At 42.4% G+C, this 1153433-nt stretch overlaps 1 protein-coding gene across 1 annotated transcript; it reads right to left on the bottom strand.

Moving 5' to 3' along the window:
- Positions 1–236710: 236710 nt before the first annotated feature.
- kirrel3b (kirre like nephrin family adhesion molecule 3b) lies at positions 236711–777902 on the bottom strand. The gene is made up of 16 exons (XM_060924114.1): positions 777728–777902; positions 439877–440026; positions 413164–413313; positions 352328–352485; positions 328197–328347; positions 312071–312176; positions 301528–301676; positions 301145–301272; positions 299601–299727; positions 256071–256171; positions 255250–255469; positions 250531–250662; positions 247574–247657; positions 247224–247333; positions 246521–246607; positions 236711–237607 (listed from the first exon to the last, which is right to left on the bottom strand). Exons 1-16 carry the CDS (start codon positions 777768–777770, stop codon positions 237155–237157), a joined length of 2349 nt encoding a protein of 782 aa, XP_060780097.1. The 5' UTR covers positions 777771–777902; the 3' UTR covers positions 236711–237154.
- Between the last annotated feature and the right edge of the window lie 375531 nt (positions 777903–1153433).

The raw sequence follows: 1153433 nt of genomic DNA, 5'->3' as shown, positions 1-1153433 counted from the left end.
CGGCCGTTTGCGTTTGGCCAGCAGCTCCGGGACGCCTGCTGGCGGTGGCTGAGGGCCAACAACCGCGACGCCGAAGGAATCCTCGACCAGGTGGCGCTGGAACAGTTCGTCGCTCGCTTGCCAGCAGGAACTGCGGAGTGGGTCCGGTGCCACCACTCGGCGTCGCTGGATCAGGCAGTCGAGCTGGCGGAGGACCATTTGGCGGCTGTCCCGGCGGCAGGACGGCAGAGGGCATCTTCTCTTCTCTCCTCTTCTCTCTCTCTCTCTCCCCCTCCTCCTGTGTCCCGTCCTCGCCCCATTCCCCCACCGCGGAGGCGGGGGCCGGCCCCACCCCAGCCGGCCTGCCGCATCCGCGGTGCCCTCCCGTTTCTCCCTTCTGTGTCTGTCTCTCCCCCACCTCAGGTGAGTGAACCCCAGATCACCGGTGCAGAGGGAAAGCCCAGGCCGGTTGGCTGGCGCTGCGGGGAGCCGGGCCACCTTCAACAGCAGTGCACGACAATGGAAGTGGGCGCGGTGTTTCGGATCCCCGACGCGCCAGAGGCCACCCTCGATCGGGCCGGAGCGTATCGCATACCGGTGAGTATCCAAGGGGCTACATATCAGGCGTTGGTGGATTCTGGTTGTAATCAGACCTCAATTCGCCAAAGCCTGGTTCAAAATGAGGCATTGGGGGGAGCACAAGGGGTGAGGGTGTTGTGTGTGCACGGGGATGTTCACCGCTACCCTTTGGTGTCGGTCCACATTATTTTCAGAGGGGAAAAATTTATAGTGAAGGTGGCGGTTAATCCTCGCCTTACCCACTCTTTCATTTTGGGGACTGATTGGCCGGGATTTCGGGGTTTAATGACGCGCCTAGTAGAGAGTGGGTCCTGCCAGTTGACAGGGGAGGTCCCGGTGTCGCTTTGGCGGGAGCAGCTGTCACAGAGCCGTCTACATCATCTCTGCGTCAGAATGAGGAGCCGCCGGCCCCTCCTCTCTCTATTGGGGAATCCCTCGCGGATTTCCCATTACAGCAGTCGTGAGATGAGACTCTGCGGCATGCGTTTGACCAAGTGAGAGTAATCGATGGTCAAACGCTCCCGCCGAACGCCACCCCGTCCTTCCCCTACTTCGCGATTATGAAGGATAGATTATACCGAGTGACGCAGGACACTCAAACTAAAGAGCGAGTCACGCAGCTTTTGATTCCAAAGAGCCGCCGGGAATTGGTATTCCAGGCGGCTCACTTTAATCCCATGGCTGGACACTTAGGGCAGGATAAAACACTAGCCCGAATAATGGCCCGATTCTATTGGCCGGGGATTCGCAGCGATGTCTGTAGGTGGTGTACGGCATGCCGCGAATGCCAGTTAGTAAATCCAGCGGCCATTCCAAAAGCGCCTTTGCGCCCTCTACCGTTAATTGAGACCCCGTTTGAGAGAATTGGGATGGATCTCGTCGGGCCATTAGATCGGTCAGCACGAGGGTACCGCTTTATATTAGTTCTGGTGGACTATGCAACGCGATACCCGGAAGCAGTGCCTCTGCGCAATATCTCAGCACGCAGTATTGCAGAGGCACTCTTCCGTGTCATCTCCCGAGTTGGAATCCCGAAAGAGATTCTGACTGACCAAGGCACTACGTTTATGTCACGAACACTGCGCGAACTGTATGGGTTATTGGGGATTAAGCCGATCCGCACCAGCGTATATCACCCACAAACGGACGGTTTAGTGGAACGGTTCAACCGCACCCTCAAAAATATTATTAAGAAATTCGTAAGTGAGGACGCACGTAATTGGGATAAGTGGCTCGAACCCTTGCTGTTCTCAGTGTGAGAGGTCCCCCAAGCCTCCATGGGGTTCTCCCCATTCGAATTATTATATGGGTGTAAGCCGCGCGGCATCCTGGACGTGCTGCGGGAAAATTGGGAGGAGGGACCTTCACAAAGTAAGAACGAAATTCAGTACGTTATGGACCTGCACGCAAAACTCCACACGCTCACCCACCTAACTCAGGAGAATTTGCGGCAGGCCCATGATCAGCAAGCCCGCCTGTACAACAAGGGTACGCGCCTTAGAGAGTTCACACCGGGAGATAAAGTACTCGTACTGTTGCCCACGTCGAGCTCCAAATTGATCGCCAAGTGGCAAGGGCCCTTTGAGGTCACACGGCGAGTCGGGGACATTGACTATGAGGTGAGGCGAACAGACAGGGGTGGGGCGCTACAGATCTACCACCTCAATCTGCTGAAACTCTGGAATGAGGAGGTCCCCGTGGCGTTGCTGTCGGTAGTTCCGGAGAAGGCGGAGCTGGGGCCGGAGGTTCAAAAAGGGACATTGGCATCACGTACCTCTCCGGTCCCCTGTGGAGACCACCTCTCCCCGACCCAACTCACGGAGGTCGCCCAGTTGCAGGCCGAGTTTTCGGATGTGTTCTCGCCCCTGCCCGGTCGCACTAACCTCATAGAACACCACATAGAGACACCCCCGGGGGTGGTAGTGCGTAGCCGCCCTTACAGGCTACCCGAACACAAAAAAAAGGTGGTTCGGGAAGAACTTCAGGCCATGCTCGAAATGGGCATCGTCGAGGAGTCCCACAGTGACTGGAGCAGCCCGGTGGTCTTGGTTCCCAAGGCCGACGGCTCAGTCCGGTTCTGTGTGGACTATAGAAAAGTCAACGTGGTGTCTAAATTTGACGCATACCCAATGCCTCGTATTGATGAGCTGCTCGATCGACTAGGCACGGCTCGCTTTTACTCGACACTGGATTTGACAAAGGGATATTGGCAGATCCCCTTGACTCCATTATCCCGGGAGAAAACGGCCTTTTCCACACCGTTCGGCTTACACCAGTTCGTCACACTTCCGTTTGGGCTGTTTGGGGCACCCACTACGTTTCAGCGGCTGATGGACAGGGTCCTCCGGCCCCACGCCACCTATGCGGCCGCGTATTTAGATGATATTATCATTTATAGTAATGACTGGCAGCGGCACCTGCAACACCTGAGGGCCGTCCTTAGGTCGCTGAGGCGGGCGGGACTCACTGCCAACCCAAAGAAGTGTGCGATTGGGCGGGTGGAAGTACGGTATCTGGGCTTCCACTTGGGCAACGGGCAGGTGCATCCCCAAATTAATAAGACAGCAGCGATTGCGGCCTGCCCGAGGCCCAAGACCAAAAAGGGGGTGAGACAGTTCCTGGGGCTGGCTGGCTACTATCGTAGGTTTATACCTAATTATTCGGACGTCACCAGCTCGCTGACTGACCTCACTAAAAAGGGGGCGCCAGATCCGGTCCAGTGGACGGAGCAGTTTCAGCGGGCTTTCTCTGAGGTAAAGGCTGCACTGTGTGGGGGGCCACTTTTACACTCCCCTGACTTCTCTCTCCCTTTTACGTTACAGACGGATGCGTCGGACAGAGGGCTGGGGGTCGTTTTGTCCCAGCAGGTGGAGGGGGAGGACCGCCCTGTCCTGTACATCAGTCGGAAGCTGTCAGTGCGTGAGGGGCGCTACAGCACGATTGAGAAGGAGTGCCTGGCGATCAAGTGGGCGGTCCTCGCCCTCCATTACTACCTGCTGGGGCGCCCTTTCACCCTCTGTTCGGACCACGCGCCCGTCCAGTGGCTCCACCACATGAAGGATGCCAACGCGCGGATCACCCGTTGGTATCTGGCACTCCAACCCTTCAACTTCAAGGTGGTCCACAGGCCGGGGGCACAGATGGTTGTGGCGGACTTCCTCTCCCGTCAAGGGGGAGGGAGTCGGCTGCAGGCCGGACGGGCGCCCGGCCTGAGTCGGGCGGTGGGGGTATGTGGCAGCGGGGGCGTGGTCAAGCGCCGGTCTGTGACAGGAGGGCAGAGTCAGGGAAGGTAAGTGGCAGAATCACTTCACCTGAGAGCAATTAACCTGTGTTTGTGTGTCTTCCCAGCAACCACGCCCTATATAAGGAGAGAGAGAGCAGAGGAAGTGAGCTCTCTCCCGCACCAGATGACTTGTGTGTGTGTGTGTTTGACTGAAAAGTAACACAATAAATAGTTTTTGGAACTCAGTTCTGTCCTGCCATACTTCTATGCTCCACCCACCTGCTTTGACCTCTACACCTTCATCCTACCAAGTGGGGTCCATCTGGACACCGCACCTATATATTTGTTTGCCATTTTAAAAATATGTGACATACTGCCTCACCGTTTTATGAATTTGTCGGAATTTATGCCTTAATTAAAACACTAAAGCACCGGAAGATCAGATTTTTGCATTGTGAAGGCATAATTAATTTGTTACTGGGGTCCAACCGGACCCCAGAGTCAAATTTATCTGTCTTTCATTTTATAATTGAATAGTACACTGAAAGTTACCTTCTTTTTGGTTGTTTCAGATTCATAATGGCTAACAGACAAAGACAAGCTAGATACACAGCAGCAGAGGCCTTAAGGCAGATTCTGAACACAAACAATGACTCTGAGGACAGTGAATTTAGTGACTTATCGGGATCCGAGGCAGATCACATCTCTGAAGCCTCAGATCTAAGTCACACTGAAGTAGTAGTTCAGCAGCAAGTACATGCAGATGAAAACAGACCCATTGATCAAAATCCAGAAGAAATAGGGAACCATGGTGCTGCAGCTGCTCCAAACAGAGGCCCTGGAAGAGGCCGAGGGCGTGGCAGAGGCCGCGGTAGAGGCCGTGGCCTTGGCTGTGGTAGAGGGCAAGGACGAGGTAGGGGACAAGCCCAGCCACAAGGGGATGCTGAAGGGGAACATCCAGGTGATGAACCTGCTCAAGTTGCTCATCCATTGGATCAAGACCAACAGAATAACCAGCAAGGTGTACTACAAGGAAGAAATGGGACTGTATGGCAACAGGCACCTCCTCCAGGTGGATGTCGACAGGCTCAAGACATCATTAGGAACCGACCTGGTGTCACTAATGAAGCTGAATGTGCAAGTATTGAAGAGGCCTTTCTTTTGTATATGACACCTGAGATGATTGATATTGTAGTTCGTGAGACAAACAGGTATGCCAGAAGATGGATTCAAGAATGGAATGAAGCACACCAAGAGAATCAAAGAGAAGAATGGAAGCTCCTTGATGATATTGAGATGAAAGCCTTCCTGGGTCTTTGCATACTAACAGGGGTTCAAAAATCCAGCAAAGAACCAGTGGCAGCTTTATGGTCGGAAACTGAAGGAAGACCACTGTTCATAGCTACGATGTCCAGGGGAAGGTTTACTGACATTTTGAAATTCCTCAGGTTTGATGACAAAGCCACACGTGAAGCCAGACAAGCTACTGACAAACTTATAATACTTCAGAGAAGATGGGAAGTACAGTAACATGTTCCATAATCAAACTACCAATGATTGCTGTATTCAGCAAGGCATTCCTTCTTGGGAGCCGTGTGGACCCCACTGCTGCAATAAGCACAGGCTGCAAAACGAAAGCCCTAAATTATTTTACAATTACTTTTTTATTTTAAATTCTGTAAGAAAAAACCTAAGTTGTAATCCAGAACGTTTTACAGCTGCATGAGCTGCAAAAATCATGTATATAATGCCAATTTTTTTTTGTGGCGCTATAATTTGCTATGTGTATGCTAGTTATTGCAATATTATTGCAATGTTATTGCATTTATAATACATCATTGATATTCAGCAGTAGTGGATTTTGTTCTTCAATAAAGTTATGTCTGTTTGCTGCATTGAATTGGTTCTTACTGCATTGATTTCAAGGTATTCCCTCCTGGGGTCCATACGGACCCCGCCTGGTAGTTTGTGTATGTAAAATTGGCTGGTAGGATGAAGGTTAAGGGATTTTTTTACCTTGCCCATGAGTGGGGTGAGGTATTGGAATCAGTTTGTTTGTGTGTCTGTCTGTTAACACTCTAGCGTCTAGACAGTTGCACCAATTGACTTCAAATTTTCAGGGTAGGTGGGCAATGGTCCGTAGATTACCTGATTAAATTTTGGGGGTAATCGGGTCAAGTTCAAGATCACTGACAAGGTCAAACTCGTTTTTTTTGTGATAATTTTCTTCAAATTCATCATTTTGACTTCAAACCAAAACCAAAATGTGCATCTTTCAATTCTGCTTCCAACCGTATGCTGCATGATGGGGTAGCTTGGACTGTGTCCATAGTGGTTGGGCTTAAAGTTCAGGGGGGTCAAGGTCATCGGCCAAAATAACATTTTCCATTATAACTCAAAAATGGTTGCCGAGAGACAGATGTTTACTATTATGGGCATGTAAGTGCTGCTGGGCGAGGTTTGTTTTGCCTGGCAACACTTGTTTTAGGCTACATCCACACGACAACAGCAACAAGATTTTATTAAAAAAAAAATCACGTCCACATGGGCAACGGATCAGTAAAATATCAGGTACATATGGCAACGCAACGCTTGCTGAAAACGATGCAATACACATGCCACACCTCTACGTGCGCTGTAAGACGGTCCCATCGGAGACACCAGAACAATAGAAGAAGTAGACGCATGCGCATAAACCCCTTCTACCTGGCGTGAAGCACTCACAGGAACAAACACACAACAAGAAGAAGATGGCTGCGACTACGCGAGGAAATCATGACTTCTGTGTGTACAAATTTGTTTTATTAGTGTGCATAGTTTTAGATAACTTAATTTTCTTACTGTGTGAACATTTTGAAAAGCATTTTTATATAATTTAGATAACTTTTTATATTGTGTGTGAACATTTTGAAAAGCAGTCTTATCCAATAAAAAAAAGAAATTCAAGAAATGGTTCAGTTACTTGTTTATTTAAAAGAAAAGCTGTATACTCAAGTGAATGCAATGCAGTGGTTTATACAAAACAGCAAGAGTGCTGCTTGTTCTAGTCATGTGGTTGTGACGTCATCGTAAACAAATCCGTTCTACTCATCCAGACGACTTCGCAACGGCGCCGTTGCCAGATTTTTCCACTCTGGAACCCGTTCTCAAAAAATATCGTTTTGGGGCACCCAAAACGCCGGTGCCATGTGGACGCCAGGCCGAAACGATAAACAATTTTATCAGATTCACCTGAATCCGTTGCCGTGTGGACAGGGCCTTAAAGTCAATGTTTGCCATTCTCGATACTTGTTAGTGATTGACACCTAAGCGAGGCTTGTTAAACCTTTGTTTTTTGGTGTTAACACATATTGTTAACTTAACTGTGGACTTGATTACTTATTGTTTGTCTCTGGGGGGAAGAGGAGCACATGGCTCAGTGATGTTTTTTTAAGCCTCCAAGTCATTGTCACTAAAGGCAAGGGACAGGGACTTAGTTCATTATATGGGAAAGTTCACCGTAAAAGAGTTCATTATAGCTGCAGTGTAACTCGCTTTTATAACTGTGTGCTCGATGGTTAAAAAATGAAATTGTATAAACAGGAAATTCATTATAATTTTAACAAAGTCTGGTAAATTGGTCCAGATTGTAAAAGCCATCAGGATCGCTGGTATTTGCAACAATTCCTATTCTTCAAAGCATTTTGCAAATAAAATTGAATTGTCTGTGAAGGTTTTCAGTCATCTAGGGCTACATCCACACGACAACGGCAACGAGATTTTTTTTTTTTAAATATCGCGTCCACATGGGCAACGGATCAGTAAAATTTCAGGTTCATATGGCAACTCAACGCTTGCTGAAAACGATGCAATACACATGCCACACCACTACGTGCGCTGTAAGACGGTCCCATCGGAGACACCAGAACAATAGAAGAAGTGGACGCATGCGCATAAACCCCTTCTTCTGTAGCATCAGCCACATAAAGTTTTGATTATTAATCAGTAGCGTAAAACGAAAGACGCGGAAAGAGGAATGAACGGGGGTAGATGGAAGCCGGTACGCCAACATTCTGATATCCTCCAGAATTCTTTAATGGTCCGGAATAAATTGAATGCTACACGTTGATGGATTACTTTGTTCTTCTATGCCCTTTTTTCGGAATGTATTGTCGGACTTAAACCAACATCTGAAGAGGTGAGATCGCTCCTTTTTTTTCCCTATTTTTGCTGGCGGGATTGTTTTTGTTTTTGGAAAGCGCACGGGTGGTGCATGGTTTGGTACTGCTTCCGCAGTGTTTGGACTAAAGACTCTGCCCTAAGGGATATTCTCTCACACTCTCTCTCTCTCTCTCTCTCACTTTGCACCATTACACAATAAATATTCACAGTGAAAATATTTTGTAAGCGCGTTTCATGAACCAAGTTATAGGATTTGTTGACAACTCGCATCGAGTTCGTTACACTTCTACCCAGCGTGAAGCACTGACAGTCATGTGGTTGTGACGTCATCGTAAACAAATCCGTTCTACTCATCCAGACAACTTTGCAACAGCGCCGTTGCCAGATTTTTTCACTCTGGAACCCGTTCTCAAAAGATTTCGTTTTGGGGCACCCAAAACACCGGTGCCGTGTGGACGCCAGGCCGAAACGATAAACAATTTTATCAGATTCACCTGAATCCGTTGCCGTGTGGACAGGGCCTCAGTCATTGTAAACCGTACAGTAGGTGCTAAAGAATGCAACTGGACTTGCTTGAAATCCTTGAAGACGTTTCACATCTCATCCGAAAGGCTCATACATAACTGAAGAAGCCTTTTGGATGAGAGGTGAAATGTCTTGAAGGATTTCAAGCAAGTCCAGTTGCCTTCTTTAGCACCGACGGTTTATAAAGTTGAACTGAATTCAGGTGTTACTGTTCATCTTAAACCACAACACAAATTGTCCTATCAGGTAAGATGTCCTTCCATCTCATTTTTTTAAAATGTATTATTTAGACATTTTGCTTCTAGAAACAAAATTAAAACATTATTCACAAAAAAGGAAGGGTAGTACCTGAACAGTTTGCTTTCTTTCACACTTTTAGAACCAATTTATATTAGCTCAAAGAATACACTAATTTATGCAAATAGGTAATGTCACTCCCCACTTAAGTAAACATTCGGGGATCAGACTTATTTGGTATCAGGTTACTCAACATAGCGTTCACTATGATGTCCCATAACAAAACAGCACACCATGGTAATATGGTAATCAGCCGGATACCGCAAAACCGCTTCTGTTACTCACACAAAGGCTTTTTGTCTGAGTACATAACCGAAATCAATATGGCAGGAATGGATACATTGCAGTAATGCCATGGCAGTGATTATACATGGTAATAAAGCCAAACGACACGGACCCTGTAGATTTAAGGGCCATGTAGGAGTTAATAATCCCCCATTAAAATCACTAACACACCGAACATGGAAGGGTTTTGTTCCATTGGCCGTTCTGTCGCCCACCCAGCTTGTCTGGTGAGCCACTTTTTGACAGGCTATACAATCAAAACCAGACTTTCATGTGCACTCCTAAACTAATGAAATTTATGCCTTTCATATATTTCCGAGGTATTTCATAAAGCCTAAAATTTCCCTGGAACTTTCCCCTCAACCAAAATACATCTGGACTTCCTGTTGTGGTTTGGCTACCTCCATGCTGAGGTGTACAATGCCAATCAGCAGGAAACATGTGTCAATGGCATATGGCACAGAAATGTAGGTTAACAGTTGTTTGACCATGTACGAGGGTCATCAAGACTTAAAATGCTTTATTTAAACATAAACACTGGCTTTATGTTGAGTACATGTTTGTGTTTGGGTGACATTTTGGGACATTGCAGACTATGAGGTGAACCAGTGCAATCTAATGGAAGGCTTGGTAGAAATTCTAATATGCTTGAGGTATTTAAGGGTGGCACGATGGTGTAGTGGTTAGCACTGTCGCCTCACAGCAAGAAGGCCCTGGGTTCGAGCCCAGCAGGGCCTTTCTGTGTGGAGTTTCTGTGTGGGTTTCCTCCGGGTGCTCTGGTTTCCCCCACAGTCCAAAGACATGCAAGTTAGGTTAATTGGTGGCTCTAAACTGACTGTAGGTGTGAGTGTGAATGGTTGTTTGTCTCTATGTGTCAACCCTGTGATGACCTGGTGACTTGCCAGGCTTTACCCCGCCTCTCACTGGATAGGCTCCAGCTTGCCCGCGACTTTGTACAGGATAAGCGGCTACAGATAACAGTTGGATGGATATTTAAGTGTGGAATTAAAGAAAGGAAAGGATGCTTAATTTAAGAAATTAATCAACAACCAGGTAATGCCATGCAGCTCAATGTGCAGCCCAACAACACATTGTACTTTTTATCCATTTATAGCTACATTTGTGGAATGTATGGGGGAGGAAAAAAAAAAGCGTTCACATTATCACCAGAGTTGTGCAAGTTCACGCTTAACAAAAGCTGAAGTTCAGGTCACACTGATTACAATCGACTACTTCAATTTTATAGTTCACAATTTTGAACTAAGCTCACAGTCCCAAAAATGAACTAGTTCACGTTCACTTCTATTGATTTTTTTAATGAGCTGCTCTGAATCCAAAGTGAAATTTTCAATCAGCAATTAAAATATCAAATTTCAGTAGGCTGCATGAGCATCACATACCATTAGAAAGCACTTGGAGTCTACTTTATTGATATAAACAAATTGGTAATGTCACAACTAACATGGGGTGCTCCGGTTTCCCCCACAGTCCAAAGACATGCAGGTTAGGTTAACTGGTGACTCTAAATTGACCGTAGGTGTGAATGTGAGTGTGAATGGTTGTCTGTGTCTATGTGTCAGCCCTGTGATGACCTGGCGACTTGTCCAGAGTGTACCCCGCCTTTCGCCCGTAGTCAGCTGGGATAGGCTCCAGCTTGCCTGCGACCCTGTAGAACAGGATAAAGCGACTAGAGATAATGAGATGAGATGAGACAACTAACATGTGAGAGTGCATCACCAAAAATATGAGCACGTTCAATGAATGGCACTCATTTAGCGTGTTCATGCACAGCACTGGTCATCACTTACATTTTACTATAAACAGTCATTCTCTTACCAGACCCTTTTCTATGTAGTCCATTGGAGTTAATTTCTTAAACCTTACAGACCTGGTACTGGGTCCAATAGAACGCTACAGCAATTGACTTCTTGTTTTTTTTTTTTTAATGTTGTTTTAGTAAGTTCTATACTTAGTAAAGCTTTTGTAATATCTATTTACTTTGTGGTATTTCTTGTTTTTTTTATTCAATTATAGTCAAGGAGTTTCTGAATGAAAAAAGTGTCATCTTTGTGCATTGGGCCATTGTGATCATGGTGCTATTCACTGTCTAATCTAGAATAATCTAATCTAGAACTTTAGGCAAGGATAAAAAATGTAATTGTCTCCTTTTGATTCATCACAATTTACTCAGGAATAGTCACAGTCACAATGTTACTGACACTGGAAATGTATTTTCTGAGGTCTTACATGTCCTATATCCATACAGACCAAGACTATGTACAGTTAGGTCCATATATATTTGGACACTGACACAAATTTTGTTTTTTTACCTGTTTAGTGAAACATGTTCAAGTTATAGTTATATAATGGACATGGACATAAAGTCCAGACTTTCAGCTTTCATTTGAGGGTATCCACATTAAAATTGGATGAAGGGTTTAGGAGTTCCAGCTCCTTAACATGTGCCACCCTGTTTTTAAAGGGACCAAAAGTAATTGGACAGTTGACTCAAAGGCTATTTCATGGGCAGGTGTGGGCAATTCCTTCGTTATGTCATTCTCAATTAAGCAGATAAAAGGCCTGGAGTTGATTTGAGGTGTGGTGCTTGCATTTGGAAGATTTTGCTGTGAAGAAAACATGCGGTCAAAGGTGCTCTCCATGCAGGTGAAACAAGCCATCCTTAAGCTGCGAAAACAGAAAAAAAACATCCGAGAAATTGCTACAATATTAGGAGTGGCAAAATCTACAGTTTGGTACATCCTGAGAAAGAAAGAAAGCACTGGTCAACTCATCAATGCAAAAAGACCTGGATGCCCACAGAAGACAACAGTGGTGGATGATCACAGAATAATTTCCATGGTGAAGAGAAACCCCTTCACAACAGCCAACCAAGTGAACAACACTCTCCAGGAGGTAGGCGTATCAATATCCAAATCTACCATAAAGAGAAGACTGTATGAAAGTAAATACAGAGGGTTCACTGCATGGTGCAAGCCACTCATAAGCCTCAAGAATGAAATGGCTAGGTTGGACTTTGCTAAAAAAAACATCTAAAAAAGCCAGCACAGTTCTGGAAGAACATTCTTTGGACAGATGAAACCAAGATCAACCTCTACCAGAATGATGGAAAGAAAAAAGTATGGTGAAGGCGTGGTACAGCTCATGATCCAAAGCATACCACATCATCTGTAAAACATGGCGGAGGCAGTGTGATGACTTGGGCATGCATGGCTGCCAGTGGCACTGGGTCACTAGTGTTTATTGATGATGTGACACAGGACAGAAGCAGCCGGATGAATTCTGAGGTATTCAGAGACATACTGTGTGCTCAAATCCAGCCAAATGCAGCCAAACTGATTGGTCGGCGTTTCATAATACAGATGGACAATGACCCAAAACATAAAGCCAAAGCAACCCAGGAGTTTATTAAAGCAAAGAAGTGGAATATTCTTGAATGGCCAAGTCAGTCACCTGATCTCAACCCAATTGAGCATGCATTTCACTTGTTAAAGACTAAACTTCAGACAGAAAGGCCCACAAACAAACAGCAACTGAAAACCGCTGCAGTAAAGGCCTGGTAGAGCATTAAAAAGGAGGAAACAGCGTCTGGTGATGTCCATGAGTTCAAGACTTCAGTCAGTCATTGCCAACAAAGGGTTTTCAACCAAGTATTAGAAATGAACATTTTATCTACAAATATTTAATTTGTCCAATTACTTTTGAGCCCCTGAAATGAAGGGACTGTGTTTAAAAAATGCTTTAGTTCCTCACATTTGTATGCAATCATTTTGTTCAACCCACTGAATTAAAGCTGAAAGTCTGAACTTCAACTGCATCTGAATTGTTTTGTTCAAAATTCATTGTGGTTATGTACAGAACCAAAATTAGAAAAATGTTGCCTCTGTCCAAATATTTATGGACCTAACTGTATATTGACCTGATAATTGGGGAACTATTTGTGATTAGTTTTGGGTTTGTCTATCTCAGCGAGCCACACCTCCCAGCACCCTTGGACTTAAGAGGTTGATATGATTTAAAAAAAAAAAAAAGCTTGTCTTGTTACTGAGAAATCACAAAGTGCAAACTCCTTCATCCTGAGCCCCAAAAAACTTCAAGTTACAGCTTTACCTCTGACTAGTACGAAGCGAGGAAACTGGATTCTTCTTCCTTCCAAATGCTGAATAAACATCTCCTCAGAGAAAACTTCACCATAACATTGACAACACACAGTGTCTCATCTCATCTCATTATCTGTAGCTGCTTTATCCTGTTCTACAGGGTCACAGGCAAGCTGGAGCCTATCCCAGCTGACTACGGGCGAAAGGCGGGGTACACCCTGGACAAGTCGCCAGGTCATCACAGGGCTGACACATAGACACAGACAACCATTCACACTCACATTCACACCTACGGTCAATTTAGAGTCACCAGTTAACCTAACCTGCATGTCTTTGGACTGTGGGGGAAACCGGAGCACCCGGAGGAAACCCACGCGGACACGGGGAGAACATGCAAACTCCGCATAGAAAGGCCCTCGCCGGCCACGGGGCTCGAACCTGGACCTTCTTGCTGTGAGGCGACAGCGCTAACCACTACACCACCGTGCCGCCAACACACAGTGTGTTGTTCCAATAGAAATGATAACATATTAGAAACTACTTTCAGAGCTTCTACTGTATTTCCATGCGACACTGCATTAAAACCAGTTTTGTGGGAATGTCCAGTATCATGTGCTAACATTTGTGAAGAGAAATGCACTTGGTGCCAGGTACACTTTATTTTTATGGATTGGAGTAATATGGGTAAGAAGCATACTTCAGTATGTTAAAGACTGAAGTCTACATATTCAAAGTCTGTATGAAATTATTTATTAGGTTTTTATGTGGCCAAGTATTACTCTAGTAATGTTCCGAATACATTTTAAAATGCATTTGGAGATTTCAATCCTCTGCATTTCAATATAATTGTAACTTTTGTCCCAATTATTGTAACTCCACAGTGTTTTGGTGGAATTCATAACAGTGTGAGCAATTACTTTAAAATCTGTTAACTGGTATGAGGGGAGTGGTCGTGAATCATGCCTGTATTTGCTGCAGCAAATATATCAGCACCGCATACAACAGTGTGTGTGTGTGTTTTGGTTTTTTAATTTTTTTTTTATCTAAAATCTGTATGAACGCTATGGGATTGATGAGTCATTTGTTTTCAAGAAGACAGATATGGCATGATGCCATGATGCTATGAGCAGTTTAGAATTAATAGGGCTTGAAGTAACACAGACCTGACTCTCCCACATTATTATTATTATCTCATCTCATTCATCTCATTATTATTATTATTATTATTATAAATGGCAGCACGGTGGTGTAGTGGTTAGTGCTGTCGCCTCACAGCAAGAAGGTCCTGGGTTCGAGCCCCGGGGCCGGCGAGGGCCTTTCTGTGCGGAGTTTGCATGTTCTCCCCGTGTCCGCGTGGGTTTCCTCCGGGTGCTCCGGTTTCCCCCACAGTCCAAAGACATGCAGGTTAGGTTAACTGGTGACTCTAAATTGACCGTAAGTGTGAATGGTTGTCTGTGTCTATGTGTCAGCCCTGTGATGACCTGGCGACTTGTCCAGGGTGTACCCCGCCTTTCGCCCATAGTCAGCTGGGATAGGCTCCAGCTTGCCTGCGACCCTGTAGAAGGATAAAGCGGCTAGAGATAATGAGATGAGATTATTATAAATAAATGTACAGTTGTATGGTCTGTTTATGAATCACCAAGTAAATATTATTAAGTATTAATCTGAAATTGAATTAACATTAATAAGACATCTAATTTAACTGAATCACTTCAGTTAAAGTCTGTAATAGCCTGGCATACTGCTCTGATTTATGTTGTATATTTCCATGTTATACGTCTCTTATACAACTGCAAATTGCAAACCATTAAAACTTTTTATTCATGAAAGAATAAGTCTTGCTTTTAGCCAATTATAGTTACATTTAGATAAATATGGTAAATATGGCTCGTTACCAAGAAATTGCACATTTCTTCATTTTGAAAACATGGTGGAGAATGTGGTAAAGTTATATCTTCACCAAAAATATTCCGAAGCACTGACACTGGAGACTCCTTCCATGAATGCCAAATAAACAGCTGCCTCAAGCCTTCACCATATCAACGATTATTCTATTCACAGTCACTGGATATGAGCAATCACGTGCTCTGATTGGCTACTTACCTACTAGGTTATCAGCTCATATACGGTGAGTAGAGAAAAACAAAATGACGGCGCATTTTGCTGAACCGACCGAGGGCGAAATAAAAACTCTACTTGAAAACAACCCCCTCCCCCCAAAAAAAGCAACAACATATGGAATGGAAGAATTTGATGGTAAGATAGTATCTTTAGTATTTTTGAAGAATTATTATTATAGCATTTTTCACAAATTGCTGTCATTTCACCGGTTTGTTTACATTCTCAGCGGAAATGATTTTGTCGGACGTTTTGTATAAAGTTTTTATTTTTCGAATTTGCAAAAAATAAAAATGTTCTGTTTCTCAAAATCCAGTGAATGTGGAGAGAATAAAACAGTTATTCCATTCAATCTTGTTGTATGTGGCTTATAGCCGACTCAGTGCTACGCACCTCATTGGCCGTCAGTTCAAGTACGACTCGATTTTGTGGAATAACTGTGAATTATACTATATATATATATATATATATATATATATATATATATATATATATATATATATATATATATATATATATATATATAATGTCTTTGTTAACTAATGACACATTTTTAATCTGAGGGCGGCACGGTGGTGTAGTGGTTAGTGCTGTCACCTCACAGCAAGAAGGTCCGGGTTCGAGCCCCGTGGCCGGCGAGGGCCTTTCTGTGCGGAGTTTGCATGTTCTCCCCGTGTCCGCATGGGTTTCCTCCGGGCGCTCTGGTTTCCCCCACAGTCCAAAGACATGCAGGTTAGGTTAACTGGTGACTCTAAATTGACCGTAGGTGTGAATGTGAGTGTGAATGGTTGTGTGTCTATGTGTCAGCCCTGTGATGACCTGGCGACTTGTCCAGGGTGTACCCCGCCTTTCGCCCGTAGTCAGCTGGGATAGGCTCCAGCTTGCCTGCGACCCTGTAGAACAGGATAAAGCGGCTACAGATAATGAGATGAGATGAGATTTTTAATCTGTATATTATGTATTGTTGATTACGTACAGCATCCACCATAGCAGTTCCTGTCAGTTAGCTGTTACTATAGAAACAAAAACATAGTAACATCTATGACAATAATGCTATTGTCAGAGGTGGTGTTTTTGAAAATGAACCGATACCTTCTAGTGAATCGGAGGAAGAATTCCACAGAAAAATGAATGTGCGAAGCATTTAGGTGCATGATGTAATTTATTGATTAAACTTTATTTCCAGCCACGCTGACCCTGGATATCAACAAATAACAGGTGGCGTGTCTCTCATTTATATGTTTCTTTATGATTTATTGATTTTATCTTTCAACACAGGTAGCAATTAAAAAAAAAAATACAAATCTTTCAGCACATGGATAGAAAAATGCCTCCCATTATCATGATGGCAACTTGGCAGCATTTTGCACAAGCAGTTCTCCCTCCAAGGCAAAGCAGGACTATAAATTAAAAATAGTCCCATCTCTGCACCAAAGGTGATCTCTTTTTGGTGCGGAACACATTCGTCGCATCCCTCCTCCTGTCTGTTAGTCAGAGCAGAGCATTTAATGATAGAGCGAACAGTTGTGTGTAAATCAATCAACAACTGAGTGGTGGAAGAAGACCTGCTCTCACATGCATGGCTCAAGTGAGAGCACAGACATGACGTTAAAGCACCTTCACATGTCTGACATAAAGTATGAGGTGTCAGCAAGGCTCTCAAGTTGATGAATAATAAATTAGGCTAAAGTCATGTAAGCCACAAATCCTCTAAATTCACGCTCCTTTATCCATGGGACCCAAATGGTTTTTAGATGGATGTTAATTATGTTTGAATAGAAAACTGGAGGAAAACTATATAACTGCAGGCTATAAAATTGCCGAAAATTATGGAAATCTTTCAGAATAATCACAAAAAGTAGCACTGAAAACCAACAGGATAAAGCATGTTTGGAGAGTTTAGTGCACATCTCATCTCATCTCATTATCTCTAGCCACTTTATCCTGTTCTACAGGGTCGCAGGCAAGCTGGAGCCTATCCCAGCTGACTACGGGCGAAAGGCGGGGTACACCCTGGACAAGTCGCCAGGTCATCACAGGGCTGACACATAGACACAGACAACCATTCACACTCACACCTACGGTCAATTTAGAGTCACCAGTTAACCTAACCTGCATGTCTTTGGACTGTGGGGGAAACCGGAGCACCCGGAGGAAACCCACGCGGACACGGGGAGAACATGCAAACTCCGCACAGAAAGGCCCTCGCCGGCCACGGGGCTCGAACCCGGACCTTCTTGCTGTGAGGCGACAGCGCTAACCACTACACCACTGTGCCGCCGAGTTTAGTGCACAAATTAGCACAAAGTGATAAAATTTCAAAACACAGTCAATCTTTCACTACCAGTTTCCAAAACAACAGCCTTCATCCAGTTCAAACAAAACATAACATTACATATTTCACCAAGAATTTGAAACACAGTGACAGCCTGTCACTCCGCATTAACAATTTTCCATGATTTCCTATGAGGGAAAATGAGTGTGTCAGTCCAGATAAGATAGACAGCAGAGCGTTCAGGATTGAACTTGCATCCTCTTTCTTTTTTGGAAAGAAGGTTGAAAAGGTGAGCTGTGCTCTATAAAAGAATTTTCTGCGTGCAAGAACACCTTTGCTTTGCTCAAAGGCCATGCATCATCAGGAGCTGTCATTTGCTGGTTTTCTGTTTTTCTCATCACCTGAACACTTCATTTAACACCTTTCTGCCTCATCGCCCAATCAAGGGGTTACTAGGAAACAAAATGGAAATAATACAATTACGACATCGTGAGCACAAAGGAAACATTATGACATGATGAGAAAAGCAAGCAACCGTCTGATTTGACCTAAACTAACAGGAGCATAGCATTTGCAGCAAAGGAGCTACTTTTGTAAAGACATTGTTGAACTTCTTTCAACTTCATCACTATTTGACAAAATTGCACCACAGCCAGTGCACGACCAGCTGAACAAACTGTATTATTAAATATTAGGTGGCACAAAGAATGCTCTCAGTTCATATTTCTATACAACCCTAATTCCAAAAAAGTTGGGGCACTGTGTAAAGCATAAATAAAAACAGAATGTGAAGATTTGCAAAACATGGAAACCCTATATTTCATTGAAAATAGTACAAAGAGAACATACAGTGGTGCTTGAAAGTTTGTGAACCCTTTAGGATTTTCAATATTTCTGCATAAATATGACCTCAAACATCATCAGATTTTCACACAAGTCCTAAAAGTAGTTAAAGAGAACCCAGTTAAACAAATGAGGCAAACATATGATACTTGGTCATTTATTTATTGAGAAAAATGATCCAATATTACATACCTGTGAGTGGCAAAAGTATGTGAACGTTTGCTTTCAGTATCTGGTGTGATCCCCTTGTGCAGCAATAACTGCAACTAATAATAATAATAATAATAATAATAATAATGCGCTTAATAGAGCGCTTAGTCATTTCTGTGCTAAGTGCTTTACAATATGAAAAAAACGTAATTACATTGTCTCAAAAAAATTAAAAAATATAGAAATATAAAATTCAACAAAATTGCGATGTTAAAACTAAATAAAAAATTATAAATGATATGCTTGTTTAAAAAGAAAAGTCGGAAGTTAAGTTTCTGCTAACTGTTGATCAGTCCTGCACACCGGCTTGGAGGAATTTTAGCCCATTCCTTCGTACAGAACAGCTTCAACTCTGGGATGCTGGTGGGTTTCTGCACATGAACTGCTTGCTTCAGGTCCTTCCACAACATTTCGATTGGATTAAGGTCAGGACTTTGACTTGGCCATTCCAAAACATTCACTTTATTCTTCTTTAACCATTCTTTGGTAGAACGACTTGTGTGCTTAGGGTCGTTGTCTTGCTGCATGACCCACCTTCTCTTGAGATTCAGTTCATGGACAGATGCCCTGACATTTTCCTTTAGAATTCGCTGGGATAATTCAGAATTCATTGTTCCATCAATGATGTCAAGCCGTCCTGGCCCAGATACAGTAAAACAGGCCCAAACCATGATACTACCATCACCATGTTTCACAGATGGGATAAGGTTCTTATGCTGGAATGCAGTGTTTTCCTTTCTCCAAACATAATGCTTCTCATTTAAACCAAAAAGTTCTATTTTGGTCTCATCCATTCACAAAACATTTTTCCAATAGCCTTCTGGCTTGTCCACATGATCTTTAGCAAACTGCAGACAAGCAGCAATGTTCTTTTTGGAGAACAGTGGCTTTCTCCTTGCAACCCTGCCATGCACACCATTGTTGCTCAGTGTTCTCTTGATGGTGGACTAATGAACATTAACATTAGCCAATGTGAGAGAGGCTTTCAGTTGCTTAGAAATTACCCTGGGGTCCTTTGTGACCTCGCTGACTATTACACGCCTTGCTCTTGGAGTGATCTTTGTTGGTCGACCACTCCTGGGGAGGGTAACAGTGGTCTTGAATTTCCTCCATTTGTACACAATCTGTCTGACTGTGGATTGGTGGAGTCCAAACTCTTTAGAGATGGTTTTGTAACCTTTTCCAGCCTGATGAGCATCAACAATGCTTTTTCTGAGGTCCTCAGAAATCTCCTTTGTTCGTGCCATGATACACTTCCACAAACATGTGTTGTGAAGATCAGACTTTGATAGATCCCTCTTCTTTAAATAAAACAGGGTGCCCACTCACACCTGATTGTCATCCCATTGATTGAAAACACCTGACTCTAATTTCATCTTCAAATTAACTGCCAATCCTAGAGGTTCACATACTTGCCACTCACAGATATGTAATATTGGATCATTTTCCTCAATAAATAAATGACCAAGTATAATATTTTTGTCTCATTTGTTTAACTGGGTTCTCTTTATCTGCTTTTAGGACTTGTGTGAAAATCTGATGATGTTTTAGGTTATATTTATGCAGAAATATAGAAAATTCTAAAGGGTTCACAAACTTTCAAGCCCCACTGTATCAAATGTTGAATGTGAGAGATTATTTATTTATTTATTTAAATATATGCTCATTTTGAATTTGATGTCAGCAACACGTTTCAATAAAAGTTGGGATGGGGCAACAAAAGAATTGAAAAGTTGTATGATGCTTAAAAAAATTAATTTGGTTAATTGGCAACAGGTCAGTAACATGACTGGTGATAAAAAGAGCATCCCAGAGAGGTGGAGTCTCTCAGAAGTAAAGATGGGGATGGGTTCACCGCTCTGTGAAAGACTGCGTGGGCAAACAGTGCAACAATTTCATTATAATATTCCTCAATTTCAAATTGCAAAGAATTTGGGAATCATATCATCTATGGTACATAATATCATTAAAAGATTCAGAGAATCTGGAGAAATATCTGTCTGCAAGAGACAAGGCTGAAAACTGACCTTGGATGCCTGTGATCTTCAGGCCCTCAGGGCACACTGCATTAAAAGCAGACATGTGTCTGTACTGGAAATCACTGTATGGGCTCAGGAGCACTTTAGAAAGCCATCGTCTGTGAAAACAGTTAATTACTGCATCCACAAATGCAAATTAAAACCAGATAGAAACAATATCCAGAAACACCGCCACCTTATGTGGGCCTGAGCTCTTTTATGATGGACTGAGGTGAAGTGGAAAATTGTCCCATGGTCTGACAAACCAAAAGTAGAAATTCTTTTTAGAAATCATGGACACCACATCCTCCAGGCTAAAGAGGATAGGGACCATCTGGCTTGTTATCAGTGCACAGTTCAAAAGCCAGCATCTGTGATGGTATGAGGGTGCATTAGTGCACATGATATGGGTAGCTTGTACATCTGGCATCATTAATGCAGAATGATATATACACGTTTCAGAGCGATATGCTGCCATCCAGACAAAATCTTTTTCAGGGAAGGCCTTCCTTCTTTCAGCAAGACAATGCCAAACTGCTTTCTGCGCATATTAAAACTGCATGGCTCTGTAGTAAATGAGTCTGGGTGCTAAACTGGCCTGCCTGCAGTCCAAACCTGTCTCCCATTTAAAACATCTGGTGCATTATGAAGCACAAAATACGACAAAGGAGACCTCAAACTATTGAGCAACTGAAATTGTATATCAGGCAAGAATGGGACAACATTTCACTTTCAAAACTACAGCAGTTGGCCTCCTCAGTTCCCAAACATTTACAGAGTGTTGTTAAAAGTAAAGGTCATGCAACACAGCGGTAAACATGCCCCTATCCCAACTTTTTTGAAATGTGTTGCTGACATCAAATTCAAAATGAGCATATATTTTTCAATCAACAACATCAAAAAAAAAAAAAAAATCAGTTTTAACATTTGGTATGTTGTTTTTGTATTATTTTCAATGAAATATCAGGTTTCCATGATTTGCAAATCTTCACATTCTGCTTTTATTTGCAGTTTACACAGTGTCCCAACTTTTTTGGAACTGGGGTTGTACTGTACATGCGGGATGAATTGCTGCTTAATTGATCATTATACTATACTTGCAGATCAGTCATTGTCCTCCATTATGCTGTATGGGTCATACAAATCTAAAATATACTAGAATACAGGATACAAATGAGATGGCACTACTTAATTATTGATTTCCACTTTGTTTTATTTGCTGTTAACAAATCTCTTAATTTTTATTATCTTAATAGTCTCATCTCATCTCATTATCTCTAGCCACTTTATCCTGTTCTACAGGGTCGCAGGCAAGCTGGAGTCTATCCCAGCTGACTACGGGCGAAAGGCGGGGTACACCCTGGACAAGTCGCCAGGTCATCACAGGGCTGACACATAGACACAGACAACCATTCACACTCACATTCGCACCTACGGTCAATTTAGAGTCACCAGTTAACCTAACCTGCATGTCTTTGGACTGTGGGGGAAACCGGAGCACCCGGAGGAAACCCACGCGGACACGGGGAGAACATGCAAACTCCTCACAGAAAGGCCCTCGCCGGCCACGGGGCTCGAACCCGGACCTTCTTGCTGTGAGGCAACAGCGCTAACCACTACACCACCGTGCCGCCCCTATTTTAATAGTCATAAGTAAAAAAAATAAAAAAATACACAGAAGGGTATGACGTAGAGGCTGGGGCTGATTTCTTTCTGCCCCAAACTGTAGATTCAAGCAGTTTATCAGTAACAGTCATGTCAGGTGACTACACACAGTAATATCCTCCCCCTCTCCATCCCCAAGGTGTATAAACATGAACATGATCGATTACTTTCACAGAAAAAAAAAAACATCACAGATTTAAAAATTGCCTTTTGAGAAGCTAGACGTAACTAGACGAAATACATCGTTCAATCAAAGTCCAAGTTACACAAAAGCACAAACAACCAAAAATATGTTTAGTCTAGCTTGAGCAAAATAGCTGGCTCACTGCAAGCACAGCGTATCTGTTTATCCTGCTTGCTATTCAGAAGAAACATGGCAGGTTTTCAGAAATCACAAATCACAGCTTTCGATGAGTGTGTACCGATTCCTTTATGAATGCATCATAGCTTTATGCCTTTGATGAGATACCGTACCATGCTATAAAGCTTGAAGTTGAGTTATTGATTAGTACTCCTGTTTGTTTTTTTTCTTTTTTCCCACTCCCATTCAATATCATGACCAGCTGCCACTGTTATAAAATCTAATGTAATGTACAGTAATAACATTTCAAAATGACTTTTGCTGTTTCACAGTGCAATCTTTCGTAAATCCTCTTCGAAATCAATTTTATCTCCGAGGAACCTAAAAGTACAAGCTATATTTATGGAGCTGCTTTTACTTTATTAGATCTGTATACTCCATACATATCAAAATGAAAATAAAACCTCTTGATCGGAATCTAAATAAATAGGAATTATAAGAAAGTCTAAAATTAACCCTGCCTCATTCTTCAGTAATTATCTCATTCTCATCTCATTATCTCTAGCCGCTTTATCCTTCTTCAGGGTCACAGGCAAGCTGGAGCCTATCCCAGCTGACTACGGGCGAAAGGCGGGGTACACCCTGGACAAGTCGCCAGGTCATCACAGGGCTGACACATAGACACAGACAACCATTCACACTCACATTCACACCTACGGTCAATTTAGAGTCACCAATTAACCTAACCTGCATGTCTTTGGACTGTGGGGGAAACCGGAGCACCCGGAGGAAACCCACGCAGACATGGGGAGAACATGCAAACTCCGCACAGAAAGACCCTCGCCAGCCACGGGGCTCGAACCCGGACCTTCTTGCTGTGAGGCGACAGCGCTAACCACTACACCACCGTGCCGCCCGAATATCATGAATATGACATTTATTATAATTTTGGTTTTTTTAAAATATATTTTAAGGTGGAAATTCTACCTCCCAAAAAGGCTTTGGCGTTTGAACTATAAACTTTTTTGTTTGTATTCACCATGTTTTAACGTTCCATGAGGTACCCATGTCTCTTAGGTCAGCGTTAGAAGCTTACGCAAAGACAAAGTAAGGACAAGAAACCATTCATAAGCGCTTTAAGCCTCTTCACTAATTGACTTATTTACAGTAACAGAGAAGCAGATTGGCATCTTTAGACTGGGCGTAATGTACCCCATATTTTCAGGTATTGTTTATTCAGAGATGACATACATGTCAGCAGTCAGAATGCTGTGTCTCTTTCATCTCACATCTGAGACTTGCTGGGTGAAATTATACATAAATGTCAGATGAACTATCATACTTGAACTGGTCCATCCACAATGTATGTGATTTGTTGATGACAGTGTGTTTGAATGCTGTAAATACCAGAGAAGAATACTGAGATGAATCTGAGAGTGAGAGAGAGAGAAAGAGAGAGAGAGAGAGAGAGAGAGAGAGAGAGAGAGTGCGTGCCAGGTGCAATACATCGGCCAAGCAAAGCCTGGAATGCATCCAAGTGAGAGTGATGTAATATTAGTTGAAATAGTTCTGCTGTTTTGGCAGTTACACTCTCTTGCTCTCTCTGTTTCTCTCTCCATTCATCATGGCCGCCACCACAGCAGGTGAAACATAACAATCGGCGGGTTCATTTCACGTGAGCGTGTCGCTATGCCCCCTGCCAGCGCCATCGCCAATTGCCCATGTCATCGCCGCACTGATGGAGGAAAGAGGCACGCCAAATCCAGTTCCCCTTGTCCCTGATCTCTGTTTCTCTAAGGTCTCTCAAGCACACACACTCACATAATAAATATCCATGCCCTAAACTCAATCCATGCTAAGTCCACTCTTTCATAATGGCAGCAGTCTGTCTGTCTGCATATATGATCTGGTCATAGACCAAAAACTGGCCAAGGAGGCCACACAAGGCCACATTTGCTTACAACCAGAGATTTAGAGAGAAGCTTGGGCCATCTAGGGGCATTGCATAGTGCACATTTGAGAGAAACGCTGAGTTGGCATTATACACATTTTGCACTTACAGTTACAGCATTTGGCAGATGTCCTTATCTGGAGCAACTTATAGAAGTGCTTTGTTGCCTCCAACAAAAATATATCCTCACGTGAGTAAAAAAAGTCAGGGGCTAGAGATACTATCAAGCAAAACCACAAAAGTTTCCAATCCACCTCCTGCACTCTCAGAAACAAAGGTTCCATGGGGGAAGCCATGGCCTAATGGTTAGCAAAGCAGCTTTGGGCCTAAAAGGTCACTGGTCTGATTCCCTGGACTAGCAGGAATGGCTGAAGTGCTCTTGAGTAAGGCACCTAACCCTCAACTGCTCCCCAGGTTGCACTGGATATGTTGTACGTCGCTCTGGATAAAAGCTTCTGCTAAATGCCTTTAATGTAATGTATACCAACCTGTATTTATTGTTGTCACTGGAGTGGGCCCATTAAGGGGACATCTTTTGCATCTTTAAGATGTATGTTTCACCTACAATATACAGAATAAAGGCACACAGGTACAAAATACTGTATGGTATCACCGCCACCAAGGAGAGGTACAGTTTAGCATCTTTATTTCAGCAGTTTGTTCCCTGCTTCCAACATACCTGATTCAAATAATCAAGCTAATCAGCTTCCGGTCCTGAATCGAAGTAAGTGTTTTACAACCCCAATTCCAAAACAGTTAGGACAAAGTACAAATTGTAAATAAAAACGGAATGCAATGATGTGGAAGTTTCAAAATTCCATATTTTATTCAGAATAGAACATAGATGACATATCATATGTTTAAACTGAGAAAATGTATCATTTAAAGAGAAAAATTAGGTGATTTTACATTTCATGACAACAACACATCTCAAAAAAGTTGGGACAAGGCCATGTTTACCACTGTGAGACATCCCCTTTTCTCTTTACAACAGTCTGTAAACGTCTGGGGACTGAGGAGACAAGTTGCTCAAGTTTAGGGATAGGAATGTTAACCCATTCTTGTCTAATGTAGGATTCTAGTTGCTCAACTGTCTTAGGTCTTTTTTGTCGTATCTTCCGTTTTATGATGCGCCAAATGTTTTCTATGGGTGAAAGATCTGGACTGCAGGCTGGCCAGTTCAGTACCCGGACCCTTCTTCTATGCAGCCATGATGCTGTAATTGATGCAGTATGTGGTTTGGCATTGTCATGTTGGAAAATGCAAGGTCTTCCCTGAAAGAGACATCATCTGGATGGGAGCATATGTTGCTCTAGAACCTGGATATACCTTTCAGCATTGATGGTGTCTTTCCAGATGTGTAAGCTGCCCATGCCACACGCACTAATGCAACCCCATACCATCAGAGATGCAGGCTTCTGAACTGAGCACTGATAACAACTTGGGTCGTCCTTTTCCTCTTTAGTCCGAATGACACGGTGTCCCTGATTTCCATAAAGAACTTCAAATTTTGATTCATCTGACCACAGAACAGTTTTCCACTATAGAGTTTTAGCTGGCAACGGCAGATGGCACGGTGAATTGTGTTCACAGATAATGTTCTCTGGAAATATTCCTGAGCCCATTTTGTGATTTCCAATACAGAAGCATGCCTGTATGTGATGCAGTGCCGTCTAAGGGCCCGAAGATCACGGGCACCCAGTATGGTTTTCCAGGCTTGACCCTTACACACAGAGATTCTTCCAGATTCTCTGAATCTTTTGATGATATTATGCACTGCAGATGATATGTTCAAGCTCTTTGCAATTTTACACTGTCGAACTCCTTTCTGATATTGCTCCACTATTTGTCGGCACAGAATTAGGGGGATTGGTGATCCTCTTCCCATCTTTACTTCTGAGAGCCGCTGCCACTCCAAGATGCTCTTTTTATACCCAGTCATGTTAATGACCTATTGCCAATGAGTTGCAATGAGTTGCAATTTGGTCCTCCAGCTGTCCCTTTTTTGTACCTTTAACTTTTCCAGCCTCTTATTGCCCCTGTCCCAAATTTTTTGAGATGTGTTGCTGTCATGAAATTTCAAATGAGCCAATATTTGGCGTGAAATTTCAAAATGTCTCACTTTTGACATTTGATATGTTGTCTATGTTCTACTGTGAATACAATATCAGTTTTTGAGATTTGTAAATTATTGCATTCCGTTTTTATTTACAATTTGTACTTTGTCCCAACTTTTTTGGAATTGGGGTTGTAGAGCAGGGAAAACACTAAAACGTGCAGGACAGGGGCAACTCCAGGACCATGGTTGGGACCATGTGAGTTAATACAATGAGTGTTGCGGCGACCTGCCACAAGGAGTGCCTGAACGCAGGCTCACATGATTGACAGCTGCCTCCGCCACTTCCTGCTACGCTGAATCGCTGCGCTACCACCGCACGCACGCTGCGCTGAACAGGTAGCCAATCACAACGCTAGTTAGCAGGGCAGCCAATCACAACGCTAGTTAGCAGGGCAGCGGTCGTTCTAGAACGATAGGCAGAATTGACATTCAGTTTGTAACGAAGCAGCAGCGCAGCAGTTGCAAAGAGAATTCACGACTAACACAAACTTTACAGCACATCAGGGAAAAAGGACAAAAAAGGCTACCGGTAAACCCACTGAACTTTTTTATATGCAAACGCTGCGCTCGCAGTAATCCATGGGCATGAGAAATGTTTGTTCCTTACCTGTGATTGGTTAAATGATTTAAACTTTCTTTATCAGTGGCGTGTAGTAAAATATCTTCAGTTAAACTGCCTGTGAAAGGGCTAATGGTTAAAACGGTTCTTAGTTTAAAACTGGTTTTCTGATCATTTATTTCGTTCAGCAACATATTACCTGAATGATTAAAAATGGTTAAAATATACTTAATTTACCTTATACATAAATATTTATATATTGTTGCCTAATTAACTTGGGTTTTGTTATAGAAAAACAAGCATTTATTCATACATGCTTTTGTTGTAGAAAAACAGGCATTTATTCATACATTTATTTTATGTTTCTATGTTTAAAGGTTTTTCACCTTCTAACTTCGGCTTCAAGCTCCAAGCTTCTAGCTTCTACTTCTGATTCTACCCCTGATTCTACTTCTGATTCTAACGTCAGTTCCACTGAAAACCAATAAAATACAAGACGAGTGGAATCCTGTGTCCGAGTCCTTCCCTTTCAAGTGTGGGAAACCCTGATGCTCACATACACTTGACAGTGAAAAACCGATGCACCAGTGGAAACTGATGACTGCCAGACGACTGCCAGTGAATCACCGCTGCACCAGTGCATCAAACCGAAACCAGTGACCAAGAAGCAAGACTCCACTCGTGCCACAACCCAACAGAGAGGGAAGACACTTCACCTGGGGGCCTGGAGGATAAAGCTAGAAGTCATCTGGAAAAAAGAAACGAAATGGCGAAGTCGTTAGAAGAACTGAAAACAGAGCGAACCACAGCCAAAAGACTTTTCTCCCGTCTTGCTAACTGCATTGCAAGAACACACTCACAGATGACTGTGGAGGAGCTAAAGCAAAACTTCAACAAGCTTACAGCAGAAAGCTCGAGACTCATGGAGGCGAACGGAGAGATTGAGGCCACCTACATGGCAGAAGCAGCTGCAGCCGCTGTAGAGGACCTGGGCGCCGAGAAGAAAGCCGACCTGGAGAAGATAGAGGCATACTGTAAGCAGAGGACTAAAGAAGCAAAGCTCCTAATTCAACAAACACTCTGGGAATCGTATGGGGAGAAAGAGCTGCCCCTTGCGCTATACATCGCTGAAGCTGACTGCAAGAGTGTCTCCTCTGCCCAGCTCGACATGACTCTGGAGGCATATGAGTTCATGCTGAAGCACTTTGAGATGTTGGTGCTGAAGGCAAAAGAAGCGCACCGTGACTGGAACCGCTGGGCTCCCGCTGCAGAGCAAAGAGACTTTGATCACCGCATGACAGAGCTCGAAGTGCAACTTCCCCAGCTGGTGTCACACAAGGCCGCCTTCATCAGAGCTGAAAAAATCAAGACAGAATCTGAAGAGCCCACTGTCCACCGTACAGCTCCAGTGCCAGCAATAAAGCTGAAAGCCACAGCCCTTCCAAAGTTTGCTGGCAACCAGCGAAGTTACTACAGGTGGAAGAAGGAGTGGGAAGCTCTACAGAAGCAGGGTGAACCAACAGGGTCTAGAGAGGTCAAGAAATTCCAGCTGCTCGACAGCATCGATGAAAAGGTGGCCAAAAACCTACACCTGTCGACCTACAGCTCCTCAAACGAAATCTTCAGAGTCCTGGATAACCGGTTTGGGAACCAAGCCAACATTGCTCTCGAGATCATTGAAGATCTACAAGCAACTCCTGCAGTCAAAGCCGACCAGCCAAGAAGAGTCATCGAGCTCATCCAAACAGTGGAAAAAGCTCTCTATGACTTAAATGAACTGGACAATGCCGAGGCCATAAAGAACCCCATTGTGACCAAATCCATTGAGGGCAAGCTTCCAGAAACTTTAAAGAAAGACTGGCTCACCTATGCTGCTGACGTGAGTAATGCTGTGGACCGTCACAACCGCTTTGACAAGCTGCTGGCTTACCTAAAGTCACAGGAAGCCATATATGAGCAACTTGACCAGCTGAAAGATGGCGTTGAACCTGCCAAGGACAAGACCAAGTTCCTGAAGCAAGCCAGAACAAAAGCAACCAACAGTCCGGCAGTGTCATCCAACAGTGACGCAGCAGGCTGCATCGTCTGTGGTGACCCAAAGCACAGAAGAAAACTGTACTTCTGCAGAAAGTTTAGAACCAACCTAAAGCCATCGGAGAAGAGGGATGCAGCACAACAACTCGGTGCCTGCAAAAGATGCCTTGAAGTCCACACTGGTGAAAGCTGCAAGAAAACCACTTACCTGTGCGGGAATCCAGAATGCAAAGATCAACACCACTTCCTCCTCTGTCCAGTTACCAGACCCCAGTCCCAAAGAACACCCAAGTTCTGTCCAGTGAGGGCTGAGGGCAGAAGACTCACTGAAACCCAGGAGCAGTTCCTCTCCAAACTCACACCAGAGCTGGCACAACAGTGTCGAGATGCCTTCTGCAACATAGCGTCCAGGGCATTCAACTCCAGTGCTGCTGAGAGAGGTCTTCTAGATGAACACTGCCTCACCAAGTACCCAGTCATCCTAATGCTCCTCAATGTCACTGCTAATGACGGACAGAGTGTCGGGACCCTCATCGACCTGGCATCAGACACAAACTACATAACGCACAAAGCTGCAAGCAAGTTGAACCTGAGAAGTGAAGACGTTACGCTGGAGGTTCATGGCGTTGGAGGGATGAAGGTGTCTGTTGCAACCAAGCGCTATTTGCTGAAGATACGAGTCAGCACCCCAAGAGGGACACTCAAAGCACACCAACTCATCTGCTATGGACTTGACAAAATAGCGGAAGTCCACAGACATGTCCCGGCGAAAAAACTGCAGAAAATCTTCTCAGACATCTCCCTGGAAGATCTGGCAAGACCGAAGGAGATCCAACTCCTCATCAGCCACAAAGAAGGGCAGCTGGTACCCCAGAAGGTTCGTTCCGTCGGTGACCTGGTGCTCTGGGATGGCCCGCTTGGCAAAACCATTGGAGGCACACACCCGGACCTCTTTGAAGAAGTCACCTTAACGGCCCACACCTCCAAGACTCACTTCGCAAGATCCATGCGCACTGCAGCTGTCATTGGAGACAAACCTGCTGGTTGCATAGCCCAAGTTGCCATGCAAGAGACCGCCAGCCTGCCTTCATTCAACCACTCCAAAGAGGAGAGACGTGTCCTCGAAGAGGATGCCTATGTCGATGACATATTGACTTCCCACAACAACCTCGACCACCTGAAACGCCTTTCATCCAACATTGAGCAGATCCTTCAAGCAGGAGGGTTCTTCATGAAGCCCTGGATCTACTCGGATCAAAGTGGGAGGAGCGAGTCGAGAGGTGAGAAGATCGAGTCAAACACCATGATCCTGCCAAACCAACTCACCGAAGAGGATAACAAAGCCCTGGGCCTCGGCTACACCGTCGACGATGACAAGTTACATGTCATGGTTGCAGTGAACCTCTCCAAGAAGAAGAAGAAAATGCGCCTCGGCCAGGACTTGTTGAAAAAACAAGTGAGAGAACAAACCCCTGACCCACTAACCAGAAGAGAGCTGTTAAGCCAAGTCTCTGGTCTCTATGACCCTCTCGGCCTTGTGGCCCCAGCAAAACAGAAGGGAGCCATCCTGATCCGCAGGGCCTTCCAAGAGGCAAAAGTAATGTACTGCGTAGAAGACACCTGGGATGCTGCCTTGTCCAGAGAGCTCAGAGACGATGCCATAAAGCTCCTCGAAGAGTACGCTGAGCTGAGCCAAGTTAGATTTTCCAGAGCTCTCACACCGCCAGATCCAGCTGAAAGACCATGTGCAATCACCTTCTCTGATGGCAGTGAGTGTGCATATGGTGCCGTGCTGTACCTGCATTGGAGCTGCAGCCATGGTGTCGTAGTAAGGCTAGTTGAGGCCAAGGCTAAGCTGACCCCCCTTGACCATAAAGGTGACTCTGTGAAAGCAGAAATGTGCGGAGCAGTCTTTGCAGCACGGCTGAAGAATTACTTCCAAAAGCACTGCCGAATCGAGGTCAAGAGGTGGTATCATCTAGTCAACAGCCAGACCATCTTGGGTGCCATACAGCGTGAAAGTTATGGATACCAAACCTTCTACGCAAACAGAGTTGGTGAGATCCAGAGCAGCACTGACATCCGAGATTGGTGGTGGATTCCAGGTGCCGAGAACATTGCAGATATTATCACCCAAGGGGCCAGTCCTGATGACCTAATCGAGAAATGCAAGTGGCAGTCAGGTCCGCAGTTCCTTCAGCTTCCTGAGAGTGAGTGGCCAAAAAAGTCAGCGAAAGATGTTGCTGCACAAGCAAAAAACAACGTCACAAAAACGCAGAAGAAAACATTCACTGCTGTACTCACCCGAAGTCAGCTGAAGACACAAAGCCCAATTGCAGTCCAGGACGAAGCACAATCCAAGTCCAGAAACCCGCCACCAACAGTAGCAGCAGTCCAACATCTATTGGACGAAAGGCGCTTCAGCAGTCTAAGACGGCTGGTCGGAATGGTTGCATGGATTTGGAGGGCGGCTAAGAAGTTCTTGCACGCCAAGAGGGGAGATGAAGCAAAGTGGGAGGCAATACCTTCATCTGGCGTCATCACTGTCAGCGAAAGGAAAAACGTGTTCCTGAAACTATGTCTGGCAGCGCAAGAAGGTGTGAACTTCCCAAATACAACTACTGACAGGCTTGTTGTATACAAAGACCAAGTAACTGGGATCCTGATGTGTGGAGGGCGGATACAGGCCTTCAAAGAGGACCATAATGCTGTTCCCCTGCTACCATACCAAGCCTGGGTCTCCACTCTCCTGGCCCGTGAAGCACACAGTGAGGGACATGACGGAGTGGCAGGAACTCTGCTGCGGATGCGAAAGAGAGCCTGGGTGATCAGAGGAAGAATTCTGGCCCAAAAAGTTGTCGACAACTGCATCATCTGCAAGAAGGAAAGAGCAAGAACCTGTCAGCAAATCATGGGTGACTTACCTGAAGAGCGTGTCAATCCAGCTGCGCCATTCCAGTTCACATCCGTCGACCTGTTCGGACCATATCAAGTGAAGGATGACGTCAGAAGGAGAGCAAGCATGAAAGTATGGGGCGTACTATTCTGCTGCATGTCAAGCCGAGCCATCCATGTCGAACTGGCAAACACTCTAACAACAGAGAGCTTCCTCCTTGCTTACCAGAGGTTCACTTCAATCCGTGGTCATCCGCAGAAGATCTGGTCCGATCCTGGAACAAACTTCATTAGAGCGAAACCTGTCCTGGAAGAAATGTATACTTACCTGAGACAACTGAACAAAGAAATCACTTGAAGAGTATGCTGCAAAAAACGGTACCTGCTGGACGTGGAAAATCCTTCCAGCTGACTCACCCCACCGGAACGGTGCGGCCGAAGCTGCTGTCAAGGTCACCAAAAGAGCTCTGCAAAGTCTCGGTGGTGGAGGAGGCCTTACCTTCAGTGAGTTCCTGACGGTGCTTAAGCTAGCTGCTAACCTTGCCAACGAAAGGCCAATCGATGCCAGAGTTCAGAGCCGTGAGGACCGCATCAACTACGTAACCCCAAACACACTGTTGCTTGGCCGAGCCACACAAACTGCAGACTTCAAAACAGTAGACTACACCACCTACCCCTTCAAGAGACTGCGAGAAATGCAAACACAAGTTAGCCACTTCTGGAGGTCCTGGAGCCAACTTGCAGGTCCGAACCTGTTCATCCGCAGCAAGTGGCACACTGCAAAAAGAAATGTTGCCGTCGGAGACATAGTGTGGCTCTGCGATCAAAACGCACTGAGGGGGCAATTCAAGCTTGCAAGAGTGGTCAGCGTGAATGCAGACTCCAAAGGCATTGTCCGGGATGTCCATGTGAAAGTCCCCCTAGGTGGACGTGCTCAGGTGAAGACTCCAAAGCCAACCGAAAAGTCCTGGGACCCACAGGGTACCACACTGCATCGGGATGTACGACGCCTCATTGTCCTCCTCCCAGTGGAGGAACAAGTCAGCAGAGACCAGCTCGCCTGATGGGTGCGATCTTCCCGTGTCGCGCCACACCAAGATCGAGTGGGAGGTGTTGCGGCGACCTGCCACAAGGAGTGCCTGAACGCAGGCTCACATGATTGACAGCTGCCTCCGCCACTTCCTGCTACGCTGAATCGCTGCGCTACCACCGCACGCACGCTGCGCTGAACAGGCAGCCAATCACAACGCTAGTTAGCAGGGCAGCCAATCACAACGCTAGTTAGCAGGGCAGCGGTCGTCTAGAACGATAGGCAGAATTGACATTCAGTTTGTAACGAAGCAGCAGCGCAGCAGTTGCAAAGAGAATTCGCGACTAACACAAACTTTACAGCACATCAGGGAAAAAGGACAAAAAAGGCTACCGGTAAACCCACTGAACTTTTTTATATGCAAACGCTGCGCTCGCAGTAATCCATGGGCATGAGAAATGTTTGTTCCTTACCTGTGATTGGTTAAATGATTTAAACTTTCTTTATCAGTGGCGTGTAGTAAAATATCTTCAGTTAAACTGCCTGTGAAAGGGCTAATGGTTAAAACGGTTCTTAGTTTAAAACTGGTTTTCTGATCATTTATTTCGTTCAGCAACATATTACCTGAATGATTAAAAATGGTTAAAATATACTTAATTTACCTTATACATAAATATTTATATATTGTTGCCTAATTAACTTGGGTTTTGTTATAGAAAAACAAGCATTTATTCATACATGCTTTTGTTGTAGAAAAACAGGCATTTATTCATACATTTATTTTATGTTTCTATGTTTAAAGGTTTTTCACCTTCTAACTTCGGCTTCAAGCTCCAAGCTTCTAGCTTCTACTTCTGATTCTACCCCTGATTCTACTTCTGATTCTAACGTCAGTTCCACTGAAAACCAATAAAATACAAGACGAGTGGAATCCTGTGTCCGAGTCCTTCCCTTTCAAGTGTGGGAAACCCTGATGCTCACATACACTTGACAATGAGTTAGTATACAAGTAATAACAAAACCAGTACAATTCAGTTTTTGTTATTGATGCCAATTTAAGTGCTTACTGAAGAGGTACTGTAGGTCTTCAGTCTTTCTTGTAAAGTGAGCCCGTTTGGATAACTAGTAGAAGGAGCTCATTCCACCTCCTGGGTGCCAGGATAAAGAAGATTCTTGATGCATGTTTTTGTTGTATCTTGAGGGACAGTGGGTCAAGTCATGCTATAAGCTCAATGGGAATGTGGTACAGAGAAGGGTTTGATAAGTGCCTTCAGGTACAGGATCCATTTTGGGGTTCATAAACAAGCATCATTGATTTGCAGATAATCTGGTGCAGGAAGTCAGTCGAGGGAACATAGCAGGGAGGTTGGGTGGGAGAACATCAAGTCTTGTCACTGGATTATGGATCAGTCTCAGGGGCCTGATGGTGAGCAGGGGAAGATCTGCCAGGTTTGAACTGCTGTATTACAATTTCGAGATGACAAGGAGCCAAACAATCACCTGAGTGGCCTCACTAGGTAGAAATGATCAGATCCTCCAATTATAAAGGAAAATCCTCAGGTTTGTATTATGAGGAAAGAAGATACAGTGGTGCTTGAAAGTTTGTGAACCCTTTAGAATTTTCTACGGTATATTTCTGCATAAATATGACCTAAAACATCATCAGATTTTCACACAAGTCCTAAAAGTAGATAAAGAGACACAATAGATATAGTGACACAGTTTACACAAGCTGTGGTTATACAAACATAATTTTGCACACTGAATCATATTGTTAAAAGCAAAATACATCCAGGCATGACCCATTCTGCTCAGAACTCACTTCCACACCCACCATCCAACTACAGTGAGGCGTCCTTTTGTCTCTTTGCAAACAGTATTCTGTATGCATACATCTTCCGTAATCAGGAAGGATGTCCAAAGATATAGGAGATCTGTGATAAAATTGCTCTGTGCACAGTAAATCTCTCCTCTCACCTCTGGTAAGTGGGCTAATCTACAGCAGAAATCTGAACTAAGTGAATTCCTTAGTGAACTATTTGGTAATCGTGAGACCAAGGGAGCTGATTAGGTCACAGACACATGGAAACCGCTTTATGAATGAGAAGATTTCAGTCATGAGTGGAAAAAGTACATGCTGAAGCAAAGGCCAGGTTGTTAAAGTGTAAAGTTTATGTTTATTTTTGAAGTAGAAGTTAAGTTTTTGCATGAAACACATCTCAAGTGGCATGGAAGTGGCAACAGATTACACAAGCAGAGACATGCAGTTTTTGCTTCTGAGAAATCATGGTTTAAGCAATGCTCCTTTCACCCAAATCCAAAACCTGGCCCAACCTCAAAGGCCAACCCGAACTCAAACTAGTAATTACTGCTCACTGTTAATACAAAGCAAAGCAATTATGTGTCCAGATGCTGTCTATGAGCAGAATACAGGGAGGGTAAAAAAGCATAGATGTGTCAAGTGTGAGGAGCCAGTGAAGTGACAATAAGACAAACAGCCAGACAGACCAGACAGGACTTTGCTCTGACAACGATACAATACACAGGGCAAGATAAAGTGTACAGCAAGTGTTTTATCACCTCCACCAACTTTGTTGGAGGAGGTTATGTTTTTGCCTCTGTTTGTTTGGGTACACTGGGTACATTGTACCCTGCTTCCATGAAGACTACATAAAAAAGAAAGAACCAGTCACAACACCCTAAAGTTAATACAGAAAGATCCATCCATCCATTATCTGTAGCCACTTATCCTTTGCAGGGTTGCTGGAGCCTATCCCAGCTGACTATAGATAGTTTTCACTGATGTCACGGCATTCCGGGGAACGCCCTCCAGCCGCCATCTTGTGGGGCAAACAAAACGGACCATCGCCATTACCGGCTACGTTATCTCGGACGAATTTATGAAGCTATATAGTCAGTTTTCTAAAATAAAGATCAATGTCGGCAAAATCAAGCAAACAGAAGTATATAGATACGTTAGACGACATCTCACGACAACGGTATGCAGCCAAACTGGCCTTGATTGGGGGAATTGACCCCTACGAAGTGGACAAAGATGCATTTTCAAGTGACTATGCAGGGCTGCCAAAGCCTGAAACTGCCAAAGCCTGCTCCAAAGCCTGAAACTGACTTCATCAAACTTTAAAGGCTGTCTGATATATACAACTTTATATATTCACAGCGCGCCTTTTGTCGGATGCCGCCTTTTTCACGGCTGAATCGCGCAGATCCGATTTTTTTTTTAGGGGGGGCGTTGGAGTGTCTGATTATAATTTCAAAGTAAATTCTGTATTAAAATTACTAAATAAGCAAATCCGTTACAGTCCATGAAACAGGAACTATAAGGATGAGAAAAAACAGTTTAAATCGCAAAGCTGCGCACATTTGCGCAGTCCTGCACACCGCTCGGGCTGCGCAAATGTGCGCAGCTTTGCGATTTAAACTGTTTTTTTCTCATCCTTATACTTCCTGTTTCATGGACTGTAACAGATTTGCTTATTTAGTAATTTTAATACAGAATTTACTTTGAAATTCTAATCAGACACTCCAACGCCCCACCTAAAAAAAAAATCGGATCTGCGCGATTCAGGCGGCATCCACCAAAAGGCGCGCTGTTTGCATCCCAAACACAAATCAAATCATACAGAATAGACCTAAAATGTTTTTCAAAAATGACCCTTGCGTGAGTGAAGTGACAAGTTTCAAATAGAAACGTGACAAACGAGCGATATTAAGTATATATTACAATGTAAACGTACACTCAGCGGTTCCAGTTAGGCATTCTCCAGAGATTGTTTACACGATGTTTTGATTTCCAGAAACAAACTTAAACACAATTGATTACTTATTTAAACAACTTACCACTTATAAAATGATCGGAGCAGACTTTGCTGTGTTTGGAAGGCTGATAATCCTTGTGGTTGATTCTCGCAAGCCATAGATTTCTCCTTTGTATGCTGAGTTTCTTTGTTTGCTCACCTTCGTGCTCCCGTACAGTGGGAATTCCATAAAAGCTCCACTTGACTTCATCATCTGACCTATTACGACAGCCGTGAATACAACAGGTGTGCACCATTGCTAGCTTTAAATAGCCTGCTTGGGTTCTTTTGAAGACTTTTTACTCGCGTGTTACAATGTGTGCTCAGTGACCCGTACGGTAAGCTTGACCCGCAAGATGGCCGCCACTAGGGAATCCCCGACTCTGTGACGTCATGTGAAAACTATCTATAGGCGAGAAGCAGGGTACACCCTGGACAAGTTGCCAGGTCATAGCAGGGCTGACACACAGAGATAAACAACCATTCACTCTCACACCTACGGTCAATTTAGAGTCACCAGTTAACCTAACCTGCATGTCTTTGGACTGTGGGGGAAACCGGAGCACCCAGAGGAAACCCATGCAGACACGGGGAGAACATGCAAACTCCGCACAGAAAGGGCCCCATTGGCCACTGGGCTTGAACTCAGAACCTTCTGGCTGTGAGGCGACAGGGCTAGCCACTACACCATCTATCGTCCCGTACACTATCGTCCCGGATCCGAGGGGGCTCACGAAGGAATCTCGGGGTCTCTTTCTGGGTGAACCCCAACAACCACCGTGCTGCCCCATAAAGATAGATTTCATTCTTTAATAGAATCATATTTAAATATGAATTAGCTGTTTAATTACCAGTGTATTGAATTTGCGAAGCGTTTCTTTGATTCTTGGTGTGTGTGTGTGTGTGTGTGTGTGTGTGTGTGTGTGTATATATCTTCCACTTTGCTATGCCAAATAAGATATGTATATTTATCTTATTTAATTAAAGACCATTGATTGATTGATTGATTGATGTGGCTTGGTGGAGGTACAGTATGCACTCAATCGAGTGGCCTTGTAGTTTATTGGTGCATATTATTATTATTATTATTATTATTATTATTATATAGCAAGAAACAAACAACTAGGCATTTACTGCATGTACAATACACAACCTCTAGCTATATACAGTATGTGTGGTGCTCTGGAAAAACCCATCCTATGGTCAAATTTAGACATTTTTTATTTTTTAATTATTTTATTCATTACTATTTCTAAAAACTACAGACAGGCAGCACAGTGGTTAGAGCTGCTGCCTTACTGTAAGCAGGTTCTTGGTTCTGATTTGTCAGTTGATCAGCTTTCTGTGTGGAGTTTGCATGTTCTCCTCGTACCAGTATGGGTTTCGTCCAGGTAATCCGGTTTGCTCCCACAGTCCACAGACATGCAGGTTAGATCAGCTGGCTACTCTAAATTGCCCGTAGTGAGTTTGAATGGCTGTCACCCGACCTACTTCAACATTTATAACCTAATCTACTTCTGGAAAAACAACATTATTGCTAACTTTTAAAGAATTATAGGTTTAAAATGGGAAACGAGTTTTCACTTTGACTGTCAGGATAATTTACATCAATCAGATCTCATTTCCTGAGGTAAAAGTCGCTCACTGCATGTAAACGGAAGCCTTGTTGCAAGCCTTCAGTCTGTTGACACACAGATGGGAAAATAATTGCTGATGGATTCGATCAGTTTAATTCTGTTGGCTAAATATTTCCATATATTTATTCTGTAATTTAAAAAAATTTAAACGTTGTCTGCTGTTACCTGGACAGTGTGTGTAAGCGCTCTTTGTTTTGAGGATGATGGGAACTTTTTGAGAGCCTGGATCTGATGAAAAACTGATTACAGTCTTTCTTTCTTTCTTTCTTTCTTTCTTTCTTTCTTTCTTTCTTTCTTTCTTTCTTTCTTTCTCCCTTCCTTCTGCTCTTTCTTTCTTTGTCCCTTCCTTCCTTCCTTCCTTCCTTCCTTCCTCGCTCCCTCCTGCTCTTTCTTTCTTTCTTTCTTTCTTTCTTTCTTTCTTTCTTTCTTTCTTTCTTTCTTTCTTTCTTTCTTTGTCCCTTCCTCCCTCCCTCCTGCTCTTTCTTTCTTTGTTCCTTTCTTTGTCCCTTCCTCCCTCCCTCCCTTCCACCCTCTCTCCCTCCTGCTCTTTCTTTCTTTCTTTCTTTCTTTCTTTCTTTGTTCCTTCATCCCTTCCTTCCTCCCTCTCTCCCTCCTGCTCTTTCTTTCTTTCTTTCTTTCTTTCTTTCTTTCTTTCTGCTCTTTCTTTCTTTTTCTTTCTTTCTTTGTTCCTTTCTTTGTTCCTTCCTTCCTCCCTCCCTTCCTCCCTCCTGCTCTTTCTTTCTTTGTTCCTTTCTTTGTCCCTTCCTTCCTCTCTCTCTTCCTTCCTTCCTCTCTCCCTCCTGCTCTTTCTTTCTTTCTTTCTTTCTTTCTTTCTTTCTTTCTTTCTTTCTTTCTTTCTTTGTTCCTTCCTCCCTCTCTCCCTCCCTCCCTTTCTCCCTTCCTTCCTCCCTCCCGCTTTCTTTCTTTCTTTCTTTCTTTCTTTCTTTCTTTCTTTCTTTCTTTCTTTCTTTCTTTCTTTCTTTCTTTCTTTCTCTCACCCTCCTGTTCTTCCTTCCTTCCTTCCTTCCTTCCTTCCTTCCTTCCTTCCTCTCACCCTCCTGTTCTTTCTTTCTTTCTTTCTTTCTTTCTTTCTTTCTTTCTTTCTTTCTTCATCCCTCCCTCTCTTCCTTCCTTCATTCTTTCCTTCCTCCCTCCTGCTCTTTCTTTTTCTTTGTTCCCTTCTTTTTCCCTTCCTTCCTTTCTTCCTTCCTCTCTCCCTCCCATTCTTTCTTTCTCCCCGATTCTTACCCACCAGCCTTCTCTCCAAACTACCAAATAGTCACATTTGCTTCCTCCAAAACATGTGAAGTCAGTCAACTGCATCTTTTCCAAAGGCTGCCCAAGGCTTTTCTTCAAATAGAAAGAAGTGTGATTAACTTGAATTTAGACTCAGAATATGTTTTGTTTATAATATTTTTAGATTGTTTGAATATTTATTTCGAGTAGATCACAATATTTAGGCTATGACATTAGACGACTCTCCAAAATATATATATGTATTTCTTTTTTTCCTGCACAATTAGAGCTTTCCTTTTTTTATTTCAAGCAAACATCTCTCTCTCTCTCTCCTCATGAGATTTATCCGGTTGGTCTAACTGAGGACAAGCCTACCTGAAAATAAAGGTGTGCAGTTTTACTTAATTAACTTGTAAATACACCTCTTTCTTTATGCACTTGTAGGTAGAGAATGAGCACAGAGCTGTCCTTCTCTAAACCTTTTTTTGTTCAGAATTACAGAGTAAATATTTAATCTAGGTGTTGAATAACATCTAACAGCTCTGAGTCAGAGAAATTATTATTTAAACCTATTCTCTTTTATGCAAATCCTAAACCTGGCCCTGCTCCCAAGGCCAACCCAAACTCTCAACAATTACTCCTTTTTAATATAAAGCGAAGCAATTATGTGCCCAGATGTGGTCTGAGCAGAGTACAGGGAGTGTAACAAAAGTATAGATACTGTATGTCATGAAATGTGAGGAGCCGGCAGAGAAACAGCAGGACAAACATATTCAGTTAAGTCCAGACAGGATGTTACTCTGACAAAGATACAATAAACCTGGTAAGATATTATTTTATTAAAAACAAGATAAGGGCGGCACAGTGGTGTAGTGGTTAGCGCTGTCGCCTCACAGCAAGAAGGTCCGGGTTCGAGCCCCGGGGCCGGCGAGGGCCTTTCTGTGTGGAGTTTGCATGTTCTCCCCGTGTCCGCGTGGGTTTCCTCCGGTTGCTCCGGTTTCCCCCACAGTCCAAAGACATGCAGGTTAGGTTAACTGGTGACTCTAAATTGACCGTAGGTGTGAATGTGAGTGTGAATGGTTGTCTGTGTCTATGTGTCAGCCCTGTGATGACCTGGCGACTTGTCCAGGGTGTACCCCGCCTCTCGCCCGTAGTCAGCTGGGATAGGCTCCAGCTTGCCTGCGACCCTGTACAGGATAAAGCGGCTAGAGATAATGAGACATGAGATGAGACAAGATAAAACAACAATTAGTCATATGTGTACAATACACAGCCTGTAGCAACAGTATATATGCACGGTGGCCCAGAGAAACCCATCCCATGGTCACATTTTGACTTTTTGTCCTAGTTTTGTAAACTACAGTCCTTTCCTGAACTGAAATTTTGCAATTCTCAACATTTTAATATCTGTTTTCACCTGAAAGTGACAAGGGGAGAAAATTTGATTATATTTAAACATTCAAGTTGCACTGAAACATGCCTTACATCACAATTTACATAAACTTAAGCAAGCCTGGCAGTACAATGGTTAGCACTGTCACCTCACAGCAAGAAGGTTCTGGGTTCGAGCCCAGTGGCTGAGAGAGGTCTTTCTGTGTGGAGTTTGCATGTTCTCCCCGTGTCCATATGGGTTTCCTCCAGGTGCTCCGGTTTCCGCCACTGTCCAAAGACATGTCTCATCTCATCTCATTATCTCTAGCCGCTTTATCCTGTTCTACAGGGTCGCAGGCAAGCTGGAGCCTATCCCAGCTGACTACGGGCGAAAGGCGGGGTACACCCTGGACAAGTCGCCAGGTCATCACAGAGCTGACACATAGACACAGACAACCATTCACACTCACATTCACACCTATGGTCAATTTAGAGTCACCAGCTAACCTAACCTGCATGTCTTTGGACTGTGGGGGAAACCGGAGCACCCGGAGGAAACCCACGCGGACACGGGGAGAACATGCAAACTCCACACAGAAAGGCCCTCGCCGGCCACGGGGCTCGAACCCGGACCTTCTTGCTGTGAGGCGACAGCGCTAACCACTACACCACCGTGCCGCCCCCCAAAGACATGCGATTAGGTTAACTGGCTAGTCTAAATTGCCCATAGGTGTGAAGGTGTGTGAATGGTTGAGAGGTGAAAACCTCTATAATAATCCAGTAGAAGGCAATGGGAAACCAATACTGTAATTCTTCCCTAGAAACTTTGATGGCTGGAGCTGTCAGAGTGGACATGTCACTGCAATGATATGCCACATAGAGAGAGACAGAGAAGCTAAACTAAAGCAATTCAATCTCTGTTTTTTTTTTTCATATTTCATGTTACTAAACATTTCTTAATTCGGGCCTCTACTTTGTTCACATCATTGCGAATCAGGTTATTCGCAAAAGATCAGTTAGAGATAGATTTATTTCAGCTTTAATTCACTATGTGAGAATTAGAGTAGGTCAGCAGTTTACAAAAGTCTGGAAGATTTCAGAAATTGATGCAAGGACTTTTTGAAGCTTCAGAATGGAGATTTGTTCTCATTAAATATATTTAGGGGCACACCTATCTGTATACAGGTTACCTTTAGAACTAGTGCCTTCTGATCTAGTAAATACAAGCTGAAGTAAATCTGTCCCTTAGCTATTATTATGAACTCATCTGGCCAACAGGTGATGAGCTCATGTAATCATATATTGACCATCGTCTGTCCGTCATCTGACATCATCCACATTTCATGAAAATCACTTCTTCTATCTCAATTCTTCACTGATTTTTTTGGGGGGGTTATTTTTGGCAGGAAGGTAGGACTGCCTGGGGTGCATGTAGTTTCTACCCAAATTTGCATAAATGCAATTAAAAATGAAGATATAGAGTAATTAAGCCCTAATGAGTAGTTTCCACACAAATCACTTCTCCCTCAATTCTTCACCAATTTTGATTCTTTCTGGCATGAAGGTAGGGGTACCTAGGGTGCATATAACTTCTACCCAGATTTGCTAAATTACAATTATTAATGAAGTTATGGGCAGCACGGTGGTGTAGTGGTTAGCACTGTCACCTCACAAAAAGAAGGTTCTGGGTTTGAGCCCCGTGGCCGACAAGGGCCTTTCTGTGTGGAGTTTACATGTTCTTCCCGTGTCCGCGTGGGTTTCCTCTGGGTGCTCCGGTTTCCCCCACAGTCCAAAGACATGCAGGTTAGGCTAATTGGAGGCTCTAAATTGACGGTTGGTGTGAATGTGAGTGTGAATGGTTGTTTGTCTCTATGTGTCAGCCCTGTGATGATTTGGCAACTTGTCCAGGGTGTACCCCGCCTTTCACCCATAGTCAGCTGGGATAGGCTCCAGCTTGCCCATGACCCTGCACAGGATAAGCAGTTATGGATAATGGATGGATGGAATGAAGTTATGGACTAATTAAGCCTTCATGAGCAGTTCAACAAAATTTGCTTCTTGATCAATTCCTTGCAACTAGGTAGGTGTTCCTAGGGTGTATATCACTTCTCTATCTATCTATCTATCTATCTATCTATCTATCTATCTATCTATCTATCTATCTATCTATCTATCTATCTATCTGGATATAGCTTGTATATAGTGTATATAGCTTGCAACATCTACTTTCCAAGGTGGCCCATTTTAGATAGTTCCTTCTGGACTAGACAGGGCGGGAGTGAGCTATGCCATCATTGACAGTCTCGTTCTGAAATAGAAACCTTAACTGACAACACAGGAAATGTATAATGTGTAAAATGTGAAATGTGTGGAGTTGTGGAAAAAAAAGTTTGAATGTCTTTAGCCTCGATGTATGTTAGAGATCCATCCATCCATTATCCATAACCACTTATCCTGTGGAGGGTTGCAGGCAAGCTGGAGCCTATCCCAGCTGACTATGGGCGAGAAGCAGGGTACACCCTGGACAAGTCACCAGGTCATTGCAGGGCTGACACATAGAGACAAACAACCATTCATGCTCACATTCACACCTACGGTCAATTTAGAGCCACCAATTAGCCTAACCTGCATGGAAACCAGAGCACCCAGAGGAAACCCACACAGACACGGGGAGAACACACAAACTCCACACAGAAAGGCCCTCATCAGCCACTGAGCTCGAGCCCAGAACCTTCTTTCTATGAGGCGACAGTGCTAACCACTACACCACCGTGCCACCCTATGTTAGAGATTTGCTTTTTTATTTTAATTTAAAGCACACATCTTTCTTTAGTTCTTTGTTTTATAATTCAGCAACAAGGCTCTCCTGATCGAAGGTGATAGTTACAGAAAGGTTTGTGTTTGTATTTTTCCATATACTTATCAGGAAAGTTGGTGTGAATGCAGTTGCTGGTAAAACACAGCTTTATTGAAGCTTGCTAGCAAATCCACATCAATAGGCAGAAACTCCTAATCAGGAAACAGGCAGAAGTCAGGTGATAAGCAAACAACATTAACTAATCGAGAAACCAGTGAACCAGAACTACAATCAAACCCAGGATAAGAAACAGGACAATGTACGGTAGCAAGGCTTGGTAACAACAGGTAAGATACACTAAGAGTATATTTCGTAAAGATGGTGCAAGTTCAGACTTCTTTTGTGCTGTGAGCAGTGATGCGTGTTGTAGTCCTTGTTGGCCATGATTGTAGGCCGCGTTGTGTTCTGAAGTGTGAAGTGTGGTCAAGGGCGTAAAAACGGTGTTGATATTGGTGGGGACATAATTTGGCCCAGTGCACCATGGTTGTCGCACGAAATGTGGCCTACACTGTACAAATTATTGGTTGTCCATTCCTTTGTGTTATTTTGATTTTTAGCACCAGGTACACTTAGTCTTAGACTTAGGCTAACATCTGCATGTATACGGGCAATACATTATCACACAGAGAAAGTGGACATTGAAGTTGCTGTGAATTTCGCTGTAGTGGATGACCTACCCAAAATACAACAACACAATCAATCAAAATTATGTGCTGCTGCTTCATTTTCACACAACTTTGACTATTTCCACACATTTGAAACATCACGTGCTTCCTTTTGAGTTACTGCAATTTCAGAATCTGGAAGTAATGTAGGTGTGTGGTTGAATGCCGATTCTGGAATTGACATACGGTAATGATACTACAACCCCGATTCCAAAAAAGTTGGGACAAAGTACAAATTGTAAATAAAAACAGAATGCAATAATTTACAAATCTCAAAAACTGATATTGTATTCACAATAGAACATAGACAACATATCAAATGTTGAAAGTGAGACATTTTGAAATTTCATGCCAAATATTGGCTCATTTGAAATTTCATGACAGCAACATATCTCAAAAAAGTTGGGACAGGGGCAATAAGAGGCTGGAAAAGTTAAAGGTACAAAAAAGGAACAGCTGGAGGACCAAATTGCAACTCATTAGGTCAATTGGCAATAGGTCATTAACATGACTGGGTATAAAAAGAGCATCTTGGAGTGGCAGCGGCTCTCAGAAGTAAAGATGGGAAGAGGATCACCAATCCCCCTAATTCTGCGCCGACAAATAGTGGAGCAATATCAGAAAGGAGTTCGACAGTGTAAAATTGCAAAGAGTTTGAACATATCATCATCTACAGTGCATAATATCATCAAAAGATTCAGAGAATCTGGAAGAATCTCTGTGCGTAAGGGTCAAGGCCGGAAAACCATACTGGGTGCCCGTGATCTTCGGGCCCTTAGACGGCACTGCATCACATACAGGCATGCTTCTGTATTGGAAATCACAAAATGGGCTCAGGAATATTTCCAGAGAACATTATCTGTGAACACAATTCACCGTGCCATCCGCCGTTGCCAGCTAAAACTCTATAGTTCAAAGAAGAAGCCGTATCTAAACATGATCCAGAAGCGCAAACGTCTTCTCTGGGCCAAGGCTCATTTAAAATGGACTGTGGCAAAGTGGAAAACTGTTCTGTGGTCAGACAAATCAAAATTTGAAGTTCTTTATGGAAATCAGGGACGCCGTGTCATTCGGACTAAAGAGGAGAAGGACGACCCGAGTTGTTATCAGCGCTCAGTTCAGAAGCCTGCATCTCTGATGGTATGGGGTTGCATTAGTGCGTGTGGCATGGGCAGCTTACACATCTGGAAAGACCCCATCAATGCTGAAAGGTATATCCAGGTTCTAGAGCAACATATGCTCCCGTCCAGACGACATCTCTTTCAGGGAAGACCTTGCATTTTCCAACATGACGATGCCAAACCACATACTGCATCAATTACAGCATCATGGCTGCGTAGAAGAAGGGTCCGGGTACTGAACTGGCCAGCCTGCAGTCCAGATCTTTCACCCATAGAAAACATTTGGCGCATCATAAAACGGAAGATACGACAAAAAAGACCTAAGACAGTTGAGCAACTAGAATCCTACATTAGACAAGAATGGGTTAACATTCCTATCCCTAAACTTGAGCAACTTGTCTCCTCAGTCCCCAGACGTTTACAGACTGTTGTAAAGAGAAAAGGGGATGTCTCACAGTGGGAAACATGGCCTTGTCCCAACTTTTTTGAGATGTGTTGTTGTCATGAAATTTAAAATCACCTAATTTTTCTCTTTAAATGATACATTTTCTCTGTTTAAACATTTGATATGTCATCTATGTTCTATTCTGAATAAAATATGGAATTTTGAAACTTCCACATCATTGCATTCCGTTTTTATTTACAATTTGTACTTTGTCCCAACTTTTTTGGAATCGGGGTTGTATTTTCATTCTGATAAAACAACTATCAAAATTCAACCCAATCTCATTCAGTCTTCAGATTTGTATGACTTTCTCATGAAATCAGGTTGGTGCAATTGAGAAAAAGGCTGCCTGAAAATAAAGGTGTGTATTTTTTTATTGTGGGATTTTTCACTAGACAATTACAGAGCAATTATAAGTTTATAATTAGAAGTTAAACATATTTCATAGCAATCATAGCAGAGATTAAGTCTTCAACCAGGTAAAGGGAAGAGTGATAAATATTTGAAGAGCTTGCATGGGAATTATGTGGGTGAATTGGTTATTGAGAAAGATTATGTGCCCCTCCTTTGGAAAAGACAGCTTAAAAAATGAGCTTCACTTCCCATCATGAAAATGATTAAATTGTCAATTAATTTTATATGCCTTAACATGTGCAAGGCACATAAAATAGAGTGACGTATATTAAAAGAAAAAAAAAGGTAATGGAAAATACCTAGCTGTAGTCTTTTGGGATTGTGAGCAGTCACTATTCTGCATTAGTCCGATAAAAGCGAGCCAGATTTAATAACAGTGCACATGTGCTATTAAGCTAAATATGATCATGGCTAACTGAGTCCGATGAGAGATTAAACAAATAGTCCAAGTTACCGTGGAAACTCATATGACAAGCATACTCATTGTCGAGTCAAAGTCAACACATAAGGGTGCCAAGATGAGTGATATTACTTCTGGAAATGAGCTTGGCATGGTTAAGGACACCGGCCTTAATGGAAGGAGAGGGATCTATTAGAAGGGGTAGAGTGTGACTAAATACAGTCATACACACACACACACACACACACACACACACACACACACCAGCTCAGTGTGTTTCATTGGAGATGGCTGACCAAGGCCAAGTCTGAACGCACAAATTAGTTTCTGTCCTTCTCAATCACACGCATGGACACGTAACACAGATATTAGTCACTGGAGAAGATTTCAGGCAGCATACAGAAGAAGAGAATTGAGAGAGAGAGAGAGAGAGATTAAAATACCACAATACTATCTGTGCCAAATGTACAAAGCTATTAAGACCTCACATTGTAATTTTCACCAGACTAAACATGCTCACTTTAAAAGTTTCACTTACATGCACCTTTGATTTAAAGTGACATGGCAAGCTGTAAACGATAAAAAGAGGAAAAAAATAATTGTGGTGAACTGGAGAAAGAAATTACAAGAATGAAACAAACCACAATTTGATTGTGTAAAAAGCATCATATTACTACTACAGCTATGATGATGATAATAACAATAATGATAATAAGAGTTATGACTATAATTATGACTCTAGTAATGATACTAATAAAACAAACAAATAAATAAGGATTACCTAAATCCGCACAACAAGGTGTTCTATGGGGGAAGCCATGGCTTAATGGTTACAGAAGCAGCTTTGGGACCAAAAGGTTGCTGGTTCAAGTCCCTGCACCAGCAGGGATGGCTGAAGTGCCCTTGAGCAAAGCACCTAACCCCCAACTGGGTATGTTGTATGTCGCTCTGGGTAAAAGCGTCTGCGAAATGTCATTAATGTAATCTGTGTGTGCAGTGGCATGGTATACAACCCCGATTCCAAAAAAAGTTGGGAAAAAGTACAAATTGTAAATAAAAACAGAATGCAATAATTTACAAATCTCAAAAACTGATATCGTATTCACAATAGAACATAGACAACATGTCGAAAGTGAGACATTTTGAAATTTCATGCCAAATATTGGCTCATTTGAAATTTCACGACAGCAACACATCTCAAAAAAGTTGGGACAGGGGCAATAAGAGGCTGGGAAAGTTAAAGGTACAAAAAATGAACAGCTGGAGGACCAAATTGCAACTCATTAGGTCAATTGGCAATAGGTCATTAATATGACTGGGTATAAAAAGAGCATCTTGGAGTGGCAGCGGCTCTCAGAAGTAAAGATGGGAAGAGGATCACCAATCCCCCTAATTCTGCACTGACAAATAGTGGAGCAATATCAGAAAGGAGTTCGATAGTGTAAAATTGCAAAGAGTTTGAACATATCATCATCTACAGTGCATAATATCATCAAAAGATTCAGAGAATCTGGAAGAATCTCTGCATAAGGGTCAAGGCTGGAAAACCATACTGGGTGCCCGTGATCTTCGGGCCCTTAGACAGCACTGCATCACATACAGGCATGCTTCTGTATTGGAAATCACAAAATGGGCTCAGGAATATTTCCAGAGAACATTATCTGTGAACACAATTCACCGTGCCATCCGCCATTGCCAGCTAAAACTCAATAGTTCAAAGAAGAAGCCGTATCAAACATGATCCAGAAGCGCAGACGTCTTCTCTGGGCCAAGGCTCATTTAAAATGGACTGTGGCAAAGTGGAAAACTGTTCTATGGTCAGACGAATCAAAATTTGAAGTTCTTTATGGAAATCAGGGACGCCGTGTCATTCGGACTAAAGAGGAGAAGGACGACCCAAGTTGTTATCAGTGCTCAGTTCAGAAGCCTGCATCTCTGATGGTATGGGGTTGCATTAGTGCGTGTGGCATGGGCAGCTTACACATCTGGAAAGACACCATCAATGCTGAAAGGTATATCCAGGTTTGATGTCTGTGAAGATTCTCAGTCATCCAGGTCATAGTAAACTGTGGATGGTAAAAGAGAGCAACTGGACTTGCTTGAAGATTCTTGAAGACGTTTCACTTCTCATCTGAAAGGCTTCTTCAGTTCTGTCTGACTAATAGGGAGTATCAGGTATTTATCCACTCATGGATGAAAAGCTCATCTAAGCTGTTGTTGAGTCATCCTGTTGGTGTGAGTCACTGGTGGCTGCACTCAAAAAAATAAAACATTGGATTTACTTAACTGAGTTTTGGCAACCGGTCCCACGAAACTGTGTTAATTTAGATGTATTGAATACAGTTATGTTGAGTTATTCAATACATAACTGTATTCAATACATCTAAATTAACACAGTTTCATGGGACCGGTTGCCATAACTCGGTTAAGTAAATCCAATATTTTATTTTTTTGAGTGTGTGCCAAGGACTGCATTGTTGGTGGCTGATAAATGGTGTCTTACACCACCACCTCTGTTCAGTGATGGCCATTCTAGGTTGACAAAAATGGCTTCTTTAACTCCTCGCTCATACCAACGATCCTCTCTGGCTAAAATGCGTACGTTGCAATCCTGAAATGAGTGTCCTTTGTTGTTAAGATGAAGGTAGACAGCAGAGTCCTAGCCTGAGGAACTGGCTCTCCTGTGTTGAGCCATGCGCCTGTGAAGCGGTTGTTTTGTTTCCTCAATATACGAGTCTGAGCATTCCTCACTGCACTGAATTGCATACACTACATTGTCTTGTTTGTGTCTGGCTATTCTGCCCTTGGCGTGGACCAATTTCTGCTTCAGGGTGTTACTGGGTCTGAAATGTACTGGAATGTTGTGTTTGTAGAAGATCCTCCTGAGTTTCTCAGATAGACCAGAAATGTAGGGAATGACAATGTTCTTGCGTTTGTTCCTGTTATCCTCCTTGCCCATTATGTTCCTTTTTCTGCTCTTGAAGAAATACCAGTTGGGATACCTGCAGTTCTGAAGTGCTTTCTTGATGTGATTCTGCTCCTTCTCTTTTCCCTCTACCATTGTAGGGATGTTCTGAGCCCTGTGTTGCAAGGTCCTAATGACCCCCAATTTGTGTTCCAGTGGGTGATGAGAGTCGACAAGTAGGTACTGGTCTGTGTGTGGGGGTTTCCGGTAGACCTTAATGCTAAGGCTTCTGTCTTGTCTAATGTGTACCTCACAATCCAAGAAGGCTAGATTATTCCCACTGACATCCTCCCGAGTGAAATTAATGTTGATATCCACTGCATTGATGTGCTTAGAGAAGGCTTCCACCTCATGGGTTTTGATTTTAACCCAGGTGTCATCCACATATCTGAACCAGTGGCTGGGAGCAACTCCTGAAAAAGTGTTTTCCAGGTCCTAGAGCAACATACGCTCCCATCCAGACGACGTCTCTTTCAGGGAAGACCTTGCATTTTCCAACATGACAATGCCAAACCACATACTGCATCAATTACAGCATCATGGCTGCGTAGAAGAAGGGTCCGGGTACTGAACTGGCCAGCCTGCAGTCCAGATCTTTCACCCATAGAAAACATTTGACGCATCATAAAACGGAAGATACGACAAAAAAGACCTAAGACAGTTGAGCAACTAAAATCCTACATTAGACAAGAATGGGTTAACATTCCTATCCCTAAACTTGAGCAACTTGTCTCCTCAGTCCCCAGACGTTTACAGACTGTCTCATCTCATCTCATTATCTCTAGCCGCTTTATCCTTCTACAGGGTCGCAGGCAAGCTGGAGCCTATCCCAGCTGACTATGGGCGAAAGGCGGGGTACACCCTGGACAAGTCGCCAGGTCATCACAGGGCTGACACATAGACACAGACAACCATTCACACTCACATTCACACCTACGGTCAATTTAGAGTCACCAGTTAACCTAACCTGCATGTCTTTGGACTGTGGGGGAAACCGGAGCACCCGGAGGAGCACACGGGGAGAACATGCAAACTCCACACAGAAAGGCCCTCGCCGGCCACGGGGCTCGAACCCGGACCTTCTTGCGTTTACAGACTGTTGTAAAGAGAAAAGGAGATGTCTCACAGTGGTAAACATGGCCTTGTCCCAACTTTTTTGAGATGTGTTGTTGTCATGAAATTTAAAATCACCTAATTTTTCTCTTTAAATGATACATTTTCTCATTTTAAACATTTGATATGTCATCTATGTTCTATTCTGAATAAAATATGGAATTTTGAAACTTCCACATCATTGCATTCCGTTTTTATTTACAATCTGTACTTTGTCCCAACTTTTTTGGAATCGAGGTTGTATTTAGGAGGGACTTCTCCCCTCTGATACGTTATGGTATGAGTGGAAAACAGGAATGGTATTAGAATCAGATATGTGTAAGCTGTAGTGGGACTTTGAACAGCAGTTGAAGAAAATGGAAAAGACACGTAGACCAGATTTGGTGGTTGAAAAGAAGATCCATGTAGTGGATATGGTGTGTCCAGTGGAGCGTAATATGGTGGAGAAAGTATGCAAAAAGATGGTGTATAGCATGGGTTCTCAAGCATTTGCGATCTGGGCCCCCCCGACTGTAGCAAGTGTACCCCCCCCCGCCCCCCCCCCCCCCGGAAAAAGATAGATAAGCTGTTAATTATTATTATTGGGCTGTTTTTTTTTATTGCTGTGTATTATTACAATGTTAGACAACACAGTCAGAGACTGACAATGTTCAATTTTGCCCTATATCCTTTTAAAAATTGCTGGATCCAGATGCAGTTCCGGATCACCTCCAAAATTTAAGTTCTTCATTGGGCATCCTGATGCAGTCCTACATCAGTGTTTCCCAGAAGGATGTAAGAGAACAGGTGCTAAAAAGGTGCTTTAGCCTGCTGTCACTCTTCAGCTCAATAAGCTGCTCTTGCATTTGAAGTGACAAATCGTTTACGGTGCAAATGAATGGGTCCCGAACCCATGAAAATGACCGGTAGTCCGCCTTGAAATAAGAAACTAACTGCTGCTTAAGCCCAGACAGGTGTTTCATGCTGTCATTGGCAAGCACCTCTGCACAAATGACACATTGCAGACGTGGTTCCAGTGTGCCAGTAACAGAAAAACCGTATTTTTAATAACTTTCCTCATATTTGCAGAGTTTTGTTTTTTGGGAACTGGTGCATCAGTGGGACCAACTCTTTTTTTCACGAATTAGAAATTTGTCCATATTGTTTATGAACCCAATGAAAGATTGTTATGCTGTAAGTGTGAACGTAGCAAAGGGACTTGCTCAGCTAAGAATGCTAGCACCTTACCACCACGCACCAGAATTAGCTCTGCTAAAATTAGCAATCTACAAACCATGCTTAATGTAATTAAGTTAAAATATATTTAACTGTGATATGGTGTTGGACCTTACAATTTTTAATCGAAGAAAAAAGGTGGAGGAAAGAGAAAAAAGTAGGAGAAAGATTAAAGAAAGGAGAAAGGGTAGGTTGACAAGTAGGCAAAGGAGGAAGTAAGTTGACAAGTAGGAAAGAGAGATGGTAAGATCGGATTTAAATGGAGTTTTAAAGTGAGAAAAGAGGGCAATAGCAGTGCTGGATGGCTAGCTATATATGCAAGGATATAGCCTTTAAAAAGGCTGTTGGTAAAAGGTAATTGAAAAGCTAATAGTAGGCTTTATGAAAGCTGCAATGGTACGAGCTCAACTCGATTGCACAGTGGTGTGTTTCCAGTGTCTGTGATCCTTGCTGAGATTTCAAATAATAACTCTCCGTTTTCATTGGCTGGACTGAAGACAAAGATGTTCATTCTTTGTTGGTGCAACTGTAAACCAGCCCCTTGCATTTGCCACTGAGCGGTCTGTGACCACACACCCCACTCGCCGAGTGTCCGCGCCCCCCAGTTTGAGAACCACTGGTGTATAGGCAGCTCATGTATGAAACTAGAAAGGTGAGCCCAGGCTTTGTTGTAAAGGTAGTGCCTACAGTGATTAGTTGTTTGGGTGGTGGTGGACGGGAGAGCTTGAAAGCTGTTCACTCACTCATTGAGGATAAGAAGGAAGCAGATAAGATCATAGCGACGATGCAGAAGATGGTGTTGTTCGACAGTGAATCGATTCTACGTAAAGTCATGTCTGGGGTAACACAGCTAACAGAAATGTAATATCCTCCTGGGAACCAAGAAAAAAAATGTGTCTCTCAATTTCTCTTTTGTTGTGATTTCCTTACTAGGAATTTCCCAGCAACCCTCCTAGTCACATGATATATCATCGGAAAGCCCAGGATGTACTCTTTACAAGACACCAGGATTCAAGTGAATAGCTTGAAAGAGTAAGAGGGTGTGCATGTAAAACAAATGTCAACTACAATGGACACAAGTCTATGGGTTGGTTCTCAGGAGGATATATGTGGATATATAACTTTACTGAGTATGACTGTAAGAGGATACGTTAACCACCAGTTTGCATGTCTTACCAAAAGGCCATTGGACTCTGCATGTATCATTCATTGATATCCAACAGCTACGGGCCTGGCATTAAATGGCAGCCCCTTATCACCAGCTCATGCCATAGCGATGATGATGATGATGATGATGATGAGACCCTGGTGTGAGCTGGTGGTCTAAGGCATGGCCAGGAATTAGAATGCTCGGTCTGGCTATCCCTTCCAATAATAGTAGTGATTTTTTTTTGCATATATCAACAATATTTCATCTACAGGATTCCAAAATCTCAGTACAGCAGCAACAAATTACTCAGGAAAGTGTGAGATGGGAAGGTGGAAGGTGTGTGAACATTCTGTTTCAGTCTTTTCCTAAAGAGCAGTAGGCCTTCAGGCAAGGGCCCGAATGTCACACACAAATGAGACATATAAAACTTGAACAAACATATTGATGTGCAGCTATTTTGATTGTCATTTATGTAAACTGCTTAAGCTGCATGCTGAAACAAGCAGCATCCTGTCACAGTGGCATGCCAGCGTTGACTGAATGAGAGCCCAGGCCTCCAGATTTACAGCTGTGGACTGACAGCAGTGAACTCATATGCATTAAAATTCTGCACATGTATTAGATATGGTTAGTTCTGTTTGGGCCATTTTTGGCCCGCATTACAAATGTCATAAAATGAGCTTAGCCTTGAAGCACAGCACATTGCCATTTCCATAACTGACCCATATGTGTGACCTGAATTTTAATATCTTCCCTATATATGAGTACAATAATGTGGGGAGAAAAGGAATATCAGAGAAAACACAAGTCACATCACGGGCAGCTGGTGTCGAACATTATATATGAAAGATGTGGTCATAATTTTATTTTGAACATGGGGAAAGCAGCTCATAAGCGAGCAAACAAATGCTAAACACCTCCTAGTCGTCACTGGACACGATGGATGACTATATATATATATATATATATAGGGGCGGCACGGTGGTGTAGTGGTTAGCGCTGTCGCCTCACAGCAAGAAGGTCCGGGTTTGAGCCCCGTGGCCGGCGAGGGCCTTTCTGTGTGGAGTTTGCATGTTCTCCCCGTGTCCGCGTGGGTTTCCTCCAGGTGCTCCGGTTTCCCCCACAGTCCAAAGACATGCAGGTTAGGTTAACTGGTGACTCTAAATTGACCGTAGGTGTGAATGTGAGTGTGAATGGTTGTCTGTGTCTATGTGTCAGCCCTGTGATGACCTGGCGACTTGTCCAGGGTGTACCCCGCCTTTCGCCCGTAGTCAGCTGGGATAGGCTCCAGCTTGCCTGCAACCCTGTTGAACAGGATAAAGTAGCTAGAGATAACGAGAACGAGCTATATATATATATATATATATATATATATATATATATTCTATCCACATTCACTAGATACGAGCAATTGCACATTGCATGCTCCGATTGGCTACTCTACTACTAGGCTATCAGCTCATATATATTAGCAGAGAAAAACAAGATGGCGGAGTGTGTTGCTGAACCAACCGAGGATGAAATAAATCTCTACTCAAAAACTCCATCCATCCATTTTGGTATATCACTACAGTGACATGCTTGCTCCGACAGCTTCAGCCATCAAAGTGTCTAGGGAACATTACAGTAGTGGTTTCCCGTTGTCTTCTACTGGATTATTATAGAGGTTTTCTCCTCTCAAACATTCACACCTATGGATAATTTAGAGCCACCAATTAGCCTAACCTGCATGTCTTTGGACTGTGGGGGAAACCAGAGCGCCTGGAGGAAACCTACACAGACACACAGAAAGGCCCCCGTCAGGCGCTGGTCTCAAACCCAGAACCTTCTTGCTGTGAGGTGACAGTGCTAACCATTACACCACCGTGCCGCCATCTACTCAAAAACAAAACCCCAAAAATACAAAAGAAAAACAGCAAAATATGGAAATATGGAATAAAAGTATTTGATGGTAAGAACGTATCTTTTTATTTTTTATTTTTCAAGAATTATTATGATAGCATTTTTCACAAATTGCGACTGTCATTTCGCCGGTTTGTTTACATTCTAAGCGGAACTGATTTTGTAGGACGTTTTGTATAAAGTTTTTATTTATCGAATTTGCAAAAAATAAAAATGCTTTGTTTCTCAATATCCAGTGAATGTGGATAGAATAAAACAGTTATTCCACTCAATCTCGTCGTACATGGCTTATAGCCGACTCTGTGCTACGGGCCTTGTCAGCTATCAGCTCACGTACGACTCAATTTCATGGAATAACTGATAGATAGATAGATAGATAGATAGATAGATAGATAGATAGATAGATAGATAGATAGATAGATAGATAGATAGATAGATAGATAGATACCTTACAAACAGGGTCTAATTTTTCATTATTGGGTCAGTCCAAAAATTTCCAAACATTACTTTTCCAACAAAAGAATTTACTGCTACAGGGGAAAAAAATAAATAAATAAAAAACTTCATAAATTGTTGACTGAGACTACTGGGTTTATTTATTTATTTATAACAATGATTACTTTTCAACCTCAATTTTAAGAAACCATAAATATGTTTGACCAAAAAATGTGAAAAATTTTCCTTCACTTTCTAAACTACATCAGGAAAGTCTGTAATTTGTAGTGGAAAATGTCAAATTATCAAATTTACCCCCATATGAAGGGTTTTCCCATGTTTCCCACATATGAGGTCATATGAAGGAAAAAAATTAATTATGGGAAAAGAAAACGAGTAATGTGATAAAAAAATTTGCATAATAAAGCACAGCCACTTCTTATGAGTGTATATTCTCTCTCTCTCTCTCTCTCTCTCTCTCTCTCTCTCGTATGGTCAGCAGCCGCCATCAGGAGTGACTATGACCTAATGGCTATAAAATGCCAAATAAAACTTATTCACAACAATTGCCATGTAGCCTTGGCCATGGACTGCCATGCATCACTGTTATGGAATGATGAGGTCACAGCCCAGGCCAAGTGGTACTCCCTCTGTGCTCCACTTTTAATTGGGGGAAAAAATGATTAATTTATATTTATGCTTCATGAAATCATGTCTACACTATGTCCCATTGGCAGGTTCCCCCAATTCTTTCCTATTTAAATTGAAGACAGTGTGATTGTGTTATTTTGATAGTGAACACTGACTCCTACTCCAGGGTATGACAGCAAACTTTGCAGCACTTGTGTCTGTAATTTGATCACTCTGTTACAGAACATTTTTCATATTTAATTATCCAGAAAAAAATGATGGTCAGAAAGATAGCAGGAATGAAAAGTAACTGGTATAAATGAATGCAGAGTTACTTATCACTCAAAATGTTGATTATTTTTTCAATAACAGCACTCCTGGAAGTGGTTTATTTCTCTTACACCCCCAGCAAGTTGTGAACTTAATTTTCTTTCTTTATTAAAAATTGGCACAAAGCACTGTATCTGTATTGTGTGAGATCCACGAACCAAATTCATTCCTGTTATCACTTTCATTATAATAGCAATTAAAAGTTGTTATCCTTATTTTACTCTTAACGTTAAGACAAAAAGTACTACAGTAATAATAATAATAATAATAAGCTTAGGGTGGTGTATGTGGTTAGACGCTGTCGCCTCACAGCAAGAAAGTTCTGGGTTCGAGCCCCAGTGGCCAGCGAGGGCCTTTCTGTGTGGAGTTTGCATGTTCTCCCTGTGTCTGCATGGGTTTCCTCTGGGTGCTCCGGTTTCCTCCACAGTCCAAAGACATGCAGGTTAGTTTAATTGATGGCTCTAAATTGACTGTAGGTGTGAATGTGAGTGTGTGAATGGTTGTCTGTGTCTATGTGTCAGCCCTGTGATGACCTGGCGACTTGTCCAGGGTGTACCCCCGCCTTTCTCCCGTAGTCAGCTGGGATAGGCTCCAGCTTGCCTGCAATGCTGTAGGACAGGATAAATAGCTACAGATAATTGATGGATATACAACCCCGATTCCAAAAACGTTGGGACAAAGTACAAATTGTAAATAAAAACAGAATGCAATGATGTGGAAGTTTCAAAAATTCCATATTTTATTCAGAATAGAGCATAGATGACATATCAAATGTTTAAACTGAGAAAATGTATCATTTAAAGAGAAAAATTAGGTGATTTTTAAATTTCATGACAACAACACATCTCAAAAAAGTTGGGACAAGGCCATGTTTACCACTGTGAGACATCCTCTTTTCTCTTTACAACAGTCTGTAAACGTCTGGGGACTGAGGAGACAAGTTGCTCAAGTTTAGGGATAGGAATGTTAACCCATTCTTGTCTAATGTAGGATTCTAGTTGCTCAACTGTCTTAGGTCTTTTTTGTCATATCTTCCATTTTATGATGCGCCAAATGTTTTCTATGGGTGAAAGATCTGGACTGCAGGCTGGCCAGTTCAGTACCCGGACCCTTCTTCTACGCAGCCATGATGCTGTAATTGAATGTGTCTGAGATCTCATCTCATCTCATTATCTGTAGCCGCTTTATCCTGTCCTACAGGGTCACAGGCAAGCTGGATCCTATCCCAGCTAACTACGGGCGAAAGGCGGGGTACACCCTGGACAAGTCGCCAGGTCATCACAGGGCTGACACATAGACACAGACAACCATTCACACTCACATTCACACTTATGGTCAATTTAGAGTCACCAGTTAACCTAACCTGCATGTCTTTGGACTGTGGGGGAAACCGGAGCACCCGGAGGAAACCCACGCGGACACAGGGAGAACATGCAAACTCCGCACAGAAAGGCCCTCGCCGGCCACGGGGCTTGAACCCGGACCTTCTTGCTGTGAGGCGACAGCGCTAACCACTACACCACCGTGCCGCCCGTGTCTGAGATCAAACAGTAAATAATAAATAATAATAATACCCGATAATAAATAGCCCTTTTCCATCCACAACTGTCGTAATCCATATTATGTCAAGCACCAAACAACTAAGTAAAGAGAAACAACATCCATCATTACTTTAAGACATGAAGTGACTTTTGTCATAAAAATAAAGAAAAAAACATTGAATCAGAAAGGTGTGTCCGAACTTTTGACTGTCATGTATATTAAATGTGTGTCATAATATAAACTTAACAGCCAGATCTAACACCTTCTGACCAATCAGAACGCAGATTGAAATCATGCTTTGGAATACATTTGCAGCAACAATAACTAAAATTCAGCAAGAGTAATTCTCCAATTACATAGTCCTGTAATTGCACTGTGCTTAGAATAAATCCCCTCTTCTCTCCCCTCACTTGTTCCAGATGTAATTGTTTTGGTCAGTTGCCCAAATGATGCAGGAAATATGCCCATATTTCATGTTGGGTTTTACGGTTGGCATTTATCATTTAACATGGTGAGTCAATAAATCTGTCAAGAGTGAGATAGCTTCCTCTTACTCACTCACTCAACATGGCAACTTGTACGGTACATTTTGTTATTCTGTTTATAGAATTCCTCAAACTAGGGCACATAGGAACATGATTCAAAAGGTATGAAACATGCCTCTGTTTTGCTTTCTCATGGACTCATACAGTAAATCTTCAACTTTTCACTTTCAGTACCAGTATGATAAATGTTCTCCAGTATGAGTGTGATTCTCATTCAAGTTGATATAGCCATTAATGTCCATTAATATTTAATAATGTATTTAAAAGGAATATCTTATTTCCCCACAAATGTCAATAATAAGCAATTCCTATCGTACATTCAAACTTGATCATGGAGAGATTATTGTTTAACTCTTTACCAGAGGTCATAAAATGACTTTTCCATCTGCTTTGGGGGTGCCTCTGTTCAGCATTGAGTTTAGTTCAGGGGTCACACTACACAAGTAGTGGTTAATGGTTCATATGAAAGTAGACACTCGGGGCTTCAAGAATTTGCAGTTTTTCATAAGTATTTCTTTTCTTTTCTCATCTCATCTCATTATCTCCAAGCTTTATCCTGTTCTACAGGGTCGCAGGCAAGCTGGGAGCCTATCCCAGCTGACTACGGGCGAAAGGCGGGGTACACCCTGGACAAGTCACCAGGTCTTCACAGGACTCTTTTCTTTTTCTTCTAGGTTTAAATATTATACTTTTATTGTGGAAAATTATGTACAGTGTTCTACTCATCAATATAACTTTTAGTTGTGCTTTCTGTTTTATCTCTATACCAATGTTTTTGTGGATAAGTGTGAATTGTTTGTCTAGTAAGGAGCTCACACCCCCTCCCCTTTCTCCATCACCCCAGCTCACCAGCAGCTAAACACATAGTCACGGTACTCTACACACTTAAACTCAACAGTGTCCTGACTGAACTTATAACAGACTTGTGGCAATAAAGTAATTAATTTGATTTAATGATTAGAGAAGCAGCTTTGGGACCAAAAGTTTGCTGGTTCAATTCCCTGGACCAGCAGGAATGGTTGAAGTGGCCTTGAGCAAGGCACTGAACCCCCAACTGCTCCCCAGGTTGCTCTGGGGTATGTTGTACATCGCTCTAGATAAGAGTATCTGCTGAATGCCTGTAATGTAATTTGTTTATCCGGATTGAAAGTGTTCTATAAGATGAATGAAACACCAGTGTACTCTAAGAAAGGGTTAATCCCAGATTGTGATTGTGGCTGTTGAGATCACATAGGTATGTAGTATAACAAGCAGAAAGAAGACATGTTGGAAAAGCCTATACATGTGAAGTTGAGTCACTGTTATCACCCTGAAGTTGATTATTTTCTGATTTTTCTCTTTACTGCTCTTCTACCACAGCAATTTCCCAACAATAACAAATTTTAATTATTTACTTCTTGTCCATTTGTAGTTACTTATAACACTGTGGAACATCCAGGAAACAGGAACTTAGTTCCTGTTATTCATGTATGTTATAGCAGCTTTAAACAGTTTGTCATGTTATTGATGAACCAGAAAGCACAACATCCTCTGTCCTGAAGACTTTTTGATTAACACTGGAGACTACCATAAATATTTTGTAAATGTCTACTTACAGAAAAACTCACCATATTAGCAATTATCACTTTTTATTTGTTAAATAACAGCCCCTTTTGTAAATTCTGTTTATTATTAGGCTTAGACTTTGTGAAGCATCTGCCATACACATCCCTGTGAAATAGGTGTTTAGAAACACTAATGAACAAGTGCTATAGAATAACAGAATGAAACCGTCAATGATGGCGTAGCTCACTCTGGCCCCGTCTAGTCCAGAAGGAACGATCTAAAGTGGGCCACCTTGCGCAATAAATGTTGCAAGCTATATACACTATATACAAGCTATATATAGAAGCTATATACACCCTAGGAATATCAACCTATTTGCCAGAAAGAATCCAAAACATTGAGGAATTGACCAAGAAGAAGCAATTTTTGTTGAACTGCTCATTAAGGCTTAATTAGTCCATAACTTCATTAATAATTGTAATTAAGCAAATCTGGGTAGAAGTTCTATGCACCCTAGGTACCCCTACCTTCATGCCAGAAAGACTCAAAATCGGTGAAAAATTGAAGGAGAAGAAGCGATTTGTGTGGAAACTGCTCGTTAGGGCTTAATTACTCCATATCTTCATTATTAATTGTAATTATGCAAATTTGGGTAAAAGCTACAGTATATGCACCCCATGCAGACCTACCTTCCTGCCAAAAAGAATAAAAATTGGTGAAGAATAGAGAAAGAAGAAGCAATTTTCATGAAATGTGGATGGCACCGGATGGACTAAGGATGACACGTGATGGCATAAACTCATCGCCTGTCAGCTGGATTAGCTAATAATGTACAATTGTTATACAGAACTAATTAACACCATCTGACCAATCAGAATGGAGACCTAGAAGGGCACTTGGTAGAGTGCATACCTCCTACAAGTCACATATCAACATCAAAATCAAATCACTTGAACCTCAGATAATACTAAAGCTGTCCACCAAATTTTATCAAAATCTATTCACTACTTTTTGAGTTGTGTTGGGAAAAGAATAAGAAAAAAAATAACCTGGATCCGCATACATATCCAGAGCCTGGATCCACATACATGTCCGGATTTGCATCAAAATCTAATCAATTGTTCCTTGGCCCATGGTTTACCTTTCCACCAAATTTCATCAAAAACAGTTCACTGCTTTTTGAATTATGTTGGGAACAAACAAACAAACAAACAAATAAATGGTGGAGGAAACATAACCTCCTCCAACACAGTTGGCGGAGGTAATAAAACCTGGTGGTATAAATTTTTTAATACAAAATTTATTTCTGGTTCACTAATTTGATTGGACCAACAGTGTTTCAAGTGTGCACAGTGTTCACTGCATGTATCACTCCATTTTGTGCTTACTACATAAAATTCCAATTCTAGGAACAGTCCCACTGAAATGGTTACTACAACAGTGTTAGTGACATCATGACTGGACACCATACAAATGATCAATTTTTATGAGTATAGCTTCTAATTTAGGGCAGCACGGTGGTGTAGTGGTTAGCGCTGTCGCCTCACAGCAAGAAGGTCCAGGTTCGAGCCCCATGGCCAGCGAGGGCCTTTCTATGCGGAGTTTGCATGTTCTCCCCGTGTCTGCGTGGGTTTCCTCCGAGTGCTCTGGTTTCCCCCAAAGACATGCAGGTTAGGTTAACTGGTGACTCTAAATCAGGGGTGTCCAAACTGATCCATAAAGGGCCTTGTGGCTGCAGGTTTTCAATCCAGCCATGCAGCAGCACACCTGACTTGGCTCATTCAATCAACAGAACTGTCTTCACACAGTCAAATACTTGCAGCCACACCCACCCTTGATTAAAGGGTGGGTGTGTCAGTTGATTGAATAAGCCAAATCAGGTGTGCTGCTGCATGGCTGGAATGAAAACCTGCAGTCACACGGCCCTTCATGAATCAGTTTGGACACCCCTGCTCTATATTGACCATAGGTGTGAATGTGAGTGTGAATGGTTGTCTGTGTCTATGTGTCAGCCCTGTGATGACCTGGCGACTTGTCCAGAGTGTACCCCGCCTTTCGCCCGTAGTCAGCTGGGATAGGTTCCAGCTTGCCTGCGACCCTGTAGGACAGGATAAAGCGGCTAGAGATAATGAGATGAATGAGATGAGCTTCTAATTTAAAACATGGAAGCTCATCAGATGAACATGAAATGGAAGAAGGAAAGCCTTAGGGTTAACTAGTTAGCCCACGGGTTATCAGTGAGTGTGGTTTCTTCAGGAGCTATTTCCTTTTACAGAGCAAAAAGAAACAAATTAGTTGGCCATACTATGTCTGAAATGTCAGCTACAGTGTTGTAGTCGAGTCACTAAACCTCGAGTCCGAGTCCATTCTAGAGTCCCCAGTGTTCAAGTCCGAGTTAAGTCCAAGTCATTAAAAAAATTTCGAGTCAAGTCCACTATTGATGCGAGTCGCATCCGAGAACAAGGCTCCAACTGCACCATTTGACGGTGGCTGTTTCACCGTATCACCATTAGTTTGTTCCTGAACATGACGTATGAACAGGTGAATGCGCATTCTCTTTGTCAGGGAGTGTGAAGTATTCTGTCAGAGATGGTTGGGAGACAGATGTAAGTACAGAAGGTGTGTTTATTCATACAAGTGAAGACAGGTAAACAATCCAGAATGGCAGGCAAAATCATAAAACAGTGAAACAGGCAATAGGTCAACCGAGGCACAAACAGGCTGTTGGAGAGTCAGCAGAATCAAAGACGAGAAACAGGAAATCAGGGATCAGGAAACCAAATAAGGCTCAGTAATGTGTCAGCAACACAACTCAATACTTCACAAGTTTAGTATGTTTTCATAGTTTTTATATAGGCGCGCTGATTGCGCCTTAATCCTGTCCCAGATAGCTCACGTACGTCAGCCCAATGTTGGCCCACCTTCAGCTGTGCTGAAGGTCCATCAGAGGTATGACCAGCGGGCCTTCATTGGCCCTTCGTCGGCAAGCCGATAAAGGGAAAAAAACAAATGCTTGTTACTCTCGCGTATCCTGCCACCCACGAGCCGCTGGTGGTCCGATAACGGACCACTAGATGTGTTTGCTACTCACTATCCCTAGCGGGCTTCCAGATTCTGAAAATATTCTGTAGATTCTGAAAATATGTTACAATACTACCCTGTTGTTGTTATAAATGAATAATCTTTAGACTAAAAAAAGTATGAGAACAGTTAAAGTGAATATCTGCATCCTTTTTTTTCCATTATTGGCTTGCCGACGTCAGCCCGACGAAGGCCCGCTGGTCATACCTCTGATGGACTGTCAGCACAGCCGGCAGTGAACCAACATAGGTATGCTATCTGGGGTGCAGGTGCGAGTCATTTATGACACGTGTGCGAGAGTCCACTTGGCGTGTGCACTGACCGGAGCGCGCCCGAGAGTCTTTCTGATGCACGCGCCAAGGTGCACAGGTGTGACACTCTTGCATGAAATTAGTATAAAAATTAATGTAGATATGAATATCTTATGCCAAATTATTATGGCATGTTACAAAAAATAAAGAAAAAAATCTGAGTCCTAATGCAGTTAATTCACGAGTCTGAGTCCAAGTCATCAGTGCTCAAGTCCAAGTCGAGATACTAGTCCTTAAAATTAGGGCACGAGTCGGACTCGAGTACTACAAGCCTGGTCCGCTATTTGATATTAATTTCTCATTTATGAATATGAGCATGGCTATGATTAGCCGTGGCACTCACCCTGCATGCCTCATGCCTCTGACTGAACCACAGCTGCCCTAATATTCATTCTTGCTCATGTGTAATAAGTATAAAATACAGAATATTCAGAGTAAGGATACTCCAGGACCAGGGTTTAAAATGACTGCCATAATATAATCTATTTACTAATTTATTTATTTTAATTGTTGTAAATGACTCTCACTGTGTCTACATATGAAGTATATGAGGCACCATCTAAGGTTTACGGAAGCCTCCACAGTTACCCATGGCATTATTGTCTGGCTGGGTTTCAGACAAGACCAAAATCCTTCACTTGATTATGAAATGAAATAAAATGCGGAATAGATGACTCTGGTTTTTCTTTTTCCTTTTCTCTAATCCGCCTCTCTATACCCTGCCCTTTTCTCAGAGTAGCTGCGACAGAGGGGCTGTGAGTTGGCATCTTCTTTGCCCCTCAGTGCCGTCCGCACCCGCGCCGTCACTGTGGCGTCTCGGGACATTCTTTCCCACAAGCGGGTGCATAGTTGTATCGTCTCCTCATGCGGTGACGCGGGTCACTTCAAAGCGGCGGGCGCCCCACAGCTGCAGCCTGTCAGGACCCGTGCCCCGCTCCAGTTTGTAATCATTATTAAAGGCTTGACCCCAGAGGCATCTCTGCCGCTGTTCACACCCCCCATCACCACCCTCACTACTCCACTGGTGCCTCATGGATGGGCTCAGCTTAAGGCGGCACTGGTGACCTGAAGCCCGACCAGGCATCCTGAAGGAGAGTGGAGGGAAAGCAGGATGGCAAAAGCTTCCCAATAGGGAACGTGTTTATTGTTTGATCGTTTTCTGTGCTATAGCTCATTTGTTATCAGTTCCCTGCAGACATAATTTATAATTATGTGTTAAAGCATGCTATTTTAAGAAGGTCAGATATTCTGAAGCAAATATTCAGTGTATGGGAATCATTTTAAGGGACGAAAAAAAATTCAGCTAGTTTGTATATTTGGGTAAATTTTGTGTACTATGAGAAAATAGTTGTTAGTACTGTTAATTAGATGAATTTCCCTCTGGGATAAATGAAGTGATCGATCGATCGATCTATCTATCTATCTATCTATCTATCTATCTATCTATCTATCTATCTATCTATCTATCTATCTTCCTTCCTTCCTTCCTTCCTTCCTTCCTTCACCGGCCACTTGATTAGGAGCTCCCATACATCCACCTGCTGTTTGATGCAGCTCTCTAATCAGCCGATCCCTTGACAGCAGCACGATGCATAAAATCACGCAGATACAAATCAAGAGCTTCAGTTCATGTTCACTTTAAACATCAGAATGGGAAAAATTGTGATCTTAAAGTGTGACTTTCTTTCACTGTAGCATGGGTGTTGGTTTGAGCCAGATGGACTGGTTTGAGTATTTCAGAAACTGCTGATCTCCTGGGGTTTTCACACACAAACAACAGTCTCTAGAGTTTACGCAGACAGAATGGTGTGAAAAACAACAAAAAAAAACCATTGAGTGAGCGACATTTCTGTGGATGGAAACGCCTTGCTGATAAGAGAGGTCAGAGGAAAAAGGCCAGATTGGTTTGATCTTTTTTGCCAGGAAGGATATAGCAACTCTTTACAACCGTGTTGAGCAGAAAAGCATCTCAGCATGCAACAGCAGAAGAACACATTGGGTTCCAGTCCTGCAGCTAACAACAGGAATCTTAGCTTGTGTTTACATTAGACCGTATCCGTATCGTTGTCGTTGCGGATGCACTGTCCGTGCACATTAAAACGCCGGGAAACGACTCCACAGGCGGAACAGTTTGAATCCGCCAGGGCCCACGTATTCAACCCAGTACGTATCTGATCCGGTGCTGTGTAAACATTGAGGAACGAGGATACGCAGTTCTGAGCTCTAGCTGACGTCGTCATTGGACAATGTCACTGTGACATCCACCTTCCTGATTCGCTGGCGTTGGTCATGCCACGTTGGTCATGTGACGCGACTGCTGAAAAACCTTCTCCTCTTTAGTCCCAATGACATGGCGTCCCTGATTTCCATAAAGAACTTCAAATTTTGATTCTTATGCTCTCTCACTCTCTCTCTCTCGCTCGCTTGCTCTCTCTCTCTCCTCTCTCTCACACTCTCTTGCTCACTCTGTCTCTCTCACTCGCTCACTCAATCTCTCACACACTTTATGTGCTTGCAAGTGGTGAGTGACTTGTGCATGCCCGATATGCACTGGGATCATGTGACGTGCCGTCTAATTAGTCATGTGATTAGCGTATCCGTGTATTGGCATTGCTGTGTGCACGGGGAACGGTTTTGTTGCGGGCCCAGAAATTTTGTGTGTGTACGCGAATCGTTTTAAAAACGTTAATCTGATGATCCGCTGATTCGAAGTAATGTAAACAGGGCCTTAGAATCAAGAACAAGTTCCTATTAAAGTGGCCGGTGATTGTATCTGTTTATCTATCCTGCCCTAAGTTGCGCACAGAAAAGTGCATAGGGAAATGAAATCGTATTGAACGTAATATTCAATTTAGATGAAATTATGAGTCTGGAACTGATTTTTGCATATTATTTTTAATACTTTTTTTTTTTTTACTTGCAGTTCTTGCATAAATCACCTTGTCTATTAAGCTGAAAAACTGTTTTGGCTTGACCAAACTAAATACAAAAGTCACCTAGGGCGCTTTTAAAAAACATGATCATCTTCTTTACTATCGTCCCAGAAGTCATTTGCTAGCTCGTTAGTCTTGCAATGAGCAAAGAGGCATTTATGGACACGATTTGTGGCCTATATTAGGCCCTGGGACACCCGAGACTCACTTATTACAAGTAGACAATATGCTGCGGTCACCACCAGAGCTTTCACGCTTCTTTCCTGCTAGCCTTTTAAATGCAGACGCCGAGGGAATTGAATGGCACCAGTGCATGGTTTCTTAACTACAGTCCTCACACAACCTAAACAAGCCAAGTCTCCTTGGCTACTGGGCTTTTCTAGGACAGTCCAGCAAAACAGATGCCAGACTGCTGGGTAACTACGTTGTCATCAGTGTCGTTGTAAATATTTCAATAGCCAGTTTGTTTCCTCCTCCACCACAAAATGTGACTCACTGATATCGAGCGCATAGCGATTTTCATAATCACAGATGTCTGAATAACAATCATTTACACACTCATTCATCTGTCCAGCCCAATAGTAAACCAAGCACCTGGACGTGACTGTAAACCATGCTACAGGCAATACTTTCTTTCCTTTCTCTTCCTTTTCACATCACAAGCATCACAGTGATGTAACTCCAGGTGTGCTGGAGGAAGAATGCCGTCATGTAATTTTTGATAACCCTTCATTAGCCATTCTGTTATCCACAGGGAATAAATGAGGTATGGCGACTTCCTTCACGAGTGTTTGCAAGTTTAGTCATCTTGTAACAAACAGAAATGTATTTATAATTACATTCCTTATTTTATTGCATCTCTGTAAGCCGGGGGTTAAATTGGCGGGCTCACTCAAGGGAGTTGAATTCCACTACTACTGGTTTATACGGTACAAGCTCTGGTACTGTAATTTGATGCAATGTAAACCATAATATAGTGGCAATAATAACAATAACAATGATGTAGCACAGATGCCTAAGTGGGCAGACTGAAATCTTAAGGTTTTGCTACTCACTTAAATTAAGCCATTTGGACAGAAACAGATACTGTATACAGTGGTGCTTGAAAGTTTGTGAACCCTTTAGAATTTTCCATATTTCTGCATAAATATGACCTAAAACATCATCAGATTTTCACACAAGTCCTAAAAGTAGATAAAGAGAACCCAGTTAAACAAATGAGACAAAAATATTATACTTGGTCATTTATTTATTGAGGAAAATGATCCAATATTACATATCTATGAGTGGCAAAAGTATGTGAACCTTTGCTTTCAGTATGTGGTGTGACCCCCTTGTGCAGCAATAACTGCAACTAAACATTTCCAGTAACTGTTGATCAGTCCTGCACACCGGCTTGGAGGAATTTTAGCCCATTCCTCCGTACAGAACAGCTTCAACTCTGGGATGCTGGTGGGTTTCCTCACATGAACTGCTCGCTTCAGGTCCTTCCACAACATTTCCATTGGATTAAGGTCAGGACTTTGACTTGGCCATTCCAAAACATTCACTTTATTCTTCTTTAACCATTCTTTGGTAGAACGACTTGTGTGCTTAGGGTCATTGTCATGCTGCATGACCCACCTTCTCTTGAGATTCAGTTCATGGACAAAATGCCCTGACATTTTCCTCTAGAATTCACTGGTATAATTCATAATTCATTGTTCCATCAATGATGGTTAGCCTTCCTGGCCCAGATGCAGCAAAACAGGCCCAAACCATGATACTACCACCACCATGTTTCACAGATGGGATAAGGTTCTTATGCTGAAATGCAGTGTTTTCCTTTCTCCAAACAGAACACTTTTCATTTAAACCAAAAAGTTCTATTTTGATTTCATCTGTCCACAAAACATTTTTCCAAAAGCCTTCTGTTTTTATGAGGTCCTTTAGCAAACTGCAGATGAGCAGCAATGTTCTTTTTGGAGAGCAGTGGCTTTCTCCTTGCAATCCTGCCATGCACACCATTGCTGTTCAGTGTTCTCCTAATGGTGGACTCATGAACATTAACATTAGCCAATGTGAGAGAGGCCTTCAGTTGCCTAGAAGTTACCCTGAGGTCCTTTGTGACCTTGCCGACTATTACATGCTTTGCTCTTGGAGTGATCTTTGTTGGTCGACCACTCCTGGGGAGGGTAACAATGGTCTTGAATTTCCTCCATTTGTACACAATCTGTCTGACTGTGGATTGGTGGAGTCCAAACTCTTTAGAGATGGTTTTGTAAACTTTTCCAGCCTGATGAGCATCAACAACGCTTTTTCTGATGTCCTCAGAAATCTCCTTTGTTTGTGCCATGATACACTTCCACAAACCTGTGTTGTGAAGATCAGACTTTGATAGATCCCTGTTCTTTAAATAAAACAGGGTGTCCACTCACACCTGATTGTCATCCCATTGATTGAAAACACCTGACTCTAATTTCACCTTCAAATTAACTGCTAATCCTAGAGGTTCACATACTTTTGCCACTAACAGATATGTAATATTGGATCATTTTTCTCAATAAATAAATGACCAAGTATAATATTTTTTGTCTCATTTGTTTAACTGGGTTCTCTTTATCTACTTTTAGGACTTGTGTGAAAATCTGATGATGTTTTAGGTCATATTTATTCAGAAATATAGAAAATTCTAAAGGTTTCACAAAATGTCAAGCACCACTGTCTATTCAAAACATGATTTAATGATATAATAAATGTTAAAATTATATCAGCGTTGAATCCACCATATAACAGGATATGAACTGTGCAATTCTCTCCCCAATTGTACGTGGCATAACTTTCAGGTACTAAGTGAAGGATTGTGATATACAGTGGTATGCAAAAGTTTTGGCACCCCTGGTCAAAATTGTTGTTATTGTGAACAGTTAAGCAAGTTGAAGATGAAATAATCTCCAAAAGGTGTAAAGTTAAAGATGACTCTTTCACTTTATATTTTAAGCAAAAACAATTTTTTTACTTTCATCTTTTACATTTTCAAAATGACAAAAAAGGAAAAGGGCCTAAAGCAAAAGTTTGGGCACCCTGCATGGTTAGTACCTAGTAACACCCCCTTTGGCAAGTATCACAGCTTGTAAACACTTTTTGTAGCCAGCTAATAATCTTTCAGTTCTTACCTGGGGGATTTTCACACATTCGTCCTTGCAAAAGGCTTCCAGTTCTACAAGTTTATTGGGCTGTCTTGCATGCACTGCTCTTTTGAGATCTATCCACAGATTTTCAATGATGTTTAGGTCAGGGGACTGTGAGGACCAGGGCAAAACCTTCAGCTTGTGCCTCTTGAGGTATTCCATTGTAGATTTTGAGGTGTGTTTTGGATCATCATCTTATTGTAGGACCCATCCGCTTTTTAACTTCAACTTTTTTACAGATGGTGTGATGTTTGCTTCCAGAATTTGCTGGTATTTATTCGAATCCATGCTTCCCTCGACCAATGAAATGTGCCCTGTGCCACTGGCTGCAACACAACCCCAAAGCATGATCGATCCACACCCATGCTTCAGAGTTGGAGAGGTGTTCTTTTCCTGGAATTTGGCACCCTTTTTTCTCCAAACATACCTTTGCACATTGTGGCCAAAAAGTTCTATTTTGATTTCATCAGTCCACAGGACTTGTTTCCAAAATGCATCAGGCTTATTTAGATGTTCATTTGCAAACTTCAGATGCTGAATTTTGTGGCTAGGATGCAGGAACAGTTTTCTTCTGATAACTCTTCCATGAAGGTCATATTTGTTCAGGTGTCGCTGCATAGTAGAACAGTGCACCACTACTCCAGGGTCTGCTAAATCTTTCTGAAGGTCTTTTGCAGTCAAACAGGAGTTTTTATTTGCCTTTCTAGCAATCCAACGAGCAGTTCTTTCAGAAAGTTTTCTTCATCTTCCAGACCTCACCTTGATCTCCACTGTTTCTGTTAACTGCCATTTCTTAATAACATCACAGTGTGAGGAAACAGCTACCTGAAAACACTTTGCTATGTTCTTGTAGCCTTCTCCTGCTTTGTGAGCGTCAATTATTTTATTTTTCAGAATGCGAGGGAGTTGCTTAGAGGAGCCCATGGCTGTTGATTTTAGGGACAAGTTTGAGGAGTCAGAGAATTTATACAGCTTTGAAATCTGCATCATCTGACCTTTCCTAATGAAGAACTTGAACAAGCCACAGCTTAATAAGCTAATTAAGGTCTGGAACCTTGGTAAAAGTTACCTGAGAACTCAAATGTTTTGGGGTGCCCAAACTTTCACATGTTGTTCCTTTTCTTTTTTCACTCTCCAATTGTACAAAACAAAAATACACAAATCTTGCAGAAAACACTGAAAATAAATGTGTCATCTTTACCTTTATGCCTTTTGGTGATCAGTTCATCTTCTGCTCACTTAACTATTCACAGTAACAGACATTTTCAGTAAGGGTGCCCAAACTTTTGCATGCCATTGTATGCAACATGGTCACAAATGTAATTTCAAGACATTCATTGCTTTTCTTCTGCCTTTATTCATATAAAATCAACCCAGATCCAATGATCTCACCCTTACCGATGCAAATTCGACTTGATTTGACAAGATGCTATCAGGGATGAAATGAAATACACATAAACATGCAGCATATCTACAGTACGGTACTATGCAAAAGTCTTACGCACCCTGTTTTGTTTTTTCCATACAAACTTTGTGATACATTTCTATTTTATGGCCTCTACATTGAGTCGGTACAAAAACATTTTACAGTCCAAACGTTCATTTTCCAGCACAAAATTAAATGTTACAGAAAAAAAAAGGTTGTATCTGAGCAGCATATTCCATAAGAGAGCACTTTTCAGATTAAAAAAGAAAACATAATGAAGGCTACTGGGTTTTGGTCCAAAATGAAGAAGTGAGTGTGACAGTCAAAGTGTCCAGAAGAACTGTGGCTGGTTCTGGAAGATGCTCAGTAAAACCTACAGCTCATTTCCACATAATACTGCACTCACTGTACCTGAGACTACTATTATACTAATACTATGAGGAGACAAGTTGCTCAAGTTTAGGGATAGGAATGTTAACCCATTCTTGTCTAATGTAGGATTCTAGTTGCTCAACTGTCTTAGGTCTTTTTTATTGTATCTTCCGTTTTATGATGCGCCAAATGTTTTCTATGGGTGAAAGATCTGCACTGCAGGCTGGCCAGTTCAGTACCCGGACCCTTCTTCTACGCAGCCATGATGCTGTAATTGATGCAGTATGTGGTTTGGCATTGTCATGTTGGAAAATGCAAGGTCTTCCCTGAAAGAGACGTCGTCTGGATGGGAGCATATGTTGCTCTAGAACCTGGATATACCTTTCAGCACTGATGGGGTCTTTCCAGATGTGTAAGCTGCCTATGCCACACACACTAATGCAACCCCATACCATCAGAGATGCAGGCTTCTGAACTGAGCGCTGATAACAACTTGGGTCGTCCTTCTCCTCTTCAGTCCGAATGACACGGCGTCCCTGATTTCCATAAAGAACTTCAAATTTTGATTCGTCTGACCACAGAACAGTTTTCCATTTTGCCACGGTCCATTTTAAATGAGCCTTGGCCCAGAGAAGACGTCTGCGCTTCTGGATCGTGTTTAGATACGGCTTCTTCTTTGAACTATAGAGTTTTAGCTGGCAACGGTGGATGGCACGGTGAATTGTGTTCACAGATAATGTTCTCTGGAAATATTCCTGAGCCCATTTTGTGATTTCCAATACAGAAGCATACCTGTATGTGATGCAGTGCCGTCTAAGGGCCCGAAGATCACAGGCACCCAGTATGGTTTTCCGGCCTTGACCCTTATGCACAGAGATTCTTCCAGATTCTCTGAATCTTTTGATGATATTATGCACTGTAGATGATGATATGTTCAAACTCTTTGCAATTTTACACTGTCGAACTCCTTTCTGATATTGCTCCACTATTTGTCAGCGCAGAATTAGGGGGATTGGTGATCCTCTTCCCATCTTTACTTCTGAGAGCCGCTGCCACTCCAAGATGCTCTTTTTATACCCAGTCATGTTAATGACCTATTGCCAATTGACCTAATGAGTTGCAATTTGGTCCTCCAGCTGTTCCTTTTTTGTACCTTTAACTTTTCCAGCCTCTTATTGCCCCGTCCCAACTTTTTTGAGATGTGTTGCTGTCATGAAATTTCAAATGAGCCAATATTTGGCATGAAATCTCAAAATGTCTCACTTTCAACATTTGATATGTTGTCTATGTTCTATTGTGAATACAATATCAGTTTTTGAGATTTGTAAATAATTGCATTCCGTTTTTATTTACAATTTGTACTTTGTCCCAACTTTTTTGGAATCGGGGTTGTACATGAGCTGATAGCCGACAAGGAGCATATCACTGAGTTGGCTGTAAGCCATGTATGACGAGACTGAGTGGAATAACTGTTTTATTATATCCACAGTCACTGGATTTTGAGAAACAGAGCATGTTTCATTTTATTTTTAAATTTTTTATTTGCTGAGAGTTTTTATTTCATCCTTGTTTGGTTCAGCAACACGCTCTGCCATTTTGTTTTTCTCTCCTCACGGGATATGAGCTGATAACCTAGTAGTAGAGTAGCCAATCAGAGCATGTGCTTCTGTCCACATTCACTGGATATGAGCAATCCCATGCTCTGATTGGCTACTCTACTACAAGGCTATCAGCTCATATCCCGTGAGGAAAGAAAAACAAAATGGCCGAGTATGTTGCTGAACCAAACGAGGATGGAATAAAAACTCTACTTGGAAATGAAACCCCCCAAAATACCAAAAAAGCAACATCATATGGAATAAAAGTATTTGATGGTAAGAATGTATCTTTTTTATTTTTCAAGAATTATTATTATCACATTTTTCACAAATTGCTACTGTCATTTCATTGGTTTGTTTACATTCTCAATGGAAATGATTTTGTCAGACATTTTGTATAAAGATTTTGTTTATCAAATTTGCAAAAAAAAAAAAGCTCTGTTTCTCAAAATCCAGTGAATGTGGATAGAATAAAACAGTTATTCCACTCAATCTCATCGTACTTCGCTTTTTGCCTTCTCGGTGCTACGCACCTTGTCAGCTATCAGCTCATGTACAACTCGATTTCGTGGAATAACTATTAAATATAGTGCGAAAAACAAGAACTGGGCTGGCGAAGACTGGAAAAAACTTTGCCTGTGGAATCTTGATTTCTATTGTGACATATCGACTGTAGGGTTATAATTTGGCATCAACAGCATGAATCCATGCACCAAACCTGCTAATTGAGTATTATTACTGACTACATGCATCCCTTTATGCCCACAATTTACCCATCCTGTCATGATAATGAGTCAAGTTACAAGGCACAAGTCATCTCAAACTCTACAACCACCTCAGTGTACTTCAGTGGTCTCCCCAGCCACCAGATCTGAATCCGATAGAACACAAATGGGATGTGGTCGAATGGATGATTTGCATCATGATACAGTATATACAGTGTATTGCTTTATACATATGCTGTTTTTGGAAAAATATTCAACTTCAGAATGGTTACAGCATCACAACTCTGTCATTAATTTTCCTCTAACAGCACCATCCCAAGTATTTTGTTCCTTATTGTATAAAACATGCATTTGTGACTTTGAATTCAGAAATCTGTGATGAACATTACATTACATTAGAGGCATTTAGCAAATGTTGTTATCCAGAGCGACATACAACATACCCAGAGCAGCCTGGGGAGCAGTTGGGGCTTAGGTGCCTTGCTCAAGGGCACTTCGGCAATTCCTGCTGGTCCAGGGAACCGATCTGGCAACCTTTTGGTCCCAAAGCTGCTTCTCTAATCATTAGGCCATGGTTTCTCATATCCCTAATATTGCAAATTGTTAATTGGTGGCTTAATATTCCAGTTGTGGTTTCACATATAATTTGTGTTTTGACATATTACCCATGAATACTGGGATCTGAGCTCTGTGCATTACCCCAATTCTTCACCACACTTATCCAAATAAACAGCACAAAAGCCTATTGTCGACTGAAATCCCCTTCACAAACACCCAAACCAAACACTGAATAAACTTTATAATCCTGCCTGGCCTAAAAAAAGAAAAAAAAATTTAGAACAGTCCATCTTCACTGCTGTGCAATGTTGGTGTATTGAAACTGCAGTCCAAAAGTGAATCTGAACTCAATATACTGTATACATGTCAGTTGTAAGCAACCAGTATGTACTGTAATTATTGTAACTGCTGAGCTTCTCTCTCTCTCTCTCTCTCTCTCTAATTTGTTTTCATAGATATACTATAATGAATGATGATTGTAATCCTCTTCCCATTTTGTCTTGCTAGCGTAGGATGTCCCACTAAGCCACGATGGGATTTGGATAATATTACACCCCACTGTTAGTTTACAGTACTTAAATGTCCAACATATCTTCATCTTGCATATTGAATGGAAGAAATTGATAGTTCATAATATTTGGTAGTGGATGATATTCAAGAGGCTAGATGTCACCAACATAAGCCTTTCATCACAGCTGACATAAGCCTACAAAAACATTTATAAATGTTTACACCAACCAGCGTCCAATGAAGGTTGCTTACACCAATTGTGAAGTTGACAACACTTGATCAAGCTACAAGGATTTCCTATTGAGGTATTGAGTTGTGTGACACCTGTTACTGTCGTGCTTTGCATTTGCACCTTGACAACTTTGTTGGTCAGTGTATTTCTGATATGTCAGAGTTTCATATTACTGATTATAAATGTTTGGTAGCACTATATTTGAAAGGTTGGGACTTCACAAAATTGTTATAAACTTCTCGCTTTCTAAAGCAATACAGGGCGATTTATGTAAGGCATGTGTCAAAAATGGCATAAAAAGTGTGTCACTTTTTAAAAAAATACTAGGAATGTTTGAGACTGCTGAATCCATCCATCCATTATCTGTAGCCATTTATCCTGTACAGGGTCACAGGCAAGCTGGAGCCTATCCCAGCTGACTACGGGCGAAAGGCAAGGTACACCCTGGACAAGTCACCAGGTCATCACAGGGCTGACACAGAGACAAACAACCATTCACGCTCACATTCACACCTACGCTCAATTTAGGGCCCGTCCACACGAGTACGCGGCCTCACCCAATACACTGTCGTTCTGAAAAAAAATCTCCATAAACACGGCGTCGTTTTCAGAAATATCTGCGTCCACACGGATTCACTAGAAATGACCCAAAACGCTGTAGTACATATGCCAGGCCTGTATGTGGCGCTGTGACATCGCCACACCAATACACTAAAACCGGAAGAGAAGCCATGGAGTATGTGTATAAAGGTCATGCGCTGTTTACAAACAAACTCATAACACAAGAAGAGGACAATCATGGCCAGCGCAACTCTGAGAGGAAGAGGAGAGTCTTTTATGTGGACCGACAATGAAGTGGAACTATATGGTAGAAGCCTGTAGTCCGCCATTGTTATGGCGCGTCTAGCGGCGGAGGCTGAGGTTAAAGGTTAGAGATGCGGGGCTTACACGTCATCGTTTCTGAAAAAATCCGCATTCGCCATCCAGACGACTCCAGGCTATCCGGCGTTTTAGGATTTTCCCACTCTGGGACCCGTTTTCAAAAAATACCGGTTTCATACCTCAAAAAAGCCAGATCCGTCTGGACGCAAGGCCGAAACGATAAAGTATTTATGCGGGTTCGACAAAAACGTACTCGTGTGGACGGGCCCTTAGAGCCACCAATTAGCCTAACCTGCATGTCTTTGGACTGTGGGGGAAACTGGAGCACCCGGAGGAAACCCATGCAGACACGGGGAGAACATGCAAACTCCACACAGAAAGGCCTTTGTCGGCCGCTGGGCTCAAACCCAGCACCTTCTTGCTGTGAGGCGACAGCGCTAACCACTACACCACCGTGCCACCCCACATTATAATAATAATAACTTTATTCATTCATCTTGAACTAAAAATATATAATGAATTTCCAATAAAAACCAAAAAGTCATAAAAATACATGTCCAAAATATAAGAATATAATAGATAATAGAGTTTGACTATGCCCGGTTGTTTAGGAGGCGATATGGTCTCGAGATAAAAGACTTCTTATGTCTTTCAGTTCCTGATAATGGTATTGCAAGACATCTTTTGTTCCTCGTTGCGTACTTGTAGGCTGCCATTCTTGGAAGGAATATGTGATTTGAATGGTTAGACTCCTTTATAATTCTTGCAAGCTCACATATGGTCATCTCATCTCTTCGTTCCTCCAGACTTGCAAAACTTGTCTTCGGGATGTCAATTATGGCCATACAGTGATCCTGCACTTGTTGTATTTCCTCTGCGAGGTATTTCGGGATGCCGCTCCAGACTGGCAATGCCATACTCTAGCACTGGATGAATCTTACTGCAGTAAACAGCAGTGTTGTAGTTGAGTCGCTAAACCTCGAGTCGAAGTCCAGTCTCGAATCCTTAGTATTCAAGTCCCAGTCAAGTCCAAGTCATTAAAGAATATTTCGAGTCAAGTCCACTATTGAGCCAAGTCGAGTCCGAGAACAAGACTCCACCTGCACCATTTGACGGTGGCTGTTGCTGCCTTTATGTGAAAGCGTCTCTGCTACTGTGTTGGACTAACGTTACTGCTTGACTGCCCCAATTTAGTTACCAGGCTACAGAAAAAAAAAGCTTGTTCACTGCTCAGCAAGACCCACCCACTATCAGCAGTTCCTGAACATGATGTATGAACAGGTGAATGTGCATTCTCTTGCACAAAATTAGTATAAAAATAACTGTAGATATAAATATCTTCTGCCAAATTATGATGGCATGTTACAAAAAATTAAGAAAAAAAATCAGAGTCCTTGTCTCCAATTTACAAGTCTGAATTACAGGGCGGCACGGTGGTGTAGTGGTTGGCACTGTCACCTCACAGCAAGAAGGTTCTGGGTTCAAGCCCAGTAGCCGGTGGGGGCCTTTCTGTGTGGAGTTTGCATGTTCTCCCCATGTCTGTGTGGGTTTGCTCCGGTTTCCCCCACAGTCCAAAGACATGCAGTTAGGTTAACGTGGGGCAGCCTTGGGCTGAAGTGCCCTTGAGCAAGGTACCTAACCCCTGACTGCTCCCCGGGCGCTGTAGTGTGGCTGCACAGTGCTCTGGGTGTGTGCGCGTGCACGTGTGTTCACTGCTTCAGATGGGTTAAATGCAGAGGATGAATTTCACTGTGCTTGAAGTGTGCATGTGACGAATAAAGGTTTCTTCTTCTTCTTCTTTTTCTTCAGTTAATACACAAGTCTGAGTCCGAGTCATCAGTGCTCAAGTCCAAGTCAAGTCATGAGTCCTTAAAATTAGGGCACGAGTCGGACTTGAGTCAGAGTCCTGGACTCGAGTACTACAAGCCTAGTAAACAGTGATCTCTACATCCTTAGGGAGATTAGCCTTCCTGCATATGCATACGTAGTGTAACCTTTTGTTAGCTTTCTTGATTATTTCATTAACATGGTGGTTCCAGTGCAGATTCTGTTGTTGCTAAAAACCTAAGGCCAAGTTTACATTAGACTGTATCTGTCTCATTTTCTTCACGGATGCATTGTCCGTTTACATTAAACCGCCTGGAAACGCCGGGAAACGGGAATCCGCCAGCGTCCATGTATTCAATCCAGATCGTGTCAGCTCCGGTGCTGTGTAAACATTGAGATATGCAGATACGCTGTGCTGAGCTCTAGCTGGCGTCGTCATTGGACAACGTCACTGTGACATCCACCTTCCTGATTCGCTGGCGTTGGTCATGTGACGCGACTGCTGAAAAACGGCGTGGACTTCCGCCTTGTATCACCTTTCATTAAAGAGTATAAAAGTATGAAAATACTGCAAATACTGATGCAAATACTGCCCATTGTGTAGTTATGATTGTCTTTAGGCTTGACATCCTTCCACTTGCAAGTGTTAAGTGATATGCGCTGGGATCACACACACAGCGGCTCAGTCCCGAATCACAGCTTGTGCACTTCACTCGCGTGCTCTGTGAGCTGCGCAGGGCCGGAGTGCGCACCCTCCAGAGGGCACTCGCTGTTCAGGGCGGAGTGATTTGGAGCGCAGGATGCCTGCGGAGCCGAGCGTATCCGTGTATTGGTGTTTCTGTGTGCACACAAATCGTGTATTGGTGTTGCTGTGTGCACACTAATCGTTTTAAAAACGTTAATCTGATGATCCGCTGATACGGTCTAATGTAAACATGGGCTAAGAGTTTAAACATCGAGACCCTCCCGATGGCAGCACTTCCTATATACAGGTCATCAGGCTGGGTGGACGTTCATGACGTATTTAAGCAAAATCACACAAGCAAGAATGTAGAATGAGCACAAGTGTGATGCTGCTTTTATACAACAGTTCCATGAAATTTACTTAACGGAACTGGGGCAGTCATGGCTTGACGGTTAGAGAAGCAGCCTTGGGCCCAAAGGATCGCCAGTTCAATTCCCAGGAAAAATGTGGAGGGAGTTGAGTAAATGAACAGCACTTTCTCCTCCCTCTGTATCATGGCTGAAGTGCCCTTGAGCAAGGCACCTAAGCCCTGACTGCTCCCTGGGTGCTGTAGTATAGCTTCCCACTGCTCTGGGTATGTGTGTGTGCTCACTGCTCACTTGTGTGCGCATGTGTGTGCTCACGGCTTCAGATGGGTTAAATGCAGAGGAAGAATTTTGCTGTGCCCAAGAGTACATGTGACAAATAAAGGCGTCTCTTCATTCATAAGAAGTGAATAGCAAGTAACTGACATTTCAGACACAAGATGGCCAAATATTTTGTTTGCTCTTGCTCCGTCAAATGGAAACAGCTAGCAAAGAAGCCACAGCTGGATAGCATGTTGCATGTTGCTATGCCAACCAACAGACCCACTGACAGCCCATAGTAAGTGTAGGTACGATTTTAATGCAACGACCTACTGGAATTGAATGTTTATCCACTGAAATGCTGTTGCTCCATTTGCATTTAAATATCATTGTGTGAAACCCATCTGAGAGGGCCTTTCTGTGTGGAGTTTGCATGTTCTCCCTGTGTCCATGTGGGTTTCCTCCAGGTGCTCCGGTTTCCCCCACAGTCCAAAGACATGCAGGTTAGGTTAACTGGTGACTCTAAATTGACCGTAGGTGTGAATGTGAGTGTGAATGGTTGTTTGTCTCTGTGTATCAGCCCTGTGATGACCTGGCGTCTTGTCCAGGGTGTACCCCGCCTCTCGCCCATAGTCAGCTGGGATAGGCTCCAGCTTGCCTGCGACTCTGTACAGCATAAGTGGTTATGGATAATGGATGGATGGATGGATGGATGGATGGATGGATGGATGGATGGATAGAGAAATGGCTCAAAGAATATAATGTCATGTCCACCCCCCCAAATCTCCTGTTTCACACTCCAGCCCAGTCGGTGGTGGTAATGCACCTTTAACCACCAAAATACCCTGAAGAAGAAGAAGAAACCCCCCCAAAATATGGAATAAAAGTATCTGATGGTAAGAACATATCTCATTCTCATCTCATTATCTCTAGCCGCTTTATCCTTCTACAGGGTCGCAGGCAAGCTGGAGCCTATCCCAGCTGACTACGGGCGAAAGGCGGGGTACACCCTGGACAAGTCGCCAGGTCATCACAGGGCTGACACATAGACACAGACAACCATTCACACCTACGGTCAATTTAGAGTCACCAGTTAACCTAACCTGCATGTCTTTGGACTGTGGGGGAAACCGGAGCACCCGGAGGAAACCCACGCGGACACGGGGAGAACATGCAAACTCCACACAGAAAGGCCCTCGCCGGCCACGGGGCTCGAGCCCAGGACCTTCTTGCTGTGAGGCGACAGCGCTAACCACTACACCACCGTGCCGCCCGGTAAGAACATATATATTTTTTTATTTTTCAAGAATTAGTATCACATTTTTCACAGATTGCTCCTGTCATTTCGCCGGTTTGTTTACATTCTAAGCGGAAACGATTTTTTCGGACATTTTGTATAAAGTTTTTATTTCTCAAATTTGCAAAAAATAAAAATGCTCTGTTTCTCAAAATCTAGTGAATGTGGATAGAATAAACCAGTTATTCTACTCAATCTCGTCATACTTGGCTTATAGATCACATTTATTTATTCATTTATTTATATTGCTCCTGCTCAACTGCACTCTGTCAGCATGGGCGAATGTGCAATTATCACACCTAACTGCGCAATACATTCATTTATCACTGTGCAATAATCCACTAACTGATCATCATGCTGTATCATAGGTCACACCCTTGATATATAGAATTACATTTCCTTTTTTTAAGCAGTTCTTGTATCTATCTATCTATCTATCTATCTATCTATCTATCTATCTATCTATCTATCTATCTATCTATCTATACTACCGTTCAAAAGTTTGGGGTCACCCAGACAATTTTGTGTTTTCCATGAAAAGTCACACTTTTATTTATCACCATAAGTTGTAAAATGAATAGAAAATATAGTCAAGACATTTTTCTGGCCATTTTGAGCATTTAATCGACCCCACAAATGTGATGCTCCAGAAACTCAATCTGCTCAAAGGAAGGTCAGTTTTATAGCTTCTCTAAAGAGCTCAACTGTTTTCAGCTGTGCTAACATGATTGTACAAGGGTTTTCTAATCATCCATTAGCCTTCTGAGGCAATGAGCAAACACATTGTACCATTAGAACACTGGAGTGAGAGTTGCTGGAAATGGGCCTCTATACACCTATGGAGATATTGCACCAAAAACCAGACATTTGCAGCTAGAATAGTCATTTACCACATTAGCAATGTATAGAGTGTATTTCTGATTAGTTTAAAGTGATCTTCATTGAAAAGAACAGTGCTTTTCTTTCAAAAATAAGGACATTTCAAAGTGACCCCAAACTTTTGAATGGTAGTCTATCTATCTATCTATCTATCTATCTATCTATCTATCTATCTATCTATCTATCTTTTTGCTTGAATGTTTATCTTGTACAGATCTGACTATCTTTTTTTTCTTAATACTAGTGTTTGTATGAATACACCGACTGGACTGCTTGCTTCAATTTCGCTGTACTGTACGGTGCAGTGACAATAAAGGAATCCTGAATCTTGAATCTTGTCTAGTCAACTCGGTGCTACGCACCTCGTCGGTTATCAGCTCATGTACGACTCAATTTCATGGAATAACTGTTAAATGTAGGGTTATGTGAGTTGTCAGGAAGGTCTCATGTGTCCCCAACGTAGCTTTATTCAACCTTAGTTTTTAGGTTGAAATAATAATTTTAATTTCAAGTTTAGCTTCATTCCAAAATGTCATTTTTCGTGAGCAGAAAAAACAAGCGTGAGTTGATATGTGAACTGAGAAATAAACTAATCATCAGAGCCAAAACAAACTGCGCCCTCCTTTTCTGCCTTGATGACAAGAGGACTTAGATGGACTCAGGAATGGGTAGTGTGTGTGTGTGTGTGTGTGTGTCCAAAGTAAGCGGTGACATTTTCAGACAGATGGACACACCCCTCGAGCTGAACTTTTGTTGATTTTTTTTTTTCTTTGGTTTCTACACAGTTGAATGCCTCTGTGAGAGACTCGGGGGAGCAACTGAGTAGACATAATAATACAGCAGAACAGAAAAGGAGAGAGTATAGCTAATATATATATACGATGTGTGTGTGTGAGTGAAATAAGATGATGAAAATAAAGGGCAAAAGGATAAAGGCACATGCTTGGTACATGATGAATTGATATTCCACAGATCTTATGGTGGCCCCAGTGGCACTTATCAAGCATCTTCTGGATGGCCTTGACCCTTAGTGCACTTAAGACACACACACACACACACACACACAGTGATATCAGCTTCAGCATTCTGTCATACTGCTTGTAATTTAATCAAGACTTTGTGGCAGCTATTCTTTGAAGCCAGCATGGTAAAAATATACCCCCCCTCCACACACACACATTCAGAGAGATCACTTTTACTGTGTTACAGCCGCCAAACTTCTGAGTCACTGTATAATTTTAAATAAATACTTAAAGGATCTTTTTTTAGACGCATTACTGGCCTCAGTCATAATTTGTACATTACATATCATGAAAACAAAACATACAACTAAATCTAAAACCAGACACAAAAATACAATTGTTCAATTACTTACTTCATTCAAAATGGATTAGACATGTCATGGTTGCTGGGCTGAAGGTTCCTTCATAGGAAATACAATCATTCAAAATTATTCAAATGAAGCGTTTTGCTCCCAGTTTGAGCCCAAAATCCTGTGCTGGAATTTACTGGGTGATAAATTACTTGCTACTTATCTGAGAGAAAGTGTAGCTGATTAACGTGATAGCTATTCCTTTCCGAAGGAAAGCAAGACAGGCATAGTTTTGCATGTTGGAACCTGATGGTGCGTTATGAATATTTTCTCTATAAAATTTACCAGAGGAAGTCATGCTACACTAATGTTTTTATTCCATGTGTACTCTTGTTCTGCCAAAAATATCTCAAGTTTGATCCACGAGAACCACACGGCAGTAAATCATTCATGCCTGCGAACGCACAGCTTGAGCTCAGACAATGGAGCACATTCAGCAGACCTGTTCAGGAGAATGGAAACATGCGTGAGCAAATCAAAGTCAGTGTGCTACTTGTTAAGGGAATTGACGAGTCCTAAGCATTGCTTGTGTGGAACTGGAATAATTTTTGGTTTTCCCTGTGGACTAATTATGCACAACAATCCCTTAAAGCCTATTTGTGCTTTAAAGACCCACTTATCTGTAAAGCCTGTGGCTTTTAAGCGCTGCAAGGTACATTCTTATAGATCCCATCACCACATGTGCTCAAGAGGACAGATCCCAGCTAGAATATGTACATAAAACACAAAACATGCACTCACAATTCTGCTGAGAACAAAACAAAGCGTACATTACGTATCTCCTGATTGTCTTTCTGAAATGTAACTTTGAATGACCCTCTAATTAGAGTATATCCATTAATAAAACCTGATCTATCAGTGGAGGCTGAGATGGTTTGTTATTGCCCTTCATTGACCCTGTTTCCCAGGCCAACAGCTGTGGCTTAATCTGCCTCCCCCCTCTACACACAACCTAAAAATCACTTTTGACGCCATCCATCATAACAGTAAGATCAGCACATCAAGTACAGCACTAAGCTCGTACCTCCTTTAATTAGCTTGACCATTACTAGGGCAAGAATATGATCTGGGACAAAATGTTTACAGTGCCTCCTTTTTTCTTTCAAATCTTTCTTCGTGTTATGTATCCTGCCTTTTAGCCTCCAACAGAGACCCTTGGCCCTTCTAGGTCTGGCCAAGGCACCAAGGGGGTTTGGGTATCAAGGAAAGCAGGACAATGGGAACAACTGTGCTTCGAATTTAGCCCCCTGTTTACCAGGAGCTGGTAATAGGAGCCATAGAGACAATGTCGGGCTCTACAAAGGCATGACAATTGGACAGAAGCACGTAGGGCTATTGTTTTTCAGCCTAATTGGCCCTCGTTCATGCCTTCAATCCCAGTGTGGCATGGCGGCTAAAAGTGGAGCCTCACAACCTGGTAGCATAAAAGAGATCCTTACAAGTCCATGGCATTCAGTGTCCTGATGATCAACAGGGGCTAAATAATCAGCACGGGGAATGGACAGATATCACAAAAGTTATGCATTACCTTTAGAGAGGTTTAACATTGTCCACTTAATCTTTATTGCCCAGTGTTAGTTTAGATGGTTTGGATGGATGGCCACATGCTTTGAGCTGGGTTATAGGTGGGCTCTCGTTTGATATTTCCAGAGCCACAAACATCCCATTGAGGAATCCAATGTCATTATTGAAATGACAAAGGCATTTAGGTGCTCTATTTAAAGCAAAGCATTTTTCTTAATGGCAAAGATATTTCACATTTACTTTAGCTAACTACCAACCAAAATGGTATTTAAGGTTCAAAGGTGGTAGGCAAGTTTCCCAAATGCCACTCGGATATCATTACATGTGATACAGTGATGCAACACTACAGTGAGTTTAAATGGCAGCATATCATGTCCAAATGATGCGACCCCAAAAACATCTATCCCTAACCTTCCATCACTTTTCTGACCTTTCCCACTTTTATAGATTTGTCACAAGTCCTGGCTGTTGACTGAGACTTTCAACACATGTAACAACCATGTCAAACCACGAAAGCAAAAGTTCCACCCAGGTCGTTATGGAAACAACCTCGGGCAATAATCTTCAGGCATTAACCTTTGACCCCTGACAGGTGGAGAGGCTGTCTCTGGAGCAGGTCGGGCAAGGGTAATGAACCACCATCATGTCCTTGCCACTGTGGGCAAAAATATTATGGTTTTGTGGAGGGTAAGTTTTCGATGGGATTGATGAGGCTACTTGTGGGGTCTGGGGAACATGTGCCAGAATGAATGCTATGGATCTCTCTCTTTCTCAAAAACAAACAGACAGAGAGATGATTCAGCATAGCAAACAACCAAGCACCTGTCTCAGAATTAAAAAAAAAAAAGAAATGGCCAGGGAAAAACAAAATCACTTTGGAGAAGAGTGCATGGCACATGATTATGAAAATGTCATAAATTATAATGAATTTGTTTCAAATCTTTGAAGACATAACATTTTTTTTACAATGTTGTCAGTTTGTCCCAAATGGCACATTGGATCATATAGTCATCCTTAAGTTGACACTTTCGGTGTTTAATTTGTGTGACAGACTGAAAGCTTGATGGTATAAAAATGAGAATTCTTGGTAGTGTTCAGCAGTGCTTTTTTTTCCCAATGGCTCACCATCCAGTGATTATCCATCCATCCATCCAGTAGAGAGTTAAACACTCAGTGTCATTATTCAATTACAAGTCAAAACAGAATTTTCCACTTGAAGACAATGAAGTTCATTATCATTACATTAGTCCCATCACTGAAACAAAACAAAAAAGTAGATTGACAAATTCTAATGATGCTCTGTGGTAAAATTAGGCTACGTTTACACTAGACCGTATCTGTCTCGTTTTCTTCGCGGATGCACTGTCCGTTTACATTAACCCCCCTGGAAAAGCGGGGAAACGGGAATCCGCCAGCGTCCACGTATTCAATCTAGATCGTATCAGCTCCGGTGCTGTGTAAACATTCAGAATACGCGAATACGCTGTGCTGAGCTCTAGCTGGCGTCTCATTGGACAACGTCACTGTGACATCCACCTTCCTGATTCGCTGGCGTTGGTCATGTGACGCGACTGCTGAAAAACGGCGCGGACTTCCGCCTTGTATCACCTTTCATTAAAGAGTATAAAAGTATGAAAATACTGCAAATACTGATGCAAATACTGCCCACTGTGTAGTTATGATTGTCTTTAGGCTTGCCATCCTTCCACTTGCAAGTAATAAGTGATATGCGCTGGGATCACACACACAGCGGCTCAGTCCCGAATTGTGGCTTGTTCACTTCACTCGCGCACTCTGTGAGCTGCGCAGGGCCGGAGTGCGCACCCTCCAGAGGGCACTCGCTGTTCAGGGTGGAGTGATTTGGAGCGCAGGATGCCTGCGGAGCCGAGCGTATCCGCGTATTGGTGTTGCTGTGTGCACGGCTAACGGTTTTAGTGTAAACGCGAATCATTTTAAGAACGTTAATCTGATGATCCGCTGATTCGACGTAATGTAAACGTAGCCTTAGAAGCTCCATGTAAAAGCATGTTTAGGCTATAGGCATTAGGTAGGCATTTACCTAAATTAGGTAATTACTCATACTCAGTTTAGTCAGTTATCTTGCTTTGCTTATTTCAGGCAATTTGCAACCCTAATGCTGTAGCTGACTCTGGCCCCATCTAATCCAGAACGAACGATTTAATGTGGGCCACCTTGCACAATAAATGTTGCAAGCTATATACCATACACTATATACAAGCTACATATAAAAGCTTTATACACCCTAGAAATACCTACAGTGGCATGCAAAAGTTTGGGCACCCTTGCTGAAAATGTCTGTTACTGTGAATAATTAAGTGAGCAGAAAATGAACTGATCACCAAAAGGCATAAGGGTAAAGATGAGACATTTCTTTAATATTTTCTGCAAAATTACATTTTTATTTCCTTCATTCACAGGCATAAAATACCAAAAAATGAAAAGGACCTGAAGCAAAAGTTTGGGCACCTGACATGGTCAGTACTTAGTAACACCCCCTTTGGCAAGTATTACAGCTTGTAAACACTTTTTGTAGCCAGCTAATAATCTTTCAGTTCTTACCTGGGGGATTTTCACACATTCGTCCTTGCAAAAGGCTTCTAGTTCTACAAGTTTCTTGGGCTGTCTTGCATGCACTGCTCTTTTGAGATCTATCCACAGATTTTCAATGATGTTTAGGTCAGGGGACTGTGAGGGCCAGGGCAAAACCTTCAGCTTGTGCCTCTTGAGGTATTCCATTGTAGATTTTGAGGTGTGTTTTGGTCTTATTGTAGGACCCATCCTCTTTTTAACTTCAACTTTTTTACAGATGGTGTGATGTTTGCTTCCAGAGTTTGCTGGTATTTATTCGAATCCATGCTTCCCTCGACCAATGAAATGTGCCCTGTGCCACTGGCTGTAACACAACCCCAAAGCATGATCGATCCACACCCATGCTTCAGAGTTGGAGAGGTGTTCTTTTCCTGGAATTTGGCACCCTTTTTTCTCCAAACATACCTTTGCACATTGTGGCCAAAAAGTTCTATTTTGATTTCATCAGTCCACAAGACTTGTTTCCAAAATGCATCAGGCTTGCTTAGCTGTTCATTTGCAAATTCAGACACTGAATTTTGTGGCTAGGATGCAGGAACGGTTTTCTTCTGATGACTCTTCCATGAAGGTCATATTTGTTCAGGTGTCGCTGCATAGTAGAACAGTGCACCACTACTCCAGGGTCTGCTAAATCTTTCTGAAGGTCTTTTGCAGTCAAACAGGGGTTTTTATTTGCCTTTCTAGCAATCCAACGAGCAGTTCTTTCAGAAAGTTTTCTTCATCTTCCAGACCACACCTTGATCTCCACTGTTTCCGTTAACTGCCATTTCTTAACTAGACTGCATTTCCGCAGAGAAAATGCAAAGTGTGCTTGCTGAGCTGTAGCAGAACAGCTATCATGCTAGCATGCTAAAAGCTAGCATGCCAACATGCTAATGCCAACATGCTAACAACTAGCATGCTAACAGTTAGCATACTAATATGCTAACAGCCTACTAACATGCTAAAAGCTAGCATGTTAATATGTTAATGCTAACATGCTCATAGATAACATGCTAACAGCTAGCATTCTAACATGCTAATGATTAACATGCTATTTGTTAAAATTCTAACACTTTAAGGCTAATATGCTGACAGCTATCATGCTAACAGCTAACAGGCTAACATGCTAATGGCTAGTATGTTAACTTTTAGCATGCTAACATGCTGAGGGTGGCATGCTCACAGCTAACATGCTCAGGTGAACTCGCGAACAGCAAACATGTGAACTTTGCATGCTACCATGCTAATCCTAACATGTTAACAGCTCTCATGATAACATGCTAATGGTGAACATTCTAACAACTCGCGAGCTAACAGCAGGCATGATATCATAATGGGTAACATGCTAACAGCTAGCATGGTAACACGTGAATGCTTATATGCTAATTGCTATCATGTGTGTGTAAGTATTCCTAATAAAGTGGCCATTGAGTTGAAGTTGATTTGCTGTCAAAGTCTCAAATGAGCAGATCCTTGCCAAATGCATCATCACCTATGGGGGAAGGGAGGAATGATTCAGTCAAGCTTCCACTGATTAGCGGCAAAATGGAGAAAAAATGGACAGATGAAAGGTAAGACAAAGACGAGTGCGGGTCAGAACCGATATCATGTGTGTGATGGTGATTTGGCCTGAGGTGCCGTATGAAGTTTGGTGGATGTGTGGTGAAGTGTTACTGAGCAAAACTCCAGTCATTTGAATGGGGCCAAAAATCAATGGAAGCCTATGGAGGTAAAAAGAGATGCGTGAAAACCAAGGAAAAGACGAGTGCAGGTCTCAGATGAGGGGATGGATCTGTGCGGGGACTTGGCCTGAGGCATCAAGTGAAGTTTCTTGAAGTTTGGTCACTTGGTTAAAAAAATTGATGGAGAGTGAAAGTTTTTCTTCTGAAACACCATTCATTTTCAATGGGGCCAAAAATCAATGCAAGTCTATGGAGGAAAAAGGGATGAGCAAAAAGAAAGGAAAAATATGAGTGTGGGTCAGAACCGATTGCATGCATGTGTTGGGGGAGTTGGCCTGAAGTATCACATGAGGTTTGGTGCATCTGCGATGGAGCGTGTCCGAGTAGGACGATTCGATTCATGAGCCCTATTCATTCTCTATGGGAAAAAAAACAAAAGAAAACCGACAAGAACAAGAGAACGGGCACATTGATCCAAAAGCTGTATACAAGCACACTACACCACTTCGGGCCAGACGTCTCAGAGTTGGAACGGTGTCTCTATCTCGAACGCCCTAGGAGGAGTAGTGGATCCAAAAAATGTGTTGGAATAAGGCAGAATAAGTAAACTTAAGAAGAACAATAGTGTGCTTGCCTTTGTGCTTGAGCAAGCACACTAATTAAGGTCTGGAACCTTGGTAAAAGTTACCTGATAACTCAAATGTATTGGGGTGCCCAAACTTTCACATGGTGTTCCTTTTCTTTTTTCACTCTCCAATTGTACAAAACAAAAATAATACACAAATCTTGCAGAAAACGCTGAAAAGAAATGTGTCGTCTTTACCTTTATGCCTTTGGGTGATCAGTTCATCTTCTGCTCACAGTAACAGACATTTTCAGCAAGGGTGCCCAAACTTGTGCATGTCACTGTACCTATTTGCCAGAAAGAACCCAAAACGGTGAGGAATTGACCAAGAGGAAGTGATTTTTGTTGAACTGCTCATTAAGGCTTAATTAGTCCATAACTTCATTAATAATTGTAATTAAGCAAATCTGGGTAGAAGTTATATGCACCCTAGGTACCCCTACCTTCATGCCAGAAAGAATCAAAATCTGTGAAAAACTGAGGGAAAAGAAGCGATTTGTGTGGAAACTGCTCGTTAGTGCTTAATTACTCCATATCTTCATTATTAATTTCAATGATGCAAATTTGGGTAGAAGCCATATGCACCCCAGGCAGACTTACCTTCCTGCCAAAAAGAATAAAAATCTGTGAAGAACTGAGAGAAAAGAAGTGATTTTCATGAAATGTGGACGACGCCGGACATATGACAGACAATGGACAACATATGATGGCATAAGCTCATCGCCTATCGGCTAGATGAGCTAATAACAAAGGGCACACTCGGGCTCTGCTCTGAACAAACCCATTTGCTGTTATTGATGCTCACTAATAATCACAAAAGGGCTTTGGGTAAGAGACAGCTGTTTTGTCTGCATCAATGCGGGCTTCACCAACGAGCACTTATTAGCACCCCTTTGAAGCCTAAAATGAGAAATGGGAAATCAGAAGTGAACCATTTGGGACAGTGCAATTGATGACTAAGGCTACATCCACACGACAACGGCAACGAGATTTTATTTAAAAAAATATCGTGTCCACATGGGCAATGGATCAGTAAAATATCAGGTACATATGGCAACACAACGCTTGCTGAAAACGATGCAATACACATGCCACACCTCTACGTGCGCTGTAAGACGGTCCCATCGGAGACACCAGAACAACAGAAGAAGTAGGATGCATGCGCATAAACCCCTTCTTCTACCCGGCGTGAAGCACTCAGGAACAAACACACAACAACAACAAGAAGATGGCTGTGACTACGCGAGGAAATCGTGCCTTCTGTGTGTACAAATTAGTTTTATTAGTGTGCATAGTTTTATGTAACTTAATTTTCTTATTGTGTGAACATTTTGAAAAGCATTTTTATATCATTTATATAACTTTTTATATTGTGTGTGAACATTTTGAAAAGCAGTCTTATCCAATAAAAAAAGAAATTCAAGAAATGGTTCAGTTACTTGTTTATTTAAAAGAAAAGCTGTATACAAAAGTGAATGCAATGCAGTGGTTCATACAAAACAGCGAGAGTGCTGCTTGTTCTAGTCATGTGGTTGTGACGTCATCGTAAACAAATCCGTTCTACTCATCCGGACGACTTCGCAACGGCGCCGTTGCCAGTTTTTTCCACTCTGGAACCCGTTCTCAAAAAATATCGTTTTGGGGCACCCAAAACGCCCGTGCCGTGTGGACGCCAGGCCGAAACGATAAACAATTTTATCAGATTCACATGAATCCGTTGCCGTGTGGACAGCCTGTAAGTGAGAGCAAAATGCCTCTTGCAGGACAACCAGCTGATTGGTTGGACACCACCTGATCGAATTCTTCCCAGAACTGGTCAATTGGAATTAAGTCGGTTGCCTCAGTAGGTCATTCCATTACAGAAAGCCTTTACCTCTTTATTCCACAAATAGCTCTTGCAGGGCTTGGAGGTGTGTTTGGAGTCACCGAGCATTGGAGAAATGGGCCCAAACCTTGACAAGTTAGTGAGTTTGACTACAAATAGTAAAATCAAAATGTCTTCATATACGATTAAAGTTTTTCTCATGAATTGGTGGACTCTGGCTCTGGGAGCCACTGGCTTTTGTGGTGACGTTCCTTCTGTCTTTGGCAAGCCTGGAACAAGAGCTGTTGTGTTGCAGAGTTGAAATCTCCAGAATGCGACTGGCTGGCGTCACATGCGTTTCCCCCTCCCGTCTGACCTGAGCTCAGAAGCCGAGGGCCACAATGAAACAGGAGCGACCACTTGCTCAGAAACGCAGCTGGGCAATGCTCTACGTCCACAATCGAGAATAATGTTGAAGTCGGCTTGAGTTAACAACACATTCTCAGGGCCTTGTAAGCACATGTTGCACGTTTATGATCGAGAGTTATAAAAGCTGCTGCTGAGCTCTCTGGTTTCAAGTCTCTATCTCATGGACTAACAGCAACTGCAAGGTGGATTGTTTGCAGGGTCTTTGAGGCACCTTAAGCTCTCATTAAGAATTAAACTGTCTAACCATCACACATGCACACACACACTGCATGCAATATGCCTTCTGATCCTGATGAGCTGTTTTTGCATGTAACATTACAAGCCAAAATGTGTTAAAGTAGAAAAGATTATTTTCTTACTTCCTTTATTAATATGCTATATGATTTATATTGCTAATAGCAAACTTTCTCATTGGAGGTTTAGCATGGCATGGTGGTGCAAAGTGGAACAATCATTGGCACTTGAGTTGTAGTCTCTTCTGTGTTTTGCATGTTCTGCCCATGTCTCGATGGGTTTCCTCCAGGATTACTAGTTTCCACTCAACCTGCAAAAACATGTTTCACTAATTTGACTCAAGGTGCGAGCGAGTGCTTGCACGATGTTCTACAATGGACTGGCATCCCATTCAGGGTGTATTCCCACTTTAAACCCAGTGTTCCAGGGATAGACTCTGGATCCACCATGACCCTGACCATGATAAAGCACTTCCTGAACATGAATATATTTTTATCATTCTGTCTTCTCAAACATACCCAAATATCCCAATATATATCTACATGAGGAAAAAACGTTCCATCTACAGCCACCTGTAGATGCACATAAGAGTAAGAAGAAGACTGTGCCACACACACAATAAGCATCAGACAAGTCTACGCTTTGCAAACTACTGGTCCCTTGGTGCCATCTGCTGGCCAGGCATCAAAACACTTACAAACGTTCATCACAATATAATGAGTCTATAATGTCATGTTTGAAAGATCAATGGCCTGTTCAGAAGAACCATTCCAGAAAAAAAAAAAAAATGATAGCTCAGATTGTTCTGAAGGCTCATGATGGACCCATTTGTCATCGCAAACCTTTGCCAGTGCTGCCATTTGGCCTTTCTCTTTCAGTCACGTCTGGCTACGCTTCATGAGTGAAGGCTTTCGGATGGAAAAACACTAATTAGCCTTCTTACAGCCCACAAAGTAAGTCTGTCACCCGATGGCTATTGAGAAGAACAGCACCAGTGCTTTGCTATTTCCAGCTGTGCTAATGTCATTAATAACTCTTACACTGTGCAGCTGCAGGAAAGTAATAGCTTCAACACAGCAGCCCCTGGTCTCTCCAGGAAATACATATCTAATAGTGTTAATGCTTGGTTAGAAGAAGAGCATTTGCTGCTGTTGTTGTTGTTGTTGTTGTTGTTGTTGTATATTGTTCAATACCCCATGCCATACAGAGGTGCTTGAAAGTTTATGAACTCTTTAGAATTTTCCATATTTCTGCATAAATATGACCTAAAACATCATCAGATTTTCACACAAGTCCTAAAAGTAGATAAAGAGAACCCAGTTAAACAAACGAGACAAAAATATTATACTTGGTCATTTATTTATTGAGGAAAATGATCCAATATTACATACCTGTGAGTGGCAAAAGTATGTGAGCCTTTGCTTTCAGTATCTGGTGTGACCCCCTTGTGCAGCAATAACTGCAACTAAATGTTTCCGGTAACTGTTGATCAGTCCTGCACACCGGCTTGGAGGAATTTTAGCCCATTCCTCCGTCGAGAACAACTTCAACTCTGGGATGTTGGTGGGTTTCCTCACATGAACTGCTCGCTTCAGGTCCTTCCACAACATTTCGATTGGATTAAGGTCAGGACTTTGACTTGGCCATTACAAAACATTAACTTTATTCTTCTTTAACCATTCTTTGGTAGAATGATTTGTGTGCTTAGGCTCATTGTCTTGCTGCATGACCCACCTTCTCATGAGATTCAGTTCATGGACAGATGTCCTGACATTTTCCTTTAGAATTCACTGGTATAATTCAGAATTCATTCTTCCATCAATGATGGCAAGCCATCCTGGCCCAGATGCAGCAAAACAGGCCCAAACCATGATACTACCACCACCATGTTTCATAGATGGGATAAGGTTCTTATGCTGGAATGCAGTGTTTTCCTTTCTCCAAACATAACACTTCTCATTTAAACCAAAAAGTTCTATTTTGGTCTCATCCATCGACAAAACATTTTTCCAAAAGCCTTCTGGCTTGCCCTCGTGATCTTTAGCAAACTGCAGATGAGCAGCAATGTTCTTTTTGGAGAGCAGTAGCGTTCTCCTTGCAACCCTGCCATGCACACCATTGTTGTTCAGGTTTTTCCTGATGGTGGACTCATGAACATTAATATTAGCCAATGTGAGAGAGGCCTTCAGTTACTTAGAAGTTACCTTGGGGTCCTTTGTGACCTCGCCGACTATTATATGCCTTGCTCTTGGAGTGATCTTTGTTGGTTTACCACTCCTGGGGAGGGTAACAATGGTCTTGAATTTCCTCCATTTATACACAATCTGTCTGTCTGTGGATTGATGGAATCCAAACTCTTTAGAGATGGTTTTGTAACCTTTTCCAGGCTGATGAGCATCAACAATGCTTTTTCTGAGGTCCTCAGAAATCTCCTTTGTTCGTGCCATGATACACTTCCACAAACATGTGTTGTGAAGATCAGACTTTGATAGATCCCTGTTCTTTAAATAAAACAGGGTGCCCACTCACACCTGATTGTCATCCCATTGATTGAAAACACCTGACTCTAATTTCACCTTCAAATTAACTGCTAATCCTAGAGGTTCACATACTTTTGCCACTCACAGATATGTAATATTGGATCATTTTCCTCAATAAATAAATGACCATGTATAATATTTTTGTCTCATTTGTTTAACTGGGTTCTCTTTATCTACTTTCAGGACTTGCGTGAAAATCTGATGATGTTTTAGGTCATATTTATGCAGAAATATAGAAAATTCTAAAGGGTTCACAAACTTTCAAGCACCACTGTATGTTTTCAATGACCATTCACTGATCACTATTGTTTCCACTTCACCAATCCATTGTTCCAATCAACGAATCACTGATCACCATTAAAGCACAACTTTATTTATCACACACTTGTGGAATTTCCTCTCTGCATTTCACCCATCTGAAGCAGTGAACACACACATGCACACACACATGAGCAATGAGCACACACACATACCCAGAGCAGTGGGCAGCCATGCTAACAGCACCCGGGGAGCAGTTGGGAGTTAGGTGCCTCGCTCAAGGGCACCTCAGACCAAGGCCGTCCCATATTAACCTAACCTGCATGTCTTTGGATTGTGGGGGAAACCGGAGCACCCGGAGGAAACCCACGCGGACACGGGGAGAACATGCAAACTCCACACAGAAAGGCCCTCGCCGGCCACGGGGCTCGAACCCAGAACCTTCTTGCTGTGAGATCACCATTCATCTCGACATTCAATGAATTATCATTATTTTTTGGCTCCCCCTGCACTTCTTTGGCCTTCAAACTTGTTTATAAAAGCAAGTTATGACAAATGTTTCTCCAGATGATTTTCCTTCTTCATGTCAAACATTTTGATATTCAATCAATTACGATGATCCAGTGAAGATGGGAACTAATTTTAAGCATCATCTGCTGACTTCCAGGAACTTTCAGACTTTTTGATCTAGCTATAAGAACACAGTGAAATCCCTCTGCATTTAACCCATCTGAAGCAGTGAACACACACAAGCGAGCAATGAGCACACACATATACCCAGAGCAGTGGGCAGCTATGCTACAGCACCCAGGGAGCAGTTGGGGGTTAGGTGACTTGCTCAAGGGCAGTTCAGCCCAAGGCCGCCCCATGTTAACCTAACTGCATGCCTTTGGACTGTGGGGGAAACCAGAACATCTGGAGGAAACCCACGCAGACACGGGGAGAACATGCAAACTCCACACAGAAAGGCCCCTGTCGGCCGCTGGGCTCGAACCCACAACCTTCTTGCTTTGAGGCGACACTGCTAACCACTACAAAGCCCAGGCCTCAACAACGTTGGTCTAGATAAGCCTGTCTGCTAAATGCAATGTAATGTAATGTAACTATCCCACAGTCAGAGTCACAGATATCCGACTTTTCCCCATTCTGATGTTCGATGTGTACATCAACTATCTGAATGATTTTATGCATTGTGCTGCTGTCACATGATTGTAATTGATGAGTGTGTCCTATCTAAGCTCGGCATTTTAGGATTTCACTCCAAAATATGTTATTATTTAAGTGAATTTGTAAACAACTAGTCACATGAACAATGTGAGCAATTACCCTGTCAGTAACCATACAATTGGATCACTTTGGCACTGTTGTTGTTCAGTAGTGCTTCAGTGAGCATTTAAAACAGAATGAACTCTGCTTTCTTTTACACAGGAAGTCTAAGAACATGAGCATCATTAACTTGCTAAACATACCGCCAACAAGTCTGTGCTTTTCATAAAAAGTGGATTATCAAAAGATCCTAAGCTTTAAATAAAAAAGCCCTTCATTGTCACTTTTCATTTGATGCAATTCAACGTTATGAAACTTTCTCTAAAGCGTAAACAAGGTGTCTTTTTTTAAAAAAAAGAAAAGAAACGCAAAGATATGAATGCAAATATACTCAGTAGAGCAGCCATTAGTGTATTACAGATAATGTTGGGCACCAGGCATGTCTGTAATTATCGCAAACAAATGCTCACCTGAGTCACTTCCTTACCCAAACACCCTTTATGCTTTAGCTAAAGTACTGTGCTTGTCTGACGTATTTATTCTCCCTTTTTCTCCAAGCATTTGTTTCCACCCATGAGTATACGGTTAAATTTGATTACACCATTTGGGACTTGGCATCCCATCTACAAACACAATTTCAGCTGCTTTGGTGTTGTTTATCAGAACGGAGCCTGGTCTAATGGCCCTTGTATATTTCCCTACAGTTTATTGTAATATAAATATATCATGTGCCATTCTGAAAAAAAAAATAATAATGAAGCAATGCAAGCATTTTATTATTTTAAACCTCCCAATTAAATGTACCATGACAATGTGTTTCTAAAGGCACAAATAACTATTATTAGTGTTGGCCATGAAAATCCTCACTGGAACAGGTCAAGCTGAGCAAGCGCATTTAAGAGTTTTCCACTTTCTCCCCCTTTTGTTCTCTGCACTTTGTGAAAGCTGTAGACTTGAGCTTGAAGGTCCATGTGATGCCAGAACTATTGACATGACTATCAAAATAATGTCAATCCCTTCTTACCAGTTCATGGGTTGGGACTGGTGTGGACCAGTGTGGAACTGTGTTGGTTAGGGATCCCTTGTTCTCACATCCATCCATCCATCCATCTTCAGTAAGTGCATTATCCTGGTCAAGGTTGGAGTGAATCAGAAGCATATCCTGGTAAAACTGGGCATGAGGTAGGAATGCAGCCGAAATAGGATACCAGTACATTTCAGGGGACCATGAACATACAATCACACAGTGCCAAACCATGACTATTAGACCTGGGACTTCAGCTCAGCCAAAACTTAGCCAGACACACCAAAAAAGCAACAGGACAAAGGATTTTGCAAGGGATTCATGGCAGGCTGCCAGGTAGCTCCGTTGTGTGTAGCTGTCAATGTTGATTTTAAAAGCAACTCAGTACAGGGTCAGATCCAGGAAAATTAGAAGTGGGGGGAGGGGGTGTCAACCCAGTAAGCCTGGGGGTCCAGAGGCCACCAGAGGCCCCTGGAAGCTCTGCAGTTTTTAAATGCCCGGAGATGCATTTTGAGCTGTCAGAGACATGCTGTAAATGAAATCTCTTGAAGAAAATTACCATATCAAAAATATGTTTTAAAAGTAGAAACTTTCAAAACCATTTTATTAGTCACTGAAAATGATATTGTCAGAGTTGCAGGTATATGTGTAGAACATAATTACAACTGATATATTGTCATATGGCGGCACGGTGGTGTAGTGGTTAGCGCTGTTGCCTCACAGCAAGAAGGTCCTGGGTTCGAGCCCCGGGGCCGGCGAGGGCCTTTCTGTGTGGAGTTTGCATGTTCTCCCCGTGTCCGCGTGGGTTTCCTCCGGGTGCTCCGGTTTCCCCCACAGCCCAAAGACATGCAGGTTAGGTTAACTGGTGACTCTAAATTGACCGTAGATGTGAGTGTGAATGGTTGTCTGTGTCTATGTGTCAGCCCTGTGATGACCTGGCGACTTGTCCAGGGTGTACCCCGCCTTTCGCCCGTAGTCAGCTGGGATAGGCTCCAGCTTGCCTGCGACCCTGTAGAAGGATAAAGCGGCTAGAGATAATGAGATGAGATATTGTCATATTTATGCAAGTTGCATTGTCATGTAATGCATTACCATATAACACACTACAGTGTAGTACACTGACCACAAAACACCTTGTATCACTAAATTATTACTATTTTAGCAACTGCAATCTGAACTCCTGCTCAGGACATTCAATGTCCATATAAGACAGTGAATATACCCAGGTAAACTGAGGGAATGCAAGTGGACACTTAAGACAGAGCTTAATACCGAGATCACTATAAACAAAGACTGCAAGAGTTGCGTGTCTATAATACAAAGTCAGTAACTGCACTCTGAGCTCCTGAGTCTAATAGAGTAAGCTAACTATATAATGATTGTGTGAGTTGCATGTGAATAAGTCCTATAATAAGTCCTAGTTCCCAGGACTCAGGGATTTCAAACAGATTTTCTTCAGCACAATTGCAAAAATCAACATCTCTCACAGATCGATCCAACTGCTGTTGTAAAAATCAAAGTGAGACTCGCCCCCTAAATGGCACGTGTCCCATGTACATACACAGGGTATAGTGAGTACAGGGATACCCTATTAATAAATACGAGCAGTAGCCGGACAGCCGACACGTGTGTACGCAGTAAGCCTGCTGCAGCATCTTATCATTTTGGCTTGTGAACATGCGTGTTAACGATATCATAAACATAATCGGATGGCATGCACCCTTTACATGTAGCCTACAGTGCAGTCCAGGAAAACAGTATTTTATTATGTCAATGCACAAAGCTCCAGTGCCCTGTTAAAATCCAACAGGACTTGCCCAACTTGCTTTTCACTGCATTTGTGTCACAAGCAAAAAAACAAAACAAACAAACAAAAAAAATATGAATTATAAATTTCTATCATAAACTCTTCAGCTCAATCCGACATAACGATAATTTTTTTAAAAACCTTATTAATTAAAAATGGCAGACATATCTCGGTATCTGCAATACAATCAAGCCACAATTCCAAGTAGCCATGTAGCAAATCATTTTTTTTTTTGGAAGGGGGGGGTTAGAAAAAAAAAATCCATGCCAGCAGTAAATTACACAGGGAAATGAATACTTAACCCTGAGTGAAAAATACTGTAGCGAGCATGCATAGAAGAAGAGTCTGGAGAAAGAAATCTTAGTTTCTTGGTCATTAGTCTGTGCTACTTGCTCTCGATAGCACTGGCTTGACTGCTTTATTAGCATTCGCTAACACTACTGATGAACGCTACACCAGCTGGAAGGTGACTTCACTGCTGCGCTGATGGCGCCGACTCACGGTTAAGCTCGTGTTGGCCTTCAAGAAGGCCTCGGGCAATAAATGTTTGGTCCCTCCCACTATAAATTAAAATCTGATTGGTTAATTCATCTGTCACTTCCTACATAAACATACACTGCCACGGCCTTCTGTCCCGGCAATGAAGTCCTAACCAGTGAGTGAGCAGCTGTAAACTCTTCTCAGTTGAGAGACAACAAACAAAAATTCTCATTGGATAACTCGATTTTAATGTTTTCAGGACAGTAACCCTTTCATTTCTGAAGCACATTTGAGAGAAAATGAGGCCAAATTAGAATTAGAAGAGAATAATTATCATGAAATTATGAAATAATGAAAGCAATTCAAGAAGGAAAGAAATTAAATAGAATATTTGAAGTGCTGATATGTTTGGGCCTTCTCTGAAGGCCTAGAAGGCCCTGTAGTGGCCTATTCATCTCCTGGAATGATTTTGGGAGATGAAAGGGAACCAGAGAATTTGGAGGAAATTTCCAAGAATATGGAGAGAACATTCTAACATACGCCATTGGTCAAGTTCATGGGGTTGACGTGTTTGGCAGCTTGGGGTGCAGTTCTCTGTGGTGCCAGTAGATGGCGATATAAATGCATGGACTAGTAGAGGATCAACTGAGCTGCTGGATCCCAATTATAATGACTGGAACTAAGTGATTTAAGTATTATTATTTTTATTAACCAAAATACAGAGACATCTAAGCACTCCTTAGTCACACTCAGTATATACACTCACCGGCCACTTTAATAGGAATTTGTTCTTGATTCTAACATTCCTGTTCTTGGCTGCAGGACTGGAACCCAATGTGGTCTTCTGTTTTCTGTTGCATGCTGAGATGCTTTTCTGCTCACCATGGTTGTAAAGAGTTGCTATGAGTTACTATATCCTTCCTGGCAGCTCAAACCAATCTGGCCATTTTCATCTGACCTCTTTTATCAACAATGCGTTTGTTTCCATCCACAGAACTGTCACTCACTCAGTGTTTTTTGTTTTCTGCACCATTCTGTGTAAACTCTAGAGATGTCGTTTGTGTGTGAAAACCCCAGGAGATCAGCAGTTTCTGAAATATTCAAACCAGTCCACCTGGCTCAAAAAAACACCCCTGCCACAGTGAAAGAAAGTCACATTTTGAGATCACAATTTTTCCCGTTCTGATGTTTGAAGCGAACATTAACCAAAGCTCTTGATTTGTATCTGCATGATTTGATGCATTGTGCTGCTGTCAAGGGATTGGCTGATTAGAGAACTGCATCAAACAGCAGGTGTATGGGTGTTCCTAATAAATGGGCCGGTGAGTGTAGATCAGGGATATGTCATCGTCCATGTTGTTACTTCACTAATTAGACCAGAGAGAGCCAAACTCTTTCTGAACACTTTTATTTTTCTCAATGAGCTGCCTTCAGTTAAATAATTTACATAAATGTACATGACTGGCTGCATCACATCTGCTGTAGGACCAGAAATGGTTCATGTTTCAAAAACTGGAGTCGCTGAAGTTAGTGGTTCTGTTCCAGTATGTTTTTAAGTGCTCAGTTGAATCTGCTGAAAATACTTCACTGGGTGGGGCGGCACGGTGGCGTAGTGGTTAGCGCTGTCGCCTCACAGCAAGAAGGTCCGGGTTCGAGCCCCGTGGCCGGCGAGGGCCTTTCTGTGCGGAGTTTGCATGTTCTCCCCGTGTCCGCGTGGGTTTCTTCTGGGTGCTCCGGTTTCCCTCACAGTCCAAAGACATGCAGGTTAGGTTAACTGGTGACTCTAAATTGACCGTAGATGTGAGTGTGAATGGTTGTCTGTGTCTATGTGTCAGCCCTGTGATGACCTGGCGACTTGTCCAGGGTGTACCCCGCCTTTCGCCCGTAGTCAGCTGGGATAGGCTCCAGATTGCCCGCGACCCTGTAGAACAGGATAAAGCAGCTAGAGATAATGAGATGAGACAATAAAAAATTAAAAAATTACCCATTCATACCAGTGGCACCTCCAACAGGTGAGCATACAATATCGCATAAGCTCAAACATGGAAACTGAAACAGTTGACATTGGCAACAAATTGAACAGGCAAGATAAGCAAGCGAGCAACAAAATGGAGAAAAATAAATAAACGAAAAGAAACAAAATAAATTCAGACATACAAAAATAAATGGCAAGTCCAGTCCCAACACTTTGCCCAGCAAATGCAGGAATAGCCATGTATGTGAACCAAGAATCCACTGGCAGGCAGATGCACAGCACCCAGCCAGAAGGGCATGACCGCCAACCTGGAAGTCAACAGGAAGTGGGACAAGAAGCAAACAGCAATGCAGTGATGCAAAGCTAACCAGTGATGTGAAGCAACAGTAACAGAATAAATTCAGTAAAGCAAAACAAAGAAAGAAAATAAACATACAGAATAATAAAGTAAAAAATGTAAACAATGAAACAAAACAAAAAGCAAAACAATGGCATGATCAGGAAGTGCCAGTGCTAGTAAGATTACGTCAGTAGCCTGGAAGTAACAAGGGCAGCCAGTCAACCCATCAGCCATCTGGCGACTCACTGTGGATTACCATCTTGTGTCACAGAGAACTCGGATTAGATCAACCAGCTGAAAGAATATAATCACCACCAACCACAAGGAACCTTGCCAGGCTCGGCAACAAGAGGGCAGTCACTGGAAACAATGGCTCTCAGATATCACGATCTAACCTTTTTTTTATATATATCCTTCATCAAAAAAATTCCTGTGCAGGGATTGGCCAAGAATGGCTTACATGACATAAAATAGTTCCACCATTGATGAAGCAGTCAGTGCGTTTACATGCACATAGAGAAAATCGAATTTCTGCCGTAGCTTGACTGAAATCGAAGTTCTAAATGCCATGGAAACACCTTAGCTCGGCTGAAATCGAACCGAACTGGATTTCTCGTAATCGAGCTACGCGACCTAGATTATGCGATTGTAGCCGAGCTACTTAGTGCATGTAAACCCTATCGAGCTACGTAGTCGAGCTACTCACTTCAGCACTGCCCCTTCCGGAAGTGACGAGTGACGAGACCACAAGCGGGAAATGCAACAGCCTCAGTCGGCATGACAACAGTAGTAGTAGCGAGCAGCAGAAGAGGTCAGGAGGAACAACATCTCTCGATGTTGCTGTCCTCGTCGTCGTTCTTCTTGTGAACACGGAACTGATAACTTTGTTTATACTCTTGAATAGCTCTTCTTCATGACGATAACCGGAAGTGTACCAACACGATGGGGTGTGTAGCGCCACCTGTGGCTCGGGTGCACAATGTACCTCACACAATAGCTCGATTTCCTTGTGTGCATGTAGGATTGGATTTCTCTGGCACCCCTGCTGGGACCCTTAGCTCGATTACCGACAGTAGCTCGATTTGGATGTGCATGTAAACGCACTGAGTGTATCTCGTGACAAAAAAAATGAACATGCTGTGAGTCAGTCATGGTATATCCTGGATATACCATGAACTGACATCACAATTTCAAGCTTTACAGCCGATTCGCGTCCCAGCTGTGGCACCGCAAGCATTTCTGTGTGTAGAGCTATGTACCATGATCATGCCTAGCGAGGCAGGTGATAGCATGGTACACCGCATATGTGCAGGTTGAAGGTTGCTCTGACGTAAACAACAAACATGGCTGCCTCCAGCGGGTTTATGCCGAGATTCAATCTCATAGACGATGAGGATTTGGAGGATTTTATAGAATCAACTGATAGTGAGAATACAAAAAAAAAACCAACAACAACAATAAAGTATGGATTCGCCATCTAATTAACATGGTGGCGAGGGACAAAGATGGTGAGTTAGACCTCTATTTTTTTCTTTCAGATTTATTTCTGATTCTTTGTAATTAATACTTTTACTTTGGCTTCGCCTCTATACCAGTCACCTCAGAGAATCCATAATTTCAACCGGAGCCTCACCGTGCATGGTATATTTGATTATTATACACCACACCAGAGTCAAAATAAGTTGCCTATTACCTGCCGGGGTAGGGAGCCGATGTTACGTGAAATGAACTAGCAAAGTGATAGAGTCCCTTGCTATACACATCTCATTTTTCCTTCTAATAAAGCATTAGGGTTTAGTTTAGAATGTAGGAGTGCTTGAAAATGATATTTTTCAGACTTTTCATAAAGTAAATATTTACTAATTAATGTACTTAAAAACAATCAGGCAGAAGTCATGATATGGTGCAGTGGTTAGCACTGTTGCGTCACAGCAGGCTTGTAGTACTTGAGTTCAGGACTCCGACTCGTGCCCTAATTTTAAGGACTCATTACTTGACTTGCACTTGAGCACTGATGACTCGGACTACGATTTTTTTCTTTATTTTTTGTAACATGCCATCATAATTTGACATATTTATATCTACATAAATTTTTTATACTAATTTTGTGCAAGAGAACGCACATTCACCTGTTCATACATCATGTTCAGGAACAAACTAATGTTAATGGTGCTAAAATGCCTGTAGAGAAGCCCATAGGATTGTCCGCTTTGCTTATGCAGAGTTCTCGTGCAGTGGGAAAAAATGCACTGCTATGTGTTTCATATATAGAAGAACTATTGAGGAGATGACAGGGACAACCTCGAACTTCAATCGTCATTTGGCAAGACGCCCATAGTCACCTGGGATAGGCTCCAGCTTGCTTGCGACCCTGTAGAACAGGATAAGCGGCTACAGGTAATGGTTGGATGGATGGATGGATTTGTTGCGTATTATAATAAAGTGTTACAGAAAATGTGTAGGGAAAAAAAAGGTTAAAGGTTAAATATTTTACATACCACTAAATAACCCTGGGTGGCATGGTGGTGTAGTGGTTAGTGCTGTCGCCTCACAGCAAGAAGGTCTGGGTTCGAGCCCCGTGGCCGGCGAGGGCCTTTCTGTGCGGAATTTGCATGTTGTCCGCGTGGGTGTGCTCCGTCTTCCCCCACAGTCCAAAGACATGCAGGTTAGGTTAACTGGTGACTCTAAATTGACTGTAGGTGTGAATGGTTGTCTATGTGTCAGCCCTGTGATGACCTGGCGACTTGTCCAGGGTGTACTTTTGCCCGTAGTCAGCTGGGATAGGCTCCAGCTTGCCTGCGACCCTGTAGAACAGGATAAAGCGGCTAGAGATAATGAGAATGAATAAATTACCCTGGAAATATGTTTTAGGTCTTATCTGACATCTGCTATACTTCAGAAGACTGGCAGATTCATCAAATGGTGTATTGAGAGCATCCTCCATTTTCTTTGCTCCAATCCTTAAGGACTAATCACAGCAAAGCATTCAGTGTGATTTTAAATAGAATGAATATCATCAAACAATTTTATGGTTTCCCAAAATTTGCATAAAACTATAAAACCCAGAAAACACTCAGGCATTGTTGCTTTTATAAGCATGCTAAAATCTTTAGTGCTTCCTCCAGTCAAACTTGTGCTCGCCTCGGGTGGAAGATGAAGAAAATGCTGTGTGTGTACAGAATTCTCCATTCATTCCCAGTTCCTCTGTTTCTCTGACATGCTCGCACAAAGGAAGCGAGGACGAGCAGGAATGCAAAAGAAAACTTTTAGGGAGGCTGCCGCTGTGTCGGATGTGACGGGGTTTGCCGATCTCGCTGTGTTTTCTAGGCACTTATTTGCTGGGAAATGAGGCGTGCTTTGTTTTGTGATGCGTTCATCTCAAACTGGATCCGCTTCCTCTGCCTTGGCTGCACAATCAGGAGCAGCTTTCATGCTTCTGATTGAAAAGGTTCCTTTCTTGCTGAATTATTTTTTTTCTCAAATTACTGTGCTTGGCAGTTGCACGTCGCCTACACACGCTGGTCCAAGGATGGAACAAAACGACGCAGAAAATAATAACTCTTTCGTGGCATGCTAAATCTTTTCTTTGACGTCTAGCTGATGAGAAGAGATGCTGACGCTGATCAAGATGCTTTCATTAACTTTCATTAAAGAAAAGTGTGACGTGTGAAGATGCAGCCCGCACTATAAGCACGAGCAGTAAAGCTGCTTTGTTAATAAGGTACAAGAGAGCACATATGCAGGTCAGCAAGTGGCATCGCCTTTTCATGTATTATAACTGTGTAAATGTGTTATCCTTGGGTTTTTAAAGAAATGTAGTCTGATCTAATGTGCAGTGGCACAGAGTTTAACTGAGGTTTAGATGAATATTTTATACACAGTCCAAGAAACAGACAGTGAACATAAAGTGACGTTCTATTTTCAATTCCAGTTCCCATTTTAATTTCCCATTTTAATTCCAATTCTAGTTCCCATTTTCATTCCATTTGAAGTCTAATTCCAATTCCAACTGCAATTCCAATTCTAGTTCCTGTTTAATTCCAGTTGACTGTGAGCTGACCTAGTGGTTAGCGTGTCTGCATCTCAATCATGAGTTCTACTTGCAGTCGGGTCATACCAAAGGCCATCATAAAAATGGTACCATCTGGCAAGGCATGCTGCAATAAAGATGCGGGGAGTGGGGAGTCAAACTCTCATGGATACCTGAGGACTAGCCCCCCAACTGTAACGCTAGCTGTCACACATACACTCAAGCACAGACTTCAGCATACAATGAAATCCCTCTGCATTTAACCCATCTGAAGCAGAACACACACATGCACACACAAGTGAGCAATGAGCACACACACATACCCAGAGCAGTGGGCAGCTATGCTACAGCAACCAGGGAGCAGTTGTGGGTTAGGTGCCTTGCTCAAGGGCACTTCAGCCCAACTTCAGGCCATGGCTGCCCCATGTTAACCTAACCACATGTCTTTGGACTGCAGAGGGAAACCGGAGCACCCAGAGGAAACCCACGCAGACATGGAGAGAACATGCAAACTCCACACAGAAAGGCCCCCGTCAGCTGCTGGCAACAGTGCTAACCATTACACCACCATGACGCCCATATAGGCCGAGGGCTATACTGGGATGGGAGACTGCCTGGGAAGGCCAGGTCCTGGCATGGGATGGACTTTGACTTTTTAATTCCAAATCTAGTTTCCATTTTAAGTCCAGTTCTAATCGCAATTCTATTAATTCTATTTCCCATTTTAATTCCATCCATCCATTATCCATAACTGCTTATCCTGTACAGGATCACAGGCAAGCTGGAGCCTATCCCAGCTGACTATGGGCGAGAGGTGGGGTACACCCTGGACAAGTCGCCAGGTCATCGCAGGGCTGACACAGAGACACAGACAACCATTCACACTCACATTCACACCTACGATCAATTTAGAGTCACCAGTTAACCTAACCTGCATGTCTTTGGACTGTGAGGGAAACCGGAGCACCCGGAGGAAACCCACATGCAAACTCCACACAGAAAGGCCCCCATCAGCCACTGGGCTCGAACACAGAACCTTCTTGCTGTGAGGCGACAGTGCTAACCACTACACCATCGTGCTGCCCCTAATTCTAATTCCCATTCTAAATCCGTTTCCCATTTGAAGTCTCATTCCAATTCAAATTGTTCCCATTTCAGATCTTTGTCTAATTCCAATTCTAGCACTAATTCTAAACAATATGTTAACTGTTTATGGGTAATTCTGTGCTCTCTCTCTCTCTCTCTCTCTCTTATTCGTCACTCTTTATTCTCTCATGTCTTTCTTTCCTAAGAAAGGCATATCATTCTAATTCCAAGTCCAGGTCTAATTCCAATTCTAAACCTGCTTATTTTTTGTGGCTACTGCCTCATAGAAGCAAAGCGAGGCAGTAGGCACTACGTCATCATATTGTAAGAATGTAAGAATGAGTGTAACAATAGTGCACTGGGCATAAAATTTTATAAAAGTTAAAACTATAATTGGTCAAACTTCTGCTATTCACTTTCATTTTTTAATTTTAGTTTTATTTTTTAGAATCTTTACACTACACTTGTGAAACAAAATGTGCTCATTAGTACTAAATAATGCTTCTAAGACAATTCATGAACAAGTGCTTTCTTACTATTTTGTACATAGATCTAGTTCACAGCACTGGATTTTGAACAAAACACAAAATCGGTAACCAAAATACTACAAGCCCTGATGCTGCTCACAGCTTGGTGATGCTTGCAAGAGATGAGGCGAGTATAATTGATAACATGTATATATGCAATATTTACTGTATGGACATGGGATCAGAAAACTATTTTATTTATAAGCAGCAGCCACATGTACACATAGGGTACCTATTTTTAACAGTTGGCTTCATACTCTTCTTCTTAATTTTCCCTGTCTTTTTCTTTAATATTCTTTTTTTTTTGCTCCCATGGTCTTTCTTACCTTCTCATCTTTCCTTTTCTTTCTTTCTTTCTTTCTTATACATATAAATGTGCATTCATCATTCATTTATTTTCCTTCTGCTTTCCACCTACTTACTCATCTCATTATCTCTAGCTGCTTTATCCTGTTCTACAGGGTCGCAGGCAAGCTGGAGCCTATCCCAGCTGACTACGGGCGAAAGGCGGGGTACACCCTGGACAAGTCGCCAGGTCATCACAGGGCTGACACATAGACACAGACAACCATTCACACTCACATTCACACCTACGGTCAATTTAGAGTCACCAGTTAACCTAACCTGCATGTCTTTGGACTGTGGGGGAAACCGGAGCACCCGGAGGAAACCCACACGAACATGGGGAGAACATGCAAACTCCGCACAGAAAGGCCCTCGCCGGCCACGGGGCTCGAACCCGGAACCTTCTTGCTGTGAGGCAACAGTGCTAACCACTACACCACAGTGCCGCCCATTTAATTTTATCATTATTATTATTTTTTGTTTGTTTGTTTCCATGTTGACAATAGACTAAGAATGTTAGTCCAGATTTCTTACTCCAAAGCCACAGACTCCAGCTTCTCCTAGGGGATTTGCAGACCACCACATGGCCTAAAATGAGAACATGTCCAGATTGTAAAATGACATTGATAAAATTGTCCTTCTGAATCATCATTGTGGTTGAGATTGAAATCCCAATGCTAAATAAATGTTGGGTCACCATTATAATAGCAACGAAACCCAACAGGTCAGTAATGTTGATGACCATGATGTTGGAATAACACTGATTTATAGTTGCCCTGTTTATAATTGATTGAGCTTTGCTTTATAGTTGACTGGGAAATGATGATGTGATATTATTGTAAAGCCATCAGTTTTTGCATTGGGACTGCTGTGTTCTCATCTGCACAAAGAACCACACTGAGGGGAAAACACACCAGGGTTTCATTGCAATAGATGTAAAAACAATGTATGTGAAAGAGCCTCAAGTGTTTACAAGGTTTAAAAGAATTGTGAAATAACTAGTGTTATGAGTGAATGTTAAACTGATAAACATGTCCATGGCGGAGGCAATAAGAACCTTATGTAGCCAAGTCAATTATGTCTGATCATGTACTGAAACAGTTACAGCCATTAAGACCTCAATGTAGTTTGTAAAAAAAAAATCCTGTAAACTGAAGCTAAAGACTTCAAGGAAAGAAAGAGTTTTCTTCCAAATCTAGGAGGTTTTTTTTAACCCATAACTTTTTTTTCTTTTTCTGTGAGTAATGCTCTTGGTCAAACTCTAGAGTGCATCCCTTTGCCAATTAAACCACATATTATGAACACCAGAATCAAATCACTTAAACCTAGGATAATACTAATGGTGTACACCAATTTTTCATCCAAATCCGTTCCCTACTTTTTGGGTTATGCTGGGAAAAGAGGTTAAAAAAAAAACCTGGATTCATATACATACACTCCCGTTCAAAAGTTTGGGGTCACTTTGAAATGTCCTTATTTTTGAAAGAAAAGCACTGTTCTTTTCAATGAAGATCACTTTAAACTAATCAGAAATACACTCTATACATTGCTAATGTGGTAAATGACTATTCTAGCTGCAAATGTCTGTTTTTTGGTGCAATATCTCCATAGGTGTATAGAGGCCCATTTCCAGCAATTATCACTCCAGTGTTCTAATGGTACAATGTGTTTGCTCATTGCCTCAGAAGGCTAATGGATGATTAGAAAACCCTTGTACAATCATGTTAGCACAGCTGAAAACAGTTTAGCTCTTTAGAGAAGCTATAAAACTGACCTTCCTTTGAGCAGATTGAGTTTCTGGAGCATCGATTAAATGCTCGAAATGGCCAGAAAAATGTCTTGACTATATTTTCTATTCATTTTACAACTTATGGTGGTAAATAAAAGTATGACTTTTCATGGAAAACACAAAATTGTCTGGGTGACCCCAAACTTTTGAACGGTAGTGTACATACCTGTATTTGCATAAAAATCGAATCACTTGTTCCTTGGCCCATGGCCCACCTTTCCACCAAATTTCATCCAAATTTGTTCACTAGTTTTTGAGTTATGTTGGGAAAAACAGACAAAACAGAAGCGAAAGCATAACCTCCTCCAACAAAGTTGGCGGAGGCAATAAGAACCTTATGTAACCAAGTCAATTATGTCTGATCATGTACTGAAACAGTTACATCCATTAAGACCTCAATGTGGTTTGTAAGGATTTTTTTTCCCTGTCAGCTGAAGTGAAAGACTTCAAGGAAAGAAAGAGCTTTGATCAGATTTGCTTTTTTCTTAACACACTTTAAAAGCAGAAACTGAAAACCAAGCAGTGAGTGGAGCAAATGGAAGTCTTATTCCTTACTTGCTGAAAATTGGTGGCAGCCAGCTGCTTTCGATAGAGCTCCTGTGATTATGTTTTCAATGCTGTAGCCTCCTTCACCCTGACACTTCACCCAAATGCCATACATAGTGCTTTATTTTCCATTAAACAGAAACTTTTCCAAGCATGTGAAGTACTTGAGCTCTAAATGTAGCACGTGCACGTTTCTGTCCTTTCTAAAACCCAATCACTCGTTTGCCTCTTATAACAAATAGACAAAGAGGACTCTTTTTAGCTAACACTTTTCTCTCATGCCATTTGCCAAACAGCAGGAATGCTTGTTGTGACCCAGTGAGAAGAAAATTAAAGAGCTAAGGCCCTTTCGGAGGGCAGGCTATAAGGCAGAGAGGATCATACAAGTAATAAACTCTCTTTGACTGAGAAGTCTGCTGCAAAGATGATCTGACCCTGAATGAATTCTGATTTTTTTTTTATTCAGATTTTATTTCTTTCTGGCTTGTCCTCTAGACTTATTATGTAACACACAATATACCCTTTTTCACCTGTGCATCTGTCTGCTTGTCTATTTTACACATGCCCATACACTCCGGGTCGGCTGATATAAATGTGCTGGTGGGACCGAGCCTTACCTCTCTTTCAAGGAAAACATGACATAAAAACAGGGTTCAGGGTTCCTGGATGACTGAGAATCTTCACAGACATGGTTCAGGGTTTGTTTGTTTTTTTGACATCCTTACAATCTCAAATTCTGTTAACAAGTTACAACCCTGATTCAAAAAAGTTGGGACAAAGTACAAATTGTAAATAAAAACGTAATGCAATGATGTAGAAGTTTCAAAATTCCATATTTTATTCAGAATAGAACATAGATGACATATCAAATGTTTAAACTGAGAAAATGTATCATTTAAAGAGAAAAATTAGGTGATTTTAAATTTCATGACACATCTCAAAAAAGTTGGGACAAGGCCATGTTTACCACTGTGAGACATCCCCTTTTCTCTTTACAACAGTCTGTAAACGTCTGGGGACTGAGGAGACACGTTGCTCAAGTTTAGGGATAGGAATGTTAACCCATTCTTGTCTAATGTAGGATTCTAGTTGCTCAACTGTCTTAGGTCTTTTTTGTCGTATCTACCGTTTTATGATGCGCCAAATGTTTTCTATGGGTGAAAGATCTGGACTGCAGGCTGGCCAGTTCAGTACCCGGACCCTTCTTCTACACAGCCATGATGCTGTAATTGATGCAGTATGTGGTTTGGCATTGTCATGTTGGAAAATGCAAGGTCTTCCCTGAAAGAGACATCGTCTGGATGGGAGCATATGTTGCTCTAGAACCTGGATATACCTTTCAGCATTGATGGTGTCTTTCCAGATGTGTAAGCTGCCCATGCCACACGCACTAATGCAACTCCATACCATCAGAGATGCAGGCTTCTGAACTGAGCGCTGATAACAACTTGGGTTGTCCTTCTCCTCTTTAGTCCGAATGACACGGCGTCCCTGATTTCCATAAAGAACTTCAAATTTTGATTCGTCTGACCACAGAACAGTTTTCCACTTTGCCACAGTCCGTTTTAAATGAGCCTTGGCCCAGAGAAGATGTCTGCGCTTCTGGATCATGTTTAGATACGGCTTCTTCTTTGAACTATAGAGTTTTAGCTGGCAACGGCGGATGGCACGGTGAATTGTGTTCACAGATAATGTTCTCTGGAAATATTCCTGAGCCCATTTTGTGATTTCCAATACAGAAGCATGCCTGTATGTGATGCAGTGCCATCTAAGGGCCCGAAGATCACGGGCACCCAGTATGGTTTTCCGGCCTTGACCCTTACGCACAGAGATTCTTCCAGATTCTCTGAATCTTTTGATGATATTATGCACTGTAGATGATGATATGTTCAAACTCTTTGCAATTTTACAGTGTCGAACTCCTTTCTGATATTGCTCCACTATTTGTCGGCGCAGAATTAGGGGGATTGGTGATCCTCTTCCCATCTTTACTTCTGAGAGCCGCTGCCACTCCAAGATGCTCTTTTTATACCCAGTCATGTTAATGACCTATTGCCAATTGACCTAATGAGTTGCAATTTGGTCCTCCAGCTGTTCCTTTTTTGTACCTTTAACTTTTCCAGCCTCTTATTGCCCTGTCCCAACTTTTTTGAGATGTTTTGCTGTCATGAAATTTCAAATGAGCCAGTATTTGGCATGAAATTTCAAAATGTGGGCGGCATGGTGGTGTAGTGGTTAGCGCTGTCGCCTCACAGCAAGAAGGTCCTGGGTTCGAGCCCCGTGGCCAGCAAGGGCCTTTCTGTGCAGAGTTTGCATGTTCTCCCCGTGTCCGCGTGGGTTTCCTCCGGGTGCTCCGGTTTCCCCCACAGTCCAAAGACATGCAGGTTAGGTTAACTGGTGACTCTAAATTGACCGTAGGTGTGAATGTGAATGGTTATCTGTGTCTATGTGTCAGCCCTGTGATGACCTGGCGACTTGTCCAGGGTGTACCCCGCCTTTCGCCCATAGTCAGCTGGGATAGGCTCCAGCTTGCCTGCGACCCTGTAGAAGGATAAAGCGGCTAGAGATAATGAGATGAGATGAGATTTCAAAATGTCTCACTTTCGACATTTGATATGTTGTCTATGTTCTATTTTGAATACAATATCAGTTTTTGAGATTTGTAAATTATTGCATTCCATTTTTATTTACAATTTGTACTTTGTCCCAACTTTTTTGGAATCGGGGTTGTATTTAAAGTGGATTTTTTTTTTTTTTTTACTTTTGTGAAACCAAAATCAATACCAACCACTGTAGGTAAAAATAAACATGGTATGGAGTGGTGTGAAGTATAGGCTGGGGCTGATTTCTTTCTAGTCCAGAGTGTAGATTCACACAGCCTATTGTTAACAGTCATATAAATGAATTACAATTGGTGTAGGGATTATTATGCATCAGTAATGATATCACCATCCAATATCACATGATACTATGTGGTATCATGGCCTACTGTCTGTTCTTATGCTATTGAACCAATACCATAAGAACAGCATGGTGGCGATTTGGATGTATTTCATGTTTAATTCCAGGAATCAAAGCAAAGGAGACCACAAACTGCGACAATATGAAAATAAGTTACTAGATCACTTGTACTATAAGTACCTTGATGCAACAATTTATAGTGTGTTAACCATATCTTTAGTATCATGTTTTAAGTCATGTGTAATTGTTTGGTTTCATAAATTGGTTTACATTATGTATTTTATAGTTTACTATAATTTGGCTTTATGGTTTTATGTTTTAATTGTTATAAGCTGTAATTGGACCTGCAGGTTCTGTTGATGATGAATGAATGAATGAATGAATGAATGAATCTTTAAAAGACAAGTATAAAGAGTAGTATTTTTAATACTAAATACAACCTTCAATAACATCCGCACAAGGAGTAATACTAAGTAAGTTACTCATTACAGTATCAGAATCAGTGTATATACTGTAGGTATTGGCAAGTGCTGCAAAAAAAAATTGCAAGTGAAAATAAATTGAATATACTCAACTTGTATCTTATAGATCATTAAATCTATTTCAAGTCATTTGCTTGACTAAGTTCAAGCTTTAAAATTTCTTAATGCTTAAAATTGACACAATTATTTGCCAGTAGAACAATAGAACAATATATTAAGCTTAAAATTAGTAGAAATGCCTAGAAATTGGTTTAATAAACTTCGATTTGGCTTATTGCTATCTTAGAATAGGAAATACTATATAAATGTGATTTAAAAAAAATATATTTAGTTTGTATTCAGTTTGAAAAATGATATTGGTATTGTAAGAACGGAAAATATAATTGTTACATGTTTCATTTACTGCAATTCCCAAAATGCTTTGTACGTATCCCAAGATGCTTGGGGGAGAAGGGGGAAGTTGGGGGGAATGGTGAAAAAAAACAATAGGTAAAGATTTGCATTTTCAGTTCGAACTCGTATGTCTGCGAGTTATTCCAGTAAGAACCCCAAACCAGAAATTACCAGGTATTACAGTATATCTAATTTTATGAAATGCCCCTTGATTTAAGGAGCATTGGAGCTAATTTGTTTACGCCTGCTGTGCCAACACATCCATAACACACATGTTAAGACATGAAGCACAATGTGAATTAGATGGATTACTTTCCCAATCTTCATATTTTCAAAATGCTTTGGAGAAGAAACTAGAAGTAAACAGCCTAAGCCTAAATTACACAATGAAACAAATGAGTAGTTTGAATGAAAGACCTGGCTAACAACAATCTCAGCTTTTCTGTTTGTCTTGACTGTCATTTAGACGCAGCTTATTTATGGACGAGAAACATAAACAATCGAGTGTATGCACGTGACTTCAGAGTAGGCAGAAGTCACTGCAGTTACACACAGTCAGTGCGTTTACATGCACATAGAGAAAATCGAATTTCTGCCGTAGCTCGACTGAAATCGAAGTTCTAAACGCCATGGAAACACCTTAGCTCGGCTGAAATCGAAACGACTGGATTTCTCGTAATCGAGCTACGCAACCTAGATTATGCGATTGTAGCCGAGCTACTTAGTGCATGTAAACCCTATCGAGCTACGTAGTCGAGCTACTTACTTCCCTTCCGGAAGTGACGAGTGACGAGACCACAAGCGGGAAACACAACAGCCTCGGTCGGCATGACAACAGTAGTAGTAGCGAGCAGCAGAAGAGGTCAGGAGGAACAAGGAGACAAAAAACAAAACAATTTAACTTTTTGTGTGTTTATTAAGACATAAGTTAAATTGTAAGCAAAAAATGGACTTTAGAAAAATATACAATTGTGCAAAATAAGTTCTCATCTCATTATCTCTAGCCACTTTATCCTTCTACAGGGTCGCAGGCAAGCTGGAGCCTATCCCAGCTGACTACAGGCGAAAGGCGGGGTACACCCTGGACAAGTCGCCAGGTCATCACAGGGCTGACACATAGACACAGACAACTATTCACACTCACATTCACACCTACGGTCAATTTAGAGTCACCAGTTAACCTAACCTGCATGTCTTTGGACTGTGGGGGAAACCGGAGCACCCGGAGGAAACCCACGCGGACACGGGGAGAACATGCAAACTCCACACAGAAAGGCCCTCGCCGGCCCCGGGGCTCGAACCCAGGACCTTCTTGCTGTGAGGCGACAGCGCTAACCACTACACCACCGTGCCACCGCAAAATAAGTTGTCTTACAAAACAGTGGTCTGCGCAGGACAGTTTGTAGCCAACAGGTGGCAATGACATGTGGTGTGAATGTAAAGTGGAAATCACTCCTCTTCTTCATGATGACAACCGGAAGTGTACCAACACGATGGGGCGTGTAGCGCCACCTGTGGCTCGGGTGCACAATGTACCTCACACAATAGCTCGATTTCCTTGTGTGCATGTAGGATTGGATTTCTCTGGCACCCCTGCTGGGACCCTTAGCTCGATTACCGACAGTAGCTCGATTTGGATGTGCATGTAAACGCACTGACTGAGTGGCAGCGTTAGTGTTCAGCTTGAATGCTATGCAAAAATACACACACACACACAAAATGTCTAAAAAGGGAAAAAGGTGTTATGTGATTGACTGTACAAATAGATTTGACAAGAAATCACACCTCTCTTTTTACAGAATGCTGAAATCTAGAGAAAATTAAAGCAAATTTATCGTTACAATTCTCATAAACAACTAGAATCCAGGCACTGAAATGTGGATTTATGGTTTAAATGTGGATTTATGGTTTATGGTTTAACGGCTGGGAAAAACATCAGATGAGATTGTAACAATGTCATTTATGACCTTATAAAAGAATACCATGTCCAAAAACTCATGCCAATAGCAGATTGGTAAAAGGTTAATGGCAATGAGTCTGTCCATATAGCTCTCCGAGCAAAGAAAGGGGAGGTCTGTTGTGATGGAAGGAGTGATATATATTTTGAAATTATTCATGAGTCCAGTCTTATTACTTCATCAAGTAGTTTAAAATACAAAGTCTTCCCAAACCCTAACCCCAAGGTACTTTATGTTTTCTTATAAAATACAAAGTCTTCCCAAATCCTAGCCCTAAACCTAACCTTAGATATTGTAATTCTCCCTAATACAAGTAACAAATTATGAACTGGATTAAAAATTCTAACCGAGGTTGAAAAAATCCACCTGACCTACAATTCTGACCTATAACAGATACACATCCATCCATTTTGGCATATCGCTACAGTGGCATGGCTGCTCTGACGGCTTCAGCCATCAAAGTCTCTAGGGATCATTACAGTAGTGGTTTCCTGTTGCCTTCTACTGGATTATTATAGAGGTTTTCTCCTCTCAACCTTTCACACACACACACGGACAATTTAGAGCTACCAGTTAGCCTAACCTACATGTCTTTGGACTGTGGGGGAAACAGGAGCAAACATGGGGAGAACATACAAACTCCACACAGAAAGGCCCTCATTGATCACAGGGCTCGAACCCAGAACCTTCTTGCCATGGGGCAACAGTGCTAACCACTACACCACTGTACCGCCCAACAGATACACATATGAAGAAGAAGAAAGAAGGGAGGAAAAAAAACTTTTAATGCAGACAATTATAGACTCCAATTTCAGCCACAGATCTTTAATGACAGAGCAGAGGAGTTGAGTGTTCTATGTGATGTGGATGATCAGGTTGATGTTTTTAGACTGTTTTGTCAAAGTACAGTGCCAGGCTAAGAGACAGTGTTATGAAAGACTGCCATCTGCTCTGACACACTCTGAGCAGAAACCTTTCAAGAACAGAGCATGTCTAGAGATGAAGAAAGGTGTGAGGAAGAGCGTGAGAAAGAGGTAAAAAGAGGAAGAGCAAAAGAAGGTTATATAAAGAGAGAGTGAGAGAGAGAGAGACTCTGAGCAAAAACCCATTTAGTGCTCATTTGGCTTGTGCCAAAGGTTTAACAGTGTGTTCAAGCAAAGAAATGTGAGGAGAAAAGAGTGATGGTTGGAAGGTGGAAGTAAACCATTCCAAATAGCACTGTTAGAAAGATGGAGTGTGATGCCACTGGGCTGCAGTTTAAATCCTAGGGTGATGAACATGTGACAGACACCCAATCATCTCCTGAAAATTTCATACAGCTACTTGAGCTTTTATGTATTATGTAAAAAAGGCTCATGATATTCAAATCCACTCTTACAGAACGTCCGTTCACTCATGGGAAGAGATTTTAAAAGTCGAAATACAAGGTAGAATTTAACTTCTGACTTTCCTTTTCCTTACACACAGAATGTGACTGTAGAGAAAAAAGAATAAGGCGGATAATTATATGTCTTTTCATCAGCTGTGCGACATGAATATTCTGCAACGTGATAATGTACGTCCTGTTCCTGCTATGCTTACACACAGCATCCTGTATAATTTCAGTGCATTGCATACTTTTTGCCCTTTCACTGTAAGCTGTAATGATCTAAATCCCACTATCCGGTGTCACCCAGAAGAGGATGGGCTCCCTTTGGAGTCTGGCTGCTTTTGAAGATTTTTTTTTCCCCCCTCATGTCATTTCAGAGTTTTTTTTTTTTTTCCCTTTCGCCAATGTTGTCTCTTGCTTACTCATTAGGGATCTCGATTGAGAGCTGTCAATGTCTGAAAGTGTTGAAAGTGACACACAATTAATAGTGAATATAATTGTCACTAAATGTGTATAAATAGCAAGTAATTAGAAGTAATACATTTTTTATACCCTATTTCTTTTTTAATAACTATAGCTGAAGGATGCAAAGGCAATTATCTGCTTCTTTTAACCATCTTGGCTCATGATTTTCTTACTGGCTCATCTTTATTCAGTTACTCCGAGAGAGGGCACTGATGACACATCTGGAGACATCTGCAGAGGAGAGAGAGAGAGAGAGAGAGAGAGAGAGAGAGATGCAGTGTTGGTGTAAACTACTGTTCTTAATCACAAAATAAATAATTAATTATTCCACTGCTTATAGTCCGTTGGATATTTCAAACAGTACAGGAAAGAAAACACCAGCTGATAAGAATATGATGAAACTTCCTGTAATCTAGGCATTATCTGGGAAAATTAAATGTTTCCCTATGGGTTTTATGAAATATAGGCAATAAAAGCAAAAGAGACTTGTTTTTATGCCTATAAATACAGCCGAGATGCACAATGCTAATACTACTGTACTTCAAAGGTTGGATTTAGAGCCAAATAGCAGTGAAATTATCACATTATTTAACTTTCACAGACTTGAACTTGTAGCACGAGGAATATTACACAGCACAAGAGGGAGTAGGACCACTTGGGATAAAAATCTCCTTCACACATGGATTTTACACGGCCGATTCAAGAGGGTGGGTATGTGTTTCTGATTCCATGTACTTTGAAAAGGTACATCAATATGGTTTTTCTGCTGCCTTACCTAACCATGAAGCCAAAGCAAACATAAAACCAGATAGAGACTGTGAGTAAAGTCAGAGTGAGTTGCTCTAGTGCTTATAAACCAGAACATCTGGTCACTGTACCCTAGAGATCTGGAACGGTAAAAGATAGAGAATAACACTTAGTGAGGTGAAAAGCCTGTTTTTCATGGATCATTCCAGTTCAGTGATCCAGATCAGCACCAAAAGTCATAGCAATGTAGTTCAGCCCAGAGGTATTCTTCATATGAAATTTGGTGACGATTGGTTGAAAACTGAGGGAGAAAGTGTCCTAAAAAAACATTAGGATAATAATGATAATAAGAAGAAGAAGCAGAAGAAAGTAGAAAGATCCTGAGTGAGAGTAACAATTTGCGCAACCACTGGTAGCAAAAGAAAGAAAGAAAGAAAGAAAGAAAGAAAGAAAGAAAGAAAGAAAGAAAGAAAGAAAGTTCAAAAAATACTTTGAAAACTCTCAGGTGTTTACATAGCAACTCCACTAAAAACAGCTTGCACTCATTTGGGCGCACAGCAAATATTCCTTAAGCCTGGCGCACATGGGTGATTTCTCATCGCAAACGTATTGCGATTTTTGGACGCAAGTTTCCCCTCTCGGGTAGCTGCATGTGCGCGTTATCTGCCACCAGTGGGCGATTTGGGGAGGGGGATGCAAGTCACGTGGAAATCACATACCTACTTCACAGGTAGGGATTGGCTTAGCCTTTGGAGGTGATTGCTTTGTTATCACAAAGACATGCACACACGGCGATATCTCTGCCACAAGTCAGTGGCTGGTGATTTTTTTTGTCACAGAACATCAAGCATGTTTGATACCTGTGATCTGTCGCAAGCAACAAAAAATCGCTGTCACAAATATCCACACATTAAGCAATTTTTCACTTGCGTCAAAAAGTTGCATGACCAAGTGATGGAAAATCGCCCATGTGCGCTGGGCTTTATTTACATAGTGTCTTGCAACAATGCTTATCACACTGAGAACACAATCACCTCACAGTGAAACATGGAGGTGATTGAAAGGTATCACATTGAAAGGTATCCTTGGTTGCGTTTCTGACAACTGGTGGACAGCCTCCTGTAGGCAGAATTGCTGTTGTGCTTTTGTATTTCCATTAAAAAAAATATAATAATAATACATTTAATGGTAGTGTGAATAATGTTCAGTGACATATTTATTTTATAACCAAACCCCAATTCACACTTTTCTAAAACTTCATCCTGGATTCGTTTTGATAGCTTCTTGGTCATCAGGAATAAGAAAAAAAAAGTGGACCCTGTCCATTTCCATTCAAGGATGTAACTCAACAAAGTGTGGAAAGGTTCAAAGGAGGTGAATACTTATGCCAGGCAGTGCATAAAAGTAAAAGTCCAATTTGCACAACCTTGGCTATCATCTTGCAAAAGCTATGTTGATCTATGAGTCAACCCATAGTAAAGGTCAAATGAAACAGCACTGTGGGAAGGTGCTGCAGAGGAACATTTAACAAAATATCATTTTAGAAATGATTTACAGGAAATCTTTTGATAAAAATGAATTAATAATAATAATAATAATAATAACAACAACAATAATAATACCACCAGCACTTGAACATTTCCTATTTCTTTCTCCCCAACAGACTACAGTGCTGCGAGATCAACATATTTCTCCTCCCTAATAGAAGATAACAAAAATAATCCTAGATTCCTATTTAATACTGTAGCAAAAGTAACCAGGAATAAGTCCACTATCGACACATGCACACCTGCAGTATGTAGTAGCAACGACTTCATGAATTTTTTTAATGAGAAAATTGAGAATATCTGACAAAAAATTCAAACTACTAATTTAAGGTCAGACAATGAAAGTGACCTTGTAGTTAACTATAACTGTATCAGATCATCAGTTAGAATGTTTTACTCCCCTTAAAGAAACTGAATTACTTTCATTAATCTCTACATCAAAAGCCTCAACTTGCGTACTAGATCCCTTACCTACACATCTATTCAAACAGATAATGCCTGGAGTAATTGAACCACTTCTAAAAATAATAAATTCTTCTCTTACGATTGGCTATGTACCCAAATCCTTTAAACTAGCAGTTATCAAACCCCTGATTAAAAAACCTGACCTTGATCCCTGTCAGCTGTCCAATTATCGGCCAATATCAAACCTCCCCTTTATCTCCAAGATTCTTGAAAAAGCTGTGGCACAGCAGTTATGCTCATATTTACATAGGAATAACATCCATGAAATGTATCAGTCAGGATTTAGACCTCATCATAGCACAGAGACAGCACTGGTTAAAGTAGTAAATGACCTACTGTTGGCGTCTGATCAGGGCTGTGTCTCGCTACTTGTGTTGCTTGACCTTGGTGCAGCATTTGATACCATTGATCATTCCATTCTTCTGGATAGACTAGAAAATGTTGTGGGAGTTAAGGGAATGGCCGTCTCCTGGCTCAGGTCTTATCTAACTGATCGTTATCAGTATGTTGATATAAATGGTGATATTTCTAGATGTACTGAGGTAAAGTTTGGTGTTCCACAAGGTTCTGTCCTTGGGTCCACTGCTTTTTTCTCTATATATGTTACCTCTGGGTGATATTATTCGTAAACATTGTATTAGTTTCCACTGTTATGCTGATGACACACAGTTGTATGTCTCTGCAAAACCTGATGAGAGACACCAGCTTAATAGAATTGAGGAATGTGTTAAGGACATTAGACACTGGATGCTTATTAATTTCCTTCTGCTTAACTCTGACAAGACTGAAGTACTTGTGCTAGGACCACATACAGCTAGAAGTAAGTTTTCTGATTACACAGTGACTCTGGATGGCCTTTCTGTTTCTTCATGTGCAGGAGTAATAGACCTCGGAGTGATTATTGACCCCAGTCTTTCATTCGAAACTCACATTGATAACATCACCTGGATAGCTTTCTTTCATCTCAGAAATATTGCAAAGATAAGAAATTTAATGTCATTGCATGACGCAGAAAAACTAGTCCATGCTTTCGTTACCTCCAGGTTGGATTATTGTAATGCCTTACTGTCTGGATGTTCCAATAAGTGCATAAATAAGCTCCAGTTAGTTCAAAATGCAGCAGCAAGAGTCCTTACTAGAACTAGAAAATATGACCACATCACGCCTGTCTTATCCACACTGCATTGGCTCCCAATCAAATTTCGTATTGATTATAAAATACTACTATTGACCTTTAAAGCACTAAATGGTCTCGCACCACAGTACCTGAGTGAACTTCTGCTCCTCTATGACCCGCCACGCCTACTTAGATCAAAAGGTGCAGGCTATCTGCTGGTACCTCGTATAGTGAAGGCTACATCAGGGGGCAGAGCCTTTTCTTACAAAGCCCCACAGTTATGGAACAGCCTTCCAAGTAATGTTCGGGAATCAGACACAGTCTCAGCATTTACAGTAAGTCTAGGCTGAAAACATATCTATTTAGTCAAGCCTTTTGTTAATGGTGTTTATGAGGTAAAGGTGTAAATCTAGAGGGTCCTCAGACATAGTGTTTTGGTAAACTGGGATGTATGGATGCTGTCAGTCCCCACTCGCTTGCTCACTCGAGTTTGTTGACGGTGTAGTGGCTGGCTGCTTTATGTCCCAGGGCTCCCTCATGCCTGTGTTACCTTCTGGCTCTCTCCTTTTAGTTATGCTGTCATAGTTAGTTGCCGGAGTCCCTGCTTGTACTCGGTGCAATATGTATACTGTTCCTACTTATTCAGGTGACATTGGGCATACCTAACAACCTGCGTTTTCTTTCCCTCCCCCCCACCCCAAATCTGTCCCTCTGAGTTACATGGAGTCAACAGGAAATCTTTTGGTGGAGAGGGTGGAGACCTCGACTGGCTATCGTAGCCTGCAGGGAATCGGCCGTCAGACTTTCTGTCGCATGTCCCAGACCCGGTGAAATGTAACTGAATTGTCTTGGCCAGCCCTAAGGGTCCCATCTACATCTCATCATTGCTGAGGAGTGTGCTCCCATCACCCAATCAAGCATCCAGCCAGAGCAGGTCATGATATATTTTTTACCATATTAACATGCCATTGTGTGTTATGCCTGATGTCAAGACTCTCGTCTCAGCGAGCCTACCACACAGATTTAATACTTGTCATTTTTAGGACACATGTGTTTTCTTTCTCTCTCTCCCCCCCCCCCCAATCTGTCCCTCTGAGTTACATGTTGGTCCTGGGATTGAGATGCTGGCCTCTTCTGCCCCTCGGACCTGCTTGATCCATCCTGGTGCCCTGTGTCTGGTCGGAGTTTTATCGCATCGCTCCTGTGAAGGACGGCTCCATGAGGACAGTTGAGGGTTATACCTGGAGGATGCTCTGGACTCTTACAGTAATGCTTTTATGGCTGAGGACTACAGTTGTCTTGCTAACTTTAGGACTGCAGTTATCATGAAAAGTTTTGCACTCAAGTTTCCATCAATGAAGAGTTATAACATCAACGAAACTGTCCTCATGTTAAAACTGTTAATATTATAGTCAGGCTGTCTGTTGTTGCCCAAATGAGGATGGGTTCCCTTTTGAGTCTGGTTCCTCTCGAGGTTTCTTCCTCATGTCGTCTGAGGGAGTTTTTCCTTGCCACCGTCGCCACAGGCTTGCTCATTGGGGATAGATTAGGGATAAAATTAGCTCATGTTTTAAGTCGTTCAAATTCTGTAAAGCTGCTTTGCGACAATGTTTATTGTTAAAAGCGCTATACAAATAAACTTGACTTGACTACAGTGGTGAGTCAAAGTTTGCGAACCCTTTAGAATTTTCTAAATTTCTGCATAAATATGACCTAAAACATCATCAGATTTTCACACAAGTCCTAAAAGTAGATAAAGAGAACCCAGTTAAACAAATGAGACAAAAATATTATACTTGGTCATTTATTTATTGAGGAAAATGATCCAATATTACATATCTGTGAGTGCCAAAAGTATGTGAACCTTTGCTTTCAGTATCTGGTGTGACCCCCTTGTGCAACAATAACTGTAACTAAACGTTTCCGGTAACTTTTGATCAGTCCTGCACACCGGCTTGGAGGAATTTTAGCCCGTTCCTCCGTACAGAACAGCTTCAACTCTGGGATGTTGGTGGGTTTCCTCACATGAACTGCTCACTTCAGGTCCTTCCACAACATTTTGATTGGATTAAGGTCAGGACTTTGACTTGGCCATTCCAAAACATTAACTTTATTCTTCTTTAACCATTCTTTTATGGAACAACTTGTGTGCTTAGGGTCATTGTCTTGCTGCATGACCCACCTTCTCTTGAGATTCAGTTCATAGACAGATGTCCTTTCATTTTCCTTTAGAATTTTCTGGTATAATTCAGAATTCATTGTTCCATCAATGATGGCAAGCCGTCCTGGCCCAGATGCAACAAAACAGGCCCAAACCATGATACTACCACCACCATGTTTCACAGATGGGATAAGGTTCTTATGCTGGAATACAGTGTTTCCCTTTCTCCAAACATAACACTTCTCATTTAAACCAAAAAGTTATATTTTGGTCTTACCTGTCCACAAAACATTTTTCCAATAGCCTGCTGGCTTGTCCACATGATCTTTAGCAAACTGCAGACGAGTAGCAATGTTCTTTTTGGACAGCAGTGGCTTTCTCCTTGCAACCCGGCCATGCACAACGTTGTTGTTCAGTGTTCTCCTGATGGTGGACTCATGAACATTAGCCAATGTGAGAGAGGCCTTCAGTTGCTTAGAAGTTACCCTGGGGTCCTTTGTGACCTCGCCGACTATTACACGCCTTGCTCTTGGAGTGATCTTTGTTGGTCGACCACTCCTGGGGAGGGTAACAATGGTCTTGAATTTCCTCCATTTGTACATAATCTGTCTGACTGTGGATCGGTGGAGTCCAAACTCTTTAGAGATGGACTCTAACCTTTTCCAGCCTGATGAGCATCAACAATGCTTTTTCTGAGGTCCTCAGAAATCTCCTTTGTTCGTGCCATGATACACTTCCACACATATGTGTTGTGAAGATCAGACTTTGATAGATCCCTGTTCTTTAAATAAAACAGGGTGCCCACTCACACCTGATTGTCATCCCATTGATTGAAAACACCTGACTCTAATTTCACCTTCAAATTAACTGCTAATCCTAGAGGTTCACAAACTTTTGGTACTCATAGATAATGTAATATTGGATCATTTTCCTCAATAAATAAATGACCAAGTTTAATATTTTTGTCTCATTTGTTTAACTGGGTTCTTTTTATCTACTTTTAGGACTTGTATGAAAATCTGATGATGTTTTAGGTCATATTTATGCAGAAATATAAAAAAATCTAAGGAGTTCACAAACTTTCAAGCACCACTGTATGAGCAGTCAGTAGCTCTTAAGCGGCATGCGTCAGTCTGACGACAGTTCCCATGATTCAGTTCTCACAGTGCCATGATCACATAATCAGTGTGACAGTTCTGTGAAGGGTGATGTGTTTGGAAGCAAGTAAATTTATCACTGAAGAGTTAGTCACTAGATAAGATAAGAATAATAGCATTAGGACAGCATTTGGATTGTCTTAGCAAAAGTCCAAGAACCAAATCCATCTGGGTTCTTCCAAATGTACACATAATCAGCCATTTCTAGGACAACATTGAGTTATTATCATAAAAATCTAAACCTGTTATGTCCATTTATGGACCCATTAGTACCCCATGCAATGTCAAATTGTGCTATGTATGTTTTTGAAGCATATCATATTTCTTTTCAAGCATATTTCTCAAAAAAATAGAAGTACTGTGATAAATTTCCCATGATTTGTTTCCTCAAGCCAGAAGAAAAAAAATGCTTATTTAGCACCACCCACTCAAACTTGAGCTAATTTGCATAATATGCTTAATTAAAAAAAAAAAAAATTGCAAATCAGTCTTAGGACTTTTTCACAAAATTGGTTAAAATTCTCACGAGTTTCTATCCCTCAAAAATGATCAAAATCATGCTGAGGTTTGTAAACAATATGGCTGCCACATGCCAATTAATCACTGAGGGGTGGAGCTTAATTGAATCAAACAGCTATATTGGTGCATTCCATTTGTTATGGGAAGTCAGAATTTATGATTTTCCAGTCAGAAATGTCAACTCGAATGCCCCAGAAGTAGAACTTCCAACTTGGAAAGTTGGAGGAACCTCACCAGCCCCAACTTCAAAATCTAAGATGGCTGATCTATGTGTCAACAATAGCGAAAGCTGTATTAATATACTGTTTATTCTGTCTTATTGTGGACAGTGGGCATGTGCGGTCCTTGACTGCCATGCAATGGAGTAGTAAGTCGTCTCCTTCCCTCCACTAGCCTGGGGTGGTGTCTTGAGCAAGCACTAGCAACCCCTCGCTCCCCCGGGTCAGAGTTACAACCGAAGACTGGACTCGGCAGATTGCGTGGAGGAGACCATCACCTGGTGGTTCAACAGGCAGGAAGGCGAACCCAGCAAAGCTAAAACACAGTGTAACATGTAGAACACTGTTAGTAATCCACTGCATCCTGACCTAGCTCCAGCCATCTTGCCAATGGACCCAGTTAGGTCAGGACGAGAGAGTGAGGCTGACAGCTGGGCAACTCTCCCTCACTCTAATCCAAGTCACGTGCAAGTCATGACTTCAAATTCAAGTCCTGTGTTGATGGGCAAGTGGTGAAGCAGCAGGTGTGGAAACACTGGAAGCTGTAGTCATGAACCTGCACAAAGCCGGCCCAGGGCAGAAGGTCACTTTCTGCTGGAAGGAAGCAGTAGCGTAGTTTGGCAGCTCCCTGGGTGTCTGAGCAGCCCTGTTTAGGATTCGTTCTGCTCACCTTCATGGAGGAAGGGGCTAGACAAGGTGCCCCAAACATAGTCTGCTTCACCTCACCCAAGCCAGCACACCATGGCTGGCAGGGATCCCACTCAGCAGTTGAATTACAACAAAAAGATAGTGAAGGTATTCAACCTTCAAAGCCCGGACTGGCCTCATCAGTCACCTCCGGACCCATGGAGGTGGTCATCTTTAACCCCGAAGGATGAACAACATCATCTGTAGACATGCTACTGCAACGTTTGCGTTGTTGCAGCGTGATGCATTATCAACTGGTATTTCAAACAATGGCTAACAATGACTAGAACTGGTATTGCTAATTGTTGGTATCAGTTTTCCAACTTGTACTGGAAGGCAGTTGACTCAGTTGTGATATCATTCCCAGCACCGACTTCTGATTTCTGAGGTAAATGGAATGCAGCATAACTCATGGTTGATTGCATGGATTTGCACAAAATGTGAAGATTCTGGGGTTGTATGCAAAGTTTGAAAGAGATTACACACTTTAAGTAAGTAATTCTGCATTCATTAACTGCTAACTGGGAAGTTTCTGACTGCTGAGAAAGAGTCAGAAAAAAATTTTTTTTTGGAACATATATCCCAATTGATAAAAGCTCTGAAATATAAGCATCTTTCAAGTGGGTTTTTAAATGTATGGGTTAATGATGAGCTATTAATTCCTTAGTACATCTCTGAATAAATTACACAATTTAATATGTATTTTTTGTGAATAACTCTGGCCTCTTTTTAAAATTCATATCATGCAAACCAAATAGGGCGGCATGGTGGTGTAGTGGTTAGCACTGTCGCCTCACAACAAGAAGGTCCGAGTTCAAGCCCTGTGGCCGGTGAGGGCCTTTCTGTGTGGAGTTTGCATGTTCTCCCCGTGTCCGCGTGGGTTTCCTCCGGGTGCTCCGGTTTCCCCCACAGTCCAAAGACATGCAGGTTAGGTTAACTGGTGACTCTAAATTGACCGTAGGCGTGAGTGTGAGTGTGAATGGTTGTCTGTGTCTATGTGTCAGCCCTGTGATGCCCTGGCAACTTGTCCAGGGTGTACCCCGCCTTTCTCCCGTAGTCAGCTGCGATAGGCTCCAGCTTGCCTGCGACCCTGTAGAACAGGATAAAGCGGCTAGAGATAATGAGATGAGATGAGACAATCCAAATAACTAATTATTTGAGAGCATAGAAACCACAGAAGCTCTATTGTACAATGAGTATCGATTTTCTCTGATGGCATGGTAGGTAACCCAAATATAACACCACAGTGTTGGGAGATAAATAGTCAGATTATGGATAATTTTGTGATATTTGCACAAAATCATGTGCATTTCCTAATACTGGTGACTCAAATCATGAAGCATATTCTGCTGATTATTGCTCAGTTCCTCTCCTGAAGCATAACTATGGCTATAAACGAACTGACCACACTCATCTCTCAACTCATTGATCATACTGCCCTTGGCTATACACACAGAATCAATTTTAGCCTTGCTCACATCTTTGATCATTTTGCTAAAGCATTCATACAAATCTGTACTTGAGTCGTTGGGCTTTTTTTTCTGCTGCAATGACAATTGATTGTAATTTTCACAACAACATCTTATTCAGACAAACAGACTAATTAATTTACTTTCAAATCATGATTCATGCAGTCGCACATGAATCATCACCATGATTCAAACACTGGATTTCAGTAGCCAGTTTTACATCACCATCTTGAATACCCTAGAAAGCTCAGCCTACAGTAATGTTCCTATCAGTTAGTGCTGTGATGGATTTAGTGGAGCCTACAGTGGTGCTTGAAAGTTTGTGAACCCTTTAGAATTTTCTATATTTCTGCATAAATATGACCTAAAACATATTCAGATTTTCGCACAAGTCCTAAAAGTAAAAAAAGAGAACCCAGTTAAACAAATGAGACAAAAATATTATACTTGGTCATTTATTTATTGAGGAAAATGATCTGATATTACATATCTGTGAGTGGCAAAAGTATGTGAACCTCTAGGATTAGCAGTTAATTTGAAGGTGAAATTAGAGTCAGGTGTTTTCAATCAATGGGATGACAATCAGGTGTGAGTGGGCACCCTGTTTTATTTAAAGAACAGGGATCTATCAAAGTCTGATCTTCACAACACATGTTTGTGGAAGTGTATCATGGCACGAACAAAGGAGATTTCTGAGGACCTCAGAAAAAGCGTTGTTGATGCTCATCAGGCTGGAAAAGGTTACAAAACCATCTCTAAAGAGTTTGGACTCCACCAATCCACAGTCAGACAGATTGTGTACAAATGGAGGAAATTCAAGACCATTGTTACTCTCCCCAGGAGTGGTTGACCAACAAAGATCACTCCAAGAGCAAGGCGTGTAATAGTCGGCGAGGTCACAAAGGACCCCAAGGTAACTTCTAAGCAACTGAAGGCCTCTTTCACATTGGCTAATGTTCATGTTCATGAGTCCACCATCAGGAGAACACTGAACAACAATGGTGTGCATGGCAGGGTTGCAAGGAGAAAGCCACTGCTCTCCAAAAAGAACATTGCTGCTCGTCTGCAGTTTGCTAAAGATCATGTGGACAAGCCAGCAGGCTATTGGAAAAATGTTTTGTGGATGGATGAGACCAAAATAGAACTTTTTGGTTTAAATGAGAAATGTTATGTTTGGAGAAAGGAAAACGCTGCATTCCAGCATAAGAACCTTATCCCATTTGTGAAACATGGTGGCGGTAGTATCATGGTTTGGGCCTGTTTTGCTGCATCTGGGCCAGGACGGCTTGCCATCATTGATGGAACAATGAATTCTGAATTATACCAGCGAATTCTAAAGGAAAATGTCAGGACATTTGTCCATGAACTGAATCTCAAGAGAAGGTGGGTCATGCAGCAAGACAACGACCCTAAGCACACAAGTTGCTCTACGAAAGAATGGTTATAGAAGAATAAAGTTAATGTTTTGGAATGGCCAAGTCAAAGTCCTGACCTTAATCCAATCGAAATGTTGTGGAAGGGCCTGAAGCGAGCAGTTCATGTGAGGAAACCCACCAACATCCCAGAGTTGAAGCTGTTCTGTACAGAGGAATGGGCTAAAATTCCTCCAAGCTGGTGTGCAGGACTGATCAACAGTTACCGGAAACGTTTAGTTGCAGTTATTGCTGCACAAGGGGGTCACACCAGATACTGAAAGCAAAGATTCACATACTTTTGCCACTCACAGATATGTAATATATTGGATCATTTTCCTCAATAAATAAATGACAAGTATAATATTTTTGTCTCGTTTGTTTAACTGGGTTCTGTTTATCTACTTTTAGGACTTGTGTGAAAATCTGATGATGTTTCAGGTCATATTTATGCAGAAATATAGAAATTTCTAAAGGGTTCACAAACTTTCAAGCACCACTGTATAGAGACAGTGGTCAGGACACAGTCTGCAGATACGGTCATGGCCCTCTCTTGTCCTGTCCTACTCTCCTTCTACCTTTCCTGATATGTCTTCATTTTACTTTAATAGAACATGTAGTTAATGTACGAGAAAACCAGGTAGCGTGCAGAGCAGAAAACCAGCTCATCTTTCTAGACCCTAACAAACTTGGGAAATGGAGTTATCTGAAAATAGTCAATGATGGGACAATGTGACGTATCCTGATGCCAAACAGAGTTACTATTACAACTCCAAAGTTGATTATTTTATTGTAACAGCACATCCTGATGTGTTTTTCCCCTCTTATATGGCTTATAGGGCAATTTCACAACAGTAGCAATTTTTTATTTTTTTTAAATGACAGCTTACATTTTATCCATTTATAGTTACATTTAATGTGTTACAGAAAATGAATCAATGCATTGTGACAGATCATAATCGAGAGAGCACGAGGTTATAAAATAGTCTTCGATTTTGAAGTGATACATTTTTATAGTTAAAAGTTATTCCATGAAACTGAGTCGTACATGAGCTGATAGCTGATGAGTCATGCAGCACCGAGTTACGGTAGCTATAAGCCATGTCCGGCAAGATTGAGTGGAAAAACTGTTTTATTCTATCCATATTCACTGGACTTTGAGAAACAGAACATTTTTATTTTTACTTTTTGCAAATTCGATAAATAAAAACTTTATACAAAACGTCCAACAAAATCATTTCTGCTTAGAATGTAAACAAACTGGCGAAATGACGGGAGCAATTTGTGAAAAATGCGATAATAATAATTCCTGAAAAATAAAAAAAAAAGATACGTTCTTACCATCAAATACTTTCATTCCATATTTTGTTGCTTTTTTGTACTTTTTGGGTTTCTTTTTCTACCTCTTCTCTTCTTTAGGGCTTTTTGGCGGTTGGCAAACCAACTTAAAGTTGCATTACCACCACCGACTGGGCTGGAATGTGGAACAGGAGATATTGGAGAGGAAAAACAAAACCCTATATTCTTTTAGCTATTTCTGTTTCTTTTAAAAATTTGATAACAATTTTTGGGGTTTTGTTTTCGAGTAGAGTTTTTATTTCATCCTCGGTTGGTTCAGCAACACACTCCACAATTTTGTTTTTCTCTCCTCACAGTATATGAGCTGATATCCTGGTAGTAGAGTAGCCAATCAGAGCACACAATTGCTCATATCCAGTGAAGATAGATAGATAGATAGATAGATAGATAGATAGATAGATAGATAGATAGATAGATAGATAGATAGATAGATAGATAACTTTCAGAATCCCACTTGGAAATTCACAACTCATTGGAAAGCATGTAAACATACTATATATAAACAATACAGGACTGGTCAAAAGTTTATACACCCCTACTCTCCTCTTTTTTTTAAACTCAAAAACCTGAGATCGACAGACGGTGTATGCTGGCATCTCCAGTCATCCAGTCGCTGTGGAGGCCTTTGTGGAGGTACTGGCACATTTCTTTGGGGACAAAGCTCCGTATCTACAATGCCTCAGTAGTGACGATCCTTCTATATGGCTCTGAAACCTGGCCGCTAAACAACACCATGGCATCCAGACTTAAAGTCAAGGTCAAGATATCTTTAATATCCCCTGAGGGCAATTCGTTTTGCAGCCAGCAGAAAAAACACGCTCACCAACAATAAATACAGTCACAAGTGAGACATAGACAACATAAAAACATAAATACATAAATAATTAGAACAATAAAAACATTCATCAAGAAGTGTTTAAAAGGACGGTTACAGCAGGTAAAAATGAGTTTTTGAATCTGTTGGTTCTTCAACCTTTTAAAACAAATCTGCGTCCGAATGGTAAAAGGGAGAACTCTGAGAACAGGGGGTGACTGGGGTCGGCTAAAATTGCCTGTGCTTTTTTGAGTGACCTGATTTTATGGAAAGTGGAGATGTTGTTCAGGGGGTATTGGCAATTTTGCTACAGAGACTGATGATGTTAAAAATACGGTTCTTGTTTTTCTGTGTCAGCAACCCATACCAGCAGATAAAAGAAAAAGTAAGAACAGATTCAATAAAACAACTGTAAAACATTCTCATAAAACTGCTGTCCATGTTAAAATTCCTCAGTTTACGATAAAAATGCATACGTTGGTGAGCTTTCTTACATACAGTATCCACATGTTTGTCAAAAGTAAATCTGTAGTCAATTATGGTACCCAAGTATTTGTACTCCTCCACAACTTCAACTACCTGGTCATTAATATATACAGGGGAGATGACATCTTTGTTTTTTTCTAAAATCAATGATCATTTCTTTAGTTTTGCTGATGTTTATGTCTAAAAAGGATGACTTACACCAGTTAATAAAATCAGACACCACTGGGGCATGATAAGGATCATCTGGCTTTAAAAGAGACACAATAACAGAGTCGTCAGCAAACTTTAAAATATGCCCTCTTGTGTGCTGGCTTTGACAAAAATTTGTGTATAAAACAAATAAAAGGGGGGAGAGAACACAACCCTGCGGTGAACCAGTGGAGGAGAGCAGAGCATCAGATAAAACATCGTTGACCCTGACACGTTGGGATCTGGCGGTTAAAAAACCCACCAACCAAGAAATAGAGGGCAGCACGGTGGTGTAGTAGTTAGCGCTGTCGCCTCACAGCAAGAAGGTCTGGGTTTGAGCCCCGTGGCTGGCGAGGGCCTTTCTGTGCGGAGTTTGCATGTTCTCCCCGTGTCTGCGTGGGTTTCCTCCGGGTGCTCCGGTTTCCCCCACAGTCCAAAGACATGCAGGTTAGGTTAACTGGTGACTCTAAATTGACTGTAGGTGTGAATGTGAGTGTGAATGGTTGTATGTGTCTATGTGTCAGTCCTGTGATGACCTGGCGATTTGTCCAGGGTGTACCCCGCCTTTCACCCGTAGTCAGCTGGGATAGGCTCCAGCTTGCCTGCGACCCTGTAGAACAGGATAAAGCAGCTACAGATAATGAAATGAGAGATGAGAACCAAGAAATAAGACTAGGGTCAATGTTCTGTGTGTTCTTTAACCTATTAACCAAGGACTCAACGGCCTTGACAGCAAAGCCCTTAGGACAATCACAGGGATCTGGTGGCACAAACACATCTCCAACAAGGAGGTCCACAGACGAACTCAACAACCCCTTGCCTCCCACCTGGCAGCTATGCATAGATTGAGGTGGTATGGCCATGTCTTGTGCCTAGCCCCAGAACATCCGACTAAGGCTATTCTGAACTTTGACCTGCTCAGAGCTGGATGGAAGAGACCCAGAGGGGCTCCACGCACATGCTGGCTTAATGTCATAGCCAGAGACCTGGAAACCTGTGGTGTGACCCTACAGCAAGCCCAATGCCTAGCAGAGGACAGAGCCGGATGGAGGAGTCTGGCAAAACTGGTTGGCTCTACGCATTCCATGTAAGAGGATTAGGGAGGAAGGACTCTACTCATTCATAGTTTTTTCTGTATTGTGACTATTTTCCACATTGTAGAACAATACTGAAGACATCAAAACTATGTAATAACATCTGGAATATGTATGATATTATGTGGCAAACAAAAAAAGTGTTTAAAAAAATATGTTTCATATTTTTAGATTCTTCAGAGTAGCCAGTGTTTACCTTGATGATGCTTTACACACTATTGGCATTATCTTCATCAGCTTCATGAGGTTGTCACCTGGAATGTTTTTCAATTAACAGCTGTGCCTCGGCAAAAGTTAATTAGTGGATGAGTTTCTTGCCTTCTTAATGTGTTTGAGATCAAACAGTCTCATCTCATTATCTCTAGCTGCTTTATCCTGTTCTACAGGGCCGCAGGCAAGCTGGAGCCTATCCTAGCTGACTACGGGCGAAAGGCCGGGTACACCCTGGACAAGTCGCCAGGTCATCACAGGGCTGACACACAGACAACCATTTACACTCACACCTAGTTAACCTTACCTGCATGTCTTTGGACTGTGGGGGAAACCGGAGCAAACCCACGCGGACACAGGTAGAACATGCAAACTCCACACAGAAAGGCCCTCGCTGGCCACGGGGCTCGAACCTGGACCTTCTTGCTGTGAGGCGACAACGCTAACCACTACACCACCGTGCCGCCCCAGATCAAACAGTAAATAGTAAATAATAATAGCACTCTATCAAATATAGCCCTATTCCATCCACAGCTGTAGTAATCTATATTATGTCAAGAACCGAACAACTAAGTAAAGAGAAACGACATCCATCATTACTTTAAGACATGAAGTGACCTTTAATTCATAAAAATAAAGAAAAAACTCTTGAATTAAAAGGTGTGTTCAAACTTGTGACTGGTACTGTATATAAACATGATCTGAAGTTGATCAGCTGCTTTTGACATTCTTTAGATGGATCATACTGTGTGTACATTGGACAATTCAAATAAAATCTTAGCCAGATCTTTCTACAAGGTACACACAGATACTGTATATGAGAGAGAATAAATTATTAGTTTGGAAAAACAGTTCAATGGATTTAAGAATCTTAAAAGTCTATCTGAAATGTTCCTACATCTAGGCAACAATACATCCTATGAGATTAATTATTTCCTTTTAACTCTGATGGGTTGTAATTGTCAGTTTTTAAGCCGTCTTTTATCTGTACAGCCAATGAGCATGGCACCAATTAGCTGAAGAGCCGACGCAACATTTAAGAGGCACTAAAAGCCAGACAGCTTGTTTCATTGTCTGACAGCTTGGTTTTAGCAAAGGGATAAAAAAAAATATATCCAGGATGAACAAGAACACAAATACATTAGTGCTGCTGTTCAACAGTTCACCAAAGTGGAGGCAAAATTTCTATTAAAAAAAACATTAATGAGTTTTCTCTTGCTTCCTGCGATGATTGCACACAAGATCCTGCACAATAACTGACCCAGCATGTCTGATCCAACTGATGCATGCACAGGGTTTGTCTAATAAAGGGTTAGGGTTTATCCCTTTTTTTTTAGAGATTTGTGCAGAAAACTCTTCACATGCTCACATTGATACATATGTACAGCATGTCTCTGGAACCTACACTCTTTCCTGAACAGAAATCGAAATAAAGTTTTAGCATTTTAATCTTGCTACTCCCAAAACAGAAAAGGAGGAAGTCGCATTTAAAGATTTCATTCTAATTCTACTGAAAGACAACAACACACTGATTTTCTAAAAGCAAATGCGATTTGTTAATTAGTATTTAATTTACTAATGGAAAAACAACATTACTGCCAAATTCACTCATGGCTTTTAACGTGAGCCTGATCAACATCTCTTCACTCTGCTGATCTCTGTTCACATCGATGGGGAGTTAAACACTAATTCACTCACTTCTGTCCTGTGGGATAAATTTAATGGGGAAGCCATGGCCTACTGGTTAGAAAAGCAGCTTTGTGACCAAAAGGTTACCGGTTTGATTCCCTGGACCAGCAGGAATGGCTGGAGTGCCCTTGAGAAAGGTACCGAAGCCCCAACAGCTCCCCAGGCTGCTCTGGGTATGTTGTACATCGCTCTGGATAAGAGCATCTACTAAATGCCATTAATGTAACATAATTTAAATGTTGAATTGGTGAATTAAGCTATTGCCCATTTCATTACATGGCTATCTAACACCTTGATCAAACCCTGACATTTTCTGAAAGACAAAATCACACTTAGCTAGCAAGGTTATCTTTAGACAGACCGACTACATTTGCTATTGCAGTTGGCTATTTGCAAAACATGATCTTTGCAGACAGACAACAAGACAAGGTTGACTAGTAATAAAAATAAAATAAAATAATTTCTACATAGTTTTGGTATATAAAGTTGATATTTTGGTCAGGGTGGAATGGTGGTGCAGTGGTTAGCACTGTCGCCTCACAGCAAGAAGGTCCGGGTTCGAGCCCCGTGGCCGGCGAGGGCCTTCCTGTGAGGAGTTTGCATGTTCTCCTCGTGTCCGCGTGGGTGTGCTCCGGTTTCCCCCACAGTCCAAAGACATGCAGGTTAGGTTAACTGGTGACTCTAAATTGACCGTAGGTGTGAATGGTTGTCTGTGTCTATGTGTCAGCCCTGTGATGACCTGGCGACTTGTCCAGGGTGTACCCTGCCTTTCGCCCGTAGTCAGCTGGGATAGGCTCCAGCTTGCCTGCGACCCTGTAGAACAGGATAAAGCGGCTACAGATAATGAGATGAGATATTTTGGTAATTTTATAGATTTTACGCACTGAAAAATATGATTGATTTTCCCAGACTGACACACACACACACACACACACACCACTGTGCAAGTCACAGGCACCATATACGTATATGTATATTTTTTAAATACAAATTTTGTTTAATCTATTGTGGCAGCGGGGGCGTGGTCAAGCATCGGTCTGTGACCGGAGGGCGGAGTCAGGGAAGGTAAGTGGCAGACTCACTACACCTGTCATTAATTAATGTGTTTGTGTGTCTTCCCAGTGACCACGCCCTATTTAAGAAGAGAGAGCTAGAGAAGAGAGAGCTCTCTCCCCACCCAGACGACGGATGTGTGTGCATGTGTCTGAGTGCATGAGAGATTAAAAATAGAAGCTGAAAAGCTAAATAAACAGAGTTTTGTGAACTCAGTTCTGGCCTGCTGTCCTTCTGTGCTCCACCCACCTATACGAACTGTTACAGTGGTGCTGAAACCTGGGAATGAGCACAGAAGAGAACAGCCCCATGGAGTCCTCCCCCTTCGCAGACCTGATCCACGCCCTCACCATGGTCCAACAGAGCCAGCACCAGGTGCTGCTTGCCCTCCGAAAGGAGCAAGAACAACGGTTTGAGGCCCTGGTGCTGGCGCAACAGGAAGATTGTCAGGCGTTCCGGCACCTCCTTGTGTCGGCAGGGTCTACCAGCGCTCCCACCGCAGGCCCATCCCTCCTCACCCTAACAAAGATGGGCCCACAGGACGACCCTGAGGCATTCATCACGCTCTTTGAGCAAGTCGCGGAGACCTTGGGGTGGCCGATGAATCAACGCGCCTCCTCCCCCTGCTAACGGGAGAGGCGCAGCTGGCCGTGCTACAGCTCCCCGCTGACCGCTGGCTGGCCTATGCGGACCTTCGCCGGGCTGTCCTCCAGCGTGTGGGGAGAACCCCCGAGCAGCAGCGTTAGCGCTTCCGTGCTTTGCGCTTGGAGGAAGTTGGCCGGCCGTTCGCGTTTGGCCAGCAACTCCGGGACGCCTGCTGGCAGTGGTTGAGGGCCGACAACCGCGACGCCGAGGGACTCATCGACCAGGTGGTACTGGAGCAGTTCATCGCACGATTACCAGCAGGAACCGCGGAGTGGATCCAGTGCCACCGCCCAGCATCGCTGGATCAGGCACTCGAGCTGGCGGAGGACCATTTGGCGACTGTCCCGATGGCAGGACAGCAGACGACCTCTTCTCTTTTTTCTCTCTCTCTCTCCCCTCCTCCTGTGTCTCTTCCTCACCCCATTCCCCCACTGCGGAGACAGGGGCCAGCACCACCCCAGCCGGCCCGCCGCACCACGGTGCCCTCCCGTTTCTCCCTTCTGTGTCTGTCTCTCCCCCCCCCCAGGTGAGTGAGCCCCAGTGCACTAGTGCAGAGAGGAAGCCCGGGCCGGTTTGCTCGCGCTGCGGGGAGCCGGGCCACCTCCAACAGCAGTGCTCGGTAATGGAGGTGGGCGCGGTGGTTCAGATCCCCAACGTGCCAGGAGCCACCCTCGATCGGGCCGGAGCATATCGCATACCGGTGAGTATCCAAGGGGATACATATCAGGCATTGGTGGATTCTGGTTGTAATCAGACCTCAATCCACCAAAGCCTGGTGCAAGACGAGGCATTGGGGGGAGCACAATTGGTAAAGGTGTTGTGTGTGCATGGGGATGTTCACAACTACCCTTTAGTGTTGGTCCACATTTTTTTTTGAGGGGAAAAATTTATAGTGAAGGCGGCGGTTAATCCTCGCCTTACCCACTCTTTAATTTTGGGGACTGATTGGCCGGGATTTCGGGATTTAATGACACACTTAGTGAAGAGTGGGTCCTGCCATTTAACAGGGGGAGGTCCCGGTGTCGCTTTGGTGGGAGCAGCTGTCACAGAGCCGTCTACGTCATCTCTGCGTCAGAGTGAGGAGCCGCCGGCCCCTCCTCTCTCTGTTGGGGAATCCCTCGCAGATTTTCCATTAGAGCAGTCGTGAGACAAGACTCTGCGGCATGCGTTTGACCAAGTGAGAGTAATTGATGGTCAAATGCTCCAGCCAAATGCCACCCCGTCCTTCCCCTACTTCGCGATTATGAAGGATAGATTATACCGAGTGACACAGGACACTCAAACTAAAGAGCGAGTCACGCAGCTTTTAATTCTGAAGAGCCCCCGGGAATTGGTATTCCAGGTGGCTCACTTTAATCCCATGGCTGGACACTTAGGGCAGGATAAAACACTAGCCCGAATAATGGCCCGATTCTACTGGCCGGGGATTTGCAGCGATGTCCGTAGGTGGTGTACGGCATGCCGTGAATGCCAGTTAGTAAATCCAGCGGCCATTCCAAAAGCACCTTTGCGCCCTCTGCCATTAATTGAGACCCCATTCGAAAGAATTGGGATGGATCTTGTTGGGCCATTAGATCGGTCAGCACGAGGGTACCGCTTTATATTAGTTCTGGTGGACTATGCAACACACTACCCAGAAGTAGTGCCTCTTCGCAATATCTCAGCACGCAGTATTGCGGAGGCACTCTTCCACGTTATCTCCCGAGTTGGAATCCCGAAAGAGATTCTGACTGACCAAGGCACCTCATTCATGTCACGTACACTGAACGAACTGTATGGGTTGTTGGGTATTAAGCCGATCCGCACCAGCGTGTATCACCCACAAACGGACGGTTTAGTTGAATGGTTCAATCACACCCTCAAGAATATAATTAAAAAATTTATAAGTGAGGACGCACGTAATTGGGATAAATGGCTTAAACCCTTGCTATTTGCAGTGCGAGAGGTCCCCCAAGCCTCCACGGGGTTCTCCCCGTTTGAATTATTATACGGGCGTAAGCCACGCGGCATTCTAGATGTGCTGCGGGAAAATTAGGAGGAGGGACCTTCACCAAGTAAAAATGAAATCCAATACATTATTGACCTGCATGCAAAACTCCACACACTCACGCACCTAACTCAGGAGAATTTGCAGCAGGCCCAAGAACGACAAACCCGCCTGTACGACAAGGGTACGCGCCTTAGGGAGTTCGCACCAGGAGATAAGGTACTCGTACTGTTGCCCACATTGAGTTCCAAATTGGTCGCCAAGTGGCAAGGACCCTTTGAGGTCACACGGCAAGTCGGGGACATTGACTATGAGGTGAGGCGAATGGATAGGGGTGGGGCGCTACAGATTTACCACCTCAACCTGCTCAAACTCTGGAACGAGGAGGTCCCCGTGGCGTTGGTGTCGGTGGTTCCGGAGAAGGCGGAGCTGGGGCCGGAGGTTCAAAAGGGAACATTGGCATCACGGACCTCTCCGGTCCCCTGTGGAGACCACCTCTCCCTGACCCAACTCACGGAGGTTGCCCAGTTGCAGACCAAGTTTTCAGATGTGTTCTCGCCCCTGCCTGGCCGCACCAACCTCATAGAGCACCACATTGAGATGCCCCTGGGGGTGGTAGTGCGTAGCCACCCTTACAGGTTACCCGAGCACAAGAAAAAAGTGGTTCGGGAAGAACTCGAGGCCATGCTCGAAATGGGCATCGTCGAGGAGTCCCACAGTGACTGGAGCAGCCCAGTGGTCTTGGTACCCAAGGCCGACGGGTCGGTCCGGTTCTGTGTTGACTATAGAAAAGTCAACGCAGTGTCTAAATTCGACACGTACCCAATGCCTTGTATTGATGAGTTGCTCGATTGGCTAGGCACGGCTCGTTTTTACTCGACACTGGATTTAACAAAGGGTTATTGGCAGATCCCCTTGACTCCACTATCCCGAGAAAAAATGGCCTTTTCCACACCATTCGGCTTACACCAATTTGTCACACTTCCTTTTGGGCTGTTTGGGGCACCCGCTATGTTTCAGCGGCTGATGGATAGGGTCCTCCGCCCCCACGCCACCTATGCGGCCGCCTACCTCGACGACATTATTATCTATAGTAATATATATAGTATATAGTATATAGTAAAGGCAGAAATCTTGAACGCTGGACCACCGCTGCTTCGCCAGCGTTGCCCGGGCGGCGATTAAACGTTGCACAAACTTCGGTGGAGCGGTTGTAAGCGTTTTACGAGCGGACACGGGGTTGCTGGAACGGTGTCGGGTGTTGAAGCAGCTATCCATGGCGGCGATGAACTTTGGTTTGGCGTTGGTATAGAGGTGTCGGAGCGGGACCAGAATTTAGCTATAAATACGGGGAGAAATGGACCAGGAGCTCATTTGGAATCGAGCTGCCGTTGAGTTCAGACCTCATCTATATCGAATTTGCTCAAAGTTACAGTAAAACTGTATCACCATGGATGCTGAGAGACTTGCTATGATTGGTGCACTAGTCCAGCAGCAGAATCAGATTGCAACAAGCTGTTGACAGATTTTTTTATTTGATTTGATTTGATTCGATCATAATGTAAAATGAAGTACAAAATACATTAAAATCAGGATTACACAAGAAAGCGCAAGCACTTATTTCCATTGTGGTCCCATTAAAACACATAAAACAGCAATGGCAACGTTATGATTTGACTTAATATTGACTCACTGTACTATGTAAATGGTGAAAATAATAATAATAATAATAATAATAATAATAACAACAACCACAATAATAATAATAATAATAATAATAATAATAATAATAAATTGACTTAAATTGACTAGACTAGTAGACAATGAAAATGCATTGTATAGACTAGACTGGAATTTGATTATAAAATTTGATTTCAAAAAGTATGACTAGTACCTATGGATAACAATTATAAAGTAAAATGTTGTATATATTAATAGTAAATATTAAATGATGATTAAATAATGATAAAGATAATATAATAGCAAATAATAATAACATTAAGGAAAAGACAGCAAAAACATAATGAAAATAGAAATAATCTGACTGACAGCAAACAATAAACAAAAAATAAAGTAATATGAATGATAATAAAAAAGTATAAAGTAATATAAATAATAATATTAATTACAAACGTTTTTATAGATAAAAATATGATAAGATCAACTAAACAACAGTGAAAAAAGGGGAAAAGCTATACAGACAACAGAACAGTAATAAGAATTTTAACTATAGAAAAAAAAAGGAGAAGAGAGAGAAGAAGGAGAGACAGAGTTGTGTGGGTCAGACAGTGGATACTGAGAAAGCCTGAACATGGACTGTATGACAAGCTGATGGTGGAGCTTCTATCAAAAATCTATCAGAACTTGTATCAAAACGATCCGTTCAGCTCCGTAGTCACAAGCGGTATGCCGCTAAACCAACTTTATACCCCCGCCGAGCCAAAGCCCGCATGTGCAGAACGCCGCTATACCAACGCTCGCGTCACCGCTAAACCAACGCTCGCTACCGCTAAACCAACGCCAAAGCAATGCCGGCTTCAGCGGTGCACCGCTAAGCCAACGCCCGTGTTTTCGATTTTTTTTCCCATTTTGTGTGCGGTGACGAGCGTTGTCGAAATTCGGCCCCCCCTCCCTACCGTTCAAGGAACGCTCCAGCAAAGTTCGGGCGGTGTGACCGGGGCCTTAGGTCGCTGAGGTGAGCAGGTGGAGTCAGATTGGGCGGGTGGAAGTACGGTATCTGGGCTTCCACTTGGGCAATGGGCAGGTGCATCCCCAAATTAACAAGACAGCAGCAATTGCGGCCTGCCCAAGGCCCAAGACCAAAAAGGGGGTGAGACAGTTCCTGTGGCTGGCTGGCTATTATTGTAGGTTTATACCTAATTATTCGGACGTCACCAGCCCGCTGACTGATCTGACTAAAAAGGGGGCACCAGATCCGGTCCAGTGGACGGAGCAATGCCAGCGGGCTTTTTCTAAGGTAAAGGCTGCACTGTGTGGGGGGGGCACTTTTACACTCCCCTGACTTTTCTCTCCCCTTTATGTTACAGACGGATGCGTTGGACAGAGGGCTGGGGTCCGTTTTGTCCCAGGAGGTGGAGGGGGAGGACCACCCAGTGTTGTATATCAGTCATAAGCTGTCGGTGCATGAGGGGCACTACAGCACGATTGAGAAGGAGTGCCTGGCGATCAAGTGGGCAGTCCTCGCCCTCCGTTACTACCTGCTGGGATGCCCTTTCACCCTCTGTTTGGACCACGCGCCCCTCCAGTGGCTCCACCGCATGAAGGATGCCAACGCGCGGATCACCCGTTGGTATCTGGCACTCCAACCCTTTAACTTCAAGGTGATCCACAGGCCGGGGGCGTAGATGGTCGTGGCGGACTTCCTCTCCCGTCGGGGGGGGAGTCGGCTGCAGGCCGGACAGCCGCCCGGCCTGAGTCGGGCGGTGGAGGTATGTGGCAGCGGGGGCATGGTCAAGCATCGGTCTGTGACCAGAGGGCGGAGTCAGGGAAGGTAAGTGGCAGAATCACTACACCTGTCATTAATTAATGTGTTTGTGTGTCTTCTCAGTGACCGCGCCCTATTTAAGGAGAGAGAGTGAGAGAAGAGAGCGCTCTCTCCCCACCCAGATGACGGATGTGTGTGCATGTGTCTGAGTGCATGAGAGATTAAAAATAGAAGCTGAAAAGCTAAATAAACAGAGTTTTGTGAACTCAGTTCTGGCCTGCCATCCTTCTGTGCTCCACCCACCTATACGAACTGTTACATCTATGTTACAGAAAAAAAAATTAAATAACATTGGCTGGCATTGAGTGGTATATCAGATATATTCCATTCAGGTAGCATGATATTAAATGAGTTGAAGATTATTATTATTATTCTGTTGTTGGTTGAAGAGAGCAACTGGACTTGCTTGAAGATTCTTGAAAATGTTTCGCCTCATTGGAACGACCATCATTGAACAGAGGTGGGGGTCTATGACATCTTTTATCAGCCACCTACAATGCAGCCATCAGCATTCTGATTCGGATTCTATGATGATCCATGAGAGGATAAATACTGGATACTCCCTATTAGTCAGACAGAACTGAGGAAGCCTTTAGGATGAGAGGCGAAACGTTTTCAAGAATCTTCAAGCAAGTCCAGTTGCTCTCTTCAACCAACTATTACTATGATTACTATGTACCTGGATGACTGAGATTCTTCACAGATATATTATTATTATTATTATTACACATTCCCATTAGGGGCAGCACGGTGGTGTAGTGGTTAGCGCTGTCGCCTCACAGCAAGAAGGTCCTGGGTTCGAGCCCTGGGGCCGGCGAGGGCCTTTCTGTGCAGAGTTTGCATGTTCTCCCCGTGTCCGCATGGGTTTCCTCCGGGTGCTCCGGTTTCCCCCACAGTCCAAAGACATGCAGGTTAGGTTAACTGGTGACTCTAAATTAACCATAGGTGTGAGTGTGAATGGTTGTCTGTGTCTATGTGTCAGCCCTGTGATGACCTGGCGACTTGTCCAGGGTGTACCCTGCCTTTCGCCCGTAGTCAGCTGGGATAGGCTCCAGCTTGCCTGCGACCCTGTAGAAGGATAAAGCGGCTAGAGATAATGAGATGAGATGAGACATTCCCATTACTTTCAGGTGTTCAACGAATCTCTATCTTTCAAAATTCTCTCAAAATCTTCCATATTTAATGAAGCAAACCCTGGCGGTCATGTTTGTTTACAAATTGTCACAGTCACTTGCTAACGCGGAAGTTTTACATCTTTGGTATGTGACGTCATGTTGTCTTGACAACCATGCAATATCATAAAGTATATTCAACACTCATTCTCCATTGGGTAGAGTGACATAATACACATAGGATAAGCGATATGCTAATAATATTGCATGCTGTTAAACCAAATGAATGAAACCTGCTAGAAGGAAATAGAACACATGTTTTTATTCCATCAAAAATAGTGTCCTGTATATATAATAATCCATAATACTCCACTAAAGGAAAAATTAAATAAAAAAAAAAGGCTGTCAGGTTTTACCTGCAAAAACAGGAGCAGGTGTGACAGGAGTCTCCAGAATGACTGTGGTAGAGTCTCCAAGATGCTCGATAAAACTTACCAGTCAATTTATTAAAAAAAAAAAAAATCCTGTACAAAGTGTACCTGAGACTACTGATGTATCAGGGGAAATATATCTCATCTCATCTCATCTCATTATCTCTAGCCGCTTTATCCTTCTACAGGGTCGCAGGCAAGCTGGAGCCTATCCCAGCTGACTACGGGCGAAAGGCGGGGTACACCCTGGACAAGTCGCCAGGTCATCACAGGGCTGACACATAGACACAGACAACCATTCACACTCACATTCACACCTACGGTCAATTTAGAGTCACCAGTTAACCTAACCTGCATGTCTTTGGACTGTGGGGGAAACCGGAGCACCCGGAGGAAACCCACGCGGACACGGGGAGAACATGCAAACTCCACACAGAAAGGCCCTCGCCGGCCCCGGGGCTCGAACCCAGGACCTTCTTGCTGTGAGGCGACAGCGCTAACCACTACACCACCGTGCCGCCGGGGAAATATATATATATATATATATATATATATATAAAATTTTTGTGGGGCGGCACGGTGGTGTAGTGGTTAGCGCTGTCGCCTCACAGCAAGAAGGTCCGGGTTTGAGCCCTGTGGCCGGCGAGGGCCTTTCTGTGTGGAGTTTGCATGTTCTCCCCGTGTCCGTGTGGGTTTCCTCCGGGTGCTCCGGTTTCCCCCACAGTCCAAAGACATGCAGGTTAGGTTAACTGGTGACTCTAAATTGACCGTAGGTGTGAATGGTTGTCTGTGTCTATGTGTCAGCCCTGTGATGACCTGGCGACTTGTCCAGGGTGTACCCCGCCTTTCGCCCGCAGTCAGCTGGGATAGGCTCCAGCTTGCCTGCGACCCTGTAGAAGGATAAAGCGGCTAGAGATAATGAGATGAGATGAGAATTTTTTTTGTGTGTTTTTTTTTTGTCTGTCCACATTCACTGGATATGTGCAGTCGAGCTCTGATTGGCTACTCTACTACTAGGATATCAGTTCATGTACCGCGAGTAGAGAAAAACAAAATAGGAAAGTGCATCAAGTCAGATATATCACTTTATCAAGTACTGTATATAAAAGAAACAGAAATAGCTGAAATAATATAGTTGGGTTTTTTTGTTTGTCCCCCCCCCCCCCCCAATATCTCCTGTTCCACATTCCAGCCCAGTCAGTGGCGCCAAACTGCCAAAAACCCTAAAGAAGAAGACGAAAATGGCGGAGCGTGTTACTGAACTAACCGAGGATGAAATAAAAACTCTACTTGAAAACAAAACCCCCAAAAATAAAAAAAAATAAAAATAAAAAAGCAACAAAATACAGAATAAAAGTATTTGATGGTCAGAACGTGTCTGTTTTTAATTCTTCAAGAATCATTATTATCACATTTTTCACAAATTGCTGCTGTCATTTCACTGGTTTGTTTACATTCTAAGCGGAAATGATTTTGCCAGATGTTTTATATAAAATTTTATTCATTGAATTTGCAAAAAATAAAAATGCTCTGTTTTTCAAAATCCAGTGAATGTGGATAGAATAAAACACTTATTCCACTCAATCTTGTTGTACATGGATTATAGACAACTTGGTGCTATGTGCCTCATTGGATATCAGCTCATATATGATTCAATTTCATGGAATAACTGTTCAATATCTATTGAAGTATTATCTTGGAATTTAGACATACTGCATCGATTTGAACCAGTGTTGTAGTTGAGTCACTAAACCTCAAGTCCGAGTCCAGTCTCGAGTCCCCAGTGTTCAAGTCATTATGAAAATTTCAAGTCAAGTCCACTATTGATCCGAGTCAAGTCCAACACTCCAACTGCACCATTTGACGGTGGCTGTTTTAGCGCCATTAACATTAGTTTGTTCCTGAACATGATGTATGAGCAGGTGAATGTGTATTCTCTTTATCAGGGAGTGTGAAGTATTCTGTCAGAGGTGGTTGGGAGATGGATGTAAGCACAGAAGGTGTGTTTATTAATGCAAGTGAAGACAGGTAAACAATCCAGAACAGCAGGCAAAATCGTAAAACAGTGAAACAGGCAATAGGTCAAGCGAGGCACAAACAGGCTATCGTAGACTCGGCAGAATCAAAGACAAGAGACAGGAAATCAGGGATCAGGAAACCAAACAAGGAAATGAGGTGTCAGCAACACAACTCAATACTTTGCAAAGTAAGTGTGTTTTCACAGTTTTTATACAGGCGCGTTGATTTCACCTTAGTCCTGCACAGGTGCGAGTCATTTACGGTACACGTATGAGAGTCCAGTTGGCGCGCACACTGTCCGGAGCGCGCCCGAGAGTCTATCTGATACACACGCCAAGGCGCGCAGGTGTGACACACTTGCACGTAATTAGTACAAAAATTAATGTAAGTATACACATCTTATGCCAAATTATTATATGTTACAAAAAATAAAGAAAAAATCCGAGTCCTCGTCTCCAATTTACAAGTCCAAATACAGTTAATGCACAAGTTCGAGTCATCAGTGCTCAAGTCCAAGTCAAGTCACGAGTCCTTAAAATTAGGTCATGAGTCGGAGTCAAGTCCGAGTCCTGGACTCGAGTACTACAAGCCTGCTTTGAACGAACACTCTACAATCTATCAGTAAGACTAATTTATTGAGTACTAGCTGATAATTCTTATTTTGTCCGCTGTTTTGCAGAAAATAAATTAGTTAGACGTTGCTTCAGTGCAATTCAGTTGATCTACACTCAGGGTTAAAAGTACCACAATTCTGAGATATTAAGTCAAGGGTTGTTTTACAATCAGGGTACGCAAGCTAAAAATCACATTTAACACTTATTATCTTCAATATCAAAAGGCTTGACTAAATAAACTTGGCTGTTTATTGTAGCCCTGTGATAGCTCTATTTACCATGCAAAAAAAAATTGGTGATAACGTTATTTTTGGTGAATGTATGGCAATATATGTCATATTTAGCAAAATTACTCGTGTCATTTAGAAAAAGTGCTTTTTTGACCACAGGTAGCTCCAAAAGGGATGCACTTAAATCATTCTTTATACCATAAAACAAATATTTGGTTCCATATCATTGGAAACATAGTTAAGTTTTAATGTTGAATGCCAGTAAGTTTTCAGACTATTTTGATCAAATTAATATGTACAGTGGTGCTTGAAAGTTTGTGAACCCTTTAGAATTTTCTATATTTCTGCATAAATATGACCTAAAAAAAAATCCGATTTTCACACAAGTCATAATAGTAGATAAAGAGAACCCAGTTAAACAAATGAGACAAAAATATTATACCTGGTCATTTATTTATTGAGGAAAATGATCCAATATTACATATCTGTGAGTGGCAAAGGTATGTGAACCTCTAGAATTAGCAGTTAATTTGAAGGTGTAATTAGAGTCAGGTGTTTTCAATCAATGGGATGACAATCAGGTGTGAGTGGGCACCCTGTTTTATTTAAAGAACAGGGATCTATCAAAGTCTGATCTTCACAACACATGTTTGTGGAAGTGTATCATGGCATGAACAAAGGAGATTTCTGAGGACCTCCGAAAAAGCGTTGTTGATGCTCATCAGGCTGGAAAAGGTTACAAAACCATCTCTAAAGAGTTTGGACTCCACCAATCCACAGTCAGACAAATTGTGTACAAATGGAGGAAATTAAAGACCATTGTTACCCTCCTCAGGAGTGGTCAACCAACAAAGATCACTCCAAGAGCAAGGCGTGTAATAGTTGACGAGGTCACAAAGGGCCCCAGGGTAACTTCTCAGCAACTAAGGCCAAGTTTACATTAGACCGTATCTGTCTCGTTTTCTTCGCAGATGCACTGTCCGTTTACATTAAACGCCTGGAAACGCCGGGAAACGGGAATCCGCCAGGGTCCACGTATTCAATCCAGAACGTGTCTGGTCCGGTGCTGTGTAAACATTGAGAATACGCGGATACGCGGATACGCTGTGCTGAGCTCTAGCTGGCATCGTCATTGGACAACATCACTGTGACATCCACCTTCCTGATTCGCTGGCGTTGGTCATGTGACGCGACTGCTGAAAAACGGCGCGGACTTCCGCCTTGTATCACCTTTCATTAAAGAGTATAAAAGTATGAAAATACTGCAAATACTCATGCAAATACTGCCCATTGTGTAGTTATGATGGTCTTTAGGCTTGCCATCCTTCCACTTGCAAGTGGTAAGTGACTTGCGCACAGTGGCTCAGTCCCGAATCACTGCTCGTGTGCTTACCTCGCGCGCTCTGTGAGCTGCGCAGGGCCGGAGTGCGCACCCTCCAGAGGGCACTCGCTGTTCAGGGCGGAGTGATTTGGAGCGCAGCCGCTGAGGAGGAAGCGATGAGCTGCACTGACACATTTCTCAACTTACGTGCCGAATTAGTCATGTGATTAGCATATCCGTGTATTGGCGTTGCTGTGTGCACGCGAATCGTGTATTGGCGTTGCTGTGTGCACGCTAATCGTTTTTAAAAACATTAATCTGATGATCCGCTGATATGGTCTAATGTAAACCCCACCTAAAGGCCTCTCTCACATTGGCTAATGTTAATGTTCATGAGTCCACCATCAAGAGAACACTAAACAACAATGGTATGCATGGCAGAATTGCAAGGAGAAAGTCACTGCTCTCCAAAAATAACATTGCTGCTCATCTGCAGTTTGCTAAAGATCACATGGATAAGCCAGAAGGCTATTGGAAAAAATGTTTTGTGGATGGATGAGACCAAAATAGAAATTTTGGGTTTAAATGAGAAGTGTTAGTTTTGGAGAAAGGAAAACATTGCATTCCAGCATAAGAACCTTATCCCATCTGTGAAACATGGTGATGGTAGTATCATGGTTTGGGCCTGTTTTGCTGCATCTGGGCCAGGATGGCTTGCCATCATTGATGGAACAATGAATTCTGAATTATACCAGCGAATTCAAAAGGAAAATGTCAGGACATCTGTCCATGAACTGAATGACAAGAGAAGGTGGGTCATGCAGCAAGACAGCGACCCTAAGCACACAAGTCGTTCTACCAAAGAATGGTTAAAGAAGAATAAAGTTAATGTTTTGGAATGGCCAAGTCAAAGTCCTGACCTTAATCCAATGGAAATGTTGTGGAAGGACCTGAAGCGAGCAGTTCATGTGAGGAAACCCACCAACATCCCAGAGTTGAAGCTGTTCTGTACGGAGGAATGGGCTAAAATTCCTCCAAGCCAGTGTGCAGGACTGATCAACAGTTACCAGAAATGTTTCGTTGCAGTTATTGCTACACAAGGGGGTCACACCAGATACTGAAAGCAAAGGTTCACATACTTTTGCCACTTACAGATATGTAATATTGGATCATTTTCCTCAATAAATAAATGACCAAGTATAATATTTTTGTCTCATTTGTTTAACTGGGTTCTCTTTATCTACTTTTAGGACTTGTGTGACAATCTGATGATGTTTTAGGTCATATTTATGCAGAAATATAGAAAATTCTTGATTAAATTTCTGATTCTCAGATATACTTGATTAAATTTCTGATTCTATAAAATACTTGATTAAATTTCTGATTCTCAGATATCCTTGATACAGTACATATGATATGATACATATTGCTACTTACCAGTATGTGTGCAAATTCAAGCAGATTCTTTGTCTTTCTTGATAAAAAAAAGAAAAAGTTCCCTGTTTATGAGCACACGGAGCTCAGGCAGTTACCATTCCTTATTGTACACTTCCAACAAGAGAACACACAATGGCCCCTACAAAAATGTCAGAAGGGCAGCGCATGTCTTATTAAAAGTGTTTGTTTTCCAGTGGGAAGCTGCATTCATTATCTGACTGTCAGTGAGGCCTCAGCTTGGGTGAGCATGATCAATACGCTTCTCGAGCGGAGTCACCTTAGAGGCATAGCAATTTGAGGACCACATAAAATAGCTTAAGGCAATATTGACTGTAAGAATAGGATTTTTCTTTTCAACTCATTATATCAGTGTGAGGGATTTTCAGTATGCAAGTGTGAAGATGTTGATAAAGTTCATCTGAGTCTATTTCAGTTGTTCTTCATGCGGTAACAGGTCCTGTGAGGTAATATAAGTGCAAAAAACAAAATGAAAAAAAAAAGATATGAAGGTGACTGAAATATACAGTGACATGACCAGACACTCTGAATAAGAAGATTGTAATAACAAATAATGAGTAAAATAAGACACAATGTTGGTAAAGATCTAGGAATACACTGTTAAAAATAAATGTGCAAGAAAAGTGGCTTTTGAGAGTGATGCTATTGAAGAACTTTTTTTTTTTTGTGCCACAGTGAACTAGAATAAACTTTCCCACCATAAAATTATTCATTTGGGAACCAAGAGTGGTTCTTCTGGCACCATTTTGATGTCAGGCGGCACAGTGGTGTCATGGTTAGCACTGTCGCCTCACAGTGAGAAGGTTCTGGGTTTGAGCCCAATGCCCGACGAGGGCCTTTCTGTGTGTAGTTTGCATGTTCTCCCCGTGTCTGCGTGGGTTTCCTCCAGGTGCTCCGGTTTCCTCTACAGTCCAAAGACATGCAGATTAGGATAACTAGTGGCTCTAAATTGGCCGTAAGTGTGAGTGTGAATGGTTGTTTGTCTCTATGTGTCAGCCCTGCGATGATCTGGCAATTTGTCCAGGGTGTACCCAGCCTCTCGCCCATAGTCAGCTGGGATAGGCTCCAGCTTGCCCACAGCCCTGCACAGGATAAGTGGCTGCGGATGGATGGATGGATGTATTTTGCGCTTAAATGAATAACGGGGTTGAATTTTTTACCACAACAATGAACAGCTACACAAAATTTGATTAATTGATCTCCATGCTAATGTCATTCTAATGAATTCCTTTAAAAAATATGTATATAATTTACATTCATTCTGTAATTTGTGTAAAATGGTTCAACTTTCAAAGTGTCGTTGTCAGTCAATATCATAATATCTGTTACAGGTAAATTTTGAAATCAGGTGATTCTAGGGGGCGGCACGGTGGTGTAATGGTTAGCGCTGTCACCTCACAGCAAGAAGGTCTGGGTTCGAGCCCCGTGGCCGGCGAGGGCCTTTCTGTGCGGAGTTTGCATGTTCTCCCCGTGTCCGCGTGGGTTTCCTCCGGGTGCTCCGGTTTCCCCCACAGTCCAAAGACATGCAGGTTAGGTTAACTGGTGACTCTAAATTGACCGTAGGTGTGAATGTGAATGGTTGTCTGTGTCTATGTGTCAGCCCTGTGATGACCTGGCGACTTGTCCAGGGTGTACCCCGCCTTTCGCCCATAGTCAGCTGGGATAGGCTCCAGCTTGCCTGCAACCCTGTAGAACAGGATAAAGCGGCTAGAGATAATGAGATGAGAGGTGATTCTAGATTTATCTCGGTGAATTAGGTTGACATTCTTAAAAGGGAGTTTTAGGAGGTTCATCAAAGAATGAGAACATGTTGACAACCACTCTTTATTCCCCTTTCCCCCTTGTTTCTCACTCACCCCACCCCTTTTGTATCTTCTATCCACTTATATCTCTCTACCCAGAATTACACTTATATACCTGTCTTTCTATCTAATTTAATTTGCTTCTTTTTTTTTCCTCCAGACTCGGGACCTTCTGCTTTGAGGTCCAGCATTTTACCACGACACAATGGAGGATTCAGTTCCAACAAAGAAATTAAACATTCAACTAGATTACCCAACCCTAAACCTAACCCTAAATCATCTAGGTAAATCTAGAATCTCCTAGGTTAATCCAGATTCACCTGATTTCAAAAATCACCTGTAACATTCCCATCCATCCATCCATCCATCCATTATCTATACAACTTACTCATCAAGGTCACATGTGAAGCTGGTGCCAATCCCAGCTGACTTCAGGCAAGAAGCACATTACACCCTGGGCAGGCTGTCAATCTGTTTCAATCCTAACACAAAGACAAACAGCCACTCACACCTAGGGGCAGTTTAGAGTTGCCAGTTGACCTAACCCACATGTCTTTGGACTGCTGGAGGAAACCAGAGCACCCAGAGTAAACCTACACAGACATGGGGAGAGCATGCAAACTCCACACAGAAAGGCCCCAGTCAACCATGAGGTTCGAACCCAGAACCTTCTTGCTGTGAGGAGACAGTGCTCATCCGTCAGGAGATTAGGATGATGCAGCTTCTTATCAACCTTGTGGAATTTGGAATATTTCATCAGGATAGATGTGTTGTGTGCAGGTGTTCAGGATTGAGTGAATGTTGAGGGACAGAAATGCATGTTTTTCATCACTTATAATAACTCATGGAAAAAATAGAGGTTGGAAATGGAGGTATGAAATGTTAAATGGATTTACAAATCAATGCAAAAGAAAAACAAATTGAAGGGTTTTAATGATTATATTTCTCGCAAAAATGCAGGTTGTCAAAGGGTGCGATAGAAAACAAGATCAACTGTGAGCTACTGTTCACTTACGTATCCCCCGGCTCCCACTTATATCAGAATGCAAGCAATTGAAGGAATAGGACACTTATTATGAATGATGACTTCAACAATTTCCTCACAGTCCAAAGACATGTAGGTTAGGTTAACTGGTGACTCTAAATTGACCGTAGGTGTGAATGTGAGTGTGAATGGTTGTCTGTGTCTATGTGTCAGCCCTGTGATGACCTGGCGACTTGTCCAGGGTGTACCCCGCCTTTCGCCCGTAGTCAGCTGGGATAGGCTCCAGCTTGCCTGCGACCCTGTAGAACAGGATAAAGCGGCTACAGATAATGAGATGAGAATCATTTCAACAACACAATCGTTTTATTAACATTTTTTTTTAGCTGAACAGTTGAAAACTAACTTTTCATTTTGGACATTGGACACAGAACAGTGTAACAGAACAGAAAAATGAAAGTTTTTATTAATAATAATAATAATAATAATAATAATAATAATAAGTTAAATTTATATAGCGCCTTTCAAAAAACCCAAGGACGCTTTACAATTATAGACAAGGAAAGAAAAAATAAATAAATAAAAAATATAATAAAAAATAAAAAGCAAAAAGTCCACCAAGTAGGGGTCAGGATGTAATTCCCGTGGTGTAGCAGCCACAGTCCCACCAAAAGGCGCACGAAAACAAGTCCCACATCTCCAGCACCGACGCCGTGACGCCGTCAGCAACATCACGCCGTGGACCCACACAGCGAGCAGAGAAGCTCCGCCACGCAGAGTGCTGGTGTGTCCCAAACCGCCTGCACAGCCGCCACGACACCACCAAGCAACATCGCTCGGAACATCACGCCAAGCGTTAAAGCAGAGAGCGCTGGACAACCACAATGTAAAATGAGCAACGAGCTCACTGCAGTCCACAGCTGGGAGCGCAGGCATCACCCACGGCGAACCAAGGCCTGGAGAGAACCGACACCCAAAACTGGGTCCGGAGCTACACCACAACTGGCGGACAAAACACTCAAACAAACATCAAACTACACAAACACACAGAAAAAAAAATAGAAAAAGAAATAAAATAAGAGCTCTGGTGAGAAGCAGCAGCCAGAACGCGCGCGACGTATTCTCAACCGGAAACGGAAACGAAAAAAAAAAGACAATAGACCTAGTTTTACCTAGTTTTACCTAGTTTTAGGTAAAACACTTAAAATAAATTCCAAAGAGGCTTGAAGTAGCTGTCCTCATCTGTTTGACAGCGAGCCATGCCTTTTGTTGAGTGAGCAGCTCTCCTTCCTTTGCCCAGCCAAGTCTTTACATAAAGAAGGGGATCCCACTGCTTGCATGGTGGTCCAACTATGTTGATGAATAGGAGGTTTGCTGCATTTATTGTTGTCAGTTTGTTTCTATACTCTGTTTCTATACTCTTAAAGATATCAGTAATTTTTCTCTGCATTATTATTTTCCGGGGCGGCACGGTGGTGTAGTGGTTAGCGCTGTCGCCTCACAGCAAGAAGGTCCGGGTTCGAGCCCCGTGGCCGGCAAGGGCCTTTCTGTGCGGAGTTTGCATGTTCTCCCCGTGTCCGCATGGGTTTCCTCCGGGTGCTCCGGTTTCCCCCACAGTCCAAAGACATGCAGGTTAGGTTAACTGGCGACTCTAAATTGACCGTAGGTGTGAATGTGAGTGTGAATGGTTGTCTATGTGTCAGTCCTGTGATGACCTGGCGACTTGTCCAGGGTGTACCCCGCCTTTCGCCCGTAGTCAGCTGGGATAGGCTCCAGCTTGCCTGCGACCCTGTAGAAGGATAAAGCGGCTAGAGATAATGAGATGAGATGAGATTATTTTCCAGTTGTCCTCTCTTCCTTATCTTATCAAATATATCGTTGTGGTTTTCTGTTGGTGTTTTTTGGATTCTTTGTACGGTATTTTCCCACGGGTGTGTCAGAATGTTTGAGAAAGTGCGTGCGTTCTACAGTAAGTGCGTGTGTTCTCAGTGCGTGTGCCATGCATTGGTAGCCTAGTTACTCTGCTCGCTCCAACCAGACAGTAATCTAAAATCTTTGCCCCAACTTCCACTCGATTTACAAATTCTGATCAAAGTAATTTTTAAATATCCTATCATGAAACATTAACATGTTTCTTTATATGCCTTTTTATTTGGGAAACTTTGCAACTAACGTCTGTCTGCTAAAACACTTTTATTACCAGCTGCGCACGTTATAGCACAAGATCTGGTTAAGCCGTACGCGCGTTGTAGCTCGCCCGTTGTTTGTCCAGCGAAACACTGCACACATAATAGAATACTGAAACATCAACATATGTTTCTGTACATGTTGTTTTTATTTGGGAGACTTTGCAACAAACGTCTGTCTACTAAAACACTTTGGATACCAGCTGCGCACGTTGGTGCAAGATGGTTAAGCAGTGGGCTACGCGCACTATCTCGCACGTTGTCTGTCGAGTGAAACACAGAAGGAATTCACTTCAGACATAATTCAGAGACAGGTCAGAATGAGTTATATGCAATGTATATTGAGGAAAACGTGTTGCTTTTGGTAAATTGACATTAGCAGGTGTGTTGTTATGCTGAAAGTGCATTTTTTTTTCAGAGACAGTATATTTTTCTTTCCGGTACGGCAAAATCTTTTAGTGGTACGCCGGACCGGCCAGGACCGGCTTACTTTCACCCCTGGTCAAGTCCCTCTAGAATGTGAGTTTTCTCCTCCATGCTGCCTAGTAATATATTTCTTGGGGCTAATCTAGTATTCAAGTCCAGTTCATGCGGCACCTCGGAGTCAGTCTGAATTTGACTGGATATGGAGCTAGTATGGGCCCACTGAGACTCCTCACATCATACTTCATGTAGAGTGACAGGCCTTACTGAGTTTTACATGAACTTATACAAGCCTGATATGGGTCACGCGGTGCCAGGGGATCTGTAGCCGCTGCAGCCCTCCATCCTGTGATAGGCTCTTAGGGTGATGTAGACTAGTTGAAGGATCCTTAAGGGTGTCTTGGGAGTCTCCTGAATAATGGCCCTTATATAAGAAATCTTAGTTTCCAGCAAGAATAGCATGACGTCCCAATTTTTTTGCTCATGCTTCCTTTATTACTGATTGCATATGTGTAAACTGGTAGAAATACAGTATACTCTCTAATAGTTTTTGAAGCAGGAACCTGTGAAGGGTTTCATCTTTTAATTAATTATTATATATTAACTATTTGTTTTATATATAAGACTGAGCTATTTGAATTCTAAACACCAAATACCTTGTCAACAGATTCACTGTGAAATACTGTATCAAGAAAAATTGATCTTGAATACTTTGCATGCTTGAAAATAAGCAAATCTTGACAAATGATCAAAGGTGATCACAATCTGACCACACAGTTGAGAAGTTAAGGGTTAAGAACTACGGTCAAAGCTCAGAGGCAGAAATTAATAAAATACAGCTACATCTGGCTTTGAAGTATATCATATACACTCGACAAGTCATAAAAATTTGTTTGTTTGCTTGTTTTTAGCATCAGACAGTTTCAAGGAGTTGATCTAAGCTCCTAACAAATCTAAATTTTAACGGCTGTGACAGTGGGAATGAAATCTAATATCCATCAAACACATTTAAGAGTTATTCCATGAAATCAAGTCGTACATGAGCTGATAGCTGACAAGGCGCGTAGCACCGAGTTGTCTATAATCCATGTACAATGAGATTGAGTGGAATAACTGTTTGATTCTATTCATGTTCACTGGAGTTTGAGAAACAGAGCATTTTTATTTTTTGCAATTTCGATAAATTAAAACTTCATACAAAACATCCTACAACATTTCTGCTTAGAATGTAAACAAACCTGAGAAATGACAGTAGCAATTTGTGAAAGATGCTATAAAATAATTCTTGAAAAATAAAAAAGGTACATTCTTAATATCAAATACTTTCATTCCATATTTTGTTGCTTTTTTGTAATTTGGGGGTTCTCTTCTTTTTCTTCTTATTTAGGGTTTTTTGGCGGTTGGCAAACCAACTTAAAGGTGCATTACTACCACCAACTGGGCTGGAATGTAGAACAGGATATACTGGGGGGGACTATATTCTTTTAGCTATTTCTGTTTCTTTGAAATACCTGATAACAATTTATGGGGTTTTGTTTCTGAGTAGAGTTTTTATTTCATCCCCTTTTGGTTCAGCAACACGCTCTGCCATTTTGTTTTTCTCTACTCATGGTATATGAGCTGATATCCTAGTCATAGAGTAGCCAATCAGAGCGCGCGATTGCTCATATCCAGTGAATGTGGATAGAATAAATATGCATATGTGAACCGGCAACAGGGTCATGAGTAGTCAAGGCTGACTGATTTGCATGGGGCACAAAGGCTAGCTCCTATGGTCCAATCCCACAGAAGAGTTACTGTAGCACAAACTGCTGAAAAATTAATGCTGGCTAAAACAGAAAGGTGTCAGCATTAACTTTTTCAGCAGTTTGTGCTACAGTAGCTCTTCTGTCAGATTGGACCATATGGGCTAGCCTTCCTGCCCCATGCAAATCAATGAGCCTTCGACACCCATGACCCTGTCACCGGTTCTCCAGTTGTCCTTCCTTGGACCACTTTTGGTAGGTACTAACCACTGCATACCGGAAACACCTCACAAGATGTGCCATTTTGGAGATGCTCAGACCCAGTCATCTAGCCATCACAGTTTGGCCCTTGTGAAAGTCACTCAAATCCTTACATTTGCCCATTTTTCCTGCTTCCTTGCTGCCTAATATATCCCACCTCTTGACAGGTGCCACTGTTATGAGATCATCAATATTGTTAACTTCACCTGTCAGTGTTTTTAATTTTATGGCTGATCAGTGTATATATGCTGCTCTGTACACTTTGTATTTATCAAGGCAGTCTGTAGTGCGGCAGATAGGTTTTAGCATTCAGCTAGTTTGTACCACCATGGCAGTTGGTCTCATGCTAGATAACATTTGAAAGATTAAGAATAAAGCTGTTGATAGTTCATCTTATCTGATGTTTTCCCACATTTCTTGGTTCCTTGGTGAAAGAGGCACTAATGTACCATCCATCCATTATCTGTAGTCGCTTTATCCTGTTCTACAAGGTCTCAGGCAAGCTGGAGCCTATCCCAGCTGACTATGGGTGAGAGGTGGGATACAGTACACCCTGGACAAGTCACCAGGTCATCGCGGGGCTGAAACATAGACACAGACAACCATTCACACTCACATTCACACCTACAGTCAACTTAGAGCCACCAATTAACCTAACCTGCATGTCTTTGGACTATGGGGGAAACCGGAGCACCCAGAGGAAACCCATGCAGACACGGGGAGAACATGCAAACTCCACACAGAAAGGCCATTGTCAGCCACGGGGCTCGAACCCAGAACCTTCTTGCTGTGAGGCGACAGTGCTAACCACTACATCACCATGCCACCCTAATGTACCTTCAGTAACTTAAATCAATGTGTGATTTTAGACTTTTTCATTTGTGTACTTTAACGTTCATACCTTAAGTACAATTTATGTAAGAGTAACACATTGTAAGAGTTGATTCTTTTCTAACTGAATTGAAAGAGTGAAGAATTTGAAGCTGTACTTCATTTCACATGAATAGAAGAATGTAGGTATTCATCCAACCTCTGCCAAGGACCCATAAAAACAGAATCGTAACCACTACTGGGTTACCTTGTGCAAAATTCACGACCAAATATCCAAATCCATGAACACCAGGGTAGATGCAGTAAATAATTAATTTTGTCATACTTTTAACACTGAATAAACTGATATATTATTCATGTAATATGGATTGTGCTGAAGTATTTAGAGAGCATTGTGTCCCAGTGTTGTTTGTCAATGACAAATGGCAGTTCTTTGAGAAGTTGAAAAGGTTGGATGGTTTTGATGGGGTTAGAGTCTCTCTGAGATTCTGACTAAAAGTGCAAGAAGTGGAACAGATGACAGAGACCTCAGAGGATCTGGAGTTCTTTAGAGGGATCAGGTCAAAGTGAAGGTCTGGGCATCAATCAACTAGTCACATACAGTCGCAGACTGTCAACACATCACTGGCAAATATTCTGTTTTTTTTTTTTCCTGTCTCTGTTGTATTCTACTGTCAAATGGCTATATATAGTATATTAACATACTGTATGCTTCGTTTGTTGAACCAAACCTGTGTAAAAATAGTATCCATTATTGAATATCTGCATATATCTGAGTATACAGTATGTATCCTTCAGTCTGTTTCATTGCCTCATATCTGACTTAAAGTAAAACTTAGATAAGTACAGTTGCGGTCAGAATTTTACATACATGAGCATGAATGTCATGGCAATATTGGACTTTCAATTATTTCTTTGAACTTTCTTTTTCTGTGGCAGAATGATTGTACAACATAAATCTTTAATAGGAAAAAAAACGAATTTCGTACAAGTTTTAATCTATTTTGGCTTTTCTGAAATCAACACATGGTAAAATTAATTAATTAATTAATTAATTAATTAATTAATTAATTAATTAATTAGTTAGTTAATTATCTGTCCACATTTACCATATATGAGCAATTGTGTGTTCTGATTGGCTACTCTACTACTAGGATATCAGCTCATATACCATTAGAGAAAAACAAAATGTCAGAGCATGTTGCTGAACCAACCGAGGATGAAATAAAAACTCTGTTCAAAAACAAAACCCCAAAAAACACAAAAAGGCAACAAAATATGAAATGAAAGTATTTGATAAGAAGAACTTATCTTTTTTTATTTTTCAAGAATTATTATTACTGCATTTTTCACAAATTGCTACTGTCATTTGGCCAGTTTGTTTACATTATAAGTGGAAATGATTTTGTTGGATGTTTCGTATAAAGTTTTTCTTTCTCGAATTTGCAAAAAAAATGAATAAAAATGCTGTGTGGATAGAATAAAACACTTAAAACAGCTTATATATACAGTGCTCAGCGTAAATGAGTGCACCCCTTTTGAAAAGTAACATTTTAAACAATATCTCAATGAACACAAACAATTTCCATAATGTTGACTAGACAAAGTTTAATATAACATCTGTTTAACTTATATCGTGAAAGTAAGGTTAATAATATAACTTAGATTAAAAATTTTTTCAGTTTTACTCAAATTAGGGTGGTGCAAAAATGAGTACACCCCACAACAAAAACTACTACATCTAGTACTTTGTATGGCCTCCATGATTTTTAATGACAGCACCAAGTCTTCTAGGCATGGAATGAACAAGCTGGCGACATTTTGCAACATCAATCTTTTTTCCATTCTTCAACAACAACCTCTTTTAGTGACTAGATGCTGGATGGAGAGTGACGCTCAACTTGTCTCTTCAGAATTGCCCATTGGTGTTCAATTGGGTTCAGATCAGGAGACGTACTTGGCCACTGAATCACTTTCACCGTGTTCTTCTTCAGAAATCCAACAGTGGCCTTAGATGTGTGTTTAGTCATGTTGGAAAAGTGTACAACGACCAAGGGCATGGAGTGATGATAGCATCTTGTCTTTCAGTATAGAGCAATACATCTGTGAATTCATGATGCCATCAATGAAATGCAGCTCCCCGACACCAGCAGCACTCATGCAGCCCCACATAAGGACACTGCCACCACCATGTTTCACTGTAGGCACCATGCATTTTTCTTTGTATTCCTCACTTTTGCGATGCCATACAGTTTTGAAGCCATCAGTTCCAAAAACATTTATCTTGGTCTCATCACTCCAGAGGATAGAGTCCCAGTAGTCTTCATCTTTGTTAGCATGGGCCCTGGCAAACTCTAGGCGGGCTTTTTTGTGCCTGGGCTTTAGGAGAAGCTTCTTTCATGGACGGCATCCATGCATGCCATTCCTCTGCAGTGTATGCCATATTGTGTCACGGGAAATAGTCACTCCAGTTTGGCTTTCTACTTCTTTAGATAACTGCAGTGAACTTGCATGCCGATTTTCTTCAACCCTTCTCATCAGAAGACGCTCCTGTCGAGGTGGTAACTTCCATGGATGACCTGGACGTCTCTGTGAGATGGGTGCAGTTCCATCTTAAATTTTTGTACCACTTTTGCTACAGTATTCTGACTGATAAGTAAAGCTTTGCTGATCTTCTAGTAGCCTTCACCTTTTTGGTGGAAATAAATTATTTTCTTTGGGGAATTCTGAAGAGACAAGTTGAGCATCACTCTCCATCCAGCATCCAGGTCACTAAAAGAGGTCATTGTTGAAGAATGGAAAAAGATTGATGTTGCAAAATGTTGCCAACTTGTTCATTCCATGCCTTGGTGCTGTCATTAAAAATCATGGAGGCCATACAAAGTACTAGATGTAGTAGTTTTTGTTGTGGGGTGTACTCATTTTTGCACCACCCTAATTTGAGTAAAACTGAAAAAAATTTTAATCTAAGTTATATTATTAACCTTACTTTCCCGTTATAAGTTAAACAGATGTTATATTAAACTTTGTCTTGTCAACATTTTGGAAATTGTTTGTGTTCATTGAGATATTGTTTAAAATGTTACTTTTCAAAGGGGGTGTACTCATTTACGCTCAGCACTGTGTGCATATATACATATATATATATATATATATATATATGCACACAGTGCTGAGCGTAAATGAGTACACCCCCTTTGAAAAGTAACATTTTAAACAATATCTCAATGAACACAAACAATTTCCAAAATGTTGACAAGACAAAGTTTAATATAACATCTGTTTAACTTATAACGGGAAAGTAAGGTTAATAATATAACTTAGATTACACATTAAATATATACATATACATATATATATATATATATATATATATATATATATATGTGTATATATATTTATATATATATATATATATATATATATATATATATATATATATATGTATGTATATATTTATATATATATATATATATATATATATATATATATATATATATATATATGTATATGTATATATATATATATATATATATATATATATATATATATATATATATATATTTAGTGCTGTCAAAGTTAACGTGATAATAACGCGTTAACGCGATCTCAATTTATCGCGATTAAAAAAAATAGTGCCGTTAACGCAAATTCTAATTTGGCCCTGCGAGTCACCCGTAGTTCCTGTTGAGGCCTGTTGTGCGCTGCTTCAATAAGAGTACGTGTGAGTGATGGAGAAAGGCATAGACATATAAACATCCTCGCCGCCATATTGGATGGGGCAAAGTGGAGATCATTCATGCGCTGTGTTTAACTGTACCAACAGGTTTACCGTCCAAACGAGATCACATGGGATTACCTTTCACAGGTGAGACTGGAAAAATACTTTTCAATACTGTTCCTTCAGTCTTCAGTTTCCCAGCTCATCTCCACCGGGTAGGTGTATAGTTAAGCAGTGAGAATTAGATAATACAGTGCCACACTATGATGAACGTTTTTGAACGTATGATGAATGTTTTTATTTTTGTTATCTGTTTTTTTTCTTCTTTTATGGCAAATACTTCTCTTCAAAAGAAACTAATGAAGAGTAAAATAAAACATTTTTTTATTTTCACAGTGATATGCACTTTATTTTTCATCCCTTCGTTTTCTCATCTAATATGGAAGTTATGGATGTCAGTGGCTGTGACAAGACGTGTTATGCTCTGCAATAAAAAAAAACAAAACATTGGTACAAAGCAAGCCCATCCACTTTTTTATGCTGATAAGAGAATTACAATGGTTTTTCATGTGACAAAAATGTGCGATTAAATTGCGATTAATCGCAAGTTGACTATGACAGTCGTGACATTAATCGCGATTAAATATTTTAATCGCATGAGAGCACTAATATATATATGTGTGTGTGTGTGTGTGTGTGTGTGTGTATATATGTGTGTGTGTGTGTGTGTGTGTGTGTATATATATATATGTGACCAGTGTAAAACCAATGTGCTCGACTACGCCACTTGGGGCGCTACCCCAAGACTGAAAAGGTTGACTCGAAGCTTAAAACAGGTTCGTTCTGCAACACTCATGAACACAAGGGACAGACCAAGGAAATATGAATATAGGATTTCTTTTTATTTCCTCTTTCCCTCTTTTTCACAAGCGATAAAATGGAGGCAACGCACAAATATATGGATAAATAAGCAGACTGTTAGCCAAAACTGGATAAAAAAAAGGGAACTTCCCTTCTGTCGCTCTCACTCTCCCACCACACCTGTTAATTAGCAAGGTTAAGACTATGACAGACTAGATAAAGGAAACCACCACCCGTACACACTGCAAACAAGAAAAAAAAGGGTCAAACACAAGGACAAAGGCCAGTACTATAAGTTACACAAACTAAATTATACACACAATAAAACTGAAAAATACACACACAAAAAAGTTAAAGGATAAAAAACAATCTACACACTACAGCCTTAAACACTCACTACCTGGGACCAGGTGGAGGGGAGCTAGAGGGAAAGAAGGAAAATTCACAGTAGTTGGATTGCTTGCACAAATACAAAAGAAAAAAAAGAACAATACACATAATACATAAACTAACAGACAGCACTGATTCAAGCCAAACAAAGCAAGCTCCCAGTGCATGCAAGGACAAACTTGGACCAGCAATCACATAAATGCAAAATAAGGATAAAAAGGAACAAAAAAAACAAACAACCAAACGGAAAAAAAAACAATACAAAAAAAAAGCAGCAAACAAACAAGCCACAGCCCCACAATAGGCCTCTCACGCCAAGATGGGAAACTGCGACAGGGAACAGGACAAACCTCGCCTCAGGCAAAACAGCAATGGATCTTGGGAGTTAGACCACTTCTAGGAGATGGTCAAACCTCTTACCAATTAGTTGTTGGATGCACACATTTCCAAATTCCAGCACTCATAAGAAAGGCATCGTAGGCGATATGCCATACACAAGACACTCGACGTCCACGACTACGACGGTCAACAGAAGGCACACAATACCAGAGCCTGTTGAAATCAACGTTTGTAAGAGAGTAACCCGCTGCATTAGCCAAAGCAGTGGCACAGTCCAAAAATCACTAAAAGGATAGCAAAAACGCACAGCCACTGTCCACAGCACCCCAGAAACACCACAAGTCGAACCTAGCTTGCGCCATTGGTCCCGCACTTAAATAGGACTGGGAGAACCAGTCACCACATTATTGTTCCGCCCCTACCAGTGTTCTCCCGGTTACAATCTGCCCCCAGCATTTTTGTATCATCGCCCCGACGATACACCCAAGAAAAGCAACCCCAATAGGCCCTACCCCCATCAAAAACACCACAACGAGTCAATGGGTTTGGCCAGACGATACTGCTGACTGGGGAAGATGGTGGACATTTGTGTGCTTCCCTGCTGTCTCCCTAGTGGTATGCCGGGGCACGCTGAGCTCAGCCTCGGCCACAGAATGAGCCACATCAGGGGGGCCTACTACGGTGCAGTGAGGCGGGTCAACCAAAGCCATTGATGTAGATGTTGAGGGACCCGCCTCCCGCTGAACTAACGGGGGGGGGGGGAGTCTGTCGCGGGCAACGCCCTCGTAGGGGACTCTGCCCGGACAGCCCTCATTGGAGGTGCCAAACCCTCCCCTTCCGTAGGGCACACAATCCACCACCCCTCCAGGCCCTCATCGGTACCCATGGGTGTGTGATCCAGTATGGCAGTGTTAGCAGGGGTTTGGCTGAAAACCATGACCTCGGGTGGGGCTCGCTTCAGCAAGCTGCGATGCACTTGCTTAACCTCAGCCTGTTGGTCGCATGGGGCAATGGAATACACGCCCCCCTCAGGTCCTGGTGCCCTCACCACCAGGTACCTGGTGGGGCTCCATGCATCCTGCATTTTATTCCTACCTCTGACACCAGTATTGCACAGATGTACCACCTCACCCTCAGCAATGGAGACACCCTTAATGTCCCGATCATGACGCTCCTTCCAGAGACGGGCTGCCATTTCGATGCGCTCCCTAGCACCATTGAAGTCTGTCTGTAAACGGGCCTGATGCTCTAACAGCCAGTCACTGACAGGCTCCGAGGCATTAGCTGGAACCCTGCCAAGGAGAAAGTCGACCGGCAAATTAGGTTCCTGTCCAAACATAAGCAAATGGGGGGACTCACCAGTGGTCTGATGTATGGTAGTGTTGTATGCAAACAAAATTTGGGGAAGGTAACGTGGCCAATCTGCCTTCTTCGACAGAGGCAAGGTGCACAAAAGACCATGTAATGTCCGATTAAACCGCTCACATTGAGCATTCCCTTGAGGATGGTAAGGGGTGGTATGGGTCTTGTGAACACCATAAAGCTGGCACAACTGGTTCACTAAGGCACTTTCAAAATTCCTTCCCTGATCAGAATGGATTCTGGCTGGAATACCAAATCAATAAAACCATTCTCGGACCAGAATGTCTGCCACGGTAGTAGCCCTCTGGTCCCACATTGGTACTGCTTGGGTGAACTTAGAAAACACATCTGTCATTACCAAGACGTGTTCCCTACCATCTCGAGCCCTCTCCAAGATGGTGAAATCAATGGCCAATACTTGATTGGGCCATGCAGCCAAAAGATGGCCCATAGGAGCCTTCCCTGCTGGGGTGGGCTTAGCAATAGTGCAGCGTTCACATTGCTGACACCATTCCTTAATGTCGTGGTACATACCTGGCCAATAACACCGTGCTCGGACCAATTCGGTGGTCCTTTCCACCCCCTGGTGGCCATGTCCTTGGTGTAACTGGGTGAGGACCTCCTCGCGGAGCTGCTTGGGAAGCAGCACCTGGAGGGTGTCCTCACCGCCGTCAGGCCGATACACCCTACGATAAAGGGTAGCATCCTGTTCCACAATTCTGTCCCACTGCCGCACTAACTCCAATATGGCCCTGGACAGCTGCCGCCTTTCAGTGGCATCAGGGTGCCTCCCCCACCTCCAGAACCATGCAAAAGTGCCAAGGTCCCCATCCTTTTCCTGTAGGGCACACAAATCATAAGAAGCAGGCACAGGCAACACAGAAACAACGGACTGAAACACCCCGAAAGGTTTAACCACACCTATGGATTCCTGCAGCTGGCGCAGAGAAGTCCCAACCCCATTGGGTCCCTGGCCAGAATTAACCAGGTCTGGGGGCCCAACTGGTGGGTATTGCCACGACAGCGTGTCTGCATTCTTATTGACCCTCTCTGAACGATACCTGATAGAATAATCAAACACCTCGAGTTGGGAGGCCCAGCGCTGCTCAGTGACACCAAGCTTTGCCGTCCGTAGGTGGCTCAGGGGGTTGTTATCAGTCCATACCACACACTTATGCCCCAACAAATACTCCCTAAATTTGTCAGCCATAGCCCACTTCAAAGCCAGAAATTCCAATTTCATGGAGCTATAATTTGGCATCTTCTGCTCCGAACGACTAAGGGCGCGGCTTGCATAGGCGATAGGTCTCACTTTGCCCCCCTGCTCCTGGGATAGTATGGCACCCAGCCCGCTATAGCTAGCATCTATCTCAAGGATAAAGGGAAGAGCAAAATCCGCATATGCAAGCACAGGCGCCTCAATTAGTCAAAGCTTAAGCTCCTCAAAACTCTGTTCATATGACTCAGTCCAGGCACCCCCTAACGGAACTTTCCGCCCTTTGCTGTGCCGTCCTCCCCCCACTTCCGCCACAAGTTGATGGAGGGGGTGGCCACCCGGGAGAAGCCCTTAACGAAATGCCTATAGTAGCTAGCAAACCCCCAAAATGAGCGGAGCGCCGACACATTTTGGGGCCGAGCCCAGTTGGAGACTGCCTTAATTTTGTCCGGGTCGGTAGCTACACCATCTTTGGAAATCACATGCCCCAGATATTTTACCTCAGTTTGAAAGAAACAGCATTTTTCCATCTTCACTTTAAGGCCCTCCTGGTGCAGACGTGTCAACACGGCATCAAGCCTCTGTAAGTGCTGGTCAACAGAAGCAGAAAAGACAATGATATCGTCAAGATACAATAGCAAAGTCTCAAAATGCTGCACTCCAAACATGCGTTCCATCAAATGCTGAAATGTACTTGGCGCATTGCAAATCCTAAAGGGCATACAATTGGATTCAAACAACCCAAACGGGGTACAAAACGCAGTCTTAGGCTTATCATTTTCTGCCACCAGCACCTGATTATACCCACTGGCGAGGTCCATGGTAGAAAACCAACGGGCCCCGCAGAGAGCATCCAGCGATTCCTCAATCCGAGGAAGGGGGAATGAGTCACGACGCGTCTTACTATTAAGCTGTCGGTAGTCCACGCAAAGCCGTAGACTGCCGTCCTTCTTTCTGACTAACACAATTGGGGAGGCGTAGGGACTGCAACTCTCCCTGATCACACGGGTTTCCAATAACTGATTGATATGGGCTTTTACAGCCTCATAATCAGAAGAAGGGATCCTCCAATGCCGTTGTCGCACTGGGGCATCATCAAGCAGTGGGATCTCATGCTGGATCAGGCTGGCGCAGCCCAGATCTCCGTCATATGTTGAGAATACTGATTTGTGTTTGAGCAGTAGTGACCTCACCTTTGTCTGGTCAGCCTCTGGAAGAGCAGACAAATCCATAGCCTGAATTAATGCCTCCATCTTATCCATCTGTTCCTGCTGAGAATTAATGACAGCAGTGACATTACCAGATGCAGATTCCCCTACCTCGCTAACCCCTGGTGGAAGGCTAACAATCTGCATGGGGCTCACCTGACCTAGCAATGCCTGAGAGTGCAACCGAATGCCCCGAGTGCCAACATTAAACACAGGAACATACACTGTACCCCTAACCACCTTGACTACTGCAGGGGCCAGCAACAAATCCACCTGTTGCGCATCCATGCTACTGCACGGTTCAAACATTACTGTAGGCGACTGGAGAGCAAGCTGCTGCGAACAAGTAGCAGCTACCCATCAAACAGTCCCCCCAGGTATGTGAATAGGGAGTTTACCTCTGACTTTAGCAAAACATGTCTTTAATGCCCTTGATTGAGGCATCTGGCAAGCCTGAAAAGCACGCTTCCAAGCCCCCACAGCCTGGGTGTCACCGAGGAGATCGAAAAAAGAAGAGCCGTGCTGCTGGAACAACTCCTTATAGCACTGTGCTATGACGTTCATTCCCAATATACCAGGAGTAGCTAGACTCACCTGGGATGCTGGGGTCTCTTTAACCACCAACACGCCACGTTTGGGAATGACCTTACCAAAGACCTCCACATCGACTTCTGCATAGCCAAGGTAGGGAATTTCCAACCCATTTGCAGCCTTCAGCTGTAACCAGTTACAGGCCTGAAGCTTTTCCTTAAAGTTTTTGAAAAAGAAGGATTCAGATATGGTGGACACCATGGATCCAGTATCGAGCAAGCAACGTACCTCCACTCCACCAATTGACACATTTACATATGGACAGGCCCCAATGACCTGTAACACCAAGGGTTCACCCCTTCCCTCCCCACTCGAGCCAAATGTGCCCCCATCTGAAATGTGGCTCTGCACTCCAGAGGGTTCTAGTTTCTCGACTGCTGGGTTGAGCTTGATGGCCTAACTGGTAGAGGAGCATGAAAAGTCTGGGATGCACGTTCATTATCACAGTGGCTGGCATAATGCCCTGGCTGATCACATCACCTACAAATCACAGAGTCATTACGACTCCTAGAGAGAGGCCGAGTGGCATTCTGCATCTGCAAAAGCTGTTGGGAGAGTTGATTAAGCTGCTCCTGCTGGCGCTTTAGCATTTCCTTGATCTCAACGATCTCCAACAACGACCCTTTCTGGACCTCTGTGGAGGTTGATGGAGCAGGGTGTGCCTTCGATGTAACTACAGCACAAAGAGAAGGCACTGAATAACTTCTTTGCCTACCTTCACTCACTCTTCCCTCTCATTCCCACCTTAGGGCCTCGCTATGAACGTCCAACAAAGTAGCCACAGGGTTGCTACGAACACTCTGTTTCAGGACTCTGCAGAGAGATGGATCCAACACGTTCTCGATGAATTGATCTCGCAACAAAATATCTGAATTAGGAACCCCATTAGGGGCACTGGCTACAACCTGATCCATCAAACGAAACAAGGCGTGTGAGTACTCCTGCAAGGACTCCCCTTCCAGTTGACAGCGGGAAAAGAACGCCTCCTGCAATAACACATAAGACTGGGAACAACCATATAAATCTTTGAGAATGGAAAGAATTCTCTCTGGGTCTTCTCGATCACAGGCAGGCCTGAATTATATTTCATTCTTGGCCTCTCCTTCCAAGTGATCATAAATAAAGTAAGCCTGGTCAATGGATTTCAAATGTCTAGCACGGACACTAGCACGTACCTCTTCAATCCACTTGGCCACACCTATGCCACCCGGGCCTTGGAACATTGGACATTTCTGTTCCCTAGGCACATACAGCAACCGGTCATGACAAGGAGTTGGCTGGGGGGCAGAGGAAGAGGAAGCAGACTGGTTATCCCCACTACCTACTACACCTGTTGGCTCAGACAATGCGGCCTGTTCACACCGCAAGCGCTCGTTGTCCATTTGCAGCTGTTGTACCAACTCCTCGAGTTCCTGTAATTCCAACGCCATGTTAAAGGTTTAGACCACTTACTTGTTCAAAAACCCACTGCTGCGGCTTTCCAACCCGGTTGGCCCACTGCTGTTTTGGCTTTAAACGAGAAAATAATCCACAAACACACAAAATACACAAATACACAAAATACAATATACCTTAAAAAGGCAAAACAAACAAAGCCACAAAAGGGACAATACCGTCTAATAAAACACGGCAAGCAACCCAGCCCCTGACAAGCAAGAAGGTGACAGATATACAAAAGGCGAAAAAAAAATCAATTAATGCAAGCAACCAGCTAACAACCTTGTGAGACCTCCAATTCTTTCTCTGCAAGATCCTGCCGACTACACCAAATTGTGACCAGTGTAAAACCAATGTGCTCGACTACGCCACTTGGGGCGCTACCCCAAGACTGAAAAGGTTGACTCGAAGCTTAAAACAGGTTCGTTCTGCAATACTCATGAACACAAGGGACAGACCAAGGAAATATGAATATAGGATTTCTTTTTATTTCATCTTTCCCTCTTTTTCACAAGCGATAAAATGGAGGCAACACACAAATATATGGATAAATAAGCAGACTGTTAGCCAAAACTGGATAAAAAAAAGGGAACTTCCCTTCTGTCACGCTCACTCTCCCACCACACCTGTTAATTAGCAAGGTTAAGACTATGACAGACTAGATAGAGGAAACCACCACCCATACACACTGCAAACAAGAAAAAAAAGGGTCAAACACAAGGACAAAGGCCAGTACTATAAGTTACACAAACTAAATTATACACACAATAAAACTGAAAAATACACACAAAAAAAAAGTTAAAGGAAAAAACCAATCTACACACTACAGCCTTAAACACTCACTACCTGGGACCAGGTGGAGGGGAGCTAGAGGGAGAGAAGGAAAATTCACAGTAGTTGGATTGCTTGCACAAATACAAAAGAAAAAAAAAACAATACACATAATACATAAACTAACAGACAGCACTGATTCAAGCCAAACAAAGCAAGCTCCCAGCGCATGCAAGGACAAACTTGGACCAGCAATCACATAAATGCAAAATAAGGATAAAAAGGAACAAAAAAAAACAAACAACCAAACAGAAAAAAAACAATAAAAAAAAGCAGCAAACAAACAAGCCACAGCCCCACAATAGGCCTCTCACGCCAAGATGGGAAACTGCGACAGGGAACAGGACAAACCTCGCCTCAGGCAAAACAGCAATGGATCTTGGGAGTTAGACCACTTCTAGGAGATGGTCAAACCTCTTACCAATTAGTTGTTGGATGCACACATTTCCAAATTCCAGCACTCATAAGAAAGGCATCGTAGGCGATATGCCATACACAAGACACTCGACATCCACGACTACGACGGTCAACAGAAGGCACACAATACCAGAGCCTGTTGAAATCAACGTTTGTAAGAGAGTAATGTTCTTTTTGGAGCGCAGTGGCTTTCTCCTTGCAACCCTGCCATGTACACCATTGTTGTTCAGTGTTCTCCTGATGGTGGACTCATGAACATTAACATTAGCCAATGTGAGAGAGGCCTTCAGTTACTTAGAAGTTACCCTGGGGTCCTTTGTGACCTTGCCGACTATTACACGCCTTGCTCTTGGAGTGATCTTTGTTGGTCGACCACTCCAGGGGAGGGTAACAATGGTCTTGAATTTCCTCCATTTGTGCACAATTTGTCTGACTGTGGATTGGTGGAGTCCAAACTCTTTAGAGATGTTTTTTTAACCTTTCCCAGCCTGATGAGCATCAACAACGCTTTTCTGAGGTCCTCAGAAATCTCCTTTGTTTATACCATGATACACTTCCACAAACATGTGTTGTGAAGATCAGACTTTGATAGATCCCTGTTCTTTAAATAAAACAGGGTGCCCACTCACACCTGATTGTCATCCCATTGATTGAAAACACCTGACTCTAATTACACCTTCAAATTAACTGCTAATTCTAGAGGTTCACATACTTTTGCCACTCACAGATATGTAATATTGGATCATTTTCCTCAATAAATAAATGACCAAGTATAATATTTTTGTCTCATTTGTTTAACTGGGTTCTCTTGATCTACTTTTAGGACTTGTGTGAAAATCTGATGATGTTTTAGGTCATATTTATGCAGAAATATAGAAAATTCTAAAGGGTTCACAAACTTTCAAGCACCACTGTATGTATGTATGTATGTATCTATGTACAGTGGGGCAAAAAAGTATTTAGTCAGCCACCAATTGTGCAAGTTCTCCCACTTAAAAAGATGAGAGAGGCCTGTAATTTTCATCATAGGTACACTTCAACTATGAGAGACAGAATGGGGGGAAAGAATCCAGGAAATCACATTGTAGGATTTTTAATAAATTAATTGGTAAATTCCTCGGTAAAATAAGTATTTGGTCACCTACAAACAAGCAAGATTTCTGGCTCTCACAGACCTGTAACTTCTTCTTTAAAAGGCTCCTCTGTCCTCCACTTGTTACCTGTATTAATGGCACCTGTTTGAACTTGTTATCAGTATAAAAGACACCTGTCCACAACCTCAAACAGTCACACTCCAAACTCCACTATGGCCAAGACCAAAGAGCTGTCAAAAGACACCAGAAACAAAATTGTAGACCTGCACCAGGATGGGAAGACTGAATCTGCAATAGGTAAGCAGCTTGGTGTGAAGAAATCAACTGTGGGAGCAATTATTAGAAAATGCAAGACGTACAAGACCACTGATAATCTCCCTCGATCTGAGGCTCCACGCAAGATCTTACCCCATGGGGTCAAAATGATCACAAGAATGGTGAGCAAAAATCCCAGAACCACACAGGGGGGACCTAGTGAATGACCTGCAGAGAGCTGGGACCAAAGTAACAAAGGCTACCATCAGTAACACACTACGCCGCCAGGGACTCAAATCCTGCAGTGCCAGACGTGTCCCCCTGCTTAAGCCGGTACATGTCCAGGCCCGTCTGAAGTTTGCTAGAGAGCATTTGGATGATCCAGAAGAGGATTGGGAGAATGTCATATGAAACCAAAATAGAACTTTTTGGTAAAAACTCAACTTGTCGTGTTTGGAGGAGAAAGAATGCTGAGTTGCATCCAAATAACACCATACCTACTGTGAAGCATGGGGGTGGAAACATCATGCTTTGGGGCTGTTTTTCTGCAAAGGGACCAGGATGACTGATCTGTGTAAAGGAAAGAATGAATGGGGCCATGTATCGTGAGATTTTGAGTGAAAACCTCCTTCCATCAGCAAGGGCATTGAAGATAAAACGTGGCTGGGTCTTTCAGCACGACAATGATCCCAAACACACCAACCGGGCAATGAAGGAGTGGCGTCGTAAGAAGCATTTCAAGGTCCTGGAGTGGCCTAGCCAGTCTCCAGATCTCAACCCCATAGAAAATCTTTGGAGGGAGTTGAAAGTCCATGTTGCCCAGCGACAGCCCCAAAACACCACTGCTCTAGAGGAGATCTGCATGGAGGAATGGGCCAAAATACCAGCAACAGTGTGTGAAAACCTTGTGAAGACTTACAGAAAACGTTTGACCTCTGTCATTGCCAACAAAGGGTATATAACAAAGTATTGAGATGAACTTTTGTTATTGACCAAATACTTATTTTCCACCATAATTTGCAAATAAATTCTTTAAAAATCAGACAATGTGATTTTCTGGATTTTTTTTTCTCATTTTGTCTCTCATAGTTGAAGTGTACCTATGATGAAAATTACAGGCCTCTCTCATCTTTTCAAGTGGGAGAACTTGCACAATTGGTGACTGACTAAATACTTTTTTGCCCCACTGTGTGTGTGTGTGTGTGTGTGTGTGTATGTGTGTGTGTGTGTGTGTGTGTGTGTATATATATATATATATATATATATATATATATATATATATATATATATATATATATATATAGTGTATCTAATATTTGGTTAAATGTCCGTTAGCAAATTTCATCTTGACCAGACTCTTTTGGTAGCCATCAACAAGCTTCTGCCAAAATCCTGGTTGGATATTTGACCACTCTTATTGGCAGAGGTGGTAAAGTTTCATTAAATGTACATGATTCCTGGCAAGGATCTGACTTTTAAGCACAGTCCACATATTTTCAGTCGGGTTGAGGTCAGGACTTATTTTAAGCTGCGTGTTAGCCTGCTTTATCAATTCCACAACCAGCTTTGATGTGGGGTTGGGGGTCATTGTGTGCAAGTTTATGATGGTTTGATATGCTGAAGAATTCTGAGGTAGTCCTCTGCCTTCATTGTTCCATCCACTTTGTGCAATGCACCAGTTCCACTGGCAGCAAAACAGCCCCAGAGTATGATGCCACCACCATCATGCTTAACAGTTGGTACAGTGTTCCTCTGTACCTCTGTTCATTGTGGCCAAACAACTCAATCTTTGACTTATCTGACGACAAAACTTTCCCTCAGAAGGCTTTTTCTTTGTCCATGTGGCCAGCTGTAAACTTTCATCAAGCTTGAACGTGCCAATTTTGGAGCAGGAGCTTCTTTCTTGGACAGCAGCCTCTCAGTCCATGGTGATCTAAAACTCACTTGACTGTAGACAGTGACACTGGTGTTCCAGCAGCTTCAAGTTCATGGCAACCCTGTGTCTTGGTAGTTCCTGGGTTGTTCCTGAACATCCAAACGTATTTCCTTTCAGCTGAGGCTGACAGTTTGGATCTTTTTCCAGCAAAGTGGCTTGGTAAACCTTGCTACACCTCCCAATAACTTGCATACCATTGTTTGAACTGATTATTTTGGAATCTGCAGTTGTTTAGAAATGGCTCCAAGAGTTATTCCTAAGTTGTGTCAAACTATCCCTTTCTCAGATCTGCACTGAGCTCCTTGTACTTTCTCATTGTCCTGTGTGTCTCATTGTACTCAGTCTAGTGAGTACTGTCAAACCATTTTATGTTGTTTTTTTTCTATTAAAATGTACGCTGTACAATCTTTCTGCCACAGAAAAAATAACAGTTCAAATAAATCATTTAAAGGTCAATATTGCATTAATATTCATGTCCATAACAACATTCATGTCCGTGTATGTAAATTTCTGACCACAATTGTAAGCAAATAATGGTACTTTGTTATTTATATTATACTTTTGTCATCCTGAGGAATTTGAGCTTTGCCTGAGTAAAACTCAATATTAATACTTATTTATTCACTGATTGTGTTCAGTTTATATTAATAATGTGTTCAATTTATATACTGTAGCAGCTTTCTAAAACTGATGTTTTTATGAGCAACAAGACTTACTTTTTAATCCTTGCATTATAATTAAACCTTCCAGATACTTGTTATGAAACTCTAAGGTCACTACAATTATATAAACACTTTGCTTGAATAGCTGATAAAGGATTTTTGTCCAAAACCTCCAGTTTCTATGGAAATGTACAATTACATAGGCCTGTATAATTTATTAATTCCAAACCAATTTGTATTCATCTTTGTTCACTGAATGTCTATTAGTCCCACTTGCTTTGTATGTATTAAAGTTACATAATGACAATCAAGAATCAGATCTCATGAAAATGTTTTCCCATGAGCTAACTGTTTCCATGATAGCACCTGTTAAGTTCTGATTAGGAAGCAGACTAGAAACTGGGATCTACACAGACTGCTTACATTTGGCCTGGCATAGAAGAATGTAGAATTTTAGCTGAAGCATTCATCCATTATCTCGACCACTTCCTTGTCAGGGTCATAGGGTCAGCCGGAGCCAATTCCAGCTGACTTTGGACAAGTGGTAAGGTACACCCTGGGCAGGTCGTCAATCTAGTTCAAGCCTAACACAGAGACAAATAAGGGGCAATTTAGAGTAGCCAGTTGACCTAATCAACATGTCTTTAGACTCAGAGAAAACCCACACAGGCATGGGGAGGACAAACAATCACCACACAGAAAGGCCCAAGTCAACTGTGAGGTTTGAACCCAGGACCTTCTTGCTGTGAGGTGACAGTGCTAACCATTATACCAGCATGCTGCCGAGGATTCATCTTGCTGTCAAAAATCACAGAAAGTAAAATAGATTGCCCTTCTTAGGATGCTTCGCTTGAAACTCACACAAAATTCAAATGAGTTTCACAAGTACACTCTCATGGTCAAGCATAACCATGGTTGGAATTGCTTATAGGCAACACAAGGTCATGCAAGTGAGTGAAGTTTGTAGGGGAAAAAAATCTATAATTATTAAACCTACGTCTTACTATAAACCAAACTTTTAACATTTGTAACTGACAGAAAAGTCAGCTTGTGCAAATCATAAGATAATACTGATGACTGAATTCATGACACGGGCAGCACGGCAGTGTAGTGGTTAGCACTATCGCCTCACAGCAAGAAGTTCCTGGGTTCGAGCCCAGTGGCTGGCAAGGGCCTTTCTGTGTGGAGTTTGCATGTTCTCCCCGTGTCTGCATGGGTTTCCTCTGGGTGCTCCGGTTTCCCCCACAGTCCAAAGACATGCAGGTTAGGTTAATTGGTGACTCTAAATTGACCGTAGGTGTGAATGTGAGTGTGAATGGTCATTTGCCTCTGTGTCAGCCCTCGAATAACCTGGCAACTTTTCCAGGGTGTACCCCGCCTCTCATCCATAGTCAGCTGGGATAGGCTCCAGCTTGCCTGCGACCCTGTAGAACAGGATAAAGTGGCTAGAGATAATGAGATGAGATGAGACTTCCCAGCCACCACAGGAGTCCCAGGAACACTTCAGCCAGCTTATAGGTACATTCACTTATGATTTCGGCTGACTTTGACTGACATGACAGTCAGTGTGAACAGCCGGTCTTACTAAGAAGGGGTTGTAAAATATGGCAGTCAAGATGGACAGTTCCTCCTTCCCGTTGTAGTTTGCAGTTAACATGACTAATGGGAAAGCTCACGGAATTGTGTACCTTATTGTTCTTTACAATTGATAAAGTTGAAATTCCCCTTTCAGTTTCATGAAACTGAACATGATCTCTGATGAAATTGGTTACAGTGCTCATTTAATAAATCACTTTTGGGATATGTTCAAGTAAATTCAGTGTTGAGTGTTTTGTGCACATTTATATCACCAACCTACTGTACACTATAGCATACAATAATAAATTAATAAAAGGTTTCAGTGTCAGTGTTGCAGAAGGGGGCAACATGGTGGTGTAGTGGTTAACACTGTTGCCTCACAGTAAGAAGGTTCTGGGTTTGGGCTGATGGGGGTCTTTTTGTGTGGAGTTTGCGTGTTCTCCCCGTGTCTGCGTGGGTTTCCCCGCACTGTCCAAAGACATGAAGTTAGGTTAACTGGCTAGTCTAAATTGTCCAAAGGTGAGAATGTGTGTGTGAATGGTTGTTTCCCAAGCCCAGAAATGGGAGGGTTGCAGCAGGAAGGGCATCTGGTGTACAACTATGCTCCAATTAATGACGTGGATCAATAGGGTCCACATGGACCCCAACCTGGCAACAATGCTGGACAAAGGAGATGATGATGATGAGTGTCACTGTTGCAGAAATCACATATCAGATCCAGGTATTTCTTAAAATTGTCAACTATTTATGCATTCTAGCATCAGGAAAAACACGTCATGTGTGGCATTGGAGATTCCAGCCAATGAGGGTGATGTTCTGACATCACGAAGATAATACTGGAGAAACCTGTCCGGTTTCAGTGTCATGTGACATGGTGATGTTCTGTAGCGCTGGTCAAAGTTGGACAAAATTTCGATCAAGCATGCATTGTTTTAAGTCCAGCTTGCACCTTAAGTCATTTATTTATGGTTGATGTTTTGTGTGTGGGTTTTTTTTTTCTTTTTTTTTTTCTTTTTTACTTTGAATTTGAATAGCTTACCAGGCCATGTGCTCAATTTGCTAAAAAATGTTTTTAGGGGCCCAAGCACCAGAGGTGCAAGGCCCTATTTTTTTTTTTACCTAAGGATTCTTCTTCTTCATAATCACAAGTTGGCCTAGTGGTTAGTGTGTCTGCTTCTTGATCGGGAGATCATGAGTTCTATTTGCGGTGGGGTCATACTAAAGTCCATCATAAAAATGACACCTACTGCTGTCTTGCAAGCCACACTGCAATACAGATGTGAGTGGGGAGTCAAACTCTTGTGGTTACCAGAGGACCAGCCCCCCCCACTGTAATCCTAGCTGTGTAATAGGTAAGAGGCTGAGGGCTACAGAGATGGGCACTGGCTAATGTGCCATATGGTGCAGGAAGGACTTTAGATTCTCCTTCTTATTTTCTTCAAGACTTGGCCATTTTTGAGGTGGTTCCCATGGGCAAAAACTCATGACATTTGGTACGCATATCAGTCCTGGCCACTGCTAGTCAGTGAGAGAGGCTTGGCCCTGGGTGTGTCCAGGGGACTCCATAGCACCCCCACATGTCATTGAGACTTTTGCCCGGTATATAGTTTCACCTATTCATGTCAAATTTGGTAGGTGTATGGAGTGCCCCAGGACAAACAAAACTGTAATGTACATTGCATTAGCCATACTCAACAGGAAGTGAGTTGGTTTAGTGTGTTTTGACACCTGTTATGTTTTGATGTTCTCCTCCAAGGCAGTTTGTTGGATTCATGCCTGATTTGGTATACGTGATGTCAAGATTTTGCGGATTTTGACTTGCGAAGGGATTCGCAATATCTTGCAAGATGTTGAAAAGGCAAAACAATAAGTTTATGTTACATCACGGAAACAGGAAATGTGTCATAAATTCACCATGCATTTGGCTCAGACTTCACAGGTTATTGGACATAATGGTTCTGATGATATCCACATGCCCAAAGTGACCCTCTGGTGTAACGCCACCATTTGGACCTGGACAGTAATGACTCCAGTGCCTAAAAACTCATCACTGGTGGTGCACACATCATATACCCAGGCTTTTGTCGCATATCTCAGATGTGTGTGCATTGTATGATGACCATGTGTGACGGGTTGCGGAACCGGAGGTGTTTGGGCCCTTCATCACTGCTTATGGCTATATCTACCTTGCCCGCAATGACATAAGTGGGGCGAGGTATTATAATCAGTGTGGTTTGTTTGTTTGTATGTTTGTTTGTTTGTGTGTTTGACTGTTAACAGTCTAGCATCTAGACGGTTGCACCAATTGACTTCAAATTTTCAGGGTAGGTGAGCAATGGTCCATAGATTACCTGATTAAATTTCAGCAGTAATCAGGTCAAGGTCAAGATCAAGGTCACCAGAAAGGTCAAAGTCTTTTTTTTTGATAATTTTCTTCAAATTCATCATTTTTACTTCAAACCAAAACCAAACTGTGCCTCTTTCATTTCTGCTTCCAAACGTATGCTGCATGATGGGGTAGCTTGGACAGTCTCTGTAGCAGTTGGGGGTTAAAATTCAGGGGGGTCAAGGTCATCTGTCAAAATAACATATTTTCCATTATAACTCAAAAACGGTTGCCGATAGACAGATGTTTACTATTATGAGCATATAGGAACTCCCATATGGCCTTTCATTTGGCACCATGATCTTTGACCTTGTGTGATCTTGAAAGGTCAAACTCAAGGTCACGGATTTTCAGAGGGCTATAACTTGAAAATGTTAGATGGTAGACAGATATATACCATTATCAACTTATAGGAAGTACCATATGGGCTTCCATTTGGCACCATGATCTTTGACCTTGAGTGACCCTGAAAGGTCAAAATGAAGGTCATGGGTTTTCAAACAGCTATAACTTTAAAATGGTTCATGATAGCCAGATGTTTAGCATAGTCAACATATAAGAAGTCCCATATGGGCTTTCAGTTGCCACCATGACCTTTGACCTTGAATGACTTTGAAACGTTAAACTCAAGGTCATGAATTTTCATAGGACTATAACCTGACAGCTGATGATTGAGAAATATTACCTTTATCAACATATAGGTATAAAATAAGTGCTGGCGGGTGAGGTTTCTTTTGCCTGACAACGCTTGTTAGGGCCCGAGCACCGTTTGGTGCGAAGACCCTATTGTTTTTCGAAGGATTATTATTATTATTATTATTAGGGCCCGAGCACCGTTCGGTGCGAAGACCCTATTGTTTTCAAAGGATTATTATTATTATCATTATTATTAGGGCCCGAGTACCGTTCGGTGCAAAACCCTATTGTTTTTCGAAGGATTATTATTATTATTATTATTATTATGCCGCATTTGGCCTTATTTGAGCCATTTCCCATGCATGAAAACTCATGAAATTTGATACACACATCAGTCATTGTCATCGCTACTCAGCCACAGACTTTTGGCCCCGGGCATGGCCCAGGGACTTTATAGCGCCCCTTTATCCATTTCCTATTGAAATGAATGGATAGAACTTTGGAATGATGTCATAAGGCCATTTGGAGTGAAATTACACATGGTCATTTTTAACGTACTCCTCCTAGATGGTTCATCAAATTCATGTCAAACTTGGCAATCATGATGCCAAGATATTGCTGAAGTTGAATTGCTAAGGGATTTTTGATATGTTGTAATATGTTGAAATATTATAACATATAATATGCCAAGATATTGCTGAATGTTATGTGTGTTTTGACACATGATGAATTTTAACATGCTCCTCCTAGACGGTTCATGAGATTCATGTGAAATTTGTTATACGTGATGCCAAGATGTCGCTGATATTAAATTGCGAAGGGATTTTTGATATCTTGTCATATGTTGAAATGGCCTTATGATTTTAATATCTTGCCACATAAACAGGAAACGTGTCAGAAAGCCACAGTGCATTGATTGTATGGTTGGACACTTCTTACTTCAATAGATATTATGATTATTATGATAACCTGACGCCCAATGGGCCTGCCTGTTATAGCGCCACCACCTGGCCAAGCAGGAAATGTGCCAGAAATTGGCAATGCCTTAACTGATTGATCTGACACTTTACAAAATATTGTGTATTATGATTGTGATGATATTCACATGTGTAATTCAGACGCCTAGCACAGCACCACCATCTGACCAAGCAGGAAATGGGGAAAAATGTTCAATTCATTGATGGATTGATCTGAAACTTTACAAAATATTGGATATCATGAGTCTGATGATATAACTTATACAATTCTGTGCACACTCATACACACACTCACAGCCATATGCATATTTATGCATACACACATACACTCTCTCACAAGTATGCACTCACATGCACATGCAACATCTATGAGCACACTCTCTTTCACACACACACACACACTTTCTCTCTCTCTCTCTGACAAACACACACACACACACACACACACACACACACACAATAATAGCAGAGCTCCAGCGGAGCACTATACCTAAGAAAAAATGGTAAACCCATCGAGTTGATTTTTTGTGGTTTGTCCGTGTACGTGTACCACCAGTCATACACACCGTCTAGTGGTCAGTGTTAGTAATTACCAGTCATACACACCGCCTAGTGGTCAGTGTTAGTAATTACCAGTCATACACACCGCCTAGTGGTCAGTGTTAGTAATTACCAGTCATACACACCACCTAGTGGCCAGTGTTAGTTATTACCAGTCATACACACCACCTAGTGGCCAGTGTTAGTAATTACCAGTCATACACACCGCCTAGTGGCCAGTGTTAGTAATTAACAGTCATACACACCACCTAGTGGCCAGTGCTAGCCAGCTAGGATATAAGAAAATTCTACAACCCAGAAACAGATGGGAGCACCGCTTTTAGGCAGTGCCTAAATCTATATATTAGTGACTTGCCATCATTGTGCATTTTGTTGCAGACATATTAAAACTCTGCATGTGTACACACACACACCCACACACACACACACACACACTGCAGACACAGGAAAGCTAAGATGACTTAAGATTACAGCGTGAAATAGAGATAAGGAGGAGACACATGTATAGTTTTGTACATATATAAATGTACATTTTCACACCACAGAAACACACACACACACACACACACACACACACACACACACACAGTCTTTGTCTGTCTATCTCTCATCCGTCAAGCAGTCATGGCATTTGCAACATGCACATCACCTTTGAACATTTGATGAATACATGACATGTGACTGTTTTGTTGGGTGGCGGGATATCCTGGGTTGCGGAACCACACGTGCGAGGGCCCGTCAAGGCCGCTAGTGGCTTTAATTTTAATTGAATTTACATATGCAATTTTGCAGTATAACATGTGGTGAAATGCACCTTTACACATTTCTCATGCATCATATATGATCACGTAAAATTTGTATTTTTTCTGAAGTGAAACCTACATTTGCAAGTGAGCATTGTAATAAGATGCACTTAGGCAATGATACTGAACTGAATTTTGATATTTTTTTGAGATTGATAGTGTTTATATATATATATATATATATATATATATATATATATATATATATATATATATGGCCCATAAGGCTGTACAATTTGAACAGCAATTAAGAATAAATAATTAATCATTACAAGTGAAGTTACAAATCAAGTTCTTATTTTATTCCAGATCTGACCTCGACACAAGAACATGTCCATTTCTTAAGGTGAACCAGTTCCCATGAAGTCACACCTTCATTTTCTAGCTGTCGCGGCAAAGACAGGGGACATAATTGTGATCACACATTTGTCACTTTAATTACAGACTTCTTGCTTGATTGTGCTGGTGGACATGGAGACCATGGTTCTGTTAATTAACCCGGACGCTGTACTCCTGAACTTCTGTGACAGCAGACAGACTAACACAGAGGTAGATCATCACAGAATTATTATCCCAGTTGATGTCACGCTGTCTATGTGTAATTATAGGCAGCTCCAGATGATATGCTGCTCTTTTCACCTAATCACTCCCACGTGTCCTCTGCTCCATTCTCCTCTCTCGCTTATTCACTGTAAAGAGCTCAACAGGATGTCATGGATAACATTTCAATTACAGTTCCAACACTGCTGCAAAAATTTGTTCAAGGATGATCTGATTATGCATTACAGGAAGGTCTCTACACTTAACTATGATTAATTAAATGTGTCTTTTACACAAAGTCATGAACGAATACAAGAACACACTTCTGGCTGTAAACTAAAATGCAGAGTGTGTCATCTAGCCACTTGTTCTAACACAGCAGTGGTCGTTGCGTCCTTGTGAAAAGCCGAGGCGCCACTCGTCACTTTTCCTCATACATGAAACCCTCGGTACATGAGAAGCTGATTCACACTGAGGAGGCAGTGCGATTTTTCTTCATCATCCAAGCAGTGGTGGAGAGAGATACACATAGAAAACAAGAGAGGCAGAGGAAATTTAAACTATTACCATATTCTCATAATAAGCCAGAAGGTCAGAGTAAATTATAGCCTTGGGAAAAGGCAAAGTGGCCCTGACACCTGGGTTAAATTTCTAACCAGTTGGGAGGAAGTGTTTATCTACTCCTGGAAAGAGGCACATGCAGTCAGAAAGCTTTTTATGTGACACACTCATGAGAATAAAAAGCTGAGCAGTGAACTCGTTAATTCAATAAACAGTGGGCACGAGTCAAAATGCTTTTAATTTGCATTCGTTTCTAATTGAATACAAGGGCTGTTTCATAATCAGGGTTGTCTTTTTGAATAACACCAACTAATTCCTGCAACTAAGTCCAGTATATTTGTATTTATTCTATCCACACTCACTAGATATGAACAATCATACCGTACGCTCTGATTGGCTACTCTACTACTGGGATATCAGCTCATATATCGTGAGTAGAGAAAAACAAAATGGCGGAGTGTTTTGCTGAATCAACTGAGGATGAAATAAAAACTACTCGAAAACAACCCCCCCATAAAATATGGTATAAAATTATTTGATGGTAAGAACATATCTTTTTTTTTGTTTAAGAATTATTATTTTAGCATTTTTCAGAAATTGCTCCTGTCATTTCACTGGTTTGTTCACATTAGACCCCGAAGCCGCCGCCAGGCGCCGCTAAAACCGCCATTTAGAATTTGAGCCGCCGCCAGCCAATAATTTTGTAAGCCAATTTGAGCCGCTATCTAATAAAATTTGGCTGAGCCACTAAGAATTGTGTACATCAAATAATGGGTTTATCCACATCATGAGCTACAAGAAAAGTGACACAAACATGATCAACTGTACACACTAGTAGTAACACAATAGAGACGTATAGGCATACACTGTAGAGATTTAGAACTGATATCACAGCACAGAGAGCCACCACAAGCTTGCTGTTGTGACTACCTGTCTGGCTTCCCGCCCCTCACACCGTTACCACGATACACTGGGGAACCCGGGAACCCACCCAGAGCATCAATCGACTCCGATATCGACGAGATGGCTGCATTCTTTGCCGCTGCTGAGGGAAAGTGTAAAGGTATTTTTTTTGTTTGTTTGTTTGTTTGTTTCACATACTTCGAGATTGATAAAAAAAAGTACTCCACCACTCTACTTTCATCATAGTAAGATAGCTGCCAGTCCTTCACTGGTCATTGCTAGTGAGAGTAGATAGCTAGATGCCTTCCTCGAACAATCCAGATTAGCTTATTATTAGCATTGAACTACAATCTTGCTAGATTTATATTTACAATGAAGTAAGAGACCAGGGGACCTGTGGTAATTTGCTATTTATTCCCTCCATTTGTTTGATCCGTTCGCCCGGATATATGCCACACAGTGACGTCCAGTATCAGCCATTTGTAGCCATAAACATTTTGGTGGCTGCAGCAGCCATTAAGGTTTTGGCTGAGTCAGCTAGCCAGCCAATAATTTCATCAGCCAGCCATTATCCTGAAAACAAACGGCTTCGGGGTCTAGTTCACATTCTAAGCAGAAATGATTTCATCTGACTTTTTGTATCAAGTTTTTATTTATCAAATTTGCTAAAAATAAAAATGCTCCATTTCTCAAAATTCAGTGAATGTGGATAGAATAAAACAGTTATTCCACTCGTTCTCGTCGTACATGGCTTATAGCCGACTTGGTGCTATGTGTCTCGTCGGCTGTCAGCTCATGTACAACTCAATTTCATTGAATAACTGTTAAATACAGTGGTGCTTGAAAGTTTGTGAACCCTTTAGAATTGTCTATATTTCTGCATAAATATGACTTAAAACATAATCAGATTTTCACACAAGTCCTAAAAGTAAATAAAGAGAACTCAGTTAAACAATTGAGACAAAAATATCATACTTGGTCATTTATTTCTTGAGGAAAATGATCCAATATTACATATCTGTAAGTGGCAAAAGTATGTGAACCTTTGCTTTCAGTATCTGGTGTGACCCCCTTGTGCAGCAATAACTGCAACTAAACGTTTCCGGTAACTGTTGATCAGTCCTGCACACCGGCTTGGAGGAATTTTAGCCCATTCCTCCGTACAGAACAGCTTCAACTCTGGGATGTTGGTGGGTTTCCTCACATGAACTGCTCGCTTCAGGTCCTTCCACAACATTTCGATTGGATTAAGGTCAGGACTTTGATTTGGCCATTCCAAAACATTAACTTTATTCTTCTTTAACCATTCTTTGGTAGAACGACTTGTGTGCTTAGGGTTGTTGTCTTGCTGCATGACCCACCTTCTCTTGAGATTCAGTTCATGGACAGATGTCCTTTCATTTTCCTTTAGAATTCGCTGGCATAATTCAGAATTCATTGTTCCATCAATGATGGCAAGCCGTCCTGGCCCAGATGCAGCCAAAACAGGCCCAAACCATGATACTACCACCACCATGTTTCACAGATGGGATAAGGTTCTTATGCTGGAATGCAGTGTTTTCCTTTCTCCAAACATAACACTTCTCATTTAAACTAAAAAGTTCTATTTTAGTCTCATCTGTCCACAAAACATTTTTCCAATAGCCTTCTGGCTTGTCCACGTGATCTTTAGCAAACTGCAGACGAGCAGCAATGTTCTTTATGGAGAGCAGTGGCTTTCTCCTTGCAACCCTCCCATGCACACCATTGTTGTTCAGTGTTCTCCTGATGGTGAACTCATGAACATTAACATTAGCCAATGTGAGAGGGGCCTTCAGTTGCTTAGAAGTTACCCTGGGGTCCTTTGTGACCTCGCCAACTATTACATGCCTTGCTCTTGGAGTGATCTTTGTTGGTCGACCACTCCTGGGAAGGGTAACAATGGTCTTGAATTTCCTCCATTTGTACACAATCTGTCTGACTGTGGATTGGTGGAGTCCAAACTCTTTAGAGATGGTTTCATAACCTTTTTTCCAGCCTGATGAGCATCAACAATGGTTTTTCTGAGGTCCTCAGAAATCTCCTTTGTTCATGCTATGATGGGCTTCCACAAACATGTGTTGTGAAGATCAGACTTTGATAGATCCCTGTTCTTTAAATAAAACAGGGTGCCCACTCACACCTGATTGTCATCCCATTGATTGAAAACACCTGACTCTAATTTCACCTTCAAATTAACTGCAAATCCTTGATGTACACATACTTTTGCCACTCACAGATACTGTATGTAATATTGGATCATTTTCCTCAAGAAATAAATGACCAAGTATAATATTTTGTCTCATTTGTTTAACTGGGTTCTCTTTATCTACTTTTAGGACTTGTGTGAAAATCTGATGATATTTTAGGTCATATTTATGCAGAAATATAGAAAATTCTAAAGGATTCACAAACTTTCAAGCACCACTGTATGCTGGAGTTTGTTATGCCTTATTGTCCAGGGATACACTAGCCCTACCTACAGCACTAATGTCTCTTCTAAATTCTTATAAATATAGTTAAAATTCAAATGCAGGCTCATTTTTGACATTGTGTTCATTTCATTTAATTGTACTTTAATTATTACACTTAGATTTCATTGGTTAAATTCAGAATCACATTTTTAGCACTAACTAGGCTTTACTTTGGGATGCATATAGTACTTCCTTTCACAATAGAAATATTTCTGTGGAATTTCCTTTTTTTTTTTTTTAAACTCAGTGTCTTTGACAGGATCCTCTGTCTGCCAAAAATGTCCTCTCTGGACATATGATGAGATTGTAGATGATTATAAGAAAATATTTTTTCTTTTGAAGCAGAATACTCTGTTGTTGCATCATAAAAAACAGGACTTGAAACAGATGTGAGACACATTTGCAGCAGAACTTCACATGTGGTTGAAATGTTAGTCTGTCAAAAAGTGGCCTCTCCAGAAAACCACATGGATCGTCATCACTTCAGTTGTTATTACAGTTAGCACCATGTACAAACATCACTGCACAGTATGTATTTGAAAATCTGTACTTGAAATCGCATACATTTCAACAGTTTTTCATTTTGTATACCTTACTCTTGTGGACTCTAAGAAAGGTGATCAATTTTAGAAATACACTATAACAACAGGGCGGCACAGTGGTGTAGTGGTTAGCACTGTCACCTCACAGCAAGAAGGTCCGAGTTCGAGCCCCGTGGCCGGCGAGGACCTTTCTGTGTGGAGTTTGCATGTTCTCCCCGTGTCCACGTGGGTTTCCTCCGAGTGCTCCGGTTTCCCCCACAGTCCAAAGACATGCAGGTTAGGGTAGTTGGTGGGTCTAAATTGACTGAGAGTGTGAATGGTTGTCTGTGTCTATGTGTCAGCCCTGTGATGACCTGGCGACTTGTCCAGGGTGTACCCTGCCTTTCGCCCGTAGTCAGCTGGGATAGGCTCCAGCTTGCCTGCGACCCTGTAGAACAGGATAAAGTGGCTAGAGATAATGAGATGAGACTATAACAACGTCTTCTCACCACAAGTAACATGCCCAGTATATGACCTGTAGCTATGAAATTCTGCACATTTCATTTCCATCTCAAAAGGTCATTTTTGGCAGCAGAGAAACACAAAAATCCGAGGTTTGATTTTTGGAGTATTGTGGACCTGAAACCTATAACCTGATTGTCAAACAGCTCACAGCAATTTTCATTACAAATGATATTATATTACTGACAACAAGTTAGAAATATTTACACGACTCTTAGTATTTGCTAGTCCCCTCAAGTGTGTACTTAAGCTGGCATAAACTCCACAATTTTGTCTAAAACCTTATGATCCATTTTAGATCAAATCCATCGGTGTGTTGTCTGAACACTCACTTAAATCCTTTTTTTTTTTGTTAAAAAACACTTTTTTTTTGGTTTCCGTTTCCGGTTGAGAGGATGCTGTGCGCATTCTGGCTGCCGCTGCTCAATGGAGCTTTTTATTTCATTTTATTTTATTTTATTTTCCCTTTTGTCTTTCTTTTTTGTGTTTGTATAGTTTGATGTTTGTTTTTGCTTGAGTGTTTTGTCCACTGGTTGTGGTGTAGCCCCGGACCCAGTTTTGGGCGTCGGTTCCCTCCAGGCCTTGGTTCACCATGGGTGAATCCTGTGCTCCTCGTTGTAGACTGCAGTGAGCTCGTTGCTCATTTTAACGTTTTGGTTGTCCAGGGCTCTGTGCGGCGGTGCTTTTGTGCTTGGCATGATGTTCTGAGCAATGTTGCTCGATGGCATTGTGGCAGCTGTGCAGGTGGTTTAGGACATACCAGCGCTCTGTGTGGCGGTGCTTCTGTGCTCGCTTTGTGAACCCATGGCATGGTGTTCCGAGCAATGTTGCTCGGTGGCATCACGGTGGTTGTGCAGGCGGTGTGGGACTTATTTTCGTTTGCCTTTTGGTGGGACTGTGGCAGCTACACCATTGGAATGGCATCCTGACGTTCTTTTGGTGGACTCCCCCCAACATGATTGTAAAGCAACCTTTGGTATGAGAAAGGCGCTATGTAAATTTAACTGATTATTATTATATTAGGGCGGCACAGTGGTGTAGTGGTTAGCTCTGTCACCTCACAGCAAGAAGGTCCGGGTTCGAGCTCCGTGGCTGGCGAGGGCCTTTCTGTGCAGAGTTTGCATGTTCTTCCCGTGTCCGCATGGGTTTCCTCTGGGTGCTCCGATTTCCCCCACAGTCCAAAGACATGCAGGTTAGGTTAACTGGTGACTCTAAATTGACCGTAGGTGTGAATGTGAGTGTGAATGGTTGTCTGTGTCTATGTGTCAGCCCTGTGATGACCTGGCGACTTGTCCAGGGTGTACCCTGCCTTTCACCCGTAGTCAGCTGGGATAGGGTCCAGCTTACCTCCGACCCTGTAGAAGGATAAAGTGGCTAGAGATAATGAGATGAGATGAGAAGAGATAGTCTTGAGGGAAATCTGTACAATGCAGTTAACATGGTCAATATTACACGTTTGCTTAAATAGGAACCCTGAACTCTTGCAGAGTCATGAATATTATGGTAAATCTTCAAGATACTGAACATTTATGATAACTTTGTTTGAAATATTTCAAAATTCTTCAAAACCTTCTGTTTATTTCCAATTTCAAACTATTTCTTTTTTAATTCCACATTTTCAAAGTGGTCACAAACATTTATTGCTTTAAATTTGCATGGTGCTTTTAGCAAGAAGCAGATTTACAGAAATTCTCATGTAGAAGAGTAAAGACAAACAGTACTAAGTGTGATTACAGGATGTTCAGTATGAGCAGTTTATGAATTAGAGATTTAAGCATGTAATCTTGATGATTACTGCAGCAGTTCCGAGGAACAAATCTACAGTATCCAGATGAGATTATCTGCTCAAGCAAGGTGTGACAGGAACTGTTTTTTGGGAAGTGCAAATCTTTCGTGTGTCCCTGTAATACCACCCTCAGCATTAAATTGAACTACACTCACTGGTCACTTTATTAAAAACATCCATCCACCTGCTGTTTTATGCAGTTCTCTAATCAGCACAATGCATCAAATCGTGCAGAAACAAATCAAGAGCTTCAGTTAATGTTCACTTCAAACATCAGAATGGGAAAAATTTTGATCTTAAAATGACTTTCTTTCACTGTGGCTTGGGTGTTGGTTTGAGCCAGATGGACTGGTTTGAGTATTTCAGAAACTGCTGATCTCCTGGGGTTTTCACACGCAAACAACAGTCTCTAGAGTTTACACAGACAGAATGGTGTGAAAAACAAAAAATACTGAGTGAGTGACAGTTCTGTAGGAAAATAGCACAAAAGCCTCTTCATGCTAAGAGCAGCTTAACTAGGAGCGAGAGTGTTCATTGTGCTGCTCGCTCTACCATTTAACAATAATCTTTGTGCTACGATGCTTTTTGGAAACTCGGCACTGATTCGTTCGAGCTTTTTTTTCCAGGAAGGCTATAGTAACTCAAAGCAACTCTTTACAACCATGGCGAGCGAGAAAGCATCTCAGCATGCAACAGCAGAAGACCACATTGGGTTCCAGTCCTGCAGCCAAGAACAGGGATCTTAGAATCAAGAACAAGTTCTATTAAAGTGTCTGGTGAGGGTATCGTCAAGAGCCTTTTCTTTACACTGAATTCAAACATTATGTCTTTCGTTACTACTTGATTCAGTTTTTATTACAATCTAGAATTCTTTTTAAGCTCCTGCAATATAAACAGTTTAAAGAAACCATCATTTCCTTATTAAACTTTCAGAAAAAGAGGTAACAGAACAGATGAAGAGAGTACATAAAATGTTTACATGTATAGTGTGTTCATACATACAATTTTCTAAAAATGTTTTAACCCTTGATTACAAAAAGAAATATTCATCTCATTATCTGTAGCCGCTTTATCCTGTTCTACAGGGTCGCAGGCAAGCTGGAGCCTATCCCAGCTGACTACGGGCGAAAGGCAGGGTACACCCTGGACAAGTCGCCAGGTCATCACAGGGCTGACACATAGACACAGACAACCATTCACACTCACATTCACACCTACGGTCAATTTACCGTAGAGTCACCAGTTAACCTAACCTGCATGTCTTTGGACTGTGGGGGAAACCGGAGCACCCAGAGGAAACCCACGCAGACAACATGCAAACTCCACACAGAAAGGCCCTCGTCGGCCACAGGGCTCGAACCTGAACCTTCTTGCTGTGAGGTGACAGCGCTAACCACTACACCACCGTGCCGCCAGGAATATTGCAAAAAAGAAAAAAAATGTATCTCACATGAAAATGCAAAAATGTTTGAGAAAAGCTCACATGATCACTCCAGCCCAATGAGAAAAAACAAAACAAAACACAGAGTCAAAAGTTCAAAATGAAAAATGTCTCAAGGATTCACATGTGGCCTGATGATGTGGCTATTAAAGTTGCACTTGCATACAAAGTCAACAAGACCAGATCCAAAATATTGACAAAATTCATCATGACATCAAGCGAGTGCCAAATGTAAGTATGGTTTGCTATTAATATTGACTGCGAGTTGGCCTAGTGGTTAGTGTGTCTGCTTCTTGACCAGAAGATTGCGAGTTCTACTCGCGGTCGGGTTATACCAAAGACCATCATAAAAATGGTACCTACTACCATCTGGCAAGGCACGCTGCAATACAGATGTGAGTGGAGAAGTCAAACTCTCATGTTTAGCAGAGGACCAGCCCCCCCGCTGTAACCCTAGCTGGACAGGCTGAGGGCTATTGAAACGGAAATCAGTGCTGCACCCATATGCCTTAAAGGAGAACTGAAGGCAATTTTTTTATTATCAAAATTCTATTTATCTCATTTTATTAAATATCGGAATGCATCTTTGATCGCTATTTTGTAACTGCTGTAGCAAGTTATGAGTGTTTGAAATATGCTCTGTAATATATCAGTCCATATGTCAAAGCAATGGCCGTAAACGAGATTCGCTGAGACCTGTGCGAGACATCGTAGGACGGAAGTAAAACGTACAGCGGAAATCAAAGTGACCAACATCTGCTAACGTTGTCAAAAGACGCTCGCGCCCTCTTTCGAATGCTGACGTAATCAAGCCGGAAGTTGTGTTTGTTTTGATAGCAGTCAGGAAAGTTTGAAAAAAGTAGGCAGTAATCATCATTTAAACTCGTTTTTGTGCAATATTTCGTTTGGAAAACAGTTTTCAGAATGCCGGCACTGACACCTGGCTGATGCTTCACGTTTTGAAGTCTCGCACAAGTCTGGTGAAGATTGCGCGGATAAGCGACGCCTGCCATGGACCAAATGAACTAAATTCAACATGGCTAAAAACTGAATAGGCCGATAAGTATAATATTTAATTTCAATTAGTTGTCAATATGTGTCATGATATAGTTAATAAAACTGAAAACGTACATAATTGAATAACACATTAATTAAGAAATAAAGCAAGTTTAAAAATGACTTCAGTTCTCTTTTAGGGTGTATTCAGACCAGGATAGTTTGATAGTTCACTTGCTTTGGTCCGAACCAAATGTTTTTTTTAAATTTTTTCATTTTGGTGCGGTTCGCTTTCACACTGTACATTTTAGTAAGCGGACCAAAATCTGTCAACAAAGCCACGCGCCCTGAGGTCGTTCAGCTATTGGTCAGAGACGACACGTGCACAAAGCGTTAAGTTCAAAAGTAGTCATGGAGGCTTTCCGTGCTGTTATTCTTTTTAATGTCATCAAAGCTATATGTTTTTTCCAGTTTTTACTGTTTTCACAATTGTGCGATTACTATGCTGTTGTACAAGTAATTTATCAACGACGACGACAAAGGGCAAGGCGGCTACGGAGGATAGCGCTGATGAGCGCACATCATGTTGTGACAGTTCTGGCTCTTCACGCAATAGATGAATTTCTTTTTTGCGTCGCTAGTACCGCCACTTTTTGAAAGAATGTCCCTGATTTTAATGTAGGTCTGACGGAGTTTCTTCACTTTTAGCCGACATTGTTCTGGGGAGCGCGTGAACCCCTTCTCCTTCATTTTCTCACTGAATACAGCAAACACGTCGGCATTTTTGTGTGTTCTCTCGAAAAGCTCAGATATGTGGACATCTGCCCATATATCCACAAGGGTACGCGTTTCTTCCTCGGCCCACGTTTGCCCCCTACTCATTTTTTGTACTCTGTAGTCTAGCCTACCACTGGTCTGAATGACTGAACGACTGTTGTAAGGTTCCCTTGACAACCGAAACAGTGTTTGCACTTTGCGGTGGAGTGTCAAGACTCTGTTTCCCATAATGCTCGACAAACGACGGAAGCTCCCGAGGTACAAAAAAGCAAAACTGTCGGATTAGGTCCGGTCTGCTTTCACACCTCCAAAAGGTCTGCACCAGGGTTCCTTTGGTCCGGACCGAGTCCGACCTTGCAGCTCGGTCTCGGTCCGCTTGTTTGATCTGGACCAGAGTTCGGTGGTTTGTATTCAGACCAACCCAAAAGGTCCGGACCAAGGGAAATTTGGTTCGTTTGGTCGTTTGGTCCGGACCAAACAACGTAAGTGTGAATACGCCATTAAAGAGATGGTTAGCACTGGGACAGGAGACTGCCTGGGAAGACCAGAGTCTGGCATGAGACGGACTTTGAATTTATTTATTTATTTATTTTTTTAATGCCATGGACAGATGTGCGTACATGTGCGCGCACACACACACACACAGACAGACACACACACGCACAGTGCTTTAGACTGAACCTCGTCAATTTCTCTTTACTTCGTCCTTCAAAGTCACTCACCACTCAAGTTTCTCTCAGTCGCACTTCTCCCATTCTCCTGTTCATTGTCCTTCCCCAGCATCTGGCTTTCTCTTCCATATCTTTTTTTTTTCTCAGAAAGAGATGCCAGAGAGTCCTTTGGATGTATTGAGTTCCTAGATCCTAGAGTTCATCCTCACTTCTGCTCTTTCACTGAACATCCTCTATACTGAGGATTAAATTAGCCACTAGTCAGGACATTGATGGTGTCACTTGTGAGATATTGGATTCTTCTTCATACAAACTGCATTTGTCCCAAAACTACAATACAACCTTGATCATGTATTGTATTTTCTGTGTGTGTGTGTGTGTGTGTGTGTGTGTGTGTGTGAGAGAGAGAGAGAGAGAGAGAGAGAGAGAGAGAGAAAATGACAGAAGGAATGACAGGAAGTGAGTGAAAGTGTCAAAGAGAGTTCTGAGGAAGAATAAGAAAGAGATTGGAGATTGCACTTGTCCGCATATATATAAACATTCATGAATACTGTGTAGATGAACACATGCATTTTGAAAATATGTGCTAGAGCTACGGTACGTGTGTAGCCTCATTGGTATTCAGTGTTGAAGTGGATTGCAGATGCTTCATGTGTTTAGAAGCCTGTGATAGTAATAGCATGCAGTAAACAGTGGTGTACAACCAAGCCAGGCTCATAAATAAACATGTTCAAATTATATACAACTTATTTGCAGCACCTTATACAGTATACAACGAATACCACTGTTCTGGCACTAGCGCGTGATGTAAAGGGTATAACTTGGATCCCTTTCTGTGTACAGCAGAGTGTTTTCCTATCAGAAAGTGGTTCAAGTAGTAGAACCCTTTTAGACAGTAAAGAACAGTGTTTGTCTGAGGAACAAACCCATAAAGGTTCTCTGTAGACCCCTATACCTGAGTGTTTCGCTAAGACTACAATTTTGAATTTATTAATGAAGGACATGTAGTTTTTATGGGCAGCACGGTGGTGTAGTGGTTAGCTCTGTCACCTCACAGCAAGAAGGTCCGGGTTCGAGCCCCGGGGCCGACGAGGGCCTTTCTGTGTGGAGTTTGCATGTTCTCCCCGTGTCTGTGTGGGTTTCCTCCGGGTGCTCCGGTTTCCCTCACAGTCCAAAGACATGCAGGTTAGGTTAACTGGTGACTCTAAATTGACTGTAGGTGTGAGTGTGAATGGTTGTCTGTGTCTATGTGTCAGCCCTGTGATGACCTGGCGACTTGTCCAGGGTGTACCCTGCCTTTCGCTCGTAGTCAGCTGGGATAGGCTCCAGCTTGCCTGCAACCTTGTAGAAGGATAAAGCGGCTACAGATAATGAGATGAGATGTAGTTTTTATCCATTTACAGCTAGATTTATGCAGTTGCAAACTGTTACTATTAGAGCTGGGACTTCAGCTCAGACACACCAAAAAAGCAAGAGGGCAAAGGATTTTGTAAGGGATTAGCATCAGGCTGCCAAGTCGCTCCATTGTGTGTAGCTGTCAATGCTGATTTTAAAAGTAACTAAGTAAATTACACAGGGAAATGAATACTTAAGTCTGAGTGGAAAATACTGTAGCGAGTGTGCAGTGTGGAAGAAGAGCCTGGAGACAGAAATCTTAGTTTCTCAGTACTTAGCCTGTGCTACTTGCTCTCGATAGCACTGGCTTGACCGCTTTATTCGTATTCACTAACACTACTGATGAATGCTACACCGGCTGGAAGGTGAATTCACTGCTGCACTGATGGCGCCAATTCGCAGTTAAGCTCGCATTGGCCTTCAAGAAGGCCTAGGGCAATACATTTTTGGTCCCTCCCACTATAAATTAAAATCTGATTGGTTAATTCATCTGTCACTTCTTACATAAACATACACTGCCATGGCCTTCTGTCCCGGCAATGAAGTCCGAATGAATAAGCAAGCCAGCTCTAACCTCTTCTCAGCCTGGAGACAGCAAACAAACAATCTAATTGGTTAGATAATTCTCTTTTAATGTTTTCAGGACAGTAACCCTTTCATTTCTGAAGCAAATTTTATAGAAGATGAGGCCAAATTAAAATTAGAAGAGAATAATTATAATGAAATTATGAAAGAATGAATGCTATTAAAGAATGAAAGAAAGTAAATATAGCATTTGAAATGCTGATATGTTTGGGCCTTCTCTGAAAGCCTAGAAGGCCCTGATGGTTCCCCTCTGGATTTTTGGTTATGGATTGTCCAGCTGGCTCCTATTATCACTTGTGTTAGAAGGTGATAAGGATCAGTACTGTAATTATGAGATGAACCGACCCTTAAAAGTTCTATGTAGAACCCTACAACAGAGTGTTTCCCAATTAGAAAGGGGTCCAAAGGATCTTGCTTATACCTAGAATTTTTCATATTCACAAACCCCAGTTAGGGTGGTACGGTGGTATAGTGGTTAGCACTGTCACCTCACAGCAAGAAGGTTCTGGGTTTGAGCCCAGTGGCCGACGGGGGCCTTTCTGTGCGGAGTTTGCATGTTCTCCCCGTGTCTGCGTGGGTTTCCTCCGGGTGCTCCGGTTTCCCCCACAGTCCAAAGACATGCAGGTGAGGCTAATTGGTGGCTCTATATTGACCGTAGGTGTGAATGTGAGTGTGAATGGTTGTTTGTCTCTAGGTGTCAGTCCTGTGATGACCTGGCGACTTGTCCAGGGTGTACCCCGCCTCTCGCCCATAGTCAGCTGGGATAGACTCCAGCTTGCCCGTGACCCTGCACAGGATAAACAGTTACAGATAATGGACGGATGGACAAACCCTAGTTGTTATAAATCATTTTTCCCAGTATGGGGCTCCAATTCTCTGTTTTATAAGTCAATCATCATCATCATCATCAACACCAATAACGACAACCACACCTTTCATGTTGAACAGACCAATTAAGCCATACACAAATGTGTAATTGTGTCATTTTTACTTCTTTTCCACTTAAATGCAGAATATTCATTCCCCAACAAGACTTAAACGCTCCAAACATTTCAGCAAGAGTTCATTTCAATCAGTCTTGGAAAAATGGAGCTGATTTAGGTGCAACTTGCCCTACTGCCCTACGATGTAACAGAAACTCAAAAATAGAGCAGGTGCGAGTTTGCCCCAACTTTAAAGTGGCAATTGAAACATGATTCAAGCAACCTGTCTGCCCCCATGGTTCCAGGACTAATGATGTGCTTTCAGGCTTTTCATCAAGTCCAGTTTAGCACAGAGCAAAAGGTTCAGCTGCTCCAGGAAAAAGAACACTGGTGGAGTTTTTAACTCTAATGCTGCTGCACACTGCAAGACCACACTTTACATGGATACACAAAGCGTAATTGTGTGTATTTATGATGTTCTAGTCAGAACTGCTGCTGGTGTGACTGTATTGCAACTTGGTTAATTTGCTGCATACAACAACATTCCATTTACTCATCTCCATTCATCTGGAATCCAGACATTTCATTCGAGATAAGCTGCTATTCAACATCATATTATCATGAGCTCATACAATTTCCGTCATTACGCCTTTATCTTCACACAGTCTATTTCAAGAAAAGCAAAGCATATATTCTTGCTACATGAAAGGAAGTGCGAAATTGAATTTTTCCACCACTTGGTGCAGGCAAGCCATTATTAACCTACTGCCACTCTTTTACTGCCAGAAGCAAGAGGTCATATTGATCAAAGTGTATCTTCTTTTTCTTTTATTTTGACTTTTATTTGATTTTACAGCTCTGTTCTTATCGGATGTAACCGCACATGAGTGGAATTTCTTCTTCTTATTATTATTATTACTATTATTGCACTCACATCTACCTTTTTTGCATTTATTTAAATATCATTTTCAGTATTTTTATTCACAACTAATAATGCCATTTTACCCATCATGGACATTATACATATTTTTAAAGCACTATATGACAGAATCCAGGTCTTTACCAGAAATACATCTTAATCTAAAGCACAACTGGACACAACCCTTTCGCTTGATGTGTGATGGACTACAAATGATTATTTTTAGAATATTTGACCACAAGAGGGCAGTACTGATTCATGTCTGGACAGGAATAGAACCATGCACATCGACAAACATATCGTTTGTCTGTACGGTACTTGCCCCATGTGGTCACATGGACATCTGTGGTGCATCCAAAGAAGTGTGAGTTTGAAATCGTCACTGTGACTCCACTGAACTCTCAAAATGCCTTGGTGGGTCACAGAGCCTCAAATGCAGTGACAGCAGAATCCTGTACAGATATATAAAGAGATGACACTAATGCCAGTGGACCATGAACAGGAACTGATAACGATAACACTATTGATAATGATCAGGGTTTCTGTTTTTATCCTTTTTTAATTCAGTTTTCTTCCAAATTTGGTCCTTGCCAGATCCCATCAACCAGGCACCTCTCTCCGTCATATGATTAGGTGATGATGTGCTTTCTTTGAGACACTGCTGCTCATGCTGCATCACAGGGCAGCATAATATTTGGAGGAAAGTGCAAGATTTTGCTCTTCCACATACATTAGTTCATAGATGTCCACAATTGGCTAGTGCCATTGTGATTGACAGGGGAGCAAAAGTATGCAATATAAATTAAACAAGTTAGACGCAGAAGCTAGGCGTGTGGGATTGAAGATCAATGTGCAGAAGACAAAGATGATGAGAATTAACCCGAGCAGCCAAGAACACTTTACCATCGGAACACAAGACAGGATTGAAGATGTGGAAGAATTTAGTTACCTAGGAGCGACAGTATGTAAAGATGGTGCAGGCATGAAAGACCTGAAGAACCGTTTGTTGAAAGTGAGAGGGGCATTCATAAGACTGAAAAAGATCTGGAGATCCTGCAATATATCAAGGAAAACTAAACTTAGGCTCTGTAAGACGCTGGTTGTGCCAATCCTGGTATATGGCTGTGAAACGTGGAAAATGAATCAAGGAGATAGTAAGATGATAGACGTTTTCAACAACAAATGTCTTCGAAGAATAATGAAAGTACGTTGGGAAGAACATGTATCCACAGAGGAACTCCTGAAGCAAGCAAACTGTAGGCCGCTAAGCAATGAAGTGAAGAGGAGGAGGTGGAAGATGATTGGACACATCTTACGGCAAGACAGAAATAATCTCATGAATGTGGCTATGACCTGGGCACCAGAAGGAAAAAGGAAGAGAGGAAAGCCAAAAACAACATGGCGCCGGACAGTTGAGAAAGAAAGAGCTGAGGCTGGATGAAGATCATGGGATGAGGCGAGGGAGACTGCTGCGGACAAGAAGAAATGGAGAGAAACTACTGAAGCCTTATGTGCCACCTAGGGCGCGAAGAAGACAGGTACAGGTACTCCTGGCTACAGATGGCTGTGGCATTGTGATCTCCTAACAATAGGGCATACATTATTAGCTCATCCGGCCGACAGGCAATGAGCTTATGCCATCATTTGTTGTCCGTCGTCTGTCATCTGTCGTTCGTCTGGTGTTGTCCACATTTCACGAAAATCGCTTCTTCTCTCTTAATTCTTCACCAATTTTTATTCTTTTTGGCAGGAAGGTAGGTCTGCCTGGGGTGCATATGGCTTCTACCCAAATTTGCATAATTGCAATTAATAATGAAGATATGGAGTAATTAATTCCTAATGAGCAGTTTCCACACAAATCGCTTCTTCTCCTTCAATTCTTCACCGATTTTGATTCTTTCTGGCATGAAGGTAGGGGTACCTAGGTTGCAAAAACGTCTACCCAGATTTGCTGAATTACAATTATTAATGAAGTTATGGACTAATTAAGCCTTAATGAGCAGTTCAACAAAAATTGCTTCTTCTTGCTCAATTCCTCACCGTTTTGGATTCTTTCTGGCAAATAGGTAGGCATTCCTAAGGTGGATATAGCTTCTATATAATGTATATAGCTTGCAACATTTATTGCACAAGGTGGCTCACTTTAGATCGTTCCTTCTGGACTAGACAGGGCCGGAGTGAGCTACGCCGTCATTAATGGTCTCGTTATCATTTAGCTTTGGCCGGGCACCGCCCGAACTGATAATCACATCATTAGTTTTTCTTTGGCTAATCAGACATGAGGTATACCACCTCTCTTGCCACAGCAGTTGGGGGTTAGGTGCCTTGCTCAAGTGCATTTCAGACAATCTTGCTGGTCCAGGGAATCAAACCAGTAACCTTTTGGTCCGAAAGCTGCTTCTCTAATCATTAGGCCATGGCTTCCCCTCAATTATTACTGTCCAATTTATTTGCAATATATTTTTTCTAGACTCAAATAATTATAGTATTACAAAAGTTAAAAAAAAAAATCAAAGCACACCAAAGCATAAAAAAGAAGCAGTATAATGCAAACAATAAATGTAAAACAAATAAACAACAAACATTAAAGCTCCTTGCACCATAAAAAATACACAATGTACAACTACCAGCTGTTAATATGCCATTAAAGATGCAAGCTCTTTTGCTCTGTGTGCTAACTGACTCAGTATGTGATTATGGAGCTAGAGAAGTCTTTGTGAGAGCAGCTGCAGATCTTAAGTGTCCCCGCTGAAGGCTTTTCTTTTTGTCAGGAGTGACTCATAGATTCCAGAGTCTTCCTGAACACTGCCTTGACCGCTAGCTCAGTCCTGCCTCTTCGGCCTCTGTGTCAATAACCCTATAAAGTCTTGCAGAGTGATTAAGACATTATTACACCCTCCAATGGCCACATCGGAGACTTGAGCTTGACCCATGCCATGCTAGATGCCCCAATACAACCTTTTCTCAGTGACCCTGAATGAATCGTCTCCTTTCCCTCTGTTTGTGAGACTCTGGCTAAGCTCCTCACATCTGTGACCCAGTATAAACCCCTCTGCTCTCTCCCTCTCTGGCAGCCAGGCTGTGCCCTGTGGGCTCGGAGATGCCAGAGTGAGTGACTGTGCCTGTGACAGCTGCACAGGGGAAACGGTATGGGCAGACAGGACTCATCTGCCACCACTGGGGGGAAATGAGGCCCGACGTGGCACAATGACACGTCACACATGCTCCCAGTCTGTCCGCCATCCATTACTCTAAATGTGTGTGTGTGTGTGTGTGTGTGTGTGTGCATGCCAACTGTGACCCACATTAATAAAGTTCATTCATGCAATTGGCCTCTTTAGATCTGGTCATAAATCTACAAGTGCTGCAGAGGGAATGAATGGATGCTTTTCTGTCACTTTCTTATTGGACTCAACGATGTTAAAGGAGAACTGAAGTCATGTTTAAACTTGCTTTATTTCTTAATTAACATGTTATTCAATTATGTTTTCGGTTTTAGTAACCTTATATCGTGACTCGTATTGGCAACTAATTGCAATTAAACATTATACTTATCAGCCTATACGGTTTTTAGCCATGTTGAATTTAGTTCGTTTGGTCCACGGCAGGCGTCGCTTATCCGCACGATCTTCACGAGACTTGTGCAAGACTTTGAAACGTGAAGAAGTGTCAGCCAGGTGTCAGTGCCGCCATTTTGAAAACTGTTTTCCAAACGAAATATTGCACAAAAACGAGTTTAAATGATAATTACTGCCTACTTTTTTTCAAACTTTCCTGATTGCTATCAAAACAAACACAACTTCCGGCTTGATTACGTCAGCATTCGAAAGAGGGCGCGCACGTCTTTTGACAACATTGGCAGATGTTGGTCACTTTGATTTCCGCTGTATGTTTTACTTCCGTCCTACGATGTCTCGCACAGGTCTCAACGAATCTCGTTTATGGCCATTGCTTTGGCATATGGACTGATATATTACATAGCATATTTCAAACACTCATAACTTGCTATAGCAGCGACAAAATAGCTATCAAAAATGCACTCCTACCGTATATTTAATAAAATGAGATAAATAGAATTTTGATAATAAAAAAAATTGCCTTCAATTCTCCTTTAAATGCTCTTGTATTTACCAAAGCTCACATCTTCATGAACTGCTTTAGCTTGGTTCCCAGGTATCAAACTTTGAGGTGGATGGACTACAATAGCAGAAGTCCATGTCAGATTCCAATCCTGTCATCCAAGAACAGGAACATGATGTTAAAGTGAGTACAGTCTCACCAAAACTGGTCAGTTGAAGACTGGAAAAAGACTATGCAATGTTTCTACAACATTACTCTGAACCCTGAGATGCTTTTTCTTCTAAGGGCAATAATTTGTTTTCCGTTTCCGGTTGAGAGTATGCTTTATTTTCCCCCTTTGTTTTTCTTTTTGTGTTTGTATAGTTTGATGTTTGTTTTTTGTTTGAATGTGTTGTCCATCAGTTGTGGTGTAGCTCCAGACCCAGTTTTGGACGTCGGTTCCCTTCGGACCTTGGTGTGCCATGGGTGATGCCTGTGCTCCTCGCTATGGACTGCAGTGAGCTCGTTGCTCTTTAACATCAGGGTTGTCCAGCGCTCTGTGCAGAGGTGCTTCTGTGCTTGGCACAGTGTTCCGAGCGATGTTGCCTGGTGGCATTGCGGTGGCTGTTCAGGCAGTTTGGGACATACCAGCACTCTGTGTGGTGGTGCTTCTGTGCTCAGTTTGTGGATCCATGGTCCAGTGTTCTGAGCGATGTTGCCTGGTGGCATCACAGCAGCTGTGCAGATGGTGTGGGATTTATTTTCACGTGCCTTTGGTGGGACTGTAGGTAGCTACAGTTATTTGTTTTTTTGTTTTTTTTGGTGTGGATGTGTCCATATAATCTAACAAACATTACATGGTGATGCGGAGATATGAAGTTTATCTTCTCGTGTTGAAAAATATATCACTCATTCGCTTCACTCAATTGAGAATATATTCACCACTTGAAGATAAACTTCATATCTTTCCTCTTCCATTGGAATTACATCCTGACTCTCCTTTGGTGAACTTTTTTGTAATTTTAAAGAGAGCTTGGGTATGAGAAAGGCACTATCTAAGTCAAACTTATTATCATTTTCTACTCATCTTGCTTGTAAAGAGTGATTATTTGAGGCACTGTAGCCTTCGCTTCAGTGCATGACAATCTCAGTAGATCAGCAGTTTCTGAAATACTCAAACCTACCCTGCCTGATACCAACAAACAAGCCACAGTCACTGCAATCACATTTTTATGCCTTTCTGACATTTGATAGGAAAATGAACTGCCATTCTTGACTTGTATCTGCATGATTTTATGCACTGCGATGCTGGCTTAAAGTCGAACATAAATCCGGTACTTAACATTGCATGAATGGAGCCAGTCGAGGGATTTCTGGTTCTGAATCTTGAGAGATTATTTATTTATTTATTTATTTATTTATTTATTTATTTTTTAATTTGAGGTGATTTTATGCATTTTCACACTGGTGCATATGGTTTATAAGATTTATAAAGAAATTAACATCCATGTCTAATTGATACAAATTGACATATCTAGCAAGAAACAAGCTTTTCATGGCATGATTGTGCAAAGTGTGGCAGAGCTAAGCCTGTTTTATGGTTTCTGCTGAGTTTGGACATTTTTATGACTACAGTGTAAGAAAAGTATACTAATGTCTCATTTCCAGACTGTCACTTTCAGACGTGTACACACCAAGGAAAGTATAACACAATAACAGGAAATATTATATGGACCTAAGTGCTTTATTGGTAAATACACCACTCATTTTTTTCATACAAGCTACATCCGGGACATGGAGAAACAAAACCATGACATAAATCTCTATATGTCACTTGTGAGGAAATCAATAAATTGTTTTGATAAATTTGGGGACTTTTTGTTTGTGAATGTGTCTATATAATAAAAAGAAAGTCACACGTTGGCTTGAAGATGTGAAGTTTATCTTCTCGTGTTGAAAAACTTCCATTTTTCATATGAAGTACATCACAGATCTGAGTGACATATTTAAATAATATTGGCTGGTGTTGAGTGGTATATCAGATATATTCCATTCAGATAGCATGATACTGAATGAGTCGAAGACAAGTAGCTGAATGGAATATATCTGATATACCACAAAAAAAAGCCAGCCAATATTATTATTATCTCATCTCATTATCTCTAGCTGCTTTATCCTGTTCTACAGGGTCGCAGGCAAGCTGGAGCCTATCCTAGCTGACTACGGGCGAAAGGCGGGGTACACCCTGGACAAGTCACCAGGTCATCACAGGGCTGACACATAGACACAGACAACCATTCACACTCACATTCACACCTACAGTAGAGTCACCAGTTAACCTAACCTGCATGTCTTTGGACTGTGGGGGAAACCGGAGCACCCGGAGGAAACCCACGCGGACATGGGGAGAACATGCAAACTCCGCACAGAAAGGCCCTCGCCGGCCACGGGGCTCGAACCCAGACCTTCTTGCTGTGAGGCGACAGCACTAACCACTACACCACCCTATTATTATTATTATTATTATCTCATCTCATTATCTCTAGCCACTTTATCCTGTTCTACAGGGTCGCAGGCAAGCTGGAGCCTATCCCAGCTGACTACGGGCGAAAGGCGGGGTACACCCTGGACAAGTCGCCAGGTCATCACAGGGCTGACACATAGACACAGACAACCATTCACACTCACATTCACACCTACAGTAGAGTCACCAGTTAACCTAACCTGCATGTCTTTGGACTGTGGGGGGAACCGGAGCACCCAGAGGAAACCCACGCGGACACGGGGAGAACATGCAAACTCCGCACAGAAAGGCCCTCGCCGGCCACGGGGCTCGAACCCAGACCTTCTTGCTGTGAGGCGACAGCACTAACCACTACACCACCCTATTATTATTATTATTATTATCTCATCTCATTATCTCTAGCCACTTTATCCTGTTCTACAGGGTCGCAGGCAAGCTGGAGCCTATCCCAGCTGACTACAGGAGAAAGGCGGGGTACACCCTGGACAAGTCACCAGGTCATCACAGGGCTGACACATAGACACAGACAACCATTCACACCTACGGTCAATTTAGAGTCACCAGTTAACCTAACCTGCATGTCTTTGGACTGTGGGGGAAACCGGAGCACCCGGCGGAAACCCATGTGGACACGGGGAGAACATGCAAACTCCATACAGAAAGGCCCTCGCCGGCCACGGGGCTCGAACCCTGACCTTCTTGCTGTGAGGCGACAGCACTAACCACTACACCACCGTGCCGCCCTATTATTATTATTATTATTATACCTTCCTTTTGGGTGTTCAATGCATCTTTCTCTTTCAAAATGATCTCATAATATTCCGTATTTAACGAAGCAAACCTGGTGGCCATATTTGTTTACAAATTGTCACAGTTGCTCACTAGCACGGAAATTTAATGTTTACGACATGTGATGTCATGTTATATTGACAACCATGCTATATCATAAATGATATTCAACACTCATTCTCCATTGGGTAGAGTGACGTAATACACATAGGATAAGCGATATGCTAACAATATTGCATGCTATCGAACCAAATGAATGAAACCCCTTAGAAGGGAATAGAACACGTTTTTATTCCATTGAAAATGTGTCCTGTATGTATAATAATTGCCGATATTTCACTCCGATGATGTCACTCCCAGTGTTTTCCCGCTGACTAGACGCGCATTTTCAAAATGGTGAACCGGTTCAAAATTAAAATTCTTTTGATTAACTTGTGGTTTTTTTTGTGGATGTGTCCATATAATATAATGAACATTACACAGTGGTGTAGAGATATTAAGTTTATCTTCCATTGTTGAAAAATGTATCATTCATTTGCTTCACTCAGTTGAGAATACATTCATGACTCAAAGATAAACTTCATATCTTTGCACAACCATTTAATATCCTCTATATATTATGACCAAACTTCAGGCGAATCCATTTACAACTTGTACTCATACTAGTAGCACTTTACTATGCCATCATTGGCGACATGGCTGTGTACAACACTCTCATATCTCACTAGCAAGTTTAAAGTGGAGCTCAGTACACTTCACAACAGATATGTTTCAGCTTTAAGAGGGCAAGCAGTTGGAGGGAGATATCTCGTTCAACCTGCTAAATTGGGGGCAGCTATGGCCTGACGGTTAGAGAAGCAGCCTTGTGCTCATAGATTTGATTCCTGGGCCCGCCAGGAGAAATGTGAGTGGATTTGAGTGAATGAACAACACTTTCCTCTCCCTCTGTATCATGGCTGAAGTGCCCTTGTGCAAGGCACCTTACACCCAACTGCTCCCTGGGTGCTGTAGCATAGCTGCCCACTGCTCTGGGTATGTGTGTGTGTGTGTGTGTGTGTGTGTGTGTGTGTGTGTGTGTGTGTGTGTGTGTGTGTGTGCTCGTTGCTCACTTGTGTGTGCAAGTGTGTGTTCACTGCTTCAGATGGATTAAATGCAGAGGAGGAATTTTGCTAGCACAGTTAATAGGAGGGGAAAATCAACAATCTCAGATGTGATTATGTGATCATGATCATGTGGATGGACTAAAGCCCTGCTGCATCACTTTCATTCGGTAGAGATGAATGCTGTGTTTGACTTGCCTCGGAAGAGGTCATTTGCAGATTGGAATGAGAAAGTGTTCAACCTTAGCACATTTGATATACAAAGTGGGAAAAAAAGAAAAAAGGCACCTCTATGTGTATCTTTTGTTTGCAAAAACCTAACTGTCGAGCTGTAACAAGTGATTTATATTTTCCTTCTCAAGCAGCGATGAATATGCCTGTATGTTGATTTGATCTCATCTCATTATCATTATCTCTAGCCGCTTTATCCTGTTCTACAGGGTCGCAGGCAAGCTGGAGCCTATCCCAGCTGACTACAGGCGAAAGGCGGGGTACACCCTGGACAAATCGCCAGGTCATCACAGGGCTGACACATAGACACAGACAACCATTCACACTCACATTCACACCTACGGTCAATTTAGAGTCACCAGTTAACCTAACCTGCATGTCTTTGGACTGTGGGGGAAACCGGAGCACCCGGAGGAAACCCACGCGGACACGGGGAGAACATGCAAACTCCGCACAGAAAGGCCCTCGCCGGCCATGGGGCTCGAACCCAGACCTTCTTGCTGTGAGGTGACAGCGCTAACAACTACACCACCGTGCCACCGGTTGATTTGATCTAAATCAAATAATTGTATCTAATAGTAATTGAGTATAACTCATTTAATTTGCTTCTAATGCTGTGAGCAGCCTTGTTGATTTGATGTCACTCTCGAAATTGGGAAGAAGCTCGTTAGCAGGTTTGGTTTGAGGTTGGAAATTACAGGTTGTGATGGCTAGCTGAACCTACTGGCATCACTATCAGCAGGTGGGTGTAGGTACAGCACATCTCTGCAGCTATGTCTCCCATAACTCCCTCACTCCCTGCCCTGGACAATATCCGCCTCCTCACATCTTTCACTGTGCCACAATTGGGTAGTGTACTACTGTAAATTGTGACACAAGCTCACCTAAAGAGATACTACTACCCGCAGACAGAAATGAAGAAACAAAGGAGCAAGCACGCATTGTTGTACGGACCACTGGCCATGGTTAAAAGTACCTCAGTCATATTGTTTCACTTTTGTTGTGTTTGAAACCAGTTACCGTTATTCCTACACCGTAATAAAGAAAATTAGGAAGATTAGAGATGAGTGGTTCCCTCCATGTCTTCAGCCAATGAATGTTCGACCAAGGACCTTCTGGATCAACATGATCCCACCCGGGAAGGACTTCTGCAACATAGCAGATCTGCATTAAACTGAATTGAAGCTGTGCTCTGCACTCTTCAGAAGAATACACAGAAACTGAGGATAATCATCGAACTCCTTCAGCTGCCACACAAGAGCGGTCCCAAGTAAGGCTGGCATTTGGGCAATGTTAGTCTTAGCTCGATTAGTTTATGTGAAGAGCGCTACTTAAATCTAAGGTTGTTTCAAGTGTGTGCACAATAATCACATAGTTTGGTCTGATCATATGTTATTGTATTTCTCAGTTTTACTCTGGTAGATAGATTTTGCATGACCTATCACTCTTTACCTCTCTCTCTCTAACACCATTTTACCACGCACCAGCTCAGCATTCGGACTTCAATAAATGTTGGGGTGATTAGGTTTTTGGATAACTAAGCTAGTCCTTTGTCTAATCACTCACACAGAACACCTACGGTCCCCTCCCCCACCTTTAGCAAACATTCCAGTCACTGGCATACACCTTTTACGCGCAATACACTCAAACTCTCTTGTCTCCTCTCATTCCTCCTCTCTCTCCCTTCCTCCTACTTTCACCCAGCGCGCAGCCACGCCATTGTGCATGCCCGGACGTTCATTCTCTTACTTACACCAAACAGACATCTCCCTCTCTTACTTAGCATACAACCTTATGTCTGCAAACACACACACCATTAGTCTGCAAACACATATATACGCACCCACATACACCCCCCCACACACAGACCTACTCCCACACTTAACGCCTCTGCATGCTCTTGCGACAAGGCTTTCGCAGATAGCTTTTCGCAGACAGTTGTAATTTATCGTTGAGCGGGGAGTAATAGGCGTGCGCGATGTTATTCATCGCCACAACGCAAGGGGTAGCGAAGTTGTGAAATTGCTAGGAGTAGTTGGTGGGTGTGGTTAGTGGAGTCTATCCTCCGGTTACTTATAATGACTAGAACTTTTTTTTTTATAATGACTAGAACTGGAGTCGTATAGATGTACGTACTTCCTCACTTCCTCGATCAACCGCTCTTCATGCTGCTCCATCTTCGCTCGTGTTTTTAAAAATGGCGGTCATGAAAACAAACCAAACCGGGAAAGTAGGGAAGCAGAAGTGCGTGTACAGCGGATGTAGAGTGGATCAATCAGAGCCCTCTTGTCTGCGAGGCTTCTGCGGTGGTCACAATTTTTGGGAGGTGCGCGCAAAGCGTCTGCGAAGGTGGGGGGGCTACGCAGACGCTATCTGCGGCGCCGTCTGCGAGGACTGGGTTGTCAGCATAAATTGGCCTTTAATATTACTACCTCATATCACCATTTTGTGCCTTGATTGTTAAACTGTTGCTCGTATTATTTAATGTACCTGACCAGTATTATCCTCGATTTATTTAGTCATTTTCTCATCTCATCTCCTGTAGCCACTTTATCCTGTTCTACAAGGTTGCAGGCAAGCTGGAGCCTATCCCAGCTGACTACAGGCAAAAGGTGGGGTACACCCTGGACAAGTCGCCAGGTCATCACAGGGTTGACACATAGATAACCATTCACGGTCAATTTAGAGTCACCAGCTAACCTAACCTGCATGTCTTTGGGGGAAACCAGAGCACACCCATGTGGGCAACATGCAAACTCCGCACAGAAAGGCCCTCGTCAGCCACAGGGCTTGAACCCAGACCTTCTTGCTGTAAGGTGACAGCTCTAACCACTACACCACTGTGCTGCCCTAGTTTGTCATTTCCTCATCTCATCTCATTATCTCTAGACACTTAATCATGTTCTACAGGGTTGCAGGCAAGCTGGAGCCTATCCCAGCTGACTATGGGCGAAAGGCGGGGTACACCCTGGACAAGTCACCAGGTCATCACAGGGCTGACACATAGACACAGACAACCATTCATACTCACACCTACGGTCAATTTAGAGTCACCAGTTAACCTAACCTGCATGTCTTTGGACTGTGGGGGAAACCGGAGCACCCGGAGGAAACCCACGTGGACACAGGGAGAACATGCAAACTCTGCACAGAAAGGCCCTCGTCGGCCACGGGGCTCGAACCCAGACCTTCTTGCTGTAAGGCGACAGCACTAACCACTAACCACTACAATTCTACAACCGGTTTGGCAACTCTGTGATGGGGGCAGCCAATTCTATTGTCACCTCTATAGCCCCCCCACCCCCGCTACCCCCATGTGATAACGACTCAGACAATGACCCGGACATCGGCTGCTCAGCCAGCTCCCATCCCCCTCACTCACTACCCCCCACCCCCAGTGTGGACATGGATATTACATCCCCCGTCCCCAAGCTCACACAACTGGCTCACCAACTCCCACTGCCTCCATTTTCCACCCTGCCCTCTCATCTCTGCTATCAGAAACAACCTACCCACCACCCACCTCCCCACACCCAAACCCAGCACACCCGCCACCTACAGTCACCAGAGGCCAAGTGAGGGGGGCACTGAAAGGACTGAAGTCCAAGGCGGCTGGGCCTGATGGCATCTGTGCAAGACTGCTAAAGTCATGTGCAGAGTCACTAGCCGAACCACTCCATCACCTGTTCAATAGGAGTCTGCAGGAAGGCAAGGTACCTACATTGTGGAAAACTTCGTGTCTTATACTGATCCCAAAGAAAGCACATCCCAAATAACTCAATGATTACAGACCGGTTGCCCTCACCTCTCACCTAATGAAAACATTAGAACGTGTGCTGCTGCGCAACCATCTCAAACCCCAGGTACAACATGCACTGGATCCTCTGCAGTTTGCCTACGAAGAGAACGTAGGAGTGGAGGATGCTATTCTGTATCTTCTTCACAGGGTGCACTCTCACTTGGACAAGGGTGGATGTGCTGTGAGAATCATGTTTTTTGACTTCTCCAGTGCTTTCAACACCATCCAACCACTGCTGCTGAGAGATAAACTGGTGCAGATGGGAGTGGAGCCTGGCCTGGTAACCTGGATCACAGACTACCTCACCGAGCGGCCCCAGTTTGTTAGACTGGGAGGCATTACATCTGAGATGGTGGTCAGCAGCATAGGAGCACCACAAGGAACGGTGCTCTCCCCGGTGCTCTTCACTCTGTACACAACTGATTTCAGCTACAACTCTGCGATTTGCCACATGCAGAAGTTTTCAGATGACACTGCAATTGTTGGTTGTATCAAGGAGGGTCAGGAAGAGGAGTACAGGGGTCTGGTGGAGGACTTTGTGGGATGGTGCCGGACCAATCAGCTGCACCTGAACACCACCAAAACCAAGGAAATGGTGGTGGATTTCAGGAGATCCACCCCGCCTGTGGTGCCGGTCTCTATTGAGGGAGAGAATGTGGAGATTGTCTCCACTTACAAGTACTTGGGGGTGCACCTAGACAATAAGCTGGACTGGTCTACAAACTCCGAGGCACTCTACAAGAAGGGCCAAAGCAGACTCTACTTCCTCAGGAGGCTGAGGTCCTTCAATGTCTGCAACCGACTTCTGCTGATGTTTTACCAGTCTGTCATGGCCAGTGTGCTCTTCTACGCTGTGGCATGCTGGGGTGGTAGCATTAGGAGGAGGGACGCTGGACGCCTGGACAGATTGGTGAGGAAGGCAGGTTCGGTGGTGGGCATGGAGCTAGAGACCCTCACCTCAACAGCAGAGAACAGAACTCTGAACAGACTGGATTCTGTAATGGACAATCCAAACCACCCCCTTCACACCATTTTCACCAACCAAATGAGTCTTTTTAGCCACAGATTCCGTGTCCCCTCATGCAGGACAGACAGGCTACGGAGGTCCTTTGTCCCACGGGCCATTCAACTGTTCAATAGCACACAGAAGGATAACAAGGACATCATCATTGGGGACTGGACTGCCTAACACCCATGTCCTCCATTTATTCCAGGCTTCTATGCTTGTGTGTGTGTGTGTGTGTGTGTGTGTGTGTGTGTGTGTGTGTGTGTGTGTGTGTGTGTGTGTGTGTGTGCGCGTGTGTGCCTAAACTGGCGTGTGTGTGTGTGTGTGTGTGCGCGTGTGTGCCTAAGCTGGCGTGTGTGTGTGTGTGTGTACTGTGCAATACATTTTTCACTGGATTTCTCACTGTGAAAACTGATAAGTCTGTTCTTGTTCACTGTAATCCCTGTGTGTGTGTGTGTGTGTGCGCGTATGTGTGTGTGCGTGTGTGCGTGTGCATGTGTGTGTGTGTGCATGTGTGGTGTGTATGTATGTGGGCGTGAGTGAGTGTGTGTGTGTGTGCGTGTGTGTGTGTGCTGTGTGTGCTGTGTGTTTTGTTTTTTTTTTGACTGTGCAATACTTTCTTCACTGGACTTTTTATTGTGACAATTGAGAAGCATCCCCCCCATCATGGCTGACACTTGCTATTTGTTCACTTGTTATTTGTTCACTTAATGTTTCCCTTTAATAACTTTCTTTGCACCATACCAGAAGTTTTTGCTCTTTGTTGAATTAGTGTAATTTAGTGTTGATTTAGTGTAATTTAGTGTAATGTTGATCTAGTGTAATTTCTTCCCTCTCTGTATCTTAATATGTGTTTTTTGTACATTTGTGTAAGCTACTTGACACTTTAATTTCCCTCTGGGGATCAATAAAGTTACTCTACTCTACTCTACTCTACTCTACTCTACCACCGTGCTGCCCTATTTTGTCATTTTAATAAATTAAATGGGCGGCATGATGGTGCAGTGGTTAGCACTGTTGCCTCACAGAAAGAAGGTTCTGGGTTTGAGCCCAGCAGTTGGCGGGGGCCTTTCTGTGTGGAGTTTGCATGTTCTCCCCATGTCAGCGTGGGTTTCCTCTGGGTGCTCCGGTTTCCCCCACAGTTCAAAGACATGCAGTTCCGTTAACATGGGGCGGCCTTGAGCTGAAGTGCCCTTGAGCAAGGTACTTAACCCCTGACTGCTCCCTGGGTGCTAGAGTGTGGCTGTCTACTGCTTCAGATGGGTTAAATGCAGAGGATGAATCTCACTGTGCTTCAAGTGTGCATGTAACAAATAAAGGTTTCTTTTTCATCTCTTCTTAAATTAGATATTCATAAGAAACTGTGTCTTCTCTGTTTTGCTGCAGTATTACTTGAATCCATCCTCTACCATCAAAGAATTCACATTGCCTTCACTGATCTAGTATATCACTGGAGTAATTAATTCATTAATTTAATAATTAATAGAAATATTAATTAGTAAAATCCATGAACTGATATTTTATGACACTGATTGTATGACACTGAATTAATAATGCAATTGCACTTATACGGATAATGTAAGAAATTATGAACCAATGGAAAAAGTCAAGTTTATTTCTATAGCGCTTTTAAAAACAGACATTGTCGCAAAGCAGCTTACAGAAAATTAAAGACTTTAAACAAGAGCTAATTTTAGCCCTAATTTATCCCCAATGAGCAAGCCTGTGGCAATGGTGGCAAGGAAAAACTCTCTCAGACAATACAAGGAAGAAATCTCAAGAGGAACCAGACTCAAAAGGGAACCCATCCTCATTTGGGTGATAAGAGATAGCGTGATGATAAATAATTTGCTTTTATAACAGTGTCCTATATAGTCACAAAGTACAACTGTGTAACCAGGAAATTCATCATAGTTTTAACATGAAGTCTGTTTTGCTGAAGTTATAAACTGTTCATTGATGGAAACTTGAGTGCAAAACTGTTCCTGACAATTGCAGTCCTAAAGTTAGCATGTCAACTGTAGTCATCAGACATAAATCTATGACTGTAAGTGTCCAGAGCCGTCTTCCAAGTGTGACTTTCGACTATCCAGATGGAACCATCCTCCACAGGAGCTATGTGATGAGACTCCAGCCAGACGTAGGGCATCAGGATGGATCAGGCAGGTCCAGGGAGCAGAAGAAGTCAAGTCAACCTTGGACACCACTGAATATCATATGCTAATTTTAAAGATGGATATGCAATTTGTTCAGGGTGGATTTTTACTTTAACTGACGATTGCTTGTAAATTATGACAAATTTTAAGAGATTTTCCTTCAATGTGTCAAGGAAATATATTCCTCAGTGAGCAAATATTCTGGAAAGCAACACGAGAAACAACATTGTTGTTGAAATTGTTGCTGTTGAAAAGCAGTTTGAAGGATTCATCCTTTTTTTGTTTGGAAATCTTTGTGCTGAAGGTCATTATCCTTTTGTTTCCTAACTCTTTTTCTGAAACATATCTCCATGCAAACTGAATGACATCCCAAACAGACATTTATAGTGCATTACAGTGTATCTGCTGATTTTGTCATGCCAGTATAGACGGCTGATTAACAGTATCAACAGGATGACAGGATAACAGGATAAACCTCCATCCTCCTGAGACTGTAAAGTCTAATTTATATTGAGCTTTCCTCCCTGCCCTGTCAACTGCATAAAGCACAACTAAAAATTTAATTAAATGGATTATTTTCCATAACTTCTCCTGTCTGAAAAAGAGCATTGCTGTTTTTAACTTGAGAAAAGTTATATTGATTTAATTTCACTTTGTAATTTCAAGTGTCGAGGACAATGCATTATTATGTTGTTAAAATCGTCCCCTGAATCAATTTGGCAATGAATCAGCAGGCAAAATGGGCTTGGTTCAATACAGCCTTCTCCAAACTTTCGCAAAACAATTATGATGGTGATGTCGTACACAGTCAGCGCGCTGGCTCTCATTGCAGGAACCGGTGAAGCACGAGGACTGTTTATTCTTGACTGTCCTGGTTCAAGGCTAAACAGGAGTGGGTAATTAACAGTCTAATACAGAGAGGTAATGTTTGATCAATCCCACTGTCTGTGTCATGACTTAAGTCAACATCACAGGAACAAACATGAGAAAACCTTAAACCAAAGAAAGGTCATGGGATCAATAATCCATTTAAGATGCTCCACAGGATTCCGACAGCAGGCCACTCGCAATCAAGATAGTGGATTTATTTATCTATTCTCTACCATTCAATACTCATTTCTGGAGGAGATGGCATGGACAATAAATCAGTGTTTAGGGCTTAAATCAAGCTGCACAGTGTGCACAGATGTTTATAGTTCATTGGGATCTCATCTCATCATCTCTAGCCGCTTTATCCTGTTCTACAGGGTCGCAGGCAAGCTGGAGCCTATCCCAGCTGACTATGGGGAAAAGGTGGGGTACACCCTGGACAAGTCACCAGGTCATCACAGGGCTGACACATAGACAACCATTCACACCTACAGTCAATTTAGAGTCACCAGTTAACCTAACCTGCATGTCTTTGGGGGAAACCAGATCACCCAGAGGAAACCCACAAACTCAGCACAGAAAGGCCCTCATGGCCATGGGGCTCGAACCCAGACCTTCTTGCTGTGAGGCAACAGCGCTAACCACTACACCACCGTGCCACTAGTTCATTGGGATAAAAATGAAAATGCTTCAACTCTTGTGACTCCCCTTCTGCTGCTGTGGATGGTCCTATATGGATACTCAAACAATCATCCCAGACCCTTGCTTCAGTGCAAGTCTCACCTGGCTGCTGTAATCATACACTTTGTACTGTTTGGCAAACTTACTTGAATTTGGGGGCCAAAGCTCATAATAAAGAAAACACATCAATACATCAATGAGTTTTCATTAATAATATATGCCTTATTTATTATATACAGTACCAGCCAATAATTTGTACACACCTACTCATTCATAGTTTTTTGTTGTTGTTGTTGTTTTTGTTTTATCTGTATTGTGACTATTTTCTACATTGTAAAATAATACTGAAAACAAAAAAACTATGGAATAACATATGGACCACATATGGAACTAGAAGGGCAGGTGGTAGAGTGCATACCTCTACCAAGCAACATATTATCAACATCAAAATCAGGCCACTTGAACCGAGGATAATACTAAAGCTGTACACCAAATTTAATCAAAATCTGTTCACTACTTTTTGAGTTACGTTGGGAACAGGCAAAAATAAATAAATCTTGGATCCAGATACATATCTGGATTTGCATCAAAATCTAAGCATTTGTTCCTTTGCACATGCCTCACCTTTCCTCCAAATTTCATCAAAATCCATTCACTACTTTTTGAGTTATGTTAGGAACAGGCAAACAAACGGAGGCAAAAACATAACCTCCTCCAATAAAGTTGGTGGACCTAATTATTTGGTAAACCAAAAAATGTTAAAAAAAAAACCAAAATATGTTTGATGGCACGGTGATGTAGTGGTGAGGAATGTCACCTCACAACAAGAAGGTTCTGGGTTCGAGCCCAGCGGCCTGCGAGGGCCTTTCTGTGTGGAGTTTGCATGTTGTCTACAGTCCTCTATAGTCCAAAGACGTGCAGGTTAGTCTAATTGGTGGCTCTAAATTGACCGTAGGTGTGAATGGTTGTTTGTCTCTGTGTGTCAGCCCTGCGATGATTTGACAATTTGTCCAGGGTGTACCCCACTTCTCACCCATAGTCAGCTGAGATAAGCTTCAACTCCCTGGTGGCCTAATGGCTAGGATTTGGTGCTTTCACCACCACGGCCCGGGTTCAATTCCTGGTCAGGGAAAGGTCTTGGCTCGGGGGGTGTTTTTGGGCGGTGTAGTGGTTAGCACGGTTGCTTCACAGCAAGAAGGTTCTGGGTTCCCCCACAGTCCAAAGACATGCAGGTTGGGCTAATTGGTGGCTCTAAATTGACTGTAGGTGTGAATGGTTGTTTGTCTCTGTGTGTCAGCCCTGCGATGACTTGACAATTTGTCCAGGGTGTACCCTGCTTCTTGCCCATAGTCAGCTGGGATAGACTCCAACTTTCTAGTGGCTAGGATTTGGTACTCTCACTGCTGTGGCCTGGGTTTGATTCCCGGTCAGGGAAAAGTCTTAGCGTTGGGGTGTGTTTTTGGGTGGCATGGTGGTGTAGTGGTTAGCACGGTTGCCTCACAGCAAGAAGGTTCTGGGTTCAAACCCAGCAGCCGGTGAGGGCCTTTCTGTGTGGAGTTTGCATGTTCTGTCTGTGTGGGTTTCCTCTGGGTGCTCCGGTTTCCCCCACAATCTGAAGACATGCAGTTAGGTTGACGTGGGGTGGCCTTGGGCTGAGGTGCCCTTGAGCAAGGTACCTGGGACTAGTTTCTTACCTTCTTAATGCATTTAAGAGTAAACAGGAAATAAGAATAATAATACAGTAAATAGACCCATTCCACAACTGTAGTAATCCATATTATATTAAGAACGGATCAACTAAGTAAAGAAAAACAACATCCATCATTACTTTAAGACATGAAATAACTTGTAATGAATAAACATAAAGAAAAAACATTGTCTTAGAAGGTGTGTTCAGATTTTTGGCTGGTACTGTATGTTTAATTAAATTCATATCAGTGACTGGCATATTCACATGACCAAATTAAACAGTACAGATTATTAAAATATTATTGTTCTGTAACTTTATAACAATAAATAAATGTGGGGGGAAAAACTGCTACCCCCCCTTTTATTATTACACATTTGTTAGCCTTCTCAGCAGCATCGTTCAGCTCATGACTATGACTGTAAAACAGACTGTTGGTTTTTGAGAGATGTAGTTAGCTCCTTCAGCGCTGTATACCCTGGCTTTACTTTTTACCTTAACTGGTTTCATAATGCCTTCAAATATTAAATTTGCTGGGTACATCCACTTCAGGGTGGCACAGTGTTGTAGTGGTTAGCACTGTCATCTCACAGCAAGAAAGTTCTGGGTTCAAGCCCAGTGGCTGACAGGGGCCTTTCTGTGTGGAATTTGCATGTTCTGCCCGTGTCAGTGTGGGTTTCCTCCAGGTGCTCTGGTTTCCCCCAAAGACATGCAGGTTAGGCTAATCAGTGGCTCTAAATTGACTGTGAATGGTTGTTTGTCTCTATGGCTACGTTTACATTAGACCGTATCTGTCTCGTTTTCTTCGCGGATGCACTGTCCGTTTACATTAAACCGCCTGGAAACGCCGGGAAACGGGAATCCGCCAGCGTCCACGTATTCAATCCAGATCGTGTCAGCTCCGGTGCTGTGTAAACATTCAGAATACGCGGATACGCTGTGCTGAGCTCTAGCTGGCGTCTCATTGGACAACGTCACTGTGACATCCACCTTCCTGATTCGCTGGCGTTGGTCATGTGACGCGACTGCTGAAAAACGGCGCGGACTTCCGCCTTGTATCACCTTTCATTAAAGAGTATAAAAGTATGAAAATACTGCAAATACTGATGCAAATACTGCCCATTGTGTAGTTATGATTGTCTTTAGGCTTGCCATCCTTCCACTTGCAAGTAGTAAGTGATATGCGCTGGGATCACACACACAGCGGCTCAGTCCCGAATCATGGCTTGTGCACTTCACTCGCGCGCTGTGTGAGCTGCGCAGGGCCGGAGTGCGCACCCTCCAGAGGGCACTCGCTGTTCAGGGCGGAGTGATTTGGAGCGCAGGATGCCTGCGGAGCCGAGCGTATCCGTGTATTGGCGTTGCTATGTGCACGCAAATCGTGTATTGGTGTTGCTGTGTGCACACTAATCGTTTTAAAAACGTTAATCTGATGATCCGCTGATACGGTCTAATGTAAACATGGGCTATGTGTCAGCCCTGCGATGATCTGGTAACTTGTCCAGGGTGTACCCCGCCTCTCGCCCATAGTCAGCTGGGATAGGATCCAGCTTGCCTGTGACTCCGCACAGGATTAGCGGTTACAGATAATGGATGAATGGATGGACATCCACTTCAACAAATGGGTTATGCTGTTGTCCATTTCCACTTGAACACTTGACATTCAAAATCCACATTACATTATGTAGTGCATAAATTCTCCCATGTATGTGCTCTTGAGACTGGGAAATGGTGCTAAATGATCTCATGAAATTGGTATTTTTGTAACTGCAGGCAGGCATCAATAAAAGCAAGAATATGACAACTCAGAGATAAATCAGGAACTGTTATGAGTTTGACACTTCATCATGCGGACTTCATCAAACAGACTGTATATGCAGCCCATGGGATGTATGTTTTGCACTCCTGCTTCATAGTATAGAGTTGTAGAAGTAACAATTTATCATCCCACTCTCTGGCATCTACCCAGATGGAGATGTGGTCCATTTTGGATCTGGTCCCTCTCAAAGTTTCTTGTCTCGGGGAATTGTTTTCTTGCCACGATTGCCTCTAGTTTGTGTATCTACATACAGTTTTCTGTAAAGCTGCTTTGTGAACATATCTTTTGTTAAAGTGCAACTGAAATCAAATTGAATTGAATTGAATTGCAATGCTCCACTTGAATCCACATGTCGGGCTCAACTGCAATCTTGCTCATTCAAAGTAATGAACAAAAAACTGCTGCGGTACCAAAAATATATGAAGCCTAAAGCTGTAATAATGCACTTTTGGCAATAATTTATGAGATGTTTACCGGGAAAAAAAAGTGTTTTGCTAAATAAGTTACGGGGAGAATCTAAATAAATAAGTTACAAGGAAACATTTAAATAAATGAGTTACTGGGAAAATGAGCATTTTATAGATGACTGCCTGGACACTACAGCCTCACCAGTCTTCATGAAGGATTGACGTTCAGGTCAGAGCCTCTTGCCTCAATCCATGAGAGAGTTGTGAAGCTGAAGGAGGCCGTGGTTCAGATGAATTCCTCATTCTCTAGCTAGAGATATTAATGTTGAATGCTGGACATCAGACAATTCTTTATATTCCACAAACATAATCTTATCCCACTTTTGCATTGCTCTTCTCAGAACTGACCTGCACTATGTTACTGATGAAATGAGGTCTACACGAATCGCTCACACTTACACCTTCTTTGTTATGGACTCTGAAGAACCACGGTGAGCTGGAAAATAAATCCAAAGTGTTTGACGCAGAAGGTGTGCAAAAGCTTCCTGGTTCAGGATTAATGCTCAAACCCTCCCTCCCTCCCTCCCTCCCTCCCTCCCTCTGTCATCTAATCTCTCTCTCATGCTCTCTCTCGTACCATGTAATAGCCCACTGTAGATAATTCTCTAATTGAGTGGTTCAGCATTTCAAATGCCACGTCTTCTATCTGCTCCATTTTTGTGCCTCTTTTTTTCCCAAATTGGATTTCAAATCCAATTATCAGACCAGGTAATTCAAAACAGAAAAAAAAATAGTTTAACCAGTCATTTATGTGAATGCACAATTATTGGTGCTTCATTCAGACCAGAATTCTGCAGCCAGAGATATACCTGGCATTTTTAACAGAGGATTGTGGTGACATCAAAACTTGAGGAATAATAAGTGTCTGTCTACTTTTGTAAATATTTGAAGTTTTTGCGAGGCAAGAAAATGCCACCCTGGATCAGATGCCAGTCCATTACAGGTTTATTTGCAGGAATTTGAATGCTAAATTGTGAAGCTGACATTAGATGTGTGGCTCATGTGATCCTGTTCCATCCATCTGTCATCTGTAACCGCTTATCCTGTGCAGGGTCATGGACAAGCTGGAGCCTATCCCAGCTGACTATGGGTGAGAGGCGGGGTACACCCTGGACAAGTCGCCAAATCATTGCAGGGCTGACACACAGAGACAAACAATTATTCACACTCACATCCACACCTACGGTCAATTTAGAACCACCACTTAATCTAACCTGCATGTCTTTGGACTGTGGGGGAAACCGGAGCACCCAGAGGAAACCCACGCAGACATGGGGAGAACATGCAAAGTCAACTATTGATCCAAGTTGAGTCCAACACAAATGACACAGCTGTCACACTTTGTTTTAATCATGGTTTCATTTAGAAGCACTAGGCTACACTTCTGACTGCAGTGTCTGATTTGGCAGAGCTTGCTTTTACCGTGGACATGTTTACACACCTTTGAATGCTAGCACGAGGTTCTGTTCTGCTAGCAATAGGATTTGCTAAGAAGAAGACTCCAACCACACCATTTGATGGTGGCTGTTGCTGCCTTTATGTGAAACCATCTCTACTACTGTGTTGGACTAACGTTACTGCTCGACTGCCCCATTTTAGTGAATAGGCTACAGATAAAAAGCTTGTTCATCGCTCAGCAACTATCAACAGGGCAAATAACATGAAAGAGGGTTAACACAAGCTAGTTCATCAGTCAGCAAGCAAGCCCCGCTATCAACAGAGCAATGAACATAGTGCGTCACTTCTTTCTCTGGGTGAAGTCTTGCCAAATGACCACTGAAGTTCGAGGTTGTCCCCGTCGTCTCCTTGATAGTTCTTCTACATATGGAACACATAGCAGTGTATTTTTTCCCACTGCACGAGAAGTCTGTAAAGTAAAGCGGACAATCCTAGGGACGTTCTCTCCAAGCAGTTTAGCACCGTTAACGTTAGTTTGTTCCTGAACAGGATGTATGAACAGGTGAACATGCATTCTCTTGCACAAAATTAGTTTAAAAATTAATGTAGATATAAATATCTTATGCCAAATTATTATGGCATGTTGCAAAAAAATAAAGAAAGAAAATCAGAGTCCTCGTCTCCACTTTATGAGTCCAAATGCAGTTAATGCACGAGTCCAAGTCATCAGTGGTTAAGTCCAAGTCAAGTCACGAGTCCTAAACATTCGGGCACAAGTTGGACTTGAGTACTACAAGCCTGGAAGAATTATCTGAAAACTTGTAGAGAGATCATAACATACCGTAGCATGATCATATGGTCATCACAGGGCTGACACACAGAGAGAAACAACCATTCACACTCACTTTAGAGCCACCAATTAGCCTAACCTGCATGTCTTTGGACTGTGGGTGAAACCGGAGGAAGCCCACACAGACACGGGGAGAACATGCAAACTCCACACAGAAAGGCCCTCGTCAGCCGCTGGGCTCAAACCCAGGACCTTCTTGCTGTGAGGCGACAATGCTAACCACTACACCACTGTGCCGCCCTAGTCTGAACTTTTCAAATGAATTGGATGAAACAAAATTCAGGGTTGATCCATCTTTTACACATAATGGTTCACTGCCAATGTGAAGGACCATCAGGTGGTACTATTAAAAATACCTTATTAATATTATCCTTGTGTTTAGATTAACACTGAGACTCCAGTGGAAGAGTACAGTTCTGTGCAAAAGTCTGAGGCACCCTATTTTTTTTAATACAAACTTTGTTATAGATTTCTATTTGATGACTTCTACATTATCAAGTCAGTACAAAAACATTTTAGAGTTCAAATGTTTGTTTTCCAGCATGTTACAGAAAAAAAGTGCATATCTGAGCAGCATGTTACATAAGAGAGCACTTTTTCAGATTAAAAAAAGAAAACATCATGAAGGCTGCTGGGTTTTGGTGCCAAATTAAGAAGCAAGTACGACAGCCAAAGTGTCCAGAAGAACTGTGGCTGGTTCTGTAAGATGCTCAGTAAAACCTACAGCTCATTTCTGCATAAAACTGCACTCATTGGACCTGAGACTAAGCAAAGGGTCGTCTCATTTATTATGGCTTAATGCTGTTTATAGCATTTTTAAAATGTTGAAACATTTCATTTTATTATTTTTAAACCATTTTTGGTTGACAGCATTTCTTTACATGTGCCTAAGATGTGCACAGTACTGTAAGTGAGTTCTCTAAAATGGCCAACATCAAAGAAAGAAGGAAAAAACAAGTAGAGGAACACTCCCTGTCAAAAGTTCAAGGACACCTCAACTTTATTTGAAATTTTCTGAATGTTTTATTCTCAGTGACCTCAAACATGCCGTGAAATCCATGCCGGAGTTACAAGTATTTGGAGAGAAAAGCAGTCGGTGCTGTGGAGAACCAAACGGCTGTCCTGGCACCTGACCTTAACCCAGTCGATGTGCTATGGAAAGAGTTGGAATAAATTATTAAAAAGTTATGGCTTTTTCTTTTGCTTGTTTTTTTTTTCTTATTTAATAATAAGACATGTTCAAAAAAAAAAACCTAGATGTCCTCACATTTATAATAACAACCAAACCACAGTCAAAGTCACTGAGATCATATTTTCCTGTATGTTTGATATGAACATTAACTAAAACTCTCGACCTTTTCTTTCCGCCTTTGTTTTTTGTAATTATCAAATGGCAACTCTATAATTTGCTTTTCAGTACCTTCACGAGATAATAATAAAAAAAATAACGTAAACATATTTCTTTCATATGCAAACAATCAACATTACTCTATACACTGCATCTCTCCAGCTTTGTTTTTTTTTTCTCTCTGCACTTTAGAAGCATTAGCTGTCAATTCGAAGATGAGTTATAATGAGCTGAACTTTGCGAACAGCATGAAGGCAGGAAAATAGTTGTCAACTGTGTATCAACAAAAAAGGTGATTATCCCCTAAAATGTTGAACTACACACTTCAATTTTTCAGCTGTTATTTTGGCAGAAACTCAAGTAATATGATCAGAAAGAAACAGCAGCTGCGAGGGTTACTTATATAGTTATTGAGGAGAAAAAAATGCCCTTGTATTTCTTCCTTGCTTAAAAAGACAAAAAAAAAAAGCTTAGGAAAGGGTTGTCTAGTGCATCTCAAAAAATTAGAATACCATGAAAAAGTTCCTTTTTTCATAATTTAATTCAAAAAGGTAAACTTTCATATATTCTATATTCATTACATGTAAAGTGAAATATTTAAAGTCTTTTTTGTTTTAATTTTGATGATTATGGCTTATAGCTCATGAAAATCAGAAATCCAGTATCTCAAATTCTTAGAATATTCCCTAAGATCAATAAAAAAAAAAGGATTTACAATACAGAAATGTCCAACTTCTGAAAAGTATATTCATTTATACACTCAATACTTGGTTGGGGCTCCTTTACCATGAATTACTGTATCAATGCGGTGTGGCATGGAGGTGATCAGTCTGTGGCACTGCTGAGGTGTTATTGAAGCCCAGGTTGCTTTGATAGTGGCCTTCAGCATATCTGTATTTTTGGGTCGGGTGTTTCTCGTCTTCCTCTTGACAATACCCCATAGATTCTCTATGGGGTTCAGGTCAGGCAAGTTGGCTGGCCAATCAAACACAGTAATATCATGGTCAGCAAACCATTTGGTAGTAGTTTTGGCACTGTGGGTAGGTGCTAAGTCCTGCTGGAAAAGGAAATCAGCATCTCCAAAAAGCTTGTCAGCAAATGGAAGCATGAAGTGCTCTAAAATCTCCTGGTAGATGGCTGTGTTGACTTTGGACTTGATAAAATACAGTGGACCAACACCAGCAGATGACATGGCACCCCAAATCATCACAGACTGTGGAAACTTCACACTGGGCTTCAAACACCTTGGATTCTGTGCCTCTCCATTCTTCCTCCAGACTCTAGAACCGTGATTTCCAAATTAAATGCAAAATGTACTTTCATCTGAAAAGAGGACTTTGGACCACTGAGCAACAGTTCATTTCTTTCTCTCCTTAGCCCAGATAAGACACTTCTGACATTGGCTCAGGAGTAGCTTGATATTAGGAATGCGAAAGTTGTATCCCTTTTCTTGAAGATGTCTGTTCGTGATGGGTCTTGATACACTGACACCAGCCTCAGTCCACTCCTTGTGAAGCTCTCCCAAGTTCTTGAATCAACTTTTCTTGACAATCCTCTCAAGACTGCGGCCATCCCTGTTGCTTGTGCACCTTTTCCAGCCACCCTTTTCAGCAATGACCTTTTGTGGCTTACCCTCCTTGTGGAGGGCATCAGTGATCATCTTCTGGACAACAGTCAAGTCAGCAGTCTTCCCCATGATTGTGGTTGTGTGTACTGAACTAGACCGAGAGATACACTGTGTTCATACTGTTTTACTCAAACTCGAAATGAAATATTCTAATATTTTGAGATGTTTTTTTTTAATGTTTTTGTACTGTATGCCATACTGATTAAAATTAAAATAGAAAAATGCTTGAAACATTTTAGTTTATGTGTAATGAGTCTATAATATATAACATGTTCACTTTCTTAAATAACTGATGAAAAATATTGAACTTTTTCACAATATTCTAATTTTTTGAGATGCACTAGTATATATATAGAGGCATAAATATAACTCATTAGTATTGTTGTTGTTTGATAGAGAGAGGTTTTTTTTTCCTAATTACCAAATGGTGAATCTAAAACATGGATTTGGAAAGCATTTAACTTTCACAGACACATAGAATAACCACAATAATATCAGTACACAGGGTTTTTTTTCCCAATCTTTTTTTCATTTTTCTTTCTCAAATATACAGAGCAAAAGCATCATAGGATCACAGACCATTACAAGTAAAACACATTGTTTTATAGGTGTGATGGATATACAAAACCACTTGAGGAAAATAGTGGCTAAACTCTTTGTTTTCAAACCCCCATGACATGATAAACCTTTTTTGCAGCCCTAAATAATAATTTTTGTGACTTGTGTGTACACAATGTTTTGTTACTGTAGCATGTTATTGAAAGGCTGAAAGACGAACCAGATATTGATTTGTAAAAGCCAAAAACAATAATCATAAACTAAATAATAATAATAATATCAGGCAGAAAAAATAATATCCCAGGCAATTACACTATGACCAAAGTTATTCTGAGATACATGGTTTTGTGTATATATATTGTGTCGAAAGCAGGGAGCACAAGGCCAAGACAAGCTAGCCTCGATACCATGGCTTTCACACCGAGTTAAGCAATTTTACACTGTGAGATATATATATATATATATATATATATATATATATATATATATATATATATAATATTTTTTTAAATGATTATTACTAATTACATTGTGTGAGATGATCCCAATAAAATCTGGGCTGGAATGTACATATAGCACTCTGTGTAATAATGTGTCCTCCATGTCAGATTAATATGATGAAAATCCTCTTATCATAGACCTGTGATTAAAGAAAATTGCTGTTTTGCCTCCATCATCGATCAGTGCAATCTGGAAAACGGATCGACAGAAACATTCCTCAAAATGATCTTGATATAATAAGGACAAATAATATTTTTCATGGCCATTAGCATTTTTGTTATGTTTCTCAATTACCACTGCCATATCTACAGCTTTCCCAGATTGTCCCATAATCCTTTACCGTCCTTCTCTTGATGGAATTTTTTATGAGCGTCGTAGCAGCAATGACACTTTGAGATTATAGCTAAAATATTTCTGACACTTTCCGAACATTCTTGGTGGCTGCCTTTGGTTTCAATGTCGTTACACTGGCTGCCAACGAACATGTCACGTTACGTCATCCAAGACCACCTTTCTCAGCTCACAGCTTAAACCTTAAGCCTGACTTAAGCCTGAAAGTCACTTCAGAGCCTAAAATTTGTCTGACCAAATGACAGGTATGACAGTTACAGAAACCTGCTTTTGAGAAAGTTTACCAGAAAGCTAAACTTTCTGAGAACGTTCAAAAGACATGCAGATTAGGTAAAATACCCAGCCACTAGGGTTGTACAAGGCAGTGCCGGTTCCAAGCCCGGATAGATAGATAGAAGGCCCAGTGTAAGATTAGCATGAGCTAAACTGGTTATTAACCTTCTGAAAATAAAGTCGCATTATCATTAAAGGAGAACTGAAGTCATTTTTCAACTTGCTTTATTTCTTAATTAACGTGTTATTCAATTACGTTTTCGGTTTTAGTAACCTTATATCGTGACTGGTATTGGCAACTAATTGCAATTAAATATTATACTTATCGGCCTATTCGGTTTTTAGCCATGTTGAATTTAGTTCGTTTGGTCCACGGCAGGCGTCGCTTATCCGCACGATCTTCACGAAACTTGTGCAAGACTTCAAAATGTGAAGTGTCAGCCAGGTGTCAGTGCCGCCATTTTGAAAACTGTTTTCCAAACAAAATATTGCACAAAAATGAATTTAAATGACGATTACTGCCTACTTTTTTCAAACTTTCCTGATTGCTATCAAAACAAACACAACTTCCGGCTTGATTACATCAGCATTCGAAAGAGGGCGCGCGCGTCTTTTGACAACGTTGGCAGATGTTGGTCACTTTGATTTCCGCTGTGCATTTTACTTCAGTTCTACGATGTCTCGCACAGGTCTCAACGAATCTCGTTTATGGCCATCGTTTTGACATACGGACTGATATATTACAGAGCATATTTCAAACACTCATAACTTGCTATAGCAGCGACAAAATAGCTATCAAAAATGCATTCCGATATTTAATAAAATGAGATAAATAGAATTTTGATAATAGTAATAATAAAAAAAATGCCTTCAGTTCTCCTTTAACAAAATAAGACCTAGGAAATGAAAGTGATATAGAAGTGCTCCTGAACTTAGTTATCGTGACTGAGCATAGTAATGTAATATAAACCCAGCTTTACTTATCATTGCTCCCTGATTTACATCTTCTGTTTTCTGAATTCGTATAATCAACGGTTTGCCTGGACACAACTCACTGATGCAATATAGCTGCTAGGAAGAGAAATCACCTGAAATCCAGCTAGCCAGTCAGGTGTATGACCAGTGTCTGTCTCTTGCTTGTCGGCTTCAGTGACTCATCATGATACCAAAGCATGGAACATGGCAGAACAGGACAGATTGCAAACAATTTATCACTCTCTTTATGCTCAATGGCTGGGGCAATATTTCCAAAAAGGAACTGAGAGGACATGCAAGCTACATCCAGCCTAAAGTTTTCCCCATGTCAGTGCTTTAACCTTCACCATCCGTATCTGACTGTGTGGCTTGAACGAGTGTATATAATCACTTGGTGCCCATTTGGACAGGATTAAACCTACCGACATTATTTGATAAGCAAGGTACACACACACACACACACACTCTCTATTCAAACAATATGCAGATCGACTCTGTAATCTAGTTGATCTGTTCTATTAGAGTTAATGCCATAGGTATTTTCTGTCACGTTGGATAAGCAGTATAGACTTTTCCATATGTTGCAAAATGCTGTCATATGCTGTTATGTGACTGCAAATTCAAGGACATTGCAATGAACAGCATGAACAATAGCTTTAAAGATGGAAATGGAAAGGAGGAACAATTCAAAAATAGCTCTGGATTTGAGGAATTGAAGAGCAGATAACCCTAACCTTATCTCATGCAAAAATGCTTCGAGCTAACATTAGAGCTACAGATATAAATTTTATATTAATTAATTATTTGGAAAAGCTACGACTGCGAAACCTGCCCTTTGCGCATGCAGAGTTAAGGGTTGTGAAAACGCAATTTAAAAAATATATAATAATAAATAAAAAAATTGCAAATTAATGATGCAAGTCAAAATGTTGTACCAATATAATAATAATAATAATAATAATAATAATAATAATAATAATTAACAAATGATGGTTTTACTAAAATCACAATATTTTCCAATATCTGAGGCACAGTAATAACTTTAAAAATGCGTGTATATATAGTCAAAATGTGTAAGGATCATGAAAAAGAAACAATGAAGAAAAAAAAGGCGGACATTTTGGGGGAAATTTCAACTTCAGCTTGGTTAAAACAAAGACTCCTTTGCTAGTACTGTGTTATGAAACTATATGCACTGCTTCAAGCTTCAGCACTTTGGGAGAATAAAACGGTGTACAGAAATAACAACCCCACACTTTTCAGTATCCAAGAACACTGTGCACCGTGCTTACAGGAAAAGAAAAACAAAACAAAACAAACAACAGAATTAATGTGCTCCTCTTCAAGGGTAACCCATAATTAAAGGTTTAAAGCTAGACGGCCTTTCGATTTCATAAACTCGATGAAATGTAGTTCCTTCTGAAATTTGGTCATTGTGATATATGTTTATTTCTGTAATATCTCACAAAATATCAGGCCATTCTGTGGCTGGGAAGTTATTTAATTTGAGGATTCCCGAGTAAATAATGTTCATGAAATCGTTCGCTTCATGCAGTCAAGCAGACAGAGGAAGTCCATGTGTGTGCACCATGCGCAGGTTTACCTTTGACCTTGCATGGACAGTTCCATCATTCTGTCGCTAAACGAACAGCTGATCACACCGAGGTGCTCGCTGACCGCTGAGATTTATTAGTTTGGTCCTGCGTTTCCTTTCCTTCACAAAATAACGTCTTTTCTTCTCACTTTCTGTTACTGTAGTCAGTCTTTCACGTTTCATTCGCACACTCACGTCCTCCATTTTTCTCTCCTGTTTCAAATTTGTATCCCAGAATGCCTTGCACAAACGGGGAAAGCCCACCACATAATGCATGACGTAGTATCTTGAAATGGGTCATGGTGAAGCAGGAAAAAATAGTGGAGAATTTAGGGCCACATGGCCTTAAATTCATTAATTGTACTATAAAAAAAAGAATAAAATTGGAAGTCTGTGATTCAAATTCAGTAGCTTTCAGTCCACTAAACAAAAATAATTGCGTGTCGGGGAAAATTATTTTTATGACCTACACTTGAAAAATCTGAAAGGCAGTCTAGCTTTAATAGAAGCACAGTTTTCCAACATCTGAGTTATAGTAATGGTGTAAAGAAAAAGGAAAAAAAAATAAATTCATGAGGAAATTTTCTGTAAATGTCTCTTTTGAGGAGTGTCACGTGCCACCTTGTCCACTTTCTTTGATGAAACTACAAAAAAAAGTGATTGTCTGTACACTGTCAATGACATTTAGAGTTAGATTTTGCCTTCTACTGGCCAAACTAACTAAAGAAGAAAAGTAAATAACAGCAAATTATATACAGAGAGCATTAGGAATTCATATACAGTGCGTGGAAAGCTGTGAGCTGTATTATCAGCAGTGAAACAGGCTTGTTGTGTTTAAGCCTTGCAGTGGGCACCAATCCATTTGTAAAATTAGACTCAGTCAACAGCACTCATGTATGAAAGCTTACAGAAATGCAAATATAATGCTATGTAAAGTGTTTACAATGTCTTCTGACTCATCTCGCCTGCCTGCACCCTGAATGCTGATTTGACTTAAATGCCACATCGACAGTAGTCTTATGGAAGATGATGATGGAAATCATGCACTGTACATTTCTGTATGTATGTGTGTGTGTGTGTATATATATATATATATATATATATATATATATATATATATATATATATATATATATATATAGCCCCATTATGTGATTCTTAGGATCTTCATGAGCTGATGAGCTGAGCAGGGGTGTTCGAACAGAGAAGATGCAAGCTGTTGTTTTACATGGCTCTAATAACCAGGATACAGTCTTCCCCTTCCTCCTAATGATGTGTTTTTTTAGTAGAGACGAGGAATGATTCAGCTTGTTACGGTAATGGTGTTCATGTAGACCACCGAGAACACACCTGACCTACGTGCAAAGGGTTCAGTCATTATTTTAAGCTGATTATAAAAGGCTTCATCTGGATAATTGATAGCAAAACACTTTGCACAAGCTTTTACAGCCTTTAATTAACTAATTGATATGTTGGGAAGTGGAGCAGAACAAAACCCTGGACTGGCTGAGATGTGGGTTGTAAATCTAGTGCTTGGTAAACAGTGGATTTAAAAAGAAAGTAAATGGATGATCGGATCAATAATTTGATTCACTATCTGATGAATAATTTGTTAGAGCAGACAGATTATTTGGGGGGGGAAGTGTGGGGGCGTGTGGTGGTGTGTGGGGGGGGCTTCAAACTGTAATGATGTACTTTACAATAAATCTCAAACATATCATTGATAACTCTTTCAAGACCCATTCACAGATGGTGCACTGCCCATTAGAAGCATTATAACAAAGCACTTCATGATGACACACTGGAAGATAGACCAATAAAGTCATATCAAGGTTTTAAATATTTAAATGAACAATGGAAAATGCCCTTTTTTTTGGAAACAGATTTGCTTTCTCTATCGTAACATAATGCATCACCTCCAAGCTTGAGACACTCTTGGGAGGAAACCTGGAATGGTAAATCTAGAACCCAAACTGACTTTGCTTTTGTAAATAAGTATTACCCAAGGAAGAAAATATCTATAATTATTCTAGCCACATTCACTGGATATGAGCAATTGTGCGAGCTGATTGGCTACTCTACTACTAGGCTATCAGCTCATACACTGTGAGTAGAGAAAAACAAAATGGCGGCGCCTGTTGCTGAACCAACCGAGGACGAAATAAAAACTCTACTCGAAAACAAAACCCTGAAAAATACAAAAAAAAAAGAAGAAACAAAATATGGAATAAGTGTTTTTGATGGTAAGAACATATATATATATTTTTTTCGAGAATTATTATTATCGCATTTTTCGCAAATTGCTACTGTCATTTCACCGGTTTGTTTACATTCTAAGCTGAAATTATTTTGTCGGACATTTTGTATAAAGTTTTTATTTATCAAATTTGCAAAAAATAAAAATACAAATGTTCTGTTTATCAAAATCCAGTGAATGTGGATAGAATTAACAGTATCATCGAAGTAACAGTATCAACATCTCGTTGTACATGGCTTATAGTTGACTCGGAGCTACGTGCCTCGTCAGCTATCAGCTCATGTACAACTCGATTTCGTGGAATAACTGTTAATTATATCCCTCATCAAAAAATTCCCATGCAGGGATTGGCCAAGGATGGCCCACGTGACATAAAACAGCTCCACCACTGATTAAGCAATGTATCTCGTGACATCAAAAAAATAAAAAAATAAAGTAAAGGATATAGTGTGAGGCAGTCATGGTATATCCTGGATATACCATGAACTGATGCCACAATTTCTAGCTATATGGCCAACTCAAGTCACAGCTGTGGCTCTGCGAGCATTTCTGTGTGTGTAGATCTACGTATCATGATCATGCCTCATGAGGCAGGCGATAGCATGGGACATTGTGCATGCGCAGATCGAAGGTCACTCTGACGTAAACAACAAACATGGCTGCCTCCAGTGAGTTTATGCTAAGATTCAATCTTAACACTTTTAGCTTGGAATTTTTTAATGAGGGATATAAATCAAATATACCATGCCCTGAGAGGCACCAGGAATTATGGATTCTCTTTGGTGACTGTGCCCCTCACAAAATAGTACTATACCAGTCACCTCAGAGAATCCATAATTTCAACCAGAGCCTCTCAGTGCATGGTATATTTGATTACTATCCAAACAACCCTTAAGGAACCCTAAGAGGATAGAGCAGGGGTATTCAACTGATTACAAATGCAACTTTTCTGTCCAATTTCTCTTTAAACACTTTCCAGAAACAGAGCCTTCACTAATCAGACCAGGGATAGTTAATCTGTGAAAGTTCAAGTTGAGGAAAACTTTCAAGTAAATCATTTAAATAAATTGGCAGCAACAGTGGATCTGCAACAGAATGGTTCATGCAACAGTTCATGTTTAGGCCACATCCAGTTTGTTTCTACATGTTAATCAGTTCTACTACAGTATTTTTCAAGTGCTTGGTTTGATCCACTGAATTATGGGTTGTGGCCCAACTGTCGATCCCCCCAAATCTAGCCCTGGAAACCCAGAATCCAGCACAGTTTGGTGATTTAAAGATAAATATAACTGCATAAAGGTAACTGATTCAACAAATCAATTAATTACCGGGTTTAGTTGGTGTATTAAAGGAAAGAAGCAAATTGCCAAACTGCTCTGGACTCCAGTTCTAGAGTTGAGCTCTGAACATTCAATACCACCACAAAGTTAAACAGCAACCAAATCATTAAGATGATGATACACAGGGCAACTTTTTGGGCAATGTTGCCGGGCAGTTGCGCTTCGGCACTTTCCCAGTGAGATTGGGCAACTTAATTTCTATCTGAATGATTCTGATCATTTTGGGCAACTTTTTAAGATCGTCCAATCAGAGTGCTAGCAACAAATCGCATGACAACCTGAGGGCTTGTGAAATTTTCAACAAAGATGGCGGCGTCTCAACGGCAGGGGAGTGAAGAAAAAGAGAGAGCACTTATATCTTTTTATGCTTGAAAGTTGTTATGTGTAAACCGAAAGTGGTGAATTTACCTCATCAAATGCTTAGAAAACCAACAGACATCTATTTTTATGTGCTCAGGTTGTAATTAAGACATCTTTTTTTTTTTTTTCAGCTAAGTGTAAACTGCCATTAGCTAACCACTGCTCCATAGAGATTGAATGGGATTTAGCTCACTAGCAGTGGTTTTTGCTAACATAGTTAGCTGAAAGTTATCACTAGCTATGTAGGGTACATACAAAAATGCACTTACTTGAGCGAAATTAAGGCTGAAGCCAAGATCAAAGTGACAGCTGGAAATGTTTCAGTGTCCATTTTTGCAGTGTTGGTCTCCCTGGTAATAGATTTGATCTTATTTGATTGGTTGTTCTCAATTGTCTCATCTCATTATCTCTAGCCGCTTTATCCTGTCCTACAGGGTTGCAGGCAAGCTGGAGCCTATCCCAGCTGACTACGGGCGAAAGGCAGGGTACACCCTGGACAAGTTGCCAGGTCATCACAGGGCTTGTTCTCAACTGTCTGCTGCCCTGATTAGTTGTCCTGTGTCTCACCTGGTTGCCCATTGCCTGGCAACGTTGCCCAAAAAGGTGCCCCGTGTATCATTACCTTTACAACTAGTCGTTACTCTGCTGAAAAATTGTTCTGCAAAAGGGAAACTTTGCATCAGTGTTTAACAAACTGCACACATAATGTAAATTGTTGTTAATGTTTTATAAGAAGGTGCTGACTGAATTTCAATTCCCACAAGGTGAGTCTCTGAAGCAGATTTGCTTCCACTTCCATTCCAAAACCAGCATTTTAATCCACACTAGCTAACTGATATGTGCATTATACAGTACATCTAATTGCAAGCCCAAACATCCTGCCAGGTCCATATTCTTCCACAGTCTCCACAGAGATACATTGAAATCTCTCACTCCCACTTTCTATACATTGTGAACTTGATTTCACATCATTATCTACAACAACGTCATTATTGTGCATTCATGAAGCAAGGTGTTTTTCAGTGATGACTGGTATAAACAAATATGTTTAATTGTTGTCCTATTGTGTTGTAATTACAGCTGGATCAGCTTTAACCGTTCCCACACCTAATGTTCTATTGACACCTTATGCATGGGTATTAGGTTCCTAGATCAAGTTATGTACACTGTAGTAATGCTAACATTTAGAATGTGAGTGATGGAGATTGTTACATGATGCGATCATTGACAAATGTCCCGTGCAATTTTCAGGCAACTTTTCCAAACTGAACTGTATCGCTACTAGGGGTTGGAGATACTAGTTGACTGGTACATTCAAGTCAAAGTCCCTCTCACACCAGAATCTGGTCTTCCCAGGCAGTCTCCTGTCCCAGTACAAACCAACTCTTTAAGGTGAGTGGGTGCGGCGCCAATCTCCGTTTTGATAGCCCTCAGCCTCTCGCCTATACAGCTAGGGTTACAGTGGGGGGCCAGTCCTCCGGTAACCGCAAGAGATTGACTTCCCCACTTGTATCTGTATTGCAGCATGCCTTGCCAGATAGTAGTAAGTACCATTTTATGATGGTCTTTGGTATGACCCACTCATGAGTAGAACTCACAATCTCCTGGTTGAGAGGCAGACACGCTAACCACTAGACCAACTCGCGGTTGACTGATACGTTCACTGCTTGCAATTGTGGGGAGCTGTTGACTAGTTGGGGTGATGGAAAAACACCAAAATAGATGATAAATATTTCAGACAAAATGAAACCAATTCTAGAGCCAACATAATATTGTTTAAGACTATATTTGGAAAAGTATTCTATTATTAATTTGCACTAGCAGCACTGGTGCAAATGGTTACTCTCACTCAGGATCTTTCGACTTCATTTTTCTCCTTCTCCGTCTTATTATTTTCCTAACATTTTTAGGACACTATTTCTCCCTCAGTTTTCAACCAATCATCACCAAATTTCACATGAATAATACCTCTGGATTGAATTAAGTTGCTACGACTTTTGGTGCTGATCTGGATCGCTGAACTGGAATAATCCATGAAAAACAGGCTTTTATTAAATTACTTATTTGTCCCTCAGTTTCCAACCAATCATCACCAAATTTCACATGAAGAATACCTCTGGGCTGAGTTAAGTTGCAATGACTTTTGGTGCTGATCCGGATCACTGAACCAGAATGATCCATGAAAAATGGGCTTTTTTCCCTCACTAAGTGTCATTCTCTATTTCTTATCATTTGGGATCTATAGGGTACGGTGACCAGATGTCCTGTTTTGTAAGAGCTAGGGCAAATCACTGTGAATTTGGTCAGAGTCTCTATCTAGTTTACTTTTGCTGGAATGGATCATTATCACTTTATAATTTTGGATCAAGTGTAGAAGTGTGTGTGTGAAACTGTATTATTATTATTACTATTATTATTAATTTATGTATTTACTTATCCTTCACTGTGGCATCGTTCATGAGCACCACAGGTTGCACATCACTATCCAATGCAACTCCAACAGTTTCAAGGCTGATCCAGAAAAGTTTTTGGATGCTGCTGGGGTCAAAGTGCTCCCAGGTCATCAGCTTGGGGAAAAACGTCCCAGCAGCTGCTCTAGTCATTGCATCCTACCTTACATTACATTACATTGATGGCATTTAGCAGACAGTCTTATCCAGAGCAACATACAACATACCCACAGAAGCCTGGGGAGCATTTGGAGGTTAGGTGCCTTGCTCAAGCACACTTCAGCCATTCCTGCTGGTCCAGAGAATCAACCCGGCAACCTTTAGGTCACAAAGCTGCTTCTCTAACCATTGATGATGTTCATCCGTCGGAGTCAAAGATGACCATGACTTCAATTTGGTGTGTGGTGGTTGAGGGTCCAGAGGTGACTAATGAGGCCAATCCGGGTTTTGAAGGTACGCTGACATTTCAGGCACACATGGGTAGGTGCTGTAGTGGGGGTGGCAATAGTTTGAGCCTTCCATGCAGTTCATTTCTTCTGGGCCTCAGCAATGCGTTTCATCTCTGCTGCACATGCACCACTGGTGAGCTTTGCTTGCCATGCTGGAAGATCCTGAGCAAGTGACTCCCAGGAGTCTAGGGTTTTGAGGGACACTTTGAGATTGTCCTTGAAGCGTTTCTTCTAACCATTAGGCTTTGAAGGAATGCCAGACATTGAGCTACAACAATGTGTTCTTTAATGGATATAACCTTCCATGCTGTGAACTCTCAGTTTCAGAATCAACTATTTTAACCGAGTTGCCCATTTGTCCACATGAGTTATTTTATGAAATAGTACAGTGGTGCTTGAAAGTTTGTGAACCCTTTAGAATTTTCTATATTTCTGCATAATACAGTATGACCTAAAACATCATCAGATTTTCACACAAGTCCTTAAAGTAGATAAAGAGAACCAAGTTAAACAAATGAGACAAAAATATTATACTTGGTCATTTATTTATTGAGGAAAATGATCCAATATTACTGTACATATCTGTGAGTGGCAAAAGTATGTGAACCTCTAGGATTAGCAGTTAATTTGAAGGTGAAATGAGAGTCAGGTGTTTTCAATCAATGGGATGACAATCAGGTGTGAGTGGGCACCCTGTTTTATTTAAAGAACAGGGATCTATCAAAGTCTGATCTTCACAGCACGTTTGTGGAAGGGTGTCATGGCACAAATAAAGGAAATGTCTGAGGATCTCAGAAAAAGCGTTGTTGATGCTCATCAGGCTGGAAAAGTTTACAAAACTATCTCTAAAAAGTTTGGACTCCACCAGTCCACAATCAGACAGATTGTTTACAAATGGAGGAAATTCAAGACCATTGTTACCCTCCCCAGGAGTGGTCGACCAACAAAGATCACTCCAAGAGCAAGGCATGTAATAGTCAGCGAGGTCACAAAGGACCCCAGGGTAACTTCTAAGCAACTGAAGGCCTCTCTCACATTGGCTAATGTTAATGTTCATGAGTCCACCATCAGGAGAACACTGAACAACAATGGTGTGCATGGCAGGGTTGCAAGGAGAACGCCACTGCTCTCCAAAAAGAATATTGCTGCTCATCTGCAGTTTGCTAAAGATCATGTGGACAAGCCAGAAGACTACTGGAAAAAAAAGTTTTGTGGATGGATGAGACCAAAATACAACTTTTTGGTTTAAATGAGAAGCGTTATGTTTGGAGAAAGGGAAACACTGCATTCCAGCATAAGAACGTTATCCCATCTGTGAAACATGGTGGTGGTAGTATCATGGTTTGGGCCTGTTTTGCTGCATCTGGGCCAGGACGGCTTGCCATCATTGATGGAACAATGAATTCTGAATTATACCAGCAAATTCTAAAGGAAATGTCAGGACATCTGTCCATGAACTGAATCTCAAGAGAATGTGGGTCATGCAGCAAGACAATGACCCTAACAAGTCATTCTACCAAAGAATGGTTAAAGAAGAATGAAGTTAATGTTTTGGAATGGCCAAGTCAAAGTCCTGACCTTAATCCAATCGAAATGTTGTGGAAGGACCTGAAGCGAGCAGTTCATGTGAGGAAACCCACCAACATCCCAGAGTTGAAGCTGTTCTGTATGGAGGAATGGGCTAAAATTCCTCCAAGCTGGTGTGCAGGACTGATCAACAGTTACTGGAAACATTTAGTTGCAGTTATTGCTGCACAAGGGGGTCACACCAGATACTGAAAGCAAAGGTTCACATACTTTTGCCACTCACAGATATGTAATATTGGATCATTTTCTTCAATAAATATATGACCAAGTCTAATATTTTTGTCTCATTTGTTTAACTGGGTTCTCTTTATCTACTTTTAGGATTTGTGTGAAAATCTGATGATGTTTTAGGTCATATTTATGCAGAAATATAGAAAATTCTAAAGGGTTCACAAACTTTCAAGCATCACTGTACAGTATATCTTTCAATCATGTAAAATGATAAACAAGATTTTGGACATTTATGCAAGGCACTGTTTTGTTTATTTTCATTGTTAACCATGTAGCCTAAAGAAGCAATAAAGCTGAGAATGCCATGCGTTGCCTGTGTATGGCTAGCAATTGCGGTTATGTCTGTCAAGTGCATTCTTTGCTGCTGTTGATAAGAATTTAACTGCTTTTATAAAACAGCTTGGAAAAGTGATGTCCTGAATCCATTTTTGTTAACCCTTGAAAGTTAAAACTATGGAAAAGTTGACTAGTTTTCCAACCCCTAGTAGCAATCACTTACTGCCATGCTTAATCTCAGTTCTCACAGTGCATGCGAGTTGAGGTGGCTGACAAAAAGAGAAACCTGGTATCCTCTGTTTCCTTATCTGGTGTCTTTGCCTTATCAGAAACTTGAAATTTCTTCTACTCAAAGCCTCGCAGGCAAAACAGTGTGTGTAATACATATACATATCATGTAGATGAGGCTGTAATCATACTGACCAGCACCTGCTTGCCTCAGTTTGCACCTGGCATGCATCATGCATTGCGCATCTCCTCCTTACTACTTCCTGTTCTGCTCTTGGCTCTTTTTTTTTTCTTTTGTACAGTGCATCTGTACAAGTGCTTGTCTGTGTAATCAGTAGTAACTTTAAATGCTCTCAACTGAATGAACAAAAAAAAAGAGGAAACATCATACAAACAAATTTTGAATGAAATCAGAGTCTCGGTGGTACATCTCGGTGTGCAGACAGTTCATTTAGAACAGTACAGTCTGTGTAGAGCAGATGGAATGTTTTCCCTCCGTCCGGGGGTCTTCAGCCATCAGTGTTTCAATCAGTGTAAACAACATGACTATCTACTAAGACTTAAATGCCACAGAAAGGTAATTAGCGTAATATAGTGAAAATCGTGTCACTGGTGTGTATGAGGTTTCACGAGACCAGATCCGTGTCACGTCATACATTGTCTGAGCATTCTTCGGTAACAAAATAGTGAAAACATTTGCATCGTTCCCACTTTATGGCCAAAACATCCTGTGCATTTTGAATCATCTTAGTTAGAAAAGATCAAATCATCCATGTACAAGTCCTCGATAAGGTCAGTAATCACGAAAGAGAGAGAGGAAAACATATGGTCCGACTGACAAAAGACAGCAAGGAAATTTAAAAATAAAAAGACAAAAGAAATGAATAATATACAGATATTCTCGAAATGGCCGAGAGCTATATATCTCTGGGATCCAGAAGGACTGGAATCCAATGATATTGACTGACAGTGATTAAGTCTGTTGACAAACTGTTTTTTTCTTTTTCTTTTTTTTTTTTTTTTACATGTCCATCCACACAGAAGTAAGAGTCATAGCTGTGGGGAAAGAGAAAAAAGAAAAAAAAAGGTCACTGTCAAATAATACACACTCAGACAGGCCTACTGTACAAGAGAGCAAGAGAAGACAAGAGAATCAGGATGTTGTCTTTCTGATGCTGCCAAAGGCATCGTGGACTGGAGATGTCAACAGCGTTGTAGAATCTGTTCATGTTCTGAAGACCTTCGTTCATTTATGATCTGCTTGTCCACACATTGGTTGTGTTTTGTCATTTTTGTCAGCATGGTTTCATCCTGTTCTGGCGTTCTGTACAGTAGCTGAGACATTTCTCACTAGTACTACACTGAAGGTACTTCTTCTCAGTTCAGGATATTTGACTTGTCTGCAATTGTAACCGCAAGCACAAAGACTTTACCAAAGCTGCATTGTACGAGGTTCTTATGATGACATTACAGAGACAAAAAGAGTAAGAAAAAGAGAGCTTGTGTGCTTGATCTGCTTCCCGACATCATTTGTAGACGTTGTCACACGTGAGTCTGCATGCGCTTCTGCAGGGGTCGTGTCAGGTCTGAGTTTTGCGAGGACGAGTGCGAGTGGTGTGACGAGGATGATGCTGAGGCCTTGCTGTCCTTGTCAAAGTGTGCGTAGCTGCTGGCACTGCTGTCGCACTGAGTGTCCATGAAGGAACCCGAGTCGCTGAGGGAGGCACGCTGTTGTAGCTCGCGCTCACACAGCTCGATGGAGCTGCTGCCTGTGCCCAGGACGAAGCGCCCGCCATACTCATACAAACGAGGGTTTGGTGCACCACCAATGGTTGAGTAGATGTTGGTGAAAGACATGCCTGTGGGTACACGTTGCTTGCCTGTGGAGGTTTCACGCCGTAGTTCAGTGGTGTTATGGGTGCTAGCCAGCGTGAGGGTGGGGGTCCCGTGGTGCTCTTTAAAAGTGTTCACGCTGTAGTAGCCATTGGTGGGATCCTGGATGAGAATGAAATGTGGAAGTAAACAAAAGATTAATTTAAAGGGATTTCTTACAAATACAGCAATGAAATAAGTGTGTTCATCCCTCTAGGGGAACATTTTTTTCATATTCGTCCATCTTGGTGAACAAGTTTCTAAGTTGAACCCAACATCAAAACATTTCCCTTTCAGACAAAGTTCCAAGTTAAAACCATTAACCATCCATTCACTCTACATAGTTTATCATTGCCACAATATTGACCTTAGTGTGGCGTAGAACAATCTCAAGGTATGAAGTTGTTCTCTGCATCCCATCCAGGATGTATTCCCAAATCATGCCCAGTGTTCCCAATATACGTTCCGTCTCTACCATGAAAGTAAATGAGTGAGTGAAGAAAAAGCTAACACATTACCATGCTTTACATATATTCATTCCCAGGAACAGTGGGAATACATGCTGGATGGGATGCCAGTCCAAATCAGAGCATCATGCACACACACTCACAAGCTCATTAAAACCAAGGGGCAATTTAGAGTCGCTAATACACCTACCAGCATCTTTTTGAGAGGTAGGAGGAAACCAGAGAACCCGGAGGAAACCCACAAGGACATAGCATGAGAAACTCCACACAGACTGAGCTCAGGATCAAAACGGGGAACCTGGAGCTATCAGGCAGCAATGCAACCCACTGAGTATATTAATGCTAAGTTGTTTCACAAATCCTGATATGAAATCTACATATCTATGCCCTGGTTGTGCTATTGGTCCCAATTATGTTGCACAAGGGGTAAAACTGAAACATCCTTGTATGTACCCAGTACTATACTATTTGACCACGAGTTGGCCTAGTGGTTAGCGTGTCCACCTCTCAACTGGGAGTTCATGAGTTCTACTCACGGTTGGGTCATACCAAAGACCATCATAAAAATGGTACCTACTGCCATCTGGCAAGGCACACTGCAATACAGATGTGAGTGGGGAAGTCAATCTCTTGTGGTTATCAGAGGACTAGCCCCTAGCTGTATAGGCGACAGGCTTAGGACTATCGAAACAAAGACCGGTGCCGCACCCATATGCCTCAAAGAGCTGGCTGGTACTGGGACAGGAGACTGCCTGGGAAGACCAGATTCTGGCATGAGAGGGACTTTGACTTTTTTGACTATACTTTTTGATTTCCTAATAGCCTAAATTTAACAAATCACAGGGAGTAAGAGCTTAATAGGACCTAGTGCACATTATCCAGGCATCTGAATGAAGCAACAAGAAGGCTCTTCTGCTTCAAATAAGAAGGTGGTGTAAACTCAATGTTTCTAAAATTCACTTCATCTACGTAGGCTTGTCAATGATCCAAGCAAGATAAACATACTTTCTTTGTGCCAAAAATTGAAATTTTCAGCAGAATCCGAACACCCCTTACAGATGCAATTGAAATTCCGTATATGACATAAATATTTATGGAAAAACAGTCGAATGAACTTTGGCCAAATAGCACATCTTAAAATTCTCAGTGTTTCAGAAGTCTGTGTATTACACCTACACTACTGTTCAAAAGTTTGGGGTCACTTTGAAATTTCCTTATTTTTGAAAGAAAAGCACTGTTCTTTTCAATGAAGATCACTTTAAACTAATCAGAAATCCACTCTATACATTGCTAATGTGGTAAATGACTATTCTAGCTGCAAATGTCTGGTTTTTGGTGCAATATCTCCATAGGTGTATAGAGGCCCATTTCCAGCAACTATCACTCCAGTGTTCTAATGGTACAATGTGTTTGCTCATTGCCTCAGAAGGCTAATGGATGATTAGAAAACCCTTGTACAATCATGTTAGCACAGCTGAAAACAGTTGAGCTCTTTAGAGAAGCTATAAAACTGACCTTCCTTTGAGCAGATTGAGTTTCTGGAGCATCATATTTGTGGGGTCGATTAAATGCTCAAAATGGCCAGAAAAATGTCTTGACTATATTTTCTATTCATTTTACAACTTATGGTGGTAAATAAAAGTGTGACTTTTCATGGAAAACACAAAATTGTCTGGGTGACCCCAAACTTTTGAACGGTAGTGTATATACATTAGACTCCGCCTTCTCAGAGAGCACTTTGAATGACTGCAGTTCTTACCTGTTGGGACGCAGCAGCCAACTAGAAATAACTTAAAAGTTGTTTATGGAAAATGTCACATACGGAACCATGGGTTTGCATCGCATCTGGTGAGACTGACATTCAACATGCAGCTTGAATCTTACTACACATTTAAACTATCAACTGTTAGTCCACATTTAAACTATCAACTGTTAGTCATAGGTGTATCAGGTGAAAATTCAAATTCAATCCAAATTACTTGAAACTTGTTTCAGTGAATTCAGAATTGAATGCAGAACAACATACTTTTTACATAATGAAAATGTTTATCTGTTCTTGAGATATTACCAATCAAAGATTGAAGAAATGGTTTAATTTTTAAAAAACTGACATAATATTCTGTATGAGTCCAAAATGGGCCTCATTAATGAATGAGATCAAATGTTTTTTTCTTAATAACTTTTTTATTTTTGAAGATATTTACATGGAAATTGGCAGGCACATAGATGGTTGTATATTGAATACAAAGTTTGATTTTTTTAATTAGGCAAATTAGTATCTAATTAGTATTAATTATGCTGATTAGGTAAAGCATTAAATCGGTACACTCGATAAAAAAAGTAATACAAGATTATTTCTAATACTCTCTTTGCACTCTGTAGGGCTTTGCATTTCTCAAAAGTAGGGCCTACTAGTGTTTATATTAAATAATATAAACAGTTACTTATTTCGATTAATATTCACAGCTTTCAAGGCGAACCTCAAAAAAACTGTGTGAGCCACATCCAATAAACAATTCCAATTACTTGAATTGAAATTGACACTCGTGTTTCTGACTTCTGTTTTTTAAAATATTCTAACCACTAAGATCTTAATATTTTTCATCAAAACAACTACAGTTATATTCTAAAACACTTATTTATTTACATGAATCAATTTGATTTAAAAAAATATATATATATATAAGTAGGTAAAGCTATGAAAACTCACTTCAAAGTCTCCCGTGAATCATAACATCAAAACTAGCAGATGGAAAATTTTGCTGAATCCTTCATCAGAAACAGTGAACGAAAGAACATCCCTATAAAAGTTATCAGATTGATATTCATGAGTAATCCAGTCAGAAACCGATCTGAAGACAGAGAGAGAGAGAGAGAGAGAGAGAGAGAGAGAGCCTGACCGCTTTCCCGTGACTCAAAAATCACCGGCAGTTTCCCACCGTCCCGCAAGCAAAGAGTGAACTCTGTTGTACGAACTTCAACCTGCCGTTACTCCCAAAGTACTGAACGGATCTTAACCAGATACATTTCTTTGGGAAGCAGACGTTGTAACATTTTTAATGATAGCATTCACACTAGAAATTATTCAAGAGTTAAGCAATGAAAGATTTGGAAACTTAGATGATCATCTGCATGCACAACTTTCGCAGCACAGTCAGCGAGCATCTGATATGCCTACTAGTAGTCCAAGCAACAGGAACTATAGAGAGCTCTTTATCTACTTTTAGGACTTGTGTGAAAAACTGATGATGTTTTAGGTCATATATATGCAGAAATATAGAAAATTCTAAAGGGTTCACAAACTTTCAAGCACCACTGTAGTAGTGAGTAACTTGTCGCTGTTGTTGCCCGACATTTTGTACAACATAAAGAAACGGCATAGTAACTATAACGGTAAAGAAATAAAACAAAAGAAGCTGACTATGATATAAGAAAATTCTACAATCCAGAAACAGAGGGGGTTCTGCTTTTAAGCAGTGCCTAAATCTATATATTGTATTCATACAATTTCTACGAACCTTAAAAAAAAAAAGTTTCCATGTAGGAAAATCATTAACCCTTCAAATAACCCATAAGAAATGCTTTTCCTAAACATGTACCAACTATGATGACATTTTTTGGGGGAAACCTTTTTCAAGGGGTTCTTTGGAAGGTTAAGGGTTCTCAAAAGATTCCTGAAGTAGTTCTCGTGAAATTTCTTATCTTTTTTTTTTCTAACGATGAAATAAATTTAAAAAAAAATATATATGTGTGTGTCGTAGTGGATGTCGAAAATCTCCCTGAAGTTGAGCTTGTAAAAACAATGACCTGGCAAGGGAAATAAGCAATCAGACAGCACGGGGAGGAGAAGTGGATAGGTGTCTGGGTCAATGTCATGAACCTTTCTTCTACAGTAAGCTTAAAACAATAAATAAAGAGCGAAATAAATTCCTTCCTTGCTAATTAATCAGCTCTCAATGTTTCACTCTGTGGCAGCACAAATAAGTGCCAGAGTTACTGTTAGTCTTTACACAATCGACTTTAATTGGTCTGAAAATTGTCTCTTTCCAAATACACTGAGAAGGTGTAATCAGAGAACTGTGGAACTACTGTGCCCAGTTGCTAAGTTGCCATGTGTGTGTGTGTGTGTGTGTGTGTGTGTCTGGAGGGGCAAGAACCATGGAAGGGAAAATAATCACTCCCAGATGACTCTGCTATGACAACCCAAGGAAGGATTTATCAGACAAAGAGGTGTGTGTGTGTGTGTATGTTTTCACTCTGAATCTCATTCTGTCTTATAGTCTCTCTGTTCCTTCACTTATATACGCACACTCCCATAGAGGCTGAAGCCCAGGGGGAATGAATGAAAAGATGAGATCCACTAGCAGACACCAGACCTACTGACATTTTGTACAATATATAAAGAGAATAAATACAAAATGGTTCAGCGGAGAAGCCGTCTGGAATATCTAACATCATAGAAAAAGACTTGATATTTTATATGTATATAATATAGCTGCTCAGGAGTAACATGGCTGATGGACATTGATTTACAGCGTGTTTTCAGTGTGTTAATGGCCAGATTGATGAGATTTATAAGGATAGATTTAAGGCAGAGGAAAGAGCAGCTCTTCATAAGCCTCCGCTCATATAAAAGAGGCGCTCGGCTCAAGTCATAGACCATCTATTCTGATAAGACTTTTATTGCACCCCATAAACTTCATGGAAATAAAACTTTGGTTAGTAATACGAAAAGTTCCATTTGAGAAGAAACAATTCTCCTTGGGTGGTCGTGCAGTGACTACATTTATCCTGCTTAGGCACTGTTCACTAGGCACATCCAGGTTGGCAGACTTTTTTACTTTATAGCCTGTAAAATGCACTTTGAGACCGAAAGATTTACAGTTATTGCTGTAAGTAAGGAGAAAATGTTGTAAGTCATTTATGTTTGGTTTTGTCAGTAAATACAGACAAAGGTGTTAAAATGAATGTGGGTGTATCCTGCAACAGGATGCGAACCTAAAACATATGACAAGATGCTGAATACTTAATTCTGATTGGTCAGAAGGTGCTGATTCATCAAAAGATTAATTAATCAATCAAAAGAGAGGCCGATTGAGGAAAATGATCCAATGTTACATATCTGTGAGTGGCAAAAGTATGTGAACCTTTGCTTTCAGTATCTGGTGTGACCCCCTTGTGCAGCAATAACTGCAACTAAACGTTTCCAGTAACTGTTGATCAGTCCTGCACACCGGCTTGAAGGAATTTTAGCCCATTCCTCCATACAGAACAGCTTCAACTCTGGGATGTTGGCGGGTTTCCTGACATGAACTGCTCGCTTCAGGTCCTTCCACAACATTTCGATTGGATTAAGGTCAGGACTTTGACTTGGCCATTCCAAAACATTAACTTTATTCTTCTTTAACCATTCTTTGGTAGAACGACATGTGTGCTTAGGGTCGTTGTCTTGGTGCATGACCCACTTTCTCTTGAGATTCAGTTCATGGACAGATGTCCTGACATTTTCCTTTAGAATTCGCTGGTATAATTCAGAATTCATTGTTCCATCAATGATGGCAGGCTGTCCTGGCCCAGATGTAGGCCCAAACCATGATACTACCACCACCATGTTTCACAGATGGGATAAGGTTATTATGCTGGAATGCAGTGTTTTCCTTTCTCCAAACATAACACTTCTCATTTAAACCAGAAAGTTCTATTTTGGTCTCATCCATCCACAAAACATTTTTCCAATAGCCTTCTGGCTTGTCCACATGATCTTTAGCAAACTACAGATGAGCAGCAATGTTCTTTTTGGAGAGCAGTGGCTTTCTCCTTGCAACCCTGCCATGCACACCATTGTTGTTCAGTGTTCTCCTGATGGTGGACTCATAAACATTAATATTAGCCAATGTGAGAGAGGCCTTCAGTTGCTTAGAAGTTACCCTGAGGTCCTTTGTGACCTTGCTGACTATTACAAGTCTTGGTCTTAGAGTGATTTTTGTTGGTCGACCACTCCTGGGGAGGGTAACAATAGTCTTGAATTTCCTCCATTTGTATACAATCTGTCTGACTGTGGATTGGTGGAGTCCAAACTCTTTAGAGATGGTTTCGTAACCTTTTCTCTGAGGTCCTCAGAAATCTCCTTTGTTCGTGCCATGATACACTTCCACAAACATGTGTTGTGAAGATCAGGCTTTGATAGATCCCTGATCTTTAAATAAAACAGGGTGCCCACTCACACCTGATTGTCATCCCATTGATTGAAAACACCTGACTCTAATTTCACCTTCAAATTAACTGCTAATCCCACATACTTTTGCCACTCACAGATATGTAATATTGGATCATTTTCCTCAATAAATAAATGACCAAGTATAATATTTTTGTCTCATTTGTTTAACTGGGTTCTCTTCATCTACTTTTAGGAATTGTGTGAACATCTGATGATGTTTTAGGTCATATTTATGCAGAAATACAGAAAATTCTAAAGGGTTCACAAACTTTCAAGCACCACTGTACAAGTTAAACGTTTGGACACACCTAATGTAATAGTTTTTTCATTATTTTTATTAATTAAAACACTTCATGTCAAAGTAATGATGGATGTTGTTTCTCTTTACTTAGTTGTTTGGTTCTTGACATAATATGGATTACTACAGCTATGGATGGAATAGGGCTATTTACTGTATTTTTATTATTTATTATTTACTGTTTGATCTCAAACACATTAAGAAGGCAAGAAACTTTTTTCCAGTTGAGAGTATGCCATGCGCATTCTGGCTGCCGTTTCTCACTGGAGCTTTTTATTTTATTTTATTTTCTCTGTGGTTTTTCATTTTTGTGTTTGCGTAGTTTGATGTTTGGTTTTTTTTGTTTCTTTTTGAGTGCTTTGTCCGCTGGTTATGGTGTAGCGCCGGACCCAGTTTTGGGCGTCGGTTTCCTTCAGGCCTTGGTTTGCCATGGGTGATGCCTGTGCTCCTCGCTGTGGACTGTGGTGGGCTCATTGCTCATTTTAACATCGGGGTTATCCAGTGCTCTGTGCAGGGTTATTTTGTGTTTGGCATGGTGCTCTGAGTGATGTTGCTCGGTGGTGTCATGGCGGCTGTGCTGGTGGTGTGGGACTTGTTTGTGCCTTTTGGTGGGACTGTGGCTGCTGCACCATTGGAATGACATCCTGACTTTTATTTGATGGACTTTTTTTCCCTCCCTTTCCTTATATTTGTAAAGTGACATTGGGTATTGTGAAAGGCGCTATATAAATTTAACTATTATTATTATTATTATTATTATTATTAAACTCATCCACTAATTAACTTTTGACGAGGCACACCTGTTAATTGAAAAGCATTCCAGGTGACTACCTCATGAAACTGATTAAGATAATGCCAATAGTGTGTGAAGCGTCATCAAGGTAAACACTGGATGCGCTGAAGAATTGGAAATATGAAATTTTTTTTTAACCATTTTTATTTACCACATAATTCCATAAGTGTTCCACGTGTTATTTCAGAGTTTTGATGTCTTCAGTATTGTTTGACAATATCGAAAATCGTCACAATACAGAAACACCTATGAATGACTAGAGTAGGGGTTTACAACTTTTGACTGGTATTGAATATGTTGCTTATTAATAAAAGCAAAATAGTTACCAGTGGGAGCTGGAATAAAACACGTCAGGGTGTGATGAGTTTGAAATGGAAATTCAAATGCAAATGTATTTCATACACAAAATACATATTGCGTGAATTATGCATAAATTATGCGTATTGTGTCATCAAATTCTCAATCTGTATATCCGGGAAGGCATCATTAATGCTGAATGATATATACACATTTCAGAGCAATATGTTACCATCCAGACAAAATCTTTTTCAGGCAAGGCCTTCCTCCTTTCAGCAAGACAATGCCAAACCACTTTCTGCACATATTAAAAGTGCAGGGCTCTGTATTAAAAGAGTCTGGGTGCTAAACTGGCCTACCTACAGTCTAGACCTGTCTCCCTTTTAAAACATTTGGTGCGTTACGAAGTGCAAAATATGACGAAGGAGACCCCAAACTGTCCAGCAACTGAAATTGTATATCAGGCAAGAATGGGACAATGATTCACTTTCAGAACTACAGCAACTGGTCTCCTCAGTTCCCAAACATTTACAGAGTGTTATTAAAAGTAGAGGTGATGCAACACAGTGGTAAACATGCCCTTGTTCCAACTTTTTTGAAATGTGTTGCTGACATCAAATTCAAAATGAGCATATATTTTTCAAAAAACCAATAAAATGTCTCACTTTCAACATTTGATATGTTGTCTTTGTACTATTTTCAATGAAATATAGGCTTGCCAAGATTTGCAATCATCATATTCTGTTTTACACAATGTCTCAAATTTATGGAATTGGGGTTGTATTAAAGGTATGCAGCCTTTTGTTCTGGACTGTAAATATTGTTACGAGTAAAAATTTGTGCACAGAATCGATGGGTAAACAGCTTGTTCTTGGATCTGGGATTAATTGGATAAACTGTGCAAACCTATACTCTGGCAACAAAGCAAGTCAAAAGAGGAACACAACCCCCTATGGTTGCTCACCTTGATGTGCTGGTATTCTTTCTCCTCCTCCTGGAGGACCTCCAGCTGCTTGAGAACAGACTCCTGCTGGAATTCTCCGCGTTCAATCTGAGGGCACAAACAAAAACACACACCCTGCTGTATTCAGACATAACCTACATCCCCTGCCTATTATATCCAAAGTCAGCTTATTTAATGACATGGGCAAGTAACCTTAAATTAAGCTGTGTCAATTTCCCATGAATATTTTTCATCTCGTCACCAAGAATTGTCAATGTGTCACAGACTTAGCCTTCAGCATAATCGCATCCTGAGCTCTAAGTAAAATCTTGGTGCTGTTTGCAAGGCCTTAGGGAAGCGCATAACACAGTGCAGGATTTCAAAAGAGGGTGCTATCATATGGTTTGACAGCATTTCTCCGATAGGCACTATGAGGAAAAAAAAAGGCCCCAGGCCACTTGATCATTGGCATGTCTATGGCTGCGTCACTGTCTTCCCAGGGGACACAGGCTGGAGGGTAAATATAGGGCTTCAGGCAATCAGGGCTTTCTCTCACACAATCTCATACTGCATTATTCATGAGCTTGGTATTAGCATTCGTTCTGGATGGGGGTTATTAGTGCTGGGGTGTGGATGATTAGTGCATTAGCATTACGTGAAGATGTGACAGGAGAAGGCGTAATGAGCTGGGGGTACAATTTGTTGAAACTTAGACAAGACTTACCATCAGCTGCTTCATGGCGGCATGGTCCTCATTTTCCCGTGCAGCATTGTGGTCTTTGTGCACAATCTCCACGCGGATGTCATTCTTGGTCGAGACGACGCCTTTAAGGTCTGACAGACAGATGTTCGTCTATTACCACACGATTTCAACTGCTCCACAAAGTCAAATGTATACAATTCTTTCATGCAATTTCTCAAGGCTTGGGTTGTGTCTCTGTATCTGTTTGCTAATATGATATAGTTAGTGAAGCGTGTAGCAAACGTGCACCACAACTCAAAAAACAGTCCAGACGCACGTCAGTAGCACTGTTTGTAGTGTTAATTGGTGACAGTCCAGTAACGAGGGCTTACTTTCTGTCTTAATTTTGCTTGAAAGTTCTCGCTGCTGAGCACAGATCGAGGCAGGGAGGGAGGGCATAACCAGGTGAGCGTCTTCTGTGGTATACAACAACAACATTCTCAAGGCGAGCAACGCCTCCCATGACAATTCCTGCAAGCTATACCTTAACTTCCTGAACTTCCTGTAAAAGGGTTCTGAAAGGAAAAAATCCACCCTGAATATTAATCTTTTGAATGAATCTGATCTTCAGTAGCGTCCAAGGTTTATTATGGAATTTTTGTACTTTTTGAAAGTACTTACTTACTTATAATTACAACTTACTTGATTAACATTTCACTCTATTTTCATTGTTGTTACATTACCCACAATTGAATTCAAATATCTGCTGACAGTGGTTCACTTTACCTCTGCCTAAAGAGAGCGATGCAGCAGCGCTTTAGTCCTTTACTCTGTTCACCTTTTGTTAAAACAAAATTAAACTTTAATGCTAGAACCACTGTCAGTGTCATGGTGCTTATCATCTCATAGACTGCTGACTAGCTGAGTATTGCATTTACTCCAGCGTCTCTACATTGGGTTTCTCATTAATATGACATTCAACATCAGTGGACAATGGTGCGTTGGAAAAGAAATTGTTTCTCTTTTGTTTTTTGGTGGTTGACAAAATACGGATAGGTCACGGATTATGGAAATATAATAAAAAAAGGACACAAAATACGGAGCGGTTACGGATTTTAATACGGACGCTAGTAATTTACGGATTGGTCATGGACGTTTCAATATATTACGGATTGGTTACAGATTTCATACGGATGATGTATCATGGATGGTTAATTTTACAGACAATGCTATGAGTCTATGGAATGTCACAAAGCTCATCTCCATGATGACGTTATCTGCCAATGGTATCTACGGTACGTGATGGAGGTAGAAGCGCCAGATAAAGTCGAGCCAATACTCACTAATCAGTAGACGAGTCTTTCGATAAGAGATGTGGGACATTTAATAATATTCAGAGAACACAACTCTGAAATACCATTTTTGACAAAAGGGGTTAAGTTTATGTATTTCACTCAAAGACTGATGTAGAAAAGTAATTAGAAAAGAAGTTTACGTCCCGTTGTCACCAAACTTTAAGAACATTGTAGTGTTACATTACATTGGTGATGACTCTATATCTAAACCAAAGGCACGCAGAAATTGCATAAATCAAACAAAATATCCATAATACCAAAGCCTTCTGTCGTTAAAACAATGGAGGAGACGGGGAAAAGCAACACGGACCGACAGAAGTGCCCATAAATTATACAAAGTGTCTGTAGCTACAGAAAAGAAGGCAGAAATCACGGACATTACATGGAAAGTCCATCAAATCCATTCCCTCAAAGAGAAAAACAAAACAGAAGAAAAGCCTAATAAAGATGCCCTAAAAAAATTGCAAACAATTGCATATGAAGACAAAGGATTTGTTCATTTCATTGCAACTTTTCTGGATCGTATTGTAATTTTAGGCATGGAAGACATGCTGAACGAATTAAACCAACATCTTCAACTTCACCTTCTTAAACCAAATTAATAAGTCTAAAACAATTAAATGTTTGGACTGCCGAAGTTCATCATTAAAATATCTTACCTGCAGTTATGCTTACTTAATTAATTTACTATTGATATTTTATGGAAAATCACATATCTGTGAATAAAAGATCCGTACTTTGTATTATATTTTTTATTTTCCGTGAATCCGTATTCCGCGACACGTCCGTAATTTGTAAACGCTGTTGTTTTTCAGGGCTAACGGTGAAACCTGAGCTTTTCACCCCTTATATTTGGGAACAAACTTTTACTCCTATTACACAGCACTGGAACTGCATGAGCAATGTCCCTCATATGACTTCTCACGGGATTAATGAAAACGCAGCACTGCTCAACAAAATTGCCAGCGGAAATGACTAATCACAAATCTTTGTGTATGAACATATTCCATGCGTTTCAGGGTGGAGTTTTCCTTTAATAACTTGGATGAGCTGCTCTGATTTGGAAAATGGAAGGATGGTCCAAGTCTTATAAAGGCATACATGTCAACCTTTGGTCAATCAAACCTGTATAACCAACCTCCATAATCCGTATTTCCCTTATAAAATCCGTATAAGATGCAAATTAAAATAATTTACCTAAAATTTGAATGATAATTAACAATGATATATCCCAGTTACTTTTTATTCAATATTAATAACAATAAACCTTCAGAATGAATACAAAGCTCCAATGTTCGACAAAAACACAAAGTGTCACTCTAATGTTCTGAATTGTACTCCATGACAGCTTTTTTTAGCAGTCTGCACCAATACCTCACGAGGCTGCATGTCACAGCAAGTGTCTGTGTTGATCTTGCCGGAGTGCCCATTCAGAATTTTTTCAGTTGCTAGTGAAAGTCGCTCAGGTGGAAATACACGTTTCAAACAAAATGTTACTTCCCGGTTGGCGGGATTCTCGCAATGCGGTGTGCGCATGATCAAAAGTGTAACGAAGTCTTGCTACCACAAGATAACGCGCAATTTCATAAGACTCTTTACTGGCTGTTTGTGCTTTCTGTGGTGTACAGTACGTTTGTAAATGAATGTTATGCGCTCTTTTATCATCGTGGGAATTGATTATAGCTCAAAATAAATATTGAAGTTTTTTAAAGAATCCGTATAACTTTATTTGTACGCCCGTATACTACGTTTATTGAATCAAATCCGTATAAAATACGGACATTCTGTATAGGTTGACATGTATGTAAAGGGATGGAGAGAAGTTGAAGAAGAAAGAAAGAAAGAAAGAAAGAAAGAAAGAAAGAAAGAAAGAAAGAAAGAAAGAAAGAAAGATGTAAAAAAAAAAACATGGAGTGTGTGAAATGACTTGAACCCTGACACACTGTTCTGTCTTGCTGAGGAAGGTGAACAGAGTTCAGTGTTATGACACATACTTCTCTGAGAGCGTGTGCAGCAGAAGGCCCCGATGGTGCCGATGAGGACGATGAAGGCGACGAAAGCTCCCACTGCCACGCCGATAATCACAGCCACAGGCAGAGACTCTGCGGACAACAAATGATAGCCGCCTACAATAACACAGCATGGACAAGTCGAGTCAATTCAACAAATAATCACCGTGGCACAGAGCCTGGCTTTTTATTTCTAAACAAGACAGCATCAAGAGAACGAATGCTGCTGTGTCATACAAAACGAATACAACAATCCAAGAATGGTGTGAACCAAAAAGAGCAACCAAGCGCCAAACAGAACAAGGCTGAGAAATGTTATATGTGAGAAATGTTAGCACAAGTTCATCATGTTGCGTTCGCTATTCTGTGGAGGCTTTTCTCTTTTAGCAGCTTCAGTTGAAACTTGCATGTCTTTTTTTTCCTTTCTTTTACAACTCCTGAGTCAAAATGCCCTTCATTTGCATCGAGCAGAGTTGTATGCAGTGTTAAATGGCAGGTGCGATTGTAACAATAATGTAGTAATTGATAGCAGCACCAACAAACACTTTGGATGTCACAGATCATTAAAAACACCAACGTTTTGCTGTCATGGCTTTTTTTTTTTTATTGCTATTACACTGTAGTGCAAGACACACTTGCATTTCTCACATAATAAATAAATAAATAAGCGCGCGAGCAAGCAAATAAATAAATAATTAAATAAAAGTCCATAATGGAGAATGAGCAACGTCTACACAGCATTAATTACACCCTCCCGAACTAGCGCAGCAAAACCCACCATCGGCTCGTCCTCTGCAATTAATGTCTGTTTAATGTCTCTGAAGTACAAACAACCATACATTTTCATTTAAGAGCTAGTCATCTGAATCCATAGTTTGCAAAGAGTCAGATAGATTGCTTTCCTTTAGAAAATGCCATAAATGGAGAGAAAAAAGAAAAGAAAAGAAAAAATAAACAAACAAACAAAAAAAATGACAATGCCAGGTTATTGTGGTCGTTAAGTGGTTTTGGCAGAAAATGACACAGAGCGCTGTATAATAAATACATTTCAATGATAAATGAAATTTTCACACTGCTGACACTGCTTGAAACAAATCCATTACATAAAATGAGCATGAATTAATAGTCTGAGTAGAGATTAATGCATTAAAAAAGTAAGAAAGACATCATTTTCAAAACTATTATGATGATAAATTCCATGTTTTATTTATTTATTTAAAAAAAATAATTTCTTTTTCTTGGGAATTGTATCCTGGAAGGCTGCTGGTCATAAACAAACAAACACACAAACAAACAAAACTAATTAACCCCCTCAGAAATCACAGAAAAACAAAGGTAAAATATAGCCACAAGTGGCGATGAAGGGCCCGAGCACCTCCGGTTTGGTGACCTGTCACACGTGGTCATCATACAATACACACGTGTCTGAGATGTGCAACAAAAGCCTGGGTATCTGATGTGTACACCACCAGCGATGAGTTTATAGGCACACATTTCCTGTTTGCATGGCGTCACATATATACAGTGGTGCTTGAAAGTTTGTGAACCCTTTAGAATTTTCTATATTTCTGCATAAATATGACCTAAAACATCATCAGATTTTCACACAAGTCCTAAAAGTAGATAAAGAGAACCCAGTTAAACAAATGAGGCAAAAATATGATACTTGGTCATTTATTTATTGAGGAAAATGATCCAATATTACATATCTGTGAGTGGCAAAAGTATGTGAACCTCTAGGATTAGCAGTCAATTTGAAGGTGAAATTAGAGTCAGGTGTTTTCAATCAATGGGATGACAATCAGGTGTGAGTGGGCACCCTGTTTTATTTAAAGAACAGGGATCTATCAAAGTCTGATCTTCACAACACATGTTTGTGGAAGTGTATCATGGCACGAACAAAGGAGATTTCTGAGGACCTCAGAAAAAGCATTGTTGATGCTCATCAGGCTGGAAAAGGTTACAAAACCATCTCTAAAGAGTTTGGACTCCACCAATCCACAGACAGACAGATTGTGTACAAATGGAGGAAATTCAAGTCCATTGTTACCCTCCCCAGGAGTGGTCGACCAACAAAGATCACTCCAAGAGCAAGGCGTGTAATAGTCGGCGAGGTCACAAAGGACCCCAGGGTAACTTCTAAGCAACTGAAGGCCTCTCTCACATTGACTAATGTTCATGTTCATGAGTCCACCACCAGGAGAACACTGAACAACAATGGTGTGCATGACAGAGTTGCAAGGAGAAAGCCACTGCTCTCCAAAAAGAACATTGCTGCTCATCTGCAGTTTGCTAAAGAGCACGTGGACAAGCCAGAAGGCTATTGGAACAATGTTTTGTGGACGGAGGAGACCAAAATAGAACTTTTGGTTTAAATGAGAAGTGTTATGTTTGGAGAAAGGAAAACACTGCATTCCAGCATAAGAACCTTATCCCATCTGTGAAACATGGTGGTGGTAGTGTCATGGTTTGGGCCTGTTTTGCTGCATCTGGGCCAGGACGGCTTGCCATCATTGATGGAACAATGAATTCTGAATTATACCAGCAAATTCTAAAGGAAAATGTCAGGACATCTGTCCATGAACTAAATCTCAAGAGAAGGTGGGTCATGCAGCAAGACAACGACCCTAAGCACACAAGTCGTTCTACCAAAGAATGGTTAAAGAAGAATAAAGTTAATGTTTTGGAATGGCCAAGTCAAAGTCCTGACCTTAATCCAATGGAAATGTTGTGGAAGGACCTGAAGTGAGCAGTTCATGTGAGGAAACCCACCAACATCCCAGAGTTGAAGCTGTTCTGTACGGAGGAATGGGCTAAAATTCCTCCAAGCCGGTGTGCAGGACTGATCAACAGTTACCGCAAACGTTTAGTTGCAGTTATTGCTGCACAAGGGGGTCACACCAGATACTGAAAGCAAAGGTTCACATACTTTTGCCACTCACAGATATGTAATATTGGATCATTTTCCTCAATAAATAAATGACCAAGTATAATATTTTTGTCTCATTTGTTTAACTGGGTTCTCTTTATCTACTTTTAGGACTTGTGTGAAAATCTGATGATGTTTTAGGTCATATTTATGCAGAAATATAGAAAATTCTAAAGGGTTCACAAACTTTCAAGCACCACTGTACTTCTTGTTTTGCCTTTTGAACATCTTGCAAGATATTGCAAATCCCTTCACAATGCCATGGAGGAGAACGTCAAAATGTAACACGTGTTAAAATGCACAAAACCATAAATAACTCATTTCCTGTTGAGTACGGCTAATACAACTACACTATAGCTTTGTTCTAGGGATGTTAACCGATGACCGTTTGACCGGTGGTTGACCGAATCAACGTCAACCGGTTAATTTTTTTTGGTTGTCGGTTAAAAAAAAAAAATCAATCGTTTTGAAGCTGCCGATTTTGGAGCGGAGGACTTGGAATTCCATGATGTAAACGCTTGGGCCATGCCATGCGGTGTAAGGATGACAGCTGACAAATCAGAAACACCCATTCGGTCATGTCCCGCCCCAGTTAAAGACAGCTGACAAATCAGAAACACCCATTCAGTCATGTCCCGCCCTCCCGCTGCCACTCTGCGAAAGTGTAGACACAGGCTTTTTAGCTTACAAATTACTATTCTGTTTTTTTTTTAAATTATTATTAGAAGGCACATCGAGTTTAGTCCTGCCTTGGCCAGTGCATTCTGAAAGTATGTTTCGGTCTGTAGCCAATAATTCATGTTATTGCAGATCATATCTCTCCACACAAACTAAAGGCGCAGATGCCGACTTTTTTTTTTTTGAATCGCGCAGATCCGTTTTTTTTTTTTTTTTTTTGGGGGGGGGGGGGGGGGCGTTGGAGTGTCTGAATGTAATTTCAAGGTAGATTCTGTATTAAAAGTACTAAATAGGTGGGTGCCGTTGCAGTCCATGAGGCATGGGGGGTGTGGGAGGAAGGCAGTGGATCGGGGGGCTGCGCGCGTTTGCGCAGAAGCTGCGCACATTAAATTTTGCGCGGCTTCGGCGCGGTCATGCGCGGCTTTCTGATTTGCTGTTTTCTTCTCGTGCTTGTACTTCCTGTGTTTCGTGGACTGTGGCGGCATTTGCTTATATGCAGAATTTGCTTTGATGAAGTTGTGGTCGAACGCTCCACAGCTCCACAGGGAAAGGAAGGTCGGATCTGCGCAATTCAGCCGTGGAGAGGGCGGCATCCGCCAAAAGGCGCACCGTTTGCATCCCTGTAATTCCAATTCTAGAATTTTAAACTCATAGGTTAACCGACTTTAACCGGCTAATGAGGCTCGGTGGTCGGTCAAGATTTTTTTTAGTTTTCGCCATCCCTACTTTGTTCGTCCTGGAGCACCCCACACACCTACCAAATTTGACATGGATAGGTGAAACTATATACCGGGCAAAAGTCTCAATGCATGTGGGGGCGCTATGGAGTTCCCTGGACACACCTGGGGCCAAGCCTCTATGCCTGAGCAGTGGTGGCCAGGACTGATGTGTCTACTGAATTTCATGAGATTTTGCCCATGGGAACCACCTCAAAAATGGCCAAGTCTTGAATAATAATAATAATAAGAGGAAGAAGAAGAAGAATCCTTCAGAAAACAATAGGGCCTTGCACACCTCCGGTGCTCGGGCCCTAATTAATGTTAATGCTAGAATAATGAGCTGAAGAGAGCTGTCATATAAAGAAAAGAAGGTGGAACGTGGCGAACCTTGGCTCCCACCTTGTTCCTTGAGACGGATTATTTCAGTGTCGGAGCCAAAGCTGTTCCATGCTGTGCAATTATAGATGGTCTGGAAGTCAGCGGGGACGATGTTACTCATTGTCAGGGTGGACAGGACACCGTCCTCAGTGCTCACTGTCTCAACTGTGTAGCGGCCAGATGTTCCCGACTCGAGGACTGTCTCTTTCCATGACCAGGCCTGAAACAGGACAATAAAAACACATAAATACTGTACATACATCAATAAAAATAAGATTAAATTATATCTAAAAGATATAACTGATAAAATGGTGCTATTGGGTGAATTGACACTTATAACAGTTATTACACATATATAAACGCTATATTACAATTAAAAAAATACCTGGTTACAATAATACATGAACAAAGAGTAGTACAAGAGAAGACGAGAAGTAAATGAATAGTGTATATATGTATCTCCACACACACAGAGACTGTTACACTCAGGATGAGTAATGAATCAAAAATTGGCCTTGGGAAGAGGCTGTTTATCTAGGCTTCATAAATCTTAATCGAATGTGCACTAACAGAGCATAAACAAGCATTAGATAAGAATTTAAGCACATCAGGCTGCCTCGTTTAATTCCCACTATAACACACACAGTAGAAACAAATGATGTAGGATGCAATTTCATTTATTACATGTACTGTAAGTCATCAGTGTGCTGTACATTATAGGACTAAACCTGTCATAGCTAATTTAGTCACCACAGTCACGAAGCGAGAGAGTCCACGATCAGAAAGTGAGAAGAGTTCTGAGAGAGGAAAGAGGAACTCACAATGCGGTCAGGAGGAGGCGTGCTACGGATGAAGCACTTGATCTGTCCCTTCTCTCCATGAGGAGCCTGGTGTGTTTGGGTGCTGGAGATGGTCGGAGGTCCTGCAGGTACAAACACCAGACACGTTATTATTTAGAGCACCAGACGACAATCGATCAACACAGACAAGAACAAAACCTCAGAGCCTTGAGTGCCATAATTTTGTGTTGTAGCCTAGAGCACAAAAATACACCTGGATTTTTGTGAGTTTGAATCATGATGAGTTGAGAAAGCAGAAATGTCCAGTACAAGGGGGTTAAACTCATTCAGGAAACAGACAATGCAATATCAAAGTTGGTAGGAGGAGGCATGGTGGTGTAGTGGTTAGCACTGTCGCCTCACAGCAAGAAGGTTCGGGTTCGAGTCCAGTGGCCGGCGAGGGCCTTTCTGTGTGGAGTTTGCATGTTCTCCCCGTGTCCGCATGGGTTTCCTCCACAGTCCAAAGACATGCAGGTTAGGTTAATTGGTGGCTCTAAATTGACCGTAGGTGTGAATGTGAGTGTGAATGGTTGTCTGTGTCTACGGTGGTGTTTACATTAGACCGTATCCGTCTCGTTTTCGTCGTGGATGCACTGTCCGTGCACATTAACACGCCGGGAAACGACTCCACAGGCGGAACAACTTGAATCCGCCAGGGCCCACGTATTCAACCCAGTTCGTATCTGATCCGGTGCTGTGTAAACATTGAGGAACGAGGAAATGCAGTGCTGAGCTCTAGCTGACGTCGTCATTGGACAACGTCACTGTGACATCCACCTTCCTGATTCGCTGGCGTTGGGATCACACACACAGCGGCTCAGTCCCGAATCACTGCTCGTGCGCTTCACTTGCGCACTCTGTGAGCTGCACAGGGCCGGAGTGCGCACCCTCCAGAGGGCACTCGCTGTTCAGGGCGGAGTGATTTGGAGCGCAGGAGGAAGCGCTGAGCCGCACTGAGGTTTATTTACACATTTCAACTTATTTACCTCCTCCAGGCGCTTAAACTCAGTGAGAACATGAACATCACAGCCAGGTGTGTTTATCTGCTGGAGAAGGTGTTCGCTTGCCATCCTTCCACTTGCAAGTGGTGAGTGACTTGCGCATGCCCGATATGCACTGGGATCATGTGACGTTCCGTCTAATTAGTCATGTGATTAGCATATCTGTGTATTGGCGTTGCTGTGTGCACGCGAATCGTTTTAAAAACGTTAATCTGATGATCCGCTGATACGGTCTAATGTAAACACCACCTATGTGTCAGCCCTGTGATGACCTGGCAACTTGTCCAGGGTGTACCCCGCCTTTCACCCGTAGTCAGCTGGGATAGGCTCCAGCTTGCCTGCGACCCTGTAGGACAGGATAAGCAGCTACAAATAATGGATGGATGGAAGTTGGTAGGACAAAAAAAAAAATGCAGCTGTGCCAATAACATATCAACAACAGCTTTAAAATGTCTTCATTAGCTCTGAATATGTTCATTTGTGATACAAGCAAATGTGAAACTTGTGGTTTTGTAACAGAAATAAACTTCACTGCAAATGCAATTTGCACAAAGTAGTCCATAATACTAACATGGTAGAAATAAAAATAGGTACCCTATGTGTACATGTGGTTGCTGCTTACCATATAAATAAAATAGTTTTCTGATCCCATGTCCATACAGTAAATATAGCATATATACATGTTATCAATTATACTCGCCTCATCTCTTGCAAGCATCACCAAGCTGTGAGCAGCATCAGGGCTTGTAGTATTTTGGTTATCGATTCTGTTTACTGTGTTTTGTTCAAAATCCAGTGCCGTGAACTAGATCTATTTTCAAAATAGCAAGAAAGCACTCGTTCATGAATTGTCTTCGAAGCAATATTTAGTACTAATGAGCACATTTTGTTTCAAAGTGTAGTGTAAAGAATAAAATGAAAAAATAAATAAAAAAAGAACGCGAATAACAGAAGTTTGACCAATTATACTTTTAACTTTTACTCTTAGTTTTCACAAAGGAGCTGATTTATTCCCACATGGAACTTTTGTAATTGCAAACCGAGCGGATCGCTCAAAAAATTCCAACGTTGTCTTAGCTGCCTTCTTGAGCTTTTATTGAATAGCTGGAATTTTTGGCATAAATATCTGCCAAAAAGCTCAAAAAACCTTTCATTTGACCTTTCAGAAGGACCAAACAAAAGCTGTGATAATCAAAAGGTAAATTTTCTTAAAATAAACACCACTTACTTGATATCGAATCAGTAGCCTTGTCGAACCACAAGATGACTTTCGTTTATCTTTTTATCTGCCGATTATCTTCCGATACTATGAAGTTATAGTGAGGTTTCTCTTATTTTGTTTCTGGTTCTGATTGGTTCCGAAGTTAATCAAGAAGTAGAACGGGTAATCGAACTTGATCAGGATAAGTGCTGATTGGTTACGAAGTTTCGCTATTGTTACACTCATTCTTACATTCGTACAACACAATAGCATAGTGGCTTCACCACTCATTCTTCTGTACCTTTGATAACACAAGATCAACTGTTCATATCGCGAGATCACGATTTGCCATTCTGGTGATTGTAATGCTTGTGCGTATGCGCATGTGCAGTGCGCTATTGTTCTACTCATTCTTACAGTCTTACAACATGATGAAATAGTGGCTACTGCCTCACTTTGTCTCATACCAGCCACTGTTTTTGTGTGTAAGTTTGAAATCCGATCGAATTTAATGTGACGAGTCACCCAAAAATTTCAGATGCCCATAAAATTGCAAATATGACAGGTGGCATGACCATCTTGACAACTTTTATGCACACCCACCTGTGGAACATTGTATGTGAGTTTGATCAAAATCTGATCAATCCTGTAGGAGGAGTAGCGATTTTTGTAAATTGTGGACGGATGACGATGACAGATGATGCGTGATCACATAAGCTCATCCGGCCTGGCCTGTGGCCGGATGAGCTAAAAATCACCGTGTCACATCCATGCATGTTGACACTCAGAACACATAGCACACTCAGCACCATTAGGACTAATTACCATGCACCTGTTCCAGATTAGAGCGCAATCACAGCATGCACTTATAAAGACTCTCTAAACACATAGACTTAACAAAGTATATGCACTGTACCAAGTTTCTCACATTACCAAGCCTTGTATCTGTGTATTGCCTTTCTGGTTTTGACTTTGTTTTGTGTATTTGGACTCCACCTTTCATCTTTACCTCCACCATTCTGTTTGTGCCTCATGTGACCATTGCCCGTTTCATGACCCTGATTTTGTCTTATGTTTGTGAACTGTTTGCCTGCCTGTTTGTAAATAAACACTCTTCCTGCAATTGCATCCGTCATTCAACTGCTTACATGACACACTGAGGAGTCATGCGCTCCTCTTCCCTCCAGACACAAACAATAAGTAATCAATTCCGCAGTCAAGTTAATAATATTTGATAATTAGAATGTGCCTCATTCTATAAGTATAGTTCATTATACTTTTCAGTATAATTAACTATTTGGACATCCTCCAAGGAGTTTGTTATCGCAAGGTTGCAGTGTAGCTTGTTTACAGGCTTGAGCTTATTACTCTATTTTGCCCCCTAGTGGAATAACAGAGACTTTTCTCTTTAATGTTCTTGTCTTTTTTTCACTAAAGCTCAATCATTCAGTTCAACTACAGTCCATGATTTCTTGGACAATATCAATTTTCTCAATTCTAAATTCATTTGCTAAGCTGGATTAGACCAGTTTCTTTGGACTACCATATGTTCAACACCCCTCCCATGGTATCGGACGTAATTCACCCAGCCATCCATCCATTATCTGTAGCCGCTTATCCTGTGCAGGGTCGTAGGCAAGCTGGAGCCTATCCCAGCTGACTATGGGCGAGAGGTGGGGTACACCCTGGACAAGTTGCCAGATCATCACAGGGATGACACACAGAGACAAACAACCATTCACACTCACATTCACACCTACGGTCAATTTAGAGCCACCAATTAGCCTAACCTGCATGTCTTTGGACTGTGGGGAAACCGGAGCACCCGGAGGAAACCCACACAGACACGAGGAGAACATGCAAACTCCACACAGAAAGGCCCTCGTTGGCCGCTGGGCTCGAACCCAGAACATTCTTGCTGTGAGACAACAGTGCTAACCATTACACCACCGTGCCACCAAGTCTATTGTATACTGCACTGTAAAACCTCACAGCGAAAATGACTAAACAAAACAAGTAATCACTATTCAAATATGCTTTATATTTTCCTTCTCTGTTTGAAGTTATGCAAACTCAGTAAATGAAAAGTGTTCGAAGAACTCAATCTGATCGAGTGTGTGGAATTTTAACCGAGCACATCTCATGTGATTAGTTTCAATTACCCAAAAGCTTAAACCTAAACTAGACTACCTTCTTTCAAATTTCTCTGAAAAAATAGAGAACAAGATAGGTCAGAGGTATTTAACGAAACTTTCTCAAGACCGAGTTTCACAAAAGTCCTTCCTTAAGATCGGAATAAGTGATTATCCTGACTGAACTGACAATCACCTCAGTTTCCAAAAACAATCTGAGTAAACTTAACTCAAGTGGTTTTACTGTGTGCTTTTTAACAATATACATATGTATATAAATCCACATGTAGATTTAGATCCCTTATGCACCAGCCAGATGTGACTGTGATGAGGAAAAACTCTCTGAGACGACATAAGGAAGAAACCTGTCACGCTCCCGGGCTCACCTAACACTCAGGACTTCACTTCCCACAATCTCCCTCACACACCTGTCACTACCACGTGCACTCCATCAGCCAACCCGGAGCCACTTCCTAGGAGTGGCTCCCCCGAGTTCTAATTATCATCTAGTCTGGCTAACGCAACTTCAAAGCTCTGCGAGCATTGGTCTGGCATAGATATTAAGCCCAACCGTTTCCCAAAGTGCGTGGTTGACCCGCCTCCCTGAAATGCCTCAGTTTGCTACTGGTCAAAGCCAGAAAAGGCTGTGACAAAGCTTAAACCAATCACATCACTCTTTCCTCTGACTTATGTGACGCGACAGAAACTGGGGGCTAACTGGTAGATTAAACTCTTACCGAAGCCGGTCGGGAGCAAGGTGAAAATGTCCTTCCTTTCAATAAATACCTCCAGGGCTGCTCTTTGCTCCATTTTTAATGAGAACTTCCCGTTGAATGCTTTCAATACAGCATCTACCGCTGTGTCAAAGGCTTGTCGCTGCTCCATGTTCGTAATGTTTCCAGTGAATGAAGCGCTTCCGGCATAGATTCTGTAAACAATCTATGGCTTCCGGTCGCAGTTCTACTACATCACTGCCTTGAACACGCCTCTACCCAGGGCCGTTGGAGATGCTCAAAGTTGATTGGCTCCCGATTTTTCGGGAGCTTGGAAGAGCTGGAGATAGCTTGCCTTGCCAGACTAAGTTCGCAACAGGCCCCTGTGTTGCATCACACTTAGGATGGGCGGGCCCAGGCTAATTATCATCACCTGTACCTCTTTGTTTATATCTGTATTTATACCCCTCTGTTTGTTTTACCCTTTGTACAGTATTGCCTCCACATTTTCGTGAGCCTACTGAGCGTTTCTATTTCTGATTGCATTCCTGTGTATGACCCTTTTTGTCTTCCGGTTTCTTCCTGTTTCGCCTAGCCCTTGTGTTTGTTTGCTCATCTCTCTCGCTTCCCGGTTTCTCGATCCCTGCCTGTTTATCGACTCCGACTTGCCTAGCCCTTGTGTTTATCTTGCCTGTGCTTTTCTGATTCCCGGTTCTTGGACTATTGCCTGTTTCCCGACCATGATTTGTCTAGCCCTCGTTACTGTGTTAGATTTCTCGGTATTGACCTGGCCTGGCTTTTGTACATTGTCTTATCTCACTGTGTTCATTAAAGCACTGAGTTTATTTTTAATCCGCGAGCGTCTGGTTTGTCACAGCCGCGTTACAAAACCTTTGAGACTCAAAAGACAGTGATACCAAATAGTAGGATTATAAATCAGGGGTGGGTTTCCCCAAAAGCCTCTTAACACATCTTAACTAGGAGAGAGAGCGCTCCTTGTGCTGCTCACTCGAACATTTAATGATGATCTTTGTGCTGCGATGCTTTTGGGAAACTCAGGCCAGTATAGTATACGTGTGTAAAGAGGAAAGTTAAACAGTAAACAGAGTTTTTCGCAATGATCCCAGGACAGTTTTCATGATTACAGCAGCAGAATATCTACATTACATGAATGGCATTTAGCAGACGCTCTTATTCAGAACAACATATAACATACCCAGAGCAGCCTGGGGTTAGGTGCCTTGCTCAAGGGCACTTCAGCCATTCCTACTGGTTCAGGGAATCAAACCAGTGACCGCTTGGTCCCAAAGCTGCTACTCTAACCATTAAGCCATGGCTTCCCTAAGTACATCAATATTTTTATTTTATTTTTACTCTGAATTACAGCTGTATATGACAACTGAAAAGAGGCATATTCAAGGAAATAAAACAGAAGAGTAATGGAAAAATGGAAAAAAAATAAAACCAAGAACATCCTTTATTCCTGTATGATATATTATAACGCCAGCATGCCTCGAACTTTTTTTTTCTTTTTTTTTTGTTTTCCGTTTCCGGTTGAGAGTACGTCGTGCGCATTCTGGCTGCCGCTTCTCACCAGATCTTTTTTTATTTTATTTTTATTTTCTTTCTTTTTCTATTTTCATTTTTTTATTTATTTTTTCCTGTGTGTTTGTGTAGTTTGATGTTTGTTTGAGTGTTTTGTCCGCCCGTTGTGGTGTAGCTCCAGATCCAGTTTTGGGTGTCGGGTCCCTCCAGGCCTTGGTTCGCCGTGGGTGATGCCTGTGCTCCCAGCTGTGGACTGCAGTGAGCCTGTTGCTCATTTTACATCGTGGTTGTCCAGCGCTCTGTGCTTTAATGCTTGGCGTGATGTTCCGAGCGATGTTGCTCGGTGGCGTCGCAGCAGCTGTGCAGGCGGTTTGGAACACACCAGCGCTCTGCGTGGCGGAGCTTCTGTGCTCGCTTTGTGGATCCATGGCGTGGTGTTGAGCGATGTTGCTGACGGCGTCACGGCGGCTGTGCTGGAGATGTGGGACTCGTTTTCGTGCGGCTTTTGGCGGGACTGTGGCTGCTACACCACGGGAATTACATCCTGACCCCTACTCAGTGGACTTTTTACTTTTTATTTTATTTTTATTACTATTATTTATTATTATTTAAATTTTTTTCATTTTTATTTATTTTTTTCTTTGTCTATAATTGTAAAGCGTCCTTGGGTTTCTTGAAAGGCGCTATATAAATTTAACTTATTATTATTATTATTATAACATTCTATTATAGTTACCTAACCTGGTGCATGTAAAGAAGTTCCCGCATTCTGCTTGGTGTGTAAGCTCTTGCATCAGCCAGGTCAAAGTTCAGAGGCCCACTGTTGAAACTAAACATGCAGATACACACTGAAAGATGTTATTCCTCCACACTGACATTTTTTCACCCGAGGCCTTCATCTGATTGCCACTCAAAGCAGCACGCTTGCTGGTCAGAACGGCGACCCTTATCTCCCTGAGAGATATCAAATCTGCCATAAATCAGATGTTTTCGAGATTGGAAAGGGAGCCTGGGTGCACATAGTCGCTCTTCAAAACACACACACATAGACAGGGTAGTTTAGAGGGCAGACTTCTTGCATGCAACCTAATCAAAACGTAGGCAGTAGGACATATTTGTCTGCATTAAGGCATGAGGACTGAACTATTGACTAACAGCTAAATTGACTGGCCTTAATATTGATCATGTTCCTCATTGTGTGCGCTTACATTGTACAGCTGGACCATGCTAACACTTTGACCTTGTGTACTGTTCTGTCATTATGCAGACAGTGCTCTCTACAATTATTGGCACTGCTTGGAAAGATTAGTAAGAAGTGTTAGGAAAAAAAAATCCACCTTTTGGTAAAGTAGCTTCATTTCAAACTGAAAAATCCAACCTTTAATTGAAACAAATTTATTCAAAGAAAAACAAATCCCTCATGAATAAATGATTACTTTCAACAAAAACATGTGCCACTATTATTGGCACCACTGCATTTAATACTTTGTACAACCTCCGTTTGCCAGTAAAACAGCACCGAATCTCTCCTATAACATTTTATAAGGTTGGAGATACAGAGCAGGCCATCTGAGACCATTCCTCTTTACACAATCTCTCCAGATCATCCAGGGTCCTCAGCCCTCTCTTGTGTTCTCTCTTCTTCAGCTCAGCCCACAGGTTTTCAATGGCGTTCAGGTCAGGGGACTGAGATGGCCAGGGCAGAAGCTTGATTCTGTGGACCATTTTTGTGTTGAGTTGGACAAATGCTTCAGATCATTGTCCTGCTGGAAGATCCAATGACAACCCAGTTTTAGTGTCCTGGAAGAAGCAGCCAGATTTTGATTTAAAATGTCCTCGTATTTCATGGAGTCCATGATGCCATGTACCCTAAGAAGGTGTCCAGGGCCTTTGGAGGAAAAACAGCCCCAAAACATCGTAGAACTTTTCATTATAGCCATTCTTCTTTTAACACCAAACCCACTTTGAGATTTTATTGTCAAAAAGCTCAATTTTTGTTCCATCAGACCAGAGAACATGGTTCCAATCAAAGTTGGAGTAGTGTTTTGCAAATTCCAGGGGCTTCAGGGGAAGCTATGGGCTAATGGTTAGAGAAGCAGCTTTGGGACCAAAAGGTCACTGGACTAGTAGGACTGGTTGAAGTGCCCTTGAGCAAGGCACCTAACCCCCAACTGCTCTGGCAAGAGTGGTGGTGGCGGCGTACTTTGTGTCTGCTTAGCCAAAGAAAAGCTGATGATGTGATCATCAGTTTGGGTGGGGCCTGACTGAAATGAGGGGCTTATGTTGTGGTTAATTGATAGAAAAGGCTTTTTCTGACAAACCTTCCAAATCATCTGTTGGCATGAAGGTGGCATCTGATGGTGGTTTTGGAGACTTGGAAGCTTCAAGATTTTACTTTTTATTGTAATTCACCAACAGTAACCCTTGGGATTTTTTTTTTACCTCTCTTACCCACCTCCTCACTGTACGTGAGGGCAAAACAAACTTGGCCCCTCTTCCAGGCAAGTTTATACCAGTTCCAGTTTGTGTCCACTTTTTCATTATTGCCCTAAGAGGACATAGGAAATGGACATTTTCAGACATGTAGCTATTTTTTTTAAATAACCATTCCCTGACTTATGAAGGTCAGTACACTTCTCCCTCATTTCGTTTGTGTGTTCTCTTATCTTTCCCATGTTGATGTTGAGGGAATTTGACCTCTGTGTCACCTCATATTTGTTCCCCATTTAATCAGGAAGGCATGGATGACAGCATGAAAGTTCATACACACTCCAATCAACTCAAACCTACTGTACAATTTAAATAGGAAACATGTTTCAGTTAGATTGTGTTTATAGTTTCTAGGGGTTCCAATTATAGCAGTGCATGTGTTTTTGCTGAAAATAATCATTTTTTTGATGAGAGATTTGTTTTTCTCTGAATAAATTTATTTCAATTAAAGGCTGGGTTTTTCTTTTTTCTTTTTCAGTGTGAAATGAAGCGACTTCAACAAATGGTGGATTTTTTTTCTAACCCTTTTACTAATCTTTACAAGGGGTGGCAATAATTGTAGAGGTGACTGTATGTTTTCATACACAGTATTAGACTGAGGGCATGAACATGTTCCGATAATAACTGTTTCCACAGCATGTTTCTTTTCTATTGTGAACAGTGATTGTAATGACTGACATTAATAACAAGGCAGGAGACCATTACAAATGTTCAAGGAGCCAAAGTAAGACTTTACACAAGGGCAGTGTGTATATCACTACACGACACCTATTATGTCTTCATCTCTATTGACTCGGGATGTAACCGAATATGAATATATTATTCAAAATGAACAGATAATGTATTCCGATACATGTACAAAAATGGATATAAATATGAGAAGCACTTTTCTTTCTTTCTCTTTTAGAAAGCTTGCCAGAGCAATTCACATGGTATATGCTTTAGACAAGAGGTGTGAATCGGAACTAAAATCCCTTGAGACACAAAAAAAAGAAGTGTGAGTGGATGTTTTTCCTTTCATGCGAGCATGAGCGAATGGTTAGATATGAAGTTTTCAGGTCATTAGCATGTGGAACTGTGCAATGCATTTACAGCATTCATTCATTCATCCTTAGTAACTGCCTGGTCAGGGTTGCAGTGCTTTAAATTAGACTATTAGTTTATTTATATTATGGGCAATAGAACCAACTCAATTCATGGTAAGCATGAACAAACTGAAATAATGACTGTGTAAATAAGAATTAATTTTTTTTTTTAAAGTCCCAAGAACACCTCTAATTGAGAGTTATGAACTGGAGGGAAGAAGCTGAGGTTGGGGAACTGTCAGAGCCAGAATTCACGTACATTGCTGACAGTGCCATCATTTCTACCTTTGAGTGTATTTCCAGTGCTTTTAGGATCATAATGATAGGATTAATATTTAATTTAAAAAAACAAACAAACAATAATCTGAATATAGAACCATACATGGTTCGAGATATTGGAATTGTGTAACACGCTTACTACTGACATAAACCTCCACAAACTCAAGACCTGTTCCAGCAAGTGTTCACAGACATACAGTGGCGCTTGAAAGTTTGCGAGCCCTTTAGAATTTTCTATATTTCTGCATAAATATGACCTAAAACGCGTGTAATAGTCAGTGAGGTCACAAAGGACCCTCTCTCACATTGGCTAATGTTAATGTTCATGAGTCTACCATCAGGAGAACACTGAACAACAATAGTGTGCATGGCAGGGTTGCAAGGAGAAAGACACTGCTCTCCTAAAAGAACATTGCTGCTCTTCTGCAGTTTGCTAAAGATCACGTTGACAAGCCAGAAGGCTATTGGAAAAATGTTTTGTGGACGGATGAGGCCAAAATACAACTTTTTGGTTTAAATGGGAAGCGTTATGTTTGGAGAAAGGAAAACACTGCATTCCAGCATAAGAACCTTATCCCATCTGTGAAACATGGTGGTGGTAGTATCATGGTTTGGGCCTATTTTGCTGCATCTGGGCCAGCACGGCTTGTCATCGTTGATAGAACAATGAATTCTGAATTATACCAGCAAATTCTAAAGGAAAATGTCAGGACATCTGTCCATGAACTGAATCTCAAGAGAAGGTGGGTCATGCAGCAAGACAACGACCCTAAGCACACGAGTTGTACTACCAAAGAATGGTTAAAGAAGAATAAAGTTTATGTTTTGGAATGGCCAAGTCAAAGTCCTGACCTTAATCCAATCTAAATGTTGTGGAAGGACCTGAAGCGAGGAGTTCATGTGAGGAAACCCACCAACATCACAGAGTTGAAGCTGTTCTGTACCGAGGAATGGGCTAAAATTCCTCCAAGCCGGTGTGCAGGACTGATCAACAGTTACTTGGAACATTTACCGTAGCTGCAGTTATTGCTGCACAAGGGGGTCACACCAGATACTGAAAGCAAAGGCTCACATACTTTTGCCACTCACAGATATGTAATATTGGATCATTTTCCTCAACAAATAAATGACCAAGTATTTTTGTCTCATTTGTTTAACTGGGTTCTCTTTATCTACTTTTAGGACTTGTGTGAAAATCTGATGATGTTTTAGGTCATATTTATGCAGAAATATAGAAAATTCTAAATGGTTCACAAACTTTCAAGCACCACTGTAAAGCCCACTTTGTCAAGTTTGAATTTTTCAGGCTGACTTTCATTATAACCTCCATCAGAGTCACACGACAATCATGTGCCATCACCTGCACAGTAGGGGTTGAAGAGAACTATGGTAAGTGAGCAGAAGTAGAGCACTTTCAAAAGATGTTCATCTGTATCTCCTGAACTTGGAACTTAATGCCATGATATTATAATGACTCGGAAAGAATGACATGAAAGGCAGCTGTATAACACTGTTACATAGTGAGGGCTTTTACACTGATTATCACTACACTGGAATCATAGAATTCTTCATCCTGATTTGTCAGAAGAAGTAAAAACCAGAATGTCAAGAATGTAGTAGCTCATCTGGCCTGCCATCAAAACAACGATGATAACTGAAACATCAAACAGAAATGAAATGTGACAATGTGAGAGAGGACCAACCTCCACAACAAATTGTTTTCAGGAAAATCAACAAAGGACTACATTTTGTTCCCCAAGGGAAGAGCTACCCAAAATATCGATCAGAACTGAATTTGCATGATAAATGAGAAAGGAGATACAGTTCTAGTGAAAAGTCTAAAAACTCATTACGGTAACCTAATTAGCAGTTCATTTGCAAAAATTTGACAATACAATGACCAAGTGTTGTGCAGAAGGGCTAGTTCTTTCAAGCAAAACAATCAGAATGGAAATGCATGGAGAATTTATGGAGGTGATACGATTTAACTGAATTGTGGATGACGGATGGACGATGGATGCTACGCCATAGCAACAGCTCATCGACCTTACGGCCAGATGATCTAAAAAGGTATATGTAAGGAATATGACACTTGGGTGTGCTGTTATAGGAAAATAATCAATTAAGTCCATTATTTATTAGTGACAATATGTTCACTATTGTTGAATTCCTCTTATATCACAGCAATCTGCCAATATTGACTATTTTCCATCCATCCATTATCCGTAATCGCTCATCCTGTGCAGGGTTGCGGGCAAGCTGGAGCCTATCCCAGCTGGCTATGGGTGAGAGGCAGGGTACACCCTGGACAAGTCTCCAGGTCATCGCAGGGCTGACACAGAGACACACAACCATTCACACTCACATTCACACCTACGGTCAATTTAGAGCCACCGATTAGCCTAACCTGCATGTCTTTGGATTGTGGGGGAAGCTGGAGCACCCGGAGGAAACCCACGGAGAGAACATGCAAACTCCACACCGAAAGGCCCCCATCAGACGCTGGGCGCAAACCCAGAGCCTTCTTGCTGTGAGGCAATAGTGCTAACCACTACACCACGGTGCTGCCATTGACTATTTTGATTTCTTAAATAATGACATCCATCCGTCTGTCCATCCATCTATATCGCGTATTGTTCAGGTTCGTGGGGGAAGCTGGAACCAATCCCAACTGATTTCGGTTGAGAGGTGGGGTACACCCTGGGTAGGTCACCAATATAATCACAGGGGTAACACAGAGACAAACAACCATTCACACTCACATTCACACCTATTTCCAATTTTGAGTAGCCAGTTGAACTAATCCGCATGTTATTGGACTGTTGGAGGAAACCAGAGAACCTGGAGGAAACCCACACAGGCACAAGGAGAACATGCAAACTCCAAAAGCATGTTTGGGCGCTGTGTGAAACGGCTGCCTCTCCAGTAGGTCTGTAGTTTTTAGCTCTTTATACCTCTTTTTTCCACCTTTTTTAATTTTTTTGCTCTTCTTATGAAGACATAGTGTGTTTTACTATATACCATGGATATATTTAACTTTAACACACAACCAGGAGCCAGTTTTCTCACTTACTCGAGAGAGGAGCTGCTGGCCCTGAAAACAATGGGACGAGCCGGGATAGGACACCCCATCTCGGCGGAGCTGAGGAGGAAACCCAGGGGCTGCAAAGCTGGAGCTAAGCTAAAGGCTAGGCTAGTGGACAACCGGTGGTGCTACAAACCATCCATTCCCTCCATTATCATGGGGAATGTGAGCTCGCTGCCGAATAAAGACGACGAGCTTTCCGCTCTGAACAACCAGTGGATTTACCGGGAGAGCAGCTTATTTATCTTTACGGAGACATGGCTAACACACCTTGTACCGGATGCTAACATGGACCTGCAGGGATTCACTGCTGTGAGAGCCGACAGAGACACTAACACATGCAGGAAAGGCAAAGATGGGGGACTCGTCATTTATGTTAACAACCACTGGTGTAACCCGGGACATATCTCCGTAAAGACAGTTTTATGTTGCCCAGACTTGGAGCTGCTAGCCGTTAGCCTGCAGCCATATTATCTGCCGAGGGAGTTCAGTCACGTGATCACCATCTGTGTTTACATCCCTCCGAAGGCAGATGCAGCCGCTGCATGTGAGAGGATTCACTCTGTCACAGCAAGGCTGCAGACACAGCACCCTGAGGCATTTATGATAATTTCTGGAGACTTTAATCATGCTACTTTGGACTCTACTTTGGCTGCTTTTTACCGGGCTGTGGATTGTCCAACAAGGGACAACAGGACAATTGACTTGCTGTATGCTAATGTGAGGGATGCATACAGAGTCACACCCCTCCCCCCAGTAGGGAAGTCTGACCACAACCTGGTTCATCTACAGCCAAAGTACACCCCCTGGTTCAAAGGCAGCCTGCAACAACTAGCTCCATCAGAAGGTGGTCCCTGAAATGGAAGATGCCCTCAGAGACTGCTATGACATCACAGACTGGGATGTGCTGCTTAGCCCACACTGTGAGGACATAGAGGGGCTGACACACTATCTGACAGATCACCTCAACTTCTGTGCAGATGTGGTCTCCCCCACTAAGACTGTACTGTGTTACCCTAATAACGATCCATGGGTAACACAGGAAGTCAAAGCTGTCCTCAACAGGAAGAAGGCCGCCTTCAGGAGCAGGGATAGGGAGACGATGAAAGCAGCACAGCAGGAGGTGAAACGCTGCGTGAGGGAAGCTAAGGACAGCTACAGGAGAAAGGTGGAGCAGAAGCTGAAGGAGAACAGCATGAGGGAGGTCTGGGAAGGTGTGAAAACCATCACAGGCCACAATACAAAGACCAGAGTCATTGAGGGGACAGTGGAGAAGGCGAACGAGTTGAATGACTTCTTCAATCGGTTCAACTACCCCACGTCCCCCCCACCCTCTCCCTCACTGCAGCCATCTCTCCTTCTTCCCTCAACACACCTCTCCCCAGTCATCACAGCAGACCCCTCCTCCCCCACCTCAACACAGACTCCTCTATGCATTACTACAGACCAGTTCAGAGGTCAACTGAGGAAGCTTCACCCCAGGAAAGCAGCAAGCCCGGACAAGGTGAGTCCACGACTACTGAAGACCTGCGCTGCTGAACTGGGTGAACCACTCCAACACATCTTCAACCTCAGCCTGCAGCTGGGGAGAGTGCCAACCCTCTAGAAGACATCATGTATCGTTCCAGTTCCCAAAAAGAATCGGCCCAGCGAGCTGAATGACTTCCAACCGGTGGCACTCACTTCACATCTGATGAAGACATTGGAGCAGCTCTTCCTCAGCCTCCTCAGACCCGAGGTACAACATGCCCAGGACTGTCTGCAGTTTGCGTACCGGGCAGGTGTTGGTCTGGAAGACGCCATCCTCTACCTGCTACACCGAGCCCACTCGCATCTGGATAAGGGAAATGGCACAGTGAGGATCCTCTTCTTGGACTTCTCGAGTGCCTTCAACACCATCCAGCCCCTTTTGCTTCAGGACAAACTGAACAGGATGCAAGTGGACCCCTGCCTGGTCACCTGGATCTCCAGCTACCTCACTGACAGGCCGCAGTATGTCAGGCTGAAGGACATCACATCTGACACTGTAATTAGCAGCACCAGAGCACCTCAGGGCACGGTGCTGGCCCCTCTTCTCTTCACCCTGTACACCGTGGACTTCTGCTACAACTCGGAGCTGTGTCACATTCAGAAGTTTGCCAATGACGCAGCCATCGTTGGGTGTATCAGTGACGACAGAGAGGAGGAGTATAGGAGCCTGGTGAGGGACTTTGCTGTGTGGTGCAACAGGAACCATCTGCAGCTCAACACCTCAAAGACCAAGGAGCTGGTCATTGACTTTGGGAGGTCCAGACCAAGGTCACGACCAGTTCTGATCGAGGGAGTCGAGGTGGAGGCTGTGGATTCCTACAAGTACCTCAGACTGTGTCTGGACAGCAAGCTGGACTGGACTTGCAACACCAATCACTTATACAGTAAGGGACAGAGCAGGCTATACTTCCTTAGGAGGCTGCGGTCCTTTAACATCTGCAGGAAACTCCTGTGGATGTTCTATCAGTCTGTGGTCGCCAGTGTCCTGTTTTACACCGTGGTGTGCTGGGAGGGCAGCACATCCAAGAAGGACGCATCCAGGCTGGACAAACTGATCAGGCAGGCCGGCTCTGTGGTCGGCATGAAGCTGGTGATGGTGGCAGAGAAGAGGTCTATGGACAAACTATTGAACATCATGGACGATGCCAGTCACCCTCTGCACACCATCATCAGCAACCAGAGGAGCCTGTTCAGTGACAGAATGCTCCTTCCCAAGTGCAGGACAAACAGACTCAAAAATTCCTTTGTCCCTCACACCATCAGACTGTACAACTCCTCTCTGGGGGGGGGGAAGGGGTAACAGGAAGACAGAGGACGGGAAGGAGCAGTAGCCTAGCCTAACAATAAGCAAATAAGCAATACTGGACAATGTGCAATATAAAGTGCAAAATCTTTCCTGCTTCCCCACACACACACACACACACACACACACACACTTACCCTTACCTCACTTCTCCCCCCTTCCCCCCTCCTCTCTTCCCCATATCTTATTCTTTTATATTTGTATATGTAAATATTTAATTTATTTTAATTTATCTAGAAGTTTTTCTCCATTTCTTTTCTCTGTTTATCTGTAATGATGCTGCTGGAATCTTAATTTCCCTGAGGGAACCCTCCCAAAGGGATCAATAAAGTTTTATCTAATCTAATCTAATCTAATCTAATCTAATCTAATCTAATCTAATCTAATCTAATCTAATCTAAAAATAATGACATCATACTTTTTTCCATGTACAGTTCCATCTATCATTGTTCAACATCCAGAAAACAAATTAGTTCCTGTTATTAATTACATTATAACAGCTATAAAGAGTCCCTCATTTATCGTTAAGTTAATAAAAACTAATACATCACACACACACACACACACACACACACACACACACACACACACACACACACACACACACACTTAAAGCCTGCACCCTGCCAGTCACATTCTATAACATACCACTGCTGATTTATAATTGCAGTTTATTAAGTGCATCTTATTAGAATAAATTAGCATTTAGATGCCCGCCTGGCAGATGGAGTGTGGAGGGAATGTAAAAGAAAACTGCTAGAAGCCGGTTGCTGCTCACCAACATGACAGTCCTACCTGTCAATGTATGCAGACAATATGCATATTGGACTAGGAGTGCTACCATAAGCTCACACGAGAACCCGGTGGACAGTATACATAATATCACTTAAATGTGCCCATCTCAGTTTTTGCACTGGTGTGGATATGCAAGCGTGTGGCATGAGGGCGTTGAAAACTCATCCAGATTATTGCCTGCTGGCGGAGGAGGCCAGCGTTGGAGGCTCATGAGAATCAGTCCTGATGATCAGGCTGCAAATGAGCACTATAATTAGGTGGCTTTATCGTGCAGCCACAGAGCATGGAGGGCTGGGGGGTAGCGAGCGAGCGAGAGAGAGAGACAGAGAGACAGAGAGAGAAAACAGTAGGGGGTGATAGAGAGCCATGCACCTGACCTCAGTCTACAAAGTCAAGATCATGAATATAGATATAAAGTGTGTTTTCCAATAGAATGAAGGTATTTTTTTTTACCTTATATGCCAATACTGTACATGAACAACAAATGATTGCGCACATAGAGCCTGAGGAATTTCATACACATGCACCAGACAGATTGATTTTGAAAAGTAAGATGATAAAAATTCATGAGTAGTAAGTAAAAACTTATTTTTAAGCTTTTAAAAGTAAAAGCATTTGGGAGAAGTCATGGCCTAATGGTTAGAGAAACAGCTTTAGGACCCAAAGGTTGCTGGTTTGAATCCCTGGACCAGCAGGACTGGCTGAAGTGCCCTTGAGCAAGGTACCTAATCCCCAACTGCTCTGGCAAGAGTGGTGGCAAACATTGTGTCTGATTAGCCAAAGAAAAACTGATGATGCAATTATCAGTTCAGGCAGGGAACCCAGCCATAATAAAGAATATAATAATAAAAATGCTGATTTGGTTGTCTATAACAGAGCCCTTATGTACAATAAGTGGGTGTGTGTCCATTTTTTATCCCCATAACGATAGGTGTATCTGACAGTTTGGACCTTGTGGGGACATCTGGCTGGTCCTGAGAGGAAAACCTTGCTTTGTTTTATACAAAAAAAAAGCAACTTTTATTAAAAAGAAAGATGCAAAATGTTTCCTTCAGGTTACTGATGTAAACGTTAGTGTTATAGTCATAATAACACCAGTGGAAGATGCTCACAAGTCCATCCATTATCTGGAGCCACTTATCCTATGCAGGGTCATGGGCAAGCTGGAGCCTATCTCAGCTGACTATGGGCAAGAAGCGGGGTACACCCTGGACAAGTCATCACATCATCACAGGGCTAAGACATAGAGACAAACAACCATTCACACTCACAGTCAATTTAGAGCCATCAATTAATCTAACCTGTCTGTCTTTGGACTGTCAAGTCAAGTCAAGTTTATTTGTATAGCGCTTTTAAGAATAAACGTTGTCACAAAGCAGCTTTACAGAATTTGAACGACTTAAAATATGAGCTAATTTTATCCCTAATCTATCCCCAAATAGCAAGCCTGTGGTGACGGCGGCAAGGAAAAACTCCTTCAGATGACATGAGGAAGAAACCCCGAGAGGAACCAGACTCAAAAGGGAACCCATCCCTATCCGGGCAACAACAGACAACATGACTATAACATTAAAAGTCCTAACATAACGTCAGCTTCATTGATGCTATAAACCCCCCACCGACGGAAACCTGGGCGCAAAACCGTTCACGACAACCGCAGTCCCAAAGTCAGCTGCAGTCCTAAAGTCAACAAGTCAACTGCAGTCCTAAAGTCAGCAAGTCAACTGCAGTCCCCAGCCACAAAAGCACCACTGCAAGAGTCCAGAGCATCCTCCAGGCGTGACCCCCAACCATCCACATGGGGCTACCCTCCACTGTGAGGGAATCCGGAACACCCAGAAGAAACCCATGCAGACATGGGGAGAACATGCAAGCTCTACACAGGAAGGCCTCTGTCAGCCACTGAGCTCAAACCCACAACCTTCTTGCTGTGAGGCAACAGTGCTAGCCACTACACCACCATGCCCCCTGTGCATGAATAGCTTTTCTCAATTTCTCCAATCATGAATTAATAAATATGTGCTCATAAATACCAACACTGCTTGTTTGTGAACATGGAGTGCAGACAGAGTAGAAAACTGCAACAGGACTGAGATTCTGTGAGACTTGCCAAAGCTGTAGCAATACAATCACTCGATGTTTTAGCCTCAGGATCATCAGGAGATTAAAAATGAGGATCACATGACAAAGAGAGTTAACACATATCGATTCAGCTGCGATGTACTCAATAACAGCTCCTTTTGTTTCATATTGACTCCAACTTCCATGGTTTACAAATTTGCAAGGGTAACATTTCCCTATGTCCTGTTCTGAGCAGATTTGTTTTACATGGAGTGGTGGGGTAAATAATTATTACGGGTATATCCGTGGAATTTTAGTCTCATCTGAGTTGGTCAGATCAGTCACTTTTATTGACTGCGTTCCTGAGCCTGGAAAGATAATGCCATCTTTTACCGACTATTACATGACCAGTAGAAATAACCTCATATCTCATTCAAATTGACATGCTCAGAAAGATTCTGTAATATCCTGTAGGAAAAGAGGTTTCACTTTTATAGGCTATAAAGTCAGTCCAGGACATCTCAATCTTTTTGATTGTCTCCTGCCCAAACCAAGTATTTCCTCAGCTATTTTAGGTTGGGATTTTAGGTAGATTATTCAGGTTTTAGCACAGGTAAAGCCTACACATGTTATGGTAATGTGATTAATATTCAAATGCATCTTGCACAGCTATAAGCCTGACAGCAACAGTTTATGAAAGTTAAATCATTCCTTTTTGTACTAAAATATGAGGTGTACGTCCACATCGCAGTGCAAGGACGGTCAGTTTCGATCAATTCCTGGGAGGCAGTTCCTGTTTTCAGAATGTTTCCAGGGAACTTTTCACATGTGTCAGTTTTCAGATCAGAACTTTTTTGTCTTGTCTTTAATTTCTGTGCTTTCATTTGCATTTGTTTTTGATCTTCTTCAAGTTAGCATTACGACTTTATAGCCACTAAGACATTCAACGATTTCAGCCAGAAGTAGCACTCCAAGGGGGGGTGGGGGTGGGGGGTGTAATTGGTGTGTAATTGGTTAAAATTGGTTCAAAGTAAACATTACTAAAACCCCAATTCCAAAAAAAGTTGGGATGCTGTGTAAACTGTAAATAAAAACAGAATGCAATAATTTGCAAATCACAGAAACTCTATATTTCATTGAAAATAGTACAAAGACAACATATCGAATGTTGAAACTGAGGAATTTTATTGTTTTTTTTTAATATATGCTCATTTTGAATTTGATGTCAGCAGCACGTTTCAGAAAAGTTGGAACAGGGGCATGTTTACCACTGTGTTGCATCACCTCTACTTTTGCCAACACTGTAAACGTTTGGGAACCGAGGAGACCAATAGCTGTAGTTTTGAAAGTGAAATGTTGTCCTATTCTTGCCTGATATACAGTTAAAGTTGCTCAACAGTTCGGGGTTTCCTTTGTTGTATTTTGTGCTTCATAACACACCAAATATTTTAAAAGGGAGACAGGTCTGGACTGTAGGCAGGCCAGTTTAGCACCTGAACTCTTTTACTACAGAGCCATGCAGTTTTAATATGTGCAGAAAGTGGTTTGGCATTGTCTTGTTGAAAGAAGGAAGGCCTTCCCTGAAAAAGATTTTGTCTGGATGGCAGCTCTGAAATGTGTATATATATCATTCTGCATTAATGATACCTTCCCAGATGTACAAGCTACCCATGTCATGTGCACTAGTGCACCCTCATACCATCACAGATGGCATAACACTGATAACAAGATGGATGGTCCCTCTCCCCTTTAGCCTGGAGGACGTGGTGTCCATGATTTCTAAGAAGAATTTCTACTTTTGACTCATCAGACCTCGGGACAAGTTTCCACTTTGCCTCAGTCCATTGTAAAAGAGCTCGGGCCCAGAGAAGGTGGCGGTGTTTCTGGATATTGTTTATATCTGGTTTTAACTTGCATCTGTGGATGCAGTAGTGAAGTGTTTTCAGAGACGATGGTTTTCTGAAGTGTTCCTGAGCCCATACACTGATTTCCACTACAGATACGTGTCTGCACTGTTTGCCCACACAGTCTTTCACAGAGCAGTGAACTCCTCCCCATCTTTACTTCTGAGAGACTCTGCCTCTTTAGGATGCTCTTTTTACACCCAGTCATGTTACTGACTTGTTGCTGATTAACCAAATTATTATTATTATTATTTTTTTTTTAGCATTACACAACTTTTTCAGTCTTTTGTTGCCCCATCCTATTTTTTTTTCTGAAACGTGTTGCTGACATCAAATTCAAATGAGCATATATTTTTCAAAAAACAATAAAATTTCTTGGTTTCAATATTTGATATGTTGTCTTTGTACTATTTTCAATTAAATATAGGGTTTCCATGTTTTGCAAGTGATCACATTCTGTTTTTTATTTATGCTTTGCATAGTGTCTCAACTTTTTTTTTAAATTGGGGTTGTACTTTTTTTTTTCCCTCAGTTTGGTGAGCACTTCCAAAAGAATATCAAATTTAACTCAGTAAAATAAGTTAAATATACAGTATACTTTGTGTTTTCACTGCATGCATTAATTTAGTACAAAACTTAGAGCAATAAGGAATTCTAATCCATTTATTTTTGTAAAGGTCACAGGTTTCTTTTTGTGATATTTACTGAACCGATAAATCTTTTTTTGTCTTTTTTTTGTGTACTGTACAATGAATCTTACTCGCATCTCTGTTTATGCTGAGATTATAATTAGGCATTAACTCAGCACAAGGTGAATTAACTCCAACCGGGAACGAAACCCAATTTTCTATTACCACTTAAAACATTTAGGGCCCGATCTTATACGCATTGGAAAGAGTCTTTGCAAGTTTGAGACCGACGCAGTTGTCATTTTCCCATCCAGCATTTCAACACTATTATTGTTAAATAGCAAATGCACTTGCACCCATCTGTGAATGAGGTGTAGTCATGCGCATTGTTGGTGCATTGTTATCTTGAAGCAGTGGAAAGTGATTGTGTGACTGACCAAAAAAAAACCAAAGAAACAAACAAAGAAACAAACAAACAAAAAAAAAGGTCTGAACTACTCTAATATAGGCATAATACCATTCCCTCCCACTGTTAAACTAGCAAAAGAGGATTTGGACACACCTTAAACATGCTGTTATGAAACAAACTGGCCTGTATCTTGGGCTCCGTTCAACCATATACAGTATAGAACATTTTATTTTTCAACTAAGGATAAACATGTTGAGGGAGATACACTAAAATCCGGATATAATGAACTTGTTTACATTACAGGCATTTAGCAGACGTTCTCATCTAGAGCAACATACAACATACCCAGAGCAGCCTGGGGAGCAGTTGGGGTTTAGGTGCCTTGCTCAAGGGCAGTGCAGGCATTCCTGTTGATCCAGGGAATTGAACCAGTGACCTTTCCATACCAAAGCTGCTTCTCTCACCATTAGGCCATAGTTTCCCCCGTTTACTACGAACTTTCATACCGTATTTAATGAACTAAGTTCATGTCCCCTGTCTTGAGCAGTGACAAACTGTTACAATTAGAGCTGGGACTTGAGCTCAGCTAAACCTTAACCAGACACCAAAAAAAAAACAGGGCAAAGGATTTTGCAAGGGATTAGTGGCAGGCTGCCAGGTCTCTCCGTTGTGTGTAGCTGTCAGTGTTTATTTTAAAAGTAACTAAGTAAATTACACAGGGAAATGAAAACTTAAGTCTGAGTGAAAAATATTGATCGTGCAAGAAGAGTCTGGAGACAGAAATCTTAGGGTGTTTTCACACCTGGTCCCCTTTAAAGGAACCAGACTCAGGCTACGTTTACATTAGACCGTATCTGTCTCGTTTTCTTCGCGGATGCACTGTCCGTTTACATTAAACCGCCTGGAAACGCCGGGAAACGGGAATCCGCCAGCGTCCACGTATTCAATCCAGATCGTGTCTGGTCCGGTGCTGTGTAAACATTCAGAATACGCGGATACGCTGTGCTGAGCTCTAGCTGGCGTCTCATTGGACAACATCACTGTGACATCCACCTTCCTGATTCGCTGGCGTTGGTCATGTGACGCGACTGCTGAAAAATGGCGCGGACTTCCGCCTTGTATCACCTTTCATTAAAGAGTATAAAAGTATGAAAATACTGCAAATACTGATGCAAATACTGCCCATTGTGTAGTTATGATTGTCTTTAGGCTTGCCATCCTTCCACTTGCAAGTAATAAGTGATATGCGCTGGGATCACACACACAGCGGCTCAGTCCCGAATCACAGCTTGTTCACTTCACTCGCGCGCTCTGTGAGCTGCGCAGGGCCGGAGTGCGCACCCTCCAGAGGGCACTCGCTGTTCAGGGCGGAGTGATTTGGAGCGCAGGATGCCTGCGGAGCCGAGCGTATCCGTGTATTGGTATTGCTGTGTGCACGCAAATCGTGTATTGCTGTTGCTGTGTGCACGCTAATCGTTTTAAAAACGTTAATCTGATGATCCGCTGATACGGTCTAATGTAAACATGGGCTCAGTCCTCTTTAAGTGGACCAAAAAGTGGACCAATAGAAAAAGAACTCAGTTCTTTTTGTGTTCACACTGTGAATTTATTACAAAGAAGACTGGGTTCTCTTTCTGGTCCAGTTAAGCTTTGATGGGGCCTCAGTCCTCTTTCTGTTCACACCAGGTCCTCTAGAGCCCTCAGACCCCCAGTGCACGGAATTCTGGGTAATTTTCTCTTGAATCAAAATGTCTGCTGCCATGCTTGCCCTGCTGTATTCTTTGATCAAAATAGTGCGGATTAAGGAAAATAAATTATATATATATATATATATATATATATATATATATATATATATATATATATATATATATATATAAATATAGTTATATTATTGTGGGCGACTCATCAGTCAGTAAGTTCAGAGAACTGTAAAGCGGCTGTGGTAAGTTCCAAAAGGAAGTTGAGTTTCCCTGCTACAGTCATGTGACCAACTACGGCAAACGAAGAAGGTTAAACTACAGTGAAAAAGGCGAGAACCCGGTGCGCTTTCTGTTCACAATGCGCAGATTAGGCGAACCGTACCATTGATTTTTAGCGAACCGTACTGAGACCACCTCCTGAGGTGGTCTCAGTTCGGTTCGCTTTAAAGGGGTCTGGGTACGGTTGGAGTGTTCACATATGCGCAAAAAATGCTGAGTCATCGATCTGAGTTCGGTTACATGGCTGAAAGGGACCAAGTGTGAAAACACCCTTAGTTTCTCAGTCGTTAGCCTGTGCTACTTGTTTTTGATAGCACTGGCTTGACTGCTTTATTAGCATTTGCTAACACTACTGATGAACGCTACACCAGCTGGAAGATAACTTCAGTGCTGCACTGACTCGCAGTTAAGTTCGTGCATTTAAGAAGGCCTAGGGCGATACATTTTTGCTCCCTCCCTCTATAAATCAAAATCTGATTGGTTAATTCATCTGTCACTTCCTACATAAACATACATTGCCATGGCCTTCTGTCCCGGCAATGAAGTCCTAACCAATGAGCAAGTCAGCTCGAAACTCATCTCAGCCTAGAAACAACAAACAAACAATTCTCACTGGATAACTCGATTTTAATGTTTTCAGGACAGTAACTCGTTCATTTCTGAAGTAAATTTAGTAGAAAATGAGGCCAAATTAAAATCAGAAGAGAATAATTAGAATGAAATTATGAAAGAATGAAAGAAATTAAATATAACATTTGAAATGCTGATATGTTCGGGCATTCTCTGAACGCCTAGAAGGCCCTGACGGTCCCTCTCTGGTCTTTAGTGACAATGAGTCAGAGTCTTTAAAAAAAAAAAGAAAAACATCATTGAGCCATGCATTCCTCTTCACCCCAGAGACAAACAATAAGTAATCAAGTCCACAGTCAAGTTAACAATACGTTTGTGATAGCGAGGGTGTGGTCGATCATCGGCTGTGAACAGCGAGGAGTCGGGTTGAAGCAGCAGGTAACATGTCATGAGTTACACCTGTGTCTACTTACTGGCTGTCTATTAACATGTGTCTTTGTGTGTCTTTCAGATGGCCAGTAACGAGAGAGAAAGAGAGCGCGAGAGCACTGTGTTCCCTAATGTGTGTGTGTTTATGTGTGTACAGCCACTGAAAAGTGACATTAATAAAAGCGCACCTGGAATTGTAGCGCCTGTCTCCAGTTCCTCATTGTCCCAAAGTAAAGAGTTATTGCAACATGTTAACGCCATAAAACAAAGGCTTAAAAAGCCTCGCTTAGGTGTCGATCACTAACATTTATAAAAAACGGTGATCACTGACGTAAAACAAAAACAAAAAACCCTTTATAAAAAAAAGGACTTTATTTTACAAGCTAAAAGCATTTTTACTTGAGTCTTTACACCATAAGCATTGTTGTCCTGGCTCCTCATCTCATAAACGTAAGATACTCTCCGTTGAAGACAACCAACTTCATATCCTGGAGTGTCTAAAGTGTGGTGAGAAAGCAACGAATCTGTCTAAAGAATATAGTATGCTGAAAAATTTCAAAAGAAAAAGAGCTCTGATACTTCGTCCATACCGTAAGTGCAATCGACATGATGGGCTGAAAAGAAAGAAGATGCGACAAGCAAACGACAGCAAGTGTGACTTATTTCCTTTACGTAAAGTGACACAGGTTAATGTGCCGGTTCAGGAATCATTTAATCCACTCCCCTTTCAGAATTGTTTGAGCTGATACCCATCCCTATAGCTGGTATGCATCATCTTGTTTCGATACATTTTATTTCCTAATGCGGGGCGTCCTTAGCCTGGGAAATCCCATGCTGCTTTGCACAATCATTCCGATCTGAAAAGACAGCATGGAAACTATGGTCTAAAGGCTCGCCTGAGTTAGGGAGCCAATCAGAGAGTGGGGAGGGGTGGAAAGACGGTGACGCGTACTACTCGACAAACGGAAGCTTGTAGTTTATTTGGGACTGTTTACGGATCACATTTAACATGGCGGCGAGTGATACGAACCAAACTTTTGATCAAGCTTTAGACACAGTTCTGAATAGTTTAGAGCGAAAGTTTGTTTTAAAAAAAGAACAGCGTTTGGCGTTACAGTCTTTCTTCGCCTCTTCGTTGCTCTAACTACGTCACCGGGTACAACTGCCATGATTGGCCATGGGCTACGTATACGCCAAATGATAGACATTCGCAATGTCCAATAAACGGCCGTTGACAATCGTAAACCACACCTCCCCTACGAGAAATTCAACAGGCGGATTCCAGACCATATTTCACTTGTGATACGGTCTGGTGTTAACCAGACTAGGGCGTCCTTACCATGTGTTTACAAACCGCTCACTCAGCAGCCAGTTTGGAAAAGTCACGTAAGGTCATGCACGGGTCAGAGGTCACAACTGCAGAGCCACAGCAAACATGGTGGATTTCCAAGATTGAATGAAGACTCAAAGGCAAAATGCACCAGAAAAGAGAAAAACACGGCAGACAAGACAAGTAAATATTGCTAGTTCTCGAACTCTCGCTTCTGTGTTGGAGGCCACCGGTTTCGCCATGTTTGTTGCGACTTCGCTCATTATAATATTATAATGAGGATAAACTTCAGCTGTTTTCATACCCAAGTGTAAACATTAGTGCGCAGCTCATTCTCCTATACAGGCAGAAGACAGCAGGCAATACAGCGTGTGAGTCGAGTACCTAAGGGTTATTCTAGCTCCACAGGGTACTAGTCATCTTTTTAATACATCGACCTGTGTCACTTTAAGAGCGACTAATGTCCTTTACTTTGTAAATATGTAAGTGAATTAATAATAAATAATAATAATAATTAGTTCAATTTATATAGCGTCTTTCTTACACCCAAGGTCACTTTATGATTAGGGTGAAAAAAAAAAAGTCCACCAAAAGAGGATCAGGATGTAATTCCAGTGGCGTAGCTACCCACAGTCCCACCAAAAGGCATATGAAGGTAAATCCCACACCGCCTGCACAGCTGCAGCGCCGCCGCTGGGTAACATCACTCAGAACACCGCACCATGCACAGAACGCTGGACAACCGCAACGTTAAAAGAGCAACGAGCTTGCTGCAGTCCATAGTGAGGAGCACAGGCATCACCCATGGTGGACCAAGGCCTGAAGGGAACCGACACCCAAAACTGGGTCTGGAGCTACACCACAACCGGCAGACAAAACACTCAAACAACAAAAAAACAAACAAACATCAAACCATACAAACACAAAAAGAAAAAGAAAAAAACCAAAGGGCGGGGGGGGGGAAATAAAAAGCTCTGGTGAGAAGCGGCAGCCAAAATGTGCACAGCGTACTCTCAACCGGAAATGGAAGTAACGGTGATAAATATAAATTTAGTGTAAATATAAATTATGTCTTTTTTTTTACGTAAGAATGAGTGTTTGTTGTGACAAGTGGGTCCATTTCATTATTACAAACTTTTCGGTATAATGAACTACTGTATTTGGATGTCTCCTAAAGAGTTCATTATACTGGGGTTGCAGTGTATTATGATTATTCTCTCTCTCTCTCTCTCTCTCTCTCTCTCTCTATCTAATGGCAGTTTCTGTCTATCAGGTTGATAGATTCTATGTTGTTCATGCTTATTTCTACGTAATATTTTAACAATATTTTTTCCAATGTTTACACATTGTTTATACAGAAATACAATACGGTATATCTGAAAGCATGTACTTCGCTATTCTTCAAATTAAGCGATTCTATATTGAGAAGGCACTTTTCATCAGCAATAGGTATCTAAACCTGAACGAAATACAGAGGAGTCAGGTAAAAGAGTTCTAAACAAAGGCATTTTTAAAAGTAAATGATGTTACTACTGCATTAAACAAACCCATAGAAGGAAGTAGTTCTTCCACTGCATGAGATTTTTTTTTTCTTGAGGTGAGCGCAGTAAAAGTATAAAATAAAAAGCCCTCTGAAGAGTTTTAATAATTTAGCAGTTTATATTTGGTAGAAGGTGAGGTCTGTGTTTATTAGAAAATATTGCAGGAAGGTAGGGACAGAAATAACTGTAGGAGTGGGTCAAATTCCTGTGGTCGGAGCATCTGCGGGAGCAGGAAGACGTGGGATGAAAAAAAAAAGCAAGCTCTCGTCGAAAGGAGAAACTTCAAAAATAAAAAAAAGGTTATATAACAGCGAGAAACAGTGAGGCCTTTTTCAGAAATCTGTATGTCTCATAAGTCTGCTCTCATCCTCTCCTGTAGCTTACACGCACACACACACACACACTGATGGCATATGTTAGTTGTGCTAAATAGAAAACTAAACCATATGTCCGTCAAACAGAGTTTGACGGACATATGGTTCAGGTTTCCATTTAAGTATAAACTTAATGCACGTATCTCTCTCTCTCTCACACACACACACACACAAAACATCTGTGATTTTGCATACAATTACATTTTGTTTCTGCCAAAATGAGGTATTGTATTTTCCCATTCGCACAGGTATAACTCAAGATTGAATGCCTTGCTTGCAGAACATCTGATCTGAAGCATCATAACGAACCCTCAAGACAAAGAAAAAAAAAAAGACACCAAACCTCAAATCACACTCCATCCACGCATAATGCAAGACAATTCAAAAGAATAAACATCCACAAACACCAACCGCTCTCCATGAGCAAGGACCATGGGACAAAAGTAATATGTATCCATTAGCACGGTTTCTGCTAACTGCCTCCCCTGCTAGCGCTGGTCTATAATTAAATTACAGCGGGCTCGGGGGAACACTCGGAATCTCTCAGCTGTTTTCTAGGCTGCCAAGGGAGCTTTTCATACTCGTAACGTGCGACTGAGAACGCAGCGATATTGACAAATAGTCAAAACGTGTAGTTTAATTGTTAGCATAAAAGAACTCGTTCAGATGCAGTGCTGGAAATGCTTGATAGAACAGAAAGAACTCTTGGGATTTCTGTCTTTTATTCCTCCAGCTCTGATCACTATGTCTTCCCCCTTTTATCGCTCTGAGCCAAGCTCCATGACATAAAACACCAGGGATGCGGAGATGGTCTGGAGGAAGCTTTTATCTTTGTATCTACATTGGAATGTAATCATGCAGAACGGAAGAGAAAATTCCGGATCAACAGCCGTAAATCTGGGCTCATCAGTCAGTAGTTATTTTTGGGATACAGAGAAGGAGGAGTGGCGTTCATGTAAGAAATAAAACACTTGAGGATGATCTGTTGTTGGAAAATAATCAATTACAGGACAGTGTGATTATTTAGCCTTAAATTACAATAATGGCATTTAGTAGATGCTTGTAACCAGAGTGAGGTACAATGTACCCAGAGCAGCCTGGGGAGCAGGTATCTTGTTCAAGGGCACTTCAGCCATTCCTGCTGGTCCAGGGAATCAAACCATCAACCTTCTGGTCTCAAAGCTGCTTCTCTAACCATTAGGTCATGGCTTCTCCAATAAGCTTGTTTTCCAATAAATGGAAAGTTGCTTGTTTTCCAATAAATGCATATCCTGAAGTGTTTTATCCCCCGACACGACAGCAATTTGTCACTAACAAAACAATCACTGTATACTTTTTTGTTTGATCAATTTATAGTTACATAATAGTTCATGATGAATTCATTTTCTTTTTGTCTGTATGGTGAAGTTCTCTCAAAGGAGATATTTCTTTCCCATTGCTGGAAGGAGTCTTCTCATTATCACGGCAAGATGCAACTGTTTTATCATTAACCCTTTGATGCAAAACATGGGTCAAAAGTGACCCGGCTGAGTTTTTATCTTCTATATCTTTGCAATAAATTAATTCCACCATTCAGTATTCAAGGTATTCCTCAATTAACTTGTTTTTGATCTTCATACATCCTTATTTTATTTTTTCCGTTCTTACTTTTTGAATAAAAACCCTTTTTGTATCACTACCCTTCTAATGCACAACATGGGTCAAAAACAACCTGCATTCATCTCATCTCATTATCTCTAGCCGCTTTATCCTTCTACAGGGTCGCAGGCAAGCTGGAGCCTATCCCAGCTGACTACGGGCGAAAGGCGGGGTACACCCTGGACAAGTCGCCAGGTCATCACAGGGCTGACACATAGACACAGACAACCATTCACACTCACATTCACACCTACGGTCAATTTAGAGTCACCAGTTAACCTAACCTGCATGTCTTTGGACTGTGGGGGAAACCGGAGCACCTGGAGGAAACCCACACGGACACGGGGAGAACATGCAAACTCTGCACAGAAAGGCCCTCGCCGGCCACGGGGCTCGAACCCGGACCTTCTTGCTGTGAGGCGACAGCGCTAACCACTACACCACCGTGCCGCCCACCTGCAGTCATTTTCCAGGTTATTTCATGTATGACTGAGTGTTTCTATGATATACTTTTGAAATAAATTCATTTTGTCATTTACTTTTCCAAATATGCAGTAAATATCTTGTTTTTGCTTAGCACAAATCATCATTTTTATTTTTCCTTTCTTAAGTTATGAACAAGCACAGCTTTTGTAATTCTACATCAAGTTTACACACATGGGTCAGAACCGACCCGCATGCATTTACTCCAGCGTTTGGTGGGAACTGTGAATTGTGCTTGTGTCAGACATTTCACAGCTCAGCACGGCGCCCTTTGCCCATCTAATACATGCAAGTAATGTTTTTCAATTGTTCTAACATTACCTTTGAAAAAAATTGATTATGTTTAGGTTACCTTGAGAGTGAGTAGATTACTTGTCAGAAAGTTACAAGTAATTACTATTAGCTACCGAGCTGTTGACATATTCTACTTTAGTTAGCTAATTTTATTGTAGTTGGCTTAGCTAACTACATAGTTAATAAATAAATAACTGGCCCCATTCACTGCTAAAGTAACTTGAAACAAATTATTATTATAGTATTAAGACATTTAATTTTAAATCACACTTGGATAACCCACGTGTAGTAATATAAAAAGTATTTTTGTTCATAAAGTAGGAAAGAAAAAATTAAATTAATGATTTGTGGTAATTAAAAACAAGATATTTAAAGAATACGTGGAATATTCAATCATAAAATAAATTGATTTCAAAAGATAGAGCAAAGAAAAACTCAGTCAGCATGAAATAACCTGGAAAATGAATGCGGGTCATTTTTGACCCATGTTGTGCATTAGAAGGGGTGTGCATATGTTTTGCATCAAAGGGTTAACTTCATGAGAGAGAAACAAAGATAAGCTGGTGAAGGAAGGATTATTTATATGTAGCTCAGTGGCAAACTGTTACTATTAGAGCTGGGACTTCAGCTCAGCCAAACCTTAGCCAGACACCAAAAAAGCAACAAAGGATTTTGTAAAGGGATTAGCGGCAGGCTGCCAGGTCACTCCATGTGTAGCTGTCAATGCTGATTTTAAAAGTAACTAAGTAAATGAAACAGGGTAATTAATAATTAAGTCTGAATGAAAAATCGCTGCAAGTGTGCAGCGTGGAAGAAGAGTCTGGAGAGAGAAATCTTAGGCTACGTTTACACTAGACCGTATCTGTCTCGTTTTCTTCGCGGACGCACTGTCCGTTTACATTAACCCCCCTGAAAAAGCGGGGAAACGGGAATCCGCCAGCGTCCACGTATTCAATCTAGATCGTGTCAGCTCCGGTGCTGTGTAAACATTGAGAATACGCGAATACGCTGTGCTGAGCTCTAGCTGGCGTCTCATTGGACAACGTCACTGTGACATCCACCTTCCTGATTCGCTGGCATTGGTCATGTGACGCGACTGCTGAAAAACGGCGCAGACTTCCGCCTTGTATCACCTTTCATTAAAGAGTATAAAAGTATGAAAATACTGCAAATACTGATGCAAATACTGCCCATTGTGTAGTTATGATTGTCTTTAGGCTTGCCATCCTTCCACTTGCAAGTACTAAGTGATGTGCGCTGGGATCTCACACACAGCGGCTCAGTCCCGAATCGTGGCTTGTTCACTTCACTCGCGCGCTGTGTGAGCTGCGCAGGGCCGGAGTGCGCACCCTCCAGAGGGCACTCGCTGTTCAGGGCGGAGTGATTTGGAGCGCAGGATGCCTGCGGAGCCGAGCGTATCCGCGTATTGGTGTTGCTGTGTGCACGGCTAACGGTTTTAGTGTCAACGCGAATCGTTTTAAGAACGTTAATCTGATGATCCGCTGATTCGACGTAATGTAAACGTAGCCTTAGTTTCTCAGTCGTTAGCCTGTGCTACTTGCTCTCGATAGCACTGGCTTGACTGCTTTATTAGCATTCGTTAACACTACTGAAGAACAACTCACAATTAAGCTAGTGCTGGCCTTCGAGGAGGCCGAGGGCGATAAATTTTTGGTCCCTCCCACTATAAATCAAAATCTGATTGGTTAATTCATCAGTCACTTCCTACAAAAGCATACACTGCCATGGCCTTCTGTCCCGACAATGAAGTCTCATGGCATCGCTCCTGTGGAGGGCGGCCCATGTGGACAGTTGGGGGTCGCGCCTGGAGGACGCTCTGGACTCTTGCAGTGGTGCTTTTGTGGCTGGGGACTGCAGTTGACTTGCTGACTTTAGGACTACGGTTGTCGTGAATGGTTTTGCGCTCGGGTTTCCATCGGTGGGGGGTTTATAGCATCAACGAAGCTGACTTTATGTTAGGACTGTTAATGTTATAGTCATGTTGTCTGTTGTTGCTCAAATGAGGATGGGTTCCCTTTTGAGTCTGGTTCCTCTCGAGGTTTCTTCCTCATGTCGTCTGAGGGAGTTTTTACTTGCCACCATCGCCACAGGCTTGCTCATTGGGGATAGATTAGGGATAAAATTAGCTCATATTTTAAGTCGTTCAAATTCTGTAAAGCTGCTTTGCGACAATGTTTATTGTTAAAAGCGCTATACAAATAAACTTGACTTGATTTGAAGTCCGAACCAATGAGTGAGCCGGCTCTAAACTCTTCTCAGCCTAGAGACACCAAACAAACAAACAAAGAAATCTCATTGGATAACTCGATTTTAATGTTTTCAGGACAGTACCCCTTTCATTTCTGAAACAAATTTCTTAGAAAATGAGGCCAAATTAGAATTAAAAGAGAATAATTAAAATGAAATTATGAAATAATGAAAGAAATTAAATATAACATTTCACATGCTGACATGTTTGGGCCTTCTCTAGAAGGCCCTGATGGTTCCCCTCTGACCTTGCTGCTGTAACATAAGCGTTACAATAACAGGAAGAATGTGGTTGGTAGAAGAGAGCAACTGGACTTGCTTGAAAAGTCTTGAAGACGTTTCGCCTCTCGTCCGAAAGGCATCATCAGTTCTGTCTGTCTCTGTTCAGTGATGGTTGTTCCAGGCTGACAAAATTGAACGATCCTCTCTGGCTAAGATGTCAGTATCTTCACAGATATGTTTCTACACACTTTGGGATGAGTTCCCTTCGACTAGTGCGGGAGTATGAGAGGACTTCCAGAAAACTGGCAGACATCTTAGCCAGAGAGGATCGTTCAATTTTGTCAGCCTGGAACGACCATCACTGAACAGAGACAGACAGAACTGATGATGCCTTTCGGACGAGAGGCGAAACGTCTTCAAGACTTTTCAAGCAAGTCCAGTTGCTCTCTTCTACCAACCACAGATTACTATGTACCTGGACGACTGAGTATCTTCACAGATATGTTTCTACACACTTTGGGATGAGTTCCCTTCGACTAGTGCGGGAGTATGAGAGGACTTCCAGAAAACTGGCAGACATCTTAGCCAGAGAGGATCGTTCAATTTTGTCAGCCTGGAACGACCATCACTGAACAGAGACAGACAGAACTGATGATGCCTTTCGGACGAGAGGCGAAACGTCTTCAAGACTTTTCAAGCAAGTCCAGTTGCTCTCTTCTACCAACCACAGATTACTATGTACCTGGACGACTGAGTATCTTCACAAACAGGAAGAATGAACTTGTCTCATAGATGCTCCACAGCATAAAAAAGCATGACGTTGTGTCATAAGCATGGGTGTGATACAAGAGGAATAAACCACTTCAGGACATATGAACTGTTCTAGAAAAAAATAACATAATAGTTCATTCTTTTTCTAGAACTGCACACCTTATTGTGATAATTTTTTTATACCTGAGAATGTCGCAAAATTTTTGATGTGAAATGTGTCAGCTTGTTTGAGGTATCTGAGGTCATATTACAGCCTTTATGTGACTCTTGATGTATGTTATGTAAGGCAGCCTGAAGAGTTTCATAACACAAACTCACTTGGAGAAATTTCTGTCATTTCATAAATTTATACAATGTAAAATAGGGTGCATCAGTTGCCCTCACTTTCATAAAATCTGATGCATTTTTGTTTGGGTGTTCCTTTTCACCAATAAGGGATTTTTTTGATCATATTCAAAAGTCTATTGGGGTGGCATGGTGGTGTAGTGGTTAGCGCTGTCGCCTCACAGCAAGAAGGTCCTGGGTTCGAGCCTCGGGGCCGGCGAGGGCCTTTCTGTGCGGAGTTTGCATGTTCTCCCCGTGTCCGCGTGGGTTTCCTCCGGGTGCTCTGGTTTCCCCCACAGTCCAAAGACATGCAGGTTAGGTTAACTGGTGACTCTAAATTGACCGTAGGTGTGAATGTGAATGGTTGTCTGTGTCTATGTGTCGGCCCTGTGATGACCTGGCGACTTGTCCAGGGTGTACCCCACCTTTCGCCCGTAGTCAGCTGGGATAGGCTCCAGCTTGCCTGCAACCCTGTAGAACAGGATAAAGCGGCTACAGATAATGAGATGAGATGAATGAAAAGTCTATTGGTGGCACCATGAGGTTCATTTTTTGCCAAAAAACGCTTATGTTATGTTTTCACGTAAGGTTTGAATCACAATGTTGGACTCCATTTATTGATTTCTTGTGACCCAGAGATCATGTTAAGAACCTTTGCAAGGGATTGAGAAGCATTAATGTGATTCATAATGCATTTGTATTGTTTAAAAGTAGTTGAACAATGATTCAATGAACAGCTAAAACTCAAACTGTGCTTGATAATATATTTAGAATATGTACTAAAAATGTGTATCTAAGATATTTGGTATACTCTATAAGGTGCCATAATGTTTCATGAAAAGTGATCAAAATTTTGTCATAAAAGTCATAAAATAGCAGCTTTTTCCATAACTTTGAGCTCCTGGTGCCACCATTAAACTTTTGAATTTTGTCAAAATATTTCACCCAGTGTGTTTTCTTACCAAAAGGAACATAAAAACAAAAATGCATCATGATCGGAGGAACTTTTCATTTTTAGGGGGCAACTGATGCACCCAAATGTAAAAGCATTGGTATATGGTATATGGTAGCTGATTTCTGCTTATACAATTGTCCTGGCCTTATGAGCATTACCCTTACAGATAACGTGGAACGGAAGTGTAAATACCACAGCGTGACATGGGATGTCGGTCTTATTCATCAGAACTTGATCAGCTTGTGAGAAGTGCATGTAGCAGAACAAGCATGGGGTCAGATCCCAATGTTGACCTGTAGTCCGTCTGGAAGGAGTGTTCAATCTTTGCTGAAATTCCATCCTGGGGTGAGACTATCAATTTTTATGCCTCTGTGTGCAGCTGCCATGGTGTTGCAAAAGGCAAGCTATTGTTTATTCCAGGGTAAAATCAAAGGCAGGAAAAATTCCTGCACTTTCCTGAAAGATTTTTCTTGAAAGGAAAGAATGCAGATGACTAGAGAACAGTATAATCAACCACACGAGCTTCAGTCTATTTTGAATTGATTTTGTCTGTAAATAAAACATTTGTACATGTTTTATCCAACCTGTGAAAGATACTTTCTCCAGTCCTTATGCCCAGATCAGACGGCAGGCCGCAACTAGTTTTCAACTACTTGCGTCCACCTGCGATAACAAAATCGCAGGTAGACACAAGACTGGTCTTGCGTCGACGCACGACGACGCAGATAATGGCAGAGTGTTGCAGAGGGTCTTAAGTAAAGGCAGGTTGATGCAAGTGGATCATGATCTGTTCGCATTTCAGCTGCAATTTGCTTCCAATTGGTGCAAATAGCAGGTTGACGCATGTAGAGGAGGCAGTCGTGCAACGCTTGAGCGACCAATCACAGGTTGAAGCAGGTAGTGGCAGCTAGACGCAGGCTGACGCAGGGGAAGACAAGTCTTGAGAGGTGGCTGTGATGCATCGCAGGTAGACGCGGACTGCACCTGCAAATAGTTTACAAGAACCTGCGAGCAGTCTTATATTTTTTAAAGGTTTTCTGTGCACTGCGTCAACCTGCATCTAGCTGCGTCTGCTTACGACTGGTTGATTCAGCTTAAAAACTCTGTGTCTTGCAATACGTCTGACCACAACAAAGGATTTGACGCAAAACGCCTGCGTCCACCTGCGATCAGTCGCCACCCGACCTCAGTCCGTAGTACACTCCAGCACAAGTCCTTATTGCGTTCTGCTTTTCACTGTTGTGATAGAAGAGGAATAATCCACTTCAGGATGTGCTGCTATTAGAAAACATTTGCTTGAGATATTTCGGAGTAAATATTCATCTCGCAAACGTGGCAGGACTTATAGGAGGTAAGAATACACTTGTGAGCTTTGCACATCTCTCATGTCAAAATCTGAACGTATTCTGCTTCCAAAGCTGCACATATGCACTGCATTCAAAATGAGCGATGTCCAACACATTTCCCTGAACGGCCTGCTGTGAAAGAGTGGGTATGAATTATTGACGAGATACAAACGGATGCTGTTTTTGCGCCATGTCAAAGACAGGTTAAAATGAAACAGTCACGTAATGAAAATAGTTAAAGAGAGAAATAAAGGTGTGTGTGTTTTTTTTTTAATCTGAGCCTTGTAGAGATCCTATTTTGCTCTTTATTTGTCACATTGGAAAGCAATAATATATAATCTATAATCATATTTATATTCTAATGGATGTAGTGTGTTGAAAGTAATACACTATAAGAGAAAAAAAATCAGCTCAAAATAACTAACTTGATTGCAATAATCTGTCTTTCCTCATGGCTTCATGCTGCTCGAATGTGAAAAGGTACCATTTTAATCTCTATCTCGCTTCTCGGTTCGAAGCAGTTCTGTACCACGCACTTATTTACTCATTCTAATACTGTTACTGGCGACATCATCAATAATTTACTTCGACCAAACTACATTAGCAGTGGATTCATTCCCTTTATAGTGCAAACAAACAGATAGGCTGAAATCCTGTGTTATAATCAGCCCGAGACACAATGCTGGGCGATGGAGGCTGCAGAGTGTTTGGGGCCTACAAAGCGCTCTTCGAGTGAAAATGTCTCTGTGGTTAATGTTTGCCACTTGAATATCAAGCAGGCGTAATGAAGTCATTTATCGGCGAGAAGCTGGGCCTCCCACTATCCTGCAACCTTCATTAGTCTGCCTCGGCCCAAGCACCATCGCCTCCTGCCAACCCCACAGAATTTAATCTGCTTCACCTTTTTATTGTTTCATCTTTTTTTTTGGAGGAAGGGGGATTTATTTATACATTTATTTCACATTATTATTATTATTACTGTTACTGGGCGGCACGGTGGTGTAGTGGTTAGCGCTGTCGCCTCACAGCAAGAAGGTCCGGGTTCAAGCCCCGTGGCCGGCAAGGGCCTTTCTGTGTGGAGTTTGCATGTTCTCCCCGTGTCCATGTGGGTTTCCTCCGGGTGCTCCGGTTTCCCCCACAGTCCAAAGACATGCAGGTTAGGTTAACTGGTGACTCTAAATTGACCGTAGGTGTGAATGTGAGTGTGAATGGTTGTCTGTGTCTATGTGTCAGCCCTGTGATGACCTGGCGACTTGTCCAGGGTGTACCCTGCCTTTCGCCCGTAGTCAGCTGGGATAGGCTCCAGCTTGCCTGCGACCCTGTAGAACAGGATAAAGCAGCTAGAGATAATGAGATGAGATGAATGAGATTACTGTTACTGTCAAGTTGACTTTTTTATAAGTAAAAAAAGAAATCTGAAATACGAACACAAAACATAACACATAAAAGTGCCTCCTGTCAGTCCTGCACGCTGTGGCACATGTACCTGAAGGCGCGCCTTGGGCTGCGCGCACACCGAGTGGACTCTAGCATGCACGCCGTGAACAAGGTGCACCTGAACTCGATTAGAGAACTATCTCATCTCATTATCTCTAGCTGCTTTATACTGTTCTACAGGGTCGCAGACAAGCTGGAGCCTATCCCAGCTGACTACGGGCAAAAGGCAGGGTACACCCTGGACAAGTCGCCAGGTCATCACAGGGCCGACACATAGACACAGACAACCATTCACACTCACACCTAGTTAACCTAACCTGCATGTCTTTGGACTGTGGGGGAAACCGGAGCACCCGGAGGAAACCCACGCGGACACGGGGAGAACATGCAAACTCCTCACAGAAAGGCCCTCGCCGGCCACGGGGCTCGAACCCGGACCTTCTTGCTGTGAGGCGACAGCGCTAACCACTACACCACCATGCCGCCCATTAGCGAACTATGTGTTTGGCTATTTAAGGACTGCGCCGATGCAGTTGCATCGTGAAGTATTACGCTACGTTAAAGGGCTGATGACACGAACATGACTCTATGCAATTTCTTAAATAAACTATACAACATGGCAAACATGTTAGATTTCTGTTATAATTACGTGAAAAGAAGCTGTTGTTACGCAAATATCCAACTTTTAATTGCACAGCGCAAGAAAACTGGGTCCGTGGCTCGCGGCCATGTTATGACGTCAGCGGGAGAACACGCTACGGTTCACTGGCTGTTCTACTCATAGACATCCTATGGTTCTACTCAATGGAAATGGCGCATGAAAACGTCGGTGAACTCTCTAGTGCTAGCTCTTCCTCTTCTGGGAGTCTAGAATTGTGTTGATCTCTTCCGAATAGAATCTACGATAGCCTACCCTCTTTACCCTTTGCCTCTCGTTGCTAGGCGGCAGTTACATGAAAGCCGGAAGCTTTCACAAGCAAATACATGACTGATGTTGGTGAGGGCTCCCACTTGTCACGAGTGCGCCTGACTTGCTTCACCCACTTCGCATGCAGCTCGGGATCTCTGGGAAACTTGAATAAACTTACCCCATCCTTGTGGGTTTTGGAGCAAAAGCCTGGCAACACAACGCGAAGGCATAATAACATATATAAAATAATGTATAATAATAATACTAATAATGACAAACTGAACACCTGTCGCATCAACAATAAACTGGTAAGTTAGGAGGAAGGTTCTTTCGCTGACGTCATATAGCTCCTCCTCCTCCTTTATCTCCTGGGTGCTGCAGCCCTGTCAAATTTGCCCAAATAGCCGCGTTTTTTATCATAACTTGTAAAACAGGCGCCTTCGTGAATTAATATATGGATCATCGGAAATTACTTTTTATGTTATAAAACATCGCCAAAGATGTCAAAAACGTGTCATCAGCACTTTAATTACGCATTACCGAACCTTTCTACCCTTGTTCTTGTTTTCCTGGTTTCTCGATTCTTGTTCCTGTTTCTAGTTCTTGTTCTCGCCTAGCCTCTGACATACTGTTTGCACCTCGACCGACCATTTGCCTGTTTTCATGTTTCTGATCTAGCCTGCCAATTTGGACTGTTTGTCTTTGTGTGTATCTGGATTTCTATATGCACTTTATTAAACTGAACACTTCTACACATAGATCCGCCTCCCTCGTGTACCTGCCACTTCCTCAAGGCCAACTTGTATAATAGCGTCAAAGTCCATGACTAATCTGACTCAAAGTCTCATCTCATCTCATTATCTCTAGCCGCTTTATCCTTCTACAGGATCGCAGGCAAGCTGGAGCCTATCCCAGCTGACTACGGGCGAAAGGCGGGGTACACCCTGGACAAGTCGCCAGGTCATCACAGGGCTGACACATAGACACAGACAACCATTCACACTCACATTCACACCTACGGTCAATTTAGAGTCACCAGTTAACCTAACCTGCATGTCTTTGGACTGTGGGGGAAACCGGAGCACCCGGAGGAAACCCACGCGGACACGGGGAGAACATGCAAACTCCACACAGAAAGGCCCTCACCGGCCACGGGGCTCGAACCCGGACCTTCTTGCTGTGAGGTGACAGCGCTAACCACTACACCACCGTGCCGCCCCCCGACTCAGAGTATTAAAAGAAATGATAATTGTGCGTGTGAGGAGTAATACACTGCACATGTTACTATTTCCATGAACATACGCTGCAAAAATTAATATCAATTATTCTATCCACATTCACTGGATGTGAGCAACCGTGTGCTTTGACGGGCTACTCTACTACAAGGCTATCAGCTCAAACACCATGAGTAGAGAAAAACAAAATGGTGGAGCGCAACAAGTCAGATATATCACTTTGTTATCAAGTATTTAAAAGAAACATATATAGCTAAAATAATATCATTTTTTAGCACCTCGAGGTTGGTTTGCCAACCACCAAAAAAAAAAAACTAAAGAAGAAGAAAATGGTGGAGCGTGTTGCTGAACCAAGTCAAATCAAGTTAAGTCAAGTTCATTTGTATAACTCTTTTAACAACAAACATTGTCGCAAAGCAGCTTTACAGAAAATTGAGTTTGAGCTAATTTTATCCCTAATTTATCCCCAATGAGCAAGCCTGTGGTGACGGTGGCAAGGAAAAACTCCCTCAGACGACATGACAAAGAAACCTTGAGAGGCACCAGACTCAAAAGGGAACCCATCCTCATCTGGGTGATAACAGACAACGTGATTATAAATAACTCGCTTTATAACAGTGTCCTATAGAGTCACAAAGTATAACTGTGAAACCAGGAAAATCATTTTAGTTTTAACATGAAGTTTGTTTTGTTGAAGTTATAAACTGTTCACTGATGAAAACTTGAGTGCAAAACTGTTCATGACAACTGCAGTCCTAAAGTTAGCAAGTCAACTGTAGTCCTCAGCCACAAAAGAATTACTGTAAGTGTCCAGAGACATCTTCCAAGTGTGAGTTTTGAGTGACTATATGGGGCCATCCTCCACAGGAACGATGTGATGAGACTCCAGCCAGACGTAGGGCATCAGGATGGATCAGGTGGGTCAACAAGCCAAGGATGAAATAAAAACTCTACTTGAAAACAAAACTCAAAAAATATACAAAAAAAGCAACAAAATATGGAATGAAAGTATTTGATGGTAAGGACATATCTTTTTTTATCTTTCAAGAATTATTATTATCGCATTTTTCACAAATTGCCACTGTCATTTCGCCGGTTTGTTTACATTCTAAGCTGAAATGATTTTCTCGGATGTTTTGTATAAAGTTTTTATTGCTCGAATTTGCAAAAAATAAAAATAAAAATGCTCTGTTTCTCAAAATCCAGTGAACGTGGATAAAATAAAACAGTTATTCCACTCAATCTCATCGTACATGGCTTCTAGCCAACTTGGCGCTACATGCCTCATCGGTTATCATCTCATGTACAGTTAAGCCTGAAAGTCTGCACACCCCTTTCACCTTCTCCACATTTTATTACGTTACAGACTTACAGTATTCTACAATAGACTGAGTTCATTTTTTGTCACAAAATTCTACACAAAATAGCCCATAATGACAAAGTGAAAGCAGGTTTTTAGACATTGGTGCTAATTTATTAAAAATCAAAATGTAAAATATCATATGTACACAAGTGTGCACACCCTTTGATATGACACCCAAAAGTGAGCTGAGGTGCATTTTGTTTCCACTGATACTGCTTGAGATGTTGCTACAACTTAATTGGAGTCCACCTGTGGTAAATTCAATTGATTGGACATGATAGGGGATTACCAACACCTGCCTATATAAGGTCCCACAGTTGAAAGTGCATGTCAGAGCAAACTCCAAGCCATTGGGTCAAACGAATTATCTGCAGACCTCAGAAACAGGATTGTGTCAAGGCATAGATCTGGAGAAGGGTACAGAAAAATTGCTGCAGCTTTACAGGTCCCAAAGAACACAGTGGCCACCATAATTCATAAATGGAAGAAGTTTGGAACCACCAAGAATCTTCCTAGACCTGGCCACCCAGTCAAACTGAGCAATCGGGGAAGACGGGCCTTGGCCAGGGAGGTGAGCAGGAACCCGAGGGTCACTCTGACAGAGCTCCAGCGTATCCTTGTGGAGATGGGAGAACCTTTCAGAAGATCAACCATCCAGGCAGCACTTCTCAAATCAGGCCTTTATGGTAGAGTGGCCAGACGGAAGCCACCCCTTAGTAAAAGGCACATGGCAGCCCACTTGGAGTTTGCCAAAAGGCACCTAGGAGGCACTAGAACAAAGGAGTGGCTTCGGAGAAAGTTTGTGAATGTCCTTGAGTGGCCCAGCCAGAGCCTAGACCTGAATCCAATTGAACATCTGTGGAAGGAGCTGAAAATGGCTGTGTACCGATGCTCCCCATCCAAGCTGACAGAGCTTGCAAGGATATGCCAAGAGGAATGGGCAAAAATATCCAGAAACAAGTGTGCCAGGCTCATAGCTTCTTTCCCAAGACACCTTAAAGCTGTAATTGCTGCCAAAGGTGCATCAACCAAGTATTAGGCTAAGGGTGTGTGCAGATATGTAACCCCTAAATAACCTATTTTTGTCAGTAAAATAAAATTGCATGTTTTCTAAAAACCTGTTTTCACTTCGTAATTATTGGTGATTGTGTGTAGATGTTTGAGGCAAAAAATGAACTTAATCTATTGTAGAATAAGTCTGTAACGTAATAAAATGTGGAGAAGGTGAAAAGGATGTGCAGAGTTTCCGGCTTTACTGCACGACTCGATTTCTTGGAATAACTGTTAATTATAAAATGATGCAAATTCTATGCAAGGCAACACAAAGCAAGGGTTTCTCAAATCCCTCGACAATATTTTTATATTCTCTGTTCTATTATACTGTGTGATGTATTCCAATAAGATGTGTCAAGTGTTACTGTATTTTTTTTTCTTAAATTAAATCAGTTCTATTATATTGAGTTAAATCAGAGTATTTGATCAAAATTGAGGTTCAGGAAACTGCCAGTGGTTTACTGGTCCAAGATTTCTTTATAACACTGAATCCTGATTCATCTAAGCAAAGTATCAGACTGCATAGGTGTGGTTTAGTTCCCAAAGAACTGTTTTCTCTCTCTTGCCAGTGTGACTAATCCAGCATTAATACCTGATCATTAACTGATTTCCAGCTTGAGAACAGGGCAATAATCAAGGTCAGTGGAGGTGCGTTTCTGTAATTAGGAACTCAAGTGTGAAAGTACTGCTTATTACAACAATAACAAGTTGCTTTAATCCTTGCCCTCATGTGTGTCATGGATTTAAAGAAAGAAAGATAGATAGATAGATAGATAGATAGATAGATAGATAGATAGATAGATAGATAGATAGATAGATAGATACCATTCACTGTAAGCATAACCTCCTTCTCTCCAGCTCCGACTCGAGGCACCACAGCGCGGCACACGTATTTTCCAGCATCCTCCTGCCTCACTGATTTTAACGTCAGGATGTTCTCATTGCTCAGCACCTGAGGTTAAAAAGCCAAAGGTTATCAAAGTCAAAGGTAATCACTTTTCAGCAAAAGACAAGGGTCATGATCATTGTAAATCAAATAGCACTGCTGGGCATCTTAGCTTCAAATGCCTCTCCTTTTGAATTATTAAAATCAAATTTAGGGAAGAAGCAGTGAAGTGTCGGATTGTGTTCGATAGTGAGGTGACAGGCACCAAAACTTAAACCAGATCCCCTCGAGATGACAGAACAGGGACACAGCGATCTGTGCATTCACTTCTGGAATAATAGAAATGAGGTGGGCATGCTGAAAAAGCTCTGACGGTTTGCTGATCTGAGAACACATGCCAGAATGGAAACATGAACGCACACCTACGTATTCTAAGATTGGATCTAAATTGTTCAGCCGGTACGTCATGGACCTGTTTCATGTCATATTTACGGTTAAAATAGTAAAGGTAATTTATTTGAGTATATTATGGATATTGAAATATAGTGTTCGTAAAATGTTTCTCAGGAGAAATATAAGGAATAATTCTACAGCAAATGGAATCTTGTTCATAAGACTGAGTAACTGAAGATATAGAGTAATTAAAGATAGATAAAATATACTGCAACATTTTTGTCATTAATTTCTTCTTTGAGAATAAATGAAGCTAGTTGCTTGCATATTAAAGATTTTAAATATATGAAAAATGTATATTAAAAAAAAAATCCATTCCAGATCAAAATATAGATGCTATTGCTTGTGAGAGGGCAATGTGTCACCATAAAAAGCAAAAACAAAAAACGTTCATCGCATTGTTTTATACGTAACTGCAGTAGAAACTAGAAGGGCACTCGGTAGAGTGCAGACGTCCCCGTATAAATAGGGGACTACATAGGTGGCAAAATGTATTTTTTTTTTCTGCCATGGAAGTGCACTTGTATACTGAGGAGGAAGCAATTTGCATTACAGCTGTGAATGAGGATTCAAAATGGCGGCTCGGCTCGGTTTTCCCTTTCGGGCGCTCTCGTTTTCTGTTAGAATTTGGTAAAGAAAAAAATAAATATATTATTTACCAGCTTAAGGTCAGTCCATATGGTGAAATACCGTGACCTCGGCCTTGAATACTGACCTCGGCCCAGAGGGCCTCGCTCAGTACTTTCAACACCTCGGTCACAGTATTTCAGGATACGGACCTCCCAGCTGGTAAATAACATTATATATATAAAGTGTTATGAATAAATATCATGAATGAATGTCATGTTTACAATTCATAAGTCTTAATAATGATAGCTATCACATGTAATGCATTTTCATAAATAATCATTTTGACTTATAAATGCATTATAACATGATATCGTGAAAGTGTACCAAGGTTTCTTTATAGATTGAGAGAATTTCAGATCAAAACTGGCTTCTGATTTCATCATCAGTATAAAGAACTTACCACTCCTGATCCCCTCTTCATCCACACGATCGTGAGCGATGGGTTTCCCGTCCATGCACAATTAAACACAGCATCTGATCCCAGGTCCACCTGCAGGGACTGGGGCTCTGCAGCCATACGAGGACCAACTGCAGAAAACAAACATTCACTCAGCGGGATTGATATCACATGGATCTAGAACGTGCAATTTCATTCTCTTTGGCTGTGGCAAATGTGGGCTATGTTGATTATTTCCAGGAAGCCGGTGTTATAAAGACGTGTAATGATTTTTAAAAAAAAACAGATGAGACATGGTTCAGTTTAATTGCAATGCAGAAATGGAAAGTCGGTAATTGAAAATGAATTTTTCAGAAAGCATGAACAGGCAGGAAAAGGAAACTCACAGTAGACGTCCACATTGCGGCTGATATTTGTACTCCCAAGAGGGTTGGTGACCTCACATGAAACGGCGTCTGTGTAGAAGGAGTGGTCCACTACAACTTCATAGGTGTCTCCAGACACTTCTTTGATCACATGACCTCCTTTGGCCCATCTGTAGAAAGTGATAGTATCAATACAATGGGTTTGTTCATAATCTGAGTATTATATTTAAATAATATTGTTTGGCGTTGAGTGGTATTTCAGATGTATTCCATTCAGCTAGCATGATATTGAATGAATCAAAGACCATGAAAAAAAGCCAGCCAATATTATTATTATTTCTTTTGGGTGTTCAACACGTCTTTCTTTTTCAAAAGTCTCTCAAAATCTTCCGTATTTAACGAAGCAAACCTGGCAGCCATGTTTGTTTAAAATTTGTCACAGTCGCTAGCACGGAACTCGCTAGCACGGAAGTTTTCCGTCTCTGACGTGTGACATCATGGTGTCTTGATAACCATGCAATATCGTAAACCATATTCAACACTCATTCTCCATTGGGCAGAGTGACGAAATCCATGTAGGATAAGTGATACGCTAACAATATTGGATGCTATCAAACTGAATGAATGAAACCCGCTAGAAGAGAATAGAACACGTTTTTATTCCATCAAAAAAGTGTCCTGTATGCATAATAATATATCATATTAGGTTATAGCAGCAAGTAGATCCAATGTGCAGCTGAAGATAAGATCACAGCTTCTGAGCTGAAAGAGTAAAAATTAAAATAAATAAATAAATAAATAAATAAAGCAAGTCCAACAACTTTACTCGACCTCTCAGTTGAATGGATTTGAATGAACACTTATTATAAGCTATCCACCCTGCCATGAAAATCACAATGCAATTTTGCATGTCGCTATGCTCATGGCAGGAGAAGTGCTATGCTGATCTAAATACCTCCCTCGTGGAGAAAAAACAAAGCAGGATGTCTGGCTGTCTAATGCAGCCTGGTTCCTGAAACACAACGACAAGTATGTGTGCTTACACGCGAGTGGTTTCAGAGTCTCTGAGACAATATTTGGTATGGAAATCATTGAAGTGACTGATCCCTGTTGGCCTCAGCATGCTTTCAGTGCATTGGTAAAACACTGGCAGCATACACTCCCATTACACTGCTGTGGAAAACAAATCTCAGAGTGACAAATACGTAGACCCCTCCGAACATTAGTAAATGGTACCAACCATCCCCAGCACAAAGGAGGCAGCCATTAATGAATCGATGTGTCTCTGCATGAGAAGCGTTTCATTTGTGTTGGAAGGTAGCATCCTGTGGCACCATGCATCGCCTTCCTTTCCGCTTCTGTAACGATTCTTAGAATGTCACTAGGGCTTCTGGCGTCTGAGGTGTGATTCATTTGTACAAGGCAAAGGTAATAAAAGATTGAACATCTCTGCATGGAACATAAATAAATCTCAGAAAATTGGTACATTCTTTCACAGTGACCTCGTAACAGAGAAAAGGGCACTGAATTACACTTTGGAAATAAATAAATGAATAAATAAATAAATAAATAAATACATTTTTAAAAATAGATAGGTTCCTGAGTTCTTCAAACTGAAGATGCAGAAATCACGAATTAGCATTGCTTATGTTCATTAAGTCTACAGCTCTGAGTCGAATAAGAATAATTTAAAACACAATGGAGATTAATTATAATTGCTTGGAATAGCATTATAGCTTGTGTGAGTGTAGCTCAGAACTCTGTCAGCTCAATGTGCCTAGGAACACCTGTGTTTCCAAAAATATTCAAACCAGGGCAGATGGGAGCTTACATAGCCTCAGTTCCAGACATACTGTAATTGCTCCTGGAAAAGAGGCTGAGCTGCAGCCTGAAACTTTCTCTTTATGAGTGATTAGACCAACACTCACCTGCTATGTACCTACCTGAGAGAATCCTAATCCCCCACACACCCCTCCAGCAAACAACACTCTATACCCTTCTTTGTCTCATCTCATCTCATTATCTCTAGCCGCTTTATCCTTCTACAGGGTCGCAGGCAAGCTGCAGCCTATCCCAGCTGACTACGGGCGAAAGGCGGGGTACACCCTGGACAAGTCGCCAGGTCATCACAGGGCTGACACATAGACACAGACAACCATTCACACTCACATTCACACCTACGGTCAATTTAGAGTCACCAGTTAACCTAACCTGCATGTCTTTGGACTGTGGGGGAAACCGGAGCACCCAGAGGAAACCCACGCAGACACGGGGAGAACATGCAAACTCCGCACAGAAAGGCCCTCGCTGGCCACGGGGCTCGAACCCGGACCTTCTTGCTGTGAGGCGACAGCGCTAACCACTACACCACCGTGCCGCCCACCATTCTTTGTAATCAAATCAAAAGATAGGCATTGTGATCATTTCATGTGACTCTAAATAGCCTTGCTTTGCAACGGGTGCTTCAGATGCTTATCGAGCATCAGAGATTCTTTCAAGTTGCTTCCATGTCTTGTGTTATTAACTAAAAAATGAAACCATATTCATGGTGCAGAGTATACAGCTGCACTGCCAGATGTGCAGCATGTTTGCCGATGCGCATAGCACACCATTCAATCTTTAGCCCAATCTTCAAAACCCATTTCCAAAAGAGCACAGCTCACAAAAGGAGCATCTGATGATGACAAACAGTAGGGTATCTGCAGAAAGTGTATCAAACAGCCTTTAATAGGTTTGGGAATGCTTGCATGCTCTGGAAACTAGTCACCGCTCTGCCAAGCTTGTTCTATGTTCAGTAAAACACACTGAGTTTTTTTTAGACTGATCGTGAGAGTCAGGAGTTCAACTGGTATAAGCTCAGAGAAAAGAACAGTGTTAATCGAAGAAGAAGAAAAACTTTATCACATGTACACTTAAGCACAGTGAAATCCCTCTCTGCATTTAACCCATCTGAAGCAGTGAACACACACATACCCAGAGCAGCTATGCTATAGTGTCCAGGGAGCAGTTGGGGGTTAGGTGCCTTGCTCAAGGGCGCTTCAGCCCAACCCCACCCTGTGTTAACCTAACCGCATGTCTTTGGACTGTGGGGAAACCGGAGCACCCCGAGGGAAGGTCCCTGTTAGCCACTGGGCTTGAACCCAGAACCTTCTTGCTGTGAGGTGACCATGCTAACCAAAACACCACCATGCCGCCTGTTGGGGTTGTGCACCTGGGTCAATGAAACTTAATCAGCTGCCTCTGGAGATTCATGTCCAAACACTGTCACTCTCATGTTCCAGGATGACAACTGTAGGGTGAATAGCACCACATCCGTGCATGACTTGTTCAAACTGATGAAACACTGGTGCACCATGACTGAAATCCCATAAAAGTATTATTAGAGGATTTTTTGGATCAGCAAGTAAACAAAATATACTTCTCCAGACTCTGGCAAAAAAAAAAAATGTTCCCAATCAATGAGAGTGGCATACCCAGCTATTTAAAATGAGCAGCTTAAATGCCATTGATTTTCCTCAATTTGTCCCTTGGGGAGCCCCAGTATAAAGGTTGTAGAGGCATAGAAAAGAGATGTTTCCTTTCACACAATCCATTTACGAAGACAAGAAATATTAACTATTCAAAGAACCTTTACAGAACCTGGTTTTCTAAAAAAGTAGGTATGATCATTGGATTTGTGTCCTTCATTTTCCGTAGATTAGATTCCGATGCTACACAATTTCCTGACTAATTTGTGACAACGATTATTTTTCTTAATGGATGGTCTTTTGTCAACAAGTTTTAGATACCTGTAAACCTGTTAATAATCACTCATAGTCATGCCTTGAGACTGCCTCTGAGTCATCATTTTCACAATGTTTCAACTGGAGATATGTATTAAAGAGTTTCCAGGCACCGAACCTTGGTTGAGAAAGAATGCATGAAAGAAACTGGCTGGGAATATGGGACATTTTCATTCACTTTTAGGAACTGCTTTATCCTGGTCAGGACTGCGCCAGATTCCGAGCCTTTCCCGGAACCACTGGGAGCAAGGTGGGAATACATCCTGGATGAGATGCAAGTCCATTGCAGGGCACCATGCATATAGACATTTGCACCCACAGGCAATTTCCCATAGTCAGTTCAAGTCAAAGTCCTTCTTGTGCCAGGACCTGGTCTTCCTAGGCAGTGTCCTGTCCCAGTACTAACCAGGCCCTTAAGGTGCACTGGGCAGTCCTGATCTCCACTTCTATAGCCCTCAGCTTCTCACCTATTCTATAGCTAGGGTTACAGTGGGGAACTAGCCCTCTGGTAACTGCAAGAGTTTGACTCCCCACTCACATCTGTATTGCAGCATCCCTTGCCAGATGGCCGTAGGTACCATTTTTATGATGATCTTTGATATGACCTGACTGTGAGTCGAACTTGCAATCTCCCAATCGAGAGGCGGACATGCTAACCATGTGTGACAGTCAGTTCACATACTGGCATATTTTTTGAGTGACAAGAAGAAACTTGAGAACCCATACAAGCCCCCATGTCAGGTTTTGAAAAAAGGCTCTTGGAACTATGAGCCAGGAATTCTACCCTCTATTCCATACCACCCTTAGTGTAATTCCAATGATGGATATTTATTAACACTGAAACACAATTCGAGTATCATTTTAGTGATATTTAACCTTTGAGCATTTCTGGTCTCCAACTGGAACAAACCCAGATCATCTTGATTATCATGCATTTTAAATGTGGAGTGTCTGGGTGTGTTTGAGCTTCCTGTTTTAGATTACAGTTGACAAGATATTCACTTCACTTGGGGATTTGCTCAGGTGCACAGACATTTCAATAACATTGAGTCTAGAGATGAGAGATTTGTCTATAGAGAGGCATCTTTTTGATTGGCACTCACACAATATCCATCAGGGTGCCATACCGACAAAGGTGGGTTTGTTGATTGAGCTGATATGTTTTCCCATTTTTAGAGCTGTGTGACTGACATTTCAATATTTTCCTGAGTAGAACATGCACATGATGGTGATATTGTTCCTAAATATCTCTCTCCTACCCCCAACCACATTCTCTCTATGACTTTATATCACCCTGTCCATGTTCCAACATATTCAGGATGAGTTACTTCTGGCTCCAGAGACTTCCATGGTTAAGTCTCTGTGCATCTTGTGTGTGTGCACATAAAACCCTCGGCAGGCGGATGAACTGGTAACGAATCTCAAGCACCTCTGAGACATTAGTATGGAGATGCATAACAGAAAAAAAAACATGGCAAAGCAGTGCAAACACACAACAACAACCACATCATAATTATTGCAGGCACAAGAGATTCCGGGAATTTTGTTTCTCCATTTGGTTGAAAGATGGAATAACATCACAGGGTCTTGCAAGATGGATTTTCTCTATAACACAGACATCTTTTCCATCTTCCTTAGGCTTGAACTCATGCACTACAATACATAGTGCATGCTTTCTTCTCCAATGCCAAGCCAACAGTTTCTTTGTTTACCATCTCTCAAAAACAATACATCCCAGAACCTTTCCATCACATTGATCTCTGTGAAGTTTCAAACAACTCGGTGCACAGGTCCACAATGAACCCCTATTATTAATTCAAGTTCTGTTTCATACCTCACTGCTTTCCTACTCTGGAATTCATCAAGGTGAGTGCCAATCAAGAGTGTTTGTTAAAATCACAAAAGTGAAACAAGATTAGGAAAATGAAAGGCAACACTTGACAAGGGGCAGGTGTTAAGAATTCAAAATGGGAGGACATACTTCCTGAAAATGTTCAGCAATCAAGTATTAATATTGCAGCTAGTGTAGCATGGCAAGATTTATAAAGTCATGCCAATGAAGCTCCCTTAATTGAGAGCAAGATAGTGAAGAGTTTGACAGAAATAGAGACTGAGGAGGACTTTAAGAGGTTATAGAGAGGCCATTTCTTTAAGAATTATCTTGCCTGACATGTACAAAAAAGCTGAATTTACAGAAGATACAGTATCACTTGATTGGTTTCTTCTCTGACTAATGTAGTTCATGCATCTCTGTGCATCATAGTCTTGGGGCGGCATGATGGTGTAGTGGTTAGCACTACTGCCTCACAGCTGGGTTTGAGCCCAGTGGCTGACAGGGGCCTTTCTGTGTGAAGTTTGCATGTTCTCCCTGTGTCTGCATAGGTTTCCTCCGTTTTCCAGTCCAAAGACATGTGGTCAGGTTAACATGGGACAGCCATGGCCTGAAGGTTGGGCTGAAGTGCCCTTGAGTAAGGCACCTAACCCCCAACTGCTCCCTGGGCATTGTAGCATAGCTGCCCACTGCTCTGGGTATGTGTGTGTGCTCATAATAATAATAATAATAATAATCATCATCATCATCATCATCATCAGTTAAATTTATATAGTACCTTTCTCATACCTAAGGTCACTTTACAACTGGGGAGGGGTGGCCACCAAAAGAAGGTCAGGATGTCATTCCAATGGTGTAGCAACCACAGTCCCACCAAAAGGCACACGAAAATAAGTCCTACATTGCCTGCACAGCCTACATGATGCCACCAGGCAACATCACTCAGAACACCGTGCCATGGATCCACAAAGTGAGCACAGAACAAACTCACCATCGCACAGAGCGCTGGACAACCACGATGTTAAAACAGCAATGAGCTCACTGCAGTCCACAGCCAGGAGCACAGGTATCACCCACGGTGAACCAAGGCCTGGAGGGAACTGACGCCCAAAACTGGGTCCGGAGCTACACCACAACCGGCGGACAAAACACTCAAACAAAAACAAAAAACAAACATCAAACTACGTGTGGCAGCAGAGGCGCGGCCAAGTGGCAGTCTGTGAATGGAGGGTGGAGTCAGGGAAGGTAAGTGGTGGAATCATTGCACCTGATGGGGATTAACCTGTGTTTGTGTGTCTTCCCCAGTGACCGCACCCTTTAAAAGGAGAGGAGAGCAGAGAAAGGGAGCTCTCCCCAACCAGAACACGTGTGTGTGTGTGTGTGTGTGTGTGTGTGCGCGTGGCTGGGAAGTGATAAAAGGCTGAAAAGCTAACAATAAATAGTTCATTGAGAACTCAGTTCTGGCCTGCCGTGCTTCTGTGCTCCACCCACCTGGTCCAATATTACACTACGCAAACACAAAAAAGAAAAACAAAAGAGAAAATACTTGTGTTCACTGCTTCAGATGGGTTAAATGCAGAGGAGACATTTCACTGTGCTTAAGTCTGTGCTTGAGTGTACGTGTGATAAATACAGTGCCTTGAAAAAGTATTCATACCCCTTGAACTTTTTCACATTTTTCCACCTTACAACCACGAACTTAAAAGTTTTTATTTAGATTTTATGTGATAGACCAACACAGAGTAGCACATAATTGTGAAGTGAAACGAAAATGATAAATGGTCTTCAAAATTTTAAACAAATAAAAATCTGAAAAATGTGGTGTGCATTAGTATTCAGCCCCCTGTACTCTGATACCTCTAAATACAGTCCAGTGCAATCAATTGCCTTCAGAAGTCATCTAATTAGTTAATAGAGTCCTACTGTGTGTAATTTACTCTCAGCATACTGTAAATACACTTGTTCTGTGAAGGCCTCAGTGGTTTGTTAGAGAACACTGAAAAACAAACAGCATCATGAAGACCAAAGAACTCACCAGACAGGTCAGGGATAAAGTTCTGGAGAAGTTTAAAGCAGGGTAAGGTTATGAAAAAAATGTCTCAAGCTCTGAACATCTCAAGAAGCACTGTTCAATCCATCATTCAAAAATGGAAAAAGTATGGCACAACTGCAAACCTACCAAGACATGGCCGTCCACCTAAACTGACAGAGCGAGCAAGGAGAGCACTGGTCAGAGAAGCAGCCAAGAGGCCCATGATCACTCTGGAGGAGCTGCAGAAATCCACAGCTCAGGTGGGAGAATCTGTGCACGGGACAACTATAAGTCGTACACTCCACAAATCTGGCCTTTTTGGAAGAGTGGCAAGAAGAAAGCCATTGTTGAAAGACAGGCATAAGAAGTCCCGTTTGCAGTTTGCCAGAAGCCATGTAGGGGACACAGCAAACATGTGGAAGAAGGTGCTTTGGTCAGATGAGACCAAAGTTGAACTTTTTGGCCTAAATGCAAAGCGCTATGTGTAGTGGAAAACTAACACTGCTCATCACCCTGCACACACCATCCCCACTGTGAAACATGGTGGTGGCAGCATCATGCTATGGGGATGCTTTTCTTCAGCAGGGACAGGGAAGCTGGTCAGAGTTGATGGGAAGATGGATGGAGCTAAATACAGGGCAATCCTGGAAGAAAACCTGTTGGAGGCTGCAAAAGACTTGAGACTGGGAAGGAGATTCACCTTCCAGCAAGACAGTGACCATAAACATACAGCCAGAGCTACAATGGGATGGTTTAGATCAAAGAATATTCATGTGTTAGAATGGCCCAGTCAAAGTCCAGACCTAAATCCCATTGAGCATCTGTGGCAAGACTTGAAAATTGCTGTTCACAGATGCTCTCCATCCAATCTGGCTGAGCTTGAGCTATTTTGCAAAGAAGAATGGGCAAAAATTTCAGTGTCTAGATGTGCAAAGCTGGTAGAGACATACCACAAAAGACTTGCAGCTGTAATTGCAGCAAAAGGTGGCTCTACGAAGTATTGACGCAGGGGGGCTGAATACTAATGCACACCACATTTTTCAGATTTTTATTTGTTTAAAATTTTGAAGACCATTTATCATGTTCGTTTCACTTCACAATTATGTGCTACTCTGTGTCGGTCTATCACATAAAATCTCAATAAAAAACTTTTAAGTTCATGGTTGTAAGGTGGAAAAATGTGGAAAAGTTCAAGGGGTATGAATACTTTTTCAAGGCACTGTAAAGGCTTCTTCTTCTTCTCCTCCTCCCTTTGGCCCCTCTTTATCGCAGTATATGTATATTTGTCTCTTTTTCTCTCAATTTGAGTCAATGCATCTTTTAAAAAAATCATAGATGAAGCCTGGTGATTCATTTGGAGGAAGATCAAAAATCTTCACAGTTAATGACTTGGAATCAATCAAAGTTAATATACTAGAGCACTCGATGTAACAAGAGTCAAAACTAAAAACATCCCACAAGTCTGAACTGGTATCAAAGGACACTCTATAATGGATGAGTTCAATAAAAACAGAATAACATCTGAATGGCTGTATTACTTAGCCTGGCAAGCCAGACTAAATGTGAAATATATTTTTGGCCGCTAGGCGGGTGGGTCTAGTTTACTAGGCTATGTATTACTTTCTTTAATGCTTGACTATTTCCACTTTAAATGCCATTGATTTTGTTATATTCTGTTCTCTTATTGAATCAATGAAATGTGCGACAATGAACAAACTGTTTTCCTTAGGTTAAGTTTTTTTCTTTTTCTTCTTTCACTCAAAAAAAAAAGAAGACAGCATGGCCTTTGCTACACTTAGGAGTGATACAAAATGGAAAATGATCTCTGAAATCTACAGATGCACATCTCTCTGTTGGTCTGAATCAATAAGTACACTGAGTACTTCTGGGCTTTGTGGTGTATTCCTAAAAAAAAAAGTCAAACTCCATTTGCTTCTCAGTTCAATCACCTGTGTGCACTTGAAATATCCTTTCCATTTTCCTAACAATTCTAAAGACTTGATGCTAAGTGGTTCCTGGCACTTGGGATTTTACTCTATTCATATCTCACTTACCTTATTTTAAAACCTCTGCCTTAAAGCATATTCTGAAATGCAACCCCATTTGTGTTGGTATATGGGGGGGAAGAAAAAACCTTGCTCTTAGTTCCATCTGTTAAGAGAGAAATGTCAGAATGTGCATCTGGTCCTGAATTTGCCAAGACAAATTTCAAATGATATGTTTGCAAAAGATTGGTCGTACTTCTTCTTCTTCTTTTGGCTATTCCCATTAGGGGTCACCACAGCAGATAATGTCCCTCCATCTCCTCCTGTCCTCTGTATCTTTTTCTATAGCACCAGCTGTCCTCATGTCCTCCTTCACCACGTCCATACGTCTCATCTTTGGTCTTCCTCTTTTCCTTCTACCTGGCAACTCCATCTCCAGCATTCTTTTCCCGATATACCCTGGATCTCTCCTCTATACATGCCCAAACCATCCCAATCTTGCCTCTCACTTTGTCTCCAAGACGTCCTACATGTCCTGTCCCTCAAGTATACTCATTTCTAATCCTGTCCAACTTTGTCCCTCCCAATGAAAATCTCAATATCTCCATCTCCCCTACCTCCAGTTCAGCCTCTTGTCTTTTTGTCAGTGCCACTGTCTCCAAACCATGCAGCATCACTGGTCTTACTACTGTCTTGTACACTTTCCCTTTCACTCTTGCTGGCAACCTTCTGTCACAAATCACTCCTGATTCTTTCTTTATTGAAGTGCTGGCTATGCTTCAGTAAATGTATAAACTTGCTTCATGGATACCTATATGATAATATAATTATAAAAAAAAAAACCCTGAACCTTTTTCCCTCAATTTGTTGATAAAATTTATGATTAGGAAATGTAATTTGGATGTATACTGTGTATTATACACAAGTGTTTTACCTGTACTGAGTGACTGGTGGATTGGCTTTAGCAGAGCAGTGAAACTTCACCAGGTTTCCTTCCAACACTGGCTGGGGTTCAACTGAAAGGTTCACCAGAGGTAAGTCTGCAAGGAGAACAGCAACATATTCAGGAACAAAGCACTGACAGTCTTCATCTTTTGCAAGATTCATGTTCTACACCACTTTAGACCATTCTTCATACACTTACTTACTTTTTGTACCATTGCAAACAATATTTTACTCTTAAAACCTTTTACAATTATTAAACAGACATTTTAAGCACCTTTAATAAGTTGAAAGAGGATCCCCCCCATGGCAGAGATGATTGTCTCATCTCATCTCATTATCTGTAGCTGCTTTATCCTGTTCTACAGGGTCGCAGGCAAGCTGGAGCCTATCCCAGCTGACTACGGGTGAAAGGCGGGGTACACCCTGGACAAGTCGCCAGGTCATCACAGGGCTGACACATAGACACAGACAACCATTCACAGAGATGATTGTAATTAATCGTTAATTTCCAGTTATTTTGATAGATTGTAACAACTGACTTTGAATTGCATGTGATGAGTTAATATATATTTTGGCACTGTCTAAAAGCAGAGCTCTTGATGAGTGTATGAGCAAAATACTTGAAAGGGCACAAAATCAACCTGAACAGAATAATAATATTATAGCACCAAGAATGAACCATCGTATTGTGTAGTGTCGTGTATTTCACATCAATAAATTACTGCATTGTCTTGTGACAGTGAGACCAATAATGAGATACACATCACAGTTACTGTACGAATACATAGCTATTCCTTTCTTTGACACTGTATGCCATGCGCCAGAAACAACACCACCACATTTATTATGGTATGACTCTACTGGGCGCCTGGTGGACAGCAGCGAACCAACGCTTTCACTTTACATCATGACTGTATAGTTACCATCCAATATTATAAGATCATAATGTCTGTAACAGCATTGAGAGCACAAGCTCAAAACAGCCTTCAAATATGGCCGCCACGAACTACAACTCCAAAAAACCACAGCACCCTCTGTATCCAGCTTATTAAATGCACCTGGCTTTCATTATCGTCATTATCAACAACCCTATATAAACACCACTGTCACTCTCACTCACTGCGAAGTATTGTTCAGTGTTTCCTTCCTGTTGTTACCAAGCTGTTTACTTTCTGCCTGCCTTCTAGTATTCGACCTTTGTTTATGTTTACCTCGACCACGTCTCGTCTCGTAGTCTCATCTACGTTATCCAGTTTGCCGATTGACCGACTTCTGCCCGTTTCTTTGACTACACTTCTTGTCTACTGTTTTGGCTCTGTCGACAGTTTGCTTCTCCCGCTCTCCCCTGCGCTTGCATCCGTAAGTGCCTGCACCCTGACACATAAGAACTGATCAATATCAATCCGCGGTAGTGTTAGATTACAATTACATTAAAGGTAGATGGCCTTTCGATTTCATAAAATCAGTGAAATTTAGTTCCCTCTGAAATTTGGTCATTGTGATGTATATTTATTTCTATAATATCTCACAAAGCATCAGGCCATTCTGTGGCTGGGAAGTTATTTAATTTGAGGGGATTCCTGAGCAAATAACGTGCATGAAATAACTCACTTCGCACAGTCAAGCAGACAGAGGAAGTCCGTGTGCACATGCACAGGTTTACCTTCTTCTTCTTTTGGGTTTTACAGCAGCTGGGATCCACAGTGTTGCATTTCTGCCATCTACAGGTTTACCTTTGACCGTGCACTGACAGTTCCATCATTCTGTCACTAAACAAACAGCTGATCACACCAAGGTGCTCGCTGACTGCCGATATTTATTAGTTTGGTCCTGCATTTCCTTTCTTTCATATATAACATAACATCTTTTCTTCTCACTTTCCGTTACTGTAGTCGGTCTTTCACATTTCATTCGCGTCCTCCATTTTTCTCTCTTGTTTCAAATTTGTAACCCACAATGCCTTGCATGAACGGGGAAAGACCACCACATCATGCATGACGTAGTGTCTTGAATTGGGTCATGGTGAAGCAGGAAAAAGTAGCAGAGAATTTAGGGCCATGTGGCTCTAAATTCATTAATTGTTCTATTAAAAAAAACTAATAAAATTAGAAGTCTGTGATTCGAATTCAGTAGCTTTCAGTCCACTAAACAAAAATAATTGGGTGTCGGGGAAAGTTATTTTTATGACCTACACTTGAAAAATCTGAAAGGCAGTCTACCTTTAAGAACTCCACCTAGAGCTACTTAAACTGATCTGACAGCTTGGGGCAGCTTCTCCATTTTACCATGGATGCATTGTACTTACTCCAGAGAGTAGTGTAAATTAGATTAAAAAAAAAAAATACATAATAGGGTGCAATTCTTTAACTTTTAAAACATGTTCGAAGTTCTTCTAAATTGTTAATTTGTGCATTCATTTTCCCACATTAGCACACAAAATTTAAAAAAAGTTTAAAGATTTTTTTTTTCCTCCAAGTTCATTCACTTCTGGTTTTGCTTTCCTTTCAAATCAACATACATTCTAGTACTGGAAGTGGATTGAATGAATATAAAATATTAATATTAAGATACTTCTAGTCCATCATGCAAAAAAAAAAAAATATATATATATATAAAAAAAGGGATGCTGTGTCAAGTGCTAATTTATAAGCTGACAGCCGTAAATGTGGATGGTACCCAGTGTTCAATTTTCTATTTATGTCGAGAATCTTAACATGATTACGATGACTAGAATCCTGTTCACGACAATCAGCCTTAATATGGTACAGTTCCTAAATGATTGAGATGAATGTAATGAAATTGTCATGAATAAACATGCAATTTTCTGCTTCGCACACTGTTTCCAAATGTACTTGGGGCGGCAGATAAGAGCAACTCACATAATCCTAGGAGCCAAGCAAAAAGGCTGTGTGCAACTCAAAAATGCTAAATTGTCATGGCAAAATATGAAAGACCCACCTGCTGTCCTGAATACATTTCAGTACAAAAGCTTATACTGAGCTGGCCACCATCACCAGCATGAACAGTGGTTAAAACAGCTGTAATACAGCGTCCACTTAGTAAACCTGGTTTTATATGAAATGTCACTGTGACTATTAGTAAAATAACTGCGCAATACAATTGTATCTTGCATAGTTTTTTTTTTTATTCTCTGGACTAGCTGTGGAAATTGAATTCATGCTTTAAAAATGGTAAAGCAACCGTAAGAACATGAATATTTAATGTGCAGCTACACATATTAGGATTAATTATAGTCTGATTTCCTCCTAATGTGTTGAGTATTAAAGTAAGAAGCAAATACTACAATCATTGTGAGATAAAACTTGGCTAAAAATATAACAAGCCCATCAGTCATGCTCATTAATTCAATGTTGACTCTGGTTCTCATGCACCATTTCTCATTTTCTTTCATTTCTTCATACACTCTCTACAGAGCTGTTCTGGTGGTTAAAATGGATCAAAATACCAAAAACAACATTTAAAGGATGCATAATAAGTACTCTTTGTTCCTTTAAAAAACTTTTGTATATATCATCAGAAAGTTCCAGTTATGGAGGTACTTACTTGGAAATTATATGAATTTAATGTCTAAATATAACAAACTTTTGTATATTAAGTAAAGTTTGGACAACATAAACAAGAGTTCTTACTTTTTTCAGAGCGTTTTTGATTTTGAAACTCTTACTGAAAGGGAAACTTGTTCTTTGAGTTGATATGCAACCCCAAACCAGGAGGAAAGAAAAAAAAAGTTGGGATGGTCTGTTAAAATTGAAATTAAAACTGAAAACAATGATTTGTAAATAATCTTTGACCTGCATTACACTCAAAACAGTACAACAGCACATTACTTGATGTTTTATCTCATGAATTTTATTTATTTATTTATTAATTTTCCCCCAAATCAACACATTTCAATTCTGATTCTTGCAAAATATTTCAAAGTTGGGACAGTGAAGGATTTACCACTTTATAATGATGCCATTCCCTCCCACAATGTTTACAAGACGTTGATGGACTGAAGACACCAACTGATGAAGCATTTCAAGTGTTAAAGTGTGCAACAGTACAAGGTTGTCGTTCTCACATTTTTCTTTTCAAAATTCTCCACACACTCTCTATTGGGGACAGAGTGGACACACCCTCTTCTTCCACACCCATGCCTTTGTAATGTGTGCAGAATGTGGTTTTGCATTGTCTTGTTGAAATATCCCTGGAAAAGATGTCGTCTTGAACGCAGCATGCGTTGCTCCAAAACCTCAATGTACTTTTCTGCATTAATGCTCCATCACAGAAGTGCAAGTAATCTTTGCCAAGGGCACTGACACAACCCCATACCATGACAGACTCTGGTTTTTGGACTTGTTCCTGGTAACAGTCTGGATGGTCCTTTTCATCTTTGGTCCGGAACACACGGCATCTATTTCTTGCAAAAAAAGACCTGGAATACCGATTCATCTGACCACAATACACATTTCCACTGTGTGATGGTCCATCCCAGATTCCTCAGAGTCCAGAGAAGTCGCCAACACTTCTGGACACAATTAACAAAAGGCTTACTTTTTGCACAGTAAAGTTTTAACTTGTATTTGTGGCTGTAACTCCATATTGTAGTGCTTGACAAAGGTTTGCCAAAGTAATCCTGAGCTCATTATATCAGCTATAAATGAATGACTGTTCTTGATGTAGTGCCGTCTGAGAGATCAAAGATCATGGGTGTTCAGCTTAGGCTTGTGTCCTTGCCTTTTACACATAAATTCCTCCAGATTCCTTGAATGAGTTGATGATATGCACAGTAGAAGGTGAAATATCATAACATTGTTTTTAAATATTTCAAATTTTTTTTTTGTAATGCATTTGTTGACAAAGTGGAGATCTTTGGCCCATCTTTGCTGCTCAAAGACTAGGCCTTTCCTCGAGACTGATTTTGTATCAAATCATGATTAGTCATCTGTTGACATCACATCATTATTTAATTGTTTACCTCATTACTAGTCCTAAATCGCCCCCGTCCCAACTTTTTTTTGGAATGTTTTTTGCAGACCTGAAACTCAAGAATGGATGTATATTCTCATCTCATTATCTGTAGCCGCTTTATCCTGTTCTACAGGGTCGCAGGCAAGCTGGAGCCTATCCCAGCTGACTACGGGCGAAAGGCGGGGTACACCCTGGACAAATCGCCAGGTCATCACAGGGCTGACACATAGACACAGACAACCATTCACACTCACATTCACACCTACGGTCAATTTAGAGTCACCAGTTAACCTAACCTGCATGTCTTTGGACTGTGGGGGAAACCGGAGCACCCGGAGGAAACCCACGTGGACACGGGGAGAACATGCAAACTCTGCACAGAAAGGCCCTCGCCGGTCACGGGGCTCGAACCCAGACCTTCTTGCTGTGAGGCGACAGCGCTAACCACTATACCACCGTGCCGCCCTGGATGTATATTGACAAATTAAATAAAGTTGATCAGACAAACATGAAATAGTTGTATCTTGGGTTGACGTGCTCTGCAATGAGATACAAGTCTAAGAAAATTTACAAATCACTGCTTTGGCTTTTTTTCCCATTTGCATTTTCCATACTGTCATTTTTTTCTGGTTTGGGGTTGTAGAACCTTTCAAACTTTCACCATTGAGACAATCCAAAGAACTAGGTTCAAGAAACTTTGATTTGAATAGGAATTTTAGTAAGAGCTGCCACAAAGCAGCTTTACAGAAATCTGGATGTACTGTATATTTAGATCTCTAATGAGCAAGCCTGTTGTGACAGTGCTGAGGAAAACCAAAGGAAACAAACTCAGAAGGGAACCCATCATCTTCTGGGTAATGCTGGACAGTGGGATTATACACAAGTCATTATTTTTCTACAATTGTGTAATATAAAGGCAAACAATAATAAGCTTATAAGGGCCTTTATCATTACAGATGGGAACTTTATGATTGGATGGAACCTATTTTTTCCCCCAAGAGTGTAAAAAGTCATAGATATGCTGTATTTTTAGGTTTTCTCTAGTCCATATATCCATGTATCACATTCTTGTAATGATTTTTACCCTGATACCAGTGGTGAAAACATCAGAACAATTGGTACTGGAGCCTGAGTCAGTTCTCTTATTCAGCCTAGAGATTTCCAGCTCAAAAAACAATTTCAACCTCATTTCTTTTCCCTTGTTCTTCATATCTGTTCAAGAGTCAAACACCAAATGCTACGTTCTGTGGGAGTGGGACTCATATTTCTCTGAGAGCACTGGACCAGAAAAGAGAAAGTATCCCCCCCAAAAAAAAGGGAGAAGAATCCAAATCAAAAAAGGAAAGGATTGTTGTACAATAATAGACACTTGTAAACAGAGTGCATGTGTCAAGTGTTATCACTTCCAAATTTCAGTATCACATGACAATGATGGAGGGAGGGATAGATTAGATTAGATAAACTTTATTTTAACAGGGTAGCCCATTCAGCACAGCTGGTGTCCATAGGGGCCCTGCAAAACCATACTAATCCACAGATTGAAAAATATAATACAAAATTACACTACTTTACAACTTCAAAAATGCATTACAACAGTCTTTAAAAATCTCATTAACATGATTCATCCATCCATCTGTTATCCATAACCATTTATCCTGTACAGTGTCGCAGGCAAGCTGGAGCCTATTCCAGCTGACTATGGGCAAGAGGACAAGTCACCAGGTCATCGCAGGGCTGAGACATAGGTGGGGTTTACATTAGACCGTATCAGCGGATCATCAGATTAACGTTTTTAAAAACGATTAGCGTGCACACAGCAACGCCAATACACGATTCGCGTGCACACAGCAACGCCAATACACGGATACGCTAATCACATGACTAATTCGGCACGTAAGTTGAAATGTGTCAGTGCGGCTCATCGCTTCCTCCTCAGCAGCTGCGCTCCAAATCACTCTGCCCTGAACAGCGAGTGCCCTCTGGAGGGTGCGCACTCCGGCCCTGCGCAGCTCACAGAGCGCGCGAGTGAAGCGCACGAGCAATGATTCGGGACTGAGCCGCTGTGCGCAAGTCACTTACCACTTGCAAGTGGAAGGATGGCAAGCCTAAAGACCATCATAACTACACAATGGGCAGTATTTGCATCAGTATTTGCAGTATTTTCATACTTTTATACTCTTTAATGAAAGGTGATACAAGGCGGAAGTCCGCGCCGTTTTTCAGCAGTCGCGTCACATGACCAACGCCAGCGAATCAGGAAGGTGGATGTCACAGTGACGTTGTCCAATGACGATGCCAGCTAGAGCTCAGCACAGCGTATCCGCATATTCTCAATGTTTACACAGCACCGGACCAAACACGATCTGGATTGAATACGTGGACCTTGGCGGATTCCCGTTTCCCGGCGTTTCCAGGCGTTTTAATGTAAACGGACAGTGCATCCGCGAAGAAAACGAGACAGATACGGTCTAATGTAAACTTGGCCATAGACACAAACAACTTGCAGTCACACCTACGGTCAATTTAGAGCCACCAATTAACCTAACCTGCATGTCTTTGGACTGTGGGGGAAACTGGAGCACCCAGAGGAAACCCACGCAGAAGAACATGCAAACTCCACACAGAAAGGCCCTTGTTGGCCACTGGGCTCAAACCCAGAACCTTCTTACTGTGAGGCGACAGTGCTAACCATTACACCACCGTGCTGCCCTATGATTAATCCAAAAATTCAATTAAAACTACCACCATGGTCTCAAGAAGAGAAAAAAAAAACCCTCAAGAAAAGAGATATATGAAACTAATAAAATCATCATAATTATACAATATAAATAAGACTATGAAAATATGACCCAATGAGCCTTTTAAATTGATGTAGAGACGTAGTTGATTTAATATTTGCTGGCAGTGAATTAAAAAGTATTGAACCTGAGTATCTAAAAGTTCGTTTACCGAGCATAAGCTTAGGTTTTGGTAAATGCAGGTCAGATGTATGTCGAGTGTTATAACTATGAATAATTGAGTTCCTACTGAAATAATCGCTCAAATATTTAGGAACTAAATTATGAAGGCATTTAAATATGAGCAAACACTTATGAATTTTTCTGTTTGTCTCTAAATCAGTCCAGTTTAAAACTTCTATAGCATCTTTCGAGGAGTCTCGTCTGGTGATAATGCGAGAAGCTCGATTTTGTAAGTTTGTGCAACTTCCAACGGATAAACTACCCCATGCACTGTCAGCATGGCTTAGAACCGGTTCAATTATACTATGGTAAATAAAGTTTGCAACTTTGAAAGTGAGACAGTGTTGAACATGTGAGAGAAGACCCAAGTGTTTAACCGCTTTATTGTAGACAAAGCCAGAATGTTCCTTCCATGTAAGATTTACATTTAGCAAAATGCCCTGATAGTTAAATCTTGAGTCTTTCAATGGTCTTTCCTTTGAGTTGGAGAATGAAATCTGCAGTGTCTTCTAATTTCTGGCTCGTTCCAATTCAGTACCAGCTGACTTCCCTCCATCCACTGCTCAACATGGTTTAGATCTTCTTGTAATGCATCCTTGATTGTATTTGTATTGGTTCCAGAGAAGTACATGACAGTATTGTAGGCATACATGCTGATTGAAGATCATTTTAAACACAATGGTAAGTCATTTACTGTATATGAATAGCAAAAAGTAAAGGCCTAAGTAAAGAACCCTGTGGGACACCATAATCAAAGTGTAGACTAGGTGATAAGTCCTGTTCATACTGTACTTTTAGAAAAAGTATTGTTAAATACCCTCTGAAACAATTTAGACATTGTTAAATTAAATCTGATAAAGTTTGGAGGAATACAAAGAGGCAGACCAAAAAAAAAAATTTACCTGGATTAGGTTGGTTATTAGTGTTGTGTGCATTTGAATTCTTGTCTCTATGTGCTATGAGTCCACTTACGGCAATATAATCACTATTGGGCATGGTCTTGAGCAGCGTTGGAAAGAAATGGGCACAGTGACTAGTGTGAAGAATGGAATCACACTAGGCCCAAACTGCTGAGTCCCAGTTCAGCATTTTGTGTGTGTGTGTTCTTGGAGTTTATGTACCCTGAAGGTGCACAGCTGGACAGGGTGAGCTCAGCTGCTGCAGTCCCAGTTGGAAAGTGTTCCAGGTGGCATCCTGAACCTCTTCTGCCTCTGTCTGTGTCGGGACTATGGCTCACAACACACACACATACACACACCGACACCTGTGCCAGGTCCTTCCCTGCCAGCGCAAGATGGAATGCAAATTTCCAAACCCATGAGACATCCAGCTCCACCAGGCAGCCAAGCTGATCACACAGCGGGCCGCATGGTCACCATACGGCTACCTGTGTAATGTTAGTATTGCCTAATTGGCTAAATTGAGCAGATATAGTTGCAAGTAAACCAGAGAAACAGCAACATGCGTGGGAGGGCTTCACCTGCACTAGGACAGTCTAACCTTCAACAACTTTTGGTGGCCAAGACAAAATGTCCAAGAGCTTTTTTTTTTTTTTTAGCTTTGTGACTCCAAGATTAGATTAAAAAAGCAGCTCCAGCAGAGGCTATCCTTCTTACTGCCTTCTCATGAATATTTCAAGACTAATGCATGCGGTTCTTTCAAGAGGACATTGCTTGTGACAAAATACTAGTTCGTGTTCTTAAACATCATGACAAGCAACATCTTGCTGTCCTCAGACATGGAACCAAGAGAAAGATGGAAGGGTAACTGAGTTACAAGGGTCATATAGATACCATATGAGAGCATCTATAGGCAGGTTGGCTGTGTGTTGAGACAGCTCCCTCAATCCGGTCTTCGTTGATGGACAGTGGCTCAATAAAATTGGTTTGTCACTTTGATGTATAAATGCATGAGTATGCTCTCTGGTTTGAGCCTCATGTGAGCGACAGGCCATCAATATGCAGTGGTGCTAATTCCTTGCCTTCATCTTGAGAGTGCACACAGGGGTCTGAAACAGAGCCACCATCATGACAGATTCGACAACAACAGGGGAGCAGAAGAGCAGCAAGAGAGGGAAAAAAATAAATAAATAAAAAATGAGAAGACGATGACAGTGGTGTGCTGACAGCTTTTTGATCGGAAGTTCAAAGCAGAGAGCAGATGGCATATTGGAACAATCGGCCAACTTCTTGCAGGGAGGATGAGGCAGCATGAACAGCTTCGTCCTTTCTCTTAAAGCTCAGTCTCCCTTCTTACTGGGTCATAGTGGCCAGCTGTTCCCCAGGAGGGCTGCACAGAGGTCAACCTGGATTTTAAAGAAGGGAGGATGCTAATGGAGCCTGAAAAATATGAGAAAAGACCCATTCATGCCCAAAGAATACAAAAAGAGCTACAGTATGGGGTCTTTATTCTATAAAGGCACCATTATCTTACATCAATAAGACTCCCCAGACAAAAAAATAACTGTACATGCTTTTTTCTTCCAAGCATCAGGTAATGCCTCTGCTCATTTTGTCATCAGTGTCTTGAGATATCAATTCATTCATCCTCAGTAACCTCTTTAGAGTTAGGGTCGTAATGGATCCAGAACCAATCCTGGGAACACTGGTTGCTTGGTGGGAATACGCCTTGGATGGGATACCAGTCAACTGCATGGGGCCAGGCATACACACATTGACACACTCATTCACACCGAGGGACAATTTAGAGGAGGTAATCCTGGGACCCAATAGGAAATCCACGTAAACTTGTGGAGAACAAATTTCATATGGACAGTAAACCAAGCTCAGGATCAAAATGGGGACCCTTGAACTGTGAGTCGGCATCACTAGCCAGTGTTGTAGTCGAGTCACTAAACCTCGAGTCCGAGTCCAGTCTTGAGTCCCCAGTGTTGAAGTCCAAGTCATCAAAGAAAATTTTGAGTCGAATCTGAGTACACTATTGATTCAAGTCGAGTCTGAGAACAAGAATCCAACCACACCATTTGACAGTGGCTGTTGCTGCCTTTATGTGAAACCGTCTCTTCTACTGTGTTGGACTAATGTTACTGCTTGACTGCCCCATTTTAGTTAATAGGTTACAGATAAAAAGCTTGTTCATTGCTCAGCAAGCCCCGCCCACTATCAAAAGGGTAAATAACATGAGATAGGGTTAACACTAGCTAGTTCATCAGTCAGCAAGCAAACCCCGCTATTAACAGAGCAATAAACATAGCGTGTCATTTACTTCTCTGGGTGGAGTCTTGCCAAATGACGATTGAAGTTCGAGGTTGTCCCTGTTGTCTCCTCAATAGTTCTTCTACATATGGAACACATAGCAGTGCATTTTTCTCACTGCACGAGAAGTCTGTATAAGCAAAGCGGACAATCCTAGGGGTGTCTCTCCAGGCATTTTAGTGCCATTAACATTAGTTTGTTCCTGAACATGATGTTTGAACAGGTGAATGTGCATTCTCTTGCATGGAATTTGTATGAAAAATTACTGTAGATATAAATATCTTATGTCAAATTATGACATCTCATCTCATTATCTCTAGCCGCTTTATCCTGTTCTACAGGGTCGCAGGCAAGCTGGAGCCTATCCCAGCTGACTACGGGCGAAAGGCAGGGTACACCCTGGACAAGTCGCCAGGTCATCACAGGGCTGACACATAGACACAGACAACCATTCACACTCACATTCACACCTACAGTCAATTTAGAGTCACCAGTTAACCTAACCTGCATGTCTTTGGACTGTGGGGGAAACCAGAGCACCCGGAGGAAACCCACGCGGACACGGGGAGAACATGCAAACTCCACACAGAAAGGCCCTCGCCGGCCACAGGGCTCGAACCCGGACCTTCTTGCTGTGAGGCAACAGCGCTAACCACTACACCACCGTGCCGCCCCAAATTATGACATCTCATCTCATCTCATTATCTCTAGCCGCTTTATCCTTCTACAGGGTCGCAGGCAAGCTGGAGCCTATCCCAGCTGACTACGGGCGAAAGGCGGGGTACACCCTGGACAAGTCGCCAGGTCATCACAGGGCTGACACATAGACACAGACAACCATTCACACCTACGGTCAATTTAGAGTCGCCAGTTAGCCTAACCTGCATGTCTTTGGACTGTGGGGGAAACCGGAGCACCCGGAGGAAACCCACGTGGACACGGGCAGAACATGCAAACTCCACACAGAAAGGCCCTCGCCGGCCACGGGGCTCGAACCCGGACCTTCTTGCTGTGAGGCAACAGCACTAACCACTACACCACCGTACCGCCCCAAATTATGACATGTTACAAAAAATAAAGAAAAAAAATCTGAGTCCTCGTCTCCAATTTACGAGTCCGAATGCAGTTAATTCATGAGTCCAAGTCCAAGTCTGAGTCATCAGTGCAGTGCTCAAGTCCAAGTCAAGGCACAAGTCCTTAAAATTAGGGCACGAGTCGGACTCCTGGACTCGAATACTACAAGCCTGTCACAGGCTGCTCTTCTCAGTTTTAACCCACTACTCCACTGGCCTAGTGTACAACTGACCTCGAGTTTGGGGTGCCTATATCGGTATTTCATCTGCTCTTCTGGATAGTCTCACAAGTTGAGGTCTGATGATGTCAGAAGTCAGTCAAAGTTTCCCAGTATTCCATCATGCTCATCAAACAAATCCTACATACACAGGATATTTATCATGCTGGAATGTAGGAGGGTCAATGTTGCATAAACAGCAAGCTCAAGAAAAGGCTAATAACTGATGATCCAATTTTATACTAAGTTACATCTGCTCAGGTATGCTGCTGTTGGTGGATGTGATTTTTTTTTTCTGTTATTTTATTACAATTTGGGTGCTATATGACACATTGATATATGACTGGTCTTGACTAACATGATTACGTTCCTAAAAGTTGCTGATTTCCATCATGTCACAAAATCACTCTTGTGACAAAATGCAAGTCTTTCTGGTACACCTCTTTATTCAAATTCTAGCAATTATTAAAGATGTAATCATTTATCTAGGAGTTACTAATTTACTCATACACAGCATTTGGATATCAATCAACAGGAGGGAGGGGTGTGACCTTTTACAATTCAAGGCATCATTTGCTCTCTCTAGTAAATTTCATATTTAGATGCTTATTTGATTAACCCTGGGTCAGAGTATGTTATGAGGGCTTATGGTGAGTAGCAATGCAGGGATGCATCTAATTATCAAAACTGAAATGGTAATGAGAGCATATAAGGGCATAAAATGCATTAAATTTGACAAGCCAAGCTATAAAGTGAGTCAGTGAGTAATGTTTGGATTGTGCTCTATCAGAAGGGGAGAGATTTGTCTCTGAAACAACTGAATATGAATGATCCCAGCTAGAGTAAAATCCAAAACAGAAGGATTTAATTGCTTTTGTTGCCAATTACATGAACTCGACCCAAGAGGTCAATTCGCAAAAATCATCAGAAAGGACATGAGAACATGCTCAAGAAGGTTGGATGTTTCAAATTTTTCTTGTTTCAAATTTCACCCTGTCTCATTTGTTTATCAAGAATAAACTGTTTGTGTTTTCTAATCCTAAATGTACAAAGGACATGAGTGACAGGAGATCACTCTCACCACGCTGATCATTTCTGGTTGCAGCGTAAGAGGATGCTATTCGGTTGAAACAATGCACCAAGGTTATACCTAATGCTTGAACGCTCCAGGGATCTTCTGACACAGGTTGCAAAGAACTGCAAACTAGGACAAGGTCCCTGGTTATCCTCCTGTCTCCTGCTCTCTCTGTCTACCTCTGTCTTTCTGATTTCCTGAGATCTTAACTTAACCTTTGCTCTTTCTCCTGAAAAGAATAACTGTCATTCACTTGGGATTATCCACCGAGCTTTCCCATGTCCAATATCTGAGGTAATATCAGGGGCTAAAACAGCAGCTGTGCCCAATGATCTACATCATTACAAATCTGCTCCTGGCCCAAACATGAAATATGACAAACTGGGCATGCAATCAAACATGCCTACATTATAAAGGTTTGGAATTTCCCAGTGGAGTCGCTGTAATGCTTCAGATCACATATTATTTAGGTCTTGAATAAGGAATGAATACTAACCATGATCCTTCAGCGAGTTGGTTAGGAACTCATAAATCCACAGTCTGGCAGAAATCATATACGTCTTGCTTGGATATATTTCGCTTATTCGTATATGCAATATGGAATGGTGTAATTTCCTGTTCCTAAATGAACAGTTAATTTTACTTGGAAATATTCTGCCAGTGTGTGCATGTGTGGGTGTGCACATGTGTGTGTCCTGTCCTCCAGAAGTTTCTGTCTCTTCTCATATCTATCTTCACAAGGAAACGCCTTCTCAATATGAGCCGCCAAACACCCAGCACCCCCTTGTGGCTTGAAGGATGACGCTTGACTGGTGCTCGCTTTCCTCCAACCATTCCCCAATCATATTCACCAAACACCTGTTATTCATACTAGCAGAAAGTCAGCAACAAATCACATTCATTCATATTCCTCTGGTGCTTGATGCTTTGCATTGTATGCAAACCCACTTAGAGCACCAGTTATTTGGTCATGTATAAAGCTGAGTGGGTAAGTGACTGCATGTAATAGTGAAAGCCTCATTATCCTCTTTGCATGCGTGCCCTTTAGTGCTCACCTTCCTCTCTCTGAGGGACAGTCGTTTTAACTGCTTTGAAAACCTTTCAACAAGCTTCGGTCTGTGCTGTGCATCTGAATACATTTTATCCTCTCTCTCTCTCTCATTCGCCTCTCTTCCATGGAGAGCAGGCAAGAATTTAATGAAATTAGAAAGCGGCAAGTCTTAGCAAACTGGAGGTCCGCCGTGGCTCAATCAAAGTTCAATTACAATACATCTGATTTCTCGCGTGGCTTAATTAAAAGAGGGATGGTGAAGTGGGAGTGGGAGGTGGACAGCAGCGAAGTGCTTTGGCATCTCAATATATCCATAAGGCATGATGGAGGGACAAGGCAAAGAACAAGACAGAGAAAAAGGAAGGAAACAGCAAATGTTTATAACTGGGACAAAAACAGATATTAGCTCGTATATTTGTTTCCTCATTATTTGTTGTTTCAATGTGAAGAAAGGCTGTTATTAACATCTACTTCAATTTACTTAAAAAAAAAACATCTCACCACAGCCCATCTATTTTGTTTCTTGTGACAGACGGCCATTTTGCCAACTTATCATAAGCTGCTCATCAAACCGCATAACAAAAAGTTTTGCACAAAACTCGAAGACTGCTAAACACCAACACGTTCTCTTGGAGACTTTCTTGTGGAATGTGTGAAAAAAAAAAGAATGGAGCCGTCAACAGTAATGGATCTCTAAATAGCATTTTCTGCTTTATTAGTCATAGCTAATAGTGCTGAAGGAGGGTGGGATTGATGAAATATGGCAATGCTTTTGTTTGCTCTGATAATTCTGGAGAATAGCACTTGATACAGAAGAAGAAGATGATTTTCTGACAATTGGACTAGTTTTTTTGCATGCTGGGTGCCTTCTGCCTGGCAAGAGTGGAAATCTGGAAGTAGGAAGGGCTGACAGGGATAAAACGAGAATAAAAGATAGGAGTGAGATTTGAACAAAGTCATAAAGAAGTAAAGTTAGAATCATTTTTTTTTTTAAAGAAAGATTTGCCTACTGATGATGCAAATGCCACATCATTGCATGCACGCACACACGCACCCAATATCTACTTTCTTTTCAGGAATGTATTAGACTAAGAGTCTAAGTGAAAAATGCAAATCAACTGAGGATTTCAAACAATAAATATTAATGATGCAAGGATACAAAGTGAATGCTTACAACCCTATTAAATCCATGTGTAGTTCATTAGCATTGCAGCACACGCAGCACTTTCCTGTTAGAGTTACCGTGTGTGTGTGTGTGTGTGTGTGTGTGTGTGTGCTGGGAGCTGACAAAGGTATCAATATTAAGAAATAGCTGAGAATAGAAAGTCAGAACGAAAGAGAGAGGAAAAGAAGTGGCTTTCCATATCAGGTCATAGCAGGTGTCTCCTGTGTATTTGGATGCACCTTGCCTCCATGTGCTATGTGTCCTATAAGAGTAACAATCACTATTGGCTGCACTAGATCTGGAACAGAGATCAGAAAAGAGAGAGAGAGAGAGAGAGAGAGAAAGAGAGAGAGAGAGAGAGGGAGGATGTGAGTGTGTACTTACGCTGGATGTCAATAGTAACACTGCTCTCCTTGCCATTGGGGACAGCTTTGTTTGATGCACGGCAGATGATTGTCTGTCCTGTTTCGATGTTGGATGGTGAAATGTACAAAGTGCTGACTGTACTCTCCTTCCTGCCATCTCGAAGAAGGGTCTGCAAAGAGCGAAGCAAAAGAAACATGAATGGTAGGGCAAGGCAAATAAAAGAAAGGGCATATCCGCTGCTAGGCTGTCAACCGAGCGTGCTAAGGGTCAAGAAACACACAAACACCATCAGTCAAAAGCTATCTCGATTCCTGGGTTTGGAGTAGAACAGTTCACCTTCGAGATGCCCTGCAAACAGTAGAGACCCCCATCACACTCCCTGTCTCTGGTCTCACCATAACAGAGGCAGATTGATTATAGCAAAAATAAGACAAGACAGACTGTTTGGAGGCCTTTTTCCTGGAGGTTGGTGCATAGAGCATGGCTTGTCATGCACCACAAAGGAAATCAATCTTGTTTTACTCTGTTGGTACACCAAGCTCGGCCGCACTCATTGCATTGTTTAGCACCATCTGGAAGGACTCTACAGAATCTATTTGCTCCACTGGAAAGAGATGGCTTCAAAAGAAGGGAAAGTTAGTGAGATAAACAGATAGAAAGAGACACTGGGTGCAGGGTAGGCAAAGAAGATTCACCTAGCGGAACAAATTGGCAGTGCCATTGAGCTCTGGGCAAACTGCTGAGAGACAACATCCTCCAGACAGCTGTTCATGCATCACAATACCCACTGCACTGGAAAAAAATCCCTTTTACTTTTCTATTCCAAAAAATGTTTCCTATTAAAAACTCACTGGCCTGTGCGATACATCTTAGCTCTTGTCAGTTTCTGCCAAAAAATGTTGACTTGTTTGGAAGTTGCTTTGAGATCTGTAGCTCACACTTTCTAAAAGAGAAAGCCCACCTCCCTCATCTCACACATGAGAAGAAAAGTCCTGGAAGAATGGACTGAACCAGAGCAGTGGTTACATGTTTATAATTAGCATGTTCAGACTATTGACAGTGAGCTTGCTAATAGTAGCAATTACTGCCATGTGACTTCATAGTTCTTTTTTTATTAAAAGAAAGAAAGAAATAATAAAGATCATAATGAAAGCTGGTGTTTGCCCTCCCACTCACAGACGGAACTTGGGCGTGAATGGAAGTGTCAAAGGATAAAATAAAGTGCTTCTGCCTCCCTCCTTTCAAAAAGTGCAAAATGGTTCAAACAGAAATTGTTCAGCAAAGACAAAGAACCTAATGTTATCTTGGGATTGTGGACCATTATATAACATGGTCACATTTTTCTAAATTTGTGGCCATTCATTCATTCATTGACAGTAAACACTTATGAGTGTACCATGATCCTAGTCAGGGTAATGGTCAAGCCAGAATCCATCCTGAGAACACTGAGTACAAGATGGGAATAGGCCTTAGGTGTGATGACTGGTCATTGCAGGGCACGATGCACTCACTCATTCACACCTAGGAGCAATTTAGGGTCACCAATCTACCTATTGGCATGTTTTTGGAAGGTGGGAAGGAAAAACAATCAGACATGAGAAGAACAAAACTTCACATAGTGACCTGAGCTCAGGATTGAACCCAGTATCCCAGAGCTGTGATGTTAACTGCTGTGCTTCATGACAATTCACACAACTCAATTAGTCTGTATAGTTGCAAAGGTGGGATCAGTTGGTTTGGTACAATGGGTCGCATTACTGCCGCACAGTGTCAGGTTCACAATTTCAGTCCTGAGCTTGGGTTCCTCTCTGTGCAGAGTTTCGAATGTTCTCTGGGTATCTGTATGGGTATCCTTTAGGGTTTCTGGCTTCCTTCCACCATCCAAAAACAAGGAATAGATTGGGGAGTCCAAATTTCCCTGAGGTGTGAATGTGTGGGATGATGTGGTGACTGGTATAGGGTGTATTCCCACACACTTGTGCCGTGTTCCTGAGATAGGTTCCCGATCCACTGTGACCCTGGGTGGTATAAAACAGTTCCTGAAGCTGAATGAATGAATGAGGTATAAATGTTAAAGTTGGTGTAGAGGTGGGGTTAGTGTCTCTTTTCTTAAAAAAATACCTCTGCTTGGTCAAATTTGTCCAAACATTCTCCAAATAATATATCTTTAGATTCCATTTCAAAAATGAGCTTGGTTGCATCCAAATACTCATACTTCCATACTATTATTATGCAAAAAAAGCAGGATGTAGGGTTTCCGAATACTCAGCAGGCATTTAATACAACCCCAATTCCAAAAAAGTTGGGACAAAGTACAAATTGTAAATAAAAACGGAATGCAATAATTTACAAATCTCAAAAACTGATATTGTATTCACAATAGAACATAGACAACATATCAAATGTCGAAAATGAGACATTTTGAAATTTCATGCCAAATATTGGCTCATTTGAAATTTCATGACAGCAACACATCTCAAAAAAGTTGGGACAGGGCAATAATGCCGCTTTTCCACTACAAACGCGGCTGAGCCGTGCCGTGCCGAGTCGAGCTGAGTCAAGCTGAGCGGGGCTATTGAAGTTGCATTTCGACTACAACCGCGCTGAACCGTGCTGGCTGGAAGTGGGTGGACACATTGGGTGGAGTTAGCGAAAGTGGGTGGACGTCACGTGATGTCGTTAAGCAGCGCAAACAGTGACATCAGTGACAGTGGCGGAACAAGTCAGAGCCGGGCCGGGGGCGGGGCAAATGACCGGGCATTTTATTAAAGCTTATCATAACATCATTTTAGGCTACAAAATGTCCGCAACTGCGGTGTTTACCAATTTCAACACTACCGGGTGCAACGATGTTATTTAGTACATCAAGTCCTTCAAACGAACATGTAACTCAGAAACAAAAAACATTAGGATACTGTACATGGCTCATAATAAAACATCAATAGCCTATACTGCGCACATTATTTGAAGGGCATACGAATGAGCGCTCAGAGGTTGCAACGGTGACAGGAAGAGTCAGAAATAAAAGGAGGGCGGTGCAAACCTCACTGAATGCACTGTGTTTACCAATTTCAACACTACGGGGTGCAACTATGTTATTTTGTACATTAAGTCCTTCAAACGAACATGTAACTCAGAAACAAAAAAACATTAGGTGACATACTGTACATGGCTCATAATAAAACATCAATAGCCTACTGCGCGCATTATTTGAAGGGCATACGACGAGCCTTGCGCTCCGCGAACTCGTCCACGATGCTCTGTATGTCACTGATTCAGTGATCTTTTAAGCGGTAGTCTCACGACCCGAATAGTAAACAATAAACATGGAGGACATGGTGTCGTTAGTGTTGCTGGTCTTGGTGCTGTGGCTTGTTGTCACCGACAACGCGGACAGATACTGGCAAGAGCGTATAGATGAGGCGAGGCGCATAAGGCTTCAGAAATTCTCGTAATTCATAATTATTCTTCTTCCGGGTTTGCGGTGTTTACAGATCCCAGCGTGCTCGCGGGGCGTGTGTGGGCATGTGAGGACACTCCTCCTCACCAATCAGTGCACAGGGGAGTGTCTGCTCACGCCTCCAGCCTCACTCGGCACGGTTTGGCTCGCTTCAGCCCCACTCCAAAACGGTGCGAGTTTTAGGGGCTAAGCAGGGCTGAAACGAGCTGAGTCGTGCTGGTTTTTGGTAGTCGAAACGCGAGCCGTGTCGGGCTGAAGTGAGCTGAAGCGAGCTGAAGTGAGCTGAAAAAGGGTAGTGGAAAAGGGCCATAAGAGGCTGGAAAAGTTAAAGGTACAAAAAAGGAACAGCTGGAGGACCAAATTGCAACTCATTAAGTCAACTGACAATAGGTCATTAACATGACTGGGTATAAAAAGAGCATCTTGGAGTGGCAGCGGCTCTCATAAGTAAAGATGGGAAGAGGATCACCAATCCCCCTAATTCTGCACCGACAAATAGTGGAGCAATATCAGAAAGGAGTTTGACAGTGTAAAATTGCAAAGAGTTTGAACATATCATCATCTACAGTGCATATCATCATCAAAAGATTCAGAGAATCTGGAAGAATCTCTGTGCGTAAGGGTCAAGGCCGGAAAACCATACTGGGTGCCCATGATCTTCGGGCCCTTAGATGGCACTGCATCACATACAGGCATGCTTCTGTATTGGAAATCACAAAATGGGCTCAGGAATATTTCCAGAGAACATTATCTGTGAACACAATTCACCGTGCCATCCGCCGTTGCCAGCTAAAACTCTATAGTTCAAAGAAGAAGCCGTATCTAAACATGATCCAGAAGTGCAGACGTCTTCTCTGGGCCAAGGCTCATTTAAAATGGACTGTGGCAAAGTGGAAAACTGTTCTGTGGTCAGACGAATCAAAATTTGAAGTTTTTTATGGAAATCAGGGACGCCGTGTCATTCGGACTAAAGAGGAGAAGGAAAACCCAAGTTGTTATCAGCGCTCAGTTCAGAAGCCTGCATCTCTGATGGTATGGGGCTGCATTAGTGCATGTGGCATGGGCAGCTTACACATCTGGAAAGACACCATCAATGCTGAAAGGTGTATCCAGGTTTTAGAGCAACATATGCTCCCATCCAGACGATGTCTTTTTCAGGGAAGACCTTGCATTTTCCAACATGACAATGCCAAACCACACACTGCATCAATTACAGCATCATGGCTGCGTAGAAGAAGGGTCCGGGTACTGAACTGGCCAGCCTGCAGTCCAGATCTTTCACCCATAGAAAACATTTGGCGCATCATAAAACGGAAGATACGACAAAAAAAGACCTAAGACAGTTGAGCAACTAGAATCCTACATTAGACAAGAATGGGTTAACATGCCTATCCCTAAACTTGAGCAACTTGTCTCCTCAGTCCCCAGACGTTTACAGACTGTTGTAAAGAGAAAAGGGGATGTCTCACAGTGGTAAACATGGCCTTGTCCCAACTTTTTTGAGATGTGTTGTTGTCATGAAATTTAAAATCACCTAATTTTTCTCTTTAAATGATACATTTTCTCAGTTTAAACATTTGATATGTCGGCTATGTTCTATTCTGAATAAAATATGGAATTTTGAAACTTCCACATCATTGCATTCCGTTTTTATTTGCAATTTGTACTTTGTCCCAACTTTTTTGGAATCGGGGTTGTAGTAGTCGAACAGATGATCTACTAATTTTAATTTATTTGTCACACTGCAACGATCTGGCAATTTGTCCAGGGTCTACTCTGCCTCTCGCCCATAGTCAGCTGGGATAGGCTCCAGCTTGTCCGAGACCCTGGACAGGATAAGCAGTTACAGATAATGGATGGATTATTTGTCACAGAGACAGGAGAAGAACACAGGGCAAAGCCCCAACTGATTTTCAAGCCCATTGGCATACATTTTTACACCAGATGCCCTTCCTAATGCAACCCTCCCCAATCTTGGAACCAGCACTAAGTATGCACTGGCTTGTGCAACCCCAGTGGCTGAGTATTTTTACTTAATCTACATGTCTTTGAACCTTTGGGGAAACCAGAACACCCAGGGAGAACATACAAACTCCACACAGAAAGGTCCCATCAGCCATGGGGTTCAAACCCGGAACCTTCTTGCTGTAAGCCAACAGTGCTAACCACTACACCACCATACTGTACATCACTATGCTATGTATACATCATCTATGAATATCCAGGTCTGAGAATAGGTAAGATGGCTATGGAGTATGTTTAAATTGTGTCCTTACTCCTTGCTCACATACTCCTAGAACGTACCACAGTTACAGTCGGGTAGCAGGTCCTTAACCAGCGTTAGTACCAGAGGTGGACAGTAATGAAGTACATTTACTTGAGTACTGTACTTAAGTTCACTTTTTGAGTATCTGTACTTTACATGAGTATATATATATATATATATATATATATATATATATATATATATATATATATATATATATATATTTAAACTTATGACTTTAACTTTACTACATTTGAAAGGCAAATATCGTACTTTTTACTCCACTACAGTTCTATCAAGGTCCTCATTACTCGTTACTATGAAGTGGCTTTGAAAGTGGATGTTTTTTCTTTTCTTTTTTAAAACATGATGGTTTTTTCACAGGTGACACTGAGACAACCTATCAGTAATCGCTAGGCTCATGTCACATCCATAGACTGTATAAAATCAAGCTCAATTATTTCTCAACAGTATTATTTGAACACAACCAGTTGATGGTAGAATGGAAGGAGGCGGTTCTTCCGGAGCATGCACACACTCATGGCTTTACCTAGAACCCATGTTTCAGTTTTCTGAAAGGATTAAAGATATGTTTCATTTTACACGTTTGTTTGCCGAAAATGAACCACATCATGGCCTACAAAAACTCGCTGTCTGACCTGCAGAAGCATATTGAGGTATGTAACCGTTTTATTCCAAGAGAAAGCTTGCAACAAAGTTGCCTGTGCTTTTAGAGCTAGCGATAACATTGCAAACATAGCTATGCAGTCCAGTTCATCAAATGACTTTCTATGGATTTGCCATAGCTTTGTCCACAGCTAATGTTTACACATAGCTAGTGAACTTGGACGCTGTTAGTTAGCATGTAAAAACAGAGTTACGCTAGGGTGACCAGATTTCCCTAGTCTGGAATCGGGACACTTTTGCGCGCGACCATGCTCGTGCACGCACACCTTTTTTTTACGTAAGCGTGACAGAGAGGTGCTCTTATCATTTTGTTGAAGCTCACGTTTATCAACATCTCACATGAAATAAAGCAAACAGGCATTTTGTTATCTAGTAGCATAGTGGTATACAGATCAGTTAAATTATGGTCAGACAACAGATTTTGTAATGGCTGAGAATAGGCCAGGCTATGTCCATAGGCCAAATTTAAACTGATTTATTTCACCTGTTTGTGAGAACACCAAGAAGAATGCATATGCACATGTAGGCTATATCTCTAAAATTGTATGCACTATAGTATGAACTTAAAAAGTAGATATGTGACCTCAACATAGCCTAGGTCAGAATCAACCTTACTAACCATTCCCCACAACTGAATGAATAAAGCAAGAAGATGTGTACAAAAGTGAACACTTTAATGGAAGGTGCAACAAGCTGTTCAACACAGCAATATGGCCAAACTGTCAGAATGGTATGTTAAACAGAAACAAGAAAGAGACAAGTGATTTGAGAATATATACTACGGAAGCCGAGAGAGGCCCTTCATATAATCCTTTTTTTATTCACCTTGTTATCCCGAGATAACGACATAATTAATTCAGGATCTCGAGAAAACAACACAACTAATTCGAGATCTCGAGAAAACAAAACAATTATTCTGAGATCTCGAGAAAACAAAACAATTATTTCATGATCTCGAGTAAACAGCTGAGAAATGGTTCATTCAGGTGCGCCAAGAGACTTGTGATATGCGACTCTGGGGCTATTTCTCATTCTGTATAGACGCAACTTTGGTCATTAGAATGTCTGGAATAATCGATCACCTAATAAGGCAATATTTTGATCAGGGGTTGACACAGGGAGAGATTGCATTAAGTCTTTTAATAAGGGATAATTTCAAAATTAGTCCACGGCACCTCCGCAGAAGACTGGCCCGGCTTCGTCTCTACCGACAGAGATACAGTGATCCAGCTGAGATCATGAAATAATTGTTTTGTTTTCTCGAGATCTCGGAATAACGGTTTTGTTTTCTCGAGATCTCAAATTAGTTGTGTTGTTTTCTCGAGATCCTGAATTAATTATGTCGTTATCTCGAGATAACAAGGTGAATAAAAAAAGATTATATGAAGGGCCTCTCGTGGCTTCCGTAAATATACACTCAAACAAAACAGCAGTAAAGGAGGAGAGGGGCGACAGCCCGAGGAAAGCCCCCACAGGAGCGCACAGCATTTGCAACATAGGCTACCCAACTCAGTACAGGAACAAAACACTAACAGTGTGTGCAGTAGGCTTCGTGCGCATTGTTCTGCACCTCTCGGAGGAAGGAGTAGGTGCCCTGTAAATCTTTGGAAAAGGTACAGTTTCTTTTCGGCATAATTGCTGCGGCATTACTGCTGCTAGCTGCTAGACAAAGAACATTCGCGCCAGTTAATGTTTATTTTATTGCTGCATGGCAACACGTTCTGTTGTCTGGAATAATGTGGCTATAAACACCCATGCCACAGGGCCAGGGGGCAGTAACCAGGAAAGTCTGCAATTCCTGTCAATTCATCAAAATAGTAAATGCAGACATTTATCCGCTAATGATTCCCACGCTGCTCAGTTGCAAACGTCGTGAGCGGCGAAAACCGGGACATATCCATGTCCCGACAGACTTTTGTCGGGACTCAGGACACACAATCCCAAATCGGGACTGTCCCGGTAAAACCGGGATGTCTGGTCACCCTAAGTTACGCTAACATGAATAACATTAACTTATCTGAAGTCCTTTCAGAATGTTTTAACATAATCTTGCCAAATAAACAGAATGTAGAAATCTGTATTTTCTAGTAGCGTTAGCTACCCAATATGATTTCGAGTTTGAAAAGAGTTTGCTAGCATGTCAGGTGGAGCTTCACTGACTAGCTAGCTTAACGTTAAACCACCATGATGGCACAGCATGCGTTCATTTTGCGAATTCACATTTCTGTCTTTGGTAACAGCATTAGGTTTTGTAAGCGTTGTAGCAATAATACAACAATGTGTTGACAGAAAATGTACTTTTAATACTTAAGTATTTTTAAAAGCAATACTTCAGTACTTTAACTTAAGTAAAAACTTGACTGGACAACTTTCACTTGTATCGAAGTAACATTTAACCAGTTGGATCTGTACTTTGATTTAAGCAATGGAGTTCGGTACTTTGTCTACCTCTGGTTAGTACATACTAAGAATTCAGATGCAGCCCTTGTGTAGACAGAAATAAACCGGTCTCCAAGTTCCTAAATTCAATCCTGAACAGAAGTAGAAGCAAAAAAGGAGAATCTCCACTGACTACATAATTTATTCTTGGACTATACTTAGTCTGGCCTAGAGCCCCCCCTGTTTAGCCTAAATCGTGTTTGCCGCTTCCAGTAGCTGAGCGATGTGAGTCAGTTGGAGATGGTAAAACCTCTTTTGAGCCTCACAGCACTTCGGGCTCCTGCAGTGAGCCGCAGGCTGTCAGTGAATAGACGTGCTGATAAAATATGCTCCATGACACAGTTGGTGCTGCTTCTCTCATGGCCCATGGCCTGTCTGAAGCTATTAACATCGCATGGACACAGAAATGGAATGGGTCTTAATGCTTAGCCTTTGCTTGGCCCAGAATAGCTCCCAATTACAAACTAATCATTTCTCATATAACAGCGCAGAAGCTTGTCAGGAGAATAACAGACCTACTTTCTTTTCTTTTCTGCTTTTTTTTGTAAAAGTAGCAGGGGGTAAAGTGGAAAGATGAGCAAGATAAGCAAGAAAAAGGAGATCCTAATACAATTTGCACCTGTCAAGAGAAGCTAGTTTGTTACAATATAATTAAACAAGTAAAGAGCACTGACTTTGTTTATTCTATGCTTATTCTCAAGATCTCAAGATGATAAAGGTCAAGATTTAGCTGATATTTTATCTTCTTTTGTGCTTTTCGATTTGTAAACAGGGGTGGCACAGTGGTGTCATGGTTAGGAATGTCGCCTCACAGCAAGAAGGTTCTGGGTTCGAGCCCCGTGGCCGGCGAGGGCCTTTCTGTGTGGAGTTTGCATGTTCTCCCCGTGTCCGCGTGGGTTTCCTCTGGGTGCTCCGGTTTCCCCCACAGTCCAAAGACATGCAGGTTAGGTTAACTGGTGACTCTAAATTGACCGTAGGTGTGAATGGTTGTTTGTGTCTATGTGTCAGCCCTGTGATGACCTGGCGACTTGTCCAGGGTGTACCCCGCCTTTCGCCCGTAGTCAGCTGGGATAGGCTCCAGCTTGCCTGCGACCCTGTAGAACAGGATAAAGCGGATAGAGATAATGAGATGAGATGAGATAATTAAACAAGTAAAGAGCACTGACTTCGTTTATTCTATGCTTATTCTCAAGATCTCAAGATGATAAAGGTCAAGATTTAGCTGATATTTTATCTTCTTTTGTGCTTTTCGATTTGTAAACAGGGGTGGCACAGTGGTGTCATGGTTAGGACTGTTGCCTCACAGCAAGAAGGTTCTGGATTCGAGCCCAGTGGCCAACAGGGGCTTTTCTGTGTGGAGTTTGCATGTTCTTCCCATGTCTGTATGGGTTTCCTCCAGGTGCTCTGGTTTCCCCCACAGTCCAAAGATATACAGGTTAGGCTAATTGGTGGCTCCAAATTGACTGTAGGTGCGAATGGTTGTGTGTCTCTATGTGTCAGCCCTGCGATGATCTGGCAACTTGTCCAGGGCGTACCTCACCTCTCACCCATAGTCAGCTGGGATAGGCTCCAGCTTGCCTGTGACCCTGCACAGGATAAGTGGTTACGGATAATGGATGGATGGATTTATGAACATACAGATTACTTTTTTCTGACTTAATTAAGACTGAACGAGGTGGATAAAATTAAAACTCATATCTAAACGATGGAAAATATGGAATGGTGATTAGATGTCAAAGGGCTATCTAAATCTTCACAGTTAATAATTTGGATGTGGTTTACATTCTGCTGTTAATCTAACAAATCTTTGATATACCAAAACTTAGACGAAGTCATCTGAGGTTCTGCAGCATATTAAAACCTATTAAACCAACACGTTGCAGTGACTTTGTTTTCTTTATTCTTTACCAGAACATAGTAGTTTCTTTTCAATCCTGGGGTCAGAAGCCATTCTTTGATTAACTAATTTAATCCCAGTGCCTCAGGTTCTGATTAATTTTCGCCATTTTACGGCACAGTTAATTAAATGCCTTTTTACTTTTTTTTTTTCCATCTCCCAATTTTAATTCAGTGGCGAAATGCCAGTGAGGGTAATAAGCTTGACAATAGAGAGGAATGGACTGATATTTCTAGCTTTAATAGAAGAAGGCAGATGAGCTAAATATAACTGCACTTATACTGTCTTCTTACACCAAACCTTCCAAAAGTCTCTGCTTGACCCTGTGTCATGAAAAATTCATTCAGAGTGCTAATAAAGTTCATTAGAATGGCAACAGTTTTCCTTTTCAGAAAATGGTGTCAGAGTGAAGGTTATGATGAAAGCCTTGCCTCTAATTATATTAGTGGTTATGTGGAAATAAAGGGTGGAAGAATTAATGAAATTTGAGAGGCAGGTAAAAAGAAAGGGCTTCGAAGGCATGGGGGTGGATATGAGAACAGAAAAGACACAAAATGAATTTACCCTGGAGTATAGAAATTCACAAAATATACTGTCAAAAAAGGAATGTTGGCCTAATCAGGGAAGAGTTATCATTTCATATGACCCACTACTAAGACATAACAAAGTGTCATAAAGAAACTGAGCTTACCTACTATAGCCTGCAGTATACCTGATAATTCAAGATTGATTATATCTTCTACATATTATACATACAGGCCAACTTTTCCATGAAATAAAAAAAAAAAAAAAACATGGATTCTGTTCCCTTCCAGCGGGTTTCATTCATTTGGTTTAATAGCATGCAATATTGTTAGCATATCGCTTATCCTCCATGTATTACCGGTACACCACTCTACCCAGTGGAGAATGAGCGTGTGATACTGTTACAATACTGCATGTTGTCAAGACAACATGACGTCACATGTCGGCGCTCATGCGAATATCCAATGACAAAACTGCACATGTGCAGAACCATTTCTTTGTCTGCTGGGAAAGGGAAAAGATGAGGCTAATCCAGTGCTACTGCTAGGATTAGCTATGCTATTATTAAGCACTAAATAAATAAACTGAAAACTGAAACTAAAGATGCACTGAACACCTGAAAGGCTCCCAAAACTTCATTATATATTCTTCACGTATATTTACAAGAGAAAAATATACCAATGGACATCGAAAAACTGGAAAAGAGACATGTTAGAGATGTAAAACTTCTGCGCTAGCGAGCGACTATGACAATTTGTAAACAAACATGGCCACCAGGATTGCTTTATTAAAAGTGGAAGATTTTGAGAGAATTTTGGCTGCCAGGTCACTCTGTTGTGTGTAGTTGTTGATGTTGATTTTAAAAGTAACTAAGTAAATTACAGAGGGAAATGAATACGGAAGTATGAGTGTAAAATACTGTGGCGAGTGTGCATGGAAGAAGAGTCTAGAGACAGAAATCTTATGGTGTATTCACACCTACGTTGTTTGGTCCGGACCAAACGAACCAAATTTCCCTTGGTCCAGACCTTTTGGGCTGGTCTGAATACAAACCACCGAACTCTGGTCCAGACCAAACAAGCAGACCGAGACCGAGCTGCAAGGTCGGACTTGATCCGGACCAAAGGAACCCTGGTGCGGATCTTTTGGAGGTGTGAAAGCAGACCGGACCTAATCTGACAGTTTTGCTTTTTTGTACCTCGGGAGCTTCTGTCGTTTGTCGAGCATTATGGGAAACAGAGTCTTGACACTCCACCGCAAAGTGCAAACACTGTTTTGGTTGTCAAGGGAACCTTACAACAGTCGTTCAGTCATTCAGACCAGTGGTAGGCTAGACTACAGAGTACAAAAAATGAGTAGGGGGCAAACATGGGCCAAGGAAGAAATGCGTACCCTTGTGGATATATGGGCAGATGTCCACATATCTGAGCTTTTGGAGAGAACACACAAAAATGCCGACGTGTTTGCTGTATTCAGTGAGAAAATGAAGGAGAAGGGGTTCACGCGCTCCCCAGAACAATGTCGGCTAAAAGTGAAGAAACTCCGTCAGACCTACATTAAAATCAGGGACATTCTTTCAAAAAGTGGCGGTACTAGCAATGCAAAAAAGAAATTCATCTATTGCGTGCAGAGCCAGAACTGTCACAACATGATGTGCGCTCATCAGCGCTATCCTCCGTAGCCGCCTTGCCCTTTGTCGTCGTCATTGATAAATTACTTGTACAACAGCATAGTAATCGCACAATTGTGAAAACAGTAAAAACTGGAAAAAACATATAGCTTTGATGACATTAAAAAGAATAACAGCACGGAAAGCCTCCATGACTACTTTTGAACTTAACGCTTTGTGCGCGTGTCGTCTCTGACCAATAACTGAACGACCTCAGGGCGCGTGGCTTTGTTGACAGATTTTGGTCCGCTTACTAAAATGTACAGTGTGAAAGCGAACCGCACCAAAATGAAAAAATAAAAAAAACCATTTGGTTCGGACCAAAGCAAGTGAACTATCGAACTATCCTGGTCTGAATACACCCTTAGTTTCTTGGTCGTTAGCCTGTGCTAGTAGCTCTCAGTAGCAGTGACTTAACTACACTAGCATTGGCCTTCGCTAACACCATGGCCGAATGCTACACCGGCCGGAAGGTAACTGGACTGCCGCACTAACAGCAATGAGTCGCAGGTAAGCTTGTGTTGGCCTTCGAGTACGCTGATATGAAAAGCATGTGTATGTATAATAATAATAATAATAATAATAATAATAATGGCAAGCACGATATTGAACTCATCCTTGCTTCATTCAGTATGATGCTAGCTGAATGGAATATATCTGATAGACCACTCAAAGCTAGCCAATATTATTTAAATATGCTACAGAAGAGTTTACAACTCTCATAGGTATCATTTGGCTGATAATGCCTCTTAAAATAGCTATAAAACTAAATATAACTTTGAGATTAGCATTAGCCACTGCAGTATATGTTTGCCATGTTTGATAGACACCGAACTGGGTACTACAAAGCTCATCTGGCATGCTGCTCACACTAAAGCCTCTAATCTCAAAAACATCTCTTTGCTAACGTAAAAATACTCTCCTGTGTTCACAGAGGAACTACAAGCACCAGCCTTATTGCAGCTTATTTACTGATCTCCTGTACTTCAATTAGCACTCATACCCAATCCCTTCAGCTATTAAGAGTGTCAGAGAAGTAAGAGGGAAGCATGTGGGATCACTGAACACTCATGTAAAGGATTCCAAAAGCACAAGTGTTGTAAATGCAATCCCTTACAACATACACACACACACACACCATTTATCCTGACTATTTTGACATTAGACACTCAATAATGCTTGGCCATAAATCTCCTCGATAAGTCCACCTCTCTAGGAAATGACATCATTGTGTCAAAGTCACATGATGTCTGTGTTACCTTCTGGCTCTCCCCTTTTAGTTATGCTGTCATAGTTAGTCTTGCTGGAGTCCCTGCTTGCACTCAGTGCAAAATGTTCTTACTCTTTAGGTGACATTGGGCATACCTAACAACCTGCCCCCCATCTGTCCCTCTGAGTTACATGTCGATCCTGAGACACCAATAAGATGCTGACCTCCTCTGCTCCCCAGACTTGCTTGATCCATCCTGATGCCCTACGTCTGGCAGGAGTCTCATCACATCGCTCCTGTTGAGGACGGTCCCATATGGACAGTCGAAAGTCCCACTTGGAAGATGGCTCTGGACACTTATGGCTATGCATCTATGTCTGAAGACTACAGTTGATTTGCTAACTTTAGGACTGCAGTTGTCATGAACAGTTTTGCATTCAAGTTTCCATCAATGAACAGTTTATAACTTCAACAAAACAGACTTCATGTTAAAACTATATATATATTTTTCCTGGTTACATAGTTATACTTTGTGAATATATAGGACACTGTTATTGAAGTGAGTTATTTATAATCACACAATCTGTTATCACCCAGATGAAGATGGGTTCCCTTTTGAGTCTGGTTCCTCTCAAGGTTCCTTCCTCATGTCATCTGAGGGAGTTTTTCCTTGCCACTGTCGCCACAGGCTTGCTCATTGGGGATGAATTAGGGATAAAATTAGCTCATGTTTAAAGTCTTTAATGTTCTGTAAAGCTGCTTTGCGACAATGTCTATTACAATTGACTTGACTTGACATGAATTACAAGTACTTTCAACATACCCACTTGCCTTCTTACACAGCCATAGTATTTGAAATGGACCTAAACCTTGAGCAAGGCTTGATTAGGATTTGATCAGACAATACGTTTTATTACATTGTTTTATTTGTTGATGCTGAATGCGGTACTGCACTAAAACATCCTAGCTATGTGAGACTGAGAAAGTGGCCAACTATCTGGTTGCTATATCACTCCCTAAAGCTTTTTGGCATGTGTAAGCTGCCAAATGTTAATGAGAACACCATCAAAAAATCATTTTGAACTAGAAGGGCACTCGGTAGAGTGCATACTACGTACCTCCGCCAAGCCACATATTCATATTTGCATCAAAATTTAACCAATTGTGCCTTGGCCCGTGGCCCACCTTTCATCAACATTTCATCAAAATCAATTCACTACTTTTTAAGTTATATTAATTATGTCTGCATTTATTCCCTCTTTACCATACTGTACAATATTCTGGTGTCAGCCATTTTGCATCGTGTGGTGATAAAATGGTCCATGGCACAATTGGTGTTATTTTCTTCAAGTCTCATGGCCTGTCTGAAATTACTACCATCAACTAACTTAGCTGTATGTAATACAAAAAGTCTTGTGGGACATTTCTTTCAATGTCTCAGTTGACATATTATAGTTTATGCAATTGTTTAAAACCATTATCTGCTTAATGGTTGCCTTTTGACTTTGTTTGAGGGGTTCTCAAACTTTTTGCAGTCTGTGAGCCCTTAATTGTAAAATAAATTTCAAGGACACTGCAGCACACTTTTATGAACATAATTCAACTCCAGTTGTCCAGCTATACAAATATTAGGGTCATTATTCAAATCTGACCCCGAGTTGGCCTAGTGGTTAGTGTGTCTGCCTCTCAACTGGGAGATTGCGAGTTCTCGGTAGTACCTACTACTGTCTGGCAAGACATGCTGCAATACAGATGTGACTGGGGAAGTCAAACTCTCATGGCTACCAGAGGACTAGCCCCCCACTGTAACCCTAGCTGTATAGGTGAGAGGCCGAGGGCTATGGAAATGGAGATCGGCACCACACCCATAGTGTTAGAGTTTGTTAGTACTGGGACAGGAGACTGCCTGGGAAGACCAGATTCTGGCATGAGAGAGGCTTTGACTTTGATTCAAATTTGCAAAATAATTTATCATCACCATAGAGCATTTTATGCCCAAACTTCCCACCAAACAAAGACATTAGATTCAAGTGACATTATTTGTAGGGCTACATACTACACTATCTGAACAAAAATATATGGACACCTGACCATCACACACACATGTCGTTCTTTCCCAAAATTTTTCCAGAAAGTTGAAAGCACACAATTGTATAGGATGCCTTAGTATGCTGTATCATTATTTCTTTTCACTGGAATTAATTGGCACAAATGTGTTCCAGCATGACAATGTCCCTTGCACAAAGCAAGCTCCATGAACACATGGTTCGCCAAGCTTGGCATGGAAAAAAACGCAAGTGTCCTGCATAAAGCCCTAACCTCAACCCCACTGAACAGCTTTTGGATGAATTGGAACACCAAATGCACCACAGATATTTTCACCTGGCATCAGTGCTAACCTCACAAATGCTCTTGTGGCTGAATGACTGCAAATCCCTGCAGCTATGCTCCCAAATCTAGTGGAAAGCCTTCCCAGAAGAGTAGAGGTTATTACAACAACAAAGGAGAGAGCAATATTGAAATAGGATGTTCACCAAGCACATACACCTCTGACGGCTATGTGTCCACATACTTTTGCCATATACTGTATTTTGAGTTAAGGTTTGGCTTAAACTCATTAAATTCAAGTGACTAGTCAAACAGACCAAAAATAAGAACTACAATTTAAACATAACTTTGATAATTTTGGGTTGTCATTTCCACCACTGTGGTAAAAGTAAATACAACCCCAATTCAAAAAAAGTTGGGACGCTGTGTGAAGCATAAATGAAAACAGAATGTAATACACTCATTCTGAATTAGATACCTGAAACACATTACAAAAATGTTGAGACTGGGGCAACAAAAGACTGGGAAAGTTGTGAAATGCTCCAAAAACACTTGTTTGGAACATTCTACAGATAAACAGGTTAATTGTTAATTGGAAAGGTTCAGTCAGTCATTCACATGCAAGGATGGAATGAGGTTTGCCACTTTGTGAAAAACAGCTTAAGAATAACATTTCCATCCATTATCCATAACCGCTTATCCTGTGCAGGGTTGCAGGCAAGCTGGAGCCTATCCCAGCTGACTATGGGCAAGAGGTAAGGTACACCCTTAACAAGTTGCCAGGTCATTGCAGAGACAAACAACCCTTCACATACACATTCACAACTACAGTCAATTTAGAGCCACCAATTAGCCTAACCTGCAGGCCTTTGGACTGTGAGGGAAACTGGAGCACCCAGAGGAAACCCACACAGACACTAGGAGAACATGCAAACGACATACAGAAAGGCCCCCATCGGCCACTGGGCTTGAACCCAGGATCTTCTGCTGTGAGGTGACAGTGCTAACCACTACACCACTGTACCACCCAAGAACAACATTTCTCAACATACAATTGCAAGGAATTTTGGCATTTCCAAATTGACAATCTATAATATCATCAAAAGATTCAGAAAATCCAAAGAAATCTTAGCACGTAAGGGGCAAGGCTGAAAACCAACCAATGCCTGTGACCTTCAATCCCTCAGGCAGCACTGCATTAAAAAACAACATGATTATATAAAGGATATTACTACAGGGGCTCAGGAACATTTCAGAAAACTTTTGCTGGTAAACATAGTTCGCTTCTGCATATCCAGAAACACCACTGAATTCTCTTGGCTGAGCTTATCTGAGATGGACTGACGCAAAGTGGAAAAGTGTGCTGTGGTCTGACGAGTCAACATTTCAAACTGTTTTTGGGAAACATGGATGTTGTGTCCTCCATTCTGAAGAAGAAAAGGACCATCCAGATTGTTACCAGCAAAAAGTTCAAAAGCCAGCATTTATAATGGTATGATGGTGTGTTAATTCTAATTGCATGGGTAACTTGAACATCTGAGAAGGCACCATTAATGCTGAAAGATTCATTCAGGATTTGGAGCAATACCGGTATATGCTGCCATCCAGACGATGTCTTTTTCAGAGACATCCCTGCTTATTCCAGCAAGACAATGTCAAGCCACATTCTCCACATGCTACAACAACATGGATTCATCGTAAAAGAGTGCAGGTGCTAAAGTAGCCTGCCTGCCTCCCATTGAAAATGTGTGGCATATTATGAAGTGCAAAATAGGACAATGGAGACCATGGATTGTTGAGCAAATGAGGTTGTATATTAAGCAAGAATGGGAAAGAATTTCGCATTCAAAACTTCAACAATTAGTGTCCTCAGTTCCCAAATGCTTAACGAGTGCTGTTAAAAGAAACAGTGATGCAACAAAGGGGTAACATGTCCCTGTCCCAACTTTTTGGAAGGTGTTACAGGCATCAAATTCAGAATGAGTGTATATTTACAAAAAAACAATAAAGTTTATCAGTTTGAACATTAAATACAATCCATTGTCTGTAGCCACTTATCCTGTGCAGGGTCATGGGCAAGCTGGACCCTATCCCAGCTGACTATGGGTGAGAGGCAGGGTACACCCTGGACAAGTCACCAAATCATCACAGGGCTGACACAGAGACAAACAACAATTCACAATCACATTCACACCTATGGTCAATTTAGAGCCTCCAATTAGCCTAACCTGCATGTCTTTGGACTGTGGGGGAAACCAGAGCACCCGGAGGAAACCCACGCAGACACAGGGAGAACATGCAAACTCCACACAGAAAGGCCCCTATTGGCCACTGGGCTCGAAACCAGAACCTTCTTGCAGTGAGGTGACAGTGCTAACCATGGCACCACCGCACCACCCACATTAAATACCTTGTCTTTGTATTGTATTCAATAGAATGTAGGTAAAAAAGGATTTGAAAATCATTGTATTCTATTTGTACTGATGTTTTAACCAGCATCCCAACTTTTTTGGAATCAGGGTTGTAAAAATCACAGACTACACCTTGGGAACCACTGTTGTATATAACAATGTGTTTCCACCAGCTTCTCAAGTAATTGCTGCTGATTTTTTGTTTTCATCTGATTTCTACTCTTTTTGCTGGCCTATATGGTACCCTAGGCAGAATATTTAGACATGACCATGCAGAGTGTTCCTGGAATAGATACAGGATCTTGAATAGGATAAAGCAGTTATGAATTAATAAATATATCAACCAACGAACATAGTCTTCATATTAAGTAGTGATAATAGGTATCTTCAGACAGAGCTATGGGCTCAAAGACATGCCTACCAGTCTGCAATATCCAGACAGACACAGCTCCATTATCCTCCATATTAGCCTCCATTACTCAGACTAAGCATTCACATCTTAATTGAGTGCATTGCTTTTTAATGTTATGAAGAGAGATATTAAGAGTTTGGATGGGTTCCATCCATCACCACACAGAAGGTCTCTCTATACCAGCACTGCTGCCAGGCACAGGAAGCCATCTGATTAGCGACACCACCGTTAACGACCGCATGCAGCTGCATGATGGGTAAACTGCCACTTCTTGATCCCAGCCAGATCGATACCATTTATCTCCCATCCAGAAAAAAAGGCAATAATAGGATGAGAGGGAGGCCCTAAAGGGCGGGCTTGCATTGCTCATTTATATGGAAATAGCGAGGATGAGGTGATTAGAGCCTGGAGGGTGTAGATCTCTACCTGATTTTTTTTTTTTCTGAGCCAGAACTGGGATGCTGAATGGCAAGAAATGTCCTGCTTTTGGGATAATTTGCTGGAGGCAATGTGTGCATCTTAGGGAGCTGTGACTGTTTAGACTGGACTGGATACAGAGCAAAGACACATATGCACTGTGCGGCAGCCTATGAAACCACTCCAAATTATCTACAAAATATATTTCTCAAACTACAGACTTTCCTGGATTGAAAGTGATGGGGAAATAATCAGTCAGTTCTCATCTGCTGGCTAAACATTTTCATTTATGTTTTTTTTATTAGGTCAATTTAAACATTTAAAAAATGTCTGCTGTAGTCTGTACAGAGTGTGTAAGCACTTTACTGTTTTCTTTTATGATGATGTCACAGTGCAGGAGCATCATGGATATTTTAAGACTCAGCATTAGCTGAATTGATTAAGCTATGGCATGTAACTATCCGTGGCGGCACGGTGGTGTAGTGGTTGGCGCTGTCGCCTCACAGCAAGAAGGTCTGGGTTTGAGCCCCGTGGCCGGCGAGGGCCTTTCTGTGTGGAGTTTGCATGTTCTCCCCGTATCCGCGTGGGTTTCCTCTGGGTGCTCTGGTTTCCCCCACAGTCCAAAGACATGCAGGTTAGGTTAACTGGTGACTCTAAATTGACCGTAGGTGTGAATGTGAGTGTGAATGGTTGTCTGTGTCTATGTGTCAGCCCTGTGATGACCTGGCGACTTGTCCAGGGTGTACCCCGCCTTTCGCCCGTAGTCAGCTGGGATAGGCTCCAGCTTGCCTGCGACCCTGTAGAACAGGATAAAGCGGCTAGAGATAATGAGATGAGATGTAACTATCCAAAAATTTAATCAAAACCCCACATTCACTGTGAGAGGAAATCCCAATTACCAAGGGTTTAGACAACTTTCGGCAGAATGACGGTCATCACCAGTGCAATTTTTAAACAGGGACCTTGCACAATGATTTGATTCATTTTCCCAGACTGCTACACATATACAAACATTCTATTATAAGAAGGAGTTTGGACAACTCCAGTTGGTAGCATTTTATAAGTGAAGGTAAAGAAGAATGGATCTGAATTCTGGTAGAAGACCAGTGTTCAGCCCTATCTGGCCATCTGCTTGTTTTGTTGACACATTTAGCAGCTGCACTCTGGATTTCCTGGGATTACTCTCCAATCACGCAGAGCTGCGGGCTAAATTGAAGGTTAACAGATGGTGCAAGTGATCACAGATGTGGTGCAAGAGGCCATCTGACACAAACCTTTCGTAAACATTCAATACATTTTGTAAAGTAAATAAATACAAGCAGCAATCAGTGTTTAATAGAAATAAAAAAAAAATGCATACTATCAGTCATATGACATGTTAGGGTGCCATGGTGGTTAGTACGGTCATCTCACAGCAAGCAGATTCTGGGTTCTAATCTGCTGGTCGACTGAGGCTACATCCACACGGCAACAAGATTTTTTTTTTTTAAATATCGCGTCCACATGGGCAACGGATCAGTAAAATATCAGATACATATGGCAACGCAACGCTTGCTGAAAACGATGCAATACACATGCCACACCACTACGTGCGCTGTAAGACGGTCCCATCGGAGACACCAGAACAATAGAAGAAGAAGTAGGACGCATGCGCATGTAACGGGTTTATTTTTTTCCACTTGCCATTGTGTGTAGTGGTGGGGAAATTCTGCGCTGGCCCTTTAAGAGCGCAGGTAGTTATGGGAACGAGGTGCTGGCCTCTTTCAGTTCGTTTTGGAAATGTAAGCGCCAATGCCACTGGACATTTGCAGCCCGTCCTCAGCAGTGTATTTGTGTCTCATTTCTTCAGAATAAAAAGACTGGTGAACAACACAATGCAACGTCTGTTACATGCATAAACCCCTTCTTCTATCCGGCGTGAAGCACTCACAGGAACAAACACACAACAAGAAGAAGAAGATGGCTGCGACTACGCGAGGAAATCGTGCCTTCTGTGTGTACAAATTAGTTTTATTAGTGTGCATAGTTTTATATAACTTAATTTTCTTATTGTGTGTGAACATTTTGAAAAGCATTTTTATATAATTTATATAACTTTTTATATTGTGTGTGAACATTTTGAAAAGCATTCTTATCCAATAAAAAAAAAAAGAAATTCAAGAAATGGTTCAGTTACTTGTTTAATTAAAAGAAAAGCTGTATACAAAAGTGAATGCAATGCAGTGGTTCATACAAAACAGTCTGTTGAAGGGTCTTCTGACCCTTTTCCCCTCTGCCTCCATTATAGTCAGGTAACTGTTGCTTTGTGTGGAAGGCTGTACTTTCTGTTCATCAAAGCAGGTGTAAATTGTCTGTCTGGCAGGTCAGTCAGGTTAATGTGTAAACAATTTCAATTTCTGTTGTTACGAATGATGTGCGCGAGAGTGCTTCTTGTTCTAGTCATGTGGTTGTGACGTCATCGTAAACAAATCTGTTCTACTCATCCAGACAACTTCGCAATGGCGCCGTTGCCAGATTTTACCACTCTGGAACCCGTTCTCAAAAGATTTCGTTTTGGGGCACCCAAAACGCCGTTGCCGTGTGGACACCAGGCCGAAATGATAAACAATTTTATCAGATTCACCTGAATCCGTTGCCATGTGGACAGGGCCTGAGTTTGCATGTTCCCCTTATGCCTGTGTGGGTTTCCTCTGGGTGCTCCAGTTTCCTCCCACAGTCCAAAGACATGTGAATTAGGTCAACTGGCTATTCTAAATTGCCCGTAGTTGTGAATGTGAGTCTGAATGATCGTCTGTCTCACAATGTTAGCCCTGAGATAGATTGGTGCAATGGATAAGTGGGACAAAAAATGAATGAATGGACATATTATTCAATTTCTTATATTCTTGAATGTTGTTGTTTGTACTGTGAATTTAGGATGTGTTCTGATCCAGTGTAGTAGTCAAGTCACTAAACCTTGCATCCAAGTCCAGTCTCGAGTCCCCAGTGTTCAAGTCTGAATCAAGTCCAAGTCATTAAAAAAAAATGTCGAGTCAAGTCCGAGTCGAGTCTGAGAACAAGACTCCAACCGCACCATTTGACGGTGGCTGTTTTAGCGCCATTAATATCAGTTTGTTCCTGAACATGACACATGAACAGGTGAATGTGCATTCTCTTTGGCAGGGAGTGTGAAGTATTCTGTCAGAGATGGTTGGGAGATGGATGTAAGTGCAGAAGGTGTGTTAATTAATACAAGTAAAGATGGTAAACAATCCAGAATGGCAGGCAAAATCATAAAACATTGAAACAGGCAATAGGTCAAGCGAGGCACAAACAGGTTATTGCAGACTTGGCAGAATCAAAGACGAGAAACAGGAAATCAGGGATCAGGAAACCAAACAAGGAAATCAGGCTTGGTAATGCATCAGCAACGCAACCCAATACTTTGCAAAGTAAGTGTGTTTTCACAGCTTTTATACAGGCATGCTGATTGCGCCTTAATCCTGTCCAGGTGTGAGTCATTTACGGCACATGCACGAGGGTTCACTTGGCACATGCACTGTCCGAATTGTGCCCAAGAGTCTATCTGATGCACACGCCAAGGCATGCAGGTATGAAACTCTTGCACAAAATAGTCCAAAAATTAATGTAGATATAAATATCTTATGCCAAATTATTATGGCATGTTACAAAAAATAAAGAAAAAAATCAGAGTCCTCATCTCCAATTTACGAGTCTGAATGCAGTTAATGCACAAGTCCGAGTCCAAGTCCTGAGTCATCAGTGCTCAAGTCCAAGTTGAGTCACGAGTCCTTAAAATTAGGGCACCAGTCAGACTCAAGTCCGAGTCCTGAACTTGAGTACTACAAGCCTGTTCTGATCTGGTCCTACACACCAGCCAGATCCCTAAGCTCCGCTACTACTGGTCGCCTGGCCCCTCCTCCTTTCCGCTCCTGCCCAGCCCACTCAAGACTGCTGTCTGTCCTGGTTCCTTGTTGGTAGAATGACCTTCCCATTGAGGTCAGAACTGCTGACTCCCTGACCATCTTCAAGCACTCTTCAGGCTGCACCTCTCCCTTGCTTCCCTGCCCACTGTGTAATCGCATAGCGGTCTTGAACAACCCAGGCTGTGTACTGTCTTGCCTGGAGTTAACTGTTGGAGCGTTATTTTTCTCCTTTGGGTTTTACTTTATCGGCTCATTTGTATGGTTGAATTGTTTTGCTTGGCTGTTTGCCAATTGTTGGTACTTCATCAGAATATTACACTTTGTCATTTGTTCATGTGGCACTGGAACCTTCTTGTCTAGAAGTTCAGCATTTCTTGAACCTGACTTTTGCACTTGTTGTACGTCACTCTGGATAAGAGCATCTGCTAAATGCCTGTAATGTAATGAAATGTTCTCTCTCCCTCTATGATAGCCTCCTGGTCAGAGCTAAATCTGTACTCACCTTCGAGTACATGGCCCCATTTAGCACCTCCCCATTTCGAATCCAGATGATGGAGGCAGCAGGCTTGGCATTGTCAGCATGACATGTCAGGTTGAGTGGGTCTCCAGCTCTCAGGCTCACCACAGGGCCTCCATCAATAACTGGGTTATCTGGTGGAACTGCATCAGGGAAAAAGAAAGAATATCATGCATGTCAGTGAGTGGCAGAGCTCTGGGGGATATCCATCTGCTCAACTCAGCTCTAGTCAACAGTATTTGTCATGTTACCAAAAAACTAGCAAGCTCAAAGTGCTCTGAAGATGTTATTCACATGGCCAAAAACTTAGTGATTGTTGCAAAGCACTCACACTGGAGACTCCTTCCATAAATGCAAAATAAACCTCTCCTCACAGAAAGCTTCACCATATCAATTTTCTTTGTTAAATAACAACACAAATTTATTCAGTTTATTTATTTATTTATTTATTGGGTTTAGTCTATGTGAATCATCCCCAGGAATTAATTATTAATGTAAAATTTATAACATATTAAAACAAGCGTATTAATATAAAGCTGTAATTTGCAGCTGTCCTACTGTCAGGGGTGTTGCCATGGAAAATTAATCAACACCCTCAGACCAATCAGATTCAAGATTTCAAAAGCACTGTAGTGTACATGGTTTTGATACAACAGTAAAATATGTATGTGACACACAGAATGAATCCTTATCTCTTGATTATGATCATGGAGGAAGCCATGGCCTAATGGTTAGAGAAGTAGCTTTTGTTTCAACTCTCTGGACCAGCAGGAATGGCTGAAGCACCCTTGAGCAAGGCACCTAACCCCCAACTGCTCCCCTATGCTGCTCTGGGTATGTTGTACATCGCTCTGGATAAGAGCTTCTGCTAAATACCTGTAATATAATGACTATCCCATGATATTAAAGCAATATCCTCTGTGGGATATGTTTTACCAACACTGCACTCCAAGAAAAAAAAAATCCCAAGAGTGTTCCAATAGTTAATGGTTCTTAGATTCCATAAGGGGTTGATCAATGGAATCCTTTATGATAGGGAAACATCCTGTTGTTGTGTTTAAAGCCCTTTACATACGAAATCTGTTATTGTGTGAGTGTGGCAGTGGGGGCATGGCCAAGCGGTGGTCTGTGAATGGAGGGCGGAGTCAGGGAAGGTAAGTGGTGGAATCACTGCACCTGATGGGAATTAACCTGTGTTTGTGTGTCTTCCCCAGTGACCACACCCTTTAAAAGGAGAGAGAGAGAGCAGAGAAAGGGAGCTCTCTCCCCAACCCGAAGACTTGTGTGTGTGCGTGTGTGGCTGGGAGAGTGTGAAAGGCTTAGCTGAAAAGCTGAAAATAGAGTTTTGAGAACTCAGTTCTGGCCTGCCGTGCTTCTGTGCTCCACCCACCTGGTCAGATACAACAGTGGTGCTGAAACCCAGGATGGAGTGCAGAAGGGAACAGCCACATGGAGTCCTCCCCCTTCAAGGACCTGGTCCATGCCCTCGCCATGGCCCAAGAGAGCCAGCACCAGGCGCTGATTGCCCTCCGGAAGGAGCAGGAACAACGGTTTGAAGCCCTGGTGCTGGCACAACAGGAAGATCGCCAGGCATTCCGGCACCTGCTTGCGTCAGCGGGGTCCACGATCACCGCTGCCGCGGACCCTCCCCACCTCACCCTAACAAAGATGGGTCCACATGATGACCCCAAAGCCTTCCTCACTCTTTTTAAGCAGGCAGCAGAGGCATGGGGTTGGCCGGTGGAACAGCACGTGGCACGGCTCCTCCCCCTGCTAGCGGGCGAGGTGCAGCTGGCCACACTACAGCTCCCCGCCAACAGACGGCTGGTCTATGCGGACCTCCACAGGGCTGTCCTCCAACGCGTGGGTCGCACCCTGGAACAGCAACGGCAGCGCTTCTGCACGCTGCGCCTGGAGGAGGTTGGCCGGCCGTTCACATTTGGCCAGCAACTCTGGGATGCTTGCCGGCGGTGGCTGAGGGCTGACAACCGTGACGCAGAGGAAATCATCGATCTGGTGGTGCTGGAACAATTCGTCACCCGACTTCCAGAAGGAACAGTAGAGTGGGTCCAGTGCCATCACCCGGCGTCGCTGGATCAGGCCATCGAGCTGGCGGAGGACCATATGACGGCCGTTCCGATGGCAGGACAGCATGTCTCCCCTTCTCCTCTCGCTTCTCTCTCTCCCTCTCCCTCTGTTCCTTGTCCTTGCCCCATTCCCCCACCACAGAGGTGGGGGCCGGCTCCACCCCAGCCGGCCCGCTGTACCCGCGGTGCCCTATCATTTCCTACTTCCTTGTCTATGTCTCCCCCCCTCAGGTGAGTGATCTCCAGAACACTGATGGAGGGAGAGAGCCTGGGCCAGTATGCTGGCGCTGCAGGGAACCGGAGCACCTCCAGCATCAGTGCTCGGCGATGGAGGTGGGCACGGTGGTCGGGATCCCTGACGTGCCAGGGACCGCCCTTGATCAGGCTGGAGCGTATCGCATACCGGTGAGTATCCAAGGGGATACATATCAGGCTTTGGTAGACTCCGGCTGTCATCAGACCTCAATCCACCAAAGCCTGGTGCAAGACGAGGCATTGGGAAGAGCACAGTTGGTGAAGGTGTTGTGTGTGCACAGGGATGTTCACAACTACCCTTTAGTGTCAGTCCACATTCTATTTCGAGGGGAAAAATTTAGAGTAAAGGCGGCGGTTAATCCTTGCCTTACCCACTCGATAATTCTGGGGACTGATTGGCTGGGATTTTGGGAATTAATGATGCATTTAGTATAGAGTGGGGCCTGCCATAGTTCAGCGGGGGGAGGTCCTGGAGTGGCATCGGCAGGAGCAGCTGTCACAGAGCCATCTACATCATCACCGCGTCATAGTGAGGAGCAGCATGCTCCTCCTCCCTCTCTCGGGGATTCCCTCACGGATTTCCCATTAGAGCAGTCGCGAGACGAGACTCTGCGGCATGCGTTTGACCAAGTGAGAGTAATCGATGGTCAAACTCTCCACCCAAATGCCACCCCGTCCTTTCCCTATTTTTCCATTATTAAGGATAGGTTATACCGAGTGACGCAGGACACTCAGACTAAGGAACCAATAACACAACTTTTAATCCCAAAGAGCTGCCGGGAATGTATATTCCCGGCGGCTCACTTTAATCCTATAGCCGGACACTTGGGGCAGGATAAGACACTAGCCCAAATGGCCCAGTTCTATTGCCCAGGGATTCACGGCGATGTCCATAGGTGGTGTACGGTGTGCCGCGAATGCCAGTTAGTAAATCCCACGGCCATTCCAAAAGCGCCTTTGCACCCTCTGCCATTAATCGACACCCCGTTTGAAAGAATTGGGATGGATCTCATTGGGCCATTAGATCAGTCAACATGAAGATAACGCTTTATTTTAGTTCTGGTGGACTATGCAACGAGATATCCAGAAGCAGTGCCTCTTCGCAATATCTCAGCACGTAGTATTGCAGAAGCACTCTTCCGCATCATCTCCTGAGTCAGAATCCCCAAAGAGATTCTGACTGATCAAGGCACTACATTTATGTCACACACACTGCACGAACTGTATGGGTTACTGGAAATTAAGCCTATCCGCACCAGCGTTTATCACCCACAAACGGATGGCTTAGTCGAACGGTTTAATTGCACCCTCAAAACATAATTAGAAAATTTGTAAGCAAAGACACACGCAACTGGGATAAAAGGCTCGAGCCCCTGTTATTCGCAATGCGAGAGGTCCCGCAAGCCTCCACGGGGTTCTCCCCATTCGAATTATTATACGGGCGTAAGCCACGTGGCATTCTGGATGTGCTACGGGAAAACTGGGAGGAGGGACCTTCAACCAGTAAAAATGAAATTCGATGTGTTATTGACCTGCGCGCCAAACTCCACACAGTCACGCACCTAACCCAGGAGAATTTGCGGCAGGCCCAAGAACGTCAAGTCCGCCTGTACGACAGCGGCACGCGCCTTAGGGAATTCACACTGGGAGATAAAGTACTCGTGTTGTTGCTCACGTCGAGCTCCAAATTGATCGCCCCTTTGAGGTCACACGGCGAGTCGGGGATATCGACTATGAGGTGAGGCGAACGGACACAGGTGGGGCGTTACAGATTTACCACCTAAATCTACTAAAACTTTGGAATGTTGGGCTGCATCACGTCTCTTTTGAGAGAGGTGTCTTCCTGTTTCTGAACATTTATTTTATTCAAGTAAAGGCTATTTATAGCAAATTTTGGTGATACAGAGGGAACTCCATATCCGTTGATTTGCTGAAGCATATAAGCATGACCCTACAATTCCCACACACCCTGCTTACAGATGCCATTAACCACACACACCTGCTTTCACTTTCATTTATTAGTTAGTTTGTCTTACATTTGTCTTTATTTTCCAGAAGTGGCCCTTACATATATTATGTTCTCATGCCTGGTGTTTTTTTTTTTTTTTTGCTTTTTTTCTGCTTTGAATATTCTGTGTAAATAAAAGGTTTCCGCACTTGCATCCATCTCTGCGCCTCAACCAGGATAACATAGTGGAAATGTCAGAATCCCATTCATTCAAGAGAGAGACCCTAACATTTATTCCAGTATATTGTTATAGCTGTTTTATATTATTCATTGTGCAAATTGTTACTCTCACTCAGGATCTTTCTACTTTCTTCTTCTTCTTCTTCTTCTTCTTCATGTTTTTAGGATGCTATTTCTCCCTCAGTTTTCCACCAATCATCACCAAATTTCACATGCAGAATACAACCCTGATTCCAAAAAAGTTGGGACAAAGTACAAATTGTGAATAGAAACGGAATGCAATGATGTGGAAGTTTCAAAATTCCATATTTTATTCAGAATAGAAAATAGATGACATATCAAATGTTTAAACTGAGAAAATGTATCATTTAAAGAGAAAAATTAGGTGATTTTAAATTTCATGACAACAACACATCTCAAAAAAGTTGGGACAAAGCCATGTTTACCACTGTGAGACATCCCCTTTTCTCTTTACGTAAACGTCTGTAAACGTCTGGGGACTGAGGAGACAAGTTGCTCAAGTTTAGGGATAGGAATGTTAACCCATTCTTGTCTAATGTAGGATTCTAGTTGCTCAACTGTCTTAGGTCTTTTTTGTCATATCTTCCGTTTTATGATGCACCAAATGTTTTCTATGGGTGAAAGATCTGGACTGCAGGCTGGCCAGTTCAGTACCCGGACCCTTCTTCTATGCAGCCATGATGCTGTAATTGATGCAGTGTGTGGTTTGGCATTGTCATGTTGGAAAATGCAAGGTCTTCCCTGAAAGAGATGTCGTCTGGATGGGAGCGTATGTTGCTCTAGAACCTGGATATACCTTTCAGCATTGATGGTGTCTTTCCAGATGTGTAAGCTGCCCATGCCACATGCACTAATGCAACCCCATACCATCAGAGATGCAGGCTTCTGAACTGAGTGCTGATAACAACTTGGGTCGTCCTTCTCCTCTTTAGTCCGAATGACACAGCGTCCCTGATTTCCATAAAGAACTTCAAATTTTGATTCGTCTGACCACAGAATAGTTTTCCACTTTGCCACAGTCCATTTTAAATGAGCCTTGGCCCAGAGAAGACGTCTGCGCTTCTGGATCATGTTTAGATACGGCTTCTTCTTTGAACCATAGAGTTTTAGCTGGCAACGGCAGATGGCACAGTGAATTGTGTTCACAGATAATGTTCTCTGGAAATATTCCTGAGCCCACTTTGTGATTTCCAATACAGAAGCATGCCTGTATGTGATGCAGTGCCGTCTAAGGGCCCGAAGATCACGGGCACCCAGTATGGTTTTCCGGCCTTGACCCTTACGCACAGAGATTCTTCCAGATTCTTTGAATCTTTTGATGATATTATGCACTGTAGATGATGATATGTTCAAACTCTTTGCAATTTTACACTGTCGAACTCCTTTCTGATATTGCTCCACTATTTGTCGGTGCAGAATTAGGGGGATTGGTGATCCTCTTCCCATCTTTACTTTTGAGAGCTGCTGCCACTCCAAGATGCTCTTTTTATACCCAGTCATGTTAATGACCTATTGCCAATTGACCTAATGAGTTGCAATTTGGTCCTCCAGCTGTTCCTTTTTTGTGCCTTTAACTTTTCCAGCCTCTTATTGCCCCTGTCCCAACTTTTTTGAGATGTGTTGCTGTCATGAAATTTCAAATGAGCCAATATTTGGCATGAAATTTCAAAATGTCTCACTTTCGACATTTGATATGTTTTCTATGTTCTATTGTGAATACAATATCAGTTTTTGAGATTTGTAAATTATTGAATTCCATTTTTATTTACAATTTGTACTTTGTCCCAACTTTTTTGGAATTGGGGTTGTACATCTGGGCTGAATTAAATTGCAATGACTTTTGGTGCTGATCTGGATCACCATACCAGAATGATCCATGAAAAATGGACCTTTTGCCTCACTATGTGTCATTCTCTATCTCTTACCATTCCGGATTTATAGGGTATGGTGACCAGACGTCCCAGTTTGTAAGAGCTCACACAAATCACTGTGACTATAGTCACACCCCCTATCTAGTTATTTGTTACTGCCATCGATGTCATTGTGTGTAGTTTATAAATGAAACTTTATCAAAGGTATGCATGCATGTACATGAAAAACAAGCTTTATGGAAGGTTTGGTTTCAGCTATCCGTGTTAGATCCTGGAATGTATCCATGCAAATATTTTTTGCTTGTTGTTTTGAGTTTGGTTGGCACAATGGTGTAGTGGTTAGCACTGTTGCCTCACAACAAGAAGGTTCTGGGTTCAAGCCCAGCAGCTGACGGGGGCCTTTCTGTGTGGAGTTTGCATGTTCTCCTCGTGTCTGCGTGGGTTTCCTCCGGGTGCACCGGTTTCCCCCACAGTCCAAAGACATGCCGGTTAGGTTAATTGGAGGCTCTAAATTGACCATAGGTATGAGGGTGAATGGTTGTTTGTCTCTGTGTCAGCCCTGCGATGACCTGGCGACTTGTCCAGGGTGTACCCCACCTCTCACCCATAGTCAGCTGGGATAGGCTCCAGCTTGCCTGCGACCCTGCACAGGATAAGAGCTTATGGATAATGGATGGATGGATGTTTTGAGTTTGCTGGTGGTTGCTTTACATTGAGACCATATGTGTAGTGCCGTCACAATATCACGACATCTTTTATGTCACGACTGGACATGACATGTAAATCTGACAGTTACCGTACGAGTCCCACTGGATCCAGAACAAAATATTTCCATAAATGGTACTCGGTTACCAGGGGATAGATTAATGTTTTAACTTTGTCAAGTTGCTCCCATTCCTACACGACACCATTACAGTATAATGGAAAATTTATGGTTTTCACTGTGAGTGGGAATGAAGTATTACATAGATTCTTTAAGTGCTTCAACCGAGTCTGGGTGACTTGGGATTCTAGAGTTAACCTTGTTCAATTTAAAAGTGTGTTGCTGGCAGTAAGTTATTTTGACTTATTAGTGAAGAGCAATATAATCCTATTAAGGAACATACTCACAAAACTGCATTAAGTTTTAAAAGTAGATTCAGAATTATATATAATATATTCTATCATTTTGTCAGAAATCTCAAATGGCCCATTTATGTTGAAACCAGATTTTTTGGTCAAAAACTTGATTCTGAGCTGTTTTGGGGTGTTATTGCTTTCCGGGCAAATAAATTCTCAGCTTTCATACTGTGTCGATAATATTGTGGGATTGAAACAATAAATATAGATTGGAGGCTCTCAAAGACAGGATGATGAGTTTATCTGCAGAAACTGATGAGCTGTGCATTATCTCTCACTCTTTCTCACTCTCTATTCCTCTTTCCCTCTTGTCTCCCCGTCTCTTAAGTGAACAAGTGTGTGTGCCAAAGAATATGGCTAAAAAGTATCATTTCTCCTAATATTGACAAATCAGTAATAAGGTTTTCCCTTGCAGAAAGCTATCGCCAATGTACGATTTGCAATATATATTATTCGACCCTGTAGAACAGGATAAAGCGGCTACAGATAATGAGATGAGATGAGAGAATGAACAGAGTCTCTGTTGTGAGCTGATACACATACAGATATGAATAGGACCTGCATTATTTGTTTGTTTTAAAGAAAGACTGGCAGAAAGTTCAGAGGCATTTGATTGAGACTAGAGGTGTGCATGGTGAGGATTCTGTGGGAGAAAAAAACAAACTAAAAATTCACATGTTTGAGGTTTCATTCAGTTCATATATGAAGCTTGCTGAACAACAACAACAAAAAAAGACTGCCTTTATTAACAAACATGAATGATGCATTCACAGCATTTACTCAGTTATCCTTAGTAAATGCCTGGTCAAGGTTGAGGTGGTTTAAACAATGCCAGGATCAGACTCCATGAATTCAGCCCGATTATGACACAGTTTTGTCATGGCTGATAAACTTCCAGTGGCGGACACAAATATGGATGTTGGGAATGACGAACAGGCCTTGTACTATGACATAATTCGAACGCCAGCAATATGACATCTAGGACGCCCCACGGCACCCTGACGAAAAATCTAGCATGTCAGAATGTTTTGTATTTTCTCGCCTAGTTTGGCAACTCCTACGATGTGTTCCTTGATAGATGTGATTAATAATTTCTTAACCTTTCTCCAGACAACACATGAGGACGTTAATGATGAGTGGTCAAGGTCAAACTTGTAGTGTTGCCAGTCTCCCAACCAAGACATAAGAATTTATGGCACCATGGTTGCCTAAATTGTGTAGTCTGATCCCAGCATTAGATTATTAGTTGGTTTATTTATTTATGAAATATCTATACTTTTAAAGGAAGGCTGTCTGCCTCTCTGTCTGTTCACCTATGCAAATTGACATGGCTGGACACACATACTCCATACTTTGCACATGGATTGGTGACATCCCAGAGGGGCCCAAGACAACATTTTTCAATTTTCCAAAACATGGGATTAGTGCTAATCCAACATACTATTCATTTCCTGTAGGCTACATGCTCACACTAAGACACTGTGCTAATCCAAGACACTATCATTTCCCATAGGCTACATGCTCATGCTAACGCAGCCTCGGCGGGGAATCCCCTCCCTGACTCGCCTGAGGGTTTCGATTGTACGGGACCTCACAATCAGTGCTCCTCCCCAGAGATGTCCACTAGGGCCGAGTCTACATCACTGAAGAGATGTGGGGAGTCATTTATGTCATTTTGACAGAACATGGTGAAAACATATATATCACGTGTGTCCACTCAACTCTCCACTGGGCCATTCAGAGGAAATCAGGTTCAGGCAATAACTACTCCTCTTCTTCTTCATGTTCCTTCTTCTGGTCGAGGGTGGGATGTGATGAAATGCCATTCTTTCCGATTTTGTGTTTTTCGTACTGCCTCTATGTAAGTCATGCCAGTCCATTCCCTGATGTTCATAACCCATGATATTCTGGGCCAGGCTTGACCTCGCCTGCTGTTTATCTGGCCTTCCAGTAGAATATAACGGAGGCTGTCATGTCTAACTACTGTATATGACCAAAGTACTTGAGTTTTCTCTCTTTAAGTACTTCCAGAAGCATTCACTTAGCATCTACCCTCTTCAGCACATCCTCATTTGTTACTTTTTCAGTCCAAGAAATCTTATTCATCTGTCTGTAAGCCCATATCTCAAAGGCCTCAAGTCTTTTTTGCATTTGGTTATTTATTGTCCATGTTTCAGCTCCATAAAAAAGTGTAGACCAAACAGAAGACTTCAATAAACTCTTTCTTGTTTCTAAGCCAATTCTATGTGAAATAAATTTTGTTAAAGACACCTCTTGCTATTTCTATTCTCCTTGCTATTTCTTTCTCACATTTGGCATCTGCGGTTATGAGTTGACCCAGGTACACAAATTTCTCTACCTGCTCAATGTCGGTTCCATCTATCTGTACGTCTACTTTAGGATTATCTGTCTTTTTACTGATCACCATTGTCTTAATTTTCTTTGTGTTTATTTTAATACCAAAGTCTTTTCCTATCTCATTAACTTGGCCTACTATTTTTTGCAGTTGTTCCTGGTTTTCTGCCAATAACACGGTGTCATCTGCATATCTAAGATTTGTCTGTGAAGATTCTCAATCATCCAGGTCATAGTAAACTGTGGGTGGTAGAAAAGGGCAACTGGACTTGCTTGAAGATTCTTGAAAACGTTTCACCTCTCGTCCAAAAGGCTTCCTCAGTTCTGTCTGACTAATAGGGAGTATCAGATATTTATCCTCTCCTGGCTCAGAATCAGAATCAGAATTCTGATGACCAGCTCATCTAAGGTGTCACTGAGGCATCATGTTGGTGTGGGTCGCTGGAGGCTGGGTGTGGATGGCGAGTCATTAGGGTGATCAAAGGATTGCCCGTTAGGGTGATCAATGGCAATCTGACTCTCTCTGTCCTCCTGTGAGTCCCCGAAAACAGCTGGGTCCTGGCGTACACCCAGCCGTCTGGGAAGAGTGTCCAAGACCACCTTGTAGATGGTTGACAAATGATGTCTTAGACCCCCACCTCTGTTCAGTGATGGCCGTTCCAGGTTTACAAAAATGGCTTCTTTGACTCCTCGCTCATACCAACGATCCTCTCTGGCTAAAATGCGTACGTCACAATCCCGAAATGAGTGTCCTTCATTGTTAAGATGAATGTAGACAGCCGAGTCCTGGCCTGAGGAGCTGGCTCTCCTGTGTTGGGCCAAGCGCCTGTATAGCGGTTGCTTCGTCTCCCCAATATACGAATTTGTGCAATTCTCACTGCACTGAATTGCATACACTACGTTGTCCTGTTTGTGTCTGGGTATTCTGTCCTTAGGGTGGACCAGTTTCTGCTTCAGGGTGTTATTGGGTCTGAAATGTACTGGAATGTTGTGTTTGTAGAAAATCCTCCTGAGTTTCTCAGATAGACCAGAAATGTAGGGAATGACAATGTTCTTGTGTTTGTTCCTGTTATCATCCTTGTCAGTTATGTTCCTTTTTATGCTCTTTAGGAAAGCCCAGTTGGGATAACCGCAATTCTGAAGTGCTTTCTTGATATGGTTCTGCTCCTTCTCTTTTCCCTCTAATGTTGTAGGAATGTTCTGAGCCCTGTGTTGCAAGGTCCTAATGACCCCCAATTTATGTTCCAGTGGGTGGTGAGAGTCGAAAAGTAGGTACTGGTCCGTGTGTGTGGGTTTCCGGTAGACCTCGATACTAAGGCTTCTGTCTTGTCTAATGTGTACATCACAATCCAAGAAGGCTAGATTATTCCCACTGACATCCTCCCGAGTGAAGTTGATGTTGCTATCCACTGCATTGATGTGTTTCGAGAAAGCTTCCACCTCCTGGATTTTGATTTTAACCCAAGTATCATCCACGTATCTAAACCAATGGCTGGGAGCAACTCCTGCAAAAGTGGTCAAAGCTATATGTTCCACTTCCTCCATGTATAAATTAGCCACAATAGGGGACACTGGTGATCCCATGGCGCATCCATGCTTCTGTCGGTAGAAACTTTCATTAAACTGGAAATAAGTGGTAGTCAGGCAGAGGTCAAGCAGGGTGCAAATCTGATCCGTGGTGAGTTTCGTTCTATCCAGTAAGGAGCTATCCTGAAGGAGTCGTTTTCTTACAGATTCGACTGCTTCTGTGGTGGGAATGCAGGTGAACAGAGAAGTGACATCGTAGGAAACCATGGTTTCATCTGAATCTAGTTTGAGGTCTGCAACTTTAGAAGCAAAATCTTGGGAATTTTTGACATGATATGGTGTATTCCCAACCAGAGGAGCCAAGATTGTGGCTAGGTGTTTAGCAATGTTATATGTGACCGAGTTTATACTGCTGATAATAGGTCTGAGAGGAGCTCCTTCTTTGTGAATCTTGGGGAGTCCGTATATGAGAGGCACGGCTTCCCCAGGGTACAATCTGTAGTAAAGAGCTCGGTTGATGGCTTGGTCCTTTTCTAGTTGTTGCAAGCAGCTAACAACTTTCTTTTTGTAACCACTTGTGGGGTCCCTCCTCAATGTTTCATAAGTGGTTGTATCACTGAGGAGACTGGTCATCCTGGAGTGGTAGTCCGCTGTGTTTAGCACCACAGTGCATCTCCCTTTGTCAGCAGGAAGGATGGTGATGTTCCGGTCTCTTTGAAGCACTGTAAGAGCCCTCCTTTCTTGGCTGGTGAGGTTGGAGGGGGGTGCTTTCGCACTGGATAGAGCAGCTGATATCTTCAGTCTAAGTTGTTCTGACTCCGTGTTGGTCAGGTTGTTGTTCCTGATGGCTGTCTCTGTGGCTGTGATGAGTTCTACTACCGGTATCCGCTCAGGTGAAACTGCAAAGTTAAGACCCTTGGATAAGACATCTCTCTCTGGTTGGGTGAGTACCCTGTTGGATAAGTTCTTCACCCATTTCTCTTCTATGTCCGGTTGTGTAGCCTGGTCAGATTTCTTCCTCCAAGTCAGACCTTCTGTCTTGCCAGAGGAGGTGGTTTTAGACAGCAATTTTTGAAATTTGCGCATCTGACGTTCCTTACCTTTGGTGTGTTGTGAAAGCTGTGCCTTCTCAGTGAGATCAGAGACTCGTTCCAAAACTTCACTGGGAAGAAGGGCTGTCAACTCCTCAAACCTCAGTTTAGTCTTGTTCTGGAGAGCATCGATGGTGAAATGTACTTGTCTCACTCTCTCATTGAGAAGCCACTTCTGGGCTTTCTGCAGGATTATCTCAGCTCTGTGTCCTTTAACCGTTGAAAATAGGCGTAGGCTAGTGGGGATAATGTTGGTTTGTCGGCATCTCAGGTTAAAACGCAGGTGGTTTCTGTAGTCTGCCAGTTTTCTGGAACACTTCTCATACTCCCGCACCAGTCGAAGGGTTCTCATCCCAAAATGCGTGGAAACATGTCTGTGAAGATTCTCAATCATCCAGGTCATAGTAAACTGTGGGTGGTAGAAAAGGGCAACTGGACTTGCTTGAAGATTCTTGAAAACGTTTCACCTCTCGTCCAAAAGGCTTCCTCAGTTCTGTCTGACTAATAGGGAGTATCAGATATTTATCCTCTCCTGGCTCAGAATCAGAATCAGAATTCTGATGACCAGCTCATCTAAGGTGTCACTGAGGCATCATGTTGGTGTGGGTCGCTGGAGGCTGGGTGTGGATGGCGAGTCATTAGGGTGATCAAAGGATTGCCCGTTAGGGTGATCAATGGCAATCTGACTCTCTCTGTCCTCCTGTGAGTCCCCGAAAACAGCTGGGTCCTGGCGTACACCCAGCCGTCTGGGAAGAGTGTCCAAGACCACCTTGTAGATGGTTGACAAATGATGTCTTAGACCCCCACCTCTGTTCAGTGATGGCCGTTCCAGGTTTACAAAAATGGCTTCTTTGACTCCTCGCTCATACCAACGATCCTCTCTGGCTAAAATGCGTACGTCACAATCCCGAAATGAGTGTCCTTCATTGTTAAGATGAATGTAGACAGCCGAGTCCTGGCCTGAGGAGCTGGCTCTCCTGTGTTGGGCCAAGCGCCTGTATAGCGGTTGCTTCGTCTCCCCAATATACGAATTTGTGCAATTCTCACTGCACTGAATTGCATACACTACGTTGTCCTGTTTGTGTCTGGGTATTCTGTCCTTAGGGTGGACCAGTTTCTGCTTCAGGGTGTTATTGGGTCTGAAATGTACTGGAATGTTGTGTTTGTAGAAAATCCTCCTGAGTTTCTCAGATAGACCAGAAATGTAGGGAATGACAATGTTCTTGCGTTTGTTCCTGTTATCATCCTTGTCAGTTATGTTCCTTTTTATGCTCTTTAGGAAAGCCCAGTTGGGATAACCGCAATTCTGAAGTGCTTTCTTGATATGGTTCTGCTCCTTCTCTTTTCCCTCTAATGTTGTAGGAATGTTCTGAGCCCTGTGTTGCAAGGTCCTAATGACCCCCAATTTATGTTCCAGTGGGTGGTGAGAGTCGAAAAGTAGGTACTGGTCCGTGTGTGTGGGTTTCCGGTAGACCTCGATACTAAGGCTTCTGTCTTGTCTAATGTGTACATCAGCTCTTTACTACAGATTGTACCCTGGGGAAGCCGTGCCTCTCATATACGGACTCCCCAAGATTCACAAAGAAGGAGCTCCTCTCAGACCTATTATCAGCAGTATAAACTCGGTCACATATAACATTGCTAAACACCTAGCCACAATCTTGGCTCCTCTGGTTGGGAATACACCATATCATGTCAAAAATTCCCAAGATTTTGCTTCTAAAGTTGCAGACCTCAAACTAGATTCAGATGAAACCATGGTTTCCTACGATGTCACTTCTCTGTTCACCTGCATTCCCACCACAGAAGCAGTCGAATCTGTAAGAAAACGACTCCTTCAGGATAGCTCCTTACTGGATAGAACGAAACTCACCACGGATCAGATTTGCACCCTGCTTGACCTCTGCCTGACTACCACTTATTTCCAGTTTAATGAAAGTTTCTACCGACAGAAGCATGGATGCGCCATGGGATCACCAGTGTCCCCTATTGTGGCTAATTTATACATGGAGGAAGTGGAACATATAGCTTTGACCACTTTTGCAGGAGTTGCTCCCAGCCATTGGTTTAGATACGTGGATGATACTTGGGTTAAAATCAAAATCCAGGAGGTGGAAGCTTTCTCGAAACACATCAATGCAGTGGATAGCAACATCAACTTCACTCGGGAGGATGTCAGTGGGAATAATCTAGCCTTCTTGGATTGTGATGTACACATTAGACAAGACAGAAGCCTTAGTATCGAGGTCTACCGGAAACCCACACACACGGACCAGTACCTACTTTTCGACTCTCACCACCCACTGGAACATAAATTGGGGGTCATTAGGACCTTGCAACACAGGGCTCAGAACATTCCTACAACATTAGAGGGAAAAGAGAAGGAGCAGAACCATATCAAGAAAGCACTTCAGAATTGCGGTTATCCCAACTGGGCTTTCCTAAAGAGCATAAAAAGGAACATAACTGACAAGGATGATAACAGGAACAAACGCAAGAACATTGTCATTCCCTACATTTCTGGTCTATCTGAGAAACTCAGGAGGATTTTCTACAAACACAACATTCCAGTACATTTCAGACCCAATAACACCCTGAAGCAGAAACTGGTCCACCCTAAGGACAGAATACCCAGACACAAACAGGACAACGTAGTGTATGCAATTCAGTGCAGTGAGAATTGCACAAATTCGTATATTGGGGAGACGAAGCAACCGCTATACAGGCGCTTGGCCCAACACAGGAGAGCCAGCTCCTCAGGCCAGGACTCGGCTGTCTACATTCATCTTAACAATGAAGGACACTCATTTCGGGATTGTGACGTACGCATTTTAGCCAGAGAGGATCGTTGGTATGAGCGAGGAGTCAAAGAAGCCATTTTTGTAAACCTGGAACGGCCATCACTGAACAGAGGTGGGGGTCTAAGACATCATTTGTCAACCATCTACAAGGTGGTCTTGGACACTCTTCCCAGACGGCTGGGTGTACGCCAGGACCCAGCTGTTTTCGGGGACTCACAGGAGGACAGAGAGAGTCAGATTGCCATTGATCACCCTAACGGGCAATCCTTTGATCACCCTAATGACTCGCCATCCACACCCAGCCTCCAGCGACCCACACCAACATGATGCCTCAGTGACACCTTAGATGAGCTGGTCATCAGAATTCTGATTCTGATTCTGAGCCAGGAGAGGATAAATATCTGATACTCCCTATTAGTCAGACAGAACTGAGGAAGCCTTTTGGACGAGAGGTGAAACGTTTTCAAGAATCTTCAAGCAAGTCCAGTTGCCCTTTTCTACCACCCACAGCATATCTAAGATTATTTAAAGTTGTACCACCAATATTAATTCCTCCAAAATGTTCAATGCTTCGGAAGATCACTTCTGTGTCCAAGTTGAACAAACAAGGAGACAAGACACAACCTTGACGCACTCCCTTTTTTATAAGTATTTCTTCTGACAGACCATTCTGCATTCTTATACATGCCCATTGCTTCCAAAATAAATTTCTCATCGAGCTTAGATATTTTCGTTTCATTCCAATAGCTTCAAGGCACTGCATCAGTTTTGTATGTTGTACCCGGTCAAATGCCTTTTCATAATCTATCAAACATCCATACACATTTTCATACATGTCAAGTTATACGGTTTCCCCGTATTTTGTACAGAAAAATGCAATTTTTTGGCTAATACAGCATACACTGATTTTCATATGAGAAAATTACATTTTGTATCAGAGATTTTTTCCGTTACTCCGAGAAAATTTTCTTAGCATCCACCATTTATTTTTTTCAAACATGCATGCCCAGTGAAACGGAACTATTATCGATTTATGTGGTTTTATAGTTGCACATGGTTTTCGCGGTCATTTGTAGTTGAGCAGTCTTCGTGTGCACATCAAATTTGACAAATTTTATCTTTTAAAAATGGCATCTGGAAATGCAATGGCAAAGAGAAAACATGCTGGAACTGAAAAATATCTGAAGGAATGGGAAACTCTGGATGGAGAGGACAAAGGATGGATCCAGGCATCTTCGAATGGCCCCCAATATTCATTATGTGCAGAAAGCACATTAAAGTGGCAGCTTCAGGTTTTTATGACCTGAAATTGCATTTCCAAACCAAGGCACATAAAGACTGCGTCGTTAAATGCAAGACCTTCAAGTCTATGTAGCAGCATTTTGGTGCAAGTACATTGGCACGGACTGCCCAGACTTCTGTGACGGCTGCATAAGTTATGTTCCGCCTATTTCTTGTGGAACACAACGTCCCCCCGACTGTGGCTGACCATTTTTCGCAGCTAGGAAAAAAAAAAATGTTTCCCGATTCAAAGACTGCACAGGTAAGCATTTGTGGGGTTTTATTTATTTACAACCCCGATTCCAAAAAAGTTGGGACAAAGTACAAATTGTAAATAAAAATGGAATGCAATGATGTGGAAGTTTCAAAATTCCATATTTTATTCAGAATAGAACATAGATGACATATCAAATGTTTAAACTGAGAAAATGTATCATTTAAAGAGAAAAATTAGGTGATTTTAAATTTCATGACAACAACACATCTCAAAAAAGTTGGGACAAGGCCATGTTTACCACTGTGAGACATCCCCTTTTCTCTTTACAACAGTCTGTAAACGTCTGGGGACTGAGGAGACAAGTTGCTCAAGTTTAGGGATAGGAATGTTAACCCATTCTTGTCTAATGTAGGATTCTAGTTGTTCAACTATCTTAGGTCTTTTTTGTCGTATCTTCCGTTTTATGATGTGCCAAATGTTTTCTATGGGTGAAAGATCTGGACTGCAGGCTGGCCAGTTCAGTACCCGGACCCTTCTTCTACGCAGCCATGATGCTGTAATTGATGCAGTATGTGGTTTGGCATTGTCATGTTGGAAAATGCAAGGTCTTCCCTGAAAGAGACGTCGTCTGGATGGGAGCATATGTTGCTCTAGAACCTGGATATACCTTTCAGCATTGATGGTGTCTTTCCAGATGTGTAAGCTGCCCATGCCACACGCACTAATGCAGCCCCATACCATCAGAGATGCAGGCTTCTGAACTGAGCGCTGATAACAACTTGGGTCATCCTTCTCCTCTTTAGTCCGAATGACACGGCGTCCCTGATTTCCATAAAGAACTTCAAATTTTGATTCGTCTGACCACAGAACAGTTTTCCACTTTGCCACAGTCCATTTTAAATGAGCCTTGGCCCAGAGAAGACGTCTGTGCTTCTGGATCATTGTAACGACCCTACGTGTGGGTGGAGCACAGAGGACGGCAGGACAGAGATCAGGTTTTATCAACTGGCTTTATTGCCACACTTTTCAGTCTAGCAATACTTCTTACACAGACACACACACAACTGGCGTCTGGTTCAGGGTTGCGCCCCTCTGCTCTCGCTCTCCCTCCTGATATAGGGCGCAGTCACTGGGAAGACACACAAACAGGTTAATTGCTCTCAGGTGACGTGATTCTGCCACTTACCTTCCCTGACTCCGCCCTCCTGTCACAGACCGGCGCTTGACCACGCCCCCGCTGCCACATACCCCCACCGCCCGACTCAGGCCGGGCGGCCGTCCGGCCTGCAGCCGACTCCCCCCCCCCTTGACGGGAGAGGAAGTCCGCCACGACCATCTGCGCCCCCGGCCTGTGGACCACCTTGAAATTAAAGGGTTGGAGCGCCAGATACCAACGGGTGATCCGCGCGTTGGCATCCTTCATGCGGTGGAGCCACTGGAGGGGCGCGTGGTCCGAACAGAGGGTGAAAGGGCGCCCCAGCAGGTAGTACCGGAGGGCGAGAACCGCCCACTTGATGGCCAGACACTCTTTCTCTATGGTGCTGTAGCGCCCCTCACGCACCGACAGCTTCCTGCTGATATACAGGACAGGGCGGTCCTCCCCCTCCACCTCCTGGGACAAAACCGCCCCCAGCCCTCTGTCCGACGCATCGGTCTGCAACATAAAAGGGAGAGAAAAGTCAGTGGAGTGTAGAAGTGGCCCCCCACACAGTGCAGCCTTTACCTCTGAGAAAGCCCGCTGGCACTGCTCCGTCCACTGGACCGGATCTGGTGCCCCCTTTTTAGTGAGATCAGTCAGCGGGCTGGTGACGTCCGAATAATTAGGTATAAACCTGCGATAATAGCCAGCCAGCCCCAGGAACTGTCTCACCCCCTTTTTGGTCTTGGGCCTCGGGCAGGCCGCAATTGCTGCCATCTTATTAATTTGGGGACGCACCTGCCCGTTGCCCAAGTGGAAGCCCAGATACCGTACTTCCACCCGCCCAATCGCACACTTCTTTGGGTTGGCTGTGAGCCCCGCTCGCCTCAGTGACCTAAGGACAGCCCTCAGATGTTCGAGGTGCCGCTGCCAGTCATTACTATAGATGATTATGTCATCTAAATATGCTGCTGCATACGTGGCGTGAGGGCGGAGGACTCTGTCCATCAGCCGCTGAAACGTCGCGGGCGCCCCAAACAGCCCAAACGGAAGGGTGACGAATTGGTGTAAACCAAACGGTGTGGAAAAGGCCGTTTTTTCTCGGGATAGTGGAGTCAAGGGGATCTGCCAATATCCCTTCGTCAAATCCAGTGTCGAATAAAAGCGAGCAGTGCCGAGTCGATCGAGCAACTCATCAATACGAGGCATTGGGTACGCGTCGAATTTAGACACCGCGTTGACTTTCCTATAGTCCACACAGAACCGGACCGACCCGTCAGCCTTGGGTACCAAGACCACCGGGCTGCTCCAGTCACTGTAGGACTCCTCGACGATGCCCATTTCGAGCATGGTCTGAAGTTCTTCCCGAACCACCTTTTTTTTGTGTTCGGGTAGCCTGTAAGGGCGGCTACGCACTACCACCCCCGGGGGCGTCTCTATGTGGTGCTCTATGAGGTTAGTGCGACCGGGCAGGGGCGAGAACACATCCGAAAACTCGGTCTGCAACTGGGCGACCTCCGTGAGTTGGGTCGGGGAGAGGTGGTCTCCACAGGGGACCGGAGAGGTACGCGATGCCAATGTCCCTTTTTGAACCTCCGGCCCCAGCTCCGCCTTCTCTGGAACTACCGACACCAACGCCACGGGGACCTCCTCGTTCCAGAGTTTAAGCAGGTTGAGGTGGTAAATCTGTAGCGCCCCACCCCTGTCCGTTCGCCTCACCTCATAGTCGACGTCCCCGACTCGCCGTGTGACCTCAAAGGGTCCTTGCCACTTGGCGATCAATTTGGAGCTCGACGTGGGCAACAGTACGAGTACCTTATCTCCCGGAGTGAACTCTCTAAGGCGCGTACCCTTGTTGTACAGGCGGGCTTGCCGTTCCTGGGCCTGCCGCAAATTCTCCTGAGTTAGGTGCGTGAGTGTGTGGAGTTTTGCGCGCAGGTCCATAACGTACTGAATTTCGTTCTTACTTTGTGAAGGTCCCTCCTCCCAATTTTCCCGCAGCACGTCCAGGATGCCGCGCGGCTTACGCCCATATAATAATTCAAACGGGGAGAACCCCGTGGAGGCTTGGGGGACCTCTCGCACTGAGAACAGCAAGGGTTCGAGCCACTTATCCCAGTTACGTCCGTCCTCACTTACGAATTTTTTAATAATATTTTTGAGGGTGCGGTTGAATCGTTCCACTAAACCGTCCATTTGTGGGTGATACACGCTGGTGCGGATCGGCTTAATCCCCAATAACCCATACAGTTCGCGCAGTGTTCGTGACATAAACGTAGTGCCTTGATCAGTCAGAATCTCTTTCGGGATTCCAACTCAGGAGATGACGCGGAAGAGTGCCTCGGCAATACTGCGTGCTGAGATATTGCGCAGAGGCACTGCTTCCGGGTATCGCGTTGCATAGTCCACCAGAACTAATATAAAGCGGTACCCTCGTGCTGACCGATCTAATGGCCCGACGAGATCCATCCCAATTCTCTCGAACGGGGTCTCGATTAACGGTAGAGGGCGCAAAGGCGCTTTTGGAATGGCCGCTGGGTTTACTAACTGGCATTCGCGGCATGCCGTACACCACCTACGGACATCGCCGCGAATCCCCGGCCAGTAGAAACGGGCCATTATTCGGGCTAGTGTTTTATCCTGCCCCAAGTGTCCGGCCATGGGATTAAAGTGAGCCACCTGGAATACCAATTCCCGGCGGCTCTTCGGAATTAAAAGCTGCGTGACTCGCTCTTTAGTTTGAGTGTCCTGCGTCACTCGGTATAATCTATCCTTCATAATCGCGAAGTAGGGGAAGGACGGGGTGGCGTTCGGCGGGAGCGTTTGACCATCGATTACTCTCACTTGGTCAAACGCATGCCGCAGAGTCTCGTCTCGCGACTGCTCTAATGGGAAATCCGCGAGGGATTCCCCAAGAGAGAGAGGAGGAGCCGGCGGCTCCTCACTCTGACGCGGAGATGACGTAGACGGCTCTGTGACAGCTGCTCCCGCCAAAGCGACACCGGGACCTCCCCCTGTCAAATGGCAGGACCCACTCTCGACTAGGCGTGTCATTAAACCCCGAAATCCCGGCCAATCAGTCCCCAAAATTAGAGAGTGGGTAAGGCGAGGATTAACCGCCGCCTTTACTATGAATTTTTCCCCTCTGAAAATAATGTGGACCGACACCAAAGGGTAGCTGTGAACATCCCCGTGCACACATAACACCTTCACCCCCTGTGCTCCCCCCAATGCCTCGTTTTGAACCAGGCTTTGGCGAATTGAGGTCTGATTACAACCAGAATCCACCAACGCCTGATATGTAGCCCCTTGGATACTCACCGGTATGCGATACGCTCCGGCCCGATCGAGGGCAGCCTCTGGCGCGTCGGGGATCCGAACCACCGCGCCCACTTCCGTTGCCGTGCACTGCTGTTGAAGGTGGCCCGGCTCCCCGCAGCGCCAGCAAACCGGCCCGGGCTTTCCCTCTGCACCGGTGATCTGGGGCTCACTCACCTGAGGTGGGGGAGAGACAGACACAGAAGGGAGAAACGGGAGGGCACCGCGGGTGCGGCGGGCCGGCTGGGGGGGTGCCGGCCCCCACCTCCGCGGAGGGGGAATGGGGCGAGGACAGGACACAGGAGGAGGGGGAGAGAGAGAGAGAGAAGAGGAGAGAAGAGAAGATGCCATCTGCTGTCCTGCCGCCGGGACAGCCGCCAGATGATCCTCCGCCAGCTCGACTGCCTGATCCAGCGACGCCGGGCGGTGGCACTGGACCCACTCCGCGGTTCCGGCTGGTAAGCGGGCGATGAACTGTTCCAGTACCACCTGGTCGACGATTCCCTCGGCGTCGCGATCGTTGGCCCTCAGCCACCGCCAGCAGGCGTCCCGGAGCTGCTGGCCGAACGCGAACGGCCGGCCGACTTCCTCCAGTCGCAGCGCGCGGAAGCGCTGGCGCTGTTGCTCCGGTGTGCGCCCCACGCGCTGGAGGACGGCCCGGCGAAGGTCCACGTAGGCCAGCCGGCGGTCGGCGGGGAGCTGTAGCGCGGCCAGCTGTGCCTCTCCCGTGAGCAGGGGGAGGAGGCGCGCCGCGCGCTGCTCCATCGGCCACCCCGAGGCTTCGGCGACCTGTTCAAACAACGTGATGAAAGCCTCGGGGTCGTCCTGCGGGCCCATCTTGGTGACAATGAGGGGAGACGGGCCCGCGGCCGGAGCGCTGGTGGACCCCGCCGACGCGAGGAGATGCCGGAACGCCTCGCGATCTTCCTGCTGGGCCAGCACCAGGGCTTTGAAGCGCTGCTCCTGCTCCTTTCGGAGCGTGACGAGTGCCTGGTGCTGGCTTTGCTGAGCCGTGGCGAGGGCGTGGATCAGATCGGCGAACGGGGAGGATTCCATGGGGCTGCGGGTTTGGTGCTCCACTGTCCCGGGTTTCGGCACCACTGTAACGACCCTACGTGTGGGTGGAGCACAGAGGACGGCAGGACAGAGATCAGGTTTTATCAACTGGCTTTATTGCCACACTTTTCAGTCTAGCAATACTTCTTACACAGACACACACACAACTGGCGTCTGGTTCAGGGTTGCGCCCCTCTGCTCTCGCTCTCCCTCCTGATATAGGGCGCAGTCACTGGGAAGACACACAAACAGGTTAATTGCTCTCAGGTGACGTGATTCTGCCACTTACCTTCCCTGACTCCGCCCTCCTGTCACAGACCGGCGCTTGACCACGCCCCCGCTGCCACAATCATGTTTAGATACGGCTTCTTCTTTGAACTATAGAGTTTTAGCTGGCAACGGCGGATGGCACGGTGAATTGTGTTCACAGATAATGTTCTCTGGAAATATTCCTGAGCCCATTTTGTGATTTCCAATACAGAAGCATGCCTGTATGTGATGTAGTGCCGTCTAAGGGCCCGAAGATCACGGGCACCCAGTATGGTTTTCCGGCCTTGACCCTTACGCACAGAGATTCTTCCAGATTCTCTGAATCTTTTGATGATATTATGCACTGTAGATGATGATATGTTCAAACTCTTTACAATTTTACACTGTCGAACTCCTTTCTGATATTGCTCCACTATTTGTCGGTGCAGAATTAGGGGGATTGGTGATCCTCTTCCCATCTTTACTTCTGAGAGCCGCTGCCACTCCAAGATGCTCTTTTTATACCCAGTCATGTTAATGACCTATTGCCAATTGACCTAATGAGTTGCAATTTGGTCCTCCAGCTGTTCCTTTTTTGTACCTTTAACTTTTCCAGCCTCTTATTGCCCCTGTCCCAACTTTTTTGAGATGTGTTGCTGTCATGAAATTTCAAATGAGCCAATATTTGGCATGAAATTTCATAATGTCTCACTTTCGACATTTGATATGTTGTCTATGTTCTATTGTGAATACAATATCAGTTTTTGAGATTTGTAAATGATTGCATTCCATTTTTATTTACAATTTGTACTTTGTCCCAAGTTTTTTGGAATCGGGGTTGTAACACTGCTTGTGGTGTCAACACTTTTTTTCTCAAATGGAACTTTTACTAACCTTCTTTTACTGTTTGACATGATTATATATAATTTATTACATGTAACCTACTATTTTAATTAACATACCTACTTAGTACTGCTGTTATATTTCAAGTAATTTTCTTTGGTGGAATGTAGGTGATGTCAACACTTGTCAAATAGAACTTTGTGTAATTTTTATGAACTATTTAATATTAATACATTTTATTTGCAAAATTTACATCAATAATTCTGGTATTACTGATACAATGTATATTACATAATTAAGTTTATAGTTCAGTCATTCTCTTTAGTAGATAATTTTTTATTTGACTGGACATATAGTCCTTTTTAATTCAGTTGTTTTCTCTGGGATCTAAAATTTCTTTTTATTCAGTACGTGCTTATTTGATCCCTTTAACTTGATGCAGTGTGATAAATATGCCTATTACAATAGGAGTGTATAATGTGGAATAAAACAATCGGTGCTTTGGATTATATATTGGATTTTTTTCTTGTGTATAAGGGCTCATGGGTGTATGTAAGGGAAAAGTACAGATCTTGTAAGGGCATGGGTAACTAAAGGTTGACATGTATGCATCTTTGCCCATCTCACAATATCTCTCACACACAGTTCTCGAGTTGAAGCAATAACTACTAGTAACCAGCTAAATTTGTCAGAAAATGTTGCAGACAGGCACAAACAAAAACCAAGACGGTGTGAGAGGGATGAAGAAACAGTCCTTATTCCATCTCTAGTTGAGACCAATTGTGAACTCGGGTGATGTATTTGAGATTGAGGAACTGTCAGAGTCATCATGCTGATAGTCTAAGCCAGACCTGGGCATTTTACGGCCCGCGGGCCGCATCCGGCCCTTTGGTTCATTCTGACCGGCCCGCGTAAGGTTAATTAGAAATTACAAAATAAACGTATTTTCTAATTTTACCTCATGCATGGACTGAATGTACATTGCTTTTATTTTGAAGTTGTGTTCAACAAAAATGCACTGCGCGCGACATGAACATGACATGAAATCCCACGAAACCTAATCCCGCGATAACTACTTCCGTAATTTGTCCAGACCAACCACAAACTTGTACGTCATCCTTCAAACGGTCCAGCCAATCACATCGTGTGACATCACCAGCAGGCGCCGGAGCCCGAGCTGATCTGTAGATCTGATTCCGACATCGAATCGACTGATGATCATCTGTCAGCTGTGCTTCCAATCTCCACCTCAGACATTCAACCTGACTCTGATGCACTCGTTAAAGACCAACAGAGACTAGATTTCTCTCACTGAACAAATAAAAAACTGAAAAACACCAAATGAGGTGATTAGACTACAAATGTGGGCATCATTATTATAATATGATGTATCTTGCTTGATATTTGGAGTAGAAAGACGATATTGTGATGTCTTTGTGTTTTGGGGTGAACGTGACTGAAAAAAAATGGTACAAACGTTCACATTTTGTTAACCATTGTTTTGGGAAATTTGATTGAATAAATAACATTTTTTGTAAGGCAACCTCATTTTTTCCATACTCTTACCAGTCTTAGCAGCTTGTAAAAACAATGTTATTTACTGCTTTATATAAAGAAATACAATTAATATTATGCAGAATTTAGTTCAGCCTTTTGGTCCGGCCCTCCACAAAATTTTCTGTTTCTCATGTGGCCCCATGGAAAAAATAATTGCCCACCCCTGGTCTAAGCATTTCTACCTTTGAACTGTTTCCAGTGGTTAATAGAGTGGTTTAAGCCACGCCTACTTAACATTTAAATCCAGATAGAGATATGATAATTTGGAGTGCTAAAAACAGACAGATAGTGGCACTTTGGTACTCTGCTATGCCAGTGTTCATACATTCACCGGCTACTTTAATAGGAACCCAATGGAGCCCAATGTGGTCTTCTGCTGTTGCATGCTGAGATGCTTTTCTGCTCACCATGGTTGTAAAGAGTTGCTATGAGTTACTATATCCTTCATGGTGAAAAAGATCAAACTAATCTCACCATTTTCCTCTGACCTCTCTTCTAAACAAGGTGTTTGTTTCCATCCACAGAACTGTCGCTCACTCACTTGATGTTTTTTTTGTTTGTTTTTCACACCGTTCTGTCTGTATAAACTCGAGAGACTGTTGCTTGCGTGTGAAAACCCCAGGAGATCAGCAGTTTCTGAAATACTCAAACCGGTCCATCTGGCTCAAACCAACACCCATGCCACAGCGAAAGAAAGTCACACTTTGAGATGACAGTTTTTCCCATTCTGATATTTGAAGTGAACATTAACTGAAGCTCTTGAGTTGATGCATTGTGCTGCTGTCAAGGGATCGGCTGATCAGATAACTTATTCAGAGTACTAGCATATAGCTGAGAAAAATTCAAAATGTACTCCTCGGTCAAGGTGACTTAAAATGATAGAGCAGTTCCCGTACATATATTTCTTCTCAGTAATAAAGGTTTAAACTTGTGCCATGTGTGTATTACATTAAACACTTCATTATGTATTCATAGAAGTCAATGAGTAAACAGGTGAACGGAAAGGCCGTTGCTAAGAAAACATATTTGATCTGGCACGACGACAAAATGCAGCAGAAATCTGCTTTGCTGAGGCCTGAGTGCATTTGAACTTAATGAGAGCAGGTGTTATTTGTATATATGATTAGATGGATGGGAAATGGAAAGGAATGCAGCCGTGCGTGAGCGTGTGTAATAGTAGCGAAGGGTGGAATAAAGTGAAAGGAGTCTGACGGGCCGGAAAAGGAAACCAGCAGGAGAGACGAGGCGTGTGAGTGCTGTTAAGACTTACAGACTGCAGGTTCATGAATGGTACTAATTACATACTCTCTATTTCATTGAGACACTCCCACGTGGCATGCACATGCGTGCGTGCGCACACACACACACTGTTGCTGTACCCATTAAGGAGTCTATATGGAGCAGAAGGAAAATCAGATGCAAAATGCAGGTGGAAACAGACAGCTAAAAAGAGAGGCTTCTTAATGGGACATAATCTACGCTGTTGATTCACTGATTGAAAATTGTGCCCAGCCAACACAATCTGCTCAGATGTGATCACAACCCACCATGCTGCCTCTTTAAAGAAGCTTCGGCTAATTCAGTATGCAGCGGCTTGCATTTATTATTAAGGACAGCTCATGAGGTTTACTTTGTACTTTGTTTTTGCATTCCAGTCTTCTGCGTGTAAAGTGTTTTGAGATTTTGAACTCAAAATTAAAACTACCCCATAAAGAAAGGTTAATATCAGCTAATATCAAACGCTTGCTAACGGGAGGAATACTCAGAACAGAAGAGTGATAACTCCCGTAAACACACGAAATTGCACTGCTGATGTCATTTTCACATTGGGAACTGTGAAACAAAATAAGACCGACAGCAGGGCACAGGGCTGCACTCGTTCACCCTGAAATTATCTGGATAATCACTTGCCACAGTTTTCATGGACAAGCTGATTGGTCAATAATATATACACGATAGATCAACAACTATAAATTGGACGAAAGAGGATACACCTCCATCCATACACCTGCTGTTTTATGCTGCTCTCTAATCAGCTGATCCCTTGACAGCAGCACAATGCATCAAATCACGCAGATACAAATCAAGAGCTTCAGTTAATGTTCACTTCAAATATCTGAATGGGAAAAATTGTGATCTCAAAGTCTGACCTTCACTGTGGCATGGGTGTTGGTTGGTTTGAGCCAATATTTCAGAAACTGCAGATCTCTTAGGGTTTTCACAGAATGGTGTGCAAAACAAAAAACATCGAGTGAGCGATAGTTCTGTGGGTGGGTGGAAACAAACGCCTTGTTGATAAGAGAGCTCAGAGGAAAATGGACAGATTGGTTTGAGCTTTTTTTTTTGCCAGGAAGGATATAATAACTCATAGCAACTCTTTACAACCGTGGTGAGCAGAAAAGTATCTCAGCATGCAACAGCAGAAGACCACATTTGGGTTTCACGCCTGCAGCCAAGAACAGGAGTCTTATGGTGATGATACACAGGGCAACTTTTTGGGCAATGTTGCCGAGCAATGTTGCTGGCAACGGGCAACTAGGTGAGACACAGGGCAACTTTTCAGGGCAACTAACAATGGGCAACAACAGTTAGCAACGGCAGTTTACAGTTAGCTAAAAAAAATCGATGTCTTAATTTTTGCTGTGACCATTTAATCAAGCTGTCTGTTGTTTTTTAGAGCTTTGGTGAGTTAAATTCCTCCATATAGAATATTAAAATAACAACTTACCGGCGTAAAAACAGATGAGGAGTCTCTCCATCTCTTCACTCCACTGACACTGAGCGGCCGCCATATTTGTTGGAAATTTCTGATCCGAACCTCACCGGAGGTCACATGACTCGATACTCGCGTTCTGATTGGCTTATCTCAAAAAGTTGCCAGAGATTATCAAAACCATTCAGAAAGAAACAATGTTGCCCAATCTCAATAGAAAAGAGTCAAAACGCAATTGCCCGGCAACATTGCTCGGCAACATTGCCCAAAAAGTTGCCCCGTGTATCATCACCATTAGAATCAAGAACAAGTACTTATTAAAGTGGATGGTGAGTGCATATTATAAAGTAACATTAACAACCAAAATTTTCAACATGTTGTTAACAACTGGTTGATACCAGTCACCTAACAGGTTACTGACAGTTAATAGATGAGTGTTTACAAGGCATTTGTTATTCATGAAAATCCTGTAAATTTGGAACAACGTTTGTATTCTATGAGTGCTCCTCTGTGACTTCAAATCATATAATGTGCATGAGTTGCTGCACTTTTATATCTGGAATATACTGTCAAATTTAAATAGATTTTTTTTTTCTCATTTAGCAGTGATGCTGTATTTGGGCCATTGTAGGTTAAAAAATAGAGAGAGCTGAGTCAGTGGGTAATATTCTGAGAGAAAAAAAAACCTCATAATTTTGGAGATTAAACCCTTTGATATTCTCCAAGATTACCCCCCCTCCCTTTTTTTTTTTTGAGTTCTTAATCTTGGAATTTCTGAGATTTTTTTTCCACACACATTTATGGCTTTATAATCTCAGAGAATATCTGATTTTTATCCAAATGAGGCTTAAAGGAACAGTCCACCGTACTTCCATAATGAAATATGCTCTTATCTGAATTGAGACGAGCTGCTCCGTACCTCTCCGAGCTTTGCGCGACCTCCCAGTCAGTCAGACGTGCTGTCACTCCTGTTAGCAATGTAGCTAGGCTCAGCATGGCCAATGGTATTTTTTGGGGCTGTAGTTAGATGCGACCAAACTCTTCCGCGTTTTTCCTGTTTACATAGGTTTATATGACCAGTGATATGAAACAAGTTCAGTTACACAAATTGAAATGTAGCGATTTTCTATGCTATGGAAAGTGCACACTATAATGACAGGCGTACTAACACCTTCTGCGCGCTTCAACAGCGCATTGATACTGAGCTCCATATCAATGCGCTGCCGAAGCGCGCAGAAGGTGTTAGTACGTCTGTCATTATAGTGCGGACTTTCCATAGCATAGAAAATTGCTACGTTTCAATTTGTGTAACTGAACTTGTTTCATATCACTGGTCATATAAACCTATGTAAACAGGAAAAACGCAGAAGAGTTTGGTCGCATCTAACTACAGCCCCAAAAAATACCATTGGCCATACTGAGCCTAGCTACATTGCTAACAGGAGTGACAGCGCGTCTGACTGACTGGGAGGTCGCGCAAGGCTCGGAGAGGTACGGAGCAGCTCGTCTCAATTCAGATAAGAGCATATTTCATTATGGAAGTACGGTGGACTGTTCCTTTAATATAATCAGTGTCGTGTTCTATTAATAAATTTATGACCCAATATTCAAAAATTACATCTGAAAATAACTTGGCCTTTGTGTTTATTTATAGCTGTCCATTTTTATCAAAAAAGAGATTTTTTTTCAGCCATCAGACTGAGAAATGAGTCCCATCCAAATAGGGCTTAAATGAGAAATCTAATCAAAAGCACAGCATTTAATGGCTATTAAATATTCTCTGTCTGCTGTTAAATCATGTGGGTGTCATTGTCTGGGATGATCCAAGTATGGGCTGTTGAAAATAATTTCAATTTCTGAAAAGGGCTTTGAAATTATTATCATTATTATTATTAGTAGTAGTAGTAGTAGTATCAGTGTATCATGATATATGGGGGACAAGTAGCAAACCTTCACGTGGTGTCCCTCGTTAATCTGGCATCGCCAGAGACCAATTGCTACAACACACGGAGAGTGCAAAACTTCAGGGGTGGTAAAAGGATAGACGCTTGGCCCCGACCATGGCTTCCTTTAAAATCTGCACCTTCAACGCAGAAGGAATGTCCCAAGACAAATCAGTCCTCCTGTCGCAAATGGACGTGGATTTTTTGTGCCTCCAAGAGACCCACAAAAATGCCACACCCCCTAACATCCCAGGAATGGCTTTGATAATCCACCACCCTAGCCAGACTCACGGAAGTGCTATCTACACTCAGGACTCATCCATCATTTCCCAGAGCAAGGATTGCACATTGAATGGGATCGAAATACTTTGCGTGGAAACTGAGAAAGTCACCTTAATCTCGGTGTATAAGCCACCACCGATCCCGTTTGAATGGCCTGCTAATTTTGACTTTGGAAATAAGGTTTTATTGGTTATTGGGGATTTCAATAGCCATAATACCTTATGGGGCTACGACCATAATAACAATGATGGTAAAGCAGTCGAGGAATGGGCCCTAAACAACAACTTGACGCTACTCCACAGTGCAAAGGATAAACCATCTTTCTTTAGCGCTAGATGGAAACAAGGGTACAACCCAGACCTCGTCTTTGTATCCTCGCAACATCGTCACAAATTTGAAAAATCAGTTATGAGCCCCATACCAAAATCACAACACAGACCAATCTTGGTCGAAGCTAAGCCCGTTTTACGACCAAGGGTTACCACCAAGCCCATACCACGCTTCAACTTCCGTAAAGCAAACTGGGATAACTTCACTGCAGAGTTAGATGAAAGTGTTGCTGCTATACCACCAGCATTGCAGCACTATGAAAATTTCCAGAAGCTTGTATGGGATTGTGCTAAGCGCAACATTCCCAGAGGATGTAGGAAAGAATACATCCCAGGTCTAAACACCGAAAGCAGAGAAGTCTTTGATGAGTACGTGTGTGCATATAATACAGATCCATTCGCAGAGAATACGATAGAACTGGGCGAAGTCCTCATCGCACTTGTTAGTGATGAGAGAAAGATGCGATGGAAAGAAACCATAATCAGCACGGACTTAACTCACAATAGCAAGAAGGCGTGGAATATGATTAAGAAACTTGATTGCAACAAGTAGCCGCCAAGACGATCTGCTGCGGTGACACCAAACCAAGTCGGGAACCAGCTCTTGATGAATGGAAAACCCATCAACAAAGAAAGAGGATGTCTGCAGAAGATGAAAAATGAAATGGCACGCGTCATGAACACCTGTGACGACCAATTCGAACCATTCACGACTGAAGAAGTAAATGCAGCTATAAAACAACTAAAGCCAGGAAAAGCTGCAGGACTTGATGGAATCCCTCCGGAGACTGTTCAGCACTTTGGGGGACGAACCAGGAACTGGCTTGTAAGCTTCTTCAACTCGTGTGCGACATCCTACACCATTCCCAAGATATGGCGAAAATCGAGGGTTGTTGCTCTTCTGAAACCAGAGAAAGAGCCCGAAGATCCTAAAAGTTATCGCCCAATCTCACTCTTGTGTGTACTCTATAAAGTATACGAGAGATTGTTATTGGAGTGAATAGCATCCTCGGTTGAAGATCAACTAATCCCCAAACAAGCAGGGTTTCGACAAGGTAAATCGTGCTGCGGGCAGGTTCTAAATCTCACGCAATACATCAAAGATGGCTTTGAGGCTAAGAAGATCACTGGCGCTGTGTTTGTGGACCTGTCCGCAGCTTACGACACAGTGAACCATAGGTCATTGCTCATGAAGTTAGTCAAGACAGTAAGCAACATCCCAACTGTCCGAATTATAGAGTCTTTGTTGACAAACAGAAGATTCTTTGTCGAAATGGATGGAAGGAAGAGCCGCTGGAGGAGCCAAAAGAACGGCCTACCACAGGGCTCTGTCCTATCCCCGATATTTACACAAACAATCAGCAGGTCGGCACCGTGGTGTAGTGGTTAGCGCTGTCGCCTCACAGCAAGAAGGTCCAGGTTCGAGCCCCGTGGCCGGCGAAGGCCTTTCTGTGTGGAGTTTCCATGTTCTCCCCGTGTCCGCGTGGGTTTCCTCCGGGTGCTCCGGTTTCCCCCACAGTCCAAAGACATGCAGGTTAGGTTAACTGGTGACTCTAAATTGACCATAGGTGTGAATGTGAGTGTGAATGGTTGTCTGTGTCTATGTGTCAGCCCTGTGATGACCTGGCGACTTGTCCAGGGTGTAGCCCGCCTTTCGCCCGTAGTCAGCTGGGATAGGCTCCAGCTCGCCTGCGACCCTGTAGAACAGGATAAAGCGGCTACAGATAATGGATGGATGGATGGATGGATGGATGGATGGATGGATGGACAAACAATCAGCCAGTCTTCAACAATGTCAGAAGATTTCTGTATGCTGACGATTTGTGTCTAGCGACACAATCTGATAGTTTCAAGACTATCCAACAAAGGCTAACTGAAGCACTTGAGGCACTGACAAAATACTATACAAAATGGTCCTTGAATGCAAACCCAGGAAAGACTCAAGTTTGCACTTTCCACCTGAATAACAAGGAATCCAAGACCACCCTGGATATCAGATGGAACGGCAAGCTGCTTAAGAACACCAAGCACCCCATTTACTTAGGAGTGACCTTGGACAGGATACTGTCGTTCAGGGAACACATCCTTAAGTTAAAGAAGAAGATCTCCAGCAGAAACAGCTTGCTGGCCAAACTGGGAAACTCTAAGTGGGGAGCCGACGCCAACACCATCTGAACAACAGCTTTAGCACTGTGCTATTCAGTTGCTGAATACTGCACTCCCGTTTGGGCTAGGTCTGCACACGCCAACAAAGTAGACCCCTCACTGAATAGTGCATGCCGCATTATAACAGGAACCATGCGTGCGACCCCACTGCCAAGCTTGTATAGGCTGTTGGGCATTGCACCGCCCAATGTACGACGAGAAGCTCTGTCTCGTGCAGAGCGGTTCAAGCAGGCCAACGATGAGCGCCATCCACTTCACCAGCACCAGGAAGTACCTCGCCGTCTTGCCTCGCGCAAGAGCTTTGTCACCGTTGAATCTCTCGACCCTGCTCAGACATCAAATTTCCGTCTTGAAAGATGGAAAGACCTAGACGACGCCGATCTCAACGCAGCGCTTCCCGAACATCAAGAGCAGTTGCCAACAGGAAGCTCTCTCAGTCGTAAGGACTGGGTGACATTGAACCGGGCAAGGAGTAAAGTGGGTAAAACGAAGAAGAACCTGGCACGTTTGCAACAGATGCAAGATGTCCCTGCGGCGAAGAACAGACGATGGACCACATCTTACGGGACTGTCCACTAGGTCCTCACTGCTCTGATGTAGACCTAAGAGAAGTCACCAACACCGCCATCTCCTGGATAAAGCACTATCGTGACAAGATATGATGATGATGATCATGATATATTATTCCATAAAAAACAAGGGACCACCCTGGGAGAGATTACACTTGTGTTCAAAATAATAGCAGTCCAACACGACTAACCAGATCAATCACTGTTTTTGGTGGAAATTATATTACTACATGGCAAATAATTTACCAGTAGGTGTAGTAGAGTCATAGAAAACCAACAGACCCAACATTCATGATATACATGCTCCTGAGTCTGTGTAATCGAATAATTAAGTGAAAGGGATGTGTTCAAAATAATAGCAGTGTGGAGTTTAATTAGTGAGGTCATTCATTCTGTGAAAAAACAGATGTCAGTCAGGTGGCCCTAATTTAAGGATGAAGCCAGCACATGTTGTACATCCATTTCTCTCTGAAAACATGAGAAACATGGGTCGTTCCAGACATTGTTCAGAAGAACAGCGTGCTTTGATTAAAACGTTGATTGGAGAGGTAAAACATATACTGTAAAGAAGTGCAGAAAATGATGGGCTGCTCAGCTAAAATGATCTCCAGTGCTTTAAAATGGACAGCAAAGCCAGAGAGACGTGGAAGAAAACAGAAGACTACCATTCGAATGGATCAAAGAATAGCCAGAATGGCAAAGACTCAGCCAATGATCAGCTCCAGGGTGATCAAAGACGGTCTGAAGTTACCTGTGAGTACTGTGACAATTAGAAGATGCCTTTGTGAAGCTAATCTATCGGCAAGAAGCTCCCGCAAAGTTCCACTGTTAAAAAAAAGACATGCTGAAGAGGATACAATTTGCCAAAGAACACATTGACTGGCCTAAAGAGAAATGGAAAAACATTTTGTGGACTGATGAAAGTAAAATTGTTCTTTTTGGGTCCAAGAGCCGCAGACAGTTTTTCAGATGACCCCCAAACACTGAATTCAAGCCACAGTACACTCTGAAGACAGTGAAGCATGGTGGTGCAAGCATCATGATATGGGGATGTTTCTCTTACTGTGGTGTTGGGCCCATTTATCGCATACCAGGGATCATGGATCAGTTTGCATATATCAAAATACTTGAAGAGGTCATGTTGCCTTATGCTGAAAAGGAAATGCCCTTGAAATGGGTGTTTCAACAAGACAATGACCCCAAACACACCAGTAAGCGAGCAGCATCAGGGTTCAAGACCAACAAAATGAAAGTTATGGAGTGGCCAGCCCAATCCCCGGACCTTAATCCGATAGAAAACTTGTGGGGTGACATCAAAAATGCTGTTTCTGAGGCAAAACCAAGAAATGCAGAGGAATTGTGGAATGTTGTCAAATCATCCTGGGCTGGAATACCTGTTCACAGGTGCCAGAAGTTCTCAGAAACCGTGGTTATACAACTAAATATTAGTTTAGTGATTCACAGGAATACTAAATCCTTAAGATTTTTTCAGTTTATACAGTAAATATTTGGAGTTTGTAATGAAAAATGCAGACACTGCTATTTTTTTTGAACAGCCCAATGTTCATTTTTCTTCATTTTCTGTAAAGTAATTAAAATATTCATACATTTTTCTTCATGTTTTGATGTAGAATATAATGTGCAGTGTTCCCAATGCATGGAAATAAAAACTATTATAAGGATTTTGAGCTTTACTCACATTTTTAAACACACTGCTATTATTTTGAACACAACTGTATATCGTATTATGCATTTTCTTCAGAGTTAGTATTGTATTTAAGTTCTTTCTGACAAACCATTTTTGACACTTGTACAACTTCTTCAAGCCCACTTACTGTAATTGACTTGCCTGATCTCATGCAAGATCCTCTGACACTTAATAATTCTAACACGTGTGATGTTAAAAACAGACCTTCAGCCTTATACACTGAACTCATGATTTTATTTTCAGGAAATGCTTCATCCTGGTTAGGACTTTAGTTGATGTTTCTGTATCTCAGGAACACTAGGTGTGAAGCAGGGGTCTACCCTTTAGGGGATGCCAATCTATCACAGGGATTCTTAAAATTATATTCTCTTACGGCAAAATAAAAATAATGCCTTTTGTTCTCAATATTTAGGTGGTACATGTATCAATTCGTGATACCAACATGTTGGGCACAAGAACGTATATCAAATAGATGACTTCTCTGAATGATCTCATTGACTTTCATTTTTGAGTTTGGCACAGTCGTGCAGTGGCACATCGGGTAGAGGTGCTGTCACAGCTCCAGGGTCCCAAGTTTGATCCTAAGGTGGGGATAGTGTCTGTATAGAGTTTTACTTGGTATCCTTCAGTGGATCTGTAGTCTGCCTAGTGCCCAGTGTTCCCAGAATAGACTCCAGACTTGTGACCCTGATCAGCATAAAATGATTACTGAAAATGAAGATGAAGCAATCATCTGAAGTGTTCACATCACCGAGCTGAAGATTTCAGCCTTAATCCTGAAGCTCTATTGTCTTAATTTTACACAAACACTGAAAACGGAGGCATACATTTCAAAGAAGCCATATGTAATTTATTAGAACTGGCCTAGATCACATTTCAAGAAGTGTAAAAATTTCAAGTTTGAGTCTTCCACACTGGCAGAGTGACCTTCAAACTTTTTCTCTGTGCCAGCTCAGACTATGCTATCCATTCTTGGTGAATGGTGGCCATCGTTAAAAGAGCTAGTTGTTATTTCATGCCTTTTGCAGGAAGGTCTTGTCAGCCTTCTCCCTTCTTTCGCCTTCTGCTTCCAGGCACCCTTACCCTGACATGCACACAAAGGCCAGGACCTTAACCACACAACCCATCATCATTATGGTGGTGTTTGCAAACTCGGCAGCCACTAATGGCTCCAAATTAGCACTTTACTGTGGCCTCTTGATAGATTTCTCATGAGCTGGTCAGCAGAACCGATTGATCGGCCTTCTTTAATTACCAACCAGCTGCCGGCAATCCTTCCTCTTCCACCACAAAGCTTTCTGAAAGCCTATCAATCCTCCCTCGCCTCTCTCTTCCTCTTTCTCTGTCTTTTTTTTAGTTGGAAGTTATGGCTGTAGAGGTTTTTTTTTTTCCTTGGGAAGAGGAGGCTTTTCTTTTGACAGAACAACTAATAGACTCATACTGTACAATAGATTCATACTGTAGAAACTAATTGAAAGTTCAAGTGATGCCTGTAACTTGTCTGTTGTTGAACATCCTGCCAATTCAAAATGTATAATTTAGTGGAGTTGAATATTTAAGCGCCTATTAGATAACCTGATTTGAAGTCTCTGGTGTGATAAATGCTGTGCAAGCTAGTTTTCCATACTTCAAGCGACCATTAGAGGAGTGAATACTGGAGAAATGCAAGAAGGTATTCATGAGGGTTTCATTAACTTATTCCCACTTGGTAGATAAGAGATGGAATGGGAGTTCATTAAAAAAAAAAAACTGCAAGACTGTAATAAAACAGCAGGAAAAAAAAGTATGAAAAAATGAAGTTTGTATGGTCCTTCAATTCAGAGATGTGAATTCCAATGATGTACTTTCAAAAAATAGGTACAATACTGTACCTTTCTTTGGCACTGATGAAAATATATAGAAAAATGTTTCTTTTACTGGAAATGTGGATATGGTGTACCTTTAACAAATTATGTTGCATATTTGGGCTATAATTACCTTATAGAGTAAAGCTTTCAAGGTGCACTATATGCATCTTTCTGTGTAAAGATTACTCCATCCATTATCGCTTATCCTGTGCAAGGTCACGGGCAAGCTGGAGCCTATCCCAGCTGACTATGGGCAAGAGGCAGGGTACACCCTGGACAAGTCGCCAGGTTATCGCAGGGCTGACACATAGAGACAAACAACAATTCACACTCACATTCACACCTACGGTCAATTTAGAGCCACCAATTAACCTAACTTGCATGTCTTTGGACTGTGGGGGAAACCAGAGCACCCGGAGGAAACCCACGCAGACATGGGGAGAACATGCAAACTCAGCACAGAAAAGCTCCTGTCAGCCACTGGGCTCGAACGCAGAACCTTCTTGCAACAATGCTAACCACTACACTAGGGTGACCAGACGTCCCGGTTTTACCGGGACAGTCCCGATTTGGGGTTGTGTGTCCCGAGTCCCGACAAAAGTCTGTCGGGACACGGATATGTCCCGGTTTTCGCCACTTGCGACGTTTGCGACTGAGCAGCATGGGAATCATTAGCGGAGAAATGTCTGCATTTACTATTTTGATGAATTGACAGGAATCGCAAACTTTCCTGGTTACTGCCCCCTGGCCCTGTGGCATGGGTGTTTATTTAGCCACATTATTCCAGACAACAGAACGGGTTGCCATGCAACAATAAAATAAACGTTAACTGGCGCGAATGTTCTTTGTCTAGCAGCTAGCAGCAGTAATGCCGCAGCAATTATGCCGAAAAGAAACTGTACCTTTTCCAAACATTTACAGGGCACCTACCCCTTCCTCCGAGAGGTGCAGAACAATGCGCACGAAGCCTACTGCACACACTGTAAGTGTTTTGTTCTTGTACTGAGTTGGGTAGCCTATGTTGCAAATGCTGTGCGCTCCTGTGGGGGCTTTCCTCGGGCTATCGCCCCTCTCCTCCTTTACTGCTGAGAGAGGCCCTTCATATAATCTTTTTTTATTCACCTTGTTATCCCGAGATAACGACATAATTAATTCAGGATCTCGAGGAAACAACACAATTATTTCGAGATCTTGAGAAAATAAAACCGTTATTTCGAGATCTCGAGAAAACAAAACAATTATTCCATGATCTCAAGAAAACAAAACAATTATTTCATGATCTCAGCTGGATCACTGTATCTCCGTCGGTAGAGACGAAGCCGGGCCAGTCTTCTGCGGAGGTGCCGCAGACTAATTTTGAAATTATCCCTTATTAAAAGACTTAATGCAATCTCTCCCTGTGTCAACCCCTGATCAAAATATTGCCTTATTAGGTGATCGATTATTCCAGACATTCTAATGACCAAAGTTGTGTCTATACAGAATGAGAAATAGCCCCAAAGTCGCATATCACAAGTCTCTTGGCGCACCTGAATGAACCATTCCTCAGCTGTTTACTCGAGATCACGGAATAATTGTTTTGTTTTCTCGAGATCTCGGAATAACGGTTTTGTTTTCTCGAGATCTCGAATTAGTTGTGTTGTTTTCTCAAGATCCTGAATTAATTATGTCGTTATCTCGGGATAACAAGGTGAATAAAAAAAAAGGATTATATGAAGGGCATCTCTCGGCTTCCGTAGTATATATTCTCAAATCACTTGTCTCTTTTTTGTTTCTGTTTAACATACCATTCTGACAGTTTGGCCATATTGCTGTGTTGAACAGCTTGTTGCACCTTCCATTAAAGTGTTCACTTTTGTACACATCTTCTTGCTTTATTCATTCAGTTGTGGGGAATGGTTAGTAAGGTTGATTCTGACCTAGGCTATGTTGAGGTCACATATCTACTTTTTAAGTTCATGCTATAGTGCATACAATTTTAGAGATATAGCCTACATGTGCATATGCATTCTTCTTGGTGTTCTCACAAACAGGTGAAATAAATCAGTTTAAATTTGGCCTATGGACATAGCCTGGCCTATTCTCAGCCATTACAAAATCTGTTGTCTGACCATAATTTAACTGATCTGTATACCACTATGCTACTAGATAACAAAATGCCTGTTTGTTTTATTTCATGTGAGATGTTGATAAATGTGAGCTTCAACAAAATGATAAGAGCACCTCTCTGAGTGTCACGCTTACGTAAAAAAAAGGTGTGCGAGCACGAGCATGGTCGTGCGCAAAAGTGTCCCGATTCCAGACTAGGGAAACCTGGTCACCCTACACTACACCAGCCTGTAAAGATCCTAAAAGTGCAAAAATTGTACACTTGACAGTACCATCTGGGCAACAAGGAATGGTATCCTTTTTTTTCTGAGAATGGAAAGGGGGAAAGAAATGACTAGAATGGAAAGGTTTAGACACAAAATTGAGTCTGCATGGTTGAAGCATTTACTTTTAGTAGATAATTAAATAAAACTATAAATTAAAGAGAAGGCAAATGGATTTGTAATTAAACAAAGTAAGTAAAAAATTGTCACAATCAAACAGGCTTCCTGAAAGCCTTTAAGTACTGACATCCTCATTTAACTGTGAGACTAAGCTCTTAACTAACACACACACACACACACACACACACACAGAGTGGGAGGGAGAGAAGGCAAGAGAGAGCGAGAGAGCGATGCCCTATGTGACCTCACAGTAATTTCACTGTAATTACACTTAAAAAGAAACTCCACTCTGGCCTTTCCAACACTTACTCTCTGGCCTGAAATATCAGCAGCAAGTTTGAGTAACAAGGTAGTGTTACATGGTCTTTCATCGTATAGCATGGAGTTTGAGTGTGGTGCAGAGGCTAATTTGGAGGACAATGGAAGAGAACATTAGTAGAGATGGAGTTGAGAAATGGAGGAATGCAGTGAAGCAAGCCTAGCGATGCTGCCATGTCTGGAATAACAATGGAGCCGTCTGTTTCACCAACAGCTCCCATCAGATGCATGCTGTGCCACTATGGCCTGTGATGGATAGGTTAGGGATTGAGTGGTGGTGTCACAGGAGGGGGGGTTAATAAGGAATTAACCCCTTAAATTTAAAGGCCCTGTCAAAGGAGTCAATCCTCGCATACTTTTTCTATTACTTAGGTGGGGTTTACATTAGACCGTATCAGCGGATCATCAGATTAACGTTTTTAAAACGATTAGTGTGCACACAGCAACACCAATACATGATTCGCGTGCACACAGCAACACCAATACACGGATATGCTCGGCTCCGCAGGCATCCTGCGCTCCAAATCACTCCGCCCTGAACAGCGAGTGCCCTCTGGAGGGTGCGCACTCCGGCCCTGCGCAGCTCACAGAGCGCGCGAGTGGAGCGCACGAGCAGTGATTTGGGACTGAGCCGCTGTGTGTGTGATCTCAGTGCATATCGGGCATGCGCGTCACTTACCACTTGCAAGTGGAAGGATGGCAAGCCTAAAGACAATCATAACTACACAATGGGCAGTATTTGCATCAGTATTTGCAGTATTTTCATACTTTTATACTCTTTAATGAAAGGTGATACAAGGCGGAAATCCGCACCGTTTTTCAGCAGTCGCGTCACATGACCAACTCCAGCGAATCAGGAAGGTGGATGTCACAGTGACGTTGTCCAATGACGACGCCAGCTAGAGCTCAGCACAGCATATTCACGTATTCTCAATGTTTACACAGCACCGGACCAGACACGATCTGGATTGAATACGTGGACCCTGGCGGATTCCCGTTTCCCGGCGTTTCCAGGCGTTTTAATGTAAACGGACAGTGCATCCGCGAAGAAAACGAGACAGATACGGTCTAATGTAAACTTGGCCTTATACTGTATTCATTCATCTCAGTAAGTGCTTTATTCTGGTGAGGGTAGCAGTGGATCCTGAGCCTATCCTGGAAACACTAGGCACAAGACAGGAATATACCTTGAATGGGGTGTTAATCCATCAATTCATACAAATTAACATAGAAGCAATATAGAGCCGGGAATTACAGATACTAGCATTTTTGGGGGCTGTGATAAATAGACTGGGGATAGAGTGATGGGGTCACATGAAAGACAGAACTTCGACTTATGGCCCTTTTCCACTACCCTTTTTCAGCTCACTTCAGCTCGCTTCAGCTCACTTCAGCCCGACACGGCTCGCATTTCAACTACCTCAGAACAGCACGACTCAGCTCGCTTCAGCCCTGCTCAGCCCCCAAAACTCGCACCGTTTTGCAGCGAGGCTGAAGTGAGCCAAACCGAGCCGAGTGGGGCTAGGGGCGTGAGGAGACACTCCCCTGTGCACTGATTGGTGAGGAGGAGTGTCCTCACATGCCCACACACGCCCCGCGAGCACGCTGGGATCTGTAAACACCGTAAACCCGGAAGAAGAAGAATTACGAATTACGAGAATTTCTGAAGCCTTATGCGCCTCGCCTCATCTATACGCTCTTGCCAGTATCTGTTGGCGTTGTCGGTGACAACAAGCCACAGCACCAAGACCAGCAACACTAACAACTCCATGTTTATTGTTTACTATCCGGGTCGTGAGACTACCGCTTAAAAGGTCACTGATGTCACTGTTTGCGCCGCCTAACGACATCACGTGACGTCCACCCACTTTCGCTAAGTCCACCCAATGTGTCCACCCACTTCCAGCCAGCACGGTTCAGCGCAGGTGTAGTCGAAATGCAACTCCAACAGCCCCACTCAGCTCGACTCAGCCCAACTCAGCACGGCACGGCTCAGCCCAACTCAGCCGCGTTGGTAGTGGAAAAGAGGCATTAGACTTAAGACTGCTTAGACTTACAGTACAGGACTTGTTGAAGGGAAACAAGGACTTTCAATCCTCCATTCATCTCAGTAAGCACTTTATCCTGGTCATGGTTGCAGTGGATCTGGAGCTTATCCCAAGAATACTGGGTATAAACATAGGAGTACACTCTAGACAGGACAGCACCTATTGCAGGGTTTTAGAATACCTAACCCACTTCTTGGCATGTAGTGGTTAGCACTAATGCCTCACAGCAAGCAGGTTCTGGTTCGATCCCAGCGGCTGACGGTGGCCTTTCTGTGTGGAGTTTGCATGTTCTCCCCATGTCTGCGTGGGTTTCCCCCGAGTACTCCGGTTTCCCTCACAGTTCAAAGACATGTGGTTAGGTTAACAGGAGGCAGCCTTGGGCTGAGGTGCCCTTGAGTGAGGCACCAAACCCCCAACTGCTCCCTGGGCATTGTAGCATAGCTGCCCACTGCTTTGGGTATGTATGTGTGCTCATTGCTTACATGTGATAAATAAAGTTGTCCTTCTTCTTTTTGGAGATGGGAGGAAGCTGGAGAACACAGAGGATACTTACACAGACAGGGGTAGAACATGCAAATCTTGCAACAGACCCAAGCTAAGGCCTGAACCAGGGATGCTGGAGCTGCGAAACAGCAATACTATCCTCAGTTATGGCATAATCCTTAGTAAATACTGAAAAATATCTATAACATGGAATATGAGGTTTAAAAAGAGACTTGAGACATACTGTATGTGCCTCAGTGGCCCAAATCAAAAAGCTTCCTTCAAGTCCTGTCATGAACACACCTGTTTACAGCAGACTGTATTCAGTAATAGCATCCATTCTCCCTCTCTCACCATCTCTGGGCTCTCTCTCTCTGAGGGCTTGATATCAGAGATCTTAACAGGTTTACAAACCTAGATTGCCTCCTCTATTTACTGGATTGCACCAGTTTGAATAACAGTAAGATATGTGAAAGATTGGTGTTATAAATTGAACCGAACTTGGAGGATAAGTAAGGTATTTATATTATGAATACAACTGGAAAAGGGGAGAGGATAGCAAGATGTGTGGAAGAAACTTTGAGCACTTGCAAGGAGAGTACAGGGAACCATCAAGTCTGACTATCCATTACTGAATTAGAAAGAAAAGCCATTGTTTGGCCAGCAATTCTCAGTGATACCCCTACCCACCAATGGAGGTCACTGTCTCGAACACTAAATTAGTTCTGCAGTCACATCCAGTTACACTTCCTGCTCATACCATATACTGTATAAACGCATGAAACTCTCAGTATCCTTGCGAAGTCTTGCCAGCTCCATAGTTCATGTAAGTTCTGAGTCTTGATGTTTTCTTGACAACCTTGTTGATTATTCTGACCCTTACCTTGCTTAATGATAACAATTCTGGATTGCCACTTCTGGTTAGGTCATCCACGATTCTTATGTTGACCTGCCTGATTGCAATGACTCCGTATAAAATAACTCACACACATGGAACACAAATCTCTCTCCCAGTCCCCATTGTTACAGTAGTCCTGATTTGCAGAAGGCTTAGATGATAGTCGCGGTTTGGGTACAGCAAAGTCAAACAAAGTAAGGGAAAGCAAAAAAGGAAAAGGCAATTCTCCAGAGAATGAGACATCAGTTTAGCTAGTGGACATCTGTTGGATGTTTCTGCCTGTCTGTAATAAAGGATTTTTTTATATATATATCTTAATGAGCATGGCTTTTAAAATGCTGATGATGTTATTCTACCAGGCTGATGTGTACTTTAAATAACAGAACACCTGCACAATACAAACTTTTGTCACTCAGAACCCAGATATGTTTAAGTGAAGGTGGCTTAGGTCAAATCACAAGGGCACTGCACAAAAAATGAAAAAAACATTTAGACAACATCTGGTAGGAGCTGATTAAGAGATGTGCGCATGACTTTGTTCATTTACTTATTGTTTTCAATGTTTTTTAGTCAAAAAAATTGGCAAGTATGAAACTTTCTGAGATGAGTATGAAAAAGGGAGGATGGTGACTAGATCCAATGAAAACCAGGGCAAAAATCCAAAACCAGTGATTTAAGCTACAGTCACAGTATAGCTCGCAGTGCTTTGCGATGGGTTATTGATGAAAATAAGGTGTTTTGGTGAAAATGCATGGCGATATACAGGTGACCTAAAAGTTGTGGTCATGCAGCAGACGGACACTTGACTGTCATGCCTTCACATGCTTGAGCGGCCATGCTTGCTCACAGGACCCAGTCGTGATGGGAAACACCTGATGCTGATTTGAGTGCAATCAGCACGTGCATATAAGGACACAGAGGCTTTGTGAAGTATTATCACTGTCACGTTTGTTTCTAGCCATGTTTATAACATTACTTTCAGTTTCATTTTTGTAAATCACACACCCGCTAACAAACACTCTTCCTGCACTTAGATCCGTCTACTGTTGCATACCTGACAGAATACTTGCAAAGTCTCTCTGAAAACAGCATCCTTATATGCACATGCTGATTGCTCTCAAATCAGCATTAGGTGTTTCCCATAACAACTGGGTCCCAAGCGCATGCACAACATGATCCAAAGAATCCCCGAATGTAAATGTACTTTTTAAGTCTCGGGGAAGGTTAGGCTATGCCAAGCTGCTGTGTTGATGAGGCTCCCAGGAGACATGGATTCGAGACAAGTACATCTCAAAAGACTCGAAGAAGGTTCCCCGAGCTTCAGGAAGTATTCCCAAACCCATCCGAGAGTAGTCGCTGCTTAGTTTGCCAACAAAAACATCACCACAAACTTTCAATGCATGCACTGAATTTTTTTGAGACATTTTTGGCCACTCACAAGGCGGAGACACACCAAAAAACTACCCACAAAACTCAGAGAACAATCGCTGTGCATTGCACGATTGGTGGCAATGCTATCAATTTTTTCATCACCAAGTATTCACAAACCCATTACAAGCTGTACTGTGACCAGGGCCTTAGGTAACTTGAATCACCAATAGCACAGATGATTCAGATTTAACAACTTTATTATATGACAGCTACCACCAAGTGAGGGTGATGGTGAACACATTCTTCCTTCAAACCAAGACCTTGAAGCCAATCAACCACATTTCTGCATCACAAGTCAGTGTAACACACTTGGAAGAAAGAACTATTTGCCCTCTTTTACATACTGTACATAAACTCACAGATGCCCATGATTAGCTAGTGCCACTGTGATTGACAGGGGAGTGAGCATGCCATCCATCCCACTCAGAGACCATGGCTATTGGAGCTTTGGCTCCTGGTCATGGTGTCTACGGCATCCATAGGGTTCTAACACTCAATGTCCAAAATATAGTATGAATTATTATTATTTTTTTTTTTGAACAAGGTCTTTTTATTTGAAGTTTTCACTGTATGCAAAATACAAACAAAATACAAACAGAAACTAATCCCTGGACACCCCCACCCACCCAGCCACCCACCAGACCTGTACCGCTAAATTAAAGATAGTCATCTCATGTACTTGTTGATAGGGTGAGTCAAGTAAGCAAACATAGCAGAGATAGAAAAAAAAAAACATGACAATAAAAGTAAGGGGTTCATATGTATTACAGGGTTACATTTTCTGCTTCCATTTGATTCACAAAAGCCAAGAAAGGCTGCCAGGTTGCGTAGAATTTCAAAACAGACCCTTGGAGAGAGTATCTTATTTTTTCTAGCTTCAGATGTTGCATAGTCTCTCTGATCCAGTGGGAATATGAAGGGGGAAGAGGGTCTTTCCACCTGAGCAGGATCAGACGTCTGGCCAGTAGTGTACAAAAGGCCACCATATTGGACTTAGAATTACTTAAATTCACAGCCTGTGAAGTGACACCAAATAAAGCAGTAAGAGGGGATGGATCTATCTGTTCCATTAATATTTTAGAAAGAGTATTGAAAATTGACTGCCAGAAGTGATGTAGTTTTGGACATGTCCAAAACATGTGCAGTAGAGTTGCATGAGCTTGTTTGCATCTATCGCAGGTAGGGTCTAACTCCGGTCTAATTTTGGACAGCCTAACCTTTGACCAATGAAGCCGGTGCACTATCTTGAATTGTACAACTGTATGTCTTTGACAAATAGATGATGTGTGAATCCTCCTAATAACTTTCTGCCACACTGCATCTGGGATCTGTTCACTTAAATCCTCTTCCCATTTGTGTTTGAGATAATCTAAAGTTGACAAGTTAAATAGATTGAGAAGGCCATATATCTTACCTATAATCTGCTTTAAGTTTTTCCCCATCTTGAAGATGGAGTCTAACAAAGATACCTGGGGATATAAGGGGAAGCAGTTGGAATGAGAGGCAATAAAGTTTCGCAGTTGTAGATATCTAAAGAAGTGGGATCTAGGGATATTAAACCTATTTACTAATTGTTCAAAAGAAGCAAAATTATTGTCTACATATAGATCCTGCAATGAATGTATCCCACTCCTGAACCACACTCCAAAGGTTCCATCTGACACCGAGGGAGGAAACATGTGATTTTTTGTTATCGGAGCAAAAAGGGAGAGGCTGTTAAGAGTAAATGCTCTCCTGAACTGGTTCCAAATTTTTACCGAGTGTGCCACAACAGGGTTAAGGGTATAAGAAATCTGCTTTGCTAATGGGAGTTCGGTGCACAATAAAGCTGGTAAGGAGGAGGGTCCACAGGAAGTACGTTCCAAGGTTAGCCATTTAGGGGTGTTTGAGCTGTCTAAATCTGACATCCAAAACATCAGTGCTCTAATGTTGGCTGCCCAATAATAAAACAAAAAATTAGGAAGAGCCATGCCACCCTGAAGACGTGGTCTGTGCAATATGCATTTCCGTATCCGTGGGTTTTTTTTGTTCCAGATAAAGGTCGATATGAGCTTGTCTATGGAGCTGAAAGAGAATTTGGTCAGAAATATGGGAAGGTTCTGAAACAGATAAAGGAACTTAGGTAATACATTCATTTTGATGGTACTGATCCTTCCACTCAGGGAAAGGGGCAACAGATCCCAACGTTTAATGTCCTGTTTCAGACCATCTAACAGGGGTAGAAAATTAGCCTTATATAGGTCTTTATAATTATGTGTAACCCAAATTCCCAGATATTTAAACTTTTTTGTGTTTATTTTAAAAGGGGTTGAACTGAGAGAGATGTTGTCTGCAGATACATTGATCGGCATTAATTCACTTTTTTGCAAATTTATTTTATAACCTGATATCTTGCTGAAATTTTCCAGTGTGCCCAGCAGTTTAGGGAGACTTAACAAGGGATCTGAAATATATAGCAGCAGATCATCTGCATAAAGCGATACCTTACACTCTGATCCCCTTCTCTCGATTCCCTTAATATTAATATCCTGTCGAATAGCTAATGCTAACGGTTCTATGGCAACTGCAAATAAGAGCGGAGACATTGGACAGCCTTGTCTGGTGCCTCTTTGTAGTTTAAAATAGGGAGAAAGATTATTATTAGTACGTACTGCTGCCATTGGGGAAGAGTAGAGAACTTTAATCCAGGACATAAATTTTGGACCAAAGCCAAATTTGTCAAGAGTGTAAAAAAGGTAGTCCCACTCCACCCTATCAAAAGCTTTCTCAGCATCAAGAGATAGTAAAATCTCTGGAGTGTTAGATGGGGAGGGACTATAAAGGATATTAAAAAGGCATCTAATATTAAAAAATGAATATCGGTCTTTCATGAAGCCTGTCTGATCAGCTGAAATAATTGAAGGAAGGGCTACCTCAAGACGTTGAGCCAAGAGCTTTGCAAGAATCTTTACATCTGTATTCAAAAGGGAAATCGGACGATATGAACTACAGTGAAGGGGATTTTTATCTTTCTTTAAAATAAGGGAAATAGTTGCCTCTCGCATTGTTAAAGGGAGAGAATTTGAAGAGAATGATTCCTTGAAGACGGATAGAAGAAGAGGGGCAAGTGTTACCGAAAATGTCTTAAAAAACTCTGATGGGTAGCCATCAGGCCCCGGAGATTTGCCACTTTGCATCTTCCCAATCGCCTCTGTGACCTCTTCGACGGAGATGTCATCCTCTAGCACATTGGCTAACTCAGGATCTATTCTGGGAACATCGAAATTGCAAAAGAACTCATCTAATGCAGACTTATTCTGTGGTGATTCAGAGGTGTAGAGGCGGGAGTAGTAACGAAAAAAGCAAGAATTTATTTCCGAATATTCTGTATGTTTTAGAGCTTTTTCATCACTTATCTCAGATATATACTGACTGGCAGCCTTCTGACGTAACTGATGTGCTAAAATTTTCCCTGCCTTTTCTCCATGCTCGTATGAACTATGTCTGGACTTTAAAATGAGGTTCTCTGCTTGGCGTGTTGAGAGGAGGTCAAACTCTGTTTTAAGCAATAGGCGTTGTTTGACTATATCATCCGAGGGCAAGTGGCTATACTTCGCATCCAGTTTAAGAATATCATCTGCCAGCTGTTTAAGACGCTTAGTGTTAGCTTTCTTCCGCATTGCACAGAAAGAGATAACCTGTCCCCTTAAGTATGCTTTCAGCGATTCCCACACTGTAGAGAGTGACATTCCTGGTGTCTGATTGTGGGCGAGAAAAAATTTAATTTCTGTGTTAATAAAATTTACGAAAGTATCGTCTGAGAGAAGTAACGGATTAAGTCTCCATGGGCGATAGCTAGAATCTGCGCTGGGAATGCATAACTTCAAAATTAAGGGAGCATGATCAGAAATAACTATTGACTGATATTCACAGGCAGTTACCATTGGAAGGAGTTTCTTATCAATAAAGAAATAATCTATCCGTGAGAAAGTTTTATGGACTGGGGAAAAAAAGGAATAGCCCCTAGATGTAGGGTTGAGGAAACGCCAGACATCAGCTACACCATAAGCCTGAAGGAAGAGTTGGATTGTTTGTGCTGACTTTGATTCAGAAGAAGTGTTAGAGGAGCTACGGTCTAAATTTGGGGAAAGTACACAATTTGTATCCCCACCTAGAATGAGGTGATGTGAATCCATGTTAGGGATCCGAGAGAAGGTGTTAATAAAAAAGGTCTGGTCATCCCAGTTAGGGGCATAAATGTTAGCTAAAATAACGGGGAATCCGTACAGTCGACCCACTACTATAATATAACGCCCCATAGGGTCTGACACAGTGTCAGATATTACAAAAGGAATATTCTTACTAATTAGGATTGCTGCTCCCCTTGCTTTAGAACCAAAGTTAGAGTGATATGCTTGTCCTATCCATCCACCTCTCAGTCTATGATGGTCAGTAGTGCGGAGATGAGTCTCCTGAAGGAATGCAATGTCAGCTTTAAGATGACCAAGATGTGTTAATACCCTCCTGCGTTTAACAGGATGGTTCAGAGACTTCACATTCCAACTTACAAAGTTAACAATGCACCCTGAATTCATTCCTAAATTACTTGTATTATACATTAGGAGTCATGTTGGCCAATATTCTATAGATACTCCCCAAAGCCTCAACAAGACAGAGTTTAAAACATGGAAGACAGTCAAAAATATAGCCAAACAAGATAGGTCTGGTAGGTTCCCAACCCCAGCCACCTAACTGAACACGGCGGCTGCAATACCCTTCATAAGCAAAACCACACATTAAGTGATGGTAATGGGGAACAACTTAGTGTCAAATAGGCTGGCCCTTGCCCAACCCTGCACTTAAAAGTAGAACCAAAGTGCACTAAGTCTTTAAGCCACATGCCCGTGGAGCAACATCCCATGCAATACAATAATAAAAAAAAAATTCAATAAATAAGAGTAGGAAGAAAAAAAAAACAATCAAATATAGAAAGAATATACATCATAAATAAACATATGACTCTGGGCATGTACCTATGTACCAATATCTAATCAAAAATATCCATAAGTACCACTCAACTGAAAGATCCTCTATACCCTTGACCTTTAAGTCAAAGAGAATAACCAAATAGTAAAACAAGTTCGGGTGCTTATTCATCTTTAAGCAATCGGTGTGGGATTACATGTCTAAGCATGTATACAAATGAAAAAAAAAAACACCAAAAACATTATTGACAAAAATTTGTACTCACCCCGTAGTATAAGAGAACGATAGTATTATAACATGTAAATCAAGAATATACAAATTAAAAAAAAAGTAAGTAGTCTTTGAGTAGGACTATCGAATCGTCCATATCCTAATGTCCATCCAAAAGAAAGGAGATGAGAACAAAACCTCACTGTCGTCACTTCACAACATCCGCTGCCGGCACAATAGTCTTAGCATAGGCCATCGCCCTCTCCGGGTCCAGGAAGTCTTTGCTATCTCCGTTATAGGAGATGCGGAGTCGAGCTGGGAACATAATCCCATAGCGGATCCCTTGTCGACCTCGGAGAAGGTTCCTAACGTTGTTGAAAGCGGCCCGGGCCTTAGCGACACTCGCGGTGTAGTCTGGAAATATAGCCACTGGGTCTCCCTTGTACCGGAGCGGGCCTCCCTCTCTGGCTCGGCGCAGTACATCGATGCAGTCCTGATAGTAATGCAACTTGGCGACAATTACCCGGGGTTTTCCATTGGGCTTTCTCGATGCAAGTCCTCTGTGAGAACGATCAATCAGAATATCCTTATCCAAACGCAGAACTTCCTTTAATAGTTTAGAGACTGAAGCAGTGGAGCATGAGCCAGGCTCCTCCGCAACTCCCACTATACGAACATTGCATCGTCTCATTCGCCCCTCCATGTCCTCTGTCTTCTCCCTCAAATTAGCCAACTCTGTTTTAAGCTCAGCAACCGTCGCCTGTAGCGTGGTAACCTCACCCGACCAAGTTGACAAACCTCCCTCCATGTCGCTGATGACGGCCTTCATGTTGTCCATGTCGGAGCGAATGGCCGCAGTGCTGTTAGCAATTTCAGACTTGACTTCTTTCAGCTCGTTTTTAACGAAGTTGAATTCATCAGTGAGTGCATTCTTTAGCTCGGTTCTAATAATAACGGAGATATCTGCCTTCAGTGAGGAGATGATATCCGCTTTCAGGCCCTCGGGATCCATTTCTGACTCCGGCTGTGACGCACTTATCCTCTCACCGCTGACCTTATCACCTCGAGCCGCGGTGATTTCGGGCCCAGCGCTTGTAGGGCCGCAGTATTTATATTTACGGAGCTTGGTCGCCATTGAAGTAATGCGGACAGTTTAACTCTGCTCCAGGGTGTTTCGGTTGCGGTAATTAATGAGATTTGCGACAAAACTACAGAAAGTGCACTTTAAAATAATATTTTTTGAAAAGTTAGGCAAGAACTCAACACAACAGGTCTTACTCCATTGCCAGCTCACTAGCGCCCCCTATTATTATTTTTTTTAATTTAAATTTTTATTTTTTATTTATTTATTTTTTGTAGCTCCACTCAGAAGCCCCCTGGAATTAAACCTTTAAATGTGATTTTCTTCTTTTTTTATGACTGTTTAATGTGATTTAAATATGTGCAACAGAAAAGCATATTTCAATTTAGGAAAGCATGCAGTTTTTAGAACTATATATACACATTTTATCATATGAAGGGTTTTCCAGGACACCATCCATTTATGAAGCATTTCATTTGGATTTTTTGAGGCCAGATAGGTACTCTATAAGTCTTTATCATAAACTGTTGTCAATGCATCACCGACTCATATCATTCTTTGTTGAATGCCAAATAGAACATCACTGCGAGTTGGCCTTGTGGTTAACGTGTCCGCCTCATGATTGGGAGATCACGAGTTCTATTTGCAGTTGGGTCATACCAAAGACCATCATAAAAATGGTACCTACTGCCATCTGGCAAGGCATGCTGTGAGTGGGGAGTCAAACTCTTGTGGTTACCAGAGGACTAGCCCCTCACTGTAACCCTAGTTGCATAGGCAAGAGGCCGAGGGCTATAGAAGTGGAGATCAGCACTGCCCAATGTGCCTTAAGGGTCTGGTTAGTATAGGGACATGAAACTGCCTGGGAAGACTTTGAAATAGAACATCAACCAACATATATATTTGTCAAAATAGTTTGAGGCTTATTTGACTTGTGGCCAATAAAACTTTACATGAAGTACTGCTGTGTTTTAGGGCACAATCTAGTTTGATTACATTCCTTTGTTCAGCTTAATAAACTTCTAACTAGGCATCTGATCATTCCACGATCTGGAAATGTGTCCTGTGTCTCTGTGTTTGCAATTAAAAGTTAATAATCTAGATGCCTTGAGACTGTTTATCAAATGACGGCGGAAGAAGCACTGAGGACTTGGAGTGCTCTTTAACTCAAGGAGCCAACATTTCAAACTGTGTTTTCCACCCGCAAGGACCCTTGATCTTTTCATAGTCGTACATCGTAATGAATAATTTTCACAGTGGCAAATGGAAAAATGTTGAGGTAGATTTAGCCCTTGTGTTCTGTTAGCAGTTAAATTCTGGAAAGGCTAACATTTTCTAATGAGCAATTTTATAGCTTAAATTAACAGAGAATACTTGGGAATGGATTACGACTTGTGGAAATTGTTTGCATGACTTTTATATCGCCTTTCATCTGGGACTGTGTCAAAAAGACTAATCAGTGGAAGTGGACAGTGGTGAAATAATGACTTGAGTCACACGAGGGGCAAATAAAATAACAAAATAAATGAGTTGAGTAGATTAATTTGAAGAGGAATCCAAGGACAATATTTGTAAGAGCTTTACAAATATCAATTAGTTGATATCAGTAAGGCCTTGATCATGGTACTAGGAGACACAAATGCTAACAAAGTGCTAGCATGTAAGACTGCATGAGTAGCACTGTGTGTGTGTGTGTGTGTGTGTTTATTCCTAAAATCTTATGAAGCTTATCTGTCCTCAGTTCACCATCTGTCACACTCAGGTGAGGCCAGCAAGACCCCCGAGAGCAGGCTGAGAAAGCTGTCTTGTAGGAAGATGTATAATTAGCCTCAAGGGCATGACAGACAGCCCAGATGAACCACTTACTCCCATCCTTTGTCCCTAGTGCACACAAGAGAAGCCACTAGAGGTCACACAAAGTCCCAGAATTGTGTTAAAATACAGAGCCGAGTTCACAGATCACCATACAAAGGTTTTTTTTTAACTTCTTATTGCCTTCATGGATGGAGACATTGATAAAGTGCTGTATAGAAGAAGGACTGCAGGTTTTAATGCTGTGTATAGGTCCAACAGAATTCTTGTCAACCTTCCATCACAGGTCAAAAAAGTAATATAAAAATTCTTGATTTGTCGTGTTTCCATGTGGCTTGCAAGACAAAAATAATAAGAAAAAAAGACTAAACGCAGGCTAAAAAAATATTTTTTTTAACTTTCCTGTCAAACTCAAACACATTAATCCTTAGAAAGTTCAAATATACATGCTGAAAAGTCAATAAATATCTTCTACTCTCCACCAGTTTCTATATGTCGGTTTTTATATTCCATCTACATGGATAGCATTTTATTTCCTAAACTTAGCAACGTATGATCAAATATAAAGGCAGTGGCTGGATATGTGTCCTGTGCTGTCTGAATTGGCAGATCACACTCTCTGGCAGGTCCACAGCCAACTGTGTGAGCGACAGCACTGTTATGAAGGGGAATTGGGAAGGCTGAGGCATTTCTCCAGCTGTCAGGTAAGATGCAGCGGAGAGAAGCAGCCGAGTTACTGCTCCTGTCATCACTACAACACAGACTGGGCCGTAACAGACAGCCCTGTGATGGTTGTGATCCTAGGCTTGCATATATTACTGCCCAGATTATGAGTGATAGTCACACATAGCCTTGAGCTGTTTTCTGTTTTCAGTGGTCATATCGGAGCATGAGGGCATGAGGGGAAATGGCTGAGCATGGAAGTCGATCTTAAAATATACACACATTCTAGGATAGACAATAGGGTTTCGGTACTTCTAGTGCTTAGACCTATAACAGCACAATACTTTACCTGTACTACTACTACTACGAATAATAATAATAATAATAATAATAACGGGCGGCACGGTGGTGTAGTGGTTAGCGCTGTTGCCTCACAGCAAGAAGGTCCTGGGTTCGAGCCCCGGGGCCGGCGAGGGCCTTTCTGTGTGGAGTTTGCATGTTCTCCCCGTGTCCGCGTGGGTTTCCTCCGGGTGCTCCGGTTTCCCCCACAGTCCAAAGACATGCAGGTTAGGTTAACTGGTGACTCTAAATTGACCGTAGGTGAGAATGTGAGTGTGAATGGTTGTCTGTGTCTATGTGTCAGCCCTGTGATGACCTGGCGACTTGTCCAGGGTGTACCCCGCCTTTCGCCCATAGTCAGCTGGGATAGGCTCCAACTTGCCTGCGACCCTGTAGAAGGATAAAGCGGCTAGAGATAATGAGATGAGATGAGATAATAATAACAACTAGATGGAGACTGTGACTAAAGTCACAGTGATTTGCTCTAGTTATTACAAACCGGGACGTCTGGTCACCATACCCTATAGATCTGGAATGATAAGTGATAGAGAATGATGCTCAGTGAGGAAAAGTTGCACCCTGCCACCTTGAAAAAAAAAATCCTGATTGAAAAAAACGTGAAAATTGACAGAGTTATAAGTGATTGAAAAAAAAGGCAGTTTTTCATGGATCGTTCCAATTTAGTGATCCAGATCACCACCAAAATTAATAACAACTTAATTCAACGCAGAGGTATTCTTTTTGTGAAATTTGGTGATAATTGGTTGAAAATGAAGGGAGAAATATTGTCCTAAAATGTTTGGATAATAATAATAATAATAATAATAATAATAATAATAAAGAAGAACTAGATAGAGACTGTGACTAAAGTCACAGTGATTTGCGCTCGCTCTTACAAACCGGGATGTCTGGTCACCATATCCTATAGATCCGGAATGGTAAGAGATAAAGAATGATGCTTAGTGAGGGAAAAAGCCCGTTTTTCATGGATCATTCCGGTTCAGTGATCCAGATCAGCACCAAAAGTCATCACAACTCAACTCAGCCCAGAGGTGTTCTGCATGTGAAATTTGGTGACGATTGGTTGAAAACTGAGGGAGAAATAGCGGCGTAAAAAAATGTTAGGAGAATAATAATAGTAAGGGAATTAAGTAGAAAGATCCTGAGTGAGAGTAACAATTTGCACCAGTACTGTTAGCACAAATTAATAATAATGATGATATTATTGTTCTCATTATCTCTAGCCGCGTTATCCTGTTCTACAGGGTCGCAGGCAAGCTGGAGCCTATCCCAGCTGACTACGGGTGAAAGGCGGGGTACACCCTGGACAAGTCGCCAGGTCATCACAGGGCTGACACATAGACACAGACAACCATTCACACTCACATTCACACCTACGGTCAATTTAGAGTCACCAGTTAACCTAACCTGCATGTCTTTGGACTGTGGGGGAAACCGGAGCACCCAGAGGAAACCCACGCGGACACGGGGAGAACATGCAAACTCCGCACAGAAAGGCCCTCGTCGGCCACGGGGCTCAAACCCGGACCTTCTTGCTGTGAGGCGACAGCACTAACCATTACACCACCATGCCACCCCATATTACTATTATTATTATTATTATTATTATTATTATGAAGAAGAAGAACTAGATAGAGACTGTGACTAAAGTCACAGTGATTTGCGCTTGCTCTTACCAACCGGGACGTCTGGTCACCATACCCTATAAATCCAGAATGGTAAGAGATAGAGAATGACGCTTAGTGAGGGGAAAAAGCCTGTTTTTCGTGGATCATTCCGGTTTGATGAGCCAGATCAGCACCAAAAGTCATAGCAACTTAATTCAGCCCAGAGGTATTCTGCGTGTGAAATTTGGTGATGATTAGTTGAAAACTAAGGGAGAAATAGCATCCTAAAAATGTTAGGATAATAATAATAATAATAATCTTATTATTATTATTATTATTATTATGATTAACAAGAATAGGCAAGAAGACCAGATCTGATACTGGTAGATAAAGAAAGAATGTACTGCCTCTCGATTGACATTGCAATACCGGGAGGTGACAGGGTTACGGAGAAGGAGGACAAGAAGGAAGATAAATTCTAGCCCTTGAAATTTGACAAAGAGTGGATTTGGGAAATGAATAAAGTGGAGGTTATTCAAATTGTTGTTGGAGCCCTTGGTGTGGTTACAAAAAAGATCCAAAATTGGATCTCAAAGATTGGTGCTGAAATTCAAACTGAGTTGCTGCAAAAGACTGAACTCTTGAGAACAGCCAGAATTTTAAGAAGAGTACTGCAAATGTAGTAAGGAGTGTGAACTGCAGGACCCTTGGTCATTTGTTATGAACCGCTCCTGTATGTTAATTTTGATGGCAAAAGATCAGTCTGAGTTTGAAGCAGCATAATAATAATAATAATATTTTTTCTTGATATAGCACATTGAAGGGCGGCACGGTGGTGTAGTGGTTAGCGCTGTCGCCTCACAGCAAGAAGGTCCAGGTTCGAGCCCCGTGGCCGACGAGGGCTTTCTGTGCGGAGTTTGCATGTTCTCCCCGTGTCCACGTGGGTTTCCTTTGGGTGCTCCGGTTTCCCCCACAGTCCAAAGACATGCAGGTTAGGTTAACTGGTGACTCTAAATTGCCCATAGGTGTGAATGGTTGTCTGTGTCTATGTGTCAGCCCTGTGATGACCTGGTGACTTGTCCAGGGTGTACCTCGCCTTTCGCCCGTAGTCAGCTGGGATAGGCTCCAGCTTGCCTGCGACCCTGTAGAACAGGATAAAGCGGCTAGAGATAATGAGATGAGATAGCACATTGATTTGCTTCTTTGTTTTTTTCAACCCCCTAGGACCTTATTCAAAATAGCATGTTTGAGCATCTGACATTCAGTAAACACACACTTCTATGGTAAAGCCACAATTTGTTTCTCCCCCCCCCCCATCTCCATGCCAAATATAGCATTAAATGTAGGCATTATTTATTTCAATGTGGCAAATGTCCAAATGTATCGGCATGCCTCGCTTTATTCCTGCTTTCAGTTTGTTATTTTGCACTAAATTAATAAAAAATCTCCCCCTTTCTGGTGTATTTGTGCTCATGATTTAATGACTCAACTTAGTTGAAGTAGGTGTAGTTCAGTCCATGATGGGTCTATATAAAAGAAATACAGCCACAATGCCTGGATTACAGAGTGTTCTCTGACAGCAAATAAAGCCATGAAATATAATGTCAATATTTCAGTGTCTCAGTGACGCAAAAATCACACAAAAACTCCACATCCTTAAACGTACAGTAGGTGTAACCTATACTTTCATTTTATTCATTATTCACTTTCTATAGCTGAGAGTTTCTTTTCAACCAAAACATTTTACTTCATTTAAGAGCTTGCAGGGCGGCACGGTGGTGTAGTGGTTAGCGCTGTCGCCTCACAGCAAGAAGGTCCGGGTTCGAGCCCCGTGGCCGGTGAGGGCCTTTCTGTGTGGAGTTTGCATGTTCTCCCCGTGTCCGCGTGGGTTTCCTCCGGGTGCTCCGGTTTCCCCCATAGTCCAAAGACATGCAGGTTAGGTTAACTGGTGACTCTAAATTGACCGTAGGTGTGAATGTGAGTGTGAATGGTTGTTTGTCTCTATGTGTCAGCCCTGTGATGACCTTGCGACTTGTCCAGGGTGTACCCCGCCTTTCGCCCGTAGTCAGCTGGGATAGGCTCCAGCTTGCCTGTGACCCTGTAAAGCGGCTAGAGATAATGAGATGAGATGAGAAGAGCTTGCAGTAGCAACTTACAAGCAGAACAATGTAAAGTGGCTCACACAATGTGATTTTTATTTCACCACCTTGATTTATTATCTAGCCTCCAACCTATCTATGTATATGGCATGTGATGTACTCTTGTTATGTTGAATGAGCCAAATCATGAGCAGGTTGGAGCTTACAGTCTTCCTATAAATCTTTGAATCAAAAGATCAGGGATCGTACGGAAACAGTCCAATCCAGATTATGTGTCAACTATGGTCCAAATGGACGATGAATGCCTGGCAAAGCTTCTCTTTTTATGGTGAACTTCCTGTTAAATCGTGGCACAGAATGAGATCCTTGAAATGGTAAAAATATCTGATTAAGAGCAACATGTCAGCAGCAGGAAGTCCCCCTCAGCAGGTAGAGTCCCTGGCCAAAGATTGACATCAATGGAGACAGATTTTGACTGTAGTGATGACAATGTTTGAGGCTTCAATACGGATGTACGCTGAGGAGAGAAGACGACGACGGAAAGAGAAGTTAGCCTCCACCCAGGAAGAACTGTTCCTCCCATGCCTGTACTGTAGAAGATGCTTCCAATCTAGACTGGGTCTTCAGAGATATGTTCAAGCTCATCAACGTCGAGCTCAACAACGTCAAACTCATCAAGATCAATGAGGAAGGAGAAGAAGAGGAGGAAGGAGGTGACTCCGTACTGGAACATGAGTGGACCGATGACAATGACAATGTACGAAGAACAGAACCCATAACTCATGCTGGTTCTTTTGACAAACTAGTTTTGCTGAGAGAACCCCAATACAATATCATAATCATGACCCAATTAACCATGACACAATTAATCATGACCAACTGATGTTGAGAAAGAGAGTACAAAACAAAACAAAACAAAACTGTGTATCTCATTGCCTCCCCAACACATTACCTCCAGTATGCAATGTCAAGGGAGCACAGTTGGTCGAAGGCATATGAAGGGTGAGATTGGTCTTCTTTAGACCATAATAAGGCATCTATAATTATTTATTTATATTCATTTACGGAAGAGAGCAGAAGCGAGCCACCATGGAATACAATTTGTCTTCTTCCCTCTCCCCTCACGGCCACCTCCTCTGCCTCATAGATCATTAGTTTCATTTTTTATTAAAAGAGATCAATAAGGCGGATCGCATTGTGGTGGCCAAGCCTAAAGCCCTTCTCTCCCTCCCTATCTGTCTCATTCATCTCTTTCTTTCTCTTTCACCTTATTTTTCTTGCATTTCTTGCTCTCCCATCTATACGCCTCCCCAGGCCTGGCCTGGGGGGAGAGATAAGTGTGTGTGTGTGTGTGTGTGTGTGTGTGTGTGTGTGTGTGTGTGTGTGTGTGTGTGTGTGTGAGGGTAGATTCTCAATGCTGAAGATAAACCTTCCAGGTAGCTGATTGGTGCATGGACATAGATAACTGCAGCAGCTGCCTAATAACGCAGAAACAGCAACATTGTATAATAACCCAATAAAGTTTAATTAAGATTGGATGACCTCTCTAGTTTAATAATGAAGATGGTAGGATTTGCAGCAGAAAATTAAAACTGAGAACTTATCGCACCAGCAGGGCAACGTTGGTCAGTGAAAAATCTTTTTTTTTTCTTCTTAAAGGATCTCATTATCTTTCTATTGGTGTCACTACTCAGGTGAATGTTGGACCTTATCTTCAGTTTAATAATTTATCCTCTGGTAAACAAAATAAGCTGCATAAATTTTAGCAAAATTTAGTATCATGCAGGGCGGCACGGTGGTGTAGTGGTTAGCGCTGTCGCCTCACAGCAAGAAGGTCCGGGTTCGAGCCCCGTGGCCGGCGAGGGCCTTTCTGTGCGGAGTTTACATGTTCTCCCCGTGTCCGCGTGGGTTTCCTCCGGGTGCTCCGGTTTCCCCCACAGTCCAAAGACATGCAGGTTAGGTTAACTGGTGACTCTAAATTGACCGTAGGTGTGAATGGTTGTCTGTGTCTATGTGTCAGCCCTGTGATGACCTGGCGATTTGTCCAGGGTGTACCCCGCCTTTCGCCCGTAGTCAGCTGGGATAGGCTCCAGCTTGCCTGCGACCCTGTAGAACAGGATAAAGCGGCTACAGATAATGAGATGAGATGAGTATCATGCAATATTATAGCATCACTATGTTTTTGGTCACTAAGCTCCAGGTGACATTTTCAAGTGATGTCCATCACAGACCTTTCCAGGAGATATGACCAATATCTTTGATATGACTAACATGAGTCATATGTCTCATGATGTGTGAGTTGTGCCTTCAATTTTAATGTTGAGAATATTTTTCTACACATAGCATCTATCTATCTATCTATCTATCTATCTATCTATCTATCTATCTATCTATCTATCTATCTATCTATCTACACTACCGTTCAAAAGTTTGGGGTCACTTTGAAATGTCCTTATTTTTGAAAGAAAAGCACTGTTCTTTTCAATGAAGATCACTTTAAACTAATCAGAAATCCACTCTATACATTGCTAATGTGGTAAATGACTATTCTAGCTGCAAATGTCTGGTTTTTGGTGCAATATCTCCATAGGTGTATAGAGGCCCATTTCCAGCAACTCTCACTCCAGTGTTCTAATGGTACAATGTGTTTGCTCATTGCCTCAGAAGGCTAATGGATGATTAGAAAACCCTTGTACAATCATGTTAGCACAGCTGAAAACAGTTTCGCTCTTTAGAGAAGCTATAAAACTGACCTTCATTTGAGCAGATTGAGTTTCTGGAGCATCACATTTGTGGGGTCGATTAAATGCTCAAAATGGCCAGAAAAATGTCTTGACTATATTTTCTATTCATTTTACAACTTATGGTGGTAAATAAAAGTGTGACTTTTCATGGAAAACACAAAATTGTCTGGGTGACCCCAAACTTTTGAACGGTAGTGTATCTATCTATAGATAGTGTTATATTATGTAACACTTCAAATTAAACATTGGGCTGTATTCAGAGTTGAGTTATATGAGCATAGTGAGCAGAGGAGGAAAGAAATAAATACTGATTGCGTCATCGGTCCTCATTTTCTATCCCCCAATTATTACCAGTGTTCTAGACTTGGTGCTCTTAAACTTTGTGCAGCCAGGGACCTCTTCCAGGGTAAAATAATTTCCATGGACCCCTTTATGTTTTAATTTTAAGAACAAAAGAGCAAATAAGTATCAATCAATTTATTACAGCTTTTGTTTTTCTCCCTGAATATATAGTATGCATGACATGAATTGCATTTTATTAAAACTACAGTTAGATTAACTTTTGAAAGTAGTACTCGGACTTTTTTTGGCAATTGGGGTTTAGATTAACCTATTAGACTTACAAGTATGATAAATAATAAACATAGCAACCTTATTCGTAGATCGTAGTTGATAGTAATCGTCACCACTGTCACAAAAAAGGAAAAAATAGCGCAAAAAAAAGGCAATATAGTCTGAGACCCTTGGACTCCACAGTGAGAGCCAAGGCTCTAGACACTATTGAGAAATTTAATGTCTGACTTTTTTTTTATAAAAAAAAAAATATATATATATATATATATATGGCAAGCTCAAAGGTGAAATGCAGGTAAATTTAATAATGTCGATCAGACACCCAGAAAATCGAGTTATGCATGTGCAAAACCCAGCTCTGAATAAAAAAAAAAAACCTTACATAATATTGATGCAGCTTTTGCGTCATCACTTACATCAACTCTGAATACGACCCACTGTTTGAAATGCTAGGCATTTCCAGTGTCTGTATAAGTTTGTGTAAAAGCTCCAAAGTTATAACTCACCCAAAACTGTGAGTCGAGCAGGTCGAGACCTCATAGCAGCCTGGATGGCCTGGCACTCAAACACAGCATCATCCGCAAGCTCAACCCTCTGGATCCTCAGATGGTGTTCCCCAGTACTGTGATCTCCAATTACCGTGTAGCGAGGATAACCTGGAGCACAAATCAACACATCACGAAGATTCGTGTTATTGTCTTCTTTAATGCATGAGTTGTATTCAATGAGAATATGTGTCATTAAAAGAATTGTATCCATAGTATTGAGCCAGTAGATGTCCTTACAATGCTTTTAGTTTTCCACAACAATCACTTCTCCATCCAAGATTTTTGATCAATCTATTTCTCTCATTCATTGCATTAACACCTTTAATAAGTGATAGCTTTGAGAAATTTGCAGTTTCACAGCACAGCACATCAGAAAGCCTGCAAGATGTCATCTCCTTTTTTTAGAAACTCTCACTCAAGTGAGACTATATACCAGAAATAATTACATTACAGATCAGATTGATCTCATACTTGCAGATGTATAATACTTTTCCTGCCTGAAGTCAGAAGACAACTTCTAAAGGTTAAAGTTAAGGCAAAAGATAGCATTTTTACTGCCTTAATACAACTTCATTTATGCCAAACTCCAACACATCAGTCTGTTCATTTCAAGATCATGTTAGGATCATAGACAGCAGATCTCATTATACTCCACTGCTGTTGGTGTATATTGGGGTTTATGGGGTAATTGGTCAAAAAATTTAGATTAATATTCTGTAACGGCAGCTCTGAGAGTAGTTTCAGCTGTAAGGCTAATGACAGGTTTGAATATATTACTAGCCCCTTTTACACAATCTGCTCAAGGTGGAAATCTTATGTCTTTATTCCACCTCATGTTCTGTATAAAACATCCAAATGTGGAACGGGGGATCGGTGTTGTTCCACCTCTGGGCTGGAATGATTGGTAGTAACAGATCCAGAATCGACGTATGTATAAAAGGAACAGCCAGCACGGCGGAACAGGTATGACATTTTTAACATTGATGTTCTTCTCATCTCATCTCATTATCTCGAGCCACTTTATCCTTCTACAGGGTCGCAGGCAAGCTGGAGCCTATCCCAGCTGACTACGGGCGAAAGACGGGGTACACCCTGGACAAGTCGCCAGGTCATCACAGGGCCGACACATAGACACAGACAACCATTCACACTCACATTCACACCTACGGTCAATTTAGAGTCACCAGTTAACCTAACCTGCATGTCTTTGGACTGTGGGGGAAACCGGAGCACCCGGAGGAAACCCACGCGGACACGGTGAGAACATGCAAATTCCGCACAGAAAGGCCCTCGCCGGCCACGGGGCTCGAACCCAGACCTTCTTGCTGTGAGGCGACAGCGCTAACCACTACACCACCGTGCCACCCATTGACATTCTTCTTTCTGCAGATTCAAATGTCTCCATCTATGAAGAACACACTTCTCAGGTGTGCGTGCCTTTCCGCCTCAAATCGCTTCCTACTTCTCTTCAATTTCTCCCCCAACATATTTCTGATCCACAAACATGTTGTTTGCACAAGTGTCTCCACTCCTCTCTTACTCATTATCTTTCATTCTGATTCTCTCACTCTCTCTCTCTGTTTCTTCTCTCCTTTTGTGAGCGTAGTTTTCTGTGACAGATTTCCCCCTGTGGGCGGCACGGTGGTGTAGTGGTTAGCGCTGTCGCCTCACAGCAAGAAGGTCCGGGTTCGAGCCCCGTGGCCAGCGAGGGCCTTTCTGTGCGGAGTTTGCATGTTCTCCCCGTGTCCGCGTGGGTTTCCTCCGGGTGCTCCGGTTTCCCCCACAGTCCAAAGACATGCAGGTTAGGTTAACTGGTGACTCTAAATTGACCGTAGGTGTGAATGGTTGTCTGTGTCTATGTGTCAGCCCTGTGATGACCTGGTGACTTGTCCAGGGTGTACCCCGCCTTTCGCCCGTAGTCAGCTGGGATAGACTCCAGCTTGCCTGCGACCCTGTAGAACAGGATAAAGCGGCTAGAGATAATGAGATGAATGAGATGAGATGAGATTTCCCCCCCTGAACAACTGGCTCAGTTTGTGCATTAAGGATACAAACATGTTACACACACAGTACCAGTCAAAAGTTTGGAAACACCTTCAAATTTGATGTTTTTTCTTTATTTTAATTAACTAAAAGACACTTCGTGTCTTAAAGTAATGACTGACTGTTATTTCTCTTTACTTAGTTGAGTGGTTCTTGACACAATATGGATTACTACAGTTGTCGAACAGGGCTATTTACTATATTTTTATTATTTACTCTTTACTGGTTGATGGTGTCAAATGCATTAAGAAGGCAAGAAATTCCATTTTTGACAAGGCACACCTGTTAATTGAGAAGCATTCCACGTGGCTACCTCATGAAGCTGGTTCAGATAATGCCAATACTGTGCAAAGCTTTTATCAAGGTAAATAGTGACGACTTTGAAGAATCTAAAAGATGAAACATGTTGTTTTTTTAACACTTTTTTGTTTACCATATAATTCCATATGTTCCATATGTTATTTCATAGTTTTGATGAGTTCAGTATTGTTCTACAATGTAGGAAAAAAAATAAAAAAATAAAAACATCGAATTTGAAGGTGTTTCCAAACCTTTGACTGGTACTGTATATGGAGGCTATAACTTCCTGGAAGTGATTACATTTTGCATATGATGCTCAGCAACTTTGTGTTTGAAGAGTGGTACAACTGCACGGCTAACAAAAGCACCTCAACGCTCAGTTCACCTACCATTGTTTTGAAAGCAATACCAGTATGCTTGGGGTATTCATATTTCTGATGCATAGATACATCATTCTAGATGCTGATGCTCCGTTGTGACACACATCTGGTTATGGAATGCACTGGTTTGGCTTCATGCCAGCTTTATGTGGTTCAGCAGAGGGGAACTGTCAGGGCCTTCTAGGCCTTCAGAGAAGGCCCAAACATGTCAGCATTTCAAATGTTATATTTATTTTTTTCATTCTTTCATAATTTCATTATAATTATTCTCTTCTGATTTTAATTTGGCCTCATTTTCTACCAAATTTACTTCAGAAATGAAAGGGTTACTGCCCTGAAAACATTAAAATTGATCCAATGAGATATTTTTGTTTGTTGTCTCTAGGCTGAGAAGAGTTTAGAGCTGCTCACTCATTGGTTAGGACTTCATTGCCGGGACAGAAGGCCATGGCAGTGTATGTTTATGTAGGAAGTGACAGATGACTTAACCAATCAGATTTGTATTTATAGTGGGAGGGACCAAAAATTTATCGTCCTCAGCCTTCTCGAAGGCCAACGTGAGCTTAACCGTAAGTTGACACCGTCAGCGCAGCAGTGAAGTCACCTTCCTTCCAGCCAGTGTAGCGTTCATCAATAGTTTTAGTGAATGCTAATAAAGCAGTCAAGCCATTACTATCGAGAACAAGTAGCACAGGCTAACAACCGAGAAACTAAGATTTCTGTCTCCAGAATCTTCTTCCATGCAGCTCGCCACAGTATTTTTCACTCAGACTTAAGTATTCATTTCCCTGTGTAATTTATGTAGTTACTTTTAAAGTAAACATCAACAACTACACACAACGGAGTGACCTGGCAGCCTGCTGCTAATCCCTTGCAAAATCCTTTACCCTGTTGCTTTTTTGGTATCTGTCTAAGTTTTGGCTGAGCTGAAGTCCCAGCTCTAATAGTGGTTCATATAACCAAAGCCAGAATACTGAGGTGTCTTCTTTATAACAATATTAGGGAATATGTGTGTAAAAAAGGGCTATTGTTTCTATAGTAACCAGATAATTGTATGGTGCATGGTGCATGGCACAATACAAACCTAATAATAAATTCAAAGACATGCAGATTGTACAATGGGACCACTGTAATTGGTGCAAGCTGTAGTGGTTTCCAATCCACAATGTATGTACATATATATAGATCTTGCTATGGCAAAAAGCTTATAAATTAAACTGATCGAAAAAAGTGTTGTTGCAGTCTAAGGAGACGGTTATTTAACATTTATGAAAGGAGTCTCCAGTATCAGCGCTTATGCCATGGCAAAGTCTTTAAGACAGATTTCCCTGTCTCTCTTGTAACCTTCACGTAACAAAGCCAGAAATGTTCAAATTTATAAAAAACATTTCTCTTTGTGTTTATACTGTCTTGAATCCTAAGTGACTAAGAGTGATATGCTCATCAGTCTTCCTGCAGAGGAAGACGATTTACAGTTTAATAATGCATTAAGAGAGGAGAGACTGCATTACAACAGCAAACAATCTAATATAAGAGACAGATACTCTTTTAAAAGTCTTCAGTTCACTATTACTTTTAAATTTGCATGGGGAGCTAGGAAATACATTTGCTCATCTATTGAGAAAAAAAAAGTCAGATGAGGACACTTCTGATTGTGGAACGTTCATAGCACTTTACACAGCCCTCTCGATATGAATGACTTCCATGGCTCTCATGAGGATAATTTTTCCCTGATTATCGCAGACGTCTGAATTTAGATGAGATTAGTTTTTCAGGAACGCTTCTAGAAGTCTTTACTGCTTAGCACCAATCCTCTTTTTCCAAGATCCAGAGATGACTAATTACTGAACGGAGTCCAGCTTTAAAAATGATCTCAACCTGGTTTTCTATAGGATTTATTTTATTTTATAAATAATCCAGAGGTGCTGCTAGGTTCAACTAAATATACAAAATATAAAATATTATGTTCTTCTGTGCTTTTTCACTTAATATCTCCAATGACCCTCTAGTTGGATTTCTGCCAATGAATGCCTGGAGGTAGAATATTGATTTTGCTTACACTATCATTCGATATGACTCATGCTCACTCGAAAGAATGCACAATAACATAACTGCCCTGCAGCAAAGGACAGCTCCTGCTCCACAGCCTCCTATAAGCAGGCTGAACCTCAGCGTCAGTGGATCTTTTATCATTCCATCCAAGATCAGACACTTACAGCTGGTAGGTTATTGAACGATCAGAAACACAATACTGATGAGCCAGTGCTACAAACTTGTGTTATTTATTTATTTATTTTTTTGTCTGACTTCATTTGTCGAAACATTCAAGGCCCATTTTGAATCTGGTCAGGGTTACGGATAATCTGCCACATAGATGTAGGAATACATCCTGGATGGGATACCAGTCCATCGCAGAGCACCATGCGCACACATTCACTCACACCTAGGGGAAGCTCAGAGCAGCCAATCCAGCAACTGGCATGTTTTTGAGAAGTGAGAGGAAACTGGAAAACATAAGAATCTCTGCACAGACAGTAAACCTGGCTCAGGATCAAATTGGGAACTGTGTGCTACCATCATAGTGCCACCCATTCTCACTATTACACTCAGTGGCGAACCGTAACTATTAGAGCTGTGACTTGAGCTCAGCCAAAATTTATCCAGACACCAAAAAAAGAAACAAGACAAAGGATTTTTCAAGGGATTAGCAGCAGGCTGCCAGGTCGCTCCATTGTGTGTAGTTGTCAGTGTTGATTTTAAAAGTAACTAAGTAAATTACACAGGGAAATGAATACTTACAATGGTGCTTGAAAGTTTGTGAACCCTTTATAATTTTCTATATTTCTGCATAAATATGACCAAAAACATCATCAGATTTTCACACAAGTCCTAAAAGTACATAAAGAGAACCCAGTTAAACAAATGAGACAAAAATATTATACTTGGTCATTTATTTATTGAGGAAAATTATCCAATAATCCATATCTGTGAATGGCAAAAGTATGTGAACCTTTGCTTTCAGTATCTGGTGTGACCCCTTTGTGCAGCAATAAATGCAACTAAATGCTTCCAGTAACTGTTGATCAGTTCTGCACACTGGTATGGAGGAATTTTAGCCCATTCCTCCGTACAGAACAGCTTCAACTCTGGGATGTTGGTGGGTTTCCTCACATGAACTGCTCGCTTCAGGTCCTTCCACAACATTTCGATTGGATTAAGGTCAGGACTTTGACTTGGCCATTCCAAAACATTAACTTTATTCTTCTTTAACCATTCTTTGGTAGAACGACTTGTGTGCTTAGGGTCGTTGTCTTGCTGCATGACCCACCTTCTCTTGAGATTCAGTTCATGGACAGATGTCCTGATATTTTCCTTTAGAATTTGCTGGTATAATTCAGAATTCATTGTTCCATCAGTGATGGCAAGCCGTCCTGGCCCAGATGCAGCAAAACAGGCCCAAACCATGATACTACCACCACCATGTTTCACAGATGGGATAAGGTTCTTATGCTGGAATGCAGTGTTTTCCTTTCTCCAAATATATGCTTCTCATTTAAACCAAAAATTCTATTTTGGTCTCATCTGTCCACAAAACATTTTTCCAATAGCCTTCTGGCTTGTCCACGTGATCTTTAGCAAACTGCAGACGAGCAGCAATGTTCTTTTTGGAGAGCAGTGGCTTTCTCCTTGCAACCCTGCCATGCACACCATTTTTGTTCAGTGTTCTCCTGATGGTGGACTCATGAACATTAACATTAGCCAGTGTGAGAGAGGCCTTCAATTGCTTAGAAGATACCCTGGGGTCCTTTGTGCCCTCGCCAACTATTACACACCTTGCTCTTGGAGTGATCTTTGTTGGTCGACCACTCCTGGGGAGGGTAACAATGGTCTTGAATTTCCTCCATTTGTACACAATCTGTCTGACTGTGGATTGGTGGAGTCCAAACTCTTTAGAGATGGTTTTGTAACCTTTTCCAGCCTGATGAGCATCAACAACGCTTTTTCTGATGTCCTCAGAAATCTCCTTTGTTCGTGCCATGATACACTTCCACAAACATGTGTTGTCAAGATCAGACTTTGATAGATCCATGTTCTTTAAATAAAACAGGGTGCCCACTCACACCTGATTGTCATCCCATTGATTGAAACCACCTGACTCTAATTTCAGCTTCAAATTAACTGCTAATCCTAGAGGTTCACATACTTTTGCCACTCACAGATATGTAATATTGGATCATTTTCCTCAATAAATAAATGACCAAGTATAATATTTTTGTCTCATTTGTTTAACTGGGTTCTCTTTATCTACTTTTAGGACTTGTGTGAAAATCTGATGATGTTTTAGGTCATATTTATGCAGAAATATAGAAAATTATAAAGGGTTCACAAACTTTCAAGCACCACTGTAAGTCTGAGTGGAAAATACTGTAGCGAGCATGCAGCGTGGAAGAAGAGCCTGGAGACAGAAATCTTAGTTTCTCAGTCGTTAGTCTGTGCTACTTGCTTTTGATATCACTGGCTTGGCCGCTTTATTAGCATTCGCTAATACTACTGATGAACGCTACACCAGCTGGAAGGTGACTTCACTGCTGCACTGATGGCGCCAATTCGCGGTTAAGCTCACGTTGGTCTTCGATGAGGCCTAGGACGATAATTTTTTGGTCCCTCCCACTATAAATCAAAATATGATTGGTTTCTTCATCTGTCACTTCCTACATAAACATACACTGCCATGGCCTTCTGTCCCGGCAATGAAGTCCTGACCAATGAATGAGCCAGCTCTAAACTCTTCTCAGCCTAGAGACAACAAACAAACAATCAAAAAAAACTCTCATTGGATAGATAACTCGATTTTAATGTTTTCAGGACAGTAACCCTTTCATTTCTGAAACACATTTCTTAGAAAATGAGGCCAAATTAGAATTAGAAGAGAATGATTATCATCAAATTATGAAATAATGAAAGCAATTAATGAATTAAATAAATTAAAGATAACATTTGAAATGCTAATAGGTTTGGGCCTTCTCTGAAGTCCTAGAAAGCCCTGATGGTTCTCCTCTGATTGCACTACACCCTACCCTGTACCCTACCCATTTCTTGATCCATCATGAACATATGCAGGAATGGTACATGGAGGAAAAAAAAGGGGCAAAACTAGACCAGGTTTTGGATGTAATGAGTTTTATGGTCTTTAGCCTGAAAGCTGATGCTGTTCTGCCACAAATGCCAATTGCTGCCCTTTGACTCATTGGATCCCGTTCAGTATTAATAGACCATTAAGTGCCCATTGTTTTCCCGATTGAGGGGGAGAAGAGTAGCCGATTATGTTGCCGTGTGTTTTATCTGCCCACATATGGCTTTTAATCTGTCTCAGTGAGTGGGATGGTGCCAGAGGAACAGAATGACCGAACCATTTAATGACCCATCAAAAGAGATATTGCATGCATAACCATACCATAATTAGTGGGCATTCAGTATCAAAGGGAAAAACAATCTGTCAACTTATTTGAAATGCCTCAATTTATCCACTCTTTGTTCTTACTATAAATAATGGCATGTCATATTAGTCAAGCATTCTCAAAAAATTATATTTTAGTCCAGGTATATTATGTTACAATATCTGTTTCTTCAACTAAATTTCCATGTGCAAATAAATAAATAAATAAATGACAAATTTAAAAAAAAAAACCACACAAACCTGAAACACCTAGGGTGACCACCCGTCCCGCTTTAGATTATTCTGGACAGCCATTTAAGCATTTGTTCCGCATCACGCATAGTAGGATAATGTCCTGCTTTTTCATTGGTCATTCATTGACAACATGAAAACCACAGATGCGATCTATTCCATTTGCCTGGTCCATTACTCCAACGCAGAGACAGCACCAGAGTGGTAGATCTATCTATGGCTCTGGACAGCACTCTTGGCTTTCATTTCATCCAATGGTTGCAGGAGAGAATGAGGACATCCATCCAATAGGCTGTGTCATAGGCTACGTCAATCAAACTATAGGGAATGTAAATGCCCCACCACATGAAATCGAACAGACACAGAGATGGAGAGTTGGTGCCTGAATGCAAAACTATGGCCAGTGTGCCGCCCAAAAAATGAAAGTGCTCTTTCAGTAGAGAATGGACAACATCATTTTCCTGGGTAAGACCAACAGTTGAACCCGACAGAGCTTTCTGTTATTTGTGCAAAAGTAGTTTTTCAGTTGCTCACAGTGGTAAGCACGACGTCAAGAGACACAGCGGACGCGAGTCTCACCAGATAAGGGTTCAACAGCAAGAAACGTCTAAATCTATGCAGTCGTTTCTCTTAAGTCCGAAGTATGACACTGAGTCAGATAAAGTCACAGCAGCTGAAGTTACCAGCGTCTACCATTCAGTGTAACATGCACATTCATTATGTTTGCATTGAAGTTTTATTTAACATAACATTATTTTAAATTTTTTTTCGCAGTCCAGTTTCCATCAAATCGTGCGCTCTGATTGGCTCGCGAGGGGTCCAGAATCCTACGATCCGGACCCCGGTTACGGACCTTTGGCGACTCGCTCATTCACAACAACAACAAACATAGTAGCAATTTTTTGTCAACATTTATTTTCGCATTTCTCAGTATAATAGCATTAATTTTACAGTATGGATAGCAATAAAAACAGTATTTACAGCGAAAACGAGTTTTACTACCCCGATGAAGACAAAATAAAAGAAAACATTTCAGGAGAAAGCCGAAAATGAGCTTGTAGCAGGTTTGTTCTAAATATGGTTTCCCTTTCGGGTGCTCTCATTTTCTGTTAGAATTTGGTAAAGAAAAAAATAAATATATTATTTACCAGCTTAAGGTCAGTCCGTATCATGAAATACCATGACCTCGGTCTTGAAAATATTGACTTGGCCCAGAGGCCTTGGTCAGTATTTTCAAGACCTCAGTCACGGTATTTCACAATACAGACCTCCCAGCTGGTAAATAATATACATTTATTTTATTTCAGATTTTTCATTGTACCTTTAGTTGAATTGTGTCAGTGTGGAGTAATTTGGAAGAGCATATACAGTAGGTTACTTGTTTACTTGAAAGGCTTGAGTAGTTACTGCTTTTGTCAGCGCTTTTGAATGCTTTTGACAGTTGAGTTGACTAATGATAATGTCTCAATAAAGACATTGCTTTGCAACATTGGTGTATTTTTGGGATGAAAACATACAGTGGGTATGGAAAGTATTCAGACCCTTTTAAATTTTTCACTCTTTGTTTCATTGCAGCCATTTGCTAAAATCAAAAAAGTTCATTTTATTTCTCATTAATGTACACTCAGCACCCCATCTTGACAGAAAAAAACAGAAATGTAGAAATTTTTGCAAATTTATTAAAAAAGAAAAACTGAAATATCACATGGTCATAAGTATTCAGACCCTTTGCTGTGACACTCATATTTAACTCACATGCTGTCCATTTCTTCTGATCCTCCTTGAGATGGTTCTACTCCTTCATTGGAGTCCAGCTGTGTTTAATTAAACTGATTGGACTTGATTAGGAAAGGCACACACCTGCCTATATAAGACCTTACAGCTCACAGTGCATGTCAGAGCAAATGAGAATCATGAGGTCGAAGGAACTGCCCAAGGAGCTCAGAGACAGAATTGTGGCAAGGCACAGATCTGGCCAAGGTTACAAAAGAATTTCTGCAGCACTCAAGGTTCCTAAGAGCACAGTGGCCTCCATAATCCTTAAATGGAAGAAGTTTGGGACGACCAGAAGTCTTCCTAAACCTGGCCATCCAACCAAACTGAGCAATCGTGGGAGAAGAGCCTTGGTGAGAGAGGTAAAGAAGAACCCAAAGATCACTGTGGCTGAGCTCCAGAGATGCAGTAGGGAGATGGGAGAAAGTTCCACAAAGTCAACAATCACTGCAACCCTCCATCAGTCGGGGCTTTATGGCAGAGTGGCCTGATGGAAGCCTCTCCTCAGTGCAAGACATATGAAAGCCCGCACAGAGTTTGCCAAAAAACACGTGAAGGACTCCCAGACTATGAGAAATAAGATTCTCTGGTCTGATGAGGTGAAGATTGAACTTTTTGGTGTTAATTCTAAGTGGTATGTGTGGAGAAAAGCAGGCACTGCTCATCACCTGCCCAATACAATCCCAACAGTGAAACATGGTGGTGGCAGCATCATGCTATGGGGGTGTTTTTCAGCTGCAGGGACAGGATGACTGGTTGCAATTGAAGGAAAGATGAACGTGGCCTATGTAGGTATATGTATGTGCAATTGGTCTTAAGTGATCAATCTCATTAAATCAGTCTCATTAAATCATTAAATCAGTCTCATTAAATCAGTCTCATTAATAAAACCATTAATTTTGGTGCTTAATAATAAATTACCAAACAGCTAAATTATGGTATATTCCAAATTATGATCACTACCAATGCAGCAATAATGGACTACTTACCGCACCACATAACTCATATACACCTTGGAATTCTTTGAGATTGGATGACTTCAAAGAATATATAGGAGCAACACAGACACAGTTTAACAATTAATTGAATTTATTATAACAATGATAAAATGAGTAATAGCAGTTGAATACATTCAAATATGATATGGTCATATACTTGATGAGCGTGTGTGTGTGTGTGTGTGTGTGTGTGTGCATGCGTGCGTGTGTCTGTGTTTGAGGGGAGAGAGAGAGCAAAGGTGTGTGTGTGTGTGTGTGTGTGTGTGTGTGTGTGTGTGTGTGTGTGTGTGTTGGGGGAGGGTGACAACCTCGTGGTCCCTTGAGACAATACAATTAGCCCTGGATGCTAATGAGACAAAAGAATTAGCCGTAGCAGCTAATTCCACTAGCTTATAACATTACTAAATCCACTGAAATCTTGATGAGGTCAAAATATGTGTAATGATGAAATTAAAGGTTAAAAAGGATAGCAAGAGCATGCAAAAGCCTATCTATTAACAATTGAGAGGACAAAAATAGAACAATAATTAATTCAACACCCTGAGTGTCTACAGTGTACACAATTAAACCGTTCCTGAGTTTAAAGGAACAGTCCACCGTACTTCCATAATGAAATATGCTCTTATCTGAATTGAGACGAGCTGCTCTGTACCTCTCCGAGCTTTGCGCGACCTCCCAGTCAGTCAGACGCGCTGTCACTCCTGTTAGCAATGTAGCTAGGCTCAGCATGGCCAATGGTATTTTTTGGGGCTGTAGTTAGATGCGACCAAACTCTTCTGCGTTTTTCCTGTTTACATAGGTTTATATGGCCAGTGATATGAAACAAGTTCAGTTACACAAATTGAAACGTAGCGATTTTCTATGCTATGGAAAGACCGCACTATAATGACAGGCATACTAACACCTTCTGCACGCTTCGACAGCGCATTATCAATGGGATCTGTAGTTCTTAGACGGACTGTGTTACCTACACCAAGTACAGAGATATCCTGGAAGAAAACCTCTTCCAGAGTGCTCAGGACCTCAGACTGGGCCGAAGGTTCACCTTCCAACAAGACAATGACCCTAAGCACACAGCTAAAATAACAAAGGAGTGGCTTCAGAACAACTCTGTGACCATTCTTGACTGGCCCAGCCAGAGCCCTGACCTAAACCCAATTGAGCATCTCTGGAGAGACCTGAAAATGGCTGTCCACCAACGTTCACCATCCAACCTGATGGAACTGGAGAGGATCTGCAAGGAAGAATGGCAGAGGATCCCCAAATCCAGGTGTGAAAAACTTGTTGCATCATTCCCAAGAAGACTCATGGCTGTACTAGCTCAAAAGGGTGCTTCTACTCAATACTGAGCAAAGGGTCTGAATACTTATGACCATGTGATATTTCAGTTTTTCTTTTTTAATAAATTTGCAAAAAATTCTACATCTGTTTTTTTCTGTCACGATGGGGTGCTGAGTGTACATTAATAAGAAATAAAATGAACTTTTTTGATTTTAGCAAATGGCTGCAATGAAACAAAGAGTGAAAAATTTAAAGGGGTCTGAATACTTTCCGTACACACTGTAGGCATACATCAAATGTTTTGTTTTATTGGCCTTATGGTCTAAATTGTGAAGTGTATGGTCAGTGTTTACAGGTTTAAAGGCAGGATACAAATATTTATTGGTAAGATATAGGCTATATCTATGAAAGCTTTAAGTTGCCGCATCTGTCCCACCTTGTCCCACCAAAACATACTGCTTGTCCCACTTTTTGTCTTTTTGGAGGTGGTCACCCTAGAAACACCAGGTGTCAAAGGAAGCTGACACTTCCAAACAGTCAAGTTTCCCTATGTAGTCATGGCTGGTCAAAGAATCTGGAACACCCTAAATAACATTAATGGTCACTGACTCAGCTCGATACTCTGGTTTATTCTCCTGCCAAGGGATTGATGGATTTCCTGAAGTATCTATTAACACTTAACGCCCAGCTGCAAATCTTGAAGACTTCCGTTATCAGTCAGGGAAATAGTGTGTAATTTAGTTCTGCAGTAACTTCCAACACATTATAGACTAAAGGTCATCTGCAATACCGTCAACGTATATGGATGTTAAAAACTCCTACTCATCCATTATGCAAGTGAATGGCATGACCTCTATGAAGCACATGGCTTGACCCAGCCAGCTTTTGGCAGAAATCATGAATACAAAACTCTAAATCATAAATAATAACCTTGGCATGACCTATATCACTTCTTAAAATTTAACTCATCTACAATTTATTTACTTCTGTAAATGAACATAGAAGCAGAATGCATCTGTTTTAAAGACACCTGGTTTGTAGAGAGATGGCCTGAGTTTCCCAAAAGCATCGTAGCACAAAGGTCATCATTAAATGGTAGAACGAGCAGCACAATGAACACTCACTCTCTCCTAGTTAAGATGCTCTTAGTATTAAGAGGCTTTTGGGAAACCCACCACTGTTTAGTTGTGGTGAAAAGATTGGACTTGAGGATTTTTGTCTATTCACTCACCTGTACCTGTTGCACCAGTTGAATGTGGTCAATTCCAAATGCACATGGCTACCAAATTTGAGTCTCACAACTACAGCATTAAAAAGTAATGGTTGCACCAACTGACAGTTCAACCTAGTCTTAATGTAGACAGTCCAACCTAGTCTTAATGTAGACAGTCATGGTTTATGATCCCTGCACAGGCAACATATCAACAAGATGGGTTATAAGTCTACACTTAGGCTGTTTTTATATCACCAACATAGAGAAAGCTTCTCTTCATGAGTAATGCATTAGTTTTTTTTTTATTATTATTGCAATGGTTTACTGTTACAATTTCAGAATATTGTTGCTCAAGCAGCAGAACAGAACAAGGGAGTACCAGAATAAAATGCAAATGAGATCATATTCTGTTCTAGGGCAAAACCAACCCCTTTGGGTGGGACAAACTTAGTGGTGAGAGCATCGATTTGGACGAACAAAAGTAGACTGGTAATTTATCAAAAAATTTTAATAATTTTCCAGAAAGTTGTGAACAATAAAATTAAAATGGGACTAACTCCAAAACATTGTTTTTCTTCTAAACATAGGATCATGTCTAGGACAGTGGGCATGTGCCGTCCTTGACCGCCAAGCAATGGAGTAGTAAGGAATCTCCTTCCCTCCACTAGCCTGGGGTGGTGCCTTGAGCAAGCACTAGCAACCCCTTGTTCCCCCTGGTCAGGGTTACGATTGAAGACTGGACTTGGCAGAGTGCGCAGAGGAGACCATCACCTGGTGTTTCAACAGCAGGAAGGCGAACCCAGCAAAGCATTTGTGGAGTGTGATCAGGGCACAGTGCAACACGTAGAACACTTTTGGCCATCCACTGCATCCCAACCTAGCTCCAGCCGTCTTGATTTTGTCTCGCCCCTGGACCCAGTTAGGTCGGAACAAGAGAGTGAAGCTGATGGCTGCACAACTCTCCCTCACTCAAATTCAAGTCACATGCAAGTCATGACTTCAAATTCAAGTCCTGGGGTGATGGGCAAGTGGCAAGTCAGCAGGTGCAGAAACACTGGAAGCTGTAGTCACAAATCTGCACACAGGCGGCCCAGGGCATAGGGTTGCTCTCTGCTAGAACAAAGCAGCACTGGAGTTCGGCAGACCCCTGGGTGTCTGAGCAGCCCTGTTTAGCATTCGTTCAGCTCACCTCCATGGAGGAAGGGGCTAGAAAAGGTGCCCCAAACATAGCCTGCTTTATCTCACCCTGACCAGCACACCACGGTTGGTGGGGATCTCACTCAGCAGTTAAAATACAACAAAAAGATAGTGAAGGTATTCAACCTTGGCACGTGGAACGTCGACATGTGGGCGTACCTTCAAAGCCCAGATTGGCCTCATCAGTCACCTCCAGACCTACAACCACTGCCCACCAAATTGAAGTTATGGTCATCTTCGACTCTGAAGGACGAACATCATCATCAGTATCATATCACTGTCCATAACATTAAGGGACATGTACAAAAAGCATGCAACAATGAGTGCATGGATCAGGTCAAATCTACTTGGCTTGTTTATCAATCCCATGAATCCAAATCACTCTGGATGAATTGTGTGTGTACATTCCCGAGCAACCTAAGAGCATCATGGATCAGAGAGAGGAATAAAACAACACATTCATTGATCACAATGAGTCCTGAAGACAGCATATGTCACTGAACACAAACAATGCAAAATAGCCCCCATTAGAGCTAATGGATCCATCAAGCTAGGAATGGATGAGACTTTATAGCCGATCAATGATGAGAGAAGTGGCGACGGGCATCAGTGATTAATGGCTGCATGGGTGAGTGAGTGTATCTTCCTAAAGCCTTTCCAAGAGCAAACTCAACAGAGCGAGAAAGAAAGACAGGATATGTTGATAAGCTGTGTGATTGCAAATCATAGCAGGATTATAGAACCTGACTGACTGCTATGTGAAAACCGAGAAGACATCATGAGTTGTTCAAAATGAGAAGAACAATTGCAATGTATGAAACCATGGTGTGAATTCAATCTGTTCAATTAAGACCAGGCACCACAGGAAAATGCTTCCAATTGTCAGTTTTCATATTTCGAGATATTTTTCATCTATTATGTACAAATAAATAATTCCATGAAACAACAATATTTGGAGGAAACACTACATAAACCCAGTAGGGCACTGTTCAACCTTAATAGTTTCTTTGTTGAACTGTTAATAGGTATTAGATTTTAGCTCTCAGATGTGATATGACCAGCTGAGAGTCACTGAGAGGTAGTGTCAGTAAAATACAAAAGGAGGTGATGAAGTAGGGGACAGATAAAAAATCTGTTCATTCTCTTTTTTCTTCTTTTGTCTTCAAGTGGATCAAAAGTAATTTCTCTCATTTTAATCACTGCTCTTCTGCTGTGGATTACTAGGCCCCAGAGAAACAGGCTGCAAGTGCACCTGTGCTGCGAAGAGTGGATTTGGATAACTATTGTGCTGTACAAGGTGTCACACTTATGTTAATAGAGACAGCTGCTGGCTTCATGCCAGCAGTTGTAGATGTGTCTTTTTTTATTGACGAGATTGGCATTTATTGAAGTAGGGAGCGGTGTTAAAAAGACCAGCTGTGGTGCGATATTTCTTCAAGTGCCCTGCTCTCCAATGCTCGATGCTTGGCTTTTAAACCATAGCTCATAGCATTTTTTTTCTTGTGAAAAAGAGGAAAAATAAACATCAACAAAAGTCATACAAAAAGCCTTCATGAGCCTTCATTAACTCTGTCACAGCTTTGTGTGAAGGTTCGCCATCGATCCGCATAAAAAAAAACAACAGGGCAGTTTGCCCATCTTTCTCACTTCACACCCATCACTGTTAAACTGACACAGATGTCCCATTAGGCTTTGTTCTCACTCTTCTCTCATTAGTGACTCCCACTTTGTCCCCTTTCCTTCCTTCATCACTCTCGTCCCTATTGTTTACAGCCGACGGCTGGTTTCTCAAGAGCAGAGGGAATTTGTTGGGACACAGCCACCCACAAAGGTTTAATTAGAGTTCAATATCAGCAATGAGATGGCACAGAGGCATGACCACTGAAGGTCAGACAAGACAAGACCCAAGATCTTCAGCTGAATACATATTTAATGAAAAATTCTGGGCCACAGCTTAGCCGAGGCTCAGTGGACTCTGAGCACAGTAAAAGCTCCAGGGCTCTGCACGTGCCAGTTGGACTCTTACTCTGAACAAAGTTTTCATATTTGGAGAAAACATTAAGGCCCTGATTTATTAATATCCCAAATAAAGAGTCTAAAATGTGTGCAATTTGATGGGGAAACCCATGGCCTAATGGCTAGAGAAGCAGCTTTGGGACCAAAAGGTTGCTGGTTTGATTCCCTGGACCAACAGGAATGGCTGAAGGCCATTAAACAAGGCACCTAACCCCCAACTGCTCCCCAGGGTATGTTGTATGTTGCTCTGGATAAGAGTGTCTGCTAAATGCCATTAATGTAATGTAATCTTGCAGGTAAATGGCATCACTTTCAGTGAGGTGAAGAAAACAATGATGCTTTGATAAAGTTTGGATGTCTGGGAGAGACATATTTCTGGTACAACAAAGTATTACGGTACGTCTATATGAATGAAAAGTAAATGAGCACATGTCCTGTTCATAAGATATATACAATTATTCTATCCACATTCACTGGATATGAGCAATCGCATGTGCTCTGATTGGCTGCTCTTCTACAAGGCTATCAGCTCATATACTGTACCATGAGTAGAGAAAAACAAAATGGCGGAGCGTGTTGCTGAACCAACCGAGGACAAGATAAAAACTCTATTCGAAAACAAAACCCTGAAAAAATAAAAAAAAGAATAAAAGCATTTGATGGTAAGAACATATCTTTTATTTATTTTTCAAGAACTAATATTATTATATCATTTTTCACAAATCGCTACTGTCATTTCATTTTTTTTTTTTACATTCGAAGCGGAAATGATTTCATCGGATGTTTTGTATAAAGTTTTTATTTATCAAATTTGCAAAAAATAAAAATAAAAATGCTCTGTTTCTCAAAATCCAGTGAATGTGGATCAAATAAAACAGTTATTCCACTCTATCTTGTCGTACATGGCTTATAGCCAACTCAGTGCTACGCGCCTCATCGGCTGTCAGCTCATATATGACTCGATTTCATGGAATAACTGTTAAATATGAACCTTTTCAAAACATCTCATATAATGCTATTGGCATTAGACATCAGAGGACCAGATGTCTAGCAAATATCTCATGTGAAAGTCAGTTATGACAGTAATACTAAGTCATAGGCTTTTTTATTGTACACTCTAACCTGCTGATGCATTATAATTCTATGAACCTTGACTCTGCCCTTTGTGTACACAAAGAAACACCCCAAATCTTCAGTAACCACTTGATCCTGATCAGGATCTTTAGTGGAGTCTATCCTAAGAACACTGGGTTCCAAGATGGCGGCGCGCACACACGCAGCGGCTCCTCTCTGTCCCAACAGAACGGTGTTTTCGCGTTTTTTGTGGTTTAAAACAGTGTGTATCTGTTCGTCTTTGTTGTGTCCATCAGTCTCAAGGCGCACATACTCCCGTGAGTTTCTGCTCGACATCCGCAGAACTATATTCACGGATATAAATCCAGCGGACGCGGAAGTGCTATGCGGCTACAGTTTGCTCCGGAGGCCTGCTCAATCATCGACCCCCACTCCTGCATCCAGCCCGCAGTGGAAGCACCACAGGCAGAACATGCGGAAGCAGAAGAGGGGCAAGCGCGGAGGTATCCGGGCTAGGCTAGCGGCTAGCCCTCACTGGCCGGCTATCCCTACCATCACTCTGGCCAACGTACACTCGCTGGACAACAAGCTGGATTATGTCTGCCTGCTCCACTCATCTTTTAAGTCTGTGAGTGAGTGCTGTGTCCTTGTGTTTGTGGAAACATGGCTTAATGACAGCGTCCCGGACTGTGCCATTCAGCTAGCCCGGCTAACATGCTACTGGTCAGACAGAGCGCTAGCCGAGGCGGGGGAGACTCACAGTGGAGGACTCTGTGTTTACATCAGTGATGCCTGGTGCCCTGATGCTGTTGTGGTCTGCAAACACTGCTCACCACTGGTGGAGTTTATAATTATTAAGTGCTGGCCATTCTATCTGCCGAGGGAATTTACAGCCATATTGCTGGTAGCATTATACATCCCTCCCAGCTCCAATAACAACAGGAGTGAAGCACTGAATGAACTCTATCAGCACATCAGTGAGCAGCAGACAGCCCACCCAGATGCTTTCCTCATCCTGGCTGAGGATTTCAATCATGCAAACCCCAAGAGCGTGTTTCCAAAACTCTATGGATATATCAACTTTCCCACACGTGGAAACAATACTCTGGACAATGTTTACACCATGCATAAAGACACCTACAAAGCCCTACTCCTCCCCCACCTTGGGGCCTCAGATCACTCCACTGTTATGCTAATGCCAGCATACAGGCCGCTGGTTAAAGTCACCAAACCAGCTACAAAACAGATACGTGTGTGGCCAGAGGGGTCCTCAGAGGCACTCCAGGACTGTTTTTCCACCACTGACAGGAGCATGTTCAGACAGGCGGCCACCTACAGCAACATCACATATCTACAGGAGTACATGGAGACCGTCACTGCCTACATGAGAAAGTGCATGGATGACGTTACGGTCACCAGAACCATCTCCATTCAGGCCAATCAGAAGCCATGGCTGACAGGGGAAGTCCACAGGCTCCTGTGGGCTCAGAACGCCACCTTCAGAGCTGGGGACGAGGTGGGCCTGAGGACAGCTAGGGCCAATCTGTCACGAGGCATCAGGGTGGTCAAGAGACAGTATTCCAGGTACATTGCTGACCATTTCAATGACAGCAGAGACACCAGGAACCTGTGGTGGGGGATTCAGACCATCACAGACTACAAGCCCTCGCCACAGACCTGTGACAACTCCACATCTCTGCTGAATCAGTTGAATGACTTCTTCGCTCGCTTTGAGGCAGACAACAGCACCACGGCACAGAAGACCCCACCACCTCTCGGCGACCAGGTGTTGACGCTGTCCCCAGACAGCATGAGGAGAGCTCTCAGGATGACAAATGCACAAAGAGCCCCGGGTCCTGATAACATTCCTGGTCGTGTCCTGAGAGACTGTGCCGAGGAGCTCACAGATGTCTTTACAGACATCTTCAACATCTTGTTGAGCCCGGCTGTTGTCCCCACGTGTCTCAAAACCACCACCATCATCCCGGTCCCGAAGAAGCCATCTCCCTCCTGCTTCAATGACTACTGCCCTGTCGCACTCACTCCCATCCTCATGAAGTGCTTCGAGCGGCTAGCCATGCGGCATATCAAGTCTGCCCTCCCCCCCGCCCTGGACCCTTTCCAGTTTGCATATCAGTCCAACCGTTCGACCGATGACGCCATCTTCACTGCCCTCCACTCAGCCCTCACCCACCTGGAGATAAAAGACTCGTATGTCAGAATGCTGTTCATAGACTTTAGCTCAGCATTCAACACAATCATTCCTCAGCAGCTCATTCATAAACTGGACCAGCTGGGACTCAACACCTCCCGGTGCAACTGGCTGCTGGACTTCCTGACGGGGAGACCACAGGCTGTACGGGTTGGCAGCAACTCCTCCAGCACCATCACATTGAACATGGGGGCCCCCAAGGATGTGTGCTAAGCCCCCTCCTCTTCACTCTGCTGACTCACGACTGCACACCAACATCCAACTCTAATCTCTTCATTAAGTTTGCGGATGACATGACTGTGGTGGGTCTCATCAACAATGGTGATGAGACAATCTACAGGAGTGAGGTGAGCCGCTTGGCCATGTGGTGCAAGGACAACAATCTCCGTCTGAACGTGGAGAAGACGAAGGAGATTGTTGTGGACTTCAGGAGAGACCACACCCAGCATACTCCACTATCTATTGATGGTGCTGCAGTGGAGAGGGTGAGCAGCACCAAGTTTCTGGGTGTACACATCTCTGAAGACCTGTCCTGGAGCAACAACACCGCATCACTGGCCAAAAAAGCCCAACAGCATCTGTACTTCCTCCGCAAACTGAGGAGGGCAAGAGCCCCAGCCCCCATCATGCACACTTTCTACAGAGGCACCATCGAGAACATCCTGACCAGCTGCATCACCATGTGGTACGGCGCCTGCACCGTGTCCTGCTGCAAGTCTCTGCAGCGCATCGTGAGAGCAGCTGAGAGGATCATTGGTGTCTCTCTCCCTTCTCTAATGGGTATTTATAACTCCCGCCTCACCCGCAAAGCCATCAGAATTGCAGGTGACCTCACAACCTCTTCAGTCTGCTGCTGTCGGGGAGGAGACTGCGGAGTCTCCGGGCCAAAACCAGCAGGCTCAAGAACAGTTTCTTTCACCAGGCGGTCAGGAGGCTCAACTCCCTCCCTGTTCTGCGACTCCTCCCCACTCTGCCCCCTGCCACAGATTCTGCTCGCACACCCCCCTGCCCCCCTTCAGCATCTGACATGTCATCCTCACAGTCCCCCCCTCAAAAACACACACACATACATCTCAACGTTCTTTAACACACTGAACTCAGGGACCGCACATCTCACTTTACCTCGCTCATTTGCACTATTCCGCACTACCTCGCCTTAACAGCTGCTAGTTTGTTTATGCTGCTTATTTCATGTTTACCTGCTATACCTCAAGTGCCCTTGACTGTTTGTTTATTTGCACCAATGTACGTGTGTGTGTGTGTGTGTGTGTGTGTGTGTGTGTGTGTGTGTGTGTGTGTGTATATATGTATGTATATATGAGTGTTTAGTATATGTCTAGTTCTTATCTTGTGTTTATACTGTTTATATTGTCTGTTTGAGTGTTTAGTCTTTGTCTAGTTCTTATCTAGTGTGTTTATACTGTTTATATTGGGTTCTTTTTTCAATTATTCTATTTTTATTCATTGCATTGCCTGTTTGCACCGTGGGTCAGAGAGGACTGATATATCATCTGTGCTGTATGTCGAGCATGTATAGCATATTTGACAATACAGTTGACTTGACTTGACTTAAGTCAGGAAAACACCCTGGATGGCTCAACACTTCATCAGAGGTCGCCATGCACAAACACATTCACACACTGATTCACACCTTGGGGCAACGTCCAATCACCAATCCACCCACTGTGAAGTTTTTGGAAGGTGGGAAGAAACCAGACAACCCCCAAGAAAAACCACCCAGATAAACTGCATATTTATTCTATCAAACCTGCAAAACTGGCAAGATTTTTTTTCTTATATTAAATATATAATCCTCTATAGACCTTGTTAGTAAGACTTTATTATGGGTGTTATCACATTTGAAACATGCTTTTACACACACAAACCTTTAATAAATCAGAGCCCATAGATGTGTCAAAAAAAAAAATCTGACTTGCTATATTTATGAATATGCATAAGAAACAGAGCGCTGAAAGGTCCTGGGGGATGGAAAGGTTGCAGGGATCACAATTCAATAAGTGTTATGCAAAATTAAACAATTAGACTGATTTAGTACAAGTAGCAATTTGCAAATGAGGAGAGACACATGTCAAAAGCTAACTGAAAGTACCTCACAGGCTATAATTGGGTCTTGTTTTACATAACAGCTCATAAGGAGATGTAATAATAATAATAGGGTGGCATGGTGGTGTAGTGGTTAGCGCTGTCGCCTCACAGCAAGAAGGTCCGGGTTCGAGCCCCGTGGCCGGCGAGGGCCTTTCTGTGTGGAGTTTGCATGTTCTCCCCGTGTCCACGTGGGTTTCCTCCGGGTGCTCCGGTTTCCCCCAAAGACATGCAGGTTAGGTTAACTGGTGACTCTAAATTGACCGTAGGTGTGAATGGTTGTCTGTGTCTATGTGTCAGCCCTGTGATGACCTGGCGATTTGTCCAGGGTGTACCCCGCCTTTCGCCCGTAGTCAGCTGGGATAGGCTCCAGCTTGCCTGCGACCCTGTAGAACAGGATAAAGCGGCTAGAGATATTGAGAGATGAGATAATAATAATAATAATAATAATAGAGACCTATAGAACTGGTGTCTACCTACTACAAGATAATAATCTAAAAACAGATCTGTATGAACATTTATTGGCATTTTTGTTGACTGTGATAACATCGCTTTTCATTTATGAGCAAGAGATAATAGATTTTGAGATCACATCACTCTCACAAGCCAAGCTTCTAACTTTTGCTTACGACTGGCTGTCAGTATGACCAAGAACCACCTACAGAATTGTGGCACTTGACTGACATCATAAATGACCAATCACACACCATTTCCCATAAACCATTGCTGTACATCCAAAAGATCTATCTAGTTTGCTCACCATAAGTTGTTTGAAACCAAACTTTCCAGGATTTGCTTAAACTCAAAACCTGGATGAGGTGTTTGTTTTTAAACCAGCAATGATATCTTGTTCGATTATTTTTTCACAAGGTTTTCCTATCAGACACTGCAACAAAGAAGACTTTGCTTGTCACATGTACACTCAAGCATGGTGAAATTCCTCCTCTGCATTTAACCCACATGTGAGCAATGAGGCGAACACATACCCAGAGCAGTGGTTAGCTATGCTACAGCACCCAGGGAGCAGTTGGGGTTAGGTGTCTTGCTCAAGTGCACTTCAGCCATGATACAGAGGGAGAGGAAAGTGCAACTCTCCTCCCATTTTTCCTGCCAGTCCTGGGAATCAAACTAGTGACCCTTTGGGCGTAAGGCTGCTTCTCTAACCTTCAGGCCATGGCTGCCCCCAATAACATCTATTCTGCTACATCTCGGAGCTGTGTCACATTTAGAAGTTCGCTGATGACATGGCCATCGTGGGGTGTATAAGTGACGACAGAGAGGAGGAGTATAGGAGCCTGGTGAGGGACTTTGCCGTTTGGTGCAACAGGAACCATCTGCAGCTCAACACCTCGAAGACCAAGGAGCTGGTCATTGACTTTAGGGTGGTCCAGACCAAGGTCACGACCAGTTCTGATCGAGGGAGTCGAGGTAGAGGCTGTGGATTCCTACAAGTACCTCAGGCTGTGGCTGGACAGCAAGCTGGACAGCAAGCTGGACTGGACTTGCAACACCAACCACCTGTACAGGAAGGGACAGAGCAGGTTGTACTTCCTGAGGAGGCCGCGGTCCTTTAACATCTGCAGGAAACTCCTGTGGATGTTCTATCAGTCCGTGGTCGCCAGTGTCCTGTTTTACACCGTGGTGTGCTGGGAGGGCAGAACATCCAAGAAGGACACATCCAGGCTGGACAAACTGATCAGGCGGGCCAGCTCTGTGGTCGGCATGAAGCTGGACTCTCTGGTGACCATGGCAGAGAAGAAGACTATGGACAAAATACTGAACATCATGGACGATGCCAGTCACCCTCTGCACACCGTCATCAGCAACCACAGGAGCCTTTTCAGTGACAGAATGCTCCTTCCCAAGTGCAGGACTAACAGACTTAAAAATTCCTTTGTCCCTCCCGCCATCAGACTGTACAACTCCTCTCTGGGGGAGAGGAGGGGTAACAGGAGGACAGAGGACAGGAAGGAGCAGTAGCCTAGCCTAACAATCAACAATACTGGACAATGTACAACATAATGTGCAATATAATGTGCAATACCTCTTCTGTTGGCCTTTTTTTCCCCTCTTCCCCATATCTTATTCTTATTCTTTTTTATATTTGTATATGCAAATACCTAATTTAATTTAATTTATCAAGAAGTTTTTCTCTATTTCTATTCTCTGTTTATCCTGTAATGATGCTACTGGAAATTTAATTTCCTTGAGGGAACCCGCCCAAAGGGATCAATAAAATTCTATCTATCTAATCTAATCTAATCTGATCTAATCTAATCTAATCTAATCTATTCACAGGTGCAATCCCACTACTGATTGGCACAGGGGCTTTGGCCTGCTCTGTTCCCGACCTGGGCCAGTTCACCCCTCCTTAGGTAACCTGGTGGTCCTGAGCTCCATCAGGAAGACCATATCAGTACTGAACTTAGTGCGGACACCTGATCGGCATAGCCCATTGCAGCCCAGAACCTCTGAGCTCAAACGATCTGCCAGCCTCAGCCTTCCGGTAGCTTGGATTACAGGTATGCACCACTGTGAGTTTATAATTAAATGGAAAGCTTCAACGTCCTGAAGCTTGCAGCCCAAAAAAGTTTACAAAAGATACTGAATGTTTAATGTCTGATGTTGATGCTAGAAAAAGTCTTTGGCACTGGGATACCACGGCATTCAACAAAAACGTCATAAAAGTGGGCAGTTTTATCTTTTTTTTTGTGGGTGGGAGTGTGTGGTCACATGTGAAGCACAAGGGACAAAGAAAGGCTACATTCATTAATGGGTGCTTCTGCAGCACCGCATAATATATTTAGTATTTTCATTTATCATCAGGAAATGCTTTACCCTGGTCAGGATCATGGTGGTTTAATTACAGATTTGTTTATATTTAAAAAAAATAGAACCAATTTAGCTTGTCAGAAAATATCACAGGAAGGTACAAACGAGGGCGGCACGGTGGTGTAGTGGTTAGCGCTGTCGCCTCACAGCAAGAAGGTCCTGGGTTCGAACCCCGGGTCCGGCGAGGGCCTTTCTGTGTGGAGTTTGCATGTTCTCCCCGTGTCCGCGTGGGTTTCCTCCGGGTGCTCCGGTTTCCCCCACAGTCCAAAGACATGCAGGTTAGGTTAACTGGTGACTCTAAATTGACCGTAGGTGTGAATGTGAGTGTGAATGGTTGTCTGTGTCTATGTGTCAGCCCTGTGATGACCTGGCGACTTGTCCAGGGTGTACCCCGCCTTTCGCCCGTAGTCAGCTGGGATAGGCTCCAGCTTGCCTGCGACCCTGTAGAAGGATAAAGCGGCTAGAGATAATGAGATGAGATGAGGTACAAACGATTATAACTACAGGAGAAGATGGGATTGATCAACATTTCAGCCAGAGTGGTTGGGATTGTGCAAACTTTCTGCGAGAGTGAGTGGGATTGATCAAAACGTCTACAGGAATGGATGGAATTGGTCAAAGCTTTCACAAAAGGGGGCCGGGAGCAGGTGGGATTGATTAAACTTTCTGTGGAAGAGGGTAGGATTGAACAAACTTCCAGTAGGTGTATGTGAGATTGATCAAACTTTCTGTGGAAGAGGGTGGGATTGGACAAAGTTTTCGCAAGATGGGGCAGGAGCAGATGGGATTGATTAAACTTTCTGTGGGAGAGGGTAGGATTGAACAAACTTCCTGTAGGAGTATGCAGGATTGATCAAACTTTTTTGTGGAAGAGGGTAGGACTGAACAAACATCCTGTGGGAGTCTGTGGGATTGATCAAACTTTCTGTGGGAACAGGTTGAATTGATCATACTTTCTGTGAGAGTAAGCTAGATTGTTCATACTTCCAGCGGATCTGTTAAGGATTGTTCAAATTTCTTGTAGGATCAGCCAGGACTGGTCAAACTTCCTGTGGGAGTGCAGGGGATTGATCAACATTTATGTGGAAGGGATTCATCAAACTTTCTGTGGGAATTGGTGGGATTCATCAAACTTTCTGTGGGAGTAGGTGGGATTGATCATATCTTCCGTGGGAGTGGGTGGGATTGATTGGACTTTCTGTGGGAGTAGGTGGGAGTCATTGAAATTTATGTAGGAGCAGGCAGGATTTATCAAACTGTTAAGTGGGTGGGATTGGTCAAGGGTGTCTGCAGGAGTGGGCAAGAATGGGATTAAAAACACCTGCACATACACACACACACACGTACACCTCTATCTGATAGCCGAGGCTACAACAAAACTCACAAATAAAAGGAAAACACAGATCACAAATCACCTTTCTACAGTCTTGGAAAATGGTTCTGAATTAGTTCTTTGTATAGTTAAGGGTTTTTCTATATCCTACTCTGTATTTTTAGTTATTTATTTTTTGCAATTAATTTACCCTTTCTAAAACATAAAATCCCTGGCGTCTTTCCTACCTGATAGGTCTCGTCCAACACCCAAAGCCAGGCCATCTTTGATCCACAGCACAACACCATGGTAGCCAGGAATGGAGCACGGCAGAGTGACCGGTTGGCCAGCCACTACCACCAAGTCCTGGGGCTGCTGAGAAAACATACCAAGGGCTCCTGGGAAAAAAAAAAAGAAAGAAAAAAAGGAGAAGAACGTGTCTGTTAAACACTCGGGCAACACTTGAAACACCTTTTGTCCATTTCAAAATTACAAGAGCTCCATCAAATATTCCCCTCGGAAAAGGTCCTTCAACTCATTAAAATTAATATCCCATGTTCTTGGCTCAGTGGGACTCTCGCCTGTCTGTCAACACCATGTAACCGAGAGCCACACTGAGACACACACATAAAATGAGCACTGCTTCTTAGTGGATTACATTAGATGAGATTGTGGGTGGTGTCTTTTGCTATTTGTGCTTCTTAAGAGTGGTGTCAGTTACAGTATGAGAGAGAAATAATCCAAGACCTCAGAGGCAATTTGCTTTAAAGGAGCCCCCTGGATTTGTCTAAAAAACCAAAGTCATTCAATTAGAATCATGACATGGGGCTGCATTAGGGCCAACTTATAAAAATCACAAACAATCTTATAGTATCAAGTAAATTCTAGCCAAAACCAACAAAGTTTTGTATAAAAATATAAGTCATTTACTGTATACTGCAACAAAATACTATGCATGTTCTTCATGAGATTGCAAGGGGATCTCTGGGTTCTCCAGTTTCCTTCCACCTCCCTAACTGGTGGCTCTAATTGGTGTGACTTGTTGTTTGTCTCTATGTGTTCGCCCTGTGATGATATGGTGACTTGTCCCAAAGTCTCACCCATAGTCAGCTGAAATAGGCTCTAGCTTGCCTGTACAGGATAAGTGGTGATGGATGGAAGTTCAGCACTTTGTGTACCTGACTTTTGCACTTGTTGTACGTTGCTCTAGATAAGAGCGTCTGCTAAATACCATGTAATATTATGTAATGTAATGAGAGTGTGAATGTGAAATAGCATCCTATCCTGGATGTGTTCCAACCTCATACTACATGTTCATGGGACAGGCTCCGGATCCATTGTAACCATGACCAGGAAAAAATGAACGAGACCATCAATGATGCCGTAGCTCACTCTGGCCCCGTCTAATCCAGAATGAACAATCTAAAGTGGGCTACCTTGTACAATAAATGTTGCAAGCTATATACACTATATACAAGATTATATATTATATCCACCCTAGGAATACCAACCTATTTGCCAGAAAGAATCCAAAACGGTGAGGAATTGACTGAGAAGAAGCGATTTTTGTTGAACTGCTTATTAAGGCTTAATTAGTCCATAACTTCATTAATAATTGTAATTAAGCAAATCTGGGTAGAAGTTATATGCAGCCTAGGTAACCCTACCTTCATGCCAGAAAGAATCAAAATCAGTCAAGAATTGAGGGAGAAGTGATTTGTGTGGAAATAGCTCATTAGGGCTTAATTACTTGGCGGCATGGTGGTGTAAGTGGTTAGCACGGTCGCCTCACAGCAAGAAGGTTCTGGGTTTGAACTCAGCAGCCGGCGGGGGCCTTTCTGTGTGGAGTTTGCATGTTCTGTGTGGGTTTTGCTCTGGTTTCCCTCACAGTCCAAAGACATGCAGTTAGGTTAATATGGGACGGCCTTGAGCGAGGCACCTAACTCCCAACTGCTTCCCGGGCGCTGTTAGCATGGCTGCCCACTGCTCTGGGTATGTGTGCGCGTTCACTGCTTTAGATGGGTTAAATGCAGAGAGGAATTTCCCAAGTGTGTGATGAATAAAGTTGTGCTTACTCCATATCTTCATTATTAATTGCAATTATGCAAATTTGGGTAGAAGCTCCTCAGGCAGACCTACCTTCCTGCCAAAAAGAATAAAAATCGGTGAAGAATTGAGAGAGAAGAAGCGATTTTTGTGAAATGCGGACGACATTGGACAGACGCCGGACAACACATGATGGCATAAACTCATCGCCTGTCAGCTGGATGCGCTCATAAATAAATGAATTTATGAGACTGAACTAATCACAACCAGGGTCTCTAAGTGGTTCTGTCATGAAGCATCCCACTAGGAAAATTCCTGAACATACCAAAAGCCAGCAATCCTCTTCTATTTTTTTATTTACTGGTGTGCGATCATGGTAGATCATCTTCCTAGAAGCTGTTGCGTTCCAGAAAGCCTTTCTATGTGTGTGTTTGTGGCAACATTGGTTTCTGTAAAGCTGTAGAAATGGGATCTTTCAGCCCATTGAGGTGTCATGTGAGCTGTTTTCTTCCCATCTTATGGTGGCATAATATGTTAAGGTAATATGACTGTGTAAATACATGCATCTTCTTAGAAATGGAGCCACTCCAATGCAGTAGGATGAATGTCTTTCATTTCACACAGTACCATGCCTTTATTACTATGTCTCACACACTGACACATACAGAAATAGTGAGCCCTAGGTTTTGTCTCTCCTATACGGAGCAGGATGGAAAAATGTGTGCTTGTAAAGAAATGTAATGGAGTGGATTGATGGCAGTGGTGTTGAACCGTTCAGCCGTCTCTAATATCAGCCTTTTTTTTCCCAATCTGAAGACAAAGCTGAGGTTATTTAAGCTTTCGGTAAGACATCTGAGGACAGCACAATTGCTACTTATACCCTTTTCAGATTCCAAGCAGAGAAAAGAAGACATGTGGAAAACGAGATTTCTATAGATAAGAACGGGGGGTGTTAAAAAAAAAAAAAACCTTTTCTAGTTGAGGTAACATAACATAGCAATGCACAGGAACAGTGGTGTGAAAGTATGGTATTAACTAAAAAAAAAAGTCACTCCATCTTCTATCTTGCTCCGAGTGTGCTGTGATAGATAGGCTTGTTAAGAGGTAAACACACGTCTGCGGATTGATCTATACAAATTCTCCCCGGCGGATCCTGCAATCTGCCTTCCTATTATTAAATCAAGACACAAAAAATGGACTGGGAATATGATTGCATATATTGCACACTTCATCATTTAAGCCTTGTAGGCTTTGCCCCTAAGTGGCAGTATTTATTTAATTTTAATGCCTCTTCTCTATGTGTGCATACAAATTTGCTTTGGACTATTTGCAAAGGATTCGTTCACCACGTGTCAAAGCCAGGCAATACCTGGAGCGAGGAAGTAAAAAATGGCTTTCCTCTTCCTTCTCTCTTTTTGCCGATGATACTTGCGAAATTAATTAAATAAATGTCTAAACTGTCTGTGCGTGATCCGTAGTAATGCAACTCTTCATTTTTATCTCCTCAAAAGTGCAATTTGAAATCTGTTCCACGATCCGCACACATCCCCTACATCACCGTTATAGCGTGTTTAATCAGGATGCTTTCCTGCAGATAGCCACCGCTCACCTCTATGAACACAGGAATCCTGCTGATCACTAATTATTAGTGTCCGCCACTGCAGAATTATTTTGATACCTGGTAACAGTTAATTACAACATTTCCTGTGAGACTCGGAGGCGAATTTTAATTCAGAACAGATTAGTTGGGTAAGTTGGGTAAGGTGTTGCATTATTTTTTACATTGTAGAACAATACAGAAGACATTGAAACTATGAAATAACATACGGAATTATGTGGTAAATAAATAAGTATCCGGGGCGGCACGGTGGTGTAGTGGTTAGCGCTGTCGCCTCACAGCAAGAAGATCCTGGGTTCGAGCCCCGGGGCCGGCGAGGGCCTTTCTGTGTGGAGTTTGCCTGTTCTCCCCGTGTCCGCGTGGGTTTCCTCCGGGTGCTCCGGTTTCCCCCACAGTCCAAAGACATGCAGGTTAGGTTAACTGGTGACTCTAAATTGACCGTAGGTGTGAATGTGAGTGTGAATGGTTGTCTGTGTCTATGTGTCAGCCCTGTGATGACCTGGCGACTTGTCCAGGGTGTACCCCGCCTTTCGCCCGTAGTCAGCTGGGATAGGCTCCAGCTTGCCTTCGACCCTGTAGAAGGATAAAGCGGCTAGAGATAATGAATGAATGAATGAAATAAGTATCCAGAGTTTACTCCGATGACGCTTTGCACACTATTGCCATTATCTTAACCAGCTTCATGAGGTAGTCACCTGGAATGCTTTTCAATTAATAGCTGTGGCTTGTCAAAAGTTCATTAATGGACAAGTTTCTTGCCTTCTTAATGCATGTTTGAGATGAAACAGTAAATAATAATAATAATAATAAGCATCTGAGGTGAAGCACCGGAAGCTCTGCAGGCTAAGCTTGAGTAAAAAAAAATAAAAATACTTGAAAGTGAACTGCAATAACTGGTTGGATCTAGAAACTGGTGTAGTGTCTCAGAGCCGATTTTTAAGGATGGAAGATACATCAGCGACTAGGAGAGTTTCAAGACTAAAACGGACAGAAGAAATGAAGGCATCGTTCAGCCGACGTGGAACCATATTGGGACATTCCAACTTTTGGTGAACATCAGGAGTTGCCAGTGAACAGGATAGATGTAAAGATTGTGAATCATGCAATGAAGTCAGTCATCACCCCGGAGATGAGCTGCCCATATGGATCGAGAACAGGATAAGGAAAGATGAAGAAAAGACCCTGAAGTATGGACCGTTGCATTGGGAGTTAAAGGAAAGGTATCCAAGATATGATGCCCAATGATACATCATAATGGATGTGTTATTATGATGGTCAACAGATATGGAGGACTTTATATGAGAGCTACTGGGAGCGAAAACAAAGGTGGTTCTAAGTAATATGCAGAAGTCCATAATATCTAGCACACTGAACACTGCTGGGATGTTTAAGATCATGTCATAAGCAATTCAGCTGAGCTAAGCATGAATTTGCAACCATAAGCATTGTACACAGGGAGTTAAAGATAATGGTTTGCATTATTTTATTGTTATTGCTTTTAAGCTTTTCTATTTGAGATGCAATTTGGTCTTTTTTTTGAAGAATCATTGTAAATATAGTAGGTTAAGTTTAAGATTTTGATATTTTGAATTGAAAATTTAATATAGTCCAATAGGTTACATTGGTCGCCCTATTGGAACGTTTTTGGATACATTCTGAAGTTGAATAAACTGCATAATAATAATAATAATAATAATAATACAGTAAATAGCCCTATTCCACAACTGTAGTAATCCATATTATGTCAAGAACCACTTAACTACGTTGTTACAGGTCAAAACATTTTTAACATAGGTGATTTTTTTTTTGACCAAGTTCAAATTTCCAACCTAGGTAAAATTTTGGATTATCTAAGATTTCCCATCATTTCTTTTGCATCTCTGTCTACACCTACCTAGTATTTCCTCTTGTCTGTCTACCTATTCCTATCTACTGAATTCGAAAAAAAAATTATGCATCCTTTTTTTCATACTTAACCAGGATTCAAACTTGGAAGCTTCTGATTCTTAACCCAACACCTTAACCATTAGACCAGCAACAAAAAGCATGATATATATTGTAGGATAACACAAGGGCTTTAGTCTTGCACACATTTAATTTCACAATGTTGACATCAGCAATGTTGTTGTTCACAAGCAAAAGTGTAGAAATGTAGAAATGGTTCAAGCTGAATAAGAAACAAAAATGAAGTAATTAGTTAAATGAATTTACAAAGAAAGATGAGCTTTACAACCTGCAGTTTCACAAATGTTTGATAACTGCGAGTGCTTGAAATCACGTAACATGGTTTTCCTGCGAAAATACAATGAGATAAATAGCTCTTACAAAATGCTTACAAATTACACAGCAAATTAATTAAATACCAATTAAATGCATATTATGAACTGAAATTTGTCTACTTAGAAAATTTTGGCCCTTATTGCCACCGCAGTGGTACACCGCAATGATGAAAACAAACACTTCTATGTACACTTCTATATGACACCTCAGCACCATTTACATGAAATGAACACGCTAGCTGTGTTCTTCCGGCCTTTAAGTTTGACGTCATAAACCCGGATTTAAAACCGGACCCACCCAACCAAAAAATATCACGTGCATTAACCGGACCAAAACACAATATTGTCATCCATATACATTTTGAATGTATTAATGAGCCCAGTATTATTACGTTATTAAGTAATTTAAAATACAAAGTCTTCCCAAATCCTAATCCTAACCCTAGATATAGTAAGTCTCCCTAATACACGCAGCAAATTATGAACTGGGTTAAACATTCTAACCTAGGTTGAAAAATTTCACCTGACCTACAATTCTGACCTGTAAGAACGTACAGAGAAATGACATCCATTATTACTTTAAGGCATGAAGTGTGTTTTAATTAATGAAAATAAAGAGAAAAAAACCCCATTGAATTAGAAAGTGTACTGCATATATGATGCAATTAGGAAACATTCCCATTGCTTTCTGCGATTATCGATAGCTATGCAGCTGCTAAACTAGCACTCAGTCATTACAGGTAGACATCAGAGGGACTTCAATAGTGGTGTCTTAAATTTGCATTGTTCTATTCTCAGTAATCAATAACCAAAACCTACCAACGTGCACTATAATTATTTCGTTTAAATCACTAAAACTAGATAGCTTGTCCAGCGAGACAGAATCGATCAGCCAGGAAGATGGATACTTGCTGGAGGCAGGACATTAAGAAGGAGTAGGAGAAGGAGTTACATCTCAGACTTGGCTCAGCTAGTTAGTGATCTACAGCATGACAAGAGGAATGGGATTGATGGTGGTATTAACAAGAAAGTTCTTCAAAAGCTTTGGTCAAAAGCTGACCTGTTTGAGCAGAGTGTATAAATAAGGAAGTGAGAGACCTGGACAGACTAATGCTGTGTCTCAATCCAGATACTTCCATTTGTACACTTCTATGTGCACACTATGTATTTACTTGCATAGTGTGTGAATTTTGACAGAGCAGTGTTTTCTCAAATTGAACAGCAAATTGTGCGTGTGGCAGCGGGGGCGTGGTCAAGCACCGGTCTGTGACAGGAGGGCGGAGTCAGGGAAGGTAAGTGGCAGAATCACTACACCTGACTGCAATTAACCTGTTTGTGTGTGTCTTCCCAGTGACCACGCCCTATTTAGGGAGGGAGAGCGAGAGCAGAGGGGCGCTCCCGAATCAGACACCTGATGCGTGTGTGCACGTGTCTGGCTATATGTTTCTGAGAGACCATTGAAAAGTGTGTAAAATAAAAACTATTGTGAACCTGATCTCTGTCCTGCTGTCTTCTGTGCTCCACCCACCAACACTGAACCGCTACAGTGGTGCCGAAACCCGGTAGTGGAGCACCAACGCCGAACCGCCCCATGGAGTCTTCCCCGTTCGCCGACCTGGTCCATGCCCTCGCCACGGCCCAGCAAAGCCAGCACCAGGCGCTAGTCACGCTCCGTAAGGAGCAGGAGCAGCGCTTCGAGGCCCTGGTGTTGGCCCAGCAAGAGGACCAACAGGCATTCTGGCACCTCCTCACGTCGGCGGGGACAACCGACACTTCCACCGCGGGCCCATCCTCCCTCACCCTGACAAAGATGGGCCCGCAGGATGACCCCGAGGCTTTCATTACGCTCTTTTAGCAAGTCGCGGAGACCTCGGGGTGGCCAATGGATCAGCACGCGGCACGCCTCCTCCCCCTGCTAACGGGAGAGGCACAGCTGGCCGCACTACAGCTCCCCGCCGACCGCCGGCTGGCCTACGCGGACCTTCGCCGGGCCATCATCCAGCGTGTGGGGCGCACCCCCGAACAGCAGCGCCAGCGCTTCCACGCTCTGCGCTTGGAGGAAGTTGGTCGGCTGTTCGCGTTTGGCCAGCAACTCCAGGACGCCTGCTGGTAGTGGCTGAGGGCCAACAACTGCGACGCCGAGGAGATCATCGATCAGGTGGTGCTGGAGCAGTTCATCGCGCGCTTGCCGACAGGAACCGCGGAGTGGGTCCAGTGCCACCGCCCGGCGTCGCTGGATCAGGCCATCGAGCTGGCGGAGGACCATTTGGCGGCTGTTCCGGCGGCAGGACAGCAGACCGCCTCTTCTCTTCTCTTCTCTCTCTCTCTCCCCCTCCTCCTGCGTCCCGTCCTCACACTATTCCCCCACCGCGGAGGCAGGGGCCGGCACCACCCCAGCCGGCCCGCCGCACCTGCGGTGCCCTCCCATTTCTCCCTTCTGTGTCTGTCTCTCCCCCCCCTCAGGTGAGTGAGCCCCAGAACACCGGTGCAGAGAGGAAGCCCGGGCCGGTTTGCTGGCGCTGCGGGGAACCGGGCCACCTCCAACAGCAGTGCACGGCAATGGAGGTGGGTGCGGTGGTTTGGATCCCCGACGCGCCAGAAGCTGCCCTCAATCGGGCCGGAGCGTATCGCATACCGGTGAGTATTCAAGGGGATACATATCAGGCATTGGTGGATTCTGGTTGTAACCAGACCTCAATTCACCAAAGCCTGGTGCAAAATGAGGCATTGGGGGGAGCACAGGGGGTGAAGGTGTTGTGTGTGCACGGGGACGTTCACAGCTACCCTTTGGTGTCGGTCCACATTTTTTTCCGAGGGGAAAAATTTATAGTGAAGGCGGCGGTTAATCCTCGCCTTACCCACTCTTTAATTTTGGGGACTGATTGGCCGGGATTTCGGGATTTAATGACATGCTTAGTAAAGAGTGGGTCCTGCCATTTGACAGGGGGAGGTCCCGGTGTCGCTTTGGTGGGAGCAGCTGTCACAGAGCCGTCTACGTCATCTCCGCATCAGAGTGAGGAGCCGCCAGCCCCTCCTCTCTCTATTGGGGAATCCCTCGCGGATTTCCCATTAGAACAATCACAAGACGAGACTCTGCAACATGCGTTTGACCAAGTAAGAGTAATCGATGGTCAAACGCTCCAGCCGAACGCCACCCCGTCCTTCCCCTATTTCGCGATTATGAAGGATAGGTTATACTGAGTGACACAGGGCACTCAAACTAAACAGCAAGTCACATAACTTTTAATTCCAAAGAGCCGCCGGGAATTGGTATTCCAGGCGGCTCACTTTAATCCCATGGCTGGACACTTAGGGCAGGATAAGACACTAGCCCGAATAATGGCCCGATTCTATTGGCCGGGGATTAGCGGCGATGTTCGTAGGTGGTGTACGGCGTGCCGCGAATGCCAGTTAGTAAATCCAGCGGCCATTCCAAAAGCACCTTTGCTCCCTCTATCATTAATCGAGACCCCGTTCGAAAGGATTGGGATGGATCTCGTCGGGCCATTAGATCGGTCAGCAAGAGGGTATCGCTTTATATTAGTTCTGGTGGACTATGCAACGCGATACCAGGAAGCAGTGCCTCTGCGCAATATTTCAGCACGCAGTATTGCAGAGGCGCTCTTCCGTGTTATCTCCCGAGTTGGAATCCCGAAAGAGATTCTGACTGATCAAGGCACCACATTTATGTCACGGACACTGCGCGAACTGTATGGGTTATTGGGGATTAAGCCGATCCGCACCAGCGTGTATCACCCACAAACGGATGGTTTAGTGGAACGGTTCAATCGCACCCTCAAAAATATCATTAAAAAATTCGTAAGTGAGGACGCACGTAATTGGGATAAGTGGCTCGAGCCCTTGTTGTTTTCAGTGTGAGAGGTCCCCCAAGCCTCCACGGGGTTCTCCCCGTTCGAATTATTATATGGGCGTAAGCCGTGCAGCATTCTAGACGTGCTGCGGGAAAATTGGGAGGAGGGACCTTCACAAAGTAAGAACGAAATTCAATACGTTATGGACCTGCGCGCAAAACTCCACATGCTCACCCACCTAACCCAGGAGAATTTGCAGCAGGCCCAAGAATGGCAAGCCCGCCTGTACAACAAGGGTACGCACCTTAGGGAGTTCACACCGGGAGATAAGGTACTCGTACTGTTGCCCACATCGAGCTCCAAATTGATCGCCAAGTGGCAAGGACCCTTTGAGGTCACACGGCGAGTCGGGGACGTCGACTACGAGGTGAGGCGAACAGACAGGGGTGGGGCACTACAGATTTACCACCTCAATCTGCTTAAACTCTGGAATGAGGAGGTCCCCGTGGCATTGGTGTCGGTGGTTCCGGAGAAGGCGGAGCTGGGGCCGGAGGTTCAAAAAGGGGCATTGGCATCACATACCTCTCTGGTCCCCTGTGGAGACCACTTCTCCCTGCCCCAACTCACGGAGGTCGCCCAGTTGCAGACCGAGTTTTCGGATGTGTTCTTGCCCCTGCCCGGTCGCACTAACCTCATAGAGCACCACATAGAGATGCCCACATAGCCCACATACCACATAGAGAGGTGGTAGTGCATAGCCGCCCTTACAGGCTACCCGAACACAAAAAAAAAGGTGGTTCGGGAAGAACTTGAGACCATGCTCGAAATGGGCATCGTCGAGGAGTCCCACAGTGACTGGAGCAGCCCGGTGGTCTTGGTACCCAAGGCCGACGGGTCGGCCTGGTTCTGTGTGGACTATAGAAAAGTCAGCGCGGTGTCTAAATTCGACGCGTACCCAATGCCTCGTATTGATGAGTTGCTCGATCGACTCGGCACTGCTCGCTTTTATTCGACACTGGATTTGACGAAGGGATATTGGCAGATCCCCTTGACTCCATTATCCCAGGAAAAACGGCCTTTTCCACACCGTTTGGTTTACACCAATTCATCACACTTCCGTTTGGGCTGTTTGGGGCGCCCGCTACGTTTCAGCAACTGATGGACAGGGTCCTCCACCCCCACGCCACCTATGCGGCCGCTTATCTCGATGACATTATCGTCTATAGCAATGACTGGCCGAGGCACCTTGAACATCTAAGGGCCATCCTTAGGTCGCTGAGGCGAGCGGGTCTCACAGCCAACCCGAAGAAGTGTGCGATTGGGTGGGTGGAAGTACGGTATCTGGGCTTCCACTTGGGCAACGGGCAGGTGCGTCCCCAAATTAACAAGACCGCAGCAATTGCGGCCTGCCTGAGGCCCAAGACCAAAAAGGGGGTGAGACAGTTCCTGGGGCTGGTTGGCTATTATCGTAGGTTTATACCTAATTATTCGGACGTCACCAGCCCGCTGACTGATCTCACTAAAAAGGGGGCACCAGATCTGGTCCAGTGGATGGAGCAATGCCAGCAGGCTTTTTCTGAGGTAAAGGCTGCACTGTGTGGGGGGCCACTTTTACACTCCCCTGACTTTTCTCTCCCCTTTATGTTGCAGACCGATGCGTCGTACAGAGGGCTGGGGGCGGTTTTGTCCCAGGAGGTGGAGGGGGAGGACTGCCCCGTCCTGTACATCAGCAGGAAGCTGTCGGTGCGTGAGGGGCGCTACAGCACTATAGAGAAAGAGTGTCTGGCCATCAAGTGGGTGGTCCTCGCCCTCCGGTACTACCTGCTGAGGCGCCCTTTCACCCTCTGTTCGGACCATGCGCCCCTCCCGTGGCTCCACCGCATGAAAGATGCCAATGCGCGGATCACCCGTTGGTATCTGGCACTCCAACCCTTCAATTTTAAGGCGGTCCACAGGCCGGGGGCACAGATAGTCGTAGCGGACTTCCTCTCCCGTCAAGGGGGGGGGTCGGTGGGAGGTGGGGTGGGAGGTGGGGTACACCCTGGAGGGGTCACCAGGTCATCACAGGGCTGACACATAGAGACAAACAACCATTTACACCTACGGTCAATTTAGAACCACCAATTAACCTAACCTGCATGTCTTTGGAGGAAACCCATGCAGATATGGGGATAACATGCAAACTCCACCCAGAAAGGTCCCTGTCAGCCACTGGGCTCAAACCCAGGACCTTCTTGCTGTGAGGCGACAGTGCTAACCACTACACCACCAAGCCGCCCAGGCAGTGAAAACACGAGTGAAAAGATCAACTCAGAATTTCATTACAAACTAAATCATTGAAGATCAGATGTTAATTATAGAGATTATTATCGAGGTCATTCATTGTGGATTCTTTTCTTGAAATGAAGGTATATACAGTCAGTATAGACCACCTGGAGGGGTATAAACAGAGAGGAAGAGTGTGCCATGAGCTCCAGAGGAAAACCTCCCTCATTTTTGAGTTTGGTTGCATCTGTGAGCCTTGCGCTTCACTGCCCAGATGGCCGCATCTTGAGCCTTCCTCCTCTGTCATATCGTAAGAGTACCAGCTGCGATGGCAGTTGAACGTGGCACTCGGCGCAGTGAGGAGCATGCTCACTTCGAACATCTTATGGTAAAACCATAAGATGAGCACTGCAGGGATGAGCAGCAGGACAGAAACCAGTGTGTGAATGGTTGTAGACCCAGATCTACACATTAACGTGTGTATGAGAGCGTAAATAAGAAGCTGTAATCAGCAGGTCATCTGTGTGTACTTGTACTTGCTACATATTGAGGACCAGAATATGTTTTTACCAACAGATTTAGGGCATTTTTGGGAAGTGAGGACTCAGCCTCACTTTTTCAAAGGGCTCTTTGAGGGTTAAGACTTAGTTTAAGGGTTTAGGTGAGAAGTAGGTTTAGGTAAGGGTTGGGGTTAGTCATTTAGTTGTGATGGTTAAGGTTAGGGAAGGGTCTAGGGAATATACAATATTACAGTATGTCAGTGAGTGTCCCCATAAAGATAGAAGTACAATACTGTGTGTGTTTTTGTGTGTGCGTGCATATTGGTATTAATAGAGTTCTATCTTCTTACAGACTTGTCAAAGCTGTCTATAACTCTCTCCATCTTGCTGTCTTTCCCTCAATAAATATTAACTACATTGTTCCAACTGACAGCTGTGAATATTTTTAAGCAAGGGAACATGTGAAGAGAGATGACGCCAGAACTAATGTGTTCTCTTTCAGTAGACAGAGTGTGTGTCCAAGTGGAAGCCTGCACATTTTCGAGTGAATCAGCTCTCCAGTGTGTTTTGGCATGAAGAAGATGCAGACTGACACTTCACCAGTCCCTCAGGCTCTTCTCCTGCTCACACAAAAGGAAGGGTTCCACAGGGCACAGAACGCCTTAAACGACAACAGCGTTTAAGCAGCAAGGAGCATTAACCCTTTGGTGCTGGACCCTTTAAATATCATTCCTCCAGGAACGATGATGTAATGGTTGCTATGACAAAAATACCTTGAAAACAACATCCATCCATTACCGCTTATCCTGTGCAGGATCACAGGAGCCTATCCCAGCTGACTATGGGCAAGAGGCAGGGTACACCCTGGACAAGTCGCCAGATCATTGCAGAGCTGACACAGAGACAAACAACCATTCACACCTACAGTCAATTTAGAGCCACCAATTAACCTAACCTACATGTCTTTGGGGGAAACCGGAGCACCCGGAGGAAACCCATGCAGACATGGAGAGAACATGCAAACTCCACACAGAAAGGCCCTCATCAGCCACTGGGCTCAAACCCAGAACCTTCTTGCTGTGAGGCAACAGTGCTAACCACTACACCACTGTGCAGCCCACTTAAAAAAACAATAACAATAACAACATGTCTTACAATACTTATTGTACCCTAGCCAATCAGATTCTGGTAAGAATGAATCCTTTCTTTTGATTGGTTGCCTTTTACTGCCTTGTATTTGTAAGTAACACAAATACCTCAGTCAGATTTAAAATGGCATCTTCGAGTAAGCAACCACGTACACAAATTCCAGCAAAACAAGTTGTGGAAATTCTTATGAATGATGATAGTGGTGATGAAAGTAGCATAGATGGTGAAACTGGTGGTCTTTCAAGCGGAGAAGAGTTCGATTTGGACCTAGGTATTATTCATAAATAAATATCTATAATTATTCTATCCACATTCACTGGATATGAGCAATTGTGTGCTCTGATTGGCTACTCTACTACTAGGCTATCAGCTCATATATCGTGAGTACAAAAAAACAAAATGGTGGAGCGTGTTACTGAACCAACGGAGGACAAAATAAAAGCTCTACTCGAAAACAAAACCCCCAAAATTATCGAGCATTTCAAAGAAACAGAAATAGCTAAAAGAGTATACCCCCCCCCCAAAAAAAAACCCCCCACATCTCCTGTTTCACACTCCAGCCCAGTTGGTGATGGTAATGGACCTTTAAGTTGGTTTGCCAACCACCAAAAAAAAAAAAACCTAAAGAAGAAAGAAGAAAGCCCAAAAAAATACAAAAAAAGCAACAAAATATGGAATAAAAGTATTTGATGGTAAGAACATATCTTTTTTATTTTTCAAGAATTATTATTATTATTGCATTTTTCACAAATTGATACTGTCATTTCGCCGGTTTGTTTACATTCTAAGTAGAAATGATTTTGTCAGACATTTTGTACAAAGTTTTTATTTATTGAATTTGCAAAATAAATAAATAAATAAAATGCTCTGTTTCTTAAAATCCAGTGAATGTGCATAGAATAAAACAGTTATTCCACTCAATCTCGTCATACATGGCTTATAGCTGATTTGGTGCTATGCGCCTCATCAGCTATCAGCTCATGTACGACTCTATTTCGTAGAATAACTGTTAAATCCTACCAAACATAGTGCAGTTGTTTAGCTTATTTATTCAGCTTTACAATGGTGTACAGCATGATGAGTATCCTCAAGTCCAATCTCAAGCTATTTTTGTTTGAATTGGTGAAAATAGGGTAATTTTGGGCAGGCATCAAAGGTTCGAAATGCATCCAAGATAAATCATGTCTCAGGATGCGAGTGCTCATTTCACTGCTTTATAAACCTTTTTTAGAGCAGTGTTCAAACAATAAAAGGTTTAATAAAATCTTGCAGCCTTATCAAAGTGATGCGCCATGATTTTTAACTGTGATGCTTGCCAGCGTGAGACATGAGAAGTAAGAGAACAATGTGTGAATATCTGCTGTTTTTTTCTCTCAGAGTTATTTGATAGAATCACACTTCACAATTATTTCTGTGCAGGGATTAGAAAACATCTGTTGCAGTGATCAGACATTCAGATGAATTGCTTTCTCTGTGCTTTTCTTTTTAGCAGCACCTGTAAGATGTTTGCTTTGATTACAAATCTACAGTTTGCGCCACAATTCTCTACCCAACAAGTGGAAAGGAGGACAGGTTAATTCTAGAAAATTCCTTTCCCATTCCTGGAAAAGCATATTGTGCTGGTTACTGCTCGCGTGCATATTGCTTCAGGTGCTAGTCAGTTTTTACACTGTTTTTGCTATTTGTGTGGTCATAAGTTCACACACTATGCTGATGTGGGCAGATCTTGGGGGTTTTACAGTTTCGCCGTAGCACTTATGATATTTGACATCATTTTTTTTTTTTTTTACAATGAGACAGGAGATCAGCGAAAGGAAAAGCCAGTGGAAACGCAACTTCACTGAAGGGGAAATCAGCCAGGATGTGAAAAGCACATTCGTTTCTGGTAGCTGATAATTTGGCTTTTTTCAAGGTGAATTTTGACCTGTGAATTGGCAAGCTTCAGCTTTGTGAGCCTTTCTGCTGAAAAAAGACAGAAAAAAATAACTTTTCTGTTTACCATATTTGGTATACAGAGGGAAACACGGCATGGTGCCAGTAGGGCATTATGGAAATTAAAAAAAAAAAAGGTGTGTGTGTGTGTGCATGCAATCTTTAAATAATATTGGCTGGTGTTGAGTGGTATATCCAGGGTGCGATTTGTCAAAAAACCAGAAGGGGGGATGTTTTTTTTTTTTAATCATGAAACGTCACAAAATTAAGGTAACAATAGGCTAACAGCTCAATAACATCCGATGATATCAAATGAATAACACTAAATGAAAACGAACACTAAACCAGAGATAGTAAATTCATCTTCCTATCTCTCTGACTAAATACACGAACACTAACACACAACAAAGTTTGCATTGCTTGTCGCGTTGCTGTGATGTTTCTCTCCCTCCAGATTAAATGGACAGTGACTCGAAAATCACTAAAATACATGAATACTAAATGAACAGTTTGTTCTGATGGCGCAGTTCATGTGGCCTTTTCTGCTTTCCCATCGGTGCGCTATCCGCCGCGTTTCGCCCTTCTTTAATCCACATTTTCTGCGAATTTCTCAGCAGGGAAGGAACGCACGTCTGACCCATTGACAGCGAGGAAAAGAAGGCTGTCAGTGTGGATACGTTCATTCTGTTGCGCTCATCAGTAAGGATGTGATTCATGGCGCTAAATCCACGTTCACACTCTGATTATCTACAATGTATCTATTTGCTGGGGATGTTCGTAGGGTTGCCAACTTTCTCATATCCAAATGAGGGACACTTTGTTCCGGGTGCGGACAAGTACCGGTACAGGCCCTGTACACGCACCCCAGCGCCCCAAAATAGTTACAGTATCGAATCGCCTTTAGGTGAGTGTTTCAAATGTAGGCCACTACAAATTCATTTCTACAATAGAGCTTTTAAAAATTAATAGACCAATTAATGGATATTTTTAAGTAACTGAATGCAAAATAACAAACAATTCTAATATTATTGTCTCATTTTTCTCTTTTAAACTTTGGCCAAATAATTCATCAGGCCATATTTATGAAGGCAATATCATAAACTGAAAAATGATTTGCTGTAGCTGTAAAACCCTGATATTTGCTTAATTGTCCATTTGAAAACCCTAAGAACCTTCTGCAATGCTTCATAGCAGAAGAAGAAGAGAGAAAGACATCACAAAGGCAGGAGTGAGGCAGAAAAGCTCCCCTACTATAGGCTGAGGTCTATCCTGTTTCGGAAGGTTTTTTTTTAAGCTATCTGCTATCCTTATCGAACAGTTAGGCTGTATCCACTGGCTGCACCATCTGCTCTAGTTTAATTTGATGCCTATTTTGTCAGTATAGCTTAAAAATTCAGGATATGGCAACAGTGAATGGTTTTAAATCGCAGATGACCGCGACTCGCGGTAATAGCGCTTATCACGGCAATTACGCGATTTACACCACAGCATTGGAGTGAGGGGCAGGATCTGTCCCTGACGGGGCAAATTAAAATTACCCAAAAAACGGGATGTCCCACCCAATACGGGACAGTTGGCAACCCTAGACGTTCGTGAACATCAAAGCTGCCACTTCGGGTCATTTTGAAAGTGAGTGCAATGTAGACCATAGAAAACTGTGTCACAACATGCCTGTCATGTCAACTTTTTTTTTTGGTTTGTTTGTTTTATTGACGGGGTTGTCCCCGAGGATTTTTTTTCAGCAGAGATAAAAACCAGAGGGGGGGATGATCCCCACCATCCCCCCCCCAGCAAATCGCACCCAGGGTATATCAGATATATTCCATTCAGCTAGCATGATACTGAACGAGTCGAAGATGATTAGCTGAATGGAATATATCTGATATACCATGAAAAAATCTATTATTATTATTATTATTATTATTACATTCCTTTTGGGTGTTCAACACGCCTTTCTCTTTCAAAATTCTCTCAAAATCTTCCGTATTTAACGAAGCAAACTGGGAAGCCATGTTTGTTAACAAATTGTCACAGTTGCTCGCTAATGCTGAAGTTTTATGTTGCCGATGTGTGACGTCATGTCATCTTGACAACCATGCAATATCGTAAACCACATTCAACGCTCATTCTCCACTGGGTAGAGTGACGTAATACACGTAGGATAAGCGATATGCTAACAATATTGCATGCTACCGAACCAAATGAATGAAACCCGCTAGAAGGGAATAGAACACGTGTTTTTATTCTATCGAAAAAGTGTCCTGTATGTATAATAATGTAATATAATGCCAAGGTCTATGATACTATACCATATAATATCATGACTGGTTATCACTGATCCATTCAAGTAGTAAACTGTGGCATATTCAAAGATGCAAAGAAACTTCTTCATGCTTTACCTGAGCTAGTGGAACTACCGTGACTTCTCGAAGGACATCCACACTCAATGAACAGAGTAAACACAAACCCAAGGCTGCCCCAGTCTAAATGGATTCTCCCAGTTGCATTTGTGCTGAATCCAGAATCAGTCACTTTAGAGTGCAGCTGTCAATATGTTATTCTTTCTACAATTCTCAAATGCCTTTCATTAAAAAAGCTTGAACAGTAAGACATGTGCTTACCCATCTGATCAGCCATCTAACAAACCTTTATTGTGTCCAGAATTTGTTTTTTTGGTAACAGCTGGTAGCATGAACATTGGTTTATTTTGATGAAAGAAGTAAAGGAAAGATGGTTGAAGTGCATTAATTTTAATTCATAAAATATGCAACCGATTTTTCTTTAATTTAGCTGCTTGCTCTTATAGAAGTCAAACAGAAGAAACGTGCATAGTCTAATAATGAGAAGAAACGGTTATTGTGTTTGTGCGCTTTCAGGGCAATGGGGAATAGTGCATAAATATTTAATGCTATAATTATTTTATTAGCATTTTTATACCACAGTGCTGTTGAATTCGTAATTCTGGTTGGTCAGAAGTTTTTCTACAGTAGCAGCTGCAAAGTTTATATTTATATGCACATTCTAACATATCATTAATAGTACCAACTATCATTTATAATAACAAAACAAAGGAAAGAAAGATTTAAAAAATATATATGTTGAAGCTTCTGGAAGGACACATTTACTGAACATTTACAGTGGTGCTTGAAAGTTTGTGAACCCTTTAGAATGTTCTATATTTCTGCATAAATATGACCTAAAACATCATCAGATTTTCACACAAGTCCTAAAAGTAGATAAAGAGAACCCAGTTAAACAAATGAGACAAAAATATTATACTTGGCCATTTATTTATTGAGGAAAATGATCCAATATTACATATCTGTGAGTGGCAAAAGTATGTGAACCTCTAGGATTAGCAGTTAATTTGAAGGTGAAATTAGAGTCAGGTGTTTTCAATCAATGGGATGACAATCAGGTGTGAGTGGGCACCCTGTTTTATTTAAAGAACATGGATCTATCAAAGTCTGATCTTCACAACACATGTTTGTGGAAGTGCATCATAGCATGAACAAAGGAGATTTCTGAGGACCTCAGAAAAAGTGTTGTTGATGCTCATTAGGCTGGAAAAGGTTACAAAACCATCTCTAAAGAGTTTGGACTCCACCAATCCACAGTCAGACAGATTGTGTACACATGGAGGAAATTCAAGACCATTGTTACCCTCCCCAGGAGTGGTCAACCAACAAAGATCACTCCAAGAGCAAGGTGTGTAATAGTCAGCAAGGTCACAAAGGACCCAAGGGTAACTTCTAAGCAACTGAAGGCCTCTCTCACATTGGCTAACGTTAATGTTCATGAGTCCACCATCAGGAGAACACTGAACAACAATGGTGTGCATGGCAGGGTTGCAAGGAGAAAGCCACTGCTCTCCAAAAGGAACACTGCTGCTCATCTGTAGTTTGCTAAAGATCACGTGGACAAGACAGAAGGCTCTTGGAAAAATGTTTTATGGACGGATGAGACCAAAATAGAACTTTTTGGTTTAAATGAGAAGCGTTATGTTTGGAGAAAGGAAAACACTGCATTCCAGCATAAGAACCTTATCCCATCTGTGAAACATGGTGGTGGTAGTATCATGGTTTGGGCCTCTTTTGCTGCATCTGGGCCAGGATGGCTTGCCATCATTGATGGAACAATGAATTCTGAATTATACCAGCGAATTCTCAAGGAAAATGTCAGGACATCTGTCCATGAACTGAATCTAAATAAAAGGTGGGTCATGCAGCAAGACAACGACCCGAAGCACACAAATCGTTCTACCAAAGAATAGTTCAAGATGAATAAAGTTTATGTTTTGGAATGGCCAAGTCAAAGTCCTGACCTTAATCCAATCGAAATGTTGTGGAAGGACCTGAAGTAAGCAGTTCATGTGAGGAAACCCACCAACATCCCAGAGTTGAAGCTGTTCTGTATGGAGGAATGGGCTAAAATTCCTCCAAGCCGGTGTGCAGGACTGATCAACAGTTACCGCAAACGTTTAGTTCCAGTTATTGCTGCACAAGGGGGTTACACCAAATATTGAAAGCAAAGGTTCACATACTTTTGCCACTCACAGTTATGTAATATTGGATCATTTTCCTCAATAAATAAATGACCAAGTATAATATTTTTGTCTCATTTGTTAAACTGGGTTCTCTTTATCTATTTTTAGGACTTGTGTGAAAATCTGATGATGTTTTAGGTCATATTTATGCAGAAATATAGAAAGTTCTAAAGGGTTCACAAACTTTCAAGTACCACTGTATAGAAGGAGTTTCTAGTGTCAGTGTTTGTACTGGCTGGGTGGGTTTCCCAAAAGCCTCTTAATGCTAAGAGCATCTTAACTAGGAGAGAGAGCATTCATTGTGCTGATCGCTCTACCATTTAACGATGATCTTTGTGCTGCGATGCTTTTGGGAAACTCAGGACAGTTTGTTTTCCACCACAGTAAGGTCTTCAGGACAAAGGACTTTTTTTTTGCTTTTCAATTCTCTGTAATAGACCCCTTGCGCATGACGTCACACATCATGTGATAATTACACCTGGGGGTCAAACAGACACCGCCTTTCGTGTAAGCAAGGCTTAATTTGTCTTCAATATTGTTCATTTTTGCACTGATTTTGGTTGTTTAAATTGAGAAATAGATAAAAACTCTTACCGTCTCCCCGCTATCAAGAAAAAATGTTAACAAAGAGAAGCAAATGGTTCAAGAACAATGAAGAAATGAGTGATTAAAGAGAATACGATGAGAGGAGCTAAGCCTGAAAACTCCAGAGTAATTCTCGGTTGTATTTAAAATTTATTATTTTTAAATAATAGAAAGTCGGAGGGGAGTATGGAAAAGTTTGCTGAAGAATCTCGTTTTATTTTTTCCTGCTTACATTCGAGTTAGCTTCTTCATGAAAGTCTTTGATTTTCTTACAGGTGAAGCCACTTCCTTATTCGACACGGAAAACCCAGATTGGTTTCAAACAACTCGGACATAACTCAGTAAAAAACCCAACAAGGCACGAAATATCCTGAAAGAACAGAATAGATTAAAAGCAGAGTGCGCTGGAGCTTTGTTTCAGTTATCAGAGGAACCCAGTCCTGTGCAGAATATCACCATGGAGCCAGAGTGTAGTAATGAACCCACAGTTCGAGAGAGTTCTACACAAACACACTGAACTTTACAACAGCTGCATGCATGTGGAATGGAAATAAATCGACTAAAGCAGGAGAAAAAAAAAAACTATTTTGGATAAAACTGTTACTGTCAGTTACATACTTATCAACCTGTATGGCTCAGTTGTGCCTTTTGAATAGAGAATAAATGAAGAGGGAACTGAACATTAACTGTTTACTGAAATGATTATTCCAAGGGTGATTATAGTTACTATATGACTACAGCTACAACTGGAATGTACTGGTTCTGTTAGTGTTTGTAATTATTGTACCATTGTATTATATTGTTTGAAAGTCTAGAGCAAGATATTTTGTTATTTTACAAATAATAACACTGCAGATATTGTTTTAACAAAAATAAGTATCACTGTAGAAATGATGGGGTGCAAATAGCTGTGTAACTAGATGTCCTTGGGGTTGCTGAGACATGGAGGGGTGGGGATACCTTCTAACCCACAGTTCAAGTTGGAGTTCTTTGAGAGTAAATGCTTTGGCTTTCGTAACATTCTGTCCCCAAACGCTGATATCAGGGAAAAAGTCTTTACACAAAGAAGGTTTTCATGTTTTTTTTTTTTAACTGTTCTTCCGTGTCCGGACTCTTTGGAAAAAAGAAGGTACAGGTATATACCAACATGTAGCTAATGCTAGGCCACAAATCTGCACCATCACTCCAATCATTTTGAGGAATTTTGTACAGATCATAACCGCTAATAAACTCTAATTTCACGTATATCTATCATTCGCTTCTTTATGATTAAGATTATCCAAGTAATCCGGTAGCAGAGCTTTTTTAGCTGTAGTTTTCTTCAGACAACAGCAACAGACGCTGGACATGTTCGCTTGGCTTCAGTATGTGAACAGTATGGAAACAAAGTTTGCTTGTCCCCCAGGCATAGGGTAGCGATGGTTGCTAAGGTAAATGTGACGTCAGTGCAAAGGGTCGATATGCCAAGCTGTTTTTTTGTTTGTTTGTCTCATCTCATCTCATTATCTCTAGCCGCTTCATCCTGTTCTACAGGGTCGCAGGCAAGCTGGAGCCTATTCCAGCTGACTACGGGCAAAAGGCGGGGTACACCCTGGACAAGTCGCCAGGTCATCACAGGGCTGACACATAGACACAGACAACCATTCACACTCACATTCACACCTACGGTCAATTTAGAGTCACCAGTTAACCTAACCTGCATGTCTTTGGACTGTGGGGGAAACTGGAGCACCCGGAGGAAACCCACGCGGACACGGGGAGAACAAGCAAACTCCGCACAGAAAGGCCCTCGCCGGCCACGGGGCTCGAACCCAGACCTTCTTGCTGTGAGGCGACAGCGCTAACCACTACACCACTGTGCCACCCTTTTACAGGGATATAGTTAGTAATTTATTAGCTGAGAATGCACCAGAAGGCATCTCATTTCATCTCATTATCTCTAGCCGCTTTATCCTGTTCTACAGGGTCGCAGGCAAGCTGGAGCCTATCCCAGCTGACTACGGCCGAAAGGCGGGGTACACCCTGGACAAGTCGCCAGGTCATCACAGGGCTGACACATAGACACAGACAACCATTCACACTCACACCTACGGTCAATTTAGAGTCACCAGTTAACCTAACCTGCATGTCTTTGGACTGTGGGGGAAACCGGAGCACCCGGAGGAAACCCACGCGGACACGGGGAGAACATGCAAACTCTGCACAGAAAGGCCCTCGCCGACCACGGGGCTCGAACCCGGACCTTCTTGCTGTGAGGCGACAGAGCTAACCACTACACCACTGTGCTGCCCACCAGAAGGCATGTAAATGTAATTTTTTTTTGCCCCCAGACCCTCCTAGCATTAGCGCTCCTTTGGCGCACCGTGGCGGCTTTGCTGCCGCAAATTCCAGAGCCGCCTACTACTTTTTTTTCACCGGCTACTTCATATTTTCTGGAGAACCCTGTTTCAATGGATGAGAGTGCTGTTTTGCGACAAATGCAAAATGTATTGGTCATCAAATTGCTGTGGTATAAGAGGAATAAAAAGCACATCAGGACGTGCTGTCATTGGAAAAAAAATCACTTTGTGTCATGTTTCACCACACATCTTTCATACAAAAGTAAATCAAATAAAACTTCAGAAACCTCTATGTAATCATGAACAGGAATTCTTAATTATTAGCAATTCAATAACATTCATTTACTTAATTACAAAAACTTATTAAGAATTATCTACACAGTCCAACTGGTGCTCACATCCTCACAATCTCCTGCTTCCTGCTATGATGCCCGCTGGCTCGACCTTGCACTAGGCACCCAGGGCTGAGCACTGATTGACGGGGTAAATTTACGCCGGCGCCCTTCGCCGTGGGAGACGGAGTCATTCTCACGGCCTTGATCACTCCCACTCTGCTTAATCCACTGGCGGCGAAAGCTTCAAGGTGTCATGTTGTGATTGACGCACTTAATTATCTGCAGTGCAATCACTAATTTGACAATCCCACAGAAAGAACATCTATTAATCAGCACAGCTTCAGAGCAAGAGGCAATGCCCTTATTGTGCCAGGTCACATTAGATTAAATTTGTTTGTTTCATCAATCTTTTTCTCTGGTAGTAGGGCTAAGAGGTATTTTGAGTTATTTGTCTTTGGTATTGCACGTTGTCTAGGCATTCATCAACTCGAAAAAAAAAAAGCTTTCTGAATTAAGTAAACATATACACTCCCTGTCCACTTTATTAGGAACACCTGCATACCTGCACATTCATGAAATTATCCAAATCAGCCAATCCTGTGGCAACTGGACAAATTTGGAAGACTGGAAGAAGACAACACAACATTTTTCCAATCTTCAACTGTCCGCTTTTGGTGAGCTTGTCCACTCTGTAGCCTCAGATTCTTGTTCTTTCCTAACGGAAGTGAAATCTGATATGGTTTCATGCTGCTGTATCCTAGCCTCCTCATGGTTTGTCATATTGTACCTTCTGAGATGCTTTTCTGCTCACCATGATGATAAAGAGTGGTTATTGTGGCTACTGCCTCATATAGAGGCGTAGCCACTATGCCATCGTGCTGTAAGAATGTAAGAGTGTAACAATCGTGCACTGCACATACGCATAAGGATTACAACAGTGCATGCGCATACGCATAAGGATTACAACAGTGCATGCGCATACGCATTACAATCACCAGAACGGTACATCGTGATCTCGCAGTATGAACAGTTGATCTCGCATTATCATCGTGTTGTAAGAATGAGTGTAACAATATCGCAATGCGTATCCGCATAGGTATTGCAATCACCAGAACGGCGAATCATGAACAGTTGATCTCGCGTTAGCAATGGTACACAAGAACAAGCATAAGAATGTAAGAATGAGTGTAACAATAGCAAAACTTTGTAACCAATCAGCACCTATCCTGATCAAGTTCAATTACTCGTTTTACTTCTTGATAAACTTCGGAACCAATCAGAACCAGGAACAAAATAATAGAAACCTCGTTATAACTTCACAGTATCAGAAGATAATCGGCAGATAAAAAGATAAACGAAATTCACCTTGTGGTTCACCAAGGCTACTGATTCGATATCAAGTAAGTGGTGGTTATTTTAAGAAAATTTATCTTCGATTATCACAGCTTTTGTTTGGTTCTTCTGAATGGTCAAATGAAAGTTGTTTTTTTGTTTGACTTTTTTAGCTTTTTGACAGATATTGAGGCTAAGAATTCGAGCCAGAGTTGTAATGAGTACTTATGTTCCATCCATCCATTGTCTGTAGCTGCTTATCCTGTTCTACAGCATCGCAGGCAAGCTGGAGCCTATCCCAGCTGACTATGGGTGAAAGGCGGGGTACACCCTGGACAAGTCGCCAGGTCATCGCAGGGCTGACACAGAGACAAACAACCATTCATACTCACATTCACACCTACGGTCAATTTAGAGCCACCAATTAGCCTAACCTACATGTCTTTGGACTGTGGGGGAAACCGGAGCACCCGGAGGAAACCCACGCGGACACGGGGAGAACATGCAAACTCCACACAGAAAGGCCCTCGTCAGCCGCTGGGCTCGAACCCGGACCTTCTTGCTGTGAGGCGACAGTGCTAACCACTACACCACCGTGCCACCGAGTACTTACGTTTTTCAATGTATATTTAAAAAATAAATACATTTCTGATATATTCTTTGACAAATGTGAAAACTAAGAGTAAAAGTTAAAAGTATAATTGGTCAAAATTCTGCTATTCGCTTTAATTTTTTAAAATTTTATTTTAGAGTCTTTACACTTGTGAAAGAAAGTGTGCTCACTAGTACTAAATAATGCTTCTAAGACAATTCATGAACAAGTGCTTTCTTACTATTTTGAAAATAGATCTAGTTCACAGCACTGGATTTTGAACAAAGCCCAGCTTGGTGATGCTTGCAAGAGATGAGGCGAGTATAATTGATAACATGTCTCTCATCTCATCTCATTATCTCTAGCCACTTTATCCTGTTCTACAGGGTCGCAGGCAAGCTGAAGCCTATCCCAGCTGACTACGGGCGAAAGGCGGGGTACACCCTGGACAAGTCGCCAGGTCATCGCAGGGCTGACACATAGACACAGACAACCATTCACACTCACATTCACACCTACGGTCAATTTAGAGTCACCAGTTAACCTAACCTGCATGTCTTTGGACTGTGGGGGAAACCGGAGCACCCGGAGGAAACCCACGCGGACACGGGGAGAACATGCAAACTCCGCACAGAAAGGCCCTCGCCGGCCACGGGGCTCGAACCCGGACCATCTTGCTGTGAAGCGACAGCGCTAACCACTACACCACCGTGCCGCTTGATAACATGTACATATGCTATATTTACTGTATGGACATTGTATCCGAAAACAATTTTATTGATAAGCAGTAGCCAGATGTACTCATAGGGTACCTATTTTTTTAGTTAGTTACCATGTCCTTTCTGGCACATGTGTGGGTTTCCTCTGGGTGCTCCAGTTTCCTCCGACAGTCCAAAGACATGCAACTGCCTACTCTAAATTGCTCATAAGTGTGAAGGTGAGTGAGAATGGTTGTTTGTTTCTGTGTTAGCCAACCTTCCCAGGATGTACCCCACCTCTCCCCTGCAGTGGGATTGGCTCCAGCTTTCCCCACAGCCCTTACAGATAAGCGATATAGATAATGGATGAACCAGTCTGGCCATTCTCTTCTGATCTCTCATCATTTCCACCTACACTGGATCTCATCTCATTATCTCTAGCCACTTTATCCTGTTCTACAGGGTCGCAGGCAAGCTGGAGCCTATCCCAGCTGACTACAGGCGAAAGGTGGGGTACACCCTGGACAAGTCGCCAGGTCATCACAGGGCTGACACATAAACAACCATTCACACTCACATTCACACCTACGCTCAATTTAGAGTCACCAGTTAACCTAACCTGCATGTCTTTGGACTGTGGGGGAAACCGGAGCACCCGGAGGAAACCCACGCGGACACGGGGAGAACATGCAAACTCCACACAGAAAGGCCCTCGCCGGCCACGGGGCTCGAACCCGGACCTTCTCGCTGTGAGGCGACAGCGCTAACCACTACACCACCATGCCGCCCCTATACAGAGTCTTGTGTGTAAAATGAATCCCAGCAATTTCTGAAATACTCTAATAAACAACCCATTTGGCACCAATAACCTTCCAGGGTTGAAGTGCCCAAGATCACACTCCCCCAACCCCATTTTCATGTGAACATTACCTGAAGCTATTGATTTGTATCTGTGTAATTCTATGCACTGCAGTGTGAGACATGATTGGCTGATTGGATAATTGCATGAATGTGTACAGTATGTTAATAGGTGTTCCTAATGAAGTGGACACAGAGTGTACATTCTTCCACTTCACTTCACTTCTTGATATTGAGATTCACTTCTTTGTTGAGATTTGACCAATGTTCATTTCAGACTGAGAAATGCATAATTCATAATAAGTTCAGGGTTTGTCATGGCAGCTCGACCTTTGAGTGATAATTCCTATCAGGAAGTAGGGGTCACTGCTACAAGTGCATTTCAGACCTCGTTTATCTATCACCGCTGGATCAGATGAAAGACATTAATATGTGAGTGGATGAGGTGGTGACATTTCAGGTGCTTAACCCAAGGCAAATGTGTCACGCATAAAAGACGGCAAGCGCCGCTGCGCCATTTATTCTGAAAAATCTATTGGATGTATTATATTTGGAGAAAATACACCACCAATCATATCTGCTTCTGTGATGCAATACTTGTTAAAGTCCCAAAGGCTCTTAGGAACTTTTGCGAAACACAAATGGAGCAAGAAGTTTGCTGTAATTGCTTTTCTTTCCCTCGGTCCATCAGCTGAAGCTTATTTTAGAAAGTAAGTTTTTTTTTAACTTAAAGTGCATTTTTTTGGATGTATATCATGATAAGATACTTGTAATATAATGATTGACTTCATTTAGGGAAGCCATGGTCTAATGGGGAACATGGTGGTGTAGTGGTTAGCACTGTCGCCTTACAGCAAAAAGGTCCTGGGTTCGAACCCAGTGGCTGATAAGAGCCACGTCTGTGTGGGTTCCCTCCAGGTGCTCCGGTTTCATGCAGATTGCTCCAAGTTGACCGTGAATGATTGTTTGTCTCTATGTGTCAGGCCTGTGACTTGTTCAGGGTGTACCCTGCTTCTCACCTATAGTCAGCTGGGATAGGCTCCAGCTTGCCTGTGACCCTGCACAGGATGGTGTAAGTGGTTAGCACGGCTGCCTCACAGCAAGAAGGTTCTGGGTTCGAGCCCAGCGGCTGGTGGGGGCCTTTCTGTGTGGAGTTTGCATGTTCTCCCCATGTCTGCGTGGGTTTCCTCTGGGTGTGCCGGTTTCCCCCACAGTCCAAAGACATGCGGTTAAGTTAATATGGGATGGCCTTGGGCTGAGGTGCCCTTGAGAGAGGCACCTAACTCCTGTTAGCATGGCTGCTCACTGCTCACGTGTGTGTTCACTGCTTCAGATGGGTTAAATGCAGAGAGGAATTTCACAAGTGTGTGATGAATAAAGTTGTGCTTTCTTTCTAAGTGGCTACAGGTAATGGTCAGAGAAGCAACTTTGGAACCAAAAGGTTGCTGGTTCAATTCTTTGTACCAGCAGGAATGGCTGAAGTGCCCTTGAGCAACCCCCAATTGCTCCCCAGGCTGCTCTGGGTACGTTGTATGCCCCTCTGGATAAGAGTATCTGCTAAATACATGCAATGTAATGCAATTTAGAACACATAAGCTGGGAAGGTTCAACTGCAAGGGCCAAAATGTTGTGAAGAATCACTGACTTTATAATTACAAAAGAGTCTCGAAAGCATTTGTGTAGGGGCATCGCAGACATTCTGACAGCAGGCACCTGATTACAAACTGAACTAATTAGACCATTTCACATCAGCATGTAGTGAAGCCAACAATAATCAAAGTGTGAGAATCTCACATTTAGCCAGCAAAGTTTTAGACATCTTTAGGCTAGACTACATTTGTTAAATTGGCTCCTTATACAGTGCAATCTTTGCAGGCAGACACAAAGGCAAGTAGCCTCAATTAAAAAAAAAAAGTTTTGGTCAAATATACACCATACATATAGTTTCTTAAAGTAGGGTATAAACTTTCTTCACTTTCTCCAGACTTTAGCTAGTGACACTGATGGGTTTTCTCAGACTGCCACACATACGTATGTACAGTATGCAGTGTGGGTGGATGTAATATAGCCTGTAATGAGACTGAAAAGGTTCAGCTTGCTTTATTCTGCTTCGACAAAATTACCTGAATTGTTCAAAAAATTCAAACTTCAGGACTCATAAGTATTTCCCATTATAACCTGGCATATTTTATCACTATAGACACATCGGTTCCCTAAGGCACAGCTGGCAACAATGTTCTAATAGTCAAATAAACACTGTGGCAGCAGCACGGGTAATATAAGACGAGATTTATGTGTGCGTGTGTGCATACGTGTGTGTGAGATAGGGAAGGGGGTGGTCTTCATTTTTCCTGATCTGGATGTACAAACTCATTTCCCGTTCTGCATACTCTACTAAAAAACAAATAAGCCGATACGATCTAGTCCCGGCCGGCCCGATTGCGGTATGATGGCTCAGGGTTTAATGAAGATTTGTCTGCACTATGGCAAACACGAGGCAAACAAGTAAAATAAAGATTAGCGAGTGAGCAAGATGCCACATTTATGCCTCCAGTAGCACAGCGCATTACGCACAACGGTATCGCTTCCCTGGCAAAATCAAGACGGATAACCCATGATGATGAGTCCTAAAAATGACAAACAGTCACTGCAAGCGGCCTTGGGGTTGATGAGTGGGAAAAGGGCAGGGGTGGGGGTTGTTGTTGGTGGTGGTGGGGCATCTTTCACATAATCCTCTGAGAGAGGAAGAAAGAAAGCTTAGTATTCATAGAAACATAAAATAAACTGTTATCGAATCTGTTTTGGCCTGTATCGTTCCTTCAAATCTTATCGAATCAGACTAAAAACTGCTCCCAGGCCTCATAAACATAAAATGGCTTTGCGCATAGCTTTTTTTTTTTTATGAATCTTCTTCTTTTTTTCTTTTTTTTTAAAGTAATTGTTGGGACACCTAATGAGTTGCTCATTGTAGACTCAATGGGAAAGTATAATATGTGTGCAGTAATCTGATAACTAATCCCCCCCAACACACACACACACACACACACACACACACACACACACCATTTATTTTGTGAATTAGAAAGAAAAAAAAAAGATTGGTTTCCAAGGCAACTCCTTTTCAAATAGAATTGCTTATTATTTTAGTCGGGTACAAAACAATATCTCATCTTCACTTCTTATTGGATTCGATACCAAAAAACCCGCACATGTTGATTAAAATACCACAGCTATGATGAATATTTGATTCTCGTTCATCAGATGTTGTTTAATTTTCTACAACAGTAACTCTGACATTGCAAATCAAATTACAGATTCCTTTAAATGTCCTCATTCGAATATGCCATCATTGCTCTAATCACAACTCACACAGGCCCTTGTGTAGCGGACACTTCACGTGAACTAACTGGTGAAGTTTTCTATGAGATATTTATCTCATAGAAAATATCTCATCTCATTATCTCTAGCCGCTTTATCCTGTTCTACAGGGTCGCAGGCAAGCTGGAGCCTATGCCAGCTGACTATGGGCGAAAGGCGGGGTACACCCTGGACAAGTCGCCAGGTCATCACAGGGCTGACACATATGCCGCTTTTCCACTACCAACGCGGCTGAGTTGGGCTGAGCCGTGCCGTGCTGAGTTGGGCTGAGTCGAGCTGAGCGGGGCTGTTGGAGTTGCATTTCGACTACAGCCGCGCTGAACCGTGCTGGCTGGAAGTGGGTGGACACATTGGGTGGAGTTAGCGAAAGTGGGTGGACGTCACGTGATGTCGTTAGGCGGCGCAAACAGTGACATCAGTGATCTTTTAAACGGTAGTCTCACGACCCGGAGAGTAAACAATAAACATGGAGGACATGGAGTCGTTAGTGTTGCTGGTCTTGGTGCTGTGGCTTGTTGTCACCGACAACGCCAACAGATACTGGCAAGAGCGTATAGATGAGGCGAGGTGCATAAGGCTTCATAATTCTTGTAATTCGTAATTATTCTTCTTCCGGGTTTACGGTGTTTACAGATCCCAGCATGCTCGCGGGGCGTGTGTGGGCGTGCGAGGACACTCCTCCTCACCAATCAGTGCACAGGGGAGTGTCTCCTCACGCCCCTAGCCCCACTCGGCTCGGCTCGGCTCACTTCAGCCCCACTCCAAAACCGTGTGAGTTTTGGGTGCTGAGCAGGGCTGAAGCGAGCTGAGTCATGCTGTTCTTAGATAGTCGAAACGCGAGCCGTGTCGGGCTAAAGTGAGCTGAAAAAGGGTAGTGGAAAAGGGCCAATAGACACAGACAACCATTCACACCTACGGTCAATTTAGAGTCACCAGTTAACCTAACCTGCATATCTTTGGACTGTGGGGGAAACCGGAGCACCCGGAGGAAACCCACAGGGAGAACATGCAAACTCCACACAGAAAGGCCCTCGCTGGCCACGGGGCTCGAACCCGGACCTTCTCGCTGTGAGGCAACAGCACTAACCACTACACCACCGTGCCGCCCCTTATAAAGCTAGACATGTTAAATAGTTTACTGTCTAAATTGTATTTTAAAAGATAGACTGCCTTTCAGGTTTTTCACATTTAGGCCATAAAAAGAATTTTCCCTGACACCCAATTATTTTTTTTTTTTTAGTGGACCGAAAACTACTGAATTTGAATCACAGACTTCCAATTTGATTACTTTTTTTTCCTAAAAGAACAATTTATGAATTTAGGGTCATGTGGCCCTAAATTCTCCACCATTTTTTCCTGCTTCACCATGACCTCATTCAAGATACTATGTTATACATGACGTGGTGGGCTTTCCCCGTTCACGCAAGGCATCGTGGGATACAAATTTGAAACAGGAGAGAAAAATGGAGGACGTGAGTGTGCGAATGAAACGTGAAAGACCAATGACAGTAACAGAAAGCGAGAAGAAAAGACATTATGTTGCAAAGGAAAGGAAACGCAGGTCCAAACTAATAAATATCGGCGGTCAGCGAGCACCTCGGTGTGATCAGCTGTTCGTTTAGTAACAGAATGATGGAACTGTCAGTGCACGGTCAAAGGTAAACCTGTAGATGGCAGTAATGCAACACTGGATCACAGCTGCCTTAAACCCAAAAGAAGAAGAAGATGACGACAGCTCAGGTAAGCGTGCGCATGCGCACACACACACGGACTTCCTCTGTCTGCTTGACTATGCGAAGCGAGCGATTTCATGCACATTATTTGCTCAGGAATCCCATCAAATGAAATAACTTCCCAGCCACATGATGGCCTGTTTTTTTTTTTTTTTTTTAAGATATTACAAAAATAAACATATAATATCACAATGACCAAATTTGAGAGGGAACTCAATTTCACCAATTTTATGAAATCGAAAGGCCGTCTACTTTTAATATGAGATCGGGAACATGTTCTATTTAGCCGGTAAAGTTTGGCTCTTTGAGTCCACCATTACATTAATGCATTCCTGGTAAGTTATTGTTAATTCAACGGAAGTGACGTCATACTGTACATGCAATGCTTCAAAGTCCGCGGCATTTCTGGCTTCGTCTGTTTTGCAAAATTTAATTAATTAATTTATTTTAATTCCAAAACAAAACTAAAGCCAAAGCATGCCTCCGAAGAGGTGTGTTGTTCAAGGCTGTTCAAGTGTAGCTGATAAAAAGCAGAATTTTTATCTATTATAGCCCATCGTCGGCAGGACACTTACGGAATGAATGGGTTCGATTTGTACGGACAAAGACAGGTAACTTCAAGCTGACAGGACAGTTTGAAAAAGATAAATTTGTAAGGCAGAGTCACACAGCAGGATTTGAGCGACATCTGGTATGCGGCGTAGTTCCTACGATCTGGAAACAAAAGTCAGAAGCACCATCCCAAAGAGCTCACCGCCGCACAACAAGGGTCAAACTCGTGTTTAGCCTGTTGCTTGAATTTATTAGTTGTCCTTCGTCAGATCAATAGCGTTCTAAGGTAGTTTCTATGTGGCCAAATAGAGCGGCGGCTACAATAATTGACACCTTAACGATCTTTTGGCTGTTGCAAAAGTAGAGAAGCCTTTCAGTACGTAAATTGTGCATGAATAATTACTCAGACTTCCACTGGAAAAAAATGAGTTGATTCCCAATTACTTAGCGTATCAGATCACATGACACTGTTCCACAATTATCGACACCTTTGTCTATAGTTAAACACCGTTCCAAAATTATCAACATCCAGATGATTTATTTATTAAATAATAATAATAATCATCATCATCATCGGTATGTGGTATTAAGTTAACAAAGCATAGTTTTTATTTAAAATTTGTTTTACATAGACTTATATTTAGTACAAAATATCTTTTATATAGGGCGGCACGGTGGTGTAGTGGTTAGCGCTGTTGCCTCACAGCAAGAAGGTCCTGGGTTCGAGCCCCGTGGCTGGCGAGGGCCTTTCTGTGCGGAGTTTGCATGTTCTCCCCGTGTCCGCGTGGGTTTCCTCCGGGTGCTCCGGTTTCCCCCACAGTCCAAAGACATGCAGGTTAGGTTAACTGGTGACTCTAAATTGACCGTAGGTGAGAATGTGAGTGTGAATGGTTGTCTGTGTCTATGTGTCAGCCCTGTGATGACCTGGCGACTTGTCCAGGGTGTACCCCGCCTTTCGCCTGTAGTCAGCTGGGATAGGCTCCAGCTTGCCTGCGACCCTGTAGAACAGGATAAAGCGGCTAGAGATAATGAGATGAGATGAGATCTTTTATATAAATATATTGATGTCGGTGTTTATGTAAATGAGGAAGAAATTCTAATGTTTGTAAACAAATGAACTGATAAAGTTTAACCTGTGTCAGAAAATCTTTTTGTTCCACTTTCTATACACTTTCTAAGTATTTTTGTAGATCACATTTTGTTAATCATTCGTTGTTGTTTGTATTAAATTCAAGTTTTGTAGTTTACCAGTAAATGTCAACAGGCAATTGACATTGTAACCACATGAAAATCCAGGTCGAAGGTCGATTTTTTTTTTTAATTGAAATTTTAAATTTACATCTAAAAATATAAAATGTTAATTGATATTGTAGTATGTGTATATATTTACAACAAACTGCAAAAAAAATTTGAATGGAAGAGAAAAATCTGAATATCTCATCTCATTATCTCTAGCCGCTTTATCCTTCTACAGGGTCGCAGGCAAGCTGGAGCCTATCCCAGCTGACTATGGGCGAAAGGCGGGGTACACCCTGGACAAGTCGCCAGGTCATCACAGGGCTGACACATAGACACAGACAACCATTCACACTCACATTCACACCTACGGTCAATTTAGAGTCGCCAGTTAACCTAACCTGCATGTCTTTGGACTGTGGGGGAAACCGGAGCACCCGGAGGAAACCCACGCGGACACGGGGAGAACATGCAAACTCCACACAGAAAGGCCCTCGCCGGCCCCGGGGCTCGAACCCAGGACCTTCTTGCTGTGAGGCGACAGCGCTAACCACTACACCACCGTGCCGCCAAATCTGAATATTTCAAGCATATATATATATTATTTATATGCTAGGAATTTAATTCTGGTCTAATTCTATTTACTGCAATAGGATTCCAAATACTCTATAAACATTCCATTCTGTTATGAATCAGAAAAAAAAATATTACAAAATCATAGCACTTTTATTTATTTATTTTTAAGTATTTCATCTACTTCAACAATGTTACACAAAGATCGATCCATAACAGTTGTAAATGTCACTTAATTCCACAGGGTGTCGATAATGGTGGACACCGGTGAAAGTGATCACTTTTATCGACACCTCACGTGACTTCTCAAACGCGTGTTTAGGTACAAAATGGCGACTGTCAAATGAAAGAGTAAGAAACGAAATAGGTTTCAACAAGGATATCATGAAACATCAATGAACTTGATCAGTAAAAACATGTCCGTGATTTTTCGTGCTAAAAAAAATTCAATCTCAGGTAACGAGCTGCATCATCAGACGAGAAGATCAAAGGGCGAGGCGGGTCTTCCGGTTGATTAATTAACCAATAATATCTGTTGTAACTGAAACTCACCTTTGTAAAATTGTTTTTTATTGTTAAATCTGAAAAGGTGTCGATAATTATGGACTGTCGATAATTGTAGCCTCCGCTCTATAATACTTAGATAGATGACAGGCAATTACTGATCTAAAAGCAAACCCAAATATGCTTACTCGGAGTCACTTCTTCATCCTTGTTGTTGTAAAGTTGTGTCGAGAGCTTTACACAGTGTCACACGTGCAGCACCACTGACCAATAAATCGCTACGATCTAACAATGGTGGACAAGCTTTTAGTGATTTTTGGAACAGAATTCAGATGCAAAAAAACGTTTTCAACCCATTTTTTTTTTTTAATCAGTGAACTTTACAACCTATTTGAGCATGTCACACAGAAAACCTGGGATTTTATGATCTCGTTTTCATAAGACGAGCGCTTTAAATATAAACGAATATGGCCATATCGTGTGTCTGTGTAAGTTTGCTACATATTTCCAATCTAGCCATAAATTAATTTGTCATGAGACAAATAAACCAGGGTTGGGGCGTTTCTGCTTTGTCCACTCATAAACCCTGGATTTCTTCTTGACAAAAGTTTGTCCACCCATATGTGCTTGTTAAACATCCCATTTCAGATTGATTCCCCTTTGCTGTTATAATAATCTCCACTCTTCTGGGAAGGCTTTTCACTAGACTTTGGAGCATGGCTGTCGGGACTTGTGTTCATTCATCCAGAAGAGCATTAGTGAGGTGAGACACGGATGTCAGGTGAGGAGGTCTGGGGCTCAGTTTGCATTCTGGCTCATCCCAAATGTGTTCGGTGAGATTGACGTCAAGGATCTGTTTGAGCCTAGTTCGTGTGAAGGGAAATCTTAATGCTACAGCAAGTCTATGCAGTTATGTGCTTGCAAGGCAAGAAGCACATGTGCGTGTGATGGTCAGGTGGCCACAAACCTTTGGAGATGTAGTGTTTGTATGTACGTGCGTATGTATGGAACCTCACAGCAAGCAATTTATTCTCAAAAACAAGTTTATTCCTTCATATCCCTTTTCCTGCATTTTTGATAGATTTCCCAGTAAAATGAAAAACCTAAAAGTATACTTTCACATCACATGAACTCTGATCCACAGATTTATGTTGCTTTGATGAATATTAAATATAAAGGCAGATCAAAGTGTTATGAGCTAAAAAAGCCTCCGGGGATGATTTTCACTGCAGAAGGCATGAGCAAAGTTTTTAAATGTGTAAAATTCTGAACCTAATGAGATGCCATGTTTGAAAATATCAACTAAGGAAGAAGGCTTCTGTAGCCAGAGGTCTGTAACCAAACTGATACGAAATGATTGTCAAGACAAATGATTGAATATTATGATTTACAGAACAAGACAGTTTCGAAGGTGCTCCTTTTGTTAACATGACTGAGAGAATTTCATCAGATTATTATTCCTGTAAACTCGCTTATTGTATCACAGCCGCTACATGCCCCAATACACAATCCTCCTCTGCCTTCTTTTCCTACAAGTTATGACACGGAAAAATCCCCAAAGCTGGAATTAATGAACGGTCCACTCCACATACAAGCTGTCGGTCTGTGTTTGATCACAAAATAATAAAGGTTTCCTGAATCAACATTTCAGCAACTTCAAATCAATATTAGTGTCCCCTGCTGCCGATTTTCTGAAACCAGCCGAAAAGTTTGTCTCCTCCGCTGGAGCCGCCATGATTGAAAATCACGTGATTGCATTCTTGAGCGCTGATTGGCCAAAGCTTGAACGGTGTTCGTGAACCTTACATGTTGTGCTGTTTTGCTATCAGTATCCTCCAAATGATATCTCTTCTTGAAGAGGACCATGAAGAATGCCGGAATTATCAATCAGACGTAGGAAAGGGATGCCTCGGATAGAGCAACATGGCGAAGCTCAGTGTCTGCAACTGAAGACAAGCGTCAAAGGTAGTATACGAGGGCTTGCGAAACCAGACATTCCATGGCAGCTCAGCCAGGCCATTTGTGCCACCACTGTGGACGACTCTGCCGCTCTGGTGCGGGCCTCGTGGCCCATCTGCATTTCTGCGCATCCTAATGAAGCAGTCATCATCACAAGCGATAGGGAGCTGCCACCACCAATGAGTATTCCCAATCATCATGCCAAAATAACCTTGAGAATAATGATTTGAAGCCACATAGTGTATCATAAGTTTAAACTTTGTGTATCTCATCTCATCTCATTATCTCTAGCTGCTTTATCCTGTTCTACAGGGTCGCAGGCAAGCTGGAGCCTATCCCAGCTGACTACGGGCGAAAGGCAGGGTACACCCTGGACAAGTCGCCAGGTCATCACAGGGCTGACACGTAGACACAGACAACCATTCACACTCACTTTAGAGTCACCAGTTAGCCTAACCTGCATGTCTTTGGACTGTGGGGGAAACCGGAGCACCCGGAGGAAACCCACGCAGACACGGGGAGAACATGCAAACTCCGCACAGAAAGGCCCTTATCGGCCACGAGGCTCGAACCCGGACCTTCTCGCTGTAAGACGACAGCGCTAACCACCACATCACCGTGCCGCCCGACTTTGTGTATAACTTGTTTAATTTCCAACACTTCCATACCATGACACGGTGTGTTGTGAGCCTTTAGTCCTGTTTTTGTTACTCTTTTTGACACTTCACATTTAAAACATTGGTGCGTGGTTTCCTGCAGACAAATTCAACGTCACTCACCTTTCAACCAATCAGCATGCAGCAATGCATCATGTGATTTCCAAAATGGCAGCGCCGGCGGAGTAGACTGGAAGTTTTCTTCTTAGTTGAAAAATAAACTGAACCTTTGGCTTATCGACTTGAATTGAATAACATGTTGGACCGAGTAATCTGTATTGATTCATGATCAAAATAAGGTTGGTAGACTGGCCGTGGAGCTACTGTAGCAGTTTACAAAATACATGACTTCTAACACGGGAAACACCAGCTTTTGGAGTTTTCCATGTCATAACTTGGAGGAAAAGAAGACTGAGGAGGATTGTGTATTGCAGCATGTAGCGACTGTGATTGCATCAGTTATTTCACGTTATTTGTCATCTACGGATGATGTATTATTCCATAAAAGCACGCGTCTTTACTTCATCTAGCCTGGCTAATGCCGTGAAGTGAAATTAAGATATAACAAATTAGCCAGCCCTGTTTGGGCGTCTCTAATCCCCATCCACTTAAAAATGAGAAGTGCAATGATTTGTTAGCTTCATTTAATTGTTACGGGAGACAGGAGATGGCGAGCAGGGATGTGGCAAATAGTTAAGATAAATTGTATCAGCAATTAAAGCGGCACATTTTTCAGCCTATAGAGAGCTCCTCCTAAACAAATTCCTGGGTCTGCCATTCATTTTTTATTCCAGGAAAGCTTGGAAATAATTACGTTTCGAATGCTCTGGGAAGAACAAGATAGAAGTGGTGGGGCTGAGGCATTCAAACTTGTAAAATGTCTATAACAGTTCTTTAGCCTTCCTTTAAGTGCTTGCCTTTTGCTACCTCATAACTGTGCTAAGTAGAAAAGTGCCTTTTTCACATTTTTTTTATATATGACAACCCATTTCTCAGATGGAAAATAAAAATGCGACTCCTGCATGAAATTGAAACAACATGGGGAAAAAAGAAGAGAATGAAAATCTACTGTCATATGCTTTCAGTTCTTCAGTGCTGTAGTTATATTGGTCACTTCCATCATATTGGATTTGTGTTTTTTTTTTTATTCTCTATGCCATGAAACCACAAGGCTTTCACTATCTGTTCAAGATCTTCAGATCACGCTGAGGCTTATGAGGATTTGTGCTTCAATAGAAGGAAGATAAGGTGCAGTAAAGGTTTGGTCTATCTATATATTTTATGTTTTGTATTGACTGAAAAGCAAGCACTAAAACAGTGCTTATGGTAGATAAGTGAAAAAAAAACCCTGCCCAATTTTATGAACATATTTATTCATAGTTATTAAATTATTACTTATTGTAGTTATTATTATACTTGTTAACCTACAAAGGGCTACACCTTTTTTTTTCTTTGCCCTTTTTAGCTCATCCGGCTGACAGGTGATGAGTTTATGCCATCGTGTGTTGTCCGTCATCAGTCCATCGTTGTCCACATTTCATGAAAATGGCTTCTTCTCTCTCAATTCTCCACTGATTTTTATTCTTTTTGGCAGGAAGGTAGGTCTGCCTGGGGTGCATATGGCTTCTACTCAAATTTGCATAATTGCAATTAATAATGAAGATATGGAGTAATTAATCCCTAACAAGCAGTTTCCACACAAATCACTTCTTTGCCCTCAGTTCTTCACCGATTTTAATTCTTTCTGGCATGAAGGTAGGGATACCAAGGGTGCATATAGCTTCTACCCAGATTTGCTTAAATTACAATTATTAATGAAGTTATGGACTAATTAAGCCTTAATGAACAGTTCAACAAAAATCGCTTCTTCTTGGTCAATTCCTCACCGTTTTGGATTTTTTCTGGCAAATAGGTCAGTATTCCTAGAGTGTATATAGTTTCTATATATAGCTTCTATAGAGTGTATATAGCTTGCAACATTTATTGTGCAAGGTGGCCCACTTTAGCTCGTTCCTTCCGGACCAGATGGGGCCGGAGTGAGCTACGCCGTCATCGACGGTCTCATTTATACTTACTGGAAGTTTATCATTCAGTAAAAATCCCCCATTTCAAATATAAAGTTGTATTTTATATCTTTTGGTTCCAGCACACACAGGTAGATAATGCAAAGCAAAAGTGTTGTTGAATGACTGGATTTACATCCAGTATTATTGGTGTAGGAACTGAATAACAAGCTGTATGACTGTCTAAACCTGTGGATCTACTGCTTATTGTCCAACTAACTTCAGCGAATGAATTAAAATATGAATCTTTTGAATGCTGTCTGGATTAAATAAGGCTATATAGTCATTCCTTGTTATGTCTAGCTCCAGCATTTTGTTTTTAATGTTTTTGATCTGTGTGCATTGCCTGTTTTGCCTACTTTGTTTGATTTGAAACTCCTTTGGTTAGTTCACTTTACCTTTATTTTTTTTATAAAACCGTCTGTCTGTCCACCACTACTCATAAGTATACCAGACGCTCCAGGTCAGTACTACTAGGCATCTACTGTATGAATTATGCCTATATGCTGCATGAATCTCCTCTAAAAATATTCCTGCAAATTTAACTTGAGGCAAAAGTCTACTCCCTGACCACATCCCCCTCCCTTAACCCCTCCATCTTCTCTGCTGGAGATATCTATCTCCTCTAGCTGACAGCTACCTCTTGGTTATACCTGCATGTCCATGGCAACATCAGGACGGACTGCTAATCAAAACATTTGTCCTTCTTTGAGTGGCTCGTGGTTTGGTAAATGACAGCTGACACTGAAGGCAGATAAGGATTTGTTCCAATCAGTGCTGACCTGCCGAGCTTCTGATGAATCTGACACTCAGCCTTGATTTCTGAGAAGCTGCACTCCACCAGTCAGCATCAGGTTAAATCACAATCCAGACAGCACTATTGCTACTTCTTTTTTTTTAAGAAAGAAAGAAGAAAGAAAAAAAACGGTCGTTCGTATCCACGAACAAGTGCATTTTATAGCACATAGTAGAAGAGAAAGTATTAACCAAGGCCTCCTCCACCTCCATTACATGACATGTAACCAGTGGTGCTGACAGTAATCTGTCAGCGAGTCTGTTATTATGGACCAGGAAGAGACAGGAGAATCTCTATCTGAAAGGTGTGAGTGCTGGAGAACATGAATTCACAGTCCTGAAGGCAGGAGACACATTATGGCACACTTCCAGGATGAGGTGTCTGTTGGGACGGATATGGGATAAATCCATTGGACATGAGAGAGCAAGTTATAACTTACTCCAGGTGATAGTTCTTTTCTTTAAAGACATAAAACAGGGGTGAGGGGTTGGGGGGTGTACTGAGCCTACTGAACAGTGCATCTGGACATGTCCTTCCACTCTCAGAAAATAAAGTATATTATTGTGCCTTTAAGGGTATAATGGCTTGTCACTGGGGCAGTAAGCTCTAAGGTACTTATTTGCACCCTTTGGAACATATGTGTACCTTTTTGGCCCTAAAAAGGTACACGTAGTTACCTCGAGGTTCAATAATAAGTCCCAAGGGGTACATTAGTGTAGATTGTACCATGGGGTACAGAAATGGACTCCTACTATATCCATATTTCTGAACAACTGAACAAATACCCAACTGCCTCCTGACTCCCAGCAGTTCAAATTTGTTCTCTCTGGAGGACATTTGTAAACCTGAATATCTCCCACCCCTTACATAGTACTGAGCTAACTCCTACTGTGCCTTAAAGAGGACATTTAGAACTTTTAAATGATACCTCATTTGTAGGGGTGGGGTTTTGGGAACTTCCTTTTTCTCTGCAAAGAAAATGGCTTCCCTCACCACAAAGGCATTTTACGGTCAAAGGAAAACTGCGTGCATAATACTTTAAACTTAACAAATGCTGTCTTCAAATATTGGTGTTATGTTTTACATGAACCTCTTAAGAACACATTAAATCAATTTATGAGTTAATGTAACATGTTTTACCACAATATTTTCCCCTTTTAAGAAATGTCCTCCGTAGTGGACATTTGTAGTTGCTTTTTCTATTTTGTTCTGTATTTTTTGCAAATCAGAAGGCAGGGAGTCACTATCAGAGGCAGAGAAGATCTCATCTCATCTCATTATCTCTAGCCGCTTTATCCTTCTACAGGGTCGCAGGCAAGCTGGAGCCTATCCCAGCTGACTACGGGCGAAAGGCAGGGTACACCCTGGACAAGTCGCCAGGTCATCACAGGGCTGACACATAGACACAGACAACCATTCACACTCACACCTACGGTCAATTTAGAGTCACCAGTTAACCTAACCTGCATGTCTTTGGACTGTGGGGGAAACCGGAGCACCCGAAGGAAACCCATGCGGACACGGGGAGAACATGCAAACTCCACACAGAAAGGCCCTCGCCGGCCCCGGGGCTCGAACCCAGGACCTTCTTGCTGTGAGGCGACAGCGCTAACCACTACACCACCGTGCCGCCGGCAGAGAAGATTTTACTGCAAATTGTTGAGGGAAACTCAGATATTGAGTTGTCTGATGAGGAAGAGCAAGGTGGGGTGTTTGAAGGTGAAGCAGAGGCAGAGGATTCAGACAGCTCTGAGGATGAAGGTGAAGCAGGGCAAGTACAGGCAGAGGAGCAAGAAGATGCCGGATGCTCCTCATCTTCGTCCAGCCGTCGTCCACTATGGAGCAAGACTACAATGTACACATTGACTTTATATTTTCATACAAATACATTACAATTTACAGAAAACATTTTTCACTTGCATTATTTACATCTGCGTTTGTCAAAAAGAGTACAGAGTACAAAAGAAACTTGACTTAAAATGATTATGAAACTTAGTTTCTTTTTTGTCTTTTTCATCTATTGTTGCTTTTCTTTAAATTCAAACCCCAACTGGTTGATCCTCCAGTTATCCAGAACAATGGTGCCACAACACGGCAAAACTGGACACCAATGAAATATTTTGAACAATACATCAACGACACTGTGTTTGCAAAAATGGCCATGTGCACAAATCAGCGTGAAGTCCTTGTGTCAGGAGCACCTCTAAACACCTCTCCTGAAGAGCTGAAGACCTTCTTTGGAAGTTCCATTTACATGGGCTGTCTAGGTTACCCAAACATTCAAATGTATTGGGCGGCTAATACCAGGGTTCAAATTGTGGCAGAATCGATGACGAGAAATCGGTTCTACAAACTAAGAAATTCTATTAAGATTGTCAATGACCTTGATGCTTCTGAAGACAATAAAAAAGGAGAGCTCTTGTGGAGAGTCAGGCCCCACTTCACCAAAGTACGGCAAGGATGTCTGAGCCTACCTAGAGAGGGAAAATTGTGCATTGATGAGCAAATGGTTCCATTTACGGGTCGCTGCCCAGTTCGCCAGTATGTACCAGGCAAACCATACCCGACTGGATTGAAAGTGTTTGTCTTGGCAACACCAAATGGTCTGATCCTAGACTTTGTGGTCTACCAAGGCAAAACCACCTTTAGAGTCACAGAAGGACAGGGCATTGGAGAACAAGCTGTCCTTCACTTGGCAGAATCTGTTCCCCAAGGAACGCACCTCTTCTTTGACAGGTTCTTTACAAGCGTGAACCTCCTGGAAATCCTGAATGCAAAAGGTTGACCGGTACTGGAACTCTCATGAAGAACAGAGTTCCAAATGATTGCAACATCATAGCGGACAGGCCCTTCACAAAGAAAGGAAGAGGGGCATCGGAGATGGTGGTCAGACGAAGTCCTCCTGAAGTCGCCATCTTAAAGTGGATGGGTAACAAGCCAGTGGCCATGGCATCAACTGCCTATGGCATCGAGCCGGAGGACACACGCAGGAGATGGTCTAAGAAAGGCAAAAGGTTTGTCCAGGTGTCAAGGCCATAGGCATTTGCTGAATACAACACTAATATGGGTGGCGTGGACTTGGCTGACAGGATGCTAAGCTTCTACAGGATGGCCACTCGCAGTCGGAAATGGACAGTGTGTGCAATATTCCACTTTTTTGATCTGGCAATCACCAATGCATGGCTTCAGTACAAAACTGATTGCCAGATTCTGGGAAAGAAAGCACTGAAGTTTCTTGAATTCAAAATGTTCCTTGGTGAGCAGTTGATTACTTGGGCCCAAGCAGGAGTTGCAAGTGACAGTGAGGATGACTACACTCCCCCACGTCAAAAGTGGAAACCACAGCCAAATGCAGCTCTGAGATACTATGGGGCCATCCATCTCCCGGAGATGGTAGATGAAACACATGCATCAAGGTGTCGCAGATCTGGTTGCAAAAGTAAAACCTATGTGACGTGCACCAAGTGCAAGGTATTCCTTTGTGTCTCAAAGAAGGGGAATTGCTTTTTGAAATATCATACCCCATGAATCAATCAGAAATACATCAAAGATCACAATATAAACAAAAAAAAAACCTGATGTTCGATGTCTCACTCATGTATATAAGTGTGACTCATTTGTAAGTGGAATTGTTTGTATTTTCATTTACAGATTGTGATTATCATACTATTTCACATGTATGACGTTCCGATGTCCACTGTAGAGGACATGTTGTATCTTAAAAATAAAAACTTTTTTTTCATAAAAACTCTTGTCAATGTCCTCATTCCCTTTCAAACAATTGGGGAAGTTAAATAAAATAGAGATTTAAAAACTTTTTTCCCCCTGGTAGTCAGAAGCCCAGTGGAAACCCAAAAGTGACCAACATTATCTGTTTACTTGTCCATTTCGTCCAAGCAAAACTCAATGTTTTATCTCCTTAGCTCCAGCTAAACATATTTTTATCAATGTTTTTGGTCAAAGCAAGTTAGCCACTAATCATAGTCATATACAACATCTTATAGTAGGCATATCAGACGCTCGCTGGCTGTGCTGTGAAAATTGTACATGCAGATGCTCATCTAAGTTTCCAAATCTGTCATTGCTTAACTCTTGAATATTTTCTATCATGAACACTATCATTAAAAAGCTTAAATTTCTTTGGAAAGCAGAAATTATGTCTCGTTAAGATCTGGCCTGAGTTTTGCAAAAGCACTGCAGCACAAAGATCATCGTTAAATGGTAGAGCGAGCATCACAATGAACACTCTCGTAGTTAAGATGTTCTTAGCATTAAGAGGCTTTTGGGAAACCCACCCCTGTTCAGTACTTTGGGAGTAACGGCAGGTTGAAGTTGGTACAACAGAGTTCACTCTCTGCTCACGTGACGTCAGGAAACCACCAGTGCTTTTTGAGTCACGAGAAAGCGTTCAGGCTCTCTCTCTTCTGATAGGTTTCTGACTGGATTACTCATGAATATCAATCAGATAACTTTTATAGGGATGTTCTCTCGCTCTCACTGTTTTTGATGAAGGATTCAGCAAAATTTTCCATCTGTTAGTTTTGATGTTATGATACACGGGAGACTTTGAGGTGAGTTTTCATAGCTTTACCTACTTATCTTTTCAAAGCAAACTGATTTATGTAAATAGATAACCATTTTAAAATCTGTGGCCCCATGCATGAACCTGACAACCCACTTGTTCCAAAAATTTTAGTTGGGCATGTCTCTGAACAGTTCATATCAATATCTGCCTTTCCTGAAATTGACGAACCGATAATTAGTTCCACTTCTGTAATACAGGTAGCAGCACTATCTGCTGAGCATATAATCAAAATATTTTTCCATGCATGAACCTGACAACCAACAAAATCCAACATGGCAGCGCCCATGGGAAGACGTGCAAAGACAGCTGCGAGAAGGCTGTCCTTTCAAGAAGTTATTAGTGAAATCCTTAGAGGTATGTATATATATATCTGTGATCACAGAACAACCAAGCAGTACTAGAATTAAAAATTTTAAACATTTACATTGTGTGGGACGCATTAAATTTAGTTTCAACTGTTTGCTCAGTTAAGGGTACCTTTCGTTGAACCCTTTGAAACATTCCAAGTCTATACACTATCAAGTAGATTTATTTTGCAGGTTGTCTTTCATACGCTTGTGATGTGCCTCAGAAGACATAGTATATGGACCGGTGTGCAATGCCATTGGGGCCTATACCATATAAACTAGCCGTGGAAGGCTTAAAACTAGATGATTTCACAAGTTTCTTCATTATTCAGTTGTTTCATTTGAAACCATGTTGTTGTTGTTTGCAGTTAATAAAGTATTACTTTGTAACCAAGTAGTAATGCTACTTTTTTAATGTTTTACCGTGAATGAACCTGACAACCTGAGGGTTGTCAGGTTCATGCACCAGATTCTTCATTGGGGATATTCACCTCATATACATATATCTGTATTTTTCTTAGCTGTTTAAAATTTTCACCAGTGCAATTTTCAGACTAACTGGAGACATGTTAATGAAACCCTTACAAACCTCAAATCTATGTCTGGTTGACTGATATCAAATTTACGGATTATTATATTCAGATTCAATTTTCTCATTTTTAAAAATATGTGGGTTATCAGGTTCATGCATGGGGCCACAGAAATATAACTAGTTGTTTTGATGAAAAGTATTGAGATCTTAGTGGTCGGAATGATATTTAAAAAAACGGAAGCCAGAAACACTAGTGTCAATTTCAATGCAATTAATGTGAATTGTTTACTGGATGTGGCTCACACAGTTTTTTTTAGAGGTTCGCCTTGAAAGCTGTGAATGTTAATTGAAATAAGAATCATTTATATTCTTGAACATAAACACTCGTCGGCCCTACTTTTGAGAAATACAAAGCCCTAGAGCACAAAGAGGGTATTAGAAATAATATTTTATTTCTTTTTTATTGAGTGTACTGATTAAAATTAATTTTTTTTACCTAATTAGCATAGTTATTGCGAATTAAATACTACTTTGCATAATTGGTTTTTACTAATTTTTCAAATTTTGTGTTCGGTAAACAACCTGTGCCTGCCAATTTCCATTTAAATCTCCTGAAAAATAATTTTAAAAAAGTTATGAAGAAAAAAAAAAAACATTTGATTTCACTGGGTAATGAGGCCCACTTGGACCATGTGATCCTCATACAGAATATTACATCAGCTTTCTAAAAATTAAGCCTTTTCTTCAATCTTTGATTTGTAATATCTCAAGAATGGATAAACATTTTAATTAGGTAAAAAGTATGTTGTTCAGCAGACAATTCGGAATTCAATGAGACACGTTTCAAGCAATTTGGATTGAATTTAAATTTTCGCTTGATATGCCTACTTATAGAGAGCACTTTAGCCTCACAGATATGACAATAAAATTCTGATCCTATTGCTGAAATTCATCTCATCTCATTATCTGTAGCCGCTTTATCCTGTTCTACAGGGTCGCAGGCAAGCTGGAGCCTATCCCAGCTGACTATGGGCGAAAGGCGGGGTACACCCTGGACAAGTCGCCAGGTCATCACAGGGCTGACACATAGACACAGACAACCATTCACACTCACATTCACACCTACGGTCAATTTAGAGTCACCAGTTAACCTAACCTGCATGTCTTTGGGGGAAACCGGAGCACCCGGAGGAAACCCACGCAGACACGGGGAGAACATGCAAACTCTGCACAGAAAGGCCCTTGCCGGCCCCGGGGCTCGAACCCAGGACCTTCTTGCTGTGAGGCAACAGTGCTAACCACTACACCACCGTGCTGCCAATTGCTGAAATTAACTCAGTAAAAATATCCTGGGTTCCAGTTTATTACCATTCTAAACTTCTAACATACTATCATTCTAAACTTGCACTAAACCCTTTTCATGATATACAAGTGTGCACAATTGTGGAGTTTCCCCACAACCTACCATTATGGGCATCTCAAAACTGCCACTTGATCAAATCCAAATTTGCATTTCAAAGTGTTTCATTTTTGGAGCTTTGCGGAGACTCTAAAATAAGATCTGCTTTCAAATCACTGATATGTTCAAACATCCGAAAAATAACTGAAAACAGACAAAGGAATGGAAATAAACGTTTGCATGTATATTTTACAACCTTTACATTGCATTAACAAGCTCCGTAAAAGAACACAGCTTTGTAGGACACTGTAGTCACAGCACGTAACAGCCTGAAGCATTGATTGCAATTGAAAGAGTGATGATATGAAAGCCTTGTGCCTCATCCTAGTGAAGTGCACTGCAGGACTCCAAATCCTGCAGCGTCCCACAGTAGGAGTCTCACTGCTGGTAGGAGTCCTGCTAACATCGCAACCATGGCACTGAGATCTGGACATGTTTGTTTATTTAATTTTAAATCTTTTGGATTTACACACCCTGGGATGTCAGTTTAATCACACTATGCTCCATGACAAAGGTTGTTGACTAAAGCTCTTAACCAAAAAGCAATGCAAAATAAACAAGTGTTGCCATGCAAAACAGACCTCACCCGGCAGCACTTATTTTATACCTATATGTCGCTAATGGTAATATTTCTCAATCATCAGCCGTCAGGTTATACGGTAGTCCTATGAACATCCATGACCTTCAGTTTGGCATTTCAGAGTCATTCAAGGTCAAAGGTCATGGTGGCAACTGAAAGCCCATATGGGACTTCTTATATGTCGATAATGATAAACATCTGGCTATCATGAACCATTTTAAAGTTACAGCCCTTTGAAAACCCATGATCTTCAGTTTGACCTTTCAAGGTCACTCAAGGTCAAATATCATGGTGCCAAATGAAAGCCCATATGGCACTTCCTATAAGTCGATAAGGGTAAATATCTGTCTACCAGGGGCGGCACGGTGGTGTAGTGGTTAGCGCTGTCGCCTCACAGCAAGAAGGTCCTGGGTTCGAGCCCCGGGGCCGGCGAGGGCCTTTCTGTGCGGAGTTTGCATGTTCTCCCCGTGTCCGCGTGGGTTTCCTCCGGGTGCTCCGGTTTCCCCCACAGTCCAAAGACATGCAGGTTAGGTTAACTGGTGACTCTAAATTGACCGTAGGTGTGAATGTGAGTGTGAATGGTTGTCTGTGTCTATGTGTCAGCCCTGTGATGACCTGGCGACTTGTCCAGGGTGTACCCCGCCTTTCGCCCGTAGTCAGCTGGGATAGGCTCCAGCTTGCCTGCGACCCTGTAGAAGGATAAAGCGGCTAGAGATAATGTGATGTGATGTGATGTGATGTGATGTGATCTGTCTACCATCAACCGTTTTCAAGTTACAGCCCTCTGAATATCTGTGACCTTGAGTTTGACCTTTCAGGATCACTCAAGGTCAAAGGTCATGGTGCCAAATGAAAAGCCATATGGGAATTCCTATATGTTAATAATAGTATACATCTGTCTATCGGCAACCGTTTTTGAGTTATAATGGAAAATGTGTTATTTTGACCGAAAGGTTGACCTTTCTGGTGACCTTGACCCGATTACCCCCAAAATTTAAATCAGGTAATCTACGGACCATTGCCCACCTACCCTGAAAATTTGAAGTCAATCGGTGCAACCGTCTAGACGCTAGATTGTTAACAGTCAGACACACACACAAACAAACAAACAAACAAACCGCACTGATTACAATACCTCGCCCCGCTTACTCAATCGCAGGTGAGGTAATAAATAATTATTCTAAAGAAAGAAAGACAATGTGAGAAAATTAAATATTCAACACAACATAGTAGGGAACCTATGAGAGCAAGGTCATGGATAAAGACACTATTAAATCTTGCTGAAGGCAAATATATATGAAGTAAATAACACGCATGAAGTAAATAATAGCTCAGATATCGAAAGCCTTGCATATTTTCTTACTTCTTTCACAATTGCCAGAGGTTGTGAAATATGATCTTTCCAACGTGTTCGAAACAACAACTACTATGAGTCGCATGTTGTACATTGTCAAGTTGTACTGTTTACACGTATGACTACATATGACATACAAATCATATCAATATGTCTTTCTCCCACATCTCTTTGAGACAATTGTTCCAGCAAGTTTTCCTCCTATTTTTTTCTTTTGGTGTCTTGACCTTTTTTTGAGACATCGCCAATGCCGAGAGTGAACATTCGGTCTTTGGGAGAAGCAAGGGTTCAAACAATGGTCTTTTGCATTGGTCTTGTTCTAAAAGGATGTCGAATGCACATCTCCTTTTGCCAGATTAGCTGTTCACTCTACTTTTATTCAGAGTCCATCTCGGCATATACATATGACCGGAGGCATTCAGAGTTGGTAAGTTACAGTAAGTTCAAAAGTTATGTTAATATTTATGCAGAGAAAGATACATGGATTCAGAGATGAGTTATGGATTTGCTAAAGCTGATCTGATAAAGCCTGGGTTAATGCTGATTTGTGTTCCTTGTTCATATGATTAAAATCACCTCTGTTTAATTCACACCTCCATGGCTGGCAGATTTTACTTCAGTAGAAGCGTCTGAAATGGCGGTTTTCAATGGTGTTGAGACTGTCTTTAAATACCCCCCCCCCCCCCCAAAAAAAAAGAAAAAAAGCAGACCAAAGAAACAAATCTAGGAGTCTAGTGGACTGTACATTGCCCATCGACAATATTCTTGCATGAACAGGATTCTAACTAAACTAAAATATCAGTGTAGTGGCACCAGTCATAACGGTCGGAGGTTCGGCGGCCGCCTTAGGCCCCTGAAAGCTCACAGGCTCTACATGCTCGGAGATGCATTCTAGCGCATATCCTAGCACTTGCTGACCTCCCTGAAAGTCACTATTTTTGGTAATATTAATGCGATTTTTTTTATTATTATTATAATTTTTTTTGCCAAAAGTTGCTGTGATTGTTTTTGATTGAAGACTTATTATTATTAATATTCAACTATATTGGTGACATATTTATGGAATAAGAATAAAGCAACCAGTTGATGTTCACCAAGTGTCAGCTTTATTTTCAGCTTCAGCCATTCAATTACAATACATGACTATCCAGATCTAACTCGTATCATACCTTCCCCTACTGACTGTTACTCTGACGGTTTCAATGCACCTTTTTGCATTATAAAAAAATTGTCGGGGACTGGCACGTATTACGTCCATGGCCTGCAAGCACCTCTTAACACAGATGGCACTCTAGAGTGAACGCAGCATAAGGAAGGAGGTAAACTGGACTAGCATGATCGGTGACAATCTCCACACAGAACTACTTGGGCAGCTATGCACTGGGCGCTTACGTGGACGGGGAGTGGAGTATGTCCGGATGTAGGACATTCGCATGGCGGTGCACTGTCACCACCCCATGGGGATAACAAGAGAAAATTAAACAAAAGACCACATTTTCAAGATTGACAGGTCTTTTTATTAGTGTAGCAGCAACTTTTACAGGCGCGTTGGCAATATTGTGGGCGTAGCGGTAAGGAAACATTGAGTATTGACCTGATATGCTGAAAAGGCCTCGTTAGAACCCTGATGAATAAATAATCACTGCAAATTTGGTAGAACTTAACAATATGGCTTCCAACTGCATTATTCAGCAGATTATAAAATAATGGTTGAGCCAGACCATCCTAATTGTATGCGCTCAAGGTAACCACAAAATACTAAGTCAAGGTCATGATTACTATTGAATAGTGAATACTGAATTCTGAATACTAATGTGCACAGTTTCAGTATTAATTCCTCATTATGAACACATAACTTGATGCTCAGTATATCCCCTTAAACTAAACAAAACACGTTAGGAGTATAAATTTGGCATGATGGCCTCATGATATCCCAACAGTGTTTCAGATGGGCCATGCTGCTTAACTCAGCAGGCCACTGAGGTTTGCCAGCTGTCTATCCCAGCCAGAGATGGTGCTAATCACAACCCCCTCCTCTGGAAAATAATAACAAGACCGTCAATGACGGCGTAGCTCACTCCAGCTCAAATCTGGGTAGAAGTTCTATGCAGCCTAGGTACCCCTACCTTCATGGCAGAAAGAATCAAAATCGCTGAAGAACTGAGGGAGAAGAAATGATTTGTGTGGAAACTGCTCGTTAGGGATTAATTACTCCATATCTTCATTATTAATTGCAAGTATGCAAATTTGGGTCGAAGCCATATGCACCCCAGGCAGACCTCCCTTCCTGCCAAAAAGAATAAAAATCAGCGAAGAATTGAGAGAGAAGAAGCGATTTTCGTGAAATGTGGATGACACCGGATGGACAACAGACAACAGATGATGGCATAAGCTCATCACCTGTCTGCTGGATAATAATAATAATAATAATAATAATAATAATAATAGAAGAAGAAGAAGAAGAAGAAGAACCCATATGACCAAGGGAGGCCCTGTTGTTCCAATCTCATTAACAGATCTCCAGTACCTTCGAGTCTGAGCGACTCTATATCTGAGTTGATTAGAAGAGAGAGAGAGTGAGTGAGAGAGAAGCAGCCACTAGAATGAGCACCCATGTTTGTAGAATGGCACTCAGCTTTAATGAGAGTGCTCTGGGAATGCTGCCTGGCTACAGCCTGCCAAGCAGCAGCGTTTGGACCATTGCTCTGCTGAGGAGAGGGAAGGAAACCATGCCATCTCTCTCGATGACTGCCATTCCTCATTACCAGGGTATGCGGTCCACACTTGGCCCCCTGATAGAAGCTCCCAGAATGCACTTCCTCTTGTTTTGGCTGTACCTCTTCTTGGCAGGTCCATGCTTTTCAGATCCAGGCTTTAATATGCAGCACGAGCCATGTTTACTCTGGAGAAATGTAGTTTGGGCCATCTGTACTGATATTTTGTGGGTTCTGCTTTCCAGGACCAAGACAAGAACGTTTCCTGTGCGATGTTTATCCTGCTAGATTATTTCACTGGATAACTGAGACACTAAGACGTATTACCGTCTACATAGCAAGGGCGTTTGTGGAGAGATTTGCCCTTCTCTATGTTCAGCTGTAGGCTAGATAACAGATCCAACACTGATGTCAAAAGGTCTGACAAAACCTTATGAGCACATGCAACTTGCTCCGGCAGAGTGACCTTTACCCGGGCTGTCAGACTCTCTCTCTCTTCACAGTTCCTTCTTGCCACTGGCAGGGTACCACCATGACTGAAACACTCCTGACAGTTTATATCCTTATCCAGCCAGAGTTACAAAAACTGTACACAAAAATATTTTCACTATATTCAGCAAGGCAGCTGAGATCACATCCAGTAACTACAAATTTACCTTAAAGGGCTTATTTAACAGATCTAACTTTCGATATTTGAGTTGATTGAAGGAGAGAACGTCATTTCCTTTGTGAAGCACCATACGAATGCACAGAGCTGCCAAGTATGCCAACCTTGTAGCTGTACTCACTGGCTATTTTATCAGGATCGCCTACTACTTAGATGCACTTTGAAAGACTAAGTGGTCGTAGGTGAGGACAACCACTTAGCAGGTATTATTTGGGTGGTGATCTGTACTTAGCATAGCAGTGATACTGACACTGGAGTGGCATGGTGGTGCACGGCTCTGAAATGATTATACCTGACACATGACAGTTCTATACAAAAAAAAAAAAAAGCCCACAGGATGACTAATACACTGTGCCTGGAAAAAGACAAGTTTCTAAATATACATCTCCAACGTGCACCAACAAACAATGTGTTAAGAAAATATCAGCTCCTCCTCAGTTGGTGCCCTGAGCTATACAGTCTTCCTCCACTTTAATGATGAAATCATCGTGAAGTATTTGATGTTGTAAAACCCAACCCTTTGGGACACAATGTCATCCCAAACATGATAGGTCATTACAACCCTATTTATTCTATCCACATTCACTGGATATGAGCAATCACGTGCTCTGATTGGCTACTCTACTACTAGGATATCAGCTCATACACTGTGAGTAGAGAAAAACAAAATGGCGGCGCGTGTTGCTGAACTAACCGAGGAGGAAATAAAAACTCTACTCGAAAGCAAAATCCCCAAAAATACAAAAAAAAAGCGACAAAATATGGAATAAATGTATTTGATGGCAAGAACATATATATATTTTTTATTTTTCAAGATTATTATTATAGCATTTTTCACAAATTGCTACTGTCATTTCGCCGGTTTGTTTACATTCGAAGTGGAACTGATTTTGTTGGACGTTTTGGATAAAGTTTTTATTTATCAAATTTGCAAAAAATTAATAATAAAATAATAAAAATAATCGGTTAAATTTATATAGCATGTTTCTCATACCCAAGGTTGCTTTACAATTATAAGGAAAGGGGAAAAAAGGGGAAAAAAAGTCCACCAAAAGAAGGTCAGGTTATAATTCCAATGGTGTCGCAGCCACAGTCCCACCCAAAGGCATATGAAAACAAGTCCCACACTGCCTGCACAGCTGCCGCGATGCTGCCAGGCAACACCACCCGGAACACTGTGCCATGGATCCACAAAGCGAGCACAGAAGCACCACCACACAGAGCGCAGGTATGTCCCAAACCACCTGCACAGCCACTGCGATGCCACTAAGCAACATCGCCTGGAGCACTGCGCCAAGCACAAAAGCATCACCGCACAGAGCACTGGACAACCACGATGTTACGTAAAAGAGCAACTAGCTGACTGCAGTCCATAACGAGAAGCACAGGCATCACCCACAATGGACCAAGGCCTGAAGGGAACCGACGCCCAAAACTGGGTCCGGAGCTACACCAAAACTGGCAGACAAAACACTCAAACAAAAAACAAACATCAAACTACAAAGACACAAAAAAGAAAAACAAAAGGGAAAATAAAATAAAAAGCTCCAGTAGGGCGGCACGGTGGTGTAGTGGTTAGTGCTGTCGCCTCACAGCAAGAAGGTCCTGGGTTCGAGCCCCGTGGCCAGCGAGGGCCTTTCTGTGTGGAGTTTGCATGTTCTGTCCGTGTGGGTTTCCTCCGGGTGCTCCGGTTTCCCCCACAGTCCAAAGACATGCAGGTTAGGTTAACTGGTGACTCTAAATTGACCGTAGGTGTGAATGTGAGTGTGAATGGTTGTCTGTGTCTATGTGTCAGCCCTGTGATGACCTGGCGACTTGTCCAGGGTGTACCCCGCCTTTCGCCCGTAGTCAGCTGGGATAGGCTCCAGCTTGCCTGCGACCCTGTAGAACAGAATAAAGTGGCTAGAGATAATGAGATGAGATGAAAAAGCTCCAGTGAGAAGTGGCAGCCAGAATGCGCGTAGTGTACTCTCAACCGGAAACGGAGAGGGGAAAAAAATGTTCTGTTTCTCAAAATCCAGTGAATGGGGATAGAATAAAACAGTTATCCCACTCAATCTTGTTGTACATGGCTTATAGCCAACTTGGTGCTACAAGCCTCGCTGGCCATCAGCTCATGTACGACTCGATTTCATGGAATAACTGTTAATTACGTCCCAACCCTGTGTATGTTCTTGCTTATTAATCTCTGCTCCCCAATAATCCTAGAATAGTTTAGAATGCTTTGGTCAATAAGGAAGGAAGCATTAGACTTACATTCCATCATTCTGATTAAATGGTATTTTAAAATCTTTTTAAAAAAATCATGAATAACAATATACGAATATCAAACTAGATTATCTCATTTAAATAAAATCTTCCTCGAGCTGAATAATAGTCGTGCTAGTTCCGATATTCAAAAGTTGTCTCCACAAGTAAATACACTCTTATCAGTAAATAGTGTGGAGTCCATTTAACTATTCTAAAGATCTTTGTTAAATAAAATGGAAGAAGACGAACAAGAGGAAGAAGAGTATGAAGAGACTGAATACATTAACCATACATGAAGCTATAACAGATTAAAAATCTAAAGGATACAAAAAGACCTTGAACGCTCTCTCTCTCTCTCTCTCTCTCTCTCAGACACACACCTGGCTTTCACTTTTTCCTTTTCTTTTTTTTTTTTCCTCAGTAATTAAAATGTCACAACTTGCACAAACCTGTCTACACCTGAGTTAGTGACCCAGGCAGTCCCGAAACGGCTGACAGCAGGTGTCATAACCTGCCGCTCAGCCTCCAATTAACACAGCTTAGGCTGGACCAGGCACAGCCACGAAAAAGTGCAAAATTAAGCTGTCGCCAAGCTGGAACTCGTGTGATAATGCACCTTGGCCCTGTGGAAAACCATTTGTGAAGTGCATGTGTGCTGTCTAGGAAAGAGAGCTAGATAGCAGAGGGAGGAAGTCACTGAGAGTCTTTATCACACTACAGTAAGTGGTTGAAGCTTGTTCTAGAGACTGGGCTTTTCAGTCAGACCTCTTATTAAGACTGTACAGGGAATACATTTAAAAAGATAAGAATGTATAAGACTCCTAGATGGAGGAGGCCAAAGTCCAGCCACAGGGCCAGATGCAGCCTGGAGACAGATGTTAACTAGCCCATGGGTTCTCTATTAGAATATGATTGGTGAATTTCTGGCCAACAAGTTTTTCTGTTCACCTGATGAGATGATGGCAGCAGATTGTATTAATACAGGTAGCTAAAATGTCTTTTTTTTCTCTTTCTCTCTCTCAGAAAGCACCTGCAAACCTATTTCTTCTTCTTTTGCATTCTGCTTGACAGCAGGTCACCGGCAAGTGGCCTAGTGGTTAGTGTGTCCGCCTCTCAATCTGGTGATTGCGAGTTCGACTCACGGTCGGGTCATACCAAAGGCCATCATAAAAATGGTACCTACTGCCGTCTGGCAAGGCACAATGCAATACAGATGTGAGTGGGGAGTCACACTCTCACGGTTACCAGAAGACTAGCCCCCCACTGTAACCCTAGCTATGTAATAAGCGAGAGGCTGAAGGCTAGGGAAACGGAGATCAGCGCCGCCCTATGCGCCACTTGACGTGGGAAGGAGTTTGGCTTTGGTTTGGCTGACGGCAGGTCCACTCTGACAGCTTCAGCCATCAAAGTTTCTCAGGAAGGATTACCGTAGTGATTTCCCATTGCCTTCTACTGAATTATTCTTGGGTTTCACGTGACGTCACGTCCGCCTCATTAGTTATTCAAAATTTTAGCTGGTGGTCTACCAAAGCTCAGTTGACAAAGCATTTGTACAGAGAAGGTGCATTGCTCGTAAGAAAAATGCCTTACGCTTGCGTTGTTTTAGGTTGTTTGAATTGATCAAACCATGAAACTGATAAAAGTTTCTTCAGGGTTCCCCGTGAACGAATAAAAAAGGGTGAATGTGCACAGGATTTCACAAAAAGACATCGAGAAAGGTGGCTTTTGAACCTCTCACTGAAATTGAAGGGAGCCGAGTCGAAGCATGCTGGAGTTTGCTGTGATCGCTTGGTGAAAGGTTTGTATTTCCCTCTCAGCTATGTCCTTAGTGTTTTCCAAGTACTTTTCTTGCTATGTGTCGTTATTTTACGTTCCTTTTTTTAGTCACGAAGCGCTAAAGTCCCCAGCTGTTTCTTTGTTTACTCCTCACTCGATGGCCACCATATTGAAAACAACGCATGTCTCGTTTTCTTTAACAGAGTGTCCTAGCAGGCTTTTCAAAGAGTCTTTCAGCGAGCGCACATGATCAAAACAACCACGAATAATAAAGTCCATATGCATGAAGGTCGCGACAAAATTCTTACTCAGCCATACAGTTACAATGCGCCGTGATCACGTCTCCATCTTGGTTAACTAAGATCCAAGTTTCTGATGATCTTTGTGAATGATTTACCTGAGAGATAAGAGTGAACACAAGTGAGAATCAAGCAAACTGTTGTTTGTTTACACTTCAACTTCGTTGTAAAAACGCAAATGAAAAGCTTAAAAAAAAAGCATACTTGCATGGGCAAAAACAATACAGGATTCATTCGGCAGTGACTTGATAGCGAGGTCCTTTACCCAGCCACATACAAAAAAGTTGTAAGCCTCCATACTCTTCCACGCTTTCATCTGTTTTGCGGTGTAGAAGGACGTCTGCAACACCAGATAGTTCGAGATGTCGGGGAACTCAACTGAAGGGTAGTTTTCGAGATCGTATGACAAATCCTTCTTTCCCAGACTGTAGGGGTCGATTCCATTGCACATAGCAATCTTCTGAAGATATCTAAAGCGAGCAGTGGCTTCTAGATTACGAGCATACTCTGATAAGTTATCACTAGTTGTTTGCATTACGGCAGCTGTTTTGGTTTGCTAGACCACCAGCTGTTTTACCAAAAGTGAAATCGCTAAGTAAAGGTCACGTGACTCAAACCCAAGAATAGAGGTTTTCTCCTCTCAGCCATTCACATCTATGGACAATTTAGAGTAGTCAGTTAACCTAACCGCATGTCTTTGGACCGAGGGGGAAACCAGAGCACCTGATATATTGTTACATGCCTATTCACTCACTTCTTCCACTTAGGTGTGTAGGGTCGCTGCGATGTGGACCCTATTCATCCACATGTCATATTAATTGGAGCGTAGTTTTACACGATACCCTTTCTACTGCAACCCTCCCATTTCTGGGCTTGGGAAACAACCATTCATACACACCTATGAACAATTTAGAGTAGCCAGTTAACCTGACTGCATGTCTTTGGACTGTGGGGGAAACCGGAGCACCCGGAGGAAACCCACGCGGACACGGGGAGAACATGCAAACTCCACACAGAAAGGCCCCCATGGACCACTGGGCTCGAACCCAGAACCTTCTTGCTTTGAGGCGACAGTGCTAACTACTACACCACCGTGCCACTTGTTTAAAAAATGCTATTTTGTTATGGCTACAGAGAAAAAAGTCCAAAACTAATAATGAGAGGAGGTGATTTCAGAATAGCTGGAAAACCTTTTGTGAATTCTTGAAAGAGTCTTTCACTAAAGTGGATTCGCAAGTCTCATCTCATTATCTGTAGCCACTTTATCCTGTTCTACAGGGTCGCAGGCAAGCTGGAGCCTATCCCAGCTGACTACGGGTGAAAGGCGGGGTACACCCTGGACAAGTCGCCAGGTCATCACAGGGCCGACACATAGACACAGACAACCATTCACACTCACATTCACACCTACGGTCAATTTAGAGTCACCAGTTAACCTAACCTGCATGTCTTTGGACTGTGGGGGAAACCGGAGCACCTGGAGGAAACCCACACGGATATGGGGAGAACATGCAAACTCCACACAGAAAGGCCCTCGCCGGCCACGGGGCTCGAACCCGGACCTTCTTGCTGTGAGGCGACAGCGCTAACCACTACACCACCGTGCCGCCCGGATTCATAAGTGTTTAAAAAAAATAAAAATGTGCCCATTTTGGATGTAAATATGAATAGGTTAATATCAGTTTGTGATTTGAATACATTTAACAGTTATTCCACGAAATCGAGTTGTACATGAGCTGATGTATGAAGCCATGTAAGCCACGTATGATGAGATTGAGTGGAATAACTGTTTTATTCTATCGACATTCACTGGATTTTGCGAAACAGAGCATTTTTATTTTTTGCAAATTTGATAAAGAAAAACATCGTACAAAACGTCTGACAAAATCATTTCCACTTAGAATGTAAACAAACCGGCGAAATGACAGTAGCAATTTGTGAAAAATGCTATAATAATAATTATTGAAAAAAAAGCTCTTACTATCAAATACTTTCATTCCATACTTTATTGTTTTTTCTGGGGGGGGGGGGGGGGGGGTGTTTTCAAGTAGAGTTTTTATTTCATCCTCAGTTGGTTCAGCAACACGCTCTGCCATTTTGTTTTTCTCTACTCACGGTATATGAGCTGATAGCCTAGTAGTAGAGTAGCCAATCAGAGCGCATGATTGCTCATATCCACTGAATGTGGATAGAATAATATAATTTATCCAGTTAAAGACTTGTTCAGAGGGACTTGTTTGATGGACACTGAACATGATGTAATAAACAGATTAAAAATGTGTTAATTGGTGGTTAATTGCTGTAATCACTCGAAGAGGAATGAAACACTTGGGAAGTGCTGCTGTAGGAAAATAATAACCTTCAGAGAGTTGGTAAGGGATTACTCATTGGACTATCCTGTTGATTTCCGAGAACAGCATACACCATCGTGTTTTATTCTTTACTGATTATATGCAAATGAGAGTTACTTCAACATCACAAGTTAATTCAGCACCAACATGCCTGGTTATAACAAATCAATTTTTATGAACGCATTCCGCTCCACACTACTGGTATTGCTGCCCTCTGTTCCTCCATCACGCTTTAGCCTTCAAATCTCTCAAGTCACACTAGCCAGGAGACTCATTAGTAAACATCTCTTTAAAAATACCATCAGAAGTGCGAGACATATGGCATACTACATGCGTAGTGCACATATCCGGCACCTCAGCATGCCAGCATCTGTATTTTTCTGTCACTTAATTACAGTCGCCTGCTTTCTTTCTCTTCCACAGAATTGAAAAAGTCACGTTATGAGTGTAAGAGCACAGCAGTTTGGGATGAAAGCAGAAAGCGACAGATTCCATCAGCACAGACATTTTGGGGGGCAAGTGCTCTGGGGGGAAAAAAGGGCACTTTTTTGCGCATGTGGAACACCTTATTATAAAAGTCTGAGATTTAACCCTCCTCTTGTGTTCGGGTCGCCACTGACCCGTTTTAGTTTTTAAAGGTGTAAAACAACCACTTAATGCTAATTTATTACATCAAGGCTTTTTGACTTTGCCAGGAATCTCTAGTTGAACAAAACAGAAAAAGAAATTTTTGTTTTCCTAAATCTGAAAATGGTCTAGCAAAAAATATAATACTTATGTGCAGTTGTTTCTGTATGCGACAGGCTACTTCACGACAAAATAATTACAGCTTGGGCTTAGAGGGCAAACAATACATTTTCACTCGATTCATGTGTTACCTGGCTGGTGGGGCAGGGGAAGAGCTGACTGACTGCCCGATGTGTTGTCTGCGCTACGACAAGGCCGTGGCTTCCAGGACGCTATGCTGCTGCAACCTCACATTGAATGCACTGCATGCTTGTTCACGTGACAGAGCAAGAGAGACAGAGGTCCGGTGTGTGCGCGGAGGGGGCACACATCGGGACATTATTTTCACACACGCTTTTAATGCCGCGGCTTTTCTAAAAGATCATGTCGACATTGGCCTCAGTAAACTGTAAAAAAAAAAAAATTCAAAAGGGCACTTTTTTGGACAGAGGGCAGAGGGGCAGGTGCTTGAGCACCACCTCGTGTCTATCTGTGCACGCCACTGGATTCCATGATAAGTTCTTTCTGGAATGGGTGTAATAAAGTATAGAAAGGGTTAATTGTGTGGAAACTGATGAGTGACTTTTGGGCCAGACACTTTTTTGTTGACTTTTTTTCGAACAGACTCAGCAATCACCATGTGGTGTAAATTGTTTTTCGTTAGAAGGTGCACGCTTTGTCTGGAATATTTATTGTTTGGTGGCTACAGATAATGGATGGATGGATTTATTGTTTGGGTTAAAATAAGGAAGACTCTTCACGCATGCTTTCAGTTATCAGTTATGTACCTTGTTTGACCACTGTAGGGCAGATACAACTCTACAACTACTGTATCTACATTTAGGGGTACAGTATATTTTATATTCATTAACATTTTAATACAAGTCATGTTTAGGAAAAGGCAAACTTCATACGCTATGCAATCTTAATTAATCAAAAACATCTAACGAATCGACTTGTCCAGGGTGTACCCCGCCTTTCGCCCGTAGTCAGCTGGGATAGGATCCAGCTTGCCTGCGACCCTGTAGAACAGGATAAAGCGGCTAGAGATAATGAGATGAGATATTTATATTTTTACTTTTAGATCATCTTCAAAATTGCATCAAAACATTTATTAGCATCCAACAGCCTCTCTTTTTTATATTTAGCAGGGAATTATGAGAATGTCCCTGAATTCACAGATTTTTATTTATTTTTTCTTATTATTATTTATTTATATTTTTAAGGTGTGATTTTGGAAAATTTATCTCTCTTTTTTAAACATTCCTTGTTTAACAGCTTGGAATATAAACATGTAAAATAAAGCATTCAGTGTCCGTGTGTTAAAGTTACACTACCGTTCAAAAGTTTGGGGTCACCCAGACAATTTTGTGTTTTCCATGAAAAGTCACACTTTTATTTACCACCATAAGTTGTAAAATGAATAGAAAATATAGTCAAGACATTTTTCTGGCCATTTTGAGCATTTAATCGACCCCACAAATGTGATGCTCCAGAAACTCAATCTGCTCAAAGGAAGGTCAGTTTTATAGCTTCTCTAAAGAGCTCAACTGTTTTCAGCTGTGCTAACACGATTGTACAAGGGTTTTCTAATCATCCATTAGCCTTCTGAGGCAATGAGCAAACACATTGTACCATTAGAACACTGGAGTGAGAGTTGCTGGAAATGGGCCTCTATACACCTATGGAGATATTGCACCAAAAACCAGACATTTGCAGCTAGAATAGTCATTTACCACATTAGCAATGTATAGAGTGGATTTCTGATTAGTTTAAAGTGATCTTCATTGAAAAGAACAGTGCTTTTCTTTCAAAAATAAGGACATTTCAAAGTGACCCCAAACTTTTGAACGGTAGTGTATATTCTATCCACATTCACTGGATATGAGCAACCACGTGCTCTGATTGGCTACTCTATTACTAGGCTATCAGCTTATATACTGTGAGTAGAGAAAAACAAAATAGCAGAGTGTGCTGGTGAACCAACAGAGGACGAAATAAAAACTACTCAAAATCAAAATCCCCCAAAAAAACAAACAAAAAAAAGAAATAAAATATGGAATGTAAGTATTCAATGGTATGAACATAGCTTTTAAAAAAAATCAAGAATTATTATTGTAACTTTTTTCACAAATTGCTCCTGTCATTTCGCCGGCTTGGTTACATTCTTCATCTTTAAGCATTAAAATTTGTTGAATTTATTTGGACTGGTTCAAAAGCTCAAAGACGTTTGGAAATTACAGAGCTGAAATGTCCAGTGGAGAATTAAATAAATGACTAAAGCTATTCTATACATCGACACGACAGCAAGATGGCACTTTCTACAAAAAAACAAGACTGAAGTCAATTCGTGCAGCCATCGATAGGTTTCTAAGAAGTCTGCCTAAGCGGAAAGGATTTTGTCGGACATTTTGGAAAGTTTTTATTCATCGAATTTGCAAAAAAATAAAAATGCTCTGTTTCTCAACATCAAGTGAATGTGGACAGAATAAAACAGTTATTCCACTCAATCTCATTGTACATGGATTATAGCCGTCTCGGCACTATGCGCCTCGTCAGCTATCAGCTCATGTATGACTCGATTTCATGGAAAAACTGTTAATTATGTTAAGTAAGACTCTTGTTTAAGCTTAAAATAAGTCCATACATTACTACGGGTTGAGAAGAAAACAAAATTCTGTGCTTCAGCATTAAATATTAAGCCTTTTTTCCGAAGGGAAAATAAATTTTATATATATATATATATATATATATATATATATATATATATATATATATATGAGTGATTCCACGCTTATGGGTACTGAAATGGGGACATGAACTTATTTTTAAAAATTCACCTAAAACCATTTCTTTTTTTACCATCAGGTCACAAAACATGTAATCTTTAATGAATGATATGTTAAAAGATAACTTTAATCTTCTGAGATGTAATAAAAACATATTTATATGCCAAAGTCAGAACGTAACAGAAGTGTTGTGGACATATATATTCTCAGTTTTAACAATGTAGAATTACTTTTTGAAACATAGGAAGGTGATGTTTTAGCAAATATAATTAATAAACATGTGTAGTAGAATAAACATACACATTCTTTCAATAAGATTAACATGGTATATAGCGAGATTGTAATTAATTTGTAACAGACGCGAGATGGACAATCGTAACAGAAGTAATGTAACAGACATCATTTTGGAACTCATAGGCTTGACTTTGGCATATAAATATGTTTTTATTACATCTCAGAAAATTAAAGTTATCTTTTAACATATCATTCATTAAAGATTACATGTTTTGTGACCTGATGGTAAAAAAAAAAAAATGGTTTTAGGTGAATTTTTAAAAATAAGTTCATGTCCCCATTTCAGTACTCATAAGCGTGGAATCACTCATATATATATATATATATATATATATATATATATATATATATATATATATAAATCACTTTCGAAATATTATACAGAAATCTTAATAATCTATATAATAAGCGACAAAGTTTGTTTGTTTGTTTGTTTGTTTGTTTGTTTGTCTTGAGCTAACGTTGCCATTTCTCAACAGATTTTCACGAAATTTGGCAAGTAGGTCTGGGGGTGACCCGTAATTTTGCAGATATTAACAAAATTCATGTACAGGCCCCAGGGAGGTCCCTGAGTGCACAACATCCACATACCCCCTCCCTTAATGCCTTTCATGTTACATTTATCAACACAAACTCTCGACAGATCTTCACTAAACTTGGCACGTAGGTACAGGAGATAGCCACAATTTGGCAGAACTCAGAAATTCCATATTTGGGCCCCAGGGGGTCCCCGGTGGGCCCCTGGGTGGTGGATGTTTGGATTTTTGTTTGTCTTGGGTTCACATCATCATTTCTCGACGGATCTTCACCAAATTTGACATGGAAGTTTGGGGGCAACCCAGAATTTTGCAAAACCTGGGCAACACCGGGTAACCTGCTAGTTCTAGATAAATTATAGTTTTCTATATGGACACACTTTTTTTCCCATATACAATCATAAATAATAACTTACCTACAGAGTTCAAGAAACAGTCCATCCATGGGCATGAAAGAAAAACAAAGAGAGGGCTGATATTAGTTCCAGTACATTCAAAGCACGAGTACTATTAAATTAACACTGCTTTTAAGAGACTATTATGCTTGCACAGCATGTACAGTATATATGCAAACATTATGTACATTTAAGCATATGAGTAAGCATAACATTCCCCTCTGGTTAAAATTATGGAAGCCTTAAGTGAGTTTAAAAAAAAAAAAAAATCAATTGCCCACTGAGAAATGTAATGTTAAAGTGCAATCCATTTTTCTTTGTATCACCACGCTAGCACTGTGCATTGTGTTTTCCAGCGCACTTTTAAATCTCCCCCACTCGGCCTATTGACTGTGAAAACACATTAAACTGGTTTTCTGAGTGTTTTCCCCATGATGGAAAAGAGCACAAAAGGCACTCGCCATACATTAACCCTTGTTGGTTTATTTAGAAATACGGTTCTCAGCCTCCTCACTGAGGAGAGATAGCGAGGAAAGAGATGGAGAGAAAGAAAACAGTTGGAGGAAGCCTTTCTGAGAAGAAGTGGACAGCTGCAGACAGCGAGCGTCTCCGTGGAATCGCATTAAAAAGATCGCAGCAAGATGGCTCTGAGAAACACCCCCACGGTCATTAAGCATGGCAGTAGGATGCAAAAATGAAAATTTAATCACAAACAGAGACACAAAAATGCATCAAGTGTGCGGTGTTAACTTCTGGTACTACAACTGCCTGTGGGAGTTAGTGTCAGTTTGTGCCATTTTGTGTCAGCGTGCAGAAATGTAGCCTCGCATATCACGCTGGGATGGAATGTATGTGCTGGGAGAAGTTGGAGGAAGGTTAATGGAGTGACACACTTCGAACTGATGGTTATTTGACACAAATAGTACTTGGGGCATCAAACTTTGCATGCCTGTCCAGGAAGAAAAAAAAAACAAAACTTGTATACACTAGAACTAGGATATAAATCTTGTCTTTGACAGATCGATAGGCCTGAAGTGTCAAATATAGCACTCTGCATGATGGGAGTGTTCATCACGGGCGAGGGACACACACTGAATGTTATGCCTTATTTGCTCTTACATTCTCCCTGTACACCTCACAGTCAGTTCCAAAGCCAATACATCAAAATATTATTAAATGCCAAAGTGCACAGGCATTTATCACACCGTGAGTTAGTTTTCAAGACTCTGAGTGAAGGGAAATGCAGGAATCGTGTCACTTCAATAAGGTTTTCTTTGCCAATGTCACATCTGGCTTGCTCATTAGGAATTTAGATCTACATCCAGGTTCATGTCTTTTATACAAATAATGTGCTATACAAATAAAATTGTATCAGACAAGAGCTGTTTATAATGCTTCAACAGTGATACCTCAAGAGAGGAATCTCGTTGCGCTGTTTAGAGCCTCCATTCTCACCACACGTGCCATTTTCTCCTTGCCCTTTAGTAGAAAACGATTATATCAAGCCGTAGAATGAAATGGAATGAAAGGGTGGGAAAAGAACAATATCTACAGAACAGCCAATTCAAATGGAATTCTCCCACCTAGTACCTTGGAGGGAGGTGAAGGTTGCCAAAATGCCAATTTCAATTTCGGCATGGGAAACAAATGTTTTTGTCCTTCAGTGATGGATGCTGGAGCTGGAGCTCCAACACACACATTAAAGGTTCACTTTTAGTCCAAAATTCCTCTGGGTGCAATCTGGAATGACAGATACTTTATTCTTTGAACATATAGCTCAAATAAACACTGACGGTTATTTTTTGTTCTAGTGAAGGTACACGACCAAGGGTGAATATCATCACTTAGAAATACACTGGCTTGCATAATTCCAGGGTTCCCACTCGAAGTCAAGTTCTCTGACTTTTCTTTGACTTTCATTGACTAGAAAGCTGAATTTTCATGACCTATAATGAATGGAAAAACAGGCTGCTTTTGTGCTGAGCAAACAAGAAAATGCCACAGTATTTTAAACCCATCAATTTGCAAACCTTATTTACTAGTTCACGGACATTTTCAGTACAAAACGTAAAAATTTCACTGTTTAAACATAGTGAAATAACCTGATAAAGAAAAATACTGCATGGAAAATTTTACATTTTTGAAAAATGACAACGAAAACTTGAACGTTTCAAACGAGATTCCTTGATATTCCATGACGTGACCCCAAAATTATCAACTCACTTGATTTTTCAAGTTTGGAACATAGTCTCTGTGATGTCACTCATAGGATTTCTGAAGAGCAGGTTTGAAGCTCAAATAAGGAGGCTGCCACCATCTTGGCAGCGACTGACTCCACCAAACTCCTGGCTAGTCCATAAATGGAGAAACGGGTGGGGATAGTGAAGCCTGGCTGCTGGAATAGTCTGGCTGGAACATGCCTACTAACCTCAAAGCTAACAAGCTAGTTATGGAAGCTAAAAAAAAAAGCTGCTTCATAAGATACAGACCATAACCTTAATGACCGTTTTACAAAATAGATAGATAGATAGATAGATAGATAGATAGATAGATAGATAGATAGATAGATAGATAGATAGATAGATAGATAGATAGATCGATCAAATCACTGGGTGTGTAACCATCTGATATTTGATCAAGGAATGTTGTCTTTTCAATCTTAATAATTGTGAATAAAAACAACATTAGCAATACTATTTTCCCCTGATAGTTTAGATAACTGATAGTTTAGTGTTAGCTTGGTTAATAGTTAGCTTGCTAGTGATATAGCTAGCTAGAAGTGGCTGAGGTCGATAGCAGCTAGTGACCTCAGAAAAGAACACCAATTGACCAAACCCATGATTTAGTTGAGGTGTGGCGCTTAGTAAATGATTGAGTGTTGCTACGCAAATCTTCATGCCGAATGGATATTATTTCTATGTCAAACTCCAAAATGTATTTTTTGTTAGTCGTGCAAGCTGTCAAATTGTCAGTCTGAGCTGAATTTACTGAAGGGGAGACCCTGATAAACTTCATCAGCAATGATTACATCAAAAATATTGAAAGGTAAGTACAATCTAATAAAGCAAATTAAAGTAACTGACTCAATATTATTTAAACTGTTGAATTATATAAAAATTCACACACACCCCCATACAGTTGTCATGAAGGAGGAAACTAGCTATAGAGACTGAAACCGTTTTGTTTTTGTCACAGGCTGTAAACATGTTTGTTTTCACTGTAAAGTTGTACATTTTAACATGGGGGGGGGTGTCTATGGGAATTGACTCACTTTTTGAGCCAGCCCTCAAGTGGTCATTCAAGGAACTGCAGATTTTAGCACTTCCACATTCCGCACTTTTCAGGACTGGAGGTTGCCGTTTCGAATGGACCTTTTAAAATTCCATGATATTCCAGAAATTCCAAGACCTATGGGAACCCTGGTATTCACTGCCTTTGAGCTTTTCCACATTTTGTAGTGGTGCAACTTAGAACTAAAACTGACCTAACAGAGGCCAAGGAAAGTGCATTATACTACACGGGCGATTTCTCAGAGACAACAAGGGAAGCCGAGCTTCCCCTAAAATTCTCTCCCCAAACTGCGGCATCTACGACATTGAATTCTCATTAAAACAATAACTTGCATAACATAATGTATGCCCAAGATTGTATTTACGTTCATAACTATCCTGTAACTTATTTGAGTGATGTCTGACAAACTTGCAGTTCACTATGAGAATCACCTTTGCTGCCAGGCTGTAACCAGCGTTGCCAGATACTGCTGACATTTTCCAGCCAAAATATGTTCAAAACCCGCCAAAATCCACTTAAAACCGCCCAATCTGGCAACACTGGCTGTAACCTTTCTTATTTCAATGGGCTCTATGGCTGGCAGCCGGGTATCCGTTGCAGTCTATGAGAGGGCTCTGAACAGCCAATTTCGGCTAGTTGTTATTGGTTAAAATTGACAAAATCGTCACTTCCAGGGAAGCCGGGCTTCTCTGGGACTAAACGAGACAGTGGGAGGGGCAAGAAGCCGGGCTGATGAAGGATTATTGGAGGTAGTGTTTGAAAGACATGAGGAGGGTGGGCTCTGTACTTCGGCATCGGCGAGGAACACGGAAGCATGATCAGTCAGTCCCTAGCGGATGTCGAGAAAGTGTAGTCGTGTGCCAAAGTGCTGTCAGAATTTCTTTTCATATAAACGTTTCTTCTCATTGATGTCTCTGTACATTACTCTGTAAATAAATGTAAATATTACTCGTTGTGCTCCGTTAACTTTCATCCATTCTATCAGTTTGATCATTCGTGAATTCACTCATTTATTTCATTTGTAGTTCAATCTGGTTGTAGGCTAGCTTGAGCCTTATTGGGATCTGCAGTGCTAGCTGCTAACAGAAATTGGTGAAGTCTCTGGAAAGCACAACCAGCTGGTATGACAGGGTCACAGACCATTTTCTGGAAAAGGAGCGGAGGGCAGAATTTGTGTATAAATAGTGTGCATCATATAATGTTCATGAATCTGAAGTGTGTATATTGTTCAGTAATGTTAAGAGAATGGTGGGCTCTGTGTTATAGGTTATACCTGGGTATAATATTCAAGGTTCTGTGTGTTGCATAGCCTACCTGGTTATGGATTTCCAGACTGTGTTGCAGAAGATGTTCAAGGATGTGTTGCACAGCTGGGTGTTGTGTTAAAGACTGTGTTGCATATCAGGGTATGATGTTCAAGGCTCTTCATTGAATAGCCAGTGATTTTTGGATGTTTGATATTTTTGATTAAGGATATGAGGCACTAGCCTGGCAAGCCAGACTATAACATGAAATGTACAAGCAAAAATACTTTCTGCCACTAGGTAGGGTTGTCTAGTTCACTATGCTAATGGGGCACACCTTTCTATGCTTTGATATCCGGCCTACAGGTTTTACGATGAATGCGTAAAATGGGCTTCCACTGTTTTAAAAACCAGCAGCCGCCACTGTTATACTAGTAGTTTGTAAAACTATTTAATAAATAAATTGTATCAGTATTCATCCTGAAGCTATCAAACCAAGTCCAGGATAGTCAAGTCTGGAGAAGTATCAATCAGGGTTTGGTTGGTTAGCCTTGAGAAGGCCGTCAAACAGAAGGTGGTGACCAGTGAAAGAGGGGATTAGTTAGAAAAGCAGACATTGTGGACGTTTTTTTGGTTCTGGTTTGAACTCGCCATGAGCCAAAAAGGAGGTTAAGATTCCATTTTCCATCAAGTGGCAAATCAAAGAATACATATATTTCTTTGTAGCTGGCAAAAGGAAATTGCATAGCTCTACTTAGAACAAGGGGATATAATGATAGCACTAGAACACTGAAATGCAGTGAGTTGCTTTAGTAGTAGAGTTGATGGCCAACTGTAGCTGATCAAAGCTTTGTTCTTAGAAAATAATAGAGGGGAAAAATGTTAAGTTAACAACTTGAGTCATTAGATAAGTGTGAAAGAGGGAAAGAGAGAGAGAGAGAGAGAGAGAGAGAGAGAGAGAGAGAGAGAGAGACCCTGTGTCCAAAATCACTCAGTCATTCACTACTCCCTACCCACTATATAGGAAATTACTATATAGGGGACTATATATAGTGAGCTCATTGGTAAAATGAAAAAAAAAAAACACTTTCAGACACTAGTCTGTCGCACCGTTATTTATGTCATTACTGTCGCACAATTAAAACATGCCAGATCAGTTGACTGATGGGTTTTCAAAATAATAAATACATGCATGTATTTTTGTGATAAATACATATTATACTGAGCGCATTTCCCACATGAATAAACACAAAGTACTTTGTGTCTGCTGTATCTTTCAGTTCTTTTAAATCAAGGCTGAATACTTTCTTTCTTCTTTGTCGCTGCCTTTTATTAAATCAAATTTGAGACTTTTGGTTAATTCCTCGCTCTGCACTGTAACTTTTATTCTTGTATTTTATCGGTCTTATTCTAGTTTAGATTATTTTCTATTCTCTTACAATTTTCAATTATACTTGAATGTCCGTTTATAATGTGTTTCTTCCTCCATCCATTCACCCCAACACACTTTTTTTTTCAGTGCAACTGCAATGCATGATGGATTGCTCATATTGCTTGGTTAGTGACCATCGGTTGTACACTACTTTTCATGGTGCATTGTGGGATATTTTGAGTGCACTATATAGGGTGTAATAATTCTCACTATACATTGGGACAGCACTACAAAATGGCGAACTCACTATATAATTCACTATAGAGTGAGTAGAGAGTGATTTCGGACATGGAGAGAGACAGAGAGAGAGAGAGAGAGAGAAAGATGAGGAACTATGGGGAACTCTGAAGCTCTATGGCTATTCATGGTCACAGAAACGCAGCTTACTTAGTGCCTGAGTGTTTCATTATAGTACCCATTAATGTCAGCTTGAGTTAATATTCACCCAAGGCCCTGACAGAGCAACTGCAACACTTGAACACCCCTCCCACCCAATAAATAAATAAATAAATAAATAAAAATTAAAAGCGGTCCCCCACCCTGAAATGTAGAGACTCGGTTATCTTGTCATAATTAAGAGATCCTTCATGATTCTGTGTGTGTGTGTGTGTGTGTGTGTGTGTGTGTGTGTGTGTGTGTGTGTGTGTGTGATGTTCATTAACACAAGTGGCATATAAGAACAAGAACACCGGACAGTGTTCTAACTCATACGTGACACTCCACTTGTTATTAGAAGAGATTTGGGCAGCATGGTTCACCCCACTTATGTATGAGCACACGGATGACTTAATCATACACAAAATGATCCTTAAACGTGTGTGGAATGTGTGTCATTTCTATCTATAAGCAAGAACAGTCAATAAAAAATGTCAATGATCCTTCAGCTGCTCATCGCTCTGATTCTCAATCGATCGTTTCAGCTCATTAACTTCTTCCCCTTCTCTTTTCCTTTTCCTATTCTGCATCGCTTTTAGCTCCTGGTCTCTGAGATGTGGTGCTGAGACTCTTGCCTGCCAGCCCAGATCACATTATTTCCAAGCAAACAGTCCTTATTAAAAGCATAGGCAAGAGCCAGGCAAGTGTGTGAGTGTCATGGCATAGGGACAGGAGCTTGACACACATGCACACCCATATGTCTGTAATATGTCTGTAGTGACAATTTGTGTTGCCAGCAAAGCAAGTGAGCAACGAGAAGCTACATAAATAAAGCATGTGGGTGAAAGAGATAAAGGGGAGAAAATAAGAAAGAGAGAAAATGTAGGTACAGCTGAAGGGGAAAAAATAAAACGTAGTAATAGAGTACAATTTATAATAGTGTAACAGTTACTCAAGGCATACATTACTCTGTCTGGATTAGAGGCCATTAAGCCCAGTGTGCAAATCAGCAATTAGTGTAGATGCACAAATGAAGAAATGTCAACCATTACCCATAGCACACAAGACCAGCAGGAAAATATACTCACACACACACACACACACCATTTTGTACGTCAGGCAGATGTCAGACAGTCATATCTGATAGATCATTAAATTAATTAGAGGTTACAGGGACATGGTCTTGGCTGACCAGTGTTGCAGGAAATGCTTTTCCAAGGGTAAGTTCTTAATAACACTGTGTATCGAGGAAAGGGCAAGAAAGTCATTTCAATCTGTATAACGCAGAAGGAGAGAAGGATCAGAGTGTCCTTGGTCACAGAAATAATAGGGGAGAGCGGGGAGACTTGGGGTGGGGGAGACTTGAGACGGTATGTCCTCCCATAAATTAAAGGGCATATCACGGGTAAATTCAGGAGCAAGATCAATGTAATTCTCCTATTTTATATTAAACTTTGGTCAAATATCTGTCACATTTTGCATTTTGTGCAATTTTTTTTTTACCTTGCGCAGTACCAGAAAAATTCAGTTGAAATCAAGCCATTTGAGGCGAATTGGTCCGCCTCTGAAAAAACTTGCCATTTGGATTTCCCGGCAAACATTGATTTTCGTGATGTCATCTGCGGGACGCCTCCCACTGAATCCTACGTCAGCGCTGGTTTGTTTATGAGAAAACGACCTGGTGGTTTTCTGCAAATTTCTTCAACGTTATCATGTAATTATTAAAATGGTTAACAGATGTATCGTAGGAGGGTGTAGCAACACCAATCTTGATGGGATTAGTACTCATCGTTTCCCAAAAGACCGGACAATGAGAGAGAAATGGGAGCGCTTGGTCTACACAGGCTGTGCACTGAAACTGCGCAAGCTCTCGCAGCCTGCTGGCGCTTCCGCAGGTGACATCATGAATCTGGCTCCAGACTCCCTTGGGATTTTTCCAGACGCGTTTTTTTTTTTCTGCTGTAGACAGATGGCCTTGTGCAAAATTACCCTTCTGGATGAGTGTGTAAAGGGACATACTTTCATATTTAAAAAAAAAAAAAACGAAATTGGTCCAGAATAGGCACTTTAATTTCAACCAATCAGGTTTTAGATTACATCAGAAGTTAAATGTTGCCCCCCGGCTATGAGAGTAACCTACTTCCTTTGGAGCCACAAAACTGGACACTGCAGTAAGGTTTGTGCAGTTCAATACAGGGTGTTTCAAAAAACTTTATATCATTTCACAATCTAATAACTTCGCCAATTCTTGTACAATTGACCTAAAAGTAACACCATATGTGTAAACAGCTCACAATTTTATGTTTAATTTTTTTTTGTTTTATCTTTTTAGGTATAGAAATGCTGCAGCGTGTTTGGCAGGAGCTCGACTACCAACTTGACGTGTGCCACGTCTCAGGTGGTGCAAATATTGAAAATTTGTGAAATCGTTCATGGAATCCACATACCTTTGAATTCCTCATTCAAATTTTGAGAAATAAATCTTATATTGTCTGTGACCCTGTATAGGATAAGCGGCTACAGATAATGGATGGATGGGATCTTATATTGCTCAACATTAAGCCTGTTCAGTTTCATTTGCCTAGACTATGTAGTTTCTGGGATCTCAAATAATATCAAAATTTTTGAAACGCTCTGTATTTTTCGTCAACCAAAACTTGTATTTTCTACTATGGTGTAATGTATGCTGGAGAATTGGGGATTTGTTAGGAATTAAAGTATGTAGCCTAGAGTGACCATGTGTAGTATTATTTATTAAACTTAAATTCTGGGGGGGAAAAAAACATTTAAGGATTTTTTTTTTTTTAATGTCCAGATGGGGAGAGTTGGGACAGTTCACCATGTTACCTTTTTTTCATGTAGTTAACAGATATAAAATTGTTTAAAAATGTTTGTTAAAAATATGGGCATGTCCCTGCAAGAGAATGAAGCTTATTTCATTCCTTCCTGAGAATGGAACTGTTTTGTCGAGTCAGGTTTTGGGTAAACTGACATTTTTCTATTGCTGTACCTCCATTGTGTGTTCATACAGTTCATATGTTCCAAGTTTTGATAATAAATAAAAATTAAACATGTAGGATTAAGCTATATATTTTATTTTCGTTCCATGTCTTCCCACTATGTCCTAAGTCTCCCAACATAATGTCCCATGTCTCCTCTCAGTGTCTCATGTCTCCCTGCAAAAAATAATGCCAGAAAAAGTGGAGTCTGAAGACCAGTTTATGTGATAAGCTGAGACACTAATGTTGTGGTAATAGGGTTTAGTAAATACTCTCTAATGCAATATGAATGTGATGCTACCTGCAAAGAATTTCACACAATCTCCAAAAGCTCAGAACTTGTCCCAAGTCTCCTCGCTCTCTCCTAACAATCACAAAGGAGGACAAAGCTAGTCCTCCAGGTAAGTAAACTCTCCAGTGTCCTGTCCAGTCCAGTCCAGGTCCAGAAACCTCAGTAACCAAACTATAAAGTGGTAGCTAGCACAGTGTAATAATGTATGGCAAAGATAGTTTGCTAATTCATCATTGGCGTCTCAGTCTTGGGAGACCATACGGGTAGCGCTCTTGGAGTGTCGTCTGTCTCTGGGTTTCTGGCATCGTCTGCTGTGACTAAGCAGGCCGATGCGTGAATTGCAGTCCCTTTTGCAGTTGGTGCAGACGTACTGGGATGTCTGTGTTGCTGGGGTTGCTGCCACACTCTTCTGTCTCACTCATTTCTCTGCAGCTTGCTGGCCTCTCCTCACATTGGCGTCTGCTATGCCCTTTCGTACAAGCTGTCTCCAGGTTCCTCGGTCCTCAGCCTGCGCTTCCCAGCTGTCAGGAGGAATGCTGCATGCCTTGAGGTCCCTCTTACACACATCCTTGTAGCAGAGTGAGGGGCGGCTGACTCTTCTGGTGCCGGTGGCCAGCTGTACATACAGGATGTCCTTTGGTATCCTCCCATCCTCCATATGCCGGACGTGTCCCAGCCATCGAAGACAGCGCTGGCTCAGAAGGGAGTACATGCTGGAGATGTTTGCGCGCTGAAGGATCACACTGTGTGGAACGTGATCTTGCCAGCTGATTCTCAAGATGCGCATGAGGCACTGCATGTGGAAGGAGTTGAGCCGGCATTCTTGCCTCATATAGGTGCTCCAGGTCTCACTTCCATATAGCAGGGTGCTGAGAACGCAGGCCTGGTAGACACGGATCTTGGTGTGCTCTGTCAGCGCATTGTTTTCCCACACTCTCTTCTAGTTTGCTAATTAAGACTAAGGAAAATGAGCAAGTTGATCTGTTTACAAAGTATAGCTTTGTGTTTGCACCCTCAACAAAACGTAAGCAATCACTAGCCAATGATTTGGCTATGATATGTAGTGTACCATCTGTATAGCATACAGTGGGGCAAAAAAGTATTTAGTCAGCCACCAATTGTGCAAGAGTTCCCACTTAAAAAGATGAGAGAGGCCTGTAATTTTCATCATAGGTACACTTCAACTATGAGAGACAGAATGGGGGGAAAGAATCCAGGAAATCACATTGTAGGATTTTTAATGAATTAATTGGTAAATTCCTCTGTAAAATAAGTATTTGGTCACCTACAAACAAGCAAGATTTCTGGCTCTCACAGACCTGTAACTTCTTCTTTAAGAGGCTCCTCTGTCCTCCACTCATTACCTGTATTAATGGCACCTGTTTGAACTCGTTAGTATAAAAGACACCTGTCCACAACCTCAAACAGTCACACTCCAAACTCCACTATGGCCAAGACCAAAGAGCTGTCAAAGGACACCAGAAACAAAATTGTAGACCTGCACCAGGCTGGGAAGACTGAATCTGCAATAGGTAAGCAGCTTGGTGTGAAGAAATCAACTGTGGGAGCAATTATTAGAAAATGGAAGACATACAAGACCACTGATAATCTCCCTCGATCTGGGGCTCCACACAAGATCTCACCCCGTGGGGTCAAAATGATCACAAGAACGGTGAGCAAAAACCCCAGAACCACGCGGGGGGACCTAGTGAATGACCTGAAGAGAGCTGGGACCAAAGTAACAAAGGCTACCATCAGTAACACACTACGCCGCCAGGGACTCAAATCCTGCAGTGCCAGACATGTCCCCCTGCTTAAGCCAGTACATGTCCAGGCCCGTCTGAAGTTTGCTAGAGAGCATTTGGATGATCCAGAAGAGGATTGGGAGAATGTCATATGGTCAGATGAAACCAAAATAGAACGTTTTGGTAAAAACTCAACTTGTCGTGTTTGGAGGAGAAAGAATGCTGAGTTGCATCCAAGGAACACCATACCTACTGTGAAGCATGGGGGTGGAAACATCATGCTTTGGGGCTGTTTTTCTGCAAAGGGACCAGGACGACTGATCCGTGTAAAGGAATGAATGAATGGGGCCATATATCATGAAATTTTGAGTGAAAACCTCCTTCTATCAGCAAGGGCACTGAAGATGAAACGTGGCTGGGTCTTTCAGCATGACAATGATCCCAAACACACCGCCCGGGCAATGAAGGAGTGGCTTCGTAAGAAGCATTTCAAGGTCCTGGAGTGGCCTAGCCAGTCTCCAGATCTCAACACCATAGAAAATCTTTGGAGGGAGTTGAAAGTCCGTGTTGCCCAGTGACAGCCCCAAAACATCACTGCTCTAGAGGAGATCTGCATGGAGGAATGGGCCAAAATACCAGCAACAGTGTGTGAAAACCTTGTGAAGACTTACAGAAAACATTTGACCTCTGTCACTGCCAACAAAGGGTATATAACACAGTATTGAGATGAACTTTTGTTATTGACCAAATACTTATTTTCCACCATAATTTGCAAATAAATTCTTTAAAAATCAGACAATGTGATTTTCTGGATTTTTTTTTCTCATTTTGTCTCTCATAGTTGAGGTATACCTATGATGAAAATTACAGGCCTCTCTCATCTTTTTAAGTGGGAGAACTTGCACAATTGGTGACTGACTAAATACTTTTTGCCCCACTGTATTTATGCATATATGGACCCAGAACATGCCCTGGAAGTAGTTTTACAAGTGCACTCAAAGAAATTTTCTGAAATGCTGTTAAGCCATCTATCTAGCATTAGAAGTGAATGTTATGCATGTAGCAATATGACTTAATATCCTCTCAGAAGTCCTGTCAGGTTAGCTAGATGGTTAACATTAGCAGTGGAGATTAAGAACATTTATCAAAGGAACCTGAAAAATCCTCTCAGAAAGCCTGTAAAGTCTGTAGCTTATGTTAGCTAGTGGGTTAGAGTTAGCAGTAATGATTATTACTATTTATGAATATGACTTTAAAAAACATTCTCTGATCTTATCAAGTTAGCATGTGTTAGCTTGCTTGCTAATGTTATAAGTATTCATCCATTATTTTACACACCCTAGGTAGGATGCTAGTCCATTGATGAATATGAATAAGATTCAGGTCAGGTTAGCACATGTTAGCTAGCTTGATAGCATTAGAAGTGAATATATTAAAATATGACTTTAATATTCTGTTAATTCATGTTAGTTATCTGCCCAAATACTTAACAGTTATTCGACAAAATCAAGTCGTACATGAACTTATAGTTGACTTGGCACTACGCACCTCGTCAGCTATCAGCTCATGTACGATAAGATTGAGTGGAATAACTGTTTGATTCAATCCAAATTCACTGGATTTTGAAAAGTAGAGCATTTTTATTTTTAGCAAATTTGATAAATAAAAACTTTATACAAAACATCCCACAAAATCATTTCTGCTTAGAATGCAAACAAACTGGCGGAATGACAGAAGCAATTTGTGAAAATTGTGATAATAATAATTCTTGAAAAATAAAAAAAAGATGCATTCTTACCATCAAAGACTTTTATTTCATATTTTGCTGCGGGTTTTTTTTTTGTATTTTGGGGTTTTTCTTCTTCTTCTTTAGGGTTTTTGGTGGTTGGTAAACCAAATTAAAGGTGCATTACTGCCACTGACTGGGCTGGAGTGTGGAACAGGAGATATTGGGGGAAAACAAACAAAACCTATATTCTTTTATCTATTTCTTTTAAATACTTGATAATTTTGTGGGTTTTGTTTTTGAGTAGAGTTTTCGTTTCTTCCTCAGTTGGTTCAGCAACACGTTCCACCATTTTTTTTTCTCTACTCATGGTATATGAGCTGATAGCCTAGTAGTAGAGTAGCCAATCAGAGTGCACGGTTGTTCATATCCAGTAAATGTGACAGAATAAATGCACATATATTGTTTGTATATGAATAATCCCCCCCCCCCCATTTAAAATCACACATGGACTTAAAAACACACCCATTTGATCTTAAAAGCAAGTCCAGTCAGAGCTGATGTAATTTAAACATATAAAGGTTTAATAATATGTCAGCATTTCCAAATATTGACCACAGGAAGGCTTTGGAAGTGGGCATAAATAAGTGAAAAGTTACTGGAGACAGAGTGTGTAATTTTCTGTTAAATGATGGTGCACAGCTTGTATGGTGTTGCATGCAACCAGTGGGGAAAACAAAATACAAATTAATTTTCTGTTTTGGTGTGCTAGTATTTTGCTCTGTTGCATCATGGTATCTGTATAAAAAGGTGTAGAGAGGATACGAAACAGGGCGATCCTTGTAAAGAAGAGGCGGTTAGATTTAATACAGGCATATAAAGTTAAAAAAAAATGTGTGTCTATATCCGAGTCAACAATCTAGGTAATATTAAGGACCATTAAACAAACCACAAAAAAATCAGAAAAAAAAACAGGAGGCAGTAAGGGAAAAAAAAACAGACAAAGCGAAAAAAAAGAATGAGAAAGCAAGGCAGGCAAAAAAGTGAATAAATATTAGTCCGTTTTGACTCCAACATGTTTATTTGAGACAGGTGGTAGGTACTAAAGAAAGCTCAGAGGATAAGAATCCCACCAAGCCATAATGCACTATTTAATGTAAGCTGTTAAGCCGGTGGGAGGCACCATAACCCACTGCCTGATTCCACTGAATGGCTTTCTGCCTCATTATTCAGCAAGACCACTACGTAATGTGCCACCTGCTCCACGGATGCACAAGCTGCCCACTAACCTGGCTCTGCCCTGGCCAATTTAGAGCACATGCGATTAGAGGCCGACTCTCTTAGCCTCAGGCAAAAGGACACAGGTGTGGAAAATAGAAAAGTGACGAAAGGAGTTAGAGAGAAAGTGTGTGTGCATTACTGAGCTAATGTGTGACACTTTATCAGGCTGGTTTGGTGACTGACATGAAGGATGCTTCAGAGTCATGCAGAAGTAACAAAGCCTGACTCCGCATCTACATTCAATTTTCCCCCTAAGGCTACTATCACGCTGTCTCGTATCTTGCCACGTAAGCAGCGTGTGGGTCAAACGGCAAGAAATGAGGTATATTTTGTCTAAAATTAAAGTACGTGTAACATTTCTGTGGTGTTCCTGTGGCATATCTGGGGTTTGTATGGAGTCCAAGGGACGTAAAGTTATGGCATATATATGTAGTGAAAATTCATTATGTCTGATAATTATAACTATTCTTTTAAGTTCGTTTCTTAAGACACGTATTTTTAAGTATGTTACCTCGCTTGTTGACAGTTTCGGCGAACACTTCCGCCTTCTTCAAAACAGTCCTGTTTTGAAGAAGGCGGAAGTGTTCGCCGAAACTGTCAACAAGCGAGGTAACATACTTAAAAATACGTGTCTTAAGAAACGAACTTAAAAGAATTATGGCATATATGCATGGTGTATGATGTGTTGCTGCGGCGTAACCATTTAGTTGCTTTCGTTGGTGTGGCATTTCGTTCTTATGTGTGACGTTGCTATGGCATATCTGCAGTGTTCGCAGGTGGGTATACGAGGTGTGTCAGAAAAGAAACAGGACTGGGGTCACAAAAAATTTGTGTCAAATACAAACTACAAGTTTTCCCCTTTGAAATAATCCCCCTCGAGTCTAACGCACTTTCCCATCCTTCTCTGCCATGCCTCCATGCACTCCTGGAAGGATTCTCCCAGGATTCTCCACAGCTCCATCATCACAGCTCTCTTGATGGCTTCCACGTCTGGAAAACGGGTCCCTTTGATGACCCCCTTGAGCTTGGGGAAAAGGAAAAAATCACATGGAGCCAGGTCGGGTGAGTAGGGAGGTTGCTCCAGCACGGCGATGTTCTTCTTGGCAAGGAACTGCTGGATGCTCAAGGCATTGTGAGCCAGCATGTTGTCGTCGTGAAGCAGCTACGAGTTGTTCTGCCACAACTCTTGCCTCTTGTCACGCACTGAACAAAGCAAATGCCGCAGGATCTCTTTGTAGACATACTGGTTGATCATTTGGCCCTGTGGCAAGAACTCTATGTGGACGATGCCCCTCACATCGAAGAACGTGATCAACATGAGTTTGACTTTGGACTTCGACTGTCTTGCTTTCTTCAGCCTCGGTGACTTCAGACTCTTCCACTGAAGGCTATGGCGCTTGGTCTCAGGGCCGTACTCAAAGATCCATGACTCATCACCGGTGATGACTCTCCCAAACAAGTCTGGTTCGGTTTCAAGAGGCTCGAGGATGTCCTGACACACCTGCATGCGCCGCTCCTTCTGGTCATTGTTCAGCAGCTTCGGCACCATCTTCGCGCAGATCTTCCGCATGCCCAAATCTTCAGTGATAATCTTCCAGACACTGTCGCGGTTCATGCCCAGCTCACTTGCGATCAGTCAAACAGTCAGCCAACGATCGCCACGTACCACCTGCCTCACACTCTCAACATTGGCGTCAGTCCTGCTCGTTGAAGGCCTTCCAGGGTCATCTTCCACATCCTCATGTCTCTCTTGGAACCTCTTGTGCCACTCGAAAACCCGTGAGCGTGACATCATCTCATCTCTGTACACTTGCTGCAGTAGTCCAAGTGCTTCTGATGGAGTTTTCCCCAGCCGGACCAGAAACTTCAGGTTGGTTCATTGCTCTGTGCCCATTGCTTGACGGCCTAAAATTGAGGAGCTCTTAACAAAAGCATGTGAAAAAAAACATACAATGTCTGCAGAGAGCTGAGATCGCAGTTATATACTCCCCGGGTATTACTTCACACGGTGACGCAACCCGCTAAGCCCTACCCCACTCATAGCTTACACAGCACACTAAGTCCTGTTACTTTTCTGACACACCTTGTAAAAAGGGGCCCCACGCTGCGTTCATTGTCATTTGTCACAGTCAAGAAAGCATCATACCAGCGAAGAAGTCAGGACCCAAGAAGGGCAAGGGAAGAGGGAAGACATCAGCCATATCCGCCCACCCAGCCCCGGAGCCACCTTCATCAGACACATGTCAATTAAAGCATTCGCATGGTGTAATAGGTGTTGGAGTTACATTCCTGCTGTGTCACTGCTGTGTAGCTTTTGTTTTTACAGGGTACACATGATGTATCTGTGACGTATCAAAGCTGCTATGTACCGTATGTGCTATGGATTTTTAAGTGCAGACTTAAAAATACACCACACTCTGGCGTACAAGGAGATTATGTTATGCATCCTAGAGTATTAGCTAGGTAAGCTGGTGATGCTGTGACGTTCCTTTCTTACTGCCACGTATCCTGATACGCCATACATACGCAAGGCTGAAATGCCAATGTGTGGGTCAAGCATAATGAATGCTTGTCTTTATAAAGTGTGTGTAAGAAGACCCATGCATCCATCCATTATCTGTAGCTGCTTATCCTGTACAGGGTCGCAGGCAAGCTGGAGCCTATCCCAGCTGACTATGGGCGAGAGGCGGGGTACACCCTGGACAAGTCACCAGGTCATCGCAGGGTTGACACATAGAGACAAACAACCATTCACACTCATGGTCAATTTAGAGCCACCAATTAGCCTAACCTGCCTATCTTTGGACTGTGGGGGAAACCGGAGCACTCGGAGGAAACCCACGCAGACAGGGGAGAACATGTAAATTCCACAGAAAGGCCCTCGTCGGCCGCTGGGCTCGAACCCAGGACCTTCTTGCTGTGAGGTGACAGTGCTAAGCACTACACCACCGTGCTACCCCTGACCCATGCATGATTATGTTTAATGATTAGCACATAAAGGGCAGCTTTATTTTGTAGGGTTTAGGGTTTAATCCATGACAAATTAAAGGGCCAAACATCTCACACTGTGTGGATAGAAAGAAGGGGAGAAAAAATAAAGGAGAAGAGGAATGGAGGGATAGATGGGCATAGAAGAGCTTCAGGAGAGGTGCTAGATTTAATATTAAAAGTGCTTAGTCCAGTCGTACCAGTCATGGGGTACCATCCTATTCTATCCTGTCCCATTACATCGCCTCTCCATTTGTTTCTTTTCCTTTCCTCTATTTGAATATCCAACATCCAATACGTTCCTATCTTATTTCGTCTGATCCTATCCCATCCTGCCCTGTCCCAATCTTGTCTCATCCCATCCTGTCCCATCCTATCCTCCTCTATGTTATACTATTCCATCTCTTCCCAGCCTATCCTCCCACTCTCTTCAGTCTTATCTTCTTACACTCGTAAGCCATTCATATTTAACTTATTTTTAATTGTGTTTTTAATTGTCTTCTCTCTTCTATGTAAACATGACCCATCACTATGACATACAGTGATAAGACCCACCAATGACTGCAATGCTTAATCAGCAACACCTATGGTTATTAGTGAACATACACTCGATATCAGCCCCTTACATTCACTTAAACACATACACACACCCGCCCTCTCTGAGACACTCAATTTGCAGAAAGGCCTTCAGCATGCTAATGAAACAGCCCAGGCGAGCTGAAAGCGGGAGTGTTAAATCAAGCTCTCTGTGGCATTAGAGGATAATAAAAATGGCTTAATATTGTGTGCTGTGTTTGCAGTGGAGGCTATAGCTGGCGGGGTAGGGTGTGGTGGGGGTGCAGAAACAGCACATCTCTGCTTATTGATGTCTGCTTTATGATAAAGCTCTTCAGGAGAGCAGTGATGCTAATGTCTGCCCTCTGGTACCACAGCAGGAGGCGAAATCCTGCAAAAAGTCATTCTTCTGCAAAAGTGAACTGAAGCTCAGAGGCACCTATTCTTTAGGAAGTTAGGAAAAAAAATCTAATTTAGCCCTTATGAGGTGGTTTAAGCATATATCAACAATAACAGCAGATAAACGTGCTGGTTATGATCATTTTCCTGAGGTTACATGTGTATGTGTCTGCTCTTTTCTTTCCCACTTTTTTTTTATGGGTTCTCTGAAAATGAGTGTTTTGAGGAAGTGGGTTATTGAAGTGCCTAAAGCATGATATAGTCAAGTACCTGACTATCCATTATTTCTCCATCTATCTCTCTTCCTCTATCTCATTCTCTGAACTCTCTTCATTTTTCTCCCTCTACCCCTTTCTCAATCGCTGTCCACACATACCTCTCAATATGCCCCCGAACCCCCACCCCAACTGAAACCCACTCTTTTCGGTCTCCGCAGCAGTAACCTGATTGGTGTCTGGGGAAGTAGATGCCCAAGGCACTGTGCCATGGCAGAGAGACTTAGATTAGGTCTAGTAGGTGGGCCTACCATGTGCTGTCCCGCTGGCACCACTTTAGCTCCATATGCTGGGCATTGCAGAGTGGCCTGAGGCCTTGAATGCTCAGGAGATGGAAGACAGACACACTGTGCAGCCATGCACAAGCGTACGCTATTATTTACTTAGGCATCATGTTTCATTTGGAGATTGCAGCAGACGTGCCAAGATTTTGTTACCTATGGCTTGAGGGGCATATGGGTCTCAGTGGTCACTGATCAATCTGACTGTGCTTATGTACACCTCTGTGTTATAACTCAACAGTGGCCAGGGATTTCCTGACACTAAAACTAGAAATGGTATGAGTCTATACAGAGGTGCTGAGTACATACATAGAGTATATAAAGCAGCACAAGTGTCTAAGTTGATCCTGTATAAAGGAGTCAGTGAGTTTGAATCTCAACAATGTCCAATTGAGTCCAACCGAGTAAAATTAGTCCTGCATTCTGAAAGAATGGCCCTGTCAATCAGAAACACACCAACCAATCACAGCCCCGGGTTGGTTCACATTTGTATATCAAGCGTTCCTCCTGGGCTCTGAAAAATATTCTCTACTTTTTTCCTTGAAAAATCAAGTCAAAGAAGTATTCTTCACTTTTCCTTAATCTGTATTTTTTTCTTAGTTACTGACAGATCAAAATGGACTTAATACAGGTTAATACCAACCAAACTGGCACAATTCAATATTTATACAGATACAGCTAGGCCTCTCCACTACATATAAAATTTTCGCTCCACTCCAGCCTCTAATAAGAAAGACTTGATTTTGGGCAGCCTGTGCACCATCAAGCTAAAATAAACCTCTTTAGTTTGAGCTTAATGGAGGTTATTTTAGCATGGAATTATTCAAAAGAGGTATTAGGACTTCCTTTAGCCTTTAATTCAACAGAAAACTTAATTTACATTGGAACAGAGTTAAGAAGAATCTGGGAACAACCAACAATGAAGGAATCCAAATCTCCCATCGATTTACGAACTGAACACAGAATGACACAGCATTTTTCATCATATGTTTGCCACGGGGACTCAAAACGAGACGCTGCCCGAAACATAGCTCCCTTCAGTCGCTTGCTAGCTGACAGTACTTTCACTTTTTATTTTTTTAATGAATGAATGAATGAATTAATTAATTTTTATTTATCCGACCCCTGTATTACTGACACTGTCTGATATGCTCAGGGATGGCTGGGGCTCTGAGTGTGCCTCCCCGTGGCTGTTTCAGCCCTTAAATCATCTTCTTTGCTTGAAGAAGCCCGCCCAAAAAACTTCATCAGCTTAGATTGCATCGTTGTTTCGTTTATGCAGCGACAATTACACCACACCAGGCTGATTAAGACACACTGCGATTCGTCAAAAGCTTGGTGTTCATTTCGTCATTATGTGTAGATGATTTTATTGGTCACAAGCACATGCTCATTGTTTACACTCTGGCTTCCCAGCGTCTCTTCACTGTGGTTAGATTTTGGCAAATGTAGGCATTTGTGGAGGGATTTTAAGAAAAGATGACTTATGATAAAGATAACAAATACATTTGTCACTGTGACGACTGCTAGTAATTTTCTCTTCGTAGCTGATGGCTTATGTTCATCAATGATGAGCGTGACGAGCACCAGACGGAATCCTGTATATCAGGACAGTTCAACCCTACTCTTTGAATTAATTAATTAATTAATTAATTCATTCATTCATTTTCAGTAACTGCTTTATCCTAAACAGTGTTATGGTGAATCCAGAAGCTATCCTGGAAACACCTAGGGGCAGTCCATTCACAGCATATGGAACATTTTTTGTGGTGGGATGAAACCGGAGAACCCAGAGGAAACTCAGGTAAACATGGGAAGAACATGTGAAACTGCACAGACAGTAACATGAGCTTGGGGTCAAATCAGGGACCCTGGAGATGTAAAGCAGCAATGTTCCACCCTACACCTACAAAAGAACAAAATGATTCTGTCACTTGGTTTGTGAGAGCAAACAAGTATTAACTTTTACTGTGCTCAATCATGTAATAGCTATCAATATCATTAAGCTAATAGTTATTATTCTATCCACATTCAATGGACATGAGCAATCACACGCTCTATTGGCTACTCTACTACAAGGATATCAGCTCATATACCGTCAGTAGAGAAAAAACAAAATGGTGGGGCACATCAAGTCAGCTATATCATTTCATTATCAAGTATTTAAAAGAAACAGAAATAGCTAAAATATTTTTGTTTGTTTGTTTTCCCCCAGTATCTCCTGTTTGACACTCCATCCAAGTCAGTGGTGGCAATGCACGTTTAAGTTGGTTTGCCAACCACCAAAAAACCCGAAAGAAGAAGAAGAAAATGGCAGAGTGTGTTGCTGAACCAGCAGAGGATGAAATAAAAACTCTCCTCAAAAATAAAACCCCAAAAATTACAAAAAAGCAACAAAATATGGAATGAAAGTATTTGATGGTAAGAATGTATCTTTTTTTATTTTTCAAGAATTATTATTTTCGCATTTTTCACAAATTGCTACTGTCATTTCGGCGGTTTGTTTACATTCTAAGCAGAAATGATTTTGCCGGATGTTTTGTATAATGTTTTTATTTATCGAGTTTGCAAAAAATAAAAATGCTCTGTTTCTCAAAATCCAGTGAATGTAGCTAGAATAAAACAATCGAATCGTACATGGCTTATAGCCAACTCGGTGCTATGCGACTCGTCAGCTATCAGCTCATGTACGACCCGATTTCGTGGAATAACTGTTAAATGTCAAGTAAGGGGAATGGCTACAAGTATATTGGAAGAAAAATGAAGAAATCTATAAATAAACTCACTCTTGTGACTTGGGTTATTGGCCACATGCACACACATATGGACACAGACACACACGTGGGCTTTGATGTATCTATAATGAATCCTTTAACTTGCACCATCTCTATGACCATGTTATGTCATTGGGTCTTCTGCAGTATGTCACTGTTTCCTCCCTCTGCATGTTTACCTGAGGCAGACATCACCCCCAGCCACCCCTGCAAATTACTGCCTCACTCCCTCCAACTATCCTCTCCTATCTCTGTCCCTCCCACTATCCCCATGAGCACAGTGTTTTCAACCACACACACAGACACACACACCATTTCAGGATTCAGATAGTCCTGTTCACATTGGCAGACAGGGATAAATATCATATTTTTAAACCAGGCTCAGTGTGTTTGCAGGGAATGGGCCAAGAAATTTGAAGAGGAGCCTTTACATCCCTGCCCCTTGCACTGACATGTTAGACATCAACATTGCTCAAGTAATACAGTCTACTGGCTGCAATTTGTGTCCGATTTGTGTTCTGCATTTCCTTCTCTCTTTTTACCTTCTTTTTCACACTATTTCATGGTCACTGTTGTTGTGAGATGCTACATCTATGACAGGCTGTTAAACCAGCAGGTTAAAAACACCCTAATTGGTTTTTGCAAGTGGCACGGGAGCTATAATGCATCTGATCGTCACTTTATTAACAGCAGCTGTTAATGGGGTTCAGAGGTTACTGTACTGTTCTGCTGAAATAACAATGGATGTGTGTAATGGCTCATGCTGGAGATGTCTGATGGACCTTTAATATTCATCATGGGAAAGGAGGAGAAAAGGATATTCCTCAGTTTTATGTCATGGAATAAAAGACAGTCAACATGCCTGTAATATAATAAGGTAGAATTAGGACAGTGGTTAGTGAATCCGAACTTCTGAAGATGAAATGCTTGCTAAAATAATTAAGTGAGCACAAGGTAATCACATTTTGAGACAAAGCTAGCAAAGGTCATGCATGTACAGACTGTCCAAGGACTAACTGGAATGGTTGTAGGGAAGAGACATTAAACGGTCATGGAGAACGTCCCAGAATGTTGGCAGTCGAGAGGGAATGTGACTAGATGATGAAAAGATTTGGGGCGTCTTCGCATCATGACATAGACGCTGCCCTTGGATGAGTCATCTCATGTCTGAACAGCTAGAAGAGCATGCTTCTCAATTTAATCTAAATAGTCAACCAAAGAACAATAATATTACTGCAAATGACTTTTAAGGGCGTTTCATTATAAGATCATCTATGTTGGGTAATCTGGACAGACTAGGTTATTTGCATGTATAGCTAATTTGACATGTGCCTCATCAGTTACAAATAGGCATGAGATATGAGGTATAATTGGCCATCTGCCAGGGCCATCTTGTGAACTTGGACACTGAACACATCCAGCATCCAGCTGTTCTGAGTTGCTCTAGAAGGACACAACAGGGTGGTCAAAGATCTTTTGCTTGTCAGGAAGGCCTGGGATTAATCCAGTCACACGCAGGAACTGTCACGGCGATATCAGAGCTTTGGGTTAGTAATGGCTTTTATAGAAAGTGAAAAGTGGCAAGAGACACTCATTCACCCCTTCTTTCAAGGGAAATTTTCATGGCATTGTTCTGTAATCACTGGGCAAATAGGTTCATTCCAGCAAATTCTGCAATGGAAGGCAGACAAAGGGAATAGCTGTCAGCGTGATTGCACTTTTGACAAAAGGCATGGACTAATGGGGGGGGGGCTTCGTTTCAACGGATTTAGAAAGACAACAGATAGATGGATGTTCAGAATAGTGAACAATAACACAATTTGAGCCTTCTCCACCTCCTCCCTAATTCATCCCCGACAGGTAATTGCACTCTTCATCCTACCAAACACCCCTTCATCCCTCATCATCTCCAGAGGAAGGTTTTTCGCTTGGCCTCGAGCTGAGGGCTTGAGCTGCACCCTGAATGGCAGGAGATAAGACAATCTGGAACGCCCTGGTCTCGTCCTCTATTTATAACTTGAATAAATGTCGGAGCAAGAATGCGGGTGGCTGGGATATGAGACAGAGATAAGACAGAGCATCTTCTGGAGCCAAAAAGGCACCGGATGTGATTCATCCATCTATCGAACCTCTCTGTTTCTTCAATCAATAAACTCTGAAAGGGGTAACTAAACCTGAGGAGGAGATCCACTCTTGTGTACTTTTCTTTGAGAGTTTGCTTTTGGAATGCAGTGCTAGGTTAGGGCTTCCCGCGAGCTCCGCCAACACACATACACATTCCCAAGACCTCATATTTATTTCAGAAGCTAAATATGCCTACGCCTGGGGCTTGGCCAAGATCGAGCATACTGACTGGTTCTGATAAAGTCACTGTATTTGTGCTGCTCCTGTTTGTTGTTGTAGATGGACTCGTGTTTGTTAAGCCCAACTGCTTAACCCCTGGGATGCTCCATTCAGACATTCTGAAAGCTTTTCAGTATCCTTTCTTTCAGCACCTTTCTCCAAAATGAAGATTCTTTCCCTGAAGCTCAACAAGGGAACAATATTTAAGTACAGTGGTGTTTTATTTTTTTATTAATAAAAAAAACATTGGTTTTAGTTTTTGGTGGTTGAAGAGATTCTTGAACAAAACATAGTATTTGTTGCTCAGGGGCTTTGTGAGTAAGTTATGTGCTTTTATTTTCAACATAGCCCATTCCCTTCTCGCCAGTGTTTGCATTCTGATGTATTGCTTACCCGGCTGACTGCTTGGAGTTGTAGAAAGAGGGAGAGCAAGAGAGAGAGAGAGTTGGTCCTTCAGCCAGCTGTACGGTATGTGTTTACCCCCAAGTGGGAACATAAGTGCAATGAATGCATTTTTTTCCCCATGAACAATGACTACCAGTCAAGTAGAAGTAGAGAAGTTTCCTTTTTCTTTCCAAGGGTAGCTATCAATTTTGCCATTTAAGCTAATTAAACCTTGAAATACATGCTTAACCTTTGGAAACAGAATTTCAAACTTCTTGTTTTCAAAGTTGCTTCAGGCAATTTGTGGAAATACCTTTAGTCAAAGTATGACATGACATAAATGCTTGAAACAATAACCAAAAACACAAAGTAGTGGCTGATTCTTCAAAATTGATTTTTTTTTTTCCATGTGAAAACTGAACAGAGACTGATTTTATAGGTTTGGGGCCAGATTATTATTTTTTTCCCCTAATTATTATTCTTGAGAACTGTACAGTGCCAAGTTTCCCAAAAGCATCGTAGCACAAAGATCATTATTAAATGGTCGAGCAAGCAGCACAATGAACACTCTCTCTGCTAGTTAAGATGCCCTTAGTGTTAAAATGGTTTTGGGAAACCCACCAACAGTTTTGTCCATGCTCCAACACTCCAACCCTATAAGCTTGATTTTTTTTTTTTTCACCAGGTAAAGCCCACTACTAAGTGCCCACTACTGAGACTATCTTGACCAGGATTGGCAAACTGGATTATAATTCTGTGTTGTTCATTCATTCATTTTTCTTCCAGTTTTCCTAGTGAGGGCTGGCAATGTCAGGCCTTTATCCCCAGCCACATATTCCAGCTCCTCCTTGGGGATGCCCAGATGTTCTCTAACCAAATGTGAGATATAATCTTTCCCATGGGTCCTTCCCAGGTTCATCCTGGGTTCTGGGTCTGGTGCAACATGCCTGATACAGTTCTAGTGGTAGGCTGTGGGGAAGCCATGGCTGAAAGGTTAGATAAGCAGCTTTGGGACCAAAAGGTCACTGGTTCAATTCCCTGGACCAGCAGGAATGGCTGAAGTACCCTTGAGCAAGGCACCTAACCCCCAACTACTCCCCAAGCTGCTCTGGGTATGCTATATGTTGCTCTGGATAAGAATGTCTGCTAAATCCCTGTAATGTAACTAGATGGCACAAACCACCTCAACTTGCTGATTTTAATTCACAAGAGCATCGGCTATAATCTGAGACTCTCCTAGACTGTCAAGCTCCTCACCCTGTCAGGGAGAGTAAACCCAACGACCACATGGAAGAACCCTTATTTCCAGCATCTGTACTCACTTTCTGTCACTCACTAACAACAGATTGTATCAGGACTCAAAACACTTTTCATGTCAAATTTAAATAGGGGTGGGAAATTTTAAATAGGGATGTGATTTCAAGGCAATATGGTTTAGTAATTGGGAATTTTTTTCCATCTATATATTATCCATAACCGTTTATCCTGTGCAGGGTCACGGGCAAGCTGGAGCTTATCCCAGCTGACTATGGGTGAGAGGCAGGGTACACCCTGGACAAGTCACCAGGTCATCACCAGGGCTGACACATAGAAACAAACAACAATTCATACTCACGCCTACGGTCAATTTAGAGCCACCAATTAGTCTAACTTGCATGTCTTTGGACTGTGGGGGAAACTGGAGCACCTGGAGGAAACCCACACAGACACAGGGAGAACATGCAAACTCCACACAGAAAGGCCCCCATTGGCCGCTGGGCTCGAACCCGGAGCCTTCTTGCTGTGAGGCAACAGTGCTAACCACTACACCACCATGCCACCCTTAATTGGGAATTTTACATAAAGTGAAATAGAGTACCTGGGGTCAACTGTGCAGGAAAATGGGGGCTGCGATAGTCAGGTGAGAAAGAGAGTGCAGGCAGGGTGGAGCAGTTGGAGAAGGATTTCGGGAGTCATTTGTGATAGGAAAGTCCCAGCAAAAGTGAAAGGTAAGATGTATAAGACAGTAGTGAGACCAGCTGTGATGTATGGATTGGAGACCGTACCCTTAACGAAGAGACAGGAGGCAAAGTTGGAGGTGGCGGAGTTGAGGATGTTAAGGTTTGCGATGGGAGTGACAAGGTTGGACAGGATAAGGAACAAGCACATCAGAGGGACAGCACATGTGGAGAGCTTGGGAATTAAGCTAAGAGAGATGAGACTGAGATGGTATGGGCACATCCTGAGAAGAGATGCAGAGCATGTTGGAAGGAGAATGTTGAGGATGGAGCTGCCAGGCACACGAAAACGAGGAAGGCCAAAGGGGAGATACATGGATGTGGTGAGAGAGGACATGAAAGTGGCAGATGTGGTAGAGAAGGATGCAGAAGACAGGGAGCAATGGAGACAAAAGATCCGCTGTGGCGACCCCTAATCGGGAGCAGCCAAAAGAAGAAGAAAAAGAAGAAGACTGACTTAAAGTGAAATAGAGCTTGTATGTTGAATATGGAGGAAAGAAGAAGCACATTCGGGTACATTTACACCCCCCCCCCAAAAAAAAAAAAAAAGGAAGACCATCTAGAAATGAATGAACTTCTAATGTCCAGTCATTGATAGACACAAAGGCTCATGCCCTCATTATCAGTCTTACATATTTGGCTCAAAGACTGCAAGAATCGTCAATGGTTATTTTGTTTGTCTTTTTCTGTTTGTGCCCCAGGTCGTTCTAAAATGATTTCTCAGGAGCTGAGCAGATGGGAATTATGAAACAGGCTGTGTTTGAGTCTGTGTATGAATAAGATAAAAGCCCACTTCATTCTTGGTTAGGCACCAACTACTTTAGGGCAAAACACCTTCCAGTCACACGGCACTTTGTAGCCTCAGCCAAGTGGTTTTTATACAGTTTTGTTTAGTCCCAGAGAGGATACTATAGTGAATATGATAATCAAGGTAAACAAGCATTCATATCATGAAATGCTGTGTGGCTCTGGCAGTGGTGGAGCTTACCTTCAACATGTATGTCTTGGGGGGGGGAACACAGCAAAGCATCCAGTAGGGTTACTGGCATCAAATATATTTGAGGTGCAAATGCAGGTATTTAGTCCATTTACGTGTGTGTGTGTGTGTGTGTGTGTGTGTGTATACACATGTATGCATAATGGTAGTAAAGGAGACAAACATGTTCAGGGATAGTGTCAGAATGACATGGTGAGATGGATGTGTTTGGACACCGTAGTGCCGGCTCTGCCATCCTGCATTACCATCATCATCCTCCCGGGCTTTCTTATACACAAAACACATACTCCCTATACACACACACACACAAACAAAAACCAATCAGATATAAACTCTCCTCATAACATCTCCCTCCTCCTCTCTTTCCCTGTAATGTGTCAATAAGTGCAGAAGCTGAACATAACTCATAGTATGTAGGTCAACCAATGCTGATGTACGGGTATACAACATTTAGAAATGCAATATGCCACATGAAGGGAAGGCAACATCTTTGGTTCCGAGGCACAAAGCACATTGGCAGTGTAGTATATTTTAATTTCATATATATATTGGCAGTGTAGTATATTTTAATTTCATATATATATATATATATATATATATATATATATAGGGCGGCACGGTGGTGTAGTGGTTAGCGCTGTCGCCTCACAGCAAGAAGGTCCTGGGTTTGAGCCCCGTGGCCGGCGAGGGCCTTTCTGTGTGGAGTTTGCATGTTCTCCCCGTGTCCGCGTGGGTTTCCTCCGGGTGCTCCGGTTTCCCCCACAGTCCAAAGACATGCAGGTTAGGTTAACTGGTGACTCTAAATTGACCGTAGGTGTGAGTGTGAATGGTTGTCTGTGTCTATGTGTCAGCCCTGTGATGACCTGGCGACTTGTCCAGGGTGTACCCCGCCTTTCGCCTGGAGTCAGCTGGGATAGGCTCCAGCTTGCCTGCGACCCTGTAGAAGGATAAAGCGGCTACAGATAATGAGATGAGATATATATATATATATATATATATATATATATATATGTGTGTGTGAGAGAGAGAGAGAGAGAGAGAGAGAAATGTCTCCACGATTGCGGTAACATTTTCTAGCCATATGTCATGAATAACCTTTCTGACTATTATACGAATGTTAGTTTCCACAATCCATACTTCATCCATCCTCATCTTCATCCTCCTCCGCTTGCCAGATAATACTCTCCAAAGAATATGCAACATATATTAATAAGAGGAAAAAAAAGACTTTCTATTGTAAGCCCAAGGCCGAAGAGGAATGTTAATCACCAAGACAGGTGATAAAAAGGATAATAAAAACATACTTATGCCCACTTTTAGAGGTAGACAGATAGACCTGCATAAATTAGACTTATAACCTTCTTAGCTAAATAATAAATAACACATCATTATCAGCCTGAGCCAGACCAAAGTAGTGAGCAGACAATATCACACAAGTGATATCCGGCAACATTGTTCACTGCCCAATCACTGATTTAATGTGGCCTACAGAACGGGTTAATTAAAATGAAATATTTATCTTGTCGTAATTGTGATACTGTGTTGCCCTTGTTATTTGTCCACTGACTCGTTTTTTTCATTTGAATCGCATCTTATTATTAAAACCCTGTTTACCAGCATTGGTGGATTGGTAGACAGACAGACAGACAGACAGACAGACAATCATCATTGTTGTTTAATGGAAAACCGGGGGGGGGGGGGGGGGGGTTTATGTAAAAATTATTATTTTTTCACCAACACTGACTGATGCAGAAAAAAGATGTCCCTCAGACATGTTCACAGTACTGTACATTGACATAGACTTTCTGCCTCTGTCTCTCATTTGATCATTTGTCTCTGCGTGGGCACACTGCTCCAAGTTTCTCCTGAGACACGCTGTACACTACTCAATGGTCCTGTGCTGACTTGGAAATGAGAACAGGAGATGGGTATGTGTATTGAGAAAAAGCATGAAAGTGAAGGAATGGACAGTGTATAGATTTAACCTTGGAAAACTGGGTTCCACATTATCATAAAATTAATTGCCACCTTTACTGCATAATAAATATGCATAGAGACGTTTATCGGAGCGAAGGGGAATCTGTGCTTCTATGCTGAGAGGAAGGTGATTATGGTTGCCTCTATTATCCTATACAGCTTAAACCTCCTGTACTGGACTTTCTCCCCTCCCCAATTATATATTTTAATGGCTCACTAAAATGTTGAGCCATCACACTGTTGGGATGTAGCTGTTGGGGCAGTGTTTATGGAGTCGTTTCTTCCAATTAGCCGAAGTAGAGCTGGAGAAGTTGGGAGGGAGTTTAATTGTGTAGATGCAGCACCAGGGAAGTTCAAAAGGACAAAAGCAGATGAGACATTGTGATAAGTAGTCTATATATCCATCCATCCATCCATCCATCCATCCATTTATCCCTCCATTCATCTGTCTCCCTGTCTATCTGTCTATCAGCTTGGCATGTTTGACAAATCAGACAGACTGGTTAGGGTTAGGGTTAGGGTCTATCTGTCTATCAGCTTGGCATGTTTGACAAATCAGACAGACTGTTTACTGGATGTTTTTGTTGTTGTTGTTGTCGTTTATGCTCTCTTGTGTCTCTTCTGACAGCTGAACTTTGGCTGCCCAGTGACATGTAAGATCAGGAAAACTCGACTTGAGTTTGTCTCAGGAGTGAGTGTTCTGACTCCATTGTCTGTTCATGCATCTTCTCATGTCTGTGAGAAGACAGAGAAGAGAGATAAGACCCCAGGCCTCTTCTCCTCACTCTCTCTTTCCCATCTCTCTCTCTCTCTCTCTCTCTCTACCTCTGTCTTTTTCTTCTCTGTTTTTTTCTGCTTGCCCAAAGAACCACAAAACAACTCTCCTGACCGTACTTAATAAATCATGCTTAATAATTCAGAAAGAATTCACTCCTTAGGCTCAGCAAAAGAAAGGGTTTTTACTTGAGCTGTTCTGACCACTAGCCTCAAGACTAAGACCTGACCCATGTTTTAGCAGCTTTAGGCTGCTAATATCAAGCGAGTCAGCAAGGGTAATGTACGAGATCTGTTGACTGTGTGAGATGCATTGTAAGCAGGGAGGAATTTCTAGGGAATGCTCTGAAACCAAATGAAAATACAAAAACTGCGGCAATATTCACCTCATGCAAGACTGATCTCAATCAGTCTCAAGCCAAAAGTGAGGGTTAGAATTTCAATACGTTAGCGCTTTATGTTTTATGAAGTGAATACCTGTTATGCCAACTGCCACCATCATGAACACGGACACTATTTCCCTGCAAAACAGTGGTTTCATAATTATTGGATCAAGTCGCAATTAATATGTGGTGGAGTCGCTTGGTGTCGAATAAGCTCTTTTCTTCAGGTCAAACCAGATGTTTTTGATATGGTTAAAAATAAATCAAATACTGAGAAGAGAATACTTTTTGTTATTTTGGGGGGTGGGCAACCACTGCAAAACCAATGTTTTACACTGCTTAAGAAAACACTGTGTTCTCATTAATTTTCTGAGGAAAATAGTGGAGCTGTCAGAACAACCAAAGCAGGTCACTGTAGTAACCTGGTTACTAGGTTATACTCAGCTACTTAATTCCCTGCTTTATACTCACTCTCTCTCTCTCTCATATATATATAGGGTGGCACAGTCATGTAGTGGTTAGCACTGTCACCTCACAGCAAGAAGGTTCTGAGTTTCGAGCCCAGTGACTGACGGGGGCCTTTCTGTGTGGAGTTTGTATGTTCTCCCCATGTCCGCGTGGGTTTCCTCTGGGTGCTCTGGTTTCCCCCACAGTCCAAAGACATGCAGGTTAGGCTAACTGGTGGCTCTAAATTGACCATAGGTGTGAATGTAAGTGTGAATGGTTGTTTGTCTCTATGTGTCATCCCTGCGATGATCTGGCAACTTGTCCAGGGTGTACCCTGCCTCTCGCCCACCCATAGTCAGCTGGGAGAGACTCCAGCTTGCCCGTGACCCTGGACAGGATAAGCGGTTACGGATGATAGCTAGCTAGCTAGCTAGCTAGCTAGCTAGATAGATAGATAGATAGATAGATAGACAGACAGATAGATAGAGAGATAGATAGATAGATAGATAGATAGATAGATAGATAGATAGATAGATAGATAGATAGATAGATAGATAGATAGATAGATAGATAGATAGATAGATGTGGCAATACCAAGTGACAATAACATCAGGAAAAAGGAACTTGAGAAGTATCAAGGGCTGAAAGAAGCACGAGAAAAGATGTGGAAGATGAAGACAACAGTCATCCCCGTGGTCATAGGAGTGAGCCCTCGGTGCAGTGACCCCAAACTGGGAGAGTTGCTCCAACAGATCCCAGGGACAACATCTGAGATCTCTGTCCATAAAAGTACAGTCCTAGGAACCGCTAAGATACTGTGCAGGACCCTCAAACTCCCAGGCCTCTGGTAGAGGACCCAAGCTTGAGGGAAAAAGACTGCCCAAAGGAAGGGCGAGTGGGGATATATATATATATACACATCATGGCTGGTTCACCAGTTGTCCTTCCTTGGACCACATTTGGTATGTACTAACTGCTGCATACTGGGGAGATGCTCAGACCCAGTTATCTCGCCATCACAATTCGGCCCTTGTCAAAGTCGCTCAGCTCCTTACACTTGCCCATTTTTCCTGCTTCCAGCACATCAACTTCAAGAACTGACTGTTCTCTTGCTGCCTATATAGCCCACCCCTTGAGAGGTGCCATTGTAATGAGAAAATCAATGTTATTCACTTCACCTGTCATTGGTCATAATGTTATGGCTGACAACTGAATATGCACTACCAAGACACATATCATATATTATAGAAATGTCTTAAAAAGCACTGAAGAGGATGGAGGTTGCATCGCTGCCCCTGAAGGCAAAGGCAGCAGCCAAGGAAGGACATGTGGAGGAGACGCACACACATGATGTGCCTGTGGCTTTTGCTTTGTAAGCTGATGGAAACCATCTTTATGAACTGTGCACAAGAGTTACATGTAATGATCTTCAGAAGTAAGGCATTTCTTCCCTCGCTTCCCTTTGCTCCTTCCTTCTACAACCCTGATTCCAAAAAAGTTGGGACAAAGTACAAATTGTAAATAAAAACGGAATGCAATAATTTACAAATCTCAAAAACTGATATTGTATTCACAATAGAACATAGACAACATATCAAATGTCGAAAGTGAGACATTTTGAAATTTCATGCCAAATATTGGCTCATTTGAAATTTCATGACAGCAACACATCTCAAAAAAGTTGGGACAGGGGCAATAAGAGGCTGGAAAAGTTAAAGGTACAAAGAAGGAACAGCTGGAGGACCAACTTGCAACTCATTAGGTCAATTGGCAATAGGTCATTAACATGACTGGGTATAAAAAGAGCATCTTGGAGTGGCAGCGGCTCTCAGAAGAAAAGATGGGAAGAGGATTACCAATCCCCCTAATTCTGCGCCGACAAATAGTGGAGCAGTATCAGAAAGGAGTTTGACAGTGTAAAATTGCAAAGAGTTTGAACATATCATCATCTACAGTGCATAATATCATCAAAAGATTCAGAGAATCTGGAAGAATCTCTGTGCGTAAGGGTCAAGGCCGGAAAACCATACTGGGTGCCCGTGATCTTCGGGCCCTTAGAAGGCACTGCATCACATACAGGCATGCTTCTGTATTGGAAATCACAAAATGGGCTCAGGAATATTTCCAGAGAACATTATTTGTGAACACAATTCACCGTGCCATCCACCGTTGCCAGCTAAAACTCTATAGTTCAAAGAAGAAGCCATATCTAAACACGATCCAGAAGCGCAGACGTCTTCTCTGGGCCAAGGCTCATTTAAAATGGACTGTGGCAAAGTGGAAAACTGTTCTGTGGTCAGACGAATCAAAATTTGAAGTTCTTTATGGAAATCAGGGACGCCGTGTCATTCGGACTAAAGAGGAGAAGGACGACCCAAGTTGTTATCAGTGCTCAGTTCAGAAGCCTGCATCTCTGATGGTATGGGGTTGCATTAGTGCGTGTGGCATGGGCAGCTTACACATCTGGAAAGACACCATCAATGCTGAAAGGTATATCCAGGTTCTAGAGCAACATATGCTCCCATCCAGATGACATCTCTTTCAGGGAAGACCTTGCATTTTCCAACATGACAATGCCAAACCACATACTGCATCAATTACAGCATCATGGCTGCGTAGAAGAAGGGTCCGGGTACTGAACTGGCCAGCCTGCAGTCCAGATCTTTCACCCATAGAAAACATTTGGCGCATCATAAAATGGAAGATACGACAAAAAAGACCTAAGACAGTTGAGCAACTAGAATCCTACATTAGACAAGAATGGGTTAACATTCCTATCCCTAAACTTGAGCAACTTGTCTCCTCAGTCCCCAGACGTTTACAGACTGTTGTAAAGAGAAAAGGGGATGTCTCACAGTGGTAAACATGGCCTTGTCCCAACTTTTTTGAGCTGTATTGTTGTCATGGAATTTAAAATCGCCTAATTTTTCTCTTTAAATTATACATTTTCTCAGTTTAAACATTTGATATGTCATCTATGTTCTATTCTGAATAAAATATAGAATTTTGAAACTTCTACATCATTGCATTCCATTTTTATTTACAATTTGTACTTTGTCCCAACTTTTTTGGAATCGGGGTTGTAGTTCCATCTTATCTCTACCTGATGATAGGCATGCATTCTCTAATCTCTCTCTCTCTCTCTCTCTCTCTCTCCTACCGTGTCACCTTGTTCATTTTCTGGAGTGTTTGAGGAAAGCAAGGAGCATGTTTGCTTGTCAAATAAAGCTCTGTGCCTCTCCAGCTCTGGAATTGTAGACTCTCATAGTTGGCTTTATTACAACATGACATCCACCACCAATTAACCTTACCAAGTGTCTTAGCAAGCTACTGCTATTCATGGAGCATGCCTATTACCGTAAGACTCTGAGCCATCCATGCAAAGTCACATCTCGCTCTGTGACAATGGGCTATGAATTTAAATTACACACACACATATATATATATATATATATATATATATATATATATATATATATATATATATAAATAAAAGCACAGCAAAGTTCTACTGTGCATGTTCATGTGGCGCGATTTACTTAATTTAATGTTGTTTTGAGACAGCACTGCATTTTGTATTTTGACTCGCTAGAAAATATATCTAAAGTGTAGAGTAATGAGTGGAAGAAAAAAAAACAATTGGCTAGAAACTCTGGAAAAGTTATTCTGCAAAGCAGAAGTGTGTGAATGTGCCACAGACGTCGGAAGTGATTGATCAGTAATTACATCTGAGGAAATGGGAATTAGTGGTAGTTTTGAAGAAAGGCTGCTCGACATGCAGAAATAACGTTAATACTGGGTTCAGGTCATGTCTGAATTATGCTAATAACAAGCTTTCGATGTGCAAACAGCCTTAATGTTTCTGAAAGCTCTGAATTAATGATGTATGCAGTCATGTTACAAATGAAACAAATGAAACAATGCCAGATAAAGGCAATTATGGGTTTAACATCAGGATTTAACATTCTCTTTCAGACACTTTGTAGTAATAAGCAGATAAATATATTTCAGATTATTCTATTCACATTCACTGGATATGTGCAATCACACGCTCTGATTGGCTACTTTACTACTAGGCTATCAGCTCATATAACATGAGTGGAGAAAAACAAAATGGCGGAGCGTGTTGCTGAGCCAAACGAGGATGAAATAAAAACCCTACTTGAAAACAAACCCCCAAAAAATACAAAAAAAAAAACCCAACAAAATATGGAATACAAGTATTTGATGGTAAGAATGTATCTTTTTATTTTTTTATATTTCAATAATTATTATTTTTGTATTTTTCACAAATTGCTACTGTCATTTTGCCGGTTTGCTTACATTCTAAGCAGAAATGATTTTGTCAGACACTTTGTAAAAAGTTTTTATTTATCGTATTTGCAAAGAAATAAAAATAAAATTGCTCTGTTTCTTAAAATCCTGTGAATGTAGATAGAATAAAATAGTTATTCCACTCAATCGTGTTGTACATGGCTTGTAGCCGACTCAGTGCTCTGTGCCTCGTTGGCTATCAGCTCATGTACGACTCAATTTCATGGAATAACTGTTAATGCTGGGGGAAAGAGAAAGAAAAATAAATGTATGTAGCTTTGTGCCTTCCCATAGACATGGTTTTCAACAATTGATTTACAACAATGGTTTACAACAATTGATTTTCAAGGTAACTCGACCCGTAAGCAAGTCCTGCTTAGACCACGTCTACTCCAACCGCCCAGAGTATATCGAAAAAACTGAGGTCTTCGATATTGGATTATCAGATCACCTTCCAGTAGGAATTGTCAGAAAGTATGCTAAATGGAGTAATGATGTTGTCCATCAATACATCACCTTTCAGCCGTATAAAAAATTTGATCTGGAGGCTTTCTGTGAAGACCTGGATAAAGTGCCTTGGAACGTGTTGGACATATATGACCACCCTGATGAGGCTCTTGACTTCTTTAACAAGACAGTTCTATCTATTGCTGATACCCATGCACCAATCGTAACCAAGCGTGTAAAGAGGAAATTTCAGCCCCCTTGGATGTCCCCAACTGTTTACAGTACTATTAGCCATCGCGATGCTCTACTTAAGAAAGCCCGTCGTACTGAAGATACTGCGGATTAGGAAGCTTTTAGACAACAACGAAATCTCGTTTTTAGAACTGTCTGAGAAGCCAAAAGCATATACTTTAGAGAGGTGTTAGAGAACAGTCGGAGTCCCAAAGAGTACTGGAAACATGTTAAACACGCTATGGGAGCTACTAAGAAACCCCTGGCGACTCAGATAAGAGACTTGGATGGAACTATAACTCAGGATCCTGTAAAAGTAGTGGATGCTTTTAACGAGTCTTTCACCTCGGTTGCTAACAATTATGGGACTTCGTGTAGCAGCAGACTTAGCAACTTTTGGCTTGAATCCCTGACTAAATTTGTCAGTGACCACATCCCAGCTACAACCTATTACACCATCCCAGAAATTACAACGGACTTTGTAAGAAGCTATTTAAACCACTTGGATGTTTCAAAATCTATTGGACTCGACGGCATTAGTGCAAATTTACTTAGAGCTGCTTCTCCTTCTATTACTGCACCACTGGCCAAGGTAATAAACCTGAGCATCAACACGTCAACCTTTCCATCTGCTTGGAAACTGGCCAAAGTGACACCTGTGTATAAAACCGAAGACCATCTCGATGTCAGCAATTACCGGCCTATAAGTATTTTGCCGATCTCGTCAAAGATTTTGGACAGGCATGTCCACATAACGCTTTACAAATTTCTGTCTGATTATAACCTCTTAAGTAGATCCCAGTCAGAATTCCGGATACACCATTCATGTGAAACATCTATGATCAATCTCGTTGATATATTATTTACCAACATGGACAATGGACTTATTTCTGGACTGGTACTGGTAGACTTCAGGAAGGCTTTCGACTTGGTGGATCACGATATACTCTTGGAAAAGCTATCCGTTTATAAGATCTCTCCTTCTTCCATGGAATGGTTCAAATCGTATCTACAGGACTGGGAACAAAAAGTTTCGATTTCTAACAAACTCTCAAGTGCTGTCCCAGTAAAGTCCGGTGTTCTGCAAAGCTCAATTCTTGGAGCTCTGCTATTTATTATTTTTGTCAATGACATTCCTCTATTTACTAAAAGATTGTCTATTGTGATCTATGCGGATGACACTATCCTGGTATCAACGGGAAAGACATTGCAGGACATTGAGGTAACCTTGTCTGAAGAACTGAGTGTTGTTGACTGTTGGGCAAAAGCCAATAACATGGCTTTAAATTGTAGAAAAGCCAAATCAATGGTTGTCTGCAGTAACCCTAAATTGCAAGAACTAACGAAGAATAGCATCAAACTTGAAATCAATTTAGCTGGCGAAAGAATCTAAAATGTATCAACAACTAAGTTACTGGGTCTGAATCTTTCATTACACTGTAGACCAGACAAGTGCCTTCAAAAAGGCTATGAGTGAGTGGAGGACAAGTTCAGTGGTTTGTTTTTTTCCCACCCACTCGTGAGTTTTTTTTTTTTAATGTGTATAAGGGGTTTACAAGATCAGGCACCAAACAAAAAAACCAAACAAACAAAACAAACAAATAGTCAGTGCCCCCAAAATGCATTGTTGCTTTGGCGTTGTGTAAGCACTGTAAGTCAAAATGCGTAGACGTTTGGGTCACCTTGCATATCTTTAGTTTACTGCGACTGTTTACTCAGTCATTCAGATTGAGATCCTTCTAGATGCTGTACATACTCTAGACCAGACAAGTGCCTTCAAAAAGGCTATGAGTGAGTGGAGGGCGTTTTAGTGAGGTCTTTTTGGAATGCTGTGAGTTAAGTTCATTGTTTTTTTTTGTTTGTTTGTGCCTGATCTTGTAAATCCCTCGTACACATAAATAGTCAGTGCCCCCAAAACGCACTGTTGCTTTGGCGTTGTGTAAGCACTGTAAGTCAAAATGCGTAGATGTTTTGTCAGCTCACATATCCTAAGTTTACTGCGACTGTTTTTTCAGTCATTCAGAGTGAGCTCCTTCTAGATGCTGTACACTCTAGACCAGACAAGTGCCTTCAAAAAGGCTATGAGTGAGTGGAGGACAAGTTCAGTGGTTTGTTTTTTTCCCATCCACTCGTGAGGTTTTTGTTTATGTGTATGAGGGATTTACAAGATCAGGCACCAAACAAACAAACAAAACAAACAAATAGTCAGTGCCCCCAAAATGCATTGTTGCTTTGGCGTTGTGTAAGCACTGTAAGTCAAAATGCGTAGACGTTTGGTCACCTTGCATATCTTTAGTTTACTGCGACTGCTTTCTCAGTCATTCAGAGTGAGCTCCTTCTAGATGCTGTACATACTCTAGACCAGACAAGTGCCTTCAAAAAGGCTATGAGTGAGTCGAGGGCGTTTTAGTGAGGTCTTTTTGGAATGCTGTGAGTTAAGTTCAGTGTTTTTTTTGTTTGTTTGTTTGTTTGTTTGTTTGTTTGTGCCTGATCTTGTAAATCCCTTGTACACATAAATAGTCAGTGCCCCCAAAACGCACTGTTGCTTTGGCGTTGTGTAAGCACTGTAAGTCAAAATGCGTAGATGTTTTGTCAGCTCACATATCCTAAGTTTACTGCGACTGTTTTTTCAGTCATTCAGAGTGAGCTCCTTCTAGATGCTGTACACTCTAGACCAGACAAGTGCCTTCAAAAAGGCTATGAGTGAGTGGAGGACAAGTTCAGTGGTTTGTTTTTTTCCCACCCACTCGTGAGGTTTTTGTTTATGTGTATGAGGGGTTTACAAGATCAGGCACCAAACAAACAAACAAACAAAACAAACAAATAGTCAGTGCCCCCAAAATGCATTGTTGCTTTGGCGTTGTGTAAGCACTGTAAGTCAAAATGCGTAGACGTTTGGTCACCTTGCATATCTTTAGTTTACTGCGACTGCTTTCTCAGTCATTCAGAGTGAGCTCCTTCTAGATGCTGTACAGACTCTAGACCAGACAAGTGCCTTCAAAAAGGCTATGAGTGAGTCGAGGGCGTTTTAGTGAGGTCTTTTTGGAATGCTGTGAGTCAAGTTCAGTGTTTTTTTGTTTTTTGTTTGTTTGTTTGTTTGTTTGTTTGTTTGTTTGTTTGTTTGTTTGTTTGTTTGTTTGGGGTTTTTTTTTGTGCCTGATCTTGTAAACCCCTCGTACACATGAATAGTCAGTGCCCCCAAAATGCACTGTTGCTTTGGCGTTGTGTAAGCACTGTAAGTCAAAATGCGTAGACTTTTTTTTTTTGGTGCCTGAGGTCCTGGGGAAGTGGAATCTTAAGAGATGTTTTAATGTTTGAATGTTGAAATGGGAAAAAAAAAAAAAAACTTGTTGCAAGTTTGATTCAAGATAGTCTCTGGTCTCATATCTAGAGTATTTTACTAATTACAGGTCACAAAAGGAAAATCTTTTAAGCTAGCAATGCTTAGTTGTAGAATTTAACAATCCTAATATTAGTATATTTATCTTAAATTCAGTTTTTACTGCTAAGACTTTGTCATGAATTTAAGTGAAATACCCTTAAAATGAAATAAATAAAAATGACTTGAATGGCTAAATGTAAGAAGTACGATCTTGTTATAAGAACTATTTTGATTATTTTGAGTTAATCAGATCTCGCATAATAAGTTCCCCAATCTTATTTTGGAATTATTTCATCTAAAAACAGGTTAGATTTTTCATCTTACTTTAAGAAATCTTACCAAGTCAAATTTGACTAGTTCCATTGGCAGATTTTTTTCACCTGATTCAAGCAAATATGCTTTGTTTTAATCTTTTATTTCTTATTTTTGAAAGGCCATTTTTTGCAGTGCATACTGACTATCTAACTAAGAAACTGAACAAGCGACTCGGGCTCTTAATACAAACAAAGAAATTCCTTTCTATGAGTGCGCGGAAGACATTTTTCGATGCATTAATTCAACCAGTCATGGACTTTGGTTCCTTTGTTTGGGGAGAGATGTCTAAGACGCATGCGGATACCATGATTAGAATACAAAAAAGAGCAGTAAGAATTATTATGGACGTAGGAAAGTTTGAGCATTCCTAACCTTTGTTTGATTCACTTAAGATAGATACCTTCACCACTCGAGTTAAGACACAAAAGTGCATGATGGTGTTTAAAGCACTTAATGGATTTGCACCCTCATATATCAAAGAGAAACTTATTCATTTTAGAAATATTCACTGCAAAAACACTCGATACTCTGAAACTGATCTTATGCTTCCTCATGTGCGCCGTGGGTTTGGGGAAAAGACATTTGTTTTCAGTGCTTCTAGGGCATGGAACTCTCTCCCCACTCATGTTAAACAAAGTAAGTCATTGAGTTCCTTTGCATGCTCGTTATCATCAATTAAATTAGTTTAGGTCCTTTAATTTTATAATTTTTTATTACTGTATGATTTTTAATTTTTTCTATGCAAATTGTTTAAATCCCTCCCCCCCCCCTTTTTTTTGGAGCCATGTGTATATTATCTTTAAGATATTAAGTGTAACTCTAATAAATGTTGTCAATCAATCAATCAATCAATCAATCAATCAATCAATTACAATTTCCCTTCACTGGAACTGAGGGGTATAGGTCAAAGCTAGCCGATCAAGTATGACAATGCAGCTGTGAACAAAGCAATGTCCATGAAGGCATGGTTTTCAAAGTTGGATTAGATGAACCTGAGCATCTTGCACAGAGCTGTGACATCAACCCTACTGAACACCATTGGGATGAACTGGAATGCTGACTGCATCCCAGCCCTTCTCACGTGACATCAGTGCATGACCTCATGGCTGAATGAGCAAATTCACACAGCCACCCTCCAAAATCTAGTGGGAAGTCTTCCCAGAAGCATGGAAGTTACAACCCCGATTCCAAAAAAGTTGGGACAAAGTACAAATTGTAAATAAAAACGGAATGCAATGATGTGGAAATTTCAAAAGTCCATATTTTATTCAGAATAGAACATAGATGACATATCAAATGTTTAAACTGAGAAAATGTATCATTTAAAGAGAAAAATTAGGTGATTTTAAATTTCATGACAACACCACATCTAGTTGCTCAACTGATTCTAGTTGCTCAACTGTCTTAGGTCTTTTTTGTCGTATCTTCCGTTTTATGATGCACCAAATGTTTTCTATGGGTGAAAGATCTGGACTGCAGGCTGGCCAGTTCAGTACCCGGACCCTTCTTCTACGCACTCATGATGCTGTAATTGATGCAGTATGTGATTTGGCATTGTCATGTTGGAAAATGCAAGGTCTTCCCTGAAAGAGACGTCGTCTGGATGGGAGCATATGTTGCTCTAGAACCTGGATATACCTTTCAGCATTGATGGTGTCTTTCCAGATGTGTAAGCTGCCCATGCCACACGCAATAATGCAACCCCATACCATCAGAGATGCAGGCTTCTGAACTGAGCGCTGATAACAACTTGGGTCGTCCTTCTCCTCTTTAGTCCGAATGACACGGCGTCCCTGATTTCCATAAAGAACTTCAAATTTTGATTTGTCTAACCACAGAACAGTTTTCCACTTTGCCACAGTCTATTTTAAATGAGCCTTGGGCCAGAGAAGATGTCTGCGCTTCTGGATCACGTTTAGATACGGCTTCTTCTTCGAACTCTAGAGTTTTAGCTGGTAACGGCGGATGGCACGGTGAATTGTGTTCACAGATAATTTTCTCTGGAAATATTCCTGAGCCCATTTTGTGATTTCCAATACAGAAGCATGCCTGTATGTGATGCAGTGCCGTCTAAGGGCCCGAAGATCACGGGCACCCAGTATGGTTTTCTGGCCTTGACCCTTACGCACAGAGATTCTTCCAGATTCTCTGAATCTTTTGATGATATTATGCACTGTAGATGATGATATGTTCAAACTCTTTGCAATTTTACACTGTCGAACTCCTTTCTGATATTGCTCCACTATTTGTCGGCGCAGAATTAGGGGGATTGGTGATCCTTTTCCCATCTTTACTTCTGAGAGCCGCTGCCACTCCAAGATGCTCTTTTTATACCCAGTCATGTTAATGACCTATTGCCAATTGACCTAATGAGTTGCAATTTGGTCCTCCAGCTGTTCCTTTTTTGTACCTTTAACTTTTCCAGCCTCTTATTGCCCCTGTCCCAACTGTTTTGAGATGTGTTGCTGTCATGAAATTTCAAATGAGCCAGTATTTGGCATGAAATTTCAAAATGTCTCACTTTCGACATTTGATATGTTGTCTATGTTCTATTGTGAATACAATATCAGTTTTTGAGATTTGTAAATTATTGCATTCCATTTTTATTTACAATTTGTACTTTGTCCCAACTTTTTTGGAATCGGGGTTGTATTATAACAACAAAGAGGGGATGATATCTGGAATGGAAGCACATATGGGTGTGATGGTTATGTTTCCATCCATGTTTCCATCTTTTGGTCATATCTGGGAAAAAAATTAGACATTGTTTTCTGTGGGTTTCCAAAGAAGTGCCTCATTCCATCAAGCAATACATCACTCTGAGCTGAATTTCAGTGTTCCCTAGAGGGACACGCAAGGGTTCTACCATACATACGAGTTTATGCCATCATGTGTTGTCCATCATCTCTCTGTCATTGTCTACATTTCACGAAAATCACTTCTTCTCTCTCAGTTCTTCACCAATTTTTGTTCTCTTTGGCAGGAACTGCCTGGGGTGCAGATGGCTTTGACCCAAATTTGCATAATTGCAATTAATAATGAAGATGTGGAGTAATTAAACCCTAACAAGCAGTTTCCACACAAATTGCTTCTTCTCCCCAAATTCTTCACTAATATTGATTCTTTCTGGCATGAAGGTGGGGGTACCTAGGGTGCATATAACTTCTACCCAGATTTGATTTCTCATGGGGCCAGAGTGAGCTACACTGTTATTGACAGTCTTGTTATTTCAAGCAACTCTTTTGTTTGATTCATAAAACCTTATATTGTCGCATTTTCCTAATTTACACATGTATCATTCATTCATTTTGAGTAATGTCTTTATCCTGGTCAGGGCCGCAGTGGATCCGGAGATTATCCCAGGATCCATAGGCATGAGCCAGTCCGTTATAGAACATCACACACACAATCATTTAATGTAGACATATAGTTTTAAATCCATACTTTTCATCGTGTTGTTTTTCTTCTGTTAAGTCAACACAGTCAAGCTGTTTCTTATGGATTTTGTGTTTTCTACAAAGTTAATGTCTCTGTTGAATGAACCAGAAAGCTAGATGAAGGTATAACAAGGTTCTGTTTCAGTCTGCTGGATGGGAAACTGGCTCTGAGCTGTAGAATTGAAAGCTTCTGTTTATTTGAGATGTATACCATCAGATGCTGCTGTAGGTTCTGCTCCAGGCTTTCAGTCACTAATTGGAAACTGAAAGAATCTGCTAAGCAGAAGGAGGTGAAACGTGTTCAAGGAAGACACACTTTGTGAGAATGCTCATGTCCACCAATGTTTATCATCACTATTAAAAGAAGAAGAATATAGTCTGGTTTGATTTATCTTTGTCCGTGTCTGGCTGGCTCTTGAGAACATACACATCCGACAGCACACCATTGGAGCCTATTCTCTTCCTGACAAACAGATTAGCACACGTCCTCTCCCTAATGTAGCTGCTCAATAACCACATGCCAGTTCCAATTAATATCAGGAGCGCTGCTCCTGCAGGAGTTCAACAACTAGACAAGCTTAAGAGCAAAGAAACCCTGGGCATGATTCAGAGATCAACTTCATCTCTGTTCATCAGGTTTTTGTGGCTACTGCCTCATAGAGGCAGGAGCCACTATGTCATCGTGTTGTAAGAACGTAAGAATGAGTGTAACAATAGCTCACTGCACATGCGCATACAGGTGTTCTGATTAAAATGATCAGTGAGTGTATTCAGTTTGGTTCACCATTTCAAATAAATGGATTAGACTAAAGAAATTGCTTTCACTGAGCTCTAGTGCCAGGCCATTTCCAGGAAATAAGAGTTTGGGTCATGGTGACAGCGTGTGTATGTCAGCCTCGTTTCGGAGGTTTCAGTTTCGAAAACTGTAAGAGGTAAGAGTATCCATCCATCCATCCATCCATCCATCCATCCATCCATCTATCCATCATCTGTAGCTGCTTATTCTGTTCTACAGGGTCACAGGCAAGCTGGAGCCTATCCCAGCTGACTACGGGCGAAAGGCGGGATACACCCTGGACAAGTCGCCAGGTCTTCACAGGGCTGACACATAGACACAGACAACCATTCACACTCACATTCACACCTACGGTCAATTTAGAGTCACCAGTTAACCTAACCTGCATGTCTTTGAACTGTGGGGGAAACCGGAGCACACGGAGGAAACCCACGCAGACACGGGGAGAACATGCAAACTCCACACAGAAAGGCCCTCGTCAGCCGCTGGGCTCGAACCCAGGACCTTCTTGCTGTGAAGTGACAGTGCTAACCACTACACCACCGTGCTGCCCCAGGAGGTAAGAGTAGAATAATATAAAGTACAGACACTTGGTATATTTTACTTCTGTGGTTTTTAAATTGTTCATTTTTGGATTACGCTTCATTTTTGTGGCTACCGCCTCATAGAGTAAATATACAGTTGTGGTCAGAAGTTTACATACAGTGACATGAATGTCATCTTGGATATAAATGTCATGGCAATATTTGGGCTTTCACTAATTTTTTGAACTGTTCTTTTTCTGTGGCAGAATGATTGTACAGCATATATCTTTAATAAAAAAACACTAGAATTTGGTACACAAGTTTTAATTTTATTTGGGTTTTCTGAAATCAACACAGGGTCAAAATTATACATACTGGGTCAAAAATATAGATACAGCACACCTAATATTTGGGTAAAGTGCTTCTTCGCAAGATTCACCTTGACCAAACATTTTTACTTTCCATGAACAAGCTTCTGGTGGGATATTTCACGACTCTTCATGGTAGAATTGGTAGACTTCAATTAATTATTTTTTTCTTGGCATGGACTCAACTTATAAGCACGATCCATATATTTTCAATAGGACTGAAGTCAGAACTTGTTTTAAGCTTAATGTTAGCCTGTTATATCCTCCACAACCAGCTCTAATGCATGTTTGGGTTCATTGTCCTGTTGTAACTGCCAAGTCCCAAGTCGTGTTCAAGTTTCTGATGGTTTATGCTGAAGAATCCTGAGGTAGTCCTCCTTCTTCATTATTCTATCCACTTTGTGCAATGAACCAGTTCACTGGCAGCGAAACAGCCCCAGAGCATGATGATCCTACCACAACCATCAGCTGGCACAGTGTCCCTCTGTACATGGTGGTCATTGTCACCAAACAACTCAATCTTCATCTCATCTGACCATACAGCTATCCTCCAGAAGGCTTTTTCTTCGTCCGTGTGGTCAGCTTCAAACTTTAGTTAAGCTTGAAGGTGTCAGTTTTGGAGCAGGGGGTTATTTCTTGGATATCAGCCTCTTAGTCCATGGTGATCTGAACTGTAGACAGTGATCCATCAGCTTCCAGTTCATGGGAGGGCTGTGCCATGGTGGTTCCCAGGTTGTTCCTGACCATCCAAACCAATTTCCTTTCAGCTGAGGGTGACAGTTTGGGTTTCCTTGAAGCAACGTGGCTTGGCAAAGTGACGACACCGCACAATAACTTACATACAATTGTTTGAACTGATCTTGGAATTTGCAGATGTTTAGAAAAGGCTCCAAGAGACATTCTGGAGTTGTGTATATCTGCGATCCTCTTTCTCAGATCTGCACGGAGCTCCTTGGACTTGTGTGTTGGTCAATCCAATGAGTGCTGTAAACAAACCCTTTTTATGAAGGCACAGAGAAGCTACCAGCTGTAGTCAATCATGATTGCTAACAGGAAGTTAAGAGACCTCGGCCTTGGCAGGATTAGAGACATTTTAGAAGCTTCAGCACCTCTGAATTAATAATCTAAGTGAGTGTATGTAAATTTTTTACCCTGTACGTATAATTTTGACCCTGTGATGATTTCAGAAAATGCCCCAAAAAACAAAACAAACAACAACAACAACAACAAAAAAAAAACTTGTGCACCAAATTCTCGTGTTTTTTTTTTAAATTAAAGATGTATGCTGTACAATCATTCTGCCATAGAAAAAGAACAGTTCAAAGAAATTACTGAAAGCTCAAATATTGTCATGACATTCATATCTAAGATGACATTCATGTCACTGTATGTAAACTTCTGACCTCAACTGTATGTATGCATTATTATTATTATTTTATTTATTATTTTTTTTTTTTACTGTATGGACATGGTATCAGAAAACAATCTTATTCATAAACAGTAGCCACATGTACCCATAGGGTACATATTTTTTTCACCAGCTCTCACGCTAGTTAAAAAGAAGGTGACCTGTTTTATAGATTAAACTCAATGCTTCCCATAGAGCTGGTGCTCATATAAGCTCTGTAATCTCTGGACTAGATTTGCAGACAGAACATCTGAGTACTAAGCTGCCTGGTGGGAATGAAAAGAGAAATAAAGCCTCGCTTATCCAACTCTGAACTGTGGGGAAGAACAAATTAAGAAGCCTCAACTCATTAGTGTGCCATTAATTTGACGTATGTCCTGGAATAATCCCCAAACTCCACCGCTCTGGTTAATTACCCCACAGCCAGCAGCTGTACCCCGCACTACCTTTTTGTTTTCCCATTACTCTACTGTCAGCAACAGTGTGAATGGCTACATCTAAACCGATTCACTCGCGCTGATGCACATTAGTTACAAAGCCAGACATATCTCAGAGGTGCATGGGAAAGTACACCTACCTGCACTCTTTTAAAAATATGAATAAAATACAGCCAGTCTCCACTTCTCAAAGGAGCCAGAGAGATGCATTGCTTAATTTATATGGACACTGCACACTGACTCCATATCTTTAGACGTATATTTTTCATCTGCTGAAGTAACCCTGGGCGTTCAACATTCAGGAAAACATAAACACCTCTGTTGGTACAAAAAGCAGATTTTTTTCTCTGTTATTTTAGTTTACATACTCAGAAATCTCTCTTTCACCTTACACACACTTTGAAATGGCAAAAAAAAAAAATGCTACAGGCTGTCCATATAGGAGTGGCCCACTTCCCTCTGATTTGGGCCATGTGTGATTAGCTCTGTGTAAAAGCTCATGTTCCCAATGGCTAAGCCGGGTGGACTAATGCTCCTGAGATCAGGACAAGTGAGTGCAACCTTGGAAGGCTTTATGATTCACACAACTGGGCTATATTTTCACACTTTCTCTGTCAAAAACATGAAAAAGTAACAGGAAGCATGAGGTCTCATTCATGAAATGATCTGAGTTTATTTATACACCGTTAAGATACATTTCTGTACAAACTACCTTCTTCTAAATGAACTACCTTCTGTAAGTTTTACCAATTCTTCGTGTGCAACCACATGACAAAACAGTCTGACGTATGCATCCGCCACCATGTTGGATGATACACAAATCCAAAATGCCATCTTGTGCGATCAATGACTGTGATGCATCTCTGACTTTCTCGAAATATTATGATTCTCTGGAGTCCCCTGTGAAGTCAAAATTCAGAGAAACAATCGAAATTTGTGGCTTGGACCTGTATATGTTAAAGCCATCTGATTATCCAGAGGATTTAGCCTTGCTACCACTGACTGAATACCCTGATATTGTGAACTATCTCATTCTAAAAAAAGTGTATAAGTCAACTGAAGTTACTGGAACAGCATGGCTAATATCTCACCTGGCCAAGTTCACCCACATTGTTCTCCTAGTGTATCCAAACTCGCTAAGGTTTGCGTTGCTTCTAATCTGGCTTTCTTGGGAGAGCTTTCATTTATCCTGTTGCTTCTTGATACTACAAGATGAGTTTTCTTTCGTCTTGACCTTATGGTGTCCTAATTTGAGTGTTGGTGCCCAATCTGGATGTGTTATATCACGTTCTGTAGATTTGCCGGTGTTCCTGCAAGGTGAGAAGCAGAGTGATCACGCTAAAGCTCAAAAGTTCAATTTAATCAGCAAAAAACATCGCTTTAATTAGCAATGAGCTCTTACCAGATATAAAGTGGTCACCACACGCAGGTGTAATTAGCTGTTTCCTTAGTTAAGCCTTTACAATGCATATTTTTGAACCACAGCATAGACACAGCATTCTCTGGACAGTTAGTCATCTGTTTTGTCATGGTTTTTAATTATTTTGGGAATTCTGAAGAATCGTTTCTCTTTGTCATGAGTAGCATTATTACCGCAATTATATCCCACACACAAAGTAGGCACTGTCTTTCTTCAAAGGCAATGAAATCAAAAGAAAATCATGACGTGTTGCAGCAGCTCACATGTGAAACGCTGTTATCTTGTTTGCCGTTATCATGCAACATGGCCAACTTCCAGTTTGGAAAATAAGTGTGATGTCACATGCACACGAAGAAAAAGATCCTCAATTGCTTCATCTTGCAACAGCACAAAGGTGGTGTGCCATTCTTCTCTCATTCTCTTCCCTTCTGGGGGCTGCATTTCTTTTAATAGCAATTGCATTTCTTTTTCATTCCAGCCCTATCACTAGAGGTGACAGCATTTGTCACTTGCTCCAACACTTTACCTTTCTTTGTCTTCAACAAATCCACTCTTTAAAGCGTGATACATGGAACAGTGTATACACACACACATACACACATATATATATATATATATATATATATATATATATATATATATGGGGCGGCACGGTGGTGTAGTGGTTAGCGCTGTCGCCTCACAGCAAGAAGGTCCGGGTTCGAGCCCCGTGGCCGGCGAGGGCCTTTCTGTGCGGAGTTTGCATGTTCTCCCCGTGTCCGCGTGGGTCCCCTCCGGGTGCTCCGGTTTCCCCCACAGTCCAAAGACATGCAGGTTAGGTTAACTGGTGACTCTAAATTGACCGTAGGTGTGAATGTGAGTGTGAATGGTTGTCTGTGTCTATGTGTCAGCCCTGTGATGACCTGGCGACTTGTCCAGGGTGTACCCCGCCTTTCGCCCGTAGTCAGCTGGGATAGGCTCCAGCTTGCCTGCGACCCTGTAGAACAGGATAAAGCGGCTAGAGATAATGAGATGAGATATATATATATATATATATCACTGTCTTCCTCATCAGTTCATCTTCGTGGACATTTATATCTGCAGCCAGTTGCACCAATAGAGTGTCAGTTCTTTGCATTTACAGATTGGGAAAAAAATATGGTTACACAAAGTAGCATGATTTTTTTTTTTTACAAAGTCTTAAATTATAACTTAAAACTTGCACCTGCCCAACGTAAGTGCAACATCTGCCATGAACAAAACTTTGCGGTAGTTCAAAGTTCATGCTTAACCACTACAAATGGGTTATTTTCTTATTTTATGAGGTGTGCAATGACTTCTTTAGGTACATAATAAATATTTAAAACATTTTATCATTAATGCAATGTTAGTTTTCATTCTGTCATGTTTACTAACTCTGGTAAACAATGGTTTAGGACCGACTTTCCACCTTGACTTACAAAACAAACTTGGAACCAACTGGGGCCATTTAGCCCAATGAAACTTAGGCTATTTTCAGGGTAATTTCACAACCTGTACTATCATGACTAGCCATACATGCTATATTGTTGCTTTTTTTTTCAAAAAACAGTCTAGACTAACCAGATCTTCCGTGATTTGATACGATAATACAGTTTGCATATTAACCTTTATATCGGGGGTGGGTGGGGGGAATAGCCTCAATGAGGCTGTAGCTCATACCAGCCACTGTTTATGTGTGTGAGTTTGAAATCTGATCAATCCTGTGGGAGGAGTAGCGATTTTTTGTGAAATTGCATATAACCCCTGTGCAGCTGCATCCACAGCAGGTGGCGCCACCTGGTGAACAATTCTTGTTGGAATATGTCTTTAGAGTCTTTTGGGCGAGTTTCAGTGAAAACATCCTAGCAGTTTATGAACAGTAGTGTTTGGTGTGACGAGTCACTCAAAATTTTCAAACGACCATAAAATGTTAAATATGACATATATATATATATATGACTCCTAGCGCCATCGTCTTGACAACTTTTATACATACCAACCTGGGGAACATTCTATACATGTTTGATCAATATCTGATCAATACTGTAGTAGGAGTAGCGCTTTTTTGTGAAACTGCATGTGACCCCTGTGTAGCCGCAGCCACAGCAGGTGGCGCCACCTAGTGAACAATTCTTGTTGGAATATGTCTTTAACATCTTCTGGGTGAGTTTCAGTGAAAACATCCCAGCAGTTTATGAAGAGTAGCGTTTAATGTGACGAGTCACCCAAAAATTTCAGACGCCCATAAAATCGTAAATATGACAGATGGTGCCACCATCTTGACAACATTTTATGCACACCCACCTGTGGAACACTGTATGCGAGTTTGATTGAAATCCTATCAATCCTGTAGGAGGAGTAGCAATTTTTGTAAATTGTGGACGGACGACAACGGGCAACAACGGACGGATGACGCGTAATCGCATAAGTCGATCCGGCCTGACCGATGGCTGGATGAGCTACAAATTGTGTCTTATGAATTTTTTTTTGTATGTATAGTTTCATGTCTTTTTGCTGTTAATTCAAAAACAGATTACTAAATCGCGCATTGTCATGCTGAGAAACAATGAGTATCAGCAGAAAGGGTAAGTTCTGGTGTTTATTGTGATATGTGGTATGTTATGCAGTGATACAGATTTTGCGAATTATTCAACTTCGAACAAAAGAGTGAAAATAGGTGAAGAAATAAGTAAAGATATGTGCAGAAGTTTCAGCTGTCTTCATAATGTGATTACTTTGATACATACAAATATTTTACAAATATGAGTCACATCATTACAAAGCTCCAGTTTTGCTCTTTCTTGTGATATGTGTTTCATATCTATACAGTGAGAGTTCATGAGCAATTCAAACAAGAGTAATGGATGTAGAGTTGGATGCAGAGCTGTATGCAGATTGTAATTATGTTTAAATTTGATGTAAGTTCAAAATTATTTTCTTGCAAAGACTTCATCGCATATACGTACAAGCATTAGCATCACTGGAAAGGTCAACTCGTGCCGTCTCATGTGATACACACTGCACCTTGGTGCAATGAAGACTTTGTGAGCAATTCAACCCAGAAGAAGGGATGTGAATTTGGATGTAATTTGCATGAGTCAGGTTCTAAGGATTAAAAGGAAAGATGGCTACCATATAGAGCTCATTGGGAGGTTTCTTCATGTAAACCCACTTGTGCCTGACCAAAGTAATATGTAATCAGTAGCTCTGTCTGATAACACTCATATTTTGGTTCTGCTTTAACCAGCTACAGCTAATGGGCCTCATCAGGAATACATGCATACATACACAACACCAAAATGAATCCTGTTAGTAGGGGTGAGTGTGGCTCCATCAAGTGTTCTCCCGGCTCTGATTTGTCATTAGTGTAGCTCTGTAATAAGCGAGTGTTAAGAGATAAGGTGTGATTTTGACACAGCAATTGCAGACCGCTGGATTGGCCTTTAAAAACTCTCCTTGTGTCCTTGCATGGATCACAAATTGTGCTGTGATTGTTGTAATCAAGCAGAGGGACTTCCAGGAGAATGAGCTCTGACGGATACTGCCTATTACCTGCTCCTATTACCAGAGTTGTGTTGTTTATGCTTGCACACGCTCCTCAAGAGCAACAATCCACACAGCCCGCACAGGTGTACAATTAACCCCAGGGTCTGCGAACACACAAGTGATTCAGGGACAATGGGAAGTGAGTAAGGGCATTGGTATGATGTTCGTGGGGGTCTTAATCAGGAATGGAATGGAAATGAGTCAGCAATCTCAGAATGGAAAAAAAAATAAAAATAAAGAAAATCACTCAGCAACGAGTCTGAATTTAAGACCAGGAAAAATACACAAAACTACTCTTGGATTATGTGAAACATCCGCCATATAATTAGCCATTGCCATAGAAGTAATAACATATTGGGTGGCACTGTGGTGCAGTGACTAGCACTGTAACCTCACAGCAAGAAAGTTCCGGGTTTGAACCCCATGACCGACGGGGGTCTTTCTGTGTGGAGTTTGCATGTTCTCCGTGTGTCTGCATGGGTTTCCTCTGGGTGCTCTGGTTTCCCCCAAAGTTCAAAGACATGCAGATTAGGTAATATACCCAGCTGCTGGGGTTGTATAAAGGCCAATTTATGCTAACAACGCAGTCCTCGCAGATGATGTCGCAGATGGCGTCTGCGTAGCCCCCCCTTCGCAGACGCTCTGCGCGCACCTCCCAAAAATTGTGACCACCACAGAAGCCTCGCAGACAGCGTCGCAGACAAGAGGGCTCTGATTGGTCCACTCTACATCCGCTGTACATGCACTTCCGCTTCCCTACTTTCCTGGTTTGGTTTGTTTTCACTACCACCATTTTTAAAAACACGAGCAAAGATGGAGCAGCATGAAGAGTGGTTGATCGAGGAAGTGAAGAAGTACGTACATCTATACGACTCCAGTTCTAGTCATTATAAGTAACCAGAGGATAAACACTCCATTAACCACACCCACCAACTACTCCTAGCGATTTCGTGACTTCGCACCCCCTTGCATTGTGGCGGTGAATAACATCGCGCACGCCTATTACTCCCCGCTCAACGATAAATTACAACTGTCTGCGAAAAGCTATCTGCAAAAGCCTTGTCGCAAGAGCATGCAGAGGCCCTAAGCCAGCATGTACTTAGTGCTGGTCCCAAGCCTGTGTTAGGACTAGGACTGTTTTGGCCTCTAGAGGCCGCTGTTATTTCCTTTTCATGTCGTGTTCATTTTGGCCTCTAGAGGCCGCCACTGTTCCTGTGTTTTGAGTTTGTGTTAATTGCCTAATTATCTTCACCTGTGTCCTTAATTAGTTTGTCTATTTATACCCCTGAGTTCAGTCCTCTTGTCACGGAGTCTTTGTGCTGTTATGTTTATCTCCAGTTTCCTTTGTACTGTGTTTTTTGATCTTCTTAGCTTTTGTATTTTTGCACTTTTCTTTTCTTTTTTTTCTTTTGGATTATACTCTTTGTTTTTTTTTTTTTTTTGTCTTTTGTTTTGCCCTGTATATAGTGTATATAGTTTAAATAAACCTTTTGATTCTTTTTCTACTTCCGCCTCACGCCTCTGCATTTGAGTCATCCCCCTGGTGGCCTAGTGGGGGTTTGCTGGATTATCACACCAACGAACCAGGTTCGAATCCCAGCAAAACCCTAACAGAAAGACTCCGTCCAGCCGAGGGAGGGTTGTGACGGGGCCTACCCTCTCTCCCGGACTCCCTGGCCAAGGAATCTACATCCCGGTCTCCATCTCCTGGGGTGAGTCTGTCCTCTCTTGTCAAGCTTTGATAGACTCAGGGGCGGCTGGGAACTTTATGGATATTCACTTCGCCCAAAGCATCAATATTCCAACTGCACCTCTTGAAGTCCCACTGTCTGTGTCTGCCCTCGATGGCCAAGCGTTAGGTGATGGAAGAGTCACTCAAGTTACTTCTCCAGTCTTCCTCCAGTCTCAAGGTCACAAAGAAGAAATATCCCTGCACCTGACGCACTGTCCAGACTGTTCTCTGCCACTAACAGGGAGAATGAAGTCGGGCCTATTATCCCTGTGTCCCGGATTGTGGCCCCTGTCCGCTGGGGTATTGAGGAGGCTGTCCGACGAGCCCAACGCCAGGACCCCGGTCCTGGGACGGGGCCACCAGGCCTCTTGTACGTCCCACATCAAGCCCGGGCCAAGGTTCTCCAGTGGGGTCACTCTTCCCCTCTCACCGCCCACCCGGGAGCTCGGAGGACCCTGGACTTCCTGAAAAGACGCTTCTGGTGGCCTAACATGGAGAAGGAAGTAAGGTCATTTGTCCTGTCCTGTGAGGTTTGCACCAGAACCAAGAACCCACGACAGCGTCCCCAGGGTCTCCTGCATCCTCTGACCATTCCCCGGCGTCCCTGGTCCCACGTAGCAGTCGACTTTATCACGGGTCTCCCTGAGTCACAAGGTAACACGGTCATTTTGGTCTTAGTTGACAGATTCTCCAAGGCCTGCCGCTTCATACCACTGTGCAAACTCCCCTCTGCTCTTGAAACTGCAAAACTTTTGTTTAATCATGTCTTCCGAGTCTTTGGTCTTCCACAGGACATCGTCTCAGACCGAGGGCCCCAGTTCTCCTCCCGAGTGTGGCACGGGTTCTGCAAGGTCATCGGAGCCACTGCCAGCCTCTCCTCTGGGTTTCACCCACAGTCCAATGGTCAGACGGAGAGGCTCAACCAGGACCTGGAAACCACCCTGCGAGGCCTGGCTATGGATAACCCGACATCGTGGAGCACCTGGCTGCCATGGGCGGAGTACGCCCACAACACCCTGCAGTCATCGGCCACCAAGCTGTCGCCATTCCAGTGCCAATTCGGGTTCCAGCCACCTCTGTTCCCGGACCAGGAGGAGGACGCGGGGGTGCCCTCGGTCAACCAATATGTGAGACGGTGTCGCAAGACCTGGAGCAAGGTCAGGAAGACCCTCATACAGACCTCCAGAACCAACCAGACTCAGGCCAACCGCCATAGAAGACCTGCACACGCTTTCCGCCCTGGGCAGCGTGTTTGGCTGTCCACTAAGGACCTTCCACTGTGGGTGGAGAACCGCAAGCTTGCTCCTCGCTACATTGGCCCCTTCAAGGTGGTGCGCAGGGTGAACCCTGTCTCCTACCGGCTCCAGTTGCCCCGGACTCTGAGGATCAACCCCACTTTCCATGTTTCCCTGTTACGGCCCGTACTGACGTCTACGTACGCCCCTGCCCCTAGGAACCCCCCACCCCCCCGCATCTTCCAGGGGCAGACTGTGTTCACTGTGAATCGCCTGCTTGACTCCCGCCGGGTCCGCGGCGGGTTGCAATATCTGGTGGACTGGGAGGGCTATGGTCCTGAGGAGCGCTGCTGGGTTCCTGCTCGGGATGTCCTTGATAAAGAACTATGTCGGGACTTCCATTCGGCCCATCCGGATCGCCCTGGGAACGTCAGGAGACGCTCCTAGAGGGGGGGGTCCTGTTAGGACTAGGACTGTTTTGGCCTCTAGAGGCCGCTGTTATTTCCTTTTCATGTCGTGTTCATTTTGGCCTCTAGAGGCCGCCACTGTTCCTGTGTTTTGAGTTTGTGTTAATTGCCTAATTATCTTCACCTGTGTCCTTAATTAGTTTGTCTATTTATACCCCTGAGTTCAGTCCTCTTGTCACGGAGTCTTTGTGCTGTTATGTTTATCTCCAGTTTCCTTTGTACTGTGTTTTTTGATCTTCTTAGCTTTTGTATTTTTGCACTTTGCTTTTCTTTTGGATTATACTCTGTTTTTGTTTTTTTTTGTCTTTTGTTTTGCCCTGTATATAGTGTATATAGTTTAAATAAACCTTTTGATTCTTTTTCTACTTCCGCCTCACGCCTCTGCATTTGAGTCATCCCCCTGGTGGCCTAGTGGGGGTTTGCTGGATTATCACACCAACGAACCAGGTTCGAATCCCAGCAAAACCCTAACAGCCTGGATAGACTGGGGAGGGCTGTGTCAGGAAGGGCATCTGGTGTAAAACCTATGCCAAATCAAATATACAGAACAGATCCACTGTGGTGACCCTTAATGGGAGCAACTGAAAGAAGAAGATGAGATAGAAATAATATAGAACAAGCGCATTATTGGTAACATATGACTTGCCTTGTCAGATCTGCTGTGAGAGAAAATGAATCTTAAAGAGCATATCACAGGTAAATTCAGGAGCAAGATCAATGTAATTCTCCTATTTTATATTAAACTTGGGTCAAATATCTGTAACATTCTGCATTCTCTGCAATTTTTTTATCTTGTGCAATACCAGCAAAATTCAGTTGAAATCAAGCCATTTGAGGTGAATTGGTCCGCCTCTGAAAAAACTTGCCATTTGAATTTCCCGGTAAACATTGATTTTCGTGACATCGCGTGCGGGACACCTCCCTCTGAATCCTACGTCAGCACTGGTTTGTTTATGAGAAAACAACCTGGTGGTTTTCTGCAAATTTCTTCAACGTTATCGCATAATTATTAAAATGGTTAACAGATGTATCATAGGAGGGAGTAGCAACACCAATCACGATGGAATTAGTACTCATCGTTTTCCAAAAGACCGGACAATGAGAGAGAAATGGGAGCGCTTGGTCTACACAGGCTGTGCACTGAAACTGAGCAAGCTCACACAGCCTGCTGGCGCTTCCGCCCATAACGTCACGAATCTGGCTCCAGACTCCCTTGGGATTTTTCCAGATGAGGTTTTTTTTTTTTTTTTTTCCTGCTGTAGACAGATGGCCTTGTGCAAAATTACCCTTCTGGATGAGTGTGTAAAGGGACATACTTTCATATTAAAAAAAAAAAAAAAAAAAATTGGTCCAGAACATGCCCTTTAAGTCAGATCCCCTATTCCTAGAACAAGAGATCGGCAAATGGGTTCTCAAGGTGCCCATTTGTTGAATCTCAAGATTCTTGGTGGATTCTGAAGGTGAAGGAAAAAAAAAAACCCATAATGTTCTGAAAGGACCTTGACAACTTGCTGTGCTTCCAGATCATGGAATGTTCAGTCTGAAGCCCACAACACAAAACCCTCTGTTTAACTTTATCTCATCTCATTATCTCTAGCCGCTTTATCCTTCTACAGGGTCGCAGGCGAGCTGGAGCCTATCCCAGCTGACTACGGGCGAAAGGCGGGGTACACCCTGGACAAGTCGCCAGGTCATCACAGGGCTGACACATAGACACAGACAACCATTCATACTCACAATCACACCTATGGTCAATTTAGAGTCACCAGTTAACCTAACCTGCATGTCTTTGGACTGTGGGGGAAACCGGAGCACCCGGAGGAAACCCACGCGGACACGGGGAGAACATGCAAACTCCACACAGAAAGGCCCTCGCCGGCCCCGGGGCTCGAACCCAGGACCTTCTTGCTGTGAGGCGACAGCGCTAACCACTACACCACCGTGCCGCCCTGTTTAACTTTATTTTGAGCCTATTTGATTCATTCAGTGTTCACTCGTGATGTGTTTTCAACTCATTTTACCATTCTGTGGCTGTGTGTGCAGTAAAAGAAGTGATGTGCTTAAAGATGAACCTTGAAAAGAAAGCATAATCAGTAGCACTGGGAAAATGTTATGAATAAATAATTACTGTCAAATAAATTATCAGATACAGATAATTCATGCTCACTGTAATGATGGGGAAGTCATGGCCTAATGGTTAGAGAAGCAGCTTTGAGACCATAAGGTTGCTGGTTTGATTCCCTAGACCAGCAGGAATGGCTAAAGTACCCTTATACAAGGCACCTAACCCCCAAATGCTCTCCAGATTGCTCTGGGTATGTTGTATGTTGCTCTGGATAAGAGCGTCTGCTAAATGCCATTAATGTAATGCAATGATCCTTTATTGTGCAATAGCACAATAAAGGATCATTGCATTACATTAATGGCATTTAGCAGACGCTCTTATCCAGAGCAACATACAACATACCCAGAGCAAAAGGTGTGTGTGAAAGAGAGACATGCACAAGGTCAGCACATTCATGTACTGAACAGTGATTAGTGGCTAGTTATCTTCAACATACTGTAGGCCTCATTTAATTATCAGCAGCTGCTGAATGTGGAATCCAATCCAGTCTCTCCAGAGATAAATGAGCAAGGTCTCAAATGAGACACTCACATCGTCCTACCAAACAAATCTCACATTTTCCCAAAAAAGTGAGAAGTGAGATAGCCAGTCTGACTGTGACACTGACAAGTGCAAAACCTAAATCAATGAATAAACATCCACTTGCTGCAGGAATCCAAATGTACTCTCTGATGCCTAGCAATCATATGCGCACTCGCTTGGCCTTCTTGTCTGCACATCAATCAAAATGAAAAGCTGCCAGTTTTCATTCATGAGCGAGGCCCTCTTGACTAACGAGGCACCCCGGGGGTGGAAGAGGCGAACACAGGACTCCGCTGCTAAGGCATCAAAAACCTACATTAGGTGCTGCTCAGAGAAACGGACACTAAAGGCTTCCTGCAGTGCCTCTGAAAACCCCTCCATCCCCTTTCACCTCGCTCACTGTTTCCCTTACCGCTCATGAGCCATGCAGATTAAAATTACTCATGTTAAAATGGAAATAACATTGAAAAAGTAATATACAATTATTATTGTAAATCATAACATATATGTTTGGACAATTTCTTCTTCCGCCGGTTTATAAATTGCATTTGAATTGCATGTACAGAGGCCTTCGTTTATCTATTACAGTAAATGAAAATTGAGTTAGGTATTTCTGGACATATTATAGCAATGCACTGATCCCATTTTCCTATTTTCTGGAACAATATGGTTATCAGAGCTCTGGGATCCTCTCACAGTAATCCACTATCCACTAGCTTCTGATGCTAAATTATGTGAAATCTCATGGGTGTGATAGTGAGCCTGAAGAAATTTGAAGAAATGTGTTTCTCACACATATGCAATACTTCAGATTGCCTGTTCAAATACACTGATGGCTCATCCCATTGCAAGAACTTGAATGCTTGGTTGCGCTTTTGCTTGATCTATTTCACTTTGCGTTTAGGTGCAAGCGAGTAACTTTAAATTATCGATGAAGAGCACATTATACGTACAGTGAAATCTTCCAAAGTGCATCACTGATCACAGCAACTCTACAGCACAGACTTGTGGAAAATACCTGTCTTATATCCTATGGGGTCAGTTGAAATATCTAAGATACAGCATGTCAGTGGATCAGATGACAGAAATCCAATCTAATACTAATCTAACCTATCAGGGCTGGGTTTCCTGAAAGCCTCTTAAGGCCAAGAATGTCTTTAATTACCTCCTAAGATCCATCGTCAAGCTAAGGTGTTTTTCCCAAACAACATGGTAGCCCAAGCAGTCCTTTAGTTTGCTCAGAATTTACAAGGGACCCGGACCACTCTTTCACAACAAAGAGCGTCTTCTCACAGCCGAATACACAGAATGTGCATGCGCCTCCGAGGGACTTGCACAGTCAACAGGGGAGACTGGTGTTGGATCTGCTGCCAGTGTTCAATTATTTTTCTTGTACAATGCAAGTACATCGAGTTAATTATGAAATAAATAGACGCAAAATATTTTGAATATATTTCAATATGTTATGGATTTACATATGGATATCGTAATGTCACATAATTATCAACACATTTTTAATCAAATTTAACTCCATCAGGCGAGAGATTAGCTCATTTAGTGTCATAAATGAGACATTCCTGCACCTGTAACATTGCGTGCATGTTTGCATGAGAGAGAGAGAGAGAGAGAGAGGTTTTGATCTGTCATATTGGATATAAATAGGCTTTCAATGATTTCTCTGAACTGTTCTTTTTCTGTGGCAAAATGATTGTACAGCATACATCTTTAAATAAAAAATAAAAAAACCACTAGAATTTGGTACACACGTTTTAATTTTCTTTGGATTTTCTGAAATCAACACAGGGTCAAAAAAATTACATATGCTCACTTAGATTATTAATTCATATATATACACAGTGGTGCTTGAAAGTTTGTGAACCCTTTAGAATTTTCTCTATTTCTGCATAAATATGATCTAAAACATCATCAGATTTTCACACAAGTCCTAAAAATAGATAAAGAGAACCCAGTTAAACAAATAAGACAAAAATATTATACTTGGTCATTTATTTATTAAGGAAAATGATCCAATATTACATAACGGTGAGTGGCAAAAGTCTGTGAACCTTTGCTTTCAGTATCTGGTGTGACCCCCTTGTGCAGCAATAACTGCAACTAAACGTTTCCGGTAACTGTTGATCAGTCCTGCACACCGGCTTGGAGGAATTTTAGCCCATTCCTCCATACAGAACAACTTCAACTCTGGGATGTTGGTGGGTTTCCTCACATGAACTGCTCGCTTCAGGTCCTTCCACAACATTTCAATTGGATTAAGGTCAGGACTTTGACTTGGCCATTCCAAAACATTAACTTTATTCTTCTTTAACCATTCATTGTTCCATCAATGATGGCAAGCCGTCCTGGTCCAGATGCAGCAAAACAGGCCCAAACCATGACACTACCATCACCACGTTTCATAGATAGGATAAGGTTCTAATGCTGGAATGCAGTGCTTTCCTTTCTCCAAACATAATGTTTCTCATTTAAACCAAAAAGTTCTATTTTGGTCTCATCCATCCACAAAACATTTTTCCAATAGCCTTCTGGCTTGTCCATGTGATCTTTAGCAAACTGCAGATGAGCAGCAATGTTCTTTTTGGAGAGCAGTGGCTTTCTCCTTGAAACCTTGCCATGCATACCATTGTTGTTCAGTGTTCTCCTGATGGTGGACTCATGAACATTAACATTAGCCAATGTGAGAGAGGCCTTCAGTTGCTTAGAAATTACCCTGGGGTCCTTTGTGACCTCGCCGACTATTACACACCTTGCTCTTGGAGTGATCTTTGTTGGTTGACCACTCCTGGGGATGGTAAGAATGGTCTTGAATTTCCTCCATTTGTACACAATCTGTCTGACTGTGGATTGGTGGAGTCCAAACTCTTTAGAGATGGTTTTGTAACCTTTTCCAGCCTGATGAGCAGCAACAACACTTTCTGAGGTCCTCGGAAATCTCCTTTGTTGGTGCCATGATACACTTCCATAAACATGTGTTGTGAAGATCAGACTTTGATAGATCCCTGTTCTTTAAATAAAACAGGGTGCCCACTCACACCTGATTGTCATCCCATTGATTGAAAACACCTGACTCTAATTTCATCTTCAAATTAACTGCTAATCCTAGAGGTTCACATACTTTTGCCACTCACAGATATGTAATATTGGATCATTTTCCTCAATAAATAAATGACCAAGTATAATATTTCTGTCTCATTTGTTTAACTGGGTTCTCTTTATCTACTTTTAGGACTTGTGTGAAAATCTGATGATGTTTTAGGTCATATTTATGCAGAAATGTAGAAAATTCTAAAGGGTTCACAAACTTTCAAGCACCACTGTATATCTTGCCAAGGCCAAGGTCTCTTAACTTCCTGTTAGTGATTATGATTGACTACAGCTGGTAGCTTCTCTGTGCCTTCATAAAAAGGGTTTGTTTACAGTACTCATTGGATTGACCAACACACAGTACAATGGGAAAGTCCAAGGAGCTCAGTGCAGATCTGAGAAAGAGGATCACAGATGTACACAACTCAGGAATGTCTCTCGGAGGCATTTCTAAACAACTGCAAATTCCAAGATCAGTTCGAACAATTGTATATAAGTTATTGTGAGGTGTCGCCACTTTGCTTCAAGAAAACCCAAACGGTCACCCTCAGCTGAAAGGAAATTGGTTTGGATGGTCAGGAACAACCTGGGAACCACCATGGCACAGCCCTGCCATGAACTGGAAGCTGATGGATCACTGTCTACAGTTCAGTGAGTTTTACATCATCATGGACTAAGAGGCTGATATCCAAGAAATAACCCCTGCTCCAAAATTGACACCTTCAAGCTTAACTAAAGTTTGAAGCTTACCACACGGACAAAGCAAAAGCCTTCTGAAGGATAGCTGTATGGTCAGATGAGACAAAGATTGAGTTGTTTGGCCACAATGACTACCATGTACAGAGGGACACTGTACCAGCTGGTGGTGGTGGTAGGATCATCATGCTCTGGGGCTGTTTTGCTGCCAGTGGAACTGGTTCATTGCACAAAGTGGATGGAATAATGAAGGAGGACTATCTCAGAATTCTTCAGCAGAAACCATCAGAAACTTGAACACAACTTGGGACTTACAACAGGACAATGAACCCAAACAAACATCAGAGCTGGTTGTGGAAGATGAAGCAGGCGAATATTAAGCTTAAAACAAGTTCTGACTTCAATCCCATTGAAAATATATGGACCGTGCTTATACTGTAAGTCGAGTCCATGCCAATAAATAAATAAATAAATGAACTCTACCAATTCTACCATGAAGAGTCATGAAATATCCAACCAGAAGCTTGTTCATGGTACCGTAAATAAAAATGTTTGGTCAAGATGAATCTTGCGAAGAGACATTTTACCCAAATAGTAGGTGTGCTGTATGTATAATTTCCATCCTGTGTTGATTTCAGAAAACCCAAAGAAAATTAAAACTTGTGCACCAAATCCTAGTGTTTTTTTTAATTAAAGATGTATGCTGTACAATAATGCTGCCACAGAAAAAGAACAGTTCAAAGAAATTACTGAAAATCCAAATGTTGCCATGACATTCAAATTGAGGATGACATTCATGTCACTGTATGTAAACTTCTGACAACAACTATAAATATACAGGGTGTTTCAAAAAAATTTGATATCATTTCACAATCTAATAACTTTGCCAATTCTCGTTCAATTGACCTCAAATTTTAACAGCATGTGTGCAAACAGGTCAACATTTTATGTTTAATGTTTTTTGTTTTTATCTTTTTAGGTATAGAAATGTCATCCACTGGAAAAGAAAAGGCGTTTTGTGTGTTAGAGGATGCTCGAACACAGCCGAACAAGACCGTGCAGTGCACATTTATGAGAGAATTCTCTAAAAATGCACTAACTGCAATGCAGATTTGGACAGGGCACAAAAAGTTCAAAAAGAAAGGCTGTCTGTGTGCCGTGTCTCAGGCAGCGTGAATATTGAAAATGTGTGAAATCGTTCATGGAATCCACATACCTTTGAATTTCTCATTCAAATTTTGAGGAATAAATCTTATCTTGCTCAATATTAAGCCTGTTCAGTTTCATTTCCCTCGACTATGTAGTTTCTGGGAAATTTACATCTCAGATAATATCACCATTTTTGACACACTCTGTTATATATATATGAGTGATTCCACGCTTATGGGTACTGAAATGGGGACATGAACTTATTTTTAAAAATTCACCTAAAACCATTTCTTTTTTTACCATCAGGTCACAAAACATGTAATCTTTAATGAATGATATGTTAAAAGATAACTTTAATTTTCTGAGATGTAATAAAAACATATTTATATGCCAAAGTCAAGCCTATGAGTTCCAAAATGATGTCTGTTACATTACTTCTGTTACGATTGTCCATCTCGCGTCTGTTACAAATTAATTACAATCTAGCTATATACCACGTTAATCTTATTGAAAGAATGTGTATGTTTATTCTACTACACATAGTAGTAGAATAACTTCTACTACTGAGGACAGTTGAGGGTTATACCTGTTAAAACTGTTAATATTATAGTCAGGCTGGCTGTTGTTGCCCAAATGAGGATGGGTTCCCTTTTGAGTCTGGTTCCTCTCGAGGTTTCTTCCTCATGTCGTCTGAGGGAGTTTTTCCTTGCCACCGTCGCCACAGGCTTGCTCATTGGGGATAGATTAGGGATAAAATTAGCTCATGTTTTAAGTCGTTCAAATTCTGTAAAGCTGCTTTGCGACAATGTTTATTGTTAAAAGTGCTATACAAATAAACTTGATTTGATTTGATATTAATTATATTTGCTAAAACATCACCTTCCTATGTTTCAAAAAGTAATTCTACATTGTTAAAATTGAGAATATATATGTCCACAACACTTCTGTTACGTTCTCATTCATTATCTCTAGCCGCTTTATCCTGTTCTACAGGGTCGCAGGCAAGCTGGAGCCTATCCCAGCTGACTACGGGCGAAAGGCAGGGTACACCCTGGACAAGTCGCCAGGTCATTACAGGGCTGATACTTAGGCTACGTTTACATTAGACCGTATCTGTCTTGTTTTCTTCGCGGATGCACTGTCCGTTTACATTAAACCCCCTGGAAAAGCCAGGAAACGGGAATCCGCCAGCGTCCACGTATTCAATCCAGATCGTGTCTGGTCCGGTGCTGTGTAAACATTCAGAATACGCGGATACGCTGTGCTGAGCTCTAGCTGGCGTCTCATTGGACAACGTCACTGTGACATCCACCTTCCTGATTCGCTGGCGTTGGTCATGTGACGCGACTGCTGAAAAACGGCGCGGACTTCCGCCTTGTATCACCTTTCATTAAAGAGTATAAAAGTATGAAAATACTGCAAATACTGATGCAAATACTGCCCATTGTGTAGTTATGATTGTCTTTAGGCTTGCCATCCTTCCACTTGCAAGTGGTAAGTGATGTGCGCTGGGATCACACACACAGCGGCTCAGTCCCGAATCACAGCTTGTTCACTTCACTCGCGCGCTGTGTGAGCTGTGCAGGGCCGGAGTGCGCACCCTCCAGAGGGCACTCGCTGTTCAGGGCGGAGTGATTTGGAGCGCAGGATGCCTGTGGAGCCGAGCGTATCCGCGTATTGGTGTTGCTGTGTGCACGGTTAACGGTTTTAGTGTAAACGCGAATCGTTTTAAGAACGTTAATCTGATGATCCGCTGATTCGACGTAATGTAAACGTAGCCATAGACACAGGCAACCATTCACACTCACATTCACACCTACGGTCAATTTAGAGTCACCAGTTAACCTAACCTGCATGTCTTTGGACTATGGGGGAAACCTGAGCACCCGGAGGAAACCCACGCGGACACGGGGAGAACATGCAAACTCCACACAGAAAGGCCCTCGCCGGCCACGGGGCTCGAACCCGGACCTTCTTGCTGTGAGGCGACAGCACTAACCACTACACCACCGTGCCGCCCTCTGTTACGTTCTGACTTTGGCATATAAATATGTTTTTATTACATCTCAGAAAATTAAAGTTATCTTTTAACATATCATTCATTAAAGATTACATGTTTTGTGACCTGATGGTAAAAAAAGAAATGGTTTTAGGTGAATTTTTAAAAATAAGTTCATGTCCCCATTTCAGTACCCATAAGCGTGGAATCACTCATATATATATATATATATATATATATATATATATATATATATATATATATATATATATATATATATATATATATGTGTGTGTGTGTGTGTGTGTGTGTGTGTGCGTGCGCACGCACGTGTAAAGGGAGATCAATTCAAAGTAAGTACACACAGATCAAAATATCTCTCTCTCTCTCTCTCTCTCCGTCTGCCTGCGCACATGCACATCTGAGAAGGAACATTACCAACTTGACATTGTGGATGACAGTTAAAATAATCATGACTGCATGATTTGTGGGGTAACAGTGAAATGAGTGGGCACCGGGGAACATACTTACTTAATTATTTAGCTTATGTGCTCATTATTTCGTGTGAACATTTGTTCATTTAATTAAAAACATGCTTGGAATTAAAAAAAAATAAATATATATATATATATATATACCAAAAAATGTAAGATGGTTTCAAATATTAATTACCACATTATATATGTAATGCATAATGATGATACAATATATTAACATATTTTAAACACTTTATGGGTGGCACGGTGGTGTAGTGGTTAGCACTGTCGCCTCACAGCAAGAAGGTTCTGGGTTCGAGCCCCGTGGCTGGCGAGGGCCTTTCTGTGAGGAGTTTGCATGTTCTCCCCGTGTCTGCGTGGGTTTCCTCCGGGTGCTCCAGTTTCCCCCACAGTCCAAAGACATGCAGGTTCGGTTAACATGGGATGGCCTTGGGCTGAAGTGCCCTTGAGCAAGGCACCTAACCCCCAACTGCTCCCTGGGTGCTGTAGTATAGCTGCCCACTGCTCTGGGTATGTGTGCGTGCTGGGTAAGGTGGTCCAGATAACTGAACCAAAGCTGCTTCTCTTACAATTAAGCCATGGCTCAGACTTTCCTTCATACAAGTTTTTGCATTACTATAGGAACGAAAAGGTTTCAGAATGAACACTTTCATATTCACATGAAGCTGGAACAACTGAGCAGCTTTTAAATAAGTAGAGATGATTATAGAAAATTGTGCATGCTGATTGGTCGAAAAAGTCAGACTATTTACATTGCAGGCATTTAGCAGATGCTCTTATCCAGAGTGACATACAACATACCCAGAGTAGCCTGGGGAGCAGTTGGGGGTTTTGCTCAAGGGCACTTCAGCCATTCCTGCTGGGCCACGGAATCGAACCAGTGACCTTTTAGTCCCAAGGCTGCTTCACTAATCATTAGGCCATGGCTTCCCCATTTTATTTAACAGTTATTCCACGAAATCAAGTCATACATGAGCTGATAACCAATGATGCGTAGCACCGAGTTGGCTATAAGCCATGTACGATGAGATTGAGTGGAATAACTGTTTTATTCTATCCACATTCACTGATTTTTGAGAAACAGAGAATTTTTTTTTTTGTAAATTCGATAAATGAAAACTTTATACAAAACATCTAACAAAATAATTTCCGCTTTGAATGTAAACAAACCGGCAAAATGACAGGAGCAATTTGTGAAAAATGCGATTATAATAATTCTTGAAAATAATTTTTAAAAAATACGTTCTTACCATCAAACACTTTCCTTCCACATTTTGTTGCCTTTTTGTGTTTTTTGCGGTTTTGTTTTTGAGTAGTTTTTATTTCATCCTCAGTCGGTTGCGCAACACACTCCGCCCTTTTTTTTTCTCTACTCACAGTATACAAGGTGATAGCCTAGTAGTAGAGTAGCCAATCAGAGCATGCGATTGCTCATCTCGAGTGAATGTGGATAGAATATTTCTTGATAATCACCTTGAGCAACTCAGCAAAATGGTGGCCTAACGCTTCGTCACCGTAAGTGAAGAAGAATTACAGATTATGAAAGAAAATGCTGTTTCTAAAAGCACTAAAGATGCTATGACATTTGGTACAAAACTATTCAAAGGAAAGGTGGAATTGTGATTTAAAAAAAAATCAAAATGAAGTATTTTATGCGAGTTGGCATAGATACAGTGTTTTTTGAAAGTTTGTGAACCTTTAAAAATTTTCTATATTGCTGCATAAATATGACCTAAAACATCATCAGATTTTCACACAAGTCATAAAAGTAGATAAAGAGAACCCAGTTAAACAAATGAGACAAAAATATTATACTCGGTCATTTATTTATTGAGGAAAATGATCCAATATTACATATCTGTGAGTGGCAAAAGTATGTGAACTTTTGCTTTCAGTATCTGGTGTGACCCCCTTGTGCAGCAATAACTGCAACTAAATGTTTCCGGTAACTGTTGATCAGTCCTGCACACCGGGTTGGAGGATTTTTAGCCCATTCCTCCGTATAGAACAGCTTCAACTCTGGGATGTTGGTGGGTTTCTTCACATGAACTGCTCGCTTCAGGTCCTTCCACAACATTTCAATTGGATTAAGGTCAGGACTTTGATTTGGCCATTCCACAATATTAACTTTATTCTTCTTTAACCATTCTTTGGTAGAATGACTTGTGTGTTTAGGGTCGTTGTCTTGCTGCACGACCCACCGTCTCTTGAAATTCAGTTCATGGACAGATGTCCTGACATTTTCCTTTAGAATTCGCTGGCATAATTCAGAATTCATTATTCCATCAATGATGGCAAGCTGCCCTGGCCCAGATGCAGCAAAACAGGCCCAAACCATGATACTACCACCACCATGTTCCACAGATGGGATAAGGTTCTTCTGCTGGAATGCAGTGTTTTCCTTTCTCCAAACATAACGCTTCTCATTTAAACCAAAAAGTTCTATTTTGGTCTCATCTGTCCACAAAACATTTTTCCAATAGCCTTCTGGCTTGTCCACGTGATCTTTAGCAAACTGCAGACGAGCAGCAATGTTCTTTTTGGAGAGCAGTGGCTTTCTCCTTGCACCCCTACCATGCACACCATTGTTGTTCAGTGTTCTCCTGATGGTGGACTCATGAACATTAACATTAGCCAATGTGAGAGAGGCCTTCAGTTGCTTAGAAGTTACCCTGGGATCCTTTGTGACCTTGCCGACTATTATACGCCTTGCTCTTGGAGTGATCTTTGTTGGTCGACCACTCCTGGGGAGGGTAACAATGGTCTTGAATTTCCTCCATTTGTACACAATCTGTCTGACTGTGGATTGGTGGAGTCCAAACTCTTTAGAGATGGTTTTGTAACCTTTTCCAGCCTGATGAGCATCAACAACGCTTTTTCTGAGGTCCTCGGAAATCTCCTTTGTTCATGCCATGATACACTTCCACAAACATGTGTTGTGTAGATCAGACTTTGATAGATCCCTGTTCTTTAAATAAAACAGGGTGCCCACTCACACCTGATTGTCATCCCATTGATTGAAAACACTTGACTCTAATTTCACCTTCAAATTAACTGCTAATCCTAGAGGTTCACATACTTTTGCCACTCACAGATATGTAATATTGGATCATTTTCCACAATAAATAAATGACCAAGTATAATATTTTTGTCTCATTTGTTTAACTGGATTCTCTTTATCTACTTTTAGGACTTGTGTGAAAATCTGATGATGTTTTAGATCATATTTATTAGATTAGATTAGATTAGATTAGATTAGATTAGATTAGATTAGATTAGATTAGATTAGATAAAACTTTATTGATCCATTTGGGAGGGTTCCCTCAGGGAAATTAAGAAACACACTACGTCTTTGTAAGAAGAGCAGAAAAGTAAAAAAGGTGGAAAAATTTAAGTAGAAATATAGAAAATTCTAAAGGGTTCACAAACTTTCAAGCACCACTGTAAGTGACACAGTAATTGTGAATTAAAACAGCACCATCTAACCAATCAGAATTGAGAATTCAACAGCGCTGTGGTTTAAAATGAATTTGAAAATTGTTTTGCGATAAAAAATCCAAATCTGTCAAGATGATATATCCTTATATCACACCACCTTTTCCTTCCTATTTTCTTCTTCTATATTTTTTATTCATTTTGTGTGTGCTTCTTCTCAGTCTCATTTTTTTCCCTCCATCCCTCTCTGTGCGTCTGATAACATCTCCCTCGACTCTACTCTTGAGAAAGCTGCACTGCTTACAGGATCGTGCCTGTCTGTATGGACAGTTTTCCATGCGTATCGCTGAATTTACAGCGAGGTGTGTACATGTGGCGAGGTTAGGAGAGAGCTGTTAATGACTGTTCTGCTGGGTGTGTTTGTGCTCTCCTAGCATGCCTTGTTATCCCTCTCTGTCCACTCCATCCAATACTGAGAGGGAATGAAATACACAGAGTGAGAAGGAAAGTGAGAGGTAGAGAGAGAGATAGCTGCTGCTATCTCTGCTTGCCGAGGCTGGCAGTTCAAGTTCCTGTTTGCAGTATCCAAAAGAACTCTTCTCTCTCTCTCTCTCTCTCTCTTTATCTCTGAATCTTTTTCTTCTTCTCCAGGCCATGACAGAGCTCTGGATTTACACCTTTCTCCTGTCTTCGCACTCGCAGCACAGCGAGTGACAGGTGACGTTTCATTCCTTGTGCACATGATTCCAATCATACAGCAACAAGGCAACATTTTTACATCTGAACTGCGATTTTCTTACTTTTATGACACAATTCTCAAATTACACAACTTGCATTCCTATTGTCTTTCGTGTGTGTGTGTGTGTGGGGGGGGGGCCTTGTAAAACAAACTTAACACAATTTGCATACATTAAACAGTAGGCTATATATTGTGTTGGCTGATTTCTTCTGCTTTCTTAGCAGTACCATTCCATTCACTACATGACCATATGCCACACTGTTGTTGAAAACTCAGTTCTGACTCAACGGAAGGTGTTAATTAATTTTCTATAACAGCTATAAAAAGACAACTTACACAGGGACTTGGATGGTGGATGAGCCACATAAATAGATTTATTTTAAGATGTGGACAAAGGAACTAACTGATTTGGGGCATTAAATGCAACTATAATTGGATAAAAAGCATGATTCGTAGTTAACACTTTTTTTTTAATCTTAATTGTTGCCAGAGTAATAAAACAATATACGGTAGGATGTGTTGTGGGTGGCACGGTGGTGTAGTGGTTAGCGCTGTCGCCTCACAGCAAGAAGGTCCGGGTTCGAGCCCCGTGGCCAGCGAGGGCCTTTCTGTGCGGAGTTTGCATGTTCTGTCCGCGTGGGTTTCCTCCGGGTGCTCCGGTTTCCCCCACAGTCCAAAGACATGCAGGTTAGATTAACTGGTGGCTCTAAATTGACCGTAGGTGTGAATGTGAGTGTGAATGGTTGTCTGTGTCTATGTGTCAGCCCTGTGATGACCTGGCGACTTGTCCAGGGTGTATGAGACGAGTATGTGTTGTTTTGAGGAATAATAATAATAATAATAAGTAGAAGAAGAACATCAAGGACATAGTCGCTCATCTGGCCTGCCATCAAAACAACGATCACGACCAAAACAATCAAACAGAACTGAAATGTGACAATGTGAGAGAGGACCAACCTCCATGACAAACTGTTTACAACAGGAAAATCAACAAAGGACTAAATTTTGTTCCCCGAGGGAAGATCTACCCAAAACTTTGATCAGAACTGAATTCGCATGATAACTGAGAGAGGAGATACAATTCTAGTCAGAAGAAAATGTGCTAAGTTGACCTAATTACTAATTTGTTCACAAAAAAAAAATTGATAATACAATGACCAAGTTTTGTGCAGAAGGTTGAGTTCTTTCAAATGAAACAATCAGAACTGAAATCCAGTGAGAACTGAGGGAGGAGATATGATTTAACTGAAAATAAAGTTGTAAACAAACTGTTTAGAACAAGAAAATCAACAAACAAACGACCAAATTTTGTTCCTCAAGGGAAGATCTACCCAAAACATTGATCAGAACTGGAATCGGATGAGAACTGCAAGAGGAGATCCAATTCTAATAATGAGAAGTCCCAAAACGTGTTAAGGTGACCTAATTAGCAGTTCATTAGCAAAAATTTGACAAAACAATGACCGAGTGTTGTGCAGAAGGTTTAGTTCTTTCAAATGAAACAATTAATCAGAACTGAAATCCATTAAGAAATGAGGGAGGAGATATGATTTAACTGAAAATAAACAAAGTTGTAAACAAATTGTGTACAACAGGAAAATCAACAAACACATGACCAAGTTTTGTTCCTTGAGGGAAGATCGACCCAAAACATCGATCCGAACTGGAATCGGATGAGGAATGAGAAAGAAGATACAATTCTAGTGAGAGGCCTGGAAAATTCATTAATGTGGCAATTACTAACTTGTTAGCAAACAATTTGACAAAACGACAACCAAGTTTTGTGCGGAGTGACACGTTCTTTCAAACAAAACAATCGGAACAGAAACCCGTGGAGAACTGACGGAGGAGATATGATTGGCCTTATGGCCAGATAAGTTAATAACTGTGGGGTCCGCTTCATGTCATTCCACAGTACACCACCACACTGTTGATTATTTTCCTTAATCAGGCCGCCCCCAAGTGTTTTGCGATGCTCAGAAGCAGGAAGTCAGAAGTCAAATTTGCGTTATTATTGGTAATTTTTGTATCCAAGCTACAAAGTGTGAAAATAAGCCTGGACTTGTCCAATTTATTTTTGTTAGCAAGCAAACTGTGAAGACTGATGTGCATTTACTGCCTCAAAAGAGTGAACTGTAAAGATTTAACAAGCGACTATGCCTGCATGTAGATACGACTTGTATATACTACAGTATAATCCATTTAACAGTAAAAGATGTGCTGCTCTGTTTACTGCTCACGCTGTGAGACTGATTTGATGTTAATTCGATGTCACTTGCTGAGCTCTGGGTCATTTCTGAGTTGTGAAGCCTTTTTTTCCCCCCTTGTTGGAGTTACTCATGGAGTTTTTCTCGAACGCAGTGTTATTCCTGACACAGTGCGGCTACAGGACCATACAGAGTCCATTCCTGTGTTGGAACCGCAGCCTTTTCTGTGCTCGACACTATACTTCCACATTATTTAGTCCTAAACTCAGATAGATGGAGGGATTGAGAAGTTATCGAGCCATATGTAAGTATAATGCTCATAATTTAAAAGGTACTGACTGCAAAGTTGAAATCTGGGCAAAATGTTCTATTTCTGTTGGAGTTTTGAGATGTTCCGCTGCTGCACACACCGTGCATCCTGTGTATAAATGTTTTGCCGAGATAAAAAACATTCTGCATTTTACGATTCCGGAGATTGCCGAAGCAAGTGAGCAACAATATCACGTGACCACCATGGGGGTGTTTGGCCTACTTTTAACCAAAACAAGTCGGTATGGGTGAACATGGGCAAACAGCTAAAAAGCCGGCAGAAAAGAAAAGGTAAGCCTGCCTAGTGAGTGCAACTGCAAGATCGAGCAAGGTTTGATGGCATGCCATTTTTTCTGGACAGATCACTAAATCATTCTAGCTAGGTGCTTAGCTATCTTAGCCTTCGAATGCATGGGCTCGACTCCATGGAAGCGAGTATGGAGTTATACGCTACACCTAATGTTTTGATCTTACTGAGAAAGAAACGATAACACAAAAGCACTAACAAAGAAAAGATATGTTCGTCTTTTGTTTCGCGGATCTATTCACAAATGTCAACCACAAATTACAGTACATCCCTGCGACTCAAAACTCTCCGAGGTCGATGCAGAGTCACGATGATTTCCACACGTCGCCAACTTGGTGTGATGCAGTTCCAGAGATATGCTAATTAGTTAAAGCTCCTCGCGTTTGGCTGTTTCCATAGAGCCATACTCAAGAGGGAGAATATTCAGTCCCAAAATGGAGAAAAGCAACCCTCAGGACATCAAAATGATCACTTCTTGTCCACATGATATTGTTCTTGTGAGACATACTGTAGGATGCCATGCCATGCACAATAAAAAAAAAAAAGTGAAAATCTTAGATGACTTTGCAGTCAGCACCTTGAAGCAAAGGATAACACTGAGAAATCAACTATCTAGTGTTCTGTCAGTTTGATAGCAAGAAAGCTAAATGGATAAACAGAAAAATATGCAAGTTAAATGAATGAACACAAGTCCATCAACACCAAGAAAGAAAGCTGTGTACACGAGGTGTCATGAACTCGCGAAAGTGTAGCAACAAGCTGGCAAGGATGTAAAGAGCAAGGTGTTTTTTGTTTTTTTTAAAGTAGTGCTTTGGTGGTTGTAGCCAGTATTGAATAGGGTTATGGGAAGGAAGAGATTACTGAACTAATCTGTAGCTCTTCGAGTACTCGCTGTATCAGACGAGAGAAAAAAAAAGCAAGCAATACTCCCATGTTGATCTTTAAGGTAACAGTCCACATTTTTTTTTTTCTCCGCATGACTGTTTCATCTGGACACTGTCACGAGGAGGCATGTGTGAGACAGTTTACACTGACGAAAACACACAGAAGTGACTAATTTGCACATCTGTGTAAAAATGTGAGATGGAAAGCACTCAAATGAAAAACGGTGAAACCTTCTGTATGCTATTACTCACTTTTAGTTGTAACCTACTCAACAGTTTCTCTCCTGTCACCTCCTAATGGCCAGCTAATCAGTGACATCTGACGTATTTATCACCGGCCCCACACACTCGCCTGTCAGAGCTTTGATCAGAAGCACAGATGAACATGATTAGAGCGTCCTCCTGCACAGTGGCTTCCAACAGCTAGTACACAGCATCCTGAGGTAAACTCTACCCCACAGCACTGCTGTCCCGGTCTCTTCCTTTTCCACACTGATTATACTGTACCTTACGATAGAAACCTAACACAGAATTACTTACTGACTCGTGCTGGGAACTTTATTTATAATGTCAGTGGCTAATTCCCCTGTGGCCACTTCAAAAAGCACCCATGTTTACACAGGGACGGGCAATAAATTTATCTATTATACAACATACATACTGCCATTTATCAGACTAGTCCTTCAGGTACCATGCTAGAGTCATTGGAAAATAAATGAATAAATAAATAATGCAGAGTGAATCACAGAGCACAAAAGCTTTCATTTCACTGCAACGCCAGTAAAAAAAAATAAAAAATAATAATAATAAATTAGTTAATTATTTGCTGTGTTAAAAATAATAATTGAAAAACTAACACAAACAAATTGAAGAAAAAAAACAAATAAGTGAACAAATACATATTAGAATGAATTACAGCAAACGAAAAGCTTTGATTTCACAACGGTATTCAAAGAAACTAACTAACCAAACACTAACTAACTACTTAAATAAATAAGTTAAATAAATAAAATCACAAGACAGGAATATTTGAATTCACTGTAATATTATCGAAAAAACTGCAATAAACAAACAACTCACTAACTACCTAGTTACCTACCTCCATAACTAACTAACTAACTGACTGACTGACTGAATCACTATGTGAAATAAACAAACAAACAAACAAATAAATAAAGTGGCTGAATATTAACAAAAAAAAAATCACAAGACATAAGAAACTTTGAATTCACTGTCATGTCATCGAATGAGACCCTGCAATAAACAAACAAACAACTCACTAACTACCTCGCTACCTACCTACATAACTAACCAGCTGCCTAACTAACTCACTAACTAAGTAACTGACTGACTGAATCGCTATATAAGTAAATAAAGAAGAAATAAAGAAATAAAGTAGCTAAATATTAACAAAAAAAATTCACAAGACATAAGAAATTTGAATTTGCTGTAATGACATCGGGGAAAAAACACAACAAACAAAAACACGCTAACTAACTAACTAAATAAATTAATTAATTAACAAATAAATAAATATATGAATCAGTCAATCAGTAAAGTAGTTCTGAAAGTTAACAAAACAAAAATCACAGGACATAAAGTCTGAATTCAGTATAATGTCATTGGAAACAAAACCACACTAACTAACTAACTAACTAACTAACTAACTAACTAACTAACTAACTAACTAACTAACTAACTAACTAAACAAACATGGAGCATTATGAGACACAGAAATGCTCTGATTTCATTGCAAATAAATATTTAAAGCCCTTCACCATATGCAGATGACTTCAATGAGTCTTCAAGCTGCTTACTCTGTGTATCGTGCTGCAAAAAAAAAAAAAAAAAAAGACCGGCGGAGCTTGTTAGCTAAGACACAGTGGCAATGGCCTTGCTTATTACTGTCACTCAGTTTTAAATCATGTTTAACGTTTTGCGCAAGGAACACGACCGCCTCATTATTTTCCACATTGTTCCACATGCGGCTTATTAGCAGGGTTTATTACAGTTCACAACAGCTTTTCTAATAACCACCACCACTCCCTTACAGCAAGTCATTTCATTTCAGAACAGTAAATCAGCTCCTGGCTAGTGGCTTCTGTTATCAAATTATAGAAATCAGAGGGCATTGAATATCTCTCCCTGTCCGCAGTAGGGTAAGATTACACACACACACACACACACACACACACACACACACACACACACACACACACACAATCCATCTCCCACAATAACCATATGAGAATAATTTCCTTTCTGTAGATCAATTCATTAAGACTGATCTGTCCTCAGCCAGGATATATATATATCGGTATATAAATATGGGAAGATGTAAATAAATGCTGTGCAAACTAAACACACCAGTTCCATTTTATTACTGAATATGAACATTACACTTCATGCTGTCCTGGAATGCTGGATTGCTATCGCTTTGGATTTTGCATGCATTTTTAATGATGCAATCCACTGACACAAGTTTACCCGTGCTGTGGATGCTTGTGATATTGACTCAGGGGGTGGGGGAAAAAAAATCATAAATCTACCAGCAATCTCACTCGACACATTAAAAACATGCTTGGCCTGTCCCATTTTATAGCCCGCCTGAAAATACAATTAATTATTGATTCATATATTTTGACCTAGTTGTCTAGTTAAGTGCATTAAGATAAAGTTAACAGGTTGGCTCTTGGCTGTGTTGTTTTCACAACACTCCTTGCAGATTTTTTTTTTCTTCCCCCCAATCTCACTGCGTGTTTCTGATTGTGAAAAAACTGTTGATAATATACTGGGCCATTTCTGTACACAGTATATTTCCACCCCCATATCAGAGGACATCTGTTGTTTTGTTCCTGATTCTAATATTGTTGCGTGATTTGTGAGTTCCTCGACTCTGGCAGTGACTGTTAAGGTATGCAGAGTTTAGTCATTTTTATTTATTTTCCTCTTTGGTGAAGTTCGCTGTGGAGGGTAAGAACACAACATTTGCACTTGAGTCTTCTTCTTCTTTTGGCTGCTCCTGTATGTTCCTGTGGTTCTGTTCCACATATTTGATTTGGTATAGGTTTTACACCGGATGCCCTTCCTGAAACAACCCTCCCCAATTTATCTGTGCTTGGGACCGGCACAAAGTATGCACTGGCTTGTGCAACCCCAGCAGCTGGGTATTTTACATAATCTGCATGTCTTTGGACTGTGGGAGAAACCAGAGCACCCAGAGGAAACCCACACAGACATGGGGAGAACATGCAAACTCCACACAGCAAGGCCCCTGTCAGCCATGAGGTTCAAACCCAGAACTTTCTTGCTGCAAGGCAACAGTGCTAACCACTACACCACCATGCCACCCCAATGGCACTTGAGTACGGACTAAAATAACCAGGTGAAGATAATCTAAGCAAGCTGGTCTTGGTGTCCAGTCAAACTGTAGGAAGGTTTGGTTCTATTGAGAAATTAATTCAACCCTGAATCAATCCAGCTGCATGGTGGCATTTTTCTGCAAATGCGAGCACAAGGTGAAAACTAAGAACAAGAAAAAGCCCTTATTTGTCACATGCACACTCAAGCACAGTGAAGTTTATCCTCTACGTTTAACCCATCTGAAGCAGTGAACACATGCATTCACACACAAGTGAGCAATGAGTACACACACATACCCAGAGCAGTGGGCAGTTACGCGACAGTGCCCAGGGAGCAGATGGGGGTTAGGTGCCTTGCTCAAGGGCACTTCAGCCCAAGGCTACCCCATGTAAACACATTAACTGGAGCACCCAAAGGAAACCCAAACAAACACAGGGAGAACATGCAAACTCCACACAGAAAGGCTCCAGTCGGCCACTTGGCTTGAACCCAGAACCTTCTTGCTGTGAGGCGACAGTGCTAACCACTACACCACCGTGCCGCCCACAAACTAATCCAAAGGGAAGAGCTGTAGTACTACAGAAATGCTGGAAATTTGGACTGATGGACAAAAAGAGAAAGGAAATATGGGATGTATAGCATACACAAAATGTCTTAAATACATAGCTCTGGAAGGGATGTGGGGAAAAGAAAAAAAAAAGTACTTTTCCGAGATCTTGCTAAATTTATGCGGAGATGTATGTGTAAATCATCCTCTGAGCAGCTGCGTTAACATTAGCATTAGCATTCAGCTCAAATGTCATGAAAACACATAAAAAACCTCCACATCTACAAAACGGATTTAATATCTTTATATTTGTGGCCAATCTCAAAATTCTATGAACATCTCACACTGGCTCCATTACTGTGGTGTCCATCATGGTTTCCCTGTAGCCAAACTGACCAGGAAGTATATTGACCTAAATGAAAAGGTTTTGCAATATCTCACAAAAATATCTTGATATCTTTTTTTTTCTCTCCATGTTCCTTACAGAGATTATCTCATCTCATTCATCTCATCTCATTATCTCTAGCCGCTTTATCCTTCTACAGGGTCGCAGGCAAGCTGGAGCCTATCCCAGCTGACTACGGGCGAAAGGCGGGGTACACCCTGGACAAGTCGCCAGGTCATCACAGGGCTACAGAGATTATCCATATTTAAAATACTTTACAATAAGCAAAGTAGTAATGTATTCAGGGCCAGCTCTGTGTTCAGGAGATTTTTGTGATTTTGTCATCAGTGTGCAATATTTCTGAATAAGCGCACTTTACATGTGTATTTTCAGACCTACTACATGCCCCATTTTTTCCATTTTTTTTTTCAAGAAAATAACAAATTAAACAGCAAATGAATAAAAAGAATCTAATTTCACTCTGGTTCTGACTCAGCAACAAGACTAAAGGCATGAAAGTGCCCTAATCACTGCTAACTTGATTATTTTCCAACAACAGCATGTCCATAAGTGTTTTATTCCTATTATTTTATAGCAGTTTTTTTTTTTTTTATGTATTACTGGATGACAATTAGTAATCATTACCCATTTAAAGTTGCATTTAATGTTATGGACCATCTGAGGAACAAATTTGTTCATGTTATTACTTATGTTATAGCAGCTATAAACAGTCATTCCCTCTCTTTTGAAATGAATAAGACAGAAAAAAATGCAAAGAAAAATCCTCTGTTCTTAGTAATGCGTGGTGTCGGAGGTAGTGAAGGCATCGTTAATGCTGAATGATATATACACGTTTCAGAGCAATATGCTGCCATCTAGACTAACTCTTTTTCAGGCAAGGCCTTCCTTATTTCAGCAAGACAATGCCAAACCGCTTGCTGCACATAATACTGCATGGCTCCATAGTAAAAGAGTCTGGGTGCTAAACTGGCCTGCCTGCAGTCCAGATCTGTCTTCCATTTAAAACATTTGCCGCATTATGAAGTGAAAAATACGACAAAGGAGACCCCAAACTCTTGAGAGACTAAAATTGTATATCAGGCAAGAATGGGACAACATTTCACTTTCAAAATTACAGCAATTGGTCTCCTCAGTTCCCAAATGTTTACAGAGTGTTGTTAAAAGTAGAGGTGATGTAACACAGTGGTAAACATGCCCCTGTCCCAACTTTTTTGAAACATGTTGTTGACATAAAATTCAAAATGAGCATATATTTTTCAAAAAAACAATAAAATGTTCACTTTCAACATTTGATATGTTGTATTTGTATTATTTTCAATGAAATATAGGCCTTCCAAGATTTGCAATCATCATATTCTGTTTTTATTTATGTTTTACACAGTTTCTCAAATTTATGGAATTGGGGTTGTATTAAGGGTATGCAGCCTTTTGCTGTGGACTATAAATATTGTTACGAGTGAATGAGGAGAAACAAAATGAGGAGAAACAAAATAAACAGACTACTGAAGCAACTTGGTCATCAGGCTACAACAAATTAAATAAGAAAGAAAGAAAGAAAGAAAGAAAGAAAGAAAGAAAGAAAGAAAGAAAGAAAGAAAGAAAGTCCGGATACATAATGTGTTTGTTCGACACATCTTGGCTAGTAATCTGTTTATCCCCAGAGTCTGAAAATTTTCTCCATTTAATGAAAACTAGCTTAGTTCGGATCATTATTTCCTGTCTTCAGTTCATCATTAGTTAAATGAATATTCTGGCAAAAGAGTTAGATAGATTCGATTAGATTAGATAGAACTTTATTGATCCTTTTGGGAGGGTTCCCTCAGGGAAATTAAAATTCCAGTAGCATCATTACAGGATAAACAGAGAATAGAAATAGAGAAAAACTTCTAGATAAATTTAATTAAATTAGGTATTTACACACACACACACACACACACACACACACACACACACACACATATACACACACACACACACACACACACACACACACACACATATATAAGATGTGGGGAAGAGGAAGGGAGAAAAAAAAGTCCAACAGAAGAGCTATTGCTTATTGTCAGGCTAGGCTACTGCTGTCCTCTGTCCTCCTGTTACCCCTCCTCCCCCCCAGAGAGGAGTTGTACAGTCTGATGGCGTGAGGGACAAAGGAGTTTTTAAGTCTGTTCGTCCTGCACTTGGGAAGGAGCATTCTGTCACTGAACAGGCTCCTCTGGTTGCTGATGACGGTGTGCAGAGGGTGACTGGCATCATCCATGATGTTCAGTATTTTGTCCATAGTCCTCTTCTCTGCCACGGTCACCAGAGAGTCCAGCTTCATGCCGACCACAGAGCCGGCCCGCCTGATCAGTTTGTCCAGCCTGGATGTGTCCTTCTTGGATGTGCTGCCCCCCCAGCACACCACGGTGTAAAACAGAACACTGGCGACCATGGACTGATAGAACATCCACAGGAGTTTCCTGCAGATGTTAAAGGGCCGCAGCCTCCTCAGGAAGTACAGCCTGCTCTGTCCCTTCCTGTACAAGTGGTTGGTGTTGCAAGTCCAGTCCAGCTTGCTGTCCAGCCACAGCCCGAGGTACTTGTAGGAATCCACAGCCTCCACCTCTACTCCCTCGATCAGAACTGGTCATGACCTTGATCTGGACCTCCCAAAGTCAATGACCAGCTCCTTGGTCTTTGAGGTGTTGAGCTGCAGATGGTTCCTGTTGCACCAAACAGCAAAGTCCCTCACCAGGCTCCTATACTTCTCCTCTCTGTCGTCCCTGATACACCCCATGATGGCTGTGTCATCAGCGAACTTCTGAATGTGGCACAGCTCCGAGTTGTAGCAGAAGTCTGCGGTGTACAGGGTGAAGAGAAGAAGGGCCAGCACCATGCCCTGGGGTGCTCCGGTGCTGCTAATCAGTGTCAGATGTGATGTCCTTCAGCCTGACGTACTGCGGCCTGTCAGTGAGGTAGCTGGAGATCCAGGTGACCAGGCAGGGGTCCACTTGCATCCTGTTCAGTTTGTCCGAAGCATAAGGAGCTAGATGGTGTTGAAGGCACTCGAACAGTCAAAGAAGAGGATCCTCACTGTGCCATTTCCCTTATCCAGATGCGAGTGGGCTCGGTGTAGCAGGTAGAGGATGGCATCTTCCACACCAACACCTGCCCAATATGCAAACTGCAGACAGTCCTGGGCATGTTGCACCTGGGGTCTGAGGAGTCTGAGGAAGAGCTGCTCCAACATCTTCATCAGATGTGAAGTGAGTGCCACCAGTCGGAAGTCATTCAGCTCGCTGGGCCGGTTCTTCTTGGGAACTGGAACGATGCCATAATGTCTTCCAGAGGGTGGGCACTCTCCCCAGCTGCAGGCTGAGGTTGAAAATGCATTGGAGTGGTTCACCCAGTTTGGCAGCGCAGGTCTTCAGTAGTCAGGGACACACCTTGTCCGGGCCTGCTGCTTTCCTGGGGTGAAGCTTCCTCAGTTGACTTCTGACCTGGTCTGTAGTAATGCATGGAGGAGTCTGTGTTGAAGAGGGGGAGGAGGGGGCTGCTGCTATGACTGGGGGGAGGTGTGTTGAGGGAAGGAGGAGAGATGGCTGCAATGAGGGGGAGGGTGGGGTGGACGTGGGCTGGTTGAACCGGTTGAAGAAGTCATTCAGCTTGTTCACCCTCTCCACTGTCCCCTCAACGACGCTGGTCTTTGTGTTGTGGCCTGTGATGGTTTTCACACCTTCCCAGACCTCCCTCATGCTGTTCTTCTTCAGCTTCTGCTCCACCTTTCTCTTGTAGCTGTCCTTAGCTTCCATCACACAGCGTTTCACCTCCTGCTGTGCTGCTTTCATTGCCTCCCTGTCCCTGAAGGCGGCCTTCTTCCTGTTGAAGACAGCTTTGACTTCCTGTGTTACCCATGGCTTGTTATTAGGGTAACACCATACAGTCTTAGCGGGGGAAACCACGTCTGCACAGAAGTTGAGGTAATCTGTCAGACAGTGTGTCAGCCCCTCTATGTCCTCACAGTGTGGGCTAAGCAGCACATCCCAGTCCATGATGTCATAGCAGTCTCCGAGGGCATCTTCCATTTCAGGGGACCACCTCCTGATGGAGCTAGTTGTTGCAGGCTGCCTTTGGACTGGGGGGGGTATACTTTGGCTGTAGATGAACCAGGTTGTGGTCAGACTTCCCTAGTGGGGGGGAGGGGTGTGACTCTGTATGCATCCCTCACATTAGCATACAGCAAGTCAATTGTCCTGTTGTTCCTATTTGGACAGTCCACAGCCTGGTGAAAAGCAGCCAAAGTAGAGTCCAAAGTAGCGTGATTAAAGTCCCCAGAAATGATCATAGATGCCTCAGGGTGCTGTGTATGCAGCCTTGCTGTGACAGAGTGAATCCTCTCACATTCAGTGGCTGTGTCTGCCCTCGGAGGGATGTACTGTAAACACAGATGATCACGTGACTGAACTCCCTCAGCAGATAATATGGCCACAGGCTAACGGCTAGCAGCTCCAAGTCCGGGCAACATAAAACTGTCTTTACAGAGATATGTCCTGGGTTACACCAGCGGTTGTTCACTGTGGCAGCGGGGGCGTGGTCAAGTGTCGGTCTGTGACCGGAGGGCGGAGTCAGGGAAGGTAAGTGGCAGAATCACTCCACCTGATGTCAATTAACCTGTGTTTGTGTGTCTTCCCAGCGACCACGCCCTATATAAGGAGAGAGAGAGCAGAGGAAGGGGTCTCTCTCCCCAACCAGACGACGTGTGTGTGTGTGTGTGTGTGTGTGTGTGTGTGTGTGTGTGTGTGTGTGTGCATGGCTGGGAGAGTGTGTTGTTGCATCTGAAAAGAGCAAAATAAAAGTAGTTTGGAACTTTATTCTGGCCTGCCGTCTTTCTGTGCTCCACCCCCTCCTATGAACTGCTACAGTGATTTTGCTCTTTTCAGATGCAACAACACACTCTCCCAGCCATGTACACACACACACACACACACACACACACACACACACACACACACACACACGCACACACACAAGTCGTCTGGTTGGGGAGAGAGCCCCCTTCCTCTGCTCTCTCTCTCCTTATATAGGGCGTGGTCGCTGGGAAGACACACAAACACAGGTTAATTGACATCAGGTGGAGTGATTCTGCCACTTACTTTCCCTGACTCCGCCCCTCCAGTCACAGACCGACGCTTGACCATGCCCCCGCTGCCACATTTACGTAAATGATGAGTCCCCCACCTTTGCCTTTCCCGTATGCTTTAGTGTCTCTGTTGGCTCTCATAGCAGTGAATCCCTGCAGGTCCATGTTAGCATCCGGTACAAGGTGTGTTAGCCATGTCTCCGTAAAAATAAATAAGCTGCTCTCCCGGTAAATCTGCTGGTTGTTCAGTGCGAATAGCTCATCGACCTTATTCGGCAGTGAGTTCACATTCCCCATGATAATGGAGGGAATGGATGGTTTGTAGCACCGCCGGTTGTCCGCTAGCCTTTAGCTTAGCCCTGGCTTTGCAGCCCCTGGGTTTCCTCCTCAGCTCCGCCGGGATGGGGTGTTGTATCCCGGCTCATCCCATTGTTTTCAGGGCCAGCAGCTCCTCTCTCGAATAAGAGAGAAAACTGGCTCCTGGTTGCACGTTAAAGTTAAAAATATCCATGGGATATGAAGAAGAAGAGACTATGTCTTCGTAAGAAGAGCAGAAAGTAAAAAGGTGGAAAAAAAGAGGTTGAAAGAGCTAAAAACTACAGAGCTACTGGAGAGGCAGTCGTCTCCCACAGCGCCCCCCACAATATTTTTGACAGCAGCATCTTTAAACCAGTTCTGAGCTCAGATCTCCTGCATCATCATAAAAAAAAAAAAAAAAAAAAACCTGAGACTGGTGCATTCATAAAAAAGAACCAAATAAAAAAAAATAATCTAATAAAATCTCTTCAGAAAGAAATATCTCTTTCAAGGCTGAGACACTTAAGAAATTATGTTTATTGCAACACACTCATAAAGAAGAAAACATCAACCACAATCACTCAAGGTTTTATGTCCTTTTGTGAATGATGGGATATTGTGAATGTTTTTTTTTTTTAAATACAGTATTACCCTCAAGATAAGAGAAGGTCTTCAGAAAAACATTCCACCAGCAGCAAGGTTGCTACATGTTCAAACATTTACTATTCCTCCATCTACTTGTGTGATCTTAACAGATAATAAAAAGGTCCAGCTGAATGGTAGAGAGATGATAATTGAGACGAACTGTTTTTCAGTGATGGTTAATAAATATTACTTGAATTCATCCTATGCTTTTTAGAAATTTAATAAAGGTTGCTCATAAGAGTAAAAAACCTTCTGACATTGTGCAGTTGATGTAAAAGATTTATTGCTGGATTCTTAGCTTCCTGATAGGACCTGTAATATGATATAGCCAAAAGAAACTACATTTGTATATACCGTACTGTGTAAAAGTCTTAGGCACATGTAAAAAAAAAAAATGCTGTACGTCGACCATAAATGGCTTAAAAAAATGAAATTAAATGTTTCAAGATTAAAAAATATACTAGAAACAGAAAGCAGTAAGCCATGAAACAAAGTCAAGATTTGGAGTGAGATGATCCTTTGCTTTAATTTTTTTATTTATTTTTTAAATAGTCATCTCAGGTACAATGAGTGCAGTTTTATAAGGAAATGAGCTGCAGTTTTTTAGTGAGCATTTTACAGAACCAGCCACAGTTCTTCTGGACACTTTGTCACACTTGCTTCTTAATTTTGCACCAGAACTCAGCAGCCTTCATTATGTTTTCTTTTTTAATCTGAAAACTGGTCTCTTATGTACAACCCTGATTCCAAAAAAGTTGGGACAAGTACAAATTGTAAATAAAAACGGAATGCAATAATTTACAAATCCAAAAACTGATATTGTATTCACAATAGAACATAGACAACGTATCAAATATCAAAAGTGAGACATTTTGAAATTTCATGCCAAATATTGGCTCATTTGAAATTTCATGACCCTTTCATGAAATTTCATGACACATCTCAAAAAAAGTTGGGACAGGGACAATAAGAGGCTGGAAAAGTTAAAGGTACAAAAAAGAAACATCTGGAGGACCAAATTGCAACTCATTAGGTCAACTGGCAATAGGTCATTAACATGACTGGGTATAAAAAGAGCATCTTGGAGTGGCAGCGGCTCTCAGAAGTAAAGATGGGAAGAGGATCACCAATCCCCCTAATTCTGCGCCGACAAATAGTGAAGCAATATCAGAAAAGTGTTTGACAGTGTAAAATTGCAAAGAGTTTGAACATATCATCATCTATAGTGCATCATATCATCAAAAGATTCAGAGAATCTGGAAGAATCTCTGTGCATAAGGGTCAAGGCCGGAAAACCATACTGGGTGCCCGTGATCTTCGGGCCCTTAGACGGCACTGCATCACATACAGGCATGATTCTGTATTGGAAATCACAAAATGGACTCAGGGATATTTCCAGAGAACATTATCTGTGAACACAATTCACCGTGCCATTCGCCGTTGCCAGCTAAAACTCTATAGTTCAAAGAAGAAGTCGTATCTAAACATGATCCAGAAGCGCAGACGTCTTCTCTGGGCCAAGGCTCATTTAAAATGGACTGTGGCAAAGTGGAAAACTGTTCTGTGGTCAGACGAATCAAAATGTGAAGTTCTTTATGGAGATCAGGGACGCTGTGTCATTCGGACTAAAGAGGAGAAGGACGACCCAAGTTGTTATCAGCGCTCAGTTCAGAAGCCTGCATCTCTGATGGTATGGGGTTGCATTAGTGTGTGTGGCATGGGCAGCTTACACATCTGGAAAGACACCATCAATGCTGAAAGGTATATCCAGGTTCTAGAGCAACATATGCTCCCATCCAGACGACGTCTCTTTCAGGGAAGACCTTGCATTTTCCAACATGACAATGCCAAACCACATACTGCATCAATTACAGCATCATGGCTGCGTAGAAGAAGGGTCCGGGTACTGAACTGGCCAGCCTGCAGTCCAGATCTTTCACCCATAGAAAACATTTGGCGCATCATAAAATGGAAGATACGACAAAAAAGACCTAAGACAGTTGAGCAACTAGAATCCTACATTAGACAAGAATGGGTTAACATTCCTATCCCTAAACTTGAGCAACTTGTCTCCTCAGTCCCCAGACGTTTACAGACTGTTGTAAAGAGAAAAGGGGATGTCTCACAGTGGTAAACATGGCCTTGTCCCAACTTTTTTGAGATGTGTTGTTGTCATGAAATTTAAAATCACCTAATTTTTCTCTTTAAATGATACATTTTCTCAGTTTAAACATTTGATATGTCATCTATGTTCTATTCTGAATAAAATATGGAATTTTGAAACTTCCACATCATTGCATTCTGTTTTTATTTACAATTTGTACTTTGTCCCAACTTTTTTGGAATCGGGGTTGTAATATGGCTGCTCAGAAACAAACTTTTTTTTGTAACATTTAATTTTCTGCTGGAAAACAAATGTTTGGAACTCTAAAATGTTTTTGTACTGACTTGATAATGTAGAAGTCATAAAATAGAAATCTATAACAAAGTTTGTATGAAAAAAAAAAATAGGGTGCCTAAGACTTTTGCACAGGACTGTAGATACAGACAAAAATAAGATGTCTAGCCCCCACAAATCAGATGTGGACCAGCTACAAATAATGATATTGGCAGGAAATGCCACTAGTGTGAAAGCCATTGTTCTCAAGGACCTCCAGAGGCACTTGAAGCACAGGCAGGGAGTCCGCAATGCTCTAATTTTATTTTATTTTATTTTTTACAATAATGGAAAGCACAACTCATCATTATCAAAGATATCACGTCTTTTTAATATTGAATGTAAATTGTTGGAAATTAATGACACTTTTATAGATAAAAAGAGGAGTTTTATGGTTTTAAATGGGAAGGTTGAGGGGAAAAACACCTTTCTAGCTCCAACACGTAAAATAGCCCAAAAGTTTATTGTACGTATGCACATTTTCATAGTTTGTTCATGATAAAATCTGTTTCAAATTTTTTTCTTTTTCAGGTGTCCTTTTTATTCAACAGGATTTGTGACTGTAAAACATTTAAGACCATAGAAAATATTACGTGTATGTTACACTACTTATTATTACTTGGCTCATTTGAATACTCAATTCTGATTGGTCAATAATGGCACTCAGCAGTCTGTTATTTCTTGTATACCAGACCGTTGTTATGGACCATGTCATTAGCAGAAGCAATAAAATCATTTTCAAATCAAGATTTTGTGTCAAGGGTGGCACGGTGGTGTAGTGGTAAGTACTGTTGCCTCACAGCAAGAAAGTTCTGGGTTCAAGCCCAGTGGATGATGAGGGCCCTTCTGTGTAGAGTTTGCATGTTCTCCCTGTGTCTGCGTGGGTTTCCTCCGGTTTCTCCCAAAGGCATGCAGGTTAGGCTAATTGGTGGCTCTAAATTGACCGTGAGTGTGAATGGTTGTTTGTCTCTATGTGGATGATCTGGTGACTTGTCCAGGGTGTACCCCACCTCTTGCCCATAGTCAGCTGGGATAGGCTCCAGCTTACCTGTGACCCTGTACAGGATAAGCGGCTAGAGATAATGGATGGCTTTTGTGTCAAATTATTGATTTCTTTAGTAAACAGCCATGTAACAATTGGGATCATGGACAGTAAGCTGGTCACTGTAGCAAAATAAACCCCTTCAGGGTGATTCAAGACACTGTCGCTTCGCATTGAGGTCTTGCATCAGCCTGTCAGGGTTTATTTCACGACAATGACCGAGTCACTGTACATTATCCCTTATTTAACATCTGTTGTCCTCATCAATGCAGCTGTTTGTGCTTAATGGGCCTATAAAAAGCATTTTTATTAATCTAATGAGAAACCAAGCAATGAGCAGTGCTTTCTAAATGTGAAAAATTGTAAATAATGAAAGTCTGCTGAAGTATTTAATACAGAGTAATACTACTTATTTATTTTTTATTATTATTTTAATTTTTTTATTTTTTATTTTTTTCCCTGGTCTATAATTGTAAAGCATCCTTGGGTTTCTTGAAAGGCGCTATATAAATTTAACTTATTATTATTATTATTATTATTATTACTGCTGGGAAGTCATGGCCTAATGGTTGAAGAAGCAGCTTTGGGACTACAGTAAATGGTCGCTGGTTTGATTCCCTAGACCAGCAGGAATGGCTTGAGCAAAGCACCTAACCCCCAACTGCTTCCCAGGCTGCTCTGGGTATGCTGTACTTTGCTCTGGATAAAAGCATCTGCTAAATGCCTGTAATGATGATAATACATACGTATAGCTGAAGTGTGTTTGCATGACTGAGCCCCGACTGCTGGACTACTAACAGAGTCAAGATGTTCATATACATCTCATCTCATTATCTCTAGCCACTTTATCCTGTTCTACAGGGTCACAGGCAAGCTGGAGCTTATCCCAGCTGACTACGGGCGAAAGGCGGGGTACATCCTGGACAAGTCGCCAGGTCATCACAGGGCTGACACATAGACACAGACAACCATTCACACTCACATTCACACCTATGGTCAATTTGGAGTCACCAGTTAACCTAACCTGCATGTCTTTGGACTGTGGGGGAAATCGGAGCACCCGGAGGAAACCCACGCGGACATGGGGAAAACATGCAAACTCTGCACAGAAAAGCCCTCATTGGCCACAGGGCTCGAACCTGGACCTTCTTGCTGTGAGGTGACAGCGCTAACCACTACACCACCGTGCCGCCCTCATATACACCTGGACCACTAAGAAGGAGCAGCTGCTAAATGCCTGAAGCTAAGGTCATATGACTACACCAACTATTCCCTCTGTCCCTAAGCCCTCCTCTTTCCACTCTCTTAGTGAGCCTATTGCAGCTCACTCACTGCACACATAATGTGGCTGAGGCTACACTAGTGCCAGCATGAACTCTGGCAGAAGTGGTAAAGCCTGCATTTACCCCAGCAGTTGGGTTCACCCGCTGCTAGGATTACTGAAATTAGCAGGAGTAATTAACAGCTCCACTAGAATTCTGCACCAACAAGGGGGACCCTTTTAGCCAGCCAGCCCCAGGAATACACAGCAAGGTGTGCAATTTGAAAAAGTCAGTCAGGCAGTCACATACTTTGTCATCGCCATGGGCTGTTTTTTTTTATTCTTCCCCTTTTGGGCATGTCTCAATTTTGGAAGTGCAAAGTATAAGATTGTATAAGACTGGAGCATATAGAGCAAGTCACCTGAGACCACTCCTCAATACAGAATCTCTCCAAATCCTCCATACTGTTTTGTAGACTACAGCAGTTTTCAAATGGAATGTTGGTCAGAGGGGGTGGCATGGTGGTATAGTGGTTAACAATGTCGCTTCACAGCAAGAAAGTTCTGGGTTTAAGCCCAGTGGCCAACGCTGTGTGAAGTTTGCATGTTCTTCCCTTGTTTGTGTGGGTTTCCTCTGGGTGCTCTGGTTTCCCCCACAGTCCAAAGGCATGTGGTTAGGTTAATTGGTGGCTCTAAATTGAGTGTGAATGGTTGTTTGTCTCTGTGTCAGCCCTGCGATAACCTGGCGACTTGTCCAGGGTGTACCCTGCCTCTTGCCCATAATCAGCTGGGATAGGCTCCAGCTTGCCTGTGACCCTGTAGAGCAGGGTAAGTGGCTACAGATAATGGATGGATGGATGGTTGTTTGTCTCTATGTGTCAGCCTTGTGATGACCTGGCAACTTGTCCAGGGTGTACCACCCACAGGCGGCTGGGATAGGCTCCAGCTTGCCTGCGACCCTGCACAGGATGGATGGATGTTGGTCAGAGGAATGGAAAGGCCTTGTGAAAAGCTCAATTCTGTGGTCACTGAAGTATTTTTTGTGTGGACTACATATGTTTTGAATGATTGTCTTGCTAGAAGATGCAACCACTGTTCCACTGAAGAAGTGATAAGATCTTTATAGACAATCTGCTGGCACTTCATAGAGTCCATAATGTGAGATATCCTAAAAATGTTCCTAGGGCCTTTGAAGGAACAGCTCCATATCATCACAGATCCTCCATCATACTTACCAGATAAGGGCTGGGAACCTTGGATATTGGCAGTGCTGGAACTTGAAGCTGAGATAATCATCATTTATAAAGCCCAACATGGAACTAAAATTCACAGCACTGAACTTAGCAACTGAGTGAGCAACAGGAATACAAATAATACACAAATAAAATAACAGGAATTTAAAAAAATAACACTAACCTTGCACTAATTATCCACCAAATGTACAGGGTTCAACATACAACAAAATGTGATCCATATAATTTTGTTTTTCATTTTGGTTCACTCAATTCACAAAGCAGCTTCACAACAATACACAGCCAAAGAAACTCCATAAGAACGCTAGAAAAAAAGTATGAGAGAAGCAGAGACAAAAAAGAAGAGCCCTTGACATTAGATAGTGGAGCTACAAGATAAAGACTGCAAATAAGAGCAGCAGAGGAATTCAGCTCAAACGGAGTCCAGATCCTGAGTTATGATCTTAGAAGTATTGTCAGATGGAGAAAAAGTCAACTTTTTTTTAAAATCAAGAGAATGATAGATGAATGAGATCATGGAAGGTATGAGTCATGAGGAACGAGGGTTTAAGTATCCTGCAGGGAGCCACCATCAAGTTAATGTATAGCTAATTACATATCATAACACAGCAGGAGTTTACAAGGTGGTAATCATTCAAAAACACTTTCACAAACTAACTTCTCAAGGGTGCTTTGGATCAAAAAGGTTTCTTCGAGTCCTAAAAGGATGGAACTTTTTCCCCTGAAGAGTCTATGAGCTATAACTTACCCTGTGTTGCTCTTTGCATGGTGAAGTAGATAGATGACAGTTGTAAACAGTTGTTTCATTTCTCTCTCTTTCTCTCTCTTAAATATCCATCAGTCATCTACCGTATATCACTTATTCATCAGGGTCATGGAGGAAGCAGGAGCCAATCCCAGCTGATTTTGAGCAAGAGGAGGGGTACAACCTGGGCAGGTCACTAATCTATCACAGGGCTAACACAGAGATCAAAAGACACATTCACACCTATAGACAATTTAGAGTAGCCAGTTGACCTAATCCGCATGTCTGGACTGTAGGAGGAAACCAGATCAGCCAGAGGAAACCTATGCAGGCACAAGGAGGACATGCAAATGCCACCCAGAAAGGTCCCAGTTGGCCAAAAGGTTCAAACCCGGAACCTTCTTGCTGTGAGGCGACAGTACTAACCACTGCACCACTATGCTGCCTCTCTTAAAGATTATAAAACCAAAAAGATGTCATGTCACCAAAAGCACTCAGTCCTGAAGACTTTCTTTTGTGAAAAACCTAAAGTTATAGCTTTACCTCTGATTGTTACAAAGTGCTGAAACTAGAGACTCCTTCCAAAAATGCTAAACAAACATCACATCACATCAATCCATATTTAATTTGTTTATGTGAGTGCACTTCATACAAGTCCCTATGTATTAGCTATAGAAAAAATCCATCCATTGTCTGTAACAGCTTATTCTGTGCAGGGTCACAGGCAAGCTGGAGCCTATCCCAGATGACTATGGGCAAGAGGCAGAGTAAATCCTGGACAAGTCACCAGATCATCACAGGGCTGACACATAGAGAGAAACAACCATTCACACTCGATTTAGAGCCATCAAATAACCTAACCTGCATGGTTTTGGACTGTGAGGGAAACCGGAGCACCCAGAGGATGCAGCGAGAGCATGCAAACTCCACACAGAAAGGCCCTCGTCGGCCACTGGGGTCAAACCCAGAATCTTCTTGCTGTGAGGCGACAGTGCTAACCAGTACACCACTGTGCCACCCTACAGCAAATATTATATACCAGTGTGTGTGTGTATATATATATATATATATATATATATATATATATATATATATATATATATATATATATATATATATTCATATAAGCCTATTGATATAGGTATACCTGTGATTTGCCTTGCACCCCAAACTACTGCCAGTGCTGCTCTTGTAGATAATTAACCAACACACCCTCACCAATTGCAATCAAGAATTCATTGATTTTTTTTTTTTATCCCCTCCTCCTAGAATGGATTTATTTGACATATTTCTGACATAACCCTTCAATGGTTCAGGTCGTATCTTACAAACAGACACCAATTTATCAGACAAGGTTCACACAAATCCGTCACCTCTCCTGTTAAGTGTCGAGTCCCTCAGGGATCAGTTCTTGGGCCTCTATTCATTTTAATTTACATCCTAACCCTTGGTCATATTATTCATTAGCCATGGCCTTAAAGGGATAGTTCGGGATTTTTGACATGAATCTGTATGGCATCCCCATCAATAGTGTCGTGCAAACACACTGACTTACCCCTGACAGCATCCTGTGAGTCCAGTTCTTGTCCAGTTTTGGTCCAGACGAAAGTAGTCCGGCAAGTTTGTTGGGGTCACGAAAGTAAAACGTTTTTCGTCTCAAAACAGTATGTGTTCAAAAGAGTGATATATTTGCATCACAAAACCGTTGCCAAATAAAAAGTCAGACCTCGAAATCGCTTGGCACTATTTTCTCTCCCTTCTTATCACTGCGCACTGCCGCCAGGTGACAGCGAAATGCAGATCCACTAAGCTGGTGGGAGACCAAGGCTGCACTCTATCCACGGCTTACACACGTGATGGCACGGAGGATGTGTATAGTGGCAGCATCTGTCCCCCCAGAGAGGATCTTTTCAAAAGCAGGACAGATTATAACTGAGAGGAGAAATAGAATCAGAATTAACTAGTTAATTGCAGCAATTAAAGGAACAGGTAGGAAAAGGAAGGCGCAAAGACACCGCGCAGCGCCTGAAAACGGGTTTTCAGGCGCTGTGCACCCGTTTTCAGGCGCTGCGCGGTGTCTTTGCGCCTGCAGCGGTGCTTTGCCTGTGCTGTGGCTGAAAATAGTTCCAGATATAAATTGGTCTAGTAAATCCCTTCGTGTTAATTTGCATTGATATGTGTACTCGATGTGAATGTACAAGTCATGAGAAATAATTATAAAAAATCTTGAGTTATTTAATTCACTTTTGCAACGACAATGCTAGCTGGACACGCCGGATTACAGCGACTACGCTAAGCTAAGCTAACCTGGGCGTTTATAGATCAGGGCAATGGCTGGGTTGGCTACAAAACGCTTTGGCTCACTCATCCAACTCTAGGGACTGCAGGGACTGACTCAATTTCATCTGGGGGTGACGTATTCCTTTAAATCAAAAATAAAATCTCAGGAGCCGTTTGGGAGCCGAAAGAGCCGTCTCCTTATAGTATAGGGTGACCAGACGTCCCGGTTTTACCGGGACAGTCCCGATTTGGAGTTGTGTGTCCCGAGTCCCGACAAAAGTCTGTCGGGACACGGATATGTCCCGGTTTTCGCCACTCGTGACGTCAGGGGCGCCGCTAGGGGGGGAAAGTTAGGATGATTCTAAGGGCCTGGCACTGACAGGGGGGCCTGTGAGGGATATTAATATTATTTTAATAGTATTGCCTTGTGTAAGTTTTTGAAATAAAATATTTCATTTCATCTGTTAAAATATGCAAATTATACATGGTTATGATTTGCTATAAAATTTTTCTTGAATTATTTATGATATTGTCATTTCACCCCTCCACCCTTTTTACTAATGGTACAGTCTGATTCTGGGCGTGGGACACGTGAAATGTGTAGCTCCGTGTGTGCACAGAGCTATTAGCGCAGCTGGCAGTTTTTCTATGTGTGCAACAGAGGTGTACATTCTAGAAGTTGCTAAGCAGGAGCAGGTGTGATGAATTATGAAGTCCGGATATCACACTGTGTGTGAAAAAAAAAAATCACCTTTTTTCATAGGTATCTTTATTGTATAATTAAGTCTAGATGTTTTGCAATTGTTCATGTGTGGATTTGTTGATATTGTTAAGTATTTAACTTTAATATTTTGCACATTAGCTGTGGTCATAGATATCATTGCTATTGTTCATGTGTGGATTTATTGATACTGTTGCTACTGTATTTAACTTGAATATTTGAACATTTGCTGTGTTTTCTAATAAATGTGTGATGCATAAAAGAAACCAAAAACACTTAGTGGATTTCTTGCAGTGCACTCTGTAATTGTATCAAAAAACTAGTGTAGTTATTCATCAAGGCATACATTTGGTCACATACAATAAGTCAATAAATGGAGGAAACAAAGGAATACATTTTGTAATCCTGATTATTGATGATGTTTGCTGGAGGGCTCTGGAGTATCCATAATGTGCATACAGAATGTTATAAATCCATACTGATACAGTGATGCATGCAATTTCTCTCAACACAAACATTTGGATTGAATGAACTCCATAAGCTACTGAGTGGCCTAATAATAGTTGCTAATAAAAGAAATATATATCTTCCATAATATATATCATGGAATTTTCATTTTAAGGCAACAGTCTATTCAGTCTAATTCTGACAGTTCTGCATTTAAAATGTTCAGATACCAAATAATTGTATCACCTAAACTTGCTAGGTAGCTGATCACATGCATAGTAAAGTCGAAGTGCCAGCCAAAAACAGACTTCAAATTCAGTTGCTTGAGCTTGAAAATTTTACCGGGGGGGGGGGCCCTAAATTGTAATCTTTCATAGGGCCCTGCATTTACTATTTTGATGAATTGACAGGAATCACAAACTTCCCTGGTTACTGCCCCCTGGCCCTGTGGCACGGGTGTTTATTTAGCCACATTATTCCAGACAACAGAACGTGTTGCCATGCAACAATAAAATAAACATTAACTGGCGCGAATGTTCTTTGTCTAGCAGCTAGCAGCAGTAATGCCGCAGCAATTATGCCGAAAAGAAAATGTACCTTTTCCACAGATTTACAGGGCACCTACCCCTTCCTCCGAGAGGTGCAGAACAATGCGCACGAAGCCTACTGCACACACTGTAAGTGTTCCTTCTCCGTAGCCCACGGTGGTAACGCCGATATACAGGATCACATTAAAACTGGAAAAGATTCACTCTTCTTGTAAATATACGTAGGCTAATGCATTTTGTTTAGGGTGGGTGGATTGACAGTCGCCTTAGCTTTGTTCCTGTGCTTTGTTCTTGTACTGAGTTGGGTAGCCTATGTTGCAAATGCTGTGTGCTCCTGTGGGGGCTTTCCTCGGGCTGTCGCCCCTCTCCTCCTTTACTGCTGTTTTGTTTGAGTGTATATTCTCAAATCACCTGTCTCCTTTTTGTTTCTGTTTAACATACCATTCTGACAGTTTGGCCATATTGCTGTGTTGAACAGCTTGTTGCACCTTCCATTAAAGTGTTCACTTTTGTACACATCTTCTTGCTTTATTCATTCAGTTGTGGGGAATGGTTAGTAAGGTTGATTCTGACCTAGGCTATGTTGAGGTCACATATCTACTTTTTAAGTTCATGCTATAGTGCATACAATTTTAGAGATATAGCCTACATGTGCATATGCATTCTTGGTGTTCTCACAAACAGGTGAAATAAATCAGTTTAAATTTGGCCTATGGACATAGCCTGGCCTATTCTCAGCCATTACAAAATCTGCTGTCTGACCATAATTTAACTGATCTGTATACCACTATGCTACTAGATAACAAAATGCCTGTTTGCTTTATTTCATGTGAGATGTTGATAAATGTGAGCTTCAACAAAATGATAAGAGCACCTCTCTGAGTGTCACGTTTACGTAAAAAAAAAGGTGTGCGTGCACGAGCATGGTCGCGCGCAAAAGTGTCCCGGTTTCAGACTAGGGAAATCTGGTCACCCTATTATAGTAAGAAGAGCCAAAAGAGCCGAAATTCCCATCACTAAAACAATGAATGAAACAGCCGTGGCTGTCACCTGGCGGCAGCGCGCAGTGATAAGAAGGGAGAGAAAATAGTGCCAAGCGATTTCAAGGTCTGACTTTTTATTTGGCAACGGTTTTGTGATGCAAATATATCACTCTTTTGAACACATACTGTTTTGAGATGAAAAACGTTTTACTTTCGTGACCCCAACAAACTTGCCGGACTACTTTCGTCTGGACCAAAACTGGACAAGAACTGGACTCACAGGATGCTGTCAGGGGTAAGTCAGTGTGTTTGCACGACACTATAGAGATCTTGCATGTGACGTCACAGCCGATCCAGATTGTGACAGACGCCATCTTGTAGGTCAAACGCCATATTCTGCCTTCTACTTCTGCTTTTACTTCTATCTTTTCTTCTGGAAAACCCTACTATATACAATTCTACTACAACGGCTGTGGCTACAAGCTCTCCCTACCTGTGCACGGTTTTTATGTTTTTTGTGTGTATTTTTGCGTGTTGTTCGTCTGTACCGGATTTCAATATCCACTACAACCGTATGGACTTACTGGACATTGGTTTCCAGCAGAAAATGACGGTTTGTAGCGATTTCCATCGCATGCACAACATTCCGGACGAGAAAAAAAAAACATTCCGGACGAGACCAGATTGCGAGACCAGCGGGGTCTCCGTGGATTGTTATCGGAAGCAAAGCGAAGGAGGCGGCGCCGGGAGCGGAAGCAAAAGCGAGGCTACAGGCAGAGCCGGCCTGTTGACTAAGCTCAGAAAACAGCCACTCAAATCTCCACTGCCAAGCCTCTACCTCTCCAACGCCAGATCCATGTAAACAACACGGACTATTTGGAATTACCTTATTCTATAATCGGCTGGTCAGTGCTATACTCAATACTTAAATGACTTACCCATCCAGTGAGGATCATTTTCTTGTTTACAAGATGCCACATCTGAGTTGATGACAAATCCTGAATTTCTGTAAAGAAAACTGTCCAGAGATTTATAAGCACGCAGTGCTTCACCACTGAACAGCGAGGGAAAGTTGATGAGGTAATCATACACGTCCGGGTATTCCGCTGGCAGTTCAAAATCCGGTCGTGAAAACTCCGTCCGGAAAGCCATAAGGGTCACTAATCTGTAGATCGTTTATTTTAGACATATATCTAGTTATCTGTTCATTAGCAAAATGAGCCGTGTAGTCCGTCGGTTGAAATTGATCCAAATCACCTGTCTCCTTTTTGTTTCTGTTTAACATACCATTCTGACAGTTTGGCCATATTGCTGTGTTGAACAGCTTGTTGCACCTTCCATTAAAGTGTTCACTTTTGTACACATCTTCTTGCTTTATTCATTCAGTTGTGGGGAATGGTTAGTAAGGTTGATTCTGACCTAGGCTATGTTGAGGTCACATATCTACTTTTTAAGTTCATGCTATAGTGCATACAATTTTAGAGATATAGCCTACATGTGCATATGCATTCTTCTTGGTGTTCTCACAAACAGGTGAAATAAATCAGTTTAAATTTGGCCTATGGACATAGCCTGGCCTATTCTCAGCCATTACAAAATCTGCTGTCTGACCATAATTTAACTGATCTGTATACCACTATGCTACTAGATAACAAAATGCCTGTTTGCTTTATTTCATGTGAGATGTTGATAAATGTGAGCTTCAACAAAATGATAAGAGCACCTCTCTGAGTGTCATGTTTACGTAAAAAAAAAGGTGTGCGTGCACGAGCATGGTCGCGCGCAAAAGTGTCCCGGTTTCAGACTAGGGAAATCTGGTCACCCTATTATAGTAAGAAGAGCCAAAAGAGCCGAAATTCCCATCACTAAAACAATGAATGAAACAGCCGTGGCTGTCACCTGGCGGCAGCGCGCAGTGATAAGAAGGGAGAGAAAATAGTGCCAAGCGATTTCGAGGTCTGACTTTTTATTTGGCAACGGTTTTGTGATGCAAATATATCACTCTTTTGAACACATACTGTTTTGAGATGAAAAACGTTTTACTTTCGTGACCCCAACAAACTTGCTGGGCTACTTTCGTCTGGACCAAAACTGGACAAGAACTGGACTCACAGGATGCTGTCAGGGGTAAGTCAGTGTGTTTGCACGACACTATAGAGATCTTGCATGTGACGTCACAGCCGATCCAGATTGTGACAGACGCCATCTTGTAGGTCAAACGCCATATTCTGCCTTCTACTTCTGCTTTTACTTCTATCTTTTCTTCTGGAAAACCCTACTATATACAATTCTACTACAACGGCTGTGGCTACAAGCTCTCCCTACCTGTGCACGGTTTTTATGTTTTTTGTGTGTATTTTTGCGTGTTGTTCGTCTGTACCGGATTTCAATATCCACTACAACCGTATGGACTTACTGGACATTGGTTTCCAGCAGAAAATGACGGTTTGTAGCGATTTCCATCGCATGCACAACATTCCGGACGAGAAAAAAAAAACATTCCGGACGAGACCAGATTGCGAGACCAGCGGGGTCTCCGTGGATTGTTATCGGAAGCAAAGCGAAGGAGGCGGCGCCGGGAGCGGAAGCAAAAGCGAGGCTACAGGCAGAGCCGGCCTGTTGACTAAGCTCAGAAAACAGCCACTCAAATCTCCACTGCCAAGCCTCTACCTCTCCAACGCCAGATCCATGTAAACAACACGGACTATTTGGAATTACCTTATTCTATAATCGGCTGGTCAGTGCTATACTCAATACTTAAATGACTTACCCATCCAGTGAGGATCATTTTCTTGTTTACAAGATGCCACATCTGAGTTGATGACAAATCCTGAATTTCTGTAAAGAAAACTGTCCAGAGATTTATAAGCACGCAGTGCTTCACCACTGAACAGCGAGGGAAAGTTGATGAGGTAATCATACACGTCCGGGTATTCCGCTGGCAGTTCAAAATCCGGTCGTGAAAACTCCGTCCGGAAAGCCATAAGGGTCACTAATCTGTAGATCGTTTATTTTAGACATATATCTAGTTATCTGTTCATTAGCAAAATGAGCCGTGTAGTCCGTCGGTTGAAATTGATCCATTCTGCACACGAGTGCAGCAGTATTCAGCGGTGTTTTTGACCGACAAGATGACGGTTGTGTACTTTCCGGTCACGTGACTGCAAGATCTCTATAGATGGGGATGCCATACAGATTCATGTCAAAAATCTCGAACTATCCTTTTAAGTTTCACTGCTATGCAGATGATATTCAGCTCTATCTCAGTACAGACTCACCCACAGACTCCCTTCCCAGTACGTTAACTGACTGTATCTCAGATTTAAATCTTTGGTTGAAGGCAAACTTTCTCAACTTAAACACTGATAAAACTGAAGTTCTACTGGTTCACCCATGGCCCTAATATCTGAATCATCCAGCGTTTCTTTTTGCATTGATGGTGTGCTTGTTAAGCCTGCTCCTGTTGCCAGAAATCTTGCAGTACTATTTGATCCATCACTCAGTTTTGATCTTCATATGAAGTCACCCACCATACTTTCATTCTTTCACCTCCGTAACATTGCTCATCTTCTTCTGCTTCTGACTAGTAATGATGCACGAACTCTTGTTCATGCTTTCATTATGTTTCATTTAAATTACTGTAATACACTCTTCATAGGCCTTCCTGAAAAGTTTTTTTTTTCTTTACAAAAGCTACAATATATTCAGAACTCTGCAGCTAGAGTTCTAACATATATACTCCCATGTCAAATTTAAAATCTTGCTTGTCACTTTCAAAACCCTGGATAATCTTTCTCCCATTTACCTTAGGGAACTACTGACCCCTACACCCCCTCTCACTCACTAAGGTATTGCTGGGTTTCACGTGACGTCACATCCACCTCATTAGTTATACAAAACTTTAGCTGATGGTCTATCAAAGCTCAGTTGACAAAGCGTTTGCACAGAGAAGGTGCACTGCTCGCATGAAAAATGCCTTACGCTTGCGTTGTTTTAAGTTGTTCGAATCGATCAAACCGTGAAACTGATAAAAGTTTCTTCAGGGTTCCCTCTGAACTAATAAAAAAGGGTGAATGTGCACAGGATTTCACAAAAAGACGTTGAGAAAGGTGGCTTTTGAACCTCTCACTGAAATCGAAGGGAGCCGAGTTGAAGCATGCTCGAGTTTGCAGTGATCACTTGGTGAAAGGTTTGTATATCCCTCTCAGCTAGTCCTTAGTGTTTTCCAAGTACTTTTCTTGCTATGTATCATTATTTTATGGTATTTTTTTTAGTCACAAAGTGCTAAAGTCCCCAGCTGTTTACTCTTCACTTCTTACAAAGTCCATATGCATGAAGGTCACGGCAAAATTCTTACCCAGCCATACAATTACAATGCGCCATGATCACTTCTCCATCTTGTGTAACCAAGATCCAGGTCTTTAAAGGAGTTTCTGAAGATCTTTGTGAATGATTTACCTGAGAGATAAGAGCCAACACAAGTGAGAATCAAGCGAACTGTTGTTTGTTTACACTTCAACTTGCAGCGCTTCATTGTAAAGACGTGAATGAAAAGATCTAAAAAAAAAAAAAAAACATACTTACATGGGCAAAAACAATACAGGATTCATTCGGCAGCGACTTGATACCGAGGTCCTTTACCCAGCCACATTAAGAAAAAAGTTGTAAGCCTCCATACTCTTCCATGCTTTCATCTGTTTTGCCGTGTAGAAGGACGTCTGCAACACCAGATAGTTCGAGATGTCGGGGAACTCGACTGAAGGGTAGTTTTCGAGATCGTATGACAAATCCTTCTTTCCCAGACTGGGGTCAATTCCATTGCACATAGCAATCTTTTGAATATATCTAAAGCGAGCAGTGGCTTCTAGATTACGAGCATACTCTGATAAGTTATCGCTAGTTGTTTGCACTATGTCAACCATTTAGACCACCAGCTATTTCACTTCCGGTAAAACTGCTAAGTCACATAACTGAAACCCAGCAATTCTAGCAACAACCTACTTGTTGCCCCATGCACCAGACTTTCCACCATGGGGGGCAGGTCCTTCAGTGCCATTGCCCCCAAACTCTGGAATTCTCTAACTCAATCTCTCAGTGACTGCTCTTCTTTCTACATTACATGACATTAATGGGATTTAGCAGATGCTCTTATCAAGAAAGGCATTCAACATACCCAGAGCAGCCTGGGGAGCAGCTGGGGGATACCGTAGGTGTCTTGCTCAAGGGCACTTCAGGCATTCCTGTTGGTCCAGGAAATCCAACTTGTGACCTTTTGGTCCCAAAGCTGCTTATCTAACCATGGCTTCTCGACTTTCAAATCTCAACTGAAGACTTACCTTTTCCATGATCATTTCTCTTGCTTTCTTACTGCTTAGTCTTTTTCCCCCTTCCCCCTTGTAAAATGACCTTGAAAGGCGCTATAGAATTTTTTTTTTCCTTTACATGCTCATGATTTGAGATTGTGACAATAGCCATGGTTGCAACCAGCTCTGTGGGGAACATATGGAGCTATAATAATTTAATAAACACAATCAGAAAGAAGTACAACATAGAGGTCAGTGACAGTCATCGATGGTGCAATAGCCCCAGCTGCCTCAGCGTGCCCCTCCACTTTCACCCTTGTTCCCTTATTACATTCCAGTGGTGATTTCTAGTAAACACTACTGTTGTGGTGCCCTCGCTGTGCCTCTCCGGACACCCGGGTTTCATTAGACCCTGGGCAAATGACTTTTTAATGAACTCCAAATGATTTCCTCATGCGAAGGCCATTAGAGCTTTTGGTGTGAAGAAGATGTTTTTAATTACCAAGAGCTCTGTCAGCAGGAGGCATGATTTTCTGTCAACTTGCACTCTATCTCCTTCTTTTTTTTTTCTGTGTATAAAGCACTTTATATCTACTGCATTGCAACATTAATGCTGCCTCCACCATCTAATTAGATCATCCAAGCTTGTGCGGTTATAGTGAATAACTGGGTTTAGCAAACAGACCCAGACATTACAGAAGACAGAAAAGCACTCTGCTTTCTTGATAAGAAATCAGTTTTGTGTCAGTGGGGTTACTTGAGTTAAATGGAGAGAAAAATATCACTAAGTGCAGTTAGCATTGTAGGCACAATATTTAGTGATCCACAAAAGGATGGTGAAGGAAATGCAGTGAGATTAAATTAAAAAATGGTGTGTGTGCGCACAGTGTAGTGTGTTTTTCGGCATGGCCAAACATTTGGAAGCAGACGTGCTGTGTTCTATGGCACTCATCAAATTAAGATGTCATGTGAACAAGCTAAGTGCAAAATGTCTCTGTCTCTCTTTGTCTTCCCCTCCTTGCATGTCGCTCTTTAGTTGTCAATGGTACTTTAGTGCCTGTCAGGAGCTTTTTCTCGAGCTATTACTAAACATATTGTGTTTTTTCATGTAATTAGGCAGGAGGGATTCCATTAAAGCCGCAGGAGAGCAGGTTCCTCCACGTCTCCACTTGCACCAGCTGCACAAGATATCCCATTAGGTCTTGAATTCTTCTCTTCTTCTCTCTCTCTTTTTTTCAATTTAGCCTTAACCTTCTGATATTGAAATGCAACAAGATGCAACATTTCTTACATTCTAACATTGAAGGGCTAATATACGTGTTTTCAAATTGAGAATGGACTTGGTCAGTGATCTCACGATGATCTACAAAATCCTAGATGGAATTAAGGTTCGATTTAGGGTTAGATTTCCCATGAAATTAAATCACGTGACTTCTTTTGCGCATAAATGATCACTTACCCTGGTCAAGGTTGTGACGGATCCAGAGCCCATGAAAAACTGCTAGAGGAAACAAGAGATGTTTTGGTGCTGCCTGGGTAATGTCACGCCATTGATGATGTCACATAAGATGTTTGTAAAGACATCTGAGATTGCTTGTTTAATGAAGGAGGCCAATCATTATCCAGAGACGACACAAATGAGGGAGAACATCAAACGCACACTAAAAAAAAAAAAAAGAAAACTCACGTACAACCTTGGTGTCCCAGGCCAAGCGACAGCTGGGTTTGCTACAAGTGGATAAGCAGCTAATGAGCCAAACACAGTGCTTGACAATTCACATCTGCTGTCAGTCTCCAGCCTGGACCAGATCACACTACACACACGACTCCCCGTGCACACGGTGCAGCCAAGAGCCAGTATATACGCAATATACACTGTAAACTCAATCACTATGCTCCACTGTTCCCCTTACATTAAAATATTCCATGAATGTGATATTAATTCACAAAAAAAAAAAAAAACATTGTGAGAGGCATTGTGTACTTCCATTGCAGAACTGTAATGCAGATATGTTGAAGAGGACTCCACAGGGTGATGTAATAATAATGCTAATAATAAAAATAAAAATAAAAAGTGCTGGTCCAGCACACAGTAATGGAGGGACTTGAATACCCACTCGCTATGTCATCATTTTTTCGAGGGAGTCTTTAGAACCTAGGCACTGCAACTCCCATCAGCCAAGTGTAAAACTTTCCCACAACATGTGGGCGTTTCAAAAATCCCTGCCATTTCCATCCAGGTTTCCTCACGGGCAAATTCTAAACTTTGCATAAAAAGAAAGTAGACACCGCACTACTTCCATCCCACCTGAAGTGAGCTCAGACTTCAAGTACACACTTGAAACTCTAAAATTAGGAGTGAGTTTGAAAAGTTTGGGGAAAAAAAAGCCGCACACACAGCTGTGGCTGGAGTGATGAAAACTGGTTTGAACTGGTGGTGTCAAAATGTGATGCATTAAACTCAAGCTCACATCTGCACAGTGAGCAATATGGTCAGGTTCAACTAATCTCGCATGTAAAAGTTCACAATCTTGTCATGTACTCAGTAGTGATCACATCAGTAGTTTAAAAATGCAGTCAGCTAAAGCCAAATAGCTCAAATTACAAGCTACATGTCAAAAATTAAGTAAAGAATAAAACATGATGGTGCGTGCTGTTACAGGAAAACAATAATCAATGCTTATATTTCCACCCCGACAGTGAATGTTTTTTTTTTCCAATAAAGTATTTTATATCACAACAATTTATCATCAATTACTTTTTTTTAATTAATTAAAGGTTGACCGCCTTTCAGATTTAAGTTTAGGTCGTAAAAAGAATTTTCCCTGGACACCCAATTATTTTTGTTTAGTGGACCGAAGGCAACTGAATTCGAACACAGACTTCCACTTTTATTCAATAAAAAAATATATATATACAATTAATGACTTGAGGGCCACATAGCCCTAAATTCTCCACTATTTCTTCCTGCTTCACCATGACCCAATTCAAGATACTATGTTATGCATGACGTGGTGGGCTTTCCCCATTCGCGCAAGGCATTGTGGGATATAAATTTGAAACGGGAGAGAAAAATGGAGAACGTGAGACTGTGAATGAAATGTAAAAGACCAACTACAGTAACAAAAAGCAAGAAGAAAAGATGTTATGTCCAAAGGAATGGAAATGCAGGACCAAACTAATAAATATCGGTGCTCAGAGAGCACCTCGGTGTGATCAGCTGTTCGTTTAGTGACAGAATGATGGAACTGTCAGTGCACGGTCAAAGGTAAACCTGTAGATGGTTGTAATGCAACACTGTGGATGCCAGCTGCCATAAAACCCAAAAAAAGAAGGTAAACCTGCGCATGCGCACATGGACAACTTCAGTCTGCTTGACTGCATGAAGGGAGCGATTTCATGCATGTTATTTACTCGGGAATCCCCTCAAATGAAATGGTCAGAAATGGCGAGCTGAGGACCCAAGAGCAGACTCAAGACAGACAGTGTACAAAAAGAAACTTCTTTAATGAAGTACAGGGCAGAGGTACAATAGGGCTCAGGCAAAAATCAATGTTCAAAGAAGGGGCCAAGAGGTCAAAACACAGAAGAGCAGGCAGGCACGGTCAGGGACAAAAACAGGACAGAAAAATCTTCACAAAAACTGAAGAAAACAGGGACAAGGGAAACCCAGGCAGAGGAAGCAAAAAACACAATCCAAAGGGACAGGCAGGTACAATAAAACAGGGGCAAAAACTGGACAGAAAACTAGACAAAAAAAAAAAAAAACACGGAATGATACAGGCAGGGGGAATCAAGAAGTCACAACACCAAAGGGCTGTAGCGAGGCAAGGAAAGTCTGCAAGAGACAGTCTGGCAACTGGAGTAGCTCCAAACAGCTCTTAAGAAGGCCTTGGCTGATGGGAGAGGGTGGTAGCAGGTGTGGGAGTGCCGCTTCCAGGAAAATGGCCTACAGCAGGGCAGGACTGAATTCCTATCCCACACACTCAGGCATGGATGAACTGGACCGGACTGTGACAGAAATAACTTCCCAATCACAGAATGACCTTTTTTTTTTTTTGTGAGATATGACAAAAATAAATGACCAAATATCAGAGGGAACTTACTGATTTTATGAAATCAAAAGGCTGTCTAGCTTTAAATTACACCAGTTCTTAAAAAAAATACATTTAAAAAATCGATTCCTGTGTTGCGTCCATCATACGAGACCCTGTGAATGATCTATTCCTATAGAAATGATCATGTACATGTATTAGAACAGCTGAGACTAGTGTTAGAGTCATGCTGTTAAAGAAAATAAACCAGAACTAATCAGAATTGCAAAAACAACAACACAGTGGTGTAAATTAAAGTAATAAATTCAGTCAAAACCCAATAACCACTTTTTAACCTTTTTTTTTACAGAAACTTTGTTATAGATTTCTATTTTATGACTTCTACATTATCAAGTCAGTACAAAAACATTTTAGAGTCCAAACATTTGTTTTCCAGCACAAAATTAAATCTCATCTCATTCTCATCTCATTATCTGTAGCCGCTTTATCCTGTTCTACAGGGTCGCAGGCAAGCTGGAGCCTATCCCAGCTGACCACGGGCGAAAGGCGGGGTACACCCTGGACAAGTCGCCAGGTCATCACAGGGCTACAAAATTAAATGTTACAGAGAAAAAAAGTTTGTATCTGAGCAGCATATTACGTACATAGAGCACTTTTCAGATTAAAAAAGAAAACATAATGAAATCTACTGAGTTTTGCTGCAAAATTAAGAAACGAGTGTGACAGTCAAAGTGTCCAGAAGAACTGTGGCTGGTTCTGTAAGATGTTCAGTAAAACCTACAGCTCATTTCCGCATAAAACTGCACTCATTGGACCTGAAACTACTATTTTTTTTTAAAGCAAAAGGTCATCTCACACCAAATATCGACTTTGTTTTATGGCTTACTGCTTTCTGTTTCTCATATATTTTTTTAATCTTGAAATATTTAATTTCAATTTTTTAAAGCCCTTTTTGGTCTACAGCATTTCTTTACATGTGCCTAAGACTTTTGCACAGTACTGTATGTATATATAGGTAGTATTTATTACTTGTAGCAGTGGGGGCGTGGTCAAGCGCCGGTCTGTGACCGGAGGGCGGAGTCAGGGAAGGTAAGTGGCAGAATCACTACACCTGATGTCAATTAACCTGTTTGTGTGTCTTCCCAGTGACCGCACCCTATATAAAGAGAGAGAGAGCAGAGGAAGTGAGCTCTCTCCCCAGCCAGACGACTTGTGCGTGCGTGCATGCGGCTGTGAGAGTATGTTTGCATCTGAAAAGAGCAAAATAAATGAAGTTATGGAACTTTCTTCTGGCCTGCCGTCTTTCTGTACTCCTCCCCCTCCTATGAACTGCCACAGTGGTGCCGAAACCCGGGGTGGAGCACAGGAAAAGAAAAGCCCCATGGAGTCCTCCCCCTTCGCAGACCTGGTCCACGCCCTCGCCACGGCCCAGCAGAGCCAGCACCAGGCGTTAGTCACCCTGCGAAAGGAGCAAGAGCACCGGTTCGAGGCCCTGGTGCTGGCGCAGCAGGAAGATCGACAGGCGTTCTGGCACCTCCTCGCGTCAGTGGGGTCCACCATCTCCACCGCCTCGGGCCCTTCTTCCCTCACCCTAACTAAGATGGGCCCGCATGACGACCCCAGGGCCTTCCTCACGCTCTTCGAGCAAGCAGCAGAGGCCTCGGGCTGGCCGGTGGAACAGCGAGCTGCGCGCCTCCTCCCCCTGCTAACGGGCGAGGCGCAGATGGCCACGCTACAGCTCCCTGCCAACCGCCAGCTGGCCTACGCGGACCTTCGCCGGGCCGTCCTCCAGCGGGTGGGGTGCACCCCCGAACAACAGCGCGACAGCGCTTCCGCGCTCTACGGCTGGAGGAAGTCGGCTGGCCGTTCGCGTTTGGCCAGCAGCTCCGGGACGCCTGCTGGCGGTGGTTGAGGGCCGACAACCGCGACGCCGAGGGAATCCTCGATCAGGTGGTGCTGGAGCAGTTCATAGGCCGCCTACCAGAGGGAACCACGGAGTGGGTCCAGTGCCACCGCCCGGCGTTGCTGGATCAAGCCATCGAGTTGGCGGAGGACCATTTGGCAGCTGTTCCGATGGCAGGACAGCGGACATCCTCTTCTCTCCTCTCCTCTCTCTCTCTCCTCCTGTGTCTTGTCCTCGCCCCGTTCCCCCACCGTGGAGGCGGGGGCCGGCCCCACCCCAGCCGGTTCGTCGCACCTGCAGTGCCCTCCCATTTTTCCCTTCTGTGTCTGTGTCTTCCCCCCCTCACGTGAGTGAGTCCCAGAATGCCGGTGCAGAGAGGAAGCCCGGGCCGGTTTGCTGGCGCTGCGGGGGGCCGGGCCACCTCCAACAGCAGTGTTCGGCAATGGAAGTGGGTGTGGTGGTTTGGATCCCCGACACGCCAGGAGCTGCCCTCGATTGGGCCGGAGTGTATCACATACCGGTGAGTATCCAAGGGGATACATGTCAGGCATTGGTGGACTCTGGCTGTAATCAGACCTCAATTCACCAAAGCCTGGTGCAAGACGAGGCATTGGGGGAGCACAGGGGGTGAAGGTGTTGTGCGTGCACGGGGATGTTCACAGCTACCCTTTGGTGTCGGTCCACATTTTTTTCCGAGGGGAAAAATTTAGAGTAAAGGCGGCGGTTAGTCCTCGCCTCACCCACTCGATAATTTTGGGGACTGATTGGCCGGGATTCGGGGAGTTGATGAGTCATTTAGTGAAGAGTGGGTCCTGACATAGTTCAGCGGGGGAAGGTCCCGGTGTCGCATTGGCGGGAGCAGCTGTCACAGAGCCGTCTACGTCATCTCCACGTCAGAGTGAGAAGCCGCTGGCTCCTCCTCCCTCTCTCGGGGAATCCCTCACGGATTTCCCGTTAGAGCAGTCGCGAGACGAGACTCTGCGGCATGCGTTTGACCAAGTAAGAGTAATCGATGGTCAAATGCTCCAGTCGAACGCCACCCCGTCCTTCCCTTATTTTTCTATTATGAAGGATAGATTATACCGAGTGACGCAGGACACTCAGACTAAAGAGCAAATCACACAGCTTTTGATTCCAAAAAGCCGCCGGGAGTTGGTATTCCAGGCGGCTCACTTTAATCCCATGGCTGGACACTTAGGGCAGGATAAGACACTAGCCCGAATAATGGCCCGGTTCTATTGGCCAGGGATTCGCGGCGATGTCTGTAGGTGGTGTATGGCATGCCACGAATGCCAGTTAGTAAACCCAGCGGCCATTCCAAAAGCGCCTTTGCGCCCTCTACCATTAATCAAGACCCCGTTGAAAAGAATTGGGATGGATCTCGTCGGGCCATTAGATCGGTCAACACGAGGGTACCACTTTATATTAGTTCTAGTGGACTATGCAACGCGATACCCGGAAGCAGTGCCTCTTCGCAATATCTCAGCATGCAGTATTGCAGAGGCGCTCTTCCGCGTCATCTCCCAAGTTGGAATCCCGAAAGAGATTCTGACTGACCAAGGCACCTCGTTTATGTCACGTACACTGAACGAACTGTATGGGTTGTTGGGTATTAAGCCAATCCGCACCAGCGTGTATCACCCACAAACGGACGGTTTAGTTGAACAGTTCAATCGCACCCTCAAAAATATAATTTAAAAATTCATAAGTGAGGACGCTCGTAATTGGGATAAATGGCTCGAACCCTTGTTATTCGCAGTGCGAGAGGTCCCCCAAGCCTCCACGGGGTTCTCCCCATTTGAATTATTATATGGGCGTAAGCCGAGCGGCATTCTAGATGTGCTGCAAGAAAATTGGGAGGAGGGACCTTCACCAAGTAAAAATGAAATTCAATACGTTATTGACCTGCATGCAAAACTCCACACACTCACACACCTAACCCAGGACAATTTGCATCAGGCCCAAGAATGGCAAACCTGCCTGTACAACAAGGGTACATGCCTTAGGGAGTTCGCACCGGGAGATAAAGTACTCGTACTATTGCCCACATCAAGCTCCAAATTGATCGCCAAGTGGCAAGGACCCTTTGAGGTCACACGGCGAGTCGGGGACATCGACTACGAGGTGAGGTGAATGGACAGGGGTGGGGCGCTACAGATTTACCACCTCAATCTGCTCAAACTCTGGAATGAGGAGGTCTCCATGGCATTGGTGTCGGTGGTTCCGGAGAAGGCGGAGCTGGGGCCGGAGGTTCAAAAGGGAGCATTGGCATCGCGTACCTCTCCAGTCCCCTGTGGAGACCACCTCTCCCTGACCCAACTCTCAGAGGTCGCCCAGTTGCAGACCGAGTTTTTGAACGTGTTCTCGCCCCTGCCCAGCCGCACCGACCTCATAGAGCACCACATTGAGACGCCCCCGGGGGTGGTAGTGCGCAGCCACCCTTACCGGCTACCCGAACACAAGAAAAAAGTGGTTCAGGAAGAACTCGAGGCCATGCTCGAAATGGGCATCGTCGAGGAGTCCCACAGTGACTGGAGCAGCCCGGTGGTCTTGGTACCCAAGGCCGACAGGTCAGTCCGGTTCTGTGTAGACTATAGAAAAGTCAACGCGGTGTCTAAATTCGACACGTACCCAATGCCTCGTATTGATGAGTTGCTCGATCGACTAGGCACGGCTCGCTTTTACTCGATACTGGATTTAACAAAGGGTTATTGGCAGATCCCCTTGACTCCATTATCCCGAGAAAAAACGGCCTTTTCCACACCGTTCGGCTTACACCAGTTTGTCACACTTCCTTTTGGGCTGTTTGGGGCGCCCGCTGCGTTTCAGTGGCTGATGGATAGGGTCCTCCGCCCCCACGCCACCTATGCGGCCGCGTACCTTGACGACATCATTATTTATAGTAATGACTGGCAGCGGCACTTACAACACCTGAGGGCTGTCCTTAGGTCGCTGAGGCGAGCGGATCTCACAGCCAACCCAAAGAGGTGTGCGATTGGGCGGGTGGAAGTACGGTATCTGGGCTTCCACTTGGGCAATGGGCAGGTGTGTCCCCAAATTAACAAGACAGCAGCAATTGCGGCCTGCCCGAGGCCCAAGACCAAAAAGGGGGTGAGACAGTTCCTGGGGCTGGCTGGCTACTATCGTAGATGTATACCTAGTTATTCGGACATCACCAGCCCGCTGACTGATCTCACTAAAAAGGGGGCACCAGATCCGGTCCAGTGGATGGAGCAATGCCAGCGGGCTTTCTCTGAGGTGAAGGCTGCACTGTGCGGGGGGCCACTGTTATACTCCCCTGACTTTTCTCTCCCTTTTATGTTACAGACCTATGCGTCGGACAGAGGGCTGGGGGCCGTTTTGTCCCAGGAGGTGGAGGACCATCTGGTGCTGTACATCAGTAGAAAGCTGTCGGTATGCGCGGGGCGCTACAGCACCATTGAAAAGGAGTGTCTCGCAATCAAGTGGGCAGTCCTTGCCCTCCGCTACTACCTGCTGGGACACCCTTTCACCCTCTGTTCGGACCACGCGCCCCTCCAGTGGCTCCACCGCATGAAGGATGCCAACACGCGGATCACCCGTATCTGGCACTCCAACCCTTTAACTTCAAGGTGATCCACAGGCCGGGGGCGCAGATGGTTGTGGCGGACTTTCTCTCCCGTCAAGGGGGGGGAGTCGGCTGCGGGCCAGATGGCTGCCCGGCCTGAGTCGGGCGGTGGGGGTATGTGGCAGTGGGGGCGTGGTCAAGCGCCGGTCTGTGACCGGAGGGCGGAGTCAGGGAAGGCAAGTGGCAGAATCACTACACCTGATGTCAATTAACCTGTTTGTGTGTCTTCCCAGTGACCGTGCCCTATATAAAGAGAGAGAGAGCAGAGGAAGTGAGCTCTCTCCCCAGCCAGACGACTTGTGTGTGTGTGTGTGTGTGTGTGTGTGTGTGTGTGTGTGTGTGTGTGTGTGTGTGCGCGCGCGCGCATGGCTGTGAGAGTATGTTTGCATCTGAAAAGAGCAAAATAAATGAAGTTATGGAACTTTATTCTGGCCTGCCGTCTTTCTGTGCTCCTCCCCCTCCTATGAACTGCCACATTACTCTATTAGCATATCAATATATGAGGTTAATAATTATAACCCACGTTTGAATCAGCACCTTGCTAGCTAGCTAACTTCACCAGTGACCAGAGATGCTGCTGCTCCAATGTTTGTCCGTAATTAGGGCTTTTTTTGTCGTACTAACTTTCACCAATGACACTTTTAGTTGATCCTGTGAGAATACTGCATCAACATTTGACTTGACTGACAATCATTTATTTATTTCGTTATGTATTTTCAGAGAGAGAATGAGAGAGAGAGAGAAAGTGAGCATGTATCTGTCTCAGCCCCACATCTCTCTTCCTACACAGTCATCTGCTGATGCAATGACTCCTCATGCCTGTGTGATGCCTTTAGCCGTATCAGTACTTGGCCTTTAGCACATAAGTGAAGCATCTAAATGCATCAATCTTCAATCTTCCTTTCGCAACTCGCACAAAACACACTCATTATGCTTCTCCACAGGGGAATGCACACAGTTTTCACATGGATTAACACACACGCACACACACTCAGGCACTCTCAGCTAGCCTGGGGTTTTAGCCTCTCTAAAGTCCTGTCTGTCTGTCTCTAATTGCATCTGATAACAATTTTTGTCAAGCCTCCTCTGGCAGCGTCCACACCCTTCTCCCATCAGCAGCTGCCGCTAATTAGCTGCTATCGCTAGCTCTTTTGGCACGTACTCTCCACCGATTCTCCCAGCTCTACAAACCGTACAGCACAAATTACTGGATCGTGGAGGTAAATAAGTAAGTGCCAAAAAGATTGGGGGGAAGAAGAAACAAAGCCATGGAAGAAAAAAGAAAGGGCAAAGAGGGAAAATGTTGGCGTAGAGTAAAGGTGAAAGGTTAAAGAACATAGCTGATTGGAACTCAAGTAAAAGAAGGAGGATTTGGTGCTGACGGGATGCAGTAACCTTTGTGCAGCTTTTGATATATAGCATAATGTACAACCCCGATTCCAAAAAAGTTGGGACAAAGTACAAATTGTAAATAAAAAAGGAATGCAATAATTTACAATTCTCAAAAACTGATATTGTATTCACAATAGAACATAGACAACATATCAAATGTCGAAAGTGAGACATTTTGAAATTTCATGCCAAATATTGGCTCATTTGAAATTTCATGACAGCAACGCATCTCAAAAAAGTTGGGACAGGGGCAATAAGAGGCTGGAAAAGTTAAAGGTACAAAAAAGGAACAGCTGGAGGAGCAAATTGCAACTCATTAGGTCAGTTGGCAATAACATGACTGGGTATAAAAAGAGGTCAGTTGGCAATTAACATGACTGGGTATAAAAAGGTCATTAGGTCAGTTGGCAATTAACATGACTGGGTATAAAAAGAGCATCTTGGAGTGTCAGCGGCTCTCAGAAGTAAAGATGGGCAGAGGATCACCAATCCCCCTAATTCTGCGCCGACAAATAGTGGAGCAATATCAGAAAGGAGTTGTAAAATTGTTGTAAGGACAGTGTAAAATTGCAAAGAGTTTGAACATATCATCATCTATAGTGCATAATATCATCAAAAGATTCAGAGAATCTGGGAGAATCTCTGTGCGTAAGGGTCAAGGCCGGAAAACCATACTGGGTGCCCGTGATCTTCGGGCCCTTAGATGGCACTGCATCACATACAGGCATGCTTCTGTATTGGAAATCACAAAATGGGCTCAGGGATATTTCCAGAGAACATTATCTGTGAACACAATTCACTGTGTCATCTGCCATTGCCAGCTAAAACTCTATAGTTCAAAGAAGAAGCCGTATCTAAACACGATCCAGAAGCGCAGACGTCTTCTCTGGGCCAAGGCTCATTTAAAATGGACTGTGGCAAAGTGGAAAACTGTTCTGTGGTCAGACGAATCAAAATTTGAAGTTCTTTATGGAAATCAGGGACGCCGTGTCATTCGGACTAAAGAGGAGAAGGACGACCCAAGTTGTTATCAGTGCTCAGTTCAGAAGCCTGCATCTCTGATGGTATGGGGTTGCATTAGTGTGTGTGGCATGGGCAGCTTACACATCTGGAAAGACACCATCAATGCTGAAAGGTATATCCAGGTTCTAGAGCAACATATGCTCCCATCCAGACGACGTCTCTTTCAGGGAAGACCTTGCATTTTCCAACATGACAATGCCAAACCACAAACTGCATCAATTACAGCATCATGGCTGCGTAGAAGAAGGGTCCAGGTACTGAACTGGCCAGCCTGCAGTCCAGATCTTTCACCCATAGAAAACATTTGGCGCATCATAAAACGGAAGATACGACAAAAAAGACCTAAGACAGTTGAGCAACTAGAATCCTACATTAGACAAGAATGGGTTAACATTCCTATCCCTAAACTTGAGCAACTTGTCTCCTCAATCTCCAGACGTTTACAGACTGTTGTAAAGAGAAAAGGGGATGTCTCACAGTGGTAAACATGGCCTTGTCCCAACTTTGAGATGTGTTGTTGTCATGAAATTTAAAATCATCTAATTTTTCTCTTTAAATGATACATTTTCTCAGTTTAAACATTTGATATGTCATCTATGTTCTATTCTGAATAAAATATGGAATTTTGAAACTTCCACATCATTGCATTCCGTTTTTATTTACAATTTGTACTTTGTCCCAACTTTTTTGGAATTGAGGTTGTAGGAAGTGTGTGAATTTCAACTACATGTTCGCATTGACAGTTTAAGCTCCCTTTGACCTCAATGGAAAAGCAGTGCAGCTGATGCTAACTCTCTGGATGAAAGGATGAGTTTAAAGCTACACATTTGTGGCCAGTGGTACATAATAGGACCTGGAGGTATGTACTGTGTGTTAGGGGAAGGGTGTGTGGGTGGATGTGCATGAAAGGGCCTGGGGATGTTAATTGAGTTGATGCAAAATCATTTATATTGCATGCTAACAGGAGAGAGGGAGAGAGAGAGAGAGAGAGAGAGAGAGAGAGAGAGAGAGAGACTGAAAGTGAGTTATACTACTTCACACAGGTTACACACACCAAAAACACACACATATATCCTAGATATGACAGACTGAGAAAAAAGAGCATCCTTTTCTGCTTATAATAGAGCAGAATTATTAATATCGTTTTAGTTGTGCTTTATGCAACACGCACAACAAACTCCACTGGAGTTGCATTAGCCTCCGGTGAGAAAAGCTCAGCCCTGTATGTTCTGTGTGTAAGAAGTTGTAAGATTCCTCTCATAACAGTTTAACGGCGCATACAACTAGCGGACACAGGCCGCCTGTTCCTGGACTAATGGATCCTCCGGGGTTTGGAGTACAGCCTCAGGGGAACGTTCCAAATGCAGGGGAAGCACTCGGCTGTGACACATTAATAAAGTAGCTGCCTATGAGTAAATAGCAATGCAGCGAAGGGGAAATGAAGATGAGGAGGAGGGGGGGCATCAAAGAAAATTCCTCTTTTATTTTCCAAATGGCAGTGCATTCCATAAATGTGTTTTTCATCTCGGGTGGAACTTCAACCCCTGATGAAAAATGGAGCAATTAGTTTCTCGAGTTTCTAAAAGTCTGCAAATTTATTCCAGCAAACTTGCATGCAGGGATATAAAGCATGAAGTATTACTAATGCAGAGGTTTAATCTGGCTTCTTCATGAAATAAATGAAAAGCCAAGAGTTCATATGCCTTTCATTATGCCACTTTTATTTAAAGTCCTTCAGTGTGGCTCTGTGGGACAGTTTCTCAGCTGGCCTTCTAGTGGACACTTCAGGAACTGCAACTCTCAGTGGTTCATCAAAGTTTCCAGGCAGATGTGGTTTCAATGATTTTATTTTATATGCTTTAATAAGTTTCCCTGATGAATATGCATGGACGATATGTCATCCTGTTTCATGGTTGCTCATGATAAATGACTGTCGAGAAATTATTGAAGGAAGAATAAAATACCAAGTGCAAAAGTACAAAAGAATAGAGGTCTGTGTTAGTGTAATATTGGTCTGTTGAAATAAAATAAATAGATAAATATAAAAATAAATTACAATAAATGTGCTGTCTTTTTTTTAATGTGTTATAAAATATTTTCTGTTTATTTTCTGTTTGATTCTTATCTTTTCTTAAGACACATCCACAAGAAGACTCTGCTGACTTCAATGACTCACATGATGGCAGAGAGAGCCAATCACCTACAGATCACCCTAACGACCCTCTAGGCTGCTAACACCGTTCACACCCAGCCTCCAGTGACCCCAACACCTATAGATAGTTTTCACATGACATCACAGAGTCGGGGATTCCCTTGTGGCGGCCATCTTGCGGGTCAAGCTTACCGTACGGGTCACTGAGCACACATTGTAATGCGCGAGTACAAAGTCTTCAAAAGAACCCAAGCAGGCTATTTAAAGCTAGCAATGGTGCACACCTGTTGTATTCACGGCTGTCCTAATAGGTCAGATGATGACATCAAGCGGAGCTTTTATGGAATTCCCACTGTACGGGAGCACAAAGGCGAGCAAACAAAGAAGCTCAGCATACAAAGGAGAAATCTATGGCTTGCAAGAATCAACCGCAAGGATTATCAGCCTTCCAAACACAGCAAAGTCTGCTCCGATCATTTTATAAGTGGTAAGTTGTTTAAATAAACAATCAATTGTGTTTAAGTTTGTTTTTGGAAACCAAAACATCGTGTAAACAATCTCTGGAGAATGCCTAACTGGAACCGCTGAGTGTACGTTTACATTGTAATGTACACTTAATATCGCTCGTTTGTCACGTTTCTATTTGACACTTGTCACTTCACTCATGCAAGGGTCATTTTTGAAAAACATTTTAGGTCTATTCTGTATGCAGGGATGCAAACAGCGCGCCTTTTGGCGGATGCCGCCTTTTTCACGGCTGAATCGCGCAGATCCGATTTTTTTTGGGGGGGGGGGGGGGGCGTTGGAGTGTCTGATTATAATTTCAAAGTAAATTCTGTATTAAAATTACTAAATAAGCAAATCCATTACAGTCCATGAAACATAAGAAGTATAAGGATGAGAAAAAACAGTGAATCGGAAAGCTGCGCACATTTGCGCAGCTTTGCGCATATGTGCGCAGCTTTCCGATGCAAAGTAATATTGCACAGTATTCATAATAGTAGTAAGACAGTTTCAGTAAATAAAATACACGAGTGTGCCAAGTGATTGATAATTAAAAAATAGGTTCAGATCAGAAAATTCCAATGTTTACATACCTTGGCTGTAATTAGGACACGACTGTCACTTGTTTTTATATGGTGGACTTCACGGACCCAGCCACAGACAAAATAATTGTATGACTCCAGCAACTTGTATGCTTTGAGGTCATCAAGTGTGTAGGCACTTTTACTATTCACGAAATAGTTCACAATATCAGGGTACGATATGGATGGCAGCCCTGCATAGTCACTTGAAAATGCATCTTTGTCCACTTCGTAGGGGTCAATTCCCCCAATCAAGGCCAGTTTGGCTGCATACCGTTGTCATGAGATGTCGTCCAATGTATCCATATACTTCCGTTTGCTTGATTTTGCCGACATTGATCTTTATTTTAGAAAACTTACTATATAACTTTATAAATTTGTCCGAGATAACGTAGCCGGTAATGGCGATGGTCCTTTGTTTGCCCCACAATATGGCAGCTGGAGGGCGTTCCCCGGAATGCCGTGACATCAGTGAAAACTATCTATAGGATGACTGAGAGGGTCAACGACCCATGTGACCTCAACAACTCTCCTTAGGGTTGCTTTTGGTCCACTAGAGGATAAATACCTGGAACTCCCCACTAGTCAGACAGAACTGAAGATGCCTTTTGGATGAGAGGGGAAATGTCTTCAAGAATTTCAAGCAAGTCCAGTTGCCTTCTTTAGCACCGATGATTTTTATCTTTTAATATTTTATTTTGTACTGTTATTTAAAACTTAAATGTTTGTCTATTGATCCATTTTTGTTTGTATAAATTAATAATAACAATAATAATAATAATAATAACAACTAGATAGATACTGTGACTAAAGTCACAGTAATTTGCACTAGCTGTTACAAACTGAGGGTGGCATGGTGATGTAGTGGTTAACACTGTTGCCTCACAGCAAGAAGGTTCTGGGTTCGAGCCCAGTGGCTAATAGAGGCCTTTCTGTGTGGAGTTTGCATGTTCTCCCCGTGTTTCTGTGGGTTTCCTCTGGGTGTTCTGGTTTCTCCTACAGTCCAAAGACATGCAGGTTAGGCTAATTGGTGGCTCTAAGTTGACTGTAGGTGTGAATGGTTGTTTGTCTCCATGTGTCAGCCCTGTGATGATCTGGTGAATTGTCCAGGGTGTACCCTGTCTCTTGCCCATAGTCAGCTGGGACAGACTCCCACTTGCCCATGACTCTGCACAGGGTAAGCGATTACGGATAATGGATGGATGTTACAAACCGGGATGTCTGGTCACCATACCCTATAGATCCAGAATGGTAAGAAATAGAGAATGACGCTAAATGAGGAAAGGTTGCTGCTCTGAACGAAAAAGATTGAAAAAAATCATGAAAATTGACAGAGTTATAAGTAACTGGGAAAAAAAAATCCCATTGTTCATGGATCATTCTAGATCAATGATCCAGATCAGCACCAAAAGTCACAGCAATGTAATTCAGCCCAACGGTATTCTTCATGTGAAATTAGTTGATGACTGGTTTAAAACTGAGGGGGAAATAGCATCCTAAAAAAAAAAAAAACATTAGGAGAATAATAATAATATGGGGAAGAAAGTAGAAAGATCCTGAGTGAGAGTAACAATTTGCACTACCACTTCTGGCACAAATTAATAATAATAATAATAATAATCTCATCTCATCTCATTATCTCTAGCCGCTTTATCCTTCTACAGGGTCGCAGGCAAGCTGGAGCCTATCCCAGCTGACTACGGGCGAAAGGCGGGGTACACCCTGGACAAGTCGCCAGGTCATCACAGGGCTGACACATAGACACAGACAACCATTCACACTCACATTCACACCTACGGTCAATTTAGAGTCACCAGTTAACCTAACCTGCATGTCTTTGGACTGTGGGGGAAACCGGAGCACCCGGAGGAAACCCACGCGGACACGGGGAGAACATGCAAACTCCACACAGAAAGGCCCTCGCCGGCCCCGGGGCTCGAACCCAGGACCTTCTTGCTGTGAGGCGACAGCGCTAACCACTACACCACCGTGCCGCCAATAATAATAATAATAATAATAATAATAATAATAATTACTGGGTGGCACAGTGGTGTAGTGGTTAGCACTGTCGCCTCACAGCAAGAAGGTCCAGGTTCGAGCCCCATGGCCGGCGAGGGCCTTTCTGTGCGGAGTTTGCATGTTCTCCCCGTGTCCGCGTGGGTTTCCTCCGGGTGCTCCGGTTTCCCCCACAGTCCAAAGACATGCAGGTTAGGTTAACTGGTGACTCTAAATTGACCGTAGGTGTGAATGTGAGTGTGAATGGTTGTCTGTGTCTATGTGTCAGCCCTGTGATGACCTGGCGACTTGTCCAGGATGTACCCCGCCTTTCGCCCGTAGTCAGCTGGGATAGGCTCCAGCTTGCCTGAGACCCTGTAGAACAGGATAAAGCGGCTTGAGATAATGAGATGAGATAATATTTATTAGTCGTAATAGTGGTAGTGTTGTTGTTGCTATCATCATCAGTATCTCTGTCAGTAAAGTCTATCTATCTATGTGTCTGTCTGCCTGCCTGTCTGTCTGTCCATCTAGCTTTTAACATTCCAGATGATTGGGATTTGGATTTGCAAGATCTGAGGTCCACACATCTGTAATTTACTGTGCCCCAGGTTTAAGGGTTTATAAATTCCAGGCCTTGAGGTCTACATCACAACACAGTTTTATTTTCCAATTATTGTCATCATGTATAATTTGACTCACTGAAGCTGCTCAGCTCACAGAGAAACTTTTAAACTAGGCAGTGCTCTATCTTTCAGAGTTTGAAGCCCTTGCCATAGAATGACTCAATCTCAACGAGCTACAGTGATCAGCTTCAGAGTGAGACAAAATAAACAAGAAACTCCAGCAAACTGGACTTAGAAGGAGATGGAAATGATTGCCTGTTTGACAGATTGGTAGCTGCTGCTGGATACTGACAGGGTGTTAGCAAGGGGGATATTGTATTTGAGCAGAGATTGTCGAGTCTTGTGAGCAGCTTAAGTTGTGCTAACACACTCAGCGAGCAGAATGAGGAGAGCAGCGCAGCGAGAGAGGATTAGATGCTATAGAAATACAGTTCTGCTATTCTACAGACCCCCCACCACCACCAACACACACACACACACACACACACACACACACACACACACACACACACACACACACACACACACAGGGCCTCATATGTAAATGTGTTTCATAGTTTTTCCTCATACATTTCCTCCTATAGGCAGGTTCAGGAACAACCTCAGGCAAGTTCCTCAGAGCATGAGGGTATTACTGATCCTTGTCTTATTCTAAAACAAGGAAAGTAGCAAAAAAGTTACAGCTGGGATTAGCTAAAGTCCAGGTTGTGTGTGAAATATTGTAGTTCAACTTACTCTCTTATCTAACCTCAGATTCATCAGATCTATACGTAGTAGAACATAATTGAGTGATGTGAGAAAGTTTAAGCACTTCTCAGCTTCATTTGCTTCGCAAAATATTTATCAAATAAGTCCATAATTAAATGAGGTCAGATTTACTTCACTATTCCTCATGCATGGTGTGTGCAACTAATCAGACTCAGTAAATTCCATTTTAATTAATTTGCAAGATCACTGCCCATAGCATTGGGCATAATGCCACATGAGTCAAATCTTCATTGCATACAAAATACCAAAGCCTGAATTGCTTCTTCATCCATCTCTCCCTCATTCCTAGACAATACTGTGTTCACTGGAACACAGTATTCCAGTGTGACAACACTGGAACCTTTCCCCAACATGCAGGACATTGTACAAGTATTGCGTAAAGTTTTGCATGCTGTCTCTATGTCCATGTGGGTTTCCTTAGAGTTCTCCAGTTTCCTCCTAAATGATGGTTGGTGGATTGGCTAGAACAAACTGCCCCTAGGTATGAAAGTGTGCATGAATGTGGAGTGGTTCCTGCTGGGTGTATTCCCACCTAACACCCAGTGTTCCCAGGATAGACTCTGGATCCACCATGACACTTTCCCGAACAAAAGAAGTTACTCAAGATGAATAAATTAATGTATTAACAGACTTATTTTACACAATGTATTAATAGACTTATTTTCAGACACCTTACTCTTACATATACCCAATGAGACCGTCAATGACGGCATAGCTCACTCCGGCCCCATCTAGTCCAGAAGGAATGATCTAAAGTGGGCCACCTTGCACAGTTCTACTCTCAACCAGTCCAGCTCAAATACTTGCCAGAAATAATCTAAAATGGCGAGGAAATGACCAAGAAGAAGCAATTTTTGTTGAACTGCTCATTAAGGCTTAATTAGTCCATAACTTCATTAATGATTGTAATTAAGCAAATCTGGGTAGAAGTTAGATGCACCCTAGGTACCCCTACCTTCATGCAAATCTGGGTAGAAGTTATATGCACCCCAGGTACTCCTATCTTCATGCCAGAAAGAATCAAAATCAGTGAAGAACTGACCAAGAAGAAGTGATTTTTGTTGAACTGCTCATTAGGGCTTAATTACTCCATATCTTCATTATCAATTGCAATTATGCAAATTTGGGCAGAAGCTATATGCCCACCAGGAAGACCTACCTTCCTGCCAAAAAGAATAAAATTCAGTGAAGAACTGAGAGAGAAGAAGCAATTTTTGTGAAACATGGATGCCACCGGATGGACGACGGGCGACAGACAGATGATGGACAACACATGATGGCTCATTACCTGTTGGCCAGATGAGCAAATAAAAATAACCCTTGTAAACTTTGCATTCTCATTTGTGTCTTTTTCACCCATCTTCAGTACTGGTGGTGGATTTGGAACACTGGGAATGATGCAGGAATGCACCCTAATTGGGATGCCAGTCCATCACAGGGCGCCACATACATACACACACAACTAGGGACAAGTTAGCATAGCCAATCCACGTACCAGCATGTTTTTGGCAGGTGGGAAGAAACTGGAAACCCCAGAGCAAACCCACAAGGAGAACATTCAAAACTCGGCACAGACAGTAACCCAAATTCAGGATGGAACCGAGGATCCTGGAGCTGTGAGGAAGCTATGCTACCTGCTATGCCGCCATCACACCCGAGTGTTATTTTTTATTTCCATACAGAAAAAGCCTTTAACGACATAACGAGCCAGAATCCAAAGCCAGGTTGTGCTTATGCTGCCTCTCATTCTGCATGAACACCGTGCAGTGTGACAAGGAGCTGGTGTAGCTTGTGTTCTATTTCCTGAAGCAGGTGAGCCATTACAGCTGACAGTTGCAGCCCAACAAGTGGGTTATGACATCGTTGAACAGATTCCAGCAAAACCTGAAACGCCTGCCAATAGATCATGAAGGGCTGGGCATAGCTAAACTTTAGCAATAAAAAACCAGAGATGGATGCGTTTGGAACATGCTATGGTGTTACATCCGGTTTCACCTGCCCCACACACCCACGCTTACACTCTGTTGTTCTGCCAACTTTAGTGTGTATGTGTGCAGATTAATACAAGGAAGAAGAGAGGAGCAAAACGTGAAAGCAGAGATGGTGGATTTGCATGTTCTGACACCAAATCGGTCCACATCCAGGAATACTATGTTATACTGAACAAAGATACAAAGACAGAGATGTAAAGACTTCAAAAAAAGGGAAAGGGAGGAAGTCTGAACAGAGAGTGTTGACATTTGCTCCTCCTTTTTAACAATGCTTAAAAGTTCCCCTTAAATTTAGAACCTTTAAAAATACTCAAAGCAAATGGAAACATGACCCCATTTAGAAATAGCACTTTTGGCCATTTTGCATTCCCTTCTTCACAGATCATTTGTGTCCCATTGATTTATTTTGCCCTTTAACTATTCTCTTTCTATCTTCATCTCTCTTCTTCACGTCCGCCATCCTTCCTGCCCTCTCCTTCACGTTGGTATAATCCAAAGGTGCTTCTGAGTGACAAACTGTAGACTTGCGCAGCGCCCTATTAATCACCCAAACAATAATGCGCTGGAGATGGATCGTAGTTGCAGCAGGAGGACACTAAATGACGCACCCCATTAGCTTGAGGGTAGGCTTATTCAAATCAATAAATCACTTATGTTTCCAAAAAAGAAGGTGGCCTCTCTCTTTGCATTCTGCTATCTTTTCCCTCCCAGTGTCTCTGGAAGCTGTCCAGTTCTGATAACAAGTGACATCTATTGCATCTGAACAGATGGGTGCTGCTAGGACTTAGACAGAGTCACAGCAGCCATAAATAGCAGGCAGTGTTGCTCGATTTGGGACACGGCCCAGCCAATAACACAGAACATTTGTAGCAGCCATATTCTCTTGGAATAAAGGAAGCACCCAACTTTCTATTAGAGAACCCAGTGGCCTCATTGCTATGCAACTAGATGTCAGAGTTAGTTGGGGTAATCTGGGGACAATTTGTCCACCTACAGTCAGGCTTGTAGTACTCAAGTCCAGGACTCAGACTCGAGTTCGACTCGTGCCCTAATTTTAAGGACTCATGACTTGACTTGGATTTGAGCACTGATGACTTGGACTCGGACTTGTGCATTAACTGCATTCGGACTCGTAAATTCGGACTCAGATTTGACTCAAAATTGTCCTTAATGACTTGGACTTGACTCAGACTTGAACACTGGGGACTTGAGCCTGGACTTGAATTTGAGGTTTAGTCACTTGACTACAATACTGCCTACAGTGCTTGGACCCCTAAAAATAAAGGCACAGCAATTTATGAGGACTCAGATTTTTTCTTTATTTTTTGTGACATGCCATATACAGTAATTTGGCATAAGATATATCTACATAAATTTTTATACTAATTTCATGCAAGAGAATGCACATTCACCTGTTCATATGCCATGTTCAGGAACAAAGTAACATTAATGGAGCTAAAATGCCTAGAGAGAAGGCCCCTAGGATTGTCCGCTTTGCTAATACAGACAGTGGGAAAAAATGCACTGCCATGTGTTCCATATGTAGAAGAACTATCAAGGATACGACGGGGACAACCTCGAACTTCAAGGGATAGTTCGGGATTTTTGACATGAATCTGTATGGCATCCCCATCAATAGTGTCATGCAAACACACTGACTTACCCCTGACAGCATCCTGTGAGTCCAGTTCTTGTCCAGTTTTGGTCCAGACGAAAGTAGTCCGGCAAGTTTGTTGGGGTCACAAAAGTAAAACGTTTTTCGTCTCAAAACAGTATGTGTTCAAAAGAGTGATATATTTGCATCACAAAACCGTTGTCAAATAAAAAGTCAGACCTCGAAATCGCTTGGCACTATTTTCTCTCCCTTCTTATCACTGCGCGCTGCCGCCAGGTGACAGCCACGGCTGTTTCATTCATTGTTTACTAGTGATGGGAATTTCGGCTCTTTTGGCTCTTCTTACTATAAGGAGCCGGCTCTTTCGGAAGATTTTTTATAATTATTTCTCATGACTTGTACAGTCACATCGAGTACACATATCAATGCAAATTAACATGAAGGGATTTACTAGACCAATTTATATCTGGAACTATTTTCAGCCACAGCACAGGCAAAGCACCGCTGCAGGCGCAAAGACACCGCGCAGCGCCTGAAAACGGGTTTTCAGGCGCTGCGCACCCCGTTTTCAGGCGCTGCGCGGTGTCTTTGCGCCTGCAGCGGTGCTTTGCCTGTGCTGTGGCTGAAAATAGTTCCAGATATAAATTGGTCTAGTAAATCCCTTCATGTTAATTTGCATTGATATGTGTACTCGATGTGACTGTACAAGTCATGAGAAATAATTATAAAAAATCTTCCGAAAGAGCCGGCTCCTTATAGTAAGAAGAGCCAAAAGAGCCAAAATTCCCATCACTAGTAAACAATGAATGAAACAGCCGTGGCTGTCACCTGGCGGCAGCGCGCAGTGATAAGAAGGGAGAGAAAATAGTGCCAAGCGATTTCGAGGTCTGACTTTTTGACAACGGTTTTGTGATGCAAATATATCACTCTTTTGAACACATACTGTTTTGAGACGAAAAACGTTTTACTTTCGTGACCCCAACAAACTTGCCGGACTACTTTCGTCTGGACCAAAACTGGACAAGAACTGGACTCACAGGATGCTGTCAGGGGTAAGTCAGTGTGTTTGCACGACACTATTGATGGGGATGCCATACAGATTCATGTCAAAAATCCCGAAGTATCCCTTTAAATCGTCGTTTGGCAAGACTACACCCAGAGAAGTAAGTGACACACTATGTTCATTGCTCTGTTGATAGCAGAGCTTGCTTGCTAACTGATGAACTAGCGAGTGTTAACCCTCTCTCATGTTATTTGCCCTGCTGATAGTGAGTGGGGCTTGCTGAGCGATGAACAAGCTTTTTATCTGTAGCCTATTAACTAAAATGGGGCAATCAAGCAGTAACATTAGTCCAACGCAGTAGCAGAGATGGTTTCACATAAAGGCAGCAACAGCCACCATCAAATGGTGCGGTTGGAGTCTTGTTCTCGGACTCGACTCAGATCAATAGTGGACTCGACTCAGATTTGACTCAAAATTGTCCTTAATGACTTGGACTTGACTCAGACTTGAACACTGGGGACTTGAGCCTGGACTTGAATTTGAGGTGTAGTCACTTGACTACAATACTGCCTACAGTGCTTGGACCCCTAAAAATAAGGGCACAGTAATTTAATACTGAGTTGCTGCAAAAGGACCAAGACTGGAATAAAAACAATAGATCTGTATCAGAGTGGCATTTTTTCCCCAAGCTTGGTTTAAATTCAGATTTAGCATACATGACTTAATAACCAGTGTGAATTAAGCAGCCGAGTGCTGTGCTATACTACCAGGTGATCTGCTCCCAACACAGAGTAGGTTTTGGAAAGCTGTGATCCAACTCGGCTGGAACTGATTAAAGCAGTACGAAGGTTTGCTGAATGATGCATGTCTTAGGATATCCTATTTGCCTTTCAGAATAGATGGGGCTGCATAGATATGAAAAACAAATAGATTAGGGCATGAATCCTGGCAAGTTTAGCCCCTTGGGGCCTACAGTAAGACCTTGAACCATGTTCTGGAAGCATCACATTCGCACAGACCAAAACAGAATACCACCAGAGTTGATAAAGTATGCCCGAGTATGCCTTATCACATTGCTTAAGACTCTGATTTGTTATGGTGCAACCTATGTACCAGTGCCAAAAGATTGAAGAATTGAGGCTATAAATGACAATATGCTAATAAAAATGACTGTGATTGTTGTGTAAGCAATACATCAGGGCACATTTTCCTCTAGTTAGATAATAATGTTGATGTAATTGAGCTTACTAGTTAGCCAGACAGCTTCAACTCTTTTTGAGAATTGAGAAGTAACAATGCTTTAAAGACATCTCCATTATAAAATCTCACTTTATTCATGGTTTTGTTTCAGAAACCAACATCTGCCAGGTCCCACTTTTCACAGATGCAGACAACTCCATTTCAGCAAATAAGCACTCCAAATCTATTGACATTATTCCATCATGGTTGCACTCATGTTTTGTTGACTTTTCTTGGTTTGCTCGCTAAATTGGCATTTATTTCACCAAATCATACATTAAAACATGGAAAACCTCAATGATATAAATGAACAGGTGACTGTATCACAGATGGGGTATAAAAAGAAGACGAATCTATCCAGCCAATTTGTCACAGTAGTGCAAGAAAAAACACCCACATTTCTTGCAGACACAATGCGGACACCAATGCCTTCCAAGTAGTGTTCGGGACTCAGACACAGTCTCAGTGTTTAAGTCCAGGTTGAAAACATATCTTTTCAGTCAAGCATTTTGTTAATAGTTTTTATTAGGTAAAGGAGTAGATCTGGAGGGTCCTCAGGCATAGAGTGTTCTGGTAAACTGGGACGTATGGATGCTGTCATCCCCCCACTCTCACTCATTTGCTCGGGTTTGTTAACTCTTTACCCCTTAAAGCAGCTGCTACAGCCACCCTTGTATTATATATATATATATATATATATATATATACTGTTCACCCTTAGAACATATTTACAAGAAAAAAAAAGTCATCAAATGTCGTCATTATGGTGCATACACATCGGTGTCATATGTAGTCATTATGGGATATACACGGGGTCGTCATATGTCATCATTCAGGGGTAAAGAGTTAATGGTGTAATAGCTGGTTGTTTTATGCCCCAGGGCACCCTCATGTCTGTGTTACCTTCTGGCTCTTCCTTTTAGTTATGTTGTCAAAGTTAGTCTTGCCGGAGTCCCTGCTTGCACTCAGTGCAAAATGTACACTGTTCTTACTCTTTACATGACATTGGGCATACCTAACAACCTGTGTTTTCTCTCCCCACCCTGTCTCTTCCCTCTGCCTGTCTCTCTCTGTTGAGTTACACGTTAATCCTGAGACACCAGTGGTGCCGTCCTCTTCTGCTCCTCAGACCTTCCTGATCCATCCTGATGCCCTATTTCTGGCTGGAGTCTCATCACATCGCTCCTGTGGAGGACGGCCCCATATGGACAGTCTAAAGTCGCACTTGGAACATGGCTCTGGACACTTACAGTAATGCATCTATGGCTGAGGACTACAGTTGACATGAACAGTTTTGCACTCACGTTTCCATCAATGAACAGTTTATAACTTCAACAAAACAGACTTCATGTTAAAACACTTCCTCATAACACAGTTATTTCTAATCATGCTATCTGTTATCACCCAAATGAGGATGGATTCCCTTTTGAGTCTGGTTCCTCTCAAGGTTTCTTCCTCGTGTTGTCTGAGGGAGTTTTTCCTTGCCACTGTTGCCTCAGGCTTGCTCATCGAGGATAAATTAGGGAAAAAATTATCTCATGTTTTCAAGTCTTTAATTTTCTGTTGTCAGTAAATCGGCTGAGAATGCCATGACTACAAACATGGACACCTCAAACTACAACTCCCAAGTCTCACAGCACCCTCTGTCTCCAGATTATTGAACTTAACTGACACTCATTTCCCTTATCACCACTCTCCCCATTTAAGCCTCTCACACATGCAACTTCAGGACGAAGTATCGTTCTGCGCTTTTCAGTACATACCAAGCCTTGTTTCTCTGACTCCCTATCGTTCTCTGACTCTTTTCTTACCCTTTCTTGTTTTCGCCATTTGTCTCATCTCTACTAAGTTGTTTGCCGATCGCCCAACCCTCACTAGTCTCCAACCACAATGTTTGTCTCTCATTTTGGCTTCATTTACAATCTGTTTCTCGTCTTCTTCTGCACATACATCAATAAGTGCCTGCTCTCTGACAGGATACTTCGCCACCACAGATGTAGCGGGGGAAGTAAAAAAGACTGCACTTAATGCTCAGGGACGCCTTCTAGGAGAACATCAGCAGATGCTAGCGGACCTCAACACACAGATGGCGAAACTAGCTTTTGTGATGCCGCAGGCCCTCCTAGCACATCCCGAAGCTCCTCCGAGCCTCGCACTGCAACTTCCAGCTCCAGAAAGATTCACTGGGGACACAAATGCATGTAAGGGTTTCCTGCTACAGTACTCCATGTATTTTGCTACTATGCCTCACCTGTGTGATGAACATAAAATTGTGAAGTTCCTTTCTTTTCTCATGGGTAAAGCACTCCGATGGGCCAGTGCTGTTTGGAACCAAGGAGAGGAGCAAACGAAGTCTTATGAGCAGTGTCTTGCCCAATTTAAGAGGGTCTTCAACCATGAACCCGAGGGAATTGAGGTAGGAGAAAGCCTTCTCAATATTTCTCAAGGTTCCTGGAGCGTGGCTGAATATGCCCTGGACTTCGGGACACTGGCAGCAGCCAGTGGTTGGAATGATCCAGCTCTGAAGGCTGTATTTCGTCAAGGCCTGCGTCCAGAAATCCTCAGCAAGCTTGCCTGCAAAGATGAACAATGCACACTGGACTCACTCATTGACCTAGTCATTCACCTGGATCATCTACTGGCACACCACCCCTCCATTCAGGAAAGTGTTCAGCCAGTTCAGTCATCTAACAGCAGTTCACCCATGGAAGTGTCACGTGCTCGACTGTCACAGTCTGAAAGTTTCAGGAGGAAACGGGAGGGCTTACTGAGGGAGTGCCGAACACCAGTTCAGGCAGTGTACCATCTGTCCATCCCGTACAGCAGCCCCAGCACAAACCGTGAGTCCAACATGAACTTTTAATTCCAAGTTGTTTAAGGTTCCTGTACTGTTAAAGTTGGCAGACACCACACACATGTACTTTCGGCTTTTTTTGACTCAGGAGCAGAAGGGAACTTTGTCAGTGACTCAGTTACCCAGCAGTTTAACCTGCCAACCACTCTTCTCCAAAGCGCACTCAGCATCCAAGCTACTGACGGAGGACCCATAGGAGAGGGTTTCATCACTCACCACTCCCCTTCACATCCAGGTGGGGGCGTGGCATTCAGAATTCATCTCTCCCTACGTCACCGCTACAGGGGACCATGACATGGTCCTCAGTTACCCTTGGCTACAACTTCATGACCCCTTGATCTCCTGGCAAAATATAGAAATACTCGAGTGGTCACCAGCCAGCTTCCTAAGTTGCATAGATCGACCATGAGTCAAGGTTAAGGACTTTCCATCAACCTCGGTGGAAAGTCCTTAACCCAATTCCCTTGACAATGTCTGAGTGCTACCTGGACATCAAGGAAGTGTTTAGCAAAGGAAAAACCTGTGGGTTACCACCTTATCATCCATATGACTGCGCGATCGACTTGCTGCCAGATATGTCACCACCATGAGGCTGCATTTACCCACTCTCCCAGAAGGAGCATGCAGCTATGGAGGAATATATTCAGGAGGCTCTCAAACAAGGCTACATCTGACCTTCCAGATCTCCAGCCTCGGTGGGATTCTTCTTTGTGGAGAAACAGGGTGGCGGTCTCCGGCCCTGCATTGACTATAGAGGTCTTAATCAAGTCTCAGTAAAGTATCCATATCCTCTTCCACTGGTTCCGGCAGCTTTGGAACAACTCAGGTCTGCGAAAATATTTTCCAAGCTCAACTTACACAGTGCTTATAGCCTCATAAGAATCAAAAGAGGCAATGAGTGGAAGACCACCTTCAGCACTACTGCCGGTCACTTTGAATACTGGATAATGCTGTATGGCCTGTCTTCAGCGCCTAGCATGTTCCAGTGTCTAATAAATGATGTGCTACAGGACATGCTAGGCAAATACGCCATCACATATATTGATGACATCCTCATCTACTCTCCAGATGAAGCAACCCACATGGATCACATTTGAGCTGTTCTCACTCGCCTCCTCAAGAACCACCTGTATGTCAAAGTGGAGAAATGTGAATTCCATCAGAGATGTATCTCTTTCTTAGGCTATGTCATCAGTGCTGAAGGGGTTAGCATGGACTCATCCAAAGTTTCAGCGATTACAGTGCCGCCTAGTAGTATTGGCACCCTTGAAGTTTATGTACTTAAAGTTAAGCATCTCCTGAACAAAAGTGATGTAGTGATGCAGAATTTTTCTACAGATAGCTCGTGGTTAATATAAAAGAGCAAAGTATCAACAAAATAAAAAAAAAAACAATTAGAGTGAAAAAAAATGAAAAAGGTAACTCTTGCTGTATCACTAGTATTGGCACCCTTTGCTGTTAGTCCTAAAACCTAACCTAACTAAACCTAATTTGACTCACCTATGGTAAATTACAAATGGAAATCACCTGTGAAGACCTGTCTGTGCCCATGTGACATGAAATGGCCAATGAATGATGAGATTTGTGTTTTGAAAAACCAACTGTTTCACTCAGTCCCTTTTTCACAATGGTGAAGACAAAAGAGCTGTCTGAAGAAACAAGAAATGCAGTTGTTGACAAACACAAGAGCTCCAAAGGATATAAAGCCATCTCCAAAGAGCTTGGTATCCCTGTGTCAACAGTGCATAATGTTATTAAGAAATATTTGAAGCATGGAACTGTCAAGAACCTCCCTGGGCGTAGGGGTAAGAGAAAAATCAATGATAGAAGTCGTCGAAGGTTGGTGCGATTGGTGGCAGAATCACCTCAGTTAACATCTACGGACCTGCAGGCCCACCTGGAACAGTCTGGGGTAACTGTTTCAAGAAGCACCATAAGGCGCACACTCAACACAGCAGGGCTACATGGACGGAGGCCAAGGAAGACCCCATTATTGAAAAAAAGACACAAAAAGAAGCATCTGGAGTTTGCAAAAGAGAGCCTGGACAAGCCACAGTCCTTCTGGGAAAATGTCCTGTGGACAGATGAGACAAAAGTAGAGCTTTTTGGGAATTCTCACAGGCAGTATGTTTACAGGCGCTGCAATGAAGCATTCAAAGAAAAGAACACCCTACCAACAGTCAAGCATGGTGGAGGATCAATAATGCTGTGGGGCTGCTTTGCTGCATCTGGGACTGGAGGCCTTATCCGTGTCATAGGTATTATGAAATCTGAAGATTATCAACAGATTTTGGAGCAAAATGTCCTGCCCAGTGTAAGAAAGCTTGGTTTGAGGCGAAGATCTTGGGTACTCCAGCAGGACAAAGACCCCAAACACACATCTAAAAGCACACAAAAATGGTTAGAAAAGAAAAAATGGACTGTTTTGAAATGGCCAGCAATGAGTCCTGACCTCAATCCAATTGAGAATCTTTGGGGGGAGTTTAAATCTGCCATTGGCAGAAGGAATCCTTCAAATATCCAAGACCTAGAGTGCATAGCGAAGGAAGAGTGGGAGAAAATACCACAAGACAAATGCAAGCTCATCGATGGCTACGGGAAACGTTTGGAGGCCATCATCGCTGCCAAAGGGTGTGCAACCAAATACTAAGGAGGGGTGCCAATATTCCTGCACCTGCTGTATTTCTGTTTTTTGTTGTCTTAGAAATTAAAATGCCTATTTTGAACAAAAACAACTTTTCAGTTCCTTTGGACCTTCAATTAAAAGATCTTGGTATTGCAAATTGTGTCCATTTCCATTTATTTCTGGAAATATTACAAAAGTTGTGAATAAAAATTAAGGGGTGCCAACACTGCTAGGCGGGGCTGTACATCCTGGCCCACTCCCAAGTCCATCAAGGACCTCCAACGTTTCCTGAGCTTCTCCAACTTCTATCACTGCTTTATTAGGGGCTTCAGCATGGTCACCGCTCCCTTAACTGCCTTGCTCAGGAAGGGTCCCAAGCAGCTCCAGTGGAACCCCGCAGCAGAAGAGGCCTTCGAATGTTTGAAGCAAGCTTTCACCTCTGCTCTGATATTACAGCACCCCGACCCATCGAAACCTTTCATCCTTGAGGTTGACGCATCAGATACTGGGGTAGGTACCATCCTGTCTCAACATCTTGGGGAGAAATTAAGAACTCACCCAGTAGCCTTCTATTCCAGGAAACTCTCATCTGCTGAAAGGAATTATGATGTGGGGAACAGAGAGTTGCTTGCCATAGAATTAGCCCTTGAAGAATGGTGACACTGGTTAGAGGGAGCTACTCATCCATTTATCATCCTCATGGACCATAAAAACCTGGAATACCTCAGAAAAGCAAAAAGATTAAACCCACGTCAGGCCAGGTGGGCCCTTTTTTTCATGCGTTTTGATTTCACCGTATCTTTCCTCCCAGGCTCCAAGAATACTAAGGCTGATGCACTATCTCGAGTCTTTGCAATGCCTCATCAGGATACAGTCACGCACTCTATTCTTCCTCAGCAGTGCTTTGTACAGTCCATCACCTGGGACCTAGATAGGGAGATAAGGAACTTACAACGTCTGACCCTACCCCACAGCCTCCCATTGGGACTATTGTATGTAGCAAAGTGGCTCAGAGATAAACTCATAACCTGGGCTCATGCATCTCCCGCCACTGGACACCCTGGCAGCCAACGCACCCACCAGTTGTTAAAGAACAAGTATTGGTGGGAGAGCATGAACGCTGATATCAACCACTTCATCGCTTCATGCTCCATGTGTGCCCAAGCCAAAGTTCCCAGAACTCCACCAACAGGCAAACTCTGTCCACTCCCCTGTACCTCAGAGACCCTGGTCCCATATAGCCATCGACTTCATCACCGACCCCCCCCCCCCCCCCCCCAGGGTAGCACCATCATAATGGTGATCATCGACTGCTTCTCAAAAGCTCTAAGACTCATCCTGTTACCTGGCATCCTCACAGCATGTCAAACCGCAGAACTACTATTTCAGTGTGTCTTCAGATACTATGGCCTGCCTGAAGGCATTGTCAGCGATTGGGGCCCTCAGTTCATCTCACACTTCTGGACATGTTTCATGGAGAGACTGGGGGTATCTGTGAGTCTCATGTCTGGATATCACCCTCAATCGAACGGCCAAGTGGAAAGAGCCAATCAAGAAATTGGCTGCTTCTTAAGAATTTTTTGCATGTGTAACCAGGGGGACTGGGCATGATTCCTCCCATGGGCCGAGTATGCACAGAATTCCCTTAAACACTCCACAAAGTAGTTGACACCATTCCAGTGCATACTCGGCTACCAGCCACCTCTGTTCCCCTGGGATGACACTCCCAGCCAAGTACAGTCAGTAGAGGATTGGTTTTCACACAGCCAGACAATATGGGAAGAGGTCCACCAATGTCTTGAAACAGTCAATGCCCAATATAAGGCATATGCAGATAAACATTGGGCAAACAATCCAGACTTTTTGCCAGGTGACAGAGTATGGGTGGCAACAACGAACCTAAGGGAACCCAACACTTGCAGAAAGCTCCAGCCATGATACATTGGGCCATTCAAGGTCCTTGGTTGGATTAATGAGGTCTCTTACCATTTGGAACTCCCCACTCACAGCAGGCTAGCACCCACATTTCAGGTCTCCAGTCTAAAACCTGACATCCCAGGGCCCCTTGCTGAGAACACACCAGTTCAGGAGCACCCAGCTCTCAACACTGAGGGAGAACCCATCTACAGTATTAGGTAAATAAGATCTTCAACTCCAGACGAAGAGGAGGACAAATTGAGTACCTGGTAGACTGGGAGGGTTACGGCCCTGAAGAACAGAGCTGGGTCACTGCCAAAGACATCCTAAACCCGCTGCTCATGCAAGAATTCCACACTCAACACCCTGACAAACCAGCACCCAGAGGCAGGGGTCATCCCAAGAAGAATGTAGCTCCCAGAGGGAGCTCCTTGGGGTGGGTGGGTGGGTGGTGGGTGTTTCTGTCTGTAAATTTGCTGAGAACACCCTGACTACAAACATGGAAACCTCAACCTACAACTCCCAAATCTCACAGCACCCTCTGTCTCCAGATTATTGAACTCAACTGACACTCATTTCCCTAATCACTGCTCTCCCCATTTAAGCCTCTCACACACGCCACTTCAGTGCAAAGTATCGTTCTGCTCATTTCAGTACATACCAAGCCTTGTTTCTCTGACTGCCTATTGTTCTCTGACTCTTTTCTTGCCCTTTCTCATTTTCGCCCTTTGTCTTTTCTCTACCAAGTTGTTTGCCGATTGCCCGACCCTTGCTATTCTCCGACCACAATTTCTGTCTCTCGTTTTGGCTTCATTTACAGTTTGTTTCTTGTTTTCTTCTGCACATACATCCATAAGTGCCTACACTCTGACATCTGTAAAGCTGCTTTGTGACAATGTCTGTTGTTAAAAACGTGATACAAATAAACTTGACTTGACAATGCATTTTTTAAGTTATATGCTAAAGTCGGATTTGTTTGTATTTTTTTTAAAAATATTGCCACCAATGGCGATCAAAAATCTCTTTTTATTTTATTCTTTTTTTTAATAAAGTGTGATTATTCAGATCATAGGGGGCGGCACGGTGGTGTAGTGGTTAGCACTGTTGCCTCACAACAAAAAGGTCCTGTGTTCGAGCCCAGCGGCCGACAAGGGCCTTTCTGTGTGGAGTTTCCATGCTTTCCCCATGTCCGCATGGGTTTCCTCCGGATGCTCTGGTTTCCCCCACAGTCCAAAAGCATGCAGGTTAGGCTAATTGGTGGCTCTAAATTGACCGTAGGTGTGAGTGTGAGCGTGAATGGTTGTCTTGTGTCTATGTGTCAGCCCTGCGATGACCTGGTGACTTGTCCAAGATGTACCCTGCCTCTCGCCCATAGTCAGCTGGGATAGGCTCCAGCTTGCCTGCGACCTTGTTGGACAGGATAAGTGGCTACAGATAATGGACGGATGTTCAGATCATGACAATTAATTACTTACTGCACATCAGTTCAGATTGCGCTGATATAAAATGGCTATCAGTTCTATCATGGAAATCAGACTTATATATACACACACAGAAAACAAGAAAAAGAGTTGTTTGCTTTTTCCCCTGAATGCTTCATCTTTACTGCAATGTAGCAGACTTCAGACAATAGTATGAATCTTATGGACTGGTACCAAACTACAAAGTAGTGTTCTGCAGTGGTATTTTTCTCATCTGTTATTTTAGATGGGAGATGCCTGGGGTGATGCACTGAGATCTGAAGGTGAACTGTTGCTGTGGCAAACACCATCAGACCCATATCCCCAGCACACATTGCTCAAGACTTAATACTTGTGGTGGTCTGGGAAAACCTGTCTGAAGTTGCTGTTTGCCTATGACATATTTAGACACCTCAGCTTTAAGAAAGCACAAATTTCTCAAAAACAATACACACTCACCGGCCACTTTATTAGGAACACCTATACACCTGCTGTTTTATGCAGTTCTCTAATCAGCCAATCCCTTGACAACAGCACAATGCATAAACTCATGCAGATACAGATCAAAAACTTCAGTTCATGTTCACTTCGAACATCAGAATGGGAAAAATTGTGATGTCTTTTTTTGACTTTCACTGTGGCATGGGTGTTGGTTTGAGCCAGATGGACTGGTTTGGGTATTTTAGAAACTGCTTATCTCCTGGGGTTTTCACACACAAACAACAGTCTCTCGAATTTTGTGAAAAACAAAATACATTGAACAAGCGGCAGTTTTGTGTGTGGAAACGTGTTGTTGATAAGAGAGGTCAGAGGAAAATGGCCAGATTGGTTCGAGCTGCTAGGAAGGATACAGTAGCTCATATAATCACTCTTTACAGCCGTGGTGAGCAGAAAAGCATCTCAGCATGCAACAGTAGAAGAACACATTGTGTTCCATTCCTACCAGCCAAGAACAGGAATCTTAGAATGAAGAACAAGTTCCTGTTAAAGTGGCCGGTGAGTGTATAATGATCTTTAGTCTATCCACATTCACTGTTTATGAGCAATTGTGTGCTGTGATTGGCTACTATACTACTAGGCTATTAGCTAATATACCGTGAGTAGAAAAAAACAAAATGGCAGAGCATGTTGCTGAACCAACCTAGGATGAAATAAAAACTCTACTCGAAAACAAAACCCTGAAAAATACAAAATAAAAGTCACAAAAAATGGAATGAAAGTATTCAATGGTAAGAACGTATCTTTGTTTTATTTTTCAAAATTATTATTGTAGCATTTTTCACAAATTGCTCCTGTCATTTCGCCGGTTTGTTTACATTCTAAGTGGAAATGATTTTGTCGGATATTTTGTATAAAAAGTTTTTATTTATTGAATTTGCAAAAAAAAAAAAAATGCTCTGTTTCTCAAAATCCAGTGAACGTGGATAGAATAAAACAGTTATTCCACCCAATCTCACATGGGTGATAGCCGACTCGGCGCTATGCATCACGTTGGCTATTAGCTCAAGTATGACTCAAATTCATGGAATAACTGAATTATTCATCTTGAACTATCTCGGCTTAAGTTGATATGGAGCCAGTGTAACAACTGGGGTAGGGAGCTATAGGTCACACAAACTGGAAAGAATTGAAAATGTAATCATCCCCCTTTTCACTTCTAGGAAGTGACCAGATTTTCAAATACTAAACTTTACTTTTGAGATACATGCAAAAGAGAAACAGATTTCAGTTCAAACTGAAGAACTATATATGCAGTAGAAAATGGATTTCCCAGGCTGCCACATATATAGGCTGTTTCAAACATGTTCAGGTCTTTCACCTATCTCACACTTACTGGTGCTGGAACTGTTGGATGGCCCATGGAGGCTAGATTTGCCAAAAGCTTTTGGCGAGATAGTATAGCAAATAGTGTAGTCCAGTTACTAAAATAGCAAGTGATGAGAAAACTCAGTGTATTAGTGGTTGATAATGTCTCACTTCATTTGACCATGTTGCTGGAATTCAGCTTGGATAAATGAGTCATTCAGAGATATATGTGTTGATGAGTGCACTTGGAGGATGCGAGCCAAGCCCTGTGTTTTCATGTGACTGAGTCCTAACATTAAGCCTGTCAACTTGTCGTAGGTATTAAAATAAAAAAAGTCAGCCCTATAGGATAAAAGAACACATCACAACTGTGCTGTTTGAGCCTCGCTGGCAGAGGAAGAGGGGTTGTGTCTCACGGGAATGGAAAAGACAGATGCTTCTTATTGGCTTCAGTGAGCATCCTGGGACAGCAATCTTTAGTTGCCACACGACGTCGCAAGTCGAATCGACAGGTTTGGACTGAGAGCGATGAAGAAAAAAGGGAGTCTTGGAACCTTTGTCAAGCTCTTCATCTTGTCCAAGATGGAACGAGAGAATCATACAGCAAGAGAAAATGTTGATTTAATTAACAGTGTAAGCAGAGATAGAGAGAAGGAAGTCGGAGCTGTCGTTCTCATGGAAAGAAAGGCAATCACAGTGCAGTCAGCTGTTAGTTCCTTCCCTTATGGTACTTCTGCCAAGTTAGTGACAGAAGGACCACATCATAAATCAAATCTGACAGGTTTCCATTAGCACCCATCCTACAGACTGCTCTCTCACTCTGTTTTACTCTCTCTACAGCCCTCTGTTCACATCTCTATCCTTTATCTGCTTTCGCTTTCCTTTGATAGCATATTCGGGACCTTTTTTTTTTTTTTTTTAAGTTACCCAAAGTGGCCTGTTTTGAAACTCAAAACCCAAACAAATGCAGGCCCCATCCAATGTTCACGTGAAAGCCACACCTGCACAACATGCATGCCGTTGCCTTGGCTAGTATGCCTGAATGCTAATGCAACTTGGATGATGTTGGTTCACAGTTTTCGTCTCCCATTTCAGAGCCCGGGGTGCCACAAATACTTTTATACTCTTAATGTGAGATGAAATTATAATAGTATTGCAAGAAGCTTGGTAAGCTCACCTTTCATCCCTCTATATCTATATCTTTCTCGTTTGTTCCAAACACATTTTCCTTCCTCTCTCTTAAAATCCAATACATTTATCTCTCCACCTTGTCCAATTACAAGACCCTTTATTTGGGAGTCTGTCAGTCAAATTGCCCCACCTGCAAGCATCCTGACTGCTATCATTAGCCCTGTAATAGCCCAAAAGTGGACAAGTTAACCTTCTGGTACCTGCCCAAAATTCCCCTATTTTCACCAATGCCTATTAAAAAAAAAAGCTTGAGGTTGGACTTCAGGATACCCATGATGCTATATACCATTTAAAGCTTAATAAATAAGCTAAACAAATGTACTATGCTTCGGACTCTCAATCACTTTCTTGTCAAGTCAAGTTCGTTTGTATAGCGCTTTTAACAATAGACATTGTCCCAAAGCAGCTTTACTGAATCTGAATGACTCAAGACATGAGCCAATTTTATCCCTAATCTATCCCCAATGAGCAAGCCCGTGGCAATGGTGGCAAGGAAAAACTCCCCCAGAAAGAAACCTCAAGAGGAACCAGACCCAAAAGGGAACCAATCCTCACCTGGACAACAACAGACAACATGACTATAACATTAACAGTTTTAACATGAAGTCAGTTTCGTTGATGCTATAACTCTTCATTAATGGAAACTTGAGTTGCAATTCTTGGTCCAAATCAACCTCTTCTCTGCTTGAAAGACTGCCAGTTTCACCATCTATGCCACTTTCGTCACCACCATCATCATTCATGAGAATTTCCGCCACTTGTTCTGCTGTAAATCATGTACATGGTTGCTTACTCGAAGACGCCATTTAGAATCTGACTGAGATATTTGCGTTACTTACAAATACAAGGCAGTACACGGCAACCAATCAAAAGAAAGGATTCATTCTTACCAGAATCTCATTGGCTAGGGTACAATAAGTATTATTCTATCTACATTCACTGGATATGAGCAATCACATGCTCTGATTGGCTACTCTACTACTAGGCTATTAGCTCATATACCATGAGTAGAAAAAAACAAAATGGCGGAGCATGTTGCTGAACTAACCGAGGACAAAATAAAAACTCTACTTGAAAACAAAACCCTCCAAAATACAAAAAAAGCGACAAAATATGGAATGAAAGTATTTGATGATAAGGGAGGGGTTTTTTTTTATTTTTCAAGAATTATTATTTTAGCATTTTTCATAAATTGCTACTGTCATTTCACCTGATTGTTTACATTCGAATCGGAAATGATTTTGTCGGATGTTTTATGTAAAGTTTTTATTTATCAAATTTGCAGAAAAAATGCTCTGTTTCTCAAAATCCAGTGAATGTGGATAGAATAAAACAGTTATTCCACTCAATCTCGTCGTACATGACTTATAGCTATCAGATCACGTACAACTCAATTTCATGGAATAACTCTTCATTGTAATACTTTTTTTGTTGTTTTCAAAGTATTTTTATTTTGTCATAGCAAACATTATGTCATCATTCCTGGAGGAACGATTTAAAGAGTCTGTCACCAAAAGGCTAAAATACAGTTTAAAGGGTACTTCCATGATTATAGCTCCATTTCTGTCTCAGTGATGCATTTAAAAAAAAAAAAAAACATATGCATAAGTGAAAAATACTAAAACCTCTCTCACATTTAGAAAAAAACCTGTTTTACTTTGTCTAGCCCATTATAACCCCATTTTACCTTCCAGTTTAAACAGTAACATAATGAAAACCATTCAAAACGTTACATTAATGTGCAACTCTATTGAACATCTCATGCTTGAAATACCTTTTTCCATGAATCATCTATTATTGGTTATGAAACCTGAACATATTCATCCAGTAAAAAAATGGAAGTCATATTGTCTGCGTTTCTTGAAGTTAATGGGAAATCAAGTTCTTTCATTAAAAAACAAAGAATGATATTGAGATTGACTGATGTCACTCTGACCCTGTTACCCGAGTTATAGATTGAAAGCAAAATATTGAATAAAAATGATTCAATAATTAGAATGCTCTGAAGCTATGTCAAATCTATGCTTTAACCCTCTTATTCATTTAAAAGCAAACTGCAGTCTTTATCAGCAAAGAAACCCATTAGCACATTTTTAATGGTTAAATGCATGTTTTCTTAGTTGTAGATAAACTGTGGAGGAAAAAAATGACTGCAGTAAAAGGTTCAAGGACAAAATGGCAACTTGATAATGGAACCACCATTAAAAAAATAAATAAATAAATAAATAAATAAATAAATTATCCTAGATCTATAATTTGTATAACATGCAGACTTCATCTTGTTCTTCATGTTCTGTCATTGTTGGTTTTTGTCTTGGCTAGGCCTGAGTTCTCTCTCTCTCTCTCTCTCTTTCTCTCATCAAATGCCCCTGGTCTGCCCCACCCTCCCCATACCCTCTTCTCCACTCAGTGAACTGTTGTTGTTGAACATCATCTGCCACTTTTCTGAAAGCAGCGAGGCACTTTGATAAAGGAGTTTACACGCAACGCTAACACCATTAATCAGCATTTTGCAATCTGCAGCCCAATTACTCGCTACCCACGACTTAATGGGAGTAGATTTCTTCAATACTTTCTTTTTAATTAAAAGATGGTCTGTGCATCCAACAGTGAAGAATTTTTCATTAAGGAAGGAAAAACATCTTTTAGCATGTGAACAATTTATACTCGGTGGAACGGCATTAAAGGAAAAAAAAACATCGCTGTGCAAACATAATTGTGTAGAAAGTAAGCGCCTTTGCACTTAATACAACAAAACATGTTTCATTGCAAAGTGTGCTATAATGATGACCAATTAAGGAGTCCGTTTTTGTCATCCATTCCCAAATTGCTATTGTTTTCCATCTTCTGTTTGCAGGTAATCATGGAGAAGAAGTGTTGGGTGTAAATAAGCACAATCAGAGAGATGATTCAGTGCACAGATACTCGGGGGGGTGTCGGTTGACTCTATGCTAATCAGGAGCTCAAAGGTCAAATCACCTGTGACATTCAAATGATGCAGACAGGGCTTATCTCCTGATTGGCTGCAGGCTGTGCCATCGCTATCCGTGCCACTGAGAATCAACATATTACTGAACGAAAAAAACACAAAAAAGAAAAATCCTGAATGTCAGACCTTAGTTGAGATGTTCCATGGAGGGTATTTGTTCTAAACAATTTTGGAGTGAATATGAATCTGTGCAGATGTGTGTGAGATCTGTATGACTCATTCACACTCAATGAGGTGGAGAAGGGCTCCAAATGGCACCCCTGTCACAGCCCATTTACTGTCTAAAGACATGGAAAACATGATGTTCAATATTTGATTGCATTCAAATCAGCTACGGCAACCGATCTGGAGAAAAAAAAAAAAAAGAACAACATGATCTCAGCTGTAGCACAAAGAAGTCACTCTAATTACGCCTTCGAGTTTCCACTGGGTAGCAAAGGGTTTCATATTTTTCGCTCACATCTGCTGGCATCGTCTATCCAGCCTTGGAGAGAAAGCATGATCTGACAGCAGGAGCAAAATACGGGTTTCCCCGGGGACGCGGAAACCACCAGGTGCTTCCGGCGATGACAGGATTACAAATCTGAAAAGTTCTCTTAAGCTTCCTTATTAAAGAGAAGATATAGAATGTGTGTGTGGTTGAAAAAAGGACATCATGTCCTCACTACTGACAGACAAAATCAGCTCCCGATGTGATCGGGGTTCTAAACAGGCTGACTCGTTTGATGTCCTTATTAAAAATGGATGTCCAGGAAAAAGGAACAAAATGCACCTAGAAGTCTTTGAACTTCAGGAAAAGGTGGTGAGATGGCTGATTTCTGTGCAATCTCATTTCGGAGCATCTAAGAAAGCAGAGACCTGGTGAAATTGATTTGATTTCCAGCACCCTATTTCTAAAAATGTGATGGAGCCTGGACACACACACACCACACACACACACACACACACACACACACCAAGGCACAAAATCCTGTTATTCAACTTCAGGGTTCCAAATCCCCATGAGGCCTTTTTCTAATCATAAATTATCCTCTAAGGAAGACACATCTACTACTAAGCCATCTTCTATCTCATCTGCTAATGCTATTTGAAGAGGTGCATACGTGAGGTAGAGTGAGCACCAAGCTTATCTCCCACTGCCATTTGCTGCTACCCACTGTGGCACCCAGATGCTTTCCGGAAATGCCACCTCGCCAGATAAAAAGGAATAAACACACACGCACACAAAAATAAATAAATATATTCCACCTGTCACAATCCCCACATCATTCCTACATCTCCTGTACATGGGTGTAAATCTATTTATTTATTTATTTCCTCATGCTCGGGTAATTGGGTGGCAGTCCCTGCGTCGTCAGAGAGGTGGATTGTGGGAATGTGGTGGTAATGACCCAATGGGAACAGGTAGGCTTCTCTTCGAGCTCTGGTTTGATGAGGTCCCATGAGCACACAGCATCTGTTCATAGTGATAAGCCAACCTGAAGCTCAAGCTAGGGAAAAACCCCCAAAGCTTCCCCCCCATCCTGACTGTCAGTGAGAGAGCGAGAGAGAGGGAGAGGTAGAAAAAAAATTTTCTCCCAGACTAATACATGGAAATCTTTTCCAGTCCCTGCTGTCGGAGCTGCGCAGACAAAGAAACTGTGGACTAAGACGAGAATGAAGGACCCTTAATCCCACAATCCCAAGCTCTCTTTCCTCTTCACAGTCTTTCCCCCATGTCTTTCTCCTTCTAAAAAGAAACTTCCGGAAACAAAAATAAGACGGCACCAAAAACCTTTACTTTTCAAAGTAGGACAAAAGACGTTCCAGAGCAACATATGTCTGTGCTTGGATATCAAACACTGTGTGTGTTCAGATTTCAGACAACATGCCGTGAAATGGAGAGAAAAAAAAAACAACAAAAAAAACCCATACACACACACGATGAGAAGAACCTCTATTCTATTCTGGCATTCTGCTTAACAGAGACTTCTGAAGTGTGAGCTACATTACTTAGGATTCCTCATTCAATGTGCTATTTAATATTTAACAGCCCCAGACAGATGTTTGTACTTAATTGGCTGATGTGGTGCTTGGCGCGACTATTTTAAAGCACTTGGATATGTAAATTGCAACAGGCTACTTTTAGAATCATGTAGGAAGGCCGCGTGGCTCAAGTATCTGCCTCTAATTTGGAAATGTCTCATTTTCACTTTTAATTTGAGTTTATTTTTGAAAAATGTGATCATTATGAGGCTGTTTCTGTATTGCCATAAATTTAAATACTGTATTCTTGAATAATTAGTGCTCATTGAGTACAGCTTTGCATTATTTTAGACAAATGACAGTCGTGGTGAACTTCTGAACTTTGCTGAGCTTGCTAAAATAATATGTATAGGGTACTCCAAGTTCAACTGGAGGGGAAAAAGAAAACCTTTAAACTGAACTTTCGTAGGGCGTATTCACACCTACGTTGTTTGGTCCGGACCAAACGAACCAAATTTCCCTTGGTCCGGACCTTTTGGGTTGGTCTGAATACAAAACACCGAACTCTGGTCCGGACTAAACAAGCGGACCGAGACCGAGCTGCAAGGTCGGACTCGGTCCGGACCAAAGGAACTCTGGTGCGGATCTTTTGGAGGTGTGAAAGCAGACCGGACCTAATCTGACAGTTTTGCTTTTTTGTACCTCGGGAGCTTACGTCGTTTGTCGAGCATTATGGGAAACAGAGTCTTGACACTCCACCGCAAAGTGCAAACACTGTTTCGGTGGTCAAGGGAACCTTACAACAGTCGTTCAGTCATTCAGACCAGTGGTAGGCTAGACTACAGAGTACAAAAAATGAGTAGGGGGAAAACGTGGGCCGAGGAAGAAACGCGTACCCTTGTGGATATATGGGCAGATGTCCACATATCTGAGCTTTTGGAGAGAACACACAAAAATGCCGACGTGTTTGCTGTATTCAGTGAGAAAATGAAGGAGAAGGGGTTCACGCGCTCCCCAGAACAATGTCGGCTAAAAGTGAAGAAACTCCGTCAGACCTACATTAAAATCAGGGACATTCTTTCAAAAAGTGGCGGTACTAGCGACGCAAAAAAGAAATTCATCTATTACGATGGATAAGGCGAATATCCCGACACATACCTCCTCCGTCTTGCGTGAAGAGTCAGAACTGTCACAACATGATGTGCGCTCATCAGCGCTATCCTCCGTAGCCGCCTTGCCCTTTGAAGTCGTCGTTGATAAATTACTTGTACAACAGCATAGTAATCGCACAATTGTGAAAACAGTAAAAACTGGAAAAAACATATAGCTTTGATGACATTAAAAAGAATAACAGCACGGAAAGCCTCCATGACTACTTTTGAACTTGACGCTTTGTGCGCGTGTCGTCTCTGACCAATAGCTGAACGACCTCAGGGCGCGTGGCTTTGTTGACAGATTTTGGTCCGCTTACTAAAATGTACAGTGTGAAAGCGAACCGAGACTGCGTAATGACAGTCCCTTGAGACTGCGTAAAGTGCCAAAATGTCTAACAGTATTAATCAGTGCTAAATCTGGGTTCATATTAAGCATCAGATCAGTATTATATAAGGAATAAAACACATTAGGGTGTGTGCTGCTCGAGGAAAATAATCAGTGACAGAGTTAGTGTTACCGACCCAAATACAGTTGATCGTTTTTCAATAACAGTACATCCTGAAATGATTTAATCCTCATGCAAATGATGACTTATTTACTCTAGAATGACACATCATACATTTTTATCTGTTTACAGTTAACGTGTGTATATTTGTGGCAGCGGGGGCGTGGTCAAGCGCCGGTCGGTGACAGGAGGGCGGAGTCAGGGAAGGTAAGTGGCAGAATCACGACACCTGAGAACAATTAACCTGTGTTTGTGTGTGTCTTCCCAGTGACCGCGCCCTATTTAAGGAGGGAGAGTGAGAGCAGAAGGGAGGCTCCGGACTAGACGCTGGCTGTGTGTGTGTGTTTGTCTAGTCCCCATAAACATTGTTCACTGAAAAGTGTGGCAATAAAGCCTGTTTCCAAACCTGATCTCTGTCCTGCCGTCCTCAGTGCTCCACCCACACGTAGGGAGTCTTACAGTGGTGCCGAAACCCGGGACGTGGAGCACCAAACCAGCAGCCCCATGGAATCCTCCCCGTTCGCCGATCTGGTCCACGCCCTCGCCACGGCTCAGCAAAGCCAGCACCAGGCACTCGTCACGCTCCGAAAGGAGCAGGAGCAGCGCTTCGAAGCCCTGGTGCTGGCCCAGCAGGAAGATCGCGAGGCGTTCCGGCATCTTCTCGTGTCGGCGGGGTCCACCAGCGCTCCGGCCGCGGGCCCGTCTCCCCTCATTGTCACCAAGATGGGCCTGCAGGACGACCCCGAGGCGTTCATCACGTTGTTCGAACAGGTCGCCGAAGCCTCGGGGTGGCCGATCGAGCAGCGCGCGGCGCGCCTCCTCCCCCTGCTCACGGGAGAGGCGCAGCTGGCCGCGCTACAGCTCCCCGCCGACCGCCGGCTGGCCTACGCGGACCTCCGCCGGGCCGTCCTCCAGCGCGTGGGGCGCACACCGGAGCAACAGCGCCAGCGCTTCCGCGCGCTGCGACTGGAGGAAGTCGGCCGGCCGTTCGCGTTCGGCCAGCAGCTCCGGGACGCCTGCTGGCGGTGGCTGAGGGCCAACAATCGCGACGCCGAGGGAATCGTCGACCAGGTGGTACTGGAACAGTTCGTCGCCCGCTTACCAGCCGGAACCGCGGAGTGGGTCCAGTGCCACCGCCCGGCGTCGCTGGATCAGGCAGTCGAGCTGGCGGAGGATCATCTGGCGGCTGTCCCGGCGGCAGGACAGCAGATGGCATCGTCTCTTCTCTCCTCTTCTCTCTCTCTCTCTCCCTCTCCTCCTGTGTCCCGTCCTCGCCCCATTCCCCCACCGCGGAGGCGGGGGCCGGCTCCACCCCAGCCGGCCCGCCGCACCCGCGGTGCCCTCCCGTGTCTCCCTTCTGTGTCTGTCTCTCCCCCATCTCAGGTGAGTGAGCCCCAGATCACCGGTGCAGAGGGAAAGCCCGGGCCGGTTTGCTGGCGCTGCGGGGAGCCGGGCCACCTTCATGAGCAGTGCACAGCAATGGAAGTGGGCGCGGTGGTTCGGATCCCCGACGCGCCAGAGGCCGCCCTCGATCGGGCCGGAGCGTATCGCATACCGGTGAGTATCCAAGGGGCTACATATCAGGCGTTGGTGGATTCTGGTTGTAATCAGACCTCAATTCGCCAAAGCCTGGTTCAAAACGAGGCATTGGGGGGAGCACAGGGGGTGAAGGTTTTGTGTGTGCACGGGGATGTTCACAGCTACCCTTTGGTGTCGGTCCACATTATTTTCAGAGGGGAAAAATTTATAGTGAAGGCGGCGGTTAATCCTCGCCTTACCCACTCGTTAATTTTGGGGACTGATTGGCCGGGATTTCGGGGTTTAATGACACGCCTAGTCGAGAGTGGGTCCTGCCATTTGACAGGGGGAGGTCCCGGTGTCGCTTTGGCGGGAGCAGCTGTCACAGAGCCGTCTACGTCATCTCCGCGTCAGAGTGAGGAGCCGCCGGCTCCTCCTCTCTCTATTGGGGAATCCCTCGCGGATTTCCCATTAGAGCAGTCGCGAGACGAGACTCTGCGGCATGCGTTTGACCAAGTGAGAGTAATCGATGGTCAAACGCTCCCGCCGAACGCCACCCCGTCCTTCCCCTACTTCGCGATTATGAAGGATAGATTATACCGAGTGACGCAGGACACTCAAACTAAAGAGCGAGTCACGCAGCTTTTGATTCCAAAGAGCCGCCGGGAATTGGTATTCCAGGCGGCTCACTTTAATCCCATGGCTGGACACTTGGGGCAGGATAAAACACTAGCCCGAATAATGGCCCGATTCTATTGGCCGGGGATTCGCGGCGATGTCCGTAGGTGGTGTACGGCATGCCGCGAATGCCAGTTAGTAAATCCAGCGGCCATTCCAAAAGCGCCATTGCGCCCTCTACCGTTAATCGAGACCCCGTTTGAAAGAATTGGGATGGATCTCGTCGGGCCATTAGATCGGTCAGCACGAGGGTACCGCTTTATATTAGTTCTAGTGGACTATGCAACGCGATACCCGGAAGCAGTGCCTCTGCGCAATATCTCAGCATGCAGTATTGCAGAGGCACTCTTCCGCGTCATCTCCCGAGTTGGAATCCCGAAAGAGATTCTGACTGATCAAGGCACTACGTTTATGTCACGAACACTACGCGAACTGTATGGGTTACTGGGGATTAAGCCGATCCGCACCAGTGTATATCACCCACAAACGGACGGTTTAGTAGAACGGTTCAACCGCACCCTCAAAAATATCATTAAGAAATTCGTAAGTGAGGACGCACGTAATTGGGATAAGTGGCTCGAACCCTTGCTGTTCTCAGTGCGAGAGGTCCCTCAAGCCTCCACGGGGTTCTCCCCGTTCGAATTATTATATGGGCGTAAGCCGCGCGGCATCCTGGACGTGCTGCGGGAAAATTGGGAGGAGGGACCTTCACAAAGTAAGAATGAAATTCAGTACGTTATGGACCTGCGCGCAAAACTCCACACGCTCACCCACCTAACTCAGGAGAATTTGCGGCAGGCCCAGGAACGGCAAGCCCGCCTGTACAACAAGGGTACGCGCCTTAGAGAGTTCACACCGGGAGATAAAGTACTCGTACTCTTGCCCACGTCGAGCTCCAAATTAATCGCCAAGTGGCAAGGACCCTTTGAGGTCACACGGCGAGTCGGGGACGTCGACTATGAGGTGAGGCGAACAGACAGGGGTGGGGCGCTACAGATTTACCACCTCAATCTGCTCAAACTCTGGAACGAGGAGGTCCCCGTGGCGTTGGTGTCGGTAGTTCCGGAGAAGGCGGAGCTGGGGCCGGAGGTTCAAAAAGGGAGTTTGGCATCACGTACCTCTCCGGTCCCCTGTGGAGACCACCTCTCCCCGACCCAGCTCACGGAGGTCGCCCAGTTGCAGGCCGAGTTTTCGGATGTGTTCTCGCCCCTGCCCGGTCGCACTAACCTCATAGAACACCACATAGAGACACCCCCGGGGGTGGTAGTGCGTAGCCGCCCTTATAGACTACCCGAACACAAAAAAAAGGTGGTTCGGGAAGAACTTCAGGCCATGCTCGAAATGGGCATCGTCGAGGAGTCCCACAGCGACTGGAGAAGCCCGGTGGTCTTGGTTCCCAAGGCCGACGGCTCGGTCCGGTTCTGTGTGGACTATAGAAAAGTCAACGCGGTGTCTAAATTTGACGCGTACCCAATGCCTCGTATTGATGAGCTGCTCGATCGACTAGGCACGGCTCGCTTCTACTCGACACTGGATTTAACGAAGGGATATTGGCAGATCCCCTTGACTCCATTATCCCGGGAGAAAACGGCCTTTTCCACACCGTTTGGCTTACACCAGTTCGTCACACTTCCGTTTGGGCTGTTTGGGGCGCCCGCTACGTTTCAGCGGCTGATGGACCGGGTCCTCCGGCCCCACGCCACCTATGCGGCCGCCTACCTGGACGACATTATCGTTTATAGTAACGACTGGCAGCGGCACCTGCAACACCTGAGGGCCGTCCTTAGGTCACTGAGGCGGGCGGGGCTCACTGCCAACCCAAAGAAGTGTGCGATTGGGCGGGTGGAAGTACGGTATCTGGGCTTCCACTTGGGCAACGGGCAGGTGCGTCCCCAAATTAATAAGACAGCAGCGATTGCGGCCTGCCCGAGGCCCAAGACCAAAAAGGGGGTGAGACAGTTCCTGGGGCTGGCTGGCTACTATCGTAGGTTTATACCTAATTATTCGGACGTCACCAGCCCGCTGACTGACCTCACTAAAAAGGGGGCGCCAGATCCGGTCCAGTGGACGGAGCAGTGCCAGCGGGCTTTCTCGGAGGTAAAGGCTGCACTGTGTGGGGGGCCACTTTTACACTCCCCTGACTTCTCTCTCCCTTTTATGTTACAGACGGATGCGTCGGACAGAGGGCTGGGGGCCGTTTTGTCCCAGCAGGTGGAGGGGGAGGATCGCCCGGTCTTATACATCAGCCGGAAGCTGTCAGTGCGTGAGGGGCGCTACAGCACGATTGAAAAGGAGTGCCTGGCGATCAAGTGGGCGGTCCTCGCCCTCCGGTACTACCTGCTGGGGCGCTCTTTCACCCTCTGTTCGGACCACGCGCCCCTCCAGTGGCTCCACCGCATGAAAGATGCCAACGCGCGGATCACCCGTTGGTATCTGGCGCTCCAACCCTTTAATTTCAAGGTGGTCCACAGGCCGGGGGCGCAGATGGTCGTGGCGGACTTCCTCTCCCGTCAAGGGGGGGGGGAGTCGGCTGCAGGCCGGACGGCCGCCCGGCCTGAGTCGGGCGGTGGGGGTATGTGGCAGCGGGGGCGTGGTCAAGCGCCGGTCGGTGACAGGAGGGCGGAGTCAGGGAAGGTAAGTGGCAGAATCACGACACCTGAGAACAATTAACCTGTGTTTGTGTGTGTCTTCCCAGTGACCGCGCCCTATTTAAGGAGGGAGAGTGAGAGCAGAAGGGAGGCTCCGGACTAGACGCTGGCTGTGTGTGTGTGTTTGTCTAGTCCCCATAAACATTGTTCACTGAAAAGTGTGGCAATAAAGCCTGTTTCCAAACCTGATCTCTGTCCTGCCGTCCTCAGTGCTCCACCCACACGTAGGGAGTCTTACAATATTATATTACAGGCATTTAGGAGGCACTAAATTAGGTGCCTTGCTCAAGGGCATTTCAGCTATTCCTGCTGGTCCAGGGAATTGAGCCAGCAATCTTTTGGTCCCAAAGCTGATTCTCTAACCATTAGGCCATGCCTTACCCTATGTACAGTGTTCAGTCCTTCTGTATGTGCAGTCCTTACCACCTCAAGAGCCTCTCTTACTTCATTTCTCTTGAAATGAATATTTCATTACCAAGCCCTGCTTAGTGACAGCGGGTCACTTACCTCTCACTGTTACAATGCAGTGTTGACACTGGAGACTCCTTCCATAAACACTAAATAAACACCTCCTTCGAGAAAACATCACCGATTCAACAATTACACCGTTTTGTTTGTTTTAAATCTGTTAATCTAGATCGTGCAACTCTTTGTGTGAGGTGTTACGATAGCAACAATAAAATATTCGAACAAGCACATTAATGTACCGCAAATGCGAAAAAAACATATCACTTTCAGACCAATCAAATTTACAAAATACAAAAACCTTGGAGGTTAAATTATTCAAATAAATAAATTGGCCATGCCAAATCAGAGGAAGTGAGTGTGCATGTGTAGGATTGGGGGGAGGTAGGAGGGAAAAGGGGGTGAGGTTTCAATTCAATTAGCATATTCATAGATTCTAGATTTCTTGCGAAGGATAAATGTGTTAATTCTATCCACATTCACTGGATATGAGCAACCGTGCACTCTGATTGGCTATTCTACGACTAGGATATCAGCTCATATTGCTGGGTTTCAGTCACGTGAATTTTCTTAGCGGTTTTACCGGAAGTGAAATAGCTGGTGGTGTCAACGGCTGCCGTAGTGCAAACAACTAGCGATAACTTATCAGAGTATGCGCGTGATCTAGAAGCCACTGCTCACTTTAGATATATTCAGAAGATTGCTATGTGCAATGGAATCGACCCCTACAGTCTGGGAAAGAAGGATTTGTCATACGATCTCGAAAACTACCCTTCAGTCGAGTTCCCCGACATCTCGAACTATCTGGTGTTGCAGACGTCCTTCTACACCGCAAAACAGATGAAAGCGTGAAAAAGTATAGAGGCTTACAACTTTTTTGTATGTGACTGGGTAAAGGACCTCGCTATCAAGTTGCTGCCCAATGAATCCTGTATTGTTTTTGCCCGTGAAAGTGTGAGGCTTTTTTTTAAGCTTTTCGTTCACGTCTTTACAACAAAGTGCTGCAAGTTGAAGTGTAAACAAACAATAGTTGGCTTGATTCTGACTTGTGTTGGCTCTTATCTCTCAGGTAAATCATTCACAAAGATCTTCAGAAACCCCTTTAAAGACCTGGATCTTAGTTAAACAAGACAGAGAAGTGATCACGGTGCATTGTAACTGGACGGCTGGGTAAGAATTTTGTCGCGACCTTCATGCATATGGACTTTGTGAGAAGTGAGGAGTAAACAAAGAAACAGCTGGGGACTTTAACGCTTTGTGACTAAAAATAAACGTACCATTAAATTACCAATACATAGCAAGAAAAGTACTTGGAAAACACTAAGGATGTAGCTGAGAGGGAAATACAAACCTTTCATGAAGTGATCACTGCAAACTCGAGCATGCTTCGACTCGGCTCCCTTCAATTTCAGCAAGAGGTTCAAAAGCCACCTTTCTCGACGTCTTTGTGAAACCCTGTGTTCATTCACCCTTTTTTATTAGTTCACAGGGAACCCTGAAGAAACTTTTGTCAGTTTCACAGTTTGATTCAAACCTAAAACAATGCAAGCGTAAAGCATTTTTCATGCGAGCAATGCGCCTTCTCTGTAAAAATGCTTCCCCGAGGTCAGCATATTGTCTACGTTTGAGCCCGTGCTTTCTGAGCAGCCAAATTAAGTGTCTCTTGCTCAGAATTATTCCATGTATAACTGCAAGTGATTTAAGGATATCATTACAATTCATTCCTAGATTAAAATAAAACGAAATCAGATCAAACTTGTCCATATTTGCGGCTGAAGCTACTGATGCCAGAAAGTCAACAGTCTCAGTGATGAAATGACTAACACTTCTCGTGGCCACGTGTTATTAATTCGTGGCCACCTAATAATCATCTCATTCCCACGCATTAAACAAGTCATGGCCACGGAATAGGATCTTGTTCCCACGCATTAAACAAGTTGTGGCCACGGAATAGAATCTTGCTCCCAAGCGTTATTAACTCGTGGCCACGGAATATTTTTTTCCACCCATGTCACCAGAGGGGCTCCGTACAACCCCCCCCCCCAAAAAAAAAAAGTGCAACAAAATATGGAATGAAAGTATTTAATGGTAAGAGGTTTTTTTTCAATAATCATTATTATAGCATTTTTCACAAATCGCTTCTCTCATTTCGCCGGTTTGTTTACACTGTTCATCTTCAGGTATTAAAATTTGTTTAATTTTTTTAGACTGGTTCAAAAGCTGAAAGAAGTTTGAAAATTACAGAACTGAAATGTCCAAGGAAGAGTTAAATAAATGACTAAAGCTATTCTATACCTCGGCATGACAGCAAGATGGCACTTTCTACAAAAACAAACAAACAAACAAAAAAACACAACGGTAAAGTCAATTTGTGTAGCCATCGATAGGTTTTTAAGAAGTCCGCCTAAGTAGAAATGATTTTGTCGGACATTTCGTATAACATTTCTACTAATTGAATTTGCAAAAAATAAAAATAAAAATGCTCTGTTTATCAAAATCCAGTGAATGTGGATAGAATAAAACAGTTATTCCACTCAGTCTCGTCGTACATGGCTTACAGCCAACTCGGCACAATGTGCCTCACCGGCTATCAGCTCATGTACAACTCAATTTCATGGAATAATTATTAAATACACACTTTAGTAACTGTTCTTTTTCTCTGATCAAATGACTGTGAGTGAGTTGTTATTCAAATAATTATTCGATATGGTCATCAAAACAAATTGAAACATGACCATAGAAACACTGACAGATGTTTCCGGAACCCCGAAAGAGGCAAAATGCTGTGGTTCTTTGCACGCTTCCTAGCATGCATTATGCAAACACAGCGCACTACACCCAGCCTGGACAAGCACAGAAACCTGCATGGACAGTGAGTGGCAGGATACTACTAGCCAAAAGGGATTTGGAGGCAACATGTCTGGTTATCCGGTAGCTCATAGCATCCCTAGATTCCTGTTTGTGTGTGCGTGTGCCATGTCCTTTTAGCCTCTAGCTTGACAGAGCGCCAATTAGCTTCATGCCCTCTGGTTGTAGAAGGCGGCGTGATGGATGCTCATTTATGCCAGGGCTGCTATGGTCTGCTCCACTCTCAGCCAGTGATGCTACATCTGGCACAAGGCTTATGGAAAGCCATTATATACAATACACTACCGTTCAAAAGTTTGGGGTCACCCAGACAATTTTGTGTTTTCCATGAAAAGTCATACTTTTATTTACCACCATAAGTTGTAAAATGAATAGAAAATATAGTCAAGACATTTTTCTGGCCATTTTGAGCATTTAATCGACCCCACAAATGTGATGCTCCAGAAACTCAATCTGCTCAAAGGAAGGTCAGTTTTATAGCTTCTCTAAAGAGCTCAACTGTTTTCAGCTGTGCTAACATGATTGTACAAGGGTTTTCTAATCATCCATTAGCCTTCTGAGGCAATGAGCAAACACATTGTACCATTAGAACACTGGAGTGAGAGTTGCTGGAAATGGGCCTCTATACACCTATGGAGATATTGCACCAAAAACCAGACATTTGCAGCTAGAATAGTCATTTACCACATTAGCAATGTATAGAGTGGATTTCTGATTAGTTTAAAATGATCTTCATTGAAAAGAACAGTGTTTTTCTTTCAAAAATAAGGGAATTTCAAAGTGCCCCCAAACTTTTGAACGGTAGTGTATAAAACATTACTTTTCTCTTTAATGTAATATGTTTGTTGGATTCTCATCTTGCTTTGACTGTTTTATGTGTCTATAATTCTGTCTCTGTGTACATCGTACATAAAGCATATATTACATTACAAGGCTCCATAATGTGATTTCACTGTGTCAGGATTCTCTCACATTGGCTCTCGTCTCACAGGTTCTCCTCATGCTTTCACCCTGTCCATATGCTGTACATGAGCAATAAGGGACCCTTTACAGACACATTTAGTTCAATGTATTCGTAGGATGTAGTATTGAACTCGTATGTCACATTGCAGGACTTTATTATCAGACCTGCTTTACACTTAAAAAAAAAAGAAAGAAAAAAAATCAAAAACTAAACAGTGGCAGTATGAGGTATAAGAGATAAGAGCAGAGGGGGGAAGAGAAAGATGATGAATGCAGAACAAAGGATTTCACTCATCCTTACTGCCTCAGTGATGCTACATACAGTACGTGCTCAAACACATGGAATCACATAGCCGAGGCACACAAAGTCACATCAACAGACACACATAATGAAGATAAGAATAACAATAATAATAACACACCCACACACATATACACATATATGTGTGTGTATATATATATATATATATATATATATATATATATATATATATATATACACACACACATACACAAGCAGCACTTAAAAAAAAATAGGTACCCTATGTGTACATAAAATTGTTTTCTGATCCCATGTCCATACAGTAAATATCGCATATATACATGTTATCAATTATACTCGCCTCATCTCTTGCAAGCATCACCAAGCTGTGAGCAGCATCAGGGCTTGTAGTATTTTGGTTACCAATTTTGTTGACTGTGTTTTGTTCAAAATCCAGTGCTGTGAACTAGATCTATTTTCAAAATAGTAAGAAAGCACTCGTTCATGAATTGTCTTAAAAGCATTATTTAGTACTAATGAGCATATTTTGTTTCACAAGTGTAGTGTAAAGACTCAAAAATAATTAATAAAATTTAAAAATTCAAGCAAATAGCAGAAGTTTGATATTGGCTTTTCAATATATCTGCCAAAAAGCTAAAAAAAAAAAAACCCTTTCATTTAATATCAGAAGGACCAAACAAAAGCTGTGATAATCAAAAGGTAAATGCATACATGCCAACCTTTGGTCAATCAAACCTGTATAACCAACCTCCAAAATCCGTATTTCCCTTATAAAATCCGTATAAGATGCAAATTAAAATAATTTACCTAAAATTTGAATGATAATTAACAATGATATATCCCAGTTACTTTTTATTCAATATTAATAACAATAAACCTTCAGAATGAATACAAAGCTCCAATGTTTGACAAAAACACAAAGTGTTATCAGCGTAGTTACGAAGGAAATACTTCGTTGTTTGGAGACAGGTTTCACCGAGCGGCTATTATGCGCGAGACTTCATATTAGCCACAAAGTCAGGAAAATCTGTTCGTAAAATTACGTTATAATGACCAAATACAATGAAAAGTATTTTTCCAGTCACACCTGTGAAAGGTAACCCCATGTGATCTCGTTTGGATGGTAAACCTGTTGGTACAGCTAAATGCAGCATATGAATGTGGCATCTTTACTCTCGGGCGAGGATGATGTATGATTCTACGCAGAAGCCGGCATCTATGACTTCCCGGTTGGCGGGATTCTCGCAATGCGGTGTGCGCATGATCAAAAGTGGAACGAAGTCTCGCTACCACAAGATAAAGCACGATTTCATAAGACTCTTTACTGGCTGTCTGTGGTGTACAGTACGTTTGTAAATGTTATGTGCTCTTTTATCATCGTGGAAATTGATTATAGCTCTAAATAAATATTGAAGTTTTTTTTTAAAGAATCCATATAACTTTATTTATACGCCCGTATACTACGTTTATTGAATCAAATCCGTATAAAATACGGACATTCCATATAGGTTGACATGTATGTAAATGTTCTTAAAATAAACACCACTCACTTGATATCGAATCAGTAGCCTTGGCAAACCATGAGGTGAATTTCATTTATCTTTTTATCTACCGATTATCTTCCGATACTATGAAGTTATAACGAGGTTTCTCTTATTTCGTTTCTGGTTCTGATTGGTTCCAAAGTTTATCAAGAAGTAGAACGGGTAATCAAACTTGATAAGTGCTGATTGGTTACGAAGTTTTGCTATTGTTACACTCATTCTTACATTCGTACAACACGATGACATTGTGGCTTCACCACTCGTTGTTGTGTACCTTTGATAACATGAGATCAACTGTTCGTATCGTGAAATCATGATTCGCCGTTCTGGTGATTGTAATGCTTATGCGTATGTACATGTGCAGTGCGCTATTGTTCCACTCATTCTTACAGTCTTACAACATGATGACATAGTGGCTACTGCCTCGCTTTGCCTCTATGAGGCAGTAGCCACAAAAAGGGGCGGCATCCTGGCATTTTTTTAAAAAGAATTCAAAATTAAACTAATTACAAAATTCCATACTCGTATAGTAAAGGCCCAGTCCCACAACACCAATAACGATAACTATAAATAAATCGGTCTCCTGTAGTTTATGTGGTTGGTGGTCACACCAGCCCGATAACGATCCCTATAGCCCAGGCCTGGGTTTATCCGTATCGGTAAGTCTGCTTCTGTAGCAATTTTTTTCAGGCCTGGACCTGATCCGATAAAACACCTGACCAATCAGGTAATTGTTTACATGTGACGTTGTCTGAGCACGTGCTATTTTTCCGGGGCATCTTTGTACAATCTTGTTGCATCATGAAGTCACGTAATACGGATTCACAGAAAATAAAAAATATAATACAAAGCACGGAGCTTTTATTCACAGATATGTGATATTTTCCTTGAAATATCAATAATAAATTAATAAAGTAAACATATAAATGCAGGTAAGATATTTTAATAATGAACTTCGGCAGTCCAAACATTTAATTGTTTTAGACTTCGTAATTTTTTATCCGTGATGCATCATCCGTATGAAGTCGGTAACCAATCTGTAATATACTGAAGCATCCGTGACCAATCCATAAATTATTATCATCTGTATTAAAATCCATAACCGCTCCATATTTTGTATCCTTTATTTTAATTATATTTCCGTAGTCTGTTACCAATCCGTATTATATCAACCACAGGAGTATGTGCATGGGTTGTTTTGAAGTTCAAGCTGTACAATATGACCCAGAATAACGTGCTACTACTTGAAAAAAACTTCCATGACTATTCCTAAGTTGCATGCATTTATTTCCCTGAGTGTCAGGACCAACTGATATTATAGTCAGGATTATAGTCACGGTATGACTGCTCCAGACTGGAACTAAATTCAGGCAGAGATATAGAAATAGTTGTAGTTATAGGTATAGTTATAGTTATCGGTGTTGTGGGACCGGGCCCTTATAGTTAAGGTGTTTAGGACCATTACACGGCTCGAAATTCACGGTGGTCCGGTCGCCTGAGGCGACTTAATTTGTCATTTGGCGGGTAATTCCTGTTACTAGCCAGCCTGGCTGGCTAGTTGAAAACAAAAAATATATATATGAAGCGAAGATTCAGACACACCGTCAACTAAAGCCGCCACATATTAAGCGTGTGCCGTGTCTGTGTTAATCGATGTGTTTATCAGCAGGACAGAAAATACCGAAGAATTCCGAATCATATCCTGTACGAGTCAGGCTGTCGGTTTTTTCACTACTGCACATGCACATAACGCATCTTGTTGAATATCGCGGTAATCACGTTATCAAATTTAATAGATGTGGCCACATTATCGCCCATTTAAACACATGTTTTTGTTGTTGTTTACATTTACATCTGCCAAAGCTACGCTGCGATGTGGAATTTTCTGAAAGGTGTACAGAAACCGCCAGAGATGGGGACAAAGCGACCTCAGTCTGAAGAGGAGAAAAAGGCCACCGATAAAGCATATGAGAAGGAGAAACGACAAAGGACTTATAAGCAAACGTGGGAGCAGGGTAGGCCTTGGCTGCGATACGATTTTTATGGAATAATTAATTTTTTTCAAGTTGATTCCTAGTCAATATGAAGCTCCTAATGCTTTCTCTCTCATAAATGGTTAAATACAGAAAGCATGTTGGACATATTTTGGGTGCTATAGTCATGATAGTAAGTATATTTGTTTTCAATACTCATACACCAAGTTGCCAAGTTTTCCAATATATTATTATTTGTTGATATTATATTATGGTGCTCTGTGTTGTTCTCATTTATGTATTTAACAACAGTACCAAAATATTTCGGGTCTTGAAATAAATGCACATTAGTCACGAACAATGATAACTCCTCTCTTTTGTGTTATTTTTGACAGAAGTAAAATTCATACATTAACAAATTTTGGCTAGTTGATTTTCTGCTTGGCTAGTTACTTTGGAAGGTAACTCGTCCGGCTGGTGAAAAAATATATGAGTTTCTAGGCCTGCATTATTACAACTATCTTCTTATTATTCCTACAAAGCCTGCATCTATGCTAAATCTCAGCTCAATGTGAAACACGAGCCTGCTTTGTTCTGCAAAGCTGCTGAATCCTCAGCTCAGTTTTGTATAAACAGCCTCGGGTCATCCTCAATCTGAGCGTGATTGTGGTCTTTTGTTTTGAGCGTGGTCAATTTGGAAAAGCCTACCTCACACAAATACAGTGAAGGGAAAACAAGTTGTACCGCCACATCCGAGAGTTCGAGGTATTCCTGCATCAGTGCTACCCAGAAGATCGAAAGAGAACAAGTGGCAAAAAGTGTCCTGCAATAGCAGTTTTATAACATTAAAGTTACATTTTAAACCTGAAGCAAGGAGATAGCAATATCCTGTAAGCAAGGCTTTTGTTAACACTATTGAAATGCTGCAAAGTTGACCAAAGTATGAAACTATTGATACACAAGTGGTATATTTCCAATGTCATGTACTTGTGCACGTCTGCTAAAGTTCATTGTTAAGATTTCAGATGATAACATTCAAGTTTCATTGGCCAGGCTGAAGACAAAGATGTTTGTGATTTGTTGGTGCAACTGTAATCCATGCCCCTTGCGTTCTGTGAAGGAGAGGTCCGCCCCTGAACGTACTGAACACTGCATATAATGTCACGTAAACACAAGTGACTGCTGAGACATTCTCATGGAACAAGCAACAGAATTCATTACTGATAGCCAAGAAGTCTTGAAGATAGACTAAAGAGATAGCCAAGCTTGTCCTTCTGAACCTGAACAATTCCAACCACCACTTCCACCATTTCTCTTAGAAACACCTAGGTGGCATGGTGGTGCAGTGGTTGGCATTGTCACCTCCCAGCAAGAAGGTTCTGGGTTCTGGCTGACAGATCATGGGGTTTGTATTTTCTACTCCAGTTTCCTCCAGGGGCGGCACGGTGGTGTAGTGGTTAGTGCTGTCGCCTCACAGCAAGAAGGTCTGGGTTCGAGCCCCGTGGCTGGCGAGGGCCTTTCTGTGCGGAGTTTGCATGTTCTCCCCGTGTCCGCGTGGGTTTCCTCCGGGTGCTCCGGTTTCCCCCACAGTCCAAAGACATGCAGGTTAGGTTAACTGGTGACTCTAAATTGACCGTAGGTGTGAATGTGAGTGTGAATGGTTGTCTGTGTCTATGTGTCAGCCCTGTGATGATCTGGCAACTTGTCCAGGGTGTACCCCGCCTTTCGCCCATAGTCAGCTGGGATAGGCTCCAGCTTGCCTGCGACCCTGTAGAACAGGATAAAGTGGCTAGAGATAATGAGATGAGTTTCCTCCAGAGTTTAAAGACATGCAGCAAGTGTATAGAGAGCGTGCACGTGACGTCACGAGGTCACGTGATATTTGTTTATCTGCCATTTTGGACGGCAAGGTCGCGCATAGAACTTAGATGAACCTGTTCTAATTATCAAGTGTGTGGGAGTAGATCTTTCGAGAATGGTTATATCTTGTTCAGCATTTGGTTGTACCAATAGACAGGGCCAAAAGGAGGGCCTGTCATTTTATAGATTCCCCGCAGACGCGGAGAGATGCGCAAAATGGGTGTCCGCTGTGCGAAGAGAAAACTGGAACCCCAGTTCTACCAGCCGAATTTGTAGTGAACACTTCATATCAGGTAGGTGTAATCTTCTAATTCAATACTCCTAGTACATCTGTTAAGTTGATTTTCGGATTGAATGATAACTGCATACTTAGAAACTAGACAGTCTCTAACGTTTAAAATGGCTATGCCTAGCCCTACTACCCTGGCCTAGTCTATGACAATGTTTTATCTTTTTGGCTCACTATGGATTGAAAGGCCAATCCATAGTAGGGATGGTGAAAACTAAAAAAAAATCTTGACCGACCACTGAGCCTCATTAGCCGGTTAAAGTCAGTTAACCTATGAGTTTAAACAGGGATGCAAACGGCGGATGCGCCTTTTTCATGGCTGAATCGCGCAGATCCGATTTTTTTTTTTAGGGGGGGCGTTGGAGTGTCTGAATAATTTCATCAAAGTAAATTATGTATTAAAATTACTAAATGAGCAAATGCTGTTACAGTCCATGAAACGTAGGAAGTATTAGTATGAGAAGAAGGCAGTTGGTTAGAAAGCTGCGCACATTTGCGCAGCTTCCGCGCAGGCGTGCACGGCTTTCTGAGTTACTGTTTTTCAGACAAAAACATACATATTTACAACCCTGTCATTATCTGGAACTGAGTTTAGATTACGAACATTCTTACGATAAAACGTCCTGCATAGTCTCTTTATGATAAACGTCTTAATGCCACTTACCCGTGAGGTTATCAAGCAGACATTCTTCTTCGGAACCTTCCAGAGGTATAGTTGGGATACCCATCCCACAACAAAATATTTATAAGCTTTCAGGCTCTTGTAAGCTTTGAGGGCTTTGCCAGTGTAACACGATTCACGATTAACGAGAAAATTGTAAATGTCGTGGTAGGCCAGATCGGGCAAATCGCCGGCACCGCAGCTCCGAATTTCCCTGAACAAGGATTGCGGCAAGTCGTACGGATCTGCAATCCCCAACCTGGAACACTTTTCCACGTAACGCTGCCTCACGTCACCTTCAAGATGCTGAACAAACTTAGACAAGTAATCGCGCGATGTAGATGGGGTATTTTCTGAATTTTCTTGGGGATTACTGCCTGGATCCATTATGCTCGCGCAAGGTAAACTATCCTGATGCCGTCCAATGTGGCGGAGTGGGCAGAGTACACACGTGCGGGTCACGTGACTGCACGTCCTCTATACTTAGTGCTGGTCCCAAGCCTGGACAGATTGGGAAGGGTTGTGTCAGGAAGGGCATCCAGTGTAAAACCTATGCCAGATTGAATATGTGGAACATATCTGCTGTGGTGACTCCTCATGGGAGCAGCTAGAAGAAGAAGATTTCCTTTAGAAATGCCGATTTTATTGAAAACCATCAGAATGGGAAGCATCACGAAATATGACAAAAAATTACTTAAAATTAGCTAAACTGTTACTGTTTCGGAAAATACGTTTCCTTCTCTTCCTGCTTTTCCTTCAATACCTCCGATCCTGAGCACTTTGTCATTTTGACATCAGAGCTTTGAGTGACAGGATGTTCAAACCTGCTCTAATCAAACTGTCAGCACACATCGGGTAAAATGGCACGTTTCTATGTCACTTCCTGCCAGATGTGGAGATACAGAGCAAGAGAGAGAGTAGTCCAAGAGATGCACACAAATGTAGGAAGTTTGTTTCAGTGTGTGCGTGTGTGTGTGAGAGAGAGAGAGATCCATTGACCTTTGTTGCACTGCCAAGAGTTTGTCTGCCAACAAAAAGAACAATTTGAGAATTTTTTTTTTTTTTAAATCAGTTTCTTTGTGTTGTGTATCTGTGGCCATGACACTTAAATCTGTGTGTTTAGAGTACAAGCCAATCAATAGCAGTGTGAAAAGAAGGCATATTTGTTTTGGGGCTTTGCAGTAAACTCAACGAACTCATCACTGCTGTGGAACAATGCTACTCCTAAAATTATCGACACACACCATGAGCCTCATCACTCTCTTGCTGAGAATCCATCAGTAAACTCTCTGAGAAACACCCCCCTCATGGATACTGTATGCTCGTAAATCTATCTATCTATCTATACACACACAAACACACACATACAGATTAATCGCTAATCAATTTGCCTCCTAGCTAGTAGAGATACTGAATATTTAGTAAAATATTCGACAGTGAACTCATTCCAAACTGACCTTCCACTTTAAAACTTCTAAAATATACTACCATGTGAGAAGTTAATGATGAGCTCTGGTGCAATGCAATATGGCGGATTCCAGAGAAGTTAGTTTTGCAGTTGGTGCTAAGTCTACAGAGGTTTTCGACCCACGTGACCGTTGCCATGTCAACAAGTAGATGGCGCCATTTTGGCGGTCACAACAATGGTGACTCCCGCTAGCCCAACATGTCAGAGATTTGTCAAAAAATATGTATTTTCCCTTTTCACAGCATGCATTGTTTGAATGGTTGCCATGACAACATATGCAAAGCTTTCCAACAACATTTTGTGGCAAAAAAATTCCATAACAGTCTACTTCAACGTGATACCAAATAAAAGTAAATTCATTGCAGTTAGAAAAATAGTGTCCAGGTTGAGAGAGAGTTACATTAATCATATAGAAAAATGCATAATAATTAATGTCTAGTATCGAATTATAGTTTTGTCCATTGCATATTCACATCTAAAAAGTACAACCCACCCAACAACATGGCTCTGCCTCGCCTGAGGGCACCGTGTATGTTAAACCTAGACTACACGTAAGCCGCCCAAACACTAGTAAGAAGCCCGGTGCCAGGTAGCCCCATTGATGAGGCCGAGCGGTCCCCATCTCACGTATATAAAACCACGGATGTATAAAGATAAAACCATCATAGCCTGACTAGTGGGGCTAGGTGCCAGGTAGCCTGAACACCGCCTAACAGGGCTTACGTGTAGGCTAGGTGCTAGGCTACATGTATAATTTGTCATTTATCTCATATACGATATCTTTAAACTTTTGGAAAAGTTACCTGAGACAAAATGTTCGCCACACAAACGCGTGTGTTCGGTGGGCTGCCAATTCTCTCGCCTGATCGCCGCGATCCACTTTTTGCAACGCTGTCGATCGGCCGGGAACCTATGGAACGTTAATCCAGGTTTATCCCCTCTTCTGTTGTGGCAGCTAACTGCACAACACGTATCAGGCATTCTACGATAAAAGTAAGTGATGAAGAAGATGGATATTACAAGCGTTGTTTGCTGATAAGCGTGGTTTTGTTTGACCTCCAAAATGCCGGCGTAAACAGTATCACGTGACCCTATGACGTCAGGTCGAAAACCTCTACATACAGTGAAATATTAGCCAAGCAGATTTTTTTTATAGCAATTTACGATAACATCTGAGGAAAATGTTAATGTTCTTGGCCTTTGTGTCTTTTCCACTGTTACTATGTGTGTATAAAGGAGCTAAAAAAGTTAGCTGTCATATCTAGGTAAATACTGTATTTTCACTGAGTCATTAGCTAGCTTTCATACTTTCCTCCATGTTTCCTTCCCCCTCAGAATATTCAGCAACATGTTTGAAACTAAAAAGCTTCCATAAAAACTAATCTTCTGATATTTACTGCTTTGGTATTCAAGGTTTAATATAATTTCACAAGTGCAAAAATGCAGCATGACATCAAGTTGAGTTAGCGGCTCATGCTAAGGTCAAATACAGGAAGTCAAGTCAAGTTTATTATTATAGTAATCTAACCTACAAGAAATAAAAGCATGAACAAGCTTTCCAGAGTCTTGCATAGTAAGCTTAGATATATTTCTCGGGTGATAAAAGGCAGTCTTGGAGATATTAGATATACCAACAGTGTTGGGCAAGTTACTCAGGAAGAGTAGTTACTTTTACAAATTACTGCCTGTAAGAAGTAATCAAATTACTTTACTGATTACTTATGCCCCTTTTCCACTAAAGCAGTTCCAGGGCTGGTTCGGGGCCAGTGCTTAGTTTGGAACCGGGTTTTCTGTTTCCACTGACAAAGAACTGGCTCTGGGGCCAGAAAAACCGGTTCCAGGCTAGCACCAACTCTCTGCTGGGCCAGAGGAAAGAACCGCTTATGTCAGCGGGGGGGGGCGGAGTTGTTAAGACCAACAACAATAAGACCGCGAAAGATCGCCATTTTTAAGCGACGAGAAGCAGCAGCTGTACAAACGCGAAGTCATCCATTATTATTGTTATTGTTGTTGTTGCTGCTGCTTCTTCCGTGTTGTTTTTGCTTTGATATTCGTGCCAAGGTTTATACAAACGCAGCGACGTAACTGACGTATACAGCGACGTAACTGACGTATACAGCGACGTAATGGCGTGGCTCCCCTTAGCACCACGAGCTATGGAAAAGCAAACTGGTTCTCAGCTGGTTCACAAGTTGAACGAGTTGTGAACCAGCACCAGCACTGACCCCGAACCAGCCCTGGAACTGATTTGGTGGAAAAGGGGTATCAGTGTGAAAAGTAATTAGTTACGTTATGGGCGGCATGGTGGTGTAGTGGTTAGCACTACACTGTCACCTCGCAGCAAGAAGGTCCTGGGTTCGAGCCCAGTGGCTGATGAGGGCCTTTTTGTGTGGAGTTTGCATGTTCTCCTCGTGTCTGTGTGGGTTTTCTCCAGGTGCTCTGGTTTCCCCCACAGTTCAAAGATATACAGTTAGGTTAACATGGGGCGGCCTTGGGCTGAAGTGCCCTTGGCCAAGGTACCCAACCCGATTGCTCCCTGGGCGCTGCCCACAGAAAACTTTTGTTATTAGATGTCAGCTGTGGTGGACACAAAGTTTACCTCTCTGAGTGTGGCCTTCAAATTAGATTCTATCAGCGCATATTCGCTCTTGAGGTAGTCAGCCAACGTCTTTCTCTGTAGCAGTCTAGCATTGCTCTTCATGGGTATTTTCTCTACGATGCTTCAAAATGTGGGCAAGTCACCAGTGGAAACAGGTAACATCTCTTCTATGATATAGTCAGCAAATGAACTTATTCAGATCCTTTCCACTTAACTTCTCTCTTCCACCGTTTTCTGTTCTAAAGTTCAGTTTTCTTGTTTAGCCAGAATGCATGCATCTCGATCAGCGCCCATGTTTTTTTGTTTTCCACAAGTTTCACATTGCTGTGTTGCCATGTCAGCTGCTTTAGTAAATTTGATGATGTACTTTTCACAGTTGAAAGCATTTTGTTGCAAGATTGACCAAGTTTACAACGGATGACAATGTTCTTTGCATCTCTGGCTGTCACAAATTCAAAATACTGGCAGTATTTCCAATTTTGGAAAGCAAATTTCTCTTCCACTAGCTCATCCTCCATCATTGTTTCTCTGATCTGCTGTGCATAGTAAGATAGCCTATCTAGGGAAAAAAATTAATAAAATTGTGTTTGGGTAACGAGGTAATGCTTGGATTGGCAACTGCAATATAATTACTGTTTTAGAAATTGTAATCCATTACATTACTCATTACTGCGAAAAGTATTCAAATTACAGTAATGTGTTCCTGAGTAACATGTTACTTCCCAACACTGCTTACCAACCCCTAGAGAATTAAAAGCAGTACTGTAGATCAGATTGCAGATTGTGCGGCACAGCAGCGCCCATCTAGTGGGGTCCGGGGGTATGGCCCTGACAGAATTTTTTTGGGGAAAAAAAGTGTAAAATGGTGCATTCTCCTGCATTCTGAGTGCCATGTTTGAAAAAAATTGATCAAGAAATCAGACCAACTGACATACTTCACAAAATGCATGTTTCTCACCTTGTTTTGATGGTTTGATATATGGATGATCCAAGAACCAAGTCGCCTTGAACTTGTTGTCATAGCAAATCTTTTTTTTTTTCCCCTTTGGATATTTCATTGTTCACGATCACCAGAGTGGGTTTGGTTTTTACACATACTGGTGTGATTTGTTTTAATAGGTGAGCTCATTGCCGAATGACTAGAACCATAACGAGAACCAATGGAATGGTGTGATACCGTAGAGCGATACAATTTAGTATATATAATTCTATACCATAGTACAGAATGTACCCTGATCAGAGTTGTTAATGATCTTGGCGGCACGGTGGTGTAGTGGTTAGCACGGTCATTTCACAGCAAGAAAGTTCTGGGTCTGAGCTCACACAGGGGCCTTTCTGTGTGGAGTTTTCATGTTCTCCCCATGTCTGCATGGGTTTCCTCCGGGTGCTCCGGTTTCCCCCACAGTTCAAAGATATGCAGTTAGGTTAACGTGGGGCGGCCTTTGGCTGAAGTGCCCTTGAGCAAGGTACCTAACCCCTGACTGCTCCCTGGGCGCTGTAGTATGGCTGCCCACTGCTCTGGGTGTGTGTGCGCGTGTGTTCACTGCTTCAGATGGGTTAAATGCAGAGGATGAATCTCACTGTGCTTGAAGTGTGTATGGGACAAATAAAGGCTTCTTATTATTATTATTATTATTGCACCAATCCACTGGCTCTTGGCTTCACTTAATATGACTTTTTGACACTATATAATTGTATCCCCTGTGCAAAAAACAGCTGAAGTGAGATCAGAAGATCGAATCCAACAGTGTTCACTGATTATTTTGTAATGTGGTAGTTTTTAGAACTAAAAGTGGTAGGCAGAATTCAGCTGTCAAAAGTGGTAGATGACTGCGTGAATCGGCAGAGTTGGCAAATATGTAGATATGCACTTCTAGAAGTTAAGATCAGCATCTAAAATCACACCTAAGTTTCATAAGATTTTACTGACAGGGAAGTTAATAATAATAATAATAATAATAATAATAATAATAATAGAGACTGGAATCTCAGAGCCTTGGGCCCTTTGAGAATAATCTCTGTTTTGCATTGAATGAGGTCATCCATGGGGCTGAGGTTGTTGGTCGAAACATATATTTATAACTGTGAGTCATAAAAAGTATGAGTGATATGAAATGTTGTACTGCTGAATGATGGACCCAGAAGGGAGTGTATACAAATTAAACAACAATGGATCAAGAATTGATCCCTGAGGGACTCCAAATGGAACGTCGAGTTTATCAGATTTAAAATAGAAACAGAGAAAGATCTTCAGAGAAGATACGAAGAAAGCCAGTTAGGAATTGTGCCTCTAAGGTCTAAACAGTGTTGAAGGTGCTGGAGAAGAATTAAATTATATGGTCAACCATACTGAAGGCTACACTGAGGTCAAGAAGTCAGTCAATCTCAGGATTGAGATTTTATGGTTGTCTGAGCTAAATTTAAGATCATTAAAAACTCTGATCAGGGCACGTTCTGTACTATGGTTAACTCTAAAGCCAGACATTAAAGGTAAACATCGAACACATTGTTATTAGACATACATATGTAATTGTTGGCATCCAAGCTTCTCAAGTATTTTTCCAAAGACAACTTTTTCCCAAGCAAGATTTTAGCAGCCAAGAATTTTTAGCAACTTAATATCTATTCTACTATTTATTTATTTGCTCTTTATTTTATTAAAACAGTAAATGAGTCTGTTCAAAAGTTTGCATTAACATATGTTAGAACTTTGCCAAGATTAAACATTTAATATAGTTTAATATCTTAAGCTCATTTACACTTCCAGATCCTCAGGCTTACTGTCTTGTATGCACCATAACTAATTCTAAATACCAATGCAATTATTTTAAAAGAGGAAATGCTTGGAGCCATGCGGTTTTCTTTAGTGTTTAGGAGGTAAATACATTTTGCAATGCAGTATGCAGTATGTGAAAAAGCTGACCATAGATACACCATAAATCACTGTAGTGGTAACAGGTGATAGCTAGTTCCTCCATCTGCCACTCGCAGCAAATCAAGGGAATGCAGCCAAGTGGAAAAAAATGGTATGAAATATTTCATTTTCCTTCTATTTGTGGTGCAAGCTTCTGTCTAAGCCACCCAACACACACTACAGCGACCATGCAAGCATGGATACTCAGGTGTGTGATTCGTACAGAACCAAAGTACAAACATGCAACAGGTTTTTCATTAGTCATGCATGAAACATGATTTCATTAAACATGAGTCATCTGGTGAAAGCGTGCATGCACGCACACACACACACACACACACACACACACACACACACACACACACACACACACACACACACACACACACACAACCATCCTCTATATCTCCTTCATGGCAGTGTGATTTGCAGCAATTAGACTGAAACCCATCACTCAATGTGTTTGATGGGATGAAGACTCCGAATCAGTGCCTCACTTAAAAAGCTTTGGAAACTCAAGGGAGCAGCTTTCGTCTAACCGAGGTCACGTTGTAATCTCACTGAGGACAAAAATAACAAGCAGTGAGGAACACCATCCCCTCCTTCTGCTCTTCCTCCCTGTCCCTAAATGTCTGCCACTTCAGTGCTTCAAGAAGGACAAGTCAAGAGAGAAGCACTGTCGAAGAAGAGTGATATCTCTCTCTCTCTCCTATCAATTTATACTTACATTTAACATTGTGGAATGTCAATGTTACTGCGCAACTGCAAAACTCAAAGCACTGAAGATGCTCCATGTTGGACGTTCAGACTTTTACAAAGCACCTACAATGGAGACATCTTCCCAAAACACACACAAAAAAAAATCTTTTCACAATATCAACTATTACACTTCAAAAAAAAAAATCAGTTTATCTGGAGTGCCTTCTATATTAGCTGTTATGATATAAACAATAAGCATGAGCTGGCCGAGTGGTTAGCGGACACGGGGAAATCATGAGTTCTACTCACTGGCAGGTCATACCGTACCAAAGACCATCATAAAAATGGTACCGACTGCCATCTGGCAAGGCACACGACAACACATGCAAGTAGGGAGTCAAAATCTCACGCTGACAAGAGGACCAGTCCCTCACTGTAATCCTAGCTATATAATAGGTGAGAGGCCAAGGGCTATAGAAATAGAGATCTGCACCACCCAATGTGCCTTAAGGGCCTGGATAGTACTGGGATGGAAGAATGCCTGGGAAGATAAAGTCTTGACATGGGAGGAACTTTGATATAAACAATATTATTCTATCCATATTCACTGGATATGAGCAGTCATGCACTCTGATTGGCTGCTCTACTACTAGGATATCAGCTCATATACCGTGAGTGGAGAAAAACAAAATGGTGGCGCGTGTTGCTGAACCAACCGAGGATGAAATAAAAATTCTACTCGAAAACAAAACCCCAAAAATAGAAAAAAATATATTGAATAAAAGTATTTGATGGTAAGAACGTCACTGTTTTTTTTTTTATTTTTCAAGAATTGTCACAGGGTGGCACAGTGGTGTAGTGGTTAGCGCTGTCGCCTCACAGCAAGAAGGTCCTGGGTTCGAGCCCCAGGGCCGGCGAGGGCCTTTCTGTGTAGAGTTTGCATGTTGTCCGCGTGGGTTTCCTCCGGGTGCTCCGTTTTCCCCCACAGTCCAAAGACATGCAGGTTAGGTTAACTGGTGACTCTAAATTGACCGTAGGTGTGAATGTGAGTGTGAATGGTTGTCTGTGTCTGTGTGTCAGCCCTGTGATGACCTGGCGACTTGTCCAGGGTGTACCCCGCCTTTCGCCCGTAGTCAGCTGGGATAGGCTCCAGCTTGCCTGCGACCCTGTAGAAGGATAAAGCGGCTAGAGATAATGAGAATTGTCACATTTTTCACAAATTGCTGCTGTCATTTTGCTGGTTTGCTTACATTCTAAGCGGAAATAATTTTATCGGACGTTTTGTATAAAGTTTTTATTTATTGAATTTGCAAAAAATAAAAATGCTCTGTTTCTCAAAATCCAGTGAATGTGGATAGAATAAAACAGTTATTCCACTCAATCTCGGCGTACATGAGCTGATAGTTGACGAGGTGCGTAGATTGAGTGGAATAACATAAAATATTATATTCGAACAAATGCAGCTGGAACTACTGTCAAAGCTGCTGTTTTAGAAAATTAATCAACATCTGACCAATCAGGTTTGAGAATAGAACAGCATTTTTGATATGTTTGATGAGTTAAATATTATTATTTTTTAAATGGAAAAAACAAACAAAACAAAATAAAAAAACCCTCAGGGGGGTGGCGTTGGGACGGACACCACTGCAAACTGACTAACAACCATCCAGCATGCTGTACTTTCTTCCACATGGAATAATCCATCAGCACCTAAATATGACATTAAAAATAATGATTGGCAAATTGCTGTAGTATAAGAAGAATTAAACAGTCTTGGACATGTTGCTATACGGGGGGGGGGGAATTGTTGTAACACCAGTAACTCCACTTCACATCACACCATCCCACTGTTTATTATTTTCCAATTACAGCACACCCCCAAGTGTCCATTAACCCACCCACACACACACCTATACACACACACACACACACACTCAAACCCACACTATCTCCATATGTTTTGAAGGGTAAACCCTCTTCCCTCTACCTCAAGCTTTTTCTTTGCAGATTTAGCACAAATATCCGAGAGCAAACTAATCATTAAAACGCGGCCATCTGTCGGACCTCTGTCTCGCTCCCTCTCACCTTTTGGCACTGATGATCTTGCTGGGTGTTAATTGATTGCCCACTGATGCTAAAAGTGCCTGAGAGGTCAGGATAGGACACCAGGGAAAGGACACAGAGCAGTGGCTTCTGAAAGGTCACCGACCTACCTGTGAGACAAGAATCCTCTGAAGACGGCATGCTAGGAATGAGAGGAGCTAATATCTGGAGCAGACAGATAGAAATAAAGGTTATATACAGTGCAGGCATTTGGACATGTTGGTGTTGGTGCAGAAATTAGATCTCAATTTCAAAGCCCACAGGAAAGAACCAAGATAGGAGGCAGAGTCTGAATTTTATGCTTGACAAGTATACATTAAAAAAAAAAAGTTCCCTTATATCCACCAACAACTGTATTTCTTGAGGCATGCAAGAAGTACAGACAAATTCATGTGGTTCCGTTCTCCCAAATCTAAGCAGATAAGTAATTAAAACAGAGTTAAGGGAGTTTCTTTTTAGTGAACAAAAGGAACAGTGCAATTGATTTCAGCTGCAACTTTGAGGCAACTCACTTAGGCTGTGAGCCAGGAGCAGTCAGGCTGAACACAAATAAAATTTGCCTGAAGAAAAAGCCAATTCATTTGAATGGGAAAAGACATGGACACATGAAAAGAAAGAGTTTAGCTTCTGGTAGAATTAATTTGGCTTTGAGTTATTCCGTATCTAGTTAACCTGACGACATTGGAAAACTTGGAAGTGTAAGCCAGATGGCACAGTGGTGTAGTGGTTAGCACTGTTGCCTCACAGCAAGAAGGTTCTGGGTTTGAACCAGTGGCTGACGAGGGCCTTTCTGTGTGGAGTTTGCATGTTCTCCCCGTGTCTGCATGGGTTTCCTCCAGGTGCCCCGGTTTCTCTCACAGTCCAAAGACATGCAGGTTAGGCTAATTGGAGGCACTAAATTGACCGTAGGTGTGAATGGTTGTTTGTCTCTATGCGTCAGCCCTGCGATGACCTGGCAACTTGTCCAGGGTGTATCCCACGTCTCACCCATAGTCAGCTAGGATAGGCTCCAGCTTGCCTGTGACCTTGTAGAACAGGATAAAGTGGCTACAGATAATGGATGGGTGGATGGATGGATGGATGGATGGAAGTGTGAGCCAGGTGGCACAGTGGTATAGTGGTTAGCACTGTCGCCTCACAAGAAGAAGGTTCTGGTTTGAACCAGTGGCCGATGAGGGGCTTTCTGTGTGAAGTTTGCATGTTCTCCCTGTGTCTGTATGGGTTTCCTCCGGGTGCCCCGGTTTCCCCCAAAGACATGCAGGTTAGGCTAATTGGAGGCACTACATTGACCGTGAGTGTGAATGGTTGTTTTGTCTCTACGTGTTAGCCCTGCGATGACCTGGCATCTTGTCCAGGGTGTACCCCGCCTCTTGCCTATAGTCAGCTGGGATAGGCTCCAGCTTGCCTGCGACCCTGCACAGGATAAGCGGCTATGGATAATGGATGGATGACTAAAAAACTTTAATATCCTGGAATGGATCACATGAGCCTTTGTGATTCAATGAGTTCACCAAGCGTTATCCTTCAATCTACAGTTTTACAGATGAGTATATTTGAGGTTTTCATTAACATGTATATTGTGATTAATATGAACCTGCATTAACATTTTTTGGCACTTTCAGAAGAGAGGGACTTTGTCATAGTTCCTTGAACAGTTAGAGGAAGTTCCCACTTTTTTGTGTGTCCGCACTGCAGGAACCGAGAACGAGCATAGTTCTTAGAATGCCATTTTGAGGGCCTTTTTACTTCAGAGTAGATATTCTCCCAGCACAAGAGGAACCACAAGTGACTTAAGTGTATAAGTGACTATCTAGAGGAAGTAAAAGTTGTAACAAGGTTTCCGTCTGTGAACCTATGGAAGGATCATTAACAGGTAGTGGCCCACAGGGGTGGGTGGGCGGTGGCTCCTCCCCCTTAAGGAGCCGAGGCCAGCAAGTAACCCTCTGGGGAGAAAGCTGGCCGAGGTAACTCATTCTTTTTTGGTATCCTGAGAAAAAAATAAAAAACACAGTCCAGGCCATAAGACTGTGTAAATGGCTGAAACCAAAGGATGAGGGTACCTGCTGCTTTTTTATATTCTTGTTTCTGTTGTACAGTGTGACTTTTTCTTTTTGCATGTCTGATAACTTGCTGCTGCAACAAAATTTTCCAGCTTTGGATCAATAAAGTAAATCTATCTATCTATCTATCTATCTATCTATCTATCTATCTATCTATCTATCTATCTATCTATCTATCTAGTTCAGACGCAAGTGTATGTTGATTAGTTGAAAATGAGCCTATGCAGCACTGGCAACCACCATTTTTAAAAATCTGTGCAAAACATTACCCGTGTAAACAGCTCTTAACATGAGCGTTAAAACATTGGGGGGACCCACAGATAAATGGACAAATGGTGAATTACAGGCTTTCTTGAACATGTACACAACAGAGGAGATACAATGCAAATTTGATGCATCTAAGCAAAATAAAACTATTCTCTAGTATTTCCTGTGTACACAATGCAAGCAAGCCAGCTTACATCACTTCAGCGTTCCTACAGGCAGGAGGTGTGAATGCAGACAGCAAAAAGCCCCTGTTTCTATCTTTATTAGCACTCTTTCGAGAAAAAGAAAACTGTACAATTACGGAGGATTTGGAAAAGGAGCACAAGCCACTTGGAAGCAGTTCAGACTAATCGAGCCAAGAGGCTCAGCCCTAGCAATAATAGTTATAAATACCTAACCTGTTATAACTAGTTATAAATGCCTACCCTCAAGATGTGAAGGTACTGTATATAGTTCCCAGGGGAGCTCCCTAGTGGGTATCCATCCATCCATTATCTGTAGCCGCTTATCCTGTTCTACAGGGTCACAGGCAAGCTGGAGCCTATCCCAGCTGACTATGGGCGAGAGGTGAGGTACACCCTGGACAAGTCACCAGGTCATCGCAGGGCTGACACATAGAGACAAACAACCATTCATACTCACGGTCAATTTAGAGCCACCAATTAGCCTAACCTGCATGTCTTTGGACTGTGGGGGAAATCGGAGCACCCGGAAGAAACCCACACAAACAAGGGGAGAACATGCAAAATCCACACAAAAAGGCCCTCATCGGCCACTGGGCTCGAACCCAGAACCTTCTTGCTGTGAGGCGACAGTGCTAACCACTACACCACTGTGCCACCTGGCTCACACTTCCATCCATCCATCCATCCATCCATCCACCCATCCATTATCTGGCCCCCTGAAGAGCACCAAATGGAGTGAATCATGCAAGTTTGGCGAAGGAGAAGGAGAACTTATTCCTCTTTTATATGAACTGGACCTGGAACACTTTTCATCCCGTAGAGAATAACAGACATTCTAAATCTTATGAATTTATTCCGTATTCTTTATTTCTACAGTACACTGTTTGGGGTGCAGCTATTTTGGAGTGTTTGCAGTCTACAAATTAAATTGCCTGGACCGCGCACTATATTATTACCCATAATGCCCTGTAAATGCTGCATACCACTAATGTTCACTACCACCATACTAAGTACCATAATGCATAGTGACTTCTTTCAGCTTAAATTTGCTTTCAGGATGAATACCACAGCAGCCAACTTCGTATATATCCTGTAATGTCAACAAGTGCTTGTGGAGTCCTGGTGGATTTCAATATTTTGTGGTTTCAGGTTAATAAGTAATTTTAAATTACAATCTTCAAATCATTTATCTAACTGCAGATTATAATGTTGTGTTTGCCTACTAAGTGTGTCCCTTTAATGCTGCCCAATATACAGTGCTCTATATAGAATAGTCGATATAATAAATAGTGAATGTGTGAGTGATAAGCAAATAAGTAAATAAATAAAAAAATACAATATGAGTGATTCCACGCTTATGGGTACTGAAATGGGGACATGAACTTATTTTTAAAAATTCACCTAAAACCATTTCTTTTTTTACCATCAGGTCACAAAACATGTAATCTTTAATGAATGATATGTTAAAAGATAACTTTAATTTTCTGAGATGTAATAAAAACATATTTATATGCCAAAGTCAGAATGTAACAGAAGTGTTGTGGACATATATATTCTCAATTTTAACAATGTAGAATTACTTTTTGAAACATAGGAAGGTGATGTTTTAGCAAATATAATTAATAAACATGTGTAGTAGAATAAACATACACATTCTTTCAATAAGATTAACATGGTATATAGCTAGATTGTAATTAATTTGTAACAGACGCGAGATGGACAATCGTAACAGAAGTAATGTAACAGACATCATTTTGGAACTCATAGGCTTGACTTTGGCATATAAATATGTTTTTATTACATCTCAGAAAATTAAAGTTATCTTTTAACATATCATTCATTAAAGATTACATGTTTTGTGACCTGATGGTAAAAAAAGAAATGGTTTTAGGTGAATTTTTAAAAATAAGTTCATGTCCCCATTTCAGTACCCATAAGCGTGGAATCACTCATATAATAAAATTGAAATTAAAAAAAGGATGGCATACAATGGAGGATTTGAAGTATTACCCACACTATTTCTTCTCTTTACTGTTATCTCTCATTGTCCTATGGCCTTTTGACTGTTTTTTTCCAAACAAAATCAAAGCATATATTTCTTTGTGCATCCCCCCAGTCCCAACGCCCACCTCAACAGAGTGTTTCTCCTGGCTACATCATTTACAAAACCCCAGTTAACTGTAGCGAAGAAGTTGATAAGCACATCAAATAACTGGAAAACAGCAGAAAACACACACATAAATTTCCTCAGAAACAAAATCGAATTCAGTTCATAGAATACAAATCTAATTATTAAGCTCTGTGAATACATTTCTGAGAGAAATAGGTCCATTTACTGGTGTTTCCTCCATAAATATTATTGCTGCCTGTATTCTAGCTGATGCCAGCAAGCACTCCATTTGTCTCTGTCTTTCCCTCACTCCCTCGCTTGCTCCTTCCCTTGCTACCCGAAAAGCAAAGAAACTGAAAATGCTGAGAGTAATTAAAGCACCCTGTGCGCTGTTTGGTCAATTAAAGTACTATCAGAACACCACCTTAATCTTGCCCTGCACTCGTACACAAAAGGGTGCTTCATCCCTGGCCGGTGCGTGCACGCTCTCTCTCTCTCTCTCTCCTATCCTCTCTCACATATTTGCTTTCCACCAGTGCAAACTAAGTGCAAGTTCACGGTCCTTCCAGAACAGGTTGATTTATACAGGCATCATGTGACGCTTTGATTGCACACAGGTGGATCTTAATTCACGAATTATGTGACTTATGAAGTGAATTAGTTGGACCATCTCTTATTTAGGGATTTCATACAAAAGGGGGTGAATACTTATGCACACTCCAGATTTCTGTTTTTTCATCTTAATTATTGTTTGTGTCACAATAAAAAAAAAAAAAAACAATGTGTACCTTTAAAGTGGTCGGCATGTTGTGTAAATCAAATGGCGCTAACTCCCCAAAAATCCATTTTAATTCCAGCTTGTAATGCAACAAAACGGCACAAACACCAAGGGGGATGAATACTTTTGCAAGGCATTGTCTATTTCACGAGTGAGTGAAGCGAACAAGTGAAAATATTTTCAACACGAGAAGATAAACTTCATATTTTCATGCCACTGTGTAATGCTCTTTATATAATATGGACAAATCCACAAAAAAATACGCAAGTTAATCAAAAGAATTTTAATTTTTAACCAGTTTGCCATTTTGACTGCACATCAAGTCAGCAGGAAAACACTGGGAGTGACATTATCAAAGTGAAATATCAGGAATTATTATACATACAGGGCGGCACGGTGGTGTAGTGGTTAGCGCTGTCGCCTCACAGCAAGAAGGTCCGGGTTCGAGCCCCGTGGCCGGCGAGGGCCTTTCTGTGCGGAGTTTGCATGTTCTCCCCGTGTCCGCGTGGGTTTCCTCCGGGTGCTCCGGTTTCCCCCACAGTCCAAAGACATGCAGGTTAGGTTAACTGGTGACTCTAAATTGACCGTAGGTGTGAATGTGAGTGTGAATGGTTGTCTGTGTCTATGTGTCAGCCCTGTGATGACCTGGCGACTTGTCCAGGGTGTACCCCGCCTTTCACCCGTAGTCAGCTGGGATAGGCTCCAGCTTGCCTGCGACCCTGTAGAAGGATAAAGCGGCTAGAGATAATGAGAGATGAGATTATACATACAGGACACTTTTTCAATGGAATAAAAACGTGTTCCATTCCCTTCTAGCGGGTTTCATTCATTTGGTTTGACAGCATGCCATAATGTTAGCATATCGCTTATCCTACGTGTATTACATCACTCTATCCAATGGAGAATGAGCGTCGAATATGGTTTACGATATTGCATGGATATCAAGACAACATGACGTCACATGTCGGATATGAGAAACTTCCACGCTAGTGAGTGACTGTGACAATTTATAAATAAACATGGCCGCCAGGTTTGCGTCGTTAAGTCAAAATTTTGAGTGAATTCTGAAAGAGAAAGATGTGTTGAACACCTGAAAGGAATGTATAATAATAATAATAATAATAATAATAATAATGGCTTTTTTCATGGTATATCAGATAAATTCCATTCAGCTAGCATGATATTGAACTCATCTTCAACTCGTTCAATATCATGCTAGCTGAATGGAATATATCTGATATACCACGAAAAAAAGCCAGCCAATATTATTGAAATATGTTGCTCAGATTTGCGATGTATTTCGGATGAAAAATGCAAGTTTTTCAACACAAGAAGATAAACTTCATATCTTCATGTGATTTTCTTTTATTATATAGAAACATTCACAAATATAAAGTAACCAAGCTTATCAAAACAATTCAGTGATTTCCTCATGAGTGACATATAGAGATTTATGTCACGGTTTTAGTTCTCCATGTCCTGGCTGTAGCTCATATGAAAAATATGAGTGGCGTATTTTCCAGTAAAACACTCGTGTCCATATAATATATCTGTATTTGTTTCCACTTTCCCAGCAACTCTGGCACTAAGGCCAACAACAGCAATGGTGGACGACTGGATCAGGTAGACTAGACACTATATTAGCTCTGTTTTTTTTTTTTAAACATGGCGGTCCAGTTTTATTTGGTCTTGTTCATGTAATCCAACCCCCAGTCCCTGGTGGAAGCGGTTCTTGGTTCTAGACCAGCAAAGTCTTGGTGCTGCTCCTAAACCAGTTTTCCTGTCTGACAGCTGATTCTTTGGCTGTTGAAATGTAAAGAACTGGTTCAAGATTAGGTGTGAACTCAGCCCTCAAACTATCTCAGTGGAAAAGGGGTCTCTCTCTCTCTCTCTCTCTCTCTCTCTCTTTAGAACCCATCAGTGACTCCTTTTCAGATGAAGCTTGCACAGTTTGAACTCAGCCCTGAAGGCCATGGAGAATAATCAGCTCCCTCTGCATGCTGAAATTGATATTTCACCCGAGCACAATGGTAGCCTCAGTGACTAGTGCTCGAAACAAAAATCTCATCTCATCTCATTATCTCTAGCTGCTTTATCCTGTTCTACAGGGTCGCAGGTAAGCTGGAGCCTATCCCAGCTGACTACGGGTGAAAGGCGGGGTACACCCTGGACAAGTCGCCAGGTCATCACAGGGCTGACACATAGACACAGACAACCATTCACACCTACGGTCAATTTAGACTCACCGGTTAACCTAACCTGCATGTCTTTAGACTGTGGGGGAAACCGGAGCACCTGGAGGAAACCCACACGGACATGGGGAGAACATGCAAACTCCGCACAGAAAGGCCCTCGCCGGCCACGGGGCTCAAACCCGGACCTTCTTGCTGTGAGGCAACAGCGCTAACCACTACACCACCGTGCCACCCCCGAAACAAAAATATACATAGTATATATATATATATATATATATATATACAGTGCTCAGCATAAATGAGTACACCCCCTTTGAAAAGTAACCTTTTAAACAATATCTCAATGAACACAAACAATTTCCAAAATGTTGACAAGACAAAGTTTAATATAACATCTGTTTAACTTATAACGTGAAAGTAAGGTTAATAATATAACTTAGATTCCAAATTTTTTCAGTTTTACTCAAATTAGGATGGTGCAAAAATGAATACACCCCACAACAAAAATTACTACATCTAGTACTTTGTATGGCCTCCATGATTTTTAATGACAGCACCAAGTCTTCTAGGCATGGAATGAACAAGTTAGCAACATTTTGCAACATCAATCTTTTTCCGTTCTTCAACAACGACCTCTTTTAGTGACTGGATGCTGGATGGAGAGTGATGCTCAACTTGTCTCTTCAGAATTCCCCATAGGTGTTCGATTGGGTTCAGATCAGGAGACGTACTTGGCCACTGAATCACTTTCACCCTGTTCTTCTTCAGAAATCCAACAGTGGCCTTAGGTGTGTGTTTAGTCATGTTGGAAAAGTGCACGATGACCAAGGGCACGGAGTGATGGTAGCATCTTCTCTTCCAGTATAGAGCAATACGTCTGTGAATTCATGATGCCATCAATGAAATGCAGCTCCCTGACACCAGCAGCACTCATGCAGCCCCACATAAGGACACTGCCATCACCATGCTTCACTGTAGGCACCATGCATTTTTCTTTGCATTCCTCACCTTTGCGACGCCATACAGTTTTGAAGCCATCAGTTCCAAAAACATTTATCTTGGTCTCATCACTCCAGAGTATAGAGTCCCAGTAGTTTTCATCCTTGTCAGCATGGGCCCTGGCAAACTCTAGGCGGGCTTTTTTGTGCCTGGGCTTTAGGAGAGGCTTCTTTTGTGGACGGCATCCATGCATGCCATTCCTCTGCAGGGTACGCCATATTGTGTCACGGGAAATAGTCACCCCAGTTTGGCTTTCTACTTCTTTAGATAACTGCAGTGAACTTGCATGCCGATTTTCTTCAACCCTTCTCATCAGAAGATGCTCCTGTCGAGGTGTTAACTTCCGTGGACGACCTGGACGTCTCTGTGAGATGGTTGCAGTTCCATCTTTCTTAAATTTTTGTACCACTTTTGCTACAGTATTCTGACTGATAAATAAAGCTTTGCTGATCTTCTTGTAGCCTTCACCTTTGTGGTGTAAAGACATTATTTTCTTTGGGGAATTCTGAAGAGACAAGTTGAGCATCACTCGCCATCCAGCATCCAGTCACTAAAAGAGGTCATTGTTGAAGAACGGAAAAAGATTGATGTTGCAAAATGTCGCCAATGTCGCCAAATTATTCATTCCATGCCCAGAAGACTTGGTGCTGTCATTAAAAATCATGGAGGCCATACAAAGTACTAGATGGAGTAGTTTTTGTTGTGGGGTGTACTCATTTTTGCACCACCCTAATTTGAGTAAAACTGAAAAAAAAATGTGTAATCTCAGTTATATTATTAACCTTACTTTCATGTAATAAGTTAAACAGATGTTATATTAAACTTTGTCTTGTCAACATTTTGGAAATTGTTTGTGTTCATTGAGATATTGTTTAAAATGTTACTTTTCAAAGGGGGTGTACTCATTTACGCTGAGCACTGTATAAAATTTTATTTAATTTTTTTCCTCAAAACAACAATTTTTTTTTTTTAAATAAAAACTGCGTCTCTGTCCACACTTCCTGGCACTACTGGCACATTTTATCGCATCATCTCCCAGAAGTGCCAGCATAGTGATAATGAGTCTGCTTTAGGAAATCAACATTATTTATATTTACGACTGGAAGTCAAGTTACTGAATCTGTTAGTGTCTTCTTAAGGGTGAAATCTCACTTTAAACAAACAAGTTGTCTTTGAGGGAAAACAAGTGACAAAATGATCAGGCCACTGGGGAAACTCATGGTGAGATTTGTTTGGAATAAAAAAAAAAAAGTATTAGTAGTATTCAGCAGGGCTTTGAACCGGTTCAAGGAACGAAAACAAAAACCGGGAACTTTTTCTATTTCACATGGAACAGAAACGAAACCAGAAACTTTATTATTTTTTATGTTCCGGAACTATTTCGTTCCTCAAAGTTTCCGTAGCCTACAAATAAAAAAGCCATTCTTCTCCTGCGCAAGTTTCTATGACCCGCTGGGGTTCACTTCCTGTGTGACGTTCGCTGACTGAATGGAGAGAGCGGGAAGGTGGACTGCTATCACGTCTCCATGTGATAATAAGTGAATTACTGAGTGTCTGAGCAAAGAAGAGCCTGAACGATGCAACCTCCCTCTTGGCTGTTTGTAAAAATGTATCAATTGTTGCCCTTCCCACGGGAATCATCGCGGGCTCGAGAGACGAGACCTGACGAGTTAGTTCGTTGGTAGCAGAACAAAATGTCTGGACACAAATCGGGTTTTCAGAAAAGGAAAGAAAATAAACGGAGGGTCGAAAATACAAAAAAGGAGGCAGAAAATGCAAAATGAGTTTTAAGGTAGGACAAATGGTTACTTTTCTGAGGCAGCCCGCCGTGGCTGCCTGCAGGCTTATTTATTATAGACCATTTAGTTAAAATAGTTGATATAAAATGTTTATAGTTATAGTTATGTGATGGTTGTCCTGATTTAGACTGGTGTTTTTTTTGGGGGGGGGTTTGCGCGATGTTGCACCCGGGTCCAGATTAGGGCAGAACCGGCCCTGGCTACATTTCAGGTGTAGTTTGTTTTATGTATGTATGTACTTGCATAGATGTGTACTTGGTCTTCCAATATGGCGACTACCGAAATCTCGCGGCGCGGTGACGTCATGCGGTAGCCCTCTATAGGGCCTGACTAGCCTTTGGTAACGCACTAAACGAATTATCTTTCATTTTTGGCACTTTTTCTGTTTGTGTAGATGGGAAGACATACTGAGAATCCAAATCGCCAACATTTGAAATAATAATTGTTTTGAATTATTTCTTGTCTTATTTAATGAAGGTTGTAATAGAATTAGCCTACATTTGGCTTAAGCCGGATGAGACAGAGACATAATTTTATAGCCATTTGTTAAACAGCTGACAGGGAACGTAATTAACCGTTCCGGGAACAATTTTTTTGTTCTAACCGGTTCGGGAATGTCTATTTAATGGTGGAACCCAAAACCGGAAACGTTAAAATTCCGTTTCTGTTCGGAACGAACCAATAGGAAAAAAATTCTGGTTCAAAGCCCTGGTATTCAGTATTATTTTCATTATTTGTCTTCATGTTGACTTGGAGATGCAAATAAGACAGTTGCAAAGACAGTATGAATAGAGACAGCACACTTGGTGCGTAACACTCATCATGGAAACTATATTGCATAAGTCCTGCCTGTCAATAAAAAGACCCAATCACCATTTTGGTAAATATGTAAGCGAAAAAGCCTGCCTGATCACATTCTTACATAAATGCATGCTCCCACAGAGAGTGCTTTGCTTGTATGTGTTGGTTATTTATGCCAAAGACAACAAGTTATTTATGTCTAGTATTTCAAATCCATGTTTAATACATCATCTTATTTACATATTTGGTACACGAATCTCTCCCCATTCAAGTAGATAGGAGCTTGGAATAGTAACTGCCTGGAAATGTTGCCAATGTGATCATTGAGTGAACAGACTTTACTAGAAGGACTAGCTAACTAGTAGTTATTAGCAACTTGATTTGATTGACATAGCATACATAATAATTAAACTAACCTGCCCTGTGCCATCTGTTAGTCATTTTTTTCAACAGTATGGCTGATGCCATTACGTGCCATTTAAGACCTGGCCTGTATTTGCACTCATTTTAGAGCCAATCTGTAATGTAATCAAATGTGTCATTTTATTTGCAAGCTATAAAGATGGTTATACACACATCACTTGATATTTGTTTCATCTCAGTAATACTTTGGTGCTGGAAACAAACTGATTTTGCCATTGAAGAACTAGGGTTTGTTTTTGGGTTTTTTTCAGTGAAAACAGTCCCATATTAGGAACCAATACCAACTTTGTGAAAGGAAGCAAGCTTTGCCTCATCTTTGAGTCATTTTTGGTCCTGATATTCTATCCCATCCTTTAAAAAAAAAAAAGGTTTCATGTTGTGACCTTTGTATTACAAGGTTCAACTTCCCATTCATTTTTTAACCCAGGTACAGTATAACCTTATAATACTCAGGTCACAAGGTGCCAATTCATGTGCTGTTGGTTTTTCTTTGATTTATACACACGAGCCTAGAGCACATTAAGCTATATTACTGGAGCGTTTCCCAGCTCCGGTCCTGGACAGTTCAACACAGTTTATCATTCAAATCAATAAACAGATATTCAAATAATAAATTATGACAATGTAGGGAAATCAAAAACCTGTCGTGGACTCTAGCATTGGAATTGGTACCTTTGGAGTAAAAGGATGACTAGTGTGTATTACACCTTCTCCAGAGGAAATCAATTGCCCCAAGCGCTCCCTCGGGTGTGTGGGGTACACAAAAATGACACCTTTCAACCTGCCATGATAACAGAAAGCAGGAGGGGGTAAGATGGAGCCAGAGAGGATGAACAGGGGCACACAAAAGATTGTACTGGAAAGAAAGTTGAAAAAGGAGCGTGAGGAAAAGTGTGGACTCTTCGACAGCTAAAACACACACACATACGCCTGTCAAAACCTCTCTACGGTTTGGTATTGTTCCATCTTACCATTTATTACTCAGAGCTCTGCTGAAGTATGCACTGACACCTTGTGCTTGGCTTGCAACTCTGAGCACTTTTTTTTCTTCCTCCTGTCTGTTTCTCTTTGGATTTAGGCATGTGGTTTGAGAAGGGGCTCTCATCAGTCCCATGACCAGTCATGCTGACTCATGAAAATCTTACTTTGTCCTTCATGTTGAAGATGAGAGACACAGAGAAACTTTTTTCGCCTCTCTAATTTTGGGTAGCTATGCTGAAATGCTATAGATATGCCAGTTCTTCTGGATAGGGCACAGCAGTGGTGCTCCACTGTACAACCAGAGATAAATATTCTAGATTGCAAACAACTAGAAATTTATGGAACTGCTAAATGCTTATGAAAACTAAATTTAACTTTCTACACTGACTTTATTTACCAAATTAATATGCCGAATGATGGCATGGTGGTACAGTGGGAAGCATTGCCATCTCATAACTCCAGGCTCCTGGGTGCAATCCTGACCTCAAGTTGCTCCGTCTGGAGTTCTGCATGCTCTCCTGCTTTCTTCACATTTCCTCTGGGTTCTATAGTGGGTCTTCCTACTGTCCAAATACAGACATGTAAGGGGACTGGATATGCTGAAATACCTCGAGGTAGTATTGTAGTACTTGACACCAGTCTTGGTCTTGAGATCAGTCTCAAGTCCACTTTTTGAAGGTCTTGGTCTGCATTTTTACTCGGTCTCGCCTTGGTCTCTGACACAGAGGACTCTGGATTTTATTTCAAGACTGGTCAAGATCAATTTATCTAGAAGTTTTCTCTATTTTCTATTCTCTTCTCTGTTTATCCTGTAATGATGCTGCTGGAATTTTAATTTCCCTGACGGAACCCTCCCAAAGGGATCAGTAAAGTTCAATCTAATCTAATCTAATCTAATCTAATCTAATCTAATCTAATCTAATCTAATCTAATCTAATCTAATCTAATCTAATCTAATCTAATCTAATCTAATCTAATCTAATCTAATCTAATCTAATCTAATCACATCACAACATTTGGGATATTACTAAATTGCCTGTGCATTGTCCGTTTTATTTATTAACATCATTACAGAGATTGGATGTAAAACTTCCTGCTTTAAATGCAACCAATAATGTGACTCATTGCTAATTTGTGATTTTTTGTTGCTTTTAATGGCTATCACCCATCCCTGCACCCTCTTCACATGCACTGGTCTGGTCCTGGCCTTGATTCAGTCTGGCCCTGCCTGAGTCTTGGTCTTGACTTGGTCTGAACCCCTCAAAATCGTGGTCTTGTCTCAGTCTCGATACACTCTGGTCTTGGTCATGACTTGGTCTCAGTTTAGGTGGTCTTGACTGTAACTCTACTTCTAGGTGCAAACGCTTGTGTGAGTGTCTGTGCATGGTGCCCTGCGATGAACTGGCACCACATCGTGGGGTAAATTCTTTAACCTTACGCCCAGTGTTCCTCGGTTTGACTTTGGATCCAGTGTACCCTTGATCATGATAAAGTGTGTACTGTAGATGAATGAATATGTCTAAATGTAGATTTTTTATTTTTTAAATGGGCTTCTTAGGAATTCTCTGGATGTTTCCAGATTGTAACTTTATGAAGCATTATCTTTAAGTCTAATTTTCCAGCATGTAAATCCTCTGTTGTAGGGTTAAACACAAGAGTTTCTCCAGAGGGACAAACCAAAGATGGACCCAAAATTGGTTGATGCAAGATGGTGCTAGTTTTTTGTTTGTTTGTTGTCTTCCCCCTCTCCAAACGAAGAGTGTACATTTACATACGTACAGATCTCTTTATGTTTCCACTTCTGGGTTCCTGAAGGGTTCTTTACTTTCTAATGGAGCTATATTCTCTCTCTCTCTCTCTCTCTCTCTCTGGTACAGCATCAAACCTTTTGGTATTATTGGACTTTTTGTATTCCAAGTATTATTTTAGGAGTTGAACTACTGATTAGAAAATTGGTACTACCATTGGTTAAGCTGCTTCAGCAGTGAGGAACAACCGTTAAACCCGTGCTTCTAGTTCTTGGAATACATTCCCATTTGGGGTTACTAAAGTGTATCAAATTCTATTCAGTTATCCGCATTACCACTTGATTAAATTATCCTTTTAGAATTGCCAAGGTAAGAAGAACCACAAATCTCATTTCATGACTACAACTGAAGCACTTCTCTAATACTCTATACCTTCAATCAGAATCAGAAACTTCCATCAGAGTACAGGATGGAATATATACAATGATGTAAACTTTGCCATGCAGCAACTGTGGCAGTATAAATATAAAAATATTCCCTAGGCAGAATCAAGAGATCCCAGTTACTGGGACATTCTCCAGGGCTGCCTAGTATAAATAAGGTGGCGTTTGTGTTAACAAATGGCTTCAAATGGATTCGTTTTTACCTCGGTGGAAAAAAACAAGAACAGCACCACCATTTTTCAGTAGTAAAAATGCACAGAATGGCCTGAAGCATAAGGTCTATAGCACAGATTGTAGATTTATTCAGCATATCAGTGACAGTCACGTCAGATGATTACACATCATGAAACACTCCCATGCTTTGGATTTCACTGGGGCTAATTTATTAAATCCCAATTTGCAGACACACCCATTACATCTGGAGCAATGACTGAGGAGCACTACAGTACATAAAATATAGCAAGACCGTCAGTGACGGCGTAACTCACTCCGGCCCTGTCTAGTCCAGAAGGAACGATCTAAATTGGGCCACCTTGCGCAATAAATATTGTAAGCTATACATTATATACAAGCTATATATAGAAGTGATGTACACCCTAGGAAGACCAACGTATTTACTAGAAAGAATCCAAAACGTCAAGGAACTGACCGAAAAGAAGTGACTGACTGACAGACGATGGAAAACACATGGTGGCGTAAGCCCATTGCCTGTCGGCCAGTTGAGCTAATAATATAGCAGGTGTATCTAGAAGGGCACTCAGTAGAGTGCATACCTCCGCCAAGCTACAAAATTGGATTTGCATCAAAATCTAACCAATTGTTCCTTGGCCCATGGCCCACCTTTCCTCAAAATGTCATCAAAATCCATTCACTAGTTTTTGAGTTATGTTGGAAAAAGCCAAACAAATCCTGGATCCATATGCATATCTGGATTTGCATCTAAATCTAATCAATTGTTCCTTGGCCCATGGCCCATTTGGAGTTACATTGGGAATAGACAAACAAAGAAACAAACGGAGGTGAAAACATAACCTCCTCCAACAAAGTTGGTGGAGGTAATAAACCTGGGCCAGATGAATGATCACAGACTTACTTTAGAATCTTTGGAGACACTAGAAGTAAACAGACCAAGTCAACAATTAATATACAAAGTAAATGAAGCGACAGACAGCAGAACTGTATATTTTGAGTGGTTTGAATGAAACGCCTGGCTAATAGCGAGTCCAGCTTTCATTTTCTGTGCTTCCTGTTTCGAAACTACACATCGTGATTACAGACTGGAAACCCTGGATGAGTGGTGTTGTCTATCTATATTTGAATGAGCGTTCTCCAGTGTTAATGTGTAATAGATTAATGCTTACAGTGAGATCCTGTGTTATAAAGCTCAGCCATAATGGTTTCATTACGAGTTTCTGATGGACAATACTTTTTTTTTAATACTCCGTTCATTATCATGAGCAGCCGTCATTGGTTTCCACGGTGACAAAAACAGATGAATGTGACTCAATTAAGCTGATTATGGAGATATTATGACTGCTTTACTCACAGGACAATTAAATGAACAGTGAACAGTCATATCTAAGCTGCAATCATTTTCAAGCTAGTTTCATAATCACACTGAGGTATTCGCTCTTTGTCAGCACTAGGGAAGATATTAAGGAAAGATTATAAGGCTTGAATAGGAGTTCACAGGAGGCATGACGAGTCCTGTAAGACTGCTCAGAGCATAGGGAGATTACATTTTATGAGCTCTGTAGTGGTTCCTTTTAGCTGACGTCTCGGCATGTAGACTTCTTTCAGATGCTCTCAGCGGTATTACATAGCTTGAATGACTCTCTCTGTTCTTTTGGTGCATTCTGAAAGCGACTGGCCCAAGATTTGTAGCTATAGAGATCTTGCAGTCACGTGACCGGAAAGTACACAACCGCCATCTTGTCGGTCAAAAACACCGCTGAATACTGCTGCACTCGTGTGCAGAATGGATCAATTTCAACCGACGGACTACACAGCTCATTTTTCTAATGAACAGATAACTAGATATATGTCTAAAATAAACGATCTACAGATTAGTGACCCTTATGGCTTACCGGACGGAGTTTTCACGACCGGATTTAGAACTGCCAGCGGAATACCCGGACGTGTATAATTACCTCATTAACTTTCCCTCGCTGTTCAGTGGTGAAGCACTGCGTGCTTATAAATCTCTGGACAGTTATCTTTACAGAAATTCAGGATTTGTCAGCGACTCAGATGTGGCATCTTGTAAACAAGAATCCTCATTGGACGGGTAAGTCACTTAAGTATTGAGTATAGCACTGACCAGCCAATTATAGAATAGAATAAGGTAATTCCAGCTGTAATTCCAAATCGTCCATCTTGTTTACATGGATCTGGCGTTGGAGAGGTAGAGGCTTGGCAGTGGATATTTGAGTAGCTGTTTTCTGAGCTTAGTCAACAGGCCGGCTCTGCAGCCTCGCTTTTGCTTCCGCTCCCGGCGCCACCTCCTTCGCTTTGCTTCCGATAACAATCCACAGAGACCCCGCTGGTCTCGCTATCTCGTCCGGAATGTTTTTTTTTTTTTCTCATCCGGAATGTTGTGCCTGCGATGGAAATTGCTACAAACCGTCATTTTCTGCTGGAAACCAATGTCCAGTAAGTCCATACGGTTGTAGTGGATATTGAAGTCCGGTACAGACGAACAGCACGCAAAAATACACACAAAAAACATTAAAAAACGTGCACAGGTAGGGAGAGCTTGTAGCGCAGCCGTTGTAGTAGAATTGTACATAGTAGGGTTTTCCAGAAGAAAAGGTAGAAGTAAAAGCAGAAGTAGAACCAGAAGTAGAAGTAGAAGGCGGAATATGGCGTTTGACCGACAAGATGGCGTCTGTCACAATCTGGATTGGCTGTGACGTCACATGCAAGTGCTCCATTCTGACTATTTGGAGATGAAGCCTTCTGGTTAACACTATGCCTGAGTTAAACTCTCGTCCATTATGTGCAATCTGAGGTCGTATTGGAGGATAGACTGTATGTAATACACAGTGTGGTAAAATTACAGTCACAGGTAGAGCAATTCATCCACGGGAGAATGCACTCACCTTGGGTATCATCTTCATTGGTCATAATGAACCTGGATTCACTCAATTTATTGAGTCCTTCTCATGTTAAAGTGATTTGGATAGAACTATACATGAAGGGCTTCACACTAGAAAATGTCAATGAAGCCTGAAGATTTCATACAGCTTCAAAACATGTGCACACACACACACACACACACACACACACACACACACACACACGTACAGTAGACACACGCGCGCACACACACACCGACCACTTTGTGACTGACAAATGGTGGCATGTAATTATTTCTTCAATGGCCGACCATGTGTTTATTTGAATGTTAATGTTCCCATAATAACAGGCTCCGCCATGCCAGTGAGAATGTCAAGCCTGTCCAGCTGTCAATCAAAGCCAGAAATAGCACCGCAAATAAGCATGCGCTGCCATCAGACTAACTGACAGACGCTGTCCGCCGCAGCCTTCGAGCTGACAAATATCAGACCAGCACATTACATGGAGTTATTCTATCCGGGATGGAGGAAGACGAGAAGGAGGATCAGTGCGCTGGAGAAAGAGTAGGTTGTAGAGTTTATTAAAAAAAGGGAAGAAAAAAAACACAAGGTGCAGTCAACTCAGAAAGATCGAGACAAAAACACAGATGGTGGCTTGTGGACCAAGACAGAAAAGAAGTAGAAGACAGACAGATGGTGGGGCTGTGGATGAAACAGAACAGCAAAGAGCAAAGACATGATAATTCAATGAAAAGAAGTAAAAATTTTAGTCATTAAATACATGATTCCCCCACACACACTTCTAATTATTATTATTATTATTATTATTATTATTATTATTATTATTATTGTTCTTGTTGTTGTTTTTCCTATTCTGATTTCCCTGTAGACTGTGTTTTGCTCATGCTGAACCCAGATAACAGCATTTGGAAGTAATAAAATGTATTTATGTATTTATTCATTTATTGTATGAATATGCATAAAATGCATTTCATTATTCAACAAAGTGTCCTATATGTTCGTCAAATTGCAAATTTAAGATATACAATTTACAACATGAATAAAATCAACCTGGAACATAAAATAAATAAATAAATAAATAAATAAATAATGAAAAAGGAAGGAATACAATTTAAATAACGAGGCAAAAAAAAAACTTGGAAATGTAATTTGTTTATTTTATTTTTTTAATATTATTTATTTGGGTTTTTTGTAGGTTTTTATAATCTATCTATCTATCTATCTATCTATCTATCTATCTATCTATCTATCTATCTATCTATCTATCTATCTTTTTTTACATATATGTTATGTGCGTTATGTCCTCTAAAACCACTTTTTTTTTGCAGAAAGCTCAGCGCTGGAAAATTCATGTCTTAGAACAAATCTTCACAAAACCCTCGAATAAGCCTAAACCGCTCCACCTTCTTTTTCCTAGGTCGATCTGAACCTCTCCATCCGTCTCCGTTAGGGAATAAAGCAGATGGACAGAGTGCTAAGGAGAAGTGAAGGAGGTGGAACCGCTTGGGCAGAAGGATGTGGGTGGGGAGCCATGGTGCGTGAGATTTGATGCTTGAGCTTTGTGAGAGTTGTCACACGCCTGACTGAGAAACGCAGCCAGTAAAGCTTCCCCACACCTCTATGTGAATTATGACTGAACACGCGTCCACTCAAATGCACAAAGGATAACCAACTGACCACCTTCGTCCACCTGCTGCTGACTGTCAAGTGTAAGACCAGCCCTGGAGCAAAGTCAGCAGATTCAGTGGTAGACATGCAAACAGGCTCAAAGAATCGATGTGATATGATGAATAATTAATCAGTAGCTAACACACACAAAAACAAAAAATAACATTTGGAGTAATTATCAGTACTATGACAAAATGGTTGGTTTGTCAAATATTAAAATAAAAATATGAGAAATGTTTTGACACATACAATATCAGTGCTTATGTGAATATGTTCTCGTTTCTACAGTATCGACTTTCATGACGCATGGCCCACATAGACGTCTCATTCTCCAACAAAGAGATCAACAGAGAGCTTAATGATCTCAAGGAAGATCTGTGTGGCTGCCTGGTGTTGTGAGAACAGTTTGTTGATTAATCCTGACAAGACCAAGTTCTGTGTGTTTGGATCAAGCAAGATGCTCAGTCAGATGCCTATTCCACCTATTACGTTCCTGGGGAAGGAGCTACCCATCATTCACTCAGTTAGAGACCTCGCCGTTATAGTCGATAAGGACTTGTCATTTGATGAACATATCAGGACTCTAGCCACAGATCTAATAAGCAGACTAGAAGAAAAAGAAGAAAAGCCAAGCCAAGAAGCCCAAACTCTATCTGGACAGCACAAATACGATCACGTAATACCTACTCTTAACCTTCTAAGGCCCAAGCTGTTTTTTACATGCATTTTTTTATTTCTCTTTGCTATTTGGGCTTATTAGAACCTGATTAGAATAAAAACTAAGCATCATCTTTTGATAAGATGTATTTTTAGAGAAAAAGTATGTCCACATATGTGGATTCTTGTTTCGAATTTCTAAAAAGTGCTGTCCACGCATGTGACCTCTAAGCCCTAGGAGGTTAAGGAACTGAAGCTTTTGACGGTGTCTGATTTGTTAACCATAAGAGATGCTATACTTATGGATAAATGCATGGAAAATCTTGCCCCTATTTATTTTACTAGCTTGTTCAGGAAAATATACATCAACATAATACAAGGAATAGTAACAATCTGAATATCCCGAAGTGTCGTACTGCCAAGACACAGAACTCTTTTCTTGATTGAAGGGGTCTCTGTCTGCATCTCACTCCCTGAGGCAATTTCCAAGTCTCTATCAGTATCCATTTTTAAACGTAACTTAAAGTTGCATTATTTTGAGAGATGGCTGCACATCTTTGATGATAACATTTGTAAATAACACTCTTATTAGGTTTTGATAATAACTCCTTTCTATATCCTTCCTGAGAATATTTTCATTTATTTTTATATTATTTGTAATTATAATTATGTATGTTTTTTTTTATAGCACCTGTAAATTAGGTATGAAGACCCCATTTTGGGAATCTAATAAAGATTATTGGATTGTACATCCTGTAGTGAAGGGTTTTCTTGTACCTCGGAAACATGACAAGCTATTGTATGGACTTTTGTATTCATTCATCCATTATAAGTAACCGCTTATCCTGTGCAGGGTCACAGGCAAGCTGGAGCCTATCCCAGGTGACTATGGGCGAGAGGCGGGGTACAGCCTGGACAAGTCGCCAGATCATCACAGGGCTGACACATAGAGACACACAACCATTCACACTCATTCACACCGACAGTCAATTTAGAGCCACCAATTAGCTGAACCTGCATGTCTTTGGACTGTGGGGGAAACCGGAGCACGCGGAAGAAACCCACGCAGACACGGGGAAAACATGCAAACTCCACACAGAAAGGCCCCCGTCTGCCATTGAACCTTCTTGCTGTGAGGTGACAGTGCTAACTACTACACCACCATACTGCCCCCTGAAGAGCACCAAATGGAGCGAATAGAGTGAATCATGCAAGTTCAGCAAAGGAGTCCAGTTCTTTTATAAGAACTGGACCTGGAACACTTTCTAACCATGACACCGATGTGCTGCCCTTGTGTGTATGTGTAATTATATATATCTTGAAAGGAGGAGTCAGTTGAGGTGGTTCGGGCACCTTGTTAGGATGCTCCCTGGACGCCTCCCAAGGGAAGTTTTCTGGGCATGTCCCACCGGGAGGACACCCCGGGGCAGACCCAGGACACGCTGGAGAGATAATATCTCTCAGCTGGCCTGGATATACCTCGGTATTCCCCCAGAAGAGCTTGTGGAGGTGGCCGGGGAGAGGGAAGTCTGGGCCTTTAGAATTTTCTATATTGCTGCATAAATATGACCTAAAACATCATCAGATTTTCACACAAGTCCTAAAAGTAGATAAAGAGACCCCAGTTAAACAAATGAGACAAAATATTATACTTAGTCATTTATTTATTGAAGAAAATGATCCAATGTTACATATCTGTGAGTGGCAAAAGTATGTGAACCTCTAGGATTAGCAGTTAATTTGAAGGTGAAATTAGAGTCAGGTGTTTTCAATCAATGGGATGACAATCAGGTGTGAGTGGGCACCCTGTTTTATTTAAAGAACAGGGATCTATCAAAGTCTGATCTTCACAACACATGTTTGTGGAAATGTTTCATGGCACGAACAAATGAGATTTCTGAGGACCTCAGAAAAAGCGTTGTTGATGCTCATCAGGCTGGAAAAAGTTACAAAACCATCTCTAAAGAGTTTGGACTCCACCAATCCACAGTCAGACAGATTGTGTACAAATGGAGGAAATTCAAGACCATTGTTACCCTCCCCAGGAGTGGTCGACCAACAAAGATCACTCCAAGAGCAAGGCGTGTAATAGTTGGCGAGGTCACAAAGGAGCCCAGGGTAACTTCTAAGCAATTGAAGGCCTCTCTCACACTGGCTAATGTTCATAAGTCCACCATCAGGAGAACACTGAACAATAATGGTGTGCATGGCAGGCTTGCAAGGAGAAAGCCACTGCTCTCCAAAAAGAACATTGCTGCTCGTCTGCAGTTTGCTAAAGATCATGTGGACAAGCCAGAAGGTTATTGGAAAAATGTTTTGTGGACAGATGAGACCAAACGAGAACTTTTTGGTTTAAATGAGAAGCATTATGTTTGGAGAAAGGAAAACACTGCATTCCAGCATAAGAACTTTATCCCATCTGTGAAACATGGTGGTGGTAGTATCATGGTTTGGGCCTGTTTTACTGCATCTGGGTCAGGACGGCCTGCCATCATTGATGGAACAATGAATTCTGAATTATGCCAGAGAATTCTAAAGGAAAATGTCAGGACATCTGTCCATGAACTGAATCTCAAGAGAAGGTGGGTCATGCAGCAAGACAACGACCTTAAAGCATATATGCAGAACCATGACCTCACCTTCATTTATAAATGCCTTGAGACCTCAAGAATGTCACAGGAATAGTTTTAAGCATTAACAATAAATCTAATATAGTAATTTTTATGATTAAAGTGATTTATATAGGTAGCGGTCTGAGTGAATGACGTTGATGTCCGTAACGTCATAACAGGGAGTCTAATTGGTCTCATCACCATTTCCACTGTACTAAAACACAGAGCTGACTGCAACTCCGATACTCTATTTTGAGCTAATTTATCGCCACGCCACATAGATGTGTTGCTGGTGGGTACAGCAATATGACAGAAGCTGGATTTATGTTGCATTCATGGTCCAAGAATGTTCAAACTGCAAAGATTTGGATGCATTTTGCGAGAAGTTCATGGGCACATTGGGTGCCTACGAAGTGGTCTCTCCTCTGCTCTGCACATTTCACTGAAGACTCGTACGAGACCTCTGATCTGTTGAGGAGCGTAGGCTATAAGCCTGTACTGAAAGAGGGTGCAGTACCAACAATTAAAGAAAAATAAAACTACAAGCAAAGGAAAGTATTTATTTTATTATATATTTTTAAAGGAAAGTGAGTTCAGTTGCACCAGTTCTCCTGGAGTAGGCAGAGGGTTGTTGCTAAAACCCGGGATGGAATGGGACGGGACACATCGCTCAGGCAGTGACCTCCCCACAGTTGTTGCTAAAACCGGTGACATCCTGTTCCGTCCCGGGTTTTAGTAATTGCCTGAGCCGAGCAGTAATGGTGGAAGACACAGTATGAAGAAAAGTGAATGAGTGGAGCAGCCGTCTTATTTCTAAACTGGATATTGCTGCCATCTCGCCCTTACGTGGAAGAAGCAAATGAACGGAGAACTGAACGAACAACTGAAAGTCAGATTGTTTCAAAACAATCGGCCACAAGATCGGCCTTCAAGAAGCGAGAACATAGACGGGTAAGCTCCGACTCTCATTTGGATAAAAAATAAAACACGTTGTTTACCTGCATTTAGATGAATACATGTAACTTGTATTGTGTGTTTAAGTTACCGGTATGAGATGATTTAATTTGCTTCAGAATGTAATTCACAATTCATCTGATTATTTAATTAGCCTTTTACATTTTATCAGTGAAAGTGCATGCATGTACATGTGTGTTGCATAAGTTATAACACCTATCCTGTTTAATGAAAGTCAACCCACAATCAATGAAGTCAAATCAGTCTTAGGTGAGCAAGTCGGGAATGGTATTTCTTACTTTCACCATAAATTTTTATTTACATGACTTTGGTCTATAGCTGTAAAAGGCCTCGGCCTTAAAACCAGTTCCTGCTGTGATGTCACACACTCAGGGCTGGCTGGCTCAGTGGGGCAGCTCCAGTGCCAACTTTGCGGTCGATTTTAACTCTCAAAAATATATATTTTTTATTCCCATTTATGCAGCACACAAGAGTCAAGGATCCACTCAGAAATTTATTTAAAAATAAAGGTTCTGCGTATCTGCTTTAAGCACACAAGTTGTTCTACCAAAGAATGGTTAAAGAAGAATAAAGTTAATGTTTTGGAATGGCCAAGTCAAAGTCCTGACCTTAATCCAATTGAAATGTTGTGGAAGGACCTGAAGCGAGCAGTTCATGTGAGGAAACCCACCAACATCCCAGAGTTGAAGCTGTTCTGTACGGAGGAATAAGCTAAAATTCCTCCAAGCCGGTGTGCAGGACCGATCAACAGTTACTGGAAACGTTTAGTTGCAGTTATTGCTGCACAAGGGGGTCACACCAGATACTGAAAGCAAAGGTTCACATACTTTTGCCACTCACAGATATGTAATATTGGATCATTTTCCTCAATAAATAAATGACCAAGTATAATATTTTTGTCTCATTTGTTTAACTGGGTTCTTTTTATCTACTTTTAGGACTTGTGTGAAAATCTGATGATGTTTTAGGTCATATTTATGCAGAAATATAGAAAATTTTAAAGGGTTCACAAACTTTCAGGCACATATACATACTATATATATATATATATATATATATATATATATATATATATATATATATATATATATAATCGGCCTCCCCAATCTGAACCCGAGTGGTGCTTTGTTATTGGACTTCTGTGCTAGTCATGGTTTGTCCATAACGAACACCATGTTAGAGCATAGGGGTGTCCATAAGTGCGCGTGGCACCAGGACACCTTAGGTCAGAGGTCGATGATCGACTTTGTTGTTGTTTCATCTGATCTCCGGCCCTATGTCTTGGACACTCGGGTGAAGAGAGGGGCTGAGCTGTCAACTGACCACCACCTGGTGGTGAGTTGGATCCACTGGCAGAGGAGGAAGCCAGACAGACCTGGCAGGCCCAAACTTATGGTGAGGGTCTGCTGGGAACATCTGGCCAAGCACTCTGTCAGGGAGGTCTTTAACTCCCACCTCTGGGAGAGCTTCTCTCAGCTTCCGAGGGAGGCGGGGGACATTGAGTCTGAGTGGACCATGTTCTCTGCCTCCATTGTCAACACGGCTGTTCGGAGCTGTGGCCACAAGGTCTCCGGTGCCTGTCGTGGTGGCAATCCCCGAACCCGGTGGTGGACGCCGGCAGTAAGGGATGCCATCAAGCTGAAGAAGGAGTCCTATTGGACCATGTTGGCCTCCGGGACTCCTGAGGCAGCTGACAGGTATCGGCAGGCCAGGCGTGCCACAGTTCGGGCAGTTGCGGAGGCAAACTCGAAACTGGGAGGAGTTCGGTGAGGCCATAGAGGAGGACTATTGTTCGGCCTTGAAGAAATTCTGGCAAACCATCTGGCGCCTCAGGAGGGGGAAGCAGTACTCTGCCAACACTGTTTACAGTGCGGGTGGGGAGCTCTTGACCTCGACTGGGGACATTGTCGGGTAGTGGAAGGAATACTTCGAGGATCTCCTCAATCCCACTGTCACGTCTTCCACTGAGGAAGTGGAGGCTGATGACTCAGAGGTGGACTCATCCATTACCCAAGGCGAAGTCACTGAGGTGGTTTGCAAGCTCCTCAGTGGCAAGGCACAGGGGGTGGATGAGATCTGCCCTGAGTATCTCAAGTCTCTGGATGTTGTGGGTCTGTCTTGGCTGACACACCTCTGCAACATCACATGGCGGTTGGGGACAGTGCCTCTGGAGTGTCAGATTGGGGTGGTGGTCCCTCTTTTTAAGAAAGGGGACCAGAGAGTGTGCTCCAATTATAGGGGAATCACACTTCTCAGCCTCCCAGGGAAGGGTTACTCCAGGGTACTGGAGAGGAGAATTCAGCCAATAGTCGAACCTTGGATCCAGGAGGAACAATGCAGTTTTTGTCCTGGTTGTGGAACACTGGACCAGCTCTATACCCTTCATAGGGTGCTCAAGGGTTTATGGGAGTTTGCCCAACCAGTCCACATGTGTTTTGTGGATCTGGAGAAGGCATTTGACTATGTCCCTTGTGGTATTCTGTGGGGGGTGCTTTGGGAGTATGGGGTTCGGGGCTCTTTGCTAAGGGCTGTCCGGTCCCTGCACGAACAGAGCAGGAGTCTGGTTAGCATTGCCGACAGTAAGTCAGACCTGTTCCCAGTACATGTTGGACTCCGGCAGGGCTGCCCTTTGTCACTGGTTCTGTTCATAATTTTTATGAACAGAATTTCTAGGCGCAGCCAGGGACCGGAGGGAATCCTGTCTGGGAACCACAGGATTTCATCTCTACTTTTTGTGGATGATGTTGTCCTGTTGGCTTCTTCAAACCAGGACCTTCAGCATGCACTGGGGCAGTTTGCAGTTGAGTGTGAAGCGGCTGGGATGAGAATCAGCACCTCCAAGTCTGAGGCCATGGTTCTTGACCAGAAAAGGGTGGCTTGCCCTCTCCAGGTTGGTGAAGTCCTGCCTCAAGTTGAGGAGTTTAAGTATCTCAGGATCTTGTTCACGTGTGAAGGAAGGATGGAGCATGAGATCGACAGGCAGATCGGTGCAGCCTCCACAGTGATGCGGTCACTTTACCGGTCCGTCGTGGTGAAGAAGGAGCTGAGCCAAAAGGCGAAGCTCTCGATTTACCGGTCAATCTACGTTCCAACTCTCACCTATGGTCATGAGCTTTGGGTAATGACCGAAAGAACAAGATCACGGATACAAGCGGCCGAAATGAGTTTCCTTCGCAGGGTGGCTGGGCGCTCCCTTAGAGATAGGGTGAGAAGCACAGTCACTCGGGAGGAGCTTGGAGTAGAGCCGCTGCTCCTCCACATCGAGAGAAATCAGCTGAGGTGGCTTGGGCATCTTTTTCGGATGCCTCCTGGATGCCTCCCTGGGGAGGTGTTCCAGGTATGTCCCCCCGGGAGGAGGCCCTGGGGAAGACCCAGGACATGCTGGAGGGACTATGTCTCTCGGCTGGCCTGGGAATGCCTCGGTGTTCTTTCCGAGGACATACAGTGGGGCAAAAAAGTATTTAGTCAGCCTCCAATTGTGCAAGTTCTCCCACTTAAAAAGATGAGAGAGGCCTGTAATTTTCATCATAGGCACACTTCAACTATGAGAGACAGAATGGGGGGAAAGAATCCAGGAAATCACATTGTAGGATTTTTAGTGAATTAATTGGTAAATTCCTTGGTAAAATAAGTATTTGGTCACCTACAAACAAGCAAGATTTCTGGCTCTCACAGACCTGTAACTAAGAGGCTCCTCTGTCCTCCACTCGTTACCTGTATTAATGGCACCTGTTTTAACTCGTTATCAGTATAAAAGACACCTGTCCACAACCTCAAACAGTCACACTCCAAACTCCACTATGGCCAAGACCAAAGAGCTGTCAAAGGACACCAGAAACAAAATTGTAGACCTGCACCAGGCTGGGAAGACTGAATCTGCAATAGGTAAGCAGCTTGGTGTGAAGAAATCAACTGTGGGAGCAATTATTAGAAAATGGAAGACATACAAGACCAATGATAATCTCCCTCGATCTGGGGCTCCACACAAGATCTCACCCCATGGGGTCAAAATGATCACAAGAACGGTGAACAAAAATCCCAGAACCACATGGGAGGACCTAGTGAATGACCTGCAGAGAGCTGGGACCAAAGTAACAAAGGCTACCATCAGTAACACACTACGCTGCCAGAGACTCAAATCCTGCAGTGCCAGACGTGTCCCCCTGCTTAAGCCAGTACATGTCCAGGCCTGTCTGAAGTTTGCTAGAGAGCATTTGGATGATTCAGAAGAGGATTGGGAGAATGTCATATGGTCAGATGAAACCAAAATAGAACGTTTTGGTAAAAACTCAACTTGTCGTGTTTGGAGGAGAAAGAATGCTGAGTTGCATCCAAAGAACACCATACCTACTGTGAAGCATGGGGGTGGAAACATCATGCTTTGGGGCTGTTTTTCTGCAAAGGGACCAGGACGACTGATCCGTGTAAAGGAAAGAATGAATGGGGCCATGTATCGTGAGATTTTGAGTGAAAACCTCCTTCCATCAGCAAGGGCATTGAAGATGAAACGTGGCTGGGTCTTTCAGCATGACAATGATCCCAAACACACCGCCCGGGCAACGAAGGAGTGGCTTCGTAAGAAGCATTTCAAGGTCCTGGAGTGGCCTAGCCAGTCTCCAGATCTCAACACCATAGAAAATCTTTGGAGGGAGTTGAAAGTCCGTGTTGCCCAGTGACAGCCCCAAAACATCACTGCTCTAGAGGAGATCTGCATGGAGGAATCGGCCAAAATACCAGCAACAGTGTGTGAAAACCTTGTGAAGGCTTACAGAAAACGTTTGACCTCTGTCATTGCCAACAAAGGGTATATAACAAAGTATTGAGATTAACTTTTGTTATTGACCAAATACTTATTTTCCACCATAATTTGCAAATAAATTCTTTAAAAATCAGACAATGTGATTTTCTGGATTTTTTTTCTCATTTTGTCTCTCATAGTTGAGGTATACCTATGATGAAAATTACAGGCCTCTCTCATCTTTTTAAGTGGGAGAACTTGCACAATTGGTGACTGACTAAATACTTTTTTGCCCCACTGTATATAAAATTTGTGGCGGTATGGTGGTGTAGTGGTCAACACTGTCACCTCACAGCAAGAAGGTCCTGGGTTCGAACCCAGTGGCCGACAAGGGCCTTTCTGTGTGGAGTTTGCATGTTCTCCCCGTGTCTGCGTGGGTTTCCTCCGGGTGCTCCAGTTTCCCCCCACAGTCCAAAGACATGCAGGTTAGGCTAATTGGTGGCTCTAAATTGACCGTAGATGTGAGTGTGAATGGTTGTTTGTCTCTGTGTCAGCCCTGCGATGACCTGGTGACTTGTCCAGGGTGTACCCTGCCTCTCGCCCATAGTCAGCTGGAATAGGCTCCAGCTTGCCTGCGACCCTGTAGGACAGGATAAGCGGCAACAGATGGATGGATGGATGGATGGATATATAATTTGTCCAGAGAGAGAAAAAGGGTCTGCTAAGGGAATAACTATTTATAGCTGCTATAACGTCGCTGATTACTGGAACCAACTTGTTTCACAGATGCTGCCCAACATTAAATGTAACTACAAGCAAATAAAAAAAATATAAGTATAATAAAATGATGAAAAAAGCATGTGTGAGTTAATAAATAAAAGAATTACTAACAAAATCTGTGATGCTAAAGGATTTGTGGACTTAGGCATTTCGAGTTAATAATCAACAAAAAGCAGAATTACTATTATGACAGGAAAGTTGATTACTGCATGTCACGTTGTCTTTCATTCCTTACTTATTCCACTTGGATATCCGGTAAATCCAGGCAGACACATTTTAATGAAAAACAGATGAATTGCTCTTGGCAAGACTGTAATGTGCTACTTCAGTGCAATGAAAAAGGTCCAAAAACTCTTTCGTCTTTTTTTTTTTTTTAGAATCAGTTTAACAGGCTTTCACTAGACACAAGGCTCAAACAGTGGTGCAATCAATGGTGAACTGACTGATGTCCTCAAGCATGGAGCTGAATAAAAGGTAGACTGATGGGGAACGTCAGAAGTGGAAAAAAAAAACTTACTCGATATTGAATTTGAAAACACTGTACAAGAACTTAATGGACTACCCATGTGGATTTCTGGACATGCTCATTTTTTCCATTTTAACATGTGAAACGAGTGAATCGTTTTATATTATACAGACACGAGCGTTTTACTGGGAAATACGCCACTCGTATTTTTCATACGAGCTACATCTGGGACATGGAGAACCAAAACTGTGACATAAATCTCTATATGTCACTCATGAGGAAATCGATGAATTGTTTTGATAAATTGGGGTACTTTGTTTGTGAATATGTCTATATAATAAAAAGAAAATCACATGCTGGCTTGAAGATATTAATTTTATCTTCTTATGTTGAAAAACTCACATTTTTCATACGAAATACATTGCGGATCTGAGTGACATATTTAAACAATATTGGCTGGCTTTCTTTTGTGGTATATCAGATATATTCCATTCAGCTAGCATGATCCTGAATGAGTCGAAGACTCTGAATATGTCTGATATACCGTACCATGAAAAAAGCCATTATTATTATTATTATTATTATTATTATTATTATTATACGTTCCTTTCGGGTGTTCAACGCGTCTTTGTCTTTCAAAATTCTCTCAAAATCTTTCGTATTTAACAAAGCAAACTTGGTGGTCATGTTTATTTCCAAATTGTCACAGTTACTCGCTAGGGCGGAAGTTTTACGTGTCCGATGTGTGACAACATGTTGTCTTGACAACCATGCAATATCGTAAACCATATTCAACGCTCATTCTCCATTGGGTAGAGTGGCGTAATACATGTAGGATAAGCGATATGCTAACAATATTGCATGCTGTCGAACCAAATGAATGAAACCTGCTAGAAGGGAATAGAACACATATTTTTATTGCCATGGGCGTCGCCACCATTGAATGTGAAGGGGACATGTCCCCCTCACATTTCATAATTCTTCGTTTGGACCCCCCCACATTTAACATAAAATATTAGTTCACCCAGCACCGTTTCTATTGCTTCGTGAAAGAATCCATTCCACTTGATTGATAAGAGAATACACAGACCACTGAAAATCCACTCCGGGTTTTCCGGGCGTTCCCTACAACAACTCACCGTGCGCGAGTGAAGTGAATCTCAGCGCGAGCAGAGAAATGTTGGTGCAGCTGCTGGAAAGTGGAGGAGGTGACGTCAGCCCCATTGCCACCTCACAATGTCTAGCTTTTGCTAAAACCTTATTCTTTTGTTATCTGCCCTCAAAATTAACCCTAGGCCACGTTAAATTAATATTCAACTAAACAGTGAAATAAGCTTAGCCTAATGGGGTATTCTTGGTTGATGATGAATTGTTTGCAGTATTTGCTCCCTCCCCAGACACAGTGGACATAAGGACAATCTTTACAAAGAAGCGGAAAGTCAGTCAAAATTTCCCCACAGGACAGGTTTTTTTTTTTTTTGTCCCAATGGAAATGTTAGTGCAGTTAGCTGGCTAGTCAATGTTAGGAGATGTATCAGCTAGCTTAACGTTCGCTATCATTTAATTCAAACCCAGTAGGCCTGCCTTACTGTAATGCCAAGAATGAGGTCAAGTCTGCTCTGATGATATTTATTGATTCCTTGTTTTGTCTGGTCTTTGGCAGTTTTCTGGAAAGTAAGATGGGAAATCAGTGTATGGGGAAGGAATAGTAGAGAGGAAAGCGATGGAGAGAGATGGATGTTATTCCAGGTGGATTGTGAAGGAAAGGGGGATAAAAGTTATGAAGTGGTAGAAATTGTGGTGGCACCAATATAAGGAGTTATATCTATAAATCTATTTGTTATACTAATCTGTAAATGCTACTGTAGTACCACCATTGCATGTAGGTTGACAAAACTGCACTTGTTCATTGTGTGAAGTTCTCTTTTATGTGTCATTGCTTGACCCAGTGTGATTTTGTGTTATGAAGACTGCATGATGCCATGCCATTTTTGTTATGAGTATCACTAAATCGGAAAAAAGTAAAGTGCACCCACTAAAGTCACTATTGGTGGTGAACAAAATTGCACCTGTTCATTGTGTGAAGTTATTTTTTATGTGTCACCGTTGCTTGACACAGCGTGATTTTGTGTTATGAAGTTTGCATGATGCCATGTCATGCCTGGTCATTGTGTGAGATTATGAATATTCTTATTTTTAAACATACAGTTGAGTGTCACTATTGCTTGGCCCAGTGGCATGTTGTGTTACATCTAAAACTAAATAGAAAACACAAAATAAAAAGTAAAATGCACCCATAAAGTCATTGTTGGTGATAAATTGTGTCACATTCATCTCATTATCTTAGGCGTAGCGGTGGGTTTAAAAACAGGCTGATGAATATATGGACTAGTTGAATGAGGACTTACTGTTGAAAATTAATTAAAAATTTTCTGGCGGAGGACCCCCCGCCAGTGTGTCCCCCCCACATTAAAAATGCTTCTGACGCCCGTTTATTGCATTGAAAAAGTGTCCTGTCTGTATAATAATTCCTGATATTTCACTCCGATGATGTCACTCCCAGTGTTTTCCAGCTGACTGGACATGTGTTGTCAAAATGGCAAACCGGTTCAAAATGTAAATTCTTTTGATTAACTGTTTTTTTTTTTTTTTTGTGAATGTGTCCATATGATATAACAAACATTACACAGTGGTGCAAAGATATGAAGTTTATCTTCTTGTGTTGAAAAATATTTCACTCATTTGCTTCACTCACTCATGATGTATACATTCACCACTCGAAAATAAACTTATCCATCAGCGTCACTAGACCCATTTTACTGGGGCACGTGCCCCAGTATATATCAGCTGTGCCCCAGTAAAATTTCCTGATCACATTTCAGAAACAGTAATGTCTTTGGCACTGCAGAATAACCGTATACGACCGAAGGGGTCCAAATCGCACCCATTCATCTCTATTAAATTGCCGGTTGAATACTCATCACACAATTGACATACATATATCATGTGAAACCACACGAGTTGAGCTTCCCAACGGTGCTACCCACTAGTTGCTGTGATAAACGGTTTGCGATAAAATTAGCATCAATGAATTCACCTCAAATTTAATCACATTCTGCATCCAGCTCTGCGTCCATCTCCACATCCGTTCTTGTCGGTGCAATACCTCACTAACTCCTGAGTTTACACGACAAACCATATATCAAAATAAACAGCAGTCCCTCCCGTTTTGAATGCTATAAAGTATTCATCTGGGCCTTTTGTCTTTCTCGAGTAATCCGGTTTTGAAATTACAGCAACAGCAAATTACAGCAACAATTTGTCTCCAACTTTGGACAGATATTCTAATCTAGCTTACATTACATAGTTATGTCGGTACGTGATGTATTTTTACAAATTATTGCTAAGACATTCAGTAGGCTATCCCACTATCATGATATTTATGTTGCCAGATTCCAGACAATCCACACAAGTATGAAAAGATATTTCGGTTGCCATGCTTCCTATAGTGGCATACATTCAAGAACACAGAAAATTCATAAAGGCAAAATGTTTTTCCTTGATAGAAAAGCCTGATGTAAATATGTAAATATTATCATAACCTAGACTGTCCTGAGGAAGAAAAAAAAAGATTTTCATTATTGCATGTAAATGGGCGTCCCTTATAATGACCATGAGCAAGTAAAGATAGTATCCCCTGAAAATAGCCGATGGTTAATTTAGATCGATAATATCAGGAATAGAGTGGATGTCTTTCTACTTCAAGGTGCATCAACGTAGGCGACTTTCTGTCCCTAACTATAAGGCGCGCATTCTGTGCGTTGGTGCATGTCCATGTGAATGTAGGGAACGCGCATGCAGCCAAGCCTGCGAAATTAGAGAAGGAAGGTACAGTGAGGACATGCAAGTTCACGCAGCAAAAGGATATATTTTTAAGTGAAGCTGTATGTCCTATACCACTAAACATTACTGAATTACCTCTGCAGATGGACATCAGGAAATTCTTCGTCCAAAACAGAGGCAGGGAGGGAAGCAGGAAGGAGAAATGAGGATAAGGTGAAGGGAGGAAAGATGTTCTAGCTGTACGTTAACATTATCATCATTTAGCTATGCTCTGTCAGCTGGCAAAAGTAATGCTAGTTGTAGATGCTGTATGCATTTGATTCATGGCTGTCAACCTTCAGTAAGTTCAATGCATTAGAAAAAAAGTAGTTAGTTTTAATCTACAGAATCCCAGAGCAATCGAAAGTCAGTGCATACTAGCATTTATATAAGCTACAAAAACTATGCAGTTTTGCCAGGGTGAAAAATCAATAAGTACCACAAATCTTTGATATGGGTAACGGAGGGTAGGGGTGGAGGGCTGTGCCCAAGTACAGCTTTATGTCTAGCAACGGCCCTGAACTTATCCTCTATATATGTGGACAGTACTTGGAACCAGTATTCAGAGCTATTTTGCTTTTGTCGCTGTTCTTTGCACTGTATATATTCAGAACCATGACTGGACACTGATCATACAATACGTAATACACAACGCTCTGTGAAATCTCTATGTTGGTCACTATGGTGATGTGAATTTAAGAGTGAACACGACCACATGGCGAACAGACAAATCAGATGTTGCAAAGTCACAAAGGCAGTCTGTCTGCTCAAGATGCCAGTCTTATCAAAAGTGGACTCTTTTCCAGACACTAATAGGAACCACGAAGTCAGATAAAAGGGAAGTGAGATATCTCTCTCTATATATATATTTTTTAATATAATAGCCCGTCTAAGCCTCCTACTGAGCCGTTCATCATCTGTTGTCTCCCTCTGCCTGCGGCCTTGATGAGTGTCTCTAATCAGAAATGATCCCGCGGTTCACCTTAATAAAAGAATGAGGTTGATTATTGGCATCCATGCTGCAGATTAATACAGAAGCAGCTCTTCATGGGAGCTCAGACAGGCAGAAAGGACAGTGTGTGGCTTTTTTAGCCAGTTAACCCTTTCTGTTCATTTCTAAAGTGGAAAACACACACACACACACACACACACACCCTGCTGAAGGAGAGTGCCATGTGTGCTGTTTTGTTCAGGTTCGGCACAAATGGAATCATACATTAAAGGGGAACTGAAGTTATTTTTAAACTTGCTTTATTTTTTAATTAACGTGTTATTCAATTACGTTTTCGGTTTTAGTAACCTTATATCGTGACTCGTATTGGCAACTAATTGCAATTAAATATTATACTTATCGGCCTATTCGGTTTTTAGCCATGTTGAATTTAGTTCGTTTGGTCCACGGCAGGCGTCGCTTATCCGCGCGATCTTCATGAGACTTTGCGAGACTTCGAAACGTGAAGTGTCAGCCAGGTGTCGGTGCCGCCATTTTGAAAACTGTTTTCCAAATGAAATATTGCACAAAAATGAGTTTAAATGACGATTACTGCCTACTTTTTTCAAACTTTTCTGATTGCTCCCAAAACAAGCAAAACTTCCGGCTTGATTACATCAGCATCTTTTGACAACCCCTGTGTCTGAAATCGCTCCCTACTCACTACATAGGGCACTATATAGTGAGGACGCCATTTTGTAGTGCTGTCCGAAACCTTAATGAAGATTATTTACACCCTATATAGTGCACTCAAAGTATCCCTCAATGCATCACAAAAAGTAGTGTACAACGATGGTCACTAACCAAAGCAATATATCCCATCATGTATCGTGGTTGCGCTGAAAGAAATAAAATTAAAAGTCTCAAATTTGATTTAATAAAAGGCAGCGGAAAAGAAGAAAGTATTCAGCCTTGATTAAAAAAAAAAAATCAACAAAACTGAAAGATGCAGATACTTTGTACTGATCAATTTTGGAAATGCGCTCAGTATAATATGGATTTATCACAAAAATAAATGCAGGTATTTATTATTTTGAAAACCCACCAGCTGAAACACCGCGAAGCAAACAGACACACGGTATTTACATCGGAGATAACCATTTCTAGCAAAAAAACCTGCAACCTCGTTTTCCAGATTGAATGGAATACTTGAATGATCGGATGATACACGGACCGTTCTAGGATTACATTCCATCGGAGGCATTGGTGTGTGCAAGGCGCCGTTTCTCTTTCTGATGGGGTAAGTTTATTAATCTAAGGCTGTGTGGTTATTTTTGCATGTAACGGAGAGTGTTGTGGTTTGGTTAAGCCTAGGTCACAACCGGACGTACGATTTTTTGGCCGTGCGATTTTTGGCGTTTCCCAAATCGCTGCGTTTTTTTTTTGTTCATGGAGAAAGACGCGCATTGGCCGTAAGTTTGTCTTGCAAACTGAAAAAAAACGTAAGCGCCCGTAGAGTTTGTTTGACATGACAAAGAACCTCTGCGGCCGGTCTGTGGCTCGAAAATCAGCACATCACACGCGCGCCCTCCGTGCGTTTCTTGCATTTTTTGCATGTAGACCGGCCGTAGGAGCACAGTACGGCCGGTTGTGACCGAGGCTTTACATGAAACTAGTGTTGTGTTAGTTGTGTCATCATTGTGCTATCTTTCTTTCTTACGGTGTGAGTAATTTTTCAACCACAAAATGTTAAAGTATACTTTAGGACTTATTTTTGTACTTCATAATTGTGTTGGGCATACTTTGCATGGAAGGAAAATTGACATGGTGATCTTTGTTTACATGAAAGTAGCATCGCGCTAGCTAGTAGGGGGTAGGGCTTTCCTTAATATCATGCAAATGAGCACCATTATGTGCCCGCCCTACACCCAGAGTAGCTGAGATGGAAAACTTTGAGGGCGATTTTCTCCCTTTTCTGTTTTAAGAAGTATACACTTTCAAAAGGCCACACATTCTTCAAATATTGTCAGATCTCCACATGGAAGGCATCATTGGAAAGCTTAGAAACTGTACTTTCTGAATCTGTCAATAACTCAAAATGCCCCCGGGCCGACATGTGTCCCTGGATTCTGTTTTCTGACACATATGGACTGATATATTACATAGCATATTTCAAACACTCATAACTTGCTATAGCAGTGAAAAAATAGCTATCAAAAATGCATTCCTATATTTAATAAAATGAGATAAATAGAATTTTGATAATAAAAAAATTGCCTTTAGTTCTCCTTTAAATCCAAAGAACGTGGTTCAAAAAACATCGTCTCCATGGGCATGTTTAGAAGGGTGCTGAGGGTGCTCCAGCACCCCATATTGACAAGGAGTGGAACCCACAGTGTGTAAACAGTGTGACTATTGTTTTACGTTTTGAACAGCATATGATAAGGTGCCTGTCAGAAAAATATAAAAGGAAAAACTATGTTTAAAAGGTGCAAATAGAAATTTTCATCACATCAGGTCAAAACGTAAAGGTCGAGTTGGGTTCAGCAAAACTTCGGCAGAAATTTGGCACAAGCAGAAGCTACAGTACGAGTCAAACATTTGGATACACCCACGCATTCATGCATAGTTTTTTCTCTATTTTGTATTTTCTACATTGTAGAACAATACTGAAGACATCAAAACTATGAAATAACATATGGAACATGTATGGACTTCTGTGGTAAACAACAAAAGTGTTAAAAAAATGTAAAAATTAAAAAAAATATATATGTTATATATTTTTTTAAGATTACTCAAAGTAGCCAACGTTTACCTTGATGACGCTTTACACACTATTGGCATTATCTTAACCAGCTTCATGAGGTAGTCACCTGGAATGCTTTTCAATTAACAGCTTTGCCTCGTCAAAAGTGCAGTTTTTCGCCTTCTTAATGTGTTTGAGATCAAATAGTAAATAATAAAAATACAAATAATAAAATATCCCTATCCCATCCACAACTGTAGTAATCCATATTATGTCAAGAACCGAACAACTAAGTAAAGAGAAACAACATCCATCATTAAGACATGAAGTGACTTTTAATTCATGAAAATAAAGAAAAAAAACCCATTGAATTAGAAGGTGTGTTCAAACCTTTGACTGGTAACCAATGGTGCACAAAAGAATATTGGATTTTTTTCACTTCTAAAAGCCCAATAGCAGCCAAAATCGAAACAGAACAAGAAGGCATGTTGTTCAGTTGCTGTCCGAGTGTCTGCTACATCTGCTCAGTCTTCCTACACCATACCAAACTCTTTCACTGCTGGATCAGTTAAAGAATCAGAGCATCGGCCTTCACTTATGTAAGATATAGCAACTCAGGCCGCATCTGTACCATCCAGTGCTGGGTTTGAGAATCTGTGTCAGCCAAACTCAAACATCGGAGATGTGGGACAAAAACATTTGAACAAACATTTCAGGTTTTCGAAGTGGCATTGGCTGCACTATGTGTCAGATAAAAACTGTTTTTTTTTTTTGCCTTGTTAGCTGCAAGGAAAGACAGAAGGTTTTTCAACATGTTGAAGGAAAGATTAGTCTGTTCACAAGTAGAGGATTTTGCAACTAGTGTAAGTCAGCCACCAAGTTTGCCCACCATAATGCACCTGACATGCATCTGAAATCAGTGAGAATGCTGTCATGGTCTTAGCCATAAACCAATAGCTGCATTGCTTTCTGAACAGGCAGAGAAAGACCAGAAAATTGTCAGGACAGTTTTGGAGCTGCTTTTTAGATCCATAGCATTTCTTGGATGTCAGGGGCCTGCACTGCAGGGGCATAACCATCAGGATGGAGTTTTATGGCAGCTAATGATGAACTGGATGTACGATTTGCCCAGGGCACGTGAGTGGCTGCAGTGAAGAGATAACTGGATGTCCGACATCATTTAAAATGAAATATTTGAATTTTTGGTGCATGCACTCCAGAGAAATTTGTGTCTGGGGTGAGGGAACACACATTCTTTGGACTGACGGCTGATATAAGTGCATCTGAGAAGGTTTCCTGTAGCTTACAGTATGTGGACAAAAATGTATCAGGTGCAAATGTTTTTCTCAGGTCCTCCAGTGCTCCTGAGACCACAGCAGACAGCACATTTTCATCCTGCATCAGAACTAGTGACAAAAGTGAATGCATGTGCAGCTCAGAGCAATTTAAAAAGGCCCGATCCACCAAGAACCAGCATAGGTCAGGTTCATTTGAGAGATACAGACAGTGCGCCATGCACAGGACATTAACAGTGGCAATGTGAATTATTTTAGGTCATGGACCTTGTAACATCAGAGCTGGACTGCTGATTTGATCAGCCTGGAATGAAAGTTGAGAGAAAAAAAAAAAGACCCACAACTATAACATATCCTGTAAACAGCCTCTCTTCAGGTTTGGATGACATTGCGGCCATCTCTGTAGTCAGGTTGACAAGTCTTGCATGAGCATGCAACTCACACTTTTGGGTGATCTTTCTAATGAGAAAGGACTCAAAACAGTCAATGACATCGCACATTTTTGGGGGGATTGCATCCACAAACTTTGGAACTGCTGAGAGAGGTGGAAAATTTTATGGAACTTTGTTTTTGCCTGGCTGCATCTGTTGCCTCCTTCCAGAGGTGATTCTCCTCACTTCAGCAGCTAAAAAAAACCTGATGAAGGAGACTAACACACATGGACTAACACTAGACTAACACATACGGCTTTGCTGCATGTTCATCAGGACCTTTTGGCCAGGCTGGACATTGAGCCTTTGACGGAAATCTTTGTGCAGTTCATAGCAAAACACAAGGCCACCTTCAGCACCACAAGTAAGTTGGTCCAAAATTACCTTCACCAACTAATTTTGTTGGAGGATACCTTACCTTGGATACTATGGATTGGCTTTGAGCTTGATCGCTCAGGCCAAGCATATCTCATATCTCCACCGCCGATTCCCAAGGTAGCAGCTATTAACACTTTCTACCGACCCACTCCAACAGCGAGTTCCTATTCGCTCCAAGGTACCCGGGTGTAGGTGGAGTGTCAGGGAATGATCTGAGCCCCTTATCAAGTTCGGTCTTGAACCTCATCAGGGTACGGATCGACTTGATGTTTGCTGGTGCAACCAATGAGAGAAAGGTTATGTTTTTGCCTCTGTTTGTTTATTTGTTTGCATTTCCCTATGTAACTCAAAAAGTAGAGAACAGATTTTGATGAAATTTTGAGGAAAGATGAGCCATGGGCGAAGGAACAATTGATCAGATTTTTATATAAATCCGGATATGTATGTGAACATAGTACACATCTAGACATTCTTATATGTGGCTTGGAAAAGGTATGTACTCTACTGAGTGCTCTTCCAGTTTTGGCTTTTTTTTTTGGTATTGACATATGGTTATTATTACTTTGGACCATGAATGATTGTTGTCTTTAACTGTGGGTGGTAGCACACTGTAACAACCTTCAAATATCCATAAATACTAAGTGAATGGACCTTGTAGTTGTTGAATGATAAAGTATTCATCATCATCATCAGGTTGTACAACAGGTTGTAGAAAACCATCTACAAAATATTGGTTTAAATGCTGGGTTTTCTGCTGTGCGGAAAGATATCGTACTTTGAGCTATCTCTACAGCATTTAGTACATTTAGAAAATGCCTGAGGAACTATCATCTGATGCGTCTCCCCACTTGTTGAGCAATGGGATGTTGAGGTGCTGGGATAATTACAGCTGAATGTGGCATCTCAAATTCGACATGTGCTCATATTTTTTTAAGCAAGCGCAGCACAACTGTTGTGTGAAATTTCTCTCTCTTCACGCACTCTACTAGAACAACAGGATATTTTCTGGCAATTATACCTCAGTTGAAAATGAAGTAGTAATTAGTCGCACAATCACTGCCTTATCATGTAGAGGTTGAAAGTTTGAATCCCGATGATGCCACAGTTATCCGTGCCTTAGTACTTGCTTGGTGAGGGATGCAGTGGCAGACATGGATACTTGGAGCATTAAACACATGCACAGATACGAGTGTATGGACTCCACAAGACCTCTGAAGGCATGCTGTGGTATCTGGCACCGAGCTCCTTTAAGTCCTGTAAGCTGTGAGGTGGGACCTCTATGGATCAGACTTGTTTGTTCAGCACATCACACAGATGCTTGGACTGAAATTTGGGAAATTTGGTGATCAACACCTTGAACTCTTTGGCATGTTCCTCAAACCATTCCTGAACATGTTTTTTTTACAGTGTGGCAGGGTGCATTATCCTGTTGAAAGAGGCCACTGCCATTAGGGAATACCGTTGCCATGAAGGGATGTACTTGGTCTGCAACAATGTTTAGGTAGGTGAGACGTGTCAAAGTAACATCCACATGAATTCCAGGACCCAAGGTTTCCCAACAGAACATTGTCCAGAGTATCACACTGCCTCCACTGGCTTGCCTTTTTTCCATATCTGCATCCTGGTGCCATCTATTTAACAGATAAGTGGTGTACGTGCACCTGGCCATCCACATGATGATTCATCAGACCAGGCCACCTTCATCCGCTGCTCCATGGCCCAGTTCTGATGCTCACGTGCCCATTGTAGGTACTTTTGTGAGTGGACAAGGGTCAGCATGGGCACTCTGACTGGTCTACGGCTCCACAGCCCCATATGAAGCAAGCTGTGATAGATTGTCTGCTCTGACACCTTTCTATCATAGTCAGCGCTGACCTTTTCAGCAATTTGTGCAACAGTAGTTCTTCTGTGGGATCAGACAATATAGGTAAGCCTTCACTCCCATGCGCATCAGTGAGCCTTGGCTGCCCTTGACCCTGTTGCCAGATCACCAGTTGTCCTTCCTTGGACCACTTTTGGTAGGCACTAACCACTGTATACTGGGAACACCCCACAAGATGTGCCATTTTGGAGATGCTCAGACCCAGTCATCTAGCCATCACAGTCTGGCCCTTGTTAAAGTCGCTCAGATCCTTACACTTGCTCATTTCTCCTGCTTCCAACACATCAACTTCAACCATTGACTGTTCACTTGCTACCTAATATATCCCACCCCTTGACAGGTGCCATTGTAATGAGGTAATGCTATTCACTTCACACACACACGTATACATATACCCCCCACCCCCACCCACACCCACACACTTGCAGAGCGAGCTGTTCATTAGGGCAGTGCTTTCGTCTCAAAGCCTTTATCATGAGCCTTGTCCACATTTCTCATGCCAAATCTTCCAGAAAAGCCTCACTCTCTTCTTTCCTCCCTCACATTTCTCGTCTCCCTCAGGGCCATTTCAAAGACTCCATTTATACACCCATTTTACCACTTGTGCCTTGCTCTTTGAAGTGGGAGCATGGTGAGGAAAGCATGTTCTGCACTTTTGCATTTGTGGCAGAAAATGAGCACCGAGCACAAGAGTCTTTGACTGCAAACAGAGAAGGCAGGGGGAAAGGTTATAGATTAGGGCTGACTGAAAAAAAAAATAGTCACATAGAACTGAATTGATTTTATATACATCACTGAAATAGCTTGATATTGATTATGTAATGATAATCTACAAACTCAATTTAATTTCCAAATTTGTTAAAATAATATGGATATGGCAGGCTTCCACATTACATTAAACATATTGAATAAAAATAAAATATGCAGATTAAATTGTGGCAGACAGTTCACTGAGCAGTAGATTTGAACAATTTTTTATTTATTAGGATATGAAAGTGGGCGGCACGGTGGTGTAGTGGTTAGCGCTGTCGCCTCACAGCAAGAAGGTCCGGGTTCGAGCCCCGTGGCCGACGAGGGCCTTTCTGTGCGGAGTTTGCATGTTCTCCCCGTGTCCGCGTGGGTTTCCTCCGGGTGCTCCGGTTTCCCCCACAGTCCAAAGACATGCAGGTTAGGTTAACTGGTGGCTCTAAATTGACCGTAGGTGTGAGTGTGAGTGGTTGTCTGTGTCTATGTGTCAGCCCTGTGATGACCTGGCGACTTGTCCAGGGTGTACCCCGCCTTTCGCCCATAGTCAGCTGGGATAGGCTCCAGCTTGCCTGCGACCCTGTAGAACAGGATAAAGCGGCTAGAGATAATGAGAATGAGAATGAGGATATGAAAGTCACCAAACATAATATTGCCCTTGTTCTGATCGTCTCTGAATTTGATTATTTTCCGATATCCAAAACTGCAGCTCATTTCATTCAAATAGTTTAAATAGTTTCATAAAAAATACACATTACACACTAAGAAAATAAAGTGCATTACTGTACCTTTAGGGGCACATTGGCTTGTCACTGGGGCAGTACCCTCTAAAGTACTTATTTGTGTTTTTTATATACTGCTTGGGAACATAAAACGATTTAATGGCCCTAAAAAGGTACACATAGTTACCTTGAGGTCCAATCATGAGCCCTAGGGGGTACATTAGTGTAGACTATACCTTGGGGGACAGAAATGGACTCTGACTGTACCCATATTTCTGATAGTGCATGCTCCTTATCCATTTATAGTTTCACTTTACAAAATCTGTTCCTGTTAGCACTTATATTTAGCAGCTACAAACAATGTTCCCTCATCATCCTCTTTTTTTTCCTCTCTGTTGTAGTTAATAAGACAAAAAAAAAGAAAGAACACCCCCCAACCCAAACACAACTTGTCATGTTATTAAGAAACAAGAAAGTGTGGAAGCAACTTCTGACCAATCAGAAACAAGAATTCAATTTTATATGACTATGATAGAAAATATCAGGCCTAAATTGCCGACTTGGTAAAGCAGCCACAGGTTTTAGCGGACTACAATCATTTGGTATAGCGGTCATCCAAATAATTTGGTATCTCTACCAAAGTTAGACTGTATCTTGCAATAGTTGTACCAACAGCAATCAAGTTTGGTGAAACTTGGAAAAGGACAGCGAAAATGGTTCAGAAGTTAAATGCATTTCATAGAAGGTGCCTTCAAAAATTTCTAGATATAGACCTTGTGCACCTATGTCATAGGTCAGAGGTCAAGTTTGTTTATCCGCCATATTGGGTATCAAGCTGCAGCTCACTTCACACACAGAAATTTTTGGAGAGTGATTAACATTTTCAGTCAGAATGGCTTGTTGTGTGGCAGTAGGGTGCTCTAACAGAAAAAGCACGAAGGGTTTATCGTTTTACCGGTTCCCTGCTGATCAAGAGCGGAGGAAGAAGTGGATTGCTGCCGTTAAACGTGTTGACTGGGAACCAAGCGAACACTCGAGACTGTGTGCCCAACATTTCGTGTCAGGCAAGTGGCTTCTACCCCTGTAACGTTAACTGTTTCAGAAATAATGCGTAACTAATATACATTTCCTGGACGCCTCCCTGGGGAGGTGTTCCAGGCATGTCCCCCCGGGAGGAGGCCCCGGGGAAGACCCAGGACACGCTGGAGGGACTATGTCTCTCGGCTGGCCTGGGAACGCCTCGGTGTTCTTCCCGAGGAGCTGGCCGAGGTGTCTGGGGAAAGGGAAGTTTGGGCTTCCATGCTTAGACTGCTGCCTCCGCGACCCGGTCCTGGATAAGCGGAAGAAGACGAGACGAGACGAGTAATATACATTTTTGTAATAAACATGATATGCTTGTGCATTTTCAAATTTTATGTTTCCTAAATCACTGACTCGTGGCATTCTACATTGCCATTACTAAAACTAGTAGTAGATCTAGTAATATCTATACATAATAGTTAGTACTACTACTAATTAAAAAACAGTATCATGCTACATGATTCGTTGTATCACATTTTGTTTCAACAGCGATAATAGCGATATGCAAATAAGATCTATTCTGAAAAGTCAATGTATGGTACGCACCTGTGAAGAAATAACAAAACACTTTTCACGCATATGAACTAGCACGTTCCGTACCCATCCTGAGGAGAAATATCTGTAAGCTTCTAGTGACTTGTAGGCTTTTAGTGACTGACCACTGTAACCCCCTGGCGTGTTGATTAGATAGTGATATACATCGGGGTAACTTACGTCTGGCAGCTCATTACTTGAACACTCAAGTGCAGATTTGGTTTCACTCTTACTAATGATATATGGGTCGACCCCTAAGACAGCAAACTTATCTCTATAGCGATTTTTTGCTGTGACATCCAGGGATTCAGCATAAGTCGAGAGGCAGACTTGAGAAGACAACATCGCGACAGCGGGTATCACTTACAAACTTGCGAAAGCGTGATCCCCAATATGACGGTGTAAACAGATAATCACGTGACCATGACGTCACATGCACAAGTTATATACACTGAACAGAGCACATCACCAATGAAGTAGTTCTTAGGCACACAAACACGAGGGACTTGTATGCTATTGTTACAGAATGGAGACTACACTTTCAGAACCATCATCATCATCATTAACCATAACCATTTTCCGGCCGTTGGTGCTCCCATGTGTAAACATCAGGACACCATCCCTCCTGGTTTTCTGCTCTACCACAAGCCTGAGCCAGGGTCAACCCACTCCAATCTCCCACGTCATCAAACCTGCTCCTTTGCAGTTGCCCTCTAGATCTTTTGCCATCCACCTTGCCCTGGATTAATATCTTTGTCATCTTCCTTGATCTTATGTGATGACCAAAGAATTTCAGTTTCCTGCGTGTCACAGTTTCTATCAACCTCTCTGGCTCTTTTCCCAGTACTTTAGCCACTTCATCCCAGACATACTCACTGGTCTTTTTCTGTTTCCATGTGATTCCAAGGAGCCTTCTACATGTCTTCATTTCGAAAGCATTGAGCCTTTTTTCCATTTATTTGCGAATTGTCCACCTTTCAATTAGTCCAACTAGTGCCTTTCTGAGTTTAAGTTTGGTGCATGTTTTGATGTGTCTAGTTTTCCAAATTTTCTCTAGTTTTGCTAAGGTTGAAGTTGCAAGACCAATTCTTTTCTTTATCTCCGTTGCACTCTGTAGATCATTTGTAATTCCATCCATCCATTATCCATAACCGCTTATCCTGTGCAGGGTCGTGGGCAAGCTGGACCCTATCCCAGCTGACTATGGGTGAGAGGCAGGGTACACTCTGGACAAGCCCCCAGGTCATCACAGGGCTGACACATAGAGATAAACAACCATTCACATTCACACTTACAGTCAATTTAGAGCCACCAATTAACCTAACCTGCATGTCTTTGGACTGTGGGGGAAACCGGAGCACCCGGAGAAAACCCACGCAGACATGGGAAGAACATGCAAACTCCACACAGAAAGGCTCCCTGTCGGCCACTGGGCTCGAACCCAGAACCTTCTTGTTGTGAGGCGACAGTGCTAACCACTACACCACCGTGCCGCCCTCATCCATAATTGTTGCTCCCAAATTTGAAACTGACTACACTTTGCTGGCCATATTTTAAAACTTCCAGACAGCAGACCAGTGAAAACTGCACTCATCTGGACTCCAAGAGGTGGAAAATGCCCAAGAGAATGTCAAAAAATGACATGGAGAGCTACATTTAAAGATCTCAACAGATGTAACATTCAGTGGAGTTCAATAGTTTCTCTTGCAGCTGACAGAGAAAGCTGAAGAGAACTTGTGGCCTTTTGCCCATTCCAGGGTTTGAGGAGCTAACTAATGAACTAATTAACTATGATATAAAATTCCATAAGAACTACCTTTTCTGTCTCATCCATCCATCCATCCATTATCTATACCACTTATCCATCAGGGTCACTGGAGCAAATCCCAGCTGACTTTGGGTGAGACGTGAGGTTCACCCTGGGCAGGGCACCAATCTATCGCAGGGCTACACAGAAATAAACAGCCATTCACACTCACATTCACACAATGGGCACTTTAGATTATCCAGTCAACTTAATTTGCATGACTTTGGACTGTGGGAGGAAACCCATGCAGACTTGGTGAGAACATGCAACTCTGTATACATAGTTTTCACTGCCGTCACGGCATTCCGGGGAAAGCCCTCCAGCCGCCATCTTGTGGGTCAAACAAAACGGACCATCGCCATTACAGGCTACGTTATCTCGGACAAATTTATGAAGTTATATAGTCAGTTTTCTAAAATAAAGATCAATGTCAGCAAAATCAAGCAAACAGAAGTATATAGATACATTAGACGACATCTCACGACAACGGTATGCAGCCAAACTGGCCTTGATTGGGGGAATTGACTCCTACGAAGTGGACAAAGATGTATTTTCAAGTGACTATGCAGGGCTGCCAAAGCCTGAAACTGCCAAAGCCTGCTCCAAAGCCTGAAACTGACTTCATCAAATTTTAAAGGCTGTCTGATATATACAACTTTATATATTCTAGCATTAGACTGTTGAATGTTATGCAACCGTAATAAGTTGATTAAACACAAATCAAATCATACAGAATAGACCTAAAATGTTTTTCAAAAATGACCCTTGCGTGAGTGAAGTGACAAATGTCAAATAGAAACGTGACAAACGAGCGATATTAAGTGTACATTACAATGTAAACGTACACTCAGCGGTTCCAGTTAGGCATTCTCCAGAGATTGTTTGCACGATGTTTTGGTTTCCAAAAACAAACTTAAACACAATTGATAGTTTATTTAAACAACTTACCATTTATAAAATGATTGGAGCAGACTTTGCTGTGTTTGGAAGGCTGATAATCCTTGCGGTTGATTCTCGCAAGCCATAGATTTCTCCTTTGTATGCTGAGTTTCTTTGTTTGCTCGCCTTCGTGCTCCCGTACAGTGGGAATTCCATAAAAGCTCCGCTTGACGTCATCATCTGACCTATTACGACAGCCGTGAATACAACAGGTGTGCACCATTGCTAGCTTTAAATAGCCTGCTTGGGTTCTTTTGAAGACTTTGTACTCGTGCGTTACAATGTGTGCTCAGTGACCCATACGGTAAGCTTGACCCACAAGATGGCCGCCACTAGGGAATCCCCGACTCTGTGATGTCATATGCAAACTATGTATAGACCTTGTGCATGTGACGTCATGGTCACGTGATTATCTGTTCACACTGCCATATTGGGGATCACGCTTTCGCAAGTTTGTAAGTGATACCCGCTGTCGCGATGTCGTCTTCTCAAGTCTGCCTCTCGACTTATGCTGAATCCCTGGATGTCACAGCAAAAAATCGCTATAGAGATAAGATTGCTGTCTTAGGGGTTGACCCATATATCATTAGTAAGAATGAAACCAAATCTGCGCTTGATTGTTCAAGTAATGAGCTGCCAGACGTAAGTTACCCCAATGTATATCACTATCTAATCAACACGCCAGGGGGTTACAGTGGTCAGTCACTAAAAGCCTACAAGTCACTAGAAGCTTACAGATATTTCTCCTCAGGATGGGTACGGAACGTGCTAGTTCATATGTGTGAAAAGCGTTTTGTTATTTCTTCACAGGTGCGTACCATACATTGACTTTTCAGAATAGATCTTATTTGCATATCGCTATTATCGATGTTGAAACGAAACATAATCCTGTTTGAACAAAAATAAGAACTTATAGTAATACAAATAGTACCAGGGTCTAGGAATACTGTAATAGTAATATAAATAATTAATGACATTCAGTATTATATATTCGTGTCCCAGTCTAATCTCCATGTTTATAATCATAAAGGTGTTACACTCTCAGCGGCTCAGCAACAAACCACTCGATGTATGGATCATATGCGAGCAGGATGGTGTTATTGTGAGTGGCCACTGCACATGTATGGCAGGTCTGGGAGAAGTCTGCTCACATGTAGCAGCAACACTTTTTGCTGTTGAAACTTGTAAGCTATCTCCTTTTGAGTATGGCACAGCTTTAGTGTTTCTAATATTAATTTTCAACTATTTAAATCAAATTTTGAGGAATTATATTTCATGCAATTGGATCATGAAATATAAAGCGAGTGTTCGCTTGGTTCCCAATCAACACGTTTAACGGCAGCAATCCACTTCTTCCTCCACTCTTGATCAGCGGTGAACCGGTAAAACGATAAACCCTTCGTGCTTTTTCTGTTAGAGCACCCTACTGCCACACAACAAGCCATTCTGACTGAAAATGTTAATCACTCTCCAAAAATTTACGTGTGTGAAGTGAGCTGCGGCTTGATACCCAATATGGCGGATAAACAAACTTGACCTCTGACCTATGACGTAGGTGCACAAGGTCTATAGAAAGGCCTCAGTCAGCTGCGATGTTCAGAACCTTCTTGCTGTGGGGTGACAGAGCCATAGTTCGAATTACGTGGGAGCTGAGCTCCCATAGAGTGAGGACTGGCTCTCTCTCACACCAGGATCTGGTCTTCCCAGGCAGTCTCCTGTCCCAGTACTAACCAACTCTTTGAGGCGTATGGATGCGGTGCTGATCTCTGTTTCCATAGCCCTCAGCCTCTCGCCTATTGAGGTATTTCACTCACGTGACCAAGTCATGTGACGCTGCCATTTTGGACGGCACGGCTCGAATCAGTTTGAATGCGAGGAAGGCGACAAACGAAAAACATAAAAGAAAAAGGAGCGAGATGCAGAAAACACCTTCACTGTCCAGCGACGTAGGGCATTTACAGGGCGAGCAGAGGGAGAGGTATTTGCAAAAATTGAGGTTAGCAGGCTTAGAGAACGACGTTTACCTGCTTCCACCAGGATTGTTCACTGACAGCTAAGATTTGTTCACATTTTCATTTACTTTCGGTCCTCAGGATAAACAAAATGTTATTAAATGTCATTGAAATAACTTCTTAGTCTGTTGAGACATGGCCCGTTATAAGTTTTTCCTTTACTGTATTTACTAGTTTACTGAGCGCGCTCCGGGGCGGGCTGGCTGGCGCTAGCTAGCGCTCCGGGGCTGGCTGGCTGGCTAGCTAGCGCTCCGGGGCTGGCTGGCTGGCTAGCTAGCGCTCCGGGGCTGGCTGGCGCTCCGGGGCCGGCTGGCTAGCGCTCCGGGGCCGGCTGGCTAGCGCTCCGGGGCCGGCTGGCTAGCGCTCCGGGGCCGGCTGGCTGGCTAGCACTCCGGGGCCGGCTGGCTGGCTAGCTAGCGCTCCGGGGCCGGCTGGCTGGCTAGCTAGCGCTCCGGGGCCGGCTGGCTGGCTAGCTAGCGCTCCGGGGCCGGCTGGCTGGCTAGCTAGCGCTCCGGGGCCGGCTGGCTGGCTAGCTAGCGCTCCGGGGCAGGCTGGCTGGCTAGCTAGCGCTCCGGGGCCGGCTGGCTGGCTAGCTAGCGCTCCGGGGCCGGCTGGCTGGCTAGCTAGCGCTCCGGGGCCGGCTGGCTGGCTAGCTAGCGCTCCGGGGCCGGCTGGCTGGCTAGCTAGCGCTCCGGGGCCGGCTGGCTGGCTAGCTAGCGCTCCGGGGCCGGCTGGCTGGCTAGCTAGCGCTCCGGGGCCGGCTGGCTCAGTAAACTAGTAAATCCAGTAAAGGAAAAACTTGAGACTGAAAGGTTTTAACAGTCATCCAAATGACTGAACGTAAACATTCCTACAGTAACATACCAGCTACTGTTGTTGACATTAGCTAGCTTGCCATCCAAAATGGCGGACACCGGGGCGTCACGTGACCCTGTGACGTCAGGTGAAATACCTCAATACAGCTAGAGTTACAGTGGGGGGATAGTCCTCTTGTAACCATCAGAGTTTGACTTCCCCACTCACATCTGTATTGCAGCATGCCTTGCCAGATGGTAGTAGGTACCATTTTTATGATGGTCTTTGGTATGCCCCAACCACGAGTAGAACTTATGATCTCCCGATTGAGAGGTTCTGTCAAGATACTGAGTAATATTTACATTAAAGACAGACAAATGGCCTTAAATAATAATAAAGAATAATGTTTTCCAAAAGAATAGATTACAACGAGGTACATACTCATGAATGCAGCACCACCACGCCACTATGCGCGCAAACTATCCTTTTCAGGGTTTGCAAACGTTAACACACACACACACACACACACACACACACACACACACACACACACACACATATATTAATCCTTTCAGAAGAAGAAACACTTGATCTTGGTTTCATTCATTGGCTAAGTTTTCAAGAAAAAGATCACGACCACAGCCTACTGAAAACAAACCACTTTGGTCTATTTTGTCTGCACGATGGTAAGAGAATGGCTTTTACGTTCTATTAGTAGAATGCATTCACCCTCTGTTTAAAGTGTAGGCTATCAAATAGCAACACAATATGTTCAAAAAATAAAAAATAAAAAACACTACTCTGGGTGTATGCAAGTATAGCCTAACAAACCACGCAACCTCTCACTCATGGAAAGTGCACCTGTTAGGCTATTAATTTATATATTTACTTGCCACGTCCATGCACTGTTCCTTTTTTTTTTTTAAGAGACCCCCGCGAAGATGAATTCAAAATTCGAACCCTGCACAGAGCTAACCACTGCACTGTGCCACTCCGTATAGCCACATCTTTTAAAAATTCAATGGTTTCCCTTGGCTTTCCATTCGAATTCAGTTTTTTATGAGCTTTCTTTTCCCTGACCTTTTCTTAATCCTTTGAACGGTATCCAAATGCTGGGGACTGTCCGGGGTAATCACACAGTCAGTGCAACAGATATGGACACCCTTCAAAGAATTGACCTACTTGAAAACATGCAAGTAGTGAATCCCAGGGTGATTGCAGTATCTGCAGTACCCAGGACTTACACGGGTACAGATCTCAGTGAATGAACACACACACGCCCAAATTACACCTCAATAGAGTTAACCAAGCACTAAAGACAGTAATCAATTCCTAATTTCATGCACCTTGCCTCAGATTAATGTGAGAATAAAAAAGAGAGAGAGAATACTAAACATTATCAGCTATCAGATAGAGCAGAGGAAAGGAGAGCTGATGGAGAATTAAAAGCTTGATATGACTTAAGATGGGAGAATCGGATCAAAGTATAGATCCTTGTTATCTAATTGCACGCACTGAGGAGGTTAACGATGACGAATCATCCAGTGAGTCAGTGCTCTACTGCTTAGACATCAGCAAACACTCGACTCAGGGAGAAGTGGCGAAGCTATATATACACATATTTTGTGTGTGTAGGCCACATACGGAACCATGATTCACATTCACTCACACATTGAGACAGAAAGCAAGGCTTTTAAGAGCCAGGAGAAAAGGTCCATTTAGCTACGACCATGCTGCTGCTTTTTAACGTTTTTTTGGTGTTAAGGTATGATTCCATTTGCGCCGAACCTGAACACCTGAACAAAACAGCTCATATAGCACTCTTCTTCAGCAGGACATGCGTATGTGAGTGAGTGAGCATATGTTTCTGACCTGTGACTCTCCTAAAGTGAACTACAAGCAGTATGTGTCATCATCACACACAAAAACACACACATTTCTGGAGGACCTCAAAAGTTATATCAGAGCAAAGAGTAAAGATAATGCCCCAGATTCTGTGTGTGTGTGTGTGTGTGTGTGTGATGATGATGCGCCAAACAAACACACACACACACACACACACACACCCTCTCGCATACTCACACACACTCACTACAGGGTAAATTGTTTCAAAATCCATTCCAAATACTTAAATTATACAGCATTCACATGCATTTGAATATTAACAAGCCATAGTTTTCGAGATTTTCCCATTATCCATAGTGCTACATTATGCATTTCTATCTCATAAACCACAGAAAGTAAAAAGCGCCACTTTGTTTCCAGTCTTCAGGTTCTCTTTAGGCCATAATGAAGTCTTATTAAAGGTGGAGCGATATTACATGGTTAAATGACGACCAAACAACCTTCCGTTATGAAACTCTGTATACCTGTCATAATGTTGCTCTTATATACATGGTAGGGGAAAACGGGGTTGGTTGTCACATGGGTTGGTTGTCACACTCATCAAAACTCACTCACTAGAGGGCGCGGTCATAAACTGATGAAAAAAAAATCATAATTGGGGTCAGAGGTCACCTACAAGGACGTTTCTGCAGAAAGTCCTGAGTCATTGCGGTGAGAGGAATATTAATGTTTTTCATGTCAAAATGTAAATATTCAACACTTTGGTATTTCTCTTCTAGGTTTTTTTTTTACACAATGGGTTTAAAAAATAATTATTACAGTTAAATAGTTTGAAGGGAGAGCTATGGTTTTGATATGTTTTTTTTTTTCCTTAGCTATGCTACAACAGGTGGATGCTAGCATTAGCATTAGCAAAACAGCTCAGTTGGGGATGGTTGTCACATTCTCTTCAGGGTTGGTTGTCACATGAGACAACCAACCCCTTTGTTGGCATAGACATGCATAGTGTGATATATCTACTTTTTTTTCCCCCTTTTTAGATATAAAAATGGGTAGGAAGACAAACCAGGGCCAGACTCTGCCAGACGTAATGCTAAGGGCAGTCAGACAGGTGAAGCTGCACAACCAAACCATCAGAACCACTGCAAAGGAATTTCAGATGAATTACAGAACACTGGCAATATACTGTAATAAAACAAGTTCATCAGAGGTTGCTGGAGATGCAATCTGCCCATCCGTCCCAGTAGGGTATGTGAAAAATCATTTAGTTTTCAGTGAGGAGCAGGAAAGTCAGCTGGCAGAATACATAATGACTGCGTCAGGCATTTATTTCAGCCTCTTTCCTATTGAAGTTCGGAAACTTGCCTGCACATACATACATTGGTGCTTGAAAGTCTGCGAACCCTTTAGAATTTTCTATCTCATCTCATCTCATTATCTCTAGCCGCTTTATCCTGTTCTACAGGGTCGCAGGCAAGCTGGAGCCTATCCCAGCTGACTACGGGCGAAAGGCGGGGTACACCCTGGACAAGTCGCCAGGTCATCACAGGGCTGACACATAGACACAGACAACCATTCACACTCACATTCACACCTACGGTCAATTTAGAGTCACCAGTTAACCTAACCTGTACGTCTTTGGACTGTGGGGGAAACCGGAGCACCCGGAGGAAACCCACGCGGACAACATGCAAACTCCGCACAGAAAGGTCCTCGCCGGCCACGGGGCTTGAACCCGGACCTTCTTGCTGTGAGGCGACAGCGCTAACCACTACACCACTGTGCCGCCCATAGAATTTTCTATATTTCTGCATAAATATGACCTAAAACATCATCAGATTTTCACACGAGTTTTAAAAGTAGATAAAGAGAACCCAATCAAACAAATGAGACAAAATATTATACTTGGACATTTATTTATTGAGGAAAATGATCCAATATTACATATCTGTGAGTGGCAAAAGTATGTGAACCTCTAGGATTAGCAGTTAATTTGAAGGTGAAATTAGAGTCAGGTGTTTTCATTCAATGGGATGACAATCAGGTGTGAGTGGGCACCCTGTTTTATTTAAAGAACAGGGATCTATCAAAGTCTGATCTTCACAACACATGTTTGTGGAAGTGTATCATGGCACGAACAAAGGAGATTTCTGAGGACCTCAGAAAAAGCGTTGTTGATGCTCATCAGGCTTGAAAAGGTTACAAAACCATCTCTAAAGAGTTTGGACTCCACTAATCCACAGTCAGACAGATTGTGTACAAACGGAGGAAATTCAAGACCATTGTTACCCTCCCCAGGAGGGTTCGACCAACAAATATCACTCTAAGAGCAAGGCGTGTACTAGTCAGCGAGGCCACAAAGGACCCCAGGGTAACTTCTAAGCAATTGAAGGTAGGGGTCAACCGATAATCGGCCTGGCCGATATATCGGGCCGATATTCTGCATTTTTAGGGTTATCGGTATCGGCCATAATTTCCACCGACATGCCGATAACATGCCTTTTTGCAGCCATTTCGTTCCTAACGCGACTGTCACTGCACGTCCTTTCCTGCACTCACCTCTCTGAGTTCAAGAACACGGTCCCGCCCACCACAACATCTGATTTGTTTGGCACAAGAGATATAGCCAATTGACACGCGCAGCTAAACACTGAACTGTTTCAAGGCGCCCGTACGGGCAGAAGCAGATCCCACTTCAAGGTAAGGACATGCTGCTTTTGCCGCAATAAGTCACAAACACACAAGTTGCAAAAGCACAACATCATTATATGTTTACATTCTTCATCTACTACTCGTTAAAATTGTCCATTTGCATCTGTGTAGCCAGGCAAACTTAGCTTACGGAAGGAAGCACTTGAATTAGCCTACAACCAACTAGTCTCACTGAAACTACATGTAATGTAGTAAGCAGTCCCCAGCATAATGTAGGCTGCAGTCATTTTTAAATCCCCGTCTGGAAATGTTGTGAATGTGTCAGTAATTCTACTCGAACAGTAGAATGACAGCCATACAGAGAGGTGGTCAAGGGAAGATGAAATAAAACATAGTGTTTGTGTTCTGTAGGCTAGCGCAAGCCTACTGGCTATTTGTTATGGTGATGAGTAAACTTCATGACGTGACTCGTGCTCAGAAAGCGCATTGCAATTGTATATGTTAGGTAACTTTATAAAGCGCTGTTTGAACATTTAAACAAGCCAGGTGTGACTAGTATTTATAATTCTTGCACAAGTGATTCTCCTCGCTAACGCTTCTGATTCGGAAAGCGATATACTCTTAAAGGAGCAGCCGCTCCTAATCGGGAGTGATAGCCTACTTTATGTTTGATTTTACTTTTTAAAAAATGCTGCAGGCAGCTCCCTACACTTGATTTGTTATTTAAAAACTACTTGAAGTTGGTAAGTCTTACTTAGTTCTTAGTGTAAAAGAATCCAGAGTGTATTTTCATTTATTTTCCACTGAAAATGGTGAGCTGTAATATAGTAGGGAGTGATTAATTTTTTTATTGGCAAATATTTATTTTATTATTATTTTATTTCTTATTTTATTCTAACTAATGTTTGACTTTATTGTACAAATGCTGCTGGCATCTCCCTGCACAAAATTTCATGTTCAATTTTACAATTAAACATACATTTCATGGATATGAAGGTCTGTGTCAGTGTGTGCTATGTTTAATTTCATGTGAATTATAATGTTTACATTTATCGGTTGCACATATCGGTTATCGGCATCCCAATTCCATAATAATCGGTATCGGTATCGGCCCTGAAAAAAACATATTGGTCGATCCCTAATTGAAGGCCTCTCTCACATTGGCTAATGTTAATGTTCATGAGTCCACCATTAGGAGAACACTGAACAACAATGGTGTGCACGGCAGGGGTGCAAGGAGAAAGCCACTACTCTCCAAAAAGAACATTGCTGCTCATCTGCAGTTTGCTAAAGATCACGTGGACAAGCCAGAAGGTTATTGGAAAAATGTTTTGTGGACGGATGAGAGCAAAATAGAACTTTTTGGTTTAAATGAGATGCGTTATGTTTGGAGAAAGGAAAAAACACTGCATTCCAGCATAAGAACCTTATCCCATCTGTGAAACATGGTGGTGGTAGTATCATGGTTTGGGCCTGTTTTGCTGCATCTGGGCCAGGACAACTTGTCATCATTGATGGAACAATGAATTCTGAATTATACCAGCAAATTCTTAAGGAAAATGTCAGGACATCTGTCCATGAACTGAATCTCAAGAGAAGGTGGGTCATGCAGCAAGACAATGACCCTAAGCACACAAGTCGTTCTACCAAAGAATGGTTAAAGAAGAATAAAGTTAATGTTTTGGATTGGCCAAGTCAAAGTCCTGACCTTAATCCAATCAAAATGTTGTGGAAGGTCCTGAAGCGAGCAGTTCATGTGAGAAAACCCACCAACATCCCAGAGTTGAAGCTGTTCTATACGGAGGAATGGGCTAAAATTCCTCCAAGCCGGTGTGCAGGACTGATCAACAGTTACCGGAAACGTTTAGTTGCAGTTATTGCTGCACAAGGGGATCACACCAGATACTGAAAGCAAAGGTTCACATACTTTTGCCACTCACAGACATGTAATATTGGATCATTTTCCTCAATAAATAAATGAGCAAGTATAATATTTTTGTCTCATTTGTTTAACTGGGTTCTCTTTACCTACTTTTAGGACTTGTGTGAAAATCTGATGATGTTTTAGGTCATATTTATGCAGAAATATAGAAATTTCTAAAGGGTTCACAAACTTTCAAGCACCACTGTATGCTTTCCTGTTTATGTTTCCTCAGTCCAGGATATTGTTAGGTTGTTTCATTTCAACGAAATAAACATCTCATCTCATTATCTCTAGCCACTTTATCCTGTTCTACAGGGTCGCAGGCAAGCCGGAGCCTATCCCAGCTGACTACGGGCGAAAGGCGGGGTACACCCTGGACAAGTCGCCAGGTCATCGCAGGGTTGAAATAAACATTTTTAAATTAATTTTTAATAACGACTCCACTTTTTTCCCCCGTGAAAGTAACATAAGGCCAACCAACCCCACAATGGGGATGGTTGTCACAAATGCACAAGACATATTTGACATTACACATCTTTCAAACAGAATAAGCAGAAGGAGAGTAAGGGCATTCTATTTCTACCTGACACTCTAGGATTCCATTACAGATTGAAAGGGACACTATTAAGGATACAGTTTTGGAGGAATTCAAATAAAAGTAATAAGTGTGACTACCAACCCTGTTCCCCCCTACATATTGATTTACGTCCTAATTATTGATTACGGTGATGTGTTATATATGAATGCCTCTGCTCAATACTTCCACAAACTGGACAGTGTGTATCATGGTGCTCTTAGGTTTATTACAAACTGTAGAGCTCTAACTCATCACCGTGTCTTATACAGCAAAGTAAACTGGCCATCTTTATATGTGCGTAGGCTCGGTCATTAGTATGTGCTAATTTACAAGGCTATTCTTGAGATGACTCTATCTTACTTTTCATCACTTTTAATATTGAATAATAGGGCCTACAGTCTTCGCTCTCAGGACTTGTTTCATTTTACTGTTCCTAAGCTGAGAACAGAAATGGGAAAGAAAGCTTTTAGATTTTCTGCTCCAAGTACATGGAATAGTCTGCAGGCAGAGCTCAAACTTCAAAGTCTGGTATCTCTGAATGCATTCAAATCCATGATAAATTCCATTATATCCAGGCTTCAGGAGTGTAAATGTTTTATTGGAGAGCAAATATCTGACTAAACCTTGTAAATTTACTAGTTTTGATTTTGAACTTCAGGTTTTGTCTGTTTTGATGTGACGATGTAATTATGTTTTTGTTTGTGCTGATGTGGCGATGTGATGATGTTTTGTTGTGCTTGTTGTGACGATGTGATGGAACTTCATGTACTGCCATTCTTGGCCAGGTCTCCCTTGTAAAAGAGATCATGATCTCAATGGGACAAACCTGGTTAAAATAAAATAAATAAATAAATATGATGGAGATTAGAGATAATGTTCAGCTCATTGTGACCTGAGAGTTACAAGGGTTACAGCTTGTATTTGAAAGTGAGTGGACTGAAAGGTAAACAGACAAAAAAAGGCGACCATCATGCCACCAAAGGCGACCCTCAGACACCTGACACTCTATTTCAGTGAATACTGTCTACATAACTGGACGTTACAAGATATGTGTATTTGTAAATTAATTTGATATTCGTATTACTGTCAAAACATAATCAGCAACGATTAGCCCATTGATATGGACACTTTTAATATACATCAATCAGCCATAACATTATGACCAGTGACAGGTGAAATGACTAACATTGATTATCTCATTACAATGGCACCTGCTAAGGGGTGGGATATACTGTATTAGGCATCAAGAGAACAGTCAAGTCTTCAAGATGATGTGTTAGAAGCAGGAAAAATGGGCAAGCATAAGGATCTGAGTGACTTTGACAAGGGACAAACTGTGAGGGCTAGATGACTGGGTCTGAGCATCTCCAAAACGGCACATCTTGTGGGGTGTTCCCGGTATGCAGTGGTTAGTACCGACCAAAAGTGGTCTGTGGAAGGACAACTGGTGAAGCGGCGACAGGGTTATGGGTGTCAAAGGTTCCTTGATTTGCATGGGGCACAAAGGCTAGCGCATATGGTCCAATCCTATAGAAGAGCTACTGTAGCACAAACTGTTGAAAAAGTTGATGCTGGCTAAAACAGAAAGATGTCAGCATTAACTTTTTCAGCAGTTTGTGCTACAGAAGCTCTTCTGTGGGATTGGACCATATGGGCTAGCCTTCATGCCCAGTGCGAATCAATGAGCCTTCGACAGCCATGACCCTGTCACCGGTTGTCCTTCTTTGGATCACTTTTGGTAGGTACTAACCACTATGTACCAGGAACACCCTACAAGATGTGCCATTTTGGAGATGCTCAGACACAGTCATCTAGCCATCACAATTTGGCCCTTGTCAAAGTCACTCAGATCCACTTTACGCTTGCCTATTTTTCCTGCTTCCAACATATCAACTTCAAGCACTAACTGTTTTCTTGCTGCCTAATACAGTATATCCCACCCATTGACAGGACAGATGCCACTGTCATGAGATAATCAATGTTATTCACTTCACATGTTAGTGGTTGTAATGTTATGGCTGACCGGTGTAAATGTCTCATCTCATTATCTCTAGCCGCTTTATCCTGTTCTACAGGGTCGCAGGCAAGCTGGAGCCTATCCCAGCTGACTACGGGCGAAAGGCAGGGTACACCCTGGACAAGTCGCCAGGTCATCACAGGGCTGACACATAGACACAGAAAACCATTCACACCTACAGTCAATTTAGAGTCACCAGTTCACCTAACCTGCATGTCTTTGGACTGTGGGGGAAACCGGAGCACCGGGAGGAAACCCACACAGACAAATACAGAAAGGCCCTCGCCAGCCACGGGGCTCGAACCCGGACCTTCTTGCTGTGAGGCGACAGCGCTAACCACTACACCACCGTGCCGCCTGGTGTAAACGTAAAACTCCAAAACAATATTGTAAAGGATTCAAAACACAAACAAAGATTTAAGGGGGGAAAAAAAAGTATGCAAGGAACCCATGAAGAGCCTTTGAAAAGTATAGTGAACCCAACATAAAAAAATGTCTATTTGTTTGTTGCAATGTTCTATTTCCACTATTTTTTTTCATCCTCACTCATCCATATTTAGACATTTATGTAATTAACGGCTTCCTATATGTTTGTGTTCACTATTTTGGGCATAATGTAATGGCATTTTAGAAACCATAGTGCAGCATGTGATCAAGAGAACACCATTTGTCATTTGAGATTCATCCACTGAAAAATACATCATGTATAAAGAAATGAATGAATAAAGAAATGCACCAAATTGTAACATGTACAACAAGTTAAATCCCATTTTCTCAACAATTTGAGCAAACTTGTTCGACAACTAAAGTACACTACAGGTTCTCAAACATCCAAATTAGCTTTTTCTTCCCCCTTTGAATATGTAAATATTATGAAAATAAGATAAATTCGAATAGTAATCAGCCAATTACAGGCTTAAGACACCAAGTCCTGTGAAAACAATCTGTGCGCTCTTTAAAAGCAGCAGTTAAAAGCAGCAGGTGATCTCTGGCATTTATCTTATCTGCGCAGGTTTGCAAACAGATAGCTTCTTCAATAAAATCAAGACTGCTCTGCAAACACAAACCCAGTGTTGAGAAGGGAGGTGTTCCATCCCAGATACACCATTTCCTGTCAAACAGCCCATTCACTGAAATGTAAAGTTGGAGAGGCGGCATGCAAAATGGCATTTCCCTGTGAAATGCTGAATAACCCAGGCTCTAGGAAAGCATAAAAATAAGTGTTGGGGAAAAATATCACCATCTCCAGTTGCTCAGGGATGATTTCTTGCTGGGATTATTAAAATGTACAGTGCTGATTGGGTGATGAAGAGGCTGATGAACCTGTTGGTCTTTTGTAACTCAGTCATGATTCATTAGAATGAATAATCAGGCAAGCCACTCACCTGCTAATTAAACATGAATATGTGGAACAGGGTTTTACAGTACACACACACACGCGCACACATCACAGGGATAAAAGAGAAGGAGGGAATTTCTCAGATAAATATATCTCCGAGAAGAAATATAGCAGCGAAATAGAGGTCACTAAAGGATCATAAAGATTATCAACCAAAGGACAAGAGTGTCCAAGTGAAATCGTATTGAGAGAGAGAGAGAGAGAGAGAGAGAGAGAGAGAGAGAGAGAGACACTAGAGTTGTTCCCTTTTTTCATAAATATGATAATATTTTTATATCCAATAACAGAGCTCTGGATATTGACTGATAGCCAACACTGATCCGACACCGCCTTTTAGGACCCGAGCCGACTCTTTTCAAGCTTTTGTTGCCCTGTTGTGAGACAGAGGTTTGTGCCTGTTTTTGCCCCATCCATGTGGTTTTCAACTCATGCTGATGCAAAAAAAAACCATCATAGGACGTGTCTCATCTCATCTCATTATCTCTAGCCGCTTTATCCTGTTCTACAGGGTCGCAGGCAAGCTGGAGCCTATCCCAGCTGACTACGGGCGAAAGGCGGGGTACACCCTGGACAAGTCGCCAGGTCATCACAGGGCTGACACATAGACACAGACAACCATTCACACTCACATTCACACCTACGGTCAATTTAGAGTCACCAGTTAACCTAACCTGCATGTCTTTGGACTGTGGGGGAAACCGGAGCACCCGGAGGAAACACACGCGGACAACATGCAAACTCCGCACAGAAAGGTCCTCGCCGGCCACGGGGCTCGAACCCGGACCTTCTTGCTGTGAGGCGACAGCGCTAACCACTACACCACCGTGCCGCCCCTGAAATTATTATTATTATTATTATTATTATTATTAGGGGGCGGCACGGTGGTGTAGTGGTTAGCGCTGTCGCCTCACAGCAAGAAGGTCCTGGGTTCGAGCCCCATGGCCGGCGAGGGCCTTTCTGTGTGGAGTTTGCATGTTCTCCCCGTGTCCGCGTGGGTTTCCTCCGGGTGCTCCGGTTTCCCCCACAGTCCAAAGACATGCAGGTTAGGTTAACTGGTGACTCTAAATTGACCGTAGGTGTGAATGTGAGTGTGAATGGTTGTCTGTGTCTATGTGTCAGCCCTGTGATGACCTGGCGACTTGTCCAGGGTGTACCCCGCCTTTCGCCCGTAGTCAGCTGGGATAGGCTCCAGCTTGCCTGCGACCCTGTAGAAGGATAAAGCGGCTAGAGATAATGAGATGAGATGAGATGAGATTATTATTAGGGGCAGCACGGTGGTGTAGTGGTTAGCGCTGTCGCCTCACAGCAAGAAGGTCCGGGTTCGAGCCCCGTGGCCGACGAGGGCCTTTTTGTGTGGAGTTTGCATGTTCTCCCTGTGTCCACGTGGGTTTCCTCGGGGTGCTCCGGTTTCCCCCACAAACCAAAGACATGCAGGTTAGGTTAACTGGTGACTCTAAATTGACCGTAGGTGTGAGTGTGAATGGTTGTCTGTGTCTTCTGTGTCAGCCCTGTGATGACCTGGCGACTTGTCCAGGGTGTACCCCGCCTTTCGCCCGTAGTTAGCTGGGATAGGCTCCAGCTTATCTGCGACCCTGTAGAAGGATAAAGTGACTAGAGATAATGAGATGAGAGATTATTATTATCAGCTCATCCGGCCAACAGGCGATGAGTTTATGCCATCATTTGTTGTCAGTCATCCATCCGGCGTCATCCACATTTCATGAAAATCGCTTCTTCTCTCTCAATTCTTCAATTTTTATTCTTTTTGGCAGGAAGGTAGGTCTGCCTAGTGTGCATATGGCTTCCAACCAAATTTGCATAATTGCAATTGATAATGAAGATATGGCGTAATTAAGTCCTAACGAGCAGTTTCGACACAAATTGCTTCTTCTCCCTCAATTCTTCACCGATTTTGATTCTTTCTGGCATGAAGATGGGGTACCTGGGGTGCATATAACTTCTACCCAGAATTGCTTAATTACAATTATTAATGAAGTTCTGGACTAATTAAGCCTTAATGAGCAGTTCAACAAAAATCGCTTCTTCTCAGTCAATTCCTTGCCGTTTTGGATTCTTTCTGGCAAATAGGCAGGTATTCCTATGGTGTAGCTTGTATTTCTATATATAGCTTGTATATAGTGTATATAGCTTACAACATTTATTGCACAAGGTGGCCCACTTTAGATCGTTCCTTCTGGACTAGACAGGGCCAGAGTGAGCTATACCATCATTGACGGTCTTATTTAATTCCTACTGAAACAAGACGTAATTTAAAAGCAGCTGTGTTATCTTTACTTCCATTCCGTGAGAAAGCACAGAAACGAGCTATGAATGTCTTCATGACATTTCACTCTTGCTAAGAACTGAAAAATGAAGTCTACCAGCTTAATATTTAATTGGTATTGGATTTCCATCAATGAAAACTGTGCTGTAGAAAACAAAATACTCAAATATCTTGATTAAGAATGTGTAAAAATCCAATCAATTCAGGCTTGTATAAACCCTGACAAGGATACACAATGCTGGTTTGGAGAAAAGAGAAAAAAAACATGGGAGCTCATTTATATTCCCCTAAGTACAGAGACGGGAAAACGAGATGCAAAAACAAAGCATGTCTCAGAAACTGAGTCATGACTCCATAAGTATTTGTTGAGTTTAATCAGCGTTTTTACTTGCAGAAGAAGGGAGATTAGGGAAAGACGCACATGCATCTTATACGGTCATTACTTTTGAGTGGCGCTCAAGGTTGGTCCATAAACTTACTCCTCTCTTCCACAGACACTTCACATAATCCTAAAAGAGGTATACTGTCTCAGATCAGGAGCTCTCGAGGCCCATTACCTTGCCTGCGATCTCATTTTACTGTGTGCTTGCATGCACTTTGCTTTAGGACGATAAAGTCGACGGAATGGATCACATTTTTTTTTTCCTGTCGATATCACCCAGACACTTCCTCTTAGGCAAGACAGGCTCGACCTCTTCATTATTTCTCACACACACACACCGAGACTCGGTTACTTTGCATTTGAGCACTGTCGCAGGGCTGAGCGGAAGATCCCTTATGAAACACAATACTAAACACTACCTTACACAGACATTTTCCCAGCTTGATCTCTCAGGCATGCAATAAAACTGGGTTTCAAGTGTCTCTAAGTGAATTAGGTTTTAGATAAAGGTTCACAAGGAACATGCAATTTTTTAATCCAAGTTCGCAGAATGGGATCATTTTGACATCAAAGTTAGGAAGGCTTCAATGCAAGTTTCTGCTGGTCTTAAGAATAAAGAGGACTTTTTTTAAAATCAGTTATGGAAAATTTGTTTGTTTGTTTGCCTGTCTATTTATTTGTGTCTGTCTGTCTGTCTGTCTGTCTGTCTGTCTGTTAACAATCTAGTGTCTAGACGGCTCCACTGATTGACTTCAAATTTTCAGGGTAAGTATGGTCTGTAGATTACCTGATTAAATTTTGGGGGTAATCAAGTCAAGGTGAAGGTCAAGGTCACCAGAAAGGTCAACCTTTCAGTCATAATAACATTTTCCATTATAACTCAAATGCTTGTCGATAGACAGATGTTTACTATTATTAGCATATAGGAACTCCTATATGGCCTTTCATTTGGCACCATGACTTCTGACCTTGAGTGACCTTGAAAGGTCAAACTCAAGGTCACGGATTTTCAGAGGGCTGTAACTTGAAAACGGTTGATGGTAGACAGATATTTACAAGTATCAACTTATAGGAAGTGCCATATGGGCTTTAATTTGGCACCATGATCTTTGACCTTGGGTGACCTTGAAAGGTCAAACTGAAGGTCATGGGTTTTCAAAGGGCTATAACTTTAAAGTGGTTCATGATAGCCAGATGTTTACCATTATCAATATATAAGAAGTCCCATATGGGCTTTCAGTTGTTGCAATGACCTTTGATCTTGAATGACTTTGATATGTCAAACTCAAGGTCATGGATTTTCATAGGACTATAACCTGACAGCTGATGATTGAGAAATATTACCATTATCAACATATAGGTGTAAAATAAGTGCTGCCGAGTGAGGTTTATTTGTCTGGTAACACTTTTTTTTTTCTGGGATTGAGTAGCCAGCACAGACCATCTGTGTAGGCAGAAAAAAACGCCGGTCACCGATGCTTGTGAGCATCTCTGATTACCAAATGCGACAAGTTATTATATGGAAAACATTTTTTTTAATCAATTTCTGATAGATGAGTTTTGCAGATCTGTAGATGCAGATCTCAGAACCATTCTTCTTACTGAAGTTCCTAGCTCTATAATGTGGATTTGTTCATGAAGTGGGCATCAATAAATTATCCCCAATGAAGGAGGCATTTCTGTGAATCTAAACACCATTGAATCTACAATCTGGGCTCGAAAGAAATCAATACCAGCCTCTACTTCATCCCTTTCTAGAGCATGGTTGATAGGTTGGTAGTGCTATTGTTCATGCATCCCCAAACAAAGTACAATCCACTTTAAGCCTTTGTTAACAGTAAATACAAGGATACAAAATTGAGCCTTATTTCTAAGTATTGTTTCCCTGAAAGAGATGGAAGGTGTAGCCCTGCGAGCCCATCCATACCAGCAACACTTGAGTATGATAAGAATATCAGTTAACTTGGACTAATCAAAAACATTTTTTTTCAGATTACTGACTCATACTGTATACAGTGGATAAAAAAGTGTACACACCCCTTTAAAATGATAGGTTTTTCTGATGTAAAAAAATGAGACCACGATAAATAATTTCAAAACTTTTCCCACCTTTAATGTGACCTATAACCTGTACAATTCAATGGAAAAACCAACAAATCTGTTGGGGGGATAAACATTAAAAAAAAAAAATACAATAAGCTGGTTGCATAAGTGTGCACACCCTTAAACTAATACTTTGTTGAAGCACCTTTTGATTTAATTACAGCATTCAGTCTTTTTGGGTCGGAGTCTATCAGCATGCCACATCTAGACTTGGCAATATTTGCCCACTCTTCCTTGCAAAAGTGCTCCAAATCTGTCAGATTGTGAGGGTGTCTCTTGTGCACAGCCCTCTTCAGGGTCACCCCACAGATTTTCAATTGGATTTAGGGCTGGGCTCTGGCTGGGCCATTCCAAAACTTTTGGGGGGCTCATTGTCATGCTGAAAGATGAAATTCCTCTTCAGCTTTCTAGCAGACACCTGAAGGTTTTGGACCAGAATTGACTGGTATTTAGAACTGTTCATAATTCCCTCCACCTTGACTAAAGCCCCTGTTCCAGCTGAAGAAAAACAACCCCAAAACATAATGCTGCCGCCACCATGCTTCACCGTGGGTATGGTGTTCTTTTGGTGATGTGCAGTGTTGCTTTTGCACCAAACATACCTTTTGGAAATGTGGCCAAAAAGTTCAACCTTGGTTTCATCAGACCATAACACATTTTCCCACATGCTGTTGGGAGAGTTGATGTATTTTTAATTTTTGCAAAATTTAGCCTGGCCTGGATGTTTTTCTTTGACCCTACCTGATAGTCCAGACATATAGAGAGCATGAGAAGTTGTTGTCACATGTAGTACACAACCAGTACTTGCCAGAAATTCCTGCAGCTCCTTCAGTGTTGCTGTAGGCCTCTTGGCAGCCTCCCTAACCAGTTTTCATCTTGTTTTTTAATTGATTTTGGAGGGACGTCCAGTTCTCGGTAAAGTCACTGTTGTCCCATATTTTCTCCACTTCTTGATGACGGTCTTCACTGTGCTCCATGGTATATCTAATGCCGTGGAAATGTTTTAGTCCCCTTCTCCTGACTGATACCTTTCAGCAATGAGATCCCTTTGATGCTTTGTAAGCTCTTTGTGAACCCTGGCTTTTGCTGGAGGATGCAACTGAGTAAATGTCTGAACTTTATTTGGGGTTCATCAGAGTCAATTTAATTGATGGCAGGTGTGAACCCAAAAAGACTGAATGCTGTAATTAAATGAAAAGGTGCTTCAACAAAGTATTAGTTTAAGGGTGTGCACACTTATGCAACCAGCTTATTTTACATTTTTAATTTTTTTTATCCCCCCCCCAACAGATTTGTTTGTTTTTCAATTGAATTGTACAGGTTATAGGTCACATTAAAGGTGGGAAACGCTTTGAAATTATTTATCGTGGGCTCGCTTTTTTTGCATCAGAAAAACCTATCACTTTAACAGGGTGTGTACACTTTGTATACGCACTGTATATCCATTTTCAAGCAATATGCAGATCCACTATTACCATAGTGCAGGAAGTGATGTTGTCTCAAAGAGCGTATTGAGATGCTGTCTGTGCTCGGCAGTCTAAGCTTCCTCTTTTATCCCTAATTCACATGCTTCCCAATGGTGCAGTAAAGACCTACTTACGTCACTGAGCTGATTGCTTGCTCCAGCAGGTTCAGACTGAATGAGAATATGCTGAAAGGTGGACTTTAAGTGCAGCAAATAAGGGAACAAAAGCAAGAAAGGACTACTTGTTTCTTGCTTCTTGTCTATTATCTGCTGCATTTAAAGTCCAATTTTCAGCATATTCTCATCCAGTGACCTGGATGAGAGAAGTCTCTGTTTTGAGGACAGCACGGCACTCTCATGAATCCATCTGGACTGTTTTATACCAGTACCTTAGACATGTACTGCAAGATGGCCTAGTGGTTAGCATGTCTGCCTCTTGGCCAGGAAATCATGAGTCTTCCTCGTGATTGGGTCACAACAAATCCCATCATAAAAATGGTACCTTCTGGCACAGCACACCACAATACAGATGCGAGTAGGAGGTTAAACTCTCATGGTTACCAGAGGACTAGCACCCCAATGTAACCTTAGGTGTATAGATAAGAGGCCGAGGGCTATGGAAATGGAGATAGGCGCTGCCCAATGGGTCTTAATGGCCTGGTTAGAGGCCTAGAGCTCATGAGTTCTACTAGTGGTTGGGTCACACCAAAGACCATCATAAAAATGGTATCTACTGCCATCTAGCAAGGCACATCGCAATACAAATGTAAGTAGGGGGTCAAACTATTGCAGTTACCAGAGGACTCATTCTCCATTGTAACCCCAGCTATGTAATAGGCCAGAGGCCAAAGACTATAGAAACAGAGATTGGCGCCACTCAACGCACCTTAAAAGGCATATTCTGGACCAATTTCGTTTTTTTTTTTAATATGAAAGTATGTCCCTTTACACACTCATCCAGAAGGGTCATTTTGCACAAGGCCATCTGTCTACAGCAGAAAAAAATAAAATAACAAAATGTGTCTGGAAAAATCCCAAGGGAGTCTGGAGCCAGATTCGTGACGTTACCTGCGGAAGCACCAGCAGGCTGCGCGAGCTTTGCACGGTTTCAGTGCACAGCCTGTGTAGACCAAGTGCTCCCATTTCTCTCTCATTGTCCAGTCTTTTGGAAAACGATGAGTACTAATCCCATCATGATTGGTGTTGCTACACCCTCCTACAATACATCTGTTAACCATTTTAATAAATACGTGATAATGTTGAAGAAATTTGCAGAAAACCACCAGGTCGTTTTCTCATAAACAAACCAGCGCTGATGTAGGGTTCAGAAGGAGGCGTCCCGCAGATGACGTCACGAAAATCAATGTTTGCCGGGAAATCCAAATGCCCAGTTTTTTCAGAGGCGGACCAATTCGCCTCAAATGGCTTGATTTCAACTGAATTTTTCTGGTATTGCACAAGGTAAAAAAAATTGCAGAGAATGCAGAATGTTACAGATATTTGACCAGTTTAATATAAAATAGGAGAATTAAATTGATCTTGCTCCTGAATTTACTTGTGATATGCCCTTTAAGGACCTGGTTAGTACTTGGACAGGAGACTGCCTGGGAGGGACTTTGACTTTTTGACCTTAGAAGAGTAAATGTTTGTTTCTCTCAATACTGGATCCATTTAAAAATCATTACAGAAGTTCTTCAAGAAAGAAAAAAAAACTGCATTAACCATTAACCACTGGGTCTCACTTGCACTCTGCATCTTCTTTCCACACACTCTCTCACCTCCTTAATACCCCACTGGCATCTGCATTAGGTATCAGCACCAAAACTAATGCATTTTGCAGAGGCATTATCACTTACAGTTCACTCATCCACTCATTCCCTGATAATACACCAAGGTGCTGAACTCCCAACCATAAGCACTTGGCTAGCCATTATTAACCCAGCAAGTCTGAAAAGGGGGTATGTATAAGAGGTAAGTGTGTCTGATCTTCCACTTTAAATTGGCACCCAACATGGGTTATGAAATTCAAGTGCACCAAAGGGGGTTTTCTTCATTTTTGTCATAATATCAGCTTCCACGAACTTTCACTGAGGATATGAATGCTGCAAAAAATGATCCTCTGGGAAAGGCAAGTATCCATTGTTTCAGGGTTTTTTTTTTGTCCGTTATTAAACAAAAATATAATTATTGGTATGATTATTTTAAGAGTCGCTTCTACATCTCAGTACTGCTCTAAATAGCACCATGAAGGATGCAAGCGACATCTGGGAAAATGTTCCAAAAAAGCATGATTAATTAAAAGCCGCAAATCTCAAACCCAAAATAAAGCCCAACACAAAGAGGGCGCCAGAATTAAATGGGACACAATCCAAATTTGCTCCAGGTGCTCACAGCATCTGATTTGCTCATGGACTGGATGTGACTCTGACATTATGGATGAGGATGAGACATGAATCTGTCCACAGTGTTCCCATGTCCATTTTCTCTCCAGCTAATGAGACCGAAATGCAGTGTCCAAAAAAAAAAGTTGTGCGAGTTTCGGCTCAGATCCTTAAAGCCAGAGCCTGCACTCCTCTACAGACTCACTCGTTTTCAGGATGAGGAAGGATAGATAGAAGGAAAAGACAACTGTAAATAATTTTTTTTCTCCCTGCTTAATCCCACTTCATGTTCAGTGCTCTTGGGTTGCATTGCATTTACTTGCATTTGAAGGGCAGCTTCCTGAAGTGCATAAGCACCGACTCCATTACTGTCAGTAGTTATAGGTACAGAGGAATAAAAGCAATGCAAGACCAATTGTTTCTGCCTGGACGTGAACTTATCTGCATTTTACAACATTTTACATTCCCCCCCCCCCCCCCTTTTGTTGTGTCATTCCAAATATTTTAACACTGTAGAAAAAAATTTAAAAATAAAAAGCCACCCTAGCACAATAGTAATAACTATTCAAAACAAAGTAATGGCACACATGTATTATGAATCAAATCCAGGATTTTTAAAAAGCTAATAAAGTATTCAGCAGGATGTGTCATCCTCCCTGGTAAATCTTTCTAGTGGTTCTTGGGGTTGGTTTAGGTGCCAAAGTTTTCTTGATGTAGTCTATTTCTTGATCTCGTAGATGAGAATGTCCTATTACTATATGTCACCAAAACCCCTAAGGGCATAAATAATAAATCTGAAATTAAATCTGAAATAATTTTCAAATCTCTTTAAGAAGTAAACTAGGACAGTTGACATGTGAAAAGCATTCATGTCCCATAGATAGCTCAAATTGTATTCTAGCCTGGCAGCTATCTAAAAAAAATAAATAGATAATGATAATAAGAAAGACAGAGAGAGAGAGAGAGAGAGAGAGAGAGAGAGAGAGAGAGAAAACAATGTATATTTTGTGTGCCAAAAATAAGTGCTAAAACCAAAAAGTGACCTGCTATTGACCTCGATTAAAAAAAAAAAAAAAAAAACAATTCGAGAAATTTGAACATTTAATGCATCAGATAAAAGCAGTCAGTTTGGATTAACTTGTGGCGAGCTGGATAATTTTGGTCCAAAATAAAAACCTGTTCAAGAGGAATGTCTCTAACCTCTATCAGCTATATGGTGTATATCAGCAGACTTGGCATACAGAGTCAATTTAATAACGACTGGCATGCTTTGTGAAAATGCACAAAAAGAGTAATACGTGTAAAAACTGATCATTTGAAGTAGTGTTGTGTTTTCTGTGAAGCTTTTTTTTTTTTTTTAAATTAACACCAACCCTCGATATTCAATGGGGGGCATAGTGGCACAGAGGAGAACATCGCTGCCTCACAGCTCCAGTGTCACCGGTTTGAGCTCAAGTTTCTCTAATTGTCTCTTGGGAGTTATACAGGTTCTTCTCATGACGTTTCCTCCAGGTTGTCTGGTTTCCTCCCAAAAACATGTTGATCAGTGAATTATCAATTTTTTATTGCCCCAGGTGTGTGTCCTGTGATGGACATGCATCCAATTCAAGGTGTATTAGCCCAGTTTTCCTGGGATAGGCTCTGGATCCACCATGACCTTGACTCAGGTAAAAGGGTTATTGAGAGTGATGGAGTGAAACACATTATCCCCTGAAGAGAATAACAAGACAGCCATTTTCTGTAATGTCAACCAAAGTTAGGGAACATCATCCAGGAATCTTGGATATTTCTCCATGTAGAATATTTTAAGCTCTTTTATACTGCTCATGGTTCAAATCCAACCATTGCAAATCAACTTGATTTGGATCGTATGTACACTATATTGCCAAAAGTATTTGCTCACCCATCCAAATTATCGGAATCAGGTGTTCCAATCACTTCCATGGCCACAGGTGTATAAAATCAAGCACCTAGGCATGCAGACTGTTTTTGCAGTTTGGAGCTGGCCCCTTCCTCTTCCAACATGACTGTGCACCAGTGCACAAAGCAAGGTCCATAAAGACATGGATGACAGAGTCTGGTGTGGATGAACTTGACTGGCCTGCACAGAGTCCTGACCTCAACCCGATAGAACACCTTTGGGATGAATTAGAGCGGAGACTGAGAGCCAGGCCTTCTCGTCCAACATCAGTGTGTGACCTCACAAATGCGCTTCTGGAAGAATGGTCAAAAATTCCCATAAACACACTCCTAAACCTTGTGGACAGCCTTCCCAGAAGAGTTGAAGCTGTTCTAGCTGCAAAGGGTGGACCGATGTCGTATTGAATCCTATGGATTAGGAATGGGATATCACTTAAGCTCATATATGAGTCAAGGCAGGTGAGCAAATACTTTTGGCAATATAGTGTATATCTAGGATGCAAATATAGCACACTCTTTGTGGATTTAACCAGGTTCTGGAAGAAGTGCAGTGAAATTTGTGATGCTGTCAATCTTCACAAGAGCTGGACCCCGAGTTTCAAAACAGCTCCAAAGCATCAGTGATCCACCACCATGTGGGTTTGGTGCTTTTCTTGGTCCACAGATCCATCCACCTTTTCACCAAACATACTAACTGTAGCTCTGGTGACACATTGGGAAGACACTTTGGGATTGTTCTCCCTTGGTTTCTTGTTTTGCAAACAAATAACCAAGCTGTCACTGATTAGTTTATCCCACCCCAAAGAAGATAAAGGCACATGGAAAACATGATGTGAGTCACTTAGTTACGGAAAGCTCTGGAGTCCTGACCTATACAGACTGTCAAACTGCCTCAGGAGGGAAGTCTGAGTAACAAGACTGGAAAAAAAGAGTCAGGAGAGAACATTTGTCATGGTGAAAGGGAAACCGAATCAGCACAGGCGCAGTACATTTACTTTGGAATTAAGAACAACAAAAATGGGAGTAGCATCGGATTCCTGTTTTTTGGGGGGAGAATAAGTAATCAGACATGGAAGTAGCAAGAATGGGTAGGGGAAACCAAAGACCCCATTGTTGTTGTTGTTGTTGTTGCTGTTGTTGTTTTCTTTCCTGAAATTGCACATAATTTGTCCAAACTTCCTGGACCAGACCATACTGAGCAGTTTGGAAAATTGCTTCTTGCTTCATTTTAGAGGCTTACACTTGAAGTCCTCAATCCTCAATTCTGAAATGTGTGTTTATGTGTGTGGATGGGTGGGTGTGTGTCTTGGCAAGAAACAAGGCAGTTGGAACTAGACAGTGACCTTACACACAGTCACACCTATGCTCTGGGTAATAACAAAAGGAGTGTGAATACATGTAGCAGACTGGATTCATCAGGCTACTGTCTCACAGCATTTTTCTGCTATGGACGTCTCATTCTGCCTGACCCATCAGTATACCAATGCCCTTCACCTTGTTAGGTTACGAGGAAGCACTATGAGCTAAAGAGAGTTTTGCTCTTTTTTTTTGCTTAGAGATTAATAATACAAATCTTGTGTATTCTGGGGTCCTTGATTAAAATGGATCCTGACTGCACTGCTGTTTGGACAATGGATAATTAACGTATGGCTTATGGAGTTTCTACTTCATCAATCTTGTACGGTACTGTCTTATAATGTATTAGCAACAAACAAAGCCTTATGACTAGCATTTTACTAGAATCATTCATCATTTCAGGTTCCTTTTAGAATGCTCCATTTATTCCACTGGGCGGCATGGTGGTGTAGTGGTTAGCACTGTTGCCTCACAGCAAGAAAGTTCTGGGTTCGAGCCCAGCAGCTGATGGGGGCCTTTCTGTGTGGAGTTTGCATTTTCTCCCCATGGCTGTGTGGGTTTCCTCTGGGTGCTCCGGTTTCCCCCACAGTTCAAAGACATGTGGTTAGGTTAACATGGGGCAGCCTTGGGCTGAAGTGCCCTTGAGCAAGGCATCTAACTCCCAACTGCTCCCTGGGTGCTGTAGCATGGCTGCCCAGTGCTCTGGGTAGATCTGGGTATGGTTATGGTAAATCCATTGCTTGTTCTAGGAATACGTTGCAAGGACAGAATATACCCCGGATGAGACCCCAGTTTGTCTCAGGACACCATGCACACATACACACCTAAGGGGAATTTAGCATAGCCAAGTTACAGACTGCATTGTGTTTGGCATGTAGGATCAAAATGGTGAACCTGGTGGAAAAGCACATGTGGTTTCCACTTTGTACAAATCCACACATACAATAACCCAAGCTCCTGATCAAACTGGGGACCCTGGAGCTGGGATCTACTCTCCAGTCTTAAATGTTACATTACCTTTCAATCTTACCATTCATTTTAGACTTGTATCTTAGATCACCCCCACTAGTGTTGAAATAGCGTCTTCCATTTAAGGTCCGATGGCATTAAAATTCTACAGACTGAAGGCACTATGATTGACTCCACAATGTTTTTTTGAGTACTATAAGTTGTGCTGGTCTGCAGGACATAGAATTTAGTGGAGTGGCTTTGGAGGTAGGGCACTTCAGTAATAGGATGGTGTTGTGTGGATGTGTGGATTACTGCATCCCTAAAATGAGTGCTGCAGATTGAAGGGATTAGGGGACTGGCATCAAGCATGGGAGATTAAGGGCAGATGGTGGTGATTTGGCTGTGATTATCCTGCTGCCCTGTCATTGATCTCCTGTCATCCTGGTTCATTTTCTCAGGATGGTCAGCTCATCTACCACACTAAATCAAGCCTTGTTCCAATAATGTACACCAACAAGTCACTCTCACATGCCACATTCCATTTTTTCCCCACATTTCTTTATAGACTATCCAACTCTAGTGGAATTAGGCTATCATTTTTAACTAAGGTCAATCATCCATGTGCTCGCTGAAAGGCAGTCAAATGTTCACAGGTTCTCTTAAATTCAACAAGGACTTAGGGGAATGCACTTGTTCTCTGAGCTTGTTATTTTTTTCTAAAATGTTCCACTGGGGATTATGTCACATACCATTCAATCATTGTTGTAAAAATGGCCAAGCTTTCTACTTTATTGTCCTTAAATCCCTGATTGCGGCTCTAAAGAATAAAGGACATTAGCTTTCATTTGTCTACATCCACTTGTTTCTCATACTGCACCCTAAAACCAGGTCAGGTCAGGGAAAGATCTCCTGTTAAAACATCCCAGTCTTGGTTTTACTGTATATGGGCTATACTAATCTGAGTACTACATTTAAAATCTGAGGGTAATTCATAAGGTAGAGGACACATGCATACATTTTAATATGCTAAACAGTGCAGAGCTCAAGTAACACAACAGACGGCTAATGGCCATGTGCTGGTTGGTGTGTATAATCAACAGGGTCTCAAAACCCTTTGCTCTGCATGAAGCCCTACACAAATCTTCATCACTTGAGAACATACTGTATGTGGGCTGCAATAATCAAAGATGGTGCTGTGTTTTCTGAGAGACACAAGAGTCACAGTTCATCTGATGTTCACAATCAAATTCATTTTTGTTTTGTTTCTGACAATCAGAAAAAAAAAAATCCAAACCCTGAGAGAAGACAATGGAACAGACGGGCTGTTTGATAAATATGACAAAAGGACAAGAAAACTGATTTCCTCTCTCTATTTTTTTTTTGACAAATCATAATGCTCAGTGAAGGAACTGCATGAACATTTTAGTGATGACCTAGAAACAAAACAGAATGGGCAGAGTGCCACGGCTTTGACTGATGGCTATGCTATCACCATGACACGATGACAGGCATCTGCATATAACAGGTAAACATATCTTGCACACATTCTATTCCAAGCGATTGCCAGTTTGTGATTAACCGAGGTCAGAACAGCAGACTGACAGGGATGAGGGTTTGGTGGAGGATGATAATAAATCCTGGATGATCTGACACCTGTGTAACAGCAGAGTCAAAATGATGATGCGCATCCAGATGGCATGAGTCAGTGAAGCTACAGTGCTGCCTACTAGCATGCCTCTGACTGCCTGGAACAAATCTATGCATGTCGATCTTAAAATGATCAATAATACAGATACCTTTATTGAGCTGGACATGCACTCCTGTGGCGCCAGATTCTGACACAATTGTGGCCCTGAAGACTATCCTGGGAGCTGTGATGCTCATACCAAATGCTATTTCAACACACGTAGTGTCTGACTCTTTGACTTGAAAGTAAACATTTGCAAAAGACTAATCCTGTTATCCAATGTCATCCAGAAAAGGATGAGTTCCATTTTGAGTCTGGTTCCTCACAAGAGTTGATTTGTATTTCTGTAAATCTACTTTTGTTAAGTGCTAAACAAATACAAGTAAATGGAATAGATATCTCCTGTGCTTGATGATAATCATTCCAACACCAACATCTTGATCATAGTTCATTCCTTCATGTTTTATCCCTACTGTAGCTCTAATAATGCTGAGAACAAGTAATCTATGGGTTCATTGAGTTGTTCTAATCAATGACCTGCTATCCTCCTTCCAGCCACAGTCTAGCAAACACAAGAATTCCCATTAGTGTCATGGGGTGCCACATGAGTACAATCAATATAGATGCCTTGAACCAGCTAACGAGTTTCTGTTCTGAATGCTTAGAACTGGTCTTAATTGCAGGACCAATCTTTCTGGATGGGAAGATTTATCCTCTGACAATGCAAGGAGAAATAAACTTTCACCTAAATTAAATGTGAAGGAGATAACTATAATATCAATTATTTGTCCTTAGACCACATTTAATGCTGAAATGCTCAAGTTTGACTTTAATTTCAAAGAAAAAAAATGTTGCAAATTGACAACTTTCCTCTGAGGCAGGTATTACAACAAAAACAAAGTTCTATTTTGTTTGCAAGTGATGTGAAGCACTACCCATCCATCCATGATCCATAACTGCTTATCCTGTGCAGGGTTGCAGGCAAGCTGGAGCCTATCCCAGCTGACTATGGGCGAGAGGCGGGGAACATCCCGGACAAGTCACCAGATCATCGCAAGGCTGACACACAGAGACAAACAGCCATTCACACACACACCTACAGTCAATTTAGAGTCACCAATTAGTCTAACCTGCATGTCTTTGGACTGTGGGGGAAACTGGAGCACCTGGAGGAAACCCATGCAGACACGGGGAGAACATGCAAACTCCACACAAAAAGGCCCCCGTCGGCCACTGGGTTCAAACCCAGAACCTTTTTGCTGTGAGGTGACAGTGCTAACCACTACACCACCATGCAAAGCACTGATGTTACGTTTAAAATAATAATAATAATAATAATAATAATAAAAAAAATAGGAAAATGGATTATGGAAATAACAAAAATTCTTCTTGTTATTTCCGACATCCCACCCCTATAATTAACAGTTATTACACAAAATCGAGTCGTACATGAGCTGAGAGCTGACGAGCCGCGTAGCAGCAAGTTGGCTATAAGCCATGTACGATGAGATTGAGTGGAATAACTGTTTTATTCTATCCACATTCACTGGCTTTTGAGAAACAGAGCATTTTTTTCTGCAAATTCAATAAATAAAAACTTTATACAAAACATCTGACAAAATCATTTCCACTTAGAATGTAAACAAACTGGCTAAATGACAGTAGCAATTTGTGAAAAATGCTAAAATAATAATTCTTGAAAAATTAAAAAACAGATATGTCCTTACCATCAAATACTTTTATTCCAGATTTTGTATTTTTGGGCGAGTTTTATTAATGAGTAGAGTTTTTATTTCATCCTTGGTTGGTTCAGTAACATGCTTCACCATTTTGTTTTTCTCTACTGACAGTATATGAGCTGATACCCTAGTGAGTAGCCAATCAGATCATGTGATTGCTCATATCCAGTATGACTACAAAGACATAAAATATCTGCCTCGACTTGCAAACGTGCAGATGTGGCTTAGGGTGTGGTATGATTGTGAACTATAAACATGAACAAAACATCACATAGCTGAGCATTGTAATGCTATGAGAAAGCCAAAGCATGATTAAAGCACTTCCTAAGCCCCATCTACTAAAGACTGAGGGGCAAGTTGGCAGAAAGCGTTCATTCATCTTGAGTAACTACTCTATCCTGGTCAGAGTGGCTGATTCTGGAGCCTATCCTCTTACCATTGGGTGCAAGGCAGGAATAAAATGGGAATACCCTCAACGGGACACCAGTCCATTGCAAGGAACCATGCATGTTATACACCAAGGTCAAATGCATGATCTAAAAATTTTATTGGAACGATCTGGGGGAAGCCATGGCCTAATGTTTAGAAAAGCAGCTTTGGGACCAAAAAGTTGCTGGTTTGATTCTCTGAACCAGCAGGAATGGCTGAAGTGCTCTTGAACAAAGCACCTAACCCCCAACTGCTTCCCAGGCTGATCTGGGTATGTTGTACGTCACTTTGGATAGAGCGTGTACTAAATGTCTGTAATGTAATGTAATCTAACCGCTGGGCTACCATGTCACATTTAAGTTGTTATAGTGTCACAGTTTCATGGTTCATCATGACGTATAATCATGTGATACAGATTAAAAATGCCTTTCCATCTATTTTTTTTTTCCACCAGAACAAGTTCCTTCCTCCAGTGGTTCTATTCCCTTTTGTATGGGAAGCAGAACAACTCTAAAGCAAGACAAAAGTTTGCACTACTCAATACAACCACACATCAGGAGTCAGTTTACATACACAACATGCTGGGCAGTGTGGCACGGATCAGTTTTGACATTTTCAGGTCAAACTGGACACAAGTTTGTGAGATGCTTTGTGAAAAAGGAAAGTAACCACTGGACCTTTCTTTTTGATCGAATGAAAAATTACGAATTAAAAACAACAACAACTGATGAACAAGAAACCAAATTTAGCCTTGTGAAATAATTATTAAGAATTAGAAGTGTTCAAGATAAAGGCTGTACTCAGGACATTGTTCAAGTTTTTGCCTTGAAAAGTTTATTTTTGTGGCTACAAGGTTGTCATACTGAGAAACAGTACAACCTTAAGACACATCCAGCTTTCATACCAGTGTAGCCAGACTTTAAAGCTAAGCAATTACTGTTAAAATTGTGAAGGCCACTGATCATAGAGTCGTCACCAGTTTGAATTTGACTTCAAACTTTGAATAAAAAACTCAGATCATTCAGACACTGAAACACAAAGACACTTTCAAGTTTTCACACTTTCAAACACAAAGATACATTCAGTGCCACTTTGCCAACCACTATAGAACCTCCTTGCCAGACAAGCCCAGAGAAATGGTTGCCTCAACCTTGATCCTTGACCCCTGAACGGGGACTTTGCATTTGACACATGCTGCAGCTTATATCATCATGCCAGGATCTTTTCTTTCTCCAAACTTTCAATGACTGGGACAGGGGAACACAAGGGGACTTGTCAGAAGAGGCCTCTTGAAGAATGGAGACATACACTGGTCCCCGGCGTTGGCATCTCCACACTGGCACGCACACCATCTGACAGGGCTCTGACCCTTAAGGGGACAGAGCTAGGAACATCAGAGTCTCTGGCAGGGTAAGAATTGCATCTCACAGGCACACTGACCATTTTTTACTTTTATACATTCTATTTCTGTACACAAAAGTTTTAGTGTGTGAAGTCCTGATTGGTATTCACCCCCCACTACATGGCACTTACCAGTCTGAAATGTAAAGAAATAAATTTTGTATTAATCCCCCCTTCCACCACCCATGATGCTCTTTCAGCAGAGTTTTCTGGATAGTAATTTGTCTAGTTCAGTAATCTGTCATCATAGACTGTATAGCACCCCCTGCACTGCCCAGTCCCATGTTTTGGTTGCCTGGAAACCTAATAACTAAAATAAAAAGTAGTAGCTAACAAAATGTAATAAAGTATGGCGATCTAGGTAGATAATTAAGTGCATTAATGACCAGTGCATGGGGACCACTCAGCCATAGTCATCAACTCTTTTTCAGAAAGTGTCTGAGCTAGCACATCATGATAGTACCTTTGACAAAAATCCCAGTCAAGTCAAGTCACTACCCAATATTTGGTGATAAGTTGTCGTGTTTTCTCTTCATATCATCTGGTTATCCATCCATCCATTATCCATAGCCACTTATCCTGTGCAGGGTCGCGGGCAAACTGGAGCCTATCCCAGCAGACTGTGGGCGAGAGGCGGGGTTCACCCTGGACAAGTCGCCAGATCACTGCAGGGCTGACATATAGAGACAAACAACCATTCGCACTCTCATTCACACCTACGGTCAATTTAGAGCCACCAGTTAACCTAACCTGCATGTCTTTGGACTGTGGGGGAAACTGGAGCATCCGGAGGAAACCCACGCAGACACGGGGAGAACATGCAAATTCCACACAGAAAGGCTCCCCATCGGCCACTGGACTCAAACCCAGAACCTTCTTGCTGTGAGGCGACAGTGCTAACCACTACACCACCATGCCACCCATCAGCTGGTTAGTGTCTTTATTTTCTCTCGATATACAGTATATAATCACAAAATGACTGCAGATTTGTGCTAGCAACAAAGTTGTATGTCAAATGAATAAAAATATTCACACTTGGGCATCGAGCATGTGTGCATTTCAAAATGATGACTTGTTAATCATAAAATCTAATCTCACCATTAAATCCTAAACATTATTCCATGATGACTTTTACTCAAAAAGATAAAATGAATCCCAACTGCAGGGGATTTCATCTAATCTGGCAACACTTCGAACACTTTGAATAAGTTTCAAGCACTGTTGGAATGCATGAGTGGAGAAACCACAATATTTCATTTTCATCACGACTGAACTGTTTAGTCATATGACACAAAGTGTCTTATTTTCATATGCTCCATTTAATCTGAATTTAAATATTTAAAACATTGACCTAAATACTTATGCTTGTTTTTCTTTCTCAGAGTCATTAGACTTTGTGACTAATATTGGCCTTTATTTCTAGGAGCTGGATTTTTAGTTCCTCCTCAGTAACAGACTCTTGTAAAACATTAAAACTTGTGTAGATATTAAAGACTAATCTGTTCTCGAGCAGACATACTATAGCACACTAACTCTCAAAGCCATATCATACATTTGCTATCAAAGTCACACATGTCTGGCTCATTTAAAAGCCACTCTTTGTGATGATGCTGAGCAGTTGCTATCAAAGCTCCAGTGTTCTTCAGAAAGGCTCTTATTTTTTAAGAACAACAAGCTCTGTGTAGTCCAACAGTCCACCAAAGGCGATTCGCAAATCATTGCTGGCTGCCATCTCGAACAGTAACACATGACAGAGAAGGCTAGCTGCCTAAGCTTGAGGGCACTGCACCTTGGTCACAAGCCCATTTTCCAGCTAAATCACTTAATTCAACTCACTCGGTTCTCTGGAAGAATAAGGGCAGGGCTTTATCTATTATTATCACTTAGTGTCTGCCGTTGAGATTGGCTTATTGACCTGTGTGTTTTTTGACAGTGGGGTGGCTGGAGGTCAGAAAGTCTAAGACAGACCTCATTTTCTAATGCAGCGGTCATCGATTTCAGAGAACAGGACACTGTGGTCATTTCCCTGCTCTAAGACATGATGTCAGCTAACTAAATGGTGACCAAACTGTTCTGGCCTCCAGCTTTCTTGGCGATAATTGGTGATTCCTGCTCTTACATCTCCATGTGTGGCCTAATTTCTATCCCTTCTTTGCATTTCCAAAGACATGTTCAACAGCAAGAATTGTCTCAGGCACAAATAAGCATTTTGCAGAGACCAAACATGTAGGAAAATCACCAGGGCAACAAAGTCCACAGCAGCTCAACTTTCTCAAAATGAGACCAGTATTTTATTCAATTGTCCATGTTTTTCAAGAACTTGAACAAGTAGCTTAACTGATTAATAGCAATATATTGGCTTCTGTCAATTAAAAAAAAAACATATTTGAGGGTTCAACAATTAGGTTTGGCAAGTGAGCCAATTTTTACAAGTATTGAATGGTTAAAATTACTTTCTGATAGTACTCCTCAAACAAACTATGATTTTACAGGACTGAAACCCTAAGAGGTATTTCTGTCCATAGAGCCATCTGTTATCTTGACCACCTATCCGTCAGGGTTGTGGGGGAAGTTGGAGTCAATCCCAGCTGACTTCAGACAAAAGGTGGGGTACAACCTGGAGAGGATGCTAATCTATCACAGGGCTACACAGAGACAAACAACCATTCACACCTTTGGGCAATTTAAAGTATTATATTACATGGATTTACTGTAGCAGATGCTCTTATCCAGAGCGACGTACAACATACCCAGAGCAACCTGGGGAGCAGTTGCAATCAGATCCCTTGCTCAAGGGCGCTTCAGCCATTCCTGCTGGTCCAGGGAATCAAACCATCAACCATTTGGTCCCAAAGCGCCTTCTCTAATCTTTCGGCCATGACTTTCCCAGAGTAGCCAGTTGACCTAATCTGCATACATTTGGAGTGTGGGAGGAAACCGGAGCATCCGGAGGAAACCCACACAGGCATGAGGAGAACATGCAAACTCTACACTGAAAGGCCCCAGTCAGCCGTGAGGTTCAAACCCAGAACCTTCTTGCTGTAAGGCAACAGTGTTAATCATTGCACCACCATACCACCCTGGTAACTCTAATCAAGGAAATTCTGACTCGCATCCTCATTCCCAAATCCATTATTAAAACAATAAAAAAAAAGTCAGTTAACATTTTACACTTTAACCACAACATCAGGCATTCACATGTTACAAAATATACAGCAAGTGAAGAACAGCAACTAAGCCAATTTTGGTGATTGCGGGTGTGTTAGCACGTGTTAGTATAGAAATGAGTGTGCAGAAAGGAACTGGCCACCCTACTGCTGCAATTCTGGCCAAGTTAACCAACATGGTTTGCCTCAAGCCTGGATTGAGTCCAGCAGTGATGATGATGTGTATAGAAACGAAGACCCAGTGCTGCAAAAATTACACGTTTACAAATGGAAGAAGAATGTTTTGGATCAAGATCTTTGTATAAAAAGTTTTGAAACTGGGATTTTTGGGATAGTATAGACTGGTGACCTAGCTTCCTTGATTTTGAATCTGGTACTCTACGAAGGATCATCCAAAGCTACTTTGCTTCAAAATTTAAATAGGCTGACATGATATACAGTAGGCCATACTTTAAACTTTATGTTATATCCACAGATGATATTTGAATACTCAGTAATGTTGATGCATAGCTTAAGAAGTTTCCCATTTCATTTACAAGCCAAATAATCTTGTTAAGCAGGTCAGAACTGGCCCTGAGCTACTATCTGCCAAGCCCTGCTATAAGCAATGTGAACAGAAGTACAAATAGGTTTAATACTTGTAATGTATAGTCCATCAAGAGATCTCTATAAATTAATTCTCTGTAAAAGGCTCTAGGCTACATACCCTCACATCATCTAGGCTACATTTTGTCTCTCTTCTTATCTTATGCTGAACCGAACAGACATTTGCTTATAGCCCCTGGAGATCAACAAGACCATTAGCTAGCTCTTCTCTCTTTGTGACAGAAGCATACACACAAACCTCAATGTCAAGCACTTATGAACTTTGGGAAAGGAAATATAAAGGTAAGGAGGTGATGCGAATGAGTTGAGAGCCTTCCAGGGTTAGAGAAGAGTTCGTGTCTGCCTTTTTACTGCATCAGTACTGCTGTTTGTCTGTTTTTCCTTTTGGTTTCCTCTTCTACATGCTGCCACAGTCACTCCATGTGACTTAATCAGTATGACATTGTCTCAAAGCCCTAGGAAATATTCTTTCTGTCTCTCTTCGTGGCACTCCCTCAGTCCATAAGGTTATACTGGCTGTGACAAACTCACTGTGGCACCTTTCACAGAGTCTCAATGCACATTTGCTCGCACACACACACACACACACACACTTCTCCTCTCTGCCTTTCATTTCCTATATACCAACTCCTGCTTCATTCCTTTTAGTGTAACCTAATACTTGTGCTGAATATCATATTTCTGAAATCCTGAAATGTTAAAGCATGTAAAATTCAAAAGGTTCTTGCTATAATTCGTGTACGTTGAAATGAACACACTGTGAACACCATTACCACATTTCTTACTTATTTTACTTGATGAGCCTCATATCATTTCATTTGCCATTATTAATTCACAGTCAACACATATGGCCATGTATACTAATCATCAATCTTCATGTACTCATGGAGATGAATAGTCTTCCTGCAGTAAACCCATGGTTCTCACTCCCAGTCCTGGTGAACCCTTACTCCTGATTAAGACCTTGATGATTGCTTAATGAGCTGTGTTAGATAGGTCAGAGTAGGGTAAACAGAAAACTTTTCCAAGCAAATGAGCTAGCAGGACCTCAGATTGAAAACCACTGAGCCAGTATGCATGTTCTCCTGAGCTTCTCAATAAAGATACCTTCAATTGTAGGTCATATAGTCATGTAGCTGCCTCGTATGAAGTCGTGGGTTATTAGAATCTTGATATGCATGAGGATGCCAGTTGCTTTTCCATATTTGTGACTGATTCTTCCTGTCCTGTCCTGTATTTGAAGCTTAGGAGTTTGACACCCCTTTGATTTGACAAGTCTGGCCATCGTTACTTCATTCCATGGAAGTGGCCCACAGCTCCACTTCCACTTAATTAGACATCACTATCTTCACACCTGTCAGTAGACCTAGTTGAGAAGAGAGAACCTTCTAAGGCTCTCTCATAGTCTCTTGACTTGTTCCAACTTGCAAGCATTGAAGTACTGAGAAGGTCATCACGTTGATCGTGGGTGACAGCCCATCCTCAGCAGAGATCTCTCCCCTGTCTTGCTCTCCACCAGTGTCTACCACATGCCTGGGCATTTTAGTGACATATGCTCATAGGCTTTCTTCAGCTGCAGACACATTAGCAGAGTCTTTCTCAGAGCCAAGGATGTTTATAGTGTGGAGGAAGGATTTGGCATTCAGGAAGCAGTGGCATTAACAGTCAGATTTTTCGCTCCTTCCTTTGGTTATTATAAGTAATAGTAGGAATAATAAAACCTCCTGGTTTTTTTTTCCTTTTTTTCCAAAATGGATATTTTCCCTTTGCAACAGGCCATAGATCATCATTTCATCCAGTTCCGACTTTGCCCCCACTCCAACTCTCTTGTTCCTGTTAATTTTCTCCTGATTTTCACCACACCATTTATTCACAGTGGTCTACCACTCTAATTTATTAGGCAGTGTCATGCTTCTTCTTAGGCACAGATAAATAATGTACATAGACATGCTACATGGATAATTGTCCTATATTATTTGGGAGGGAAAAAGCAGCGGTAAGGGATGTTGGAGGTCCCTGTGGCCCATGCTCTGAGCTGGCGTGTGATGGCGCTGACGTTCTGTGCTCGACTCACCTCGAGGGGATAAAATCCACTCAGGTTGAAATCTGGTTCAAGCCTCCACTGGGCCTACCACTGCTTCGGTGCTATCATTAATTCAGACGTACCATATTTCTTTTTTTTTGTTTCGCTTGCCATCTTTCTCAGAGCTTCACATCTTGCTTTTTTCTCTGTGCTCTGTGTCTGTCTTGCGTGTGGGCAGAAACCTCAGAGACACTGTTGTTGCTGCATGTGACCATTTCTCAGACCAAAGAACACCATGCTGTCCTTGATGAGAACTACAGGATATGTGTCTGCATATAATAAGGAAAACTGCTTAAAAACCTACCATGGACATCAGGCAAATCTTTGATTTATCAAACATTTCTCCTTATAACAGCATTACCAGATGCCTATTACCTATATGGTGGAAAAAAAATGCCACGACAAGCCTCACGATGCATCTTTTGAGCCACTCCACACTTGCCCCTTTAATTGGATCTCATCCTTTTGGTCCAGGTTTCCATTTTTGCCTGTGCAGAGGCAGACCAAGACTCATAAAGTGATGAAAAGTACCGTGAAGGAGATGTCATTTCCAGGGATGATGTCTTAAAAGGGCCATATATATATATATATATATATATATATATATATATATATATATATATATATATATATATATATATATATAACAAAGGGCTTGCTACAATGCCTGCCTCTCATCTCTCTTTGTGAATGTGTGTTCAGGCTTTGTTACTGGTTTGCAAGATCAAAGCTCAATAGTTTTCCAGCCTTCAAACAGAAGAGACATAGTGGCCCTGAAAGTCACTTTTATGGCAGATACTTTAATCCCAGGCTGTAACATTAGGACTGCATTGACAAGCAAAATACAGAGAAGAGGAGAGGTGCAAGGCCAGATTCTTTGTAAGGTGATGCCATGGAAGCAGGTCATGAAACACACTGAGCCTCATTAGCTGCTGTCCTTATGTTTTCTCTGGCAAAGGAAGCATGTTTTCTTTGTGTGCTCCTGAACCCAAGAACAATTTATAGGCCACGGCAATGAAAGAGAAGAAGAAGAAGAAACTGAATAGCCATGCCAATATAATGGAACAGAGAGGCATAACAAGAATAAATGAATGGTAAGGATCAGCCTGGGTAGATGGAGGATGTCCACCTGTAGAGAGGCTTAAACAGACGACATGATTTCCCTGATCCACTCCATGCCTAAATAATTCACAGCGTTGACATCCATAGACTTTTTAACATCGTTATGGGTTAAAGGCCTTTGGTTTGCAGGGTGCCGACACTTTGGAAGCATTCATGTCACATGAAAGTGTGATTAAAATTGAGTGAGCCTCTTGCATTTTTAAATATCAGCTGTGTTCGAGTCAGCTATGCTTGTAGAGTAGTGCAGCCCAATGCCAGCCTTCACTGTCAGCAGCATCAGCATCAGCCATGGATGCAAGTCTGAGCACTTCAGCATGCTGCAGCAGGCACAAAATATCAACACAAATTACTGTTTCCCCCCAATCCCTGCCACAAAGCCTCGCTTGCAAGAGCCATAACATAAAAGACAGCCGGCGCACCATGAAAAGGCATTTTTAAAGCTACAGGCTAAAGCTGTTACGTGTCAGATACGGAAACAATATGTGGTAATAAAATTAGCATACAAAGAATGAGTGGCGTAATCGCATTCCCATTTGCAGGCGCACACACACTTTCAGGCATGCAGACATCAATGGTGAGGATTACCTTGGCGGTTTTCAGATAACCTTAATTTGTCTCAGCAATCCCTTTGCCATTTTGTCTCTTCCTGAGCTTTGTGTTAAGAAGCTCTGTTTACCTTTTTATAGGAGTTGATGTACCTAACCAGACCACAATTAGATAACAGCATTCGGAAGGGGGAAAAAATGCCTTGGAGGGTTTGAGGAAAACCGTAGCTGTTAGCTTGCTTAAGCACCTCAAACAGCTTTTTTTTCTCTTACATCCTTTTTCCTCTAAATTCCCAGATACTGTTTCTTTTCTTCAAAGGATTTCAGTTTTCTGTCTGACTCAGCTTATTCACTTCACTGTTCTCCCAACGCTCCCAAAAAACACAAAGCTTACAGACTTGTGTTTTCTTCAAACCATGTTTACAGATCATGCAGTGTTCTGAATGGAGTTTGTAACAAGGTCAATCTATAAAAAGTCTGCATTTCAGTGTGTTGGGAACCAGGATGTGCTATTTACAAATGGAGTTGTTATTGTGTCATGGTTTCATGGTTTGTCGCAGTGTATGACCAGATAGTTAAAGAATTTTCCCTGGCACTTAATTATTTTTGTTTAGTGGAGCGAAAGCTACTGAATTCAAATCATAGACTTCCAATTTTATTAAATAGAACAATTAGTGGATTTAGGGCCATGTGGCCCTAAATTCTACACTATTATTTCTTGCTTCACCGTGATGCAATACAAAATACTATGTCATGCATTACGTGGTGGGCTTTCCATGTTCGCACAAGGCATTCTGGGATATAAATTTGAAACAGGAGAGGAAAATGGAGGACGAGAATGAAATGTCAAAGACTGACTACAGTAATGGAAAGCGAGAAGAAAAGACGTTATGTTATATACAAAGGAAAGGAAACGCAGGACCAAACTAATAAATATTGGCGTTCAGCGAGCACCTCGGTGTGATCAGCTGTTCGTTTAGTGACAGAATGATGGAACTGTCAGTGCACGGTCAAAGGTAAACCTGTAGATGACAGTAATGCAACACTGTGGATGCCAGCTGCTGTAAAACCCAAAAGAAGAAGACGACAATGCCGAAAGGTAAACCTGTGCATGCACGCACGGACTTCATCTATCTACTTGACTGTGCAAAGCGAGCAATTTCATGCACATTATTTGCTAGGAATCCTCAAATTAAATAACTTCCCAGCCACAGAATGGCCTGTTTTTTTTTTTTTTAAAGATATTACTGAAATAAACATATAATCACAATGACCAAATTTCAGAGGGAACTAAATTTCACCAGTTTTATGAACTCAAAAGGCCGTCTAGTTTTAATGTATAGGGGCAAAAAAAAACCTGGCCAGTCTTTCCATGACTGGAATATTTGTTCACATGTGCATTACAATTTACAGCAGCCTGTAAATAAAAATTTGCGAGTGGATGTGGAAAAATTCTGCTCACACTTTCAGCTTCTTTTAATACATCCTACTGAAAACAAAGTTATTTTTGTTAAATTTTTTTTTTATTTATTTTTTAAACCACCAGACCTAAATAAATAAATAAATAAACTAGAAAGAGACTGTGACTAAAGTCATGGTGATTTGCACTCGTTCTTACAAACCGGGATGTCTGGTCACCGTACCCTATAGATCCGGAACGGTAAGAGGTAGAGAATGGCGCTTAGTGAGGAAAGAAAAAAAAAGCCCGTTTTTCATGGATCATTCCAGTTCGGTGATCCAGATCAGCACCAAAAGTCATAGCAACTTAACTCAGCCCAGAGGTATTCTGCATGTTAAATTTAGTGATGATTGGTTGAAAACTGAGGGAGAAAGAGTGTCTTAAAAATGTTAGGATAATAATAATAATAATAATAATAATAATAATAATAATAATAATAATAGGAAGAAGAGGAATAATAAAGTAGAAAGATCTTGTGTGAGAGTAACAATTTGCACCAATTAAAAAAGCTGAGTCAGGAGAGGATTATGGTGAAGTGTATGGCAATTATAACCCTCCAAAATGGATGTTTTTGACTAGAATACTCTAATGGGTTCCATTGCTTCCTAGCGGTATCATACACTACTGCTATGAAACACACAGAACAACATGGTATTGTTGACCAAAACTAAACCAAACAGTTTAGTTTTGGCCAGGCACTGCCTGAAGTGATAATCACATCATCAGCTTTTCCTTAGGCTAATCATACACGATTTACACCACCACTCTTGCTGGACCAGTTGGGGGTTAGGTGCCTTGCTCAATGACACTTCAGCCAGTGCTGCTGGTCCAGGGAATCAATCTAGCGACCTTTGCATCCCAAAGCTGCTTCTCTAACCATTAAACCATGGCTTCATGACTTTACATCACACAAATAAATAAATAAATAAATAAATAAATAAATAAATATAGGTTTTTTTTGGCTATGCAGCACAGCACATTACTGTTAATACACAGCTGTTCTTCATCACCACTCTCTCAACAACCACATGATAAAAATAAATACAGTATTGCCAGTGTCAAAGTTTTGATAGAAGTCGTTTTCAGTAATCAGAGAGTGAAAGTTGTTTCTAAGAATAGAAGAAAAGGCATGCCTGTATCTCTGTACAACAATTTAGGTTTTCTTTTGTTTGTTTGTTTGTTTGTTTTTCCCATAATACAGTATTGTTCGTCTCGGTGTGAAAATTTCAAACCTCAGCGCTCTATTCGCAAAGTGAAGGCACCATCATCAGTTCAGGACTTGCCATAGCAAAAGCCATGGCTCCCATCTGATTCCACATCTCCTTCTCAGTGGCAATAAAAGTGCTTTCTTCCTGCACTCAGAGCCTATCATCATCTCCCTTTCTGCCACGGGCCCATATCTTTTATATGGCTATAGTCCACTCTACTGCCATTACACAGCCCTTCATGGTAACATTATCACTTAAGATAAGGCTCTAATAAACTGCACTCCTTTTTAGGAGGGGGGACTCTGACACTGCTCTTAATCTAATCGTGAAGTCAGGCTTGATGATCAGTGTTTTTTTTTTTTTTTTAACGAAACCCCTCCTGAGCCACTCACTCACCCCTCCCATTCTATATTCAGTAACAGATATAGAAGCAGAGTTAATCCTTTCACGAAAGATCTGAATCAATTTGGCTTAAGCAGAGGCCCGTGTGTAGGAGCGCACGTTCAGGCTGCTGGGAATTGGGACGAGGCCAGAACCCAGAAGCAACTTGCCAGCGGCTCCTGCACGATGTGCTGATTTGCTCTAATGTCCCCCGAGGACTGAGCAATGACCGATGCCTATTCGCCTGGGACGGTAGCCAGATCAAAAGCCCCTGCCAGAGTGCTTGAAAGGATAGCAAATCATTTAACCACTCCCGATAGCACATTAGCATTTTTGTGCTGCCGTACTGGCATGAAGTACCACCACAGTATCAAACTGCACTTGAAGCCAAGCTCTGGGACTGCGAGAAAGAAAATATATTTATACAGGCATGCTGACACAGACAGACAGGTAGATAGAAAGAATATTCAATATATCAGATGTAGCTCAAAGGAAAATCAAAATGTAATTGAATGACAGTGTTTAGAATACGAGGCCATTTTTTTTCTTTTTTTTTTTCTTGTATACTGCATGATGTTTGGCATTTCCTGGTGCAGAAAAATTCTCCAGTTGGCTCAGAGAGAAAGGTTAGCCAACACTGTGTGCAGCTGCAGCAGATCAGGACCATAAAGTGTGTAGGTGTGCTAAAACCATAGTCCTTCATCTCCCACTATGCTTCCTGCTATTAACGTTCATAAAAATAGATGCTTTTTTCCATGGTCAAGCAAACATGTCTTAGTGCATGATGTAATTGACAACAAGGAAAAAAGTACAGCAGCTTTTATGTCACATGCTTGCCACATGGTTATGGTTAATCCTTCTCTTAATGCCACTGACTCTATTTATGTCTGAAGAATGTAGAGGAAGCATGAAAAAATTACACTAAGGTAGATTACAGTGATGCAAAAATGATTGAAAGTGTATACTGTAAATGCATAGTTTGGCTCATAATAAGAACATCTCATCTCATCTCATTATCTCTAGCCGCTTTATCCTGTTCTACAGGGTCGCAGGCGAGCTGGAGCCTATCCCAGCTGACTACGGGTGAAAGGCGGGGTACACCCTGGACAAGTCGCCAGGTCATCACAGGGCCGACACATAGACACAGACAACCATTCACACTCACATTCACACCTACGGCCAATTTAGAGTCACCAGTTAACCTAACCTGCATGTCTTTGGACTGTGGGGGAAACCGGAGCACCCGGAGGAAACCCACGCGGACACGGGGAGAACATGCAAACTCCGCACAGAAAGGCCCTCGCCGGCCACGGGGCTCGAACCCAGACCTTCTTGCTGTGAGGCGACAGCACTAACCACTACACCACCATGCTGCCCATTTTTGTCTGTATAAAATTTAATGAATCAAAAATTGCTACAAACCAAGGTTTAATACTATAAATAAAATGTCCAACAGGTTCACTATATCTTCAAATAAATAAACGCAATTTATAAATTCTCCTAAGAATTCCTCTGTGACCTTGGAACAAATGATCAATGAAAACATAAAAAAAATGTCTTATAAATATTTTATATCAGATCTTGTATAACCTTAGTTAGACGCAGGTTTGTGCATTTATTAAAATCCAAAGCAGACAAATCCAAAACATGAAATAAAAGACAAAGTCAAAGTCAGGTCAGGGTCAGGCGAAGTGCAAATGTGAACAAGAGAGCAAAACAAGAATCAGACAAAGTCAAAAACCAGAATAACAAATAAGAAACATCAAGGATTGGTGAAGTCTGGTAACAACTACACAGAGTTATTTCCCAAATGTGTGTGTGTGTGTGTGTGTGTGTGTGTGTGTGTGTGTGTGTGTGTGTGTGTGTGTGTGTGAAGTGAGAGTGCTTATATCTTAACTGTAATCATCTGAAATGATGAACATGTGGGCGTGGTTAAAAGTCTGGCAATCGTGAATGGAGCAGTGTGCATGGCATGTGTATGTCGTAATCCGTGGCGGCCATGTTTGTCGGCCGCAGTGTGTTCTGGGAAGTAAAGATTGGTGTGGACTCCAGCGTAGACATAACACTTAGTACACAACACTCTGCTTGCCGACCTTCACTGGCTACCTATCGTAGCTTGTATCAAATTTATTAAGATATCAGTGCTTGCTTACCAGGCTCTCAAGGGGTTAGGGCCAGCATACCTCCAGAGTCTGAACTGATCCTACATGCCAGCCAGATCCCTTGGCTCCACTCCTACTGGTCACCTGACCCCTCTTCGTCTCTGCTCCTGCCCAGCCCACTCAAGACTGATGTCTGTCCTGGCTCCCCACTGGTGGAATGACCTTCCCATTGAAGTCAGAACTGCCGACTCCATGACCACCTTCAAGCGCAGACTGAAGACTCACCTCTTCACACTGCACCTCTCCCCTGCTTCCCTACCCACTGTATAACTGCATTTCGGTCTAGACCAACCCAGGCTGTGTATAGTCTTGCCTAGGGTTAGGCGTTTTAAGTTCTCTCTTTAGTTGGACTTTGTATGGTTGGTTTGTTTCCTTGGCTGTTTGTTGAGTATTGGTACTTCAACAGAATATTACACAAAATGTTATTATCTCACTTGTTCATTCGGTACTAGGACTTTATTGTCGAGAAGTTCAGCACTTTGTGTACCTAACTTTTGCACTCATTGTACGTCGCTCTGGATAAGAGTGTCTGCTAAATGCCATGTAATGTAATAGCTGAATACCAAGAGTAGCTTTAAATAACTCAAACAAATTTGAGTTCAACAGAATTTAAATTCAAAACAGTCATAAATTGAAAATTTCACAAAAAAAATCCGTAGTTCATTTTGAATAAGAATGTCATTGAACCTGCGTACATTATTTGGAATGAGCAGATAATGAGTTCTATACAGATACAACTAATGCTAAAGCTGTGCACCAAATTTCATCAAAATCCGTTCACTACTTTTTGAGTTATGTTGGGAACAGGCAGAAAAATCTTGGATCCACATACATATCCAGATCCTGGAAGTGCATACATATTTGGATTTGCATCAAAATCTAATCAATTGCTCTATGGTCTATGGCTCACCTTTCCACCAATGTTCATCAAAATCTGTTCACTACTTTTTGAGTTATGTTGGGAAAAGACAGAAAAATCCTGGATCCACATACATATCCAGATCCTGGAAGCGCATACATATTCAAATTTGCATCAAAATCTAATCAATTGCTCCATGGCTTATGGCTCACCTTTCCACCAATTTTCATCAAAATCTGTTCACTACTTTTTGAGTTACATTGAGAATAGACAGACAAACAAACTGAAAAGTCGTGCAGAGTGCGATACTTGCGAAAATCACAAAGAAATGGAAGTTTTCGCCGATTAGGTGTTTTTACAAGATTTGATCTTGGTGACCTTGACCTTTGACCTTGACCCACCAAAAACTAATGATATCTTTGTGTGACCCTAGTGAGGTGTCTGGTGCATTTTGGTGAAGATTGGTTAAGAAATGACGATGCTAGAGCACCAACAAACAAATGGACAAACAGACAAATCAACATACTTGCAAAAATCTCAGCTTTTCGCACGTAACAAATGGAAGCAAAAAACAAAGTTGGCAGAGGTAAACAAGCAGTCTGATTTGAAGATCATCAGACAAGGGCCCAAAGAAAGATGGCATTCATGAACAGGAACAAGCAGCAATGCATTTACAGCATTCATTCATTCATTCATCCTTAGTAACTGCCTGCTCATGTGTAATAACTGTGTAAGCAGGATTAAAAAAATAAATAAATGAAATGAGTGATGTTGCTGAGGCAGAATTCAGCACTGCCAGCATGGTGTGTGTCATTTCTACCTCAGAATCTTTTTCCAATGTTTTCCAGTGTTTCAGTAAACGTCACTTCAGGTTTAAATCTGGATACAGATAAACACTCACTGGTCATTTTAATCAGAACTTGTTTTTGATTCTAAGATTCCTGTTCTTGGCTATAGGAGTGGAACCCAATGTGTTCTTCTCCTGTTGCATGTAGAGATGCTTTTCTGCTCACCACGGTTGTAAAGAGTTGCTATGATCCTTCCTGGCAAAAAAGCTCAAACCATTCTGTCCATTTTCCTCTGACTTCTCTTATCAACAAGGCGTTTGTTTCCACCCACAGAGCTGTCCCTCACTCGACTTGATGTTTTTTGTTTTTCCACACCATTCTGTCTGTATAAACTCTAGAGACTGTTGTTTGTGTGTGAAAACCCTAGATGATCAGCAGTTTCTGAAATCCTCAAAGCAGTCCATCTGGCTCAAACCAACACCCATGCCACAGTGAAAGAAAGTCACACTTTGAGATCACAAAGTTCTCCATTCTGATGTTTGAAGTGAACATTAATTAACTGAAGTTCTTGATTTGTATCTGCATGATTTGATGCATTGTGCTGCTGTCAAGGGATTGGCTGATTAGAGAACTGCATAAAACAGCATGTGTAAGGGTGGGTGTCCCTAATAAAGTGGCTCGTGAGTATAGATACTCTTATTTACAGCACTAAACAGATACAGACAGCAGAACTGCACTGCAGATCTAATTTCCACAATTGGATATAAAACTGAGCAAAATGTTTCTCCATCTACAGGCAAAGAGGTTAATTCAGAACAGCTGCACTGGTAGCCTGTGTGTGTGCGCGTGTGATAATCCAGGATAATCCAGGTGCTCCTCAATGAACCGTCAGGGACCGTCAGGGAATCAAGACCATTTTACCACATCCTACACTTCATCTGACATGAGCTTCAGTGCCTGGTGTCAAACGCTCCTCCGCTTCCATCAACAGATGCCTGAACAAAACCGACGAGCCCTGGCACTTCGCCAGAAAAGAGAATGGTAGAGCAAGAGTACATGTATATCTGACTCTGTCTGCACAGTAATCCCACCTTCCCTTAGATAATTATCTGAGTAAGTATAGCAGAGAACCAGGGCTTTACTTAGGTTCTGATTATCGAACATATAGGCTAACAGGATATCATTCATTAGATCGCTTGTGAAAAAAAAAGAAAGAAAAAACCCACAATGGGTGGAAATGACAGCAAATTAGCTTATTCGGAACAAATGTGAGGTTAGAGAGCTACTGTTGGAGCCTGTGGTTAAATATTAGCTAGAAATCAATGAAGCATAACGTTAGAGGCGGCACAGTGTTGTAGTGGCTAGCACTATCGCCTCACAGCAAGAAGGTCCTGGGTTCGAGCCCAGCCGCTGGCGAGGACCTTTTTGTGTGGAGTTTGCATGTTCTCCTCGTGCCTGTGTGGGTTTCCTCCGGGTGCTCCGGTTTCCCCTACAGTCCAAAGACATGAAGGTTAGGTTAATTGGTGGCTCTAAATTGACCGTAGGTGTGAATGTGAGTGTGAATGGTTGTTTGTCTCTGTGTGTCAGCCCTGTGCTGACCTGGCGACTTGTCCAGGGTGTATCCCGCCTCTCACCCATAGTCAGCTGGGATAGGCTCCAGCTTGCCTGTGACCCTGTAGAACAGGATAAAGAAGCTACAGATAATGGATGGATGGAAGTGTGAGCCAGGTGGCACAGTGGTGTAGTGGTTAGCACTGTTGCCTCACAGCAAGAAGGTTCTGGGTTTGAACCAGTGGCCAACGAGGGCCTTTCTGTGTGGAGTCTGCATGTTCTCCCCGTGTCTGCATGGGTTTCCTCCAGGTGGCTACAGATAATGGATGGACGACGTTAGAGGCAAATGTACTTCCAAAGTTGAGACCAAATCAGGGTTGTTCAGAAAATCTGACATAGCTGGCAAAATAAAAGTGTAGTAGGTGGCTCTGGAATTTGGGGTGCTAATGCTAGGGGGTGTAAGGGCATGCCCCCCTGAAAATTTTGAAATTTACTCGCCTTCTGGTGGCTTCTGGCGCATTCTCAGCTAATAAATTATGAACCATTTCCCTGTAAAATACTTGCAAAATATGTATGAAATTTCCCTCCAGATGTGTGTGTGTGTGCTTGGCTTTCTCAGTTACCCTCTGTGGTACACTGCCTGGCTCTGTAACATAAATAGATATGCTACGGCATGGTCACATTGTCGAGCTCAGCCAATCAGAGCGTGAGAATCAATCAACAAATATGGCGTTGCTTCCGGTCATGCTCGACCCAAATCGAAGACAGTTTTGTGGTGGAATAATTGGATTTGCAGCATATTATGGACAGTGGAGACAATATAAAATTGCTTGAACATTGAAAGGCATGTTTTTATTTTCTTTCTGGGATCGAGTAGCCGGCGCAGACCGTCTGTGTAGGCGGAGAAAACCGCCGGTCGCCAGCGCTTGTGGACATCTCTGCCAAATTCATACGTTAGAGCTCTTTTACTCAATCAGTGTCCTGATTGTTATCCACAAAGTACTCATCCTTCAGTCTCCAACCTTCATGAAAACCTCAGCATGAAACGCAAGCGGGTGAAGGAATGTAGTGAGATTGTGAGAGACAAGGAGAGAGAACAAAAGTAAGGTGTAATTTTCTAGTGTCTCAGAAATCTCCAGTAAAACCTTCTCTGGACCTTATCAGATTGGCAACCCAATTCCTCAACCTCTCACGGTCCTGACGCATGAAATATGTCTCAGCAATCCTGTCAGCCCATTCACTGCCGCTTTACAGAGGACACACAACATTATAGTCAGCTCACCATGCAGCAGTGGGTGATTTACGCCCTGCAATAATAGCCCGACTGCTCTGGCTACAATATCCAAACTGATTATTTTGCAGTTTTTATGCTGGGAGCTTTGCTGAGAAAATGACTATGAGACTATGGAGCTATACCTCGAATTCACACTCGACATCATACACAAGTGGCAAACGTGCATAGCATAAGCATATTAGAAGAATTGTTCCATCTAAGCCGGACCTCTTTTGAGACGTTTCTATTCTGTAAGCAGAAAATAAAACAGCAGGAGGTTTCATTTTTATCAAGGAAACATGGATGGTTTGAAGAGTTGAAGCTGGGCCAGCTGGAATTACAACACAACTCACCTTCAAAAAGGATGTGGTTATAAAAAAAAAAGGGATGATGAATACAAAGCATAGTTGTGTTTATTCGTTGAGTTAATAATGTTGGTATAATGATGATTATTCTATCCACATTGACTGGATATGAGCAATCGGGCGCTCTGATTGGCTACTCTACTACTAGGCTATCAGCTCATATACTATGGGTAGAGAAAACAAAATGGCGGAGCATGTTGCTGAACCAACCGAGGATGAAATAAAAACTCTACTCAAAAACAAAACCATAAAAAAGCAACAAAATATGGAATGAAAGTATTTGATGGTAAAAACGTATCTTTTTTTTATTTTTCAAGAATTATTAGCACATTTTTCACAAATTGCTCCTGTCATTTCGCCAGTTTCTTTACACTCTAAGCGGAAATGATTTCGTCGGACATTTGGTACAAAGTTCTTATTTATCAAATTTGCAAAAAATAAAAATAAAAACGCTCTGTTTCTCAAAATCCAGTGAATGTGGATGGAATAAAACCGTTATTCCACTCAATCTTGTCGTGCATGGCTTACAGCCGACTCAGTGCTACAAGCCTCGTCGGCTATCAGCTCATGTACGACTCGATTTCGTGGAATAACTGTTAAGTATCATTACCATACAAACAAATCTACAGGTCACATGATCATTAACAGTGGTCCAGATCATGACTGGACTTTAAATGTGGATCAAAAGTTACTCTCTGAATTCTCGCAATCAGGTTTTGGGTGAAGTTGGATTATTTGAACTTTGAACATAATGTACTTTGATACCTTAACCACACACACTGTATATTTCATAAACATGATCGCAAAATATTTGCATTTACTTTATAATCTGTCTAGATCATGTTCTACAAGAAATACGTTGGGTTTCTTAGTTGGTATGTTTTGCCAGCTAGCTGTCCTGCAAAAAAAAAAGAAAAACATCCCCATCTTGATTCTTGTGCATCAGGCTGCAATTTAGACGCCATTAATCCCCGTCTTTTAATCCGTCCCAAAATCCTGGCTGTGTCCTGAGATGGCCATTGTTCCCACCATATCAGTCAGCCCTGTCCCTACCCCACCACTTTATCTCCAGCCGGCCTGAAAGAAGCAGAAGGAAGTAAACAGGGTTGCTCCAGATGACCCCATGACCATGACAGCATCTGGTTGAATTACTTAACTTTGCGCCCAGCAGACGTGTAATCCAGGATAATGGGCATCAATCCGGATAAATCCTGTCCATCTCATCCACATTCCACATGAACAGGCTTGAAATGGTGCATTATCATCCAGAACGCACAGTAATCCAGGACAAATTATGGAGAAGAAATTGGATTATGGATTATCATGTGAAATATTCGTGCAATTCTCCAAAAAGACTTAAGAAGTTGCAAATAATTATTTGCTAAGTTATGACAACAAGCCGATGAAGCGAGAAATCGCACCGTGCTATTCAAGAAAGACTGACAATATTGAGACGTTTGAAGTTTCCGCTTTCAGCGTGTGCACAATACGACTGAGTGACATTTTAATTACCAAGCTGCTGTGGACTATTCAGGCTGCAGCGAAGCAGTTGGAAGGTTCACAACTGGAAAAAAAGGAGGAAGGGAATGAACGGAAGACTGAGGAACAGAGAGCAGGCAGGGGTGAGAATGAAAGAGAGCTCAAGAGAAAGAGAATTAGCACTAAATCATGGCAGTGGAGAGACACAGAGACATGAAGGAGTGGAAAAAAAAATGCTTGACATCATCTGTATCCCACTAGCTTCAAATATGTGATTAGGATTTTTTTTTTTCCAGCATTTATACCAGGACCTGCATGCTCTTTAAATGGATCAATAGGGGTTTTTTTTTCCCCTTTTGTCCAGCATTTATACCAAGACCTGTGTGTTCATTAAATAGATCAATAGGTTTTTATTTTTTGTGTGTTTGCTTGCTTTGTTTTTGTCCATTGTTCATTACATGGATCAGTAAGGGGTTTTTTTTCCTTTTTTTTCTTTTGTCCAGCATTTATACCAGGACCTGTGTGTTCATTAAATGGATCAATTTGTTTGTTTTTTATTTATTTATTTATTGTCCAGCATTTATACCAGGACCTGTGTATTTATTAAATGGGTCAATAGATCTATCTATCTATCTATCTATCTATCTATCTATCTATCTATCTATCTATCTATCCATCTATCCATCTATCTATCTATCTATCTATTGTCCAGCATTTAAACCAGGACCTGTGTGTTCATTAAAGCTTCTAGGCAACGGTTTTAATTTTATGCACATTTGAAACTTTATATGTTAAAAAACCCTCTGTAATTTTCTTCTGGTCCCAAGAAGTATTGTTAATAACTAATAATTAAAATAAGTCAGCGCGGATTGTGGTGAATTTCTGTTCGGCTATTTTCGTGACCACTCGGCGCGTGACGCCATTTAAGCCAAACAAACCGCTTGAGTTGAGTCCACTTCCGTTTACTTATATTGCCGTTCGGCTTACGTGCAGACGTGGATTCAGGAATTTCCAAAGAAAAAACATGCCTTATTGTTGTGCAGTGAACTGTAACAACGGGACCGGTTCAGGAAGAAGTTTTTACCTTTTTCCGAGAGAGGAGAGGAGGTAGAGAGAGTGGATTGGCTTTTTCCAGAAGAGGAGAAGAGGCGGAGCGAGTGGGTTGGCTTTTTCCAGAAGAGGAGATGAAGCGGAGAGAGTGGATTGTGTGCGTGAAGCCAGAGGGTTTTTTTTTTCCCGGAAGAGGAGAAGAGGCGGAGAGAGTGGATTGTGCGTGTGAAACAAAATCAAGCAGTCAAAGAAGAAACGGAGCAGCAATGCTCAAGCAAAAAGGAGAAGATTGGAGGTAAACATTTTTACTTTTGCTTGCAAATGACAAGTCAAGAATCCTGAGGGATCCTGTACAATCATTGTGAAAATGAGACAAAGGGATATTTCCTTGCTTAGGGTAGGCTATAAATAGTAAATAATGCCGCGGATGGCAGGCTAATGTGGCCTACCGGCGCACTGTCAAGTAATTGTTACCTATATCCACTAGAGAGGGCGGTTTAATTATTCGTCAAAAGGGCTCTTATTTAGTATTACGACGAAAGTAAGAATTTATCATAACTACCAGGATAAATCGTTTGAGCGCAAGTCTTGTTGAGGTCTCGGGTCACCGCGATCAGAGTCGGCTGAGTCGCTGTCCAATTCCGAGGCTGCACGGTCAAACCAGTGAGCCACATTCACCGATTGCTTCACAACGGCCATAGGTTCATACATATATGGTTTCACCTCCTGATATTTAATTTGGAGAGTTCCTACTTCAAAATCGCTATCGCTTTCAGACATTTTACACAACCTTTCATGACCAAAGTCCGTACACTTGTGCTCGGTTCGCAGGTAAACACAGAGCTGCTCCCAGTCTGTTTGGCTTAAATGACGTCACGACGACGGTCCCCGGTGGTGAAAATGCACATAAGTGAGATGTAAACAAACCTTCGGAAATTGGGCAAAACAGTATATTTTAACCGTTTTATTCAATTTTAGGGTGCAAATTAAACACTAGGAAAATTGAATTCGCTTTTTGGTTCGTTCTTCTAGACAATAAAGTTGATATTCTACATTTCACCTCTGACCCTTGCCTATGACCTTTAAATGGGTCAGTAGATCTATCTATCTATCTATCTATCTATTGTCCAGCATTTATACCAGGACCTGTGTGTTCATTAAATAGATCAATAGGTTTTTATTTTTTGTTTGTTTGCTTTTGTCCAGTGCTCATTAAATGGATCATTTTTCCCCCAGCGTTTATACCAGGACATGTGTGTTCATTAAATTGATCTTTTTCCCCCCTGCTGTTGCTGAAGTGTCCACCTCCTTCATTTGCAAACAATGACAAAGACGCTTAAAGGCAAAATCCACGATGATCCACTCAAATACCTGCAGAGGGATTTAGCCCTCGCTTCATCTCTACCTAAACAGAGTTGACTGATGCAGCGGCACTTTAATGCTTTAGTCTGTCCAGCTCTCTCTCCTCCTCATCTGTATATTCTGTTCAAACAGATCACCTTCCAAAGCTTTCAAGTTCATCCTAATACTACTGTCAATACCATTCACACTTGTCATCTCGTGCATCACTAACTACCCTGGCTGAGTCTCTGCTGTAACTCACTCAGAGCGACGATATCGTAGACAGGAGCTGCGCTGCATTCTCTAACTTCGAGTCCAACTTTTGCTGTCTTGACTACTCCTGTCTTAGATTTCTCCTTAATATCATCATGTTAAAATGGTGGGTGAGGAAAGAAGCTTTTGCTGTTAGGACCTAATAAAGAAACCTGACCTTTATCCTTTATGTTTGAGATTGCTTCTTTTCTTTCTCTCTCTCTCTCTCTCTCTCTCTCTCATTAAATGCCATTGTAACTGTGCGAGGAATAACACCGTCTCCATGTGACATCAGCGCAGCACAAAACCCACTGATGTATCACAGGAATAAGGAAAATACAGCATCAACCACCAAAAATCACTAAACACACATACTTCATTACGTGTGTGTGTGTGTGTGTGTTATAAAAAATGCATTATTTAAAGAGTATGTAAAAATTTTAGATGTTAATATTTAGTTTGATCATGTGATGAACGATGAGTCCGGGGGCTTGAGCATGTTCATGTGCCGCTATGTCAGACAGAAAGATAATCAAAGCTACACTGAGAGAATAAGAGAAGCACACCCCCCCAATATTCAGTTTTGTATTATCTTTTATTCCAAGTTCATCACGAGTGTTGCATCTATTTTTGAATGGATGTATATTTGTATCTATTTATTTATTTCTGTTTATTTTCTCATGTGGAACCAAGCTTTGGCAATACAAATGTTACTATTTGTCATGCCAATAACACAACCTTTGAATTTGGGAAAAAAAGTGTGTGTGTGTGTGTGTGTGTGTGTGTGTGTGTGTGTGTGAGAGAGAGAGAGAGAGAGAGAGAGAGAGAGAGAGAGAGAGAGCATGAAAGAAAAGAAAGGGAATGAGAAAAGATGAAAAATAAGACAATGACAGAGCAATTGAGAGAGAGAGAGCAGTAGAGAGAGAATATGGGAGAGATAAAACAGCAGAGGGAGGTAGAGAGAGAGAGAAAGAGAGAGAGAAAGAGAGAGAGAGCGCAACATAGAGAGAATATGGGACAGACAGAACCGCAGAGGGAGGAAAAGAGAGATGACAGATTGAAAGAAAATAAAGGAAATGAGACAGAAAGAATGACAGCGCAATTGAGAGAGAGACAAAACAGCAGAGGGAGGAAGAGAGAGAGAGAAAGAATATGGGAGAGACAAAACAGCAGAGGAAGAGAGAGAGAAAGAGAGAGCGGACAGAATAAAAGAAAAGAAAGAGAATGAGAAAAGATGAAAAACGACAAAGAATGTCAGAGCAATAGAGAGAGAGAGTGAATATGGGAGAGACAAAACAGCAGAGGGAGAGAGAGAGAGAGAGAGAGAGAGAACAGAATAAAAGAAAAGAAAGAATGAGAAAAGATTAAAAATGAGACAGAAAGAATGTCAACGCAATAGACAGAGAGAAAGGACAGAATAAAAGAAGAGAATGAGAAAAGATGAAAAATGACAAAGAATGTCAGAGCGATAGAGAGAGAATATGGGAGAGACAAAACAGCAGAGGGAGAGAGAGAGAGAGAGAGAGAGAGAACAGAATAAAAGAAAAGAATGAGAAAAGATTAAAAATGAGACAGAAAGAATGTCAAAGCAATAGATAGAGAGAAAGGACAGAATAAAAGAAAGAGAAAAGATGAAAAATGACAAAGAATGTCAGAGCGATAGAGAGAGAGAGAATATGGGAGAGACAAAACAGCAGAGGGAGGAAAAGAGAGAGAGAGATGAAGAAAGAAGAAAGGGAATGAGAAAAGATGAAAAATGAGACAGAAAGAATGTCAGAGCGATAGACAGAGAGAGAGAGAGAGAGAGAGAGAGAGAGAGAGAATGTGTGAGAGAGAGAATGGTAGATGTGTGCAGCACTGCCCCTGGTGGAGAGACAATTCACACTTGTGCGTATGTCTGCTTTGAGAGGATGCACAGCAAGAAAAACTGTGTGCATGCGTGAGAGAGAGAGAGAGAGAGAGAGAGAGAGAGAGAGAGAGACCTTGACCTCTATCCTGTGAAATGAGCAACAAGACTATGTAAGAAGTGGAAAATAAAGAGGTGGAGAAACAGGAATGAAGGAAATACAGTAAACATAAAAAACAGGGATGAATCAGAGATTCTGAGAGAGAGAGAGAGAGAGAGAGAGAGAGAGAGAGAGACCTTGGACAGACGGCTTGCCTATGGTGCTTCAGCAATCCGGTGAGCTCTTCTGGCCCACTGCTCACCATCAGTCACTCCTCACCACCAGGTGTGTGTGTGTGTGTGTGTGAGAGAGAGACAGAGAGAGAGAGAGAGAGAGAGAGAGAGAGAGAGAAGTGCCCTAAATAAGCACCTGTGAGCACTTGAAGAATTCTGCACAGACTCTCCTGAACTTCCACAGTGGCCACTGGGCTCTCTCTTGCTCACACACACACACACACACACACACACACACACACACACACACACACACACACACTTTTGAGTAAGGTCCACTTGTCAGATATTCCCATAACTGCAGAGACATTTGGTCCCCATCAACAATTAAAACTCTTGCCATTATTCTCCTCCTGTACTCTTATTCTCGATATTCTCTCTCTTCTTCCTGCTGACGCAGATTGCCTCCTTTAATGAAAGCAATAATTTGTAAAACCCTGTTCAGCTGTGAGGAGTGTATCCTCCTGGGAAACTGCAGCCATTCAGATGCGGGTCATTAACTGGCGTTTACTTGCCACGCTGTAGCACGCAGGGCTGAGTGGCAAAGCTGAGCGTCTCCATCAATCACCATCATGAGATGATCATGACAGGGACTGCGAACCAAGCATGAAGCAAACTTTCATTAAAAAAAAATGTGTAGAAAACGTTCGATATCAGCCGTCATCTTTCTTGGTTCAGTAAACAGCCTTTGTTCGTCTCCTTTGCGATTAATCAGTTGAACTGACTTGAGAGATTCAGCCCTGTCAATTTGATCCATCTATAGGAAACATCTCTAATAATCACTTCCACACACACTCAGAAGAGCAGCACATTCTGAGCTCCAGGCTCTTATATCATGCCAATGTGCTTACATCTGATAGGAAATAAATACCCTCAAGGTAAATCATCACAGCATGCTGAGATGGGCATGAGACGGGCATGAACAAATGTGTGCAAATTAAAAAAAAAAATTATAATAATCACCTAGTCTCAATAAACATCCCGAAGTTATCCCTGATAATAAACCTGGCAGTATGTTGCGCAAAAGCACACAGTAATAAAAGAACAAGAAAAGCAATCACACTTCAAGCACCATCTGATCTTTTCTGAATTTTCTCAAAATTCAGTCCGAGCATCAACCTGGCAGGCTGTCAAGATTATACATGGGCAAAAGGCCGCAGTTTTAAAAACCATCAATCACAAGCAAACTTCGAGCCCTTCTCATAACCTCTATCCACTTATGACAAATAAAAAGGAAAAAAAAAAGATCAATTAACGCATTAATGAACTCGATTCATAAACATATCAGGCTCCTGAGACGAGGTAGGGATGTGCGAAAGTGCAAGCAAAAACACATCGTTTTTAAATCAATAAGAGTCATGAGAAAACTTCGAGCTCTTCTCACCACCTCGGTGCTCTCTGAATGAATCGATAAATAAATAAAGAAGTAAATAAGCAAGTCAGAAAGCATGAATAAACATCATGAAATTAACCCCAGTCATAAACCTGGCAGCCTGTCGGGATTACAGATGGACAAACATACACAGGAATAAACTCAGTAAGAAATAGAGTTAAACTTCGGGCTCGAATCATCATCATCATCATCATCATCTCAACACCCCCCCCCCTTCAGATAAATAAATAAAGTGAATAAATATCACAAATTATCTCTAAGAATGTCAAGATTGTGAATGTGCAAAAGGACCAAGTTATCAAAATCCAGAAGAATCAAACCTCTGGTAAACAAACTAAACAAAATGAATACATTTCCCACAAAAAGAAGAAGAAAAAAACACTCTAAATAAATAAATAAATACCTTTATTATTTGTTTTTTTCTATAAAATATGAATAGCTTTGCCAATTATTTATAACCATGCTTTGGCACCTGACTAGTCTGACAGAAACAAACAAATCAACAATTTGTAGTGGTGTGTGTATTATTACTGCTCTATCTCAGCGTGCATGAGTGAGTTTTCACGAAAGCCGGTGGACCAGTGAAGAAATCATGAAACAAGGAAATCGTTAAATTCACACCAGGGTGCCTGTTTGGCTCTGTTTGTTGCGTGCCATGTAAAAATCACATCTTCTCAGATCCAAGCAGAAGGCACAGCCGGTGTACGGCAAGGAGAAAAAGAAGAGCGTACACAAGCAAGATGTGAAAGTCACATGTCTCTGTCTAAAGTGCCAATCTGCTGGTCACTCGTGCTATCGAGAAGATCCTGCCCGACGCTTCAGGATTACAGCACGCCTTATTGTGAATTACAAATGACCAAGGGGATCCCTGACCTTTCGGACAGCTCTGTCCTACCAGAAGAATGACCCTGAGTTTTAAAGCGAATGAGCGAGCCCATGTCATAGAGAACCACCTGATGGTAAAAGCAGACATGTGGCATCTTCCGGCCACACTGAGATCCAGCGTGGAGGTCTGATCAGGATGAGGAGGAACAGTGTGGGGAAGTGTTGGGCACACTCCAGTCCAGGATCATCAGGAGGAATGGATGAATGAGGACTGAAAGACTCAGTGCGTGTCTGTGTTAGTGTGTAACTTTTTTTTTAGGATGCGCACATGCACAATTAAAGCTTTTTTTTTTTTCCCCTACAGCCAGTGGAAGTCAGGAGCATGCACATGAGGAGGAAAACAAAACATTTTGTCAAAGCAAAGCCAGTCATTTAATCTAGGCTAGAAATAATTGCAAGCTATACCCCATATGTCAGTGTGTGTGTGTGTGTGTGTTTGGAGAACAATCCTGAAGATAATGCATGAGAGAGAATTATAAGGCAGTAGAACTCTGATCATGTACCAGAAGTGTTTGTGGAAGCGAATAAAACGCAGCATGTCAAAATCCGCTCTGAGCAAGTCGGTCGGTGACCGGTTTCAGCGCGCGCTGTCGGGCAGAGGCGCGCGGGACAGCAGTGAAATCAGCGCGAGCCGGTGCGCTTACCGTGAACCGTGAGCCAAAAGAGCAGCAGGATCAGCACCATCATCTCGGAACCAGTGCGCACGAGCGGGTGTCGGTGACCTCTAGGGCTCTGGGACGCGCAGCCGTGAACTTCTCGTGCCAGGCGCGCGCTTCTTGCTGAATCCGGTGCGTTTCTGCTTCTTCTCGAGCGCTCTGACGCTTATATCGAGTGCGCGCGTATATGTGCGTGTGCGCGTGTGTGCGCGCAAAAGTGCGTGCCCGCGCACCGAGGCTCCTGTTGATGTGCGGCCGGTCTCTGTCTGCCCTCGCGCTCAGCGAGGACAGCGCTCTCTCTCTTTCTCTCTCTCTCTGAGACAGGGGCGGGGTTTAATGTCAAACCCCTCCCCTGGGCGGAGCCAGTGTGTGTTGTGATGAAATTAAGGGTTGTTTTATACAACGCAAGCTAAAAATCACATTTAACACTTATTATCTTCAATATCAAAAGGCTTGACTAAATAAACTTGGTTGTTTATTGTAGCCCTGTGATGGCTCTATTTACCATGCAAAAAAAAATTGGTGATAATGTTATTTTTGGTGAATGTATGGCAACATATGTCATATTGAGCAAAATTACTCGTGTCATTTAGAAAAAGTGCTTTCTTATATAAAAATGCATTCTTATATTTAATAAAATGAGAAATTAAATTTTTATGATAAAAAAAAAATTGCCTTCAGTTCTCCTTTAATGATGCACATATTGACAATGGTCCAGTGGTTATGACCAAGGCTGGCAAACAAACAAATAAAATAATGAAAAAAAAACCTACTAGAACTTTTTGGCAACAGATAGATAGATAGATAGATAGATAGATAGATAGATAGATAGATAGATAGATAGATAGATAGATAGATAGATAGATAGATAGATATGCAAAGGTTTGGGCACCCCTGGTCAAAATTGCTGTTACTGTGAACAGTTAAGCAAGTTGAAGATGAAATTATCTCCAAAAGGCATAAAGTTAAAGATGACTCATTCCCTTTATATTTTAAGCAAAAACATTTTTTTTTATCTTTTACATTTTCAAAATTACAAAAAAGGAAAAGGGCCCAAAGCAAAAGTTTGGGCACCCTGCATGGTCAGTACCTAGTAACACCCCCTTTGGCAAGTATCACAGCTTGTAAACACTTTTTGTAGCCAGCTAATAATCTTTCAGTTCTTACCTGGAGGATTTTCACACATTCGTCCTTGCAAAAGGCTTCCAGTTCTACAAGTTTCTTGGGCTGTCTTGCATGCACTGCTCTTTTGAGATCCATCCACAGATTTTCAATGATGCATACACTACCGTTCAAAAATTTGGGGTCACCCAGACAATTTTGTGTTTTCCATGAAAAGTCACACTTTTATTTACCACCATAAGTTGTAAAATGAATAGAAAATATAGTCAAGACATTTTTCTGGCCATTTTGAGCATTTAATCAACCTCACAAATGTGATGCTCCAGAAACTCAGTCTGCTCAAAGGAAGGTCAGTTTTATAGCTTCTCTAAAGAGCTAAACTGTTTTCAGCTGTGCTAACATGATTGTACAAGGGTTTTCTAATCATCCATTAGCCTTCTGAGGCAATGAGCAAACACATTGTACCATTAGAACACTGGAGTGAGAGTTGCTGGAAATGGGCCTCTATACACCTATGGAGATATTGCACCAAAAACCAGACATTTGCAGCTAGAATAGTCATTTACCACATTAGCAATGTATAGAGTGTATTTCTGATTAGTTTAAAGTGATCTTCATTGAAAAGAACAGTGCTTTTCTTTCAAAAATAAGGACATTTCAAAGTGACCCCAAACTTTTGAACGGTAGTGTATGGCATATGTCATATTTAGCAAAATTACTCGTGTCATTTAGAAAAAGTGCTTATTTGACCACAGGTAGCTCCAAAAGGGATGCACTTAAATAATTCTTTATACCATAAAACAAATATTTGGTTCCATATCATTGGAAACATAGTTAAGTTTTAATGTTGAATGCCAGGAAGTTTTCAGACTATTTTGATCAAATTGGTATGTAATTGTGTCAAAAAATGTCCTCTCCGAGACAGCTAATTTTTCAATATAAAATAACATATCTAAAATTATTATTTTCATCCTAAAATGTGGTCAAGATATTGGGACATAAATATTAGAGACGACTAACAAAGCTTACAGCCTTATATTTAAAAGCACTATGGAAGTAGTGGGTTCTGAATTGTCAAAAAAAAAAAGTCCTCTCCGAGAATCACTTCATTTGTTTCTCCCATCTTATAGCAGATTACATAAAACTACCATACACATATGTGCCCAAATCCAGAATTCAGGGACACATGTCTGCCCGGGGGCATTTTGAGTTATTGACAGATTCAGAAAGTACAGTTTCTAAGCTTTCCAATGATGCCTTCCATGTGGAGATCTGACAATATTTGAAGAATGTGTGGCCTTTTGAAAGTGCATACCTCTTCAAGATCTCAACTTGCACATGATGGAAAAAAACAAAAATCACAAATTTCGAAAAAAAAAGCTTCTTTTGCGATTATCTCGGATTCGTTTTGGCCGACATGTGTCCCTGGATTTGGCGAGGCGTCACATATGTCAAAAAATTACCTGAAATATGTTCTTTAACTTGTCCTTCACTTAAAAACTGGTACAAGAACGAGTTTGAATCAAGTTGAATTTTGGACCCCTGTGACACAAACTTTGTACCCTGATTGTAAAACAACCCTTAAAAATGTTCAGTATCTCTATGGAACAGTTTGAATGTGGAGCTCATGAAATGTACAACTATAAACCAGTTAAAAAAAAGGTATAAGGAACAGATCTTTATGAGGTATAGGGAGGAGGAATTACAATAACATGCTATTGATAATATAAGTGTATATACACTTAGGTCCATGTATATTTGGACACTGACACAAATTTTGTTTTTTTACCTGTTTACTGAAACATATTCAAGTTATAGTTATATAATGGGGGCGGCACGGTGGTGTAGTGGTTAGCGCTGTCGCCTCACAGCAAGAAGGTCCGGGTTCGAGCCCCGTGGCCGACGAGGGCCTTTCTGTGCGGAGTTTGCATGTTCTCCCCGTGTCCGCATGGGTTTCCTCCAGGTGCTCTGGTTTCCCCCACAGTCCAAAGACATGCAGGTTAGGTTAACTGGTGACTCTAAATTGACCGTAGGTGTGAATGTGAGTGTGAATGGTTGTCTGTGTCTATGTGTCAGCCCTGTGACGACCTGGCGACTTGTCCAGGGTGTACCCCGCCTTTCGCCCGTAGTCAGCTGGGATAGGCTCCAGCTTGCCTGCGACCCTGTAGAACAAGATAAAGTGGCATGAGATGAATTGAGTTATATAATGGACATGGACATAAAGTCCAGACTTTCAGCTTTCATTTGAGGGTATCGACATTAAAATTGGATGAAGGGTTTAGGAGTTTCAGCTCCTTAACATGTGCCACCCTGTTTTTAAAGGGACCAAAAGTAATTGGACAGTTGACTCAAAGGCTATTTCATGGGCAGATGTGGGAAATTCCTTCGTTATGTCATTCTCAATTAAGCAGATAAAAGGCCTGGAGTTGATTTGAGGTGTGGTGCTTGCATTTGGAAGATTTTGCTGTGAAGAAAACATGCAGTCAAAGGAGCTCTCCATGCAGGTGAAACAAGTCATCCTTAAGCTGCGAAAACAGAAAAAACCTATCCGAGAAATTGCTACAATATTAGGAGTGGCAAAATCTACAGTTTGGTACATCCTGAGAAAGAAAGAAAGCACTGGTGAACTCATCAATGCAAAAAGACCTGGACGCCCACAGAAGACAACAGTAGTGGATGATCGCAGAATAATTTCCATGGTGAAGAGAAACCCCTTCACAACAGCCAACCAAGTGAACAACACTCTCCAGGAGGTAGGCGTATCAATATCCAAATCTACCATAAAAGAGAAGACTGCATGAAAGTAAATACAGAGGGTTCACTGCACGGTGCAAGCCACTCATAAGCCTCAAGAATAAAAAGGCTAGATTGGACTTTGCTAAAAAACATCTAAAAAAGCCAGCACAATTCTGGAAGAACATTCTTTGGACAGATGAACCCAAGATCAACCTCTACCAGAATGATGGAAAGAAAAAAGTATGGCGAAGGCGTGGTACAGCTCATGATCCAAAGCATACCACATCATCTGTAAAACACGGCGGAGGCAGTATGATGGCTTGGGCATACATGGCTGCCAGTGGCACTGGGTCACTAGTGTTTATTGATGATGTGACACAGGACAGAAGCAGCCGGATAAATTCTGAGGTATTCAGAGACATACTGTGTGCTCAAATCCAGCCAAATGCAGCCAAACTGATTGGTCGGCGTTTCATAATACAGATGGCCAATGACCCAAAACATAAAGCCAAAGCAACCCAGGAGTTTATTAAAGCAAAGAAGTGGAATATTCTTGAATGGCCAAGTCAGTCACCTGATCTCAACCCAATTGCACATGCATTTGACTTGTTAAAGACTAAACTTCAGACAGAAAGGCCCACAAACAAACAGCAACTGAAAACCGCTGCAGTAAAGGCCTGGCAGAGCATTAAAAAGGAGGAAACACAGCATCTGGTGATGTCCATGAGTTCAAGACTTCAGTCAGTCATTGCCAACAAAGGGTTTTCAACCAAGTATTAGAAATGAACATTTTATCTACAAATATTTAATTTGTCCAATTACTTTTGAGCCCCTGAAATGAAGGGACTGTGTTTAAAAAATGCTTTAGTTCCTCACATTTTTATGCAATCATTTTGTTCAACCCACTGAATTAAAGCTGAAAGTCTGAACTTCAACTGCATCTGAATTGTTTTGTTCAAAATTCACTGTGGTAATGTACAGAACCAAAATTAGAAAAATGTTGTCTCTGTCCAAATATTTATGGACCTAACTGTATGTGGGTATGGGTACATACGGATATATTATATAAAATGAGTATTTTTTTTTGTGTGTATATGCATAATTGTATATAATATATAAGCATAATATGCATAATTATGATATGGGCGTCTGTGTACTGTACGTATGGATGTGTATAGTTATAGGTATGTGTATATGTATGTACTGTACTGTATGTATGAATTGTATGCATAACATAAGTATTTGTATATATGATTTGATTTGGTCGATATTATACCATGTTGGTATGTCTTGGTATATTTTGGTTGATTTTGCTTTCTTTTGTATATATAGTTTATGATGGTGGAAAGTGATGTTTGATTAACGGTGGTATAGAGGGTTAGGATTTGATAAGTTATTTACTTCTTCCTAATCCTTTTCGAACATTATTATGTTATTGCCTTGTGGCTACGCTATTCTGTTTATTTATGACGATGTTTTGATGATTGCATTTTTTATTTTTATTTTTTGTTGGTTTTTTTGTTTGTTTTTATATCTTCTTTACTGTTCGGAATAAAGCAATAAAAAAAAAAGAAAGGCTGGGACCGTTCGAGCTAATCATTTAGGTCTGCGGCTGCCAAGCTGGAGAGAGAGAGAGAGAGAGAGAGAGAGAGAGAGGAATAAGGAAAGACAGACAGAAGTAGCCGAATCCATACAATAAGACTAAAGCATGAATGTAAAAAATGCTAAGGCTATACACACCTTGGGGTAATCCTTAGAAGAAAGAAAGAAAGAAAGAAAGAAAGAAAGAAAGAAAGAAAGAAAGAAAGAAAGAAAAAGAAATTATGGCTTAGTTTCAAAATAAAATGTGTTTAACATTACAACCATTATATCAGGGGTGGGCAATTATTTTTTCCATGGGGCCACATGAGAAACAGAAAATTTTGTGGAGGGCCGGACCAAAAGGCTGAACGAAATTCTGCATAATATTAATTGTATTTCTTTATATAAAACAATAAATAACATTGTTTTTACAAGCTGCTAAGACTGGTAAGAGTATGGAAAAAACGAGGTTGCCTTACAAAAAAAATGTCATTTATTCAATCAAATTTCCCAAAACAATGGTTAACAAAATGTGAACGTCTGTACCATTTTTTTTTTCAGTCACATTCACCCCAAAACACAATAAAGACATCACAATATTGTCTTTCTCCTCCAAATATCAAGCAAGATACATCATATTATAATAAATGATGCCCACATTTGTAGTCTAATCACCTCATTTGGTGTTTTTCAGTTTTTTATTTGTTCAGTGAGAGAAATCTAGTCTCTGTTGGTCTTTAACGAGTGCATCAGAGTCAGGTTGAATGTCTGAGGTGGAGATGCGAAGCACAGCTGACAGATGATCATCAGTCGATTCGGTGTAGGTATCAGATCTACAGATCGGCTCGGGCTCCGGTGCCTGCTGGTGACGTCGCACTATGTGATTGGCTGGACCGTTTGAAGGATGACATACAAGTTTGTGGTTGGTCTGGACAAATTACAGAAGTAGTTATCGCGGGATTAGGTTTCGTGGGATTTCATGTCATGTTCATGTCGCGCGCATTGTGTTTTTGTTGAACACAACTTCAAAATAAAAGCAATGCACATTCAGTCCATGCATGAGGTAAAATTAGAAAATACATTTATTTTGTAATTTCTAATTAACCTTACGCGGGCCGGTCAGAATGAACCAAAGGGCCGGATGTGGCCTGCGGGCCGTAAAATGCCCAGGTCTGCATTACATGGTACATTATGATTCACTGCATGCATCATGTATGTATTGCATCTATCTATCTATCTATCTATCTATCTATCTATCTATCTACAGTGGCATGCAAAAGTTTGCGCACCCTTGCTGAAAATGTTTGTTACTGTGAATAGTTAAGTGAGCAGAAGATGAACTGATCACCCAAAGGCATAAAGGTAAATACGAGACATTTCTTTTCAGCATTTTCTGCAAGATCTGTGTATTATTTTCATTTTGTACAACTGGAGAGTGAAAAAAGAAAAGGAACACCATGCGAAAGTTTGGGCACCCTGATACATTTGAGTTCTCAGGTAACTTTTACCAAGGTTCCAGACCTTAATTAGCTTATTGAGCTGTGGCTTGTTCAAGTTCTTCGTTAGGAAAAGACAGATGATGCAGATTTCAAAGCTGTAGAAATTCTCTGACTCCTCAAACTTGTCCCTAAAATCAACAGCCATGGGCTCCTCGAAGCAACTTCGTCGCATTCTGAAAAATAAAATAATTGATGCTCACAAAGCAGGAGAAGGCTACAAGTACATAGCAAAGTGTTTTCAGGTAGCTGTTTCCTCAGATTGTAATGTTATCAAGAAATGGCAGTTAACAGAAACAGTGGAGATCAAGGTGTGGTCTGGAAGATGAAGAAAACTTTCTGAAAGAACTGCTCATTGGATTGCTAGAAAGGCAAATAAAAACCCCTGTTTGACTGCAAAAGACCTTCAGAAAGATTTAGCAGACCCTGGAGTGGTGGTGCACTGTTCTACTATGCAGCGACACCTGAACAAATATGACCTTCATGGGAGAGTCATCAGAAGAAAACCATTCCTGCGTCCTAGCCACAAAATTCAGCATCTGAAGTTTGCAAATAAACATCTAAATAAACCTGATGCATATGTAGTGGAAGTTCATTATGTCTGATTATTTAAGTATTTTTAAGTTTGTTTCTTAGACAAGGATTTTAAGATCATTACTTTGTTAACAGTTTCAGCGTGAATCTTCCGCCTTCCTCAGAACTGTCACCAGATGTTAGGTGGTGATGTGCCTAACACCTAACATCTGGTGACAGTTCTGAGGAAGGTGGAAGATTTACGCTGAAACTGTTAACAAGGTTAACAGTTAATCTTAAAATCCTTGTCTAAGAAACGAACTTAAAAATACTTAAATAATCAGACATAATGAACTTCCACTACATATTAAGAATAAGTTATGGAGAAGATTGTGCCAAAGAGGTACGCTACCTGGAAAAACTACGGAAAAATCTGGCACGATAAAGAAACCATCTCCGTTTCAATCTCTGCTGCCGGGACGAGGGCATCATCCCAGCAAGCCTCTACATCAAAAATCCAATTCCATCAAGAAATGCGGAAAGGACCATCGAAAAAGCACGAATGACTCTGGTAAGAGAAAGAATCAGATGCACGACAAACAAAATCAACAATTTAAACACAGAAATAGCACAATGAACACAAGATTTCAAACACCGGTCAAACTCAGCAGTGACATGGAAAAAAATATGGAAGAGCATCTGAATACAATGCAAGAACAAGAGTTCTCAAAAACAAAAACAAGCCACATTAAAAAACTGAACAGGCTTATCAGGAAAAAGAAACAAAATAAACGCAAGGACAAGCAAACAAATGAAAAATGGATTTGCAACCTGTCTAAACACACACTAACAACAGCAGAATGCACTATACTCTCACGGGGCCTTAACTATGCCATTACACCAAATAGAATCCCACGCGAAGAATTCATATTGGCTATGGAACTAGCATGCAACATGATACAGGACCAAGGACAGAAGGTCGCATTAAGGAACGAAGTAGCAGGTATCCTCACCTCAGCTAAACTGTCATCCAGAAATACAATTAAACAGGAAATGGAAGCCATCAGAACACTCGCAAAGAACAACAAAATAACAATACTACCGGCTGACAAAGGGAGGACCACGGTTATCCTGGACACTACTCAATACGAAAAACAAATGAATGAAATGCTCACGGACCCAAACACATATGAAGTACTCAAAAAAGATCCGACGGAGGAAAAGAAAAAAAGACTGAAGCTATTACTTAAACCGTTACTAGACGACAACAAAATCGATAAACAAACATACAACCACCTCATCCCCACAGCAAACATCACCCCCCAGATATACGGCACACCGAAAATTCATAAACCCGGAGCACCACTAAGACCCATTGTAGACAGCATAGGGTCAGTTACCTACAACCTTTCTAAGACACTTGCAGACATAATCAAACCACTCCTCAGACTTACGGAATACCACTGCAAAAACTCAAAACAACTGGCGAAAGAATTAAAGGAAATCAAGATAAAAAAGGATGAAATCTTTGTATCACATGACGTCATATCCCTCTTTACAAAAACACCGGTCACAAACACACTCAACATAGTAGAAAACCGGTTAAAAGCAGACAGAACCCTGAAAAAACGCACAAAACTTACAGCGCAGGATATAACAAAACTGTTACATTTCATTTCGACTTCCATATATTTCCAATTCAGAGGCACAATTTACAGACAAAAAGAGGGATTTGCAATGGGGGACCCGCTATCTGCCACTCTATGCAACTTTTTCATGGAGGATCTGGAAACCCGAGCCATAGAAACAGCACCGGGCGACTGCAAACCCATTTTCTGGAAACGATACGTTGATGACATCCTCGAAATGACCAAAACAGGCCACACACAACAACTCACGGATCACCTAAACTCCATAGACAAGACAGGAAACATCAAATTCACACACAAAGAGGAAACGGACAAGACAATAGCTTTTTTGGACCTAAAAATACACCACACAGAAGAAGGGAACATTAGAATTACAACATACAGAAAACCGACACACACCGACCAATATCTTCTCTGGACATCTGAACATCCCATCGCACACAAAATGTCAGCAATCAGAACACTATACGACCGAACACAGAACATCACGGAGGAGAAAGACAGACAGGAGGAGGACCAACACATCCAACAGGCATTAAAAAACTGCCAATATCCATCGTGGGCAATCCGAAAAGGGAAACTACAGACACAAACAAAGGAAAAAAACAAACAAACAAGAAAAAACACCGAAAAAACAAACCGGGGCTTTGTCACACTACCATACATAAAAGGAGTCACAGAACGCATCCAACGATCCATGAGGAAATACCACATCAACACCCCGGTCAAACCATACAAGAACCTCCGACAGCTGCTAGTTCACCCCAAAGACAAAATACAACCGGACAACAAATGCAATGTCATCTATGAAATCCCTTGCCGTTCATGTAACAAAGTCTATATTGGTGAAATGGGCAGATGCTTCCATACACGAAGGAAAGAACACCAAATAGAATGTGAGAAAGAAACAACAAAAAGACACACAAGATCCGAAAAAGAAAAAGCACACCAAGAAAACCTAAAATCAGCCATTTCAGACAAAATGACAAAATCATATAATGAATTGGGAAGAGGCCAGAGTCATTCGCGCTGAAGAAAATAGATACCAGCGTTGGATTTTAGAGGCAGTGGAGATACGTAAGCGGGCACAAAGGACGATAAACCGGGATGAGGGAGCGTATGCGCTGTCGCACACATGGAGCGCCGTCCTGGGGGAGTGACCTGACAGCAGGAGGCGTGAACTACCTGTCAAATTGGGCAGGACGTTCACGCCTCCGTAACGTAAAATCAGCTGATAAGGCAAGTCACCACCTAACATCTGGTGACAGTTCTGAGGAAGGCGGAAGATTCACACTGAAACTGTTAACAAGGTAACGATCTTAAAATCCTTGTCTAAGAAATGAACTTAAAAATACTTAAACCTGATGCATTTTGGAAACAAGTCCTGTGAACTGATGAAATCAAAATAGAACTTTTTGGCCACAATGTGCAAAGGTATGTTTGGAGAAAAAAGGGTGCCAAATTCCAGGAAAAGAACACCTCTCCAACTCTGAAGCATGGGTGTGGATCGATCATGCTTTGGGGTTGTGTTGCAGCCAGTGGCACAGGGCACATTTCATTGGTCGAGGGAAGCATGGATTCGAATATAGACCAGCAAATTCTGGAAGCAAACATCACACCATCTGTAAAAAAAGTTGAAGTTAAAAAGAGGATGGGTCCTACAATAAGATGATGATCCAAAACACACCTCAAAATCTACAATGGAATACCTCAAGAGGCACAAGCTGAAGGTTTTGCCCTGGCCCTCACAGTCCCCTGACCTAAACATCATTGAAAATATGTGGATAGATCTCAAAAGAGCAGTGCATGCAAGACAGCCCAATAAACTTGTAGAACTGGAAGCCTTTTGCAAGGACGAATGTGTGAAAATCCCACAGGTAAGAAATGAAAGATTATTAGCTTGCTACAAAAAGTGTTTACAAGCTGTGATACTTGCCAAAGGGGGTGTTACTAGGTACTAACCATGCAGGGTGCCCAAACTTTTGCTTTGGGCCCTTTTCCTTTTTTGTAATTTTGAAAATGTAAAAGATGAAAACAAAAAATGTTTTTGCTTAAAATATAAAGGGAATGAGTCATCTTTAACTTTATGCCTTTTGGAGATAATTTCATCTTCAACTTGCTTAACTGTTCACAATAACAGCAATTTTGACCAGGGGTGCCCAAACTTTTGCATACCACTCTATCTATCTATCTATCTATCTATCTATCTATCTATCTATCTATCTATCTATCTATCTATCTATCTTTTTGTTGCCAAAAAGTTCTAGAAGGTTTTTTTTTTCATTATTTTATTTGTTTGTTTGCCAGCCTTGGACCATTGTCAATATGTGCATCATTAAAGGAGAACTGAAGGCAATTTTTTTATCATAAAAATTTTATTTCTTATTTTATTAAATATAAGAATGCATTTTTGATAGCTATTTTGTCACTGCTATAGCAAGTTAGCAGTGTTTTGAAATCTAATCTCATTATCTCTAGCCGCTTTATCCTTCTACAGGGTCGCAGGCAAGCTGGAGCCTATCCCAGCTGACTATGGGCGAAAGGCGGGGTACACCCTGGACAAGTCGCCAGGTCACGCCCGCACATCTTTTGACAACGTTGGCAGATGTTGGTCACTTTGATTTCCGCTGTATGTTTTACTTCTGTCCTACGATGTCTCGCACAGGTCTCAACGAATCTCGTTTATAGCCATCGCTTTGACATATGGACTGATGTATTACATAGCATATTTCAAAACACTCATAACTTGCTATAGCAGTGACAAAATAGCTTTCTTTCGAATGCTGACACAATCAAGCCGGAAGTTTTGTTTGTTTTGATAGCAATCAGGAAAGTTTGAAAAAAGTAGGCAGTAATCGTCATTTAAACTCGTTTTTGTGCAGTATTTCGTTTGGAAAACAGTTTTCAAAATGGCGGCACTGACACCTGGCTGACACTTCACGTTTCAAAGTCTTGCACAAGTCTCGTGAAGATCACGCAGATAAGCGACTCCTGCCATGGACCAAACGAACTAAATTCAACATGGCTAAAAACCGAAAAGGCCGATAACTGTAATATAATATGACAATATGAGTCACGATATAAGGTTAACAAAACCGAAAATGTAATTGAATAGCCACTAGGCCTCAGTTTAAACAGTCAACTTAAAGGGGTTGAGTCACCCTTTCCAGAAGCCTCTGCTCCAAGTAACAAGTCACTATTTTCGCATCCATGGATATTCTGCTGTTTGAGAAACAACCTGGCACCATCCAAAGATAGATTGTTCCATTGCAACATGAAATTGAAGATAATTCATCAAAGTAGTTATATTTTAAATTATTTCCACTGGTCCATTCCATTTTCATAGACAGAAGTTATTCCGTTGTAATAGACTAGAACTGGTCTCAGCTGTCTCCCACATGGCCCATGAAGGAAAGAAAATATCAGGCATATTCTACTCCAAACTTCCATGTATGAGACATGGGTGAAGAAAAAGTTTCAGCTGGATTTCAAAAGGATCATGAACAGTGAATTTTGATTCACAGAAAGCTAGAAGAGGAGTGGTCACGTGATTCCAAAACAAAAACATTGAACTGGATTCTGGGAAGGTTGATTCAGACCCTTTAACCTCAATTCTATTGAAACACACTGTAGTATGTTTAAATCAGTCATTGTTCTCTGGCTCTTACTTGACTACTGTCAGGTGGGGGGAAAGGATCATATTACCCTGGGTAAAGATTTCATTCACTCGCTTTCCTGTTCGGTGTTATTGTTTGCTTTTAAAGCCCTAAATAGACAGGCTGGTTCTGACCCTGTGGAAACGATTGCTACAAACATTGCATTTTTTAACCAGTGAGATTCTCTACACAGTTACTCCTGATTGTTTCTTGAGCATTAATAAAAGGAAAAAGAGATTGTGCTTTTGTAGCTGCTGTGACCTCAGACATCCTCCATCTGCGTCCCCTTTAAAATAAAATGTGTATGTTGATTCAATAGCTTTTGAGAAGGTTTGAATGAACGCATAATGTGTGTAGTTTTTAGAGATACATATATGTTATTTACCAGCTGGGAGGTCCGTATCGTGAAATACTGTGACCAGGGTCTTGAAAGTACTGACCGAGGCCCTCTGGGCCGAGGTCAGTATTCAAGGCCGAGGTCACGGTATTTCACGATACGGACCAACCTTAAGCTGGTAAATAATATATTTATTTTTTTCTTTACCAAATTCTAACAGAAAATGAGAGCGCCCGAAAGGGAAAACCGAGCCGAGTCACCATTTTGAATCCTCATTCACGGCTGTAATGCAAATGGCTTGCTCCTCGGTATACAAGTGCACTTCCATGGCAGGAAAAAAACTACATTTTGCTGCCTATGTAGTCCCCTATTTATAAAAAATTGAGTCATTCAGGATTCAGCCATGTTTTTGCTTGGCGTTAGCAAGTGAGAGGTTTTAGCTTTCTCCTGAAATGTTTACTTTTATTTTGTCTTCCTCAGGGTAGTAAAACTCACTTTCGCTGTGAACACTGACGTTATCACTATCCATGATAACATCAGTGTTCACGGGGCGCACATACTCCCGTGAGTTTCTGCTCAACATCCGCAGAACTATATTCACGGATATAAATCCAGTGGACGCGGAAGTGCTATGCGACTACAGTTTGCTCTGGAGGCCTGCTCAATCACTGACCCCCACTCCTGCATCCAGCCCACAGTGGAAGCACCACAGGCGGAACATGTGGAAGCAGAAGAGGAGCAAGCGCGGAGGTATCCGGGCTAGGCTAGCGGCTAGCCCTCACCGACCGGCTATCCCTACCATCACTCTGGCCAACGTACACTCACTGGACAACAAGCTGGATTATGTCCGCCTACTCTGCTCATCTTTTAAGCCTGTGAGTGAGTGTTGTGTCCTCGTGTTTGTGGAAACATGGCTTAACGACAGCATCCCGGACTGTGCCATTCAGCTAGCCCGGCTAGCATGCTACCGGTCAGACAGAGTGCTAGTCGGGGGGGGGGGGGGAAGACTCGCGGCGGAGGACTCTGTGTTTACATCAGTGATGCCTGGTGCTGCGATGCTGTTGTGGTCTGCAAGCACTGCTCACCACTGGTGGAGTTTATAATTATTAAATGTCGGCCATTCTACCTGCTGAGGGAATTTACAGCCATATTGCTGGTAGCATTATACATCCCTCCTGGCTCCAATAACAACAGGAGTGAAGCACTGAATGAACTCTATCAGCACATCAGTGAGCAGCAGACAGCCCACCCACACAGCAAATTCCCCAGTGTTGAATTACCACCCAGAGTGTTTATATTGGTCCAATTGGACCAATATAAACACTCTGGGTGTTAATTCAACACTGGGGAATTTGCTGTGCAGATGCTTTCCTCATCCTGGCTGAGGATTTCAATCATGCAAACCCCAAGAGCGTGTTTCCAAAACTCTATGGACATATCAACTTTCCCACACGTGGAAAAAATACTCTGGACAATGTTTACACCATGCATAAAGATGCCTACAAAGCCCTACTCCTCCCCACCTTGGGGCCTCAGATTACTCCACTGTTATGCTAATGCAAGCATACAGGCCGCTGGTTAAAGTCACCAAACCAGCTACAAAGCAGATAAGTGTGTGGCCAGAGGGGTCCTCAGAGGCACTCCAGGACTGTTTTTCCACCACTGACTGGAGCATGTTCAGACAGGTGTCCACCTACAACAACATCACATATCTACAGGAGTACATGGAGACCATCACTGCCTACATGAGGAATTGCATGGATGACGTTACAGTCACCAGAACCATCTCCATTCAGGCCAATCAGAAGCCATGGCTGACAGGGGAAGTCCACAGGCTCCTGTGGGCTCGGAACACCGCCTTCAGAGCTGGGGACAAGGTGGGCCTGAGGACAGCTAGGGCCAACCCATCACGAGGCATCAGGGTGGCCAAGAGACAGTATTCCAGGTACATTGCTGACCATTTCAACGACAGCAGAGACACCAGGAACCTGTGGCGAGGGATTCAGACCATCACAGACTACAAGCCCTCGCCGCAGACCTGTGACAACTCCACATCTCTGCTGAATCAGTTGAATGACTTCTTCACTCGCTTTGAGGCAGACAACAGCACCATGCCACAGAAGACCCCACCACCTTCCGGCGACCAGGTGTTGACGCTGTCCCCAGACAGCGTGAGGAGAGCTCTCAGGACAACAAATGCATGAAAAGCCCTGGGTCCTGATAACATTCCTGGTCGTGTCCTGAGAGACTGTGCCGAAGAGCTCACAGATGCCTTTACAGACATCTTCAACATCTTGTTGAGCCAGGCTGTTGTCCCCACGCGCCTCAAAGCCACCACCATCATCCCGGTCCCGAAGAAGCCGTCTCCCTCCTGCTTCAATGACTACCACCTTATCGCACTCACTCCCATCCTCATGAAGTGCTTCAAGCGGCTAGTCATGCGGCATATCAAGTCTGCCCTCCCCCCCACCCTGGACCCTTTCCGGTTTGCATATCAGTCCAACCATTCGACCGATGACGCCATCTCCACTGCCCTCCACTCAGCCCTCACCCACCTGGAGACAAAAGACTCATATGTCAGAATGCTGTTCATAGACTTTAGCTCAGCATTCAACACAATCATTTCTCAGCAGCTCATTCATAAACTGGACCAGCTGGGACTCAACACCTCCCTGTGCAACTGGTGCTGGACTTCCTGACGGGGAGACCACAGGCTGTACGGGTCGGCAGCAACTCCTCCAGCACCATCACATTGAACACGGGGGCCCCCCAAGGATGTGTGCTAAGCCCCCTCCTCTTCACTCTGCTGATCCACGACTGCACACCAACATCCAGCTCCAATCTCTTCATTAAGTTTGCGGATGACACGACTGTGGTGGGTCTCATCAACAATGGCGATGAGACAATCTACAGGAGTGAGTTAAGCCCCTTGGCCATGTGGTGCAAGGACAACAATCTCCGCCTGAACGTGGAGAAGACAAAGGAGATTGTTGTGGACTTCAGGAGAGTGTACACCCAGCATGCTCCAATATCTATCGACAGTGCTGCAGTGGAGAGGGTGAGCAGCACCAAGTTTCTGGGTGTGCACATCTCTGAAGACCTGTCCTGGAGCAACAACACTGCATCACTGGCCAAAAAAGCGCAACAGCGTTTGTACTTCCTCCGCAAACTGAGGAGAGCAAGAGTCCTGGCCCCCATCATGCACACATTCTACAGAGGCACCATCGAGAACATTCTGACCAGCTGCATCACCGTGTGGTACGGCGCCTGCACCGTGTCTTGCTGCAAGACCCTGCAGAGCATCGTGAGAGCAGCTGAGAGGATTATTGGTGTCTCTCTCCCTTCTCTAATGGATATTTATAACTCCCACCTCACCCGCAAAGCCATCAGGATTGCAGGTGACCCCACCCACCCATCTCACAGCCTCTTCAGTCTGCTGCCATCAGGGAGGAGACTGCAGAGTCTCCGGGCCAAAATCAGCAGGCTCAAGAACAATTTCTTTGCTTTCAGAAAGCAAATGTTCACATACTTTTGCCACTCACAGATATGTAACACTGGATCATTTTCCTCAATAAATAAATGACCAAGTATAATATTTTTGTCTCATTTGTTTCACTGGGTTCTCTTTATTGACAACCCCGATTCCAAAAAAGTTGGGACAAAGTGCAAATTGTAAATAAAAATGGAATGCAATAATTTACAAATCTCAAAAACTGATATTGTATTCACAATAGAACATAGACAACATATCAAATGTCAAAAGTGAGACATTTTGAAATTTCATGCCAAATATTGGCTCATTTGAAATTTCATGACAGCAACACATCTCAAAAACGTTGGGACGGGGGCAATAAGAGGCTGGAAAAGTTAAAGGTACAAAAAAGGAACAGCTGGAGGACCAAATTGCAACTCATTAGGTCAATTGGCAATAGGTCATTAACATGACTGGGTATAAAAAGAGCATCTTGGAGTGGCAGCGGCTCTCAGAAGTAAAGATGGGAAGAGGATCACCAATCCCCCTAATTCTGCACCGACAAATAGTGGAGCAATGTCAGAAAATAGTTCAACAGTGTAAAATTGCAAAGAGTTTGAACATATCATCATCTACAGTGCATAATATCATCAAAGGATTCAGAGAATCTAGAAGAATCTCTGTGCGTAAGGGTCAAGGCCGGAAAACCATACTGGGTGCCCATGATCTTCAGGCCCTTAGACGGCACTGCATCACATACAGGCATGCTTCTGTATTGGAAATCACAAAATGGGCTCAGGAATATTTCCAGAGAACATTATCTGTGAGCATAATTCACGGTGCCATCTGCCGTTGCCAGCTAAAACTCTATAGTTCAAAGAAGAAGCCGTATCTAAACATGATCCAGAAGCGCAGACGTCTTCTCTGGGCCAAGGCTCATTTAAAATGGACTGTGGCAAAGTGGAAAACTGTTCTGTGGTCAGACGAATCAAAATTTGAAATTCTTTATGGAAATCAGGGAAGCCGTGTCATTCGGACTGAAGAGGAGAAGGACGACCCAAGTTGTTATCAGCGCTCAGTTCTGGGTTTGCATTATTGCGTGTGGCATGGGCAGCTTACACATCTGGAAAGACACCACTCAATGCTGAAAGGTGTATCCAGGTTCTAGAGCAACAAATGCTCCCATCCAGACGACGTCTCTTTCAGGGAAGACTTTTGCATTTTCCAACATGACAATGCCAAACCACATACTGCATCAATTACAGCATCATGGCTGCGTAGAAGAAGGGTCCGGGTACTGAACTGGCCAGCCTGCAGTCCAGATCTTTCACCCATAGAAAACATTTGGTGCATCATAAAACGGAAGATACGACAAAAAAGACCTAAGACAGTTGAGCAACTAGAATCCTACATTAGACAAGAATGGGTTAACATTCCTATCCCTAAACTTGAGCAACTTGTCTCCTCAGTCCCCAGACGTTTACAGACTGTTGTAAAGAGAAAAGTGGATGTCTCACATGGCCTTGTCCCAACTTTTTTGAGATGTGTTGTTGTCATGAAATTTAAAATCACCTAATTTTTCTCTTTAAATGATACATTTTCTCAGTTTAAACATTTAATATGTCATCTATGTTCTATTCTGAATAAAATATGGAATTTTGAAACTTCCACATCATTGCATTCCGTTTTTATTTACAATTTGTACTTTGTCCCAACTTTTTGTGAATCGGGGTTGTATTTATTCCATTGCCTGTTTGCACCGTGGGTCAGAGAGGACTGAAATTTCATCTGTGCTGTATGTCGAGCATGTATAGCATATTTGACAAAGTTGACTTGACTTGATGTAAAATTAATGCTATTTTGAATCCTCATTCACGGCTGTCATGAAAATGGCTTCCCCCTCGGTATACAAGTGCACTTCCATGGCCGGAAAAAAAAAAAACTACATTTTGCCGCCTATGTAGTCCCCTATTTATACAAATAGGAGTCATTCAGGATTCAGCCATGTTTTTGCTTGGCGTTAGCAAGTTAGAGGTTTTTAGCTTTCTCCTGAAATGTTTTATTTTATTTCTTCTTCCTCAGGGTAGTAAAACTCGCTTTTCCTGTGAAGACTGTCATTGTCGCTATCCATGCTGTAAAATTAACGCTATTCTCCTGAGAAATGATGGCAAAAATTTATAAGATTTTTGATAATCTTATAAATAAATCTTATAAAAAAAGATAAATGTTGACCAAAAAATTCTACTATGTTTGTTGTTGTTGTGAACGAGCAAGTCGCCAGAGGTCTGTAACCTGGGTCCATAACTGGGGTCCATACCGTAGGATACAGACCCGCTCGCCAGCCAATCAGAGCACAGGATTTGATGGAAACAGCACTGAGAAAAAAATAATTACTCTTATGTAACTTTATATTTACTTGCTTCTTAACCTATTTACACTTACTTTAAATAATTTACTTCCTTACTGACTAACTTACATACATTTATCACAAATTGGTGGCGAAGGTGGGATGCAAGTGCAGGCAACGTGTTAAGTAAAGTGGAAAAAAACACACCCAACAACAGCAAAAGCCTGATAAGAGACACTGAAAACGAGAACATACAGTATATAGTGGTGCTAACAAGGCATAACAGTCTCAGGTAAGAGTGATTAGTGAACATATGATGTGCAGGGGCTGATGGGTATTGTAGTTCTGCTCCCACTTTGGTGCGACTATGACAGCTTACACTTGCTTATTTATAACTTATGTTTAGTATAAATACGCAGGTGATTGTAGAAAATTGTGTGTGCTGATTGGTCGAGAAATTCAGACTATTTCTTGATTATTACCTCGAGCGACTCGATGAAATGGCGGCTGATCACTTTGTCACCGTAAGTGAGGAAGAATTACAAATTATGAAAGAAAATGCTGTTCCTAAAAGCACTAAAGATGTGACAAAGTTTGGTCTAAAACTATTCAAAGGGAAGGTGGAATTGTGATTTATTTTATCTATTTCAAAACAAAGTATTTTATGTGACTTGGCGTAAATAAGTGATACAAGTCTGCGCTGTGCCTTTATGACATTTGCATGCTGCTTCTGAAGTTTGAAATAAATTATTTTTAATATATTTTTTTAAAAATAATCACTTGTGTATTTATACTAAAACAGTTATCTGCCTCAGGCTCAGTGAATATCAGTGAATAATAAACTGGACTTCATCTCGGTAATTATTCACTGATATACACTTCACCTTCAGCGAATAATTGTTAATTATTGACTTACACACATACTTACTTTGACTCATTTACACTTACTTATTTGCTTACACTTATTTGCTTAGACTTATTTGCTTACTTACACTTACTTACTGACTGACTTATTTTACACATACTTATGTATTTGCTTACACGTGTTTGCTTGCTTACTTATACTTACACCTACTTACTTGCTTAACAAGGTAGTACAGTGGTTAGTCCTGTCTCATCAAAGCAAGTAGGTTCTGGGTTCGAGCCTTGTTGCAGCCTGGGGCCTTTGTTAAAGGAACAGGCTACTCTAAATGTCCAGTGTGTGTGAATGGTTGTCCATCACTGCATTACCCCGTGATAGATTGGTGACCTGCCCAGTATGTACCTTGATTGAAGTCAGCTGGGATTGATTCCAATTTCCCCCACAACCCTGATGGATTGATTGGCTTATTTAATTTTATATTTACTTACTTCTTTGCCTGCTTACACTGACTTAATTTTTAATTAATTAGATACTTATTTACTTATATATTACTTACTGTCTTACACATACTCACTATTTATTTACATTTATTTCCTTACACTTACATATTTGCTTACTTTTACTTTCACTTCCTTCCTGGAAGTTGCACATCTACCCACATTTGTATGGTGATGACCAAGGTTCAAGGGAAGCCACAGATAAGAGAAGGGCAAACCCCAAACACCAAAACAGGCCCAGAAGCTGTTACATCATGTTGTCTGTCAGTTCAGAAAGTTCCTCTTCCTCCATAAGCATTTACTTCACCTTGCTAAGGCAACACGTGTGTTTTGAGGATGTGGCTTTATGTGAGGGAGCATGAGGGAGTGGCTGAATTTGTTTGCATTTTGAGTTTCAAAAGAGCATGTTTAAAGTGAACTCCCACTGAAATCATTGAATAGGCTGATGAAGAAAGCAAATGATAAGGTGTGGCACGAAGAGAGAGAGGACAAGGAGCCAGCTGGGCTTCACCTATTCGTGTGAACATGGGTAGGCCAGGTATATATATACAGTGGTGCTTGAAAGTTTGTGAACCCTTTAGAATTTCCTATATTTCTGCATAAATATGACCTAAAACATCATCAGATTTTCACACAAGTCCTAAAAGTAGATAAAGAGAACCCAGTTAAACAAATGAGATAAAAAATATTATACTTGGTCATTTATTTATTGAGGAAAATGATCCAATATTACACATCTGTGAGTGGCAAAAGTATGTGAACCTTTGCTTTCAGCATCTGGTGTGACCCCCTTGTGCAGCAATAACTGCAACTAAACATTTGTGGTAACTGTTGATCAGTCCTGCACACCGGCTTGGAGGAATTTTAGCCCATTCCTCCATACAGAACAGCTTCAACTCTGGGATGTTGGTGGGTTTCCTCACATGAACTGCTCACTTCAGGTCCTTCCACAACATTTCGATTGGATTAAGGTCAGGACTTTGACTTGGCCATTCCAAAACATTAACTTTATTCTTCTTTAACCATTCTTTGGTAGAACGACTTGTATGCTTAGGGTTGCTGTCTTGCTGCATGACTCACCTTCTCTTAAGATTTAGTTCATGGACAGATGTCCTGATATTTTCCTTTAGAATTTGCTGGTATAATTCAGAATTCCTTGTTCCAACAATGATGGCAAACCATCCTGGCCCAGATGCAGCAAAACAGGCCCAAACCATGATACTACCACCACCATATTTCACAGATGGGATAAGGTTCTTATGTTGGAATGCAGTGCTTTCCTTTCTCCAAACATAATGCTTCTCATTTAAACCAAAAAGTTCTATTTTGGTCTCATCTGTCCACAAAACATTTTCCAATAGCCTTCTGGCTTGTCCACATGATCTTTAGCAAACTGCAAATGAGCAGCAATGTTCTTTTTGGAGAGCAGTGGCTTTCTCCTTGCAACCCTGCAATGCACACCATTGTTGTTCAGTGTTCTCCTGATGGTGGAATCATGAACATTGGCTAATGTTAATGTGAGAGAGGCCTTCAGTTGCTTAGAAGTTACCTTGGGGTCCTTTGTGACCTCGCCGACTATTACACACTTTGCTCTTGGAGTGATCTTTGTTGGTCGACCACTCCTGGGGAGGGTAATAATGGTCTTGAATTTCCTCCATTTGTACACAGTCTGTCTGACTGTGGATTGGTGTAGTCCAAAGTCTTTAGAGATGGTTTTGTAATCTTTTCCAGCCCGATGAGCATCAACAATGCTTTTTCTGAGGTCCTCAGAAATCTCCTTTGTTCGTGTCATGATACACTTCCACAAACATGTGTTGTGAAGATCAGACTTTGATAGATCCCTGTTCTTTAAATAAAACAGGGTGCCCACTCACACCTGATTGTCATCCCATTGAATGAAAACGCCTGACTCTAATTTCACCTTCAAATTAACTGCTAATCCTAGAGGTTCACATACTTTTGCCACTGACAGATATGTAATATTGGATCATTTTCCTCAATAGATAAGTGACCAAGTATAATATTTTTGTCTCATTTGTTTAACTGGGTTCTCTTTATCTACTTTTAGGACTTGTGTGAAAATATGATGATTATTACATCTGATTTATTATTATTTATGATATATTACATCTGAAAATCAGTATTATTACATCTCAGAAAATTAAAGTTATCTTTTAACATATCATTCATTAAAGATTACATGTTTTGTGACCTGATGGTAAAAAAAGAAATGGTTTTAGGTGAATAAGTTCATGTCCCCATTTCAGTACCCATAAGCGTGGAATCACTCATATATATATATATATATATATATATATATATATATATATATATAAACACTCACTGGCCACTTCATTAGGTACCCCATACACCTGCTGTTTTATGCACTTATCTAATCAGCCAATCCCTTGACAGCAGCACAATGCAGAAAATCATGCAGATACAAATCAAGCGCTTCAGTTAATGTTCACTTCAAACATCATCATCAAGGACTCCACCCACCCCAGCCACCACCTCTCTGAATTGTTACCCTCTGGCAGGCATTATAGGTCAGCCAAAATATACACTTCCAGATTCAGAGACAGTTATCCCCCCCGAAATCAATTTGCAGTTGAAACAATAGCAAGCACAAATAAGTATACAATTCATTCATTCTGCAATGCACCTGCAATTTATTTTTATGCAGATTATTTAATTCAATTTCTAGTATCACAGTTCTCATTTTATGTATTTTTTTTGTCTTCAACGTCCTGTGTTTCGATGTTTGCACCATAGAGTGGCAATTTTAATTTCATTGTATATTTACAGTGACAATAAAGGCGATTCATTCATTCATTCATTCAGAGTGAGAAACATTGTGATCTCAAAGTGTGACTTTCACTCTGGCATGGGTGTTGGTTTGAGCCAGGTGGACTGGTTTGAGAATTTCAGAAACTGCTGCTCTCTTGGGAGGTTTCACACACAAACAACGATCCCTAGAGTTTACACAGAATGGTGCAAAAACAACAACAAAACCAAAACAAAACAAAACAAAAAAAACATTGACTGAGTGACAGTTCTGTGGGTGGAAACAAATATCTTGTTGATAAGAGAGGTCAGAGAAAAATGGCCGGATAAGTTTGAACTTTTTTTTTTTGCCAGGAAGGATATAGTAACGCATAGCAATTCTTTCCAACCGCGGTAAGCAGAAAAGCATCTCAGAATGCAATAGCAGAAGACCACATTGGGTTCCACTCCTGCAGCCAAGAACAGGAATCTTGGAATCAAGAACAAGTTCCTATTAAAGTGTGTGTGTGTGTGTGTGTGTGTGTGTGTGTGTGTGTGTTCATAGGTTTTTATGCATTTTGACTATTTTCTCCATTGTAGAACAATATTGAAGACATTAAAACTATGAAATCACATATGGAACACATATGGAATTATGTGGTTAAAAAAAAAGTGTTTATTTAGCATATTTTAGATTCTTTAATGCATCCAGCGTTTACCTTGACGACGCTTTACACCTTATTGGCATTATCTTAACCAGCTTCATGAGGTCGGCACCTGGAATGCTTTTCAGTTAACAGCTGTGCCTCGTCAAAATTTAATTAGTGGATGAGTTCCTTGCCTTCTTAATGTGTTCGAGATCAAACAGTAAATAATAAATAATAAAAAATACAGTAAATAGCCCTATTCCATCCACAACTGTAGTAATCCATAGCATATCACGAACCGCACAACTAAGTAATGAGCAACAACAGTCCATCATTACTTTAAGACATGAAGTGTCTTTTAATTCATAAAATGAAGAAAAAATATTGAATTAGAATGTGTGTCCAATCTTTTGACTGGTACTGTATATCACAGTCTAGGAAGATTCATTATGTTTGCTTTTCATTAAGCATTCCAGTCCATCACTTAGTAACCTCTTATGTGGAAGTTGTTAATCTCTGAAATGCATGGCTTGCTAACAAGCAGCGTTTCACACACTAAATATTTCATGAAGATGCTTCTTTTTTCCTGTATCTGCATTTCTTTATTATAGGGCAGGCTACCATGGAGGAAAACATGCAAGAAATAGCAAGCTTTTTTTTTTTTGTAAGGTCTATTACTGTAATGTCTCCTCTAGATTAGAAAACATTTTATTATTTATAACATGCTAAATCTTAAAATCTGTGTGTGTGTGTGTGTGTGTGTGTGTGTGTGTGTAGGGAAATCATGTTCACAGCCTTCAGTAAATCTCTGAAATCAAGTGAGATCACTTTCTTGTTCTTGCCATTGTGTTTTTTCTTCTTCTTCTTCTTCCATCTCTCTTTTTCATTAAAGCCATGCTGCTAGGTGGAAGCACACAGAGTCCTGGCAGCAAGTGCACTGCTCAGTGAAGGAAAGGGAAAAGTTTATTTCAAAAGCTCCAATCAGTTTTAAGCCTCCAGATCTTGTTAACTCCGACAATCAATGCTTTCATTGGAGCAGATTTCAAAACAAGAAAAAGCCGACTGATTACTCTGGGAGCAATTGATGTGGATCAATATTTCATGAAAGAGCTTTCTTTTTGCTTGATTTAGCTGCATTGCATTTGCCATATTCACACGACACTGACCCTGCAAATGTTCAAACATAGTGAAGGGTCAGAAATATTCTGTTCTCTGAGCATATCTTGATGAATTAAAACTTTGACTCACGAGTCTTTTTCATGCTCAGGCATTCATATGCAAGGAACAGAACATAATGAAATGCTGTTTTAGGAAAATAATCAACATGATGGCTTATGATGCAGAGTTACTCTGTTGCCATCAGTAACATAGGTGATGATTTTCCTCAAACAGCACATCACGAAGTGTTTATTCCTCTTATACTACAGCAGTTTTCCAACATCATACCATCATTTTTTTTATCTATTTATAGTTACATTTAATATTGTGGAATGCCCTTCAAACAAGTTACTTCCTGTTATCACCTATAGCAGATATAAACAATTGTTCTGTCAGCAGTGTTTGTTTTTCGCTCACTGAATCTGAATGAAAGTGTAACTTCTAACCACTAATCATCCTTGCTCATTCAAATGTATAGGTTACACATCGTACTATTTAACAGTTATTCCATGAAATCGAGTCATACATGAGCTGATAGCTGACGAGGCACATAACACCGAGTTGGCTATAAGCTACGTACGACTCCATTGAGTCGAATAACTGTTTTATTCTACACACATACACTGGATTTTGAGAAACAGAGCATTTTTATTTTTTGCAAATTCGATCAATAAAAACTATGCAAAATGTCCGACAAAATCGTTTTCGCTTAGAATGTAAACAAACTGCCGAAATGACTAGCAATTTGTCAAAAATGCAATAACAAATTCTTGAAAAAAATTTAAAAATATATGCCTTCTTTCCATCGAATACTTTTATTCCATATTTTGTTGCTATTTTTGGATTTTTTGAGGGTTTGTTTTCGAGTAGAGTTTTTATTTCATCCTCGGTTGGCTGAGCAAAATGCGACGCCATTTTGTTTTTCTCTACTCATAGTATATGAGCTGAAATCCTAGTAATAGAGTAGCTAATCAGAGTGTACAATTGCTCATATCCAGTGAATGCGGTTAGAATAAAAGAGGTTCTACATTAAAGATAGACTGCCTTTCAGATTTTTCAAGTGTAGGTCATAAAAAGAATTTTCCCCAACATCCAATTATTCTTGTTTAGTGGACCAAAAGCCACTGAATTTGAATCACAGACTTCCAATTTTATTCATTTTTTTTTAAACAGAACAATTAATGAATTTAGGGCCACATGGCCTTAAATTCTCTGCTATTTTTCCTGCTTCACCATGACCCAATTCAAGATACTACGCCATGCATCACGTGGTGGGCTTTCCCCGTTCGCACAAGGCATTGTGGGATACAAATTTGAAACAGGAGAGAAAAATGGAGGATGTGAGTGTGCGAATGAAACATGAAAGACTGACTACAGTAACAGAAAGCGAGAAGAAAAGACACTATGTTGCGAAGGAAAGGAAACGCAGGACCAAACTAATAAATATTGGCGGTCAGTGAGCACCTCGGCATGATCAGTTGTTCGTTTAGACTGCATGCGCACACGGACTTCCTCTGTGTGCTTGACTGTGCAACGCGAGCGATTTCATGTACATTATTTGCTTGGAAATCCACTCAAATAAAAAAAAAAAAAAAACTTCCCAGCCACAGAATGGCCTGATATTTTGAGATAGTACAGAAATAAACATATATCACAATGACCAAATTTCAGAGGGAACTAAAATTCATTGATTTTATGAAATCGAAAAGCCATCTCACTTTAAGGATACTGTATGTACTGACAATTGTTTGATTCCACAGCCATGTCACCAAATTAAAAAAAAAAAAAAGCCTGAAATAGAAAGAATAAAACCATGATCTTTGGATCATTTTCATTTTTTTAAGCACACAATCACATTATGACATTTTAGAAATTGATATTGTTTAAACATAGTGTTTTTCAGATGTTTTACAGCCAGGGATCTTGCTACATGTCACTTAAATTCCACACATTCTCTCAGTACAGGTTTATATTATGAGCTGTTCAAATATTAAACTCATTATGTAAATGTGTACAGTCATAATGTGGCTATTTATTAGAGTCAGAGATATCATCATTCTTATATATTCCTGCACTGAAGATATTAGGTTCAAGTTGAGATTATTTATAGCCTAATATTTCAAGATTTTCATTAAACACATTTGATTAAAGTGAAAGGCACTTTGGTTAATAAGGATAAGAACTCAATAATAACTTGAATAACTCGGATGATCATGATTTCCATCACTGTAACTAAATTAAAACTCATGGACCTCCTGCCTAAGCTTTGCATCACAGATCACTTTGAGAACCACTGGTTTAAAAAGTTACCACTTTATATTTAAAGATGTATGGAGGAATTTCACTCTTTACTTTCTGGCTTATGTCAGATTCATTTAGCTGATGCAATAAAAGAGTTCTTGTTTAAGGCTGCGGATTTCTAGACACTTAACATGCTTACAAATAGCTGGTAAAAGCTTGGTCGATTAGACACAGCCGATGCTGTGGCTGTGTTATGATCAACTTGGGAGCTGTTTACTAAATGCACACAATTTCCTGTTTGAACACTTGACTTTTTTTTTTGAACACACCCAATGAGTCTAATTTACTTGAAAAAAGAAAGCCGTCAGACGTCTCATGAAGCAGGAAAGCAGTTCTATGGATCTCTATATACCGGAACTCATCCTGCTGGAGCTGTCCTGCTGTTCTGCAAACTGTTTTGAACCTGTTTGAATTCTAATAGCTGAAATTAATTTACTATATTGGCACTATGTCTGTGAAGATTCTCAGTCATCCAGGTCATAGTAAACTGTAGGTGGTAAAAGAGAGTCCAGTTGCTCTCTTGTACCACCCACAATATATTGGCACTATGTACATGTGCTGATGTAAGAGGTGGCAAGAACACATTAAAACTACTTTCATATAGGAGTATAGTCTGTATAAATCTAAGACTGGTGTGTTTTCTGCCTCAGAGGGGATTATTTGGGTGGGTGACCCCAAAACAAGCCATATGAGCTATTCTTGGGCCATTTCCATGTGAATGTTAATGAAATTCAATTTCAAAGAGAAAGTTATTTGACTCTGAATCAACTCAGGTGCAGGAAGTGATCTAAACATTTTGGCTTGCAACTTTTTTTTTTTTGGAGGTGCAAGCTCAATCTTAGCCATAAATAGAGGACATTACATGGTTGCGCAAAGATATGAAGTTTATTCACGAGTGAGCAAAGTGATGCGTGAATGAGAAGATAAACTTCGTATCTTTGCACAATCGTGTCTCATCTCATTATCTCTAGCCGCTTTATCCTGTTCTACAGGGTCACAGGCAAGCTGGAGCCTATCCCAGCTGACTACGGGCGTGAAGCGGGGTACACCCTGGACAAGTCGCCAGGTCATCACAGGGCTGACACATAGACACAGACAACCATTCACACTCACATTCACACCTACGGTCAATTTAGAGTCACCAGTTAACCTAACCTGCATGTCTTTGGACTGTGGGGGAAACCGGAGCACCCGGAGGAAACCCACGCAGACATGGGGAGAACATGCAAACTCCGCACAGAAAGGCCCTTGCTGGCCCCGGGGCTCGAACCCGGACCTTCTTGCTGTGAGGCGACAGCGCTAACCACTACACCACCGTGCCGCCTGCACAATCGTGTAATGTTCTTTATATTATATGGACACATCCTCAAAAAAATGCAAATTAATCAAAAGAATTTCCATTTTGAACCGGATCGCCATTTTGCCAACGCACGTCTAGTTAGCAGGAAAACACTGGGAGTGACATTAATGGAGTGAATATCAGTGATTATTATACATACAGGGCACTTTTTCGATGGAATAAAAACATGTTCTATTCTCTTCTAGCAGGTTTCATTGATTTGGTTCGACACTATGCAATATTGTTAGCATATTGCTTATGTGTATTACATCACTCTACCCAATGGAGAATGAGTGCTGAATATGGTTTGATATAGCATGGTTGTCAAGACAACATGATGTCACACGTTGGAGACATAAAACTTCCACATTAGCAAGCAACTGTGACAATTTGTAAACAAACATTGCCACCAGGTTTGCTTTGTTAAATACGTAAGATTTTGAAAGACAAAGACGTGTTGAACACCCGATAGGAACGTGTATATCTAATAATAACAATAGGGCGGCACGGTGGTGTAGTGGTTAGTGCTGTCGCCTCACAGCAAGAAGGTCCTGGGTTCGAGCCCCAGGGCCGGCGAGGGCCTTTCTGTGTGGAGTTTGCATGTTCTCCCCGTGTCCGCGTGGGTTTCCTCCGGGTGTTCTGGTTTCCCCCACAGTCCAAAGACATGCAGGTTAGGTTAACTGGTGACTCTAAATTGACCGTGAGTGTGAATGGTTGTCTGTGTCTATGTGTCAGCCCTGTGATGACCTGGCGACTTGTCCAGGGTGTACCCTGCCTTTCGCCTGTAGTCAGCTGGGATAGGCTCCAGCTTGCCTGTGACCCTGTAGAAGGATAAAGCAGCTACAGATGATGAGATAATAATAATATTGGCTAGCTTTTTTTTCGTGGTATATAAGATATATTCCATTCAGCTACTTGTCTTCGACTTGTTCATTATCATGCTAGGTGAATGGAATATAACTGATATACCACTCAACATCAGCCGATATTATTTAAATATGTCACTCAGATCTGTGATGGACTTCATATGAAAAATGGAAGTTTTTCAACACCAGAAGATAAACTTCATATCTTCAAGCCAACATGTGATTTTCTTTATATTATATTAGACACATTCACAAACAAAAAGTTCCCAAATTTATCAAAGAAATTCATCCATTTCCTCATGAGTGACATATAGAGATTTATGTCACGGTTTTGGTTCTCCATGTCGCAGATGTAGCATAATAAACTTCGATCCTATTGTAGCCATAATTAAACACAAAGACAATAGTTATAAGTACTATTAATTAATTTAATGTGAAGATAATTAACAGATTTTAAGGTGTTTTTTTAAGATTGTATATATTTTTAGTTTTTTGGATTTGTAATTATTTGTATTTGTACATGCACGACCCCAACAGCTCTGCTAATCAACTTATGTTTAAATAAAGTCTTCCTCTTCTTCTTCTTCTTACTTACAGTGCTGCAGAAATGTCAAGAAAATACAATAAAAGTTGTTTTATATATATATATATATATATATATATATATATATACACACACACACACACACACACAGTGGTGCTTGAAAGTTTGTGAACCCTTTAGAATTTTCTATATTTCTGCATAAATAGGACCTAAAACATGGTCAGATTTTCACACAAGTCCTAAAAGTAGACAAAGAGAACCCAGTTAAACAAATGAGACACAAATATTATACTTGATCACTTATTTATTGAGGAAAATGATCCAATATTACATATCTGTGAATGGCAAAAGTATGTGAACCTTTGCTTTCAGTATTCTTCTTGAAACATTCTTTGGGAGAATGACTTGTGTGCTTAGGGTCGTTGTCTTGCTGCATGACCCACCTTCTCTTGAGATGCAGTTCATGGACAGATGTCCTGACATTTTCCTTTAGAATTCGCTGGTATAATTCAGAATTCATTGTTCCATCAGTGATGGCAAGCCATCCTGGTCCAGATGCAGCAAAACAGGCCCAAACCATGATACTACCACCACCATGTTTCACAGATGGGATAAGGTTCTTATGCTGGAATGCAGTGTTTTCCTTTCTCCAAACATAACGCTTCTCATTTCAACCAAAAAGTTCTATTTTGGTCTCAACAAAACATTTTTCCAATAGCCTTCTGGCTTGTCCATGTGATCTTCAGCAAACTGCAGATGAGCAGCAATGTTCTTTTTCGAAAGCAGTTGCTTTCTCCTTGCAACCTTGCCATGCACACCATTGTTGTTCAGTGTACTCCTGATGGTGGACTCATGAACATTAACATTAGCCAATGTGAGAGAGGCCTTCAGTTGCTTAGAAGTTACCCTGGGGTCCTTTGTGACCTCGCCAACTATTACACGCCCTGCTCTTGGAGTGATCTTTGTTGGTCGAGCATTCCTGGGGAGGGTAACAATGGCCTTGATTTTCAACCATTTGTACACAATCTGTCTCACTGTGGATTGCGTGACATATTTATGTCATCTGAGTGACGTATTTAAATAATATTGGCTGCCGTTGAGTGGTATATCAGATATATTCCATTCAGCTAGCATGATACTGAACGAGTCGAAAATGAGTAGCTGAATTGAATATATTTGATATACCATGAAAAGAAGCCATCATTATTATTATTATTATTATTATTTATACATTCCTTTCGAGTGTTCAGTGCGTCTTTCTCTTTCGAAATTCTCTCAGAATCTTATGTATTTAACAAAGCAAACCTGGCGGCCATGTTTGTTGACAAATTGTCACAGTCACTTGCTAGTGTGGAAGTTTTCTGTCTCTGACATGTAACGTCATGTTGTCTTGACAACCATGCAATATCATAAACCATATTGAACCATATATGCAGTAGAAAATGGTTTCTTTATCCTATTTTTCTTTCTCCATCAACTTCAGAAGTACATTTTTACCTCTACATGGCACTCCTGAGCCAAATTTCCTTTATGTCCAGCATGAACCCAAATCAAATACCGAAACCAACCCAAGGTATCAATTTGAGCCTGATTCAACTCACGAATTGAACTAATAGGTGTGAAAGTTCTCTAAATTACACAGATTGTTGTGGCTCTGTCATTGCTCCTGCTGACCTTTTTATGATTGGCTTTGGTTATGCAATCATTTCCTATTGACCTCTGACATATGATGTACTGTATATGCCCAGTTTATATGTTACACCCACACTGCATTAAACCAAAGATGCACATCATAAAAGAATGAGAGAATGATGTGCCAAGTGTCGTACATTAGGTCCTTAGGTCCAAAACACTGCATGTTCAGGGATTCATTTCGACTGCTAATTATCATCAGGCTTACAAATGATCACTGACTATGGCACAGGGTTTAACCATTCTACTTGAAGGGGTGATATTTATTTATTTATGCATTCCCCTTCAAAAAAAAATTTGTCTCCATATTTACATGCACAGCATAGCTTAAAAGAAGAAGACATGAATATTTGATGTGCTCATAAGATAGACTAATGTTCGCTTGAATGAATGATGGTAATAATGAGCAATGCAGTCAATAATGATTCTGTTTGCACCCTTGTACCCAAAGTCTGTAGTTGGTGGTTGGTCATCAGCCATATTAGGCTGGAGGTTCCTCCATTGTTGATGTTGTCTACCAGGCCCTCTGGCTTGTTTGACTATACAGTATATAAAGAATAAAACACAGCATGGCATACTGTAACAGGAAAGTATCCAACAATGGGGTGGTGTGATGTTGTCCGGCAAGAAGCATTGAATGAGCAGAGTTAAACCAAGAAACCACAGAGCACCAAGCTCAAGACATCCCTGTGTTGGAGAACTTAACATTACAGCTTTATCTCTGACATGGGGCCCTCCTTCAAAAATACTCAATAAACATCTCGATACAGAAAATGTGATCACATCAACTACACACATTTTTGTTGATCCATGGTTGAATGGTTGATCCATCACACTAGATGAACCTTTTAGCTAGCAAACTGATGGCTAGCAACATTAAAAGTTTAGTTGACTTTGATAACCAACTTATACAAGCACATACATAGATGTCACTCGCAACATACAGTATACTGAAGTTGATTGCTGTGGTAAGTACATTCATTAGGCATATCAGACGCTCGCTGGCCATGCTGTGAAAATTGTGCATGCAGACGTTCATTTAAGATTCCAAACCTGTCATTGCTTAACTCTTGAATATTTTCTATTGTGAATACGGTCATTGAAAAGACTTATAATTTCTGCTTCCCACATAAATGCATCTCATTAAGATCTGTTCAGTACTTTGGGAGTAACGGCAGGTTGAAGTTGGTACAACAGAGTTCACTCTCTGCTCACGGAACGTCGGGAAACTGCTGGTGATTTTTGAGTCACGGGAAAGCGCTCAGGCTCTCTCTCTCTCGTTGTCTCTCTTCTGATCTGTTTCTGACTCAATAACTCGTGAATATCAATCTGATAACTTTTATAGAGCACCGATTCTTGGGATTTTGGATAAAACAGGTTTTAATTTTGAAAATAAAAAGTTACTTAAATTACACAACCTAAAGGTTTATCATTATAGGACAAGGCCTTGGCTGTTCAGCAATGTACCGGTGCAAGCTTCTCATTTTGTATTTTTTTCATAAAATAGGCATTTTTCAGCTATTACTTTGTTTTTGTCAACACCGTCAGACACAATAAAAAGCAAATTATTTTGTATATATTTGGTCTAATATGTACTTAGAGTGGGGCGGCACGGTGGTGTAGTGGTTAGCGCTGTCGCCTCACAGCAAGAAGGTTCGGGTTCGAGCCCCGTGGCCGGCGAGGGCCCTTCTGTGTGGAGTTTGCATGTTCTCCCCGTGTCTGCGTGGGTTTCCTCCGGGTGCTCCGGTTTCCCCCACAGTCCAAAGACATGCAGGTTAGGTTAACTGGTGACTCTAAATTGACCATAAGTGTGAATGTGAATGGTTGTCTGTGTCTATGTGTCAGCCCTGTGATGACCTGGCGACTTGTCCAGGGTGTACCCTGCCTTTCGCCCGTAGTCAGCTGGGATAGGCTCCAGCTTGCCTGCGACCCTGTAGAAGGATAAAGCGGCTAGAGATAATGAGATGAGATGTACTTAGAGTTTGTAAATCATTATCTAGCATTCTTAGCACACATATACACTGTTAAAAGTTGAATATTCACTTTTATTCAATTTTTATACAGTTTCATGTGTACTCCTTTAAAGATCTAATATTATGCAATATTTACTTTCAGCCTAAGGAGACAAAGTAATGTTTTTTTTATTTAACAAACTTATTTTTGCATTAAAATAGACTATTACTTTCATAACTCAACAGCACTGAAGAAACATGTTGTAAGCATATTCATTTAAAACAAATAAAACTCCCTCTGATGGTGGTGACTTTAGAACTGACGGTGGTGACAGTGGCCTCATTACAACATGTAATTCCAAATTTCAATTCCAAAGTCAATGGCTTTTTGCTTCACAACTTTATTTAACTATTTGGTCCAAAAAAATAACAATCCTGAGCAATGTAATAACATTTTTTCAAGGAATATAGGCCTAAGGTACAATTAAGCAATATCATTTTTAAAAGTACTCCATCCCCATATCATCAAATATCAAAATCATCATAGTAAGAAATAATGTTATTACCAGTGGGAATAATGTACAATGCATCACTAACATCTTAAACTGTTATCAAAGTTGAGTGTAATGACTATGAAATTGAGGGAGATGTTATGAATGTTGGATTTGGTTAAAGGTCATTCCATTTCCATTTGGCTTTAGTCATTGGAGAAGGGACACTATATACTATGTGCTATATAGGTAGGTAGTAGGTGCCCTATGTGCATCCCAGATGACATCAGCCAAATGAACATGGCATAATAGTGAATTGAGAGAGAGAGGAAAGGCACACTACATCCCCTAAGGGTTGGACAATAGGGAAGAAATATAGGAGGAATTACATAAATATAAATATAAAAGAGGTTAATGAAACATCACATGTCATATTGGTATTTATTGTGATCAACAATTATGTTCTAGCCTCTGTTGAGGGCCATTTGGAGGATTTTGTCACCACCGTCAGACTGTGCGTCACCACCGTCAGACAGAAAACCTGACGGTGGTGACGAAAACCTACTCTTTCACATGATATACAGGAGTTGTTCACATTAGCCATCTTGTTTTCCCTCTGTTGCTAGCTACTTCAGACCTCTTCTTAAAAAGTATACATTTATGTCATAATCCAATCTCATATTTTTTATACAAAAGTGACGGTGTTGACATGCTATGGTTGTGACTGTAGCAGTGTCCAAAAATATGAACAAGTTTAAGAGAAAATACCAAACTTACAGGAGCTTGAGTAATCTGGAAGCAGTAGAGCTGAAGGTTTGAAAAGAGTGTCCTCAGGAATATAGTTGACCTTGTAGTTGCCTAATTTTATTGCTTTTTGTAAATATCTGATGGTGGTGACGAATATGTGGGACACATTTTGAGCAACCACAAAATAATAGTAAACATCGTTCAAAACTCACTGTTTGCAGTTTTAAATACATATAACAATGTATTCTTTCATGTAGTAAAGCTATTATTTAATTAAATTATTACTTTTTGTTTTTTTAATCAAGTTGAAATGATTAGCTCCTATCCGAGGACAACTGATTTTGTAGGCAGTGGCCAGCATATAATCATTAAATTAATAAAAAATAAAAACAATCCTATAAAAGAACCTTACATATGTGCAAAGGACCCCCTGATTATAACTTTATTTATTTATTTTTTAATTTATGAAAATGTTATTAATTTCCAACAGACTTAGCACTTTTCTTAGTGGGACACGTTTTTGCCAAAGTTTCAAGAATCAGTGAGAGATGTTCTCTCGGTCTCACTGTTTCTGATGAAGTACAGTAGTGCTTGAAAGTTTGTGAACCCTTTAGAATTTTCTATATTTCTGCATAAATATGACTTAAAACATCATCAGATTTTCACACAAGTCCTAAAAGTAGATAAAGAGAACCCAGTTAAACAAATGAGACAAAAATATAAAACTTGGTCATTTATTTATTGAGGAAAATGGTCCAATATTACATATCTGTGAGTGGCAAAAGTATGTGAACCTCTAGGATTAGCAGTTAATTTAAAGATTTTTTTGGAGAGCTTTTTCCACCTTTATTGGATAGGACAGTGTAGAGACAGGAAATGAGCAGGAGAGAGACGGGGAGGGATCAGGAAATGATGTCGGGTTAGAATCGAACCCAGCTCCCCAGATTTATGGTATGGCGCCTTATCCACCTGAGCCACAACACCCCGGATTAGCAGTTAATTTGAAGGTGAAATTAGAGTCAGGTGTTTTCAATCAATGGGATGACAATCAGGTGTGAGTGGGCACCCTGTTTTATTTAAAGAACAGGGATCTATCAAAGTCTGATCTTCACAACACATGTTTGTGGAAGTGTATCATGGCACAAACAAAGGAGATTTCTGAGTTGTTGATGCTCATCAGGCTGGAAAAGGTTACAAAACCATCTCTAAAGAGTTTGGACTGAAATGATTTTGTGGACGGATGAGACCAAAATAGAACATTTTGGTTTAAGTGAGAAGCGTTATGTTTGGAGAAAGGAAAGTACTGCATTGCAGCATAAGAACCTTATCCCATCTGTGAAACATGATGGTGGTAGTATCATGGTTTGGGCCTGTTTTGCTGCATCTGGGCCAAGACAGCTTGCCATCATTGATGGAACAATGAATTCTGAATTATACCAATGAATTCTAAAGGAAAATGTCAGGACATCTGTCCATGAACTGAATCTCAAGAGAAGGTGGGTCATGCAGCAAGACAATGACCCTAAGCACACAAGTCGTTCTACCAAAGAATGGTTAAATAAAATGTTTTGGAATGGCCAAGTCAAAGTCCTGACCTTAATCCAATCAAAATGTTGTGGAAGGACCTGAAGCGAGCAGTTCATGTGAGGAAACCCACCAACATCCCAGAGTTGAAGCTGTTCTGTACGGAGGAATGGGCTAAAATTCCTCCAAGCCGGTGTGCAGGACTGATCAACAGTTACCGGAAACGTTTAGTTGCAGTTATTACTGCACAAGGGGGTCACACCAGATACTGAAAGCAAAGGTTCACATACTTTTGCCATTCACAGATACGTATATAATATTAGATCATTTTCCTCAATAAATAAATGACCAAGTATAATATTTTGTCTCATTTGTTTAACTGGGTTCTCTTTATCTACTTTTAGGACTTGTGTGGAAATCTGATGTTGTTTTAGGTCATATTTATGCAGAAATATAGAACATTCTAAAGGGTTCACAAACTTTCAAGCACCACTGTATTCAGCAAAATTTTCTGTCTGCTAGTTTTGATGTTATGATTCACGGGAGACTTTGAAATGATTTTTCATAGCTTTACTGACTTTTTTTTTTCAAATCAAACGGATTCATGTCAATAAATAACTATTTTAGAAAACAACTGTACTTGTTTTGATGAAACATATTGAGATCTTCGTGGTCAGAATGATATAAAAAAAAAAACCAGAAGTCAGAAACGCGAGTGTCAATTTCAATTCAGTTAATGTGAATTGTTTATTGGATGTGGCTCACATTTTTTTCGAGGTTAGCCTTGAAAGCTGTGAATATTAATTGAAATAATTTATATTCTTTCATAGAAACACTAGTAGGACCGACCTAGAAATACAAAGGCCCACAGAGCACAAAGAGGGTATTATAAATATTATTTTATTGCATTTTTATTTTGATAGAGAATGGTAGATGTGAATGAAATTCAGTGCTTATTTATGCATATTTTATAATTACCATTGATTTCTCCTTCTTTGTGATGTGTAAATAATAGTTAAGATCAGCTTTATATTGCACAAATAAAGCCATTTGGTGAAACTTTGACGAAGATAGTGTACCGATTTAATGATCTCATCTCATCTCATTTTCTCTAGCCGCTTTATCCTGTTCTACAGGGTCGCAGGCAAGCTGGAGCCTATCCCAGCTGACTACGGGCGAAAGGCGGGGTACACCCTGGACAAGTCGCAAGGTCATCACAGGGCTGACACATAGACACAGACAACCATTCACACTCACACCTATGGTCAATTTAGTGTCACCAGTTAACCTAACCTGCATGTCTTTGGGGGAAACCAGAGCACCCAGAGGAAACCCACGCGGACACAGGGAGAACATGCAAACCCCACACAGAAAGGCCCTCGTCGGCCACGGGGCTCGAACCCGGACCTTCTTGCTGTGAGGCGACAGCGCTAACCACTACACCACCGTGCCGCCCAATTTAATGACCTAATTAGCATAATTAATAATAATTTTTCAAACTTTGTATTCAGTATACAACCATCTATGTCCATCCATCCATTATCCGTAACTGCTTGTCCTGTGCAGGGTTGCAAGCAAGCTGGAGCCTATCCCAGCTGACTATGGGCAAGAGACAGGGTACACCCTGGATAAGTCGCCAGGTCATCACGAGGCTGACACATAGATGCAAACAACCATTCACACTCACACCTACGGTCAATTTAGAATCACCAGTTAGCCTAACCTGCATGTCTTTGGACTGTGGGGGAAACCGGAGCACCCGGAGGAAACCCACGCAGATACGGGAGAACATGTAAACTCCATACATAAAGTCCTCCATCAGCCATGAGGCTCAAACCCAGAATCTTCTTGCTGTGGGGCAACAGTGCTAACCACTACACCACTGTGCCACCTCACAACCATCTATGCTCCTGCCAATTTCCATGTAAATATCTTGAAAAATAGAAAAGTTATTAAAAAAAAACCATTTGATCTCATTCATTAATGAGGCCCATTTTGGACCATGTGATCCTCATACAGAACCTTATGACAATTTTATAAAAACTTAAGCCATTTTTTCAATCTTAGATTTGTAATATCTCACGAATGCATAAACATAATTATGTAAAAAGTACATTGTTCTGCATTCAGTTCTGAATTCAGTGAGACTAGTTTCAAGCACTTTGGATTAAATTTGAATTTTCACCTGATATGCCTGCATTAAAAAGGTCATACGTATTAAACAGATCCATTCTGTCATGCAAAGGAAAACTGCAGTATCTGCATATTGTGTCAGTGGCAAAAGATAGTCCAATAGCGAATAGGTGATGCTATTGGACTGTCTTTTGCCACCAACACAATATACAGATACTCCAGTTTGCCTTTGCACGGTAGCATTAAAATCACACTGCTTCTTTTTTCGGCTGCTCCCGTTAGGGGTCATCACAGTGGATCTGTTCCACATATTTGATTTGGCATAGGTTTGATACCAGATGCCCTTCCTGACGGAACCCTCCCCAATCTATTTGGGCTTTGGCCCAGCACTCAGTGCACACTGGCTTGTACAACCCCAGGGGCTGGATATTTTACCTAATCTGCATGTCTTTGAACTATGGGAGGAAACTTGAGCACCCCGAGGAAACCCACAGGGAGAACATGCAAACTTCACACAGAAAGCCTTCCATCAGCTGTGAGGCAACAGCGGTAACAATCATGCCATCCATTAAAATTACACTGTAAAGCTAGCTAAATTGATCATACCGGGGGAAAAAAGTGCATTAGCTTGTTCACACCTTAGCTAATTGGCTTGTAATTCAAACCCTGTTTGGTAATAATAATTTAAGTAATATTTAATGTGGTTTGTTGTGACTGTACCTGCAAGAGCTAATAAAGACAAATGACAAAAAAGTTGCACATAGAGTATCTTGTCCATTTTAGGGACAAATGTTTTATTTCAAGAAAAGCCTATTAATATATTTTCATATTAATATATTTTAGGAAAAGTCTATTCATTTGTCCTATTACTTTCTCATCTCATCTCATCATCTCTAGCCACTTTATCCTGTTCTACAGGGTCGCAGGCAAGCTGGAGCCTATCCCAGCTGACTACAGGTGAAAGGCAGGGTACACCCTGGACAAGTCACCAGGTCATCACAGGGCTGACACATAGACACAGACAACCATTCACATTCACACCTACGGTCAATTTAGAGTCACCAGTTAACCTAACCTGCATGTCTTTGGACTGTGGGGGAAACCAGAGTACCCGGAGGAAACCCCCACAGACACAGGGAGAACATGCAAACTCCACACAGAAAGGCCCTCGCCGGCCACGGGGCTCGAACCCAGACCTTCTTGCTGTGAGGTGACAGCGCTAACCACTACACCACCATACCGCCTATTACTTTCTCTCAGGGAAATACATGTCTTCTCTTTTCCCCAAAATAATTCTACACTTATTTGCAAGTTATTATAGAAACTGATTCAACTCATTTGTAAATAATAAATCTGCATAGTTTATAATATCAACGTATACATTTAGTTTGTGCACCAGATTACACCCCACTAAAAAAAAAAAAAACATCATATAGTTGTCATATGGTGGGCTTATTATGTTCTTAGGGAAGTACATGAAGGATGGGTGTTAGCCCTGCAATGGATTGGTGGCCTCTCCAGGGTGTACCCTGCCTCTAGCCAGATGTAATTGGCTCCAGGCAACCTGCAATGGATAAGCGGGATAGAAAATTAATGAATTATGTCCTTAAAACAACAACATGAGCTCATTTTATTGGCCCACACTTTTTTTTTGAACCCCACACGCACCCAATCCCCAGGTATGCCTCTGTGCATGCCATACCCTGCACTTAATGATGCACTGACACCATAATTCGGTGAAAGTTTCATCATTCCATTGGTGAATTAATGCTATTATCTCATCATAAGCAATAATCAACTATAAATCCTGCGTTATTTGCCACGTGGGAACAGTAACCTCGAGAGTTTATATTGCAAGCCATTCTCATTCACTTTGGGATTTGTGCTCATTAACAAATAGCCCAATAAATGTGTCATAGCAAAATACATAAACGCTAAAGGAGCGTTATTAAATACGAACAGGCCGAAAGTGAGAAATTGATTTCAGCATTAGGGCATTCTCAGCAGCCCTGTGCGCATTCTTTGGGCAGCCTGTGGAGCACTTTCTCGCTGGCCAAGCGAAGCTATAAATCTTATTTATGCAGCACTTTCTCATGCTTTCATCTCAAGGTGCCACACAACACATACATCTCACACTCCGCCCAGGACTAATTTAATTAATTGCACGGCACCACAAAGTGACCTTTGCAACTCTGACGTTTAAAAATTACCTGGAACAAATTGAGCATGAGCACAAAAAAGAGAAGATGACAGAAAAGAGGAAAGCCAGAGAACACAATGGAAAGGTGAGAAGGGGCATTCGGCAGTTGAAGAGTCGACAGTATACTGGATATTGGTCAAATTGTATTTTGGTACATGTGTGGGATGAGGCGAGGCCACCACACTGAGACACTTTGGGGTATTTAAAAGATGATTGACAGCCCGGTTAGAGATTGACTCAAATGGAAAGTGACACATCTGTTGATTTGGCTCCAGCCTACATATCCACTATGGGCTAAACCACACTGGAAGTGAAAGTCATGGTAGTTGAGTGTGTGTGTGTGTGTGTATTTCAGATCTTGATGGATTCTAGGAAGACTGAGCTATAAGCAAGCACACATAATTATTCAAAACAGATCTTTGTCTTTGCACTGTTTACACATTGACTTCCAAAGTCTATTTTATTTCTCTTTAGTGCAACACGGGATGCACAAAAGGTAAACATTATTGAACGGTCACTTGATTAGATGTTGTGGACGGTCCCTAAAGATAGCTTAAAGGTTTAAAGAAAAAAAAAGTGGTTTATGTTTCCTTCAGATGATAATCTCACTTGGATACTGTAGAGTTGTACCTAAGAACTGCTGCTGTATTCAGAAAGGCTCATGCTCATCTGAAGACTTTTAACCTATTTCTTCTTCAACTGGATCATCTCACGCACTGTTCTTACCCACTACCCAGCTCTCCAGTGCCTTTTGACAGCGAAAAACTAGCAAGGATGAAGGCTAGCACATGATCCCTAGGGTTAGGATGGGATACATGATGCCAGATACTACACGTTTTCAAACTTCTGTTCATTCTGTGCTACAGAGCAGCGTAACATACTCAGAGGAAAGCACTCTCTGCTGTCTTCCTCACAGAGTGGAAATGACTAAATGAAATGAGTAATCACTACTCAAATGTGATGAAATGGCATATTTACTTATAGGAATTAAATTATAAGAACGTCGTACTCTGGACATTGTTTGAAGAACTCAATGTGATTTACTTACTGCGTTTATGTGTGAAATTTTAAAGCAAACACAACTCAAGTGACTCAAGTCTGAATTACTTCAATGCTATTAGCTGAAACCTTCTTCAAACAAATTTCTCCTCATCACATAAGACAAAACAATCTCATTGGTGTGTGTCTGTGTGTGTTTTCCCCATTTTACACCAATTTAGTTAGCTAACAAATAGTGAACAATACAGACTGGAGGCATTCAATTAAATTGTGTAAAGGTCCAATTTTATACATTGCCTTCTTTATTAACATATGGATAACTGATAACAATTACTTTTCATTTAGGGAAAGCCATGGCCTCATGGTTAGAAAAGCAGCTTTGAGACCAGAAGATTGCTGGCTTGATTCCCTGGATCAGCAGGAATGGCTGAAGTGCCCTTGTTCAAGACACTTAACCCCAGGTTGCTCTGGATAAGAGTGTCTGCTAAATGCCTATAATGTAATTTTTCATCATTAATGATTAGTTTATGGCTACTAATAACATAAATTGTGATGCAGTGCAGTGTCGCCAGATCCTGGGTTTGATCCTGGTATCAGAGGTCTATCTGTATGAAAAAACTCCAGGTTTTTCATGTTTCCTCTGAAAAAACAGATCAGCTATGGTAAATTGTCCGTATACACCAAAAGAGTGCTTGAATATATGTGTGTGTGCATGGTGTTCTGCAATGGACTGCCACAAATTCAGGGTGTATTCCTGCCTCATGCCCAGTGTTCCAGGGACAATCTCTGGATCCACTGCAACCCTGATAAGCATAAAGTACTTTCTGAAAGTGCAGGAGTGATATGATGCCTACAGACTGTGAGATTTCAGCAATCATATAAACTTATTGCAAGTCACACTGTATGACATGGATCTAATAAACTTGGGTGCGATATTGATTTTGATGTATGTAGACTGTACAATAGGAACACCAACTGAATCGTAGGCTAAGACACAAGTCAATATACAAGAATAAAATATCATCAGAATGCATCAACCATCTGTGCCGCTACAGGGGTAAACAATGAAGCAAGATTTCATGCTGCATTCCTATTACTTGGTCAGTAGACATAACTAGATCATAGCAGCCAGTGTTGTAGTCAAGACCACCTCAACTGAGACCCAGTCATAACCAAGACCAGAGCGTATCAAGACCAAGACTTTGAGGGCTTGAGACCAAGTCAAGACCAAGATCAAGGGCGGGTGAGACCGAGTCAAACCAGGACCAGACCAGTGCATGTGAAGAGGGGGCAGGGACAGGTGATGGCCATTAACAGAAAATTTCAAATTAGCAATGAGTCAGATTATTAGTTGCATTTGCAGCAGGAAGTTTTACATCCAGTCACAGTAATGATGATAAGTAAATCAGACAATGCACAGGCAATTTTGTGAAATCCCTGCAGTTGTGGTCTTGACTGGTCTTGAAACAAAATCCAGAGTCCTCTATGTCAGAGACTGAGACAAGACCAAGTAAAAATGCCGCTGATTCCAAGACAAGATTGAGACCTTCTAAAAGTGGTCTTGAGACCATTGTTAGATGGTCATCATGAACCACTATTTTGGACCCACGACCATAGATATTGGCATGGTTCTTTCACGTTGGTCATTTTCATCTGGAACAGCCAAAAATCACACAGTGTATATCTACCCACCATGAGTTATATAAACTCAAATGTTTATAAGTTAGATCAACTCAAAGTAATCTGGTTTTAAACATCTCATCTCATTATCTCTAGCCGCTTTATCCTTCTACAGGGTCGCAGGCAAGCTGGAGCCTATCCCAGCTGACTACGGGCGAAAGGCGGGGTACACCCTGGACAAGTCGCCAGGTCATCACAGGGCTGACACATAGACACAGACAACCATTCACACTCACATTCACACCTATGGTCAATTTAGAGTCACCAGTTAACCTAACCTGCATGTCTTTGGACTGTGGGGGAAACCGGAGCACCCGGAGGAAACCCACGCGGACACGGGGAGAACATGCAAACTCCACACAGAAAGGCCCTCGCCGGCCCCGGGGCTCGAACCCAGGACCTTCTTGCTGTGAGGCGACAGCGCTAACCACTACACCACCGTGCCGCCTGGTTTTAAACATAAATGATCTAAAGCAGTCAGTTTCCTGAGCTGATTTAAATAAACTTAACTTGTCAGGTTTTACAGTGATACACATTGGCTCATGGGGTTGTGACTGACAGGGTAGAGAGAGTATAAATCCCTCCCACTCAGAGATTCCATCCATCCATTATCCATAACTGCTCATCCTGTACAGGGTCGTGGACAAGTTGGAGCCTATCCCAGCTGACTATAGGTGAGAGGTGGGGTACACCCTGGACAAGTCACCAGATCATTGCAGGGCTGACACATAGAGACACACAACCATTCACACTCATTCACACCTATGGTCAATTTAGAGCCACCAATTAACCTAACCTGCATATCTTTGGACCATGGGGGAAACTGGAGCACCCGGAGGAAACCCATGCAAACACGGGGAGAACAGGCAAACTCCACACAGAAAGGCCCCAGTCGGCCACTGGGCTCAAACCCAGAACCTTCTTGCTGTGAGGTGACAGTGCTAACCACTGACACCACAGTGCCACCACCCAGAGATCCCTCCCACCCAAATTTACTTCCTTTCTGTTGTGCCACCATTGTGATCCCAGGACTCTTATTCACAGTTAGTACACTTAGTACACAAATACCTAGTGCTGTTTATCGCTGCAGTTTACAGCTGTCAAAGAATAAATTATGTATAATCTGACTCAATGACCACCCAGAATATAATGAGAATACATATAGAATACAGTTCTGTTTTGAGTCCAGTTCCTTTCAATGTTTCTTCCTGACATTGCTTTGCCACTGTCACCTCTGGCTTACTCATTAGGGATCCATCGACATAATAGTTTGTTACATGTTTATTGCATAGCTATATCAGCATGTAGTTTTTCTTTTATTCTGCTTTCATTTTGTTATATTATACTGTAAATACATGGTTTTATCTTGTGAGCTCTACTGTATCTGTACAGTGTCCTTGATTACTCTGAAAGGCACTATAAATAAAATGCTCCAATTATTATCCATATAAATCCATTATCTATAGCGCTTATCCGTCAGGGTCACGGGGGAAGCTGGAGTCAATCCCAGTTGACTTCAGGCGAGAAGCGGGTTACACCCCACCCTGGACAGGTCACCAATCAGTGCTCTCTTACTACCCTGTGCCCCATGAATGCAAATGAGGTCAATTATAATCCTTTGCATTTCATAATCAAGCAGATGTGTGTTGCCATTTAGTGCTACATTTCCATTCGAGCATGGAGCCAGTGGAGACAAAGACGAGGTCCCATGTTATACATAGGTCATGTAGGTTACATTTGCTTATCCTGGAATAGTCATATGCAATCTTCTATCTGGCACAGCAGGCTGTGCTGTAGAAAAAAAGAACATGAAAAAAGGTCAAAGTCTTTTGCATAAGTTAAGTTTGTTATCATTTCCCTTTCAACTCCTTTGGGATTACTGATTGCTATTCTTGCTTATAAGGACTTCAATGGTGAAAACTCCACATGAACAAATTTTAAAAAAATGTATGCAATTCTTGCTACGATGAAGCTTGAGAGAGAGAGAGAGAGAGAGAGAGAGAGAGAGAGAGAGAGAGATATGCTGGTAAGAAAATTACTTTTTTATACCTGGAAATAATTTGTTTTGCAGATGTTCCACAACATTAAAAGTGCTTTCAGAAAGATTTGTCAAAAATTTGGCAAGATTAGCTCTCTGACAGATCAGTACTGGAGGTGGATTTGAATAAGATTTGAATGATTTTCTCCTTGAACTCCTTGAGCCTATTCTTGTACACATTCATGTACGCAAAGCTCCACCTCCAGAACCTACAGTCATTCAGCTAGTGTTGGCCTTTTCCAATCCTGTCATGACCTCACTTTCAAGCACACTCGGACAGAGACACACAATTCGGCTTATGATTTATGAAGCTGTATGACTTATTTCGCTGTAATAAGCTTTTATGAGATCTAAGCTCTGGCATTACGATATTAGCATCGCTAGATTAAAGATCAGCCATTCAACTGCTTGAAAGCCAAATTCTTACATGATAGAGGCTTTGTGCCATCATGTGACCCCCATAGCAACGGTAACTATGCCTATATGACAGGAGGCACGCTTGTAGTGCTTCATTCAGATGAGTTAGTTGTTATTGATTGGTATGGGAAGGTTTTGCTCCATGTTTGGATGTGCAAATCATTCTGAATGAAACAAAGACATCAGATTTTATAAGTTACCAAAAGTAATTCATCATCAAGGGGAAAAAAGTGGAGAGATTTCTAAATATAGAATGGAAAAATGGCTTGCAAACATACAAAGTGCAGCAAGGTGCTCATTCTTATACAGAGAGATGAACATGAGCATAAAGCTACGGTCACACTACAGCTCATTGCGCTTTGCGTTGGATTATTGATGAAAATGAGGTGTTCTGGAGCCGATGCATGGTGATAACACAGGTGAGCTAAAAGTTATGGTCACACAGCAGGCGAACACTTGACTGTCATGCCTTCATGCACTCAGGCAGCCACACTCGCTCACAGGACCCAGTTGTTGTGGGAAACACCTGATGCTCATTTGAGTGCAATCAGTACATGCATATAAGGACACAGAGGCTTTGCAAAGTATTATCGTTATCACGGTCATGTTTGTTTCTAGCCATGTTTATGACTCTGCTTTCTGTTTCATTTGTGTTTTGTCATTGTAAATATCATGCCTGCTAATAAACACTCTTCCTGCACTTACTTCTGTCTACCATCCCGTTCCTGACAGAATAGTTTGCAAAGTCTGTGAAAACAGCATCCTTGTATGCACATGCTAACTGTGCTCAAATCAGCATCAGGTGTTTCCCATCATGACTGGGTCCCAAGCATGTGCACAACATGCTCCGAAGGATCCATGAATGTAAATGCACTTTTTCAGTCTCGGTGAAGGCGAGGCTCTGCTGAGCCACTGCGTTGACACTCATGTTCATGTCACTGTATAAGAATGAGCACCGCCCTGCAGTTCTGAAATTCTTTTTTTTTTTGGAGTTCTTACCTTTGTGGAAATGAAGTGAGTATATCATAGGATTTTTGACCTCTACGGTTGACACCAAGTCATACCAAATGTTTATGAGACATTTTTCCCTTCTACATTTAGAAATCTCTATAGTTTTTTTTTTTTTTTAACAAAACTTATCAATTTGGGGACAATCAAACCGTTTTTTTTTCATCCAAAGATGCAGCAAAACCTTCCCATACTGATCAGTAACAACTAACTTGGCTGAGTGAAGCACTACAAGCATGCCTCCTGTCATGGTGGCATAGTTACCATTGCTATGGGGGGTCATATGACATTCCAAAGCCTCTATTAACATGTAAAAATTGGACTCATTCTAATTTATAAATAGTTCATGAGAGATTTAGGCTACATCCACACGACAACGGCAACGAGATTTTTTTTTTAAATATCGTGTCCACATGGGCAACGGATCAGTAAAATATCAGGTTCATATGGCAACGCAGCACTTGCTGAAAACGATGCAATACACATGCCACACCTCTACATGCGCTGTAAGACGGTCCCATCGGAGACACCAGAACAATAGAAGAAGTAGACGCATGCGCATAAACCCCTTCTTCTGTAGCATTAGCAACATAAAGTTTTGATTATTAATCAGTAGCGTAAAACGAAAGACGTGGAAAGAGGAATGAATGGGGGTAGATGGAAGCTGGTATGCCAACATTCTGATATCCTCCAGAATTCTTTAATGGTCTGGAATAAATTGAATGCTACATGTTGATGGATTACTTTGTTCTTCTACGCCCTTTTTGAGGAATGTATTGTCGGACTTAAACCAACATCTGAAGAGGTGAGATCGCTCCTTTTTTTTCCTATTTTTGCTGGCGGGATTGTTTTTGTTTTTGGAAAGCGCACGGGCGGTGTGCGGTTTGGTACTGCTTCCGCAGTGTTTGGACTAAAGACTCTGCCCTAAGGGCTATTCTCTCTCTCTCTCTCTCTCTCTCTCTCTCTCTCTCTCACTTTGCACCATTACACAAATATTCACAGTGAAAATATTTTGTAAGCGCGTTTCATGAACCAAGTTATAGGATTTGTTGAGAACTCGCATCGAGTTCGTTACACTTCTACCCGGCGTGAAGCACTGACAGTCATGTGGTTGTGACGTCATCATAAACAAATCTGTTCTACTCATCCAGACGACTTCGCAACGGCGCCGTTGCCAGATTTTTTCACTCTGGAACCCGTTCTCAAAAGATTTTGTTTTGGGGCACCCAAAATGCTGGTGCCGTGTGGACGCCAGGCCGAAACGATAAACAATTTTATCAGATTCACCTGAATCCGTTGCCATGTGGACAGGGCCTTAGAGACTATTACACCTTTAAATCCACATATAAATGCTCTAAATCTCAAACTGGTCTTCAATAAAAGGAATAAAACCTTCCAGGATGTCTTGCTATTAGAAAACAATCAGCTTCCACAAGGTAGCAAGAACACTGCTTTCAATCAGACTGCATTACACCACCCTGCCTCATCATGTTTTATTCCTTATTTATCACACATTTGCCATGTAACCCAAATTACATATTAGGAAATCATGACTTGTTAGCACACTCACATATTTATTTTTTATGATATGCACAAGCAGGGATCATAAAACAAACAGCACAAATGAACTTACAACTGTGTATATCACCTTCAAAGGTCAAAACTCCTCATTATGTTAGTTGTCCTTCATTTAGAAGAAGAGACTCATCGTGCCAAGTGCTTTGCTCCTTCCATCTCAGTAATTGCTTGCTTTGGAGGGCAATCTATTAAATAAACTCTTGACTTGCAGTGAACCATATCCTGATAGAAGAGTTGATAAGTTGTCTTGCAGAGGGGAGATGATATGCCTTTAACACAAACAGACATGTAGAACACAACTTGTGTCATCAGATAGATAGATAGATAGATAGATAGATAGATAGTCTTGAAAAAGTATTCATCCCCCTTGGTGTTTGTCAAGTTGGAATTAAAATGGATTGTTGGAGGGTTAGCACCATTTGATTTACACAACATGCCTGCCACTTTAAAGGTGATTTTTTTTTAATTGTGACAGAAACATTAATTAAGATGAAACAAACAAACAAACAAACAAACAAACAAACAAACAAACAAACAGAAATCTGGAGTTCCCACAGGTATCCCTGTGCGAACTATCCCTGAAAGTCAATACTTTGTAGAGCCACCTTTTGCTGCAATTAGAGCTGCAAGTGTTTTGGGGTATGTCTCTATTAGCTTAGCACATCTAGTCACTGGGATTTTTGCCCATTCCTCAAGGCAAAACTGCTCCAACTCCTTCAAGTTAGATGGGTTGTGTTTGGACTCCGAAGCCGCCGCCAGGCGCCGCTAAAACCGCCATTTAGAATTTGAGCTGCCGCCAGCCAATAATTTTGTAAGCCAATTTGAGCCGCTATCTAATAAAATTTGGCTGAGCCACTAAGAATTGTGTACATCAAATAATGGGTTTATCCACATCATGAGCTACAAGAAAAGTGACACAAACATGATCAACTGTACACACTAGTAGTAACACAATAGAGACGTATAGGCATACACTGTAGAGATTTAGAACTGATATCACAGCACAGAGAGCCACCACAAGCTTGCCGTTGTGACTACCTGTCTGGCTTCCCGCCCCTCACACCGTTACCACAATACACTGGGGAACCCGGGAACCCACCCAGAGCATCAATCGACTCCGATATCGACGAGATGGCTGCATTCTTTGCCGCTGCTGAGGGAAAGTGTAAAGGTATTTTTTTTTGTTTGTTTGTTTGTTTCACATACTTCGAGATTGATAAAAAAAAGTACTCCACCACTCTACTTTCATCATAGTAAGATAGCTGCCAGTCCTTCACTGGTCATTGCTAGTGAGAGTAGATAGCTAGATGCCTTCCTCGAACAATCCAGATTATCTTATTATTAGCATTGAACTACAATCTTGCTAGATTTATATTTACAATGAAGTAAGAGACCAGGGGACCTGTGGTAATTTGCTATTTATTCCCCCCATTTGTTTGATCCGTTCGCCTGGATATATGCCACACAGTGACGTCCAGTATCAGCCATTTGTAGCCATAAACATTTTGGTGGCTGCAGCAGCCATTAAGGTTTTGGCTGAGTCAGCTAGCCAGCCAATAATTTCATCAGCCAGCCATTATCCTGAAAACAAACGGCTTCGGGGTTTAGTTGTGTTGGTATACAGCAGGGGTGTCCAAACTGATCCATAAAGGGCCGTGTGGCTGCAGGTTTTCATTCCAGCCATGCAGCAGCACACCTGATTTGGCTTATTCAATCAACTGACACACCCTCCCTTTAATCAAGGGTGGATGTGGCTGCAAGTATTTGACTGTGTGAAGACAGTTCAGTTGATTGAATGAGCCAAGTCAGGTGTGCTGCTGCATGTCTGGAATGAAAACCTGCAGCCACACGGCCCTTTATGGATCAGTTTGGACACCCCTGGTATACAGCAATCTTCAAGTTATGCCACAGATTCTCATTTGGACTGCAGTCTGGGCTTTGATTAGGTCATTCCAAGACATTCAAATGTTTCCCTTTAAACCACTCCAGTGTTGCTTTAGCAGTACATTTAGGGTCATTGTCCTGCTGGAACATGAACCTTTGTCCCAGTCTCAAACCTCTGGCTGACTCAAACAGGTTTTCCTCCAGAATCGCCCTGCATTTAGTGCCATCCATCTTTCATTCAGTCCTGACCAGCTTTCCTGTCCCTGCGGATGAAAAATATCCCTGCAGCATGATGCTGCCACCACCATGCTTCACTGTAGGAATGGTGTTCTCAGGGTGTTGGGTTTGCGCCACACATGGTGTTTCCCATGATGGCCAAAAAGTTCAATTTTAGTCTCATCTGACCAGAGAATCTTCTTTCATGAGTTTGGGGCGTCTGCCACATGCTGCTGGGCAAACTCCAAATGTGTGTGTTTTTTTTTCTTTAAGCAATGACTTTTTTCTGGCCACTCTTCCATAAAGCCCCACTCTGTGGAGAGATGGACAGATACCCCCATTGCCGCTGTGGATCTTTGCAGCTCCTTCAGTGTTATCTTTGGTGTCTTTGTTGTGTCTCTGATTAATGCCTTCCTTACCTGGTCTGTGAGTTTTGGTGGGCAGTCGTCTCTTGTCAGGTTTGTATTGGTGCTGTATTCTTTCCATTTTGATATAATGAATTTAATGGTGCTCCATGGGATATTCAAAGTTTGGGATATTTTTTATGACCCAACCCTGATCTATACTTCTCCACAACTTTGTCTCTGACCTGTTTGGAGTGCTCCTTGGTTTTCATGTTGCTTGCTTAGCAGTGTTGCAGAGTCAAGGTCCTTCCAGAACAGGTTGATTTATACAGACATCATGTGACAGATCATGTGACACTTTGATTGCACACAGGTGGATCTTAATCAACTAATTATGTGACTTATGAAATGAATTGGTTGGACCAGGTCTTATTTAGCGGTTTCAAATGAAAGGAGGTGAATACCTATGCACACTCCAGATTTCTTTCTTTTTTTAATCTTAATTATTGTTTGTGTCACAATAAAACAATTATTTGCACCTTTAAAGTGGTAGGCATATTGTGTAAATCATATGGCACTAACCCCCCAAAAATCTATTTTAATTCCATCTTGTAATGCTACAAAACAGGATGAAAAGGGGGATGAATACTTTTGCAAGACACTGTAGACAGACAGACAGACAGACAGACAGATAGATAGATAGATAGATAGATAGATAGATAGATAGATAGATAGATAGATAGATGAGTCTGAACAAAGTCTTTTGTACAGACTTTTAAAATGATCGTCTGGGTAAGGGTTTTGGCCAAAAGGGAATGCAAATGATGGTGAAAATGGTAGTTTGATCAGTTTGCTCTGAAAATGCTGATGTTTGTTGCTCACTCATTCAAAGCCAAATTGCAAAAATTGCTGACTCAGTGGATCATTAGCATACATTAATATTCACTTCATCAGTACGTTGCCAGTTTTCCCAATTGGAAATGCAAAGTGAGCTGTGGCTCTTCCCTTTCTGTGCTTGTGCTTTGCATTCAGCTCAGTGTTACCCAGAGAAATTGCAGCTGCGAGAAGGCAGGCAATGATGCGTTTTGAAACAATTCCCATAAATGTCGTCCATTTGAGAGGCGTTGAATTAAAAAAAAAAGGCACATTTTATAGAAATGAAGCATAGATGTACACACACTCTTTAGATGAGCAGAGAAAGGGCCAGCACAGACTGTGTTTCAGAAATAAATCACTCAAATGTATTGCACACTTTTCAAAGCAATATTTTTACATTTCAATCATGTCAACTGATATTTACAATAAAATTTCTTCCTTGACTCAGATAGAAAGCACAATTGGCAAAACATGAAACACATTTTGATTTAAAATGCCATTATTTTTTGTAATACTTACTTTTTATGGTCACTTCTTGAAATGATTTATTTGCACTTTACTAGAATGAAATGGAAATATAGCCACAAATGGTGATCTGTTGTTTCAAATCGGACCTCTGGTCACCAGTTCTTACACAGAACACATAGAACACTATAGATTAATATATGGTTAAGGTTTCATGATCGAGCTCAATGGTAACCCTGTGAATTGCCTGCTGATTGGCTATAGCAATGTTTTATTTATGTATTTTTTTTTTTAAACCCAGTCATCACTAGAAATCCACTTACATATCACTGCAATTTTATTGATTATTTTTTTCATTTAACTACTTATTGACTGAGCACAAGGTCTTTATGGGAAAATATCAGACCAAGGTCTTTTTGTATCAACCTCATCATAGGTGAGATCCTTACAAAAAAGACCTCTGTCTGATATTTTCCCGTAAAGACAGAGCAAGCGAGGTTAATAAGGAGTTTATTATATGGCTTTTTTATTTCTAAGATTAAAATTGATAGTCATTATAATGAGGCATGATGCTGCTTTCAGTCACATCATATTTATAACATAGTTGAGTCACGCATGCAGAATAAATGGCTAGCGGTTTCAAAACTGAATTTCTGTTAGCGGTTAGTGGTTTCTGAATGATCTTCATTGCTCATTTCATGAATAACTCAGTGTCTCTTGTTTGTCTTTTGTGTTTCAGCCATTTTTGATTCCATTTTGAGTTCCAATTCATCTTTTTTGTTGTTTTGTTTTTGTTTGTTTTTTGCAGCATTGAAAGCCAGCACCTTGGAAAGAAAGTCTGTAATCACCCATGGGCATTACTGGCAAATACTTCCCTCCAAGGAACAAATCAGCATGATTTTACTGGAAGTAGCTCGCGCCATATAATAAATATTTTTAATGATATTTTAACAGGATGCTTCTTCACCAGGCGGCATGGTGGTGTAGTGGTTAGCACTGTTGCCTCACAGCAAGAAGGTTCTGGGTTTGAGGCAAGTGGCTGATGAGGACCTTTCTGTGTGGAGTTTGCATGTTCTCCCTGTGTCTGTGTGGGTTTCCTTTGGGTGCTCTGGTTTCCCCCACAGTCCAAAGACATGCAGGTTAGGCTAATTGGTGGCTCCGACTTGACCGTGAATGGTTGTTTGTCTCTAAGTTCTGTCTGTCTCTAGCCATGTGATGATTTGGTGACTTGTCCAGGGTGTACCCCATCTCTCGCCCATAGTCAGCTGGGATAGGCTCCAGCTTGCCTGTGACCCTGCACAGGATAAGTGGCTACAGATAATGGATGGATGCATCCCATGAAATCTGTAGACTTTTCTCAACATATTTAAACAAGCAAACATTTCACCCCTTTGATACAGTGCCTCCAGATAATGAACTAAACAACAAGGAAAATGAGCTCTTTTAATCATTTATGCAACAAAAATATCAATGGATTTAATATTGTTCTGTGGAGAAAATAAGTACACCCTTGGTTTCAGAAGCTAGTATTGCCCCCTTTAACAGGACCAACTTCTTGTAGACTTCTTACTTACTTAAGCCTGTGGTTCCAAAGAGGATCGTAGGCCACTGACAATCTTCCTCCACTGTCTTGTTCTGTGCTTCTTTCTCCAACTGCTTCCAGGTGTATCCAGGTGTCTGAATCTCTGCTCCAGGTATTCCAGGGGTGACCTCTCTTTCTTTTACCATGGGAGTTCCACTGTAATACCTGTCTTGTGATGTTGTTCCTAGGCTTCCATAGGGTATGGCCAATCCATCCCCATTTTCTTTGCTGTATTTGGATTACCATGGGTGTTCTTGTCTTTTGTTCTTGTCAGCAACTCTTCATTGGTAATACTTTTTGGCTACCATATCCTTAGGATGCTACATAGGCATCTGCTGACAAAAGCCTGGATGAACTTCTTGTAGGCGTTTTGTGTAATCATCCACCAGTCTCTGACATTGGCTGACTGAAATTTTTGACCACTCTTCCATGCAAAATTCCTTCAGTTGCAAGATGTTTGAGGGCTTTCTTGCATGTACTGCCTTTTCCAAATCTCCCCCCAACTTTTCAATGGGGTTCAAATCTGGGCTTTGACTAGACAATTCCATAACCCTCCCTTTCTTCTACTTGAACCATTCCTTGGTGGATTTTCTAGTGTGCTTAGGATCATTATCTTGTTGAAAGGCCCACCTCTGGTTCAACTTTAACCTTTGAACAGATGGTCTCACATTATCTTTAAGGACTCTTGGATATGATTCAGAATTCATAGTTGAATCAGTGAATGCAAGCTTCCCAGTCCGTGAGACAGTGAAGCAACCCCAAACCATAACATTTTGACCACCGTGCTTCATAGTTGGTATGAGGTTCTTCTGCTGAAAAGCCATCTTTGGTCTGTGCCACACACGTGTACTTTTATTGTGGCCAAACAACTCTACCTCTGTCCAGAGCACATTATTCAAAAATACCTGGTCTTTGCCTCTATGCTCACTGGTAAACTGTAGTCTGTAGTCTGTAGTCATTCCTTTTAGACAGCAAAGGCTTTTACCTGGCACACTTCCTATGCAGGTAAAATTTGTCCAATTTCTTTCTGATTGTAGATGTATGCACTTTCACACCAACACTTACAAGAGTAACCTGCAGATCATGGATGCAATGATGGGGTTCTTGGAGACATCTTTTAGCATCAAACAGTCTGCTATTGGCCTGAATTTGCTGGGACAGCCAATCCTAGGCCAACCGGCAGTTGTTTGAAATCTACGCCACTTGTAGATGCTTTTCCTGATGGTGGAATGATTTATTTCTAATAATTTAGAAATCTTTTTAAATCCCTTGCCAGATTCATAGGCATCTACAACCTTTTAACTGAAGGCCTTAGAGAGCTCTTTAGACCTTGGCATGATGACACCACACACTTCAAGAGCAAAGAGGACACCAGACCCCAGATATCAGGCTTAAATAAGATGGGTTCCACCTCCACCAGCAGGAGGTACTAATCAATGGCACCTAATCTGGAACACCTGAATCAAATTTTATGGACTTGAGAGTGTGATAAATAAAAGGGTGTACTTACTTTTTCCAGGGTGGACTTGTTTTTATGACTGATATTGTTTTTATTTAAATTATGAAAATGACTGCAAAATGTTAATTTTATGTGTTGTTTGTTGGAGTATATCACCTTTATCTGTAGGCATTGTGTCAAGGAGAGTGAAATATTTGCTTGTTTAAATATGTTGAGAAAAGTCTTCAATTTCCATGGGATGTACTTATTTTTTTCACATGACAGTAGCTGCTTGGCCTCTTGAAAACAAGAGATGGTCAATGATGTAGTGCTACAAATTGTAACAAAAAACAAAAGCCTTGCAAAAACTAAGTGCTTGGCTCCTGAATAAGAGAAATGAGAATCTTAACAAAAGCAGCAGTGTTCTAGCATCTTTTGTGTTTGGACCCCTAATAAGGAAAACTGAATCAAAAAGAATAAAAAAAGAATAAGGTTCCAGCACTTTAAGAAGAAAGAAGATTCAAAACTCATATGCAAGAGAATAAGAAAAGTGTATGCTTTATATAGTGGTTAGAAAATGAAATACATTTTAATTTCACTGTGTATACTGTATATACTTCATGAGTGTACAATATACTTCATTAGTGTGAGTGTATATATTCCAAGAGTGTGAATGTACTACAGATGAGCGTGAGTGTATATACTCCATGAGTGAGTGGACTATATACTAGATGAATGCGAGGGTATATATTCTGAGTGTGACTGCATATACTCTGTGAGTGAGTGTTTTCTCTGTGAGTGTGAGTGGAGTGTGACTGTATATACTCCATGAGTGTGTATATTCCATGTCTGTGAGTGTATATACTCCGTGAGTGTGTATACTCGATGACTGTTAGTGTATATACTCTGTGAGTGTGTATACTCCGCATCTGTGAGTGTATATAATCTCTGTGTGTGAATACTCTGTGACTGAATGTATACACTACCGTTCAAAAGTTTGGGGTCACTTTGAAATTTCCTTATTTTTGAAAGAAAAGCACTGTTCTTTTCAATGAAGATCACTTTAAACTAATCAGAAATACACTCTATACATTGTTAATGTGGTAAATGACTATTCTAGCTGCAAATGTCTGGTTTTTGGTGCAATATCTACATAGGTGTATAGAGGCCCATTTCCAACAACTATCACTCCAGTGTTCTAATGGTACAATGTGTTTGCTTATTGCCTCAGAAGGCTAATGGATGATTAGAAAACCCTTGTACAATCATGTTAGCACAGCTGAAAACAGTTTAGCTCTTTAGAGAAGCTATAAAACTGACCTTCCTTTGAGCAGATTGAGTTTCTGGAGCATCACATTTGTGGGGTCGATTAAATGTTCAAAATGGCCAGAAAAATGTCTTGACTATATTTTCTATTCATTTTACAACTTATGGTGGTAAATAAAAGTGTGACTTTTCATGGAAAACACAAAATTGTCTGGGTGACCCCAAACTTTTGAACGGTAGTGTATACTCCATGAGTGTGTATACTCCATGACTGTGAGTGTGTATACTCCATGAGTGTTACTGTGAGTGTATATACTTCATGAATCTGAGTGTATATACATCATGGATGTAAGTGTGAATGGTTGTTTTTCTCTAAGTGTCAGCCCTGTGATGACCTGGCGACTTGTCCAGGGTGTACCCCGCCTCTCGCCCATAGTCAGCTGGGATAGGCTCCAGCATGTCTGCGACCCTGCACAGGATAAGTGGCTACAGATAATGGATGGATGGATGAACGTGAGTATATAAACTTCATGAATGTGAGTGTATATACTTCATGAATGTGAGTATATAAACTTCATGAGTGTAAAAGTGTGACAGAATTAGGTTGCTCTGTGAAGGGATCAAATACGCCAGTGAGCAGATAATGTATTCATCTCCCCGTCTCTTGTGTACAAGCTGGCATATAAGGTCTAACGATTTTAATTGTCCTCCTTTCCTCAGCACTTACAAAGCAGCTGCTAAAAATATATGGAAAAGCTGTCAGTTTATATCACGAATGCCAATCTCTCTCTCTCTCTCTCTCTCTCTCTCTCTCACACACACACACACACACACACACACTTTATATGCTATAAACACTGTGGATTAATTACAGCTTGCTGTTTGTTACCCTGAAAATGTCTTTAGTGATGTCATTTCCTTTGTGAACAGAGTATCACGCATCCCTATTTCTAAACACAAAGAAAGCCTTTTTTCAGCAGCGACATTTAAACACCCCCACTTCTTCCTCTGAGGTTACCAGCATACCGTAGTTGCCAAGTCTCCTTATTATCAGTGACTTTGGGCTTGTTTGCTTGAAAGTCATTTCTAATTTCCTAAAGTTGTGGATTGTATTTTTGACATTTTTTTCACTTCCATGTTCATTTTGGTGGTACAATAGATATGAGTGCTAACAGTGGAATAACAATATAAGTGTACTCTGTCATTGTACTCATGCCTCAGTGTGTGTGCAACATTCATCCAATAAGTGCCTCTCCTTAGACAGTCTAATTTTTTTCTTTCCTCCCTACATTGTGTTGTCACAGCAACTAAACATGGTGCTTGAGCCAGGGTTTCAAGGGTACAGATGGGGGATGAAGGTAATGGGGTTTATGAGTGTCTGTAATGCTAAATAGTTTAGTTGGAGAGCAAACCTCCAACTGAAGCATTTTCAGAGTTCACATCATTATTAATGTTAATAAAGTGTACTGATTTTTGATAAGGAAGAAATAAAACAGTTGGGGAATGTAGGATAGTAAACAATGATATGACAGGGTGTGATGTAGCCTGATGAAAAGCTACTTCTGTTTCTGTTTTAGTTACTGTTAGTAGGCACATCAGACACTTGCTGGCTGTGCTGTGAAAACTGTGCATGCAGACGCTCATCTAAGTTTCTACACGTCATTGCTTAACTCTTGAATATTTTATATTGTGAATACGATCATTAAAAAGCTTATAATTTCTGCTTTCCAAAGAAATGTATCTCGTTAAGATCTGTTCAGTACTTTGGGAGTAATGGCAGGCTGAAGTTGGTACAACAGAGTTCACTCTCTGCTCACGTGATGTCGGGAAACTGCCGGTGCTTTTTGAGTCACGGGAAAGCAGTCAGTCTCTCTCTCTCTCTCTCTCTTCTGATCGGTTTCTGACTGGATTACTCGTGAATATCAATCAGATAACTTTTATAGAGATGTTCTCTCACTCTCACTGTTTCTGATGAAGTATTCAGCAAAATTTTCCATCAGCTAGTTTTGATGTTATGCTTCACGGGAGACTTTGAGGTGAGTTCTCACAGCTTTACCAACTTATTTTTTCAAATCAAACTGATTCATGTAAATAAATAACTAGCTTAGAATATAACTGGAGTCATTTTGATGAAAAATATTGAGATCTTCATGGTCAGAATGATATTTAAAAAAAAAAGTCAGAAATGTGAGTGTCAATTTCAATGCAATTAATTGGAATTGTTCATTGGATGTGGATCACACAGTTTTTTTTTTAGGTTAGCCTTGAAAGCAGTGACTATTAATAAAAAAAATCATTTATATTATTTCATATAAATATTAGTAGGCCCTACTTTTGAGGAATAAAAAGGCCTACAGAGCACAAAGAGGGTATTAAAAATAATATTTTATTACCTTTTATTGAGTGTACCGATTTAATCCATCCCTTCACCCATCCATTATCTGTAGCCGCTTATCCTGTGCAGGGTCACAGGCAAGCTGGAGCCTATCCCAGCTGACTATGGGCGAGAAGCGGGGTACACCCTGGACAAGTCGCCAGATCATCACAGGGCTGACACATAGAGACAAACAAGCATTCACACTCACTTTCACAGCTACGGTCAATTTAGAGCCACCAATTAGCCTAACCTGCATGTCTTTGGACTGTGGGGGAAACCGGAGCACCCGGAGGAAACCCACACAGACGCGGGGAAAACATGCAAACTCCACACAGAAAGACCCTCATCAGCCACTGGGCTCGAACCCAGAATTTTCTTGCTGTGAGGCGACAGTGCTAACCACTACACCACTATGCCACCCCTAATTAGCATAATTAATACTAATTAAATGCTAATTTGCATAATTTGTTTTTACTATATTTTTTTTTTACTTTGTATTCAGTATACAACCATCTATGTGCCTGCCAATTTCCATGTAAATATCTTGAGAAATAGAAATGTTATTAAGAAAAAAAACATTTGATCCCATTCGTTAATAAGACCATTTTGGACCATGTGATCCTTATACAGAATATTATGGCAGTTTTCTAAAAAGTAAGCCATTTTTTAATCTTTAATTTGCAATATCTCAAGAACGGACAAATGTATTTTCATTCTGTAAAAAAGTATGTTGTTATGCATTTAATTTTGAATTCAGTGAGAGCAGTTTCAGGCAATTTGGATTGAATTTGAATTTTCACCTGATATGCCTACTGTTAGCACAGCAAAGTTGATTATTTTCTGAAAAATTCACAAGTGTTTTATTCCTCTTATACCACAGCAATTTACCAATGTTTGTTTGTTTGTTTGTTGTTATAGCAGATGTAAAAGTTATGTTTGGTAATATTAACTTTGTTCATGTTACTGTCTTGGTACCAATATGTGGAACGTTTTGGAACATATTTTTGTTTTCCCACTTTGGGTTGAAATCCTAAGAGAAGAAGAAGCCTTTATTTTGCCACATGTACACTTAAGCACAGCAAAATTCCTCCTCTGCACTTAACCCATCTGAAGCAGTGAACATACACAAGTGAGCAATGAGCACACACACATACCCAGAGCAGTGGGCAGCTATTCTACAGCACCCAGGAAGCAGTTGGGGGTTAGGTGCCTTGCTCAAGTGCACTTCGGCCATGATACAGATTCAGAATAGCTCAACGACTATAGGTAGGAGAGTCATAAAAGACAACACATGTGCTCTCTTTGAGCAAGCTCTCTCGCAGAAATCAACCAAAATGTCAGACTCTGTAGATGATTTACTGGAATTTTTAATTTAAATATGACCCAAATTATGGATGATATTGCTCCATTCAAAATCAAAAGAGTCAATGATAAGCAGAAAGCACCATGGAAGCAGTACCCGGCTGTTAAACTGCTAAAGAGAGAATGTAGAAAGACTGAAAGAAAATGGCGCAAATCTAAACTTCACATTCATTATCAAATCCATAAGGAGATGCTTTGTAATAATAATTATGAAATTCGTAAAGCAAGACAGTCTTTCTTCTCCAGCATCATCAGCAGGAATATGAACAATGCCCGTGTGCTATTTTCAACAGTAGAGAAGCTAACTAATCCCCCACCACAATTAGCACCTGAACTTCTCTCAGTTAATAAATGCAATGAGTTTGCATCCTTTTTCAAAGGTAAAATTGATAAAATACGGCAGAATATTCCTCATAATATATCTCAGTTGCAAAAAATTGAAAAACTGCAATCACCAATGACACCGATAGATAACTTCAACACAATGTCAGAATTTTGTTTAATTGATTATGAGACTCTTGAAAAAACTGTACAAAATCTCAGTTCCTCAACATCTGAATTGGACATTCTGCCCACCAACTTTTTTAAGTCTGTTCTTCATCTTATAATTACAGATGTGCTTCAAATTATAAATACATCCCTGGAGACTGGCGTTGTTCCTGTGTCCCTAAAAAAAGCCATTGTAAAGCCCCTTCTTAAAAAAAATAATCTGGATCCTTCAGTATTAAATAACTACAGGCCAATATCAAATTTACCATTCATTGGGAAAATCCTTGAAAAAAATTTCTTCAATCAATTAACTGCCTTCTTGATAGCAAACAGCCGTTTTGATAATTTTCAGTCAGGATTTCATGCAAATCATAGCACTGAAACAGCGCTGATTAAAGTTATAAATGACATACGTCTTAATACTGATGCAGGCAAAACATCGGTCTTGGTATGACTGGACCTCAGTGCAGCTTTTGATACTATTGATCACAACATACTGCTATATCGACTTGAACACTGGGTTGGATTGACTGGTAAAGTTATAAATTGGTTAAATTCATACTTAAAAGATAGAAGCTTCTCTGTTACCCTGGGAAATTGTTCCTCAACGTCAATGTCCTTGACCTGTGGTGTCCCCCAGGGGTCGATTCTTGGACCATTACTTTTCAATCTTTATATGCTCCCACTTGGGCAAATTATCAATAAAAATTCAATTTTGTATCACTGCTATGCAGATGACACCCAAATTTATTTCACTCTATCACCTAATGATTATGCCCCCCTTGAATGTCTCTACCAGTGTATCGATCAAATCAACAGCTGGATGTCACAAAATTTTCTTCAGCTGAACACAGATAAAACAGAAGTAATTCTATTTGGAAAAAAAGATGAAAGACTCAAGATTACCACTATTCTTGACACAAAAGGGATGAAAACTAAAGAAATGGTTAAAAATCTTGGTGTTTTCATTGACAGCGAGCTAAACTTTGATAGTCACATGAAAGCAATCACTAAAACAGCATTTTATCACCTAAAAACATTTCCAAACTAAGAGGACTTATGTCAAAAAATGATCTGGAAAAACTAATACATGCCTTCATCTCTAGTAGGGTTGATTACTGCAATGGCCTTTTCACAGGCCTGCCAAAAAAGACCATCAAATGACTTCAGCTGGTTCAAAATGCAGCGGCTAGGGTTCTCACACGAACTAAAAGAACAGAGCACATTACTCCAATTCTAAGGTCCCTTCACTGGCTTCCAGTAAGCTACAGAATTGACTTTAAAGTATTGCTGCTGGTGTACAAATCTCTAAATGGTACAGGGCCCAATTACCTCTCTGATATGTTGCAGTGGCCTAACCCAATCAGATCTACCAGGTCAAAACAGAAAAATTTACTATTAAAACCAGTTGTTAAAACAAAGTATGGTGAAGCAGCTTTTAGCTACTATGCAGTACAGCTATGGAACCAACTGCCAGAGGACATTGAAAATGCTCCTGCTGTTGGCAGTTTTAAATCTAGGTTAAAGACCAAGCTGTTTTCAGATGCTTTCTGTTAAATAATTAATATTGTCTCTTTTTTTTAAAATAATTTTTACTTTCTCTGCATGTTTTAAATTTACTTTAATTTTAAATCTATTCTATTTTATTCTTTACTCTATTCTGCTGGTTTCCTTTTTTTCTCCTCCTCCTATTTCTACTTTATTTTATTATTTTATTTCTACTATTGTTTAATTCTTATTATTTTCTTTTAATTCTTTTAATTCTTTTAATTAATTGTTTTAGAATAAAAATAAAATTATTTTATGTAATTTTATTTCTCCATTGTATACTGTTTTTGTTTTTACTTCTGTAAAGCACATTGAACTGCCATTGTGTATGAAATGTGCTATATAAATAAACTTGCCTTGCCTTACAGAGAGAGAGGGGGAAGTGCTGTTCATTCACTCAACTTCCCTCACATTCTTACTGCCAATCCTGAGAATAGAACCAGTAACCCTTTGGGGCCAAGGCTGCTTCTTTAACCTTCAGGCCATGGTTATAATCCAAATACAGATATATGGACCACTCAACAGATAGTGTCATTGCATTCCAGCTGTATTTCTGCCAGAGAGCAAGAGTCTGTGAGTAGAGTGAAGGTGTCATCTACAATGCCGTAATGGCTTTTGGATACGCCATTTATTGTAGCTGCAAATGGAATATCCAAGTATTTGTCCATGTGCACAACAAGAAACCTTTGATGTGAAGCATCACTGCACATCTTTATAAGGTGAACAACCATATTTTTTGGCCTATCCATAATCAGAGACAGATTCTAAACAAGTATTGCCAGGCAAAACAAACCTTGCACGGCAGCACTTATTTTATACCTATATCTTGATAATGGTAATATTTCTCAATCATCAGCTGTCAGGTTATAGTCCTATGAAAATCCATGACCTTGAGTTTGACATTTCAAAGTCATTCAAGGTCAAAGGTTACGGTGGCAACTGAAAGCCCATATGGGACTTCTTATATGCTGATAATGGTAAACATCTGGCTATCATGAACCATTTTAAAGTCATAGCCCTTTGAAAACCCATAACCTTCAGTTTGACCTTTCAAGGTCACTCAAGGTCAAAGATCATGGTGCCAAATGAAAGCCAATATGGCACTTCCTATAAGTTGATAATGGTAAATATCTGTCTACCATCAACCATTTTCAAGTTGCAGCCCTCTGAAAATCTGTGACCTTGAGTTTGACCTTTTAAGGTCACTCAAGGTCAAAGATTATGGTGCCAAATGAAAGGCCATATGGGAGTTCCTATATGCTCATAATAGTAAACATCTGTCTATCGGCAACCGTTTTTGAGTTATAATGGAAAATATTTTATTTTGATTGAAGGGTTGACCTGTCCGGTGACCTTGAGCTTGACCTTGACCTGATTGCCCCCAAAATGTAATCAGGTAATCTGTGGACCATTGCCCACCTACCCTGAAAATTTGAAGTCAATTGGTGCAACCGTCTACATGCTAGATTGTTAACTGACAGACACGCACACAAACAAACAAACAAACAAACAAACAAACAAACAAACAAACAAACAAACAAACAAACAAACAAGCAAACTGCACTGATTACAATACCTCACCCTGCTTAGTCCATTGCAGGTGAGGTAACCAGTCTTGCTTCTACACCATTTTGCAAATCACACCACGTCCTCACTGTATACTGATGAGGCTCAGCACTGTAGTGTGATCAGTGAAGTTCATAATGTGATTTGAGCTATGCTTTAAAGCACAGGTCACACTTACATCAGCAGTATGAACATCAGTGGAATGAGCATGCAGCCCTGAAGGGAGCCTGGGCTCAGTGTGGTGGTCTCACTCATCCTGAATGACTGTCGTCTTCCAATCTGGGAGTCCCTGACCTAGGGTGACCAGATGTCCTGGTTTTACCGGGACAGTCCCGATTTGGGGTTGCATGTCCCGAGTCCCGACAAAAGTCTGTCGGGACACAGATATGTCCCGGTTTTCGCCACTCGTGACGTTTGCGACTGAGCAGCATGGGAATCATTAGCGGAGAAATGTCTGCATTTACTATTTTGATGAATTGACAGGAATCGCAAACTTTCCTGGTTACTGCCCCCTGGCCCTGTGGCATGGGTGTTTATTTAGCCACATTATTCCAGACAACAGAACGTGTTGCCATGCAACAATAAAATAAACATTAACTGGCGCGAATGTTCTTTGTCTAGCAGCTAGCAGCAATAATGCCGCAGCAATTATGCCAAAAAGAAAATGTACCTTTTCCAAAGATTTACAGGGCACCTACCCCTTCCTCCGAGAGGTGCAGAACAATGCGCACGAAGCCTACTGCACACACTGTAAGTGTTTTGTTCTTGTACTGAGTTTGGTAGCCTTTGTTGCAAATGATGTGCGCTCCTGTGGGGGCTTTCCTCGGGCTGTCGCCCCTCTCCTCCTTTACTGCTGTTTTGTTTGAGTGTATATTTACGGAAGCCGCGAGAGGCCCTTCATATAATCTTTTTTATTCACTTTGTTATCCCAAGATAACGACATAATTAATTCAGGATCTCGAGAAAACAACACAACTAATTAGAGATCTCGAGAAAACAAAACAATTATTTCATGATCTCAGCTGGATCACTGTATCTCCGTCGGTAGAGACGAAGCCGGGCCAGTCTTCTGCGGAGGTGCCGCGGACTAATTTTGAAATTATCCCTTATTAAAAGACTTAATGCAATCTCTCCCTGTGTCAACCCCTGATCAAAATATTGCCTTATTAGGTGATCGATTATTCCAGACATTCTAATGACCAAAGTTGTGTCTATACAGAATGAGAAATAGCCCCAAAGTCAGCATATCACAAGTCTCTTGGCGCACCTGAGTGAACCATTTCTCAGCTGTTTACTCGAGATCATGAAATAATCGTTTTGTTTTCTCGAGATCTCGGAATAACAGTTTTGTTTTCTCGAGATCTCGAATTAGTTGTGTTGTTTTCTCGAGATCCTGAATTAATTATGTCGTTATCTCGGGATAACAAGGTAAATTAAAAAAAGGATTATATGAAGGGCCTCTCTCGGCTTCCGTAGTATATATTCTCAAATCACTTGTCTCTTTTTTGTTTCTGTTTAACATACCATTCTGACAGTTTGGCCATATTGCTGTGTTGAACAGCTTGTTGCAACTTCCATTAAAGTGTTCACTTTTGTACACATCTTCTTGCTTTATTCATTCAGTTGTGGGGAATGGTTAGTAAGGTTGATTCTGACCTAGGCTATGTTGAGGTCACATATCTACTTTTTAAGTTCATGCTATAGTGCATACAATTTTAGAGATATAGCCTACATGTGCATATGCATTCTTCTTGTTGTTCTCACAAACAGGTGAAATAAATCAGTGTAAACTTGGCCTATGGACATAGCCTGGCCTATTCTCAGCCATTACAAAATCTGTTGTCTGACCATAATTTAACTGATCTGTATACCACTATGCTACTATATAACAAAATGCCTGTTTGTTTTATTTCATGTGAGCTTCAACAAAATGATAAGAGCACCTCTCTGAGTGTCACGTTTATGTAAAAAAAAGGTGTGCATGTGCGTGCACGAGCATGGTCGCGCGCAAAAGTGTCCCGGTTTCAGACTAGGGAAATCTGGTCACCCTACCCTGACCCAGTTAAAAAGGGATATGTTCAGATCCAGAAGTCTCTCTTGGATGGTTTTAAATGTTGAACTAAAGTCATTGAAGATAATTCTTACATATTAGTCCTTTTCCCCCCACATTATCCAACCAGCTGGATCTCTAGTACGCCGACAATAGAAGCACCTACAAACATGCTTGTTGTACATTATTTTAAGTATATACCATACACATTTGAATTCTTGAATCTGATTGGTCAGAAGGTGTGGATGATTTTATTTTATTTTTTTCACAACAACAGCTCTGACAATATTTCCAGATCCAAAGCAAGTTACAGGTTAATATTAATGTGTTCCTTCTAATGTTTTATCATTTCTATAAAGTATGTATTGTACCGTATCATGTATGGTAACTATAGTAACATATCATTGATATGATATTTATGGAAGGAGTCACCAGTATCAGTGTTTCTAGTGTAACAGTCAGAGCCAAAGCTGCTACTTTAGCTTTCTGCGATAGGAGAGTTTTCATGACTGATGATTTTTCACTTATTTTTTGATTTTTTTTATCTTATTAGTGGTGCAAGAGAATAGAAAAGAGGTTGATGAGAGAATAACTGTTTACAGCTGCTACAACATTACAGGCATTTAGTAGATGCTCTGATCCAGAATGCCCTAGAACAAGCACACACATACCCAGCACCTGGGGAGCAGTTGGGGTTTAGGTGCCTTGCTCAAGAACACATCAACCATGGATTTTCCTGCCAGTCCGGGGAATCAAACTAGTGACCCTTTGAGGCCAAGACTGCTTCTCTAACCTTTAGGCCATAGACTGCTCCTAAAGGCCCCTAACATAAGTGAAAAGAGGAGCAAGCTTGCCAAATGGTTGTTAAATCTAACTCTAAATGGACAAAAAGTATTATATGTCACTTTTAATAAATAAAACTTATATTCACTGGCAAACTGCTGTGGGATAAGACACATTATGTATAACTTCATTATGTGCTGTTATTGGAAAACTGCCAACTACAGGGTAGCAATAATGACTCTACTTTGTGTCTGGCTGCATCCACACAGCTTAGTCTTTGATTATTTTCCTATAATGGCATGCTCCATTGTGTTAAACCCTTTACTTATCATGAGAGTTAATGCTGCTCTTGTTTTCCTCATTAATTATGGCAGAATTCATAAATCAAACTTCAAGTCAAGTCAAGTTTATTTGTATAGCACTTTTAACAACGGACATTGCTGCAAAGCAGCTTTATAGAAAATTAAAGACTTTAAACATGAGCAAATTTTATCCCTAATTTATCCCCGATGAGCAAGCCTGTGGTGACGGTGGCAAGGAAAAACTTCCTCAGGCGACATGGGGAGGAAACCTTGAGAGGAACCAGACTCAAAAGGGAACTCATCCTCATCTGGGTGGTAACAGATAGCATGATTATAAATAATTTGCTTCTATAACAGTGTCCTATATACAGTGTCTTGCAAAACTATTCATCCCCCTTGGTGTTTGTCCTGTTTTGTCACATTACAAGCTGGAATTAAAATGGATTTTTGGGGGATTAGCACCATATGATTTACACAACATGCCTACCACTTCAAAGGTGCAAATTATTGTTTTATTGTGACACAAACAATAATTAAGATGAAAAAACAGAAATCTGGAGTGCGCATAGGTATTCACTCCCTTTCATATGAAACCCCTAAATAAGAGCTGGTCTAACCAATTCACTTCATAAGTCACATAATTAGTTGATTAAGATCCACCTGTGTGCAATCAAAGTGTCACATGATCTGTCACATGATGTCTGTATAAATCAACCTGTTCTGGAAGAACCCTGACTCTGCAACACTACTAAACAGACAACATGAAAACCAAGGAGCCTCCAAACAGGTCAGAGACAAAGTTGTGGAGAAGTATAGATCAGGGTTGGGTCATAAAAAAATATCCCAAACTTTGAATATCCCAGGGAGCACCATTAAATCTATTATAGCAAAATCGAAAGAATATGGCACCACTACAAACCTGACAAGAGAAGGCCGCCCACCAAAACTCACAGACTGGGCAAGGAGGGCATTAATCGGAGATGCAACAAAGACATCAAAGATAACACTGAAGGAGCTGCAAAGATCCACAGTGGAGATGGGAGTATCTGTCTATAGGACCACTTTGGCTTTATGGAAGAGTGGCCAGAAAAAAGTCATTGCTTAAAGAAAACATGCTTGGAGTTTGCCCAACAGCATGTGGCAGACTCCCCAAACACATGGAAGAAGATTTTCTGGTCAAATGAAACCAAAATTGAACTTTTTGGCCATCATGGGAAACACCATGTGTGGCACAAACCCAACACCCTGAGAACACCATTCCTACAGTGAAGCATGGTGGTGGTAGCATCATGCTGTGGGGATATTTTTCATCTGCAGGGACAGGAAAGCTGGTTAGGATTGAAGGAAAGATGGATGGCACTAAATACAGGGCAATTTTGGAGGAAAACCTGTTTGAGTTGGCCAGAGGTTTGAGACTGGGACAAAGGTTCACATTCCAGCAGCACAATGACCCTAAACATACTGGTACTGCTAAAGCTACACTGGAGTGGTTTAAAGGGAAACATTGAAATGTCTTGGAATGGCCTCATCAAAGCCCAAACCTCAGTTCAACTGAGAATCTGTGGCATAACTTGAAGATTGCTGTATACCAACACAACCCATCTAACTTGAAGGAGTTGGAGCAGTTTTGCCTTGAGGAATGGGCAAAAATCCCAGTGGCTAGATGTGCTAAGCTAATAGAGACATACCCCAAGAGACTTGCAGCTGCAATTGCAACAAAAGGTGGCTCTACAAAGTATTGATTTTTTTTTTTGGGGGGGGGTACCTATGCACACTCCAGATTTCTGTTTTTTAAACTTAATTATTGTTTGTGTCACAATAAAGCAACAATGTGCACCTTTAAAGTTGTAGGCATGTTATGTAAATCAAATGGTGCTCACCCTCCAAAAATCCATTTTAATTCCAGCTTGTAATGCAACAAAGTAGGACAAACACCAAGGGGGATGAATACTTTTGCAAGACACTGTAGTCACAAAGTACAACTGTGTAACCAGGAAATTCATTATAGTTTTAGCATGAAGTCTGTTTTGTTGAAGTTATAAACTGTTCATTGATGGGAACTTGAGTGCAAAATTGTTCATGACAACTGCAGTCCTAAAGTTATCATGTCAATTTTAGTCCTCAGACATAGATGAATTACTGTATGTATCTAGAGTCATCTTCCAAGTGCGACCTTTGACTATCCATATGGGGACTGTCCTCCACAGGACCGATCAGATGAGACTCCAGCCAGAAGTAGGGCGTCAGGATGGATCAGGCAGGTCCAGAGAGCAGAAGAGGTCAGCATCACTGGTGTCTCAGGATCGACATGTTACTCGACAGAGAGCAAGAGAGAGAGAGAGAGAGAGAGAGAACACAGGTTTTTAGGTATGCTTAATGTCACTGAATGAGTAAGAACAGTATTCAAGCACACCTGATTTTAATCGCTGAAAACCATATCTCCAAAATCATGACTCACTGTACTTATCACAACTCTAACATCACATCCATTGGTTTGTCTTGATTTCTCTCTTCATTTTAGTTTACTATTTACTGCAAAAAATTATGATCATCAAGACAGAATGTACTGTATTATGTAACATTTCTGGATAATGTAACATTTCTTCAGCTGTTATTTTCTCGAATGTTGGTCAATTCGTAAATATTAAAGAAAAAAAAGTTTTGAGAGTATTTAGTGTTTTAAACTCTTGTCAATTTCCTTGTCAGTTCAACATATCAGTTCAACACTGATATTTATAGTGGACAAAGCTGCCACTGACAGAAATTTTCTCCAAGAATTTAATTAAAGTCAAAAGTTTGTGAGGAGAGAAAAAAGGCCAGAACACGCATTAACAAGATGATCCAACAGCTGGAATTATACCAAAAGATATACAGAGCCAATCTGTCAAAACTGCACACTGGGCATCCTTTAGTCTCCACAGACAAGGAGCAGGTGAGTTAATTACTGCTGATTAATAATTGATGGGAGTGCAGGGATTCCCTGTTTGCCCTTCAGAGGGAATGGGTGGTGTCAAATATGAATTCAAAAGGATTCAATTAATTCAATTCAAATGCATGAAGTGACAAAAGTTAAAGTTGAGGTTTGTAGCAGGGCTTTTGGTCATAGCTTTAAGTATGACTTGATGTGTAATCCAAAGGAGTTGGTCTGAATTATTCGAATTGTAGCAACTGTGCATTAACCCAATAAGATTGATTGCAGCATTTGCATGTACCGGTACTTTATGTGCTTTTATTATCAGCATGATATTTGCCTGATTTTTGGTTATTTATTTATTTATTTATTTATTTATTTTTAGTGTTCTTAGCCCATCTTATCCTCTTAGCCTCTGTGTGGACCAAAAGAAAAGAAAAGATGCACTGAAGACAGTGACAATGGCTGACGACCTGAGTGAAGGGAACAACATTGATGCCAAGTACATTAGTTACTTTGAGGACAAAAGCAACAGTGACTTACATCCCTGATTCCAAAAAAGTTGGGACGGTGTTTAAATAAAAACAATGCAATAATTTACAAATCCTTTTCAACCAACATTCGATTGAGTACAATACAAAAACAAGATGTTTAATGATCAAACTGATTTTATTTATTTATTTATTTATTGGAAACATACACTCATTCTGAATTTGATGCCTGCAACACATTCCAAAAAATTTGAGATAGGAGCAACAAAAGACCAGAAAAGTTGTAGAATGCTCAAAAAACACCTGTTTGGAGCATTGTACAGGTAAACAGATTAATTGCTAATTGGAAAGGCTCCATTGTTCACATGCAAGGATGGGGCAAGGTTCACAGCTTTGTGAAAAACTGCAACAATTTAAGAACAATGCTTCTCAACATACAATTGCAAGGAATTTAGGGATTTCACCATCAATAATCCATAATATTGTGATAATATCCAGAGAATCCAGAGAAATCTCTGCATGTCAGGGGCAAGGCTAAAAATCAACACTGAAAGCCCATGATACCTCAGGTGGCACTGCATTACAAATTGGCATGATTGTACAAAGGATATTACTACATGGGCTTCGGAAAACTGTTGTTGGTCCAGAAATGCTGCTGAAATCTCTGGCCTGAGTTCACGTGAGATAGATTGACACAAAATGGAAAAGCGTGCTTTGGTCTAACGAGTCCACATTTCAAATTGTTTTTGGAAATCATGTACATTGTGTCCTCCAGGCTAAAGTGGAAAAGGACCATCCAGACTGTTACCAGCACAAAGTTCAAAAGCCAGCATCTGTGATGGTATGGGGGTGTGTTAATACCTATAACGTGGGTAACTTGCACATCAGTGATGGCTCCATTAATGCTGAAAAATATATTCAGGTTTTGGAGCAACATATGCTGCCATCCAAACTGTTTTTTTTTTTTTAAGGAAGGTCCCTGCTTATTCCAGCAAGACAAAGTCAAGCCACATTCTGAAGTGTGGCTTTGCAGTAAAAGAGTGTGGGTGCTAAACTGGCCTGCCTGCCTCCCATTGAAAATGTGTGGCACATAATTAAGCACAAAATATGACAATGGAAACTACTGAGCAACTGCAGTCATACATCAAGCAAGAATGGAAAATAATTTCACCTTCAAAACCTCAACAATTAATGTCCTCAGTTCTCAAAAGCTTACAGAGTGTTGTTAAAAGAAAAGGTGATGTAGCACAGTGATAAATGTGCCCTTGTCCCAACTTTTTGGATGCTGTTGCAGGCATCAGATTCAGAATGAGTGTGTATTTACAAAAAAAAGAAAAAAAAAGTTTTTCAGTTTCAACATTAAATACCTTGGCCTTGTATTGTATTCAGCTGAATTTAATTCAGAAAGTATTTGCAAATCATTGCATTCTGTTTTTATTTACATTTTATACAGAGCCCCAACATCTTTGGAATCAGTGTTGTAGATGAGTCAGACCCAGATTATGATGTGAATACTGACCTGCTAGTCAGGGCTCAGTGGATGAGAGATGTTTGCAGATGAGGCATATTTTAGCAAGCGTAATTCAAATAAATAAATAGTGTGCAGGTTTTTTTTTAAAAATCTCATCTCATTATATCTAGCCGCTTTATCCTGTTCTACAGGGTCGCAGGCAAGCTGGAGCCTATCCCAGCTGACTACAGGCGAAAGGCGGGGTACACCCTGGACAAGTCGCCAGGTCATCACAGGGCTGACACATAGACACAGACAACCATTCACACTCACACCTACGGTCAATTTAGAGTCACCAGTTAACCTAACCTGCATGTCTTTGGACTGTGGGGGAAACCGGAGCACCCGGAGGAAACCCACACAGACACAGGGAGAACATGCAAACTCCACACAGAAAGGCCCTCGCCAGCCACGGGGTTCGAACCTGGACCATCTTGCTGTGAGGCGACAGTGCTAACCACTACACCACCGTGCCACCGTTTTTTTTTTATATTAAAAAAAAAATGTTAATGAACACTGGGGCAAAGGAAAAAAAATCCAATTAATGCCAAAGATCTAAGCTCTCTAATGCGCCCCCTCAATTTATTTCTATCACCTGACCGAGACTAAGAAATAAAGGTTTTTGTGAAAGTTTTTCAAAACCCCTCTGGTTTTAGATGGTTTTATACAATGTCCTGGGTCACAGAATGATTTTTACAAGGTGCCTCAGGTCATATTGGTTTGAAAAATGTTCAGCAGACTTTTGACCAAAATACACTATATACTACTGTATACTCACACATAATTTACTGGCAAACTTGCCTTCTAGTATAACTTAATACTTCCTCATTTGCTAACTATCTTTTATATTTCTTAGCTTGTAGAGTAATTAGGTCAGCTGTTAGATTTAAGATTCAACCTCTACATATAAAATATTATACGTTCCTGTGGCAGTGGGGGCGTGGTCAAGCGCCGGTCTGTGACAGGAGGGCGGAGTCAGGGAAGGTAAGTGGCAGAATCACTACACCTGATGTCAATTAACCTGTGTTTGTGTGTCTTCCCAGTGACTGCGCCATACTTAAGGAGGGAGAGCGAGAGCAGAGGGAGCTCTTCCCCGAACCAGACGCCGGTTGTGTGTGTGTGTCTGTGGATATACGTTAGATGTTCACTGAAAAGTGTGTTAATAAAACCCCACTTTACCAACCTGAACTCTGTCCTGCCATCTTCTGGGCTCCGCCCTTTGTGAGAACCGCTATAGTGGTGCTGAAACCCGGGAAATTTGAAGTGCAGAAGCCAAACAGCCCCATGGAGTCCTCCCCATTCGCCGATCTGGTCCACGCCCTCGCCACGGCCCAGCAAAGCCAGCACCAGGCACTAGTCGCCCTCCGAAAGGAGCAGGAACAGCGGTTCGAGGCCCTGGTGTTGGCCCAGCAAGAAGATTGTCAGGTGTTCTGGCACCTCCTCGCGTCAGCGGGGTCTACCAATGCTCCCACCGTGGGCCCGTCCCCCCTCACCCTAACAAAGATGGGCCCGCAGGACGACCAAGAGGCATTCATCACACTCTTTGAGCAAGTCGCGGAGACCTCGGGGTGGCCGATGGAACAGCGCGCGGCACGCCTCCTCCCCCTGCTAACGGGAGAGGCGCAGTTGGCCACGCTACAGCTCCCCGCCGACCGCCGGCTGGCCTACGTGGACCTTTGCCGGGCCATCCTCCAGTGTGTGGGGTGCACCCCTGAGCAGCAGCGTCAGCTCTTCCGCGCTTTGCGCTTGGAGGAAGTTGGCCGGCTGCTCGCGTTTGGCCAGCAACTCCAGAACGCCTGCTGGCGGTGGTTGAGGGCCGACAACCGCGATGCCAAGGGGATCATTGACCAGGTGGTACTGGAACAATTCATCGCACGCTTGCCAGCAGGAACCGCGGAGTGGGTCCAGTGCCACCGCCTGGCAACGCTGGATCAGGCAATCGAGCTGGCGGAGGGCTATTTGATGGCTGTCCCAGTGGCAGGACAGCAGATGGCCTCTTCTCTCCTATCTTCTTCTCTCTCTCCCCCTCTCCTCCTGTGTCTCGTCCTCACCCCATTCCCCCACCGCAGAGGCGGGGGCCGGCGCCACCCCTGCCGGCCTGCCGCACCTGCGGTGCCCTCCTGTTTCTCCCTTCTGTGTCTGTCTCTCCCCCCCTCAGGTGAGTGAGCCCCAGAACACCAGTGCGGAGAGGAAGCCCGGGCCGGTTTGCTGGTGCTGCGGGGAGCCGGGCCACCTCCAACAGCAGTGCACAGTAATGGAGGTGGGCGTGGTGGTTCGGATCCCCGATGCGCCAGGAGCCACCCTTGATCGGGCCGGAGTGTATCACATACCGGTGAGTATTCAAGGGGATACATATCAGGCATTGGTGGATTCTGGTTGTAATCAGACCTCAATTCACCAAAGCCTGGTGCAAGACGAGGCATTGGGGGGAGCACAGGGGGTGAAGGTGTTGTGTGTGCACAGGGATGTTCACAGCTACCCTTTGGTGTCGGTCCACATTTTTTCCAAGGGGAAAAATTTATAGTAAAGGAGGCGGTTAATCCTTGCCTCACCCACTCGATAATTTTGGGGACTGATTGGCCGGGATTCGGGGAGTTGATGAGCCATTTAGTGGAGAGTGGGTCCTGCCATACTTCAGTAGGGGGAGGTCCCAGTGTCGCCTTGGCGGAAGTAGCTGTCACAGAGCTGTCTACGTCATCTCAGCGTCAGAGTGAGGAGCCACAGGCTCCTCCTCCCTCTCTCGGGGAATCCCTGGGAGATTTCCCGTTAGAGCAGTCGTGAGATGAGACTCTGCGGCATGCGTTTGACCAAGTGAGAGTAATCGATGGTCAAATGCTCCCACTGAACGCCACCCTGTCCTTCCCCTATTTTTCTATTATGAAGGATGTATTATACCGAGTGACGCAGGACACTCAGACGAAAGAGCAAATCACACAGCTTTTGATTCCAAAAAGCCGCCGGGAATTGGTATTCCAGGCGGCTCACTTTAATCCCATGGCTGGACACTTAGGGCAGGATAAGACACTAGCCCGAATAATGGCCCGATTCTATTGGCTGGGGATTCGCGGCGATGTCCATAGGTGGTGTACGGCGTGCCGCGAGTTAGTAAATACAGCGGCCATTCCAAAAGCGCCGTTGCACCCTCTAACATTAATCAAGACCCCGTTCGAAAGAATTGGGATGGATCTCATCGGGCCATTAGATCGGTCAACACGAGGGTACCGCTTTATATTAGTTCTGGTGGACTATGCAACGCGATACCCGGAAGCAGTGCCTCTCTGCAATATCTAAGCACGCAGTATTGCGGAGGCACTCTTCCGCGTTATCTCCCGAGTTGGAATCCCGAAAGAGATTCTGACTGATTAAGGCACCACGTTTATGTCACGGACACTGAATGAACTGTATAGGTTATTAGGGATTAAGCCGATCCGCACCAGCGTGTATCACCCACAAACGGACGGTTTAGTTGAACGGTTCAATCGCACCCTCAAGAATATAATTAAAAAATTCGTAAGTGAGGATGCACGTAATTGGGATAAGTGGCTCGAGCCCTTGTTGTTTTCAGTGCGAGAGGTCCCCAAAGCTTCCGCGGGGTTCTCCCTGTTCGAATTATTATATGGGCGTAAGCCACGCGGCATTCTAGATGTGCTGCATGAAAATTGGGAGGAGGGACATTCACAAAGTAAAAACAAAATTCAATACGTTATGGACCAAAACTCCACACACTCACCCACCTAACCCAGGAGAATTTGCGGCAGGCCCAAGAATGGCAAACCCACCTGTACAACAAGGGTACACGCCTTAGGGAGTTCGCACCAGGAGATAAAGTACTCATACTGTTGCCCACATTGAGCTCCAAATTGATCGCCAAGTGGCAAGGACCCTTTGAGGTCACACGGCGAGTTGGGGACGTCGACTATGAGGTGAGGCGAACGGACAGGGGTGGGGTGCTACAGATTTACCACCCCAATCTGCTCAAACTCTGGAATGAGGAGGTCCCCGTAGCTTTGGTGTTGGTGGTTCCGGAGAAGGCGGAGCTGGGGCCGGAGGTTCAAAAGGGCGCATTGGCATCGCATACCTCTCCGGTCCCCTGTGGAGACCACCGCTCCCCGACCCAACTCGCGGAGGTTGCCCAGTTGCAGACCGAATTTTCGGACGTGTTCTCGCCCCTGCCCAGCTGCACCAACCTCATAGAGCACCACATTGAGACACCCCCGGGGGTGGTAGTGCGTAGCCGCCCTTACAGGCTACCAGAACACAAGAAAAAAGTGGTTCGGGAAGAACTCGAGGCCATGCTCGAAATGGGCATCGTCGAGGAGTCCCACAGTGACTGGAGCAGCCCGGTGGTCTTGGTACCCAAGGCTGACGGGTCGGTCCGGTTCTGTGTGGACTATAGAAAAGTCAGCGCGGTGTCTAAATTCGACGCGTACCCAATGCCTCGTATTGATGAGTTGCTCGATCGACTAGGCACTGCTTGCTTTTATTCGACACTGGATTTAATGAAGGGATATTGGCAGATCCCCTTGACTCCACTATCCCGAGAAAAAACAGCCTTTTCCACACCATTTGGCTTATACCAAATCGTCACACTTCCTTTTGAGCTGTTTGGGGCACCTGCTATGTTTCAGCGGCTGATGGACAGGGTCCTCCGCCCCCACGCCACCTATGCGGCCGCCTACCTCGACGACATTATTATCTATGGTAATGACTGGCCGAGGCACCTCGAACATCTGAAGGCCATCCTTAGGTTGCTGAGGCGAGCAGGTCTCACAGCCAACCCAAAGAAGTGTGCGATTGGGCGGGTGGAAGTACGGTATCTGGGCTTCCACTTGGGCAACGGGCAGGTGCGTCCCCAATTTAACAAGACCGCAGCAATTGCGGCCTGCCCGAGGCCCAAGACCAAAAAGGGGGTGAGACAGTTCCTGGGGCTGGCTGGCTATTATCGTAGGTTTATACCTAATTATTCGGACGTCACCAGCCCGCTGACTGATCTCACTAAAAAGGGGGCACCAGATCCGGTCCAGTGGACGGAGCAATGCCAGTGGGCTTTTTCTGAGGAAAAGGCCGCACTGTGTGGGGGGCCACTTTTACACTCCCCTGACTTTTCTCTCCCCTTTATGTTACAGATGGATGCCTTGGACAGAGGGCTGGGGGCTGTTTTGTCCCAGGAGGTGGAGGGGGAGGACCGCCCAGTCTTATACATCAGTAGGAAGCTGTCAGTGCGTGAGGGGCGCTACAGCACCATTGAAAAAGAGTGCTTGGCAATCAAGTGGGCGGTCCTCGCCCTCCGTTACTACCTGCTGGGGCACCCTTTCACCCTTTGTTTGGACCACGTGCCCCTCCAGTGGCTCCACCGCATGAAGGATGCCAACGCGTGGATCACCCGTTGGTATCTGGCACTCCAACCCTTTAATTTCAAGGTGGTCCACAGGCCGGGGGCGCAGATGGTCATGACGGACTTCCTCTCCCGTCAAGGGGGGGGAGTCGGCTGCAGGCCAGACGTCCGCCCGGCCTGAGTCAGATGGTGGGGGTATGTGGCAGCAGGGGCATGGTCAAGCTCTGGTCTGTGACAGTAGGGCGGAGTCAGGGAAGATAAGTGGCAGAATCAGTACACCTGATGTCAATTAACCTGTGTTTGTGTGTCTTCCCAGTGACCGCGCCCTACTTAAGGAGGGAGAGCAAGAGCAGAGGGAGCTCTTCCCCGAACCAGACGCCAGTTGTGTGTGTGTGTCTGTGGATATACGTTAGATGTTCACTGAAAAGTGTGTTAATAAAACCCCACTTTACCAACCTGAACTCTGTCCTGCCGTCTTCTGGGCTCCGCCCTTTGTGAGAACCGCTACAGTTCCATTTACTTGTTTATATTTTATTTTATGAAAAATATAACAATACTCCTAAGTAAGTGGCCGGCACGGTGGTGTAGTGGTTCGCACTGTCGCCTCACAGCAAAAAGGTCCGGGTTCGAGCCCCGTGGCTGGTGAGGGCCTTTCTGTGCGGAGTTTGCATGTTCTCCCCGTGTCCGCATGGGTTTCCTCCGGGTGCTCCGGTTTCCCCCACAGTCCAAAGACATGCAGGTTAGGTTAACTGGTGACTCTAAATTGACCGTACTGGTAGGTGTGAATGTGAGTGTGAATGGTTGTCTGTGTCTATGTGTCAGCCCTGTGATGACCTGGCGACTTGTCCAGGGTGTACCCTGCCTTTCACCTGTGCTCAGCTGGCATAGGCTCCAGCTTGCCTGCGACCCTGTAGAAGGATAAAGCAGCTAGAGATAATGAGATGAGATGAGACTCCTAAGTAAGTTCTCATGAAGGCATCCTTGGCTTAGTTCCTTGCGTCTCCAAGGGGTCATGTCTCATCCGATATCACTGTTAATTCCGACAAACTAGTTCACACTCACCTGAAAACAAACTTGTGTGTTTCCTAACAAGTCTAACCCTCTGTCTATCTAAATGATTCAAACTATTTTTCTTCTTGCAACATTTCACTTTGGTGTGTCATTGCAGCTCTGCGCAATGACTTCATCTTCCGTTACCTGGTTTGTTTTCCCTTTGCTGATCCGATTTTGCCTACACTGCTCTGTGTGAACAATTGCTTGATCTCTGTCTGTTTTCTGACTTTGACTGATTATGCTGATGGGCTTATATATATATATATATATATATATATATATATATATATATATATATATATATATATATATATATATATAACACCCAATTCAATTCCATAAATTTGAGACACTCTAAAGTGTTAATTTAAAAAAAAAAGAACGTGATGATTTGTAAATCATGGAAACCCTATATTTCATTGAAAATAGCATAAAGACAAATATAAAATGTTGAAGCTAAGACATTTTATTGTTTTTTGAAAAATATATGCTCATTTTGGGTGGCATGGTGGTGTAGTGGTTAGCACTGTTACCCTCACAGCAAGATGGTTCTGGGTTCGAGCCCAGTGGCTGATGGGGGCCTTTCTGTATGGAGTTTGCATGTTCTCCCCATGTCTACATGGGCTTCCTCTGGGTGCTCCAGTTTCCCCACAGTCCAAAGACATGCAGGTTAGGTTAATTGGTGGCTCTAAATTGCCTATAGGTGCGAGTGTGAATGGTTGTTTGTCTCTATGTCACAGCCCTGTGATGATGTGGTGACTTGTCCAGGGTGTACCCCACCTCTCGCCCACAGTCAGCTGGGATAGGCTTCAGCTTGTCCACGACCCTGCACAGGATAAGCAGTTAAGGATAATGGCTGGATGGATGCTCATTGTGAATTTGATGTCAACAACATGTTTCAAAAATGTTGGGACAGGGGCATGTTTGCCACTGTGTTGCATCACCTCTACTTTTAAAAACACTCTTTCAATGCTTGGGAACTGAGGAGCCCAATTGCTGTAGTTTTGAAAGAGAAATGTTGTCCCATTCTTGTCTGAAATACAATTTCAGTTGCTCAACAGTTCATGGTGTCTTTTGTCATGTTTTGCATTTCATAATGCTCCAAAAGTTTTAATGGGAGACAGGTCTGGACTGCAGGCAGGCCAGTTTAGCACCCAGACTCTTTTACTATGGAGTCATGCCGTTTTAATATGTGCAGAAAACACTTTGGCATTGTCTTGCTGAAAGAAGGAAGGCCTTCCCTGAAAAAAGATTTTGTCTGGATGTCAGCATATTGCTCTGAAACGTGTACATATCATTCAGCATTAATGATGCCTTCCCAGATGCCAGGTCATGACAAGTCAGAAACCAACTTCACATGATCAAATATAGTGTTGAAATAGCCTTAAAGATAGCAGTGGGTTTCCTTCCCAATAGAAGTGATGGAAGTTAAAACAATTTTAGGATGTTGAAATCAGGATGTTATAGCAATACTCCTTTAGTTTTGACTCTACAAAGCCAAAAAAAATGTCTGAGTGGCATAGTGGGTGGGGTAGATTTGCCATCTTAGTTTCACTTATTCTCCAACTGGTATTCCTCTAGATCCATTGTGACCCTGACCATGAAAACAAATGATTGTTTCCTGTTTATCCTTTAGCACTATTCTAGTCCACAAAGTGGAAGTAAAAAAAAAAAAATCCCATCAAAAATCAATACTACAAGTGCTTAGCCATAGATCGTCCACTTGTGGTGGTGCTCAAACAGATTTTTCCCAGACATTCAGTTATAATCAATCAAGAAGTAATCTGTTTTCTGTCTGCAACATGGTCTGTTCTTGTAAATTGAGTTTTTACTCAGAAGATGCATTGCAAAATATGCTTCATCCATTGACTCGATTGCTCTTCAGAATGCATTCTTTTATTCATATTTAGCCAATGCAATTTTCAATAATTTGATCCAATTAGGGATTTCCATTCAGCCTTAAACCCTCAAGATAGGAACTTGAGCAAATGAGTAATCTATAAAGGTGCAATCCTTTTTTTCAGCGTGTCACCAGTGACACAATTGCCTGGCATTTGTCTTCTATTACACAGGCTGTGAGAGAGATTAACCAATCAGCACAATTGCAGCAAAAAGGACTGAAGCAGAAGCAATTCTTCTGGGTAATCACTGTCTAATCTCTCATTCACGATTCCCATATGGATCACGACAAAATTTTTAAATAACATGCTCTCAGCCATAGATGTTGGTTTAAACCTTAGGTCAGTGCTGATTGTAAATTTCACACAGTCACAAAGTTCTCTTTGTAACTAGAATTTAGCAAATCAGACGTCTCGTGTTCTGTTATTTGTTTTAGCTAAAATGATGACATCTGTTTCGTCCACGAGAATGCAAAACAATGATTAATTAAGCACTTTGGAGTGACAAGTCTTAAAAAGTCTTATGCTTGAAATTGAAAACAAGCTCGCAATTGAGTTAATTAAACTCTTCAGCGTTGGTGTTGATTTGGTAATGATTGCTGACGCACAAAAACCCAAATATATTATCATCTAGGACGAATGAAAAACAAACGTGGTAACATTTTCTCTGAAGCTCATATTTGTAAATCATTATAGCTTTGCTTATAATTACATCTGCCAACTTTGTGGGAGTAGGTTATGTTTTTGCCTCTGTTTGTTTGTTTGTTTGTTTGTTTGTTTGACTGTTCCCAACATAACTCAAAAATCAGTGAATGGAATTTGAGGAAAGTTTGAGGAAAGGTGGGCAATGGGCCAAGGAACAACTGATTAGCTTTGGCTGCAAATTTTGATGTGTGTGTGGATCTAGGATTTTTTTTTTTTACTTTTAACAATGTAACTCAAAAAGTAGTGAATGGATTTTGATGAAATTTGGAGGAAAGGTCAGCCATGGGCCAAAGAACAACTGATTAGATTTTGATTAGAATCTGCTGCAAATCCAGATGTCGATCCAGGATTTTTTTTCTATTATCAATGTAACCCAAAAAGAAGTAAACAGATTTGGATGAAATTTGGTGTACAGCAAATTTCTGTATCTAAATTCGATCTGTATCTACAGTATTTGCTGTTCTAAATATATCCTAGCTCTAATATGTGGGTTTTTTTCTTTTCTTTCTTTCACTAGAAACAAAATGTCAGCATGGTCTGTCACTGCATAGTCTTTATTTGACTTGCAAGCTCATATCTAATCTGACTGCTCGTTCCCACAAACATCATACAGGCTCTTAGTGCAGAAAGCTCTTTTTGATAGCATTTTAATTGTTGCTGATAGTGTTTTACAGTTATAAAGGTTGTGTAATACAGCACTTTGCATTATAATGCACATTTACAATCTATAACTGAGACCTAATAGGACACCTTTTGAGTCTTTGAGACATTATTAAATTGTTTAAGATAATAGGAAAATATATGAGAACATTTCCATTCCCTCAAAATATATCTGGGGCTTTGCTTGTCTCAATACCGATGACATGAAGTCCATCAAGAAGTGTTCAGAAGAGAAAGGCCAGGGTTCTGTTCTGCCGTAAGGCACCGATGACCTTTCCATTTGAGGCCTCGACTAAACCTTTGATTGAAAGAAACATTGTGACTTGGCTCAGTAAACACAAAAGGGATTGAACAACATACTGTATTTCTCTATGGAGTCTTTCACTGCTTAGCAAGTGAATTACATATGTAAAAATAATGATCAAAAATGAAAGTTTTATATATATATGTGTGTGTGTGTGTGTGTGTGTGTGTGTGTGTGTGTGTGCGTGTGTGTATAAACACACACACACACACACACACACACACACACACACACACACTACCCATTCTATAATTGCGGTCCATTTCAAGTGTCAACTCTGTTAGTCATCGTCAACTCTGTTATCATTAAATTGGACAGAATTGACAATAAAAAATTTGACAATCACAGAGTTGACATTTCCCACCATTTACTGTCTTAACTCCACATGCTAACCTCAAAATAGCTACCACATGGCTTGCATAAACACAGAATTTTATGGATTTTAATCACATTATTGTTTTTTCAAAATAAAATTAATGAGAGTCACTCCAATATCATGATAACTGATTTGACGAATTATTAATCTACTGTTGGTGTATCCTCAACATTTGGTCAAATTAATGAGAGAAGAAACATTACATACCTCACTGCTTTTATGAAGTTTCCCGCCAGAGGAAGTGACCTCTCTCAATGCAGGTGTCATGTGTATTATTAAGTCTTTATGGATTTTATACAGTTTCATAACAGAGTTGACAAGAACATTGGGAAGGATAAAAAAATATATTTTTATTACTTAAATTTCACATAATACAGAAAATTGACTTTCTGTGCAATTGATTTTATAGCAGTTAATAGAATAAGCCCCAAAAATTAGATTGTTAGACTGAATCACTTCATGTTTATTCAAGTTGAACGGATGAATCAGGAGTTGAAGACAGCCGATAATGTGGGGGGAGGGGTGGGAGTCATTTTGTGAATTTTTTTATGGATAAATTGGATCTAAAATGTACATCAAGCATTGCTATTGGTGAAAGTTTGTCATAATTTGCATTATTGTTCAAAAGTGATTCAATAAATATTTCATTTTGTTGGAAATAAAAGTTTTATCTCAGAGACTAAAAATGTAAGACACATTCTAGAATGACCCATGTATATGTACAGTATATGTGTGTGTATATATATATATATATATATATATATATATATATATATATATATATATATATATACACACACACAGGGGGCTGCAAAAGTAGGTATACAGTAATGAAAAACAAAACATTCGCACAAAATGTTAGTATTAAATGAAATCTAGCACCACTATTATCATACTGGTAATACTGGAATAATCCTTACTGTATACCTACTTTTGGAGCCCCCTGTGTGTGTGTGTGTGTGTGTGTGTGTGTGTGTGTGTGTAGTAAAGACGCAAGAATTTTTTTTCTTGTGTTTTTACATTAGAGCAAATTCTTAAAGTGCATTGACTGGAAAATCATATTTTCTTCCCTTCACCTATAAGATGCATCTGCCCTTATTTTCTGGATTAAGTCTTCGTTGTTTCCTTCTCTATGCAAATCTCATTTTCAAAGTAAAACCTTTCCATTTGTGTGAAGGACAGGCAGGTGTGAACAATCCCATTACAATGATGTGAAAACACATCTTGGCATTTCTGATGAAAAGTTTCAGTGTGAGAGCGATGCTCACACAGTCAAGAAGAAACAAATGACCTTCACTTTTCCATGTGCGCAAGTTTGACGATATGAGGTGCTACAAAGCCTTGACCCAAGGTAATAACATGTAACAGAAAAATGCATTTTCTTTAAAAGGTCACTGGGGTTGAACAGTAATTTCAGTACTGGTGCATTCCTGCCATCTCGGCTGAGGTTTACAGGCTGTGTCCCCAGCTCTCTGTTCACATGTTGCAGGTTGAACTGTATTCATGTCACCAATTAATATTGCATCTAATATACAGTTTAGAGACATAAAAAGTTGCGTTCTTACCATCATATACTTTTATTCTATATTTTATTGATTTTTTTTTGTATTTTGGGGGTTTTCTTTTCGGGTAGAGTTTTTATTTCATCCTCAGTTGGTTCAGCAACACGCTCCGCCATATTTTGTTGTTGTTGTTTTTCTTCTTCAAGTTTTTTTTGGTGGTTGGAAAACCAACTTAAAGGTGCATTACCACCACCACCTGGGCTGGATTGTGGAACAAGAGATACTGTGTGAAAAAAAAAAAACTATATTCTTTTAGGTATTTCTGTTTCTTTTAAATACTTGATAACAAAGCCACCATTTTGTTTTTCTCTACTCATGGTATATGAGCTGACATCCTAGTAGTAGAGTAGCCAATCAGAGTGTGCGATTGCTCATATCCAGTGAGTGAATGTGGATAGAATAAATATATTGTATAAAATAAACAGTATACACTATGATTCAAACTTTTCTCTCAAACAACTGAAAAAAAACCCCATTATTTTCATTTCAACAAAAATAACTCATGTGGAAACTAAGATGTCTTTACTCATACTCAGACCTCTGGTTTCCCCCCACTGTCCAAAAACATGCAGGTGACTTGGTTATGATAAATTGCTTCAGGATATGAGGCTAAAATATGCGTGCATGTGTTCAAGATTGAAATCTTTTTTTCTCTCTCTCTCTCTTCCCACTGTGGTCTCACAATCATATTCTTGGCTGACAGGAGAAGGAACCTCATGTGGTCTTCCCCTGTTGTAGCCCATTTACCCCAAGGTTTGACATGTTCTGCATTCTGAGATGCTTTTCTTCTCACTGTGGTTTTAAAAAGTGGTTATTTGAGTTTCTGTAACTTTCCTGTCAGCTCGAACCAGTCTTGCAATTCTCCTCTGACCTCTCTCATCAACAAGACTGTGACAGCGGGGGCGTGGCCAAGCAGCAGTCTGTGAATGGAGGGCGGGGTCGGGGAAGGTAAGTGGCTAAGTCATTCCACCTGCTGTCAATTATTGTGTGTGTGTGTGTGTGTGCTTGTTACAGGGATGGAGCATAAAAGGAGAGAGAGCAGAGAAAAGGGGTCTCTCCCTGACCACAATGCATGTGTGAGTGAGTGAGTGAGTGAGTGAGTGAGTGAGTGAAAGAAAGAAAGAAAGAAAGAAAGAAAGAAAGCTGAAAAGCTCAATAAAGTGTGTGTGTGTGTGTGTGTGTGTGTGTGTGTGTGTGTGTGTCACGATTCACATCAACTCTTGCCTGCTGTGCTTTTGTGCTCCACCCACATCAGGAGCTGTTACAGTGGTGCTGAAACCTGGGAGCAACCTGGGAGAAGGGAACCACCCCATGGAGTCCTCCCCATTCGAAGAGCTCATCCTTGCCCTCGCTACCGCCCAGCAGAACCAGCATTAAGTGCTGATCACCCTCCGAAAGGAACAGGGGCAATGCTTCGAAGCCTTGATACTGGCCCAGCAGGAAGATCGCCAGGTGTTCCAGCACCTGCATGCGTCAGCAGGGGCATCAGCCACCGCTGCCACCACCCTCACGAAGATGGGACCACAGGATGATCCGGAAGCATTCCTTCCTCTCTTTGAGCAAGCAACCGAGGCATGGGGGTGGCCGCTGGAGCAGAGCGCGGTGCACCTCCTCCTGCTCCTGACTGGCAAGGTGCAGCTTGCACATGCAGCAGCTCCCTGCTGACAGCCAACTGGTCTATGCTGACCTGAGGAAAGCCATCCTGCAGCAGCTCAGCTGCTCCCCGGAGCAACATTGCCAGCGTTTCCGGACGCTGGCATTGGAGGAGGTCAACCGGCCATTTGCATTCAACCAGCAACTCCAGGATGCCTGCTGGAGGTGGCTGAGGGCGGAAGACCGCAACGCAGATGACATCATCGATCTGGTGGCACTGGAACAGTTTATCTCTCGACTTCTGGAAGGAACAGCAGAATGGGTCCAGTGTCACTGCCCGGAGTCGCTGGAATGAGCCATCAAGCCACCGGAGGACCATCTGGAGGCGGCTCTGACGGCAGGCAGACAAGGCATCTCCCCTCACTTCTCTTTTCTCTCCCTATTTCCCCCCGTCTCTTGTCCCCCTCTCCACCCCGTTCCCCTGCCATGGAGGCAGCGGCTGGCTCCTCTCCAGCCAGCCTGTTGCACCCGTGGTGTCCTCTCATTTCCTTCTTCCGTGTCTGTGCTGTCTCCCCCTCAGGTGAGTGACACCCATAACACCACTGCAGTGGGAAAGCTTGGGCTGGTGTGCTGGCGTGGTGGGGAATCAGAGTGTCTCCAGAGTCAGAGCTCCACAAGGGAGGTGGGTGCTGTAATATGGATCCCCGATGCCAGATCACCCCCAATCATACCAGAACTTATCGCATACCGGTGAGTATTCAAGGGGATACACATCATGCTTTGGTGGATTTCGGTTGTAATCATACCTCAATTCACCAACACCTGGTGCAAGGTGAGGCATTGGGGGGAGCACAAGCGGTGAATGTGTTGTGTGTGCATGGGGATGTTCACCATTACCCTATAGTGTCTGTCTGTATTCTATTCTGGGGCCAAATGCATAGAGTAAAGGTGGTGGTTAGTCCTCGTCTCATGCACTCGTTGATTTTGGGTACTGATTGGCCAGGGTTTAAAAAACTGATGGAATATTTAACACGTAGTGGGTCCTGCACTAGTAGGTCATGGGAAGATCCCAGTGTGGCACTGACTGGAGAAGCTGTCACAGAGTCATCTACGTCAACACCGCGTCAGAGCGAGGAGCAGCCCGCTCCTCCTCCTTCTCTCAGGGATTTCCTTGGGGATTTCCCGTTAGAGCAGTTGCGAGACGAGACTCTGCGGCATGCATTTGACCAAGTGAGAGTAATCAATGGTCAAACTCTTCAGCCAAGCGCGGCACCGACCTTCCCTTATTTTGCTATTATTGAAGATAGATTGTACCGAGTGATGCAGGACACTCAAACTAATGAACGAATAACACAGTTATTAATCCCAAAGAGCTGTAGGGAACTCGTATTCCATGCGGCTCACTTTAATCCCATGGCTGGACACTTAGGGCAAGATAAAACACTAGCCCGAATAATGGCCCGGTTCTATTGGCCAGGGATTCACGGGGATGTCCATCGGTGGTGTGTGGCATGCTGTGAATGCCAATTAGTCAATCCCACAGCCGCTCCAAAAGCACCATTGCACCCTCTCCCTCTAATTGAGACCCCATTTGAGCGAATTGAGATGGATCTCATCAGGCCATTAGATCGGTCAGCATGGGGATATTGCTTTATTTTAGTTCTGGTGGACTATGCAACGCGATATCCGGAAGCAGTGCTTCTCCACAACTCAGCATACAGTATTACAGAAGTGCTCTTCTGCTTTATCTCCCGGGTCGGGATTCCGAAAGAAATCCTGACAGACCAAGGCACTACATTTATGTCACACATACTGCGCGAACTGTATGGGTTACTGGGGATTAAGTCTATCCACACCAGTGTCTATCACACACAAACGGATGGCTTAGTAGAGCGATTTAACCAAACACTCAAGAACATAATCTGGAAATTCCTAAGTGAAGATGCACATAATTGGGATAAGTGGCTCGAGCCCCTGTTATTTGCAGTACGAGAGGTCCCGCAGGCCTCCATTGTGTTTTCTCCCTTTGAATTATTATATGGGCGTAAGCTGCGTGGCATTCTAGACATGCTACGGGAAAATTGGGAGGAGCGACCTTCACCTAGTAAAAACAAACTCCAGTATGTTCTTGACCTGCGCACCAAACTCCACACCCTCACACACCTAACCCAGGAGAATTTGTGGTAGGCACAAGAACATCAAAGCTGGCTGTATGACAGGGGCACGTGCCTTAGGGAGTTCACACCGAGAGACAAAGTGCTCGTATTATTGCCCACATCTACCTCCAAATTAGTCGCCAAGTGGCAAGGGCCCTTTGGGGTCACAAGGTGAGTCGGGGACGTCAACTATGAGGTGAGGCGAATGGATAGGGGCGGGGCATGGCAAATCTACCACCTCAACCTTTTAAAATGCTGGAATGAGGGGGCCCCCATGGCATTGGCTTTGGTAGTCCCAGAGAAGGTGGAGCTGGGGCCAGAGGTGAAAAAGATAACATCTCAGACCACTCTGGTCCCTTGTGGAGATCACCTTTCACTGGCCCAACTCACGGAGATAGCCAAGTTGCAAAAGGAGTTTTCCAATGTGTTCTCGCCCCTTCCTGGTCATACCAACCTCATAGAACACCACATCGAAATGCCCCCGGGGGTGGTAGTGTATATCCACCCTTACCGCTTGCCCAAACACAAGAAAAATGTGGTTTGGGACGAACTCAAGGCCATGCTCGAAATGGGCATAATCGAGGAGTCCCACAGTGACTGGAGTAGCCCAGTGGTCCTGGTTCCCAAGACCGACGGGTTGGTCCGGTTCTGTTTGGACTATAGAAAGGTCAACGCGGTGTCTAAATTTGACGCATACCCTATGCCTCGCATTGATGAGTTTCTTGATCGGTTAGGCGCTGCTCACTTTTATTCTTCAACACTGGATCAAACAAAGGGATATTGGCAGATCCCCTTGACTCCTCTATCCCGAGAGAAAACAGCCTTTTCCACACCATTTGGTTAACACCAATTTGTCATGCTCCCTTTTGGGTTGTTTGGAGCGCCTGCTACATTCCAGCGGCTTATGGACAGGGTCCTCTGCCCTCACGCTGCCTATGTGGCCGCCTGTCTAGACAACATAATAATATACAGTCGTGATTGGCCGTGGCACTTGGAACACCTGAGGGCTGTTCTAAAGTCGCTGAGGCAAGTGGGCCTCACAGCTAACCTGAAAAAGTGTGGGATTGGGTGGGTGGAAGTACGGTATATGGGGTTCCACTTGGGCCATGGGCAGGCGCATCCCCAAATTAACAAGACTGCAGCGATTGCGGCCTGTCTGAGGCCCAAGACCAAAAAGGAGGTGAGACGGTTCTTGGGGCTGGCTGGCTATTATTGTAGGTTTCTACCTAATTATTCGGACGTCACCAGCCCGCTAATGATCTCACTAAAAACGGGGCTCCAGATCCAGTCCAGTGGACAGAGCAGTGCCAACAGGCCTTCTCTGAGGTAAAAACTGCACTGTGGGAGGGGGCACTTTTACAGTCCCCTGACTTCTCTCTCCCCTTTATTTTGCAGATTGATGCATCGGACAGAGGGCTGGGGGCCGTTTTGTCCCAGGAGGTGGAGGGCAAGGAGCGCCCCATGCTGTACATCAGCCGGAAACTGTTGATGTGTGAAAGCAAGTACAGCACAATTGAGAAGGAGTGTCTTGCCATGAAGTGGGCAGTCCTTGCCCTCCGATACTACCTGCTGGGGCGCCCTTTCACTCTATGTTCGGACCAGGCATCCCTCCAATGGCTCCACCGCATGAAGGATGCCAATGCGTGGCTCACCCATTGGTATCTCGCCCTCCAGCCATTTAAGTTTGAGGTGATCCACAGGCCAGGGGCACAGATGGTGCTGGTGGACTTCCTGTCCCTTGGGGGGGGAGCCAGCTTCAGGTGGGACAGCTCCCGGGCCTGAGTCGGGCGGTGGGGGTATGTGGCAGCGGGGGCGTGGCCAAGCAGCAGTCTGTGAATGGAGGGCAGGGTCGGGGAAGGTAAGTGGCTAAGTCATTCCACCTGCTGTCAATTAGTGTGTGTGTCTATGTGTGTGTGTATGTGTGTGTGTGTGTGTGTGTGTGTGTGTGTGTGTTACAGGGATGGAGCATAAAAGGAGAGAGAGCAGAGAAAAGGGGTCTCTCCCTGACCACAATGCATGTGTGAGTGAGTGAGTGAGTGAGTGAGTGAGAGAGAGAGAGAGAGAGAGAGAGAGAGAAAGAAAGAAAGCTGAAAAGCTCAATAAAGAGCGTGTGTAAACATCAACTCTCACCTGATGTGCTTTTGTGCTCCACCCACATCAGGAACTGTTAAAGACACTTTTGCCCTGAAAATTGCTCCTCACTGATGTTTTTTCTTCTCCAAACCATTCTGTGTAAACACAAGAGATTGTTCTGCATGAAAATCCAGGAAATACTTAAACCAACCAGTCTGACACCAACAACCATACCATGGTCAAAGTCCCTTATTTATCCTCATCTCATCTCATCTCATTATCTCTAGCCGCTTTATCCTGTTCTACAGGGTCGCAGGCAAGCTGGAGCCTATCCCAGCTGACTACGGGCGAAAGGCGGGGTACACCCTGGACAAGTCACCAGGTCATCACAGGGCTGACACATAGACACAGACAACCATTCACACTCACATTCACACCTACAGTCAATTTAGAGTCACCAATTAACCTAACCTGCATGTCTTTGGACTGTGGGGGAAACCGGAGCACCCGGAGGAAACCCACGCGGACAAGGGGAGAACATGCAAACTCCGCACAGAAAGGCCCTCGCCGGCCACGGGGCTCGAACCCGGACCTTCTTGCTGTGAGGCGACAGCGCTAACCACTACGCCACCGTGCCGCCCACTTATTTATCCTGATTCTGATATTTGATATGAACAGTTCCTGAAGCTCTTGACCTCTATGTACTGTATGTCATTTTATGCACCACATTGCACTGCTGTCATACACTCAAAAAAATAACTTGCTCAGTGAACATAATAAAATTATGGAAAGTATTTCCACCCAAGTAAAATGCGTTAACTTAGCCAGAAACAATTTTGTTGAGTGACCTAAATGTCAACCGTTACATGTTAGACTTAGGTTCATGTAACAGACACCCATGTTGGTTTTTTGAGTGCATGATTGGATATTTGCACAAATGTTCAGGTATACCTCGTGAAATCAATGGTGAGTATAATTCAGAACAAGAACTAACTTGTTTTGTAGGCATTCCACAACATTAACTGTAACTATAAATGGATAAAAAGTATGAAATATCATTTTTTAACATCAATAAAAAATGACTGCTGGAAAATTACTGCTGGATAAGATGAGTAAAGCATTTCAGGATGTGCTGATATTGGAAATAATCAACAGCACCTCTGAATCATCTCATATCAGAATGTAATTTTGACTATGTAAGCTACCACCTTTGTTATGTCTCACCCACTTGGAACTGCAAGGTAGAATATTATTTTCTCCATGTGTTTGGGTATTTTGGTCTATCTCCAAACCCATGCTTTGTTATCATCGAGCTCAGTCCTGATCCTCCTCTTTTTTTTTTCTCAGCAAATAAGGCCTGCATGTAGCAGCTCTTTGTTTGCAAATATATCAGTTACTTTTTAACCGACACTAATCCCGGGAGTTTACGGCGACACAGCTGGATCAATGGGAGCTTTATTTGGGTCAAGGCCATGTGATGGAGAGACAGACCTGGGGATGCAGCACATGGTCCTGCTCTGGCATGATTAATGGTCTGCAGGAATGCTCTGTCCTCCGGAAAACAACTCGCCTCCTTTTACCACTTTCAAAGACAGAACAAGCTAAAAAACTGCCCTTATCTCGCTTCTCTCCCAATCTACACTTCTCAAATGTCTAGTCCTAAAGCTGCTGGTACACAGGACAGCACTGATACACAAGCTGCAGGCACAATTCAGGAGGGATTTTAAGGTCACTGTGGTAGAATGGTGGATTTCAGAGCCTCCTGCATAATACATTGATAAACATGTGTCGAGTTTTCATCTTGTAAAATATGCCACAATGAGATGCTTGATAATGTTCTATGGAGTCGATATTGAAAAATTGTTATAGCTATATTATATTTATTGTAACCATTTGTATAATAATACTATACTGTAAGAAATTCTTTGATAATTTACAATCATTTTGTAACACAAATATCTAGCTATGAAGCCTGTGTGTACACTATAATGACCTATGAACACATTCACAATATGTCATAAAGCATTTTACACTTTGTTACAATTCTATATGAAAAGGCATTTCAGTTTATAAGCATGTTTATTATATGTTTATGAAATGTTAACCCAGTCCATTATGATGTGTTTATAACACTTATAGTCATAGAAACACTGACAACTATATGGAAAAAAAAAAACACAAGCTTGTAACTTACAATTTATTCCTGAAATATAATCAGTTATAGGTTGTATTTGTGAGCGCTACATACATTGACATATTAAAAAAAAAAGTTTAACAGCATGCTTTATTTTTCACAATTTTATCAACCCCAAAGCTGCTCTACGATTACTATTAAAGTACTAAATTCACAAAGTTATAAAAGTGTACAGTCTTTTACTATGTTGTAAAGGTGTAAAGTTTTGTAAGATGATTTTTTACTCTTTCTATGGGATAGTTTTTTTTTTAATTAAAGAAAACAAAACAACACTAGAAGGGAACATGGTAGAGTGGCATATATCCACCAAGCCACATATTATCAACATCAAAGTCAAATGACTTGAACCGACGATAATATTAAAGCTGTACATCAAATTTCATCAAAATCTGTTCACTAATTTTTGAGTTATGTTGGGGAAAAAGAAAAACAATCCTGGATCTGCATATATATCCATAGTTGCATCAAAATCTAATCAATTGTTCCTTTGCTCATGGCCCACCTTTCCTCCAAATTTCATCAAAATCCATTCACTACTTTTCAAGTTATATTGGGAAAACAAACAAACAAAAACAAATGGAGGCAAATCATAACCTCCTCCAGCAAAGTTGGTGGTGGTAACAATTCAGGCATCATAAGCTAGTATGCAAAGTAGGACTTTGGGGGCATTTTCCTTGGTATTGGGTCTATAATGTGCTATGAACACTGCTTGAGTATAAAATAATCACTGTTCACTCTAAGCTGCATGTGTATAAGGTCACACACTTCATGCAGAAAAAAAAAAAAAAAAACTCAGGTTGAATCCAGAAACAAAGATGTGTATACGTACAAGTTGGTCAGTTGGAGAAACTGATGGATAATTGCAGGGCAGTTTACACCAGCCACGGGTCTACTTGACTCTTAGAACAGCATTTTGTGTGTGTGTGTGTGTGTGTGTTCTGAAAGCCTAAACATGAAAGCATGTCAAAACAGAGATGTCCAGCTGCCACCTAAATTCAGTGTCAACCACAAATAATGCTAGCTAGCTACATTACCTGTGTAGCAAGTTATATTAACCCCTTGGCTGCTACCCATAATTAATTGTAATGTGCCGGGCATATCGGACAAAAATAGGTCAAAACTGGGATATTTTGATAATCTTTCTCTAACTTGTTCAGAACTTTATATTTTTAATATTTGTATAGAAAAATCACAAAAAAACCCCACTGTTGTAGAGTAAACATTAACTTTAGTTATCAAAAACATCCAAACCCCCCCCAAGACAACGGGTCTTGTCAATGAGAACCTATCCATAAACATGAATGAATGCACTTGAAAACACAATGTACACCAAGTAACTGGGTATGATTTTTATGATGGTCTTTGGTATGACCCAACTGTGAATAGACCTCGCGAGCTCCCGATTGAGAGGCAGACACACTAACCACTAGGCCAACTCGTGGTAATGTGCCACTGTGAAGTAAAAGTAATGTGCCATGTAAGGTACATAAAAGGCGGTGTTTATGACAAGTAGCATACGTCATAAGGCATAGTGGTAAAAGATTTCATGACGTACGTGACTCGTCCAAGGGCATTGAAGGGGTTAATTGTTCAGTCATCTGATAAATCTTAGTTTAGCAGTATGATCAATCACGAGATACCAGTGGTGCTGACCTCTTCTGCTCTCCAGACCTGCCTGATCCATCCTGATGCCCTACGCCTGGTTGGAGTCTCATCACATTGCTCCTGTGGAGGACGGCCCCCACATGGACAGTCAAAAGTCAGACTTAGAAGACGGCTCTGGACATTTACAGTTTTGTTATGATGGCTGAGGACTACAGTTGCCATGCTAACTTTAGGACTGCAGTTGTCATGAACAGTTTTGCACTCAAGTCTACATCAATGAACAGTTTATAACTTCAACGAAATAGACTTCCTGTTAAAACTATAATGAATTTCCTAGTTTGTAACTATATAGGACACAGTTTTAGAAACGAGTTATTTATAATCACACTATCGATTATCACCCAGATGAGGATGGGTTCCGGCGGCACGGTGGTGTAGTGGTTAGCGCTGTCGCCTCACAGCAAGAAGGTCCTGGGTTCGAGCCCCGGGGCCAGCGAGGGCCTTTCTGTGCGGAGTTTGCATGTTCTCCCCGTGTCTGCGTGGGTTTCCTCCGGGTGCTCCGGTTTCCCCCACAGTCCAAAGACATGCAGGTTAGGTTAACTGGTGACTCTAAATTGACCGTAGGTGTGAGTGTGAATGGTTGTCTGTGTCTATGTGTCAGCCCTGTGATGACCTGGCGACTTGTCCAGGGTGTACCCCGCCTTTCACCCGTAGTCAGCTGGGATAGGCTCCAGCTTGCCTGCGACCCTGTAGAAGGATAAAGCGGCTAGAGATAATGAGATGAGATAAAATTAGCTCATATGTTTAAAATCTTTAATTTTCTGTAAAGCTGCTTTACGGCAATGTCTGTTGTCCAAAGCGCTACACAAATAAACTGACTTAACTTGACTTGACTACTGCTGTCTTCCCAGGCTAGCCAGCTAATACTATCCATACAGGGACAGATCAACCACAGTTTGTGTGGCTCATGAAGAATTTCTGCTCAAATGGCTTACTTAATATTTCAAATACCTCATACCTTTATGATGCATTATTAGAGTTGATAAAACTGATTTCAAGGCATCTTTGCCAAAGAAAAATAAACACAATTATTATGATATAATATATGAATATAGATTTCATGAAAAAAAATGTTACACAATACTTGTAGAAAGCTTTGCCCAAACAAGGCTTCATTTAGCAGACACACCTTTGCAGTGGGTTTTATAATGACACCCTGGCCTTAATTACTGTTCTAAAAAGTGTGGAATTATTTGTCACTAGCAGCAAAGTTCCATTATCCTCCCTAATCTCATCTGTAGTGTGACAGCTCCTGCTTGCTGATAGTTCCACAGTTAAAGCTCCCTGTGGTTAGTTATCATTGACCTTCTCGCCATTCTGAGAGGTGAGTATGTCGCATGGTGCTTATTCAAACTAATGATTCTCCTTCATCAGGGCCGGAAGACGGGGGTGATGCATCGGGGCACTGAGTGACACTTCAATTAGCTTTCTGTCCTCACCGTGGCTAATAATCAGATTTGTACCAATGGGAATATACAAGGCAAATTATTAAGACAGCATTAAAAGGCCTGAAGAACTCACTATAGGTCTTGGGTTTAGGGCATGAATGAGGAATTTCATTCATAATTTATTGTGCTCTTTCTGGAACAAAGAAACAAGAATATATGACAATGGAGTTTTATTTTTCTCTCATATTCTCTCTCTTTCAGTGTATAGAGTCTCTCTCTCTCTCTCTCTCTCTCTTGCCCTCTCTCTCTCTCTCTCTCTTGCTCTCATTCACTGTATACAGTAGAGTATCTCTCTCTCTCTCTCTGTACTCTGTATATAGTAGAGTATATATCTCTCCCTCTCTCTCTCATTCACTGTATACAGTAGTCTCTCTTGCTCTCATTCACTGTATATAGTAGAGTATCACTAACCCCCCTCTCTCACTGACTGTATACAATAGAGTACCACTAAAGCCCCCATTCACTGTATACAGTAGAGTATTTCTCTCTCTCTCTCTCTCTCTCTCTCTCTCTCTCTCTCACACACACACACACACACACACACACACACACACACACACACACACACACACACTCATTCACTGTATACAGTAGAGTAACACTACCCCCCCATTCACTGTATACAGGAGAATATCACTAACCCCCCTCTCTCATTCACTGTATACAGTAGAGTATCTCTCTCTCTCTCTCTCTCTCTCTCTCTCTCTCTCATTCACTCTATACAGTAGAGTATCACTAACACCCCTGTCTCATTCACTGTATACAGTAGAGCATCACTAACCCCCTCCCCATTCACTGTATATAATAGAGTATCACTAACCCCCCCTCTCATTCACTGTATACAGTAGATTATCACTAACCCCACTCTCTCATTCACTGTATCTAGGAGAGTATCACTAACCCCCGTTCACTGTATACAGTAGAGTATCACTAGCCCCCCATTCACTGTATACCGTAGATTATCACCAATTCCCATTCCCTGTATACAGTAGAGTCTCTCTCTCTCTCTCTCTCTCTCTCTCTCTCTCTCTCTCATTCACTGTATACAGTAGAGCATCACTAACCGCCCCATTCACTGTATACAGTAGAGTATCACTAACCCCCCTCATTCACTGAATACAGTAGAGTATATCTCTCTCTCTCATTCACAATACACAGTAGAGAATCGCTAACTCCTTTCTCATTCACTGGATACAGTAGAGTATCAGTAACCCCCCTATCTCATACACTGTATACAGTAGAGTATAACTAACCCCCTGTCTCTCATTCACTGTATACAGTGATAATTGTGGCTAAGTCATTACACCTGGTGTCAATTAATGTGTGTGTGTTTGTTTGTTGCAGGGATGGAGCATAAAAGGAGGGGGAAAGCAGAGAAGAGTCTCTCTCCCCGACCACAACGCATGTGTGTGTGTTGCATGTGTGACTGAGTGAATGAAGCTGAAAAGCTAAAATAAGGAAAATAAAGAGTGTGTACAGTATGTGAACATCAACTCTCATCTGACATGCTTTTGTGTTCCACCCACATCAGGAACTGTTACAGTGGTGCCGAAACCCAAGACGCACAGAAGGGAACCACCCCATGGAGTCCTCCCCACTTGAAAAGCTCATCCTTGCCCTCGCTACCACCCAGCAGAACCAGCATCAAGCGCTGATCGCCCTCCAAAAGGAACAAGAGCAACGCTTCAAAACCTTGGTGCTGGGCCAGCAGGAAGATCGCCAGGCGTTCTGGCATCGGCTCGCGTCAACAGGGGTGTCGACCATCACCGCAGCTGGCACCCTCACGAAGATGGGCCTGCAGGACAATCTGGAAGCGTTCCTCGCCCTCTTCAAACAAGCAGCCGAGATGTGGGGGTGGCCGCTGGAGCAGCGCATGACGCGCCTCCTCCTGCTCCTGACTGGCGAGGCACAGCTCGCAGTGCAGCAGCTCCCTGCTGACAGCTGATTGGTGTATACTGACCTGAAGAAAGCCATCCTGCAGCGGGTCAGATGCTCCCCGGAACATCGCCAGCATTTCCGGACGCTGGCATTGGAGGAGGTTGGCCAGCTGTTTGCATTCGGCCAGCAACTCCGGGACACCTGCCAGCAGTGGCTAAGGGCGGAAGATTGCGATGCCGATGAGATCATCAATCTGGTGGCACTGGAACAGTTCATCTCTCGAATTCCGGAAGGAACAGTGGAATGGGTCCAGTGTCATCACCCGGCGTCGCTGGAACAAGCCATCGAGCTGGTGGAGGACCGCCTGGAGGCAGCTCTGACAGCAGGCAGACGAGGCATCTCTCCTCACTTCTCTTCTCTCTCTCTCTTCTCCCCCTCTGTCTCTCTTTCCCCTCCCCACCCCGTTCCCCTACCATGGAGGAGGTGGCCGGCTCCTCCCCAGCCAGCCTGTTGCACCCGTGGCGTCCTCCCATCTCCCTCTTCTGTGTCTGTGTTGTCTCCCCCTCAGGTGAGTGACTCCCATAACACCAGTGCAGAGGGAAAGCCTGGGCCGGTGTGCTGGCTCGGTGGGGAGTCAGAGCATCTCCAGAGTTGGAGCTCCGCAAGGAAGGTGGGAGCTGTGATCTGGATCCCCGACATGCCAGAGACCGCCCCCGATCGGGTCAGAACTTAATCCATACCAGTAAGTGTTCAAGGGGATACATATCACACGTTGGTGGATTTCGGTTATAACCAGACCTCAATTCACCAACGCCTGGTGCAAGGTGAGGCATTGGGGAGAGCACAAACGGTGAAGGTGTGTGTGTGCACGGGGATGTTCACAATTACCATCTAGTGTCTGTCCATATTCTATTCTGGGGCCAAATGCATAGTATTAAGGCAGCGGTTAACCCTCGTCTCACCCACTCATTAATTTTGGGAACTGATTGGCCAGGGTTTAAAGAATTAATGGAACACATAATGAGAGGTGGATCCTGCATAAATCCATCATGGGAAGCTCCTGGCGTGGTATTGAATGGGGAAGCTGTCACAGAGCTGTCTACGTCAGCACCACATCAGGGTGATATGAGGAGTTACGAGCACCCCACCCCTCCTCCCTCTCTCGGGGATTCCCTTGGGGATTTCCCCTTTAGAGCAGTCACGAGATGAGACTCTGCAGCGTGCATTTGACCAAGTGAAAGTAATCGATGGTCAAACTCTCCAGCCGAGCGTGACACCGGCCTTCTCTTATTTCGCTATAATTATGGATAGGTTGTACCAAGTGACGCAGGACACTCAAACTGGAGAATAGATAACTCAATTGTTGATCTCAAAGAGCCATAGGGAACTCGTATTACATACGGCTCACTTTAATCCCATGGCTGGAAATTGGGGCAAGATAAAACACGAGCCCGAATAATGGCCCGGTTCTATTGGTCAGGGATTCACAAGGATGTCCGTTGGTGGTGTGCCGTGTGCCATGAATGCCAATTAGTAAATCCCACAGCCACTCCAAAAGCGCCTTTACGCCCTCTCCCTCTAATCGAGACCCCATTTCAGCGAATTGGGACGGATCTCGTCTGGCCATTAGATTGGTCGGCATGAGGATGTCGCTTTATTTTAGTTCTGGTGGACTATGCAACATGATATCTGGAAGCAGTGCCTCTCCGCAATATCTCAGCATGCAGAATTGCGGAAGCGCTCTTCCGCTTTATCTCCCGGGTCGGGATTCAGAAAGAAATCCTGACAGACCAAGGCACTACATTTATGTCACCACACTACACGAGCTGTATGGGTTACTGGGAATTAAGTCTATCTGCACCAGTGTCTATCACACACAAACGGATGGCTTAGTGGATCGTTTTAACCAAACACTCAAGAATATAATTTGGAAATTTGTAAGTGAGGATGCACGTAATTGGGATAAATGGCTTGAGCTCCTATTATTTGCAGTATGAGAGATCCCACAAGCCTCAACTGGGTTTTCTCCATTTGAATTATTATATGGGCGTAAGCTGTGTGGCATTTTGGATGTGCTACGAGAAAATTGGGAGGAGGGACCTTTGCCTAGCAAAAATTAAATTCAGTACATTCTTGACTTGTGTGCAAAACTCCACACCCTCACGCACTTAACCCAGGAGAATTTATGGCAGGCACAAGAATGTATAAATCTGGCTGTATGACAGGGGCATGCGCCTTAGAGAATTCATGCCAGGAGATAAAGTGCTTGTATTATTGCCCACATCAAGTTCTAAATTAATCGCCAAGTGGCAAGGGCCCTTCGAGGTCACACAGCGAGTTGGGGACGTCGACTATGAGGTGAGGTGAACAGATGGGGCGAGGCATGGCAAGTCTACCACCTCAACCTTTTAAAACACTGGAATGAGGGGGTCCCCGTGGCATTGGCATCGGTAGTTCCAGAGAAGGCGGAGCTGGGGCCAGAAGTAAAAAAGGTAACATCTCAAAACACTCCAGTCCCCTGTGGAGATCACCTCTCACTGATCCAACTCATGGAGGTAGCCAAGTTGCAGGAGGAATTTTCTGATGTGTTCTCTCCCCTTCCCTGTCATACCCACCTCATAGAGCACCACATTGTGATGCCCCTGGGGTGGTGGTGCATAGCCGCCCTTATCGCCTACCCGAACACAAAAAAAAAGGTGGTTCAGGACGAACTCAAGGCCATGCTTGAGATGGGCATAATCAAGGAGTCCCACAGTGACTGGAGCAGCCCAGTGGTCCTGGTTCCCAAGACCGACGGGTCGGTTCGGTTCTGTGTGGACTATAGAAAGGTCAACGCGGAGTCTCAATTTGATGCATACCCAATGCCTCACATTGATGAGTTGCTCGATTGGTTAGGCTCTGCTCGCTTTTATTTGACACTGGATCAAACCAAGGGATATTGGCAGGTCCCCTTGACTCCTCTATCCTGAGAGAAAACAGCCTTTTCCACGCAGTTTGGATTACACAAATTTGTCACGCTCCCTTTTGGGTTATTTGGGGTGCCCGCGACGTTCCAATGGCTCATGGACAGGGTCCTCCGCCCTCATGCTGCCTACGCGGCCGCATATCTCGATGATACAATAATCTATAGCCATGATTGGACACGGCACCTAGAACATCTGAGGGCCATTCTAAAGTCGTTGAGGCATGTGGGCCTCACAGCTAACCCGAAAAAGTGTGCAATTGGGTGGGTGGAAGTACGGTATCTAGGGTTCCACTTGGGTCATGGGCAGGTGCACCCCCAAATTAACAAGACTTCAGCCCGAGGCCCAAGACCAAAAAGGGGGTGAGACAGTTCCTGGGGCTGGCTGGCTATTATTGTAGGTTTCTAACTAATTATTCGGCTGTCACCAGCCCTTTAACCTATCTCACTAAAAAGGGGGCTCCAGATTCAGTCCAGTGGACAGAGCAGTGCCAACAGGCGTTCTCTATGGTAAAAGCTGCAGTGTGGGTGGCCATTTTTGCACTCCCCTGACTTCTCTCTCCCCTTTATTTTACAGACTGATGCATCGGACAGAGGGCTGGGGGCCGTTTTGTCCCAGAAGGCGGAGGGCGAGGAGCGCCCCATGCTGTACATCAGCCGTAAACTCTCCATGCATGAAAGCAAGTACAGCACCATTGAAAAAGAGTGCCTTGCCATCAAGTGGGCGGTCCTCGCCCTCTGATACTACCTGCTGGGGCGCCCTTTCACCCTCTGTTCGGACCACATGCCCCTCCAGTGGCTCCACCACATGAAGCATGCCAATGCGTGGATCACCCATTGGTTTCTCGCCCTCCAGCCATTTAAGTTCGAGGTGATCCACAGGCCAGGGGCACAGACGGTGGAGGCGGACTTCCTGTCCTGTCGGGGGGGGGGGGGGGGGGGGGGGAGTCTGCTTCAGGCCGGACGGCTCCCCAATCTAGGTCAGGCGGTGGGGGTATGTGGCAACGGGGGCATGGCCAAGCGGCAGTTTGTGAATGGAGGGCGGGTTCGGGGAAGGTAAGTGGCTAAGTCATTACACCTGGCGTCAATTAATGTGTGTGTGTGTGTGTGTGTGTGTGTGTGTGTGTGTGTGTGTGTGTTTGTTTGTTGCAGGGATGGAGCATAAAAGGAGGGGGAGAGCAGAGAAGAATCTCTCTCCCCGACCACAATGCATGTGTGTGTGTGTTGCGTGTGTGACTGAGTGAATGAAGCTGAAAAGCTAAAATAAGGAAAATAAAGAGTGTGTATGTGAACAGCAACTCTCGCCTGCCGTGCTTCTGTGCTCCACCCACATCAGGAACTGTTACACACCCCTCTCATTCATTATATACTGTAGAGTATCTCTCTCTCTCATTCACTTTATATAGTAGCGTATCACTAACCCCCCTCTCTCATTCACTGTATACAGTAGAGTATCACTAACCCCCCTCTCTCATTCACTGTATACAGTAGAGTATCACTAACCCCCTCTCTCATTCACTGTATACAATAGAGTATCACTAACCCCTCCCTCATACACTGTATACAGTAGAGTATCACTAACCCCCCTTCTCTCATTCACTGTATACAGTAGAGTATCACTAACCCCCCTCCCTCATTCACCGTATACAGTAATCACTAACCCCCTCCCTCATACAATGGAAACAGTAGAGTATCATTAACCCCCGTCTCTCATTCACTGCATACGGTAGATTATTACTAACCCCCTGTCTCTCATTCACTGTATACAGCAATCACTAACCCCCTCTCTCATTCACTGTATGCAGTAGACTCTCTCTCTCTCTCTCTCTCTCTCTTTCTCTCATATTCACTGAATACAGTAGACTCACCTCTCTCTCTCATTCACTAAATACAGTAGTCTCTCTCTCTCTGTATATAGTAGAGTATATATCTCTCTTTCCCCCCTCTCTCAGTAGACAGTAGTCTCTCTCTCTCTCTCTCTCTCTCTCTCTCTCTCTCTCTTTATGCATTCACTTGATTTCCATTCAGTTTTTTACATCTTTTCAGTCCTTTTCACAGTTCACATAAGGCCACCCTGATCTCTTTTCTTTTTTTTTTATTTTGTTTACGCATACAGCATTCATTATTTATTTCTATTTTCTTTGTAACTATTGTTCTAAATGGAAAAATCGCATTTTGATAACACCCATTTTGGTCTTTTAATAACATAAGAGCCTGTATACTAAACAGAATGTCACTTTTTTTTTTTTTTTCAGAGGGTACCTGAAAGGACAGTGAGTATAGCAGTTGATGAAGAAGCAATGCAACTGGTAGTTGTACTCAGGGATATTATTCAGCAGATCATGTATGTCTGTTACCTTTGAACAGCAAGCTCTCTGTCTATCTCATTCTCTTTCTCTAAGGATTTTCATCATAAGGAATGCTCTGAAAGTTTGTGGTCCATTACATTTTCCTTCAGCGCCAGAAGTTCAGCTGTAATACAATAATTGCAAAAAGGCCCTGATTTACATTTAAATTGAAAATCAGTGTCCTACTAATAATAATGTCCCATAATCCACCTTGAACTATTATTGGAGGAGGTTAAATTGTGAAATTTTACATGCCATGGCTGTTGGACCCTTTGCTGGTCCTGCTGACTAAAGGAAGTAAAAAGAGAGAGTGCTCATACAAGAAGGCCCCAGATGTTTAGGCTAGCTCATGCTCCAACTGTAAGTTGTTTATGATGAAAGTTTCTTTAAGGTTATGAAAAGAAACAAAGAACCAATCTAGCAGTGATTTTTTTTTATTAAAGAATAAAACACTTTGTGGAAAGAAAAATAATCAGTGACAGGGTGATGTGGGGCGGCACGGTGGTGTAGTGGTTAGCGCTGTCGCCTCACAGCAAGAAGGTCCTGGGTTCGAGCCCCGGGGCCGGCGAGGGCCTTTCTGTGCGGAGTTTGCATGTTCTCCCCGTGTCCGCGTGGGTTTCCTCCGGGTGCTCCGGTTTCCCCCACAGTCCAAAGACATGCAGGTTAGGTTAACTGGTGACTCTAAATTGACCGTAGGTGTGAGTGTGACTGGTTGTCTGTGTCTATGTGTCAGCCCTGTGATGACCTGGCGACTTGTCCAGGGTGTACCCCGCCTTTCGCCTGTAGTCAGTTGGGATAGGCTCCAGCTTGCCTGCGACCCTGTAGAAGGATAAAGCGGCTAGAGATAATGAGATGAGATGAGGGTGATGTGGTGCAGCTCCACATCAAGTGTAATTACCTTTACTCCCAAAACAGGACATTCCAAAGTATTTTATTCCTCTTATAGCAATTTCTTAATGATTACACATTTTACTTAATGAAGAATAATTTCCCTTTAACCTTTTATAGATACTGTTGTATAGAAATATTTGGGCACTTGTCATGGGTAATCCGAATACAACACAGGACTACATTTCCCATCAGCCACTGCACCACACCTGATCACTTCACATGTCACAAGACTATGTGCACCTGATTCATGTTTTGGTTTAATGAGCACATATATATGTCATGTTTTGTCTAGCCCACCTGTGGGTTTTAGTTGGGTCTCACTATTTGTATTAGGTTTGTATTATTGTCTAGCCTCTATTTCATGTTCGTGGTTCATTATCTGTGTGTTTCTTTATTATAAATGTAAATAAAAGTATACCAGTGCTTGAAACTTTGTCCTCTACAAATTTGTGACAGAAAGACTAACCTGACATGGATGCAGTGGATTTTTTTCAGCATCCAGGAAGCTCTTCTTCTGTAGAAGCTCCACCTGGTGTTGGAGTAACAGAGTAAGGGAAATTGGGTCAGAGCCATACGCAAATGGCTTGATGTCCTGTGCTCCCTTAGAATGTTTTTTGAGGAGGGGGTTCCCAATCTAGTGAGAACCATTTCCTACCTTCCCTATCCCAATTCAGAAGCTGCTTTTCTGTTCTCTTAGCTGAGGACACCACTCTGCCTCTTTGCTCCATGGAGGAGGTTCCACTATAAGGTAGAGGATGCCATTAAGGCTTATGGCCTTGACATTGGCATCAGTCCATTTCCCATCTCTGTCTCAGACATCACCATGCCACCAAGCTCCATTTTAGATGTTGCTCAGCTGAAGACATCAACTCTACCTCCTTGATCCACTGAGGCCATTGCTTTTTCCCCTTTGCTTTGCAGTGTACGTTGCTCCACCCTCTTGCTATGTTGAGGATGATGCTCCCCCTCTTGCTTCACAGAGGGTGTTGCTCCTCCTTCTGGCCTTGCGGTGGGTAATCCCTCTGCCTCTGCAGAGGACTTCAAATGCCCCACTTCCACCCCTAGCTTCATGGAGGATGTTGCTCCACCTTTGTCTTTACTTTGGCTTTGCATTGGTCATCACTCTGTTCTCAGGCTCCACCTTGGACATCATGCTACCCATTAGCTGTTTGGAGGAAACTGCTCTGTCTCACGGCATCATGGAGGATGTTGCGTCTCTTGCTAACTATGCTAGGGGCTGAAGGACATCTTACCAGACTGTCCAGCCACATGTTTGGGTGGTGGTGGAGGGTTTCTGTCATGGTTACACTGAATACAAAGAAATTAGAAAGTGCACTGGTGGTGTAGTGGTTAGAATTGTTGCCTCACAGCAAGAAGGTCCTGGGTTTGATCCCAGCGGCCGGTGAAGGCCTTTCTGTGTGGAGTTTGCATGTTCTCCCCATGTCTGCGTGGGTTTCCTCCAGGTGCTCTGGTTTCCCCCACAGTCCAAAGGCATACAGGTTAGGCTAATCAGTGGCTCTAAATTGACCGTAGGTGTGAATGGCTGTTTGTCTCTATGTGCCAGCCCTGTGATAACCTGGCGACTTGTCCAGGGTGTACCCCGCCTCTCGCCCATAGTCAGCTGGGATAGGCTCCAGCTTGCCTGCGACCCTGTAGAACAGGATAATTGGCTACAGATAATGGATGGATAAATGGCTAGAAAGTGCACAGTCCTCTGTCTTGAAGAATTTCCCATGGTGGAAAACTTGCTGACTCTGACAAAGAACTGACACTGAAGACACCTTCCATAGTGGCATACTATACAATTTTCTTTGTTAAATAAAAGCACTTACAAACCTGTTTATTATTATCCTTATGTTGTGTACACAAGCAAAATACAATATGTACGGTATTTGCTAACCAGCAGACAAAGTTGTCCTACGGGCAAGCAGCAAAGATGGCCTGAATTGTCCTTTCTTTTCTTTTTAACATTGTATTATCAAATTACTGCAAGATAAGACATTTTTCGGACTTTAAGACTGCTCCACTTTTCTTGGTAAATGCAATTTTAACTGCATTAAGAATAAGTGATGAGGAAGAATCCGTTTATAACACAGACATCTACTTTGCTTAAAAATGCTCTTAGCAATACTTTTACTGCAGACATGATGACATCAGGCTGACAGCAGCTTATTAAACAACCATAAGGAACTAAAAGTATCCATTTGAGCTTTCAAACATATATTCTATTTTGGCACTATAAGATGGACAGTATAGAAGCTCTGAAATCTTTAAGATCATCAGAATTAGACTGAACTTTCAAGCACTCTGATGTCCAAAGCAGCAGAACACATGAACGGAGTTGCTGACTGATTCCCCAATCCCCACAGCTCCGACCTTTCTGGTTTAATGAAAAAAGGTCACACCAAAGGCGAATTCTTCTATACCTGTTCTGCTCAGCAGGGGCAATTACTGCCAATTTTCTCTCTCTCTTTATGTTTCCCCTTCCTTTAGGTCAAATTGGTGTCATATTGTATAGCCACCTTCATTTCTGCTCAACTCTCAACAGTAGATGCTTTTTTTTTCAGAAGGCTTTCTCTGAACATTGCCCCGAGCTTTGTTTTCGAACTGTACTGCTAAACAATGTACTGTTTTCTTCTAAATTATTTAAGGTTTTAATATAACTGAAAGCAGTGCTTGGTGACTTTGAGTTTTGGTTTCTGTGGACAATTCTCATACTGTAAGTCTAAGCTAACTTTTAGGTACTTTCATCAATAATGGAAGAAAGCATCTATGTCAAAGGCTACAATGATACAAAGACTTGACACAACATCACTAGCACGCTCAGTGCATCATGGGTGATATTAACGTCCATGAACTTTAAGGTAACCAGAAGTGGACAAAGTACCCAACTTCATTACTTAAGTGAAAGTACAGATCCCGCTGGTCAAATGTTACTCCGATACAAGTGAAAGTTGTACAATCAATTTTTTTACTCCAGTTAAAGTACTGAAGTACTTACTTTTAAAAATACTTAAGTATTAAAAGTGGATTTTCTGTCAACGCATTGTTGTATTATTGCCACAACGCTTACAAAACCAAATGCCTCTGAAGCAACTGACTGGATTCACTGACTAGCTTGTAGAACCTGGAGAATAAACATCTGGTAGAATGTTACAAAATGAAACACAACCAAACTGAAAAAGAGCTTTTGTCATTTCCATGTTTTTTTTATTTTTTATTGTAACACTCCTCCCCATCCCCACAAAGCAGCATGGTAGTGTTCTGACCCAGCTCTGGCAATGGATGCACACACACATATGTGTATATTAATCAGGAAGACAGTGGAATAGCTGTAAATGCAGCTTGCTCAGAAAATAAAAATGACAATCCAAGCTGATTAAAACCCAGGTTCACACCTCAAGCTTAATAACTGCCCAACAGCAACACTGCTTTAAGAAAAAAAAAAAAAAAGACCATTATCTGACATCAAAACAAAAAATTCCAGCAATTTATTGCAACTGACTAGTACAGTATTGCCCATCTCACAGGTCTTGTGTGTGTGTGTGTGTGTGTGTGTGCGCGCGTGCGCACACATGCGTAAGTGTATGTATTCATGCACGTATGAATCTGCCTGTGGAATCATGGTGGTTTAATGTTAAGCTAGCTAGTCAGTGAAGCTCCGCCTGACGCTAGCAAACTCATTTCAAACTCAAAATCATATTGGGTAGCTAACGTTACTAGAAAAGAAAGTGTGGCAGTTTGTAGGAGTGGGAGAAGCACAGAAGATGACAGGCCAGAACTGAGTTTCGTAACTCTTTTTATTTTGACACTTTTCAATTGTCTCTTGCACACTCTCGTACACACACAGACACACGCACACACATCAGGTGTCTGGTTGGGGAGAGAACTCCTCCTCTGCTCTCGCTCTCTCCTTAAATAGGGCGCGGTCACTGGGGAAGACACACAAACACACGTTAATCAACATCAGGTGCAGTGATTCTGCCACTTACCTTCCCTGACTCCGCCCTCCGGTCACAGACCGACGCTTGACCACGCCCCCGCTGCCACAGAAAGATTTTTACATTTTGTTTATTTGGCAAGATTATGCTAAAACATTTCCGACACCACTTCAGATAAGTTAATGTTATTCATCTTAACATAACTCTGTTTTTACATGCTAACTAACAGTGTCCAAGTTAATGAGCTACGTGTTAACGTTAGCTGTAGACAAGGCAATGGCAACTTGATGGGCAAATCCATAGAAAGTCATTTGACTAACCAGACTGCATAGCTATTGCAATGTTATCACTAACTCTAAAAGCAGAGACAACTTCATTGCAAGCTTTCTCTTGGAATAAAACATTTACATACCTCACTATGCTTCCGCAGGTCTGATGACAAGTTTTTGTAGGCCGTGATGTGCTCCGTTTTCAGCAAACAAAGCAAACATTTAAAACAAAATTAATCTTTGTTCCTTTCAGAAAACTGTAACATGGGTTCTAGGTAAAGCCATGGGTGCATGCATTCCCCAGAAGAACTGCCTCCTTCCATTCTGCCATCAACTGATTGTGTTTAAATAATGCTGCTGAGAAATAAGTGAACTTGATTTTATAGACTATGGATGTGATGTGACCCTAGTGATTACTGATCGGCCGTCTCAGTGTCACCTGCAAAAAAACAATCATGTTTTAGAAAAGAAAAGAAAAAAATCCACTTTCAAAGCTGCTTCATAGTAACGAATAACGAGGGCCTTGATAGAAATGTACCGTAGTGGAGTAAAAAGTACGGTATTTGCCTTTCAAATGTAAGTAGTGAAGTTAAAGTCATAAGCTGCCAAAAAAAATTATTCTCAAGTAAAGTACAGATACTTAAAAAGTGTATTTGCTGTAAGTACAGTACTCAAGTAAATGCACTTCATTACTATCCACCTCTGGTGGTAACAAATAATGACCAGCTTGCCAGCATGCTTCACAGATTCTAGATTTGTTTTGGTGGGGGAACTCAATGACACTGTATCCCCAGCAAAAGCAGGGATAAATAAATAAATAACCAACACAAAGGTAGAAATGTTAGCAATATCAGCATGGTGTGGGAATTCCTCAACCTCAGCTACATCACTCACATTCAGAAATTGTCTCAACCAAAGTGAGAATATCTCAAATATATTATGTTTGTTTTTCCCTGCCATATATGGCCCTTTTCCACTACCCTTTTTCAGCTCACTTCAGCTCGCTTCAGCTCACTTCAGCCCGACACGGCTCGCGTTTCGACTACCAAAAACCAGCACGACTCAGCTCGCTTCAGCCCTGCTTAGCCCCTAAAACTCGCACCGTTTTGGAGTGGGGCTGAAGCGAGCCAAAGCGAGCCGAGTGAGGTTGGGGGCGTGAGCAGACACTCCCCTGTGCACTGATTGGTGAGGAGGAGTGTCCTCACACGCCCACACACGCTCCGCGAGCACGCTGGGATCTGTAAACCCGGAAGAAGAATAATTACGAATTACGAGAATTTCTGAAGCCTTATGCGCCTCGCCTCATCTATACGCTCTTGCCAGTATCTGTCCGCGTTGTCGGTGACAACAAGCCACAGCACCAAGACCAGCAACACTAACGACTCCATGTCCTCCATGTTTATTGTTTACTCTCCGGGTTGTGAGACTACCGCTTAAAAGATCACTGATGTCACTGTTTGCGCTGCTTAACGACATCACGTGACGTCCACCCACTTTCGCTAACTCCACCCAATGTGTCCACCCACTTCCAGCCAGCACAGTTCAGCACGGTTGTAGTCGAAATGCAACTCCAACAGCCCCACTCAGCCCGACTCAGCACGGCACGGCTCAGCCCGTCTCAGCCGTGTTTGTAGTGGAAAAGCGGCAATACTTTCCCAAATACAGACAAACTAGTAGCCAATTTGAAACCACTGCAACCCTGACCAGGCAGTTACTAAAGATGAATGAATGAACAATGTAAATGGACATGCTCTTTGTCTTGCAAATTTCATATCTAATCATGCACTCATTTCCTAATCAATGTAAAAAAATTCCGACTTACATGACATTGGGATCACAGTCTTGATGGACACCTCTAGTCTCAACCAGATGCCTTGTGTACCTTTCTGGCAAACTGTCTAAAAATACTGTTAGTATTTCTATCCATTTAGAGCACATTGTCTACTTTTCTTTTCTTTTTTGCCTTGCTACATTCCTTTTTTCATCACACTGTCTTTCATGCCAAATTACTTGCATGGAGGAACCATACCATCTGGTAGCCAATAAAATGGGTACATTTTACAACTTTACAATATGGTTCCCTTGACTAATGTAATTCATTGCCTTTGTTAACATAAAGGGTGTTTTCATTAGTGTAAGAGGCATTTTAGTCAGCTTGAATAGAACCCGTCATGTGGTTCTTTGGGTAAGTGAGAACATAGCAGTTACACTCAGGTGGGGTTTACATTAGACCATATCAGTGGATCATCAGATTAACGTTTTTAAAACAATTAGTGTGCACACAGCAACGCCAATACACGATTCGCCTACACACAGCAACGCCAATACACGGATACGCTCAGCTCCACAGGCATCCTGCGCTCCAAATCACTCCGCCCTGAACAGCGAATGCCCTCTGGAGGGTGCGCACTCCGGCCCTGTGCGGCTCACAGAGCACGCGAGTGGAGTGCACGAGCAGTGATTTGGGACTGAGCCGCTGTGTGTGTGATCTCAGTGCATGTCGGGCATGCGCAAGTCACAGAGCACGCGAGTGGAGTGCACGAGCAGTGATTTGGGACTGAGCCGCTGTGTGTGTGATCTCAGTGCATGTCGGGCATGCGCAAGTCACTTACCACTTGCAAGTGGAAGGATGGCAAGCCTAAAGACAATCATAACTACACAATGGGCAGTATTTGCATCAGTATTTGCAGTATTTTCATACTTTTATACTCTTTAATGAAAGGTGATACAAGGCGGAAGTCCGCGCCGTTTTTCAGCAGTCGTGTCACATGACCAACGCCAGCGAATCAGGAAGGTGGATGCCACAGTGACGTTGTCCAATGACGACGCCAGCTAGAGCTCAGCACAGCGTATCCGCGTATTCACGTATTCTCAATGTTTACACAGCACCGGACCAGACACGATCTGGATTGAATACGTGGACCCTGGCGGATTCCCGTTTCCCGGCGTTTCCAGGCGTTTTAATGTAAACAGACAGTGCATCCGCGAAGAAAACGAGACAGATACGGTCTAATGTAAACTTGGCCTCAGTTGGAGACAAAACAGCTGATTGTTGGAGAGCAACAGTGATGTGGTTTCAATACATTTCTAAGTGAACTCGATTGAAGTAAGAAAACTATTAGATACTCCCTGTGTCTGAAATCACTCACTACTCACTATATAGTGGACTATTTAGTAAGTTTGTCATTTTGTAGTGCTGTCTGAATGTATAGTGAGAATTATTACACCCTATATAGTGCACTCAAAGTGTCCCACAATGCACCATGAAAAGTAGTGTACAACCAATGGTCACTAACCAATTCTTTAAGTTCGTTTCTTAAGACACGTATTTTTTTAGTATGTTACCTCGTTTGTTGACAGTTTCGGCGAACACTTCCGCCTTCTTCAAAACAGTCACCAGATGTCGAGTGGTGACGTGCCTTATCAGCTGATGTTACTCTATGGAGACGTGAACATCCCGCCCAATTTGACAGGTAGTCCACGCCCCCTGCTGTCAGGTCGCTGCCCCAGGACTGCGCTCCATGTGTGTGACAATGCGTACGCTCCCTCATCCCGGTTCATAGTCCTCTGCGCCCGCTTACGTATCTCCACTGCCTCCAAAATCCAACGCTGGTATCTATTCTCTTCAGCGCGAATGACTCTGGCCTCTTCCCAATTCATTATATGATTATGTCGTTTGCAGTGGTCTGAAATGGCTGATTTTAAGTTTTCTTGGTTTGCTTTTTCTTTTTCGGATCTTGTGAGTCTTTTTGTTGTTTCTTTTTCACATTCTAATTGGTGTTCTTTCCTGCGAGTGTGGAAGCATCTGCCCGTTTCACCAATATAGACGTTATTGCATGAACGGCAAGGGATTTCATATATGACATTGCATTTATTGTCCAGTTGTATTTTGTCTTTGGGGTGAACTAGCAGCTGTAGGAGGTTCTTGTATGGTTTGACCGGGGTGTTGATGTGGTATTTCCTCATGGATCGTTGGATGCGTTCTGTAACTCCTTTTATGTATGGTAATGTGACAAAGCCCCGGTTTGTTTTTTCTGTGTTTTTTCTTGTTTGTTTGTTTTTTTCCTTTTTTTGTGTCTGTAATTTTCCTTTTCGAATTGCCCACGGTGGATATTGGCAGTTTTTTAATGCCTGTTGGATGTGTTGTTCCTCCTCCTGTCTGTCTTTCTCCTCCGTGATGTTCTGTGCTTGGTCGTATAGTGTTCTGATTACTGACATTTTGTGTGCGATGGGATGTTCAGATGTCCAGAGAAGATATTGGTCGGTATGTGTAGGTTTTCTGTATGTTGTAATTCTGATATTACCTTCTTCTGTGTGGTGTATTTTTAGGTCCAGAAATGCTATTGTCTTGTCCGTTTCTTCTTCATGTGTGAATTTGATGTTGCCTGTCTTGTCTATGGAGTTTAGATGATCCGTGAGTTGTTGTGTGTGGCCTGTTTTGGTTATTTCAAGAATGTCATCAACGTATCTTTTCCAGAAGATAGGTTTGCAGTCATCCGGTGCTGTTTCTATGGCTCGGGTTCCCAGATCCTCCATAAAAAAGTTGCATAGAGTGGCAGATGCATAAAAGATATGCAACTTTTTTATGGAGGATCTGGAAACCCGAGCCATAGAAACAGCACCGGATGACTGCAAACCTATCTTCTGGAAAAGATACGTTGATGACATTCTTGAAATAACCAAAACAGGCCACACACAACAACTCACGGATCATCTAAACTCCATAGACAAGACAGGCAACATCAAATTCACACACGAAGAAGAAACGGACAAGACAATAGCATTTCTGGACCTAAAATACACCACACAGAAGAAGGTAATATCAGAATTACAACATACAGAAAACCTACACATACCGACCAATATCTTCTCTGGACATCTGAACATCCCATCGCACACAAAATGTCAGTAATCAGAACACTATACGACCGAACACAGAACATCACGGAGGAGAAAGACAGACAGGAGGAGGAACAACACATCCAACAGGCATTAAAAAACTGCCAATATCCAACGTGGGCAATTCGAAAAGGAAAATTACAGACACTAAAAAAGGAAAAAAACAAACAAACAAGAAAAAAAACACAGAAAAAACAAACCGGGGCTTTGTCACATTACCATACATAAAAGGAGTTACAGAACGCATCCAACGATCCATGAGGAAATACCACATCAACACCCCGGTCAAACCATACAAGAACCTCCGACAGCTGCTAGTTCACCCCAAAGACAAAATACAACTGGACAATAAATGCAATGTCATATATGAAATCCCTTGCCGTTCATGCAATAACGTCTATATTGGTGAAACGGGCAGATGCTTCCACACTCGCAGGAAAGAACACCAATTAGAATGTGAAAAAGAAACAACAAAAAGACTCACAAGATCCGAAAAAGAAAAAGCAAACCAAGAAAACTTAAAATCAGCCATTTCAGACCACTGCAAACGACATAATCATATAATGAATTGGGAAGAGGCCAGAGTCATTCGCGCTGAAGAGAATAGATACCAGCGTTGGATTTTGGAGGCAGTGGAGATACGTAAGCGGGCGCAGAGGACTATGAACCGGGATGAGGGAGCGTACGCGCTGTCGCACACCTGGAGCGCAGTCCTGGGGCAGCGACCTGACAGCAGGAGGCGTGGACTACCTGTCAAATTGGGCGGGACGTTCACGCCTCCATAGAGTAACATCAGCTGATAAGGCACGTCACCACTCGACATCTGGTGACTATTTTGAAGAAGGCGGAAGTGTTCGCCGAAACTGTCAACAAACGAGGTAACATACTAAAAAAAAAATAAAAATACGTGTCTTAAGAAACGAACTTAAAGAATAGTTACAATAATCAGACATAATGAATTTTCACTACATACAGGTCACTAACCAAGCAATATATACCATCATGCAAAAAAAAAAGTGTATTGGGGTGAAAGGACGGAGGAAGAAACACATTATAAATAGGCATTCAAGTACAATTAAAAATAGTAAGGGAATAGAAAATAATCTAAAATAGAATAAGACAGATAAAATACAAGAATAAAAGTTACAGCGCAGAGCAATGAATTAACCAAAAGTCTCAAATTTGATTAAATAAAAGGCAGCGGTGAAGAAGAAAGAAAGTGTTCAGCCATGATTTAAAAGAACTGAAAGACGCAGCAGACACAAAGTACTTTGTATTTATTAATGTGGGAAATACACTCAGTATAATATGTATTTATTAGTTTGAAAACCCACCAGCCGACTGATCTGGCATGTTTTAATTGTGCGACAGTAACGATGTAAATAACGGCGTGACGGAGTAGTGTCAAAGTGTTTTTACATTTTACCAATGAGCTCACTATATAGTCCTCTATATAGAATTCCCTATATAGTGCGTAGGGAGTAGTGAATGAGTGAGTGATTTCGGACACAACAACTGACTTGAGTCACCTGCAGGAAGTGAAAAATCATGTGTATTTTTGTAGTTTTAATTTTGCCGTTTTGAGCTAGATTAAATGCTTGAATAAAACAGCACTACAATACAGTTGAGTTGTATTTGCTTATTGTCTTATTAACTTCAAGAGAAAGAATAAATAGAAGGAATAGGCTGGTGAAGGAATGACAAACTTGAATGAACAGGAACTAACTTGTTTCATGGATATTCCACAACATTAAAAGTAACTACAAATGGATGAAAAGGGTGTGCTGTTATTTAATAATAATTTAAAAAAAGTAACTGCGAACATTTGCAAGTTGCAATACTATAAAATGGGGGGAAAAAACTTACAGAAATTATATTATTGGAAAGTAATTGACTTCACCTACACCACCCTGTCATGGATTATTTTCCTATAAGAGCATGCCTTACCATGTTTTATCCCATATTTCATGTACAAAATAATGGACACAAAGTTCATGATGTCTAAAATTCTGAAGTCCTTCCTGCACCATGCCCTGGTCTTCCCAGGCAGTCTCCTATCCCAGTACTAACCAGGCCATTAAGGCACATTGGACAGTGCCAATCTCTGTTTCCATAGTCCTCGGCCTCTCGCCTATTCTAAGGTTTCATGTGACGTCACATCTGCTTTACTAGTTATTCAAAACTTTAGCTGGTGCTCTACCAAAGCTCAGTTGACAAAGGATTTGTACAGAGAAGGCGCATTGCTCGCATGAAAAATGCCTTACGGTTGCATTGCTTTAGGTTGTTTGAATCGATCAAACTGTAAAACTGATAATAGTTTATTCAGGGTTCCCTGTGAACTAATAAAAAGGGTGAATGAACACAGGATTTCACAAAAAGACGTTGAGAAAGGTGGCTTTTGAACCTCTCACTGAAATCAAAGGGAGTGGAGTTGAAGCATGCTAGAGTTTGCAGTGATCACTTCGTGAAAGGTTTGTATATCCCTTTCAGCTATGTCCTTAGTGTTTTCCAAGTACTTTTTGTGCTATATGTCATTATTTTATGATACTTTTTTTAGTCATGAAGCGCTAAAGTCCCCAGCTGTTTCTTTGTTTACTCCTCACTCGATGGCCACCATACTGAAAACAACACGTCTTGCTTTCTTTAAAGGAACAGTCCACCGTACTTCCATAATGAAATATGCTCTTATCTGAATTGAGACGAGCTGCTCCGTACCTATCCGAGCTTTGCGCGACCTCCCAGTCAGTCAGACACAGTCAGACGCGCTGTCACTCCTGTTAGCAATGTAGCTAGGCTCAGTATGGCCAATGGTATTTTTTGGGGCTGTAGTTAGATGCAACCAGGTCAGGTCAGTGCTGGTCACTGCTACTGGTAACATGTAATCCAGTACTACCTGCTGCATGGACGGGCAGTCAGCGTCTAAACCGTCTCCCCCACCAGCTTTTCGCTGGTGAGGAGGGTGGCATGACACCCAGCAGGATTAAAAACAAGACCTGTCAAAGGGCGGATGAGCTACTAGCTAGCCAACGGCCATCATGCACCTTATTTTACACTGCCTTGTGTGTAGCTCCGGGAGGAGTAAAGGCTTAGGGAGTAAACCCCGACAGAAAATCTACATCCTGTGGAACTTGCTGGACGTCTTGGTCTCCCCTTGCCTCCACACTTGGTTCCATTGGATTAAAGAAGAGTGTTCGACTTAGGGCAAGCGTACATTCTTAATCCCTTTTGCCCAGGCTTACGAGCCGAAGGTATGGTTAAGATGGTCGTTGTTAAATCCGAAATCTGGTGTCTAGGATTACTCCGGCAGCTGACCATATGACCACGCAGCCCTTTTTAGGGATGGCCTGCGTGCCCCAGTCCGGGGAGGGCGCTAGAAAAGGTGCGCTAAAAAAGCTGACGTCAGTTCTCTATTTCCTGTCTCTTCTTGTCGTACAAGATTTATCCCTTTAACCCTCGCGACCTGGAACGTTAGGACTATGTTAACAGGTCTGGACTCTAATCCCTTGGAGCTAGACTTACGGAAAATGGCTTGGATTTCAAAAGAACTAAATATCTTAAATGTCGATACTAACACCTTCTGCGCACTTCGGCAGCGCATTGATACGGAGCTCAGATATCAATGCGCTGTCGAAGCGCGCAGAAGGTGTTAGTATGCCTGTCATTATAGTGCGGACTTTCCATAGCATAGAAAATCGCTACGTTTCAATTTGTGTAACTGAACTTGTTTCATATCACTGGTCATATAAACCTATGTAAACAGGAAAAACGCGGAAGAGTTTGGTCGCATCTAACTACAGCCCCAAAAAATACCATTGGCCATACTGAGCCTAGCTACATTGCTAACAGGAGTGACAGCACGTCTGACTGCGTCTGACTGACTGGGAGGTCGCGCAAAGCTCGGATAGGTACGGAGCAGCTCGTCTCAATTCAGATAAGAGCATATTTCATTATGGAAGTACGGTGGACTGTTCCTTTAAGAGGGTGTCCTAGCAGTCTTTTCAACGAATCTTTCAGCAAGTGCATGCGATCAAAACAACCACGAATAATAAAGTCAATATGTATGAAGGTCGCGACAAAATTCTTACCCAGTGATGCACTGTGATGACTTCTCCATCTTGTTTAACTAAGATCCAGGTCTTTAAAGGGGTTTCTGATGATCTTTGTGAATGATTTACCTGAGAGATGAGAATGAACACAAGTGAGAATCAAGCGAACTGTTGTTTGTTTATACTTCAACTTGCAGCACTTCGTTGTAAAGATGCGAACAAAAAGCTTAAAAAACATACTTACATGGGCAAAAACAATATAGGATTCATTCAGCAGTGACTTGATATTGAGGTCCTTTACTCAGCCACATACAAAAAAGTTGTAAGCCTCCATACTCTTCCACACTTTCATCTGTTTTGTGGTGTAGAAGGACGTCTGCAACACCAGATAGTTTGAGATGTCAGGGAACTCGACTGAAGGGTAGTTTTCGAGATTGTATGACAAATCCTTCTTTCCCAGACTGTAGGGGTCTATTCTATTGCACATAGCAATCATCTGAATATATCTAAAGCGAGCAGTGGCTTCTAGATTATGAGCATACTCTGATAAATTAATCGCTAGTTGTTTGCACTATGGCAGCTCCTTTGGTTTGCTAGACCACCAGCTGTTTTACTGGAAGTGAAATCGCTAAGAAAATTCACGACTGAAACCCAAGCATACAGCTAGGGTTACAATGGGGGGGATGGTCCTCTGGTAACCACAAGAGTTTGACTCCTTATTCATATCTGTATTGCAGCATGCCTTGTCAGACAGCAGTAGCAGGGCCGGCTCTAGGTCTTTGGCTGCCCTAGGCGAGATTGAGTTTTGGCGCCCCCCCCAGAAAAAACCCCTCTAATAACATCTAAATAACACTTTAATCTAATCACTCTATTCTATTACTATTAAACAATGTACGGTGCATGGACAATAAACAAGAAGTCATTTTTTATCTTTTTCATTATTGTTATCATTATTCACATAAAGTGTCACAAAGTAAAATGACCACACAAATTCAATACATATCTCCATATAATGGGCAAAAACTCTTCCGCACCCTGTTCAAAGTGTAGTGCATGGACAATAAACAAGAAATTATTTTTAGTTTCTTTTTTGCTATTAAAAGAATTAACAAATTCTGAATCTGAAGAATTAACAAATTAAATGAATAAAAAATTCCACAATTCTAAATTGTGCAAACTTAAGCACCCTGTTAGGACATCAATGGGCTGTATTTTCAAACAAAAGTGCTATTATGGGTACTTTGTTATTGAAGTAACATTACAATGGGACTCGTCTGGTCTTCCTAATGGCAAATTCCTTGATAATATCATCAAATGATATTTCTCTTGAGATCTCTTGGTTGATGCTCATTAGAGCAAGCCCATTCAGACGTTCTTGACTCATTGTTAACCTTACGTATGTCTTCAGCAGTTTTAATTTTGAAAAGCTTCTTTCAGCAGAAGCTACTGTCACAGGTAGTGTAACAGCAGAGGTAAGGAGCGCGTATTTCTACATCCCCAGCCGCATCAGAGGTGTTGTAAAAAAGGTTTTCAACCTTTCATGAGCCAGAGCGCACTTTTTTCAATGAAAAAATCTCAAGGCACATCACCAGTAGAAAATGTTGACTGAAACTAAAACGCTGTTGCCAATATTTACAATATACAGTCATTCTATGATTTTCCACGGTACACTTGGTGATCTCTCATGGCACACTAGTGTTCCGCGGTATTAGAGTTCGGCAGCACAGTGGTTGAAAACACTGTACACCACTGATGCACTTGGTAACATCTCCATTCAATAACTCCATCCCTCCTTTTTGGTGGGGTTTTGGTCGCCCTTGGCGCCCCTGGGCACACTTTGCGCTCTAGGCAATTGCCGGCGCTGGTAAAGAGAACACATCTGAGTGCTTGTTTCGTTTCCCTGCAGTCTTGACGCACTGAGATTGTTTCTTGTTTTCAACGCGTTTATTATATTTTCCTCCAGGAAGCTCTTCGCAACATGGTTGCTTGAATGAGCTGCTAAACTGTCATTTTAATGAGAACACAGATCAACAAAGCAACTTTGTTTTATTAAAAAAAAAAACGTGGCCGGCACCATTGGAATATCTCGCTGCGAAACGTGTTCGGTGCATAAAAGACCTTTACTTCAGCCCAGACTGCTCAACGACACCGACAGACTGCTCCAAGTGCAGCCATATTCAAAACAAGCAACAGATCAATGTCAGTTATCTACGTTATGCAAAAACACTCTTTAGCCAACAACACTTAGGCTATTACATGGCCAAAACAGAGAATAGCCGCGGATGCGCACTTGAGCGCTTATTGTTTCATGATTAACAACCACCACCACACCCCACCACACTTTTTTTGACAAATCGCACCCTGACTACATGCTTTGCTGTACAATTAAATTAGGCTAAGACATTATAATGCTGACTCGTTTTCAGAATAGTGGAAGTCATAATTTTTCTCCCCCCGTTTCTGCGCCCCTGGATGGACGCAGCGCCCTTAGCATTTGCCTATATTACCTATGCCACGGGCTGGCTCTGAGCAGTAGGTACTATTTTTATGATGGTCTTTTGTAGAACTTGTGATCTCCAGATCGAGAGGCAGACATGCTAACCACTAGACCAGCTTGCAGTTTATGATGGCTAGTGGTGGTTAAATAACCAGCTCAGTACTTAAATCCCACTCTAGCCCAACTACAGGACATCTTTCTTTGCTGCGAGTATATCCTGCAGATGAGCTATGAAGTGTACCATCACCAATCGATAGCCTTCTCTATTATAAATACTCAATGAAAGACAAAATAATCTTTTTTTTTTTTAACCTTCACCTAGCTCTCTTGGGAGCACCTGAACATTGATGGAGAAACAGCAATGTGTCTGTGTGTTTATGTCTGTCCAGGCATGTACTTATTATCTCCAGGCACGTTTTCCATTTCTACCAGGTGATTATGTTGTACCTCCTGGCTAAAGTTATCAGTAGGTATGTATTGTTAGGTATAATGAATATAACATTTGTAAGTCGATTTGCTTTGTAGTTGCAGCCCTCCTTCATTCTGGCACATAATCCAACTGTGTTCAGTTGCTGATTCTCTTACAACAATCATGTGCTTTTGTTTGGACATTTGAAAGAATCATGCAGTACTATAAGAGGTGAAAATAATTTATAAATTTTGTCTTAAAGTTTTATTTTATTGCATCTCATCTCGTTATCTGTAGCCGCTTTATCCTGTTCTACAGGGTCGCAGGCAAGCTGGAGCCTATCCCAGCTGACTACAGGTGAAAGGCAGGGTACACCCTGGACAAGTCGCCAGGTCATCACAGGGCTGACACATAGACACAGACAACCATTCACACTCGCATACATGCCAACCTTTTCACAAGAAAAAGAGGTAGATTTTACTCGCGCACGGTACTGTTGCACAAATTGGCAATTTCAAATTTTGGCGGACAATTGTTTTTAAAGATGTTGCTACTAATTCACTTTAAACAAAGCATAAAACACAACTAAACATAAATAGGAATCAAATAAGTACATTTTATTACACAGATTTGATCATCTGATCTAATGTAATGCTTTATATGTTGCAGATTTAGCATTTGTCACAAGTTTTTCATCTGGACTCCAGCTGAAACAAGTGGTGTCTTTTGAAAATGTTAATTTTGGACGCCAGAATACCACACAATGTATTCCTAATCCCATGGGTGTCTTCATATACACTGGCTTTTGCATGTCCATCTTTCCCCAGCTGACTTCTTTAAGTTGGAAATTCCCAACTTAAATTTCTTTAAGTTATTTCTTTAAGTTGGTCCTTCAGTTTTGCGCTGAAAATATAAAAGGAAATAATTGTAATACACTATTGCATTCCCTCAGGTGTTTATTTTATAAATCATATCAGAGTTCAAAATAGCAATAAATATTAAATAAAAAATAGTAAAGTGAAAACAACATATTTTATCAAGGAACATGTCAGTTCAAAATAGCAATAAATATTAAATAATAACACTAGCAAAAAAAAAAATGTCAAAGGAAACTTTAATAAATGTTTGAATTGCAGTAATGCTCACCTTTTCTGGAAATGATAGTAGAGATCTATGAGGAAATCTTCTGCATCAAACCCGTTCAGAGCCTTTTATCCTAACTAGAATCTAAGCAATTTTATCACAAACACACCACATGCACACTGCCAACGAAACCGGAAATAGAGAAGTGAGCAAACGGCACCGAACGAATAAATGGTTGGTCTTGCGCATTTCCAGTATTCGTGATGCCAAAATAACGCACGAACCACCGGCAAAGCATGTTCAGAACTTAGTGTGGGATTTTTTTTCTGAGAAATCTAAAAAACGTTGACATTATGTACAAAAGCGGTAGGCGTTGACAGAAGTTAAAAACCGGTAGTTTACCGCACAAATCGGTAGTGTTGGTGTGTCAGCACTCACATTCACACCTACGGTCAATTTTAGAGTCACCAGTTAACCTAACCTGCATGTCTTTGGACTGTGGGGGAAACCGGAGCACCCGGAGATTTCATTTTTTTAAATATATCTTCTGTATTATTGTGTCAGGAAAAAAAAAAGTTACATCAACATCTTTGTAGCCAAGGGAGGTACAATATGAGGTACAATATAAGGTACCCCCAAGGACATAACATCTGAGGGTTTGCAGTTACAGGAAATTAATCAAACATGGGGTGGGTTGATGTGGCTGGATGCAAAGTATAGTATTTGTTTCCATCTAGAAATTTTTCCAATAACACATATTGCAAAGTTATTTATTCAATTATTATTATCCCTCTTATACTATATCAACACAAGCATTTCTATCGATAAAAGAATGACACATCATACTTTTTTTTCCATTTACAGTTATGTTTAATGATCTGGAGAATCTGGAAATAAGTTAATTCATGTCACCAAATACATTATAGCAAATAATCATTCCCTCACAACAGCCTCTTTTTTTCTTTTGCTTGAAGGTAATAAGACAAATAACAATGCAGCTCATTATTTTACTGAACCCACAAAGCCCTCAGCAAAAATCTTAGAATATACCAAGATAGAACAACATAATGCATCTCTGTGGGAGCAAATGTGGAACAGTTCCGGTCATATGAGTAGGTGTGTTGCCTTATGTCACAAACCTACCTCTTCATTGGCTTGAATGGAACGTTGGGTCATTCTGATCTGCATAAAGGAGGATTAGTCCCCCTCCCACTTCCTTCCAAAATTCAATCAAGGAAGTGGTTATACAGTCAAGCCAGAAAGTCTGCACACCCCTTTCACCTTCTCCATGTTTTATTACGTTACAGACTTCTTCTACAATAGGTTGAGTTCTTTTTTTTTGCCTCAAACATCTACGCACAATCGCCAATAATTATGAAGTGAAAACAGGTTTTTAGAAAATATGCAATTTTATTTTACTGACAAAAATAGGTTATTTAGGGGTTACATATCTGTACACACCCTTAGCCTAATAATTGGTTGATGCACCTTTGGCAGCAATTACAGCTTCAAGGTGTCTTGGGAAAGAAGCTACGAGCTTGGCACACTTGTTTCTGGACATTTTTGCCCATTCCTCTTGGCAAGCAAGCTCTGTCAGGTTGGATGGGGAACATCAGTACACAGCCATTTTCAGCTCCTTCAACAGATGTTCAATTGGATTCAGGTGTGGGCTCTGGCTGGGCCACTCAAGGACATTCACAGACTTTCTCCGAAGCCACCCCTTTGTTCTCTTGGCTGTGGGCTTCAGGTTGTTGTCATGTTGGAAGGTAAACCTTCGACCCAGTCTGAGGTCCAGAGCACTCTGGAGCAGGTTTTCTTCAAGGATCTCTGTGTACTTAGCTGCATTCATCTTTCCCTCTACCAGGACTAGTCGCCCAGTTCCTGCTGCTGAAAAACATCCCCACATTATGATGCTGCCAGCACCATGCTTCACTGTAGGGATGGCATTAGCCAGGTGATAAGCAATGCCTGGTTTCCTCCAGATGTGACACTTGGTATTCAGGCCAAAAAGTTCAATTTTGGTTTCATCAGACAGAGACTCTTGTTTCTCATGGTTTGAGAGTCCTCTAGGTGCCTTTTGGCAAACTCCAAGTGGGCTGTCATGTGCCTTTTACTAAGGAGTGGCTTCTGTCTGGCCACTCTATCATAAAGGCCTGATTTGTGGAGTACTGCCTGGATGGTTGATCTTCTAAAAGGTTCTCCCATCTCCACAAGGATACGCTGGAGCTCTGTCAGAGTGACCCTCAGGTTCCTACTCACCTCCCTGGCCAAGGCCAGCCTTCCCCGATCGCTCTGTTTTGCCAGGCAGCCAGGTCTAGGAAGATTCTTGGTGGTTCCAAACTTCTTCCATTGATGAATCATGGTGCCCACTGTGCTCTTTGGGACCTGTACAGCTGCAGTAATTTTTTCTGTACCCTTCTTCAGATTGTCTTGACACAATCCTGTTTCTGAGGTCTGCAGATAATTCCTTTGACCCCATGGCTTGGAGTTTGCTCTGACATGTACTGTCAACTGTGGGACCTTAAGGCTCACTCACAACCCGCTGTGCATGCTACTATGGGCGGTTTACGGTAAAAAAAAATTGGCAAAACCATGCTTGAGACTTGCACAACACTTGTGTGTGTTCAGCGCCGTAGAAGGTCACAGACTGGGCGTGAAGACTTTTGGTCCTGAACATGCAAATTCTATGGGTCTTGCGAAAAATCAAGAATGCATACACTAACATACGGGACTCGTACTCCTTTTGTATGCCTGAATCAAGTCAGCAGCATGGCTAGTAGGGGCTTTGCAATGACAGTAAGATGCACGAGTGATGCACGGCCACTGTATGAGTGATGTGCCTCAGAAGTACTACAGAAGTACTCCACACTTGCTATTTGTGTGGCCCCCAAGACAGAAGTACATCTCACTTTCTACTCCTATGTGTGGCATGCACGCAGCGCACGTGACCTGCACACGACATGAAGGGCAAGACTCTGGGTATATATATTGGGGAGGAACCAAGGAACTGATCATGTAACGTGTAGCATTGTAGAAGGAAAGAAGATGGCTGTCGCCATACCGCCACAATGACTGAGGGAGTTGGACCCTTATAGGCAGATGATAGAAACTGAGGAGCAGCATGAAGCGATATTATTCTTCAGCTGAAAAACAGATGCAAAATGCTGCAGACATGCTGGTTTTATACCCACTCCTGGCTTGCATCACACGCAAGTCATGAGTGATTGCCACGTGCTAATCATATGCGTTACACATGCTTCACAAGTACGGCCCATACTCCTAGTACAGGAAACTGGTAAAATGCAAGTCGCATGCACTCCACACTCACTGAACATACACTGATCACGTGCGTCAGACATATGCTTTCCACGGTCTAATGGCACAATTTTTCCCATGCCTCGAGGAAGTCAGGCATGCAACCTGTACTTGACAAGTACTTTGCCCGTACTCCTCCCCCAAACTTTCCCCCAGGTTCATCATGACCCTGTGGCACAGCTGCGAGCTACCAAACCCTGCGACTCGTGCGTGTCCAAAACACTTATGGTGGGTTGTGAGTGTGGCATTATATAGGCAGGTGTTGGCAATCCCCCATCATGTCCAATCAATTGAATTTACCACAGGTGGACTCCAATTAAGTTGTATAAACATCTCAAGCAGTATCAGTGGAAACAAAATGCACCTCAGTTCACTTTTGGGTGTCATATCAAAGGGTGTGCACACTTGTGTACATATGATATTTTACATTTTGGTTTTTAATAAATTAGCACAAAATGTCTCAAAACCTGCTTTCACTTTCTCATTATGGGCTATTTTGTGGAGAATTTTGTGACAAAAAATGAACTCAATCTATTGTAGAATAAGTCTGTAATGTAATAAAACGTGGAGAAGGTGAAAGGCGTGTGCAGACTTTCCGGCTTTACTGTACATTTGTGGCTCCATTTCAATCCTCTCTGCCTTCTGTCCTGAAGACTTTCTCCTGTCAAAAATGTCATCCAAAATTGCTAAATGAATAACTTCTCACTAAAAACTTCACCATAATAATGAGTATTTTTCATGTTCATGTAGAATCATAAAAGTCCCCATGAACTGCAGCCAGAACTGCTCTGAGTCATGCTGTTATTGAAAATTAATCCACACTTTTGGCCACTTCGAGAATTCAACAGCACTGGGAAGGCTGCCTGGAGTTACCTGCAGAAACAATGTCTACAAAATACTTGTGGTTCTTCAAGATAAAGTAAAATAGGTTGAAATAACCTACCAGTCAATATCCTTAAGTGGTTCAGTTTTAAAAGGAAAAGGATGGCCATAGTCATTGATTTAATTTGGTATTATATATATATATATATATATATATATATATATATATATATATATATATATATATATATATATATATATATAAAGAAACTACTAAAATTTTTGTCTTAAATCAGCATCTCTATGTATGGCAGCCATTTCATTCCAGTGTCTGTGCTGGAATTCCAACACAAGCCACATCATTTTACTTGAGCTACTGATTAGATGATCACCTGAACCAAATCTTATTTAATGAGGAAAAGTATATAAAAAAAAAAAAACACTGCTCTGGTCATCACTATCCTTTTGCAATAGGACCAGTTTGGATGGCAAAAACAGTTCTAGCAATACCTTATATTTCATAGGAAAACAAAAATATCTATTCATTATGCCAAAAGAGTTAAAAAGAAAAGTTTTGAGTGAGAAAAAGAAGGGTTCAATTCTGGCTTACTGGCAGAGGAATACAGTGAGCATCAAGTTGCTTCCATCCAAATTTTCAAAGAAGGCAGTTCATAAGAACAAGGTCAAGCAGCAGACCTTCTGGACAACAGTTACAGATTGGCAGAGGGCAAAAACAAATCTCAATTGACTGGGATGATTGTCAAATCCTTTGAATGTCACTCAACAAACACAGGATGACATCAAGTGACCAACAAAAAGAATGGCAAATGGTAGCTGGGGTTAAGTGCATGAAAAGGACTGTTCAAAATGGGCACCCTGGACGGGTTTGAAGTCATGAAAAGCTAGAAAAAAGCCCTTTATCAACAAGAACCGAAGCAGAGCCAGGCTAAGGTTTGCTAAAGACCAAAAGGAATGGAGTAAGGTCATCTTCTCTGATGAGTTCAATTTTCAACTTTTCCCATCACCTGGTTGTCTAATGGTTAGATGGAGACCTGGAGAGGCCTACAAGCCAGTGTCTTGCAGACACTGTGAAATTTGGTGGATTGGTGATGATCTGGGGGTGCTTCAGTAAGGCTGGAATGGGATAGATTTTTATTTGTGAAGGACACATGAATCAAGCCATGTACAGTGCCTTGCAAAAGTATTCATACCCCTTGAACTTTTTCCACATTTTTCCATCTTACAACCACAAACATAAAAGTTTTTTATTGAGATTGTATGTGATAGACCAACACAGAGTAGCACATAGTAATTGTGAAGTGAAACAAAAATGATAAATGGTCTTCAAAATTTTAAGCAAATAAAAATCTGAAAAATGTGGTGTGCATTAGTATTCAGCCCTCTGTACTCTGATACCTCTAAATACAATCCAGTGCAATCAATTGCCTTCAGAAGTCATCTAATTAGTTAATAGAGTTCTACTGTGTGTAATTTACTCTCAGCATAAATACACTTGTTCTGTGAAGGCCTCAGTGGTTTGATAGAGAACACTGAAGAACAAACAGCATCATGAAGACCAAAGAACTTACCAGACAGGTCAGGGATAAAGTTCTGGAGAAGTTTAAAGCAGGGTTAGGTTATAAAAAAATCCCAAGCTCTGAACATCTCAAGAAGCACTGTTCAATCCATCATTCAAAAATGGAAAAAGTATGGCACAACTGCAAACCTACCAAGACATGGCTGTCCACCTAAACTGACAGAGCAAGCAAGGAGAGCGCTGGTCAGAGAAGCAGCCAAGAGGCCCATGATCACTCTGGAGGAACTGCAGAAATCCACAGCTCAGGTGGGAGAATCCGTGCACAGGACAACTATAAGTCATACACTCTACAAATCTGGCCTTTTTGGAAGAGTGGCAAGAAGAAAGCCATTGTTGAAAGACAGGCATAAGAAGTCCCATCTACAGTTTGCCAGAAGCCATGTAGGGGACACAGCAAACATGTGGAAGAAGGTGCTTTGGTCAGATGAGACCAAAGTTGAACTTTTGGGCCTAAATGCAAAGCGCTATGTGTGGCGGAAAACTAACACTGCTCATCACCCTGCACACACCATCCCCACTGTGAAACATGGTGGTGGCAGCATCATGCTATGGGGATGCTTTTCTTCAGCAGGGACAGGGAAGCTGGTCAGAGTTGATGGGAAGATGGATGGAGCTAAATACAGAGCAATCCTGGAAGAAAACCTGTTGGAGGCTGCAAAAGACTTGAGACTGGGAAGGAGATTCACCTTCCAGCAAGACAATGACCCTAAACATACAGCCAGAGCTACAATGGAATGGTTTAGATCAAAGAATATTCATGTGTTAGAATGGCCCAGTCAAAGTCCAGACCTAAATCCCATTGAGCATCTGTGGCAAGACTTGAAAATTGCTGTTCACAGACACTCTCCATCCAATCTGGCTGAGCTTGAGCTATTTTGCAAAGAAGAATGGGCAAAAATTTCAGTGTCTAGGGCTACATCCACACGACAACGGCAACAAGATTTTTTTTTTTTAAATATCGCGTCCACATGGGCAACGGATCAGTAAAATATCAGGTTCATATGGCAACGCAACGCTTGCTGAAAACGATGCAATACACATGCCACACCACTACGTGCACTGTAAGACGGTCCCACTGGAGACACCAGAACAATAGAAGTAGACGCATGCGCATAACTGCGCATGCGCACAGTGACTATCCCTGTTACTGTCACACGCACACACTTTCTCACTCTCTATCCTATGGATATAGTCCCTTTAAAATCACGTGCTAGTTTTTTGAATGGAGACATGGAAAGAGGAATGAACGGGGGTAGATGGAAGCCGGTACGCCAACATTCTGATATCCTCCAGAATTCTTTAATGGTCCGGAATAAACATCTGAAGAGGTGAGATCGCTCCTTTTTTTCCCCTGTTTTTGCTGGCGGGATTGACTCTGCCCTAAGGGCTATTCTGTCTCTCTCTCTCTCTCTCTCTCTCTCTCACTTTGCACCATTACACAATAAATATTCACAGTGAAAATATTTTGTAAGCGCGTTTCATGAACCAAGTTATAGGATTTGTTGACAACTCGCATCGAGTTCGTTACACTTCTACCCGGCGTGAAGCACATGTGGTTGTGACGTCATCGTAAACAAATCTGTTCTACTCATCCAGACGACTTCGCAACGGCTCCGTTGCCAGATTTTTTCACTCTGGAACCCGTTCTCAAAAGATTTTGTTTTGGGGCACCCAAAATGCCGGTGCCATGTGGACGCCAGGCCGAAACAATAAACAATTTTATCAGATTCACCTGAATCCATTGCTGTGTGGACAGGGCCTAGATGTACAAAGCTGGTAGAGACATACCACAAAAGACTTGCAGCTGTAATTTCAGCAAAAGGTGGCTCTACAAAGTATTGACGCAGGGGGGCTGAATACTAATGCACATCACATTTTTCAGATTTTTATTTGTTTAAAATTTTGAAGACCATTTATCATTTTTGTTTCACTTCACAATTACTATGTGCTACTCTGTGTTGGTCTATCACATACAATCTCAATAAAAAAACTTCTAAGTTCGTGGTTGTAAGGTGGAAAAATGTGAAAAAGTTCAAGGGGAATGAATACTTTTGCAAGGCACTGTACAAGGTTATCCTGGAAGAAAACTTGCTTCCTTCTGCTCTGACAATGTTCCCAAACTCTGAGTATTGGGTTTCCCAGCAGGACAATGCTCCTTGCCACACAGCCAGATCAATCAAGGTGTCGATGGAGAACCACAAGCTCAAGACCCTGTTATGGCCAGCCCAATCTCCAGACCTGAACCCCACTGAAAACCTCTGGAATGTGAACAAGAGGAAGGTAGATGGTCACAAACCATCAAACAAAGCTGAACTGATTGAATTTTTGATTGATTCTTTTCTTGACATTTTCTTTACATATACCTAAGCATTTTGCACAGTACTATACTTTTTGCATTATTTTGGTATTATTCCTATTTGACTCCTTCAACAGCAAATGCACTCTCAAGCGCTTCACTTCATTTCTTACTCATCATTACTCAACATCCAGCCATGGTCAGTGTCAATGTTATATTTGTGAGAAATTCAACATATAAAGAGTGAAGACAGAAATCATTGGACTCAAAGTCCCAGCATGTACTGCAGCTATACAATGCAGTAGCAGTTCGTTAGCAATGATGGTGCTGATGGAGGTATTAGAATGAAAGTTGAAGCTGTGCAGCTGAGAATAATGTACAGATGAGGACATGAGAGATCTGGGTAAAGGAGTAAAGGACTAAAGTGCCGCTGCATCAGTCTCTTAAGATAGAAATGAAGTAAGGGCTAAATCCCACTGACACCACTATTAGCCGGTAGTTAAATAGCATTGTTGGTAAATTGTGAACCAAAGGTGGACCTATATGTCAATGATAGACATTTAAATTACAAAAGTCAAGTTAGAATTTATCTCATCTCATCTCATTATCTCTAGCCACTTTATCCTGTTCTACAGGGTCGCAGGCAAGCTGGAGCCTATCCCAGCTGACTACGGGCGAAAGGCATGGTACACCCTGGACAAGTTGCCAGGTCATCACAGGGCTGACACATATGCCGCTTTTCCACTACAAACGCGGCTGAGCCGTGCCGTGCCGAGTCAAGCTGAGTGGGGCTGTTGGAGTTGCATTTCGACTACAACCGCGCTGAACCGTGCTGGCTGGAAGTGGGTGGACACATTGGGTGGAGTTAGTGAAAGTGGGTGGATGTCATGTGATGTCGTTAAGCAGCGCAAACAGTGACATCAGTGACAGTGGCGGAACAAGTCAGAGCCGGGCCGGGGGCGGGGCAAATGACTGGGCCCTTTATTAAAGCTTATCATAACATCATTTTAGGTTACAAAATGTCCGCAACTGCGGTGTTTACCAATTTCAACACTACCGGGTGCAACTATGTTATTTAGTACATCAAGTCCTTCAAACGAACATGTAACTCAGAAACAAAAAACATTAGGATACTGTACATGGCTCATAATAAAACATCAATAGCCTATACTGCGCACATTATTTGAAGGGCATACGAATGAGCGCTCAGAGGTTGCAACGGTGACAGGAAGAGTCAGAAATAAAAGGAGGGCGGTGCAAACCTCACTGAATGCACTGTGTTTACCAATTTCAACACTACGGGGTGCAACTATGTTATTTTGTACATTAAGTCCTTCAAACGAACATGTAACTCAGAAACAAAAAAACATTAGGCGACATACTGTACATGGCTCATAATAAAACATCAATAACCTACTGCGCGCATTATTTGAAGGGCATACGACGAGCCTTGCGCTCCGCGAACTCGTCCACGATGCTCTGTATGTCACTGATTCAGTGAGCTTTTAAGCGGTAGTCTCACGACCCGAATAGTAAACAATAAACATGGAGGACATGGAGTCGTTAGTGTTGCTGGTCTTGGTGCTGTGGCTTGTTGTCACCGACAACGCCAACAGATACTGGCAAGAGCGTATAGATGAGGCGAGGCGCATAAGGCTTCAGAAATTCTCGTAATTCGTAATTCTTCTTCTTCCGGGTTTGCGGTGTTTACAGATCCCAGCGTGCTCGCGGGGCGTGTGTGGGCATGTGAGGACACTCCTCTTCACCAATCAGTGCACAGGGGAGTGTCTGCTCACGCCCCCAGCCTCAGTCGGCACGGCTTGGCTCGCTTCAGCCCCACTCCAAAACGGTGCGAGTTTTAGGGGCTAAGCAGGGCTGAAGCGAGCTGAGTCGTGCTGGTTTTTGGTAGTCGAAACGCGAGCCGTGTCGGGCTGAAGTGAGCTGAAGCGAGCTGAAAAAGGGTAGTGGAAAAGGGCCAATAGACACAGACAACCATTCACACTCACATTCACACCTAAGGTCAATTTAGAGTCACCAGTTAACCTAACCTGCATGTCTTTGGACTGTGGGGGAAACCAGAGCACCTGGAGGAAACCCACGTGGACATGGGGAGAACATGCAAACTCCACACAGAAAGGCCCTCGCCGGCAACGGGGTTCAAACCCGGACCTTCTTGCTGTGAGGCGACAGCACTAACCACTACACCACTGTGCTGCCCGTGTTAGAATTTATTTACAAAATAAACCATGGATGCCAGTTAGAACAGCTCACACTGTAGTGGGAGAACGCATACACAGGAAGTAGAGGGTGTGAGAGAACAGAGTGCTCTTTTATTTAATTTGTGCAAAGAATGGATGGAGTAAAGGGCTCTTTCAGTGCTGTCAGTGAGGGTTGGAAACCCCTCACCTGGATCGGTGCAGAACAGTGGCTGGAGAGATGAGATGGCTGGGCACTGTGATGGCTGGGAGGTGAGTGGGTCAGTCATCTGAGGTGTCATGGGCTGTACCTGGAGCACTGGAGGTGAGCCACGAGAGCTCTGGCAGCAGAAACTCTTTTTTGTTGTCATTGGTGTTGTGGCCTGGAGGGAGGGAGGGAGAGAAAGAGAGAGATCAGTTAGTGTGCCTAGTTCGGTGTGAACTAAGGTGGCGGTGTCTATTTATACTCCCTTGGCTGCTTGAGAATGGTAGGGAGAGGCGCTGCTTCAAAGATGTCAGGTGCGTGCATTTGACCGGCTCTGCCCCATGCCCATGCTGACTGCAGTGATCCAAAACAGAGGTGCTGAAGTGGCGCTGTCCCTTCTGCACCATCAGAACAGCAGTGTGAGGAGCGACATACAGGAGAAAGGGGATTTTCTTGGGTCACCATCACAGCAGTGAAGATCGTATGTTAATTATATAGATTAAAAAATACACAGTAGGCCTACTGGCACATAGACAAGTAGAAATTCCAGTGATATTTGTGTTGATAGTGGATGCCTTTTAAACTAATGCCTTTTTCTTCATGTGTGCATCAGTTGCACTCAGTGGCTGTTTTTTTTTTAATTCTTTTACTTTCCTCTAAGTTCACGAATGCCACCTCACATCTGCAGGTGGGAGCATCTTGCCTTGAGCTTATTTCACAGTCATTAGTGAATCTGGGGAACACTTGTATGCTGTTGTGCTGAGGCAGGCAAATGAGAGCTACTGCTGCTACAAAGTCAAAGCAATCCGAATCAAAATGGCAGCAAGTGGAGAAAGGCCAGTTGGCAAACAAAAGGAATATGACATTTAAAGTGATCAAAATGTGCCAGCTCTGTTAAAGAACAAACGAGAAAAAAATGTTTTGCATTCAATGATGTAGTGTGTTTCTTGTTCTGGTGTTTCCATCTCAACCTCCTTTCCTGATTGACTGAATAGATTTGAAAAAAAAAATCACCTCTCAGGGAATATTTTGCCATCACTCAATACATTTTTATGATGCACGGAGCTGTGTTAATAGCAAGCACTTCAATCTGAATATCTAAATATGTTTCTTTGAGCCCTTGGCATGAGAACTTTTTTCTGGAAAACCCATTTCTGCAGAATTATGAATAGATAAGACCTCCTGACTAATTGGGCTTTGCTTAGTCAATGACAGCAGGACTGAGAAAATGCCTGAGATGTGATTGGAACTCCAATACCCACAGACACCAACACTACACTTGCCCTTAAGAAAAAGAATCAATCAATACCATCATTACTGGAGCTGGCCGCCTTGCTACACATACACACCAGCATTTTTTCTGGCCTCGGCTACTTTAATGAAATTTATACAGTTAAGCCAGCAGACCTGGACAGACTCGGTGCATTATCACTAGCGGTTCTTTGATCTAAAACACTCATAACCAACTTATTTGTAGCTGCAGGAAAAAAAAAAATCGTGCAAGCAGATGAAAATGTGAGCTTCTGGGTTTTGGCAGTTAGAGATGCATTCATCGAAGCATCGAGTGAACAAACTGAACATAGAATTGACAAATGGAAAAGTAGTGCAGTGCAAACACAGGGAATTAGATGGATATGTATGTTTCACCATTGGGAATGGGAGGAGATAAGATCAACATAGGCAGCAGGATGTATTTCCTCATGGCATTTCATGCGAGTTTGCTGAAAATTCCACTTCAGAAGGACTACTTGAACTAAAACTTTACTTTAGTTAAGACTTTCTTCTTGTTTAACGTGTTTCATGCTGATATATTTTTTAAATAAACTAAGCTATGCAAGAAAGTTTGACATGATACCACCTGTACATGTTTCTGTAAACCAACAGCCAAAATTGAAACTACCAACACCATGCTTCAGAGATCCAAAAATGGGAAAAGGAACATAAAAAAAATGTAAACAGGAAAATACATATTGCATTATATTACATGCATTTAGCAGACAGTCTTATCTAAACCAATGTACAGCATACCCATAGCAGCCTGGGGAGTAATTGGGGGTTAGGTACCTTGCTCAAGGGCATTTCAGCCATTCCTGCTGGTCAAGGGCATCAAACTGGTAAACTTTTGGTCCCAAAGCTGCTTCTCTAACCATTAGGCCATGGCTTCCCATTGTTTTGTATCATGACACAGCAGTAATTCACATTGCACGACTGAGCTGATTGTTTATTTGTTGCAGATGCAATTTCTCAGTACGTTATTTAACAATTATTCGCTAAAGGTCAAGTGAATATCCGTGAATCATAGCCAAGATGAAGTCAAGGTTATTATTCACTGATATTCACTGAGCCTGAGATGGATAACTGTTTTAGTCTAAATACATATAAGTGATTATTTTAAAAATCATAGGGAAAAAATATATATTTATTTCAATCTTCAAAAGGGGCATGAAGACTTGTGTCACATATTTATGCTGACTCACATAAAATACTTTCTTTTGATCGAGACAAAATAAATCACAATTCCACCTTAACTTTGAATAGTTTTAGACCATCTTTAGTGCTTTCAGGAACAGAATTTTCTTTCACAATTTGTCATTCTTCCTCACTTATGGTGATGAAGCAATTGGCAGCCATTTTGCTGAGTCACTCAGAGTGATTATCGAGAAACAGTAATTGACTATTTTTTCAGAAGGTTAATAACCAGTTTAGCTCACACTAATCTCACACTGGGCCTTTGTTTTAGCATAGGTTTTACACCGGATGCCTTTCCTGACACAACCCTCCCCAATCTATCCAGGCTTGGGACCGGCCTGAAACGTGTACTGTCTCCTATCTAATCTGCATGTCTGTGGACTTTGGGAGGAAACCCACGCAGACAACATGCAAACTCCATACAGAAAGGCCTCCATCGGCCATGGGGTTCAAACTCAGAACATTCTTGCTGTGAGGTGACAGTGCTAACCACTGCACCACCGCACCGTTGAATTTCGCAACCAATCAGCGCAAACGATTTCCTACAATCACCTCCGCATTTATATGAAATTTAATTATCCCAAAGTGCTCTTGAATTCTCAATACTGATTGGTCGGAAAAAGTGTTGATGAATTTTCTTTATAGCAGCTCCGATGTGCTCTGAAGTACCATTAAAATCCGACCACTGAATGGAAGGCAGTTCATCATAGGATTGCAATTGAATAGCAATTGGGAGCCCATGCATTTTTTTCCCCCCATAAGGGCTGCATGAAAATAGAGCTCTCTGTAGTCTACACTCTGTCAGTAAAGTTAGTCCTGGGGCCTGGAACCTGATTAGCAATTGAAAACAGGGCCACTAAAAGAGCAGCAACATTTCAACTGCTAAACCTGAATACATGCTTTTAAAAGCTATACAGCTGCAGTTCTTTCTTGTGTTATAGCCACTACTCTGCATTGCATCGTTTTGCATTTTCACACATAATTCATGTCCTATCCTTTCAGTTCCTGCATTGAACAGGCTCTGCTGAAGTGAAAGCTCTGCATCACATATATGCTCGAAACAAATAAAAGGGAAAAAAATGGAGACCTTGTTATGTATTCAATCAAAGGTTAATGCAAAGGCTGTTTCAGAGTTCGTTCAGGTCAGATGCGTAGGTCAGCAAAGCTGCACACATCAGATATATACAACAAAGCATTTCACACATCTCACTTCTGAATCCTTATTCTGCTCCTTACTTCACCTGTGTCAGGAAGGTTGCTTTTTTTGGGCAGAGTTCATGTGTAGTTCCTCCAGGAGATGAATAAAGGCTTTAATATGGATGACATTAGAGAGACAGTTCACATGTTGCACAGGTGGAGCACAAAAGAGAGGCGAGCATCCTCCTCCTCAATTCTCCAGTAAGACGTGGTATAAAGCATCGTTATAAGATTACTGTGCATCACAGATAAGTGGAGATGATGGAGAACCGCTATCAACTCAGAAAATCTTTCCTGGAGATGGGTGAGGAATTTAAGGATGATGAATGATAATGCAGGTGGAACTGAGATGAGGAAAAAGCACAGTGGCATATTTAATATGAAGGAAGTACAAGGGAAGTCACGGCTGAGGAAGAAACATGTTGCACAAGGTCATGTGTGTGTGTGTGTGTGTTTTTCCTATTTGGAAATAAAAATAAAAGAACACAGTCCTGAAGTCTCAGGACTTTCATTGAATGGAACTGGATAAAAACTAATGATAGAATCTAAAGATTTAGTCGAAGTATGTTTTGTACATTATTCAATCCACATTCACTGGATATGAGCAATCACGTGCTCTGATTGGCTACTCTACTATGAGGATATCAGCTCATGTCCTGTGAGTAATGAAAAAAAAAAATGGCGGAGCGTGTTGCTGAACCAACCGAGGATGAAATAAAAAGTAAAAAAAGAAATCTCCAAAAAATACAAAAAAGCAACAAAATATGGAATAAAAGGATTTGATGGGGCGGCACGGTGGTGTAGTGGTTAGCGCTGTCGCCTCACAGCAAGAAGGTCCTGGGTTCAAGCCCCGGGGCCGGCGAGGGCCTTTCTGTGTGGAGTTTGCATGTTCTCCCCGTGTCCGCGTGGGTTTCCTCCGGGTGCTCCGGTTTCCCCCACAGTCCAAAGACATGCAGGTTAGGTTAACTGGTGACTCTAAATTGACCGTAGGTGTGAATGTGAGTGTGAATGGTTGTCTGTGTCTATGTGTCAGCCCTGTGATGACCTGGCGACTTGTCCAGGGTGTACCCCGCCTTTCGCCCGTAGCCAGCTGGGATAGGCTCCAGCTTGCCTGCGACCCTGTAGAACAGGATAAAGCGGCTAGAGATAATGAGATGAGATGAGGATTTGATGGTAAGACCATCTCCATTTTTATTTTTCAAGAATTATTATTATTGCATTTTTCACAAATTGCTACCATCATTTCACCGGTTTGTTTACACTCTAAGCAGAAATTATTTTGTCAGATGTTTTGTATAAAGTTTTTATTGATAGACTTTGCAAAATTTAAAAATAAAAATGCTCCGTTTCTCAAAATCCAGTGAATGTGGATAGAATAAAACAGTTATTCTACTCAATCTCGTCATACATGGCATATAGCCAAATCGATGCTATGCGGCTCGTCAGCTATCAGCTCATGTACGGCCCGATTTCATAGAATAACTGTTAAGTATTTGCTTGATGAACCTGATGAATTGGAAAAAACAAACAAACATGAAAACAGGCTAAGATTTATTTCAAGTCATGATTAATATTCTGTTCCTTCTTGACAATTTTAATAAGATAATCTTGTTTTAAAATAAACCAAGCATTGCAATAAAACAAAACCAATATTTTATATTTATATATCATTTATCTTTCTGCTGCATACATCTCCACAAAGCTTTAATGCTTTAATCTGTGAGTAATGATGATAGACTTCAGTGGTCTGACACGGATGATGTAATCGCTCTCTCTCTCTCTCTCTCTCTCTCTCTTCTCTCTCTCTCTCTCTCTGAGTGATAAATCTACTTTCAAATCAGTGTTTATCCGTAAACATCCCAGGTAAAATTAGTTCTTGTCTACTGCCCATATTTAAATGAATATTATCAGGGATAATTAGCTCTCTGAAAGGGCAATAAAGAATGTGATTAATTGCCATTGTAATGATGGGTATCACATCAAACGCTGACGTTCATTTTCATACTAATCCGCTCCTTATCTCATTATTAATATGGAGACTGGAATTATGCTTTTTTTGTCCATATCTTGATTAATAAACTTTTTCCTTGGTAGATTTTCACAATCAATAACGATATTAATCTTACACGAGTACTATAATTATTCTAAATCAGTTTATCTACTAATAGAAGCTTGTCATTGTCATTAATTTGGACTTTCTTTCATTCACTTCACTTCTACAGTTGACTATAATACTTTTGGCATGGTTTTACGACAAAATAAAGGAAACAAAAGAAAAACGTGCCTGATCTTTTCCCCATCTTTCACTATCCACTGTCCATTGTCACGTCCTGTTAACTTCCTGTTTTGTCTGACAAATCCGGAATCTGATGTGGCCTTCTGCTGCTGTAGCACATCATCCTCGAGATCTAAGATGCTTTTCTGCTCACCATGTTTGTAAAGAGTGTTTATATGAATGATCATAGACTTCCTGTCAGCTCAGACCTGATCATTCTCCTTTGACCACTCTCATCAACAAGGCTTTTTCATCCACACACTGACTGTTTTTCCACTGACCATTCTGTGTAAATTTTATTTAACAGTTATTACGCGAAATCGGTTCGTACATGAGCCGATAGCCGATGAGGTACATAGCACTAAATCAACTATAAGCCATGTATGATGAGATTGAGTGGAATCTGTTTTATTCTATGCACATTCACTGGATTTTGAGAAATAGAGCATTTTTATTTTTTGCAAATTCGATCAATAAAAACTTTATACAAAATGTCCGACAAAATCATTTCCACTTAGAATGTAAACAAACCAGTGAAATGACAGTAGCAATTTCTGAAAAAAATGCTATAATAATAATTCTTGAAAAAAACCCATACATTCTTACCATCAAATACTTTCATTCCATATTTTGTTGCTTTTTTTGGATTTTGTTTTCAAGTAGAGTTTTTATTTAGTCCTCAGTTGGTTTAGTAACACACGCCACCTTTTTCTTCTTTAGGGATTTTTGGTGGTTGGCAAACCAACTCAAAGGTGCATTACTGCCACTGGCTGGGCTGGAGTGTGGAACAGGAGCTATTGGGGGGTGGGCATTTCTGTTTCTTTTAAATACTTGACAACAAAGTGATATAGAGATCTTGCAGTCACGTGACCGGAAAGTACACAGCCGCCATCTTGTCGGTAAAAATCACCGCTGAATACTGCTGCACTCGTGTACAAAATGGATAAATTTCAACCGACGGACTACACGGCTCATTTTTCTAATGAACAGATAACTAGATATATGTCTAAAATAAACGACCTACAGATTAGTGACCCTTATCGATTACCGGACGTAGTTTTCACGACCGTATCAGTGGATATTGAACTGCCAGAGGTGGAATACCCAGACGTGTATAATTACCTCATTAACTTTCCCTCGCTGTTCAGTGGTGAAGCACTGCGTGCTTATAAATCTCTGGACAGTTATCTTTACAGAAATTCAGGATTTGTCAGCGACTCAGATGTGACATCTTATAAACAAGAAAATAACAATCCTCATTGGATGGGTAAGTCACTTAAGTATTACTACTACTGATACTAGATATATCAGTAGTATCTAGTATAGCACTGACCAGCCGATAATAGAATAGAATAGAATAGAATAGAATAGAATAAGGTAATTCCAGCTGTAATCCCAAATCGTCCGTCTTGTTTACCATGGATCTGGCATTGGAGAGGTAGAGGCTTGGCAGTGGAGATTTGAGTGGCTGTTTTCTGAGCTTAGTCAACAGGCCGGCTCTGCCTGCAGCCTCGCTTTTGCTTCCTCTCCCGACGCCGCCTCCTTCGCCTGCCAGACCCGATAACAATCCACGGAGACCCCGCTGGTCTCGCTATCTCATCCGGAGTGTTGTGCATGCGATGGAAATCGCTACAAACCGTCATTTTCTGCTGGAAACCAATGTCCAGTAAGTCCATACGGTTGTAGTGGATATTGAAGTCCGGTACAGACGAACAACATGCAAAAATACACACAAAAAACATAAAAAACGTGCACAGGTAGGGAGAGCTTGTAGCCGCAGCTGCTGTAGTAGAATTGTATATAGGGTTTTCCGGAAGAAAAGGTAGAAGTAGAAGCAGAAGTAGAACCAGAAGTAGAAGGCGGAAATATGGCATTTGACCGACAAGATGGCATCTGTTACAATCTGGATCGGCTGTGACGTCACATGCAAGATCTCTATATCTGACTTGATGCGATCCACCATTTTGTTTTTTCTCTACTCACGGTATATGAGCTTATGGCCGAGTAGTAGAGTAGCCAATCAGAGCGTGTGATCGCTCATATCCAGTGAATGTGGATAGAATAGTTCCATATATCTGTTATAACCATATCAGAGCCAAGCTTTGCTTATTCTTTCTGACAAATCTGTCAAATTTTACCAGAAGTCACGCACTGCTTTCTTCACATCACTTTTGGAGCCTAAAAGCATCGTGACTGAACTTTGCTTCCTTTCTTTTGATTTTTGATGTTTTTATTTTTTTGCATGATGCAGGATACACTCAGGTTCCACTTCTTACTTTTAGAAATATTTAACTGTTTTTTACACCCCCCCCAAAAAAAAAAAAACAGCAGTTCTTGAGTTTCATGTAACAAAGTTTTTAGAAGCAGTGCCATTCTGAATAACATGGACCCCATTACGAATGCTCTTCTCTATTGTTTAAAATGCTTTTGTTAATTTAGCCGCTTACTGTACAGAAAGCCTGAGGTGGAAATCGAATCAAAGAGCAAGGGCGGAGTATCGAACCGAGCGCGTGGGTGAAGTTGAAGCGTCGGGTTGAATTAAGAGCAGAAATGATGAGAAGAGGTGGAAATGCACACCTGAGTCATGCTGCTTCGTTCCACCACTCAATCCCACTCGGAGTCGAGCTGAAGGGCGCTAATGAATTTAGCCGGCGCTCGCCTCACCACCTCCTGACCTGTTAATGGACTCCCCCTGGGCTAGTCCATCAGGGCTCACTCTTATTGTTCCTACACTTCTGACTCTAAAACCAGGGAAAATATTAATTTATGGAGCCAATAAAAGCTCTTTACTGCCTGAGAAAGAGAGCAACCCGCATCCCTGGTCAAAGGAAAGCTGTGAGGCGCGGTTTAATTAATAAAAAAATAAATAAAAAAATCACTGGGAACAAAGCCGACCATCTCCAGTGTTTTGAAACAATGAGGTCTTGTCAGGCCGTTACGACAGGCTGCTTTGCGCTTTGCGACTCAAAAGTTTCTGATGGCCAAACAGCCGCTCCTTGAGTTTTAATTAATTACACTGATGTGGTTTGGTTTATTATAATATCCTCTACTGGGATGTGGAAGTAAAGAGAGATCGTTTGCATGGATTAAACTCAAAGCAGTGGCTATTTTAGTTTTAGTAACAGTGATAGCAAAAGGAAGATGAGACACAGGGATCAGTTCACTCTCTCTCTCCACACACACACACACACACACACACACGTGATGTAAAAAAATATGAATAAATTATTCAGGTTGAAGAGTGTAATATATTCTAAAGAGATAGAAACACAGATACGAAGAGGAGGCTCAGGATTTATGGAGAGATTCGAGAAACTGACTTTGGTAAATAGCACAAACAAAAATAATTGTTCAATGAAAAAAAAAATGCCCCACACATCATTAAAACAAAACAAAAAAACTTTCTGGTTTAGGCCACACTCACTTAAGGTTTAAATCAGAACACACACACACACAACACACACACACATTTGTCTCACTATCCTTGTGAGGACCTTCCATTGACATAATTATTATTGCAGTTAATTAATGCTGCACCTAAACCAAATCCTAACCTAAACCTCAGTAACGAACAAAAAAATTTTTGGCTCTTCTATTTATTTATTTATTTATTTCATTTTTTTGTTTATTTAAAACAAACAAACAAAAACCCCTGCAATTTCCTTGTGGGGACCATCTGAATGTCCCCACAAGGTTGAAATTGTCTGATCTGATTTTACTATGCTTGTGGGGACATTTAGTCGTCAGTCGTATATAACACACACACACACACACACACACACACACACACACACACACACACACACACACACTTGTCTCACTATCCTTGTAAGGACCTTCCATTGACATAATTATTATTGCAGTCAATTAATGATGTGCTTGCACCTAAACCAACCTTAACCTCAGCAACAAAAAATAAACTTTTTGGCTTTCTTTTTTTCAATTTTTCTTTAAAAAAAAGAACACACACACACACACACACACACACACACACACACACACACACACACACACACACAAAACAAACAAAAAAACCCCATCAATTTCCTTGCAGGGACCATCTGAATGTCCCCACAAGGTCAAAATGGTCAGATTTTACTATCCTTGTGGGGACATTTGGTCCTCAGTTGTATATAAACACACACACACAAAGACCCATACCCATATACACATACCACAAACCCAACCACAGCAATTAATCTCATTAGTAAAATCATATCCACGTGTCAGAAAGGGTGCTAAAACATTTTAAATAGAATCTCTTGAGTCAATGTTTCCTCCTTTTAAGGAATCTTGAGAATCAATTCAGAGCAGCACAATGGCCATTATATCTGAACCACAAGCCATCAATCCAGTCAGTAGCCTAAGGCAGGACATTAGTGCCATGCATATTGGCCTCTCTCTCTCTCTCTCTCTCTCTCTCTCTCTCTCCACATTAAAACTAGCCACTATAATGGTGTGTATTACAATTGAAAATAAAATGAGGCACAAAAATGTACAAAAATGGTTTCATGAAAATGGTTTCTTACATCTGTTTCATCTGAATGAAGTTATACGAATTAAAAAGTATCCACGGTTACGTATAATAACCTTTGTAATGTCATACAAATCTATTAAATTTGCTGGTATGGGACTGCACACACACACACACACAGTGTTCCACATTCTATTCAACTTTCAACTAAACAATGAGCATGAAACTGTCAAGAATTCATAATTCATACAGATGCTCATTCGTATGATTCGTTCACATAAAAGCTGGTCTTTTGAAACAAATAATGAAGGTAAATGAGGTTAAATCAGTCCCTATGCTTTTCATTCATTTGTCTGGACGGTTTGTAATTCGTCATAAGTCATATTTGTGAATGTTACATACATTCATGAACAGTTTCTGTTCAGTGAGTCAGTGATTTGTTTCATGACTCTTTTTACTCACAAACAAGATTCATTTGTTGACTCACAATCAGCTGTAAAGTCATGTTTTGGGCAGTAAAGAGTTTCTGCTGAAAATGTTTGCTCATATATGGGAATAATATAAGAAAAATCAGTGTAAAATGTAAACTGAAAAGGAATAATTGAACATAACGTGTGTGTGTGTGTGTACACGCGGGCTCTTCCTTGTGTTGTTCTGTGTATGAAAAATAATTTCTTTCCTAAATATGGCCATAATATTAATTAAAAAACAGCAATAATTGTTAGCTATTTTTAATCACATAATATATTGATGAGCTATGCTTATTAAAAAAATATACCGTATACACACACACACACACACACACACACACACACTCAAGTTACACCCTGTGTCTGAAATCACTCACTACTCACTAAATAGTGGACTATATAGTGAGTTCGACATTTTGTAGTGCTGTCTGAATGTATAGTGACAATTATTACACCCTATATAGTGCACTCAATGTATCCCACAATGCACCTTGAAAAGTAGTGTACAACTGATGGTCACTAACCAAGCAATGTATACCATCATGCACTGCGGTCATGGTGAAAGAAAAAAAGTGTATTGGGATGAATGGATGGAGGAAGAAACACATTATAAACAGACATTCAAGTACAATTAAAAAAGGTAAGAGAATAGAAAATAATTTAAAATAGAATAAGACAGATAAAATACAAGAAGAAAAGTTAGAGTGTAGAGTGAGGAATTAATCAAAATCCTCAAATTTGATTTCATAAAAGGCAGCGGCAAAGAAGAAAGAAAGTATTCAGCCTTGAGTTAAAAGAAATGAAAGATGCAGCAGATACAAAGTACTTTGTATTTATTAATGTGGGAAATACACTCAGTATAATATGTATTTATTAGTTTGAAAACCCACCAGCCGACTGATCTGGCATGTTTTAACTGTGTGACAGTAATGATGTAAATAATGGCGCGGTAGAGTAGTGTCTGAAAGTGTTTTTACATTTTACCAATGAGCTCACTATATAGTCCTCTATACAGTAATTCCCTATATAGTGAGTAGGGAGTAGTGAATGAGTGAGTGATTTCAGACACAGAGACAGAGATTCAAACACCTCACTTGCAGTAATTATGTGGAATAAGAGTGTAACGATATCACCAGTGAGATATTAAACCCTGCAAATATTTTACCTCCTAACCATAAAGACAAATATCGACTTTATTTTGATTATACACCTCATCAAAACATGATATTCTAAAGGTGATGATACACGGGGCAACTTTTTGGCCAATAATAATAAGAACAACTTTATTCATCACACGCTTGTGAAATTCCTCTCTGCATTTAACCCATCTGAAGCAGTGAACACACACATGCACACACACATGAGCAATGAGCGCACACACACATACCCAGAGCAGTGGGCAGCCATGCTAACAGCGCCCAGGGAGCAGTTGGGAGTTAGGTGCCTTGCTCAAGGGCACCTCAGCCCAAGGCTGGCCCATATTAGCCAAACCTAATAATGCCGGACAGTTGCGCTTCGACACTTTCCCATTGAGATTGGGCAACATAATTTCTATCTGAACAATTTTGATTATTTTCAGCAACTTTTTAAGATCATCTGATCAGAGTGCTCGCTGTGAATCACATGACCACCTGAGAGCTTGTGAAATTTTCAACAAAGATGGCGGCGTCTCCGGCAGTGGAGCAAAGAAAAAGAGAGACAACTTATATGTTTTTATGCCGGTAAGTTTTTATGTGTGAATCCAAAGTGGTGAATTTACTGTACCTCTCAAATGCTTAAAAAACCCAACATTTTTATGTGCGCCTGCTGTAATTAAGACATTAATTTTTTTTTCAGCTTTAAACTGCTGTTAGACAACCACCGCTCCAGAGAGACTGAATGGGATTTAGCAAACTAGCGGTGTTTTTTGCTAACATAGTTAGCTGAAAGTTATCGTTAGCTATGTAGGGATAACATTAGCTCTCTTGTGTCAAGATAAAAGTAATGGGAAGCGCATGTTTTTTTCTCTTTGTGAGTTGTAATAGAGATTATCTAACTTATCGTCTGATCTAAAAGTGACAAAAGTGACAGCTGCAAATGTTTCAGTGTCCATCTTTGCAGTGTCTGTCTCCCTGGCAATAGATTTGGGTTTCCCAAAAGCCTCTTAATGCTAAGAGCATCTTAACTAGGAGAGAGAGAGTGTTCATTATGATGCTTGCACTACTATTTAATGATGATCTTTGTGCTATGACACTTTTGGGAAACCCACCCCTGATTGATTGTTGCCAATTATCTGTTGCCCTAATTAGTTGCCCTGTGTCTCACCTGATTGCCCGTTACTGGCAACATTGCCCAAAAAGTTGCCCCGTGTATCATCACCTTAAATGAACTAAGCTTGTGATTAAATAAATAAACTTTGCAGTAAAGGGCAGACTTGTGAATAATTTAACAGGATTCTTATGTTGTACTATAAGCATTTAACAAATATGCAGATGTTGAAGTCAAATGATGCAGCTGTGTCAATTTCTGCACATAGCACTGTGGTAATCTTGAATCTGATTGGTCAGACGATGTTGACTATTCAAGATTCAAGATTGCTTTATTGTCATTGTGTAAGATACACAATGAAATTTCAGTGCACTGCTTTATGAAACAGACCTCAATATATACATACCTAAAAGAGATTTACATAAAAGATGCAAGATTTACAAACTGTACAGGTATAAAGGTATACAAATTTACAAGATGTGAACAAAATTTACAAACAGGAAAGATATAAAATCTACAGACATGCAGATAGCATACACTGAGCACTTGGTCATACCGTAGATATTGAACTTGGTCATATTGTGGTAATAGATACTGCACTTGGTCAGAGGTATTATAGTAATAGATATTGCACAATAGCGGATAATCCACTTGGTAATGGATAAATAACTACAAGAATAAATATTGCTTAAGATGTGGGTTGACATGTTAGTGATTGAGGTGTGTGTGTGACTTCAGAGCAGAGTTCAGTGTGGTGATAGATTCAGGATAGAAACTGTTTTTGAATCTTGTGGTGCGTGCTGTAACGCTTGCCTGAGGGTAGACATTTGAACAGCTGATGGGTGGGGTGGGATGAGTCCTTTAGGATGCAGTATGTTTTCTGCAGGCAGCGGGATGTGTATATGTTGTTGATGATTTTTTTCTGCAGTCCATATGACTCTGTTATTGTTTCTATAGTAATGGTTACAGGGACTTAAATGATGAAACGTCCATGTTATTGTCATTTAACAATAATGGCATGCTGGTTGACAGTGAATTTTTCTGTAGGAAGATAATTATTTTGCATTTATGGAAGGAGTCTTCGGTGTCAGTGCTCTGGAACGGTCAGTAGCTTTAACAGTGAGTTTTGCACCATAGGAAAGTCTTCAAAATGGATGGTTTTGTACTTTCAGGTTTCTTGGTAGCAAGCTGCATTTTTCTGTCTTAATTAATTTCAGGAGAAAGCGAAGAAGTAGCTGTTTATAGTTGTTTTAATGTAGGTGATAAGAGAAACTTGTTTCATGGATGTTCTGCAACATTAAATGTAGCTATAAATGGATAAGAAGTACAACAGGTTTGATTTATTTATATTTTTTAACAAAACATTGTTTGAAAACTATGAAAACTACAATACTGTGCAAAAAGTCTGATGGCCCCTATTTTTTTTTATACAAACTTTGTTATAGATTTCTATTTTATGACTTCTACATTATCGAGTCAGGGGAAAAAATAAAATTAAAATTATCGTTCCAAACGTTTATTTTCCAGCACAAAATTAAATGTTACTGAAGAAAAAAAAAGTTTTTTATCTGAGCAGCATATTACATCAGAGGCCACTTTTCAGATTTAAAAAAAGAAAACATAATAATAATAATAATAATAATAATAATTTCAATTTATATAGCGCCTTTCACAAACCCAAGGACGCTTTACACAGGAGCTACACATACAACAAAAAAAAATAAATGAATAAATAAATAAAATAAATAAAATAATGAAGGCCCCTGGGTTTGGGGGCAAAATTAAGAAGCAAGTGTAACAGTCAAATTGTCCAGAAGAACTGTGGCTGGTTCTGTAAGATGCTCAGTAAAACCAAATTGCACTCATTGTACCTCAGACTACTGTTTTTTTTTTTTTTTAAGGGTCATCTCACACTAAATATTGACTTTGTTTCATTTATTATGGCTTACTGCTTACTGTTTATAGTATATTTTTAAATGTTGAAGCATTTCATTTCATTATTTTTAAGCCATTTTTGGTCTACAGCATTTCTTTACATGTGCCTTATTTTCCATGAACAGCATTGAAGTTTTACAGCGAAGATTATAGTTTTAACTAGTAGGTAATTAACTAATAGATAGATATAGATAGATAGATAGATAGATAGATAGATACATAGATAGATAGATAAACAATTTTTAATGTGATAATCCTATTTATAATCTAAATGTCATTGACAGATGGCAAAACACTGACAGAATTCAACTCAATGCTTCACCTACTGGCCAAGAAACATCATCCCCTTAAAAAAATAAAAAAAAATAAAAAAAATAATAATAATAACAACAACAACAACAAAAAATAACAAAATGGACCACATGGCTCGAGATAAACCTGATCCATGCCCTGCTACTAATACCCGATGAGCTGATAATGAGGTCAATAGCAGGGCTTTGAACCAGAATTTTTTTCCTATTGGTTCGTTCCGAACAGAAATGGAATTTTAATGTTTCCAGTTTTGGGTTCCACCATTAAATAGACGTTCCCAAACCGGTTAGAACAAAAAAAATTAGTTCCTGGAACAGTTAATTACGTTCCCTGTCAGCTGTTTAACAAATGGCTATAAAATTATTTTTCTGTCTCATCCAGCTTAAGCCAAATGTAGGCTAATTCTATTACAACCTTCATTAAATAAGACAAGAAATAATTCAAAACAATTATTTCAAATGTTGGCGATTTGGATTCTCAGTATGTCTTCCCATCTACACAAACAGAAAAAGTGACAAAAATGAAAGACAATTCGTTTAGTGTGTTACCAAAGGCTAGTCAGGCCCTATGCATTGATAGGCTAACAGAGGTTAACGTCATTTAATGTTCGCGAGCCTCTCATTAACGTGGACAAATATATTGATATCGTGTTTGAAATTGACGTTTTTGAATAACGATAGACTGCAATATTTACCTCTTATTTAAGATGTGGAGACGTGATAGTAGTCCACCCTCCCGCTCTCTCCATTCAGTCAGCGAACGTCACACAGGAAGTGAACCCCAGCGGGTCATAGAAACTTGCGCAGGAGAAGAATGACTTTTTTATTTGTAGGCTACGGAAACTTTGAGGAACAAAATCAAAACCAGTATTAACCGGTTACCATTATTTTTAATAAGCGTTTCTATTCCTGAACATAAAAAATACAGTTTCTGGTTTCGTTTCTGTTCCATGTGAAATAGAAAAAGTTCCCGGTTTTCGTTTTCGTTCCTTGAACCGATTCAAAGCCCTGGTCAATAGAGCTGAAATGTTTGTGAACATGATTAAAATGTCCATAAAGAGTGTTGCTCATGGTTAAACACAGCCGTCTCGACTTTCATGAATAGAATTAAAGTGCATATGAAAATAGAATTAAAGTGCATATGAAAGTATGTCCTTTTACACACTCATCCAGAAGGGTAATTTTGCACAAGGCCATCTGTCTACAGCAGAAAAAAATATAACAAAACGCGTCTGGAAAAATCCCAAGGGAGTTTGGAGCCAGATTCGTGACGTTACGTGCGGATCTGCCAGCAGGCTGCGTGAGCTTGCATGGATTCAGTGCACAGTCTGTGTAGACCAAGTTTAGCAGCTAGCGATTTTGCATTGAAATATGGAATTGTCACTTGAGCTTCTAAACCCATGGATTCATGGATCAATGCTCATCTATCTGTTGTTGCATAAATCATATTTTTTTCTAATTACTATTATGTATTTATATATTTCTTCATTTAGAAGAGTACTGGCTACTGTAGGAGAAAGATTTCATAAGCTACACACATGGAATCGGCTAAGCAGGGTTGGAGATACATTTAATGTGTTTGACAGGTCCCAAGATCTCAAGCCCTGACACGCAGATCCCTTGATACATGTGAAGTAAGTGTGTTATCGCCCAGCGCTTTCATGTTGTTTACTTTTGTGTGTGTCAATAAATAACATTATCCGTGTACCACACAAACACAGGAACACCTAATTTAGAGTATAGTCTCTCTTATTTCTTACTCTGGCAACAGTCAACTTGTGAATCGCCGATTTTCTTGGTCTTTTTCTCGGCTCTGCTTTGGTCCTCGGCTTCCGGGTGCTTCGGACGAAGCGCTCCCATTTCTCTCTCATTGTCCGGTCTTTTGGAAAATGATGAGTACTAATCCCAGCAAGATTGGTGTTGCTACACCCTCCTATGATACATCTGTTAACCATTTTAATAATTACATGATAACGTTGAAGAAATTTGCAGAAAACCACCAGGTCATTTTCTCATAAACAAACCAGTGCTGACGTAGGATTCAGAAGGAGGCGTCCTGCATGTGACGTCAGGAAAATCAGTGTTTGCCAGGAAATCCAAATGCCAAGTTTTTTCAGAGGCAGACGAATTCACCTCAAATGGCTTGATTTCAACTGAATTTTTCTGGTATTGCACAAGGTTAAAAAAAAATTGCACAAAATGCAACATGTGACAGATATTTGACCAAAGTTTAATATAAAATAGGAGAATTACATTGATCTTGCTCCTGAATTTACCCATGATATGCATGTTAAGGTCACAAAGAATTTGTCTCAGACTTCTGAAGGTTATCGAGAGCAGCATGGTCTCACTGTTATATATTTGTAAAAATTTTCATGGACTATTTTTTAATGAAACAGTAAGAATGGTGAAGGTTAGGATGAGGGGAGAGATTTGCTTTTGTAGCTTTTCTTGCCCTCTCATACATACGAAATCCAATAAAGTCCCTTTCAGTCATTAATATTTCGAATCAGTGAATTATAAGTAGGTTTGAGCTGATTAAACTGAATTATTTATGCATTGTGTGTGTGCATTAGGTATGCCCCTGAAAAAAAAAAAAGTCAGTTTCAGAGAGCTTGGAGGAATTCCCCAGCTTGAAATGAATCCTAGCTGGAAGAGAAAACTAACCTTGTTCGATGAATCCACTCACATAAACCATGCCTTGTCTTTGCTACACTAGATCATGCTATTTCTGAATTGTTTAACTGACTCTACCACAACCGCAGATGATGGAAAGAAGATGTGTAAGTGCAATCCTCTCAAGATTTGCACATGCAAAGTGCATGCAATTACCATGGCTCTATGGTCTACTGACTGTAAACAAATATAGTGCAATGAGCTGACCAAATAGGCATGCACGTGTCATGGAAATTACCACTTCAGAACCACAGAGACTTGGTTTGTTAGTCTGAACGACTGAGTTTTGCTCTGACGGTTTGACAGCATTGAAAATCAAGCAACCAATGTCTTATTTTATCATTTTGTTTAAGTGACACTAATATAATTGTGTTACAGTTTATGTGCTACAGTATATGTCAAATTGGGCACTATGAGTAATTTTCAGTCCTTAGTGTCATATTTGCACAAATACTGGAGATTTAGACCAGCCTACATACTGTGTAATGACCAAAGCAAGTGTTTTAAATACCTTGAAACATGACGGACAAGGGGAATCTAGTCAGTATATGAGACCGGGCAAATTAATGTAAAAATAGGCCATTAAAGGTTGACTGCCTTTCAGATTTTTCAAATGTAGGTCATAAAAAGAATTTTCCCTGACACCCAATTATTTTTGTTTAGTGGACTGAAAGCTACTGAATTCAAATCACAGACTTCCAATTTTATTAGGTTACAATTAATGAATTTAGGGCCACGTGGCCCGAAATTTTCTGCTATTTTTTCCTGCTTCACCATGACCCAATTCAAGATACTACGTCATGCATCACATGGTGGCCTTTCCCCATTCGTACAAGGCATTGTGGTATACAAATTTGAAACAGGAAAGAAAAATGGAGGACGTGAGTGTGCAAATGAAACGTGAAAAACCAACAACAATAACGGAAAGCGAGAAGAAAAGATGTTATATTGTGAAGGAAAGGAAACACAGGACCAAACTAATTAATCTTGGCAGTCAGTGAGCACCTCGGTGTGATCAGCTGTTTGTTTAGCGACAGAATGATGTAACGGTCAGTGCACGGTCAAGGTAAACCTACATACGTGCACATGGACTTCCTCTGTCTGCTCGACTGTGCGAAGCGAGTGATTTCATGCACATTATTTGCTCGGGAATCCTCAAATTAAATGATTTCCCAGCCGCAGAATGGCCAATATTTTTTTAAAGATATTACAGAAATAAACATGCATCACAATGACCTCATTTCAAAGCTAAGTAAATTTCACCGATTTTATGAAATTGAAAGGCCATCTAGTTTTAATTCAACAAGCATAAAAATCAATCGGAGAATCAAACTGCTTTAAGAGTTGAACAGAGTTCAGTCCTATTCATGTCCGCAATGATCTGCACTTCAAGCTGTCTACAAGGAAACAATAAAGAGCTGATGTATAGCACTCATGGTCATCTCGACAGAACTGGCAAATATTCTATTAAGATACAACAATTCAATTAATTACAAACTGAATATCCTGTATCTGTAACTGGATCAAGAATAAATGGACTCTTTGAAACCATTAGACAATGATGGGAAACTTTTTTAATGGACAATATTAGACCAATTCCCATTGCACAATGTAATGATATTGCTATATATATTTTTATGTCTTGCAGCAGGCTGGTTATGAAACTTAAAGACTCAATACAGTCTCAGAAATGAAGGTACAAATCTTTATATTGTTGCTGGGATGAAACCATCAAGATGCCATTCTTTGACTCTTACCGTAAGTATCCATATTTTCTGTGGAAAATGAAAAGTACAATGTGTTTTTTTTTTCAACTATACTTACCTTGGGATAAAATGCTATATGTTTACAGTATTTACAGCAAAATATTTTATTATTTTACAGGATTGTACTATAAATAATTGGTTGGAGCAGTACATTGCTTCACATTAAAATACCAAAAAACATAATGCACTGAGGATTAGCTAATGTTTTAGGTGGTAGTGACAATGGTCTTGTGGCAACATCTCAAAACTGGTCAGTTGGTTTTATGCCCTTAGATTTGGTTTAATTGTTTGTTTGTTTGTCTGAAATTTGTCTTAGTGTGAATGAATTCAACAGGTCATTCAAACAATGCAAGATAGATGAAGGACATGGTGGTTAAAGGGGCAATGTCTATGAACTGGCCACCTGGTGAATTCATATTCCACATTCCAAACAAATAGGTGGCAATATATCCCTCATCTAAAAATTTCCATGCAGGGATTGGCCAAGCGTGGCTCATGTGACATGAAATAGTTCCATTATTGATTAAGCAATGAATCTCGTGACATAAAAAAAAGGATATGGTGTGAGTCAGTCAGTCATGGTATATCCTGAATATACCATGAATTGACGTCACAATTTCAAGCTATATGGCCAACTCGCGTCACAGCTATGGCTCTGCGAGCATTTCCATGTGTGTTGATCTACTGTATGTATCATGATCATGCCTAACGAGACAGGCAATAGCATGGTACGTTGAAAATGCACAGGTCGACGGTTACGCCAATGTAAACAACAAACATGGCTGCCTCCAGTGAGTTTATGCCTAGATCCAATCTTAACACTTTTAGTTTGGAATTTTTTGACCAGGGATATAAATCAAATATACCATGCACTGAGAGGCACCGGGAATTATGGATTCTCTTTGGTGACTGGCATCATACTATTTTCTTCAGGGCTGCGACCCTCACAAAATAGTACTATACCAGTCACCTCAGAGAATCCATAATTTCAACCGGAGCCTCTCAGTGCATGGTATATTTGATTACTATATCACGAGAATGTTGGGGTGTCCACACTTATCATAAGAAACAATTAAATGCACAGTCTTTCATCACTCTTTTCCCCAAATGCACCACTACCAATCTCTTAGAATAATCACTCACTGAATATAATGTAAAACTATTTTTTATTGATCCACTACTGGGTTCATACACTTTAACTTTTAAAAGTCAGCTACTAAATAACAGCAAGGCAAGAATGCAGAATATTCAACCAAACTGCTGAAACTCTGAGAGCTTATCAAGATAACACTGCTCTATTATTATTATTATTATTATTATAATTATTATAGGCATCAGCCTATAGTTTACATGATAGCTTGCTTACCTCAGTTGTTAGCAAGAAAACAGCCACAGCAACTTGTGTGTTAGTAGTGCATGAGACTGCTATGGCTAATGACATGGCAGGTACTATGTAACCTTTTTTATTAATGATGCAAATGATGAACCCTGCTGCCTCATGGATCCTGAGAAGCTAATAATAATTGGGCCAAAAAGAGGAGTACCACCTTACTACTTAAAACTGTACTCTCGCAGGTTGCCAGCTTGTGATTTGGCAGATCTTGCACCCAGCCACTGCAAAACTGTCCATGAGCCCCTTGGGATTTGTAAGTTTTAAAATCATGCACTCAATCCAAAAACAAGATTGTTCACAATGTCCTGGTATCTGAGTGGAGGGTCTGTAATCCAGATTTTGGCAGTTGTTTTGTGCTGAGTTTGTCAAAATACAGTTACTTGACATTACGATTCAGTTTCTCCCATTAGGGCACCTTTTCTTTGTCTTTTCTCTTCTTCAGAAATACAACATACCGACACAAAAACAGTAACTGCAAATCCACATTTTCGTGCCTAGGTTCTAGGTGTTTCTGCAAATTGCAGATGGGACTGGAGTGGGTAGAAGTTATATGCACCCTAGGTACCCTTACCTTCATGCCAGAATCAAAATTGGTGAAGAATTGAGGGAGAAGAAGCGATTTGTGTGGAAACCGCTCGTGAGGGCTTAATTACTCCATATCTTCATTACTGATTGCAATTATGCAAATTTGGGTAGCAGCCATATGCACCCCAGGCAAACCTACTTTCCTGCTAAAAAGAATAAAAATCAGTGAATAATTGAGAGAGAAGTGATTTTTGTGAAATGTGGATGACGCTGGATGAACGACTGGCAACACATGATGGCATAAACTCATCTCCTGTTAATAATAATAATAATAATAATAAATTACAATTCACAATTTAAATGGAAAGGATTATGTAAAATCCTGTAAACAGTACAGTAATTGCATATACAAATATTACAATACTTAATTATAAATCTGTTTTTATTTTTCAAGTATTTGGGACTGATGTAGAATTCTCATCTCATCTCATTATCTCTAGCCGCTTTATCCTTCTACAGGGTCGCAGGCAAGCTGGAGCCTATCCCAGCTGACCATGGGCGAAAGGCGGGGTACACCCTGGACAAGTCGCCAGGTCATCACAGGGCTGACACATAGACACAGACAACCATTCACACTCACATTCACACCTACGGTCAATTTAGAGTCACCAGTTAACCTAACCTGCATGTCTTTGGACTGTGGGGGAAACCGGAGCACCCGGAGGAAACCCACGCGGACACGGGGAGAACATGCAAACTCCACACAGAAAGGCCCTCGCCGGCCCCGGGGCTCGAACCCGGACCTTCTTGCTGTGAGGCGACAGCGCTAACCACTACACCACCGTGCCGCCCTGATGTAGAATTGACTACTAAAATAATTCACTCACTTGGAGCAACAGCTGTATCCAGATCAAGATTTCAGTAAATCTGGAGCCTACTCTAGGCACGTTGGCATTAATTTTGCATACACCATTGACCTACTGGCATGTTTTTTGGAGATGAGCGGAAGCTGGTGAACCTGGAGGAAACTTGATGACACAAGAAACTCCTCAAATACCACAACATGAGTTGAGGATTCAACCACACTGTAAAACATTTCAAATTGGTTTAACTTGGAAATGCAAGTTTACCTGCTGCCTTGAAAATGCAAGTTAACTCAATTTGATGATTATCTGTTTCAACTCAGAAAAAGTCTCAATTAGTCAAGACAACTAAGTACCGTAATTCAAGTCTAACCTTTGAAAGCTTGCAGAGATTAGTTCAAATTAAAACACTTTTCAGAGCTCATTGAGTTAAAAAGTAAACGGACATAACTAAGGCTACATCCACACGACAACGGCAACAAGATTTTATTAAAAAAATATCGCGTCCACATGGGCAACGGATCAGTAAAATATCAGGTACATATGGCAACGCAACGCTTGCTGAAAACGATGCAATACACATGCCACACCTCTACGTGCGCTGTAAGACGGTCCCATCGGAGACACCAGAACAATAGAAGAAGTAGGACGCATGCACATAAACCCCTTCTTCTACCCAGCGTGAAGTACTCACAGGAACAAACACACAACAACAAGAAGAAGATGGCTGCGACTACGCGAGGAAATCGTGCCTTCTGTGCGTACAAATTAGTTTTATTAGTGTGCATAGTTTTATATAACTTAATTTTCTTATTGTGTGTGAACATTTTGAAAAGCATTTTTATATAATTTATATAACTTTTTATATTGTGTGTGAACATTTTGAAAAGCAGTCTTATCCAATAAAAAAAAAGAAATTCAAGAAATGGTTCAGTTACTTGGGGTGGCACGGTGGTGTAGTGGTTAGTGCTGTTGCCTCACAGCAAGAAGGTCCGGGTTCAAGCCCTGTGGCCGGCAAGGGCCTTTCTGTGTGGAGTTTGCATGTTGTCCGAGTGGGTTTCCTCCGGGTGCTCCGGTTTCCCCCACAGTCCAAAGACATGCAGTTAGGTTAACTGGTGACTCTAAATTGACCGTAGGTGTGAATGGTTGTCTGTGTTTATGTGTCAGCCCTGTGATGACCTGGTGACTTGTCCAGGGTGTACCCTGCCTTTCGCCTGTAGTCAGCTGGGATAGGCTCCAGCTTGCCTGCGACCCTGTAGAACAGGATAAAGCGGCTAGAAATAATGAGATGAGGTTCAGTTACTTCTTTATTTAAAAGAAAAGCTGTATACAAAAGTGAATGCAATGCAGTGGTTCATACAAAACAGCGAGAGTGCTGCTTGTTCTAGTCATGTGGTTGTGACGTCATCGTAAACAAATCCGTTCTACTCATCCAGACGACTTCGCAACGGCGCCGTTGCCAGATTTTTCCACTCTGGAACCTGTTCTCAAAAAATATCGTTTTGGGGCACCCAAAACGCCGGTGCCATGTGGACGCCAGGCCGAAACAATAAACAATTTTATCAGATTCACCTGAATCTGTTGCCGTGTGGACAGGGCCTAAACAAGGCTGAAATGTTTTACAGTGCAGACTCTGGAGCTGCCATTGTTAATTCAGGATATACAGGAACGGTCAATACTTGAGTAGTTCTACTTCATTAATATACTTGAGTAGTAGTTGGGTAAGTATGTATACTTTACATAAGTATTACTAAATTTGAATTTGTCATTTTGAATTTGTACTCTTAGTTACATTTCAAAGAAAAAAAAACCTTTTACCTCTTACATTTTTATTTAGACATTGAAAGAAGTATAAATGATCAGGGCTGTGTCTCACTGTTTGTGTTGCTTGACCTTAGTGTAGCATTTGATACCATTGATCATTCCATTCTTCTGGATAGACGAGAAAATGTTGTGGGAGTGAAGGGAACAGCCCTCTCGTGGCTCAGCTCTTATTTAACTGATCGCTATCAGTATGTTGTTGTAAATGGTGATTTTTCTAGACATACTGAGGTAAAGTTTGGTGTTCCACAAGGTTCTGTCTTGAGTCCAATGTTTTTTTTCTTAATATATGTCACCTCTGGGTGATATTATTCATAAACATTGTATTAGTTTCCACTGTTATGCTGATGACACACAGTTGTATGTTTCTGCAAAACCTGAGAGACACCAGCTTAATAGAATTGAGGAATGTGTGAAGGACATTAGACACTGGATGCTTATTAACTTCCTTCTGCTTAACTCTGACAAGACTGAAGTACTTGTACTAGGACCACATGCAGCTAGAAGTAAGTTTTCTGATTACACAGTAACTCTGGATGGCCTTTCTGTTTCTTCACATGCAGCAGTAAAAGACCTCGGACTTAATATTGACCCCAGTCTTTCATTCGAAACTCACATTGATAACATTACCCGGATAGCTTTCTTTCATCTCAGAAATATTGCTAAGATAAGAAATTTAATGTCACTACACGATGCAGAAAAACTAGTTCATGCTTTTGTTACCTCCAGGTTGGATTATTGTAATGCCTTACTGTCTGGATGTTCCAATAAGTGCATAAACAAGCTCCAGTTAGTTCAAAATGCAGCAGCAAGAGTCCTTACTAGAACTAGAAAATATGATCACATCACCCCTGTCTTATCCACACTGCATTGGCTCCCAATCAAATTTCATACTGTTTATAAAATACTACTATTGACCTTTAAAGCACTGAATGGTCTCGCGCCACAGTACCTGAGTGAACTTCTGGTCCTCTATGACCCGCCACGCCTACTTAGATCAAAAGATGCAGGCTATCTGCTGGTACCTCATATAGTGGTACCAGCAGGGGGCAGAGCCTTTTCTTACAAAGCCCCACAGTTATGAAACAGCCTTCCAAGTAATGTTCGGGAATCAGACACAGTCTCAGCGTTTAAGTCTAGGCTGAAAACATATCTATTTAGTCAAGCCTTTTGTTAATAGTGTTTATGAGGTAAAGGAGTAGATCTGGAGGGTCCTCAGACAGAGAGTGTTTTGGTAAACTGGGATGTATGGATGCTGTCAGTCCCCCACTCGCTTGCTCACTTGACTTTTTTGATGGTGTAGTGGCTGGCTGCTTTATGTCCTGGGGCTCCCTCATGCCTGTGTTACCTTCTGGCTCTCTCCTTTTAGTTATGCTGTCATAGTTAGTTTTGCCGGAGTCCGTGCTTGTACTCAGTGCAATATGTATACTGTTCCTATTTATTCAGGTGACACTGGGCATACCTAACAACCTGTGTCCCCCCCCCCCCCCATCTGTCCCTCTAAGTTACATGTCGGTCCTGGGATCAAGATGCTGACCTCTTCTGCTCCTCAGACCTGCCTGATCCATCCTGGTGCCCTGTGTCTTGTTGGAGTCTCATCGTATCGCTCCTGTGGAGGATGGCCCCATGTGGGCAGTTGAAAGTTACACTTGGAAGATGCTCTGGACACTTACAGTAATGATTTTATGGCTGAGGACTACAGTTGACTTGCTAACTTTAGGACTGCAGTTGTCATGAACAGTTTTGCACTCAAGTTTCCATCAATGAAGAGTTATAACATCAACAAAACTGACTTCATGTTAAAACTGTTAATGTTATAGTCATGTTGTCTGTTCTTGCCCAAATGAGGATGGGTTCCCTTTTGAGTCTGGTTCCTCTCAAAGTTTCTTCCTCATGTTGTCTGAGGGAGTTTTTCCTTGCCACTGTTGCCACAGGCTTGCTCACTGGGGATAGATTAGGGACAAAATTAGCTCATGTTTTAAGTCATTCAAATTCTGTAAAGCTGCTTTGTGACAATGTTTATTGTTAAAAGCGCTATACAAATAAACTTGACTTAAATCCCAAAGGTTTTTTTTTTCTTTCATATACACAGTCACTGTATGCTATACAACAATATAATGAGCTCAATTTAGCACCCATTGAAGTTGAACCTCTTCAAGAAACTATTAGTTATCATGCCAATTCAGTGTCCAATGTACTCTATGGTTATCTGTGCGTCTTTGAGTATGGATTAGCCACCGGACTGCAGTGTGGAACTGGAGGATGAGTGCTCTGGCCCTACCTCAATAAAATGTTTCAGTATGCTCAAGTTAGCAATAAGTTATTTTTAATTCAGTTGACCCATCTGATTTGAAAAAAGCATGTTGAGATATATTTCATTTATTTGTTAACATTAACTGGCCATAAGAATGGTGGCACAGTGGTGCAGTAGTTAGCAGTGTCGCCTCACAGTAAGAAGGTTCTGGGGTCTAACCTCAGGCCCAGTAGCCTCCAAGCATAACTACATCATGACTTGTTTGGCGCAGTGCATTGTGGGGGATAGCCGGGGTCGGTAGTTGATAAGACAGACGTCAGATTAATTTTATGTGAGAGCGATGTGAAAGGAGAGATTTTGCCATGCTCTGTTGTGGAAGACAATGAAATTGTTGAGTGAAAGTGGTGAATAACATGTTGAGGGTTTACAGCAGGAAAATCGGAATCCAAATCAAGCTTGGTGAGAAGGTAAGAGTCTAGACTGAGTCTACCACACTGTACAACAACATCATCAAATCTCCATCCATCCATCCATCCATCCATTATCTGTAGTCGCTTATCCTGTCCTACAGGGTCGCAGGCAAGCTGGAGCCTATCCCAGCTGACTATGGGCGAGAGGCGGAGTCCACCCTGGACAAGTCGCCAGGTCATCACAGGGCTAACACATAGACACAGACAACCATTCACACTCACATCAATGGTCAATTTAGAGCCACCTAACCTGCATGCCTTTGGACTGTGAGGGAAACCGGAGCACCCAGAGGAAATCCACGTGGATACGGGGAAAGCATGCAAACTCCACACAGAAAGGCCCTTGCCGGCCGCTGGAATCAAACCCAGGCCCTTCTTGCTGTGAGGCGACAGTGCTAACCACTACACCACCATGCCACCCCATGTGGTGTAAGGGTTAGCACTGTTGCTTCACAGCAAGAAGGTTCTGGGTTTGAGTCTAGCCGCCGGCGAGGGCCTTTCTGTGTGGAGTTTGCATGTTCTCCCCATGTCTGCGTGGGTTTCCTCCGGGTGCTCTGGTTTCCCCCACAGTCCAAAGACATGCAGTTGGTTAACGTGGGGCAGCCTTGGGCTGAAGTGCCCTTGAGCAAGGTACCTAACCCCTGACTGCTCCCCAGGCACTCTAGTGTGGCTGCCCACTGCTCTGTGTGTGTGTGTGTGTGTGTGTGTGTGTGTGTGTGTGTGTGTGTGTGTTCACTGCTTCAGATGGGTTAAATGCAGAGGATTAATCTCACTGTGCTTGAAGTGTGCATGTGACAAATAAAGGTTTCTTCTTCAAATCTCAGAATGTCTTATTTCTGAGGATGTATATTGCACCAGCTAAACTTTATCGAGAAAACTAATCTATCTGAATATCGGGAATTGGTGCGGAGTAATGCTCTCACGGGGGATTTGTGGGTGAATAACGGTCCAAATGATAAATGAGTGATTAGTTAAATTAAACTTGATATCAGGAAACATTACAAACAAACAAAAAGAAAAAAAAACAAAAAACGTTGGAAACCCACTGATCTGCCATGTCATGATCACTATAAATGCATTTTCTTCAATAAATGCTACTAGTGAGGTACACTGAACATTATTCACACCTGAAAGAGAACCCTTGGTGGTTTGGGAGTTTTATCAGTCTGACAGGCTCATTCGGCTGCCGAGTGCTTCGGTACATTGAGAGACAAAGGCCGAAGAATGCTTCTTTGTTTTACAGGCTTTGGAATATTGCTAGTTTCAGATGATGAACAGTGTTGATTGTTATAATCTTCTATAACTGATGGCCATTCCGCAGACCATGGAAATATTGCTGGGTCACAGTTTAAGTACACCAGAGAAATGTAAGCTACAAACACTTGTCCATTTCAATTCAATTTTAAGGTTTTCATTGCAGATTAAATTTATCCATTTCTTTCTTCTCTTCTTCTCACCTGGCAGCTGATAAAAGCTCAAATTAAGTCTTCTCTTTGTTGTGGAAACACAGTAAGGCACACAGCAGTTCACTTAAGACATGGTTAAAACCAGTTAAACAGAACAATGCAGTGTTTAACAAAGGCAAAAGTAAACAATACAGGAGAGCTGACCCTGGGGATCGCCCATAATGCATTGCGGTAAACAAGCAATGATGTAGTTATGGGTTAGGATCATTGGGGCCATTCTGTGTATAGTTTTCATATTCTCTCTGTGCCTGCGTGGGTTTCCTCCTACAGTCCAAAGACAACTGGTGACTCTAAATTGCCCATAGTTGAGAAAGTGAGTGTGAATGGTTGTTTGTTAGCCCTGCGATACATTGGCAACCTGCCCAGGGACCACCTGAAGTCAGCTAGGATTGGTTGCCGCCTCCCCATCAACCCTGAGGAATAAGTGGTATTGATAATAGATGGATGAATGGATGGATGGCTGTAGTTAAATATAGTGGTGCTTGAAAGTTTGTGAACCCTTTAGAATTTTCTATATTTCTGCATAAATATGACCTAAAACATCATCAGATTTTCACACAAAGTCCTAAAAGTAGTTAAAGAGAACCCAGTTAAACAAATGAGACAAAAATACGATACTTGGTCATTTATTCATTGAGGAAAATGATCCAATATTACATATCTGTGGGTGGCAAAAGTATGTGAACGTCTAGCATTAGCAGTTAATTTGAAGGTGAAATTAGAGTCAAGTGTTTGCAATCAATGGGATGACAATTTTAAATAATTCACATTGTACTTTTGAGTATAGTTTTACACAAGTACAGTGGTGATTGAAAGTTTGTGAACCCTTTAGAATTTTCTATATTTCTGCATAAATATGACCTAAAACATCATCAGATTTTCACACAAGTCCTAAAAGTAGATAAAGAGAACCCATGTAAACAAATGAGACAAAAATATTATACTTGGTCATTTATTTATTAAGGAAAATGATCCAATATTACATATCTGTGAGTGGCAAAAGTATGTGAACCTTTGCTTTCAGTATCTGGTGTGACCCCCTTGTGCAGCAATAACTGCAACTAAACGTTTCTGGTAACTGTTGATCAGCCCTGCACACTGGCTTGGAGGAACTTTAGCCCATTCCTCTGTACAGAACAGCTTCAACTCTGGAATGTTGGTGGGTTTCCTCATATAAACTGCTTGCTTCAGGTCCTTCCACAACATTTTGATTGGATTAAGGTCAGGACTTTGACTTGGCCATTCCAAAACATTAACTTTATTCTTCTTTAACCATTTTTTGGTAGAACAACTTGTGTGCTTTGGGTCATTGTCTTGCTGCATGACCCACCTTCTCTTGAGATTCAGTTCATGGACAGATATCCTGACATTTTCCTTTAGAATTAGCTGGTATAATTCAGAATGCATTGTTCCATCAATGATGGCAAGCCATCCTGGCCCAGATGCAGCAAAACAGGCCCAAACCATGATACTGCCACCCGCATGTTTCACAGATGGGATAAGGTTCTTATGCTGAAATGCAGTGTTTTCCTTTCTCCAAACATAACACTTCTCATTTAAACCAAAAAAAGTTCTATTTTGGTCTCATCCATCCACAAAACATTTTTCCAATAGCCTTCTGGTTTGTCTACATGATCTTTAGCAAACTGCAGACGAGCAGCAATGTTCTTTTTGGAGAGCAGTGGCTTTCTCCTTGCAACCCTGTCATGCACACCATTGTTGTTCAGTGTTCTCCTGATGGTGGACTCATGAACATTAGCCAGTGTGAGAGAGGCCTTCAGTTGCTTAGAAATTACCCTGGGTCCTTTGTGACCTCGCCGACTATTACACGCCTTGCTTTTGAAATGATCTTTGTTGCTCAACCACTCCTGGGGAGGGTAACAATGGTCTTGAATTTCTTCCATTTGTACACAATCTGACTGGATTTGTGGAGTCCAAACTCTTTAGAGATGGTTTTGTAACTTTTTCCAGCCTGATGAGCATCAACAATGCTTTTTCTGAGGCCCTTAGAAATCTCCTTTGTTCGTGCCATGATACACTTCCACAAACATGTGTTGTGAAGATCAGACTTTGATAGATCCCTGTTCTTTAAATAAAACAGGGTGCCCACTCACACCTGATTATGATCCCATTGATTGAAATCACCTGACTCTAATTTCACCTTCAAATTAACTGCTAATCCTAGAGGTTCACATACTTTTGCCACTTACAGATATGTAATATTGGATCATTTTCCTCAATAAATAAATGACCAAGTATAATATTTTTGTCTCATTTGTTTAACTGGGTTCTCTTTATCTACTTTTAGGACTTGTGTGAAAATCTGATGATGTTTTAGGTCATATTTATGCCGAAATATAGAAAATTCTAAAGTGTTCATAAACTTTCAAGCACCACTGTAAGTTAGACTGTTTTCTTTGCTAATGCCAAGATGCAGCTAGTATTAATTCCAGTAGCTAATGTAAATGGTTTCACTTGTTGTATGTTGTGCGGTTTGGAGACAGTGGCTCTGACAAAAAAAAAAAAAAAAAACAGGAGGGTGAACTGGAGGTAGCAGGGTTGAAGTTGTTAAGATTTTCACTGGGAGTGACAAAGTTGGCCAGGATTAGAAATGAGTATATTAGAGGGACAGGACATGTAGGATGGCTTGGAAACAAAGTGAAAGAGATGAGATTGAGATGGTTTGGACACATACTGTACAGAGAGAGATCCTGGCTATATTGGGAAAAGAATGCTGGAGATAGAGTTGCAAGGTACAGTAAATGGAAAAGAGGAAGACCAAACATGAGACTTATGGATGTGGTGAAGGAGGAGATGTGGACAGTTGATGATACAGAAAAATATAGAGTCCAGGAGGAGATGAACGACCATTATCCTCTGTGGCAACCCCTAACAGGAACAGCCAAAAGACGAAGAAGAATGTTAATGGTTTCACAGCAAGTTAAGTCCTAGTTACTGGTAAATCTTACAAAAAAGAGATTGTCAATAATCTTTTGTTTAAGAAATAATCAAGTATAGCAAACAAGAACAACGTTTTCAGGACAAATGCCAGAGTTTTATATAATTTTTTACATTTACATATTTTTATATTTTATTACATAGAACGATTTTAGATGAAAGTAAGTAATAAATGTTATTTTTCACATAAGACTAATTTAATTTCATCAGTTAAAAGCATTTACTTTTTAAATTTTCTCTTGAGAACATGTTTGGGCTTCATACAGCCACTTTACATTTGTATGATTTTTAAACATTATCCCTATTTTAACTTAAGTTTTAATTCCTCACATACTTTGTCCACCCCGAGATACACACACACACACACACACACACACACACACACACACACACACAACTTGTGGTAGACAACTTTCTATAAATTAAATCCTCACACACCTTGTAAAGCCTTAAACCCATGCTGCTTCTATATTCTGACACCTGTGGGTGGACAGCTTCATTTCTCACCTTTATATCTCTCTTTTCTTTGTAGTCTTTCCTTTATGAGGAATCATAAACTTCTGCAATGTTTCTGCTTTTCTACAAAACTTGCTTGTGCATACGGCCTCTCAGAAGGCTATACAAGGTCTGATTAAGAAGTCTAAAAAAAAGTGCAGCTGGTTTTCGAATGTAGGCATTTCTATGGATATGTATGTTTAGCTAAATGAAACCTTAGTACACTCAGTCTGTTCAAAACCGATGTGTTTTTTTCTTACAAAATAAAAACAGATGGACATAAGCTGACCAGCTAGTGGCCTAGTGATAGCGTGTCTGCTTCTTGATCGGGAGATCGTGGGTTCTATTCACAGTTGGGTCATACCAAAGACCATCATAAAAATGGTACCTTCTGGCAAGGCACGCTGCAATACAGATGGGAGTTAAACTCTTGTGGTTACTAGAGGACTAGCCCCCCACTGTAACCCTAGTTATGTAATAGGTGAGAGGCCAAGGGCTGCAGAAACGGAGATCGGTGCCACATGGCGTGGGAAGGACTTTAACTTTTTAACTGGACGTAAGCTGTGAGATTTCAAGTGCAATTTGCAAGATATCTGCAAATATCTACCATGTATGAATGGGTAATGGTTTATTTATGGGTGGCACGGTGGTGCAGTGGTTAGCACTGTTGCCTCACAGCAAGAAGGTTCTGGGTTTGAGCCCAGTGGCTGACGGGGGCCTTTCTGTGTGGAGTTTGCGTGTTCTTCCTGTGTCTGCGTGGGTTTCCTCCAGGTGCTCCGGTTTCCCCCACAGTCCAAAGACACGCAGGTTAGGCTAATTGGTGGCTCTAAATTGTCTGTTAATCAAGCTTGGAGAGGGATAGGCTCTGCCGAGTTTAAATGCTCTAGACACACAAATGATGGACTGTTAAAATGTCATCAGTAGTGCCCTTGGTGGCTATGGGAAGGAAGAAGGTTTATTTATTATCTATAATATACAAGTGATCAAAACATTAAAAAAGCAAATGGTCTCTGTCATAATACTGCAAACGGTTGAAGAATTGGATGTGTCAAAAGAGAATCAGACTCTGAACCTGAGTCGGTTTTATTACAGTAGGCAAAACTCATTTTTTGCCGTCAAGTTCACAAAAAAGTGAAGTTGATGTGAAGTGAAGGTGTTGTTTGATACAGAATTGTCCTGAGGGAGAGCAGCATTTGGAGTGAGAAGTGGAAAAAAAAATTATATTGAAATTCACAGCCACCTCTCAGGTGCTCTCTTGCCCTCTGTCTATCTTGCTGTCTCGACAACTAACGGCTCGAAAAAGTTCAAGCATTTTCTATGCTAACAGTAATACATGAAAAAACAAGTGAGAGAGAGAGAGATTCATGGATATTACCGATTTTAAAGCAAGTTAAAAATGAGCTGTCACACCCCCCCAGCCAACTAAGTGTGTTTAGTGAATAACTTTCTGTCTAATTCCTATTGTGGCAATTAAGCTGTTTCATAACAGAACAACATTTTAAAAAAGCCACTTCAGGCGACGTACAATGATTGGCTTTATGCACTTTTTTCCCTCTTATTTCTCATAGCTGAAGTTCTGACTTATGTGACCTGGTGATATTAATAAAACCAAGAGAATGACTCTTTATTATATATCATAGACAAGAAGCTTGAGACAATAACACACATTACTCTTTGCTAGTTGTAAAGGTGACATATTATACTCCTTTTCCACAAGCTGTCACAGTTCCCTGAGGCCTTAATGAAATATCTGTAAAATGCCTTGGTCAAAATACCACCTGGCTAAAGTCCCACAGTTCCTTTCTCACTGTGTCTCAACAGCCCTGTTCAAAATGTCTTGTTTGAGTGCCTGTTCCTGAAAATGATAATGAGCAACTACTAACCCCACCTCCTCTTCCACTGACCATTCAGATAGCACTTTTCTCATGAATATTCATTCGCAAAGGCAGCTCTCGATCCATGAGTGAAGATATTCAGATAAGGGGGCAGGGTAATTCTCATGAGCTCCACTCCTGACATCGAATGATGAGTCAATTCTGAATGACCTGTTAAAGCATACATTTTTTGAAATGGACAGAACAAAAGATTGACTGGGTTGTCTTATTTCAGAGTATGTGGTTTGGTTGGTATGCCACATACCCAAATGTATGTGCGCAAACACTGAAAATGTGAATTTTTCGCAATATGACCCCTTTAAGAGCAACTGTACCATAGCGCTGTTGAAATCTCTGACCTGATTGATTAATTTTCTACTTTCACAGCTCTGACAGTCGTTCCAGCTGCGTGGTTTATTTTTAACCACTTTTTTTCTCATATATTATCATTCTATAGTAACAACTTGCAAGCGGTGTCAGCGCTTTGTAACAGTCAAAGCTAAAACTGTAAATGTGCACCATGTTAAAGTTAAAAAGGAGTTAACGCTTTGTGGTTTCTCTGTAACACGCTGCAGTTTTCATCTTATTAATGTCAAGAGAGACAAAGAGAGAGTCTGGTGTGGGAATGACTTAACAGCCATGAAAACATGAACTAACATGGTTCATGGATGATCCACACTATTAGGCATAACTATAAATGGATAAAAATATGGCATCATTTTTTAAAAGAATAAAATAGTGTATTTGGCGGCAAGTTGCTGTTGTATAAGAGGAAAAAAAAACACTTCAGGATTTCAGGACATGAAAATAAACAATTTTGGAGTGGTAAGAGTACAGTAATGCTGCATCACAGTGGTCCATACACTGTCAGAAATAAGGGTACAGTAGGAGTCCATTTCTTTCCCCCAAGGTACAATCTACACTAATGTACCACCTAAGGCTCATTTTTCAACCTCAAGGGAAATATGTGTACCTTTTTAGGGCCAAAAAGGCACATATATGTAGCCAAGCAGTATATAAAAGGTACAAATAAGTACTTTAGAGGGTACTGCCCCAGTGACAAGCCATTGTGCTCCATCAATCCATCCATCCATTATCTGTAGCCGCTTATCCTCTTCTACAGGGTCGCAGGCAAGCTGGAACTGATCCCAGCTGACTATGGGTGAGAGGCAGGGTACACCCTGGACAAGTCACCAGGTCATCACAGGGCTGACACAGAGACAAACAACCATTCACACTCACATTCAAACCTATGGTCAATTTAGAGCCACCAATTAACCTAACCTGCATGTCTTTGGACTGTGGGGGAAACCAGAGCAACCATAGGAAACCCACGCAGACACAGGGAGAATATACAAACTCCACACAGAAAGGCCCTAGCCAGCCGCTGGGCTTGAACCCAGAACCTTCTTGCTGTGAGGCGACAGTGCTAACCACTACACCACTATGCTGCCCCATTATGCCCCTAAAGGTACAATAATGTACATTACTTGAAGTTTGGTTCCAAAACACGTTAAATGCCAAATTTGAAAAATTGAAACTCCCTCCACCAAACCATCAGCAATTATCATATCTTACTCGTACCATATTCAATTTTTGACAAAACATGATATCTGCCATTGATCTACACACTGCATTACGGCCTTTTGTTTCAAAACACAACAAGCTCCATCAACGATTTTTCTCAAAACCAGACATATCCATTGGACCAATCAGAGGCCACCATTGGCAAGACGTCTTCTAAGATGGCTGCACCCATGAAGTAGGAAATTGCTTCGCCACTTCTTGCATTTATTGGACAATTTCACGCTGAATTATGAATAATTTATATAAAATAATCTAAAAAAAATCTATAAAATTAATCTGTCATGAAAGAACATGATTAAATGCACTTTAAATAGAAAGGGATATGTAGCATTTTGGGGAAAAAAATGCTGTGATGTGGATATGTAGCGACTTCTCATCTCGTCTTCTTCCGTTTATCCGGGGCCGGGTCGTGGAGGCAGCAGTCTGAGCATGGAAGCCCAAACTTCCCTTTCCCCAGATACCTTGGCCAGCTCCTCGGGAAGAACACCGAGGCGTTCCCAGGCCAGCCGAGAGACATAGTCCCTCCAGCATGTCCTGGGTCTTCCCCAGGGCCTCCTCCCAGGGGGACATGCCTGGAACTCCTCCCCAGGGAAGTGTCCAGGAGGCATCCGAAAGAGATGCCCGAGCCACCTCAGCTGATTCTTCTCGATGTGGAGGAGCAGCGGCTCTACTCCGAGCTCCTCCCGAGTGACTGTGCTTCTCACCCTATCTCTAAGGGAGCACCCATCCACCCTGCGAAGGAAACTCATTTTGGCTGCTTGTATCCACGATCTTGTTCTTTCGGTCATTACCCAAAGCTCATGACCATAGGTGAGAGTCAGAACGTAGATCGACCAGTAAATCAAGAGCTTTGCCTTTTGGCTCAGCTCCTTCTTCACCACAACGGACCGGTAAAGCGACTGCATCACTGCAGAGGCTGCACCAATCTGCCTGTCGATCTCACGCTTTATCCTTCCCTCACTCGTGAACAAGATCCCGAGATACTTAAACTCCTCCACATGAGGCAGGACTTCTCCACCAACCGGGAGTGGGCAAGCCACCCTTTTCCGGTCGAGAACCATGGCCTCAGACTTGGAGGTGCTGATTCTCATCCCAGCCTCTTCACACTCGACTGCAAACCACCCCAGTGCATGCTGAAGGTCCTGGTTTGAAGAAGCCAACAGGACAACATCATCTGCGAAAAGCAGAGATGAAATCCTGTGGTTCCCAAACAGGATTCCTTCTGGCCCCTGGCTGCACCTAGAAATTCTGTCCATAAAAATTATGAACAGAACCGGTGACAAAGGGCAGCCCTGCTGGAGTCCAACATGCACTAGGAACAGGTCTGACTTACTGCCGGCAATGTGAACCAGACTCCTGCTCCATTTGTACAGGGACCAGACAGCCCTTAGCAAAGAGCCCCGAACCCCATACTCCCAAAGCACCCCGCACAGAATACCACAAGGGACACGGTCGAATGCCTTCTCCAAATCCACAAAGCACATGTGGACTGGTTGGGCAAACTTCCATGAACCCTCCAGCACCCTATGAAGGGTATAGAGCTGGTCCCGTGTTCCACGACCAGGACAAAAACAGCATTGTTCCTCCTGGATCTGAGGTTTGACTATTGGCCGAATTCTCCTCTCCAGTACCCTGGAGTAAACCTCCCCTGGGAGGCTGAGAAGTGTGATTTCCCTATAATTGGAGCACACTCTCCGGTCCCCTTTCTTAAAAAGAGGGACCACCACCCCAGTCTGACACTCCAGAGGCACTGTCCCCGACTGCCACACGATGTTGCAGAGGCGTGTCAGCCAAGACAGCCCCACAACATCCAGAGACTTGAGATACTCAGGACGGATCTCATCCACCCCCGGTGCCTTGCCACCGAGGAGCTTGCTAACCACCTCAGTGACTTCGGCTTGGGTAATGGATGAGTCCACCTCTGAGTCATCAGCCTCCGCTTCCTCAATGGAAGACAAGTCAGTGGGATTGAGGAGATCCTCAAAGTATTCCTTCCACCGCCCAACAATGTCCCCAGTCGAGGTCAACAGCTCCCCACCTGCACTGTAAACAGTGTTGGCAGATTACTGCTTCCCCCTCCTGAGGCACCGGATGGTTTGCCAGAATTTCTTCGAGGCCAACCGATAGTCTTTCTCCATGGCCTCACCGAACTCCTTCCAGTTCCGAGTTTTTGCCTCCACAACTGCCCGAGCTGCAGCATGCCTAGCCTGCCGATACCCATCAGCTGCCGCAGGAGTCCTGGAGGCCAACATGGCCTGATAGGACTCCTCCTTCAGCTTGATGGCATCCCTTACTTCCGGTGTCCACCACCGGGTTTGGGGATTGCCGCCATGACAGGCACCGGAGACCTTGCAGCAACAGGTCCGAACAGCTGTGTCGACAATGGAGGTGGAAAACATGGTCCACTCAGACTCAATGTCCCCTGCCTCCCTCAGAAGCTGGGAGAAGCTCTCCCGGAGGTGGGAGTTAAAGACCTCCCCAACAGAGTGCTCGGCCAGACGTTCCCAGCAGACCCTCACCATACGTTTGGGCCTGCCAGGTCTGTCCGGCTTCCTCCTCCGCCAGCAGGTCCAACTCACCACCAGGTGGTGATCAGTTGACAGCTCAGCCCCTCTCTTCACCCGAGTATCCAAGACATAGAGCCGGAGATCCGATAAAACGACAACAAAGTCGATCATCGACTTCCGACCTAAGGTGTCCTGGTGCCACATGCACTTATGGACACCCCTATGCTCGAACATGGTGTTCGTTATGGACAAACTGTGACTAGCACAGAAGTCCAATAACAAAACACCACTCGGGTTCAGATCGGGGAGGCCGTTCCTCCCAATCACGCTCCTCCAGGTGTCACTGTCATCGCCCACGTGAGCGTTGAAGTTCCCCAGTAGAACAATGGAGTCCCCAGTTTGAGCACCTCTCCCAGGAACTCCAAAAAGGCTGGATACTCTAGACTGCTATTCGGCCCATAGGCACAAACAACAGCAAGAGCCCTCTCCCCAATCCTAAGGCGGAGAGAGGCGACCCTCTCGTTCACTGGGGTAAACTTCAACACATGGCGGGTGAGCTGGGGAGCTATAAGCAAGCCCACACCAGCCCACCGCCGTTCACCATGGGCAACTCCAGAGAAGTGGAGAGTCCAGCCCCTCTCAAGGAGCTGGGATCTGGAGCCCAAGCTGTGCATGGAGGTGAGCCCGACTATCTATAGCCGGTACCTCTCAACCTCCTGCACAAGCTCAGGCTCTTTCCCCCCCAGTGAAGTGACATTCCATGTCCCAACAGCTAGCTGCTGTGTTCCGGGATCAGGTTGTCAAGGCCCCTGCCTTTGACTGCCGCCCAATCCACATTGCACCAGCCCCCTACTGCTACCTCTGTGGGTGGTGAACCCACAGGAGGTTGGGCCCATATCACCGCTTCGGGCTGAGCCCGGCCGGGCCCCGTGGGCAAAGGCCCGGCCACCAAGTGCTCGCATACGAGCCCGGCTCCAGGGTGGGGCCCCAGCTGCGCCATACCGGGCGAAGTCACGGTCCTTGATAGATTGTTATCTATAAGGGGTTTTGGTGAACTGCTCTTAGTCTGGCCTGTCACCTAGGACCTGTCTGCCTTGGGAGACCCCAACAGGGGCGTAATGCCCCCGACAACATAGCTCCTAGGATCATTCAAGCACACAAACCCCTCCACCACAATAAGGTGGCAGTTCTAGGAGGGGATATAGCGACTTGAAAAAAAATAATTACTTGGTTCAGTTAAAAGCTGTAAATTATTTCTGGATTTCATTTTTGAAGTTTATTATCATTAAGGAGTTCCTCAATAAATTTTAAAACAGGATACAGTTGTTTTCCTTTTATCACTTCCCATAATCAGAAAAAGTTATTTTTCTCGAAACAATGGCATTGGATATATAGCATTTTGGAACCACACTCTTCATTTTCTGAGAGTGCATCACACCATATTTTCCTATAACAGCACGCCTAATTGTGTTTCATTTCTTACCTAATGACTTTGCTTCCTCTTCATTTTACTTGTTTTGTCCTCTGAACTTTTGATGATTTTCCTGATACACAGAGCCCTTGTGCTGCTTCAGTGGGTTTGTTTTTTGACTGTCTCCTCTTTCTGTGCCTCTGAAGACACCTTGGAGATCTGTTAGGAAGTCATTCATTGTGTTCACTGCGATGCCATTGTCAAGCAGATGCAATCCGCAACTCTCAGCACTTCATGCTGTGCAGCAAAACCGCTGCTTAGGATTTCTTTTTCATGATAAGTCTTATCTTTCCTCGCTTTCTTGACTTTCTATATGTGTGAGTGGTAAATGTTGTGCTGTGTACAGTACAGGAACACATTTTGATGTCTCTTGATGCCTTTGCTTTCTGCATCAGCAGTCTTGCGGTAAGTGCATGTGTCACTTACTAACAAATACCTTTGATGCAATTACAGATTCAATTGAAATGACCCATGGTTAAGAGGTGAAATTAAATTTGAAATTGCTGGCTAGATTGTGTAGCTGTGGTCAAGGAGCTGTAGCAAACTTTGTCAGCAAAAATTAATGGGAAAGAAGCGGGGAATAAAAAAAAGGGGGGGATCTGGAACAGAAATAGTTTAAGAGAGCATTTTTTCTAACAAGCTCAGACTGATGTTGATGTTATTGAACCAGCTAACGCCTTAATAAGCGTCCAAGGGAAAGCCGAGGCTGTTGATTTGTCTCACTTCAGTATTTCATTAGACAGCTGAGGCCCTACTTTTATCGACAATGGGAAAAGCTTGATGTACATGAACTCACAATGATAAATCGGAAGAAATCTATGCCAGGTCGCACATTACTACCTCTGTTGTATAAATGTGGATACACTGATGAATTACAGAAAATATCCCCATCACATTATGATTCTGCTTTTGATATATTGTGCCATGTAGCATGGAGGAGGAAGCATCCGTCTTAGTTTCCTGGTAATGAAACATAAACTCACCATGCAAGCAGTCAGTGCGTTTACATGCACATCCAAATCGAGCTACTGTCGGTAATTAAGCTAAGGGTCTCAGCAGGGGTGCCAGAGAAATCCAATCCTACATGCACACAAGGAAATCGAGCTATTGTGTGAGGTACATTGTGCACCCGAGCCACAGGTGGCGCTACATGCCCCATCGTGTTGGTACACTTCCGGTTGTCGTCATGAAGAAGAGCTATTCAAGAGTATAAACAAAGTTATCAGTTCCATGTTCACAAGAAGAACGACGACGAGGACAGCAACCAGGACTTAATTTGAGCTGGAACATGACGGAACAAGATCCGTAACCTCCGTTGTCGGATCCGGCAGCTATTTTCATTTCATTCGGTGTTCCGGCAACTATTTAAATGGATCAGATCACCTCCGTGACCATCACAAAGGGAAAAAAAATCAAACAATAAATTAAATAAGTAAATAAAAATTTGTTTAGTGTTCGGTTTAGATTTTGATATCTGTTGTTGATTTCTCTCCTATGACATCCACAAAATCTATGCGAAAGGGGAAGGGGGGAACATGGGGTGTAGACTTCCGCTCAATAGAACACCGGGTTTTTTGTAGCTGTTAGCTTGCGCTGTGGAAAAAATGGCAAAAAAAACAAGAAAGCTTACTAAAATTTTTAAAATGAATTCTCCAACTTGTTTTGTAAACCCTTTATTTCTTAACTATTACTTGAATTGATTGCACTCATGTTTGCTGGCACTGCTTTTAAATTATTCTCTTTTTTGGGCTTTTTCCACCTTTATTGGATAGGACAGTGTAGACAGGAAATGAGCAGGAGAAAAACAGGGAGGGCTCGGAAAAAGACCGCAGGTCGGAATCAAACCCAGGTCCCCGGATTTATCGTATGGCACCTTATATACCTGAGCCAGGAAGTCTCACTGGCACTGCTTTTAAATACCCTAATTAAATCCTTAAAATGAGTCATTTAACTCATGTCTCGTGTGATCTGATCTCCAATGGTGAAATAAACCGGTTGTGATATGAGTACAGTCTGTTATTTTAGAAGATAAATTTAATATATAATTTAATATATAGCCTAATAAAAAATAATATTTTATAACATAATATCACGACATATTACTGTCTGTAACTGTTTGTCACTAAAGCGTTTTCTAAGATCATAATGTCTGATATTATTATTTTTTTTTTTACACACACAATAGGCGTGTGTGCGTAAAGTTATAGTATACCACCCCCCGCCTTTTTTTTTTTGAGTCTCCGGACCCACCCACCTCCTGCGTTCCGGGACCTCCCACTTCACAAATTAAGCACTGACAGCAACATCGAGATTTATATATATATATATATATATATATATATATATATATATATATATATACAACTCCTTAAGCTGAATGAGCATGAACTCTATCTCCTCATTGCTCCAGAAGTGCACGTTTCTACTACTGTTGTCATGCCGACCAAGGCTGTTGTGTTTCCCGCTTGTGGTCTTGTCACTCGTCACTTCCGGAAGGGGCAGTGCTGAAGTAAGTAGCTCGACTACGTAGCTCGATAGGGTTTACATGCACTAAGTAGCTTGGCTACAATCGCATAATCTAGGTCGCGTAGCTCGATTACAAGAAATCCAGTTCGGTTCGATTTCAGCCGAGCTAAGGTGTTTCCATGGCATTTAGAACTTCGATTTCAGTCAAGCTACGGCAGAAATTCTATTTTCTCTATGTGCATGTAAACGCACTGAGTGAGTTAGAAAGCCAGTGTCCTTGAGCTTGCTTTTGCATTATGGTTCCCTGCCTTTGTTTTAGTTTCACTTCCTGTCTTGGTCTTGGCTCCACCCTCACATAGTCTTTGGATCCATTCAAGTTTGTTTATAGTGTACAGTAGACCCCCGCCTATTTGCGGTTCAGTATTCGCGAATTCACATATTCGCGGGATTTTATATAGAACATATCTCCTATACATTCGCGGAAATCTCAGCGATTCGCGGTCATTTGCGGCGAACATATCGAATGTTTACACACTGTGAACATTTACGCACTGCTACATTCTCGGAGCCGAATGCTCGCTCACTATTGGCTGAAGTTTGAATGGCGGGCTGCTGCTCATTGGCTGATACGAATGAGCGCATTGTACAGTATAGTCTCGCGGTTCCCGTAGTTCAGACTTGTTCATGTGTTGTGCGTTCTTGGTATTTTTGAATAATTTTTATGCCCTACAATGGCTCCTAAACGCTCTGCATCTTCTAAGGCTCCTGCCAAGGAACCTAAGCGCCAGAAGAAGGTAATGACGCTGCAGGAGAAGGTAGGACTTCTCGATATGCTAAAGGAAGGGAAGAGTTTTGCAGCAGTGGCTCATCACTACGGCATCAACGAGAGTACCATGCGCTACATAAAGAGCAGTTTTATGGGGGGGGGGTTACAAGTATTCGTGATTTTGGCTTATTCGCAGCCATGTTCGGTCCCTAACCCCCACGAGTACTGAAGGCTTAGTGTATTGCTTATTACTAGTTGTGTATTCTCAGAGCAACTCATCTCATTATCTCTAGCCACTTCATCCTGTTCTACAGGGTTGCAGGCAAGCTGGAGCCTATCCCAGCTGACTACGGGCGAAAGGCGGGGTACACCCTGGACAAGTCACCAGGTCATCACAGGGCTGATCAGAGCAACTCACTAAAAATTAAACAAAACATGCCCTTCTTGAAATTCCCGGATTAAAAAAAAAAGAGTGCTCTGAGAGTACACTATCCCCCACTGGCAACTATGCTGTAATTCTGGTAAAATGTGACTGAATTGAACGAAATAGCAATATGCGTATTACAGACATATAACAAAGAATCCTGCCAATGTTAGGGTTTTGCTGGGGATTGAACCTGGGTCACTGGTGTAGTGATCCAACAAACCCCCACTAGGCCACCAGGGGAATGATTCAAGTGCAGAGGAGTGAGGTGAAAGTAGAGTAGAAAAAACAGTTTATTTACAATATTTACAATCCAAGGCAAAAACAAAAGTATAATCCAAATGCTCAGAAGATAACTGGGGAAAAAAACAAAAGTTCAAAGTTGAAACAAAGAGCCAAAAACCAGAAAAGAAGAGGCAAAAAATTAAAACGCTCAGAAGATCCAAAAAATGGTAAACACAAAGTCCAAAACGTCCAAAAGAAAGCAAAGTACAAAAACCACAAAGACACAGGTGAGGAACACGGAACAGCGGTTACTGGAGCTAAACATAACAGCACAAAGACTCCGTGACTAGGGACCAAACTGAGGGGGTATAAATACACAAACTAAATAGGACACAGGTGACAATAATGAGGACTAGGTGGGGTACAAGGCACATGGAAAAACAAAGGCACATGGCTGTCAAAACAAAAACACAAAACACAGAAACAGTGGCGGCCTCTAGAGGCCAAAACAAACATGACAAGATAAGGAAATAACAGCGGCCTCTAGAGGCCAAAACAGTCCCAGTCCTAACAGGACCCCCCCCTCAAGGAGCTTCTCCTGGTGTTCCCAGGGCGATCCGGATGGGCTGAATGGAAGTCCCGACACAGATCCTTGTCTAATACGTCCCAAGCAGGAACTCAGCAGCACTCCTCAGGGCCATAGCCCTCCCAGTCCACTAGATATTGGAGCCTGCCACTGACCCAGCGGGAGTCCAGCAGACGGCACACAGTGAACACGGTCTGACCCTGGAAGATGCGGGGGGGCAGGGGATTCCTAGGGGCAGGGGCATACGTGGACAACAGTACAGGCTGCAACAGGGAAACATGGAATGTGGGGTTGATCCTTAGAGTCCAGGGCAACTGGAGCCGGTAGGCGACAGGGTCACCCTGCGCACAACCTTGAAGGGGCCAATGTAGCGAGGAGCAAGCTTGCAGTTCTCCACCCACAGCGGAAGGTCCTTGGTGGACAGCCAAACCCGCTGCCCAGGGCAGAAAACGTGGGCAGACCTTCTATGGCGGTTGGCCTGAATCTGGTTGGACCTGGAAGTCTGGATGAGGGTCCTCCTGACCTTGTTCCAGATCTTGCGACACCGTCTCACGTACTGATTGACCGAGGGCACCCCAGCGTCCTCCTCCTGTTCAGGAAACAGAGGTGGTTGGAACCCGAACTGGCACTGGAATGGCGACAACCTGGTGGCAGATGACTGCAGGGTGTTGTGGGCGTACTCTGCCCATGGCAGCCAGGTGCTCCAAGATGTCGGGTTATCCATTGCCAGGCCTCACAGGGTGGTTTCCAGGTCCTGGTTGAGCCTCTCGGTCTGGCCGTTGGACTGGGGGTGGAACCCAGAAGAGAGGCTGGCAGTGGCCCTGATGAGTTTGCAGAACCCCCGCCACACTTGGGAGGAGAACTGGGGCCCCCGGTCTGAGACGATGTCCTGCTGAAGACCAAAGACTCGGAAGACATGGGTAAATATATTTTTGGCTGTTTCAAGAGCAGAAGGAAGTTTGCACAGTGGTATGAAGCGGCAGGCTTTGGAGAATCTGTCGACAATGACCAAAATGACTGTTACCTTGAGAGTCTGGAAGGCCTGTGATGAAGTCGACTGCCACATGGGACCAGGGATGCCGGGGAATGGGCAGAGGGTGCAGGAGGCCCTGGGGATGCTGTCGTGGGTTCTTGGTTCTGGTGCACACATCACAGGACAGGACGAATGACCTCACTTCCTTCTCCATGCTCGGTCACCAGAAGCGTCTTTTCAAGAAGTCCAGGGTCCTCCGAGCTCCCGGGTGGGCGGTGAGAGGGGACGAGTGACCCCACTGGAGAACCTTGGCCCGGGCTTGACGAGGGACATACAAGAGGCCCGGTGGCCCCGGCCCAGGATTGGGGTCCTGGCATTGAGCTCGTTGGACGACCTCCTCGACACCCCAGCAGACAGGGGCCACAATCCGGGACACAGGGATAATAGGCCCAACTTCACTCTCCCTGTTGGTGGCAGAGAACAGCCTGGAAAGAGCGTCAGGTTTGGTGTTCTTAGAGCAGGGGTGGTACGATAGGGTGAAGTCGAATCGGCTAAAGAACAAGGCCCACCTAGCCTGTCGTGAATTCAGTCTCTTGGCTTGGTGGAGGTACTCCAGGTTCTTGTGGTCCGTCCAAACCAGGAATGGATGTTGTGCTCCCTCCAACCAGTGCCTCCACTCCTCAAGGGCCGGTTTGACTGCGAGCAGTTCCCGATCCCCCACATCATACCGGGACTCCGCAGGGCTCAGGCAGTGGGAGAAGTAAGTGCAGGGGTGCAGCTTTCCCTCCAAATGTTGAGAGAGGACCCCACCGACACCACTGTCCGAGGCGTCCACCTCGATGACGAATGGTTGCGATGTGTCTGGGAGGACCAGGATGGGTGCCATGCAGAAGCGGTGCTTGAGGTCCCTGAACGCCTTTTCCGCCTGAGGAGACCAGACAAAAGATCCACTTGTCTTCTTGGTGAGGTCCAATATGGGCGCTGCTACAGAACTGAAGTTCCTGACAAACTTGCGGTAGAAGTTAGCAAACCCTAAGAACCGCTGAACTTCTTTAATGGATTTGGGAATGGGCCAGTCTCGGACGGCCAGGGTCTTGGCTGGATCCATCTGGAGTTGTCCCGTTCGTACAAAGAAACCCAGGAAGGAGACCTTGGGGACATGAAAGTCACATTTCTGGGCTTTGGCAAACAGATTGTTCTGTAGCAGCCTCTTGAGAACCTGGCAGACATGGTGGCGGTGCTCCTGCACGGTCTTGGAAAATATTAGGATGTTGTCGAGGTAGACGAAAACGTACTGATTGATCATATCCCTCAAGACGTCGTTGATAAGGGCCTGAAACACTGCTGGCGCATTGGTGAGTCCGAAGGGCATAACTTGGTACTCGTAGTGCCCTGACGGGGTGTTAAAGGCAGTCTTCCACTCATCTCCCTGTCGGATGCGGATGAGATGGTATGCATTCCGTAAGTCCAACTTGGTGAAGGGGAATGAACAGCAGTGTCACATGGCTGTCAAAACAAAAACACAAAACACAGAAACAGTGGCGGCCTCTAGAGGCCAAAACAAACATGACAAGATAAGGAAATAACAGCGGTCTCTAGAGGCCCAAACAGTCCCAGTCCTAACAGCCAAGTTTCGTGAAATTTCTTCAAAAATTGTGAGAAGAGTTGATTTCAGAAGGTGAGTACCCTTCAGGGGACAGACGGATGGACATTGCCACAACATAATCCCCCTTTGCGCCTTTCGGCCAGTGGGGGATGAAAAATGGTTGTTCACCTTAGAAAGCCTCACTAAAAAGGGGGCACCAGATCTGGTCCAGTGGACAGAGCCATGTGAACAAGCTTTTGCACTGGTTAAAGCAGTTTTGTGTGGGGATGCATTCTCCTGGCTTTTCTCTCCCTTTTGTTTTGCAGACCAACACATCAAGGCAGTTTTGTCCTAGGTTATGAAGAGGGAGGAGTGTCCTGAGCTGTACATCAGCCACAAGCTCTTGATACAAAAGAGTAAGTACAGCACCATCGAGAAGGAGTGTCTGGCCATCAAATTGGCAGTCCTCACTATCTGGTACTCTCGGGGGGGGGGGGATTTTGAGAAATGGAGCATTTTTATTTTTTGCAAATTTGATAAATAAAAAATTTATACAAAACATCTGACAAAATAATTTCTGCTTAGAATGTAAACAAACTGGCAAAATGACAGTAGCAATTTGTGGAAAATGTGATAACAATTGAAAAATTAAAAAAATATATGTTCTTACCATAAAATACTTTCATTCCATATTTGTTGCTTTTTTTGTATTTTGGGGGGTTTTCTTCTTCTTCTTCTTTAGGGTTTCATTTTTGGTGGTTGGCAAACCATCTTAAAGGCGCATTAAAACACCTCATATACTTTGAATGTTTTGTACATATCAGATCTCTTGAAAATCTTGTCAGAACAGATGTCCATTTCATGCTAATGATTCCTTGCTGAATACTTCTACATTGCAATTGTAATGTGCAGTGAATGTTTATCATTCTGCTTTGAGGTTTGTAACTGGTGCTGCAGCAAGAACACATCACTGTAATCTCTATGACATGGTGCAATGGGCATCACTACAGCTTAGAAGGAAATCTCACAGCCTAGTATTTATTGCAAAGGCTTTAATGGGTAAACTACCTCAGTACATATGCAATCTACTGACACTCTGCACCACTAACACTTACAGTACACGTTCATCAGTAAAACTCCTCCTTCAGTCTCCACCTACATGGACAGAACTGGGCAAATCTGCCTTTAGTTCATATGCAGCACATGAGTGGAATACATTACAAAATACTTTACATTTGGACTCCCTACCCTGCCTAAATGTCTTTAAAAATCTTTTAAACTCAGTTCTCACACAACAGTGCCATTGTTTTTCATAATTTTTAACCCTTCTATTTTTAATTCATTTTTTATTTTGTATTTTGTATTGTACATAACATCTGGAATGTTGACATCTGGAATGTCTATGTGCTTAGTCTGTTAGTCTGTGTTTATTTTATTTTCATTTTTTGGAATGCCTGTGTGCTTATGTGTGTTAATATTGCATGTTCTATGTGTATGTTGTCTACGTATATTGAAACTTTTTATTTGCTGCCACCTTGGCCAGGACTCCCTGGAAGAAGAGATAATGTATCTCAATGGGACATTCCTGGTAAAATAAAGGATAAGTAAAATAAAATTACTGCCACCGACTGGGCTGGAGTGTGGAACAGGAGATATTGTGGGAAAAACAAACAAACCAACCAATAAACAAAAACTATATTCCTTTAGCTATTTCTGTTTCTTTTAAATACTTGATAATTTTTTTGGGGGGGGTTGTTTTCAAGTAGAGTTTTTATTTCGTCCTCGGTTGGTTCAGCAACACATGCTGCCATTTTGTTTTTCCTCTACTCACGGGATATGAGCTGATATCCTAGTAGTAGAGTAGCCAATCAAATTGGTCATATCCAGTGAATGCGGATAGAATAAAATATCCTTATGTTGTGTCAAGGAGTTTTTCCTCACCAGTATCATCTCTGGATCTCTCATTAGGGCACTAAACCTACAACTGGATTCCTGTAAAGATGCTTTACACGTGATAATTTGTCATTAAAAGCATGAATAAAATATGAATATACAAATAAAATTAATTGAATTGAGTTGATGACAGTGATTGGTGACAAAATTAAATGCATACTGAAAAAAACCCCACACTTGCTTTGGAGCAAGGGTTAGTGTTCCTTAGTATAAAATGTTCACTGCTTCTATTTATTTGTTTTTTTTTTGTTTGTTTTTATGAAGGATTATGCTAGTTTAACTTTTTGTCCTGTGTTTTTTTCCATAATTAGTGTCACACTGAACACACACATCCTCATTTGCATTGCACTAATCACTGCACATTACAATTGCAATGTAGAAGTATTCAGCAAGGAATCATTAGCATGAAATGGACATCTGTTCTGACAAGATTTTCAAGTGATCTGATATGTACAAAACATTCAAAGTATATGAGGTGTTTCATGCAAATTTGTATGAGTCAAGATCATTTAGTTTCATGAACATTCACACATACATAGCTCTAGTTTATGCTTGGATATTGCAACATCCTGTCACCAATCATAAGGAGAGTTACGAAAGAATGTTGGGGTGAGTTTGGTTCTGGCCCTTGCCTTTGATGTCATTTATTTATCTCAGCATGACTAATCTGCTCCAGCCAGATTTGGAAATACAGCTGGGGTGAAAGGGTAGCATGCTGCCATCCAAGCATCTGCATAGGGCTTGTCAGTCATAGATACAGTTTTGTGGTGTGCATGGCAAAGGTGTGGAGCAACAGTCTAGGAAAATGACTTTCCTGCTTCCCAGTATGTCATGTCTTTGTACCTAAGGCATGGAGAAGAGTGACAGAAATGGAGAAAGATAGTCATGCTTCATGCCAACCTCCTCCCATTGCTAAAGAGATGCTCTATCAGTTTCCTGGACTATCTAAACCCATCAGGAGAAGCTCCACACTTGGCATCAGGGGAAAAAACACAGCAGGAGGCATTGCTGATGTGAAACAGGTTTACTCACTTTCAGGAGTTGAGTTTCCTTTCGCCCACACCACATCTTCCTCCTGCATCCACTCTTTGTTTCCATTAGCACTTATTGCTTCAATAGATTTAAATCGGCTGAGCGGGGCAAGACTCCACTAAAGATGCAAGCTGAATGTCAAATATTAACTTCGTAGTGTATCTATGAAAGTGTGTGTGTGAGTGTTTTGCATGGCTGAGCACCACCACCTCTCACTTCTCAAACAGAGCAAAATAGGAAAAGGAGGAGGATAGGAGTGTGTGTGCATGTGTTTGTGAAAGACAGAAACAGAGAGAGAGCAGTGTTGTTTGATATGGACTCTTCTCCACATCAGTATTCAGAGTTACCATTGGCTGTTGTTCGTTTAGAGCACGCTGCTGTTTTATCAACAGTCACTTGACAGTGCCACCACTGTCACATTTCTGTCACTGGAAGTTCACAATGTCCCCAGCTGTGATGTTTACTTTATTGAACCCCCCCCCCAAAAAAAAAAATCCTATCCAGAAACTTTCATAATTTTCCCCATTTTTTTTTCATTTTATTAATCCAGGTGTTTATCTATAGTAGATCCCAAAAGAGAAAGCAAGGAAAACCTCCCTGAGATGACATGTGGAAGAAACCTTGAGAGGAACCAAACTGAAAAGGGAACATTTTGGTTGACCATGGATAGTAGGATTATAAAATCAGTGTCGTGTCCAGGGATAGTGATGTTCATGGTAACCAAAGGACACTGTACAGTTAGAAAAAAAAATCATCCAGTCATACTACTAGTAGTCATAAGGAAAATTTGAATTTAGAAAAATAATAGTCAGTAATAAAGGTCAGCAAATCGATAGGGATAAAATTGAGGATAAAAGTAAAAAATAAATAAAAAGGTACCCTATTGGGTACATGTGGCTACTGCTTAAAAATAAAATTGTTTTCTGATACCATGTCCATACAGTAAATATAGCATATATACATGTTATTGATTATACTCGCCTCATCTCTTGCAAGCATCACCAAGCTGTGAGCAGCATCAGGGCTTGAAGTATTTTGGTTACCAATTTTGTTTACTGTTTTGTTCAAAATCCAGTGATGTGAACTAGATCTATTTTCAAAATAGTAAGAAAGCACTTGTTCATGAATTGTCTTAGAAGCATTATTTAGTACTAATGAGCACATTTTGTTTCACAAGTGTAGTGTAAAGACTCTAAAATAAAAATAAAGTTTAAAAAATTAAAGTGAATAGCATAATTTTGAAATTGGCTTTTCAATATATCTGCCAAAAAGCTCAAAAAAAACCCAAAACCTTACAAAACCTTTCATTTGACCTTTCAGAAGGACCAAACAAAAGCTGTGATAATCAAAAGGTAAATTTTCTTAAAATAACACCACTTACTTGATATCGAATCAGTAGCCTTGGTGAACCATGAGGTGAATTTCATTTATCTTTTTATCTGCTGATTATCTTCCGATACGACAAAGTTATAATGAGGTTTCTCTTATTTTGTTTCTGGTTCTGATTGGTTCCAAAGTTTATCAAGAATTAGAACGGGTAATCAAACTTGATCAGGATAAGTGCCGATTGGTTACGAAGTTTCGCTATTGTTACACTCATTCTTACAACACAATGACATAGTGGCTACTGCCTCACTTCGCCTCTGTGAGGCAGTAGACACAAAAATGCATAGATGTTTAAAAATCAATCACATAAAACCTAGCAGACTAACCAGTAAAGGGCACAATAGGATTAAAGGGATAGTTCGGGATTTTTGACATGAATCTGTATGGCATCCCCATCAATAGTGTCGTGCAAACACACTGACTTACCCCTGACAGCATCCTGTGAGTCCAGTTCTTGTCCAGTTTTGGTCCAGACGAAAGTAGTCCGGCAAGTTTGTTGGGGTCACGAAAGTAAAACGTTTTTCGTCTCAAAACAGTATGTGTTCAAAAGAGTGATATATTTGCATCACAAAACCGTTGCCAAATAAAAAGTCAGACCTCGAAATCGCTTGGCACTATTTTCTCTCCCTTCTTATCACTGCGCGCTGATGCCAGGTGACAGCGAAACGCAGACCCACTAAGCTGGTGGGAGACCAAGGCTGCACTCTATCCACGGCTTACACAAGTGATGGCACGGAGGATGTGTATAGTGGCAGCATCTGTCCCCCCAGAGAGGGTCTTTTCAAAAGCAGGACAGATTATAACAGAGGAGAAATAGAATCAGAATTAACTAGTTAATTGCAGCAATTAAAGGAATAGGTAGGAAAAGGAAGGCGCAAAGACACCGCGCAGCGCCTGAAAACGGGTTTTCAGGCGCTGCGCACCCGTTTTCAGGCGCTGCGCGGTGTCTTTGCGCCTGCAGCGGTGCTTTGCCTGTGCTGTGGCTGAAAATAGTTCCAGATATAAATTGGTCTAGTAAATCCCTTCGTGTTAATTTGCATTGATATGTGTACTCGATGTGACTGTACAAGTCATGAGAAATAATTATAAACAATCTTGAGTTATTTAATTCACTTTTGTAACGACAATGCTAGCTGGACACGCCTGATTACAGTGACTACGCTAAGCTAAGCTAACCGGGGCGTTTATAGATCAGGACAATGGCTGGGTCGGCTACAAAACGCTTTGGCTCACTCATCCAACTCTAGGGACTGCAGGGACTGACTCAATTTCATTTGGGGGTGGCGTATTCCTTTAAATCAAAAATAAAATCTCAGGAGCCGAAAGAGCCGGCTCCTTATAGTAAGAAGAGCCAAAAGAGCCAGCTCCCGAAAAAGAGCCGAAATTCCCATCACTAGTAAACAATGAATGAAACAGCCGTGGCTGTCACCTGGCGGCAGTGCGCAGTGATACCGAGGGAGAGAAAATAGTGCCAAGCGATTTCAAGGTCTGACTTTTTATTTGGCAACGGTTTTGTGATGCAAATATATCACTCTTTTGAACACATACTGTTTTGAGACGAAAAACGTTTTACTTTCGTGACCCCAACAAACTTGCCGGACTACTTTCGTCTGGACCAAAACTGGACAAGAACTGGACTCACAGGATGCTGTCAGAGGTAAGTCAGTGTGTTTGCATGACACTATTGATGGGGATGCCATACAGATTCATGTCAAAAATCCCGAACTATCCTTTTAAGTACAAGAGTCACTGGATGTGAGGAAATGGATAGTGGAAGAGATGAGTTTTTAGTCGAGTTTTAAAATGTTGAAGTTAGGTGTAAGTGCAGAGATGGAAAAGGAGAGAATTCTACAGTTTAGAGGTAGCAATAGTGAAATTTCTGTCTCCTATGGCATGGAGATGAGAGGACGGGGCATCAAGCAGGTGAGTGTTAGAGAATCTAAATGCATGTGCAGATGTTTATATGAGAAAGAGGACAGATAAATAAATAGGACTGAGACCATGCAGGAACTTAAAGATCAGAAAAAGCATGTATGGAAGGGAATAGAAAAAAAAAACAGTGTAACATTTGGAGTAGGAGTTTGGGCGGCACAGTGATGTAGTGGTTAGCACTGTTCGCCTCACAGCAAGAAGTGTCTGGGTTCGAGCCCAGCGGCCGATGGGGGCCTTTCTGTGTGGAGTTTGCATGTTCTTCAGGGTTTGCTCCAGCTTCCCCCACAGTTCAAAGATATGTGGTTAGTTTAACATGGGGCAGCCATGGCCTGAGCAAGACATCTTAACCCCAACTGCACCCTGGGTGTTGTAGCATAGCTGCCCGCTGCTCTGAGTATGTGTGTGCTCATTGCTCACATATGTTTGTTTACTGCTTCAGATGAGTTAAATGCAGAGAAGAATTTCACTGTGCTTAAGTGTACGTGTGATAATAAAGGTATTCTCTTGATGTGATCACATGGTCTTTGGTGGGTGATAACCCAACCAGCTGAGGTCTGTATATACTGTAGCTGGTTGGGACGCTGCACTGTGCAACACTGAAATAGCTGAGTCTTGAGGCAACAAAAGCCTGGATCAGCATCTCTGGTGAAGACAGGGAAAGAGAGGTACAACCCCGATTCCAAAAAAATTGGGACAAAGTACAAATTGTAAATAAAAATGGAATGCAATAATTTACAAATCTCAAAAACTGATATTGTATTCACAATAGAACATAGACAACATATCAAATGTTGAAAGTGAGACATTTTGAAATTTCATGCCAAATTTTGGCTCATTTGAAATTTCATGACAGCAACACATCTCAAAAAAGTTGGGACGGGGCAATAAGAGGCTGGAAAAGTTAAAGGTACAAAAAAGGAACAGCTGGAGGACCAAAACGCAACTCATCAGTTCAATTGGCAATAGGTCATTAACATGACTGGGTATAAAAAGAGCATCTTGGAGTTGCAGTGGCTCTCAGAAGTAAAGATGGGAAGAGGATCACCAATCCCCCTAATTCTGCCCCGACAAATAGTGGAGCAATATCAGAAAGGAGTTCGACAGTGTAAAATTGCAAAGAGTTTGAACATATCATCATCTACAGTGCATAATATCATCAAAAGATTCAGAGAATCTGGAAGAATCTCTGTGCGTAAGGGTCAAGGCCAGAAAACCATACTGGGTGCCCGTGATCTTCGGGCCCTTAGATGGCACTGCATCACATACAGGCATGCTTCTGTATTGGAAATCACAAAATGGGCTCAGAAATATTTCCAGAGAACATTATCTGTGAACACAATTCACCATGCCATCTGCCGTTGCCAGCTAAAACTCTATAGTTCAAAGAAGAAGTCATATCTAAACATGATCCAGAAGCGCAGACGTCTTCTCTGGGCCAAGGCTCATTTAAAATGGACTGTGGCAAAGTGAAAAACTATTCTGTGGTCAGACGAATGAAGTTCTTTATGGAAATCAGGGACGCCGTGTCATTCGGACGAAAGAGGAGAAGGACGACCCAAGTTGTTATCAGCACTCAGTTCAGAAGCCTGCATCTCTGATGGTATGGCGTTGCATTAGTGTGTGTGGCATGGGCAGCTTACACATCTGGAAAGACACCATCAATGCTGAAAGGTATATCCAGGTTCTAGAGCAACATATGCTCCCATCCAGACGACGTCTCTTTCAGGGAAGACCTTGCATTTTCCAACATGACAATGCCAAACCACATACTGCATCAATTACAGCATCATGGCTGCGTAGAAGAAGGGTCCGGGTACTGAACTGGCCAGCCTGCAGTCCAGGTCTTTCACCCATAGAAAACATTTGGTGCATCATAAAACGGAAGATACGACAAAAAAGACCTAAGACAGTTGAGCAACTAGATTCCTACATTAGACAAGAATGGGTTAACATTCCTATCCCTAAACTTGAGCAACTTGTCTCCTCAGTCCCCAGACGTTTACAGACTGTTGTAAAGAGAAAAGGGGATGTCTCACAGTGGTAAACATGGCCTTGTCCCAACTTTTTTGAGATGTGTTGTTGTCATGAAATTTAAAATCACTTAATTGTTCTCTTTAAATGATACATTTTCTCAGTTTAAACATTTGATATGTCATCTATGTTCTATTCTGAATAAAATATGGAATTTTGAAACTTCCACATCATTGCATTCCGTTTTTATTTACAATTTGTTCTTTGTCCCAACTTTTTTGGAATCGGGGTTGTAAATCCTGGCACTGTTCCAAAGGTAAAAGAAAGCTGTCTTAGTAATGTGGAGTCCAATGTGACAACAAGGCTTTGAATGTGACCTGAGTTCACACACCATGTCATAAATCCTGGGCGAGACAATGAGCAGTGCCTCATTTTCTTCACTGTGGATTGTGATGTAATATGAGCTCAGAATTGGTAGTATTAAGCCTCCAAAATCGTCTTTAGGTCCGTCAGACAATCCACTACTTAGGTCATCTGGCCGACAGGTGATGAGCTTATGCCATCATGCGTTGTCCGTTGTCCATCCGTCATCGGCTGTCTGTCTGGTGTCGTCCACATTTCACAAAAATTGCTTCCTCTCTTTCAATTCTTCACCAATTTTTATCTTTTTTGGCAGGAAGGTAGGTCTGCCTGGGCTGCATATGGCTTTGACCCAAATTTGCATAATTGCAATTAATAATGAAGATATGGAGTAATTAAGCCCTAATGAGCAGTTTCCACAAAAATCACTTCTTCCTCAATTCTTCACCAATTTTGATTCTTTCTGGCATGAAGGTAGGGGTACCTAGGGTGCATATAACTTCTACTTACTCCAGAAGGAAGGATCTAAAGTGGGCCACCTTGTGCAGTTCTATTCTCAAATATTTGAGCTGGACTGGTTGAGGAAAAAAAATTACACAAGGTGGCCCACTTTAGATTGTTCATGCTGGACTAGGCAGGGATGGAGTAAGCTATGCCATCATTGACTGTCTGGTTATTTGCTCACCTGGCTGACAGGCCAATGAGCTTCTGCCATCATGTGTTGTCCGTCATCCGTCCAGCATCATCCACATTTCACAAAAATTGCTTCCTCTCTTTCAATTCTTCACCAATTTTTATCCTTTTTGTCAGGAAGGTAGGTCTGCCAGGGGTGCATATGGCTTCTACCCAAATTTGCATAATTGCAATTAATAATGAAGATATGCAGTAATTAAGCCCTAGCAAGCAGTTTCCACACAAATCACTTCTTCTCCCTCAATTCTTCACCATTTTTGATTATTTCTGGCAGGAAGGTAGGGGTACTTAAGGTGCATATAACTTCTATCCACTCCAGCCCCATCTAGTCCAGAAGGAATGATCTAAAATGGGCCACCTTGTGCAGTTCTACTCTCAAATATTTGAGTGGGACTGGTTGAGAGTAGAACTGCACAAGGTGGCCCACTTTAGATCGTTCCTTCTGGACTAGATGGGGCCAGAGTAAGCTATGCCATCATTGACAATCTCATTCTGGAGGAGGCATTGCGTATGACAGGTAGGTATGTATGTAACTCTGTGTATCATCAGTGTAGTAAAGTAAGTAATAAATGCATTAATAGTATATGTATCTGAAGGTTTGCATAGTGATGTTCACAGCATTGGTCTGAGCCTAACTTTGAATACTGTCCATTGTGAATAAAAATCCTGGGATGAGAAAAGACAGCATTTATGATTACAGCAGCAGCTGTATGGAACAATTTTATCATATTGATGCGAGATTCTCCACCGAAGCACAGATTAGACAAGTGTTATTCTTTCATTATCCATATGGGACCAATTATGACAGTACGGAAAGCATTAAGAAGCTGTAGAGCATCAGGATGTGTGAGGTAGGTTTTCAGTCCAACATATAAAACACAGATAGATAGCATTATGCATATTATACACATGGATACAGTGGTGCTTACAGGTTTGTAAACCCTTTAGAATTTTCTATATTTTTGCAAAAATATGACCTTAAACATCATCAGATTTTCATACAAGTCCTCAAAGTAGATAAATAGAACCCAGTTAAACAAATGAGAAAAATATTATACTTGGTCATTTAATTATTGAGAAAATTATCCAATATTACATATCTGTGAGTGGCAAAAGTATGTGAACCTCTAGGATTAGCAGTTAATTTGAAGGTGAAATTAGAGTCAGGTGTTTTCAATCAATGGGATGACAATCAGGCGTGAGAGGGCACCCTGTTTTATTTAAAGAAAAGGGATCTATCAAAGTTTGATCTTCACAACACATGTTTGTGGAAGTGTGTCATGGAACAAACAAAGGAGAATTCTGAGGACCTCAGAAAAAGCGTTGTTGATGCTCATCAGGCTGGAAAAGGTTACAAAACCTAAAGAGTTTGGACTCCACCAATCCACAGTCAGACAGATTGTGTACAAATGGAGGAAATTCAAGACCATTGTTACCCTCCCCAGGAGTGGTCGACCAACAAAGATCACTCCAAGAGCAAGGCATGTAATAGTCAGCGAGGTCACAAAGAACCCCAGGGTAACTTCTAATTAACTGAAGGCCTGTCTCACATTGGCTAATTTTCATGTTCATGAGTCCACCATCAGGAGAACACTGAACAACAATGGTATGCATGGCAGGGTTGCAAGGAGAAAGCCACTGTTCTCCAAAAAGAACATTGCTGCCTGTCTGCAGTTTGCTAAATATCACGTGGACAAACCAGAAGGCTATTGGAAAAAATGTTTTGTGGATGAATGAGACCAAAGTAGAATTTTTTGATTTCAATGAGAAGTGTTATGTTTGGAGAAAGGAAAACATTGCATTCCAGCATAAGAACTTTATCCCATCTGTGAAACATGGTGGTGGTAGTATCATGGTTTGGGCCTGTTTTGCTGCATCTGGGCCAGGATGGCTTGCCATCATTGATGGAACAATTAATTCTGAATTATACCAGCTAATTCTAAAGGAAAATGTCAGGACATCTGTCCATGAACTGAATCTCAAGAGAAGGTGGGTCATGCAGCAAGACAGCGGCCCTAAGCACACAAGTCATTCTACCAAAGAATGGTTAAAGAAGAATCAAGTTAATGTTGTGGAATGGCGAAGTCAAAGTCCTGACCTTAATCCAATTGAAATGTTGTGGAAGGACTTGAAGTGAGCAGTTCATGTGAGGAAACCCACCAACATCCCAGAGTTGAAGCTGTTCTGTATGGGGGAATGGGCTAAAATTCCTCCAAGCCAGTGTGCAGGACTGATCAACAGTTACCGGAAACCTTTACTTGTAGTTATTGCTGCACAAGGGGGTCACACCAGATACTGAAAGCAAATGTTCACATACTTTTGCCACTCACAGATATGTAATATTGGATCATTTTCCTCAATAAATAAATGACCAAGTATCATATGTTTGTCTCATTTGTTTAACTAGGTTCTCTTTATCTACTTTTAGGACTTGTGTGAAAATCTGATGTTTTTGGTCATATTTATGCAGAAATACAGACAATTCTAAAGGGTTCGAAAACTTTCAAACACCACTGTATTTTGATAACAGTTAATGGTTAATCAGGATTAAATATAACACATATAATGTGCTTTTCTAGTTTTTTTTGTTATTGTCTTTTGAAATATTGTACCAAAAACCCACTTTCATGCTCACAACCCTTGTCGGAATGAAAGCACTGCGATTTCTGTGACAATACTGATGGCTACTCAGGCTGGAAATTGCTCCAGACAAGGCTCCTGTTGCACTTTACGCCAGGTTGCTCCTTTATGAGTGGTCCTTTCAGAGGTTTTGGGAGAACAGAAGATTTTTTCACTCTCTATCTGACTGTTTCATTGGCCAGCAGTGGTGAAAGCTGCCATTAAGTCACTCGGTACTGCAGCCCTGTAAAATCTGCCAAGAAAATAAATCAGCTTGATGATAAAAAAAGCTGTTTTTTTCTTGTTGGTCCACCCCTTTCTTGCATTTTCCCTTGTTAGCTATCACTGCCTCTAAATTCGAGCTTCCGTCCTTTGCTGTATGCCACCTCTTCGTCTTTGTCTCCTCCTGCATCCAAATGGAAAGTGACATGTCTTCCTGTTCTCCTACAAAATTCATGATTGTTTTCTTAAAGCATCCTGTTCCTCATCCGCTTTTTAATAAAATAATAAAATCTGCTTTCCTAATGGAATAGAGGATGTGCCAGACTTTTTTTTTCTTTTCCTTGACAGCCACACTTCAAATAATGCTCATTATTTAAGGCATGGCAATGCAGCATAGTGATACGTTATCTCAATCTTCACATCTTGTCCTGTCAGTAAACAGAAATTGGAATCCGTTGTAGAGACTCATTGCTGAGTGTGTGTATGTATCTGTGTCTTTTAGTAAGCATAAAAGCATAGATACTCATTTTTATATGCTACAAAACTGACTAAAAACTGCTCCAGTCAGAGAAAAATGAAAACACTTTTCGTTTCTGCTACTGTGATTGAGAAATAAAAAGGCTTATCTTTATCTCATCAATGATACATCATGGTTGCTGTGTATTGTTTCTTAAGCGATGACTTGCAGCCTCACAGCCAACAAGCCTAACAGTCAATATCTGTTAATATCTTATTACATGTCACCCGTTTAACAGTGCCATCATGAATTAACTGCTAACGTTTCATCATCCAAGGCAAATATGTCATTTCTTTCCAAATGATTGCTGAGCCTCGATTCATCACTTGCTCCTTAATTTAGTTTCTTTCACCCCTTGGTGTGTTGAAGGGGCATTTGTACATTGCAAAAATTCAGTGCGACATCATCAGGAGTTTAATGCCCCCCAGTAGGGCCACTCTTGGTGGACAGATCTGAGGTGGGAAGTCCTGTATGAACGGTGAACAAAATGATGTGCACCCTGTCCAGATTTGGGTTCCCAGGACACACTTCTGGTACCAGGTCACCTACATAAACCAATCACCAATATTAAGCCATCTTATGGGCAGGAAACTTGTTAGAAAGTTTCGTGGGACATCATGTTAAGCCCGAGGTGCTTATCACAACTGGGATTCAAAAAAAATAGGAGGTTCTTACATTCATGTGAGCATGAGTGAGAAGTTTTGGTCACACCCACTTCACATGGAGATAGTGGCATTGCACTACACCCATACTTTACATGTTTTCACCAACGTATTGTACATCTCCAACTTTCTGTCTATGGCTGTTCTACCCTTGTTTAATGAATTACTATGCAAGTTTCTCCTATTGTTAGCTCATCCGGCAGACAGGTGATGAGCTTATGCCATCATGTGTTGTCTGTCGTCCGTCTGGCGTTGTCCACATTTCATGAAAATCACTTCTTCTTTCTCAATTATTCACTGATTTTTATTATTTTTGTCAGGAAGATAGGTCTGCCTGGGGTGCATATAGATGACTTGCAGCCACGTGATCAAAATGTGCTACGTCATGAGTGTCCGCCATGATGGTGGATATACAAAGCAACTAGGATGGCAGCCGCTGAAAGTGTGTCTGTAAACAATGCTGAATTTTCTCAGTATTACCACAGTCTGAATGATCACACAAAGATTCAATACAAAGAGAAGATAGATGTGTGGTTTTTACCCATATTACTTAAAAAAAGTCAGACTTTTCTGAAGATAAGATGCTTCTGCCAGTCATCAAGTACAAATACAGGTCATTCCATCCAATGCCTTTTTGTCCAATAGTTAAGACAGTTCGTCTAAAGCCTTTTTTTATACGCACTATCAATAATTTTATATTTCAGATATTTGTTTGTTCAAAAAAAGGAGGAATTCTCAATGGAATTTGACCGAAGCAAAACACATTTTTGTACAGCAAATGAGTGCCATAGTATGTGCGCTTCGACACTAAAGAGTGTACTAAGGGGGGTAACCATGTCGGCCTGCGCCACTTACTGACCATGGGATGAGTTAACTCCTTTGTCACTGCAGGCTGCTTGCTTGCATGTCTATGTTCCCGGCTGGATCATTTTAAGCACTGCTTCAGGTGCAGAGCAGCGGTGCGAAGCAGTGCTCTCGTGGGGGATTCGTTCACAAATCCCAGGCCAAAGTGCAGTCCTACCAACCCGAGACTATGCTCTTTCGAAGAAGAAGGCTTAGAGGGAGGTGGTAAAATTTGGCTTCGCTGTGAGCTCCATTGGCCGAGATATTAATTTTTAAAGCCAGCTGGATCATATTAAATCTTTAGGCACAGAGCAGCATTCTCACAGGGCTTTCGTTCGTGAACACTGGAGTACCTGAAATATAAAATAACTGATAGTGCATATGAAAAAGGCTTTGGATGAAATGTCTTAACTATTGGACGAAGTGTCCTGATCCCCTCGTCTCCTCTCTGTACTAAGCCCCAGAGTTTCCTCGCCATCTTTCCAAATCACGGACGGAATTCTAAAAAAATAATAACATGCCAAGGTCACAAGTACTGTTGTGACCACAACCATATACAGCAAAGATATGGCATAGCTAAAAGAATGCTTAAAGCAATGGAAAAACAAAGAGCTGTGCACGCATGACTGTTTTGTATGGAATGTCGCTTGACCCTGCATTTGTATATCCACCAACATGGCCGATATCCGGGTTTCTATTTCGCTTTGACATCACTTGCAAGTCAAGGATAGCCTCTATCCAAATTTACATAATTGCAATTAATAATGAAGATATGGAGTAATTAAGCCCTAATGAGCAGTTTCCAAACAAATCACTTCTTCATCCTCAATTCTTCATCAATTTTGATTCTTTCTGGCATGAACGTAGGGGTACCTAGGGTGCATATAACTTCTACCCAGATTTGCTGAATTACAATTATTAATGAAGGTATGGACTAATTAAGCCTTAATGAGCAGTTCAACAAAAATCACTTCTTCTTGGTCAATTCCTTGCCATTTTGAATTGTTTCTGGCAAATATTTGAACTGGACTGGTTGAGAGTAGAGCTGTGCAACGTGGCCCACTTTATATCATTCCTTCTGGACTAGACTGGGCCGGAGTGAGCTACGCCGTCTCTGACATTCTCATTCCGAAACACCACCCTGCAAAAATCTTAACGCGATATACAGAAGATATCTTAAATAAAAGGAACACTTTCTGTAATTTCTCATTTTGGGATACATATATAAGAAGAATAAGACCAGTAAACCTGTTTCTTGCGCTCTCTCTGCAAAAGACCTGTGCATTGTGATCTGTGATCTTCTCAAGAGTTTATCAGCTACATACAGTAACACACCATCTCCTGCAGTCCTCCATCTCTTTCTATGCCCATTGCTGCATCTTCATTAAGTTTTAACTCCTCCTCATGCACTCTTATATTCCTTATTTCTGCTTCCCTGCACTGGGAATAGCAGCACTCTTACATAATTTGGTTTGGAGGCGTGGGGGGTGGGGGTGTGAGTGGGGTGGGGGATCACAAAATGTGGTTAGATACTGTATATGCTCTGTTGCAGAGCGCCTCCCATTGGATGTGGACATCTTTGGCTGAAAGGCAGCAACCGTAAATATTCATTGTACATCTGTAAATTGACAGCAACATAATTTTATTCTGTACTTCTTGGTATTTACTTGTATGTACAGTATTTATGTTTCATATGAGCACTTCTATGTACAGGAAAACCTACTGAGAAACCAAATCTCATTTTCAGTACAGCTCTGTCAGTATAAAATACAGCAAAAAAACAAAGACATAAATATTGAAATCAACATGCATAAACACATAAAACAAAATGCCAAAGCAAAGTAAAACAAATACAGCTTTCAGGGCACAAGGCATCCAATTTATATTAATGTGCTGGCAAGAAATACAGTGTTTCCTGTCTCTGATCTGATTTATTCAGCATATAGTCTTATTGCCAACTTGTACCTTCGCTCATCAAAAGTGTTGCTTGTGGAACAAAAGGACACGTCTAGGCCTACACCGTATGTTTTTGTGTGGACCATGATGATCAGATGACACTCTGATAACCTGGTCACAGAAAGAATTCATAGAAATACCTATTAGGGAGACTTAACTGCTTTGGATTTCATCTGAAGGTGTAAGAAAATATACAATCACCAACTTAAAAAAAAAAAATATATTTCATATATTCCTGTATCATTGTTTTCCTCAATACTGAAATCACAAACATTATTACCCATCCATCCATTATCTATAGCCGCTTATCCTGTGCAGGGTCACAGGAGAACTGGAGCCTATCCCAGCTGACTATGGGTGAAAGGCGGGGTACACCCTGGACAAGTCACCAGGTCATCACAGGGCTGACACATAGAGACAAAGAACCATTCACATTCACACCTATGGTCAATTTAGAGCCACCAATTAACCTAACCTTCACGTCTTTGGACTGTGGGAGAAACCGGCGCACCTGGAGGAAACCCACACAGACACAGGAAGAACATGCAAACTCCACACAGAAAGGTCCTCGCCGGCCACGGGGCTCGAACCCGGACCTTCTTGCTGTGAGGCAACAGCGCTAACCACTACACCACTGTGCCGCTCCTATTATTATTATTATTAAATAATAATAATAAATCTCATCTCATTATCTCTAGACGCTTTATCCTGTCCTACAGGGTCGCAGGCAAGCTGGAGTCTATTCCAGCTGACTACAGGCGAGAGGCAGGGTACACCCTGGACAAGTCGCCAGGTCATCACAGGGCTGACACAGAGACAGACAACCATTCACACCTATGATCAATTTAAAGCCACCAATCAACCTAACCTGCATGTCTTTGGACTGTGGGGGAAACCGGAGCACCCGGAGGAAACCCAAGCAGACACGGGGAGAACATGCAAACTCCACACAGAAAGGCCCTCGTCGGCCACTGGGCTCAAACCCAGGACCTTCTTGCTGTGAGGTGACAGTGCTAACCACTACACCACCATGCCACCTACACAAACATATATTATTATTATAATTATTATTTAATATAATAATTATTTATTTCAAACATGTAATTGTTAATATGGTGAAAATTACTGTAAAGAGATTTATTGAGGAGTCTCCAATGCCAGGGCTTTGTACAACCCCAAATCAGAAAAAGTTGGCATGGTATGAAAACAAACAAACAAACAAACAAACAAACAGTGATTTCTAAATCGACTTTGACTTGTATTTCATTGCAGACAGTATGCACCCAAGATATTTCATCTTTTGTCTGGTCAACTTCATTTCATGTGTGAATATATATCCATTCCTGTGTTTCAGGCCTGCAACACATTCCACAAAAAGTTGGGTCAGGGAACATTTAGGGTTAGTAATGAGGTAAAACAATTAAATAATGAGGTGATTTAAAACAGGTGATGCCAACAGATGACTGTCATGATGATTTGGTACAAAATCAGCATAAAGGAAAGGCCTGGTCTCAGAGGAGAAAAGATGGGCCGAGGATCTCCAGTTCATCAACAAATGCTTGAAAAGAAAAATATTCATCAAAGAAAGATAAGAAGGGATTTGGTTATTTCACCATCAAAGGCGCATAATCTGATTAAATGATTCAAGAAATCTGGAGGAATTTTGGTGCATAAAGGGCAAGGGCGCAAGCCTAAGCTGAACACCCATGACCTCTGATCCCCCAGATGGCACTCTATCAAGAACCATCATTCATCTGTCGATGGTATAACCACATGAGATAGGTTTACCAAAGTAATTCCTTTCTCAAGCACTAAAATATGGAGTTACATCCACAAATGCCAGTTAAAATTTTACTGTGCAAAAAGGAAGCTTTATGTTAATTGTGTCCTAGAGTGATGTCGACTTCTCTGGGCTCAGAGGCATCTGGGATGGACCATCACACAGTGGAAATGTGTACTGTGGTCAGACAAATCAGTATAAGAAATGAGTGCTATGTGCTCTGGACCAAAGATCAAAAGGACCATCCAGACTGTTACCAGCAACAAGTCCAAAAGCCAGGGGCTGTTATGGTATGGGGTTGTGTCAGTGCCCCTGGCAAAGGTAGTTTACACTTTTGTGATGTCAGCATTAATGCAGAAAAGTACATTGACAAACATATGACAATGACTGTTGCATACCTAAGACCTGTTTGCAGGAAGAATGGGGGAAAATAACACTTGAAACATTTCATCACTTGGTGTCTTCAGTCCCTTGCGAGAAAGAATGGCAACATTATAAATTCATGAGGTGAAACATCAAATAATGCTTTTCAGTGCAATGTAGGTCAAAGATTATTTACAAAATCATTGTTTTCAGTTTTAATTTAAATTTCAACATACTGTCCCAACATTTTCTGATTTGGGGTTGTAACTGTCAGAGATAAAGTTGCTCTTTTTCACTTGTCCTCCATGGGACAGTCTTCAGGACAGAGGTCTTGGAGTTTTGCAGTTTCTCTGTAACATATCAAACACTTTGTGTCCTATTCTTTTCAAGAGAGCGAGGAATTTGAGACTCTTGACAGAAGGAAAATAAAAGCTGGGTTACTGCACACTCCTGAAGGACTTGATTAGCTTCCTCAGATGTTGAATCTAAAAGTACAGTCAGCAGTTCGACAGACCTCCGAGAATCAGAACTGTCTTTCCGTGACTTACGTTTTAGGTGGTGAGCACACTAGACTCTCAGCATCAGACTCCCAGAGGTTAAATATCACCCAGACAGTGAGCGGCTACATTCTCGACTTAACTTAATGCGATTCCAAAATCGCAAAGGCGTGCTGACGGCTTCTTCCTTTTGAAAGATGACTCTGACTTCCTCCCTATTGCACTTACTACCTCTGTTCTTGGTGCACTCCTAATCTAATGCGCATGAAAGATCATGTGTTAAAATACACACAGGAAATAGCAAAACCATCAGGGAAGAGATGATGGAGGCTAGAAATAAGGGCAAGGATTTATATATTAGATGTAAACAGCCTTGAGTTAAAGTAGAACTTTGTATGCTGCACTTTAAATCCAGAGAGGACAAAACAAAAATTTCAAATAGGAAAAAGGAAAAAAAATTCTGATTTAGTGATTCAAGAGGTTAATGTAAGCATTGTGTAACACTGATAATGTGATAAATAAATACAAAAAAACAATGAAATAGTATGGGGCAGCAGATGCACATGGAAGGAGACACAATCTCGGAGCAATTCTGGAAATCGGGAAACAAGAAGCGAACGTTAAATCTGTATGGCTGAGTGCATTAATACTAATGTGAGCCGTTTTGTTGTGTGTGGCCAGTTTCCATTTCCCTTCTTCGGCTGAGAAATCAATATAATTTGCCACAGGGGTCAAGCTTATTAGATTCTGGCGCCATTGATTAGGACTCCTTTATCAGTTTATTATCCTAGAGCTCGGTTTCTGTTTCGAGCTCGAAAAAGGTATCCTCTGATCTTGGTGGAAACCGATGAGAAAGTTCCCCTTAAGCGGTGTTCTGCATACGCCTTCCCTGGTAATAAAGTATACCAAAGGCTGAAGTGGATCTATTCTTGTATGCACATGGCTGCGAGTCGATATTGTTGGGTAAAGGCACGGTTGCTATTGATTTCTCTCCATACAAGTGCACCTCAATATATATATTCATCTTTCATCTCAAGTTTACTTTGCATTCCTATAGTATTAAATATGTTTGAAAAACAAGGTTGCTCACCAAAAACTTTCACTCAGAGGTTATATGTATGAGGCAAAATAAATTTGTATGATTCAGATAATATGACAGACAGACTTGCTACACTAGTGTACCTTAACTTAAGACTAAGAGACAGCATATACACGTTTCTTCCTGCAGGCTTGAGAGATTTCTCCCCATCCTCTTCCAATCCATTTCCTCATAATAAGAACCCGATACCGCATTGCATTAGATGCCCATTATCATTATGCATATTGGCAATGCTGCTAATGTGCTCATCAATTGCGCGCACGGCGGCCAACTGTTGTGGTGATAAATCCAGTTAGGCATTGTTTAAAATGCACATTGGGTGCACAGTACATGAGTTATACCAATCTTCAGACCTGAAAGTTTTTAAATGCTACACATATTCTTTGTTTTGCTCTCCATCTTCTGCCAGAAAACTAAAAGTTGTCCAGGTTAAGTGATTTTGAATCTAACTTGCATTGATTACTGTCAACAAAGGTAATAAAAGGCTGTTGTAATCGAACGTCATACAAATGGATGAATTGTATTTGTTTAACGTATTGCAAAAAATTTATTTTAGCTATTGCAGTGGGTTGCATTTGTGCCTCACAGCTTCAGGGTCACCAATTCAATTCTGAGCTTGGGTTACTGCCTGTTGCTTCTTTTCCACCAAAAACTTTCAGTTTGAGGACTGGTTTGGAGCCAGTGCCTAATCTCGAACCAGTGGTTCATGTTTCGTCAGCCAAAGAACTGGCTCTCAGCCAGGAAAACTGGTTCCAGAATGGCACCAACACTTTGGTGGTTTTAGAACCAAGAACCCCTGGTTCAGGTGCTAGGGGTGAAATTATCATGATTAACAAGACCACTTAAAACTTTGTGACTGCCATAAAAACAAACAAACAAACAAAAACAGGAATGAGTGTAGTGTCTAGTCTGAGTGATCCGAAGAAAAAGAGATAGTGTAGTCTGCCATTGTTGTTGTGCTTGGTGATAGTGGCGGTGTTGTTGTTGTTGTTGTTGTAGTAGTAGCGGGGCTAGTGATTAGGAAAGTGAAGATGTATACAGTAACGTAATGACTTGGCTCTGTGGTGAGTCTCTAGCCTGCGGAAAAGCAAACCAGTTGTTCAAAAGTTTGCAAGTTGAACCAGCTCCAAAACAGCACTAGGACCAGCCCAGAACTAGCACCTGGCTCTCATTGGTGGAAAAGAGGTTAGGTGTAGGGTATTGCATATTCTCATCACCTCCATGTGGACTGACTCAGGGTTCCTCCTAATTGGTGGATTGGTAAATCTAAACTACCCCTAGGTAATAATAATGGACCTGTCCATTATTAATGGTCCAATGGTCCAATCCAGGGTGTATTCCTGCTTCCCTCCCAGTGTTTCCAGGGTAGGATCCAGATCCACAGTGACCCTCACCAGGATAAATCACTTGCTGAAGATGAATGACTGGATAAATATCAATTTTGCATCACAGGTCCACAAGATTCCCAAGAATTCCCAAGATGGCGGTGCCCTGTTCGGCTGCAGCTGCATGGGCTTGTGACAGTTATGGTTTTCTCAATCAAAATACGCCACCTAGTAAGTCAGTAATACCTCTCAGTAAGTTTATATATAGTCACCAGCACTTGCTGGAATTACGATCATCCAGTGATTTTGGCTTCGTAGACACAACTACTCGGGAGTGTTTGCGTAGCTTCGGAGTGCTGCACCAGCAAGACCCAGGGGCCTATGGTGCAGCAGACTCCCCTAGCAGCACAAGCCGACAGAGGAGTAAACGGAGGTGGTGTGACCGAAGGTGGAAGCGCAGTTGTTGGGGGGGGCTAACAGCTAAGCTAAAAGCTAATGCTTATAAAACACCACTTCCATCCATCTTCCTCACCAACGTTCACTCCCTGGAGAACAAAATGGATCATCTGCAGCTGGAATTAACATCAAAATGAGAGTTGAGGAACTGCTGCATGATAATTCTGACAGACATGGCTTAACTCTTCAATCCCGGACAATGTTGTTAGCATCGAAGGGCTAGTTACGTTTTGTGCTGACAGGAGCTGCGCACTAAGTGGTAAATCCCGAGGGGGTGGTTTGTGTATTTATATCAATAACAGTCGGTCTAAAAATGCTAAGCTTGTCTCAAGTCATTGTCACTGGACATTGAGCTTCTAACTGTAAATTGTAGACCATTCTATCTGCCCAGGAAGTTTACCTTTAGTTTCCATCACTGGTGTGTACGTGCCCCCCAGCGCGAACACAAAGGGGGCTATGAGTGTTCTCTACCAGACCATCAGTGAGCTGCAATCCGCTCACACTGAGGGCTTTTTCATTGTGGCTGGAGATTTTAACCAGGCCAAAATGAAGACAGTTCTCCCTCATTTTCACCAGCATGTGGATTGTGCAACCAGGGGAGTGAACACATTAGACATGGCCTACACCAACATGAAGGATGCATTCAAAGCAGCCCCCTGCCCCCACCTTGGCTCTTCTGACCATTTATCCATTATGCTGATCCCTGCATATAAGCCCCTGCTGATCAGAAGGAAACCTATAGTGAGGCAGGTGAGGGTGTGGTCTGAGGGGGCTATGGAGGCACTGCAGGACTGTTTTGAATGCACAGACTGGGGCATTTTGAAGGAAGCTGCCACTTATAATGATCAAACTAACATAGACGAGTATGCCATGTCTGTGTCAGCCTACATCAATAAATACATGGAGGACGTCAGCAACATAAAGAGCATCATCACCCGGGCCGACCAAAAGCCCTGGATGACTTATGAAGTAAGCAAAATGCTAAAGGCACAGAACTTAGCCTTCAAGTCTGGTGACGAGAAGGCACTGAGAACAGCAAGAGCAAACTTGAACTGTGCCATCAGATGAGCAAAGCATGCTCACAGTCAAAAAATCCAGGACTTTTTCCACAACACCACCAACACCAGGGATATGTGGAAAGGCATATGGGCCATCACAAACTACAGGATAGCCCCTCCCGAGTGTGATGATGATGCAGACTTCCTAAATAAACTCAAATTCTTTGGGAGGTTTGAGGCACTAAACAACACTCCTGCAGTGAAAGCTGTTCCCCATCAAGATGAAAAGGCACTCCGTCTTGATACAGTGGCGGTATGGAGGACTCTGAGGAGAGTCAACACACAAAAGGCCCCAGGCCCCAATAATATTCCTGGTCGGGTGCTCAGGGAATGTGCACACTAGCTGGCTCATGTTCTAATGGACATCTTCAACACCTCACTGGGTCAAGCCAAAGTCCCATCATGTTTCAAGACTGCTACCATCATCCCAGTGCCAAAAAAACCTCATAGCACATCACTCAATGTCTACCGGCCTGTCGCACTCACTCCCATTATGATGAAGTGCTTTGAAAGGCTGGTAAAGGAGTGCATCACCTCCAGGCTCCCTCCTACATTCGACCCCTTCCAGTTTGCCTACTGGCCAAACCGCTCCACTGAAGACACCATCTCCTCCACTCTTCACCTGAGCCTTGTACACCTGGAGGAGAACACCACTCATGTGCGGATGCTGTTCCTGGACTTCAGTTCAGCATTCAATACTATCATTCCACAGCATCTGGTTGTGGATGACACAACAGTGGTGGGCCTCATCAGGGACGATAATGACCTGGCCTATAGAGAGGAAGTGGAGCAGCTGGTGGGCTGGAGCAGGGAAAACAATCTGATCCTGAACATGGACAAAACTAAAGAGATCATTGTTGACTTCAGGAAAAAACAACTCAGCCACGCTCCACTTCTCATCAACAACATGGCCGTGGAGGTGGTCAATAGCACCAAGTTCCTGGGGGTGCACATCACGGACAACTTCACCTGGTCTGTGAACACTGTGTCACTGGTCAAGAAGGCACAGCAACATCTGCACTTCCTGCATAGGATGAGGAGAGCCCACCTGCCCCCGCCCATCCTCACTACTGTTAGGACTAGGACTGTTTTGGCCTCTAGAGGCCGCTGTTATTTCCTTTTCATGTCATGTTTATTTTGGCCTCTAGAGGCCGCCACTGTTCCTGTGTTTTGTGTTTGTGTTAATTGCCTGTTTAGTCCTGATTATCTTCACCTGTGTTCAATTTAGTTTGTGTATTTATACCCCCTGAGTTCAGTCCTCTTGTCACGGAGTCTTTGTGCTGTTATGTTTATCTCCAGTTTCCTCTGTACTGTGTTCTTTGTTTTGCACTTTGCTTTTCTTTTGGATTTAGTAGTGACTGTGTTTTTGGATCTTCTGAGCTTTTGCATTTTTGCCTTTTCCTTTTTGGACTTTGAACTTTTGGATATTTTATTTTTCCCTTTGTCTTCCCAGTGTTGGATTATACTCTTTGTTTTTTTTTTGTTTTTTGTTTTGCCCTGGATTGTATATAGTGTATATAGTATAAATAAACCTTTTGATACTTTTTCTACTTCTGCCTCACGCCTCTGCATTTGAGTCATCCCCTGGTGGCCTAGTGGGGGTTTGCTGGATTATCACACCAATGAACCAGGTTCGAATCCCAGCAAAACCCTAACAGAAAGACTCTATCCAGCCAAGGGAGGGTTGTGACGGGGCCTACCCTCTGTCCCGGGCTCCCTGGCCAAGGAATCTACATCCCGGTCTCCATCTCCTGGGGTTAGTCTGTCCACTCTTGTCAGGGGTGGCTGGGAACTTTATGGATATTCATTTCGCCCAAAGCATCAATATTCCGACTGCACCTCTTGAAGTCCCACTGTCTGTGTCTGCCCTCGATGGCCAAGCATTAGGTGATGGAAGAGTCACCCAAGTTACTTCTCCAGTCTCAAGGTCACAAGGAAGAAATATCCCTGCACCTGATTCCTTCACCTGAGTTCCCAGTTATTCTAGGCCTTCCTTGGCTTACTCGCCACAACCCTCACATAGACTGGGTAACAAGCCAGGTTGTGGAATGGGGCCCTGCATGCCATGCCTCTTGTCTGCTCTCTAGCTCTCCTGTGTCTCCTGCCGAGCCCCCTGATCTCACAGAGTTATCTCAAGTTCCCACAGAGTACTGGGATCTCAAGGAGGTATTCAGCAAGAGCAGGGCCACCGTTCTTCCTCCGCACCGGGCCTACGACTGTGCCATCGACTTGCTCCCTGGGACTACCCCTCCTCGTGGCAGACTGTTTTCCCTCTCTCAGCCAGAACGCAAGGCCATGGAGGAATACCTCAAAGACGCCCTGGTCTCTGGGTTCATTCGACCCTCCACCTCACCTGCTGGTGCCGGCTTCTTCTTTGTTGGCAAGAAGGATGGGGGGCTCCGACCATGTATTGACTACAGGGGCCTGAACAAGATCACTGTGCGCAACCGATATCCCCTTCCACTGATGTCCACTGCTTTCGACCTGCTCCAAGGCGCCACCGTCTTCACCAAGTTGGACCTACCACCTCATCCGTATCCGACAGGGAGACGAGTGGAAGACTGCCTTTAACACCCCGTCTGGGCACTACGAATACCAGGTGATGCCCTTCGGACTCACCAACGCACCAGCTGTTTTTCAGGCCCTAATCAACGACGTCTTAAGGGACATGATTAACCTGTACGTTTTTGTCTACCTCGACGACATCCTTATCTTTTCCAAGACCGTGCAGGAGCACCGCCACCATGTCCGCCAGGTTCTCCAGAGGCTGCTACAGAGCAATCTGTTCGCCAAGGCCCAGAAATGCAAATTTCATGTTCCAGAGGTCTCCTTTCTTGGATTTATTGTACGGACAGGCCAACTCCAAATGGACCCTGCCAAGACCCTGGCCGTCCGGGACTGGCCTACTCCCAAGTCCGTTAAGGAGGTTCAGCGGTTCTTAGGATTCGCTAACTTCTACCGCAAGTTCATCAGGAACTTCAGTTCTGTAGCAGCACCCATGTCAGACCTCACCAAAGGGACAGGTGGATCTTATGGCTGGTCTCCTCAGGCGGAAACGGCGTTCAAAGACCTCAAGGACCGCTTCTGCACGGCACCCATTCTGGTCCTCCCAGACACCTCCCAACCATTCATCGTGGAGGTGGACGCCTCGGACAGTGGTGTCGGCGCGGTGCTCTCAACGTTCGGAAGGAAAGCTGCACCCCTGCGCTTACTTCTCCCACCGCCTGAGTCCTGTGGAGTCCCGGTACGATGTGGGGGATCGAGAACTGCTAGCGGTCAAACTGGCCCTTGAGGAGTGGAGGCACTGGCTGGAGGGAGCGCAACATCCATTCCTGGTTTGGACTGACCACAAGAACCTGGAGTACCTCCAGCAAGCCAAGAGACTGAACCCTCGACAGGCTAGGTGGGCCCTGTTTTTCAGTCGGTTTGACTTCACCCTCTCGTACCGCCCTGGCTCCAAGAACACCAAACCTGACGCATTGTCCAGGCTGTTCTCTGCCACTAACAGGGAGAATGAAGTCGGGCCTATTATCCCTGTGTCCCGGATTGTGGCCCCTGTCCACTGGGGTATTGAGGAGGCTGTCCGACAAGCCCAACGCCAGGACCCCGGTCCTGGGACGGGGCCACCGGGCCTCTTGTACGTCCCACATCAAGCCCGGGCCAAGGTTCTCCAGTGGGGTCACTCTTCCCCTCTCACCGCCCACCCGGGAGCTCGGAGGACCCTGGACTTCCTGAAAAGACGCTTCTGGTGGCCTAACATGGAGAAGGAAGTAAGGTCATTTGTCCTGTCCTGTGAGGTTTGCACCAGAACCAAGAACCCACGACAGCGTCCCCAGGGTCTCCTGCATCCTCTGACCATTCCCCGGCGTCCCTGGTCCCACGTGACAGTCGACTTCATCACGGGTCTCCCTGAGTCACAAGGTAACACGGTCATTTTGGTCATAGTTGACAGATTCTCCAAGGCCTGCCGCTTCATACCACTGTGCAAACTCCCCTCTGCTCTTGAAACAGCGAAACTTATGTTTAATCATGTCTTCCGAGTCTTTGGTCTTCCACAGGACATCGTCTCAGACCGAGGGCCCCAGTTCTCCTCCCGAGTGTGGCACGGGTTCTGCAAGGTCATCGGAGCCACTGCCAGCCTCTCCTCTGGGTTTTACCCACAGTCCAATGGTCAGACGGAGAGGCTCAACCAGGACCTGGAAACCACCCTGCGAGACCTGGCTATGGATAACCCGACATCGTGGAGCACCTGGCTGCCATGGGCGGAGTACGCCCACAACACCCTGCAGTCATCGGCCACCAAGCTGTCGCCATTTCAGTGCCAATTCGGGTTCCAGCCACCTCTGTTCTCGGACCAGGAGGAGGACGCGGGGGTGCCCTCGGTCAACCAATATGTGAGACGGTGTCACAAGACCTGGAGCAAGGTCAGGAAGACCCTCATACAGACCTCCAGAACCAACCAGACTCAGGCCAACTGCCATAGAAGACCTGCACATGCTTTCCGCCCTGGGCAGTGGGTTTGGCTGTCCACTAAGGACCTTCCGCTGCGGGTGGAGAACCGCAAGCTTGCTCCTCGCTACATTGGCCCCTTCAAGGTGGTGCGCAGGGTTAACCCTGTCTCCTACCGGCTCCAGTTGCCCCGGACTCTGAGGATCAACCCCACTTTCCATGTTTCCCTGTTGCGGCCCATACTGACATCTACGTATGCCCCTGCCCCTAGGAACCCCCCACCCCCCCGCATCTTCCAGGGGCAGACTGTGTTCACTGTGCATCGCCTGCTTGACTCCCGCCGGGTCCGCAGCGGGTTGCAATATCTGGTGGACTGGGAGGGCTATGGTCCTGAGGAGCGCTGCTGGGTTCCTGCTCGGGATGTCCTAGATAAAGAACTGTGTCGGGACTTCCATTCGGCCCATCCGGATCGCCCTGGGAACATCAGGAGACGCTCCTAGAGGGGGGGGTCCTGTTAGGACTAGGACTGTTTTGGCCTCTAGAGGCCGCTGTTATTTCCTTTTCATGTCATGTTTATTTTGGCCTCTAGAGGCCGCCACTGTTCCTGTGTTTTGTGTTTGTGTTAATTGCCTGTTTAGTCCTGATTATCTTCACCTGTGTTCAATTTAGTTTGTGTATTTATACCCCCTGAGTTCAGTCCTCTTGTCACGGAGTCTTTGTGCTGTTATGTTTATCTCCAGTTTCCTCTGTACTGTGTTCTTTGTTTTGCACTTTGCTTTTCTTTTGGATTTAGTAGTGACTGTGTTTTTGGATCTTCTGAGCTTTTGCATTTTTGCCTTTTCCTTTTTGGACTTTGAACTTTTGGATATTTTATTTTTCCCTTTGTCTTCCCAGTGTTGGATTATACTCTTTGTTTTTTTTTGTTTTTTGTTTTGCCCTGGATTGTGTATATAGTATAAATAAACCTTTTTGATACTTTTTCTACTTCTGCCTCATGCCTCTGCATTTGAGTCATGGCCTAGTGGGGGTTTGCTGGATTATTACACCAACAAACCAGGTTCAAATCCCAGCAAAACCCTAACAACTACATTCTACAGAAGCACCATAGAGAGTGTTTTAACCAGTTGTATCTCTGTGTGGTGTGGAGGTTGCAGTGTCTCTGACTGGAAGAATGTGAGGAGAGTGGTGAGGACAGCAGAGAAAATCATTGGGACTTCTCTTCCCTCCATTCAGGTCATTTCACCAAGGCGTTGCATGTCTCGAGCCAGAAACATCATCAGTGACCCCTCACACCCTCACTTTTGACTGTTCTCCCCTCTAGCCTCTGGAAAGAGGTTCTGCAGCATTACGTGCAGGACCACCAGGTTCTGTAACAACTTTTTCCCCCAGGTCACCAGACTGCTGAACTCCAAACCCAAACTCTAAACTTCTAATTATAACTTGAACATTCCTAATTCCACAGGTCACTTTATACTATTGCACTTTATAATATTTTTGCTGCTGCATAATTTAATTTAATACACTTCATATTTATTTCTGTACTGAGCCAAATTGCAAAGAAATTTCTTTCAGTGTACACTTGTTGCATACTGAATGACAATAAAGATTGTCTATGTCTATGGTAAGTCTAAGTCAATAGCAGTTAACTGTTTTAAAGTTTTAACTGTTTTAAAGTCAGAGCAAGTCAAGTACTTTTTCTTTTTATCAATACATCCATATGAGATACCAAAACCCAACTAAAGAGTAATAGAAGAAGAACAACAACTTTATTCATCACACATACACTTGTGAAATTCCTCTCTGCATTTAACCCATCTGAAGCAGTGAACACATACATACCCAGAGCAGTGGACAGCCATGCTAACAGCACCCAGGGAGCAGTTGGGGGTTAGGTGCCTCAGTTAAGGGCACCTCAGCCTAAGGCCACCCCATGTTAACCTCTCCGCATGTCTTTGAACTGTGGGGGAAACCAGAGCACCTGGAGGAAACCCACACAGACACAGAGATAACATGCAAACTCCACATAGAACGACCCCCATTGGCTGCTGGGTTTGAACCCAGAACCTTCTTGCTGTGAGGAGACAGTGCTAACCACTACATCACTGTGCCACCCCATGGTATCTTATATATCTTATATTAATATTATGCATTACATATTATGACATATATTATACAAAATGTCCATGTTTGTTTATTTGTTTGTTTACAGAATATCACATGATTATGACCTGTTCTCAAATTGGTTAATCATCTGAAACTATTGCTTGAAATGATTTATTTTAGAGTCTCCAAATTGACAAACAATACCAGTCAAAATTGTGGACACGCTTACTCATTACTATGAATAAATAAGTGTGCCCAAGCTTATGATTGGTACTGTATGTCATTTTTTATTTTGAATTTGTCATAGTACAAATATTCTTTGTAAAAATCTACAGCCTCTTTGCAATCACCTTCCCTCCCCTGGAGCTCAAAATTCTGATTTGATGTGAAACTTTTCAGTTCATTGTGGCATACTGTATTTTCTATTCAATAGGCTTGTTTTTCCTTTCTCTCCATGTTGCTTCCAAGAAGTGCAATTTCTAAAGGATGCATCCACTCGACTTCCCTCTGCTGTCAGACAGATTCAGTCAGGCCGTTCACGTATTGTTCTCCTTCACTGGACTCTGTGTGGATCTGGATAGCAATGTTTGCCTTGGCTGTTCGAAATGGAGCCATGGAGCATTTGAAACAGTGAGAAGCAGATGTGTCTAGGTAGGCTAGCAATGCCCAAGCTGGACCCCTTACACCGAGCCGACATCCCGGGGCTGCAATACAGACACACCGGCGCTAATCAGTCTGCATGAATCTGTTGGAAGAGCTAATGCTGACCTGTTGAGGGCTTTCCTCAGGAGCAATATAGAGTTTTATGGAACTACATCACTTAGCCACAGCTGCTCCATTTCATGATAATGGGATAAGGTGCACCTGTCCTGTGCTGCCTCTTTAAAGCTGGGGATTTATTGTGTACTACTCGCTTAACAGATTTGCACTTTCTATGTATAGACTGCAATGAAATGTCACTTCCATGTCAGGCTGCAATTATCATCATCGTTCATCACCAACAGTGCATCTTATAGATATCATCTCATCTCATTATCTCTAGCTGCTTTATCTTGTTCTACAGGGTCGCAGGCAAGCTGGAGCCTATCCCAGCTGACTATGGGTGAAAGGCAGGGTACACCCTGGACAAGTCGCCAGGTCATCACAGGGCTGACACATAGACACAGACAACCATTCACACTCACATTCACACCTATGGTCAATTTAGAGTCACCAATTAACCTAACCTGCATGTCTTTGGACTGTGGGGGAAACCAGAGCACCCGGAGGAAACCTACGCGGACACGGGGAGAACATGCAAACTCCGCACAGAAAGGCCCTTGTCGGCCATGGGGCTCGAACCCGGACCTTCTTGCTGTGAGGTGACAGTGCTAACCACTACACCACCGTGCCGCCCGCATCTTCTAGATATTGTCTTTTTTTTTTTTCGAGTTAGCTTGGCTTTCACAGTAAATTTGTCTACAGTACATCAGTCCTGATGAAGAAATCTCAAAACGTGTCATTATCAGTGCTCTAATATGTTATGTTCACATGCAGTTTAATTTGTAGTATCAACACATGCAGGAGCAACCCTGTGCATGTAATTATACACTGAAAAAAAAAAGCAAGTGACGATCTACCTCATATTTCTCATTTGAAGAAATGCTCACCTCTCATCCACTGCTAGATGGAGTTTATACAATTTCAAACTCTGAACGATGAAAATGAGCTAAGAACCAATATGCTTTGAGACAAAGACTGATCTACAGTATACACATAAGTGAAGCATAAATTAACATCAGGAATGTAATTTTATGTGAAGAAAGGAAAGGAAAGCTGTGTCTGTGCTTTCAATGCATTTTGTCTTCACCACTTGTTTTCTCTAAAATTTTGAGGTGTACATGATATAATGAGATTTCAATTCTTAAGGCAAAAAAATAATAAATAAATAAATAAATAAATAATAATTTATACCACACAAATTCAACTATAGTTTTCAAAAGTGCCTAACAACTAAAACAACTTACTAAATATAGCTCATGATAATGTATAAAAGTAAATATAACTACAGTAAAAAAAGGCAAATGTAGCACTCGTTCACAATTTATCAACATGTTTAACAATAAAACAGAGGTACAGTTACATGGGTTTGAGAAGAACCAAAAGGAAGACTATCTGTCTCCAGATCTTGATGGTGCAAATATGTCAGCAAGGTGGATGAGTTATTTAATAATATTAGCTGGCATTGAGTGGTATATCCTCCTGAGAACCAACCTCTGTAGTTGACATTTGTTTTACATGCACGCCCTCTTACCCTTTCAAGCTATTCACTTGAATCCTGGTGTCTTGTAAAGAGTACATCCTGGGCTTTCCAATGATACATCATGTGACTAGGAGGGTTGCTGGGAAATTCCTAGTAAGGAAATCACAACAAAAGAGAAATTGAGAGAGACATTTTTTTCTTGGTTCCTAGGAGGTTACGAGATATATTCCATTCAGCTAGCATGATACTGAATGAGTTGAAAACAAGTAGCTGAATGGAATATATCTGATATACCATGAAAAACAAAACAGCCAATATAATTATAATTATATATACACATTCGATGGACCGATTATAGATTTTACAAAAAGTTAAGAACAGGATGGCAACTTACCAATGTTGAATGCTGATTCTGATTGAATGTAATTCAATGTTCTGTCAATCCAATGTAGTGTACAAAGTCAAAATTCTAACAATAAAAATGGCACAAGTCCAAAAATCCTGGACAACCACCCAACTTATATACAAGCTATATACAGGTTGACAGTTCAAGTTCAAAGTTACTTTTGGTCATAGTTAATTGTTACATTGCAGTTGCTCAAAACAAAAGGGCAGCACGGTGGTGTAGTGGTTAGCATGGTTGCCTCACAGCAAGGAGGTTCCGGGTTTGAACCGAGCTGCCGGCAAGGGCCTTTCTATGTGGAGTTTACATGTTGTCTGCGTGGGTTTCCTCTGGGTGTTCCAGTTTCCCCCACAGTCCAAAGAAATGCAGTTAGGTTAACATGGGGCTGCCTTGGGCTGAAGTGCACCTGAGCAAGGTACCTAACCCCTGACTATGCCCTGGGCGCTCTAGTGTGGCTGCCCACTGCTCTGAGTGTGTGTGCATGTGTTCACTGCTTCAGATGGGTAAAATGCAGAGGATGAATTTCACTGTGTTTGAAGTGTGCATGTGACAAATAAAGGTTTCTTCTTCTTCAAAGGGGCTTTGCTGAGTGAAGTCCTCTTGTAAAAGTCTCCATCACTTTTCCTCACCTCCAAGAAGAACTTTGACAATATTTCCACTATTGCTCTCTTTTTCCGTTATACACTGGCCATTGGTATGTTTTTCTCTTGTAAATATGTGTGAAGACTATCCAGTGAAGTTTTTGTAGTCTTTTGGGTGTACAGCGTATCTGTCTCTTTAAATCTTCTGCTTTTAACCAGGAAAAAGACCACTGTAGACACATACACACCTATAGTATGTAGTAGCAATGACTTCATGAAATTTTTTTATGACAAAATTGAAAATATCTGAAAAAAAAATCAAACTACTAATTTAAGGTCAGACAATGTAAGTGACCCTGTAGTTAACAATATAACTGTATCAGATCAACAATTAGAATGCTTTACTCCCCTTAGAGAAATTGAATTACTTTCAATAATCTCCGCATCAAAAGCCTCAACTTGTGTACTAGATCCCTTACCTACACGTCTATTCAAACAGATACTGTAATACCTGAAGTAATTGAACCACTTTTAAAAATAAAAATTCTTCTCTTAGGATTGGCTATGGACCACACATCTCACTTTACCTCGCTCATTTGCACTATTCCGCACTACCTCACCTTAACAGCTGCTAGTTTGTTTATACTGCTTATTTCATGTTTACCTGCTATATCTCAAGTGCCCTTGACTGTTTGTTTATTTGCACCAATTTACATGTGTGTGTGTGTATGTATGTATGTATATATGAGTGTTTAGTCTATGTCTAGTTCTTACTGTATCTAGAGTGTTTATACTGTTTATATTGTTTGAGTGTTTAGTCTGTCTAGTTCTTATCTAGTGTTTATACTGTTTATATTGTCTGTTTGAGTGTTTAGTCTTTGTCTAGTTCTTATCTAGTGTTTATACTGTTTATATTGTCTGAGTGCTTAGTCTATGTCTAATTCTCATCTAGAGTGTTTATACTGTTTATATTGTTTGTTTGAGTGTTTAGTCTATGTCTAGTTCTTATCTAGAGTGTTTATATTGTTTGTTTTTTCAATTATTCTATTTTTATTTATTGCATTGCCTGTTTGCACCGTGGGTCAGAGAGGACTGAAATTTCATCTGTGCTGTATGTATAGCATATTTGACAATAAAGTTGACTTGACTTGAAATCCTTTAAACTAGCAGTTATCAAACCCCTGATTAAAAAACCTGACCTTTGATCCCTGTCAGCTGTCTAATTATCGGCCAATATCAAACCTCCCCTTTATTTCCAAGATCCTTGAAAAAGCTGTTGCACAGCAGTTATGCTCATATTTACATAGGAATAACAACATCCATGAAATGTATCAGTCAGGATTTAGACCTCATTATAGCACAGAGACAGCTCTGGTTAAAGTCATAAATGACCTACTGTTGGCGTCTGAGCAAGGCTGTGTCTCGCTGCTTGTGTTGCTTGACCTTAGTGCAACATTTGATACCATTGATCATCCCATTCTTCTGGATAGACTAGAAAATGTTGTGGGAGTGAGGGGAATGGCCTTCTCCTGACTCAGCTCTTATTTAACCAATTGCTATCAGGATGTTGATTTAAATGGCAATTTTTCTAGGCATACTGAGGTAAAGTTTGGTGTTCCACAAGGTTCTGTCTTGGGTCCACTGCTTTTTTCTTTATATATGTTAACTCTGGGTGATATTATTTGTAAACATGGTATTAGTTTCCACTGTTATGCTGATGACACACAGTTGTATGTTTCTGCAAAACCAGATGAGAGACACCAGCTTAATAGAATTGAGGAATGTGTAAAGGACATTAGACACTGGATGCTTATTAACTTCCTTCTGCTTAACTCTGACAAGACTGATGTACTAGGACCACATGCAGCTAGAAGTAAGTTTTCTGATTACATAGTCACTCTGGATGGCCATTCTCTTTCTTCATGTGCAGTAGTAAAAGACCTCACACTTATTATTGACCCCAGTCTTTCATTCGAAACTCCCATTGATAACATCACCTGGATAGCTTTCTTTCATCTCAGAAATATTGCTAAGATAAGAAATTTAATGTCACTACACGACACAGAAAAACTAGTTCATGCTTTTGTTATCTCCAGGTTGGATTATTGTAATGCCTTACTGTCTGGATGTTCCAATAAGTGCATAAACAAGCTCCCGTTAGTTCAAAATGCAGCAGCAAGAGTTCTTACTAGAACTAGAAAATATGACCACATCACCCCTGTCTTATCCACACTGCATTGGCTCCCAATCAAATTTTGTATCGATTAGAAACTACTACTATTGACCTTTAAAAGTACTGAATGGTCTCATGCCACAGTACCTGAGTGAACTTCTAGTCCTTTATGACCCGCCACGCCTACTGAGATCAAAAGGTGCAGGCTATCTGCTGGTACCTCACACAGTGAAGGCTACATCAGGGGGCAGAGCCTTTTCTTACAAAGCCCCACAATTATGGAACAGCCTTCCAAGTAGTGTTTGGAAATCAGACACAGTCTCAGCGTTTAATCTAGGCTGAAAACATATCTGTTTAGTCAAGCCTTTTGTTAATAGTGTTTATGAGGTAAAGGAATAGATCTGGAGGGTCCTCAGACATAGAGTGTTTTGGTAAACTGGGATGTATGGATACTGTCAGTACCCCACTCACTTGCTCACTTGACTTTGTCGACAGTGTAGTGGCTGGCTGCTTTATGTCCCAGGGCGCTCCCATGCCTGTGTTACCTTCTGGCTCTCCAGTTATGCTGTCATAGTTAGTTTTGTTGGAGTCCCTGCTTGCACTCAACACAAAATGTAGACTGTTTTCTACTTATTCAGGTGACATTGGGCATATCTAACAACCTGTGTTTTCTCTCTCTTTCTGCCCCCTCCCCCCGTCTGTCCCTCTGAGTTACATGTCAATCCTGAGATCGAGATGTTGACCTCTTCTGCTCCTCGGACCTGCCTGATCCATCCTGATGCCCTATGTCTAGCTGGAGTCTCATCACATTGCTCCTGTGGAGGATGACCCCATATGGACAGTTGAAAGCCACACTTGGAAGATGCTCTGGACATTTGCAGGAATGCTTTTATGTCTGAGGACTACAGGTGGCTTGCTAACTTTAGGACTGCAGTTGTCATGAACAGTTTTGCACTCAAGTTTCTATCAGTGAAGAGTTATAACTAGTGCTGTCAAGTGATTAAAATATTTAACTGCGATTAATGTCGCGACTGTCATAGTTAACTCGCGATTAATCGCAATTTAATCGCACATTTTTGTCACATGAAAAACCATTGTAATTCTCTTATCAGCATAAAAAAGTGAATGGGCTTGCTCACTGTTCGAACTACGGGGGTACTCAGGGGATCCGAGATCCCCTGAAACAGACATGAGATCCCTTGAAAACATGACTTGGGAAATGTTGGGGGGTCTCTAAAATATTGTCAAAATGATGTTTATTGACATAGCAATTGTGTGTAACGGGAAGCATTTGCATATCCGAAGTGAGCGTGCGATGGAGAGCTGCGCTCTGAAACAAGCGCAAGCACCCCAAGGGAATAAAGGGACCCCCCGAAAATATCGGCATAGTTCGAACACTGGTTGTACCAATGTATTTTTTTTTTATTGCAGAGCATAACACGTCTTGTCACAGCCACTGCAAAGTGGGGCTGGAGCCGCCGATGGGAAAACGAAACCTAAGCCGAGCACCGTGGCTCTTCGGGGGAGGGCAGAGGACTCTGGCTGTGTGGGGCGTGGCATCATGTCACAGAGCGTTAATCTCGCGATAAAAAAATTATCGCCGTTAAAATTGAGTCAAGTTAACGCGTTAATAACGTGACATTTTTGACAGCACTAGTTATAACATCAACGAAACTGACTTCATGTTAAAACTGTTAATGTTATAGTCATGTCTGTTGTCACCCAAATGAGGATTGATCCCCTTTTGAGTCTGGTTCCTCTCAAGGTTTCTTCCTCATGTTGTCTGAGGGAGTTTTTCCTTGCCACCGTCATCAAAGGCTTGTTCGTTGGGGACAGATTAGGGATAAAACTATCTCATATTTAAAGTCATTCAAGTTCTGTAAAGCTGCTTTGCAACAATGTCTATTGTTAAAAGTGCTATAGAAGTAAACTTGACTTTAACAACACAAACCTCGTGGCCATGTTTGTGTACAAACTGTCATAGTCACTCACTAGCGTGGAAGTTTTACATCTCCGACGTGTCTCTTTTCCAATTTTTCGATGTCTGTTAGTCTGTTTTTCCCTTGTAAATATGCATGAAGAATATATAATGACGTTTTGGTAGCCTTTCAGGTATTCAGCGCATCTTTAGTGTCAGTTTTCAGTTTATTTATTTCATGCTTAATCCAAACACTGAATTAACCCCATCTTCTCTCTCTCTCTCTCAGCCGACAAAGAAATGATTGTGCACATGCGCAGCAGAAAAGCTGTCATTGGATCTTTGCATGAGCTCTGACGTGTGACGTCATGTTGTCTTGACAACGTGTAATAGCAATATTGCATGCCAATTCTCCATTGGGGAGAGTGCCGTAATACATGGAGGATGAGCAATATGATAATATTGCATGCAATCAATAAACCCACTAGAAGGGAACAAAATACATGTTTTTATTACATGGAAAAAGTGGCCCATATGTATAATACAGTGGTGCTTGAAAGTTTGTGAACCCTTTAGAATTTTCTAGATTTCTGCATAAATATGACCTAAAACATCATCAGATTTTCACACAAGTCCTAAAAGTAGATAAAGAGAACCCAGTTAAACAAATTGGACAAAAATAGTACACTTCGTCATTTATTTATTAAGAAAAATGATCCAATATTACATATCTGTGAGTGGCAAAAGTATGTGAACCTTTGCTTTCAGTATCTGGTGTGACCCCCTTGTGCAGCAATAACTGCAGCTAAATGTTTCCGGTAACTGTTGATCAGTCCTGCACATTGGCTTGGAGGAATTTTAGCCCATTCCTCTGTACAGAACAGCTTCAACTCTGGGATGTTGGTGGGTTTCCTCATATGAACTGCTCACTTCAGATCCTTCCACAACATTTCGATTGGATTAAGGTCCGGACTTTGACTTGGCCATTCCACAATGTTAACTTTATTCTTCTTTAACCATTCTTTGGTAGAACAACTTGTGTGCTTAGGGTCATTGTCTTGCTGCATGACCCACCTTCTCTTGAGATTCAGTTCATGGACCGATGTCCTGACATTTTCCTTTAGAATTTGCTGGTATAATTCAGAATTCATTGTTCCATCAATGATGGCAAGCCATCCTGGCCCAGATGCAGCAAAAGAGGCCCAAACCATGATACTACCACCACCATGTTTCACAGATGGGATAAGGTTCTTATGCTGGAATACAGTGTTTTCCTTTCTCCAAACATAGCACTTCTCATTTAAACCAAAAACTTCTATTTTGGTCTCATCCATCCACAAAACATTTTTCCAATAGCCTTCTGGCTTGTCCATGTGATCTTTAACAAACTGTAGATGAGCAGCAATGTTCTTTTTAGAGAGCAGTGGCTTTCTCCTTGCAACCTTGCCATGCACACCATTGTTCAGTGGTCTCCTGATAGTGGACTCATGAACATTAACATTAGCCAATGTGAGAGAGGCCTTCAGTTGCTTAGAAGTTACCCTGGGGTCCTTTGTGACCTCGTCGACTATTACACGCCTTGCTCTTGGAGTGATCTTTGTTGGTCGACCACTCCTGGGGAGGGTAACAATGGTCTTGAATTTTCTCCATTTGTACACAATCTGTCTGACTGTGGATTGGTGGAGTCCCAACTCTTTAGAGATGGTTTTGTAACCTTTTCCAGCCTGATGAGCATCAACAGTGCTTTTTCTAAGGTCCTCATAACTCTCCTTTGTTTGTGCCATGATCCACTTCCACAAACATGTGTTGTGAAGCTCAGACTTTGATAGATCCCTGTTCTTTAAATAAAACAATGTGCCCACTCACACCTGATTGTCATCCCATTGATTGAAAACATCTGACACTAATTTCACCTTCAAATTAACTGCTAATCCTAGAGGTTCACATACTTTTGCTACTCACAGATATGCAATATTGGATCATTTTCCTCAATAAATAAATGACCAAGTATAATATTTTTGTCTCATTTGTTTAACTGGGTTCTCTTTATTGACTTTTAGGACTTGTGTGAAAATCTGATGTTGTTTTAGGTCATATTTATGCAGAAATGTAGAAAATTCTAAAGGTTTCACAAACTTTCAAGCACCACTGTAATAAATAATATTTCACTTTCTGAACTTCAGAACTAATATTTTGATTTGTTTTCTTTCCCCCCACTATTAACACTATTTTTGTTAATAGTGATAATGCAGGGAATGTGGAAATGCCTTGGTAGAAATGCATTTCTTTACTTTGTGCTCAGAGTATGTATACTTTTGCACCCATCCTTGAAAAGTTGGTGATAATCACATGACTGGGAAAATATTGTGACCAGATTCCTCATAGAGGAAATTTCTTACCTACAAAACATTAAAACTGTACTGCCTTTCAGATTTTTCAAGTGTAGGTCATAAAAATAATTTTTCTGACACCAAGTTATTTTTGTTTAGTGGACCAAAAGCCACTGAATTCAAATCACAGACTTCAAATTTTATTAGGTTTTTTTTTTTTTTTTAATAGAACAATTATTGAATTTCGGGCCATGTGGCACTAAATTCTCTGCTATTTTTTCCTGCTTCACCATGACCCAATTCAAGATACTACATCATGCATCACATGGTGGGCTTTTCCTGTTCACGCAAGGCATTGTGGGATACAAATTCAAAACAGGAGAGAAAAATGGAGGACATGAGTGTGCAAATGAAACATGAAAGATCGACTACAGTAATGGAAATCGAGAAGAAAAAACATTATGTTGAGAAGGAAAGGAAACATAGGACCAAACTAATAAATATCAGCGGTCAGCGAGCACCTCCGTGTGATCAGCTGTTCGTTTCGCGACAGAATGATGGAACTGTCAGTGCACAGTCAAAGATAAACCTGTTGATGGCAGTAATACAACACTGTGGATGCTCCTATCCAGAGTGGCGTACAACAAGTACAAAAGTCAGGGACATGAAGTGCTGAACTTCTAGACAAAAAAGTTTTCATGCCAACTGAACAAGTGACAGCAGTACCTAGTGTAGTATGTTGTTGAAGTACCAATACTCAAACATTCAAGGAAACAAACCAACCATATAAAGTATAACTAAATAGGGAAATCAAAATGGCTGACCCCAGACTAGACCGTACACAGCCTGGCTAGACCGTACACTGCAATTCTTGGCTCTACATCTGTGCCAGATTTTGTAGTTCTCCATCAAAAAATTGTGCTCCATGAAGACAATATAAATTTGCAGAGAAATGAAAAAGATTGTGAAGAACAGTATGTTGGTTCTATCAAGCAAAAACAATGATAGAATTTTGTAGCAGTAAAGTACGGATTAAATTATTTGGCGGATAATTTCATAGATTTACTAGAAGGGCACTTGGTAGGGTGCATACCTCCACCAAGCCACATACTGTAGTTTCAATATCAAAGTCAAATCACTTGAACCTAGTATAATACTAAAGCTGTCCACCAAATTTCATCAAAATCCCTTCACTACTTTTTGAGTTATGCTGGGAACAAATGAACAAAAAAATCCTAGATTCGCATACATATCTGGATCCTGGATTCACATACATACCCAGATTTGCATCAAAATCTAATGAATTGTTCCTTAGCCCATGGCTCACCTTTCCATCAAATTTCATCAAAATCTGTCCACTACTTTTTGTGTTACATTGGAAACAGACAAACAAATGAAGGTTAAAACATCACCTCCAACAAAGTTGGCAAAGGTAAATAATAATTTTTTTATAAACATTGTGAAGAGGATTTCTCTCTATTTATTTCCTTACTTATTGTTCTGATGTGATATAGTTTAACATATTAATTGTCCAAAGTTCTTGCAAATTCATCTGTAGCTGTTCTGGTGGAACCCCCCTCCTTTTCCCATCAACATCTCATTTGACTTACAGACAAAATTGAAATGAACTTCATACCTGCATCCTGTATCCTTTTGTGGTGAAAATCAAGTCTCAAAACCTGCCTACTCATTTCAGCAGAGCTGTCATCCCTTTATCAACTGCATATCCCAGTTTCCTTGACACACTGTGCTTAGTGACCCCTGTGTGAAGTCACTAATGCTTGATGGCTCCCAGTGGAATGAAACCTCATGGCTGTATAATTAACCTGCTCTATCAGAGCACTGCAGCTCATTAGCAGAGGACCATATCTCCAAGGGAATTTAATCAAGTCACTCATCAGCAGATATCTTTAAGGAACATGCTGAATTCAGATAAGAGAGAGACCACACTTCAGCCTAATGACATGCCAATTCAAATATCAATCACACTGTCCTTCAGCTAGAGGAATGGAAGGAATTGTGAATTCTAGGCTGTATAATGCAATGATATTCAATAAAAAATGTAGATTGTTACTGTCAAAAAAATCAGGGTGATGATAAAAATGATCAATGTTCTCAGTAATAATCTATTCACAGTTTTTTTTTAACACAACTCATGTATCTTGCTCAAATCATGCACTCTAGGCAGCACAGTTGGGCACAGACAAAACAGACAGTATAGTAGTATTTATTCTGTGCACATTCACTGGATATGAGGAATTACGTGCTCTGATTGGCTAGTCTACTACAAGGATATCAGCTCATATACTGTGAGTAGAGAAAAACAAAATGATGGAGTTTATCAAGTCAGATGTATCAAGTATTTAAAAGAAACAGAAATAGGTAAAGGTGGCATGGTAGTGTAGTGGTTAGCACTGTTGCCTCATCGCAAGAAGGTTCTGGGTTCGAGCCCAGTGGCCAATAGGAGCCTTTCTGTGTGGAGTTTGCATGTTCTCCTGGTGTCTGTGTGGGTTTCCTCTGGGTGCTCCAGTTTCCCCCACAGTCCAAAGACATGTAGGTTAGGTTAATTGGTGGCTCTAAATTGACCGTGAGTGTGAATGGTTATTTGTCTCGATGTGTCAGCCTTGTGATGACTTGGTGACTTGTCCAGGGTGTACCCCACCTCTCGCCCATAATCAGCTGGGATAGGCTCCAGCTTGTCCTTGACCCTGCACAGGATAAGTAGTTACAAATAATGGATGGAGAAATGGCTAAAAGAATACAGTGGTGCTTGAAAGTTTGTGAACCCTTTAGAATTTTCTATATTTCTGCATAAATATGACCTTAAACATCATCAGATTTTCACACAGGTCCTAAAAGTAGATAAAGAGGACCCAGTTAAATAAACAAGACAAAAATATTATACTTGGTCATTTATTTATTGAGGAAAATAATCCAATATTACATATCTGTGAGTGGCAAAAATATGTGAACCTCTAGGATTAGCAGTTAATTTGAAGGTGAAATTAGTCAGGTGTTTTCAATCAATGAGATGACAATCAGGTGTGAGTGGGCACCCTGTTTTATTTAAAGAACAGGGATCTATTGAACTCTGATCTTCACAACACATGTTTGTGGAAGTGTATCATGGCACAAACAAAGGAGATTTTCTGAGGTCCTCAGAAAAGTGTTGTTGATGCTCATCAGGCTGGAAAAGGTTACAAAACCATGTCTAAAAAAGAGTTTGGACTCTACCAATCCACAGTCAGACAGATTGTGTACAAAGATTACTCCAAGAGCAGGGCGTGTAATAGTTGACAAGGTCACAAAGGTCCCCAGGATAAGTTCTAAGCAACTGAAGGCCTCTCTCACATCAGCTAATGTTAATGTTCATGAATCCACCATCAGGAGAACACTGAACAACAATGGTGTGCATAGCAGAGTTGCAAGAAGAAAGCCACTGCTCTCCAAAAAGAACATTGCTACTCATCTGCAGTTTGCTAAAGATCATGTGGACAAGCCAGAAGGCTATTGGAAAAATGTTTTGTAGACAGATGAGACCAAAATAGAACTTTTTGGTTTAATTGAGGAGTGTTATGTTTGGAGAAAGGAACACACTGCATTCCAGCATAAGAACCTTATCCCATCTGTGAAACATGGTGGTGGTAGTATCATGGTTTGGGCCTCTTTTGCTGCATCTGGGCCAGGACAGCAGGCCATCATTGATGGAACAATGAATTCTGAATTATACCAGCAAATTCTAAAGGAAAATGTCAGGACATCTATCCATGAACTGAATCTCAAGAGAAGGTGGGTCAATGCAGCAAGACAATGACCCTAAGCACACAAGTTGTTCTCCCAAAAAATGGTTAAAGAAGAATAGAGTTAATGTTTTGGAATGGCCAAGTCAAAGTACTGACCTGAATCTAATCGAAATGTTGTGGAAGGACCTGAAGTGAGCAGTTCATGTGAGGAAACCCACCATCATCCCAGAATTGAAGCTGTTCTGTATGGAGGAATGGACTAAAATTCCTCCAAGCCGATGTGCAGAACTGATCAACAGTTACTGGAACCATTTAGTTGCAGTTATTGCTGCACAAGGGGGTCACACCAGATACTGAAAGCAAAGGTTAACATATATTTGTCATTCACAGATATGTAATATTGGATCATTTTCCTCAATAAATAAATGACCACGTGTAATATTTTTGTCTCGTTTGTTTAATTGGGTTCTCTTTATCTACTTTTAGGACTTGTGTAAAAATCTGATGATGTTTTAGGTTATATTTATGCAGAAATCTAGAAAATTATAAGGGTTCACAAACTTTTAAGCACCACTGTATAACCCCCTGTGAATAACTCCTGTTCCATACTTCAGCCAAGTCGGTGCCAGTAATGCACCTTTAAGTTGGTTTGCCAACCATCAAAATACCCTAAAGAAGAAGAAAAAAATGGTTGAGCATGTTGCTGCACCAACCAACGACGAAATAAAAACTCTATTCGAAACAAAACCCTCCAAAAATATTAAAAAAAGCAACAAAATCTGGAATAAAAGTATTTGATGATAAGCACGTATTTTTCAAGAATTATCACATTTTTCACAAATTGCTTCTGTCATTTCACTGGCTTGTTTACATTCTAAGTGGAAGTGATTCTGTTTGACGTTTTGGATAAAGTTATTTACTGAATTTGCAATAAACAAAAATGAAAATACTCAGTTTCTCAAAATCCAGGGAATGTGGATATAACAAAACAGTTATTCCACTCAGTCTTTTTGTACATGGCTTATAGCCAGCTCGATGCTACGCGCTTTGTCAGCTATCAGCTCATGTACAATTCAATTTCATGGAATAACTATTAAAGGTACAAGATAGATATATTTAATAAAGTGTCAGTTCACTGCATACAGTATATTGGCTGTTCAGCCATCGCTGATAAGCCCAGTATAACATGATAGTCATAATAAGCTGTGAGATGAGATCAGAGCACACAATGAAATAATATCAGAATAACTCTCCGAGGAACAGTGACACCGAATGGCCAGTGTTAGTGACTTATTGATTTGAACATGGCTCTGGACTCAATGGAAACCCATCCATCTTTGCAATGGTAAGGGAAAAATACAAAAAAAAGTCTAACAACATGCTTAATTATTATCTACAAACTTTACTTTGGTTTGCATTATTTCTGTCTGTTCAGATAATTTTGCATACCAGGACCCAGTGCTTTTTTTTTTCCTTATCAGTTAAAGCCATCCCATTATTTCTTTATATCTGTAACATTCAGGAGACACAATATCCAAACATACATAGACTGATCCAAACAAATCCACACAAATGAACCCTGGCATCTATTTATAAAAATGCCCCAGCTGACGCTGCCATGCTGTGCTCCGAGTGGCACCAGAAACCAGCACGCTCTCTTTCTAGTTGCTTTCAACAGCCAAATGTCTTCTAGTGGCTTAATTGGACCCGAATTCAGTGCTCGTGTATTGTTTTTGCACACAATCACAACACCCAGTAGCCAGTCTGCAGTGCTCGGGTCACACACTTAGACAATCAGAGTGAGCGAGGAGGCCAAGACGTGGATGGATGAGAACTTTTTACCCCCCACCATCCCAGACGTGAGAAACACTCACTGCTCTTGAATGACAACAAGCCTGGGGTTTCAGACAGACACAATGGTGGCATTGTACTCTACACAGCCTCATCCCTGACACTGAGGGAGCTGCCAATTAGGTCAACACTGTGAGTGAGCTGCTCCATCACTATTAGGAAGCCAGACTTGCTTTAATAAGTAGAGGAGAATTGTTGAAAGGAACACTTTGCATAGATTTTATATTATTAGATGTTGGATTTTGTGCATTCAAATATATTTAACACTCTTGTTTGGTTCTCTGCATTGTGGAAAATTTGATGTGGGGCATCTCTGCCATTTTTGACAATGTTTGAAAATTTGGGTAATTTTTAAAATCACTTTTAAATAAATTATTTTACATGAAAAAAAAAATCCAAAGAATGGAAAAAAAAACCTTCAGAATGATCACAACAAAATTATTAAAATTATTTATTTTAAAAAATATGATAATTTTTTTATGTCACATTTGTTAACATTTAAAATGAATTATTGCAAAATAAGTACCTTAATATAATGTACCGTACATAGTCAGACATTTAACATAACACATAATGGTTCAATTTTTCCAGAGGTCAGAGGTAGTTAGAGGTGGTTAAAAAAAAAAAAATCTTCAGGATGGTGGACATTGCAAATTTTGTCTTCAAAAGAAAGAAAATGTCTAGCGAGTAAAAAATATATGCTATAACACAAGATAAGTGATAACAGGAAGCTGTTTTATGAACATTTCACAACATTAAAAACAAGCATGAATGCATAAAAGTATGTATGATTTATTAATAAAAATGCATTTGTTGGCAAACTGCTAAGCTATAAGAGGAATAGGACCCTTTGAGCCATGCTGATATGGGAAAATAATCATTGCCATTGATTATTTTCTGATAACAGTACAATACTGAGTGTTTAACCCCTTATAATGTATACAGTATATTTATATTTAATTATTATTTTTTAATTTTCTTGAAGGATGCCAATAATTCTGGAGTTGCCTGTAAAGGTTGCAGAAATAGTTTTGTAATTTTGTGCTTTCTCTCTGTGCTTGTGTAAATAACTTAAAAGTCCAAGTTAAAAACAGAACTTGGTTAGAGATTTATAGATACAGTACACTGACTGGCCACTTTAATAGGAACTTGTTTTTGATTCTAAGATTCTTGTTCTTGGCTGCAGGAGTGGAACCCAATGCTGTTGCATGCTGAGATGCTTTTCTGCTCACCACGGTTGTAAAGAGTTGGTAGAAGTTGCTATTATCCTTCCTGGCAAAAAAGCTCAAACCAATCTGACCATTTTCCTCTAACCTCTCTTATCAACAAGGTGTTTGTTTCCACCCACAGAAGTGTCACTCACTCGATGTTTTTTAGTTTTTCGCACCATTCTGTCTGTGTAAACTCTAGAGACTGTTGTTTGCATGTGAAAACCCCAGGAGATCAGCAGTTTCTGAAATACTCAAACCAGTCCATCTGGCTCAAACCAACACCCATGCCACAGTGAAAGTCACACTTTGAGATCACAATGCTCCCCATTCTGATGTTTGAAGTGAACATTAACTGTAGCTCTTGGTTTGTTTCTGCATGATTTTATGCATTGTGCTGCTGTTAAGGGATCGGCTGATTCAAGAACTGCATAAAACAGCAGGTGTATGGTTGTACTTAATAAAGTGGCTGGTGTATGTAGCATATGTATGTTTATTAAATGCAGCTAATCATGGAAGCAATAATTAAAAAGTAAACAAACTGAAACAACTTCCCCTGATATATTTTGCATTTATGCTGGAACACTAACTCAACATCCATCCATCCTTCCTTTTTTTGTGAAAATCAGGGAGTGAGTGTTGGTTGGGATGCACCTTTATCTCCAGACTGTCAACCTGTCATTATGGTTGCTTTTATTGGTGAAAATCAGCACAATCTGACCCAAAAGTGGTTAATGCATCTAAATGAGTGAAAATCAAAGCCATAAGCAGTGCAAATAAAGCTATAATTAGTTGACCTGAATTATTGACTGCAAATCTTTAAATACCCTGTTTTTTTTTCCCTGTCTCCCATTTTAATTAATCACAGCACAGAGAAGAGACAGAAATCAGTGCTTAAATAACCAGCAGCTGCTTTGCAAAGAACATTAGATTAATTTTCTGCTGAGAGCAATCAGGGTGATTAGAACTGATTACTTCTTGAGAACGGTTTTGAAGACACGCTACTCCTTGTGGGCTTTAATTTGTGAAGTATAATGTGCTGTGCCATATTTACATCTCAAAGTCAACTTAGTTTCACTCACTTATTGTCATTTTCTCATGCTGTACATCAACTCTGATTACGATCACTCGTCTGTTCACAGATTCTCAGGATGAAATTGAATGCCTTATTAGTGCTTTATTTTCATAGCATTTAAAGCCAGTTAGTGAGAAACTAGTCCAATTAGAAAGGTTTAACCGTGAAGTGTCTGGATACTTTTCTATAAGATTCAGAAGTATAGGAGTGTATATAGATTCATTGAAGTATTTAAGAATTACCATAATTAATCTACAAATCGTTTCATTTGATGTGCTTTCAGGTAAACACATACATTTTAGGTGATTCATAGAATATATGGAACATCCTCTGACTGGTCACTTCAATAGAAACACCTGTACACTTTCATGCAGTTTTCTGATCATGTGGCAACTGGACCAAAAGTGGACAGTTAAAGACTGGGGAAGGGGAAAAAAACAATCTGTTCTTACCTGACAGTACTGGGATCTTCTGCTGTTGTAAGCTGCTTTTCTGCTCAGCATGGTTGTAATGAGTGGTTATTACACAAATTAGTAGTAATCATATCCTTTCTGTCAGTGTATATCTGGTTTCATAGTGCACACATTTTGTTAGATCTGGATCCTGAATATAAACGCAAGGCTAATATCAAGTCAATTAGTTTTTGGTGTCATTCCTCTGTACAACAAATGTTTTTGTTTTCTTTCTTCTTCTTCAGGATCATGGTGCAACACTTAAAGATCCAGCAGCATGGCTACACAGGATGGATGAACCCAGTACAAACAATTATTTATACACTGTGGACCATGGACAGAAGTACCTGCAAGTAAAAAAAAAAGGCTCATTTTTTCACATCTTATTTTCTCATATTAATAATTCCTTTTCACATATTGGTCACATGATGTTTATGTTAATTCATATACTTAAAGGTACTGACTACAAAGTCATCTGAAATTTTCACTTTTTTATTGTGCATGGCATTTTCCTATATCTTGGAAGAACAATATCATGTGGACAGGATGTGATCATTTTGATGTCCTGATGGTTGCTTTTCTCCATTTTGGGATTGTTTTCCAACCTCTTGAAGTAAACAGTATGACCCTACGGATGGAAACAGCCAAACACAAGGAGCTTTAACTAATTAGAATAACTATGGAGCTACGTCACACAAAGATGACAATGCATGGAAAACATTGTGACTCTGCATTGACCTTGGAGAGTTGTGGTTGACATTCACGAATAGATCTGTGAAACAAAAGATGACCATATCTTTTCCTTGTTACAGAGTTTGTGCTATCATTTCTTTCTCTGTAAGATCAAATCATTAGGTGTATAACTCTATACTCACTACTGAGGAGTTGAGCCCATGCATTCTAAGGCTAAGATAGCCAAGCACTAGCTAGAATGATTCAGTTATCTGTCCAGAAAAAAATGACATCATTGAACCTTGCTCTATCTTGCAGTTGCACTCACTAGGCAGTCTTTCCTTTTCTTTTCCACTGGCTTTTAGCTGGCGGGAGAGCAGAGTCTGCCATGTTTGCCCATGCTGACTTGTCTTGGTTTAAAATTAGGTCAAACATGCCCCATGGTGGTCATGTGATATTGTTGCTCACTTGCTTTGGCAATCCCCAGAATTGTAAAATGCAGGACACTATCTCAGCAAAACATTTACACTTGCTTTCCCAGACAACCTGCGATACTGTTGTGCATGCGCATTCTGTGTGACATACTTCCTGGTTTCTGATTTGCTTGCGATGAGTCTTTTTTCCGCAAGTGTTGGCATTAATCACTAATCTTTTTATTTTCTCTACAAATAATTTTCCAGTATCCTTTTAATTTTTTTATTGGACTTTCCACTTTTGCTTTCCTTTTTCCTCATTTTACATTTTTTCAGAAGAACACCAAGACCAGAAGCTTTCTTTTTCTCCTCCTGTGTAAAGACTACAAGCTGAGACCATCCACATCAGATCTGTTTTAATATCAACAGATCCTCAATTAAGGTACGTAAATCCTTTCATCATGGCAAACCTTCAGCTTGTTCAGTGTGCTGAGTGCAGGATGTTTAGTCATTCTTCCTCCATTGCTAATAATAGCTGTATTTGTGATAAGTGCAGATTAGTTAGCTCTCTGATGGAGAAGACTGCAGCTTTGGAGGTGTGTATCCAGAGTTTAGAGAGAGCTAGTGAGAATGAGAACAGTGTAGTTTCTTCAGAGGAAAGTCTGGATGCCCTAGGTGGAGTTAGTAATCCCCCAACTCCGGCATTAGAGCCCTCACAGCAGGGCGAATGGGTGACAACTCGGTGGCATAAGCGTACAGCCAAAGCTACTGCTGAGGCTTGCCCACGGGAGCACCACTCCTCTCTACTTCACATGTCAAACAGGTTTGCCCTCCTCAGTGATGCACCCACTGAGAAACTTGAAAGAGCTCTGGTTATAGGGGACTCTATCATATGGCATGTGAAATTAGCTAGGGCACCAGTAGCTTTAGTCAGGTGTATACCGGGTGCCAGAGCACCAGACAAAGCAGGTAATCTTAGAGTCCTAGGCAAGCAGGAGTTCTCAAAGATAGTTATCCATTTAGGAGCTAATATGCCTTCGTCACTCTGAGGTTATGAGGAGTAACTTTGTAGAGGTGTTTAAATTAGCGAAGGTGATGTCTGATGCTGTAGTATGCTCTGGCCCCATCCCAATGCGGTGTGGCAATATAGCTTACAGCAGGTTATGGTCATTGCACTGCTGGTTGTCCAGGTGGTCCTCTGAAAACAGTGTGGGCTTCATAGATAATTGGACTAATTTTGAGGGCACTGCTGGCCTGTTAGGGTGGGATGGTATCCATCCCATTCAGGAAGGTGCTGATCTCATTTCTTGCAGCATAGCTCATAGTCTCAGAACAGGCCTAGTTAACTTCTGACAATTCAGAGCCAAGGCCAGGGAGCAGAGGAACAGGCTAAACCAACTGTCTGCTAGCTGCACAGAATTGTCACTCAGGGTCCACTACATTGAGACTGTGTCTGTTCCCTGAGCTAAATAAACAGGTAGAAATACTCAGAGTTTGTTCCAGTAACCTAATCAATAAAAAAAAAAAATTGGATCATACTGACTGTACAGCAGCTGCCAGCACCTTTGATCTAAAGGTAGGACTATTAAATATTAGATCTCTTACGTCTAAAGTGCTGTTAATGAACTTATTACTGATCAGGAGTTTAATGTACTATGTTTAACTGAAACATAGATTAAGCCAAATGAAGATATAACATTAAATGGAGCTAGTGCTCCTGGATACAGTTATATACACCAGCCTCGTCTAATTGGCAGAGGAGGAGGCATCACATTTATTTATAATGATTATCTAGGTGTAGCACAAAAACCTGGTTATAAATGTAATACATTTGAAGTTCTTCATACTAATATAATGTATATAGCCTCGAAAAAAGAAGTTTACCCAGTTAATTCCTTTACTTATTATTTACAGGCCCCCGGGGCCATATTCTGAGTTTCTTTCTGTCCATCCATGCATCTATCTTCTACCACTTATCTGGATCCAGGTTGCAGGGTTAGCAGCCTGAGCAGAGCAGCCGAGATTTCCCTCTCCCCGGCCACCTCCACCAGCTCTTCTGGGGGAATACCGAGGCATTCCCAGGCCAGCTGAGAAATGTAATCTCTCCAACGTGTCCTTGGTCTGCCCCTGGATCTCCTCCCAGTGGGACATGCCCAGAAAAACTTTCCTTGGGAGGTGTCCAGGGGGCGTCCTAACAAGGTGCCTGAATCACCTCAACTGACTCCTTTCGATGTGGAGGAGCAGCGGTTCTACTCTGAGTCTCTCCTGAATGACCAAGCTTCTCACCCTGTCTCTAAGGGAGAGCCCAGCCATCCTGTGCAGAAAACTCATTTCTACTGCTTGTATCCGTAATCTCATTCTTTCGGTCACTACCCATAACTCGTGACCATAGATGAGAGTGGGAATGTAGATGAACCAGCAAATTGAGAGCTTTGCCTTTTGGCTCAGCTCTCTCTTTACCATAACAGACCAGTTTAGTGTCCGCATCACTGCTGATGCTGCCCCAATCTGTCTGTACAACTCCCGCTCCCCTTTACCCTCACTCGTGAACAAAACCCCAAGATACTTAAACTCCTCCACTTTAGGTAGCACCTCCCCCCTGACCCGGAGTAGGCACTTCACCTGTTTCTGGCTGAGCACCATGGCCACGGACTTGGAGGTGCTGATCCTCATCCCAGCCACTTCACACACTGCTGCAAACCATCCCAGCACATGCTGTAAGTCACAGATTGATGAAGCCAACAGGACCACACCATCCGCAAAATGCAGAGACATGATCCTGCTGCCACCAAACCGGACACCCTCTGCCCCTTGGCTGCACCTAGAAATTCTGTCCATGAAAGTTATGAACAGAACCAGTGACAAAGGGAAGCCCTGGTGGAGTCCCACATGCACCAGGAATGAGTCTGACTTACTGCCGGCAATGCGAACCAAACTCCTGCTCCAGTCATACAGGGACCGAATGGCCCACAGTAGTGGGTCCTGAACCCCATACTCCCAAAGCACCCCCCACAGGGCACCACAAGGGACACAGTCATAAGCCTTCTCCAGGTCCACAGAACACATGTAGACCAGTTGGGCAAACTCCCATGCACCCTCCAGTACCTTTGCAAAGGTAAAGAGCTGGTCCAGTGTTCCACAACCAAGACAAAAAACACATTGTTCCTCCTGAATCCAAGGTTCAACTATCGACCAGACTCTCCTCTCCAGCACCCCAGCATAGGCTTTCCCAGGGAGGCTGAGAAGTGTGATCCCCCTATAGTTGAAAAACATTCTCTGGTCCCCCTTTTTAAAAAGGGGGACCACTACCCCAGTCTGCCAATCCAGAGGCACTGTTGAAGAGACAATGTTGAAGAGGCATGTCAGCCAAGACAGCCCAACAATATCCAGTGCTTTTAGGAACTCAGGACGAATTTCATTCACCCCCAGAGCCCGGCCACCAAGAAGCTTTTTAACCACCTCAGCAACCTCAGCCCCTGTGATGGGCAAGTCCTCCCAAGCACCCTCAGACTCTGCGTCCTCCTCGGACATGAAGGTGGGATTGAGGAGATCCTCAAAGTATTCCTTCCACTGTCGGATGATGTCCCCAGTTGAGGTCAGAACTCTGGTTGGAACTCTTGGAACTCTGAATGATTATTTTAAATTTGCTCTTTTTTAATCTTTGTTTGCTATTATATTGGTATTAGTTAATCTTAGCTAAAATTACATTTCAGTCTAAGACCGCAAGCAGGAAAATATGTAGCTATTGAAGCTTTATTTCGAAATCATTCATGATTTGTTTATGTCTTTTGCTAGGTAGCTAGTCACTAGCAAGCTAATATCAGTGTTTACAACAACTAGCTAGCTAAGTTTTCCAGACAACGATACCCAATTTACGGGTAGGATTTCGCCTTAATTCGTACAGTACATTCCTGGAAAATGGGAAAGAGACACGCACAGCTTTCTTTTCATAGTAAAGCGCGCGTGCAGTAAAGAAATTCCTTGCACTTGCAGAATATAATTCCATCTTTATGATGACCCTGAAGTATGTGCGTAGCCTTGTTCATTGCTTTAGCTCTTCACGAACTAACCTGGCCTGGCCTGACAAATGGCACCAAGAACCATTCTGCATCGATTTTATTTGTCTCTGAGGATTTGATCAAACGTGCAATTCCACAGTTTCAACAGAACTGGTGTTCGTCGGCTTTGAGCACTTCAACTCATTCAAATTCCATTGCATACACAAGTGTAATACTGTTTAAGCATTCCTTGGTGGATTTTATCCTTGTGCTGTTAGCAAATGATGTCGAACTAAATCCAGGTCCTGGTCCAACTAGAGCTAACCAAAGGTATCCTAAATGGTTTCGTTTTGCGTGTGTGAATGCGAGATCTGTCAGAAATAATACATCTGTTATAGTGGATCATGTCCTCAGAAGAAAGTATGATTTGTGTGCAGTCACTGAAACTTGGATTAAGGAGTTGGACTCTGTTAGCGTAGCATCGCTTAGGCCAACTGGCTATGCCTTCAAAAATTTTGCTAGATTGTCAGATAGATCAGGAGGTGGAACTGGTATTCTTCACAGAGATGCCATTTGAGTAAATTTTTTGAGTGGCAAAGAATTCACGTCATTCGAATATTCTGAGTGGAGTGTTAATGTTCACAATCAATCAATGCGTGTGGTTGTTGGTTTATCGCCCTCCCTACTCTGATGTTCACCCAGTTACATCCAGTGTCTTCTTTGAGGAGTTTTCAAATTATTTAGAAAACATTATGTGCCATGAAATTCTGTTGATAACTGGAGATTTTAACTTCCATTTGGATTGTCCATCCGATAGTGACGCACGCAGATTTTCTGAGCTCCTTGATACCTTTGGTTTACTACAGCATATTACCTGCCCAACTCATACATTTGGACATACTCTTGATCTTATTATAACGCGATCATCTAATGACATCAGAGTCAATGATATTCAACCTTCTCTGGTTCTCTCTGACCACCTCTTCATTGAATGTTCTCTTGATGTTCTGTGCCCAAACCTAACCAAAAAGACGATTTGGTTCCGTAGATTTAAACAAATCGATCTCGAGTCCTTCCAGAATGATATTCTGGTGTCCCCTCTGGTGATGGATCCTCCATCTAATATCAATGATCTGGCGGCATGCTATGATGATACTCTCTCAAAGATTCTAGAGACACATGCACCCCTGAGGGAAAAAGTGATTGTTGTGAGACCCATGGTTCTGTGGCTTGATGAATCGCTAAGAACCTTTAAATCAAAAAGGAGGAAACTTGAAAAGAAAATGCTAAGATCGGGGCTTGAGTTGGACAAGGAAAACTATCGCTGGGTACGCAATGAGTATTCAGCTCGTCTTGAAGTCGCAAAATCTACTTACTATTGTAGTCTTATCGAGGAGTGTGCTGGTGATACCAAAAAACTGTTTGCAATTGTTTCGTCCCTGGTCAAAGAGAAGAACGATTGTCCTTTTTGCCATGCCATTAATGCTGCCAGGTCAGCTTCAGCTTCAATGCGGGCAGAAAAGGTGCTTGATATGGAAGATTTTTGTGAACTGCATGCACTTTAGAATATGAATCATAGTTTTAGTGCTTTATAAATAAATAAATAATAATATTATTATTATTATTATTATTATTATTATTATAATTAGGTCAACAGCATGCCATCCTGGTCCTGGGTTCGAGCCCCGGGGCCGGTGAGGGCCTTTCTGTGTGGAGTTTGCATGTTCTCCCTGTGTCCGCGTGGGTTTCCTCCGGGTGCTCCGGTTTCCCCCACAGTCCAAAGACATGCAGGTTAGGTTAACTGGTGACTCTAAATTGACCGTAGGTGTGAATGTGAGTGTGAATGGTTGTCTGTGTCTATGTGTCAGCCCTGTGATGACCTGGCGACTTGTCCAGGGTGTACCCCGCCTTTCGCCCGTAGTCAGCTGGGATAGGCTCCAGCTCGCCTGCGACCCTGTAGAAGGATAAAGCGGCTAGAGATAATGAGATGAGAATGAGCATGCCATCCTTGCTGTAAACAGTAGGGACAGAGCACTGCTTCCCCTTCCTGAGCCTCCGGACAGTTTGCCAACCGAAAGCCACTTTCAATGGTCTCCCTAAACTCCTCCCACACCTGAGTTTTTGCTTCAGTGACCACTAGAGGCACATTCTGCTTGGCCCATCGGTATCTGTCAGCTGCCTCTGGAGACCCACAGGCTAACCAAGCCCGATAGGACTCCTCCTTCAGCTTGACGGCTCCCCTCACTGCAGGTGTCCACCACTGGGTTCAGGGATTACTGCCACAACAGGCACCAACAAACTTTCAGCCGCAGTTCTGCATGGCTGCCTCAGCAACGGAGGTGCGGAACATGGTCCACTCAGACTCAATGTCCCCATCCTACCCAGGTAAGCAGTTGAAGCTCTGCCGGATGTGGCATTTAAAGATCCAATGGACGGGAGCCTCCGCCAGATGTTCTCAGCATACCCTCACTACACATTTGGGCCTACCAAGTCTGTCTGGCCTCCTCCCCCACCATCTGATCCAGCTTGCCACCAGATAGTGATCAGTTGACAGCTCTGCTCCTATTTTCAGCTGAGTGTCCAAGACATATGGTCGTAGATTAGATGAAATGACTACAAAATCAATCATCGATCTACGGCCTATGGTGTCCTCATGCCACGTGCACTTATGGACATGCTTATGCTCAAACATGTTTGTTATGGCCAAACTGTGCATGGCACAGAAGTCCAACAACTGAACACCACTTGGGTTCAGATCGGGCAGGCCGTTCCTCCCAATCACACCCCTCCACGTCTCACCATCATTGCCCATATGAACGTTGAAGTCCCCCAGTAAAACAGTGGAGTCCCCTCATGGTGCACTGTCTAGCACCCCACTCAAGGACTCCATGAAGGTGCATAAGCGCAAATGACAGTCAGAGACCATTCCCCGACCCAAAGGCGCAGGGAAATGACCCTCTCATTCACTGGGGAGAACTCTGATGTTCACATGCCTGAACTGGGGGGCTACCAATCGCCCCACCCCTGCCTGGCACCGCTCACCCTTGGCAACTCCAGCAGAGAAGAGAGTCCAACCCCTCTCCAGGAAATTGGTTCCAGACCCCAAGCTATGCGTTGAGGCGAGCCCAACTATATCTAGTCGGTACTGCTCAACCTCACGCACAAGCTCAGGCTCCTTTCCTACCAGAGAGGTGACATTCCATGTCCCAAAAGCCAGTTTTGTCAGCTGGGGATCAGTACACCAGAGCCTCTGCCTTTGTCTGCCACCCGATCCACAGTGCACCGGACCCTTACGGCACCTCCTGTGGGTGGTGGGTCCACAGGAGAGTGGTTCTATGTTGCTCATTTGGGCTGGTCCTGGCCAGGCCCCACAAACATAGGCCTGGCCACCAGGTATTCACTGACGAGCCCCTCCCCCAGACCTGGCTCCAGGGTGGGGCCCCGGTATCCCTGGTCTAGGCGAGGGTACTCGGAAACCTGTTTTTCATCTCATCAGGGTCATTCTGAAACGCTCTTTGTCTGACCTCTCATCTAGGACCTGTTTGCCTTGGGAGACCCTACCAGGGGCAAATGCCCTGACAACATAGATCCTAGAATCCCTGAGGCACTCAAACCCCTCCACCACATTAAGGTGGTGATTCAAGGAGGGGAGTCAGTTTCTTTCTGAATTTGCAGATTTTATCTCAGACCTGGTTATTTCCTTAGACAAAGCTTTAGTTGTTGGAGAGTTTAATATTCACTTACATAACCAAGAAGACCCTTTGAAAACAGTGTTTGTGTCCATTTTAGATTCAGTACGGGTTAATCAGAGTGTCATAAGACCGACACATATTGGTGGTCACACTCTCGATCTAATATTAACATCTCATCTCATTATCTCTAGCTGCTTTATCCTGTTCTACAGGGTCACAGGCAAGCTGGAGCCTATCCCTGCTGACTATGGGCAAAAGGCAGGGTACACCCTGGACAAGTCGCCAGGTAATACTAACATTCAGGTTAAATATAAAAAATATAGTCACACTTCCACAGTCTGAAGTTCTTAGATCATTCTCTCATCTCATTCAAAATATGTTTGAGTAATAATATATGCATCTCACCACACTATTGTATGCTCCGCCCAGCACAAAGCAGATTTCCCCAACCCAGTAAGTGCCTCTGGACTTGGATGCATCCAGGGGGCTCCACCCACCAACTTGACCACATCCTTATAAATGGCAAATGGATGAACTCTCTGCGTAATTGTAGGGCGTACAACTCTGTGGAGTTGGATTCAGACCATCAAATCCTCAGCGTGATGCTTGTCTCCAGTCTCCGCACCTCCAAAGGAAAACTGTGCAGAAGGTCCAAGTTCAACTGGAAGAAGCTACGGACAGCAGAAACCAAGAGTGAGTTCCAGGTTGAGCTCACAAACCGCTTTCAGGGACTTGCCTTGGATGATGCCTCCACACCTATAACAAAGCGGTACGATCAGTGGGAAAAGGCCATTGCAGAAGCAGCAGAAAAGGTTGTTGGGAAGTGTAAACCCTGCGGGGCTCCTAGCTGGGTGTCAGAGAGGACTCTGAAGCTCTGGGAGGAGAGAAACCAAGCAAAGAAGAGATACCTACTTGCAAAAACATGTCAAGCAAGAGAGGCCTGGCGAAAACTTAATGACTGCTTAAACAACTCCTGCAGGTTAGACGAACTTGACTTTCTGAACCAACAGTTGGAAAACCTTCAAGAGGCTGACAAGAAGGGTGACTACAATACCACCTGGAAAATAGTAAATTTACTAGCTGGCAAGGGTAGAAGGCCTAATCCAAGAGTTAAGAAGCGCGATGGATCAGCTCCATCCAATGACTCCGAACTCCTGGATGAATGGAGGCTATACTTTGCTGATTTACTACACAACGACAGTGGTCAACCAGAATCTCTCCCCCCACCTGCTGATCGAGACCTACCCATCAGTACCGATCCACCTACACTGGAGGAGACGGTAAAGGCCATCCAGGATCTGAAGAACAATAAAGCACCAGGCTTGGACTGTGCAATAACTGTGGAAGCCCTCCAGGGAGGTGGATATGTAATGGCCGATTCCATCCACAAATTCTGTACAGAGGTCTTCACCACGCTAACTCCCCCTGAGCAGTGGATCACGAATGTCGTTATACCCTTACCAAAGAAAGGGGACTTGAGCCTGATGACCAACTACAGAGGGATCAGCCTAATGTCCGTAGCAGCTAAGGTGTACAACAAGATACTCTTAATGCGAATTAGAGAACATGTTGACCCAATACTATGGAAGAACCAGGCTGGTTTTCGCCCTGGTAGAAGTTGTGCTCAACAGATACACATTCTTCGTAGGATCATGGAGAGTTTCCAGTCCTACCAACTCCCACTTACCGTCACATTTATAGACTTCAAAAAGGCATTCAATTGCATCAACAGAAGTGTCATGTTCTCTGTCCTTCGCCATTATGGCATACCCAAGGTTATATTTAATGCCATCAAAGTACTGTACAATAGCTCCAAGAGTGCAGTCATAGTTGATGGTAAGATCTCCGACCCATTCCATGTTACTACCGGAGTCTTACAAGGAGATGTGCTTGCCCCATTTCTGTTTATAGTGCTTATTGACTACCTGATGTCAGAATCAACTAAGAACTCGGACTCAGGCGTAGTTACGCACCCTCGGCAGTCCAGAAGACATCCAGCTAAAACCCTTAATGATTTGGACTTTGCCGACGACATTGCACTACTTGAGTCATCCATACCCAGGGCGCAGGAACAGCTTACTAAAACAGCGGTTGCTGGGAAACAACTTGGACTCATCATCAGTGTACCCAAGACCGAGTACATGACATTTAACTGTAACCGACAACCACCGCTAGAGGTATATGGACAGCCAATAAGACATGTTACCAACTTTAAATATCTGGGGTCTATGATGGCCTCCAGCAGTGACGACATGACCAAGAGGAAAGCCCTTGCATGGACTGCCTTTTGGAAGCTGGAGAAAATCTGGAGAAGTCCATCAATCTCCACATCCACTAAAGTCAAGCTTTTTAACACCACCGGCATGACAATATTTCTATATGGCTGTGAGTCCGGGGTTATATCGGGGGACATGGAAAACAAGCTAAACGCGTTCGCCACGTCATGCTATAGGGTTATGCTTAACTTAAAGCGCCTAGACCATGTGAGCAACGCCTGGATTTACAAGTTGACCAACACTCAACCCCTAATCGCCACAGTAAGGCAGCGTCAACTCCGATTCCTGGAGCATGTACTCAGAATGCCTGTGGGGGAACCATGCCGGACATATGCCCTGTATGTACCAACGCATGGCAAAAGGCGCCCAGGACGCCAGCAGCTCAACTTCCTGGGCTATATCAGGTCTCTGTTGGGAGACTCTGAGGGCGACTTGTGGCTGGAAGACATTGCTGACCTGGCGACATATCGTCGATCGTGGAGAAGACTGGTGGTCAACTGCAGTGCAGCCGGACGATGATGATGATTGTATTAAATGTACATTCACATCAACTACTGCACAGAGTTTTATAATTGATCTCCCAGAGTTATCAACTTTGGGTCAGTCTGGCCCTGCAGAACTTAATCAGGCAACTGAATGCTTAGAGTCAACGTTCCACTATACTTTCAATAATGTAGCTCCTCTTAAAAGGAAAATGGTCAGAGAGAAAAAAAAAGCACCCTGGTATAACGATGACACTCGCACTTTAAAACAGACCACTCAAAAATTGGAACGTAAATAGCGTCTAACAAAATTGTTAGCATTCAAATTAGCTTGGAAGGAGAGCTTCCTGAAGTATAGAAAAGCTCTTCGTGCTGCTAGATCAACATATCTCTCCTCCCTAATAGAAGATAACAAAAAATAATCCTAGATTCCTATTTAATACTGTAGCAAAATTAACCAGGAAAAAGAGCACTGTAGACACATGCACACCTGCAGTATGTAGTAGCAATGACTTCATGAACTTTTTCAATGAAAAAATTGAAAATATCCAACAAAAAATTTCAAACTACAAATTTAAGGTCAGACAACTTAAGTGACATTTTAAATAACCCTGTAGTTAACAATATAACTGAATCAGATCAGCAATTAGAATGTTTTACTCCCCTTAGAGAAATCAAACTACTTTCATTAATCTCCACATCAAAATCTTCAATTTATGTACTAGATCCCTTACTTACACATCTATTCAAACAAATAATACCTGAAATAATTGAACCACTTCTAAAAAGAATAAATTCTTCTCTTGGTATTGGCTATGTACCCAAATCCTTGAAACTAGCAGTTATCAAACTCCTGATTAAAAAACCTGACCTTGATCCCTGTCAGCTGTTCAATTATCAGCCAATATCAAACCTCCCCTTTATCTCCAAGATCCTTGAAAAAGCTGTCGCACAGCAGTTATGCTCATATTTACATAGGAATAACATCCATGAAATGTATCAGTCAGAATTTAGACCTCATCACAGCACAGAGACAGCACTGGTTAAACTAGTAAATGACCTACTGTTGGCGACCGATCAGGGCTGTGTCTCGCTGCTTGTGTTGCTTGATCTTAGTGCAGCATTTGATACCATTGATCATTCCATTCTTCTGAATAGACTAGAAAATGTTGTGGGAGTGAAGGGAACAGCCCTCACCTGGCTCAGCTCTTATTTAACTGATCACTATCAGTATGTTTATGTAAATTGGGATTTTTCTAGATATACTGAGGTAAAGTTTGGTGTTCCACAAGGTTCTGTCTTAGGCCCACTGCTTTTTTCTTTATATATGTTACCTCTGGGTGATATTATTCATAAGCATGGTATTAGTTTCCACTGTTATGCTGATGACACACAGTTGTATGAGAGACACCAGCTTAAGAGAATTGAGGAATGTGTAAAGGACATTAGACACGATGTAGCAAACATATGCCTCGTCTCCTGTATGTGAGTTAGTATGTTGTTCTTGCTTTTATTTTGGTGTTCGTCCATGGTGTGGAAGTCACTTGAGCGCAAGGTGTAGAATCAATTAGCCTAGTGGATATAGACACCTGGGCATGGGTAGGGCATTATGGAGAGGGGTTCAGTAGGGAGAGCACATTTTTCGTTGACCGCTTTCCACCGCTTTTACCATATTCTACCGCTTTGCTTGGCTCTCTCTCACTTGTCCCACTGGTACCTCACACTGCACGGTTTGGTGGTCTTTGGACTATGTTTTTATCATGAGTTTTGGATGTTTTTTTCTGCCCCTTTTTTTTGCTAATAAATGAAGACCTTCAACTCAGCTGGAATGTTTGCGTGTCAGCATAGTACCTCCCTCCCTGGCCTCTCGGTGGCCTTTGGTTGCTTATAGCCACCACAATTTTTGTCAATGAAAAATGTGGTTTAGTAGCCCAACAAGTATCACCTTTTTTCATGTTTTCTTATGGATTAAGACAAAACACGGCCAAAGATGCATATTGGAATTAGTCTAACATTACTGGAAACAGGAATTGCTTTGGATAAGTTACGTGGACAAAGAACTCCTTCAAGGCCAAAGACTGACAGCAACACGAACTCCAGACAGGCAGGCCTGTAAAGATCCACTTTTAATCATGCTGTGTATTGGATAATGCAGTTTTGATGATTCGTGGTGTGTCCATTGGGGAATGCAGCCTGCTTGAGATAGGTTTGCTGAATTGGATGCTGAACTGTTCTTGGTGTTGAATGTTATTCATGAGATGTGTTGAAACGTGAAAAGGCTCGTTTTCGAAACTGTTGAGCTTGTTGAGGCTCCCACTACTCTGCAAACGTTTGAACTGTTGAACTAAGGCAATATGAGTGTAAAAGGTGAATCTAATGAAAATGTTGCTGATGCAGTGCTTAGGCCTACAAAATGGGAAATAAAACTCACTGGAAAGGCATTAGCATTCAAAATAGAAAATCTTCAAAAGGATCGCAAAACGCATGTACAGTAAATAAAATCAAAGAGTTAATTCCTGCAATGAAGGAGCTTATGAAATGAAAATAGAAGAAGAAACCTTTATTTGTCACATGCACACTTCAAGCACAGTGAAATTCATCCTCTGCATTTAACCCATCTGAAGTAGTGAACACACACACACTCAGAGCAGTGGGCAGCCACACCAGAGTGCCCAGGGAGCAGTCAGGTACCTTGCTCAAGGGCACCTCAGTACAAGGCCACCCCACGTCAACCTAACTGCATGTCTTTGGATTGTGGGGGAAACCGGAGCACCCGGAGGAAACCCATGCAGACACGGGGAGAACATACAAACTCCACACAGAAAGGCCCTCGCCAGCCACTGGATTCGAACCCGGAACCTTCTTGCTGTGAGGCAACCGTGCTAACCACTACACCACCGTGTCGCCACCCACGCCTCCACAGGTGAAGACGAAGTTGAAAACTCTTAATGAACTGTATGATTCTGCTGTTGGGTTTCATGATTCATTAATTCCTTTATTGCCTGACAATGAGAAAACTGCTCAAAATGAATGGTTCTCAAGTATCAAAAGCTATACGAGTGCATTTAAAGACGATGTAACAAGATGGTTAAATTAATATGAAATGAATCTAAACCCTGTTGAAATAATGTCTACTTCTGTTACAAATGACTGTGTTGCAACTGACCTGACTCATTTTCAAATGAATGTGTCTCAGGGTGAGCAAAATGATGGTTGTCTGGTGCAAGCGGAAGCAATAGACCCCATTACAATGCATACAAATCTACAGGATGATGTGCAACCCACTGACAGTATATCAAATGTGCCAAGCAGGCAGTCTGCATGCAGTTCACAAAAATCTTCCATATCAAGCACCTTTTCTGCCCGCATTGAAGCTGAAGCTGACCTGGCAGCATTAATGGCATGGCAAAAACTCATGGAGGAAAAACATGTGCTAGAGGAGGAAGAGGAGCAGATAAGGAGACAAAAAGAGAGATTCAAGTTGGATGAGGAGATTGCAGCACATATAGCTAAAGCAAGTGTGCTAAGTCTGCAACCCTGACTAGTGCTAGGAGCACTTCGAAACAGTCTAAGACTAAGGATTTATATTTCAGTAAAGCTCAAGCGAAATCAATGAATGCAGATGCTGCCTTATTCATCCCTTGGACATCTGAACCACCTAAAAGGGTTGTGCAGGCCATAAACAGCAGTGGTAACCCAGCCACAAGGCCTAAAGTCAGAGTGGTCACCCATGACAGCCGAGTTCAATTCTCCACCTCACAGAACACTCCAAGCTTCAGTCCAATCCTTGCCTTGGCTCCCATGGTCAGTCACAAAGCAGGGCACAAAGTACACAACACTGAAAGTCTTTCAACCCACACTGGTCAAAGCACTGTTCTTGACATCATGAATAAACAAAATGAAATAACTTTATTGATGCAACAACAGCAATTATCATCTTTGCCTAAGAGAAATATTCAAGTTTTCGACTGTGGCCCATTGCAGTATCACTCTTTTATGAGGGCCTTTGAGAATGGTATTGAAAGCAAGTCCGATAGCTACAGTGACTGTTTATATTTTCTTGAAAAATTCACTAGAGGGCGCCAGAGAGAACTTGTGAGATGTTGTCTGCATGTTGATCCTGAGAGAGGGTATGCTCAAGCGAAAGCCCTGTTGCAAGAACATTTTGGCAATGAGCAGAGAATTTCAGCTACTTAAATGGAGAAAGCTCTGTCATGGTCTTCAATTAAGTCAGAGGATGTAAAGGCACTACATGATTATCGTCTGTTTCTCAGAGGTTGCTGTAATGTGATGAATGATGTACAGTACATGTATGAATTGGATATGCCGGCTAACATGCTAAGAGATCACTGGAGAACAGTAGCCTGTGAAATACAGGAGAGACGTCGCCAAAGGGTTGTTTTTAGTGACCTTGTCCATTTTATTGAAAGGCAAGCAAGAATTGTAACCGATCCTGTGTTTGGGAATATTCAAGACGCCTCACCAACGTCAAGTAAAAGTATGAACTGAACCAACTCCACCTCCCGACCCAAGAAAAGTAGTTTTGCCACAACTGTAAATACTGTTGGAAAGAACACAGGAACAAAGGAATGGACATCAGACAATGTCCCACCCACTAAGGCCTGTCTGTTTTGTGGAGCTGGACACACGTTGGACGTGTGCCCCCAACTGAAGAAAAGGTCTCATAGAGAAAAGATTGCTTTCTTAAAGGAAAATGGTGCTTGCTTTGCTTGTTTGTGTATATGACACATCAGCAAGGATTGTAGAAAGCGTCTGTCCTGTGAAATGTGTAGTTTGAAAGATCCCACAATGCTTCACATACAATCAAAGGAAAGGCAAAACGAATCTGAAACTGAGGCACTATGTGCTGCAGTGAGCAAAACTGTTGTGTCCAGTGGCTTAACTGGGGCTGGCACTTATGATTGCAAGCTTCCCATAGTACCAGTGCAGATTAAGTCAAAGAAAAGTAACAAGACACTGACTACTTATGCTTTCTTAGATCAAGGCAGCACTGCCGTCTTCTGCACTGTGAACTTGATGAATAAGCTCAACCTCTCAGGAAAGAGGAGACATATTCTTTTACATACTATGGGTCAAGAGAAGGTGATGAATAGCTATGTGGTCACTGGGTTAGAGGTGGCTGGTTTAGACAGTGATCAGTTCTGTCAATTGCCCTGTACTTACACACAGCAAAGAATGCCTGTCAATAGAAGTAATCTCTCATCTCATCTCATTATCTGTAGCCGCTTTATCCTGTTCTACAGGGTCACAGGCAAGCTGGAGCCTATCCCAGCTGACTACGGGCGAAAGGCGGGGTACACCCTGGACAAGTCGCCAGGTCATCACAGGGCTGACACATAGACACAGACAACCATTCACACTCACATTCACACCTACGGTCAATTTAGAGTCACCAGTTAACCTAACCTGCATGTCTTTGGACCGTGGGGGAAACCGGAGCACCCGGAGGAAACCCACACGGACACGGGGAGAACATGCAAACTCCACACAGAAAGGCCCTCGTCAGCCACGGGGCTCGAACCCGGACCTTCTTGCTGTGAGGCGACAGCGCTAACCACTACACCACCGTGCCGCCCAATAGAAGTAATATTCCGCGTCAAAATGATCTTGACAGATGGCCTCACTTAAGACATGTCTATTTGCCAGAAATCGACTCCAAAATTGAACTGCTGATAGGCACTAATGTGCCAAGGGCTCTGGAACCCCTGGAGGTGATCCGCAGAGTTGATGATGGACCCTATGCCATCAAGACCATTCTCGGATGGACCGTCAATGGACCACTGGGTGGAGACAGTGATGAATTTGGTGTTGCAATAGTTAACAGAATCTCCGTTTTGAATCTTGATGAGCTTTGGCAGCAGCAGTTTAAGACCGATTTCCCAGAGTGCAGCCATGATGAACAACCTGGTATGTCAAGAGAAAATTAAAGATTTATGAAGCTGGTAAGAGACTCTGTTAAGCTGTTGAATGGCCATTACCAGATTGCATTGCCTTTGAGAGACAGTTAAGTGAGAATGCCAAACAACAGGAAGGTTGCAGAACAGCGTGTTGTAAACCTACATAGGAGATTCAAGAAAGATGCATCATTTCGAGAACAGTATACAGACTTTATGAATGACCTTGTCTTGAAAGGATATGCAGAGCAAGTACCTGCAGAAGAGCTGGCTCGTGATGATGGGAGACTGTGGTATATCCCACACCATGTTGTTTACCACCCTCGAAAGGGGACCATTCGTGTGGTGTTCGACTGTGGGGCACCTTTCCAGTCAACATGTCTCAATGCTCAGCTCCTGCAGGGACCAGATCTCACTAGCTCGCTGGTTGGCGTGATGACCAGATTCAGGAGAGAACCAGTGGTGATCATGGCAGACATAGAATCCATGTTTCATCAAGTGAGAGTACCAGCTGAAGATACTGATCTACGAGGTTCCTCTGGTGGCTGAAAGGTGACCTTTCACATGAATTGGTGGACTTCTTTGGTGCAACTTCGTCACCAAGTTGTGCTAACTTTGCATTGAGAAAATGTGCTGAAGACAATGCACATCACTTCCAGCAAGACACAATTGACAAAGTTTTACACTGTTTTAATGTTGATGACTGTCTTGTTGCATTAGCCAGTGAGAACAGGCCTTGAGATTTTTTCAGGATTTGGTGTCTCTGTGTTCCAAAGGTGGCTTCAAGTTGACCAAATGGATGAGCAATTGACATGCTGTAATGGATGCAATACCAGAGGAGCATAGGGCTAAGGATATGAAGAACTTGGATTTGGACCATGATGTACTTCCTGTGGAGAGAGTGTTGGAGGTACAGTAGTGTATTCAATTGGACACCTTTAAGTTTAAGATCATTGTGCAAGAAAGTCCTCCAACAAGAAGGGGCATCCTCTCCATTGTGAGTTCCAGCTATGACCCTTTAGGAATCCTAAGTCCTGTTGTCCTTACTGCTAAGATCATCCTGCAACAGCTGTGTAAGAAAGGACTTGGCTGGGATGATCTTATACCACCATCAGCCGCACAGGAATGGACACGGTGGCTAGAAGAGCTTAGCCAGTTGGAGCAGTTCCACGTCACGATGCCTGAAACCACCAGACTTTGGAGAAGTAATTATGGCACAGTTGCATCATTTTACAGATGCAAGTGAAGAGGGTTGTGGAGTTGTGACCTACCTGCTCTTGCAGAATGCACGTTCACAGCTGCATAGTGCCTTTGTTATGGGAAAGTCCAGGGTAGCCCCCTTGAAATCCATCACCATACTACATATGGAGCTTACGGCTGCTACTATGGCAAGCCGTATGGACACGTTCTGGAAAAAGGAGTTGCATATGCAGCTTCAGCCATCAGTGTTTTGGAGTGATAGCACATCGGTACTTAAGTACATCAAGAATGAAACCTCAAGGTTCCGTACCTTTGTTGCTAATAGAGTCTCTGAAATTGAGAGTATCGCAAGTATCTCAATGGAGGCATGTTAACACCACCATCAATCCAGCTGATCTGGCCTCCAGAGGATCACATGCAGATGCATTCTTGAAGAATAAGACCTGGCTGTCAGGACCCAAGTATCTGCTGCATCCTGAGCAGGATTGGCCTGTGAATCCTGACCACACAAGCAAGCTCTTGCCAGATGATCCAGAGGTGAAGGTCAGTGTTGCAGTGAATGCTGTTCATGGCTCAGAGGTATCAAACGCTACCACCCATTTGATTAGTCATTTCTCCTCATGGGCACGCCTAAGGAAATCTGCGGCTTGGATCCTCAGGTTTAAGAATTTGCTATTTTCTCTGTGTCAGAGGAAGAAGCAGATGATCTTGAATGAACAACAGGGGCCTCCTGTTTCAGATTGTAAGCCAGAGGTTCTTAAAGACAATGAGTTCAGGGGTCTGCTAACAGTGGACGAACTGAAGAATGCAGAAATGACAATCATGAAGTTTTGCCAAAGAACACAGTTTTCTGATGAGTTTGACAGCCTGCATAATGGCAGAAGTGTCAGTAAGAACAGTTCTCCTTTTAAGCTTTGTCCCGTCTTGATGGACAGTGTTTTGAGAGTTGGCGGGCAATTAAGTAGGGCAGATATGCCTGAAGACGCTAAGCATCCCATCATATTAGCCAAAGACTTCCACATCTCTGACATACTTCTCAGGCACATTCACCAAGAAATGGGCCATAGTGGACGCAACTATATGTTGTCAAGATTACATCAAAAGTATTGGATCACTGGTGCTACTACAGCTATAAGAAGGATCCTGTCTAGGTGTGTCATCTGTCGTAGGCTGCAGGCAGCTCCAGGGTGTCAACAGATGGCAGATTTGCCTGAGGATCATGTCTGTCCAGACAAAGCTCCTTTCACAAGGGTTGGAGTGGATTACTTTGGACCCTTTGAAGTTAAGAGCCAAAGGAGCATAGTGAAAAGATACGGGGTAATATTTACTTGTTTGTCTATACGAGCTGTCCATATTGAAGTTGCATCTTCACTAGATACAGATTCTTTTATCAATGCACTGAGATGCTTCATAGGCAGACGTGGTCAAGTCCTGGAAATTCGCTCTGACAATGGGACAAACTTTGTCGGAGCAGAGTGTGAACTGAGGCAGGCCATCAAAGGTTGGAATCATGCCCGAATTAATGGCATGCTTTTACAGAAAAATATCAAGTGGGTTTTTAACCCCCCTGCAGGCTCTCACCATGGAGGTGCTTGGGAGAGATTGATAAGGTCTGTGCATAAGGTCCTTAACGCCACACTGAGATCACAGAATCTGGATGAAGAGGGTTTTCACACCGTCCTCTGTGAAATAGAATCAATTCTCAATGGTTGTCCACTCACTAAGGCATCTGTTGATCCTGATGATTTGGAAGTACTGACTCCCAATCATTTGTTGCTGTTGAAGACATCTCCATCTTTACCATCGGGGGGATTTCAGAAAGAGGACATCTACACTCACTGCCACTGGAAGCAAGTCCAGTATATGTCAGACCTGTTCTGGAAGCGGTGGGTTCAGGAGTATCTGCCACAGTTGCAGGAACGACAGAGATGGGCCAGCATAAAGCGCAATTTCGTGGTGGGGGATGTTGTCCTTATTGTAGATGAGACCAAACCTCGTAACTCCTGGGTTATGGGTAGGGTTGTTCAGACCTTCCCCGACAGAAGAGGTCTGGTCCAAAGGCTTCTGATCAAGACTAAGACTAACTGTCTAGACAGGCCAATAACCAAGGTGTGTCTTTTGCAAGAGGCAGAAGCCTGAAGACTTTTGCTTTGACAGTATGACTGTGACTGACCAGACTTACCCACTTAGGACAGAGGGTGGTGGTAAAGACCACTCTGACGGGCTATGTGCTTTAACCTCTGGCCCAGACTTGATTTTGACATGCTTTCAAGAAGACGACACATTCCATGGGAGTAGTTTACATGGACATTTATGTGTGTATGTGATCTGTGTGTATGTGTTGTAATTATTACAGTGTGGTAATAATTAGGGGCTGGGATGTAGCAGCCATATGCTTTGTCTCCTGTATGTGAGTTTGTATGTTGTTGTTGCTTTTATTTTGGTGTTCATCCACAGTGTGGAAGTCACTTGAGTGCAGGGTGTAGAATCAATTAGCCTAGTGGATATAGGCACCTGGGCATGGGTAGGGCAGTATGGAGAGGGGTTCAGTAGGGAGAGCACATTTTTCATTGACCGTTTTCCACTGCTTTTACTGTATTCTACTGCTTTGCTTGTCTCTCTCTCTCTCTCTCTTGTCCCACTGGTACCGGTACCTCGCACTGCATGGTTTGGTTTGGACTATGTTTTTATCTGCCCCTTTTTTTTGCTAATAAACGAAGACCTTCAACTCAGCTGGAATATTTGCACGTCAGCGTAGTACCTCCGTCACTGGCCTCTCGGTGGCCTTTGGTTGCTTGTAGCCACCACTCACTGGATGCTTATTAACTTCCTTCTGCTTAACTCTGACAAAGACTGAAGTACAGTACTTGCACTAGGACCACATGCAGCTAGAAGTAGGTTTTCTGATTACACAGTAACTCTGGATTGCCTTTCCATTTCTTCACATGCAGCAGTAAAATACCTCGGGGTGATTATTGACCCCAGTCTTTCATTTGAAACTCATATCAATAACATTATCCAGATAGCGTTCTTTCATCTCAGTAATATTATTAAGATAAGAAATTTAATGTCACTGCATGATGCAGAAAAAAACTTGTTCATGCTTTTGTTACCTCAAGGTTGGATTATTGTAATGCCTTACTGTCTGGATGTTCCAATAGGTGCATAAACAAGCTCCAGTTAGTTCAAAATACAACAGCAAGGGTCCTTACTAGAACAAGAAAATATGACCACATCACCCCTGTCATATCCACACTGCATTGGCTCCCAATCAAATTTCATACTGTTTATAAAATACTACTATTGACATTTAAAGCACTGAATGGTCTCATGCCACAGTACCTGAGTGAACTTCTGGTCCTTTATGACCTGCCATGCCTACTAAGATCAAAAGGTTCAGGCTATCTGTTGGTACCTCATACAGTGAAGACTACATTAGGGGCAGAGCCTTTTCTTAAAAAGCCCCACAGTTATGGAGCAGCCTTCCAAGTAATGTTCAGGAATCTGACACAGTCTCAGTGTTTAAGTCTAGGCTGAAAACATATCTGTTTGGTCAAGCCTTTTGTTAATAGTGTTTATGAGGTAAAGGAATAGATCTGGAGGGTCCTCAGACATGGAGTGTTTTGGTAAATTGGGATGTATGGATACTGTCAGTCCCCCACTCACTTGCTCACTCGAGTTTGTTGATGGTGTAGTGGCTGGCTGCTTTATGTCCCGGGGCACCCTCATGCCTGTGTTACCTTCTGGCTCTCCCCTTTTAGTTATGCTGTCATATTTACTTTTGCCAGAGTCCCTGCTTGCACTCAGTGCAAAATGTATACTGTTTCTACTTATTCAGATGACGTTGGGCATACCTAACAACCTGTGTTTTTTTCTCTCTCTTTCTCTTTTTCTCCCCTCCCCCCACTCTGTCTGTCCCTCTGAGTTACATGTCAATCCTGAGATCGAGATGCTGACCTCTTCTGCTCCTCGGACCTGCCTGATCCATCCTGATGCCCTATGTCTGGTTGGAGTCTCATCACATTGCTCCTGTGGAGGACAGCCCCATATGAACAGTTGAAAGTCACACTTGGAAGATGTTCTGGACATTTACAGTAATGCTTTTATGTCTGAGGACTACAGTTGACTTGCTAACTTTAGGACTGCAGTTGTCATGAACAGTTTTGCACTCAAGTTTCTATCAATGAAGAGTTCTAATATCAACGAAACTGGCTTCATTTATAACTGTTAATTTTATAGTCATGTTGTCTGTTGTCACCCAAATGAGGATGGGTTCCCTTTTGAGTCCGGTTCCTCTCGAGGTTTCTTCCTCATGTTGTCTGAGGGAGTTTTTCCTTGCCACCGTCACCACAGGCTTGTTCGTTGGGGATAGATTAGGGATAAAATTAGCTCATGTTTAAAGTCGTTCAAATTCTGTAAAGCTGCTTTGTGACAATGATTATTGTTAAAAGCACTATAAAAATAAACTTGACTTGACACATAGCATGCATGGTGTGTGCAGCAGTACGCCTTACACCGATATGGTATAACACAGTGAATAACAATCAAATAGTCTATAGTTGATGAAGTGTTGTAGTTGGTAGTTGTCTATTTATTATGGCACTTTGCATGCTTTCTTTTGTAGTCCTCTTTTCTTCTGATGTCAATCATGTGACAGATGTTAAAGTTCAGAAGTCTCCACTTGCTGCAATCGTTAACCATAGATCTCCAGTCTTCCAAAGCCTCCCCATGCTTGAGAGCACTCTTGCACATGTCCTTGTAGCTAAGCAGTGGTTGGACCACTTTTCTGGCTCCATCAGCTAACTCACCATATAATAGAGCTATGACTGGGTGGTCATCATCCAAATGGCAAATGTGCCCCATCCAGCAAAGGCAATTTCTGACCAGTTTGATCTCAATGTCTTCTACATTTGCTTTATCTAGACCCTTCTCGTTTGGAACAAAGTGTCTCGTCTCGTCTCATCTTCTTCCGCTTTATCCGGGACCGGGTCACGGAGGCAGCAGTCTAAGCAGGGAAGCCCAAACTTCCCTTTCCCCAGACACCTCGGCCAGCTCCTCAGGAAGAACACCGAGGCGTTCCCAGGCCAGCCGAGAGACATAGTCCCTCCAGCGTGTCCTGGGTCTTCCCCGGGGCCTCCTCCTGGGGGGACATGCCTGGAACACCTCCCCAGGGAGGCGTCCAGGAGGCATCCGAAAAAGATGCCCGAGCCACCTCAGCTGATTCCTCTCGATGTGGAGCAGCAGCGGCTCTACTCTGAGCTCCTCCCGAGTGACTGTGCTTCTCACCCTATCTCTAAGGGAGCGCCCAGCCACCCTGCGAAGGAAACTCATTTCGGCCGCTTGTATCCGCGATCTTGTCCTTTCGGTCATTACCCAAAGCTCATGACCATAGGTGAGAGTCGGAACGTAGATCGACCGGTAAATTGAGAGCTTCGCCTTTTGGCTCAGCTCCTTCTTCACCACAACGGACCGGTAAAGCGACCGCATCACTGCGGAGGCTGCACCGATCCGCCTGTCGATCTCATGCTCCATCCTTCCCTCACTCGTGAACAAGATCCCGAGATACTTAAACTCCTCCACTTGAGGCAGAACTTCTCCACCAACCTGGAGAGGGCAAGCCACCCTTTTCCGGTCGAGAACCATGGCCTCGGACTTGGAGGTGCTGATTCTCATCCCAGCCGCTTCACACTCGACTGCAAACCGCCCCAGTGCATGCTGAAGGTCCTGGTTTGAAGAAGCCAACAGGACAACATCATCCGCAAAAAGCAGAGATGAAATCCTGTGGTTCCCAAACAGGATTCCTTCTGGCCCCTGGCTGCGCCTAGAAATTCTGTCCATAAAAATTATGAACAGAACCGGTGACAAAGGGCAGCCCTGCCGGAGTCCAACATGCACTGGGAACAGGTCTGACTTACTGCCGGCAATGCGAACCAGACTCCTGCTCCGTTCGTACAGGGACCGGACAGCCCTTAGCAAAGAGCCCCGAACCCCATACTCCCGAAGCACCCCCCACAGAATACTACGGGGGACACGGTCGAATGCCTTCTCCAGATCCACAAAGCACATGTGGACTGGTTGGGCAAACTCCCATGAACCCTCGAGCACCCTATGAAGGGTATAGAGCTGGTCCAGTGTTCCGCGACCAGGACGAAAACCGCATTGTTCCTCCTGGATCCGAGGTTCGACTATTGGTCGAATTCTCCTCTCCAGTACCCTGGAGTAAACCTTCCCTGGGAGGCTGAGAAGTGTGATTCCCCTATAATTGGGGCACACTCTCCGGTCCCCTTTCTTAAAAAGAGGGACCACCACCCCAGTCTGCCACTCCAGAGGCACTGTCTCTGACCGCCACGCGATGTTGCAGAGGCGTGTCAACCAAGACAGCCCCACAACATCCAGAGACTTGAGATACTCAGGGCGGATCTCATCCACCCCCGGTGCCTTGCCACCGAGGAGCTTGCAAACCACCTCAGTGACTTCGGCTTGGGTAATGGACGAGTCCACCTCTGAGTCATCAGCCTCAGTCTCCTCAGTGGAAGACATGACGGTGGGATTGAGGAGATCCTCAAAGTATTCCTTCCACCGCCCGACAATGTCCCCAGTCGAGGTCAACAGCTCCCCACCCGCACTGTAAACAGTGTTGGCAGAGTACTGCTTCCCCCTCCTGAGGCGCCGGACGGTTTGCCAGAATTTCTTCGAGGCCGACCGATAGTCCTTCTCCATGGCCTCCCCGAACTCCTCCCAGTTCCGAGTTTTTGCCTCCGCAACTGCCCGAGCTGCAGCACGCCTGGCCTGCCGATACCCGTCAGCTGCCTCGGGAGTCCTGGAGGTTAACATGGCCCGATAGGACTCCTTCTTCAGCTTGACGGCATCCCTTACTTCCGGTGTCCACCACCGGGTTCGGGGATTGCCGCCACGACAGGCACCAGAGACCTTGCGGCCACAGCTCTGAACAGCTGCGTCCACAATGGAGGTAGAGAACATGGTCCACTCAGACTCAATGTCCCCCGCTGTTATGTTGCTCCCTTAAGGTTTCATCATAATCATTATTACTTGATAAACACAGAGCACGGAGGACAACGTCTTACAGCTGATTCAGTTACTTCTTTATTATTGAACGTCGTTATGGTTACACAGGCAGTCTGTCCTCTGGAGGTAAGTATTACTAATAGATAATCACGGTACATACATAACACCCGCCTCCCTCGGAAGCTGGGAAAAGCTCTCCCGGAGGTGGGAGTTAAAGACCTCCCCGACAGAGTGCTCGGCCAGACGTTCCCAGCAGACCCTCACCATACGTTTGGGCCTGCCAGGTCTGTCCAGCTTCCTCCTCCGCCAGCGGATCCAACTCACCACCAGGTGGTGATCAGTTGACAGCTCAGCCCCTCTCTTCACCCGAGTGTCCAAGACATAGGGCCGGAGATCAGATGAAACGACTACAAAGTCTATCATTGACCTCTGACCTAAGGTGTCCTGGTGCCACGTGCACTTATGGACACCCCTATGCTCGAACATGGTGTTCGTTATGGACAAACCGTGACTAGCACAGAAGTCCAATAACAAAACACCACTCGGGTTCAGATCGGGGAGGCCGTTCCTCCCAACCACGCCCCTCCAGGTGTCACTGTCATCTCCCACGTGAGCATTGAAGTCCCCCAGTAACACAATGGAGTCCCCAGTCTGAGCACTCCTCAGTACCTCTCCCAGGGACTCCAAGAAGGCCGGATACTCTATACTGCTATTTGGGCCATAGGCACAAACAACAGCAAGAGCCCTCTCCCCAATCCGAAGGCGCAGCGAGGCGACCCTCTCGTTCACTGGGGTAAACTCCAACACATGGCGGCTGAGCTGGGGAGCTATAAGCAAGCCCACACCAGCCCGCCGCCGCTCACCACGGGCGACTCCAGAGAAGTGGAGAGTCCAGCCCCTCTCGAGGAGCTGGGTTCCAGAGCCCAAGCTGTGCGTGGAGGTGAGCCCGACTATCTCTAGCCGGTACCTCTCAACCTCCCGCACAAGCTCAGGCTCTTTCCCCCCCAGTGAAGTGACATTCCATGTCCCAACAGTCAGCCGCTGTGTCCGGGGATCAGGTCGTCGAGGCCCCTGCCTTCGACTGCCACCCAATCCACATTGCACCAGTCCCCTACTGCTACCTCTGTGGGTGGTGAACCCACAGGAGGTCGGGCCCACGTCACCTCTTTGGGCTGAGCCCAGCCGGGCCCCATGGGCAAAGGCCCGGCCACCAAGCGCTCGCATACGAGCCCCAACCCCGGGCCTGGCTCCAGGGTGGGGCCCCGGCTGCGTCATCCCGGGCGACGTCACGGTCCTCGGATTTTTCTCCATAGGGGTTTTGGTGAACTGCTCTTAGTCTGGCCTGTCACCTAGGACCTGTCTGCCTTGGGAAACCCTGACAGGGGCATAATGCCCCCGACAACATAGCTCCTAGGATCATTCAAGCACACAAACCCCTCCACCACAATAAGGTGGCAGTTCAAGGAGGGGTGGAACAAAGTGGTCCCATTTAATTGGCAGAATGAACCTTAGATGGTGTTGTATGGTTCTTAACTGATTTACATGTTTTTGATGAAGGGTCCATGTTTCATTGCCATACAAAAGAAGGGGGATGGCAGCAGCTATGCAACAGTGAAACATCTCAAAACTCCAACAGCAATAGAAATAGAATGTCCATCCATTATCCATAACCACTTATCCTGTGCAGGGTCACGAGCAAGCTGGAGCCTATCCTAGCTGACTATGGGCGAGAGGCGGGGTACACCCTGGACAAGTCGCCAGGTCATCGCAAGGCTGACACAGAGACAAAACAACCATTCACACTCACATTCACACCTATGGTCAATTTAGAGCCACCAATTAACATAACCTGCATGTCTTTGGACTGTGGGGGGAAAACAGAGCACCCAGAGGAAACGCAGACACGGAGAGAACATGCAAACTCCACACAGAAAGGTCCCTGTCAGCCACTGGGCTCAAACCCAGAACCTTTTTGCTGTGAGGCAACAGTGCTAGCAACTACACCATGCTGCCAAAATAGAACATTTTGCCCAGAATTCAACTTTGCAGTCAGTACCTTTTATTTCAGACCATAACCTGGCAAAATGCACCTTTTTTACTTGGGGTCACATCATACTCACATAATCAGCTGAAAATTTATGATCCCGTGAAATGTAAGGACTTGCCATGTGTTTTGGATGTTTAATCCAACCAAAAAAAGAGAAAATAAACACTGGATGTGTTCTACACACAAGTTTGAATCACAGGTGGCATGATGGTGTAGTGATTAGCACTGTTGCCTCACAGCAAGAAGGTTCTGGGTTTGAGCCTAGTGGCTGATAGGGGCCTTTCTGTATGAAGTTTGCCTGTTCTCTCATGCCCCTTTTCCACCAAAGCAGTTCCAGGGCTGGTTCGGGGCCAGTGCTTAGTTTGGAACCAGGTTTTTTGTTTCCACTGACAAAGAACTGGCTCTGGGGCCAGAAAAAAAACAGTTCCAGGCTAGCACCAACTCTTTGCTGGGCCAGAGGAAAGGACCGCTTACGTCAGCGGGGGGGCAGAGTTGTTAAGACCAACAACAGTAGCAAGACCGCGAAAGGTCGCCATTTTTAAGCGACGAGAAGCAGCAGCTGTACAAATGCGAAATCATCCATTATTATTGTTGTTGCTGCTTCTCCTTCTCCATGTTGTTGTTGCTTCGATGTTCATGCCAAGGTTTATGCAAACGCAGCAACGTAACTGACGTATACAGCGACATAATGATGTGGCTCCCCTTAGCACCCCGAGGTATGGAAAAGCAAACTGGCTCTCAGCTGGCTCGCAAGTTGAACGAGTTGTTCTGAACCAGCCCCGGAAATGATTTGGTGGAAAAGTGGTATCAGTGTTTGTGTGAGTTTCCTCCCGGTGCTCCGATTTCCCCTACAGTCCAAAGACATGCAGGTTAGGCTAATTAGTGGCTCTAAATTAACTGTTGTAAGTGAGAATGGTTGTTTTTCTCTATGTGTTAGCTCTGTGATGATCTGGCAACTTGTCCAGGGTGGACCCTGCTTCTCGCCCATAGTCAGCTGGGATAGGCTTCAGCTTGCCCATGACCCTGCACAGGATAAGCGGTTATGGATGAAAGTTTCAATCACAAACATTTGAATACATAATTTCAGCCCCATGAATGAAAGATTTTATGTTTTCATCTCTACACACTCTTTTTGCCTCCTTTAATTCTGTAGTAAAAGCATAAATTTTGCTCTATTTTGGACTCAGTAAATGGACTAATTGGTGCGAATGCACTGTTAGTTTCAGGATTTTACAAAAGGACCTGCCAAAATCCTTTCAAAAATAGACTGTTTTCAAAGAACTCGATCTCTTATGCACATCCTCACATTTGAAAAATGTGCAAATTGCAAGAGGGTCAAAAGGGTTGAACCTTGGAAAAAATATAGGTCAGAAAATTTGTTTGTTTGGACTGGATCGCAGATCAGCAAGCTGTCAAATTTTCCAGTCCAGACTCAACGTGTGACTTATGTCCAGAATCTCCATGTTGCACTGTAAAAAATGTCCATTTCCACCCACTAAATACAAGTTTATGTGTGGTGTGCTTTTTAATATTGTTTAATCAAGAATGCACACAGTGTGGCATTCTTTGGAGAGAAGACAAAGTCTAGTAGGAAAGACACCTCATCAGCTTTGCATAATGCAGAAAATAAAAAGAGTGTCTGATCCTGAGGCTTCTATCATGAGATTTTCATTTGATGATGTCTCACCTGCTGGGGATGGGAGCAGAAGCTACATACACAGATGAAACAAATGCATCCCAGCTTTCAACTAATAAATAATTAGCTGAGGGATGTATTTCTATTGCATGTCGAGATTGCTCTGATCCTGTGCGTATCTCACAGTTCATCTCAGTATGAAACTTAGCTCTTACAGGCCGAAGGAAATAAAACAAAGAAAATAGAGCATAATGATGATGCTGGTGTAGTCACAGCTGGGTGTTTAATTACATAAGTGCAATTAAGACATATAATGAATTTGTACTAAATTGCTTATTTAATACACACACACACACACACACACACACACACACACACGTGGTTCTGGAGAAGATAGCAAAGAAACGGTTTAATATGTACACATGCAGAGGGATTGAGGCGCACTCCTTCCCAGTCAGTGGGTGGTCTGATTTCATTTAAAACTGGAGAGAGGGAGTTTTAGGATTTAATGCTTTCTCATGCTCCTCAGGTTGCCATGGACATAATGTTTTTCTCAGAGTGTTAAAAAATTACCACTGTTCATGCGATCATTATCCACAGACTAACAGTTGCCAGTAATTAAATCTAATTATTTAAGTTCTATTTAATTATAGCAGAAGATCCTTATCACATTTAATTTAAAGCTAACTTTATTGTGTATTTTAGTTTTAATAAGTTAAATTTCACAAGATTAATTTACCTTAATACATAAAATTAGAGATTATTACTCCAATGATTTCATTTTAAACTTGTCAGTAATGGCCCTTTTCCACTACCCTTTTTCAGCTCACTTCAGCTCGCTTCAGCTCACGTCAGCCCGACACGGCTCACGTTTCGACTACTTCAGAACAGCACGACTCAGCTCGCTTCAGCCCTGCTTAGCACCCAAAACTCGCACGGTTTTGGAGTGGGGCTGAAGCGAGCCAAACCGAGCTAAGTGAGGCTGGGGGCGTGAGCAGACACTCCCCTGTGCACTGATTGGTGAGGAGGAGTGTCCTCACATGCCCACACACGCCCCGCGAGCACGCTGGGATCTGTAAACACCGTAAACCCGGAAGAAGAATTATTACGAATTACAAGAATTTCTGAAGCCTTATGCGCCTCGCCTCATCTATACGCTCTTGCCAGTATCTGTTGGCGTTGTCGGTGACAACAAGCCACAGCACCAAGACCAGCAACACTAATGACTCCATGTTTATTGTTTACTATCCGGGTCGTGAGACTACTGCTTAAAAGATCACTGATGTCACTGTTTGTGCCGCTTAACGACATCACGTGACGTCCACCCACTTTCACTAACTCCACCCAATGTGTCCACCCACTTCCAGCCAGCACGGTTCAGCGCGGCTGTAGTCGAAATGCAACTCCAACAGCCCCGCTCAGCTCGACTCAGCCCAACTCAGCACGGCACGGCTCAGCCCGACTCAGCCGCATTTGTAGTGGAAAAGCGGCATAACAGTACTGAAAACCACTGCTCTGGACTACGCCTCCCAAGATTCACAGCGCCTTCCATCACCAAAGTATTAACTACTGCACCTGCATCCAGTGGTCGAGTTGTAAAATCAAACCAGGGGGGATGGTGAAATTTTTAGTCGCGTGTCGACCCATCGGTCGGTCTGTCGGTGGGAAACTGGTTTGCTTTTAGGAGGGTTTGCATGCAACGTAGGTCTGTGGACCTTGTTCATTTACCAGACATACAGTAGTTTGTGCTGATAAAATGTGTAGTACACACTGTGTACCCTTTTTATTGTTGTAAAAAACATAATACACTGGTATTTTACTGTAAAACATGCACAGTGTGGATGTCATGTGTCATATTTAGTCAGTCTCCTGGCTGACATACCTACCACATTCTCCATATTAGGGTGAAATGCAGATGACAAATTTGAAGTGTAACTTCATAGTCATGGTAGGCTCCTTTTAAATTGTTTGGTAAATAATTTATTAAAACCTCAGCAGGCAATGTAAATGAACAACTGAATCTTTTCATATCAAGTCAATAGAATTTTTATTCAAAGCTGAACATTGGGAACACTGAGTTAAATACAGAGGTAGGTAGGTAACCAATAAGCTAAAACAAGCAACAGTAAATTGTAAATCAGCCTTACATGTTGTGACCGGCTCTCTAATGAGGCAATGAAGCCTTCAAAACTGCTAGTGTCATTTATTTTAGTCTTCCTGTCTTGAATAACACTTTTTGTTGCCTGAAGAATAACAAACAAATGTCCAGGCTGATTAAATTAATGGCCTAAGAAATCAAAGCTAACATGAACCTGAGTAAGCTATCGATAGCTGGCTAGACTCCAAACTAACATTCATTATGATAGCTGTGTTGTTATCCGCCACCCACAAATTAGGCTACATATCGGTAACTTTACAGCATGATAGTGGGCTCACAGAAAGTGTGACTGATATTCGTAACTCTTGACTTACCTCCAGAAATGTTTTTTCTTGCAATTTTAAATCCGAACTTGCTTAGGTCTTGCTGTCCACTCTGCTTGGCCATAATCCGCTGCTGTCACTGACGCCGATGAAATAAAAAATAACGGAACCCCAACTGAATGTCACCTCCTCAAACGCTTCGCTTGCGTGTGCCCTCTCTCGCGGGAGCTTATTGTATGCTCAGTTTCAGCAAAGCTACATGGAATGGCATTTCTAATTCCAATGTTAAATAGAAGTAATGTCCACATTTATTGATAAAATTGCTCAAGGGAAGGGAGGGGGGATGCCCGTTTTAGAGGGGGGATGATTTTGACCATTTTTTATTCCAGGGGGGCATCCCCCCATCCCCCCTCAACTCGAGTACAGCCTGCATCCAATTATCCCACAATCACTTTCCCCTATATAAGCCCTGCTCTCACTTTCAGTCAATGCAAAGTATCGTTCTGTGTCCTGGACATGAATATACCGAGCCGTTTGTTTTCCTGTCTGGCTTCCCAATTTAGACCTCAGTTCTCGTTTTTATTCCGACCTCATTTCCTCATCTGTCCTGCATCACTCTGCTCGCTGATCAATCGACTCATGTCCCTTTCCTGACTACGATTTCTATCTCACGATTTGTCTCCAGCTGCAGTTTTTACTGTACCTGCTCTCCCCTGCATCTATAAGTGCCTGTGTTCTGACAGGATACTTTGCCAACATGGATGCACCAGATGAGGCCAAGCAGACTGCAATCCATGTGCAGGGGTGACTGTTAGGGGAACACCAGCAGATGATAAGCAATCTCAACACCAGGATGACACAACTCACTGCTGTAGTGTTGCAGGCCATCATCACACACCCCTCCTCCCCATCTGGTGTGTCCCGAAGCATTCCTCTGCCAGAAAAGTTTTCTGGGGAAGCATCCCATTGAAAAGGATTTCTTCTTCAGTGTTCCTTGTATTTTTCCATCTCTCACAGTAGCAACGGATGAGGACAAGATCTCCCAGTTCATCAGTCTTCTCACCGGTAAATGTCTCCAGTGGGCAAGCATGGTGTAGGGGCATGGGGACAAACACACCATGTCGTATGACTATTTTCTGGAGCTTTTCACTAGAGTGTTCGACCATGTGCAAGAAGGGATCGAAGTCAGATAGAGCCTATTAACTGTCCGTCAAGGAGAAAGGAGTATCACGGAGTATGCACTGGAGTTCCGTACCGTAGCCTCTGGCAATGGCTGGAACGAGCTAGCATTGAAAGCCACATTTCGCCAAGGTGTGCATCCAGAAGTACTCAGCGAACTGGTGTGCCATGGTGAACACCTCTCTCTTGACTTGCTTATTGACCTGACCATATGTTTGGATCATCTCCTCTGCAAACACCCCTCACTACAACTACCTCCTGCTCCCTCTCCTAACATTAACTCTGTGACCCCAATGGAAGTCTCACATACATGACTTCAACGATCCAAAAGAGAATGAAGAAAGTGAGAGGGCCTCTGCTTTTACTGTGGTGAGGCCAGCCACCTAATCTCCAAGTGCCGTACTCAACCCCCATGAGACCATCAGCCAAGCAGAACTGCCAGTCCCACCAATCCAGTGAGATCAGATGTTTCTCATAACTCACAATCCTTCCAAGTACCAGTATTATTGAAACTGCCAGATTTGACACATGTACTCTCTGCTTTCATAGATTTGGGGGCAGAGGGAAACTTCATAAATAGCACAGTCATTCAGAAGTACCATCTTACTACCCACGAACTGTTGAGACCCATCAAACTCAAGGCCATTGACAGGGGATCCATTGGAGAAGGATTGGTTTCAGCATGTACAATGCCCCTTGAAATTCAAGTAAGAGCAATTCAAACCAAACACATCTCCCTTCTCATTACCCACACCTCACACACGACTTAATGCTGTGTTACCCATGGCTCCAACTCCATGATCCATTAATCTCCTGGCAACAACATGACATTCTCCAGTGGTCTCCTTCCTGTCTCCAGAACTGCATGAAACTTCCTCAACTCACTTTCGCATCCACCTCTGTAGAGAGTCCTCAGCCTGACTCCTTAGAAAATGTCCCAGAGTGCTACCTCAACCTAAAGGAGGTATTCAGCAAAGGGAAAGCCTGTGGTCTGCCTCCTCACCATCCATATGACTGCACTATCGACCTCCTCCCAGGTACTACTCCTCCTTGTAATTGCATTTATCCTTTGTCTCTCACAGAACAAGCAGCTTTGGAGGAGTATGTACAAGAAGCCCTGCAACAAGGTTACATCAGGCATTCTACATCTCCAGCTTCAGCAGGATTCTTCTTTTTCGAGAAGAAAGGAGGAGGCCTCTGGCCGTGCATAGACTATTGAGGCCTGAACCAGATCACAGTGAAATACCCATATCCACTCCCACTGGTCCCTTCAGCACTAGAACAACTCAGATCCGCCAAGATATTTTCCAAACTGGACTTGTGCAATGCCTAAAACCTGGTCAGGATTTGTGAAGGTGATGACTGGAAGACTGCCTTTCGCACCACTGCTGGCCACTTTGAATATCTTGTCATGCCTTATGGCCTTTCTTTTGCTCCCTGTGCCTCATCAATGATGTGCTCAGGGACATGCTGGGGAGGTTTGTCATCACCTACATCGACAACATCTTGATTTACTCCCCAGATGAGAACATCCATCGTGAACATGTCAGGTAGTTGCTTTCTCACCTCCTCATGAATCATCTGTATGTTCAAGCCAAAAAATGTGAATTTCATATCAGCCAGATCTCATTCTTAGGCTATGTGATCAGCTCGGAGGGGGAATCCGATCCTTGTAGGAAACTACAAGCAGGTTCATCGATCCTTTCAAAGTCCAACACAGAATCAATTAAGTCTCATACCGGCTCTAACTTTCCCCTCACAGCAAGATAGCACCCACCTTCTACGTCTCATGCCTCAAAACTGCTATCCAAGGTCTCAGACACATCCACCCAAAAAACATAAACCTCTGCAGACGTTGAAAGAGAACCGATCTACCAGGTCAACAAGATCCTCAATTTCTGCCACAGACAGGGACAACTCGAGTACTTGGTTGACTGGGAAGGCTATGGCCCAGAGGAACATAGTTGGGTCAGTTCCTGGGACATCTTAGACCCTCTACTAACCCAAGAATTTCACAGTCAACACTCTGAAAAACCGGCACCAAGAAAGAGAGGTCAACCAAGGAAAGAAATTGTTCCCAGATGGAGCTCCTTGGGGGGGGGGTCTGTCAGTTACAGCAATGAAAACCAGAATTCAGAGCAGCCTCCAAATATGGCTGCTCCGGACTACACCTCCCAAGATTCACAGTGCCCTCTGCCACCAGAGTATTAAGGACTGCACCTGCCCCCAATTACCCCACAATCACTTCCCCTGTATAAGCCCTGCTCTCACTCTCAGTCAATGTGAAGTATTGTTCTGTGTCCCGTACCTGAATATAACAAACCTTTTGGTTTCCTGACTGGATTCCCGATTTAGACCTCAGTTCTCATTATTATTATTACGACCTCATTTCTTTGTCTGTCGTGCATCACTATTCGCTGATCAATCAACCCACGCCTGTTTCCTGATGACGATTTCAGTCTCATGATTTGGCTCCAGTTTTGGCTGCAGTTTGCGCTGCACCTGCTCTCTCCTGCACCTGCATCTGTAAGTGCCTGCATTCTGACAAATCTGAAAAGGCAAATCAGTTCCAATTGTTTTTATTCATAAGAGCATACTAAATCTATGACTACTACAACTAGTTATAATAATAATAATAATAATAATAATAATAATATGCATAGTATGCTATAATAAATATCAATATTAAATTCTATATTTGCTACAATGATGAAACATTTAGAAATAATGCTTAGTGACTTCAGTGTTCACACACACATATTAGCTTAATTACACAAGTAAAGTTTATTGCTTCTGCACCACAAGAGGCACAGTTGCAGCTTCAGTTGAGTGGGTAATGTATTAAAGAAACTTTAAATGACACATTCATTAATATTCATGAAAAGTTCTCAGACTCCCAGTTCTTGGCATACTTTGCAGGAACTAGTTTTTCTGCATCGTGTAGTGTCATTATATTTCTTATCTTAGTGATATTTCCAAGATGAAAAATGGCTATCCTAGTAATATCTACATGAGCTTCAAATGAGAAACTGGAGTCAATAATCACACCAAGCTCTTTCACTGCTGCACATATAATGCAACTGAAGGTCATTCAGGGTTACTACATAATAAAAAAAAAAACTTGCTGATTGCTGCCTATGGTCCTAGTAACAGTACTTCTGCCATATCAGAATTAAGTTGAAGAAAGTTTAAGTAGGAAGAAGCAGCCAATGTTTAATGTCTTTGACACATTCCTCAAATTTATTAAGCTGGAGTCTGTCATCTGGTTTTGCTGAAACATACAGCTATGTGTCATCAGCATAGCAGTCTTGGCTAAAACCATGTTTACAAATAATTGTATGAAGAGGTGGTTTATAAAAGCAGTGGGCTAAAAACAGAGACTTGTGGATCACCAAACTTTACATTTTTGGACACATAGAAAAGCCACCATTTACATCTAGACCTGAGCCAGGAAAGAGCACTTTCCTTCACCCCAACAATATTCTATAGTCTATCTAGAATAATATAATGATCTACAGTTTCAAAAGCTGCATTAAGATCAGGCAACACAAGCAAGGAGACACAAACTAGCAGTCAATAGTATGCCATTTACCACTTTAACCAGCACTATCTCTGTACTGTGATAAGACCTGGCTGAAAGATTTCATGTCTCAGATGGATAAGGTGCCATACCATAAATCTGGGGACCCGGGCTCGATTCTGACCCAAGGTCATTTCCCGATCCCTCCCCGTCTCTCTCTCTCCTGCTCGTTTCCTGTCTCTACACTGTCCTATCCAGTGAAAAAAGCCCCAAAAAAAATCTTTAAAAAAGAAAATATTGAGTCTGAATAAGTATGAATCATCCTTATATGTAATGCAAACAGATAACTTTGAAATACTTTCCCATAATGTTAAGTTTGTTAAATTTTGATTTTGCACCTGTCAGGCAAAATGAAGAGAGAAATTACTTCCTACTTTGTCAGTGTAGTAAGCCCAGTAATGAGAGGAGGAAAAGTGGTGTGGAGAGGGAGATGCAGGATGACCATGAGACAGAGTCAGACAGTGAAGGAGTGCACTCACCAGTTGTTCTTCATGGAAGTGAACTTACAGGTACTGTACCTGAGGTACAGTGCACCACCTGCCTTATGCATTGAGGTTAAGTACCTCTATAGGATAGGATTCTGCCTTCAACAACCAACCAATGTGGAATGTACTTTCAAAAGCAAAATCAGTAAAAAAAAAAAGAAAAAAAAGTTCATGAACCTAAAATCTGGCATGATGGCAGTTTTAACATTAAATCCAGCATGCTGACAACTTTAACTTTTCTGTCTTTACCCACAGATGATCAACTTGCCAATTCAGATAGTGACAGTGATAGTGGCATACATCTCCCAGAGTGTGCTCTGCAAAGTGGATGTCAAGGTTACGGTATGCCAACTACAATCCACAAATTACTGCAGTGCTACTGATTGTGTCTGTTTGCATTAAATGATAACATTTCAAGTACTTAATTTCAAAAATGTGGTTCAGATGTGACATCCAGACATGTTGGTGTCATCATTTTAACTTGTGTATCTCAATTAACAGATGAAAGACTACATGTGCATCAAGGGCACAACAATGCAGTTGGGCTTTCAGTGAAATGCCCAAACCAGAGTGGGCCACCAGGTATATGATTCACATTCATACACTCACAAATGAGAAATCGATGTATTGGTAGCAAAATGGAATTTTTAAAATATTTCTTTTTCTTGTTTTAGGCATCTCCATGACATAAGTATCTTCTGTAAAAATCAATTTGGCTTAAGCAACACAAGAATACACTTTTGTTTGAAAGTGGCCCAAACCATGACACTACCACCACCATGTTTCACAGATGAGATAAGGTTCTTATGCTGGAATGCAGTGTTTTCCTTTCTCCAAACATAATGCTTCTCATTTAAACCAAAAATGGAATTTTTTAAATATTTCTTTTTCTTGTTTTAGGCATCTCCATGACATAAGTATCTTCTGTAAAAATCAATTTGGCTTAAGCAACACAAGAATACACTTTTGTTTGACATTTCAAGGAAAAGGATTTCGAGACAATGACAAGAAAAAGTGATGACACTCTGGGAGATGTATTCCACCATCACTGTCACTATCTGAACTGGCAAGTTGATCATCTGTGGGTAAAGACAGACACATTATGTTTGGAGAAAGGAAAACACTGCATTCCAGCATAAGAACCTTATCTCATTTGTGAAACATGGTGGTGGTAGTGTCATGGTTTGGGCCACTTTCAAACAAAAGTGTATTCTTGTGTTGCTTAAGCCAAATTGATTTTTACAGAAGATACTTATGTCATGGAGATGCCTAAAACAAGAAAAAGAAATATTTAACACTCTGGGAGATGTATTCCACCATCACTGTCACTATCTGAATTGGCAAGTTGATCATCTGTGGGTAAAGACAGACACATTTTGACTGTTCTGCAATATTGTGATTTGTATATATAATTTGTAAATCAGTTTGCTTTGAATAACAGCAGCACAATAATTAAACTTTTGCAGAAGTGCCTTCTGTTATATATTGATAAGTACTTTCTCTTATTTTATATATATATATATATATATATATATATATATATATGAGACACACACACACACACACACACACACACACACACACAGGTGCTTGAAAGTTTGTGAACCCTTTAGAATTTTCTATATTTCTGCATAAATATGACTTAAAACATTATCAGATTTTCATACAAGTTCTAAAAGTAGATAAAGAGAACCCAGTTAAACAAATGAGACAAAAATATTATACTCTGTCATTTATTTATTGAGATTATCCAATATTGCATATCTGTGAGTGGCAAAAGTATGTGAACCTTTGCTTTCAGTATCTGGTGTGACCCCCTTGTGCAGCAACAACTGCAACTAAACATTTCCAGTAACTGTTGATCAGTCCTGCACACCAGCTTGGAGGAATTTTAGCCCATTCCTCCATACAGAATAGCTTCAGCTCTGGGATATTGGTGGGTTTCCTCACATGACCTGCTCACTTCAGGTCCTTCCACAACATTTCGATTGGATTAAGGTCAGGACTTTGACTTGGCCATTCCAAAACATTAACTTTATTATTCTTTAACCATTCTTTGGTAGAATGACTGGTGTGCTTAGGGTCATTGTCTTGCTGCATGACCCACCTTCTCTTGAGATTCAGTTCATGGACCGATGTCCTGACATTTTCCTTTAGAATTCACTGGTATAATTCAGAATTCATTGTTCCAACAATGATGGCAAGCCATCCTGGCCCAGATGCAGCAAAAGTGGCCCAAACCATGACACTACCACCACCATGTTTCACAGATGAGATAAGGTTCTTATGCTGGAATGCAGTGTTTTCCTTTCTCCAAACATAATGCTTCTCATTTAAACCAAAAAGTTCTATTTTGGTCTCATCCGTCCATAAAACATTTTTCCAGTAGCCTTCTGCCTTGTCCACATGATCTTTAGCAAACTGTAGACGAGTAGCAATGTTTTTTTTTGGAGAGCAGTGGCTTTCTCCTTGCAACTCTGCCATGCACACCATTGTTGTTCAGTGCTCTCCTGATGGTGGACTCATGAACATTAGCCAAAATGAGAGAGGCCTTCAGTTGCTTAGAAGTTACCCTGGGGTCCTTTGTGACCTCGCCGACGATTACACACCTTGCTCTTGGAGTGATCCTTGTTGGTCAACCACTCCTAGGGAGGGTAACAATGGTCTTGAATTTTCTCCATTTGTACACAATTATGTCTGACTGTGGATTGGTGGAGTCCAAACTCTTTAGAGATGGTGTTGTAACCTTTTCCAGCCTGATGAGCATCAGCAACGCTTTTTCTGAGGTCCTCAGAAATCTCCTTTGTTCATGCCATGATACACTTCCACAAACATGTGTTGTGAAGATCAGACTTTGATAGATCCCTGTTCTTTAAATAAAACAGGGTGCCCACTCACACCTGATGGTCATCCCATTGATTGAAAACACTTGACTCTAATTTCACCTTCAAATTAACTGCTAATCCTAGAGGTTCACATACTTTTGCCACTCAAAGATTTGGAATATTGGATCATTTTCCTCAATAAATAAATGACAAAGTATAATATTTTTCTCATTTGTTTAACTGGGTTCTATTTATCTATTTTTAGGACTTGTGTGAAAATTTGATATTTTCAGTCATATCTATGCAGAAATATAGAAAATTCTAAAGGGTGCACAAACTTTCAAGCACCACTGTGTACTTTCATATGCTTAGTGTGGTGTTGATGAAAAATAAGAATAGGTTAAAAAAAGATTATTGAATTCAAGTGTAGACTCTTTGTAGTGGTTAGCACTGTCACCTCACAGCAAGAAGGTTCTGGGTTCAAGCCCAGTGGCTGATGGGGGCCTTTCTGTGTGGAGTTTCCATGTTCTCCCCATGTCTGCATGGGTTTTCTCCAGGTACTCCAGTTTCCCCCACAGTCCAAAGACATACTGGTTAGGCTATTTGGTGGCTATAAATTGACCGTAGGTGTGAATGTGAGTGTGAATGGTTGTTTATCTCTGTCAGCCTTGTGATGACCTGCTGACTTGTCCAGGGTGTACCCTGCATCTCGCCCATAGTCAGCTGGGATAGGCTCCAGCTTGCCTGCAATCCTGCACAGGATAAGTTGTTACAGATAATGGATGGACTGTTTTTGTAGCCCAAATCAATGGTAATGAGAAACAGCTGTTAATTTGTACAGAGTATAAGTGAATTTATTATGATTATTTTTTAGTTTTTCTTATTATCCCTCATTCCAAATAAGAAAGGGAAATTCATTCTCTTTCTTTTAAACAGATTTATTTTTTTTAATCTGATTGTCTAACACCTGAGTTTGACAAAAGTATATATATTTTTTGAGAAACCGGCTCTAGATCTTTAGGAATACAGAGTCCTTGGGAGTTATATTGGTTGCATACCCCACTGCCCATGTGTTCTTAATGTTTCATCAATAGCACAGCCACTTGTGTGCAGCTCTAAATCTAAAAGCTCAAATGGCCATGGAATGAAGATTTGTACTCGTGTATTTGGCTGCATTGATTTTGCTAATACTATAGCTGGATATTGATATCCCTGAGGAAAGACCAATAGGACACCATGCATGGGGGAAAATTAAAACCGTACTGTCTGAGCAGAAATGCTAAGCCCTCTGATATTGAGTTCTGCTCCCTGCAGAATATCAAAGAATGAGCTCCCATGTACATGTATGCACATACATGTGCAGATATTCTGCTATCTTTGAGGCAACACAAGATTGGTGCTAATTATGGTCAGGCATGATTGGGATCGGGCCATAGCATGCCTCTTTAATAATTTGATGGGTCCCGTCATTGCATGTGTATGTCTGTTAGTGTGTGTGCTTAAGAATTCCATCCCATTACATTATATTACAGGCATGGAGAAGATGCTCTTATCCAGAGTGACGTACAACAGGTGCAAAAGTCAGGTACAAGAAGTGCTGAACTTCTAGACAAGAATGCTGTAGTGCCAAATGAATAAGCGACAGAATAACACAGTGTAATATTCTGTTTGTCAGAGTGAAGGCACTTACAGACGTATGTGAAGATGAGAGCAGGGTGCAGACTGTAGACAAAGCCAAAACAAGGTCAGGACACTAGCGAGGGTCAGGCGATTGCCAAACAATATAGTAGACACGAGACAAAAAGCGTAAATGAAATAGGGCAAGCAAAGGTCAGAAAATTGAGAGGTAGACAAAGTACAAGGCTTGGTATGAACTGGATGAAACAGAATGATACTTCACACTGGAGTTGCATGAGAGAGTGGCTTAAGTAGGGAGAGAGGTAATTAGGGAGATGAATGGCAGCTGTAATCAATAGTCTAGTGACAGAGGGTGCTGTGGTTCTTGGGGATTGTAGTTCAGAGTCTCCATGTTTTTAGTTTGTACGTTCTCAGCAGGTTTACTGACACTGTTGAAGTAACAGTCAGCAAACAACCAAGGAAAACAAGCCAACCATACAAATGAGCTTACAAAGTACAACTAAATAGAGAAAAATAAAACCCCAATGGTTAATACCAAGTCAGCATAACCAGTCTAGACACTACACAGCCTGGGTTGTTTAAGACAGCTATGTGATTACACAGTGGGCAGGGGAGAGGTGCAGCCTGAAGAGGTGGGTCTTCAGTCTGTGCTCAAAGGTGGTCAGGGAGTTGGCAGTTCTGACCTCAATGGGAAGGTCATTCCACCAATGGGGAGCCAGGACAGACAGCAGTCTTGAGTGGGCTGGGAAGGAGCAGAGAGGTGGCGGGGCCAGGCAACCAGTAGCAGTGGAGCATAGGGATCTGGCTGGCGTGTCGGGTCAGATCAGTCTCTGGAGGTATGCTGGCCTTTACCCCTTGACAGCCTGGTAACCTAGCAACAGCATCTTAAATTTGATGTGAACTGTGACAGGCAGTCAGTGAAGGGCAGCAGGCAGAGGGGTAGCATAGGAGGAATGAGAGAGTTTGTAGACCAGGCAGGCTGCAGCGTTCTGGATCAGCTGCAGGGGTCTGGTGGCAGATGCTGGGAGGCCAGTGAGGAGAGAGTGGCAGGAGTCCAAAAGGGAGAGGATCAGCACTTGGACCAGGAGCTGAGTAGAGTAGGAGGTGAGGAAGAGGTGGATCACCATCATGCTGCCATCACTAGAAATCAAAAGAAACCAGTTTTGACTGTAAAAATACAAAAGACAAGTGACATGCCCAATGGATTACAGCTACTTCTAACAGTCTATAATGATCTTGGAGTTATGGATGGCCATGATCCTTTCTTCAAAGAAGACCGCAAAGTCTTCTGCAATGATAGAGGACTGAGGTGCAGCTGGTGGAGAGCTGAGCAGAGAAAAGAAAACAGAGAACAGCTGACAATCAATATAATTATAAGAATACAAGTATATGTTAAGTGTAACAGTGGGAGTGTGATAGAAAAGTAAGATCCTGTGGAGAAACAAAGTCCAGCAGTATGTCTATGAAACTTTTCAGTCATTCTGGTCATTTGAAATACTGTACCATGCTGTAGTAAATCAAGTTCACGAGGCTTGTTTTATAGTTTTGAAGATGTTTCACCTCTCTTTCATAGAGACTTCATCATAAAACATGTCTTAGGGTTATACTGAAAGTCCAGGAGCCTTGATTTAGTACAACATGGCCTTTAAACTGACCAGAATGGCTGAAAAGTATAATAGTCTAACAGAATAGGGGCCGAGGAGCTGCACTGGCCCATTTGTGTAGAAAGTTTATTCTCAGGTCTGAGCTGTTTAGAGGCTTTATTGGTTTCAGATCAAATAAAGTCTCAGCTTTCATACTATGCCAATATTATTGTGCAATTCAAACAAATATGGATTGAAAGCTCTCAAATATATAATTATGGGTTTGCTACTTTGAAGAGAAAGCTGTATTTGGTATCACACATCTCTCTCTCTCTCTCTCTCTCTCTCCACTTTTATTACAGCAACAACAGAAAAAAGCACTGAATAAACAATTGTATGTGCTGAAAGATATATTACAACTGATTTAAAAGTATCATCTCTCTACATAATGGCCTGTCATTAACTGTGTCATCCCCAGGATGAAGATATCACTGGCCTAGGATTTGCAAGTGTTGCCATATTCTGAAATGAATGAAAAATATGAAAAAATATGTTGCCATCTTCTGAAATGAATATTCTACTTGATCTGAGTTTTGAGAACACTGACTGCACCATAGTATAGTATAGTATAGTATAGTATAGTATAGTATAGTATAGTATAGTATAGTATCAGGGCTCGAAATTCGTGGTGGTCCGGTCGCCCGAGGCAACTTAATTTGTCATTTGGCGGGTAATTCCTGTCACTAGCCAGCCCGGCTGGCTAGTTGAAAATAAAAAATATATTTGAAGTGAAGATTCAGACTAGGGCTATGCGATATATCGAATATACTCGATATATCTCTGAAAATTCTGTGTGAGATACATATAATTATTATATTGTAACTATCGAGTATTTTATGGTCATCTGCCGACATGCGTTTGTTTCATGTTTGTTGCGTTTGTTTAAAACATTTTCCGGTGGTTTTCTCCCTGTCCCTCAGGCAGTAATGTGAGAGGCTGCCTAAAGGTAAAAAAAAACAATAACGTCACGCACTCGCCAACCAATCCCGGGCGACATCTCGGTGCTGAAAGGAACTTGCGGGAAGATTTCCTAGTTTCGGTTTACAGTGCTGACTAAGTTCGTGCAATCGCTGGTGTTGCATAGGCTACCATGTAAGCTCTGTCAATTTCAGCGACAAATTAAAAATGGAAGCGGACAAATTGGTTCCTCAAATAACTAGTAAGGGGTCAGTCATCTGGCATTTTTTGGGATATCGTGAGGAGGACGTGGAACAGCAAATGCCAGTTTGTAAAGTGTGCAAAAAAAAAACAGTATCAAAATACTCTGGTCTTCAAATAAATGCACATTAGTCATGAACAATGGTAACTACCCTCTTTTGTGTTATTTTTGACAGAAGTAAAATTCATACATGAACAAATTTTGGCGAGCTGATTTTCTGTTTGGCTAGTTACTTTGGAAGGTAACTAGTCTGGCTGGCTGGTCAAAAAATATATTAATTTTGAGCCCTGAGTATAATAGCATAGTGTAGTGCAGTGTGCTATTCTATATTTTACAGTGGTATGCAAAAGTTTGGGCACCCCTGGTCAAAATTGCTGTTACTGTGAACAGTTAAGCAAGTTGAAGATGAAATGATCTCCAAAAGGCATAAAGTTAAAGATGACTCATTCCCTTTATATTTTAAGCAAAAACATTTTTTTTTAATTTTCTTCATTTATATTTTCAAAATTATAAAAAAGGAAAAGGGCCCAAAGCAAAGGTTTTGGCACCCTGCATGGTTAGTACCTAGTAACACCCCCTTTGGCAAGTATCACAGCTTGTAAACACTTTTTGTAGCCAGCTAATGTGAGGACTGGGACTGTTTTGGCCTCTCGAGGCCACTGTTATTTTCTTTTCTGGTCATGTTTGTTTTGGGCCTCTAGAGGTCACCACTGTGTTCTGTGTTTTGTTTTTGTCTTATTGCCTGTTTCCTGCCCCGCCCTGTCCTTAATTAGTTTGTGTATAAATACCCCCCTGTTTGTTCCCTTGTCACGGAGTCTTTTTCCTATGTTATGCTGTTAGTGCTAGTTCCCTCTGTCCCATGTACCTTGCCTGTGTCTTTGTATTCTTGGTTTTTGCTTCTTTCTTTTGGACTTTGTGGATTTTGTTTTTGACCTTTTTGATCTTCTGAGCTTTTTACCTTGGGTTTTTACCTTTTTTCTTATTTGGATTTTGGACTTTGAACCTTGGGATATTTTATTTTTGTTTATCTTCTGAGCTTTGGATTATTCTTTTTGTTATTTCCCTTGGATTGTACATAGTGTAAATAAACTGTTTTTGATACTTTTCTACTTCCGTCTCACGCCTCTGCACTTGAGTCATCCCCCTGGTGGCCTAGTGGGGGTTTGCTGGATTATCACACCAGCGAACCAGGTTCGAATCCCAGCAAAACCCTAACAGAAAGAATCCGTCATGACCGACTCAGCAGAGGCTTCTTCATCTGTCTACCCGGCCAACCTTCAGGGAATGATGGCTGCGTTAACATGCCTTGGATCCACCATGGACACTCATGGACAGACTCTTGCAAGCCAACGTGAGACCCTTGCTCGCCACGAGGTACTGCTTCAGCAGATTGGGAGAACCCTGGCACAGCTGACTTCTCTGCCCCCATCTCCTCTGCTTGATTCTGCTCCTGCTCCACCATCCGCTCTTGCTCCAGTGCCTCCTGCCATGCTGCCTTCTTCACCTCGCGAACCCAGCCTTCCTGCACCACAGAGGTATGACGGCAAGCACAGTGAGTGTTGAGAGTTCCTTACCCAGTGTCAACTCACCTTTGAGCTTCAGCCTACCACCTACACTATGGATCGCCGCAAGATTGCCTTTATGATAACCTTGTTAGCTGGTAAGGTGCGAGCCTGGGCTACTGCTATCTGGCAGAGACAGGGACCTGAGTGCTCTGATTTCCAGCTGTTTACTGAGGAGATGCTGCATGTCTTCGATCAAGCAGACATCAGTAAAGACGCAGCCAGAAAGCTCATGTCCATCCGGCAAGGGGGAAGCGTCGCAGACTACAGCATCTCGTTCCGGACGTTCACAGCAGTAAGTGGATGGAACGAGACTGCCCTGGTGTCAGCCTTCCCCCATGGTCTGTCTGACCCCATCAAAGATGGTCTGGCTTCTATCAGATGCCCTAGTGACCTCGAAACACTGATCTCACATTCTACTCGTCTGGACAACAGGATGAGAGAATGCCGCCAAGTCCTGAGCCTCCCCGACTTCCCTGCCTCTACCTGGAGCCCGTCTACCTCCTCCAGTGACTGTCCAGAACCCATGCAAGTGGGCCGTACTCGCCTCTCCGCATCTGAGAGGGAGCGCAGAAGGAGGGACAAGTGCTGCATCTACTGTGGCAAGCCTGGTCACTTCTGAGCATCATGTCCCGAACTCTCGGGAAAAGGACCGCCCCGTCCAGCCGAGGGAGGGTTGTGATGGGGCCTACCCTCTCTCCCAGACTCCCTGGCCAAGGAATCTACATCCCAGTCTCCATCTTCTGGGGTGAGTCCGTCCACTCTTGTCAAGCTTTGTTAGACTCAGGGGCGGCTGGAAACTTTATGGATATTCACTTCGCCCAAAGTATCAATGTCCCGACTGCACCTCTTGAAGTCCCACTGTCTGTGTCTGCCCTGGATGGCCAAGCCTTAGGTGACGGAAGAGTCACCCAAGTAACTTCTCCTATCTTCCTCCAGTCTCAAGGTCACAAGGAAGAAATATCCCTGCACCTGATTCCTTCACCTGAGTTCCCAGTTATTATAGGTCTCCCTTGGCTTACCCGCCACAACCCTCGTATAGACTGGGTCACTAGCCAGGTTGTGGAGTAGGGTCCTGCTTGCTATGCCTCTTGTCTGCTCTCTAGCTCTCCTGTGTCTCCTGCCGAGCCTCCCGATCTAACCTACCGTATTTTCTGGACTATAGAGCGCACCTGTATATAAGCCGCATCCGCTCTATTTAAAAAAAAAAAAAAAAGATATACAAGCCACACCGGGCTATAAGCCACAGATATCTATGTTGAAAAATTAGATATTTACTGCATGTACAGAACGATTTTGTACTGTAAATGTACATGTATGTACCTGAACAGATTCTTTCCAAACAGTGCCTTTTAACACGGCAGCAACTTTGCTGATTAAAACGGAACAGAACCAAGAGAAAATAACTGGTATTTATTTACCTTCATTTCTCCTGTGTTTGAAACCACAAGTCACTTTAATCATCTTCGCTGGATTTGAAAATAATTACCAGTTAGTAATTTGTCATGCGTGTTCTATCTGCTAAAGATCTGCTAATTCTTCTTTGCATTGATTTTCCGTCTATCTTATTTTTGATTCTACTTCCGGTTAGAGCGCCCCTAGCGGTGGAAGAAAAATCCACAGAATAGCCGCACCTTTGTATAAGCCGCATGGTTCAAAACCTAGGAAAAAAGTAGCGGCTTATAGTCCAGAAAATACAGTAGTTATCTCAAGTTCCCACAGAGTACTGGGATCTTAAGGAAGTTTTCAGCAAGAGCAGGGCCGCCGTTCTTCCTCCGCACCATGCCTACGACTGTGCCATCGACTTGCTCCCTGGGACTACCCCTCCTCGTGGCAGACTGTTTTCCCTCTCTCAGCCAGAATGCAAGGCCATGGAGGAATACCTCAAAGATGCCCTGGTCTCTGGGTTCATTTGACCCTCCACCTCACCCGCTGGTGCTGGCTTCTTCTTTGTCGGCAAGAAGGATGGGAGGCTCCGACCATGTATTGACTACAGGGGCCTGAACAAGATCACTGTGCGCAACCGATATCCCCTTCCGCTGATGTCCACAGCATTCGACCTGCTCCAAAGCGCCACCGTCTCCACCAAGTTGGACCTACGGAACGCATACCACCTCATCCATATCCGACAGGGAGACGAGTGGAAGACTGCCTTTAACACCCCGTCTGGGCACTACGAATACCAGGTGATGCCCTTTGGACTCACCAACGCACGAGCTGTTTTTCAGGCCCTAATCAATGACGTCTTGAGGGACATGATTAACCTGTACGTTTTTGTCTACCTCGACGACATCCTTATCTTTTCCAAGACCATACAGGAGCACCACCACCATGTCCGCCAGGTTCTCCAGAGGCTGCTACAGAACAATCTGTTCGCCAAGGCCCAGAAATGCGAATTTCATGTTCCCGAGGTCTCCTTTCTGGGTTTTATTGTACAGACAGGCCAACTCCAAATGGACCCAGCCAAGACCCTGGCCATCCAGGACTGGCCCACTCCCAAGTCCGTCAAAGAGGTTCAGCGGTTCTTAAGATTTGCTAACTTCTACCGCAAATTTATCAGGAACTTTAGTTCTGTAGCAGCACCCATGTCGGACCTCACCAAAGGGACAGGTGGATCTTATGGCTGGTCTCCTCAGGCGGAAAAGGCATTCAAAGACCTCAAGGACTGCTTCTGCATGGCACCCATTCTGGTCCTCCCGGACACCTCCCAACCATTCATCGTGGAGGTGGACGCCTCAGATAGTGGTGTCGGCGCGGTGCTCTCTCAACGTTCAGAAGGAAAGCTGCACCCCTGCGCTTACTTCTCCCACCGCCTGAGTCCTGCGGAGTCCCGGTATGATGTGGGGGATCGAGAACTGCTAGCGGTCAAACTGGCCCTTGAGGAGTGAAGGCACTGGTTGGAGGGAGCGCAACATCCATTCCTGGTTTGGACTGACCACAAGAACCTGGAGTACCTCCAGCAAGCCAAGAGACTGAACCCACGACAGGCTAGGTGGGCCCTGTTTTTCAGTCGGTTTGACTTCACCCTATTGTACCGCCCTGGCTCCAAGAACACCAAACCTGACGCACTGTCCAGGCTGTTCTCTGCCACTAACAGGGAGAGTGAAGTCGGGCCTATCATCCCTATATCCCGGATTGTGGCTCCTGTCCGCTGGGGTATTGAGGAGACCGTTCGACAGGCTCAACGCCGGGACCCTGATCCTGGGACGGGACCACCAGGCCTCCTGTACGTCCCTCGTCAAGTCCGGGCCAAGGTTCTCCAGTGGGGTCACTCTTCCCCTCTCACCGCCCACCCGGGAGCTCGGAGGACCCTGGACTTCCTGAAAAGATGCTTCTGGTGGCCTAACATGGAGAAGGAAGTGAGGTAATTCGTCCTGTCCTGTGAGGTCTGCACCAGAACCAAGAACCCGCGACAGCGTCCCCAGGGTCTCCTGCATCCTCTGCCTATTCCCCGGCGTCCCTGGTCCCACATGGCGGTCGACTTCATCACGGGTCTCCCCGAGTCTCAAGGTAACACTGTCATATTGGTCATAGTGGACAGATTCTCCAAGGCCTGCCGCTTTATTCCACTATGCAAACTCCCCTCTGCCCTTGACACTGCTAAATTGTTTTTCACTCATGTCTTCCGAGTTTTTGGTCTCCCTCAGGACATCGTCTCTGACCGGAGGCCCCAGTTCTCCTCCCGAGTATGGCACGGCTTCTGCAAGAGCATCGGGGCCACTGCCAGCCTCTCCTCTGGGTTCCACCCCCAGTCCAACGGCCAGACGGAGAGGCTCAACCAGGACCTGGAAACCACCCTGCGAGGCATGGCTATGGATAACCCGACATCGTGGAGCACCTGGCTGCCATGGGCAGAGTATGCCCACAACACCCTGCAGTCATCGGCCACCAAGCTGTCGCTGTTCCAGTGCCAATTCGGGTTCCAGCCACCTCTGTTCCCGGACCAGGAGGAGGACGCTGGGGTGCCCTCAGTCAACCATTATGTGAGATGGTGTCGCAAGACCTGGAGCAAGGTCAGGAGGACACTCATCCAGACCTCCAGTACCAACCAGACTCAGGCCAACCACCATAGGAGACCTGCCCACACTTTCCGCCCTGGGCAGCGGGTTTGGCTGTCCACCAAGGACCTTCCGCTGTGGGTGGAGAACCGCAAGCTTGCTCCTCGCTACATTGGCCCCTTCAAGGTTGTACGCAGAGTTACCCCTGTCTCCTACCAGCTCCAGTTACCACGTACGCTAAGGATCAACCCCACATTCCATGTTTCCCTGTTGCAGCCCGTACTGACGTCCACGTATGCCCCTGCCCCTAGGAACCCCCCGCCCCCCCGCATCTTCCAGGGTCAGACTGTGTTCACCGTGCACCGCCTGCTGGACTCCCGCCGGGTTCGCGGGGGCCTCCAATATCTTGTGGACTGGGAGGGCTATGGCCCTGAGGAGCTCTGCTGGGTCCCAGCTCGGGACATACTCGATAAAGAACTTTGTCGGGACTTCCATTCGGCCCACCCTGATTGTCCTGGGAATGTCAGGAGACGCTCCTGGGGGGGGGGTCCTGTTAGGACTGGGACTGTTTTGGCCTCTAGAGGCCACTGTTATTTCCTTTTCTGGTCATGTTTGTTTTGGGCCTCTAGAGGTCACCACTGTGTTCTGTGTTTTGTTTTTGTCTTATTGCCTGTTTCCTGCCCCGCCCTGTCCTTAATTAGTTTGTGTCTAAATACCCCGCTGTTTGTTCCCTTGTCACGGAGTCTTTTTCCTATGTTATGCTGTTAGTGCTAGTTCCCTCTGTCCCATGTACCTTGCCTGTGTCTTTGTATTCTTGGTTTTTGCTTCTTTCTTTTGGACTTTGTGGATTTTGTTTTTGACCTTTTTGATCTTCTGAGCATTTGAGTTTTTACCTTTTTTCTTATTTGGATTTTGGACTTTGAACCTTGGGATATTTTATTTTTGTTTATCTTCTGAGCTTTGGATTATTCTTTTTGTTATTTCCCTTGGATTGTACATAGTGTAAATAAACTGTTTTTGATACTTTTCTACTTCCGTCTCACGCCTCTGCACTTGAGTCATCCCCCTGGTGGCCTAGTGGGGGTTTGCTGGATTATCACACCAGCAAACCAGGTTTGAATCCCAACAAAACCTTAACAGTTAATAATCTTTCAGTTCTTACCTGGGGGATTTTCACACATTCGTCCTTGCAAAAGCCTTCCAGTTCTACAAGTTTCTTGGGCTGTCTTGCATGCACTGCTCTTTTGAGATCTATCCACAGATTTTCAATGACATTTAGGTCAGGGGATTGTGAGGGCCAGGGCAAAACCTTCAGCTTGTGCCTCTTGAGGTATTCCATTGTAGATTTTGAGGTGTGTTTTGGATCATCGTCTTATTGTAGGACCCATCCTCTTTTTAACTTCAACTTTTTTACAGATGGTGTGATGTTTGCTTCCAGAATTTGCTGGTATTTATTTGAATCCATACTTCCCTCGACCAATGAAATGTGCTCTGTGCCACTGGCTGCAACACAACCCCAAAGCATGATTGATCCACACCCATGCTTCAGAGTTGGAGAGGTGTTCTTTTCCTATAATTTGGCACCCTTTTTTCTCCAAACATACCTTTGCACATTGTGGCCAAAAGGTTCTATTTTGATTTCATCAGTCCACAGGACTTGTTTCCAAAATGCATCAGGCTTATTTAGATGTTCATTTGCAAACTTCAGATGCTGAATTTTGTGGCTAGGACACAGGAAAGGTTTTCTTCTGATGATTCTCTCATGAAGGTCATATTTGTTCAGGTGTTGCTGCATAGTAGAACAGTGCACCACCACTCCAGGGTCTGCTAAATTTTTCTGAAGGTATTTTGCAGTCAAACGGGTTTTTATTTGCCTTTCTCGCAATCCAACGAGCAGTTCTTTCAGAAAATTTTGTTCATCTTCCAGACCTCACCTTGATCTCCACTGTTTCTGTTAACTGCAATTTCTTAATAACATTACACTCTGAGGAAACAGCTATCTGAAAACACTTTGGTACATTCTTGTAGCCTTCTCCTGTTTTGTTAGCATCACTTATTTTATTATTCAGAATGCGAGGGAGTTGCTTAAAGAAGCCCAAGGCTGTTGATTTTAGGGACAAGTTTGAGGAGTCAGAGAATTTATACAGCTTTGAAATCTGCATCATCTGACCTTTCCTAACGAAGAACTTGAACAAGCCACAGCTCAATAAGCTAATTAAGGTCTGGAACCTTGGTAAAACTTACTTGAAAACTCAAATGTATTAGGGTGCCCAAACTTTCGCATGGTGTTCCTTTTCTTTTTTTCACTCTCCAATTGTACAAAACAAAAATAATACACAAATTTTGCAGAAAACACTGAAAAGAAATGTATCATCTTTACCTCTATGGATTTGGTGATCAGTTCATCTTCTGCTCACGTAACTATTCACAGTAACAGGCATTTTCAGTAAGGGTGCCAAAGCTTTTGCATGCCACTGTGTGTGTATATCACATATTGTTTATTATTTTTAACAATGCAAATTATTAATTAGTATTATTTTTAATAATGCAAAAAAGTTCTGCTGACTTTTTTGGTGAATTTATTGCCACTTTGACTTTGGAAGAAAGAAGAGAGGTTTCTGTTCCTTGTTTCATAATGTTAGTGTTTGCACTACAGTGTTAGTGTTGTACTGTTACATGGTTAATCAATATATGTATGATTGCATTGTATTATATAATACATAGTATTTGTATGGTTTATAGTGCTACAGTTTCCATGTATAGTGAACTATTTTACACAGTATATTGTACTGTGGTATAGTGTGGCACAGTATAGTATTCTAAAGCATAATATAGCATGGTATGGTGTAGCATAGTATAGTCTACCATAACACAATATAGTGTGGTGCAGTGCAATATAGTATAGTACATCCATCCATTAGCTGTAGCCACTTATACTGTACAGGGTCGCAGACAAGCTGGAGTCTATCCCAGCTAACTATGGGTGAGAGGTGGGGTACACCCTGGACAAGTCACCAGATCATCACAGGGCTGATACATGGAGACAAACAACCATTCACGCTCACATTCACACCTATGGTCAATTTAGAGCCACCAATTAGCCTAACCTGCATGTCTTTGGACTGTGGGGGAAACCAGAGCACCCGGAGGAAACCCACGCAGACACGGGGAGAACAAGTAAACTCCACATAGAAAGGCCCTTGTCATCTGCTGGGCTCGAACCCAGAACCTTCTTGCTGTGAGGCGATAGTGCTAACCACTACACCACCATGTCGCCTGCAGTATAGTATAGTATTGTGGTCTAGTATAGTATGGTATAACCGGCTAGTGGCCCAGTGGTTAGCATGTCCACCTCTCAATTGGGAGATCACAAGTTCTACTCATGGTTGGGTCATACCAAACACCATCATAAAAATGGTACCTACTGCCGTCTGGCAAGGCATGCTGCAATACAGATGTGAGTGGGGAGTCAAACTCTCACAGTTACCAGAGGACTAGCCCCCTACTGTAACCCTAGCTAAGTAACAGGCGAGAGGCCAAGCACTATGGAAATGGAGATCGGTGCTGCCCTATGCACCACATGGGTGGGAAGGACTTTGATTTTATGGTATGATATTTGTTTTCCTCATCTACCTTCACGTAAAATCTGTTCATTCGAAACCTGGAAATCTTCAGACAGCAGTCTGTGCCTACCCCCAATTATCAGGTCTACACAAGTTTGACCTGTTTCCTGTAAATATGTGCTCTTGGCACGTTGAGTGCTGATGCTTAGCTTAAAGCTAAAACAGTCCACTGTTAAACTATAGATCAATGACAGAGGGCATGGCTTGTCTAGGCCTGCAGGCGTGCTGTTGAAAAAAACTCAAAGAGGCAGCCAAGGATTTTTAATGTAACACTAAAGCTATTGTTATGTTACTGTTTGTATTTACTGAGTATGATTTACTTATTGCTAGCAAATGCAAACACCTGGATATGTTTAATGATTATAGAATTCATTGAAGAAATTTCAATAAATAACAAAAGTAGTTATCTTGCTACACTATGCAATAATCTATGCTATCCTGTCCAGTACTATAGGAACATAAATTAAAGCCGCAAGCGGCCTCGACGGGCCCTCGCGCCAGCGGCCAAGGGGGGCGGGGGCATGCATCCCCGCGAAATTCCTTCCACAGCTTCCTCGGCAAGAGACATTACTCCCACAATGGCGACAAAGCACAGAATTGGACACATGGCAACAATAGGGTCTCGCACTCTACGGTGCTCGGGGCCTAATAATAAAAGCGAAAGTGCACAAAATTTGGGGTATATGTCAGGTGAGCTATGAAGAGTTTGCGAATGAAGTTCGATGACAATTGAGTAAATAGAAGATGAGATATAGATTTTTGAAGAATAAATTTTTGGTTTTTCCCATGTCAGTAGGTGGCGCTATGCTGTACATGAGCGATTATGAGTTGGAGAAATAAGTGTCTACAACAGCAATGTACTATCACAAGGTAGTGGTGTGAAGGAAAAGCATTATGGAATTATTTCCCAAAAACCCGTTTTGGAGCAATTGCGTCGGCCAAAAACAGCACCCCCCATGGACGAAAATTCCCAAAATGTGGTATACATGACATGGGAGGTAGTAAGAGGGTGGCCGTGAAGTTTGACCAAATTTGAGGAAAGATTGGATTTTTTGCCCAAAAAAGCGCCCCCAGTGGCGAAAGTGCACAAAATTTGGCGTATATGTCAGGTGAGCTATGAAGAGTTTGCGTATGAAGTTTGATGACAATTGAGTAAATAGAAGATGAGATATAGATTTTTGAAGAATAAATTTTTTGGTTTTTCCCATGTCAGTAGGTGGCGCTATGCTGTACATGAGCGATGATGAGTTGGAAAAATAAGTGTCTACAACAGCAATGTACTATCACAAGGTAGTGGTGTGAAGGAAAAGCATTATGCAATTATTAACCAAAAACCCGTTTTGGAGCAATTGCGTTGGCCAAAAACAGCGCCCCCCATGGACGAAAATTTCCAAAATGTGGTATACATGACATGGGAGGTAGAAAGAGGGTGGCCATGAAGTTTGACCAAATTTGAGGAAAGATTGGAATTTTTGCCCAAAAATAGCGCCCCCAGTGGCAAAATAGCACAGAAATTGGGTCACATGTCAGAAGCCCAATGAGTGATTTGCGTGTGAAGGATGAGCAGTTTTGAGCAATCAGAAGATTTGTTATGAATTTTTAAGCATGTAAAATTTTGCATCGAAAATTGATTGACGTATAACTTCTGAACGCTGTATCCTACATGAAACGTATTTAGTAACTTTTGTCAGCCATGTCTGTAGATGATGTGTATCAATTTTGGTGACATTCCTATGAACGGTCTAGGAGGAGTTGCGCCGTCTTCGTGGCCATGCATTTCGCACAAAAGTGAAATTACCTCACTTCCTGTTGGGCGTGGCTAATGCATTGGCATTACATTTTTGTCCGGCTTGGTGAGAGACATAAGCGTACCAAATGGCATGCCACTACTACAAACTACAAGGCACCCAGGCACCTTATTGCGGGAGGCCAAAATCACAACGACTTAGGGGGCGCTATAGAGGCCCTGAGCCCCGGCCAAGTTTGGGCTTCTGGTTCTGAGTAGCGGTGGCAATTCTCGGAACTGGCGCCAAATTTCGTGCGTTTTCGCCCATGGCAAGTGCCCCGAAAATGGCCCAACAGCGGAGAAAAATAAAGAAGAAGAAGAAGACGGAAGAAGAAGAAGAAGAAGACGGAAGAATAATAATAGTGAACTCTTACAAGAACAATAGGGCCTTCGCCCATAGGGCTCGGGCCCTAACAAGCTGCGACAGGCCTAGCAAGCCGGTGGTGGATAAAGTGTGCTCAAGATAGATGCAGACAGGCTTGTCAGAGGCTGGCAACTGAGAGGCCAATTAGCCTACAGGTGTCGGGGTGAGTGAGTAACATGAATCAAAATGCACTATACAGAGGATATTACATAGTTGCACAAATATATGAAGTTTATCTTAGATTGGTGAACATCTTCACAAGTGAGTGAAGCGAATGAGTGAAAAAATTTCCAACACGAGAAGATAAATTGTATATCTTTGCGCCACTGTGAAATGTTCTTTATATTATATGGACACAGCCACCAAAAAAAAGCAAGTTAATCAGAAGACTTTTAATTTTGAACCAGTTTATCGTTTTGACAATGCATGTCTAGTCAGCGGAAAAACACTGGGAGTGACATCATTGGAGTGAAATATCGAAAATTATTATACATACAGGACACTTTTTTCCATGGAATAAAAACATGTATCCCATTCCCGTCTAGTGGGTTTCATTCATTTGGTTCGATAGCATGCAATATTGTTATCATATAATTTTATCCTACATGTATTATGTCACTCTACCCAATAGAGAATGAGCATGCAATATTGTTACAATATTGCACATTGTCAAGACAACACGATGTCAAATGTCAGAGACATAAAACTTCCATGCTAGCAAATGACTGTGACAATTTGTAAACAGACATGGCTGCCAGGTTTGCTTCATTAAAAATGGAAGATTTTTGAGAGAATTTTGGTTGCCAGGTCGCTCTGCTGTGTGTGGCTGTCGATGTTGATTTTAAAAGTAACTAAGTAAATTACACAGGGAAATGAATACTTAAGTCTGAGTGAAAAATACTGTGGCAAGTATGCGTGGAAGAAGAGTCTGGAGACAGAAATCTTAGTTTCTTGGTCATTAGCCTGTGCTAGTAGCTCTCAGTAGCACTGGCTTGATTGTGCTTGTGTTGGCCTTCGCTAACACTACTGCTCAATGCCAATGATACACCACCTGGAAGGTAATTGGACTGCCACGCTAACAACACTGAGTCATGGGTAAATTAGCATTTGCCTTCGCTAACACTAGTGATGAATGCTACACCGGCTAGAAGGTAACTGGACTGCCATGCTAACAGCACCAAGTTGCGAGTAAGCTAGTGTTGGCCTTCGAGTATGCTGATATGAAAAGAGTGTATTATAATAATAATAATAATAATAATAATAATAATGATAAGCAACAATAATAATACTGGCTTGCTTTTTTCATGATCTCATCTCATCTCATCTCATCTCATTATCTCTAGCCGCTTTATCCTTCTACAGGGTCGCAGGCAAGCTGGAGCCTATCCCAACTGACTACGGGCGAAAGGCGGGGTACACCCTGGACAAGTCGCCAGGTCATCGCAGGGCTGACACATAGACACAGACAACCATTTTTTCATGATCTATCAGATATATTCCATTCAGCTAGCATGATACTGAACTCATCTTCAACTCATTCAATATCATGCTAGCTGAATGGAATATATCTGATTGACCACTCAAAGGCAGCTAATATTATTTAAACATGTCACTCAGATCCGTGATGTATTTCATATGAAAAATGCAAGTTTTTCAACATGAGAAGATAAACTTCATATCTTCAAGCCAACATGTGATGTTCTTTTTATTATACAGACACATTCACAAGCAAAGTACCCAAATTTATCAAAACAATTCATCAATTTCCTCACGAGTGACTTGTAGAGACTTATGTCATGATTTTGGTTCTCCATGTCCTGGATGTAGCTCATCTGAAAAATATGAGTGGTGTATTTCCCAGTAAAACACTCATGTTCATATAATATAGTATTGTACAGTATAAGGTGGTAAAGTATACTATACAATATGGAATAGTATGTTCTAGTATGATATGCTATACTGTTATACCATGCCATACTTCACCATGCATATTCTACTTGAGCATACTGTGCCTGATGACTACACAATACTACAACCCCGATTCCAAAAAAGTTGGGACAAAGTACAAATTGTAAATAAAAATGGAATGCAATAATTTACAAATCTCAAAAGCTGATATTGTATTCACAATAGAACATAGACAACATATCAAATGTTGAAAGTGAGACATTTTGAAATTTCATGCCAAATATTGGCTCATTTGAAATTTCATGACAGCAACACATCTCAAAAAAGTTGGGACAGGGGCAATAAGAGGCTGGAAAAGTTAAAGAACAAAAAAGGAACAGCTGGAGGACCAAATTCCAACTCATTAGGTTAACTGGCAATAGGTCATTAACATGACTGGGTATAAAAAGAGCATCTTGGAGTGGCAGTGGCTCTCAGAAGTAAAGATGGGAAGAGGATCACCAATCCCCCTAATTCTGCACCGACAAATAGTGGAGCAGTATCAGAAAAGAGTTTGACAGTGTAAAATTGCAAAGAGTTTGAACATATCATCATCTACAGTGCATAATATCATCAAAAGATTCAGAGAATCTGGAAGAATCTCTGTGCGTAAGGGTCAAGGCCGGAAAACCTTACTGGGTGCCCGTGAACTTTGGGCCCTTAGACAGCACTGCATCACATGCAGGCATGCTTCTGTATTGGAAATCACAAAATGGGCTCAGGAATATTTCCAGAGAACATTATCTGTGAACACAATTCACCGTGCCATCCGCCGTTGTCAGCTAAAACTCTATAGTTCAAAGAAGAAGCCGTATCTAAACATGATCCAGAAGCGCAGACGTATTCTCTGGGCCAAGGCTCATTTAAAATGGACTGTGGCAAAGTGGAAAACTGTTCTATGGTCAGACGAATCAAAATTTGAAGTTCTTTATGGAAATCAGGGACGCCATGTCATTCGAACTAAAGAGGAGAAGGATGACCCAAGTTGTTATCAGCGCTCAGTTCAGAAGCCTGCATCTCTGATGGTATGGGGTTGCATTAGTGCGTGTGGCATGGGCAACTTACACACCTGGAAAGACACCATCAATGCTGAAAGGTATATCCAGGTTCTAGAGCAACATATGCTCCCATCCAGATGATGTCTCTTTCAGGGAAGACCTTTCATTTTCCAACATGACAATGCCAAACCACATACTATATCAATTACAGCATCATGGCTGGGTAGAAGAAGGGTCCGGGTACTGAACTGGCCAGCCTGCAGTCCAGATCTTTCACCCATAGAAAACATTTGGCGCATCATAAAATGGAAGATACGACAAAAAAGACCTAAGACAGTTGAGCAACTAGAATCCTACATTAGACAAGAATGGGCTAACATTCCTATCCCTAAACTTGAGCAACTTGTCTCCTCAGTCCCCAGACGTTTACAGACTGTTGTAAAGAGAAAAGGGGATGTCTCACAGTGGTAAACATGGCCTTGTCCCAACTTTTTTGAGATGTGTTGTTGTCGTGAAATTTAAAATCACCTAATTTTTCTCTTTAAATGATACATTTTCTCAGTTTAAACATTTGATATGTCATCTATGTTCTATTCTGAATAAAATATGGAATTTTGAAACTTCCACATCATTGTATTCCGTTTTTATTTACAATTTGTACTTTGTCCCAACTTTTTTGGAATCAGGGTTGTATATACTTAAATAATATTGGCTGGCATTGAGTGGTCTATCAGATATATTCCATTCAGCTAGCATGATATTGAACGAGTCGAAGACAAGTTCAGTATCATGCTAGCTGAATGGAATACATCTGATATGCTCTGAAAAAAGCCAGCCAATAATATTGTTATTATAGATACACATTCCATTGTGCGTTCAACACCGTCTTTTGCTTTCAAAATTTTCCATATTTCACAATGCAAACCTGGTGGCTATGCTTGTTTATAAATTGTCAGTCACTCACTAGTACAGAAGTTTTACAATTCCGATGTGTGACGCCATGCTGTCTTGACAACCATGCGATATCGTAAACCATATTCAACACACTGTTAGGACTAGGACTGTTTTGGCCTCTAGAGGCCGCTGTTATTTCCTTTTCATGTCGTGTTTATTTTGGCCTCTAGAGGCCGCCACTGTTCCTGTGTTTTGTGTTTGTGTTAATTGCCTAATTATCTTCACCTGTGTCCTTAATTAGTTTGTCTATTTATACCCCTGAGTTCAGTCCTCTTGTCACGGAGTCTTTGTGCTGTTATGTTTATCTCCAGTTTCCTTTGTACTGTGTTTTTTGATCTTCTTAGCTTTTGTATTTTTGCACTTTGCTTTTCTTTTGGATTTTACTCTTTGGTTTTTTTTTTGTCTTTTGTTTTGCCCTGTATATAGTGTATATAGTTTAAATAAACCTTTTGATTCTTTTTCTACTTCCGCCTCACGCCTCTGCATTTGAGTCATCCCCCTGGTGGCCTAGTGGGGGTTTGCTGGATTATCACACCAACGAACCAGGTTCGAATCCCAGCAAAACCCTAACAGAAAGACTCCGTCATGACCGACTCAGCAGAGGCTGCTTCAACTGTCTACCCGGCCAACCTTCAGGGAATTATGGCAGCTTTGACACGCTTCGGAGCGACCATGGACGCTCATGGACGTACGCTCACCAGCCAACGTGAGGCCCTCGCTCACCACGAGGAACTGCTTCAGCAAATTGGGAAAACCCTGGCACAGCTGACATCTCTGCCTGCATCTCCTGCTCCTGATCCAGTTCCTGCTCCTGATCCAGCTCCCACTCCTGCTCCAGTGCCTCCTGCAATGCTGCCTTCTTCACCTCGCGAACCCAGCCTTCCTGCACCACAGAGGTATGACGGCAAGCACAGTGAGTGCCGAGAGTTCCTTACCCAGTGTCAACTCACCTTTGAGCTTCAGCCTACCACCTACACTACGGATCGCCGCAAGATTGCCTTTGTGATCACCTTATTAGCTGGTAAGGCGCGAGCCTGGGCTACTGCTATCTGGCAAAGACAGGGACCTGAGTGCTTTGATTTCCAGCTGTTTTCTGAAGAGATGCTTCGGGTCTTCGATCAGGCAGACATCAGTACCGACGCAGCCCGAAAGCTCATGTCCATCCGGCAAGGAGGAAGCGTCGCAGATTACGCCATCTCGTTCCGAACACTCGCAGCAGTAAGTGGATGGAACGAGACTGCCCTGGTGTCAGCCTTCCACCATGGTCTGTCTGACCCCATCAAGGACGGTCTGGCCTCTATTGGATGCCCAAGTGACCTCGAAACCCTCATCTCACATGCTATTCGTCTGGACAACAGGATGAGAGAACGCCACCAAGCCTTGAGCCCCCCCAGCCTCCCTACCTCTACCTGGAGACCGTCTACCTCCTTCAGTGACTGTCCAGAACCCATGCAAGTGGGTCGTACTCGCCTCTCCGCATCTGAGAGGGAGCGCAGAAGGAGGGACAAGTGCTGCATCTACTGTGGCAAGCCTGGTCACTTCCGAGCATCATGTCCCGAACTCTTGGGAAAAGGACCGCCCCGTTCAGCCGAGGGAGGGTTGTGACGGGGCCTACCCTCTCTCCCGGACTCCCTGGCCAAGGAATCTACATCCCGGTCTCCATCTCCTGGGGTGAGTCTGTCCACTCTTGTCAAGCTTTGATAGACTCAGGGGCGGCTGGGAACTTTATGGATATTCACTTCGCCCAAAGCATCAATATACCTACTGCACCTCTTGAAGTCCCTCTGTCTGTGTCTGCCCTCGATGGCCAAGCGTTAGGTGATGGAAGAGTCACTCAAGTTACTTCTCCAGTTTTCCTCCAGTCTCAAGGTCACAAGGAAGAAATATCCCTGCACCTGATTCCTTCACCTGAGTTCCCAGTTATTCTAGGCCTTCCTTGGCTTACTCGCCACAACCCTCGCATAGACTGGGTAACAAGCCAGGTTGTGGAATGGGGCCCTGCATGCCATGCCTCTTGTCTGCTCTCTAGCTCTCCTGTGTCTCCTGCCGAGCCCCCTGATCTCACCGAGTTATCTCAAGTTCCCACAGAGTACTGGGATCTCAAGGAGGTATTCAGCAAGAGCAGGGCCGCCGTTCTTCCTCCGCACCGGGCCTACGACTGTGCCATCGACTTGCTCCCTGGGACTACCCCTCCTCGTGGCAGACTGTTTTCACTCTCTCAGCCAGAACGCAAGGCCATGGAGGAATACCTCAAAGATGCCCTGGTCTCTGGGTTTATTCGACCCTCCACTTCACCTGCTGGAGCCGGCTTCTTCTTTGTCGGTAAGAAGGATGGGGGGCTCCGACCATGTATTGATTACAGGGGCCTGAATAAGATCACTGTGCGCAACCGATATCCCCTTCCGCTGATGTCCACAGCTTTCGACCTGCTCCAAGGCGCCACCGTCTTCACCAAGTTGGACCTACGGAACGCATACCACCTCATCCGTATCCGACAGGGAGACGAGTGGAAGACTGCCTTTAACACCCCGTCTGGGCACTACGAATACCAGGTGATGCCCTTCGGACTCACCAACGCACCAGCTGTTTTTCAGGCCCTAATCAACGACGTCTTAAGGGACATGATTAACCTATACGTTTTTGTCTACCTCGACGACATCCTTATCTTTTCCAAGACCGTGCAGGAGCACCGCCACCATGTCCGCCAGGTTCTCCAGAGGCTGCTACAGAACAATCTGTTCGCCAAGGCCCAGAAATGCGAATTTCATGTTCCCGAGGTCTCCTTTCTGGGATTTATTGTACGGACAGGCCAACTCCAAATGGACCCTGCCAAGACCCTGGCCGTCCGGGATTGGCCTACTCCCAAGTCCGTTAAGGAGGTTCAGCGGTTCTTAGGATTCGCTAACTTCTACCGCAAGTTCATCAGGAACTTCAGTTCTGTGGCAGCACCCATGTCAGACCTCACCAAAGGGACAGGTGGATCTTATGGCTGGTCTCCTCAGGCAGAAAAGGCGTTCAAAGACCTCAAGGACCGCTTCTGCACGGCACCCATTCTGGTTCTCCCGGACACCTCCCAACCATTCATCGTGGAGGTGGACGCCTCGGACAGTGGTGTCGGCGCGGTGCTCTCTCAACGTTCGGAAGGAAAGCTGCACCCCTGCGCTTACTTCTCCCACCGCCTGAGTCCTGCTGAGTCCCGGTACGATGTGGGGGATCGAGAACTGCTAGCGGTCAAACTGGCCCTTGAGGAGTGGAGGCACTGGCTGGAGGGAGCACAACATCCATTCCTGGTTTGGACTGACCACAAGAACCTGGAGTACCTCCAGCAAGCCAAGAGACTGAACCCTCGACAGGCTAGGTGGGCCCTGTTTTTCAGTCGGTTTGACTTCACCCTCTCATACCGCCCCGGCTCCAAGAACACCAAACCTGACGCACTGTCCAGACTGTTCTCTGCCACTAACAGGGAGAATGAAGTAAGGTCATTTGTCCTGTCCTGTGAGGTTTGCACCAGAACCAAGAACCCACGACAGCGTCCCCAGGGTCTCCTGCATCCTCTGACCATTCCCCGGCGTCCCTGGTCCCACGTGGCAGTCGACTTTATCACGGGTCTCCCTGAGTCACAAGGTAACACGGTCATTTTGGTCTTAGTTGACAGATTCTCCAAGGCCTGCCGCTTCATACCACTGTGCAAACTCCCCTCTGCTCTTGAAACTGCGAAACTTTTGTTTAATCATGTCTTCCGAGTCTTTGGTCTTCCACAGGACATCGTCTCAGACCGAGGGCCCCAGTTCTCCTCCCGAGTGTGGCACGGGTTCTGCAAGGTCATCGGAGCCACTGCCAGCCTCTCCTCTGGGTTTCACCCACAGTCCAATGGTCAGACGGAGAGGCTCAACCAGGACCTGGAAACCACCCTGCGAGGCCTGGCTATGGATAACCCGACATCGTGGAGCACCTGGCTGCCATGGGCGGAGTACGCCCACAACACCCTGCAGTCATCGGCCACCAAGCTGTCGCCATTCCAGTGCCAATTCGGGTTCCAGCCACCTCTGTTCCCGGACCAGGAGGAGGACGCGGGGGTGCCCTCGGTCAACCAATATGTGAGACGGTGTCGCAAGACCTGGAGCAAGGTCAGGAAGACCCTCATACAGACCTCCAGAACCAACCAGACTCAGGCCAACCGCCATAGAAGACCTGCACACGCTTTCCGCCCTGGGCAGCGTGTTTGGCTGTCCACTAAGGACCTTCCACTGCGGGTGGAGAACCGCAAGCTTGCTCCTCGCTACATTGGCCCCTTCAAGGTGGTGCGCAGGGTGAACCCTGTCTCCTACCGGCTCCAGTTGCCCCGGACTCTGAGGATCAACCCCACTTTCCATGTTTCCCTGTTACGGCCCGTACTGACGTCTACGTATGCCCCTGCCCCTAGGAACCCCCCACCCCCCCGCATCTTCCAGGGGCAGACTGTGTTCACTGTGAATCGCCTGCTTGACTCCCGCCGGGTCCGCGGCGGGTTGCAATATCTGGTGGACTGGGAGGGCTATGGTCCTGAGGAGCGCTGCTGGGTTCCTGCTCGGGATGTCCTTGATAAAGAACTATGTCGGGACTTCCATTCGGCCCATCCGGATCGCCCTGGGAACGTCAGGAGACGCTCCTAGAGGGGGGGGTCCTGTTAGGACTAGGACTGTTTTGGCCTCTAGAGGCCGCTGTTATTTCCTTTTCATGTCGTGTTTATTTTGGCCTCTAGAGGCCGCCACTGTTCCTGTGTTTTGTGTTTGTGTTAATTGCCTAATTATCTTCACCTGTGTCCTTAATTAGTTTGTCTATTTATACCCCTGAGTTCAGTCCTCTTGTCACGGAGTCTTTGTGCTGTTATGTTTATCTCCAGTTTCCTTTGTACTGTGTTTTTTGATCTTCTTAGCTTTTGTATTTTTGCACTTTGCTTTTCTTTTGGATTTTACTCTTTGGTTTTTTTTTTGTCTTTTGTTTTGCCCTGTATATAGTGTATATAGTTTAAATAAACCTTTTGATTCTTTTTCTACTTCCGCCTCACGCCTCTGCATTTGAGTCATCCCCCTGGTGGCCTAGTGGGGGTTTGCTGGATTATCACACCAACGAACCAGGTTCGAATCCCAGCAAAACCCTAACACACACATTCTCCATTGGGTAGCGTGATGTAATGCACATAGGATAAGTGAATTGCTAACAATATTGCGTGTTATTAAAACCAAAGGAATTAAACCCACTAGAAGGGGATAGAACATATGTTTTTATTCCATCAAAAAAATGCCCTGTATATATAATAACATACCATACTTTACTACCCTGCCTTGCCATTCCAGAATATACTATACAATATTATACCACACCATACCATTCTATCTTATACTTTATTTGATTATGTATAGAGAGAAACACAGCTGATAAATCAGAGGTTAGTCACCGCTTGTTTGTTCATTCGAGGTAATGTTTATAGGTAAAAGCATCAGTCACACAGTGACTGTTGTTCTCAAACAGCAATGATTCAGCAAAAGCCAAAACATATTTTACACAACTGACATTCAAGTGTATGGAGTCATCCTCTTTTTCTGCTATGGACCAAAGTGCTGTAATTTCTTTACCTCCAAATTCTGACATGATGACAAATTTGTTTATCTTCTTGAGTGAGATGGGGGTCTGGTCTTGCTTCTGTGCTGGGACCTAGAATGATCCAATCACTCTGTAACTTCTCTTTTCTTTTATTGTTCACTTCTCTGCATGAAGATTTCTGCACTTCAACATGAAATGCACTGTGGATAGCCAGAGGCTCTTTGCACCGGCCAAGAGCTAAAGAAGATCAGAGGCATTGTTGAGTTCTTTCTTTCTTTCTTTCTTTCTTTCTTTCTTTCTTTCTGTATCCATCTCTATTTCTCTGTTTTTTTTACACTGAATGTACTGAACACCTTATGCAACCTACAGTAAACACTTTGTTTTTCACCCTTAACAGTGCTTCTTTGTTTTTTTTGACAGTTCATGGTTCAGAGCTTTCAGCGTTTTACTTGGATCCTTTACAATGGACACACATTTACCAGTAGTTTTCTACACAGAATCCTTAAAGCTTCTCCCAGAGGGAAAAAACAAAGAAACCTCAACAGATTATTGAATTTTACAACTTTTAGATAAAATGAAATACCCAATTGTTCTTTTTATGGTTAATAATTCAGGCTGTCTGAGGGTTTCTACTGATAATCTTTTCAGGAAACTTTCTGTTGTAGGGTTCTGCATAAAATATTTACAGTTCCCCCAGAGGGACAAACTAAAGAACACTGTAAGGTATTAGATGGGACTTTTTAAATAGCATTGCTTTGGATTAGGCTGCATCATTAACGGGTTTTCCCATTAAAAATGAATTTTATTTTCTCTCTCTCTCTCTCTCTCTCTCTCTCTCTCTCTCTCTCAGCTTTACATTAGAGGGGAAATTATTTTATCAGGGGTCTCATTTTCTTCATTTTACACTACCACAAGTTTGGAAAAGGAAAACATAAACCTGTGCACATGATATAGAGACCATCTATTCTTTCATTCATGTACAGGACCAGACAAAAGTTTGAACACACCTTCTAATTCAATGTTTTTTTCTTTATTTTTATTAATTAAAAGCCACTCCATGTCTTAATGTAATGATGGATGCCGTTTCTCTTTACTTAGTTAAGCAGTTCTTGACATAATATGGATTATTGCACATGTGGAATAGGACTATTTACTGTATTTTTATTATTTACTATTTACTGTTTGATCTCAAATGCCTTAAGAAGGCAAGAAACTAGTCTACTAATTAACTTTTGATGAGGCACACCAGTTAATTGAAAAGCATTCCAGGTGATTACCTCATGAAGCATCATCAAGGTAAATTCTGGCTACTTTAAAGAATCTAAAAATGAAGCATATTTTGTTGTAACACTTTTTTTTTTTAGCCACATAATTCCATATATGTTCCATGTTATTTCAGTGTTGATGTTTCTGCCACTATTCTACAGTGTAGAAAATAGAAAATAGTCACAATGCAGAAAAAAACAATGAATGAGTAGGGGTGTGCAAACTTTTGACTGGTGCTGTATATTAAATCCAACGCCTATTCCAGGAACACTGGGCACCAGGCAGGAATATGCACGGAATGGTCCATCACAGGGTGCCCCCCCCCCCCTCTCTCTCTCTCTCTCTCTCTCTCACACACACACACACACTTATTTCAGCCTATCCACCAACAAGCAACTCTGTACAGACAGTAACTAAAGCTCTGGATCAAACCAGGGTGCCTTCAGCTGTGAGATGGCAATTCTCCCTGCTGTGCCACCATGTCCCAAAAAATGTGGAAAACGTAATGTAGTAGAAAAATGAAGTAAGCATTCTGGGCACAGAGACAGCATTTATTTATTTATTTATGTATTTTTTTAAAGCACTGGAATTTAAATGTTTTTAAATGGACAAACAGGACGTTTTTGTTCTTTGCTCTTGGATAATCTGTTTGGGGGTGCAGGGGGATTCAATGCCTCTGTCAAAGATGCTGTAAATAGTGAATGAGTGCAAACCCATGTGCACTGATCTGTGTGTATGTAGCCTCTTTATTACCTCATATCCCACAGTTCCTATGCCATCTGCTAGAGGTTACTGCAGATACAGCATTACTTTCCACCAGGCTGCTTTGGAAGGGAATAGAAGCCAAAGGACAGCACATTAAAAGCTCCACACCAGCAGAGCTGTCACACAGTCCAGTCTTCAGAATGAGAAAAGGTAGATGGCAGGATACATGGGAGATGGTGGATGCAAATACAGAATTATCTTTTAATAGATTAAACAAACAACTAGACAATAAACTTGAGTCTAGAAAGCAAGAGCACGAATGTGAACACAAATATGAGCTAATAAACATGATTAGAGATAACAAACAAAAAAATGGAACTTAAATAACGTGACAATTCTTGGGTTTCAGTCACGTGACTTTTCTTAGCGATTTCACTTCTGGTAAAACAGCTGGTGGTCTAGCAAACTAAAATGGCTGCTGTAGTGCAAACAACTAGAGATAACTTAGAGTATGCTCATAATCTAGAAGCCACTGTGTTGGGGTTCACCCAGTCGGAAACAGTCAACTTACTTCTCGGGACCCCCGCCCTCGTCTCACCCAGAGCTCTGGGGGGGTTAGTCGCAAAGAAAGACAGGAACCCCAATGTAGTTCACATCTTTATTCGCAAGTTCCCCCCAATTGGACAAGAATACAGAGGGTTATTATATACGAGTGTTATCTGTGTGTAAATGACATCACTGTTTGATATCTATGTGTGTGTGTGCATGAATGTGTGTATGTGTGTGTCTATGGGGGGGGTGTGAGTGAGTGACATCATTTTGATATCTGTGTCTTATGTGTGTGTGTGTGTGTCACATCTTAATTACATCACTGTTCTAATGGAATGTTCAGATGTATGTGTGTGTGTTTGACTTGCGTGCAAGTGAGCAGCTTGATCTTGGGGCAGGTCAAATAATCTCCATCAGTGTGTGTGTAAATCATAACATAATGACATATTTCTGATGATATGACAGGATAGCAAGGTACAAACAGATTTTAAAGGTCATTGCTTATGCACACCCCTTCAGGTCAGATATAACATAGGGCAATATGTACTTAAGATGGTGATGGAATTTTTAAACACAGATAATATGTCTAGTCTACGAAGTCAGAAATTAATGCCAACAGAAATAGTTTAAAAGATCTAAAAGCTAAAGGATGAAAAGCTAAATATTAAAATCATAATTTCTTAACACATGAATGTGTGCTAAGTCAGCAAATTACATCTTGATTTCATCAATATGTAGTAAGACAATCATAAGCAAAATAACAAATAAGAATATGTCTTTAACAATCCTAAATTATATTCTGCAATTATAAAACTAACTTAAATCTATAAAACTAACTTAAATCATTGAATGCATCTTAGATCTAACAATTAAATCTAAATCACTGCCATAGTATATGCAATAGTCCAAAATAATAAAGGATCTTAACACTTTGTTCAGCAATAAGGCTACCATTACATCCAACATTCAATCATTTCAACTTCAGATTCAACATTAAAGAAACTGGTTAACTCTAACACTGTTAAATCACAATCCTAGCTATGTAGCTGTGCGGGTGTGTGTGGGTTGATCTGACCTTGGCGCCGTTCAGACACATCTCTGATCAAAAATACACATTTCATATCAAAATAAACAAAATGTTCCCAAACAATGTCCAGCCGAGATATAAGGTCATTTTAACTGACAGAAATTAATCCTTAATTTTCTCACAAATAAATTACTGCCTTCTTGGTCAAGAATAATACTTATATAAACCTAACACACTGCTTGCTTTAGATATATTCAGAAGATTGCTATGTGCAATGGAATTGACCCCTACAGTCTGGGAAAGAAGGATTTGTCATATGATCTTGAAAGCTACCCTTCAGTTGAGTTCCCCGACATCTCAAACTATCTGGTGTTGCAGGCGTCCTTCTACACCGCAAAACAGATGAAAGCATGGAAGAGTATGGAGGCTTAACAACTTTTTTGTATGTGGCTGGGTAAAGGACCTCGGTATCAAGTCACTGCTGAATGAATCCTGTATTGATTTTGCCCATGTAAGTATGTGTGTTTTTTCTTTTTTTTATATTTAAGCTTTCCGTTCACGTCTTTACAACAAAGCACTGCAAGTTGAAGTGTAAACAAACAACAGTTCGCTTGATTCTCACTTGTGTTCACTCTTATCTCTCAGGTGAATCATTCACAAAGATCATCAGAAACCCCTTTAAAGACCTGGATCTTAGTTAAACAAGACGGAGAAGTGATTATGGCACATTGTAACTGCATGGCTGAGTAAGAATTTTGCCTTTCTAGTTTATTCATATTTTAGAGTTGTTAAAATCATACACAGTATCAAACATCAACCATCCAATCAAGCACTTCACAGTCGGGGTTGCATGAACAATCATTTTTATTACATAGTTGATCTATATATATATATATATATATATATATATATATATATATATATATATATATATATATATAATTTTTTATTTTTTTTAACGGCAACTTAAAGCAAAAATGGTTTCAGGACATTCATTTTTGTGCTGTTAAATGCTGATAAGCAGATAAAATGTCTCAAAGTGCAAAAGGCTAATTCCATATGAAATTCCTTCTTGGTGACACTGTTCATGAAAAGAAATAAATGAAATTATAAAATCTGCCTAGCACATGATATTAAACTATTTAAGTCTGTAACAATTCTTAAAATGCACTCATGGCTGGGAGATTTTTGCTGTTGGATAGCTGTCAATTGACTCAACCTTGGCCTCAGTATCATCCAAAACTGACTCTTGATTGGCCTCTAAACTAGTGATGCATACCAGCTGAGAGGGTCCAAAGCAGCTTTGTGGGATTGGATAGTGAAGTGCAACCTGCAGCATGGAATTCACAGAGTAGTGACCGGTGCAAAGAGTTTATTACACACTGTATTAAAAAAAAAAAAAAGATTTGTTGTTTTAACTTAACCCCTTCAGACACAAGGATGTTTTAGGGTGGCACGTTGGTGTAGTGGTTAGCACTGTCGCCTCACAGCAAGAAGGTTCTGGGTTCAAGCTCAGCAGCTGACTGGGGCCTTTCTGTGTGGAGTTTGCATGTTCTCCCCGTGTCTGTGTGGGTTTCCTCTGGGTGCTCCAGTTTCCCCCACCGTTCAAAGACATGCAGTTAGGTTAACATGGGGTGGCCTTGGGCTGAAGTGCCCTTGAGCAAGGGACCTAACCCCTAACTGTTCCCCGGGTGCTGTAGTATGGCTGCCCACTGCTCTGGGTATGTGTGTGCTCATGTGTGCGTGTGTTCACTGCTTCAGATGGGTTAAATGCAGAGGATGAATTTCACTGTGCTTGAGTGTGCATGTGACAAATAAAGGCTTCTTCTTCTTCATGTGTACAATTGTACACATTATGTCCAAAGGGGTAAAAAAAAGGTAGTAACTGGGCTACGTTAAAATTGAGTTCATTGAAACTCATATACTAAGTTAGCACAATCAGACAATCAATTTACAGTGGTGCTTGAAAGCTTGTGAACCCTTTAGTATTTTCTATATTTCTGCATAAATATGACCTAAAACATCATCAGATTTTCACACAAATCCAAAAAGTGGATAAAGAGAACCCAGTTAAACAAATGAGACAAAAATATTATACCAGATCATTTATTTATTGAGGAAAATGATCCAATATTACATATCTGTGAGTGGCAAAAGTATGTGAAGCTTTACTTTCAGTATTTGGTGTGACCCCCTTGTGCAGCAATAACTGCAAATAAACCTTTCTGGTAACTGTTGATCAGTCCTGCACACCAGCTTAGAGGACTTTTAGCCTATTCCTCCATACAGAACAGCTTCAACTCTGGGATGTTGGTGGGTTTCCTCACATGAACTGCTCGCTTCAGGTCCTTCCACAACATTTCTTTGGTAGAACAACTTGTGTGCTTAGGGTCATTGTCTTGCTGCATGACCCACCTTCTCTTGAGATTCAGTTTATGGACAGATGTCCACAGGCGAGAGGCACATGCAAAGAAATGCTGTCGACCAAAAATGGCTTAAAAATAATGAAATGAAATTTTTCAAAATAAAAAAATACTATAAACAGCAGTAAGCCATAATAAATGAAACAAAGTCAATATTTGGTGTGAGATGACCATTTGCTTAAAAAAATAGTAGTCGCAGGTACAATGAGTGCAGTTTTATAAGGAAATGAGCCATAGGTTTTACTGAGCATCTTACAGAACAAACCATAGTTCTTCTGGACACTTTGACTGTCACACTTGCATCTTCATTTTGTACCAAAACCCACAAGCCTTCATTATGTTTTCTTTTTTAATCTGAAAAGTGCTCTCTTATGTAACATGCTGCTGAAATAATTTTTTTTTGTAACATTTAATTTTGTACTGGAAAACGAACGTTTGGAACTCTAAAATGTTTTTGTACTGACTCAATATTGTAGAAGTCATAAAATAGAAATCTATAACAAAGTTTGTAGAAAAAAAAACAGGGTGGTTAAGACTTTTGCACAGTATTGTACATAAGTCTTATACAATGTGCATTTGACTACAGAATTAGTTTCACCTAGTCTGAAACATTTTCAGACTAATAGAGTAAACTAAAAATCTTTAGCCTATTTTTGTGTTCTTTACCATCTCCCTACTAGTCAACAGCTCGCCACAGCAGTTATTAGCGGATGCATTAATCAACTAACCTATACAACTTTCCATCTGTTTCTTATAAACTATAAAAAGAAACTCGAAGAGCACTCGGTCGAGTGCATGCCTCCACCAAGCCACATAGTTGGATTTGCATCAAAATCTAATCAATTGTTCTACCCTCCAGCAGAAAGTGAGGACAGCTGAGAAGATCATCAGAGTCTCTCTTCCCTCCATCATGGACATTTACACCACACACTGAAACCCGGAAAGCCACCGGATGCAGTGTGTGGTGACCCCACACACCCCTCACACAATCTCTTCACACTCCTGCCATCTGGTAAAAGGTACCAAAGCATTCGGGCCTCCACAGTCAGACTCTATAACAGTTTCTTCCCATGTGCCGTCAGACTCCTTAACTCTGAGGGACTGGCCAGATTCTCATGGACTGTTGAACACACCACTCCCACTGCAATCTTGCACAGTGGACAAAAATGCACTATTGCTTACAATGTTTACAATGTCTCTCACACACAAGGTTTACATTTATTTATTCCATTTTTATATACTACCTCAATATGCACACTCAACTCTGCACCTTATGTTGTTTGTGTCTGCACTTTATACTGTTTGTGTCATTTATTGTCCATTTATTGTCTGTCTAGTATTGGCCTAGTGGTTTGCATGTCCTCCTCTTGACCAGGAAATCATGAGTTCTACTTGTGGTCAGGCCATGCCAAAGACCATCATAAAAATGGTACCCACTACTGTCTGGCAAGGCACACTGCAATGCAGATATGAGTGGGGACGTCAAACTCTTGTGGTTACCAGAGGACTAGCCCCCCACTGTAACCCGAGCTGTATTGAAGTATTTCACCCACGTGACCAAGTCATGTGATGCTGCCATTTTGGACAGCACGGCTCGAATCAGTTTGAATGCGAGGAAGGCGACAAACGAAAAACATAAAAGAAAAAGGAGCGAGATGCAGAAAACACCTTCACTATCCAGCGACGTAGGGCATTTACAGGGCGAGCAGAGGGAGAGGTATTTGCAAAAATTGAGGTTAGCAGGCTTAGAGAATGACGTTTACCTGCTTCCACCAGGATTGTTCACTTACCCATCGCCATACACAGGTTTGGGCGTTTAGAATAGAATATTGAATAGAATATTATTTTCCTTTTGATGAATAAAGTTTATAAATACTACTTATCATGTCATAGCCGGAGCGCGCCAGCGAGCTCCCCCGGCGCGCCAGTGAGCTCCGGCGCCCGAGCGCGCTAGCGAGCTCATCCAGCGCGCCAGCGAGCTCCGGCGCCCGAGTGCGCCAGCGAGCTCCCCGGCGCGCCAGCGAGCTCCCCGGCATGCCAGCGAGCTCCCCGGTGCCCGAGCGTGCTAGCGAGCTCCCCGGCGCGCCAGCGAGCTCCCTGGTGCCCGAGCGCGCTAGCGAGCTCCCCGGCGCGCTAGCAAGCTCCGGCTATGACATGATATAAGTAGTATTTATAAACTTTATTCATCAAAAGGAAAATAATACATGACAAACAGGAGAACAAAATGTCTGCTACATGCAACCCTAGACAAATTAACACTGCCTTGTTTCACTGCTCAGATGGGTTAACAAACACTGACCCATTTACTTTTTGCTATATATTTTATCAAAATTGCGTTGACTGATAAACTAACCTGAAATGAAATGATCACTGCAAAGTCCGGAGTACTCTGTTGGCTCCCAATCCTGTCTCTTCACAGCTGCAATCCATTTGGCCCTCTTGTCTTGGTCAGTAGGAAACCGGTAAAAGGAGAGTCCTGCATGCTGTCCCTGTCTGTTGTGGCAGCCCACAGCACAACAAGCAAACACCATGGTTATTTATAGAGTGCTTAATGACAAATTAATCTATTCTAGGTGTCTGTAACACGTTTTTTTCCAAGCTGGTTCTCCCTCTCTATCTGCAGCGTTAGTATGTAGCTTGCTGTCCAAAATGGCGGACACCGGGGCGTCATATGACCCTGTGACGTCAGGTGAAATACCTCAATAGGTGAGAGGCCAAGGGCTATTGAAATGTAGATCGGCACTGCACCCATACACCTTAAAGAGTTGGTTAGTACTGGGACAGGAAACTGCCTGGGAAGACCAGATTCTGGCATGAGAGGGACTTTGACTTGACTATTGTGTCATTTATTGTCTGCAGTGTTGCACTCATTGCACTCCTGCACTTTGTTCTTATATGTAGATTTGTAGTCCTGTGATGTTTAATGTAGCACCATGGTCCTGGAGTAACATTGTTTCATTTTAACTGTGTACTGTACCAACTGTATATGGTTGAAATGACAAATAAAAAGACCTTGACCTTGAACTTGACATTTGGCTCATGTCTCCCCTTTCCTCAAAAATTCAACAACATTCATGCACTACTTTTTGAGTTACATTGGGAACAGACAAAAAAAATCCTGGATCTGCATACATATCCATATTTGCATCAAAATCGAATCAATTGTTCATTGGCACATGGCTCACCTTTCCTTCCCACAAGTTGGCCTAGTGGTTAGCGTGTCCACCTCTTGAATGGGAGATCACGAGTTCTACTCATGGTCAGGTCATACCAAAGACCATCATAAAAATGGTACCTACTACCATCTGGCAAGGCATGCTGCAATACAGATGCAAGTGGGGAAGTCAAAATCTCATGGTTACCAGAGAACTAGCCCCCCACTGTAACCCTAGCTGTTTAGGCAAGAGGCTGAGGACTATCAAAACAGAGATCAGTACTGTACCCATATGTCTTAAAGAGTTGGTTAGTACTGGGACAAGAGACTACCTGGGAAGACCAGATTCTGGCATGAGAGGGACTTTGACTTGACTTTGACTCATTTTTCCTTCAGATTTCGTCAAAATCTGTTCACTACTTTTTGATTTACATTGGGAACAGGCAAATAAACAAACAAAGGGATGTGAAAACATAACCTCCTCCAACAAAGTTGGTGGAGGTAATTAGTAACCTGTAAATGATGGATGAACGAACAGGCTGTAAAAGGCTTTTACCATTTATTCAGCATGACATGTGGTTAAATAAAGCTGTCATGAACCATTAAGCCCAGGTTGTAATTAAACATATCATCTGCTCTGTGCTGTGGTCTGGTCCTGAAATTCATGATCCTCACCCCTCTGTATTCAGTATCACTGGTGATGCTCATTAAAATTCAATTTAGGTAATTGAGCCTTCCCTATAATACTATAATACTTACAAGTGTATCAGTTTATGCTGAATACCATTTGGTTCATTAGCCAGAGTTGTTAATCCTTCCTGTGGTACCTTTTTTTTCTGTGCAGTCTGCTTAAGCACAAGTTCATTGCTTTTCTTCTAAAATGTTGTTGCTTTTATACCATTTAATCTCCTGTACTTGGGATGGAAAGCAGATGCAGTTTCAACACTATACAAAAAGCCACAGAAAAGTCTGAGTTCGTGTTCCTCAGAGACGAGGCTTTTCTTACACATCCCTTTTCAGTTCTAATTGCACTTACATCCGGCAGTTGTGTTCGAGTTCTCACTGTTTTGCTTCACAGCTTTCTAGCTGTTGACTGGTCCCTTGTTACAAATCCTAAACCAGGATATGAGGATGAAATAAGTACCTCCAACCTGTTCCCACTTCTACCTCTTGGCTTGACGAAGTTTTCTTCAAAAATGGGTGATACTGTGAAGAAGTGTTTGTAGAGTTGACATGCTGTAGAGAAAGTCTTGGCATGGGTCTGACTTTGGAAACTTGGCTACCGCAATGTTGTTAGAGTCTTCTAAAATAAATGTCAGTTTCCCCAAAGTCATCTCTTACAGTGCCAGAGCTATTCTCTCCATATGTGAATGCACAGTAATAGAAGTATTCATAATGTATGCAAAAAGAAAAAAAAACAGGACTGTGTAAAAAATCCTACACCCAAAATGTTATTGATTAAGATGATTAGATGAGAATCGAGAGCACTCACCAAACTATGGATCAAAGGTGTCCAAAATTCACATTATATTTGGCCTTAATTCTAGATGTTTCTCTGAATGGTAATGATATGCATTTTTTTATTCTATCCACATTCACTGGATATGAGCAATCGCACACTCTGATTGGCTACTTTACTACTAGGATATCAGCTCATATACCGTGAGTAGAGAAAAAAATGGTGGAGCATGTTGCTGAACCAACCGAGGATGAAATAAAAACTGGACTTGAAAACAAAACCGCATAAATTATCAAGTATTTAAAAGAAACAGAATTAGCTAAAAGAGTATAGGTTTTTTTCTTTTTTTCCCCCAATGTCTCCTGTTCCACTCTCCAGCCCAGTCGGTGGTTGTAATGCAAAAATTGGTTTGCCAATGGCCAAAAAATCCTAAAGAAAAAGAAAAAGAAGAAGAAGAAGAAGACTCCTCAAAGAAAGGAATAAAATTATTTGATATTAAGAACATATCTTTTTTTAATTATTAGAGCATTTTCAGAAATTGCTACTGTCATTTAGCCAGTTTGTTTACATTCTAAGTGAAATAATTTTATCTGATGTGTTCTATAAAGTTTTTATTTATCAAATTTACAAAAAAAATAAAAATGCTCTTGGAGAAACTGGCCAGATGTGGGTGGAGCACAGAAGTACAGCAGGCTGTTGTTAGCGACAAGTTCAGTTTTATTCGGCTTTTCAGCACAAATATTTACGTTTGGGACAAACACAGACACTCAGACACACACACTGTCGTGTTCTGGTCCCAATCTCTCTTCCTCTATTTCTCTCATTCCTTTTATGGAGTGCTGTCACTGCAAGAGACACACAAACACATGTTAATTGACAATAGGTGTAGCGATTTGACCACTCCCCTTCCCTGACTCTGCCCTCCATTCACAAACTGCTGTTTGGCCATGCCCCCACTGCCACATACCCCCACCACCCAACTCAGGCCAGGAGATCTCTGGCCTGAAGCTGACTCCCTCCCCCGATGGAACAGGAAGTCCATCGGGGGGGGATCTGTGCCCCTGGCCTGTGGACCACCTCGAACTTTAAATGGCTGGAGGGTGAGATAGTACCAATGGGTGATCCACACATTGGCATCCTTCAAATCAAATCAAGTTTATTTGTATAGCACTTTTAACAATAAACATTGTTGCAAAGCAGCTTTACAGAATTTGAACGACTTAAAACATGAGCTAATTTTATCCCTAATCTATCCCCAATGAGCAAGCCTGTGGCGATGGTGGCAAGGAAAAACTCCCTCAGATGACATGAGGAAGAAACCTCGAGAGGAAGCAGACTCAAAAGGGAACCCATCCTCATTTGGGCAACAACTGACAGCCTGACTATAATATTAACAGTTTTAACAGGTATAACCCTCAACTGTCCTCATGGGCCATCCTTCACAGGAGCGGTGCGATAAAACTCCGACCAGACACAGGGCACCAGGATGGATCAAGCAGGTCCGAGGGGCAGAAGAGGCCAGCATCTCAATCCCAGGATCAACATGTAACTCAGAGGGACAGATTGGGGGGAGGGGGGGAAGAGAGAGAGAAAGAAAACACAGGTTGTTAGGTATGCCCTAAAAATGTCAAGTATTAAATCTGTGTGGTAGGCTCGCAGAGACGAGAGTCTTTACATTAGGCATAACACACAACAATGGCATGTTAATATGGTAAAATATATCATGACCTGCTCTGGCTGGATGCTTGATTGGGTGATGGGAGCACACTCCTCAGCAATGATGAGATGCAGATGGGACCCTTAGGGCTGGCCAAGACAATTCAGTTACATTTCACCGGGTCTGGGACATGCGACAGAATGTCTGACGGCCGATTCCCTGCAGGCTACGATAGCCAGTTGAGGTCTCCACCCTCTCCACCAAAAGATTTCCTGTTGACTCCATGTAACTCAGAGGGACAGATTTGGGGTGGGGGGGAGGGAAAGAAAACACAGGTGGTTAGGTATGCCCAATGTCACCTGAATAAGTAGGAACAGTATACATATTGCACCGAGTACAAGCAGGGACTCCGGCAACTAACTATGACAGCATAACTAAAAGGAGAGAGCCAGAAGGTAACACAGGCATGAGGGAGCCCCGGGACATAAAGCAGCCAGCCACTACACCGTCAACAAACTCGAGTGAGCAAGCGAGTGGGGACTGACAGCATCCATACATCCCAGTTTACCAAAACACTCTATGTCTGAGGACCCTCCAGATCTACTCCTTTACCTCATAAACACCATTAACAAAAGGCTTGACTAAACAGATATGTTTTCAGCCTAGACTTAAATGCTGAGACTGTGTCTGATTCCCGAACATTACTTGGAAGGCTGTTCCATAACAGTGGAGCTTTGTAAGAAAAGGCTCTGCCCCCTGATGTAGCCTTCACTATACGAGGTACCAGCAGATAGCCTGCACCTTTTGATCTAAGTAGGCGTGGCGGGTCATAGAGGAGCAGAAGTTCACTCAGGTACTGTGGTGCGAGACCATTCAGTGCTTTAAAGGTCAATAGTAGTATTTTATAATCAATACGAAATTTGATTGGGAGCCAATGCAGTGTGGATAAGACAGGCGTGATGTGGTCATATTTTCTAGTTCTAGTAAGGACTCTTGCTGCTGCATTTTGAACTAACTGGAGCTTGTTTATGCACTTATTGGAACATCCAGACAGTAAGTCATTACAATAATCCAACCTGGAGGGAACAAAAGCATGGACTAGTTTTTCTGCATCATGCAATGACATTAAATTTCTTATCTTTGCAATATTTCTGAGATGAAAGTAAGCTATCCGGGTGATGTTATCAATGTGAGTTTCGAATGAAAGACTGGGGTCAATAATCACTCCGAGGTCTTTTACTGCTGCACGTGAAGAAACAGAAAGGCCATCTAGAGTTACTGTGTAATCAGAAAACTTACTTCTAGCTGTATGTGGTCCTAGCACAAGTACTTCAGTCTTGTCAGAGTTAAGCAGAAGGAAATTAATAAGCATCCAGTGTCTAATGTCCTTAACACATTCCTCAATTCTATTAAGCTGGTGTCTCTCATCAGGTTTTGCAGAGACATACAACTGTGTGTCATCAGCATAACAGTGGAAACTAATACAATGTTTATGAATAATATTGCCCAGAGGTAACATATATAGAGAAAAAAGCAGTGGACCCAAGACAGAACCTTGTGGAACACCAAACTTTACCTCGGTACGTCTAGAAATATCACCATTTATATCAACATACTGATAACGATCAGTTAGATAAGACCTGAGCCAGGAGAGGGCCATTCCCTTAACTCCCACAACATTTTCTAGTCTATCCAGAAGAATGGAATGATCAATGGTATCAAATGCTGCACTAAGGTCAAGCAACACAAGTAGCGGGACACAGCCCTGATCAGACGCCAACAGTAGGTCGTTTACTACTTTAACCAGTGCTGTCTCTGTGCTATGATGAGTTCTAAATCCTGACTGATACATTTCATGGATGTTATTCCTATTTAAATATGAGCATAACTGCTGTGCCACAGCTTTTTCAAGGATCTTGGAGATAAAGGGGAGGTTTGATATTGGCCGATAATTGGACAGCTGACAGGGATCAAGGTCAGTTTTTTTAATCAGGGGTTTGATAACTGCTAGTTTAAAGGATTTGGGTACATAGCCAATCATAAGAGAAGAATTTATTATTTTTAGAAGCGGTTCAATTACTCCAGGCATTATCTGTTTGAATAGATGTGTCGGTAAGGGATCTAGTATGCAAGTTGAGGCTTTTGATGTAGAGATTAATGAAAGTAATTCAGTTTCTTTTAGGGGAGTAAAACATTCTAACTGATGATCTGATACAGTTATATTGTTAACTACAAGGTCGCTTTCATTGTCTAACCTTAAATTAGTAGTTTGAATTTTTTGTCGGATATTCTCAATTTTGTCATTAAAAAAATTCATGAAGTCGTTGCTACTACATACTGCAGGTGTGCATGTGTTGATAGTGGACTTATTCCTGGTTAATTTTGCTACAGTATTAAATAGGAATCTAGGATTATTTTTGTTATCTTCTATTAGGGAGGAGAAATATGTTGATCTTGCAGGACTAAGAGCTTTTCTATACTTCAGGAAGCTCTCCTTCCAAGCTAATTTGAACACTACCAATTTTGTTTGACGCCATTTACATTCCAATTTTCGAGTGGTCTGTTTTAATGTGCAAGTGTCATCATTATACCAGGGTGCAAATTTTTTGTCTCTGACCATTTTCCTTTTTACAGGAGCTACATTATCTAAAGTATGGCGGAATGTTGACTCTAAGCATTCAGTTGCCTGATCAAGTTCTGCAGGGGCTGACAGTGACCCAATCAAAGTTGACAGCTCTGGGAGATCATTTATAAAGCTCTGTGCAGTAGTTGACGTGAAAGTACGTTTAATACAGTAGCGTGGTGAGGTGCATATATTATTACTCAGACATATTTTGAATGAGATGAGACAATGATCTGAGATGACTTCAGACTGTGGAAGTATGACTATATTGTCTACGTTTAATCTGAATGTTAGTATTAGATCAAGGGTGTGACCACCATTATGGGTCGGTCCTATGACATTCTGCTTAATCCCGACTGAATCTAAGATGGACACATGCTGTTTTTAAAGGGTCTTCTGGGTTATCGAAGTGAATATTAAAATCTCCGACAACTAAAGCTTTGTTTAAGGAAATAACCAGATCTGAGATAAAATCTGCAAATTCAGAAAGAAACTCAGAATATGGCCCCGGGGGCCTGCAAATAATAAGCAATGGAATTAACTGGGTAGACTTATTTTTCGAGGCTACATACATTATATGAGTATGAAGAACTTCAAATGTATTAAATTTATACCCAGGTTTGTGTGTTACACCTAGATAATCGTTATAAATAACCGCGACGCCTCCTCCTCTGCCAGTTAGACGAGGCTGGTGTATATAACTGTATCCAGGAGGACTCGCTTCATTTAATGCTATATATTCATTTGGCTTAATCCATGTTTCTGTTAAACACAGTACATTAAACTCCTGATCAGTAATGAGTTCATTAACCATTAGCGCTTTAGATGTAAGAGATCTAATATTTAATAGCCCCACCTTTAGATCAAAGGTGCTGGCAGCAGCTGTACAGTCAGTATGATCTAATTTTATATTGATTAGGTTACTGGAACAAACTCTCTGAAAATTTCTACCTTTTTGTTGAGCTCGGGGAACAGACACAGTCTCGATGTAGTGGGCCCTGAGTGACGACTCTGTGCAGCTAGCAGACAGTCAGTTTAGCCTGTTCATCTGCTCCCTGGCCTTGGCTCTGGATTGTCAGAAATTAACGAGGCCTGTTCTGAAACTATGACCTATGCTGCAGGAAATGAGAGCAGCACCTTCCCGAGTGGGATGGATACCGTCCCACCCTAACAGGCCAGCAGTGCCCTCAAAATTAGCCCAATTATCTATAAAGCCCACACTGTTTTCAGAGCACCACCTGGACAACCAGCAGTTCAGCGACCATAACCTGCTGTAAGCTACATCGCCACACCGCATTGGGATGGGGCCAGAGCATACTACAGCATCGGACATCGCCTTCGCTAATTTAAACACCTCTAGAAAGTTACTCTTAGTAACCTCAGACTGACAAAGGCGTATATCATTAGCTCCTGCATGGATAACTATCTTTGAGAACCTGTGCTTGCCTAGGACCCTAAGATTACCTGCTATGTCCGGCGACCTGGCTCCCGGTATGCACCTGACTAAAGCTGCTGGTGCCCCTAAAGGCTGAGCTAATTTCACGTGCCGTATGATAGAGTCCCCTATAACCAGAGCTCTTTCAGGTTTCTCAGTGGGTGCATCACTAAGGAGAGCAAACCTGTTCGACACGTGACGCGGAGAGTAGTGGTGCTCCCGTGGGCGAGCCTCAGTGGTAGCTTTGGCTCTACGCTTATGCCGCTGAGCCGTCACCCATTCGCCCCGCTGTAAGGGCTCTAATGCCGGAGTTGGGGGATTGCTAACTCCACCTAGGGCATCCAGACTTTCCCTAACAGAAACTACACTGTTCTCATGCTCACTAACCTGCTCTAAAGCCTGGACACGCGCTTCTAGCACTGCAATCTTTTCTGTCAGAGAGCTAACTAATCTGCACTTATCACAAGTAAAGCTAATAGAGCTATCGCTAGTGATGGAGGAAGAATGACTAAACATCCTGCACTCAGCACACTGAACAGGCTGAAGGTGTGCCATGATGAAAAGATTCATGTACCTTAAATGAAGATCTGTTGATATTAAAGTAGATCAGATGTGGATGGCCTCCGCTTGTGGTCTTTACACAGGAGGAGAGAAAAAGAAAGCTTCCGGTCTCGGCATTCTTCCGAAAAGTGGTGGAGCCACTGGAGGGGCACATGGTCTGAACAAAGAGTGAAAGGGTGCTCCAGCAGGTAGTATCGGAGGGCGAGGACTGCCCACTTGATGGCAAGACACTCTTTCTCGATGGTGGTGTACTTGTTTTCACGCATCGAGAGTTTCCGGCTGATGTACAGCACAGGGTGGTCCTCGGCCTCCACCTTCTGGGACAAAACAGCACCCAGGCCTTTGTCCGATGCATCAGTCTGCAAAATAAAGGGGAGAGAGAAGTCAGGGGAGTGAAAAAGTGGCCCCCACACAGTGCAGCTTTTACCTCAGAGAAGGCCTGTTGGCACTGCTCTGTCCACTGGACCAGATTTGGAGCCCCCTTTTTAGTGAGATCGGTTAGCAGTCTGGTGACGTCCGAATAATTAGGTATAAACCTACGATAATAGCCAGCCAGCCCCAAGAACCATCTTACCTCCTTTTTGGTCTTGGGCCTCGGGCAGGCCACAATCGCTGCAGTCTTGTTAATTTGGGGACGCACCTCCTTATGACCCAAGTGGAACCCCAGATACCGTACTTCCACCCGCTCAATTGCACAGTTTTTTGGGTTAGCTGTGAGGCCCGCCCGCCTCAGTGACTTTAGAATGGCCTTTGGATGTTCTAGGTGCCTCGGTCAATCCTGGCTGTAGATTATTATATCATCAAGATATGCGGCAGCGTAGGCAGCATGAGGGCAGAGCACCCTGTCCATGAGCTGCTGGAACGTAGCGGGTGCCCCAAATAACCCAAAAGGGAGTGCAACAAATTGGTGTAATCCAAACGGTGTGGAAAAGGCTGTTTTCTCTCGGGATAGAGGAGTCAAGGGGATCTGCCAATATCCCTTTGTTAGATCCAGTTTTGAATAAAAGTGAGCAGCACCTAACCGATCAAGAAACTCATCAATGGGAGGTATTGGGTATGCGTCTGTGGCAAGTGTTTTAGGTGGGTGGAGCAAAGAAGCACAGCAGGCCAGAACTGAGTTCTCAAAGACTCTTTTATTGTAGCTTTTTGGCTTTATACTACACACACACACACACACACACACACAAGCATCCAGGTTGGGGAAGAGCTCCCTTCCTCTGCTCTCCCTCTCCTCTTATACGGCGCGGTCACTGGGGAAGACACACAAACACAGGTTAATTCCCATCAGGTGCAGTTATTCTGCCACTTACCTTCCCTGACTCCGCCCTCCATTCACAGACTGACACTTGACCATGCCCCTGCTGCCACATACCCCCACCGCCCAACTCAGGTCGGGGAGCCGTCCGGCCTGCAGCCGACTCCGCCCCCCCCTTGACAGGAGAGAAAGTCCGCCACAAACATTTGCGCCCCCGGCCTGTGGACCACCTCGAAATTAAACGGCTGGAGTGCCAGATACCAATGGGTGATTCGCGTGTTGGCATCCTTCATGCAGTGGAGCCACTGCAGGGGTGCATGGTCCGACCAGAGGGTGAAAGGGCACCCCAGCAGGTAGTAACGGAGGGTGAGGTCCGCCCACTTGATGGCGAGGCATTCCTTCTCTATGATGCTGTACCTGCCCTCGCGCACTGACAGCTTGCGGCTGATGTACAGCACTGGACGGTCCTCCTCCTCCACCTCCTGGGACAGAACAACCCCCAGCCCTCTGTTCGATGCGTCCGTCTGTAAAACAAAGGGGAGAGAAAAGTCAGGGGAGTGTAACAGTGGCCCCCCCACACAGTGCAGCCTTTACCTTAGAGAAAGCCTGCTGGCATTGCTCCGTCCACTGGACCGGATCTGGTGCTCCTTTTTTAGTGAGATCAGTCAGCGGGCTGGTGACATCCGAATAATTAGGTATAAACCTACGATAGTAGCCAGCCGGCTCCAGGAACTGTCTCACCCCCTTTTTGGTCTTGGGCCTCAGGCAGGCTGCAATTGCAGCTGTCTTATTGATTTGGGGACGCACCTGCCCATTGCCCAAGTGGAAGCCCAGATACCGTACTTCCACCCACCCAATCGCACACTTCTTCGGGTTGGCTGTGAGACCCACTCACCTCAGCGACCCCAGGAGGGCCCTCAAGTGTTTTAGGTGCTGCAGCCAGTCGTTACTATAAATAATAATGTCATCCAGGTATGCGGCCGCATAGGTGGCATGGGGGCGGAGGACCCTATCCATAAGCCGCTGGAACGTAGCGGGCACCCCAAACAGCCCAAAAGGAAGTGTGACGAACTGGTGTAAGCTAAACGATGTGGAAAAGGCTGTTTTCTCTTGGGATAGTGGAGTCAAGGGGATCTGCCAATATCCCTTTGTCAAATCCAGTGTTGAATAAAAACGAGCCATGCCTAGTCGATCGAGCAACTTGTCAATACGAGGCATTGGGTACCTGTGAAATTTAGACACCACGTTGACTTTTCTATAGTCCACAGAGAACCGGACCGACCCGTCGGCCTTGGGAACCAAGACCACCGGGCTGCTCCAGTCACTGTGGGACTCCTCGACGATGTCCATTTCGAGCATGGCCTCGAGTTCTTCCCGAACCACCTTTTTCTTGTGTTCGGGCAGTCTGTAAGGGCGACTGCGCACTACTACCCCCGGGGCATCTCAATGAGGTTCTATGAGGTGGGTGTGGCCAGGCAGGGGTGAGAACATGTCAGAAAATTCTGTTTGCAACTGGGCGACCTCCGCGAGCTGGGTCGGGGAGAGGAGTGCTCCACAGGGGACTGGAGTGGTGGGCAATGCCGATTTTCCCTTTTGAACCTCCGGCCCCAGCTCCGCCTTCTCTGGAACCACCAACACCAGTGCCATGGGGACCTCCTTGCTCCAACGTTTTAACAGATTGATGTGGTATATCTGTAATGCCCCACCCCTGTCCATTTGCCTCACCTCATAGTCGACGTCCCCGACTCACCATGTGACCTCAAAGGGTCCTTGCCACCTGGCGATTAATTTAGAGCTCGACGTGGGCAATGACACAAGTACTTTGTCTCCCGGTGTGAATTCCCTAAGGCGCGTGCGCCTGTCATACAGATGGACTTGACGTTCTTGGGCCTGCCGCAAATTCTCCAGGGTTGGGTGCATGAGTGTGTGGAGTTTGGAGTGCAGGTCAATAACGTATTGAATTTCGTTTTTACTGGTTGAAGTTCACTCCTCCCAATTTTCCCATAGCACATCCAGAATGCCACGTGGCTTATGCCCATTTAGTAATTAGAATGGCGAGAACCCCGTGGAGGCTTGTGGGACCTCTGGCACTGTGAATAACAGGGGTTCAAGCAATTTATCCCAGTGGCATCTCGCTTATGAATTTTTTAATTATGTTTTTGAGGGTGTGATTAAACCGTTCGACTAAGCCATCCATTTGTGGGTGATACACGCTGGTGCGGATTGGCTTAATCCCTAATAACCTATACAGTTCGTTCAGTGTCCGTGACATAAACGTGGAGCCTTGATCAGTCAGAATCTCTTTGGGGATTCCAAACCGGGAGATAATGCGGAAGAGTGCTTCAGCAATACTGCATGCTGAGACATTGCGAAGAGGCACTGCTTCCGGATATCACGTTTCATAGTCTACCAGAACTAAAATAAAGCGATATCCTTGTGTTGACCGAGCTAATGACCCGACGAGATCCATCCCAATTCTTTCAAATGGGGTCTCGATTAATGGCAGAGGGCGCAAAGGCACTTTTGGAATGGCTGCTGGATTTACTAACTGGCATTCGCGGCACGCCGTACACCACCTACAGACATCGCCGCGAATCCCTGGCCAATAGAACCAGGCCATTATTCGGGCTAGTGTCTTATCCTGCCCTAAGTGTCCAGCCATGGGATTAAAGTGAGCCACCTGGAATACCAATTCCCGGCGGCTCTTTGGGATTAAAAGTGGTGTTATTTGTTCCTTAGTCTGAGTGTCCTGCGTCACCCAGTATAATCTATCCTTAATAATGGAAAAACAGGGGAAGGACGGGGCGGCGTTTGGCCAGAGCATTTGACCATCAATTACTCTCACTTGGTCAAACGCATGCCACAGAGACTCGTCTCGCGATTGCTCTAACGGGAAATCCGTGAGGGATTCCCCGAGAGAGGGAGGAGGAGCCTGCTGCTCCTCACTCTGACGCGGTGATGATGTAGATGGCTCTGTGACAGCTGCTCCCACCAATGTCACTCTGGGACCTCCCCCTGCTGAACTATGGCAGGACCCACTCTTCACTAAGTGCATCATTAAATCCTGAAATCCTGGCCAATCAGTCACCAAAATTATCGAGTGGGTAAGGCGAGGATTAACCGCCACCTGTACTCTAAATCTCTCCCCTTGAAACAGAATGTGGACTGACACTAAAGGGTAGTTGTGGACATCCCCATGCACACACAACACCTTCACCAACTGTGCTCTTCCCAATGCCTTGTCTTGCACCAGGCTTTGGTGGATTGAGGTCTGATTACAGCCAGAGTCCACCAAAGCCTGATACGTATCCCCTTGGATACTCACCGGTATGTGATATGCTCCGGCCCAATCTAGGGTCGTCCCTGGCGTGTCAGGGATCCAGACCACCGCACCCACCTCCATCGCCGAGCACTGATGCTGGAGGTGCCCCAGCTCCCCGCAGCGCCAGCACACCGGCCCAGGCTCTCTCTCTGCACCGGTGTTCTGGATATCACTCACCTGAGGGGGGGAAGACACAGACACGGAAGTAGGAAATGGTAGGACCCCGTGGGTCCGGCGGGCCAGCTGGGGTGGAGCCGGCCCCTGCCTCCGCAGTGGGGGAATGGGGCAAGGGCAAGGAACAGAAGGAGAGGGAGAGAGAGAGGAGAGGGGAGAAGGTGAGGCACGCTGTCCTGCCATTAGAATGGCCACCATATGGTCCTCCGCCAGCTCAATGGCCTAATCCAGCGACGCCATGTGATGGCACTGGACCCACTCTGCAGTTCCTTCCGGAAGTCGAGCGACGAACTGCTCCAGTGCCACCAGATCGATGATTCCCTCAGCGTTGCGGGTGTCGGTCCTCAGCCACCGATGGCAGGCATCCCGGAGTTGCTTGCCAAACGCGAACGGCCGGCTGACCTCCTCCAGGCGCAGCTCACGGAAGCACTGCCACTACTGCTCCGGAGTGTGACCCACGTGCTGGAGGACGGCCCTGCGGAGGTCCGTGTAGACCAGCCAGCTGTTGGTGGGGAGCTGTAGCGTGGCTAGCTGTGCCTCGGCCTTGAGCAGGGGGAGGAGGCGTGCCACGCGCTGTTCCACCGGCCAACCCCACGCCTCTGCTGCCTGCTGAAAGAGAGTGAGGAAGGCCTCAGGGTTGTTGTGCGGGCCCATCTTCATTAGGGTGAGGTGGGAAGGGCCCGTGGCAGTGGTGGTGGTGGACCCCGCTGATGCGAGTAGGTGCCGGAACGCCTGGCGATCTTCCTGCTGCACCAGCACCAGGGCCTCGAACCTTTGCTCCTGTTCCTTCCGGAGGGTGACCAGCGCCTGGTACTGGCTCTGTTGGGCTGTGGTGAGGGCATGGATCAGGTCCTTGAAGGGGGAGGACTCCATGGGGCTGTTCTCTTCTGCGCTCCATCCCGGGTTTCGGCATCACTGTGGCAAGTATTCTAGGTGGGTGGAGCACAGAAGCACGGCAAGTCAGAAGTGAGTTCTCAAAGACTCTTTTATTGGAGCTTTTCGGCTTTAAACTACACACATGCACACAAGCATCCAGGTTGGGGAAGAGCTCCCTTCCTCTGCTCTCCCTCTCCTCTTATAGGGTGCGGTCACTGGGGAAGACACACAAACACAGGTTAATTCCCGTCAGGTGCAGTGATTCCACCACTTACCTTCCCTGACTCCGCTCTCCATTCACAGACCAATGCTTGACCACACCCCCACTGCCACAGCATCAAATTTAGACACCATGTTGATCTTTCTATAGTCCACACAGAACCAGACTGACCCATCGGTCTTGGGAACCAGGACCACTGGGCTGATCCAGTCAATGTGGGACTCCTCGATTATGCCCATTTCAAGCATGGCCTTGAGTTCGTTGCGAACCACCTTTTTCTTGTGTTCGGGCAAGTGGTAAGGTCGGCTACGCACTACCGCCCCCTGGGGCATTTTGATGTGGTGTTCTCTGAGGTGGGTACGACCAGGAAGGGATGAGAACACGTCGGAAAATTCCTTTTGCAACTTGGCCACCTCTGTGAGTTGGGTCAGTGAGAGGTGGTCTCCACAAGAGACCGGAGTGGTTCGAGATGTTATCTTTTTCACCTCCGGCCCTAGCTCCACCTTCTCTGGGACTATCGATGTCAATGCCATGGGGACCTCCTCATTCCAGCCTTTTAAAAGGTTGAGGTGGTAGATTTGCAATGCCCCGCCCCTATCCGTTCGCCTCACCTCATAGTCAATGTCCCCAACTTGCCATGTGACCTCGAAGGGACCTTGCCACTTGGCAATTAATTTGGAGCTCGACGTGGGCAATAATATGAGCACTTTGTCTCCCGGCATGAACTCTCTAAGGTGCGTGCCCCTGTCATACAGCTGGATTTGACGTTCTTCTGCCTGCTGCAAATTCTCCTGGGTTAGGTGTGTGAGGGTGTGGAGTTTTGCATGCAGGTCAAGAACATACTGGATTTCGTTTTTGCTAGGCGAAGGTCCCTCCTCCCAATTTTCCCGTAGCATGTCCAAAATGCCATGCGGCTTACATCCATATAATAATTCAAATGGAGAAAACCCAGTGGAGGCTTGCAGGACCTCTTGTACTGCAAATAACAGGGGCTCGAGCCACTTATCCCAATTACGTGCATCTTCACTTAGGAATTTCCAGGTTAGGTTTTTGAGGGTTTGGTTAAAACACTTCACTAAGCCATCCATTTGTGGGTGATAGACACTGGTGCAGATAGACTTAATCCCCACTAACCCATACAGTTCATGCAGTGTGCATGACATGACTTTTTTTTTTATTTTCCAAGATGGCGGCATGTACATGCAGTGGCTCCTCTCCCTCCTGACAGAACAGTGTTTTCATGTTTTTTGTGTTTTAAAAGAGCGTGTATCTGTTTGTCTTTGTCACGTCCATCAGTCTTAAGGTGCACATACTCCCATGAGTTTCTGCTCAGCATCTGCAGAACTATATTCACGGATATAAATCCAGAAGACGCAGAAGTGCTGTGCGACTATGGTTTGCTCCGGAGGCCTGCTCAACCACCAACCTCCACTCCTGCATCCAGCCCACAGTGGAAGTGCCACAGGCAGAACATGCAGAAGCAGAAGAGGGGCAAACGCAGAGGTATCTGGGCTAGACTAGCAGCTAGCCCTCATCGGCCAGCTGTCCCTACCATCACTCTGGCCAACGTACGCTTGCTGGACAACAAGCTGGATTATGTCTGCCTACTCTGCTCATCTTCTAAGTCTGTGAGTGAGTGTTGTGTCCTTGTGTTTGTGGAAACATGGCTTAACAACAGTGTCCCAGACTGTGCCATTCAGCTAGCCCAGCTAACATGCTACTGGTCAGACAGAGTGCTAGTCAAGAGGGGGCAAGACTCATGGCAGAGGACTCTGTGTTTACATCAGTGATGCCTGGTGCCATGATGCTGTTGTGGTTTGCAAACACTGCTCACCACTGGTGGAGTTTATAATTATTAAGTGCCGGCCATTCTACCTGCCAAGGGAATTTACAGCCATATTGCTAGTAGCAATATACATCCCTCCCAGCTCCAATAACAACAGGAGTGAAGCACTGAATGAACTCTATCAGCACATCAGTGAGCAGCAGACAGCCCACCCAGATGCTTTCCTCATCCTGGCTAGGGATTTCAACCATGCAAACCCCAAGAGCATGTTTCCAAAACTCTATGGACATAGCAACTTTCCCACATGTGGAAACAATACTCTGGACAATGTTTACACCATAAACAAAGGCACCTACAAAGCCCTACCCCTCCCCCACCTTGGGGCCTCAGATCACTCCACTGTTATGCTAATGCCAGCATACAGGCTGCTGGTTAAAGTCACCAAACCAGCTACAAAGCAGGTACGTGTGTGGCCAGAGGGGTCCTCAGAGGCACTCCAGGACTGTTTTTCCACTACTGACTGGAGCATGTTCAGACAGGTGGCCACCTACAACAACACTACAGATCTCCAGGAGTACACGGAGACCGTCACTGCCTACATGAGGAAGTGCATGGACGACGTTACAGTCACCAGAACCATCTCCATTCGGGCCAATCAGAAGCCATGGCTGACAGGGGAAGTCCACAGGCTACTGAGGGCTTGGAATGCCACCTTCAGAGCTGGGGATGAGGTGGGCCTGAGGATAGCTAGGGACAACCTGTCACGAGGCATCAGGGTGGCCAAGAGACAGTAGTCCAGGAACATTGCTGTCTACTTCAATGACAGCAGAGACACCAGGAACCTGTGGCGGGGGATTCAGACCATCACAGACTACAAGCCCTTGCTGCAGACCTGTGATAACTCCACCTCTCTGCTGAATCAGTTGAACGACTTCTTCGCTCGCTTTGAGGCAGACAACAGCACCACAGCACAGAAGACCCCACCACCTCCCAGTGATCAGGTGTTGATGCTGTCCCTAGACAGCTTGAGGAGAGCTCTCAGGATGGCAAATGCACAGAAAGCCCTGGGTCCTGATAACATTCCTGGTCGTGTCCTGAGAGACTGTGCCGAGGAGCTCACAGATGTCTTTACAGACATCTTCAACATCTCATTGAGCCAGGCTGTTGTCCCCACGTGCCTCAAAGCCATCACCATCATCCCGGTCCCGAAGAAACCATCTCCCTCCTGCTTCAATGCCTACCGCCTGGTTGCACTCACTCCCATCCTCATGAAGTGCTTCGAGCGGCTAGTCATGTGGCATATCAAGTCTGCCCTCCCCCCCCACACGGGACCCTTTCCAGTTTGCATATCAGTCCAACCATTCGACCGATGATGCCATCTCCACTGCCCTCCACTCAGCCCTCACCCACCTGGAGACAAAAGACTCATACGTCAGAATGCTGTTCATAGACTTTAGCTCAGCATTCAACACAATCATTCCTCAGCAGCTCATTCATAAACTGAACCAGCTGAGACTCAACACCTCCCTGTGCAACTGGCTGCTGGACTTCCTGATGGGGAGACCACAGTCTGTATGGGTCGGCAGCAACTCCTCCAGCACCATCATATTGAACATGGGGGCCCCCAAGGATGTGTGCTGAGCCCCCTCCTCTTCACTCTGCTGACCCACAACTGCACACCAACATCCAGCTCCAACCTCTTCATTAAGTTTGCGGATGACACGACTGTGGTGGGTCTCTCTCATCAACAATGGTGATGAGACAATCTACAGGAGTGAGGTGAGCTGCTTGGCCATGTGGTGCAAGGACAACAATCTCTGCCTGAACGTGGAGAAGATGAAGGAGATTGTTGTGGACTTCAGGAGAGTGCACACCCAGCATGCTCCACTCACTATCAACAGTGCTGCAGTGGAGAGGGTGAGCAGCACCAAGTTTCTGGGTGTGCACATCTCTGAAGACCTGTCCTGCAGTAACAACACTGCATCACTGGTCAAAAAAGCCAAACAGCATCTGCACTTCCTCCGCAAACTGAGGAGAGCAAGAGCCCCGGCCCCCATCGTGCACACATTCTACAGAGGCACCATTGAGAGCATCCTGACCAGCTGCATCACCGTGTGGTACGGTGCCTGCACCGTGTCCTGCTGCAAGACTCTGCAGCGCATCATGCGAGCAGCTGAGAGGATCATTGGTGTCTCTCTACCTTCTCTTATGGAAATCTATAACTCCTGCCTCACCCGCAAAGCCATCAGGATTGCAGGTGACCCCACCCACCCATCTCACAGCCTCTTCAGCCTGCTGCCGTCCGGGAGGAGACCGCGGAGTCTCCGGGCCAAAACCAGCAGGCTCAAGGACAGTTTCTTTCACCAGGCGGTCAGGAGGCTCAACTCCCTCCCTGTTCTGCTCCCCCCGCACCCTGCCACAGATTCTGCCCGCACACCCCCCTGCCCCCCTTCAGCATCTGACATCATGTCACCCTCACAGTCCCCCCCCCAAACACACACACACACACACTCTCAACATTCATTTGCACACTGAACTCAGGGACTGCACATTTCACTTTACCTCAGCCATTTGCACTATTCCACACAACCTTACCTTAATAGCTATGAGTTTATTGTTTATTCCGGTTATTTCATGTTTACCTGCTATACCTCAAGTGCCCTTGACTGTTTACTTTATGTCCTTTTGCTCCAATGTGTGTGTGTGTGTATGCATATATTACACACACACACACACACACACACACACACACACACACACACACATATATATATATATATATATATGTACACACAGTGGTGCTTGAAAGTTTGTGAACCCTTTAGAATTTTCTATATTTCTGCATAAATATGACCTAAAACATCATCAGATTTTCACACAAGTCCTAAAAGTAGATAAAGAGAACCCAGTGAAACAAATGAGACAAAAAATATTATACTTGGTCATTTATTTATTGAGGAAAATGATCTAATATTACATCTTTGTGAGTAGCAAAAGTATGTGAACCTCTTGGATTAGCAGTTCATTTGAAGGTGAAATTAGAGTCAGGTGTTTTCAATCAATGGGATGACAATCAGGTGTGAGTGGGCGCCCTGTTTTATGTAAGGAACAGGGATCTATCAAAGTCGGATCTTCACAACACATGTTTGTGGAAGTGTATCATGGCACGAACAAAGGAGATTTCTGAGGACCTCAGAAAAAGTGTTGTTGATGCTCATCAGGCTGGAAAAGGTTACAAAACCATCTCAAAAGAGTTTGGACTCCACCAATCCACAGTCAGACAGATTGTGTACAAATGGAGAAAATTCAAGCCCATTGTTACCCTCCCCAGGAATGGTCGACCAACAAAGATCACTCCAAGAGCAAGGTGTGTAATCGTCGGCGAGGTCACAAAGGACCCCAAGGTAACTTCTAAGCAACTGAAGGCCTCTCTCACATTGGCTAATGTTAATGTTCATGAGTCCACCATCAGGAGAACACTGAACAACAATGGTGTGCATGGCAGGGTTGCAAGGAGAAAGCCACTGCTCTCCAAACAGAACACTGCTGCACATTTGCAGTTTGCTAAAGATCACGTGGACAAGCCAGAAGGCTATTGGAAAATGTTTTGTGGACGGATGAGACCAAAATAGAATTTTTGGTTTAAATGAGAAGCGTTATGTCTGGAGAAAGGAAAACATTGCATTCCAGCATAAGAACCTTATCCCATCTGTGAAACATGGTGGTGGTAGTATCATGGTTTGGGCCTGTTTTGCTGCATCTGGGCCAGGACGGCTTGCCATCATTGATGGAACAATGAATTCTGAATTATACCAGCAAATTCTAAAGGAAAATGTCAGGACATCTGTCCATGAACTGAGTCTCAAGATAAGCCGGGTCATGCAGCAAGACAACGATCCTAAGCACACAGGTCATTCTCCCAAAGAATGGTTAAAGAAGAATAAAGTAAATGTTTTGGAATGGCCAAGTCAAAGTCCTGACCTTAATCCAATCGAAATGCTGTGGAAGGACCTGAAGCGAGCAGTTCATGTGAGGAAACCCACCAACATCCCAGAGTTGAAGCTGTTCTGTACAGAGGAATGGGCTAAAATTCCTCCAAGCCAGTGTGCAGGACTGATCAACAGTTTCTGGAAACGTTTAGTTGCAGTTATTGCTGCACAAGGGGGTCACAGTAGATACTGAAAGCAAAGGTTCACATACTTTGCCACTCACAGATATGTAATATTGGATCATTTTCCTCAATAAATAAATGACCAAGTATAATATTTTTGTCTCATTTGTTTAACTGGGTTCTCTTTATCTACTTTTAGGACTTGTGTGAAAATCTGATGACGTTTTAGGTCATATTTATGCAGAAATATAGAAAATTCTAAAGGGTTCACAAACTTTCAAGCACCACTGTATATGTGTGTGTGTATATATATATATATATATATATGATATATATATATATATATCAGCTGGATAGTACAGTGGTAATGCTCACTGATTACGACGCAGGAGATCGGGGTTCGAATCCCGGTCGGGGCAAAACATCATCCAGTAAGGGTCCTTAGGCAAAAACCCCTCATGATATATCAGCCTACCTCAGGAATGAGTGAAAACATAACTGATAGAGTCATACCGGCTCAGACGTCGCCCGGGTCAACAAGGTCTGCGTCAGTTGCTAGGGAACCAGGGCAAACTGATGAGAAATGGGCTACTGGAACAAGACATCGATGGACGAGGACAGAAAATACGGATTTGCTGGAATGCTACTATACAAGCAATCCCAGAGAGAGGGGATACATGCAGAGAATGTGGGACCATTGGATACTTCGAAACCCACAATCAAGGCTAACAAAGAAACAGCTATTAGCCCAGTGTTCCAACATCCATAATCGAAATCTGCTATCACAACTAGAGATTAATGAAATACAACAACGATGCTACGGCAAGGGGGAGCCAGGAAGACAGGTCAGCGGGGAGATGTCATCATCCCCACAACCAGAGATTGGGTACCAAGCCCCAACAGCTAACAGCCTCAACACAAGAGCTGCTGACCTGAGAAGGAAGATCGTGACCCAACTGGAAACCTGGAGCCCGACGAATACCGAAGCTGAGTTGCCAAGTACCTTCAGAAGATCTACTAGTAGATGTGAATGCTGCTCTGAAGACAATCTCCACAAGAACCATCACTGAGACCAACAAGCTGATACACAGTACAGCAACAGTAATCATGGAGATGCTTGGACACAAGGTGGGCTCGGGACATAACAAACAGTATCCACCATGGAAGAGACGATTAGAGGCCAAGATAAAGGCAGCAAGGAGAGAAGTTAGCCAGCTAGCTGAACTACAGAAAGGGAACATGGTGAATAAAGGGGCGCCCAGAAAGTACAACTCACTCTCCATACCAGAGGCACTCGAAACTGCCAAACAGCGACTAACAGCTCTGGCCACCCGGTTGAGGAGATACACTAAGGAAGGAGAGGCCAGGAGAATAAACAAGCTGTTCTCCACTGAACCAGCCAAGGTGTACTCTCAATGGCAGGGGAACAACATCCGGTCAGACCCACCAAGAGCTGAGGTGGAAAAATACTGGAAAGACATATGGGAAAGAAAGGCATCACACAACACCGATGCCCAATGGTTAGTGGACCTAAGAGCTGACCACAGCAACCTCCCAGAACAAGAACCAGTAACCATCTCAATGGCAGACGTCCAAGAAAGAGTGTCAAAGATGAAGAGCTGGACAGCACCAGGCCCCGATATGATCCATACGTACTGGCTGAAGAAGCTAACTGCACTCCATGAACGCCTAGCAGCACAGATGAACCAGCTGCTGAGGGATGGAACCCACCCAGAATGGCTAACCCAAGGCAGGACAGTCCTAATCATGAAGGACCCCCAGAAGGGACCCATCCCATCCAACTACCGGCCAATTACCTGTCTCTGCACAACATGGAAGGCCCTGTCAGGCATCATTGCGGCAAAAATGAGTAAGCATGTGGCTCAATACATGAGCGAGGCACAGAAAGGAATTGGCAGTAACACCAGAGGAGCCAAGCACCAGCTACTGGCCGATAGAACAGTCGCCCGAGACTGTAAGAAGAGACAGACCAACCTGTGCACTGCCTGGATTGACTACAAGAAAGCCTACGACTCAATGCCACACACATGGATACTGGAATGTCTGGAACTATATAAGATCAACAGGAACCTAAGGACCTTCATACAGAACTCAATGGAAATGTGGAAGACAACCCTAGAGGCCAACTCAAAACCCATTGCCCAAGTCAACATCAAGTGCGGCATATACCAAGGAGATGCGCTATCACCACTGCTGTTCTGCATAGGCCTGAACCCCCTCAGTCAGATCATCACGAAGAGCGGCTACGGGTACCGATTCCGTAGTGGGGCAACAATCAGCCACCTGCTCTACATGGATGACATCAAGCTGTATGCCAGGAACGAGCGAGAAATAGACTCGCTGATCCACACCACCCGGATCTACAGCGATGACATAGGGATGTCATTCGGATTGGACAAGTGTGGCCGGATGGTCTCAAAGAGAGGCAAGATGATCCGGACTGAAGGGATTGACCTACCAGAGGGCAACATAGGTGATATCCAAGACAGCTACAAGTACCTTGGCATCCCACAGGCTAATGGAAACCATGAAGAGGCCACAAGGAAGTCAACCACAGCCAAATACCTCCAGAGAGTAAGGCAGGTCCTGAAAAGTCAGCTGAATGGTAAGAACAAGGTCCGAGCCATCAACATGTACGCACTACCAGTCATCAGATACCCCGCTGGTATCATAAACTGGCCAAAGGAGGAGATAGAAGCCACAGATATCAAGACTAGAAAGCTCCTCACCATGCATGGAGGGTTCCACCCCAAGTCCAGCACCCTGAGACTATACACTAAGCGGAAAGAGGGAGGCCGAGGGCTAGTGAGCGTCAAGACCACGGTCCAGGATGAAACATCGAAAATCCGAGAATACATCAGAAAGATGGCCCCAAAGGATGAACTGCTAAGTGAATGTCTCAGGCAGCAGAACCCTGATGAGAGTGCAGAGGAGGAGGAGGAACAGACAACCTGGAGAGACAAACCCCTTCATGGCATGTACCACCGTCAGATAGAGGAAGTGGCTGATATCAAGAAATCCTACCAGTGGCTGGATAATGCAGGACTGACAGACAGCACAGAGGCACTAATCATGGCAGCACAAGAACAGGCCATAAGCACAAGAGCCATAGAGGCCAGGATCTACCAGAGTAGATCAGACCCAAGATGCAGACTGTGCAAAGAAGCCCCTGAAACAGTCCAGCACATAGTAGCAGGGTGTAAGATGCTAGCTGGATCAGCGTACATGGAGAGGCACAACCAAGTGGCTGGGATAGTATACAGGAACATCTGCAACCAGTATGGAATAGAAATACTCAAGTCCCAATGGGCCATACCACAGAAGGTGGCTGAGAACAACAGGGCCAAGATTCTGTGGGACTTCAGCTTCCAGACTGACAAACAGATCCTGGCTAACCAACCGGACATAGTGGTGGTGGACAAAGAGCAGAAGAGGGTGGTGGTGATAGATGTGGCGATCCCAGCTGACGCCAACATCAGGAAGAAGGAACATGAGAAACTTGAGAAGTATCAAGGGTTGAAAGAGCAGCTGGAACGGATGTGGAAGGTCAAGGGTTGCGTGGTCCCCGTGGTAGTGGGGGCACTTGGGGCAGTAACCCCCAAACTGGGAGAGTGGCTCCAGCAAATCCCAGGAACAACATCTGAAGCCTCAGTCCAGAAGAGCGCAGTCCTAGGAACATCGAAGATACTGCGCAGAACCCTCAAACTCCCAGGCCTCTGGTAGAGGACCCGAGCTTGAGGATGACATGGATACCACCCCCCCGCCGGGGGTGAGAAGGAGATTTTTTTTTTTTTTTTACACACACACACACACACACACACAGTGGTGCTTGAAAGTTTGTGAACCCTTCAGAATTTTCTATATTTCTGCATAAATATGACCTAAAACAACATCAGATTTTCACACAAGTCCTAAAAGTAGATAAAGAGAACCCAATTAAACAAATGAGACAAAAATATTATACTTGGTCACTTATTTATTGAGGAAAATCATCCAATATTACATACCTGTGAGTGGCAAAAGTATGTGAACCTTTGCTTTCAGTATCTGGTGTGGCCCCCTTGTGCAGCAATAACTGCAACTAAATGTTTCCGGTAACTGTTGATCAGTCCTGAACACCGGCTTGGAGGAATTTTAGCCCATTCCTCCGTACAGAACAGCTTCAACTCTGGGATGTTGGTGGGTTTCCTCACATGAACTGTTCGCTTCACGTCCTTCCACAGCATTTTGATTGGATTAAGGTCAGGACTTTGACTTGGCCATTCCAAAACATTAACTTTATTCTTCTTTAACCATTCTTTGGTAGAACGACTTGTGTGCTTAGGGTCGTTGTCTTGCTGCATGACCCACCTTCTCTTGAGATTCAGTTCATGGACAGATGTCCTGACATTTTCCTTTAGAATTTGCTGGTATAATTCAGAATTCATTGTTCCATCAATAATGGCAAGCTGTCCTGGCCAAGATGCAGCAAAACAAGCCCAAACCATGATACTACCACCACCATGTTTCACAGATGGGATAAGGTTCTTATGCTGGAACGCAGTGTTTTCCTTTCTCCAAACATAATGCTTCTCATTTAAATCAAAAAGTTCTATTCTGGTCTCATCCTTCCACAAAACATTTTTACAATAGCCTTCTGGCTTGTCCATGTGATCTTTAGCAAACTGCAGACAAGCAGCAATGTTCTTTTGGAGAGCAGTGGCTTTCTCCTTGCAACCCTGCCATGCACACCATTGTTGTTCAGTGTTCTCCTGATGGTGGACTCATGAACATTAACATTAGCCAATGTGAGAGAGGCCTTCAGTTGCTTAGAAGTTACCCTGAGGTCCTTTGTGACCTCGCCAACTATTACACGCCTTGCTCTTGGAGTGATCTTTGTTGGTCGACCAATCCTGGGGAGGGTAACAATGGTCTTGAATTTCCTCCATTTGTACACAATCTGTCTGACTGTGGATTGGTGGAGTCCAAACTCTTTAGAGATGGTTTTGTAACCTTTTCCAGCCTGATGAGCATCAACAACACTTTTTCTGAGGTCCTCAGAAATCTCCTTTGTTTGTGCCATGATACACTTCCACAAACGTGTTGTGAAGCTCAGACTTTGATAGATCCCTGTTCTTTAAATAAAACAGGGTGCCCACTCACACCTGATTGTCATCCCATTGATTGAAAACACCTGACTCTAATTTCACCTTCAAATGAACTGCTAATCCTAGAGGTTCACATACTTTTGCCACTCACAGATATGTAATATTGGATCATTTTCCTCAATAAATAAATGACCAAGTATAATATTTTTGTCTCATTTGTTTAACTGGGTTCTCTTTATCTACTTTTAGGACTTGTATGAAAATCTGATGATGTTTTCGGTCATATTTATGCAGAAATATAGAAAATTATAAAGGGTTCACAAACTTTCAAGCACCACTGTGTGTGTATATATATATATATATATATATATATATATACACACACGTGTGTGTATATGAGTACTTAGTCTATGTCTATTTCTTATCTAGAGTGTTTATACTGTTTATATTGTTTATTTCAGTTATTCTATTTTTTATTTATTGCATTGCCTGTTTGCACCGTGGGTCAGTGAGGACTGAAATTTCATTTGTGCTGTGTGTCAAGCATGTATAGTATATTTGACAATAAAGTTGACTTGACTTGACATAAATGAAGTGCCTTGGTCTCTCAGGATTTCTTTCGGAATCCCGACCCGGGAGATAAAGCGGAAGAGCGCTTCCGCAATACTGCGTGCTGAGATATTGTGGAGAGGCACTGCTTCTGGATATCACATTGCATAGTCCACCAGAACTAAAATAAAGCGATACCCTTGTGCCGACCAATCTAATGGCCCGACGAGATTCATCCCAATTCGCTCAAACGGGGTCTCGATGAGAGGGAGAATAGAATAGAAATAGAATAGAATAGTATAGAATAGATCTGTATTGTCCACCAAGGTGGAAAATTATCTTTGGCTCACCATCACATATAACATGCAAACAACACACATTTCAACAACACCACTTGACAAACAGCAACACAGACAACAAACACAGAGGCTTGTTCAAAATAAAATAAAGAAAACAGACAAATAGCAGTTATCAGTGTCTGTGGATCACTCAGTTTGTTGAGTTAAGAATGCTAATGGCATTTGGAATAAAATATTTTTTAAATACACTTTTAGCCAGAGGGGCCCTATAGTTCCTCCCAGACTTCAGAAGCTCAAATTGGCTAAAAAAAGGATGGAAACAGTCTGCCACTATTCTTGTAGATTTCCTGCTCAGCTTTTCAGTGTAGAGGTTAGCTTGATGTTTTTGGGGTTTTCCCAGTATTTTGCTTGCCATTGACACAGTCCTATTTAATTTATTTTTGCACTTGCAACTTAAGTGTCCAAACCAAACAGGGAGATGGAATGTCAAGATACTCTCAATATGTGTTGTGTACACAAGCTCTAAAATCTGAGGGCTAACACTAAAACAGATCAATCTTCTGAGAAGTTTGAGTCTCTGAGAACACTTCTTAAAAATATAATCTGTGTTCTCAGTCAAATACAGCTGACAGTCAAGAAATGTGCCAAGATATTTAAAAGTTTGCACAGTTTCAACACATTGACCATTGAATGAGACTGGCTCTGTTGTCAGGCCTTGCTTCTTACAGAAGAGTAGCACCTTTGTTTTTGTCACATTTATTTCTAACTGGCTGTTGTTACACTATGCTTCCAGGGCCTTCACATGGGCGGAGTAGGTGGCCTCACCAGAGGGATCATTTTTCTGAAACAGGCCAACTAAGGCCATGTCATCTGCATATTTAATCAATTTAACAGTGTCGTTATTAAGAGCAAAATCATTTATAAATAAAGAAAATAACAAGGGTGATATGACACTGCTTTGTGGACAGCCTGTGCTTATAGTAAGCACTCCTGATTGAGTGTCACCAGCTGATACCCTCTGAGGGCAGCAGGAAAGAAAATCTCTGATCCAGAGAATCAGGCCCCTGTCGACATTAAGATTGGTCAACCTTCTTAGGAGAATGTGTAACTTTATAGAATTGAAAGCTGCACTAAAATCTACAAACAGGACCCTGGCATAGCCCTTAGTAAGTGTGAGCTGCTTTGAGACAGAGTCTAACAGAACCAGCACAGCATCATCAGTACCTCTGTCACTCTTGTAGGCAAACTGAAGCGGATCTAACACACTGGCAACTGTAGTTGTCAAAAGGTCTACCAGAACTCTTTCCATAGTTTTACACAGTATAGAGGTAATAGCAGTAGGTCTAAAATCTTCAGGCTTGCGAGCACCAGGCTTTTTTGGTATAGGCCTTATTGTAGACAATTTCCACACCCTAGGCACTCCAGTAACAATTAGGGAATTAAACAGGGGCGATTTCTCAGAGACAACAAGGGAAGCCGAGCTTCCCCTAAAATTCTCTCCCCAAACTGCGGCATCTACGACTTTGAATTCTCATTAAAACAATAACTTGCATAACATAATATATGCCCAAGATTGTATTTATGTTCATAACTATCCTGTAACTTATTTGAGTGATGTCTGACAAACTTACAGTTCGCTATGAGAATCACCTTTGCTGCCAGGCTGTAACCAGCATTGCCAGATACTGCTGACGTTTTCCAGCCAAAATATGTTCAAAACCCGCCAAAATGCATTTAAAACCGCCCAATCTGGCAACACTGGCTGTAACCTTTCTTATTTCAATGGGCTCTATGGCTGGCAGCCGGGTATCCATTGCAGTCTATGAGAGGGCTCTGAACAGCCAATTTCGGCTAGTTGTTATTGGTTAAAATCGACAAAATCATCACTTCCAGGGAAGCCGGGCTTCTCTGGGACTAAACGAGACAGTGGGAGGGACAAGAAGCCGGGCTGATGAAGGATTATTGGAGGTAGTGTTTGAAAGACATGAGGAGGGCGGGCTCTGTACTTTGGCGTCGGCGAGGAACACGGAAGTATGATCAGTCAGTCCCCAGCGGATGTCGAGAAAGTGTAGTCGTGTGCCAAAGTGCTGTCCGACTTTCTTTTCATATAAACGTTTCTTCTCATTGATGTCTCTGTACATTACTCTGTAAATAAATGTAAATATTACTCGTTGTGCTCCATTAACTTTCATCCATTCTATCAGTTTGATCATTCGCGAATTCACTCGTTTATTTCATTTGTAGTTCAATCTGGTTGTAGGCTAGCTTGAGCCTTATTGGGATCTGGAGTGCTAGCTGCTAACAGAAATTGGTGAAGTCTCTGGAAAGCACAACCAGCTAGTATGACAGGGTCACAGAACATTTTCTGGAAAAGGAACGGAGGGCAGAATTTGTGTATAAATAGTGTGCATCATATAATGTTCATGAATCTGAAGTGTGTATATTGTTCAGTAATGTTAAGAGAATGGTGGGCTCTGTGTTATAGGTTATACCTGGGTATAATATTCAAGGTTCTGTGTGTTGCATAGCCTACCTGGTTATGAATTTCCAGACTGTGTTGCAGAAGATGTTCAAGGATGTGTTGCACAGCTGGGTGTTGTGTTAAAGACTCTGTGTTGCATATCAGAGTATGATGTTCAAGGCTCTTCGTTGAATAGCCAGTGATTTTTGGATGTTTGATATTTTTGATTAAGGATATGAGGCACTAGCCTGGCAAGCCAGACTATAACATGAAATGTACAAGCAAAAATACTTTCTGCCACTAGGTAGGGTTGTCTAGTTCACTATGCTAATGGGGCACACCTTTCTATGCTTTGATATCCGGCCTACAGGTTTTACGATAAATGCGTAAAATGGGCTTCCCCTGTTTTAAAAACCAGCAGCCGCCACTGGAATTAAACAACCTTGAAAAGACTCCTTTTACTTGTAAAGCACAGTCTTTGAGTAGACAGGCTTTAAGGCCATCTGGGCCAGTAGCTTTGTTTGGCTTCAATTTGGTAAGACATTTGACAACAGCATCCTCTGTGATAACTATTGGTGGTCTTGCAGGGAGATTTTTACAAATCTTATCACACTCAGCACTGTTATCCACAGTATCAAATCTACAAAAGAACTGGTTTAATTCATCCACAGAACTTTGACTAAAGTTCACAGGACTGTCACTCTTTTTCCCAGTTTTACCCAATAAGGTGTTTAAACCCTCCCAAGCCTGTTTTATGTTGCCACTGAAGAAATTACTCTCTCTTTTATTTTTATACTCTATTTTTGCCTTAAGGATACTACCTCTCAAATGTCTCCTTTTTTCCTGCATTAGATCTATATTACCAGAACAAAAAGCAACCTTCCTTTCATTGAGGAGTATTTTTTGTTGTTTAGAAACCCAGGGTTTATTATTTGGGAATATTTTCACAGACAGTCTTCACAGAATTTAATATGTGATGGAATAGTATATGTGAGTTCATCCACACCCAGACAGGATTCAAAGAAAATGTCCCAATTTGTGTTATCAAAGTCTCTAAGTAGTTCTTTGCTTGTGTCAGACCACACCTGTATTTGCTTAACAGCTGGTTTCATTCTTTTAAAACACAGCCTTATATTTAGGCAAGAGATGAACAACATTATGGTCAGATGTTCTGAGGGGTGGACTACAAACTGCTTTGTATGCCTTGGAAATATTACCATAACAGCGATCGAGCATCCGATTTAAACATGTGGGACAGTCCACATATTGCTGAACGGTAGGCAGGTGGTCAAACAAGTTACAGGAGTTAAAGTCCCCAAAAATGATGATGGGCTGGTCTGCAGAATGGGCAAGTGTGTTATTATATCTCTCTGCTATTCTCTCCCCAGCTACATCATCATTAGGCCCAGGCACATAAACAAGAATGACTGTGATCTGCCCAAACTCCCGTGGAAGGTAGAATGGTTTGAAGGATACAGTCAATATCTCATAGTCTGGTGTGCATACTTGCTCACATATGCAATACTGAGTGGCCCAGCTGTTATCCACAAATAAACACAGCCCACCACCAATGGATTTACGTGAAGTGCGTGCATTCCTGTCAGCTCTTAAAGTGGTGTACCCTGGCAATCTTCGAGTTTCGTGGTAGTCTTTAAGCCATGTTTCCATCAGACACACAAGATTGCTTAGTCTGAATGCATTGTCATGCTCGGCTCTTGACGCAATTCACCGAGCGAACATTGGACAAAGTGATGGTAGGCAGTGGAAATCTGTTGCAATGTCTCCAAAGATGTTGAGCCATGCTTTTTCCCAACTTTCCTCCTCCTCTCTGGCAATTTACCAGACTGTCAGGTTTCCACACAGTCCGCAGGTAGAATCACGGGTGGAACTCCAACTGAGCAGAGGGAAAGCAGTTGCTCTTGGGTGTAGGTCAGATAGTCTTGTCGGCCTTTTAGGTAGCACCCCCTGGGCACAACAGGCAAAAAAAATGTCCATAAGAAGGCAATTTTCATCGTGATATTAATGTGCCAAGTGCAATAATATTTCCAACAAGTGATAATCACACCAGACAAATAAACTCGGATCTCATCTCATCTCATCTCATCTCATCTCATCTCGTTTTCTTCCACTTATCCGGGGCTGGGTCATGGAGGCAGCAGTCTGAGCATGGAAGCCCAAACTTCCCTCTCCCCAGACACCTTGGCCAGCTCCTCAGGAAGAACATTGAGGTGTTCCCAGGCCAGCCGAGAGACATAGTCCCTCCAGTGTGTCCTGGGTCTTCCCCGGGGCCTTCTCCTGGGGGGACATGCCTGGAACACCTCCCCAGGGAGGCATCCAGGAGGCATCCAAAAAAGATGCCCGAGCCACCTCAGCTGATTCCTCTCGATGTGGAGGAGCAGCTGCTCTACTCCGAGCTCCTCCTGAGTGACTGTGCTTCTCACCCTATCTCTAAGGGAGCGCCCAGCCACCCTGCGAAGGAAACTCATTTCGGCCGCTTGTATCCGCGATATTGTTCTTTCGGTCATTACCCAAAGCTCATGACCATAGGTGAGAGTTGGAACGTAGATCGACTGGTAAATCGAGAGCTTCACCTTTTGGCTCAGCTCCTTCTTCACCATGATGGACCGGTAAAGCGACCGCATCACTACAGAGGCTGCACCAATCCGCCTGTCGATCTCACGCTCTATCCTTCCCTCACTCGTGAACAAGATCCCAAGATACTTAAACTCCTCCACTTGAGGCAGGACTTCTCCACCAACCTGAAGAGGGCAAGCCACCCTTTTCCAGTCAAGAACCATGGCCTTGGACTTGGAGGTGTTGATTCTCATCCCAGCCTCTTCACACTCGACTGCAAACTGCCCCAGTGCATGCTGAAGGTCCTGATTTGAAGAAGCCAACAGGACAACATCATCCGCAAAAAGCAGAGTTGAAATCCTGTGGTTCCCAAACAGGATTCCCTCCGGCCCCTGGCTGCACCTAGAAATTCTGTCCATAAAAATTATGAACAGAACCGGTGACAAAGGGCAACCCTGCTGAAGTCCAACATGCACTGGGAGCAGGTCTGACTTACTGCTGGCAATGCGAACCAGACTCCTGCTCCGTTCATACAGGGACTGGACAGCCCTTAGCAAAGAGCCCCGAACCCCATACTCCCGAAGCACCCCCCACAGGATACCATGAGGGACACGGTCGAATGCCTTTTCCAGATCCACAAAGCACATGTAGACTGGTTGGGCAAACTCCCATGACCCCTCAAGCACCCTATGAAGGGTATAGAGCTGGTCCAGTGTTCCGCGACCAGGACGAAAACCGCATTGTTCCTCCTGGATCCGAGGTTTGACTATTGGCTGAATTCTCCTCTCCAGTACCCTGGAGTAAACCTTCCCAGGGAGGTTGAGAAGTGTGATTCCCCTATAATTGGAGCACACTCTCCGGTCCCCTTTCTTAAAAAGAGGGACCACCACCCTGGTCTGCCACTCCAGAGGCACTGTCCCCAACCGCCACGCAATGTTGCAGAGGTGTATCAGCCAAGACAGCCCCACAGCATCTAGAGACTTGAGATACTCATGGCATATCTCATCAACCCTCGGTGCCTTGCCACCGAGGAGCTTGCAAACCACCTCGGTGACTTTGGCTTGTGTAATGTATGAGTCCACCTCTGAGTCATCAGCCTCCGCTTCCTCAATGGAAGACGTGACAGTGGGATTGAGGAGATCCTTGAAGTATTCCTTCCACCGCCCGACAATATCCCCAGTCGAGGTCAACAGCTCCCCACCCGCACTGTAAAGAGTGCTGGCAGGGTACTACTTCCCCCTCCTGAGGCGCCGGACGGTTTGCCAGAATTTCCTTGAGGCTGACCGATAGTCCTCCTCCATGGCCTCACCGAAGTCCTCCCAGTTCCAAGGTTTTGCCTCCGCAACTGCCCGAGCTGTGGCATGTTTGGCCTGCCGATACCCGTCAGCTGCCTCAGGAGTCCCAGAGGCCAACATGGCCCAATAGAACTCCTTCAGCTTGACAGCATCCCTGACTTCCAGTGTCCACCACTGGGTTTGGGGATTGCCGCCACGACAGACACCGGAGACCTTGCGGCCACAGCTCTGAACAGCCGCGTTGACAATGGAGGCAGAGAACATGGTCCACTCAGACTCAATGTCCCCCATCTCCCTCGGAAGCTGGGAGAAGCTCTCCCAGAGGTGGGAGTTCAAGACCTCCCCAACAGAGTGCTCGGCCAGACGTTCCCAGCAGACCCTCACCATACGTTTGGGCCTGCCAGGTCTGTCCGGCTTCCTCCTCTGCCAGCGGATCCAACACACCACCAGGTGGTGATCAGTTGACAGCTCAGCCCCTCTCTTCACCTGAGTGTCCAAGACATAGGGCCAGAGGTCAGATGAAACGACAACAAAGTCCATCATTGACCTCCGACCTAAGGTGTCCTGGTGCCATGTGCACTTATGGACACCCCTATGCTCAAACATGGTGTTCGTTATGGACAAACCGTGACTAGCACAGAAGTCCAATAACAAAACACCACTCGGGTTCAGATCGGGGAGGCTGTTCCTCCCAATCACGCCCCTCCAGGTGTCACTGTCGTCACCCATGTGAGCATTAAAGTCCCCCACTAGAACAATGGAGTCCCCAGTCTGAGCACCTCTCAGTACCTCTCCCAGGGACTCCAAGAAGGCTGGATACTCTAGACTGCTATTCGGCCCATAGGCACAAACAGCAGCAAGAGCCCTCTCCCTGACCCAAAGGTGCAGAGAGGCGATCCTCTCATTCACTGGGGTGAACTCCAACACATGGCAGCTGAGCTGGGGAGCTATAAGCAAGCCCACACCAGCCTGCCACCGCTCACAGTGGGAGACTCCAGAGAAGTGGAGAGTCTAGCCCCTCTCGAGGAGCTGGGTTCCGGAGCCCAAGCTGTGCATGGAGGTGAGCCCGACTATCTCTAGCTGGTACCTCTCAACCTCCTGCACAAGCTCAGCCTCTTTCCCCTCCAGTGAAGTGACATTCCATATCCCAACAGCTAGCCGCTGTGTTCGGGGATCAGGTCGTCGAGGCCCCTGCCTTCAACTGCCGCCCAATCCACACTGCACTGGCCCCCTACGGCTACCTCTGTGGGTGGTGAATCCACAGGAGGTCAGGCCCATGTCACCACTTCGAGCTGAGCCTGGCTGGGCCCCGTGGGCAAAGGCCCAGCCACCAGGTGCTTGCATACAAGCCCCAACCCTGGGCCTGGCTCCAGGGTGGGGCCCCAGCTGCACCATACCGGGCAACATCACGGTCCTTGATTTTTTCATTTCCATAAGGGGGTTTGGTGAACTGCTCTTGGTCTGGCCTGTCACCTAGGACCTGTCTGCCTTGGGAAACCCTAACAGGGGCGTAATGTCCCTGACAACATAGCTCCTAGGATTATTCAAGCACACAAACCCCTCCACCACAATAAGGTGGCAGTTCTAGGAGGGGATAAACTTGGATAAAACTCAGAGTTTTTTATAAACTTGGATAAATACATTAAAACAAGTCTAAAAGCACAAACAAACAAACGGTTTGTCAGTGGCTAGCCACGCCCCCAGAAGTGTCTAACATCATTTCAGAGGGTGCAAAGGTGCTTTTGAAGTGGCTGCAGGATTTACTAATTGGCATTCATGGCATGCCGCACACCACCGATGGACATCCCGGCGAACCCCTGGCCAATAAAGCCAGGCCATTATTCGGGCTAGTGTTTTATCCTGCCCCAAGTGTCCAGCCATGGGATTAAAGTGAGCTGCATGGAATATGAGTTCTCTACAGCTCTTTGGGATTAACACTTGGGTTACTCATTCACTAGTTTGAATGTCCTGCATCACTCGGTACAATCTATCTTTAATAATAGCAAAATAAGGGAAGGCTGGTGCTGCACTTGGCTGAAGAGTTTGACCATCAATTACTCTCAATTGGTCAAATGCATGCCGCAGAGTCTCATCTCATGACTGCCCTAATGGGAAATCCTCAAGGGAATCCCTGAGAGAGGGAGGAGGAGCAGGGTGCTCCTCACTCTGATGCAGTGCTGACGTAGACGGCTCTGTGACAGCTTCTCCAGTCAACACCTCACCGGGATCTTTCTGTGACCTACTAGTGCAGGACCCACTACATGTTATTCCATCAGATTTTTAAGCCCTGGCCAATCAGTACCCAAAATCAATGAGTGGGTGAAACGAGGACTAACCGCCACCGTTACTCTATGCATTTGGCCCCGGAATAGAATATGCACAGACACGAAGGGACAATTGTGAACATCCCTGTGCACACACAACACTTTCACCGCTTGTGTTGTCCCCAATGCCTCATCTTGCACCAGGCGTTGGTGAATTGAGGTCTGATTACAACAGGAATTCACCAAAGCATGATATGTATCCCCTTGAACACTTACCGGTATACAATATGCTCAGGCCTGATCGAGGGCGGATTCTGGTGCGTCGGGGACCCAGATCACTGTGCCCACCTCCAGCGCGGAGCACTGATTTTGGAGATGTCCTGGCTCCCCTCAGCGCCAGCACACTGGCCCAGGCTCTCCCTCTGCACTGGTGTTATGGACATCTCTCCCCTTCCCTGACTCTGCTCTCCATTCACATACTGCTGCTTGGCCACGCCCCCACTGCCACATACCCTCACCGCCCAACTCAGGCCAGGGAGCCGTCCGGCCTGAAGCTGACTCTCCCCCGATGTGCAACCTGGGTATAGGGGTGAAAGACTAATCGAACCATCTAGTAGCTGGTTCCCTCTGAAGTTTCCCTCAGGATAGCTGGCACTCAAGAAATGGCGAGGCAGAGCTAGAGCGCACGATGGTACCCAAAAGATGGTGAACTATGCCCAGGCAAGGCAAAGCCAGAGGAAACTCTGGTGTAAGCCTGCAGCGATCCTGGGTTTTGGCACCACTGTAGAAACTGGCCAGATGTGGGTGGAGCACAGAAGTACGGCAGGCTGTTGTTAGCGACAAGTTCAGTTTTATTCGGCTTTTCAGCACAAATCTTTATGTTTGGGACATACACAGACACACACACCATCGTGTTCTGGTCCCAATCTCTCTTCCTCTACTTCTCTCACTCCTTTTATGGAGCACCATCACTGCAAGAGACACACAAACACATGTTAATTGACAACAGGTGTAGAGATTTGACCACTCCCCTTCCCTGACTCTGCCCTCCATTCACAAACTACTGCTTGGCCACACCCCCGCTGCCACAGATGTTTCTCAAAATCCAGTGAATGTGGCTAAAATAAAACATTTATTCCATTCAATCTCGTTGTGCATGGCTTATAGCCAACTCAGCGTTATGTGCCTCATCGGCTATCAGCTCATGTGCAACTTGATTTCGTGGAATAACTGTTAAATATCCCATTCCACCCACCAGCTGTTCATTTGTTTTTGTTTGTTTTTTCCACAGTTACTTATGCCATCTATACACTTGGTTTTAAAATGCATCTTGGGTGATCAGGTCACAAGTGGACAGCTGAGACACATTGTTTACTCCTGTGTCTATCCAAGGTGTCCAGCTGACTGCTTGTGTTCAGATTTCTTTGCTGTCTGTGTTACGTCTGCTAGAAGGTCAAAGGGCCCCATTCACAGTTATGTTAAAAATGTTAAACCTGAAAACATACCTTCATTATTTTCTTGCACTACAACCACATACTGTACATCAGGGTTTCTCTTCAGTTTTTCCAAAATTGGTGTGCTATCACCAAAACAGCCACCACATCCTGCACTAATGGCATATTTTCCTGTTATGTCCTTGTCGGGATACATCAGGACACATTAATGTTTACACTACAAAAGATATCTGGTCAAAAGCGTCCTAGACCACCTCAGCAAATAGTTTGAGTGAACATGTCTCAATGGACGTTTACACTTGTAGTTAGTGCTGTCTACTTGTGATCTGATTGCACAAAATGCATTTTAGAACCAAGTGTAAACAGGGTCTGAGTGAAGCCTACATTGGGGACTTCGAAGGAAAGTGATTTGGAGGGTCAATCCAAACAGAAGTGCTTAAAAAAGTTGCCATTTTTTAAATCTTATTTTTTTTTTTACCCCTTTATAGTTATGTTTAATGTTGTGGAATTTTGGTTCTTGGTATCATTTACAGATCTATTGATTTCTCTATCTCAAGCTTACTGTACTGTATGTTTCGAAGAAACCATGAAGCCTTGCATCTCATTACAGCTTTACCTCTAATTGTTACAAAGTGACACTGGAGACTCCTTCCACAAATGATAAATAAACATGTTCTCACAGAAAACCTCACCAACTAAGTTGATTGAAATGCAGATGTGTAAGTGGGTCTGTAGAAATAACATAGTAAAAGATGAGAATTAATGTAAACTCTACAGATGGAACAACAGTCAGAGCTGCGGTTATAGAAAGTTAAACACCTTCTGACCAATCATAGTCAAGAATCCATAATGCTAGCTATGTGTTTCACTCCATTCCTTCGACAAAGAACATCACACTATAAAGGATAACACTATATTGTTGTCTCTGCACTTATTTTTGGACTGATAGACTTTGTATAATGTCTTGGATTCCTAACTTTTTTTTTTTTTTTTTTGGGGGGGGGTCATTTATTTATTTATTTACCTACCTACCATCCATTATCCTTAACTGGTTATCCTGTACAGGCTCAGGGGCAAGCTGGAGCCTATCCCAGCTGACTATGGGCAAAAGGCGGGTACACCCTGGACAAGTTGTTGTTGTTGTTTAGTTACTATAACTTTCTCACTTTATTTATTTATTTATTTATTTGGGCAGCACAGTGGTGTAGTGGTTAGCACTGTCGCCTCACAGCAAGAAGGTTCTGGGTTCGAGCCCAGTGGCTGACAGGGGCTTTCCTGTGTGGAGTTTACATGTTCTCCCCGTGTCTGCGTAGGTTTCCTCTGGGTGCTCAGGTTTCCCCCACAGTCCAAAGACATACAGGTTAGGTTAACTGGTGGCTCTAAATTGACCGTAGGTGTGAATGTGAGTGTGAATGGTTATTTGTCTCTATGCGTCAGCCCTGTGATGATCTGGCAACTTGTCCAGGGTGTATCCCGCCTCTTGCCCATAGAAGAAGAAAGAAGAAGAAATAGTCAGCTGAGATACGCTCCAGCTTACCCGCAACCTTGCATAGGATAAGCAGTTATGGATAATGGATGGATGGATGTACCCTAGGTGTACCCTGGGTGTATAGCCAGGATGTACCCTGCCTCTTGTCCATAGTCAGCTGTGATAGGCTCTAGCTTGCCTGCGACCCTGCACAGGATAAGTGGTTATGGATAATGTATGTATGTATATATTTATTTATTTAACTACTGCATCATTTTGTATATGGACCAAAAAAAATAAATAAATAAGATAAAAAATTTGGAGTAAATATTTGTTGGGCAGCAAAATTTATTTATTAAACAAAAATCAATCATATTGTATTTATTCTTATTATTTTTAGATCCTAGCCACCATTTGGATATACTATGACAAATAATTTCTTATCAAAGAAATATTTTTGTCCTCATATATATTGCTTTCCTGCATTTTCTCACAAGAGTTTCCTCTTGGTCTTTCAGTCACTGTTGTTGCTACTTATCATAAAGGCATTCATGTGACATGATTCATTGCTCAGAATTTCAAACATGCTTTAAAACATTGGAGAAAATGTGCTGCTGAACTGTTCATGTGACAAGAGCAGTTACCCCAGATGTTCGCTGTCATCAAGCACGGCTAGGGGTGGGATTATTAAGGGTTGTCACAGATCCCCATGATTGGTCTGTGACAGGAATTACATAAATCAGAAATTAGAGCTAAAACTGCATAGTGTGCAGTCAGTATTCGTCTTTCCTCTTGTAGGTTATGAATCTTACTTTGTATTTTTTGCAATTTTGTTTATATTTAATTTGCTCTGGGTAAGAGCATCTGCAAATCACTCAAATACTTAAAGAAAAACTCTGGAATTTCTAACCTGGGCTCTCTTTTCCCATCTACAGTGGTGCTTGAAAGTTTGTGAACCCTTTAGAATTTTCTATATTTCTGCATAAATAAGACCTAAAACATCATCAGATTTTCACACAAGTCCAAAGTGGATAAAGAGAACCCAGTTAAACAAATGAGACAAAATATTATACTTGGTCATTTATTTATTGAGGAAAATGATCCAATATTACATATCTGTGAGTGGCAAAAGTATGTGAAGCTTTACTTTCAGTATCTGGTGTGGCCCCCTTGTGCAGTAATAACTGCAACTAAATGTTTCCAGTAACTGTTGATCAGTCCTGCACACCATCTTGGAGGAATTTTAGGCTACATCCACACGACAACGGCAACGAGATTTTATTTAAAAAAATATCGCGTCCACATGGGCAACGGATCAGTAAAATATCAGGTACACATGGCAACGCAACGCTTGCTGAAAACGATGCAATACACATGCTACACCTCTACGTGCGCTGTAAGACGGTCCCATCGGAGACACCAGAACAATAGAAGAAGTAGGACGCATGCGCATAAACCCCTTCCTCTACCCGGCGTGAAACACTCACAGGAACACACAACAAGAAGAAGAAGATGGCTGCGACTATGCGAGGAAATTGTGCCTTCTGTGTGTAGAAATTAGTTTTATTAGTATGCATAGTTTTATATAACTTAATTTTCTTATTGTGTGTGAACATTTTGAAAAGCATTTTTATATAATTTATATAATTTTTTATATTGTGTGTGAACATTTTGAAAAGCAGTCTTCTCTCTCTCTCTCTCTCATTATCTGTAGCCGCTTTATCCTTCTACAGGGTCGCAGGCAAGCTGGAGCCTATCCCAACTGACTACGGGCGAAAGGCGGGGTACACCCTGGACAAGTCGCCAGGTCATCACAGGGCCGACACATAGACACAAACAACCATTCACACTCACATTCACACCTACGGTCAATTTAGAGTCACCAGTTAACCTAACCTGCATGTCTTTGGACTGTGGGGGAAACCGGAGCACCCGGAGGAAACCCACGCGGACACGGGGAGAACATGCAAACTCCACACAGAAAGGCCCTCGCCTGCCCCGGGGCTCGAACCCAGGACCTTCTTGCTGTGAGGCGACAGTGCTAACCACTACGCCACCGTGCCGCCCCGAAAAGCAGTCTTATCCAATAAAAAAAGAAATTCAAGAAATGGTTCAGTTACTTGTTTATTTAAAAGAAAAGCTGTATACAAAAGTGAATGCAATGCAGTGGTTCATACAAAACAGCGAGAGGGCTGCTTGTTCTAGTCATGTGGTTGTGACGTCATCGTAAACAAATCCGTTCTACTCATCCAGACGACTTTGCAACGGCGCCGTTGCCAGATTTTTCCACTCTGGAACCCGTTCTCAAAAAATATCATTTTGGGGCACCCAAAACGCTGGTGCTGTGTGGACGCCAGGTCGAAACGATAAACAATTTTATCAGATTCACCTGAATCCGTTGCTGTGTGGACAGCCTCTTAGCCCATTCCTCCATACAGATGGGATGTTGGTGGGTTTCCTCACATGAACTGCTTGCTTCAGGCTCTTCGACAACATTTTGCTTTCAATATTTGGTGTGACCCCCTTGTGCAGCAATAACTACAAGTAAACGTTTCCGGTAACTGTTGATCAGTCCTGCACACCGGCTTGGAGGAATTTTAGCCCATTCCCCCATACAGAACAGCTTCAACTCTGGGATGTTGGTGGGTTTCCTCACATGAACTGCTCACTTCAAGTCCTTCCACATTTCAATTGGATTAAGGTCAGGACTTTGACTTGGCCATTCTAAAACATTAACTTTATTCTTCTTTAACTATTCTTTGGTAGAATGACTTGTGTGCTTAGGGTCGTTGTCTTGCTGCATGACCCACCTTCTCTTGAGATTCAGTTCATGGACAGATGTCCTGACATTTTCCTTTAGAATTCGCTGGTATAATTCAAAATTCATTGTTCCATCAATGATGACAAGCCGTCCTGGCCCAGATGCAGCAAAACGGGCCCAAACCATGATTCTACCACCACCATGTTTCACAGACGGGATAAGGGTCTTATGCTGGAATGCAGTGTTTTCCTTTCTCCAAACATAATGTTTCTCATTTAAACCAAAAAGTTTTAATTTGATCTCATCTGTCCACAAAACAGTTTTCCAATAGTCTTCTGGCTTGTCCATGTGATCTTTAGCAAACTGCAGAGGAGCAGCAATGTTCTTTTTGGAGAGCAGTGGCTTTCTCCTTGCAACCTTGCCATGCACACCATTTCTTGTTCAGTGTTTTCCTGATGGTGGACTCATGAACATTAACATTAGCCAATGTGAAAGAGGCCCTCAGTTGCTTAGAAGTTACCCTGGGGTCCTTTGTGACCTTGCCAACTATTACATGCCTTGCTCTTGGAGTGATCTTTGTTGGTTGACCACTCCTGGGGAGGGTAACAATGGTCTTGACTTTCCTCCATTTGTACACAATCTGACTGTGGATTGGTGGAGTCCAAACTCTTTAGAGATGGTTTTGTAACATTTTCTAGCCTGATCTACTCCAGGATTCCTAAGCAACTTCTATTCGGCGAGCTGAAGCTTGGTAAACACAACAGGGGACGCCCTCGCAAGCGCTGGAAGGACTGCATTAAAGAAGACCTTCGCACCTTCCAAATGGATTTAAAGACTTGGTATGAGGATGCCCAGGACCGCTGCCTGTGGAGGTGTGCCCTCCATTCTGGGTCGGAAACCTGCGAGCTTAGGCTCAGAGAACGAGCCACAGAGCAACGAATAAGGAGGCACCACAGGGCTACGGGTCCCCCATCGTCATAATTGACGGGGATCTTAAGTAAGTACTAGCCTGATGAGCATCAATAATGCATTTTCTGAGGTCCTCAGAAATCTCCTTTATTTGTGCCATGATACACTTCCACAAACGTGTTGTGAAGATCAGACTTTGATAGATCCCTGTTCTTTAAATAAAATGGTGCCCACACACACCTGATTGTCATCCCATTGAATTAAAACACCTGACTCTAATTTCACCTTCAAATTAACTGCTAATCCTAGAAGTTCACATTCTTTTGCCACTCATAGATATGTAATATTGGATCATTTTCCTCAATAAATAAATGAACAAGTTTAATATTTTTGTCTCATTTGTTTAAGTGAGTTCTCTTTATCTACTTTTAGGACTTGTGTGAAAATCTGATGCTGTTTTAGGTCATATTTATGCAGAAATATAGAAAATTCTAAAGGGTTCACAAACTATATCAGGGGGTGGGGCGCCGGTGAGACGGCAGCCTGTTGCAGCAGCTGTGTGTGTAGTGGATGTTTTTTTTTAAATTTAGTTTATCTAGTCTACTTAGCCTACTTGACCATGGATAAGTGTCTTGAGAAGTATGAGTGCTGAACCAAGAACCAACGAGTAGTGGCAAAAGGAGTGGACATTATGTGCCTATCAACCGGGCGAACGGGGCAAACGGCTGTGGTATATACCCGTCAGGAACTGCTAAACATTGGGTATTTCTCAACATACAGGATTAGACATGATATACCAAGGGAATTATTGAAGAGGAGGCATCGGGGAACGCGTGCTGGTGTTAAAAGAAACAAGAGGAGGCTAGCCAGAACATGGAGGGCAACATTTAAACCAGCTGTTCCATCCATTACCATGGGAAATGTTCGTTGCTTAACAAACAAATTAGATGAACTGGAAACCCTTATTAGGAACCAGAAAGAGTACCGGGAGAGTAGTTTAGTATGCCTGACAGAGACGTGGCTGACGGACAACACGCCTGATTCTCTGATCAGTTTTGCCAGCTTCAGGACAATATGAGCGGACAGGGATACTAGAGCGAGTGGAAAGCAGAAAGGAGGGGGGCTAATACTGCTCGTCAACAACAACTGGTGTAACCCTAATCATGCTGTAGGTATCATGCCGCCATCTTGTGTCAGAACTACAATTCCCAGGCAACTTCCGTGTGACCTACGTCACGCGTGGGCGGGATCATCTACGTCAGTCTGCCATGCACGCATAAATCCAAGCGGAAGCTCCACCATCTTTGTCTCTCTCGTCTGGCTTCCGATGAATCTGGACGTATAAAGAGGCGCTCTCCACCCAAAAAGACGTCTTCTTTCTTGCAAGATCCATCACTCAGCGCGATTTTCTTTCTTACCCTTGGCAAAGGTAAACTCTAGAGTCGTGCGATCTTTAAACGCAACCTGAGTTACAACCGGTTTACTTGCATTAGAAGTGACGTCACGACTGCAGCCCAGGCAGTTAAAAGTTAAGAAGCGATTGAATCCTTTTTAACTCAAAGCGCTGTGCATCTTATTCTGATCAGAGACTTTTCCTCACGAACGCTGAGGTTCGGACCAAGAATCCTCTGCTTTCCACGGGAACCACCCAAGTGCTCCGCTGGACCCGAAAGTTTTCTCCGCCTCCATCACGAGCGGCTCACGTGCTCCCACGGCGAGGCCCGAAACTACACTGGCGAATAGTTCTTCATATCTTGCTAAAGGCAGGATTAAGTAAGATTTTGGCATTTGGGCATAATTAGGATAGTCTTAGGAATTTGCTTTTATTTGAAATAGTGTGAATTTAAACCCAGGTTTATCTGTTACACTGTTAGACACACAGCGTGTTGATTTATTTTGGTTCTATGTTCTCTCAATTGTTTAATAGATAGGCTGCGCATGCTTCTCTCTCTTTTATTCTTACTAACATTATAATTTCATTATTATACATCTTGATCTCAAGATTTCAGTGGATTCAGTATGGTTATGAGCTAGTGGGTTAGCTACAGCTTCCCTTTTGTCTGCTTAGCAACACAAAGCTAATCAAGGCCTACCATGTGCTCAGCAGGCCATCAGGCCTGATAAACCACACCTCAGCTAGAAATCTACAAGCTAGCTTTTAGTTAGCTACGGCTAATACCCTTGTCTTTAGCAACACGTGCTCAGTAGGCCTCACCAGGCCTAACAAACACACTTTAGCTAGGCCATAGGGCCTTTAGCAAACTCACACTAGCAACACAAGGCTAAACACAGAGCTAATCCTTTGTTCTGTTTAGATAACATTCTTTTGTTTAGCTACCAACAAGCTGGGCCTCCACCACGTGTAGTTAGCTACACGAGGCTAAACACATGGTCAAGTCCTACACACACACACACACCCCTCACTGCTTGTATATATTGATTTATTATTTTTCTTTTTATCTTTGTATAATAAATTCATTTATTAAACAAACTGTGTTTATTTGTGTGAACAACAATATATACATGAAGTCCCCAATCTCCCTCGAATTCAAAAGGGTGCATATAAAAGTTATGTAATGTGGTAAGTCATTGTAATAATTTGGAAATATACCATAATTTAGCTGTTTGGTAATTTATTATTAAGCACCAGGATTAATGGTATGATTCACTAAATGATTCATTGAACGATTCACCAAATGATTCACTAAACGATTCATTGAACGATTCACTAAATGATTCACTGAATGAGACTGATTCTATGGTATGATTCAATTCAAACGAGTCAAAGTAAATGATTCAATGGGATTGATTCATTTTAATTATTAACCTTCAAAATTTAATGAGACTGATTTAACGAGATTGATCACTTAATTTCAATAATTAACTGATTGCACCCACACATGCTACCATCAAGGAACATATATGCAATGAAGACATTGAACTTCTAGCGGTTAGTTTAAGACCATATTACTTGCCCAGAGAGTTCAGTGTGGTGGTCGCCATTGTTGTTTACATACCTCCCTTGGCTAATGCAGAAATCGCGTGTGATGTCATTCATACTACTATCGCAGGACTTGAGTCTAAGTACCCAGAGGCATTCATTGCTGTGTCTGGAGATTGCAATCATGTCTCTCTATCTAAGACTTTGCCCACATTTAAGCAGTTTTTTAACTGTATGACAAGAGGTGATAAAACTCTGGACTTGTTGTATACAAATGTTCAGAATGCATACAAATGCACTGCACTGCCTCCTCTTGGCCGATCAGATCATGACATGATTCACCTTTCTTCCTCTTAAATTCCAACTGTTAAAAGGTTACTTGTCATAACCAGGACTTCAAGAGGCTGGTGTCCAGAGGCTGAGGAAGCTTTAAGGTGCTGTTTTGAGACAACAGAGTGGGATGTGTTCTGTGAGGAGTATGGAGAGGACATTGATGGTCTAGTTGAATGCATAACCCAATATATTATCTTCTGTTATGACACTGTCATGCCATCCAAGGTAGTTCATTGCTACCCAAATAATAAGCCATGGATTACCAGCAGTTTGAAGGCCTTACTAAATGAGAAGAAAAGGGCGTTTAGGATGGGCGACAGGAACAGATTGAAAGAACTTCAGAGGGAACTGAAGGTGAAGATAAGAGAGGGGAAGGAAGTATATAGGCTTAAGCTAGAACAACAGCTGCAGCAAGATGGAATAAAGCAGGTTTGGGCTGGAATGAGAAAGATCACAGGCATGGAACAGAAAGGTGGGGCACTGCTTGCTGGTGAACAAGGTCTGGCTGATGATCTTAATAACTTCTTCAACAGATTTGACTGCACCACACCAATCCAGTCTCCCCCATCTGGTCAGCGGACCATCAATGCTTTCTCTTCTTCTTTCCCTCCTCCTGTTACTCTCCCTCTCTCCAACAACTCTGAGATGCCATCTGTACAGAGCCCTCTACTTCTCCACTCACCTGTGACATTACACACTGCACAGGTCAAGAGGATGCTTAAAGGACTGAAACCAGGGAAAGCAGCTGGGCCCGATGACATTAGCCCAAGGATACTGAAGGCCTGCTCCGCAGAGCTGTGTGGCATTTTAACACACTTGTTTAATCTGAGCTTGCATCTGCAGAAGGTCCCAAGGCTGTGGAAAACATCTTGTCTGGTTCCTGTTCCAAAAAAGTCCCATCCTACTCAGCATAATGATTACAGACCAGTTGCGCTCACCTCACATATAATGAAGACATTTGAGAGGCTGGTCCTCTCTCACATCAGGACTAGTGTGTCAACTCATATGGATCCCTTGCAGTTTGCATATCAGCCCAACATCAGTGTCGATGATGCCCTCATCTATATGCTGCAGAGAGCGTACACTCATCTGGACACCTCTGATGCGGCTGTAAGGATTACATTCTTTGACTTCTCAAGTGCATTCAATACCATCCAGCCACAACTCCTTGGTGAAAAGATGGAGAAGATGGAGGTGGATCCATCGCTTGTACGGTGGGTCCTGGACTACCTTCACCTCAGACCACAGTATGTGCGTCTGCAGGACAGTGTCTCCAGTACCATCTTGAGCAGCACAGGGGTGCCACAAGGAATTGTGCTGGCTCCATTTCTGTTTACAATATATACAGCAGATTTTCAATATAACACCAACAGCTGCTTTATGCAGAAATTCTCAGATGACACTGCTGTTGTAGGCCTCATCAAAGGGGGCGATGAGTCGGAGTATAGAGCCACTTTGGATGACTTTGTGGAATGGAGCGCACACAATCACCTCCAGCTGAACACCACAAAAACCAAGGAGATTATTGTGGACTTCAGGAAGGGGAGGAAAAGGACTCAACCAACACCAATTACCATCAGAGGCACTGAGGTGGAGGTGGTTGCCAACCATAGGTACCTGGGAGTGCAGCTGGATAGTGGGCTGGACTGGAGGAGTCATATGGAGACTGTGTATAGGAAGGGCCAAAGCCAACTTTATTTTTTAAGAAGGCTGCGATCTTTTAATATCTGTCAGCCCCTACTATGCAGTGTCTACCATTCAGTGGTGGCAAGTGCCCTCTTCTTTGCTGTTGTATGTTGGGGTGTGGGAGCCTGTGCTGCTGACAACAAAAGACTGGACAAGCTAATCAGGAAGGCGGGATCAGTGGTAGGGACTGTTTTCCCAACAGTTCAGCAGGTGACAGAGGCCAGATCCCTGAGTAAATTGAGGGCAATTTTGGACAATTCTCAACACCCACTCCATGCCCTGAAGGTGGTTAACAATAGCAGTTTCAGTCAGAGACTGATTGCACCAATATGTAAAACAGAGAGATTCAGGAAGTCCTTTATACCAGCTGCTATAAGGTTCTATAATGCACAAAAGTAACTGCACTCCTTCTGCTTTAGTATTATTATTTATTTATCTATTTTAACCTATTAATAGTAGTATTCAATTATTAGAGTTTGCGGTGAGGTAATGTGTGATGTGATGTCTGAATGTTGTGCTGCTGTGACACTGTAATTTCCTGTAAAGGATTATTAAAGGATCTATCTATCTATCTATCTATCTATCTATCTATCTATCTATTTACAGTGGTGCTTGAAAGTTTGTGAACCCTTTAGAATTTTCGATATTTCTGCATAAATATGATCTAAAACATCATCAGATTTTCACACAAGTCCTAAAAGTAGATAAAGAGAACCCAATTAAACAAATGAGACAAAAATATTATACTTGGTCATTTATGTATTGAGGAAAATGATCCAATATTACATATCTGTGAGTGGCAAAAGTATGTGAACCTTTGCTTTCAGTATCTGGTGTGACCCCCTTGTGCAGCAATAACTGCAACTAAATGTTTCTGCTAACTGTTGATCAGTCCTGCACACCGGCTTGGAGGAATTTTAGCCCATTCCTCTGTACAGAACAGCTTCAACTCTGGGATGTTGGTGGGTTTCCTCACATGAACTGCTCGCTTCAGGTCCTTCCACAACATTTCAATTGGATTAAGGTCAGGACTTTGACTTGGCCATTCCAAAATATTAACTTTATTCTTCTTTAACTATTCTTTGGTAGAATGACTTGTGTGCTGAGAGTTGTTGTCTTGCTGCATGACCCAATGTCTCTTGAGATTCAGTTCATGGACAGATGTCCTGACATTTTCCTTTAGAATTTACTGGGATGATTCAAAATTCATTGTTCCATCAATGATGGCAAGCCGTCCTGGCCCAGATGCAGCAAAACAGGCCCAAACCGTGATACTACAACCACCATGTTTCACAGATGGGATAAGGTTCTTATGCTGGAATGCAGTGTTTTCCTTTCTCCAAACATAACACTTCTCATTTAAACCAAAAAGTTCTATTTTGGTCTCATCCATCCACAAAACATTTTTCCAATAGCCTTCTGGCTTGTCCATGTGATCTTTAAAAACTGCAGATGAGCAGCAATGCTCTTTTTGGAGAGCAGTGGCTTTCTCCTTGCAACCTTGCCATGCACACCATTGTTGTTCAGTGTTCTTCTGATGGTGGACTCATGACCATTAACTTTAGCCAATATGAGAGAGGCCTTCAGTTGCTTAGAAGTTACCCTGGGGTCCTTTGTGACCTCACTGACTATTACATGCCTTGCTTTTGGAGTGATCTTTGTTGGTCAACCACTCCTGGGGAGGGTAACAATGGTCTTAAATTTCCTCTACTTGTACACAATCTGTCTGACTGTGGATTGGTGGAGTCCAAACTCTTTAGAGATGGTTTTGTAACCTTTTCCAGCCTGAGGAGCATCAACAATGCTTTTTCTGAGGTCCCCAGAAATCTCCTTTGTTCGTGCCATGATACACTTTCCACAAACATGTATTGTGAAGATCAGACTTTGATAGATCCCTGTTCTTTAAATAAAACAGGGTGCCCACTCACACATGATTGTCATCCCATTGATTGAAAACACCTGACTCTAATTTCACCTTCTAATTAACTGCTAATCTTAGAGGTTCACATACTTTTGCCACTCACAGATATGTAATATTGGATAATTTTCCTCAATAAATAAATGACCAAGTATAATATTTTTGTCTCATTTGTTTAACTGGGTTCTCTTTATCTACTTTAAGGACTTGTGTGAAAATCTGATGATGTTTTAGGTCATATTTATGCAGAAATATAAAAAATTCTAAAGGGTTCACAAACTTTCAAGCACCACTCTATCTATCTATCTATCTATCTATCTATCTATCTATCTATCTATCTATCTATCTAACTTTCAAGCACCACTGTAATTGGGTCCAAATATTTACTTGGGACAAAAAATATTGAAATTATTCAATTCACTTCAATGGGTCCAGTAGTAAGATAGAACACAATAACTAGCAGCTGCAAAACGGCTATACAATGTAATTCTAAGGGGAAATCATCTGCGTCAAAATAAACTGCTTGTTTTCACCACTGACAGGCTCATAATATTATTATCAGTGCCTGTCAGCATGGAAAGGATCCCAAAAGAGATACACCTGTGTCTGTTTACCTCAGTAACTGGAAAGAAATTGGAGAAAATCAAGGCCAGAAAGGCCGCAGGTCCAGATGACATTAGCTCCAGACTGCTCAAAGACTGTGCAGACTAGCACTTTAAGGTGGTTCAGTATATGTTCAATATGATTCTTAGTCTGAAAAGAGTTCCAGTCCTGTCGAAAACTTCTTATGTGGTTCCAGTTTCAAAGACTGTGCACCCCAGGGAGCCCAACCATTTCAGACCAGTGGCCTGAAACTCTCACCTGATGAAGACCAGGGAAAAGATCTTACTCAACCTTTCTCGAACCCGTGATGAGATCAAGGCTAGACTCCATGCAATTCGTCTATCAACCAGGCACGGGGGTGGATTAACAGTCATCTACAGTGGTGCTTGAAAGTTTGTGAACCCTTTAGAATTTTCTATATTTCTGCATAAATATGACATAAGACATCATCAGATTTTCACACAAGTCCTAAAAGTAGAAAAAGAGAACCCAGTTAAACAAATGAGACAAAAATGTTATACTTGGTCATTTATTGAGGAAAATGATCCAATATTACATCTCTGTGAGTGGCAAAAGTATGTGAACCTTTGCTTTCAGTATCTGGTGTGACCCCCTTGTGCAGCAACAACTGCAATTAAACATTTCCAGTAACTGTTGATCAGTCCTGCACACCGACTTGGAGGAATTTTAGCCCATTCCTCCATAGAGAATAGCTTCAGCTCTGGGATGTTGGTGGGTTTCCTCACATGACCTGCTCGCTTCAGGTCCTTCCACAACATTTCGATTGGATTAAGGTCAGGACTTTGACTTGGCCATTCCAAAACATTAACTTTATTCTTCTTTAACCATTCTTTGGTAGAACGACTGGTGTGCTTAGGGTCATTGTCTTGCTGCATGACCCACCTTCTCTTGAGATTCAGTTCATGGATAGATGTCCTGACATTTTCCTTTAGAATTCGCTGGTATAATTCAGAATTCATTGTTCCATCAATGATGGCAAGCCATCCTGGTCCAGATGCAGCAAAAGCGGCCCAAAGCATGATACTACCACCACCATGTTTCACAGATGGGATAAGGTTCTTATGCTGGAATGCAGTGCTTTCCTTTCTCCAAACATACTGCTTCTCATTGAAACCAAAAAGTTCTATTTTGGCCTCATCCATCCACAAAACATTTTTCCAATAGCCTTCTGGCTTGTCCATGTGATCTTTAGCAAACTGTAGATGAGCAGCAATGTTCTTTTTGGAGAGCAGTGGCTTTCTCCTTGCAACCTTGCCATGCACACCATTGTTGTTCAGTGTTCTCCTGATGGTGGACTCATGAATATTAACATTAGCCAATGTGAGAGAGGCCTTCAGTTGCTTAGAAGTTACTCTGGGGTCCTTTGTGACCTCGCTGACTATTACACGCCTTGCTCTTGGACTGATCTTTGTTGGTCAACCACTCCTGGGGAGGGTAACAATGGTCTTGAATTTCCTCCATTTGTACACAATCTGTCTGACTGTGGATTGGTGGAGTCCAAACTCTTTAGAGATGGTTTTGTAACATTTTCCAGCCTGATGAGCATCAACAACGCTTTTTCTGAGGTCCTCAGAAATCTCCTTTGTCCATGCCATGAAACACTTCCACAAACGTGTTGTGAAGATCAGACTTTGATAGATCCCTGTTCTTTAAATAAAACAGGGTGCCCCCTCACACCTGATTGTCATCCCATTGATTGAAAACACCTGACTCTAATTTCATCTCCAAATTAACTGCTAATTCTAGAGGTTCACATACTTTTGCCACTCACAGATATCCAATATTGGAACATTTTCCTCAATAAATAAATGACCAAGTATAATATTTTTGTCTCGTTTGTTTAACTGGGTTCTCTTTATCTACTGTTAGGACCTGTGTGAAAATCTGATGATGTTTTAGGTCACATTTATGCAGAAATATAGAAAATTCTAAAGGGTTCACAAACTTTCAAGCACCACTGTAACTGCTGCACAGATCCCTCATACACCTTGAAAACTCATGGAGCACTGTGAGGGTCTTTTTTTTTTTTACTTTTCAAGTGCCTTCAACACACTATAACCATCACTGCTCAATGGGAAGCTAGAGGGAGTGGGAGTAGACTGCTACTGGTTGCATGGACCTTCAATATCCACAGCAACAGAACACATTACATTACTTTAATGGCATTGGGCAGACACTTTTATCCAGAGCGACATACTACATACCCAGAGCAGCCTGGGGAGCAGGTGGGAGTTAGGTGCCTTGCTCAAGGGCACTTCAGCCATTCCAAGGAATCAAACCGGTGACCTTTTGGTCCCAAAGGAGCTTCACAGGTTACAGTGCTCTTCCCCTTTCTGTTCATCCAATCTACATTGGACTTCGGTTGCAACCTGGACAACTGTCACATCCAGAATTTTGCAGACAATCCAGCCATCACTGGATTCATATCAGAGGGGAATGGGCAAGAATATAGGGAGGTTACCAAGGACTTTGTTAATTCGTGTGAGCTGAATCACCTTCACATAAATGCCAGCAAGACAAAGGAGATGCTGATAGATTTACGCAGGAAGAAGGCCCTAACTCCACCAGTGAACATCCAAGGATTGGATATTGAGATGGTAGGAACATCCAAATCCCTGGGTGTTCAATGCCATAATAAACTGGATTGGTGTGACAACATAGATGCCCTGTATAAAAAAGGCCAAAGACATCTCCACATGCTGAGGATACTAAGATCCTTTGATGTGGGCAGGACATGCTGTCTGTGGTGGCATCAGCTTTCCTCTATGCAATATTCTGTTGGAGAAATGGATGCATGGAGAAGGACAGGAAAAGTCAAAACAAACTGGGAAAGAGGGCTAGCTCTGTCCTGATCTGTCCTCTAGAATCCATAGACGAGGTAGGTGAGAGGAGGATGCTCGCCAAGTTCTCATTAATCTTAGACAACTCCTGTCATCCCCTGCACGAGGCTGTGGGGGCCTTGAGCAGCTCCTTCATCCTACGTCCCAACGGCAGTCAAACTCCTGAACAGCAGCGCATCATAACAACTGTTGTTGTCATTGGTTACCACCACCACCCACCACTCATTGCACAACAGCTACTTGCACTACTCGCACAATAATATCCCAGGCAGTATATTTCAGTAATATTACTTAATTCATGTATCTATCTGCTGTCACTATCTATCCACAATATTTATTATCCCTGTTTGTATCCCTGTGCAAGAACTGTTCGAGAGCATTCTTTCTACAGTCCTTAAATTTCTCTGTGCAATACATTTATTCTACTGTACAGCATTTATTTTAATATATCACTCACTCAACCCCTTGTGCAAGATTTTTCTCTGTACACCATTCAGTATGGGCAATATTTTTAGTATGTCTGTCTGTCTGTCTGTCTGTCTGTCTATCTATCTTATGAGAAAGAGAGAGAGAGAGAGAGAGAGAGAGAGATACAAGTTTTTTAACACAAGAAGATACACTTCATATCGTCAAGCCAATGTGTGATTTTCTTTTTATTATATAGATACATTCACAAACATGGTTCCGCAAAGATATGAAGTTTATCTTCGAGTGGTAAACATATCCATGAGTGCGCAAAGCAAACAAGTGATATATTTTTCAGTATGCAAAGATAAACTTTATATCTTTGTGCCACCATGTAATGTTCTTTATATTATATGAACATATCCTCAAAAAAGAATATACAAATTAATCTGTGGCAGCGGGGGCGTGGTCAAGCGCTGGTCTGTGACAGGAGAGTGGAGTCAGGGAAGGTAAGTGACAGAATCACTTCACCTGAGAGCAATTAACCTGTGTTTGTGTGTCTTCCCAGCAACCACGCCCTATATAAGGAGAGAGAGAGCAGAGGAAGTGAGCTCTCTCCTGCACCAGATGACTTGTGTGTGTGTGTGTGTCTGGGAGTGTGTGTGTGTGTTTAACTGAAAAGGAACACAATAAATAGTTTTTTTGAACTCAGTTCTGTCCTGCCGTACTTCTGTGCTCCACCCACCTGCTCTGACCTCTACAGTGGTGCCGAAACCCGGGATCTGGAGCACAGCAGCTTCTCAGCCCCATGGAGTCCTCCCCGTTTGCTGAACTGGTCCACGCCCTTGCCACGGCCCAGCAAAGCCAGCACCAGGCGCTACTCATGCTCCGAAAGGAGCAAGAAGAGTGGTTCGAGGCCCTGGTGTTGGCCCAACAAGAAGATCGACAGGCGTTCCGGCACCTCCTCGCGTCGGCGGGGTCCACCAGCGCTCCTGCCGCGGGCCCGTCTCCCCTCACTGTCACCAAGATGGGCCCGCAGGATGACCCCGAGGCATTCATCACGCTCTTTGAGCAAGTCGCCGAAGCCTCGGGGTGGCCGATGGAGCAGCGCGCGGCGCGCCTCCTCCCCCTGCTCACGGGAGAAGCACAGCTGGCCGCGCTACAGCTCCCCGCCGACCGCCGGCTGGCCTACGCGGACCTCCACCGGGCTGTCCTCCAGTGCATGGGGCGCACTCCAGAACAGCAGCGCCAGCGCTTCCGCGCGCTGCGCTTGGAGGAAGTCGGCCGGCCGTTCGCGTTTGGCCAGCAGCTCCGGGACGCCTGCTGGTGGTGGCTGAGGGCCAACAACCACGACGCCGAAGGAATCCTCGACCAGGTGGCGCTGGAACAGTTCGTCGCTCGCTTGCCAGCAGGAACTGCGGAGTGGGTCCGGTGCCACCGCCTGGCGTCACTGGATCAGGCAGTCGAGCTGGCGGAGGACCATTTGGCGGCTGTCCCGGTGGCAGGACGGCAAAGGGCATCTTCTCTTCTCTCCTCTTCTCTCTCTCTCTCTCCCCCCCTCCTCCTGTGTCCCGTCCTCGCCCCATTCCCCCACCGCGGAGGCGGGGGCCAGCTCCACCCCAGCCGGCCCGCCGCACCCGTGGTGCCCTCCCGTTTCTCCCTTCTGTGTCTGTCTCTCCCCCACCTCAGGTGAGTGAACCCCAGATCACCGGTGCAGAGGGAAAGCCCGGGCCGGTTGGCTGGCGCTGCGGGGAGCCGGGCCACCTTCAACAGCAGTGCACGACAATGGAGGTGGGCGCGGTGGTTCGGATCCCCAACACACCAGAGGCCGCCCTCGATCGGGCCGGAGCGTATCGCATACCGGTGAGTATCCAAGGGGCTACATATCAGGCGTTGGTGGATTCTGGTTGTAATCAGACCTCAATTCGCCAAAGCCTGGTTCAAAATGAGGCACAAGGGGTGAGGGTGTTGTGTGTGCACGGGGATGTTCACCGCTACCCTTTGGTGTCGGTCCACATTATTTTCAGAGGGGAAAAATTTATAGGGAAGGCGGCGGTTAATCCTCGCCTTACCCACTCTTTAATTTTGGGGACTGATTGGCCAGGATTTCGGGGTTTAATGACGCGCCTAGTAGAGAGTGGGTCCTGCCATTTGACAGGGGGAGGTCCCGGTGTCGCTTTGGCGGGAGCAGCTGTCACAGAGCCATCTACGTCATCTCCGCGTCAGAGTGAGGAGCAGCCGGCCCCTCCTTTCTCTATTGGGGAATCCCTCGCGGATTTCCCATTAGAGCAGTCACGAGACGAGACTCTGCGGCATGCGTTTGACCAAGTGAGAGTAATAGATGGTCAAACGCTCCAGCCGAACGCCACCCCGTCCTTCCCCTACTTCGCGATTATGAAGGATAGATTATACCGAGTGACGCAGGACACTCAAACTAAAGAGCGAGTCACGCAGCTTTTGATTCCAAAGAGCCACCGGGAATTGGTATTCCAGGCGGCTCACTTTAATCCCATGGCTGGACACTTAGGGCAGGATAAAACACTAGCCCGAATAATGGCCCGATTCTATTGGCCGGGGATTCGCGACGATGTCCGTAGGTGGTGTACGGCATGCTGCGAATGCCAGTTAGTAAATCCAGCGGCCATTCCAAAAGCGCCTTTGCGCCCTCTACCGTTAATCGAGACCCCGTTTGAGAGAATTGGGATGGATCTCGTCGGGCCATTAGATCGGTCAGCACGAGGGTACCGCTTTATATTAGTTCTGGTGGACTATGCAACGCGATACCCGGAAGCAGTGCCTCTGCGCAATATCTCAGCACGCAGTATTGCAGAGGCACTCTTCCGTGTCATCTCCCGAGTTGGAATCCCGAAAGAGATTCTGACTGACCAAGGCACTACGTTTATGTCACGAACACTGTGCGAGCTGTATGGGTTATTGGGGATTAAGCCAATCCGCACCAGCGTATATCGCCCACAAACGGACGGTTTAGTGGAATGTTTCAACCGCACCCTCAAAAATATTATTAAGAAATTCGTAAGTGAGGACGCACGTAATTGGGATAAGTGGCTCGAACCCTTGCTGTTCTCAGTGCGAGAGGTCCCCCAAGCCTCCACGGGGTTCTCCCCATTCGAATTATTATATGGGCGTAAGCCACGCGACATCCTGGACGTGCTGTGGGAAAATTGGGAGGAAGGACCTTCACAAAGTAAGAACGAAATTCAGTACGTTATGGACCTGCGCGCAAAACTCCACACGCTCACCCACCTAACTCAGGAGAATTTGCGGCAGGCCCAGGAAAGGCAAGCCCACCTGTACAACAAGGGTACGCGCCTTAGAGAGTTCACACTGGGAGATAAAGTACTCGTACTGTTGCCCACGTCGAGCTCCAAATTGATCGCCAAGTGGCAAGGGCCCTTTGAGGTCACACGGCGAGTCGGGGACGTCGACTATGAGGTGAGGCGAACAGACAGGGGTGGGGCGCTACAGATCTACCACCTCAATCTGCTAAAACTCTGGAATGAGGAGGTCCCCATGGCGTTGGTATCGGTAGTTCCGGAGAAGGCGGAGCTGGGGCCGGAGGTTCAAAAAGGGACATTGGCATCACGTACCTCTCCGGTCCCCTGTGGAGACCATCTCTCCCCGACCCAACTCACGGAGGTCGCCCAGTTGCAGGCCGAGTTTTCAGATGTGTTCTCGCCCCTGCCCGGTCGCACTAACCTCATAGAACACCACATAGAGACGCCCCCGGGGGTGGTAGTGCGTAGCCACCCTTACAGGCTACCCGAACACAAAAAAAAGGTGGTTCGGGAGGAACTTCAGGCCATGCTCGAAATGGGCATCGTCGAGGAATCCCACAGTGACTGGAGCAGCCCAGTGGTCTTGGTTCCCAAGGCCGACGGCTCGGTCCGGTTCTGTGTGGACTATAGAAAAGTCAATGCGGTGTCTAAATTCGATGCGTACCCAATGCCTCGTATTGATGAGCTGCTCGATCGACTAGGCATGGCTCGCTTTTCCTCGACACTGGATTTGATGAAGGGATATTGGCAGATCCCCTTGACTCCATTATCCCAGGAGAAAATGGCCTTTTCCACACCGTTCGGCTTACACCAGTTTGTCACACTTCCGTTTGGGCTGTTTGGGGCACCCGCTACGTTTCAGCGGCTGATGGACAGGGTCCTCCGGCCCCACGCCACCTAGGCGGCCGCGTATTTAGATGATATTATCATTTATATTAATGACTGGCAGCGGCACCTGCAACACCTGAGGGCCGTCCTTAGGTCGCTGAGGCGGGCGGGACTCACTGCCAACCCAAAGAAGTGTGCGATTGGGCGGATGGAAGTACGGTATCTGGGCTTCCACTTGGGCAACGGGCAGGTGCGTCCCCAAATTAATAAGACAGCAGCAATTGCGGCCTGCCCGAGGCCCAAGACCAAAAAGGGGGTGAGACAGTTCCTGGGGCTGGCTGGCTACTATCGTAGGTTTATCCCTAATTATTCGGACGTCACCAGCCCACTGACTGACCTCACTAAAAAGGGGGCACCAGATCCGGTCCAGTGGACGGAGCAGTGTCAGCGGGCTTTCTCTGAGGTAAAGGCTGCACTGTGTGGGGGGCCACTTTTACACTCCCCTGACTTCTCTCTCCCTTTTACGTTACAGACGGATGCGTCGGACAGAGGGCTGGGGGCCGTTTTGTCCCAGCAGGTGGAGGGGGAGGACCGCCGGACCTGTACATCAGTCGGAAGCTGTCAGTGCGTGAGGGGCGCTACAGCACGATTGAGAAGGAGTGCCTGGCGATCAAGTGGGCGGTCCTCGCCCTCTGTTACTACCTGCTGGGGCGCCCTTTCACCCTCTGTTCGGACCACGCGCCCCTCCAGTGGCTCCACCGCATGAAGGATGCCAACACGCGGATCACCTGTTGGTATCTGGCACTCCAACCCTTCAACTTCAAGGTGGTCCACAGGCCGGGGGCGCAGATGGTCGTGGCAGACTTCCTCTCCCGTCAAGGGGGGGGGGGGGGGAGTCTGCTGCAGGCCGGACAGGCGCCCGGCCTGAGTTGGGCGGTGGGGGTATGTGGCAGCGGGGGCATGGTCAAGCGCCGGTCTGTGACAGTAGGGTGGAGTCAGGGAAGGTAAGTGACAATCACTTCACCTGAGAGCAATTAACCTGTGTTTGTGTGTCTTCCCAGCAACCACGCCCTATATAAGGAGAGAGAGAGCAGAGGAAGTGAGCTCTCTCCTGCACCAGACGACTTGTGTGTGTGTGTGTGTGTGTGTGTTTAACTGAAAAGGAACACAATAAATAGTTTTTTTGAACTCAGTTCTGTCCTGCCGTACTTCTGTGCTCCACCCACCTGCTCTGACCTCTACATAATCAAAATAATTTTAATTTTGAACCGGGTTGCCAATTTGACAACACACATCTAGTCAGCAGGAAAATACTGGAAGTGACATAATTACACTGAATATATTATAAAATATATCACTTAGGTCCAAGATGTACTGCTGATGAAAAATACAAGTTTTTCAACACAAGATGATAAACTTTATATCTTCAAGCCAACATGTGATTTTCTTTTTATTATATAGATACAGTGGTGCTTGAAAGTTTGTGAACCCTTTAGAATTTTTTATATTTCTGCATAAATATGACCTAAAACATCAGATTTTCACACAAGTCCTAAAAGTAGATAAAGAGAACCCAGTTAAACAAATGAGACAAAAATATTATACTTGGTCATTTATTTATTGAGGAAAATTATCCAATATTACATATCTGTGAGTGGCAAAAGTATGTGAACCTCTAGGATTAGCAGTTAATTAGAAGGTGAAATTAGAGTCAGGTGTTTTCAATCAATGGGATGACAATCATGTGTGAGTGGGCACCCTGTTTTATTTAAAGAACAGGGATCTATCAAAGTCTGATCTTCACAATACATGTTTGTGGAAAGTGTATCATGGCACGAACAAAGGAGATTTCTGGGGACCTCAGATAAAGCGTTGTTGATGCTCCTCAGGCTGGAAAAGGTTACAAAACCATCTCTAAAGAGTTTGGACTCCACCAATCCACAGTCAGACAGATTGTGTACAAGTAGAGGAAATTTAAGACCATTGTTACCCTCCCCAGGAGTGGTTGACCAACAAAGATCACTCCAAGAGCAAGGCATGTAATAGTCAATGAGGTCACAAAGGACCCCAGGCTAACTTCTAAGCAACTGAAGGCCTCTCTCATATTGGCTAAAGTTAATGGTCATGAGTCCACCATCAGAAGAACACTGAACAACAATGGTGTGCATGGCAGGGTTGCAAGGAGAAAGCCACTGCTCTCCAAAACGAGCATTGCTGCTCATCTGCAGTTTTTAAAGATCACATGGACAAGCCAGAAGGCTATTGGAAAAAAGTTTTGTGGATGGATGAGACCAAAATAAAACTTTTTGGTTTAAATGAGAAGTGTTATGTTTGGAGAAAGGAAAACACTGCATTCCAGCATAAGAACCTTATCCCATCTGTGAAACATGGTGGTTGTAGTATCACGGTTTGGGCCTGTTTTGCTGCATCTGGGCCAGGACGGCTTGCCATCATTGATGGAACAATGAATTTTGAATCATCCCAGTAAATTCTAAAGGAAAATGTCAGGACATCTGTCCATGAACTGAATCTCAAGAGACATTGGGTCATGCAGCAAGACAACAACCCTCAGCACACAAGTCATTCTACCAAAGAATAGTTAAAGAAGAATAAAGTTAATGTTTTGGAATGGCCAAGTCAAAGTCCTGACCTTAATCCAATTGAAATGTTGTGGAAGGACCTGAAGCGAGCAGTTCATGTGAGGAAACCCACCAAGATCCCAGAGTTGAAGCTGTTCTGTACAGAGGAATGGGCTAAAATTCCTCCAAGCCAGTGTGCAGGACTGATCAACAGTTACCGGAAACATTTAGTTGCAGTTATCGCTGCACAAGGGGGTCACACCAGATACTGAAAGCAAAGGTTCACATACTTTTGCCACTCACAGATATGTAATATTGGATCATTTTCCTCAATACATAAATGACCAAGTAAAATATTTTTGTCTCAGTTGTTTAATTGGGTTCTCTTTATCTACTTTTAGGACTTGTGTGAAAATCTGATGATGTTTTAGATCATATTTATGCAGAAATATCCAAAATTCTAAAGGGCTCACAAACTTTCAAGCACCACTGTACATTCACAAACAAAAGTACCCAAATTTATCAAAACAATTTATCAGTTTCCTCATGAGTAAGGATATTGGAAATTATTCTATCCACATTCACTGGATATAAGCAACCGTGCACTCTGATTGGCTACTCTACTACGAGGCTATCAGCTCATATACCATGAGTAGAGAAAAACAAAAGGGACAGCACATGTTGCTGAACCAACTGAGGATGAAATAAAAACTCTACTCGAAAACAAACCCCCCCCAAAATAAAAAAAGCAACAAAATGTGGAATGAAAAAGTATTTGATTTTAAGAACATATATTTTTTTTATTTTTCAAGAATTATTATGATCGCATTTTTCACAAATTGCTACTGTCATTTCACCAGTTTGTTTACATTCTAAGTGGAAATGATTATGTCAGATGTTTTGTACAAAAGTTTTTATTTATCGAATTTGCAAAAAAATAAAAATGCTCTGTTTCTCAAAATCCAGTGAATGTGGATAGAGTAAAACAGTTGTTCCACTCAATCTCATCATATGGTACGTGGTTCATATCAGCTCATGTACAACTCGATCCATGAAATAATTGTTAAATATGTCACTCATTGTCCTGGATGTTATTCGTATGAAAAATCTCATCTCATTATCTCTAGCCGCTTTATCCTTCTACAGGGTCGCAGGCAAGCTGGAGCCTATCACAGCTGACTACGGGCGAAAGGCGGGGTACACCCTGGGCAAGTCGCCAGGTCATCACAGGGCTGACACATAGACACAGACAACCATTCACACCTACGGTCAATTTAGAGTCACCAGTTAACCTAACCTGCATGTCTTTGGACTGTGGGGGAAACCGGAGCACCCGGAGGAAACCCACGCGGACAACATGCAAACTCCACACAGAAAGGCCCTCGCCGGCCCCGGGGCTCGAACCCAGGACCTTCTTGCTGTGAGGCGACAGCGCTAACCACTACACCACTGTGCCGCCCCGTATGAAAAATGAATGGTGTATTTCCCAGTAAAACACTCATGTCATATACTGTATGTCCACACACATTATGCACACTATAAATATATAATGTCTAATTTTCCAGCATTTCTATTATGCACAGTGTTTTTATATACTTTTTCACTCTCATTTTCTACTTTGGAGCTGCTGTAATGTGAATTTACATGTTAATCAATAAAGTGGGATCAATAAAGTTTATCTTATTGTATCTTAAAATGACTGTTTCTTCTTCTGGTCTCTGATGCATTCAGTGTCTGTAGTCAATTATTATATACCATTATGATGTTTACAAAAGAGGTCCTTTCCATGTTGTCAGAAAGCCATTCATATTGTAGTGTTCAGATAAATATTCAAGCATTGCTTTGGAAATAGAAGTCCTCGCACATTCTGCATGACATCTCTTTTTGTGGGTGGCACGGTGGTGTAGTGGTTAGCACTATCGCTTCACAGCAGGAAGGTTCAGGGTTCGAGCCCAGTAGCCAATGGGGGCCTTTCTGTGTGGAGTTTGCATGTTCTCCCCATGTCTGCGTGGGTTTCCTCTGGGTGCTCCGGTTTCCCCCACAGTCCAAAGACATGGAGGTTAGGCTAACTGGTGGCTCTAAATTGACCGTCGGTGTGAATGTGAGTGTGAATGGTTGTTTGTCTCTATGTGTCAGCCCTGTGATGATCTGGCGACTTGTCCAGGGTGTACTCCACCTCTCATCCATTGGGCTCCAGCTTACCCGTGACCCTCCACAGGATAAGCGGTTAGGGATAATGAATGGAGCTCTTTTTGTAAAAATCAGAAAACAGCTCCTCTGTAGTAATCCTTTCCATGTTGTAAGATACTTATAATAACATTATGAGCCTGTCAATGCTGAAAATAGGCAGTTTACTTTGACACAGTTGTTTGTCCAATAGGATTATATTGTACAGTCATTTTGCAGTTGCCTGTTATCATGTTCTAACTCAGTATTGGACCGATTTAAATTGTTTTTGTCCCTAGTAAATATTTGGATGCAAATAGAGGGCCCAGATTAAAATATATATATATATATATTTAAAAAAAAATCCCAGAATTTTCTTTTAGATGTAAACTGTAAGTGTCAGCTGCAGATTATTTGTTAACAGGCACAGCTATTCATTGCTAATATGTAATAATTGGTTCAGTTTAAATGAACACCATGGTGTTATTGTGTAACAGTAAACAGTAGCTTTGGATTCACAAATTGAAAAAAAAAAGTGCTGCCTAAATGGTCTTCTAATGTTCAGTCCAGACAGCATGCAACACTGCAATGGACTTAACGTTTGCGAGGAGTCGGCTACCGCCTCTTCCATCTTACACATCCCATTATGTCTCATTAATTAGTGAAATTAAAATGCTTCATTTGTATTATGTATTATCTGGTATTTAGTCCTGTGTTTGCAAGCTGCAGCTCCTCATGTATAGTTTCCTAGACTCTGTGCTCTTGCTTTCCACTTGTATTTCCTCCTTCTTTTGATTTAATTTAATCCTGTTAAAGCTATTAACTGCAAATATCTAAATCACCAGACACACACACACACACACACACACACACACACACACACACACACACAATTTCAGAGGTGTGAGTCATAGGAAGTCGGTCCCCTCTGCAACAATGGCAGATATTTGTATTATCCTGTAAATAAAGCAACAATGATCATGCCAGCTCCTGTAACAGCATTGTCTCTGCTTCTCCTTAATATGTGACATATTGCAGAAATATTGCAAGGCATTTTGGTGTGTGTTGTAATAAAACAATAGCTGTATAAGTAGCTGCAGTGTTTTGTATCCATAATATGTCGGAAAATGTTCCATGCTCACTTTAGTGATGCAAGCAAGATGAAAATAATAGTCAGATTTGGAAGTGTGAGGAATGTAGGATTTTGCATGTACCTCAGGGCTAAACCGTAGAAATAAACAGCAGAATACAAAAAAGAATGAATAATGAAAGGGATTTCTTGTTTCATAATATTTGATTTTCAAGAGATGGCAATATTATTGCAGTGATGTCGGGTATTGGAGGCTATGACCATGTGGTTCTTCTCAAGCTTCAACCCTGAAGATGGAAATATCTAGTGAAGTATTTATTCAGTACACATATATTAACATCCCAGGCTGCCGACAAAGGGGCAGATAGTCCCAAGTTATACATTGGTGAGGAAAGTAGGCATTTTTACTCCTAGTAGTGTTTAGTGATGATTTGTCAAACTGTTCATTTAGTTTGGTTAACTTTGACAGTTATGTGAACATTTCACTCACTCTCTTGATTACCAAATTAGCAAACCATGACCCACCAAAAATCCAGGGTCTCTATCTTCATCCAAGTCAAACATGATTCAGTTCATTAATGCAGAGAATAAGGTCTTGCAATGCAATGAACCAGTATTTGTTTTTGCAGTAAATAATTTGATGCTGTTCAAAACTCATAAGCAACTTTACAAGGACAAAGCATGAACAAATAGGAGTATAGTACAAGGTATGCACCAGGAGTTGGATCATAAATAAATAGATACATAAATAAATAAATGAATAAAATCAAAATGCATTGAATTTTGTAAGTGTCCATTTAAAGGGGCTGAGTAAGGTTGCCAGGTTTCAGCAAAATACCTCTCTCAAAGATTAAAAAAAAAATAAATCAAGATTCAAAGTCCATCCATTATCTGTAGCCACTTTTCCTGTTCTACAGGGTTGTGGGCAAGCTGGAGCCTATCCCAGCTGACTATGGGTTAGAGGTGGGCTACACCCTGGACAAGTCACTAGGTTATCGCAGGGCTGACACATAGGCTACATGCACACGACAATGGCAACGAGATTTTATTTAAAAAAAATATCGCGTCCACATGGGCAACGGATCAGTAAAATATCAGGTACATATGGCAACGCAACGCTTGCTGAAAATGATGCAATACACATGCCACACCTCTAGGGGTGCTGTAAGATGGTCCCATCAGAGACACCAGAACAATAGAAGTAGTAGACGCATGCGCATAAACCCCTTCTTCTACCCGGTGTGAAGCACTGTCAGGAACAAACACACAACAAGAAGAAGATGGCTGCGACTACGTGAGGAAATCGTGCCTTCTGTGTGTACAAATTAGTTTTATTAGTGTGCATAGTTTTATATAACTTAATTTTCTTATTGTGTGTGAACATTTTGAAAAGCATTTTTATATAATTTATATAACTTTTTATATTGTGTGTGAACATTTTGAAAAGCAGTCTTATCCAATAAAAAAAGAAATTCAAGAAATGGTTCAGTTACTTGTTTATTTAAAAGAAAAGCTGTATACAAAAGTAAATGCAATGCAGTGGTTCATACAAAACAGCGAGAGTGCTGCTTGTTCTAGTCGTGTGGTTGTGACGTCATCGTAAACAAATCTGTTCTACTCATCCAGATGACTTCGCAACGGCGCCGTTGCCAGATTTTTCCACTCTGGAACCCGTTCTCAAAAAATATCGTTGTGGGGCACCCAAAACGCCGGTGCCGTGTGGACGCCAGGCCGAGACGATAAACAATTTTATCAGATTCACCTGAATCCGTTGCCGTGTGGACAGGGCCATAGAGACAAACAACCATTCACACTCACATTCACACCTACGGTCAATTTAGAGCCACCAATTAACCAAATCTGCCTGTCTTTGGACTGTGGGGGAAACTGGAGCACCCGGAGGAAACCCAGACAGACACGGGGAGAACATGCAAACTCCAAGATGCAAAGTCCATCCATCAATCCATCCATTATCTGTAGCCGCTTATCCTGTTCTACAGAGTTGCAGGCAAGCTGGAGCCTATCCCAGCTGACGATGGGCAAGAGGCAGGGTACACCCTGGACAAGTCGCCAGGTCATCACAGGGCTGACACTTAGGCCAAGTTTACATTAGACCGTATCTGTCTCGTTTTCTTCATGGATGCACTGTCCGTTCACATTAAAACACCGGGAAACGCCGGGAAACGGGAATCCGCCAGGGCCCACGTATTCAATCCAGTTCGTGTCCGGTCCGGTGCTGTGTAAACATTGAGGATACGCGGATATGCTGTGCTGAGCTCTAGCTGACATCATCATTGGACAACGTCACTGTGACATCCACCTTCCTGATTCGCTGGCGTTGGGATCACACACACAGCGGCTCAGTCCCGAATCACTGCTCGTGCGCTTCACTCGCGCACTCTGTGAGCTGCGCAGGGCCGGAGTGCGCACCCTCCAGAGGGCACTCACTGTTCAGGGCGAAGTGATTTGGAGCGCAGGAGGAAGCGCTGAGCCGCACTGAGGTTTATTTACACATTTCAACCTCCTTCAGGTGCTTAAACTCAGTGAGAACATGAACATCACAGCCAGGTGTGTTTATCTGATGGAGAAGGTGTTCGCTTGCCATCCTTCCACTTGCAAGTGGTGAGTGACTTGCGCATGCCCGATATGCACTGGGATCATGTGACATGTCGTCTACTTAGTCATGTGATTAGCGTATCCGTGTATTGGCGTTGCTGTGTGCACGCGAATCATGTATTGGCGTTGCTGTGTGCACGCGAATCGTTTTAAAAACGTTAATCTGATGATCCGCTGATTCGAAATAATGTAAACAGGGCCATAGAGAGACACAACCATTCACACTCACATTCACACCTACGGTCAATTTAGAGCCACCAATTAGACTAACCTGCATGTCTTTGGACTGTGGGGGAAACCAGAGCACCCAGAGGAAATCCACGCAGACATGAAGACAACATGCAAACTCCAAGAGGCAAAGTCATAGTTATGAAATATTAAATCATATATATAAGATAAAGTGATACATATAAATAATAATTATCAGAATCAGAATCACTTTTATTGCTAGGTACAGTTAGGTCCATAAATATTTGGACAGAGACAATATTTTTCTAATTTTGGTTCTGTACATTACCACAATGAATTGGGAACAAAACAATTCAGATGCGCCCTGTGATGACCTGGCGACTTGTCAAGGGTGTACCCTGCCTTTCGCCCGTAGTCAGCTGGGATAGGCTCCAGCTTGCCTGCGACCCTGTAGAACAGGATAAAGCGGCTAGAGATAATGAGATGAGATGAGACAATTCAGATGCAGTTGAAGTTCAGACTTTCAGCTTTAATTCAGTGGGTTGAACAAAATGATTGCATAAAAATGTGAGGAACTAAAGCATTTTTTAAACACAATCCCTTCATTTCAGGGGCTCAAAAGTAATTGGACAAATTAAATAATTGTAAATAAAATGTTCATTTCTAATACTTGGTTGAAAACCCTTTGTTGGCAATGACTGCCTGAAGTCTTGAACTCATGGACATCACCAGATGCTGTGTTTCCTCCTTTTTAATGCTCTGCCTGGCCTTTACTTCAGTGGTTTTCAGTTGCTGATATTTGTGGGCCTTTCTGTCTGAAGTTTAGTCTTTAACAAGTCAAATGCATGCTCAATTGGGTTGAGATCAGGTGACTGACTTGGCCATTCAAGAATATTCCACTTCTTTGCTTTAATAAACTCCTGGGTTGCTTTGGCTTTATGTTTTGGGTCATTGTCCATCTGTATTATGAAATGCCAACCAATCAGTTTGGCTGCATTTGGCTGGATTTGAGCACACAGTATGTCTCTGAATACCTCAGAATTTATCTGGCTGCTTCTGTCCTGTGTCTCATCATCAATAAACACTAGTGACCCAGTTCCACTGGCAGCCATGCATGCCCAAGCCATCACACTGCCTCCGCAGTGTTTTACAGATGATGTGGTATGCTTTGGATCATGAGCTGTACCATGCCTTCGCCATACTTTTTTTTCTTTCCATCATTCTGGTAGAGGTTGATCTTGGTTTCATCTGTCCAAAGAATGTTCTTGCAGAACTGTGCTGGCTTTTTTAGATGTTTTTTAGCAAAGTCCAATCTAGCCTTTTTATTCTTGAGGCTTATGAGTGGCTTGCACCGTGCAGTGAACCCTCTGTATTTACTTTCATGCAGTCTTCTCTTTAAGGTAGATTTGGACATTGATACGCCTACCTACTGGAGAGTGTTGTTCACTTGGTTGGCTGTTGTGAAGGGGTTTCTCATCACCATGGAAATTATTCTGCAATCATCCACCACTGTTGTCGTCTGTGGGCGTCCAGGTCTTTTTGCATTGATGAGTTCACCAGTGCTTTCTTTCTTTCTCAGGATGTACCAAACTGTAGATTTTGCCACTCCTAATATTGTAGCAATTTCTTGGATGGGTTTTTTCTGTTTTCGCAGCTTAAGGATGGCTTGTTTCACCTGCATGGAGAGCTCCTTTGACCACATGTTTTCTTCACAGCAAAATCTTCCAAATTCAAGCACCACACCTCAAATAAACTCCAGGCCTTTTATCTGCTTAATTGAGAATGACATAACGAAGGAATTGCCCACACCTGCCCATGAAATAGCCTTTGAGTCAATTGTCCAATTACTTTTGGTCCCTTTAAAAACAGGGTGGCACAGGTTAAGGAGCTGAAACTCCTAAACCCTTCATCCAATTTTAATTTGGATACCCTCAAATGAAAGCTGAAAGTATGGACTTTATGTCCATGTCCATTATATAACTATAACTTGAATATGTTTCAGTAAACAGGTAAAAAAACAAAATTTGTGTCAGTGTCCAAATATATATGGACCTAACTGTATGTGAACACACATGAGGAATTTGACTCTGGTTTCACTTAGCTCTTTTAGTACAAACAGATTTAAAAAAAAGCATAGACAAAACACAAACAAAAAGCTATGTACATGTAGAAGGGTAAATATATGTATAGACAAATGTATAGACAAGGATATATATATATATATATATATATATATATATATATATATATATCTTTTGGTGCAAAATGGTGCATAGTGCAAGGATGACTTAGTAAATATAAATATACAGTGTGCACAGAATGACGGTATGAGTGTGCAGATATTTCACAGTTGATGTTACTGATATTTGAGTCCGGTTTTAGCTGTTCATCACAGAGACAGCCTGAAGGAAAAAAACTGTTCTTGTGTCTGGTTGTTTTTGCATACAGTGATCTGTAGCGTCTCACAGAGGGAAGAAGTTTAAACAATTTGTGACCAGGGTGTGATGGGTCTGCAGAGATGTTACCTGCCCATTTCCTGACTCTGGACAGGTACAGGTCTTGAATGGAGGGTAGGCTGACACCAATAATTTTCTCTGCAGACCTTATTGTCTGTTGCAGTCTGTTCTTGTCCTGCTTGGTGACCGATCCAAACCAAACAGTGATGGAAGAGCAGAGAACAGACTGAATGATGGCAGAGTAGAATTGTGTCAGCAGCTAATTAGACAGGTTGAGCTTCCTGAGCTGGCACAGAAAGTACAACCTCTGATGGGCCTTTTTGATGATGGTGACTGTGTTGGTCTCCCGCTTCAGGTCCCCGGAGATTGTGGAGCCCAGAAACCTGAAGGTTTCAACAGCAGTCACAGTGTTGTTGGTGATGGTGATGGGCAGCAGGGTGGGGGGGCTCCTCCTAAAGTCCACTGTCATCTCCACAGTTTTGAGCGTGTTCAGCTCCAGATTGTTCTGACTGCACCAACAGACCAGCTGTTCAACCTCCCGTCTGTATGCAGACTCGTCACTGTCTCAGATGAGGCTGATGACTGTTGTGTCATCTGCAAATTTCAGGAGTTTAACAGATGGGTCTTTTGAGGTGCAGTCATTGGTGTAAAGGGAGAACAGCAGTGGGGAGAGCACACACCCCTGGGGGGTGCCAGTGCTGATAGTCCGGGTGCTGGATGTGATGTTCCCCAGCCTCACCTGCTGCTTCCTGTCAGTCAGGAAGTTTATAATCCACTGACAGGTGGAGGAGGGCACAGTGAGCTGGGTGAGCTTGGTGTGGAAGATGTCTGAAACGATGGTGTTGAACGCTGAACTGAAGTCCACGAACAGGATCCTGGTGTACGTCCCTGCAGAGTCAAGGTGTTGCAGGATGTAGTGCAGTCCCATTTTGAATGCATCATCCACTGACCTGTTTGCCTGGTAGGCAAACTGCAGGGGGCCCAGCAGGGGGTCTGTGATGTCCTTCAGGTGTGACAACACCAGTCTCTCAAAGGACTTCATGACTACAGATGTGAGGGCTACAGGCCTGTAGTCATTCAGTCCTGTGATGGTGGTTTTCTTGGGAACCGGGATTATTGTGGAGCATTTGAAGCATGAGGGGACTTCACACAGCTCCAGGGATCTATTGAAGATCTGGGTGAAGATGTGGGCCAGCTGATCAGCACAGACCTTCAGACAGGAGGGTGGCACACTGTCTGGGCCAGGTGCCTTCCTGATCTTCTGTCTGTGAAAAAGCTGGCAAACATCCTCTTCACAGATCTTGAGTGCTGGTGTGGGGTCAGAGGCGAGAGGAGGCAGAATAGCAGAGGAGTGTACGGTAAATGGGTCTTTAATGTCTGAGGGGGGGAGAGGTGTGAATGTGTCAAATCTGCAGTAGAACACATTCAACTCGTCAGCCAGTTGATGGTTCATTGCAGTGTTGGGGGATGATCTCCTGTAGCTGGTGATATTCTTCAGGCCTATCCACACTGATGCCAGATCGTTGGCTGAAAGGCTATTTTTGATCCTTTCAGCGTTGCTCCTCTTAACTGCTTTCACCTCTTTCATCAGTGTGTTTCTGGCCTGTTTGTACAGGACTCTGTCCTCACTTCTGTAGGCCTCCTCATTGGCCTGGCGAAGCTGCCTGAGTTTTGCAGTGAACCAGGGTTTGTTGTTGTTGTATGTGTGGAAGGTCTTGGTGGGCACACACTTATCCTCACAAAAACTGATGTAAGATGTCACAGTATCAGTCAGTTCATGCAGGTCTGAAGCTGCAGCCTCAAAAACACTCCAATCAGTGCAGTCAAAGCAGGCTTGTAGTTCCACTTTGGCCTCATTGGACCGTCTCCTCACTGTCTTGACTACAGGCTTAGCTGATTTCAGCTTCTGCCTGTAGGTCGGGATAAGATGAACAATGCAGTGATCAGATAGTCCCAAGGCTGCACAGGGGACAGAGTGGTATGAGTCCTTTAAAACAGTGTAACAATGGTCCAGAGTGTTAGTGTCCCTGGTGGGACACTTAATGTGCTGTTTATATTTTGGCAGTTCGTGGCTGAGGTTTGCTCTGTTAAAGTCCCCCAAAACAATGAGCAAAGAGTCCGGGTGTTTTTTCTCCACATTGTTTATCTGGTCAGCCAGATGTTGTAACGCCTCAGTAACACAAGCCTGAGGACGGATGTAGACTCCAACCAGAATAAACGAGGAAAACTCTCACAGAGCATAAAACATTTTGCAGTTTATGAATAATGTCTCCAGATGAGGACTGCATGATTTGTTTAGAACCATGACATCAGTACACCAACCTTCGTTAATGTAAAAGCAGACTCTGCCTCCCCTCGTTTTCCCCATGAGCTCTGTTTCGCAGTCCGCTCCGTGCAGGTGAAATCCAGGCAGGTGGAGAGAAGTGTCCGGGATGTGCTCACCGAGCCAGGTTTCGGTGAAGCACAAGGCAGCAGATCTGTTAAAATCCATGTTGATTGTGTTGAGAAGCAGCAGTTCGTCCATCTTGTTGGCCAGAGAGTGGACGTTAGCCAGGTGAATAGACGGGAGTGCAGTGCGAAACCCCTGCTGCCTCAGCCTGACGAGCGCGCCAGCTTGCTTCCCCCGGTGTTTCCGGCATCCTTGGCGGAGACCATAGAGAGCTGCTGCTCCTCCAACAAGTAGCTCTGGAAAACTTTCCGGATCGATGAAAACTGATGAAAAAACTTTACTGGTGGTTATTCCAATGTTTAAGAGTTCTTCTCTGGAGTATGTGACCAGAGAAGAAGCGCAAGAAACACAACAAATACACAAAAATGTAGAAAGTATGAGAGAGCAAAGTACCGAGGCAACCGTCCGCAGTGCCATCTTGGAACGTATGTACTTCTGATGTACTTCTGTACATTTTACATTTTCTAATTAAATCAATAAAAAAGAAAACTTGTATTATATTCATTTTGCATGTTTTGCATCATTCCATCATTAATAGATAGATAGATAGATAGATAGATAGATAGATAGATAGATGGATGGATGGATGGATGGATGGATGGATGGATGATCTTCCCAGAAATTCATATGGGCATTCTGATGAGACAAGCAACTTGCAGTGTTTTGTGCTGATTTGTCAAACTGTTCATTTAGTTTGGTTAGTGTTGAGAGATATACAGTATGAACATTTCACTTACTCACTTGATTACCAAGTTACCAAACCCTGACCCACCAAAAACCAAGTGTTTCGTCTTCATCCAAGTTGATCGTGATTCAGTTCATTACTGCAGAGAAGAGGGTCTTGCAATGCAATGTACCAATATTTATTTTTGCAGTGAATAATTTTATGTTGTACAGTAACTCATAGACAATATGCAAGGACAAAGCATGAACAAAAAGGAGTATAGTACGAGGTATGCACCAGAAGTGGGATCATAAATAAACAAACAAACAAATAAATAAATTTGTAAGTGTCTATTTTAAGGTGCTGATCAGGGTTGCCAGATTTCCGCATACGTCCTACCTCAAATATGGAAAGAGTTATGAAAAATTAAGTCGTAGATATGAGATAAAGTGATACTGATGATATAAATAATAATGAGATACTCCTGTGTACTTTACACTTTCTAATTAAATTAATTTTAAAAAATACTTGTATTATGTTCATTTTGTGTGTTTTGCATCATTCCATCATTCCTTAAAAAAAAAAAGAAAAGAAATCTTGCCAGAAATTCATATGGGCATTATGATGAGACAAGCAAGTTGTCAGAATGTTTACAGGGCATCTGGTGCAAATTTGAATAAAGCTATGTTCCACTATTTGTTTCATGAACACACACACACACCTTTTCCAACAGCCGTATTTTCTCATTATTATTATTATTGTCTTCTAGGTCATGCTGGTAGAGACCACATGAATACATATCACACCATTTTCAGTTTGAATGCAAATATAAAGAGAGAGATGTAAATATGTGGAGCACTAAAAAAAACACACGTAATGACATAGAGCTGTAAGACAATCTCAAAGACTATGGAAGCAAGACACACACAGAGTGATATATTTATGCAAGTTATTTCTTTGTAATAAGACATACTATATTCTAATAGGGTGGCATGGTGGTATAGTGGTTAGCACTGTCGCCTCACAATGAGAAAGTTCTGGGTTCGAGCCCAGCGTCTGATAGGGGCCTTTCTGTGTAAAGTTTGCATGCTCTCCCTGTGTCTGTGTGGGTTTCCTCCGGGTGCTCCGGTTTCCCCCACAGTCTAGAGATATGCAGGTTGGTGGCTCTAAATTGACTGTAGGTGTGAATGGTTGTTTGTCTATGTGTCAGCCCTGTGACGACCTGGCGACTTATCCAGGGTGTACCCTGCCTCTCGCCCATAGTCAGCTGGGATAGGCTCCAGCTTGCCTCCGACCCTGCAGAACAGGATTAGCGGCTACAGATAATGGATGGAATAGTGTTTTAGCTCAAGTCTCATTTGTAAGCCAATGTGCAAATTGATTCATACGGCCTATCAGAAAGGCAGGCGGCCTTCAGATGTCAAAGCAGAAAGGAATTTAATAAGACAAATGAGTAGAGAAATAATTTGGCAAAAGAAATCAGAATCAAAACCAGGTAATGGTCAGGTGAGGCACAAACAGGAAATCAGAGGCGGCAGCAACAAAAAGGCAAAGTCCAAACCAAAGTCACAAAGACTGAGTGCTGTGAGGCTATTTATATGTGTGCTTTGGTGATTGAGTCCAGGTGTGTGCAATTAGAAATCAGGTGCCTGTGAGCACTGAGGTGCAGGATGGATACTGTAGTCTGAAATGGCCATATTTAAAGGCTGCTGAGAATTCTGGGAAGTGGAGTCTTGAGTGCCAGCAGGTGCAGATGTGATATGGCTGTATACACTTACAGGCCACTTTAATAGGAACTTGTTTTTGATTCTAAGATTCCTGTTTTTGGCTGCAGGAGTGGAACCCAATGTGGTCTTCTGCTGTTGCATGCTGAGATGCTTTTCTGCTCACCACAGTTGTAAAGAGTTGCTATGAGTTGCTATTATCCTTCCTGGCAGCTTGAACCAATCTGGCCATTTTCCTCTGACCTCTCTTATCAACAAGGCATTTGTTTCCACCCACAGAACTGTCACCCACTCAATGTTTTTTATGCATTTTTTTCTTTTTTTTCCACACCATTCTGTGTACAATCTAAAGACTGTTGTGTGTGAAAACCCCAGGAGATCAGTAGTTTCTGAAATATTCGAACCAGTCCATCTGGCTCAAACCAACACCCATGCCACAGTGAAAGAAAGTTACACTTTGAAATCACAATTTTTCCCATTCTGATGTTTGAGATGAACATTAACCAAAGCTCTTGATTTGTTTCTGCATGATTTTATGCATTGTGATGCTGTCAAGGGATTGGCTGATTAGAGAACTGCATAAAACAGCAGGTGGATGAGTGTTCCTGGCCAATTAAGTGGTCGGTGAGTGTATAAAGCTCAGTCGGGACAATGATGAAAACAGCATGTGTTGATCTCTGAATTCTCTGAGAATGCATTTTTATATTTATAATGATAAAGGATGAAAACATTTGTATTGTAGTTAATGAAGTTTTGAAGTATGTTACTTTGCATTAGGTATTAATAGTTCAATAGCTAAGCAAAGCCGCTTTCACCTGCAAAGTCAGTTATTGTATTATTGTACAATGCCAAATCAGAAAAAAGTTGGGATGGTATGTTGAAATTGAAATTAAAACTGAAAACGGAAATTTGTAAATAATCTTTGACCTGTATTGGACTCAAAACAATACAAAAGCACATTAATTGACATTTTACATCATGAATTTCATTTATTTATTTAAATATATAAACACTTATTTCAATTTTGATTCTTGCAACACATTAAAAAAAAAAAAAGTTGGGACGGTGGAGCAATTATCATTTATAATGTTGCCATTCCTTCTCACAACATTTAAAATATGTTTAGAGGTTGAAGGACACCAAATGATGAAATGTATTTTATCCCATTCTTTCTGCAAACAGGTCTTAAGGTGGGCAACAGTACGGGGTCGTCATTGTCATATTTTTCATTCCAAAATTCACCACACATTCTCTAGTGGGGGTGGCACAGTAGTGTAGTGGTTAGCACTGTTGCCTCACAGCAAGAAGGTTCTGGGTTCTAGTCCAGTGGCTGACAAGGGCCTTTTTGTGTGTAGTTTACATGTTCTCCCCGTATCTGTGTGTGTTTCCTCTGGGTGCTCAGGTTTCCCCCACAGTCCAAAGACATGCAGGTTAGGTTAATTGGTGGCTCTAAATTGACCGTAGGTGTGAATGTGAGTGTGAATGGTTATTTGACTCGATGTGTCAGCCCTGTGATGATCTGGCAACTTGTCCAGGGTGTATCCCGCCTCTTGCCCATAGAAGAAGAAAGAAGAAGAAATAGTCAGCTGGGATAGGCTCCAGCTTACTATTACACAGGATAAGCAGTTATGGATAATGGATGGATTCTCTATTGGGGACAGAGGGGACAAGCACCCTCTTCTTCCACAGCCATGCCTTTGTAATGTGTGCAGAATGTGGTTTTGCGTTGTCTTGTTGAAATATCCCTGGAAAAGATATTGTTTTGATGTGTTGCTTCAACATCTAAATGTACTTTTCTGTATTAATGCTGCCATCACAAAAGTGTAAGTAACCTTTGCCAAGGGCACTGACACAGCCCCATACCATGACAGACCCTGGCTTTTGAACTTGTTTTTGGTAACAGTCTGGATGGTCCTTTTTGTCTTTGGTCCGGAGCACACAACATCTATTTCTTTAAAAAAAATGGAATACTGATTTGTCTGACCACAATACACAGTTCCACTATGTGATGGTCCATCCCAGATTTCTTCAAGTCCAGAGAAGTTGATATCTCTCCTGGACACAGTTAACATAAGGCTTCCTTTTTGCACAGTAAAGTTTTAACTGGCATTTGTGGCTGGAACTCCATATTGTAGTGCTTAACAAAGGTTTGCCAAAGTAATCCCAAGCCCGTGTGGTTATATCAGCTATAGATGAATGATGGTTCTTGATGCAGTACCATCTGAGGGACCTAAGATCATGGGTGTTCAGCTTAGGCTTGCGCCCTTGTCCTTTATGCACAGAAATTCCTCCAAATTCCTTGAATCATTTAATGATGATATGCACTGTAGAGCAGCATTTCTCAATCTTTTTTCAGTCACTGCACCCTTCAGAAGTATGCAAATTCTCAAGGCACCCCCATATAAAATATATGCAGTCACACTGACCATACGCTAACCCCGGCAGTGACGCGGGAAAGGGGGCTGTGAGGCAAATTTTGATTATGCATGAGGCGGCAATGATCTGCATGAGTGTAACTATCATTTTTTGGAATTTTAATTAATTTTATTTATTTCAATGTTAGAATATATAATTTTTTGACGGCACCCCTAACGAAGCCAGACGACACCCCAGGGTGCCACGGCACCCCGGTTGAGAAAGGCTGCTGTAGAGGGTGAAATATCCTAATCCCTTTCTATCTTTGTTTGAGGACCATTTTAAACATTATTTTCTCATGCATTTGTTGACAAACTGGAGATTTTCAGCACCTTTGCTCCTCAAAGACTAGGCCTTTCCTGGATACCAATTAAATACCAAATCATGATTAAAATCACCTGTTGACATCACCTGTTTCAAATCACATCATTATTTAATCGTTTTATGTTATTACTAGCCCTAAATTTCCTCCATCAAAACTTTTTTTTTGGAATGTGTTGCAGGCCTGAAATGCAGGAATGGATGTATATTAACAAATGAAATGAAGTTGACCAGACAAAACAGGAAATATCTTGAGTTCATACTGTCTGCAATGAAATACAAGTCAAAGTCAATTTAGAAATCGCTGCAGTCTTTTTTATCTGCATTTCCGTCACTGTCACAACTTTTATGATTTGGGGTTGGGTAAATTGCCTGATATTGCGGCTTGGTTTTTGATTATGAGTTATCCTTTACAATTTTGGACTTGCTTGCCTGTATCTGTAATTAAAAGAAACTGTTTGTCCACACTTGCATCCTCCTTAATTGTCTGCCTGACAGTTTCTGGTTTTGCTATTGTGTTTTTCACTCGTTAAATGTGTTTTTGCCAACCATAACCCGTACCACATCAAGCAAGCACAACCACATCACAACACAGAGGGCCAGACATTAAAATGCTCATGAAAATGGACATAAAGTAAGCATAAAAGACAAAATATATTAAGAAAAAAAGAAAGAAAGAATGAATGAAAAAGAGTTGCAATGAAAAGCAGCAGTATAAATGCACAGCGTGCTCAAAAGGAAATGGAAAAGTGGTAGCTAAAATGATGATTAAAAATACGAATTGAAGAGAAACAAAAGAAAAATACCCAAGCATCGTGAACCGCTGAATTAAATAGAACTTAGACTTACAAATTTATAAAATGGTTTGAGTCAGGTAGTCTGGAGTTCACAGTGCATTTTAGATTTGTATTAAATTTTATAGTTCTTTTGTTGCAATTTTTGATATTACTTCAGAGTTACACACTATATTATTCAGGTTCAAAAAGATGTGGTCTTGATTGGCTTGACAGATACATTATTACTTGTGGAGTATTTTGAAGCCATGAAAGAATCCCTGAGAGGTTGGGATATGATTTGCTCATCAACATGCTCATTAACATGCTAACCTGCACTGAAGTACAGAACAGGGAGAGGAAATGAATAAGCAAATTCATTTCAAAGCTATGCTGTTAAGAGTGCATCAGACAATACTGATTCAAGAGGGCTGCTAATACATCTAAGTGTTCCCAAGTACATCCCGAATATTCAATATCACTTAGGTATCATTAGAGAAAAGGGCAACATTTTGCTGCATTCATACAGTGCATAACAATGGTTACAATAGAGAATGGCATGTGTTACCACGCATGCTCTGGAGGGTTATGACCATGAAACAGTTTGCAGGTGCTTGTCTCTACCAGCTGGTGTTATGGTGGAAGGAAGGGGGGGTTTGTTTTTGTCAGGTTTAGTGAGATGTACAAGTGTGTGTGTGAGAGAGTGTGTGTGTGTGTGTTTTAAACACGTCAGCCCTCCTATAGTTTGCTTGTTGCCAGCCACCCATATGACAGTGGCGGCATGTTTCCATGCAATCTCACGGCTGTACCATCTGTCATAAACTTACTCACAATGAATGTTTAGAATAATAAAAAAAAAATTCCTATTTTATTCATATTCAGCAATCGGAGACAAAACAGACACATGTACATGACTAAGTTTGATGCATACAGCTGTCTAATTGTGCTATTTGTGTACAAAGCTGGAGTTAGATCAGCCATAGCATTAAAAACATCTCATTATAATAGCACCTGTCAAGGGGTAAGATATCCATCCATGCATTATCTGTAACTGCTTATCCTGTGCAGGGTCGCAGGCAAACTGGAACCTATATCAGCTGACTATGGGTGAGAGGCGGGGTACACCCTGGACAAGTCACCAGGTCATTTCAGGGCTGACACATATGCCGCTTTTCCACTACCACCGCGGCTGAGTTGGGCTGAGCCGTGCCGTGCTGAGTTGGGCTGAGTCGAGCTGAGTGGGGCTGTTGGAGTTGCATTTCGACTACAACCGCACTGAACCGTGCTGGCTGGAAGTGGGTGGACACATTGGGTGGAGTTAGCGAAAGTGGGTGGACATCACGTGATGTCGTTAGGCGGCGCAAACAGTGACATCAGTGACCTTTTAAGCGGTAGTCTCATGACCCGGATAGTAAACAATAAACACGGAGGACATGGAGTCGTTAGTGTTGCTGGTCTTGGTGCTGTGGCTTGTTGTCACCGACAACGCCAACAGATACTGGCAAGAGCATATAGATGAGGCGAGGCGCATAAGGCTTCAGAAATTCTCATAATTCGTAATTCTCCTTCTTCCGGGTTTACGGTGTTTACAGATCCCAGTGTGCTCGCGGGGCGTGTGTGGGCATGTGAGGACACTCCTCCTCACCAATCAGTGCACAGGGGAGTGTCTCCTCATGCCCCTAGCCCCACTCGGTTCGGTTTGGCTCGCTTCAGCTCCACTCCAAAACTGTGCGAGTTTTGGGTGCTGAGTAGGGCTGAAGCGAGCTGGGTCGTGCTGCTCTGATGTAGTCGAAACGCGAGCTGTGTCGGGCTGAAGTGAGCTGAAGTGAGCTGAAAAAGGGTAGTGGAAAAGGGCCAATAGAGACACACAACCACTCATACCTACAGTCAACTTAGAGCCACCAATTAGCCTAACCTGCATGTCTTTTGACTGTGGGGGAAACCGGAGCACCCAGAGGAAACCCATGCAGACACAGGGAGAACATGCAAACTTCACACAGAAAGGGCCCTGTCAGCCAATGGACTCAAACCCGGAACCTTCTTGCTGTGAGGTGACAGTGCTAACCACTATACTACTGTGCTTCTTGGGGATAGGATAGGCAGAAAGTCAACAGTAAGTTCTTGAAGTTAATATGTTGGAAGCAGGAAAAGTGGGCAAGCATAAAGGCCATGGAGCAGTGGAAGGAGGTGGCCTGGTCTGATGAATCAAGTTTTCTTTTACTGTATATCATGTGGACAGCCAGGTGTGTGTGTATATGTGTCCCTTACCT

This window comes from Neoarius graeffei, chromosome 6, assembly GCF_027579695.1.
Source record: "Neoarius graeffei isolate fNeoGra1 chromosome 6, fNeoGra1.pri, whole genome shotgun sequence".
NCBI classification, from domain to species: Eukaryota; Metazoa; Chordata; class Actinopteri; order Siluriformes; family Ariidae; genus Neoarius; species Neoarius graeffei.
Note: the sequence above shows the minus strand (reverse complement) of the source record. Positions and strands in the feature narration are given on the sequence as shown.

What these genes read in the sequence shown, in the direction of transcription:
- kirrel3b (XM_060924114.1), bottom strand. Translation starts at nt 777,770, where the DNA reads ATGATGGTGCTGATCCTGCTGCTCTTTTGGCTCACGGTTCACG. An exon ending in TGAAGAGGGGATCAGGAGTG is followed by an intron (nt 299,728 to 301,144) that starts GTAAGTTCTTTA and finishes TTTTAACCTCAG; the next exon opens with GTGCTGAGCAATGAGAACAT. An exon ending in CCGCCATGAAGCAGCTGATG is followed by an intron (nt 246,608 to 247,223) that starts GTAAGTCTTGTC and finishes TTGTGCCCTCAG; the next exon opens with ATTGAACGCGGAGAATTCCA.